The following is an 887500-nucleotide window of genomic DNA, read 5'->3' as shown; positions in this document are numbered from 1 at the left end:
GCAAGCGTTGCAGGGGGCGGCAGAAAGTTAGATGGGCAGATGAGATCAAGAAGTTTGCGGGGATAAATTGGTCACAGTTGGCACAGGACCGAGGCAATTGGAGAATAATGGGAGAGGCCTTTGCCCTGCAGTGGGCGTAAATAGGCTGGTGATGATGATGATGATGATGATGATGCTTCAGCGGCCTCACCTTAAATTTAACCCAATCTATGACTCATAATAACTATCTCATGATTCGAACTACGAAGCCTTTTTTATTTGTACCACGTGATTCCCCTCGTCAAGACCGTAAATTTGACACCCTACACGCCCTAGCGGGGTCACTTCGAATTTTACCCCAATATAAGACTTGCCATGACAATCTCATGGTTATAACCAGGAAGCATTTTTGTATTTCTCCCACGTGATTCCGCTCATCCAGACCATTAATTTGATACCCATCACATCCTAGCGGAATCAATTTGAATGTCAACCAATCAATGACTAACCATGACTATCTCATGATATAGCCCTACCACATTTTCGTCCCACGTGATTTCCCTTATTGGAACCTTCAGTTTGATGCCCCGGACAACCAGTGGCATCATTGTGAATTTTAACCTAATTTATGACCCATTTTGACTATGTCATGATAATAATCAGGAAGCACGTGATTACCCTCATCGAGACCTTTAATTTGATATGCCACACGCCCTAGCGTTATGAACTTGAATTTTAACCGAATCTATGACTTACAATGACTACGTCATGATATATCCATAACGGATTTTCGTCCCGAATGATTCCCCACATCGAGACCTTGAATTTGTTTCCCCACATGCCCTCGCAGCATCATTTTGAATTTTAACCCAATCTATGACTCATTATTACTGCCTGATGACTACAATCAGGAAGCATTTTTTTATTTACCCTGCGTGATTCCGTTAATCCGGACCTTTCATTTGATACCTTACACGCCTTAGCCTCATCAGTTTCACTTTTCACCCAATCTAATGTGGTCATTATTCTGTCTTAAGGGGCGCTGCCCAGTCAATTTAGCTAATTCATTTGAAACAGCAGAAAAGACAGCCCCCGCCCCCATTTGCCCTCGGCTCTCACCTCTTCCTTTGTGACCCCTAGTATATCAAGCCGTTAACAGTAGCAGGCGAACAACCAGCCCGCCAGCGCCGCCGTGTGCTTTCCCACCACCCTTTCCCACGCTCTTAGTGGATCCGTCAGGAGGAAAAATTAAGACAACCCTTTTTTATGACCTCACCAGTCAATTATCACTCACGCGCCCAGCCGCGAAAATTAGGTATACAGCAAGTGCTTATGGCCATGAAAATTCAACAAGAAACTAAAAAAAATCAAACACCCCCTCCCTCCCAACCGATCATGCAGATCGCGATTGGTGCCGTACCCGCAGGTAACCTGAATTCCGAGCCCACAGTGACGCATGAAACTTAACAGCCAACCATAGCTGCCTGCTAGGCTACTCATATGTACTCAAACTAAAAATGGACTCAAAGCTCATATGTACTCAGAACTCAAAATGTACTCAAAACTCAATATGTACTCAAACTCAATATGTACTCAAACTCAAAATGTACTCAAACTCAAAATGTACTCAGAACTCAAAATGGACTCAAACTCAAATTGTACTCAGAACTCAAAATGGACTCAAACTCAAAATGTACTCAGAACTCAAAATGGACTCAAACTGAAAGTGTACTCAGAACTCAAAATGGACTCAAACTCAAAATTTACTCAGAACTCAAAATGGACTCAAACTCAAAATGTACTCAGGACTCAAAATGGACTCAGAATTCACTAGGTCTCAGGCGTACTCAAACTCAATCGGACTCAAACTCAGTCGGGATCACTCGGCTCAAACTCACTCAAGCTCAAACTCACCATGCCACACTAGCCTCGAGCTCACTCAAACTCAAACTCACGCGTGAGTTTGAGTCCAAATGAGTCTGAGTGAGTGGACTCATGAGTGAGTTCGCCGACCTCTGGACTCGAGTGTCTACGACATGTCGAGAGTGGTCGACCAGCGTTGAACCCTCTTATATATATATATAGTATAAGTAAAGAGTCGGATACACAGCAAGAACAATAACAAACAATGTTTACTTACGTAGCGGCAACGGGACTTGCCTTCATCAGAGTAAAGTTACATGATTTTGCTGTCGCAAACATTTTGAACACGTTTCTTATATAGGTTTGCATAAAACTGTGAGAAGGAGCGGAAAATGTTTTGGAAATGGAGACTGTGCATACAGTCAGGCTACACCTGTGTTACAACATCAACAAACAAACAAAAAAAAAGAAAAAAGGGGGGGAGCGAGAGAGAGAAAAAGGGGTCGTGTTAACAATGCAGCGGTCAAGGTTGCACCATGACGGGTCAACGTATGCCGCGCGGGCTGCAAGTTCAGACAATGGGGGAAACTGGACAACCGCGGTTTGCAAAGTAAGGGAAGAGTATACAGTAAGATATTCAGGGGCTGGGGAGACTGGTTCGGGGGGAAGCGAAGATGAGTGTGCCCCCCGCGGATGAAGAGAATAGATAGGGGGCACAAAAGAGCATTTCACAGAAGCTAGCAATTGAACAGGAAATAGGTAGGGTCACAAAAGGTTGAACATGAATAGATCACAAAGAGTTAAACATTCTTAAGTGGTGGTGGGAACGAGGCCTCCTTCCCCAGGACAAATGGCATTGTTGAGCCGCACTAGGCTAATAAAGCTGCTGTATTAGGAGAGTTTCTGCGAATTCTCATGGCAAACTCGAGGGTAGGAATAATGAACATAGTTATAAAAATTATGAAGCCGCTAATTTTAATCGAGGGATAAGCACGTTAGTTTTCCGTAACTTTCATTAATTCTAAGTGTGGCTGACCCAAACTTATAAATGAGATAAGATTCCCGAACCTCGCGGTCGTGGTGCGTTTTGAAGGCGGATTCTAAAATCGTTGCTTTAAGATGTTCAAATGCATGCCCGGGACTGTTCACATGTCTTGACAGGGGCAAATAAGGGCAGCTTTTTGCATGAGAGCGGTGATTATTGAACCGCATTCGGAAGGGCGTTTCAGTTTGGCCGATATATTGTTGCCTACAAACAGTGCACTCTAGAAGATATACGACATTGGCGGAGTCACAGTTAAAGTTACCTTTTATATTTACGTAGTAGTCTGAAGCCGTGCTGGTGGCGCGCTGTGTAGTGGTCATGTGTGGGCATACTTTACATCGGGGTTTATTGCAGGGCATGCAGCCAGTAGTTGCCGGTCGGTTGATACGAGAGTTAGTAAGAAAGTCACCTAAATTCTTATTACGCCGGTAGACAACGCGTGGTGGTTCGGGGAATATGCTTTTTAAGCGGTCACTTTGCATTAGGATATTGTGATGTTTTTTTAGCACGGTTGACACTCTTGGAGCGGAGGATGAGTGGGTTAAAACTAAGTTAGTTGGCGGGTTCCCGTTCGGGGCTTTTTTCTTACAGATTTCGTTACGGTCTAATTGGTTGGCTCGCACAATAGCGTCGTCGATAACTTGTTCCGGGTATTTTTTATTCAGGAGGGCGGTCTTGAGTTCTCGACAGTTAGAGTCAAAGTCGGCTTGGTTTGAGCAAATTCTCCTAAATCGGTGGGCTTGGCTGTAAGGTATTGCTGTCTTGCAGTGTCTGACATGGCTACTTTGGAAGTTCAAATACTGCCGCGTGTCTGTCGGTTTTCTATACAGTTTAGTTTGAAGCCGACCTTGGGAGGTAGTAACGGTGACGTCCAGAAAGTTTACACTGTGTTCCGAATAGGAATGAGCAAGGGAAAAGTATTTCCCTATATATATATATATATATATAAATATATATAAAGTATGTGTGTGTGGTGTGTGTACACATACATACACAGCATAACGTCGCACATGGCTTCAGTTGGAGGCTTTTCTTACAGCATCCCATTGCGCACTTTAAAGGAGTCATGAAGAGAAAATGCAAGTTGGTTTTATTCGAAAGATTTTGTGTTTTATAGTGCCCCCAGCGCTTGTCCGGATACAAACGATGCTTTATTCACTGAGAAATTAAACAATTTAGGTTAAAATTTTGATTTTCCCGCTAAATCGTTTGTTTTCGGGGTCTGCAATGACATCACAGGAACCGACCGCTCTGCAGCCTAGAATACCTTCATTCACGCATCCGCCGTACAGGGTGCACGCTGGCGCCGCCATTTTGGGTCGCTCGCTCGCCGCCGAAGCAAGTCATTGTGTCAAAACCGCGCTAAAATTACCGCCGCAACGCGGTTTAGTGAAGAAGTTTGAATCATATTGTCTGTTTCGCGTTGCTAGGTCTCGTGGGAAACGAAAAGAACAACGCGTTGAGCACGTTGGCCCAATTGCGGCGGCACGGGACCGTTCAAAGGTTGTCTGCACCCTGTACAGCTGTGTTGGTTTGTTCCCACGTTTCTTTACGTTACCCGAACCCCCGAACCTAGATGGCGCCACCATACCGTGGCAAGTGTTTGGTTTGTTTTTGCCCGTATTTAAACCTGGCTTGTTTTTGCTCTGGGAGGAAATATTCGTTCCTTGAAACAGTGCTCGCTCGACAAATGTGGTCACGTAAGACACCGTTGCTTGCGTCAATCGGCCAGTGTCGTCTGAGACAACCCCAAGCCCCGTAGTGCTCTGCAGCTAAACCAAGCATGCTCTGCGCAGTACGAACAGCAGTACGCATCAGTACTTCTATGTTTACATGTGCTTTCGTAACTTCCACTGTTTGTCCCATCATTCTTATTGCTTTGTAAAGAATGTGCCCTAAATTTAAGCGCAAATCGCTCGTTCGGCTAGTTTGTAAGCGGTACTAAATTTGCGTCTGCTTCTGCCGGCCTCCGCCAATCGCAGAGCAGGCTCGAATGACATCATAGGCTCTGTTGCGGGAAATGAGCTGGTGGGTCGCATGGCCATTCCCTTTTTTCCTAATTATGTGGCTTATTTGAGCGAAGTTTACGTTAAAGGTGGTGTCAGTATGATTCTAACGAGGCAATCTTTTGAATGAACCAAACTTGTGTTTTCTCTTCATGGCTCCTTTAATGTCACGGCTTCTGCTACTACTCATATCAAGCGCAGGGATCCAGACGCCATTATCCCATCCGACAAAATAAATATTGAACTCTTTAACTGATAACCTAACAAGTCCTCTCTAGTACAGCGTTATTCAATACGCTCGTGTCGAATTACGCGGCAGCAGTGACGCGCTGTCGCGTTATCAAATGCGGCGTAAAACGAGCCCAAACTGGCGCGTACGGAATTGAGGCCTGATTCTGAACCCCCTAAAGACCGCTCAATGTAGTCACAAATCCTGTCAGAAGAGGGACGCGTTCAAGCTCCCTTGCCTACAGGAGTGAACTCGAACATGTGATCAGCGGCCACATCTGCAGTGGACAGCTATGCCGACGAGATTTCTCGGCCGTTCGTTTGCTCGCGGCTGGACGAGCTGATGCAAAATTGTAACGAAAGTGCTCGCTGTTCGCGATTTTTCGTTCGGATACTTTCTGCGAAGAACTCTGTCTGAGCGTGTGCCACCGGCGCTTTGATGTTACCGCGCAGGAAGACAGCATGCCGGCACGCGCATTTCATCGTATTGAGTTTAGCAATTCTTTCACCTGATGTCTCTTCGCCTTGCCGGAGGACGTCTTCGTTTTTGAAAGCTTTACCCGGCGTAAGCTGTACATTGTGGCACAGAGGTAGCTATTGTAAACAAACTTCGAAATCATTTGACGGGAGCAGTTTTTTGTACGCTGCAGATTCTCATTTGAAAACTTGGAGGCTTGGAGAAGAACCCCGAATTCGTGCCTGCCTCGATGTTTAGCGATGGTGCGTTCTTGCCGAGCACAGCATAGGAGCTTTGGAGTGAGAGGACAGGTGAAGGGTTTTATTTCCGACGGTATGAAATAATAGTACCAACGCTTATTGCGACCCCATCTCAGGAATTTAAAAAGCGGGGAAAAAAGGGGGAGGGGGGGGGAGAGAGAGGGGATGTGATATGCCATAAAATCATCAAGTCATAAAAAATACAGGTAAAATTGAATACAAAAAAGTGTCTTTGAATAGGAGAAGAAACAACAAGGAATAAATGAACTACGCAGTGCATTTCAACGGTAAATACGCGTTATGGCCGGCGCACGAAGTATACATTATAAAACCAAAAAGGTGTTACGTCCGTTATACGAAAGAAAAAAAAAACGTAGCCTGTCGAGAGTCAGATACACGCACATCCCAGAAGCTCCACAATCTCTAAAATAGCCAACAGATATAAAAAAAAAGATAAATGAAGACATACCATCTATGCAAGCAAGGAGTAACAAGAAATCACAGAACACCATACAAAACTCAGTGCTTCCACTCCTGCTTGCACCGTATCCCAACAGAAAATAATCTCCCTTTTTGAGCGGGTAGGCGAACTTACTGTCAACAAGAGCAACCGAGAGAAAAAGTTGCAGCTTGTCTGCTCACTTTATATATAGGCTGCAAATGTCTTGAAAGACGATAGTCTCCTGCCACCCCGGCCACGTAACTCCCTCTTTTCTCACCCGCCGACCTCTCACGTTCTTCCCCTCCCGTCTCCCTCCTCCCCCGATAAACACGGTGGAGGTTTGCTCAAGTCAATCCAATTTCCCCGCGTTCCACGGCTCGCGCTGCATCTTTTTGAACCTTTCGTTACTGTTGGACTTGGAATGCCGCAACAAGGTCGGGGCTCAAACGCGGGGTCTTTTTGTATTTGGGGGTCAAAATATTGTTTTCAACGGATATTTTAATTCCCTGTCGCAAATATCAAGCGCTCATCCATTTTCAATTAAAAAAACTGCCTATTGCCAGTTATGTACTGGCGTCTTGCCTCAAATATGCCAATGTTTTCTTTTTTCTCATCAATGTTGACAAGTATGACTTTTGGTACCATATTTAGTGGTTTTGACAGGTTATGCATATATAAACTTTTTTGTTTCAGAATTATTTTGTCTTTAGGCGGGGTGATGGACGGATGAACGGGCGGACCGAGGGAAGGACAGACGGGCGGACAGACAGACAATCAGACCGACAGACAGACAGGCAGACAGACCAATGTTGTTGGATTTAAGTAGCCCAAAAATATTATCGCCTTTAAAACCGCGCCTCGCGAAAGTGCATGGCCCTGTCTGAGCGAAAGAGGGAATGAATGTTTGAAGCCATCATTTTACAGCAAAGCTGCATACCTCTACCCCGAACGGTTTCATCGCCGTGGGCAAAAACGATCTCCGTGGGCAAAAACACCAAGGCGCCAAGACGTAAGACGCCGAGCGCATGCGTCAGGCTGATCAGGCATACAGCATAGAGCTCAGACTTCATTTAAGGGAACCACAAACAAGCATCGAAACTGCATTATGGATTATAAGGCGCCTGCGTACAAAACCCTCCCCCCTCGTGTTCGTGGTAAAGATTATGTTTGCAGATTATCTTTGAAGGCTATACGCGGGGCTAGCGTCACTGAATAGAGCAGTTGTTGCCCAAGACGCCGAGCGCATGCGTCAGGCTAGGCAGGACGCAGCATTTGCTGCCAGAGAAGCCAATTGGCCACTTCTGCTGCTGAAACGCTGTTACACGCGTTATCTTTGATTCGCATTCGGAACTATGTCATTCGCGCGCAGCCGCAGAGCAGGGAGCACAAACTAAGCCTCCCAGAGTTGACCGACTAAAATGCATAAACAACAAATTCGCGGCGCCAATGAACCATCGCAGCGTAAACAAATGCCACGTAATGTTAACTGGCCAATGATCATGGCAGCAGCACGGAACAATAGGAGAAAAGAGTGCCGATACTCTGTACCCTTATCTTATCTAGCGACGCTAGCCGAGCGACGCTAGCCGAGCCGAGCCGAGCCCGCTGAGACGACGACAAACATTTCATACCCTCCTCCATCACCATTTGTAGCGGTTTAGATCAGCTTTGCTGAACATTCACTTTCTCAGGGCGGGATGGTGACCAATTTTTTTGGAACCAATTAATTCGGTTAAAGCGGCTCAAATTTAAGCTGTTCAACGATACGTCAAAGCATTTCGAAACGATACCGAGGACATTAAGAACAGTTCACTGTTCTTATAGTTCCTCCCACGCCCCTGAATGTCGCTGCGGGATTGATCGCTAGATTGTGGGGTCTGTAGTGGGCATGGACGGTAGTTCCACTCAAATCGGGCCAATGATGGTTGCACCCTTGTGTGGCTACCAATGTTGAAAGTTTCGTAAGGCCTGTAGATGTTTTGTTTCTGGGAAGATTAGGCCGCAATGGCGAAATTCTGCCTGTGCTCTCAACGAAGATCACCTGGATATCATTAGTTCCACAGGCTGGTTCGATCTTTTGAAGACTGTCGCTACGTTGCTTTCGGTTATATCTGAATAGAGTAGCAAACAGGCGAAAATGAATTTCATTGTGCGGTTTGCGAGGCTTTCAACAGCGCGTATTCAAGCGGAATCACTCAATTACAAACTCGACGGGAAAGCATGACAGGCTCACTTAATTGTTTTTGCAGTGATTGAAAACGTTTTGTTTAAGCTTTTCGTTCAACATTTTGTTCAAACTTTGAGTGAATAACGGTGTTTTTCCTCACGGAAGATACGGAGTTCTTCGATCAGCAAATATGACAGAGGATGGTATTGTATCGGTGCCATGTTCGTCCTCTGGTAGAAAACATTTACTCCAAATAACTGGATTAAGTTAGCCATGCTAACTTAGTTCAGCTTCAAGAAGTGCTCGAAAACAGCGCCGTTAGCTTCATTTTCCAACTATCAACGAGCACCCAGTGTTGCATCACTGAAATCTAGTTCATCATTGCCACTTCCGTCCCTGCAACGAATATTTTTCGCCTTTGCCTGTTCCACAAAATATACAATCATGACTTGCTACGCAGTTTGTTCGTATATCACCGCCATATTATTGCTCATCCCGCGTTGATAACATGCATAAGCGAGTGTTAAATCTACACCTGAGTGAATCAACCACTCATGCGTGGCTGCTTTTACGAGACGCGTGAAGTCACGTCTGCTCGCCAAAACGACTGGATGGCGGTCGTTCATCGGAGACTGTAGTTCTTGCAGGAATCCTCCGACGCGGATAAGCCCATCTTCGTCGATGAATGGGCGAAGCAGCGATAGGTGGGATGTCGGCCTACTTGGTCGGTTCTTGCCAGCGCCTCCAACTCTTCGGAAACGGCTTGTCTCTGAACGTGGCGTATCCAGTAGTTCTATTCGAATCCCTCCTTGTCAAACATAATTTTCCACTCGTTCCTGCCCAGCACATCAAACGATTGGAACTACCTTCCTTGGAATCAAGCGTCAAGAACAGATTATGCTTTTTTTCGACGTTCATTATATGCGTTTTTACTATTTTTATTATTGTAGGGTTTAACACGCCGACGCAACGCAGGCGATGATGCGCGCCGTAGTGGAGGGCTCCGGATTAAGTTTGACCACCTGGGTATCTTTAACGTGCGCGAAATCTCGTACACACCGGCATTTTTGCCTTTCGCCTGCATCAGAAAAGCGGCCGCCACAGCCGGGAATCGTACCCGCGTCCTCGTGCTCAGCAGCACAACGCCTTAGCCACTGAGCCACCGCGGCGGGTTATATATGCGTTTTTGGTTACAGATTTCAGTGCGGCGCACAGCTGCCTTTTTATCTGCGTTTATTTCTTTATTTTGTGTGCGTTGTTTAGTATAAACTACTGTGCGTTTTTTAAGGCTTCCGGTTTTAATGTGCAATATATGCCACCTCGCGTTTTTTTTTCCTTTGCGATGTGCCTGTATTTTTGTTTGCCTTTTTGATATGCATAATTTTTCCTTTTTTCTTTATAAATTATTCTATATGATGTTATACCTGTCGCAACTAAGTATAGCTAGCCAATTTATAAGTGCTGTCGTCTATTTTGCCGCATATGTTCTTTTTTGTGTAATTTGTAGACCACTACTCTCTACATTGCTGCGGCGCTTGAAAGTAAGTGAAAAATCATGCGCCGCTCCGTCCAACGACGACGATGGTTGAACGCGAAGCTTTCTCGTGATGGATGCTTTGGTTGGCCAATCCCGCACTGCGAGTATGTGCTACTCTGGAGGTATACGCACCACTTTTCTAGGATAACCACAGCAACTCTCGGGTGTGCACTCCGGAGGCCTAACGTTTGGCTTTGCGGCGCACGGCGCGAATCGATACTTGCTGCTTGGCGTGCGCTTCGACCAAGCCGAAATGGAGCTATCGGATAGACGTTGGCTTCATACCGCGAGAGACCCAGGTTCCATTCCGGCTACGGGAAGCGTTGTTTTTTTCTTCTTTCACTTCACCCACGATCATTCATCATCATCGTCAGAGAAAGTTTGCTTTCCTACAGGGCGTATTGGCGTACGACGGCATCACTAAGGACACTAAAGCTTCGCGTTAATAAATAAATAAATAAATTAGTGCCCTTCCAATCTGTAAGGATTACCTGCGACGCTGGACGCAGTCCAGAGAATGCATGTAAGAAAACACGTTTGTTTGGAACTTGCGATTGAGCATACTTCCTAGACGATTAGATGAATGAAACTTCGAGGAACTCGGGCTTTCGTCTAGCGGATAAGCATGGAGCTTTCTGTTTCCCTATTGCATCAACGGCATGTTACTGCCTGTGTAACACACCAACCCAATCCGCTCGACCACTTAGGACAGCGCACAAGTCGCCTTGGGCCGGTTGACGTCCACGGCTCACCCTCCCGCCAGCGGAGCGGCTATGCCATCAGTGAGGGCATAAAACCTACAGCTGCGCGTGCACGCCCTCCCCCCATTCCCAATCCATGCAGGCATAAATGGGCAACAGGTTATGCGCGCGTGATTAAAAGTGGAAGACACCGTCGGAAATATCGATTTGAAGGCCCTTCAAGCTGAAGAAGAAACATTGCCTCACGCCGACGTTCCATGCGGGCAAGTTGCTGTTCATCCAGGAGGGATTCTCAGCTACTGAACGAGCTGGAACTTACTGCGGCAGCAGCGGTGACAGCGGCTTTCCGTTGTTTTCGCGGCCATTCGCACTTCTGTTCCGGCAGGCGCTCGATCCTTCAATTCGAATTGTCCTTCCTCCGAGCAAACGACATGCGCCCGTGCCACAGCGAGCCAAAACCTTGTAGGACTCGAGCTTTATCCTAGCGGACAAACGTTTGGCTGTCTGTTTCCTTCCCGCGTCGTAGGTTGTGTAACACACCAACCCAAACCTAAACCGCTCGACCCCGGAGGACAGCTGACAGGTCGCGTCTAGCCGTGAGGCGTCCACGTTCAAATCTCTCACCAGCACAACGAGCATGTCATCGGTAGCGGCATGGTAGGCCTAGCTATTTGTGCACGCCCCCTTCTATCCAACCGAAGCCCGTGCACACGTAAACCGGCCACCAGTGACGGGGGCGCTTGCTTAAGCGGGATTCACACGACGGAGGAACAGGCGCGCGGAGGCGGACGGATATGTGACGTTAACAGCACGTGACCGGATTATCCGGCCTGGCGGCGCATCCACACGTGCCAACGTTTTTAGATTAACTCAGTTGGCAAACTGCGCCTTGAGAGGCGACACCATTTTGTCGCCACTCCGAGAGGTGGCGCTGGCGTTGCGTTGACAGCACACTCCTCTTCGAGGCCCGTGCGGGGGCACTGCGCACGCTGCTGTACTGCCGGCACTACGACAGCACACCAGAGGTTCAAGCAGCAAAGTGCAGGGCATGCGGCGACCACGAGGAAAGCATCGAGCACCTGGTGCTGCACTGCCACAAGCTGCGCCCACCCGCCAGAGTCAACGCCACTATACAACAGGCGCTAGGGTTCGAGGACGGCGTCGACAATGCCATGGACGTACACACGACGAAAGAGCGACTGCAACTCTGGCAGCGATCGGTTCGGCTGGGTGCGGCTGTGGTGACGGTGCAGTGAACGCACGAGTGAACTGCAGTGAATGGTGACAGTGCAGTGGACGTACATACGCATGCAGTGTACCATATGCACAAGACTGCAGGAAAACTGCTACCTTTAGTTTTCTCGCTGGTGGGGACGGTGCAATGACTTTAGGCATTCATCAGCCGTTCTTCTTTTCCTTTTTATATGTATTTTGTTAAGTTTTTCACCTGGCTTGGACATTTCGGTGTCCGCCTGATACAAAGGGTTTCTGGCCACAACGATCGTCATCATCATCATCATCTAGTTTGAGGAGCGGGGCTCGCTCCGGCCATGTGTTTTCGCTGTGCTGTTGGGGCTCGGCTGCCCATCACGCCTTTATTAGCGCATTAACTCTGTGCTGTCATCGCGCATACATATTTTAGCGGATCTCTGAAGTGTCGGTGCGGTTTGTTGACGTGCTCCGCGCCTGGCTTGGCTGCCGTTGGGGGTATGCTTCGGCAGCGGCAAAGTCCGTGCCGCGGCATTTCTACAAGTCGCCGAAGGATCCTGACGGATTGAAGGCGTGGAAAAGCGCGATTCCGCGGAAAAAACTTCAAAGTTACGTCATAAACATACGTTTGTGGCATTCACTGTGAGCCTTCAGACATCGTCATCTGCTACGAACACATCGTGAACGATAAAACTAAGAATACCGCGAGGCAGGTGGACCCTGAGAGAGAGCGCGGTGCCCCGTATTATCCCTAACATACTTGAGCATCTGTCTAAACCAAAGACGCCAAAGTCATGCAGAAAACCACCCAAAGGGAGTACAGTGGTTCCCACACATGTAGCGTCCTACCAAAAAGATGGGCATTTAACTGGCGCAAGTGACGGTATGGGCGGTGTAAAAACCGCCGAACTCAGCAGGAACTGTTCTGTGCCTCGTTGTTGTGCAGGGATTCAGCAAATATTCAGCGTTTGAATCGTCGAATGTGAATACTTCGCCCAGCCAGCTCGAAGAGTCTGGGGGCATTGACAGAAGGCTGAAATAATCAGGCAAAACTTGTTGGTTGAAGTTAGTTCAAAAGTTGTGCTTCCCCCGCCGTGCATCTACAGCGATAAAAATGGGAATATTCACCCTCAGCTGACAAACCAGTAAGAATATTAGCAACGTTTCTCCGCTACATTGCTGCCTTAAATATTAGCCGTTGGAGCAAATGGTATACCTGTCGCCAGGCATTTCATCAGCAACAACAGCCGTGAAAAAGGGCAGTGTGTGGCACAACAGATGCACGGTGCTGTCAGATCAAAACTTTTACCCTACCCGGCGCGGTGGTTAAGGTGTCGTGCTGCTGGGCGCATGGACGCGGGTTCGATTTCCGACCGCGGCGGCCTCTTTTCTGATAGAGGCGGAAAGCGAAAACGCCCGTGTGTTCGAGATATCAGCGCACGTTCAAGTTCCCCAGGTAGTCAAAATTAATCTGGAGCCTTCCACTATGGGGCGCCCCTCATTGCCTGTGTAGCGCCGGCACCACGGAGCAAGATATTTATCTTGCTCCGTGGCCGGCACGTTAAACCTCCTAAGCAGTCTGACTGAGTTGTGTTGCCTATCTATTGACTGCAAAAAGAAACGAGCAGAAAAATCTACGTTGAAAAAGTTAGGAAGACAGCACAAACGATGGCACAATGGAAAAAACTGTCAGGCGAAACGCGTAAAATATTAGGCCTATCCGGGCTACGAGAAGACAAATGAAAGTTTCTATGACCCTAATAGACAGTTAATAAGATTTACAAACCAACAAAAAAATAGCACGACAAATATTCTCATCCAAAAAAAACTTTATTTCTTTCAAGAAAGCAGATTATACCGCCCAAAGAAATAAAAACGTCGAAAAACATTGGTTTATTTTCTTCGTTATTAATAAAGCCAACTACTGTTGCAGCGCTTGGTTTCCGATCGGCTCACTAATTTTGTTAGAATTGCAAATATATTTCTGTGAAAATACTTACTGCATTTGCTTGCCCAGCATAACTAAAAATGACAAGGCATCCTTTCTTGACTCCAAGCGGGTGGTTTACTATTGTAGGCTTTTCCGCAATTTCAACCGCCTAAGACGTGTTCGGGTATGCTTTAAGTATTATTGAGGTATAAGGGATCCCGTACTGGGGAAAAATAAACGGCCGTTGGAACGGGATGCGCCTGAAAGCAAGCACACTGTGCAGCGTTTGCCTTGCCTTTTTCCCATCCGAAGTAGAGCTTGTGTCTCCTCAAAATGGCCATAAAAATGTATAGATCTTGTCACTAAAGCGGAAGATTAGGGCGAAGTTGGATTGTGCATTTCAAAGGAGAACGTTAACGGAGTGTGGTGGGCGTTCACCGGCGCCTTTTCAAGCTAGGAGAAGCAGACGACGCGCCGAGACCGAACTCAACGCTACCGCAGCGCCACCGCTTGGTCGGCGACAGCAGCGGCCCGCGCCGCCGTGCATGGCAGGCCGCGCTCTTTGCCAACTGACCTAATCTAAAAAATTCCCCCGCATTTCCCCGAGGGGGAGAATGTGAAAGTGCGAATGCACGGTTGTCGGCCCGCTTGCGGCGCTTGCGCTCGGCCCCCGCAGCCCACCGCCTCGCCGCCTTCTCTTCCATCTCTTCCATCGGGTTTGTAGTATCACGTGTACACCACGCAGTTATCAAGCCGCTATAACGCCCCTGAGTCGCCAACGCACGCCGCTGACGACGTAGTTTGAATGCGTTAAAGATATAAGGCGCGTTACTAACACTGATATCAGCGTCGCGTCCGTCGCGTCCGTGGCAAGGGCAGCTCGCGCGGGGACCGCGTGAAGTGGCAAGCGCCTTTGAGGACTTTCACTCCAGCCTGTTTAATTTGCAGATTGGATTAGACCCCGTGCCCGAGGAAGTTCTGAGCGAGCTCCCAAAGGTATCGGAGGATTTGAGAGAATTAATTAACTCTCCAATAACTGCAGCGGAGGTAGAATCCGTAATCAAACAGCTACCCAGAAACAAGTCCCCAGGTCCAGACGGGATTGTCTCAGAATTTTACATGACTTTTCAAAAATGGTTAAGTCCAATACTCGCTTCAGTTTTCGAGGACACAATGCACAAAAAGCTACTTCCTCCTTCCATGCGAAATAGCCACCTGGTCCTCCTGCCGAAAACACCACAATCTGGTCCAATTCCAAGCACATCCGATTTCCGCCCGATTTCCCTTTTGTCGTCAGACTACAAAATCCTGGCTCGGATACTGGCTCATCGACTCGAAACGGCCCTTAGTACGGTGGTGGGCCCACACCAGACTTGCGGCTTCAAAGGGCGAACAATAAATTCCAACCTTCACTGGATGAGGACCGCTTGTGAGGCGGGAGAGCTAGGGTTAACACCACTGGCTGTGCTACAGCTCGACCTTAGGAAGGCATTCGACAGGGTACAGCGGCCTTTCCTGTTCACACTCCTCAGGCACTGCGGAGTAGGAGACACCATGTTGGAGTGGATCCAGATATGCTACACTCAAATCACGACGAGCATAATCGTTAATGGGCAAGTAGGAACCCCCATCATGGTACAAAACTCTGTCCGCCAAGGCTGTCCAATGTCTCCACTACTTTTTGCTCTTTACCTGGAGCCGCTGTGTCGCATGGTTGCTGCGCCCACCAAAATCGAAGGACTCGTTATGGGCGGACGGGAACTCCGAGTGTTGGCATATGCCGACGACGTTGCCCTTATCTGCACAACAGCTGCCCAAGCCGGAGAAGTACTCCGACTGGCACATCAGTTCTGCGGTTTCTCCGGTGCAGAGCTGAACCTTGAAAAATCCGAGGGAGGCTGGTTGGGGTGCTGGGAAAGAAAGCCGCGCAAGTGCTTCAACATGCGGTGGTCGGACCGCGTTGAGACATATCTAGGGGTAAAGATCGGAGTGGGCCAGGCGGTGGCGCCTAGATGGAAATCAAAAGTTGACGCAGCCGAATGGAAGCTTCACCCCTGGAGGAACCGTAACATATCCATTTATGCAAGGTCCCTCTTGTGCAACATGGTAGCCTACCCCGCAATTCTGTACGCAGCGCGCATTACCACCATCGATGCCGGCTCGATACAGAGGCTACACCGGTCGTGGGCAGTGTTCGTTTGGAGGTCGCAATACGAGCCCATGCGCCGCACCAATCTCTTCTGGAGCGTGGAGGGGGGTGGCATTGGACTGATAAACGCAGAACTCAAGCTCGTAGTCCAGCGCTTCCTTTTCTTCCGCGACCAGGTCGACCCGTTTCTTCAGGCGGCCATCCAATGCATAGGCTCCTTTCACTTGCGGCCGTGGCTTGCCACATCAGCGCCTGTCGATCACGGCTCTCGCACCACCGGGTTCTACAGGGAGATAGCGAGCGCGGTGGCTTCACTTCAGACGCGTTTTTCTTGGGAATACCTGCTCGCTGTGAAGCCGCGAAAGTTATACTGGGACCTAGTTGCTCAGACACTGCCACCACCCCTGTACCGTCAGCCACCGGTCCCTCAGGGTGGAGGCGATGTTCTCAAGCGAGTCAGGCAATCCCCCATCCCAGTCGGCACAAAAGATTTTTTCTTCCGGTTCCACGCGGCAGTGTTGCCAGTCATGGCGCGTCAGCAGGAGCGGGGCTTCTTCCTCCCCTGGGGCGCCGGATGCCTCCTGTGTGGGAAACCGGAAACCGCAGAACATGCATTCCTTGACTGCAACACGGCGATGTATTTCTGGCACGAAATACAAGCGTGCTTCAGAACATCGTGGAACGTCACTTGGCCGGGCCTCAAGTTCCTGTGTGTGGACACAGAGCACCCCGCTTTCCGTGATTGTGTCCTAGCCATCGGACTTCACTCCCTCTGGAAAGCGAGGGTAGATGCAGTGGAGTGCGCCCTCCACCCACAACCCGCATGGCGACACTTTCTGCGGGAGGTCCAATGGACGGTCAGCGCATTGGGCACATCTGACTGCGACCTGGAACTGCGAAGGAAGCTCGCCCGAGGCAGCCATGCGCTGAAGCGCTACAAAACAAATGAGGAAAGGCGCAGGCAGGGAAACGCCTAAGCCATAAAAAAAAAAAAAAGGGGGGGGGGGGCCTGGAGCGTTCAACGGGCCAGCGTATCTACGTTGACCAAGTCCTCCTTTGAGAAACAGGAGAGATAGCGCCAGCCATAGGACACACACAATTCCTTTAGGCTTTGTTTTTGTAGAGCCTGTGCTGCTGTTTCTCATTGTCCTCCTATTTTTGTTTCGTGTCTGTTTGCCCCTTTTTTTTGCTTCTCCTGGTTTCACGTTCGTTGTCATCTTACCCGCCAAACATGTAACCGACACATCCACTGTCAGAGCTGCTCCTGAACCATGTGTAACACTCGGCATGACGTGTATATTTATGTGTAAATAAAGTTATTGTTTCAGAAAAAAAAAAAAAAAGTCGCGTCCGTGGCTTAGTCGGTAGAGCGTCGCGGTGCGGCCGCAAAGTCCTCGGATCGAAACCTGGCGCCGGATGCTGTTTTTTTGTTTTATATACAGGGTGTTGCGACGATAACTGGAACACTTTAAAAATTTTTCCTGAGCGATCCGCCGCTCTGTTCGCGCTCAAACTTCACACAAAGGTCGCATTTTGTGGTCTATTTTGTTTGACACCGGGAACAACAACGGTACTTACCTGTTTATTCTGAAAATAAATGAAAACGATTTTCGCCTATGGGAAAATGGCCTCTGATTTGAACGTGCGAGCCAGCGCAAGTTGATGTTGGAACGACGAAACCACCTGCAGAGTGAAACGCATGTTTGGGATTCACGTACGGAGCCAAATGGTGCAGCAGACGATCAGAAAATGCACCTAGAAATGAGCTAACAGACGATCAGAAAACCCGGTTTTGTGGCTCGCACGTCCAAATCGCCGCCATTTTCCCATAGGCGAAAATCGTTTTTATTTATTTTCAGAATAAACAGGTAAGTACCGTTGTTGTTCCCGGTGTCAAACAAAATAGACCACAAAATGCGACCTTTGTGTGAAGTTTGAGCGTGAACAGAGCGGCGGATCGCTCAGGAAAAATTTTTAAAGTGTTCCAGTTATCGTCGCAACACACTAGTGTAGTGGCCTGGCTGGCGCGCCGAGAGAGGGTGTTGCGAGCTGGAGAGTAGTAAAGGGGCTTTAGGAGAGTAGGCGAGGGGGGAGAGGAGGCGCTATGCGAGCGCCCTCACGCGTCAGAAATCCGGCGCCGTTGCTAGGCACGCTAGCTAGCTCCGTTGCTAGGCTGCGGACGGAGGACGGCGGTGGAAGCAGGAGTAGGCCCGACTAAGAAGTGCTTCGCACTTAAAACGTTGACACGTGCGGAGCTACGCGGAGTGACTAGCAGACGACAGCGCCGAGGAACAGGTTCTATTCCCGCCGAGGGCCACCGCCGTCGAGCGAAAACATGCGGACGTACTTTCTTTCGCGGAGCCTCCGCGGGCTATCCCCACCGAGGGGCGGAGCCTAAAACCGGTCACGTGAGCGGGTCCCGCGGGCCAAAAAGAGAGGGTTTCTCCGTCGTGTGAATCCCGCTGTCCGGCAAGTCGGACCCGACATGTAGGGTCCGACTTGTCGGTCCGACACGCGAGTTTGTGTCGGGCGGTTGTTTTCTTTTGCGTTCGGGAGCAGGACCCCGACAGCAGTGTCGGGCCAAACACGTCACTTGAATCGAATATTGTGATTGGTTCGTCCGACCTTATACTACTTTTTGTTTACGCTCAAACAGCTATTGTGGTAATTTGAGAAAATTTGAGTTTATTTCCCTCAGCATGGCGCGAATGTTGATCTCGCTAGACATAATCAGCCAGCAGCCGTAACGTTTATGTAGACGCAAGCGCATTGGAGAGCTTCCGGTGCATATCGAACCGGTGCATGCCCGGCGATGCTGCAGCTTGCCTCGGGCCGGGTCACTCTGGCTCGGGTTATGAAGCGGCGACGGCGCAAAATATATTCTTCCCGTTTTTCCGAATCTCATGCGGCAAGACTGTTCTTTGAAGCATAACCGCTCTCCCAGCGATGTAACATGCGTCCACGTACGTAGCAACGCTATGATTACGCAGAAACAAGCTCTCGGTCGTTCAGAGCATCGCATTCTGATACGGTGCGCACGGGCTGTCTATTTGCGTCGTTGCGGCAAATGTTAGCGCTTCTTTCGTCAACTGCAATGACCGCTGGTATTTTAAATTCTGCGACGCAGGGTACAAAATTTTGGTATGGGAGTATCGGCGGCATAGTTGTTACCTTAACATCATGTCCGCATCTCTTAAACACATATTTACGTACTCATTTTGCGATTACGCGCCTGCGGAACTACGGCAGCCAGCGATCGTATTTAGTAACTAGCAAAAACCGGAATAGTTCCACCGACCGGCGCCGCGGTGTTTTCTTTTCTTTTTTTTAATGGCGATGCCGGCTTTGATCTTTGTGTTCTACAACGAGATTACCTTTTCTGGACGACTGTACGAAGGCTCCCATCCAGGTCAACAGTTTTACTTAGTAAATAACTTCCACAGAAAACACAGCTAGGCACATTTAATGCTTTGCTGCATGTTTCCAGTACATTTGTTTACAGTTAATTATGCTGATTCCGACACTACAGATTTTGTTTGCAAATTAGCACAGGCTTCGAACCTGGTCCGGGGTTTGTAAAAACAGGCGTCCGTACACGTCTGCATATGGTGGCCATATACCAGAACGCATGATCGATTCATACAGCAGAATGGAAGCTTTTTTTTTATCCCTCACAGGAGCAGGCCAGTTCCACCACCTGCACTTACTGGGGGTACCAGCCGTCTGGCCAAATTAATTTCAAAAAAAAAAAAAAAAAACTTGCCCGAAGCTCAGAAATGTATTCGTCTAGCTATTGTATAAACTAGCAACTTGAGCTGAAGTCACATGTAAAAACCAATGTTTCCTCATCTTGTCGTGAAGTCGGTTTTATGAAGCATAAACTCACCGATACTCCAGCAAAAGTTAAATTACTTTTGTACCCTACTTTAATTTGATAGAAACTTCAGTATGCCTGCACCGTCTCAGACCCCTATAGAGGAAATAATATCGAATTGGTTGAAAAGTCTCTAAGAAAGGCTGTTGACTTTATTTATTCTAAATATAATTGCACAAATTCTCTTTGTGAGATCATGTAAGCTTATGGGATTCAAATATTAGTCAAGGAGAAGTTTTTGCATCTTACATTTCTTCACTGTTCAGAATTCTAACTATGGTCGCACGATATGGCCGCACGGATTCTGTTAATGAGCTCATGCAAACTGGGGCGATTGAAGCACTAGGGAAAAAAGAAGTCTTAATGCCTTAAATATTTTGCGGTTGTTATGCTACAGACTTGGCCTAGATACAAGACCACGACATACTGCAAAATAATATTCGTCATTACCATTTTCATTCTTTCACCCGTTCTACATACCGGTTGAAATTTTTTTTCCCACATGTATTATCGACTGGAAAAATACACCTGAACATATGTCTTGATAAATTTGAATAAATAGAAGCAAATGTTTAGTTTATTTTAACCTTTTGTTCTTTCTCATTGCTGCCATATGAACTGCTTTCCTGAACTGCTGGTATCTATGATCTTGTTCACACCTTTATGCCCCCCCCCCCCTCCTTGGGCCTCTGGTTTGCAGTATGCACTTCAATAAAAATTTAAAAAATTAGTGACAAGGGCAGCTCGAGGTACTGAAGAAAAATTGGCCTCACACTAATTGCAGAAGACTCACGGCAGAACACGACGTGTATACCCCACACAAAATAAAACTCGCCGATCAAATTTTATTTCAAAACAAGACAGCTATGTACAAAAACAGATAAGCCCCAGAGATTTATAGATACATGAATTAATAAGAATTAGTTATAAACAAAGCTGGCTACGTTTTGTTAAGAGCAGTGATGCCTCAATGAGTTACCAAGATCTACTTCATTTCCGTAATTTCCACTTATAACGCGGTCTTCTATTTTGAAATGAAGCCTCTTTCGGGCAAAGTTAGGCAAGTAAAGGCACAATAAAAAGAGTTCCTTTGTTTAATGCTACCAAATGTACTAAGTATTACAGACTTGAAACACACAAGGTTAAGTGAACAACACTACATACAACAATAAGTTAAGTTTATGCAGACTTGAAAAAAAAAAAAGATCAGCACTAGATGACGCTAAACTGCAGCACGGTTTATTGACATTTCATCGATAGGCACACAACTGGTAATGATCAAGTAGTCCCATGCATGTTGAACCCTTTCATTTTGCACCATTCATATTTTTCTTCTCCTGGGTTCCTTAAATATAAATTGATACTTGAGCATCATCACGTACACTATGTTCTTGCAATCAGTAAAAATTCTATGCAGTCAACACCAATACAATGGCTTAGAAAAGTAGACAGTCAGATTCAATCAAGTTGAACGCTGCACTTCCTCTTTTTTGTGGTGTGCAAAAACTTTGACACCTACTAAAAATAGCATATACCCAATTAAAAAACGTACAGATATGCCAAATTTTTGTAGCTCACAATGTCCTTGTTTTATCTTGTTGGTTTATGAGCTTCTAGTTAATCCTGTTTCACAACTTTCCTTGGTCACAAGAGGGCAGGAAGAACCGGTATGTTGTTCTGACTGCCTGTCTCCCTTAAGAAACGTGAAGCACCATGCTCAACAGAAGCTCAATGACTTGCCCAATGTGCTCCTTTGTGCAAACAGGCATGTGCAAAACAAGTCACTTTCAAATGAGTGGATGTAATGCAAAAAACCTGGTAGGGTTTTTAATAACCCCCAGCAACGAAATCATTTGCATAATTATCCCGTATATTTCCTCTACAATGTAACAAATTCCCTACCTTTTTGATAGCTATGATTCGCCGCATGTTGGCATGAGTCACACACTATACCCACACACCACATCCTGGACCAGGACTAATTTTTCTTCAACTGCGAAGTTTCACAGAGAGCTGTACAGCTTTCCTTTGTAGCCGTACAGCTGCACTGAAGTGAATGTCAAACTTTCCTTTGTAGTCACACTCACCTCACTGCCTGTACCGAGACTCCTTTCCTAAATCAATTTGAGTCATTACTTTCAATCCACCCTGTGTGTTGGCCAAAAACGCACTGTAGCGGAGCAAAGCACTGGGGATTTGTCCCGCATGCATATTGGGAATGAGTGGTTCCATAAGCGATATACGATGAAATCTAACTAGGGGAAAGGAAGAAAACAACATCATTGCCAGCGGCAACATCGCCACCTACTGAGTCGGTCGTGATCGATCTGGAACACTACGGCAAAATCTTAAAAATCAGAGTCACAGCTCGGGTTTTTCAGTTCATCGCTAGAACCAAACAACAGAGCATCAAATTAGGACCCCTCTTATCCGACGAGCTTAATCAAGCTGAACGATACTGGATATGTTGGGAGCAAAAAGGGATTCTCAAAAGAAGTCACGTGTGCCGCCCACGGAACACGAATTACCCCCGACTCAGCTTTAAGAATGTTCACTGATGATTGACAGTGCTGGCATTTTAAGAGTTCAGGGAAGACCAGAACATAGCCAACTTTGGTGTGGCTTAAAGCAAACAACTATAACAAAAGCGTAAATGGGCATTTGAAAAGCTTTATGATAGAAACCATTTTGTGAACATGGTGTGTAAACACTACTCACAGGAATATGTCATGACTGCATGATTACATTACAATAACCATGTGCTTCATTAGTAAAGGTACTTTTTCGGATAGTGGTGCATGGAAGCTTTACCTAGCGCCTATACGCGGCAGGCGTAAACAAGCAACAGCTGCAAGTGAAATGACCACGAAAACTAGTCCCAAACGGAAACAGCACCTCGCATGAAGCACACGCCACGTAACCAGGTAGTGCTGAACGCGAAAAAAAAAAACACAGCCTGGACACACACTGCAGTTGCTGCACAAAGCCCACTTGCCACCACATCACGCGGCCACTAGAATAGGCGAACTAGCGGAGCACTCACGACGCTGGTTTGGGAACGCTGCAGTCCACCAGCGTCACCAAAGCACTGGGAACACCCTCACATTTCAAAACGCAGAAACACCGCCACACATCGCTACCAACTGCGCAGATATACACAGGGAAAGTTATGTAAAAGGTGCACCCCTCGGATGCGATGTCTTTCTTGCAGTATCGGAGCTAGCGGCGCCGTAGCTTCACAGACACACATTCAACTCCGGGAGAACTGCGACGTACCACACACGGCTGATCGCGAGAGGCGAACTTCTCGACACATCAAACGTAGATAACAGCACGGCGTACACACTTGATATGAAAACTTGCACTGTACACAAGCGCCGACCGCCACTGCGCGTTGCTTTCACTCACAGTGACCGTATTTTGAACGTTATCGATGATCCAAGCGCGGAGACAGACCTTGACAGCTTGGAGCGCGCGAGAGCCGGGCCACGATGAATTGGACTTATCGGTCGTCTCGCGCTAGCGATGAGCACGACGAGCGTATCTCTACACACTTGATAGAGAACGAAAACACGGCGCACCACTCTGCAGACGCTGGTACTGGTGCCTTTTCTGCCTCGGCTCCACACAAAGCGCGAACATTTGAAATAGACCAACGATAAACGCGTATCGCAGTACCAACTCAGGACCGCGGTGGTCTGTCGTAACTTCTGCAAGTGCTTGTCGTCTTGATATCACAATCAAGTTGTGCGACGCACACCGTCCTCGCAGCTCGCCGCCGCCATGTTGGCGAAGGCCGATGGGCGGAGCCAACTCGAGTCGGATTGCCGAGCCGGACGGCTGAGCAGGATGAATTCGCTCGCCGAGCGAATTCGGTCTCGGCGTCCAACTTGGCCCGACAGGGCCTCTCCGACAGGGCACGACAGGCCCAGTCGGACCATGTCGGGTTCAGTCGGACTAAGAAGAAACCAGCCTTTAAACGTGAAATACACGGGCGAAAATGTCGCGAGGAAAACCTTTTAAGATGAAGAATTATGGGCTCACGTCGACGTTTCTAGCGGGCGTTTTTTTTTTTTTTTTTCATCCGAGGGGGAGGGGGGGGTTAGCTGCTACTGGACGAGGGGCAATTTTAGGCGGCAACGGCGGTGGCCATAGGTTCATCGGAAGTGGCTTTTGGTTGTTAATACGCCCATTAGCGCTTCTGTTGATTCGTCGCAGTCATCTGATAACGGCTCTACCGTCATTAGCAGCCGATTGCTCAACTTGTGAACGTGGCATCGGTGAGTCCGAGCGGAATAACAGTTGTGAAAGAGGCGTCGGCGGTGGCAAGGAGGAGCTCCGGAGAGGCGTCGAGTAACTTCACCGGAATGAAAACTGGGGGGATTAGACATATACTGATTAGCAGTGATAAATGCTGAATGTCTTCGAGCCCGGCCGCAACGGGCAGTGTTCCCACTGCTGTGGCGTGTCCGGTAGATTCTCATGAGTCACTTGGAGGCCGAGTTGGCAGCTCTAATAGAAGAATCTTTCCTTTTGCACTGGTCTACAGGCTTTATAGTGGTCAGAAGCAACTCCTGAGTGTTTCACTTGTGCCGCATGGAGGTCAGTATAGTTTATGAACTCCTTCTGTTACGCTGGTTAACTCTCGGTGAACTGATTTTCCAGTAGCTTGTTGCCCATCCCGTAGAAATGTTGTGCAGTGTGTAGTATGACCATGTTGCATGAAAACTGACTTGATAATTCCGTTTGTAGGGCAGCGTTGTTACCACTAGTCGCTGCACCCTGATATGTGGGTTATAATAAATTCTCTTTGTATACTAGTGAACTGTGGAGAACTGTGGAGGGAACTGTGTGTGTAGTGAGTGGTGTGATGGAGTTGTGAAGCGATACATGCAGTGTGTATGGTTTCCTGCTTGAGAGACCTTTTAGTATGTTCTATTTAGGCGACCCGTGTAGTATTTAGTACAGCGGGTGTTTGTATCGGCTATTACTAAATTTTCTTTCCGACAGACAGACAGACAGACGGACAGACGGACGCAAGGACGGACGGACGGACGGACAGACAGACAGACAGACAGACAGACAGACAGACAGACAGACAGACAGACAGACAGACAGACAGACAGACAGACAGACAGACAGACAGACCAAAATTTCTGCGTTTGAGTAGCCCAAGAAAGACTATCGTCTTTAAAACGGATGGGACAGACGCTACCTGATGAATACACACGAACCCAAGTATGCCATAAAATGGGCGACTAACCGGCGAAAAACGAACGCTTTATATGAATTAACCAAAGGTTGTCAGAGGTACAGTGTTAAATGCGCAGACGGTCTTGAAAAAAACAGTACCTACGATGGAATCCCTGATCTCAGAGTATCGTAAATACGATTAGCGCGGTCAGAAAACGGTTTCACAGGGGCCCGAACAGCGCCGCAGCCTTCGGGGGCATCCGGCCTTTCCGTAGCAGAAACTGGTGAAACGTGCGCGGCATGTTGAAGGTACGATGTAGGGCCGAAGGCGTTGGCTTCAGAAGTAAGATGAGGCGTATCATTATATGAAATGGCCGTTTGGGGAGTAAAGATAGCCTTACAGACACCGGCCACGACAGTTTGCCTACATCAAGCCCATCTGAACACGCGCGCCCTACCCCTGTCTCATTTTATACCTCTCCCCTATCTTTTTTCAGCATCTCTGCGTTAAACTGTAAGCATTCTTGGCGGCGCTCAAGACAACGTTGACACAGTTTATCCAGCAGCAATTAAATTACCATAAGCTATCATAATGTTTTTCTTGCACGGAGAATATCACCAGACTTTTTCACCGAGAAATACTTATATCATCCCTTTAGGCCGAGAAAACTTCCGTTGTTCAACAGATGCTAAAGGAATGCTCACTTCAAAATTGTGTTTTTCAGTTGCTTCTTTTTTCTTCTTTTTTTGGTCTTACGAGTCCCTACAAGCATATGAGCTATAACGCTTGAATTAAGACGGGCAATCACGAAAAACTTTGTAAGGCAAGTTGGTCAAGAGAGGCCAACGTGCTGTCGATGATGAATGACGGCGCCATTAATATTACCAGTTTCGGTTTCAGCAGCTGAAAGCCTGGGGGCAGCTGCAGGGGGCTCTGCAGCCTCTTCGATGGCTAAGAAAGCACCCAAGGCCAACTTCCACGACCGCATATAAACCCATTAATCCCAGCTCAACTAAACATTAGTCGCGCTGCATACAGCACGTCTGGAACTGCCCAGAGGTCGAGGCGGTGGTGGTAAAGGGACGAAAGGGGACAAAATACGGTACAGGCCCAACCAAAATGTTTGTTTTGTGGTCTCATTTTGGTGTTGCGTGGGCTTGCCGGTTTCCTGATAGGCGAATCGCTGAAAGGGCAGACCACTTAGAGATTGACCAGCTCAAAGGTTCTGTGTCGCGCATGTGGCTGACAGCTTGTCTGCCGTCAGAGAGGGGCTGAGCCACCGCTTCCCGCCATATCTAAATGCCGACTAATCATGGATTTCAAAGTGATCCTAAGCCCACTTGCTGCCCATCATTGCTGGAAGGCACCTTGTCATGTTCAGGAAGCGAACTACATCAGTTTCCAAAAATTGAAAGTTGGTGTCACTACTCTTTTAAGTACTTGAAATAATAGCAATTAAGGTATTTAAAATGTCTGTCACGTGGACATTCTGTTTAGGACCGCAACAAAATGCGCATCTTTAAAGAAGAGATAAAATACATAAACAGAGGGTAGTCAGTCCTTTTTCAAATCGTTACTCAACGAAGAACGTGCGTAATTAGCTACCCAGATGCCGTGAGAGTCCCTCTACTGAAGTTAAATTAGTCTTTACCCTCTAACACCGGACGACGTAAAGACTTTGGCGGCCGAGGGATGTTGGTGGTGTAACTCTCACTTTCTTACTGCTGAGAGCCACGGCCGACACTCAATCGCGTTCGGCTGGCTGGCTTTTCCGCAAGAAGGTCAAAATGGTCATAGAGTGAGAAACTAAATCGTAATACAGGTGCTTATCGTGGCTTTAATAAAAGGACACATGAAGGGACTCAGTAGCTAATGTGTTCGGTTACTAAGAGCGAGATGGCATATCCAATGCCCAGCGGCAGATTCTAACTTCTCTTAAGCAAACGAACAAGAAAATTTCTTAACATATTCAGATTTCGGCGCACGTTCAAAAACGTTTTAGTTTGTTCATAATCATTGACTACGTTGTCCTCAGAGCAGAGGTGGTTCTTCAGTGCCTCACAGACCGGATACGTAGTCTGTGGACCTCAGGGGCCCATGAGAGGTCCCCCAAGAATTAACGTTACTGCAGTGTCGCAAGTTATTGGGTACCTTGCCGGCAGTCGCTGGGGCAGTGACTGTGGATCGATGGTGCTGCTCTGCAAGGCTTATCTCGATGGCTTGCTACGTTACAGCCTACCTGTTTTACAGCGGCTGCTGACTTCAAGCAAAAAGCAACTTGACGGAGCAAGAAATAATTGCCTGCGCGCCTGTCTCGGTCTGCCTAAGGGCACTTTGCGCACTGGTACAGTTGCGGAGGCTAGTTGCTTGCCCTTGGATGTTCTCCGGCTGCAGGAAACAGTTCGAATATACCTGAGGCATCGGTTGCACTCACAAACCAAATTCTTGGCCCGTAATATACAGCACAACGAAAATTCCAGCTTCGCAGGAACGATAAACTCTATAAACGTTTCTGTACCCCCTCAAGCACGACAAACCATGCCCTCTGATTTCCCTCCCTGGACTCTCTCACCCCTTTGCATGAACATTAGCATACCTGGTCTCAACTCCAAGAAACCTCTGCCACAATTTTGCATCTTACAACTCGCGCTTGCCCACACCAATGCCCGATATTCACATATGGCCCACATTTTTACTGACGGCTCAACTACGCCTCACGGTAGTTCTTCCGGCGTCTTCACTTCGTCTCATCTTAAAAATCCAACTGCGTGCAAATTAACGAGGACGTGAACACACTGAATACACCACACGCGCAGTTCACGTCCTCGTTAATTTGCGCGCAGTTGGATTTTTAAGATGCGTCAATACCAACTTGCCCAACTTTCGACCCTTTTACATTCACTTCGTCTACCGGAAAAGCCTTGTCCTACCGCCTGGAACGAACAACCTCATCCACGTCTGCCGAGCTCCATGCACTTAAACAAGCCCTGCGCTACATTCTTCGTCAGCCACCAGCAGAATGGGCTATATTCACGGACTCGAAGGCGGCGTTGCAAACCTCACGGCATGCCAGCTGCTTCAGCCTTCACGAGCATGTATCCCGTGACGTCACGTACCTGCACCATCTCGCCTACCTCGCCGGTCACCGAGTGACCCTACAATTAATGCCTGCACATTGCGGCATTCTCGGCAACGAGAAAGCGGATGAGGCAGCTCGCAGAGGCCTACAGCTGCGCAATGTAAGAAAGATTTTTTTTCCCCAAAACACGAGGCCGCAGCGCTAGCGAAGGAGCTTGCCTTAGAGGAGCGAAACCGCCTCTGGTCTTGTCCTGAAACTCGGCGCCCTTTCCTGCACCATATAGACCGTGGACTCAGAATGAGGCTACCAGAGCGGATACCACGTAAGCTTGAAACCCTTTACCACCGGTTGCGTCTCAACGCAGCGCTCACGAACTCCTACCGCCATCGCCTCGGTCTAACTGCAAATCCCTATTGCGATAATTGTGGATCGCCCGAAACAGTAGAGAACGTCCTTCTAGAGTGTCCGACATACATCCAAGAAAGAAATCACCTCGCAGAAAAGATTGAGTGCCTCAATCTATATATTTGAAAGATCTCCTTGGACCCTGGCCCTCTCCATCGTCCCAGAGAAAAGTGTTGGTTGCCTTATTTGACTATTTACGCGGAATCGGCGTCGCAGAGACAATTTAGAACTTTACCTGTGAGATCGTGTGGACTTTTACCTCACCACGCTAAGCTTCGTGTTCACGTTTTCTTTTAACCTCTTGTATGTAGGCGGGAAGATGCCGGCAAACCTCTCTGCTTTCATCTAATAATGAGCTCTCTCTCTCTCTCTCTCTCTCTCTCTCTCTCTCTCTCTGTCTTACAGACCGGATTATTTATATTTTTGTGTCTAGAAAAAAAATGTCAGGCAGTAGCTCAGAAACCGTTAGTGGGAAGAGAAGGGCACATTTAGCGGTGACGGTGTTGTTCTGTCTCATTGGATGCAGTATTTGTCCATCGGCCGCAACAACTTCTACGGCACACTATATTTTCAGCTTGCTATTTAAGCAAAGCCTCTGCGGTGCCCCAATACAATTCCTTCTTCGCAACCTAAATTCAAATACCCATTGGCGTTGTACGAATTGAAGCTACACTTGTTCATCTGCACGTCCTTAGCAAAGGCGAAAGCCTTATACGCCTCATTAGAAGGTGTCGTTGAACAACATTGTCGTCAAGATACAGACAGTAAGGATCGTACAAAAATATTAAGTGACCCAAGGAAGGCCAGAAGCGAGCCAAAGAATGTATATCCCCGTTTGAGAATTGATTAATGATTACCAAAGGTAAATAAGGAATGATTAGACGAATCAAGGTAGAAATTAGGGTGGATTAAGGCGGGAATAATGGGGATTAAGATCAATGAATGGTGGATTAGGATGGATTAAGGTCGGGATTAAGGTGGGATTAGGGTGAGTGTATGTGTATGTCGATATATTCGTGAGACTGGAAAATAGTGAGACTGCAGAGTAGCGCGGCTGCTGTGTATACAAGTGGACGTGAACATAAATCCTTTCTATAAGAATTGTATGGACGGGGTCAGAACCGCGCTGTCGCCGCTGCATGTGAATAAGTACCGCCAGCCTTTCGCCTTGAAACCACGTAAGCAGAAAATATTTCCGATCACCGAGAATATTTCTTTTGACCATTAAGGGATTCATTAAGGGGCTTCTTCGATTGTCACTCCCGGACTGCCCGCGGCCTGCCCGAGAGAATCCGGTGCCCGATTTTCTTAGATATTCTTACAACAGTTGCGGTCCTAAAGCAGCCCTCTGGCTGACCGCGTACGGTCCAGGTTGGTAAATCAAGCACGCTCCGTGTTCGTACACACACATGCGTGTTTCATTTTCACCTCCACAAGAAAATGTTGGAAGTCCTCAGCAGGAAATCGAAATGGCCTTCTCGCAGTTGGCAGCACAGCGCTCCTTGGCGAATGGGTCACCGCGACGGGTGCATACCATGCGTCATTTGTAATCCCCGCATTATTACCCATTTTTTTCTTTCTAAGAACCCTCACAACTCTTTCGCAACTTTTATTTCAGCATCGTTTTAGTAGGCTCGGCATTAAGCACGTCCACTCACTATACTGGTGCAAGGTGGAGCACCCGAGCAAACTTCCATTGTTCTAGGCACATCCGTTAACTTCGAAACTAGCTTAAAATTATTTCAGGTGAGGAGTACCTTAAGACCACACAATGTCCGTCCGCGTCCGTGCGCATAGCATTTACAGTCGCGAAAAATCACACAGGCACCGGCAGGATTCGAGCCTGTGTCTGGTAGACCAGACAGAGTTAGTGTCACTCGTCTTACCAATTGGGCTACGACCGTGAGTTAGTACCTGAGATTCAAACGGATTACTCTCTCGCCTCCAACGGTGCGTAGTACCTTAGGACCTCCAAATGTCCGTCCGCGTCCATCCGTGCGCACACCACCATCAAGCCAAATCAAGCAAAATTCGATTTGCGCCGTGAGTTGCAGTTTCATTTAGGGAATAATCAAGGTGCAACTCACGGCTCAAATCGAATGACGGCCGGGGTGCAAATAGGATGTCACTCGGAACGCAACTTGGATGTCATTTCGAGTCCCCGTACTCCGCACCCTCGCCATCACCCACGGAGTGAAGATGCTGCCATTTTTTTTTTCCTTTTCTGGAGTTCTTTAAAGCCCGGACATTCTGTGGGGGGCTACGTGAGGTTAAACGAGCGGTATACCTCTATAAACTTCCTTTCAGTTCCAGAAATAAAAGCATTTCATGGCCAATTCAAAGGAATTCGCAGAGACACCGAAAGGTATCCGCTTCGACGAACATGTCCCAGTACACCGTTATGTGCACAGGCAGGTGATAAGAAAAAGCTTTCGCAGTGCTTCCAGGCGCGAACAAAATGGTGAAAGCGTTAATCGGGACAGCAGCCAGGTCCCTCGAATTTCCTGTCGGAGATTCCCATGTGCGGAGAAACTCGAAAAAGGATCAAAAGGTATTGAATATTAGTTAAACTAAATGTGTTGCATTTTATCTTTCCGTTCGTGTAACTTCACAACTGGGGCATGCATATATAGCGGCATTAGGTTAATACGGCAGAAGCCTTGGGTGCCTCATCAAACGCAAAAAAATATACCGGGCCATCTCCACTAACGTGAAACCTGCGGAGGAGCGAAGCATGCAGTGTATAAGTGTATCCCTGCTGGCGCTTGGCGTTTTCGCCAACGCAGATGAAACCGTTGGAGGGTAGAGGTACACAGCTTTGTTGTAAAAAATCTCTTGTCTTTGAAGCACGAAGCTCTCTTACGCGAGGCGTAAACGAGTGTCTTGGGGTTTTTTAGTACGCGTTTCGAAGCGCTCCAGCTCGAGGCATAAACGAGTGTCCCGTTTTTTTTATTATTATTGATTTTAGGGTTTAACGCGCCGACGCAACGCAGGCGATGAAGCGCGCGTAGTGGAGGGCTCCGGATGAATTTTGACAAAATGGGGATCTTTAACGCGCGCTGAAATCTCGTACACACGGGCGTTTTTGCTTTTCGCCTCCATCAGAAAAGCGGCCGCCGCGGCCGGGAATCGCACCCGCGCCCTCGTGGTAAGCAGCACAACGCCTTAGCCACTGAGTCCCAGCGGCGGCTCCCGGTGTTTTTAAGTACTCGTTACGTTCTAGCGCGAGGCGTAAACGAGTTTCCCGGTATTCTAGTACCGAGACTTCATGAAACGACAATTACGACGACGGCGACGACAGGAGATGCCTAAGGGGCTTCGCCCCTGGAAGTAAATTAGGTTTGTGCGGGATTTCAGCCCATATCGTCAGATCGGCAGCCAGGTGCTCTAGCCTTAACCCGGCCCCATGCCAGTGTGCAACGAGAGTGAGCCCGAAGAGTGCGCGGTGACATTTCGATGTGGCGGTACGGGCGTAGAGCGGGTGAACGCAGAGGAGACCTCGAACTGTGGGGAAGCATTGCGGCCAGTCTGCCTTTTGGGAGTAACTCGCGCCAAAAGATGAAGAAAAGAAACCAAGAATAAGACGCGTACAAGACACAGAAGTATTTGATAATGGCTAGGCTTTAACCTTCAACCCACGTAAGAACACTTGGGTTTCCGAGCAATCTTTTATCTGCCAGTGTAACCGTATGAGAGCTACGCCGGCACTGAACGCCATTTGAAAACGTGATGTATACGCCACATGGATCCACGAACGGGGGGATCAAAACTTGTTTCAAGTGCGCAGACCTGTCCCAAGTGCTAAGGTGAAGGCAACGTGTCTTCGTCTCAAGCCCGAGACAAAGACAAGTGGGTCTGTCACGGAAACACACGCGGTTGATTAAGAGGGAAGTAAAAACTTCCTTTTTCAGCGAAACAAAAAAAATGGAAGCATGGATCGCGCAACAGAAACTGGGCTTTCTTTGAGCCACTTTTTTCCACAGCGGAGAACTGACCGCTCCTCCAAGAGGCCCGGAAAATGCAGTGGCAATATATATATATATATATATATATATATATATATATATATATATATATATATATATATATATATATATATAATATATATATATATATATATATATATATATAAATATATATATATATATATATATATAAAAGGTTAGTAGAGACAGAGACAAACGAGAAAGACTTAGAAAATAAAAATAAGTTTACTGACGTTTCAGGGAGAGGACTCCCTTTCTTCAGAGTACCAACTCCAGATTAAGGGAGTCCTCTCCCTGAAACGTCAGTAAACTTATTTTTATTTTCTAAGTCTTTCTCGTTTGTCTCTGTCTCTACTAACCTTATTCTTTTCGCGCTCTGTGTGAGTTTTTATCTTTTCAGTCTATATATATATATATATATATATATATATATATATATATATATATATATATATATATATATATATATATATATATATATATATCACACAGAAAGGTATTTTTCTCAACTTCGATTTATTCTTGCTCCTTTTTGAATGAAGGGGTTTATCCTCGTATTGCAACACACAATGTGTGATATGTCATGTTTTCTTTGTGGCGCGGTGTGCTGACCATTATTCTCTTACAATTTGTATGGCACTGCAGTAATTTGTCAGCTTTGGGAAAGCCAAGCCTCTGTTTAGGTGTTTATCGTGTTCTTAGTGATTGCGCACCCTACGGTGACTGCGCGTCATATTTCCAGGAATTACAGCCTGGGTGCTGAGAAAATAGTTTTATCAAGATATAAATATTTTAGATTAAGTTTGCCTTATATGTATCGCGCGCATCACTTGACTCTACGGCTCGTAGCTCACGAATGTACCGCATGGTCAAAAGTAAGCAAGCCTTTTGAAGCTGGCGCTGTTCTCTACCACCGAGCTTAGCGAATAAATAAAGTGACCTATTAAAACTACGTAAACGGCCAACAAAAGCCATGGCGCTACCCCATCTGTCACTTCGCCGTGTAAACAGCCGGCTAGAGATCTCATACTCTTTAAAACTTTAAAACATCCCACTCCTCCCACTCTCACTCCTCATGTGCACCCACCCGATCCCCTCTTGCCACTTCCATGATGAATGCAATGGAAGTTTGCTGAGTTCAATTTTCCCGCGTCCGCACGGCTCGCGTGCCATCTGTTGGTGCCTTTACGGTCTTTTGTGCTTGGAGCAGCGGGGACCGACATTGTTTTAAGTTTCCTTTTATTTTCACAGCTCGTGTTGACACCTTCTTCAACGGTATTTTTTTATTTGGTATCGTGAAAACGTATCCAACGTTATATTCTTGATTAAAATAACGCTGGTCCTCTCGGTTATGTACATGTATCGCCTCAAATATCCATGAGGTTTCCTTTACGCTGTATAATGTGAACACGTAAACTAGCCGTGGTAGCAGTTTCGGTTGTTTGGAACTGTCTTGCTTATATACGCTTTGTGTGCAAGCATTCTTTCACCTGTTTTCGGCTCGGTAGTTACATCGAGTGGCACACAGACAGACAGACAGACAGACAGACAGACAGACAGACAGACAGACAGACAGACAGACAGACAGACAGACCAAATTTTTCGCGTTCAGGTAGTCAAAGAAACACTTCGTCTTTAAAGAAACTTGCGGTCTCCATATAATTGAATAAAGCCCCAATTGTTTCAAATGCGCAGTTGCGCCAACCCTGTATACACACTGTCTCGCCCGGCCGAAGAGCTAGGGAACACCCTGCTGAGGTCAATGACGCCAGGCCTCCTTCAGTCGTTCTCGTCCTCGTGTTTCCTGCGCAACCGCAGACTCCTTTGTTTCGCATATTTGTACGAGCGGCGGCTGCATGCCTAATGACTAAACGATCGCCGACTAGCAGGCATTTCCGGATCCTTATGGTGCCGGGGCCACAACAAGGGCTCTTTTGGAAGGGGCCAGGCTTCGTTGGATTCCCTTTTGATCGGCGTGCAAAAACTCTGTGAGAACAAGCACGCGTTCCGCGCCCACAGCGCCCGGTCCCCCTCGCTCGGAGTGGAGACCGAGGGTCTAAAGAAACCGCCGAAGAGGATCGAACGAGCGGGAAGAAAGACGGAGGTGCGAGCGCGGTGCGGGCGTCGCGAGGGTGCGCAACGCCACGCAGAATCCCCCTAACGGAAAGAAAGCTGCGGCGTCGGGGAGGGAGACAAGGGTGAGCCAGTTGCCTGGCAACGCATCGGCCGACGACGCTCGCATCCCCGACGCGAACTCTTCGCTGCTGCTCTTCCCCTCGTCGGAGTATTGCTCCCGCCATCGGCTCCACTCCGCTCGCTCGCCCGCTTCACCATTCGGCGGAGCGCCGTGGCGTAGCGCGCGTCTCACGCGGCTGCGATGGGCGTTCGCCCCGACGTATCCGCCGCTGCTGTGCTCGTTGACGCCTCGCTCAGCCTCACTGACTCGCGGCCGCAGGCTTTTCTCGTCCAAGTCGTGTCCACCAGCGTCGAAGGTACGGAGCGCCGATTCGTCGGCCGGCGATGAGGCAACCTCGTGCGAGACCCAAACTCAGAGGAAGAAGCGGTCGTCGGGATCTCTGCTGGCTGCCTGCCCCGCTTTCACGTCGTCAGCGTCGTTCAGCGTGCTGCTCCCGCTGACAGTCCCTCGGTAGAGGTGTAGTCCGCGCGAAGGAGGAGGTCACTCACGGCGTCAATTCGCCACGACCACAAAGAGGAGATCACAACAGAGCCAGTGCCGCTGCTGGGCTGACACACGGAGCTCTGCTGCCGGCACCTCGCTGGGAGTCCGGGAAAGGTGAGTGGCCCGTGCACCACTCCAGTCGCGGGTGCGAGCGACTCTACGAAAAAACGAGGGAAGAAGAAACGCCTTTTCGATCAAAGAAAACGCCGCTGTCTGAGAGTTGCTTAATGTAGTAAGAAAAAGAAAAAAAAAAGGAACGGCTCCTGTCGAGAACAGTGTAAATTGCCAGAAATAAAGGGAAAAAACGTAATTGAGCCGTGCATAGTGCCCGATGCATGTGAAGTTACACAAGTGCACCAAGGGTGTTGTAAAGTCTACGCCCGTCACGTCGTGTGTAGCCTTAACAATCACCCGGATCAGAATATTAGTAAGACGGACCTAACATGAAGCCAGTACACACGAAGCGAAAATTTTTGGACACCGATGGTTGCGTCTGTCTGCTTGTGGCGATATATCTGCCCTACGCAATGAACAGTTCTTGGGTAACAGTCTAATAAAAACTTATTCCGCAACGAATAGCTGAACTGACTTACTGAAAAATGTAAGGAAAGACAGTTGGTATGAACGCTGCGCGTTAAAACAACATGAGCATGTTGAACTCTTGTTTGCTTTCCCCGCATTTACCCGTTAGTTTCGTTTTACTCTTCTGTGCATTAAGGTCCTCTGAAAGAAAAGCCCCTTCATTGGCTGGTACGTTATAACCCGCAAAAACTATTAAACACCACTAATATTATTACCTAACGATAAAAAACCGCATAGAATTAATCTATGATGAAAAATAGAAAAAAACAAAAACAAATATAGCTCATTAAATTACACTAGTACTTAAACATAGATATTGAAAAGTCGCACGGGTAAAATTCCCGTTGACGCGAGGAAAACAACGAGAATATCAAGCCTTTCCATATAGGTGCTGGCAACACGCAGCGTGCTGAATCGCACAAATTGTGCCCTATGCTCCTAGATGTTCTAGGCCCACAAATTAGCCGACACGAAAAATTACGGCAGCTGGGCTTTTGAGGACAGATGCTAACTCATGCTGCCCGTTTATTTCACCAAAAAATTCGCTTAGCAAATTAATGTATTTGAAGGTCCGAACTTTTTCACTTATACATTATTTTATATTCTCTAATGCATTATATATATATATATATATATATATATATATATATATATATATATATATATATATATATATTTATATATTTATATATATATATATATATATATATATATATATATATATATATATATATATATATATACATATATACACATTCAGCAATTCAAAAGTAACTTTAGTTCTTCTTTCAACACGAAATCACAATGAATTTTCGGCATACCTTCTTACGCGTTCTTGAGCGAGCTGGCCATCCTTTCTGCGTTTCTTCAACAAGCCTCTCATACCTAATTCTGATTCGCCGCACGCATAACGAGGGCCTCGGTTCTGGCAGTCTTGATGCCTCAGGGAGCTTACGAGGGTTACCCGCTAGTGGACCGCTCCCGACACGTCGTAGACGCTCGAGCCGTTGCCCGGGAGTCAAAACGTAGCTCCCCATCACCCCAATGTGCTCAGCGGCGCTGGCTACCACCCCGACGCGTAGGATACAATAAAACGAACGTAAATACGCAAAACGGTGACGGGAGGCACAGCCTCTTGGGTAGCCTATATTTTGTAGGGCATCGGACACGTATTCCGGAGGTTGTGGATTCGAGTGCCATCGGAAAGCATGGTTTTCTCCACTTCTTTTCTATATTTCAAAAAATTCAAAAATGAATCTATTTCAACACAAAAATATGCTGACCTACTTCCCCGTGCGCCTTCTTCGCGTCCTTGCATACAAATGGCCAGTCGTTGCTCACAAGGGAGCAAATTTGTCGGTGTTTATCACGCCGCGAGACATTCGACTCGACTCTATTTTCTTTCCTGCAAAACTTGAAACTCGCAATGCCTGATGTAACTGCCCAGGACCTACTTTTGGTACCTGATAGTAGGCTGGGCCGGGTCATTGGTCATCCCAGATCATTTTTGATCGCAATGATCCATGATTAAGGGGGCTTAAGCTGAAGTAGCCCCACGGGCATTTTCAACAGCGTAACTTCACTCGCCCAGATTAACGAAGCAGTTCGCACGTAAGATATCTCAAGAGTAAGGCTATGTTCAGACTGCCGACGCAAAAACCATATCGTGATCTATAAACGTAAAAAAAAACGGCGTGTCACGCACTTCGGTTGGCTGAGACGTGAAATGACGCCATTCTTTAAAGTTATTACGACAGTTGGCTTTCGCGTCGGGAGTCTGAACGTAGCCTAATTTGCGATTGCCCGGTGTATTGTCGTATTGGTTATAATCTTGCTTCTCTCGGGCAACCAAGCGCACAACGGCGCCGGCCAATCGCAAGCTGCTCTTCGGATATCGTAAGCGGGACAGCTTTAGCAATCTAGCCCAGATTTTTTAACTAAGAGGTCAGATGCACTGCGTTTTTTTTTTTTCGTCGTGCTTGCGATTACTGGGGGCTTCCTGAAAATGAAAAAGATCACGGTAGTTGACTCGATAAATATGACTCAGTTAGAGGCTTTCTATCCTAATTAAATTCTCGATTATATTTGATTATAATAAAAACTTTTTGAGGTTGGGACAAATGCAGCGAGTTCTTGATTTGATTTGATTGCTGTTTATTTAATAAGACCCTGAAGCGTATGGGGGGGGAGGAGTGGGAAAAGGGAATAGGTATGAAAATAAGAGGGATCAAAACACGTTTGTACTTCTCGTAACAATAGAAGTTCAGTTCCGCACTTGTCACAGAATCAGTGACCCATACAGGGCTGGGTCGATCACGGATCAAACGGATTTATAAACACCATTCTGGAGAGAGGATTCTACAATTGCCTCCAATAAAGAAAGGTCAGCGCGAATTTGTCGAATATGGTCCTGTTTATCGGATATATTTTTTCGCTCCTGAGCCCTTAAGATTCCAGGCACCTGTCTCCGCCCACTTCAGTAATTATGAAGTTTCAAAAAAGCTAACACTTTAAAGGAATGGGCTCCGAATCTAAGCACTGCTTCCTCTTTATGCAAAAAGGGTCTAGAAAGCAAAAATGGCAGCATGTCCACTCCGTGGAAGATGGCGAGGGTGCGGAGTACTAGGACTCGAGATGTCATCCAAGTTCCGCCCCGAGTGACATCCGATTTGCGTCCCGACCGTCATTCGATTTGAGCCGTGAGTTGCACCTTGATTAACTCACGGCTCAAATCGAACGACGGACGGGGCGCGAATCGGGTGGTGTGCGCACGCATGGACGCGGACGGACATTGGGAGGTCCAAATGTACTCCACACCGTTACAGACGAGGGAGTAAGCCGTTTGACTCTCTGGTACTAACTTACGGTCGTAGCCCAGTGGGTAAGGCGACTGACACTAGCTCTGTCTGTTCTACCAGGCACAGGCTCGAATCCTATCCGTGCCTGTGTGATTTTTTTGCGATTGTAAATGCTATGGGCACGGACGCGGATGGACATTGTGAGGTCCTATGGTGCTCCGCACGTAAAAACAAACACAAAAGTACGCAGCTGTCTTGAAATTGATAAAATACGTAAAACCCATTTAAAATAGGCTTTGTTGCCATGCTCGGCCCCAAAAAAGAAGCACCTAGTTCTATCTACCAAGCGTCATAAACTGCATGCGCAAAGTTTCTCTCTCTCTCTCTCTCTCTCTCTCTCTCTCTCTCTCTCTCTCTCTCTCTCTCTCTCTCTCTCTCTCTCTCTCTCTCTGTGTGTGTGTGTGTGTGTGTGTGTGTGTATGGGTGTGTGTGTGTGTGTGTGTGTGTATGGGTGTGTGTAAATTGGTGCAGCTAAACAAAGGGACACGTACATATGCGCAGTCATATACGCACGCACGCACGCACGCACACACATGCGCACACACACCCGCACCATCAATGTCGACAGTGTGCATTGTGCATATTTGTTGGCCCTAATTGACTGAACTGCGTGTACTTTGTAAAGAGGACCCCAAGACTGGAACATTGCCCATTATTTGATTGGTGCGCCCCCCCCCCCCCTTCCCTACTTTCCCCGGGATCTTATGGCCTCTCGTTTTAATGAAGTGTTTCCCCCACACCCACACACGCACGCACGCATGCTCACGCGTGCGGGAGAGCGTGCGACTAGGGTTCTGAAATTCCGCCTGCTATATATGCCACCTCTGTCGCTGAACTTTCCCGTAATTTCCAAGTGACGTGTTCAGACGAAATTACTCGGGACACTTTTTTTTTACTGCGAAACAGTATATGTTATCAGGTGATAACATCAGAAGCATTGCCGTTATCAGATGATTGCGGGGAACACCGAGCGCGAATTGGCCTAAAAATGACCGAAAGCCGCAGCCACCGTGGCCGCCTCCAAATCCACCTGGCCGAGTAGGTGTGAATTGAAGAGCCATGGAACCCAAGCTGGTTCCATGGCTCTTCATACATGGAACCCTAGTCCTATAATTATGCTTCGCTTGAAAATAGCGGACTAAGGAAAGGTGGCTAGTCGCCGCTAGCCGAGAATGTTTTTAGCTTGTACGCTGTAGGATTCCCGGGCGGGGTTGAGTCAAAACTTGTGAAAATTCATTTGGAACACGGCAAGCACCCTCCTCCCCCAGAACAACACTGTCGGGAAGCGAACGCGTCCACACCGCACACCGCTTTGGTCCGGTAGTAAAGGCTTCGTTCTAGCTATGTCCCCATAGGTGTCACGTCCGTATGCAAGCCACGCCACGCGACGTGTTTAAAAAAGATAGTAGCAAAATACATAAAATACAAATTGCTGTCCACAGAATTGAGCAGAAGCTTGGAGGTACACCTTGCTGCTTGCGGCAATGTTGTAAGCAGAAAGGTATTCAAGCACTCAAGCGTAGGCATGCTACTTCGCTGAAATAGTGTGCGCCGGTGACACGCTAGTGTGGAGAAACATGGGTTATTGTTCCCACTTCGAGCGACGTGCACGGACTGTCCTACGTAGCTGAATGATCGCGCGAAGCCCGTTTGTGCTGCCCAATGTTTGCTTTCAGACGCTCGCCGCAACTGCCGCTACGGCGCGTCTTTGGTTACTCCTGCCGGCGCTGCTATGCGAACGCCACACCACCACCCCACGCAGAGAGGAGCCCTCATGGTTGACGAAAATTGATGAAACGCATCCGGCGTCTAGAGCGGGTGGTGTCTGACATGGTAGGAGTGTTCGGAGGCTGTTGTGGGCGAATTACGGGCGCCGCGGAGGTGTGTGGCGTCTCATCAGAGAAGATGTATGACGGGTTCAGTCTGTCGATGGAGACGTGGACGTCCATCCCGTTTAGTTTCAGGGTGAAGGCTTTGTCGTCGCGACGTATTACTTGGTATGGTCCGGAGTAAGGTGGTTGGAAAGGCGCGCGTACAGTGTCGTCGCGGAGAAAGGCATGCATGCAAGTTGCCAAGACCTTAAACGCGAACAGAGTCGTCTTGGTGTGATGTGCCCCTGGCGACTGGCGCAGTGTGCGCATAGTGCACCGGAGCAGGGTGAAAAAGTCGGTGGGGTCCGAGCTGGGGATGTCTGAAGCGGGGTTGGAGAGAAATTCCCCAGGTAGGCGAAGCGGTTCCCTGTATACGAATCCTGCGGTCGCGTTGCCTGAATGTCTGGTTTGAAGATGGCGCAGGCCGAGAGCGGTGGCCGGGAGAGCCTCGAGTCAGGTTGAGTGAGGGTGGCGCATAGTGGCTGCTTTGAACTGTCGATGGAAGCACCCGATCATCCGGTAGGCGCAGGACCATACCTCAGACCATCGAGTGAAACGATCAATGGCTGTGGGGCAATAGCGGCAAGGTCCGAATGGCGGAATGGGACAAACAATGTCGATGTGGACGTGTTGAAACTGTTCCGACGGCAAAGGGAATGCCCGGGGCGGCGAAGTGATGTTCATGGTGATTTTCGCGCCGTGGCATTGGGTGCAAGTGTGTGCCCAGGTGCGGCAGTCACACTGCATTGCGGGCCAAACGTAGCGGTCAGTTACAAGACGTGCAGAAGCGCGAATGCCGGGATGGCTGAGCTTGTGTAACTAGTGGAAAAGGCTGCGGCGATGTAGTGAAGGCACGTATATAAGGTCTCTATCGTCGGGTGGATATGTCGCAGTAGAGGCTGTGTGTCGAACCAGGGGGAGCGATTTGTTGAAGCTGGAGAGAAGAGCCGTTCGCGAGCAACTATTGAAGTTCGTGCGCCCGTTTTCTGAGCTTCCGTGAGGGCGTCAGTCGTACGGGTAGCAACTAGACAGCGGAGACACGGGAAAGCGCGTCAGCGACCACATTATCCTTCCCGCTGATGTTGTGGATGTCTGGTCTGCGATAAAACGTGCAATAACAGACGGTTCTCCTGGACTGGTGGGGGTTAATCGCGGCGTTGAGAGAAGGCGTAGGTGATAGGTTTGTGGTCGGTATAGATGGCGCAGCGGTGGGCCTTTAGGATGGCACAGCATCCTCGCACCGACTCGTAGATGGCAAGGAGCTCACTGTAGTAAGCTGGCCAGGTCGTCTCCGCAGGGGTTGAAGTTGTATCGGCGGAGCTACCAGAGGACGAAGGCGTCTTCGGGCTGGGAAAAGAACGCCAGCGGGCACCATATGTTGTCAACCCGCTGCATGAGGGAGGCGCCAACGACGGTGCCAGAAGCGTCAGTGAACAGTGCCAATGGAGCAACTGGCTTTGGGTGAGAAAGCAGGGTGGCGTCGCAGAGGGTAGCTTTGCAGTCTTCGAATGCCTGTTTTAAAGCTGGTGTCCAAGTGACAGATTGGCTGCCTCTTAGGCCAGCCAACGTGTCGTGGAGACGGGCCTGATATGTGCCCGCTTTAGGCACGAAGCGCCTGTAGAAGTTGAGCATGACAAGGAAACGGCGAAGGTCCTTTGCAGTGTAAGGCTTGGGATAGTTTTGCAGGGTCACGATGCGGTCACGCAGGGGTGTAGTCCCTTCTGAAGAAATTTGATGGCTGAGGAAGGTGACGATGTGGGCGCCGAGCCTGCTCTTCTGGACGTTGATGACTAATCCGTGGTCGTCCAGGCGCTGGAAAAGTTGGCGAAGGTGCTTGCGATGGTCCTCTTCGTTGCTAGAGAAGACCAGAATGTCGTCTACATAGACGAAGCAGAAATGTAGGCCACGGACGACGCCGTCAATGAAGCGTTGGAAGGTTTGTTCCGCGTTCCGGAGGCCAAAACTCATACTTCGGGTTGTTCGAGTACCCTCTCATGAGTTTTCGGGAGTACCCTCTCATGAGTCTTCGGGACGTCATCCGGGTTCAGCGGGATTTGCGTGTAGTCTTTTAGCAGATGAAAAACTGAGAAGATTACGGTGCCGTGTAAGCGGTGGGAAAAGTCCTGTATGTGACGAACGGGGTACCTGTCGGGGATGGTGCGGGCGTTGAGGGCGCGGTAATCACCCCAAGGGAGCCAGCCATTGTTCTTCTTTGGTTCTTGATGGAGCGGTGATGCGTACGGTCCCTCCGAGCGGCGGATGATTCCTTCGCGGAGCATTCAAACTTTTCTTGGGCAATTCGCAGGCGGTCCGGAGCTAGGCGACGTCTGCGGCAGGAAACCGGTGGGCCGGAAGGAGTACGAATGTAGTGTACGGTTGTGTGGCGTACCTCTCGAGAACGTCCGCTAGGCCGCTTCAGGTCGGCAAATTCTGCGAGAAGTGTATGGTACAGTGATTGATGTTCAACGGCAAACACCTTGATTCTGGGCTGTTGAGTGGTCATGCACTGGCCTGGCGAGGAAAGACCTTTTGTGGTGTCAATATGTCGGTCGTGTGACAGTCCGGTAGGAGATTGTAGTACGCCTAGAAGTCGGACCCGATGATTGGCTCTGCTACATTGGCGATGACGAGATTCCATGGAAACTCACGCCGTAGGTTTTTCGGCTGAATGTTAAGTCGGAGTCAGCCGTAGGTCTTAATGCTTGAGTGATTTGCCGCACTGAGTGGGAAGGACGTGCAAGGACGTTTGTCGCGCAGGAAGGCTCGTGGATAGCAGCAGATGTCGGAAACGCAGTCGATGAGGAACCGCTGCTTGGTGACTTTGTCGGTGACAAAAATGCTACGGCCGCGAGGTTGGCAACTCGCGGCCGTCTCTCTACGGGCTGCCGTTGGTGTTTTCCTGTCGTGGAGCTGAACATGCTAGTTGACATTTCCGGGCTGTATCACCGAAGCAACGATGGTAGTAGCAGCGGCCGTTGTCACTGCGATCCGATAAGTCGGCGTTGAGGTTGGAGCAACTGTGGGCGTTGATGCAGGTGTTTTTGGATAGAGTTGAGACGACGGGTGGTGTCGTCGATAGGGCGCACGAGCTCAGGGGTGGGCTGTGGTTGGTCGACGGCATGGGCGCTGAGTAGGGGAGAAGGTGAAGAGACTTGGACGATTCGGTCGGCGATCTCGGCGAGTTGGTCTAGCGGTAGAGTCGGCTGAACCCGGAGGATGCCCTGTGCGTGTGATGGTAGGCGCTGAAGCCACGCGGTTCGGAGGATGAAGTCGTCACCCCGCATGTTGCCTGTAACAGCGCGCATATTGCGCAGGAGCTGTGATGGCTTGCAGTAACCGAGCTCTTCCTGCTGAAGGAGCTGACGCACTTTCTGGTCTTCCGAAGGGGAGAGCCGTCGAGTAAGTTCCGTCTTCAAATGCAGGTAACTGTCGTTGGTCGGAGGACTTGCGAATATGTCGCGGAGCTTAGTCGCGTAACGGGGGTCGAGGCTGGCGACGATATAATCGTAGTGCGTCTGGTCCTGGGTTATGTTTGCCCGGGAAAACGGTGCCTCGACTTGTGCGAACGAAACTTCAGGTGAGTCTGGCCAAAACGGTGGAAGACGTCCGGATTAGCGCCGGCCGCAGGAGCGTTTGAGCGGGGTTTTGCGGAACGGAGTGGGGCGTCGGGCGAGTGCAGCTCGTTTTGAATGCACTGCAGTTTTTCCTGAAGTTGGTGTTCTTGGGATTGAATCAGCTGTTGCTGCGCTTGGAGTTGCTGTTGGAGTTATTCAACTTGCTGGCGAAGAGCGGTGGCTTCTTGATCGGCAATGGCGGCGCGATAAGTTCGTTTTTCGGGTCACCAGATGTAGAGCAATATGGGTTTATTGCCTCCACTCAGTGGCTGGGGAAGAGGGCGGATGTCAGGGAGGCGGGAGGGTAGATAAACTATACAAACTCTTTCATTTTTATTTCGCCGGTTAAATATTGGACATTTATTAACGAAATGCTCACCCCCGTGACTTATGTTTCCCTTCTGCTCTATATGCCCCTGGGAGGCGGTGTTTTCTATTTAATTTGAAAAAAGCACTTATTCTTAGAAATTCAGTTTTTACAGAGAAATGTCAGTATTCAGTTTTTGAATGTCTGACCACTTCGGACCATTAAATGTTTTACCATAAGAACAGTTTCAAATTTGTTGCCAGGCCCAATGACGAGATTTAAGTTTTTGAAACAATGATTAAGGAGTACACGAATTATGCAGCACTCATAAAGCGGGTACCGATTGTATTTTGACGCCCACAATTTATTAAAACTCCAGGATTACCTTCCGTAGCGCTTCGCCTCGCCAAATTGCCAATTTTAAATGTAGATTCTGAAGAGCTTCTTCAAAGATCTGAGGCGTAAACAAAGAACGTTCCCGAATCAATGCAGAACGTAAATAATATGTGAGTTTACTACACTCATTCCAAGGCGAACGTGGCCTCAGTTTTGGGTGAGAGCTTGAGTGAGTAATTTTGGGTGAGTGCTTGTCGATATATGCTCTGCTCGTACTCCTTCGGGGGCTTGTTCTTGTGCACCAGTGGCCCCTGACGAATCAATGTTATTTATTGTAGTTTTTATAATTAAATTTGGACACTTCTTACTTGACGCAGCATGAAAACAACGCTAATCATCCAGGTTAGCTAATAAGAAAATCTATTGAAGAGCGGACTTATGATAATGTGCCAAATAAAAACTCTGCAGAAATGTTCGAATCTCGAAAATGTGAAATTTTACTGAGACGTCTACAGAAACACGTCAAAATTACTAACGAAGGAAGCAAACATTGACTCTCAAAATAAAAATCGGAAAATGTCAGCAATTTTAGAGAGTAAAACTTTATAACGCCGAGCCTTATTTAAACTGTCTAGACTTTTTGCTGTAGCACTGCACCATTTTGCGATGAAATCATTAAAAACACGTCGGTAAACGTCAATAGCATCTCGCGCGTCGGGTGCCTCCGGAACTTTGATAGTCGTGCTCATCGGCTCCCTCCCATGGTTGCGAAGAAGACGGCTTCTTTCTGGCGACAAAACCCTGTTGAGGGACGAGAACTAGCGCTCCACAGTGGCTGTTGTGATCGGCAGAAGCAGAAGATGGCAGATGACATCTCGCAGGCTGGGGATCGCAGGATCGCAGCGGCATGGTGAGGAGGAGGAGCAGGAATAAACGTGTCTCTAAAGCAGTCAGCCCTAGGCAAGAGTCATCCTTCCAAGACCCGTTGAGTCCGTCCAGCTTCTTGGCCTCTCTGCACCAGCCAAAGCTGGTCGTCAGGGTCCCAGCTGAACAATGCTCAGAGGAGGGGAAGGGCAAGGGGGTAGGGGTGGGGGTTCTTATCGCAGCCCCACATGGTATGGTAGAGGGTGCCCGGAGCCTCGCAGGAGCGGCATTGCGACAAGTACCGAGTAGGGACCAGAGTGTGGGCTCTAGTGGGGTGGGGAAATGTGTTTGCTTGGATGCCTCGGCGGTGGCGCTCTTGTTCGTTAGTGAGGCTTTTTTGCGAACGGTGATATATATGGTTCCTTCCAGACGGTAATGCTGGGTGATTTCGTGGAACGACAAGAGGGAACAGATCTGTCACTGCTCGCCGAACTCTCTCGGGCAAACTGATGGGCAGCTTCGTTGCCAGACACTGCGGAGTGGGCTGGAGCCCAAATAAATCCTTACGGGATGTCGAGGAGGTTGCTGGAGAAGAATTGTTCTGGCAGGTCGTGACATGAAACCGCTGGAGAACGTTCTACATGCTTGTTGGCTGTCTGTGATGATTATTTCTGCGTAGATTTGTGTAATGGTGAGGGAGATTGTCGCTTCCTCCACCTGTAAAGAGTGGATTGTGGGAATTGATATGCATGGAAAGAGGTCTTCGGTAGCAGAAACCACAGCGGCCATAGCTCTTCGCCCGAGATGCGAAGCGGCGTCTGCATAGACCGTGGCAGAGTTTTGGCCGTATTAAGGATCGCTTTCGCTCGGGTTTCTCTACGAGCTTGGTGATGTGTCGGACGCATGCGGCATGGTGAGGCTGAACGAACAGAGATGTTAAAAATTCAGTGGACGTCAAATCTTCCCGAAGTCGCCTGAAAATGTTTCACTCTGCGTTCAAGTTGCTTCCAATTTCTTCATCTCACCGCGTACCGACTACTGGAAGAACTGCTCTCCAGTCTACAACTTGTTTCTTTTGCGACAAGCACGCGTAAAAACACCGCAGCGTTTTCTTTACTGAATTTTTTATAACATTTGCTTTAGGTTGTACCCTTATTTCAAATATTGATTAGCCGTGTTTGTATTGAAAAGCATTCTCCCTTAGTACATACCGCGCCTCGAACCCCATCCCTTCCTTTTCCTTTTCACCTGACGTCCACTGCAGCTGAGCTTCCTATGAGGCTTCATATTTTCAGAGAAATTTGGTCCCTGGTTGGAATCAAAGCCCCTGAGATTAATATAGACAGGATCGTATTTTCTCTTTATGTCTCACTTTGGACGGCAACGTGGCATTTCACTCGTCCTTTTACTAGGGCTTGGCTAAACTGCCCAGACGTTCAATACAAGAATTGACATGAGTAAAATTAAGAGATTTAAGGGGGTGGGGGCTACACACACCCTCGCGGGTGTGTAGCGAAGTCCCTGGCTCCTACGAATACCGGTTAATCAATTATTACTGCAAAGGGACATATGATGATGATGATTGATGATTTCTATTGGTTCCCCTTTGTATCGGGTGATGACATGTCATCTTACCAAAAAGGACTAATATACATATGTTTTACACTTTTGGTTCAATACTAGCGCTGCTTAGGGCAGGCACAAAAAGCTTATTAGGCACAAAATACTTTTTTTTTCTGTTACACGTGGTAACTGTCCTAGGCAATATTCCCCTCTCTGCTTTTCGTCCACCAGCATTCTAATCTTCTCTTCGTCCCCTCGACAGCCTTGAAGATAACTTCCTCTGTGATACCCTTAAATCCTAGGGCTTCTGAAAGCCCAATATTCCCTTCATGTAGATTTGGATGGATACCCTCACATTCTAACACGATGTGCCGCATAGTTTCTGTTTCTTTTCCGCAGACCACACATACCCCATCATTTTGTGAATACTTCCCCACAAAACTCTTAGTTCGCAGGCAACCTGCTCTAGCCTCAAAAAGCAAAGCACTGCCCTGGGAATTATCGTAGAAATTTTCCTTTCTGCTGTTCATCTTCTCAGCCCTGTACATCTCTAACGACGTTTTAGCTTCCATTTTTTCCCTCCATTTATTCGTTTCAATCTGCCTTGCCTCTTTTTTGGTTACCTTGGCTGTTTTGGATTCCCCACTGTTCTTTCCGTATTTCATCGTTAGCCTTCTAGTCTTTCTTAACCACTGCGTGTCCACGCTTTTCAAGTATAGGTACCTAAAAACCTTAGCTGCCCACCTTCATTGATCCATTGCCCTCAACCTCATCTCAAAGCATATTTTACTCTGAGCTTCTCTAACTTCAAACGACGCCCAGCCCATATCTCCCTGAACTGCTTCGTTAGTTGTTTTTCCATGCGCGCCTAAGGCCAAACGTCCTACCGTTCTCTGGTTTACTTCAAGGCCTGATAGAACGTCTGATTTTCAGCAGAGTAAAGCATTCGCAAACGTGAGACCCGGAACCATTACTCCTTTCCACATTCCTCTTACTACTTCATATTTGTTATACCCCCACAGAGCTCTATGCTTCATTATAGCTGCGTTTCGCTTTCCCTTAACCTTAAGTTGCTCCTCGTGAGTGCTTAAGTAGTTATCCCCTTCGTTTATCCACACTCCCAAATATTTATATTCCTTCACTCTAGGTAATTCGCCTTGCTGGATAGACACAACGCCGGTGGTAGCGTCATTGAAAACCATTATTCCTGATTTTTCTGCACTGAAATTTAATCCGAGGTCAGTGGCTTCCTGGCCGCAAATATTTATTAGCCACTGCATATCGGTTTGGTTATCAGCTAAAAGAACAATGTCGTCTGCGTATAACATTCCCGGAATATGCTGTTGTACCACTTCGCCTTGCAGCATATGGGTTAGGCTAAACCCTACTTGACTTTCTTCCATTTTCTTTTCTAACCCTGCCATGTAAAGCATGAACAGTATTGGGCTCAAAGGGCATCCCTGTTTCAGTCCCCGATGGATGTTGACCTGCTGGGCGCATTTCTGTCCTTCCCAAGTAAGGTGCACTCTATTGTCTTTATAGATTGCTATAAGGAACTGTACTAACTCGTCATCTAATCCCTGGAGTTTCAGCATTCTCCACAGCCGTTCTCTGTTTACATTGTCATATGCCCCTTTAATGTCCAAGAACGTAATCCATAGTGGTCTATTCTGTGCTTTCGCAATTTCAATGCATTGCGTTATCACGAACAGATTGTCATCCAGTCGCCTGTCTTGTCTAAATCCATTCTGCAGTTCCCCAAGTATTTCATTTTCTTCCATCCATGCTTGAATTTCTGATTTTATCGCCTGCATTGCGAATCTATACACCACTGACGTTACTGTGAGTGGTCTGTATGAATCAATACTGGCTTTGTCTCCTCTGCCTTTATATATTAAATTCATCCTACTTTCTAACCAGTCCTCTGGTATTTGTTTGGTTTCTATCACCTTATCTATTGCCCTCATAAACGATTCCTTACTTTTAGGTCCAAGTAGGTTTATCAGTTGCATTGGTATTCCATCCGGGCCCACTGCTGTCTGGGGGGAAACCTTTTGCTCTGCTTTTTTCCAATCAAGGTTGCTCAAACTTATTTCCCTTTCCGCAGTCTTTTGTGGCGCTGATGTTATCGGTGCAGGTTTCCCTACCACTATTGTCCTAAACTTCTCACTAATCACTCGATGAATATGCGCCAACGCGTGCTCTCCTTCTAAATGTTCCCCCTCTTCATCAATCAGGAATTTTTGATGGTTATCGTTTTTTTAGCTTAGTGATTTTACATGGTTCCAAAACTTCTTGGATGCGCTTTTGTCCTTCTTCCGTATTTCTGCCATCCATTGTTCGCTTTTCTGCTTGATCTTTGTTTGCACCATTTTCTGCACTTCTAGTTTTTTTCCCACGGTAGACCTCCCACTTCTCCTTCACTACCTCCGGTTCCATACCAGTTCTTTTTGCTTCTCTATGTTCTCTCGACGCCTTTCTTCGCTGGTCAATAGCCTCTTTTATTTCCTTATTCCACCAGCTTCTCGGCTTTCTCTTCCCTTTCCATCGGTTTAGTTCCTTTGCTTCATTCATCTTACCCTTTATGAACGCAATCATTTCGTCGTAATCCCAATTTTTGCCTGGGTATTTATTGATTTCATCTTCCAATTTATCAGCGATGATCTTTAACTGCTCATTATTCAAATTATTTCCTCCTATTGTACCTATTTCTGCATTTTTCCGGGTTGCGCCTCCAAAGTGCAAGCTAATCCGCTTGTGGTCGCTTCCTAAGCTGTCTGTTCCATTTTCATCTATCCTCATTTCCCGCAGCTTTCCGTATACTGTCTCGGATACTAAACTGTAGTCTATGCTGGACTGTCTGTTACCGCTTTCCCACGTTATTTGTCCATCACACTTGCTTTCCGTGTTTACTATTACAAGCCGGTTTTCCTGGCATAGATCTATCACTAGAGAACCGTTGTGGTCTGTGTATCCATCCAAACCTTCTATATGGGCATTCATATCTCCAACTATGATTATTTCGCCCGAATCTTTGAACTCGTTTATATCGCTTCTCAAACAGTTTACCATTTCCTCATTTTTCTCCCTAGTACTACTTCCGGTCCACAGATACACCACTCCTAACCATGTATTTTTACCCTCTATGGTGCCTCTTACCCATAGATGCTCTTTACAACTTTCATGCACTCTCTGCCAGTCGGTCCCTTGTTTAATGAGCATGCCAACACCTCCCCCTTTCTTCATTCCTGTGGTCCTGTTGCAACCTTCCCAGACATAATTGTCTATGATAGGTGGGGCTTCTAGGTCCCGGAGGTGAGTCTCGGCTAAAGCGTACACGTCTATTCCTTCCCGTTCAGGTTGCTTTTGAATTTCCACCCACTTATCTGGCTTTCTGCCTCCCTGCATATTTATGTAGCTGATTAAATATTTATTTCATTTGTGTTTCCCTTTCCGCTTACGGGGTCTGTTTTTGTCTTTTACAGAATTGTTTGCTCCATTGTTTTCACTTAAATGGCTTCTGTCAACGCTCTCAGTTACGTCCGTAGTTTCTCCGTTTATCTCTAGGCCTGGCTGCCTCCCAGCGTTGAGTGTGCATGTGTCTCTTGCTTCCCCTTTGTCTCCTAGTTTGCCTTCCTTAGCTGCGCGGGGCCCCCTAAAAAAGCTACCGCTCTCCCACCTAAGCGCCACCCCACCTTGTTTCCTAGCCTGGGGCTGAAGTGAATCCCGTCCCACTGAAAAGCTTGCCTATGTCCGATGCTGCCCACTACCCTGTTCACGTCAATCACTTCCAGTCCAAGTTCCCTGCCGCACCTCACGATCTCGCTGTTAGCAGCGAGTACTACCCGTTCGGTGTGCACGCCCTGCTTCATCACCTCCGGCACGGTGCAGACTGCAATGCGCACATTTGGGGCCGTCGCGCGCAGGTCCTTTACCCCCTTCGCTATCTCCTGGCCAAATTTTCCCTCCTCTCCCTTTAGAACACCGTTAAGCCCCGCGGCAATCACCACAAGGTTTCTGGCTTTACTAGACAAGGCCAGCTGCCCCTTCGCTGCAGTCATCACCGTCTGCATCGTTTGACCTGGGAAACACCCCACCTTCACACGCTTATCCCCCTTTACCCTTTCCACTATGGCAGCGCTGCTCCTCTTCATGTTAGAGTCACCCGCAATGATTACCACGCTATCATCTGCCACGTGCCGCTCTTTACTGGTACCCGGGTTATCGACTGGCTTTGCTGTCCTATTTCGCAGCACGTGGGAGTAGCTGTTGCCTATCGTTGCTTCCACCCCCGGTGTCCCCTCGGCGCATGCCTCCGCTTCGCTGCATGGGCCGAGGTGGTCGTCATTTGTTGGCGAAATGACGCTCCTTTCTAGCTTCCTCTCAGCTGCTTCTAACTTTCCCTCAACGGCCCTCCGTTCATCGCGTTCGTTACTTAGCGCTGCCTCCAGTTCTGCAACCCGCTTAGCTAACCCCGAGTTATCCGCTTCTACGCGTTCTAGCCGCGACACCACTACGCATAACCGACACGTACCTGCCCCTTCGTCTGCCTCGCCGCCATCCCGCTGAAACTCCTCTGCGTCTACGTGCCGCGGACAGCTACCACACTGTACAGTCGCGTGCGATTTGAAGGTAATCGCGCGAGCTTCGACCGATAAAGACGATAACGCCCCCGCGCGGCCTTTTTCGGAGCGACTGGGACCTAGTTTATGCATTCTCCTCTCTCTCGGTTGCTGTTCCTTCAAGCAGTGATCACTCCCGCGGCTAGTAAACCACCCTTTCCGCTTTTTGTGGTGATCTTGTGTGGGTGCAATCACGTGTTTTTTTTTTCTTGGTCATCGTGAGCAACGATAGCACCAATTGTTATAAATGTCCAGTATTTCCCGAGAATGCGTTTCTGCGCACCCTTTCGAGAACTGCTGTAAAATACGACAAGTGGGACGTCGTCGCTGCGTGCGCGATAAAAAAAGAGGAAGGGGTTATTCGTTTTGCTGCTGGAGTGATGGCTGCTGGAATAAACAGCGACCGAGGGAGAGAAGAGTGCGTAAACCAGGAACCAGGCAGACTAAAACAACCCGCGTGGGGGCGTTATCGCCGTGGTTGGTCGACGTTCACGCGATTACCTTCAAATCGCACGCGACTGTACCAGCTTTCTACGCGCCATCTCGGCTGAAACCCCGACACAACGAGAAAGAAACCGTGCAGGTAAATACTCAGCTTCGGTTGTCCTCCGCTGTCTCTGCCGTTTCGCTGTCCTTCACTGTAGAAACACGCTGTTGTCGGAGCACCAGAAAAGCACGTCCGAACAGGTCGACTGCGCAGTGCGCACTCCCTGTTCACGGGTTGCGGGGGGGGGAGAGAAGTACGGCGTGCACGCATAGCTGGGTTCCATGCCTGTACCGATAATTCCAGTTGTGCTGTTTATAGGTTTAAACATGGAAGTCTAATGGCTCCATGGGTTTAAACATGAAGGTTTAAACATGAAGCATATGTATAACCTCCGTCCCCCTTCCCCCCTTAGTTGTCATTCCGCTCCGGGCCTCCCCCTAGTGACCGCCGAGCCCTCTTTCGCAACTGTTATGCACGTCGCCAACACCGATGCCTCTTTCATACGTTGCGCTATTGGCTAACAACGGCGGCTGCGCCGTTATCAGATTGTGGCAGAGAACACACAGAAACGCTAATTGGCGTAAAAATTACCGAAAGCCGCAGCCGCTGTTGCCTCCCCAAATTCCACATCGCCGAGTAGGTGGTAATTGAGGGGGGGGGGGGGGGGGGGGTTGTGGTTTGCGGGAACGGAAAAGTAAAGGAAGTGCACTGGTGATGTTTTTGAGCTAGGCAGGGAGCTCACCTGCATACAACCCAGTGCGGGGAACGGGAAGTAGAGGGGGAGTGAAAGCATAAATTAGAGAGTTAGAGAGATTGAGAAAGATAGAACAAGATATACGCCTGTCAGTCCGGGCACATCAGTCAGTATCACTGTGAATTGAAGAGCCACTTGCCTGGTTGGAAGGCCGGCGTGAGCCCATAATTCTTCTTCAACTTCAAAGGTTTTCCGAGCGACATTTTCGCAGGTGTATTTCACGCCTAAGTATGCACCCATCACCGGTTGCCGGTTCATCTGTTCACGGGTTGCGGGGGGGGGGGGGGGGGGAGAGAGAGAGAAGTAGGGCGTGCACGCATAGCTGGGCTCCATGCCTGTACCGATAATTCCAGTTGTGCTGTTTATAGGTTTAAACATGGAAGTCTGATGGCTCCATGGGTCCTCTCAGCTGTCCTCCGTAATCGAGTGGTTTCGGTCTGGGTTGGTGTGTTACGCAGACAATAAGATGCCTACGAGGGAGGAGGGAAACCGACAGATACATGTTTGTCATCTAGAATGAAGCTCTGGACCTTCCAGCTCAACAGAATCGGGAATAGGCGCGAAAATAATAGAAAGCCGCTGCCGCCGCCGTTGCGTACGCTAGTTCCAGCTCGTCGAGTATCTTCGAATCCCTCCCGGATGAACGGCAGCATGCCTGCTTGGAATGCTCACATAGGGAAATATTGCTCTTGTTCACCTTCAAGGGCTTTTAGAGCGGCATTTTCGACGGTTTCTTCCGCTTCTAATCCCGCGCACATTTCCGGCTGCCGGCGAGCATGGTTTGGAGGGGGGGGAGGGGGGGCGTGCATGCTAAGCTATAGGTTTCGTGCCCTTACTGATGACATGTCTTGTGCTGGCGGGAGGTTTAAACGCAGACGACAGACGGCCCAATGCGAGTTGTCCGGTGTCCTCTGACTGGTCGAGCGGATTGGGTTGGTGTGTTACAAATACAGTAAGATGCCTACGATGCGGGAATAAAACAGACAGTTCCATGTTCGTCCGCGAGGCTGAAGCTCGGGTTCTTCCAAGTTTCATCCGGCTAATTGGCTAGAAAGAATGCTCAGTGGCAAATTACGAATAAACGTGTTTTGTGTCGTGCACTCCGTGGACTGCGTACTGCTTCGCAGGTAATCCATCTTCACAGAGTGGAAGGGCACATTTTTTTTAAGTTTGCTTACGTACTTTGAAGGCGAGAGCCTGGCGATACTTATCGAAGACTTTTCTACCGATACGTTGTTTTTCGGTACCTTTCTATGGTTCCATTTCGTCGTCTTTTGTCGTGAATAACTTCTACAGGCAGACTCTTCATAACCAGAGTTCTCAGGGGCTGGCATGCAACTGCTCCACTGTCTTGCCGTCACATTTACCTGGTACGCGGTATGACGTCAGCAACGTACGCACTAGGCGGACCCTTGTTTCACCGCTGGAGATGTTCCGAGGTTGCACGGTGGTAACGCACTCGGCTTATCTGGAGACCCGGGTTAAATGTCCAAACGAACCCGAGTGTGTTTGTTATTTACTCTTTACAGCGGTGGACATTTTATGTACGGGAAAACAACAACGACGACGGTTTTTTGCACAACGGGGCACTTAGGACTTTCGCCTTAAAAGCCACAAGGTCCTCGTGTTTGCGACAGTTTTTCTCAGCTGTCTCCACCTGAAACAGATGGGGAAGGTGGGTTTATCGGAGACTGGATGTTTTATAGCGCATGTCGCGCCTGGCGGGGGAAGGTGGTCACGTTGGAATTGCAGCCTTTACTTAATGCCCAGTTCGTGTTCCTTGCGGTTTAAAAAGTATTAAGGTAATTTTTTTTTCTGTTCAGTTAGTAAAACGATGTTAATCTGCTCATATAAAAGGCTTCGAGCTGGGGTGGAGGAACCTGTATCAAGCGTCTGTCTCAAGCAGTGGATGTACTCTGGAACGAAGACCGCTCGAGAGAGAACACTCAATGTAACTGGTGTCTGGTTTGCTAAACTGGGTGACCACGACGGCTGGGTGCAAGACAAGGGCAACAAGACACTACTGAAGTTCATGCACGAAACTGGACTGCATGCTTTCATATAGACCTGCCCACCGAACAAACCTCGCTTCTTGATTTCCGTATTATCTTTGATTTTCACATCTTTGATTTTTGTGCACTTATCCTTTCCTTACTATCCTTCCAAATTCCCTGTCTTTACGTTTAGTTTTGTATGCGATCACGGAAAAATCCCGAAGCGACAAGAAAACTAAATGGGGGACTCTAGGCGGTGAGAAGGGGGAGGGGGGAGGGGCGGATACTTATTGCGCAAGATCTGTGGGACAATTGTGGATCCTGAGTTGTTGCATGCCAATATTTCTATGCGAGCATTGGCCGATTGCTTTAGCTGTCTGGCGCTCGCGGCACGTGGTGAGTAGGACCGCAGCTCCGCTTCTCATGCGCTAGGGAAGTTTGAGATTGTGCAGACCACACCGACGTAGTCGAACGAACGAATGCAGTCACTCAACGTTACTCTTCCCCTTACACTATTGCTTTAACGCAGTGTTGTACGGAACGGCGTTCCAAGGAACGGCGCTCCTGGAACCCGTCCCTATTTGGAGGAACGGAGGAACGCCATCGTTCCATTAAGGGTCGGTGGAACTGTAACGGTAACTCGTTAGATTTTTTGAAGGAACGGCAGGAACGGCGTTCCTTCTGCAAACGTTACATCGCTAGGAATTGGCTGTTTTTGATACCAAGGCTCGAGTACAAAAGTCCACGAGTCTCTACTGGGTTTCTATTCCTATTAGCTGGCCAATTTGCTCGCCCTTTAGCGGAACGTGCTTCCTCAAAGGTCAAAGGCAGAAGAATAACCAAGCAGCGGGCCGCAGCTTGTGCTTGCTTTCATGCCGGTTGAGCTTACGAGGCACTTGACGGGTGAATAGCGCAGCCGCGAGAACTCTTTTCACCTTTCATCGTTTGTCTGGGGAGGCCAGGATGCGCTTCTGGCCGATAGAATTGTTCCCCTGCCGGAGAAAGGCTTCTAAGTCTGAGCGGCGCTGCCGGTACGTTGTGAAACCACCATATATTGTCGGGGGTAATTACCAAATTAGTGCGCGCGAGCCGTGGGTACGCTGTCGTCGAGGGAGTTGCTCTCGCTGTAAGGTCATTCGAAGGGTCACCGGGTTTGCAGGGTCACCGGGTCACCGGGAATTGTTCGGGATTGCAGGTTTGGACCCCAGAAAGGAAAGCGCGAGCTCGTTGTCGTCAGTTGCTTAATCGTAAGGTTTGAGCTATCGTGGATCCCAGACAGTTCTACGCGAGACAAGGCGACCAACGAGATAAAGACAGAGTTGGCTGTGGTGACCGAGCCATGCAGTGCCTATTTGGCCATGTCGTCCGAGCCCAGGGATTTCCTTTTTTTTCTATTGGGGGGGAAGGGGGGGGCAGCAAACCCTTCCAGCCGAGGCACCGGAGGAGCTGCCGCGGTACCTGCTGGTACCAGTTGACTACCTGCTGTCGCAGATTAAGAACTTCGAGCGTCTGAACCAACTTTTCTTCAAGTACAACACCCCAGTACCCTCAAGCGCTTCCGTGGAACGGCTCTTCAACATTGCCAACAAAGTGTTGACGAAAAAACTGGTTCGTCTGTCTGACTCCAGCAAGGGACTCTACTTGCGACTACGCATTCCGGCATTTTCCCCTCAAATTGTTTACACATTTTTTTCCTTCGTTCTAATTTTTTTTTTCTCTTCGGCTATATCCTGTAACTTTCGGTTATGTGCTTAACTTTATTCTGCTTGAAGAAACAGAGAATCGGTCGTCTCTGTACCACGGCACGTGTTTTCTTGTTTTCTCATTACTTTTTATTTATTTGTGGTTGTTTCTTTTACTTTGTAGTGTCGCACTTTGTGTCCGACTATATTTTTTATACTGTAAATGTTTCTTACGCGCGTGATTGGGCTCCGTGTTATTTCCTGTGCTTTTCCCTTACACGTATTTCTAACCACCGCAACTGATTCGTGCGTCGCGTCCACATACTTGGCTATCTTTGGTTGTTTCCTTTATCTACCACCCTGATTGCGTTCGGCATACTTTGTAATTCTTGTGCATAGATTTCGTGTGTGACTACGCTGTTTGCTTTTTTTTTCTTGTTATCGTCTTCCGATCTAAACTTGGATTGCGAACCTCGTAGTCATTACTTGTTCTGCTGTGTTTTGTTACTCGCAAATTTGTGCTGTATGATCCGCAAAGCTTCACTTTTGTAACCCTCTTACTAAATATTAAACGAGCATTCATTAAAAGCCTATGTATTGTTCCTTTCGACGGGGTTTCTAATGCAAGACATTTAATTACGTTCCTGCATCTGAGTAAGTTTCTATTCTCATATCTGAAGCGCAGTAACCGTACTGCGTCTTTGTAAGACCGAAGTGGGAAGTGTCATATGGTTTGCACCTATAATTGACGAGCACCAAAATCGCAGTTAGACATAGCTGAAGTTTGTCCGGTGCTCCTTGAAAAAAAAATCGTCTAGGAGCGTTTCTCTGGATTCTTTTTCTCTTAAGATAAATTGCTGCCGGCGGGGTTCATATTCCTATAATATACGCAGTTCGATGTGAGTTTCAAATTTGTGACTTTATTTCGCCTCAGGAATCCGACGCCATATTATAATATAAAAAATGCAATGTAACGTTAATGTAACGACACGTTCCGATGTTCGAAGTGGAACTGGAACGCGTTCCTTTCGCAATAAAGGAACTTGTAGCGGGAACTCGTTTCAAAATTGGGAAGGAACGAGGAACGAGCTTTCGTTCCTGTTTTAGAGGAACGTGTACAATACTGCTTTTACGTCAACCTACAGGCGCATAGTTTTAAATTCGTTGTTTCAGCTTCCTTTGAGCCCTGGAGCCTTGCTTTCTCAATGCTGAAACAGCAACTCTTGCATATTTCACATTCCACCAAATTCGCCGAGCTCGTCTAACTCATTCTGCACAACAAACCTCCTGGACATCGAATGCGTCGGTTGAAAGCTCTCACCAGGCATCCCATTGCGAAGTGTCTTTTACTGAAACTGTCGACGACGAGACTAAACTATGTATGTAGCCCGTTGAAAGGCTTCGCTTTCGCAGCAAGCAAATGATCTCGGCAGTTTATTCTCATTCCTGTTGTTTTTTTTACATGTGTTTACGAGGTGTCAATTTACTATCATTACTATCATTATCATTCTTCACATTACGACAACGCAGAGTGTCAATGCCTTGCTGCCTCGGTGGGAGATGCGGCTTACGCCAACACCAAATAACTAATCTTTAGAAGCTTCAAATGAACAATGAGGTAATTTATTCTCATTCTGGTTCTTTTTATGTTTTGTTACTATGACCATTATTATTATTATTATTATTATTATTATTATTATTATTATTATTATTATTATTATTATTATTATTATTATTATTATTATTATTATTATTATTATTATTATTATTATTATTATTATTAATTACAACCATGCAGAATACCGATGCTGGGCTGTCTTGGTATCATATGAAGTTAACATTTACACTGAATTAGTACTCGCTGGAAACTTCAAAAGGACAAAGAAGTGAATTTGTACATCTCCAATTTGTGAGCGCACTGTGCAGATTATTCCATGTAAATCGTTATTTCACCGTCTATGAGGAAGCACAGGGCCCTAATTTGTCTGTTATGTGCCGCAGAAAATAAAACACCAGCCGCATTAAGGGCCCTGCAACACTTTTTTCATTTTTTCCCTAATCTTAAGTACTTTAAGAACGTGGCGAACCAACACATCCAGTACTTAGATTAGGGGGTCGCAAAGTACATCAGCCAAAAATTACTGCACTGCGCCAATCACATAACTTGTAAACTCGCTCAAATAAGCTTTCTCTCTTTCCCGGTCTTGACGTTCTTCGATGGCCCGAATTACGTCACTAAGCCCGTGTAACGGCTTCCGGCCGGTTTTCCTTCAGTTGCAGCAATGAGCGAATGCATTCGATAACCACTCTTTATAAAGGCCACAAAAGCACACCAGTAAAGAAAGGCGGATCTCCTGTGACGAGCAAATCAGGCAGTGCCGCTCCTTGCTGGCGATAACTAAAGTTTTCACAATGCTTCAAGAAGCGCAAGAAAGAGCGAAAGCATTTATCAGAACTGTTGTATGGTCTCTTTAAATGGAGCCTGCAACACTTTCGACAAACGCTTTCACACTTTCCTTTGCGCCTCGAACCACTACGAAAGCTATAGTTATCGCCAGCAAGGAGCGGCACTGCGTGATTTGCTCGTCGCATCAGATACGCCTTCCATTTCTGCTTTGTTTTTGTGGCTTTATTTTTAAAGTTACCATCGAGAAGTGTTCATTGCTGCAACTGAAGGAAAACCGGCCAACAGCCTCTACATGGCCTAAGTGACGTAATTCGGGCCGTCGAATAACGTCAAGACCAGGAAAGAGAGAAAAAATTTTTGAGCGAGTTTACAAGTTATCTGATGGGCGCAGAACAGTAATTTTTGGCTGAGGTACTTTGCGAGCCCCTAATCTAAGTACTGGGTGTATTGGGTGACTAAGTTCTGCAAGCATTTAAGATTTCAAGAAAGTTTGAAAATTCAAGTGTTGCAGGGTCCCTTTAACTGGAGCAACGACGTCACAGTGGTTTGTAATATGATTTCATGCTATTCGCCCCGAGCGCGAACACAGTCGGCCCCTGGCGGCGGCGGGACGAACCGCTCCTAGTGTGGATGGCGCTCTCGCGTCGTCTGCTTTTTTACGTTGCGTGCGGCGCAAGACGCGTGCTGCACACTACAAAACAACCAATATGTGCGCTCATTTGGCAGTAAGCAATGACATAGTTACCTCTGCTTGCGCATTTCCTCTAGAAACGCAATAATCAGCGGCCGTTGCGGGTTAATGCGATGGTTTAATTCCACGAAACATCTTCGCCCTGGTCGCCGCTTGAGTGTGAAACGTGTTATAAACATTGCTTCCACACATTGCACTTTTCTTATTGTTGAGTGCAGTCGTCTGCCGTTTCGGGAACGTCAAAGGGTACTTTTTGAAGGTGGCGTGGTGATTATTTAAAGGATAAAAATTTAGTACGCGAAACGGGTAAGAAGCGACAAGACCTGTGCATACGCGTGCAAATTCCACACCTTTGTAAAATTGCGCTGTGTCCTTTTAGAAAGAAGAATCAAACAAGAACATTTACACCGCACACGACCTGTGCGCTATCGCCATACATTACCGGACACGTATTTTACACCCGCAAGCGCCTGTGTGATCGTGTCCTTCCCGTACCTTTTCTAAAATAAATACCATTTTTGTACAGTCGTTGTTTATACTGAGGAGGAGGAATAAACATTTATTCAACTGTATTGAGTTACTAAATTTTACGTATTATTTAAAATAACCAAGATACGCATTTAAAATGCGCAAGAGTATTTAGGGGGAATTTTTCGGTAAAATTAAGCAGTTGTGAGTTTGCGTCTGTCATGTGGCATTTCGTGTGTCATTTTCATATATATCATTTTCAAATCCGACATGAATCACCTTGTCCAGAAACTCACTCAGCATAACCAAATGCCTAATATGGTCACGTCTTAACCTCTTAAGGTGGACCTAAGAAAGAAAGAGGACAAAACACGTAATATAATGCACGTTGTTGCCCACATGTGTGAGGGGTGTGTGCCATGGCTCGCTGTTTTTTTTTTTTTTAATTTTTTCGCACAATGCTTGCTTTCAATACAATTTTGAAAAAGGCGAGCCACGATTCCCGAACAATCCCGGACCAAAGGGGAGTTAATCAGTCTTGAAAATACGTACTGCTTTTTCACCGCTACAGAACACGACGCTTAGTGTAGGTTCGATTGTAAGTAATACTGATAACCATAGTTTGGCTTTTCGCGTTACATGCGTTCTCTTCTCGCTGCTCTTGCAACATTGGCAGGACCCCCCCCCCCCCTTCCCGAAAAAAAGCTAAATGTACAGAATTTCATTTTTAACCAATCCTCCAGAATGAAATGCCAAGACAAAGGCGATATTCAGCTTACAAAACAAAGTGGTTATCGGGAACCCTTTGAGCTGATTCGCAACAAGAAATAAAAAGGAAATGTTTTACTACATCTGCAACAGCGCAACTTCATTTATTGCCATCTTTAGTGTTCGTAAGCGACCTTATACGCAAGAATGCAAACACATCTCGCTGTTGCAGGCACCTGTTAGATTTTAAAAGGAACGCAAATGGTCAACAGAGCAGCCGTAACGGAAAATTTGTGGTCACTGTGAGATCCCAGAAGCTTGGTTTGCACACTGTAAACCTGCTTGTCACTTTGCGAAAACCTAGCTAAACATGAGATGTTGCTTGCACTGCGTGCGTTGACAATTCAATTCGCAAGTTCACTTGCGACGAAAGCCGTAAATAAGTGATCCGACACAGTTATTTATCAAACCTTCCTTCAGAGTCACTAAAATTTCATTTAAAAGACACGGGCCGTTACATTTATATCTCTGCGCTGATTAAAATTCAGTAATTTTATGTTGCCTTTCGAACACACAAAAAATATCGTAAGCTTCTAGAAAGAATGTTGGGGTAGGTAGGTGGTGTTACTATTTCAGGGCATTCCACAAACGCAGGAATGCGTCATGCTATCAGTGAAACCGATTGAGATTGCCGTTGTAAACTGAATTTCCGAGATCAATGCTTCCTGATTTGTTTCTTTTTATGATTTTATTGAAGGCTCAAAGCTGTAGTCTGGAAAGATCGAGCTTGCTACGAGCCACAGCGTACAAGTTCATTGTCACAATTACGGCCATTCTGAGATTCCCGATGAGTCGTCGCTTTTTTTTGGCGTAGTAATGAAAACTGACTGCCACTTCTATGCTATACATTGAACGTTGAGGAACCGAACGACAGCATACCACTCTTGTTTGCACCTTTCGTGCGCACATACGGCGGGAAAAAGGCACGAAGCGCGCCCACAGTGTGCATTCTTACGGGCCGCTCAGCGGAGCATCCACACTAGCAGCGCGACGCTGTCGCCACCTACATGTCGAGCTCGCGGCGAATATCAGCCTTCAAAGTCTTGATTTCCGTTCATATGAGGGCTCAATGTAAACTTTTGTTGTGTCGCTTGCTGTTCGTACATGTTACAAACATTACCAATCCCCTACATCTAGCTCGGTAGGATTGCCACTCTGTCGTTATAGGCGACGTCACCAAGTGCGCGAGGCGAATGGTGGTAGAGAAACAGCCTTTGAATGCAGTGCTGCGGCTGAAAAATTGGTGTAAATCGACCGGAAAATATTACGGATATGACTTTCGAGTTCCATATTTCGATCTGGTCACGTAATTAAACAATGTAACTCTCATCAGTGTTCGTTTAGTGCGCCCGGCGTGGACTGAGATGACGGCTTTTTTGCACATAAATGTTCGTATAGGTTGGATTTTGTTTCTTTCCGGGGTTTTTGCAGTCTGATGCATACATAAACTGCATGCGATGCCGGAGCAGCTTCCTTCGCCTGTCGTAGCTGGAATTGAATTTACTTTGTACGTGTCGTCCCTGAACCTTTCACGTCATTCGCCCTAAAAAGGTCTTTGTTCAAGAAAGAAAAAAAAAAGAAACCATGACATATTCGCCGCCTTCACCACGACGCAACGTAATGACAAATTATCTCGATCGAAGGGCAAACAGGCCACTGACGAGGTCCAGCATGTGACTTCAATAAAAAATGTGGTCTACACGTCGGCATTAACGCAATATGTGCATTGCGAGCGCAGATGGAATTCTATAATTAAGCGGCATGTCGGTCGGGGACAATCCGCAATACGTCGAGTTTGCTCCCTCGGAGGTAGCGATTAGTCATTTAGGGTCACTGCGGCGAAGCCCAGACCGCGATTTCACTAAAAAAATGTCTTCGCTACTACAGTACGCAATGTGAGGATTGCTCGAGCGCGGAAACTTCACCGTTCGTTGAGTTCGCTGTTTCGGACGCGTCTATTAGTCATCCAGGGGTACTGTAGAGAAACCAAGAATGCGATTTGACACGACAAACGCGGTCTGCGCCGTGACATTGCGGAATTAGAGCATAACCTTTTGCATCAGATGAATTTTATTTGTGGGTTAAGTCCAATGTCGGGCGACCCATTTTTCATCAGGTTGGTTTCCTCCGGACCACCGATTACTCATTCAGGAGTGTTGTGGCCAGGCCCACCCGCGAACATTTTTTAAGACGAAAGTGTTTTATTCCGGGATTCACGAAGCTTAACTTACGTCATATTCGTCATGGAAGTGACTCCATGACAATGAACCAAGCGGTCTGCAAAGGGTGCACCCCTATACACAGGGTGTTCTTGCGGGGAAGCAACCTTTAGTACTAAAGAGTACGTTATATTTAGGGTTGTTCGTTTTTTCGGGTTTTATATTTTAACACGACAGTGTTTCATGCCGGGATACACCAAGATTTCACTGACGTCATATCCGTCCCGGAAATGACGCCAGTACACCTTTGCCGAAGCGATCCGCCAGCATTACGTCGCTCGCCAAGCCCACCCACAAGACCGCCACCGACCCGTAAATCATGCTCAGCTGCAGATTTCGCGGCACATTTCACTTTCGTGTTTTACTGATTCCTATGACAGAGGAATGAACCACGGTTTTTTTTTTTTTTTTTTTCGTTCAACAGCGATCGGCTCACTGCTCCCTAATTTATGCTCTACTGAGATTGCCAACCTACGGCGCACGTACTTTCACATATTTCATTCCAATATAGATTCTCCTCCCGCAAATTTTAGCGGTAGCTCGTAAAAACATAGAAGACAACGGGGGAATGTTGAGGAAGGCACGTTAACTCGCAGTTGATGAGCTTGCGCTTCCGGGCTGGAGGTTCCTGTTCACACACACACGCACATATAAATAGCAACCTGAGACCAGAACGTAGAATATACCGCAGCTTTCATTTTGTTGTGCCAAGGAGATGGAACGTTAGCGTGGCGACGAAACTTCCAACAGTTTGGAACCCCCTGGGGTGGAACAAGGTCATCGACGCCACATCCGGTTTCTCGGCTGTTTTGCTTTAACCGACGAGAACCATTTGCACGCGTGTTCCCGGGATGGTGCGCTCGCTACAGTTTATTTTGACGCGCTCAGGGTTAGAGGAGAAACACACCATCTTTCGGGCGCTGTTTAGACGACTGACCGAAAGGAAGTTTGTTTGCGTAGGTACGTTGGGCTAAGCTGACTGCGTTCTGGCTTTCTTGTTGTTTTTTCCCTCGGGAGTGCCAAGCTGACATCTCAATTACAGGTGGTTGGCAGGATCATATCGGGATGCAGCATTCACAATGGTGTCTGCGCTTTTTCAGATGTACTCATAAAAGTAGCACGTGGATGTTGCTGTTGGTGAGGACACGTGGGTGACTTACATCGTAGCGCCGAACTACACGACGTTGGATTTTCATCGGCAGCAAATTTTCGGGGTGTCCCTTCATGGTTTGCTCTTAGCAGGATTTCTGCGCTATGCCCCGTAATCAAAGCCATAATGTCAATGTCATCCTCCGTAGCAAAAAAAGAACCCTTAACGGCGGCTTTGCCGTAGTTTGTTTTCATCGGTCCGTTTCTAATAGGTGTGCACGAACAACAGTTCTTTCGTTCACGCGCTGGTCTTGGCTTACTGTCTTCTTTGACATTTTTTTTTTCTTCGAGAAGGGGTGCGTATTCATCAATACACTGTTTTTCGAAAGTATTCTGTCGATCGCTTTGGGAGCATTGCCACACATGATTGTCTGAAACGTACACCCCTAGTAATGCCAATGATGGAGGTACGCCCGTCCAATACTGCGGAATCTAAACAGAAGTTTTTAAATGTTACATCCAGAATTAACTGTTAGTGCATATCGAAATCAGAATTTTGGGAGGAACGAATGGTAAGGTATTCAGCTGCAATTGTGGATGAAAATTGAAATGATGCATTTCTGACATTCACGATAAACACACACTGAAAATGCCTGGGCGAACACAATATTTGCAAGTATTAAAAACCAAGGTGTAATGTAAAAGAGCGCGACACGTTGTGTTAGGTTAGAAAAATATGCAGATTAAGCCAGCAACATGTTATTTCAAAGATAAATTACGTTGTTGCCCACCAGCTATGGTGAACTCTCTGTCGGACGATGGGTGAACCAGCTTTAGGTTATGAATAATATAACTGAAATAATTAAAAAGCGTTGATAGAACATTTTAATGAGCTCTGCCCCATACGATTGTATCAGGTCATAATTCACAGCGACGTATTCCATAAGACACCATTTTCTAGCGGGAATCACACGGATCTGAGTGCATGAATACGAGGGACTAAATATTTATCGTAGGAAAAAAAAAAGTTCCTGCGTTTTTGCAGCCGGGCCCTTTCCATAGGGGCGATTTCCCGTGCAAGCCGGGTGAACTTCCCAAGCGTTGTAGTCCCACACAAGGGCCGAGCGCCAGGCCGGGCAGTCGCTTGTACCTATTTTACCGGTAGGTGACCGGCGCCACCAAGGAACACGAATTAACATAGTGCCTTCCACAGCCACGATGGACGCTCAACTCGCAACCGCCTGTGGCAGGACATGCCGCCAGACTCTTTCACCCCCGGCAATGGCGCAACGCGGCATGATGGCCGGGGGCCCCGCCAGATGGACAAGGGTCCGGGGCCCCTCGATAGGGTAAAGGCAGCTTTCCAGACGTGGATAACCCTTTCAACGGTCCGCACTCGACCAGGGACGCCTGCACCCATTAAAGAAACCGGTGGGTGCCCGGCGGCACCACGATTCGAACCCAGTACCTTCCGCATACGAGGCGAGTGCTGTACCTCTGAGCCACCGCTGCAGTTAAAAGTTACGACCCCTTCCACCGGGGCATTTCCCGACAAAGTCGGGTAACTTCCCAAGCACAAGATCCCCTGTGCAGGGGGTGCCTGTACCAATTTTTCACTGGTTGGTGCCCAGCGGTACCGAAGTACCTCCCACATTCTCGTACCCCATGGTAGAAACTGACGTGGTGGAACGGTTTCCAGTACACTGGATCCGCCGTACGGGGGGCGCCTGTCCCCATTTTTATTATGGTGGGTGACCAGCGACTCCCGAGGTACCTACCACGTCTGCCGCAGTGGTAGTGAAAGCTAAAACAAGTGAAAGCTGAAACTGGCACTATTCTAATCGTATACCGGCAATGTGTTTTCCTCCTCCTACTGCCGAAATTTCGCTCAGTCCGTTAGTCTGTTCCTGCGCGGAAACGTTCCTTCCGCGAACGCCCCTGCACTGCTGAAATCGCAGAGGGCCTGTCTCGCTGGAGCGCACCTGAATGATCAATCGCTGCGCCTAAGAACGCAAGTTTGGTGAATATCAATACTGGACGTACAATTTCACCCAAAAAATGCGATTGATGTCGTGGCATCACACAACGCAAAACGCGTGTTTGCATTGTGTGACGTCAAAACGTCATCGTATTTTCCTAAGAGTGTGGGCTGGCCACCGTCATTGGCCTGCTTTACCCGTTTGCTCGCAACGATTTGTCACTGAGCTTTAGGGCCCTATTCTCGACTGCACGAATTCACAGTGAATTCGCCATACTTTGTTGCGTAAGCACAACGTAAGCAATCAGTGACGTATTGTACGTATAGCCATGGCGACATGCAGTGCAATTTGACGGTTCACTGATAAAGATCTCAACCAAGGTATCAAGTATTGCGCATAAAAGATATAAACAGCCTTGTCATGTATTATTAAAATTAAAAATGTAGCTGAGGCTGACCAGGGAAACACATTTCTGAAGGTCAAAATTGTCGTCAACGCCACAAGGCGATCGAGTAACGTTGATCCAAAAGCGAGCGAAAGGGGGATGTCGAGCTAAAGAAGATCACACAATCTTTTTTGCCGTATCTGTTTAGTTCTTTCAATCGCTTTTAGTAACATAGTTGAGCTCTCTGCTTCAATGCAAGCTTCGTTGCGTTATCATCTTCCCGGACTCCAACGCCGCCACGCTATCGTCTACTGCCAGTTACAAGTTTATGGCGTGATCACAGATAGAGACAGTCGCGATCATCGCTTGTATCACGCATAAGGGGCAGCGAAGCACTACGCCTGATAACCGCGGAGCGTACCCATGTCGCCGATTAACTCATTCGTCAAGCTCGACTTCAATCAGCGCAGTAATGCATAAAACAGTCAATTTTCTTTGTTATTTTACTGCAAAGCAGTGTATGTCTAACCCCCCCCCTGTTTTCATTCCGGTGTCGTCGATTTACTCGGTGGCGTTCCGGGGCTCCTTCTCCCCACCGTTGGCACCTCTTTCACAACTATTTTTCTTCTCGCCTCCACCGATGCCCCCTTGTAAAGTTGCGCAGGCGGCAGCTAACGGCGATATGCGGCTATCAGATGATTGTGAAATAATCTTACAAGTACAGCGCTTTTACCGTTGCGGAACAAGCAGAAGAGATGCTGTTAAACATTCTCTGACACGTTTTACAAGCAAATGCTTTCCCCTTATACCTGAAGTTGCCTTTGATATTAAAAGGAAATCAGAACGTTGAAATCTTAAAAAAATTCCCGCGCCTTCCCGCGAGGGGAACACGAGTAAATGCAGAGCATTGGGGCCTCAGTACTGATTGAAGGCAGTGTTGCTTCCATCGCTTCTTCCGTGATGCTGGAGTAGCACACACGAGTAAACGTGGGCACGAGCGTCAACCAAGGAAGGAAGGAGCAACGCAGTGACTGAAACACGAGCGACCGCTAGCCGCTATATTTGAAGCGCGCGCAGTAGAGGGAGAGCAGTACGGGGGGGGGGGGGGGGGGGGGGGGGGAGAGTGCGCATGCGCAAGCAGCGCGGGGCCTTCCACGCCCCACCGCGCTGCTATCACGCACCTGTTACGCTGAGACCGCGACGGAGCGAACGGGCTGACTACGACGCATGCGCGCGCCAGCTGCTGTTGAGAGAGAGGGGGGAAGGAGAGGCGCACCTGCTGCGGACGCGGAACTGTTGACACCGTCCGACGCAGGAACAGGCGAGGCTAAGAAATGCTCTGCATTTAAAATAAACTGATGCACGGATGGGCGTTAAAAAATGCACTGACGATTACTACAAATTGTGCGCAGCAGGAACTGCAGTCTTCCCGGTCACGGCGCATTTCTACTGGGTCTAAGGAAGTGTTCGCGTGATCAACGCGTGATCAACGAACGGCGTGCGCTACTCCGCTGCTACCTTGCAGTGCACCGCCGCGGCCGGCCCGCATGTTGCAAATCGTGTTCGAACCTCCCGCGCAAATTTCACGTGGTTCGGATCAGCCCAACACAAGGGAGCAGCGAGCATGTTGTTGCATATCGTGTTTGAAGCTCCCGCGCAAACGTCAAGAAGTTTGGATTAGCGGAGAATGGAACAGCGTCTGGGGAAAGTGTCAAGGGAAGGGCGCTCCTTGGTGGCGACACATGAAACAAGGCAGTGAGAGAGATGACGCGGTAGCCGCACGTGTCGTACTCCACTTCACCCTTCGCTAGATGCTCCTTTCCGTTTTCTTTCTTTCGTCGCTGCGGCGCTCGCTCACTCGGTTACGCAGACATAAACAGACGCCGCTCCCGCGAAGCCCAGGTAACGGCTGCCAAAGGGCTACCCCATAAAACGACTGAAACGCGCCGTCGCGGCGTATGTCACTTCTAAGCACGCGGACATGACCGGTTCCCGGTTTATGCGTGCGCAGTTTTGTAGTGAAATATAGTGGTAGGAAGGAGGGGAGGGGTGAACGCGCAGCTATAGGTTTCATGCCCGTACTGATGGATGTGGATGGATGGTATGTCTGTTTTGCTGGTACGAGATTTAAACGCGGACGTTAAACGGCCCAATGGGACCTGTCCGGAGTCCATAGTGGTAGAGCGGATTGGGTTTGTGTGTTAGGCTAAGTTCAGATTACCGACGCAAAACCCATATCGTGATCAATGGACGTAAAAAAATGCCATGTCACACAGTTCGGTTAGCTGAGACGTGAAATAACGCCATTCTTTAGGTCATTGCGACAGTTTCGGCAACAGTTTGAACCCGGCCTTACACAAACAGTAAGATGCTTACGACGCGGGAGGGACACAGGCAGTTCCATGTTTATCTGCAAGAACAAAGCTTGGATCCGTCAGAGGGTCATTCAACTAATGGGCTAGGAAATATGCTCCATCGCAAATTACGACAAACGTGTTTTGTTTCGTGCGCTCCGTGGACTGCGTCCAGCTTTGCAGGTCATCCTTCTTCACAGAGTGGAAAGGCACTGGGGCTCTTCGATTTACAGTTTCGGACTCACCGCGGACTCCCCGAGAAGCAGTCGGGCATTCGATTTTCCCATGTATCCCTAGGCTTCGGGGAATCCTCGGACTACCCGCGGACTATCCGCGGTGAGTCCGAGACTGTAAATCGAAGAGTCCCCCTAATTTTTTTCTCTTGAGTTCGATCATGTGACCCAGCAGCTTACTAGGAGGAGTGCGGACAAATGCCATGCATTGGGTTCTCTTTGTCATGGAGAGGCTTGTACTGCCCTCTTATGTTGCTGTTACGCCAAACAAATAATTTTTATTTTATTGCCAAACATAAAAGCAAACTACGGCATGTTATTTCCACGCTTCGTGATCGCTGACTTGGAAACAGTCAAAACTATTATTTCTTTCCGTAGAAAACATGCTCTAATCCGCGCGTCATGCGAAAATGTGCCTGCTGCAAATTCACGAGGTTTTCACGGTACCTAATGTCGGTGAAAATTTTTGGCCTATTTCACTGCGATAGCAACCGCCATTTTCAAGCTGTTACGTAACATTAAGTCACTTTTACGCAGGCTTAAGTTGCCAATGTGTGACGTGTTCGTTCCCGCCAACTGTTTCAATAACGTCACGCCTTCTCAGCCAATTACAGATAATTTAAGGCGTGACATACAAGCCGTATTGTTGTTGAATAGCAAAGGCAGGCGTACGTTGTCATGTCCGCTGCATTTATTCTAGTTTTTTATTGCCGGCCAAGAGTTATGCGCTTTCACTCAAGAGAAATAAGGCAAACTTTAGGACTGGTGCCCGTAAACGTCATGAAACCCGAAAACAACGAAAGCACGCGCAACCACTTTGTCCACCAGAAGCAAGGGATCAAAATTGAAAGCCAATCAGAAAAGACTTCCGGAAAATTCACAGTTCACTGTGAACTCGTGCAGTGGAGAATAGGGCCATTTAGTGTGGACGAAAGCGCACGCGCGGGTACTGTTAATAGCGGGATTGAGGCACTGGCTGCCCAAAGTTTCGATTGATATATACTGGTTGCAATGCGAGTATTGTCGTATCGGTGTGCACCAGTGGCACAACACGGCGGATTTGCTTCCGTGGTGTGTGCCAAAATTGCTTCATTGGAAACTATTCGTTTTGGAACTGGGGCTACTCAACAGGAAAGAAAAAAGAATACCTGCGCCATTTTTTTATCCAAAAATTCTTGATTATTTTTTTAGAGTCATAGTATTTTTAGGCAAGGGGGAACAGGAAGCCTTAATCGAAGAAATTACTCTGCCGCGCGAAGGCGAGATATTCCCGCTAAAATCAAAGCGTTGTTCTTTTTGAAACCTAACACGCCCCACACCTAGTAACGACCCACCGACTACATTAAAACTTCAGTTTCCCAGTGGGCGGGGCCTGTGTGTCCCGAAGCGAGGTCAATACTACCCCAAGCCCCCGAAGCGGTGTCACCTGTATCTATGCTGAGGAATCCTGATTACTGACACTTGCCTGTTAGGGGCACTTCGTGCTGGCCTCAGGACGCCAGTAGAAGGTTTTATAGAGGCTAAATCTCGCATACAGAAAGCTTTCACGTTGAATGCTAACTTAGCAAGAGAACTCACGCGCGGCGAGAGAAGAAACAGCTTTAAAAACCTGTCTCCTGCTTTTGCCTTCCAAAAGCGGGCTTTGTGAATCCCGTAAAGGGACCTTAGCAGGTGAAGCCGTTTTTTGGGGGAAGCGGGAGGGGGGGGGGGGGGTGGATAGACAGCCCTCAATTCATGTTTCTATGTCGAGTACTTCAAAAGAAATTGTTTTCCAGATTACGAGTCGAGCTTAGAGCTTAAAAGGTAGCGGTGTGAGTTCGACTCGGATCAATTGCTGTCACTTTCCTTCTGACGAATCTACCTCAGAAAGAATTACACCAGATTGCACCTCCATGATCAATCGCAGCGTCCGTGTCAACAAATGTTCCAAATTAAAAGGCCCGACGAAAAATTTCAATCGATCTGCGATGTGACATCGCGCAATGCAAATCTTTATGCTTGCATTGCGCAATGTCACGGTGCATATAACATTTCTTTAGTCAAATCTTATGTTTGGTGTCGTAATTGGCCTGTTTTATCGCTTTTATCACAGTGATGGACATTCGCTGACTCGCGGATATTTCTTACAGTGCAGTCTCGTTTTGATAAGCTTACCTATTAAAACGAACTACACGCTTCTCCAAAATAGGACGCTATCACCGTGCCGGGTTGCATCTCACGCATTATGATATATAACTTGCGATTGCATTTTTAACTCGTGTGGCGAAAGACCATCGCCGTTTCTACGGCTGGAATGGTTCGTTAAAATAGTGGCAAAGGTATTTTTAGTGTTTATCTTGTCACAGGTCATTAAAAGAGGGCGACGATTAGGTGCACACGGTAACAAGTGAAAGTAGTCGCGGGAACACTAAATTATCGGCTTCTCAAATTACTCCCAATCGCGAATGATAACGGAGGTGTCCACGCATTGTTGCACGATGCGTCGTCCAAACGGAGGACCTGCGCTGCAAGATTGTATTCTGCGAATTCGCGAAATCGATTTGGTCCGCTAAGATAAGCTAAAAAACCTACCAAAGCCCATTATGCTAATAAATTAAAAGCATGCTTAACCGAAATTTTAAAATGACCCAAATTTTCGTCGGTTTGATTGATGCGTGGCAAATGCGGCGGGTACACCCCCAGTCGTAACGGCGCCGATCTCTACTTACGTCCGATTCGGTCGATGCCGCCTCGCCGCCCGCTCTACGTGTTTCGTCTCTATCCCGGTCTTGTGTCGGCAGTCTAATCGCCCCATTACTCGTTGCCACACGCCGTTTACACTAAGCGGCCCTACGGATGCATAACAACCGGTCATTTATGTATATACTTCCTTTCTCTCGAGCGGGACCCCTCGCAGGGAACCCCTCACGATTTGTATAGCGCGGTATGTGATTTTTATGTGGCACGGCCCAATATGAAATCGCGAACTGAGAAGAAATTGTTTGTAACCACCGTAGAGCGGCTTAGCATAATCTGTCCATCTCCTCCATCTCCTCCTCCTCCTCCTCCTCCTCCTCCTCCTCCTCCTCCTCCTCCTCCTCCTCCTCCTCATCATCATCATCATCATCATCATCACCATCATCCTAATCATCATCATCATCATCATCACCACCACCAGCCTATCTACGCCCACTGCAGGGCAAAGGCCTCTCCCATTTATCTCTAATTATCCTGGTCCTGTGCTAACTGCGACCAATTGATCCCCGCAAACTTCTTGATCTCATCTGCCCATCTAACTTTCTGCCGCCCTCTGCCACGCTTGCCTTCTCTAGGGATCCACTCTGTTACCCTTAATGACCAACAGTACTTAAACTTCAGATGAGGTTTGAGCCCGCAGAAATTCGCGCCAGGAATACACGTTGCGCTGATTCTTTTAGCGGACGTTTTTGTTCATCGTTCGAATGCTCCTGACAACGAGACTGCCTTCAGAGTAAGGCTTAAGGTTTAAGTAAGGCGCAGCTGTCCTCGATGTGCTCTGTCTTCGATGAGCCCTGTCCTCGATGTCCTCGATGAGTCCTCGATGAGCCCTTCACATGAGCCGGCCGTTGCAGTGCTGAGGATGAGCCTGCAGTTACTAGTGCGTCTTTGGCGCCGGGTTTGGCGGCGTGGCGGGCGAAAACGCGGTATGCTCCTGCGCGCCAAGAGCTTTCTTCCAGTCCCAGAGAGATAATGGAAGAGGCTTCCCCCCCCCCCTTCCCCCCCATTGTTACTGTGGTTCATGTCCGCTAAAAATGCATGACGTATCTGATGTACGAGCTGCAACCGCGAGTATACATTCTAATTCAATCCTGCTGTTCAGCTTCCACACAATGCACTCATTTGACCAATCCCTTCAGCCAACAGTGAAATTTTGATGCAGGACCATGTCGAGCATCAGATTTTATTTTAGAGTTCACTCTGCGCTGTTCACTGTGCAATGCAAGCACGGTGTTCTGCGTGGCGTAGTGCCACAGAGCGGATGGGTGTTTCAGTCAAATTGCTTGAACGTTTCCGTTCTTCGTTGAACCTGCTTTGTTCACCGCGTGGATTGGTCACTCGAGTGCATTGTGGGGGAGCTGAACCTCTGCATTGATTGATTGATTGTGGGGTTTAACGCGCCGACGCAACGCAGGCGATGAGGCGCGCCGTAGTGGAGGGCTCCGGATTAATTTTGACCACCTGGGGATCTTTATCGTGCGCCGAAATCTCGTACACACGGGCGTTTTTGCTTTTCGCCTCCATCAGAAAAGCGGCCGCCGCGGCCGGGAATCGAACCCGCGACCTCGTGCTCAGCAGCGCCACGCCTTAGCCACTGAGTTACCGCGGCGGGTGGAACCTCTGGATTGGTTTAGAGCGGATTTTTATGGTCACCAAGTTTGAAACTATGGTCATTGAGCAATGCTATATTAGTTTGTAAACATGATTTTGAGTTAGGAACGTATGACCAGCGTGAGTGTAGTGTGCACAACGCTCCAATGACAAATTAGCAGCACGAGATGGCGAACGGACGGGAAACCCCAACAAGAACTTTATGCAGCCGTTTACTGCCGTCCAATCTAGTGGTGACAAAAGAAGGCTTAGCAAGGCGGCTGGCATGGTAGCGCTTGCGCTGATTGTGCCGAATTGCTTCTTAACTGCGAAGCTGTTGAGCAAATCGTTTGTGTATGGTGTCCGCAGTTAAAAATACCAAGAAAAGGCCGAGGGCTCGTGCACGCGGGCATCGAGCCTACGTTAGTTAAGCTAAGCATACCCACTTGGGAGATTGGCCAATATTAACAAAAAAAAAAAAAAGAAAACTCCCGCGTTCGCCGCGTGCTTTGAACGCACGTTCATCAAACCAAACATACCAACTTAGGGAGATTGGCCAACATTGGCCGCAAAAAACTCCAGCGTTCGCCGTATCGTGGCAACACTTGCTCGGAACGAGAAGGACACGTCATAGCGTACTCCCCTCGTTCGTTCGTCCTCGTGCCGTCGTGCGCATGCGCTGTGTATCGTAGAAGAGCCGCGACTTAAATATCGAAGCTGCTGTGGGTGATCATTGACTCGTCGAGAGGATCAGTGTGCAAAACATCCGCTAGAGACGATAAGTCGCGCTCGCAGAGTGTCGTACGAAAACGTCGACCAAAACGACGGGCTCACTTTGGCCTTGCTCAGCATAAGGTCATCGAAATGTCATGCCACCGACGTCAACCACGACACCATAACGATACTAAAACTCCACTTTGTGTCCGTCAATTTTCACCTACAACAGCTTCGACATTCAAGTCTTGCGCGTGAATGCGAGCTTCCCTGCATATTTGTTCCATATTTTCGCAGGCCTGTAGAGGTTCTTCAGCACACGTTATTCCCATACGTGGGCAGCGCATTCGATGCGTGGGAGAGAACGCGTGTATTGCGCCAAGAATAAGGCTTCGAACTAGGTGTAATGAGCGTAGTGAGCTGTCCGGCATAAAATTTCAATGGTGTAGGCATTGTATTGTGCGAGCCGTCATTTGATTCAACATTTTCTGCTGCTCGAGGGGCTCAAAATCACCGGTGAATTTACTTAACAGTGATTTTGCCGGGCGGAAAAGGAGGCATTTTTAAACACCGCCAATATTTACTGGCCCCACAAAGCTACCTTAGTAAGTGTCTGTCTTTAAAAATTCATATTTGAGGTGGACACACCGAAGATATGCAAACTGGGCACCGTAGTGAACTACGAAATAACTGAGACCACCGGAGGTGCTTCAATATACACCTAAAGCTAGTACATATCGGCTTGTTTGTTGTCCGTGACTCACGACTCTGGAGCAGCCATTCACCGCACCGTAGGTCACTGGTGCCCGTCAAACTCCGCATACAACAGCGGCGGAATCGTTCGACGAGTCCTTCATATGAACCTAGATTCCGGGTCTTTCTAAAGCGCCCTACATGAGAAGTCACAGCCCATTCTGAGAGAAAATGCAAACTGCAAACGATGACGGACGAGGCATAAGAAATTTCGACCGAAAAGATATGAACTGTTAGCGGCTTGCGGCGGTGTGAAGAAACGCGCGACGTTCCAACTGATGTTTCTTCCGCATCCACACCCTCCAAGCCCAACCCACCCAGGGTAAAAAAAGTCTTGCGGTCGATGAAACCCCGCTAGGCCGATGCAAACGGAAGGAAAAAGAAAGGGCTCGGGTCATAGCTTTGGGGCGCGCTTCTTTTTTTTTTTTTAATCTTTTTGGCTTCCACGCAGATCGCCGCATTCGCCTTGGCATTACGCCTTGCTATTACCCTTAGCAGTTGCTCCGTTTCGGTTTCTCTCTTTTTCTCGTATGCGTCGCTTTGTGACGAGGCGTTCCGTGCCCTTTCCTTAGCACTTTACTTTTTCCCTCCAAACTTGCAGCTTCACTCATGGCTGCGGGATGCGCGATAGAAAAAAGAGTAATAAAAACTAAGAACGGGCAGATCAGACAATTATACACAGCGAACGACTTGACAGGCCCAGAAGAAGAAAAATGGAGATGCCGGGGAACGTCTATCTGTACATAGCGCGTTCTCCCCCTTTTTTCCCATTCCTTCCTGCTTCTTGCTCCTGCTTTTTTCTTTAGGGAAAACGCGACAGAAGAGGGCAAGTCGTGCGTAAAGAGGATGCCAGTAAGAAGGGCTGAAGGGGAAAAATCAAAACAATGCCGAGGCAGATTGCTCGAGAGGGCAAGGCGCACATATCTCGCGTCCACGGGGGCTTGCCATGAGCGCGCCCCGCCTTGCGGACCTAGTTTTGCTGCTTTCTGAGGAACGCTCGCCCTTGTGTGCGCAGAGGGAGCAAAAACGCCGGGGCGCGTGTCCCCTCCATTTTTGCCTAAGGAGAAAGTTGACCGCGGACACGGCCATTTGCCACGCGGCCTACTTGCAGTGTCTCCGATTCGCTCCTCGTTGCTTGCTTCGCCCTTTTTTTTCCTCTCTTTGCCCCGTGTCTTTTTTTTTTTTTTTTTTTTTTGGTTTTATGTTCAACTTTGGTTTCGTTTGCACTCGTTGGAGAAGCTCGTCGTTGTCGTCAATCGTTGTTTATTCCGCTCGTCAGACCTTGGTTGTAGCAGTGCACATGGGCCAAATTTCATTCTCCGCACCGAGCAGTATAGACCCCAGCAGCGTTGACGTGACATCTATAGGACACTTTTTTTTTTTTTTGAGGTTCACCGCTTTGTCCATGGTGGTTCATGTAACTGCATTTTGCTTTATCTCTACCCCTCTCTATTCCCCTCACTCACATTTGCAGTTGTTTGCGTGCCGCCTCAGTGCAGTTGAAATAACGCGTTCGGTGCATGACTAGTTGGAGATGCTTTAAAAGTGGGTTCCTTGTGTATGATGGGACGTACCTCTTCTTGCCTGTTTTCCTTGTGCTCGTTCTGAATCGACAACCAACTGCCCCAGTTAAGGCCACTCCCCTCGGAATACTCGGCCATATTAGCATACTACACGGGTATCACAGGGGGGGGGGGGGGGGGGGAGCGAGAAAGACGGGCTTTATTTGAGGCCTGTGCGAGAGCACTCTTGCTGTCTGCATCAGTGCGGACCTGTGAGGGTGGTTGAGTCGTCAGGTACCCTCCGCCACTCGAATCCTTGACGAGGGCAGAAGCCACCGACTGGAGACAGCTGCAGACAGGCACTTTCCCAAACCTAAACGTGCTGAGTAAAATTTATCCAACCAACTCGATATGCAGACGCATGCCCAATGAGTCATCAAGAAAAACCCACCCTCTACCACACCACATGGGAATGCCAAAAGCACAACGGCTGTCCCCAAAATCAGAAACCCTAATGCGGAGCAATGGGAGGCACTTCTGGCCAGCGCCTGCTGTGAAGACCAGATCGGTCTGATTCAGCGGGCACGCAAAGCAACAGACAGAGGCCGTTGGATCCCTGGACCAAGGGTACCACCCCTGCTGACCCCGCTGAGAACTGTCGCACGTGGCACGAGGCCTCGGTGGAGTGCCGCCCAACCACTAAAAAAATATGAATAAACGTTTTCCCTCCTCCTTCTCCTCCTCGTTCTGCATCCGTGAATTTTGAACATTTAACCAGTATTGCAAATAGCATTCCAGTCCTTACCGGGCGTTCATATGTTTTTTTTTATCCCGCTACTTTTCTGTCTTGACACAGGGCGGTCTTGATAACAAGGGGTTTCTCACACCCAGCGCTGATCGTTGCGCTAGTAATCTGCTTTTGCTATCTACGATCTTCTGTGTGTGTGGGGGGGGAGGGGCAAGGGGGGGGGGGGACGCCGCAGGTAAGCTTGGTATATTGTAATCCGCAGCCCGCCACCACAGGGCGCCTCATAGCGGAAATTTAGCTTCGGTGCGTAATACCCACGACATTTGGATTTGCATTTTTAACAAAGCAGCCTAATGACCATTCATTAAATAAATACTTCAAGTGCGTCAACGACGACGCCAAGAATGAGGCCTGACTGGAAAATTGTGTTGTGTGCTGCGAGGTTAATGCGTTGCTGCTTTCCTGCAGTGTCACAGCGCAGATCAAAATATCTTACTCATCAAATTTAGCCCCTCGTGCGCTGCTCTTTGTTACTCACCGTCATTATGGCAAGACAGACGAAAGAGATTTTTTTCAATTGCGTTGCAGCTATCACCTACTGCTAACAAATGGAAGCGTGGAATGGGACTGCAACGTTCGCGATTGTGTGAAACGGCCTCGTTATCGAGTCGGCGTCGGCTGACCGCGCTCTTTATGCATAGCTATAGGAGCGATGGGAAAACCGATACGCTACCTTGAGAGCTCAACCACTTCGCAAGCACAAGCCTCTTCACCCTTAGAGATCAAGCGGAACTTGGAAGGATATCCCCCATCACTCTTAAGGACCTCCTGGGGTCTGCTACACTTAAAACACACACAAACAATCGTCGCCATCGAAGGAGTGAAGTAGGAAGCGAACGATTGGACTTTAAACATGGAGTGTGCTCTGTGACTGCGGCAAGAGAGTGGGGTGCCTTCCATGGCCTAATAGTACAACAGCGGAGGCATCATTACTTAGACGAATCGCCCCCTGGGGCTTCGTTATTCGTCGCCTTTCTCGAACTGCACGCAGCGATCGATTGTACGCCATGCATTGTAACGACGCTCACTTGCGAAAGTTGGCTGGGACTCACTACTATGCGGCACCTTGTACGACGCTGTTAACGCGCCTTATGCTATTAAAATGAATGAAAAAAAAAATCCAGGGAAGCTTGGACTCGCACGCAAGGCTTGTATGGCGAAGCTGCTGTAGGTGACCATTCACGGATAGAAAGTTGAACTTTAGTATCATTGTGGTGTCGTGGTTGACGTCGGCGGCATGGAATTTTAATGAACTTACGTTTAGCAAGGCCAGAGTGAGCTGGTTGTTTTGGTCGACGTTTGTGTACGCCACTCTGCGAGCGCGACTTATCGTCTCTAGAGGATGCTTTGCACGCCGAGCCTCTCGAAGCGCGGCCATGCGAGCTATACGCGGCTGGGCCATGTGGAGTCAGTGATCACCTACAGCAGTTTCGACATTCAAGTCGCCGCTCTTCTACGGTATACAGCGCATGCGCACGGCGAAACGAGGACGAACGAACGATGGAAGAGCGTGTCTTTCTCGTTCAGACCAAGTGTTTCCAGTATACGGCGAACGCTGGAGTTTTTTGCGGCCAATGTTCGCCCATCTCCCTAAGTTGGTATGTTTGGCTTGACGAACGTGCGTTCAAAGCGTGCGGCGAACGCTGGAGTTTTTTTTTTTTTTTTGTCAATATTGTCCAATCTCCCGAAGTGGGTATGCTTAGTGTGACGAACGTGCGCTCGAGGCCCACGTCCACGAGCCCTCGGCCTTTTATTGTTATTTTTCACTGCGGACACCATACAAAAACGATTTGCTCAACAGTTTTGTTGTTAATAAATCTACGGTAAGTGAATGCCACATTCAGAGTTTTAGGCCTTGATTTGGCAACTAACCAATGAATACATCACGGACAGAGCCCTGGACGTCGCGGGGGCCCTTTGGGCCTCCGCCACCCCCCTACCCTGAACCCAGTGTAAAATAAAGTGGCACTACTACTACTACATTTGGAACTGATATGCACTTTGGTCTTCTGCACACTGAAGCTTTTTTCTATCAGTGCTCTCAGAAGCATGGCAGCCGGGAGGAGAACCGGAAACTATCCTCTTCTTACAGAAGAAGTTCTTAGGCGCCACGCCGTCGTCGCAAGTCACGGTTGTTTGTAGGCTGGCGGGAGTAAGGTTTCGGAATTATTTGTCACACCTGCGATGGCTGCCGGTCACCTTAGCGGCCGCCTGAATTAGCGGTTCCAATTAACAGTGGACGACCTTGTGACGCTGAAGCCAACCTTCGAATCCAGATTCTTGGGTCGTCTCTACCATGTCAATTATATGTGCGACGCCTTCTACGAGGTAGGCCTCATGTGACCTGTAAACGATAACCGCGGCTTGTATGCTTAGCACTTCTTCAGCGCTCGCCAAAATCTCCTCAGCGCAGCAGAAACACTGCCACCGCTGGAAATTCATTGGCAATCCATTAACCCCATTAAAGCAGCGACAGCGAAGGGGTGCGGGGGAGAGGTTTGAACGTGTGCGCGTGACCCCTGCATTCGTTCGTTTCTTTCATCTTTGCCGCATCTCCCCCCCCATCCCCCCTGCCAATACGACACAGTACAAAAGACTTCAGCCGATTCACAACATCTACAGTAGTGTTTTTGTTGCAGCATCTGTTGTTTTTTTTTCAGTTTGGAGAACTTACATAATCAGCGGTAAGAAATAGTTTTAATACTATGCAGTTATGTGTACTTCTCTTCTCTCTTCCGTAGGTTTGCTCATGTTTATTGCTTAATCACTGCTCCGACAAACTCACTTTGTGCGTTTTTATAGACGGTCCCGTTACAGTCTGCGGACATTGGGACCCTCTTCTGTATATTAATATGCTTGTATACCTGTACTCAAAAATAAATTTGATTTTGACTTTTTTTTTGAATAGTCGCGGTAGACACAGTTGTCTTGCGAGCAGACCGGACCACTTTATTTTGTTTGTAGATCTCCCCCCCCCCGCCCTTCGGGGGCGAGGCGGTAGCGGTGAGATTATAAATCACCAGTATAATGTCTGTATACGCGGTTTACACACCCAGGACATTTCCTCACCGTTGGAAACTCCGGAATCCCGACACAGCCTTGCACCCCCCCCAGCCCTCGAGGCCCATGTCTGGTCCCGCTGTGTGAGAAGTGACAACGGGCTCCGTTTTTAGCCGCCCACACTAGGAATTCTTGCGTGTTTAGACAGTGAGTGAAGAAGCGGCAGCAGCGGGCATCGGCCCAGCCCGGAGCAAGAATAGAGAGTTTTAGCACTCCGTATGTTCCGTGTTGTACGTGGTTACCGTGTTCACCGGGACCCGTCTGGGCACTTGGGCATTCGTCGCGGTAAGGGGATTAGTTCCGCGCGGGCCTCGTCACGGTGGTGTGCGCCTCCTCGCCCTTCCTCCTCGGCCTTTCCGCGCGCGCAGGCGCAGTCGGGTCCAGCTCAACACGGTAACTACGTACACGACGGAACAGAGGGACTGCTAAAACTGTCTAATAACGCACGCCGCACTGTCACCAAATTTACTTGAAAGCACGCAAGGCACCATCCAGAGCCAAGCACAGCTTTTGCAATTATTGCACATTCAGAGCGCAAGATTGATTGGAAAACGTTTATTGAGCATAAAAGCGGGTGGCTTTCTAACTCCAGATAGCCGCGAGCTAGCGCAGCTGCTTGGGCGCGAGCGATGAAGCGTTCTTGGTCCTCGCACCATGAGCTGATGAAGAATATATATACACTCTTAGGCAAAAAGGACTAAAAGTTCGTCCTTTCAGGGACTAACGGCCTCTGCCACAATCATTAGTCCCTTTGGGGACTAACTGCGAGGGGACGAACGGTTAGTCCCCCACCCGGATGGTCCGTTCCGATACTCCCCAAGGACGAACTGCGTAGAGTGCAGAAAAAAGAAAAAAACGCCAGCACCGGCAGGGATCGAACCCCTGACGCCCGGAATTTTAGGCAAGGAACCCGACGCGCTATCCGCTAGACCACGCCGCCGGGTGGGTTTTTTTTTTTTTTTCCAAACACAATTTTTTATTTACAAGGATATACATATATACATAATGCACTGGCACGCTCGATGCGGTGACCAATGCTGGTACGCGTACATACTGTCGCCGCAGGGACTCCAATCACCTTTAGGCGTGCCTTCACTTGAGCCGCAGAGTGAGCAACGTAGTGGGACTGCGGTGGCAACAACGAACAAACAAGCAGGAAAATATGACATCCTGAGACAGTGTAATACCAGAGTACATGAACTGGGAATCGTGTGAAGGTAACATGTTCACATATGAGTGTAAACTCTGGGCAAGGATGTACAAAGCCTGTTCAGAGGGGAAAGAGAGAGAGAGAGAGAGAGAGAACCACTTTATTTTACAACTGGGATTTAGGGGGGAGGGATGGCCGAAGCCCACACGGCTTCGGCGACCGCAAGGGCCCGTGCGGTTAGAGTTTCCTGAACCGCCAGGTCCGAGCTTCCCAAGGCCTGTTCCCAGTGGTGGGGCGTGGGGTAGGAGGGAAAGGGGTCGTGTGGACACTCACACAGCGAATGAAAGTGGGTATCACGTTGGTGGCAATGAGGGCAGTGTGGTCGTCTCTACAAAGTACTAGTGAGGCAAGATCACAGCCATTGCCAGCGCTGCATCTCTTTTTCTTTAAAGCGCTGCAGTGCTTGGCATCCTTTTTGCAGTGAGTCGCGGAGCTCCGTGTCAGAATCTGATGCCCCCAACACGCTCACTGTCCATTCAGCCTTTGCCGTGAAGTGCCTCCATGTAGGCCTGGGGTTCCTGGCGCACTCCACTGCATCCACTCGGGCCCTCCACAGCGAGTGGAGCCCCAGGACAAGCACGCAGTCCCGAAGCGCCTTGTTCTCTGTGGGCGCACTCAGGTGCCGGAGGCCTGACCACGACAGGTCCCATCGCTCGGTGTACGCGGTCTGCAGCTCGTCCCAGAAGACGGCCGCGGCGTTACAATCTGTGAGGACGTGTTCTGCCGTCTCGCGTTTTCCACAGAGGAGACAACCCGCGCCGCCATGGAGAAAGAAACCCTTATCCTCCAGACGTGCCTTTGCGGGCAGCACCCCCATGTGGAGGCGGAAGAAAAAGTCCTTTGAGGCGGTGGGCACAGGGAGTCGTCTTACTCGCTTCAAGACATCGTTAGGTATTGGGGGTTGTCGGTAGAGAGGGGGCGGCAGGACCTTCTCCACGAGGTCCCAGTATAGTTTTCTGGGTTTTGTTTTGAGCAGATAATCCCAAGAGAAATGCTGCTCGAGCATGGCTAAGGCTAGCGCGATTTCTTTGTAGAACCTCGTTCCGCGCGTGTCAAAGCAGAGTGATGCTGTCGTGGCAAGCCACGGGGCCAAGTGTCTGGTGCCCAGGCACTGCGTGGCTGCCACTAGGAACGGATCGCGTAGACCCAGAAAGTACAAGAATCGTTGGATAGTGAGTTTGAGCTCCGCGTTGACGAGCCCAAATCCACCCTTTTCTAGGCTCCAGAAGAGGTTTGAGCGGCGCATGGGCTCGAATGTGGACCGCCAGAGAAACACCGCCCAGGACCGGTGCAGCCTATTCAGGGTGTCTGCGTCGATGGAAGTTATGCGGGCCCCGTACAGCACTGCGGGGTATGCAATCGCATTGCACACATGAGCCCTCGTGAATAGAGCAATGTTTCTATTTCTCCATGGTTGCAGCTTTCTTTCCGCAGCTGACAGCTTGGGTTTCCACCGATTTTTGACTGCGATGCTTTGGTTGAGGTTGACTCCCAAGTAATTGGACATCTCCTCTTCCCAGGCCATTCCAAATAGGTGACTTGGTTTGGAAGCCCAATCACCCAACCAGGCTCCCCTCGACTTAAGTAAATTTATCTCTGCTCCCGAAAAGCGGCAAAACTGGTTTGCTAGTTTAATTACCTCGCCCACTTGTGATCCACGAGTGCAGATGAAGGCCACGTCGTCCGCATAGGCGAGAACACGGAGCTCCTCGTCTCCCATCTTCAGGCCATTGATGACCTCGGATGCAAGGGCCATACGGCAAAGTGGCTCAAGATAGAGGGTGAAGGATGGGTGACATGGGGCAGCCCTGGCGCACCGACCTGTGGATGTCTATGGGCGTTCCCACAGACCTATTTGTTACTACGCAGGTAGATATGTCCTCGTAGCAAGTTTTGATCCAATCGATCATTGTGTCACCGATTCCGCAGTGTTGGAGGAGATCCAGTAGAAAATTGTGGTCCACCTGATCGAACGCTTTCCTCAGGTCTAGTTGAACGATGGCCAAAGGTAGCAGACCTGATTCAGCCGCCTCGATGGCTACCCTCATGCGATGTAGGTTGGAATTGATGGACCGCCCCTTGAAACCGCATGTCTGGTGAGGACCAACTACAGCGCTTAGTGCACTCTCCAGCCGTCTGGCGAGAACTCGGGCCAGGATCTTGTAGTCCGTTGAGAGAAGGCTGATCGGACGGTAATCGGCAACGTCGGGGATAGAATCGGTGGGTACTTTTTTGGGGATTAAGGCCAGGTGGCTTGTCCGCATGGAGGATGGCAGGCGCTTCTGTTTTCTTATTTCTTCGAAGACCATGGCTAGGATGGGGCTCAGTTCCTTTCTAAAGGCTATATAGAACTCTGAGATGATACCATCCGGTCCAGGAGATTTGTTCCGCGGTAGGCTCTTGATGGTACGCTCTATTTCCGCTTCTGTTATGGGGGTGTTGATCAAATCTTTTGTTTCTTCAGGTATTTTGGGAATTTGATTTAGTACTTCAGCTGGGATTGCATCTAGGACTGACCGTCGAGAGAATAGTTCTGCATAATATCCAGCGAAAGCTCTTGCGACTTCCTCATTGCTTCTTGCCACACCTGCGGGATGTTTGACCTCCGTGATGTTTTTCTGTGCCGAGTTCTCGCTTTCGAAGGCTGCAAAAAGCTTCGATGGCCTTGCCTCGAACTCTACCTTTTGCTCCCTGCTCCGCACCAGGGCTCCCCAAAAACTCTTCTCAAGCTCTCCCCGGAGCCGGCGTTCCAGCGGCAGATAATATTCAAGTGTACAGCGTGTAGTCCTGTGCATAACGAAACAGATCCATTGCGACTGGTGCCCGAATTTCTATCTGTGCAAGCGAACGTGACCGCGTTTTGCGCCTTGCGCTTAGCGCTTTGCTACGTTTAGGGACTATTGCTCAGTTCGATTCGAAGTAGAGCCTCACAACCATAGTTTTTTCGTAAATAACAATCAACTCGTTGTCGCCTAGTTGAGATAGGTAGCTGGGCGATCGGACGACTCATTTGTTTCCGCACAAATTAGCGCAAGCTAAGTGCTTTCTTAGTGTTCGATACATGTGTTAAGTGCTCTATGTAACGTATGTGAAAGGTGTCGTCTGTGTGAGTGTCAGAATAAGGAAACATGCCATATTTTCCTGCATCGGCGAAAGCGAATTTGGTGTTGCTTAGCCTGAATTCTTCAAATTCGCGTCGCTAGACGATTGCGACTTCGAAATGCAAGCGGGTTTTACAGCAGTTGCAGCATTGTCATAGCTTTGGTGCCCAAGGCAATTATGTACCGAGTGTAAAAGATAACTTCGAGACGCTTACCTGTAGCGAGCATTTTTGTTTTGCAGTTGTCATCAGCAACATGCGTTTTTTTCTGGTCTGTTAAACATATACATATTCATTACGCTCAGGAATCCACTTTTGCTATTGTCACTAATTTTTGAGTTACTGTTAAGGCGCTTGAAAGCTTTCATTGGCCGTTATTATCTCGCACGAATCGAATGCAACACAGCGTATCAACATAACCTCGCCGAGAAGCGTATGACGATCGCGCTTCACCGCTCCTTCCCATTACCCGCCGCTCTACTAACCCTAGGCGATTTTCTTATAACTAACGTCAATATTTTCTCCCGTGGCACCATCTAAAGCACCCAGTGACTGCAATGCCTTGTGTTTTGGAAATATAAAACCGTTCGCAGACATATGCGCGAAAGGGCAACGACGACGCCATTAGGGGATTAACGACGCAGCAAAGAGACTAACTGCATGCGTTTCGTCTTCCCGTTACTCCTTATAGATTGGCGGGGACGAACAGTTAGTCCGAATTTATGCACACGGCACGTACTCTGCCGCAGATACTCCCTTTGAAGATGAACGGTCGCCCGCGAAGACTAACGGCTGTATTTTAGTCCCTATTTTAGTCCTTTTTGCCTAAGAGTGTATATATATATATATATTTTTGGTGGGAACCATAATTCACGGCTTCATCATGATTCTACGGTTTTACTAACCACCTTCGCGGAGCAGCCAGGACTCAAATTTCAGTAGAGTTACTGGGGGGAATAGAAACCACGCCTTACGCGTTGGAAACGGGAGCGCGGCTGATTGAGCCATGCGGTTGAACGTCGCCTACACGCGATACTACTGCTACAAAATCAACCAGTCCTCCTCGCCTCTGTGCCCACAGTGTGGTGTGCGTGAAGACCTCCAACACCTAATATGGGACTGTGTGCGCTTTACTACACAAAGAGTGTCTCTCGCAGTGTCCCTGGGCCGGCCGCTCTCCGCAAAACTAGAACTGAGGGACGTATTAGGTCCTTGGAATTCTTCCAAACGTGTCGCTCGCGCAACGAAAGCCTTATTGGCATACCTAAAAGACACAAGTCTTGATCAGACTTTGTAATTAGTTAAAATCATATATATGTATTCCTCTTCATCATTATAATCATCATCGTCACCGCATTCATCTGGCGTAGCAAGCCAGGCATCTTAGCTCGGCTGACATCGCCAGTTTTCATTAAAGATCGTTCTCTCTCTCTCTCTCTCTCTCTCTCTCTCTCTCTCTCTCTCTCTCTCTCTCTCTCTCTCTCTCTCTCATGTGCACCATGACACGCTAGCGTCACGCGAGACGGTGTAGCACCGGGTACTATTGAAGATGCAGAGACAACTATTGCAGTCACGATTGTGACGTGGTTGCATAACGTATACATGCTAACGTCTTTATTATTGGCGTTATCATAAGTTGACACTATTATGTGCATACATTTCTTTATTATTAGCTGAATTTCATCCATCCTGTATCGTCAAGGAAGATTTTCCTTGTGGTTGCTGAGGGCTCCGTTAAGGGCCCTCAATTGTCGTGGCTTTGCGTTCATGTGTCTGGGTGCGTCTTTCATATGTGGGCAAGGTCTCGTCTTGCTTGTGTCGACACCCTGAATATTTCGTGCCAGTTACCTTTTCCAGTCAGTTTCTTTCGAGTAATGCAGATCGCCTACATTTCACAATGAGCAACGCTAGCTTGTAGTTCCTGTGTGTGTAGGTTAGAGGTATACGTCTATTTTTCCCTTGGCAGTGATGTTTTCGCCTGAGAATAACATCTCGTCTGCCTGTTTGAACGCAACTCGTGGTATATAAGCAATTCTCGTTCTCTGTTGCTCCTGTTAAAGAAACAGAGGCTGATGAATCCGCTGCATATAGGCCGATGCTGAAGATTTTCGTGATATTGCGACGTGACTGCAGAGTCTAAAACTTCGACATTTGTCTTTCCTGAATCTGAATTTTGCTCGGATGTGTAATCCTTCGCAGCGATAGCCAGGGTATACTGCCATTGTGAGCATTCTGTCTGGCATTCTCACCGCTTGTTAACGGTTTCGATCCCTCGGGGCTGGTTTTCTTTCTTTCCGTGTTCTATGGCCTATCCGTTTTTGTTAGCGCTCTTGCGCATAAGTTACAAACTGCGCTTAATAGCACGCCGTCTTGAACGTCAAGTTTCGCCCCTGCAAGAGACGCCGAATAAACCGCTCTGCATGCAATCCACAAACAAGACTATTGTTCAACGCCGGGTCGAGGAACGCCAAATTCCGCGACTGCCCCCTTCTCCTTTCGGTTCTGCCGGTGAAGACCAAAGCACTCGGGGATGGTGATGGTATCCCACTTGGAGTGGAAGCGCAGTGCGACTCTGGTGTGATTGAAGCTTTCTTTCTTTTGGTTTATGGGATGTGACAAGGCCTTTTAGCAGCGTAGAGTGTTTTTTTTTTTTAAAGCATTGACAATAACACATGTAAAAATACATCCTTTTGTGCCAGTTGGTACTCAACTGTGGAACACATTACAGCGCCACAACCAGGTCTGGAAGTGTTCAAGATATGAAAAAAGGTCTTCTTTAGACAGCTCCTCAAAGACAGGCACATTTAAGAAGTAGTGCAGTACCGTCCAGAATTCCTCGGAGTCGTGGTACGCCGGGAGGCTTTAAATTGCGGTCATCGTCCTACTATTGACCTTCCTGTCGTGGGGTGCTTCGTTTACGTTTAGCAGCGCGTACTCGTCGCCAATTGTAGTAAACTTCGTTTATTAACTCGATTATATATTTAGACTGCGAAGATTGCTTTTGACGCGGTGCAGTTCACCCGCCACTCATTCAGCCTGACGTTCCCTGTAGACGATGGTTACGAGCGCAGGTAGAGGCGATTGTGCTACGGTACGCATACAACTTCGGCGCGATTTTTTTTATATAGAGGGTCGAGCAACTCGCGCAATGAGAGACAGAAATTGAAGTTCCCCCGGAAAAGCTGTCGCTTTTGAATGAAAATGCAATGTTCACAAACTTGTTGAATAACCTTATAAAAGGGCGGGCTATATTTGCTCTTACCGCAATTTGATGTTACGTATCCCGTTGGGTAACCTTTCTTCCTGCCACGCTATACGACACTTTAAGTGACACATACCATGCACGTTCGGGCCGATAAAATACATTTTTTTTTTAACCCCGATATCATACTGAGCAAAAACTATTCCTAGGTTTCTGCACAGCTCTGTTGCCATCTGCAAGTAGTGAGGGAAATGAATTCCCTACACACGCAGCGCCAACGCTTTTTAGTGGGTTGATTCGATCATGCAGTCGGCCTTTGCAATATTTCCGCTAACGCAAAGACCGAAAACTATATGCCGGAAAATAGTGCGGTGCACAGTAACGAAGGCGATACGTTGTGAATTATTCCGGCGCTATTCGTCGCGCCCGAGGGAACAAATAGACCAAGTGACCATCTCACAAGTATGCGTGCAGTTGAACGTAAGACACACGTACGGACGAATAACTGTCCAACGAGGCTTACACAGAACAGAAACGACATTTATACAACAGCACTCTGCTGCAAGCGGCATCGATAGCGGGAGAAAAAGCGCAGCACCTGTGACCAAGTGATTGCTCAAACACAGCAACCGCAGACGGAAACAACAAAGGGACAGGGAGAGTGCGCGGCTGCTGTGTGCTGGTGCGTTTTGTGTAAACACAGCGGGCACACCGACTTCGCCTGGTCTGCCGCGGGAACCGACAAAGGCGACGGAAAGAGCAAGCACGGATTCTCGGAAGGTGCTTCTCCGTGCTCGTTCGACCGAAACACGGGTCCCTTCGCTTTCGCTCGATGCCGCCTCCCTCTCCAACTTCTGCGCCACGGTCCCTGCCCGCACATCGAACGCCGATCCTCCACGCCGAGGCCCCGGCTGGGCCTCTTTTGCCCACCCTGGCGACTGGCCTGGCACGTGAAAACGCAAACGACGTTCGACTCTGGCACAAGGGCAGGCCTCGTAGTAGCTCCTCTGCAGTCGTAGCCTTGGCCGTTGGCGAACGCACTGGCTTGCGGAGGCTTTTCCGTGCTTTTGTTTGTCAGCTACTTAGCTGTGCCCAACCACTCCAGAAGCATTCCATCGCCGATACAGGGACTGTATTCACCTCGAAGGTGGCGGCAAGAAGCGCCAGACGAGCACGCGTCAAGCGCCTGCCGGTTCACGCGCGGGGCTGGTCGAAATCGGGATGCGTGTTTACGTAGCGCCCTCTCCTTACGTGGTTCGGACATCTGGGCGCCGGTGGATCAGAAAATCCGCCTCGGCTGAGGCCGCTGCCTCGTTGCCGGCCACGAAAGCACCGCACTCGCTCTTCCTGTCTACGTGCTTCAGGAACCGCGAATCCTGCGTACGAAGCTTCACTGAATGTTAAAGCACACTGCACCAAAACTAAACACTGGATTTTTTCGGTATTTATTTTACTCACATCCCGGGGCTACATTTAGGCGTATACTTGTACCAATAAACGTGCTATTTATCGGCACATATTCTATTACAGCGCTGGCTTTTAGACACTGGAGGCTTCACTTGGAAAATTGCTTCATGGCATGCGCGTGCTCAGCATCCATCCCGTAATAATCAACGAATTAGCTTCGCCAATTCCGTCGAGGAATACTTGCTTGCCATAATATAAGCATAAGCTCACCGCGTTATTCATTATTTGTCTTCTTAATGTTTGTTAAACTTCGTGTCTAGCGGACACCACACAAGGAACCTTTAGCGTTGAATACGCGAGAGACATGGGCATTTCGCCACCGCGCGTATGCCAAAAAGATAGCGGCTGTACTCTCTCGACGCAGTGTAGAACAGGTACTCTTCAGGTACAATATTTTTATTGCGACAGCACTTTTTGCCGGCCTCTGCCGATTTCGTATTAACGGGTTAAAACAACGTTCATGAAGCCTCATTCGTGAATCCTCCCGTATTTTCCACTCTGTAACTTGCTTCCGCAAAGGCTGACGCGCGACGTCCCGATGTTAGGCCTAACGTCACGCTTTGAGGTCCAACTTCATCAACCGTATACCCGTAGCACGGCTTAAGATAAGTATTAAGTTCCTAATCACGTCCTGGTTAAAAAAAAGCGTACTGTTCTCTCCCCTGTACTTTTCTATTTGACCATGGCTGCATTACCTGAAGCACTAAAAGAAAATCGACAACCAGCACACATATTCGTGCACGCTGATGATGATGTCTGAATTTGGTTGACTCGGTAGCAACATAAGCGGCTCGCAGTGATCGCAAAACGAACTGTCCACACCGTCCAGACATGGCTATTCTCGGTCGGCCTGATGTTTTGTGGCTCAAGTTGAAGGCTATCAACTTTAAGTCAAAGCATGGCCGACCATCACACTTTCAGGTCGATCGTGTTCTGCCCTCTGGGAAAAAGTATTTATTGTAGTCACGGTACGTCAAGCTGCGGGTAGCCGTTCCCGTCGTAATACCTCGAAGTGCAACGTTACGCCTAAACTCTGGCGCATATACCCGCCAGTTGGTGCTGTTATTTTAGAAAAGTGATGCATACCCGCCAACTAGCATATATCCGCAGTTATGTATTAAAATATACTTTAGAAGCATAACTGTATTCTGCAGCAGCGCGCGTTGCTAGAGACGCTGCCGCCCGAGGTAAATGGGCAAGCATCAATCAATCAATCAATCAATCAATCAATCAATCAATCAATCAATCAATCAATCAATCAATCAATCAATCAATCAATTCAAGGAACTATAATGGAAGCATTGGGAGGGTCGGCGACAAGAAATACGGGCCGGTACACAAAATCCTGTATTCGTACTCTAAGCACTACCAAAAGGATTACACATTCACAGTCGCACATACCCACGGTGCGACATTGTACAACGGTTTATAAGCAGGGATATGTGGCTTTTGCGCAATATCCTGGCTGAATTTGTTTTCTTTACGAGTGAAAAAAAACAGAAAGACAGCACAAGAAAGGACACAGGACCACGGCGCTGACTAACAACCAAATGTGTTTTATTTCTTCAGTCAGCATATATACTTCACCACTATCACAAAGCAATGACAAAGTTGCTTTGTGCTCATTGCGTTGTGATAGTGGTGAAGTATATATGCTGACTGAAGAAATAAAACACATTTGGTTGTTAGTCAGCGCCGTGGTCCTGTGTCCTTTCTTGTCCTGTCTTTCTAGCGCTGTTTTTTTCACTCGTAATCATGAACCAACCAGCCCAAATGCGTACCTTATTACTTGTTTTCTTTAGTCTGCAGCGTAACTTTGTGCCACAATGGAGGAGGATGCACGAGCAGATCAGATGTCTCTATAAAGCTTGATCTTGATATTCAGTTTACAATGTATATGCACTGCGTTCAATATTTTGTGTGCGTGGCAAGTGGCAACGGCTGCACGTTGTTGCTGCATTGTTAGTTTTTATGTTCGGTGCGCATGTCTGCCTACTGCGCTGCAAAAGACCACAACATACAGTTCGGGACAGACGGAATTTCCATTGTCGGAATCGGCAGTGACTTTTAAGCGCTCGTTGAATATTTCCCGGTGATTTTAATTAGTCGGGAGCCCTCCAGCACGGCGTGCCTTACATCCCTGGTGTAACTTCGATGCGTAAAACCCCAGGAGCTGCAATTTTAATTTAATGTAACAGACGACGTGCCCAAATGCTCTGGTGCGGGAACCAACAGCCAATTTCAGTGGCCATTTCGGAGTCGCCGACAGGTAAAGCTTGAGATTAGCGTAAATCCCGCGGCTTTCGAAGGTTCGGCGGAGTACGGAGGATGTTATCGCGAAACAATGGGTACACAGCCCCGGTACCGCAGGGTCGAAGTTGCGCACGAAGGTAATCCAAGTGTCCCGTACGACGCTGTAAGTGCGCTTCGATAATGCGCGCGTTGCGGACATTCGCACAGTGCGTCTGCCAGCGTCTGGGTTGCGGGACGGTAGTGGCAGGTTTACGAACAAGCCACGCGAAGCTTGACTGGGCTGTCTTTCTGCGCAGCGGCGCGACCGATTCGTGGATCGAAGAGGAGCGCATTATCAAAACGGTGACATACCTGTCGCGTCCGATTCAAAATGACGACGCGTTCCGTCTACACGTCATGAGCTAATCGAAAGCGTACCCGTTCTCGCTGGTATTACTTTACGTGTCGCATATCTGCCACATCAGCTTCATGACTACCCCGCGATCAACGTCACATGAAATGTCACATCTTGAGTATGGCTTCGTAAAGCTGCGAAATAAGAGTCACCGCATCACAATGCAAATGCACTCTGCTTTAGGCATTGGGATTTCTTTAAGTTGACAGCTGCTATCAGCTTATGGCGGGGGGAGAGCGGGGTCGTAGCTCGCCGACATTACCAGCGTGCCGGCAATTAAAGTGCAGGATGACAGTTGTCGCTGTGCTTGTATTATATGCTGTTTTAATATTTCCTTGTTTCCATTTGTGTTGTTAAATCTCCAAATGGAGACTTTACGTGAAACAGCCAGTGCATGACCAGTGAGCACTTGGGCATGCACTTACTGATTGCATTAAGACAGCTGAAGTAAGCATGACTTGTTATACGTTTCGACCGCTCGGCCAGATCCCACCATGTCGTACATTTAGCGTTTCGGAGTTCCACAGTATCGACAATGCTCAGGGGATGAGACCATTTGTCACCTAATCGACGTAACGCAAGCGCAACAGTACACAACCCTACGCCAGTTATGTGTTATTACGGCCGACTTCGCATAGCTCGAGAGCGTCTTTAGGAAGTCGATTTCAAACGGTTTGGGATAATTTGTGGTTATCAGTTGTCGGTCGTAGTGTCTTTGCCAGCTGCTGCCGCCTATATTGGACTTGCGTTACTGATGAGTGGCGCTAAAAATGGGGAGCAAAGCTTTGTCCGTCTATATCATCTCCTCCTCAGCTTGAACAAAATACCTTTTTTTAAAAATACCCCAGCCTTTTCTTTTTTCCTACACTGCAGGTAACTGCTGTATATTCAGGCTGTGGAGTAAGGAATTCATTATTGAAACCGTTATTACTTAATCTGCTTTCACTCTGCTGCGAGAGTGGATGCATGCCTCTATGCTTGTACATCTACTTTGGAAGGAGGAACGCCCTCTTCTTCTTCTTCTTTTTTTTTTACAGCAAGAGCTATAAACGGGCATTTTTGCTCTGTGGACGCGGAATATTCTTTGCAGCAAAGCCGACTTTATCACTGAACCTAACTTAATTTAAAGCCAACTTTACCGACGCACCGGTGTTCGTGTTTCTCAACCGAACATTCCAATCTCCGTGTGTTTATGTCTAAGCAACCCACATTGCCCTGTACGTGCGCACGTAAACTATATCGCTCCCACTGCCCATGAGCATATTGTCACGAAGCCAAGGACGACGCAGTTGTCTTGAAGGAGAAACAAGTTTATTGGAGTGAACTTGTGCTCCCCTAACAACTCAAAAGAATACAGAAGCGGCGAAGCAGCGGTCAACAAAGTGACTTGCGTCGGCGAGCGTCGCAGAATTGAATGCCGAGGCGTCTGCTGTGCAGGCTTTTTATCTTTCGGCGCGGGTGTTTCTGGAACCGTCGATTCACATCCAGAACATTGTAGATCACAGACGACTATTCTGGGCTAGCGACGTTAGGGCGAAACAGTTTGCTTATCTGAATGTGATAGCCCCTGCGGCATAAAAATAAAGAATGGAAGACGCGCTTTGCTTGGAACGCCGATAACACAGCCGGGCGTGGCCCGGCAGTAAAAACAAACAATAAATAAGCAAGCCCATACATGGTTCGCGGCAATATGACGAGCTTTTTTTTTTTTTGAAATGAGTCAAATTCACCTGGACAGAAATGCAGAAACGAGCAAGAATGTATGACCGGGCCTAACTGCAACGCTGTCAAAGCGATTATATGATATGTTCTACGTATCAGGATTTAACTCATTTCGGGAAAAAAGCTCCTCATATAATCGCCGTGGCCCTTTTCTCGCGTACGTATGTAGGGGCCTTGTTTGCGTGCTTAAAACTTACATACCCCTTTGAGTTTGTCAGCAACGTATATATACGCCAGCGCGGACGTACAGCATGCGCTCCTGTTACCCTTTCTGGTATCCGCACGCTTCTGGCTATGCTTTCGTTATTGCGTTACTTCTAAGGAAAACAGCGAGAATGCGGGGCAGAAGAAGGGGTTCACACTGCACAAGCACTGACGAAAAACTGAGCACGGTTTATTGCGGCAGCAAAATGCATGCAAAAAAAAAAAGGCGAAGAATTTGTACAACGTATTATCAGCAAGATGATATGGGCAGACCGTAACAACATGCCATCTTTTTCGGGTCATTACAACGTCAACTATCGCGACATAGTACACAATATTCTTCTCAAAAAATGAAGGAAGGAAGGAAGGAAGGAAGGAAGGAAGGAAGGAAGGAAGGAAGGAAGGAAGGAAGGATTACATTTTTTCGTCCATCGGGATCAGGTATTGTGGTGGAGGAGGCCCACAGGGCCACCGCGACCGCCAAGGCCCGGGAGGTGGTCAGGACTTTGCCTGACTCCCCCGGGTCACGCAACATCTGCTCCCAGAGGTGAGGGGAGGGACCCGGGGGGGGGGGGGGGGGTTACGGGTCTGCGGGGCATTCGCAGAGGGAATGGTAGTGAGTGTCGAGTGCCGCGCAGGCTGGACAGGTAGGGTCAGTAAATAGGTGTGGATGGCTGTGTATCGATTGTGTTCTGTGTGGGAAGGTGGGTGCGGGGGTGGGTATCGACGGCGGAGAAGGCGGTAGTGCAGGGCAATATCCCTGTATTGCAGGAGGGAGGTTGGCTTGCCTGCAGGGGCATCGCGTGTAGGCGTAGTAAAAATGGCGACCCCGTGAATTAGTTCGCGAGCACGTACGTGCACCACCTCATTAGCTCCTACGCCTGTGTGGGCTGGTGTCCACACCATGGTCACGATGTCGGATGGAGGATTTTTGGAGAGAATTTGTAATTCCATGGGAGAGACGTTACCGCGAATAAAATTGCGGATGGCCTGCTGACAGTCAGAGAGGACGAATTCGGGGGTGGGATGCTGGGGGAGCGCGAGGGCAATGGCTGCCTCCTCCGCCGTGGTTGTGTTGCTAGTTAGGATGGTAGCCGCCGTGACGTTTGGTGATGTGTGTTGGCCAACAACAGCTACACAGTGTGCAGGTTTATGAGGGGAGGGGGTTGTACCGACAGTTCACTTGCGAGTTTTAGTAGAGCGTTTCGGCCTTTGCGTACGCTAAACGCTAAATTTTCGCGGCAGGCTATGTTGGCACCGCGGGAAGAGTTCTTGTACCTCATTTTGTTGGTTTGGCGTTGCGATAATGAATGAATGAATGAATGAATGAATGAATGAATGAATGAATGAATGAATGAATGAATGAATGAATGAATGAATCTTTATTTCAGGAGAGATTCTGTGTGTGTGTGGGGGGGGGGGGGGAGTGTAGGTCATGGAGGTAGGGTGACTCACAGGTGGAACCTTAGTCCAAGGCTCCAATCGCTATGGCTGCTTCCTTTGGCTCTTTGTAACAGGTACAGCTGGTCCAGTAGTGCGTGAGGCGCTACGAAAAGTTGCCTCCCATGTCTAAGTAGTGTTAAGGTATGGGGGAGTGTTGGCGCCTGGATCTGAACCACAGATTTGGGGACGCGATTAAGGTGCGTGGTAAATCGAAGCTGTTTCTCCGTATTTCTTGCAGTTTTCTGTCAATTGCGGGTGCTTGCACCGCAGCATCTTCGCCCACCTGGATTTGTGGATGGATCTACTGATCTGCATTTTCCGTAGGAGTTGCGTTTCCTGTGCCGTCAGTTGTATGTGTGGAGCGGGGTAGAATTGACCGTCGGGCCACGAGGAGGGTTTTTCCAGATGTTGGTTCGAAGGGGGCGTGTGGGATATTGCCCGGTTGTGTGTAATGGGAGGTCGCACACCACCGAGTTCGCTGCTTCGTTCCATCGTAGACCTCCGTGACATGGGGTCCACGCGATAATGTCGGTCTTCCCCAGTTGATCGGGAAGTATGTTTCCAACTATTTTTGGAATTCGCCCGGCCGGGATGAGTGTTATAAGTTCCGGCTGCTGGGTGTTGGCCAGTTTGAGGGAGGAAGGGAGGGTGCCAGTGTTTAAAAGTGTTTATTCTGAAGTGTCGTGGCCTGACTGAACGTTTTGGTATTTCTTATAAGACAGAGAGAGAGAGAGAGAGAGAGAGAGAGAGAGAGAGAGAGAGAGAGAGAGAGAGAGAGAGAGAGAGAGAGAGAGAGAGAGAGAGAGAGAGAGAGAGAGAGAGAGAGAGAGAGAGAGAGACCTTTGTTGAGTATAATTTAGTGGAAGTTTGGAGAATGGGCAATAAATAAATGGTATCTCCGAAGTGTTGAACCCGAAGTCCAGGGCCCCACAATTAGCTCACGCTGATGTTGGCCTGACAAGCTGGACAGGGCAACCTGCCATTGATCGATATAACTGGAATATGTAATGTTTTAATAGTTCACCCCTGAGCATATCCATGGATCGGACGAGGTTGTGTAGAAAAGTGTGGGTGTTCTCCAAATTTATCACAAAGTTAATGTACTTCGTACGTTTTATACCAAAAATCTTCGCTTATCTAGTTTTGTGGATATATGTGTTGGTTTATATCCTGGGCAGATTATTTGGCGTTGACATCCGCGTGTGGCACGATAAAGGACGGTGTTTCTATATGTGTAGGATGAGGAGACGTTTAGTTTTTTTCCCGGGAGGGGACTGGGGTAGTCGGGGTCCTGCCGGTGTGACGAGGCGCGATGACGAGGCGCAACATTCAATTTGACTGAAAAAGAGCACCTGCGCTGGTACAGTGCGCAACACCCTTGTCTATAACACTGAGTTCCACTTCAGCTAGTTACCTCTCGAAACTGCGGACTCAAACTTGTCACAAAAAACGCTGAGGTCAAAATATATGGTTAAGGTTTCAGAATGACCCAATAGTTTTCTTCAAATGCTTTTCGGCCAAGGCAAGATAAGGCTATAAGCACGAAACCTGTGTTGTAGACAAGTGTGTTGCCCTCTGTACAATGCGAGTTGAGAAATCGCAACAATTTTTCACGTCAATTTTTTTTTTTTTTTTCAGTCAGACCGTATTCGGTGCCTCTTCATTCGCCGAATTTGCCCACTCGGCCACTACAATGGGTCATTCGCGAGCGCCGTGGCGTAGCGTACCTTCGAGCACTTTTAAGGACGCGAAGCGTGGTGGGCGAGGTGGGAAAGCAACCACCTGAGCAATATGTTGAGAGACAGCTGAAAATACGGGCTTGTCACTCGAGTTGACGTCTTATACACTTACGCTCTGCATGGACGGTCGAGCGCACATGTGGGGCCGGTGAACAATTTATACCAATTAGAACAATTTAGAGCAATTTAGACCTTGACTCTGCAGGGACTCTACAGGTGGGATAACAAGGTCGCTTATTCGACTCGGCTGCAGTGCCGAGGGCAGCATTATAGCGCTCGCGGTAGCAGCGGTTGTTCAATACTGAAGAACATTCCAAGACCGTGGAAACAGCTTTCGCCACCCCATACATTTTTCAGCACTGCGATATGGGACGGGAACAATGGGGGATTTCGAAACGGGATTGGTAGAGCTTGTTTAGGCCTTTTTCTAAATAAAAAAAGCATTGAGCTAGGGCAATTCGTACGTGAAATAAATGTATCCGGCAGCTTTAGTCAAACGCTTGTACTTAAAAAGGCGCAGGCTTCTGCTTCAGTCAGTTTCGATTCGGTCTTTGTCTTGGTGAACGAAAGGTGTTGAAGCATTTATGAAGGAAGACGTTTGTGCAACTGTTTGTTCCAATTGCCAGCGCGCATAGCTACAAACATCTGCGAAAAAAAAAAAAAGAGGGAACGTATTTGCGCGTGCGGCGAGACGACCGAGCGAACTACCGACTTCAGTGTATTTACTTTCTGCACTTTCTCTTCGGTTGCAGTCGCTCACGGCTTGACTGGCACGTGGACAGGGCTTGGTCTCTTTGCTTTTGACGCAGTATTTTACGTCGCGCAAAAATGAAAGGAAACTGGAAGAGAAAAGTGCCGCCATCAATAATTCCGTTTAAAAAAGTAGAGCTCCGTTGGTCGTCAATGGAAAGTTGAAAGAGCTAAAAACACTGCCATCTTTCAGCTTAAACAAAAACAAAACTTTTTTGCATGGCCTAATCGCGCACTCCGAAGCATTTGACTTTTTTCCCTCCAACAGAAAAATAGCCGACGTTGTCGGGAACCGAGCTCTGAAGTCACGGAATACGAGATCCTGCCTTTGAGCTCTCCTCAGGTTTTCGCGCAATTCCTTCTGGTTTCAGCCTGCAAAAGGCAGCATTTTGCGCTTTCGACACTGTCATAGTGAGCCGCGTTAGAAGCTTATAGCATTCACGCAAGGGAATTGGAAACTCCTTTTTCGTTTGTCCTTGCACTGAGTATTTCTGTCGACCAACTTAATTTGGGCATCCCTGGATAATACTTCAGACATTCATGACATTATACACGCTTCTATGGCGTTTTAAAGGAACTTTTACCTCTGGCAGAATACGATCATGACAGGATCAGAACTCCATTATTAGGCATTTACGGTTATTGTTCAGTAAAGAAACAAGACACAAAATACAAAAATTAAGGCCGAAGCTCGTTATGGAGGAATTGTCATACACCGCGTAGCATTTTCAGTTCCATTGTTTTCTTGGCGCTCTCATTTCGGGCGACTAGGTGGCGCTGGTCTCATCTCTGCGGTTTAAACCAGCCTCGGTGATGGGGAGGCCACGTTTCAAAGTTTTTGTTTCGTCGTATTTGGTGCCGCTGGCGACAGTGGGACGAAAAATTGTTTTCTTCTTCTTCTGTTTTCGCTCTGCTTTTCTCTCCCCCGTTTTTGACACCGTTTTAAACGAAGAAGAAACGTTTTGTTTGTGTTCTGTTCTTGCTCCGCTCGTATCTGGCTTCTTTTCGATGCCGTTTAAAACCCATACGCGTCTTATTTAAGCTGTTTCTAGTTAATCGCCTTGGGGCTCTGTACGAGTTACTTCGTTGCGGTTTTCGTGGTTAATTTTTGGGGCGTTTTTTTTTAATTATCCCCCACAGGACTTGTGACGTGACGACCAGTGCGAAGGAACAACTGTGTGACGTCACGATCTTCTAGATCCATTTCTTCTTACAGCCCATTTTACGTAAATAAGAAGTAAATTCAATGCGCGTTTTTCATACAAAACACTGGCTCGGCTATGCGCTTGCGTTTTTAAAGTGGCGCCCTAGGCTACGGTTGAACTAAGAAATGTTTACGCATATGAACCTTTCCACTAGGGGTAGTAGTGTGGAAAGGTTTTGTCTATTATATACCTCGTCTTCCCGCTGTAATAACGTAGGCCCTTAGCTGCGCGCTAGTGGTTTTTCTGACACCGAAAAACCGTGAAGCTTGACTAGCGCGGGTGAAAATTGCGTAGCCCAAGAAGGCTCCGCAATAAAAGCTCCGAGAAGGAGCAGCATGTCAAAGGGAGTTTACATATATATATATATATATATATATATATCTGCTCATTCGCGTTGAATAATGCAGCGGCCAGCGCCGGTTCGCCCTAAGCGGTGCTGAGCGTCCCGCCCACTTTTCTCTAATGCACGCGCCACACCCCGGCAATAACTTTAGCGAACGCTGCGCCGTCTCCACCTCGCCACGTTCGCCAGCACTGCTGGTGCGGCGGCCCTGGGCCCGTTTCCGCCCTAGGTGCGTAGACGACGACTGGTATTGTTCGCCCGTCGATATTTCTTCCCGGTGGCCGATCCGTTAGGGCCTTATTGTTTTCCGCTCCATCGTTCGCCGCGGAATAGCTGTTTCCCCTCAAGGCGAAGGCAGCGTCGAAATTGACGCTTCAGTAAGAAAGGCGACAGGAGCTGCTCAGTCATTGTCGAAAGTTGTTACGCTCTTTAACGCATCGCCGCAATTTCGCGCTACTGGATCGTGCGGAAACGGCGGCACGTTAAAGCGCGTTTTGTAATTATATACGGGGCTCCCCGCGATCGCAGAAGCGGCTTCGGCCACTTCGTGTATGCGGGGATTTTGATTTGAGACGCATTCGTCGACAGCGACCGGCAATTTCGGCACGTTTCAAATTTCCCCGCAATTTATAGCGCAAGACCGGGTGTTGTTCCAAACGTACGGGACAGTCTTTCATTCGGCTGTTATTTGTCTGCTAAAACGACGCCTGCCACAAGGGTGTTAAAGGGGCCATAAAGTTTGGTTGGCTAAAAAGACCGCCTTGTCCCGATAACCAAGATAGCTGTCTTATCGCCAACCTCGAACAAATAATGGAGCTACTAAGGGAAACAGATGAAGCAGTGGCGAGTCCTCAGTCACTTTGTGGTGATTTTTCTGGCGTAGCACAACCTTGTTTGTGCGATTAAGAGCTGCCGACCAAAGACACCGCCATGAAAGATGACTGGGCGATTGTAACGGGGGCCCCTAGTTCTATTTCATCGTATCCCCTGAATGCTAACGCGCAGTTCACACACTCACATGTTTTTAATACGTTTCGGTAATGTGCCACTCGAACCGTAATACGTCACCGTAGCGCGAAATTTGAAAGTTTCTCAGTATTTCTTGCGTTTCTTCAAATAAAAAAAAAGTATCTCGTGGCTGGGTTGTAGCTGAGCGATTCACCAAAACTGGTTCTCTCTAACTAAAGAAAGCTGAATTTTGTCTTCATGGCACCTTTAAGGAAGAAATGGCCATACTTAAAATTTTGAGAACTTCTCTGAAGAATTGTGACTGCCCAAGCAGTGAAATTCTTACGGAGAATTTTCTGAAACGTGAGGCCGCATGAGGCGATGGTCCCCAATTTACAGTAAACGTTATTCAGGCGCAAAAAAAAAATTGTTTTCCTTCATGAGAGGTATAAAGCATTAATTTTTTTGCTTGTTTAAATCGCAGTTGCATTCCTCTCACTCGTCGGGAACTCCCTCTGCATTGTAGCTCCCCGTACTTCGCCCGCGCGCCGTACTTTCACTAGGAAGCGGCCGATGCATCGGCGGCGTGCTGGCAGTGACGGTGGCGGGCTGGACTAGCGGTGTACCGCTCCCAACCATGCGGCGCCTGACTCACGCGACAGTCGTTCCGACTCTCTGAAAGCTGCAGGCCGCCTTGAGAGTGATTGGGAGAAGCAAATGTTGCCTGCTTTAAAAGTGGAACGGGACAGCCCGGCCAGATCGATGGGCTCCGCATGCGATTGCTGTGGTTCGCCTTTGATATTATGATGATCTGACTAGAACTTGTACACGCGCTCACTGACGCCTTCTCTCGACAGGCATTATCGAGTTAATTTTTCCCCTAACCCTGAAGTTTGTCGTTCAGGTGTGGCAAAGTGCCGCCTTTTTCATACAGTAACGGATTCACAGTATCTGCCGCCGCTGGAAGGTCGCAACTCCACCACCTGATTAGATGAGGCGACTAGTTTTCCTACGGTCATTTGGAAAGATGAGACGGTTGTGTTACGGATGACGCCAATTGCTCACAAACAGGCACACATCGTGAATGTCCCTGCGGTCACGATCAAAGTGGTTTCATTGATGCGGCTCCCGGATCACAACAACCGCGCAACCCACTGAAAATCAATATAATGCCCAATGTTGAATAACATTATAGTACCCTCTTACAGTTCGTTTTGGGAAGCTGCATGCCCGACGCGGCACTCTTCCCCGTTACTGAGTGCTCTTCAAGCATTCTGTCATATTGATATTAATGCCCAGGTCAGGATTGCTGCCTGATACGCCAAGGTAAAACATCACTGGATACTAGTGGGGGACACACCAGCCACGTACACTCTTTAAAAAAAGGTCGTGGCACTTACTAACAGAACAATAACCAGTTACTTGTCCCAGTATGCACTAGGTACTTAGTGATTTTACTTACTGGCCATGCATAACCTAATAAAAAAAATGCGCGCCAATCCACGCTGTGAATGTGCTGGAAAGCAAAGCTCTAAACGATTCAGACATCCAGAAGACACTAATCATGGATCTTATTCCACCATGGCATCTCCGCCCTGTGTCGTGAGCCCTGTCTTTCACCCAACTTGACAAAAAGAGCACACCAAGGATGGAGATTCTACAGCATTTCTTTTTCCTCCAGGACAAGTACGGGTGTGCTGAGTTTTACAGTGATGCGTCCACGACTGCAACTGCTGTGTCTCGTGCTGCGCATGGGCCAAACTTGCATGTCAGTAAAGCAATGAACCTTTGTAACAGTATATTCACAGCAGAAGCATACGGTATTTGAATTGTCCTAAATCACATTCTCCAAGTTCGAACTTTAAAGTCCATCATGTACACGGACTCCCTTGGCGTTGTACGCGTGCTTGCATGTGTAAAGCATTCTAAAAACTTTCTCATCAATCTTGTTTTAAAGGCTATTATGTCTGCATGTGCATAAAACCTGGAAATAACTTCCTGCTGGGTTTCAGACCATTCTAGGATTGCCGGAAATGAAACCGTTGATCAAATGGCCGCTGCTGCGCCACTTCTGAACACAGTACACTTAACAACAGTACCCTATACTGACCTCAAGCCACACATAAGACAACACCTTCGCAAGACAAGGCAAAAGGAGTAGAGTGAACAGACAGACAACAAATTACACATTATAAAACCACGTCTGTCCCCATGCACCACCGATAAACGCGACAGATACACAGAAGTCGCCTTGGCTAGGCTACGGATAGGGCACGCCCTCGCAACTCACTCGTACCTGCTCACGGGATCTTCGAGACCCCAGTGCAGCAGGTGCGGAGAGGCCCTACCCCTAGTTCACATACTCATTCAATGCAAGGCACCCGACACCACATTGCACAAACATTTTCTGGAACTATACAGACAATACATCCGGCTACACCCATCACACTTCTTGCCCGACAACCCAATGTTTTCTATTAAGCGTGTTTTTCAGTTTTTATCAGATGTCAAGTTTTTACAGTTTCTTTCATATCATGCATAATCATCCTGGCCCTCTACACCAGCCTTCTTCAGGGATTTTAAGTAGGTTCATTTTTGTTTTTACTGAGATAATTTAGTATTTAGTTGTACATCTGTATCATCATCAAATAACTTTGTCTTTGGCGCTCTTTGACCTTGTTGGCCTTTAAAGGTCAACATTGGCGCCATTAAACCCAAACCATCATCATCAAAACTCTTAATGACACCCACAACGATTACCCATGCGACCTCACTAAATTCACTCACGTGGCTCTACAAATATTGAAACCAGAGACAAGCGAAATGAACTTAACCCCACCCTTTATTACTACTTCAAAGAAATATTCTTTGCTAAGAATCAATGAATGCATTTTTTATGAACGGTGGTTGGTTGAGTTGTATTGGTGAAGCACATGAGTGAAAACTCATGTTTTATAAAATTAAAGGCAGCTCAAACCAGGTGTTAGACGATCTCCCTTCTCCGTCTCTGCCGCTGCCGACGGAGGCGACGAGATCAGCGGTAGAGACGGAGGTGAAGTGAGAAGCCATGCGTTGGTGTGAGCTTCCTTTAATTTTTGTAACTCCTAGCGCATGCGCAAGGTGCGCACACGGCCACTACACGTGTCGAGGGCGGAGCGCAAGCAGCGTGAGAGGTCGCGTGATGCTATCACGTGGAATTCAGCGAGAACGTAGGGGTAAGCTAGCATATGTGCTTGGTCAGTGCATTGCCTGTCTTCCCCGTTTTCGAGTGGGCTCGTAGCTCAGTCGGTACGACAACGAGCTCTCGCTCCGTCACTCTATTCGTTCTGGGTTCGATTCCTGGCGGTGCCAGTAACTTCCTTTATTTATTCACGGGAGTTTTCTGTTGACACCAACGGTCGCGAAAGAACCCTTGAGGGGTAGAGGTAAAAAAAAAAAAAACTACGCGTGACAATAGGGATGAGCTGAGTGCGGAGCACGACATAGACATATTCAACACGCACACATCACAATTAGACAACAAATAAATTGGGCAAGAAAACCATCGGGATAGGGGTGAAGAGAATTTATTGTAACCCACAAAGCGAATTTATTAAAAACTAGTTAAGCATGGACCCGCTGTAGTGAGCTACTACACGGGTCGATAGGGCACAGGATGTACGCAATGTGCCACAGAGGAAAGGAAGTGAACATCACACAAGTGCACAAAAAACTAGTCCACCGCACCGAAGGTTCTTTACAATAATGTCCGTGGCACGAGGCTCAGACACCACAGTTCACGCGTGGGAGTCAACATAAAAACCACAACAGTTCACACACATCATTTCTACTCAGTACTGATGTCTATGTCCGTACAGAGAGGCATGCTCAGCCAGACTACCTAAACTGCGCCTTGGCCTCTAACATACAATTCCCTTCAGCACGCAAGTGTTGCCCCTTATTAATAAGGCACGATAAACCATTGCACATTGTTATTGGCAACCTTGATGAAGCGAATCGACCAACGCATGAGGAATATTCTTCACCCAGCGCCACCAGCTCATGCTGCAAGTGCTCTATGGCCATTTTCCGAACGCGCAATGACAGGGGATACATGGCACGCTGTGGCCGTGCCTGCAAGGCGGCTACACCTCGCTGGCGCCACACAACAAAGGCACCCACACACAGCAGAAAGCTGACAAATGGATCTTTCGATTTCGTCTGGGCTCCCAGCCTAAGCTCAAACATTCTGCTGAGTAAAGCCCAGAATATGGCGGCCACACGACACTCAAAGAGAGCATGCTCTAGCGTCTCAGTGTGTCCGCATTGCGGGCACCGGGCAGAGCGAACCACACCCAATGCTGCAAGGCGGTCACACGTCGGCAGGGCTCTCCAGCCACGCAGCCACCCGAAATCACGAACGTCTGCAGGAAGCACCGCTGACGTTAACTGTTGCCAGCGGGCCCCGCGAGACTTCTCTTTTTGCCGATCATTCAATTGCCCAATAGCCAATTTCTCGCATCAGTCGCAGATGAGACTCTGATATCCAAATCTGGGTTGTCCGACTGAAAGCCTCTAAGTATTTTAGCAACGTACCTATAGAAAGCCGGCATTTAAGCAACGTACCTATAGAAAGCTGGCGGCTGCACGGCTGTAGGTCCGGTAATGGGTAATTTATTGTAAACCAGGGTGGGTAAAGATAATTTATTATAATCCACATATCAGAGCGAGTATAACTAAGTTACCTCAGATGTACATTTGCTCATTTTGCTTTTATACACGGCAATGGAAAGACCTTTGACAGAGTCCATGGGCTTCTTGCAACATATAAAAAATTGATAATTTTGGAATACTGCATTTTAATGTGAGCACATACAAGTGACCATGTGGATTTGCAAAAACATTTTAATAGTGATTTGGAGGGGGAAAAGTTCTGCAGTTATTATGTTCAATAATTCATATTATTTTGTTACTATCACTGAATGTTAGTATCAAACAGGCAGCAGTTACTAAGTGCACGGTCTAGACTAGTACCGATAGCATTTAGGTTGCATACTTAGTGGCAGAGCCTACGTACTGTTCTGCGGGATAGTAAAGTTCGTAAGGAGGTAGTAAATAGGGCCGTTACCACCCTTTTACGAGCTTTTTTATTAAGAGTGTAGGTGCAATCATACTGGAAAGGTTCCCCGCAACACAAACAACCTCACCAGAACTAGATTGGCCCGTTTGGTGTATGACGCTGATGATTGATGATGATGATGATGATGCGGAGGAGGATGATTATGATTATGATGATGTTGATGATGATGATTGATAGTGGTATCCCCTCTCTAGCGGGGTGTAGTCTTCACCTGAATCCCCCTCCTCCGCTTTCAGATGAGGCCTTGTCGTGCAGTGAACATAGGTGATGATGATTATGACACCCTTATGGGGTGAGTAAACAAATTCACTTCATGACGATGCCAACACCAACCCAGTGTGTTAGGATTCCTTTTTATTTATTTTTATTTCATATCTGCGGTTGCTGTACAGTAGTTTTCTGTCCAGGCAGCAGCCCAAACTCTTGCCGGCAGCTCGCGTTTGCTATGGTCATGTTTCACTGCACCATCACTGCGTTCACTGTGGAGCACCCTTTAAAGGCAAAACCCGACTGTATCGTTTCCTGCTCAGAGCAATTTTTTTGAAGTTGCTTTCTGCACGTGAAGACGTGTGGTTTTCGAGGCAAAAGCTGTAAATCTATAAGTTTAAGCACGCGTGTTGTCAGGTTCAGAAAATACCTAGTGCAAAAAAAGTTAAAGTTGCGCTAGCCGGGGATCGTGTGCCAGGAAAGGGAAGCAACAGTGGAAAAGGAATGTGGGAGTAGGGTTTTGAGAAAAGGCCACGCAGCATGTGCCGGGAAATGGAAACAAGCACGCCAAAGGAGGGTACCGTGCTGCGGCAAGTGCAATACGAGTCGCCTAAAGAGGTGAAGGTACTGACAGGGCCGAACAGGATGCTGCTAGTCGTAGCGATGGCTAGCGAGCGGGACCAGCTTCGATTGGTGCTGCCCAGTGGTCTCGTCAAGTGGTTACGGGTGCAGCCGGAATGCTCAAAATGTTCAACAGCAGATAAACACGAGGATCCTGGTAACGGCTAGCGAGCGGAATGAGCTTCGCAGGGCACTGTACAGCTGGGAGACTCGTCAAGTGGGGATGAGCACGGCCGCTAAGTTCAACAAAACGTTTCACAGCAGATCAACAGAAGATGTAACTAAGCTTTCTCCCTCACATTATTTGAAGATTCTTGACATCCACTGTAATTTTTCGAGACTGTCATGTTTCGGAGCATTGCAAACAGTATTGTGACGTGGCAGCTCTAACTATACGACCCGCCGCGGTGGTTCAGTGGGTGGCGCGCAGTGGCTGCTTTTCAGACGGCGGTGAAAACTCGCGTGTGTTGAGATTTCCGCAGGCGTTATAGATCCATAGGTGGTCAAAATTAATCCGGAGCCCTCCAGCACGATGCCTAACAGCCCAGGTGCAGCATTTGATGCCCTAAACTCCATAATCAATCAAATAACTCCAACTACACAGTCAGAACAAAGATTGTTGGAGATGCTCGGCAAGAGGTAGAAGAGAAGGAAGAAGACGATCAATTCTGCACTCGCAGCGCTTCGCCATCACGCTGAGCGAGGCGTTCGGGATCCAGGAGTGTGGTCGCTCACCGCGCACCCATCGAGCGATGAACACAGCGGCCAAAGGGAAGCCCTGGGGCAAGCAAGTGGAGAGCCCGCCGTCAGGCAAAGACTCCGGGCGCGCGTCGCGCAACGGCTCCTCGGAGGAAGAGGATGGGCTGACGCAACGCATCGTGGCCCAGGTCGAGTACTACTTCTCGGACGAGCACATCCTGCGCGACTCGTTCCTGCTTAAGCACGTGCGCCGTAACCGAGAGGGCTATGTGAGCCTGAAGCTGATGGCCTCATTCCGCAAGGTCAAGAGCCTCACCAAGAACTGGGAGCAGGTGCGCGACGCACTGCGCTCCTCGTCCAGCCTGCTCGAGGTGAACGCCGAAGGCACCAAGGTGCGCCGCCGCGAGCCGCTGCCCGATCACGACGAGACGGCGCCCTCGCGCACCGTGGTCGCCTTTCCACTCGTCGAGCGCGCCACCGTCGGGGCCGTGGCCGGAGCCTTCTCGCGCTGCGGGCCCATCTCGCTGCTCGGGCTGGTGCGCCCCGGCGGGCCCGTGCCGCCGTGCGCCAAGCGCTTCCTGGAGAGCCACCCGGAGGCCAGCGGCTGCGCGGCGGCCGTCGTCGAGTTCGAGAACCACGAGGCGGCCAGCCTGGCTGTGAGGCAGGCCGGTGCGCTGCTCAATGTCGTGCCTCTGGGCTCGGTCGGCTCCGGCGACGACAGCGGCGGCGGCCATCCTTCGCAGCGCCAGCAGCGTGGCGGCGCCGCCAAGTCCCCAGGTGCTGGGAGCCCTCCCGGCCCGAGCCCCTCGGCCCCGTCGTGCGGCTACACCTCTTCGCCGCCGCGTCGCAGTATGATTCCTGGGTTCCCTAACCGGCGCTGAACGAAAAAGACCTGCTTACAGAAATGTCCAACATTTCTGTTGTCGAAAATGATGCATGTATAGAGTTCTACTAAAAGTTACGCTTGGTGTGTTATCGGTCTCTAAGCCTGATTTTTGATAATTCTCCAAGTTTTAATGACCTTAAAGCCAGGGTGCTAAAAAACCAATCTCCTCATTCCCCTCACCCTGAAAAAAAGGGAGGGTTACGTAAGTGAAGGCGCAAAGGCGAAGAGTATTCCCAGTTAGGGATCGTTTGTTAACCTGGTTACAAGTAACGAAATTTCGCAGGGCCTGATTAGCGTTAGCTTAGTACCGTCCACCTCCCATGCACCTTTGCACTGCATCAGCACGTCCAAAGCACACATACGGGCGTACAACATAGAGCCAAGACAAGAACGACGTTTTAGAACGCAGTAACAGATTCATTGTAGGGTTTAGCACGCCGTCGCAACGCAGGCGATGAGGCGCGCCGTGGTGGAGGGCTCGGGAATGGGGATCGTTAACGTGCGCCGAAATCTCGTACACACGGGCGTTTTTGCTTTCCGCCTCCATCAGAAAAGCGGCCGCCACGGCCGGGAATCGAACACGCGTTCTCGTGCCACGCAGCACAACGCCTTAGCCACTGAGCCACCGCGGCGGGTCAGAACTCAGTAACAACTGACTCACTTAACCACCTTGGTGATATATAGTGCTGTGTTGGAGTCATCGTAGCGGTCAGACATTGCGCGATTCCGTGTAGTGTATTGGCACTATACTGAAGTGGCAGCCGTTTCGCGCGTAAATACGCCGATTGCAACCCTTGAGCTGGATTCTATTGTAGAAAGGTGGCGGGAAAAAAAAATGAACAAACATTTCTGCCGGGGGTTTTTTGCACTTAGCATCTCAATGTGATTATAGTAATTGCGCTTGAGGTGCCAACGCACGCATTAATCTGTGGATTGTAGTAGAACCCAATCAAGTTGCAGGGAAGGCTCGTAGGGCGTATGAACGCATAGTGACGATTATTTCTTACCCCACTCTCATTTGACACTCATAAAAAGTCCGTCCTTTTGAAAGAAACTAATCTTAGAATTGACGGCTGGGCGCGATTACTCAGTACAATCGTTTTGATTAGACCAGCAGGAAAACCTCATTACGGAGACAGATTTTGCCACATTTTTATCTATATTTCGTTCCCTCTACCGCGGAAAACCTGCTTCGTGCTGTTGATAACGTTGGCTAAACATATGCGCCCTCACTATTAAAGACAGATGGCAACCGGATACTACAGCGCCGATAGATCCAGAGCACGCGAAATAATCCCGCAGCTCCACCAAACCTCGGAAACACCGCACGTTGCGTGGCGCTCGCTGCTTTGCTAAGGGAGAGAAAAAAAAAAAAACATGAGACATCTCTTTCTCTTTTTTTTCTCTCTCTCTCTATCTCCCGTTATTCTCATTAAGACGGGTATCTTCTCGACCGCGTTTCTCCTAGCCTGCATTGAATGCGAGCCAGCAGCACACAGCGGGGGCGCAAATACAACGCCGCCAAGTCGCGAGAAGTGGAGGAGGTCGCGCGAACCTCCTTCCTTTCTAAGACATTTCCTCACCCTCCCTTCCCACTGTGCCTCTCTGCAGTAAATGGCGGTATTCCACGGGGGGTAAAGGAAGGGTGGAAAGAGAGGGAACACCCAAGGAAATGTCGAATCAATAAAGATTCATCGCCGCACGTGCGAATTCTCCTTTCCTCCGGCTCGCGTTTCAGCCGTTGTTTTCCGGCCTGTGTCCGCGCAGTATACTTCTTCTGCATACATACAACACGCATGCCAACATTCGTGCGCGAATACATTTATTCATTGCGTGTCGAGTAGATGCGGCTACCCTCCTCCCTTTCCTCCTCTTCCTCGAAACCCTTTTCTCCCGGTGCCGCTTGGGCGTCCTTTCGTTCTCCCGTCGCTTCACTGATCATGGGGCGGCCGACTCGGCGTGGGCCGCTCGGAATCTTTATAAATGACGTCACGCGTCAGGGCCGAAGCAAGGTGGAGGGAGGCGGGGGGAAAAATGGGAGGGCAAAAGAGCCAGTAAGATTTATGGCCGTCAGTCGTCTTCCACCGTCACCCCTAGCGCCTTCTTCCTCCGGAGAAACCCTTCCTGGACGTCTTCGCGTCAACCGCACCACTGGAGGGTAGGGGTGGGGGAGATGGGGAGGTCCGTCGCCGTGCCGCGACAACTTCACGTCCTCCATTTACCCGTCCTTTTTTTATCACCCTCGCAGCTCCAGATTACATCTTGCCGGCCGTTTCAAGAATGCCTCGGCTAGTTAAGGCCGTGCCGTTACTCTGCCCGGCTAGGGAGGCGAGAGTTATTTTTCTCGGCCGAACAATAGCTGGGCTCGATGGACGCCGAGCCAAGCGCGTTCCTGCAAGGAGGCGTGTCCGCGCGAGCGAACGCATGCGTGCGAGCGCTCGTCTTTTTCTTTTCATAAGTGGCAACAAATTGTCGCGGCTCGTACGACGTCGCCCACAGCTTACCAACCAGGGTTTAAAAAAAAACACGAAAGATAGCGAGGGTGCAATTGGGAACATTTTGGTGGGGAAAAAGAAATAGCCGATGGAAGGAAGATCCGGCGAGATAGTTGAAGAAAGTTGTGCCCGCCGCTCCCTACAAACTTTGTGGGACAAAAAATATAAAACAATCTTAAAGGAACTCTACAACTCCTCTTTCAACTTTTTTTCCAACGTACTCAGCGTACTCAACAAGCGCGACCAGTACTTAGGATAAGGTGTCATGAAGTACCCCAACCGCGCATACTGCTCTATAGATATACGTCCATCAGATAACTTATAAACTTGCTCCAAACATATTTCTCTTTCTCGTTCTGGACCTTGTTTTTGCGCTTGATTGACGTCATTCGAGCTGCGTCGGGGCCATTGGCCGGCTTCCTTTCAGTGGCTGCAACGAACGCATTCGATAGTCATTTAAAGAAAATATCGACCAAAGCAAGGCAGAAACTGGGAAGCGTACTTGCTGCGACGATCAAATCACGCAGTGCCGCTCCGTACTGGCGATAACTACAGCTTTCGCAATCCTTTCCGGCAGGAAGTAAGGGCCCGGCCGGTTCCTTTAAACCCTATTAAACGAGAATACAGTGGCCCAGATTCAAAGTGTTGTTAGCACGTAAGGCATCGTAAGAGAAGTCGGTGATTAGCCGTAGCGTTCGCCCTCATCTCGCTTTTCGCAGCGAAACAACCCTGGTTGGGCCCCGGCCAATAAAAAGCTGCTCTTGCAATATCTTACGCGCGAACATCTTTGTGAATCGGGGGCACTATGTTTAGCCATTTAGTGGCGCCCATTGTTCGTTATCAACCGAACATCATCGGGAGGTCCGGGGGGCGACTTATGATCTCGGGCGTGCTTTGCGAACTTCCCAAAGCAGAAGTGAAGGCTGAGCGTTAATTCTATTGGATTGTAGGTAGAACTGGAGGGGCGTTGCAGAACTCAGACGAAAAAAAAAAAAAAAAAACACTCGTCCGTAGCAACTGTTCGCAACTGGATGGCGCCTAATGGTGACTTCACGCTTCAACGGCTCTTTTTGCTGCGTGTGGGCAGTACTGGAACTGGAGGCAGCGGCCAACAATGAATCGGTGTTGTGTAATAACCTAAACACGGGGTCCTAAAAATGTGGTGGCGTATATGCCTGCTTCACTTCATGCGACGTCGAAAGACGACAGCATTTCTGTCACCTCCCGTAACGCCGCTTTACTGCCTCCCCTTTCCCTTCATTCTCCCCTTCCCTACTCCCCCTCCTAGCTCTGACTGCACTCCCTCCCCCCTTTCCCCTAACCCTCTATCTTAAGCTCTCTCTTGTTTTACCCGCCGCGGTGGCTCAGTGGCTAAGGCGTTGCGCTGCTGAGCACGAGGTCGCGGGTTCGATTCCCGGCCGCGGCGGCCGCTTTTCTGATGGAGGCGAAAAGCAAAAACGCCCGTGTGTTCGAGATTTCGGCGCACGATAAAGATCCCCAGGTGGTCAAAATTAATCCGGAGCCCTCCACTACTGCGCGCCTCATCGCCTGCGTTGCGTCGGCGCGTTAAACCCCACAATCAATCAATCAATCAACAGACGCGGACCGATACCGCCAGACGCACGGACAGACACAGACGGACAGACACTGGCACAGACACAGACAGACACACAGACAACAGTTTAGCTAACCCGAGAAAAATCTATCGTCTATAAAAACCCCAGAAAGTGTTGTAAAGCCTTGAAACACCTGACATACATGTGAAACGCTCATCGAACATTGTCAATTATAGCTATGAAAATACTTGTGTCACATGGCTCGCGTACAGCTATAGATGTAGAGGGGTACGTATACACGTGGGGGGTTATTGTGGCCAATGCGCTAACTCAACGTCCAAACAAGTTTCAATGGTTCTCATGGCATCTCTGCACGCCAAACTCCCCGTATTTTTTTTGAGCGCTGCAAACCTCTATGAATATAGTTTTTCACATTGCGTTTGCGACTTTAACCTGATCGTACGTAGAATTTTGCTACCTCCCCCCCCCCCCCCCCCCCCCCAGAATTCAGATTTGTTTAAATGCACAATTCAAAAAAACTTTGCAATGTGCTAAAGGCATCTGATCCATTTTACGTATTTTGGAAAATGTTGAATATCTATTACGTTCGTTCATTCGCAGTGTTCTTTTTATATTTTGGCTGTAAACCTTTCTGCAAGCAGTATTTACTGATAACAGTTCGCATTCCGCTTGAGCATACCATTTTTGTTATCTGTATATTAAAGAAATTCGCTTTATTATCGACGCACCGGCAAGTAAATTAAAGTGAGTGGTCATTTTTTAAGCATTTCTGAACTGAAACAAAGTCGAGGGACAAGAAGAAATTGAACATTTTGGTGAGTTAAGCAGAAACTAGTACCTAATACATTAACTGGCAGAAGGCTAACGCAATTCCTTCGGTCACTGGAAGGGTGTAAAGTAAAATAAAAGAGGGAAAAAATTGAAGCTTTCGAGAGAGGCGAGAACAATAAAGCCTAGCAAAACAACTTCGAAGAACAACCGAAGTTTGCTCCGGGCAATCGGGAGGTCTTTGTTGCCTTGTACATCCTTGACCGCGGTTTCATCTCTGCGTAACAAACCTTTTTCGGGCCATTAATTTTATCGGTGTCCCACGTAGAGCTTTACTTTTGGCTTGTTCGGCCGTGTACCGAGCGTACGAAAATAAACTGTCCCGTACTGCTGCGGTGGCCATAAATCTTTCCTAAAGGTGGCCGCCGAAGCCGAACCGTTACCTGGGGGCTTTTGTTCATGAAGACGGGGAGAAAAATTCCCGCCGGCGTGGCTTGATTGAGGAGGGAAATAAAAACTTATCGAGTGAGCCAGGTCGCTGTCGCTTAAGCTAAATGAAGCAGTTGAACGGAGGGATTCAGCACTATATTGGTGTTCGGTCAACGTCTAAGAAATTGGGCCAAGCCACGCATCTAGATTTTACACTAAAAGAAAGGCTTAGCTGAGTGGTGGTCAAGCTTGGTTCGGTAAGTTCGTTTACCCGCCGCGGTGGCTCAGTGGCTACGGTGCTGTGCTGCTGAGCCGAAAGACGCGGGTTCGGTTCCCGGCCGTGGCGGCCGCTTTTCTGATGGAGGCTAAAAGCGAAAATGCCCGTGTGTTCGAGACTTCGGCGCACGTTAAAGATCCCCAGGTGGTGAAAATTCATCCGGAGCCCTCCATTACGCGCTCCTCATCGCCTGTGTAGAGTGGGCGCATCAAACCCCACAATCAATCAATCGGTAAGTTTTTTGCGTTGCATATGAAGTAAATCCGCGGTGCCGGTGAAGTGACTAAGACATTCTGCTGCGAGCAGTGGCGTTAAAGTTTCGGTTCCCAGCCGAATTAAAAGGAAATTACTCGTATTAGCGTACTTCGCTTAAGCTCCGTCCAAAAGGGATTGAATTCGTTCAGCGGGTGTACCGGTATTTTTTTTTTTGTTGTTGTTGTTGTTCTCGGCGAACGAGACTGATGGCGGTAAAACAAGCGCGGCATGTCGAAAAGTTCGGTTACCTATCCGTGCTTCTGTTCTCCTGACGCGCACGGCACGAAGCCAGGAGGCTCGTGAGAGAGCAGCACCAGCCTTATCGCTCAGGAAGCCGACAGCAGTTGTGGTGGCAGGTCGAAATCAACCCCCTCGTATTATCCCCCATGCCCACACTCTTCCCTACCCAACCTAGTGTCAGAGGGAAAGATGCGTACATGACAACTGTCATGAGCGGAAGTACGCATTTGAGTTTCGCACCAAGTCCTTCAAAAAACAGGCAGGTCGACAAAAAATAAACATAACGCTCTCGTTTTTGCGTGCTGGTATGTCACGACGCTAACGGAAGTTGAACAGACAATGATAGGGGAGACTAATCTAAGCCTATAGCCATGGCGTACGTTACGCGTGCCGCCAAAATCATAGTCTCTCAAGCTAGCCTAAAAGGGACACTAGCTTCAATCGCGTGTTTTCGTGGCATGGATTGTCATGACAGAAGTGGGTGAATACTTGATTTAATTAAGATCACCCGCAGCAATAAATAAGTACACGTGAATTTCTTGCCGTGAAAGGTGCCGCCGTAGCCACATCGTGCCCCTCATTCCTCTTCAGAGGGCAACAGCCGCTCACTTTCTGCGTGTCGTGTTACGGGGGGCAAACTGCAAGCATCGTCAGTTACCTCCTTTCAGGTCACTTCTGTGATTAACGATTTTTGCTTGTACGTTCGTTTGCGGTGTTGGTTAGGGGGGTGTTCGGACGCGCGCGACTTTCATGCTGCAGTGGTTTTTCATGCCATGAGAAACCACTAGCGACATCTATGTGCTTTTCATAATAGGGGGCCTGAATACGGAATATATAAGCTGCTTTCACTGGTGGCACGGTTTATGCGAACATTGCTTAGCGCACAGGTAGCCTTTGGAAGATTTAAAGCAAAACACAACCGCGTAAAAAAGAATTAGAGGGTTATTTTAACTAAACGTTCTCGTCCGATTTTTATGAAAATAAATAACAAGCCAGGTTGCCATTGGCATCAAAGAAAGGCCTGCATCAAGCTAAAGCACAGCAAAAAATAACATATACAAACAGTCCACTTCGCGCTGTCGCGAGCGGCCCCAAATTCAGCAAGGACTGCACATAAATAACATGCTCTTTGGGGCTGTCGGCTCGATCTATGCCAGATCGCCGCCGCCACTCGCACGAGCGGTGTTGCTGGCTCAGGCTATGTAAGCAAGGTCGCTGCTGCCAGTAGCTTCGCGAAATTCGTGCATAGAAAATATTTACGGCGTGTTTTCTTGTTACGCCTTCAGCTGCACGGTTTCAAAACAGTAGGGAAAAACAAGCTGAAAAGAAAGTTCTACGCAAGACGATTTAACTATGAGTGTTATGCACTGCGTGCAATGCCCCACCAGAAAGTTTGTCTGAATTTTTTGTTACGTTTTTCACATTTCATCTTCCTCGCTGTTTCGCACTCCTCACAAGCTACGAGCTGCAGGACGGATTTGCTGAAACCCGTCCCTGATCCGGTGTGCGGTTCTTTATTTTCCTTGCCGCGGGGATGATCAAATATGAAGTTGTACAAAACTCACAATCTCGCAAAGATAGCCGTGCGCGCTTGTCGGATGTAATAACGTTCCGAGCGTGAGAAAATAATAAGGTTTAGTTCGCGCGATCCAACTCCTTCCCGGTACATCCGCCTACACAGCGGCTTCTTTCGCGGGCACAAATTTGAATTTTGAACAGCCCGCGGCGCCATACGAACTGACTCGTTTATACTTGCTCTGTTCTTGTTTTTCATCCTGCCTGCTTGTCTCCTGCGTTTGCAATAAATCCGGGTGGTCAGGGATTGCAGTGAGAGCGCGGACTTCAACGATTCTTTTTTTATTTAGGCAATAGCACTGGCCGTATTTCCTTGTCATTCCTTCCTCATTCACTGTTTCCCGCGTGAACTTTATGTTTTCGTTACCACTTAAGCTATTCTTTTTTTTTTTTTCGAATTGCGCCGTAGTAAGAAAAAGTGACAGGGAAAAACGGGGCAGCTTATTGGGGTTTGGAAAACAGCAGTCTAAGCCCCTCCAGATGCGTACAAACGAGGAAAATTGCCCATTATGCAGCGATTTTCTTTCTTGTCGGTTTTGCGCGGTTTCAACAGAAAATATTTTTGTATTTATTGTGTAACGGCAATCAGCGCAAAAGTTTCAACCCAAGAGATTTCTCGCGCGTCTTCTGAAATCTTCACCGGGGTTCGCTCGCTACTCGGGGTTTCATAAAAAAGAAGGAAAAGATAACACCAAGAAAAACAGAGCGAGATACACCGCTTGGTACTTCGCCAAGAGACAACTAAAGAACTAAACAGTCTAATACTAAAATCGGCGCAGAGAAAACAAACTCAATAAGAAGCGAAGCCCAGGAAGACGGCGCTAAACAATGGCGAGAGAGTTTTTTGCGAGACTGTGAAGATGCGCCTCGAGGTGTGCTTCGACCCGCAACCCTGAGCTCGGAGTTTTCGTGTCCCAAGGGTAACTAAAATAACGAAATTACGCGAAATCTGTTAGTTGGACACACACGCACTGAGACTTCTTAAAGCGTGGTTCCCGTTTTTCTTTACTGAACAGGCTTTCCGAGCAAAGTTACTCATTTGTTGTTTGAGCCACTCTTCAGAAATGAAGTAAATTAGATTGCAAGGAAAACGACGTAAATATTTAAAGGGCCCCTGCAACATTTTTTTCCAACTTCTTTTGAAATCTTAAATGTTTGCAGAACGTAGTCACTAAGCCCACCCAGTACTTAGATTAGGGTGTCCCAAAGTACCTCAGCCAAAAATTACTGCTCTGTGCTCATCAGACAACTTGAAAGTTCGCTCAAATGATTTTTACAGCAAAGCTGTAAATGGCTAGGATCCAGCAGATCGTCTCCGGTCCCAGAGCGATGTAGACAGGAATCGCTAGCGAGCGTAGTGCCACGTTGCGGAGCCAACTTAAATCTCCGGAATCGTAAAACTGCGCGCCACACCCCCGGGGCACGAAAAAAATCATACAAAATTGCAAAGGTCCTAGGGCCTTCATAGAGCATGCGCCGTGATTACCATACCCGCGCTATAATAAATTTCTACCCACGATTCCTGTGTGTTTCGTAGCGTAAGCTACACTGGCCGAGGTTGAGCAGTTTCGCGTGTGCCGTGAAGGGCCGTTCTGCGCAAGCGCGAGGGGCATCGGATTGGATTCGATTCGATTGCATTGGCTTGGCTTGGCTTGGATCGGACTTGGATTGTATTGGATTAAAGTGGATTGTGTTAGATTGTGTTGCGTCATAGCCGCCGCAGACGCACTGGCGCCGGCGCGTGCCCAGGTGTGCGCCTCAATTGCGCAGTAGCGAAGTCTGACGATGCGTCGAAGCAGCTTGCTAGCCGTTTCACGTGGCTCGTGAAGAGGCGTGCTGAGCATGCGCGAGGAGCAGTGACTGGACAGGACTGGACTTTCAGTTAATAACCAGGAACCCCTTGGACTACGACCCAGTCAAACCTCACGTGGAGGCTCGGCACCGCAGCTTTGCTGGCCGTACCTCTTCACGGGGTGGAATGGCTCTGAATTTTTTCTCTCTTAACCAGTCTTGGCGTTCTTGGACGGCCCGAATTCCGTCTCTGAGGTCACGTAGCGGCTGTTGGCCGGTTTTCCTTCAGTTGCAGCAATGAACGCTTTTCGATAGCAACTTTAAAAATAAAGCCACAAAAACAAAGCACAAACGGAAGGCGTATCTGGTGTAACGAGCAAACACGCAGTGCCGCTCCGCGTTGGCGATAACTGTGGCATTCGCCGTGGTTCCAGACGGGAAGGAAAGAGTGAAAGTGTTTATCGAAAGTGTTGTAGGGTCCCTTTAATACCGTCTTTGCAGCGTTCTAACAACTGTACAATCTTTGTAGTTTAAAAAAATGCTTTTTTGGTGTTCATTTCGTTTTTTGTACGATAGGCCGTTCCGGCCTATCAGACACAACAAAAAAGTAAGAGACCAGATAAGAATTACACCGGCAGAAAAAAAAAACAGACAAAATAACAAATCATTTCCAGGCCATTGCGCCACGTGAGGCGAAATAACAGCGCGGCTATAGCGGGAGTGCGATTTTTAAACCACAAAAGGTCACACCCGCAACAGGCGGAACCCAACTCGTTCTCGAACACACGACCCGTGAACTCCTCCATGGCAGCGCTCGTTTGCGCAAGCACGCGCGGCGATGTTTTCGAGCCAGAGAAGGTTCATAAGCTCGCACCACTGGATCAACGCGGTAACGCCGTTTCTCCATGGCACACACACCGTTAATCCGTTCTCGCATATTTCTCGGCGCATTTCACGAAGAGCGCGTACTCGTCGGCGCTCCCGGAACGCCTCTTCTTGCTCGGGCGTCCTCTTCGCTCGCCCTGTTTCGTTGGCACAAGAAGAAACGCGCGGTGCAGTCTCAACGAAGGGTTGCGTGAGCGAAACAGCGGCAAACACGCAGGGTAGTGGGTGAGAGCGAAAGGGGAAGAGAGCCACGCGGCGCCGAGCGGGCGCTGACAGGTAAATAAGTCTGCGCGCCGCCAGGATACACTCCTCTTGGTTGCAAGAGGTATTGCCGACAGCACGTTCAAACTTTCCGCACTCATTATTAGATAAAAACGAGGCACGTGTGCGATAAATTTGTAAGTCAATCTTTTCTTCAATGATACTCATCGTTAATAAGCGGAGAGAGAAACCCTGCGTAGCTGGGTCTGTGCTGGTTTCGGTTTCCATCGCTTTGATCACACGGATTGGAACGGAACGTATAGGTCCTTTGCTTTTATGCACCTCACATGATCGCTGCAGATTCGTGTTTTCGCGGCTGTTAATCTGCTTTGCGTTTCCCACACCTACCTGCCGTACCTATGTTCGCACAGCATGACGTAGCGGTAGAAATAGGATCGTCACAATACGAAGTTCTCAGGCTCCGCCACCCCAACGCGCAAGCCGCCTCTCATTGCTTCCGTAATAAAAATAAACACGTAAACATAAATTTTGTCACGTAATACATGTATGCTACTCATTTCGCTTAGTTACTGCCTGTAAAGGCGCGCAGCGGTATTGATAAATTTACGCCAGTTTGTTGCAATTCAACGGTATTGCAATTGAAATAGCAAAACGTGCGGTCACGAATTAAATAGAAATTGGCAGTAGACGGGTTCAACTGCTAATACCAAATTTGGAACAGTGGTCGCATTGGGTCATACCGACGCCACCTCGGGAACCATTTTCCCTTAGGTTACTTATAAAGATTAAAAATTTCGTTGAAACCGTGTGAAGACACCACCGGTGGTTGCTCGGAGAGAAAGTAGAACAACTTCTGGCGAATCACGCAAGCATATGTAACCAGGGAGTGGGAATGAAATTATTGTCACGATTCATAATGGTTTGAACCATTAAGGCCACTCGCGCGAAGATCTTATTCGCTGAACTTTGAGGAATCTTTTTCGCATCATAGTGGACAACATCTTAATAACGCTGAAATAAGCATAGATAATTCAGTTCCAAAAACAAAGGCGTATTAGGAACTACCTACTGGATGTCATCATCATCATCATCATCACCAGACTATCCACGCCCACTGCAGGGCAAAGGCCTGACCCATTGATCTCCAATTACCCCGGTCCTGTGCTAACTGCGACCAATTTATCCCCACAAATTCTTCATCTCATCTGCCCATCTAACTTCCTGCCGCCCTCTGCCATGCTTGCCTTCTCTAGGGATCCACTCTGTTACCCAATAACCAACGGTTATCTTGCCTTCGCATTACATGCCCTGGCAACGTCCATTTCTTCTTCTTAATTTCTACTAATATCTCCTTAACACGCGTTTGTTCCCTGATCCACTCCACTCTCTTCTTGTCCCTTAATATTACACCTATCATCTTCCGTTCCATTGCTCGCGAATCGTCCTCAATTTAAGTTGAACCCTCTTAGTGAGCCTCCAAGTCTCTGCCCCGTAGGTGAGTACCGGTAATATGCAGCTGTCATACACTTTCTTCTTCAGGGACAATGGTAGGCTGCCATTCATTATCTTAGAATGCCTTCCGTATGCACTCCACCCCATTCGTATCCTTCGAATTATCTCTGCCTCATGGTTGGGATCCGGGGTCCAAACTTGGCCTAAGTAGATATCTCCGCTTACCACTTCTACCGCCTCGCCACCTATCTCAAATCGCTGTGCTGTACCGAGGTTATTGATCATGACTTTAGTTTTCTGCATATTAATTTTCAGGCCCGCGGTAAGCATGCTTTGCAATTCGTCCCCCGACCTATTGAATGTAGTGTAATGTAAACGTGGTCACAACACTTGAGGGGCTTTCCTATTCTTAATACTTTACTGCAGTGCTTTCTCAGCAGCTTAACTATGAAAACTTAGACGTCTGTGGGCTGAAATATCACCAGAAAGAGACGCAGCCTCACCCATTGTTTTAGTTCTAGTCCGTTGACTTTGATTGTGCACAAGTAAGCGAGCATTGCCCCCTTTCTTTCTGAATGGGAAATGTGTGCGTTTGTCGGATGTGGTTGTAGTCTCGGGTTTTTTTATCTTTCTGCGAAAAGTTCTGCCTTATTTGTCACTTAATTGTTACGCCGACGGTCCAGAAAGATTTATAAGCAGCCATTTTTTACTTATCTGGAGTACCATGGCGCCTAATGACAGTGTGAGCATTCCTTGATCAGACTTGCCGCTTGGGTAGCTTATTGGATTACAACTGACGTGTAGTTTCCATAGGTGACTTACCTTGGAGCCTAATGTCTGTGTACGGATTTAATGATCAAGCTTGCCGTGTTTAGTTCTTCGACAGTTAACATAGTTATAACCGACGTGAAGTTTTTCATGCATCTTTACCTGCGTTTTTGAGTCTTGTAAGCTTTCTGGGACCACGGGATCAAGGAATTTGAGTGCTGTCCTATCACCGGTTACGGCTAAAGCTGGGATAGTGAATGTTCGATTCGTGGGACAAGCTAATTGCTGCTATACGCCTTTTTTTTAGTTAATTCCCATGCTCACCTATATCTAGCATACACTTCCAAAGCTCTTTTTTTCGGCTTATTTATTTGTGGTGGGGAACGAGTGTCATTCTCCGACAAGTCGCCTGACTACTTGGCTGTGCACCTGCAAAGCTGCTACTATTGACAGAACATACGCAGTGGCAGTTTTAGAAGCATAACTGGTGTTTATTGAGAGATGATGACTTCTTCCATAGCGTCAGTCCTGATTTAAAATATTTCTGTTCGTTGTTCCCACCGTTATTTGCCTTCTTCTGGAAGCAGTTTAAGCAGTAAGTGCGTTGAATAGCCATTTCAGATGGTCCAGCTAGAGCTTCCTACCGACTGCAGCATGACCAATTCATGCTCAAAACATTATACAACGTGCACGACCTTGAGCCCGACGCTTAGCGCTTTGCTCAATATTCCAGAAGGTAAATATTGTTACGTGGAGGCAGAACCGACAAGGCGACCTATGGGTAAGAATGGTGGAGGGTCTATTTACAGATTATACAATGTGGCCATGGGTCTGACTAGGCCACGTACATATTTCCAAACGCTTCGCTGCGCTGGGCCCTGCAAGGCAATGACAAACCGGAGAGGGCTTGTAACCACGTCGGACCACAGGTCTGGGGACACGGCATCATCGGCTGGTCGCATGTATTCTGGCCTTGGCGGCTCTTGATCGGTGCGTCATGGGCTGGGGACACGGGGCGGGGGACATCTTTGAGCGCTGGTAGCGGTGGGGCTGGGGCTGCCTGGCACAGTTCACGCCCCTTCGATGATTGCGCCGATGCCGATGATGTGCGAAGCTGGGGCCAGGACGGGGATGGGCCCGCACACTACACCAAAATGTTACGTGGCGTAAGAAGTGATGAGGCGAGCCATGGGTGAGAATGATGAAGGGTTCATTTACAGAATAGACAAGGTGGCCATGGGTAAGACCAGGCCAGGCAACGTGATGATGATGGTGATGTGAATGATGTTCCTTGGTGAATGAAGCATACCCAAACAGGCGATCGGCCAAACATCAGGGGTATGACAAAAAATCTTATTTATTTACAGGGTCCTGTAAATACGAAATTTAGAGTGGTTAGAGATCATTTTTTAACGTAAAACCCAAAATTAAAGAGAGAGAGAGAGAGAATTGGGAACACGTAAAACCAATTACATAAGTTGCCAACGGGAAGGAATCCAATCAGAGCGCAAATCGATTAGTTTTCTATGAAGCTGAGAAGAGCGGAGCACACATCCCGTCGGCAGAACCCCGCCTCGGACCCCCCAAGGGAAAGGAGACTCGGCACCGATAATGCAATCCCCAGACTGCGAAGCGGCACCTAAAAAAGGCTGGAATCTGATTCTAGAAAAACGTCGACAAGCCATCAGGTAATGGTCAACGAATTCGTCTTCATATTACAGTAGCGACACAGAGGAGATTGCGTCAGACGGTACCTGTAAAGATACCTGTGTAATTGTGGAACACGGCAGCGGACAGCGGTTAAAATAACCTCAAGGCTACGTGAAGGGCACTAATCTTGTTTTCTGGGAAATTTAAGGTGTTGAACGCCTGCCAGTGATAACAAAACGGGTTCCTGCTGTCCTTGAAGGTTTAGCATTCTACGAGGCCTTGCCGCCGTAATTAACACGGTTGACTGGATTACCTCTACGACTGGCCCAGAGAGCACTATCAGTGCCAGAGAGTCTGCAGCTTCGTTTAAGGAAATCCCTGCATGCCCAGGAACCCAAAGAAGGTTACTTCAGTCAGATGAAGTCCAGTGCACTGCTCCATTGGCGAAGGCGTACCCGAACGGAGCTCCGTCACCTCCGTCATGTAGTGGTAGCGCGGTGAATGAGCGCCGAGCAGGAGAGCTGCTTATGTTCCGGACGACGAAGAGCCGATAGCGAAACTTAACTGGTTTACAGCATGTCGAGATACAGGAACCGTATACAGCACGACACAGAACGATACAGGAAGGGCAGCCCGCTGGCGGTCTTAAATAACTCGAGTGGAGTAACGCCTCGCACTGATGCCGACGACGTTCTGATTCCGCACGCCTACAGTCAACCGGCCTCTATCATGTTGCGCGGCACAAAAAATAACGAAAACACAAACCACATCTTTCTTAGATGTACTGCTCGAATGCTTCTAGAATCAGTGGTGAGGTCCCTAGAAGAGGGCGCATTCTTTGCGAAGAGAAGTTGGGGAAATGCGTCATGCGCGCCACAGCTGCTGCTGGAGTGGGTCACCGACCTCGAGCGCACGCTCGCTGGACAAGCTCCGACAAGCTCCGACAAGGAGGGCGGACTTTGCCGCCACACACGAAAACTTCCCTGCAGTGAACAAACTTGTATGACGCGCGCACAGGGTAGCGGCGCGCTGAATCGTAATAGCACGTAATCATTAGCGAGACCGTGTTGGCCGCCTTGAAAGAAATATCGATAACTTCGTTCTCTACAACCTTTCGATTTTTAGTAGGGCCACAAGGTGCAGTATGTTCTTAGAACTGAAAATAATGCATGTGTCACAGATTGTTTACTGTGCTCGCGATTATATTCAGCGCTTGTGGACAGGGCATTCGCTACTTTGTCTACTCGACTTCAATTGAGGCGAGAATACATTTTCAGGCCGGTACGCGCGGGTGGACTGTGTTTGATGCATCTGTTGAAGAACGAGACTCGAGGTCGTGGCTTGGCTTAGAACCCATTTAATGACACATCTACCTACCTCATCTAGCCAATGATAGGGATAGCATGCTCCCTTTGCTTTCGCCTGCTTTCACCGCAGATCGTTCTATTATTTTCTTTCTTCCTAATGCCTCTCACCCTGTTATTACCGCATTCCTCTACGTTACTTTTGCCAATGCTTTGCCACAGATCCGTTTCATTTTATTTTAGGCACTACCCCGTTTTTTTGAGTTTCTTGAGTAAGGTGTACTCCACAATGTGATTTTGTCGGTTTGTTTATGTGATGACTACTCGCACTTCGTATCACGCAAAAAAAAAAATTAACGAAGATTTATTTTCAGTGCCTTTGTCCGCGCCTGTCTACAGCACTCTTTATCAGGATTCTATGTCTATGACGCATTGGAACATGCTTGTATTAAAAACCTTTTCATTCTTCTTTCTGTTTTCAAATTGCATACATAAATATCACTCTTTATTAAGAACGGTCGGCACAGGAAAAAGCATTTGCGTCATCGGTGAATCGTCGTGTCAGTGATGAGCCAGAAACTCTACCTGTGGGAGATTTCTCTGTAAAAAATTCTGTAGAAGATTTCTTTGAGCTTACTTCGACCGTTCCTTACACTAAAGTACCGGTAAAAGCCCTCCGTCACGCTGGCATGCTGCTTAGAAGCTGTTTATAGTGGACGTGGTCATGAAACAAAAACCCCTCGTATCTGGGGCTAGCGCCGTAAAAGATGCCGCCTGCGCTACATTAGGCACGCTGTAATCCCCTCCTAGTTGTCTGAATTAATTCTTCATGCGGCCTTCTACCTTTTACACGGTGCATTAGGAACGTGGCCCTCCTCAGGTATCCAGTTGCCACGTTCTGCTAGGAGAACCACTACAGTCACACAAAAGGAAAAAAAAAATCCGAGCTTCCGGAATGAAGAATTAGCAAGGCTAGAGAAAGAAGCGAAACCAAACATTACCCACAGAAGCAACAAAAAAAGATTCCCAGGAACCTGGAAGAGCTTTCAGAGTACATTGGTGTTATCTTTCCATGCGAACACAGAATAAAGGCTGCTTCATGTTGCTACAACAGCAGCCTTATCGTGAAATGTTTGCTTCCAGCTACTTTTCCTCCTTTTTTGGGGGTACTGTCGGCATAAATTTGGTTACCACCACAGGCAGGCTGCAAATATTGCATGAACGACGCTCGCATTCCTGCCGACACTCCCGCTGAAATTTTCATCACGCTGCTCTCACTTGCGGTGAATGAGCTTGCATTATAAATCGGGGAGCAAAGAGCTCCAGCGTTCACTGTAGAGCACCCCCTTCAGGTGCGCGCCCCACACATCTGGTCCGTGCCCTCTCGAAGGGCTCTCCTCTTTGCGCCCGTGTGCCGTCCCGCATCGTAATTTCTTTTTTTTTGCCTACGTTCAGTGAAGCTGCCTTAGCCTGCCAACGAAGCAACGCAAAGTATAAATGTGATAAGTCCGAGGCGTATATTATTAGGTGTTCGAACTACTAAGGTTACGTTTTCCCACCCTCATTTTTTAGATTCGAATTTTGGCGCCATATTAAACGCAACCTTAGCCTGCGAAACTCGCTCAGGAGAGAGAGAGAGAGGGGGGGGGTGCTCTTTATTACAGATGATAACGGAGAGAGGTTTGCCGACACGCTACTCTTGAGGGAGAAGGAGAGAGGGAAAAAAGCAGTAGTAATAAGGAGAGTTGTAGAGAAGAAAATTAGGAAGTAAGCTTTAAATATAGCCGTTTCTGGGTATTAAGTTTAAATGCCATTGTATGCTATAACGAGAAGGCTACAGTGTCGTAGATACGCCAGTGTCCTCGAGAGAGAGACAGAGAGAGAGAGAGAGAAAGAGAGAGAGAGAGAGAGAGAGAGAGAGGGGGAGAGAGACAGAGAGAGAGAGAGAGAGAGAGAGAGAGAGAGAGAGAGAAACTTTAATATTTGCAGTAGGTTTAAGAGGTCGGGGTGGCCGCAGGCTCCAGCCTGGGGGCGACTAGAGTAGCTCTCTCCACGAGGGAGAGCTGTGTCCCTAGTCTCTTGCCGACCGACACTGTTCCATGTCGTGCAGCGCTGCACCATATTGACCCAACACTATTTCCTTCCCCCAGCTGCCCTTCGTGCGCTGCTCTAGCCACCGTGTCTCACTCCATGTGGGGCTGCCCTAATGACCTTCCCATCCAAAACGAGTGACGAGCAGTGGGAGGGGGCGCTGGGTAGCTCGGATCCAGTGATCCAAATCTCCCTGGTGAACCGAGCCACCACTGTCGCCGTTAGGCTCATGCCACCGGCCACCCCGCCCTCTTAACTGCCTTGTACAATAAAGTTTCTCTCTCTCTCTCCCTAGGTCAGATCTACCCAGCACCCCCTCCCACTGCTCGTCGGAGGAAATTAGAGGGAAAGGTCGTTAGGGCAGCCCCGCATGGAGTGGGGTACAGTGGAGCGTGTGCCACAGGCAGGACAATTAGGGGAGGGGTAAAGGGAGGGGTGCATGTGGTGAAGTACCGCTCGGCAAGGGAGAGCCTGAGTCTGGAGGAGTCGCCATGTGCTTTCCTGCGCGTGGGTGAGCTGAGAATGGGCAGGGGATATTTGCGGCTGGCGAGGCGTAATGACTGACAGTGTCGTGGTAAGTTGTCAGAGTGCCCCTGGTAGATCAGGCCCAATGGTAGGGAACGAGGCTGGGGCCCGCTCGGATTGTAAGTCCTCGAGCGAAGACGTGGGCTGCCTCATTTCCCCCGAGGCCAGCATGAGCCGGGGTCCAAATTAGTTCTACCAGCGAGGTTGGGGAGTTTTGAGCCAGAGTTTTGAGGGCGAGTGGCGAAATAAGGCCACGAGCGAAATTTCGAACGGCCGCTTTTGAATCTGAGATTATAATCGCGGGGGTTGGCCTGTGTGACAGCGCTAGCGCTATTGCCGCCGCCGCCGCCTCTCCGGGATGAGGGATGTTCACCGTGAGGGAGTCGATAGGAGGGGTGTCGGGCCTGTTGATCACGGCTATCGCATATGCGTCATGGTGGCGGTATTCAGCAGCGTCCGCGTCGTAGATATCTGGGCGGATTGGAAGACGCCTCTCCAGTGCCCGTGCCCTCTGTGTTCTTCGGCCCACGTTATATGTTGGATGCATATTGCGGGGTAGTGGCCGAACTATGAGTGGAGCAGGGGTGGTATTCGGATTGGGGGCTTTCCCGTCTAATCCTGTCGGGATGTAAGGCCAAGGCTGTCAAGAATGTGTAATCCTGTAGGGGTAGTCGCTAGACGGGCTATTTGAGCAGAAAGGTGTGCTTCTACTAGTTCTTCTGCCGTGTTGTGGACCCCTAGATGTTCGAATCTGGGAGTGGATGTGTGCAGGGGCAGTTGCAACGCCGCTTTGTCAGCTTTTCCAATGAGGCAGTTGATTCTTTTTAAGTTCAGTAGCCCTGACGTGAAAGTACGGAAGAGAGTACGTGATCCTGCTCACGGCGAAGGCTTGGATCAAGCGTATCCTCTCATTTTCTCGTAAGCCCTTACGCCGAGTAGCTATATGGCTTATAAGTCCGATAGTCTGTGTGACGGGCTTGTTAAGTTGGGTGAGGACTTATGTGTTTGCCCTATTTTGTTGCATGAGCAGTCCGAGAATCTTTAGAGGGTGTACCTCTGGGATCGAGTGATTATCAATCGAGATTCTAATATTGTGTGGTGTTTTAGGGCCACGTTTTGGTGACATGATTATAGTTCCAATTTGGTAGGTGAACAGGACAGTCCAGCAGTTTGGCTTCATCCGTGACTGTCTGGACTCCAAGTTCTCGAGATACTCAAGTAACGCCGATAGGGCTGTTCGCTGAGAAGAGGGAGAGGGCCATGGTTCCATGTAGCAGGCCCAGTGTTAATGTTTCGAGGTGGAGGCGTTCAATTTTCTGCTACAAATGTCACCTGTATTCGTCATAAGCAGAGCATCTTAACAATACGTGTTCGACCGTTTCAGGTAAGCCACAGTTGTCACAATATGGGCTTGAAGTCTGTCCTATCCGAAGAAGGCAGGCGTTTGTAAAAGCTGCGTCTTTGAACCAAAGTCTCCAGTCGGACAGGTGTTTGTTATGGCAGCCTAGTTCTCATGTATGGGTCTATGAGATGTAAAAACTTATTATGGTGCTCCGAAAGGGACCATAAACGGTTACGTTCCGTCAGAGCTAGTGCCTTAGTCGTAGACGAGGCATCATGTTTGGTGAAAAAAAGCTCCCTTGAGTTTCTCATTTGTCAGCCCTAGTGGGCAGCCTCATCCGCTTTCTGGTTTCCCATGATGCCACTATGGCCTGGGAGCCAGTGGAAGGCTTCACGATGATTAGGCACGTATGCGAGATTATTTAGATATTCATATCAAGCCGGACGTGTTCGTGAAAGCTCAAACAGCTAGCGCGTTGCAGGCTTTGAAGAGCTGCTGTTGAGTCGCAGAAAACGGTCCAGTGTGTGTCGGGGGCTGGCGAAGAATGTGTCGGATAGCTTCTTTAATTCCATATAGCTCCGACGACGAGGACGTTGTCGGCCACTCAAGCCGATATGGCAATGCTTTGCCAGCTGATGGTATAAAAATTCCTAAGGAACTGCTCGCAAATGTTGCCGATGCGTCTGTAATATGTGTCTTTTCAGAGTAAAATCTGTCAATACGTGCAAGCGTCATCTGCAGTAGGCCAATTTGAGGCATGCGCTTTTCAGAATCACTTCAAAGTATTAATCATTTTATCCCGAGGGGCGCCAGTGTCTAGGACTGGAAGCTCCGTGGCATGGCCTTCGGTGCTTGAGTTGGAGTTGACGCGTTAATAGTTTTTATTGTTTGTCCAAAACTAAAATTATCCTTTTGGGCTCTTGCATCTAACCTGTGCCTAAAATATATGCGGAGCATTTCTTGAAGCCGCAGCACGTCTAAGGGGAGGCAACCAGCTTCTACAATTGTCCCAAAATACGTCGAGCCTTTACGGAGTTCGAGGCACTTTTTCGAGGCAGTTATTTCTCGCCGCTTCCAGCTGCCTTTTGCTTGTAGGTGGCAGTTGCTGCAGGACAGGGAGGCTGTACCGCAAAACGCCATCAACATACGCCTTTAACAGCAAAGCCATGGAGTGAAAATCGCTGCCCCAGAGGGTGCCAGCAAGAATTCCCATAATTTGTGAAGCTGCTGAAATTCGCATCTGTAGCCTCTTCACTTCCGGGGCCCACGAGAAGTTTCTGTTCAATATTACACCAAGAACCTCTGTGTCCGTACGTAACCTATAAGCAGGACCCCGCACCGCCGATTAAAAGATACCTATTCATGCATTTGCGGGGGAACGCCATTGCAACGTTTTTTTTTTCTGACAAAAAACATGAAGTCCTTTAGGAATTAGGTATGCATTTTTGTGCGTCTTATAAAACCTATATAGCGTTACCCTACGGTATCTTGATGCACTCCAAATGCAGATGTTGTCGGCGTAGAGAGCGTTCTTGACGCCGCGAGTGAGAACTCGCTTCAGGTGTGTGAGTGTGAGCTTGACTAGTAAGGGGCTTTACTCATTTTTTTATTTCATAATATGGCATTAGGCCTTCTGCGGTGCACATAAAGAGCTTTCGTCCTCCAAGGTAGTTCAAAATCTATGCGCATAATCTTCCTCTGAGTCCAAGTGAAATAATGGGTGCTAGGATTGCGTCATGATAAACTGCGTCGAATGCTGACCTAATGTCTAAAAACACTGCAATTTGTTTATGGCCATAATTTAGTCGTTTTTCTACACGTGATACAAGGGTAATGCTGTTGTCAATGGCCGATCAGTTCTGCCTAAATTGATTGAGTTTCACTGGATAAGCTTTTGTACTTTCCATGCATCAAGTGACCCTTTTGAAAATCATGTTTTATATTAATTTCCTAACGCAACAAAGCAAGGCTATCGGGCCAAAAAGGTCATAACGTGTCGGTGCTTTCCCAGGCTTTGAGAACGTATATGGAAAGTACTCTTGTTGGTGGCAAATACGCCAAATAATCGCGGAATTTTACACTGATGTGCATGAGAAGAGAAAAATCTGCCTTGATTTGTCTGGTACCGCCATGCATGGTTTCACCATGGCTACAGTTTTTTGCTTTGTCAGCTTGACGCCGAGGCACCACGTATTCACATAGGTGGCATGGCGGAGCTACATATAAGACTCGGAAATACTTCAAGGGCACCGGGGCATCTGAAACACGTTTCAAATCCTTTATGTTGATACTATGCCACAAGCATCTGGGCGAGGTATTGCCGACATATATAGGCAAGGCTCGCAGACTACGCACACAGAGATTTGCCCTGGTATTCTGAGTCCTTCCTCCACTCAAGCCTCCCGTAGAGGAGATCCTTGAAATCGATTTTTCCATGCATAAGCATTGCGGAATCCTCCCCTCAGCCGAGTGGAGTTAGAAGATGGTGGAGGAGGGATTCAGAATACGGAGTTTAGACTCGCTAAAAAGGCTGCTGCTTGTTTACTTCATGTTCTTTATACTTCAAGGACCCACCATCGTTTATGCCACTTCTTGACAAGCTTTATAATGAGACGGACCACTTCCTGAAGTGTAAGCATGCAGTATGAACGTAAGCATAGGAGCGGCCGGCCGCATTCCCACTGCATCCCATGAGCGGCAGGAATAGTGCGGAATTAAGTTTCCGCCGCTTGGCCACCGCTTGGCCGCCGCTTGTTGGGAACAGCTCACCGGGGGCCGAATTCTCTAAAAAACGGGCGTCGCTTTGAAACGACGGGGTAGCGCCAGTGAAATGTATGTGTTCTGGGGTTGGGGCCGTCGCTTTGAGGTGCTCAGAGTGAAGAAAAGCTGCAAGAAAAGCACTGGGGCAAGGACGAGAAGCGACACCCACTGCCCTGTGTCGTTTCACGTGTCGCTTCTCGTCCTTGCCCCAGTGCTTTTCTTGCAGCTTTTCTTCACGCTGAGCACCTCAAAGCGACGGCCCCAGCCCCAGAACACATACATTTCACTGGCGCTACCCCGTCGTTTCAAAGCGACGGCCCGTCGTTTTGGAGAATAGGGCCCCGGGAGATATACTGCTGGAGACGATGAAGCGATAATGCTACCAGTCATGACGCTCTTTGTTGACCCTGGATGTGGGCGCGCAGCTGCCAAAGAATACTCACAGGGGAAACGATACTGAGGAGAGGTTCTGATATCCCTTTTTAGAGCGAAAGCTCTACTACGGTGCATTTTTCAGGTCATTCATTGCATGGCAAGTGACCCTCAGTAGCTGGCGCTCAAGATGCGCTTTTCTTTCTTATCACTTCGCCCGGTCGCAGCCTCGCCGATTAGGTATCACATCATTACGCGTGGGTGAAACGGCTGCTTCGCCGGCCCTTGATCGCTGAGCACCGGCTGGGCCGCCTGTGCGTGCACTTCAGCGCAAGCGAACCACGTGACTAGGTACGTCGCCGGCGCCTGGCCCCTCAGTCCCGCCATCGATGGCGCGCTGGCAAGGCCGTCTGTGCGTGCCCTTCAAGGCTAGCGAGAGGATGAATCCAATCGTGCAGTTGATATAGCTAGACGGCAGGCTGCGAAATCTCAAGCAAAGGCGAAATGTCGCGAAACACTTCATGCAAAGTCTAAGTTTAGGAGTCTTAAACCTACAGGCCATTTTGTGATGCCGCTCTCGCCATGTCAGGGCGTCCACGGCGTCCATTACCTTCCCCATTTTCTTATGCTACGCTTCGCCTTTTGCGCCGCTACTTCCGTTCAAACAGCAGCTCATCGAGCACGCCGGGTCATGTAAACACTGAAGAAACCAACGGATACCGCGAAATTTGTTGGAAACCAGCCATACTCGCCTTATCAGGCGCTAATTTTGTTTAGAGCCATAGCTCTGTAGAAACGCCGTAAAATTGTTCTGTGGAATTTCGCAGATTTAGCTGCCCTAGCTCTAATAAATCAAGCAACAGTGTCTATGAAGCTCAGAGTGGGAAGAAACGGTCCTCCATGAAAGAAAGCCTAGGAGAAGACCCAGTGGCCCCCGGCGCATTGGGAGCAGAGTGGACAAAGTCACAGGGACTTTTCATGCTCTCAGGAGGTCACCGGCCTAGCAACGGCAGCGTAGGCCGGCCCACCAAGGCCCTACTTCACTGCGCGGCACAGCCGATATCCAATTGTCGCCAGGCGACGACGAAGAAAACGACAGTGGCGCGAGCGAAGGAAGAGGTGACGCGTGTGCGGAGAATTCAAGTAAAAAAGTGGCAAATCTCTTCCACGCATCCTGGGGATGCCCCGTTATATGGCCCCCGGAGAACGCCCACGAACCCAACACACTAGAGACATGGGAGGCAACCCTGGCCAACTCCGCCCTCGGGACTCAGCGAGAGCTGATCCGGAGAGCGAAGATCGGGGCAGCTGAAACTGGGGCCCTGGAAAGAGGGCTCCACTCACTTCTCTAGCCCCACCTTACCCTTCCCTCCTCCCCTTTCCCATCAATAAAGTTTACTGACTGACTGACTGATGGCGACCTCCAAAACTGGCGGAGCGGCTTCACAAAACTTAGGGCCGAATTTTAAAACCTTCCTTACCTTACCCCATTTCCTCACTTTACTGAAGGAGCCCTTCATGCTCCCTTACCGTCAGCCGACCTAGCAGCGCTGATCCTCATTTTTAAAGCCTCCCTCAACCTCCCTTGACAAAGGGCGCCCTTACTCCCGTCAAGAAAGCCATTCGCGCACATGGGTGCGAGGGTACGCGCAATTTGTTCTTATTATGTGCCTTTATTAGCCGTGATAGGCATGCCATTTATCGTGTACCGGTTATACGGGCATATATATTTATACGGGCATATATGTTTATTGTTTGCTTATGGCGCTGTTCTTAAAACAAGTTGTAGCGGTCGGTTTGGTGATGAGGCAAATCTAGTTGGTCAAACAAGTTGGTGGTGAGTGAAATCTAGTCAAACAAGTTGGTGGTGAGTCAAATCTTGTCTGGCAACAGTCTCGCGTTGATTTTTGTCAACATCGCATTTAGCGTCGAAACGTGCGAGTCAGCGTTTTGTACGAGCGCAGCGCCAGTATAACCATGCCCGGGAAAGTGGATTACACTGAAAAAAAAAAAAGAACTCCAAGAACTGGTGCGCAAATACAAAAATTTGTAGAGCGCAAGAAGAGCAACGCCGTGTCGCTGCAAGCGAAACCTAAAGTGTGGAAGCGGCATTGCGACGAATACAACAGCATGCCCAACATGCGCCCGCGGAATGTAAAACAACTCCGCGACATTAGCGTTTCCTCTTCGTTGCGTTTGGCAGCCGCACGTACTTTGGGAACAGGCGCAAGCACACCGCCTGCGTAACTTCCCAGAACAGATTGCTGACCGCGGGCTGCGAAACGTTGACGAGGTCGCCGACCACCGTCAACCGTCAAAAGAAGTTCCACATGCGTGAAAGTAGGTGTAAGTGCGGTGAAAAATTATGCTAGGGACCGTTATCACCGCTTATTTAAAAGCGGCGATCAGATATCTGCCGCGAACCATACGCTGACCGGCCGCGAGGCTCGCTGGTCCGACCGGTCATCGCGGCGCGCGGTGCGCCGAGCGGCCGACACATGACGCTACCTGCGCGGAAGCATCGAAATAGGCTGCGGCAGATGTCTTGGTCACCGATCGCTCAAACGGCAATTATAGCTGAAATAAACTTCCACATGCGAGAAAGGGGATGATAGTGTCGTGAAAAGTTGCGTTAGGGATTGTCATTCGCAGTTGCCAAGATAGTGGCGATCAAATATCCGCCACGATGCTAATCCTAAAGTTCCCAACACCCTAACCGACTCGAGCAACGCAAGCCGGTTATGGGCTCTAGGGAACTCGCCGCACGCGAGCGCGTTGCGTTTGGGTTCCCCTAACTTCTTAGGGGCCGCCAACGCCGGCTTCCCCTATACTAAAAACTGTCTAGTAACTTGAGCAGAGGCGGAAGTGGGACTCCCCTTCTGTCGGAGTTCTCCAGCATTTTCATCACTGCTGCCTTGGAGAACCGGTACCCGAATGCAAACTCAACATCACAGTACAGCTCCATGGGGTTGAGGCGGTCTCGCGGCTGCCTGATTGTGAGCGACGGGTACAGGTCGCCGCACATGAAGCCGTCTACCCTCAGGCAAAACTGGACCAAGTCCGCCCAGCTGTCGCACGAAGCAATAAACTCGGATAGCGGTCGCCTTCCTCGCTCACCGCCGGACGAAGCTCCCAGCGTTCTCTGCGGCCTAGTGAGGCGTGTGCAAAGTGCTGCACAGAAGTGTGCGTTCAGTTGAAAGAGCAGGGTAAGGTCGCACCAAGGTAGCACGTGAGGTACCCTGCAGTTAGGAGATATCAAGGGAGCGTTTCGTAAGGACGCCTCTGTAGGGAACGTTCCAAAATTGAACTAAGGCCTCCTTACGAGTTCTAAGGCGACCTTAGTAAGGCAAGGAGGGTTTTAAAATTCGGGCCGTATACTTCAGGGCCTTTCCTAAGCATAAGTTTCTTTCCTCCATGATGAACCTTCTAAAAATGACGTCACTCCCGCCATATTTTTTGTAATGCGTTTGGGCTACTAGGGGCGTGGCTAGGGTCCTCTCCTGAGTTCTTTCCTCCGTGATTATACTGCTGTGGTAGCGCGTTTAATTATAAAGGCATAACTATGTACCGTTGCTGACGGCTTCGGCATGCAGCTCGACGCTGCTTGTTTCTGTCGTGCTGCGTAGTGTAACTACGTTTAGAACACCCCGCCTGAAACACAGGGCTGCATTCGCGACCTCTGCGATGCCATGTGATGAATTTCTTTTACGTGGTTACGCACGCACGCCCTGTCTTTGTTGACAATTATCAGCTGTTTCAGGTGGACACAACACGTGGCTTCAAGTGTATAATTTTGAGCGGGGTCACGGTCGCAGAATAAAAAAATTCTGACACTTTAAACTTCTTACGCCGGTTATGTGCGAAAACATGTGTGTGGGCGGCTTTGTTGACGTCACAGCCAAATGGGAACCGTTGACTGGGCCGTGCGCTTCGGACAGTAGCTGCCATCGTCATTGGCCAATCCCCTTAAGTGGTGGTTGAGCAAGTTGTCAGACCTATATTTAGTCTTAATATTAGGTTGCCTTAACCTTAAGCCTGACGGCGCGCCAAGGTATGTGAAACTCATTGTCAAGCGGTGGGTACCGGTTAGGCACGTTAGACCTCAAAGCGTAACGTTCGTCGTAACGCCGGGTTGTCGCATAACCAATGGGAACGTTAGGCCGGGTCATACGCGCGTTCGTGGCCGGTGGGATTTTTGCTACCAGCGATTTCTGGTCCCGTGTCATATTGCCGCCGGCGTATTTTTTTTCCCCTAAACGGGCCACATTGTGCTTTTGCACTAAAATGGTGGCTATCGACACGAAAGCGCGCATGCACACGCTCACGTACACGCACACGCACGCACACACGTACTTGCCCGCAAGACTGGACTTCGGCAGTATTTCTGCAGTTAAATGCGAGCAAAATGTCGGGGGCGGCTGTTAATGAAACGTTTTGCACGTGAGCGGCTTCCCTTGTTCCAGTGGGTTCGTTTGCCGTTGCTTCTTTTTATTTGGCAGCAGGCATTTTCCACAGGCTAGATGATTTCATAGGGGCCCTTGAAAGCTGCTCTGAGCTGGTGTCCGGTGCTTGGGCCACTTGTATAAAACCTAATCCACCGGCGTTTCCCTTTACGGCGTAGGTGGCACCTTGCCTTACTGTAATCGTACGATTTCTGTGAGTTCGCTAAAGCGTTTGCACGACCGATGGAAAGCGATTGCGCTTGGCCCTCACGGGGCAACTCTGAACGCACGGCACAAATACAAAATTATTCCGGAATGTTACCTTGTGATCCTATAACAAACAGAATGGCGAAATTCCAGTCTAGCTTGGAGCGGCTGCGAAAAAAACGTGTCATAATGCTTTGCGTCATGCTGTCAGATTCGGGAAGCACAGCCCCTACACAGTGCAAAGGCATGGCGTCCGCTCTATCAACCCGTCCATTTGTTTGTGGCGTATACAGCGGCGTCAGGCGATGCTCGGTGCGATACTCAACGAAAAACTGCTCAGTTGAGCGTGAAATCAAAGCAGGTCCCTTGTGTTATGTGGGTTTACGGAGCCTAGTATGATCTCTCGCTCCATTGTGTCGATGGCTGAAGCTGTCGAAAGAAGACAGAACTCTGGCGAGCAGCTATCTCAGTGCGTGACCAGTTATTGGGTTATTGCACGAGAAAGTAAGTACTCAGCTGAACAACGTGATCATCGGAAACGCATTACCATGGCGTATACGGAAGTGGGAGCGCGCCAAGACTGCCGCTAGAGGGTAGTGTTCGGTGGTTAGCGCGTTGACAGAGATAGCACCAAGGGGCGCACGCTCCAACAACCTGCCGTACAATAGACCAACAGCGTTTAGGCGCACTCTTTCGATGGTCTCCGCTACGCTACGTGGCCTGCGTCCTCATTGTTGGACCGCTGCACGCAATGCGAAGGGCGCGACAATTTGCTGTTTTATGTGCACTTCTGGGTTAGTACCACGGAGCAGAAATCATTCGGGAACTTTGAATGAGTCGTGTATGTGCCTTAAGTTGTGAGTGCCAGCCTGCTTGCCGAGCTTCTCGGCTATTTGGCAGCAGTATTCATCGGCTTTGACCCTTCAGCGACAAGCACTGGGAAGCAGCTTGTCTGAGGGGAGGTAGAGCGAGACAGGTGATCTGCGATGACGTTCTCCTTTTCTGTTGTGAGCGCGGCAGTGCATTCAAAAGCGACGAAGTCTATAGGGTGCTTCGGGGTGAACTTTCGGTTCATCTGTGTCTTCTTCACGATAAATGCTGTCGGTAAGTTAGCAACCTCACGGTTGCTGCTTGTGATGTTCTGCTTCTCATGGCTCAAAGATAAAATGAAATGAAAAGGGGAATAATCAAGTTTCTGGCTTCTCACCTGTAATGCTATAATGATGACAAAACTGAGGATCGATTGCGAAACAATTATATGTGTCACCTCAGCAGTATGTTGTATGAAGCCGCCTGCTTTGAGGTAAAAATGCCGAGGGATGTTGGAAGGGCATTTTTCGGCAACTCATATAGCAAGATATCCCGAAGCATAAAACCCATGACAACCAAAAAGACCATGACGACTATAACGACAGCAACGGTCGACCCTGAACTGAGTTCTTGCAGAGGGGCCGGATTCACAAAACGGTGAGGTACTTATGCGATTTCTTTGCGTCGTGCGCATGTGGTAGCTTTTAAGAAGATAATTGTGCAATCATCTGAGACACATTTTTGATTGCACAGAGGGATATGGCATGAAAAGGCAAGGCGTATAGAGGGCTCTCTATGCATCAGCTACGAGTCAAGCACCATAACAAACTAGTCTCCGCACCGAACTTCTGTTCCAAAGACCGCTTGCCCAGTGAAACAAAAAGTGGCAAGACACGCGTTGTAGCGAGGGGGGAAAGCCGATGGTGCAGGCCTGTTTTATACTGGGCGAGCAAAACGCGCAAGAGGACTGCTATCAGGTTCATAGGCCTTGGGTAAAGCCAGAGGTCAAGGCATGGAATGGCGCCTTCCAAGCAGGAAGCGTGTGAAAAAAGTGCACCTCTGACTTTTCGCCAATTCAGGTGTGCGGAAAAGCACCCTCAAGGGGAATAAGAGCTGGGGTGCTTAAATATTCTTGGCAGCCACAACTTCAGTTCAAGGCAAGCTAGTGTGGAGCTTCCTGGCTTGGTACTAGAACTGCACTCTCAATCACGGATCCTCTAGACGTCCGATGAGAACCACTGCCTCTCACAGACGCTACACGGGGTCCCCAGCGAGTCATTAGTGTAGTGATTCTCGAAGTAGTGGCCCGCGACCGAGTAGAGGTACGCGGCCACGCTGGCCGCTCGCTATTTTTTCGCCTACCCTTCGACGCTGCTGCAGAGTGGCGTCCAGTTCTTGCGCTGTTTCCATGACTCTTCTCTCACGTATGGGGTTCCGCGCTCGTTCTGATAAATAGCAGCGCGGACCAAACGTGACTTGGCTGCATAACGGCCTCGCGCAGCATGCGCGCGCTCAAATTTTATATTTGCACTCTTTGAACTCGGCCTCTGGGAGGAGCTCCCTCAGGCGGAGTACTTTGAACGAATGAACCTCATAGATATGCGTTGTCAACTCTCAGAAACTCCACTCAACTCTTGTTTTGGTGGAAGAAGTACATCTCTTTATACAACGCGTGACGTCGTTACACGTGCTGAAGACGGAGTCGGTACGTCCTTCGTTAGCGATCCGTACGGGTGAAGGCGAGGTTAGCCCAATGCGCGTAATGACTGACGTCCATGACCACCCGATATCGAGCCTCGGGGCACCTTCCTTCGATGCTTGGGGAAAAATGTTAGAAGCACTATAAAAGCATGCCAAGCCATGAAGAAATCTTTGAATTAAAATTGAGTCAAAGCTATTTTGTAGGAGATGATTATCTACGTAATTGCGGTTAGTGCTGTGGGTATGTAATATGTGGCGTCACCCCATCTTCTTGACCGCTGGCGGTAGTCACCACTCCACCTGCTTTAGCAGAGCGATTCTGGTAGTGGCACAAATTTGTGTTGCCCATCTGAATTCCCCTTACCAGCCTGCCACTCCCCCTCTCCCTTCCATCACCCTTACACTCCGTGCACCCTCTTCTCGGGAGGCTGGTATTTAGCTACGCGCTGGTAAACTGGGCCGTCACTTGCTTCTCATAACCGAACAGAAATGAGAACAGAGTGTGCCAGAGAGGAATCCCTCACACGCACTCATTTCCATGCAGGTTGGCCTTGTGGTTCTGGCAGCAGTTACCTTAAACCACTAAGTTATTATTGGCTGAGCAAAAAATATGAAAGTCGAAAGAAGAAACCACAGTAGCTCATGTGTACAGTGCGCGCGCCAGTATTTGTGTGTGTGTGTGTGTGTGTGTGTGTGTGTGTGTGTGTGTGTGTGTGTGTGAGAGAGAGAGAGAGAGAGAGAGAGAGAAATAGAGAGAGAGAGAGAGAGAAACAATCTTATAAATAAAGGAGCTGCGGATTATCATAATGGGTTGATCACTTCTTTTTCATTCGCTAAGTACTGTTATGACGCTGTGCCTCTTCGCCATTTGTGCAATAAAATTGGAGAATAAACACAAACCGCAGGATTGGTATTTGGAATAGCCAGCAGAAGTACGCCGTGAAAAGTTGAGGTCCACCTATATTGCTTTGTAATAGCGCGGAACGCTGTTTTTCTTTTTTCAGCAGTAAACTGTGACAACAGCCCTATCTGATCCAATGCACAAAACATGAGAATAAAGATACGTGACCGATGCCTATTTGTGCAGTACACCAAACCCAATTGGATCACTTTTGCGCCATGGCAGCAACTGCCATAGATTGGGCGACAGGGAGTTGCTTAATGAGACGAATAATGGGCTTGTAAAAGCCTATGCTTACATTTTATTCTGCCAGCATACAGGACACGGTGTATGATCAGGCGTTTGTGAATGCAATTACCATAAAGATAATGATTACCACCCGGCACTAGACCCGACTATATTCAAGCTTGAGATCCTCCTCCCCCCCTCACCCCCCCCCCCACACACACACACAAAAGCGGAGTTAGAACGTCGTAGTTAAGAATAAATTATGGCATCAAGGTTACCCGAAAATGATGAAGAAAATCAATAAACGAATGATGAATTACAAAAATAGGTATACTCAGTATAAGTATTTTTAAAACACTATTGTTTACTTACGTCGGTACTTACGACGATAGAAATAAGGGCGGGAACGAAGTGCAACAAACTGTGAAGACAGTCGCAGTCGTAGAGGGAGCATTTCCACGCACACACAAAAAAACGCTTCATCTCAAACAAAGATAGATTACAGTCGTGTAGAGGTTGACCACGACATCAACAATTGCAACGTCTGTCAACTGCTGCAAACGTACTGACCAGAGATAGGATCTGTTTACTTCTTGAAAATGATGCACAAGTCGGAACACACGTCTCATGGAACGGCACCATAATATCATTCACAGGAATCACAGCTGCTCCCATCACGCCACTTTCCTGTCCCTGGGCCACCCTCACTGCCTTGGACATAACTGTTCTAGAACAACCATGATTCAACCCACGGCACATCCTTCAGAAGGCCAGGAATTAAGTTCCGGCGATTCAAAATCTCCCAACTGTCATCGAAATAACTTTCCCTTCCAGGAATAGGACTACAGGCTGCTTAATATTACCATTGCTTATTATTTTGTGGCCTCCTTTCCAACAGCGGAAGTCAGCTCGCCACCATGTTCTTATGGGTTCGACCGCACAATACTCAGTAGCTTGTGGACGTCTGCTAGTTTGTAGACACGCCTCCCCGCTTTTTAATACTTAGATGCGCCATTTCGCAGCGACACTGCCAGGGCATCAGTGCGTCCCGGCTACGCCAGTACGCATGCGTCTGAAGCAGCGATGGGAGCAAGCTGTCTCTTGTTAGGACGTCTGCTCTCCAAATGACCATTACTCAGAGACGATAGTCTTTGGGCTACGTAAACGCATAAATTTTCGTCTTTCTGTCACCCTAATCAGCTATGACCGTCGCGTAGTTCACCGGTGTATCACGTGACACACGGGTAGATAGCATCACCCCAGTGTTGCCAACCAATTTTGATCGAATCGCCACACACCGCACCTCAAAAAGCCCTACACCATTCTACACAATATTCGCGATAGCCCTACGCCCCTCAAAAAATTTGCATTTTTTTTTTAAATGTTTAACGGTTTTGTTTTGTTTTTTAATTCTAAAATTTTTGTGTGTACTAATTTTAGTTATTTAGCTTCGGCTACAGAATCAATGCTTATATATATACTAATCACGTTTAGTACATCTGCTTTTCTGTGGAGCTTCGGGTGCCCGTGTTCCAAGCGCAAGTGCGTCCACTAATTGCTAATGCTAGTTCACTCTACTAATGCCGACTTGATGACCAGCACGGAGTTGAGATTCTCATTTCCAAGCCTATTGCGCTTTTTTGTTTTCACGTCGGCCATGTTCGAAAAACTTCTCTCAGTAGCGGCATTGGAGTGGGGCAAAGATAGTATCAGCTGAGCCAAGGTTGCAATGTTGAGAAACCCCTGCTTGTCTCCGAACGTTCTCATTTGGGGGAGATCGGCCCGGAACAAAGCAGGTGGTTTGACTTCCAATGACAACTTCTCATCTTTGCTGAAGTAGGAAGGCAGCATTCTCCGTTCTTCCTCGACTCTGCTCGAATCTGGCAGTAGGTGTGCGTAGCGGTTCTGTAGCGTCGGCAAGGCAGGTAGCTTCCCTCCAGCTTCTGTGCTGAGGGCTGTTTTAGGGGTCACGAACTGTACTTCATGACAAAGAGGCCCGGAAACTGGAAGCATATTTTTGACGTCAACGGCGGCTGTCTGATAAAAAAGACAACGAATACGAAGGTCGCGAACCGGCACACTTCTTCAGCGCAGAATTGCACCCTTCGCCCATGTATACCTCTTCAAGGGGCAGCATAGGAACTCTTGGGTCCATGGTATTTATGTAATCCCTCTCCAGAGCAGACGGCTGGACAAAATTTTGAAGCAGACATCGGAGGAGGCGTTGACTCTCTCTGCCTGGGGTTCTCCGATAAGGTTTCCATTGCCTTCCGTTTCCGTTGCCTGTTAAAAAGTTTGAGCACGAATTTCATAAACCTGAAATAAGCCTCTGTGGCACTATAGTTCATGTGGTTTAGAATGGATGCTGCGGCCACTATTCGGTCTTCCACGGAGGCTTGCAAGAAAAGGAGTCACATGGTTTCGCATTCTTTTAGTACACGCTCAACACACGCATAAAGCACGAGCCATCAGGTCTCGCAAGGCCGCAGAATCTTCCTTTTTTTTCAGTCTGAAGGAACTTCTGTAGTGCAGATACTTGTGCTTGTCTCTTGCTGCTTTGACTAAAATAGTTGAACATGTTTCGCAGATCTTCCAGGTATCTGGGACGCTTCATTGCATCTTTGCTGGCAACAATGTGGGCGGAATGGCATATACAGCGAATGAGCACAAAACTCCTGTCTGCCTTGTGCTTAAATTTTTGGGCCAGGGAAACATGCTCGCCAACCATAACGCTGGCGTTGTCACATGCCAGGCCCAGGATGTTTTTCAAAGGTACCTTTTTTTCTGAGAGGCAGTTTTCAACAGCTGCTGTGAAAGTCGAAAGTCGAAAATTATGTAGCAGGCGCCCCGCAATCTGCAAGATCTCCAATCAGCCCCTTATCACGGGAACACCAGTTCCGAAATGGTTTCGACATCTTTGGCCGTGGCGCTGGCTCGAAAACACGCGCTCCACCGTGAGAGTAGCACTATGGAGGCCCCCTGCAAGCTAGCCCCCATAGCAACCGCTGTACCGCTGCGCTGGTAGCAAATCGAATCGCGCGCGCGCCTCCCGCTCCAGCCCGGCTGTGCCCTCGCGCCATGCTCGCGCCCCCAGCTATTGCTAGACCCCCTACCAGTGGTGGAGACCAACTTTGCGGCACAGCAGCCTGTGCATGCAACAGGGCATCCACAGGGCAACACCATAGTTTGCTCTTTTGTGCCTTTCTGCAGAGTCTGCTCTTCACAAGCTTTTCTTTCCTCCATGGCTCTTCATCTGCTCCCTCTCTACCGAAAGATCGGGTTGCGGGAACGTAACCTAGCGGTCAAAATTTGCGTTACAACCAGTTAGATGAGGACATAATTTCAAATTTTCGCGGCTTCATGTTCCTTAAAATGGGTCGTTCAACAGAAAAATTTAAAATCACCCTACGCTTGGCGGAAAAATGGCTGAACGGCCCTACTGCCGTACGGCAAGAAAAAAATTCCCAAAACGCCCTACATGTGGGGCGAAAACCCTACAGTTGGCAACACTGCATGATCACCCGTGTTGGGAGGACGGGGCTAGGTAGAGAGGGAGAGGGAACGGGAGGAGAAGGGAATGAGCAAGAGTAGTGTGGAGGGAGAGAGAGAAGGGCAAGAGTGAAAGATGAGTGCAGCCGGGAGGGGAAAGAAAACGGACGATGGGTAAAATTTGAGGAGGCGGGATACACAGTAACACCTCGTTATAACGACATCGCTTTACTCGAACTGTCGCTTTATTCGAAATTTATTCTGGTCCCAGCCCAAACGCATGCATTTTAGGCCGCATTACTTGAAGCGAATGAACAGCTTGCCCCACTTAGAGCGAAGTGGCTAGCGGAGGCGTCGCCGAGAAGCAGTGACCCAGAGGGAAGTGAGGCTGTCAACATGGCGGTTCCACGCAATCTGGTGTTTCCCAGGCGATTTTTTCTAGCCGGTCATGCTCGATTTGTGCCATCTGACCTTAGACAAATGGTCCAAGTGCGTGGTAGGGTCATTAAAATTTGTTCCTAGACATTGGTCAATGGCGTGGATGTGACGGTATGCAAACACGGACACTCGAACCGCAGAATTAGCACCGTCGTCGACAACGGGGCGCCGAAAAACTATTGTTTTGCAAAGTGCACGGATGCACACCTCGTGAAAAAATTGTGCAGTGATCATGCAGAGCCAATAGTGTAAAACCTGTCAGTTTTCATGATTGCGCCGTGTACCCAAATGAGCGGTTAATAATTTTTGAGCTCAACGGACACAACCTCAGGCTCGAGCCACGGCATTTCCGGCGCTTTCAGGCGCGAAACTCGTAGCGTTCCGTGACGCCGCAACCCCCACCCCGCACTATAAAAGTGGCCTTCCGTTCCTCATTCGCTCTCCAGTCGGGGAGTCACTGCTCTCGCTCGCCTTTATGTCAACACCTCACCCCCTTGCTGTCACGTCGCTGCTCCTCCAAAGGTCGTTTGGACGCCGACAGCGTGTGCCTTTGGACGCAGGAGTACCTACGCGTGCTGCGCAATAAAGTTGAATGCATTAGCGGTGACCACAGCCAACGTTTTTAGATTAGGTCAGTTTGCAAACTGCGCCTCGAGAGGCGGTACCATTTTGTCGCCATTCCGACAGGTGGCGCTGGCGTTGCGTTGAGATTAGAGTGCCTCGATGCGCGCGCGCGCGAGCATCAAGGCACCCTAGTTGAGATCTAGTTTGAGGAGCGAGGCTCGCCCCGGCCATGTGTTTTCGCTGTGCTGTTGGCGCTCGCCTGCTCGTCACGTCTGTATTAACGTATTAGCTCTGTGCTGTCATCGTGCATACATATTTTAGTGGATCTCTGAAGTGTCGGTGCGGTTTGTTGACGTCCTGCGCGCCAGGCTGCCGTTCGGGGTATGCTTCGGAAGCGGCCAAGTCCGTGCAGCGGCATTTCTTCAAAGCGCCCAAGGGTCCTGACGGATTGAAGGCGTGGGAAATCGCGATTCCGCGGAAAAACTTCAAGGTTACGCCATAAACATACGTTTGTGACATTCATTGTGAGCCTTCAGACGTCGTCAACTGTTACGAACACGTCGTGAACGGTCAAACTGTAAGGATACCGTAAGGCAGGTGGACTCTGAGAGACCGCGCGGCGCCCCGTATTTTTCCTGACATACCTGAGCGTCTTTCGCCACCAAAGACGTCAAAGTCATGCCGAAAACCATCCAAATGGATGACAGTGGTTCCCACCTATGTTGCGTCCTGCCAAAATGATGGGCTTTTGCGCGAGGAAACTGGCGTAAGTGGCGCGAGTGGTGTAGAAAGCGCCGATGTCAGCACGTACGTTGGGAACTGCATGAGTTGTGGTTCGCAGTTATGCAGGAATTCAGCAAATGTCCGACATTTCAATTGTAGAATGTGAAGGCTTCGTCTAGCCAGGTTATCTTCTACAAGCTCGAACATTCTGGGTGCAATTGTGCTGATTGAGAAGGGTGCAGTAGTCGGGCAAAACTTGTCGGATGAAGTTAATTCAAGAGGTTTACTTGTACCGCCGTGTAGCTACAGCGATAAAAATGGGAATATTCACCCTCAGCTGTCAAGGCAGGAGAATGTAGCAACATTTATTCGCTGCATTGTTGCCTTAAAGATCAGCCCTTGGAACAAATGTTACCTGTTTCCAGACGTTTCATCCGCAACAACTGCCGTGAAAGGGCATGCAGTGTGTGTGGCACAAAATATTCACGGTGCTGTCAGATCAGATCCCTACCCGGCGCGGTGGCTAAGGCGCCGTGCTGCTGGGCGCAAGGACTCGGGTTCGATTCCCGGCCACGGCGGCCGCTATTCTGATAGAGGCGGAAAGCGAAAACACCCGTGCGTTCGAGATTTCAGCGCATGTTAAAGATCCCCTACGTGGTCAAAATTAATCCGGAGCCTTCCACTACGGCACGCCTCATCACCTGTGAAGCGTCGGCGCGTTAAACCTCTTATAAATAAATTAATCTGACTAGTCAAAACTGAGAAGTGTTGCCTATCTGTAGATTGCAAAAAGAAACGAGCAGGAAAAATCAACGCAGAAGACAGCATAAGCGATGGCTCAGCGGAAAAACTACCAGGCTAAACGCTTTAAAAAATCGGCATAAGCAGGGCCACAAGAAGATAAGTGAAGGCTAACGCTTTAAAATATCGGCATATCAGGACTACAAGAAGATAAATGAAAGTGTCTGTGACCCTAACAGATAGTCCATCAGATTTACGAACCAAAAAAAAAAAGAATAGCAGTACGACAAACATTCTCATCCGAGAAAAAACGTTTATTTCTTTTAAGAAACCACATTTATACCTTTCAGGGAAATAAAAAAAAAACATTGGTTTAATAATTGGTTCAGTTTTCTTTGTTAAGCTGTTTAACAAATCATAATTTTTCGTGTCCGCAGTTAAAATACCAAGAATTTGTTGAGCGCGTGCACGTGAGCGCGCACGTCAGCACTTGGTTTCCAATCGGCTCACTTGATCAGTTTTGTTGGGGTTGTAAATATGTTCTTGTGAAAACGTACCTACTGCATTTGCTTCCACAGCATAAATAAAAATGTCGAGGCGCCTTTTCTTGATTCCAAGTAGATGGCTGACTATTGTAGGCTTTCCCGCAGTTTCAGAAGTGTATAAGACGTGTTCGGGTATGCTTTAAACATTATTGAGCTATAAGGGATCCCGTACTGGGGAAAAATAAATGAAAAAATAAATAAATGGAACGGGAAGCAAGCTTGTTCCTCGTTATAATGTCGGTAAAATTGTAAACCCTCAGTCACTTAAGCGTTAGAGTAGAGCGAATTTTTATTTCGCATGTCAAAGAAGAACATTAACGGTGAGCGGTGGTCGTTCACCGGCACCTTTCCAAGCAAGGAGTAGCAGACGACGCGCCGAGACCGATCTCAACGCTACCGCAGCGCCACCGCCTGGTCGGCGACAGCACCGGCCCGCGCCGCGGTGCTTGGAAGGCCGCGCTCTTTGCCAACTGACCTAATCTAAAAACGTTGACCACAGCCTTATGCAATGCTTGGTCAAATTGGAGCAGGGGTTGCTCGAGCTCGGCAGCAACTCGAAACAGCCAAAGCTCACTGCCCTTTTTGCACATTAATAAAGCTTTCATTCACTGAATACATTGAGTTTTGATTCCTCGCAGTTTTGGCGTAATGAAGGCTCAAATACATCAAGTTTTATAGAGCGGACGCTTATATCGGAACACCGCTTATAACGAAATTTTTCGCCGTCCCGCTGACTTCGTTATAACGAGGGATTACTGTATAAGGGAAGGGGGAGGATGTGAAGGGAAGGTGGAGGTGGGGCCTGGGCACGGAGAATAAAAAAGGGTGAGAGAAATGGAAAGGGTAGAGTATTGCGCGAGGGAAAGGTGTTAAACAAGGAGGGCAATGTATGAGGGGAGGGGAGATTAGGGGAGAGGTAGTATCAAATGGGACGTGAGAAATGGGGAAAAGGAAAGTTAGTATTGAGAGAGAGTCGTTGATGGAGGGTAATATAGGGAGAGGTAAGGGAACAACTGTGGGGAGCGAGAGGAAGTGGGAAGTGGAGTAGTGCGAGGATCAGAGGGTAGGAAAACAGGGGGTAAGGAAACCGTTGGATTGAAAGAGGGCTGGGAAAAGGGAGACGATCCTTGACAAATCGTGGGAGGGGAAGGGAGCGGAAGGAGAAAGACCGACAGGAGGGAATGGAAGGGAGGAGGGGAAGAAAGGGGTGGGATGGGGAAGGGGGGGGGGCGTTACGTCCCAGGGGCGAAAGAAACGCCATCCTCTTTCGATGTCGTTTGCGGCGGGTCAAGCGGATATTCAGCCAAATTTTTGGCCTTCCCCTTCCTCTCACCAGATCCCTCGATATCCATTCTGCTACTCGGGTGGTCCACTTGTTATCCAGTTTATCGGGCCTGAGCCTTGCGAGGCGTCGATGCAATTTTGTTAGGCGAGAATTCGGCATATACTAAACGTACACTGGGTATGGTATCAAAAAATGTCCTTCTAGTTTCTTGCTGGGAAACGCGAATCCAACAGAGAAACTGAAAAGATAAACGTACTAGCAACGCTTACATTCGCCAAATATGTTTCTTTTTTTTTCCATTCTCTGTCTGTCTGTCTCTCTCACACACACATCGCATCGTAAGGGGCGCAGCGCTCGCTCGCGCACTGATCCCCCATCCGCCCTGCCAGTATATAAACAGACGGATTTCGCACTGAAGCTCACTACGGATTTTCCGACAATATTGGCAGCCGAGTTATACTTTTTTCCGTCCTTCTTCGTTCCGATGTGCATGGTCGACGTGCATTGTCGTCGGAGTTCTTCGTTATGACTTAATTTTTGTTCCCTTCCCGCTGATTTTGTCACTTGTATTCCCGAGCACGTCCCGGGGGATGAGAGGGGGGGGGGGAGCGAGGGAGTTGTGAAATCCGATCAAATCCCCATTCCGGCGCCGCAAAATGAACAGGGTCGAGGCGACTGCTGGCGGCTGCCTCCGCGTGAAGCCATTTCGAGCGCTCCTGCAGGGAGCGCTAGCCTGCGTCGCATTGAATACAACAGCACCAGCAGCCGGCGTGGCGGCGCTTTTACGTTAGGCCTTCCGATCGCTCCTGACCCAGCTTGGGCGGGGGGCACGAAAGTATACGTATACGTAGGAACGGGCCTTTTTATTATATATTATTATTATTATTATTATTATTATTATTTCCCGTCCCGCCTCTCCCCTTGGCGCCCTTTGAATTTGTTTTCTCCTCGTCCGGTTGGCAACGTGCTTCGACTAGGAAGGCAATAACGCCGGACGACCGCAATCGAGAAGCAGTTAGGGGCGCGCCGGCTTCGCCGCCTTCGCCTCGGCGCTACACTAAAATCTGCCGAGTGGTGCTAGCGTAGGGAAGATTTTAGGCGTTTGGTACTTTTCCTCTTTGCAAGTTCCGTCCAACTTTTTTTGCCAGGTTAGATATGGTGTCTTTTTTTTTTACTCCCACTGTACGCGCTGAGTCAGGAAGCACCCGAGCCGCGTGTATGGCCACGAAGAAAGCAGCAAAATCAAAACACTAGACTTTCGTGTTTGCTCGGGGGAGCTTATTCGTTTTTCACGGTTATTTTTGTGGTTCGGTGCGATATATTATAAAAGTGTTAATGTCTAATCGTCGTTGGAAAAATTCCGTCGGGAGCAATCAGAACCTTTCCGCATGGTTATCGCACAGAATGCTTCCGCATATAGCGAAAAGAGATAGGTGTGTTCCCCGTTATTTTTTACCTCTACGTCTCATTGCATTTTTTGTTGCCGCACAAGCAGGTGACAAACATTTCCCACTAAACTTTTTCACTCAGAGAGACCAATACAGGAAAACGGCCGGCTTTAATGCTGTATATGGGGAGCACTCACACATCTGGGCCAAGTAAACACACAGTATATAGACACCACTCCTTCGGATTTACACTTTCAGTGATGTGCGCCAAAAAAAGCAAACTGGTATTTATCTAACTCATCCAAGGCCACCACTCGTAATTATTTTGGTCCTGTTTGTGGCTGGCTTTTTCTCAGCGGCATCGACACACCGAAAGATAACATGATAGAAAGCAACAATGTTAAAGGACTGGTGGTATTTTTATCGATGTTAATTCGGTTAGGCACGCAATATTTTCGCGCTAGTAAAAATGAACCTAGTAGTAAAACTGCGTGCTAAACACTTTCAAGAAATCGGTAGGGCGCGAAGCAGGGCACGGGAAATACAGCAATACAGGTGCTAACTTCCACACAAAGGGTTACCTTAAAACCACCACGACATATCCACCATGAGGGGAAATAAAAATGCTAACATCGTGCTACAACATTACCACGTAAAAAAACACTGGCCTACGTTATAACTCGGAATATACCACCATTTGAAATGATTACTCATTTCATATACTCATTTCATATACCATTTCAAATGATTACTCGAGGACTACACTGCAAAGGCGCAAACTGTTCTGGGAGAGTGCGAAAGCTGATAAAGACAGTGGAGAGAAAGTCTGTCTCGTTAACGGAAAGCTGCGCATCGATGACGACACTTTTGTATGGGATTTTAATACTAATTCACGAGTACAGATCCTGTCTGGGAGCATAACCACGAAGAATCCATGACAATGCCATCGCCCTTCACAACAATGTTTGCGGCTCTTAAATATCAATGCAAGAAGTATCAGTAACAAAACCACCGAGCTTAAGGGTACTTTACTAACCCACAACCCCCATGTAACTATCGTAACGACAACATGGCTTCACAGTGACATTTCAGATGAAGATATAGTGCCGGATTCCTTCAAGGTGTATAGAAGAGACCGACCGTCGCATGGCGGGGGCGTTGCCATTATTTTAAAGAAGGAAATATCTGTTGTCCCACTTGACCAAATCCAGGATCACGAAAGTCTCTGCATCCAGATGGACTGTTTTGGCCATAAGCTCATTATTTTCGCTGTATATCGAGCTGCCTTTTCTAACCCGGATCTCTTGCCTAAACTTTATGATCACGCTATCATGTTCTCAAAGAATCGCTTGTTAATTGCCGGTGATTTTAATTTGCCTAGCATAAATTGGTCGAAGTTATCATCCTACTGTAGTACTGACCATACAGTCTTTGAAATGATGGTAGCATGCAAACTCGTCCAAGCTGTAAATACCCCTACCCGTGAGCAGCTTCACGCGTCATCCATTTTAGATCTATTCTTTCATTCAAGATCAAGATGATGCATGCGCAACGCTCGAGAACGGTTTATCTGACCACAAACATGGGCTTTTTACGTGCCGTCTGAACAGTCGGTGCTCGCAGACTGAAGACAAACAGAAATTAGTCAAAGACTTTTCCCGGGAAAACCACGAATCCGTTCTCGATTACCTTGATCTGGCTTTTGATGGCTTTTGTGGAATTGATGTAAATTATATGTGGAACAAGTTTAAGTTCATTTTCCATTTCTGCTTCAAAATTATGTTCCGAACAAAAAAAAAATCAGAAGGCCAATCCTTGAATTCATCGAGAGATTATTCCTCTGGTACGAAAAATTAAGCGAATAAAAAACGGGGAACTAATACAAGCGTTTGTAACCTAAAGCAATAGAGAGAGAGAGAAAACGTCTTTATTTGTCCGGCAGATATGACGCGGCCTAACGTCGTGCTGGACGGTCCCTTGCCATCAGCTACCTATTCGCACCCAGCCTCCGAGGAGACAGTGCTTTCGGCCGCTGACGCTCGAGGGCTTCCAACACTTGCTGGACGGCCTTACGCTGGGCGTCGTAGTCCTTGCTAACTACCGCACCGGCCAGGTGCGGTGGTAACGTTGAAGAAAGAAGAAGAAATGTGAATGTTTTATTTCAGACAACCGAAAAAAGTTACAGGGGAGATGTTACCGAGTAAACATCGCAATGAACACATAAAAACATCACAGAAGCGGTTGTCTTCGGGGGATGCCGAAAAGGCAAACGAATTACCTGACAAAGCGACATCCCCCAACCCCCCCCTCCCCCTCCCCCCTCCCCCCCTACACACCACTCAGCAGCAACGTGACAAAGTACAAAATTTTCGAGCTCAGAAAACATAATACAGAAAACATAATACAGAAAACAAACTCCATTTGATACAAAGTTTACATAACACAAGTAAAGGTAGAATTTATATTACTTAAGAATTGGCATTGCAAGTATAAACAAGATCACAAAGTAGAAATACAGAGCGATAATCAACGGTAATATCACGCTTATCTATATCATAGCTTGTTCACTGTAGCCCCAGCAAATACAGATCAACTTTCTTTTTGAAAGATTGTACACAAAGAGAAGACTGTATCAATGTAAAAATAACAGGGTGTTCGTTCAAAAATTCAGGAATTGTGTAGGCTGTCTTTTGCGACCCATAGTTAGTGCGGATTCTTTCTTTGTTGTAGCTCGCATGCCGTAGATTGTATTCGTGGTTCTTCGATGAGTATTGTTCCAGGAAGGCATCAGAATTATTTTTGAACTGTTGATAAATGAACAAAGCCATTTTTTTGTTTATGCTGTTTTGAATAGTCAGTATGCTATTCTTGTAGAAGAGTGGGGCAGCGTGGGTTCTGGGTGATTCATTTTCTATCAAGCGTACTACTTTCTTTTGGAGTACTAGAAGATTATCTAAATTTACTTTGCCAGTTGTTCCCCACACAAGCGAGCAATAACTGAGGCGAGAGTGTATTAACGCGAAATACAGCTGCTTTTTCAACCACGTGGGCAGAAGCTGCTTTAGTTTATAGATAACGCCAACAGAGCGTGACACATCGGTTCGAATTCTATTTATATGAGCTGACCAATTTAAATTTTCATTAAACGTCACACCAAGAAATTGGTGTGAAGGGACTTGTTCGATGGTCGTGCCCCGAAATGTGATTGAAATGTGGTGGCTTATACCCTTATTGTTAGGACGAAAAACGACAAACTTAGTTTTATTTGTGTTCAATGAAAGCTGGTTTCTGTACGTCTGAACGTTCTGAACGTCTCTGTAGTACCTTCTTTCACGTTACAGTTCTACAGGATGTGAGCCATCGTGGCTCTGTCCTTCTCACACACCGCACACACGTCACTGGGATACACTTCCGGGCATACGTGCTTGGCTATCACTGGTGTCCAAACCGCGTGCGCTTGTAGCTGTTACCGCTTCTTGCCTGGTGAGCTTACGATGGGGCGGCGGAAACACCCGCCTGCTATCCCGATTCCATTCTAGAGTGTCTTTGTACGAGGTGAGCGGTATCACCTCGTCGTCTTCCGTCCCCATAGATCGGGGGTCCGAGCTTACGCCGCGACTGGTGAGCGCGCGCGCCGCTCGGTCCGCCTCCTCCGCCCGTGCTGACCGGGCCGACGTGTGCCGGGAACCACTTCACCGTCACCGGCAGCCGCCTGGATTGTAGGGCCCCGCACACCCTCACTGCGCTGGGGGACACGTTGTCTGTAGCGTAGTTCATGATCGCCGTTCGCGAATCACTAATCACTGTAGAGCACTTCGGGTTCACAAGCGCCAGTGCAATGGCCAGCTCCTCGGCCTGATCCGAGCTCCGCGCCCGAACGCTGCCCGCCGTGTACAGCTCCCCGGAGGTAGCCGCGACCACGACCGCTGCGTACGTGCCCGGCCTGTCTGGATACTTGGCCACGTCCACGTAGTAGGCGCCGGTGTCCGACGCATGCGTCGCCGTGAGAGCTTTTGCCCTCGCGAGCCTTCGTTCTTGGTTGACGTCGGTATGCATGTGCTTCGGGATCGGCGGCACCTGCAGTTGGCGGAGCAACCCGCACGGCAGCGATGCCCGACTCCCTTCCCCTTGCAACCCCTGTCCGCGACAACCTATTCTTTTCAGTATCGAGCGTCCTGTCCTCGTCTGCGCTAATCTCGCTAGCTGCGCTGTGCGCTGAGCTTCAACGATTTCGTCTAACGTATTGTGCACCCCTAGCTCCAGGAGTATTTCCGTGCTCGTGTGCCTATACAGCCCTAGCGCTGCCTTGTACGCTTTGCGTATTATCGCGTCTAACTTCTGGCGCTCCGCCGCCTTCCAGTCGTGAAACGCCGCAACGTAAGCCACTTGGCTGACCGCAAACGACTGCACGAGCCTGAGGAGGCTTGCCTCCTTCATGCCCGCGTGCCGGGTGGACACCTTCCTGATAAGCCGGATGGTCGTTGCCACTTTGGTATCCAGCTTCTTGATCGTAAGTCCGTGGTGTCTCAGCGCGTCAATGTGCAGGCCCAGCACTCGTAGTGATTTGACGTGCGGGATGGCCGTCCCGTCCTTCGTCTTCAAGTTGATGCCCGGCTCGGTTGCGCCGCTCCTGCTCCTCCTGCGCGGCGGGATGGTCAGGAGCTTCGACTTCGCCGGCGAGCACACCAGCCCCGTTTCTCGCAGTTGATCCTCGATCTCGTCGATCGCTCGTTGCAACGCAGCCTCGATGTGGCCGTCGTTACCTCCCGTCACCCAGAGCGTTATGTCGTCGGCGTAGATGGTGTATTTGACGTCCGGGAGGCCTTCGAGTCTCTCGGCCACCCCGATCATTACCATGTTGAAGAGTATGGGTGATATCACCGACCCCTGCGGTGTACCCACGCTGCCCAGTGTCTTGTTGGGGAGCTCCATGTCCCCGGCCACGATCGTTGTCGTTCGGTCGGTGAGGAAGTCCCTGATGTGTGCAAACGTTCGCCGTCCCATGTTCAGACGGGACACTTGCTCGAGTATTGCCGAATGATGGACCCGGTCAAACGCACTTTGTAAGTCCAAGCAATGCTATAGCTTTCTCAGATAATTCATGCAAGTCAGAAATTTCACTTCTCCAATACTTTTCGCAGTTTCTAAAAACTAATCCATCCAAATTCTGGCGCCACCTCAGCTCCAAAACACAAAAAACTATTCTGTTTTTTTCAAGGTCTCCTCCATATAACATATCAAGTTTTAACATGGTTGATATGAGCGCAGAATTTATAACATTTGAAGGCATTTTTTCGATGCTTCTGAACTTAGATTTAAAATGCCCGTGTGGGCTGGATAACATTCCTAATGCATTTCTGTGCCGCTACGCTGAATCATTAGCTCGCTTCCTGGTTGCTATTTTTCGTTGTATTTTTCAATTGGCATTGTCCCTTCAGACTGGCGCATCGCTCGTGATGTACCGGTGTTTAAAAAAGGGAATAACGCATTGCTGTCAACTTACCGGCCCATATCTATGATAAGCTCTTCTTGTAAGCTCATGGAACCCGTAATCGCTAACTACATAGTTGATTTCCTAGATAAGCGCAACATTCTTTCCCCCTACCAGCACGGCTTCCGCAGGAGCTTGTCCTGCACCACTCAACTAATTTCCACTATCCATTCCTTTTCTTGTCATAGATGCATCAGGCTAAATCGACGTAATTTTCCTTTACTTTAGTACAGCTTTTGACAAAATCTCTCCCTCTGGACTGATATTTAAACTGAACAAACTCTGTTTTCCTTGCCCGCTTGTTAAATGGATTTTATCGTACCTTGAACTGCGCAAACAATTTGTTGACCTAAATGATTATCACTCTGACACCCTCCCCGTTATTTCCGGAGTTCCCCAAGGATGCGTACTCGGGCCACTACTGTTCGTTATTTATATAAACGATATTACAACTTGTATAAACCAGGACGTTAATATCCACCTATTTGCAGAGGAGTGCTTGCTATTCAAAAGTATTAAAAAGGTTAAAGATCAAGTCTCTCTAAACGAAAGTCTCGATGGAATGCACACATGGTGCAAACAATGGAGCATGACACTTAACCCCGATGAAACAGTGTTCATGTGTAACTAACAATAAGAGTCCTCTTGAATACCAGTACACAATTACAGACGCCCCTGTTAGCTTAACAAGTAATTTTAAATACCTCGGTGTGACAATTACTGGCAACCTATCCTGGTTGACTAATGTTGATAATATTTGCGTTTCCGCTAGAAGGAAACTGTGCCTCATAAAACATAAACTTAAACACTCGCCACCTAACATCAAATTGTTGGCTTATATGTATACAGCACATCAATTCGATCGCGCATTGAGTACGCTTCAGTGGTCTTGGACCCGCATACAAAAAAAAAAGATATTGGCAAACTCGAGCAAATTCAAAGGCAAGCTGTTCGCTTCATCTATAACAGCTATCAAAAACATATTCACCTACAACACTCATGCAGAACAACGGAATTCTAACGCTGGAATCGCGGAGAAGAAGCAATCGACTAAAATTTCATGATTGCGAAAGCGCTACCTGAGAACAACGACGAAGGAAGAAACACAACACGAAGCGCTAAAATTTCTTGCCAATCTTTGGAACCGCAAACTGCGCCTTGACCCATCATTTTTTCCTACCCCTCTTTCCTCCCGGCCTACGACGCAATATCACCCTTTTAAATTTACCCCCTTGTTCGCCCGCACAAACGCATAAAAATATTCATTTTTCCCGCGAACAATATCTGAATGAAACAATCTCCGTGCCATTGTGTTTACTTCGCCAAGTCTGCATGCATTAATTGAGCAGCTTTTTCATGTGTAGTAATTTTCTGTCTGTTATTTTTGTTGATGTTTCTTAGAGATTGTATAATTACTTTTGGCTGATATATTATGTAATCACTTCCCCACTGCTGCTTGGGCCTAGTCCTGGCGTGCAGTATTGTCTAAATAAATAAAAATAAATAAATGAGCATCCTTTCAAAACATGTGGTACCGCTTGAAGCCCCCGAAAAGGCTAAGGTTTATTCGGTTCAATCTAAAGGTACAGGAACGGCCACTGTTACAGCCTAGAAGTAACATGGAGGGCGCGGCCGCTCTCGGGGGAGCACCACGACGGGCGCCGTGGGGATCTTGCTGCACATGCTCAATCAGTGCCAGAGGCGGAGATAGCTGCGTGTCGTCTGCTCTGGTTCCTCCCCACTTCGCCGGGTGCTGCGAAAGTACACAAACAATCTAGCCACGGGGCTGTAACAAAACGTATTCGTAAAGCTATGCTTCAGATTTATTAGAAGATAAATTACAAAATATTCAAAAATTTTGGGTGCATCTTGCATGTGTGCCTCGATAACTCAGTTCAAACATTTTAACAGAGCGCCGTGGCTGCAGTTCTTTCGTGCAAGAGCGCGCAGGGCGAAGTGAAGGAACCGTAGCAGATGACACGCAGCTATCTCCGCCTCTGGCACTGATTGCGCATGTGCTGCAAGATTTCCGCGGCGCCCGTCGCGGCGCTCCGTCGAGAGCGGCCACGCGTTCCGTGTTGCCGGTGTTACAGAAACTTTTCTAGCAATGTTGGTGTTACAGTGGCCGCGCCTGTACTTTTCTTCTGCGTGTCCGCTTGTGTTTTCTTGTCCACTTGCGTATTTTGCTCCGCTTTCTTGTGCACGCCCGCGCGCACACACGCATACACGACCTCCCGCACGCATACACGCACACGCACCCACACGCACTTGCGTGTATGTGTTTGTGAGCGTGTGCATGCGTGTGTGTGTGCATGCGTTGTGTGTGTGGCCTGTGGTGCCCTGTTCGCTCTGTTTTCTGTACCTCGCAACGCGTTCCATGAAACACAGAGATAGAGATGCGAGGATTGCCATAAAAGGGCAGCGCGAGCCGAAGAACGTGTGCCGGGGAAGGGAAATAGCAGAACCGGAGGAGCGTTCTGAAAAAAACAGGAGAGGTGCGTTCTCGGATATGGCGATGGCGAGCGGGCGGAACGAGCTTTGGAGAATGGTGGTCAGGTGGTGGCCGTCAAGTGGTGGCAAGGCCGCAAAGTTCAACGAAACTTCAACAGCAGGTCAACAGAGGTGCAACTAGGTTTTAGCCTTCGTGTTCTTAGAAAATTCTAAACATTCCCCGTAATTTTACTGCCGTAGGGAGTCACAATGGATACTTGAATCGCCGATTGTTTGATCCCAGTCATACCCCGTTTTTAATTGTCCACAAAAGTTTGAAAAGAAAATAATGTCAGACTCTGTTTAACTAAAATACCTAGAACTAAACTAAAATAAAATTCAACTATACCCGCGCGAACGATGGTAATGTTCTGGGTCCCTTTGCAAATGTCCATGGGAGGAGAAGAGCGAACGGTAAGGTCGAGAGGTTGTCCAGGCTTCAAGCCAGGATTGCTGCTCGGCACTGGGGGAGGGGTGTTGAGGGGATGAAAGAGAGGGCAGGCGAAATGGAGGGGAAAGGAGCGGGGACGCGCACACACTTTAGTCTCTGCCATGAATTCATGAAAAGGCCAAGGGAAACCGGTGGTCTCCAAGGGCCCGTATTGTTCAATCTAAATAATTCTCAACTTCCCCCAGTGAATCCAACATTCAGAACTTCATCGAATGCTCAAACAGAAAAACAGCGCAGGAAGGAATGCGGGTAGAAAAGTGCCTTTTTTTTTTTTCTTCTTCGACCGACCGCCAGATTCAGAAACAAGTTCCAGGCCTTTTGTTGCTGGCGCTTGCAGCTACACCCGTACACTGGAACTCAATTACACTTCACACATATCGAGGAGTCCTCGATAAAATGGACGGCGCGCTCGCTATACCTATCCGTGCCCGAGGCCTTTCGGGAATGTAGCGTGGGCGTATATTTATATGTGCCCATGTCTCTGCGTTGCGTGTAATTCGCGCCCCTGCCATTTACGCTCCATTTCTGGGAAAGACACGGCATCGCGGAAGATGTACTACTGCCTCTGGGCAAATAATAACGAGGGTATAACGGTCGGGGGACGAGGGGAGACCTGCCAAGATGAAGAGGCGGCTCGGAGTCACTAGACGGATGGGAAACAATGTCCGAAAGCTGAACGGCTGGTGAAGGGAACCTGGGATATGCAGAGAAGAGATAAAAGAAGACGTAACGACGAAAAAATCGCTGCTACTAAATCGAGTCGCGTCAACCGAAACTCCGTACATCTTGTACTACTGGGTCGGATAGCGGGGTGGCCAGGAAGCGAGGAGGAGAGAGGGAAGCGGGAATGAAATGAGGAGAGCGAGAAAGGATGAGCAAGGAGACAAAGGAAAAGAGCGCTGGTTGAAGATGGCGATAAAACAAAAGGAGTGCGATTGGCAATAAAGAAGGACGTGATGTCGAAGTAGGACGCCTCGGGGCGAACCTATTATATGGGACGTGTGGGAAGCGCCTTCGTGGAGCTTGGGCTTAGTGGTTTTTTTCTGCGTCGCCTAGACATCGTGTGATCATAAAAAGGAGTAGGATAAGTCAATAACGCCTCTAAAGGAGTTGCGGAAGGAAATAATGCAGTGAACGCGGTTTAATCCTTCGTAGTGTGATGAACCTTGGCCCCGCGTATGGCTGAGGTTTCGATCCCGCCAAATTTCAGATGTAGGGCTGTGTATGTATGCTTTTTGAAGCGTGGTGTTTGTGTCCAATCTTCGTGCGAGTATTTACTTTCGCGAGAAAATTTACGGGCCGTTCTCAGTGCATTTGGGTTCAGTTCAATTCAACGTACGTAGAGGGTTATTGTTCTCGCTTTTTTTTCTTTTTGTTTGGGGGGGGGGGCGAAGGGGGAGGGGGGTGTTCACTGTAACATTTAATGTGCAGTTTAGTTCTCGGACGCTATTATCATGATTTGTATGCAACCGCTATAGGAACAAGTAAGGATACGTTATGTAATGATTTTGACTACATGTGCGGAGAAGGTTGCACCTAGTGCGAACCAGACCATTGACGAACAAATCAACCGGTCAAGAGACAGCTTCAATGAGGCCTATATAACGTCCTATATAAATTACATTCACCCTTTTTGAACGGAATTATTCCATTTCGCTTACTTTCGACCCACGTATGGTTTACATTACATGCCTGCGTTCAACCCACACATGTTTCCCTTGTGTACACCGATTATACACCGAGACACACGCTAGCACCGGTTGGTGTGCATTTCTCAGATTTAGAAAATTCATTTCGGTCTGAATTGAAAACTGGCTTGATAAAACTCGACTCATAAAAGCAATTTCTAAAAATCGTCGACACCCCTACAGCCCAGCTTTTTATGTGCCGCCTGCCGCAATAACTGCTTCTAGAACGGTAGCTGTGAACGGAATACGAAGCCACCTCGACTGGTCTGTACGAAAGATTACTGATCATGCTACCAAACAAAAACGCCCCACCGCCGAGCTAAATGCCGTTCCTGAGCACCTAGACATAAGCGAGATAACGGCCTTCAGGAAACCCCTCTGCAGAAAGACATGTCGAAGGAGGGCAAAACTGGTGAGAAGTTTAAAGTGGAGATCCAACATGGCGCGAAGTGCTTGGCAAGATGGATTTTTTTTTGTTTAAATGTCTTGGTTTTTTATTGTTTTCATTTCAACGTTAATTGGATAGCCTTGAATGTCCCGTTGGTCGGGAAAGTCGGCGTGGGCCTTGGTGGAATCACAAACGGCTCATAAACCCCCATGACTGTGAAGCGTTCCATAGCGCATGATTCGTACAATTAAAAAAAAAAAAAGACCGCGCTGCTAGGCAACGCCTGGGCATGCGCACAGCCCTGTGGATAGCGGAGACTGCAGCGGTGGTGGCGTCCGTCGGCAGCGACACGTCCCCGAGCTTGTAGCACGCTGGCCTCGCCCAGTGGCGCAACAGTCGCAAGCGAGCCAGGCCGCTCTGCGCGGAATTAGAATTCTTACCAATAGCGTCAAAATGATTCCGCTCTGCTGCCAACATGCTCGCGTATAAAATCCAAAAAATAATCCACACCAATTTAATCGCGCAATTTGGAAACACTGCTAGCAGCGCAAACCCTCCATGGACCACTCAGCGAAGCTCAGTCCTGCTTTCGCATTCGCAGTTCATAACAAGTGCTTAAGTGTCACGGTTTCTAATTTCCGCAATTTTGCCCCTCCTTGCTTCCACCCGAATTGAAGTTTAATGAGCCATTTCGATGCTGTGTGCTTCGTACTCTACGCAGCGTGCCCCTGCTTCTGTGTGTGTGTGGGGGGGGGGGGAGGCATCAGTAGAGTATTTCCACGAGTGTGAAGATGACAAAGAAGGCCAGAATGCCTGTTACTTTAACACTCCTCCATTCGTAATGCGGACGTGGCCTCAGACGTACAGACAAAATTGGCCCTTCTTGGCCAGCGTAACAGTGAATGGCGGAGACGCGTGGCAAGGGGCAGGCACGTTTCTTTCTTTGTCCAGAGTAGTTGGCGCGCGTGTGTGTGCGTGGTGTGTGTGCGTTGTGTGTGTGCGTTGTGTGTGTGCGTTGTGTGTGTGCGTGTGTGTGTGAGAAAAAATACCAATCACACCTGGCATGGCACCATACGGGCAGACCTTTCTTTCTTTCTTGAATGGTTCGGTTTCTCCCAGAAGCGTGGGAAGATTAGCACTGCCGCGCTATAGTTGGGGCCGCCGTAAGCCGAAGCAACAGCAGCAGCCGGAGTTCCGCTTGTCGCAGGCTCCGGTGGCACACCGGCTTCCACAGCGAAGGCGCGTTTTGCCTAAGCGTTCCCGGCGGCCGGGGGTGATTCACAGTTATAGCCGCGGCGAGAGGGCGAAGCTTCTTCATTAAGCGGGCGCTTTGTTCTTTGACCACCGCTCGAAGGACGGAGAAAGGGCCGGGGTAATCTTTGCGCACCTCTATACATGTGCATGCCAGCACCGTGGTATTACAACGGCGATGCGGTAGCCTAACTCTTTGGCGGCGGAGGCGAGCAAGCGAAGAGAAAGAGGTACGGAAGCGCTCGCGGGGTGTCATGAATGTAATGAGCGAACAAACTGCGCTTCCTGCGCCTACGCTGCGCGATCGGCCCGCTTGCATGCTAAGCTCCCGCCACGCTAACTGGTCTTTACGGCTCGGCCGCCACCTCCTTCTCCTCGTCTAAACTACCCGCTTCCCTCCCAAGCTTCTCTTTTTTGCTCCCCACGTGCACACACCTCTTTTGTTTGCGTGCCTCGGCTGCACGGAGGTTAAACGGCGGTTCACGCGCTCAACGTAATTGACTCTGCCCCTTCTTTTCTCTTCCCCTAACATTTCTCTTTCTTCTCTGTGTTTATGGGCGTTCCGCCAGGTCTCCTATGCACAGCGGAAGTTATTAGTTTACTTTTGTAACACGAAGCTGCTGCGCCGGGCTAGTAATGCAGATGGGGGTTCTACCGTGTGCGCATTAGCTGCCACTTGTTTTCTTGTGTCGTTCAGCTTGGAGAATCGGGGCATTTATGCGCTTGCTCGTGCGATTTTTACACAAGACAACAACGTTGTTAGTCGGGAATTGAAGACGCAAGTCTCGCCGGCAGTAATTGCATCGCATCAAGTCACCCACTTTTTTTTATTGAATGCTTTGAAAGATCATCGAGAATGTCAGCTATTTGCTCCCTAACAAGCTTTTTGCGAAATCAGAAAATATTCAGCTTTGAAAAAAAGAAAAAAAAAGCCTGCTGGGGCAATTCTCTGTCACAGCCTCCTAAGGAAGCCTGATTTTGAACCATGAAAGGCAACGGGAGGCTTGCTTCGACCACAACGCAGTCTGGATTTCGTACCCAAATCAATTCAGAGGGAATGTATGCGTGACGTACTTTGCATGAGCAGAATACTACTCGCTCTCAATTTGCCGCAATACAAAGCCCACTTGGTATGGCCGTAGCATATTGTATACAGTCAAATGACTCCAAAACGAAGCGTGTGGGACCGCGAGACTTGATCGTTAGAGACCTCACTTCGTTATATGCTGCGTGTACTTCACTGACCCCCTATAAAAAGATAAGCATTCAGAGAGAAACAATCATCAGATTTAAACTGCAATATGCGAAAAAACTCAACAATTTTCTTTTGTACGTTAGTATGACGTACTGAATGCGGAACCACCGCCGACTTGATGTTGTGGAGGTTCACAGCGTGCTGCGGCGCGAAGTCAGGGAGTGACGAGATATCGCGCGTCAAATGCCGCTACCGCTTCGCGGGTAGTCACAACGCTTGGCTCCTCTGCAGGCATTTCACCACTGCTCGCCTGATCAATTGTGGCGTCCCTTTTCGCAATGCTGGGTTCAGCGATGTCGTCAGTTGTCAGGTCAGAGGAAATCAGGACCTGGTCGTCCACCGGGACGTAATCGTCGGCCGTCACAAGCGATGCTGCGCCGCAATACGCACTGTACGTGTTTATCGATTCCAGCAGCGCGTGGCTGAACTGGATGACTCACGGTCGTCGGTACACCTATCAGCTGCGCGTTACCACATGTGCAGCTAGGCGTATTCGTTATCAAACGACAGTTCAGGGATTTCGAACGCACGAATTTCTTCCAGGCAAATTCGCTGTAGTGGTCTTCGCTGTAGTGACGTTCACAATGCATAGGAAACATTGGAATCTGGCCAGAACAAATGGCATTTTCGTTGTACAGGCTGTTTCGTAGTAGAAGCGTTCGTTATAGCGGCGTTTGTAGTCGGAGTACCGACACACACGCAAATTCACCGAAAATGGAGGGGAATAAAGCCGCTCCTGCAGCTCAGTTGGTAGAGCATGGGACGCGTTATCCGCTGGTTGTGAGTTCGTATTCCACCCGGAGCACATCCTTCTATCCATTTCTTTTCTTCCCTGTCGTTTGGAAGTTCATATAGTCACAGAAAGGAGAGAGATGAACTGCACCTCCCGTATGCCTTTCATTGCTTTCTGAGCCTGAGATGGTTGCCTTCTCTCCCTCCTCCCTCTGAATGGAAGAGGGAGGGGAGGGAGGGAGGAACTGGACCCAGTCCTTAGTGGATTCAACGAAAATTTCAGCTGCCATTTTATTGACGCGGACTTGTAATTATGAAACTCCACAAGGAAACTTCGCACATCGCGCAGCCGCTTGCGGGTGAATGCATAAAACGAGTGAGTGGTAGCAAAAGTCAATAAATACGTATCACGTGACCACCAGCTATGACACCCGTGCACTGTGAAAGCTCTTCCTGCGTCATATCGTAGGCGGTGGATGATAACTTGACATGCCTAGCACCGGTGTTAATTTTCCTTGCGTGCGAAGGTGCTGCCTTTACCATTTACACTACCAGTTATCCCCATTTAGAAATCAGTGTTGTGTGGCTCTGATGAAGAGATTAACCTAAGAACCGTGGACGCCTGGTGCAGCTGTACGAGGATGCGCCCCTCATAAAATGGAGGGAAGTGTCGTCATCAAGTTTACCCGCACGATCAGAGTTTGATCAAACAAAACCCGGGGTTCTCAAGCCCATAAGCACAACTGCATGCCACGAAAATAATCATGCATTGCGTGCGTCTGCAAGGGAGAATAATATGAGGCTAATAACTTTTAATAGCTACCGCTGGCTTTGGCGATTCCTTAAACAGAGTGTCCTCGCTTGGTCTCTTCACGCGTGCGTGAGCAGCCCCCAGAGCAGACCTCTTCATTCGGAGGCCCATTCCTTTCTTCAGGCCGATTTCATGGTTGCGGATGCCAGAGCAGGATTTCATGGTTTGCTGGCCAAGGGCCGACGGTCTTGCATTGGAGTCCGCGTTGAGTGGAGGCCATTCAACCCATCTCCGAACGGTGTGAAAACGGGCGCGGTATGCAACATAGAGCGACAATGAAGCTGTGACGTGATCGATATAGCATGATGAAATGTTGGCGAAAGCTTGCTGTAGTGTACGTGCTTTGAAAAACAGATAACGGGCCACAAAACGGCCTTTAGGCTCCAAAGGCACTGGAATCAATGCAATCCATCTGCAAATTTTTGTTCGAGCGGGAAAACTTAGTCCACCGAAAAGTTAACAAATTGGCCGTCTATTTGGCAAACCAAACAGCCAGAAAGCGTAGCTTAGGTCTTAGTATCGTTACAGAGGGAATTTTATTTGTCCAGCAACCATGAAGATACGTAGGCTTACTCAGCATGTGATGTAATGATGATAATACGGTCATTATGAAGATGACTCGGCAACCATTTCACCGCTCTGATCATCCCAGTAGGGACGCTCACGTTGTCGATGTTCACCCGTAAGCGCAACCGGTAAGCGAAACCATCGACTTACTCATCGCGTACGTTGACCGCGCGGATATTAATTCGACGCGGCAGCTGTGCCACCCCTTTTATCGGGTCAGCAAGAAAGCATACATTTTCGAGTTGTCCACTTACACGCACCTGGTCGGCAGCACAACATTGCCGAACTCCTCGCGTGGCCGGTCGGCAGACCTTCGAGCAGGGGCGCATGCCACAAGGCCTTACCTGACAAGGCGACATTTTGTCCTGTCTCTGCGGCCTACTACAGGTCAGGAGAGGTAGGCTCTGGTGGCAAGCGGCTCCCCTTTCCGGCCGCCGGTGCACCTGAAGTGCTCAAAGCACGCCTTCAAAGTCCCTTTATTTTGTGACGATGCCGCCACCCCGACATCTTCCGGCCGGAGTATGCGTATTCGTCCGGAGCATGCGTATTCCGGCGTGGCCACAGAACAGCAACGGATGGGACACGCTGTCGGAATAGTGCCATGGTTTAAAATTTCATGCAATGACAAGTGAACGAATTGCATTCGCGCCCTGCGAACTGGGGAGCGGTAAACGAAAACACTACGCTTCGATTCTACAGTACATTTTGCTGCACGACAGCAAGGCTTTACACTTAAATTGCATAAGGTTCAGTAATGCCATGAGGAAGGTGGCCTAATGATTTATTTTTGTTTGGAGATTGCAGCTTGCAGCTTGCACCTAAGCAGTGCCTTTACATACATGTCAAAATGAAAAATAGTGAAGGAAGTGACATCAAGCCGGAAAACCGCTACCAGCCGTGCTCATCAAGCATCCGCGAAAGTACGTCATCGCTGCTAACCGAAACTACGACTGGGGCAGCTAACTACAAAGGATCTTCTAAATATGAAATACAGGGCAGTTAGCCATGAAATCTCTTCTGAGAAGGGACACACGTGCCCTAATTCCCCCGTGTGTCTGCTCCCTCCCCCCTAATCTTTCCCGGGTGGAGGAAGTTTCTCTGAGGAGGCTTCGGGCTGGGGTGGCTCTCACACCTTCAGTCACCTGGACTTGGAGACCCGCACCAGAAGACCCAGGAACATGTCCCAAGTGTCCGGCTTCGGCGGCTGCAGCTGATGTTAATCATCTCTTGTGGACGTGCACAGGAACCAGAACAGCTCGGGACAGTGCGCTAAGAGTGGTTGGTCTTCGGTGGGATAAACCGGGGGACTTCAACCGGTGGGTGAACGAAGACCGCTACTGCAGGTCGCTGCTGAACTTTTTACATGAGACCGGACTCCATGCCTACCTTTAGACTTGTACAGGGTCATCAATTTCCTGACTACCTGTGCTTTTATACCCGGTATTTTTATTCTACCTAATGTCTTATCTTTTCTTTATATGCCGAATGGCAAAAATGCGAATTAAAAAAAAAAATTTGAGTGTGGGGAGCAGGACAGTGATACTAAGACGAAGACAAAAGAAATGATAGGTGATTTCACGACGCGCCTGCGCAGGGAAGTTTGCCAGCGAGCACACCAAAGCGGCTCTTCCACCAGACTGATTCCGGCGCCAACGCTGTGTTACCTAACTAAAGCATGGGAAAAAAACTAGCAGTGGCATAGCTCGGCTATGCCAGGATATGCGTAGCGTGAGCTAAGGTTCAGCTGGTTATTCTTACGTTTCCTGGTTGTCTAGGATGAGCTGATTATCATGCTTACTGCTGGTAAAACGATTTCCAATCCAATCCAGTCCAATCCAGTCCAGTCCAGTTACTGCTCCTCGCGCATGCGCAGCAAGGGTCTCCAGAAGCCACGCCAAACGGCAATCAAGCGGCTCCTGCGCAGCGTCAGACTTGGCTACTGCGCAACCGAGGCGCACAGCTAATCACGCGCCGGCGCCTTCTTCCGCGGCTATGGCGTCACCCCTCTTGAATCCGCAGACCGGCGAATGTGCAGACCGAATTCTCTACACACCCGTACTCCAATTGGATTGGATTTCCAATCCAATCAAATCCAATCCAATCCAATGAAATCCAACCCAATCAAATCCAATCCAATCCAATCCAATCAAATCCAAACCAATCCAAACCAATCCAAGCCAATCCAAGCCAATCCAATCCAATCCAATCCAATTCATTTGAAATCCTATTAAAATCCAATCCAATGCTCGTCGCGCTTGCGCAGCACGGCCCTTCAAGGACCACGCGAAACTGCTCAACCTCGGCCAGTGTAGTTTACGCTACAAAAAGATTGACTCCAGGCTCTGAAAACCAAGGGAGGCCTAGATTATGATTATGACCGGAAACGACGCACAATGTACACTAACAAGAAATAAAACCAACTATGTGGCATATAACTAGATGTATTTTAAAGTTATTTTTCAAACTTTTCGCAGCCGTCTCACCACCCCAAGCTCTGTTCAGCCAACGATGGATGGCGCCACCAGGCCGAGTTAAAAAATCTCCCTAAAGGTATGCCAGAATGCCACCTCAGAGAACGGACACGTAAGAATCGTCGGCATGGCCCTACAGAGACGCGGCAAGCCCGATCTCACAATCGCCAAAATGCAGAAAATATTTAACCATTTGGCCCTCACTATAAAACAACTGAACAGGGCAAGGGCAAGAAGGAGAGAAGACGAAACAACAAGGCTTAATAAGCAGGCACTGCTTGTGAGCCCGATATCGTGCAGCCCGCCGCACGACAAACGTACCCACACTGAACACCATCCTCGGGATATGGGGCTGCCCTCAACGTTCCAATTTTTACGATCACCAAAAAGCTACTTAGACTGGGTCTTTATAATACCCTTGAAGAAATCACAGAGGCCACTAGAGCTCTTGGGAAAAATAAAGTAGAGATGGGCCATCCTCTGAAATATAGGCACACCTATGGAGAAGAAATGACTGCACGCCATGATGGATATGTCACCAATCCAGCGACTCTCGACAAAATCTCTCCCCCGACCCCAAAATAGATCCAAATTTACACAAAGACGGACGACAAGCCAGGATCAGATTCTTTGGGGGAAAGCCCCAAAACCGTATAAACACAGTATTTGCCGGCGCCGGGATGTCCAAGTTACGAAGGCAAGAATTCACGTAGTGGACTACCGGAACAATTGTCGCTACCTGACCTTCCTATACACAGCAGCGTAAGAGGAAATCGGTGTCATCTTGGTGTTCCGCCCAGCCGAACTACCGAATAACAGAGTCTTAACCATCATAACAGACTCTCAAATGCCATAAGACTGTTGGCTGCAGGTAGAATACCTAAATACCTCCGAAAAGTTCTCCCATGCATCTAAAATGAAGGAAGTTCACGACATCACGTGGACACCGACATGAGGGTGTGAGAGTTTCGAAAGCATTATTCGTAAATACATCAACTCCATTCTAAAATGCTCCCTCGACGTCGAAGCAACCCTGTCGCGTTGTACATCTGAAGACCTAAACGTATATATCATCTCCAACTTTTCCATTCTCTATATTTTACCACAACTCCTTTGAATAACCAATCACTGCGATCGAAGAGGCATTGTAGCCCGGTTGCGAGGCACATCGTACGAACGTCTGGGTTGCGGTATTACGCAATTCGAGCAAAAGATTTCGCATTCAGAGCAATACGTCAAAGCGTGGAACAAATTTGAGTGAAATCGCATGTCGTACCTCATTAGCCATAAAATGTTCCCGCTCAGACCCATCGATTGCTCGTTTAGGTGCGTTCGGGGTGGCAAAAAAGGTACACGGAAAATTTTTAAACCATTCTTCGCATAGAAAATCAGCCCCGTGTATAAAAGGCTAAAAAATTGTCAGTGTGCGCCTCAACCGCCTTAGGACGCATTGAGACCGTAATGACGGAAAGAGCTAGAGAGCCTTCCAAAATCTGAAACTAATGAGCGAGTCCACATGGCTTAACAATGGCTTCTAGAGAGGCAGGTCTTCTGAAATTGGAATCCACGACATTACTATTACTTAATATATCCATATAAGCTTTTTTCTTTGGCTTTGTCAGCCTTTTCCAGAGCAGTGTTCAGTGTTCTGAGACGCATCATTATTTCCCCCTACGTTCCCTCAGCGTAGGTATTGCCGTACTAATGGGCGAACGCTGAAAAATCCTGCACCATTAGGTGCACACTTCTTGCGCCTTTGCCTGTTTTCCGGCTTTCTGGGTTTCGAAGTAGATTTCGGTTTAACCGGCGCGTCCAGAAATGTAGGTGTAAAAAAGCGACAAGGTAGAACTAATTAGGGTTCGTGTTTTTTGTTCCTGTTTTATTTCAGGCTCATGTAAAAAAAAAGAAATCGAAATAGCGTGCGTATATAAGGCATTTCCACACTTTTCGACTACTAAATGACTTACTGTCTGTCCGCTTTTGTCCCATGCTGGAGAAATGGACTACGCGTCGCGCGCACACGCACACGTACACGCACACACACGCACACGCACACGCACACGCACACGCACATGCACACGAACACGCAGAGAGAGAGCGAGAGAGAGAGAGAGAGAGAGAGAGAGAGAGAGACAGAGAGACAGAGAGAGACAGACAGACAGACAGACAGACAGGCAGACAGACAGACAGACAGACAGACAGAGGTCCCCAGGTGGTCGAAATTAATCTGGAGCCTGCCACTATGGCGCGCTCCACAGCCCAGTGTATCTTTGGCGCGTTAAACCCCACAATCAATTAACCGAGTCCGATATCGAGGTTAAAGGCTTAGCGACGGCATCGCTAAAGGACTTGTGGACGTAGATAGACTTCCGCGTTCTTATCTGATACGGATGTGCTTAATGATCGCCCGGAAGTTTTCGTGCAAGGCGTGCACTATATTTATATCAACGTAACATAGGCTAAGGGAGCTCCTTCCATTAATATCTTAAAAGAAAATATTGGTTACCATATAGATCACTTTAGGCAGCAGACTCACTCACTGCAACGTTTTGCCTCCCCTGCACTTTACAACTATGGTTGCCGGAACTTTTTAGGTGCCTTTACTCCCTTCAGCCACTATTTTTTTTTTTCTGTTCAGGTTAAGTAAAGGGTAAGTAAAGAGACCGAAGAGTGGACGATAACCTGCTCGGCCACAAAATTTGACGGTTAGACAACAAAAACGTCGCGTTCTTTCGTATAATTCTGACCCATCTGAGATCCCGATGCGGGAGGCGTTATAATGCACAATTTTCGGTGAGGCAAGGTTTCCCAAGTTATCTTTACACTTGTATTTATATTGATACGCTAAATGAATATTGTTGCGCATGTTTCACCTCGTAAAAAAATGTGCAGAAATTCAGAGAATTGTCTAGTTATGCGTAAGCATTCTTACACCGTTCGTCTCCGTTGGTAATTGTTTATAAACAGACTTAGACATGATTACCCATATACGCTGGGTTATTTTAGTGTTTCAAAGTATTCCTTTGTTTCTTTTCTCCAGTGATATACATTTGCACATTATAGCGAAGAAGTGCCTTAGCTTCGCCAATTACATGTTTTTGTGCATATGCGAGGTCTGCTAAAATTCGATTCGACTAGTTACCGTCATATATACAACTATAACGATAAAGTGTGCTGCTCAACCAATTATACATTCTTGTGCAAATGTATGGCGCTACACTTTGAAAGAAAATTTAATAATAGCCGATACAAACACCCGCTGTGCTAAATACTACACGGGTCACCTAAACCATACACACAGTATGTGCCACTTCACCACTCTATCACACCACTCATTACACACACAGTTCACTCAACAGTTCTCCACAGTTCACTAGTACACACACAATTGGAACCACTATTACACCGAAAGATCACTATAGATCACATCCTCGATAGTTCACGACAACACTTCACCATCAATACAACAGTCAATAGGGTAGAATAGACCCTTCTATTTGCTTGTTTACCACACGGATAAACCGAGTGGACCACCGCTGAAGGAACTGCTCTTCCCCCAGCGCGGCGAGCTCAGCCTCCAGATGATCGAATAGACGCGAGCGCATTTTTCGTAGCATGGGAAACAAGCACTTTTGAGGCCGCGCTGGCTCATTTTCACGATCTTTCTATTCCTGTTTCCGTCGTTTTTTTTTTTTTTTTTTTTTGGGGGGGGGGGAGCTCTTTTTACTTTTGTCATCTGTTTTTCGTTAGGAGGGGGGGTGCGGTGTACAAGATTCACATATTCAGTTTGTCATTTCGTTTTTCCATCTTTTTCTTTTTTTCGTTCGTTTTATTTTTTTCTCTTTGAAATTACCCTCGTCCACTTTATTTACTTCTACGTTAGTAATAACGACGAAGTGCGCTAGCTCCACCAATTATGCAATTCTGTCTAAATGCAGAGCGTTACACGGATGTGACTGTGGGGGTGCCAAGCAAAGCATTCTACGCGATAACAACCGGACTTAGTCCACGCGAAAAGCTCTCGTGAAGTAAGGATTACTTCGGAGAAGCGTTTATGGAGAAACTTCAGGCACGCTGCAGATGAAGATAACAAAAACCGTTGACAGTCGACGATGCCACGATTAAACATCACCAATCAAAACTAACGCGATCGGAAGGTCGAAATATCTATCTGTGCGCGCTCAATTCCCCAGTCTCGGCACTGTCTGTGCGCTGTCCTGGCACTTCATTGTTTTTGCGAGCTCGCCCCATCGTCATCTCCTCAAGACCTGACTCTCGTTCGTCGCGAGCACGAGCCTCGTCTACTGTCGTAGCGTTTTCTCCTCTGTTTTCCATCTAGTGGACATGACAGGTTCTCATTCCATGAAATACGTAAAAAAATGGGTTAGCCCAGGCGTTGGTAGCATTTGTTTTTCCTCTTGCCGTTGTTCTCGTGCCGCCTACTAAAGCAATATTTCACAAAGTTGACAGCCTCTCAGCGTTTAAACGAGGCTGCCCTAAATCAGCCACCCCCAAATAGAAAGCTCAATGCAAACGAGGACGTGCGCAGCAGAAGCTATAGCCTCTGCCGTCGGCGACCATGTGAACTTTTTATGGATTGATTTCGGCGTAGCTTGTTTCAGCGCCATAGACATTTGTCGTGCAAAGTGTTGACTGCCCGGAGTACTTGTAAACTGATTGGGTCTTTTCGCTTTCTAGGGCAGCGCTGTTACCACTAGTCGCTGCGCGCTGAAATGTAGGTTTATAATAAATTCTCTTTATGTTACATGAAAACTGGTTGGATAATTTTGTGTGCTTAGGGCAGCGCGGTTATCACTAGTCGCTGCGCCATGATATGTGGGTTATAATGAATTCTCTTTACCCCCCCCCCCCCCCCCCCCCGTCCACTTTTGCTGAGCGCATTGGCAGAATCTGTGGCTCCTGCCTTCGGCCCATCGCTGAATGCAGTGGCAGGAGCCGCGGCTGCTGCCTTCGGCCACTCACGCAGTGCAGTAGCTGAAGTTGCGGACTCTGCCGTCTGCCGAATGCAGTGGCACCTCCAAATGAAAACCAAAGTAAGATGGACAGTGCGTTCAATATTTTCTTAGTGCGAATGCACTACTACCGTACAGGTGCTAATTTCGCCAGGGTATTCATTAAGCCTCACGTGTTTCCTGGCTTATAACTCGGTTGAGCTAAGGTTCAGGAGGAGGAATATGCATTTATTGTAGCAGCATTGGGCGCGGCCGGCGAACTCCTTAGTCTACGATCCCGGTTGACCTCGCTGCCATCGTCACTCGATGCACCAGCCATAGCTGGTCTTCAGGGCGAGAGCTGGTTACTACGGAGAGCCCGCCAAAACAGACAGAAGCACCCAACACCACACCAAACACTCACGCGCCGGTAATTCGCTGTACTAAGGCAGATGATACAAACACTCTACCTATACTTTACCTCACACGCCGATTCCAGTGACTACCGGGAACACCCGCTTGTCCTAACAGCGGGGACTACCCAAGCATCTATCATACGTCTTCGAATTGCACACAGAACCCCAAACTTCCCCCCTCAACTCGATCCTACCCCCCCTCCATGGGAAAGGAGTCTGGCCGACTCTAGCGCGGAAGTGCAAAGGGCACTGATCGAACGCACAGAGATGGCCCTGTCGACTATCCGTGGAAGCTCCGGACAAGGGGATCCTGGTAGAAATACAGTTACTTTCTTCTTCTTTCCAATTGTTTGTACCTGGGGTTGGGTATTGTTTCCATTGCTGTGTTCCTTTGACAAGCCCACTCCATAGGGTAAAGTGTGCCAGGCACTTCACAGTGGGGCCGTTTGGAGGTGTAAATAGTAGGAAAAGGGTGTGTAAGCGGGTGCGATGCGGAAAAGTGTTTGCCTGAATTCGTGTGAGCACCGTGTCTTGCTCTTGCATGAGGGAAAGGTGGCCTGATGGGTACACCTTGCGGGAGAGTCTATAGTGTTGGGTTATTTCCTGGTATGTAAGTAGCGGTTGGTCCACCCTCTGCTAGTTCTCTAGTTCTCGGGCACTCGTGTGAGCTACGAGATTCCATCAGAGACTGCAGTGAGCGGGTGTCCAAATGAGGGTGACCTTTCGCTGGGTGGCCTTTGTTGGAGGACCTTCAATACGGTAGTGGAAAGCCTTCCGTTGGTGAAGGATCTACATGCCCCTTAGGAATCTGTGATGGCGGTAGTTGCGTCGGTGTGCGCGATGGTAAGTGCTATGGCAGTTTCTTCCGCTTCCAATATGGTCGTATGTCGGAGTGTGAGTCTCGAAATGACGTTTTGAAGGTTGGTAACAACGGCCGTCATGGCGCGCGCACGAGCGTGATCTGCGCGTCTGTGTAGACCGCTTGATCATTCGTTATGATCAAGCGGTCACTTGTGATATGGCGAGTGCATATTGTGGGGAAGGGGTGCCACTCGTATTTTGTCTCGGATCTTGCTTGGCATGTCTTCCATCTTGGCGCTTGACTGTTGCGGCAATGAGTGCGCAAGTTTAACGAGCCATATCCAACCAGTCGGGGTGGTAGCGAGTCATTGTTGTTGGGCTGTAAGAGGAGCCTCGATGAGATCATTAACGGTATTGTGGAGTCCTAGCGCGATAAGTTTTAACAGCAGATTTATTTAATCCAAGCGTTATCCGTTCGTCGCACCGAAAAAACGTAGCGGAGCGAAGACGTCAACCTCGCGTTGCCTAGCAACCCCTGGCGCAGCTGTGCATAGCTTCGCGCTCGCTTCCCTAGACTATAGCCATTGATCCGCCGAGCCACACCGGCGCCCGTCAAGCCGTTACGTCACTGCGCAACACATGGCATAAAGGCTCGTGTACAACTGCGTCGTCCAGGCTTGCGTGTGGGCCTGCCCCACGTGAGGAACTCGCAAAAAATACCAAGAAAAATTCAGAGCGCACGTGAGCATGCGCCTCGTGAGGAGGGCCCGGCAGCGGCAAGCGCGACCTTCGAGAACACTGCCCGGCGTTCGTGGCGTGATCTCTGGCGTGCTTTTGTCCTTGCCGTTCACCTGCGTTCGCGCATGAAGTGGGGAGCGCAGACGCCGAGTTCGCAAAGCCGGTTGCCGCGGGTTCTAGCGCGTGCTGACGCGGTCAACTTTGGGAGAGATGTGAAAGCCTGCGTACTTTTTAAAACGATTCGGGCCTGCCAGTCATGGAGAACTCTCAGCGGCAAGTTCGGAAATCCATGCGATGCGCAACAGCCGGGTCTCTGACGAAGGAAGAGGAGCTGCCAGCTTTGCTGTTTCTCCATGTTCTTGCACCCCTAGTGCGAGCTGTGCCAGTTTTTAACAGCGGAGCTGTTAAAGCTCTTGGTTGCTTCGTCCATACACCAAAAAAATACCAAGAAAATTCCGAGCGCACGTAAGCGTGCGTCTCATGATGTTCCTTGTGCACGCGCCCACGTGGGGGTTGGCCAGGAATCGGGTGTAAGGAGGGATAATGCGCCCGCTACACGAAAGTCTAAATTAGAAGCTTAAGCATTTCAACGAAGGAAAACCATATAATCACAAGCCAGAATTGGTTGCCCCGTCAATAAACAAAAACTCCCGCGCCACCGGCGCCACGGTATGTCCTCGATGCCAATACCATGAAAGCTGGAACACGTCACATACTGCAGACGAGGGGCCAATTGACTTCCAAACCCTGGCATGGGTGGTGACTATAAATATTTGCGAAGAGGCCTATTATTGCGCTTTTGTGCTTGCTGATTCCCGTGACCCAGGGGAAGAAGCTTAAAAAGGGGCGGGGGAGGTAGGGGACGGAAAAAGGAAGTAAACAAATTGGGAAGAGAGCGGAATGGGGAGGGAAAGAAAAGGAGCGGAGGGGTAGGAGCGGTGGGATATGGGCGGAGGAGAGAATGGGGAGGCGAAAGGAATGATGGGTAAGAGAGGATGGGGAAGGAGGAGGACAAGAAAAGATCGAGAGGGGAGACGCATTAGGGGTAGGGGAAAAAACCGGAAGTGAAGCGGGAGCTGAAGAAGGGAAGAGGAGGGAAACGGCGACGGGAGGAGGGAGAAAACCGTGAGGCCGTTACCTTCCCAAGGGCCGGCAGAAGCGCAATCGTCTTGAGATATCGTTTGCAGCGAAGCAAGGATCTACTCTGTCGACTTTTTTTTTAGAATAGAATAGAACTTTACTGTTGTCGCAGAAGGGTACATCGCGTTACGCGTAAGCATTCTTATGCGACTGACACTCCAAGAAATATGTTCTTCGCGCGCTAACGTGTGCCGCGATAATAATGTGACTCGTCATAACGCGTGACACGACAAAATACCACAGTGGTCCTTTTTTATGAAAAGGCCCTTTAACCAAAATTCCGTACATTGCCCGCGTGTGCGTAATGCGTCACACGTTGTGCTCTGTTGGTACAAATAGGCCGCATGGGCCACACCAACGGCCGTGGCCGCACCCCGCGACAGCACGTCCGGTAACGTGACGACGAGGTTCGCTCAGTTTGTGGGATTGTATGTTGTAGTGCGGACGTGTGTGCGAAGTGGTCCGGCCCTGTGGTGCTTCGTAGGAGTGGGTAGTTCATGGGTGGGGAGCGAAGCCACAAGTTTACACGTCACTCCTGACCGCTTTGTTTTGTTCTTCAAAGAAAATATTTTTTTGTCCTTCCATTCACAGTTACTTGTCCCACGTCCGTCAGGGCGGCTTGAGCGCCTAAGCGAGGTAGGTCTTTTTATGCTTTAGTCCCAACTCAGTTGGGTTCTTTACGACCCCAAGAGAGCGGGATGCTTTCTACATATTTTAAAGTAAGCCAACCCTGGAATCTCTTTCATTCTAGCAATAGCAAAGCTCATTCCCAGAGGATGCGATGCATCTGGCGTAAGCGTTGATTTCTGCATCTAGCTGTGCAGACGCCGTAGGGAGTAATATAAAAGAATAAACGTTTCTAGAATTGAAAACAGAGGACAAGAACTCAAAGCAACTAAAAATGAAACGGGAAGTCTGTTTTGGATCACGCTTCAGTGGCTACTGGAAATGCGCGCGTGTAATATTTGATCCCTTGTCCAATGGCATGCCCTGAACGCCAATGGACACACCTTAACCCTTGCGCGGTGAAAAAGCGAGCAAGAGATAGCGAGAGGGCAGGAAAAAGCGTGGTCGATACCACCCGCCATGCTCGCGTGTAAACGAGATTTTCCCGCGGGGAGAAAAAACAAGGGAGATGGATGTCGAGAGTGAATCCGATCCAAGAGGAAGCCATCTTCGCTGCACTGGCCGCGCCGTACCAGGGGGAAGTCCTTGGGCGCGTATAGACGCGGCGGCGTACAAGTTTCGCCTCGCCGCTTAGGGAAAGGTGCGCCCAAAAGATGCCGGTAGCGAGACCCACGCAACTCGAGTAACGGAAGAAAAGGTGAAGCGCTGTCTCGAAGGTTGCCCGTTCCAAGTCAACGGGCGGCAGGAGGAGAAATGGGTGCACGCACAAATGGAATAAAAATACACGGGGAAGACAAGTGACCGAGAGGTTGAGCACTGAAAAAAGAACAAAACGAAGATCACAGAAATGGGTGGAGGGGGAAAGGGGGCGGGAGCGTGCTTGCCGCCCATGGCGCCGAAAGGACTTTGTCGATGGTAAAAGGAAGAGGCACTCTGCGATCTGATGGATCGAGTTTTCGCAAGTGGGGAAACAGGGAGGAGAGGGACGGGCCCCGGAATGGTGGGCTGAAGGGGGCGCTGGTGGAAAGTCCTTTGTATACGAGAGCGTTAGCGCCTCGACCCGGGCTTGTCCCTGGGTTTGTTCGTAGCAGGGAATAGGGAACAGAGAGGGATACGAAGGCCGTTCTGAGGACGACAGAGCCCGGACCGCGGTCTGATAGCGCGAGCTTTATATAGAGGCGCGATATCTTTCGCTGGCGCTTGCGTGTATGGCGCTTTCTCTCAGCCTTTGCTCTTCTTATTAACTTACAAGTTTTGAAAAGGCGCTGGCTTCGAGCCACGTTGTCGGCCAGGCGGCTTAGTTTGGTCCAAAACTCGGAGGAAGAGTTTTGTGTGCGTGTATGTGCTTGGGCGGCTCATTTCTTCGCGGGCTTTCCGTGGTTTCGACATGGCTTTCGCGGCAGTAAACGGACCGCGACGTATAAATTAGCTCCGCAAGCGGGCTGACTCTCCCAACGTTGGCTTTCGTATGGCCCCGTCTTCAGGAAGACGCAATCCCTTTACTCCCAAAAAGATCGAATTAATCTGGCTTTGTAGGCAAGGCTAGCCTTCCGACGGGGGGGCATTGAGGTTTTGTTTAATGATTGTCTTCCACCGAGTCATTGTTCAGACTCTGTTTTTACAGCCATTAAGGCGGAAGCAGTTGACATATTGTTGCTATGTTTTTTGTTTTGTTTTTCACATCATCGCCATCGTCTACCTCGCCGCAAGAACGTCATCAAAAAGCCAGCTGAGTTAAATCTCGTAGCTTAGAATTTAGGGACAAGAATAGCAGAGATATTAAAGCGTTCTTCTTCAACTACTCACGTACGTGGCATTTCGAGTTGCGTTCTTTCTTTGGGAAGAGCTCATTTGTAGCGACGGGAACTTCGTGAAAAAGGAAGCCCCAATTCAGAGACGCTATCGGTCAAGACTTTGGGTTCCTTTCCCGCGCCTAATTCAAAGCAACCGTTTATATTCTGGGGGAGGTTGACCTGGAACTCCCAGAAACAAGCAAGAAATTCGCAGGTGATACCCATAAAGGGATTCGAGCTACAGCGACACCTGTTGACGTATGGCAGTGCAATTCTTGCAATACATAACCAAGGATAATTTCATTCGGAATCTCCTGATGTTCGCATTAGCAAGATAGTACAAGTTGTGAGCTTGGACACGTACCAGGTAGGTAGGTACTGGCCTCGGGCAGATGAGCCTTCAGATACTTTAGCAAGGTTGGTCAATTGTTGACATACGTCTTGTGTGTGCACATGGCTGTCAAACAACAACGCCCTTATTGCGCGCAGCGTAAGTGGCTTGTCTGTGTGTGCAACAGAGAAAATTTTGTCACTGTGTCTGTCACAGAGAAAAAAAAACGCGATTGCGCAAAGGTTTATGCGCAGTGGAGGAAGGGGGCAACGTGAGCATATAACCGCCAGGCGTTAGGCCCAACCTCATGCTTGAGGTCTAACGTCATCAACCGGTACCCGCGGCTCGACGTAGAATGAGTATGAATTGCTTGGAATTTCTTAAGGCCCAGTTTGGAGGTATTAGAGGTTACCGAAGGTTACCTAAAGTTAGGCCAAAATAATGAACGTTAGGCCTAACCATACGTCAATCGTACCCATTCGAAATAGCACTCACTGTACTCCACGTCCACCAAGCTGCGGTACCGGTGCACTTCTTAAGATGTGAAAGCGGTGCGTTAGACCTAGCTCCGACGCTCTGACAGTTGCTGATGTTGTTCTAGCAAACCGATACATGCCCGCAACGTTGCACATCCGCCGTGGGGTATTGAACATCGCGTTGTAAAGAGGAATACATGCTGCAGTTACGGGCATTGCTATAAGACGCTGCTGGGGCATACACCAAGCACTTAATCAATCAATCGGCGAATTACGTGCATCGCACACACCAGAAGGGTCGGCCACAGAAAATATCTGTTCGTACTCTGAATCATGTACGCCTACTCTGGAGCCTATAGCAAAGTGTTACAGCGAGAGTATAGCCCGGACGTATGCATGCCCACAAATAGGTATTGTGCAACAATTTTTAAACAGCAACGTTTACTGTTCTGCACTATATTCCGTGGTTGGCGTAGCTAAACAATATAATCCAAGCATTGATAAAGCACTCAACGCGCTTGCGCGTTACCTGCATTCCCCACGTGTAACGTGACTATCATATTGCAGTGTTGTTTTTGGGGTTGCGGTTGCCGTTTATGGTGGTGTTGTTTTGACTTCCGAGAGAATATGCAAGCAATGGCAAGTGTGTCTTCCACCTCTTAGGTGTGAAATGAACAATAAAAGCTCAACAACGTTTTGTCTTAACTGGAAAATCACGTCTATCTTAACTCCTCCACGCTCTACACAGCTACAAACGGTGCTCTATTTCTTTAGAAATAAACCGTTGAAGCTGGCGTTTCTCCGTTCCGGTTCTGCTTCATTAATTTTTTCGCGACACCAACTTGCGCGCTTAAACGGAGACGAGCAACGCCTACCCCCGATTGGATCAAGCCCGGAGCTGCCGCCACCTAGGAGGTGTAGAAAGCATGAAGGCAATGTCTAAAGTCGACAGCCAGCTTCATCACCTCGCCGCCTCCGCTAATATCCCATTTCTGCCGCGGTTTCTCGTATACGCTAGCGGTACGAACAAGCGATTGTGCTCGCGCACACATTCACAATTCTTGCAACTGAAACTTGTGCCCAAAATTGAAACTAAAAAGAACAAACAAACAAAACACCTGCCACGTGGATTAGTTGGGCTGCCGCTTTGATAATGCTCACTAAACTGGAGCTTGTGTCCTCTTAAAAACGTGCGTTCGAAAAGCAGCCGAACACATTTTTTACAGCGAAGCTGTTAGCCTCTCGTTGTCGGAAAATTTCGTGTCGTAAACAAAAAACCCAGACAGAACCCCGCAGTTCTCGCCCAAGACGCCGAGCGCATGCGTCAGGCTAATCAGGCATGGAGCATACAGCACAGTACTTTTGAAAAGAAAAAAAAACTGCAGAACATCAAACCGCATCATGTATGATAAGGCGCCGGTGAACAATGAGACCCTGCCCCCTCATGTGTTCTGGTAAAGATAAGGTTTGCAGCTGCTCTCGAAAGGGGAGGGGATTAGATGCCATGCGAGGGATAGCGCAGGCGTTAGGCTAGGCCCGACCCAGCAGTTCACACCCAAGACGCCGAGCGCATGCTTCAGGACCTTACATTTGCCGCAAGAGAAGCCAAGTGCAAGCGGCAAAAAAAAAAGCCCACCGAGACGACGAGGAACATTCCGTACCCTCCCCCGTAAGCATGCATGTGTAGTGGTTTACAACAGCTTCGCTGGACATCCACTTTCGCGGGGCGGGATGGCAGCCATTTTTTTTACCTATGCATGGCCTTACGTTCTTTTCAGGGAAACGCCTAAACAAGCTCCACAGTTCCCATTTGACCCTTCACAATTTGTAACCTCCAAAATCAGGGTGCCCAAATTTTGGAGAAAAAAAAATGGGGGGGGGGGGGGGGGGGATGGCGACGGGGCCAATTATCACACTCTAGCATTTCTGCGTTGTTAAACAACTCCGGTTAGAGGGCGTAGTGCGTTTGCATTCTGAGAACTGCGATTTTCCGTATAAAACCATCTGGTTCAACAACGTGGTTACGACTGCCGCGTTAGGAAACACGGGAGACTGGGTTCAAAACTGAGAATTTCCGAACGTGCATAAACCATCTTATTTTTCAAGTCTGCACTCGGAGGCGTATGCGGCGTGATATCAACGGTAACCACGTGGCGATGGGCCCATGGTGGCAAACATACGCCGAGAAAAAGCACCCGCGTAATAAACTATTGACAGCCGTCGCCGTTAAATCGCAGACACATGGGTTTCGTAGAGAAACATATAAACTATGCAAAATGTAAATGTTAACAGCCACGCAAATATACACGCCACGTATGTAAGATGGGACTCCAACAGAATGAAAGCCGCGTCGTGCTCCTAGAATACGGCAGCGACCCAACCACCCTCTATACGTATACTAGTGTCACCAGATAAGGTTACAGAGTATCGGCACCCTTTTCTCCTATTGTTCTGTGCCGCTGCCATGATCATTAGTCAGTTGGCATCACGTGAAATTTGTTTGCACTAGGACGGTTCATGGGCACCGCCATTTTGTTGTTTATGCGTTTTAGTTGGTCACCTGTGGTAATGTTGGCTTGCCCTCCCGGCTCTGCGGCTGCGCGCGACTGGCATCATTCCGAACGGGAATCAAAGATAACGCGCTTCGCAGCATTTCAGCTGCAGAAATGTGTCCAAAGATGGCGTGTTGCTGCGCCTTCGGCAGTGTTGTTTACAAATGACCTCGGCAAAGTTAGCGGTGAGGCCGCAGAAGCGGCAATCTGACAACACTGATGAACACCAAAATGGCCGCCGTTGCTCACTTGCGTGCCTTAGTGACGGTACTCTGTATCTTGTCTAGGGACACTAACGTATACTACACTGCCTATTTCCGACACGGGCCACATGTCGCTTTCATAGTGCGCTCCAACGCCACCGCCTTCGTCATTTTAATCCTGTACACAGCACCAACCGGCAGACTACAGAAGTGACCATGTATGCCTCACCATCACTCATCCCACCACTCCAAGTATCAAGGCCCTCGCGGGCTTCCAAACCGCCTTCCGCCCGCCACAGTTACGCCCAAGGCAGAGCTTCCACCCGGCTACGCCACATTCTATCGCAACGCCGCATTCTTCCACGTACACGCATCGTGCGGACACTTAACCACTTCTCCTTCCTCGCGAACGAAGTGGACCCGGCCACGGCCAATGATTTCCTCACCCGGGCACCTGACCACCCCAACCTCGACCACGAACAACCTCCCCCGTCCCCTCCTTCAAATGTACCACAATCAACCTCCTCCGTCCCCTCCCCCAAATGTAGGGTGTGGCTACAGAGCCTCCAGACGAACCTATCCCAATCTCCATCCTTCGCTATCGGTTTGCGAAAGCTTGCATCTGGCGGAAACTCCCAATTTTCCACTTCCACCGCTTCCCCAGCCCCCTCTTGTTCACCCCACTGGCTCCGCCAAGGCACTTTTAACACTACCCCACACCTGTTAAGCCCCGTCTACGCCGCCTTTCCATCATTTCCCCCTATCGGAGAGGGAGTTTCCCACTTACTATCTCCAATCCCAGGGATCCTTATCTCTCGGGCGAAGGCGGCGGCCGTCGGACTATGATGGCCACCTGCGCCTCCCAGCTCTCTCTCACCCCATCTCCTATCTCCCGACCTTTTTCGTTTTTTTTTTTTTTACGACAGTACTCGCTGTGACGAAACATTCATACCTGGCGAAGATGCCGCATGACAAGAGATTCAAATGATAGACCGGAAAAGGTATACAGATTTTATTGCGCAACTGTGGTTCATTTCGCCTGTTCTAGCGCATGATAGGATATACTCGTCACTCCGCCCCTCCTTGCCGTATTGTAGCGCGTAGTTCCATAAATGGAGCTACACGTCCTGTGAATGTGAGATGGTCGCAACGTGGTCGTCAGCGACAGCTGGTAATGTTGTGGAAGCAATCGAAGCAGACGACTCCGCACAAATTACACTACAAAGCAAGGCGTATGTTATGCTTATTACAATGGCTGGCTGGTCACTAAAGAAAATTTATTAGCACTGCGTCCATGTTCAGCAAAAATCCCCGATGGTTTCATTTTATGAGCATCTGAGTGGCGCCGCGCGTGGTCGCGGCTAATATTGATTCGCGTTGTAGATTCCTGCATATGTTTCCGGTTTTTTTTTTTGTTTCCATGGCGGCTGCAGATGCACGTGCCTTATCTATGGCCTCAGCATACGCGGAACGCTCACCGGGTGTTTACGTACTTCTCGCCTGAAAAATCCAGCCAGGGGACAGAACCGGGCAGTTTGAAGTGGAGCTTACGTCGCACATAATTTTTTATGGCGTTCTTGATGAGGGGAAAAAATTTATCTGGTCGGTTAGGATGTTCCCCTGAAAGAAAAGAACTCTCGCCTCTCGCCTTAACATACATGCAAGGCGAACGTTTTCGGCAGTATCGCTAATACGTTACTGGTACACTCTCACATGGCTTGGCTAACTATCAATCTACCTGACTAACGGTCGAAGTAAAAAAAGTTAGCATAGGAATTTAAACTCCGAATGGGCTGCCGTTACACGAAATAGCGTTAAGCATGAGCAGCTTTTCCTCAGAGTAGACGTAATAATGCACGGCCGATAAGTCATGCTGAAAAGAAGCTCGTTGATTTTCATTGAGCGGTTCGTCATAGTGCCGAGGACCGACGACCGAACATAAAAAATAATAGGAAATAAGAAGAGAAAGCAGGCAGAGATAAAAGGAGAGCAAGTTGGCGCAGTTCCAGCTGCTCCCCCGCGCAAGATTCCCGAAACAAGTTCCTCTCCTCCCAAGGACACGCAGGCACATGCTGCGTTCGACCCGCGGTGCAGAGATCAAGGCGCATCTGTATTCGCGCGGCTGTGAGTACACACGCGATACATCTTCGTATCCCGGCCGGGGCCCCCCGCCTTGATATCGCGGCGCAGAGCAGCCCTGCAGGAGCTTGATCGAGTCCGGAGACCACACGCTCGTTATGTTCAGCGCGCAAGGGGGTCGACTGGAGATGCGACTTGGCGCGAGGCCTAGAATCCTCGAGCAGCAATATCTCACCAGCTGCGCTAGCGAGAAACCCGGCTTTTCAAAAACTCCCTCAATTGGTGGAGCGCTCGTGCACCACCGCGGGGTTGCTGTCTAGAAGAAAGGAGCCCAAAAAAAAAGCGGTTAAAAAAGGAGCTGAATGATGCAGGTGAAATCTATACTACCAAGGAGCAGCTGGCGTACATACCGACCGTTCGGAGGCTGCCTTTTGTGGGGCTTGCATTAGCTTGCATGAAGGAAACATTTGGTGAGAGGGTACTCCGCAATACCAAGTGAAAGCCGTGCTCGTCGCATATGCATTACAGTGGTGTCAGGGCTACTTGGCTAAACTGCTTCTACTGCTCGCATTTCGATGCAACGCAGGCGCACCGCCTCCTATGAGTTGGTGTTCCAAGAGGAAGGAGAGCTACGAAGCACTGTATTACCACCGAGCCGGACTTGAATACACATTGAACAAATTCTCTGCGATTCCGTACGAAGAGGCTAAGCAGTTGTACCAGTGACATTGTCAGCCGTATTCGATAAATTTCTACCAAAACTTCTGCCGACGCGGCGCACCGCCACCCATTAGCTTAGTCTGCAGCAATGTCAGTAATCCCTCCTAATCAGACTAAAATCTAAGTTCTGTGCTCCAGAAAGCGCTACACTGCTCTGAAGAATTAACACTGACCTGAGGGACACTCTCGTTTTAGTTAAAAGGGAAAGAACAAACCCAGCACAGTTTGTCTTGCGTATAAAGAAGGTACGGAAAAAAAAAAACCTTCGTCCCCGCATGATCTTGGGGAGGGGGGTATTTTCCCCCCGAAGTCAATCCACGCTCTCTGAATAAAGCTACACGCTTCCAAGAGTTAAGAGTTCAGGAATAGCAGACGGATGGGAACACATAGGGAAGGGTTTATGTAAGGGGCGCTAATGCTGTACGAATTAGCAGCCCACCTGCCCCGTACTTCCAAACGCCTCATTAACCGACGCACGCCGTATTCTAGTAGGCAGGAGAGAGCGACGTGTGCTAGCAGCCTAGCTGTTACCCGTACCACGGCCAGCCACCGTGTCGTCGTATACGTTGCCTTCAGCCAAGCCAAGCACGCGTCGTCGACGGGCGCTGCCGAGGGGGCATTTCCATATTCACACATGCGCAGTTCTGTTCGCGCCATCCCTCTCACAGAGCTCGAGACCACTTCCAACATATGCCGCTTGATTTCCCAGATGGACGCTAGAGCCCGCTATTTGCGAGATGACTTCGAGATGTGGGCGGTCGCTTTATCCGCGTAGTCTTGCGCTCTGCTTAGCATCGGTGGTACCGAAAGTGACAGGCGTGCCGTTCTGCTGTCTTTTCTTCGGCTCATGAAAACGTTGAGGTGAGGACGATGTGCCGAGTGTGCATCAACAAGAGGGGGGGGGGGGGGGGGGTGCGAATAGAGGTGGGGAAAAGCTGCAACGAGTCAGGCAGCTACTACCCGCTTTCATATTACTGATTATCACCCTCCAGTCGTATGCCGAGCCAAGAAAAGGCGACTGCGCTTGTGATGTATGCTCACAAAGCCCGACACGTTTCTAATCCTATAACAATTATGTGAAACAGCGACGCTTCAAATAGTCCGCATTCCTAATCACTGCACTCACCGACAAAGACGCCCGGTAACTCTACTGACAGGGGTGGTAGATGTATTCAGCAGGACACCGCTGTCTTGATGTGGCCATCGGCACAACGAACGCACGCTCGTCAGAACCAGACCCATTTCGCGTAAAGCGTCCAGGGAAGCTTGTTGCTAAACGGAAGGCGTCGGGAAAGAATCGGGCATTTTGATGTCTAGGACAGCTAGGACATCCCTAAACTAGGAACACAAGGGCAGACACGAAACGAAACATACAGACACTGTATGCAGGCGTCGTTTCATGTCTGTCTTTGATTCCGCATTCTAGCGTTGTAAGTTGTACAATTACTGCTGGCTCCAAACGAAACGGATAAACAATTCCGAAGTTTTGTCACTTCTTACTTGGTTGATTTTATTACGTTTTACAGGGTGAGATTTTGAACCCGCCAGTTTCTGAGTTTCAAGGCTTGCGCTATCCCATATACGCCAATCATGGCTTGGCTGTCACATGATTGACCATGACCGAATAAAACCGGTATGGACGGCGCCATCTCCAGAGAAGGTGGCCGTTACGACCGCCGTCAGGAGATCCTACCGTGGCCGTCAAATCGCCGCCCGTTACGAGTGGACAAACGGGGCCATCGCGGGGGTTTGCGGCGTCGCCCCTGTTTGACAGAGTTGCTGCGGTGACTCTGAGGTAGTATGGGGGATGATGGCTCCGCTGCTACGGCGGAACCATTTATTTCCACTTCTTTTTTATCCATTCTGATCGCAATGATACTGCAGGTGTTTGTCCTGCCCGTTGCCTATATCTGCAACGCATTCCCGTCCGTGACAATAAAGAACGAGAATACAACTCTATTGAAAGTATCGATCATAACACAACATAGAAATGGCTCCTAATTCACAAAAATTCATATTCTCTCTTGAACACGACTGCCGCCTCGACGAGGGCGAGCTGGGTCGATAGGGTAGAGCTAGAAGCATAGTCTCCCATGGTTCTTGGCGTAGGCGAGGCTGTAGTAGTGGTGGAAAGTCTGTGTTAAGTTCATACTTTTAGATTATTCGTCTGAGTGTCTCTGATTGGTGGCAGATTTTTCGTTCAGCGAGGAATTGGCTTCGGAACCTGAGGATGGGTGTTACGTGAGTCCAGGACGTATTTTAGTGAAGAAGTCGGGTAATTGTTTCCTCAGAAGCTCAGACTCTGTGAGTCCTGGGTGTGGAATTCGGAGTGCCCCCCTATTAGGTTAATATTATGCATTTGAGGAAATATTTATTATCCAAGGTATTCCAATCACTTCGGTGAAACCTGTTTCAAAGCTACTTTAAAGGACAGTTCTATGTGTTCACGTACCGTACATGCCGGATAACATATATTTCACATAGGAATTTCCCGGCGCACCCCGAATTTCCGTCCGTTGATCCGCGCACGTCGTGAAATACTACTTATCTACTTCCGCACCAAGACCCGCATTCTCAGCCGTGACAGCTTCGTATACCCCACTATGCGCACGTGGTGGTTAATCTTATCGACCACTGCGCTGATGTGTCACATGCGAGCTCAGACTGCAAGCGACACCAACCAACAACACGTTCGGCACCTACTTTTAGGTGCCTCATTTGGGACATTTATATATCACTGTGCTCAATAAAAAATGGCTGACGATAACGATACTCCCTAATTCGAAATTTGAGCGCAGCGCGAACTGCAGTTTTCTCAGCGACGGCGCGTAGCTGCTGCGTCGGCGGCGCACACCTCTGGATTGTAGCGTCGGAGGCGCTGAGCCTCTGCTCGGGCAGCACTTCCTTCGTCTCATGAACTGATCGCGTCATCAGTGAACGCAGGGCAACGCGCGCTACCTTGGCGTTATCTCTTTGCGCGTCGCCGCTGCAGAGCATGTCTCGCGCGGCCTTGGCATACCGCCCTCCACCTAACACTTTCGCCGTTCTCTCTTCCCCCGCTTTCCTCCTCGCTCTATCTTCTGTGTCCTTTTCGTTCTCTCGCCCACAGCGAGGCATAAGGCGAAGGACGAAGCGAAACCACATGATCGGGCGCTTAACGGCTGCACTCTAAATCGGTTCTTGTGCACCCCGGGCGCCAGCGCACAGCCACTGACATCGACGATGACGATATGATTATTTTAACAGCGGAGTTGTTGCTGGCCGTAATGTGTGCGGCGTCATCAGAAAATCCCGGGTCACAGTTACTCCTGCCGTTTCCCGCGCACATGAGCACGCGCCTCACGAGGAGCGCCCGGCGATGCCCAGGCTTGCGCGTGGCGCAAAAAAAAAAAAAAAACAAAGAAAACACCGACGCTAGCCACATAAACCCACATGTCGGCACAGTATGGATCAGACCGGACAATTTATCCATCATGGGAGCCCAATATCACCGTATTCCCAATATTACTTCAACGGACGCGGAGCTCATCGCTATCCACGATTCTCTCCACTACTTCATGTACGATTACCATCTCTCCATTCCCCCCAACCTTCGCATCCTAACAGACTCATATGAAGCTCTCCAAGAGCTTTGTCATCCCAGGTCCACCCACCCTTCTGTCCACCCCATTATTCATCAAATCATTGCGCTCCAAACATCAGGCTGCCAAGTCCGAATCGACTGGACCCCCAGTCATGAACCAGCCGCTCCTGGGAACCAAGCAGCTCATGTGGCTGCACAGGAGGCCGTTCTCACAATAGCCTCCGATGGACCCCCGGTGCCGCCCTTCTCGGACCACCCCTGGCCCAACTGCCCTGACGATGACCCCACTCTCGCTCCCGCAATCAGGCTCCGTAGATTCAAGCAGCTGAAACAACAACTCCTCAAGGCACTCACCCCTTCAGGCCACCTCACCTCCTTCCCCACCCTGACCCGAGCACAAGAAATCTTCTTGAACAAGTTCCTGACCAACACCTGTACGGCACCAGAGACCATTCGACAATGGTATTATTATTCGACAACAACGCCCCCCGATGTCCCAACTGCCACAGCTCCATCGCAGCCGATCTCCACCACCTCATCTGGCACTGCCCCAAGTTTTCTCGATTACGTACATTCCCTCCCCCTCACCACGACACCTCAACCTACATCGACCCAACATCCCTCTCACACGACACACTCTTCGAAATCGTCATTTATGCCACAAAAAGCGGCCTAGTACGGGCAATTTAGCAGTGGTCTGCACGACTTCTGAAGAGAACCCTTGAAGACGGCATCATGAGAACTGTGCTCCGCCCTCCCCATTACCTTCCTCCCCCCCCACCTGGCCTTTGGCCTTCCTTTCTAATAAAGTTTAGAACAACAACTTCACGGGCGTCCGCGCCTCAAGGAGGAGCACAAGACAGCTTGAGCTGAAAACGCCCAGTTCGCGAAGCCGGGCGTTTTAAGTTACGCGTGCTGACGAGTCTCATTTTTGGAGAAATGTGAAAGCCTGCGGACAAAACCGATCCCGGCCCGCCAGTCATGCATGAGGAAGACGACAATATAGATGGATATGACAATGACTACGATGACACCACACTGAACAGCGACGACGGAACATATAAATAAACAATTTCAAACCTAATTCAATGTGTGGTGGTGTATCCTTCAGTGCTCACATAGAAAGAAATCCTCCAGCTCCGCTATGGTTCGATCCTTGCGCGACTTAGTGCAAGCTTCGCCAGTTTGCGTGTGTGTGTGCGGTTCTGGAAACCAGAAAGCGTTCTCTTTCGACGTCTGAATAGTTTTTTCTCAGATGTCCGCGTAGCTTCTTAAGTGCATCTTCAATGAAACACCAGTTATTTGAAGTATTAACTTTTTATCCACTTCGAAGTTCGCACTTAGTTTAATGATCAGGCTGTTATTTTTCTTGATAGGAAGGAGCAATCGTACCCTCTGAACGGCACCAGGAATTCACTTGCAAGTACATTCACGAGCGGTATACAATCAACGTCGTGTTCAAAATTGTGGGGAGGAAATCATTTACTCGCGCTTATAGCAATAGAAAGACCCTAATGATAGTAATGTGTGAGCAACAAGTTATAAAAAGAAAAAGAAAGTGAAAGTGAATGTGGAATAAAAGAACGATTAGCTCTTGCAGACAGAACGTGAGTCCTGGCAAAATGACGTGGTCACCTCACGCTTTGGTCCACTCCAGCCGTTTTTTTTTTTGCGTGTGTTTTTTTTTTGGCCCCATAACTTCTCTAATTATGCCAATACCAGAGGGAGTGCGTGCCTGTGTAGAGAGGGGGGGGGGCGGAGGGCTGAACCTCTCCTTTTTAACAATAGGGGGATTCGAGCCCCACTTCCCCCTCCTTCCGCGGGCCCCGCACACAATGTATATAAACGCCGAGAGCGTGCTTATGTCGAGGACCACTGAGTACAATATACCGCTATTGATGCGTTTGCAGCACGTCACTGTTTACTCTTCATCATCTTTCCTTTTGGTCACTCGGGAGCGCTCATCTCGGCTGTGGGTTTCTTTATGAGTTCAGGCGCACAAAGAACCCACGGGAAGTAGTGAAAGGGGCATTAGAATACAAACGAAGAGACGTGTTTTCCGAACAGAGCTCTCCCTTTGAGTTTGGACATATCGGACCGCGGCGACGGCAATAGCGGCGATGTGTCCCGTTGCCACACAGGTCGCGCACTGGTGGCTAACGACCGGTCGGACTAGCCAAGCGTTGTCGCCTGTGCGTCGTTAGGGTAGTGGGCACGTCTGTCCTCAAAGAACGCGGTTCCCTGTCGCCGAGCGACAGTAGCCGGTGCGTCTGGGGCTGAGCACTTTCGCGTCATATACATGGTGAAACGTCCAAGTGCTTTATTTCTCTCGAACGATGCCACGTTAGTGGATGTATGAAGCAAAGACATTGTACTACAGATGGATTCGAGGCGCAATATATGACGTCGTAAACCTAGTGGTGACAGCTGCGGACTGACTCTCCTGGTTCTCGTGAAGACGAAGTTCTTCAAGCAAAATACACCGTATCATGAATGGTATGTCACACAGTAAGGTATCTACCAAACTTGAAACCGCAAAAGGCTAGGCTGAACAAAACAAGAGTACTTAATGTGGCGAGTCTTTTAGAATTCCAGATGTTTTATAGTTACGCATGAAGTCCGATGCAGAGTTGAGACTCCCCTAGTTATAAGAAGGTGTGTCATCTTGTGCAATTGTTTTTTACTCATGACGGTGTTTGTAATTTTTGGGGATTGCACTACTGATAGCTCTACGTACGTTCAGGGTTTCTTCAATGTACGTAGTGCAGGTTTCCAGGTACTCGCACTCGAACTGCCAGTTTTCTGTTTCCAGCGTTTTTTGTTGTCAACTGCTTCCGTATAGCATTTATTCGTCCCATTACCGCCCCTATACCAAGTTTTTATGGTCTCCCCGTGGGGATCCAAACCAAGGCTGTGTCTGTTAAAAGAAACACAGCCGCGCAGCGGCGTCCATCGGCGCTAGTTAATCAGCCGTTCATAATGAGTGAACCACTGGCCGACGCCTTCAAAAGCTGCACCCACAAAACAAAATGACGTTCCCCGTGTTTTCCTGTTTGCCCTCGCTCTGTAACTTCCAACGATGTCTTGCAAGCGGGAACAAAGCAAAGCAAACCGCGCGACTCAACGACTACGACGAACTCCCCATGGTTCCGCTATCCGTGGCGGGATGGACAACCGCTTCGTCAGAATTGTTACGATGAAAAAGGGCTTTATTTAAAATTCCCGAAAATGGCAGCTTTCTCTTCTTCCACACTGGAGGGTTTGGTCACAGTAGCGACGTGTGTTAACAGTTACGCGAACAAAAATTGCTCGCGATGACCTCAAGTAATTCGTCCAGCACTAAAAGGTAAAAACGAGGTCGGAAGACAGCAGAACAAAAATGCCGATACTTTATTGTACATTTACTGTAGCTTCATTCGCGGTTGAAAGATTCTTTCCCGACTTCTTTCTAGGTTTTTTTTTTTCAACCAACATTCTTACCTTCTCTTACTTACATCGAGAGCTTCTGGAGGCTGGACGTCGCTCTCACTGAAGACTGCTTGGATACCTTCACACTCTGTTATAATACGCGGTATAGATTCTGGCTTCTTTCCGCAGCCTACATACAGTTCTTTCTATGCCTGCTCAACGGTAAGCGTCCTTGTTACCAAGCATCCTGCCGGGTTTCAAAAAGAATTGTACTCCTTTTAACAGTATCATTAAAAAGTTGTCCTTGTGACCTTTCACTTCCCAGTGCTGCAGATGTATGAGAACCTTTTTGTGTCCATCGTATTAAAGCGAAGCTTTACATGGCCAGACGAAATGAAAATCCGGAGGTCCTGCGTACGTAGGAAACCTTGCTGGCGCAACAACATGCGCAAACGCAAAGAAACTAGAGTGGAAAGGAGTTAGAAGGAAGGGAATAGAGGTTGGCTGGGCTTACCTCTCTCGCAGCAGAGTGCACGCCCAGACAGCTACTGTGCGAAGCACAGATCTAGCGGCAACAGCGGGCAGGAGCGGTGTGGGTGGAGCAGCGTCAACGTGGCAATAGCAAATACCAGCTGCACGTTACTTCGAAATGGGAAGGCTGCGCGTCATACGTAGTACCCCTTGGGAGCAGACAGCTTGCGATCAGCGCTGACGTGAACAGGAAAGGGAACGAGCTCGTCTACGTCGTGCCGATGCTGCCGCTGGGAACAAAAACAGGCTCGTGGGGCCGAGCGCAAAAAACAACAGCATACTGAGGATCCTGTAGCACCGACCAAACAATTATACAGCTTCGCTGGTTGATCATTTGTGCATGGGCACATTTTTTAAAAGTCAGTATTCTCCTATTATTTCACTTGGAGCATGTCAGCAGCGCTTCTCAAGTGCACGGCAGCTTCTAATTGATTGATTGATCGATTGTAGGGTTTAACGCACCGACGCAGCGGAGGCGATAAGGCGCGCCGTAGTGGAGGGCTCCGGATTAATTTTGACCACCTGGGGATCTTTAACTCGCGCCGAAATATCGTACACACAGGCGTTCTTGCTTTTCGCCTCCATGAAAAAAGCGGCCGCTGTGGCCGGGAATCGAACCCGCGACCTCGTGCTCAGCAGCGCAACGCCTTAGCCACTGAGCCGCCGCGGCGGGCGCACGGCAGCTTCTCTTTCCCCATTTATGAGTTGACCAGCCGTCTATTTGTGTTTATTTCTTTTATAAGTTGAGCGCCGGATGGGAACAGTTGACCGGATCTGTCCAAATTAAACCTCCCGAACGTAGTTATTGGCGCCGGAGGAGCCGACAGCGCGAGGCAGCTTCTTTGTATTTTCATCTCCTTTCTTTTGCTGGTTATTTGTGTTTATTTCGCCTCTCTTAGTCGCGGTCTCTAATGATTTTTGTTTTCATTTGTCTTCGCAGAAACCAATAAAATGTGTTTTTAACAAAAAAAAAACAGCATTTTCGGTTAAGTGCTTATGCTTTACCTAAAATATACCTACGGATTGCTTTGCGCAATGTTGCCATGGATGAATCGCTCAACAAGTTTCTATAGCTTAGAAAGGTCTTACCTACATAGATATTTCGTATTCGTGCTTTTCGCAATGATATACTTTCTCCCGCAGCAAAAAACGGCTTCAAAAATGTGGCGACAAAATAAGAACACTAAATAAATCACGCCAGGAAATCTTCTGGCCATTGCCAGGACATACTTAAGATATGAAACAAAACCAAACCGTCCTTTCAACGTGGACGTCGAAAATATTCCGTTCATTCTTGCGGGGTGCACGAACCCGCTTCAAAACTGAAATACTTTGTCGAAGACATCGTCGGTTCTACGTCTCTCCTAGGCTTTGTCATAGCCGCCGACGGATGGATGGCTGCATCTGCATAAGCAAGCGGTTCCTTACATGCTTACAGCAGCACAACTTCATTGTATCCCGGCTGGGGCAAAAGGAGAACTGCTTATGCATCGACTTCTGCTTTCTAATATAGGGAATCACTTTACGAAATACTAGCCAGCAGGCTCAATGAGCTCCGCTAAAATAGCCGTGGCGTGACAGGGGAGAGCCTTTCAAATGCGTGCGGAGTCTTCAAAAAAAAAAAAAAAAGGTTTGTTCATTGGAAGCAGTTTTGACTCCGGGTACCAGATCAGGGGCACTGTGCCCTGCCCTGTTGGCATTGAGCGGCTAACCAATAGCGGTAGGCACGAAGATAGCGATGAGCGGAAAGGGGGGGGGAGGTGCCTTCTGAGGACAGGTGACTGACTGGCGAAGCATCGTCGTCTTGCTTTTTATTCGTGGTCTACGCGAGGAATCTGGAGGTGTCTCCTGCTATTCTTAGTAATTCTTGGTGCGGAGCTGTGACACGTCACCGGGAGAGTGGATGCTGTAACTTTAGTTGCTTACGTTATGTTTGGTTGTTTTTACTTGATTATACAACGTGCTAGCGGGAGAACCATGCTGACATCTCGGTAACCTGATCAGTGCAAGCAGGGTATCAGTGCTTTTATTCTGTCTATGTTTTATGAGCAATTTTTCTACATTAGTAATAACGCAGTTTTTAAGGTAATGTAATTTAGCGGTTTATTTGTTCCCTTTAAACAATCGCAGTTCCCAAACACACGCCTAGTTTATTCTATGCGAATAAATCTGAATGACGACGTCTGCCTCACCGCCTTCGTAAGAACAGAACTCGTCACCAGGTTGTCTTTTTATCTTCGCATAGCTGCCATGAATTCCATTCACTTTTGAATTCCCGAGCAAATTTTTCCTGCTGACGTTACGGGAAGTTTTCTCACTTTGAAATACTGATTTTCCTACCCTGTCGTACTCGCTGTCATTAATTATTTGCACTGTAGAGGACAGAGAAAGTAAGAAAAAACAAAAAAAAACTCTTGCAAACTGTCCCTTAATTGCCCATACAACCCTTATTGTTTTTTTATGTCAACAGTTGCAGGTTTTCAAACTTCTGAAGCTTCATCCATCGTGCGCGTCACAGAGCGTCGGGATATTCGTGAAATGCAACCTTAATTCTGGAAGAACCGGCTTTCTTCCCACCCGGGGTTGTGCTCAATCTTCACGCAGCTGTCTTCCTGTTTTCCTTCCGCCACCTTCTTTCTCTCTTGTTGGCCAACCCAGCGCCCAGCACTGACGAGATGGCCGCCCGATGCCTTCGTATGCTACGTCGAGTCGGCAGCTCGCATACGGCTCGTGCTTCACGGTCTGTTGCCTCTCTCGGATTACCATCCCTTAAGGAAGTCACTGCGCGTAGAAGACAGCGTGAAACTTACGTCGTCGTAAAGCATGACAAATGATTTACTTCCGATCCATCCGCAACCACGTCGTTCACGTTGCTCAATCGTAAGTTAAAAAGGAACACAAAATGGCACTCGCGCCATCACTTCAGACGCGACAGCATATGCGAGCATGGCAGAGAGGATCCGTGAATGTTGCAGAGGGTGATGTGGTGCCGGATAGGCATCCTCATATAAAGTTCAGGTGAAAAGGCAGAAGAGATGGAGGATCTCGTCTCCCACCCTCGCCCGCAGCCGTCAGGTCGGATGAGTTTCTAAAAATTGCCCCGTTGAAAGGCGTACTCTACTTTTTCTTTTTTTACCTCGTTGATACACTCTGTAAACACCGGCACGCCTAATAGAGCTCCAGTCTGACGCTTTCCTTGTGCGATATTTGTATGTTTTCTCCTTGGAGGTACAACAAGTGCGAGCGTCTGTCCGTGAGTGGGTCGTCTTGAGCGCCAAAAAGATAGTGGAGAAATGGGGAAGGGGGAATTTCTTCTTTAATGGTACGGACTTGATTCTGGTGATGGTTTATGGTTGGAAAACTGCTCATAAGCACAAAAGAAAGCGTAAATAAATTTTATTACAATTATTGTTGCTATTACCAGCGGGTTGCCTCTCTTAGTCAATATTTTAATATGGAGCACACGTTAAAAGCTCGTGTTCATTTAGCTGGATGTAGGAAACGCAGTTAGAGTATTTACGAACACACACAAAAACGGTGTTTTGTTGAAAGAAAAATTGCTGAAAAGGCTGAGATCTGCTTTTAAACATTTTTATAAGCAAGAGGTAAATTACTTTTAAGGTAGTTGCTCTTCCTTTAAAGGGGAACTGAAGTGATCTGTAAATATTGTGGCATTAATTGCGCAAATTAAAGTCTGGAGTCCCTAGGCCATGTTTCGACCACTGTGGGTGCGGTAACGCGGCTTTATTTAGTAGAAAAAAAATCAATAAGAAAGTGCTGTCCTCCTCTCTGCATTCTCCTTGTCGAATTCCTATGACGTTTAGTGTGTCCCTTACTCTAGCAGGCTCGGCTTCACTGCGCAGCTCGGCAACCATCGGACAGAGTTAGTCCACCGGCCGCCGTTGCAATTCAGCCTACGGCGAAGTGAGGGGGGGGGGGGGGGTTGGCCTATAAGCCGAACTATGGGTCGAACGGCGGTTCTGTGAAAGGTTGACTTCGCCGTCCGCCCGCGGTCATATCTCCGCTCCTCTTCAACCTGGTCATGATCGAGGTGGCGAACCGCCTCGAAGCGCTGGGACCAAACATCAAGTACTGCCTGTACGCGGACGACGTCACCATTTGGGCGACGGGCGGCAGCGACAACGAAATCGAGACCGGACTGCAGGCAGCGGTGGACGCCGTCGAGGCCGCGCTCGAGGGCACGGGCCTCCGGTGTTCGCCGCAGAAGTCCCAGCTACTGATACTGCCCCCGCCGGGGCGCTGGAGGAAGCGGGCCGCCGAGGAGGCGGAACGCAACATCGTAGTTCGAGCCGGGGACGGGACACCCGTCCCGCACGTCCAGGGTCTGCGGATCCTGGGGATGTATGTGGACGCCCACCGCACCAACGGCACGGCTGCCCGACACATAACGACGAAGATGGGGATTGCGACGCGCCTGATAAAGCGCGTGGCGTCCCGTTCGAGGGGAATGCGAGAGGCGAGCCTCATACGTATGCTGCAGGCCTTCGTGGTCAGTCACGCAGCGTACGCGGGAGCGTTCCACCGCTGGACGGAAGCGGAGCGGCAGCGGATCGACGCGGCCATCCGCAAGGCGTACTCGGGAGCCCTGGGCCTGCTGAACGGGACCAGGACGTCGGCCTTGCTGTCTCTGGGGGTGCACAACACACTCTCGGAGATCAGCGAGGCCCAGAGAACAGCCCAACTGGCGCGCCTGGGCCGCTCCGCGGTCGGGCGCCGCATCCTGGACCGAGTGGGCATGGGCGCCCCAGAAGCGCCGGACCCCGAGTCAACGCCGCTGCGGGACGAGACGACCAGACGCCTGATGGTGTATCCGCTACCCAAGAACGTGGACCCCACCAACAACGCGGAGAGGCGAGCGGCACGGGCAAAGGCGCTGCTACGCAAGTATCGCGACGAGGACGGGGCGGTGTACGTGGACGCCGCCAGGAGCAGGAGCCGTCCGAACACCTTCGCGGCGGTGGCGGTGACCGCCGCCACGGGGGAGCTGAAGACCGCGTGCAGCGTGTGCGTCCGGGGAGCGAGCCAGGCGGAGGAGGTGGCAATCGCCCTGGCCCTGTGCGCCCCGGGTGTGCACACGATCCTGAGCGACAGCAAGACTGCAATCCGCAACTTCGCCAGAGGAGCGGTGTGCGAGGCTGCAGCGAGGATCCTGAGAGAGGACCGGGGGACGACGCCGGTCACGCTCAAGTGGTTCCCGGCCCACGCGGGCCGAGACCTGACACCAGACGCACCGAACCGCAACGAGGAGGCGGACGCCGCGGCCCGTGGTCTCGCCACGTGCCGGGACGCGGCGGCCCTCGCTTCCGAAGAGGCGGCGACAGTAACGGCAGAAGAGGATCCCCTGACGGACTACGGCGGAATCCTCAAGTGGCACCGCGAACAGCGACGCGGCTTCCCGCCCCCACACCGGGACTTAACCAGGTGGGAGGCGGTGAGGCTGCGCCAACTACAAACAGAGACGGTGTTGACCCCGGCGCTCGCGCGCCACGTGTGCCCGGAACTCTTCGAGAGTGAGGTGTGCAGCATGTGTGCGCGGGCGACGGCTACCTTGGCCCACATCATGTGGGGCTGTGACAGTGTTGAGGACGGTGCGTACCCGCCGCGTGTGAGACAGTGTGTGGGCTCTGCGGAGCCGAAGGACCAGAGATGGGCCGTCCAGCAGCTCGAGGCAGCTCTGGCCCTGCAGAGGCGAAAGGGAACCCCTAGAGGGAGCCCGAGTAGTCCGAGCGGGGCCGGGGCACGGTAGCCTCGGGATCTAGGCCCGACACACGCCTATAGGACTGTAGACGTAGTGTAAGACGGGGGAGCACCGCGCCCTGCGTGGCCGGATTTGCTCCCTCCCATGCCGGACGCTTTGAATAAAGTCTTTTCTCTCTCTCTCTCTGTGAAAGGTGACGGTTTTTCTGCAAGTTGCTCAGGTATACACCACTCTGATCACATTGACTTCCAATTCACAGCACCCATTCTATCCACCGCGATTGTGCAATGACTATAGCTGTACTGCCGTTGAGTGCCGGTTTCTGGATTGAATTCCCGACTGACGGCTACAGTTCTGAAAAACGCGAACTACAGAAATGCGCGATTCCAAGAAATTCTGGCAGAGCCTAAAGGGACACAAAACGCTGCATAACGTTTTGTTTTAACTGAACAATCACTTCTTTCGTGGCTTGTTCAGTTTTCATTGGACAACAAAGAGTACTGAGATCGGTTTAAAATAAATAATTTAGGTTGGCATTTTCTTCCAAATTTTGCATTTATTTCTACGGTACAAAAGCTCGCATCGTCAACCGAGATAACAATAGGCCGCTCGTGCACCCATCAAGCTGGCGCTGCCATCCATAAAAAGGTGTAAAAAAGCATCAACAGCAAAGCCGACAGCTGGGCTGGATTCCTCGCCGCTTCCGTTTACAACGTACCGTTTTGCAGCGCTTTGTCACGTATATGTAAGCTGGCGGTAAGAAGAGAAGCTTTTCTCCGATATCCTCATAGACCTTTTTGTTTACACTCGTTCACGAAAGAACAAAAATCGGGCCGATATGAACTGGAAACTGAAACCACGCAAAGGAACACGCGTGCAAGTTTGGTACTGTTTACTTTGCCCAAGCTTGCGTCTTTAAAAAAAACACGTCTTCAGCGCAAATTTTCGTACGCAGGGATTTTGCATTTTTGTTCCTCTAATGCTTGCCGATATTTTCTGAAAAAATTCCCCAAACAAGCTCCGCCACTGCCGTCTCACTATTCAGGATTTTTAATGTCGCGGGAAAATGAATGAAGAGTCGGCATTCCTTTTGCCCCTTTCGGCATTTTCTGCGTTATTAAAAAGCTGATGCTGCCGCTGCACTGACGTCTACCGATATTTGCAGACTTGTTTTCACACTTTAGTATCTCTTTACGTCAATGAAATTGATTCCTGGCTCTCCCACAACAACGTGCCTTATACTCTTAATTCCCTTTCCACATAATTATAACCAAATAATCCCCCCAGTATTAATCGACCAGATTTTAGGGGAAATCCCCTAGGTGGAGTAAGTTTCTACGAAGGAAAGCTTGACATCCACCTCAATTTTTCAACAATTTTTCCTCAACTGCGAAGTTTCTGAGAAAGCTGTATGTATAGCTTTCCTTTGTAGCCGTACGGCTGCATTGAGGTGGACGTCAAACTTTCCTGCGTAGAAAGTTACTCCACCTCAGGGATTTCCCCTAAAATCTGGTCGATTAACACCTGTCCATCACTTCGTGTTGTTGATCAATTCGCGCTCGCGCTACAAACTGCTAGCCTCCTGGTTAGCTCAGTTTGTAGAGCGACTGCTCCGATTAAGCGGTGGTCCCGGGTTCGAATCCTGGACAAGGCCGAATTTTTCTTCAACTGCGAAGTTTCTGAGAAAGCTCTACAAATATCCCCCCCCCCCCCCCCACCACCCGTACGTCCACATGAAAAAAAAAATGATCCATTTATGCCAGGTAAGAGCAGATGACAGCCTCAATTCCGGAACTCCTAGTTCGTCCGTCAGAAACGCTTGTCATTTTCTTCTGCATTCAGGTGTACGAAGCAGGCAAACACTATGCAGCTCTAATGCAATCATGTGGTTCAACTTCACGACAGCGCGATCGACTGACCTATCTTTGTAGCCGACAAAAAAATTTTGGCGAATGAAGATACGGAACATACGAGTTGGCTATAAAGTTCGCTCTGTGCTGTGACATCCTGCAGTGCAAGCATGACGTTCTGTATTGCGCAATGCCACAGCGTAGGTACCATTTTTGAGTCAGATTGTATGCGCGATGCTGTAATTCGCCGAATTCGCTTCGTGAAGGGCATAGATTGGTCAATCGAGTGGGATGTGGTATATCTTGCCCGCAGGATTGCCTCAGTCCGCAGGGTATCTGACGGCGGAGAAGATGCCCGTGATTTACCAATCGTTTTTGAGAGGTAATATCGTAAATATCGTTACTGCATGAATGCCGCCCGACTTATTCAGCTCTTCCACGGTTTCCCAACTGTTCGGCATAATGGTTACCAGTTCTGACGGTGCCAAAGATCGCACTGAATACGCCGGTCAGCTGTAAGGCTTGCGCATACTCAAACATATGGTACAAAGCGTGCGTGCTCAGGAATCTGGGAAAACTATTTGTCAACAACCTATTTTGCACACGACAGGCCTTTGCTTTGTAGGCCACAACAAGAAGCTCACTGATCGCTTGAGGGGTTGGACGGTATATGTGGTCTACATAAAATTGCAATTCGGCAATAGCTAAGAGAGCCAAACGGGTCGCTGCATCAGCGACCCGCTGAGGGAACCTGCTAATTCTGCAGCAACTCTGCCATGCGTTGGGGAAAATGCTGCTGCTCCCCTGCCTTCGCTGGCGTTGACATTCGGAAACGCTATCGCGAGCAGGTTGCAAGGGAGATTATAAGAGTCATTTATTATAGAAAAAAAAAAAAAGCCGAGTGTGGTGGTTTGCACTCTCTTCCTAGATCTGTTTCAGAAGGGTATAAGTACCTAACCTCGTGATCCCTATACACTTCACCCACGTGGATGTTTTCTGTTGTCTAACTATATTTTTGTTGCAACATCCGAATGTTTTAAAATTAAAAGTTAGGTGGCATTTAGCGCAGAATACGCCTTTATCTTCTTTCTGTCTTGTTTGAACACTGTTTCTCCCAGCATGCAGCTGTTGATACAAGTACTGTACGCAGCGTTTCACGTCGTGGCACAAGCAGTACACCGAACACACAACGCTTGTGATGGGAAACCACGCGACCAAATCAAGCCTAACCAATTATGCGAGTGGTATAGACATCAGCCTCTTGCACTCAAGCACACTAATCAAGATACTAGTGACGTTACACCTCTTAAAAATGGGTTATGTGCAAGCACATAAACCCTCCAAATTCTCTCTACCCCCCCCCCCAAAAAAAAAAAATAAATAAATAAACCCTGCGTGCAAGCGCATTGCGTGTTTCCTGAACTTTGATTAAACGGTTTGGCTGCGCCTGCCATTGGACATTGTGCCAAAGCAGCATAAATTCCTGCTTTTAAAGCGTTGCCAAATACCCAGTTGTCAATAGCATAGGTCGGCGTACTCACTCGTGAGTACACTCATTTGTACTCATTTGTACTTAAACTCACGAGTGAGTACGATGATGAGTGAGTACACACCCAGAAAAAAAAAGTGAGTATGATGACGAGTGAGTACAGGGGTAAGTCCACTACTCGTGAGTACAGTACTCATGAGTACACTACTCATGAGTATGAGTACTCATGAGTACAGCATTCATGAGTATGAGTACTCATGAGTTTGAGTACTAATGAGTATGAGTACTCATGAGTACACAGTACTCATGAGTACACAGTAGTCGTGAGTACACAGTACTCGTGAGTACACAGTACTCATGAGTACACAGTACTCATGAGTACACAGTACTCATGAGTACACAGTACTCATGAGTACAATACTCATGAATACTGGTTTTGCGAGCGCTTGCACTCTTGAGTATGTGCACTCGTGAGTACAGTACTGCAAACAAGTTTTATCACGAGCTCGAGTTTGGACGCGCGTGTACGAGTCGCAAACATTAGCAGTGCCGCTGTGCAGCTTAACTGTCAAGGATGGCAAAATTAGACAACGAAAACTGCACCTCCCCCCTTTCCCGGTCCCTGTTTGGCGCTGTAAGCGTTTCGCGGTGGTCGCTTGAAAAGGGGTCACGGTGAAGAGGGAAAACGAGGGGGTGAGGGCCCGGCGGGAAACGCGGGCGCAGTTGCTCTTCTCCTACGGCACTTGTTGACTGCCGCAGTTATTTTTCTTGACGCGGCCTGTGAACGCGTGGCGGCTTCATTGCGCGTGCTCCCTTCCAGTTGTTTTGGGGGAGAGGCGGTGGAGGCTGCTAACAATGGACGCACTAGGCGTACTGAAATCCCTCTTTTTCGGTTTTCAGAAGTTTCCGTAGACGCATGTCGCGCTGCGTAGTCGTTTTGTGAGCCGAACCGCTCATTTCAACAGTCGCAGTTAATTTACGTAACTCGCGTCAAACCGACTACGTGGTTTGTAACGTTTGTCTCACCGAAATTGTCCGCACCATTTCGCTGTGTGTATTCAAGCGAAAATTTGGCTGATGTACGTGCGCCCATATGGTTTCATTAGGTTCCCGTTTTGAACCATTTTGCTCAGGTTCTCTAGTAATATGGTCTCGTGTAGTGCCTTTTACAAGTGAGCATATAGCCCCACCGGACAGGTGCAGCGGTGGAATTTCCCCAGCAATACAAATAAAATATCCGATTACACCTAAGCACGTTTGTCAGTTGTGAATCGGACATCATAATATCCAGTTGAACGCGTGCGACGCCTTGTTTAGCCTAACATATTCTGTCGAAGAGCTCTGGCATCTTGCCGCTGGAGGATCGTTTTGCTTTCGAATGGCTTTACTTTCGGGTGGCAACCCCATTCACCGCTTCTCGTTTATGCCACCGTGTAATGACGACGCTGACGATGATGGTGAATTTCGGTGGTTATTATTCCCCTACCTTCACTACTGTTTAAAGGCGGGCGCCCACCCCTCGCTAGCAGCAACTGTCGAGTTTAAGCTCACTCTGTGGGAGGCCTCGTGAAGGAATCGTTTTGAAGTGATGAACGCCAACGCCAGACGCCGGTATTGCCGCTTAAGCTCACGTCTTGGAACATCTCGTAAAACGTGTGGAATGCACATAACGATGCCACCGCTTTTTTTGATCGATCGCTGTCAGCTTCATCCGCACTGCTCGAGATAAGAGCTGCAGATTTCCATGGTGCATGCAACCAACCAACCAACACGGCAATACAGTGACGTCAGTGCAAGCTATCACGCCTCCGAAAAAATTAAAGCCGTTCCACTCAACCTGAAAGCTGTCGTAAATGCAGAGCAGTGATTCGCCATAACGGCCTGTGGCACCGTTATCCGCTTACTGCTACTACCCATCACGCTCTTCGCCTCCCTGTCTCACTTCTCTCTTGATGAATTGAACGGAGGTTTGTCCAAAGCTGTTCAAATTTCCCGCCTTCGCAGTGCTCGCGCGCCCCCTGCCTGGAACGAACAGCGCGAGCGGTTCTCGCACGTGCCGGCACCCTTACTGCGCAGTCCAGAACGCGTTGTTTTTGGCGGTCCCATCTCCCCGCGAGGGGGACTCGAGTAAATGCGTCGCGTAGGGGGTGGGTGTATTGCGTTAACGTTTAGTGTTTGGGGAGTTGGTGGTAGTGAATGCGTTGTATCAGCAGCTTCTTGACGTAGTTTGAATGAGTCAAGGATATAAGGCGCGTTCGTAGCCTCCCATTCTGTGTCGGCTTTGTGGCGCAATGGGTAGCAGCATGTACATTGCGTTCCGCCCGCAGGGTCGAGGGATCGAAACCAGGCGCCGGATAGTATTTTTGTTTATATAGTGTAGGGGGAGGGGTGCGGACAGCGACGGACATTGACGCGGGTGACATCGTGAGTTACTGAAATGCTCTGCATTTAAAACGCGTCTGCAAACTTTGTTCTCGAGTGCACGAAGCACGGCAGCACAGTTCGACACTGCTGGAACGGCTGCAAAGCACCGGCAGCAACTGGGGGCCCTGCGGCCCTCGACTGCGAGCGATACCCTCTCCACGCCCCCCCCCCCCTCACCCCCCCCCCCGAACACACACACGCACAGTGTTGGGACTGGGCCATTCCTGCTCAGTCACCACTGTTGCGACGTTGCCCTGCTCAGTCCGCCATCGACGCGGCGCAGAGCAGAGCGATGAAGTTGTCGAGCTGACGGTGATTTTAAGCTGCATTTATATACACTATATACAAAGGTAGCAAGAGTGTTACATGGCTCGCACAAAGGCGATAAGACTTCCCAACTCAGTGCCTCCAATGAAATGCCGCTGCACAGCCGCTGCTTCAGGGCTGGTTTTACACCCCCGGGGTTCCGCCGCAGCCGCGTGCAGTTCGAATCTTCCCAATCAGGACTATCACTAGCCGCAGGTTGAAAGCGAAGTGATTGCGTCAGCCGAGCCACGACAAGAAAGGGAAGGAGACTCAGCGGCGCCGTCTCCAGGGTCTACTCGCTGCATGTCTTTTTCGGGGCGGTCGTCCCAGGCATGATTTGGTGCGGCCGTCTCGATGGGAAAAGGAGAGTAGACTCGGCCGCGCTGTGTGCCGCCAAGTCGCGGCACGTCTGCCGCGAGCTGTTTGACTGAGGCGCGAATCGGGCCCACCGTCGGCGCGTCGCCAGGTGCAGCAAATTTGTGTCGGGCGCTCTGGTTAACCGCACACACACACACACACACACAAATTAGTAATTAAGGTCAGATCCGTGGGGGTTTTGACCGTGCTGTTAAGGGAAATAGACACAACGACGCGTAGCGCCCCTGTCCTGTCCCTTTCTCGCGGCGGGACCTCCCTCTTTGGCTTTTCGCGCGGTAGCTGGTTTTCGTCTTTCTGTTTATCTGTTACTTTGCGGGCTGGCGGCGCTTGCGGAAGTACGGTTGCGCAGTGTTCGCAGAATGCGGAACAGTTGCGGCAGCGTCTCTTTCCAGCTGGTTTTAAAGACGATAGCCTTTCTTTGGCCACTTGAGCGCGACAATGTTGGCCTGTCAGTCTGTGTCTGTAATAAAGATAATTTATTATTGCAACCTAATATCACGCCCCGCTGTATACATGGGAGCTGGGGTCACCGTTAAGTAGCTTTATGTACATAATGTGCCCTCTCTACAACTGGCCAACTGCCCCGCGATTCAGACGCTCAGCCAAAAGTTAAAAGAATCCTTAATCGAGGGCTTCATATTGGCAAAATATTCCCTCGCTACTAAAGCTAGTACCATGCTTCCTATTTATCCGCTTTGTTCAACAAAAATAAAACATTAGGGATATTTGAACCCAGACATAAATACGAAAGTGATATGAAAGTGAAAGTCTCAGGCTACAATCCCGCGCGCTTCGAAGACACATAGAGTCTCGGGAGTTCTTATTTACAGAAATGAATTATACACGGAACCGTAGCCATACAAGCTTGGCTAACAGCCGTGCGCTTTCTGACGCTACGGGCGTCGACAGTGCATTATTTATATGTACAGTGGAGCACACAACGATTAAAACGTTGCCGCGCTTTCGAGCTCTTACGGGAACTGTACGCCATGAAAGTAAGAAAAAAAAAAAATAAACACCAGAGCACGGCGTCAGAAATGCATCTGAAGGGCGATTTTTTACCCCCTCTTCGCTGAGCCGCCTCGCTGGCGCGCCGGCACCGGGAGCGCGAGCGTGAAAGTAAAAAGAGTGTGCAATCGGCGGCACAAGGCGGCGAAAAATCCGCTTTTTTCTTTCTTTGTTTTGCTGACCTCGGTTAACCCACGCCATCGACCAATGAGAGGCATCCCATTGCCTGTTGCCCTCAGCTCCTTTCCTGGCACCATGATAGTATCCCTGGAGAGAAAGAAAGAAGCGACGCGCCACCCTGACGCCTTTCCCTGCGTCCCGATACACACGACGGACCAAGTCCGCGGTCCAATCGGTCACGTGATGAAACGTCACGGTCCGTCGCGGTCCGATCCAAAGCAGAGCGCATCCACACGGCGGGCCGGCTGAGCGGATCGCGAATGGCCGACCGTCTGAACTCACAAGCCAGAAGGTTGAACACAGGCGCCGTTTGGCCGCGACAACCTGTTGTAACGCACAAGCCTGCACGAAACCTTTCATCCCCACAATAACGGCCACCCGCATGCAAGACGGGCGGGCGTGCTCACGCAGCCGCCGCCGTCGTTCGCATGAGCGGCGACGGCGGGGCGATCCGGGCTGCATACGGCTCGTCACCCCTCGCTGGAACCGAACTCTTCCCTAAATTGAGGTCCACATGCGTGAAACAAAGTGAAACAAGGTGATAATCACAGCTAACATCGCACTAGTAAGAGTGATAGGACTCGCAACAAAAAGCGCGAATGAAGTATGCGTCGCGATTATAAGCCTAGCCCGTCGCTTATCCAACCGCGGGCGATTGACAGGCTCCTTCGAGCGCTTCGAAACAGCCGCGCTGCCCGCGCTGTTCTCTATTGGCGCAACTGGATGCGGCTCCGCCCATGCGACGCGGCCGCTGTCAGACCACGCTGATTGATGTCGCGGTCCGCCTTCGAGACTGCGGACCGAAAAGCCTCGGCGAATATTTGGACCGCGGAGGCCGCGGTCCTGCGCGATCCAACGGCGGTCCGCGCGAACTGGTGACGTCCTATCACGTGATGCGCGGACCGCGGTGCAAATAATCGTTTTGGTCCGCCGTGTGGAACAGCGAACACGCAAGCCTTAGCCAAGAGGTAAACACATCAGGGAGGGAATACTTGTGGCGGTTGCGCCGTGAAACTTGCAACTTCGCGCTGCGTAGCGCGAGGTATTGCAGTGTCGCCCGTTCCTCTTTCGTGCTGTCCCGGCGCCGGTCCACGCAACCAACGACATCACATCCGGATTTTTAGATATGGCCCCGACAAGCGAGCAAGACGCACGGCGCCCGAAATGCACCATACGTGCCGAACGACCGCACACCAATTATAGGGGAGTTTCCTAGATAAAACGAGACGCACAGCGCACGAAACGCGCCAGAGGTGACGAACGACATCCAACTTGAACCAGTCGAGCTGACCACGGCGAACGAAATGCACCGCGCACAGAACGCCGCCAAGCCAGCACACACGGAAAAAACTGCTATTCGCGACATCCTCCGCTCGCGCTGCTGCTATCGCAACTTGGCCAGCGAATGTTACAACCTCAGAAATCACTTGGCCACAAGCAACAAAAGACCCAGCGCACGCGGTTCAACCCTACCGGAACGTACGAGCTCTCCAACACCCGCTGCTCCAGCCCGAGTCCAGCGGACGAACGACATAACACTCGTGCAGGTAGGTCCGTCAACGAGCAACGACACGGCCAGCGCATGCGGCTTGTGCGAACCAGAACGAACAAGATCCCCGGCATCCGCGCTCTGACCGAGACTCACACGATAAACACTATTTCGTACAAGAGGACGCAACCGCGAGCAAGCAGACTCGGGACGATCGGAGCCTGCTTGTATGGGGGAGATAGCGATTATAGCATTCTCGAAACAACGGGCAAAAGACGAGGGCTTGAGCGACGACACGGACACAGCAAAAACGGCAACGAATGAACCCGATCCAGACGAAGGCATCGAATGCCCTAACAATAAAGTCACGCTTGCGACGCCAAGGAATGTGGGACCGAACGGACGGCACGAACTACGCCCGCTTCCCCACCACAAGGGTTTTACTTCCGAAACAACCACGGCAACTGCGAGCACGGAGCCGCAAAGACTTTGACCGATCAGCCATGCCACCCTACGAAAACGCCACGCTACCGCACACTAAACGAAAAGCCAATCGGCTCCCGCATCATACGCAACGCACACGTCAATTCAAGCAACGTCCTCAACACGCCGAACTATGCTATCCCTACACAGCGCAGCTCGCCACCGGACAAACCGGACGTCTACGCCCCCACATGCATCAAGCACGCGACGAGCTACACGAACACAATCGCCGACGGAAGCGGCGCGACTAACGCAACGCCGTAAAAACTGTCAAGCTCAGGTCTGACGAAGTGAATCCCACGGCACACACACAATAACAGAAAGCAGATTTGAAATTCACCGAAAGTCAAACGCCAGCATCGAACATCTGTGAATAAGCGGACAGTGATCTCGATACGAACGGACGTTAATCTACAGAAACGCTTCATTGTGCCTGGGGCAGGCACAATTTTGATTTGGAGCACGATTAGGAGAGTATCAGCGTGCCCGGAAACGAAAACGGACGACAAAAGCTGCCACCCGAAGACACGCAGAAAACCGCAGTTTACGGCCACGGCCGCACCGACAAGCCCCGAGCTCCCCTGAGCCCGATCCTGTGTTTTTCTAATCAATTAAACATTTTATTTCTTTCTATTTATTCTTTCATTCGAGATACGGCCTAGCTAACGTGCAGATAAGTTGATTATTCGTAAGTAATACAAATTGAGTACTCATGAGTGCAGAATGAGTAGTACTCACGATTGCAGAATGAGTAGTACTCATGATTGCAGAATGAGTAGTACTCATGAGTACAGAAGATTGAGTACTCATGAGTACAGATTGAGTACTCATGAGTACAGAGTGAGTACTCATGAGTACAGATTGAGTACGAATACTCGTGAGGACAAATGAGTTTGAGTACAAGTGAGTATGTGGTGAGTGAGTACGAGTGATTTTGTGAACAGACGAACTTTTTGAGTCTGAGTTTGATTGAGTACAGCGTGAATGAAAAAAATTGTGATTGAGTTTGAGTGAGTTCTTTCGGTTTTGCCGACCTATGGTCAATAGTGCTACTGTGTGTGTTACAGTTTACTGGCCTTCCGAGTGCGCGTACAGGATTGCGACTACAGGCACAGATTTTTTGCGGTTCACCCTCGTGGTGTTTGCGCTGTAATTGATTGATTGATTGATTTTTGATTGACTGAATTCATCAATCGCTCAAAGACTCCTTCAGCATCCTTTTTAGAGACACGCACTGCAGCGGCATACATTCCTGTTTATAAAGCTTTGTTCATATGCAACTCTCTGAGTACGTACCAATGTGCTGGAAAAACAGCGGCAGCGGTCGAGTAAGTGCCGGATAGTGGCAGCTTTGGCCTAACGTAATCCTTTAAGGTCTTACGTCAATCGGTACCAGCACCTGGAAGTACGTTTACAGCCGGTACCCACTTACAATGGGTACCAGCTGACGAAGTTAGGCCTTCAAACGTGACGTCACGTATGACGCCCCATGTTTATGCCTAGCCGCAGGTAGCTTTCAAGTTGAGCCTTACGACATGATAGGCAACGTCATTCTTATTCTACGTCGAGTGCTGCCGGTACCGGCTAACGACGTTAGAACTCAAAGGCGGACATTAGGCCTTACGTCGTGTCGTGCCAGAGTTTTATGCTAATGCATGCTATATAGATCTGCAAGTAGTGTCTAGAGTGAGCCGCGCTTCAACAAGCACAACGGCGTGGACCCCTGAGAAGCGTTTTATGTTTGCTTGGCATGAATCGCGAACAAGCAGGAAAGTAGCCGGTGGCTGTAAGAACCATAATTATTATTCTTAGGAGACTATTTGAATCAATGTAAAAAAAAATGTCATAAAATGCTTCTGCGTCAGGAATAATTTAAAAGCTTCATGCAACCTGCGAAAGAAAAGATGTTCCGTTGTTATTGCTTTCGTCGTCCGATGCCACAAGGAAACACGCAAGCCAGGCAAATTAAGAAAGAGCGTTGTCGGCTGTAATGGGGGCTCCCATCACGGCACGCGACTGCAGACATCGATTTCCCTCTAGTGTACATTGCTCTAAAACTCCATGGCTATCCCATACCCACGTCACATCCTACCTCTACTGAGCATCAACCTTTGCGCAAAGAAGTTATAAAGTGGAAGATGCGGGAGGCTTCGGAGACAGTCACGCCGATGTTTCAGACGGGCCAAAGGGCGCGGATTTTTTACGCTTGCGGGTAAAAAATGCGTGCCGTTGTTGCTGCAGGCCCATGATTATACGCACAGTTGACACCGTATACATAAGTGCTGTCCAAGAATGACGACGCCAGTACCTTACTAGTAGTATATCTCGCGGGTACCTGCTGCACGGCAATGCCCAGATATGCCCAGATATGCATGGCACGTGCCCATGCTAGCAACTTTTTCTCCTCTTTTAAACAACTTTAGAACATAGCGTACGAAATAGTGTTATCTGGGCATCGTCCTCAAGGCAAAGCCGTGCATCAGCAGCTGTCTCTACGTGCGTCGTGTCACCTTCATGGAACCCTGTAACATTTTTTTCAACTTTTTTTGAAATCCTAAATGATTGCAGAAAGTAGTCAAACTACCCATGCAGTACTTAGGTAAGAGAATCGCAAAGTACCTTGAGCCAAAAATTACTGCTCTATGCCAATAGGAAAACTTTGAAACTTGCTCAAAAAAGTTTTCTGTTTTTCCCGGTCTTGGCGTTCTTCGACCGCTAGAATTACGTCTTTACTGCGGTGTAGCGTCTATTGGCCGGCTTTCCTTCAGTTGCAGAAATGAACGCATTCGATAGCCAGTTTAAAAAGAAAGCCACAAAAGCCAAGCAGAAACTGAAGGCGTATCTGCTGCGATGAGCAAATCGCGCAGTGCCATTCCGTCCTGGCGATAGCTATAGCTTTCGCAGTGCTCCCAGACGCGACGAAAAGAGTGAAAGCGTTTATTGGAAGTGTTGCAGGCCTGGTCCCTTTCAGTTAACGTCTGTGATTTTGTTTTCGCTTGAGGGAATATTTGAAGCCCACTGCCACGCATTATGAACATTTCAGATAAGGGTGCAGCTGAACTTCAGGGCTCCTTACATGCTTTACGGAAGCTGCGTGCAGAAATATACAGTTGCTGTACTTGCGGACACATGTTTAACACAGGCCACATTTGCGAGGCCTTTTTGTAGCACGCCAAGCGCTGCCATGCTGGCGGACATGATGAGCTAAAAAGGCAGCTTTACAATATTTGCGCAGAGCCTGTTTAATTGAACACTGTCGAAAAACTGGTCGGAGAAATTGGCTAGTATTCCGGTAAGGTTTAATATTCATTGAGCCGCTTTCGAGCGTCATCGATTTCGTATATCTAATTTCAGTGAGCTTTTTCACCTTCATGATCTTATTTTTATATCGTGTACGATTGCACTTTGTTTACATTCTTGCCATTGCGCATTATGTTTTCTTTTATATTTCTCATTTTTTATCGCGTGGATTGGGTAAAATTTTGCCCGGCGAGCCAAGCCCATTTCAGCCCCTATCGCCGCCTGGTGCCTACTCTGAAGAAGAAAAAAGAAAAAAAAAAAAAACCCACCGAATGCACCTAAGCGCCTCTTGTGAGTTGTGAATGTTAAAGCATTCATTCCTAATTCAACACCGCCGAGGGGTTTTTATGCATTTCACTGCAAGTATTCCTGGTTGTTCCGCCGCTATGCGATGTCAGCGAGGCACATGCATGATATGCCGCCAAACACCTCCCTCACAGCCAAAGCGGCATTCACTCTGTGCTACATGGCTCTGCGCAGGCCACGGCATCGCTTAGCATGGCGGTCCTTTACTTTCGTTCTTGTTATTGCGAAGATCGTGATACAGAACTCTTTGAAGTCGGGTGTCAGCCATTTCAGGGCTTCCGGCGCCGACGCCAACGCGAACGCCGGCTTTTTCGCGCAACGGGAAATTTGAATTGAGAATTGAAATGAATGTCGGGGCTTCCTATTCCACGTGCGATGCCGTGTGGCAATGGCTTCGAGCACGTAAACATCCTTGAGGAAGGGTAAAAAAAAAAAAAAGCGAAATAAGGGCTTTGAAGACATCCCAAGAGAAACGTAGAAGTGTAAAAAGCTAGGAGAGATATGCAAAGTGCATGCATACGTGTTTTGTCTTAGGGGTTGTGGCCCATCTATTGTCGTTTCTTAGTATCGCTCAGTAGCCTGCCCAGTTCTTTCTTTCAAAATGCCAGTATGCACACCAAAAATAGCGGCACGAACAGCGCACGAAGATCGCTAGAGACGCCTTAAGGCGCATCAGAATAAAACCCTCGTTCTAAATGCAATACGCCAAGCGTCATCAGTTTATTGCACGCCGCGCATTGTTCTCTGCCCTTCCGGCGTGCCTACGGGCTGAGAAAACTCGGCCCACTCCCCGGCTTTGCGACCGCAGCTCGGTCCTTTGACAAACTGCGAGTGCTCAAATCGCGACCGCCCTCCTCCGAATCTCGCACTATCTTTTTTTCTCCCTCTCCTGCAGCCATGATTCTCACTTCGTCTTCCACCATTTCGCTCCAAGGTTTCCTGCAAAAAGGCAAACGGCTCGCGATAGCACGATCCGAGTGTTTTCATCCCCTCTTCATCTCTGCGTTAACGCTATCCCTCTCCTCTCCGCAGACAACTATCCACCCGCGCAGCGGGTGAGAGAGAAGTCGGTAAAATAGAACGCGTGCCGCTTCGCGCCGGCATTGTGTGCAAGAAGGGCAAGTAGTTCCGGAAGCCTTTCTCGTTACCTTCTCTGCAGTCGTTCTTGCTTCTTAATGCCCCTTTCTTTGTTTTCCTTTTTCCCTTCTATAACGGCGTCGCCTTCGTTACTGACAAGCGTTCTAGCCGCGGGAGCCGGGCGCCCGGGGGAGCGCTGGGGACGCCATGGCTTTCGTCAGCTTCGAGAGGGAGGGCCGCTGGCGCGTGTCTTGGCGTCCGCACCGACCAAAGGAAGTCGATGGTGCCGCGGCAACAGCCAAGCCAAAGCGGCGGGACATCACACGCTCCGAGGATCAACAAGCAAGCAAAAACATCTGCAAGGAGGGAACTAACCCACTTCCAGGAGGAGTAAGCAACAAAATACGCCGATGTTGCCACCCGACGGCCTCTTGCTCTAGGAGGCGATGATCTCTGCAACAACCGGAGATGGCTCCCTTCGCCGCCCGTAGTTTGCGAAACGGCGGCCTCTTTGGGGCGAAAATGTAGCGGGGAGTGCGCCAGACATTGGGAAAAACAGCTAATCCCCAGAGCGCTTTGTTCGACTAGGGACACCATTGAGGGGAGAACCTTCCGACAGGACTGGTTGCGAACGTGAAGCCGTTAATTAGTCGGATGCAGCGTTCACCGGTTTCGGGGCTACTCAGAAAGTCGAGACGGCGGGATATAACGAGATTCGGCTTGCGGGTAGATGGGGATGCTGCGGTCATGCGTGTAAGCCGCTTTGATCCGTGGAAGAGGTGAGCACCCTAATACGCGGTTAATCGCATTCTCAGAAAGCGCCACTTCGTTATCGTTTTGCCGGATGAGATTCGTCCTTTCACACCAGCTCGATCCAAAGAACGCCATCGTGAAGTTTCACACCGGAATCAAAGCTTGTGTGGCTAGCTTCCTCTTGATGCTGCTCTTCGGTGACTGGAAACAAATGTAACCAGAAAAGAACGAAAGTGCAGTCACATGCTGTCTGTTGTAGAGTTTGTCGGCGCTGTTGTATCACCATGTCTGAAAGCGCTGCTGCGCGTCTGACTACAGTAAGTTGCTGATGATTTAACCCCTGCATAGGCGAGGCGAACGGAGTAACTAATATTGCGGTGTATATACAAATACTTTTCACATGGTGTTGCCCCCCACGCATCCACAGCTAGAAAATCAAAATCAATTTAATGCTGTTCTTATCAACAGCAATTTTCACCGCTTCGCTCAATGGAAACAACATTAATTGGTTGGTGACGGTGGCAATCTCATGGGGCGCTATAATGTCTGTCGCAACAAAACTTTCTGTGTGCTTGATAGCTATACTCGGTTACAACTCAAGAACGGCACCACCTCATGTAGTGATCACTCCGCCAAAGCGCCAAACCCGTGACGTCAGTGCGCGCGCGTTTTGAAAGGGGTTTGCTATGAATACGTGGGCTGTAGGACATTTCGTCGAAAGGCAATTCGTAGCAGGTCAACTCGTAGTAGGGCAATTCGTCGCATAGGGCAATTCGTTATAGGGCAATTCGTCAAAATGACAATTCGTCACCCTATTAGAAGTTCCTTGTGTGTTTGGGAGTGCTGTGAACTGGACTAGTTGGTAGTGATTCATTCAAAGACTACGCGAAACAACAAAGACCTAGGCATACACAACATGGGACACAGTGCAGGCTAACAAGAAATTTTTATTCAGGAAAAACAATTTCAGAAAATCAAATCCTTCGCGGGTGCGCGAAATGACCGCGTCGTACATTGAAAACATGAACAATTATTCAAACTATATACATCATGCTGCGACGCAAATACATCACGAGGTACCCTTATTCCTATATCCCGAATCTAGAAGAGCTATCTCGCTGTTATCAAGAAGATTGTCACACACTGGTGGGCGATACAAGATTTTAAACGTTTAAACCACTTATTTTATAGCATTTCGCTGGTGAACTTTATAGCGTAAGTCTTGATAGTTCGTTCTGGAAGCCCGATTCAACTTTCGGCCTTGAATGGTAAGATTGGTCCGGGGAACGCGCAGCCTCCGGTGCACTGTCAGCTTCAGGGTGAATGGGACTTATCTGGGAAGGCTTCTGAGCTTTATCTTTTATGGAAGCACGTACCATGCCCCTCTTTCCCGAATTCCGTTATGCTGTGCGCCGGGAAATGTAAAAAAAAAAGTTTTTTTCTGAGCGACTAGATGCCGAAGCGACGAGTAGCCCTATGACGAATTGCCCTACACGACCGATTGCCCTCCTACGGATTGCCCTATTACGAATTGCCCTATTACGAATTGTCTTTCGACGAATCGTCCGTACCCCGAATACGTGATATCGTCTGCCTTGTCTCACGCAGTTTGTTTGTCATCACTGGAGTCGTTTATAAGCATATTAAGTCCAAAAAATCGCGGGAACGGCTCACGCCATGTTCAAATTATTCCCGGTAATGCCCTACTTGCGCCGCGCGGAGAAACATCCGGCTACGGTGATAAGGCACAGCGGCAACTTCTGGGGCGGTATTCTCGAGTTTTGTCCCTTTTGCGTCCCTTTCAAAAGTGTCCCTTTTGGCGAGCCCTGATTGGCTAAAAGCAAACAACCGGAAGTGACGTAACGCAGGTGCAACAAACCTACTGCGAACGCCCACTGCTTAACTGGAAGTACGTCACGATGAAAGGGACTCAAAAAGGACGTTTTCAAAAGGGACAGATACGAGAATACCGCCCCTGGTGCCGTTCTTAAGTTGTCACCGAGTATAGTCATATTATCGCTTGCTATAAAGAGGGAAAAGTTTATCCAAACTTTCCTTACTCCTGCTCCCGTTACTCCAGTTACAGTTCCCACGCACAGCCTTTGTCAAACTTTTCTAGGCCATGCCGAAAATACAAAGGCCGCAAAACTTTCAAAGTGCAAGCTTACCTATCGAGCGACGCTGAATTGTTTTGTACCGGAAAGCTAGACACACATTTCTTTCTTTCTCTCATAAAATATTTTGTTCACAGTTAAACGTTAACCTTACGCTTTGAAATATTTGCTGCCCAGAAACATTTTGCCGTGGACTACAAAATTTTGACAAAAATGGGCTTATTTCTCATGCACACGTGCGCGCGCCCCCACGCACTCGCGCACTCATTATCCAGCCGCGAGAACACCCAGAGCCAGGCACGAATGAATCCATCTGTGTTGTTTGGAGACTGATGTCGATAAGCATTAGGAGCCACCAGGACCTTTTGATTAGCAGTCTCAATTTAGGTTGTGGCCGGGCCCCTTCTTGAACTGAAAGCGAACCCCACTTCTCATCTTTCGCTCGATTAGTCCCTTCAACTCGCCCCTGTAGAGGGTGCACCGCCTCATATAGATAGTTGTTGCGGGGAAGCCACAAAACCTATGGAGGAGGAGCGGGCTAAGGGCGACCCAGAGGCAGTAACAATTAAGCCTTCTTTGAGCATAATGAGGCCGCGAAAAAAAAGGAGGGATCCGCCGTGGTGGCTCAGTGGCTAAGGCGTTGTGCTGCTGAGCACGAGGTCGCGGGTTCGATTCCTGGCCGCGGCGGCCGCTTTTATGATGGAGGCGAAAAGCAAGAACGCCCGTGTGTACGAGATTTCGGCGCACTTTAAACATTTCCGGGTGGCCAAAATTAATCCGGAGCCCTTCACTACGGCGCGCCTCATTGCGTGCGTTGCGTTGGTGCGTTAAACCCTACAATCAATGAAATCATCAAAAAAAGGAGGAAAGAGCGGGGAATATCGGCTTCCCCGCCTAATGTTGTGCACAAAGCACAGATCTGGCTGGCGTGGTCGCACTCCAAATACACACGTATTGAATAAGTGGGCACTAATGTAGCAACCGGGGTGTTGTAACATTGTAAGGACCGGGATAATTGGAGATTAATGGGGGAGGCCTTTGCCCTGCAGTGGGCGTAGGTAGGCTGGTGGTGATGATGATGATGAATGCAACAATAGCGTTCGGGCTTAGGATGCACTGGCGTTTCACTTAATTTGCATACTACAGTCACCGATCGCGAAGTGGCGCCACGTTCTTCCCTTCGCATTTGTCCGCACCCGCATGCGGCGGAGCCAAACGCTGAAGCAAAATCCACTATAGTAAACTCCAAGACAATCCCCTTGTTCAGGTTCACCACAATTCCCTCTATTAACCATTCTATGCTGCCAACAAAGCGAATTGAGCGAATAACAGACACTGTTACACAATTTCGCTGCACAAAATGCGATCTGTGCTCTGTGCTGAAACAGCGCAATGCAGGACGCGCAGCTTCCATTGCGTGATGCCAAAGGGCAGAGTGAACGCATCAGAAAAATTGCGTGATTGTCGCTGTAATTCGCCCAGTTCTTTTAATTGGCAGCATGCATTTGTTAATCGAGTGTATTGAAAGGGAGCTGAACTACGGAATTGTCTTGGAGTGTAGCCAAAGAAAATATCGTGCTTTCAAAAAATATCGTGCTTTCAAATTAACATCCCGTCCTTAAATAAGTTGGGAGAAACCAGATAGCTTCGTCGAACCCAAGGAAAGTGCGTCCACTCGATCGTCAAACCTCCAGAGACCCAAATCGCAAAGGAAGAACGAACCCATGTGACGATTTTCTGCGCACTAAGTAAACGCATCTACGAACGATCTAAATGTATGCCGACGCGTGGTTTATGAGATGGAGGTGTACTCTCGTATACTCCTTCTTCGTGATCGATGCGTATACTGGCTTATCTAGAACCGTACCTTTTTCGCGGTTTTCAAGTGACCGTTTCGACACAGTGGGAGCCCGGTTTCGCGACCAGAAATCTTAGAGATTTTCGGTCGACCAACCGGTCTATGGGTAAATGCGCTAGTTTTTTGACAGGACGCCATCGGTCTCACTATTTTAAGAAACAAAAACAACAACGTCTGTCTGACACCGCTCCCATATTACACCATGTGATGTTGACTAGATTCGGTGAAAGGGCAATGTCAGCTGCTCCGAAAATGACGAGGAACTGTAATATGCAAAATTCCAGAATCTACCTAAAACGCTGAACGTGATACTTTCAAGGATACTACAAACAGAGCGATTTCACGACAAACGAATGATAAGCGAGACCACACGGGGGCATTCTGCTTCTCGAGCGCAGCGTCACACCAGGAAAGCGAACACTGCAAACCCCTACGCGCCCTTTAATGCCTCGTTCTTGAGAATGGAGCCACCCGTTGCGAGTCGCAACACACGGCGTGCAAGATTAGTAACGGAGTAGCATTATCCGTGCACATTACAAGAGAGGCGCCACAGCGGCATGAACACGCCCTCGTCGGAGGCGCCTGACCACTCTCCACGCGAGCGGGCGGAAAGGCAAAGTAGATCGTCTTTCCGACTGAGACATTCGGAGCACGCGGCAGCTTTCCGGATGAGGCAGCTGAAGCGAGCAGATCGAAGTGCGCCTTCACGCGGACGGGCCCACGCGGAAGGAAGACGCGCTCACTGAAGCAGTAACAGGACGAATGGTGCACTGTGGTCCCCGGAAGCCGTGGTAGTGGGCCGCCTTGTTTCCCAAGACCTCCCTCGCGGGAGGGCAGCCATTAGGGAAAAAGCGGAGAATTGCCGGAGCGTGCAGAAAGCGAATTGCTCGTTGCTTGGGGATGAAGGCCCTCCTCACTCGAGCGACGAAAAAAGCAACAGCAAAAAGAAAACGAGGGTCAGAGTGACAAAATACTGCGGGATAGGAGAAGATAAAAAGAAGGAAGGGAGATAATAAGAACAGATGCAAAAGCACTGCGCCAACGTGGGGCTGTGCTTTTTTTATGCTGGTGCTATCCAGCGTGAAGCAGAAATCGCATCGTAGCTGCAAAGTACACTGGAGGTAAACTACCAAACTTCCCAGATCCAATACATTTTCACGAACAGTCTTCGCCCTATACCAACAGTGGAGGACGGCAACCCTACAGGGTTACGAGAATTCCCGTGCCAGTTTAAGCTGTTGTTGATTGCAGTTGTAAAGTTTATACATCTTTTGGTTGTTTTCAGTTAATTGTGAAAGATAGAGATAACAAACATTGATTCGAGCAAACGGTGGTGGTTGAGACGTCACTCGGTGGGGTGGAACGTCCAATAAAGTACGGGTCATGGAATAAGTGTTGAATAATTGAAATTGCTTATTCATTAATTTAAAAGATATGTTTTATACTTTCTGTCTAGCCTCCGTAAAACAACATTTGGGGGCATGCGTGCGATGTATGCCCCGAAGACGTATGTACGTCTCGACATGTATGTATTTGTATGTTCGCATAAAGGATGCAGGAAGGATAATACAGTGCATGAGAGGCAGGGAAGTTAACCAGGTTACAGTGCGGTTGGCTACCCTACGCATGGAAAGTGGGGAAGGAGGGATTTGAAGAGAAAGAAAGGGTATTGAAAAGACAGGGAATAGAGCTTGATGAGCAAGAAGAGAAAAATTAAAGATAACTACAAAAAAAAAAAATCAATAATAGAGCCTAAACTGAAAGGGTAAAGTAACCAAATGACAAATGAACAATGATACACAGTGTCTCTACAATCGTTCAGACAGGCCTGTGTCCTTTAAGAAACGAGGTAATGCTTTTGTGGCCTTTTCGGACTGTGATGGGCAACGCCTGTGACACAAAACAGTTTGCGCAATTAATGGCTGGTTGTCGAGTTTCCGGAGAGCGGTTGACAGGTGCAGTGCCTACGTTGCAAACCGGGCACAGTGACATAAGAAATGTTCTATTGTCTCGTCCGTGGCGCACACGTCACAAGCAGGGCTGTCAGTCATGCCGATAGTGAATGAGTAAGCTTTGGTGAAAGCAACTCCAATCCACAGTCGGCACAGTAGTAAGGCATCCGAGCGTGGCATGTTAGTGGGTAAGTGGCGCTGCAGGTCAGGGTGGAGCAAGTACATGCGGGAGTTTGAAAACTCCGGCGTATTCCAAACAGTCAGCGTGATTTCGCGGGCGATGGAGCGCAGTGACCTTGTCGTATTATGACGCGATAACGGGATGTCGGCCAATTGGGCACTGCCATGGGCATGATAAGCCGCTTTGTATGCACATTCCTTCCCAGAAATGCCGCAGTGGCTAGGGAGCAGTCAGGTTCTTCCCCTCTCTTCTTTACGTTCGCCTTGCTGGTTGAGCGGCAGATGGATGCCGCTGACATGGGGAATGAAGACGAACTCGTTATCTGCTGGCACCTTGAGGATCAGACAACCACGACATCTGAGAGAAGAGAGTGTTTAATGCGTCTCCTGCTCTATTTAGAGTGTATTTACAAGAGGTTATATAGGCTTTCTAAACACAAAGGATTCCCTGCAGTCCAATCAAAGAACAGCACTTTCCCTTTCGTGAACTTCCCATTGGCTGCAGACGAAATGTCCGGCCCGTGTTCCTTCCGGCCAATTATCCGATGCACAACCGCCTCTCTCAAGGCGATCATTCGTCGCTTGTGGTCTTGCACGGTCCTTGTCTCATTCTTCGTAATTCACAGGGTCACCTCGAGTTCAATGAATCCTCCGCAATCTGGTGCGCTTTCCCATTGTGGTGCAAACATCACGCCACCTGCGAAGGCGTCATAACACACACGTGCGTACGCTGGCATTGTCGGCCACGTAGCTCCGCGCGATCCGTTGGGATATCGTATGTCCACGGCGGCTCGCACGGGTTCCTCGCAGAGCGAAAACACTTCATGTGATGCCAGGTTCAGCGTGGTTCGGCTCTGATCTCCGCCTCGTGGTCGCCGCCGCTTGGTCGAGCAGGGTGCAATGTAGAGGCAATGATGAAACCGCACATTCTTCAAGTGGTTGCGGATGTTTTCGAACCCAACAGGAGCCATTGAAAAATAATATTGTGCCCACGCCTTACTAGGAAGTCATACTCTCGACGAATCTCGGCCACAAGCTGTTCGTACGGGCCGCAGCGAAGAGCAGAGTGCAGACACTGGAGAGCTGGCCTTGAGTCGCAAAGCAGAGCCCATTTTTGTGGTAATTCTTGCTTTAGGTACAGAAGAGCCTCACGAATAGCTGTGAGTTCGGACGCAGTTGACGTTGTTAAATTTGACAGCTTCAATTGAATGTCTACCGATCTGGCGGCACAATTACAGCTCCCGAAGAACTGGAGTTCGTTACCGAGCCATCGGTGTAGACATGAATCCGGTCTCTGTAGGCTTCATGTGAAAAGTGCATAGAGAGCTGTTGGAGACCTTGTGGTGAAACATGCGATTTCTTGGTTATTCCCGGGATGGTTAGATGCACTTCTGGCTTCGAGAGGCACCAAAGGTGTGATGATGGTCGTGCCGCAGGTGTGTATCCTGAGAGAAGGCTCTCGCAGTGAGCGGCGACTATCTCAGAAAAGGATGCCTGTGGTCTTGTTGACGGCAAGGATGCAAGGTGGTGATGAGGCAGCCGAGCGAGATGTCTAATGTGAGCCCGGAGTGCATCCGCTGCCACGTAGGTCGTTATCGGATGGTCTCTTGCGGTGCATATGGTTGCCACTGTTGAGGCGCAACGCGGTAGACCAAGACACGTCCGGAGACCTCGGGCTTGTATCGTCTTAATTGCATGCAGGTTGGTTTTGCTTGTATTGGACAGAACGGGCAGGCTGTAACGTAGATAAAGGCATATGTATGTCTACATATAGAGACGTACGTATATCTCGACTATGACATACGCGTACCGTATGCGCACCGTGACATACACAAGTTGTCAGCTCAACTTATGCGAACACGATCACATTTACAATGATCCTATAATTGCCAACTGACCCTGTCAAAAAGCTGTATCAAGATCAGCTTCAGCCTGAATGTAGCCGTCAGCCTGTAATATTTCCCCGTGACCAGCTTTCTGCCTGACATCATGACAGCGGCATGCAGGGTCAAAAGATAGAATCAACGAAAATAAATGTACCTGGAGCAACCCCAGAAAAGGTATTTGCTACACGTTCAAGAATGAAAAAATCAATAAAGCACAACGCATAACACTCAGGTTGGACCACAACTTCTCAAATGACAACAAAATATGAAGCGAGGATGACGTTGTCACATGTGCAGCAGAAATTTAGTCGAAAAGCTCAAAGGACCCACTGTATAGTTTTTAGTGGGCTATCGTTGCGAAAATTCGTGGCAATAAGTCTATAGAAGAAAAGGATACGATATCTGGTGCGTTCGGCTCTTTTTAGCCGTGCGCAGTGAGGCGGAAGTCAGTCCGGCTAGCACGAAAGCACGCAGTTGAACGCCGCCGGTTACCGGGCTGCAGAACGCATTTCTAAAAACTGCACAGCACATGAACGTGCTCGACGCACCATGCCATCCGTGACGGAGGCTCTGGTTCCAACGACCGCTCTTGAGCAGTCATGTTATTCCACTGAAAACAGTTTCAAGGGATCATTATTAAAAGCTGCAATTTGAAGAAAGGGAAGCAAAATGTCCCTACTTTTGAAAAACTTGGAGCGGGTTGGGGGTTTAAGTTTAAAATGGCCCGGGTCCTCAAGAGAAGGGAATGGCGAAGAAACACTGACCCTAGAAATGGGGCTTTTTTTAAGGGAACCAAATTACGTTATTCATGAAAAAAAAAACAAAAAAAAAACACGGGAAATAAAAAAATAAGTCATAAAAATTTTCGCATTGCACTGGAAAAAATACAATCAATAACCTCACTGATTTCGTATACACGCCTTCATGCAAGCTATTCTTCTGCTAGTGAGCGACAGAAAGTTTTAGGGATGAACGTATCACCACTTCTCGTTAATTAATATGCCAAACAATTCCTCACGTGAACTGTGTTTTGTGCTTTGATGCGGCTCGGATTTTGTGAAGAACACAATACAAAGTGCAGTCACGGTAGTCCATACCGATAAGGAAGTATACGGAGCAGTATAGAGATTGCTTATGTTGACTTAGGCGCGGGGTACACTACGGCCTTTTTGAGCAATGTACGTTTTTCTTGCCAACAATGCTGATTTGTTGGATACCGTAGCCTTGCGTACCAAAAACATTGATTTGTCTTGGAACACACAACCACCCACGCTACAAGTGAAATTAGTAACGGGAGTTTTTTATTACGCGAAGCAAACGAGTGAAACCCTGAATGGACGAGGAAAAACTTTACTTATATATATCATGTTCCTACGTTCCTAAAACCGTACGGTGGTTGGTGCACACAGCATGTAACGAAAAAGAGACTCGGCTTTGTATTGGAAAATATAGAGTTCGCCGAGTGCGCTTTTTCTTATACCTCTGGCACTAGCTGTCAACAGGGGTTTTGCACTGACTCATTAGCCCACCCCTTCCAGGAGATCTTTATTCTTTATTCAAAAAAACCTTACAGGCCCCAGAACAGGGCATTGGGTAAGGGGGGAAATCGGGAAAGTACAGGACAGATAACATACAGTTTACAGGCAGGGTCAGTGCGCAACAACAAAAAATATAAATGAAATCACATATATCGTGGTACAGGGTGAGGTAAATTTGAAGATACACCATTTGCTGATTTGAACATGGCGAAAGAGGGATACATTTTCAACAAATAAGAGACAAGGAAAATATAAATCGCCGTAATACGCAATGCACTCAGAATTCAGGAACATGGTCACATGGTGAAGAGAGTGAGGAGCTGACGGCGAAATGTATCGGGATTAGATATGGACGCTACGGAATCAGGGAGGTCATTCCAAAGACGAACGGCCCGAGGCAGTGGTGATGAATTGAATGCATTAGTTGTACCGTATATGCGCATGAAGCTGAACTGATTATACAATCTGCGCGAAAAGGAGTGAGGTGTTTGAAGCTGAAGCCGCGATCGTTTATTAGAGGTAATATATTTCTGGAACAGACAGAGAAGAGCAATATCGCGGCGGTTATCTAATGGCGGCAGTTGAAGGTCTAATTTAATTTGTGTTATGCTTGAGCTGATGTCGTAGTTATGTGATATGAAGCGGGCAGCTCTATTTTGAATCTTTTCTGCCATTATGATTAAGTAGTTTTGATGAGGGGACCAAATTGCTGAGGCGAATTCCAGTATTGGCAGAATAAATGTAAGGAAGGCTAGTTTTCGAATGTTAGTAGGAGAATTTCGCATGTTGCGCGGCGTAGGTAGCCCAGTGAACGTGATGCTTTGGCACAGGTAGACACGATGTGTGAGGCCCATGAAAGATTCTCTGTGAGAAGAACACCAAGGTATTTGTACGAAGAAGTGTGGGAAAGCATAGTGTTGTTCAAGTAATAGGAAAATTCAGAGTTTACGTGTTTACGGCTGAAGGACATTACCTCGCATTTTGTAAAGTTCAATTTCATCAGCCATTTGTCACACCAGTTACAAATATGATTAAGATCTGCTTGAATGGTTAAGTGGTCATTACTGGAGTTTATAGAACGGTATATTATACAATCGGTATATTATACAATCCTGTAAATGTTGGCCCAACCTGCCCGAACTGTTCGCTGGATTTGGCGAAACTGAGCACGGGGTTCGCGGCTAAATTCCCTGTAACGAAAAAGCGAAATGCATGTGTGGATAAGGTTTCGGCGCGAGTTGAAGATCCCCAAGATGACAAAAGTAATCTGTAGCCATACATATACCTCGTAGATCAGCAGCCTTTTCGGAAACCACCCCCTCAACTTTGCATTTTGTTGTAGTCCGAATCGTAGGCATTGCAAGTGAATTGTTTTTTGCTTTCGGTCTGCTAAATGTCTAGAGGTAAGCGTGAAAAAAAAAATCCGCTTACACGACCCAGGAATACACCACCGGCACAAATGATAGTGATTGAAACCAAGCCTATGCTGGTAAGAAACTGTGCCTTATCTTGCACGAACATTCTTCTCTCGTCTTAAATACATCAAGCGTATTTTGGGAACACTTTCCCGATGCTGACAACCAGTCGATTAGCATTTCTGCTATCACAACTCCAAACATTTCCATACAAACCGAGAAGTGCCCACAGCCAAACCACGTCGTCGGCGTCAATTTTGACGTGTTCAATCAACTCTCCGAACAAAATGAGGCCAACTTTGAGAGCTAGGCTCACTCTGACGCGTACTTTTACATAATAACGCAAAAAAAAAAAAAAGCAATTGAACTAGCCTACGCTCCCTCGCTGTTATTGATATACAGGCCGGGGGCGATATTACACTGTCCCATCGTTGTTTGACGTGATCGGACTGTGTGAGCAGAGGCTGTCACGTAGCCGCTGGGGCTCGAGTTGCCAATATTGGCCCGCACGGACGAGCCCCCAGTGTGGCCGCGTAACGTGGCGCAGTCGCCGGCATACTGTGCGTCGTATGGCCTCGTCGTCCGCCCAGCTCTGCCTTCGTGTCTACCGTTATTAGACGTGTTTGGCTTGGCGGTCGGCGCCGGCGATAAGACCTGGCGGCGAAGATATGGGTGTCCAGAATGACACGGCCGCGAAGAAACCCGGCCGCCCTATGGGAACAACGCCAAACGGGTAACGCAGAGAGAAGAACGTAGACAGAATGGAAGAAGCGTGCAGTAATAAAGGCTAAACTCCCCCCCCCCCCCGCCCCCCCCATTTCGAAAATTGTCCAGGCAAGGTATCGGACATCTATGTAATCACGAAGAAGCAAAATTGCGACACAGACGCCGAGGACACTGGACCAAAAAGAAAGTAGAATAGGGGCAGAGAACTCTTGGCACTGAACTTTTCTTTTTGTGCGGCATGTATCGCGGGTCTGACAAACGCAGCTGCTCTTTTTTTCTTGCTTTCTTTTGTTTTACTCCTAAACGCATTGCATCGCCATTGGCAAGATGGTGGGGTGGACACTATCTCGTTGTACCATGGGCTGTGGGTAATGATGCTTCGTGCGACATTTTTTCTTTTTTTTGCTGCATGTAACAATCTAGGTTGCGGGATGTCATTGTTTACAGTTAAAAAACGCCCATTATATTGACACCCTTTCTGCCATCGAACCTATAATTAAAGAAAGCAAAAACTTTCCACTTGCTGCTTTTCTTCTGAAAGAGGTCATGTCATTTAGTGTAACAAAAATCATGCCATCACGCGTTTTTATGATTCTATTGCCTGTAAAGCACGCAAAGTTATTGTTTTTAGCTTGCTCCTACCTCCAAACCAGAAATGTTAGCCAAAGTGCGAGTGATGGGGAGAAAAGGCTTACAGATAAGTGCGGTCACTCCCGCATGAGCCAAACAGGGAATATATGTCGTTCGAAGGTACTTTATTGAATAACACGCATATTGTACATCCCCGCTGCCATTGCGTCCTGCAACTGAAATTTTCATTATCGAAAGGGCAACAGGTTAGTACGAAGTTCCTTTGCAACATTTTTTCCGTGAAATAAGCAGCGGTGGTTCCTGTGGGCACAAAGAGGGTCAACAGGATGCGCACTAACGACACAAATGGTGAGAGTATGGAGGCGCGGATAAGTGGTATGGACTTGAAGGCAAAACGAAATGGCTCAAAGATTTGCTGCCGACCGGGTGGTCAAGAAAACGCGCATAATATACACGTAGTACGTCTTTGTGCTGGCAAAGAACTATACTGTGACATCAAGAGTCATCGCCCACGTCTCGGCTGTTGGTTATTACTCGGAAAAGTGGACTGGAGCGGGCGATGCCACGGGGTCTAAGTGAACCTACCTTCAAACCGGGAACGTGACTTTGTGCTGATATGGGCTGTCGCAATATGTCCTGCGGACGAGAGGTGGCTCGGCATATTGGCGCCTGAGCTCGCCCCCAGGGCCCCTATTCTCGAGTTTTGTCCCTTTTGCGTCCCTTTCAAAAGTGTCCCTTTTGGCGAGCCCTGATTGGCTAAAAGAAAACAACCGGAAGTGACGTAACGCAAGCGCAACAAGCCTACTGCCAACGCCCACTGCTTAACCGGAAGTACGTCACGATGACAGGGACTCAAAAGAGACGTTTTAAAAAGAGACAGTTACGAGAAAACCGCCCCAGAACGAAAACTTAAGCGACGCAGCAGAGACACTGACCGCTGGGTCATTGAGAACGCCCTGATACGGTTACATTTAGTTATTTCAGACGATAAAAGCACCTAAGAAAGGAGGCGTTGGACGTGCCGCGAGCTCCACTGTTCGGACCAGCTATCTCCTTCGGTAGAACAGCGTTTGTGTGCCTACATTACGCGTTGTTTCCTTACATTCTCTACCGAGAAAGAACGGCCTGCGGCAACCAATGCTCATGTGTAGGTGAAGGCTGAGACTGGGAAAACTGAAAAAAAAAATTGTGTTCTCAGACTTTTTCCTCATTAACGGGTTGTCTGCCATGTCGAACCGGAAGTTTTTCACAGCGGCTTCCTACAAGAACTCACGTGACTGAAAAAAAAAAAAAAAAAAAAAAAAAAAAACTTCTTATAAGCCCGGCCGGAGATTTCTGACTAGACGAAACTTACTTGGAATATGACATCATTAAAACGAGATTGCTTCCGTGTTTTGTCGCCTGCTATTCGCGGGCGAATTTTTTTAACGACATTGATCTCCCCGGATGTTCCTGGATTGTTTTCGGAGTCGAAAACCTCGGTTTAAGGCCCCAAATGCACTCTGGGGAAGTATGCAGCACATAGTTTTCCATCATCCTAAGTACACCCTCAAAGAGTTTAGAAAATACTTTGTGTTCCTGGCCGTGGCCTGGTCTGTAGAGATGTTTGCAGGAACGAACTAGACTAACTGGCTCGCAAGTTGTCCCCCAAAAGAAACTGTGAACCTCATTATGCCTTTCTTGCACGTTAAAGCACTGACGGCCGGCGTAAAGTGTGTAACTGACAACTTAGAGTGACAGCGTAGAACCTTTATGTAAGGCACCGTACAGACCACGCATAGTTGCAATGCTTTCGCCGGACCAGTGGCCGTAGATGCGGTGGCGCGTGTTTCTGGCTTCAAGGGCATAGCCTAGAGCTCGAACATCTAGCTGAAGTTGGTAAAAAAAATGAACGAATAGCTTCAGTGCTCCTGCACACATTAATAGTGTGACATAGGGGAGAAATGTTTTTTGATGTTGCGTTTGTGAATGCGAAGAAGTTATCGCGGCGCGTTGAGCGAAAATTGCGGTCTGTGGGAAAGAATGGGCAGAAAATGGGTTCATTGCATCCCCGGGGCGACGTTCGGAGAATGATCAGCCCACCTGGGGACATACCGCATTGTACCACGTACCTCCCAGCTGTAGCGGAGCCGTGACCACACATGGTGAATTTCCGAAGCACGTCATTGTTCAAAACGGCCAATCATGTTGATTACCACGCTGTTTGATTTTCCCGCTGGCGGCCCGAGAAGGCGCAGGAGCCTTGAATGAGTGCTGCCGGCCCGTGTGCTCCTTGCGCTCATCAGTTATTTTCCTTCCCTCCTCTCCGCCCCCCCCCCCTTTCTCTTCGCCGCAGTGATCTCGAGCGGCGAAGTCGCTGAGGCCGTGTTCCCGTGCGGCGGCGGAGGTGGCCTGCGCCCCCCGTCCGATCAGCTCCCCTCGGTGTCAGCCGCCGGCAGGAGCACCCCGTCACCAATGGAGAAAGACGTCGGTGCTACCGCCCCGGCGAGCGCTTACCGCACCGGCTACAACGTTATGAGTGAGTAACGCGATCTCCGACCTCCCTCCGACAGTTGGAGCCTGAGGCCGTGCGTTCTCTTGCCGCACGCCCTCTTTGTCTCCCCGACTGGCACGCTGGCAATCGATTTTTTTTTTATTTTACCAACGCGAACTAAGACAAAAAAGAGAAGTCAGCTGAGCATTTGCAAGCCTGCACATTAGAAGCAAGCTAGAAGCTAGAAGCTAGAATGGTACTGGGTGGAGGTTACGCTGTGGTCAAGTGATCTTTAGGTGAAGTAAGCAGGGGTACCCAATATTCCTTTTAGGGGCTTCTATCTATGTCTACAACATTTTTTCTCAAACTCATATCATCGCGATATTATCAAGTGCGTTGTAGAGCTCCTCCAAAAAGCTACAAAAATGTAAGGAATAGGACAACAAGGCGCACCATTTTTCCCCTTTCTTTGTCCCAGATTCTCAACACTACCCCAACACCATGACCCACGAGCTCAATTGTCCTTCTGGTACATAAACCTCTCAAAATTGAAAATGTCTCGCCCCACCACTGACGCCGTACGGCTCCCGTACGGCTCGGGAAAGCATTGCTTTCGAGACCAGGAAGTCAGCCTTTTATAACATATATGCTTAGTACCTCTTACGTCCCTCGACGTCATCTACATCGACGGGCCACCAGGTGGTGCAACTTTGCCGTCATGTTTGCTATGAGGCGCATAAGAAGAAGCGCTCAGGTCACCCCTGCGTTTTGGCGTACAACAGGCGCAACCTCGATTCCAGGGTGTGCATGTTGTGTAAAGGGAGGTGTTAAAAAAAATGTTGCTTATTTGTGCGTTTAACCCTCCTGGACGATGTCTACGAACCATTACGCGAGGCTACTTGAAGGGCACTTGCGCCGGGACAATACTCGCCGTGTGGACGAAGTCCCTTCGCTGGTGCTTTCGCCGCGGTCATTGTTGCGTGCGTCTTTCGGTTGCGTGGGCTTTGTGAGAGGAGCTTTCAAGAGCATGGCGGTCTGGGCAGTTCTGATTCCTTTTCCATGCCCCCTCTTCTTCCTCAGGGGGAGGGGGCAAGTTCGTTATTGTTCCTGCTCACGTTCCCAGGGCTGGTGAGGTGCATCGTTTCCTCCGGAGCGTATTTGCGATGTCGGAAGCACCCGCGCCTCATTTGTCAAGTGTTCACAAAAGGCGACTGCTGCAGCAGTAAATAGGAGAAACATACTCAAGGACATCAACAATGACTGCTCCAGCAACGATGCAGCCGCTCACGTTCGGTTTGTTCGTTTTTTTTTGTATTAGCTCGACTGCGAAGCCCCTGGCTGTGTGGTCGTGGCACCTTGACCCGTGTGGTCGGTATTTGGGCCGCCAACCAGAAAAGTTAAGTCTGCGCTCGTAGTGACACCGCAGCAATGGGAAGGTGGACGAGGGTGTCATTTGAACTAGATTAGCACTTTGCAGCGGCTTTAAGGTGCTCGTGTAGCTGACTGCGAGCATGGCACGATGGCTTCTTGCCGAATTCTGCAGTGGTGGCGACGGAGTACGTGTTCTGGTGGTGTCAATGAATATGGTGATTGCACTTGAGACGAGGGCTATGACCGTGGTTTTAATTTACAGCTGCCTGCAAGCGAATGCCGCATTTCCTCGCGACACTTGTCAGCAAGTGGCTCCTCCTCATGTGAGACAGCAAAATTGCTCTTTGAAGCGCCCAAGCTCGGGCCACACTGTCACTGCGCGTGCTCAGCCAAAGCCTACACCGGACAGAGTAAATAAAGAAAGATGGATCTTCCTTGAGGAGCGTCCTCAGCAATGGGCCTCAGATTTCTTGTTAGAGCTGTCCAGCTATACGTGGTGTGCGGAACTTCATAATGAAGTAAGGATTGACCCCACTGTTGCAGACTCCACTGCGGTAAACTTGGCAGTAGGGTCTGCCACGCAGGTTTTGAACGAAAGGAATGGGGAGCGGGAGCCGGGAGTGGTGGCCTGTGACCACAGGGCTGATCGGTACTTTAAAAGGAGCCGTGCGTACCGCGTACCGATGTAGCGGCGGAGGGTGGAAGTGGTGCGAGGGGATAGCTGTAGTTTCTGTTGCCAGGACAGTAAGTTGTAACAGCGCCGAACATGGAGATCACACCATTTTTTCTCTTTGGGGTCGAGAATAAAGTATGACACAAGCTTTAAAATTGTCTGTTTTGCAAGTACATGAGCATTTACAGTGCACGTTGTAGACTGCTGCGCAACTCCTGATATTGCTGGCTCGACAATGGCAGCCGCCAATGCAGCGACGTCGCTTCGCCACTTGCAACTCTGATTCCGTTTTTTTTTTCGTAACGAACAAGATATTTCCCGTAAGAATAGTATGAAAAAAAAATAAGGCAGCTCCGCCAGCTAGAAGTGCTAGCCGCGTTTGACATAACCGGGCTTGTGGGACGTAGGGAAATAAAAAGAAATAAAAACCGAAACGACACGAGAAACTGACAGGCTTTGGCGCGAAGTTTCTATAAATGCATTTATGGGCATAGATTTTATGAACAGAGCGACATCAAAATATCAATGACCGAGCAAGGGATATGTGAAGAAGCGAGATAAGGTGTGAGCTAGCAAACAGGAAATCATGCCGCAGAGTTCGGCCACTACGTAACGCTCGTGCGAACCGTTGCGACCCAATCGGGCGAAGCGATGCGTGCAGGCTTGACATGCGCTTACGTAAACTCTTCCTGCCGTGGAAGGGGAGAAACGATTGGGCTCGGTGCGCGTGCATCGAGGCGGCACTCCGGCTCACGGCGGGACTGGAACAGAAGAGTGGCCACAGGGCTGCGACAAAACTACACTCCAGACACGATGAAACACAGTTACCAACTCAAGATGCTACTCTCTGTGGACTAGTGTTATAGTTACTGTGCAGTGCACGTGGATACATGCATACATACACACACACACACACATACATACATACATACACACATACACATACATACATACATACATACATACATACATGCATGCATGTATGTATGTTTGCATGTATCTGTTTATGTATGTATGTATGTATGTATGTATGTATGTATGTATGTATGTATGTATGTATGTATGTATGTATGTATGTATGTATGTATGTATGTATATTGAACAATTATATTTAGAAAGGAGTGGTAGGGCAGCCTACGAGCTCGTGTTCATCACAGCCTTTCTTTGGTCCCAACATTCAGCTGCTAAAAGGCAATAGTATTTGTATACTTAAACGCGAATATTTTTGTCTGTCTGTCTGTCTGTCACGTAATCAGCCAGTAATGTCGCTGTTGACCCTGTTCACTGGCGGATCACTGGCCCACTCGGGAAACGTGGAACAGTGATTTGTCATTTTCAATCATTCGGTGATCCACCCGTGCGTCACCAGCGGGACGGAGGCAAATGACTGTGGATAATATCGGAACGAGTGTACTGGGAGGGAATGAGAAGGATAGGATTGAAAAAGGAATGAGGATATGGTGTGAAGAGTGTAAATGAGGGGGGTTAATAGGAGGGAAATGAGGAGGGCGGGTAGAGAGAAAGGCGACTGGGAGAAGGTAAAGGGAAAAGCAGGAAGAAGGGGGAATATTAGTGTAGCCTAAGGGGAACGAGATGGACAGTGGTATCGATATGGGGAAGATCAGAAGAGGGAGAAGGAAGTCGAGAATTGTACGAGAGTCGGGCGTCAGTGAGGTGAGAAGTAGAAAGGTAATAGTGAGGTAGGAGAAAAGTGAGAATGAGTAAAGAGAAATAATGAACGGGCGGCGCGGAACAGGGAGAGAGGGTAATGCGTGATCGTAAGAGAAATTAGAGACGAGAGCAGGGAAGAGGAGGATGACATCAGAAGAGAGATAGGAGAGAGGGACGGAGAGAGAGAATAAATCTTTTTTCATCTGGTATAGGAATGAATGTTAAGAGGGGAAGGGGAGCAGTAAGGGGAACAGAGAGTCGGAGATGGTGAGGGAATAGAAGGAGGGATAGGGAAAGAGAAGTTGAGCGCGAAGGAGGGGGCGTAGGAGATGAGAAGAAGAGAAGAGGAAGGATATTGTGGGAAAGTGTAGTGAAGTAAATGAAAGATCAGAAGAAAGGGGAGAAGGTTGAGGGAAGAATGAGGAGAAGAGGGGGATAAGAATGCTCGCGGGAAGGTCAAGGGAGAGTTGAGCGCGAGGGGGTATTTTATGGGGAGTTGGGAAGGAGAAGTGCAGGAGGAGAGAATAGGAGGAGAGGGTAGGTGAAGACAAGTAGAAAGCTAGGATTAAGGAAGCGGTTAGGAATTGAGGAGTGTAAGGAGAGAGAATGTGACGAGTAAGGGAGTAGAGGGTACAGAAAGGGCTCTACTTGAAAAAGGCGCTAAAAAATACACAACACGAGCACGAAGAAGGACGGGAAAGAGAAAGGGCTTGAGGAGAGCAGAAGGGCGTTACGTGGCACGTATGGCAGAAACGCTATCGTGTTTCGACGTCATTTTCCGCGAAAGAAGCAGGTACGCGGCCAATGTTTTTCGTAAGCATCGGCCTGGTGCTAATGTTTCCACCAGGAACTTGTATTCGTCTTCGTGTATTCGAATTAGCCCCTAACAACCGTTGTTTGGTTATTAGCTGAGGGAAGGATTGGGTAGGTAAGAAGGTGTAAATCATATATTATAGTACAAAAAACCAGAAACATATAAACAAAAAACAATGCAGATTTTTTCCAATTACACACTGATCTTTAGTACAGAAGAAATAATGATGAAGAGAAGAAAATACACTTTATTCAATAAAACAAATTATAATAGCTACCTGAATTGCAGAAAGTTACACTCATTGGCAATGATTCTTACCAGATTCTTTCATTCTTCAATTGTAGATGACGACAACCATTTTTAAAAGAACTAGTTCGAGAAAATTTTCCAGGTCTAAATTTCTGCCGCTGGTTAACACATATCACTGATGGAACTAGGACGAAGATTTAAAGCACCATGGTGAGACAAAAAATCGTGGTGTGGCGGCCTTTGTCTAGAAAGATGGGGAGAAGGTGCATTTACTTGAACACGTAGCGCCGAGGTTAATGTGTTCGCGTTGTGGTCCTTCGCATGCACTGTTTCTCCTGGAAGCTTGATTCCTGCGCCTCCAAACCCTGTTACGTACGAGATCTACGGGTATCATTGAATGCATCCGAGAAGCCTTTACCACCAAGGGGGCGTTCTTTGTAACTCCGCTGAGTGTGTGAGGCTGTTGGATGCGGCAGTATATTACTTTTTTTCTTGTAACAAGCAGAATTTCTGCCGCAGTTATCTAACACACAACATAATTTCCCTCCATCTGTTCTAACTCGACAATTTCGTCACAAAAAACAACAAAAGAAAACCCGGCAAACTTCAGCAGTCGTGAGTTATACCGCCCATAAATATCTCCCAATGCCAAGACTGACAGCCATCGCTCGCGAGTATATACTGCTGCAGCGTAAAGTGACAGAATAGGCTTGCAAAGGAATGCATTGTTGTCTTCTATGCTGCTCTAGCTGTTTCGTTGCACTGCACGCAATTCCTAAATCCAAATTCGTTACATCGTCTGGCTACAATGTACAAAACAGCCAAGGCGGCCGGTGCATGCACGTTCATGGTCCTTTCCTTCATGACTGAGATTGTTTCATTGCAGCGCGAAATCGCGGCTTCGCATAGATGCAGAGTGCATTATAACTGATATATGAACAATCTGCAGCGACTTTAAACACCGCAGCGCCTCATTCGTCGTTCGGTGGGACCAGACACGCGGGATGTTGACGGATTGTATGGCATTTTGAAGAGGTTTTCTATTAAAATCGGTGTTGTGGAAGACACAGTACTTGTGCTGTTCGAACAGGCGAATCACGTTCGTCTTGCTCTCATTCACTGCTTCAGGTAAGTTTATGTGTGGTCTTGACAATCCACGATAAAAACAGCCTGCCAAGATGTTTCCTTTGCGGGGGAATGAATGACGACTCAATGAGAATACAAAGCAGGAGAAATTAAGAGTTTTATCTCTAGAGAGAAAAGGAGGTGGTCATTTTGCTTGCATGGTTCGTTCTTTTTTTTTACTTTTTAGGGTTCTGTGCTGCGGAACCCCTGCACCTTTCATGATACCGGTACAACTCCCAAATAAAAACGGGTTTAAGATGACTCCTTAAGATAGTAAAAACTCGGTGCAAACGTTTTATTATTAATGTTATCAGCTTTTTGTGAAGTAACATCGCCTTTCTGACAAAATTATACCCGCTGCGGTAGCTGGGTGATCTTTCTCGTTGAGCCTATTGCAGCTAATCCGATTGTCGTTTTGTTTTTCTCGATAAAGACAAAATTTACGAATGTCCGCTCGTTCGAGGATCCGGTGCCTGTTAAACGAATCTATAGCAGTCCATTACGACGCGCCCGAACACCCAGTTCCGTGCTAGGGACGAACGGCGTTTTAACGCCAGTTTACCTTGTTTAATGCGTGGTTGTACTTTGCAAATTGCAGTTGACTGCTGACGCCGCAGGCGTTTAATGCATACGGCACATTAAATGGAGAGCGAGTAAACTATCGGCACACGTACGCTTCGCGCAGAAAAGAAATGGGAAGGATTCATCCCTGTGAGCGGTACGGAACATATGATCCCCGTCTCGCGCTCGCAATTTTATGAACGCTAGCTCTTACGCGAAGTGACGGCTGTGAGGCGTGTCTGCTGTCCGGTGATTGCAATAAATCGTATTCATTATTCTTAACAGGCAATTACAGCAATTACCACTTAAGGGGAGATCAGCAGTATTGTGAAAACGTTCAGACGCCCCTTCGTCTGACGACAACAATGGTTAAAACACTCAGCTTTCTCGTGAGGAATTCATTCGCTGTCGTTGTGGCTGTAGGGATTCACAGAGTTTTGGTGACGGAACTCTCGCCATCAGTGGGACAAAGAAAGATTTCCTTTAAATCGAAACTACTTCGGCCCTGTGGGAATGGCGAAATCGGGTGGACGTTGGTTTCATAACGCGAGAGACCCAGGTTCGATTCCGACCACGGGAAGCATTTTTCTCTTAATGCGCTTGATCAGCCTTCGCTCATCATCATCATCATCGTTTTGTGCACCTCAATCTGTAAAGTTTGCTTTCCCGCAGTGCGTTTTTCTGGAGGGACGTTCGCCATCAATGGGGCATAAAAAGCTTCGCTTTAAAAAAAAGAACAGGCACAGCATGCGTGCAAGGGCGAAGTAAACCGATAACGCTAGCTGACCAAATGCACGGTGCACTTGACTGCACGGAAAGCTTTCCTTTCACTATTTATGATATACCAAGTAGGTCACTCCTCATCCAGAGCGAAATGGTTCCAGCAAACTACCGTGCTCGTGCACCACCACTTATATCTCATTCTCAGGTTCCGCGTCTGTAAAGCTCTCTGAGACCCGTCGTCTGCGGGCATTGGTGAGATCGTATACTCGTACTTGCGTATTTCCACTTGACCGACCACGAAAAGCAGGATACACAAATCTCGTCAAAGCTTTCTGCTTTCCCCTAGCCCAAAAAAGCTTATTGAGAGGCTCATCAACAACCGACTCCAATACCGTCTGGAGGATAGAGCCTGGTTCCATCCATCGCAGACTTGTTTCTGATTTAGACTGGCACCAGATACGAAATTTAGCTTCTCCGGGTAATCGAGAGGGCGTCACAGAAGCATTTACCCGAATACCTGCTTGCTGTGGTATGCATAAATATTTTGATAAAGCAGATTAAAACGGAATACTCTGAGAGCTCGCCGACGCATTCCCCAGCCAGCATTCTCAGAACTGGGTGCACAACTTCCTGGAACGTCAGCCGATCCGCTTCCAAATTAATGCAAGGATCCGGAATGGAAACCCAACACCTTCTTCTTTCGATATAGGAGTTCCTCCTATCCACGAACAAAGTAGCCCGCACGCTTGAAAAGGATAAGATACGGCTGCAAGACTGGCCATCTACGTGGAAGAGACATCATTGTCTGGGTTGAAGCGAAAGATTATATTCCCAAGGCCCAAATGCAAACTGAAATCTAGGCGGCTGCCTTCAGCCTTGGGAGCTTCCTCGTGGGGCTTGGGCTGAAGCTGTCGTCGGGGAAAACTGAATTCCTCAGCATTAACTGACGACGTCTTACGAACTCGGCTTAACATTGCAATTAGAGCTGCAAACGGGCAATGATAGTCTGACTTCACAAAAAGGCTGCAATAGCCCAAGCAATGGGTAGGCACTCTCCGCAAAATCTGGGGACAGACTCTCCCCCTTGTCACTTACATATCAAATACGTTTGGTGGTTCGAGTCAACGAGTTTGCTTGAGTGGTGACCGTCGAGCGAATTAAGTAGGGCCTACTAATTTAGGTTCACTAAAAAACAGATACAGGACATACACATCCCGTATGTGGCATGATATGAACCACAACCGGGTTGCCTAAACAAATCCGCATTGGCATCTTGGAGCCAGCAACCCGAATTCCATCTCTGATCACATGATCGAAGAAACTACTTCGACATCAACATCGACCTGACCTTCAGCGATGAGACCTGCTCATCAATCAAGCCGACCTTTTCATGGCGGTTCCATCGCTTCTGCCCTGGGAACGACCAACAGTCGCTCCCGTTCGACGCAGATATTCCTCGCCGACACAGATAAGTACGAGAACGAAACTCGCACAAGACAAGGCTTCCGTCGACTGAACTGAAGCAACTATGGCCTGTGTGTTACGGGCTAGGCATCCCAAATGGCGCGAGAAGAATGGACAGCACGTACGGGCTTGCAAAGGATGCCGCACTCTACGAGCTGCTCAGCATGCTGCAACAGTGGCCACAATCTAAGGTGAACGACAATACCAATTGTCGTCTCATTACGGACTCGCACTCTGCGTTACAGGAGATAAGCAAGTCGTCCACAATTAACGTGACCGCCTTCTACTCCAGATTGTTAAAGATAATCGAACTACTTAAGGTTGTTAAAGGGCAAGGCGTGCAAGTGACACGCCTGGACACCGGGGCACATGGCCGGTGCAGACGGGAACCATCGAGCACATGATGCTGCCAGAAAGTCACATCTCCCCTGGCTTTCACCCCGCCACGTCCCCCGAGATGGTGCGTCTAATGCGACAAAATTACGGCAACAAAGTCGCGAACACCATGAATAGACTACGTTCTCCGGGTTCCTCCCTGATGACAACCCCCTCGAGAGGAAAGAACAGAAACAGACTTATGTAAACACAGCATACACACCGGACGTCATCAGGAAACGGTATAATGGAGCCACGTCCTCTACATCGGCACCCACAGCATGCACATTCTCCAGGGAACAAGTAGTGCCAGACATCTGCAATTTAATATTTATTTATTTATTTAATTTATTTTTTTATTCAGGTACCTACATCGCCCTCATGGACATTATTGTAGGGGGAGAACAAGCAAAGAAATACAGTACAGTTGATATAACAATAAAAATGGTTGAAGGTAAACGGCTGTATGGTTGAAACAACAAAGTGTTGATTTACACTGTCTTGTAAATACAAAGCAAAATACAATGCAAAAACGCCAAAAGAGAAAAGTCCTATAAAAAATAAAAAATAAAAATAAAAATAAAATAATAAAAGAACAATTATATGGAACGCACCAAAAATGTACAGTAATGATTAGTTCAACAAAATATTGTGCAAATTTCTAACAAAAGATGAGGGAGGCGCACAGAATATTTCCTCTGGCAAGCCGTTCCACTCATGCGTGGTCCTTGGAAAAAAGGCGTATTTGAATGCGTTGATCCTGGACGCGTATTCACGCAGTTTTAAAGATTGGTCAGTACGGGGTGACACATAGGTAGGTTGTCTCATATACTGATCCGTGTCGATGCCTGTTCTGTTCACGAATATGCTGTAAAATAGGGACAGTCTTAGGTATTTTCGCTGGTCAGCTAGCAGAGGTCATTGTAATCCTCGACGAATGTCAGCTGATCTTACGGTGAAGTTATAATTGCTTGCCACAAAGCGTGCTGCTCGTGCCTGTACACACTCTAGGGCTTCTATATTTGATTTTGTTGAGGGGTCCAGGCACTGCTAGCATATTCTAATATGGGATGCACATTGGATATGTATAGTGTTTCTTTCAATTTAGTTGGTGCCTGTTTAAAGTTGCGCCTCAGAAAATTTAGCACGCGACTAGTCCTTAATGTTAAGTTATTAATATGAGCGTTCCAATACAGGTTGCCAGAAAAAATGATCCCTAGATATTTATATTCTGCTGCAACAGGCAAGGTAGCCCCGGCCATGACGTAATTTGAAATCCGAGGCTGTTTTTTGTTTGCAACACTCACAAATTTACACTTCGACAGATTTAATGTAATTCTCCCCGAATCCCACCAAGAAACTACAGAGTTCAGGCCATTCTGCTATTGAACGGTGTCCGCTTCACAGGTAATGTTAGTGTAAATGCAGCAATAATCAGCGTACAATCGAACATGGCTAGAGATATTGGCAGAGATATCATTTGTAAAAATGAGAAAAAGCAGGGGCCCCAAAACAGACCTTTGCGGCACTCCTGACAATACACCCACGCTTGATGAGCGCACACCGTCAAGAATCACGCACTGCGATCTTTCAGAAAGGTACGCTTCGATCCACATGATAAGGGCATTGGGTATGCCAAGACAACGAAGCTTTTGCAACAGCAACACGCGTGACACGGAATCAAATGCCTTCTGGAAATCCAGAAATATGCAGTCAACCTGAAGCCCTCAGGTAATAGAAGCTGCAATGTCGTGCGTAAACTCGACCAGTTGTGTATCGCACGAAAAACCCGCCCTGAAACCGTGTTGCAATGGGGAAAAGAAGTTATATAACTTTGTAGATGATTCATTAAGTTTGTGTAAATTATATGTTCGAGTGTCTTCCAGCACACGCTTGTCAGAGAAATAGGCCTGTAGTTACACTTTTTTGTTTTATCTCCGCTTTGATATACTGGAGTTACGTTGACATTTTTCCAATCAGCTGGTAAAACGCATTGTTCAAGCGATGTTTTGTACATGAGTGTTAAAAAAGGGGCGATAGACACTGCGCAGTTTTTCAAGGCGAACTTGGATATACAATCAGTACCAGGAGCAGAGTGAACATTTATTTTTTCCAACAAGAGCACGACGCCGCGTTCGGAAATTTCTATCTCGTTCATTTGCGGGAGCGCGCCAACATTCTGGCATACACTACGTGTGTTAACTGGCTGCGAGAACACAGACTGAAGGTATGTATTAAAACCCTCAGCGTTGATTTCCGTGTTAGATTCGTAATTTACATCGTCCATGTTGTCAGGAATAACGGATCTAGAAGTACTTTTATTTTTCACGTATTTCCACACATCCTTAGGGTTGCTTTTAATTTCCTCGCCTAAGGTACATTTCTTGTGCTCTGCGCATAGCTTTTGTCACCATTTTGCCTATCTCCTTCATTTTTGAAAGCAACGCAGGATCAGCCACGCGGCAATACTTTCGATACAACAGATTCTTTCAATTTATCTTTGATCGGAGTTCCCTACTGAGCCATGGCTTATCATTGCTTCGCTTGGCCGAAATGATACGCGAAGAAATGAAAGTTTGGGTCAAGGACAATATCTTTGTTTTGAAGAAATTCCACTGCGCATTCATGTCTAACAATGAACTATGCGATTGGAACTCAGGAAGAAATGCATCTAGTTCACGTGACAGTGACGGGTAGTCACCTTTTTCATGGGAGAACACTTTTCGGGGTGCCTCAGCGCGGCGGTTTTTAGCACTACAAGACATTTTAGTGACAACAACGTCATGGTCGCTGATTCCAGGGACTGCGACAACAGAGGATACAAGATCCGGTTCACTGCAGAAAAATATATCAAGTATGCTTGCACTGTCACCACCTATTCGTGTTGGCGTTTCCACAAATTGAAATAATGAGTGGGCATTAATCATCTCCCTAAAGGCAGTATATAGGAAATACGTTGTGTTTAGCACGGCTTTAAAGGACTTCCCTTCTACATCCGGGAAGTTAAAATCGCCTCCGAGAATCACGTGCGTTCTTTGCAAACTTAATAAAACGTTGCTCAACTGAAAGAGAGGATGGGCCGTTCATATACCGGGCGGGCTATAAAATGAGCCAATGGCAACGCAAGAACCATTTTGTAGAAAAATTTTACAGCAGACAGTTTCGCATGAGTCGGTTTCGAAGCTTATAGAATTGCTAGCTATGCTATCATGAATGAGAACAAATACACCACCAGCATGACAATTACGGTCTTTCCTATACCGTATAGCCAGAGGGAAACATTTCGCTGTCGCTATGATTCTGTACCAATGACTACGTGCAGATTTGTTGATTCTATCAACGAAGTGAACTCTATAGTTTTATTTTTGAGGCTTCTGGAGTTCACTACAATACAGACGAGATCATGTTTTCCGGATGGTTTCTTGTTATGGTAAGTTGCATTCGGTAGTGGCTATCGAGTATCCCTGGTCACGGTGTCGGTTTCAGCATTATATACAAAGGTTTGGTTGCCTATTTTCAGTTTATTAAATCGCAACTGGTATTCTGTTTCACGGTCTTTGGCGAACTGAATCAGCTTCTTCCTTTCCAGTCGAACTTTACTGGAATAGTCTTCACTTAACGCAAACTCAGTTCCTTTCAGCTTTACGGCAAGCAAGTACACGTTCTTTGTCTTTAAACGACAAAAACCGCAGAATTATGGGCCTTGCCTTTGCCGCTGTGTAGCGCCCCAGCCTGTGAGCTCTTTCAATGGCAGCAGCGCTGATTGCCACGTGTAGTTATTCGGAGCAAAAGGAAATCACTCGAGCCTCTGACTGAGCCCACGTTTCATTTACAGTATCTTCAAGGCCATAAACTATCAAATTGTTTCTTGTAGATCTGCTATCTAGGTCCTCATGCGAGTCCCGTAATTTGGCGCACGTATCAGCAAGATATTCATTTTGAGCGAGTAGTTGCGTTACGTCATCCTGTAAAGGGGACACATTTTCTTCCACGAGCTTGACCTTTTCTGCCAGTTGCGGTAGCTTTTGTTCGAGTGCTTGTTGGTCGGCTCGAATGGAGCGAATTTCCGAAAGAATTTCTGTCTGTTGTTGCATTGACGGTAGTGTCATGATGACATCAAACATCTGCTTTTCTGGTTGGGGTATCAGAGGGCCCGGGTTTTGTTCTACATCTTCAGAAAGAAGCAGCAACATTCGAGCAACACGCACGCATGACACAAATTTTGCACCCAGCAGTAGAACATTTTGAACAATCGTAGTCGACAGCGAGTTGGGATCTGGCACCAATTTTAGATGCGACGGCATCTCATTCACTCGCCTTGTCCCTCCATACGGCGTTGTCGTTGTCCGTCCACACCCCTCCCCCATTCTCCTCGCCGCGCGAGCTTCGCTCTCCGCCGCTCACCCCCTCTCCTCTCCGATAGCGAACACTCTATCGCGAGGGGCATTGGATTGGACTCGATTGGATTGGCTTGGCTTGGCTTGGCTTCGCTTGGATTGGATTGGATTGGATTTGGATTGGATTTGGATTGGATTGGATTAACGTGGATTGTGTTGGATTGTGTTGCGTAATAGCCGCGCCACGTTGCGTCATAGCCGCGACAGGGGGTTCACGGCACGTTTCACGCGATGGGAGAATCAACCTAACGGAAACAACGGAACCCCCTATGCGTCGCATCTACACAGGGGTTCCCGCGAGGGGAGGTGGGAGTAATTTTTTTAAACGGCTTTCCGTTAACAAGGCGATAAGAATAACCAACCTGAAGAAAGACGAGCCGTGAGTTACTGACACCCATGCCGGTGCCAGATCCCAAGGTGGCTGGTTGCAGTAGCCGCTTAAATAGCCCTGCGTGGTCCTGTAGTATTCCGGGTTTCCAGACGAAGTAACGGTAGCCGGATGGTGCCGGCAGCGCGAGCACATCCAGCGGTGAGGAGCAATCCGACAGCAGTTGAAAAGCCGAGCAGATATCCGGGTTTGTGCCGTCATCAAAGATAGGACACGTTGTTGCTCCAGAACCAAGGAACCAAGGGCCCTGCACAAGCTTCGGCAGGCTGAAGGATGCTTTAGTCGAGAAATGGTAGTCGAGAAATAGCGCCCAGAAATAGTGCTAAAAAATAGTCGAGAAATAGCGCCCATAGTCCGCAGCGAACCACTTTTTGCTCAAAGAAATAGGCAGCTACGCACTAAAAAGCGATATCTATAAAGCAGTCGGTGGCGAGCCTGAAAAATCCCCCAGGATGGCATCTATGACTGATGGCATGAGGGCAAACCACCCTCCTATCCCCTTCCTATGACACCTACCCCCCTGCCCCTGGCTACGGGCCTCCTCACTGAATAAAGACAATCAGTCAATCAAATGTCTTTAAAAACTGGGAGCCAGTAAATGCACAACAAAGCGGTAGGTATACCACCGGGTTAGTCATGAGGCTTTGCGCACGCGCTGGAGGAACCAGCATCGAAGATTAGCAGTGAGAACGCAGATGATTCGCAGCCAACGAATGAATGCATGAACGCTTTATTTTATTATTTCTTGCCGGTATAGGTCCGTAGCTCTGTTCAGAAGACCGGGTATGCCGGACAATGTTGTAAGGCGCATTCTTCTTCCAACGGCGGACACCCGCTTCTTTTTTGTTGTTGCCAATTTTGAGTTCTGTACGGTTATTAGGATGCTGTATTCCTAAAACCCCATCCCAGAGTCGAAAGTTCGGGCCCCCCGGTGTAATATGAAGAGTACAGAGCATTGCGACAGAAAAACAACTATTACGACACGAATGCTTCTTCGTTTTTTGTTAGGAAAGTTAACAGTCCAAAAATTCTAATAATTTAATATTTATGTTTGAGCAAAAGGTGACATAAACCGTTTTCAGCTTGCACATACCGGTCTCTTGCCACACAACAGTATCGGTACCAACGTTTGGCATCCACCACGCTTCCTCAGGTATATGTTTCCCGGCTGTCGCTCTTGCGTACGTCAAAGGCCGCGAGACAGCATACAACGCGAAGCGAGGGCACCCCTCTCCTCCATCGTGTTATTGAAGGCCCTCCAAATAGAGGTTGTAAAACGCGGTGCCCTGCTATTATTGCTCCATGTTCTACCGCCGCGACTCCTTTTTCTCCCGCTATTGTTCTGCTGGTATCGCAGGTGCTGGCCGCGACGCATAAAAATGCTTAATCATTATTCCCAGAGCAGCTTCCTTCTTGCTCTCATTTTCAGGGAAGCTAATTACAGCCTCCGCATCGTCACTTGCCTGAGAAAGAACAAAGAGAACGCGCTGCTGGATGCTGATAACAGTTCGCGCACTCCGTGTTCATTTTGTGCACTCCTCGTTGTCGTGGCGGCTGTTATTCTGGTACCTTTTGCGCATAAAAGTTCTCTGCCGCGCCAAGTTGCTGCAGGTATCTCGGTTGTAGCTCGCGAGCGAATGTTAACTTTATTGACAAAGAGCTGAGAACGAAGAGGCCCAAGAGCCCTTCGCTGTTCCGGTACCAAAAAGGCTAAGAAAACTAAAGAGCATGTTACAGGAACGCGTGGCCTGTCAGCACCGTCCTTAGGAACATGTGGTAAGCGTTGCTGCCTCCGCAGGGGCTTTGTATAGTTTTACCCTAGGGAAGGGCAACGGTACGTTGAATGTTTTCGCCTGGCCCTCCCGCGCTATGTTGATATCCAGAGGTTGGCGATAGGGAACTGATGAAATTGCGTTCGCCCCATCCATGTCAATCAAACTCTAGTCCTGTATTAGTCAGCACAGCCTTGGCACTGTTTACGCTGCCGTTAATATACGGCCCCACTTCCAGGTAACTTTCAGCAGTGTCCCATGCCACATACAAGTGCCACTAAAAGCACCGGGTATCATTCACTGCTTTTACGGGCTTAAGTGGGCGGCTCATAAGAGACTCAGTGGGGCCGCTGGGAGCTGGGTTCTCTAGGAAAAAGGAAAGCGGCGGATATTTTGGGCGACGGTCATATTTCCTTTTATGTTTGGGGTCCCGAAAGGGTGCTTGACATGTCGTCAGCCTTGGAGAAGGCCAACAGGAAGGGAATTGCGGAAAAACCTGAAGCATACACCTTATTAAAAAAAAAAACACCCGCATTAAAAAGTAGTAGTACCATACCCCTATTACGGGGTGAAGCCAATTTATTACGGGGTGAAGCCAATGGTTTTGCAATCGAAGAACGAAACAGGCTAGTCTTATTAATGGTCAGTACAGACCAAACGCCTTCGGCGAAGTTATGATGATGGTGATGATGATGATGATTGCTATTGGTTTCCCCTTTGAAGCGGGGGGATGACATGTCATCTTACCAAAAAGGACTAATATAACCATGTTTTCCACTCTTGGTTTAATACTAGCGCTGCTTAGGGCAGGCACTAAAGCTTATTAGGCCCGAAATACTTTCTTTTCCCTGTTACAGGTGGTAACTGTCCTAGGCAATTATCCCCTCTCTGCTTTTCGTCCACCAGCATTCTAATCTTCTTTTCGTCCCCTCGACAGCCTTGAAGTTAACTTCCTCTCTGATACCCATAAATCCTAGGGCTTCCGGAAGCCCAATATTCCCTTCATGTAGATTTGGATGGATACCCTCACATTCTAACACTATGTCCCGCATAGTTTCTGTTTCTTTTCCGCAGACCACACATACCCCATAATTTTGTGAATACTTCCCCACAAAACTCTTAGTTCGCAGGCAACCTGCTCTATCCTCAAAAAGCAAAGCACTGCCCTGGGAATTATCGTAGAAATTTTCCTTTCTGATGTTCATTTTCTCAGCCCTGTACATCTCTAACGACGTTTTAGCTTCCATTTTTTCCCTCCATTTATTCGTTTCAATCTGCCTTGCCTCTTTTTTGGTTACCTTGGCTATTTTGGATTCTCCACTGTTCTTTCCGTATTTCATCGTTAGCCTTCTAGTCTTCCTTAACCACTGCGTGTACACGCTTTTCAAGTATAGGTACCTAAAAACCTTAGCTGCCCACCTTCGTTGATCCATTGCCCTCAACCTCATCTCAAAGCATATTTTACTCTGAGCTTCTCTAACTGCAAACGACGCCCAGCCCATATCTCCATGAACTGCTTCGTTAGTTGTTTTTCCATGCGCGCCTAAGGCCAAACGTCCTACCGTTCGCTGGTTTACTTCAAGGCCTGATAAAACGTCTGATTTTAAGCCGAGTACAGCATTCGCAAACGTGAGACCCGGAACCATTACTCCTTTCCACATTCCTCTTACTACTTCATATTTGTTATACCCCCACAGAGCTCTATGCTTCATTATAGCTGCGTTTCGCTTTCCCTTAACCTTAAGTTGCTCCTCGTGAGTATTTAAGTAGTTATCCCCTTCGTTTATCCCCACTCCCAAATATTTATATTCCTTCACTCTACGTAATTCGCCTTGCTGGATAGACACTACGTCGGTGGTAGCGTCATTGAAAACCATTATTCCTGATTTTTCTGCACTGAACTTTAACCCGAGGTCGGTGGCTTCCTGGCCGCTAATATTTATTAGCCGCTGCATATCTCTTTGGTTATCAGCTAAAAGAACAATGTCGTCTGCGTATAACATTCCCGGAATATGCTGTTGTACCACTTCGCCTTGCAGCATATGGGTTAGGCTAAACCCTACTTGACTTTCTTCCAGTTTCTTTTCTAACCCTGCCATGTAAAGCATGAACAGTTTTGGGCTCAAAGGGTATCCCTATTTCAGTCGCCGATGGATGTTGACCTGCTGGGCGCATTTCTGTCCTTCCCAAGTAAGGTGCACTCTATTGTCTTTATAGATTGCTATAAGGAACTGTACTAACTCGTCGTCTAATCCCTGGAGTTTCAGCATTCTCCACAACCGTTCCCTGTTTACGTTGTCATATGCCCCTTTAATGTCCAAGAACGTAATCCATAGTGGTCTATTCTGTGCTTTCGCAATTTCAATGCATTGCGTTATCACGAACAGATTGTCATCCAGTCGCCTGTCTTGTCTAAATCCATTCTGCAGTTCCCCAAGTATTTCATTTTCTTCCATCCATGCTTGAATTTCTGATTTTATCGCCTGCATTACGAATCTATACACCACTGACGTTACTATGAGTGGTCTGTATGAATCAATACTGGCTTTGTCTCCTCTGCCTTTATATATTAAATTGAGTGACCTATCAATATACTCTTTTTATTTTGTGATCTCTCTCTCGCTCTCTTCAGTATCGACAATGAGGCAGCGCGCTCTCGCTGACCGAACAAAGAAACATCACAAACAGTTTCTCAAAACGACTACTGCTGCACTGCTGGCGTCCCACATCCCTTATGTTCATAACATCCTCTATATAGGCTTCTGGCGTTCTACTGACGCATGAAACGCAACCATCGGCTTGCCATTTAGTTCCCGACATCAACTAGTTTCATCCCTGCGAATATGCAGGGTAACTAGCCGGCTGCGTCGCTTTGCTTATAAATCAATTTGCGTCTAAATGGAAGAAATCGAGGGGAGAATGGCTGACCATCGTACGCGGGCAACAGAAGCTGGTCCGAGCAAATTCCCAGGTTTTAGGGGCGAAGCCCCTTAGGGGCTCGGGCTGTCGGCTTCTCCTGTCGTCGTCGTCGTCTCATGTAGTCACGGCACTAAAGCCCCGCGACACTCGTTTTCTAACGCCTCACGCTAGAACGTAACGCGTGCTAAAAGAACCCACCGGGACACTCGTTTTCCAGCGCCTCGCGCTAGAACGCTTCGTGCTTCAAAGACACAAGACTTGTACAGCAAAGCTGTATACCTCTACCGCCCAATGGTTTCATCTCCGTGGGCAAAAACGCAAAGCCGCCGAGAATACGCTTATACACTGCATGCTGCGCCCCTCACCAGGTTTCACGTTAGTGAAGATGGCCCGGGATTTTTGAAAGGCTCGTGACCTGTTAGCCCCTTCACTTCTCTTGTTTTTTGCTTTGCACTGACTGCTCCTTGATTTCTAGTGCTCAATTTTTTCTACATTCAGACCCGGGTATCGTATCGAGAGAAATACCGGTTCTGCTACGGTACGGGTTTGGGCAGATTTATTTCGTTCCGGTTCAGTTTCGGTTCGATTAAGTCACCTATTGACCCGGTTCGCGAACAGGTTCGAGGAGTTGTATTATTAGCGAAGTGAATAAAAAATGTTTTGTAGTTTAAAACCACAACAAAAACCGACTACGATTCTTGTTCGTTCAAAATAATGTTGTTTGCAATAAAAGTGGTGCAATTTTAAAGTCAATTTTAAACAGTTAGGCCAGATATCGGAGGAAACATACCACCCACTTTTCCTCCCTTGCACCACTGCCAAGAGACGTCACTGGGGGATTTACTGGGGCCTCTTGTTCCTTCTTATTGTACTACTTGAATGCTGACAAGGACTTAGCACAATGACAGCTCTGTTTTAGATATTTCACCTGTTAAGTCGCTGCTAACGTTGCGCACAAGAAAATTTGAAAGCTTTTTTGTTTATGTTTTATCTTGAAAACAACGTCAACTGATGTCATAATGGATTCGAGCGCGCTTCCAAAGGCTGGTTAGCTATCTGTAAAATAGTTAAAGGTCGGGTTTTGTCTTCATGGTTCCTTTAGCGTCCCAAGACAAGCCTTCACGTAAAGCGCGCACGCACAACACGGAGTTCCAACCCCCCGTGAAGAGCCGCCTTTCCTGTATAAGAGACTTGAGAGAGTGTATTGGCAACCGCTGGACTCGAACATCTAACGCTCAACGTTGGACACCCCTCTGAATTTGAAGATTTACAATCTGGCGAATTTCGACTTAGCGCTCAAAATTTTGCATTGACACGTGTCTTCCGTTATCCCCCTGTTGTGTGTTTTAGAACCTTATTCCTGCTGACCGACGGTCACCCTTTTTACTCGCTTTCTGGTTGCACAGGGTTTCCCTCGATTATATAAAGCCAATCCCCCAAACCACTATTAAAAACAAACGGTTGCCAGTCAGCAAAAGTATGCGTTTTTTACAGCGAAGCTGTTAGTTACTCGTAGGTCGGAAAATTTTGTGTTGTAAACGAAAAACTCAGCCATGAGTCAGCTGCTCTCGGCCAAGGCGCCGAGCGCATGCGTCAGGCTTGGCAGGACCCAGCCTCTGTCGCCAGAGAAGCCCAGCACAATCTTTCTTTGCAATCTGGCATGCAGCCTAGTGTTCAGTATTCGTTAAAAAAAACCCAAAACAATCATGGGAACCCCACGATAGATGATAAGGCACCTGTGAACAATGGCACCCCCATATATGTTCCTGCTAAAGACTATAGGTTTGCGGCAGCTCGAAAAAAGAGGGGTTGGCGTAATTCGAGGCCGAGCGCAAGCCTAAGGCTCTCCCGCCAGAGAAGCAGAGCGCAAGTGGCGAGCCCGCCGAGACGACGAACATTTCATACCGTCCCACATGAGCATGTGTAGTGGCTCCCGAAAGCTTCGCTGGACATCCACTTTCTCAGGGCGGAATGGCGGCCATTTATTTTTTCTGTGTTCTGTCCGTCGCACTGTTCTTTTCATTGTAACGATTATGTCCCACCGACGGTTTTCAACCTTGGGACCTCCTCTTGTATACCTACACTGTGTAACTCATTCCTGTGTACTTCCAGGAATAAACTTTGAAGCTTTGACACCAGCCAACGTTGGACACTTTTGAGGGGCTACAAGTAGGAACATTTAGGGTTTGAGCCTTGTCCGGAGCAGAGTGCATGCAGCAACCTTGCGGTCGGACTGCCCCTGCACAGTCCCAGCAAGGCCATGGCAAAGTCTGGCTTTCATATCTCCTGGAGGCTGCGGAGAGTGTGACATCTCTTTTGCCCATGCAGCCTTGCATCCTGCTCGTGCGCACATTGAAGCAACATACCATTGCAATGCTGGAGAAGGATCGTTCCAAATTTGTGACCACGAGGAGAGCTATTATGGCGTTCTGATTGATCTGATGGGGAAAAGTGTTCGAGAGATTGCAAAGTAGAGCGTGCGGGAGAGAGAAAAGTCGGAATATCATAAGCATGCGTTATCGACACTAGATGGTTGAACCGTTTTGTTGTGAACCGGCAACCTTTATTTTTTTTTCGGTTCATTTCCAGTTGGGGTTAAGCGGGCTCAAAAAATAGCGGTTCTGGTTCGACACCCTGATTTAGATATAAAAAGCGCCAAAACGCTCATCCCGAACATCCCAACAACCTGTTATTTCGTCAGCTTTCTTCAATTATACGGGATCTCCAGCCAGCAGCACCAGTAAGCAGTGAGTCATTCCATGCACCAATGTACGTTAAGATTACTCCCACAAATTGATGGCGTTCGTGTATGCTTCCTCTGCTCAAATTCTGAGGGGCTTTACAGGCCGAAGCTACACCTGGCGCCGTAGTGGAGAGCTACGGATTAATTGCAACGATCTTAGTGCGTCGAAATATCGATACATGGGCGTTTCTTCTGTTATTTTGATTTCGTTGAGTGAGGAGCAGAGCAGTAGGCAGGTATTCTGTTAAACATTTCATAAAAACAATAGCTGTTCAGGACATACCGACTGAAGAAAGTCGAGAATCGAAATATTTCTGGCTAAAACGGAACATTGGTCGAGCTGGTGCATTTTACGAAGAATAAACATCGAAAAAAAAAACAATGAAACAAGAAATTAGGAACGGGCACAGCGTCTGTTCATACTGTTTTCCGTGTGTTTCGTTGTTTTTGCGCTGTTCATTACCCTTGAAATATTTCTGCTTGAAGTTTCTTTCGAGAAGCAGTTTATGCAGCTAAACCACATATCTGGTTGACTTATAAAAGAGCGCTAGAAACAGGACTACAGAAAGGGCACACAGACAGAGCCCTGTCTGTGTGCCTCGATTATCAGTCCCGGATCGTCCGCGGACTGCCCGAGACGCGATCCGGCGCTCGATTTTTCCATTTATTCCTATGGGACTTCCGGTCCGAACGCAGTCTTCGGACTGCCTGCGGACCGTCCAGGACTGGTAAATCGAGAATGCCCAACATTGGGCGGTCGCTGGAGCCCTTCGGGGCTGACTTTTGCCGCGCCTCTCTGTTCTGGTCTGAGAAAAAAAAAAAAAAAAAACTCAGCCTTTTGTCTGGAAGTGGTAGGAGTCTCATTCCACGAGCTCGAACATGACTGTACACGCGCATTTTTTTTCTCATATTATTGTAAGTTATGCGCCATCCGAGGAGTAGCCCAACAATGCCATCCGTTTTCCTCTAGCATGCGCACTCCGTGAGAAAAAAATTTGCAAAGGCGGGTGACGTGCGGTTTCCGGCTGCTGCAGTTTCTCCCAACTTTGGAGCTTTGCGCACGGCAGGGTGTAATCTTTCTGACTAAAATTGGTTTGAAAACGAACACTAAACGAAAATGATGAACCGTTCAAAGCAACGTTTGCCCTCTGCCCTGAACAAAAAAAAAAGAAAAATAATCGAGAAAAAAATCGTGAAAAAATGCCAGACAGTGGCTTACTTTGGCGCCCCCCTATCTGCAATTGTGACCAACTTGAACGAATTGGTAATTTCGCTCGCGTATTTTTACAGATGTCTATAAAATATCGCTTCTCTACGAAAAATAAAAACATACACAAAAAGATTGAATGCTGTGCTTTTTCTAAAAATGCGTGAACTAAAAAATCTAAATAAAAACAAACGCGGTCTCGATATATTCTTCAAAATTTGGGAAACGAGGCTCCCCAAGAGGGCCAACAACACTGCTGAAAAACGTGTTGCATTATTTTTTTTTCTAGCGACGTCATAAGCGGCTGAAATCACGCGTTCGAGACGCGTCTCCATGCCGTGTCCTCCGGTACTGCCACTGCGTTAAACAAAAATGTCACGTCATATGCAAGCCACGCCACGACACGTATTTAAAAAAAGGTGGGAGCTATGACATGAAATACCAATTGCTGTCCACAGAAGAGCCGAAGCTTGGAGGGACAACTTGCTACTTGCCGCTATGTTATAAGCAGAAATGTAGTCAAGCACTCAAGCGCAGGCATTGCTACTTTGCTGAATAAGCCTGCGCCGGTCACACGCTCGCTATCCGCTAAACCAACGTTGCGTATTGGGAATGCTGAGTTCAAGAGACTGAAAGGAATGGCGTACACAGCCCGTTACTCTGTAACTTGCTCCTAAGCGGGGCACGCATTCTTTCGGAAAACCGCACACCCGTCTTTTCTCTACACCACTTCCCGGAGGGCACTCTGTGCTTCACGCTGCATCGAGCGTGGTACGTCGCACTGTAGTTGTTCCCCTTGTGGGACGGTGAGTAAAGACCTCTGATTTTGGTAATCATGATGATTAAATTTAGGAAAAGGTGAGCATTAAAAAAAGGAAACAAGAGATACACCGGCTGGGGCTCGGACAACCCAAGCTGTCAGCGCCAGTGCTCAGTGCTCTACATTGACGCCACAGAGCCCCAACGGTGGGCTCGTTTTAGCAGGCGCTCAAAAGAATGGCGCGCGCAGTGATATCACACATGTCACGTGGGCGTTGTGTGCAGCGAAGCGTTTGGCAACACGTTTCGGAGGTCATTCTATGGTTATGACGGGCCCGCTGCACCGAGCATGATACGTCGCAATGTACTTGTGCCCCTAGCGGGGCGGTGAATAAAGTTCTCTAATTTTGGTGATTCTAAATTTGCAGCAGTAGCCCCGCTGTCGGCCACCAGTAGCTGCGTGAGCATCTTGTGCCTCTGGACAGAGGCCGGACGGGTGCTACTGCTGCTTCGCGTCCCGGGCGGAAATATTTATTCATGATACATGTATACAGGGTGGGTATGGAAAGACACGGGACGGCGTTAGCGCCTCCTTGAGCGTCCATGTTGCACCGGGAGGGCTGGATTGCCCCTCTAGAACAAATAACTATTTCCAAAATTATATCCTCTCTTGGGGGATTTCACACGACAGTCGCCACCCTGGAGGCACAAAAGTGTCTCATCTCTTCCAGGGTGCTTCGCGCGCACACACGCATAGTTCTAAATTGTCACTCTGGTTGGTGTTTCGTGCACCTACACGAAGCACACACTTTTCGTTGGGTTGACAAGTTCTGAATTTACGCGGCCCGGGCTTCACGGGTGGCGCAAAGCCCGCCTACAGGTCCCTGGCACGAAACATTTTTAGGTTGATATTTAGACCGCTTGCGTACAACAAACGGCGTGTTTTTATCGCAGTTCCGCATCTAGATCCAAAACAGTGCAAATGATGTGGTTGAATTTAGCTTTCTACGTCAGATTTTTATTCGAAGCGTCCCTGTCACCCAGGTAATCCAAAGTTATAAGCCCTTAGAGTTGTAGCAGATTCTTTTGCTGCTCAGTATGCGGCCACGTGAAAGAGAACATCTTGCACCGTGACTTCGGCTCAGTGTACATGCCGGCGCGAGGGCCGGCTTACAAAGCAATCAGTTCTAAACTAGGGTAGCGACAGCTGCTCGCGAGCGCCAGGCTGTCAGACGATGGCGTGCTATTTCCCATGCAGATGCTCTGAGCGTCTGCACATAGGGCATGCACGCATAGCTGGGCCCCAGCCGCTACCGATAATTCCCGTTGTGCTGTTTAGAGATTTAAACCTGGAAGCCTTATGGCTCATTGCGCCCTCTGAGCTGTCCTCCCTAATCGAGCGGTTTCGGTCTGGGTTGGTGTGTCACGCAGACAATCAGATGCCTACGACGGAGGAGGGAAACCGACAGATACATGTTTGTCCTCTAGAATGAAGCTCGAGACCTTCCAGCTTTAACTCGGTATGGGACGGACGCACGTCGTTCCCTTGGAGGAAGAGCGTTAATTGAAGAATCGTCGGCCCAAACAGAAGTGCGAATGGGCTCAAAAACAATAGAAAGCCGCTGCCGCCCCCATTGCATCCTCTAGTTCCAGCTCGTCGAGTAGCCTCGAATCCCTCCCGAATGAACGGCAGCTTTCCCGCTTGGAACGCCGGCGTGGGGCCATATTACTTGTTCAGCTTAAAAGGCTTTTAGAGCGACATTTTCGACGGTTCTTTCACTGCCAAGCCCGTGCGCATAACCGGTTGCCGGCGTGCACTGGTTGGGAGGGAGGGTGGGACGTGCACGCGCAGCTATAGGTTTCATGCCCTTACTGATGACATGTCCGTTGTGCTGGCGGTTGGTTTAAACGTAGACGTCAAATGGCCCCGTGTAACTTGTCCGGTATCCTCTCAGCGGTCGAACGAATTGGGTTGCTGTGTTGCACATACTGTAAGATGCCTAAGACGCGTGAGTAAAACCGTCAGCTGGATGTTAGTGCGCGAGACTGAAGCTCGGGCCCTTCCAAGTTTCATTCGGCTAATTGGCTAGGAAGTATGCTCTATCGCAAATTATGAACAAACGTGTTTTCTTTCGTGCACTCTGTGGACTGCCTCCAGCTTCGCAGGCGATCCTCGTTCATTGAGTGGAAGGGCAGTTTTTGCAGAGCGTAGGGAGGGGGGCGGGGGGGGGGTGATCTTGCGCGTGGGCCGCATTGGTGGGACCGGTCCTGTTAATTTCTCGGTAAAGTCTTGTTTATTTTGCAATTATTTTGCCCCGTTTTGGCGCGTTCTAGATGGTGAGATTTTAAACTGTTTTCTGAACAACTTTTCCTACAAAAAAAAAGCGCAACCCCAGCTTAAGCATCTGTGTTGTGCCTCAAATGGGATCGGGGTGTCCTGCGCGGTACATAACGTTTGAATGAAATATTGAACGTGGCGATCTGATTGGTCGGTCGCCTCGTGTAAACGCGCGTAGAAAGTTGCGGCAAAAGTTACTGCCTACTGGACAACTTCAGTGATGGTTTGGATGGCCAGCAGTGTCTTCCCAGCGAAGCATCGCGGCAGCCGATGAACAACAGTGGTGACCAAACTGAAGATGAAGCTGGAGAATAATAATGAAGCTACACTTTAGATGGGCATTTCGATAGAATTTGTGCATAGCCAGCAAACACACGGTCTTCATCTACAGAACTCCAACGCAGCTCCCAATTTGCCATCAGTGAGTTCCGACTTATGAAACTTGCGGGAAAAAAAAATAAACACGCCTCCGTCAAACTTGTCAGGATTCAAAAGCAAAGCAAAGAAGAACATTCTGGCGATAAGGATGTTGAAATCGCTGTCTCCAATTAGAGAATGACCTTGACATCACTGTTGCTGCTGCAGCGGCATGGTTTGTTCAACACGCTTCTCCTTAATGTAGCTTTGTTTAGTACCTGCCCTCTATCACGTCGCTAGCTTTTCTCACCTCGTTCCCTTCAGGGGCTTTGCGGTGTTGCCGCAACGCAAACACTCCCCTCCCCGCCTGCCTTTTTTCCTTTGCTGTCGGCGCCATTCGTCGTGTGGTCGGTAGCCTCCGCTGCCGCGCATCGACCAGTTCCTCCCCCGTGTGCAGCCTCCGTGGCAAGATGCTCGGCGAGCGTGTGTACATCAACGTCGCCGCTGCGGACGCTCAGCCTGCTCTGTTTGCCCGGCCTGTCTGCTCCGGGCAGAAAGGTCGCCGGCGTCTCGCAAGCAGGCGCGCACAATGCGCGCGCGAGCGCCTACACGCACGCGCACGATGCGCACAATGCTTGCGGAAGCGGGACGGGCCCCCCACCCGCTGAGCGCCACTAACGGGCTGCGCCCCGGGGAGCCGTCGTCGATCCTATAGACGCCGTACGATGCTGTACAAAAGGTTTCCACCGAAAATGTGGAACTTGGATTGAAAGAAGGAGACGGGAGAAGGTGATTCGCGTTGCACATGACTGGCACCAATCTAATAACCGCCGTTAAGCGTCATCTGCAGCTGTTTTAGGTTCACGGGAAAAAGCCTTGGCCCCGCGAAAACAATGTACGGGCGAAGAAGAGTGGTTGCAGGGGACAGTTATGTTGCTTTTATGCGTGACAGCGAATTGTGATTCAGTTTTCTTAATCAATAAATTTTGGTTTTACGCGCACAAACTGCACCTGGTCAATACGAAGCGTGCCGCAATGACGGGCAACTATAAGTTCGACAACCGGGAATCTTTTAACGTGCAGACAAACCTTGTACGTAGGAATGTTGCTGTTCCCCGCCTACATCACAAAGGCATCGATCTTGACAGGCGACAGAGCTCTCAACCTCGTTCTCAGTAACCTAACGAGTTGGTCCCTAAGTCGCGGCGGCGGGCCCAATCAATTTTCTGCTCCAACCTCGAGCTTAAATGAAATACTTAGTTGGTTCAGAGTTTTTTTCCGATATATAGGTAATAAATTTAGATGTCACTTGTAATCAGAATTTAAACGACTAATGGGGCTCTATGCACCTGTACAGGGCGTTGGAATGCGTGGCCCTATAGAGGCTGTTGGAATACGTTTAACAGTTTTTGTTAAACCACGGTTAGGGTTAGCTCCTCTAAACACGTAAGGTTTGCTAAATTTGTTCCAAATCGGTAGTTCATACTCGTAAAATATACATGGCAAGCCCGAAGCGTCGTACCCACAAATAAGGTTAACTGCTAGAATTCAAAGTAGCTGTGTAACGGACAGCGTTGCACCTTGCCGATAATCGCCAAACAACAATAATCAACTCCTCTTACGTTTTCGCATCTTGGAATGTTTTTCTATTAGCGGGTAAACACGCATGCCCGTGCGGCTTGTCTCCCGGCACCGGTCATACCTCGTGCAGAGCATCCCTATCATCCAAAGCGCATACGGCAGCAACCCCTTGGGCTCATCGAGCTTTATCGCGAGAGCGGGCTGTACTGCTCCGGCAAGCACAGGCCAGCCCACTCCTTACACCGGCACATGAAAACCTCCTATACTCAAATGCCCCCAATCCTCCCCCCATTGTGTACACGGCGGCGGCTATCCCAATGAATGCATATTTCATAGGAATATCCACCCATACGTCCGCACCTCTCTATCGATTCAGATGCGCACCCCGCTTGGGCTTGCATGGCTGACTCGGGCGTCTCGTCCTGAAGAGAAGCTAATACTGGTCGCTCACATTGAGCATGCGCATAGAAATAAGTGGCCTTGTTAAAGAGACCCTGGACTAAGGGACTCGCGTTATTTAGAAGTAAGGCTCACTCACTCACTAACTCACTCCCTTCCTTCCTTCCGTGAAACTCGCGTTTCTCCCGCGGTCGGTCCGACACATTGCCCGATGCAGGGAAGATTTCGCCGCGCGTTTCTCTGCTACACCGGTGTATCGCCGTCGGCGTACATATGCTAGGTACAGCTGGTATTTCCTCTATGAGTTCAAAAGCAACGAAGGGTTTTGGGGTTTGCAATGGCAATAGGGCAAGTAATCATGGCCGCTCGATAGGCGCACTGTTGCTTAATTAAGGGGTGGTGAAGTACGAGTGATCACAGGGTTACATCTCCAAGTTTTTTTTTTTGTTTGTTTGGGGTCGGCCATTTGAAGTGTTACTTGCTCCAGCCTGCGGAACAGTACACAAAAGGACGCTTGACCGTGGTGTTCTAGGAAAGCGCGAGTATATTAAATATATCTTATGTTGAGTTCTTGCAAATAAACAATCACATGGTTTAAGTTAGTGCGAAGATTTCATTTCGGAATATGCACATTTTGACAAGGGAGCTGAAGCATGATAAATTTACTCCCGCGCAAATCATGGCAGTGTAGGTCATCCTGCAACGTTCCAAAGCGCGTCGCTCGGAAATGCGGCTTTCTGGCTGAATCAGTTCGTAGTCTGTGCCCAAGTGCGTGCCCCATTTAAGACCAGTAGCAAGAGATTTCCGAACGCTTTTTCCCCAATCAGCACCCGTAACTTAACCTTTCTGTGCCTTTTCCAGCTGCTACAAAATTCATCATTGTCCTCACGGAGACAATTAAGAGGCTTCGCCACCCCCTGATTTAGAGTACACAACCATTCCGGCGACACATACTGTCCAAGGCGATTGGCCAAGATGGAAGTATTTCAAAGACGTTGTCCACAAAAGTATGGCCCATAAGCGAAATTAATTGATAGGGACTGCTGCGATGGTGTTTCGTGTGCGCAACAACTGTCTGCCTACTCTCCGTGCCTTTGGTTTCTTCCCCACGGGCCACAGGTAGACATTCTCGGCGTGGTGATGGTGAATTCTATTCTTCTAACACGGTGCCAGACTATTGCTTATCGTATCTACGCTGTCTCTCCCTGGCTGGCGATTTCTGTCTTGGTTTTACCCAACAGCACGGTGGTTTCGACATTCCCTAATTCGGCAAATCTATATAGACTTCGTCGACTTTGGCGTGCCTTGGCAGTCTGGTCATTGCTCGCATCATAGAAAAACACAATATGCTGAAAAATAACATTACAAACGATGTCGAATAAAATCCTTAACAAAACATAACGTTTTGTACCAATGCACAGTCAGTAAGCAAAGAAGGCGGGGAGTTTAGTTCTGGTAAAGCTCCCATGCTCCGCACTTCGGCATATGGTCTGTGGGCGTGCATGACACCCTCACACCCACATACCTTATATGCCAGTGTGCGGCGCATGGGGGCTTTATATGCCAGAAACTAAAATCATGGCGGCGGTATGTTCGCTCTCCAATGCCCGCCGACTGCACCTGCCCCTCAGACGTACCCACGACTGATCTAACAATCAAGTCGGCCAAGTTTTCAGCGCTCCCTGTCTACTTCCATTAGAGCACGCGTAATAGACGCATGCATCTAAACATGGGACTTTTTTTTTTTCGCGATCGCTTAGGCCGCCTCTGCATGCCTGGATAGTCCCCGTTGGCCCTGACGCAATCGATTCCCCTGCGCGCCTGAAGGCAGCGTTACACGCAAGGGCACTTTGAGGAGCGCACGACTAAGCTGCGCGCAGCCCGCTGAACAGGCTGCGAAGGCGAGGCAACGAAGGATGCTTGGCGCGTCCCGGCGGCCGGAGAGAGCCATCGTGGTGACGGAGCGGGCCCCGGGACGGGAACACGGCGTCTCCATCGCCGTCATCCTTGTCTGTCTAGTGCCGTTGCTGAGCACACGAGAAAAGAAGCGGTACCGCCATTTGCTGGCCCCTTGGCACGCAGCTGGATGTTCGGGGAGTTACAAGAACGCGAATGTTCGCGCGAGGTTTAGTTGTTTACGTGGCGGCAAAGCAAAATCAAAGCGAACGGAAGAGGCTTCTCTACCACCGTTACTCCGTTCGTAGACTCGCTGAGGCTGGCGTGAGTTTGTGGCACACAGTAAGAAAAGAGTACTGACATCGCGAACCACGCAAAACGCGACGTGTGCGATAGAAGTGTACAGCGCTCCCCAGGGACACTTTTATGTGTTGCCGTGCCTATGCTTTAGCCGAGGTGCATGTTCAGCCGCCCTGTTTGTGCTGTCGCAGCGTCTGCGCGCAAGCTTCGGGCAGCCTAAGCAATCCCCGCACGACATTTACGCCCCCGACTCAGCAAGTAGTGTAACACAAGATATGCATAGGCGTATTCCTTGGCAAAGATGCCACTGCTGGAATATCTGCCTGTACATTCTGTTAGTGAGTCCATTTTTTTTAACTTAAGTGTTTGTATTGACGATAGTCATTAGAATCATTGTCACTGATTTTGGCTGTTTCCGTGCGATATAGTAACTGGGGAAAGGATTGTAAAATGACCGTTCTCTGCGCGAGGAGAAGTTATTGTAATTAGGTTTCTGGCGCTTTCCGTTGGATGATCGCAGAGTTATTTGTACAGGTTTCGCGAGGGTTGAAACTTTCAGGATTCGCCGATGCCCTGTATGACAAATATGCAGTGGAGGCGTGCGAGTCACTCGAGTTAGAGCGAAGAGGGCAATGTACTGTGGTGTGAATCCTCCTTCTAAAAGACCACCTCGCAGGCACGTTGACCTCGATTCAAGTATGGGGCGAGAGTGCGGCCAGTTTCACCAACACGCATTTCCTTAGATGTCATCTCTACATGCGCGCAAATGCAGCGTTATTCCCAATAAATAATATCGTGGTTCGAACATGACAGGTTTATTGCAATCATCAACAACCAGTACTTTAAACAAAACACACCACAATTTATTTATTTTCTAGCCGGAACGCAAGAATGTGTCTTTCCATCGACGAATTGCAAGGGCATGACTCTGCCTATAGTGGAATATTTCTGCCGAATACACGGTCGACTGCGCTTCCATGCTTCCATTGGGGCGCGTCGGAATGTTTCAATTTTCGTAGTATTCCCACTCAAATGATTCTCTCATGAATTTCAATAGCCCATTTGCTCCACGGAACATCGATATTTAAATCACTCCGATGAACGCCGAAAAAGACGACGGAAATCAGCACCAACCACTCAAGAGCGGATGAAGTTCCGAAGGGATCACAGAGTTTACGACAGGGGTTAATAAAAAAGAAGAAAAATAGCCGATGCGTCAGTCTCGGGCCATTTCCATTGCAATTTGCATTGCAACGATGTGTTGGCGGATGTGGGAAGGTATTCAACCCACCATGATCCAGTCCGGCGCTACAAAGAGGGCTTTGGTGACAGGCTGCCTGAGTCTACTGCAGTCTTTGCGGGGTGTCAGTGATTTTTTTTTCAAGAATGAACTTCGCGAATTTTCAAGCGAGTTGGGGGAACGAAATGAGCAGCATTCGAAAAGGACATGCAGCGCCTACTTATGGCGATGTGCGCAGTGGCTGATTTCGGCCTTCAAATTTCTGTTGGAATAAATAAGTTCTTATGATAAGCACAGTTTCAGCTGGAATAGTATGGACACCGAAACATTCTAATGTGTCATACTGCAATCACAACGGAACATATATTTGCTAGAAACCGCGGAGTAAACAATAGGAGTGCGCTTGGAGTCCTTCAGCAGTGCGTTGGCTATGCGCCCCCGCTGCCACACTTACGTCACGTACTTAGCGTTTGTACAGAGTTAGCTGCTTCGCTGCTTATTCTGTGCAAGTCTGCCGCACCACTGGACTGCAGGAGACATTGCGAGGCGCCACTTTCCAACTCAAATAAAAAATCGAAAAACAAAATTCCTCGGGGCACTTAAAGGGACTCTGCAACACCTCCTATAAATGTTTTCACTATTTACTTCGCGTCGGCGAGCACTGCGGAAGCTATAGTTATCGCCAGCACGGAGCACGACCGGCTTTATAGATAGCGACCTCCTCATTGCAGCCGGCGACAATGGGAGCCAGCGAGCCAAAATATTGCCGTGTATAGGGACGGCGCGATCCGTCAGGTAAGGCTAACTTTAATCCGCAAACTCGTCAGCTTCGCTTCGCCCGCAGTGGGGCCTGCGACTGCTCGCATAAAATATAGCGGTCGTACTAATCAATGCCGCTTGTACCGATAATACCGGCCGAAAACGAGAATTCACGGTTAAATATAGAACCATTTCTTAGCTTTGCAAACGCCAACGTACACAAGTACACCCCACTGCTACCATATGCGCCTGCTCGATAATTCTTTATTTTCAAGCTTTTCATTAATTTAAACATGCGGAAACTTTGACACCTTTCGCTTTACGTCGAGGAGCTTTCTTTTGGCGTGAAGCTTGTCTGTGCACGTGCAAAAGTTCACAGGGGACGCTGGAATTTGTATAAACACGCAAACAGGTCCATTCTGTGCGTGGAAGCGCCGTCATTCTTGCGAGGAAATATAACGGTTTTCCAGCGAAGGGAGCACTAATTGACGGCAACCCTTTCAGCGGCTGTGGCGCTTTCACCAAAACAGGAGCGCCACGTTTTTAGGAGCTCCGTCAGGGTGGCTTAAAAGCCCAGCAAATGGCGAAGAATTGGGTATGGCAGCCGTCCCAGGCCAATGCTTGCGGTGAGAACCACGTTATCTTGGGGATATCTTTTTGAGCCACTGTCCCCGTACCGAAGCTATCGTTACCTGTTAGAAGAAATTACCTCTACCGCGCGTCTGCCGGGCTTGCTAAGCTGTACGCAGCAAATACCGTCCTGTACGATATGTTCATGCACTGAAAGTGCGATGCAAAAATATTGCAGGATCTTTCAGCATATTCTTTCGCGAACGCGTTTCTTTGGGCTAGCTTTGCCGCCGAGCCTCCTGCCTAAGTCGGCTATAACCTACAACCTCGGCATCAGACTCACTGCAGCTACTTTTTTTTCAAGAATCACTATTTAAGCTGCTCATATGCGACGTAAGCCAATCGGAAATTACTGCACGCCAAGTGTTTCTTCCTGTTTTTCCTTTTTCTTTTGATGCACTATGTGAAACAGTGCGCTCAAAGTGCTCCTCCGTGTTCTTTTTTTTCTGTTCCATGCTATAGAACGAAACGCGCTGAATATTTCTTTTTTTCTCATTCCTTCGGATGAACGCCTGCTGCCAAATGCATGGAATGCCATGGAACGCGTTAACAAAAGTTTAGCAGCTGCGGACATCTTTTTGCGGACGATTTACGGGCGGGTGAGCGTTCGGTAGGCGCCGACCAGGTGCGTGCTTTCGCCAGCCTAGCCAAGTAACAATTTCGCGTTAAAAAACTCTTACTTAATCATAGCGCCGATCCCCCAGAAGGTGTGCGCTTCCTCCAGTGTGGATCGGTAAAGACTGAGCACAACGAACCGAGACAAAGAAGAAATACCCACGATTGCAGGCCGAGCAAATGTATATACAGCGGAGAAATGGGGATTAAATGCAGCGCCAGCCGGGTAGTGGCGTCGGAAAGAACTAAAAAAAAAACGAACAAAGCAATAACAAATTCGGCACGCGGAATTGGCGCGTGTGGGCAGGTCGCTACCTATAAAGCCGGTAGTGGCACGGAGCGGCACTTCGTTATGAACTCGTCACAGGAGGTACGGCTTCCGTTTCTGCTTTACTTTTGTGGCTGTCTTTTTGAAGTGGCTATCGAATACGTTCATTGCTGCAACTGAAGGTAGCCCCCCCCCCAATAGCCGCTACACCGCTGTAAGGACGTAATTCCAGAGGGCGAAGGACGCGAAGACCGGGAAAGAGAGAAAAATCTCTGGAGCAGGTTTCTAAGTTATATGATCGGCATAGAGCAGTAATTTTGGGCTGAGGCACTTTCCCACCCCCTAATAGAGGTACTGGATGTGTTGGTGGACTACCTTTTGCAAGCATTTAAGACTTCGAAAAAACCTGAAGAATGTGTTGCAGGGTTCCTTAAAGTCTGCTTACATGCTTTGAAGACGAAAGCCTGGCGATATTTGTTAACAACTTCTTCAGTGCTACATGGTACTTGCGGCTCTTTGTGCGCTTTCGTTTCTTTGTCGTTCGCCTCGAACTACTTCGACATGTTTTTTTTTTCTGCTGCACCGTGTTTCGGTATTTTTCTTCGCTTCCGCTTCTTCATCTCCCAATGACATTTTTCGAACCACTCAGAAGGGATTTCTTAGTTATAACATGCATCTAGACTGGTCTACAGCGGCAGGAGGGATTCTTTCGTTCGCGAGCCTTGTGAGGTGAGCCGTGACTAAACTAGCCCTGTGGGAAATGAACAACCCATTCAAGAAGGTTGTGCTTCTCAAGTGAAATAATTGTACTTTTACCGTTAGCAAACTTTGCTTCCACAAGGCTGTTGTATTCTTTAAGAATTTATTCGTGTTGGTTGGTCGAGCCACATTGTATCCTTGCGGTCACCTAAATTAGAGGTGAGGTTCGTGACTATTTCCACAACACTCTTCCCAAAATATTAAGAACTGTATTTCCACTCTTCTTTTTAAATTCTGGGATAATTTTTTCGGGTATTTTAAGGAGTACATTTAATATATTTTGTTACATTAAAGATAGATGTATCGTGGAAGCTTCATTTATAACTTTAAGCACATGTATTGTGAAATTCCAATTCCGTAGTACTGTTTGGGTATATCTGTCACGCCCTGCCCACAACCATGATGCTTCATTCCCTCGAGACATCACGCCCCTGGATATTTTACCGCACTTGGCGGCCAACGTCTTGTAGGTTATTGAACAGACGAACAGTTTGGAGCTGGTAATATGCCCACTGCTCACAAGTTCGCTGACCCAGCACCAGTACCGGTACCAGCACCAGCACAGACTGGTGCGTATGGAAGATGGGTGAAACAAAACACGGAAACGGTTACAACGTCTCCCGATTTCTGTCTCAGTCGCCTGCCGGCAATGTGGGCTGGTCGAAACTTTTAACCACTCACTTTGCCAGTTGTGCGTTGGAACTGGCAAAGCGAAGAGCTTTGTGTCGCGAGGACTACAGTGCTCCGACTTAGTGCCGTTACTCTTCCTAAATTGATTAATTGATTGTAGGGTTTTAACGCACCGATGCAACGCAGGCGATGCGATGAGGTGCGCCGTAGTGGAGGGCTCTGGATTAATTTTGACAACCTGGGGATCTTTAACGTGCGCCAAAATCTCAAACCCACGGGCGTTTTTGCTTTTCGCCTCCATCAGAAAAGCGGTCGCCGTGGCCGGGAATCGAACCCGTGTCCTTGTGTACTCTTCCTAAATTGTGCCCTAGGACACGATTTAGGAAGAGTACACGCGGGCACAGGACTCAGCTGTGCTTACCTGAATTATGTTTGGCATTTGCTATTCACTGCGATTTAGGAAGAGTACACAAGGGCACAGGACTCAGCTGTGCTTACCTGAATTATGTTTGGCATTTGCTATTCACTGCAGTTTTATTTTTCAATCGTCGCTGCCTGTCTTTGTCTTTGCGTTTGTGTTTGTTTCTCTCGTTCATTAAAGCGAAGCTTTTGTGTCCTGACTGATGCCGTTCTACGCCAATACGCCCTGCAGGAAAGCAAACTTTCTCTGACGATGAGGATGAATGATCGTGGATGAAGTGAAAGAGAAAAACGCTTCCCGTGGCCGGAATGGAACCTGGGTCGTATCACGTTATGAAGCCGGCGTCTATCCGATTGCTCCATTTCGACATGGTCGACGCCTTCTCCAAGTGCAGGTACCGATTCGCGCCGTGCACCGCAAAACCAAAGGTTAGGCCTCCGGAGTGCCCACCCGAGAGTTGCTGTGGGTATCCTAGAGAAGGGGTGCGCATACCTCCAGAGTAGCACATACTCGCAGTGCGGGATTGGCCAAACAATCATTCGAGTTCAACCATCGTCGTCGTTAGACGGAGGGGTGGATGATTTTTTCTTGCCTAACCTTTGGTAACATACGTGTCCTCACCGGAGTGACAGAAGTTCGCAGGGCTGCTTTTAACCTTTATTCTTTACTCGAAAGCACTGAACAGTAATACCTGTGAGACAGTTATTACCGAGCGTAGTATTAGGAACAATGCGACGGATTTCATCAGAAATAGCGCAAAAAAAGACTTGCTGCTGCACTTTAACGAGGTATGGGATACAGGAAATATTCCCGCTTTATGGAAACTTGCATGGGTAGCACCGCTTCTAAAGCCCTGCAAAGACCAGGCTGACATCGCCTCTTATCGGCCCGTTTCACTCACGTCTTGTGTCGCTAAACTTATGGAAAAGCTGGTGAATGCTAGGCTGATGTGGTGGCTTGAAAGTAAGAGAAAGCTTCCAGCATGCATGACTGGCTTCAGGCAACGATTATGCGCACAAGACAGCGTCCTCGATCTTGTTAGTCATGTGGAACGCCAGCGATCCTATAGACTGTCAACACTGGCGCTATTTTTTGACGTGTCCAAAGCCTACGACAATGTCGTACAAAGCGGCATCATCACAAAGCTGTCACAAATGGGCGTGACAGGAAATCTTCTCCGCTTCGTGCACGCTTTCATCACAGGTCACTCCATGCAGGTGCGATTAGGGGGCGTTTTAAGTAGCACTAGAAGTGTATCGCGAGGTGTGCTACAGGGAAGTGTTCTGTCTCCTACACTTTTCAATGTGGCTATGGCGGGTCTCCCTCGAGCCGTAAACAAGGACTGCAAGTCAGTGCACTTATCAATATATGCCGACGACATATGCATCTGGATCTCAGGTTATCAACACAAGCGGTTGGCTATGATTGCTCAAGGAGTGATTCGTACGGTACAAGCATATCTCTCGTCGGTGGAACTAACAGTCCCCGCGGAAAAGTCTTGCTTTATTTTGTTTCCCGGAAAGAAACGGAAAGCGACGCGCCTCAAGTTAACTTTAGGTGGCTTGCCAATCGGGCAAGCTACTCGTGTGAAGTTTCTCGGCGTCACCATCGACTATAAATTATTCTGGAGGCAGGCCGTGGATTCTCTAGTCCCGTCCATGGTTACCCGCTGAAATGTGCTTCGACAAATTGCTGGATCTAACTGGGGGAGTCACCCATCATCTCTGCTTAGGCTTCACTTGGCGCTCATCTTGAATCGGGTTCTTTACCAACTACCTGTTTTGTCTCCCTCAGAGTCCCAGTATGCTCGTCTGGAAGCGCTGCAACGACAGGACGTTAAGATATCCCTAGGAGTTCCGAAGGCGGCGGCAAACAAGAAAGTCCTGGAAGAGTCCCATTTTCCACCTCTTCGCTTGATGGCGTCTCAGCGGTTGCTCTTGCAGCTTGTCCGGATGGGAGAGTCCGCAGCCGGAAAGGCCTTGCTCAGGCGTCTCCGCCTAAGGGTAGAATCTCGCACACAAGCGGCGCTCAACACTCTCAGCATTCTCTACCCGCAACGGCGGAAGAACCAACATCGCTTGGGATCACCTTGGTCTTTCGAGAGTTTGGAGTGTCAGCTCACCATCCCGGGCATCCGCTCGAAGAGATATACACCTGTGGCGGAAGCGAGAATGCTAGCGATTGAGCACTTGGACCGGTCGTACAGAGATTGTGTTCATGTGTTTACGGACGGATCTGTCGACAGAGAAGCAGGGTGGCGAGTTGGGCGAGTTGGTGTACTTACATCTTAGGGAACAGCGCGAACTAACAGGGACACAATAAGAAAGAAGTGGACAGGACTAGCGCTGACAGGACCAGCGCTAGTCCTGCCCACTTCTTTCTTATTGTGTCCCTGTTAGTTCGCGCTGTTCCCTAAGATGACAGAGAAGCAGATACCAGCGCAGCGGCCTTTGTGATTCCCGGCATGAACGTTTCCTGGGCGGCTCGCATTGACCAGTTGACGTCATCAACAACGGCAGAGTGCATAGCGATTGAGGCGGCCTTGAAAAAGATCAAATCCATTCGGGTGCAGCATGCGGTAATTCTCACGGATTCCAAGTCGGCCCTACAACTCTTGCAGCTTGGATTTCCCGCAGATAAAACTTGCCAACGCTCCCTGCGTCTTCTTCAGCAGATAAAGGAAAACGGATTTAGCGTTCGCTTCCAGTGGGTCCCTTCCCACGTAGGAGTGCTTGGAAACGAAGCTGAGGACCAGTTGGCTCCTGAAGCGACATCGTGCACTCGTCTTCTGAAAGTGGCCCCAGATGAACGGCGCATTTTAAAAACAATCATACAAGATCATTTCCGCTCTCTTTGGCGACCACAACATCGACCTTGTGTTACCAAAGGCATGAAGAGGACAGAGGCGACCTTGCTGTTCCGCATCCGGACCAACTCAGCGCGGACACCGGCATGGCTTCATAAGCTGTACATTATCTCTTCACCTCTGTGCGGTACGTGTGGTTGCTACAGGCGACATCGGTCATTTTATTATGGACTTCCGAGAGCATGCGGAGGAGCGGTTAGCGTTGTTTAAAGAACTGCAAAGGAAAGCCGCTCCGCATGCCTCTTTGAACGATTTAATTTTCCCGGAAGGCCATTTGATCCTGCAATTTTTAAGGGTCACAAGCCTCAGCGAATCATGGTGAATTCCCGCGCGTAGCGGTAAAAGGTGCTGATCGGGTGAGCAATTGCCAGCATACCACGCAAGGCTAGGTCCACCCGTCAATAAACATCCCCACCACCACCACCACCACCACCACCACCACCACCACCATTCGGCGGCGTTTCTGCTCACTTCACTGCATATGTCGTCGAAAGGTGGTAGTCATGTGCCGCTTCTACCTCGTAAAGGCCTCTCTTACCTTTCTCGCCGACCTCTCACGCTCTTCCCCCTCCTGTTTCGCTACTCCCACAATACACCCGGTGAAGGTTTGCTTAAGTAAATTCAATTTCATCGCTGATGATGATGTTAGGATGATGTTTAGCGGCTTCCCCTTTGTTACGCGGTGGCGTTGTACAGCGACCATAGTCGTACATAGTCGTACAGCGACCATAGTGCCAAAAAAAAACCCTTTGTGGAATTTTTGTGCTAGTCTGACTTCTATGTTCGCATGTCTCCCTAGATTGTTCTCTTCCCTTTTCCCACCAACATTCTAACCTTCTTTTACAAACCTCCACTGCTGTACAATCCAATCCACTTTTCCGTTGACTTCAAAGCGAACGGCTTCCGGTAGCTGAACGGACTAAACGGATACCTTTGCACTCCGTTACAGTATGTCGCATGGTTTCTGGCTCCCTGCCGCAACCCGCGCACTGTTCTTCCTGTACCGTCTCGCGGATAAGCGTTTTTGTCCGCAAGCAACCCGCCAGAGCTCAAAAAAGCAACGCACTCCCTTTAGTATTTCCCAAGAACATTTCCCTCGTGATCTCCTGCTTCCCGATTCTGTATATATCTAAGGACCTCTTTGCGTCCATACTCTTTTTCGTGGTCATTGTCTCTTATTCTTTTGCTTCATTTTTTATTGCTTTGGTCGTTTCCCCTGCGCTTCCAGGTTCTTTCGTACTGTACTTTATCCTGAGCCTTCTGGTTCTTTTCCTCCACTGTGTGTCCACGTTTTTCATGTAATGATACCGTCACACTCTGACCGCCCATCTCTGGTGATCAATATTTCTAAGTCGTTCTTCAAAACATATTTTGCTCTGTGCTTCTCTCACTTCAAAGGAGGCCCATCCCATGCCTCCCTGCACTGCCTCATTTGTTATTTTGCTGTGTGCTCCTAATGCCAATCGACCTACCACCCTATGATTTACTTCTAGCCCTCATTGAATCTCTGATTTGACACACACTACTGCGTTTGAAAAGGTCAAGGCCGGTACCATTACACCATTCTAGATTCCTCTCACTACTTCATATTTGTTATACCCCATAGTGCTCTGTGCTTCATGATAGAGACGTTTCTTTAGCCTTCCATTCTTAAATGCTCCTCATGAGTTTTTAGATACGCCTGACCTTCGAGGTAATTGGAGAATAATGGGAGAGGCCTTTGCCCTGCTGTGGGCGTAGATAGGCTGGTGATGATGATGATGATGACCTTCGTTTATCCAGATGCCCAGATATTTGTACTTCGTTACCCACAGTAATGGTGCTTGTTAAATTAATACCGACTAGTTATGGGTGCCGTCATTAAAAGCCAGAACTCCCGACTTCGCAGTGCTGAACTCTAACCCCAGTTTAGGGGCTTCTTCGCCGCATATATCTGTGAGCTATTGCAGACACTGTTCGCTACCTGCTAGTAGTACTATGTCATCTGCATATATCAGTCCCTGGATATGTTGTTCCACTTCCTGTCCTTTTCGGCTTTAACACAGATTAAAACCTATTTTACGGTCTTCAAGCTTTCTTTCTAGTCTTGCTATGTACAGCATGAACAGCAGTGACGACAGAGGACAACCCTGCTTTAAACCTCTGTTTGTAACTACCGGTTAGGCACTTTAGGTCCTCCCAGGTAATTTGCACATCGCTCTAATTGTAAATTCCCTGCAACATCTGTATAAAGTCCTGGCCTAATCCCTCTTGCTCAAGTACGCTGCATCGAAGTTCTATATCTACATTGCGGTAGGCTCCCTCTATATCGAGAAATGCTATCCAAAGTGGTCGCGTTTGAGCCATTGACACCTCTATGCATTGGGTTAGGACAAATAAATTTTCCTCTAAGGGCCTTTCTCGTCTGAATCCATTTTGTAGTTCTCCCTGTGGGCCGTTCCCCTCTATCCACGCCTGTAGTTCCACTTTTATGGTTTGCATTGCCAGCCTGTATGCCACTGAGGTAACTGTAATAGGGCTGTACGAATTGGCATCAGCCCTGTCTCCTGTACCTTTATAGATCACCTTCATCCTGCTCTTACACCAATCGTCCGGTACTTGATTATGTTTCATCACTTTTTCGATTGCTCGAATAAGTTGTTCCTTGCTTTTTGGGCCCTCTAGGTTGACCAGCCGTATAGGAATTTCATCCCACCCTGTTGCGGTATTAGCAGGAACATTTTGTTCCGATTTTTTCCAGTTTAGTTTCTCCAACTTGGAGGTGGCGCGCGAGCAGTGCGCCTTTGACTCGACAGGAAATGTAGTTTACAACCATGCCACTTCATTATTGTTGATCAGCCAGGCGCGGTTGTAGCGCCATCTCATCATTGTAAATGAAAATAACCACAGGTTCTTGTGACCCTGGAAGCACACGAAAAATATATACTGAAAATCAAGCAAAGTATGCTTAGAAATACTACCGGATTCAAAAAGTAGATTTGGCCCCCTAATCGGTGGACCATAGCAGGGTGCAAGCTGAGTGACAGAGCGTGTACCTAGGAGTGGTATGAGGAAGACGGGTAGATAAAAATCTGAAGCCTAGTGATGAGGTACGGACGTGCGTGGGCAAAGAAGGCATTCAGGGAATTGAAATCAATACGAGCGGTCGGAAGTCTCACTCGAAACGAGCAGGCTAATGATGGTGATCAATCATGGGGGAACTTGCTTCACGTCCCCGTGAAGTGAGAAGCCTGGCGTTGTTAGGCGCGGATTGTCCAAAAATTCCCGTGTGGTCATAGAACACGGCTTTCGAACGAATGGGTTTCAAGAAGATGAAACACAAAGAACGCTAAACGAGCGCGAGTCCATTGTGGCTCCATAGCGCTCCAAGGGAAACCGTCAGCCTGCCTGGTGTTCGTCGGATCTCTCGGGGTCTCTCTGACGTCTCTAGTGAGAGAAAGTGCTTTCACGTCGGATGTGCCCGAGTTCCTGCGTCGACCATAGGCGGTGTCCACCATGCGAGCACACCAGCAAGGCCGAAGCGCAGGAGGCGCACAACGCCAGCCGAATCCATAAGGCTCTCGCATTTGAACCATTTCAGAAGACTTGGGTGCCCTCAGGAATTTTTAACAGCGAAGCTGTTGAGCAAATCATTTGTGTATGGAGTCCGCAGTTAAAAATACCAAGAAAAAGCCGGGCGCTCGTGCACGTGTGCCTCGAGCGCACGTTCGTCAAGCTTAGCATACCCACTTAGGGAGGTTGGCGAACATTGGCCATAAAAAAAAAAAAAGAACACCTGTGTACGCCGTATCCAGGCCACACTTGCTCGGAACGACAAAGACACGTCATAACCTACTCCCTTCGTTCGTTCATCCTCGTTTCGCCATGCGCATGGGCTCTTGACCGTAGAAGAGCCGCTACTGTACGTTATCATTGACTCCACACAGCCCGCCCTCGGATAGTTCGCAAGTCTGATGAAGAGGACGCGCTTCGAGAGGCTCAGCGTGCAAAGAATCCGCGAGAGACGATAGGGCGCGCTTGCAGAGTGGCGTACGAAAACGTCTACCAAAACGACGAGCTCACTCTGACCTTGCTCAATATAAGTTCATTGAAATGCCCCGCCGCCGAAGCCAAACACAATACCACAACAATACTAAAACTCAACTTTGTGTCCGTCAATGATCACCTACAACAGCTCCACCACTCAAGTCTTGCGCTTGAGGGCAAGCTTCGCTGAATTTTTATTTGAAACAAAATAAAAAGAGAAATCGAGGATGGTAATTAACCTTAATATGATTTAACCAGAATATTATCCTCATACCTTGAGTAACCCCGTAAGGATCTTTTCGGATCGTGCTGTATTCAATAACTCATAGAAATCATGAGGGCAAAATAAATATTTTGCTTAGATGAAAGACTGCCACAACAGAATAACAATCATGTCAATTTTACCACAGACTTCAAACAATTGCGATAGAATACGTGAACAAGAGATGACTCACTTTCTCAGACTCCTTTATGACGTCTCAAGAATTACCTCATGGGATTGGCGCCCCCGTTAACAACTACCACCGATAGACATAGTTTTGAATAATAGCGCCTCCACTGGTTCCGTAGGATCACGCCAATCGAATGCTAGCATGTAGTTACACGTTCTTTAATCAACTGGGGTGTTTTCTTCAGTGACACCGCCGGTGGCGGGGCCATTTGAAGGTTTTGTCGATATTAGTGGTACTTTTCGTAGAAACTAATGTCCTCCCCGGCCGCCATGGAGGATAACAAATTATTTCAAGTTCTAACAACCGTATGTTGTCTTTATGTGCCTTTAAAGCTAAAACGCTCTGTGAAAGTAAAGGACAGCAAAGTAGAAAACAAAAAGTGAGGTGCTGTGTATTCAGGCAAAGAAGACCGCATGCAAGCGCTTAAAATTTAGCTCCAAAAAGAAAATGATAGTTATTTGGAGAACGGTGGTATCTGCGATGCGCGTACAAGGGGACCCCAACATGTCACCCATCAGCAACGTCGGGTTAATCAAGGGCCGAACCGAGTCAACACTGAGGCCCTTCGTGATTTGCAAACCACTTAGCGAAACTATTTTACGGCGAGCTTTTTGTGCGCAGCGCAAGAGTTTTGTCCTCTCGGACATTGAATTTTTGGAAAATTAAGCAAACAAGAGACGAGAGGATGCAATTAGCCCGGAAAATGCGCCTCCAACGCTTATCACCATTCATCAGCCGCAGTGTAAAGCCTCGTCCTAACGCGTTTTTTTTCTGTTTTGTGTGCCGCACCTACGTCTGAACGTAGTAGCGCTGCTTCCTTTGAAGCAAAAATCCAGATTGTTTGCGTACAGCCGACAGGCCGTAAATAACAGCGCGACCGCAGAAGTCGAAGCATAGCACGATGAATGCGGCTGCCGCATAAGCTCTAATGGCATGACGATGCTATCTGCCATGTTTCTGAGACCTGCTCAATCTGTTTCTGGAAATCAGGGACAATGTATGCACAAGGGGAAAAAATTGGCAGTCGTGTTTCATTCAGAGAGGGACCTTATTCGATCGTCATCTGCCGAAGGCCAGTTGTTGCCCCATGCAGTCACCCGTGATATGAGTAAATGCAGAAAAGTTAAAATGCAACCCTGAGCTGAAATATTACGCCCCAATGGCCTTGTCCTTTCTCTGACGTAAGTTAGATTCCCCCGTTAGATTCTTGTATTGGAAAATTTTATGCACGCACTTCATCTGATGTGTTTGTCTTCGGGGTATGCAGTAAGATAGAGAAATTTTGTAACACTTGAACCGGTCGTACGCGCGGCTGGCTGGAGTGATAACTATTCTTTCATAGGAGATTCTGGTTTGTTGCGTTCTGACTCAAGTAGGATAGTGGAATCCACGAATGATGAAGATTAAATGATTCAAAAAAAATATTACGCTAACACCCAGAAATCAATGTTGGCACCCCAGAAAAGTCATTCGGGTGCTTTCGACTGGCCTACACAGTAGCGATGGACGCAGTGCCCTTCAAGGAACATGAGTTAGGGAATACGGAAGTTCAATTACCATAAGAAAACTTGCCATTCAATGCTTGAAATCCAGTTTAGGTGTCAAGAATGCGGGTATGATGATCCACTAACTAGGCCACCGCCGATCTTATATTTAAAACTTCCAGAAGAACGTAAAAACCCTGTGCATATTATTCATCACGTACATCGCTTACGCAAAACTTAACTTTTCCGCCAAACAGCTCAGATATTTTGAGTGATATGAAAACTTCCTACACATTTCTTATTCTTAAACCAACAAGCAACACCCAATGAATAACGAAAAAACGACGCGAGTGTTCTACAAAATTCCTTCGAACAGTTCGTATTTGAAGTAAAAGTTTGCTTTATTACAGAAACAAACAAGCGACAAGACACACACAAATTGAAGTAGTGAAAATGACAGAAATAAAGCACAGGCGGAGCCTGGGTACAGGTAAAAGATAAAAAAGAAGATACCTTTGTTGCTCTGCTTATTGTAAAGACCACACAACAAGCAGAGCAACAAAGCTTGACAGTAATACAACAAAAACAACGGCAAGAGCGTAGAGACAAATGATAAGACGTACAAATGACAGTAAACAGTTTGAAAAATAGGCAACTATCAGTTGGTTAGACACAACCGCAGAGAAACCAAATTCCAGAAGAAAAAAAATACGAACGACAGAGATATCACAGATGTTTAACTTACTGTATTCAACAGCAAGGTACGGTAAATTGTAAAGGATTTTTGAAAGATGTCAAGGCATTCAAAGAAGCTGTTGTAACAATTCTGCATTCTGCGTACAGGAGAATGATTGGAGTTGCGCGCAGCGGTCAAGAACGGGCGATGCGACCTGGTGGGCCGTTGCGGAACACTAAACTCTAAACAGTTAAGCAGGTCTGCGCAAGAAAGGTCACCATGAACAATTTTGTGAAGGAATGTAAGATCTGCACGCATACGATCTGCAGTTCAAGGAAGGGATGGAAGGAACTATGGGTAAGTCAGAATCAGGACCCGGACTGTTATTGTGATGACGGTGCTTAAATATGGATAAAAACTTCTTCTGCACACGTTCTATTAAATCACTACCAGATTTGGAGATGCCGTTCCAGGCAACAGAAGCATATTCTAACTGAGGGATACATATTGCATTATATAGAATTAGAAATGGATCTGGAGGAGAGAATTCCTTCGTAATCCGACACACATTTCCAAGACTCCGGAGCGCTCGCCGGGTGGTTAGCCTAATATGAGATGAAAAAGAGAGGGTACTGTCGAAAAGCACCCCGAGGTCCCTAATCTCCTCAACCGTTTGCAGAGGAGCTCCCTCACTACTGTAGGAAAACAGCAGACGGTGGGTTTTCCGGCTGTAGGTGACAACCTTTGTTTTAGCGGGGTTTAAAATTAAGCAGTTTTTTCTGCACCAGACAGATAATTCCGACACATCTTTCTGCAAGGCACAGCAGTCCTGAACACCGCTAATGTGCCTAAATAGTTTGACATCATGAACACAGAGAAGAAAAGAAGAGTTTGTTAACACTGTTGACACATCATTGATAAAGATAGAAAATAATACTGGACCCAGCACGGAACCCTGAGGCACACCACTTGTTGCAGGGTAAACACTAGACTTTTTGTAGTTTACATCTACGTAAAAGGAGTGGTCAAGAAGATAGTTGGACAACAAGGCAACAAGGCTTGCGTCTACACCGGACGTAGCAAGCTTGTTAATTAATAACTGATGGTTCACCACATCAAACGCCTTACTGAGATCAAAATAAATAACGTCCAAGTGGCCGTTTTCACAAACTGCAGCCGAAGCCTGTGTCATAAAGCTTGCAAGATTTGTGACCGTCGATCGACCCGAGAAAAAGGCGTGCTGATTTGGTATCACAACGTTCTTGACGCAGGCCGCAAGAACTTTGTGCAGAGGTGACTCAAAGAGTTTTGAGGCGACACAAAGCAGTGAGATCGGGCGATAGTTAGAAACGGCTGACTTATCACCAGACTTAAACATTGGAAAAATTCGAGCGATCTTCCATGCACGAGGAAATTTGCCGAAAAGTGTTAGATTCTATAATAATAATAATAATAATAATAATAATAATAATAATAATAATAATAATAATAATAATAATAATAATAATAATAATTGTTTATTCACCGTACGTATGCAAATAGCCCGCATAAGCGTAGAGAGAGTCGCTTGTGTGCATGGCTGGGCAACCCAGCAAGCCACAGTCTGTGAATGGACATAAAAAATAGCACTGAACAACAGAACTATAAATTTTCTACTTATTAAAACATAGTCGAACGCGGGAAATGGGAACACTAGCACAGGAACATACAAGACATTCTAGGAAGCATTGAAGTTTTACGAAGCACTACTAGGAGGAAAAGGACAGCAATTGTATCATAAAGAAATGCCAAGCGTGGGTTAGAAACACATTTCGATTACAAACTTAATAACACGCGCTGGGGAAGGACGGGAAAAACTTGATGGGTTCGCACGCAACCATACCCGAAGCAAGCATTTTACTGTGGCTTAATTAGGAATAGTGGGGGTCAAAGTCTTGATAGGTAAAATAAGAAGGAACGTAACACCGGTGACTTCTTTCACCAATATTGGTGTATACGTGAGGTGGGACAAATATAAGCACACAATTTAGAGGCTCCTACTTGAAATAAGGATTACAAGCGTAATAATGTTGGTTAACTTGGTTGTACTGTAGGCGATTTTTTTTTCTGCCCTATGCATTGTCGTGGCGATGCTTCACCAGAAAGAAAACGCCCGTACAGTCAATATTAATACCTGTTTCATTGAAGGCCCTTCCAAAATGCGTCCAGTGTTTACTCTTCTGCCCTGCGTAATTGAGTGATGCGTGAAAAATCATCATCAAAAGTGTATCGGACAATTTCGAATTGTGCAAGAGCACTCTGAGAGGCCAGTTACTATAAACCGTTTATCCAATGCAGTGCCTATTGTTTGCCCTTGTTCTCTATGGCACTGTTTATTATCCATGTTAAAGCTTCACATTTTCACCGCGAAAAACCAAGTCTTTTATTCTTCAGATTTTTCAGAACATTGCAAAAATATTTCAACTCTTCTTTTTATTTATCCTGCCTCTGGCACTGATTGCCTGTTTCTAAGGAGAGTAGGCAGGGCTGTAGTTGTTTTGGCTCTTCTTTTTTTTCAGAGAATTATAAAAATGTATTCCAGCGTACGAAATCTCCTGACATTCGCCATATAATCAGTGAAAGAAACGTTCGGCAAAACGTTCGTTCTGCAAAAAAAAAAAAAAAAAAAGAAACGTTCGGCGGTTAAAGTTCCAGAATAATTTTCAGGGATCAAGCTCCGCACCAAAAACCTGCCGCCGAACATTATCCCTCCGGCTTACTGCATAAACGTGGCGAATATTAAGGTTTGGGCAAATATTTCTTTTATTTTCCGCTTTTTTTCGCATCCGGCTTAGAATTTTCTGTGATGTCAATACTTCGGGTAATGCAACCGGATCACATATTACGTCCGGTCTTGTCTTTGGTTCAAACATTTCTGCTTTGTATCAGCTAGTTTTGACGTAGGAATATTTCTGATGCGCCGGATTTTACCCTGGAACACTCTGACAGAGCGTCACAGCCGACTGAGACAATATGGGGCCCCAATGCTCTGAGGTCCCCAACTGGCTAGGGGTGCCGCATTGCGCATACGAAGAACCCAAGCCGCCCTCAGAATTTTGGGTTTGCGTTGAGCGCGCAAGAAATTTTAAATATCGGGCGCCCCAAAACTGCCCCCAAGAACTTGCGTTCCTTGTGTTGCTGTCGCAGTCAGTGAGACTGCGCGTACCCACGGCTAAAGCGAAAGCGGCGTCTCGCTTCCCGATCCACCCGATCAAAAACGACAATCGCTAAACTAAATTTGAAGATTCCGCGCGTCGTTCGCAAGAAATGGATAAAGCGGAAAATAATGAAGCATTTTCTGCATTTGGAAACGGTCCGAGCACAAGCCGGCCGTGCCTGCAAACACGCCGACCGTGCCGGCCAACACGGCCCACAAAGCGGCTCGAACCGGCACAGACCACAGCCGCAACAGCTTGTCGCCGCTCTTCCAAATCAACGCGATCGAGAAAAGGAAGTTCCACGAGCGAGAAAGTGGATGTTAGTGTGGTGAAAAATTGTGCTAGGGATTGTGATCAGAGCTGATTTTTAAAACGGGGATCAGATATCTGCCGTGATGCTAAGACTACATTCATCTACACTGACCGGCCGTGGAGGCTCGACGGCTCGACCCGGCACCCCGATGCGTGGTGCTGCTAGCGGTTGAAGGATGGCGCTACCTACGCGGAAGCATAAAAACAGGTCACGGGAGGGGTCATGGTCGCCGATCGCTAAAATGCAATTACCGCGAAAATAAAGTTCCGCATGCGACAAACGGGATGATATTGTGTTGAAAAGTTTTGCTAGGGATTGTTATTCGCAGTTGTAGAGATAGCGCTGATCAAATATCCATCGCGATGCTAAGCCTAAAGTTCCAAACACCCGAAACGACCCGAGCAACGTAAACTGGTTGCACGTTGTTGGGGAAGCCCCTCTCCTAAAACTCACCGCGCGCGAGAGCGTTGCGTTTGGGTTCCCCTAACTTACGGGGGCTCCCAAGGCTGCCTTACCCTATTCTAAATCTGCCTGCTGACGTGCGGCAGAATGTGAGGGACTCGTTACCACCGCACGCAAATTCGTCGTCACATACGAAAACTAAAACGTTCCTAAAGGGGTATCTACACGACGGAGCGTTTCAGCGGAGAAATCCGAGGGGGGTCGTGATGTCACCGCAGGCGGACTTCCGCTCGGCCAACTCCTTCGCTCACACGGAGGATGCGTCTGTCGGACGGACATCAGTGTTTGCAGTCGCCTATCTCTAAAGCAGAGCTGCTGTAGCACCGCTGATTCCGCTACGACGGCAATTTGTGCTAAAGCCCCTACGTACTGATCCTGTCAGCCGCCCAAAAATTGGCCGTACGTGGACGCGATGTAGGCGCTGCCGCGGGTAGAGAACGGCGCGCGACGCGCGAGGCAGTGATCGAGTGGGGATGCGCGCACTGGGAGCAGCCGGCCGGTCCGCCTACGGCCCCGCATACAGATGTTAGGCTTAACACTGCGGCGAATATTCGATTGCCGCTCTCGCAAGCGGCGCAGATGTCGATTTTTAATGCAACTTTCCATCACATCATTATCCCCTTTCTCGCATGTGCAGCTCTGTTTGCGCCTCGGGGAGCGATAACAAGCTATCGCTCGAGCTACTTGCGCCTTTCTGCGTCATTTCGCTACCGCGGCCGCCGCTCGCCCAGCGACAGTGCTGGCGGTATAGGGACCGGGCAGCTGGACGGGTGGCGCCACCACTCGGCGCTCCCCTCGTCAGTGGAATGAGCCGGTGCATTGGACTACACAGCCTCCCGCTGTTTTTGTCGTGTTTGCTTCGGTGCTTTGTATGTTTTGGTGGCGTTGTGAGCAGACATGTGAGATGAAACGAAGTCTAGACAGATGTGTTGGGTTCTTAGATGCAGTAATGACTACGTAAACTTTTCGGACGCGTCTAAAGTTGGGTATCGGCTGCAATGGCATGAGCGCTTTTTGCAGCGATCTGCGCTTGGCTACACCCGTTCTGAGTACGAATAAAACTACTATTAGTAGTATTATTTTCTTCTTAAATGCACTAACGGGTACGCAAACTTATTGGATGCTTGTAAGGTTGGCAATGGGCTACATTGACACGAGCGCTTTTTGCAGCGCTCTGCGCCTGGCTCCGCGCGATCTGAGTAGGAATAAAACTATTAGCAATATTAGAATTCATTTCTACCACTTTAAATTATCTTCACTGGTTCAACGACTACGGTTTCCACGCCAGCCTTAGCGCTGGGACACCTCGATACGTGTGCTTTAAATACAAAGGCACCTGCATACGAGATGGATTACCGTGTAGCCGTATAAATGTTGCGGTAGTTTACACTTTCTGCAACCGTGAGCTTTGTACCTTCGGTTTTGGTGAGCGACACTGTGACAGCATGGGAGCCTGAAAGCCGAAGTGGAAATCCCGCGTTTGTGGTGGTCATTTTATCTAGAGCCAAAGTTATTCACCAACTCAACAGCCCAAGCTACAAACCATCCCTCCTCCCCTTCCCGGTTTACCACTTGCGTAGAATAAAGGCTGGCACCGATAGTTAAAAAATGTGGCAGTGTTAATGTCAGCCGGTGTTTTTTAATGCTTAAGTATTCTTTACAGAGTACCTAAAAAATCGTGTAATGCCTGGTGAAGACACCAAAAACGCGCGATTAGTTGCCTCAAATATGGGTGCATGAGCCCGAGTCACCCGAGTCCTCCACCACAGACACATTTCCGACACGCTGGAAAAGGTTTAGATTTGGAGAGGGGGCATGGAAGTTCAAAATCAAACAGCAAAATCATCTAGCCCTCCGTCTAATGATTATGATGGTTGAACACAAAGCTTTCTTCGTGCGAAATCGAATGGGAAATGGTCAAAGTCAAATACGCTGCGATCAAAAGACCAAACTGCGTGCTGGTCAAATTCGACACTTTATAGTCAAAATTTAAATCCAGAAGGCAACCAAGGAAACCCATACTATAGAGCTTTGCGATAAACCATTATCGTCGTTAGAAGGAGGTGTGCATGATTTTTCAAGCGTAGGTGGCAGCTTGTAAACCGACCGCAGCATTCAGTTGTGAAGCTTTCGGTTTCGGGCACCCTCCTGTCTTGCGTCCTTCAGCCACGCAGTAATTGGGTTTTTTTAAACCATTTACCAACTAGCCAGCAACCATTGCAATTATTGTAAAGCAATGCTTCTCCACGACAAGCAATAACGTTCTACTATCATGCGGTATTTATTCTATCAACGATTCCCGATGACTGTAGTAAGAGCATTTCTGTTAAATTAACACGTTTCAGCCGTAGGTAATGAAGTTACGGAAGCGTCGTCCGTCACAATTTCTGTTTTGAGGTAAATCTTCGAAGACACCCCCCAACTTTGTCTTTCGCTTGTGCACGACGTCGACGCCGTTTCGTCATCAACTGTCAAAGGCCAGCGCCGCAGCATTCCTAGATCGGTTGCACACACCGGCTTTGTGGGAGTATTTAGCGGCAATATACTCCTCGATTCGCGAAACTGCTTGCAGGCATGAAAAAATTGCATGAAGCAACGAACTTTCACTTCCAGCTTACTTCCAGCTTGGCGCATTGAGCGTCGTCTGCTACTTGTAAATACTGAGTATCGGCGTAAATAACACACATGGCATGCCTCGTAAACGTCACATCCACGCTCAAGATTTACCGATCTGAAAAATGCACGCGGGGTTACGTACGCTTTACAAGCTGCACCGCAGAAAAACGACAGATAGCCTTGCACAACTGCGCTGCGCTGACCGCCACCGGCATTCCACTGACGAGCGGTTCGCCACGGGCGGCGCTGTTCGCTGAAACGACGGTGGTGCCATACAACGGCCGCCCGGTCCTTGCCTGTCGTGTGCGCGGCGCATTTTCGCGTCCATTGTAATAGGAAACAATAAAAATAGATTGCCTGCAACGGTTCTAGAACTTGAGTCGCGGCCAGCTGCCCGACGAGCAGATGAAATCCCGCCGTCTCCGCCGCCAAGCATCGGATCGTTTGTAGCTCGCGAGCAGATGCTCCGACCTCCGATGGGAGCGGTGCGCCGGAAAGAAACCGTGACGTAGGGGTCACGTGATGCGCACTCCTAGAAGCCGAACGGCGGATTTCTCCTTCGTGTAAATACCCCTTAACGGGATTCAAACTTTGGTCTTCCGAGTCTCGAAGTAAGTTTGCTACCACTGGAGGAAATCGACGATCCTGTTGGACAACTCCCCGTCTGTTGTAACGCTCCGTACCATGTAAGCACGCTTGTTATGAGAAGGCACGTGCCTTCGCAGGAGATTCGCTGGAAAGTTTGAATTAGAACCCCGAAAGAATAATCAAATTAAAAACACGCAGCAATAGAGATGTTCATGACGTTGGTAGCGGCGCACCTCTGGTCATCAGACATTCAGAAGAAGAAAATCCTCAAAAGGTGGACGCATATATGAGTTCATTAAGCTTGAGCTCAACACACCATGTGTTTCCCAGTGCGCAGCACGACGCAGTTTGGTAGAAACCCTATTACGAGTACAAACTGCTATACTTGAGAAAGCGGTAGTTTAAAGAAATGAGTTGTTTCCGGTGTTCATATGCTCGATGCGACCGCTCACGAGTCTGACCGTTTCCTGTAGACTCGCCACGGTAACGAAGGCGGCGTAGACGTGGGGTCGGTCCCCTTCTGTGTAACGACCCGCGATGAAGAGGAGAAAAATAACCGCTAAGACGGTCCTCCACACCAATGCTCGCCGAAGCAAGGTCACGTCGGGCGCTGCGCACAGTCTTCGCAAAGGAGCACGCCCTAATAGAGGTTTACCTACCGAGAGTTTGTGACCTTGTAGTACCGATATAACGACGGGTTACTAAGTGTAACATTTATTCTACCGTTCCATGTTTGCAGCGATGACGGAGAACCTTTTTTGCGACAGAAAATCACGCGGGTTGGCTATCCGCCTGCACGCAAACGCGAGCCTGATTTGGAAGTCCCATCGTTCATGACGAACGATCGTATCCCGCAGTAAGCAGCAACTCCCCTCTCCTTGTGTGCGGTATATCTTGCGGCCAGCATGCACGCAGATATACATCTAGGCCTAAGCTCGTCCGCCTCCCGTGGAACGACTTTGTCCCGCATATATATGAACGATGTGGCGGTTTATCATGTTTACGCAAGGAAGCCTAAGTAATACCATATCCTTGCTTCTTTTTTTATCGAAACGATGCAGGGGCCTTGTTACGGATATCGGAGTATCGACTCAATCGAGTGCGAGTGCACCTTCCCGGCCTTTTTCGACACAGAGTGGGCCCTCAAACACGTCGAGATCGGTGTCAGCTTGGTGCTATCCAAACTCTGAGTTCGATTCGGGCTATTTCGGACGGCGCTGCGTGGGAGCTTTGTGGCGAGACCCTTGTGCTGGTGCGAGTATCAGCAGTATGGTGTGCATGTGCAAAGCCAAGGTTGACCATAGGGCAACATCGCTGTCTTTTTATACTGGGTTATATACACATAACACTACGCATAGGAAATCGTAACATGAGAAGTTTTTTTTTCTTCATTGTGGCCAATCCGAATTCACTATTTCCATCAGTAGTCCACGTTAAATTTGCTATCGCTGTTCTGGAACTGCATTTCCATTTTCAAAACGAGATATTTGCAGTCATTGAAGGTTCCAGCTGCAGGCGAGCATTTAGTATATCGGCCAGGAGTATTGTAACTTCGTCCTCTGCTGTGTTAACCATATTAAGCTCCAGCTAATCTATTTCAATCGGCTTTTATTGCGCCAAAGCTGCACATGGACTCTGAGGTTCATCATGGGGCAGCAATTCGCATTCATTATAGCAGGACGAGTTCTATCGCACAAAGAAATCGCATGTACAGCACTAGTATCTAGTCTTTAATGTATCTGGGATATAAAGTTTCTTCAAATTTGTGTGTGTCTCTTGACTGATAATTTTGTGTACGTTATATGTTTTTCATGATGGAAAAGAGGGAGAGGAGTAGTTGAAGGACACCGGGCTTGTGTTCGTCTTTTCAGGAATTAATTGGTATTAAAGATTCTTACAGATTGGTTGATTGATTGTGCGGTTTAACGCGCCGACGCTACGCAGGCGAGGAGGCACGCCGTAGAGGAGGGCTCCGGATTAATTTCTGGATTAATTTCTGAATTAATTCCGCATTAATACCTGGGGATTTTTAACGTGCGCCGAAATCTCGAACACACGGGCGTTTTCGCTTTCGTCTCCATCAGAAAAGCGGCCGCCGAGGACGGGAATCGAACACGCGTCCTCGGGCTCAGCAGCAGACGGAAGTTCAAATGTGCACACTGGTAAAGTGTCCCGGTGTAATGAAGAGCGCGAAATACCAAGCCTTGACAGATAGTTACTGCCGATGCCAACGTGTTTGTTTTCGACAAAGTCCTCTTTTCATATGGGAGAGTGAGGGGGGCTTTTCACCACACCCAGCTTCTTGCATTTACTAGTGCGATTCGCTCAGAGTGGATGGCTCCTAGTAGCACTAAAATCAAGCTTTTCGTGCCGCAATGATAACTATTTTTATTCTTCTACTGCGCGCCTTGATGGCATATATATTTTCTCCTTAACATCTTCAATTATGAGTGGGACCATGTGCAACAATATATTCGTATTCAGTAGGGTCGGGATTGACTCAATCGCGACTGAAAATACCCGTGAGGCAGAGGTATTTTCAACCTCCTTGTCGCTTGCCACTGTTCGCTGAGGATAAAGGAATAGCCGTCAAAGCCTAAAACAACCGGCAGGTAGAAGCTTGACTGTTTCCGCTGCAACAAAAAAGGGGGACGAAGAAGGAACGTTTATTAATATAAAAGCGGACGATGGTTGAGCTGTTTGCTTGTGTGGCGGCGTCCTCAGTCCAGGATGTCCTGGGCACGTGCAGCCACTCAAGTCCGGGAGATCCGACCAAGCTGATCTTCGTGGGAGCTGGCCAGCTGGCCGTCCCACTGCTGTCGAGGAAGGGTTGTGCCAGGGGCTGTCACGGCTCAACTTTATGCTCCTCCAGAAGAAAAAAAAAACGACTGTGTAAAAAACTAGTGTGCGAGTCTTTTTTAATTCTTTTTTTTTTTTTGCTCTTGAAGCAATTCTAGGGGCATCGTAAGTTGTCTGCGATTCCATCTAAACCCGTTTTCGAGCCTACTCTAGATAGAATTTCAACATAGGCATCCATCACGCAAATTATTTTCATCTCTGCCAATGCAGAGAATGAGAAACGATATAAAGCATTATTCCAACGATGTAGCTTCTGTTAAATTGTAAATTTCGTCAGAATCATGTGAGTGATGCTAACGCGAATTGAAGATGAATACAGTGTATAAGGATAGTCAAGTGTTGTCATGACCAGCGCTTTGAGGGATCGTCATCTAGCCAAAAGGATCAAGGACCTCGATGCTTCACATTCGAGCTTTGTTGCGAACAAATGAACAGTTATTATTAAATGGAGCTTATCTTTCGCATAGCCATGAGTTTATTGTAATTACAGCTAAAAGTGTTAACTAAAATATCAGCTACGCATCTGTCAAGACGACGATGGGGAAGGCGAAGAGTTCCAAAATCAAGTCTAACACCAAACGAACCAACCTAGAAGAGAGCGGCTGTGCGCTGTTTATGCGAATGCCGTGCTGCCGCTTTTCTGATGTAGGCGAAAGCGATAACACCCCTGTGTTCGAGATTTCGGCGCACTTTAACGATCCACAGGTGGGCAAAATCAATCCGGATCCCTCCACTACGGCGCGTCTCATCACCTGCGCTGCGTCGGCGCGTCAAACCCCACAATCAATCAATCAATCAGTCATCCAATCAATCAATCAATCAATCAATCAATCAATCAATCAATCAATCAATCAATCAATCAATCAATCAATCAATCAATCAATCAATCAACTAACCAATCAATCAATCAATCAATCAATCAATCAATCAATCAATCAATCTTCATGCGAACATCTGTAACTTATCGGGGCGGTTTACTGCACTACAATTGTACTCTCCAGTGTTTTACTCGTACTGGCCTTCCATGGCTTTCTCCAGCCTTCAACCATCGCAGCCGCTAGGCGGAGGAGTGCGTTTTCCGTCTAATTTTGCCCGTCCATGCACACCTTTCCTATCCAAGCTGCTTCAACCTTGCCGGAACGGCGAAATCGGACAGACGTCGGCTTCACAACAGCACCTAGGTTCGATTCCGACCACGAGATGCGTTTTAATTTTTCTTCACTTCTCCCAGGATAATCATCATCGTCAGAGAAAGTTGGCTTTCCCGCAGTGCGTTTTGGACGGACTACAGAAGACATCAGTGAGAGGCTGAAAGCTTCGCATTAAAACGCAGTCTTGAAGTTATTGTGTGACAAAGTGTAGCTGATCATGGGCGGCCCACGAGAGACGCCGAAAAAGTAAAAACCCTACATCTCAAAGCTGGATAGTCTATTTGTGCGATGGTAATCCGAATAAAATTTAATTAGAAGGGCATTTAGTTGAAGCAGTTTAACGTCATATGAGCGTCCGTAGCGACTTTCCTCGCCCCGGTCCGCGCTGTACATCCGCGCTGTACATAACCTGTGGAGAATCGGGGAATGATAACTCGCACGAGGACACATTCGGCGTCGTAGTGTAATCGTAAAATTTGAACTGAGCAGGGTTGTCTTTGATAGGAAAAAATACCTTCTAGGATAGTTTCACCATTGCCCAGCAAAGTAGCTGAAAATAACACCAAGTACTGGCCATTTGTATCGCTCTCGACACAATGCTGCCTCACGTATTTCGAATTTTTAGGCCTATAAAAAGTTCCCTGCAATACACATTACGGACGAATAAATTCTTCAGTAAGCGGAGCTGGTGCAGCCACGTGGGCATCGTGCGTATATGCCTTCAATTTCCGCCTAATCGTTTTTTAGGGGCGAAGCCCCTTAGGGGCTGGACCTGTTTACGTCTCCTGTCGTCGTCGCAGTCGTCATCGTAATCGTCGTCTCATGCAGTCACGGTACTAAAACACCAAGAAACTCGTTTACGCCTCGCGCTACAACGTAATGTGTACAAAAAAAACACCGGGGCACTCGTTTACGCTTAGCGCTACAATGTAACGTGTACTAAAAAACACCGGGGCGCTCGTTTACGCCTCGCGCTACAACGTAACGCGTACTAAAAAAGAACACTGGGGCACTCGTTTACGCCTCGCGCTACAACGTAACGCGTACTAAAAAAGAACACTGTGGTACTCGTTTACGCCTCGCGCTACAACGTAACGTGTACTAAAAAAACACCGGGGCACTCGTTTACGCCTCGTGCTACAACGTAACGTGTACTAAAAAAACACCGGGGCGCTCGTTTACGCCTCGCGCTACAACGTAACGTGTACTAAAAAAACACCGGGGCACTCGGTTACGCCTCGTGCTACAACGTAACGTGTGCTAAAAAAACACCGGGGCACTCGTTTACGCCTCGCGCTACAACGTAACGTGTACTAAAAAACACCGGGGCACTCGTTTACGCCTTGTGCTACAACGTAACGTGTACTAAAAAAACACCGGGGCACTCGTTTACGCCTCGCGCTACAACGTAACGTGTGCTAAAAAAAACACTGGGGCACTCGTTTACGCCTCGCGCTACAACGTAACGTGTACTAAAAAAACCCGGGGCACTTGTTTACGCCTCGTGCTACAACGTAACGTGTACTAAAAAAACACCGGGGCGCTCGTTTACGCCTCGCGCAACAACGTAACGTGTACTAAAAAAACACCGGGGCACTCGGTTACGCCTCGCGCTACAACGTAACGTGTGCTAAAAAAACACCGGGACACTCGTTTACGCCTCGCGCTACAACGTAACGTGTACTAAAAAAACACCGGGGCACTCGTTTACGCCTCGCGCTACAACGTAACGCGTACTAAAAAAGAACACTGGGGCACTCGTTTACGCCTCGCGCTACAACGTAACGCGTACTAAAAAAGAACACTGTGGTACTCGTTTACGCCTTGCGCTACAACGTACGTGTACTAAAAAAACACCGGGGCACTCGTTTGCGCCTCGCGCTAACGTAACGTGTACTAAAAAAAACACCGGGGCGCTCGTTTACGCCTCGCGCTACAACGTAACGTGTACTAAAAAAACACCGGGGCGCTCGTTTACGCCTCGCGCTACAACGTAACGTGTACTAAAAAACACCGGGGCGCTCGTTTACGCCTCGCGCTACAACGTAACGTGTACTAAAAAAACACCGGGGCACTCGTTTACGCCTCGCGCTACAACGTAACGCGTACTAAAGAACACCGGGGCACTCGATTACGCCTCGAGCTACAACGTAACGTGTACTAAAGAAAACACCGGGGCACTCGTTTACGCTTTGCGCTACAACGTAACGTGTGCTAAAAAAAACACCGGGGCTTTCGGTTACGCCTCGAGCTACAACGTAACGTGTACTAAAAAACACTGGGGCACTCGTTTACGCCTCGCGCTACAGCGTAACGTGTACTAGAAGAAAACCGGGGCACTCGCTTCGTAACGAGTACTAAAAAAACACGAGGACACTCGTTTACTACTCACCCTAGAGAGCTTCGTGCTTCAAAGACAAGATTCTTTTACAGCAAAGCTGTATACCTCTACCGGAAACGGTTTTATCACCGTTGGCAAAAACGCCAAGGTGCCAAGAACACACTTATACACTGCAGGTTTCGCCCCTCCCCAGGTTTCACGTTGGTGGAGATAGCCCGGTATTTTTTTGTACAAGTTAAGATTCGACGATCGTAAATCGCACGTTTTGTCAATTGTAACTTGTTCTCGATTGATTATTTGGGCGAGTACCCTTCCGTTCCTGTATATTTTCAATGTCAATGGGTACACACTATACTCGAACAAATCAGCAATCGAGTCACTGCATGCGGCACTCTCAATATATGCAACTGCTCGGTCTGTTCCATATTCCGGCCGTGCTCATGTCCAGAGAGCGTGCGTCTCGTGGCCGATCGAAAACTGCTTTGCGGCCGACGGGCCGGGGCGGGCGGCTGACTCGCGGCTAAAACATTTACCGCGACGTTGGCAAGCGTTATTTGTCGGCCGTCGCTGTCCCTACATGAGTAATGAAGGTTCGCTAATGACAGCGCCGGCCGCGAATGGTGGACTGTGTAGGCCAAGCCCCCCGGTCGCCCGTTGCTATGCGTGCAGAGGCGCGCCGGCGCAAAAAGACACGCCGACCGGTACGACGCGCGCACCCTTTCCCCTTTGGGACTTGCGTCCTCTCGGTAGGCTTCGCCGCAATGCCCGCTGTGGCAGACCGCCAGTGTCGTAGGCGGCGACCGCCGCGCTAGTACCCACTGGCATTTCAATTTCCGAAACGCTCGATCGCGTGCCTCAAAAAACACCGCTTCCGACCCCACCGCCGCGAACATGCGGCCAGGAGCCGTGTGTGTGTGCGCCGGCCGCTTCACGCAGCCGAAAAAAGGGAGGCTGCTTTCGGCTCTTGTTTAATTGCGGAAGAGCCCTGCGTCCTCCTCCTGACGTGATTTCGCGGCGGACTCGGCCGTGACGGCGACGACGACGACGACGAAAAGACACGCCTTCCTCCCGTTTTGCGGGTCTCCTTCCGCGCTTCACCGGTGTCGATGATGCTAACGACGCAAGGTAGGGGGCCAGCTTATTCCTGCGCGCTGGCGCTCATTGCTGCGTTTCCTGGTCCCGTTTCCTGAATGAACTCGAAGGCAGCAAGAGTCTGCAAGAGTGCTGCCAAACACTGGCTTCGGCGCTTGACCGGGCTGGTTGGCAGTACTGCATGGTTGGTGGAACGAGACGGATGCGAGTCACGCGCAATAGCTTTCTTGTGCGTCGTTATGAGCGCTTTTCTGGCGTTAGTTCTGACGCAGTGCAGCCTAAAATAACTGCCTGTATTTTTTCGTTAGTTAAGCATTGGCTGTTGTGGTACGGAGTAGCCTGAAAGAACCAAGACGGGGAGGAACAATCGGTCTCTAGTATCAGCGACGGTGACCTTAGTTGGCAGAAACGCTTACAAGGAAACTTAAACTGAGGCAAAAAACGCATGAAAGAAGAGCACCTCTATGGCAAATTTTTAAGCTTATCATGCATTAGAAAACCCAATTGCGAATAAGTAGTCCGTCCGAAGCCAGCCGTATCGCTGATCGACGCGATAAACAAGGAATGCCTGAACTTGCTATATTACGTCGGTCGTGTCACTGTTCTGTGTATACGATATTATGCTCCCGATTTGAGCGAATACGGAGCCTTCCACTACTACTGGCCTTGTTGCCTAGGTGTCGCTTGAGCGTATTAAAACGCAAAGCAGCATTTTGTGTGCCATGATTTTTAACACGGCCGTGAAGGCTTGATTGCAGCGTTTAACGCGCCGACGCAACGCAGGCGATGAGGGGCCCCGGAGTGTAGGGCTCCGGATTAGTTTTGACCACCTGGCGATCTTTAACCCGCGCCCAAATCTCGTACCCACGGGCGTTTTTGCTTTTCGCCTCCATCAGAAAAAGCGGCCGCAGCGGCCGGAAATCGAACCTGAGTCCTCGTGCTCGCTCGTGAAGGCAAAGTACACATACCCCTATGAGCGAACTACGCGGACAGGCGAAATAATAGCCCGAACTATAATCATTTCCTCTGCATCGCACGTTGCAGTAAAGGAACGACAAATGCCCGTCAGCTTCTTCGAATGTATACGTAGTCCTTCAATAATCTGCCTGGCGTCTTGGTCAGCTTAGCCACCATGTCGCTTAAACGTAGTGTTCAAATTTGGATTGACTTTGCCTGTTAGAACTTAAGTATGCAGACTTTGCCCTTAGTCTGCACGTTCGCTTCCCGGTGTGGTGAGCGTTTGTAATCTCGTTTCCAAAGACCATAAAATAAGTTGTAAGTTTTCTATCTACAGGTTCGATTCATGCCCTTGGTTCTTCGTGCAAAATTAATGTTTTGCTAATTTGAGGTAGCTGCTACCAGGGAAGTAGGAATTACGGGTCACGTGTTCCTGACAATTACTTATGTTGCGCTCTTTGCGACACTTAAAGGGCCATGGAGACAAAATACAAGTTTGTTTTGTTCGAAAGATTTTGTGTTGTATAGTGCCCTGCAGCACTTGTCTGGCAGCAAACGATGTTTTCTTCACTGAGAATTTAAACAATTTAGGGCCAAAATTTCAATTCTCCCGCCACATCGTGTGTTTCGTGACGTCGACGATGACGTATCTGGGACAGGTTTATAAAGCACACGTTAGTATGTTCACTAAAGCGGCCGTCCACGGCAAGAACATATTTTTGTCAGGTGGTTGTCGTTTGCCTTCATATGACCAAGGCGGAACGCTACCGCTGAAGGGCCACTGTCTGAACACGGTTTTTTTCTTACCGAACTTGCACCTGGCTTAGTGTTACGGTTGGTAGTAATCGCGTCGTGAGATATTGTGTACGACTGGACAGGAAGGGTCTCGTAAGTGGCAGTGTCACTTAAGCCTGCTGGCCAGTGTCGTTATGCCACGCAGCGTCGGCCGGCATATTGCGCGCCGTACACACCTAATGCTTGTATGTTTACATTTTCGTTCGTAAATTTCATTGCTTAGCCCAGCATTCTCCCTTACATAAAATAAATGTGCACTAAATTCAAGCGCAAATAGCTCGTTTTGTAAGCTTATAATCCCTGTCCAATCTGCGTTGGATTTTGTCGGCCTCAGCCAATCGCAAAAAACTGCCCATAATATGTCATAGGTTCTAGTGCGGAAAATTAGTTAGGGTGTCATATGTCCATTTTCTTTTTTCCTAATTACATAGCTTACTTGGTTGAAGTTTGCTTTAAAAGTGGTGTCAGTGTTATTCTAACGAGGCAATCTTCCGAATGCACCTAATTTGCATTTTGTCTTCGTGGCCCCTTTAATTTTCGTCTCAGTCGGTATGTATACAGATTTGTTACAGAACGATGCGGCTTTCTCACTGCTGTACTTGGCAGTGCTAAGTGAACAATGTACGACGCCCGTCAATAATGCGTAAACGTTGGAATAATACATAAAAATTCTAAAAGATCCACAAAGTAAAAAAATAAGTGGCGTAAATGCATTATAAGACGAATGCCATTCATGATGTTGGTTGCGGGGTGTTCTTTGAGAATACGACACAATCGCTTGGACCTCCACTGTCGGAGCCAACCACATCCCACCTTAAACGCTGTCCCCTCGTTCCTCTGGTGCCGCAAATGTGCGCAATTGAGCTGATGGACATTTGCTACCCCGCCGTAATTCTCAGTGCGAACCACGCTCTCTCAGGTATCGCGTCTCCCTTATTGTTACATGCCCTTTCTACGACGAACTAGGGTCCCTTCTTCAGCTCTAGGATGGATACACGTTTGGGTTTATTGATTTATATAGAGTCTCGTTTATGGAGAGTTTGCTTTCTTTTTCCCGCTGGGTGGCTGAACGTAAGATTTGAAAAGCTGCATCCCATTCAGAAGTTGCTTAGAGAAAGAGAGGGACGGGTCTTGTTATCAGGCTATTGCCTGGATAACTGAATAAGAAGAGCCAGAAAAATAATCAGCCTGTTTTTTGCGGTAGAACTTATAGGAAGATTCGAAATAAAGGGCTCATGAAACCGGTTTTGAACATAACAACCCAAAATCGTAAGGATCCGAGCTTGTGGACATTTGAGCAGAATATCGTTGTACAGAATAAAGCAGAAAACTTGCAATTACGCGGCAAAGCTTGGCCTCACTTTTAAGCGCCTATTTCGAATCTCCATAATCCTTTTGAGTACTTACGCGTCATCCACGAGTGCGGAGAACGGGGCAAGTTCGTATTCGTTCGTGGCAACTATAGCGCAACAGACGACTAAAGACTGGGCAAAAGGAGAGGCGCAGGCACGCATCCTTGCCGGGTTAACGCATCCCGAAGCAGTCATGCCTGCTTTTGGTCAACTTTTTACGTGCACTTACGGCATTTTCAGTGTTGTTCTCTGCTATCCGTCGTGCAAACACTTTTTGTTAATTAATGTTGCCTGAAAGAGACTCAAAGGGTGTGTTCTCATAGATCTTGTCGCACGACATGCACGTTTTTTGTAGAAAAGAACCGTGTAGGAGGCTGGAGTAGTCCGAGCTCCATTGCAGGTAACACCTGCGTGCGTCCTGACATCTCATCGCTTAGTAGCCTTTGATGCCACCCACTTCTCCCCAAATTCTCACTACGCTTCCCCGTGATTGTAAATGTAAATGCACTATATTGCATATTCAGATTTCTGAAAACACAGAATGCTACTGGCAGTTGCCTGCTTTCTAATCTGCGTGTGCATTGGAGCTTCCGTACGACCCTGCGATACCAGTAAAAGGCCCATATTTCAAATCACTGTGTCTGTGAAATGTCTTACAATTTTAAAGCTAAAATTCCTCAGCATGTTGGTGGGGTGCCCTGGCCTGCCGCTTTATTAGCTGCCTTGCAGTCCCTACGGGCTGTGAAGTGCAAAAACTCGTACACTGATTAAGACCCAACACAGGCTTCCTTCGCTAAGAAACACTTAAATTATGGAGCAAAGCGCTTCCTCAGTTCATATACGTGAAACTAACGCAAATTTTACCAATCAATTTGGGGTTTTATTGAACAGACACATTGTACAATAAGCATGGATTGACCTCCTTTCACGAGTTTGAGCAGGATGCAATATAACGGCCGTATAATAAATATTTAAATTGATATGCTGCGGGGCTCGGGGCGTTCACCTCTAATAAATGGATTATGCACTGCTAGGGGCCCCTTGTAACAAAAATCCAAGCCAGCCGGTACCGTACGAGAAAGATAACTGCAGAAGAAAAAGTGGGTGTAGGAGCGAGAGACGACGTATAGATCGCGAAATACATTAATAAAGATAAGGTTCGCAAGGAACCCTGACTCCGATTGTTCAGTGTCAAAAGTGGGGTAGACGATACCGAATCTACGCCTGCTCGGTCAAAAGCACCAGATAAGCTCCCACTGCCACTTCTGGTAGAACTGCTACCCAACCTCGGATGATTGATTGATTGCAGGGTTTAACGCGCCGACGCAAAGCAGGCGATGAGGCGCGCCATGTTGGAGGGCTCCGGATTAATTTGGACCACCTGGGGATCTTTAAAGTGTGCCGAAATCTCGTACACACGGGCGCTGTTGCTTTTCGCTTCCATCAAAAAAGCGGCCGCCGCGGCCGGGAATCGAACCCGCGACCTCGTGCTCAACAGCGCAACGCCTCAGCCACTGAGCCACCGCGGCGGGTATCCACCCACCCTCGGATGAGTCAATTATGTCTGTTGCCGGGCCGGGCATTCCCGTTCACCCTCTAAGCTCGAAGATCACCGGGATGAAGAGTAAGTTCTATACGCCTCGAGCGCGGCCTGTAGGGGCGCCACTGAAATCCACCTAGCGGCCCGTTTCGAAAGCAGCCGCGGGAGTCCGCGCCCCGCTACCCAGTGCCGCCGCTGTTTTTGCGGCACGTTCACGACTGAGATTTACCGTTTGAGGGCGTTTGAAATCCATGTTTATGTGGAGCAGTCACTCTGTTTGCAAATGGGGTGTGTTTACGAGAGTGAAATGTTCCTGACGCGATCTTAGTGCGGTATATTCGGTCTGTATAAGCGCCAGGTGTGTGCCACAGGCCAGCGTCGCGGAACCGGCGTATGATGGAGCTGATTGTAGTTACACCGACCTGAATTTACTAGCCGTGTCTCCGTAACCACCGGTTCATCAGATGTTCATGCTACGGCGGTACACTACGATTTAAATCGGTTTTGTGCGCTTACATAATCAGCGCCCGGCACTCATACCTGACAGCACGCCAGTTACGTTTGCCAATATTATACCTCAGATATTGCTCACCACCATTTACAAGCCAGTCTGCGTTAATTTCGGGAATATTCAACAAAAGTACGATGGACAATGCATAATTATACTCGGGGATCAGCACACGACACAGTCGTCTTGTCTTGAGGTGAGCGACCGCAAACATTCATCTGCTACATATATCCTCTGCGAGCAGCGCGGAGACGGGCTTAGAATATAATCTGCGTCCGCGACTAAATGCTTTTTCGAAATATCGTCATATGGCGCAGGGAGCCTGCAGAATAAAGCAGAAACTGAAATCAGAGGGCCTTATCACATACCACACTCTTCCAGCGACACCTTTCATCGCTTAATAATTGAACAGCCTACCCTGTATACTTCGAAAAATGCGTCCGCGGTACGATCATCTCTTCGTTGAAGTAGAAAAAACAAAAGGAAAGTGTACGCAAGATTTGTGCGTGGGATTACTAAACCGTTCATTGCTTGATTCCGCTTCGCATTTGTACACAGCGTCCCCCTCCCCTCCCCTCCCCTCCCCTCCCCTCCCCTCCCCTCCCCCCCCCCCCCCCCCCACAGATGTCTCGCGAAGAAGCAGTGCATTTCGCGTATAGTTGGTCTAGTGAACCCTACCTGCCTTAAGTTTCCACGAACCCCTTTAGCATGTCAGAAGCTGCCCTGTTTTTTTTTAGATTTCTGTTTCTTAATCCCGCACTTACACAGCATTTTTTTCCCGTGGTTTCAGTAACTCGCCTTGGTTCTTGCTATATGGCGTGTGTGGGCACATATTTAACGACGCACAGGCTTGGAATTTACTAACATTTTCGCATGGTTTATATTCTTATAACAGGCATTAGTTATTGTCCGGGATTGGGTAATCACATCCCCGAAACACATTTATCTGCGACGTATATATTCAAAACGAAGCCGCGTTCGTTGTCCACGCTGCAAAATGAAGCCAACCACTCATTGTGCCAGTATCAGGTCTAAACGAGGCGACAGTAGAATTTATTTGTGCCTGATGTTTTGGAGGTGACATGGGTCATATGCTGCTGCCGTCGCCGACGCCCGGAAGAGCGGCGACGAAGCGCGCAGAACCGCGTCCCTGGGTAGCTCTTACAGGCGATCGCGTCCTCTACGAAGACGCAGCTGCTTTTCAAGTGACCTAAACGTACTCTTTGCCTATAGACGTCACCATAAGTTTTTTTTAGGGCACGGAAAGGCGAAAAGAAGCGAAACAGAACCAAAACACTGCACGAGCCCCTACCAGCCACGCAGCGCAAATCCCGTCAACGCCGCGGAGAAGCGGCGGCAGGCGGCGCAGCGATCGCGAAGCTCGAGGCGTATAGCACAGGAACTAAATTGCAAGCGTTTGGCACTATGGGAGGGTTCGACCAAAGAGATTTATTTATTTATTTATTTATTTATTTATTTATTTATTTATTTATTTATTTGCACATGCTGCAGCCCCCTATTGGGGTTACGGCAGGAGTGAGCATTGAACATCACAAAAGTTATAGCAATAAAACAGAGCAAGATAGCAATGGAGAAATAAAGCACAATCCGAAGAAATCACAAGGGTCAGGAACGAAATTTTTCCAGTGGAAGGGAGCGTATATCACCGGGCAATCCGTTCCAATGTTGAGCGGTTTAAAGGAACAAAACTAAATTTGAATGTTTTGGTTTGACAATGGTCAGGCTTGATGTTTGGATGGTGATTGCATCTGGTAATGGACGTTCAGGTAAATGTGATGTATGCATCATCCGACATGCGATATGCTGAATGGATAAGACTGTGTAACAATTTCATTCAGTAATTGAGCCGGCGCGTGCCTAGTGCCGTAAGTTGCAGGGAAGATAGGGCCAGGGAAGGCGAGAAGTAGCGGTCCTAACGATTGCAAGTACATGTGATTCTTTTCTTGTTTTTGTTTTTATGGCCTCTATTTTATCGATTTCCCTTGCGTGTGAGGGTTTCATATGGGACATGCGTAGTCAAGCACAGGACGAATTAGCATTTTATACACTACTAATTTAGTGCTTTTTTGTGGATTGTGAGAACGTTCGTCTTAAATAACAGAATTTTTTCTGAAGATTTTGGGCAGATAAAGTTAAGGCGCTGAGACCAAGATAGATTGCTGGAAAGGATAAGACCGAAGTATTTGTATTCTGTTGCTTTTTTCAGGGTGGATTCGTTAAAAATATCCCTGAAGCTGGAGGGGTGCTTGCTATTGGTGAAAGACATAAGCACGGATTTGTTAAATATAATACTTATTTTCCAGGTTACGCACCATTCACAGAATTTAGCAAGCGAATCATTTAGACGGTTATGAGCTTCAGGAGAGCAAATGGAATCATACAAGACACAATCATCAGCATAGATACGAATTTTAGAACTGATGTTACTCGGCAAATTGCTAATGTACAGTACAGAAAGTAGCGGGAAAAGTACAGAACATTGTGGAATGCCTGAACACACACTAACAACATGGGAATCAGCCGAGTTATAGAAACGTATTGCGAGCGGTCTGAAAGAAAATTAGAAATCCAAGTAGCTAGTGGCGGGTTGTTCAATATAGTATTTAACTTAAATAGTCATTTAGAGTAGAGTACAGTGTCGAACGCTTTCGAAAAGTCAATAAATAAAGCGTCAACTCGATTCCCAATGTCCATGCTACTAGAAATATCGTGTACAAATTCGGTTAACTGAGTAACAGTAATATAACCTCTCTTGAATCCGTGTTGGAAATTGGATAATAGATTGTTAGATTCGAGGAACGCAATGAAATGTTCGTAAATACTATGCTATAATTGCTTGAAGGAATGAGAGGTGAGAGAAAAGGGCCTGTAATGGCTGAAGACCTGCTTGTCACCAGATTTATGTAAAAGTAATATACTGCCATTTTTTTCAAGGTCGGGAAACGGTACCTCATTTTAAGGGTTTATTAAAAAAATTATTGTAAGGTAGCGAGAGGTCCACAGAGAGTAGCGAACGAGAAACATGTTAAGGATACCCTCAGGGCCATTACATTTTTAGTGACCAAATTAAGTACGAGATTTAACACACCCTCTTCAGTGATCACTACATCGCGGATTTGAGACGTTGGATTCGAAGTGGAAAAAGATGGAACAATGAATTGTCGACTGCAAAAACCGACTGAAAGAAGGAATTTAAAGTATTCGAAATTTCCGCCGGGTCATCTATGACTCTATCGTTTATTTTGAAAGAATTCTAGGAGGTATCACGGACAGGACTTAACACCAAAATATGGGGGGATTATCGGTCAGTAAACGTTGCATTTGACCGCGAAAGAAAAAAAGTCTTTAGTGGCATTTTGCTGCTCCCGAAGTTCCCTCTCAGCCTCATTAAACCGGATAATACTTTCCCGATTGGAAGATCTGCAGCGCCCAACTCTCCGGACCCGCCGAGATAAGTGCAAAAGCTCGCGGTTCATCCAAGGTGCTTCAGTGTTTTTGTTTTTAGTCTTCACGGGGTTAAACTCATTAATGCATGTTTCAACCAACTTTTTTGCTCACATTAGACATTTCTGAATACCTGGTTTCCACTACATCGGCTGGTCAATATTAAAAATGTTTCGTCCAAACAGCAGTTTCGTTAGCAAGCATCGCATGGGATTAATCAATGGGCACTACAGGGCAAAAAAAGTTGGCCTAAATGAGTAGATTACAGTTAACTGAATACACATATACCATTTGCGACAGCAGCATGCAGTTTTCGATACTTATAACACATTAATTGCCAAAAACGAGAAAAATTACTCCCACCTCCCCTCCCGGGAACCCTTGTGTAGATGCGACGCATAGGGGGTTCCGTTGTTGTTTCCGTTAGGTTGATTCTCCCATCGCGTGAGACGTGCCGTGAACCCCCTGCCGCGGCTATGACGCAACGTAGCGCGGCTATGACGCAACGTGGCGCGGCTATGACGCAACACAATCCAACACAATCCAATCCAATCCAAGCCAAGCCAAGCCAAGCCAATCAATCCAATCGAATCCAATCCGATGCCCCTCGCGAGAGAGCGTTCGCTATCGGAGAGGAGAGGGGGTGAGCGGCGGAGAGCGCAGCTCGCGCGGCGAGGGGAATGGGGGAGAAGTGTGGACGGACAACGACAACGGCGTATGGAGGGACAAGGCGAGTGAATGAGATGCCGTCGCATCTAAAAGAAGTACCGCCGCCTATACATTTTCCCGCAGTAATTTGGCACTCCACATATGTGAATGAGGAAATGGGATTGGCGGAGCCAGTGAAAGCGTTTTTCTGTAAAAAATTAAGGAAGGGGTGGGTAAATGTGGAACTGTGGAACTGTGGAGCAAATGTTTTAATGCCGAACATTACTTGGTTCATTGCGAGAAAACCCCGCCGTCATCGTGAGCTTGTAGCATACAAACGACACGCACACGGCAGATTGGCTGCGATACCTCGTGTGGCTCCGCTGGCCGCTGCCTCGCGGACAATTCGCTAGATGGCGCTAGCTGGCCTAAGGCGCGTAGTATCGCTCACTTGAACGTCATCAGGGAAGACAGAAAGGTGTGGCTGGAGCCACCAGTCCACAGCCGACGAAGTACGGAACCATCGCAACGCCGCTGCGTTGCGACAGGGCAACGTTACCGAAAGAACATCCGCGAAGTTAGGGTACACCTTTTCGCGGTGTTGCACGTAGGCTACGTTTCTATGCGCGCTCACTATTTACAGTTAAGGCTAGTTGTCTGGCGAAGGCAGCCGGCGCTGCTCTTTACCTTCATATACAGGCACAGACATCCTTCACAATCGGCTTGTGAATGGGGGGCACTGCTGGGGCGCACGAACCCGCGCTTTTAGCCCAGGCCCTGGCGACTATTTTTGTGGTTGAGGTGAGAAACAACAACAACAGCAGCACAAAATATCGCGCACATCACATCTGCAGGCCCAAGTTAGAGAGCCCCTGGTGGCCTGAAATCATGCCGAGCCCTCCACCATGACAGGCACAAACTGCGAGAAAAATGACGCAGCGTAGACATTGGAGCTAGGGGTGCGATATGCACTGACCATACCATTTAATCCGAAGGGATACGAAAGGGGGACTAATAACTCTCAAGAAGCTTCCTTCGTCCACTGGGGAAGTGGTTGGACTTGGCCGATATTACGTCATTTTGTCTGCCTATTTGTTTTTTCTGAAATTAACCGAAGCAACGAGAAAGGTTATACGCGGAGAGTGCAAAACATTTACAGCGAAGCTCTTCGAGTCAATAGAAATGCCCAAAAGCGTTGCACGTGCGTTTTCAGGTGCCTTGGGAAAACGAAATGATGCGCCGAGATGAATTTGGAGCGAATAGGGCGAATTCCAGGGTTCTGACTGGGAAAAATTTTGAAATTGCGGGTTATTTACGCTCTCTGGCGGAAATTACCAAAGGTCTGTTTTCTCCACTTAGCTACTTCAAACGAACCGCCTTTCGACATTTGCCCACTTCCTTGCTGAAAGAACTAAATGTGGCCCGCAGTTCAAATTTACAGGAACTTTCGGGGGTATATTATCAGTGATGTGCTGGCACCGCCTACTATTCCTGGCTCAGTTACGGCGTTTGCAAACGAAAATGCCAATTGAAGTGCTCCAAATCGGTATAACGCTTATTTTATAAAGCGCGTTGATTGATTGTTTGGCGTCGTGCAACCACTGCGAGTGGCACAAAGTTTCATTTTGAAATGGATGGTGACAATGCAGTGGTTTATGTTTACGACACTTCGATGTGCTTGGTGGAGTTGGGACCGTTTTTTTAGAATTCGGAACCGGTTAGTCGCAGTGACAGGCTCACTGGGAATTCCGTTGTCACCCTGCAAGGCCGCTCAAGTCTGCTGTGAATTTTTCTCTCGTAATGACGTTGTTTTGTAGGTACTCGCTTCATTGAGTACCAACGTAGTTGCACTAAATGGTGCACGCTCGATTAATTCCGTCGTACGGCCCCTCGCGGCCGATGCTTCCCGTCCCCTTCATGTTCATAAGTAGAGGACAGGCGTTGCTGGACTCAATGCTGCCGACCTGCGTGCCTTCCTCATACGACACGTGGGTCTTTCTAATGTCTGCATACGTAAAGACAAGGTCAGAGGTGGAGAAGCGGAAGTCCGCCGCATTTTTTGAACGGAACTGGAAACGGGGTGTGGGTGGTGCCAAGCGGGAGACCCTCGATTCGAGGGGGACAAAGCAAACAGGAAACGCGATAAAGACAAAAGTCCTGGTAATGAAGGTAAAGCACGGCGCCACCCATCGCGCTTCCTTATTTTGCGCTCTCCCATTAGGCCACGCGAAGCTGCACAGAGGTGCAGAGGGGCCATTTTCTGCTTTTTGTCTTTTTTCTTTCTGCTCGAGGCAGTGCTAGCCAGTTACGCAAATGCTTCTTCCAGAATCGACAAAATGGCTGCCGCGCTACCGGCTGCTGCTTGACAGGTGTAAACGCCGGTACAAGAATTCGCGCCGATTTCGTTGATGAGGAAAGGCGGACTTTCTATTATTTCTCTTGTAGACTGCGTGAAACGCGAGTCATATTTCTGCTGACTTCTACTGACGACGGCATATCCGCTGTGAGTGACTTCTACGAAGGCGGCGGGCGCCTTTCGGTGATCGCGCGCGCGTGAGGACGCGAAGCTCCGGGAGGACATGATGTCGAGCAGCCTATCCACCACGGTGGCGCTCGAAGATGACTCCGGCTGCACGCCGATCTCCCTTGCCGCCCAGGTGGACTCCTCGGTGCCCCCAACCGCCGCCAGCGCCGACAATTGCAGGGTGGAGTTCATCGACGACGATGAGTATTCAGGTGATGGCGCGCAGGTCGGGCCGCGCCGAGAGCGCGCGAAAATGGAGGGCAGGCGGCACGCGTGCTACCGATGCGCGTGCTTACTGCCCGCCATTTCGCCGCTGACAGGTGGTCCCTACAACGCTGCGTTGTACACGCTCCCGTTACGTTGTAGGCTACGTTGTGCAGCAGCGTGGGTCCCCTGGATCTCAGCGGGGTCGCGCACCCAGTGAATTCGGTGTTTCGTTCCGTTTGCATAGAGTAAAGCCCGTTCTACATGGTGCTAATTTCGCCGACGAATTCGCAGCTCCATTGCCACTCGTGCGGCAGAACGATCTCTTTTTCCCATTTTCACTGCTGCGCCAAATTGCCAAATATCAAGCGGTGTTCACAGGAGACGTTTGACTATTCCAAACATTTGGCCGTTTGCCACCACGGTAACGAGAATACAGTTTTGCTTCACAAGTGGCGCCGCGGCTGCGAATTCGTCGGCGAAATTCGCACCATGTAGAACTGACTTAAAGGTAGCTGTACATGGTGCGCATTTTCCTTGCAGATTCTCAGCTACGGCGACGCTACTGCGGCGTCGCAATAGCGGTTTGTACATTTGTATAAAAATCAGAGCTTTGTTCAGACTTATTCGGAAAATGTCTGAATGGTGAGAGGTGGCTCGATCGAATACTCTTACATTTGTGCTGTATTTAATAATACTTCTAACGGCGCTAAAATGACGGGGACAAAGAAAGAAAGCCAAACACAAGCGCTGCCTTTGATGCCTTTCAGGCCCCTTGCTTCTGTTCTCCGTTCGGCTGCGGGAGTGCGAAATAATTAAAACGATTTTTAAAGCTAATAGCAAACGTGAAAAGATCCGACGCCAAGGTTACGTAACCGATATTGCTGAGTGTATAACCATTTTGGCCGACAAAAATGCATAAACAACAAAATGGCGGTGCCAATGAACCGTTGCAGTGTAAACAAATGTCACGTGATGCGAACTGGCCAATGATCATGGCGGCGGCACGGAACAATAGGAAAAAAGAGTGCCGATACTCTGTAACCTCATCTAGTGACACTAGCCTCACCTATTGCCTGACTGACTGTAATTCTACTTGATGCGAAAAACGCAATGATTAAACGTATGGTGCGCTTTTCAAAACACGATCAAAGCCCCGATACAAGTAAATCCCGCCGACTGAGCTAAATCTGCTTAGACGGTAGCCATCGGCGGCCGGGTTCATAAGAGAACTCGTAAAACGGTTCGCCGTCTTTTCTTGCGTTTGATCAGCACCCCCATCTTGATAACTGGCGCTGGCTGAGAAGGCGGAGGTCACTGACGAGCTTCTTGCTCGTAAGAACAGTTTATTATTTCACGTGCTATCTTGAGGGCGGGATAAGCCAGTTTACACGGGGAGAACCAATATTAACTTTCTAGGAGGCTAACTGTGTGTTTTTTGCATTCGTCTGCCATTTTGGTACTGCCCGTGTGCGACCGTAATGGAAGAGCAGAACGGATGTTCACCGACGAAGGAACATAACTATGGAGCTACGTTCATGCGCACTCACCCCGGAATCAATCCAGTGCACAACGAACTGAACTGCGGTAGTGTCAGTCAAATATGTCTGAGAAGCGTCGCCTGGCCTCGCAGCCCCCTGCTTTCACGTGAGCGAAGTACAGTGTTTGATGGGCACCCTGCCCAGGACCTTATTTCCATTGAATCTCTGCACACTAGATGAATGGAGAAATATTGACTCTTGAGCGCCAAATGTTCCAAAAAAAGTCTATTCGCGAAGGAGGAGACTTTATATATTGAACCGCCTCCGTCTCGCTTCTTTGCTACCACTCAGCAATTACGAGTATCGACCAGTAGGAATGAAAATTCGCAAGGGCATGACTTCGGTAGGGTAAAAAAAGTAACGAGGCGCACGCGAAATATTCAAAGGGCCTGCACTTTTCTCTATGCAGTGTTAAAATCGATTCTCCTGGTGATTGTGCGGATGGGGCGGTCACGAACCTTGTAGGACCCTGCCGGAACGAATGAAAACGATCATTTGCGAAAAAAAAAGGAAAACCTTGACAACTAGCGTCGAAAGTGGTAGGAAATAAATGTGCGCCATTTGTTCTATGGCGTGTCCAAGATAAGACGCGGAAGCACTTTAAAACAACAGTCCCGGCAAGGAACATCGGAGTAAAAAAGTATACTGAAGATCGTCCGCCGGGCACCCTGTTTCGCGTACCCCCGGCGTGCCTCAAGGCGACAAACACGCGCGGGCTGGTCACGCGTGCAAGCACTCCAAAGCTGCCACAGTTATGCACTCGAAGCCCCATTTAAACGGTGGCGTGGTACGTGTAAGCTCTTTGCGGCTGCCAGACAGATCAATACCGCGAGCACGAAGAGGACGCCACGTTTGTCTCTTTTTGTTTTTTTGTTTTTTTTTTGTATGGGAGCAAGCTAGCCGACGTGCATACGAACCAAAACTGGGCGAAAACTTGCAGCCGCTTTTCGGTCAATTTGTCGGTCTAAGATGACCGATGAAGCCAACGGTTTGGTTTACCTACCTTTAGTCGCAATGTGGTCCCCGCTTAAAAGGGCAACTGATTATCTCGGGTTTTGTTCGGCGCACGCAAGCAAGTAAATGGGAGTACTCGCAAGCACTTGTTTTCTCCCCGTATGCTGAGTAAACTTGCCACCAAAACGCAGTCCGGACATGTTCCTTCCGTTATTTTAAAACGACGTGGCTAAAACACCAGGCGATGTCTGGAGAAACGATGCACGTTTAGACAGTGCGAGCAGGTATCATCCATGAACTTTCTGTTTTGTCTCTTTCTCTATTACATATTTTTTAAAGCCCTGCACCCTTGCCGCGGTGTTCAAATCGAAAACGAACTGACTCCGGCTTTCTAAGGTGCGAAACGAAGCTGCGGTGACACGTGGCGTCCAGCGGCTGGAAGCGGCAGCAGAATAATCTTTTCCGTCGAGGCTCTTGTCCACGCCGAAAGATGCTCCGTGAAAAGTGCGAAATAAATGAGCAAATAAAACAAGTATATTCATGTGCAATTTGGGTTTAAAACGTTCACGCAAAATTAAGTGGCCCAAAATGTATTGGATTATACGCCCTGGACTCGGGCGTATAATTTGACCTAGAGCGCATTATAATAGCGCGCAATGCTACGGCACACCAGATGCCAGAGGTAAACAGCAAGATGAACAGAGCTAGAGATCAGCGCTATAGTATGCTGAAACAGGAGCTCTCATCATGTTTACAGTGTGTGGCTACCTGTTAACCGAAAGTTTCTTCAAATCTTGGCCGGTCAGCTGTTAAGAACTGGCTGAGACGGGACATTGACTGATGCAGGAAACGTATCCCCACTCATCAACTTTCGCAAACTTCGTTTGACTTTCGGTCGAGGCATACGTAAACGCACGCATGCCCGCACGCACGCACGCTCGTGCGTATGTATGTATGTATGTATGTATGTATGTATGTATGTATGTATGTATGTATGTATGTATGTATGTATGTATGTATGTATGTATGTATGTATGTATGTATTAATGTATGTATGTATGCATGAATGTATGTATGTATGTATGTATGTATGTAAGTATGCATGTATGTATGAATGTATGTATGTATGTATGTATGTACGTACGTACGTATGTATGTATGTATGTATGTATGTATGTATGTATGCATGTATGTATGAATGTATGTATGTATGTATGTACGTACGTACGTACGTACGTACGTATGTATGTATGTATGTATGTATGTATGTATGTATGTATGTATGTATGTATGTATGTATGTATGCATGTATGTATGAATGTATGTATGTATGTATGTATGTATGTATGTATGTATGAGAGAGAGAGCGGCCACGCCTGAGATTATTAGCGCTATCGATTAAGGGGCAGAGCCAGCCACTTGAGATGTTTTCTAAATTATCTCTTAGATGGAAGCACTTCACGGGCACGTTTTATTGTAACTTCATCTGCTTTTGCTCGGTCGGGGCAGATAGACGCGTTATCTGAAGGTTGTGTGTTAGTATTCCTCTTTCTTCGACTTCGATGCCGTAGCTATATCACATGTAAAGAAGGTATTGTATTGCTCATCAAACGAGCCAGCCATTTAACCTCGGGAGCTATTTCCTTTCAAACATTTGACAGCTCCAGTGTTTCGTTTACAAGGAGTGCCTCATCTAGAGCCAACAATTTTAGCCTAGTTTGTAAGAATAATGTGCGAGTTTCCGACTGAACGACACGTAATGAGCAGTCGGTCTTGTGTGTTTTGACCGATTTGTAAGTTGCGACCATTTCAAAAATGTCTGTTTAGTGTCCGTTTCAAGTCATGATGTTGTTCCGGTTGCGGAGACCCTTACGTATAAGCAGAAACCCACGCAGAAATATGCTTTGCATTACATCGTTGTTTTTTGCTTTAAGCCAATCAGGTGCTTTTGAAACAGACCCAATTCAAGCTCCCGCTCCATTAGCACTGAAAGTACCGCAGAAACGACGTAGTGGCCATTATATATAGGTGGTCTCGATGTCATAGGTGCGATGTTGCTGCTTTTGGCCGCAGACGAACCTCTTCTATGCAATAAAAGTGCGGCTGCGGGTCGTCATCCACAGTAGGGGAACGAGGCAGCTCTAAACGAAGAACACTAGAAGAGCAGTCTATTAGAGAGCATGGTCTGACAAAAAGTCGAGCCCGGTGACATGGTCGTCAGGAGACTTATCAAAGTGTGTACAGGGAACACGAATTCGGGGGCAAGAAATTTCTGCACTAGCTGTGCATTGCCCAGAGACGACCGAAATGCTTCCGTCGGCAACATGTACGGCGGGGTTGGGGCAGGCCTGATCACCATAGAGTTTCATACGAATATATACTAGAGGGACATCTGTCGCTGCAATCACGTGCCGTCGTGGGCGCCCCCGTAGCATCTAGCCACGTCTCTCGCCTACTCGGCTCGGCTAGCCGAATGGGTTCGTTTTGCTCTTGAAGCCGAAATCAACTAAAAATTGGAACATTTTTTTCTGCTCGTTTTGTGTGAAGCTTCCAAATATTTTCGAACAAACAAATATCCTGCAGCCTATTTTTAATTATTAATAATGTTTAATTATTTAATTATTCATTTACAATAATGCAGTTTTTTGTAGCTACAGTCAACTTTTCAGCCTGTTCATGAGCCATGCCAAAACAAGTAGAACGTTCCTACCCGATACATGACGAAATGCTCACTGAAGCGCTGCTCGCCGAGACAATGGCACAAGATTTCTTTCTAGAATATGTTGATATGAAACTCTGTGATGACGAATTCACGTAGACGACGGCTGAGGCTAGTGCTCATAAAAGAAATTTCGCTCTAGTGTCAATAAGTGCACGAAAAGAAAAGTCGTCTACCTGAAGGTCGAATAAATTCTTCCGTGCAGGTAGTGTTAGTAGAACATTTTCGGTCCGATTCGTTAACGCAGCGTCGCCTCCAAGCACTGCATGCCTTGGTTTCTGGCGAGGATGGAAGTAATTGGTTCGAGAGGACGAGCGGCTGGAGGGCGGCGAGCTCGACTGGCGACGTTGCGGTGAAGGCTAACGGTCAAAGCATGGGGTCGAAATGCTGACGTTGAGAGCCTGCGGCTGATGTCGAGGCAGGAATGGTCGGTGGCCTTCATTTGCTTACTGAAAATTAGGAAAGGTGCGACGAGCAAGCTTAAGCCGGGTGTTCTGGCAGTACTGGGCAACATGGCCAACGCGATGGCAGCTTAAGCAGGCGGGCCTCCTACCCCGTGTCCTCCTGTCAGCTGGGTTCCGGTAGCTAGACTGCGGTTTGTCTCGGGAGGCTTAGCTTCGCGCGGGTGGGAATGATTCAACGCGCAGATGGACCCTCCTCATGCCATTGAAGTACTACCACTTGTATAAGCGGTATGGACAGCTGGTGGTTGTCAAGCGCGGGCTGGAAGAGGACAGCTAGAGCCATGGCCACTTCCAGCTCGCGTCGGTATTACACGCGTCACATTGTCAGGAGCATCGTCGCCAACGTTAGTCGAGAAGGGGCGTCGGCTTGGTGCGGGGTCTTCGCACGACGATGTCGAAGCGCTGCTATAGGCAGCCTGGTGATTGGCGAAGCGATACGATGGCCTTTGGCCTACCCGAGTTTAGACAATTGTGAAGCCTTTGCACATGAGCAAGTGGAAGGCTCACCCGCGATTCTTTTGAGAATGTGGCGGACCTTGTACAACTCGGTCATCTGAGCAGCAGCCTTCATGCATGCATAGGGACAACACACCACAAATGTGGGACACGTAGGACTCTGTGGAGGTTTGACCAGGTGTCTCCAAGAGTATGACTACGAGGAAGCTATTGCCAAAGCACGTGCTGAGTGACGTGCAGCGCTTCGACTTCGTCTACCCGAAGAGGATGACCCTATCCCATCCGGTTATAACCGGTGGGCAACGGTAACACTCGGACGCATTCGGACAAACACTGCCATAACGCCGCACATCTTGGCACGCTTTCGCCTACACTCCGGCAACGATACCTGCAAACAGTGCGAATCACCTGACAGCCAACAAGTCGCTGACCTTGACCATCTGCTATGGAGCTTCCCTGCCTTGAAGGACCAGAGAAACCGCGCACATGCTCTCATTCCTCCGCAAGTCACGCCACAAACGCCGCGGGAGTGGACCCATCCCGAAGGGTCTACAGAACACAGGAAGATGGTCCTCAACTCTCTTCTCGTATATGTTCGAGAAGCCGTCATACAGGACCACATTTAGTCGTGACACTCACCGCCCCCCCCCCCCCTTTCTCCAACTCCCTTTCCCCATCTCCCTCTCCGGCGATGACAAAGGCCAAGGAACGGAGTGTAATTAGGATCAATAAATACATATGACAACAGCAGGTGTCTCCAGTTCCTCTTTCGCGGCTAGATGACAGCCGGCTGGTTCGCCGGACAATTCGCGTAGTCTGTCCTCGCAAATTTCCCAGCTAGACTGCTCCTCTTCGTGAGTCTCCAGCAATACCCTCGCTGACCTCTTAGGTAGTATACCATATTTGCACGATTCTAACACACCTCCTATTGTAATGAGCCGTGGAATTCAACACCCGGAGACCAAAAAAGGAAGTTGGTGCCGGTTATACCGCGCACACGAAATAATGATGTTAACAGAAGCCTCAATATTGCACGCTCTGGGCAGCTAAAACACTTCTTTGAAGTTTACAACTTAAAGATGCGGTCCCTTTTTTTCGCCCAAAAAGTGAACACATGACTCCGAGACGCCTTATGCACGGGACGCTGCACGGATCACTTACGTTTCCACCAAACTGATTACTTTGCATTTAATTCAAACCTCCATTCTTCGTTCAGTCGGTTCGTTTCGGTTTTGAGTTAGCGGTTTAGGTTTTGAGGTTTTTTACTGTTGAGACCGATTGTAAGGCGCGAGTATTTTTGAGCGCCTATTCTTCTCTAAAATTGTGCGCTTAAAAATCGCACAAATACGGTACCACCTTGGCAAGCATGGCTGTCGAGCCCCACCTGTTATGCGCACTAACATGCTCATACATGCTGAGGCAGTCCTTAACATCGATGCAAAATGCTACAGAAAGAGAGGACCGCGGGGATGGAAAACAATGACAAAAAGCGGCGCGTGTCCAGGGTCGCCAATAGTTGCCATTATTCGTCCTGGGATGCGACGGAAACTCCGAAGTTCCGTTTTGTGTAGCACCTGACCACAGATGTTACGTAGTAGGCAGGCAGGCTAGTTACAAGTTATGTACATAGACAATCTATTAACAAATTATTGACGGGCAGTAGCAGTAGCAGTGAAATCGCGCGCAAACTCACAATCGCGCTCAGTCTTCGTCGGCGGTTGGCTATACGTGCTGGTGATGGTGGCTGCCTACTCGGGGAAACTGCCCTCTTCGCATCGAGGTCTTTTTATTGTCTGTTGCTGCCCTGGAAAATAGCAACACTGTAAACACTGAAATCTCCATGCTATTAAATAGAGCCCCCTGGCTGTATATGTATTCATATGAGGTTTATACGCAATCAGGTTGTAAAAACGAGAGGTGGTTTCAGCACAGTCCGTTAAAAGTGAATGTGCAGGAGGGGTCTCTGCTTTTCCGACTGGGAGCACACCGACGGGGGCAGGTGGATAGCTGTATGTTTCCGGTGCTGCGTACCTACGCACACGCACGAACACACACACACACACACACACACACACACACACACATATATATATATATATATATATATATATATATATATATATATACAGAAATAAGGGTAGGCAGGCAAGAAAGCTAAAGACAGCAAAGGAGAAAATGTATTGTAGGTCATTTACTCTTCTTGAAACAGGTATAGTGGTTCAAAGATAGAAAGTAAGAAAAGGAAAACATGCAAGCCGGGTGGGATCCGGACCCACTACCTCCAGAAAACGCGTCTGGTGCATTTTCTGAAGGTATGGAAGTCGGGAAAACTGGTCCTCCAGTCGAAACGTCAGTAAACTTATTTCGTAAAATGTTTTCCACGCGTGTCCCTCTCTTTACTTACCGTATATTTTCGCGGTCTTTGTGAGTTTCATTTTTTCCATACGATATATATATATATATATATATATATATATATATATATATATATATATATATATATATATATATATATATATATATATATATATATATATATACCCGCATACTATCGGCCTCCATGTGCAACTGCAACCAACCATTTTCTGATACCTAATATTATTTATTTGATTGCTTTTCATTGCAAAACATTTTATTTTTTACTTTCATCGATAACCTGTCAATTAGAAAGTTCCAGAATTTTCTTGTTTTTCTTCGCGACAAAAGTTACTTATTTCTTTTCTTTTTTCCGGAAATAAACATAAGGAGCGGGGAATACGGGAAATACGAACTAAATGCCACGTCACTACGGGTGTGTTCGCGTTACCCAAGCGCCTTTCCTCGAGCTTTCAACGATACACGGCTGCATTAGCCCATCAACCCATCGGACCGGGCTCTTGCTGTGTGTACGGTGGGTCCGCCGACTCATCGATACTCCAAACAACATCATTTACTGTATACGCGATATCCAGCTATCGTATAGCTCAGCCAGGATCCATTATGCATTGATGGGACGGGTGGCAGTGCAAAAACTTTGGCAGCTTCTGTCGACCCAAAATGCAAAATAAAAAGGATATTTGAGAATGTGTTACCTCTTAAACGAGGGCAGTGAACAAAACAGTAATGGTAAGTACCTGGTAACGACTTTCCTTTTTGGAATAACACCCTCCTCGATTGCAGCACGCTTATCGATCCATCAGCAGAGGGAGCTCATTCACGGTGGGTAAAAAGCGTGAAGCCCTGCACCGAGCCCGGATGTAGCCGTGTCTCTGTCAAAGCTCACTTAAGAGCACTTAAGTTGTAGTGGGCGAGAGCGTATTTATTTGGTGTTTCCCGTATTGCGCGGGCTTTTGATATTCCCCAGAAAGAAGAAGCACGCGAATGGTGTGACGAATAAAATGGCTCATTCAGAATTTTTTCCATGTGCTCTAGTACTTTCTGATCGAAACCAAGCATTTAAAATCAATAATATAATCGTTAAGAATGACGAATTCATCATAATCGCCAATTTCCAGTAATTTATCACACTAACTGTACCTACACTAGACAACGGATAGCATTTATATATATATATATATATATATATATATATATATATATATATATATATATATATATATATATATATATATATATATATATATATATATATATAGACTGAAAAGATAAAAACTCACACAGAGCGCGAAAAAAATAAGGTTAGTAGAGACAGAGACAAACGAGAAAGACTTAGAAAAAAAAAATAAGTTTACTGACGTTTCAGGGAGAGGACTCCCTTTCTTCAGAGTACAAAATAAGTTCGTTTCAGAGCTATATATACAGAAAATGTAGCAAGCGCGAGGGCAAGGTAAGAGGAGGGAGAGTTTGTACAAATGGATTCATGGTTGGTGGGTAGCAAAAGAATGAAGGGAGAGCGGGAAAATTAATTACAACAAGGATAATAAGAACACACAGTCACGCGGTACGAACTTGGAAAAAAAGAGAGAGAGATGAACCAAACACAGAGAAAAAATAATACATAATTAAAAAATAAAAATAATAATAAATAACAAGGTAATTTTCCTCCCCCGTGGCAACGGGGGTGAAAGAGGGGTCAAAACAAGATAGGCCCATGCCCGTGTTTGACATGGGCAAAAAGATTAGTCACGCGGAAGACGTTCCAAAGAAGATATGCACACAAAGGGCGAACATCTGCCCATTCACACCTGTTCTAGGAATCCAAGTAAGGTCATTGAAACAATCACCGCTCCCATGCAAAAACCTGCCCTTCTTTGCCTCTATCAAAGCATGTTAACACTCCTGGTCATTCTTTTGAACAACTGAAGGCCACAATTCTTGAATCTAGTTTAAAAACGCATCACGATCGCGAGGTTCATGAGTCTTACCTTATCTATAAGTTTAAATCAGCGTCGTTTGGCATAAATGAAAGTTATGGGAAATTAACCTGTCTTTCCTCCGATTAAAATTTCGGCTGCATTTCTCAGGCTAGTGTTATGCCTGTTCATTTCTTTCCCTCAATAATATTCTCCCATTAGTTGGCGAGCTCTCGTAGTTGGGTATAATTTCGTGCTAGCACGACGTTTTTTAGCACAATGGCTTCACTGAAGCAAATTCGATGAACAAGTCTGGACATTGTGTTCTGGGTAGAAGGCTGCAGTACCATTTTTAGCTTTGTTATTCTCACCTTGCAATTAATTTGTGAACGCGAGCGTGTGTGATTGTTTTCGTGTCTTGTTTCTTTCTTTTTTGTATTGTTTTCTAATATTCGTTGCTGACCGCCTCGGCATTCCCTGAACTGGCACCTTGCGCCGGGCAGATGAATACCACTTGCTGCCGCGTCATATGCGTGCACCTGCCTGTTTTTTTTTTTTTTTTTTTCATGACTTGTTTGACCTTGTCTTTTTTCCCCTATCAATGTAAACTCATTTCGAGTCGAAACAACCTATCCTACTGCTTTTGGGCGCGACCCCCGCCTCCCACCAACAGAAGCCACGTGTCTCACGTTTCAATTACCTTACCAGGATTCTTAGAACGGGTGTGAATGGGCAGGTGTTCATCCTTTGTGTGCATTTGCATATCTTCGTTTCCTTGTTCCGCGTGACTAATCTTTTTGCCCATGTCAAACACGTGCATGGACATATCTTGTTTTGACCCCTCTTTCACCCCTGTTGCCACAAGGGAGGGGAAAATTTCCTGGTTATTTTTATTTATTTATTATTTTTTTCGCTCTTTGTATACCAATGTACACTCTTTCCTGTCGAAACTGCCTGTCCTACTGCTTTTGGGCGCGACCCCCGCCTCCCACCAACAGAAGCCACGTATCTCTTGTTTCAATGACCTTACTTGGATTCCTAGAACAGGTGTGAATGGGCAGATGTTCGCCCTTTGTGTGCATATCTTCTTTGGAACGTCTTCCGCGTGACTAATCTTTTTGCCCATGTCAAACACGGGCATGGGCCTATCTTGTTTTGACCCCTCTTTCACCCCCGTTGCCACGGGGAGGAAAATTACCTTGTTATTTATTATTATTTTTATTTTTTAATTATGTATTATTTTTTCTCTGTGTTTGGTTCATCTCTCTCTCTTTTTTTCCAAGTTCGTACCGCGTGACTGTGTGTTCTTATTATCCTTGTTGTAATTAATTTTCCCGCTCTCCCTTCATTCTTTTGCTACCCACCAACCATGAATCCATTTGTACAAACTCTCCCTCCTCTTACCTTGCCCTCGCGCTTGCTACATTTTCTGTATATATAGCTCTGAAACGAACTTATTTTGTACTCTGAAGAAAGGGAGTCCTCTCCCTGAAACGTCAGTAAACTTATTTTTATTTTCTAAGTCTTTCTCGTTTGTCTCTGTCTCTACTAACCTTATATATATATATATATATATATGCACGAGAAGACGCACAATAAGTATAAGAAGAATACAGCGGCGTGGAGTAGAGCTGGGGGATCTACCAACGACGACGATTGAAGCAGTAGGTCGCACGTGAACATCTCGGCTGTCACGGCCGTATATTAAATACTGGTAAATACATTATTCACGTCTTTCATCGTTCGTGTCCTGCCACTGCTTAACAATATAACAAGAAATGAGGAGTTGGTTCAATGTATACAGAACTAAAAAAACTGTCTCGAGAAACTTAGTGGAAATAGTATGACCATTTTTAATGGAGTTCACCGTTTTTGGTGTTATAAAAGGAAGCGGGCAAAAATACGCGCCAGAGGGGGGACCGAACCCACGACTTTAAATTATATGTCGGATGCCTTATCAACTTGGCTGTCTGGGTGACTGTATACTCGGCGACGTTCTCGTGTATTTATGTCAATGTAACTGTATCCCGAGTTTGTGCAGAACATAGTTGAGCAGGGCTGGTCCCAAAAATAATTCTTTAGGGATGGCTCTGAGGGTTTAAGCACGCGTCCGTTGATCTCAAAGCCCGATGTTTGGATACCACGAGGAAAAACGTTAGGGATATTCTTTTGAAATGGTTGAGTTAGCGTCGGCTTGTTCTTTCTGTGTGCATAGACCAGAGTAAAAGAGGGTTTTCAGTAAAGTGCCTGCTCTTGGAAGTTGTACGTACCCCGCCGCAACTTCGAAGACAACGTGACGCCATGCTGGTCCTCATTCAAATGAGTCGTAGTCCTCTACTTTGTTTTTGTCCTGGGTCACAAAAAGAGAGCAGGAAATAAAGAAAGAAAATTGTGAGGCAGAAAGTGAAAGGGAGGAAAAGAAAAGAAAGGCTCTGTGTGGAAATAAAGAAGAAAAACTAGAAAAAGCAAGAAATTAATCTAAGAGGGAAGCATTCGGGTGAAAGGACAAAACGAAGAGAGGAGAAGAAAATGAGAGGCAGAAAAAAATAAGGGAGCACAAGGTAGAAAATTGAACTAAAAAAAATAAAACAAAAAACAGAGAAAAGAAACTGAAAAACCGAAAGAAAATGAAAATCGAAAAAGAAAAAGCCAGAAGAAAATGCCCAAGAGAACAAAGGCCAACAGTAGACGATAAAGGGAAACAGGAAAATTCTTGCCGATGGCACTTAAAACTTGAGTGGCACGGGAATTCCCATCTTGTGATCGACCCTTTTATTTCGGCCTCTTTTTCGTCCAGTTTGCACATGCTCCAACCAGATCTTAGATGTTAGGGGGCCGGTACACAGGTTGATGCGAGATTTGCGCTCCACTTAAATAACTCTGGCAGGCTCCTGACCATACGCGATATTGCACGTCCGATAAAGGTTCGCACGAAGCTCGCGTGACTACCGCGGGGCTAGCGCGTAAACTGCCGTCCGGTGCATTTCCTACGCTTGTGCACGTGTATTTGCTGCTGAGGAAGTCCTACTTTTGGAAACGCGGGCCGTCGCCCCAGGCCACGTCTGCCGAATTTCACGTATTGGCACTTTCACCTCCTGGCTGTTTGCACGCTTTCAATTTCTCCTCTTTGCACAGCGGCCGTCTTGTGATATAGAGGAAAACCAGTTCGCTGGAAATGCCGCGCCACTTTAAATTCTTTTAAGCGCATCGTTGGAAGTGCCGCAGCGTACATTTGCTTATCTGCAATGCGCCCTATAAGAGTTCCAACTTTTAGAGTTAAAATTAAGGGCGGCCAAGAAACAGCTTAGGCGTTTATCCATATCTTGAAGCCCTAAAGGGTACCAAGATACGGGTAGAAACAAAACGGGGCTGTCTCGGAAAATAAACGGCATATTTAGAATGATTAGACGTTTAGATATAAGTATGCTGCAGAACGGGCGTATACTTTTCACGATGTAAGGCGGTATCTGAAACTGATGGGCCTAGAGGGCAAGTTCTCGTTTATTCATTACTGCAAACGCTTGCTGTGGAGTTCAATTCCAAGCTGCGATGCGTCCACATCGGTTGAAGCGACTGAGTCTCCCTAATAACGGGTATACAATATCGAACAATCGTGATTACCGCTTACCCCGTTCTATTCTACGCTGCCTGTAAACAACGCTTATCTGCTAGCCGTTACAAAACAATTATTTAAAAAGTTGTTCGCCTCACGTTTTAGGGTCCCAGCGGGAACGGCCGTTCGCCGGGACCTGGCGTCGTAATTCGCCGTGGCACGAATCTGTTCTGGCCATAGTTTTTAATTAGCGCCGCGGGGAACCAGGAATTTCCGTGCGCCCGCCTCAGCCGCGCACATTTCAGAGGCGCTTCCACCTTATAAGCCAGCTGATAGGATAAGCGGTTTTCGCGCGTCTCGGGACGTTTGTGTAAAAACTACACTCGTAATTAGAATGCCTTCCCGGTTCATTTGAACATGCGCGAGACAGGAGCCCGGCTCAAGAACTCCTTAGTAAAGTTCTTTTCTGTAATATAGCGAAACTTAAGCGTTATATGTATCCTGCTACGCGTTTTCTTCATCGAATTCAATCAAATCAAACAAACGTTTTTTGACGGAACGGAGACATCAAGTGGTCGCCTACGTATTAGTTTTCTTTTGCTTATCGGATAGCGGGAGTGTCATTTGGTGGAAATAGCAATCGATAAATACAGATATATCCACGTGCTTACCAGAAGTCAATGCACATCAACGAAACCCACGAGGCCGCGCGCACCTTATAGCCGAGCTGTACAGCTTCAGGGCATTTCACCCAGCATTTGAACTTGTTCACAGTCTGTCGGAGCACATAGTGCACATGCGGAATACACCTTAATGAAGTTTAAATATAGTTTTACTACAAAGAACGGGGAACCTCTGGGAACAAGAACCGCGGGTCGAAAGCAAGGCTTGGTCTGTCGAAGAAGATGAGGCGGTATTTTAGCGGCAAACACGCTTCGCCCATTTGACGCCGCAAACGAACAGACAAACCCTTTGTGAACCCTTCCCTGAGCCAGTCTTTACGCATCCTGGATGGAACAAAATACAGCTAACTGTAACAGCCATGTCCGTGAACTCCTAAATTAAATCAGTACGGCCTAAGAGCACGCTAAACACCAAACACGACGAATGCGCGGATCTGTATTAAACAACGTGCTCGGAACCTGAATAACAAAAATAATTAAACAAGAGTTTCCAAATCTTGTCTTAGCGGGTCAGAGAAGCGTGGAGTAAAGTCTAAGCGTTTAGTTTTATTTATTACGGCATACGTAAAAAGTTGCGTCAACAAATGTTTCAATGCAGCGTGAAGGGCTGCAATGCATTACAAGGGGTATGCGTCCGAATCATCGCCGGGGAGTCAAGAAGCCGTTTTTCAAAATGTCGGTTGACGCGGCGAGTGTATGTTAAACAATAGTTTCTTCTCATACTGGAACGTCTGGTTCGCCTGAAAGGACACCCAACGAGTGAATTTTAACGCAAGTTGCACTTAATGCTGGCGCATTGGGATAGCACAAGAAAATTTGACCCCATGGTCTTCCGGCACTGGCCAATATTAGCGAGTTGATCGACATGCGCGAATTGTCAGATGCCGGTAACTACACCCACAAGTTAAAGGCGATTGCGTGTCGCCCCCCTCCCCACTATATTTACGTTTGAAATCCAAAATACCAATTCTTTCCAAAAAAAAAATAATAACTGCGGTGCCATAAATAAACAAAACCAAAGAAAATTAGCCGGCGATACATCTAAATATTAACATATTTTGCACTCTTTGATTCTTCTGTACCCCATTATTATAAACAGCTTGGTACAAAAAATGTAACCCTGCCCTGTTGTATCAGTGTGCTAGTCTCTCCTTTTCCATGTAAGTTTTTCCTGTAATTTTTATTGCTTTGTCGCACCGTCTGCTGCTGAAAGTCTGGCATGGCCTCACTCAGGCAACTGGTTTGCGGTTAGCCATGTCTCCCAAGTCAATGTTTTGTGATATTGTCTTGACTAAATTTGCAAAAAAAGAAAAAAGAAAGAAAGAAAGAAAGAAAGAAAGAAAGAAGCTCCAGCAGTCAGGTATGTTGCGCCCCCTCTCGGTGGCTGTTGTAACAGCGTGAGCGTCTTAAATTATGCGGCTTGCCATCTGGAAGGCGGCAACAACATGCAGCAAATCTTGCCGCCGTCCTCTGAGGAGAATTCAACGCTTGCTTTGGCAGAATGTGTAGAATTACAACTCAATTACCTCCACAGCGGGGGTTTCATTGGTCGGAGAAAGAACGGAGCCCACGGCCGCGTCATTACAAAGGCCGAGCACCATGCTAGGCTTCACGACATCTAATCAGCGACAGCTCTGCTTTCTGTACCTGCGCCCTGGCAATGGTTGCGTCACCCAAGAACAAAGTTATAGTAAGCGACTCCAAGCTGGCCATACTAAATTGCACGATGGTATGCATCTCACCCGAGGCGTTTCAAATTATAAAATCCAGGTTGACTATGGAGCGAGAGGGCAAGATAGATACAACTGATATAGGCAAGCTGGCCGGGCCGGGAATTAGTGTGCGCACGACGCGGTTCGAGGTTTCGTTGACCGAGCCGCTGTCGGACCTCCTAACTCAGACGCTCAGTCGTTACGAAGGCCGGGCAGGGACAGGCTGGTGTACTACCGAGATATAGTTGACCACTATGGGCTAGAAAGCGCCAGATATCCAGCCCCAGACTGGACACTGAGCAGATGGCAGTCAGTGGCGTGACGACGGCTGCAGACCGATTGTTTCCCCAATCCAGTGGCTGACAGCCGATGTTAACCAGGGCTCTATTCAGATAAATGCAAGGCGTGTGGTGACAGGCCTGACGTACATCACATGATATGGTCCTGCCCTTTCCGGAGAAATGACCCGCGAAACAGTAAGGCAGGACAGCTTACACTCAACATAAGTTCGAAGGAGCAGTGGGAGACCGCGCCACTCAGCTCCGACCCGGGTATCAGGCCCGGCTCGTTCAGATGGCCACGACCGCCGCCAGGGAGCAAGGGCTCCTGACCGACGTCTAAGCAACAAATCTGGGCCAATAAAAGTTGTCAATCAATCAATCAATCAATCAATCAATCAATCAATCAATCAATCAATCAATCAATCAATCAATCAATCAATCAATCAATCAATCAATCAATCGAATCATGCCTTTTGACGTGGGGTACGCATACTACCCATTTTTGCGGCTCTTTCCACTACATCACGAATTACGGTAATTAAAACGTTAGCTAAAAATCAGTTTTTTTGGCAAGTTTCTAGGCGACGGCAGTGTCATTTTTCGTAGAGCATGAATTGAACGTACGAATGCCAAGTATTTCAACTGAAGCAAAGTACCCGCCGCGGTGGCTCAGTGGCTAAGGCGTTGCGCTGCTGAGCACGAGGTCGCGGGTTCGATTCCCGGCCGCGGCGGCCGCTTTTCTGATGGAGGCGAAAAGCAAAAACGCCCGTGTGTACGAGATTTCGGCGCACGTTAAAGATCCCCAGGTGGTCAAAATTAATCCGGAGCCCTCCACTACGGCGCGCCTCATCGCCTGTGTTGCGTCGGCGCGTTAAACCATACAATCAATCAATCAATTGAAGCAAAGTCATATGTTGCATTCATGGGCCAAGAGTGAATCAAAAAGATGCTGCAATACCTTTTCACTTTTTTATGATTCCAGAATGGATCACTCAAGCGACTGGCAGCGCAGTTTGTAAGCGGTGCTTTATGTGGCTAGGAGAAAGGAACACCCGCTGGTCTCGCGAGCAGAAAGCTCCTCCGGCGCAACCCCATGCGCATGCGTGAAAAAACCAGGTTGGAGAGGAGATAGAAGGGCTGAGGGGCTGTAGATGACGTAGCTACACTCTCGCATCTACCGACACTGGTAAGTGGCAATTGCGTATCGGACGGAGCGAAACAGGGTATCTCTCGCAGCAGAGCGCAGGCGCAGCCAGCTACAGCCTGAAGTACAGCTAAAGCGGTAACGGCGAGCAGTGGCGGCAGCGGTGCAGGCGGAGCCGCACGTTACAGCGTCCCTAGTTAGCCGTCTGTACGAAATGAATGGGCTCATCATTTTAAGAATTCGGGAGTATACTACAGTCAATTAAAACAAAAACAAAGAAACATGCCCCAATGCGAGAAAGTGCCACGATTATAGTAAACATTTATTAACCCTTGCCTTGAGTGCGTCAGCGGGTATTGTCCATTAATTTTTATAGCAACTCAGCAACCAATTATGAAAGCTTCTAGACCGGGCTGTGGAACCTAACAAAATGTTGGTCATGTTCGGAAGCAATTCAGCCGGGAAATATTTTTTTCCGGTTCAGTTACGATTCCACTCAACCGGAATATATGTTGATTTGGAAAGCGATTCGTAACTCTGAGCCTGTTCACGAACCGTTTCAAGGCTGGATGTTTCTTCGGGCGGATATTTCACTATTATTTCCAGGCTTCCATTTATTCATTAAACTTTAGAAAACCAAATATTGTCGTTGGACTACAAACAGGCACCATCCCCAATGTCTATACAAAGAGCACTTCCGAAGCAAAAACATGGGAGGATTCCTCGCTCCACTCATAAATGAATGTGGTGATGATAGGAGGGCTCATGCATATTTATGATATTGTGATTACTTTTTTTTTAGGTGCGGAGCACCTTAGGCCGCACAATGTCCGTCCGCGTCCGTGCTAATATACATTTACAATCGCAAAAAATTACACAGGCACCAGCAGGATTCGATCCTGTGTCTGGTAGACCACACAGAGTTAGCGTCAGTCGTCTTACCCATTGGGCTACGACCATCAGTTAGCAACCGCGAGTCAAACAGCTCACTCCCTCGCCTGTAACGGTGCGGAGTACCTTAGGACCTCCCAATGTCCGTCCGCGTCCATCTGTGCGCACACCACCATCAAGCGAAAATCAACCAAAATTCGATTTGAGCCGTGAGTTGCAGTTTCATTGAGGAAATAATCAAGGTGCAACTCACGGCTCAAATCGACTGACGGTCGGGGCGCAACTTGGATGTCATTTCGAGTCCCCGTACTCCGCACCCTCGCCATCATCCACGGAGGGGAGATGCTGCCATTTTTCAAACTATCACTGAGGCCCGAGACATTTCAGTTGGAAGGGGGCTACAAAGTTATCAGCCCATCCAGCTAGAAATAAACCATGCCTTACTCTATGTGAGTACGAGTCAGATATTGCACTCAGTGACCGGAGATGTCTTCAAGACTAACGTAACTACGTAAAGTAAAGACGCGCGTGCGGCTGGAAAGGCTCATTAAATTAGAAATCGGATTCCTTGGAGATCGGTAAAGTACTACGCTGCTATTCTGTCCCTTCACACAGGACGGCCGCTCAACCTCAGTAGTTTCGTTAGAAATGAGAAGCATCTTCCCGTAAGCAAATGCTTTCCTGGAGCCACCCTGTTTACTCATTTCCATCCACACCCGCGCCCTGCTGGTGCGAGCGCTCTACATGGGACCGCGGGATGTTTTGTCCAAGAGACACCACCATCCCACTGTTAGCAGTAAAAAAAAAAAAAAAAACGCGCAGGACATCTGACACGAGTCAGCCCGAAAGAGCACCGCACTTTTTCATAGTCTCACGCATTACATGCGCAGGTTTCATATATAGTGAACAACGTTTTTCAAAGCCATTGCTTCCTCAAATTCACCACCGTGTGTCTTGCGATTCCAACCAAGACATTAATTTACTATCACCCGTATTCTGAATGATTTCTCCGCTAAAACTTCCTCTCGCAGAGATCGTTGAAGGCGATTTCCGCATCTAAAGAGACTGCGGTACCCTCCACTCAAACGACTCTAGGAAACATATCGAGTAGAAGACAGACTCAAAATGCGGCCATCTGGGTGTCTCCCGTAGACCTCACACGCCCTCCTGCGTACGCCTCGATTCCACCGGTGTATATGTTTCAATGCATCAACGGCAAATAAATTGCCGAAACTTTCTAAAAAAAATGTACATGTGGCGCTTACATATAAAAGTCATGCATCGCTACAGGTAGAGCCACGTAATGCCCCTTAGTTGTATTAATTGATTCACCCTGAATACTTTGGAATAATACATTCGTTCCCAAATGGGTGGAAAGGAAAAAGAAACAAATCGTATGAACCTTTGACCTAATTTCGAGGACGTTGTCAGGAATGTGTGGAGAAACTCTCCACCAGTCGGCATCCGGATGCGTCGGCAGGAGGAATGCTTTAGGAACAGCGTCGGGAACGAGTTTTATCTTTTACGAATCGCGCGCCCGGTTGTTCAGCCGCTTAACGCGCGCTTGGCTTCAACCTGCGCCTTGCATAGTCTCGGCTATGTCTAGGTGACTATAAATAGCTGTCTCCATTAGTTTAAACGAAACTCTTGTGAACCTTCTGTTTTCTATTGTCTATCGGTAGTCAATGCAGCCATTCAATAGTTTATTATTATTTGTATATGAGGTAGCGTTAACAAAATTTCGTAGCACCACTCACAACAGTGCGTCTAAAAGAAATGTAGTGAATGACACTGAGCATCGAATATGTATACAAGCAGCTCGAATCCCCTCGTCATAAACCGAAAACCATTATACATTAAAACTCTTTATTTCTTTTGTTGAGGTTCAGGGTGTATTTGCTGAAAAGAATGTTTGTGCGGGTGCCGGTTCAGTTCTGGTCAAAGTAACGGTTTTTATTCGCATTCGGTGCGTGTTCAGCTCCTGTTCGACACTCGGGCCTGGGCTAAGAAACGCTCCTAAGGGAGGGAGATTGTTCAAGACGTCTTCCCTTCAGGACCCACCTCGGGCATCAATAAAGTCATCTCTCTCTCTCTCTCTCTCTCTCTCTCTCTCTCTCTCTCTCTCTCTCTCTCTCTCTCTCTCTCTCTCTCTCTCTCTCTCTCTCTCTCTCTCTCTCTCGAAAGAACGTTATGAAACTGTCCACGTGCACCCGTCCGAACGATCATTGCGTTCCTCTTTTACGCAGTCATTTTGGAAGGGCTGTGGAAACAATTATTTCCATTAAACAATTTATACGCAACAGTCAATTTCGTCAACTGGTTCGTAGGATTTTGACACTCACATACGCACACCACACGGCTTTGTAAAGGCAGGTACCCACACAACTGACAGCAAGAGAAACCTTAGAGCATGTGGAGAAACCGCTGTTAAGGATGGGTTCATGGGGGGAGTTGTGGCGTACTTCCGTACGCCACGACTTCATTTCGAAGGGACGGGTACGCTACTGCCCTGCCTTCTCCCAAACAAAAAGGGGTGAAATGTGATAAGGCATTCAAAAAAGTAACAGTTGAACGTGAAATGTTAAACAGACGAAAAATAGGATGCAGTGGGAGTACGTCCGACCGTTTTCTTCATTTTCGTCTTTCTTTTGGGACATTGCCAAATGGCTGCTCGTCATAGCAACCGCAGACGTCCAGGCAGCCTTAGTGCATCGCTTGCGGCAGAAAAAGAATTATCGGCCTCGGTATTTGTTGATAGCCAGTGTCAGGGTCCTCACAGATACACCGCCCCTTTCATCAAGGGAAATGGCATTTTTGAGGGAGGGAGAGGGAGGTGGTCTACTTTCCTTTCCTTCGGGCGCAAGTGAAATGGAGGCGATTGCTGTACAAGTGCAAATATACACTCAGTAAAGTACTCTTGGCTTCGTTGACGGATTCCTTCTACCGACATATTCGGATGCTTGGCAGCTGAAAAGGTCAGGAGACGCTGTTGCACCCTATAGCATCCAGCGAGCTTTTCCGCGCTTACGCATCTGCTTACCAAAGTTGCGATAATTTTTCAATTGCTGGCCCAAGCAGTGCGAAGTTTTCGAACACTGAGAATGCAAAATGTAGTTTTATGCGTTTGACGCGCGTAAGACACGTTCACTGCTAGCAACAGCGCCATCGCAACTAATTAGCGGTTAGCAAGCACCGGATAAAAGCTTATACAGTACTTCCTGTTCTCTCTTGTTTTGATATCGGGACACTACAAAAGTACGTGACATGAAAAGCTAAAAATACACTTTACCGGGAAGCACACCTACGTAGTACCCTAAAGCCAGACAGAAGTCTTGTGTTTAATGATAAAGTTCTATCAGCAGTTCTACCAAGATTCAGCCCTATAAGAATAGTTATAATGTGCCAGTTGACTGATTTAGTAATGGGAAAGGCCACTGGATAATCGGTAAGAACTCCATTTCTGCGCACAAACCTAGGAAATGATTGCTTTGCACTAATTTATGGTTCGTTGGCACCGCAAATGCGGAAACACGGGCTACATAGAGTAGGGAGTATATTTATGACGTGCAATCCCTCTTCTCGCTTTGTGTGGCTGCGCTCTGGCGGACGTTATAAGCGGGTTAATGCCAACGTGCGCTGTTTTCTTTCCGTTTTAGAGTCTGTACGCCCCAGTCTGACCGTATTAATTGTGGAATATAACATCACCATGTATTCCTGTGATAATGTTGATATGGTGAATTCTAAGACCTCGTCGGTTCACGGAAAGTGGAAACGGGGATAGGAGGAGGCTGGTAACATTACCTTTTATTTATTTTTTTTATCACTCGCATTGGTACCTGGGATTTGGAGACAAGTGGCTATGAATAGCCCAGGTGGCAACAAAAAAAATTCCCCGCATTTCCCCGAGGGGAAGAATGTGAAAGTGCGAATGCACGAGTTGAATTTGCGCGGTTCGGTAATGTTCGCGAAAGAGAGATCACACACACACACACAACTACAAAGAAAGAAAGATGCATTTATTCACAGACACCTATTTGTGTTGTCGTTGTACTTGATTGCTAGAGCGGATCTCAGCTTTGAAATTTCGTGTCAGTACTCCTTTAAGCGGGTGCATTAGCCCTTCTCACGCCCGATTCTTGGCCAATCCCCCACGTGGGTATGTGCCATGTCAGCGGCCAGGCAGCGCGCGCCCATCTCCCCCCGTTGCCAAGGAAGACGAGGAGATTCCTGGCCAATCCCCCACGTGGGTATGTGCCATGTCAGCGACCAGGCAGCGCGCGCCCATCTCCCCCCGTTGCCAAGGAAGACGAGGAGCGCGCGCACCCGCAGCTATTGCTATGCGGACGGCGGCGGACGCTTCAGGCTCGCTTAAGAAGTGCATTCGCACTTAAAAAAAAAAAAAAGAAATACCCTCCGAAAACAACGCCTGCAAAGGGAATAACGGGAAAATACCGGTATTCGAGCGCGCCATATTTCGTCTTCTCTTTTCCAGCCCGGTATGTTTAGTTCCATTTTTAGTCGCAAAAACGACGCAGATACAGAAATTTGTTGTCTTAAAAATAAAAAAAGATCCGTTTCATCCTATACGGTTTATAATAAATTTTAAGTACCTTCCTCGGCACAAGTGGTAGAATCCGGCGTGAATGAACATAAACGTCAGTCCAATTCGAAAATCGGTCGTACGTATCGAAGCGGTTTGTGAGCCGTTGTTTTTTCTGCTCTTGTCAAAACAGAACTGAACAGGAAGGAAATAACTTGATTCAGAATGCGCACAGTTTTTTGTTTGATCACATTGACACGTTGATTTAAACGCGGAGCATCAAGTTACACCCGCACTAAAAATTACAGTATGAGTCCAAAAGTGCGCTAGCATTCTGTTGTAATTTAGTCTCTAGACTTGTTTTGTACCCCTGCTGTCAGACAGAATAACACAGGCTATTTGGGAATTATACTTCGGCCCCAGCTAGTGCAGAAACAGATAATTTTCAAAGCCGCGTTAACGCAACCCAAAGACGTTGTCAGTAACCTCGTTCGCGCCGACTAACGATCGTTGCCCTCGACAACGTTCCGTGTCATTTTCTCCGAGTTCCGTACACTTGTCGCGCGGTTCGCACTGCCGCAGCTGCCTCCTTCCATGGATGAATGTACGTGCCAGAGAGGTTGCCCCCTCCGTCGGCACTCCAGTTCCCCGGCAGCCCCGTCTGGCCTTCCCCTCTTCCCATTTATTACTGCCCATCACGGGCCGCCGGCTCCAGTTTCTTTCTGCGGGGCAAGAACGGCTCCTTACATATCTTGCTCCGCGCCTGTTTCTTCTGTTTCCAATCTCGGCGATCGACGGCCGCAGCGACGAGTCATTAACGCAGCCGGCTGCACCGCCAGGCGTCCTTTCCCGCGAAGTGCGAGGCACCGGAGGGAAGCGAGCGGGGCCAGCCGTCTTGCAGCCGGCCGCAGCGCGCGAATAATCGACTGGACTGCGGATGGCGCGGCCGTTCCGGCCACACGGAGAGGCTGCGAGCACTCTCCGGAATGTGTGTGTGTGCGTGCGTCCCTGTGCGCTGACGTCTGACAAACGCGGACACACACGTACGAGATCACGTACGCTCGTAAACTGTAGCGTGCAACGTCGCAGGCGCGTGCCATCGCGACGGCGCACGCACGAGCAAGCGTACGCGCGCGCGGCCGCAGTCGTGGCTGGCGCGCGCAGGGGCGCGTGTTTGATCGCCCACGCACACACGCACTCCCACAGGCCATCGCTCACGAACACGCGGTGGCGCAAGCACGGAGCGCAGCCTGCATGCGTTACGATGGCGGCGCCCGGGGCACTCGCAACGAGCGCGCGGAATGCCGGCCGGCTTCTCTCCGGGGCTCGGCCACGGGGGTCCGCCGAGCAGTCGAGAGCGCGAAACTTGCTCCGCGTAGCGAGATGCGTCGGCCCGTGTTTGCGGAGCGCGATGGTTCTGGCCGTCGTCTGCTCTTGGCTCACAGCACTGAGGCGAGCATCTGTCACAAGGAGGCTGACGGGGAAAAGGGGGGAGCAGGAATTCTACAGCTCCATGTTCATACGCGCTTGTATCACTCCAACGGCGCGAGTGTGCCCTCACTGTGTACGACGTGAACTGAAGGGGAAGACTGAGCAGCTCGCCACATTTACACAATGCACTGCTTCTGGGGCGGAAAACGCGTGCCTGTAGGCAAAGGGCTCGTGTGGCTTAAGTGCACTGCGGCGTCGGGTTGCAGAGCGTCACCTTGCGGAAAACATCTGAATGGCGCTGTACATGAAACAGAGCTGGTCGTTATCACTGCGTACGTCCGCTGCGATATTAGCGGAGCCAGATCTGTAAGCGTAGTGAGCGTAAATAGCCTATGTGATGACAGTGGCACCGTGCGCGAACACCTGCAACGCTTTGCTCCTCTCTCGAAATGGTTCGCGGCCACCACCGCATCCCGCATGTCAGCGACTTTGCCCATTACGGACAATTTAGGGTACACTGAATTTCTCTTTGTCTTTCACACTAATACCTTAGACAACCAGTTAAGGGTCATTGTGTAAGGGGTTGGCGAACACCTCGAAGTTGCAAAGAACAAGTCTTCATGTAAAAATGCGCGTTGCGACGTTCTCTGCAGAAGGAGGATACGGGGTGGCTGTGACGTCACAGGGAGGGCCCTTCCAGGTCGTCACTTTTCCGTTTCAATTCCCATGTATTGCCCTATTTTCTTCATATAAAAAATGACTTTTTCTTTCTATAGGATCCCGGGAAGCTAGCGCTGGCACCGGGAAAAAATTGTTTATAGACGCGTTGGTTAATCCTTCCGAATCCGGGAGCATCTCGTTCCTCCCCCTCACGAACTTGAGACTGGGTCCGATGCGCACACCTGACTCCAGCTTCCAAGTGGCGAGCCGCGCTTCGACCTGATGTTTCTCAGGAAACGCCGGCACCGCCTCCACCCCATCGTTCCTCTTTGCTCCAGCGTATTGTTTTGCCGCCCTGCGTGGAGGCAGGGGGAGAGTCGTGGTTCTCTTTGACGTCACCAGGACGACGTCGACAGCATTGGGATGGCATCTCTCTGCACCCTCTCGTTCTGTGCTCTTCTATCACTCGCTATGTTACCCACAGACGCGGGTCAAACGACAAATTTAGCCCCCATGCTCCGTCTGCTGCTCATGCATTCATAAAACGATATAAGGAGCGAGCCTCGCACCCGCAGCTCCCTTTCGACATCGAAGCCTGCGCGCCTCTTGAGCTGCGCCGGTGCACATTCCGCTAGCACGACAGACGTCATTGCCTTCCGCGCTGCATATGCGGATTTCACTGGCATGAACAAAGAACAATTTGTTACATTGAAAGCCGTATGTTCCAGGGGTTCCGCGATCTCGATAGCAAGATCCGGAAACTGAATCTGAGGGAGAATGAATTTTGTAACTTTGTTCAGAGCTTCGTATATAAACCCAGACTTCATACATGCAGAAGCGGTAATCAAAGCCTACGCCGTGATTCAGCGATTTGTTTTCCCAGTATGCTGCCGTCGTTTCATATACCACATTTTCTGGCACAAAAATAACGCTCAAAATTTACACCATCTTCCCGCGAGGGGAACCATGGGGTAGATGCGACGCATCGGGGGTTTCCGTTGCGTTTCCGTTATGTTAGCGTGTCCATTGTTGTTGTGTGTCCATATTTTACGCAGAATGTTCACCCCCGATGTGTCGCATCTACCCCATGGTTCCCCTCGCGGGAAGATGGTGTAAATTTTTATCGGGGTGGCCGGTGCTTGTTACGGTTGCGCCGACCATCGCGATAGCAGGCCTGTTAGTCTCCATACAAATCATCGGTGGTCATCGGAGGATGTCATCGGTGGAGCGGCGGTGGAACGACTGAGCGGAGCGGCGCAGTTACCGCCGTTGGTTACCGCGTTTATATGAAGCGCAATGAGAGAGAGCAGCGCATAGCAGCGCATGCGCATGTGTTAACCGAGCGCAAGCTGCGCGCTAACCCGCACCCACGCACAGCTGGCACGGCGACGGAGCGAGCGCCGGCGAGCGCTAACACGCAGATGGCGCTGCGGTGAGAGCGGCGCTAGCGCGCAGCTGTCGCGGCGAGGAGAATGGGGGAGGGATGCGGACTCCGCCGGACGACGCCGGAGGGACAAGGCAAGTGAAAGAGATGCGTCGCATCTAAAATGAAATTCACAAGGCATCGAACCCAAGCACCCCTTTTTTTCGGAACAGGAAGGGTACGTTGGCTATCCGGTATTCGTGCTTCCGTAATAGTCAGGTAAACGATTTAAGGAGCGATATAATAAAACATAGAGGTCCAGTCGGTTGTTTGAGGACTACCTTACGTCCTCAGCCACGGGCGCTTTCTGTGCAGCGAATTCCACAAATCATCGCCTACGAGCCATCACCACCGGCTCTTTGCCAGAAGCGAATCTCTAAACTGTCGCCGGATTTTAGGAAATGTGAGGTGATGGCATGGGCTTTTTATGATTTAAAGCGAAAGCCTGAAGTGTCACAGTGCGCGAAAACCCGGCGTTGTTGTTTTCCGGTACGAAAAATGGCCGGAACTGTAAACCGCAAATAAAAAAAAATGGTTCAGGTTTAAAACTTCTACACCTATAGTTATCACGACCGACAGGTAACGCTTCGCCCATTGCTCCGTAAAAGTTTTCCTTTGCTCGAGATTTCGCAGCCTGCCGTCTAGCTATATCTATTCGATGATTGGTTTAATCTTTTCGGGAGCGCGCAGACAGCCCAGGCGGTGTTACATCAAGCGCCGTCAAAGCAGCAGGTAAAGCAGCGCCTTCGTGTGCGTGCATCGTGTGTTTTTCTGGTCTTCGTTGCTGTAACCTCGACCCAAGCAGCGCTTCCATATATAACTCGTTAAAGGAGCCATGAAGAGAAAATGCAAGTTGGTTTTATTCGAAAGATTTCGTGTTTTATAGTGCCCCCAGCGCTTATCCGGATACAAACGGTGCTTTAGTCACTGAGAAATTAAACAATTTGGGTTAAAATTTTGATTTTCCCGCTCAATCGTGCGTTTTCCTGGTCCCAAATGACATCACACGAACCGACCGCTCTGCAGCCTAGAATACCTTCATTCACGCATCCGCCGTACAGGGTAGAGACACGTATACGCTGGCGCCGCCATTTTCGGTTGCTCGCTCGCCGCCGAAGCAAGTCATTGTGTCAAAACCGCGCTAAAATTATCGCCGCAACGCGGTTTACTGAAGAAGTTTGAATCATATTGTCTGTTTCGCGTTGCTAGGTCTCGTGGGAAACGAAAAGAATAACGCGTTGAGCCCGTTGGCCCAATTGCGGCGGCACGGGACCGTTCAAAGGTTGTCTCCACCCTGTACAGCGGTGTTGGTTTGTTCCCGCGTTTCTTTACGTTCCGTAACCTAGATGGCGCCACCATACCGTGGCAAGCGTTTGGTTTGTTTTTGCCCGCATTTAAACCTGGCTTGTTTTTGTTCTGGGAGAAAATATTCGTTCCCTGAAACAGTGCTCGCTCGACAAATGGGGTCACGTAAGACACCGTTGCTTGCGTCAATCGGCCAGTGTCGTCTGAGACAACCCCAAGCCCCGTAGTGCTGTGCAGCTAAACCAATCATGCTGTGCGCAGTACGAACAGCAGAACGCATCAGTACTTCTATGTTTACATGTGCTTTCGTAACTTCCACTGTTTGTCCCATCATTCTTATTGCTTTGTAAAGAATGTGCCCTAAATTTAAGCGCCCTAAATTTAAGCGCAAATCGCTCGTTCGTCTAGTTTGTAAGCTCTACCTAATTTGCGTCTGCTTCTGCCAGCCTCCGCCAATCGCAGAGCTTAGCTCATGTGATATCATAGGTTCTGTTGCGGGAAATGAGCTGGTGGGTCGCATGACCATTCCCGTTTTTCCTAATTATGTAGCTTATTTGAGCGAAGTTTACGTTAAAAGTGGTGTCAGTATGATTCTAACGAGACAATCTTTTGAATGAACCAAACTTGTGTTTTCTCTTCATGGCTCCTTTAAACCTAGTGTCACTAGATAAGGTTCCAGAGTATCGGCACTCCTTTTTCCTATTGTTCTGTGCCGCCGCCGTGATCATTGGCCAGTTCCCATCACGTGACACTTGTTTACACTGCGATGGTTCATGGGCGCCTCCCTTTTGTTGTTTGTGCGTTTTCTGTCGGTCAACTGTGGCAGTCGCAGCTCGTCCTCCCTGCTCTACGGCTGCGCTCGTCTGGGGTCGTTCCGAATGCGAATCAAAGATAACGCGCTTCGCAGCATTTCAGCTGCAGAAGCGCATTTGATGACGCCGTGTTGCTGCGTCTTCGCCAGTGTTGTTTACAAATGACCTCGTCCTAGTTAGCGGTGATGCCGCAGTGGTGGCAATCTGGTAACAGTGATAGATAACAAAATTCCCGCCGTTGCTCACTTGCGCACCTCAGTCTGTATCTTATCTAGTGACACTAGCTAAACCTAGTGTCACTAGGTAAGGGAACAGACTATCGGCACTCTTTTTCCTATTGTTCTGTGCCGCTGCCGTGATCATTAGTCAGTTCGCATCACGTGAAATTTTTTTACACTCGGACAGTTCATGGGCACCACCGTTTTTTAGTTGGTCAACTGTTGTAATGTTGGCTTGCCCTCCCGGCTCAGCGGCTGCGCGCGACTGGCATCATTCCGAACGCGAATCAAAGATAACGCGTGTAGCAGCATTTCAGCTGCAGAAATGTGTCCGAAGATGGCGTGTTGCTGCGCCTTCGGCAGTGTTGTTTACAAATGACCTCGGCAAAGTTAGCGGTGAGGCCGCAGAAGCGGTAATCTGACAACACTGATGAACACCAAAATGGCCGCCGTTGCTCACTTGCGTGCCTTAGTGACGGTACTCTGTATCTTGTCTAGGGACACTAACGTATACTCCATTGCCTATTTCCGACACGGGCCACATGTCGCTTTCATAGTGCGCTCCAACGCCACCGCCTTCGTCATTTTAATCCTGTACACAGCACCAACCGGCAGACTACAGAAGTCACCATGTATGCCTCACCATCACTCATCCCACCACTCCAAGTATCAAGGTCCTCACGGGCTTCCAAACCGCCTTCCGCCTGCCACACCTACGCCCAAGGCAGAGCTTCCACGCGGCTACGCCACATTCTATCGCAACGCCGCATTCTTCCACGTACACGCATCGTGCGGACACTTAACCACTTCTCCTTCCTCGCGAACGAAGTGGACCCGGCCACGGCCAATGATTTCCTCACCCGGGCGCCTGACCACCCCAACCTCGACCACGAACAACCTCCCCCGTCCCCTCCATCAAATGTACCACAATCAACCTCCTCCGAAACGTCCGAAGATGACGTTTTGTTGCGTCTTCGCCAGTGTTGTTTACAAATGCCCTTGTCGAGGAATCTTGCTGCAAAGCACCCTTTCGCGGCAACATTCCTCTGCCGCGCATGGATGGGTCTTGAACTTATTTTTGCGGCAGGGCGCTTTGCGCCAAACTCAACGAACCAATCATCGCCCGGTTCACGTGTGCTGTGAGGTGAGTGCTCTCCCCGGGGAGGTTGCCGGCAACGTTTATATAGTTTTAATTTGGCGTTTTTACGCTCCGCTCCGGTTCGGGTCGCCACGCTAAACTGCAGCGGAGCGGCGAGCGATTTTCTCGTTTTAGCTACGCTGGTTACGCGTAATGTGCAGCGGACCGGTCCTTTCGGACTAGCAGCGCCGTCTGGCCAAGTTTGGCGTAATGAAACAGAACCGAAAACCATTTCGCCATTTCAACAGAGTAAAACCAGTACATATAGCTTATTTGTTTATGAAGTATTGACACGTGCAATCGTATTGCGTTACTGGTCAATCACAATGAATGAAAATAAATTTTTGACTTGACGATAGCCACGCAATAGCCAACAAAGTTGCGTTCCAGATCCATTCGAATCCTGTTTGACCGTTTTCGACGGCAACGATCCAACACGGTTTTTTGTCGCGGTGAACTTGAATAGTTCTGTGTAGTTTTTATATCGGTTCGCAGTTGCCACTTCTCGCAGCAAGCACAAGCCCTGGTCGATGCAGAACCGCTTTCGCGGTTTGCGCGTCCAACAAGAGCCTGAAGCTGCGGCGCTCGTTGCAGGCGTGGCAGCCATCTTAGAATTACCAAAGTCGTCGCACGCGCGCGAGAGGGCGCCCGCATGGCCCCGCCGCTAAGGTCCCTGAAATTCCCGCCGCGACGGTCCGCTCAGGCTGCGTTTTAGCGGACCGTGCTTCTCGCTCCGCTAGCCCGCTTAGCCACTAAGCGGAGAGCGCATGCGCAGTCGCACTCCCGCTCCGCTTAGCTGCTTAGCGGAGCGTAAATACTCAACTAAAACTCTCTTATACGTTGGTTGCCGGTGCGGAGCGCGCAGACCCATTCCACCCCTGCTGCCCCGTCGGAGAGGGGTTAGGACCGGTTCCCTCGGCCATCGCCGCCGCCGCTTTCGCGCGCGCGCGCTCCCAGTTGTGCGGCCTTCGAAAAGCGGCGGCGTTTCTGAGCGCGCGGCGCGGCGCGAAATTACTGCCGCAAGTGAGGACGTACCTTTAGTTTATTGGGCGTAAGTCGAACAGGTACAGGCCAACCACAGAGAACTGTTGATTCCAGGGAAGCTGGGGCGCCAAGTGTCTCTAGTCTTTGTATAAAAGGAGTCTCTGCCAAAAGAATAAGAAACGAAATATGAGAAACAGAGGCAAACACGATGTAGAAGCGAAAAGTTTTTGATAAGTCTCTCCAGGGAAAGCCATAATGCGTTCACATTCGAAGCACGTAGCCGACTTGAGTGCCCAGAAGAATATATTGCTCGCTCTCTCATTCCGTGAAATTTGGTTTTTAAAAAATACAACAATACCACTTACAGTAATATGTGAAAACATTTTTACAACTGACTAGAAAATTAAACTAGAATACTCTAGCAGAAATTAACTTTCAAGTTCGCCCTTGCATACCGTCTGCCATGTTTATTCTCCGTCTCATTTACGATATTCGCTGTTTTTTTTTTCTTTCGTCACGCCTATGCTTCATGAGCGCAAAGAGCTCGAACATTTTTTGTTCTTCCTATGTTCTCTCACAGCGCGTGAGAAATTTACTCGCACTCACCGGAGCACTTTACGGACGGTTGCCCGATCGTATCGCCGGACGCGGCCGAATTTTTTTTTCTTTTTGTCTGCTCGTTAATTTATGTCTTTGTCAAGTGCATCTGCGCGTGAGGCCGTTCCATTTCTTCTCTCCTTTTCCTTTTCTTAGCCACCTTGTACCACTCGCCCCTTTCCTTGCCCATATATATTTTTTCTTAGTCACAGGGACGTGCCGTTACGCACGGCCTGTCCTTAATCAGCTCTTTCAGAAGGGTTCCAGTTGTTTTTTTCTCCAGTCGTTTTTTCTCCTCCTTTACGTCACTTTTCCTTTATCTCTCCTTCACTCCCTAACACCCGCATGTGCCCTATATATATTAATCTATGTATCCATAACGGCCAAGCAGTGAGTATACGCGGGTCCCACTGGCCATTTTGAACTCTCCAAATTTTGTCACACGTGTTTCCCTTCCTCTGCCTTGTTGTTTTCTTTTCGCTGCATTAAGTTTATCTTTCGCCTTAACTGACCTCTTAATTTAGCTTTTTTACCCTCCTTTCCTACACTGTCCCCTCTTTTCCCGTCTCCATTCACGAGGGCGCCAGAAAACGCATCGGTGGTGGCTTAGGCCACTCTCCGCTTCCTGCAACGGAGTTCCTAGCGCTAGATACTTTTTTTTTCTTTTTGCTTCTCTTCTGATTACCCTTCGTATCTGCACGACACTGGCCTGATTAATTGGGTGCGAGCACTGCCCGCGTCGCTAATTAAGGCCCGTGCCGCGTGGAGAAGGGTCACGTCACAAAAGAAAGGGCCCATCCTGCCTTGGACGTCACCTTTGTTTGCCCGCTTCTTATTTGGAGTGATTCTGTTGTAGCTCAGCGAATAGACTGGGAGGACCTCGGGTTCGTTTTGTCCTAGGCTTAGTGTGTTCTCTGTGAAGGATGGTTCTCTGCGATAACACCCTTCCTCAGAGACAAACAAGTGAATGGAAAAAAAAGAAACTAAGGAAAAAGGGAATACGACGGCAGACGAGCTCGTCGACAGAAAATAAATGGCAGTTTCTGCGCCCTTTATTGAGTGTTTCGAAAGAGTCCGCATTGTGGACGTCAACTTTTGAAATAAGAAAAAAAAAAACGCATGTTTATGTGAATTCGCCTAAACCGCTGATTACTGGGAAAAAGAATCCAAGGGAAAAAACGAGAGAGAAAAAAAATCGCGCCAATCCACCCCGTGAATGTGGTTGGAAAGCAAAGCTGTAAACGGCACCCACAACGATTACCCATGCGACGTCACTTTAATTCACTCACATCACTCTAGAAATAGTAAAACCAGATAGAAGTGATATGCACTTAACCACACCATTTATTGCTTCAAAGATATATTCGTGGTAAGGTTAAATCAATGCATGATGCATGAACGTTGTTTGGTTGAGTTGTATCGGTGTAGCACAAGAGTGGAAACTTTTTTTTATAAAATTAAAGTAAGCTCCAACCCGGTGTTAGACGATCTGACTTCTCCGTCTCTGCGCCGCGGACGGAGGCGACGAGATTTGTGGCAGAGAAGGAGGAGGAGGAGGAAGAAATACTTCTGTTCAGATTTCTGAACTGCCCAGAGTGCAGCCCTGGGGAGTGCAGCCCTGGGGAGATTCCCTCTTATGTGGGGCCCATATGCAGTCCGCGCGGCCGGCCTGTGTTCCGTCCACCCGCTGAAGCTGGGTAGGTAGAGAGGGCCTGGACAGCAGCATCTCCCCCATTGCTCTTGTTGAGTAGTTGTCGGAAAGAGAGGAGGGTGCTCAGGGCTAAAGTCACACACCGCGATTACGGGGCGGAGTGTTCCTACTTCTGAGCAAAATTTACATTCAGCGTCGTAGCGATTCGGATGCATTAAGTGAAGACGCGTAGGCTGTGGGAAGGAGCCCGGATCGTATGAGTCGTAGGGTAGTTTGTTGTTCTCTGGAAAGGTCAGGGTAAGGCGAAGGTACGGTCTGTCTCAGAAGGTGATAATGTTGGGTTATCTCCCTGAACGTGACAAGTGGGTGACTGTCCTCGTGCAGCTCCATAGCGCAGGCTTGTTGGGTGGGCGTATTTGTTGCCCTCCATTGAAGCGTGAAGGGGTGTCCAGATGAGCTGAATGGAAGCGTTTGGGGAGTGGTTTTTTAGCACGCGCAGTGCAGGTCAGGACACCCAACCCGACTGGTAATTCCAGTAGGCTTGCTGGAAATCGGTGATTACCCTCCGAACCCCTGGTTGAGTGAGAGCCAAAGTGATGGCTGCCTCTTCTGCTGCCGTCATTTCTTGGGTCCTAACCGAGGTACACGCAAGGAGGTTGGTTCTGGAGGTAGCCACGATGATGGTGTATTGCTGCCCTCGATATTTTGAGGCGTCTGTGTAGATAACTGCATGATCCCCACCGAGGGTGGTGTTTAGCGCTTGAGCCCGTGCTTTTCGGTGACCCTCGTCATGTGAGGGGTTCATATTTCTAAGCAAAGGGAGCATCTTTAGTTTTAGTCGCCAAGAGTCTGGGAGTACGTCAAGCGGAGTGACATTCTGGGCTGCCCAGCCAATCTGGTGAAGCATGCGGTTACCCACCGCAGTTCCGAGTTGGACATTCTGGTTTGAAACATGACCTTCTACCAGCTCTTCCACCGTGTTGTGGAGCCCCGTGCTAAGCAGCCTGTGTGTGGACGCAGTCATGCGAAGACCAATGGCCTGCTCGACCGCCTTTCTAATCATTATATAAAGCATCTCTATGCCTTCCTTGTCGAGAAGAAGACGTGGGGTTGACGTAAGTGACTCTAGAGAGGACAAAATCTTCAATTAATCGAAAGGTACCGGATTCCTTTAGGCCTCGCTTCTTGGTGGCAACTCGCCTGATTATGAGTATGATTTTATTAATGCTGTTTTTGAGGCGATGCAAGGAGACGTCACTCTTGGTATTAGCCTCGAGATGTAGGCCCAGGATCTTGATGCTGGGGCTTGGAGTGATGGCCTGGCCATCAAGGAGTATGTGAATGTATTCCTTGATTTGGCGTGATGGCGGACGACAAGGAGCTGTAATTTTTTACGTGAACACTGGAGGACACAGGCTTTAGCACATTGGCGTACTAGAAGTGAGATGCCATGCATTGGTTTGAGCTTCCTTTAATTTTTGTAACTCTTAGCACATGAGCAAGGTGCGCACAGGGCCGCTAGACGGGCGTGAGTGGTGGCGTGACGCTTTCACGTGGCATTCAGCGAGAACGCAGGGGGTAAACCCGTAGATGTACCTGGTGAGCACACCACCTGTCTTCCCTGGCTTCGCGTGGGAACCAGGACCTCCGGCTGAAGTTGCATTGGTTGCTACACAATGTGACCGAAGAAGACGTCCGTGTTGCCCTTTCCCCGTACGGCAGAGTCACCGACGTTACCAGGGAGAGGTGGAGAGTTCAAGGCATCCACGACAAGGGCTCGACTACGCGAGCAGTTACCCTCAAGCTCAAGGCGGGCGTGAGGGCCGAGGACCTTCCGCACCAGCTCCGAGTGGCGGGCGAGTCAGCGCTCGTGGTCGTGCCCGGGAGAGCCCCGCAGTGCCTGCGCTGCCAGAGTACGGGACATATGCGCCGGGACTGCAAGGTGCCACGTTGCAGTGTCTGTCGCCGCTTCGGCCACGAGGCGGCACAGTGCACGCGGACGTACGCCGCCGTAACCGGACCCGTGCCAGACGACAGCTCGGCCGAGCTTGTCATGGACGCGGAGGAAGCCGAAGAGTTGGCCGCGGGAAGTGAGCCGCCACGGCAACCGACGCAGGAGGCCGGAGCAGAAGTGCCAGGGAGTTCGGCTCCTCCATCCAGGGACGAGGAAATTGTTCGTGAGGAGGAGACTACATCGCCGGTTGCGGCAACGGTTTCAGCTGCCAGCGTCGCACCGGAGGCCACCTTGTCTCAACAAACGCCGACGCGAGCCACCGAAGACGCCGGGGACGCCGCCAGTAACAGCGACGCTAATGAGGTGCGCGGTGAAGATGGTTCGGTGACGAAACGCCCCCGGCACGAACGAGACAACCAGGCGGCGAAGGAGGACACGGCTACTGACGGTAAACCGGCCCCTAAAGGGCTAGTGACTCGTCGTTCGTCCCTCAAACCAAAGCCAAACAGTACGCCGTACGAGCGAACGCCAGCCACGGCCAAACCGCCGTGACAGTGTGCGTGCATCCGGGTATCCCTCCACCGTTTTTTTGTTTTTGTCGCATTCTTTGGCTCATTGAGAACGCTTGTTTGACGTTTACCAGTGTTCGCGTCAATATGAAGAATCAACGAGATGTGTTAATGACGCCTTTGACGGTTTGCAGTGTGGCGCCCGTGCGCACAGGTTCCCTCGAGGCGTTTCCCCCGTTTTTGAATGCGCCATATTCGCCCGCGCGTCCTGAGTTTTTCGCTGCCTCAAAATGCTAAATTTTAACACCCCTGTTCGTATCGCCACGCTAAACGTTCGTGGTCTGGCTGACAGGCGTCGGCAAAACCAAGTTTACCGCTTGGTTGCCGATAAAGAACTCGATATTGTGGCGATTCAGGAAACGAAAGTTGAGGGAGAAGGGCAAACGCAGCGTATGGCGCAAACTTTCAATGCGCACCACCATGTTTGCGTAAGTCACGCAGTTGGCGTTTCTGGGGGGTGTATGCTGTTAATTAAACAGAGTTTGGGCGTTGCAATTGAATCCGTCACGGCTTGTCTTGCAGGGCGGTTCATAGTTTGCGATTTTAAGTTTTTGTCGCGCGATTGGCGTGTTGTAGTTGTGTATGCGCCGACACGAGCGAACGAAAGGAAAGTTTTTTTTGAAAATATCCGTACACGACTGGACACTCAACGTATAGTTGTTTTTCTAGGAGACTTTAACTGTGTATGCTCTGCGCGCGACAAGTCCAGTGATACGCCATTCCGTGACTCGAGCATCTTGGCGTTGATTGAGGCAGCATCAGACTATTGTTTAGAAGATGTCGGGGATGCGCTTCTTGGCGTAAGACAAGTGCATTTCACCCATTTCCAGGGCACAAGCCACGCCCGCTTGGATCGGGCTTATGTTTCGCTCGAGCTATTACCTGAGTGCGGTGATTATTGTGTGTCACCCGTGTCGTTTAGCGACCACTGCCTGGTTTCTTTTACCCTTGGTGGGCGCAAGCCAAGCGCAAACACGTTTAATTGGAGTCTTTGGAAAATGAATAGTAAGCTATTGCAGGAGGAAGCATTTACAACTGAAATAAATGAAAAAATACGGCGTTTACCAGATAGGAAAACTAGCTGGTCCTCTAGGTGGGAAATTTTCAAACAAGAAGTAAAGTTGAGTGCGATAGAAAAATCAAGTGCACGGAAGTATCGTGAGAGACAAAGAGAACAACTTCTACGTAAAAACCTCGCATCGCTTACTAACGAAGAATCCCAGTCGCCGGGGTCCCAAACGGAAGAGATTAAAAGGGTTAAATCGGAGCTTGAAGTTATAGACCAGAATAAATACCACGGTGCCCTGGTGAGAGCAAGGGCGGAAAAGTTGCTATTGGGTGAAGCGCCCACCAAGAGAGCACTTACATCAGAAAAGCGCTACGCTTGTAGGAATCATATAGTCGAAATCGAAAATCACGGAGTGCTAAGGACTGACCGTACGCAGATAGAGGGTGCTTTTAAGGATTTTTATGAAGCCCTTTTTTCTGTTCATAAGGTCGACGCCGATAATTTCAGAGACGAATTCTTGAACTTAATGCCCAGAATAGAAGATGACATGAAGGATATTCTTGAGATGCCAATCACCATAAATGAAATTTTGAGTGCCATTGATGATTTAACCCCAGGTAAAACGCCAGGCCCAGATGGCCTAAGTGCGTGTTTTTACAAGGCCTTTAAAGACACACTTAGCGTAGTGTTATGTGAAGTTTACGCCGAAGCGTACGAAAACAACAGACTGCCACCATCCTTTACTCTATCTCACACAGTTCTCATTCCAAAGACTGAAGATGCCATTAAACTGAGGAATGTAAGAGCGTACCGTCCAATTAGTCTCTCAAATGTCGACTATAAGATATTAATGAAGGTCTTAGCCACTCGGTTGCAATTAGTGGTGAAAGAAATAGTCGGACCACACCAAACATGCGGCATTAAGGGTCGTTCTATTACGACCAATACCCACGTGGCCCGTAGCATCCTGGAATGCTCTGACAGCCTTGAGCAAGGAGTAGCAATGGTACAAATAGACCTAGAAAAAGCGTTCGACAAGGTCTCCCACGAACTGCTATTGATGATTCTTGAGCACACAAACGTAGGAAAAATGATTACGGATGGTGTACGCATGGCGTATAGGGACTGTAGTACAAGTTTGGTGGTCAACAAGTCGGTAGGTGCTCCAGTTCAGGTCAGCCGTTCTGTGCGACAGGGGTGCCCACTGTCCTCGCTGCTATTCTGTATGTTTATTGAAACGTTTTGTGTAAACATCCTTAAAAATGAGAAAATCAGCGGGTTTTCATTACAGTCCTGCGAAGTTCGTGTGCTCGCTTATGCAGACGACATTGCTTTGTTTTTCCAAGACACGAGTAGCATCCACGAAAGTATAAGTGTTCTTAAAAGGTTCTGCCTCTACACTGGTAGTTCCGTCAATTGGGATAAGTGTATTGGTTTCTGGCACGGAAGCTGGTTGTGGAAGCCACGTACATTCGCAGGTATCAGCTGGGTAGACACGCCGTTGAAATACTTAGGTGTCCCCCTAGAAAATTATCGTGACAGTGATCCTTTCTGGCGCAGGCAAGCCACCGAAATCCGTGATTAAGTGGATAAGTGGGGGGGTAAGCAGTTGTCCGTGTTCGCGCGAGCGACTGTGTGTAATCTATTCTTTGTGTCAAAACTTTGGTACGTGATGCAGGTTCTGCATTGCTCGCGTGCCAATGTTCAAAGATTGCACAGGGTGTTTGCTGTCTTTATTTGGTGTTCCACTTGGGAGCGCACAAGCCGAACCAACCTGTTTAGACGAGTGCGCTGTGGGGGCCTTTTCCTGGCGCACCTTTTTCTACGCCAGGTAGTGAACCGCTTTCTTTTTTTACGTGATGTGCAAAACCCTTTTTTGCGCACCGTGTGTCAAGTGCGCCTAGGTAGAGTTTTACCCGAATTTGTTGTTACTTCTTGTGTTCGTGACGGTGGCATTCATGGCTATCTACGTGAGGTGGTACTTTCGGCAAGATTTTTATTCTCGCGGTTTTCTTTCGAATATCTGGCTACCGTGCACAGAAAAAAGCTGTATAGAGACCTTCTTGACACCACTTTACCGACTCCTTTGTACCGATCCCTATACAGTGCAGGGCCAGGACAAGATGTGTGTCAGCGTGTGAAAAAAATGACTGTACCGCCTTATGTAAAGTCTTTTTTCTTTAAATTACACGTGGGAGTATTACCCGTTAAAACTTGGATGATTGAAAAAGGTTTGTTTGTTCCCTGGGGGCCTGACTGCTTGGTTTGTAAAAAGCCAGAAACAGTAGAGCACGCATTCATTGACTGTTGGGACGGGGTGTTCCTGTGGGACGTTTTGCAGAGAACACTAAAAAAGGATTTCCCGTTGGATAGCCATGGAATCAGATTCTTGGCCGTTGAAAACTATGGCGGCGTCCCGTATGATCTTTTGATGTTGCTGGCCCTGCATAGTATATGGAAAGCTCGAATGGCAGTTCGTCATAATGATGTAGATGTGAAAGCGAGCAGAGAGTTGTTCTGCCAGAGTGTGCGGGAGATCTTAGAAGTGTATAAAGCCCAACCATCTCCACCTGACTGGTTAAATGTGTTGGAAAGTGTGGCATGGCTTCGGCCTTTTTAACAAGCGCGCACTAGCAAGTGACGTGCTGATGTCTTTTCGCGCTTTGTAATTCTTTTTTTTTTGTTCTTATTGTGTATACCGAAGACAGGCAATAAAGAGAAAAAAAAAACTCGTAGCTAAATCGGTAAGACAACGGGCTCTCGCTTTGTTAGTCGTTAGTTCCAGGTTCGATTCCCGGCGGTGCCAGTAAATTCTTTTTTTTTATTTGTTCGCTGGAGTTTTCTGGTGACACCAACGGTCGCGAAAGAACCCTTGGAGGGTAGAGGTAGAAAGCTTTCCTTTAAAAATTGACCCGCCATCCTGGCCCTGCCAAAGTGGCGTCGAGCGAAGCAGTTGCAACATCACTACACGTGCTGGCGGGGGTATGAAATGTTTAACAGTTGGCAGTGATGGTACTGATAATCGCTTTGTGGCCACTGTGGTAGACTGCGATATTCCGGTCGGATTTTTTTTTTTCGCTGAACTTCCTGAGCAAGAACATTGGGGTCCTTCTTGGCTTAGAGCTTGCACTGAACCTTTTGGGGACGCAATTTATGAATTTAGGCCGCACGCCACCGCTGGTCGTATTGTCAATTCTTTTACGTTCACCGCTCCTCGTATTCACGCTGCACCTCGGGTGTCCTAACGTGGCGTGGCCTACCCATCACTGTGCGCGCACCCAGTTCGCATCTACTAGAGGCACACCCGGCTTGCGTCCGCAAAAAGGCTCCACAGAGAAGCTAACCCTCGGTAATTTCCAATTTCTGCAGCGCGTTCAGTGGCGAGGATTCCATGAGACAAATTAAAACACGAACACTCTGTGTGCGCTCAATACCCTAGTGGCTGTGGCGCGATCCATAGCGCGTGCTTCAATCGCCGAAGGTCTTTGGCAGCGCAGCTGTTGTAAGTAGAGCCTTTTTGTCCGTCTGCTGTAGGTCGTGCGTCACGCAGGGCGCAGTGGTCCCGCAGCCGGCGGCCTCGCAGAAACCGGTTCCCAAACCAACGACAGAGGGCGCAGTGGTCTCGCAGGGGCGGGTTTCTCTCTCCCGCTATGGGAGGGAGAGAGGAGGCAGCCTCTCGCCGCTGGCGATTGGATGTCCATTCATTTGCGCAGATCGTAAAATTTGCGCGCCGACCACGCCGCCGTTCTCGGGCTAGCGCCCGTTAACGTTCCGCTGTTTCAGCATATTTCAACGTGGGTGGAACTGGGTTTCATTTTTTTGTCAGTACTCCGTTGGCACAACAAAACCCGACCACCTAGGAGCTAACAGCTTGGCTGTAAACACTGAAAATTGTGTACACGGGCTCATAAATAACCGTGTCATTTGTTGTACCGATACGCATACAATTACGACATTTCTAATCCTACCAATAGCGACGGGTTCTCACCGGGCGGGAGCTGATCACGCAGATCCAGCGGGCTCAAAGACAAACGAGGCGTACTAAAGATGTGTCAGTAAAGATTGTTTGCAGAGCTGCTATCACTGAAAAAAGTTAAAATACGCCTCATCCAGAGCATTCCGTCATCTCGGTCAATGATTGGTCTTGCAGCCGGTTCGGCGAAGGCGAAATAACGCGTGGAACAGGTTGTTCCCGGAACTGTACATCAGGTCAGTACAGCTCTCGCCAAACTGTGCGGCGGACTGTAGGGAAGGAACAATTGACCGCGTATCTGTACACTTCGCTGAAAATGTCTCCGAAAGACAATAGTCCTCTGACGTCCCTGCTGGGTACATACCTCTGTTCTCCTTTCCGGTTTTTACGCCCACCTCTTATACCCTTCCCCTAGGCTATCACTCCTCCCACAATAAACAGGAGAAGGTTTGCTCAAGTAGATTTAATTCTGCTGTGTTCCACTGCTCGCGAGCCATCTACTTGAACCTTTTGTTACTGCTTTACTTCTTGGAATGCTGGCGTGAGGCATTGTATCCCGCTGGTGGGAGCACGTCGGCTGCATAAAGCATCCATTCTGAAAGCCCAATAGGATCGGAATGTTTTGGCACGATGATTTTTGCAAGTGTAACCAGGTCGTCACACAAGATACCGCCATGAATATGTTTATAAATAAAGGCCGTATCAGCTCACATTCGTCGACACCCAAGAGTAGGAACCCATTTTAGCAAACCCATGCTGCAATTGCGTCTGCTTGCACACGACGGACAAGCGCTTAAAGATAGAAATGAACTTCTTTTTAGCCCTTTTGACACGGTCCCTGTTATATTTGCAGGTACCATTCCAAACAATTGATCCGTTACGAGAAGTTAAGCAGACAGCCGAATACAACTTCAATAAAGGAAGAGAACATTGAAAGGTCAGAACATCTGCAAATAGCACACATATATACAAAAGAGCTTCGGGTAATCAGCGTAGCGGAGGACGAGAAAGTCAGAAAAAATAAAAGGGTGCTCGAAAGTATCTATTTTCAGCCACACTTGGCAGTGCTGTGTTTCCATTGCTATATGAATATTGCAACTGTTGCGTTTTACGACGCTAAGAGACAACTGCCCCCTTTTAGGGGTTCAAAATTGGATGGTTCTTGGTCTTGGTGCACCAATTATAAAATGACATAATGTCAGACTGAAAAGGCTTAGAGTCCAGATTGCGCACTTTTCAAATATTTCATATCATCAGCATACAGCAAAAACGAAAAAAAAAATGAATCGGAGACGCAACGTCATTAATTAAAATAGAAAAAAAGAAGGGGCCCAGAACTGTGCCGTACCTAAATGATGTTACGATGTCTGCCCGTTAACAGCTACACAGCATTACAGTCATGTCTCGTTAATATGGACCCCGTTTATATGGACACCCCGCAATATGGACGACATTTTCCGCGACCGGTCTCTCGTCATGCAATTCTGCCCCGGTAATATAGAAACCCGCAGTCCGGACAATGGACGGCTATTCTGGGGACGAAATGGGTAAATACAGGCACTTTTGTCTCGTTGTTATGGACACGGGTCCACAAAGCAAAAGATAGAACAAATGACCGGTGACCCCCGAGGCCCCAGCACCTACCGGGAATTTAGTTGTTGCCGAAGCATGCATTTATCTCGGAACGCGTACCCGCCGCGGTGGCTCAGTGGCTAGGGCGTTGTGCTGCTGAGCACGAGGTCGCGGGTTCGATTCCCGGCCGCGGCGGCCGCTTTTCTGATGGAGGCGAAAAGCAAAAACACCCGTGTGTGCGAGATTTCGGCGCACGTTAAAGATCCCCAGGTGGTCAAAATTAATCCGGAGTCCTCCACTACGGCGCGCCTCATCGCCTGCGTTGCGTCGGCGCGACAAACCCTACAATCAATCAATCAATCAATCAATCTCGGAACGCTCTTCATTCGAGTACCATAGAATTAGATCAAGAACATTCGTGATCCACGAACAACACTCCAGGGTAGTGACGACAGGGTGGCACCCTTTCCCCACCAAACAAGATTGCTCAGTGCGGCATATGGCGGAAAGAGCAAGTCATGAGGCTCAGGAAAAGATAACAGTACGATAATAGTTCGTGCCAATATTCGCCGCGCATAAAAGGCAAGGCTTCTCTTGTAAATTCGGTGGAAGCAATGACTGGTGTTAAGAGTAAACGAACCGAGCTTTCTCCTATGTTTCCTTATACGATTCTTCCTAAAACGAGCTTCCCTTAAACGAATTCCTTAGTATTTGTGCGTTTGACCTTGGTTCGTTATTATGGACGACTCACATTACGGACGATTTTTCTGGGGAACGAATGCGTCCATAATAACGAGACATGACTGTATTGCACCTGGAGATGGCTACGTACAAGACCGACAATAGAAGTGTCGATATCTGGCGGGATGAACTTGGCAAGCAACAACAAGTGGTTGGCAGCATGAAAGGCCCGGCTCATGTCGTAGTAGAAATCACCAAGCTGGCTTCCACCAACGACTGCAGGGACAGCCTGCGCTATGAAGCATGAGGGGTTCGTTGAAGTTAACGACCTCGAATAAAGACACTTCCATTGGAATTGAGGACGTGTTTAAGTGAGAAAGAGAACGCCTAAGGGAGAGCTAACTGAATGATTTTAGAGGCAGAACAAAGGAGACACACTGGCGTATAGAGTTAACGACGGCAGTTTTTGTCACAGACTTGTAAAGAACGAATGCACGAGTAATTTCTTCTACAGCGTGGAAACTTGTCAGACCGTAGACAGTCATTAAATATTCGAGTTAACCCACAACTAAATATATTTCCACACGTCTTGAGAATAGCAGCAGGAATTCCATCAGGCCCACAAGACAGCGAAGGCTTCAGCCGCTTGATGATGGTGAGAACTACGTCCTCGTCAAGTTGCAAACACATGAAGTTCTCACCCAGGTGATAAGGGGCGCTGCTGTCATTACTACCACCCGTAAGCTCATCAACAAAATAAAACTAATGACTACAATAACAATACCGATATTAATTGTAATAATAATGTGAGGGTGTCTGCAGGGTGGACCGTATTTTGCAGGTACCTGTACTTGGTATCGGAAATGCGACTAGGAAACACATTCCTGACATCTCCCTAAGTTGCACTCTATAGCCCCTCAGTCATGAGAAATGCTGTCACTTAAGTTGATGGTGGTCACTAAGTGTGATGTAGGAGTAGGGTAATGCGTGTTGACAACGAAGTCACCCTGTCAGCAAATACACTGGCATGAGTTGCTGGCATGTGTTCTTCCGCTTTCTGAGAGAGCAACCTACGTTCACAACGAGGACTAAGAGATTGAAACGTCTTGCTGTCGAACAAAAGTTCCATTATTTAACTGCTGGCTGCGGCGGCTATTTTCTCTACATGACGACAAAGAAGATTGCCTGTTTTCTTTTATTTTATAACCCCTTCCTTCTCCAACATAGTGTTCCTTGTGGTCCTTTTTAATTCACCAAGATTCGAGTATAATGAATGCATTGTCACATTGTACTTTCCTTGGGTTCGATCGCAGGCTCCCGGTCGTCGGATGGGACCAACGTGTGCTCGATCATTCTGACCTTCATCTCGCTGCTGGTCATATCCTTCACATTTCCCTTCTCCCTTTTCTTCTGCATCAAGGTGAGTTGCTGATATCGCCTACCTTTTGGCTCCTCTGTTTGACGTGCCACTCTGCAATGACTCTTGCCCGGAGATCTGCAGCTCCGAACAAGAATCATAGCCTTTACAGCTGTACATAGAGCCGGTTGCATGAACTTCAGGCTCACCTATGTCAATACCTCCTTCCGTGGCATGGTATAAGACGTCGCGACGTACAGATGAAATGGAAGAAGGAAAGATGTTCCAGCTTCTGCGTTGGCATCGCGACCTCTCAAAGTGTTTTATTGTAGGGATTGCGTGGCATCGTAAATAACAAATGCGTTAAATGGGGAGAAACATCACAGTGTGATCTTTCTTTTCTTTTGCTATTCGAATGCGTAGTTATTCGGTAGGGGCTTCTGGAGAGTTGACAGAAACGTGATGGTTGTCCGATCGAAGTCTTCGATTTTAGAAGAAGCAGGCAACCCGTCAAGGCTCTAGTTAACATGTGAAACTGGAACAGCTTGTAATGTAGGTACGCTACAAGAGATCTCTCAGTGTTCGAACAGTGCCATTGCACCCACTGTGATACGAATGACAGGCGCACCCCCTGACTTCCGCACAAGTGTGCCTTCGGTTTGCTGTCGTCGTTTCTTCTCAGTGGCCTGTCTGGCTGCTCATGAGTTCAAATTGAGCCATCGTCACCATTTACATTTTTTTCAGATAACTTTGTTTGAGCGCTGGCTGCGGGAAAATATCTTTAGTTATCAGAGCTCGCGCATAGGTTCCAAATGCTGCCAGGTCCATAGGTTTTATCAGCAAGCTTCCTGCGATGATGCCGAAAGTGTATCAAGCTTCCTTCGCGGGAAACGCCTTGAAATCGCATGTTTTAATTTAGGAATAAGTCAATACAAAATGCGAAAACGAAACATTCAGTGAAATATATTCATTAATGAATGCCAATAAACATGGAGAAGCGATAATGAGATGTAGTCGAAATCACAGTTCCTGAGTAAATTTTAGATACAAATTGTTCTACAATGGCGTACGTCATAATGTTGATTCACCTCCACGTGTGTGAATACGGTTAATAGTAACAATATCACTGCAGCTCCTCCAGCAACAAGTGCATTTCACCGGTTTCTCAGGTGCACTTTTACATGCGGTCGACAGCGATGTTTGAAACTGGAGAAATGATAATACTAGTTTCGTATCTTCTGTTGTAACCTGAAACCGTTCCACAACAGTGGCTTCCGCGCTGGTCGAGCTTCGCGAAAATTTATTGTGGTGATTTGTCATCGCATCGAAAAATAACCAAGGCAGGAAAAAAAAAAAAAGTGAGAGCAGAGAGGCTCGGCCTGCACCAGATTTTCACAATCTTCACAACATCGTTGGTGCTTTTGTTGTTTGAGCAACCACTAGAATATCCTCCTATTCGTATTTCTAAGCACTTGGGCGACAATACGAGGCTCTTATGCTTCTCCCACGAACAGGGCCTCGCCCCTCTAGGTGATTACTTCTCCGAAATATTCGAGGTTTCTTTAGGCAGCTTCACTGCCACTTATTGCAGAAAGAAACGTATCCGTAATTTGAGAGCACTTATGTTATACCCAGACAACCGAAGACACATGGTTTCAGAATTTAAATTGGAGACAAATTCTGGAACGTATTTTACTGCTTTACATACGGACATACAGCAATTCAGCATTCTCAGTGACCACAAAAGACCATTTTCAGAACTTTTGCAAGGACCCATGCCTAATTGCAGATCAAGGTTTTAAAACAACCCTATCCCTTTCGTGTGCTTACACCACTACAAGAATACAATGACGATTTCTTTTTCGATGGGAGGGATTTTTGGAATACTTTTATCGAGGCAGTAACTGAAGAACAGATGTGTAATTGTGCGTATACTGTAAAACTCCGTATGGTCTGCTTTAGCAGCACGTATACAAGCGAACAATCACCGCGACGAACGAAGCCAACAAATCGATGTAAGATAGGCTGGCGAATCGTTAAGCATGAGTTACCATCGCATTCGTCGGCCTCGCCAACTTGACGATCACCGCGACTACCAAGCACGCCTTGCTCTGCCTTCAAAATCCCACAACTCAACTTTTCTCGTACTCCGTTTGCGAGCCGAATTCGCGCACCCTGACAACCGTTCTTTGCGTTGTTCGAGCCTCGGCTTTCTATATTTGCAGCGGCATTGGCTTCCTGCTGTCACTTTCATTGTTCAGCAGCCTCGACATTCAGCCGTCGTCGCTTCCATCTGACACCTACTCGGGCCTGCAGTCTCTTCACACTCAATTTTACACGACATATCAACGCGTACGAGGTGACGCCTGCAAACGTTCCAGGTCAACTGGTTCGAACGTGCTCCGTTGAGCGGGCGCGGAGGCAGCGTCGGCGTCAACCCGTCGGCGTCATCTCGTCGGGGTTTGACGTCACCCCCTCTCTGCGCGCGGCTGATCGGCTCTTCTACACTACGTCACTCACCTGTGTATAAAGCATGCTAATCTTCTCCCCTGCTCTCCCCACTTCTCGGGCCGCTTCCCCGCTGACTCGCCAGAATGACGCCAGCCCCCATTTGACGACATAAGCCTTAAATTGCTAACGCAGTTATAAAATTAGAAAAAAATTAGCAACAGCGTATGATTGGAGTAAAGTAATAACCTTCGGTGAGATATAACGCAATGTGAGCACGACGTTTTAGATTCCAAATGACGTGTGGGCGTGAAATGATGAGCGGGGCATTGTAATTTGGCTGCTTCGCCTTGTTGGTAATTATCCATTTATATGTGCTTTGTCGCGCCATACCCAAGTCACTTCTGAAGCCACAGAAAATATGACATACAACTTATGCTTACTCGAAAGATTAACACATGCGAGTAAGAATAAAGCCACTTTAATGTAAACCGTAACCAATAAAACTACGCAAAAATGAAAGCAGGCTCGACTGTGCCGACGCAGCAGTAACTATTTCCTTTCTGTAGCATTGATACCAGGTGGTGTCATTTATCCAACAAGGCCTATGATGTGCTGACGCCTGCGAAGGCAACCCCGAATTAAATCTGATTTGAGACTTTCGAAAGAAACTAATCGTGGTTAATATTGTCGTTGTCGTGAAATGTACTTATTATAAAAGTCGCGTTGGCTTACAAGGAGAGCGCGGGAAAAAGGGAAAGTGGACCATGGCTCTTCTAGGAGGCCAGACACCTAAAAAAAAAAAGGTAGGCCGGACTGCAGGGTGTCCCTCTCTCAGTCCATCAACCTGGCATTGGTTAGATTCAGGTCTAGTAGGACGGCTCCTTCAACATCTCAAGGTGGCGTTCCCGGTGCGGAGCATGGACCTGGCAATTCCGAGAACAGGAGATGGACCGTGGTCGGGCATGTGTCTAGGACATGGTACAGGCATTTGAGCGGATCCGCGGGTAGACGTGTGAACGGATCCTATGTATACCGGTGGGAACGTTGATTAAGGAGGAGGAGGAGCCGGCGGTCACCTCCATGCATCCGCTATGAGGATAAAGGCTGAAGCGGAGCTTGTAGAGCAGGACCTGCCGCTTCCACCTTAAGCAGGGGGGGGGGGGGGGGGGGGGGGGGGGAGCAGAGATGGTGGTGCGCGCTTCTTTCCCACTTAGATAGCCCGCCTACCCTTTCGTGTATTGTGTGTGGCGGAGTCGAGAGAGGCGAAGGCTGAGACGATGCGGTTGAAAAGGAGTGTGTGCGCCGCCTCGTTGGCTCTCTCATGGTGCTCAATCCGTTGATGACTAGGAAGACAATGCAAGTGACGGCGATACCGTTTGCTTCCGCACTCCGACAGGCCTTTTTGACGAAATGTGCTGGTCATGATACTGTGTGGCGAGGTTTGTAGGCTTGAAGCCCACTCTGTGCAGCTAGGCATCCAGACATGTTGCAGTCGTATTTGTTGAAATGAAATCCACGGCCCACGCAATCGCACGGAGTTCTAGCTCTATGGAGACGTCTGCTTTTGGGGCGGCCAGAATGGCTGATTTCGTGATAGCGGCGCGGAGCACGTGGTGGAAAATTATTCCCTCACCTGTGACTTCCTCAAAGGCTGCGTCCGCGTAAACGTGCTCTGTGTGAGGCGACGCCGCAGCTACTCGTCGCTTGTGGTGTAAATTAAGAGCACTGTTTCTTTAGTAATAAGAATGATGGGACTAGATGAATTCATATTCGCGGCGGAAAAAAATGGTTTTGCGCAGCTGTGCGCTAACGCACAGAAACTACTGCACGGCGAAGGTTCGAAACATATCTATAATCAACGCTACCTTAAAGACATTCTTGGGGACCGTGTTTCCCGGGGCCAATATGACGTTATGGCGAAACCGTTTTCCCATTCCTGTGGTATTCACTGACACCTTTTGCAGTGATGGAACTTAGCATCGTATCTCCAACCGGCGAAAGGAAAAAAAAAGAAGAAAAAACATAAAAGCGCTGCAATGGAGCATGGCCACCGATAACCAATGGTTCTGCTCTGGTCGTATCCTCATTAGGTCTAGCTTGGGCCATCATCTGCGGGTTTTCAGTTTATGGGCACTAATCACTTGAGTTTTCTGACGTACTTGGGAACACGTGGTCGTCGTCGTGCTTGGACATCCACACGTGCTGGAGATAAAGGACAGGTCGAAACATTGGCAGCAGATAAGTAATCAACCTGCCCACCCGAATGAACCTCGGTGCAAGAAATGGCTAATGGTTTGGCAAATGTGAGAGGAGTTGGATGGAGTACACGAGTATACTGGCTGCATTTTCTTCGTCGTGATTTTGTACTGGAAACTTTTCTTTGCGAATCGTCGAGGTGCGCGTCCGCATCGCACGCTATTACCACTGCCGCGTGTTCTAGCGATTATCTGGTTCGGTTAACCTGACGACGCAAGATGAAAATAGTGCGGGGACGAGCGCCCCACCAGGCCTCTGGAATGAACTGGGGGAGAAGAAAATTAGTTTACTGACTTTATAAGCCCGGATTATTTACGGAAAGCAGAAAAATATACAGGATTTCCCGTACGTATTGTGATTTCGTTCAGTGTATAAGACGCCAAGACGTGGTGGTTGCATGCAGAGGTCATTCGCTGTCATAACTCACGTTTCTTAGCTTGTGGGGTCACAGATGAACCCAAAATATTCGGCAGTAACTTTCCTCACTCGTAGATTACTCACTTCGCAGTCACCGAACTATCTACAGCACGTCCCTGCCTGTCTCGGTTCGTTCATAAAAACCGGGCGGCGATTCTTGTCGTTTAATCAGCAGGGGTTCCGTCGCTCGCGCAAGTTCATATTTTTCGGAGCCACTCTCTAACAGGGCAATCTATCCATCGTGCTCTTAGAAGCGTCGAGTGTTCGGTACGGCGAGAAGCGTCACACTCTGGCCCAAGTTACCAGTGAGAGGTGTTTTGTCTGTGGAAAGAAGCGAATCCAAGCCCTTGCGTTTTCCCAGCCCTTCCTAGTATTTGGGAGCGAACTATGGTGGAAGATGCAGGCATATCCCAACTCAATTTAGGAGAAAGAATTGGACTCGAGCCGGGCACTAAATGCGAAAACTGGCAACTAGTGGACCATTAGGGTAACATAGTTGTTTCCGGGAAACGGGACTAAAATTGGGTGACACAGTCAATTCGATGGAGGGAAATAAGAAAATTTGGAGAGAAAGAATAGATTCGAACTGTGTAGTATAGAAGCGGCGGGGAGTTTATGGAAGAATCTTTTGTTAGTCGAACATAAATAAACTAAGCAGGATAATGTTGATGATTTGATGATTAAATAGCTCGGCCCGAAGCTCTGGTTTCTAGTCAGTCGCACCACCTACATTGAATAGACGTAACATGCTTAGTCTGCTGTTTTGACTCGGCAGAAGTTGATGGCTCACGTCACGAAGCACAGTGTTTCGTAGTTATCAAAGTTCGCATTGAGAGCAGTATAATTTGTTGTGGAAGAAAGGCTGTTGAAGGCGCTACCTAGGGTCAGATATTTGGAATACAACAAAGTTGTGGGGTATGACAAGCCCCTGTAAAGGATGCTCTGCCGCATACACCCCAAGTGCTAGGAGAAGACAGATGTGCACAGGAGCGAACCGAGGAAATGACATAATTATTAAGGTGAAAGCATTATATGGCTTCTGGGATCAAAAACACAGCGAAGTTGTTGCCCGCCCACAGCAGGAGGGTGCCAAAAATCCTCTGGGAGAACAGCCTGTGGGGAGAACAGCTAGGTGCACTCCCATCTACAACCAAGGCTTAATTTAGGGAATGAGTTGCGTCAAGTGAAGGCGACTGCGTTTAATGACACTAAATGGAATTAAAGAATACAAAGAAAACGCACGCACATGATATTCGTGAGGAGAACAATTTCACCTCTGCAGTCAGCCATTTTCATGTTATACACGCATGTGCAACTTAGCCATCGGTTTACCACCACCACTGCCCTCGTTGGTAGTGGTGGGTAAAAAGCGTTGCACGCCGGAGATGTGCATGGGCAAATAAATGCAAAATGTGTGCGAGAACACCCTTGAACGTAAAATACGCAACACTTAGTACCCATACTCCCTGAATTGGTCGCACGCCGGAATTTAGTTGTTCTACCATACAGCACTTGTTCCTCCTTGCAGTCAACGATATTGTAGGTTCTAAACCTGCCGGTTAGATAAGAGCCACTCTAAATTTTTTGTGCAAACAGCTAGCTAGAATTTTACCAACGTCATGAAAAATTGCGCAAGACGCTGCTCTTCGCGCGCCAAATCTTCAAGATCAACGTTGAAAGAACATTGGGAACGTCGTCATTACGGCGCACCCCACTCCCCCTGTAAAGCGTTCAAGGAGGCAGCCGGTGCCTCTGTTATCCCTAAGCCGAATTAGCGTCAACGCTAAGTTCCTTTGTCATCAATCTGCAGACAGCCCGGTCGTCTAGGCAGCAGGGAACACATTAAGCGTTGTCTCGTTGTCCTAGTGCGGCATCCTTCACGGGCGCCAAATTAAGCTGGCGCGGCGCCAGCGTCTCGAGGTTGCCTCGTTTCGCTGCCTTTGAGGAGCTTAAGCCAAGGAATTTTCCTCGAGGTTTGCGTAGTGGCCAGCGCGGGACCTCCCTTGGAAGATTTCTTATTCCGCCGAGGAATGGGAATTACACGTCGCCATGCCATTATGGTTTTAAGGACAGGATTACCATTCGGCTTACCTCAGGCCACACGCGACACTAAAGCGAGCGCATAATATCATATATGGCCCTGTAATTAAAAACGACACTGTGCCTTTAAAAACTACATAACTTTGTTTGTATAGAAAATAATTTTCTTTTTTGTGCGCACGGAGTGGTTAGCTTATGTATTCCCGTGCCATTATCGAAACCTGCGCTGCTCTTTTACGGTAATAGCCGCACTAGCGACGTTTGGCGGCATCGATGGTCGTAACCGAGTCGTGCACGCCCGAAGAGTGCGCCATTCTCCCAGCACTAGTTTGGCTTTTCTTTCGCCATGTGCCGGTTCGAGAAGTCCTCAGAGCTATGGCGGAGTAGTTGCAGAGATTGTGCTTCTCGAGCGAAGAGTATTCTACGGTGCGATGTGCAGGGTAATCAGCGCAACGTGCTGAGCCGAACGTTTTGCACATTATCCAGAGAGAGCGAGAGCGAGAGAGACAGAGAGACAGAGAGAGAGAGAGAGAGAGAGAGAGAGAGAGAGAGAGAGAGAGAGAGAGAGAGAGAGAGAGAGAGAGAGAGAGAGAGAGAGAGAGAGAGAGAGAGAGAGAGAGGTGCTGGTCGCCACACAACGAGACCGGATTATCAGCGGGTGCAGCTATACTCGGGTACAAGTTAAGAATGGCAATAGCTCTTGTAGTGCATCATTCTGCCGAAGGGACGGACCCGAAGGTCAACGCGTGAGCGGGCATTTGAAACGAGATCGCGTTTAACGCGTAACATCGTCTGGTTTTTCTTAATTAGTTTGTTTGTCGTTGCTGCAGTAGCTTACAAGCAGATTCGGTCGAGAAAAATCACAGAAACGACTGGTGTAACTCTCGAAAAAGCCAGTAACGCACTCTTTGCCCAACGTGGAGGAACCGCCGGTTGTGGTGATGAGGCGCCGAGCCAACTTCCGCTGTCGTTCGTAGGTTTCACCCTCCTATAAACTAAGCTCAACCAACCCTTGTATGCGGGACGAAGGCTTTGGACTGTAAACGAGCTTTTCATCTGCGTTGAAAGGACTGTAAACGAGCCTTTCAACTCACGATGGGCGGTACCCAGGCAATCGTTGTAACTGTCCCGTTCCGGATGCGTTCGTCATCTGACAAGGCGATGTACGCAGTACGGCCCTGTTGCATTGGCGAACGCATACCCGTACCAAGCTCCGTTGGCTCCGTCATGTAGTGGTAGCGTGGTGAACGAGTGGCGAGCAGGAGAGCTGTCTTGTTGTTGACGACAAATAGCCGAGAGCAAAACTTAGCTGGTTTACTGCATGGCGAGAGAGGAACAGCCACGATACAAGAACAGCATGGCAGTCGACGGGGAGGGCAACGCTCTCAGTCCAGCCGCCAATGCCGACTGACTCAAGCCGCTGAAAGGGTGGAATTTATACACAGAAATGCCAACGAAACAAAAGCCTTTCCAGCGCTTTCCCGACGACACGAAAAAAGTACACATAAAAGAGCGCCCCCACCTGTCTCGTGAGGCGTTCGAAGAAGCCCGTGTATACTGTAGCCGGTAAGAGGGAAGGAAAGGAGGGGCTCGTGGAGGGCAGGTGGCATTGAGTCAGCCGCCGCGGCTGTCAACGGCTGTTTTAGGGGTTCTGGCCAAGCCATATTTTTGGAGGCACATGAAGCTAGTGGTCCCCCCCTTCCAGCATTCATGCTATGTGGGAAAGCATCTTGGTGCGCCATCCTGCTGTGGACATCGAAGCTCGCGCCCCGCGCGCACACACCATCGATTCGTAACAGCCACTGAATAGGACATTGTACCGCGGAGCGATTAACTCGGCTTGCTAAGGTGCGAGAGATGCAATACGATACAAAGCGATATAATACGGGTTACAAGAAACACTTCACAAAACTGCGCCAGTGTTATGCGACATTCAAGTGTGCTCCAAAGCTGTGTGAGCCTCCTGTGCGACTGCATAGGGCGCATTCTTTTTTTATGGGTTCCGATGCGCTTCCTATGCATGCGGCATTGCTCTGAAACATGTAGCTCACCTGCATACGTTTCTTCCACTGGTTCGTCACTGATTTCATCAAATGTAGTACGCGGAGATATGTCACATATGTACCAAGCTAACATGAAGTTGTATGCGACTACCTGTAGAAGCATTTTTCTTCACCACACATTGTTGGTGTTTTTTAAGTCCCTGATTAAGGTACAGTTGTGCCCTTCCTATGTCCTGGGAATTTTGTTTTAGATGCAAAGCATCTCTTGCTCTCGGCTCTGTCGTCCGTCGTCCGTCCGTCGTCCGTCCGCACCTCTCCCCCTCTCCCCACCAGCTGTGCGATAGCGCGCGCGCTACTCATCACCGCAGCTGCGCGGTAAGCGCGGTAAGTGCGCATGCGCGTGTCGTCTCTCATTTCCTCCTCTCCACTCCATCTGCTCTATATAATAAACCCGGTCCGCGCGCCGCTCCCTCAGTTGCTGCTTCGGTTGAGTCCCGCTGCGCCGCCCGGAGTTCCGTCATTTTCCATTATTTGGATACCCAATCTCGTGAACGTTTCGGAACCTCCGCGATGCCTTGCATCACAGGGTTCCCTCGCGGGAAGGTGGTGTAATTTTTTTCGAGGTGGGGGGGGGCTTCAGGATCATGAAGTACGTCGCTTGCTTCCTCCTGTCATACTGGTATACGTTTCACAAAAAAATTGACGACAGTTTAACTCAAATGAAAGAGGACACCATAAGATGGAATGTTCTTTCACTTGTGCCCTACGGGGGGAGGGTGAAGAGGGGAGAGAAGTCAGGAAGCCTCACAGCCAGTTGGATTTAAGGGAACCCTTGCAGTATTGCCGGTGGAAACTTTTACTCTTTCAGTCGTGCCTGGTAGCACCCCGAAAGCTATAGTTATCGCCAACACAGGGCGGCAATGCGTGATTTGCTCGTCGCAGCAGATGCTTATTGTTGTCTTTGCTTTGCTTTTGCTGTGATTTAAAGAAAAAAAATCCACAGAGAATGAGTTTATTGCTACGAAGGGAAGAAAGCTGCCCAAAAGCGGATATTAGCGTCACGTCTCTCAAGCACAGAAACGATTCAATTCCCAGACTAGGAAGTTGTAGTAGTAGTAGTAGTAGTAAAGAAGCTGTTATTTTAGGGCGCAGCCCTTTGGCGGCCGTTTCTGGGCTCAGCAGCGTCACCGTCCTAACTGAGTGAATGATGACAAGACGACGGGTGGAAGAAATGCTGTGCCCGAGGACGCGGGTTCGATTCCCGCCAGCGGTAGCCGTTTTCCTTATGGAAGAAACATCCCCCTCGCGAGGGGCACGATCAAATGCAGAGAATTTCCGGGGGCGCACGACGTTAAGTAGTTTGCGTTACGTTAATGTTGTTGCACTAGTGGCAACTGCTGACGAGAGAGCGCGGCGATGAGTGCGTTCCAGCCTCGCCGACAGCCGCCTTTATCACGCCACGATCGCGCCACGCGCGCGCGATGCTGCCGTCACGATCACGCCACAGATGTTGTTGATCCCGCGACGCGCGCGCCCCCACCTGTTGGGCGCGAACCGACCGCGGAGAGAGCGCGCGATGCGAGCGGAGAGTAGGCGAGGATGAGCGGGGCTGGCGAGATAGCGCGGCGATGAGCGCGTTCCAGCCTCGCCGACAACCGCCTTTATCACGCCACGATCGCGCCGACAGGGCGCACCTGCGAGCGATGCGGACAACTACGGACGCCAAGAACGGGTGACATCGTGAGTTAAAGAAATGCTCTGCATTTAAAAATTGGCGCAGCTTTCACTAGAGGTGTGAGGAGGCTGTGACAAACAGGCTACAGCAGAGCTGGGGGTCGACTTTGCTTCTCCACACTGACAGCGGATCCAAGGGTAGAGGGAGCAGCGGGACGCCAGCAGTGCAAAGCCGTTTCGAACGGCGCTGTAAAGCAAAGAACATTAAAGTATGTACAGTGCTTTTCAGTAGCAATCGTCGTCATCCCTTTCGTCGTCGTCTTCCGACGGCGCAGACGCCTTGGAAAATTACCCTTGTAGCGCAACCTCGCCTCGGTACACTTCCAATTCTTCGTCAGCTGGTCCGGTGGCCGTCTCCACTCGTGGGTTGGGAACGGATGGCTTGACAGATTCGTCGTCAACGTCTTCGACCCGGCGGACTCGTGGTGCGCCGGTCGCTACACGACGACGACGACGACGAAGGCGGGAGCTCCTCATGTGGCGTAATTCCACGCACAAGTCTGGACGACGCCGGGCGGTCGCCGCGAGGCGCACGCTGACGTGCGCTTGGTATTGTTATTATTGTGTTTTTTTTCTGCTAAAGCTACAGCTGCGCCAAGGCCGTGCCCGGAGCCTCGTGCCGGGGACGCCGGGCGGTCGTTGCGAGGCACGCGCTTACGTGCGCTTGGGGATTTCTGTCTCCGTAGGACGGATTTGTGTTGGCCTAATCAGCTCTGCTGTTAAAATTTTGTTTTGCCGAAAAGTTGTGGTGATTGTACCACTGAGTTATTCACTCCGTCATCTACACAGCGGGGCTCCCGATTCTTCGGGATCTCTGGGTCGTCAGCCAACTGGGCGAGGGCCTCTTGCACGAGGGGAGCTTGGCTAGTGATGGCAGCCTCACGCTCTGGGAAGGATGACAGGTTAGGAAAGATGGGATGAGTTGCGAAGAACACCGAGGAAGAGAGAATACAATTAGAAGGAGCTAGCAACATTCTACTCGGGTATTCCGTGGTGTACTAATCAAAGGCCTAAACGTGTTTACAGACAACATTCTAAAACATTTCATATGTAGAACAAATTTGAAACAATTGTTCCGCAGACGTGTAACTTCCACAACTGTCGTTAATGGCGCTGGAGTTTTTACGAACATCGATCCCAGGAATGTTACTTACACAGCAATCGTCTTGAAATCGTAGGAAAATGGAGCGCTTAAAAAAGGGGCCGCCCAGGCAGACGGAGAGGGGGAAATTGGGGACCGGCAGTTGCATTGATAAACATAAAAATATCACCTAAGTGTTAAGAACAGCATGTCAAACCCTTAGAAACCTCAAAACTTCCGAATATGTCTCAACGGCTTGTGCTATCAGCTGCCAATATTATAACGCTGCCAACGCATCACCTTTTATGTAGCGCTTCTCAACCTTACAGCTGTCGATGGTGCCCGTCCGAGCGCGCGTCGTTGGTTGTTTATCGAGCGGCCGTGGTTGCCTTTCGCTGTCAACGTCTGCGCTTCGGGCGCAGTGTAAAACGGTCGAAGCAGCGTCAGTGGTGGTAGTAAGCGTAGTAGAAACGTCAACAAAAATTTCCCTTGATGTCCTGGAAACAAGTCCAGGAATCAAGGTATTATAAACAGTAGCGAGGCACGCAAGTCCTATCCGCGCAGCAAATCGATAGCGGCCCACCGAGCGCGCGGGCACCTCACGTAGTTAAAAAATCATGCTTCCATCCAACAGATTTGGGCGCGTCTCTGTTGTTCGGGCACGTTTGTGCGCGGGTGTGCTTTGAGTGGTGCTGAACTGCAAACCAGCTATCGGGGGGCTCGCTACGGCGAGGACTCAAATGCTCGGTCGGTAAGCGCACGCTGATATCGGAGATCAATATCGGAGATCAATATCCGCTGCTGTCGCTGCCAATGCCTGGGGCGCTCTGAGTCCCTCACCTTTGCGCCGCAAAATTGGAGGCGGAGGCGGTAGTAGCGCAGGTCCAAAACGAGGCCCCACTGTCATGAGTAAAGGACAATCCCCGCAACAACGCCGAAGAAGATCGAGGAAGAGAAGGAGGAGGGAGAGAGATGTCGTGTGCCCCAGTTGAACAGATACCTCCACAGGTCTCGTCTGGCGCAGTCTGCCATGTGCAGTTACTGTAATGAAGAAGAGTCTGTGGACCACTTCCTTTTGTCCTGTCGACGATTTTCAAGCCTCAGACGTCAGCTCCTTGAGGTGCCGCTTCATCGCCTGGGGTTGGCATTATCAGTGCCGGTTCTTTTATCATTTGGGGCTTCAGAAACTGGATATGGCCGCCGGGATGTTTGCTCTGCTCTTCTGCGCTTCATAGAAAATTCCAAAAGATTCACAACCTAATTCGTATCTTATTCTGGAACCTCACCAGAGCCCTCCAAACGTTTACATTGCTGTTTTTTTTTTTTAATAATTATTATTCTCCTCCTCCTCCTCCTCCTCCTCCTCCTCCTCCTCCTCCTCCTCCTCCTCCTCCTTCTTCTTCTTCTTCTTCTTCTTCTTCTTCTTCTTCTTCGTCTTCTTCTTCGTCTTTCTTTCTTTCTTTCTCTATTTATTTTGTTTCAATTTTGACTAATTTCCATTCTCGATTCCTCAAAAACAAGAAGAAAAAAGCTTCCAAAATTTTCTAACTTTCCTTGCATCATCCACCTAGGCAGCAATCTCATTCGAATTAGCAACTGATGTTTGGCCGATCCCCTGATTGGGTATGCGCCATTTTGCGAAGGAACAACAACAACAACAACAACATCGAAGCAGGGGCGGAGGAAGACACTGGGCTCCCGAAGAGCGAAGCCTGGGGTGACCTAGACCCAAGGCACCGACGTCGCCATACAAGCCTGGGCGGGAGCGGGCCGACGACGCTTCGGCTCCGGTCTCCCGACGGTCTGCCAACCCACGTATTGGCGGCTCCAGCGGCGACGGGCGCGTGTCTGCGGTCAGCATCGTATCGTCCTGTGCTACGACGGTCCCGATAACGGCAAGGTCCTCTGGAGTACCAGCCTCTCCACGCTAGCCACCCAACATCGCGACGACGGCACGCGGGTACCAGCTCGTCGTGGCTGCCTACGTCAACCACCAGATCCACAAGTCAACACCCCCGAAATATGTAAGCCTCACCTGGTGCAGCGTTCCGGGATATAGTTGTGGCTGTTAGGGAGAAGTGTCTTAGGACATTGTGTATATTTCATCGTCGACAGTTCGATAGCTTTGTCTCGTGTATGGTTTTATTAACTGGTTTTGTTTGCTTCGAGCTTTGCAGTGTCATAAATGTCTTTTGTTAACCTGGCCTTGTTTCCCATTTCCTTCTTCTTTGCCGGTCGAGACGCGTGACTCCCACTCAACATAATCGCTCTCAAACTATGCAGATAAGCACTGCGCCCCGTGTTTTGAGCGTCGTTTCAACGCTGTTGTGTGTGTGGCAGATAGGTTTAAACGGGGTAATCCTAATATGACCCGAATCTTCTCTAAGGTTCGAAACATGCAGCTGGCTTAAAAGCGTCGTTCCCCGTGCACCGTTAATGAATGGTTTTCAGAGAACTATAGACGGCTTAGTGTTGGCTGGTGTAGCACTGTCGATAAGTGAAATATGCAAAAGGAATAATTTCAGTTCGGAGCAAGCTACCTTTAATTATGCACTCCGCCCAGGGTATAATTTTTCGCAAAAAAAAAATGCCAATAAAAAGGCTTTTAACGGACACCACTCGACGGTTTTAGTTCCTGCCTACCACTATTATTAACAACAACAAAAAAAAAACGCGTGATGTTCTTAAAAAGTCACTATCTGGAGACTGTAGCGCCTCCTCTCCGGTTTCATGCTTTCTTTTGGTTTTTGTCGCGAAGCGATTTTGTTTCAGCGGGGTTATTGTGAACCTAACGACGTCCTCCGGAGATTCTGCGCCACTCGTCGTCCGCGTTCAATCCCAACAGACATTGATTCTTGCACCGAGCCAGGGCGCGGTTCGCTGGTGATTTCGCGTTTACGAACTGGAAAACCAACGAGCCGTGCAGGTGCGCTGCCTACCGATACATGTATACGTAGCGCCGAATGAAAAATGACCGCTAATGTACCGTAAAAAAATCTTTTGTGTAAAAAAAAAAAAAAACCTTGCAATGAAGGATATGGCTTTTCTTTTATTTTTCTATAAAAAACTAATAGGACGAAATAAAGACCTCCACATTCAGAAAAAGATATATTGAGCTGAAGTTTAACGATTTTAAGCTTCGATGGGCCATTGAACAGTGGCAGCAGCTGCACAGAAGGGAGCCATAAAAAGGTTTTATATGCAGGCCCACAGCGAGTTTCGCAGCCAACTGTGGTCGAAACCCTGGTTGAATTGAGAGGATGCTTTAAAGGGACACTGAAGTAATTTGCAAACACTGCGGGATTACTAGCGCAAATTGTAGTCCGGAGTCCATAGGCCATGTTTCGACCACTCTGAGCGCGTTTACGCGAATTTATGTAGTAGAAAAAGCAATTCAAAAATGCTGTCCTCCTCTCTGCACCCTCGAACATTTTTTGTGGCGTTTTCGTGTGACGTCACGAGGAGACGAGCTGGCAATTGGCTGCGCTACTGCAGGGTTCGCCGACCTTCCGATCGAGTCAGTCGGCACAGCGTTTAGACCGCCGGCCGCCGACGGGTCGTCGCAATTGGCTCGCTCAATTGAAACTAAGCCACCACACGTTTGTGAATGAAAGAATGTGCCTTTCTTTATTTTGTTAGTTTGTACACTGTATCTAGCTCCAAGTCGACTCAAGGTCGCCTCACACAAGCGCTGCACAAGGGCACATGCGACGCTTCGCTGACTTTACGCTAGTAGGAAAATCTAAGGCCACTTGAAGGCGGGAGAAGAGTCGACGAAGTCAATATTGGTACTAAGAAAATAAAATCAACTGAAACTTTTACTGTACAGCGCAAAACTAGAGAGCAGGAAGCACATTTTTGCGCGGGGTGAACAAGCACAGCGGTCAGCAGCACGACTGCACATCTGCGAATGCTTTTCCGTCAAAGAAATGCAATTGCTAGACGTGAGATATTGTCGAAGTTGGGGGGGACGCTTACTGCACGGGCGCTATACGACAAATAGTCACCTAAAGTACTTCAAATAATAAGGCTAAATAAAAGTGGGCGGCCGCTTTTCTGATGGAGGCTAAAAGCAAAAACGCCCGTGTGTGCGAGATTTCGGCGCACGTTAAAGATCCCCAGGTGGTCAAAATTAATCCGGAGCCCTCCACTACGGCGCGCCTCATCACCTGCGTCGCATCGGCGCGTTAAACCCTACAATCAATCAAATCAATAAATAAAAGTGTAAACTGGTTATACATTATATACCTTATATATCCAATCTCACGAGAGCTGGCTTGTGGCCGAGTAGCCTAAGGGGTTAGGTTATCGTTTTGGAAGTCGCAAGTTCGAATCCCCGAGGATCCTTCATTTTTTTTTTTGCCAGTTGATTTTTTCGTTTTCGGCCGATGTTTTCCAAACTGAGTTCACCATTTTTGGGCCGTAACGTTCACTGTTCCACGAGTGAGTTTGCAGAACGCGCGCAGACTGCCACTGACGCTCTAGCGAGTTTTCGTTAGCGTGCTGCTGCTTGCGGGCAGTGGGCACAGGCCTGAATCAGCCCACCCTTGGCCTGGTGCGAACACGCTTTTTACGATACAGGCATGAGTGAGGCAAGCTCCGAATATGAGGGAAAAGCGCATGGCATTTGAGCGTCAGCGGTGACGCGGAGGGCGTCATCCACTGCGTAGGCCTCGGCTAGTCATTTCTACGATTCCAAGCCGTCCTGGGAGGCTTATCTCAGGCATTTTACAGCCGACAATATAGCAGAATGGCGGTACGGCGATTACTGAGATATCGAGAAGACCCATCCCACGATGCCGTCGGATGTGAAACATGTTGTTTTACATAACCGAAACCGAAACTGGTTTGAATGCTAACCTCGGACACCGTCCAATCACGGTGCCATCTCCTCGCGACGTCACAGCTTTAGTTGATGCGGCCGCCACAGACCGCGCATGGTAGTTTTTCTTCTTTCCCGCTTTATAAAATAATTAACGACTTATCAACCGGATAAACGATGAAAACAGGGGTAATTTGAGCCAGTCTACGCAGTGCAAGCAAAACCGGGAGCTTGACAAATTCACTTCAGTGTCCCTTTAAGTGTTCCCCTGCGATCCTGTGAGCCCAATAAGAAACAAAAAAATTCTTCGCGACAACCCAATTCTTCTTACGCGGCTTAAATGCGAAAGCGTGGTGGCTTCTCTGGGCGCTAATTTTCAAACACTTGTTGTAGTGCTACATCGCGTTGTTTCTTTCTTAACTTTCACTTTTTTGTTTTCATTGGTTACCAGATCGCAGGCCACTCGGAATCTGTGCCGAGAAGCAACGGATCTGTATTTTTGACAGATATATGCATGGGAGCAGCACAGAACACACGTGATCGCGTAGCCTCCATTTGGGTTGGCTAGTCGCCTCAGCCTCGTGACATCAGCCCATTTGACGCGGTGCTAGTTGAGTAACGACACCTGTGCAGTAGCAGCAAGCTACCGGCGTTTCACTCTCCTAGCCGCATGCATCACCTTCTGTGCTCCGGCTTTATTGGCATAGTTGCGTGGTCGACAGCGCTTAGCCGATGTAGAAAATGGCGGCACACCCGTCGTATACCACTCTTAGCACTCTTGAAGCACGTGCTACAGAGTTGCGAGGGGCCCGAGATATTTCGGAGTCGTATTAATGTAAAAACTATGAGGGGCCTGAGCTTGTTTTGTTTTACTTCTGTAGTTGGCACACGTTCGTTATTACTTGAAGTACCTCGAACGTGGCGTCGGTGTAGGGTAGTTAAAGGCCGACTGCACACGAAATTTCATGCTCTCGGAAACTTCATTTTCGTGTAGCCTGCTTAAAATACTGCAAGGTATAAAATATGGCAGCTAAAATACGCGTATCCGGAACGCAAATGACCCAGGAAAATCGGAGATTTTGAAACCGAAATAGAGAAGAGCGCGACCACTACGGCCAGGCTGAAGTGACGCGGGCTAGTGAGCCGCCGCACGCGGCCAGCCGGCCGGAGCGAACCTGGGCGCAACGCTCCGACCTCGCCGGAGCCCTAGGAGACGCGCGCCCATCCATAGGCTATGGCCCAGCGCAGCTCGACCGGTTCTCCTGGCTGGCCTTAGGAAAAAGTGTAGGGCCGGCCGCAGCGTCACTTCCGCTTCGTGGATGTTTGCGCGATCCACCGGAGCTTTTTTTTAAACGCTTTTACTAAAGTAACCACGCACTTCCAGGGGCTACCAGTCATGTCACAGTTGGTTTGGTGGTACGCACTGGACATTCAAAGTAAATTTGGCCGAGGTGAAATTTGAGTGCTGTTGGGCTTTAAGCCGCTGGTCTGCCACCGGGCGTTCCTTGGTTTAATTCCTGCTCTTTACACGCTTTATTTATTCTGCAGATAAGGGCGTGCGGGGTTCGGGTGCCATCAGCTGCCCATGCATAATGCTGTTTTTTTTTTTTTTTTCGCCTCATGGGGCAATTCATGCATTCTCATTATTAGAACAATTGCAGCCATTTTGTGCCGAGCCTTATTTCGTGGGCAGCAAAAAGTTGATTATCGGCGCTAGTTGAATTATCTGCGAAAGCCCCCCCGATGTCACACTCCGGAAAGCAATCAGTTGCTGAATGCGACGGGATGCCCCTACCACGCCTCGCGCACCTGCTCGCGCGTCCTTCGGCGGTGATATATGAGCTGGTACAATAATAAATCATTGTTCATTGTGTGCTCGACAATCATGTATCCGCCTCGGTCGCCTTTCGTTTTGTTAGAAGTGACATCGTTCAATCTTGGACGCCGTTACCAAGGGCGCTGTCGCCCTGCCGCCTGCGGCAGAGCTTTTCCACTCGCTATGGGCGTGCTTGTGTGACAAGCGAAAAAGCGTAATACCAGGGAATGCCAACGAGCTCGCCAGCGTTTTGCTCCCGTGACTACCAAAAACAATGTCCGTAAAATGGTGTGTCATTTTGCAGCCTTAACACGAGCCCGAGAAAGGTCAAGTGGTCGCCACAGATGCAGTAAAACAACACACAACGCGTCCAATTATCCCTAGTAGTAACAGAGCAAGTAGAATGAGTAGTTATCGCGTCGTACCGAAACTAAACCGCACATACGGCTAAAAAAAGAAAATTGACCGCCTGTCCACTTGCTTAGCTGCAAATCTCATCCGCCGCCCCTGCTACGCAACACCGGGCCTCCTCGATTATCAGTCCGGGATCGTCCGCGGACCGCCCAAGACGCGACCCGGCGCTCGATTTTTCCATGTATTCCTAACGGGCTTCTGGTACGAGGGCAGTCCTCAGACTGCCCACGGACCGTCCAGGACTGGTAAATCGAAGAGGCCCACCATTTTCTTTCTCCTCGCCCACCCCTCGCGCTCTTCCCCTCCCCTCTAGCTCCTTGCATGACAAACGCAATATGGGCTTGCTGGATTCAATTCAAATTTCCCGCGCCATGTTGGGACCTTTTGTTTACTTTGTTCCCGGCGCACCTTGCGCTCGAAATGTAGCTCTTTTCTCCAATATTTGCTTTTATCTCGCCTCCCTTCGCCACCGTTTATAACACATTGTTTTTGTTTTCGTTTGCTATTGCACAAAAAAGAACAACAACAATCCAACAATCTTAATTAAAATAATGTTGGTACTCTAGGTTATCCACTTACATTTGGTCTCGAATATGTCTGTGCTGTGCTGAATAATGTGTACAGGTATGAGCCATGACAGTAGTTTTAGTAGTTTGTAACGGTATTCCCCATATACACTTCGGGTTTAAGGGTTCCTTCAACTGTTTTCAGCCGGGAGGTTGAAGCCAGTGACAGACGCACAGAAACACAGACCCAAGATTTTGGCGTTGAGGTAGCCGCAGCACTACTGTCTTTTAACAAAGTGGGCGTGAAAAGGGCCAGGAAAATGGGTTACGTACGCCGGACAACCAGAACTAATCATGCCTGGAGCGAACTTCTCCGAACCGTATGGCCGAAAACGGAGTCCTTCAAGCATGGTGTCAAGTTTGGCTTCTAATTTCTCATTTTCTAGCATTTAATGATTCTAGCCTATTATAAGAATGGATAAAGAGCTGCCGATCCTTTCTTTTTTGTCTTTGTGAGTCGCCAACGCCTTGTATTCGCAACACACGCCGCTGACATGTATTTCCACACACGATAAGTAGACAACAAGAACAATGTCCGTTTTCGCAAAACGAGTCGTAGAAAAAAAAACGCATACAGGCCACTAATAGTCCACACCAGCCTGGCAAAAGGATGTTCCAACTCAAACGCCGTTAGAGCCGTATTTTCTGTATTGGTAGGAAATTCTTTGCCGAAACAGCCTCTGATGCAAGTAGGAGGTACCCTTTAGGTTTGCTATTTATTGCGTTTATCCCTTAAAGGGAAGCTCGGTTAATGAAGATAATGTCAGATCATACAGATAGGTATTGAATGTTGGCTTTTCAAAACGAAGGAAAAAATGACTGAAGATCTACTGGTGCATCTTTAAGAGTACGTGAGCATCTCACCCCTCTCCATCGCTGACTTGAGGCTCGACCCGACGCGTACGCCTTACACAGGCTTCACAAATCCGCAACACGCCATTTCCCGCCAGCCCCTCTAGCATGTTGTGCTTAGCGCCCTCACCGTTTCAGTGGTCACGTTTTCTCGCTCCAGCAGCGCATCGTGTGACTTTCGCTCCTTTTGCTGTCCACCAGCATCTGCATTTCGTCGCCGCCATTCCTATTCCTCCCCTTTTGCCGCCCTACGCTGTCTCCGCGCTATTCTACAACGCCTACAAGCGTTGACTGGAGTCACATAACCCGTCAAGACGGCGTGCGACTGGTGTGTCCGCAGAGGCAGGTAGTGAGCCGCGCTTCGACTTGACGTTTTCCTTCCTGACAACGTAGGCAGTACTGTGAAGAAAGCTCTCTCCACTCTCTAAGGCAGATCCTTCCATCTTCGCGCTCTCGTTGTCTGCTCTTCCGCGCTAGCTGTGTTTGCAGATCCAGGCAAACATTTGGCTGACATGCCCCACCCATTGCAGACGCAATAAACAACGGCAGTCTACATTTCTTGAATAGGTCCTCGAGTACGTGACATGCGAAAGCGAACCTTCTTAGTTATCCAGGAATAAAGAGAGCAAGTAAGCGACATATGTCGGCAATCATTGCACGTAAAGCGCAAGTTATATACTTGTTTGGCCAGTCCACAGCTCCCGGTTGTGTGCGTGGACCACGTGCCCGTGTGCGTATCTGAGCATAGTAGTAGAAACATTTATTGGCCACAAGTAGGTAGGGAAGCGGGGGAATGATCTCTGGGTGGTTGGCGTTCCTACTCCAGGATGCCATGGCCTGGCACAGCACCAACGGCCTGGGTCGCCAGATCACGGTGGTTCTCCAGGTCTGCGCTCGTCAGCAGGAGCTTCCACTGCTGCGGGGATGGTGCTAGGGTCTCCGGTAGTTTCTTTAGGTCCTTACACTCCCACACCATAAGGTACAGGGTGTTGGGAGTTCCACAGAACTTGTGTTCGTAGTTGAATGATGTGGGGTACACCATATGCAATTGCGTGTCATGTGGAAACGGATTTGTTTGAAGTCTCCGTAGATGTGTTGCTTCTTCTTTAATGAGCTTTGGATGTGGAGGCGGGTATATTCTTCATGTGAACCTGTGGTGCTCCAAGATGTCCCTGCTTCGTTGTGGAATGGGCTAGCTATGTGGCATCCCGGGGAGGAGGTGTGTTACTGCTCGGTGTCAAAGGCCGCGGGCTGCGGTGTCGGCCGCTACGTTATCCTCTAAGGATTTATGCCCCGGTGTCCACACAGTGTAGATTTCTAGTGAGTTTCGGCGTGTTTAGAATGTCTTGGATATTATTAGAAGCGCCATCTTAAAAATCCGTCCTTTTTGGTAATTCCTGCAGGCTCATTGTGAGTGTGTGAGCACTGTTATATGTTCTTGGGCCTCCAGCGTCGTCGTGATGGCAAGCGCAACCGCTGCCACTTCTGCCGAGTCCGTAGGCAGGGGAAAATGGCCTTCCAGGTCTACCTAGCAAATGACTGGCTTCGCCATTTTTGGTCAACTGACAGTACGAGGGTGGGTAATGTCTCGTGGGAGTATATATATGCATGGGTCTAGGGCAGCAACGACACGTCTTTTATGTCCCTTTTTTCTCCAGTGGCGCTGGCAACTACAAGCCATTTGAATTTGCTTTTTTCGCCTCTTGTACTTTATAAACTGGACATAATACTGGCGGGTATCAGTCGTGTTAGTGGCTGAGATAGAGATGTTTGGTGTGAACGTAGCGGCTGGCCGTCACATGACGAAGTCGCGGCAGTATTCGGTAACCATGCAAAGTGCTGACCAATCCAGCGACTTTTGGCTTGTTCGACGTGCGGACGTACAGCAATAATCGCGTCCATGTAAGCGCAGCTCTTAAACTCAAGCAAGTTGAGCGCGTCCATAAATTTCAGCCCATGTCTCACTTTCTCGGACTTAGGAATGTTGCTATTAACTTTCTGGCACAGACCCAGCGCGAACTGGATGCAAAAAACGTAGGATTTAATCACAGTCTGAGCTCAAGAGGCAAGTTCTTTCTATATGGCAACTTGGCAAACGATATGCTGGCCGAAAAAATCTCATATTTTCTTTCAAGACATTTTCAGGTGGTGACACCATCGCCATGGGTCTCGAACACGACACGACTCGTTGTTTTTCCATTTGGATAGGGTACTCATTCGCTAACGTGAAGCGTCTGGCACAACTGTTATGGTTGCTGCCATGATGATACAAGGAATTGCTGTCGGTACGAATGGGTCGGCGCCTTAATGCCTCCACGCCGACAGCCTGCACACCCGCTACGTAGTTGCGTGTTGGCAGGTGGTACGTGGCGATTTTGACGAATTCATAGCGCAAAAAACGAGGACAAGAAAGAGGACGATTGCGTCCGCTGGTCGATTGCGTCCAGGCCGAGACGGTTCGAAGTAGGGGTCAAGCGTGGGGTGACGCCGCATCACACCAAGATGATACGATGTAAAAGAAACAAAACACCATATCATTATGTGTTTATGGTATTTATAGCTGATATGGGGCAGAAAAAAACCCCGACATACTCTTCTTCTGTACCAAAGTAACCAAACGCCTTTCTCATGTTTGTCATCGTTCCTCGCCAAAAACAGCGAGTGAAATTACAATAAAACGTTGAAGAGCGTGCGCGCACAGCGCTTTCAACAGCATGGGTGTCCCGCCTGTATTTTCTTTTTATCTCTGTTTTCTCCGTTAGCAAGTATCAACCATGCGGAGTTCAACGTTATGAAATGATAGCATTGTGCGTAACCCCACAGCCGCAATTCTGAGGGCAGTGTGGGTCACTGAGAGGGCTAAGGTGAGAGCACTCGCCAAAAATAGCGACCCTCTGAGAAATCCGATGAAGCGGTGTTCAGAGAAAGGATATACAGGACAGCTCTCAGGTGGGCACCCGCCAAAAGTTAAGAACAGGCCGGGCGGATAGCTCGGCAAAAATAAGACCAAGTAGTCACTTTCAATCCAGGTATGAAGTGACGGCTAGTATTCTTTACAATCAGCAAAATTAATTAATTGAATAGAGATACTTATTCTACACTGTAATTATTAGAATTAAAACCTGGTAGACAGCTTTTCGAAATATCTGATTAAAGGGTTTTCAACATGCTGCATTTTGTGGAGCAAGTCTTGATTGCGTCAGGGCCACAGAACTACACAACATACCCTTCAAACTTGAAAAAATTCCCACCGCATACAAACAAGGACGATTAGAGAGTGGAAACCACAGAGTACTGCGGCGCTGTGAATTTTTCAAGGCTCCAACACCAACTTGCCCAGAAATGCGCACTCTGGATACACGGCAAAGCACGTCGTACATGTAGCAGTTATCCCTTTCTGATATCCTTCAAGGGGGGCACTCTGAAGCAAGGGTTTTCAAAAAGAACACTTAATCTCAGCTCACAACGGCTCAAGAAGCGCGGCGGCAGACCATGTGCCATAGGCGATCCGATAAGACCAGCAGGTCCTTCCAAAAAGGTCGGTCCGCTCCTTAGCAGGCGTGCCTTGACAAATCCCACCGAAGCCTTCATGCAAGACCCTTAAATGATTTTGCCCGGATTAGTGTGGACTGCACTGCACAGCGCCGATGGGTGACAGAACTTGCGCGGAGCTGGGAAAGATCACGAAACATGCACGAAAACAGATGCATGCGGCCGGGCATTTTATGGCGACGACACTTAGGGGCGCTCTCTTGTAATATTCACTCCTACAGACGCTATGCACCCTGCCTTGCGTAGCCGTGATGCTGAAACAGGTGCTCATACGGGCTGATTTTCCTTCTTTTAAAGCAGAGCCTTCTACCTCTACCAGCCAACGGTTCTTTCGTGGCGTGCGGGAAAAGAAACTCCCAACGCGGCTGCGGAGGGAAGGACAGTTTTCACTCACGGAGCACAGTGTAGATGGCGCGGCGAATTTACCCAGCGTTCCCCGCGCGCTCACGCCGGCGGCCGCATCGGCGCGACCCGGCCAACCCGGCTTTGTGGTCTGTTTTAGCGACGGTTGTTTTGAGCCTGTTTAGGCGCAGCTTCGCGTCTATTGCGCGCTTCCTTCGCACGGCTTGATTCAATTGTTCGACAGCACCTCCTGGGTAACCCGGACACGACGGAATTAAGTCGTCGTACGGCAAATATACGTTAAGGATTGGTTTGCAGGGCGGGAAACAAAATGTATACACCACACGCAGACATCTGGCTGCTAGATAAACGTTACCGTTCGCGCACTGCTTGCCACGAATGGAACTCCGTTTTCTAAAGTGGTGAATACCAAGTCGGTTGTGTTTTAAAAGGTATTACAAAAGGCGGAAGTAGCAACTGGTTCTGATAAATAGCGATTATAAAAGTTCGGTCAGCTTTCTCGCAATTCTCAAACTTACTAAACTATAGTTCACGAGGGTGCTGCTTTGGGCCTGTTGGTATGACATGACGGAATCTTGAAGCGCTAGGACACAGGGACAAGCGAGTGGGACAACACAAGGCGCTACTTCCAACAGTTTTATTAGCAGACGAAAACATATATATATACACATGACCACTGGCCCACGTCATGATACAATCTTACACGTCACACTCCATTCAGAAAATCACGCTCTTTCTTGGATAAGGCGACAGACGCAGTACTAACACAATCGCGGCCCGCTTTCGCTATCATGTCAGCTTCTATTATTTCTCGCGTAAGCTGACTCTTATGCTTGGCGACAACTGCGCACTTGTCGAACAGGGGCTTGCAACCATGCTGCTTACAGTGTGACGCAAGCCATCCCCCCGTGTTGTTTTTTACATTATTGCCGTGTTCACGGAGACGATCATTTAGGCACCGCCCTGTTTGGCCGATATACCTTTTCCCACAGTCCAACGGAAGGCTGTAAACAACGCCTTCTGCGCAAGCCACAAAGCGATTTAAGTGCTTTTTGTTGCACCTCGGTCTCGTGGGAAGGCTGGGGTCAGTCAGTCTGCATATCTTGCCCAATTTGTTGGGAGCCGAAAAAACGACCCTTACTTTTGACCGCTCGGCTATCTTTTTCAAATTGTGAGAAAGTTTGTGCACATAGGGTATAACCGCCGTTTTTTGCTTTTCGATGGGCGTTGCCTCAAACTCACCGTTGCCTCTTTTTTTCTTTTCCTTGAGCAATGATTCCGCTACTGAAACTAACACATGTTTGGGGTACCCTGCCTGAGACAGGCGCTCATCTTGATTGCCAAGGCTCTGACTCATTAAATGAGGACAAGATTTATTTAAGGCATTTCCGAAGCATAATTTTACGATTCCCCTTTTCACGAGCTTGGAATGCGCAGAGTTGTAGGGGAGGAGCGGCTTATTTGCTCGTGGTGCGTAACTGTTGGAAGTAGCGCCTTGTGTTGTCCCACTCGCTTGTCCCTGTGTCCTAGCGCTTCAAGATTCCGTTACTAAACTAACTAGAGGTATAAATGGGAATCACTAAGCTCACATGCCGAATTGTTTCGGTGTCTACGCTTGTGTCGCGCGGTGATGTAGCCACGAGCTAGCACATCAGGATGGCTAGGTTCCGCTGTCTGACCCTTCGAATGACGCTCCTCGCCGTTTTCTGCGAGGAGTGAAGAAAAAAATTGGCCATGCCTGTTTTATTTACGGGAACGGTGGACCACCGATACGAGGCACACCTAAATAACTGCACTTTTATTTTAGTTAAATACTTTGCAGCCGGCGTAAAATGTCAAACGATGATGTGCTTGTCTTCCAGACTACACTGCTTCTTCATGAGGTAGAATTGGCCCTACCGAGATAAAATGGAAGCCTCGATTGAGATTGGCTATCGTGCCAAAAGGTTGTATGAGTGGTAATGAGAGCAGCGAAAAGGCAAGCTTTATTGAGGCGTTAGAACACTTAAGAATGTTTGTTTTTTTGGCTAGTGATGTGCAGCAGTCGGCATGGCTGGCTTTTTTTTTTCCTGAGTGGTATTCCCCCCCCCCCCCTCTTCCCAAAAAAGAAAAAAGCGAGCCGCCGTCATTTTATGATTAGACACTTGCTACTAACCAACATGCAGACTTGTCTTGGCTACTTTTTTCGTTGATATTACTGTCCTCGTCCCGGCGCCGAGAATGTCAATTAAGACATCTTTAATTAGCGCCTAAGCGTCTCGCGCCGGCTTTTTTCTTTCCCGTAATTAACAAGTATTTAATAGCTATTAAGTGCCGGAACTAATCGCTAGCATGTGTAGCTGCTCCACAATAAAAGCACATCATTGGCTGCTTTGTTTCCCTATCTTTCACATTTCCGTCTCGAGGCTAAGTGGCACCACCTAGAGAGAGAGTGCAAACGCGACGCCAGCATGATTAGCGGGAGGCTCTCTGCTAGGTTATAGCATAGTAAAAAAAACAAAAGAAGAATAAAACGTCAGGGGAAAGCGCCTTGTGCGGGGTAGGCACGATTGGGACGGAAAAAGCAAACACGAACATGAAGCACTATGACCTGTTCGCATGTCCAAGGTGACGGTTTGAGTCACTTTTGCCTTCCTGCCGGGTGGCCGCACTGGGCCACTCCCGTCTACCGCGCTGTCACCGGCAACATGCACGGTGCAAAACGAAAGACCAACGCCCCCTACATATTGACTGCACGGAATGGCCCACCTAATATTCGGGCCTTATGAACAGGTAGTCAAACAAAAATGCGGAAGAATGTATCTGCGCTAGAAGTTAGCGGTGAAGAATTCGCAGAGAAAAACTGTGACACGTGCGGTGGAACAGTAGCCTTAATATCTAGGTGTTGTGGCAGAAACGGTGGCCCTCCTCTTTTCCTTAACTCCTCGTTCACCGCACTCCCCTTCGTTTGCCGCCATTCTCGTGTCCTAATCCGTCGGTAGACAGTCTTAATTAAAACTCCGAGGGGAAAGGGAGGGAGACGGAGGGTAAAGCGGGAACGGCGGAGACGCCCTTTAATTGCCGCCTGACGAGAGCGCGCTCCGCTCGACTGAAGCGGCAGAGTCTTCGTCTCAAAGGCGCCGTCGCACGCAGCGGCTGCTGTAATTGTCTAGACGCCGGGAGATATAAGGCAGGAACGGCTATGCCTTCTTTCCCGGAATAGCTGCGGCGGCTTCGGGGACGAAATGAGCCCCGAGCTGAGACACGACGCCGGGTCATTCCGTTGCTGAGACCCAACACTCCGGCATTAATCCATCTCTTGTTCCTCGCTATCTGCATGTAGTGAACCGCTCGTTTCCGCTGCATGCTATCTATATCTCTGCGCTGTCGATGCTTCGCTTTCCTTTCATTCTTCTTTCGCTTCCTGCCGCTGGCTCGAGGGAAATGCACAAACTTTTAAACTTCGAGGCACGAAACTAAAAAGAAGCTGCATTTCAAGGAACCGTCGCCGTTCCGTGGGCCAATTTCTCGCCGTGTCCCGCGGCGGCGCCACGCGATCTCTCTGCTATCTCGGAAGCTAGGTGTTAATTAAGCGAAGGCGAGGATGCCGCTGGGCTTCCAACGATCCCGTGGGAAATAATTCGTTCCGGGGAGAAGAGGGAGGAGGGGGTGTTCCCCGTCCTTTCTTAGCAGATGTCACAGCAGCGCCGAATGATTTCACTGAAGAGACTCCTTTATTACACCTTATGCGACGCCCGAATAAACTGGATGGAGAACAGTGCCGAGAATAATTGGGGCCCGGCCTGGTTGCGAAAAGCGGGGGCACAATCCCATGCTGGTGAAACAGAAGATGGAGTGGCCCCAGTTGAGAACTGCTCAAACTCGTTGCGCCTTCTTAGAAAGCGGGTGTTCAGCAACTTCGCGGATTAAATAAGAAAGAAGGGAGCGGGAGTATGCAGGAGGCTGAGCAGAAGTTGCTAGTGAGGACAGTGCAAAAATCAACAACTCGAAGCATGCGATATACAAAAGGTAGAAAAATAGGTTCCAATTTAACGAAACTGGCTGCGTGCACTCTCGGTAGAGTAATATGGTTGTTTATGGACGATGATTTAAAGTGTTATATGCTGCCTCTCACGTACAGTTTGGAAAAAAATACTTTATATACCATATTTTTCTTGTTCCCACTCCCACAGTACCTTTGCTCTATCAGTCTAAGTTCTACGGGCACATTACCGCGCTGCCTTATTCCCTATCTTCGCAGTCTCCAACGTCTTAACGGCCCTTGCTTATACGGATTATACGCCGTGGCAAGAAAGGCCGGGGGAAAAAGTCAAATCTTGGGAGTTTAACGCGCCGAAGCTGCACCTGGGCAATGAGGCGCACGGTAAAGGAGGGCTCCGGATTAATTTTCACCGCCTGGGGATTTTTAACGTGCTACGAAAGCTCGTCACACAGGCGTTCTCGTGTTTCGCTTCCACCAAAAATGCGGCCGCCGGGGCCCGGAATCATACCGGCATTCCGCGCTCAGCAGCACAACGCCTTAGCAAATGAGTTGCCGCGACGGTTGTACGGGCCGCACGAAGTTGAGCACGCTTTATACGCCAACTGGCATGCCCCCCTTCATGGATTAGACTTGCGATTTGCGAAAGTGGAGAAAAATGGCCTTCCTAGCTTGGGCCTCATCTCGGACTCAAAAGAGTTTTCTGGAACTCTCAAGTATATCCCACCATTAGAGGTAAGGTCGTCTTAGGTAAGTTTAAAGATCAAGGAAGTCAGTAAAGTTTAAACACATAAGTAATTCTTTAAGGTTTTTATCTGCCCGATTCCTGGCTTCTTGGCCTCACCTCGGACTCAAATGAGTTTTCTGTAACTCTCAAGTATATCCCACCATTAGAGGTAAGGTCGTCTTAGGTAAGTTTAAAGATCAAGGAAGTCAGTAAAGTTTAAACACATAAGTAATTCTTTAAGGTTTTTATCTGCCCGATTCCTGGCTTCTTGCTTCAGTGGACAGAATAAAGCTCGTCCTTTCTGAAAGATGACGAGTGTTAGGTGACGCCACTGCCTCGTTGCTCCTACGAGCTATCGTTGTGCAAACGTGCAACGCCTAATTGCATTTCTGTATGATTCTAACCCTTTTCACCACACCCTTCCAGCAGTGTTTATTCTTCAATTCGATACCCTAAAGCAATTAAGTTAGATAATTACTGGTTATCTTCACATTTTACGGTTTCTTTATTTTTAAACCACGCTACAGCAATCGCATTCAAAAAGGCCCCAACGATTGAAACCTAAGATAGTCCGATATCAAAACCCATTTCCATTTTGGCTCCTACCCGTGCAAACGCCACATGTCATTACATGTTATCGCGCCGGGAGTAGCAGCATAATCCCTACTCCCGTAGTAGTGAAGCTCTAAGATGTACCCAGGAAAAAGGTTTCCGCATGAAATATCAATAAAGCTTAAAGAGGACCACGAACACGACGAGCATTCTTGCTTTATTGCAAAGGAATAGTCATTGATAACTCGCTCAACTTTATTGCAGCCCCCAGAACATGGTTTTCACCAAGACAGATCACAATTTCTGACAAAGTTTCAAATTTCTCTAAATCCAGCGTCAGCAGAGACATCGCTGGTGCGATATCGAAAAGCATAGTAATTAGTGTTTCAACACCATGGTAGCGTTCAAGCGGCTCAATCAGGCGGTACAAAAACCCCAAAACCCGTAATGCTTGCTGGGGGTAGCTTTTGTTGGCTGCCACATTCATGCAAACTAGTCTTTGTAACGTCACATGGGCAGATCGAAAAAGTGGATGGTGAGTCACACCCTTTCCTCTGCTTTATGTATAATGTAGCTTGGCTGTTTGAAATTTGCATTAGAGTTGAATTATCGTTACTCTGGCCTCGTAATACTTCTACTAGATAAACCTACCTATTTTTTCACGGCCACTCTAAGAAATTTTTTTTAATGTTTAAGCAGGCAACCTAACGAAAGCCCTGCATAATTTTATACACGAATACTGCGGGCTGCGCAGTAATCAGTATTCCACGATTCGAAACCTCGAAACCACGTCATCGTACCAACGCTTCGTTTCACAAGAGTCCATTGTTTGCTTTTACCTTTACGGCAGGATATCTTGTACTCCTAATTTATAAAAAGGCTGTTTCTAGAGTGCCGTCCGACGGTACTATAAGCACTCCAGTGAAGTGACTTCCAGCTGCGTTCCGTAAAAAAAATTCCGCGTCTGGCACTACTTCGTTTTCCATAACGTAACGTAACGTAACGTGACGTAACGTAAAGTAACCCAACTACTATAACCTAACAAACAGAACACAATCATTCAAAACACTAATACTAGCCTAAGCCTTGAAAATTGTAATTGAAACTAAAGATGAAAAAGAAATACAGGAGGCAAGATCCGGGCCCGAACCACCGCCCTTGGTAACAGGAAGCTAAGACAGAACCTCTACACCATAAAGGCAGAATTTGTGTGGGTTGCCAGCCTAGTCTTAAATATTCGAATGTCGTTAATCGCACTAGCCATGGCTACAGCGCTGAGCTTAAGCGCCGTCGGACGCCACTCTTGCATTAGCTTACGAAGCGCCTTAACGAAGTGTAATGAGCGCAAGGAGAGATGTGAATGCCAATGATATGAGTTACACCTTGGACATAAATCGAGCAGCATGTGTACAAGAATGATTGTTTAGAAAATTAACATATTATGTCCTCCATCCCTCTACAAGACCTAATAGGTCAATGAAAGAGCATGGGATACGCGTATCCGCCTGGGGGTGGACAAGTGAGTCAGAAGGCCGGACGATCACAATAGCAACGGAAGAAAGTCGATCATCAGAGCATAGAACACGGTGAGGGCATGGGAAGCGCAAACAATAGATTTGATAAGCACGAAATAGTAGCGCCTGAAAGACAGCAATGACGTCCACCTTTCAGAGCACAGCAACCCACCGACGATGAGTATCATTGCGGCGAAGTGGAAGATGCTTGAAGCATTCAAAATTCCAACGAATAAATATTTCGCTAAGGTTTCGCACGCACTCTGCGGGTCGTTGAGTTTTAAAATTGACGCAAACTTTCCGTGCATTTAGCGGCCAGCTATACGCTCTGAAACTTTCCATGGGTAGGGCTGCTTTACCGCCATGCACCTACATGACGAATTGCTGCGTCCGAAGAGGGAAAAAAACATGCACCCCTCCGCCTAACGACGCGATGGTTGAACGCGAAGCTTTCTAGTGAGGGATTTATTTTTTAAGAGCGAAGCCCCTTAGGGTCTCGGGCTGTCGGCGTCTGATGTCGACATCGTAACCGTCGTCTCATGTAGTCACAGTACTAAAACACCGAAACACTCGTTTACGCGTCGCGCTACAACGTAACGAGTACTAAAAAAACACCGGGACCCTCGTTTACGCCTCATGCTGGAACGCTTCGTAACGCGTTTTAAAAAAAAACACCAGGGCACTCGTTTACGCCTCGCGCAAGAACGCTCTGTGCTTCAAAGACACGAGACTTTCACAGCAAAGCTGTATAACTCTACCCCCCAACGGTTTCATCTCCGTTGGAAAAACCGCCAATACTCCAAGAATACATTTATACACTGCATGCTTCGCCCCGCCCCAGGTTTCACGTTAGTGGAGATACTGCTGCCCCCCCCCCCCCCACCCCCTTGGTGCTATGACAGGAGTCAGCGATGGCTGTCGTCTGAGTTTGAACTTTGACTCGTTGAGCTTTGACATTGACTCGCACGCAGTTTGTACTTTTGAGTGCAGTGGCTTTGACTTTGACCTTTCCCAATTTGATTTCGCGCGAAAAAACCTTCACGTTCAACCATCGTCGTCGTTAGACGGAGGGGTGCACGCTTTTGCTGGCTAATTTTGCACGTCCATGCACCCTCTTCAAATCTAAACTGCTTTGACCGCGTCGGAATGGCGCAATCGGATAACGCGGGGCACCCGTGTTAGATTCCGACAACGAGGAGCGTTTTTTTCTTGAGCCAGTCAGAGAAAGTTGGCTTTCCTGCAGTACGTCTTCGGCGCTCACGGACGAATCAGCGAGACATAGATACAAGGCTTCGCTGTAAAAAATAACGCGTAACAAGGCCAGACATACGACTAGACTCAACAATTGTATCTGCGCTCTGACAGCTCGCAATGCAAAGCGCCATCCTTGAACTGCGTAAGGTCACAGCGCTACGTAATTTCGTAAAGCCATGGCTTCCAGCGACCACAGCCGACAACCAAACCCTGTAGAACGCGGCCTCAAGAGTTGACGCCGTGAAAACAGTTCACAGCCCTTGGAAGCCTCCATAAAGAAAACGGCTGCGCAATGTCTGAAGCTTTACATGGGTTTTCAATAGGGAACGAATGGATTCCAGTGGCGCGCAGAAAAAAGTTACTCAATAGCTAGAGTGGTGGGCGGTGCAGAAGTGTTCGATCTTCTCGCCACTATTGTTAAAGGGAGAATATATGGAGCCGGGCTGTCATTTCATTTGTCGCGATATACACTGGCATTCGATCCTACTCCTTAGTTTTATACGCAGGGTTTAATTTCAGGAGGGGGAGGGACTTCCAAAAAAAAAAAAAGTGACGAAGAACACGAAAGGAGAGAAAAACAACTGAAAAACAACAAACACAAGCAATAAACTAAAATCTCAAAGAAGAAATAAACTCAAAATAAAAATACAACTCGGATGCCGTCATCCTACTCTACATTGCCTCCTCAGTGTTTCATTCCTTTTTATTTTTCTTGAAAAGAATTGAAAATTGCTGATGACAAGATGACAGCAGCATCGAAGCTGTGTAAACCTAAGGTGTAGCTTGTGAGAGAAAAATAATTATTTCTGCGGTTCCATTTTTTAATTATAAGCAGAGTTATTTGCCTCATTCATTCTCATTCCTACTCCTACGCCCCCCCCCCCCCCTCCCCCCCTCTTCCACCTTCTCTAGTGCTACTCCTTCCTGCCTTGAGAAAACGAAGTGCATCCTCATGAGCGGCGTTTGCGCCTTAGCGGGACGAGGGGCTGGTCGGGATATTCTCCTCTGAAGGGACAGTGAGTTTCAATCGGCACCGTTCAAAGGCCCGGTATTATATTGCACCGCATCTAATCAGAGACCGTGTCGTTTTATCTTTGACGTCGAAACCTGAGGAGTGCTTCTCAATGTGTGAGGCGAAACGAGGGGCGGGGCGGTAAAGCGTGCATCTTCATCGGCGACAGTGGCGTTTTATACCGTTCGACGAAGAGCAGAACGAGTAGCTGTATGACGGTGGCCTGCCCGTCCCTCTCGCTGTGAGGAGGCGTGGCGTCTCCATCCTGCTCGCCAGAAACGCGGTAGACGGAATGGAGCGCGGGACTGTGATCTTGCAGTTCACCTTGTGTGGCGACGCAGGAGTAATTTACCCCCGTAATGGTTCCTCCATTAAGACGCCATTTGTCTTTTCCCCGGGGGAAAGTTTCGAGTTCGTGACATGCGCAACTGAAGGCAGGGAAATGCGCAAGGAAGAGAAAACGGGCCGCGCATCTGCTCACTCCGCTGCAAATGTCGTCGAAAAACGATAGTCTTCTGCCGCCTCTGCTCCGTCAACGCCTCCCTTCTCTTTCCCGGCCACCTCCCCCGCCCTTCCCCTCCTCTCTCACTCCTCCCACGATAAACGCCGAGGAAATTTACTGAAGTCGATTCAATTTTCCCGCAATCAACTGCTCCCGCATGCATGTACTGGAACCTTTCGTTGCAGTTGGATTTCTTGGAACGCCGTCGGGAGGGCAGTATCGCGGAGCGAGCGCTTTTTGTACTTCCGGGGTAAAACATTTTTTTCAATGCGTATTTTTTATTTTCTATCGCGAAAATCAAGCAGCCATGTTTTTTTAAAATGAAAGAACACTGCACATACCACTTATGTATTCATGTCTTGCCTGAAATATGCCCAATGTTTACTTTCTGCTCAATAATGTTGAAAAGTCTGAAGTGTGTTTCCAGGTATAGTGGTTTGGAAAAGTTCTGCCTATATAAACTTCTCGTTCAATATTTGTGTGAAGCTTTGGCGGTGTGGCTGAATCGAGGGACAGACAGGCGGACCAAAATTTTTGCGTTTAACTAGCCCAAGAAAGACTATCGTCTTTTGAAACCAGAGCCAGCGCTTGGTCGACTGCGCGTCCGCTCGCTTACAGGCAATAAGGTTAACGTGTGCTGGCAAAGGCGCATTCATTGGAACAGTGAAATATTGAAAGGGAAGAGGCGTGGAGAAGCCAACGGACACGGCGCGCGTCTGATGTGGCAACTATAACGCTCCTTTAGGCAAGCAGTTACTTGTTTCGCTGCCGTCGTTGAAAGGTGACCGCAACGATCTTTTAATACTAAATGTATTGACAAGATAAATTTCTTCGTCACAGAGATCTCACGCAATTGGCGTACGAGTAGGGCGGACAGGTCTTCTTTCTTCTTTTAACGTGAATTGTTATAGGGCTACTCGCCAAACAATTCGTTTCCAGTCATCGTCTCTCCCGGCGTAGGAGGGAGAGGGGAAAACGTCAGAGGGAGAGAAGTAATGAGCCGAGGAGGGAGGACAAGGGGGACTGAATTGGATTGGATTGGATAGCCTCAATTACTGACCAGCCCCATGGGAGCGTCATTAGTAAGCAATTTGCACTGATTCTAAATGAATACCAATTTGCTGGGTGAGAAGTTGTATTTCAGTGCACAGTGTTCAGCCGTAGAGCTAAGCAAATTGCGCCTATTGTGTTTGGCAGTGGTTGCGCGAGAGTCTTCTTCGTTTTTATGGAGTCAGTGCGGCTGAAGACGTCGTGATCTGTCGGCAGCCTCAATTAGCTTCACACTCTGGGTGTTCGGTTTCAATTTGTAGAGGCGAAGATGAACGAAGTCCCACGGGGCTGTGGGAGGTGGCACAGGTTCCATGTGCTCAGTGCTTTCACCAGTGTCACGCAGAATCCTGCGTCTCGCCTTTGTTGTGCCAAAATGAGTGATTTGGCTTTGAGCGCACAGATTTACTAAGTTCTCGAGCGCGTAATCCCACCGCACATTGCTGTGCCCTAATTTGCCTGGGTAGGCCTATGACAAAGCGCGCGTCTGCTGAACCACTCTTTAAGCGTGTGCTGCTCACTGAGGCAAGCGCATGCGGTGTCCGTCCGTATACTGCCTTAGAAGGGAAGATGGCGGGAATAATTTCATGGGTCTGTTACTCCATGTATTCCCCACAGCTTGCTAGTTCGGTAGGTAGGGAACCCACATGCCTGGAACGCTTTTTTATTTTGCCAAAACGACTAAGTAAATAAAGAAAACGTAGGTTCCCTTATTTTGCTTTTTGAGCATGAAGGTTTATGAACGAGTGCGCTTTGTTGCTGCTTTTTAACGGCCTAATAAAACTTGCTGTTTCGTTATAGGCCTGATGCAGGCTGATATACGCGACAACCAAGCTCTACTTTGATTTGCTAACATATGCTGGCCCCGGTAATGATGTATAGGAGGCGTGTAGTCAATGGGAGGTGCATTAACGTGTCTCGGTTCGAGCAACAAAGGGAACACAAATGGTCGAACGAGTGCGCAGTTGGGGCTCTTGTGCGAAGGATTCTTCCAAGTACGCGTTGTTAAAGATGCGCTGCCGCTTTCCGCTTTCGGAACGAATGACGTTGGTTGCGATAAGGAATGGTATTTCGGAGCGTGCGTCTTTCGGCGTTAGTTCTGCCGCGTGGCCATTTCCTTCCACAGCACTGATCTGCAGGATGCGCTATTCACACTGGCACATCATTCATTGGGTGGAAATCGCTCTCGTCCGACTCACTATTGCCGGGACTGCGTAACTGCGCCGGGGGCGCAGCCCTGATTTGGCGCATCAGCTCAGACGGCACGATACAGAGAATATTCGTCGAATAAGCCTAACAGTAACAGAAAACCTTAGACGCTGTGCCGTCGATTTGAAAGCAACATCATTATATTTAAGGACGTTTCCCTGGCGATACGAACAATTATCTCCTAAAGTCGGTGCATTTTATGTTTGGTTAAAGTATTTCGCTCTCTCTCTCTCTCTCTTTCTCTCTCTCTCTCTCTCTCTCTCTCTCTCTCTCTCTCTCTCTCTCTCTCTCTCTCTCTCTCTCTCTCTCTCTCTCTCTCTCTTTTGCTAGCTAACACTAGACACGAGCTCGCGACTGCGCTTTCGCACGCTGTGTGCTTTCGCTTTCGGGCAGCGCACCCAGACGAACCCTGCCCTTTCCTCGCATCCCTCGTTAAGGAGTCCACAAAGGGAAAATCACTACTCCGGCATCGATGCGCGCCTATTTTTCTCCCAAAGTTGTCTTCCTTTGCTTCTAGCCCAGCGTCACGCCCTACCCAAACGGCTTCAATCCTTTCGTCTGTACTTTTCTTGTAGTTGATTACTTTTTGCAAGAATTTGTCAGATCCCTCTCCCGTATGCTGTAGCAATGTCTCCTTTTCCATGGCCCCAGAGTATGTATAAGCGCGCAAGCTTTCTTTGACACCCGCAGGCTTGCTGCAGCGGCTGGTGGGCGTGTGAGTTCGCATTAGGCGTGCACAACCACCGGGAACTTTCGGCTCTTTGCCGGTGGGTATTTGTCCATCGTCATTACGCCTTTTCTATTTCTCTCTACTTCTAATCGGACGTGTTTGCCCTTGCTCTGTCCGCCTTCTTGTTTCCACTCCTATAAGTTGCGGACGCCCCAGCCTCGTTTGGTTTCTCCACTGTTGCCAAGACTCCAATTTAAGACCTCAGCTCTGCCTCCCTTCTTTGTGCGTGCACGCATCGTTTAGCTTCCCCAGTAAAGGACCGTTCTTCCACCATCAGTGTCCCCTCCTTTCCCTTTTTTCTCTTTTCCTGCCACTAGCTCTCGATTTGGGGGATTTCGCCCGCCGTGATCTTCTGGGATTTCTTTCTAAGTTACTTTTGCCTGTATTGTGTTTTTTCTCTGTGCGGCTGTGCTAGTAATCCGAATTCCTTCTGCCATGGTACTTAATGTTTTCTTGGCTCTCGTATACGGTCAGTTTTATTTTGTAACCTTACAACTTCTTTCCTGAAATGAAGATTCTCAAAACAGAATAAGAACTGGTGCGACCGCCTTAGGGATTTTTTTTAGAAGTCGTGGTACAGCCACATATACGTTTCATCAAAATATCGATTTATCGAAAAAGATGAGGCCAATATTCTGCTTTTATAGCACGAAGATTTGAATTCAAAATAGGGCGAAAAAATTTCATCCAATATGAACTGTTAAGTGCAGTCGTTGCATGTACCATCCACACTGATATTTAAAAAATAACGCACGAACTACCGCAGAAGAAAGAACATTGCGTTTTTTTAACCGCTTAATCATCAGCTTCTGGGATGAAATGAGATAAGCGTTATGTCCGCCGAACCTTTGGTCTTCGCTTCTTACTGCCTCTAAACGATCATGTTTCAGATAGTACAAATACGGCAATTCAGCGTCATTTTAAAGACAGGTTTTCATGTATAGAATGTGTATGTGTGCTTCATTTATATAATATTAAGCGTCGGAATACTGGTAAGAGTATTGAAGTAATATTTCGCTTGTGCGAGTTTTGTTATCGAAACACCACAGTTGGTGTAGCGCTTGCCGTTAAGACAAATCAGTAATTATATTTACTGACAGATTACGCCACTTTATAGCGACAGCAGTAAGCACTAGAAGTTACTGATTTTCCCGGAGTGCCCGATTGCCAGCGTGCGCAACGGCGAGCAGCGCATTCCCGCTAGCCGGTGTACCTGTTTGCCGGCGTGCTGCGTCTCGTAACGGTTGTCTAGAATGCGTAACGGTCTACATAGGGCAGAAAGAACTTGTGACAGAGCACTATAGTCCACACGACCGTCTCCAAAGGAATTCGCGAAGGCAGACGGCACACTCCAAGACAATCCACGGGCTCCGTGGGTAAACTCAGCAGTCAGAGTCTCTTTAAAGTATCGAGAATGTTTGAACAGGTTGGGCAAGCGCAAACACCACGGCTGTCGCTGCCTCTGAATTGACTCCACGAGGTTGCCGTCAGTATGTCAGAGATTTAATGCGAAAAGTTTGAATGGCGCATTGAGTAGAAAAAAAGGGTGAGCGTCGCCGGTGTCGGAAGCAGAGAAGCGGCTCCTCAACCACCGTGACTGCGGAGCGTTCTACAGCCCGTTGTCCCCATAAATGAAATACGCGTCAAAGTTCGCGCCGCAAGGCAACGCCTGGGTATTCGCAAAGCGGCGTGGAAACCGGGGAGGGTGGTGGCTGCGTCCGGTGGCAGGGACACGTCACCAAGCACGCTCTGCGCGTGCCTCACTCAACGACGCCACAATTGTCAGAATGCCAGGCTGTTCTGCGTGGAGGTAGAATTCCCAGGAATATCGTCCAAATGATCCCGGTCTGCAGCTAGCATGCTAACGTAGAAACACAAAAAAAAAATAACCTGCACCAATTTAATCGCAAAATTTGAGAACATAGCCTCCAGTACAGTAAAATATTACAAGATATAGTAAGGTAAGTATAGCAAGTATAGTAAAAATATACTCCACCGACGCAGCTGCTCTGTAGAATATACACCGATAATTTGAGGACTTTTCTGGTTTTGCATTGTTCAGTAGTAAGTATAAAACGGTTAAAATGCGTTGTCATGGGCCATTTCGAACGGTGAAAGCTTTTGGAAACAGCCGATGCCGTCTCGCGGAACCGCAGGCGAATCAATAACTAACATTGTTCCAGTAGTCCTCCGGCAAATAAGAAGAAATCGGGAGAGAGATGTAGAAAATACGCATTATTTCATTTTCTTCTCGCTGTTGTGTGTTTTTATGTCCTATCTGCGTCAATAACCCATTTTACGGCATTTTTATTGACCTTTACACCTTTCCGCACTCTGTGAAACGTTATAAGACAACCAACAACGAAGCTAATGTAGATCTGCACGCTACCCATTATTCCCGCGATGGCACGTACGGCCTCTAACGATTCGCGTTTATGCTAGTACCAGATTCCTCGCTAGTATAAGTTAGGAACTCTGTGTGCAGAGACCTAATCCACGTTCCTTGACAAGGCGGGGTAACTGTACGCGTTTGCCGCCGGAATAGTCGCAGTTCGGGCACCACCGCAATTAGGGCTGCCTGCATCGCAAGGCACGCAGCGTCATTTTTATTATTTCAGGTCCGTTTTGTTACGTTTTTTTTTTATTGCATTAGTATATGGTTCCCATACTGCTGACAACAGTTTTGTCGCAACGACCAGGCTAGCAGCAAGATAGTACTATCACGTCGCAGGTTCTAGTGCAGGATTGTGTATTCAGTCACGTCTCGTTAATATAGACTCCGTTAATATAAATATTCCGCAATATGATCGAAAGTTTCGGCCAGCGGTCTCTCCTCATGCAATTCTGCCCCGTTAATACAGAAACCTGCAGTGCGTCTATATGGGCGGCTATTTTTGGGACGAAACGCGTAAATACCGGCCTTTTTGTCTTGTTATTATGGACACGTGTACGGAAAGCAAAAAAATAGAAGAAAGGAGTGCTGACCCTGAGAGGCCCCAGTGCATGCTCGAATCCACTTTGGCTAAATCATACAAAGCCCTCGAATTCTGGCACTCGACTGGGCTCGTATCGTACCTGTAACCAGGTCTGCGTCCCTTTTAGGGGCCTCTCTCCGAGCCACCCAGACACACACAAAGACCTCGCCATTTTCGCTCTAGAAACTAGAAAGGAACACAAACGTTGTAGAAACTGCCAACAAAGTGGCGTGCACAGCGAAAGTCTGTGATTTGAGTGCCGCGGCGTTTACTCTGCATCCCTTTCATTCGGAACGCTCTTTCTTCCAGAACCATCGAACTAGATTGACAACATTCATGATCAGATACGAACACCCTAGGGTATAGTGACGACATGAGGACACCCTTTCCCTATCAATCAAGATTGACCGGCACGGCATCCGCCAGAACAAGCAAGCGGGGGCTCCGTCTGAGGCAAAAGACAAGACGTGGCCACGCACAGGAAAAGCAAACCAAACCAATATGAATTCGCAGGCATTCTTTTTGGTGGAAGAAGCATTGGGCGTTCTTGCAAACAGAGGAAGAGACCACCGCCTCGGAGACTGTGAGCGACGAGCACATCCTGGAGCTTGTCGACGGATCCGCTCAACAGGCACGTCCGCTGGAAGAGAACTCTGCGCCGACAAAAGTAGCCGATACTCGCCGTCGAGGCTCATTGGTAAGGCGTTGTGCTGCTGAGCCCAAGGACGCTGGTTCGATGCCCGGCCGCGGCTGCCGCTTTTCTGGTGGAGGCGAAAAGCGAAAACGCCCGCGTGTTCGAGATTTCGGCGCACGTTAAAGATCCCCAGGTGATCAAAATTAATCCGGAGCCCTCCACTACGGCGCGCCGCATCGCCTGCGTAGTGTTGGCACGCTAAACCTCATAATAAATCAATTAATCAAGCAGCCGATGAAGAAGACAGGCCAACTTTTACTCTACGCGAAGTTCGCCGTGGCTTGGAAACGGCTATTACATACCTTGAGCAGAAGGAATACGCAGAACGCGCACTTCAAGTACCTAACCAAACCATTGCGCCTCCTGGACACTACAGTAGAATCCAAGGCATCCGTGCAAACCCACATCTGCGTGTTTTTTTTTTTTTTGCTATATAAAGTGTATTCTTGTTTTGAACGATTAGTCCTTGATGTTTGTGCTTTTTTCGTTGACAAGTAATTATGGATGACTCACATTACGGACATTTTTTCACGGGAACAGAGGCATGCGAATGCCGTCTAAGGTATGAACACTGATTAACACAAAACACGATGCTGTGAATTTGTCGCAGCATACGACATACGAGGCTGACTAGGAGGGTTCAACTTGAATTGAGGACGACTCAGCGAGCAATGGAATGGAAGATGATATGTGTAACATTAAGGGACAAGAAAGAGCGGCGTGGGTCTGGGAACAAACGTGTGTTGAGGACATATTAGTAGAAATTAAGAAGAAATGGATGTGGGCCAGGCATGTAATGCGAAGGCAAGATAACCGTTGGTCATTAAGGGTAACAGAGTGGATCCCTAGAGAAGGCAAGCGTGGCAGCGGGCGGCAGAAAGTTATAGGGGCAGATGAGATCAATAAGTTTCGGGGATAAATTGGTCGTCGTTAGCACAGTACCGGGATAGTTGGAGATTAATGGGAGAGGCCTTTACCCTGCAGTTCGCTTAGATAGGCTGGTGGTGATGATGCTGATGATGCTGATGACGACATACGACCCTAAGTTCAAATAACACTATTTCCAAATCCTCAACAACAATTTCACAACTAAGGGCCCGCGATTTCTAAAGAATGTTTAACAAATTTATAGCAGCCAAAACGACTTTGGCTAGTTACGTATGCATGGCGATTGTTTAGCCTCTGCAATGAAGAAATATTTCCGATTTTGACGGCAACATATACGTCCCGAGTGACTTATCGGCGGTCATCCTGCACCAAGTATGGCGTGACGTATTTCTTACTCCTTGACGAGTACGGCCTCGCGGCTAGGATCGGAACGGGAATACAGTGCCAGAGCGCACAGCATGCTCCCATTCAAAGTGACGTGTTCCAGTCCCATTTCTCTTCCGACCAGCGTGCTCCGCCGGTTCCGTATGTTCGCTGTCCCAAGTCTATCGTTTCAGCATGCTCCGTCCGCACCTTCACTACCTCGCTGACCTCTTTTCGTTCCCCACTTATTAGGTTTCGTCGGAGAAAGAAAAAAAAAACTGTCTTGCCGCTGAATATTTCTCCCTTCCAGCCAGCACGCGCGCTTCATTGTGCTCGCTGTCGAGTTTTACTTGCGTTCCCGCCTGCGTTTGCTCGACCCCTTTTTCCACATCTGTTCATTGGCAAGCCCCGTTGGCCTTTCCCTCCCGTTTCCGCACTCGACAGGCGGGCACGTACGACGGGCTCCCTCTTATTCCATTGTCTTTCCATTATCAGAACAGATTGCTTTCGACCCTCCTCGCGCTCTTTCGGCCCCCTCCCTCTCCCTCAGCCGAGCCTTAATTTACCCCTGCGCCGCCGTCGCCTCTTTTCGTTTCCTCCCGTTTTCACTGTTCCAATGAATGCCTACACCCTTCTGTCCCACATTTTTCTCCTTCCCTTCGTCTCTCCATGCCTTGCGTGCATTCGTTAAGCAACGCTGCGCTTTCCTTCAATTTTTGTTTTATCTCTCTCGTTCCCGCAATTCCTGCTTCCTTCTCTGTCTTGTAATCTGGGCATAAGCTCTCCACTGCTGGCGCAATGTCATGAGTGCTGGGCTGCCGTTAGTCTCGTTTTGTCTCCGGCCGACGCGTGGAGGCTTTGTATCCGGATGCTTTGTCGTACTCTCTTTATTGTTTTCTTCTCGCGCGTTGATTTTCGTCTTGGCCGTTCTTTCGGGACTGCTCTTCTGGCCGCCTGGTTCTCTCTTTCTAGACAAAGGATCCAGCAAAGGAAATGAAGAATTGAACAGCACGAGGCAGGGGCGAGGAACGCGAGAATGAGAGAAGAAGGAAACACAAGAATGGCAGCGCAGACGGCAGTATACGAGTCGAAAAAAAAAACTGTACCGAATAGAATGGTGGGCGTAAAAGGCGATCAGAACAGATAACTTTGTAAGGAGGTAAGCGACTGACGGGTTAGAAAATTAAGAAAGGGACAACGAGAAAACTGCGGCCTAGGCTGTAGTTAAAAGGCACCCGCAGCACTTTTCGGAAACTTTTTTTTTTCAACGTCGGAAACCTGTTTAGAACATTCTAAATATTTGCGTGCAGTATTTGAATTAGGTTTCCGCGAAATACCCGTACAGTATATTGCTGCCCTTCGTATGCCGGATCACTTCGAAATAATACTTAGCTATCCATCCCTGCATTCCTCTAAATTTGGGCTTTATTTTTACGCCGATGTGACGTCGCACAAGAAATATCGTCCCTATTGGCCAGCTTCCGGTTCACTGCAGCAATAAACGCATTCGATGGCCACTTGAAATGAAGTGCCAACAAAAACACACCAGCGTCTTAAAAGGACCCTGCAACACTTCTTTCAACTTTTTTCATTGCAGAACGTAGTCAACCAATGCATCTAGTGCTTAGATTAAGGGGTCGTAAAGTACCTCAGCCAAGAATTACTGCTCTATGCCCATCGGATTGCTTGGCAACTTGCTCAAAAGAGTTTCCTCTCATTCCCGGTCTTGGCGTTCTTCGACCGCTGTAATTGCGTCATTACAGCGGTGAACCGGCTGTTGGCTGGCTTTCTGTCAGTTGCAGCAATAAACACATTCGCTAGCCACTTAGAAAATACCATAAGAGCAAAGCAGAAACGGAAGGCGCATCTGCTGCGCTCTATCAAATCACGCAGTGCCGCCACGGGATGGTGATAACTGTAGCTTTCGCAGTGCTTCTAGACGCGAAGGAAAGAGTGAAATCTTTTATCGGCAGTGTTGCAGAGTCCCTTTAATAAAAGGCCCGCACGCTAAGACAGTCCTGAAGTTGAGCTTCACCACAGTACACTTGGTTGACCAATTCATGCAGCCAATAATACAATTTCGGTAATTGACGATGTCGAGTGCCCGATTTGAGTCGAGAATGCGCACTAACGCTGCGGCATCACGCAATGCAAGCATGACGTTCTGCATTGATTGCGCAGCGCCACTGCGCAGATCTCTTTCTGAGTCAGATTTCGCGCACCTGCTATCATTCACCGAATTGTCTTGGTTGGAGGTATGGACTGGTCACTCTAGTGCAGTTCGGAGAGGCTTAATTACGGATGCCAAATTGTGTGGCAGCGAGCAAACCACGAGCCCCGTTCTGTTCTTCAAAGCTTTTGCAGTGCTTACAGGCACAATGAAGAAAATTCAAACTTTTTCCAGTCCCATTTGAGGGCCCCTTTAGATAGCTGTGCTCTCCTCGCTTTCTGACCATCGTCACCGTCACTTGTGGGTCAAAGGTATCCGCGCTGGCTATGATATGGCACCTGCATGTGCCCAGTATTAACGAAGAAGGTGGAGATGGTTGATTTACACCAGAAGTGACCTTGCATCGCGTTACAGGCATTGGTTTTGAGCTAAGTCTGTGGTTGCTCGTCCGAGAGCTTGCTCGAGAGCATCTCGCAGAAAAGAAATCAGGCTCACTGGTCCGGAGCGAGCGCAATCACAACGGATGGGATAAATAAAGTTACCCGCCGTGGTAGCTCAGTGGCTAAGGCGTTTTGCTGCTGAGCACGAGGACGCGGGTTTGATTCTCTGCCACGGCGGCCGCTTTTCTGATGGCGGCGAAACGCAAAAACGCCCGTGCGTACGAGATTTCGGCGCACGTTAAGATCCCCAGGCGGTCAAAATTAATCCATAGGAGCCCTCCACTACGGCTCGCCTCATCGCCTGCGCTGCGTCGGCGCCTTAAACCCTTCAATCAATCAAGGATAAATAAAGTTTCTTTTTCTTCTCCCCCTCCTCTTCCTTCTCCCCGGCGTCCGTCGTCTCCGCCGTTACCACCTGATTCTCGGCCGTGGCGCCAACAGATATGAAGAATGGCCGTGACAATGGGTGGTGTTGCTACACTTACCCTTGGTAACTCCGCACCACTGGAGAATGGAGCCGCGGTTGCGAAAAAAAGCGACATGACGCACTAAAGAGCTATGCGGCGCTGCTGATTGCGAACACGGCTATCGACACAGGTGCGCTCACTCCTTGCTCGCGGCAGAGTCGTTCAGTACAAAATCCAAATAATGCTTCTGAAAAAATTGTGAGCATTCACGCGCGCGTCGATTTCGATACCACGGTAGCATATCAGTGAATGCATTGTTAGCTGTGAGACTAGCGACATCTATTGTCAAGTGGCCGAGCGGCCGAAGGGGGAGGCGCTCGCCGAGAGCTGAGCAACCTGGGGCCGATACCAAAACACGGCAGCTGGCAGTCAGCCGATCTATTCCGACGAATTCACTCGTGTCTTGAGACAGGTAGGCTGTAAGACGCCGCGCGAAACAATAGCTGACGTCGAGGTAATGCTTCTGAGCTCGGCGCGACACAATACTGCTGCTGCTTCTATCCGCATAAACGCTGCGCAGGCCTGCGCATAGGACGTCGCCTTAGCAACGGGGACGACAGGCTCCGGCATGGCGGCGCACACTCACGGTTGCCTGCATGCGCGTCACGGCAGTGAATACGATGTATAAATCGGAATAGAACCAAAAATCCCCGGAAAACAAACAGAAAACAACTCACCCGTGGGCCTTCTTCAACACAGCGCACCTGAATAACCAATTATTGGTAGCGAAGGCGCAGAGCAGCCGAATAATGGGGCCCTGCACACAGTTGGGCTGATAAATGTGGGTCTGTTCCATCGTATTGCACAACACAAGCATGACTTTTGAAGTTTAACGTTACATAATTGTTATTTTTTCTGCTTGCGGAGATAAGCCGATTACATGTTGGAATTGTCTGTGGTGCGCGTTGTCACCTTTTTACTCTTAGGTGCGACGCTCATTCATAGGCACTATGGGAAAGCAGATCGGCATAAATTTTCAGGGGTTATGTACCAAGCATACCTGAAAAACAACAATTAGGCAAATTAGGTCAAACGAAAGAATTCAGTCACTTCCATCAGCAACGATTCAATTTCCGGGGATTCCGCCACTGCTTGAAGGGCTAGAGAAACTATAAATTTCTGTACAGTTTTTAGTCGATATCAATGTTAATGACAATACCGTAATCGATTCGTACACTTCCTGTTCCAGATAAATCTCTAACCACCACGCAACTACGCATTCTTCGACGCATACAGTTAAATACCCTCCTTACTCCTGCTCGTTCCTTTCTCTACCGTATCCGACACTCCCCGGCATGTCCCAATTGTACCGAACCATACGCTAAATAGAACACTGCATTTTCTCCTGCCCCATTGCAATTAAGTCCCCACATTTTCCCCACCCTCCTCCTTCAACGTGGCGGACTTGACTAGCCTCGGACCAGCTCACGGAGCAGTTGGCGTTGGTGAACCTGGCCCGGGACATTCTCCGACTCTTAATGTTGCGTTCGAATAAAGTTTTTCCTCCTTCTCATCCCTGTGATCATGAATTATGGCTGGTCATTTTGACAGGGCTGAAAGGCATGGGTCAGCTTTTAAGCTTGTAAAAATGAAGAGCAGTTTATAGTGGCGGGAGATATCAATGACGAGAATCGCTGCGGAGAAAGGAGGAAGGAAGAAGATGAATGGAAGGCAGGAAAGTTCCTAGAGCCTAGTTTGCTGTCCTGCATGTGGGTAAGGGAAAATGTAATAAACGGACAGAGTGGCCACTGAATGTCAGTATAATATTTTATGCTATATGGAAGCGGAAAGAGAAGGATCGGAGCCTGAGGCGGTGACGAATACTCGGTGACTCATGTCAAACAACCATTCAAACATCGCGAATACAGCTCACATTTTTGTCTTTTCCTGGTGCGTTTTCATTCCTCTAGATCTTGATGGTGCGTGGATGTGGGACTAAATGTGCTGTTTGACAGTTACGGTAACAAAAAAGCTATAGCGCACGTGGGCAGATTGTTACGAGCGTAGCATTTCCCGTGAGTTCCTCACGCTTTCTATCCGTTTTATTTAACCTTTCTCCTCTGCCCATGCGGGCAGCCTGCCAGGGTCAACTGTGGACTTTCAGTGTTCTTTCTGTAGTTTGTACATCATTTCCTCTTCAAATGAACTATTTTTTAAGGAACAGTACACTTAACAATGCAAGGTTTCCTGCTTTGTATAGCAGAGAGCGCGAACAGACAAATCTCGGCTGAAGTAACGATTTCTACGAGATGAAAGGCGTGCTGACCGGAGAGCCAAATAGCGTTTCAAGCAGTTGCTCACTGAGGACTGTCCTGCTGCAAATCGTGGTCTCCGCACTTCCGGCGAAGCAAATGAAAACTCCCGGTTCAAATGGCTGCGGGATATAGTCGTAATTGCTTGTTGATATATTTGACTACTGTAAATAACGTTCCACAACCGCTTTGTGGTAATAATAATCTATACGAATGCAAAATTCATTATGCTCAGTACGTTTGAAAACAGCACTTCCTATTCGGACTGAGACGCAGTTTGAAAACAACGTTTCCTTTTCGTCGTGAATGCTGGCGTTCTTAGGACCTACTTGTGCACGGGGAAGTAGCGCCATTGACTCGCGCAAATAAACTAACGTTAGCCGTAATATACACAGATCTCGTTATTTCACACAAGGCAAATAAAAGACCACTCACCGCGATCGCTCTTAACGCAGTTGAGCCAATTTCTGAGCGGTCCCGGGATGAATCTCTTCAAACTGTTTCCTTTAACTACTACCTGACCAAGTGAGGTGTTCTATGGCTAAGCTTGAAGTGAGTTGCATTTGTTTCCATCCGGTTGTAATGGCCACCCATTGACTGCAAAGTCACTATTACAAAACCTTCAAATTTCAGGTTCCGCGGGTGTATGAAACCACCATCACAGTAATCGCGAACTAAATTCTTTGTAAAGTCGAATGTTCTGGCTGTACGCCAGCAGCTGACCCCTGCATGTTTTGAAGCCACTTTCTTTGGGCGTGAAATGCCTGCGGCGGCAACCAACAGGTGCTCAAATTATTCCTGCACCAGTCGATGCATTTAGAAGTTATTTTCAAAAATAAATAAAACGCACTTGTCAGCGCAGAATATCTAACCCAAGTCCCACAGGTTTTGAGAAGAAAATCGCTACCACTGGGTCACAGCTTTTTTTGTTTTGCTTTTGTTGACAACAATGCAATTCCGGGGTTTTTCATAGAGCTTTTATGCCACTGTCACCCGCAAGAGGAGAATACAAGGTTTATGCCATTGTCATCCCCAGGAAGAGCAATGATTATTCACCGTGCTTAGTACACTTTGCCTTCTCAGCGATAAGAAACAGCAATATTAGTAGGCGTTGCTAGACAAAGGCAGAGATTTCTCTGGTACTTAAAGAAACAAACTTTTGAGGACGCTTAAGCACTTCCTTTGAGTCGCACAAGGGAAAGCGCTGACGCCTAACTGAGCGCCTCGCAAAGCGCCCTGACTCGCTGGTGAGAGCTGCGCCGCTGGGCGAAGGGAGGAGGGCCGGAGTGCGATTGTCGAGGCAGCACCCTCCTCTTGTCCACGTACATCTACGTGTTACCGCTGGGGCTTGTTCTCGGTCTCTTATTTCTGAAGCACGCGCTATGAAACGCGTGACAGTGAATGGGCGGGCTCCTATTCTATGTGGGTTATTTATGAGGCGCAAAGTACGGAATCCGTTGAAGCCAACGGGCATTTAGGAGGCGCCGCTCAGTGACAGCTGCCGCCAGGACGGAGGCCTTTGCGCTCAATAGGCCAGTCGTTGCTTTCGCATTAAAAAGATGACACCAATGCGAGAACTGGCCAAGGAATCGGCCAAGACCTTTCGGCTGGCAAGGTGTTCGGCTGGTGTTAAAAAAACTGCTCCGCGTCAACGCATGGCACATTCCACGCGCGAGATTGGCTAATCACGAATAAAAGCAACGCGCTCCATGCCGAGAAAGCCTTGCAAGCTTGATTGCGTTCAAGTATTCTTGCATTCTTGCTTCCTGGCTTTCTCGTCGTTTTCTGGACCAGGGGGTTAATTTTGTAATTTCATGCCTGGACGGCTTGTTCAGAGAATGTCCAACTAGCATTTGTTTTTCTGTTGTTTCCCGCCTTGAGAAATACCTTTTTCTAAATGATAAAATGTCTTTTCCCGCGTAAAGTCGAGAAGAAGCACGGAAATTTAAATTCGAGTAGAAATAAGCTTCCACTATTGCAGAAAACTGAAAAAGGAAGTGATACAGTAAAATGATATAAAAATCAAGGAGAAGCTGCACAATAAACCTAAGTCGATATATAGAGAGTGTCCGGTATGAAGAAAGATAAAGTAAGTGAGAAAGAGACCCAGCGGGAAAAGAGACGAGACTGAAGCTTCGAGCAAGGCGAATGAGAGAATAATGATGATGATGATGAAACGTTTATTTGACCAGAAACAGAAGGGAAGGTGGCTTGTGGCCGGCTTAAGTCCAGGAAGCCGTGAGCCCGTGCCGAATCCAAGTAAATAGAGATTGCGTCTTAGAATGCCATAAACCTGCCCAGAACCACGTACGCTATACGACGCAGTAGGTCGTCCAGTAATGAGATCGTAAACCCGTAGACAGAGCTGTATCCTCTCGGTCCGGTAGGCGTAGATGAGACCAGCTTTTGGCGGGATGGTCATTTCGCCTGCATCAGTAGCAGGCTTTCGGTGACGTGGTAACTCGGATTATAGGATTCGGATTGGTGGTTGGGAACAGCAATAAATCGGGCCTGCTGTGCTTTGCCTCGGAGCTTATCGGCCAATGTGTCTATATGAACCGTCCGGGCAGTCCATGTTGAATACTTAGCTTTACTGTATTTTTTGCCCTTTTCGGTCTCTGTCCGTCCTCTTTTACTGTTGTGTTCACTTTGATTTGCTTCTTCTGTAAATAAAGCTGCTCTTTACATTGCGGCCAGCCGTAATTTTCCGTTTTACTCGGGTTGAACATTTTAGTTAGAAAAACTGTATACAGATTTTTTATTTTGTTTCATTATGATGTTTGCTTCCGCACGCAAACAAAAATTATAAAGCGTGTGCCCCTCCACTTTTAGGCTTATTTCCCATTCCCGCAGCGGTATCAGGGAAAGCGTTTCCGCGTCATGGCAACGGCGCCTTTTGTAATGCGAGCAGGTCTCGAGAGTTTGGTTAAAAATTGAGAACACGTGTCTGTTCTTCTGATGGAGTGGCCATGTTGCGTTCTCTTAGCAGCTTTCGCCCCACTGACAACACGTCTAGTGACGGGTCCAGGACCAAGCTCCACCAAAATGTTAATTCTTAGGGATGACACGAGAGGTAGCATCTTTTTTTTTTAATGGGTGGTATTACTCAGCTATTACGTGCATTGTATGTTGAATTTTCTAGACAACGAGCAGGGTTTCTGGGCTACAAAGACTTTAAAGCAAACGCTTAACGTTTAACTATAGACAAATTATTTTATCACAGAAAGAAATGTGTTCTCTTCAACTTTCTGGCATAAAACTTTTCAGCATCACACGAGAGGTAAGCTTGTGCTTTGAAGTTATTTTGGCCAATGCACTTTTAACATGGCCTAGAAAATTTTGACAAAGACGGCACATTTTTCGCCCATGGTTCAGGAGCCCCCCTATAGCGTGTGAATCGTGTCACAGACTAACTAAAAATAATAAAAATGATGTTCCTAGAGCCTTCATGTGTTCGTAAAAGACTGTTTACACTGCCCTGTTAAAAAAAATGTATTCCCACAAACGTATTTGTATACAGCAATGAAGCTGACATTACAGGGACTGCGTGTACATCACTCAATCAACTCCTTTCTATAGTGCCTATTGGCCTTGAAAGTATTTTAAATTAATACAGCATTATGGTACTCCTAGTACCGGCTTCCCTACATTGAATTATTGTAGCATACGTTATTCGAAGCATACAGTACGAACATTTTGAGAGGTTTTAAAAATAAGTGTTCTCGCAAGGCTTTAGCGTAGTGTAGTGAAGCCTCTTGCACACAACTTGGTGTACAACAGCAAAGCCCACTTATGGAAGTTTGGACTCCATCGCGCAATAAACCCACGGAAAAAAGAAGGAAATTAAACAAAAATAGACGCTCAAACCTGCGCCAACAACAGCGTTCAGCTGGTCTGCACCGCACTGATACCGTCCACTACTCCTGGTCGTCTGAAACGAAAGCGTGACGAAGACGATTCAGTTATGAATGATACGCACGATATGAAAATTCCCCAATAGGAAGTTTCGGCCGAAGATTTTTTTTCTTTTTCTACTCTTTCTCCGAAGGCATGTAGTCTTTGTTCATCGAACGCTACAGCTCTTCCGTCTTTTTCGTATATGGTTTAACCGTAGGTATGTTTTCTTCAACGCCACTCGGACTCCCGCAAGAAAAATAAATCACATGGCGGGCATTATTACCTTACCATTAATTTGTTCTGCATATTTGCTGCACATAAACCATGCGTAATGGAAACTCAATTCTGACTCGGGAGTCCCCGCGACTACAAGGTTCATCGGTGCATCTTAAGAAAAGCAAGACCCCGAATTGAGTGCGTGTTGTAAAATACTGTTGTGTTTTACAAACGTACACTGGGAGAAATTTGGTTCAGGTCTTTCTTCGTCCTCGTTCCCCGTCATGATTTTTCTTAAACCCATGTTTTTATCACGCGTTGCCCAGTACTCCTTCTCGAAACCTTGTCTCCGTGCTGACTGCCTATGTGCGGCAAAGTTATTATAACCGACCCTATGGTTGTCACCGATGATGGGCCGCTCCCAGAACCAGCGAACACCAAGAAACACGCCGACAGTAGAATGCACCAACTTCCACAGTTCTGGTTGCATTCTGCACACGTTCCCGAGTAACGAAGATGGCGTCCTTCTGTGACCCCGAAAAAGTTCTTCGCTGAGACCTTGATAGCAACAATGGATGAGTATCCGGCACTCCCCGTTGGCCGAACGTGTAGCATAGCGTCAACACGCCCTCAGACTATTCCGAAGAGGTGCCAGTATACCTAAAGTGTTGCTTACAGACTGAAAAAAAGTCGGGCCGAAATGAAATACAACCAAGCTATATACGCTGTGCGAAAAACAGCTTCGGCTATGAGCTCACATGACAACTACGCGGGAAAGCATAGCCGTGAAACCTACTCAGTGATTTTGTTTCCATATTTGCGACTTAGCTAGTTAGCTGCTAATGCAGGGCGGCGTATAAACTGACAACGGAGGTGCTGAGATAAATGATCATGGCTTGTCTAGTGCTTCTATAAGAACGGGCTGCAAAATAGGAGTCATGCCATGGTGACACAATGCCTCTGCTTATTTTACGGTTCGGCTCAGAAATTTCACATGTAGTACTTGTACATTATTGGCGCAGGAATACCGAATACCAAGAAGAGACAACGAATTAAGAGTTTCAAAATGTTTACTCGGCGAGCAATTACTGGCTCTGAATTCGTGTTTTTTCCTCATCCGACAGCGGCACTTTTCATTTATGATAAAGGTAATACAGCCTTCGTAGCATCAATAGCCCGCTGCTTTCCGGGTGCTTGAAGGTCATCTATTGGCAAGGGGAAGAGCGCTGCCGCAATGTAGATGTTGCTATAGCAACCAGACTCATCTTCGTACGTACGTGTAGGGCGCGCAACCCTAGTCTGTCACTCATAGACTACGGCAAGTTTAAACGTGGTGAAACATAGAGCGCTTAACTTACACGACAACCGCAGCATAAAAGAAAGAAGGACACACGAAACGGAAGATGCGCGACTAGCAACTGTGAAAAGTTTAATGAACAATACAACATACAAATACCCCTGCCACCTCGCATCACTTCCCATTGCGCGTGCGTGTCTTATCAATTCATACAACAGTTTTTTAGGTACTCAGTCTCTCTTTCCATGCAACGAGACTGACGGAGCCCTGACGCACTCACCCTCGAGGCCCGAAACCATACAAAATGCTTCCCAGATTTCCCTTGTCCCTCTGTCCCGTGATTTAAAGAGCACCTTCGTGTTCGGGAAATCTGAAGTGCATTTGCACTTGGCGCAGTGCTGTGCCAGATAGCCAGAAACAGCCGTCTGACACAGCACACGGGGCTCCTTCAGCTTTTCATTCAGACATCGTCCTGATTGCCCTACGTATGCCTTTTTGCAAGTAAGCGGGACCTTGTATACAATGCCAACGGAGAACTTCACAAACCTGCGCGCGTGCGCAACACCACAACCAATATCTCTACTAGTGCCCTTTTTTTTTTGGTCTCCAGCACTTTATCTGCCAGGTTGCACATGTTTCCGAGCTTATCTGGTGCAGAACAAACTACCTGATATCTGCCCCCTATTTTTTTTCAACCAATGGGACAAACCATGAATATACGGTATCACCATCGCACGTCAATCTGGTTTTTCACACGACTATTGTTTTATATAAACAACAACGTACGTAACCGTTCTTGCAACAGAACCGATCAAAGATATCGGATAGCCACCTTTCCTGAGGCTGGCTGTTTGGATATCAAGGCTTTCGCCCATGGCATGAAAACACGATTTTTTTTTTATCGCTTGCGTTAGACAAGCTCTGGCTATGCCCCGCTTTACTAATTTACTATGCGCAGAATCAAAAGGAAGAAGCGGCTTTTTTCCCCTGGTATGGTAACACCAGCAAGTGTGCCCCTGTTCGAACTTAAGCCTTAAGTCTAAGTATTGAAGACAGTTATCTGTGGGCAATTCAAACGTGAAATCCAACCATTCATGCGCTGCTTTAAACATATCCAACACATTCTGGACAATGCCTTCTGCATGGCCTCCAGAAGCCATGCACACAAGGAAATCATCCACATATCTGAAGCACGTAACCACACCAACATTCTAAAGTCTCCCCTCCAACACACGGTCTCCCTGTGAAAAGTTTCTTCATCAATGAAAAGTTTCTTCATTGATTAATATTAACATAGTTATATCGTATGTCGAAAGAGCACACATTTATTCGCGTGCCATTTTGAAATACGGGGTGGATGCCAGGGTAGTGCGGGAAACGTAAACTGCTTGACTGAGACGGGATTCTAAGCTGGAGGGGGACACGAGTTATTTTGTCATCGTCCTGTTCCCATTCTACTGGATTACGAGCAGCCCGAGAAAACAAAAACAGGCGAAAAGAGCTTCTTTAGCGCAGACATGACTAGGGCGGGAGAAGAAGGGCACCTCTCGTCTACTCATCGCCGCCATATCACTCCACGATTCCTGTCAAGTCACGCACTGCTGTAAATGGGTGAGGCCTGGGAATGGAAGCTTGAGAGCGCCAGAGGGGTGAGAGGAGCAGAATGGGAGACTGCGAATGGAAATTCGCACATGGAGCAGCGTGAAATTGCGGGAGCACGCAACGCGGGTGTTATGGGGTTGGACTGTGCGCCCTGGAGAGCAACGTCAGATTTCAATTCCCGCGGTGATGCCGCGCCGTGAGCACGCTTTCTGTATACGCTATCTGGAGCAGGGCATCCGGGGGTGCGTCGCTTCCGGGCTAGAAATGAGGGACGCGACACGAAATCAGTGAAGGGTAGTCTAGGAAGAAAAATGGGAGCGGACGGGGGTGTGGTATAGGAGGGCGGAATAAGAAGAGCGGCATCTGAATTGGCGGGAAAGAAGTGAGCTCCTTGCCTAATTGCCGTTGTTGATGGTTGCCTTCCACGCCCGGTGCCCATTTTGGCGGCCGGGACGCGAAGAGGGCGGACGCGTATAAGGCGGGAACGCCCAGTCGCTTCTCGCCAGCCGGAACGGAAGAACGACGTCTCTTCTGCTGTCGCGGTGGCTTATTGCTTGCTGCTGGGCGGCCAAATGGTGACAGGGACCGGCGAAAGTAATGCGAGGTGATCTGGGCAAACAGGGGAGAACTGCTAATACCGCGACTTAGAGGCAAAGTAAAAATGCGACGATGTTGTTCTGCAGGCCTATATCATTGGCTTCCTGCAGGGTACACCAGCCCTTTACGAATTCGTATCACGTAAATGGTCCGTGGCTAAAACGACGGAGGAAAACACTGCGGTTTGAGCCAGGCGGTCTGACCGAATCTGTCTGCTTACAAACTGGTATTCAACACGCAGTCTTTTCCTTTGTGAACACCGAATGCATGTTCGTGTTACATATATAGTTTGCAGCACACGGACGCCTGCAACGGATGTGACTCCCACATTTTCGGTAAAACGCGTGTGCTATTAGCGTGCAGTGCCTAATACATTAAGGCGTGGGAACGACTAAACCGATGTCTTTATGGTCGAGTGGCACGGACGCGTGCACGTACAGCCGTCTACACGCTTAAACGAAGCAGCATATTTGGGATTTAGCGCGAGATATATCCAAAAAGTCTGACGAAAGACAGTTCAAACGAACGTGGTGACCTTTTGTCTCCTTAAACATAAGAGAAGTTGGGACAAAATTATCTTACGGTAAGGAAGCAGAAGACAATAAGTACGAAAAGCGTTGCTCCAGCTTAGGCGGTGGACGACTGTGCATGTGCGTGGAAGGGAGAAAAAGGTAGAAAGAAAAGAGATGGCAGTGTTTTAGTAAACTAATTAGTTAATTGATTGATTGATTTATTTATTGTGATGTTCAACACGCCCTACACCAGGGCTATGGAGGCGCGCCGTAGTGGAGGGCTCCGGATTAATTTTTACCACCTGGAGATATTTAACGTGCGCCGAAATCTTGACACACGGGTGTTTTCGATTTTTGCCAGTAAACTAATTAGTCAACTACTAGTAACTATTAAAAATCTATTAGTAAACTATTTGGGCTACAGTGCGTACCATATGTATTAATATTGTTACGCAGCGAATTTTTTACCCAGCCAGAAATGCTCAAGTGATACAGAAACATTCAAATGATAGAATATTCCTGTAAATTATAGCGCACGTGATGTACTCATTAAGTGACACATGAACGGAATATTGTGATCAAGATCGCAATTTCAGGATTTTATTCCTTGCATAAACCTCTGCCAATGGCCTGCCTCGTTGTTACACCGCGAGGTATTCACCGAAACCGTGGCGCGAGTTGTCCGTTGACGCTCAGCTTTCGCCTGTGGCTGCGTATAGAATGAGAAAGGGATCCGAATTTACCAGCAAAATAACACGAGCAGGCACAGTGGACGCCGTATAACAGAATACGTAATTGTAATTACAACCGTAAGCGGGCACGACGGGCCACATTGCAAGACAAACTAGAGCGTATGAGCTGTGTCAAACGAAGTGAATGGTTGAAATATTCCAGACTAGCTATCGGACCAATTCCAAAGAAAACTCGAATATTTGGGAGATTCGATGCTCCCTCTCGTCCCGAAGCTTTGGGAGCTCCTCCCAAGGTATCGTCCAAGGAGGTTATGTTGTAGTATACTTTTTCACGTTTCGGTCTGAGCACAGTTTTTGAAATTGTTCTAAACGTTTCCTTTACTTTGGTTGCATGAAGTCACGCGCATGCCCAGATGTTTCCGACGTACAGATCTCCTTCGAGCATCCATAGCGAGAGAGAGAGAGAGATAGAGAGAGAGAGAGAAAGAGAGAAAGGAGAGAGGAGAGAGAAAGCTTTATTCGAGAACCGGTGCGTACTAGCGCGCGTCATGCTCCTCGTTATAATGAATCACACACGTATTAGTGCGCTAGCTGACATAGTGGCTCCGTGTCTATCGCGTTCTGTTACTAGCAAGGGGCCGCTGTCTTGATCCACAGAGAATCTGAAGGACTGGGCTATGTCGACCTAGGACGCACAAACTGTGGCATGAAAATGACAATATTACCTGCATCAGCGGATGCGCACGTATCTCCTTTAAAAGTAGCTATCGCTGTATGGTAGGATTTGTCGCAATGCACTAACACACACATTAAAATCAAGCACACTTTCTTAAGCGCAGTTCGCGCTGTAAACAATCAGATTCTCTGTCAATGGTTCCACCTTTTTCCACGTGTATCTCCTGAATGCAAGATACTTTAGGCAGCTGCCGCCCTGCCGCCGCTGGTCCATTCTGCAATCACTGGTTGGACACGCCGAACGCAAAACAACGACAGGGCAACACCTAAGCCACCTCTTCTACAACCACTATGGTTGGGGATGAGGCGCGGCTCATTCGAAGCGCATTCGACGCTCCTGCCGCTACCGCTGGTCTACCAAAATACGGCGGTCGAGGTAACCCAGATCAAGAGGCTGCTGACCCGCAATACAGCCTCAGGACAAGGCCGCACGGATTAAAACAGAAAATAGTGGAAGATCCATAGGAGGATTTTTAAGAATGCGTGAGCACCTCATCTGTCTCCGAAGCGAAATTGAGGCTCGGCCCGATGCACCCACCTTGTTCAGACTTCAGAAGTCGGCAACATGGCATTTCTTGCACACCATCGCAACCGTGCTTCCAAATCTAACCGTATCCGTGGTCACGCTTTCGCACCTTAGGAGCGCCATTGGCTCTCTTTGTTTTTGTTTTTTTTTTGCTGTGTATTTTTTGCCACGCGGCATATAAGAAGAGGTTTAAAGGTGGGAAGAGAGAAGATAGTAGAAAAGCAAGGGAAACAGAAGAAGGTAAGAAAGCAGGTGAGAGAGAGGGTGCTACAAACATTACAAATAGTCAGGAAACCGATAACAGTGGTCGAATCTACACGTAGGCATGCAATCCAGTCACGTAGTCCAGTTAACTTCATTAGTGACATGCAGTATCTGTCTTCTTGCACTCATCGGTTGGAGTTATCCTGTTTATCCCACCGGAGATAAGCCTATCTGAGCGCGTCCTCCGGAGCTGTCGTTGTTCCCGCGCCTACCTACAGAAGATGCTTGGCACCAGCTTCAGTCACCGATCCGGAGCCGGATTCTTGGGACAAGGCCTTCTGCTGAGGGTCTCGAAGTCCAGGGACTGAGGGTCTGCGGGTCACCCCATCCCGAAGCCTCCTAAGTGAAACTTCCTCCAACCGGGAAATATTAGGGGGGAGGGAGCAGACACACGGGGGAATTAGGGCACGTGTGTCCCTCCTCAGAAGAGATTTCAAGGCAAAAAGACGGGCATTGGCTTCGCGCCACCCTTTTTGTCGTCCACCAGTAGTGCCATTTCATCTCCATTTTTATTCCATCTTCCTTGCCGACTACTCGGCCCTCCACTCTCGGCGCGCTCCATTTCACAGCGCGTAGAAGCGGTGACGGGATGCGTCGAGGTTCATTTCAAACCAAGGTTCATTCAGCTTAAGCGCGGTTTTGTGTGTAAATGAAATGAAGGCTCGGAGAACTCTCAACTTCCGATTGTAACATTGATAAATGTCTAGCGGCCTCTTCGAAACACCGTTTATACAAGCACCAGGACAGTATTCGAAGGATACTTGTTCCCGCATAAGTGCCTTATTCGTTAATCCAAATGTGTATATACAGCAGAAAAGCGGGCCTTGAGTGGAGGAAGCATGAAAGAAAAAGGGGTATAATTTCGCTGAGTGGGTTTTACGGAGCTGTACAGAGAAAGTGAAACGATAGTTCATAATAAAAAAAGCATGCAAGCAATATTTCTTTCCACAAGGTTTTCGAATGTCGATCTCGCAAATGTAAGAAGTACAGTAGACTGTCGATAAACGGAACTTCAAGGGACGGAAAAAATTAGTTCCATTTACAGGAGTTCCGTTTACTTGGAGAGGTGTGCAAAAGTGAAAATTTATGTGCGTGCACACTCTTAATACCATCCATTTCACGTAACTCTAAGCACTAGAAGGTGAATGTAGGTGATATTTTTTCAGAAAGCAAGAAAACGACAAGGACAAGAGTTTTGGGCACAGAATTCACAAAGTTGTTTTGGGAACAATTAGTCACTCTGCACGAAAAAATTCCTCAGTCGTTTTTTTTTGTTTGAGTCCTTGCTACTGCATAACCAGGATCGTTTTTTTCATGGCACTTGACCTTTGGACAAACTTTTCAGATCCTGCTTCCTTCTGAAGGAAATTTCTTAGATACTGCCCAGCTGACTGGGCTTTTTGAAGTGTGGTATCTTCTATGGTGGCTATCTTTTCAGATTCATCTCCCGGCTCGTCTTCATCGCACACCTTTGCAACAATGCGTTGCGCTGTGTTATCAGGGCAAGTCGGAACAACCCTGTCGATGTGCGCATGCTCATCGCGGCCCAGTGGAATTTCCTATAAAGCACGCCGCTCTACTACTTCCTGCCTCTCAATGGCATCTTCACGCTCACATTCAGGCAAATCCTGCAAGTCGGATGTCTGGTCACCCGAAAAAAATATCCTGTATGCTTGAATCAATTCCCTTTAGTGTTAGCAGTCAGCGGCCTCCAGGCCTCGGCAATGAGGTCCATTCTGTACTCCTTATACTGGTTCATGCAACCTGCATCCTCTGCAGTAGTCCCTTGCGGAAGTGGGCTTTGAGGGCTTGAATAACTTTCTGATCCGTGGGCTGCAGTGGTGATAACTAACGAGACTAACTACTACTAACGAGACGAGGTGCACGGGGCTAAAAAAAAAATGAAACAGCCGGAATCGGAAAAAGCAGATTTTCATGGTAATGGGTCTGACAAGAAATTCTATTTTCTTCTCCGTTTACACGGTGACGCGGAAATTTTAGTTCCGATTAACGAAAGATCTTTTTACGTTATCTGAATACAAAACCAACCAACTTACAAGCTACTGTTACGTTGAAGCGGCAATTTCGTTTAAGCGATTTCCGTTTACCGAGATTCTACTGTACTTTTGGCGTGGAGTTGCTGAAAGTAGTGCTAAATTAAGCTATATCGCCTTTCTGCAAGGAGTTTACGCGCCGCAGTGGCTTCATAGAAAGTGATCGCAAAAACAGTGGCATTAGCCAAAAGGTACCTTGCTTTTCATTAGCTTCGAAAATCCAGTATTCGCCCTGAATTTGTTATACGCAGAATGATCCAAAGAGATCAGGTCCGGGAGAAGCTTCCGAAAATGCTGACCTTCAGTGTTTTCACGCAAAATGTAATCAAAGGCTCCTTCCGGAACAAGCGGGTTTGTTTGGACTGCGTTTAATTTCCTTTGCAGAGTTCTCTATAATCCCACCGAAACCGAATGATACGTCGAGCGAGAATATGCGCCTCGGAATGTCTTTCGAGTTTTCGGCACTCAACGATTTCGCTTTCAATCGAGAAAGTCTCCCTTTCCTCAGGGAGGCATTGGTCAGGAGCAAGGGAACAATATTTGAAGAGAGCGTGTGTTCTTCGGCCGGAATCACCTTGACAAATCAGCACAACGTTAATTTAGAGATAGTTTTGTCCGTGGTTTTCTTTCGCGCATTGGGTATATTTTGAAATTTACAACCACCAAATTGTCCAAAAATCTCTAAAAAGAAATTTTCATTCCACATTTGATACCCGCGAGAGCGCATAAAAAATCAGCTTTAATTGGCAAAAAAATTATTTGACTTTGTTGTACTAAGCTCCGCGGTTACTGAGCGCGGAAAAACAGAAATCTCGTTCGCCCAAGAGTGGAATTCCTGAAAAAAGAAGATTTGAAACTCATGGTTCTTTTCAACGTTACATGAAAACATTTACAATTGTAAATGTTTTCATGTAACGTTGAAAAGAACCATGAGTTTCAAATCTTCTTCAAATCTTCAAATCAGTTTCAAACCCCCAAAATTCGCCAATTAACGTGTTTAAACACGTTTATTGGCGAATTTTGGGGGTTCTTTTATTTTTTCACGTACCTAAACGTTTTGTCTGTCGCCAATTAACGTGTTTAAACACGTTTATTGGCGAATTTTGGGGGTTCTTTTATTTTTTCACGTACCTAAACGTTTTGTCTGATAAGGGGGTGCTCCACCCGCCAACAACTACCACTAGCAGTGCAGAGAGGAACTGCTGACTTCCCTCCCCTACCTTTTTAGGGGCGAAGCTCCTTAGGGCGTGGGTCTGTCCATCCTCGACGTATGTATGTAGCCACCTCTAGTTTAGTTCTTGGATTGTTTACTAGATGGCGTGGCTACCTCTAGTTTAGTTCTTGGATTGTTTACTAGATGGCGGGGAGCGTTGTAATAAAATCCGTTCGCTGTTGGCGCGCGCTCGGAGTCGCCCGATGGATAAGGCTGCAGATGTGCGAGCCCGCGAGGCAGAAGCGCTCCGTGAAGCTGCGCGACGCCGCCGCCAAGATCCTGCCGTACGAGAGCGGGAGGCCGAAGCGTGTCGTCTGGCTGCGCGACGACGCCGCCAAGATCCCAGCGTTCGAGAACGAGAGGCCCAAGCGTCACGGCAACGGTGCGAGGACCCTGCCGTACGCGAAGCGGCACGACTGCGGCGCGAAGAGGATCTCCAAAACGTCAGAGAACGGGAAGCGGCGAGAAAGCGCGCGTATCGGCAGGCAGACCCCGATGCAGTGAGAGCTCGTGAGGCGTCTGCAAAACGCATCAGGCGAGTTTAGCCCCAAGGTGCCGACGCGCGGTTTAAGCGAGACTTTCTAGACGTTACGTTCGGACACAGATGTAGTGGGCGAACTTTCACTGAAGAGTCACGGTTTTACCGATGATTTCCCCTCAGGAGCTTCGCCCACTCATCATCATTCACCCCGTGGATATGCTGTGAATTTTTTTCGCCTTCATGATCACTTCGCCGTTACGAAACGTCCAAGATGCCGACGACACCACTTTAAGGCTCCATCCTCAAGACACGGCGCAAGTTAATGTTTCGAATCCATCGGTTTAGTTAATTTCTATCAGTACTGCGGAGCATGTTGGCAGCACAAAACAACCATTGAGTGGGAAAAGAGAAATACACAAGATGAGGGCTGGATTTATACTTCAGCCGGTGGTAACCAAACATAAACAGGGGCCTGCGGCCGTCCGGTACACGTTTGTTCTCATCGGCCATGTTTATTTTGCGCTACGAAATTGTCGCACAGTACAGATTATACTATTAAAGGGACACTGGAGTTATTTGTAAACATTGTGCGATTACAGGCGCAATTTGTAGTCCGGAGCCCATGGGCCATGTTTCGACCACTCTGGGTGCGTTTAGGAGAATTTATTAAGTAGAAAAATCAATTCGAAAATGCTGTCCTCCTCTCTGCATCCTCGCCCATTTTCTGTGGCGTTTTCGTGTGACGTCAGGAGGAGAGAACTTGGCTTGACTGCGCTACTGCACGGCTCGCCGACCTTCCGTTAGAGTCAGTCGGCCCAGCGTTTATGGTACAGAGTTTAGTCCGCCGGCCACCGACGGGTCGTCGCAATTTGTGCGCTCAGTTGAAACTAAGCCACGACGCATTTGTGAATGGAAGAATGTGCGTTTCTTTAGTCTGTTTGTACACTGTATCAAGCTCCAAGTCCAGGTCACCCCACACAAGCGCTGCACAAGCGCACATGCGACGCTTCGCTGACTGGTGCGCTAGTAGGAGAATCTAAGGCCACTTAAAGGCGGGAGAAGAGTTAGCGAAGCCAAAATAGGTACTAAGGAAATAAAATTAACTGAAACGTTTACCGTACAGAGTAAAACTAGGGAGCAGGTAGCACTTTTTTGCGCTGGGTGAACAAGCACAGCGGTCAGCAGCAGGACTACAGTTCTGCGAACGCTTTTCCGTCTAAGAAATGCAATTGCTAGACGTGAGATATTGTGGAAATTTGGGGGACGCTTACTGCACGAGCGCTATACAACAAATAATCACCTAAGCTGCTTACAACATTAAAACTAAATAAAAGTGTAAACTGGTATACATTATATTTCTTGTATTTCCGCCGTCCCCAGCGCTAGCCCGTGGCCGAGTGGTCTCGAGCGCTAGGAATGATACTTTGCAAGTCGCAAGTTTGAATCCCCGGGGGCACTGCATTTTGTAAGCTGACTTTTTCCGTTTTCGGCCGATGTTTTCTATACTGAGTTCACCGTTTTTGGGCCGTAACGTTCACTGTTTCACGAGCGAGTTCGCAGAACGCGCGCAGACTGACACTGACGCGCTAGCGAGTTCTCGTTGGCGTGCTGTTGTCATAAGTACCGACTGCTTGCAGGCAGTGGGCACAGGCCAGAATCCGCAGACCCTTGGCCCGGTGGGAACAGGCTTTTTACGATACAGGCATAAGTGAAGCAAGCTCTAAATATGTTGGAAAAGCGCATGGCATTTGAGCGTTCTGCGGGGACGCGGAGGGCGTTCATCCACTGCGTAGCCCTCGGTTAGTGATTACTACGATTCCAAGCCGCCCTGGGAGGCTTATCTTAGGCATTTTACAGCCGACAACATGGCAGAAGCGCGGTATGACGATTACTGAGATATCGAGAATGCCTATCAGATAACGTCGGATGTCAAGCATGTTGTTTTACAGAACCGAAACCGAAACTTGTTTGAGTTGTAATCGTGGGCATCGTCCAATCACGGTGGATCTCCTCCCGTCGTCACAGCGCTTAGTTGGTGCGGCCGCCGCAGGCCACGCATGGTAGTTTTTCTTCTTTCGAGCTTTATAAAATAATTACCGGCTCGTCAACGGGATAAACGATAAAAAGTGCGTTAATTTGAGCCAGTCTACGCAGTGCAAGTGAAATGGCAGCTTGACAAATTCACTTCAGTGTCCCTTTAACGGATGCAGCGACCACCTGCGACAAAGGACAATGATCTTCAGGCAGACAAAAATATATATAAAAAGAGCCCGCAGGGTGCAATTCAAGGCGGTGACGCTTCGTATACTGCAGTCTGAAGGGGCGGGCATAAACCACTTGTTGGCACAGCGTGTGACGTATTGCGTAGCTGGGCTCTGAAGTCCGGCTTCAATCGCTGGTTCCCCCGCAGACCCTACAGGAAGCTATATACGTAAGGGACGACGTGCACGCGTTTGGGTTGATTTAAAGGGACTCTGAAGTGAATTTGTCGAACTGTTGGTTGTGTTCGCATTGTATAGACGGGATCAAATAAACACACTTTGCATCGTTTATTCGGTCTACAAAGCAGTATTTAATTTATAAAGCCTGCGAGAAGAAAAAAAAATACCATGCGACGCATGCGGCGGCCGCAACAACAGCAGTGGCGCAAAATGGCAGGAACTCTTCTCGCGATCTTATTGCGCGATATCCAATATCTTAAAGTTCGCGCATGCGCACTTACGTTTGGTTCAACGTTTTTTTTTTTCTCTATGAAAAATTTCAGTACTATTTGCAACAAGCATAGATGTAAGAATATAATTATTGTGGTTTATTTTGGGGAAATTGTTAACGACAGCTTCGGTTTAGGTTCCGTTCACCACGCCCATGGCTTCCGACGTTATTTGGGATTGCAACAACGATACTTAAAGAATAGTCACTACTCGTTCTTCCCTTAATATTGGCTGCAGAAATGGGCTGGATTAACCTCCCAGCACCTAGCGAGGAAGTACCGTTCCATGTAGTGACGAAGGACGAGCCGAGGCGCACGAAGTGGCTGAACGCCCTGCGCCATCGAAGATGCTGAACGGGGAGGCGTTTCTCTGCACCTTCGCAGCTTGCCTGTCCCCTCTCCGCATTGCCAACAGAGTCATAAAAGGCCCTTTGACACGAGGCGTCGTGGTCGTCATCATCCTATCTACGCCTACTGCACGGCAAAGGGCTCTCCCACTAATCTCCAATTATCCCGGTCCTGTGCTAACTGCGACCAATTTATCCCCGCAAACTTCTTGATCTCATCTGCCTACCTAACTTTCTGCCGCCCCCTGCCACGCTTGCCTTCCCTAGGGATCCACTCTCTTAGCCTTAACGACCAACGGTCATCTTGCCTTCGCATTACATGCCCTGCTCACGTCCATTTCTTCTTCTTAATTTCTGCTAATATGTCCTTAACACACGTTTGTTCCCTGACTGACGCCGCTTTCTTCTTTTCCCTTTATGTTACACCTATCATCTTCCGTTTCATTGCGCACTGAGTCGTCCTCAATTTATGTTGAACTCTTTTAGTGAGCCTCCAAGTCTCTGCCCCGTAGGTGAGTACCGGTAAGATGCAGCTGTCATACACTGTCTTCTTCAGGAACAACGGTAGACTGCCATTCATTATATGAGAACGCCTGCCGAATGCACTCCGGCCCATTCTTATCCTTCTAATTATCTCTGTCTCATGGTTGTGATCCGGGGTCCCTAATTGGCCTAATTAAGTTGATATATTCGCTTACCACTTCCACTGCCTCGCCACCTATCTCAAACCGCTGTGCTCTCCCGAGCTATTGAGCATTAGTACCTTAGTTTTCTGCACATAAATTTTCATGGCCACGGTTCTACTCTGCTTGTCCAGTGCGTACACAAGGCGCACAGTCGCCCAATTCGGTGAAAAAGAAAACACCCTCCCCGGATTCCAACTCTCACAGTGAGATGCTACAAGCGCAGTGCTCCGTACAGCTAGTCTGCGCCAACACGCAGCAGGACTGCTCAGAATAAACATGTAAACGCCGAGGCCTCCTTCGTCATGTCGTACTTTGCCGTTTACTTGTTAGACTGCACCCCTCCCTGCTGCTGGGCTGAGCATTTCTTGAATAACGCGTTTGCAGTAAGCATCCCCCTAGCCAACCACGAATTTCTGATCACCAACGACTGCGTTCCTTCAGCAGGAAAAGCGACCGGTCTGCTAGATAACTCCCTGCCAAAAACGTGCTTCTCGTATCTTGGTTTTACGCTTTACTATAAATGCTGCTGTTTATTTTTATTTTTATTACCTACTTCTCTGACGCCTTGTCTGTGTCTACGTGTTTCTTCTGGTACCCGTTGTTTAGCGCCTCAAATTTATTCTTTGACTGTCTTGCTGCTTTTAATTGGTATTAATTGTCTATAAGCTTCAGTCGCACAGGCATACGCAGCCCACAACTCCAGTGAAGCGAAGTCAGCGAACGTCGTAAGCCAATATGTTTTACATATGCGCTGTGTGGAGTAATTTGGACTTCAAAGACTTTACTAAGCTCGATGTATTTCACAAACCAACAATATAAAGTCCCATTCTACCGGGCACAAATCTTGTCGGGGCTCCGTTTTCGCTGCGCAATCGGACTCTGACGACCCGCCGGCAGCCAGCCGACTGATTTTTTTTTTTTTTTTCGGCGATTCGGCGAGCCGCGAACTCGGCGCAGTCAAGCCAATCCGAAGGAGTTCGCGTCATACGCAACTCCACCGTAAATCAGCAAGTACGATGAAGAAAGGGGAGCAGCTGTTTCCAATTAATTTTTCTATCAACTAAATTCGCGTAAGCGCACCCAGAGTACTGGAAACACGGCCCAGGGACTCGGGACTGTAACGTGCACAAGTAATATCACAAAATACTCGAAATAAAGTAAAAAAAAAATATGCTAGAAAACCTAAGCCCCGCTTACGGTGTTGTGAATCCGAAAGCGTCTGTGTTGAATTGTGGAACGGATATCCTGGTATTGAGTGCGTCGCCATGTTGCGCAGCTGCAGTTTATGCCGACGGTTTATACTCCATTGCCGAATAATCCGCACCTATGAAATTTGTATAGCAAGTGTCACAGGATTCGCCAATCGGACCTTATAGCCCTCTAGATATGCGAGCGAAAACGTGCTTTGATACTTACCTAGCTTCTAGTTGTGTAATTATCGTGCTCAAATCGCTCCCGTAGTACTGAGTACGTGAATATAACACACGTTTCCAAGTCGGAGGCCACGACCCTTTGGCTAGGTTCCCCTTTTGCCAATTGAATCATGGAGCTGTGGTGATACAGAGGTTTCATGCTCGCCTTACACTCCTAAGGACCGCGCCGGCCACTTTCTGCACCATGGGCGCCCTATTTTCGATTGACATAGTTATCTATAATGCTTTCGCTATACTAACACGGCCCATCTTTTGGAAGGCGCGGACCATCTGAATAGCGCGAAAGTATTCTGAGTTCCTGCACAAAATAGAACGTTGTTTGTCAGGTTGCTTCATTACCACTCAATAAATAATGGTCCTTGCGAGCTTTATTGCGCAGAATGTTGTTTGCGGCGAAAAAGGCGTGCGTCGAAGTTACACTTCGTTTGTAGAGGCCTCAACGAAACTACGTCGATCGTAGACTGTGCGGCTATACAGCCACAAAGAGAACAGACATAACACGACTGTTTCTTACTGGTGTGTCTAAATCTTTGCGCGCCGGTCCGAGCTAAACCGATGTTTGGGTTCATTTAGTTCGATCGCAAATTCGATAAAGGGAGGTCGTGTTACAACATCACATTGCCACTAAAAACAGAAAAAAAGATTTTATTGGACGGCCGTTTTGGTTGGCTGTATTTTTGGCGGGATTTATTCTCTGGAATAGCTACTCTGAACCCACGGTCGCCATATTTTTTTCTTTCCTCACCATTCTTTGGCCATGAACCAGAAAGCTTCCGATCAAGCTGAATCCAGCTTTTACTCGTTGCTGAATCGTTCGGCAAGCCTGCTTTATCTGACATGTGAACACCTAGAGTGCGAACCCATGACGCTACGCAGAAGCCTGCACGCACGTAATGTGCACCTCTTTTCGGTTGCGTTACGAAACTTGTTTCAGTTGTTTTCATTACCGGCCTTTTTGCTCTTTGGGTGAAATTCTTTGCTACTGCGTATGTGGATTACGAGATAAACGCTTTCGTTCGTTCGCTATGGCCAATTACCTAACTCCGAAACTTTGCCTTCGGTCATGCTTCTTTTGTTTCCGTTCTGTTCCTCTCACTCACTTCGCAGCAAATCCACTCACTTCGCAGCAAATGTCATCGAAATACCATAGTCGTCTGCTTCCCCTGCCACGTAAATGCCCCTCTTCTCTTTCCAGCTTACATCTCACGCCCTTCCCCTCCCGTTTCCCTCCTCCCACCATAAACACAGTGAACGTTTTCTCAAGCGAGTTCAATTTTACCGCGTTTCGCTACTCGCGAGCCATATACGGGAACCTATTGTCACTGTTGGATTTCTTGGAATGCCGCAAAGAGGGCTAGTGTTGCGCCCGAGCTCTTCTTGTATTTTTAGGTCCAAACATTTTTTTCAAGGAGTATTTTTTTTTAAATTTACCCACCAGCCACCTAACCATAATCACCGACTGTCAACAAACCTGCCGACATTACCTACTGGGAAGAGTACCCCAGGCAGCGCTCAAGATCCTCAAAGCCATTCCTGACCTACCTACAATCACCACCGTATGGACGCAGGGACATGCCTCACTCCCTGGGAATGAAGCAGCACATGCTGCGGCTCGCGAGCTTCACTTCCGTGCGATGCCTGCAGGGTCAGGCGGCTCGGCTTCTACGACGGCCACTCCATCTTCTTCCCCCCTGCTTTACCGACATCCTATCTCACTACCGTCATACTCGCCGAAGGTATGCGCCGCCTCACCCTTCCCTCTCCGTCGAAGAATCACGAATCTGGCGCCGACTACAAACTGGCACATACTATAACGCCCCCATCCTCTCCCACATCTCCCCCTCACGCTTCGAGTATAACTGCCCACACTATCAAGTTCCTGCCACCACTTCCCACCTCGTCTTCCTGTTCCCTCAACACCCTGTTCCTCTTTCTTCCCCAACCGCCGAGCAGTGGGAATGCGCCTTGACCAGTTCAGACCTGCAGGAGCAACTCAGACTAATCCAGCGCACCAAACGAGCAGCGGCGGCGCACGGCCTCCTGTACTGAGTACGCCACCCACGTATTCTTTTTTTTTGCTCAATAAACGTTTTCCTCCTTCACCTCTATCAGAGAAATCGAGCGTCGGTATATATTAATCAAAACAGCAATGCAAATATTCCTTACGTATTGATGTTTTGCCTGAATATGCGTAATGTTTTCTTTTTGCACAACAATGTTGACAAATATGAACATTGCCGCCACATTTACTAGTTTGGAACTATTTTCCCTATATAAACGTATCGTTCAAGAGATCGTTTAACTTTAGGCCGGTAGGCTGAATCGAGGAACAGGCAGACAGACCAAATTGCCACGTTTCAGTAGCCCAAGAAAGGCTATCGTCTTTAAAAAAGCGCAGCAACGTGCCTTTCCTAACCTAGGCTACTAGAGGAAGCCCGCGTGAATTACTGAAGGCGGCAGATTCAGGACAACACGGTGGGATTGGGTTAGCGAGCTGCCGATAACGTGCATACCGTCTGTCGGGTGCAGGATCTGAACAAGACCGGCAAAAATCTCGGGCTAGGCGTCCTCCGGAGGCTCGCGCTACCCAAGTTTACGAAGTGAAATGTTAGTAAAATTAGGGTCGGTTGTTGCGACAATTGGGGCAATATCTTTGTACACGCAAAGTTGGAACTACAGTTTTCGTCCTTTGTTGATTATGATAAAAAAAAACTGTGGTTGATTCCTCTGTAATAGGAATCGGTGAAACACAAAAGTGACATGTGCAGCGAAATCGGCAGGTGAGCATGATTTGCGGGTCGGCAGCTGTCTTGTGGGTGTGCTCGGCGAGCGACGTCCTGCTGGCGGGTGGCTTCGGCAAAGGTGTACTGGCGTCATTTCCGTGATGGATATTACGTCAGTAAAATCTTGGTGTATCCTGGCATAAAACACTTTCGTGTTCAAATATAAAACCTCAAAACGAACAACGCTAAGTATAACGTACTCTTTAGCACTTAAGGTTGCTTCCTCGCATGAAGACCTCGTATGCAGGGGTGCACCCTTTACAGGCCGCTTGCTTCGTTGTACTGGCGTCGCTTCCATGACGGATTTGGCGTAAGTGATATCTTCTTGAATCCCGGAATAAAACACTTTCGTGTTAATAATCACTAACGCATTGTTTCAGCTGGTTGTAGCACCTAATGCGCGTGCCATTTGGGGTAGCACTTTCCCGAAGCAAAGTGCGCGCTAAAATCGAGTAAGTATGACAGTGTGTCTTATACCCAGGATAATCTTCATCTTTCGGTCTCTGTGAAAAGCAATCCATGTGTTGTTTGCCGTTTAGCTAGGAACCATTGCGCTTGCGGATCATTTTCGGGTCACTTCTTATTGCAATACACTCCATCATACCGCGAAGGTTATCCTACACATCACGATGCATTTCTTATCAAAAGACAGAAAACGGGCCGTGAGGGAAACGTGTAGCCTGCTTGTTTGTCCCTTGATTTGCTAGAAAATAACGAAAAATATTCCGTTAAAACAAACTAATTCAAACGCAGTGGCCCGAACAGAACTGCGATCTTCTGGGTGCCCGACGGGACCTGTAGCGGCTGAGGGAGACACAGCCAGAATTCCTAGCGCGTTCAGGGGAAAGGACTTGCTTGGCGCTGAGCTGAAAGCTACAAAGCAGAGGTATGAGCTGAAGGGATGCGGGAACGCCGCGCCAAAGAATTTCTGGCGCAGCGATCCCTTGGCAGGGCGCTCGTGGTTGTGGAGTCTTTTTTTTTTTTTTGGGGGGGGGGGGGGGGGAGGCCGAAATCCTTTGGGGGGTGTGTATAAATTCCTGCGTGTGCATTTTAAATCAAAGCTTTCTATAGCTCTCTGTTGGCGTCGTTCGTCCGAGTAAAACGCACTGCAGGGAAGGCAACTTTACACAGTGGGTATCAAAAAACGATGATGATGGTGATAAGAAGGGCACATAAAGCACCCCAAGAAAAAAACCATTCATGTCTCGGAATCGAACCTGGATCCCTCGCTTTATGAAGCTGATGTCTTCCCGACACGGTCGAAGCAACTTGGATTTTGAACCTTTGACTTTGACTCAGGTTGCATGTGAGAAAACCTCGCATTTTAGCCCCTTTTCTCTTAACAAAGAGGCTTTGCTGATAATCTACCTTCTTAGAGTGCAATTGCTCATGATTTTTGTTCAAAAAATACAACGCCGAAACAACAACTTAACGCATAGTCGAGGTGCCCAAACACAAAAACAAACAAAAATTACAGAAGGAGGATGAGGAACAAACTTTAATTGAAAAACAAGACTTTTCGTGTCGCTGATGGGTGGGGTCCCTAGTCCAGGGCTCCACTGAGTCTGGACTTCTACCGGGCCAGGTTACCAGGTGGAGCTGGTCTTCCAGGCTCGAGCTGGCCAGGGCTGCCTCCCATAGCTCACGCCCACGGACAGAGGCAACAGAAGAGCCTTTTTTTTTTTTTTTTGAAAAACAAGCGGGAAACAGTTTCATACGATGTGGGAAATGTGTCAAACTGTCGATGTATACGGCAGAACGAGACCCGACCTAACGATTCCAAAACACTGAATTTTCACGCTGCGTCGACAAAGCTGTTGTGAGACCACGTAATGTCTTATTATGTATAAGGACAAGTTGCCACCGACGCAATTTGGCGTCGGCGGCTCTGAGCGAATGAGCACGTATACTTTCGCAGACAGCGTGTGCGGTAAATATATTAGCACAACCGTCGTGGTCAGGTGAGTCAAATGCGTTTCTACTTCGCGCTCGCCCACATGACCCTCACTGTAGCGTACCTCGGCTTAATAGTTAGCATAAGTGATCACAGCACAAGGCTTCTAGAACGTATCGTCTTATCTTCACGGTATTTTACCCTAACGACAACCAACAACGCGTGTTCTCAAGGTGCTTATATTGTTTCTAGCAATCAAAAGCGTTGCAAAGTTTTCTTGCAGCCTTGAGTAAACGTAAATCAAGTACAGCCATAGAGCAGAACCCGCCGCTGCTATATTTCGCACCAAAGTCTTCCGCAGGGAATATCTCACCGACGTCGCTCGTGGCCGCGAATGAGACGGCACGGGCGCGTACCGCTAACAGCCCTTACCAAGCGGCACAACCTACTTAAATAGCGCCCATGTTTGCCTAAGAAAAATGGTCCCTTAGGCGTTTTCTACGCTGCCATTCGAAGCGCGCGAAACCAGCTACGCTTATTTTACCTATTGGAAGCTCCGCGCTACACAGAGAGTTTGCAGTACGATAAATATGAGATCCCCAGATAAATAATACATATATGATTTCCCAGCTGCGACACTTAGAAAATGTACCACACATAGACGAACACAGCAGGGCTCCTTCATGTACAAGAGATTTGGAGTTGACAAAAGCTGCGCACTTCTAGCAGTCAAGGAAAAAGGCAAATGACCCATTCTACCTACGGCTTCGCAAGGCTTGCCTTTGCATCAAAGTTTCAGTTTCAATGGTACGTGTTGCATAGTTAAAGGGACACTGAAGTGAATTTGTCAAGCTCCCGTTTTTGCTTGCACTGCGTAGACTGGCTCAAATTAGCACACTTTTCATCGTTTTTACGATTGACAAATCGGTAATTATTTTACAAAGCGCGAAAGAAGAAAAACTACCATGCGCGGTTTGCGGCGGCCGCACCAACTAAAGCTGTGACGTTAGGAGGAGCGGGCACCGTGATTGGACGATGCCCAAGGTGAGCAACCAAACAAGTTTCGGTTTCGGTTTCGGTTCTGTAAAACACAACCGTTGGCGTTGTTGGATGGGTATTCTCAATAACTCAGTAATCATCGTACCGCGCTTCTGCCATGTTGTCAGCTGTAAAAATGCATAAAGATAAGCCTCCTAGGACGGCTTGGAATCGTAGCATTCACTAGCCGAAACCTACGCAGTACATGAACGCCCTCCGCGTACCCGCAGACGCCCAAATGTCATCCGCTTTCCCCCCATATTTGGAGCTTGCCTCCTTCATGCCTGTATCGTAAAAAGCGTGTTCGCACCAGGCCAAGGGTCTGTTCATTCTGGCCTGTGCCCACTGCCTGCAAGCAGTCGGTACTTATGACAACAGCACGCCAACGAGAACTCGCTAGCGCGCCCGTGCCAGCCTGCGCGCATTTTGTGAACTAGTTCGTGGAGCCACGAACGTTGCGGCCCAAAAAAAGGTGAACTCAATATAGAAAACATCGGCGGAAAACGAAAAAGTTAACTTACAGAAAAAAAAAGCACGTACCCGCGGGGATTCGAACTCCTAACTCCTGACTTGCAAAATACGTGCGGTGGCATGTCTAGCGCCCAAACCACTCGGCCACGGAGCGGGCTCCGCTGGCCATGGTAATATAGGGTATATATTGTACAACCAGTTTACACTTTTATTTAGTTTTGGCATTTCAAGCAGCTTAGGTGACTATTTGTTGTATTGCGCTCGTGCAGTAAGCGTCGCCCGAGTTTCCACAATAGCTCAAGTCTAGCAATTGCATTTCGTAGACTGAAAAGCGTTCGCAGATGCGTAGTCGTGCTGCTGACCGCTGTGCTTGTTCGCCCAGCGCAAAAAAGTGCTTCCCGCACCCTAGTTTTACGCTGTACGGTAAAAATATCAGTTGATTTTATTTCCTTAGTGCCTATATTGACTTCGCTGACTCTTCTCCCGCCTTCAAGAGGCCTTATATTTTCCTACTGGCGTACCAGTCAGCGAAGCGACGCATGTGCGCTTGTGCAGCGCTTGTGTGAATAAGCGACCTTTACTTGGAGCTAGATACAGTGTACAAACTAACCAAGTAAAGAAAGGCAGATTCTACCATTCACAAACGTGTCCTGGCTTCGTTTCAACTGAGCGAACGAATTGCGACGACCCGTCGGCGGCCGGCGGACGAACCGCTGGGCCGACTGACAGTCTGAAGGCAGGGGAGCCGTGCAGTAGCGCAGCCAATTGCGAGCTCGGCTCCTCTCGACGTCACACGAAAACGCCGCAGAAAATGGGCGAGCGTAAAGAGAGGAGGACAGCATTTTCGAATTAATTTTTCTACTACATAAAATCGCGTAAACGCGCCCAGGGTGGTCGAAACATGGTCTGGGGACTCTGGACTACAATTTGCGCAAGTAATCCCGCAATGTTTACATATCACTTCAGTGTCCCTTTAAGGTAAACAAGAGGAGGTCCCAAGGTTAGAAACCGCAGGGGGGATCTTCAATTACGCTTTGCTCGAATAAAAGCCAAAAACCTAGGCTTAGTCACAACTATTAAACTTGTTACGTACACAATTTCTTTTAGCCTTTTTAGCTTAACAGCAAGAAATCCAACATTGCGTGGCAACTTGGTTGTAAAAGATTTTTTTTACAGCTCCCGCACACTTTTGATTGATCAGGATGTCCACATGATCATAATGTATTTCATGAGGTCAGATTTTCTATAGTATGCTATGTTAAAAATATTTTTCTCTGTGATATCCTGTCAGTCCCCCTCACAAATTCGACACTCACGGAACATACGGCGTACACCTAGAGGCAGACGATAGCGTGGCGACGGCGACGACTACGTTTGCGAATTATCTCTGAAACTGTCCGCGGAGATGTCGTACTAAAACCTGGAAAAATTTTAAAAACGAATAAAAAACACGACATAATTGAAATTATTGGCACGAAGCTACATATGAGCTATGAGGCGCGATGCAGTGAAGGGTTCCCGATTATTTTTCACCACCTGGGCATCTTCAAATTGCGCCGAAATCTCGACTTTCCAAGAAAGCGGCAGCACAGGTGGACGGAACAAAAAGGAGACGAACACTTGCGCTTTCGCGGCCGTGCGATTTCGCTTTTCGCCTCCATCTGAAAAGTGACGAGCCGCGCTGCGGCCAAAAACTGACGCACGATCTGGCGGGTTGCTTATCAGCTGAGCGGCGGCCGCTGCCGCCGCCTCCGCAACAACCGATGCCCGGGGGCCAAATTCTCTAAAAAACGGGTGTCGCTTTGAAACGACGGGGTAGCGCCATGCAAATGCATGTGTTCTGGGGTTGGGGCCGTCGCTTTAACAAAGCTGTGCAAGGAGCGTGAGCCGCAGAAAAGCACAGTGGCAAGGGCGCGAAGCGACACCCACTGCCCCCCCGTCGTTTCACTTGTCGCTTCGCGCCCTTGCCACTGTGCTTTTCTACGGCTCACGCTCCTTGCACAGCTTTGTTAAAGCGACGGCCCCAACCCCAGAACACATGCATTTGCATGGCGCTACCCCGTCGTTTCAAAGCGACGCCCGTTTTTTAGAGAATTTGGCCCCAGTTGAGCAGAACTGACTGAAGGCGGTGTCTTGTGCGCAGCCCTGAAAGCGGGCTTTCCTGTCGAACTGGAACCCGCGGTATGTGGCAGTCAGACGCGCAACTCTTGCGCTACGCGATATACAGGAACTCTAAAGAAAAAATGAGCTCGGCTATACCAGGATATACGTAGCGTGAGCTAAGGTTCAGCAATCCACTCCAATGCAATCCAATCCATCCAGTCCAGTCCAGTCCAGTCCAGTCCAGTCCAGTCCAGTCTAGTGCAGTCCAGTCACTGCTCCTCGCGCATGCGGAGCAAAGCTCTCCAGGAGCCACGCAAAACGGCTATCAAGCGGCTCCGGCGCAGCGTCAGACTTGGGTACTGCGCAACGGAGGCGCACAGCTGGGCACGCGCCGGCGTTAGTGCGTCTGCCACGGCTATGACGTCACTCCTCTTGAATGCGCAGACCGGCGAATGTGCAGACCCAATTCTCTACACACCCGTATTCCAATTGGACTGGATTTCCGCTCCAATCCAATCCAATCCAATCCAATCCAATGCTCCTCGCGCTTGCGCAGCATGGCCCTTCATGGTCCACGCGAAACTGCTCAACCTCGGCCAGAGTAGCTTACGCTACGAAACTCAAGATACGTCCCTAGTATCCCAAACGCATTGCAGAATCTGTGGTGGAAGTGACATCATTGTAAGGAGCTCCACGGACAGTATTGCTTGATTTTAGATGCAACGCATCTCATGCTCGCCCCTCTGTCCTTCCTGCGTCTGTCCGGCGTTGTCCGCACAGCTGCGCTTCTCCTCCTCTACTCTCTCCGATAGCGAACGCTCTCTCCCAAACAGCTGCGGGTTGGCGCAGCGCGCTCTCACTCCGTTGCTAGGCGCCGGTGGGCGGCGCTGCGCTCTGCGCATGTGCAGTACTCTCTCTCTCTCTCCGCGCTCTCCTCTCCTTCGGGCGCTGTAAATATACAGCGGCATGCCGCGCTCCGGCGGTCTCAGTCGACGGTCGTCCGCCCACCTCCCCTTCGCGTGAGAATCCCTGCTATAAGCGTAATCAATACGATGGAAAACGCCAATGGAACCCCCCATGAGATGCGTTGCATCACACCAGGGTTCCCGCGAAGGGAGGTGGGCGTAATTTTTTTTACAGCTATGGTGGCTACTGGTTCGAAGTTAATTTCAGTGCTTCCGAATTTCTATTGTCATTGAACCCATTCTGGTCTAAATTAAGCCTTACGTCTGGTTTAAGGTTAATTATAGACAAGGCACTAATTGCCAAATTAAGTATATTGAACCCGTTGTAGTCCAGCATAATGCGTAGGCCTCTACATATACGTAGCCGAGACGCAGCCACAATTCCAAATGAAACTTTCGACTACTTTCTGTGTCATTAAAATCATTCATACTGACGTGATGATGATATTTCACTAAAGGTAGCACGGAATAAGGTAAAGGGGAAGTTCCGTAGTACGGCGGTGTGGGTGCAGAAATCTCTAGCTCTTCCTCTGTATTTGTGCTGGATTTGTGCCGGAATATATTTGTTTCAATTCTGGTTACTTTGAAAAGAACATTTAGTCGGTTTAGCCGGGTTTATTTCCTTTCGTCACAATTGGTTCTCCACGGTGACGCCTGAATCCAAGCGCGGAGAAGGGCGTACAGTTGGAGACCGTGCAAGGCCTCATTAATGCACCGCGCGTGTGTGAAATACGCCGTCCTGGCTGACTAACAGCGGCGCATTTCTAGAGCATGGCTCATAAGTCTGCTCTGAGCATGCGCCGGATTTGGGGGGGAAATGGTTCTATCGAAAATCTATTTGTAGATGTTGTCTAGCTGCATTCCTGTCTACCGTTCACTCGCTCGACGAGGGATCGTGTAATTGAGAGGAGCTGAAGGCATGTCTGACACGAGTTCAGGCCACAAGCTTTCGCAGGAAGCGTTGCGCTGCCTGCGTTCTTTGTCACTCCGAGGGGATTCGACCGGATTTGCGAACGGCGGTCATTAGGGCTCGATACTTTCGCCCAGCCTTTTTTTCCCTCTGCTATACGCTTCCATAAATTGGGGTTCGCAAAGTCTCCTGGTTGACGGCATTATCCCGCGTTGCACTTATTTTGCCTTGTGTTTTAAGCCCTAATTCAGGCTACAGCTGCTCGGTACTTGCGTTGGCACATGCGTGCGATCTCCGTGTCATGGTGACGGAAAAATATATCGGGTAAGTTGTACTGGAGAAGTGTTTACGTCGGGCAGTAGCCATGTGGCGTTGCCCTAACGAGACTGTCCAGGCGATGACAGATCATGCGGGTGTTTCAGAACTCATTCGCACTATCGAAGCGGAAGGTTTATATGCGGCGTGCGCTTGTGCCGCACGGCATTGGCGGCTTTGCGCCCAGTCCGCAAGCACTTCGCCTTCGCTTTCTAAGTTGGAATTGTGGGAATGAGCCGCTATAAGGAGATGGTTTAATGAAGGCGTTTTACGTGTGTCCCCAGCAGCAAGCTTGTTGCAGGGAGAGAGCGGGTTATAACTTCTTCGTTTCGGTAAATGGGGGTGTCGGCTTGTTTTGTTTCTTGGCCGGGCGATGAAAATGTTTGAGGAGTTTTTTTTTAGGCCAGAATTCAAATAATCGGGGTGGAACGCACCGAAGCTACACCTGGGCTATGAGTTGCGCCGTAGTGGAGAGCTCCGGATTAACTTTGACTACCCTGGAATCTTTAACGTGCGCCGAAATCTCGCACACACGGGCGTTTTTGTTTTTCGCCTCCATCAGAAAAGCGGCCGCCGTGGCCGGGAATCGAACCTGCGTCCTCGTGCTCAGCAGCACAAAGCCTTAGCCACTGAGCCACCGCGGCGGGTCGCGCAGAAATCTCGACGCAGACACGTTCTTCCTTTCCGCCTCCACCAGAAAAGCAGCCACCACGGCCGGAATCAAACCCGAGTCCTTGGCTCAGCAGCACAAGCCCTTAGCCACTGAGAACCACCACGGCGGGTCGACGGAGTTGTTTTTGCTCGGTAGTTATAACTTATCACTGTTTAAAAGCAGGGGTCCGCTAGGAAAAGCACTTTATGAACCCAAAACATCGCATCTTACCACTTTCTGTTTGTTACACTGCGAGTATAATTTTCCCAGGAATCCTCTTACGCAGATATAGTTCGTTTGATTGCCTGCGGCTAAAAAATAACTGCGTAGTACCACAACACTGAGCCCCCACCGCATTTGGCGACTTTGTTTCAGGCGTAATATTTTTTGCTTGCGTAAGGGCTGACTTGACCTCACAATACATCGAGGTCTACATATTCTTGTCACTAGAGGCCGGATTTATAGGCATTAAAAAGCGCGTTTTAGGCACCAAAAACAGGCAAGCAAAACAACGTTTTAGGCCTCCAACGTCGCAAATATAGGCACCATAAATGTTTACATAAATGCGAATCATTTCAAATGAAGACGTGCGGGACCTGTATCGACGACCGGAAAAAACATAAGAACGTTATTGCTTATAATGGGACAAAGGAGCAAACGGTTGGACATAGCCGTTCAATTGCCCTATAAAAGTATCGGACTAATGACGTTGAATTGACCTTATTCAATAAGTGCACTGCTCACATTCGTGTTCGACGACCACTGTCGCTTGCTCGAGCGTCGCATATAGTAAAACAGAAGCGAAAAAGAATACTTGAAAGCTGGGAATACCGATAAAAAAAAGTGCTAGTTTATGTCTGCCCAGCGCAATTAACTTACGACGCAACAAAAACAAACCCAAATAATAAATTCAAGAGAGAATGCAATTTATTAGGAATTGGCATGTTCTTAGAGGAGTGCTGTTATGTACAACTCTGGCAATTTTCTCATATACAATGATATTGTCCAAATTGTACAGGCAAGACGTCTCCACACTGATAAATACATTTTTGTGCGAACTGAACAAGAGAACTGAGGCTGGCTACTTGGTGCATGTTGCTACTTAGAAAAAGAGCGCTAAAAACGATACGACAGGAGGAAAGACGAACACTGCGCTGACGTATGGCGTTGGTTTTCTAAGTAGCATCATGCACCAATTAGCCAGCCTCAGTTCCCTTGTTCAGTTCGTTTCAGCGGAGTGTTTCCCTTTCTTCCTGTCGTATCGTTTTTAGCGCAGTTTTTTTTTCTAAGTAACACTTTTATACACTTGAAGAGCATTTTTCAGAAGGTGCTCAGCAGCAAAACATATTTTTGATTTAACAGCGCATTTTAAAGCCCGTCGCCACTGTGCAATTCAAAGCCTAAGGAAATGCAGCTGCACAATGATGTTTCGCCGTTGGCTTTTCAATATAGGAGTGATCTGCTAACAAGGGCGTGTTGAAAAAGAGTTGGATTTGAGTACGCTTCTAGAAACGAGGATGACTACATAGGTTTGAAGAAATCTGTTTGGAGAGCACGTGGAACGTAGTGTAAGAATCACTGTGAAAAATGTGGAAACAATAGCAATATACCACCATCTTCAGATTTTTGGATACAAAATTGTGCCTCTTGTCACTGAGTATGACCTAGTACGCTAAAAAAAGACGCTCGACGTCCACAGATCTTATTAGAGCATAGTTGTACTTGGGAACATTCGGTGGCTTAACCGACCCTGGAATCCTAGAGAGCTCACCAGCAAGGACTTCTGAAACTTCTTTAAGGACATGAAATGTCGTTCTTGTCCGTGACCTATTTTAACTTCGGACGTGCCTTTTCGGTTTTTGGTCCTTCAGAAACGGCGGCGATTCTTTGCTATCCATGGAGATTTCGCGCAATGTTCATATTTAGAGTTTCTCCGGAACTTTCAAGTTTGTTGATAGTGTTGACAAGGAACGTGATGTTGGTGCACAAGTACGCTAGGTCTCCTTGGAAGCTATCCACAAAGAGGCAAGCTTGAGCCTTCCTGACTGCACAACTCTCGTCCCCTGAAAAACCGTTGATCAGGGCCTTGAGTTCCGAAAAACAGCTACTACCGTTCCCCAAAGTGTGACGATGGGCTCTGGCGTATGGGGTACCGCAACTTCTCCTTGAACGAGCCATAAAAAGTAAATGGCAAACAAAACAAAAGCAACGTGTATGTCATAGTTTTCTTTTTTTCTCTTCAACCTCCTTTCCGTGGCCGGCTCTCTGCGGGTATTTTCCGGGAGTTCGTTGAACTAGAGGACTAGGTTGCACTCCATAGAGTTTAGAACAGACAATGCTGCCCGGTAACGTGAATAAAGATGTCAAACTGGACTCGAAAGCCAACCTTGGGGCTAAATAGCGCTCATATAGGCGCCTATTTTGAATATAGGCATTTATAGGCGCCTATAAACATTGAGGCGCCAACGCCAATACAGGCATTTGTAGGCAGTATGATAACACCATAAAAGGCCTTATTAACCTCTAATTCATGCTGATATATCAAACTGGGGCGATAGGAACTCAAGGAACAAAATAGGCATTGGCCTAAAATCCCGTCTCTTCTTATCACACAGCGTGCCTTGCTTTCTTTTGCACTGTGTATGCACTGTTGCGGTAATATGCAGTTATTTTTTATCCAAACGTGATCAAACAGACTGTGTCTGCGTAATAAGTTTCATCGCGCAATAATGTGGACTCCGACGATTTCTGTTGACCTCTGCACGATTCCCAGCTCCCGCACAAGAGCGTGCATGCACCAGAATGTCCTTATTGGCACTTGCTGTGTCTGTAAAGTTTTTTAGGGGCGAAGCCCCTTAGGGGCTCGGGTTGTTGGCGTCTCCTGTCGTCGTCGTCGTAATCATCGTGTCATGTATAAAACACCGGGAAACTCGTTTACGCCTCGCACTAGAACGTAACGCGTACTAAAAAAACACCGGGACACTGGTTTACACCTCGCGCTGGAGCGCTTCGCAACGCGTTTTAAAGGAACACCGGGACATTCCTTTACGTCTCGCGCTAGAGAGCTCCATGCTTCAAAGAGAAGAGAATTTTACAGCAAAGCTGTATACCTCTGCACCCAAATGGTTTCATCTCCGTTGGCAACAACGCCAAGGCGCCAAGAACACTTATACACTGCAGGTTTCGCCCGTCCCCAGGTTTCACGTTCGTGGAGATGGCCCGGGATTTTTTTATTTCACTTCAAATCACCGCAATAATACGTGCTGTCAGATGCGTCCTTTACATTGAATGGCGTCAGGAACGAGTCCTCCTTCGCGGCAGGCCGTTTTGTTTTAGCTACAGTGATGAAAATGTTTGATTACCAAGGTAAAAAACAATGGGACAAACACCGTTTTATTATGCGTAGCGAGCGACCTTGCGTATGACCAATCGTAGAGTTGTTTCCGGCGATAGCGTGATGACATAATTAGCGCTTACAAGAGTGAAATGGGAGCGAGAACTTGGCTAGCGTTTCGCTTTTGTTTGTTGCCTCCAGCTTGAGGCTTATTTAATAGAGTAGTGAGCTTTGAGTTGTTGAAAGTAGGATGCAAGAGCTGCGCTCTAGATGAGGGCGCTGTATTTGGACATCACGCAGTGCCCAGTTTTCGTGGCCTGGCTCGTTACGGCAGTTTCACGCAGCTTTGGGCGTACTAAAAAGTATTGCACAGTGGTTGCAAGAATTGACCTATCTCGAGCCCATCAGTTGGGGAACTGTGGATTCAGTCAAACCTTCGTTGGCCTGAAACCAACTTTATATGAAGCTTGCAGTGTTGGATTCTAAGATCCTACGTGTGGCCTAATGCGTTGACGTGGTGGTGTTAGAACGTCTTGAAACTACCCTGTTAAGCTCTCTGCCTGCAGCTTCGTAGTCTGTATGTATGCTCACTGCTGAAGCGCCAAGTTACCGCTATTTGGTCCGCTTGGAACTCGTGGTAACGGCGAGGAGGACAAACGAATGCCACTCTCTGTAACCTGTTCGAACCTTCGCACCACTTTGTAGAAATTCGTTGCGTAAACCATTGCGCTGGCTTGCATGCGCGGCCGTTTGCAATGTGTTCCCATGGAGCTCGTTAAAGTACTGTCACCCTTTGGGACATCTTTTAAAGCGAAACTTTCTATGCGTCAATAATGGCGATGTTACAGCAAAACGAACTACAGGAAAGCCATCTTTACAAAGTGGGTTGCCACAAAGGCACATGAAACTCGTGATGGTGTTCCAACTGAAAGCCAAGCGAAGAAGAAAAAACGCTGCCCGTGGTCGGAGTAGAACTTGGGACCCTCCCGTTATGAAGCCGACGTCTATCCGACTGTGCCATTCGGACACGGTATTAAAGCAACGCTTTCTATGGCTCACTTATGGCTACGTAGTTCCGCCAAAACGCACTGCAGGAAAGCCACCTTTACGCAATGGGTTTCCACAAAAGCACATCAATGATACCACACATTTCCATGATACAAGTGGTAGCGGAAAAAAAAAAATCATGGGGTAGCGATACCCTTTTTTATACTGTTCGCCTTTTCGGCGTTTGTTAAACAAGTCTTGGGGCCACCAATGATATGTTTGAACTTTCCTTATACTAATGTCGGACAGGCCAACAATTTTTACATTGAGTGTCCTCCCGCATTTCCGTGCCACCCACAATTTAAAAACTCCCGCGCCCACCTCAAAACGCACGGTTTAGTAGAGAGATATAGTCACAAATACACAGTCAGACATAACAATAATAAAGAGAAGGCAATAAGAGTCTCATCGGACATCAGTCTCCGGAGCTCCCTTGCTCGAGTGGCGAGCAAGCTTCGGCTAAATCGAGGGCTGGGGTCTCCAGAGCCCCGCTTCCGAAAAAGTAAGCGCCTTTGCATGAATAATGCCGTTTCAAAGCTGGTGGTTGGTATTTTTAAGACAACTTTCCTCGCCGACTTACGCAAGCAGGCCGCTGTCCCGCGCTTAGACTAACTACTTCGCGACAGCAAAAAAGAAAAAGAAAGACGCCTGGCCGTTCTACAGGCGGCATTTATATTTAGATTCTACTTGCACCGCCTCCCGTTTCAAGGCGTGAGCGCCCACCCCTCTTTTTGTTGGATGACCAATCTATCGAATCCAAATGGTCATGCAGCTCGATTGAACCTGAGACTTCAAGACTTTGACCTGTCGGTGTGGCAAAAGTCGGGAAAAAAGTACTCTCACACTGAGTGCCTTCTTCAGGCCCACGTCGAGCGCGCGCACAGTGAGCATCAGGACGACGCTGCGTTTCTTGAAGCTACTGACCCGCCGGACGTGCCCAAGCCGCCACTTTTAGACTTGCGGAAGGCACACTAAACACACACCAAAGCTTTTCCTACGTAGGCTGAAGTTTCTGTACTTGCTCAACACCACACTGTACTAGCGAAACTTGGCTCCAAAGCAGGAAAGATTATCGTCTCGCTGTTCCCTGCACGCTTCCGCCCCGAAATATTACGGTTCTGACAGGGCCAGCACGCACGCACGATATTCAGGATGAAATGAAATTACTACTGGCCAAAGAATTCAGCGACTGTGGGGCGCTACATTCGTACCTGCTGTGATTGTCAGCCACACCGCCGGGCCGGCCAGCCCATTTTCTCAACCCAGTTCAGCCCCCAGGGCACGATTTAACAATGGGCATGCATTTTTTTCGCGCCTTTCAAACCTCTTTTGCGAGTAACGGGCGGATCATGTGGCAACTGACTACACTGAACCGATATGCTGAGCGCAACCGTTCAATGCTGCACAGCAGTGGACGCGTCATGGTTCTTTGTGAAAAACTTTCATTCGTCGAAAACAAACTTTTTATTCTATTTGGGAGTGGAACTCATAACAATCATGGCTTTTTTAGACATGCAGGAATATTTTTGAGAAGCAAAAGCTGATTGGACCACCTTGTGCACCTAAGTGATATTGAGGGATAACTAAAGAAACGCTTAAAATTACACGCCAGACCTCATTCGTTTGACCTGGTTACATTTTTTCTTTAATTCCAGACGTTTGTTTTTTGCTAATGAGTAATCTTTAAACGCAAAGAACTAACAGGTGGATAGCTTCACGGGCTTTAGAGACACCGTGAGAATTGTAAACACGCTTTAATACCCATGTCATTAACTTGACGCCGTTAGGAGGGAAATTTTCAAAAATCTTGATTTGTTTTCGGAAATTTGTGCGAGTAATCTTCAGCTGCAACAACAAATTTCATACCTTTACGGGCCCAAGAGACGTCTTAAGGGTTGTGAAGTCGTTTGGAGACTTTTTCCCACGCTTGGGCCCAGAGGAAGGACATTTCGGCGGGTGAAACAGTTGTCGGCGTGGACGTCCGCGGGCATTTACATAACGTCACAAGCAAGGCCAAGCGTGACTACGTGCCGATGGAGGTGACAGAAGAGGTGACGCCTTGTCACGCGCAGCGCAAGCTATTCCACTTCGTCCCATGTAAGAGAACACAATATCAAAACCTTTCCACTATACTCCGGCCTTGTCGGCGCTTCTGAATGAACAGCCGCGGGCCCAGGCGTCCGGGGCGGGAGCGTGTGGCACGCACGCCCCATTTCCGTCTTTGAACATAAAAAGTTAAGCTCCTCCCCACTCATCGACTAGACGGTACCTTTAAGGCGCCGGCGACGTGGGATATTTTGATAGCGCGGCAATGAGTGGCGAGAGTCGCGAGACTAGCAGGTATACGGGCCAGGAACGGGTGGAAAGCGCGGACCTGCTTGTTTCCTCGTGAACCGACAAGTTCGCAGTTTCCACTACAATCGCTATATAATGCCGCCTTCTTTTTGGTACTGACAGTGACGCCGAAACTCTATTTCCTGGCGTGCATGACGTTACCTATTCGTCGAAAAGGGTCGCGTTCCCATTCGTGAAAGGTTCTTCCTCCGTGCCATTGGGACTGAAATGCAAAAATACGGCGCCGTGATGAACGCCTTTCTGTCGCGAGCATTGCACTTTCTTGATGTTCGGGCTGCGCAATGATCACTAAGTGAGTCAGACCATCCCGCCGACTTGTCTCTATTCGTTGCCCGTAAAATAGGTTAAAACAACACATTGAAGATTAAGATACCCACTAATACGATATTTGAGTCCAGTTACTTAGGAGTTTAGTTTTCTAGAATGTATTGAGTCAAAAAATGTGAGAAGCAGTACTCTGGCTCATTAAATACTCTGCCACCATCGCTTAGCTGCCGCAGACAGACCTCCACTCATGCAGTGATGTTTCTGACCGTGGTATTAGCGCACTACATGAACGGCGTACGTTCACCGTACGCCGCTCATGTAGTGCGCTGGACACACCCTTCCACTCCCCTATGTCAATGTCCATGCGCCCCCCTTCCCCCCCCCCCCCCCTCCGCTCATTGGGAGCAGGCTCTGGGGAGCTCTGACCTAGCTACACAAGAGACCGTCATGGCCAGAGCCCTGGACGTCGCAGGGGCCCTTTGAGCTAGCGCAACCCTCTAATCTGATTGATTGATTGATTATGAGATTGATTGATTATGAACGGTGAACTTCGCGCCGAGTAACGGTTGGTCTGTCTTCTTCATCGGCTGCTGGATTAATTGATTGATTGATTGATTGATTGATTGATTGATTGATTGATTGATTGATTGATTGATTGATTGATTGATTGATTGATTGATTGATTGATTGATTGATTGATTGATTGATTGTGAGGTTTAACGTGCCGACGCTACACAGGCGATGAGTAGAGCCGTAGTGGAAGGCTCCGGGTTAATTTTTGCCACCTGTGGACCTCTAACCTGCGACGAAATCTCGAACACACGGGCATTTTCGCTTTTCGCATCCATCAGAAAAGCGGCCGCCGAGTTCGGGAATCGAATCCGCGTCGTGGGGCCCAGCAGCACAACGCCTTGGCCAATGAGCCACCGGCGCGAAATCCTGAACCCAATGGTAAAATAAAGTGGTGCTACCTGCTACCTACCGATGAATTCATCCGCGAATGGACTTCGGCGCTCTGCTCTGGCGCCATCTCTTAGCTGGTAGCGACCAGGTGAAGCACGCCTTGTGGGGTACTCCGCTTTCTTTTTCGCTTTTATCGCCGTACCCTCTTCTCCCACTTTCTCTCTCCGCTTTCCTCCTCGCGTTCTCTCCGCTATCACCGTCATTCATTCTCCGCTGCGGCCCGCGTTCTCTCTCTTTCCTCCTCCCCCGTGCTCCAAGTACACTCGGTTACGACACCGCTCTACGTACGAAGGGTTGCTTAAATAAATATGGAGGGTTTCACTGTAGAACAAATAATTTCAAGCAGCATTTTTCGGGCGCGCGCTTCCCGTATCCGCAGTACAATTCCCTACGGGTTATAGCACGACAAGTGAAACCACGGGACATCTGAACCTTGGGTATAACAAAATATAGGATACGAAAAGTTCCGAATGAAAAAAAAAAAAGCATAAGATCCCGAAATCCCCCTCCGCATCACCGGACAACAAACTCGCATAATGCAGTAGCTACGGCTGCTGTTGCTAATTATGCTGGAATTTCCCCGCACTTACAGTCGTCGCGCTGCTAATGCAATAACAGTCATAAAATACGCGCGCGATTCAGTTTTCATGACACAATGCCACGCAACCATGGTGGAAACTATGTATTAGTGCCACGTTTCAATCAGCGGCTCGCAATCTTGCTTCTTCGAAAACTACAGCCCGCCACTGTACCATGCATTCGACAAACATGGTTACCGCGGACGGCGCTGCGCCGCTTGTAGTCACTTCGTCGAGCAGTTTCTTGTTTGCCTCACGCCTTTCCGCGGTTATCATTCATAAGAGTGGGTGGACGTAATTGATGTAGCCAGGAGCTCCACGTTCATTGGTTGGCGCCCGCGCTTTGAGCGCGAAGTTTGGGGCTCATCGGTGGCGTCGGCCCCGAGAATATAGACGCATGCGCCCCACGCGAAAAGAATACCAATACTGGGCGTTCAAAGTGCGTGGTCATTAGCGCCTACCGTTTCGCCTCTACTTCACTCCTCTTATTCCCCTCTTGTTCTCGCTTTCGTCCCCTGTTTCGGCATCTCACAAACTTTGAGTGCCTCCTCTTTTCGTGTAGGTACCCTCGGCACTTATTTGAACCCTGCTCGCTTTCGTTCCCCCTTTTCTCTTTGCTTTTTGGTGGTTTCGGTGTTGCGACGCCCGTAATGGCCGCTGCAGCGCATAAGGAATGAAGGTCGCATTAGCTCCCACCGACGAGCTGAGATTGGAGAGTCGCTAAAAGCGTCCCGGGCGTTTGCGAGTGGGTTTCTGTGTACGAGCGTCCCGTGCAGCGGCGGACATATTTTGGTGCTGCGGTTCTTGTTTTCTCTCGTTTCTTTGTTTCGTTCTCACCGAAGTGAGATAAGTGAGGAAATGGGAGAGCGAAGTCGCGATGATTGATCGCCGCCTGCGCTTATGCGGACGTTTATGCGAGTGATGGAAATGGTTTCGGCTATTGGCGACTTTGCGTGCTTGTGCCGTGACACAGAAACTGGCTAAAATCGTGAGTCATTGCCTAGCTCGCTTTAGATACAGCAGAGGGGCACTGTGTTGTGTCACACGCTACGCTCACTTTTACATCACGCCACTGGATAGACAGTAATGATTTGATTGTCGGCCATAAGCGCGACTCACTTCTCAAAATAGGAAGGAAAAAGTATCTTATACATTGTGGGAAGAGTTTCATAATGGTCTCAGTTTGCGTTATCGTGTTTGCGCCGTGGAGTTATAAAGGGTTCTTTTTCCTCTGTACGCTACGTAATACTCCTCGGATACTAAAATTATGCGTGCATTTCTTTATTAACTTGCATAGTACTGCCAGCTTCAGTGCGAGCGGGCACGAATAACTGACTCAAAAAAGGGAAAAACAGTAGCTCCAAACAACGATGCAAGATAAGGTTCAACAAGCAGCACGCAGATGAGCGATATCCTGTTTATATATATGGCAAGGGCCAAATCAACAGCATTAAACGTATATAAAACAGAAGTTTGAGGCCAAAGCTCCCTTGATAAAACATTAGATCAACATGCAAAAAGTACTAAGAAACTCGAAGTGCCTAAAGCAAGGAGAAGTTACTCAGAATGCGCTTCAAATCATTGCTGGCTAGTTCGCGACAAAAAAGCACATGACCAGGCGGAACTAGAGAGAGAGCGCGAGAACGCTGAAACATCTGCGTCTTTGTGACTGGTTGTGACATGGTTCTTTGCTAACGTAAGACATACAGTTTTGAGATCTGATATGCCGCCAGTCACTTATTCACCGATTAGTAAAGTATTAGCGAAAAGGCAATAGTCTAAAACAGACTCGTTCGCAATTATGAATGCGAGTAGGTTGTCTAACAAACTAGATTAGATCGTAAAAGGGACAATATCAATAAAACGTTGCGCAACAGTAGACCTAACGTCAGGGAGTTCATTGTTATAATTACTTGAGGGGACGTTTAAATCGCCGTACAGCATACCATTTGTATCTATACAGGTGCATAGGAATTCATTAAGTTTTAAACTGCGGAGCTGTTGCAGCTGGCCGTACTGTGTGGCACGTAAGGCCGGGTTCAGACGTTTGCCGTAGCTGTCGTAATAACTTTAAATAACGACATCATTTCACGTCTCAGCCAACCGAACTGCATGACACACCCTTGTTTTTACGTCCATAGACTACGCTATAACTTTTGCGTCGGTAGTCTGAACATAGCCTAACGCGTATCTCGTAGCGCGCTAGAAATGGCTAGAAAATTCTGCGCGCGAGCTTCGTGGCGACCGCTGACCGCTGAGCTTGTTCGAGTGTGAGCACAAGTGGCGTATGCGTATGCGCACCTCTTACGATACCATTTCAAAGGTACTAGTATTTTTTGGATTCTAAAAGGCAAAAAAATTGGCGCAGCTTGCAATAGTGGCGCAAGGCTGGAGAAACAGCATAGTTGGGGGCCGACCTAGCTTGTTTCCCCCTTGGATCCCCTGGCAGGTGGGGCACTGGAATAGCCTTCTAAAATCCGGTTAAACTTGGCCTCACCCCTCAGCCGTCATCCTAGCTTAGCAAGAAGATTGCAAAGCTTAGCAAACATAACAAAACTTAGCAACACCGGAAGAAACTAGGTCGACCCCCAGCTTCGCTGTTCTTTTTTTGCAACTGAACATCTATTTCACACCGTTTCAACAACCTACAGAAAGTCAAGCGTGTTGCAGTCGGTAAACAGCCTTTTCGCCACATGTCTTGTTTTTAATTTTGAAGGTTCAAATTAATATTGCACGTGCCAAAGGTAAATTTGGGGCGTGAGGTGCACCGCATGAAAACGAGCGATCATTGCATACGAGGAATTAATTTTTTTGCGTTTGAAAATTTCTTACGAGTAGAGGAGTATATGAGAGGATGTCTTGTTCTTTACAGTGCTATTATTCATCAAAGCATGGCCTTATTAAATGAAAATCTGAAGACCTTTTTCACACCCTTTCAACACCCTAAGAAAAACCAAGGGTGTTGAAGTTGATCAACACCCTTTTTTCCCACCAAAAAGGGCGTAGAGCTAAGAAAAGGGTGTTGAGATTCAAGAAAAAGGGTGTAAAGGCCTCCCAACACCCTTTTCCCACTTATGCTACACCCGTTTTGGCTAAAAGGGTGTAAAAAAGTTTAGTGTGTATGTCAAAGCTCTGCTGAAGGGTGTCAAGACTTCACATGTAAACAGAGAAAGAAAAGAACGCTTTGAAGAAGAAGAAGAAAGTAGTTTATTTCATCGAAAAACATCACAAAAACATGTTGATAAGGCACCTGGATCCATAGCCTGTACGGCTAGTATTGGATCCATTACAGAAATATTTTCAAAAATACAATCCTGGGCAAAAATGGTTGATTGTCGCAAAACAAGTAAAATAATTGGCAGCAAGTTACATTGTTTAGTGTTTGTACATTTGTGTTTCTTACATTCAAGTAAACGATTCTGGTTTATTGTACTTGAATTCGGAAGTAATGTTTTAGGGACGGCAGCATATTTGGTATTGTTTTGATGGAGTTTGGTATGCTATTCCATATTTTTGCTCCCGTGAAGGACAAGAGGCGCTGACCATATACATTATGCACTATTGGTAGGTTAAGATTTTTGTGATCAGCATGCCTTGTATCTCGCTTGGGTGTAATTAGCGTTGACGAGTGGTACGGATTGTTTGTGGTAAGTATTTTGTGGATAATAACAGCAGTATTATAGTCCCTGACTCTATCAAATGGTAATATGTTAAACTCAGCGAAGAGCGTAGCTGATGGCTGATTCCTCGGCGCTCCGGCCAATATACTAATGGCTCTTTTTTGAATTACACACAGTGATTTGCAGTACGACGCGTACGTGAACCCCCATGACTCTATGCAATACGTCATATGGCTGTGAAACACGGCGAAGTAAATGAGGCGTAAAACGTGCGGAGAAAAATGTTTGCGTGCCTTAACCAGTGTGAAACAGCCAAATGCTAATTTCTTTGTTAGTTGTTCTATATGAGGGGCCCACTGCAAAGACGAGTCTAGAGTTATATCTAAGTATTTATGGGTTGTAACCTGTTCTATTGTTGTTTCTCCGAGGTTTAAGCTGCATAGGCCGGTCTGCACTTTTCGGTTCGATGCGAATACTATAAACTTGGTTTTTTTAGTGTTTAATTCGAGCTTATTAGCTTTAAACCAGCTTGAGATGTTTCGGAGTTCCTGATTAGCGAGCGACTCTGCTTCTTGATAGGATAGACTAGATATCATAAGGGCCGTACCGTCCGCGTACAGAACAGCATTGGAGTGTTTTAGCGAGCGTACAAGGTCATTAATGTAAAGAGAAAAAAGAATGGGGCCTAATACAGAGCCTTGAGGCACGCCCATTTTGACATCTTTGAGTGACGATTTACTAAATGCTATTTGGACAAATTGTTTCCGGTCGGAGAGATAACTGCGGAAAAAGTTAATAGCTGAACCTCGAAATCCGTAGCGTTCTAGTTTTTGTAGTAGTATGGTATGGTTCACGGAATCAAACGCTTTTCTGATATTCAGAAATATACCAACTACAATGTTATTACCGTTAAGGGCCTGATTTACTTTTTCTTTAACCGCGTTAACCGCAGTACTAGCTGAGTATTTATTCCTGAAACCGTGTTGGTGTTCCGTTAATATGCTAAATGTTTCCAGAAAGTTCATTACACGCTTCGCTATTAGTTTCTCAAATAGATTGTTGATGCAGGACAAAATTGTTATGGGACGGTAATTAGCCAGGTCATTAGGATCATCTCCTTTATAGATGGGCACAACCCTTCCAATTTTCAACTGTGCTGGGTAGGTTCCAGAAAGAAATGCCTGATTAAACATTTCTGCTAACGCTGGCGCAAGGATTTCAATGTTGTCTTTGATAATTTTAACAGGAATTGCGTCATGTCCCATAGCCTTATTTGATTTCATCTGTCTTGCCGTGTTTATAACTTCCATTATTGTTATCTCACTAAATACGAATGAGTTGGGTTGCGGGAGAGGTAAGATAGGCTCGGTTTCATCACACTTACTGGTAGGGGGGTACTTTGCTAGATTAATAAAGAAATCGTTAAACATTTCCGCGACCCCATCCTGACTGCAGTTTAATATCCTGAAATCTGGCAGAGTGTTGCATTTTTGCTGCGATTTTGTTACAGAGTTGATTATACGCCAGATTTCTTTGGAATTTCCATTTGCTTTAAGGACCAGGTTGTTGTAGCACTCTTTTTTTCTTTTGCGCATGAGGGCAAGTGATAAGTTGCGCGCTGACCGATATTGTACTTGATAGTAAGGGTTGTCTTTGTTTTCTTTCATCTTGTTCCGCCAGTGCTCTTTGCGCTTGATAACACTGATAATGTTCTCCGTCATCCACGGGCAAACGGGAACCGAAAAGTATGTCGCTCGGCGGGAATAAGTCTTAAATTTAACACAGGCTGACAAAAGCAATTTCAAGAATCTATCGTAAGCTATGTTTGCATCTGCTTCAAAAACCAATGAGAAGTCTTGGTCTTTAAAACCCTGGCTTGTTTTTTTATAATCCCCTCGTTCCAACAATTGCGTCTGTTGATTTTCTATTTTGCGATATTCAACCGTTGCCAACAAAAATGTCGGATAGTGATCGGTAATATCCTCTGTTATTACTCCTGCCTGGACACAGTTCTCATCGTAGTTTGATAGTATATGGTCAATTATGGAAGACGTATTTGCAGATACTCTCGTGGGGTTTACTATATGATTTTGGAAGCCATAGGATGACAGCAACGTTTGGTACTCAGTGTTCATGTTATTGGCCGTGTTTAGGTTGAAGTCACCGCAAATGATAGCTTCACAGCTATTGTTAGCAAAGTACTGTAAAACGTCCTCCATCTTTGACATAAAAGTCTGAACTTGAGACCCTGGTGGCCTGTAGACTACGCCAACAGAAATTTTATTTTCTAATTCAACGAACAACATTTCATGTTTCCCTAAGCGTGTTTCGGTTAAGCTGAGTTTTTTGTAGCGAATTTGTGTGGATAGGTAGAGAGCAACTCCACCGCCTCTAGCATCCGCTTTTCTAGGAAGTGATACAAACGTGTAGTTTGGCAAATTAATAAACTCTTTATCTTTCAACCAAGTTTCTGATAGAGCTATGATGTCATACTGTAAATTTTGACGTGTTAGAAGAGAAAGTAGTAAGTCATAATTTTTGTTTAGGCTTCTTATGTTGCAGTGTAGGAGACTAATAGTGGGAGTACTCGAAGAAAATTCAGCACTCGGAGCACTATTATCCATTTCGGACAGCTAGCGTACAAGAATTTTTCACCTTAAACAATTTTTGCGAGGTCCTCTTTTGTGGCAATGTGGATAGCCTTGGCGTTTTCTGCTTTCCTCGCGAGGATTTTCGATTCAGTCACCCAAACGAATTTCCAGTTTTTCTCCTTCTTTTTTGCGATGGCCATGCCCAGCAGGGCTTTATTCTCAGAACACAGGTGTTCATTGATGAACACCGCATTCGTGATCTAGCGATAGCGCGCTTGAAATTGCGACCTATTTAGGAACCCTTTAACCAATACGAAAAATTATGAGTTGGAGAAATGAAGATGGCGGGGGGGGGGGGGAGGGTGAGAGGGGGGCATGGAGAGCCTACAGAGTGAGCGTTCCATCGTTTTATCAACGAACAAAACAGATTGAACTATACCTCGGCTGAAATCTCGGCACACGAGCATTTTGGTTTTTTGCCTTCATCAGAAAAACAGCCGCTGCGGCCTTAATCACACCCGCGTCCTTAGGCTAAGTGAGCACGCTTAGCCACTGAGCCGACGCGGTGGGTGGGAAACAGATCACTTCCTCAACACGGTACGACGGGAAGCAATGCAGCAGGGAAGTGTCCTGCGTCGTTTTTAAAGTCTACAGTGCTTCTTGGACTAACAAAACGAGAATACTATCTTGGTCTGTCTGTCTGAACGGTGTACTGAACGAGCACAGCGGCGGGTCTACCACCTGCGCTCATTCAAAGCCCTCGTGTGCAAACCGCGTAAGTGCGCACCGCACAATGTAACGGCGTTCACGTGGTTTGGATTAGCGGCGAAGTGAACAGCGTCTGGAGAGGGGGAGGGTGGGGCGGGAGCTGCTTGGTGGCTACGCATGAAATAAGATTGAGGGGAGGCAGTGAGAGAGATCACGCCGTAGCCGCGCGTGCCGCCCTCCTCCTCCCCCTTCGCCAGACGCTCCTCTCCGCTTTCTCTCTGCCATCGCTGCTGCGTTCGGTCGCCTATGGTATCACTCTTTGTAGAGCCAGTTGTGTGAATTGAAGTGACGTCGCATGGGTAATTGTTGTGGGTGTCGTTTACAGCTTCGCAGACAACCACCTTCACAGCGTGGATTGGAGCCAATTTTTTTCGGCCAATGTTGGCCAATCTCCCTAAGTGGGCATGCCTAACTTGACAAACGTGCGCTTGAGGCACGCGCGCACGAGCGCTCGGCATTTTAGTGCCATTTCTAAATCTGCGGACACCATACACAAACTATATTTGCGCAACAGCTTCTCTGTTAATCAAATAAAGCGGAAGAGTGATAATTTACAAAGCAGGGCAACGTAGACAAGGACAAACGAAGAAAATGCAACAGCACAGGGCCTCCCTTCCTAGCGGAAGGGAGTGGGTGTGGAGGAAGAGGGGATAGGGAATGAGTGTGGCGGGAAGGGGATAGGGGGACCTGGAAGGGAAGGAAGTGCAGGGGGAGGATTGCGATTGGAGGGGGATAGGGCAGGATTGGAATAAAGTTCTTGCGAAGGGGGGAGGGAGGAGGGAGTGTATAATAGAGAGAGTAGGCAAGAGGTGAGAGACAGGAGTGTAAAAAGGTGTTGCGTAATGTGATTGAGTCGGGGAAGGTAGTGAATGCTAGGGTGGGGGTGGCCCAGTAGGAATGGACAAATAGAAAATATCACGGGAAGAGAAGGCAGGTGTGGAAAGAGAATTGTTGATTGAGAAAGGAATAGAAAAGGGGGATTTAAAGGGAGGGAAAGGGGGTTAAAATGGGTGACGATTACTATACAACCTAAATCGAAATTTCTGCGCATCGCAGACTGCACTTCTCTCGGACACGGCGCATAGCTGCTGCGCCTCAGGAGGCAATACCGTGATCAGCAAACGCACGGCGGCGCGCGCTACTCTGCCGTTATCTCGCAGCGCGTCACTGCCGCCGAGCATGTTGTTGTAAATCGTGTTTGAACCTCCCGCGCAAATGTCACGTGGTTCGGATGAGCCACGCAACGTGGAGGACCCAAAACACATCCACCGGTTGCCTCACTCGTTGTTCAGCACTCACTCCTGAGCGCAGCAGTGCGCTAAGGCTGCCCTCATTCTTCTCTCGACGGCAGCGATGCTAAGTGTAGTCGGCGTAGGCGCGAACTGCGTCATAGGAAGGGACCGAGAACAGTGTCTCAGGAAGTGAACCCATATCATCGTCGAACGCACGACGGCACGCGCTGCTATGGTGTCGCCACAGCCCAGCATGTCTCACTGCCTCCCCCTCACACTTTCGCCATGCGTCGCCGCCGAGGAGCGTCTCGTGGAGGCTCAGCGTACTGCTCTCCCCCTCACACTTGGAGAAAAGTAAAAGGACTAAGATAGGCACACAAATAAAGTGGAATGTTGGAGGGGGGGGGGGGGAGGATGGGCTGATGAGAAAGATCATCGCTGACAGATTGGAAGATGAAATAAATAAATACCCAGGCTAAAATTGGGATTACAACGAAATGATTGCGTTCATAAAGGGTAAGATGAATGAAGCAAAGGAACGAAACCGATGGAAAGGGAAGAGAAAGCCGAGAAGCTGGTGGAATAAGGAAATAAAAGAGGCTATTGACCAGCGAAGAAAGGCGTCGAGAGAACATATAGAAGCAAAAAGAACTGGTATGGAACCGGAGGTAGTGAAGGAGAAGTGGGATATCTACCGTGGGAAAAAACTAGAAGTGCAGAAAATGGTGCAAGCAAAGATCAAGCAGAAAAGCGAACAATGGATGGCAGAAATACGGAAGAAGGACAAAAGCGCATCCAAGAAGTCTTGGAACCTGTAAAATCACTAAGCTCAAAAAACGATAACCATCAAAAATTCCTGATTGATGAGGAGGGGGAACATTTAGAAGGAGAGCACGCGTTGGCGCATATTCATCGAGTGATTAGTGAGAAGTTCAGGACAATAGTGGTAGGGAAACCTGCACCGATAACATTAGCGCCACAAAAGACTGCGGAAAGGGAAATAAGTTTGAGCAACCTTGATTCGAAAAAAGCAGAGCAAAAGGTTTCCCCCCAGACAGCAGTGGGCCCGGACGGAATACCAATGCAACTGATAAACCTACTTAGACCTAAAAGTAAGGAATCGTTTATGAGGGCAATAGATAAGGTGATACAAACCAAACAAATACCAGAGGACTGGTTAGAAAGTAGGATGAATTTAATATATAAAGGCAGAGGAGACAAAGCCACTATTGATTCATACAGACCACTCACAGTAACGTCAGTGGTGTATAGATTCGTAATGCAGGCAATAAAATCAGAAATTCAAGCATGGATGGAAGAAAATAAAATACTTTGGGAACTGCAGAATGGATTTAGACAAGACAGGCGACTGGAGGACAATCTGTTCGTGATAACGCAATGCATTGAAATTGCGAAAGCACAGAATAGACCACTGTGGATTACGTTCTTGGACATTGAAGGGGCATATGACAACGTAAACAGAGAACGGCTGTGGAGAATGCTGAAACTCCAGGGATTAGATGACGAGTTAGTACAGTTTCTTATAGCAATCTATAAAGACAATAGAGTGCACCTTACTTGGGAAGGACAGAAATGCGCCCAGCAGGTCAACATCCATCGGGGACTGAAACAGGGATGCCCTTTGAGCCCAATACTGTTCATGCTTTACATGGCAGGGTTAGAAAAGAAACTGGAAGAAAGTCAAGTAGGGTTTAGCCTAACCCATATGCGCAAGGCGAAGTGGTACAACAGCATATTCCGGGAATGTTATACGTAGACGACATTGTTCTTTTAGCTGATAACCAAACCGATATGCAGCGGCTAATAAATATTAGTGGCCAGGAAGCCACTGACCTCGGGTTAAATTTCAGTGCAGAAAAATCAGGAATAATGGTTTTCAATGACGCTACCACTGACGTAGTGTCTATCCAGCAAGGCGAATTACCTAGAGTGAAGGAATATACATATTTGGGAGTGTGGATAAATGAAGGGGATAACTACTTAAGTACTCACGAGGAGCAACTTAAGGTTAAGGGAAAGCGAAACGCAGCTATAATGAAGCATAGAGCTCTGTGGGGGTATAACAAATATGAAGTAGTAAGAGGAATGTGGAAAGGAGTAATGGTTCCGGGTCTCACGTTTGCGAATGCTGTACTCAGCTTAAAATCAGACGTTCTATCAGGGCTTGAAGTAAACCAGAGAACGGTAGGACGTTTGGCCTTAGGCGCGCATGGAAAAACAACTAACGAAGTAGTTCAGGGAGATATGGGCTGGGCGTCGTTTGAAGTTAGAGAAGCTCAGAGTAAAATATGCTTTGAGATGAGGTTGAGGGCAATGGATCAACGAAGGTGGGCAGCTAAGGTTTTTAGGTACCTATACTTGAAAAGCGTGGACACCCAGTGGTTAAGAAAGACTAGAAGGCTAACGATGAAATACGGAAAGAACAGTGGAGAATCCAAAACAGCCAAGGTAACCAAAAAAGAGGCAAGGCAGATTGAAACGAATAAATGGAGGGAAAAAATGAAGCTAAAACGTCGTTACAGATGTACAGTGCTGAGAAAATGAACATCAGAAAGGAAAATTTCTACGATAATTTCCAGGGCAGTGCTTTGCTTTTTGAGGCTAGAGCAGGTTGCCTGCGAACTAACAGTTTTGTGGGGAAGTATTCACAAAATGATGGGGTATGTGTGGTCTGCGGAAAAGAAACAGAAACCATGCGGCACATAGTGTTAGAATGTAAGGGTATCCATCCAAATCTACATGAAGGGAATATTGGGCTTCCAGAAGCCCTAGGATTTGTGGGTATCAGAGAGGAAGTTAACTTCAAGGCTGTCGAGGGGACGAAAAGAAGATTAGAATGCTGGTGGACGAAAAGCAGAGAGGGGAATGTTGCCTAGGACAGTTACCACCTGTAACAGGGAAAAGAAAGTATTTCGGGCCTAATAAGCTTTAGTGCCTGCCCTAAGCAGCGCTAGTTTTAAACCAAGAGTGTAAAACATGGTTATATTAGTCCTTTTTGGTAAGATGACATGTCATCACCCCGCTTCAAAGGGGAAACCAATAGCAATCATCATCATCATCATCATCAGAAAATACAGAAAGCTGGTTAAGGCGTAGTAAAGACAGGAGAAGGACGGGAGAGGGGCAGAGAGGAGGTGAATGGGTGGAGTGAGAGGGTGATAGGTAGGACGGGGGACAGGAAGAGGCGTTAGAGACGTTATTTTCAGTAAAGCAAGCACGTACGTGGTCAGCTTTTAAATTTTGTTATTTCATAGATCGCACGGGTTATTTGTTGTTGCTTTCTGTGCATTGCATATGCTTAGGGTCTTCTGTGTTCGGATCTTACAATATTGTAGATTCGGACGCTAAAATCGGGTACTATTTTCAAATTGGCGAAACGGGGGAAAATTATGCTTTTAACACTCTTTTCAGGATCCGTGAACTATCTTCGCGCACAACATAATTATATTATTGAGCAGCGTTAGTACATTTTTATACGCAGGCCGTAATATGCACCAAAGATATGGGGAGAGCGTGCAAACAAGGCTGTCGAACGTACGCACCTCCGATAGCTTATTCCTTTTGGGAAAAATTTGGCCATGAGTTCTGGGAATAGCAACAATAATTTACATTTCTTTTAAGTGCGAATGCACTTTATAAGCGACCCTGAATACCGGCGACCGCCGTCCGTCCACATAGCAACAGCTGCGGGTGCGCGCGCTCCTCGTCTTCCTTGGCAACGGGGGGAGATGGGCGCGCGCTGCCTGGCCGCTGACATGGCACATACCCACGTGGGGGATTGGCCAGGAATCTCCTCGTCTTCCTTGGCAACGGGGGGAGATGGGCGCGCGCTGCCTGGCCGCTGACATGGCACATACCCACGTGGGGGATTGGCCAGGAATCGGGCGTGAGAAGGGCTAATGCACCCGCTTAAAGGAGTACTGACACGAAATTTCAAAGCTGAGATCCGCTCTAGCAATCAAGTACAACGACAACACAAATAGGTGTCTGTGAATAAATGCATCTTTCTTTCTTTGTAGTTGTGTGTGTGTGTGTGATCTCTCTTTCGCGAACATTACCGAACCGCGCAAATTCAACTCGTGCATTCGCACTTTCATATTCTTCCCCTCGGGGAAATGCGGGCAAATTTTTTAAGCATTATTGCGCGATGTACGCGCAAACATCATGCAAAGAAAACCCGGAAAAAAGAGATGTCCAACAGCTTGAACAACCCAAGTTGTCTGAAGTGCGACCATCGGTGAAAAAGAACAAAAGGGACAATTTCTCTCGACCACTTGCTCGAACACATATAGAGCCTCGTAGAAAAAGAAAAAAAGAAAAGAACATGACTGGAAACAAACGAAAAACAAAAAGAACAGAGGAAAACTGCAATTATACATGGTATCCTTCCAAAGAAAGAAGTAATGTAAGTGGCTCTTTGAAGGCATCTCAATATCAAGGTCGCTGATAATCGCTAGTTCCTTTCACAGAACTAGCAACCTGAACTTTAATATCTATTAGCCCCAATTCATTCTATACGGTTCAATATTCCACTTTTCAGAACTGCGATTCTTGTAAGTCGTAGAATACCTGTGGAAACCAGCTAATAATCATATCGCTTTTTGTATAGTTTTCATTTGTACTGATTGCTCAGTTCTTCGCCATACAACAGAAATATGCGAACAACATTACTCATTTTAAAGAACTGTATACCTTAAGTAACAGATTCGACGCTTTCGAAGAAGGTGAATAGCTCTTGTTCTGATATCATAGGTCTAATACTGCTATATGCTGTTGATGCAGCCCATAGTAACGCGCCGCTGTTGATTACAGGGGGGAATAATAATTTAGAGCAAACTATCAACTGTGATTGGGAAGACATAGCAGTGAAGACGCATGGGACCTGTGGTGCCGCAAACTGCTACGGAACATGTTCTCCGCATCTTGTAATCTCTGAAAAGTCATAATCTCGTTCATAATCTCTGAACGACTGCCTCGCTAAACGGGATATCGCGAGAGCGAGCGTGTGGATGTAGCCTAGGCTCGTTTCACAACTCTCGCCGCCGAGAGACCTGGCGCTATCTCTTAGCAGGCTGCCTCTGTGGAGAACGTCTAGTGCGGGCAGCGCGCTTTCTTCCTGAATTTTTCGCCAAACTTATCCCCCACTCTTTCCCCTCATGCTTCCACAGCACCTTCCTCTGCGCTCCCTTCGCTATCACTTCCATTAATTCTCCGCTGCGCTCCCCGCTCGTTCTTTATCATCCTCCCGTGTTCTACCCGTGCTGCTCGTTCGCTCAGCTACGATACCGCTCAACAGCAGCAACGGGCGCTTAACTAGCGGTATTACAATACCGCCTTGCGGAACTCCCGGAAAATCTATTAAACCGCCAGCGGAGCCCCTTTAGCTTGCTCCCCCACATGAACGCTGTTACTCAACGCGCCCTTTCACGGTTGGCTTCACCTCAAGCATACAATCTCGCAACAATCTTTTGGGACACACGAACGGGAGCCCGTAAAGCCCATTCCCGTCCCCGAAGGGTTCGCTCTGCCTGGCGAGGGAAGGGTCCTTAAACGAGACCTGTCCCCGCACTGCGACCAGTCTGGGACTGGTCGCAGTAACCTGGGAACGACAGGTTAAGGGAACATGCAAATAAGGTAAACAACGCACTCGAAAAGAAAAAGAAAGTGATCGATGGATATTTAGTGCAGCACTGCCACACGTGCGGATGTGTGCCGTTCCTTGATAGAACTGCTGTCGTAAAGAAATGCTCAGACCGTATCACACGGGAGATTATTGAAGCTGAATTAATCCACAGGCTTGGGCAAGCATGCGTTAGTTCACCGTCACTAGCCCTTACTACAAAAGAATTGGACTTTCTGCGCATGCGCCGTGTATAAAAACCCAGATGAGCGTGACTACTGTGCGTATATATAGGTGTGTCTTTTTTTCATTAAAACTGTTGGTTCAGCGCTCGTGTGTGTCAAGTACTCTTCCCTGTGTCCGTGTGTAAACCGCGCTGTCTTTTTCTTAATCATGTTAAACCAACACGCCCAGATAGCAACGTTAGTGCATTTCAGTCTGGGACATTCTAAAAACAGTTCAGACTTCTTTTGTTAATGTTTATTGCTTGGCCGTTCACTTGTTTGTCAACCTTAAACCATTGAGCTTCCGGAAGCTGGACGTCCCCCTCCTTGACGACCGGTTGGATACTATTGCACTCCGGAACAATATGTCGCATGGTTTCTGGTTCATTTCCGAAGAGTACACAGTAATGTTTTTCGGGTGTCAGTTCGCGGAAGAGCGTCTTTGTACTCAAGCAACCCGCCCAGACCTCGAAAAGCAATGCAAACACTTGACTGTTTTAGAAATTTTGTCTTGCATCTCTCGCTTCCCGATCCTGCAGATATCTAAGGATATATTTTTTTTGTTTCCATCGTTTTTTTCCTGGTTAGTTGTATCTGATTATTTTACTTTCTCTTTCATTACCGGAAGGTACTCCTGCACTTTTCGCTCTCGTGCATTCTTCCTTAAGCCTTCTGGTTCGTTTTATTCCCCACCTGTCGTGCCCTCTGTGCGCGGTAAGCAAAACGTCCTCTAAGAAATACATTGATGTTCTCTTCACTACAATAAGAGAAACACGTGTTTATTGCGGTTTGTAGCGCTTATATAATTTAGTTGCCACCGCAGCCATGTAGTGGATATCAGTAATTAATTCCTTGTTGCGACCACAATAAACATGACAAGCAGCGTAGGTCACGTGCGGGCTTCCGAATATGAAAAAGTGGTAGTCACTTTCAGGTTAATTGTTGTATGAACGATAGGAAGCTGGATGGGGTCCATCGTAATTTCAACACTACCATACGGTGCGCTGTTACAGTCGGCTCGTAACTGCGATGTCCTCACTACTTGCGCATGTTGTCGCTCCCGGGCCCGTATTTGTACGGTGCCCATACCATTGACATTTGAACAGCGGCGCGAGATTGGAATGCAGGGTATGGTTCGGCAACGGAAGACGCCAGCTTTGAATCATACCGGTAGTGCGCTGCGGTTATAATTTAGTATGACATGTCTCGTTTTAATTTCTTTGTCATCGCATCGCATTGTAACGCATCTCATTGTGATGTATCTCATAGCCGTCACTCCATGTTCACACAAGGCTTAAAAAAGTCTGTGTCAATTTAGCAGCTGAATCTCAGAGTCAAACTTTGACAGTTGTTGATACTTTAGGGACCCTGCAACGCTTCGAAAGTTTTTTCAGACAGAAGTAGTCGGGGGTGCGGAGGCAAAAGGCTGATGTACGCTGCCTGACAGTGGCCTGCTACCCCTACAATCGACATTACACACCACTGATGTCGAAATAAAAAAAAGAAAGATACCAGAAGGAACAACGTTATACAAGGACTATAAATACAGTCAAGACAAAGCACATCAAGCGCAATACAACAACAGGAAACTAAATACATAGCACATAAATTGTTTCCACAAAGAACAGTACACTCTTCAATCCAACTTAACTGAAAAAATGTGGTTTTATACCTTGTTTAAGACTGTAAACCTATTTAAATTTCCGAATTATGTCAAACATGACCGGGTTCCTACTATGAAACCTGGGTATTATATGCTCTAGTATTTAGCACCAGAATTCGTTCTTATAAACAGACTCTTAAGAACAACTGATCGAAGGTTGTAACGGATGTTAACTGGAATGTAGGCATCTAGAAACAATTTGTCTTGGTTCACTTCGCTTCGGATGGGAACAACGAGTTTAGGCTCAAACAACCGAGTTACTTTACGCAGTTGTGTTTGAAAAACAACTGATTCGAGTGGTGTAAGCTGGGAAGATTCTCTACGCTTCTTAACTGCCTTTTTCTTGTAAACTTTGTTACGGTTGTGGTAGCCGAAACTCAAATGCAATAATGAGGATGCGACTACTCAATAGCATGGTATAAGTGACGCATCAACCAAGTAGGACTCAGACACTCGATTTTGCATAACATTCCTATAGGTAGGGACATACCTACGGGAACTTTATTTACATAATCTGTCCAATTTAAATTTCACTGCAAAGAACACCCAAAATTTTGTATGTCGAAACACGTTCGATAGCGGAGTTACGACATTCTTGGGATACACCATAATTGTCGTGTTTATGTTTGGGCTTGAACACAACTAATTTGGTTTTATTAAAGTTCAACTGAAGATGATTGCAGATCAGACAACTTGATAAAGCACCGAGCCAAATATTATCTGACGACTTAAGGTCACACAGACGGCTTCCAGGACAAATAAGCACTCGTACCTTCAGCATACCACGTAATATGCAAATTAAAAGGTGTATGTACGATGTCATTTATGTAAAGAACAACGAACGATGGCCCCCCAAATATAGCCGTATTTTCGACTTCTTTCTAAACCTGGAATGCTCTCAGTCAAGAAGCGCATCCAATACTTAGAATAGGGGGCCACAAAGTACCTCAGCCAAGAATCACTGCTTTACGCCTAATAACATAATCACGGTCGGCCTTGCCGTTCTTTGCACACATGAATGACATAATTATAGCGATGTCGCGGCTGTTTGCCGACTTCCTTTCAGTTTCAGCAATCAACAGATTTGATCGGCATGTTAAAGAAAATTGAAAAAGCAAAGCAGAAATTGGAAAGGATATCTGCTGCGACTACGAGAATATCGCACAGTGCCGCTATATGCTGGCGATAACTGCTGCTTTCCCAGTGCTTCCATGCACAACCAAAAAAGTAAAATAGTTTATCGGCAGTATTGCAGGGTCCCTATCAGCATAGAGTTTCTTAGCAAGTATACTAAGAAGGAAACTGCACCTGGAAATCTATATCGTCCAAAGGGGCGGGGGGGGGGGTTATGGGAAGACCCCTGCTTCTGGCTTGGGCTTGGCATGACAATTGGATTCTTAAGCGGGTTTTTTTTGGGGGGATTTGCTTTCTTCACTATGCCTTCGCACGTGCACGAGCTACAAGGCAGCCGAATTCTTTTCTGTTCTGTGGTAGCCGTGAGCCATAACAACTTCGGGTTCGGTGGAAAAGCAGGCAGTGCGTCATCGTACCTACCGTTGGTCATGCCGGAGTCGAAGGAACGCATGACTGAGCGGGTGATATGCCGCCGCGACTGTTGCAGCTCACGAAAAAAAAGAACGAAACCAAACGTACCTCCACAAAGTCAACATACGGCAGATACGGGCGCCTGCACCCGTCTCTTATCTTGTCTTCGTCCACGACTGTTTAACGCCACGTTTTCTTTTTTCTTCACGTATGAAGGAAATCGCTCAGCAACCAGTTCTGTTAAGCTGTTGCTGACGGTCGGTGCACCAGTTCACTACGAAGGCGACGTTTTTGTAGGCGCGCTCACAAACATTTCCAAGCTCTTCCAACAATTTATTATTTGAAATAATAGTAAAATAATAAAATTATAGTCTCTAAAGATTTTCCCCAAATTTTAACATTCTTGTTAACCACCAGCTTGATCTTCCGTATAGTGGGCACAACCGTTCCGCAAAAATACGCTTTCCGTCGTTTTTTCTTGGCTTTAAAAAAGCCTGTTTTATTTTCCCCTTATGTAATGACGCACCATTGTTTGTATTTTTTTGGCACAGTGTTCGAATATACGGCCACTAAAACGTTTCTATCCAAGCCAATGACGAAACTAAGGCGAGCGTATGGTATAATGGAGGCCCATGACGCCACGACGGCATTGATATGAGCCGCGAAGACGCTAGCGCCAGATTCCTCTCTAGTGTATATAGTAAGAAACTCTATGCCTACCAGGGGCGAATTACGGCAATCTAGAAGTCCCCAAGAATAGTTGACTTCGAAAGATTACTGGAGTTTTAGTTGTTTTTTACATCGCTAAGCATGCCTCTAGATGTTAGTTTTTTTTTTTTGGCTCAGTGGTTTTCTAGATGACAATTCGAATCAACTTTGTCATTCGGAGAGACACTTTACTGGTCACTGGCTGGGGATTCTTTGTAGACTGTTTCGTTACCAGAAAAGCCGAGAAAAGTTGTCAGGGCTTCAAGGGACTCTACAAAACTTCTTATAAACGCTTTCATTCTTTCCTTCACGTCTGGAAGCATTGCGAAAGCTATAGCTATCGCCAGCACGGAGCGGCACTGCGTGATTTGTTCGTCGCAGCAGATACGCAATCTTCCCTTTGCGCTTTGCTTTTGTAGCTTTCTTTTTAAATGTGGCTATCAAATGCGTTCATTGCTGCAACTGAAGGACAGCTGGCCAAAAGCCGCTACAGGGCTGTAATGACGCAATTCCAGCGGTCGATGAACGCCAAGACTGGGAAAGAGAGAAAAAAATCGTTTGAAAGTTTCTAAGTTGCCTGAGGGGCATAGATCAGTAATTTTGGTTGAGCTACATTGCGATTCCCTAATTTAAGTACTGAATGTGTTGGTTGACTAAGTTCTCCAAGCATTTAAGATTTCAAAAAAAGTTGACAGAAGTGTTGCAGGGTCCCTTTCAGAATGCGGTATTGGAAGGCAGACTGAAAACGACGCCGATGCGGGCCCTTTTCAGAGGCGATAATTGTGGAAGAGGAGGGTGGGAATCCTTCACGACGACACATAGTATTGCCGCGGGCCATGCAATGGGTTTGTTTATTTGTGGTTTGCTTTTGCCGCCCAGCAGCGCCGGTCTGTGTTTCTGTGTTATCTGTGTGCCAAGGGAAGCGCGTGTTCCATTCTTTCTTTCTATGCCGTATGTGTTATCTCTTCGGATAGGCAGAGCGTTCTGAACTAACGTGAACAGCCTAGAATAATCTTCTTTGTTCTGGATGTAATTCGACGGTTCCAGAAACACTCGCCCCTAAAGATAAATTCTTGCGGAGCAGACACCGCGGCATTCGAATCGCCGGAGCTCGCCTGCACGCGTCAGTTTGTTGACTGCCGCTTCGCCGCCTCTGTATTCTTTGAGTTGTTAGGGGAGCACAAGTTCACTCCAATAAACTTGTTTTCCTTGAAGACAACTGCGTCGTCTTTGGTTTCGTGACAGTATTAGTAAATATTAGTGTTCATAACGGGGTGGCTGAGGGGCAGCCTCATAAGATTGGCACGGTGCCCATAGCAAACAGGGACATCATCATCGAATGTTGATTGATTGGAGGGTTTTACGCGCCGACGCAACGCAGGCGATGAGGCGCGCCGTAGTGGAGGGCTCCAGATTAATTTTGACCACCTGGGGATCTTTAACGTGCGCCGAAATCTCGTACACACGGGCTTTTTTGCTTTTCGCCTCCATCAGAAAAGCGGCCGCCGCGGCCGGGAATCGAACCCGCGACCTCGTGCTCAGCAGCGCAACGCCTTAGCCACTGAGCCACCGCGGCGGGTATCATCGAATGTTGATCAAGGCACCGACGTCCACCGTTCAAGGTATCTTTCCTTCAACTTGCAATCTCTCGTCGCGGATTGTAATAATGTCGGTACGGCGACTCGAGCACCGCGATGTCACCAACGCGTTTGCCCATGGTGCACTGTGCGTGGATTTCCCCATGCCTGCAGAAGCCCAATTAAGAAAGGCCCCACCCAGGCGGTTAATGTGCGGCGTCTATCCTTAATATGTTCGTACTGAATCTGTAGGTCTTAGTCAGTACACAAGTTCCGTTATTGCAGTGTTCTGTGTTATGCACCTCTAAATGAACACATATGGCCTCAATGCGGCTTATAAACGCACGTCAAGAGCCTTTGGAGCCTTGTCAAAGATGATGACGATAATGATGAATGAGGCCTCTCGACGGCAGGGGTGTCAGCTATAAATAGGTTTCTGGGCGTTCAGCGACTGAAACTGACGCCACCAGGTGCAGGGCCAGTGTTATTTCTTATGTCGCTTTGGAGCTGCTTACCGGCCCCGTAGGCGCCCGGATGAACTGGGGGGTAAGGAAGCACAGCGGCGTAACTCGTTAAGCATGAGATGTATGCCGCTGCAAGGGAACGCTGCTATTTCAATTAGGCCGCAGCATATCGAAGTTGGCAGCATCAGCTTGCCTGGCTCCAGTGCAGCGGAGTTTTGCTTCTCCCGTAGTGCGCCCGGTCTGCCGCTTTTTCGGGGAATACACGAAGGGATAAGCGTGCGTGGTTACGAATTATCGGCCCACGTCGCCGTCGATAGAACCACTCTTAATCAGTGTTCTGCGTTATTGCACGCCAACCATGTTTCATTGAAGCTGACTGTTTTAGACGCATTACCAACGCAGAAGGCTCTGCTTTTCTCCGCGCCTCTGGAACTTCTCGATTAGCTCAGCAGATTGCTTTCTTGCTGGGATCCTGAGACTCGATGGGATTCTGATGCTCGATGGGATCCTAAGGCTCGAGGCTGAGTTTCGTGCGGGTGCGAGATCTCGTGGGTTTTATTCGGCATATTGTAACTTCTTTGCAGCGCCCTTCTGGCTGAGTTGGCAGGGCTTTTTTCGTGAAGGGTACTAAATTTAATTCAAGCATAAAAGTGAAAAAATCCAGAAATATAAAAGACAGCGAACAGCGATTAGTACGCACACGTATCACTTGACAGCTGCACCGTTAAGGGTAGTTTAGCCTTAGCTGTGAAGTATTTAAGTTCAATGGTAGGAGAACGTCCTTTAACTTACACGAGTGCGACAACCACTTGGAGCTTGGGGGCTCTAACACGTGGAAGCTATGAGGCGCGCCGTGGTGGAGGTCTAACCACCTGAACATGTCGAACGTAGACCAAAATTTCAATACACGGGCGTTTTCATTTTTCGCTCTCATCATAAAAACGGCCTCCGTGGCCGGGATAGAACCCTCGTCTTCAAGCTCAGCACCACAACGCCTTAGCCACTGAGCCACCACAGTGGGGGACCTGGTGTCAACATCCTTTTTCCCGCCCTTAATGCTCCAAAGTGTATCGTGGTAGCTCATATAGCGCACTAAATATAACATTGTAATTTTGTCATAAGTGGCATACGTAATGCACAGTAAAGACATAATTTCCGAATTGAGCTGCCCTTCCGTATACTTTCTCACTGATCCTTTGAAATACGCCGAACATCCATGGATTGCTGAGAACATCCAAATCGATCCATGGATTGCTGAGAACTTTTGACTTCTGACTACGGTGCATTTTGTTATTTAGCATCTCTTCCACGGATACATCCCGTGAGGGGGACAGAGACAGAGGCCTGACAAAGTCTCTGCCCACCTCCAGTTCAGCGTAGCAGGTGACACAGAAGAAACGTAGTCTCAAACAGTTAACAAAGGACACGCGAAACAGCGCTCAGAATGAAACAACCCTGTAGTATGAAAAAAATACCGATAGATGTCACGTCATGGAGAAATTTATATAAACATAAAAAAGTACATTTTTAAGCACGTCCCAGAATGCCACGCGAGATATACCGATTAAAATAAAACAGCCGGATGCATGTGCTCAAAGTTACCAATAGTTGTCATGCAATGCGCAATTTCGTATCGCTACAGGAAATAGAGCACCAACGAAGTAAATTACATTTTAACAGTCCTGTGCAGGGAAATACAAAACAATTTTCTACCAGAAGCCTTCTGCACGCACATTTGGAACCCTGAAAAGACTGATTAAAATCAGTGCGTATATCACTGCTCTTTAGAATTGGAAGTGTCTGGAAGTGTAATGTTTTAATTTGTTCGAGTGGCCGGAGTGGACGCCAGCTTGTGCTTAGGATATCTAATATTGTATGTTTTCGAGCTGCCGTCCGGCGGTTTATTTTAAATTCAAGGTTTTTGTATTCACTACCGTAGTTTAGAGCAATACATTCGGTCCGCCTTGATCATGTTACATTTAATATAAAGACGCCGCGTTCGGAGTTCGCTCTCAGAGCTCGCGACTTGTACTTCAACGGGGGTAGCTTTCTTCCGAGAAGATATCCCTCGTCGGTTCCTCAATTAGTGAGCAAATTAAAGCGGGAAAACGAAAATACTTGGGGGAACTTATGTCTGCTTACGTGCTTCGAAAGCGATAACGTTGTCGCTTCCCCTGGAGGTACTTATCAAATACTTCATTACTGCTAAATGGGGCTTCCGTCTCTTCCTTCGCTTTTGTTTCTTTGTCTTTATGGGCGAATTGCATCGACAGACAGGCTGGCGGCACTTTACTCCACAGCTTCCCCCGAACCAGGCTTCTCGTTGGCAAGGGGCGTGCACCAGTTATACCCGCGTGCCCTCACGTCAACTTGCCCAGCGATATGACATCAGCGGCGCACGCACCAGGCTGCCTCTTGCTTCGGCGCTGGCAAGCTGATGTGGTACTGCGGTGGTAACGCACTCATATTCTACTCTGAGGGCGCGAGTTCAAATGCCATACGAACTCAAGTGTTGTTTTCTTATTTACTCGTGTCATTGGCGGCCATTTTCAATACCGGATAACAGCAAGGGCGGCTTTTGCACGACGTGGAACTTAAGGCTTTCGCCTTAACGGATAGACCCGCCGCGGTGGCTCAGTGGCTAAGGCGTTGCGCTGCCGAGCACGAGGTCGCGGGTTCGATTCCCGGCCGCGGCGGCCGCTTTTCTGATGGAGGCGAAAAGCGAAAACGCCCGTGTGTACGAGACCTCGGCGCTCGTTAAAGATACCCAGGTGGTCAAAAGTAATCCGGAGCCCTCCACCACGGTGTGCCTCATCGCCTGCGTTGCGTGGGCACGTTAAACCCAACAATCAATCAATCAATCAATCAATCAATCAATCAATTAATCAATCAAAGACGCATCCCCAGTGCTGCCATGCAGTCGGAAGCCATGGCCGCATTGAATGCCACCCGTCTCGTCTCCAGGTTTGAAGAAGTCGAAGAGGAAGCCTTCCGCTACACTCACTAGATAGCGCCAGAAGTACTGGCTGTCGCCTTCATGAACAAAGACACTGAAATTACGAACTTTTTCAAGCATGAAATTTTAGACATGCCTTACTGCTTTCCAATCGCAATTCAGTGTTGCCATTTTCCATTTTCATTGGTTGGAAATTTGATTAATACTCTGAGATGGCTTCCCTTTCCGGTTCGAATTAACGAGTCCTTACTGTATTAACGTTTAATGTATATTTGAAAATGACGCTTCAGTTTTCACGAAATATGTTTTTTTTTATATTCGGTCGTCTTTATTCGTGCTTCTCGAAATACTACGTTTTAAATTTAGTCTCAAACTTCTCAAATCTTGCAAATTTCAGTTTTATTCTATGCCCGCCCAATTGAAGTCCTGGGCCCAAACTTCCACTTATGCTTTAACCATTTAAACCCTTTATTCTAACGGAAAACTTAGGATCAATTCGTTCTATGGTTACTGAAAACTAATGCTTATGAAACGTATTTGGTATCGCGCGACGAAATTTGGGGATCGTCGGAGCAAATTCTTTTTTAAAACATTTGGATCAGAGTATAATGTCGGTATATAGTCCACTAAATTATTTTGATGAATGTATTTGGTGTTGTCACTGGCGCAGAAACGTGATCGCTAAATACAATGCATTAAGCTGCTGTTCATGATATGACTAATTCGTAAGCGTTAACTTGTTTCTTTGGTAGTATGTAAAAATTGAGTTAAGTCATGATAAACAGGTACAATGTACAGGACACACACGCACAGCTAATAGAGTTGTGAGAGCATGTTTGAACGACGCATAACGCTCCGATATATCCGGAGTTACGTTAGATCCGTTAAGGCAGTTAACGAGGTGTTACAATAGCACGTTGCCTCTAATGTGGAGTTGGCGGCACTGCGAACGGCAGCGGACGGGACCAATCGGCTGTCCACGTAGACACCCAATTAGCACTATAAGATCGACGCAATGTTGCGAATTGGCGCGCTCTCTCCTTCTGATCTCTTTTCTTACTCTGTACACACACAACACACAACACACACACGCACACGCACACGCACACGCACACGCACGCACGCACGCACGCACGCACGCACGCACGCACACACACACACACACACGCACGTACACACACACACACACACGCACGTACACACACGTGCACACACACACACACACGCACGTACACACACGTGCACACACACGTGCACACACACACACACACACACACACACACACACACACACACACACACACACACACACACACACACACACGCACACACACACACACGCACGAGCGCGCGTTTGCGGGAAACACGCCGCACTCGCGGGAACGAGGAACTGCTAGCTTCCTTTACACACTGGCGTTTTTGCAGAAGGCGAGGACTCCTGTCAGCACCAATGATGGCGCACGCCTTTGTCATCTTGCCTGCGCACAGAATATCACCAAAAAATAAGCATAAAAAGCGAACAACTGACACTATTGCTTCGGCGCGTTCATGTCGGGAACTGAGAAATAACCAATGAAGGAAAACATAACGAGGGTAGTCGTCATCATTGCTGATCAGTGGGCTGGTCATTTATGAAACAGCCAAATAGTGTAGAAGCTAGTGAGTATGCCCACGAGCTTTGAATGCTAAATCATTATGGCTTGCTCCGGCGATACTTATCAAATACTTATTTACTGCTACTTCGCGCTTGCATCTCATTCTTCGTTTATCTTTCTTCTTCTCCATTGCTTACCATGTTGCAGTCCACTTGGAACTGCCTACTGAGAATCCACTAACAGTACCTCTATGCAACCAGCATGACACGCACGCTATGTACACCAGTAAAGGTTCAACCGGGGAAGCCGTAATACTCGCGCATTCAAAACACCTGGGAACATGTGAGTAGTCCTCGAAAGCCGTGTTACCATAATTTTATGGTAACCGAAAACTAATGCTTATGCGTAACGTATTTGGTGTTGCGCTACAAAATTTCGGATCGTCGAAGCTTCGTCCTGGGTCTCTTCAATCGTCTTCGTGTTTAAGTAGCGCTTTTTCAATGATGAACGTATACCAACAAGCCCAACTGGCAGTTCTTATCGTCATTTGCTAATCCCCTTGAGTTGGCATGTAACCTGTCTGAGCATCACTGGGAACTTCGTACTGAGAAGATATACTTTATGGTACCTTCGTGGACCAGCATGACACACCTGAAATATGGCCCTAAAGTATCGCCAAGGAAGCGAAAGTGAATTCGCGTTCCAAGCACATAAGCAGGCTTAAGTGTAGCGCGAAAATCATGTTTTGCGTTGCACCAGTGCCTAATTCATTTGTATTTAACCGCACATTCTTGACTTCGATTCTTGTTCTGCCCCAATTCTTTAGCTGAAGTGACGTGAGATTTGGGACCGTTTGATGCTCAGAACGCCATTTGTTTACGTCGTGGTGCATTTTTCGAACTAACAAAACAAGAAAAAAAACTTCCACGCAGAGGTGCTGCCGTGCTAGTCCTTTGAAACTCGATCCCAACCGTAGTTTGCGGCACAGCTAACTAATCCAGGGGTATGACGGGGAGGAGGTTGCTGCTTACTGGACAACACGTAGGATGCGATAAAAAAATATAGAAAATTCCACATGGCATATGGTGCCATTAAAGGAACCACCCATGTAGAGGGCTATTAAAGGTTTCCTGCGACACGTTTTTGAAGTTTACCCGTCGCGGTGGCTCAGTGGCTAAGGCGTTGAGCTGCTGGGCTCGAGGTCGCGGGTTCGACTCCCAGCCGAACCCGCGAAACGGTCAACGCAGGGGAAAAGCAAAAACGCCCGTGTGAACGAGATTTCGGCGCACGTTAAAGATCCCCACGTGGTCAAAATTAATCCGGAGCCCTCCACTACGGCGCGCCTCATCCCCTGCGTTGCGTCGGTGCGTTAAACCCTGCAATCAATCAATCGTTTTTCAAGTTCTTTTTTCAAATGTGAACAGCGTTTATAACGTAGTCAACAAGCAGAGCATCCACTACATAGATTAGGGGACCACGAGGTACCCGAGGTAAATGTTACTGCTCTCGCCCATCAGGGAAACTCGCTCAAAACGTTGTTCCTTCTTTTCTAAAATTCGGATTATTTGCGAGCTCAAGTGACGTCAGTCAAACCATGTCGTAGCTGTTGGCCGGCTTCCATTCAGTGGCAGCAACAAACGCATTCGATGGCCACTTTAAAGCAAACCGGAACAAAATGAAGGCAAATACTACAAAACGTATCTGCTATCTGCAAAACGTATCTGGGATAACTATAGCTTTGGAAGTGCTCCTGGGCAGGAAGGAAAAAGTGAAAGCGTTTATCTACAGGGTTGGATTAGGGCTATTCGTTAATTTAAACCACCGGAGCTTTATTGCGTGAAGCATTAAGGGGCATCGTGCCGAAAATATGACGTCGCATTGTGCGCACGCGTGTCAAGTTTGGCTGTCCGTCCCGCATAACGATCAAAATAGGGACCCTGCTGCCCATGCCAGTCCAAACGTAACCGAGGAGCGGGGTGGTGATTTTTGGTAGCCCTAGTGTTGTTCCTAGGAGTTTGAAAGACTGCCAGGTATTTTTAACGCACTCCAGACGCAGTGCGCACTGGAGTCGACGCACGGGAAGTGGTTTGATCCCAAGGAAAGCTTAAAAACGTGCCCGTGTTTGAAATATACCACGCACTCTGATCCTGGGAGAAAAGGGCCTATGCTTGTTTAGCCGGGTTTTATTCGTGTGCAACAGAGTACAGTAGACTATCCTCAAACTATATTCATGGCATTGTTTATGAAAGGATGGGCTATGCTCTCTAAGTTGTCGCTGTGTTAGTGAAGCGCATCACGGTGGAGCATAATTTAAACCACGTCTGTGGGTGGCCTCCGTCCTGCTTACAAAAGGTACTAACGGGCACAGCCCAACCCTTTTCGTGGTTTATAACTGGAACCCCACACAAGGCCGGGTTCAGACTGTTGCCGCAACTGTCGTAATAACTTTAAGGAATGACGTCATTTCACGTCTCAGCCAACCGAACTGCGTGAAACGCCGTTTTGTACGTCCATAGATCACGATATGGCTTTTGTGTCGGTAGTCTGAACATAGCCTAAGCTGTGCGTTATGCACTGTGCATATATACCCAGGAATAAAAGGCGGGAGACATTGCCCCCCTCAAAAAAGACAACTTTGATAAAGCACAAAATTCCCAACTATTCCCAACCACACTTCGTGAGACAATAAAAGAGCGTTTTGGAGCAATGGAGCATTCATAGAAGATTAACTTTTTTTTAACTATTGAAGCGTGTTCTGACGCACCATGCTTACGCGGCGTATTCTTTCAAGTTTAAATCAGATCCGCTCTCGCTCACTATACTTCTGAGGAGCCCTTCAATGGGGCCAGGGGAAAAAATGGCATTCAAGTCGTGAGAAACTATGGTCAGTGCTTGTAAAAAAAAAAGAGCGCTGAAACAAAAAGTTGCCTCTTTAACGAGCACCGAAATCTCCAGACACGGGCGTTCTCGCTTTTAGACTCCATTTGAAAAGTGGCCACCGCGGCTGGGATGGAATCCGCGTCCTTGGGCTCAGCAGCCCAACGCCTCAGCTGCTGAGGCACCGCGGCGGGTTTAGAGCGCGCTTTTCGAAAGACCTCTCAACGTAGGGCCATTTAGATGCAAAAAAATGCACATCCGTGACATATGGGCAGAAACCGACCCCGAAACAAGCTTTTATCAAAGCTGTTGCCTAACTATGGGTGCTCGGTAAATATATAGGCGTTTACCTTGATGTCGACATTCAATACTTCGCCTCCACCACCACCACGACCCCAAGCATCATCATCGGCAGCTGTAGCAGCTGCGGCAGCTGCAGCAGCGTCGTCGTGCTCCACATCTTTACCATCACCATTGTGTTAATCACCACAGAATAATGAAGACCTCTCCCGTTCAAACCACTCCTATATTGCGTCCTTCGTGTAAATTCTTTGCCCCAAAATTTTTATCTCACCCTTTCGCGCATTCATATGCCTCCCTCTACGCCTCACTTTCGATACACGCGAAGACCGCTAACACTGTGGCCTACGTAACCGTATAGCTTACCGGCGGAGCCTTGGCCTCGTAATCGGCAGAAGGGGCTCCTACAGAACACATGCAAGGACTGTATAGGCACAGCTCGTTCCACACGAACAGTGGAAAGTTTCCTATAGGAAAGGGAGTCAGACACGGGCCACCATCTTACCGAAACTATTTACAGCGCATGCCTAGAGGAAGTATTCAAAAAGGTCGGCTGGGAGGAGTAAGGGGAACGGGTAACATCTGAGCCACTTAAGATTTGCAGATGCCATCGCCTCTTCAGCGATCGCCCCTTCGCCTGTTCAGCGATTCGGGAGAAAACCTGCCAAGTAGGCTTCAGGTACTGTACTCAGAAAGCCTTGTCGTAGGATTAGAGATAAACATGAGTGAGATGAAAAAAAAAAAACCCCTAAATGGACTTGCAAGAAGCCCCCCATTTTGTGTTTTTTGTTTACTGCTATAAGGCGCAGGCGGAACCTGAGCCGAGGTCGTTAAGCCGGCGAGTCGCACGCCATGTTCTCCTATCGAAAGGCTTGTACAACGGTGCAAGCTGTGTAGGAGAACTGAAAAAAAAAAAAAAAAAGAAACTCTAAAACACCAAATATGTCGAATGTACTTCTCGCCATTCGCGAACAGTGTATAGTGGCTGCGTACGTTTGAACTACTTGCGACAAAACTTGTATTGATTGAAGGGTCGCGTCCTCACTAAGGAAAAAAGGACTACGTCAAGCCTCCCGAGGAGTTTACGTTCGAAAATCCAAGTGAGTGATGGCACTGAAGGCAGCTTTTTGAACATTTCGCATCGTGAAGCGCCCCAAATCCCAATGCTTGAGGCAACCAGTCTAAGCATTGGTCTACTTTATGGGCTACAAGGCAAAATACGACCTTGTGTCATAAAATGTTGGACGTGGGTTCGATTCCCGGCCGCGGCGGCCGCTTTTCTGATGGAGGCGAAAAGCAAAAACGCCCTTGTGTTCGAGATTTCGGCGCACGTTAAAGATCCCCAAATTGTCAAAATTAATCCGGAGCCATCCACTACGGCGCACCTCATAACCTGTGTAATTTCGGCGCGTTAAACCCAATAATCAATCAATGTCATTAAAATGTTGACTGATGAACAAAATTACAGCTACAACTGTTTTTTTTTTTTAATTTTGGGGCATTCGAAAGCCATTCGTAGCTCGAGCGAATGTCGCGTACTGAATAGCGACATTGTTCAGAAGAGAACAACGGGAAAGAGAAGGTGCCGAAGAGTTCGTCACAGAGATGCACCGAGTGGCCAAGTTGTTCAGTTTCGGAAAGGAGCATGATGAGATGATCCGGGATCGAATAAAAGTGGGCTTCAGGGACCGCAAGCTGTCGGACAGAATACAGCATGACATAGAGCTGGCACTCGATATCTGCTTAGCGCGAGAGTCTGAATTTGTGAAATAACAAGGTCCCACGCTACACGGCTACAATTAAAAAAGTGGGTTGAGTCGATCCGGATCGTAAACCAACTGTACCTACACAAAAGCGAAAGATGTCTGCAACACGAGCTCAAAGTATCCGAAGCGAAGCGGTGTAGATTCTGTGGCTACTACTCGTAGCACACTGCAAGGAAGTGGTCTGCATAGAAAACATCTTGGCAGTGTCTGGAAAAGAAGGGTATCAGAAACGACGCACTTCTGGGAGCCGTCTTACCAAGCTGTAGATGACTGCTGTAGACATCAATGGGTCGCGTTTCACCTTCGAAGGCAGCCGGAGCAGATAAAACTGATTCTCCTCCAAACGTACGGAGTTCATTGAAGAATCTGCATTTCCAGAATCCCGAAAACGTCTTGAATGGACCAAATCAGCGGGAATTACCTCGTTCCGACGTCTACATCGTGGATGGTCTTAAGATGCTGCTTCTGTAAGCGGAAGTTAGCGATTGATCAGGCATTGTAAAACGTCTAGAGGTCACCATTCTCTAAAGCGAAGCTGCCACCCCGCAGGGTGAGTATCGTAGTTTCACGAACTATTTTCCGGTCTTAGCAAAATTAAGCTTTCAGACAAGCTAAGCTTGCAAACCTTGAAGAAGACTACGTACCGTTAGCTTTGACTACTCCTAAAAAAATTTACACCTGGTAATGTCAAAGGCGAAGTCAAAACTTCGAGACGGCTGAGCTTGACGTTATCGAGTCAGTTGAGAGCCAATACCATAGTGTTCTGGAATGGTCATTGTTCAAAAATCCCTTTTTTATCTCCTGTATGTTCGCGGATCGATGACCGAGCCCGAGGATTCCGCAAAGCAATGGCTTCGTTGAGCCTGTCGTGCGAGTCGTAAAGAGCCTACAGAAAACTCGTGACACTGATGTTTCTCACCAGGTGTAATGAGCCACACCACTTGCAAATTGCTTTATCCCCGCAGAGTTGTTAATGGGACGGCGTACGAACACGTCTTTACCAGCAACGTGGAGTTCGCTAAACCCTACTGTAATCGACAAGCAAGCACTCCAGGCGTAGGACGGTGCCGAGCAGCCAAGCAAAAAAGAAGCCATGCCAGAAGGCACATAGATCAATTCGTTGTATGTTTAGAGCCAAGGGGAACGGCGTAAGAAAGAGACCAAAACAAGACTTGAAGAGTCCTTTCATCGGCGGGGTCTCCGAGGTCTTGTATAGTGGAGATAGACACAGACTAAGAAGGAACAGAATCCACTTAGCCCCACTGCCTGAAGTTGAAGAACTCTCGTCACTCGAGTGAACGCCTGGAAAAAACCTGTGAGACTCGCAAGACGCACGGAGAGATTAGGTAAGAGATGTGCCGGGTCAAGAAAACAAAATGCAACCAGAAAGAAACGGACCCCAGGAGAGCCTATCTGCCCAACTAGGCTTCAAGACACTGACTGGACGTGCAGTAAAGCCTGTCTTACGGTTCTAAAAAGCAGGCTTTGAGGGGGAGATGTGCTGTGTGTTTACCGTTGATACGCAAGGGAAACCTGTGCCTACAGCGGGGTGCCAGCAAGACGTGCACACGGTACGCCTAGTTATTTCGATGACAGTATTTTGAGGGGGCGAGTTGAAGACGGGGGTTGAAAAATAGGTACCTTCTCAGACTGAACGCGAAACGCGTTGGCTGTACTTTTCTAGCCCTTCTTGAACACTACACCTTTAAGTCTGGGCGATGAAGCACTAGAAAGGTGGGAGAATATTAGTCTTGGGCAAGTTCTTCCCGGCTATCGGGCCGAGGAGAAGGAAATCAGGCGTAGAATTAATATGGGCTGGTTAGCAATCGCCGAACACTCTTAAAGGAGCCATGAAGACAAAATACAAGTTCGGTTTATTAGAAAGACTGCTTAGTCCCGATAACAATGATACCAATATCATCGCAATCTTCGAACAAATAACGGATATATTAAAGAAAACGTGTGAAGCAGTCGCGACCCCCTAGCCAATTTCCCGCAACTTTTTATGACGTCACGGAACCTTGTTTGTGCGATTGGCGGCCGCCTAACTGACCTGCGGCGACTAGACATGACTGGACATCTGTAATGGGGCCTCTAGTTCCATTTGACCGCATCACTTGAATGCTAACGTGCAGTTAACGCACTGAAAATTAAGTTTTATTGTTGGCCCGTATGACGTCATTCTTGCTGATAACCCGCCACTGTGGCGCAAAACTTGAAAGTTTTTAAATACTTCTTGCTTTTTTTTCATTAAAAAACATCTTTTATGGCTGTAATGGAGCTGAGTGAGATACTGAATCCTAGTTCTTTCAAATTAAACGAAGTTGTATTTTCTCTTCATGGCTCCTTTAAGTGTGTGTAATAGAACGCGTTTTCAGAAAATATATGGGTAATGTTGTGTTACCTGAGCGCTTATACGGTCAGGCGGGAATTATATGTACGAAAGCTCCTCATTACGACAAAATAGAGACGATACTGTTAATTTTTGCATGTTCATTTTAGGGCGCCTATCTTAGGAAGTTGGAGACAAGTAATGCGTAAGGCTAACCCGTCTTCACAAACATTCTGAATCCGACTTTTGGTTAGAGATAAGTGTCCCAAAAATAGCCTTGAAGTGCACACCCGTTCTGCCTCAAACTGCGCATCTGGCCTCTAAATTGTGATATGAGCTAAAACTCCTCCGTATTTGAAGGGGAAGTTCTGGATACCAAAATATTTCTTCTTAGCGGCTGCTATTTCACGTTTCATTGATAATGCCAAGTCGTGTAAGTATCACCACAAAGGTTTACAAAAATAAATGCGGCAATAGCGACAACATACAATCCTCTTGAATATATAAAATGATAATCGTCCCATTCTTATTTCCACCTAATTGACATGTAAAAATTGTGAACCCGCTTCTTAAATTTCGCTGCACCGCATAGCTCTAGCGAAGATCCAGGAATATTTTCTCCGAAACAATTTGTGCAGGTATCTGCTTCCGACTGTTGGGATTACATTAGCTTCATTGAGGCCGAAGGCAGCTTTTTGTGTGCAACGTTTCGTCGAGCAGCGATCGATGCACGATGGTGTACAGCCCTGCGGCGACAGGAAGCTTTAGTCAACACTGCCTTGCGAGCGCGGAACGGGCGAGCGTCAGATAAACTGTGGAGGCTCGGTTGTTTGGATCCCGAGCTCAACGTAATCTCCCGGCTTCATGATGCTGCTTTCATACAGGTACGCTTCAATTTCACCAGGAATATGAATTTCCACCTATGTAGATACCTTTGCATACCGTGCATAATCCTCTCTACGTTTGTCTTCCGTGCATAATCCTCTCTAATGTTGCATTAGTGAACACCCCTTTGAGCTTCACCTAACAGCTCTTTACGGACTCAGAAGGGCAGAGACAGCAGAGAACAAAGGTCTCGTGGAAATATATATTTTTTTTAAATACTCATACAGGACGCTTCATAAGCTACGCATTAGCTCGGTGAGCGCGCGGTCTGCTGAGAGAGAGACTCAGTTTCGCTTCCTCCGACGCGCCGTTCCCACGTATCAGTGTCTGTGGATGCGAGAGTGTAGCTACGTCACCTATAAACTCAGACAATCTATCTCCCCTTACTTGTAAATCCTCTCCAAAAGGTTTGTTTCACGCATACGAATGGGGTTGCCACGGGGGAGTTTTCTGTGTACACGGGACCGCGAGATTTCCCTTTCACTTAGCCAAAGCCTCGCTTCAAATGTATAGTGGCAGTAATAAACTTAGTGCCTGTTTGGCAATTAGCGCCCTACTCAGAAACGTATCTTTGATAAACTCTAAAAACTGCAAAAAATGGAGAAAAGCACAGCTGAGCCACAGCAGTTTCGCGCTGTAGAATCTGTGACGTCAGAAATTTCGGATGCCGATTTAAGAAACTTCTTACGGGCATTTGATGAAGAAAGCTCATGCATGAGATTTGAACCACAGGAGCAATGATTTGACGTGTTTTTTTGGGCAGCTAAAAATTTATTTAGCATCACATCAAATTTATCATCATATCTACATTATATAAAACACGACCGTCGACTGTTGCATTAATCGAATCGGATGCTGATTGCATTTCGTTTCAGTCAATGTAAGGCAGTTAAAATTGCAAACAAAAATTTGCTTTTGATGAATGCGAGTTTTCATGTAAGCTTTCAAATTAGACAAATAGAGTGGAGGGGAGTCGAATTTGGTGGCCTGTACATCGGGTAAAAAACTAAACACTTACCGAATATTGAACGCCTCGTACATTTATTATACTTTGTGTGCCGTCCACTTCGAGTAAATGGAGGACTTTATTTATGGTTTCAACTAGCACCAAAACTCCGCTACCGTTTGCGGCCCTGTATCTGCCGGAAATTCTGTAACCTAGCGGTAGTAAATCTTGGACGGAAATTTCACTATGCAGCCGTATTTTCGTTATCGCAACTACGCGAGGATTATGGAGAAAAGTGCAGCCTCAGAATGTGCGGTTTTATTCACGATACTGCGAGCATTTCCAATAATCAGAATAACGGGCTTCTAGGAAAGCTGCCACAACTTACTATCCGCACTTTCGTCATCGAACATACTGCCGGTAGACTCAGCCGTTTTCGGCTCACAACGACGGCTTTCCATTTGCTGAGGTTCGTTTGTGACGTGATTCTAAAAGAAAAGATCACCATCTAGACGCAATGCAAAATGCTCCAAAAATGCCTTTCTTGCTAGTGCTCTGTCAACTTTCTGACAGTATTTTTGTACTAGCTTGCCTCGTTTTTCTTTTTAGTTGGTTGGCCTTTTTTAAGCTCAGCAAGCTTTTCCCTTATGAGTGAAAGGAACAAGAAACTCGGCCTGTGCGCGGCTACCAAACCTGTGAATACAGGTACAGAAGTGCATTTAACGCCAAGCTTGCTACAGGAAACATTTAAGCGAAAAACGTTTTAGGAATAGCATCAGATTTCTTTACGTTGCTCTGGAATACCATATGCCATCAAATTCGACCGTCTGCCTATCCCTTCAAGACCAGTTAGCTTTCGTGCTCGAAAATTCTGGAAGCTGCGTACGTCTTAACAAGGACATAGAAGTCTTCTAAATTGTAGACTAAACTTATATTTTAGCCGTGGATTTCTTAAATACAGAATGGTGTCACGTAAGATTCGTTAACATGCATTCGTTTTAGTTTTAATCTCTGCTACCTCGGTACGCAAAACATTTTGTCTGTCTAAAATTTTAACTAACGTATCTTTGTTAGTAAGTCCGAAGTTCCGCCCAACATCAGCACAAAGTAACCATTGAAGAACACAAAGACAACCGTAAGAAATTTTCAGACGCTGTAATAAGCACGGCAGACATAACAAATATTAACAGCCACCTCGAAATGCTCTGTACAGACTGCTAACCTACATAAAGCAAAATAAAAGTCTAGCCATGTTTCCACGGTAACCACAGTGCCCCCTGAATACGGAGGGGCTCACAAAGTCATTACAGAGGCCCGAATCAGATAGCGTCATGGTACCAGCTCTAACAGGTGGCAGCAGGCTTAGCTAAGTGATGACCCCACGTGGTTCCGCAGGGGGTAGTTGCGCCTCGTTTAAAATAAATTGTCGATGCAAAGTCGGCCGGTATCCAGTGGCGGCCAAGGTAGACCGCGGGGATATATGGGTTACGCAGAGTGGAGAGCCCTGCATGAAGCAGAACATGAGTTTACACAATGGAAATAAAGACTTTTTTGTGTCCGTACTCCCTTATCGCGAAGAACGATGTTGAATAAAGTTCGCCTTTGACATCAACAACTCTTGCCGCTTTATTTGCTGATACTTCAGCTAAGGAAATAAATACATCTGGTCACTACGCCGAGACAGCTATAAAACTTCGTGTTAAAAATATTTATTTGCATGTGGTATCCTTTAACGCAATGAAAGGGAAAAAGCGACAACCGTGTGTTGATTACAGTTAACGTAGCTTATGCAGTGGATTCCGGGCAGGGGAATTACACAGCGCTGCTCATAAAAGGACGCCTTTTATTGCGTGTTGCGCGTGTGGCTGGGCAGTGCTTTTTACCACCCAGCCAACATATATCTAGTTGAGTGCACTCTAGGTTTCCTTGTCAAAGGTCTGAAGTTACAGGCTTAGGGGAAAAGATACAACAGCAGCAAGCGTGCACAGAAGGCCTCCCTTTAGAACCAGTCCTCATTAGCGGCGGATCAATGATTTGAAAAACATTTTCCACGTAGATGGAGTCATGAAAGGTCTTCTTGCTTTTTTCGGAAAAGTCGGCAAAGCGATACAATCTCTGCTGCCAAGTAAAAGAAGAGAAAACGCCTTTAGGAAGGAAGTTTTTTGGGTCAGCAAGAAAATACACATTGTAGCAGAGCGGTTGCAAGGGCTGCTTAACTGGGAACTGGTTCTTTTTTAAAATATTTATTCCGCGCAAAGTTTGCCTGATAACGGAGCGCTAAAATCCATACGTAAGCACACTACCTAGAAATAGAGAACTCAGCGACTGTTGGCCTTCCTTTTACTTAATTTTGTTAGTAAACATGCGCGGATAACGTGCTTCTGCAACTGCTTACAACGAAATCTGCTCGAATAATGAGCGCACGGTGACTGAACGTGTGCTATTGCTTGCTTTGGTTTTAATTTTTATATCGAGAGCGCGTTATTCCTCGTTCATTTCGAGCTACTAATAATTACACCCCTCCCTCTCCACGCTGTTAATTGGATGAGTAAAACGGAATCATCGCTGAAAATAATGTGAGGCCTGTTTAAGTCCCGGAAGACTTTATTTAGATGTTTGGGTTTCGCAGATCGTATAGTGCGTGCCTCATAGCATTACGGGTTCGAAAAAAATTGACAGACCATTATTCGATCCGACAGAGCGCAAATTAAATGCAGCTGTGCAGACATTGGGACGACATAGGTGTCTCACGGCAATATTTTCAGGAAATAACGTGAATGTTTTGACACGATTACCTTGTTATTGCAAAACTATTGCGTCTAATTGTGATAACGTTGTTTTCTGGCAGTGTTAACACGGAACGTATTATTTTTTTTCTGCGTGATTTCTACGGTCTCTCTCTATCGCGGGTACGTCCTTGGTGACGTATCTCCTCGTCGGTGACTGTTTTGAGGACCCATCGGGACTGATTTTTCGGCGCCCACGCGCTAGCAAACCAACAACCCGTCCTTCGCAGCGTGCTTACATGCGGGAATTTCACAGCTGAGAGAGAGAGAGAACAAGACTTTATTATCACTATCCGGCGTGTGAGGGAGTGGGTCATGCCGCGCAGGGCTTCGCCACCCCTCTGTCTCGCTAGACCTCTATGTTGCCTGACTCATCATTGGCTACTAGGAGGAGTCTCCGTTCGCCTCTGTCGGGCCAGCGCAGCATCGAGCCGCTGGATAGCTTGGAGTTGCATCGCCTGATGGGGCGACGTGACGCACTGTTCAATGTCCGGTGGAAACGAGTCCCAGGTATTCCCCTGCACGGGAACACCACACCCCCACATCAAGTGGGATTTCACAGCTGAGTCAACCCACGTTACGATACAACGGCTCTCCCCCGATATCGCTCTGAGAGGTATGGTCTCCTCGTTACCATATATAGCGACAGCGCTCGGCGCGTGGTCTCCTCTGCAATAGGGCCGATACGGTCACGTTCAGGCAGAAACTTGCCATTAAAAGATGAGCTGCGAAAGCTTTTCTGCAGGATTATTTCACAACTCTCAGGAGAGCGACCGCTAAGAGAACCATGTCCCTTCCTGATACGTTTAGAAAGGACACCCAGCGGCGTTCATTGACTGACGTCATAAACCATAACGGAGCATAGCAGAGACGTCATAAACCCTATCGCTTCCGAAAGCTTGTACCTACTTTTCTTTTCCTTCCTTGGGCGTGCTTTGGTTACTTCCTTGCTTATCCGTATTCGAGGCCGTGACCTGCGGGAAATTTCTTGCGTCGTTGCGTGGCTACGCGTGTAACAGGTATGAATATGTGGGATAGCGGGGTGGAAAATGGACCGGGAACGTATGAAATGCGTCGTTGAATACACCCTGAAAAGCTTGGTGCCGAATTATGCCGTGACTTTGTTTATGACGCAGCTGGATGAGCACACGGTAGAGGGCGTGAAAACGGTAATCAGGTTCCGTGGTCACGCCACTAAGTCGCAAGAGCGACACCCCAATTTTTTGTTCATTTGAACTTCAGGATTATTCAGTCTATGGCGTGCCCTTTTTGCTGCAGCAAGACGGAACACGATTGAATACAAGCTCCACCTCACCGCCTATCCTTTCCCTCGTAGAGATTCTAGCGTCATCTTATGATGTCCATCGCAACGAAGTAAAAAGAAGAATGCCATCGTCCCAGCCCCCAGAGTTGCGCCACATTCAAAGCATTGTTTCCACACCTGGCCTCATTTGTGAGGACCATGTTGACGCGGTCACATTGGGAAGCACGAGATGTACCCGCCCCCGTGTATTCGCGCTAGTTAGTACATCGTATTTGGTCGCCAAGTTAAAAGTCCTTCCGGTAAAAATTAAAGTGTCGCTTTGGTTTGAAAGGCTGATTTGGGAGAAAGAGAGAGAGAGAGAGAGAGAGAGAGAGAGAGAGAGAGAGAGAGAGAGAGAGAGAGAATAAACTTTATTTAAGGCAAAATAAGGGTTCGCGGTTGTCTGGGTGGGATCCCTAGTCTAGGACTCCACTTTGCCTGGTCCTCTCTTCAGTCAGGTCGATCAGGCGGAGCTCGTCTTTCAGTCAGAGCTGGCCAAGGCTGTATCCCAAAGCACGCGTGGGGTGTTAGTTGCTGTAGCGCCTTCACTTCCGCTATAGTCCCATGTTACGTCGTATAGCGTTGGGATCTTGTCGCAGTGTGGGCATTCAGATTTGTATTCCCACGGTCAAATGGAATATTCTGTCGACACATTACACTGTTCGGAATTATTTCCTGCGTATATTTGTGGGGAAGTTAAACACTATTTAGCGTATACCCCTTCCCTCGATTCTTAAACTATTCGCCAACGCAGCCTTTCCACCACAAACCTTTCGCAAATTATTCGCACCCAACCTCCTTCCATGTGGGTTCTGTTCTAATACCTGCCACATCCCACAATCTCATCTGTACTCGTTCCACTCTCGCGTCTAATCGAAATTTTACCCAACCCTCTAACGACCATATAAACCCTTCCCAAATACACAGTCGCCAACTGTATACGGACATACTTCATAGAACCGCCATTTATTCCCTTAAAAGCGACCTAGCATGAGTACAGTGAATGCTGCCATGTTGATCCTTGGCCAGGACCTTCGATACTAAGCCATGAGTGAAAAAAGAATAATTCACAGTGCCCATGAAGAACTCTCTCCACAGTAGCTCATGTAATTTTTCCTGTATTATCTCCCCACTCACGTTCCTAATCACCTATTCTACAATCACCCATACTACTACTACTACTACTACCACTACTACTACTACTACTACTACCACTACTACTACTACTACTACTACTACTACTACTACTACTACTACTACTACTACTACTACTACTACTGCTGCTACTATGTACTACTACTACTACTACTACTACTACTACTATTACTACTACTACCACCACCGCTACCACTACTGCTACTACTACTACTACTACTACTACTACTACTACTACTACCAACACCACTACTACTATAAGCGTCAGGAGGAACGAAAAGAAAGCAGAGGAAACTGGCCCAAACTATTTGCGCATAACGCAAAAATAGGTTTCCGCCTAGTTTTCTTAACGGTTACTAATCAGCGTTTTGGTGATGTTGAATCGATTGTTTATTTTTAATCTGAAGGCTTCCTTTCGTTTGTACCGTGTGCCAGGTTTAAATTTATTTCAAAAAGATTCTAAACACTAAAGAGGGTAAAACGCAATTGAGACATTTTCTGCGTGGCCTTGTGCCCGGGCTTGAGCTGCCACTGCCAGTGACAATTTCGGGGGGATTAAAGGGACTCTGACCTGAATTTGTCAAGCTTCTGTTTTTGCTTGCATCGCGTACAGTGGCTCAAATAAGCACCCTTTTCATCGTTTTCCAGATCGATAAGGCGATATTTATTTTATAAAGCATGAAAGAAGAAAAGCTACCATGCGCTATCTGCGGCGGTCGCAACAACTAAAGCAGTGACGTCCATACGAAAAGCTACTGTAAATGGACGATGTCCAAGATTAGAAATCAATGCAGCTTCGGTTTCGGTTCTGTGAAACAACATGCTTGGCATCCGGCGTTATCGTTGGCTGGGCATTCTCGATATCTCAGTAATCGGCATACCGCGCTTCTGCCATGTTGTCGGCTGTAACATTGTAAAATACGTCGGATAAGCCTGCCAGCACGGCTTGGAATCGTAACGATCACTACCCGAGGCGTACGCAGTGGATGAACGCACTCCGCGTCACCGGAGACGCTCAAATGCGATGCGCTTTTCCCCCACCTTCGGAGCTTGCCTGGCTCGTGCCTGCATCATAAGAGGCGTGTTCGCACCAGTCCAATGGTCGGCTGATCCAGGACTGCGCCCGCAAGCATTCGGTGCTTATGGAAACACCACGCCAACGGGAACTCGCTAGCGCGGAAGTGTCCGTCTCCACGCGTTCTGCGAACTCGCTCGTGGAGGAGTGAACGTTACAGCGCAAAAATGGCGAATTCAGTGTAAAAAACATTGCCCCAAATTAAACAAATCAACTTAAAAAAACATGCGCTATCGGGGATTCGAACTTGCGAATTGCTAAACAACATACGTAATGCTCCAGACCACTCGGTCATTAGCCAGGGCTGTCAGGGATGGAAATATAAAACATATATTGTATAGCCTGTTGACATTTTTATTTAGTTTTAGTATTCCAAGCAGCTTAGATAACCATTTCTTGAATAACGCTCGTGCAGTAAGCGTCGCCAAATTCCCGGAAACATCTCATCTCTAGTAATTGCACTCCTTATCAGAAAAGCAATCGAGAATGTGTGGTCGTGCTGCTTGCCGCTGTGCTAGTTCATTTGATTGATTGGTTATGAGGCTTAACGACGCTACACAGGTGATGAGGCGCGCCGTAGTGGAGGACTCCGGATTAACTTTGACCACCTGGGGATCGTCAGCGTGTGCCGAAATCTCGAACACACGGGCGTGTTCGCTCTTAGCCTCCATCAGAAAAGCGAACACCGATGCCAGGAATTAAACCTGCGTCCTTGGGCCCAGCAGCACAATGCCTTAGCCACTGAGCACTGTACTAGTTCACCCAGCACAAAAAGTGCTTCTTGAACCTTAGTTTTACGCTGTAAATAAAAGTTTCGGTTGATTTTAATTCCTTACTACCTATATTAACTTCGCTTACTCTTCTCCAGCTTTTAATTGGCCTTAGATTTTTCTACTAGCGTACCAGTCAGCGAAGCGTCGCACGTGCGCTTGTGTGGAGCTACTTGGACTTGGACCTTGATACAGCCTACAAACTAACAAACGAAAGGCATATTCTTCCAGGCACAAACTTGTCGTTGCTTAGTTTCAATTAAGCGAACCAATTGCGACGACCCGCCGGCGTCCAGCCGAATAAACGCTGGGCCGACTGATTCTGCCGGATGGTCGGCAAGCCGTGCAGTAGCGCAGTCAAGCCAAGCCATCTCGCTTTGACGTCATACGAAACATCATAGAAAATCGGCAAGGACGATGCAGAGAGGAGGACAGCAGTTCTGAATTGATTTTTCTACGGAATAAAGTTTCGCAAACGCCGCGAGAGGGATCGAAACATGGCCATGAGACTCCAGACAACCATTTACGCTTGTAATCCCGCAATGCTTACTAATCGCTTCAGTGTCCCTTTAAAACGACACAAAGTTAGTAAAAGCGTAAATCTAGTGGCACGAAAGGCGTGGCCTACGCGGGCGATAATTAATACGCTTTTTTAGCTGGGTGTGCACAGGTTAGGTAGGCATACGGTAGTCGTAGCTACCTTGAGCGGTATGCGAAACTGAGAGCATTGCGTCGGAGCCTCAACGGAGTGGCATTTTGGCAAACCGGGGTGCCGTACGCATCGATTGCAGGCATGAACTGTAGCGCCGTTGGCATTAGCAGAAGAAGTCTTTCAACGACTGGAAACAAACGCGTTGCACCGTTACGGGAACCCTTCTCGGCGAAGGAGAAGCTGTCAAGATGCAGCTCCGTGTGGTGGATTTAGTCGAGCGGGGAAGGAACACGAAGACGACAAGCGCGTCGCGCCCGGCACGAACAGTATCTCGGACAGATGCTGGGTCGGCGCTGCAGTGCCTAGTAGGGCTGTAAATAGGGGAAATAAAACTCTTCTTATCTCGTCTACCTCGCGTCGATGTAGCACTGTAGGATACGTCGAAGTTTCCTTTGATCCAGTAATTGTTAACGAGTCAGTTTGAAAGTGATTTGTGTACTAGTTAACAAACCTTCGCAAACCATATAAAATTAACCTTTATATACTTTAAATTCTCTACGCATCTTTTCCGCTCTTATGCACAAACGCCCAACCAGGTTCGCGCTGTTGAGGCGTGAATAACTGTTTACTAGGTTTACGTTTGCACCCTGACTGTGTATCACAGCATTACCATTGGTTTTTCCCTTGGACAGCGCTGTCAGTCACCTTGGCGGGCCATATTAACTGCAATAGTAACTCCAAATCAGTCGATGAGCCCTGTTCTGTATAAATTTTACAAGGCTGCATGCGGAACACAAGTTTAAAAGCTCGCATAGGTCGCGTTTAGAACTTATTTACAATGAGTAACAAAAATGCTTTCAATGGAAACAAGCAACAACAAAAAGAAAAAAAACAAAACAGACAGAGCAAGCAGGGTTGCTTTCGTTTTCGGTCAAGTCTCGCGGGTCCTGGGAGTATTCTACAAGGGTGAGACAAAGAAACCAGCCGCCTGAAAGGGAAAATACAACGAAAGGAACAAAAGGGAGAAGGAAAAGGCGTACATCCCTTGGCTTCGGAACTTGGCTCGGGAACTTGGCTCCAATTTGGTTGATATCGGAGGGGCTCATGGAACGGGACTAAGGGAATGGCCAGCCTGCTTCCTCTTTGGGGAGCGTCGCTGAAGCACCGTATTTCGCTGCGGCTGCTTTCACGGCAAGAAGAAAAGGGGGAGCAAGCGAGCCGGGGTGCTGAGGCAAAATAGGGAAGACGAGGAAGACGAGAGTTTTATCGATTCGAAAAGCTGCAGGGGCAATTCGGGCGCGTGCAGGAGGCGCAAGCGGTTCCGCATACGCTGTCGGAATTGACTCGGCCGGATAAGTTTTTAGCCCTCTCCCGTCCCCCTGCCCTCTTCCACCGCCGTCTATTCACAATCTAAGGGCACATCGTAAGCTGGGAAAAGAGCCGGTTTGCCGAAAGCGGCGGGCGTGGACGCCGCCCGTCTACATACCGCATACGTCTCTTTCTAAGCGCCTTCGTCGCCACTGTGGGATTCGTGGTTGGGAAATGTGGCGAAACGTCCGGCGTACGCCCAAAACAAAGTCGGATTGCCGAAAACCACGATTTGATTGTGGGTACTTCATTCTTCTAGGAATGGTTATCCTTGGCTGGAATTCCAACGTACACTCAGCCACAAAACTTTATCGGATATAAGTTCCCACACCGAGAATCATCCTTGCGAATTCAGGCGACCTAAGTGCTGGGGGGAGGGGGGGAGGTATATATCGATGCGTTCCACATGTGCATTATTTCGTTCTGGAAGCGTGCGTGTTCAAGTGAATAAATGGGGGCTAAGTGACTCGTGTCTTGGTTAACAAAATAGAACATTCGCCCATGCCCTCCGTACAGATTGTTAACTAGCGAAGCTGTAACGTCCGGACGGTGTTTGCTCGTGTGTTACTTCCTTATGGTTCACTAAAGTCTTGTTTAAGTTTGAGCTCTGTCCGTGCGGATTGTTAACAAAAACTGCGCTCGGCGAAGTGGAGAGGGGGAGAAGGCTAGGCGAGGGAAACTAGCGGGGAGGCAAGGAGCCCGCGAGCAGGTGTTGGCAGTGCACGCCTCAAGAAAAAAAAAAAAACAAAAACGCTTCCCACGGTCGGAATTCCTCGCGTTATGAAACCGGCGTCTATCCGATTGCGCTATCATCGCATTCGGGGCGCACAGCATTTCTTTTTTGTTCGTAGCGCGGGAGTTGGCTTTGGATTTTGGCTGAGTTGGACTTTGGCTGAGTTTGGCTTCGGGCTTTAGCAGTTTGGATTTTTTACTTTAGGAAGGTGGATTGTAAACTTTAATTTACCTCACATTGCATACAGAAAGCTACGCTTTTTAACCATCTTTCTCTTAAGAAAGGGGTTAGCTAAAGCTAGTGAAGACCACCAAATCCGCTGTTTCCTCAGTCTTCGCCCTGAACTCTATGCCCTGAAGGCAAGGGTGCGGGTCACATGACCGTGACGTCAGCTGCGCGGCGCCTGCGGACAACGTGCAACAGATTCTCTCGCAATCTTTTTTTTGCGATTTTTTTCGTTTACTTTGAGTGTCTGTGGTATTTTCTTTCGCTCCCGTACTCATTCGATTAAGATGATAACGCAGGGTCAAGTAAAAAACATTCAATCGGCCGAAGGGCCAGAGCTAGGAGATCGAAACCGCTGAATGCTTTAAAGTTGTCCCTGAGGGCATAGAGTTCGTTAGTAAGTATGCTAGAGAAGAAACTGCGCCTGGGAATCCATGTCAGCGTGGTGGGGTTATGGCCTGATGGGAAGACCACAGCTGGTGGTTTGGCATGTCCATCGGATTCTTAAACATCTTCTTTGGTTTGCTTTCTTCACTATGCCCTCCTATGTCTACGAGGTAACCGCTCTGGCCGATATGGCCGAAACTTGCTGCGCTTCTCTCGCTTCACTCGATCGCTTCGCTTGCAAACCCGAAATGCGCTAGCTCATGCTAAGACAGCTTCGCATCATTATAAGCAAGTGGGATGACTAGTCTCGGCGAACGACCATCAGTGCTTGTTTACATAAGTACAACACCACTATGTAAACAGGTTATTTTGTGGTAAGGAGAGTGCGCTTCCCGGTTCTTTTTTGCAGTAGCCGTACTTATGTTAATAGCGCCCGGGTATATTCACTGAGTGGGTAATTTGCCTCTGTGAAAGTTTTAGCAGACGCTCTGTTAGGAAAACATGAACGAAAATACCGCGAAGGCGAGGAGCTCGTTTTCATTGGTACGTGCATAAAATCTTTCAGAGCTTTCCAAACAATTATTATATGAAATCTTTGCATATTAAGAGCCTTTCATGTGTTTCTCCCAAAGATTTACATTATTGTTAACTTAACTTTGTCTGCAGAACAGTAGCCACAACCGTTCTGGCAGAATCTCAGTAAAAAGAACACGCTATATTTTTATTTCCTTAGCTTTAAAACAGCGTGTTTCATTTTATATTTATATAATTACATACTCTTCTTTACGGTTCGGTGACGTTGTATTTGAATTTATGCCCACTAAAACGTTTTCAATCCAGGCCAATGATAAAACTAAAGTGAGCGCACGGTATAATGGTGGGCCATGCCGACACAGACGGCCTTGATGTGAGCCGCATTGACGCTAGCGCCAGATCGCTCTCTAGTGTACAAAGTGGGAAACTCTATGCCCTGAAGGCAAGGAGGCGGGTCACGTGACCGTGACGTCAGCTCCGCGTCTCCTGCGGACAACGCGCACCTGATTCTCTCGCGATTTTTTTTTTTATTTTGACGATCCGAACGTCAACGACAACCACTGTTAACCAGATCTAGGTCGCAAAATCCTTCCAATCACAGTTGTTGGCGCTGCTCGAGTCGACAGCTGAATGCAGTTTGTTTTTATGGCGCCTTTGGACACCATTTTCTAAACCTATATGCGGTGGTTTTACTTTCTTCCCATAAAACTGTTCAATGTTGTTTTTCATTAAAAGCGCACTGCGACACCCAATAATATACTCATGTTTGCCGAAAGTGCGCCGAGATATCCTTGGCGTTGTGAAATGTTGACGCGTGAGAACCATATACGTTCCACTAGGACTGGCAGTTCGGAAACTCGTTTGCCTTTATCTACTTTTTGTTCATATACGCTATTATGGGAGATGTGTTTCTTTTTAATGATGTGGTCCTTATGAAGCAAAATGGGCTTTACAAAAGCAACGCCAAAAAGCCGACGCAACCTACAAAAAAAAAAAAAAAAGTCGTCCAAAAAGTGACCCCAAGAAACCTTCCAAAGTCCGCCATGATAGGTCTAGCGTGCGCCTAACACCCCGAAAAGACGGTACACCGAAAACGCGCACACGAACCGTGGAAACGCCATGGCAGCCGCTTTGCGCATCCGCGTTCAGTTGCGTATACATCGCGCAGTTGGGGAAGTTGTGGAGGCCTGCGCCCGGCAGCATTTATGGCCCTACGTATAAGTATAGACGCTCGCGGCCGCATGAAGGAGAAATGACGTGTGGTCCCGGGTCAAAGGGCTGTTTTCCTTCTTTGTGCGGGTTTATATTTTAACGTACATTTGTGAGCATCAGTGCCGCGCGGCCGCTTTTGGTCTGCGCGTCGATCGATAGAATCTTCCGAGGCCACCAAGGCAAGAGCGCGAACGCTGAAGGAATGGGTCACGAATGATTATTTCTTAAACACGGAGAACTGCGGTATGCTTGAAAAGACGTTCACTGAGCATCCATGTTTTTAACCCATGTATATTTTTTTGTGTTCGGTATTATGCGTTTTCTGTCGCCATAAAATGAAGTTTTACTCGCAGGGTTGTGGCCTGCCAGTGAACTGACTTTTCATTAAAAAAAAAAAGAAGTTTTATGCTGTTTGTTTCAGGAGCGTTAGCTAAAGGCAAACCAAATTTTCGTTTCATCACAAAAAAGCGATCTTTTATCGTTGCTTTTGCTTTTGTTTTCCTTTTTCGTGGACGGAGGGTAAACATCCTTGCTTGGAAATAAACGAATAAAACAAAGGTTGCTCTAGCTGTTCTCTCCAGTGTTTTCATGCGTGTGAATGACTATGGCAGCGCTCCGTGCTACGCGCACACTTGAAACCAGGCTACAAAAAGTTATCGTGGGGACATGTTTTTTTTTCCTTGCACGATCCCACACGAGCACTTTTTCGGCGGTACACCGAAGTCCGGAAGTTCACCCTCAATATTTTCGAAGTGCAAAATCGTTTATCAGAAAAGAAGCTGTTCGGGCAGAACGGCGCTATGTTTTCGTCATTTTCTTGCTAATCAAAGGGCTGTCCTCGTCTCGGGCCGTGTGTTCGCAAATTAGGCTCAATTCTATTCGCACAATCAGCTTGTTTGTTGCCGTTGACGCCCCGTTAATTGTTATAGAATCTAACTAGTCACACAAGCTACACAACTGCTTTTTCTTACGGTTGGCATTCAGCTTGTTGGTATGTTTTTCGATTTGGTTTTGGCCAGCTGCAATGTCAGTATTCACTTAAGCATCTTCTGTTGTACGTTTTATAACAATTTCTAAGGATCAGATGGATATTATTCTTCCAGTGATTGCGGCAGCCCACAGCTGCAGAGGAGACAAAAACAACGAAGCACGACGGCAATAAGCCCTGCAGTATGGACGAACGTCATGTTTGCACCGTCGCGGAGCAAGTATAGGAGGTAGTGTAGGCAAAAGACATAAGCGCTCAGCAGTGCTTGCGTTGCGAATGTGTTTGCGCTGTCGGACTTAAAGATAGGGTAAGCTCGAAAGCAACTGAAAAGCAACCGAAAGAGCATATTTTACGCTTTTCGTGACCCTTACCAAACGCAGGCAGTAATTGCACACGCGAGATCATCTACAGCAAAGACAGGCAAAATCGCTTGCGTCGCTTTAATGCCCGCCTGCTCCGGAACCACCAGTCGACCGGTCTAGGCAACGACAACTCGTTTATATTGTGACTTCTCAGCTTACACTTGCCCAACTCGGCCTGCGGAGGAACGACGCTTCTTGATTTTTTCTTTCCCGTTTTTAGAACTTCTCACGACCGAAAACTTGATGGCGACTTTACGTGTTTACGTTTACGCTCGTTTTCATAAGCTAACGTTAACCGTCAGATTCTAGCCGACGGCCCAAACAAAATCCGCGGGCTCCACTTCCGATGCAACCGCCTTTAGACTTTACCGCAGTAATCACTGCTGACTGTCGCTCCGCATCCCCCGCAGTGGCTCAGTAGCCCAGGTGTTGGCTGCTCAGCCCAAGGACGCGGGTTTAAATGTGCCCACGGTGCAGTTTTAGTGCGCGGCACTTAAGCACCCGCTCCTGTGGTTTCACGGCGCCGTCGTCCATTGTTGTAACCGAGCGAACTAAGGGGACACCGAAGACAAATGAGATACAATGAGCAGGAAAGCGGATGAGGAAAGTGTAGCGAAAGTATGAGGCGGAGGGCGGTATGCCGAAACGGCGCGAGACATTCGCTCCGGCGACGACGCGCGACGACTCACTGAGAGAACGAAGAGGCCTCTGAAGATAGAGCGAGCTGGAAAACGGGGGATGAAAGTATGGCAAAAGGCATGAGACATACTCCCCTGCGGCGACACGCTCCGAGACAACGCCAGAGTATACCGCGCGCCTGCGTGCGTTCGCTGATGCGGCGATCCCTTCGTGGGACGTAACAGGTACGCGCTGTCACCCAGATGGCTTTAGTTCGCCTGCGCTCACATTTCGCAGTAGGGAGTATCGTAATCACCAGCCAAATTTTTTTTCAGTGTAAGTGAAAATCGAAAACGCCCCTGTATCGAAATTTTGCCGAACGTTAAAGGTCCCCAGGTGGTCTAAATTAATCTGCAGCCTCCCAATACGACGTGCCTCATAGCCCAGGTGTAGCTCCGGTGCTTGAAACCCGCAAAATTTCAATATTAATTCGGACTTTCGTGTTGCCGCATCTGCGTGACGTCACGTTTTGACGTGTTCACTACGGGCACATCCGGTTACTAAAACTAGAATTCAAGTTTTTTTTTCACTAATCCTGTGCTTATGAAAGTGGCCGTCGTCTTGTGCACCTACGTTGTGCACCTACGACTTTTCTTTAGCTTTCGCCTTCACCGCGTGCGTAGACCCGCAGTGACGCACAGCGCACATTATAGCTGACTTTAACTTCATCTTAGTTAACTATACTGAAAAGGTGGTTCAGTTTGCATTCCGTGATAGAAAATATCAGTTTGTTCGACGTGTCTACACCCCGCAATCCATAACACTCATGGTAAAAGGCCTACGGGATAAGATATTGGGCATCCCCAAAAGGGCGATTTTTCTGCGTGGTAGTACGGAGTAACCGGCGGCCTTAACGGGTGAACATCTCGAGCAGTGATGTGTGAACTTCAGCCATATTGAGTAACACAGCGGTTAATGTTCTCCTCAGAAGGGGCATGAATACTTTATGGCGAACAGTGGTGCTTCAAAGCACTGTCACCTCGCCGTTGCGAATGCAGCATACTGCGTGGTCTTTAAAGGGACTCTGCAACACTGCCGATAAACGCTTTCAGTTTTTCCTTCACGTCTGGAAGCACTGGGAAAGCTATAGTTATAGCCAGCACTGGGCGGCACTGCGTGATTTGCTCATTGCAGCAGATTTGCCTTCCGTTTCTGCTTTGCTTTTGCGGCTTTTTTTAAATGTCGCTATCAAATGCGTTTATTGTTGTAACTGAAGAAAAGACGGCCAAAAGCCGCTGCACTGCTGTGATAACCTAATTCGAGAACGTCGAGACTGGAAAGGAGACGAAATTCTTTTGACAAAGTTTTTAAGTTATCTGATTGGCATATAGCAAAAATTTCTGCTTGAGGTACTTCGTGACCCCGTATTATAAGTACTGGTTGTGTTTCTTGATTGCGTTGTGAAAGCATTAAGGATTTAGAAACACGAGTGGTGCAAGGCTGGAGAAGCAGCAGAGCTGGGGGTCAACCTAGCTTCTCCCCACACTGACAGCGGATCCCAGGAGATGAGGGAGCAGCCGGACTCCGGCAGTGCAAAGCCGTTTTGGACGGCACTGTATACCAAATACCATTAAAGTATGTACAGTGCTTTATTCAGCAGCAATCGTCGTTTTCCGACGGCACAGCCGCGTAGGGTTAACCCTCTTGTAGTGCGTCCTCGCCTAGGTAGACCTACACTTCTTCGTCAGCTGGTCCGGTGACCGTCTCCACGTGTGGATTGTGAAGGAATGGCTTGACAGATTCGTTGTCATCGCCTTCGGAGCGGGGGACCCGTGGCGCGCCAGTCGCTAGACGACGACGACGACAACGACGACGAAGGTGGGAGCTCCTCATGGGGTAAGCCCACGCGCAAGCATGGACGATGCCGGGAGGTCGCCGCGGGCCATGCGCTCACGTGCGCTGGGGGTCGAGCTGCTCATCCTGCGGACTACTCGAACTGCCCACCCCGCGCAACGGAAGTCAGGGTCTTCGAGGTACTGGAAAAGCGCCGTTGTTCCCGCTCTGAAGCGGTAAATATAGTCAAAGAAAGAGCTTATGGGTATGGAGGTGCTACCGCCCGCCACACCCCAACCAATGAGGCTTCCTGGCACTGAAAGAGGTGTTGCATGAGGTTTCGGGACAAATGGTCTTGTCGGTGACGGAACAGGTTTCGAAGCTTTTTCTGCTCAGACACAACGAATTGTGCAATTCCTGTCTTTGCCTGTGTCGGTTTCCCAGGAGCAGGCCTGCTCGCAGCCTTTGTCCACGACTAACAGGGATCAAACGTCCCAGGCTTCAGTGGTTCGAGGGGAGAACCTCGCGAGGAACCCTCCATCGATAAGCTCCCTCCAGACGGCTACTTCAAACGAGGCTATTAGCCCGGCTCTGATGACCGCCTCAACACACCAGGTTTCGGCTCCTTCGGCTCCTGTGGTTTCACAGGGTCAGTCTTCCTCCCCAGTTTCTAATCCAGATTGTGAGTTTGAAATGGAACTAGAGCTACCGGCTGCTTCGACAAGTAAACGGGCAACTTCATCGCTTTCGCAACAATCCACTTCCCCTACAGAATCGAAATCCAAAAAAGCTAAAAAGGGCCAAACAGAAATTAAGCTTAAAGAAAGCATCTTGGAGGCAGCCATGAATGCTATTCACTCCCCCTAATGTCCCTCCGGGTTCTTCAATGAAATTGTCGTTCGATAATTGCGGCTCTCACAGATCTTAAATGTCTCATTAACAGTCAATGTCCTGATATTATTCTCCTCCAAGAATCTTGGTTGTCCAAGGATAAGCCATTCAATCTTCCGGATTTTCGCGTGTTTAGATTAGATAGGGTGACCCGAGGAGGTGGATCATTGATCCTGGTATCATCCAAATTTTGCCACAAAGCCAAACTGTATTTTCAGTCCTTGTCACCGGACCGCGAACTGCTGGCGATTCATATGTGCCTCCATGGATGCGTTTCTTTTTCTTTAGTTAATGCATATTTCCCTAACGGTATGACTACCACATGTTCCCTAGATCTTGCTCTTTTGTCGAGTAAGCAAAACCTCGTGAACGCCGGTGACTTCAACTCACATCACGTCAGTTGGGGTTTTAAAACAGATATCTGTGGCTGGCGATTGTTAGACTGGAGGCCCACCAATAATGTTCTTTGTTACAACACGGGTAGTGCGACATTTGCCCAGAGCCGAATGCGATCGGTCTTGGATTTAACATTTGCAAAGGGCATTTCAGTCTCTTTGTGGAGTACTGTCGATTGCCCTACAAATAGCTACCACATACCGGTAGTTTTCCATATAGCTGTCTCCCCAAGTACACCGGAAGGGGTATTGCGGACGTTGGTAAATTATGAAGTTATGAAAAAGAAAACGCGTTCGGCTATCATATCGCTCCCGAATGAGTCTGAGGAAAATAGGGCTATGAAGGTAACAACCGCATTGAAAAACTCACTAAATAAGTCTGAATGCATTGTTGCTTCTGCCAAGAGAGAAGGTATAAGCCCCTGGTGGGATCAGGACTGTTCTAGAGATTATCGGCGTAGGAGGGCGGCGTGGAAGAAGTTCATTCGTAATCTGAGTCCCGATAACTGGTCAAATTTTAAATATTATTCGGCTATTTTCCGCCGGACAATCTCTACGGTTAAGCAACTGCATCATTCGCAGTGTTTCTCGGTGCTTTCAGATACAAAAAAACAAGCGTGCTCTCTTTGCTTTCTTGCGTAACCGCAAGAGTTTAGATAATCGCAGTAACGATGTTTCAGTCGTGGAAACGTCTTATGAAATCATGAATTCGATCGAAAAGGTCGCCCAGGACTTACAAATCAGGTTTTCATCTACTCTATCACCCATTGTCGTAGAAAGTACTCCAGTTGTACAGACTTCTCCGCTGTCACTATGGGAGAGATGGGGGATGTTATGCGGCTGCCGGGACCCTCCCCGGGGCCCAATGGGGTTTCTACTCTCGCGATAAAACTTTTGTTTGAGGAATCTCCTGATGATCTGTTGAATATCATAAATACTTCATTGGAGAAATCATGGATTCCTCTAGATTGGAAAATCGCAAAAATTGTCCCCCTTCTAAAGAACCCCAGCCTAGGTGTTGTTCAGGACAATATTCGCCCAATTGCAGTAACTAGCAACCTAGGCAAATTGATAGAGAAAATTTTGTATGGCTGTTTAGTCCAGTTTTTGTGCAGGTAAAATATTCTTAGCCCGCATCAAATTGGCTTCCGTCCGGATTGCTCCATTTGGTCCGCCCATGTTGACCTGGAGAGCCGCATTCAGTTTACACGCAGAAATAACAGGTATGCGCACTCGTCCCACTGGATGTTGCTAAAGCGTATGACAGCGTGGAATATAGCCTACTGCTAGCCAAACTTAAAGAATGTGGGTTACCCAAGTACATCATTTCATGGATTCAACAATTTTTAATTGAACGCAAGTTCTTTTGGTCGAAAAATGGCTTTAAATCATCGACTTTATATCAGACAAGGGGCGACCCCCAAGGCTCGGTGCTTTCTCCCATCTTATTTAATCTAATAATGGGCTCAATTCCAATAAATTAGGAAGTTTGTACTTACGTTTACGCTGACCGCATAGCCTTTTTCTCTGCTGCTCAGAACATGCATGTCCTTTATCAAATGTTACAGGCATATTTGTTTTCCATCAAAAGGTAGTTAACAATCATAAATTTGAACATTAACGTCAATAAGTGCGCTGTTATTGTGTTTCCGGTATCTGCTCCGGTTACCCTCTGCCTGACGTATCGGGAGGCGACTATCCCTCAGGTGGCAACATTGAAGTATTTGGGTGTAATATATGATAATACAATGGATTGGCGCCCTTATATAAACCATATCGCGACCAAAGGGGAACGAGCACTTGGACTGTTGCGGAGACTCAGCAATACGAGTTTTGGAATGAGAAGGGACACTTTACTTTTTACTTACAGGGGGTACATGCGTCCCATTTTAAAGTTTGGCTGTGCTCGGTTTTCCGGTTCACCAGATTACAAACTCAGAAAGCTTATTATGTTGGAGCATCGTGCACTGACTCGATTGCGTCTCGGCCTCCCAAGGTGCGTGGTCAATAACATCTTGTATTTGAAGGCCCGCATGCCGTGCCTGGAGTCTCGGTTTCGGCCACTAACACCACTGACGGTTATGAGGATTTTTGAATCTCCACAAAGAAGATATTTTTCATTGATGGTTGCTCAGCCGTTACTCTTTTTCAGCGCTTGGTGGCCTCGGCACATTCGTCCACAATGTGTTTACGCCCAGACGTTACTCTCACCATTGAGTATCAACATTCCCATAGTACTGACAATGCCCTGTGACCTTCCTCCTGCGCCTTTAACTTTCCATAATATTTTCCCCAGTAACGCTAAAATGTTTACGTCGCGATTTTTAACAGGAATACTTAACGACCATTTGGCAAGCTTGAAGGATTATGCAATAGTGGCAACCGATGCATCCCAACGCGAGGAGCGAGCAGGTGTGGGAATTTTTAGTCCACACCTTAATTGGTGAGTCTCGCTGCGTTTACCTGATTTCACACCGATATTTCAAGTCGAATTCCTAGCGATAGTTCTGGCCTTAAAGGAAGTATCTCCGCAGCACTTTAATGTAGCAATAATTACTGACTCCTTATCGGTTTGTTCTGCTCTGTCTTCATCAGAAAACTCCGCTCTTATTCGTACATTCAACTTCCTTGTGCCTTCCCATTTGCGGGACATCTGCCTCATTTGGGTTCCAGGTCACAAAGGGTTACAGCTTAATGAACAGGCTGATTACTTGGCGCGATCGTCGTTGGATGGCCCTCCGGTTGACCTATGCCCTATTCCCTTTATTGTAGCAGGAGCAAGGTTTCGTACCTATCAACGCCAAGAGTGCAGGAAAGGATCATCACTAATTTAGAAGATTATGTCAATTTAAAACATAATTGGAATACCCGTTTTTGTGAATCTCGTCAGTGCGAGGTCACATTAACTAGCTTCAGATGTCGAGCCCCACAACTCAACTTTTATATGCACCGGGCTGGTCTAGCCTCCTCCTCACTATGTGCGGTCTGCGGTGATCAGGAGGCTTTAGAGCACTTCCTATTGCATTGCCGCGGTTTTTCAATGATGAGGCAACGTCATTTTCCCACGCCATTGCGACGAATTGGTCTGCCTATTTCCATGCCCGTACCACCATCTTTTGGGGCCACATCACTGGGATATTGTCACCGAGGGGTGGCTGCAGCCATTCATGCATATGTTTCCGAGACCAGGCGCCTGCCCTGTTAGCTTTGATTCTTGCATGTGCTTTTCCCGCTCCAAAAAGCTCATTTGTTCTATCCCAAACTCTACTTACAACTTTCAACCAATTCTATGTTCTCTCTTTCTGCGTATAAATCGCTAGGTTTATAATTTTCGGGTGTTTTAAGCGGGCTCATTAGCCCTTCTCACGCACGATTCCTGGCCAATCCCCCTCGTGGGTATGCGTGAAGTCACCAGAAACAACAATAACAATTTTCTGTCTACGCCGGACGGACTTCTGTCGTCCGAAACAGCCCTGTTGTTAAAAAGTCGGAAAGAGTGTTAAAGGGTCCCTTTAAGCCCGCTTAGAAGTCACACAACGTTTGGAGGTCAGCTCTTTTTTTTCCGGTGCACTCGCTTCGTCGAAACGCGACCACTCCGCGCATATTGCAATGCGCGAACTGATCTCCCGTACTGGGACAAACGAGGTGGTCGCGCAGATGAGGCGGCAGCAGCAAGAGGTCTCAGCAACAGTGAGAGCGCCACGGCCTATTAATAAAGAGCGGGGAAAAAGCAGACAGAAGTGCCGTGAGCGCCCAAACTAGGCACTCTGTCCTGAAACTGCATAGCTGGAGGGATCTTGCGCTATGAGTGGGGGCGTAGTGCGCAGATTCAAGCTTTTTTGCTGCGTAAATAAGATGCCTGGCGGGGAGTTTCTTTCCAGCCACTATATTCATTGCTTTTTCTGCTCCCATTTGCTCCGAAAGGCGGGAGCCGGCAAGGGTTCCCTTGATGAAGACATGCCCTGCGGCCTTTTCCCATCTCTGCGTTGAGTGCGCCGCGGGTGCTTAACGCTAACTACGCAAAAACAAAGTCGCCTGCTTCTATTTATGACTGTTTTTTTCTCGTTGGGATCTCGCCTGCCTTAGACTATCGCTTCGTACGCTTCGACCTTTGTGAACGTGTCTGTGTACATATCCTGTGCATTTGGAAGGGTGGATTCTGCGATGACTCCTTTGATGAAGGTGTGATGTTCTGGCACTGGTACGTAAATGGAGGCGGCGCTGCATGGAAACAAGGAGCTCCCGAGTGGTTTTTGTTCAAAGTGAACTATGATAAACAAAAGAAAGCCTAGTAACATTCGTCGTTAAAACACGGCAATGATTTACATGACATTAAATGAAGGAGGAAATCAGGGCGCAATAAAAAAGAAGCTCGGTATTGCGAAATAGATAATGCGCGCATAGAGATGAAGACGGGAAGAAAAACTTACAGTAGTCGACTAAAAACCGCTGACTTATCAAGGATGGAGGAAATGCTGTGCTACGAAAGCATGCAAAATCGTATTACGAAAGCCTCATCACCTTAATTACACCACAATCCTCGAAGAGTGCAACATAATTTTATTTCATGGGAAGTTAAATCAGAGACCCGTACGCTAACACTAAGTCGTATACGAGTCCTTAATTAAACATAGCAAGTAACTAGTATAAATTAGAGCACAGATTTGATCAACCAAGAGAACGAATTGGAATTAGCCGAGAACAGGATAGTGTAAAACATTCATGATATGAAAATCGACAACGGGAAAGTGACTCTAATGTAACAAACTTATGTAAGTGACTTCGTGTGCATTGAATTTGACGAAGCGTTTCTTGAACTCAAGTTTTTGCTTACTTCGGCGCCACTCCGCCATTTTGAACCCTTGGCTGGACGCCAGCGGAGCAGGCATTGGGTCCATTCTTTTTTGTCCAGCTTCATGATGCCCGACAACAGGTAATTGCTTATGCCAGTGGTTCGCTGAGCAAAGTTGAACGTAACTACAACGTGACGGAACGAGAGTGCCTCGCGGTAGTTTTCCCCACGCAACGCTTCCAATCTTACATCTACGGCCACAGTTTCACCATTGTCACGGACCATGACTCGCTGTGCTGGCTTGTGAACCTTCGCGATCCTTCCGGCCGGCTTGTGAGGTGGGCCTTGCGGCTTCAAGAGTCCGATTTTACGGTCACCCACAAAAGCAGCCGTGAGCATTTTGACGCAGACCGTCTTTCGCAACTACCAATGGAGACAACGGATGACGAGTCTGACAACTTTGACGACCGTCTTGCCGCCGTAACGACAGAGTTCCCTGACCTCAATAGGTTTAGGAGAGAACAAAGACGGGATGAAAACCTTCAACCACTGTTTGATTCTGCGCGTTACTGTCCTGCATGCATGGAAGTAGCGCATTCTGCATTCGCAATAGCTTGCTCTGCAAGGAGAACTACTTGTGCACCGGCTCGGAATACTTGTTGTTCCCCAAAATTTGCGCACTTCAGTTCTCCACGCCATGCACTATGACGCCACTGCCGGAAACATGGGACTTACTCGGACGCTTCACCGCACGCACCAACGCTTCTATGGCCGAAGATGCGTCAGGTGACGGAGCGCTACATTGTGAGTTGCCCCCAATGTGAGCGGTACAAGCGACCTACTTCAGCTCCGCCTGGACAACTCCAACCCATGACTCCTCCGCACTCTACCTTTGAGAAAGTCGGTCTCGACCTCCTTGGCCAGTTTCCACTATCCATGAATGGTAACCGATGGATTTATGTCCGCGTCTACTACCTGTCCCGCTGCACGAAGACAGCTGCGATCGCATCCTCCACTGCCACTGAGGTCTCCAACTTTTTTACTGTACCGCATTCTGCTTCGCCATGGACCACCTCGCGTCATCATTAGCTACCGTGGGCGTGAATTCACCGCTTACGTTGTAGAGGAAATACTTCGCCTTGCTGCTTCGCAATTTCTCCATTCGACATCGTACCACCCACAGACGAATGGTCTGACTGAGCGCACCAACAGGACCCTTATAACAGGATTGCCATTTACGTGGATTCCGACCACAAAAACTGGGGCGCCGTCTTGCCTTTTGTTACATACGTGTACAATACGGCCCGGCACGAGACCACGGGGTACAGCCACGATCCTTACCTTGTTTCTGCACTTTCGCCGGCCAGCTCTCCCGACCCCCGCTCCTTCCTCTGTTCACAACGACCACAGCATTGCCGAGACACTTTGCCGGGACGAGGAATCCCGACGCCTTGCTCGGTTGCGTACACTGGCCTCATAAGACCGTTCCAAGCTGCGTTACGACAGCCGGCGGCGGGACATTCCATATGAAAGAGGTGATTTGGTGTTGCTTTGGACCTCTTTGCGCCGGCGGGAACGGTGCGAGAAACTGCTGGCGCATTACAGCAGACCATTTTCAATCCTGAACCGCGTGAGCGACGTCAACTACGTTATCTCCCGACTTCTCACGGACGGCCGATGATGTCTAAAGACGCAAGTGGCTCATGTCTCTCGTCTCAAGCCTTTCATCCACGCGCCATACTCTGACTTGCCCGGACGTCTGCACCGGGAAAGATGTTACGCTGTGCGTCTTCTGTGAGCGAGATGGACTGAACTGGGGAAGGGACGAAGACGAAGTCAGCTGGCGGTTTTTCGACGAGCTACTTGGGTGAAGTACAGAAGAACGAGGACCTTTTTTTCGGGAGGCTGTGAGCCATCTTGGGCGGCCACCAATTCGCCCACAAATAAAACTTCGCTACCTAAACGTAAAAATATGAAAAAATGTGTTTATCGCAGCCGAAGCCATAACAGCGATGGAAGCACTGACAGAGCAGGGAGTAGTAGATGCTTTCGGGCGACATATACATGAATGTGCGGGCACGTTAATCCTTAATTACAAGATTGAATTGCACCACTTCGAACTTGCGGATATCTCCGGGTGCTGGGTAGACCAGAAAATGATAGCTTGTGACCACTATACAGACAGCTCTGTCGTAAGACTAAACATAAAAAAACACGTCTTAAGCAAGTTGATCGGCCAAGCTGTAAAGCGACGCTTCAGGCTACGCAAGTAAGTACTGGTAGAGGTAGACGAGTGTAGTCATCTTGGACAAACTTTCAGGGCTAATGCTAACAAGGAAAGCAAAATCACGCGCGTGATTAGTCTGGGCTGGGACGCGTAAGCAAAACACTCGCAGTTAATGAACATTAGGTTACCTGTGTAGCTAGAGCCAACAGATACAACCAATGCGTGCCTCCGGCACTAACTTACAGAGAATAAACTAAAGAGAACAGCCCAACCCAAACAGCCTTGAAAAAATCATGGCTGGTGCTACGTTGAGTAGCATGAAGTTAACTAAAGGCTCGCGTAATAGGCCTTGCAGTTGAAATTAAAATAAAAAGTCACGTTTCACCAATCGTGTGATACAAATATACTGTCCGAGTAACAGAACGGCTGCGGACAGGCAAGTTTAAAACCAGGGCTGGTAGTGAACTCGGTGAAGGCATTAATAAAATTCAAGGAGACGCTTGAGCTGCTCACGCGTGGGATTGCGAAAGCTTCACATTTTATGTCACGTTTTGCGACTCTCTATGTCTAATCGTAGGTCTATCGTGAATATGTCCTCTTGTGTTGCGACAAAAAAATGTCTTCGTCACGAGAGGAATATATGCCGGGAGGGTATCTTCGCGTCGTAATGGTTGCGGTGGTGTCGGCTGTTGGTTGTTTTAGCTTCAGCGAGCACCTGCCACGTTGCACGGAGTGCGGCATCGTCTGAGGAGTACTTCCGCCAGCGACCACGTTACACAGCTACCGCTGAGGTAGACGCTGCTAAGTCCATCTCACAGCATATACATGCAAACGCGTGTCCAGGGGTGTGATTGCACTCTCGTTACCGTCGTAATTGTCATTTTATAATTGCGTCTTCTCGGTGTTTCTATGACTGAAAGGCTTTGTCAATCGCCCTTTTGGCAGCACAGGACAGGAGTGGGTAGAGGTCAGTGGGAGAGGCCTTCGTCCAGCAGCAGACCAAATCGGCTGCTGCTGATGATAATCATGATGGTGATGATGATAAATGCAATTAGGGTGCATGTACTTCTCTACTTTTGCTACTACAGTAAAAGCTCGCTAATTCGATCCGCATAGAAGAGCCACCTAAATTCTAATTAGTGAAAGTTCGAACTAATGAAAGTGAAGAAAAACAACAGTAAACTTCGATTGGGAAGCAGTAGGGCATGTTAACGATTTCATTAAGAAAGTCCATGATTGCAGCCTGCCTTTTTTTTTTCAAGGCGACAGCCAGCACTTTATTTTATTATTTTTATTATTTTTATTTATACATACTGCAACCAGTAAGGGCTATGGCAGGAGTGGGGAACAGGCCGGTACAAAACAAACATGGTGTAATACTTTGCGAAGGAAAGTAAAATACAAAGTGGCAAGACATGGCATCACATGGTGGCATAATGAATACATGGTGGCAAGGAACAGAACACAGCAAACATACTGTGCAAAACTGTGCATACTGTGCATACTGTGCATAGCAAAGATAAACAGCAAGAAAAAAAACTGTGAAAGGGTATTTATGGATAACAAGAATTCGTTTAAGGGAAAAGAACGTATGTCACCGGATAAGTTATTCCAAAGTTCAACAGTTAGTGGAAAGAAGATAAATTTAAACGTGTTAGTACGGGCGTAGAATGGTGTCATATTCAAAGGATGGTAGTGGCGTGTTGAAGAAGGTCTGGAACATGTTAAGTACAGATCTTTTGAAAGTTTGCACGTCGAAAAAATTATAGAATGTAATAACTTGAGAGACTCAATGTTCCTTCGCGATGAAAGAGAGAGATAGGTTCAAAGATGGTAATGCTGACGTAGGTGAAAAAACAGAGTCATATCGCCTGAAGATGAATCTAATGGCCTTTTTCTGTACCGATTCTATTTGTTTTACTTCGCACTGGTTGTAGGGGTTCCATACAGGTGACGCGTATTCGAGCACTGGGCGGATAAGGGTCTTGTACACAGTTAGTTTTGCATCGCTAGGGGCCGCAGATAGTGTACGCCGGAGGTAACCAAGTTTTTTTAGGGCTTTAGAAGTAATGTAGTCAATATGGAGGGACCAGGACAGGTTAGGAGTAAAAAGCACGCCAAGGTATTTATATTGGTAACCTCTCAGCAGGGACAGTCCATTAAATGAGTAGTTGAAATCTGAAAGAACTAATTTATTAGTAAAGGACATGAACACAGTTTTTTGTAGTTAATATTCATTTGCCAGGAACGGCACCAGTTGCAGAAAGATGCAAACGAATCGTTGAGAAGGATGTGATCATTGGACGAGTGAATTACATGATATAAAACACAATCATCAGCGTACAAACGAATCTTAGAGTGAACAATATCAGGCAAGTCATTAACATAAAGCAAAAATAACAGAGGCCCGAGGACTGAGCCCTGCGGAACACCAGAAGTGATTTTGGCCGGGGAAGGAGCAACGGAATCAAAGTACACAAATTGAGATCGGTTCGAAAGAAAGCAAGAAATCCAGTGAACTAATTGTGGGTTATTGAGGATCTTATTTAATTTGTGCAAGAGTTTTGAATGAATAACAGTGTCAAAGGCTTTAGAAAAATCGATAAAGATGGCGTCAATCTGATGTCCTGCGTCAAGGTTCATGGAAATGTCATGTGAAAAGGCAATAAGTTGCGTCACCGTGCTGAACCCGCGTCGAAACCCATGTTGAAAATTGGACAGAATGGTATTAGACTCGAGGAAGTTCATGATATGTTTAATGTGTTCAAGCATTTTACAAGAGTATGAGGTTAATGAAATAGGTCTATAATTGAAAAAAGAGTGCTTATCGCCGGATTTGAACCGAGGAAGAACTTTACCTATTTTCCAGGACGAGGGAACGGTACCGGCGCGGATGGATGTGTTAAAAATAATTTCAAGGTTCCGAGCACATCACTTGGAATACCGGAGTAGAAATGCATTGGGAATGCAATCAGGACCGCTGCATTTTTTTTGCGTCCAGATTCAATATAAGGTTCAGAATGCCCTCTGCGGTAATTCTAATATTCCCAATGGAGATATTAGAAAGGCGATTTCGGAAGGGAGGGACAACGTTATTGTCAACAGAAAAATTGGAACTAAAATAGTCATTGAAGGCATGTGATATGTCAGCTGCGTCACATAATGTTTCGCCATCAGAAGTGAATGAAGACGGTAAAGTGGATTTCGGAAGGATAGAACGCCAAAACTTTTTGGGATTACTTTTAAGCAAAGTTTGAAGCTGTACACGATAACAAAAATCCCTAGCCGAGTTTGTTATCCGTCGAAGTTCTTCTTTCGCGAGTTTGAACTTGGTGATAGTGCCAGGGTTATTGTTACGTTTAGATCGCCTGAGTCGATTCACACGGCGTGATAAGTGTAGAATGTCGATATTCATCCATGGAACACCGGGATTAGTCTTCTTCGTCTTTAGTGGGATAAACTGCCGTATGCAGGAGTTAACAAGCCGCTCGAAGAATTCTACAAGGGCGTTAGTGTCACCACTGAGACTGAGCTCGTTGAACGCCTCAAAGCTATCGAACAATTCCTCGATAATAGAATTATCATCAGCGTTATTGAAGTCAGGGAAAGTTGTGAACAGCGAACCAGGTTTAGGCAATGAAGAAGGAAGGTTAACAACAACTGCACTGTGGTCAGATATTCCTTTAATTATCTCATGAGTGAAGCCATTCTGCGCAGCACGAGCACTAAGAAAAACTAAATCCAGTAGGGCGTTGGACCTTGTGGTGCCGGTAACGATCTGGAGAAGCCCAGCAGAGAGGGACAAATTTAGGAGTGCTTTGTTAATAATGGTATCGCAACCGCTGCAGGCCATTGCCGACCAGTTAACCCCAGGTGCATTGAAATCACCCATGCAAACGAAATGTGCCGCAGAAAAGTTATGTTCAAGAATGAATTGGCTGAGGGAGTGAATGCTTTCAACCGAACACCCAGGAGGGCGATAAAATACACCGATTACAATTGACTTTTTAGGAAGATGCAGCTTGCACCATACTGATTCAGTCGCAGCTGGAGAAGGCAACACCGAAAACATAAGGTCAGAACGCAGTGGCAAAGCAACACCACCACCTTTCATATTAGAGCGATCAGACCTAACTGCGATGAATCCTGGTGGGGTAAATTCTGAATCAAGTATGCCATCATGTAACCATGTTTCGGTGATCCCCAATCACATGGGGGGAATACGAGGAGACAAGAGCAAGAAGGTCTGGAAATTTATTAGTGATACTTCTGGCGTTTAGATTAAGGAGGGTGAGGTTATCTGGTAGCTTACGTGCAGTTCAGGAAGGCGAGGAACAACTAGACTGAACGGATGCAGGCACAGAAGGGGGGCGGTTTACTTTAACCCGACTTTTAACTAGCATATTGAGGTTAGTGTCCCAGTCTTGACGAGTGTCGTCAATGTAAACATGGTCGAAACGTATTTTAACTGTGGAACCATTGCTGCGATGAGATGAGGTGGCCTCCCAAAGTTTTCTACGTAACGAACGTACTCGTGCAGAATAATCTTCAGAAATGCGGAAATCAGTACTTTTAGCTTTGGAGCATTGCTCAGAATATCCATTTTATCTCTGAAATCCAACAGTTTCAGAATGACTGGACGTGGAAGACCATTCTGCGCCGTACCGATTCGGTGACAGCGCTCAGTACGAGGGCACACCATTTCCAAATGCTCGGACATAAATTTCGCAACGGTAGCGAGTAAAGAAACATTTGTTTCTTCTGATTCTTCGGGCAAACCATGGATGATAATGTTGTTCCTTCGAGAGCGATTTTCTAGTTCGTCGTTTTTAGAAACAAGTTTTGATACTGTTTGTGATAAGTGCAAAATCTCGGAACGTTCTGGCTCAGACAAACTGTTCACGGAAGATGCCGGCTTTGATTCGAGTGCAGACACACGCGCTTCAAGAGACTCAAGACGGGCGTTGAAGGACTGCTTAATATCAGAGATATCGCGCGCGATTTGCTTTTGACCAGCCAGCATCTGCGAAAGAGTTTCCGCGAATGAATCAGAAACGCCCGGAAAAGGAGTGCATACCGATACATCAGAAGCTGATTTGGCGCGAGTCGGTGGTCGTTTGACAGAATCACTTGTGTTATTAGTAACCTTAGGACGGGATTCCTTGGGAGGGCCCGGGTTCAGTTCAACGTCACCGCTTAGGATAAGACGATGTAAGCAAAACGCAATGTGTGAATAACAGGAAACAACACTTCGTGGGCAGGCACAGAGCAGCAGAAAACGATCATCGCTTCTAAAGCACGCAGCATCTGTGAGGTAACATACCTGCAAAAGTAGGCAGCGATCAGGCATCGTGCTCACGTCGCTCCTGCCTAGCCCACTGAAGAAGATGCCGGGATGAAGTCCTTTTAAACGGGTCGAGTGTGACGTCACTGGCCAGGAGTTGGTCGTCTTCCAGGGGTCGTTGCAGGCATCCCGGCAAGGTGAGCGAGGCAGACAGCCCAAGATAGGGCTATCTAGCATCACCAGTCTGCCGGGCACGTCGTCGATAAGAAACTCCGGAGGGACCGCGAAGTTCGCACGCGCAGGCCAGGGTGATGGGTCAGGCACGATCCTTGTAAATGTAGCGGAACGTTGCAGAACGCCTCCTCTAACCCTTCTTCAAAACGAAAGAAAAGACGGGTGGCATTCAATCCTGCTATTACTTCCGAACGGACGGCCGAACTGGTACCTTGTCCTCCTCCACCTCGTCGTCAGTGTCAGCAGCAGGTTCTGAACTTCTGACCTGAAAATGTATGCCCCCATCTGTTAGCCAACCACAAACCACTGCACTCACGTCCACTTCGACGTAGTCCGCAAACAATACGTCCCTTAAACGTCCTCAAGGGTTTTACCCGATTTTGCCTACCCTCTAGATTTCGTAGGTGACGCAGTCACGTGTGTAGGCAGCGGGTGCGTTTCTCTGGACGTGTTCCAGGCGCCAAGCCACTGACGAAGTGGCGTGTAGTTCAAATTATCCGTAGCGGAACCTAATCGTGTTCGAATTAACGGGCTTTTTATACATAAACTTCTCTTTTATCAACGCGTTTTGTGCGCTACCGCTACAGTAGCATGGTCCCGGCGAAGATGCAGTCGAAAGGTGCAAGAAGTTCTAATGTTGAACTTCTGAAGTTGGAAAGTTCAGTTGTAAAGTTCTGAAGTTACCGTTGTAAATATAAACTTTTTCCTCTCCTTTAGGGTATTATAGCGTATCCACAGAGGAAGATTGTTTTCGCTTCCTCTTTTGTTTTATTCTTCTCTGCCCTTGTAAGCTCTACATATTCGCAATTAACTTAAACATGAATTGCTATATCTGTAATTAGCCTGTTCGATTGATGGGTTGATTGTAGGGTTTAACGCGCCGACGCAACGCAGACGATGAGGCGCGCCGTAGTGGAGGGCTACGGATTAATTTTCACCACCTGTGGATCTTTAACGTGCGCCGAAATCTCGTACACACGGGCGTTTTTGCTTATACGAGATTTCCGCGGACATTAAAGACTTCTGTAGGCCTGAACACGTGTCTCTAGCACAAGTTTCTAAGTCGAAGGCCACAACGTAGTCACTAAGGCCACCTCATGTTCGTTAAAACCCAGGCTCGGCGGCGGGGCAGAGTATGCGTGTGGGGCTCGCATTTCGTGGGGTACGGGCTCGAGTCCAAGAGTCACGTAATTTTCGTTTCTTTGCTTTTCTTCTGTTTGCACTGTCGTCCGCTTTTCGGACCATCTTTCGGTCCCACCGACGCCGGACGCCGAATTTTTGCTTAATGCGGAATTTATTGCTTTCTCGTTATTAAAATTCTACAACTAGGAATGGAATCAGGTAACCAAGAATAGAAGCTTGGCTGTCTATGGTGAATCATTCGTCCAGCGCAAGATTGAAATGATGGTGCTGGGTATGAGGTTTCCGCTGCTGGTAATAAGGCCAAAGAAAACCTTCTTCGCTTTTTTTTTTATTTAGGAAGCTTTCCCTTTCGCAGACTTCCGTCCTGTGCCAGACTACCCTCCTGAAACAAGACACGCTTGAGTAAAACCGCCGCCAAGAATTTCATCCCGATTGAGTCACCATCATGCGGTTGCCCGAATCAACTTCCATTCGTGATCAATAAACACTTTCTTCTTTCCTCCCGCAATAACATTCTGGAATGCACTGCCGGATGACATAGCCTCTTGTAATAATCGAAAACTATTCGTGAAAAACTAAGCAGTGAAATATACAGGCCAACATTATTTTTGTAATGCAACTCCCCGTGTAAATATATGTAACCGTATTTGCTCCTACGAGTTGTATTTTAACTTTGTAATCTTGTTTTTTCTCTCTCTCTTAGTCTTATTCCTGTTTGTGCTTATACGCTGTCTACTTCGGCGAAGAGTCCCCGCTTGTGTAATGCCCTCGGGCCTTTAAGGTGTAAATAAATGATGTGAAATGAAACAATAGACGAACGAGATAAAAAGGTACACGAACAACGTGCTGTCGTCTGTGAAGTTCAGGAGTTCTTGAAGAACATTCCCCAAAAGGTTAGTTGAACCACATATATCCTTGTTCAGACATATGTGGCGTGCGCAAACAGAGGAAAGCGGAGGGGTTGCTGATGCAGAGCGACACAATAACACAATAATCTCTGAAACCTACTAGCTCTCAAGCATATTTCCAGGGGTTGTGCGCACTAAACAATAAACAAAATAGAATTATTAGCTTAAATTAACGTACGAGGTCTCAGTTCCTCTCTCTTTTTTTTTTCTTTATTGCCTATCTCGGACAGCAACACCAGGTACCAGGTACAATGACAAAGAGGAAACCACAGTAATGCCACCATGCACCCCAGGGCCGGTGTTGTCATTTAAAATTCCCTAAGCGTAGTTAGGGGTTCAATTTTAGACAACCACTCTGGTGGAGAGTTCTTCGCTCTCTGAACTTCACCGTTAGCTCTGTCTTATTACTACTATAATTTCAGTTATTTAAGTAAGCCTATAGTCAGACTGCAACTTGTACCTTAATTTTTTTAAAGACGATAGTCTTTCTTGGGCTACTCAAACCCAGAAATTTTGGCCTGTCTGTATGTCTTTTTGTCTGCGACTCTATTCAGCGACCCGGCCAAAGAGAAAGAGAATCTGCGCAATAGTCTTAGATACTCACAGCCAAATCTAAACGTTTAAGTCTGGTTTATATGTTCATACTTGTCAACATTGTTGAACAAGAACAAAACATTACGCAAATATAAGAAAGAAAATTAATACACGAGGAATATTTACAGTTTTCCTTTATAAAAAAATTCATAGATGCTTGGTTTTTGCGATGAAATGCTACATCCACTGCAGACAAAAAATTCACTGCGTCGCCTGCTGTCGCCCGCGCCACTATAGCTTCTGGCGCCATTTTAAGAAATCAACCGGCAACTTTGACGAAAGGTTCCACTAGATAGATTCCACGTTCTGCTTGGAACGCACGTGGACTAGGGCAACGTGGTTCTATGAACGTTGAAGTAGGGCGCCTCGATTCACGCGCGTGTCCGCCGTACGGCAGCGCTGGCATTGAAGCACCCGGCCTGGAACAGTGGAACGCGGTAAATTTAAATAGACCTGAGCAAACATTTTGTGTGTTTACCTTGGGAGGAGTGCGACGGAAGAGGAACAGCACGAGAGGTGAGCGTGAAAGCAAAGGGAGGCATTTACTTTGCAAATGTCGGCAGACTATCGTCTTTTGTCGACACTTTCAAACAAAAGGAGCAGATACGCGGCCAATTTTATATTAACTACTAGCAGTTTTCATTCCTGCCGTCTGTACGGGGAAAAAAACCCCGAAAGCTTGATGGTTTTCTTACAGCTACGCGTCACATTTCACGTCTTTTCGACAATGCTAGTGCTCAGGAGTACTAGGTAAAAAAATTATAGCCCCTTCCCTCCGGAAACGAAAACGACCAAAATCAGTACGCAATGAGCGCAAAACGAAAACAAAAACACTTCTTCCAAAATGTCAAGGCAATGACCGAAATGAAAACGCAAAACCATCGACCGACCGAAACGAAATCCTTTCATTTCGCTGAGCTTTACCCCAACGCGAACGCTTGGTGTACGTTGTTGCAGATCATTATTCTGAGATTATCGGGAACGTTCACGTTCTTCAATGGCTGCGCTGTTTTCCGAAGAGCGAACCAGGCGCGGCCTACCCATGCCGCGCTGGAAGCCGAACTGCCCGAAGATGGAGAGTGACCGCGCCTGCGATGTCGCGTGATGAGAGCGACGATTGGCTCCTACTGCTGCGGGAAATAGCGCGACACTTGTGCGCACGTGCCAGCGCCACCTGCGAACGACGAGCGAGAGCTGCGACTGAAAAAGGGAATCCCCGGGAGGGTTCCAATGTATAATTCAATCTATAAGCTTCAACAGAGGCACAGTCAACACTTTATCCCTGACCAATACCCCTGACTGTCCATGTGCCAACACTTCAAGGGCATCATCATCGTCGTAGTAGTAGTAGTCATTAGAGCACGTGGGTAAGAGATAGGGTTTTTTAATGAATGGATGGAAAACACAGAGAGGTCGAGCCGATCGTATAGCACGTTCATAAAAGTTGGCTTTGCCGCAAGGCGTTTCGGCGTATACACCATCACCCACGGCGCAAGTCAACCAATAAAAACTTCGCTTGAAAAACGGGTGCAAAATAACGACAATCTGTTGCTGTAACTTACCGATAGCGACGTCTACCTGCCCGGCCCTGCCAACCTACCCTATCATAGTGGGTGCCCGGGGCGGACCCTTTTGCGTCGCCTTATGGATAGATTGCAAGGCGCGTAGCGATGGTTTCTGGAAATCAGTTTCGGGGCCCTCCTTGCGAATTGTTTGTAGTGCTCTTTTGCGTAACTTTTTGGCTACCACTTGCAAATTATGTTTGTGGCCCGTCGCGTCGCCCCATGAAACCAGCTGACTGGATTCGGAGTACTGTTATCTTTTATGTGCATGCAACGCACAACGGCAAATATAGAACTAGAAATACGGACACTTGTAAAGGGTGCACCTCCGCAATTGGCTGCTTACAACGGGAAAGCGGGAAATGCAGGCACGGTACTCACCTTGGCGGTCCACTGCGAGAAAGCAGCGGTAGGAGCTGCAGGGGGCTCTGCTACACCTTCGGCAATAACTGCACCGTGGTACCTGCATTGCTGACACCTCACCCGCTCTCTTCTCCGTCACATTCTTTTCCTGCAAGAAGTGCGCGCACGTTGCGTACTTTCGGACATGATTGAACCCGCACCAGTTTCAATCGCATTCAGCACCGTCATTTAAATACGCGGCATGTATGATCGAACGCATGGATGTTTGTCGTCGCGCCGTCTCTTCGTCGTCCGTCGGTCTGTATCGGCATGAAATGCTGCCCGCCGGGGTGGCTCTGTGGGAGGAGGGCGCGGGATCAACCCTGTCCCGACGGCGGATTTTCTATCACCTGTGTGTCAAGATCTCGGCGCACGTTAAATATCGGCAGGTGGTTTAAATTCCATTACGGCGTGTCTCATAGCCCAGCTTTAGCTTCGGCCCGCCACCTCACCCCCGGGATAAATATTAGCGGCGAAGCCCGTTAGGGGCTCGGGCTGTCGGCGTCTCGTGTCGTCGTCGTGCTAACCGTGGCCTCATGCTGTCACGGTACTAAAACACCGGGACACTCGTTTACCCCTCGCGCTAGAACGCAACGCGTACTAAAAACCACCGGGACACTCGTTTACGCCTCGCGCTGGAACGCTTCGTGCTTCGAAGAGACGAGACTTTTACAGCTAAGCTGGATACCTCTACCCACCAACGGTTTCATCTCCATTGGCGAAAACGCCAAGGTGCCAAGAATACCCTTATGCACTACATGCTTCGCTCCTCCCCAGTTTTCTCGTCAGTGAAGATGGCCCTGGATTTTTTTTTTTTTTTTGCATTAAACATTGTGTGCCAAATCGCCGTAATTGGATGAGCGCGTGAGGTGATGGCGGTACACAAGATAAGGTCTCAGATATAGTAGATTAACCATGCTACGAACGCATTGTTATCTCTTGTGGGAGCTTATTTATAGTTAAAAGTTAAAAAGGCTCAGTGACTAGTGCGTTACGTTACCGAGCATGAGGTAACACGCCGTCGATTTTAAACCAAGGCAGCTGTTTTTTTTTTTTTTTAGTTAGAAGCGAAGAACAAAAACCCACACGTCCGGCACATTTCGGTGCGTGGTAGAGGCACGGGAATAAACTAAATTAATCTATAGCTCTCCACAATGACGCATCTCCCACTTAAAGTGAACATTGGGTGCATTGAATTCCGATTATAAAATAAAACCTGATATGAAATATTTCTGACAGTAGAGAACCACCTGGTATACGACGAAACCGCATGGTAGTTATGATTAGTTTTAGTAGCTGTCACCATTGAAAGTAATGTCACTCTTACGCATGACGCACCAAGTGAAAAGTGCCGGTACGACTTTAGGTTCAGCAAAAAACGGCACTGTTTGGGAGTAGTATATCGTTATAAATGGTGAGCCATATAATTGACGCACATACGTTATTGAGATCTCAAGCGAGATGCGATTGCGCCTTAGGTAATGACTAAATCATATGATTGCTATGGCTTTTATAATTGTAAATAAAGTTGGAAGATGGTTGTCATGTACGCAAATTAGAGGCCAAATGAAGGGTCTTGGCGAAGCGAAGGCAGGTATTACCAATAAAACTACATAATACAGATGAGAACTATTTAAGCCCTGCTATATGTAAAACAGTACATAAGTTTACAAGTGAGGCAACAGATTGAAGGACTTCCATATGCGAATGCTACCCAATTAATTACCAGGTCATGTGATAGCTAGGGCTAGTTCTGGTAGCAGAGCTGAAAAAGAGGCCACAAAGCACTGTCCCATGGCAGAAGACAGCAGCAAGTGGTCTTCATTACGTCCCCCAAAAGCTGCAGCTTCCTTTTTTTTTTCTTTTTGCGAAACATGACTGATGAGCACATGGAAGAGGCGGCAATTCCGTTGCTAAAGTTTCAGAGGACTTCGCAGGGTGTCAACGTTGACTTCGAGGTGATTTGGCCAGTTCGACGAGATTTATTAAAACGTTTCAAGCTTCAAATACTGGCGGTATGTTTAGTGCCTTGCACGAGCGGTGCGAATGCGCAACACTCATTAGTCGTTTTGCGAGCAAGCATGCATCGTTCCACTGGGCGCAGAGGGAGAAATTGAGTCCCGTTTTTGGTTACCAGATCGGCAGATCCTGATTCCAAGCAAGGTTGCCGCCGATAGGGAAAGACGTGAGTGTTGCACGTACTGCTCTGTAAATGTGCACATGGAAAGTGGGGCGACTGGACAGTTTGGAGTAGCGCCTCGTCATTACGGGGTCAAGAAAGTTAACGTACACATTTGGCAATCAATTACAGAACTTCAAGTCGCGGGATGCCTATATCACTGTCAAAATTTGCTAATGTGCAGTATTTCTCTGGAGACCCAAATGGTAAATCGATCTGTCCTTTGGCGACGCCTGACATGTCACACTTCTGCCGCATACAAATTGCTATTGATAAAAGGCGCAAGAGTCTTCACCTTTTCATACCTGACCGCTTATATTGTCCTCCACCCCCACAGAAAAAGTTTCCCCAACAATGCATCTTCGTATAATAGTGCAGTCTAGTGGCGTGCGAAGGAGTTTGGTTCTTAGAAGAAGGGGGGGGGGGAGACCGCCTTGAAAATGGAGAAAATAATAACAAACAAAAACCGAGATAGTGAAAAAAAAACCACACATCTGATTGTAATGTAGGCGCCCTTTACCTAAGCCTCCGGTTCTTTTCATTATTTTTGTTGTTTGGCAGGGGTATTGAACTTTAAAACTGCCTTGTCGTCGTGCTGGAAGCAGACGTGGAAGTAGCGTAGCCTCAGCGCATTGCTTGTGACGGGAAATTGATTATAGGCAGTCATTATAGTTTATGACACAGACTCGAGTCAATATCCTCAACAATTCCACTCTCTCCCCTCCCCCCCTCCCCCCAGTCCCCCAAAATCGTGGGTGGCAGCCCTCTGCACCCTGACATCTTGCTTTTGCGAACGGCAGTGGCAGCAACATGGGGGGATTCTTATCGTCCTTAGCATTTACTATCGATTTTAATTGAACACGATGCTAGGCAAAAAAACAATTCACCAGATTTTTTTGTAGTAATAAATACTGCTACCCACTTCTTGGCCGATAAGCAGGAGTTGTTACAAAATAGAAGGGGATAGCAGGAATCATAATTTAGCAACAGATAAAAGCAAATTCAAAATAACGCATTGCACGACAGATGGGAATACAGAATTCGAAGAAGAATAGAACAGTGAACTAAACATTCAATTCAATAAGACTTGCATACAATGGTAAAACGAATTCTTAAGCATTTTCTCCACATGTGCTATATAACTTAATGTGAAACAAAACCAGAAAATGTGGGTTCCAGCATGAAGTTGCGATAAGGTCCATCGGTTGACGGTTTTTCCGCACTTCGAAGTTATTTTACACAAGAAATTCGGGGCGTCGTCGTGGAGATAGCGCGAAACGGCGAATCACTTCCCCAACCTCAACTGCCACTTGGTGGGAGTACATAAGGGCAACTTCCACAAGCCTTGCTTGCGATATTGTGGCGCGCAGGTATGCATTCAGGTGTCTCGGAGTTGATAATGAGCTTTCAGCGGTAGCAGTCTTTACGGGAAGCGTGACCATGCAAGATTCGGAGAATCGTCCTGACGTTGGGACAAAACAGTCCGTTGCAGTTTCGAGCGCTTTGAGGCCGCTCGTAGGAGCATTTTTGTTATTTTGCCACTTGTGGCGCCACAATTTAAGCCCGCTCTTCGCCTGGCTCTTGTCAACGTCTTCCGCGTATAAGTCTAGAAGCTTGTCTTCAACATCACCGTCTGCACGGTTGGGCGCTATTTGCGACGGAAGAACATAGCCGAAGGAAATCAGGATTGACTCAAGTTTTGCGAATCCCTTCAGCTGGTTGCATAAACAGTCCAAGAAATGCAGGTATACCTGAGTGCGGTAGAATTGCTTAGGGTCGCTCACGGCGCTCATGCTACTCCGGCGCCTTTGCAAACCTATTTCGGTATCAAAGATATCCGCTGCTTTCGTGGGTGCGTCAAATATGATTTCGAACTCATGTTCCTCACTGTGATGCATTTTCCCTAATACTGCGTTCACATCTTTCACAAAAGAAAGAACCGATGGCAAATCGATTGAGACAATCTGAAGCGTGAGTGCTTTTCCAGCTGTTTGCAGAAAGTTGACCCGGAAGCTGCCGGATAATAGATGACACCAAAAGAATATGTTCCTGAGGAGCCCTCTCTGAAGTTGCAGTCTCGTTCAACTGCTCGAGAGCGGCAGCAATCGGCTGCAGAAGCTCTACAATAGTCATTACACAATCATGCGTCTCCGCCCATCTGGTCTCACAAAAGGAAACCAGTCGCTTCTTCCGGGACTCTGAACAAAGGATTCCAATCTTATTCACCAGTATCCTGCTTCAGATCGGAGAGCTGCGGAAGAATGGACAAATCTCTTTGATTGCTTCCATGCAGTTCCTTATATCGAGAACTGTGGATGTATCGCACACAACACGGTTCAGGCAGTGACTTGCACGATGCAGGAATAATGCCGATGGGTTCTCCTCCATTACCGCAGCTTCGACTCCATTCAATCGCCCCCACATAGCTGCAGTCCCATCGTAGCCCTGGCCTCTTAGGTGCCGCAGATCAATTCTGACCGCAGTAAGAAAGCTCATTATTTCTTTAGCTGGCGCCCTGCCACGGAGGTCGTGCACTTAAGTGTATCCATGAAAATCCTCACAAACTTTATCATTATACACGTACCGTACACATGTGGACATTTGGTCAAGCCCTCTGGTATCCATGGTTTCATTGGTCAGTACGCTAAAAGCCTTGAGCCTCTTGGATATAAATTCTTGATTAATAGTTCCGCAAACGTCAATTTAGCGCTTTTTGAGTACGAGGGCTGATGTACGTTGCGTTCGCTTCGGCCGTAGAAAAGTGGGCTTGAAGGGAGGCGTCGCCACACCTCTGCCCCCTCCCCCCCCCTCATCCGTAACAACGCCCTCGTACTCATACTCAAGCAGGATACACGAATATCTGACAAGCTCCGCCACAGTCTCGCTACTAAGAGTGCGTGTGACAAGAAAGTTATGAAAGGATAAACCTAGACAAATTCGATAGCGCCTAAGGAAGCTGCGTGCAGTGCTAATCAAATAAACGTGCCGACGTTGCAGGAACTTGGCGACAGTGAGCACAATCACGATTTTATTTCGGAGTTCGGCCCGAACTTCCCATCCCCCCCCAAAAAAAAAAAACAAAAAAACAACAAAGAAAAACTGAGGGGATAACGGGATAACGATAAAAAGAAGGAATAGCAAAATAACGAGTTGAAATGTAAAAAGAGCTTCTTCAAAAGATCTATTGAAATGTAAAAAGAGCTTCCGGGTGTAATGGAGTACTGTACTAAGCGTCCCGATTGTTTCTTTCCTCTTTTTAACACGAAAGTGTTTTATTCCGGGATTCACGAACATTTCATTTCCGTCATATCCGTCACGGAGGTGACGCCAGTACAGCGAAGCAAACGGCCTGTAAAGGCTGCACCCCTGCACACAGGGTGTTCTTGCGGGGAAGCAACCTTCAGTACTAAATACGTTATAGTTCGGGTTGTTCGTTTTCGTGTTTTATATTTTAACACGAAAGTCTTTTATGCCTGGACACACCAAGATTTCACTGACGTCATATCCGTCACGGAAATGACGCCAGTACACCTTTGCGGAAGTGACCCGCCAGCAGCACAAGCACACCCACAAGATATGTGCCGACCCGCCAATCATGCTCAGCTGCAGATTTCGTTGCAGATTTCCCTTTCGTGTTTTACCGATTCCTGTGACAGAGGAATCAACCACAGTTTTTCCCTTTTAAGTGCGAATGCACTTTATAAGCGACCCCAAACCTTCCACCGCCGGCGGCGGCGGCGGCGTCCGCAGTCCTCCTCTCTATATAAAAAAAAACAGCATCCGGCGCCAGGTTTCGATCCGAGGACTTTGCGGCCGCAGCGCGACGCTCTACCGACTAAGCCACGGACGCGACGCTGATATCAGTGTTAGTAACGCGCCTTATATCTTTAACGCATTCAAACTACGTCGTCAGCGGCGTGCGTTGGCGACTCAGCGGCGTTATAGCGGCTTGATAACTGCGTGGTGTACACGTGATACTACAAACCCGATGGAAGAGATGGAAGAGAAGGCGGCGAGGCGGTGGGCTGCGGGGGCCGAGCGCAAGCGCCGCAAGCGGGGCCGACAACCGTGCATTCGCACTTTCACATTCTCCCCCTCGGGGAAATGCGGGGGAATTTTTTTGTTTAATTCAGGGACAAATGGCCCGTAGTTATTGTCCAGCCTTGAAAATCACTCTCCCCGTCCCGAACAGTTGGGGAGAGAGAGAGAGAGAGAGAGAGAGAGAGAGAGAGAGAGAGAGAGAGAGAGAGAGAGAGAGAGGGCGGCCCTATCGCCTTTCTCTCTCTCTCTCTCTCCCCCCCCCCCCCGCTTCCGTCTCTGAGTACGTCAGTGGTGAAGCGACTTCGAAAGGGCTCGGTGTACAGCGCTCCGAAAGGAGACATGGGGTATTATGGAGGCTTTTATTAAAAGGAGCTGCATTATCATAGTTTGATATCAAACTTTAATTGTTGCCTCTGAAAACAAAATGTCTTCCCAGCTAAGCAGTTATGTATAGTAGTGAAGGAGGAGGAGAAAAGCGAAAGGAAAGGCCGAGAGGTTATCCAGGCTTAGAGCCCGGATTGCTACTCGGCACTGGGGAAGGGGTGTTCAGGGGATAAAAGATATGGCAGGCGAAAAAGGGGGGATAGGAGCGGGGTCGCGCACGCACTTTAGTCCCTTCGTGGGCACTAGAGTCTCTCAGCTAAACCTGCGTCCTTCATAAAACGCAGAAGGGCTTTTGTTGCCTTCTGCGAAGTCGATTGTAGGGGTCTTTGTCCTAGAATAGTCTCTAGCTTGAACTGTTGATTGTCCAATCTTCTGAGCTCGGCTGCCAAAACACGTCTTTCCGATGAATACTCGGGGCGACAACAAAGCACATGGTCGATTGTCTCTTCAACCTCGCAGGCGTCGCAGTGGGCACTACTGGCCATCCCGATGAGGAAGGAGTAAACTTTCGTGAAGGCCACTCCCAACCACAGCCTACAAAGTAAAGTAGACTGTGATCGAGTCAGCCCACACAGAAGACGACGCTGGAGTAGAGGGTCCTGGTTGTGGAGGCGCGGGTGCACAAAGTCCGGTGTATTCCATTGAGTAATGGAGGTCCTCCGCGCGAACTGACGAAGCAGCCTAGCGGCATCAGTCCTTGCAAGCGGAAGCAAGATGGTCCTTTCAGTGTCATGGCCTGTCCGGGCAGCTGCATCAGCCGAGACGTTGCCGGTGATTCCACAGTGACTTGGCAGCCACTGAAATACAATATTATGGCCCTTTATGACAGCCTGGTGAAATAATTCCCGAATTTCTGTCACTAGTTGGTGGAAAGGACCATAGCGCAGGGCTGCTCGGAAGCTTTGCAGGGCGCCTTTGGAGTCGGTAAAAATGGACCATTTTTGGGGAGAAGCTTCCATGATGTATTGAAGAGCTTCACGGATGGCTGCAAGTTCAGTAGCCGTCGAGCTCGTCACATGGGCGACACGGAATCGAATCTTGGTTGATTCTGATGGTATAACCACCGCACCTGCAGAGCTCGAGGACGTCACAGAACCGTCTGTGTATACGTGCTTCCGGTCATTGTGTTGTTCGTACAGTAACTGCATAGAAAACTGTCTGAGAGCCAGTGGTGGTAAGTCGGCCTTTTTTCCAATGCCCGGAACATGCAGACGAATGTCCGGTGTTACCAGGCACCACAACGGAGAGGACGGTGTCACCGCAGGCGTGTAGTCTGACGGTACCTCAGCCCTGTGCGCTGCGACAATGGCTGCAAAGGAAGAGCGTGGTCGACTCTGAGGAAGCTGCGCAAGGTGGTGACATGGTAGCCTCGTGAGGAGCCTGATGTGTAGGCGTAGCGTCTCAGTGGTCACATAAGTTGCTGTAGGATAGTCTTGGGCAATGTATAATGTGCCCACTGTTGAAGCACATCGCGGCAAACCAAGACACGTGCGGAGAGCCTGCGCTTGGATGCTCTGGATCACCCGAAGGTTAGAGGAGCATGTACCGGATATCGCTGGCAAGCTGTAGCGCAAAACTCCCAAGAAGAGTGCCTGGTACAGTTGCAGCATTCCTCGGACCGATGTGCCCCACGTCTTTCATATGCGTGATCATCGACAGGGACCTGTCATGGAGCGCACATATAGTAGTGAAACTGACTTTAAAGGGACACATCAGGTGTAATGAAGTATTTAAAAAAGGCTTGAATGCTTTGGTATCGAACTGCTTATATTGCGCCTGAGAAAAAAAAGGCCTGCTCATCCGTGAATTTGCGTACAGTGGAGAAGGCGACTTTAAAGAGGCTTGTTGTACACCAGAGCGTCTTGCGCATTTATCAAACACCCACTTTGGAGTTCCTGAGAATTTTTTAGACACTTTTAGACGCTTTCTTTAGGGATACAAGCTCTATCAAAAGGTTCGCTTCCTTTAGACAAACTGCTCGAAATATTTGGGAAAGAAATCAGCGTTTTCTTGTAGAGGTAAAAGAATAAACACCCGTGCGTCGAGATGTCGGCGCACAACAAAGGTCCGCTGGTAATCAGAATTAATCCGTAGCTCCCCGCTACGGCATGCCTCATATCCCACGTCCAGCTACGGCGCGTAATGCCCAATTTGAATTGTGAAGTTAAGAAACCAGTGGCGTCTTAGCAGCCAGACAGATAGGTATTACAACCCAATGTGCAATGCTCGGGGACTTCTAGGCTGATGGGTGACGCCTGATTTGGCTGAAAGGTTGATGGAACTGTCCTTAGTGAAACGCAAGAGGAGATAATCTTACAGCGAGTGTAAGAAGGCGCTAGACGCCGATAAACGAATATTCGTGCTCAACAGTGCGGATGTTACGTCGAAGTCTAAAACACCATTTCGCAGCTGTATCGTTCAGGCACGAACACAGTCAAAGAGCGGCCCTTGCTCAGGCATGACGGAATAAAAAACATTCAGGAGGCTCTGTCGCTTCAACAACACTTTTTAGTTTTTTTAAACAAATCTCCCAGGTGTCGCCGCCAGCCCTGCGCCAAGTGCGCGAACTACGGCGAAAATTTTCTCGGTGTGTGGTGCGCCATAATGCGATTAATTACCATGACTTATCGCTGCGTATGGAGAGTGATTTCGACTAGTAAAGCGGTCTGACAAGCCATTTGGTTGAACCATGGGATCGGCGCTGTGACTTCGCGCAGTGCAAAACTTCATGTTCGAAGGGCGTGATGTCACACTGGAAACCACATTTATCACGCCAATTGGCCTGTTTTGGCCTGTTTTACCTTTTCAATGGCAATGATTCGTCATTCTAGAGCACTGCGGAGAAGCGGACTGATGAATCTTTTTAAGAGTGTACAGTAGCTATCATAAGAGTGCGTCACAATTCACGGATGGCATGATGGGCACTTTAGGAAGAAGTCTATTTTGACGTCCGCGTAGGCGGCAAACCAAATAGCCTTGGAGCGGTGTAGCGGCCCCGCCTGAACACGAAGACTTGCTAGCATGCATTGTGAAGGAGGCAAGTCACAGCCCTGCAAAGGGCGAATAAGTAGAAGTGGACAAGCTGACGCACTCAACGGGATAACTAAAACGAGTTGCCCAACTACTAAGGATACAATTCGGCCATCATTTACTTGTGACATGGAGTTCTTGGCAGAATTCAAAGCAACGGGTGCGTCGAACTCAAGCCAGCGGGTAGGTGTACCCTCGAGATTTGGAAGAGGCGACAGTGTCAGCAATTCGTTTCGACAGCGGGCGCTGAGGGAGCGTTTGCAGAGCGGCGTGTTTCGGTCAGCGCTATGCACATCTCGTAAACGGTGCTTCCGACCACACTGGTTGGATCTGTTACCGAGCCGGCCCATACTGAGTACAGAATCCGTCATCGATCTAGTGCGCTTCTGTTTCAAACATATGTTCAGCGATATAAAAACTCCAACAATACCAATACCACTTGCGCAGCCAGTGTTTGACATGTCTGTATACCGTGAGGGTCTCACATATTTCAAGGCGAAAGCCCCAACTGCCCCGCTGAGCGAAGAGCCGCCGTCGTTGTTGTCGAAGTTGTTTTCCGGTACAGAAAACTGCCGCCGCTGTAAAGAGTAAATGTAAAAAAAAACACACAATTTAGCTCGTGTAGTATTTGAACCCGGGTCTCCACAGAACGAGCGCAGTGTGTTAACACTGCACCATCTTTGCGTGTTGCCAGAAGTGCCAGAAAAGTTGAACCAGTGCATGCTGCGTGACACGTGATGGTGACGGCACGTGAGTAGGACAGGTGCACTCCATCCGTGCAGAACTATGACCCTGAGGAAGCTGTGGCGTGTGTCCCCGGTCCCCTTGTTGATGTATTTCGCACCAAGAAAAAAAAAACGAAAGCGAAGGAAGAGAACCTATTACGGTGTAGCAGAAACGGACTCCTTGCAAAGTGTCGCTAGGTTTTTGTCTTCAATGCACGTAAGCACACTTAAGTGCCTCGAGAAATTTTTATGTTTGTGTTTTCCACGAATTACTAATAAGGTCTGTTTGCCCGCTCAATGCATTTAAGTCGCGTAGCCAACCTATATCTGGTAATTAATTTATGCACTAAAGAGAAGAAAGCGTTTGGGAAAATTGCCGCTGTGCAAACGGGTAGCGTATGTCAGTCGATCGAGTAGCGTCTCGCAGCCCTTCCTTATTGGCTTATTGTTCCGGCGCTTTCTTTTGTCTCCTTGTCACTGCCTCGTGCTCTTTCATTTGAGGGCACCATTTCTGTGCTTTGTTCTCCTTTGACACATACCCACGGACAAGTGACAGCGTATTCTTGGTGCCACGGTTGGATATGGACTGCCTCCATGGCGCAGCGCATAGCGTGCCTCGTTGACGATCACCTGCAGTCAACTCCAATCTAATGCAATTAAATTCAATCAAATTACCCTCTCATCCCCCAGCATGCAATGGGTCCCGCCAAGCGTGTCGTCCACAGCATGGCGTTATCGCTTGGCGACTGATAGGCCTATGGTTCGAAACCAGCCAGGGGAAGAAAAGATTTATTGTTACAGACTCAACCACCGATGCACTAGCCGTCGTGTACCGCGTGTGTATGAAGCGCTGGGGGTGCAGCCTCGGAACGTTTACGCTAAGAAAGGATCATGACTCCTACGAATATTTTCAGATGTGATGTTTACAGTCTGACTTATGCCAACATCTCTTTTTCTTTTTTTTTATCACAGATTGTGCAGGAATACGAACGAGCGGTCATCTTCAGACTAGGTCGCCTCGTCCAAGGAGGTGCAAAAGGCCCTGGTAAGCCCACATTTCGTTTCCCTCTCGTGCCCACGAGTGTGTCATTTTCGGCCTTTTCTCCTGAAAATCTCCGCTAAAGCGGTTTAACAGAATCGAGATAATACCACCGACGCGCTCAGTGTTAGCCTGCTGCGTAAGCGTGTTATGAACGTTATTCAGGGGATGGCACGCTTTATGCATGTGAGCATAAAGGGGCCCTGAATCGGGGTTGATAAGCACTTTCGTCCCTCTTTCGTGCCTGTAAGGTATGTGAAAGCTCTCAGCCAATAGTGCTTTCTACAGCGGCGCTCCTTAAAGCCCCTAACGGTGCATTCCGAAAGAAGTCACGGGTCGCTGAGGTCGCTTTCCCATTGCTGTTGCCACAGTTTCGAAAGCCCACAGCTGCGACCTCACGGTTTGATGTATTGGAAATAATTATTTGTGCACTGGCGGTGTTATGCCAAGGGCGGGCGCTTTCTTGTGCTTGGAATTGTCTCCAGTGTAGCTGTACTGGGGGACAATTCAGATTCCATAATGTCGCCTCGCATATACACAATACACGGTATTGGAGATAACAGGCGTGAAAACGTATGGCATCGATCTCATGACCTCTGGTTGAATGCTTTTTCTTTGCATCTGAGAAATGCGGAAACATATTGTGTTCAGCAAGATTTGTTGACGGGCTAGTTGGTCGGATACTTCAAAAGCCATAAGGATTGCGCGTTACGACGACACAAAGAGGAGACAACAGGACGAGCGCGCAATGTGTTGATGCCCAATTGCTTTAGTAGATTACGTTAGTGTTTCTGTCCAATTTATATAGCAGTGTCTCACTGGATTGTGACCACACAAATAAGCACGGAGCACTAAAAAGGATTACAGAACTTAACAAACGAAGCATTAAGATCAGCTCCACTCTATACAGCGGTTTCGCGATGCTATCTGGGGGCACACACCTGTCGCTTTTGTCAAACGAATTTTCCCACCCTGCAATCGCGTCGTAGATGTTGCCCTTTTGTAAAGCGACAGTCCTTTGTGAATACCCTATTCGCAAGAATAATCTTCCCAACACTTGCAAACGGGAAATGGGAACCGTCAGCTTCAGGAACTATGACAGCGCCATACAGGAACCCACCGGTGTCCGTGGTTGCTTTTGGAAAATGCCCATTAGGGGATTTCGGTGGCGCCCGTATACAGACAGCGCTCATTGCTACAGCTACCTTTAACACAAAACTGAACTGCTCGGTTTGCTCGCTGTAGCAGATACCTTTTTGAGTCCTTAATTGTGTTGCGATTTCTTTAAAAAGCTATGGAATGTTTGGAAACATTCGACAGACGCTTTAAAGAAGCAGTCCAATGGCGGAAATACTGCTTGCGTGAAGTTGCATAAGCCCACAAATAATGGCCGCAGTTTCAGAAAAACTGGAAACTAAAAAAAAAAAAACATATTGTAAGAGAGTTTCTAAGTCGTCTGGTATGCGTAGGGCAGTAATATCTGGCTTTGAAACAGGGACTGGACGTGCTTATTGAGCGTATTTTAAAAGCGTCTCACGTGTTGAAAAAAAAGTTGAAATAAGTGTCGCAGTGACCTGTAGGTAAGTCAGCAGCGCACTCGGCGCGAAGCAGGAGTTGGTGACAGTCGCGCTTGTAACGAAGCCTCACGCGTCCTGCCTACGATACGCCTATGGGCCTCTTTGGCGTGTTGATGCTTCATAAAGGGCGCTTAATAGACGCGAAAAACGCGTGAAATGCTGCGCATACCGTGGTGCAACATAGGGTACGCGGCCACTTGAGCCGTTGGCTGCCCATTCCAAACCCCTTCACTCCGTTCCAAAACGACGTTCCATTCTTGTTATGTTTGAGCTGCTGTTCGTTTACGTCTGGCGTCCCACGTCCATTCTTGTTCGACAGCGCGAACGTCTCGCGCCTTGGAAGCATAACGCTGTCGGGCAGTGCCGGACTCGGCGCGCGTAACGTTTTCTCCCTTTGAGCTCGATCTCGGAGAGCATCTTTTTCAGGAGGAGAATTTCGGCGGGAATAACGCCGTCTCAGAGACCCGTGCGGGAGATTTGCGTTGACCAACTGAATTCACTTCGCCCACCCTCATCTTTCCCCGGTGTCCAAACAATCCTCAACTGCCTCGACCCTCTTCGTTTTGAAGCGTTTACGTTTCCTCCCTCCTTCGTCTTTCCCTCTCTTCTCGGTCTCAGGACCAAACTGCTAGCCTCGGCGAGTTCCATTCTCGGCTACTCCGCGAAGGCGGTTAGAAACACTGCGAAATCGCGGCGAAGTCGCGAAGAACGCGATGGATGAAAATGACCGTTTATTCCAAACAAACGCTACTGCAAGTGTTTCCTTTCTGCGTTCTATCTTTCTGCGCCTTCTTTTGCTTTCTTCTCGTTTCGGTACGTTAACGTCGCACTCGTAGAAACCTACCAACTTGGTATAAACTACGCTCGTCTGCTTTGACGTGCAAGCCAAGCCAGCCCTATTCGGCAGAAAACACAGCAGCTGCAGGCGGCTGGATCCATCCCGTTGCAAGAAGAATGACTTAGACAAAGTAATAAGAAAAAAGACGACGGGGGTGATTGTTTAGAGAGGGCCGTCAGCTGACCAGCCCCCGGCCAGGAGTCGTTCACCCGCCAGAGCATAGGAATAACGAACACGGGGGGTTGCTTGCGTAGTCAAAGTGCTTTTTTCTAAAAGCGGTTGGCTCCGCGGAACGCAAAATTCATTTCCCTTTTAAAAAAAAGGATGGCCTTCGTATTCACGCTGAAACCTTGACATGCAGGTAGAGGTAAATGAATGGCCCTCTAGAAATATTATCCCCCGACCATCGCGCAGGTGAAAGGTGTATGTATCCGCGTTGCCCCGATTTAACCAGACTCGCATATTTCGTCCCCGCTCTTTGTTCCCTCATTTTTCGGGTAGAAAAATCCATCGTATTACACCGTGGCGCGCTCGCAACTGCAAAAATAAATGAGCCGTTGGCATCCGAAAGCGTTGTCGGCAGGAAGACTGGATGAAAAATGACCCCGTCTGAAAGAGAAAGGTATTCGATTCTGGAGTGGTGAAATGGCTGCCGCGGAAAGCAAACAAATAGTGAGTAATGCGGAGCCATTTGAAGCGGCCGGGTACTGGGAAAACGGTCTGTATACGGCTTCTCCCCTCCAACGTGGTTTATTATTTACCAACGCTTCGCGTCGAGGGGTATTTTTTTACGTCTCTATAATACCGAATTTTCCTTGCTCTCTACATTCCTTGTTTTAGCACTTTTCTTGGTCGAACTATTTCCAAGCTCAGGAAAGAGAAAACCTTTGCTAGCCAGTGGCCTGCGATCTTGTGTTTTGTTTACCTATTTCGCATTTTCTTCTTCCTTTCACCACGCAGAGCCTTAATTTCGGTTCAGCGAGCACGTTCTCGAGTGAGCGGCGTTTAAACGTGTCGATTGGGGACCCAGCTCTACTTCCGCTTTTCGTGCGGATCGCTGATTCTTTGCCCCCCCCCCTCTTAACTTTCTGGTGGCCTCAGAATTCTAGCTCTTAAAGGGGCCGCGCAGACAAAACACAAGTTTAATTCATTCGAAAGACTGCCTCGTCAGAATCATACTGACACCACCCTTAACGTAAATTTCGCTCAAATAAACTATATAAATAGAAAAAAAGGAAAGGGCCATGCGACCCGCCAGCTCATTTCCCGCAACAGAACCTATGATGTCATATGCCCAGCTGCGCGATTGGCTGAGTCAGGCAAAGGCAAACGCAAATTACGCAGGGTTTATAACCTTGCCGAACGAGCTATTGGCGCTTAAATTTAGGGCACATTCTTTTTATAGCACTACAAATTGTGGGGTGAACAATTAAAGTTGCGAACAAACACGCAAACACCGAAGCAGTTAGTGCGGCACTTTGCCGGCGGACACTGCCTAACACAGCTGTCGGACGCGTTGGACTTGTCTGACACAACACTGACCAGCTGACATAAGCGTGCACGGTCGCTTACATGACCAGGTTTGTCGAGTCATAGCTTACATTTTAGAAAAAGATTAGTACGAACCCTAATGAAAATACGGAAAGTGTAGAAGTCCGGCCAGAAGCAAAGTGCGAACACTGGCACTTCAGCAGTATTGCAGTGCCATCCGTGAATGTGGGCCATAAACAGGATAACCAAACGGCGGTCTGTGAGATGGTAGCAGCCCTGGTCAGCAGGCTATCTTTAGTTTTAAGGCCCTGCTCTGGATACGTCATTGTCGACCTCACGGAAACACACGATTGAACGGGAGAATTGAAATTTGGCTTAAAATTTGCGGCCGAACAAGCGCTGAGGGCACTATAGAACAGTAAATCTTTCGAATAAAACAAACTTGTATTTTGCCTGCATGGCCCCTTTAAGCCTCCCTTCTGAAGTAACAAATCTCGAGTGTAGGTAGTCAAATGCACTTCCGGTTACTATGGGCCCGGTGGTAGAGTTCATTCGTGGCAACATTACTTCGCACAAAGAAAACACTCAGTACATTCGAGCGAAAACACAAGTGCATAACCGATAGCACCTCTCGTCGATTAAAAACTTGCCTCGGATTTGTTGGTGCGAAAACTTTTGGAAATGCCACATCTGGGTTGAAGAAACAGCGCAGACAAGAGACGAGATAACTTAGAAAAAACAATGGCTGTGACATGCCGTGGGCAGGAGCTTTTCTGCTGCGCTGCGGGAATTCCCCACCCGACCCACACAGAAAAAACAGCACTGCGTCAAGCGACGAGTTTATCTCCCGTGTCACCAATCACGGCTGCCACTGCTAGGACTGCGAGAGAGAAGCGCCCCTTCGTGTGAAGTCGGGTCTGCAAACTAGACGGGCCAATTCGAAATGACGACCGGCTCCAGCCTGTTCCATATCGGCGCAAGCACGATAACGAGCCATCTCCAACCAAGCAGGCGCCAGCAAATGTCGCCAGGATATTGCGGAGCAGTGCGCTCGCTTGCCCTAGACAAGCCTGACGCGCAGTGTACAAACAGCGTTTAGCAGCACACAAGAGCATTTGCAACCAATCGTTGGGATAGATTGCAAACGTCCTTAAAGCTGCAAATTTCCCTAGTATGAATTGTCTGTCAACCAACGGTCCGTAGATCCGGCAGATGACGGCCGTCGCGACCACATTATTTGTGAGAAGCCGAGCTGCGAGTTCTACGCCCTCTGACTCCGCTTCCTCCTTCGTGCTACGCCAGCTGATGCGTCTTTCCGGCCGGCGGTGCGCACGCAATCGGCGGCTGGCTGTCAGCGCACGTGTTTGTGGAGTGGCCTTGATGCTTGCATGTTTCATATCATGTTCAAGTGATCTTCTCCCGGCATATCAATGCGAGGCGCACTCTTTGGCTTTGAGCGGCACGCGAGCGGACGTGTCGCGTTTATTCACCTCTTAGCTTTTTTTCAATTATTGATCTCGTGTTTTCAACTCGTTTCCAGCTCCTTTATGCCCATTGGCTACAGGAAAAATTCCTACCAATGCGATTGATTGATTGTAGGGTTTAACGCGCCGACGCAACGCAGGCGATGAGGCGCGCCGTAGTGGAGGGCTCCGGATTAATTTTGACCACCTGGTGATCTTTATCGTGCGCCGAAATCTCGTACACACGGGCGTTTTTGCTTTTCGCCTCCATCAGAAAAGCGGCCGCCGCGGCCGGGAATCGAACCCGCGACCTCGTGCTCAGCAGCGCAACGCCTTAGCCACAGAGCCACCGCGGCGGGTCCTACCAATGCGAGGCTAACAGCTTCGCTATAAAAGAAAGCATGCCCACAATATATAATGCTGCAATGACATTATTAGTTTGCGATGCAATTAATAGGCGAATAAGCAGCTTCCTAGTTTTCGTTTCCAATCTTGGAAGAACGCTCATTACCGCTGCTACCAGCCAAATATTTTTATCAGACAATGCAACGTAATAAAAACCTTGAACACCGGTGTTTACAAATTAAGGTAAAGTGATAACTGCGCAGTAGCCAAATTTTTTAAACGCTCAGACAAAAGCTCTGGCGAGGCCGGGCTTGCAAATGTTTTTTTTTTTTTTCAGATAATCTATTCCAAAAAAAAGCGCACGTCGAAGAAGTGAATACTTGTAATATCAACGTGATTAATAGGCAGGAATACTTCTTCTTCGTATGATTCGTCCTTGTAGAACGTTTAAAATGTTTTTTGGTACTGCTACCCGGAAAAGGTTAACGTTATTATGAAAAGGCCTGTGAAGGAATTTCCATCAGGATACTATTCCGCCGTGGTCGAGCGTTCCCACGTTGGCCCTCGCATGTAGTAGTCCCAGGGAAAGGAATAGAAAATGAAATGCAGAGGGATATTATTGAGCGCTGCATACAACCCAGCGCGGTAGGGGGGGGGGGGGTAGAGGGGGAATGGAAGGATAGGGCAGAGGTTAAAGAGATAGAGAAAGAGAGAAAGATATGGGGCTAATTGCTAGCACGTGCATCGTCAGCAGATCAGATACGCCGGAGCGTTGCAAGTAAGATAAGTAAATGCAAGAAAAGGCTCTCGTTATTATATAGTCGGTCTATTTTATTCAAGGAAGAGGGAACAAAACGTGTTATTGAGCAAAAAAGGAAAATGAAGAAAGGTAGGAGGCGTCCGCCGTTCAGGAAGCCGCGCACTTCCGCAGCCTGGGTGGCCCGGTTGATCATGCCTCGCTGCTCCTCCCGCTGCAAGCTGGTCAGTGCGCATCCGCTCAGGGGATGGAGAGGGAGGGGGACCGGGATGCAGTGGGTTTTTATAGAAGCTAGAAATGACTTCTGGATATTGTATTTCGGTTTTCCATTGGTTTTGTACGTATCTAATTGATCCTTAGCTTATATTTGGCGCTACTTGTTAAGAAGTTGATATATTTAATGTGACCTTGTTTAATAATAGCATTGATTTCTGCGTAGTTAAACTCAAGTGTGTTTTTACTTGTAAAGGTTGCGGCCGTACTCATTGACACGTTTAATTTTATTTCCCGCGTAGTACACGGACCCTGAATGTGACACGGTTTAACTTGGTCAACCAGAGCTTGAAATGGGGCTAGTTGGTTTCTTACTCGGAATATTGCTGGCGCTAGGCGGGACAAGGACGACGAATTACACACAACTGGAGCGCACACTACCAACTGATTTATTAATCAAAACAAACACAACTTATGAAGGGAAAATTCAGATGATGTGAAAGGTGGAGTTAATCAATCTCGCTGAATTGAATACAATATTTGTTATGCGCATGCACTTGCCTACGAACTGTCAAGTAGTGCCATCTCAGTTGTCGACAGTGCAATTGATGGCGAACTGATACAGTCTTTTTCTTTTCGGATGGCGTAAGCTTCCCATATCTCGCGGGTGATCGTTTCTGAAGATTCAAAGAGGATCGTGGTGCTTTCGAATTTCGCAGAGCACCCATGTCTGGCGCAGTGGGCAGCCAAGTGCCTTGGGCTGAGACTTGCTTGCACATATTGTTGTGTTCTCTGAGTCGTTCGTTAACGCAGCGTCCAGTTTGGCCAATGTATGCCTTCTTGCATGACAAAGGTATCCTGTAGACAACCCCCGAGCAGCATGCGACAAACTTACTCGTGTGCTTAATGCCACATCCTGCTTGTTTAGCATCTCTGGTTGTGTTAGTCATCTTGCACAGCATTTTTAGTTTTTTGGGAGCAGAGAAAACAACCGGGACATCATGCCTCGTGCCAACCTTCTTTAACCTGTGGGAAAATTTGTGGATGTACTGGAGGACGATCGGCCATCAGTTCGCCATCAATTCGCCATCAATTGCACTGTCGACAACTGAGATGGCACTACTTGACAGTTCGTAGGCAAGCGCATGCGCATAGCAAATATTGTATTCAATTCAGCGAGATTGATTAACTCCACCTTTCACGTCATCTGAATTTTCCCTTCATAAGTTGTGTTTGTTTTGATTAATAAATCAGTTGGTAGTGTGCGCTCCAGTTGTGTGTAATTCGTCGTCCTTGTCGCGCCTAGCGCCAGCAATTTTCCGAGTTAACTTGGTCGTCCTTATTTTCTATCGCTGGGTAGGCAACGCGGCCGTCCATGAATAATGCTATCTGGACAGCAGAATCAATGCACAAACGCATGCCTTTATTGAAAATCAAAAATAGGAGAGGTCCGAGGACGGGTCCCTGTGGAAACCCCTAGTAAACTTTAAGGTGTTTAGAGACGAATACGTCGATGGACATGCTCTGCTAACTATTTGTTAAGTAGCAGTACGTCAACAAGACTGGCTTTCATTCGATATAAGTTGCTCAATCATAATTGGGTCATTCCATGCCAACCGTCCCAGCCGTAAAGTCTACGATCACGTCTTTGTTCAGTAAAAATTGTGGGTCATCCTCGCATGGCACGAAATGTCCCTCAAAGTGTTGTTGCCCCCCCCCAAAAAAATTGTTCTTTTTCTAGCCGCCCTTTTGTCTCCGGAATTTAATGAAAAGTTAGGTCTGTCAAAAAATTCCTAAAAAACTATTCTTTTTCAATCGCCACCATTTTTTAGTGGACATCATGTTGAGGCCCTGGGATGGTCTATGCTGCATTTTAAAAATATTTTTGCTGTTTTTTTGCTGTCATTGCACCGATCAGGAAATAGGCGTTTTTTAGCATTTTTCAACATTTCTCTGTACGGCATGCACCTTCTCAGCGTCTTCTCTGTACGGCATGCGCCTGCCTGCACGAAAGACGCGCGAGCCAGCGGGTCCGCGCTGCAAGAATACCTTGCCTTATAATGGTATTTCGTAGGGTCAGTATAGGAAAAAGGGATAATTCGCGTGTTTGTGGGAAAAGCACAACGTGGAGATTGCGGTGGAGCGCCCATTCTACGAGTACGTGTAACTCAACCGCTGGCTGGACATGAGATGTGCACTTAAAGCATTCGTGTATGTGGTTCCCGCTAACGCATGCAAATCAATCCGTGTAACCCGATTACTCCGCCGATGTTCATTTCGTAATGTTGGGCATACATAAAACATACCACGCATAACAAACCCTGATGCTTTCAATGCACGTCAATGTCCTGCCAGCCGTTGAGTCTACACGTGCTGACGAATGGGCGCACCCCCACTAGCTCCAGGTTGTACTTTTCCCACCAACACGGGAATTATCCCTTTATCCCGTTTTGACGCTACGAAATACCATTGCAGGAAAATGTGTTGTTGCAGCGCCTACCCGCTGGATTGCGCGCCTTTCATACAGGCAGGCGCATGCCGTGCAGAGAAGACGCTCTGTGGAACAACGTGCTGAAGCAGTGTCGGTGTACAAATTCAAAAATCTTTTTCTCTGCTAAAACAAAAACTGTTCTGATTAAACTTTCTGAAATAAACTGCGATCAATTGTACGAGCGGATGTCTTGTATTTGATGTTTTTATTACCAGCACAACAATGCGTAATTTTGGGGAGAATATGGGCCAGAAATGAGATTTTTCCAAATTTGACAAATGTTTTCTCGGACATTTCTCCTTTGCTCAGTGTCAATATATTTTTTACCAATTGTCCACAATGGTGAAATAAAGAAACAACTGCTGCATTGGTTGAGAGCGAGAATGGGCTTTTATTTTCTAAAAATGCTTGAAAATACTCAATATTGTGTATTTTTTGAATGGCGTAATCACAGCACAAAAAAGAAAACAGTATTTTGAAAATGCGGCATAGAGCAGCCCAAGGCCTCATCATGAAGCACACGCAAAAATGGTGGCGATTGAAAAATAAGTGGTTTTTTAATCAATTTTTTGAGAGGCCTAACGTTGCTTTAAACCCTGGAGATAAAAGGGCGGATAGAAAAAGAACAAAATTTTTTTCGACAAAAACAATTTTAGGGAGCATTGTGGGCCATACGAGGATAGCCCACAATTTTTACTGAACAAATCCGTGATGGTTGACTGTACGGCTGAAACGTTTGGCATGGAATGACCCAATTCTTGAGTGTTGCTTACCTATACATACGAGACGTGATCAAATAACAACACGTTTTAAATGCAGAGCATTTCTTAGCCTCGCCTGTTCCTGCGTCGGACGGTGTCAACAGTTCCGCGTCCGCAGCAGGTGCGCCTCTCCTTCCCTCCTCTCTCTCAACAGCAGCTGGCGCGCGCATGCGTCGTAGTCAGCCCGTTCGCTCCGTCGCGGTCTCGGCGTAACAGGTGCGTGATAGCAGCGCGGTGGGGCGTGGAAGGGCGCGCGCTGCTTGCGCATGCGCGCTCTCCCCCCCCCCCCCCCCCCCCCCCCCCCGTAGTGCTCTCCCTCGACTGCGCGCGCTGCAAATATAGCGGCTAGCGGTCGCTCGTGTTTCAGTCACTGCGTTGCTCCTTCCTTCCTTGGTTGACGGTCGTGCCCACGTTTACTCGTGTCTGCTACTCCAGCATCACGGAAGAAGCGATGGAAGCAACACTGCCTTCAATCAGTACTGAGGCCCCAATGCTCTGCATTTACTCGTGTTCCCCTCGCGGGAAGGCGCGGGAATTTTTTTACCGTGTCGCGTTCATTGTCCTTGAGCTCATTGTCCTTGTAGTTATAGTTTGTTTTCAACCCCGCTGATAACATAACTTGTGGGATAGCAAATCCGTACAAGGCGATCAGCGAGCGGTGATCCGGTTTCTGAAAGCCATAGGGTGCCCACCAGTCGAAATTGACTGGGGAATGCAGGCGCCGTACGACGAGAAAAGTGCATCGAAGACAATAGTGACTGAATGGGTGTGAATGTTTCTGTAAGTCGCGGGGAAACGTAAGCTCTCCCGCAGCCGGACCAGGAGCGACGAAGCCATCGCTAAGATTGATGCAGCGATACGCCAAGACCGCAGCCAAAGCTTGTGCTCGCTAGCGCAGGAGTTGGCTACGTCGTTCTGAGCTATTGAAAAAATTGTTAAGAAAGATCAGTTGCTTGGATCCTACACATGCTGAAAAGAACCACCCAACGGCGAATAAACTAAGGCTGTGGGTGACCCCCGCCGCCTTCTCGATCAGTGGGGCTCGCGGACTTCTAAGATACCGTGGTGTATTTTGCTTCTTGATATAGTGGCTTGCTTAGTTCTACAGCGTCTTGTCATATATTTTTTTCGTCTTAATTAAGGCACACCACTGATTTCGTTTGATCGTGTCTCGTATAAAAACACGCATATAAGGAGGCAGACATAAAGTGGAAGAAGAGGTGGAGTGGGGGTTGTTTCATTTCTAGCTGCAACAAATCTTTAAAACGGAGGTCACTATTAGATGAGTGCGAATTGCGCTTCTTCGCGGTTAGATAATCGACTGCCATTGAAACATTACCCTTTAAAACTTTCGAGCCCATGTTATTACAGGGAATTTGGAACACGTCTTATACTTTAAACCATTACTGTTGGTAGCTTCATTACTTTTTCAAATTGCTAAGCCCAACATCTGAGGCTTTCGCGGCAAGAGGAACCAAAACCGCTCCCTCACACGCTCTGAACCACCCACAAGATCAGTATCTATTCTATGAAATGAGTTCAAGACGCTAGTATTGTCGTCGAGCCTTCTTTGCAGCTAATCACGCGCCATTCGGGTCCCGGTCGCTCACCGAGCCGTTCAGTTGTACGTGTAGTGGGCGTGTGCGTGACGTGGAGACTTAAGTTCCCGCGCGAGGCGGACTCTATTGATTGTGGGCTTCAATGCGCCGACGCTACACAGGTGATGAGGGGCGCCGTAGGGGAGGGCCCCAGATTAATTTTGACCGCCTGGGGATCTTTAACGTGAGCCGAAATCTCGAACACACGGGCGTTTTCGCTTTTCGCCGCCACCACAAAAGCGGCCGTCGCAGACGGGAATCGGACCCGCGTCCTTGGGCTCGGCAGAACAACGCCATAGCCACTGAGACACCGCGGCGGGTGCGCGAGGTGGACTCAGCTTTTTGATTATTGTTGCTCCAAGCACATCGTTCTGTTTTGATCGACCAGTGGCATTAGATGGGATGTGAAACCAGCCGCGTTTATAAGTTTGGAACAGACGCCGAAATTATTGTTTCGACGTTTACTCGGTGATTATAAATTTGTCATTAATGACATTAGCAAGAAAAGGTCCTTTTAAATTATTTAACGGGTGCCACCGAGACGGGTACGAGACAATTATTCGAACACCGTTTCGTCGAACGCAGTTTTACCAAAAGCAGGTCGGTTTGCAACGCAGAGGCAGCACCTGTCAACCGCACCCCGGAAGCTCGACAACCAGCTGTTTACAGAGCAGACTATTTTATGTCCCAGACATTGCCCATCGCAGCCCCAAAAAGCCACAAAAGCCTTAATTCGTTTTTTACAGGCCGCAGGTTTGTGTGAACGAGTGTAGGGACACTGTGCACCATCTTTCATTCGTCCATTTGGCCAGTTTACCTGTTCTAGCATTCTTTTCGTCCATGGTTTTGTCTTCGTAGTTACCTTTACTCGTTCTTTCCTCACTCCTAAAGCTCCACTCCTATACTCTTTCTTTCTCTTTTGATCTATCCTTGCCCACTCCCCATGTGTAGGGTAGCCAACCGGACTCTTCTCTGGTTAACCTTCCTGCCTTCCCTGAACTACTTATTCTTCTTTCCTTTCATTCCATCAGCTTACAACGTCAATTAAAAAAAACCGGATGCCCGTAATGTTAGGTCTTTTAATTGTGCGGATAAAGTATAAAACCCTCTGTATGTCATCATTATCATCATTTTCATCATCTTTCAATATCTAAGCTGTCTAAAATAAAAACAAAACAAGAGGAAATATCTTACACGCAGATGATGATGATAAATACTTTTATTAGGAAGGGGAGGACCGAAGGCCGCTGGTGCGGGAAATGGGGGAATAGGGAAGGAGGTAGACGCCCACTAAATCACGCTCCCCAGGCCTCTGACAACGCCGAACTGGGCTAAGATCACCAGCTGGTGAGAATGTTCAAGGACGCCCCTATGCAACGCTTCTACATGTGAATTTTGAAAAACACTATGGTTCAGCCTACGAAAATCAAAAGCGGAGCAGTGCAGAACAAGATCTTCCTTGTTTGCTTCCCAAACAGCGTGAAAAAAGGTACATGTGCAGGGGGCAGTGGTGTCAAGGCCATTTTTGAGATCAGCAAGCCTCTGCCATTTAGGAATTATATGATGTGTAGTGGCCGTGTTGGCAAGTACTTTGTTGATAAATATTTCTTGAAATCGGCTGAGGGGTAAGTGCTTAAAGATGTGGGGAGGGGTGATGCTTTTTAATCTCTTGCGGTGAAGAAACCGGAGGTAGCGTATGAGGACTTGCACGCAGAAGGAGACACAAGTGCAGCCAATGGTCTCCTTCTGTGTGCAATGTTTCGTTTCTCACTCGTTTCTTTATATTTTAGACAACATGAACCAACAGGCCCACCTTTTCACATTAAACTGCTGCCTAACGAAACAGTAATGGGTGAGTGTAGAATCTAAGACTGACAGTTTGGAACAAATTCATAGTCTCAAATTACCAGCAGAGCGTAAACGCAATGAGGTATAACCCAACTGTGATAGAATCACAGATCCAGCAGTAGCTATATGAAGAAGAGAACATAGAAAGGAAAATAGATAAATGCATTTAAACTGCTTTGTAGTAAACTACAAAAATTGCATAGCACATTGGGCTCCTGGAGTACATATACAAGCGATGTGCGGGCAAGACAATCATTCGTGACAAGAGCGGGAAGTTCCATAAAAAAAAGAAAGGTGGGAATTAATCGTACACCATCTCTTCGAAATTTGTTCACAGGCTGCCGAGGGGAGGTATTTAGGCAGGCTTCACTGAGAGCAGTTATGTGTGGGAGTAATGTGTGAATATTTGAGTCACTTCGGACTTGCGGGCGCCATCTTAGTGAGTACGAACAAAAGCGGGAAGTAAGGGTTCAGTAATGGTATTCACAAAGCATAGCCGCAGTACTAAACGCATATATGCAGGAATAGAAAGTGATCTTAGACATCAAGCAGTCGTTTTGCCCTTGACCCGCCGCGGTGGCTCAGTGGCTAAGGCGTTGGGCTGCTGAGCACGAGGTCGCGGGTTCGATTCCCGGCCGCGGCGGCCGCTTTTCTGATGGAGGCGAAAAGCAAAAACGCCCGTGTGTACGAGATTTCGGCGCACGATAAAGATCCCCAGGTGGTCAAAATTAATCCGGAGCCCTCCACTACGGCGCGCCTCATCGCCTGCGTTGCGTCGGCGCGTTAAACCCCCACAATCAATCATCAATCGTTTTGCCCTTGAGCCTAGGTAATAAAAGGACCACATATTTTTCAGCGCAGATGCAAAGCACAAGGGCGAAAGCAGGCGTTCAACAAACGTCCTCCGTATATATGGCCAACAGAGAAACGCGGAGGGCGCCAAATGCCCGAGAGCTCTTTCGCGTTTGCGTGAATCCGCAAAGTGGAGGGAGCGAAAGGGGGGCATAAAAGTAGGTGCTTTGGGCTACGTCTCTGACAGCGGATGATCTTTAATATGGCAATAGAGAGCGACAGAACGGTCGCTCTGCAGCTCTCAAAACGTCGCCATTACGGGGCGCCGCTTCCCCCTCACGCGCGAATGCCGACGACCGAGCCTTCTGCAGTAGGAAGCGCCAGCTCAGCGGCGCACGAAACGGTCTTATTCTGTGCCCGCTGCTCCCCTCCCCTTCAGCTTCCCCCTCCTCCTCACCCCCACCTAGCCTGCAGTAGGAAAGCGGCGCTTCCACTGCAGTCCCGAGCGAGAAATCGAGTTTCAGAGCTATCTGGAGCAGCGCGGCAGCGGCCTTGCATTCACTCAGAGTGGGGCGCGAGCGAGAGCGGCCAAATGAGCCTGCATCCTAAAGCTCGGGGCGCCTCGGTGCCAAATCACCACTGCTGATGCCTCTTAGCGTCGGGGAAAATAAAACGCGCTGATAAACAAACCAAGAGCGCCAAACGGAGGAACGAAAGCGGCTCTAAAGGAATGCTATGAGGCAAGGGAGAGGCAGCAGCATGAGAAGAAAGGTTGAAGGGACAAACAAACGAGGATGGTGCTCTGCGCCCGAACAACGCAACCGCACCACGCTCTCTGGAAAAAAGAGCACCCCGAATAGAGCTTGCCGATCGAATGCAGTTTGCCGCGCGGCACCCGAGAGTCGGTGCGAGCGTAGAGGACAGGGCGTCGTTGCCGCCACAGACGGCTTTTGAATCCATGTTTGAATGGGTCACCCCTCTAGGGACGGACATTTTGGTGGGTTGCAATCGCTTAACGCGAACATGTCCAGCTCCAACGACTTATAAAAAAAATCTGCAGTGCTTTCCATTATATGCGCAATATTAGCAGTGAGTTCGTATGAACCTCTTTACTGCTCACTTGGCTTTATTTTCTACAATTCTTTACAGCTGCACAAGATATAGGAAGTGACCTTGATGGCGCTCTGAATGACTAGTCCAAAGAATCTGCCGGAATGATCATCTGTCATGGGAAGAGTGACCCTACTCTACCGAACTTGACCGAAGAGCTGGGCTTCGCGATACCTTGTTCCGTACCACGATTATCACGTCCTCGGTTACTTTCACGCCTCTGGTCTCTGCAGCGTTCTTCGCACTCACGTTGCTCTTCGGGAGTGTGCACCATCTGCGGCCTCACCATACCGCAAAACACTCGCACAAACGCGCACTTCTTGGTGCTGTACAACTTCTTGGGGCTCCTCTGTTGCTCTACACACTCTACGGTCATGATTAGCCACCGATGAGAAGGTCCCGCGGGTAAAGGCGGGGTTGCCCCCTGTTCAGCCACCTTCTTGGAAGGTGAAGCATGGTGCGGCGCATAGTTTATGCATGTGTGCGGTCACAATTGTTTCATTGTGGGTTGTTTCCCGTAGCTCTAAAAGCTTGTTTTGTTCTTCTCTAAAGCGTTTTGCGGCTTAAAAGACGTTGACTCTATCGATACAGTTTCCTGGTTCCAGAGGCCAAGTCAGGCCTCAGTAAGTACATTGAATTTAGCTTCGAAACGCGGCCGTATCGCATACTTTGTTGCGATAAATAAAAATTGTATTCAATGTGCTGAATAGCGAACCGAACTGTCTTCCAGATTCCCTGCAAAACCTATGTAGATGGCTTGTAAAGCCATATGCTGTGATGAGAGATAAAATCATTCTCCTCGAATGCGTGTGTGCATAAGAAACTTCTGCAGCAGCCCAATCCTTCAACAATTTTGCTCTGTTCTTGGCTCAAGCGACTAGGACACGACGGAGGGCATATTGTGTGGATGAAGTTGAAGTACAGTACTTCGGAATCTACGTACGCACATTGTCTGTTCCCTCTTACTTTTTTCACAATTCCAGTCAAAGGAACGCCACAGGGCTTTATTGTCTCTCTCCAGCTTTCCAATATTATCACCTTTATAAAGAACGCAAATAAACTCGAAATAAAACAATTACTACATACACTGTATTCTATACGCCGACGACCTAACCATCGGTGCCACAAAAGACTCTGTGGCCAAAAAGGAAGGGTTCCCCCGAGAAGCCAAGAAATGGGTGGAAAGGCTGGCTAGAAATAATGCCCTACAGTGCGCACCAGAAAAATATGAAGTAATCAGAGTTCACAACGGCAGGTACAGAACCTCCGGGGAGATAAGAATCAAGCTCGGGGAGCATAAACAGCCGAGGCTGAGAAATGAGGAATTTAGGTATGAATATTCAAAGAAATGGTAGAGCAAGTCTCACCACACACAAAAAAATTAAATATTGACATTGCAAATTTGGAAGGTAGCTAGGAGAATAATCAGAACGAGAACGGGGCTCAACCAAGATGAAACCTTGCGACTCTTGCAGGCCGCAGTCAGCCGACTTGCGTATTGCCTGTCTTTTCACTCTCTAAACCGGCTGGAAAAGGAACAGGCCAACGTTACACTACGTTCTGCATACAAAGGTGCCCTGAGTCTCAAACTAAAAACTCTCAAAAGCTTAAACTTGTACAACACCTTTGAAGAAATTAGAGAAGCTGTCATCCTTTACGAAACAAAAAGCTGCAAAAAAAAAAAACTAGCTGTGGCGGGGCCACTCCATGAAGAGTAGGCTCTGCAGTTGGTGTACTGTCCATCATCCGCAAAAAAACTGTGGTTGATTCCTTTGTCAAAGGAATCGGTAAAACACGAGAGTGAAATGTGCAGCGCAATCTGCAGCTGAGCATGATTTGCGGGTCGGCGGATGTCAAGTGGGTTTGCTTGGCGAGCGGCGTCCTGCTGGCTGGTCGCTTCGGTGAAGGTATTCTGGCGTCATTTCCGTGACGGATACGACGTGAGTGAAATCTTGGTGTATCCCGCATAAAACACTTTCCTGTTAAAATATAAAACCCGAAAACGAACAACCCTAAGTATAACGTACTCTTTAATACTAAAGGTTGCTTCCCCGCACGAAGACCCTGAGTGCAGGGTTGCACCCTTTACAGGCCCCTTGCTTCGTTGTATTGGCGTCACTTCCGGGACGGATATGACGTCAGCGAAATCTTTGTGTATCCGGGAATAAAACACTTTCGTGTTAAAAGAGCTGAACAAAGCAGTAAGAGAGAAATTGAAAGCGGCCCCTCTCCCTAGAAACACGGTCCCCCACTTGAGAAAAGATAGGAGACGAGCTAGGGCCCAGTATTTAGGCAGGAAGCCCGCAAACAACATGGACGCAGCCTTTTATGACAAGAGCAATGCCATCCCACTAATTTTCTATCAAGGCGAAGACATCAGGGATTGTCTGACCTTAACAGACACGTGTACAGAGTAGGCCGATGCGGGCGTCTCCCATTGGCCTCAAGGTATGACGAAATTCAGAAGAAAAGCGTTCAAATAATTACCGACTCTAGAAAAGATGCATAGAGCAGCACAAATTGCCGAATTTACAACAACCCGAGGAAAGTTTTACCTGTCAAAATCACTGAATCGCACGACATCACCTAGATTCCGGGTATGAGGCGCTTGGGGGTTACAAGAGGGCAGACCGAGCTCCGCGAGAACTCGCTAACCGCCCAGCCAGCAGTTCAAGCCCCCCCCCCCCCTCCCCCATTCTGTGAGTCGTTGAGAACCTCAACATTCAAAGAAAAGCCAGGGCTCTCTTTCCTCGTGCCCCTTCACCTAGCCAAAAGATTCTCACCTTCAGAGAGTCCATATCCCAAACAAATCCAAACGAGTACCTATCTCAATGTACTTATACCACCTAGATATTGCCCAACAAGTTCTCAAACGCATGCACAAAATGTACATGATGAAGCAGCCACCCCATTTCATACATCCCGGGTTGTCCTATTACATCGCGTTCAGTAAACAACAACGCTGATCCGCATGAGCTATAGGAGAAACTTCTTGATAGCTTCGACCATGGGGCTCGTGAGCATCTGTCCATTAGTAGCAGATGTGAGCAGAGGGGACCTGGAAAGATGAACCACCCCTAGACCGGTCAAGACCACTCGTGATTGTTTATTATAAGGGGTAACGCGCCGACGCTACACGGGCGATGAGGCGTGCCGTAGTGGAGGGCTCCGGATTAATTTTGACCGCCTGGGGATCTTTAACGTGCGCCGAAATCTCTGACACACGGGCGTTTTCGCTTTTCGCCTCCATCAGAAAAGCGGCCGCCGCGGACGGGAATCGCACCCGCGTCCTTAAGCTCAGCATCAGGCTCATTCTACTGCGTAGCATTCTTTGCCGAGTAACACCCCCCCCCCCAACCCTACCCCAACCGTGTAAAGGTCCATATTTGGCGGAGTTAACATATATATAGTTTATCGTTGTAATAGCGTAAATAGAGATAATTGACAGAACGGAAATGAAAAATTAATTCAATACGACAATAAAGTAAAATTATAAAAGTGAACCAACGAAATGAATAATATATATTTTAAACATCTCCCCCACAAAACGAAGAAAGTTTGCCGGGGTTGAATGCGGTTAAACCAAGTTTGTCGAGTGATAGCTCGTTCCTGGCGAAGCGGCTGCCAGACAGTTGCTTTTGTAGCAACTACCGCATCCACAATTGCACCACAGGCAACACACTGACGTTGCTCGGCGCCATAGTTGGCGCGAACACGCGGTGAACTGCGCACTGCAGAGGTACAGTGCGGAGCGAAGCCGAAGTTTGTCGAGCGATAGCTCGGTTTTCGCGCGGAGAGCGCGCAGTGAACGGGCACATTTTCTGATGGCACGCGGCTTTACTCTTTCCCCTATCCTCTTGTCCGCAACCCCACTTTGGAACGAACGAGCTATTGGAAGCTTTCATTCCGCGCAACCGCTCGAGGCCCTGGATCGACCTTGGCTGAGCTTGAAGGTCAGATTGACGGAACGAGGCGCTTTCTGGGTTTCTACACGGAGTAACGGAGGTATCGCTCTAAAATAAAAAAAATCCCCCGAAAGAACGACGGAAACACGAATAAAAAAATTGTGAAAATAGACGAGCCGCGGGTAACACTCGGCATTTGTACAAAAAGGCGTAATTGGTGGAGTTAACACGTTTGATCGTTCAATGACATAAATGGAGATAACTGGTCCAGCTCAATTTTTAAACACAAAAGAAAAACAAAAAATAAAAACCGGATATCGTAAAACTCAACTAACGAAATCAGAAATATATATCTTATACGTCTCCCCCAGAAAACGAAGACAAAAAGAACGAAAGAAACGCGAAAAAAAAAAACTTTTAAAACGGACTAACCCTGTAACGTCCTGCATTTGCGCAAAAAATGCATTATTATCGGAAGTTACCACATTAAAGTAGAAAATGGAATTTAAAGTTAAAAAAAGCTAAATACATTAACAAATACAACTAAAACACGGAAGAACGGGATTTAAAAAAGATACAAAAATAGTAGAAACGAAAAATGTGTAATTGAACAAAACCAAAATTATGTATTCTATACTCCTCCTCCAAAAAGATGACAAAAGTACAAAAAACCGTGAAAAGTTACGGAAACAGGAATTATTATTATTATAATTCTTTATTCGGAAGGGGAGACTCAAGGTCTAGTCAGGGATGAGGAAGGCGGTAAAGAAGGTGAGAGCGTCTAAATTATCTTGTGTATCCCCGTGGTACAAGCGAAAGTCCACAGGGACATAACGGTCTCTCTTGGGTGAGCCCGGCCCAGAGGAGGCGATGCCCACTCCTGGAGGGTCTTGATGTACGGCGGAAGATGGGCTGTTCTCTCCGCCGCGAGCCCCGAACACTCCCACAGCATGTGTTGCATTGTGGGCCTTGTTGGCGCGTGACACGAGGAGCAGGTCACGATGGTAGTCTCCCTGGAGTTCTCGGGGGGTTCTCTCAGGTGTCTTGAGTGTCGGGGAATAAAAAAATTGTGAAAACGAACCTACCGCGTCACCCCGTGCATTAGCGCAAAAGTGCATAATTGGCTGTGTTCAAACATTTATTCGTTGTAGCAGCGCAAATTTGAGATCATTGATCGAATGGAATTATAAAAATACAGAAGACAAAAATATGTAAAAATATATAAAACACGAATATAATATACAAAATGTATATGAAAGTCAAATAACAAAGTAATAAATAGGCCTCTACATTTATCCCACAAGACGAAGACAAAAATAAAACAATACCAAGAAGGATGACGGTAACACGAATAAACAAATCGTATAAATGGACCAACCATGCTGTACGTCTTACTACTACACAAAAATACACAACTAGCGCAGTTAAAGCATGTAATCGCTATAATAGTGTAAATGTAGATCATTGATGAATAGAGACAAAGTATAAAAATAAATACAGTAAAATAACCCAATGCATTTGGCTAATCCCAGCCAATTGTGGTTGTAAAAAACTCAGAGTGAAGACCAGCGGTGTAAGACTGCTGGAAATTTGTAGAGAATTCTTTATATTTTTGCATATCTTATTTACAATAGATGTTCTCTCTATTTTTTCACTCTCTCTTTGTCCCCCTTTGCAGGAGTGACACTATGACCGCCAAAAACTTGACGGTTAACCATCGGAACTGCCACCGTTGTCATAATTATTTCTACGGAAGCACAATTTTTTTTTGGGGGGGGGGGGATGTTCTGGGGAAACGATACCCAACCTCATTCCTATAACCATTTTGTATCTTATGTGGGGTTATGGTGATTATGTTTACATAAGGATGTAAAATCATGTATGGCTATGTTTGGTTATATGCTCATGTGTAGTTATGGAAACCAGCGTAACTGTCGGCGTTGCCTTTTCCGATGGAGGCGAAAAGCAAAAACGCCCGTATGTTCGAGATTTCGGCGCACGTTAAAGGGACACAGAAGTGAAATTGTCAAGTTCTCGTTTTTGTTTGCACTGGCTCAAATGAACACACCTTTCATCGTTGATCCGGGCGATAAGACGGTATTCATTTTATTAAGCCTGAAAGAAGAAAACCACGATGCGCGGTTTGCGGGGGCTACACCAACTAACGGCAGTGACGTCAGGTAAAGGTGCTATGTGATTGGACAATGTCCAAGATTATCATTCAAACAAGTTTCGGTTTCGGTTCAGTGAAACAACATGCTTGGCATCCGACGTTAGCGTTGGATGGGCATTCTCGATACCTCAGTAATCGCCATACCGCGCTTCTGCCATGTTGTCGGCTGTTAAATGCGTTAGATAAGCCTACCACGACGGCTTGTAATCGTAGCAATCACTTGCCGAGGCCTACGCAGTGGATAAACGCCCTCCGCGTCACCGCAGACGCTGAAATGCCATGCGGGTTTCCCAAATCTTTGCAACTTGCCTCGCTCATGCCTGTATCCTAAAAATCAAAGCCGTTCCACTCAATGTGAAAGCTTTCGGAAGTGCAGAGCAGTGATTCGCCATAATGGGTTGTAGCGCCGTTGTCTGTTCACTGGTACCACCCATTGAAAATCAAATTTCCCGCCTTCGCAGTGCATCGCGCGCCCCTTGCCTAAAACTGCGACAGCTGGAGTTCTGTTCTTTTTGTGCTTGCTTTTTCTCCCGCACGTGCCAGCGTTGCACTGCCACTTTTTTTCTCTTACTATCGTAAAAACCAACCCAACAAACGTTCCTAACTAAATGAACGCGGGCGCTGCAGGTTACTTACGTATATTTTGGCTCAAATGCACCTACAGTTTTCTTTGCGTTAAACAACTTGGAGATGTATGACAAGCGCCAGCGGTTGACGAGTTTCGAACGCTTATGACTCTATAAACCGGTTGGCTTTCGAAGCCTCTGGGTTACGCCGCGACGACAGCGGCAACGACGGAACGCCCTGTTGCTCTACTTAGGTCCAGCGAGCGAGCTACGACGACAAAGCGCGGCCCTCAAGTGCTCTGCATTTAAAAGCCTGTTCGCACCAGGCCAAGGGTCTGCTGTTTCTGGCTTGTGCCCACTGCCCGCAAGCAGTCGGCGCTTATGGCAACAGCACGCCGACGAGAACTCGCTAGCGCGTCAGTGTCAGTCTGCGCACGGTCTGGGAACTCGCTAGTGGAGCAATGAACGTTACAGCGCAAAAATGGCGAATTCAGTATAGAAAACATCCGCTGAAAACGACGAAATCAACTTACAAAATAAAAAAAATGAAGTCTCTGGGATTAAACTTGGGACTTGCAAAATAACAAACCTAGCGCTCCAGACCACTCGTCCACGAGCCAGCGCTGCCGGTGTTGGAAATATGAAGTATATATAATGTATAACCAATTTATATTTTTATTTAGTTTTAGCATTTCAGGCAGATTAGATAACTATTTGTTGTATAGCGCTCGTGCAGTAAGCGTCCCCCAAATTTCCACAATATCTCATGTCTAGCAATTGCATTTCTTAGTTGGAAACGCGTTCGCAGATGTGTGGTCGTGCTGCCTACCGCTGTGCTTGTTCATCCAGCGCAAAAAAGTTTTTCCTGAACCCTAGTTTTACGCTGCACGGTAAAATGTTTGGTTGATTTTATTTCCTTAGTACCTATATTAACTTCACTAACTCTCCTCCCGCCTTCAATCGGCCTTAGATTTTTCAACTAGCGTATCAGTCCAGTCAGCGAAGCGTCGCATGTGTGCTTGTGCGGCGCTTGTGTGTAGTGACCTGGACTTGGAGCTTGATACAGTGTACAAACTGAGAAACTAAAGAAAGGCACATTATTCCATTCGCAAACGTGTCGTGGTTTAATTTCAATTGAGCGAACAAATTGCGACGACCCGTCGGCGGCCGGCGGACTAAACGCTGGGCCGACTGACTGTCGGAAGGTCGGCGAGCCGTGCAGTAGCGCAGTCAAGCCAAGCCATTTTTTTCTGACGTCCTACAAAACGCCACCGAAAATGGGCGAGGATGCAGAAAGGAGGACAGCATTTTAGTATTGATTTTTCTTGTGAATAAAGTCGCGTAAATGCAGTGAGAGTGGTCAAAACATGGCCTATAGACACCACACTACAATGCGCTCGTAATCCCGCAATGTTTAGAAATCACTTAAGTGTCCCTTTAAAGATATCCAGGTGGTCCAAATTAATCCGGAGCCCTCCACTACAGTGCGGCTCATAACTTGTGTAGTTTCGGTGCGCGAAACGCCACAATCAATCAACTGTCGGCGTTCTTTTTTGGTGTAGCGCATAGCGCAGCGTCGCAAAATTGATGCGTCGACATTTGACACCCAGTTTCTACGCACGTAAGCCCATATAATCGACGGCAGCGCAGGAATCGGAGCCAAGGATGTTCCGTGCGGAGAATTTTTCCCTTTTCGGGGGATTTTCGGCTGTAATTTTGGACAACATGAAAAAAAGGAATCTTTTATAGATCAATGCAATTTTAGTAGTTGAGGAGTAAAAAGGGAAAATGTTGTCAGTAAAATGATGTCAGTTTTCTTTTTAAAAAATTACACCATCTATCCGTGGGGAACCATGAGGAGGATGCGAAGCATCATAGGGGTTCCGTGTAGGTTCCATTGTGTTGCCGTTATGTTGTTTCATTTATCGGAGCACGAATGGGAACGTAGTGTGAACCCCCATGTAGAGACAGAGAAATGTAGAGAAATGTAGAGACAGCAAAGAGACCGACACCGGCGTTACCTGATCGAACACTTCCTGGTTCTCGTCTTTCTTTATTGGGTGCTCACGTTCCTACCCCGCTGCCCGCCCTCTTCGTCCTCTTCTCTGGTTGAGCTGCAAGGCGCGTGGCGCTTCCCGCCACAGCTTTCCAACCGGAAATTCAACATCCTCCTCTAAAGTTTTCAGTTCGTCGTTTCCGTTGACGTTCAGCTGCGCGTGCCTTCGTTGTATCAGTAGCATCTAGACGTAGTTTGAATGAGTCAAGGACATAAGGCGCGTTCGTGGCACTTGCTCCTGTCTCGGTTTTGTAGCGCAGTGGGAAGAGCGCCACGTACCTGCCGTTGCGGCCTGAGAGTCGTGGGATCGAAACAGGGGGCCGTTAACTATTTCTTTTTTTATAGTGTAGGGGGAGAGTTGCGGACGGACGGACGACGGACGACGGAGCCGAGAGCAAGAGATGCTTCGCATCTAAAAGTTATCTTAATATTTCGGAGGATTTATGTTCAAATATCCGCAGTCGCCTTCGCGCAAGCCACAAGCATCCAAGACCCCTTTTCCAATCCAGTTGATAAAACACGAGGGAGCGTAGAGGGAAGAATACTCCGTGAGAAGGTGCTAGTACGGCGTGAAGCGGCGGTGGCTGAAAGGCTGAAGCCTGTTCGCGTGTGTTCCTGCGCAATATACAAAAAAGCATTTCGTTTGCGCCATAGTCCGGGTGCTGTCAACAAGAGAATGCGCCAGCAGTCCCGGTGCTGAGCTAAAATTACCTCAATTACCCAACAATATCTTGCTCTTTTTCATACGGGCAGTTTTAAATTCGAGCGTTAGCATGCAAAGTAAGCATGCTGCTTGGTACAAAACGTGAAATGCATAGTCAAATGCTGCTTAGCGGCAGCTGTAGTGGAATTCAGTTTACGCTGAAATTCTGATTCTCTAAACGGCGTCTGCGTCCAGAAGGCTACGTGAAGTAGACTTAGGTGGCGCTTGCTAACGCCGAAAACTCAACAGGATTGTAACAAAAAAAAAAAAAACCTAAGCTCAGCACGGTGAGACGCTTTGGTGCCTGTCGACAGCCCCACCAAAATTTGTAAACAAAGCAAAAGAGGCAAGAATAACAAAAAAACGTATCTTTCACGCCCCGCAACTTAACAGCTAAACGGCGCACACACCAGCGGTGCATGTTTTTCAATTCTACAGCTCCTGTTCTTTCGATTGAATTGTGTTTCGATTGCCTGGGCTTTGATTAACGACCCCTCCGGACGTCGCAAGAGACCCCGGGCGCTATCTATGTAAAGATCTATCTGCTGAGAAATAGGAAGGCATGGAAATTTGCGGGGAATTCTTAAGAAACCTGCGGGGGAAAATGCTAAAAATAGGACGTTTCTGAACCAAGAATGGTAATTTTTCTCACCACTACGGAATATCCCTGATTGGAGCACCCATTTTGTGATCGCCTGCCAACTCTTTAATGTGCAGTCTTCCAACCATTGAGGCATTTTCTAGACAGAAAAAAAGCGTGTTTTTTTTTTGTTATTCTGCAACGACGAGTCCAAAGCAACCTCATATTGACAGGAAGACCAACACTGTCGACATATTGTCGACATCAAACACAAAAATTAAAGGGAATTTTTGGCACAACCGGTCAACCTGGTACGCTTACAGATATAAGGGTTTCGTCATCACCAGTTTTACCTCGCATTGCTATTGATTGGCGAAGCGTCGCGCCGAGATACGCAGCAGGCAATACATTTCACAGAAGACGTGTCCCGCGTGTGCGGAATCACAGTGTGTTGTGGCCAAATCGTTGTGTCCTTCGAATTCAGCGGAACGTCGTTGCTATGCATTAACTATACATGCTGTAAAGAACTAACACGAAGTGCGTATGTCGGAATGAACAGTCTGATCCTCTGTGGAGATTGGCCCAAAACTTACACGACGTGGGGCCGCGTACCACTCTGACGCCAAGAAAGCAAGCGCTGTAAAAAACGAAGCCCACCACTTCAGCTTTCATCTCAAGGATTCTAATTCCTAGAACACTCCCCCACCGGCTAAGGAGCGCATGGGGCTTCATAGCGCAATGTTTATGCGTGTTTATGTGTTTTTTGACGAAATAAAAAACGCATAAACACGCGTGTTTACGAGATTCTGCGAATTCAGAAGATAACCAGGGATCGTAATTAATTATTTAATACGCAGCCCTCGACTACGGCATGCCTCACAACCCGGGTGAAGCTTCCGCACGTAGGGCAGCAGTTGAACTGATTGATTTCAGCAAGTGAGAAAATCGAATGACTATATAGGCTCGGTAGATTTCGGGTGATTCGCGTATTCCTTTTTCAATTCAATAAAGTATGGCCCAGGCTCCATAATTTTCTGCCTACATTGTCGTTTCCAGATAACCCGTACTTGGGATTGCACGTGCTCACTCCAATCTCTCTTCCGTCCTAGCTTACTGGAACTAGTCGTAATTCTCTTGAAGAGCGGGCCCGAATAACAGATTTTAGGCTGTTTCAGTTGTCATTGCAGTCGGCAAAAGCATTGGAGTCACTTCAATCTAATAATTTAACCGGTAGCTCGGCGGCTACTGCTAGCCCCAATGTCCATGGCGGTAATTTTTCACAGCCGATATCTCAAATCGCGCGCGCGTTGGAGAACTTTCAATCTGTGGGCTATACTCAAACAGTGACGGGCTTGGACGACTCAGTTTCAACTCGGGTTTAAACGCTAGTCATTGAATTTCAGAGTACAACAAAGTTCCGATAGGCGTTTTACACTTTCGCTTTCTCTTCATCCGGTTGTCACGTCCACCCGCGTCGAAGTGTTTCTCCCGAAGGCCACTCGGTTGTTCAGATTTTTCCTTCGTGGGCTCGTAAACACCCGTTGTACATTTTCTCGCTGCGTTGCCACTTCAGTTCCGTCTCAGTCCGGGCTCTATTTCCACCCCCAGCCGCCTCGCAACGCCATCGCCGGTACAACTAAGTTCCCGACATATTGAATACTAGCTCCATCTGGGATCTCCGTCAGTTCAGCACTGCGGCCCCCACAACTTCGGCGACTATTCGGCGAGGCGCTTTTCGACGACGAGGGCTGCACGGAACTGCTGCCACCAAGCACTGGAGCGAGCAAAAGAGCCGTGCAATTTTCTTTTCACGCCTCAGCCCTCGTCGACTTTTGATCGTCCCCTCCTTGGCGAAAGAAAAAGAGGTTTCCGGGTGACAAAAATAATAATAAAAAGAAATGACGGAGCGACGAGGAGGACACACTGCGCCCTGGAAGAGGGGCTTTTATTTCTGCTCTTCGCAGGCGGCACCCCCGGCGACAGAGACAGCGGCGCGTGCGATTTTATGATCGTTGTTCTAGTCGTTGTCGCGTTAGCTGTAAAACCGGGCTCTTGTGTCGGAGTTTGAAAAAACAAAGCAAAAGAAACCGCCCGCTGAGAGATAGGCGAGAAGAGCACATAGCGGCACGAAACAAGAGAAAGCAGTCGTCAGGATTTGGCCACTTTACAGCCTGCGTTGGCCGCGCGAAAAAAAGATGGCGCGATTCTTACCTTTTTTCGCTTCGCCTTGTTTTTGTTTTGCGCACATCCCTGTCGGGCACGATGCGTGCTTCTCGGGGCGTTTATTTATTTATTTGTTTATTTATTTCGCGCACGTTTTTACCCGTATTCGAGCTTTGCGATGCCCCTTTGTGTTCTTCGCGACCTGGGCCTTCATTTGTTTTAATTTTTTTTCTTGTCCCCCTCCCGTGTGCAGGCACTTTTCGGCCGGGGCGGGCCCGACCGCAGCTTTTGCATGAGGCGCACAAGTCGCGCTTCGATCGGCTAAAATAACGTTCTCGAAAATTCTACGCTCGTCGCCGAGTTCATTCCGAATGCAGCAAGCCCGCTGACATTTTCCCTCCAGGTTCGCAGGTTGTCCACCCGGTGCTGCCAAGTTGGTATTCGGAAGCGACGCGTGTGGAGAATTATTACACTGTGTTTGCGCTATGGGTTAAATCCTGGCGAGTTTAAATCGGGGGAAAAAGGCAGGTTGCGGGCGTATCGATCATATCCAGCTTTTTCGAGGCAGGCTTCGAAAAGAAGGGCGGGGGGTGCATAGGGGTTAGAGGGTTCGACGCAGTGTTGGTGGCAGCGAAACACCATAAAAATAAATTTGAAGAGATTTCTTGTGGCTGTACTGAAGGCGGAAATTCGTAAGGCCCACATGCGTGTTCAAGTTGAAAGTAGAACTTGCCAGAAAACATACAGTAGAAGCGTGCACGTACTAGATTGCTGCATGCTTTCCTTGTTGTTTAGCCTTAGCGCGTACATAATCTAGGCTGTACAAGGTCCCTATTGCGCCATCCCTTTTGTGATCCTCGGGCAGTGTACCTGGTGACATCGATCCCGCTATTATAACTGCGCCGAACAGTTCGTGGAGCGGACGGACTTTTTGCTTGACCTCCGAAAGCTAGGAGCACCACATGCTAGGAGCGCCACATATTTTCCTCACTGGATTGTACGAAGAGGCGTATCTTGTCTCCTGCTGGAGTTTTGGTGGTCCACAGGGCCAAGTGATCAGTGTTGGCTTTCCATGCCTTTGATACGATATGCTGTTCCTTAGGCAGATAAATTGTCGGCAGTTTCATGCAAGGCTAGGACACTTGCTACTGCAAAAAACGGAATAAAGTGTCCGCATTGGGAGCAGAAGTATCATTACTTCTTTCCGTAGTTTGTATTGCTGCGTTCGTTGTTATGACTTCGGTGGCCAGGACAGCGTGGATATAACAATGGCAAAATATTATAAATAAATGTCATCTTGCTGTTTTTTTAGCTTGAGTGCGCTTGGTGTCCACTCCAAAAAAAAAAAAGAAACCGTCGTGTGCGAATCCAACCCGAGCGGAAAAAAAGCCGTCAGCAAGAATGAATAGGGTGCGTTTCCGTTGCTAGGAAACGCCTGGGCATGCGCAGAGCAGCTCTTTTGCTGAGCGAAAATAGGCCGAGCCAGCGAGAAAGAGGAGAATGGCTGGCAGAAGCGTTCCTGGCGCAGTTCTGCGCTGCGCCGTCTAATTCGGCTGTCTCTACCCGTTGTTGCATGTTCGTTTATGCGTACAGTGGGGCTGGTGTGGGCATGGATGAAGCAGTGCCACCATTTGATCGCGCGTCAGAACGCTGTGTTAAACCGGGTAAGCATTAAAATTTAGCGTGTTTTCCTTAAATACGAATATTTAGCGCTGTTTCCGGTAGCGCTGTAAGCTAACCCATTTCGCTTAGCTTACGTGTCGCTTGCATATCGTTTGGATTCTGAGGAACTATCCCGGGTGGTCTTCACCACAATGCTCCAGAACAATAAAGAAGCATGACTAAATGGGCGAATTTGGCGAATTACGAGGTTCAACACGCCATGAAATCAAAAAATGAAATCTTCGCATAGGCACTGAGCAACGCAAATGTTGTCCCTGCGCAGATGCTTTTTTTTTTTTTTTACTAAAATCGTCTGCTGCGCCTTCTGATATGCGAAAATCGCGCATTTGGTCACGCTGATTTTTCGTTCTGGAGAGTTAGGGTGAAGACCACCTGCGGTGATTTCTTATAATGGAACTTGCCATATTAGCCTATCCATGGCGAATTCATTTTAATAGAATTGTATATCTCAACATGAAACCAATCGTTCGCATTGTAAATGCCCTTGCTATATGCGCAGCTACCTTCAACATAATCACGTATAACCTTGTCAAACCAAGAATAACCAAAGGATCAGCATCCCGCTCTCGCGCTAATCTCTAATTCCCCACATAAAACTACGTTAAATTAATTATATTTCTTAGCTATTGGGTAGAGTAATATGATGACATTACTTTTGATTTGCCAGGCCTAGGAGACAATACGCTTTCAAATTTATCAGCCAACGCAGGGAAAAACTGCCCTTAGATGTTGGCGAAGACCACTCACGACGGCTGTCAAATTTGCCATGTCCTGCTACAGATCTAACACAATTGATTGATTGATTGATTGATTGATTGATTGATTGATTGATGGATTGATTGATTGATTTATTGATTGATTTATTGAATGATTGATTGATTGATTGATTGATTGATTGATTGATTGATTGATTGATTGATTGATTGATTGATTGATTGATTGATTGATTGATTGATTGATTATGCGGTTTAACGCGCCGACGCTACACAGGCAATCAGGCGCACCGTAGTGGAGGGCTCCGGATTAATTTTGACCACCTGGCAATGTTTAACGTGCACCGAAATCTCGAACACACAGACGTTTTCGCTTTTCGCCTGCATCAGAAAAGCGGCCACCGCGGCCGGGAATCGAACCCTCAACCTCGGACTCAGCAGCACAGCGCCTTAGCCACTGAGCCAACGTGGCGGGCAGATCTAACACAATTAAACAGGGTTGAATATCTGCATAAGCTTGCTATATCTGGAGCTAAAAATATTGGTCGAAATGAACAGCGTTGTTCCCTGTGTCCTACTTTCTTGTATATTCTCCTCTCTTTCCCACCGGCTGTTAGGCTATGAACGTGCCCACACAAAGAGAATATCCCCCGACGTTCCCAGAGAAAAATTGGAGGTGTACAGTAAAAAACCCCAATGGTCCGAAGAAGAAAAAGAGAAGATGCGACGACGTAAAAGCACGAGATTAAGACCTGTAGAACGATACAGTCGAGGAGCGATGCAGCATCGCCGCAGAAAAGCCAGGAGAAGGTTAGAAGTGCGCCTCGGAAAAGCCCCGCTCCCGAACTAAAACAAAAAGGCAAGGTTCCGCGGCTATTCATTGGGATCCAGGGGCGCGGGGAATCGAGAGCACGCCCTTTTCGCTGTGTACAGTGAGCACACAAGGAGAACGTGCCTGACGGGCTCTTTCCCAACAAGAGCGCAAGGAGAAGATCGGGAAAGAGAAAGAGATGGCGCGGGGCGCCTTTACGCTGGCCTTCCTTATGTCTACGTGGGCTCACAGAAAATAAAGCTACATTTATGTGTCAGATATATACGATTTATTTCACTGCAAATGTGCTACAAGTGTACATTCACGCTTTTTGGAAAATATGTATTGATTTCTTGGAGATGATATATCTCCAATCAAAAAGAGGAGAGTGCTACTCCAAGCTTTGGAGTATCTTGCCTAAATTTTCATACAGAGACTTTACGCATGGTCCAAACCATTCTCATCAGCAGGATTGCGTATGGCACGCGATACTTGGCACTCAGATCACAACAAATACGTAAACTCGACGCCACTATACGCCAGGCCTACAAGACCGCTATGTGGCTCCCAATCAGCACGGCAACCATGAAACGTTTGCAGCTAGGGGTCCACAGCACCTGCGAAGAAATACAAGAGGCCCACCACGCATCTCAGATACGCCGACTACAGATCATGCCCACGGGAAGAGAGACACTGCTCCGTCTACACTACAACGTCCCACCACGACAGGATGAGAATATTCGAATCCCAGCAGACACACGACAACACATCCGCGCAGCCCCCCTACCCCGGAATATGCACCCGGTTTTCAACAAACAACGGCGCACGGCACGAGCTCGCTTAATTGATAAGGACAATCACCATTTGCCATGCACTCGATACACAGATGCATCGCCCTACCCTCATCAGAAAGCACATGCAGCACGGGCAGCGCTCATACACACCGGGTCGTTACCACAGGGGGAGAAAACAACGACCGAACTGCCTCAAAGCCGGCACCACTCCACACATACACTTAAATCTTATCCCACAACAAAAACGACCGCCGTCGCTTCCCGCCACCTCATTCACAATTAACACGCGCTGAAGAAATCACTTTACGGCGCCTACAAACCAATTCGAATTCCCGTAACACCCCACTGAACGCTATGTACACCACCAAATACCCTGCCACCTGTAACTTCTGCCCTGTTGCTGGCACTCTATACCAGGTGGTAAGTGAGTGCCAATGGACCCCCACTCTAACCCAAATCCCAACCCTACCTATGAGCAGTGGGTGGAGAAGCTGACCAGCTGCGAGCTCTCGGACCAGGGCCGACTGTTGGAACGGGCCCGGACGGCCAGCCAGCTCCAAGGCATCTTGGAATAAGGGTGCCTCTCACTGGGTGGAGGCAATACGAACATCCTCCTGATCATTACTACAATAAATGTTTGTCTCTCGCTCTCATACAGAGTCATAGGGATTTGTGGCATGCGACGAAGTTCCTAAAAGTGTGAAATCTGTTACGGCTGCAGGATGACGGTGTTCAAGCGCTCTGTGCTTAGCCCTCAAGACTTGTCGTCCTGAACGTCCGTCTCCATCTGGTCCTCCGTTTTCAATCCTGCTATTCGACGAGGATGCCGTCTTGCATCGTATACGCACGCACAAGTAAAACACTCGCACGAGCGGACAGACGCACAAGAAGAAGCCAAATAAAAAATGTCAAAAGGCAGGCGCAGGAATGATTCGCCATAAAAGAAGAAAAGTAAAAGCTGTGGATGGCACAATGGGACAAGTTTGAGGAGTGAAGGCTATATAATATTCGTCCACCCCCGTCCCGGCGAAGTCATTGCTGCCAGAACGACGCGCCCCGGGTGTGAGTTATCGGCGGATCTGTTGGCGACCTTGTACACACGCGTTTGGAGCGCAGGGTGGCCCGCGGCCGGGAGAAATAGATTTCCGGATCGAGTCGCCCTGCTATATTACTTCGCCGGGGAGCTTCATGAAAGTCCACAACTCTGTACGGCACTGCTGGTGCTTCCAATATATACCACTGGCTGCGATTCGGCGGCGCTTGTGCAGTTTTTTTTCCTGTCTTTTCGTCACATTCATGCGTTGGTGTTTTTACCTACTTTCCCGTCGGCACCGCCCTGACCACTCTTTTACGACTTGTTTTTCTCTGCGCGAATTGAAAACGTTCTAGATATTCGCTTGGGCATAAGTTCGCATTATCGAGTTTACAATGACAGCGCGATTCGGCCTTGTTTTATGCACTCTATGGTTGCTCCCTCGCGGCCATATGTGGTTATGGTTGACTCTTCTGAATATCTTCGTGTCGGGGTCCGTCGGCAGAATACGCAATGCGGCAAAGTTAACTTTCTCTCGAGTGCTCTGTGCATTTGCACAGAGAGTGCATCTGAATTGCAAAGGGCAGAAATGCACACAGCAGGTCAACACGCATCGCCGATTGAAACACCGAGGCCCTTTGAGTCCAATGCTGTTTATGATCTACTTGACAGGGTTATAAAAGAAACTGGAAGTCAGTTAGGCCTAAACTCAGCGCACATCCGGCTAGGCATAGTTATAGAACTGTTTTCCTGGATTGCTATTGTTATGATTGAGTACGCTGCTGCCTTGTTCGCGTGTGCTACAAGTTTTGTGCTGTGCTTCTGTGCTCTGCAGCAGAGCCTGCCTTTCTCGAACATGTAACTTTTTGCGCCTACCACCGGCGGTGACTTAAGCCGTTGCAGCTACAAAATATAACAAAACTGTGGCTGATTCCTCTGTCATAGGAATCGGTAAAACACGAAAGTGAAATGTACAGCGAAGTATGTGGCTGAGCATGATTACCGGGTCGGCTGCTGTCTTGTGGGTGTGCTTGGTGAGCGACGTCCTGCTGGCGGGTCGCTTCGCTAAAGGCGTCACATTTCTGTGATGGATATAACATCAGTGAAGTCTTGGTTATCCAAGCATAAAACACTGTCGTGTTAAAATATTAAACCCGAAAACAAACAACCCTATGTGTAATGTACTGATGACGATGATGATGATGATGATGATTGCTATTGGTTTCCCCTTTGTAGCGGGGTGATGCCATGCCATCTTACCAAAAAGTACTAATATACCTATGTTTAATACTCTTGGTTTAATACTAGCGCTGCTTAGGGCAGGCACAAAAAACTTATTAGGCACCAAATACTTTTTTTCTGTTACAGGTGGTAACTGTCCTAGGCAGTATTCCCCTCTCTGCTTTTTGTCCACCAGCATGCTAATCTTCTTTTAATCCCCTCGACAGCCTTGAAGTTAACTTCCTCTGTGCTACCCTTAAATCCTAGGGCTCCTGGAAGCCGAATATTTCCCTCATGTAGATTTGGATGGATACCCTCACATTCTAACACAATGCCATATAGTTTCTGTTTCTTTTCCGCAGACCATGCATACCCCATCGTTTTGTGAATACTTCCCCACAAAGCTCTTAGTTCGCAGGCAACCTGCTCTAGCCTCAAAAAGCAAAGCACTGCCCTGGGAATTATCATAGAAATTTTCCTTTCTGATGTTCAATTTCTCAGCCCTGTACATCTCTGACGACATTTTAGCTTCCATTTTTTCTCTCCATTTATTCGTTTCAATCTGCCTTGCCTCTTTTTGGGTTACCTTGGCTGTTTTGGATTCTCCACTGTTCTTTCCGTATTTCATCGTTGGCCTTCTAGTCTTCCTTAACCAATGCGTGTCCACGCTTTTCAAGTATAGGTACCTAAAAACCTTAGCTGCCCACCTTCGTTGATCCATTGCTCTAAACCTCATCTCAAAACATATTTTATTCTGAGCTTCTCTAACTTCAAACGACGCCCATCCCATATCTCCCTGAACTGCTTCGTTAGTTCTTTTTCCATGCGCGCCTAAGACCAAATGTCCTACTGTTCTCTGGTTCATTTCAAGGCCTGATAGAACGCCTGATTTTAAGCAGAGTACAGCAATCGCAAATGTGAGACCCGGAACCATTACTCCTTTCCACATTCTTGTTACTACTTCATATTTGTTATGCCCCCACAGAGCTCTATGCTTCATTATAGCTGCGTTTTGCTTTCCCTTAACCTTAAGTTGCTCCTCGTGAGTTCTTAAGTAGTTATCCCCTTTGTTTATCAACACTTCCAAATATTTATATTCCTTCACTCCAGGTAATTCGCCTTGCTGGATAGACCCTGCGTCAGTGGTAGCGTCATTGAAAACCATTATTCCTGATTTTTCTGCAGTAAAATTTAACCCGAGGTCGGTGGCTTCCTGGCCACTAATATTTTATTAGCCGTTGCATATCTGTCTGGTTATCAGCTAAAAGAACAATGTCGTCTGCGTATAACATTCCCGGAATACGCTGTTGTACCACTTCGCCTTGCAGCATATAGGTTAGGCTTTAGTACTAAAGGTTGCTTCCCCGCAAGAAGACTTTATGTGCAGGGGTGCACCCTTTGCAGGACGCTTGCTTCGGCGTCACTTCCGCGACAGATATGACGTCATTGAAATCTTTGTGTATCGGGGAATAAAACACTTCCGTGTTACAAAATCTGCTCGTGTGCAAAAACATGCACCTGCGGGGCGGGCGCTGCTCGTAGAGACCTCCTTTCCCCCTTTCTCAGACTTAACTTGCGCTGCTACTGCCGGTCCTCATGAACTCGGGAAAGAGTGTTTGTGTTTGTTTGTACTCTTTTCGTGCGGCGTGCAAAATCACTCGGAAAGCGGTGGAGTCGTTCCTGCTTGTGTGTGTAAATCCAGTAATTTCTGTGGCCGATGGCACACCACATCGGGCTTCTGTTAGGAGCGCTGCTCTGTTCGAGTCAGGCCGTAAGCTCACTTGGAAGAGTGATGTTCTTGTACCGTCGTTGTTCACCTCTTGCCATGCAGTAAAACCAGTTAAGTTTGCCTTCGGCTTCTTGTCGTCGTCACCAAGTCAGCAATTTTTGCTTGGTGCTCGACCACCACGCTACCACACATGACGGAGGCGACAGAGCCCGGTTCGGGGACGCCTTCGCCAATGTAACACTTTACGCAAACGACATGGCATATGTAGTTGATAACGAAAGAAATACGCAAGTGCTCACGAGTAATTGTAGCCAGGAAGCCATGGACCTCGGGTTAAATGCTAGCACTGAAGAGTCAGGAATAATGGGTTTTAGCGACAGTAGCACTCCCGCAGTGACAATCCAGGGATACCCGCAGTCAAGGATTACCAGTATTTGTGAGTGTGGATGAACCAAGGAAAAAGCGGCTTAAAAGCTCACAGCGAATAACCTGCAGTTTAAAAAATGCGAAACGCAGCTATAATGAAGCATACATCCCTGCATTGGGGGTACAACAAATGCGAAGTATCGATGAATTTGAAAACGAGGAATGGTTTCGGGTCTCGAATTTGCGAATACGGTGCTCTGCTTAAAATCAGATGCGCTATCGCCCCTACAAATAAAACAGAGAACGGTAAGACGTTTAGTTTTAGGTGCGCCAAGTAAAACAAGTAACGATGCAATGCACGGAGATATGGGCACGAGCGTCCTTTGGAGGTCGGTAGCTCAGAGTAAAGTAGGTTTCCAGGAGACGTAAAGACCAATAGAACCACGTTAGCGGGCTGCTAAAGTGCAGGTATCTCTACAGAAAAACCGTGGACACGCAGTGGCTAAGGCAGACTAGAAGGATAACAATGAAATATGTAAAGTACAGTAGAAAAGCAAAGACCACCAATGTAACCAAACCACGATGAGGTCTGACGAAAACAGTCAAATGAAGGAAAAAAAACTGAATCGAAAATGACATTGGGGAGACACAGGGCAGAGAAATTTATTACGAGTAAGGAAGATTTCTACGATAAATCAGGCGGGAGTGTGTTTCTTTGTTGAGGCTGAGGCAGGTTGCTTCGGACAGGAGAGCTTTGTGGGGAAGCATTCCCAAAGTGATGGTGTCTGTTGTCTGCGGCAAGCAAATATTAACGATTCGGCACATTTAGTTGCAATGTGATTGTGTCCATCCCAATTCATACGACGGAAGTATTCGCCTTCCAGAAGCGTTAGGCTTTAGAAAGGTAATACGGAGAAAGTAATCTACGAGCCTGTGGAGGTACCTGAAAGAAGGTACCAGCCTAGCCCAGGTGTAGGTTCGGCGCGCCCATCCCGCGAAATATGATATTTTTTATAATAATTGGAATTTTAGTGGAGGAAAATCAAACATGAGAGTACATCCTAGCACAGACGCTACCTGTTACGAACGACATTTAATTTGAGCATGCCGCTAACATCCGCGCTAAGATTAGGAGTAGCACAACATAGGTGCATTAGCTATTCTGGGAACATGACACACTCCATCACACCGTTACAAAGGGGATACCATTCACAATCAGTTAATCCATCTCTGTAGCTCTCAATCTAATGGAGATACGGTGAATAAAAATCCTTAACACTCAGCCGTACTCACATTCACACGCTCGGCATACACAAAAACCAATAAAATTGATGTTGCGACATGAATGATAAATGCGCTTTGAATTGCAATGTCGCATGATTTTATACACGAGAGTATAGACTGGGCACCATCCAAATGAGTGCGAGAATTAAACCACGGCTGTTTGTGTTTTTCGATTTATTATTCTTCTGAGTTAGCTTATTGAAACCTGGAAGACCTACAGTTTTATCCTGTCAGACAAACGTGGGTCTATCCGTCTCACGGCGGCTTTGTAATTCGGCTGGAATTAAAAAGGACTGTACACGGCGTGATACAAAGTACCACTGTAGTGCATAAGAGCGTCGCCTGAAAAGAGCGGATACCAGGGCGGCTTATTGAAAGATATTGCTTAGCAGCGGCGGCTTTATGCTGCTTGTATTTAAATTTCAACTGATAATTATTCATGATACCTGCTCAAACAAAACTCGCCGTGACGTAGTCGTTTGAGTAGTCCAACTTTTATCATTTGTTTGGGGACAGATCCTATAAAACAGTAGTTACAGTCGCTTTCTGCATTCATACTTGAAGCCCCCGTATTGACAGCAGGCGAGAATTACGATTTATTTGCTTGTTCACAGCGAACTAACTAGGGCAAGGAAAGGGAACTGCAAGGCATAGTAAAATAGTCGTCACGACCAATTTTTCGCACCAATCTACATGAGATTGAGTGCTGGCTTTGCCGCTAAGCCTATTCTTCTGGTGGCCAACGACACAGAAATATAGCGGGGAGGGAGCCATATACATCTCCGCTATAAGATCATAGTGCAAATGGCCACTAATGCTTTTATCCTGAAGGAGCGATCAGGGGCCCTCGGTGTAGCTTTGTGGTCGTTTATCGATCCTTCAAAATCGTCGGTGCCGTCGATGGTGTCGTTGCCCGTTTATACCTCCGCTCACTTCTCGCGGAATGTCCGCTTTTCCGTTGGGTCGAAACTGTCGCTTTTGTTTTCTTAATGCAGGCGGCAAAGGGGCTCGTTGACCGCGTACAGACGCTTTCGGCAAAACGCAACACTAAAAGTAAACGCGACAGCCAGCCCCACGGTTCAACGGCCGAAGTTAAACCTAGCGCGCATGGCGGCCGGAAGATGGCGGTGCTAGCCAGGAGGCTGTACAATTAACATGACAGCTAATTAGTTTATTTGGGAAGCGGAGTTCATATTCGGGCTCATTAGAGCCAAGTAACTAATACTGAGAACTAGAACGAATGTTTACGTTGCGGGGTTGAAATATTCCGTTTTTTGAAATGCGAAGTTCTGAAATATTTTTGCCTTGTATTTTATGGCGTGCTGGCGGGAATTTAAATCGTTATTGTGACCTCTGTCGTAACGAGCATTGGCGATTGGCCAAGGAATACTTCGTTCGCGAAGCACGTGCGACAAATTTGCTCTCTCTTTCAGCGTTAGCACGGGAATCTTCTGGTGATGCCGTGAGCACTGACTTCAAGCACGTTTCGCTCCTCCTTGTTCAAATTTACTTGTGGCAGTTATAAAATCCAAATATAGAACTCGCCGTGAGACAAAATACCACTGCAGTACATACGGGTTCAGGCTGCAACCAAATGTAACCGGCGTGTATTATTGAAACATACTGCCCGTGTGTCGGTGTTGGGCATTTAAAAGCAGCTGGAAAAAAAATCCTGTGCCGGCTTAATGAAAAGTGTTGAATAATATGTCTGTTGAAGTGGTCGCCCAAAGCAAACATAAACGCACAAGTAATCCCCTATCCTACACTTCAGGAGGACTTTTAATTTCTGGTCTTTCTCTCAGTGTCGCGAATAAAAATAAACGTAGCCTGCATCAACAACGGATTCAATCGAAACGCAACCATGAAGACAAAGATGGGGGAAAGAGTTTCTCACCACATTTACCATCAAGAGGGATATTTGCACGCCCAACGCAATGCCCTCGGCATCCGCGTACCAAACTTGATCGTACTATTTGCGCGAGCTAACAACATGAGGCGGGGCCTCGCGCTGCGGCTTTGAGGCAAAAAAGATTACGTTCTCGGTGCGGTTCGGCCTCAGCTGCAATTCCAGACTTGGCACAACGAGATTGCTCTCTCTTCCGTGAACAACCCGCCGCGGTGGCTCAGTGGCTAAGGCGTTGCGCTGCTGAGCACGAGGTCGCGGGTTCGATTCCCGGCCGCGGCGGCCGCCTTTCTGATGGAGGCGAAAAGCAAAAACGCCCGTGTGTGCGAGATTTCGGCGCACGTTAAAGTCAAAATTAATCCGGAGTAGAGCACTGCACGGGCCCGGGCCGGCCCGAAAGCCCGGGCCCGACCCGGCCCGCGGGCCGGGCCGGGCCGCCCGAAGTCGATTATTGGCGGGCCCGGGCCGGGCCCGGGCTCCATGGCGCGGGCCCGGGCCGGGCTCGGGTTCGACGCCATGGGCCCGGGCCGGGCTCGGGCTCGACGCCGTGGGCCCGGGCCGGGCTCGGGCTTGAATTCATAGGCACGGCTGTTAATAGGTCCGACGTGAAATGTAGAAAAGAGCATCAAAATGAATATTCTTAGTTTATTTTTGCGCGCTTCTTGCTGTTAGTTGTACGCATTATTTTAGAGACGTGTTTTGATGGGTCTGATGGTCACTATACTGCAATTTTAATGACATTTCTTGTACAGCATCAAGATCATACCAAAGGAATGCCCAAGAGGGGAAGGACCTAATTCAGACATTCTGGAGCTGTGCACCTATGTCTATGTATGTACACGTGTGTTTTAGATGTCGCACCAATCAAAATGCGGCTGCCGTGGCCGGGAATCAAACACGCATGCCTGTGAAACACCACCGCTTAACGACCACTGCATGTGAAGTACTTCAACGCGCGTACATACTCGTTGGTTCAAATGCGGATCGAAAAATGTCAGCAATACCAACTTGTGGCCGAGACAACCACGTGAAGTTGCCAAGAGTCTGGTCATCAAAGGTGATGATGTCTCTCGTGTAAGAATACGAGCTATTATTACGCCGATGTGGCGTGAACTGCAGATGGTGCAAGCTAAACTATGTGCACTTTTAAACCCTTATTTTTTGCGTTTTAGTTCATGACGTGCTTGTACAGACTAGATGCTCCGTCTGATCGCCCGGAATATAATAAACAAACTTTCTTTAGCGTCAAAGACCGGGCCTGGTCACACACGCGCGGGCCCTCCCTAGGCCCAAAAATAAATTACCGGGCCGGGCCGGGCCCGGGCTTGAGATGGCGGGCCCGGGCCGGGCTCGGGCCAGGCTCACTTATGAATGCCCGGGCCCGGACCGGGCTCGGGCTAGGTGTTACGGGCCCGGGTCGGGCTCGGGCTTCGCGAAGCGGGCTCGGGCCGGGCTCGGGCCTTAAAATCAGGCCCGTGCAGTGCTCTAATCCGGAGCCCTCCACTACGGCGTGCCTCATCGCCTGCGTTGCGTCGGCGTGTTAAACCCTACCATCTATCTCTCTCTTCCGTGAACATCTGGCAGTTTGTCGTGGGATATAGTCGTTTGCGCCAAAGAAGGCCTTCGGCACTCAGAACTGCGAATGTCGTTGCCCCAGCTAGAAGGTGTAAGCGCTCCAAACGCTACTACTAGGTGGCTATGAAATCATATCTAAGCGCGCATGGCCACCCAGGATTCGAGGACACGCCCCTTTACTCATTCATTCGTAATTCAGCCCCTCGTTCAACCTTTTGATCGGCTAGCTGCCTGTGTCTCTGTAGCTCTCACAAAAAGAGGACATGTGTGCTGCTGTTTTTGTGAAGCATGCTTTCTGTGATGCAGGTTTTCTGTGCTGCGCTTAGCGCTTATAGTATTCATTCCTGCCGAATGAACAACATGGCTATTCGAGGTCCGACGTGATATCAACAAGTGCATACGGGCTTGCAGTCGTGCGCTGGCTGCTCAGACAAACTAACGTAACATCGCAGAAATGGTCACCTTTCTGCCACTGAAGAGCAGTTCTATAGTCTCTTGAATCGACTCTTTGCCACGCACCTAACGAGCATCTTGCGATAGGGATAAGTGAACTTCATCGACATTTGCTCGACAGAGGTCACGATGTCATCTTTCGGTGGCTCCCAAGTCACTGTGGCCTCAGTGGAAACGACCATGGTGACCGCGCCGCTCGTTCTGTCATGATGGAGCGAAAATAGGGAAATAGAAAGAGTGAGACTGAGTGAAAGATAAAGAGTGAGTGAAAGAAAAAGACTGGCGGTGTTTACCGCATACTACTGTCCAGATCGGACGTCTCAAGGGCAATCCGTGCATTTATCTTTGGGCTATGTAACACTTCCCGCGTGGAACCCCAAGAACATGTGGAGCGGCCAATGCGAACCGTTATTTAAAGATATATTGTGCCGCCTCTGCTTGGGAGTAGCCTGCGCAAATTCGTACTCATTTCTAAGGAGGATGGACGACAGCGCCTTTTGTGAATCGTGTGATGCTGAATGAACTATTGAACGCGCTCTGTAATATGTGTTTGGGGTACACCCCCCAACGGTAGCGCCTTTCCAATGTCGTGGAGATACTGCACAATCGCCCATTCATGGATGTGGAAATCCTCGGATATTGGTCATGCCCGCTGTCATCACGAATGGCATCCACAGCCGTCTTCAAAATTCCGAACTGTACTCGCCCGCATGGCCGGCTTTCCCAGACGTGGCAGCACAGACAAGACTTCTGCGTGCAGGTCTTTGCTTTAATGCGATAGTATTCTTGCTGTACTTCCCGTAATTGCTCCAGCACATTTGGCCTCCCAGAAACATTCAGAAAGACACTCGAGACTGCTTGCGTTTGAGATTGCGAAAGCATCTCGCTGGTGGCCATGAAAAAGAGATGCTTTAGGATCCGCTACACTCGCACCCACGCGATCGCTGCAAGCATGTTGAGGCGGTAAGAGACACAGTACGTCCTCGGTTTTATTGCCAGCGCTGCTTCCGCAGAACCATCATTTTCCGTGGCTGTCGTGCGCCTGTTCTCTTCATGTGTCGTCGCGCGCCTTTCTGTAAATTGCACCTGTCACGCGATATAAAGTCAGTGAAGCGCACGCACTGGGCTCTCTTTCTCCGCCTTTTTCTGCGCTCTCTTTCTCGTTTTCTCCGCCAACGTCGTGGTAACGCACTCGGACCATCCTCTGGAGACCCGGGTTCGATTTCCATACGAACTGCAATGTACTGAATTTTCATGTCAAACGAATTAATTTATTTTGTCGAACTGCAAAGCACTATGGCACCAAGTCCGGAATTTTGTGTGTACTCTTTTTTTTTTTTTTACAGTTTCGAACATTTTCTGCACCGGACAACGACACAGATGGTTTTTTGCGCAACAAGAATTTTAATAATTTTGTTCAGTGGCTGAGGCGTTCAGCTGCTGAGCACGAGGACGCGGGTTCGATTCCCGGCCGCGGTGGCCGCTTTCCTGATGGAGGCGAAAAACAAAAACGCCCGTGTGTTCGGGATTTCTGCACACGTTAAGATCCCCAGGAGGTCGAAAATAATCAGGCGCCCTCCACTACGGCGCGCCTCATCGCCTGTGAAGCGTCGGTGCGTTAAACCCCACAATCAATCATCATCAATCCTTTCGTATTAAAAACCAAAGATCGGTTCTCCTTTAAAAGACACATTTCAGAGGCTGAAACAGTCAGGTTCATGTGCATAAAGGTCCGTTATCTTAATGAGCGCCCGGAATGGCCATTCACATGGCAACAACTTCGTGTTAGCTTTATGTAAACCATGTGTTATTTTTACGAATCCAATCGATGAAATAATGATTTCTGTGATTACGAGACCAAACTGAATCCTTTCGTTCGTCGCGTGCAGGAAAAATGAATGTCAAATGTACGTGTCATTAAGGCAGGAATATTGCGTGAAAGTATTATAGCGTTGATGGTACGTCGGGCTGCTCTGTGCAAATCAGATATACTTAGCGACTTTAATTTTGGGATAGTGGCGAAGCAATCGGAACAACAACTTAGGTGAGCCAGTCTCGCTCGAAGTGTTAGGTTACTGTATGCACTCCGGCGGTTGATGATAGGTTTGTGGCTAAATCAGTGCGCCGGCACTCCCCACTCTTTATATACAATTAATCTGGGGTCTCACTGGAGTGGATGCCAACCGCCCTGCGAGGCTTTCATGTCTGCTTACTTTCTAATACCACCTCGCGGTTACGAATAAACTGGCGAGTAATTTAGTCTCGTTTTCAGTTCATCGCTGACGTCGGCACAGGGAAGCTATAGTCCGGTGCACGTCTCCGGCTGCTCATCCGCGCCGGAGGCGCGCACGCATGCAGACGCCAGTGCACATAAATTCTCGGAGAAGTATACCCGGGTAATGCTCCCAGGGATGAAATCTGGGGCCACCAACCAGCTTCACCTGCAGTTCAGAAAAATCGGTGGATTTATTTTCTCAGCAAACTGCGCGAGTGTGGGTAAACGATTGACGTTACGTTTTGCGGTTCAAGGATAAATTCTGGGTTATGGGAGGAGTATTATTGCTGTTCGCGCTCCTTGCTTGTTTGGGGAACAAAGCGTCGCCACCACAATTGTTGCAAAACGATACATACAGTAGGGTTATCGTAGAAGATCCTGACAATATCCCATACCGCCATTTTGCTTCACGCAGCAAAGATGAAATTGTGGCATGCAGTGCGGTTACATCCCCCCCCCCCCCCGAATGTAAAAATAAACTCGCTGTGGGGACACCAATGCCTCGCAGGCGCAAATCATACATAGTAGCGTATCTCGTGAACAAGAGGCTTTTACGTCAGGACAATATCTACAAGGAATTGCTCGTTGACGGAAATGAAGCCACATTGTAAAAATATTGCGTCTGTAACCGTAAAATATTCGAGACAACACCAGGAATCGCAACACAGAACGCTCAATTTATTGGATCTCTTTGACGCCAAACTTGTTCTGATTTCAGCCCCTTGGGTTAAATTATCGAAGTAAATTACCGCCCTGTTGAGCCCTGAAGGGCGATTAGAGAAGCGATATGGATTATAAACATTAACTGCAGTGCGGGCCAGCTACGCCTGTACTGCGCGCGAATATTTCAAATCGACTGCTGAGGCGATGTCGCATGACCATCATTTAATGCCGGCCGTTAAGTCAAGCTTCCATTACCGCTGTCATTAGGGCAGGATTCGCTAATGAGCACTGTCCATCGCATTTCGGCAATTTTTCTCGCTGATTTTGTGGCTGCAAGCGAACGGTAGGTACAAAGCAGGCTTTCTAGAAAACGGTGGTCGAACTTCTTCGCACTAATGTTTGCCTGACTATTCACATCGATTTTAGTGAAAATAAAGAAAAGTGCCTCCGAAACGACGCCGAAAGCTGCCGAAAGCAAGTGGTAATGATGAATACGTCGTTACAACCAGTTCCTGAGTGGTTGCGTGTCACTTCAACTGCTCTTTTTTAGGGTCTTACTGTCTTGCAGGTTTCTTAAGGCCTCTCACGGCATGCACTCTCGAGATACTCTGTCGTTGATCCTTAATACTGGAAGGCGACCCGCCGCGGTGGCTCAGTGGCTAGGGCGTTGCGCTGCTGAGCACGAGGTCGCGGGTTCGATTCCCGGCCGCGGCGGCCGCTTTTCTAATGGAGGCGAAAAGCAAAAACGCCCGTGTGTACGAGATTTCGGCGCACGTTAAAGATCCCCAGGTGGTCAAAATTAATCTGGAGCCCTCCACTACGGCGCGCCTCATCGCCTGCGTTGCGTCGGCGCGTTAAACCCCACAATCAATCAATACTGGAAGGCGGATATATGGCATATGCCTTACAAGTCGAACTGCGAAATCACAATATACAAATTGACACATGGTTCCGATCAGTCACTACATATTGCAAAATACTCACGGAAAAGTTGGTTTGAAGAGATGGGGAGGACTTCCTTTCCTCAGAGTACAGCCTGTACTCTGAATAATGGAAGTCCTCTTCCTGAAACGTGAGTAAACTTTTATTCTTTGCTGTTTTCCTCGTGTGTCTCTGTCTCTACTTACAGTATTTTTTCGCGCTCTGTGGGAGTTTTTATTTTTACTCTCTCTCTCTCTCTCTCTCTCTCTCTCTATATATATATATATATATATATATATATATATATATAGAAAATAAGGGTTGGCAGTCGAGAAAACCTCGGAAAGCAAAGGGGAGGATGTGGCAGATCATTGAAACAGATTAAGAATTTGGAAAGAAAGAAAGAAAGTGAAGAAAAAATGCCCGCCAGGTGGGATCCGAACCCACGACCTCCAGAATACCGGTCTGGTGCGATAACCACTACGCTACCGGCGGGGCGATTTTCCCATTCACTTTCTGGGGTATTTATGTTAGGTATGTTTGTTTCCTGTGCTTGGGGGTGGTAGCCAGCGCCATTCGGACTAATCGGGGTGAAGGGGACCTTCTTTTGAACCCCCGGGTCGTGACTCGAGTGTCTACGACATGTCCAGAGTGGTCGACCAGCTTTGAACCCTCTTAAGCTCCCTTTGGCAACAAGACTGCCAGAAGCGAGGCCCTCGCTATGCATGTAGCGAATCAGAATAGGAAATGAGGGGCTCGTTGAAAATAACACAGAAAATAAGGGTTGGCAGTCGAGCAAACCTCGGAAAGCAAAGGGGAGGATGTGGTAGATCATTGAAACAGATTAAGAATTTGGAAAGAAAGAAAGAAAGTGAAGAAAAAATGCCCGCCAGGTGGGATCCGAACCCACGACCTCCAGAATACCGGTCTGGTGCGATAACCACTACGCTACCGGCGGGGCGATTTTCCCATTCACTTTCTGGGGTATTTATGTTAGGTATGTTTGTTTCCTGTGCTTGGGGGTGGTAGCCAGCGCCATTCGGACTAATCGGGGTGAAGGGGACCTTCTTTTTAACCCCCGGGTCGTGACTCGAGTGTCTACGACATGTCCAGAGTGGTCGACCAGCTTTGAACCCTCTTAAGCTCCCTTTGGCAACAAGACTGCCAGAAGCGAGGCCCTCGCTATGCATGTAGCGAATCAGAATAGGAAATGAGGGGCTCGTTGAAAATAACACAGAAAATAAGGGTTGGCAGTCGAGAAAACCTCGGAAAGCAAAGGGGAGGATGTGGTAGATCATTGAAACAGATTAAGAATTTGGAAAGAAAGAAAGAAAGTGAAGAAAAAATGCCCGCCAGGTGGGATCCGAACCCACGACCTCCAGAATACCGGTCTGGTGCGATAACCACTACGCTACCGGCGGGGCGATTTTCCCATTCACTTTCTGGGGTATTTATGTTAGGTATGTTTGTTTCCTGTGCTTGGGGGTGGTAGCCAGCGCCATTCGGACTAATCGGGGTGAAGGGGACCTTCTTTTTAACCCCCGGGTCGTGACTCGAGTGTCTACGACATGTCCAGAGTGGTCGACCAGCTTTGAACCCTCTTAAGCTCCCTTTGGCAACAAGACTGCCAGAAGCGAGGCCCTCGCTATGCATGTAGCGAATCAGAATAGGAAATGAGGGGCTCGTTGAAAATAACACAGAAAATAAGGGTTGGCAGTCGAGAAAACCTCGGAAAGCAAAGGGGAGGATGTGGTAGATCATTGAAACAGATTAAGAATTTGGAAAGAAAGAAAGAAAGTGAAGAAAAAATGCCCGCCAGGTGGGATCCGAACCCACGACCTCCAGAATACCGGTCTGGTGCGATAACCACTACGCTACCGGCGGGGCGATTTTCCCATTCACTTTCTGGGGTATTTATGTTAGGTATGTTTGTTTCCTGTGCTTGGGGGTGGTAGCCAGCGCCATTCGGACTAATCGGGGTGAAGGGGACCTTCTTTTTAGCCCCCGGGTCGTGACTCGAGTGTCTACGACATGTCCAGAGTGGTCGACCAGCTTTGAACCCTCTTAAGCTCCCTTTGGCAACAAGACTGCCAGAAGCGAGGCCCTCGCTATGCATGTAGCGAATCAGAATAGGAAATGAGGGGCTCGTTGAAAATAACACAGAAAATAAGGGTTGGCAGTCGAGAAAACCTCGGAAAGCAAAGGGGAGGATGTGGTAGATCATTGAAACAGATTAAGAATTTGGAAAGAAAGAAAGAAAGTGAAGAAAAAATGCCCGCCAGGTGGGATCCGAACCCACGACCTCCAGAATACCGGTCTGGTGCGATAACCACTACGCTACCGGCGGGGCGATTTTCCCATTCACTTTCTGGGGTATTTATGTTAGGTATGTTTGTTTCCTGTGCTTGGGGGTGGTAGCCAGCGCCATTCGGAGGTCCCCTTCACCCCGATTAGTCCGAATGGCGCTGGCTACCACCCCCAAGCACAGGAAACAAACATACCTAACATAAATACCCCAGAAAGTGAATGGGAAAATCGCCCCGCCGGTAGCGTAGTGGTTATCGCACCAGACCGGTATTCTGGAGGTCGTGGGTTCGGATCCCACCTGGCGGGCATTTTTTCTTCACTTTCTTTCTTTCTTTCCAAATTCTTAATCTGTTTCAATGATCTACCACATCCTCCCCTTTGCTTTCCGAGGTTTTCTCGACTGCCAACCCTTATTTTCTGTGTTATTTTCAACGAGCCCCTCATTTCCTATTCTGATTCGCTACATGCATAGCGAGGGCCTCGCTTCTGGCAGTCTTGTTGCCAAAGGGAGCTTAAGAGGGTTCAAAGCTGGTCGACCACTCTGGACATGTCGTAGACACTCGAGTCACGACCCGGGGGTTAAAAAGAAGGTCCCCTTCACCCCGATTAGTCCGAATGGCGCTGGCTACCACCCCCAAGCACAGGAAACAAACATACCTAACATAAATACCCCAGAAAGTGAATGGGAAAATCGCCCCGCCGGTAGCGTAGTGGTTATCGCACCAGACCGGTATTCTGGAGGTCGTGGGTTCGGATCCCACCTGGCGGGCATTTTTTCTTCACTTTCTTTCTTTCTTTCCAAATTCTTAATCTGTTTCAATGATCTACCACATCCTCCCCTTTGCTTTCCGAGGTTTTCTCGACTGCCAACCCTTATTTTCTGTGTTATTTTCAACGAGCCCCTCATTTCCTATTCTGATTCGCTACATGCATAGCGAGGGCCTCGCTTCTGGCAGTCTTGTTGCCAAAGGGAGCTTAAGAGGGTTCAAAGCTGGTCGACCACTCTGGACATGTCGTAGACACTCGAGTCACGACCCGGGGGTTAAAAAGAAGGTCCCCTTCACCCCGATTAGTCCGAATGGCGCTGGCTACCACCCCCAAGCACAGGAAACAAACATACCTAACATAAATACCCCAGAAAGTGAATGGGAAAATCGCCCCGCCGGTAGCGTAGTGGTTATCGCACCAGACCGGTATTCTGGAGGTCGTGGGTTCGGATCCCACCTGGCGGGCATTTTTTCTTCACTTTCTTTCTTTCTTTCCAAATTCTTAATCTGTTTCAATGATCTACCACATCCTCCCCTTTGCTTTCCGAGGTTTTCTCGACTGCCAACCCTTATTTTCTGTGTTATTTTCAACGAGCCCCTCATTTCCTATTCTGATTCGCTACATGCATAGCGAGGGCCTCGCTTCTGGCAGTCTTGTTGCCAAAGGGAGCTTAAGAGGGTTCAAAGCTGGTCGACCACTCTGGACATGTCGTAGACACTCGAGTCACGACCCGGGGGTTAAAAAGAAGGTCCCCTTCACCCCGATTAGTCCGAATGGCGCTGGCTACCACCCCCAAGCACAGGAAACAAACATACCTAACATAAATACCCCAGAAAGTGAATGGGAAAATCGCCCCGCCGGTAGCGTAGTGGTTATCGCACCAGACCGGTATTCTGGAGGTCGTGGGTTCGGATCCCACCTGGCGGGCATTTTTTCTTCACTTTCTTTCTTTCTTTCCAAATTCTTAATCTGTTTCAATGATCTACCACATCCTCCCCTTTGCTTTCCGAGGTTTTCTCGACTGCCAACCCTTATTTTCTGTGTTATTTTCAACGAGCCCCTCATTTCCTATTCTGATTCGCTACATATATATATATATATATATATATATATATATATATATATATATATATATATATATATATATATATATATATATATATACAGAATAATAGGTCAGCAGTCTACAACGCCAAAGGAGGCATAGGGGTGTGGTTAGGCTCTTTTCTTTTTCACTACAGTTAATGAAGTAAACATTTTTTTTGATATACAGAAGAAAGAAAGAAAGAAAAACACGCGCCCAGAGTGGGGACCGAGCCCACGCCTTTCGATTACATGTCGAATGCCTTACCAATTCGGCTATCTGGGCGACTGTGTTCTCCTTCACTTTCTGGGCTATTTATATTTACTAGAATTGTATCTGACGCTTGAGGGTGGTAGCCAGCGCCACTCTGACTACACGGGGAGAAGGGGACCTTCTTTTCAACCCCCGGGGCGTGACTCAAACGTCTACAGCCTGTCATGAGCGGGTAACTGGCGGGAAGCCCTCTTATGCTACCTAGGCATCAAGGCTGCCAGAACCGAGACCCTCGCTAGGCTTTCGCAGAATAATATAGTAAGGAAATGAGGGGATCGTTGAGGAAATACAGGGAGATAGGTCAGCAGTCTACAACGCCAAAGGAGGCATAGGGGTGTGGTTAGGCTCTTTTCTTTTTCACTACGGTTAATGAAGTAAACATTTTTTTAAATATACAGAAGAAAGAAAGAAAGAAAAACACGCGCCCAGAGTGGGGACCGAACCCACGCCTTTCGAGTACATGTCGAATGCCTTACCAATTCGGCTATCTGGGCGACTGTGTTCTCCTTCACTTTCTGGGGTATTTATATTTACTACAACTGTATCTGACACTTGAGGGTGGTAGCCAGAGCCACTCAGACTACACGGGGACAAGGGGACCTTCTTTTCAACCCCCGGGGCGTGACGCGAACGTCTACAGCCTGTCTACAGCGAACGTCTGCCACCCTCAAGCGTCAGATACAGTTGTAGTAAATATAAATACCCCAGAAAGTGAAGGAGAACACAGTCGCCCAGATAGCCGAATACGCAAGTGAGTGTAGTTAAAGTGAGTGTAAAGGGATTGTAAAGTGAGTGTAAAGTACGCAAGTGAGTGTAGTTAAAGCTACCCAGCAGTTCGTATAGAAGTTAATGCTTGCTGTAGCCGCAGTCAAAGGTTAGATAACATGCAAATTAGGTATTTTTGAATAGTTCAGGCGAACACAAATAAAGCAATTGATCATAATACTTTGTTTAGCTTCGTACCTGTTAGATGATTTGTTGCACCGTGAAAAATAGGGCAATTTTATAGGCACAAATTAGGCATCAAGTGTTTCACGAATGAGTTTAAAGTGTGCAAGGGCAAGGTGGCTGAAACAAGAGCTGTGTAGAAGCGGTTCAGGCAATGACAGGCTGAATTTACATCAGTGGTCTCAAGAGAAATGACACAGAAGGTGTCTTAAGGCTCGAAAAAACCTTGGGCATTTGTTTTTCATTTATTTGCAACGTCTTTGTCATCAACGACTGGTTCGTAGGGTAAACGTATGCTCAGGTTGAACAGCAAGCCAGTGATGCATATCATATTTTTGTTACGACAATGGCTAACCTTGTCGCCCATTTTGCTCGGCTGGTAGATCATTATTCTAGGTGTCAGGCGTAAAGATCAAGAAATGTTAAGGCTATATTTATTCCTGTTTTTGTTTTGTTTTCGTTGAAGTCGCATTTCGTGGATCACACTGTCTTACCAATGAAAAATCTTTTACGCTCGTAACAACCCTTAAGAGGTATGCTGCCCTAGAAACTAAACCCATGCAGAGTTTAGAAGCACTTCGAGGAATGATGCTATGCCTGCAAACCCGGAAACACAACAAATCCGCACCTTAGAGACAGGCTGGCACGTCGTTTTCGTTCCTAGGGCCGATGTCTGCAGCAAAATCATACGCGAATGATGTGCCCTGTGTGTAGCTACGCCCAATCCACCGTGTCAATACGGTAATATTCCGGTACCGCACCCAAATAACAAATTAGAGTTGCAACGGATACCAATTCTGCTCATGACGAAGTCTTGTATGATGTTTGACCTGATTATCGACCTGCGCTACGGCAATGCGCAACGAAGACGTCTTAGTCGCATTGAACATATGCCACAACATAAAGGGAATTTTCGAGCTACATCGTGGGGTATGCACTTTAAAATTTTCAAAATTTTGGCTGCTTCCTTGGTGGAGGGAAAAAGCGAAAAGGCCCGTCTGTCGAGATTTCGGCGCACTTTAAAGATCCCAACGTGGTCAAAACTAATCAAGAGCCCACCACTACGGCGCACCTCATCCCCGTGCTGGCGTGGCTTTGGTGCGTTAGGCGATATAAATTTTTTTTTATTTGTCCCCCGGATTGACATTTCGGATTAATTGCGGTGGTACAAAAACATTATGGTTCTTTTGTGCCGTATACCTATAGAAACCTGTGCTATGAGACGCGCCGTAGTGGAGAACAACAGATAAATAAGACATGTCCTGGGGATGTTTAACGTATAATGAGTTCTCGACACACCGGCGTTTTTATTTTTTGACTCCATGAACAAACCGACGCTTCAAAATTTCGTTACGATGGCGAGGCACCTGTAGAACCACTATTGATTTCTTAATTTAGCGCATGCTCAAAAAAGGGACGGTGTACCTGTCATTTACGAAGAGCTGTAAACGTCGGACGGAACCGTAAGCTGAACAGTGTGACAATGTACTTACTAACGATTTTACCCTAGCGGCAGTTCGCATTTCATTTCACCTTAAACATCGTCACCCGCTATGCAATACCATTCGTTTTGGGGCTAATTTTTATTCAAATTCTCAGTCCCTCGGTCGTACGTGCACTTGAAAGGCGCAAAGCAGTTTCCGGGGCCTCCCCGCGTGTCTGCCGGCACCCTTTTTTGCTTCTGTGCAAGAGAATTCCGTCGAACGCATACGTATCCACGGGTTGCACTTATGATCGATGTTGTCCCCCGCGGCAGGCTCAGCAGAGTGTACTCCCAAGTACGTAACAGAACTGTCGCCTCCCCGTGCAACCTACGACCGTCTGTCGACGTCCAGAAGCTCGTTGGCGCACTTTACGAGTGCGACGGTGTCCCGTGCCTGTCTTCGGCGCCAGCAAGCCGCCACCGAGCGCGTAATCTCGCTCTTCCGCACTCAAGCTTCCAGTAACGAGCAGCGACAGGATTCGAAGCCTATCAACCTGAAGCTGGCTCGCCTTGTGTGGATGGCATCGTTGACCACAGCTGCGGCCCATGCCGTCCGGTCGTAAAGTCTCTGCCGCCGCCAAGACACTGGCTCGCCTTTTTCAGACCCTTTGTTACCGCATTACTTTCTTTTCTAGCTTCGAAGGAAGATGTCCTCAAAGGGAAGCTTTGAGGCCGATATAAATATATTGCGGCGTTCGTTTGAGCTTAATGTGCTGTCTATTTTGCCGTCCTTTTTGGTGCGTGTTTGAATAAGGAAGGCTGGAGTCCCTCTTTTTGAGAGTTTTTATCGTGCCTGCAGTGAGCGCCGGCACTTAGCCACTCTTTTTGCGCAACGTACTTTTACACCTTCTTTCTTCCCTTTTGCTTCTTCGTCGTTTGAGTCGAATGCAGGCTGGCGGCACTTCTCCTCGCAGCTCTCCAAGAATAAGAGTTCTGCGTGGCTGGGGGCACCTGTTCCACTCAGATTCCGTCCCGTTCACCTGTCACGTGACATGGCGTCAGCGCCGCGCGCACTAGACAAGCTGTTCCGTCGCTAGCAACGGGCTGAGGTGGCGTGGTGGTATGGCACTTCGCTCTTACTCTGGATACCTGAGTTTAACTATTTCTCTTTAATGTCGAATCATTTTGTTTTATTTTACTTGTTTATTCACAACCCGGAAAACTTCCACGTCCCTGCCTATGGCATTGTTCGAAGAACTGAATTTTAAGTCGCTGCAGCTGAACAATTGTTTAATCATTACGGTAAATAATAACAGCATACATTTTGTTAATTAAAATGTGAATGGTTAAGTTAAACCGTGTTTGTAAAAGTTCATAAGAGCCACATATTGGGTTAACCAAACAAATCTAATCGAACAATCAAACGTGTAGGTGAGTTGCTGTGAAACAGAAAACGAAAAAACAAGAACTTATAACAATGACTGTATTTGTTGAAAGGGCAGCAGCAGTAGTAGTAGTGCCGAAGTAAGAGTTTTAAGTAAAATTATTTTTATAAATTCGTATTTCAACGCAATCGAGCTTACCTGCAGTGAGTATAAACAAGGCTACTCAGAAAAAAAAAACCCTGCTGAAATGGGATTTATTCCCTATTCTTTTGTTTTTTCTTCGCAGGCCTGTTCTTCATCATCCCGTGCATAGACACCTACTGTAAAGTGGACCTACGAACAGTTTCCTTTGACGTTCCCCCGCAAGAGGTGAGTTGGTTGAATTCCATCTTATTTCACTGAGCCAATATCTGAATATCTTACACACAGCTCTGCTTGCACAACTTTTTTATTCCCCTTTCAGTGAAGCGAACAGAATAGCACATATTGGACAGTGTTCGTGTTGTGCTCGTCAACTGCCTCTTTTGAAACAACCGGGAAATACCGGATTGCACTCGTTGCCCTTTCTTTCTGTCTAAGTCAATGCAAAGCACCGATGCACTGGGGAAAAGTGGATTTTCTTCTTAACCGCCAGTGTGTTTGGAGTTTTTGGGTGTCTCTTTTATTTTGCTTTTTAGCTAAAGGAATGCGGGCACTGGTTATTTTGGGGTGCTTATTTTTCCGTTGTGGGTTTTGTTGCGGAAGCGACACTTTCCGCAGTCCTTATGTTCAAAGCCTTTTTGTGGACAGGACATCTTTCTGTGACTACCGTGCGCAAAATTCGTCGGCTGGATGACAGCTTTAGGTCGTCACCCAGCCAAAAGGCCGTGCATTTCTAAAACTCCCCTCCAAAGAGTCCCGAAAGAACCTTGTATTGTTGCCGCTTTTCTTGTTGTTGGCAGGAATGCCGGCTTTTAATTCAACGCTTTTGTGCGGTCTCGAAGGTTTGTTTGTCCGGGCAGTGATTTGGGTTTATATTGTTTATTGTGTCAGCGCCACTTTGTTGTTTTTTTTTTGTTTTTTTTTTCACGAGCCCTCTTATAATTTGAGGGAGTAAAGCCGACACTTGACACTCCAACGACGTTGCACTTGTGGCTGCGTTTCACTTCTGAAGCTTTCTCACGAAATTATAGCCAAGGTAAATATTTGAGGCTCGGCCTTTTTTGGCTCTCGGCGTTGAGCAAAGAAAACAGGAAGGCTGCGGTCTCTACTTCCACCCACACACGCGCGCGCGTGCGTGCGTGCGCTCCCCCCCACCCCCCCCCCCCCCCCCGGACACGCACACATTCACGCGCACGCGCACACGCACACGCACGCACACGCACGCACACGCATGCACACGCACGCACGCACGCACACACGCACGCACGCACACACACACACACACACACACACATACACACACACGCACGCACGCACACACACATACACACACGCACGCACGCACATACACACACACACCCACACACACACACATACACACACACGCACGCACGCACACACACATACACACACGCACGCACGCACAATTTCCGGTGCACAGTAACCACCCAAGTTCGTGGGCTTGCGTGCGTGCGTGCGTGCGTGCGTGCGCGCGCGCACACGCACGCGCCCACACAAACTTCGGTGGTTACTGTGCACCAGAAATTTGTAGTGCTTATTGAGTGAACGTAAAGCACGTATTTTGCCACAAATTTAGATTTTCCGTATTAGGTATTGCTTGGACAAACTCTTAAATTGTTTTGAGACATTGGTAAGCGTTACACACGTAAGCAAAAACCAGTTTGATACATGAATCAGCCGGCGACATAACCAAAAATTGCTGAAAAGATATTTTCGGCCTTTTTCAGTGGAACAGTATACCGATGCCCAATGGCTTAATCGTTTGCAGCATGCGTAGACGAAAGTAGACAGAATACACCTTGCGGCAAAGACCACCTTCTCAAGAATACCGGGTAGCTCTCAACGCAACTGGGAATTTTTTCACTTTTTTTAAGATTTGATCAAAACAAATGAACCTCTGTTAAATTCGTCTGCCACAAAATAAATGTATTCTCAAACTTGAGAACTCGTGGTCCATCACAATGGGGAGGCGTCGATATCACACATTACCGTGATCGCTTCCTCAGGGGCGTATTTTAGAAAATCCCGGTCGCCCTTTGACAGGTTTATTACGATAGAATCCCGAAATACCTTTTTGGGAATTTGTATGGAAAACTTCTAAAATGAAAAAAAAAAGTTACTGTAGCAACGCGCCCTATCTATACTGAGGAATCCGTAAGTATACATGTATTTAGGTTGGTTAGGGAAAACCCTGTAAGGCATGATGATTATGGTGGTTGATTTTTTATGGCACAAGGCACAATGGTTTTTATGGCGGCCAGCGTCTAAGGCAGCTTTTGGACATTTGTATACAAGTTACCTTTACGAGCAAAAACCAGTTCGATGTCTGAAAGAACGTACGCACAGTAAAGAACGCCTTAAAAATATTCCAGTCCTTTCATTCCCCCAAAGCTGTAATTTAGGAGGGAAAGTCAGCAATATTGAGCTTGTGGGCTATGATAGGATGTACTCCCGAAATTTCAATCTTCTAGGACCACCAAGTAGGCTCGCGCACATATCTACTTCTAGGCCTTTTCACTCTGAATAATAAAAAAAAACACTCTCGCCTTTTAGAGGCGTTTTAAGTTAAAATTGTTCAACTTATTTTGCCGCCTTTGTACGGGCAACATTTGTCAGTTAGGTGCAGCTTTCTGGCTTATCGTAGTTGTTTGAGGAATTACTCTGAAAGTATAGAGTGTATGCAAAGTATTCCCGAACAGCTTATATTGAATGTGAAAGATTGGTTTGTGCAAAGGTTGAAGTTCAGCACACGGCCTTGCTAGGTTCCAGAGCCATGGAAACAATCAACGTTATGCCTACGGGACGTGAGTTATGAAAACCAATTACTCAAAAACTATCCGGTGTTCCGAAAGGTTTCTCTGCAGTGGTCATATCCAAGCTCACACCTTTGCCTACGCCAAATATCACTCTTCTGCAATGGCTTCACTAGCTTCCGGACCGGTCGGAATTTTAACTGAAAAAGCTGGCGAAGAAAAACCCCTTCGATTCACCGAAAGGACTAATATATTTTCTGGAATACTAAAAACACCGCAATTTACTCCCGAATCTAGATTCGCCCCATTAGGGTCGGTTAGGGTAAACCATGGGGCTAGTTTTTAGACATTTGTAGGTGCCACATATATATATAACGAAAAACAAAACAGTTAGATATCTCAGCGGGCAAACGAGATGGTCAATCATTTTTGAAAACATTATTTCCCCCTTGGGTGTAACTTCCCAACAGCCACACTTAGTGAGCTCTTACGCCGTGTTATAAGTGTACCTTCGAAATTTCGAGTCTCTAGGACCAGCAGTTATGCGCTTCCGGGTTCATGAAAGGAGACATGCTCGTGCCTATGGCTCCCTCTCTTGGCTCCTCGACGCTGCGGATATGTTGATACAGGGCTAGGGAGGAAGGGAAAGGATTAGAGGCGAAGGATTTCCCGGTGAAAGAAGTGTTGACCCGCTGAGTAACGCCGGCAACGCGCCGTCACTAGATAGTTAGCGGAAGTGCTGGTAAAGGACACCCACCGCCACCGTCACAGCTTATCTCTGCGTCACGCTGCACTGCATTTCTGGCAAGAGAGCTCGTGCTCGCTGCGAAGATAACTCAGCGCAGAAAATATAGTGGCGAACGTAGGTGATCTGTGATATGAAGCCGCTTCATGTATATTTGAAAGCAAATCACTGAATACATCACTCGACTCTGCCCAATTTTACTAAATAAACGCGTTCGAGACCTCGCATCGGTAGCACAATAACGAAACTTCGCCTGGTTTTAAAGTGGCCCGGCTGGATCACACGCGCCATTATTTTTTTTAGGGCTATAACGCTACGTCAGCGCTCCTGCTGCGGCCCATAAAATTATGCAAACCACAGTTTAGGGATTGTAAACTTCACAAACTTTCCCACGAAATGCCTTCGATTTCTTCCACGTTTATTTTCACCGCATTTGTTAAACATCGCACAATCAAACATTTAGTTAGTCCCTTCGCACAAATACTTTCTTGCTCGCGGTGGGTAACATGTCGTTAAGTAAGAATTAGCAGAGAAGCCTATCAGTTGTTTTGCTCGAATGGTTTGTTAATGGTAACCGAAACAACATTTTACATTAATTCGTTCATTAACAGGCACAGCCACCGGGATGCTGATTCACCAATAGCCATAAGGGTGAAAGGTTATTCATTTAGAACGGAACTAACGCAAGCAAACAAACCAAAAATGGCGCCGTTCTCACTGGACACACGTACAGACGCACACTCACGCACGCACGTACGCACGCACACCAGCGGTATAGCTTCGCCACAGTGCACTCCAGTGACGACCGATCCCTGCGGCCAACAGAGCAAATTCGGCGAATGACAGCAAAGGCGTACAATTTGACTCGAAAATGTTCTGTGTGCTGTGTCACCGTGCAATGCAAACGTCATGCTTGCATTTTGTGATGACAGTGCGCAGAAAGAACTTTTGAGCCAAAACAGTACGCTCGGCTTGGTGGTTCACCGGAATTGTCTTGTTGGCTGCGTGGATTGGTCGTTCAAGTTTATTAAGGTGAAGGTTAACCACAGCATTGCTCAGAGTGCGCCTATTGGTCGAGAAATAGCTATGACTCTGCCGGTGTGCCGGTGTGACATAACGGTGCCCCTTTACAAGGCACAAGACGCAGTATAAGGGCTACAATTAATGCTCTCTTTATGGGCGTTTCGCATTCCAAACAGTAGGAACCGGATGAGGATCACGGCCGAAGTGCTCACGGGGACACAGTACAGTTGCATGGCCCACCTCATTGACACGAGGAGAGTGATAGAGGGCGAGGGGGACGCGCATGGTTGGAAATACCCCCAAAAGTTGGAAAAACACACTTGGTCGTACCGTGTTCAGCGCAAGTGTGTTTCCAACTGGTTCCCGAGCAGGAGTCACGATCATTCGAAAGATTGCTACGGATTGTAACGTGTATATATTTTTTTTTGTTCTCGTCTCTGGTAACCCCAATCCATTCTTCTTTCTGTGTGTAACAAATGCCTGTTCCTTTTACGTGTTTTGTTATTTTTCTTTTGTTTCCTTGCCCCCTTCTCTCTCCTTTCATATACCCGTGTAAAACACGCGTGTAACTGGGACGGTTGTGCGGTTTTTGTAGTAACAAATATTGGAAATTGTTTTTACTAGTGGTTCTGTTTTTTTCCGTGTGCGCTATAATTAACCAAAACGTGATGGTGCAAATTGTATTCCATTTGGGGACGGCGGGAACATTTCAAGCTGTGCTTGCAGGTTCCTGTGCGAAAGCACTATCTGGTCCATTAAGCGAAAAACTGGCGTCGTCTGTAGCAGCGAAAGGTCTCCGAAACCCACGTGACTGCACCGCGTTCCATAGCGCGTGCTTCGCACTGCTAAAGACAAAGGACCACGCTGCCCTGCAGCGTTTGGTCATGCACGGAGCCACTGCTAAGCGGAGAGTGCGGCTGAGATCATATGCCATCAAGCACGTCGCGCTGGCCTGCGCCAGCGGCGCAACAGTCCCCAGTAAGTCAGGCAACTTCGCGCAGCAATATAATACTCGGCAATGTCGTCTTAAAAATTCCAGTCTACAGCTGACATGCTAAAGTGGAAACTCTGAAAAATAAACCGATCCAACCTATCCGCGAATCTCGAAAACATTAGCAGCAGCGCGAAAAGCCCAAAGGGGCACTCAGAGACGTTCGAATGGAGATTTATGCTTTTGCGTTTCCACTCATAAGAAGTGCTTAGGTGTCCACGGAGTTTTTGTATTTTTTCCTAGACTTCCAATCTTAAGGATAGATGACAGAAAAAATTCCCCGCATTTCCCCGAGGGGAAGAATGTGAAAGTGCGAATGCACGAGTTGAATTTGCGCGGTTCGGTAATGTTCGCGAAAGAGAGATCACACACACACACACACACACAACTACAAAGAAAGAAAGATGCATTTATTCACAGACACCTATTTGTGTTGTCGTTGTACTTGATTGCTAGAGCGGATCTCAGCTTTGAAATTTCCTGTCAGTACTCCTTTAAGCGGGTGCATTAGCCCTTCTCACGCCCGATTCCTGGCCAATCCCCCACGTGGGTATGTGCCATGTCAGCGGCCAGGCAGCGCGCGCCCATCTCCCCCCGTTGCTAGGGAAGACGAGGAGCGCGCGCACCCGCAGCTGTTGCTATGCGGACTACGGCGGCGGACGATTCAGGCTCGCTTAAGAAGTGCATTCGCACTTAAAAATTGATTGGCATACTTAGGTCTGCTTGCGTGCTTTGAGGGGGAAGACCTGGCGATAATCATCAACAACTTGCGTACTGGTAAACGTATTTGATCTCTTTCTTCGCTTTCGTTTCTTTGTGTTTCGGTGCGATTTTCTTCGCCTTTTTCTTTTCTCGTACAACGTGCACGCGTCTCTTTCTTTATTTAGTTTCTTTGCATTACTGCGCGAATTGCGTCATGAGGCAGACTATCACACACCACAGTTTCCCTGAAATCAGGGTTCTGCGTGGCTGGTGTGTTCCAGTTTTACTCGCGTCCAATCCCATTCAGGTGCCACGTGTCACGCACTGTTCAACTTTTACGTTTCCAATGTACGTTTTGGGAATTTTGTGAAGCGGGCGCATTGCCCCTCAAAGCTACCGATTCCTGGCCAACCTCCTAAGTTTGCATGAGCCACGAATAGAGGAACAATAAGAAGAAGTGCTTCTGCTCACCGCTTGTACGTGCTCAGATAGTACAGTTGGGAAAAAATAAATAAAAAGGAGATAGCACAGCTAGTAGAGCACTTGGCTGCTACTATGTAAACCTGGGGACCCACCCCATCGGATCACCCATGTGTTTTTTATTTACTCGTTACAGTGGCGGCCATTTTTTTGACCGGAAAACTACAAAAACAACAGCAAGAACGGCGATTTTTAGCAGAATGGAGCTCTTAATGCTTTCGGCCTAATAAATGAATAACAATAATAACATAAATAAAAACAAAATAATAAACACGGGGGCAACTAGTCTCCTCTTACAGATTGGTGGAGATTTATAGTACATTTTAATGAATCTTTAGAAATTAATAGTTGGGAAACAATGATCGATCATGGTGTGTGGAATTCGCCTCCAGTGGAAGCAACCATGCCAACACACAAACAGGCCATTGTTAAGTAGCTCTTGAAGGGCATCCCAACGGGATCCTACTTAACGAGACTACATCCGTTCAGCCGGGCTGTGTTTCTGTCAAGAATTGCAATATGGCAACAACAACAACAAAAAAAAAGAATTCCGCGTCCCCTTTTATACCACACCTGAGCAATCACACGAGAGAGGACGGATAAGGGCAACCTGTTGTCGCAGTCGGCGCTCGCTCAAAGTTGTGGGGGCTCACGTGCGAACCAATGATGAAGGAATGGAGCAGTCGCTTAGACGTCGGCTTCGTGATGCGAGTGACCGAGGTTCGATTCCGACGACAGCAAGCATTTCTTTTTTGAGGCGCTGGATGCGCCTTCGCTTATCATCATCGTTTTGTGAAACCCATTGTGAAAAGTTGGCTTTTCCGCAGTGCGTGTTACTCGGACGAACGACGCTGTGAGTGAGGCTCAGAAAGGTCCGCTTTAAAATAGGCATACCACTAGGCGTAAGTAAAAACCAAAGGAAAGTTCTGCACACGCCAGTGGAAATATCCGAGAGAGGTCACGCGAGCTGTGTGCCTACAAGCGGCGACGCGCTCGCCCTCCCAGCCCTGTCTCTGTTGTAATCACGCTAAAATCGGAGACACCGCTGAATAAGCTTTGCGGAGGCGAAGAGGGGCGGCTTTATAGTAGGAAATGCTTTTAGCTACTCGGAAGAAAAATAAAATTAAAGAGAAGGCCGCGGAAAGAAACAGCAAACGTTGAGCCGTGCTCGGGAGCGCCCCGAATGGGGGGCGCCTCATAGCGGACGCTACGAGATCGCTAAGGGCTCTTGTCTACCCTTCATCGCTCGATGTTTATTTGCGACACTCTTTGGATTTTTATCTTCTGTTTATTTTGGCAAGAGCTCTCACACTGAAAGCGTTGATCGCCTCAGCCAGTTAAACTTCGGACCGCCAGAATTGCCCCAGAACGTGGAGCAACAAACAGCTTGGTACGCAATAAAATGACCTATTTTATTTCTCACTCACATACTAATGAGCTCTGAGTGGCGAGGATATTTTAAGCTTCTATTTCACATGCCGCATTTTCAAACCAACCAGGTAAAAAAGAAAAGAAAAATTAACAGACGGTTTGGCTAACACAGCGAACTATTGCGCGAAAGCAGCCCACGTTCATGCTTTGAAAGCGTAGCCCGATACACGGCAGGGCTGCTTGCTACTCTGGGAATATGTACTACTTTGCTAAGCTTCCAGTACGAACACAGGAATTAGTTAATTGATCGATACATCGATACACCCATCGATCGATACACCCATCGATCGATTGATTGATTGATTGATTGATTGATTGATTGATTGATTGATTGATTGATTGATTGATTGATTGATTGATTGATTGATTGATTGATTGATTGATTGATGAAGCACTCGGAATAAATAAGGTCTAAAAATTAATCAAAGATTCGTTTCGTGCATCTTCAAGAATACGAGAGCATCGCATCTCTCTCCTTCGTGAACTTGAGGCTCGGCTCTATGCGCATGCACGCCTTGATCTGGCTTTAGAACCTACCCAGCCGGCTAGGTTTATATACCGGTTTTATATATTTTGAGCCCCTGGGAATCTTCAACCAGCGTCGAAATATCGACGTACAGACGCTTTTAATTTTCGTCTACATAACAAAAGCAGCGGCCGGGGGCGGCAATCGAACATACATCCTCACCGGTGGCTCAGCCACTGACTCACTCCTGCGAGTAACACTTGTCAAGTATATACACTTTTCATGTGTGGCACCTCTCCAAGTAAATTATGAAATGCAACAGGGAGGAACGTTAACGATGTGGGCCTCCAGCTTTGCGCAGTGCAACAATCTTGCAGCCTGATTTCTCCTAAACCGTCGCAGCGAAGGAAGGGCAAAGTCGATGTTTCATATCGCCTGCAGGATACCGAAAGTGTGTCTTATTTGGCCTTGCACTCTGCACGCGCGACCAGAAACAGCATACCATTGAAACACTGCCGGGCATACCTCTCCTTAGGTTGCCATCACGTGTAAAGCGCTGATAGTGTTGTGCTTGCTCTGAAGGGGAAAAGTGCGTGAGAGGTTACGAAGTTGATCTCGCGTCAAAAAGGAAAGCCCTGAATGACATTGACCGCGTATTATCAAGAACGGGGGGGGGGGGGGGGGGGGGGTGGCAGGGGGGGTCGAACTTTTTCGGCGTGAACCGGTAACCGTTATTTATTTTTTCGGTTCAGTTTGTTAGTTTCCGTTAGGGTTCCGCGAGCGCAAAAAATACTGGTTTGGGTTGAGGTTCAGTTCTAGGAAAAATTCCGATTCGGTTCCAGTTCGACATCCTGATATATGGGTCATTCCATGCCAAACGTCCCAGCCGTAAAATCGACCATCACGGATTTGCTCAGTAAAAATTGTGGGTCATCCTCGCATGGCCCACAATGCTCCCTGAAAGCGTTTTTGTCCAAAAAAATTTCGTTCTGTTTCTAGCGGCCCTTTTATCTCCAGGGTTTCAAGCAAACTTACGTCTGCGAAAAAAATTCATGAAAAAGTAAATTCTCCCACAATGGCCACCATTTTTTGTGAACAACATTTTGAGGCCCTGGGCTGCTGTATGCCGAATTTTTAAAGTATTTTTCCATTTCTTTGCTGTGATTACGCCATTCAGAAAATACACGATGTCGAGCATTTTCAAACATTTTTAGCAAACACAAGCACATTCTCTCAGCCAATGAAACATTTGTACCTGTATCTCAGCATTGTCGAAAATTTGTAAAAACTATATTTACACTGAAAAAAGGTGAAGTGTGCGAGAAAACGTTTGTCAAACTTAAAAAAATCTCCTTTCTGGCCCATATTCACCTTGGAATGGCGCAGTGTTGTGCTCGTAGTAAAAATATCAAATACAAGCCATTCACTAGTACAAATGATCACAGTTTATTTCGGAAAGTTTAACCAGAACAGTTTTTGTTTTAGCAGAGAAAAAAAAAATTTCAGCGACACTACCTCACTCCGTTGTTCCACAGAGCGTCTTCTCTGCACGGCATGCACCTGCCTGCATGAAAGATCCGCGAGCCAGCGGGTTTGTGCTACAAGAATACCTTTCGCCGCAATGGTAGTTCGTAGCGTCAGTACAGGAAAAAGGAATAATTGGCGTGTTAGTGGGAAAAGTACAACATGCAGCTAACGGTGGTGCGCCCATTGTATGAGCGCGGGTAACTCAACGGCTAGCTGGGCATGGACGTGCATTTAAAGAAGCAGGGTATGTTATACGCGGTATCTTTTAAGTATGCCGAAAATTACGAAATAAACAGCGGTTGAGTCATTGAGTTAAGCGGATTTATTTGTATGCGTTAGCGGGAATTCCATAACCCGATGCTTTAAATGCACATCTGATGTGCAGCCGCTGAGTTACCCGTACTCATGGAATGGGCGCACCACCGCTAGCTCCACGTTGTACTTTTACCACTAACACGCGAATTATTCCTTTTTCCTGTACTGACGCTACGAACTACCATTGCGGCGAAAGGTATTCTTGTAGCGCAAACCCGCTGGCTCGCGACTCTTTCATGCAGGCAGGTGCATGCCGTGCAGAGAAGACGCTCTGTGGAACAACGGGGTGAGGTAGTGTCGCTTTACAAATTGAAAATTTTTTTAAATGGAGAGCATTTCTTAGCCTCGCCTGTTCCTGCGTCGGACGGTGTCAACAGTTTCGCGTCCGCAGCAGGTGCGCCTCTCCTTCACTCCTCTCTCTCAACAGCAGCTGGCGCGCGCATGCGTCGTAGTCAGCCCGTTCGTGATAGCAGCGCGGTGGGGCGTTGAGGGCGCGTGCTGCTTGGGCATGCGCGCTCTCGCCCCCGTACTGCTCTCCCTCTACTGCGCGCGCTGTAAATATAGCGGCTAGCGGTCGCTCGTGTTTCAGTCACTGCGTTGCTCCTTCCTTCCTTGGTTGACGCTCGTGCCCACGTTTACTCGTGTCTGCTACTCCAGCATCACGGAAGAAGCGATGGAAGCAACACTGCCTTCAATCAGTACTGAGGCGCCAATGCTCTGCATTTACTCGTGTTCCCCTCGCGGGAAGGCGCGGGAATTTTTCTCTGCTAAAACAAAAACTGTTCTGATTAAACTTTCTGAAATAAACTGCGATCATTGGTACTAGTGAATGGCTCGCATTTGATATTTTTACTACGAGCACAACAATGCGCAATTTCAAGGTGAATATGGGCCATAAGGGAGATTTTCCCAAGTTTGACAAACGTTTTCTCGCACATTTAATCTTTTTTCAGTGTAAATATAGTTTTTATCAATTTTCCACAATGCTGAGATACAGGTACAAATGCTTCATTGGCTGAGAGAATGTAGTTGTGTTTGCTAAAAATGTTTGAAAATGCTCGACATGGTGTATTTTCTGAATGGCGTAATCACAGCAAAGAAAAGGAGAAATATTTTAAAAATTCGGCATACAGCAGCCCAGGGCCTCGAAATGATGTTCACCCGCCGCGGTGGCTCAGTGGCTAAGGCGTTGCGCTGCTGAGCACGAGGTCGCGGGTTCGATTCCCGGCCGCGGTAGCCGCTTTTCTGATGGAGGCGAAAAGCAAAAACGCCCGTGTGTACGAGATTTCGGCGCACGATAAAGATCCCCAGGTGGTCGAAATTAATCCGGAGCCCTCCACTACGGCGCGCCTCATCGCCTGCGTTGCGTCGGCGCGTTAAACCCCACAATCAATCAAAATCAATCGAAATGATGTTCACAAAAAAATGGTGGCCATTGTAAGAGAATTTACTTTTTCATGAATTTTTTCACAGACGTAAGTTTGCTTGAAACCCTGGAGATAAAAGGGCCCCTAGAAACAGAACAAAATTGTTTTGGACAAAAACACTTTCAGGGAGCATTGTGGGCCATGCGAGGATGACCCACAATTTTTACTGAGCAAATCCGTGATGGTCGATTTTACGGCTGGGACGTTTGGCATGGAATGACCCATATATAAACATATATATATATAGTACACTGGATAAACGGAACTTCAAGGACCGGAAAAATTAGTTCCGTTTAACAGGAGTTCCGTTTACTGAGAGAGATGTTCTACGGTGCAAATTTATGTGTGTACACACTTCTAAGGGCATTTCATGGAACTCTAACCACTAGAAAGTGACTGTAGCTTATAGTTTTCAGAAAGCAAGAAAACTACCAGAAGCGTAGGCACAGCATTCACAAAGTTGATTTGGCAACAATGAGTTGCTGTGCACTACAAAATGCGTCAATTATTTTTGTTTGAGTCCTTGCAACTGCATCTTCACGGAGGTTAGAGGCCTCAACTTCGCGAGTGCTTATGAGCCAATTTAGAAGACGGCAACGTGGTAATGAAGGACGAATAGCACAACGATAGCACGAACGAGGCGACAAGAGGTGAGCCCTGTAGCCTCGGCGTCTAGAATCGAGACCGAACGACTGGAACAAGAACTGCGATGTTGCATTCGTTGCGCTAACACGGCTACTTACGAGACGAGGCTTACGAGGCCAACAAGGCTAAAAAAGCATGGAGGAAGAAAAAAAAAAAAAGAACGAAACAGCCGGAACCGTAAAAAGCTGATTCTCAGGCCAGTGGATTTCACAAGAAGTTCCATTTCTGGTTCCGTTTAAACGGTGATGCGGAAATTTTAGTTCCGATTACCGAGAGTTTTTTTACGTTATCTGAATACAAAACCAACCAAATACCAGGCAACTGTTCCGTTTAAGCGGCAATTCCGTTTAAGCGATTTCCGTTTATCGAGATTCTACTGTATATATATATATATATATATATATATATATATATATATATATATATATATATATATATATATAGCGAATCAGAATAGGAAAGGAGGGGCTCGTTGACAATAAGACAAATAATGGTTGCCAGTCAAGAAAACATCGGAAAGCAAAGGGGAGGATGTGGTAGGTCATTCAAACAGATAAAGAACTTGGAAAGAAAGAAAGTGGAGAAAAAATGCCCGCCGGGTGGGATCCGAACCCACGACCTCCAGAATACCGGTTTGGTGCGATAACCACTACGCTACCGGCGGGGCTATTTTTCCCCTCCACTTTCTGGGGTATTTATGTCAATGTATTTTTTTCCTGTGCTTCGGGGTGGTTGCCAGCGCCACTCCGACTTCTCGGGGTGAAGGGGACCTTCTTTTTAACCCCCGCGCCGTGACTCGAGTGTCTACGACATGTCGAGAGTGGTCGACCAGCTTTGAACCCTCTTAAGCTCCATATGGCACCAAGACGGCCAGAACATAGGCCCTCGCTAAGCATGTAGCGAATCAGAATAGGAAATGAGGGGCTCGTTGAAAATAAGACAGAAATAGGGTCGGCCGTCAAGAAAACCTGGGAAAGCAAAGGGGAGGATATGGTAGGTCATTGAAACAGATAAAGAATTTGGAAAGAAATAAAATGGAGAAAAAATCCCCGCCAGGTGGGATCCGAACCCACGACCACTTTTTTCTCCACTTTCTTTCTTTCCAAATTCTTTATCTGTTTCAATGACCTACCATATCCTCCCCTTTGCTTTCCCAGGTTTTCTTGACGGCCGACCCTATTTCTGTCTTATTTTCAACGAGCCCCTCATTTCCTTTTCTGATTCGCTACACACACACACACACACACACACACACACACACACACACACACACACACATATATATATATATATATATATATATATATATATATATATATATATATATATATATATATATATATATATATATATATATATATATATATATATATATATATATATATATATATATATATATATATATTGGAAAGCGTTCAAGGTAAGGCTGTGCGCTTTATCTTTAACCGGTACAGGCGTAGTGACTCTCCAACTGAAATGTTGCAGCATGCGGGCCTTAGTGAACTGGAAAAGCGTGCCAAAGTGAACCGCTTGAAGCTTCTGTATTTACTCTGTCACAATTCGTTAAAGACAAACTCCGATACCTACATTCGAACCAATAAAACCCGTCTTACGCGATACAAACATTCACACACACTCGAAGATTATGATTGCAATAACGACACGTTCTACTTTTCTTTCTTTCCCCGCGCCATCAGAGAGTGGAATTTATTAGATCGCTTCATCACTCGACAAACAACAGCAGACAAAATCACTTCTCTTGCTGAAATTGCTGTCCTTTCTCGATAACAGGTTTTCCATGTTACGTGCGCGGATGTGTGTGATTTCGATACCTTTTTGAGCAAGCGCTATCTTGTTTCGTCGTTTACCTTTCTTGCCTTTATTGAATTGTATAGTTTCTGCGTTGATTTCGATACCTTATGAGCAAGCGCAATCTTTTCTTTTCTTCGCCGTTTATCTTTGTTGCCTCTATTGTATTGAATAATTTCTGAGCAACTGCAAGCTCTGTACTTCGAGTCAACCGTCGTCATACTTCTTCGTTAACTATTGTAAAAAAACAAAATCTGTTCGACATGTGTTCTTTGACTATGCCTGCTCCTGTAAAAATCCCAGAAGGGATTGACAGTATCAATAAATAAATAAATAAATATATCATGGCCGGGGGCGGCCCAGCACCCCTCCTCTCAGGAAAGGAAAACTTTCCGTATATGACCTCTTCCGGGCTGTTACCGCGGTCTAGGTAATGGCGCGTCACGGGGTTGCCATAGTGAAAACTCGGGCAAGCATGAGTGCTTCGTTGAAATTGTTTTAAAGGGACAGACAACCGATTTTTATGGAGTTCATGTCGTCTAGCTCACATGAAAGCTAGCGTTTTATATACTAGGGTAACCGCAAGGAATTCCTAATTAAACAGGCGGAAATAATTTTAATGTCGCACTAAAATTTCTGAAGTGTGAAAGGTTGCGCCATGTAGTGTCTAAACGTGACACTAAGTTACGTGTCCAAATAACTGCGTCGATTTCAACAAGTGATTCAAAAAAGCAACCATGCACCACTCCGTCTAGCGACGACGGTGGTTGAACGCGAAGCTTTCTCGTGACGGATTCTTTGGTTGTTTGAGTCTGGACTGAGTTTCGACCAGGTCGAAATGTAGACATCGGATAGACGCGGGCTTTGTAACGTGAGGGACCTATGTTTGATTCCTGCCACTGAAGCGTTTATTATTTCACTCTTCGCCTACGACCATTCATCATCTCATTGTTAGATAAAGTTGGCTTTCCTGCAGGGCGTTTTCGCGTTACAGACGACATCACTCAGAACACTAAAGCTTCGCTTTAAATCCGCAGGAAGGAACAGGAAAGGTTGCACACTATTGTTGTTTTAGTCGGGGACAAGTTTTTAAATACCTCTTGTAATATCACGTGCAGTTAAAACTATGTTGCAGCACGGCTGACTGTCATGGTTGTGGCCATTCCTTTTGGCGGGACACGTATGGCTGCTAGATCTAAAAATTCCTATTTCAAAAGTTCTAGGGCTCTATCAACAAAACCGTTTTCGGTTAAGGTGTTTTAAGTGATGCCCTTTCATTTGGGATAAAGAAAATATACTCGACAAAAACGGTAGTAGCTGTCCCTCTAAGCGCGGGAGGCTGCTTTCATGTACAACGCACGTTGAAGCCGCTCTTTCTCGGTCATCCGAGTTGGTAAGTAGAAAAGCTTTCGCCAGTTTCAGATAGACAAAATTGTGAAAAGGGAACAAGCAGAACTAACGGGTACCGGCTGGAAGCGTTCTCTGGCTCTGGCTTAGTCGAGTCTATAGACTTTGTGCAGCGCATGAATGCAAATGATTGATTGCGAGAACAAATTAGTAGAAACACTTTTGAATAGTGTAAATGTGAGTGCAGGTTGTGTACAGGTGTGTAGATGAGTACGAGTGAGTACAGATTGGGTACGAGTACTGATTACTACAGATTGAGTACGAGTAGAAGTGAGTACAGATTGAGTGCGATTGAGTACAGATTGAGCACGAGCACCCATGATTACTAATGAGTTTGAGTACAAGTGAGTACGATGATAATTTAGTGTGTGATGAGTGTGTACGAGTGATTTTGAGTACAAACGAGCTTTTTGGGTCTGAGTGTGAGTGAGTACAGCGTGAAGAAGAAAAATGCGATTGAGTTTAAGTGAGTTCTTTCTGTGAGTTCTTCAATGTGCTCCCTCCACTCGGCTGTATGGAGGATACTGCATTGCGTTTACATGCAAAAATCGCTCTCAGGGATCACCTCGACTGCAGGTTCTAGTGGAGGAGGAATCCAGAATACCGGGGCATGTCATTTTGCATCGTGTGATGCCACAGCACCCATAAATTTGTAGTCTGCCGGCACTAATTGCGGGTCGACAGAAAGAAATCCATGCACGTATTCTGGAGCCTTCGCAAGAGCGAAGGATAGCAAGAGCGAACGATAGCAAGAGCGAACGTTACGGAACGATAGCGTAGCGCGAATAACCGAGCCTCGAAAAACAGGTGATAGTACCGAGGCGAAGAAAGAGGACGCCTGATGCCAACACGCGCGGCACCTGCGCATTGGAGCTACCGATTCCTGTCGCGTCGGAGGCTTGGAGCGCGGCTGTTTGTGTGCGTGTATGTGTACGGCCTCCGCGATCGGCAACGGCGACAGAGAAGTGAAAGGTAGCGCGCCTGTAGGGAGAAAGGGCGGTGGGCGTAGGAGGACGAAAAAGCCCGACGCACACGCGCTCAAGATAACGAGCAAGAACCATTTAGGCCCGCTTAGGAAGGCAAATGAAACAAAAGAGGCATGCTTCCGCGCCTGGAATGCACGAGAGCGTCCCATACTTTTAAATGCATAGCATTTTAGTAACTCACAATGTCACGCGGCGTTCGGCCTAGTCCGCAGCCAGGCCACTACACTATAAAAGAAACAACAGTTTCCGGCGCCCGGATTCGAACCCATGACGCCGCGGGCGGAACGGCAAGTGCCGGGCGCACTACCGATTGAGCCACGCAACCAACACGGATTTCGATGCACCGATAGCGCCTTATATCCTTCACTCATTTATGGTTTGTTTCGAAAGCGCCATAAGTTGTCACGCGCCTCCGCAAGATGGCGACACAGGTTCCGCGATCGAGACTATGATCGAGAGACCCGCCATAAGTTGTCACGCGCCTCCGCAAGATGGCGACACAGGTCCCGCGATCGAGACTATGATCGAGAGACCAGCAGCGCTGGTCGCGTCTCGTGCTGCCGGGACGCCCCGCTGTAGCCCACCGCAAATTTGATGACGTGCAGCGTGTAACAAGAAAACCAACAACCAATACGTAATCCATACGACTTGCCGGCGCACCCCCTCGGAAATGCTGTGCATTTGATCGTGCCCCTCGCGAGGGGGATGTTTTTTTGTGTTTTGCACCACTTCTCAAGCAATGAATGCTCGACAACTGTTGTAAAAATCTCAGTGACCAATGCTTCATTATTAATCTCCCGTATGATCGCCACGAATACAAAATACAATCCTGTTAATTTGCAAGAACTAAGCCTTTTGTAAAACCTGCTAAGCTTTTTTTCAGGTCGTGAAAGATCGAGGAGAACACGTTTTCAGTAGACTTCTCTTTTTTCTTTATTTCTTGCTATTTTTTTAGTCGAATCTCATGTGGGGACTCATTGTTTTTACTATCTTTCAAATTTGCTCCGGTGGACATTGTGATTGGTCATTTTGGTGCATTGTAGTGAAGCCAACTCGCGGAAATATTTTGTTAGTAAAGTCCGGGCCAAAGCGAGTGCGGAACAGGGCTGTTATTCTGCTTCTGTTCCTTGAACAAAAAACGCATTTCTGATCAGAACAAGCCTCCAATTTACTGGCAAGCATGCGTTTGTGTTCATTAGTATGAATGAGAAAGCAACGTAAGTTGTGCCTAACAACTGTGATCACGTCCAACTGTCCCAAGTGAGCGATCATTCTCTCTTGGGGGGCAGAGGCAGGGAGCTCGAGGCGTCGCGCTCGCAATCAAGAAGCCTGCAGTTCGATGTTGGTGCAGGCGTACTTTTTTCCTTAGAATCTTCGTGTGAAAGCAGAACGCAGCACTATTGCAACGCTTCGAGCACGCTACCTCACCATCTTAGGCAATCCCTCTAGAGGGTACAACAAAGCACATTCCCTCGCAAAGGACTTAGTGAAAGAGGGGACATTTTGTTGTGCCTATTAGCGGAGTAACGATTAAGGGACGAGCAGTTTGCTACCCGGTGAGTGCATCTGGCTTCCTGGAAAAACGAGCATTGTCTGATAATATAGCAGTTGCTCTCATGAAGTAAGTGCAAAGGACACTGATTGAACGCGGTGAGATGGCCCTGTCCACTATCGCGGAAGCTCAGGGCTAGGGGTTCCTCGGGTAAATAAAGTTACTTTCTTCTTCTCATGAAGTGTGCTGCCTGCCTCCTTTCGTTCCTAGGGTGCAAAATAAGACGCCAGTTTTCACAAAGTGCCTTAACTACGCTCGGAACATTGGTGATAACTCTGGGTGTTGGAGCTGCTGTTTTTAACTTATTTCTGCTTTCTCATTTCCGTTAGAGCAACGCGACTGCTTCCTAGATCTTGCATGTTCTCTACGCCAAGCTTGTTTCCCAGCGAGACAAGAAGGGGTACCGCCCTTATTCTTTTTTCTGTTCTGTCTTTCTTTTGTCTGCTCTATTGCAACTGCAGTAGTCATCTGCCCCTAATTTGTGCGAAAAACTTGGCGCGATTTTCTCAGCCTAGCGTTTTACTTACACGCTACCACTTTCCAATACGGTGGATTCAACGTGGGAGTCTAGCAGTCCTCCTTTCATTTTTTTGTGGTTCGTAGATTTGGCGTGTTCTTGATCTATTTATTTTTCGACGCGAGAAAGAACGATCAATCACGGGAGTGACGGCGCGGTTCTTCAGATTGCAAATCTCCTTCTTCGTACTACCGAGCTCCGAGTACTGCACTCCCTTTGCGGTGTTTTGATACGTTTTGAGTCCCATGGTTTTAAATGTTTTTAATGCGGCGAAAGACATAAATCACTTAGTTTGCAAAGTGAGTGATAAGTTACCAAATTAAATATGTCCCAAGCTTCATTAAACCCTTGAATGTGGCCATAAGAATACGAATAACTCCTCGCATTACTCTTCGTGTTTGTTGGCCCACTTAAATGCCTTCTCAAGTAGTTAGTAAATTTGTTTTGTCATCATCACTTTATTTCAGGAACGGCGGTGCACGACTCCTTTTCTCGCGATGCACTAAAAAAAGGTGCCTCACACACATGGTAGACGGACGCATTATATGAGTTAAGGAAATCAGAGACAAACACCAAATGAGAAAAAATCCCGGGCCATCTCCACTGACGTGAAAACTGAGGAGGGGCAAAACATGTCGTTTATAAGTGTATACGTGTATTCTTGGCACCTTGGCGTATTAGCCAACGGAGATGAAACCTTTGGGGGTAGAGGTATATAGATTTGCTGTAAAAGTTTCATGTCTTTGAAGCGCGAAGCATTATAGCCCGAGGCGTAAACGAGCGTCCCTGTGTTTTTTTAGTACACGTTACGAAGCGTTTCAGTGCGAGGCGTAAACGAGTGTCCCGGTGTTTTATTAGTACCGTGAGTAGATCAGACGACGGTTACCACGAAGATGACATGAGACGCCGAAAGCACGAGCCCCTAAGGGGCTCATAACCTAAAAATCTCTACCATTTTTACTGCCTAGATGCAAACTATCCGCAAGAGGCAGTAACGTTCGAAGTACTGACGAACAGGCATACTTGGCCCGTAACGGTGGCCGAACATATATGCAAACAACAAAGCAGCCAACTGGGAATAGCGAAACGGCGTACCGAACCTGATGACAGACTAGGCGTGGACTTCCAATACTATCCCATAGCTCGCGAGGAAGTACTTGACAGGGACGCAGCGTATTCATTTTCTGTCTTCGGTCCCGTCGCACCACTGGAAGGGAAGAATTAGCACCTGTTTTTGTCTGTCGCATCCTTTGTCTGAAAATTTTCGAGCTTACATGCGGTGGATTACGGAATAATCCGCTAGGTATGTAGGACGCCATCACTACACCAGAAAAGAATACGCAGCTCCAACAGGGACAGCACCTTTGAGAAATGCGTTTAACGCAGTCGCAGCAGGAGTTGGAAGGGATTCTGGGATATTGACATCACCTGCTGTTCGCGCTGAGAATCACCGAAAGTGGAAGTCGTAGATCGAAATAATGTCAAGCCGTGGCTCATTACGCCGCGACACCGGCGAAGCAGGGAACACAGCGGCAGGCGTTGTAACTTTCAACGGCGCCACAGTCAGGCGCGGTAACTTGGAATTCGCCCCTTTATGCACGGTACCGCATCGCACTGGCCACTGCGTTAAGGCATAGCGATGCGTTTCTGCAGCAGCCATAGAAATGAGGCTGATGTCAACCGATGCATGCGGCCGCCAGAAGCGGCGATTGAGTAGAACGTGGGCGCGCTGAATGAGCGCGCTGCCTACGCATAAATTTACGCCAGGCTCCTCCGCTCAGCGCCTCTGTACTTCCCAGCTTGCTTTTCCTTCCACTTCCCTCACACTAACGGGGCTCCAAGGAGGCAGGCGCAGTGTGGGAGCATTAAAGCCCAAGTATAACTTTTCAATTTCGCTCTGAATATATTTTCTATCGAAAGACCTACAGACCCACCTACACAGATAGACCTCAATGTTTCAGCTGAGAATGCTGGAGAGACGACACCACTTTTGATAAGCTCCGAACTTGAAACAACCCTACGAGCCGTTTGTACGAGTCCCTTTATAAATCCGAGTCCATACATCGCTCTTTTATTTTCTTAAAAGGCCCCTGAAACATCATTTTGCAAACCTGAAAAGTTTTCGGAACTTGGAAAATAAACGGGTCCAGTCCGCATATTAGGTGAGCAGGAAATATCGGAGCGTAAATATTACTTTTATACACACCTCAGATAGCTTGTAATGTGGCTCAAATAAATTTTGTCTTTTTCCCGTGTTTTTTCAAAGTCACCCATTTCTGTCACCTCATGTGGCACAATAGTGCCGATATTGGCCGGCTTCATTTCAGTTGTACAGCGGTCGCCAAATGAAACGCGAACACAAAAATATGAACCAGAACGTGTAAAACTGAAAAATACTGTTCGTATAGTTCATATAATGACACACTATTGGTATATTTGGAAATCCACATCTCCCAACTTTCTTTTTGTAACTAAGCCACGAGTCATTTTGGCTTGCATGGAAAGGAATCACGCTATTTGTGTGTTCAGGTTCATATTTTTGTATTGATGACCACTGTACGCGCAGAAACGATCGGTAGCCGCTATTCAATTGCATTAGGGGCAACACGCGAATGAAAAAGGGCGTCTACTGCATTAGGGCAGCCACGGAGTGCCGTTCTGTTCTAGCGATGACTATAGCTGTCACAGGTCTTGAAAGAGCGAGACAAAGCGTGCAGCAAATTCTGCTTCAGGGCCCCTTTAAGGCCAATAATATTTGTTTTGTCTCGTTCATATATTTCTGCAGGAAGCAAGACGTCACATACACTGCCGAATCATCCCATGGTCCTTCACACACGCACTGCATTCTTACATTTTTCAGGATCGCGTGTTGTAGTCTAGATGTGCTGGTATTTTCTGAAATATTCACTGAAAAGCTACGCGTTAAATGTTGTTGAAAAACACACAGGAAACCTCGAGGGTTTGTTGGTGGAATATAATCATGTTTCTCCCCCCGACAACTCGTGCAGAGTATCACATTCGGCTACTTCTATTCGAAGAAAATTTGAGAGTGAAATTCCTCCCATACCTTCTTAACAACGAGCTTTCTCCTGGCACGTGGTGTTTCTGTCATGCTTAGTATAGGTTTTTCCAACGTGTAGGAGCTGACGAACGAAAACTTGTTGTGGCAAGAACTGAAAAGATTAATTTTTCGTTATAGTGTGGGAAGATTCACGCGCGCTTTATTTTTTACTCCCTGTTACGTTTACGTCTTATGTCGACACAAATTGTAGCTCGTATTAGGAGTAACAAACAAACAAACGAATGAACGAAAGAACGAACGAACGAACGAACGAATGAACGAACGAACGAACGAACAAACAAACAAACAAACAAACAAACAAACAAACAAACAAACAAACAAACAAACAAACAAACAAATTTTCGTCTTGAACATGCTCGACAACGTATACGCAGGGTTGTTTGGATATGCTTATGCTTCACCGTCCACAAATACACCCTGTAACCATTATGAAATCTGGCAGAATTCAGGACTACCAGACAACTTAGAGCCCCCAACTACCGCGTAATGCGTCATAGTATACCTGCTAACATGACGGTTGAATAGAGCCGAGTGATCAGAGTTAGGGGTTTTCACATGACTTGGAGGCCCAAATTGCAGAGACCTGCGCCAAATGATGCCTATACTAACGTACCGGTTCCCTTCAACGAAGTTACAGCCACGTGTTTATCTCCAATAATGATTTGCCACTCAATCCGCCTCCATATCTTCACGCCACATTGGAAATCTTGCTTTTGAATGCAAAACTTTTTTTTTAAATGAAAAACGAACCAAACTACGTCGTTTTTTCTGCTCACTTCAGGGTGCCGGTAAGTGAGTGAGTGAATAAACTTAGAGGGTGCCGGTAAGTGATGATCACCTCCGCGAAAAGCGATATCTCGCCACGTGCGCAGGGAAGCTGACGGCGCATCACTCGGCAGCTGATGGGGACAAAATTAACCACAATGTTTATGGCATCCGGAATCACTGCACCTGCATTTACATTGAAGTCTTAGAAAAAGCCCGTCATCTAGAACTGCTTTTAGACATTTGCGCTCCGTATTTACCTTCGTTATATTTGCCTCGTGCGCGAAAGTTATGAGTGATGAACATAAACCTTCATGACGGGCGTTAAGCCCTCTGGTTAGGTTTCTGTACTGCTTTGAAAGACGCCTCAGAGAGTTGTGAAGGCGGCGGAAAATGTGTTTTATAAAGACATGAGGCCGCGTGATCATCGACCCGGCAATAAATTTTCCCTTAAACGGAAAGCATGCTCGAAAAACACGCACATTTTCGAGCTCTGCTCGGACAGGCTTCTAGAAGGCAATTTACTCGTAATATACCCATCACTCGGATTTGAATTCACCACGGACTTACAAATAGCATGAACAGTGTGACTCGGAAACTGATTGTATCTTCCTGGATTTTTCCAAAGCGTTTGATCGTGTAGCCCACTGCCGTTTAATCTGTAAATTATCCGCCCTGCAATTAGATTCTTTAACCTTATCTTGGCTTCGTAACTTCCTTTCCATGCGTGAACAGTTCACGGTAGTTAATGGTTCCACTTCGCCGCTTTCCCCGGTCACCTCGGGTGTGCCTCAAGGCAGCGTTCTTGGCCCCTTACTTTTTTTAATATTTATTAATGACTTAGCTTCTCGCGTAACATCTTGCATGCGACTTTTTGCTGACGATTGCATAATCTACCGGAAAATAAATAACCCTAGTGAACATGTAACGCTTCAAAATGACCTAAAGGCTATCTGCGACTGGTGCAATATGTGGCTAATGTCTCTGAACTTAACCAAATGCCAAAAAATTTCAGCCGAAAACGCGTTAACTCTAATTTTTAGTACTTTCTAAACAACCATTTAATTACTGACGCTTTAAATTCTAAATACCTAGGCGTGCTCTTAACGGCTAATCTTTCATGGTCCACCCACATTAACGCCATATGCGCTAAAGCTTCACGATCACTGGGATACTTACGTCGAAATCTGCATGCTGCTCCCTCTAACATTCGTCAAATAGCCTATAAAACTTATGTACTACCACAGTTAGAGTTCACTTCTTCCGTTTGGTCCCCCTACCAAAATTACTTAATTAAAAAAATACAAGCAGTGCAGAATCGGGCTGCACGGTTTATAACCAAGTCATATAACTTCAGCTCAAGCATAACAAAAATAAAACACGATCTTTCACTAGAAACACTGCATCTGCGCCGGCAAATCGCTCTCCTGTGCATTTTTCCCAAATACATTCATAGCACCAGGTATTCCCCTTTGCACATTATAACCCCTGTTTCCACATCACACAGATTATTTAACCAACGCAGCTTCGCACGCATGTACGGCACCACCAACGCATTTAATTCATCCGCTCTTCCACGTGCTATCCGCTTGTGGAATGATCTTCCTGATACCATCGCGTCGCTGGCTAACCCGGAAATATTCCGTCATCACTTGCAGATCAATTTTTCAGATTAAACAGGAATGATTCCGTTCGCATCGGTTTTTTCTTAGTTTCGTATTGTGTTTTACTTGATGATGTTCTTATTTTTTGTATAATTCTCTTGCCGTTGTGATGATGATGTGATGAAGTTCTTTTTTGACTGCTTACTTGACTTGTTGATATCTGTATATGACGTGACTAATTATTGTATAACTTTTGTTCGTTATTTTGGTGTGATTTCCTCCACAAGCCCCCCTTACTCAATGCCCTGCTGGGCCTGTAAGGTACTTTGAATAAATAAACCGTTACTCCCTTGCCGGCCGCTTCCTTAACACCACATTTAGTAATACGGACCTTTGAGCATTCGTCTCTTTCTTTTCCATAAGCTCGCTTGCGCAGAATTTGAATATATTTTAATACTGAAGAAAAAGCCGTAAATGTTCGAATTTCCAGACTTTTTACCCTATCGGAAGCACACCGAAAGGTATATCGTCGTCTGAACCGGACATGGACCAACAAACCATGCTTTTCGTACTTGTACACGCTGACGCGATGAAACTTTTCTAGTAGACGCCTTTAGGGCTTTATCGTTTTGAACGCAAACAACTCGTCTTTGCGCTTGGACATTTTGTGGTATTTTGCCTTGAATGACCCTTCGACTAGCTATGACAAGATGAATCTGCTTTGAATGAACATGAGGATTGAAACCGCGAAATCTTGTCTTTATTCAGGTGTGTAAGAGCAATAAGTTCCCGTGTGTCTTTCTAAGTCACATGCCTGACTTGAACCGCTTGAAAGAACTCGTCTTGATGAGAGACCTAGATTTCTGCTGCCACTGGGCCCACCAGTTCAGACAGCAATCCCTCGTGCCTCACCCTGTCTACCCGCAGATACTGTCCAAGGACTCAGTGACAGTGGCCGTGGACGCGGTGGTGTACTACCGCATTAGCAACGCTACCATCGCCATCACCAACGTGGAGGACTACGGCCACTCCACCAGGCTGTTGGCCGCCACCACGCTTAGAAACGTGCTCGGTACCAAGAACCTGTCGGAGATCTTGTCTGAGCGGGAGTCCATCTCCCACGTCATGCAGGTAAGCTTGGCTCGTGCTTCGGCGCCTGCTGCTACCACGTGTCCTTCCGCCAATGCGTCGCTCGCTCATGCGAATTGCTTTTTTCTCGTTTTTTCCTAATGCAGCTGGGGTTTTCAGTCCCCCTTATCAGTGCGGACGCTCGATCACCCATGAATGGATATGCCGGTGCTGTCGAAAAGTGGATCACTGAACTCATGGCGGTGTTGTCGGTTGGCGTATTGCAGTCACTAAAGCCTGCTCATGCCTTACTGTGGAATCATTTCTTTCTGCTTAGAATTTCGTGAGTGGCCGCTCATGTCGCGGTTGTGACGTTTCTCAAAATACCGCAGCCGTACACTTTGTAGCCTCTTACTTCCGGTTTGTTAACGACTGGCCACGCACGGCTGTTAAAAAGATTTCTGAAACTGCTCTAACCCTAAATGGGGACTTCTATTGCCCAAAATCGCTGCTGACACCTACGGGAGAAATTAAACCCTTTGAATAATTAGCATTGAGCATCTTCATTATGTTACGTACGCTGGCTTTCCTCTCATGAACGCAGTGATTGCTTCATTCTTGCTCGCTGCGAGCAGCTCACATAAAATGTAACTGTAACCACCCCTGACTTTTTCGTCGGTAGTGAGCCGTTTCAGAATGATGTGTTAATATCGCCCTTATTACGAGAAGTTGGATTAACGTATTGTGTCCGAGGTTTGGGTGCTTTAGTGTCCGAAGTTTTCTTTTATTTTGTATGTCCGGGGAGGTTGATGCCAGTTCAACTGATTATTTTTGTTCATGTACAACACAAATTGTCAAATATCCCGCTTGTAGACAGTCATAGTTGCGGAGAAGACGGTAAGAAAGGTATTGCTCCAAGTTTTGGTAGTGCGTCATGGTTTTGCATGTGACGCACAACAATAAGTTTCAGACAGTCACGACCGGTATTTCTGAGGTTCATGAAACAAAGTCTTACTTGGTCTGGTAATGCCCCTCTGCAAGCGGAAGAGATGGACATATTATGTTGCATTGTTTCTAATGAGTGGAATCCGAAATTTATTTATTTACAAACACTGAACGCAGTGCCCAGTTTATATTTAGAAATGCCCTCCAGAAGTATGCAATTAGGCCAGCAGGTGACGGAAATGCTTTGTTGCCTGCGGCGCGTCGGTGTCCGAACCAGACGAAGCAGCACAGGAGCCGCAATGCACATGTAAGCATAAGCCCTCTTGTGAACTGGGTCACCTAACCATAGACATTCTTACGTGTTATAGCCAAAACAATTCAAGATAGCTTACGCAATTTTTACACTATGTTAAATAGCTTGCTGCATACAGAAACTAATTGAAGGCTGATAACTAAGCCACACCAATGTCGTATGCGCCACATACATTTCTGGTGGATGGTTTCACACACAAAACAAAAGGGAATAAGAATTTGTGATGTTATGCTTTGTCTTATATTAGGAGCTTCACATTTATTATTAGAAGGGCTGTAGGGAAAATGCTGGTTTATATCTTAATTGTAAACTAACTTCTTTTAAGTTTTGCACAAATTGGCGATCATGCCTTCTGAGGGCTTACCGGTTTAATGTTCGCTGAACTCACAGCAGTTTTAGTCTTGAAGTTTCATGCTTACCTGACACACGCTTATAAAATTATGCTGATACATGCTTACATGAATTTACATACTTACCGTCTTTGTCGTTATCTTTGCCCCGCAGGCGAGCCTGGATGAAGCCACCGACTCGTGGGGCGTAAAAGTCGAACGAGTCGAAATGTGAGTAGTGCGCTTCTTAAACGGGGGCACGCGAGGTTGCAACTACTGTATGTCACTGAGTTGAGCTTATAACTTCACAATGAAAGTAAAGAGCGGAATGATGGAACAAAATGCACTCGAAAACACGGTATGTTGGCCATCTACCTTAAATGGACAGGGAAGGGAATTATAAACGTTTCTTAATTACTTACTGATATTGAATTCCCGAATGCGTATTTTATGCTCAGAGTTTGTTAGATGACTTTACATGAGCTTTGTCATGAGAAAAGTGCGTTCAAAAGTGCCGCTTCCTTCCCATCATCCCCCTCGCCTATTCATTGACGACGGTTGGGATGACACACTGGCAAGCCCACAGGTTGTCATTTAGCGGATCGCGAGTTCGTTTAACGTGCGCAAGCTGGCCTTGTATATACAAGAGTCAGTATTGACCAAGAGATAGCTGAAAATTAAAAGTGGACAAACAAGGTCATCATCAAACCACATCAAAAACCACTGTGAGGTCATTGCCCTTTAGTAAACGTAAGCATCAAAACTGTCGTCAGCGTAGTTTCAGGTGCTATACGACTGGTTCAGTTGGGCAGTGAGTCATTCAACGGATTACCACCGATTTGCCATGGCTGACTGCCTGGAACATGCACGAAAATACACTTCACATTGAAGCTAGAAATTTGATTTTCGCGCAGTGCCGTGTTTAAAAGTTCATTGTTTCAACTTCCTGTCGACATGAAAGCAATCGGGCGTAACTCTATGGGCAGAATGCTCAACGATCAACGATTACTTACAGAAAGTTGCTGCAGTGTTCTAGTGTGGTATATTGCTAAGTGTTCCTATGGTATTTTGCTAAGTGTTCCTCGGGTAAAAACTTGATATATGTGATGTACTGCCCTTCAAAAATGGTTCTACAAGGTCCATAAACAAGGCCCAATGTAAAAAAGTACATGATTATACGAAACGCGGACTCGTTAGTTAAAAAATACCCCTTAACAGAGGCGAAGGACGGTGTTTACTTCAAGAGCCCGTGGTGGAGTGTTATGCTTACCTTACACAGCTTGTAATTGCTGCCATGAACGTGTGACGAACATCGTGAAATTTGGGGGTAAATCTGCGAGTTACGTATGAACAAAAATACATCTAAAGTTGTGCTGTTTACTCTTTACTCTTTTTGCATGGCCTCACCCTACCACTTCAGTCCTTGCCAGCCAACCGAACTATAGACAAGGCCTAAATCATCTGTAGAAGTTTTGAAATTATGGTTCCCGGTTGATGTAGCAGGGGCCTATAGCATTTGATCTTGGATTTTTAGTAACACCAGATGGGCAGAGAATGATTCTCCGAACCACCAATGCTTATCCTCGAAATACAAAATGAAGTAACTAATGAGAAGGCTAAAAATGATATGCAGCGGGTAGAAAAAAAGAGGATCCATAGTGGAAACTTACAAACAAACCGTAGGCTCTCCGGCAGCCTCGTGGTAAAGGCAATATCAATACAGAATGTGTGGTGCATAACTTGACAACTATTTTCAACGCTAACATAACGCACCCGCATTAAATTCCCAATATATGACCCTCCGAAGCAAAAATCACCTTATCTTTGGAAACAAAAAGATGGCGACATACCCTGAGACTTTAACCTGCACGATTGGAATTATGCGCAGCGGCGGTCAGGCACCGTGTACTACATCAAGCCATCACCCAGCGTAGGTGTCGGCGCATACGTCGTCTGTTTATTTGCCGTAGCGGCACCTAGCCTTGCATCAAACTACGTTCGAAATAGTTACGTCTCAACATTCCCAGCAACCAAACTGAGCATTCATTCATTAACGCTTGTGCAGTTAGCCTCCTTGTAGCCCACACGGCAAGATCATTAACAACGACAACATTATTGCTCGCAGGCCCCGCAATTACCCGCACGCAGACCGCTAACTCAACCCATATCAGCCATAACTTCCAAAAATACCATCTGAAAGTGTTGTATGGTGAACCTAGCATTTTGTTCTACGAGATAAAACATTTATTTTAACCAACATGAGTGTTTCTGCACGTTTGGTCCTCTAAAAGACAGTTTAGAACAATGTGTAATACCAGTGTTCTTAACAAGAAGACGAAGACGTATTTTCATTTGTAATATTTTGGGAACTACCACTTGCCAGGTAGACACTTAACCCTACCATGTCGTTCAGACGCCCCCCGAAACTTATTCAACTTTTTAATTGACTTAAACGCTTCTACAACGTACTGAATAACTGAATAAGCTCATCCAGTCTACAGAACATGTAGACACAAAATATACGACCTTAAGGTGACTCGTCTACGTACATCAGATAACTTAAAAACTCGCTGAAAATATTTGGTTCTCTTTCCTGCGTTCTCCAAAGTCGGGGCGTATACCTTTTTGTCTGCTTTGCGGTTCATTCTCTAAAGCCGCTTCAAATGCGCGAGTTGACGCAACCAAGAATACGTTGACCAGTATCATCGTTAAAAAAGATTTGGTGAGTTAATACATTCTAAATAAAATAAAGAACTCAAAAACTACGAAACACAAGAAACAAAAAGGAATAGCGCTGTGTCTGTTCGTCCTCTCTATCTTGTGTTTCGTCTTTTTAGAGCTGCTTGTTGTTTTACAATAGCATCGGTTTCGCTTATGCAGCGTCCAAGCAGCAAAATCTGTGCTATTGGTGAGCATCCTTTCAGTTGCATGAATTAAAATATTCGGTAGCTGCTTTACAAAACAATACTACAAAACCAAAGCCGGCACTAAAGAAGATATCTGCCGGTGAGCAGGTGACAGAGTTCCTTTCTGTGGTGCTGATAACTGCAGCTTACTCATGCGCTTGCGAGCTTGAAGGCAAGAGAGAAAGTGTTATGTCAACCACTTTGCTTGGCCCTTTTGAGGCACGACCACTTCTGTCGCATTCAACTGCTAAGAGAATACACATATCAATGCATGACCCTTTAAACAAACCTTGAAGGCCTGCGCACACCTTGCAGTACCTGGTCTTCCAAATTGGTGCACAATAATGGTACCATTTAAATGAAGTGTTAAAGTTATTTTGTTCTTCTTATAAGAGCAGACTTCTTGTTTACAATTTTTTTTATTTTGTTATTTTATTGTCTGTGCGGAGTTCGAGCAGAGTGGGAATAACGGGGCACAGTTTGTTATACGTGATAACGACTGCTTAACATCGCGCACGCAGCAAGGACGTCCGGCTCCCAGTGCAACTGCAAAGAGCCATGGCCGCCGAAGCAGAGGCCGCCCGTGAAGCCAGGGCCAAGGTAAGCCCGCGCCAACAGGCACGGAAGGAATGAGAGTGCGGAAATCCCGCATAGTTCGCAATCACATGTTTTATTTAGAAGATAAATTCGCCCACTCAGGCATGACGTTCCTTCAGCATTATCTAAGCCCGCGCCCAATTTTTGTGCGTGGGTGCGGGCCTGCGTGCGTGGACATTCCATTCCAGCACAGGCCCCTAAAATGTAACTCGCCAGTTGTAACCACTCAAAATCTGACCCTGCCTTCACAGCTTTTCAAGTGGCGGTCATTATAGACGTGTTGCTTTGTCTTCTAATTCGAAGGTGTGACTGCAGAGAAGGAGAAATATACTTGTATTGCAGCAGCATTGCACGTGGTGGGCGGAGTCTTCAGTTCAGGACCCCGGCTGATTTTGATGCCGTCCTCGGCCCGATGCACCAGCCGTTTATATGCAAGGTTTATGAGCTGCAAGAACCGTGGAAGGTGTTGTATTGATTTATCATGGTATGTAGATTTTGCCTCCGCTGGAAATAAGCTTCGACTATTGGGCAGAACGGTAAGAACAGACCGTTCTTAGGTACATATGTGCATTCACCAGGTCTCAAAGATATTAAACTGCAGCTTGATCACTCGTGGGTTGTTACCAGCCATGGTACCGTTCGAAAAACGCGTTAGAGCTGCGGTCCATGCGCTAGGAAAGCCGGCTGTATGGACACCTCCTAAACCGAACTTTTATGCTGCAATCGCACGGAACCGTCCTAGGCACCATTTCTAGCCCACGGACCAGAAGCTGGAGATATAATTAAGACCAGAAACTTAAGGCACAAATCATGGATAAAGACATCATTTTGACAACCTGGGGATCTTTAACGCGTTCATCTGGCCCCTGCGGCTCAGATGCGAACTTTGCTAGAGCCGCCGTGGTGTTAAGCATATCAGTTCTTTTGGTGGTTGTTTGCAGCAGGAAACAAAACAATATAAAAAAGCATTTCCTAAAAGGTGAGTTGGGAAACTAACACCAGCAGCATGACACGAGCGCACTAGAGGAAGACCATAAGGCTGTGGTAGTTAATTCTTTAATTTGGATTCTCTCGGTGAGCATATTGACTTTTAGAGCACATTAAGCCTTCACTAGATAATGCCGCAATCAATTCGCATGGCATTTATTTAGTGTAATGTGGATACGTTAGGCTTAATTTTACGCCTATTACCTCAATTGCAGCGTACAGTGCAATGGCTTTAACGCAATGTACAATTACTTCCCCACCGAAGTTATATTTCTCTAACGTATTCAGAATTATACTAATAAAACCCAATAACAGTCAGTACTAACTAAAATCAAGATTTGGCGGTCAATATGCGTTAGTGAAGTTTCATGCTGTGCCACCAAATGCTCTCTAAGCTTACTTACCTACGTAATGGAAGCCTTATAAAAGATGATAATTGAAATATGTTAATTTGATTTATTTATAGCGCTGGAGTGAGATTTACAATATGGGCCGCGGTAAGTGCGTATTGCAAAAAAAGCGATCCTCATAATGGACAATGGAACACGCTTCTACGTGGGAGGTAATATACCGAACCAACAATCGCAGTTCTACGGCTATCACGAGACACAGTCTGATGTGTTTGTCTCACAAGAGCGGAGCAAGTATGAGCCTCTTGATTGCCCGCATTTCTGATGACCGGCCCCTTGATCTAATTTTTTTTCTTCTCTGGGCGAAGGAGAAATAAAAGGGCGCTTAATAACGCTCATGGGTGCGGGAACTATGCCGGAGTTTCACCAGAGCCGATCAATACCCCGCAAAGGTGTACCCGAGCATCTTGCACCCTCGAACACACGTTTTGTGCCTGCCTGTTAATGCCTGTGTGCGCGCGTGCCTGCTTGAGTGGGTGCGTGCGCACGCGCTCTAGCGCGAAACGTTAATGGCAGCTCCTTTTGACGTCTCCGATGCGTGGGCGCTTAATGTCCGGCATAACGGCCATGCGCCGTGGCAAGACACACCTTTAGCACACGTAAAGCGCACATTAGTGGACCTTTGCAATTTTCGCTTTTTTTTTTGTCTGCCAAGAGTGTCGGTTTCCGTAGTAACTTTGTCTTTCATTCTTTTTTTCTGTATTCGGGTCGACCTCACTCGGGGTGGGCTAAGTGTGCCGAACATTATCCCGACCCTGAAAGAGCGATTAGCTTTACATGGCGACTTTGCATAGCAACCTCTTACTCGATCTGTGGCATCGTAAGAGTGGAAACAAAATGGCTTTACGTCATTCAGAACTTGACAGCCATTTTAGGGGAGGCCCCGGAAGAGGAGTGAGTTTCTGCGAACGGAAAATGTGGCATATACCCGCAATGCAACGTCCTTGTTTGCTTGGCTGCTAAATCGATTGACCTACCTAGATAGGCTGTCGTCCCGGGTTCAAATCTAGGGTGAGGACAAAGTTTTCTTTAAGTGATAAGTTTTTTAGAGAGCTGTACGGCTCTCAATTACAGCCGTCTGGCTGCTTTTCAGGTGGCTATCAAGTTTGCGCTTAGCAGAACAGCATGTAGCTGGTTCGGTATACTTGACTAGAACCGTATTTTTATTCTTGAAGACAGTTTTTGGTAGTTGTTTTGACAGTGTAAACTTACCCTTGTGGTTAGTAAAGAACTGCGCATGTGTTACAAAGGTCTGACCCGCCGCGGTGCCTCAGTGGTTAAGGCGTTGTACTGCTGAGCCCAAAGGACGCGGGTTAGATCGCGGTCGCGGTGGCGGCTTTTGTTATCGCGGCGAAGAGCGAGAACGCCCGTTGGACGAAATTTTGACGCACGTTAAACATTCCCAGGTGGTAAAAATTAATCCGGAGCCCTCCACTACAGCGCGCCTCAAAGCCTAGGTGTAGTTTTGGCGCGTTAAACACCACAATCAATCAATCAATACGAAGGTCAGATTGTTCCAAACTGACCATCGTAGTAAGGAAGTTTGGTCACTAATAAGAGACGGTAGGGCTACGGGCGGCTGACGTTCGGTTTCAGCATAGTAATGCGCAGAGAATATACCCAAAACTTTCACGCCAGGGCAAAGCTGTGTTATCTTCAACCAACATCGCCGGCCGCTTGAGCTGAATCAAGATCGGTTCGCTTCAATCCGAACACTCCCATATCTGCCCCACCGCGGAGCTCCGAATCATTTCGGGCAAAGGAGCAAAGTGAGCTAACGACCAGGTCAAATATGCGATGTGACTGCGCTGCGATATCATGCCATGCAAGCTGAAAGTTTGCGCGTGGCCGGAATGCAGACTGCCTTTTTGTTTACTCGAATCGCATATCAGGCCTCGCTATCCGTCCGACCCGCTCCTGTAAGGCGAGCAATCAGCCATTCATGTTCAATGTGACGAAAATGACTAAATACATATTTTTAAAGAGTGTACTTGTTCTAAGGTATGCGTACGTTTTTAGAAATTGTAAATTTTTTTTTGTACGACACCTCCTCACATCTTCTCGGTGCATTGAAAACCTAAAAGGATTCAGAATCGCCAACACGTGAACAAACTTCACGGTGCTTTGCTCTCGTATACACATGATGCTCTTGTGCCTTTGCCTGCCGTAGGGAATGCTTCTCACCCCTGTTTCGCGACTGACTCCCCCTTCTTCCCTCCACGCAGGTGATCGCCGCCGAGGGCGAGCAGAGGGCATCGCGTTCCCTCAAGGAAGCCGCCGAGGTGATCGCCGAATCTCCATCCGCGCTGCAGCTGCGTTACCTGCAGACGCTCACCTCCATCGCGGCGGAGAAGAACTCCACCATTGTGTTCCCGCTGCCGCTGGAACTCATGCGTGGCCTTCTCGCCAGGGACCACGAGGCCGACTGAAGCGGACGTCCACCGAGTGACGTCGCCTCCTGCGGCCTCCACGCGCTATTCTCCCTGCCTCCTCCTCCGCGGCGGGTAGAAGAACTAGCCGCGTGTCTGTTTGTTTTTATCTCTTTCCCCACCGCGACTAACACTGACTATCATCAAACTTGCCGGGTGAATTGCAATCCAAGACACGGTCTCCAAGGCACGATCGTGCGTTGTGTGATTGTACGCACTCGCCTTGAAGGAGTAGGGGCACCGTTTTGTTATGCGCCTCTCTTGTCGTTGCTTTGGGTTTGATGAATATGTATGTTCTTAACGATTGTAATTCTTTCTAATCTTTAGAACATTTCCTCATGCTGGATACTTTATGTGCGGTTTCGGGGCTGCTCCCTTTTGGGGGCTGTAGCCGCGATTAATGGGTGACCGTGCACGCCCGCAGAGCGCGAAGCGTCGGTGCTACACGCGAATTCGCGTATCCGTGACGCGATAATAGCGCCGTCGTCCGCGCGAGCTCGGCCGCTTCTTTGGTGTACATGCAGTTTGTACGTACATCAGAAAGACGCGCTCAACATCATGTCGACATGCTGGCGTGCTTCGTCAAGGCTTGCGCAAAAACGATCAGAGATGCCATTCTCGACGCCGTACACACGAATGATGACTTTGCTAGCATGGCAGAAAATCGAGTACGGAACGAGGACGTCTCTGATTGGCTGGTAACGGGTATGAGAAGACTTTTTCTGTCGTCGAGGTGGTGAAATCGGGAACTTTATGCGATCTCGTTATTATATCACCAAGGGCTGCAAGGATGAGCACGGTTGAACGTGCTGTTTTTAAGTTTGCAATAGAATACAATTACTCACTTCGCTTCCTCGCCAGAAAAAAAAAACCTTTCCCCAAACTTCAAAGCTGTTAAATGACTACTAAAATTTTCTTCTCACTACTTTTTCTTGCTTCTAAACTTGGTGTCGCCACTTCATTGGCAGAGTCAGCCTATCTATGCCCTAAGCGCATAAATCAGAAAATGCGACTTTATGCCTTGTGTAACTACATCAGTCATAGAGTAACGACACGAAAATGAATTTAGGAACCACCAAGCGGTATAACCAAGCTTTTCCTATTCTGCACACGCGCAGCCTTGTTGCGGCCATTCTCTTTTAGCTTTTGCTGTACCGCTCTGGTAACGCAACGTTTATTGTTTTCTATTGTTGGCGCGCGCTTGTCACGACTGCCTAGGTAATGTAACAGGCCCAGTGGTCGACATTGTCTTGAGTCCACATGGAGGAGGCCACAAACACAGCTGGGAAGTTGAAGCTCGTTGTTCTGTGCGAAGGCTCACCTTGCTATAGTAGGTTGCTTGCACGGAGTGTATGATTCATCGTTCGAGATGTCCTTTCAAAAACCCCGCCTTGCTCGTAGAGGGTAGCGAGCTGTATAGGTCAGACTGATGCGAACAACGGAGTCCGTCCATCGTCCGCGATGACGAGGCCGCCAGCGGTGCGTCTCAAGCAATTTCCGGACACTTCACGCAGCCAGCGACTAAGGGAGAAGCTAAGAAGAAAGGTTGCTGGGCACCAACGTTCAGAAAAGCCGCGTGCCGCGCCAGTTGACGCTGTCATGCAATCACAGGCGAACATCACCCCCGTGGTACGTCTTTACCCAAACATTGAAGGCGCCCAATTTAGGGTCGATTGCAAAGGTATGCATGGCACGCCGTTCCTTCATTTTGCTCCATCTTCGGCAACCAACTAAATGTGTTGCCACAGGCGCCTTAAAAAGATCGACTTAGTTTCAATCTTGATGCAGCGCCTGCTGAGTAAGGCCGTAACCACGCGTAGCCATCGACCGCTGCCTTTACTCGCGGGAGTTCGAGGGGAAATTGAACCGACACTGCCGGTAGAGAATGGGGTGTGAATGCTTATTCAACGTAGTGCTATTTTCCTTGGGCAACATAGTTGGCCACTGCCCCAAATAAGTATAAATGGAATGATTTGGCGGGTTGCCGGATTAAATATCTAAAAAATGTAACTCATCGCAGGGAGGCCGTCAACTTTGAACAAAAAACGCTATCTCGATTTGAATTCCTACCTGCCAGGAAAGTGCCTGGCTGTAATCGTCCGCAATTTTTTTCATGCGCTGGCTAACAAAATCATCACCACACCATTGTAGCCGCAGCCAAATCGTAAAATCCAATTAAAAAAGTTCCGCAGTTTGACAGCATCCTGCCGAACAGAAATAGCCATAGCAGATTCTGAAGGTGTTATTGAGCCATATCCGCCGGGGTGACACAATACAGTTTACGCCTGCTAACCGTAAGTTTTTGTTTTGAGCCGTTGAAGAGAGGAAACGGGGATTCACAACACGTTTATTGGCGCAAACGATTTATGTTGAGCAAGACCGCCGGACGTAGTTCTTATAAACAGGCAAACACACAGAGACACGTGCATGCGCACGTGCATGCACACAAGAAAACTGTAATTGTATATAACAGCCACCTTTATCCCTCCTCCTATTCTCTACTCTCCAGTTGTCAGAAATGATAAGTGGCCGCACCTTCAGTCATTCACCGAAGTCACCTTAAAATTGATATGTGGCAGTTTCAAATCATTTTTTTCTTTTGTTAGCACTGTCAATTTCCCAAGCGTATAGGTCGCTGTTTCATGTTTTTCTGCGGGCTTTTTTTATTTCTGGAGCTAATAAAGTCCTTCAAAATGAAACAAGAGATGTTACAGTCAGCGCTGCTAGATATGAGCTTGTTTGACTCGCACATCATTAGAAATTTAAACTTGGAAGGGCAACAAGGACGCCACCAGCAAAGCTAAGCCCAAATTACTTAGGGAAGCTTCTTATTAAGTGGCAGGCAGCCTTACCTTATAGAAAAATATAGTTATCAATTAGGATGAGGCGTCCTTATTTAACCACAAACCCAAACACCTTCGAGCTCCTACAAGAACCTGGGGTCTGCATGCCTAGTTGCATTTGTTATAGCAGACCATAGCAGACCATAGCAGACGTAACGCACAGTTTAGACTCCTTTGAGGCTTGTAAAACGCAAACACCGTTTACGATACGACACAATTCTGCTGCTTAAATAGCGAAATGACGTCTAGCCTCCTTGGCAGCCACGAACTGTACGTGGATCCACAAAGAGGGGAATACGGTTCGTTAGGGCGCGTTTTGCCACCGGTGGCCTATGTGAGCATCCAATCCTCGTAGTAGTGTATAACGCTGAAGCGTCGGAATTCACAAACCTAGTCACTCACCACCACTGTTTAACGGCAAGAACATTCACCAGTGCGCTTCTTCACGCGCGTTCAGCGGCTGAAAAAGTATCACAACGCCAGTACTTTTTAATGAAAGGAGTATAAAATTTCTGGGGAACATTTCATTATTTGCAGTGGACAGAAAGATTGGGCGGACTTGTGCACCGGTAGTCAGCGTGGCAGGCACGGGGGCTACTACACGCCGCGGCGCCGAGCAGCGTGGCTTGCTTAGAAGTGGCTAGGAATATCTGTGTATTCTTCAGAGTAAACCAATAAGCGGCGCTGACTTGGCGCAGACGTTGCAGTGCCGTGCCGTTGAGGAATCACATCGTCGACAGTATGTGTTATCCTGTCACGCACGACGTGTCCAGCGGGGTTTACGTGTTTGTTTCCAGAGCGTTTCCACGGTTGGGCGGTTAGGAAAGTTTTGTTTGGTCAAATTCAGCCGTATACGGGTGTGCACGCGCAGAGCCCTCAAAAAGGTTTTTGGTCCTTGAACTACATATAGAATAGCTCGATACGGTCGACAAATGAAAGTAAAACGCACAGGATTTTAATGGCTCAGAAAAAAAGGCGCGGAGCAAGAACACAAAAGCAAATACACAAAGAGTGCAAAATAACATATTCCGGCAGCACGGAAGGACGACACAAAAAATAACGAAGACAACGATATGGCGGTTGGCACCGCATGTGCAGCATCCTGTGTGGAGAGTGCCAAAAAGCGGTAGTGGTGCATTTGTGGTCCAAACTAAGACTGACATTTCCCGTAAATGCATGCTTGCTGCTTTTTTTGTGCACCTAGGATTGTTCCGTGTGTCTCTGAGTGGTATTGGCCGGCTTTTGCGAGCCACTGATCACGCATTACGGCGTTGCAAATGATGTGTTCATGAACGAGGCCTTTTGAGCTTTACTTATCAAGCACCTACATTTGACGCGTATCAATCATTGCGAGACTTCCGATTAGGAGTGTTATCACTAAGCGGGATTTATATTGTCTACTGAATGGACGAAAAATCAACAGGATTGTTGGGCTCAACTTATTCGTTGCCGGATTCTCAAAGTCACCTCGATTTGTTATTGTTTTCTTGATATGCGGTATTTCTTCGAGACGCCAGTGGATTAATCTTCTGGCAGCGCATTCCGTTGACCAATCACTGCTATCTGACGGAACAAATGAACGAGTGGCGGGAACTTGCATACAGTTTGACGCACAAACAGGATTTGCGCTACGTAACATCACTCACCGTGAGCATGTTTATGCAACACGCAATGCCATAGCGCGAATCACGTGTCTGGATCAAGTAGTGCACTCTTCCCTCTCCTTGATAGATTAGCTTCCGTCGGTAGCAGCGATTACTCGACCACAAGCGTTCCGGTACGATCGAACCGTGGGGATACATGGGGCGGAGATGTAGGCTACAACTGGCAGCCTTCCCCCACACAGTGCCGAGGTTTTTAGCAAGAAAGGATGCTTTTGTGTGCAAAAAAAAAAAAATGGTTTCTCTGTTCGAACAGTTCAATTAGGATAAGTGCCGACTAGAATTGTCATAACGAAGTGTTACGTGGTCGCAATTTTTGTTTTGTTTTGCTGTTGTCCCCTCTTTCTGAAATAAAGCGGGTTAGCCCAACCCGACGGAAGTAGTATCGCAGCGTTACTACAATGCCGGTGCAGGCGTTCAGCAATCAGCGCATAACGTGACGCGTAATCGCCCTGTCAATGAAGTTGTAGGCAAGCTTAAAACTTCAGTCTAGGCAAAAAAAAAAAAAGAGAAGCGCAGCGTACTGTTAAACATAGTCCATAAATTTGTATCTAGTCAAGAAGCAATCCGTCTTACAAATGGTTTCATTAACGCAGCAGCTCGAGAGGATGGGAATACCGGGTGCACGTCGAAAAAAAAAAGCAAAAAGATGAAGAATAGAAAACGATACAAAAACTGGCTTGTATAACGAAGGCGAGTGCATATGATCGCCCTTAAAAGATGGTGCAGATAACGATGCAGACCAATTCTAAACATCCCTGATACAGAAACGGCATTTACCGTTTAGTGATGCATTTTAATTTAATGATGCCTTCGAATATCCTCAGTAGCACCAGTCATTACGCTTGGTGAAAAGGAATATAAAGAATACAATTATTTCACGGGTATTGGGTTGAACAATAATAATTATACGTTTATCTCCAACCAGCTCCTTGGCGCGAACCCTTCGTCGCTGCACTGTGTTGCGAAGGCGGTGCCTAATGTTTCACTTCCATCAGCGTGTTTTATAACCCAGCCTCTTTAAATGACAGTGAAAACAAGATTTTTCTCGTTCCCCTCCTTTTTTTGCGCTTTACCTGCACCAGAACATTTAATTACCCGCTCGAGTCCTCGCTAAATTTAAAGACTGACCTCGGGATATTACTGCAGTCACCAAAAACCTTGATCCAAAACGGAAAAAAAGTTCACCGCGAAAATTACCCAGCGCACACACGCAGAACTCGCAGCTCACGGTTTTCAACGCAAATACGAGACGGTCAAGGATGAGCGCATTCAAGAAAGAGAAAAAGGGAGACTTCAAAAGCTAAAAGACCAAACAAACCGGAATGGTGCGGGGATACTTTCCTCGTCGCTGCTTATTCAATTTTCCCCGTGCAAACACGAATACCAACAAGTGCAAACACATCTCTAAAGGAATTGATATCCCCATCGCCGCGGGGTAATGACGAACGCTGAACTCCTGGTGCAACGCGCTTCTTTAGTGAAGCTCCCCACTTTGCACTTGTAACATTTAAAGGAACGGCCGCCGCTGCACTTTATCACGCAGCCACCTCTTTCTTCCACGTGATAAAAGAGCACGTCGGTTGCGAACGCTGAGAAAAAGAACGGTGAAGATCGAAATCAGCTAAAATATATGCTCCGGGAAAATTGCTATCATACGAGCAAAAGAAAAAAGAAACAGTGGCGAAAATCGGGTTGAAAAAGTACAAAAAAATTTGCCGATTGCCCCTCGACCTCGCGCTCCTATATGCACTAGAGGGGGAAAAAAATTCCCCTGGTTCTGGTGTCCAGCCCTTTCGGCTGCTGGTTGTTTTTCGTTCACTTTTTTATCGCTCTCCTGGAAGTGCGGGTAGCTGCGCCTTGGATATGGACGCGCCGTGAGAACTTTGCTATCGTTGCCCAGTTAGATTGATGTGGGGAAAAATAAGGGAGCCTCAAATTGATATAAAAAAGCACGAAGAGAAGAGGACAAGTTCTTCTCAAAATATCCACTCCCCACCCCTCACCTCCCCCTCTTTCCATTTGGCCTGGGCGATGGAAAGCCAGGCTCTATAAATTAGATTATCGGACCCACCTCGCCGAAACAACGTGGATGGAGGCAGCGGCTAGGCAAACACGAAAGAACGGAGACCTCCGTGTTTGTTCCTCGTGTTCTCCGTGTTTTTTTTCCGCCTAGCCACCTACCCTTGGCGTATTCTGTTTTGTTTTGCTCTCTGTCAACTTGTGTCTTGTTCACTCCGGGTTTCGTTTGTCCTTTTCTTCGGGTATTCCGCTGCTGGCTACGCTGAGCTCTTGCAAGCAAATACGTTAAACAAGGAACCACGTGTCGCATACATTTGTTCTGTGGTGTGTGGGCCTACGGAACCAGGTATACATATGTCTTTTTTCCAAGTTGAGCGTGAGACGCTTGTTCTGCCCGTAAGAACACCAAGTGGAAAGAGAGGGCGGTACTTTATGCATCGTGTTCTTGAGACGTGTTTTTGCTCTTCCCGATTCCGGTAACCGTATGGTTGAGCGGACTTCTCATCAGGATACCGATGTTCCCGTCTTAACATTCAGTTGACTTCTGAATCATCGAATGTAAAAAAGACAGCGTTTTCGCGGATTAAATTGGAATGAAGCGGGGATTTTTTTTCTTTTACTTCCTGGCAGAGAACTGCGGAAACAAGTTTGAAGAGGATTTTGACGTCCCGATTAAATGCGCTGAACCCAAATAACAGCAGGTTGATTTTTTCTTTCACGTGGTGATCGATTTTCTCACAAAAGTAAAAACGCAAAATCGAAGGAACGTTCCGAGTCTCTGGTTCGCAACAACGCAAAGCTTACGAAAATGTGATGGAGTGCGTGCCGATGGCGTGGAGGAAGCGATTTGTACCTGCGAACTGCGTACCCGTTGACGAAAGATTTGTACTGGTGCGCTTACTGTTAATACTTCACAAGAAACGGTCGTTACGTGCAGGTGCTCTATTTGAGGTTTTGGAGGTTCTCAATAAATATGTGATTTATTCAGCCTGTTTATGTCGCCGACGGCGGGAGCGCACGTGAGAAAAGGAGCAAACTTTGTTATATACTTCCCGTTTGCACTAAACCAAGAGAATTTTTGAAATTTAAAACTGGTATTTTATTTACGCTTTATTCTCCATTAATTCCCACCGCAGGCTTTATGTTTGGGCCTAAAGCATTCGCCAAGGGCTATGAGTAGCGAACCTGGAGAGTTACGAATTTAGCTTCTCGCGGAGGCAACCTACTGGCTAGGGAAGACTTTATGTGTGTGCGCGTGCATGCGTGGGTGTATGCGCGTGTGTATGCGTGTGCATGCTTTAAAATGGAGCGTACCGCTCTTCACGGCAACTTGCTTGCCAAATGATCCTACTTTAGGCTGATAAATTATGGGCTGCTGACCCGGCAGAATGGCACAAAACAACCGCAACGTCGCTGAATAAGAGCGCACACTTTTTTTTGTTGCGCAATAATTTTTAATACATAACAAAAATGCAAAACCTAATTTGCAGAGACGATAACTCAAACATTATAAAGCAAACTCGGAGCTCAAAAATCTCACAGTCTCTGAGACCCTTTTTTGTAGAAACACACACTTTCGTTTACGACGCTTTCAGAAGGGAAGAAAACAAAAATGTCACTTTTTCTTTACGGTTATTTTATTTATCTCTCAAACAGCCGTGAAATAAGTGTGCCTAGCTGCAGTGGAAACCGCAATCCACGCATCAGTTTTGTGGCAACGGAGTTCGGCGGGGAACTCAAACCGGTAGCTCCCAGATGCATGAACGCTGCACGTCTTAATTATGTACCTTGGAAAGTGCACCTGCCAAGCTAGAGGCGTTTTTATTACGCGTGTCACTTTAGATGAACAGAAAACGGAGCGCTCGAGCGTGGAATGTTTTAAACTATTTCGGGTACTTCCGGACAGCGTGCGAACAGGTTCTCCGGGTGAAAAGAATGCTGAAACGTCAATCCCAAAAAATTGTAAACAAAAAAGAGTTTTTTTTTAAATGCTACTCAGAAATATCGGCGGCATGTGGCTTATACCTGTGCTATGCCAGTGCTACACGGCATCTTTCAATTGACAGTTGAGCGCTTACTTACAAGTGCGGCCACTAGATAGTCAATGCGCCATTCGATAAATACATGGTTCGAAGGTCGTTGGAAGGCCATCGAAACAGCCATGTAGCGCAGGTATTACTCGATATGCAAAGTGTCCGAAGGCCTTCGGAAGGGCCTTTGAACACCTTGCATATCGAGTGGTGCATTGACTACCAATTTAGCGCACTTGTAAGTAAGCGCTCAACTGTCAAATGATAGATCCCGCATCGCAAAGAGGGTAGACGAATGGGGGCGGAGCCTGAAGGTCACGAACTCGGCCGGTGGCAAGTTAAACTTCCCGCTTAGCGCTCGGCAACACGACAACGCCGATGAAAAGCCACAGCCCACCCTATGCCGATGACTAGATATAGCCCACTCGGAACCAAGTTTCGTTGAACGGCGTCGCCAAGTTTGTAGCACGTCCATCCTTTGTGGAATGTTTGGAGGGATTTTTGTTATAATTGGCCAATGTTGTTATTATCCGCAAGGGCCTACACGTTTTTTTTCTTTGTCATTTCTATCGCATCTTTTTTCTATGAGCTGATACCTTAAGTCAAGGTGCTACTAGGTATAGACAGTGTTACGATGAGTGAGTAAATATGTGCGCGTCCCATGATTCCATCACACGACCGAAAACACTTAACGGCGACGTTGTATTTTCAGGTATAGGGTAACCACTCAATTTATCGAATGCACTAAATATCCGTAATAATAGTGATGCAAAGGAAAAATGCACGAGGCTGTACGTCTTTGGGGGTGAAGGCAAAAGGAGCCAATAGAACTCTATTGGCTCCAGTTTATCCGTAGTAGGTATCGCGTACCCGTATGTCTGTAACGAACAACACATTATGGCATGTCAACTAGCACGACATGTATGAACAGAACAAGTTATTCTGTAGGAGTTCGTTCTTTGGCAGAGAAGAAAGGCGAAGTGTCGCTTTCGGGCTAAGATTTTTTCAACACGCTAATGCTGCCGTGAAGTTTGCCTTCTTGGTCGAGGTGGCCGCATTAGAGACACAATTCTGTACATATAGACAGGACGAATGAAGTGGAGCTGGAAGTTTGTGCTGTCCCATTTGTGCACCTGCGCTGTCCCAATCGTGTATTGGTGGAAACTTCACGCGAAGATTTCGCTGTTGCTGAGCGCAAGTTATTTTTGGTGAATCCTCCGTTCTGCTTGTTGGTGGATGACGCAAGCGTAGGCGCAGAGCGGAAGCTGTGCTGACCGCCATTTAATAGGATTATTTTTCCTGCCGAAGTGGTTCCGCTACCTGGCGTGGGACACTTGCCCGCGAATTCGTACTCGTCCACGTAGTCTAGCTGCCGTGCCTTTCGGTTACTGTTTCACCGCCAAGCGGGCAAACTGTCGTGACATCGCATCCTTCGAAAGAACTACAACGACCCATGCATCTCCAGTCACTATTAGCGGGACTTAAGCGGCGCTGCTGCTACACCTCTGAACCAAAAAATATCATTTTTTTTGTCTCTGTATGCTATAGCTGTTTTTTGAGCATTCTATCAAATAATTTTTCCCTTTCCTACGGAATTTGTTAGTGGAGAAAAATTTGGTTAAGCGGGCTAAAGCTGGGATTAAGATGTGATTGTTTGCTGTCGGGTGAGCTTCAAAGCTCCGCGAATGCGAAGTACTGTTGCAGTTACAGATTTTTCCGAATTCATTGTAGGGCTCAAAGGCAGGATAAGCAAAACATTCCTTTTTTTTAGATTTAGTAGCATAAATGCATCATTGTAAGATATATCAATGCTTGCACCGTTTTTAACGAATTCAGCATTGCGAAAGAATTTCCTAATACGTACGTATAGTCGTAACTTTGATACGGTGGCACCTCAGACATTCACTATTGCAGGTTTATAAAATCTGTATTCTTCAGGTTAAACACGGATTGTCCTTATTCGTGACGCGGATAATGATATCTTCACGTACAAGTAGTTGCACATGGCTTGGAGCATGTTGTACGCTATCAACGGTTATCTTAAATGAAAACTTGGGAACAATTCCACGATTACTACAAGAAATTATAAACCTTCCTCACAATGGGCGGCTTCATCGTTGAAATAGTTTTTCCAGACGGCTGTCTGTTTTTTTAACGCCTTTTATCCATTTTGTACAAAATAGTTCCATTTAGAGTCAACCTTCATAATACGTTTGGCATATTGCTGTAGTTACGCATACTGCTCCACTGATTCGTGATAAAGGTTTTTCTGGTGATTGAGAGGATGCAGAAGGATCTCTGTCTGGAACTTCTATAAGGAATACCGCGTAATATAATGCGGTGGGTTGCGATTTATCGGCTGTGTAGCCGGCATTTGGGAGATCTTTCTGTGCGACATTTAGTGAATTGAGCTAAATTTACTTACGCACAGATCTCTAGAGAGGTTACACTAATCTCGAACAAATTTTGTCCAGAGTCACGGCGGCCCCTTGTGTCTATCTACCCGCTTGGCTGTGGTCATGCCTCCGCGTCCAAATGCTTCTTTTCTCAGCGCTAAGTTTCCAAACGAGAGCAAATGTAGCACGCGTATTCTTCCATCGCTGCCCGTTGTAGGCGCGCTTGAGTGCCCTAATTGCTTCTCGGAATGTTACCACAATTTCTCGGCACTGCCATCTAGCCCTTCACTTCGTCTAAAAGAGGAAGTCGATGGGCGTGTCTTGGAATTTCCTCTTGTGAATAGCCAACACGAAACGTAACCCATCCAACGCCTATAAGCTCTCCGTTTACACACTGTGGCGCACGTTTGTGTACAAAGCGAGGTGAGATTTCTGACCACATGCTTGCTACCTCTCCCTCCTTACTTAAACCTCGCCGATTATTTCCGAGTGGAACTCCAGCTTCCCGCACGCACTGAACGTAGACATCGATGACGCATTGTTCCATCTTTCTAGCCCCACGGGCAACATCAGAAATCGGTGGGGGTTCCCCAAGATGTGAAGGAGCAGGCAAATATTTGGATCAGCCCTGCACCTTAGTGAAGCCTCTGACACGTGGTGTGGTAAAATTCAGGGCATTTTTGGTCCGACCAGTGTCGGAGCGTTGAAGAGATTTTTAGCCATCTCTACGTTCCAATCAGAGAGTGAGATTATGGAAAGTCAACGTTTATGGCGGGTGTTTCTGGTTTATTCCATATAATTTCAGCGATTCAGTTCTAATATTTTACGATCTTGTATGCGGCGCTCTAGGGAGGCGGCGCCTGAATTGCCTCATACCTAAGTTTTGCGGCAATAAAGTCCATATTTTTACGGAGCATCTGACAGTATTTCTCCATAAAGGAAACAACTGGCGTTGTTTGTAGATATGGTGGTGCTTGTAAATGCGTGAACATCACTTAACACAGCGCGTAGAAATCCACCAGTCTCATGGAAATGCTTTAGACTACTACTCTTTCAACCAGATGGCACGCAGTTGTCAAGAACAGCTGTGGCTTAATTAAAGGGACCATAAAGACAACACACAATTATGCTTCAATCGAAACATTGCCGTGCCGTGATAACAAGCATGCCATTCTTACGGAAACTACACATAACTAGATTGGATTATGGCGAATAACGTAAATGTGGATGCAACGCTTCACGCTTGTACTATTAAGAACAAACTCACAATCGACAAGAACACGGGGTCGCCTGTCTTGTAGTTGTTGTAACAGAGCGGCACGAAAGCGCAGCTTACTCTGCTGTCGCCTTGCGTAGTCACGATTGAAAAAAATATCTCAAAACATGGGTCGTATCGTAGTTTGTGATGCTGTCACTGAAACACTAGGAGCTCATTTGAGCTCTACTCGCCCGATTCTGAGTCATATATAGACCTAAGATTGAAGGTTTATCGCTGAGACAAGCACAGTTCCCGCGGCCACGCCGCCGCAATGGTGAAATGCTCCCCTGTGTTTTACAAGGAGGACCCCTTTGACGTGGAGTCAGCATACTTGGTGTACTTTTTTGTCCTCTCCTCCACGTACACCAGGACGAATTTGCAGCCGGTAGTGGGGGGTTTGTAATTAAAGGGATTGTTGGAAATGCGTTCTTTTAAATTTAACCTGTAATGGGAGGATTGCTTGCCGCCAAAAAAACTGTAATAATATTTGAGCGGCCGAAAATTACTTGGAACAAAGCAAAGTCGGATGTTGCCTTCATGGCCCCGTCAAAATCGAACTTGGCACTACGACCAGTCGGCTCCGCAAGTGGGAGCACTTTGTTGATTATACTACCGCCGAAAGTTAGGTTGTCCAGAGTTCATCCATGAAATTAGCGGGTTGAAGGGCATCCCACCCAAGCAATGTAGCGCGCACTTCTCAACATTGCTACATCTCTGCGCATATTTCTTGCATCATAATAACTGAGAAAGAAAGAGTTCAGCCGTCACATTGCGGGCAATATTTGTGCTCAGTGTGCACTGTTGCCAGGTCCCTTTGGCCCAGAATGTGTCACCTATAATGGCTGAACATTTTCTTGTTGCATTCAGTAGCAATTTAATGATAAGGGCCAGAATTTTGTGAAGGTGAGAATAGTTTTCTTTTACTTCTTCTGTTTATCATACAGTTTAACGCGGTGCCTCAAGCATTCGGTCTTTCTCGCCGCTGAGAGTTATATTGCTCCCTGTAGCAGGGTACACACCCTCCGCCGTCACAGGGGCGTCCAATGTAGGGAAGCTTCGGGATTACTTCAACCTTTTAAACAACGCGTGTTCCCGAATCAATCTGTACATACACGTCAATACCACTGGCCTTTATCTCTGTATCTATTTCTCCTCCAACCTCTCCGAGTGTGCGTCGTGTGATTAAGAAGTGTACTTTGCTGTGTGGATGTGCGAGATTCTATATATACATATACACACAAACTTACATATACAGAGACATCTTTGCGCCCTGCATTTTGGCTCGAGCGCCCGTGTTGATCTTGCCATGCGCAGTGTGCTTGCATCCCCTTGGGGGAGGTGAGAGCGGTCTCTGCACCCGTGCTGCTCGCGTTGTTGCACGTCCGGAAACTATCCTTCTCTCTTTTTGCGCCGGCAGCCCCACCTGCAATCGCTTCACACTGACAAAGGGAATGACGCGATGTCATTGCTGAATTGATTTTCCTGTGACACTTTCTGTTACCAGACATCAGAAGAAGATACCCTATGAATGTGAACATACGTCTAAAGAAACTATCAAAAGGCATAATTCGAGGCTCTACGGTGAATAATGTGACAAGACGCCTTTATTGTAACGTAGAATGAATTTACCTGCTATTGTCATCGCCCATTCCGTTTTTTGTGCGAGATATGCTCCAGACGTCTAGTAAGTGTAAATGGAAATTTGTTTTCGCTCTGGCTGTAGCCCCTGCACGGCTGTCGTTCTTGCCCAGTCAGGGGCGACTGACCTCTTTTACGTTGTCTTCCCTTTCCGTGTAGAGGTGGGAAGCAACGCCCGGGTATGCACAACGCAAGGCCTACCTCTCCCCCTTTCAGGCATGCAGTCAAACGTGCGCAATGAGCGCCCGTGTTACCACTGTTAGGGTGTTTTATCACTCTCTGAAGTGAAGAAATATACATATATATGTATACACATACTACGATGAACGAAATGCCTGTAGAGTAAGAGGAAATAGTGCGAGAAGTATTTTTCACGAGTTGGTTGACAGCCTGGTTGTAGCGGGGTGCAAGAGACGCTAGAGGGCATTTCGAGGATTGTTTTTGGCGCTCTAGATACTCGAAAGCGCACCCGTTTGCGTCATTATCGTGTTATTCTAAGCTGTGCTCCTTGCACAAAATATACACAGAATTTCGTATCTCGTTTCGACCTCCCCCCCCCCCCCCCCCCTTCTTAATAATATCTTCTGTCGCGCTTAGTGGAACATTGAATTTTGTAACAGGTCTCTTCACCGCTGGTAAGCGGTGCTTATGCTTTTTTTACTACGGTCATCATATCTAAGTTCCAATTTTCTGGGCTGTTTACTTTTTTTTCTCGTGCGCCTATGACTGTGCCGAATCGTGCTACACAGAGATCATTAATGCATGTTTATGGGGACGAAATTGCTTGTTTGATTCCCACTATCCTGGGACACGTATTAAGCGAATGTTCTTTATTAAGAACTGCGCCCTTCAGCCAACAGGGCTTGGTTTGTCAGGTTGGTTCGGTTGTCCCACTTCGCGCGAATAGCTAGGTAACGTTCGTTGGCGCCCTTCGTGAATTTTCATAGCATGACCATCAGGCATGTTGGCCGCGTTGTTTTCCCTCAGAGCTGTTTAAAGCTGCGCAAAAAGAGGTGGAGCAACGACTTCTGATGTTGTCTGTGGCCAACTGCGTAGGTGGATAGTCTATAATTATTCTTCAACAACCACTGCCTGTGCTGAAAGTATTTGGCGTGCTCTATGAGTACTCAGTCACGCCGAACTGTAAATTTGTTGGACTGTGACACTCTTCAGTGCCTAAGGAAGCACGTCGTATTTACGAAAAAAAAAGACAAGAACAAAACAGAATACCTTTATCCCTTCTTCATCACCATACATTCTATTTCGTACAAAGGCTGTAAGAAAGTGTCACTAAGAACCTACATTTACAGGCTGTCTGTAGTTTTCCGCCCGAACTTGGAAAAGGAAAAAGAAGAGTTCTAAACTCTTTCCAGCGCTGGGCGGAAGGCACCTACGCCATTTTCACGCAAACAACGTGCTTGACTGATTTTGTTTTGCTGTGGATCGGATTGCGTGCTCGTGTGCTCGTGTGCTAGTGTGTGCGATCACATAACCTAAGCAGAGCTAGAGCTGTCAGATGGCCCACACACATGGTGATAGTGCTAACAACGCAGGACGCCGCACTTAAAGTATTTGGTGTCGTAGCCAGAGCAGAAGTGTGCTCGCTGTCAGCGAGCTCTACAACGTCCCTCGTCCTTTTAGTTAAATAAGACGATGAAATGCCCCGCTAAATGAGAGCATTCGCTACCAGAACTCGCTATTACGATGTTGGTTTTCTATTTACTGGCATTGCGAATAAAAAAATCTTGTTCAACGTGTGAACCATTGTCAAACGCAAGCGTAAGACGTTATTAATTTGAAGTTTCAAGGAATGTGAAGTTAGAGGGTTTGAGCAGAAATTATCGGTATATACATACGGAAGACACAAATTCCAAATGGTTCACACACTCCGCCGACGGTTGGTAGGTAGTAAATTGGCGGTGGGGAGACGCAGCGCTTTGAGAACTAGAAGTGCGCCTCTAACACCCTTTTGCTGGCCGTCTGACAGAACTGCTCTTGCTCGTTGAATAATTTGTCTTGACACCGGGTTTCCTCCTTCCTTTGAGCATCTCGTCTTTCACCTTCCCTGCGTGCAGTGACAGCATCTAGTAGCTTGAAGAGCCCTTAGAAATTAAGATACGTGCACTGCACAGAGAGCGACTTTTACGTGGGTTGTGAAATCGGCGTTGAACGCTGTTCCTGTACGCGCGAGAAGGCTGTATTGGCAACCTGTGCAAAGACTCCATTTTTGTTATTAATCATTGGACATGGCCACCCGGCTAGAGTGCGGTAGAATGCGTTCGTTGTCTCTGCAAATGCATTGTGTGTCATGCTTTCACAGCAGTGCTATTTCTACGAGAGAAGTGAGCATAACTCACACAATCGTAACCGCGCGTCGGAGTTGTTTACTCCTACGTAACACGAAGTACATTTTATGGCTTGCGGGTGCGCGGCGGGACTGACTGCGAACTCTAATGGGGCAGTCTTCGAACTTATCGTAAACCTACTAACAACATCACGGAAATTTGTTTATGAAAAGTCAGTAACCATGAATTCCGCTAAAGGAAAACAAGTTTAAGCTAGATTTGTAAGCTCATCATAATTTGCACCAGGTACCTAACTCCTAGGTACGTGTCATGGAGACCAGTAGTTATTGTATACTTGTATTTAGTTTCTTAAAAAAGTCATATCTTCTCATTATCAGCATCACAATTTTGAACCTGATGCTGCCATATATTGTGGCCAGCCCTTTTGCTATTGGAAGGTAGCACAGTGCACTCATTCAAAATTTCGTCGGATTTTTTACTTGGCCGGGGCTGTAACTTCGATTACTTCGGTAAAGAGATTGGTTGACCAAGTCTGTGCGTTTTGGTAAGCATTAAATGTCAATGCAGCGTCTATTTATCGGAACAAAACTGCTCAAAAACTCAGCCAGGTGCAGTCCCTGCACAATACGCAGACTTTCTTCGAGGTGCGTACACTGTAAAATGCATAGTGAGGTGTGTACACGGCAACCCTTAGTCATCTGGTTGAAGACGACTTAAAAGCGTGAGGGTTCCGGCTAGTTGGTAATCCATTAGCAACACAGCGCAACAAAAGACCAAAGACGAGACGGAGACGACAAACAAGTTTGTCGTCTCCGTCTCATCCTTGGTCTTTTTTGTGCTGTGTTGCTAACGGCTTAAAACCCTGAAACTGGGTACCGCCTCTGTTAACATGAAGTTTAGGGAAATAATGTATTTTAATGCGAGGTGGCATGTAAAACATTAGCATGGGATTGGCGTCATGTACAACTACGTTCGTTACCTTCTTACGACACACGGCTGATTCCATCCACAAAAACTATTTTCCCCATGAATTTCTTCTCATAGCCGCCAAGGTTACAGCGGCATATGTGAGTGCGTGGGCAGGAACAGCATTGTATGCCTTTTCTTTGTTTACTGCTGCCTGGAATATGTGACCGCATGAGGGCCAATAAAAGAGTGTATCACACTGACCATTGCGTCTGAATACGAGTTCCTGCTTCCGTGTGTTTGGAAGGTGTGAACACACGTGGCAGTTCCTCTATACTTGAGGAAACGTGTTAGGCTTAATGGCTTTTTCCTCATGTACAACCACGGTCTAAAGTTTACGGACCAGAGAAATGACAATTTTTGGTTATTTCTCTTCCTATAGCAGCTCGACAAACTGTCGAATGCATACGATATGTCGTATAAGTGCTGAACTAATGAAAACTACCGCACATAGTACTCCGGGCTGCCGTGCGGCAGAGAAATAACTCGAAATTGTTGCTTCCGTGGTCCGTAGACTTCTGATCTTGGGTGTACATAGGGGAGACTGCTACAACAGCCGCTGGTGAAGTGGTCAGCAAGCCAATGGCCAGCACCTCCGCAATATTCAACAAAGCGCACGTACGCTGACACTGCAAGGTATGTATCCCCAATAGATGGTGCACGACCAACTCGAAGTGCATCGAAATCCCCCCTCTCATGAACCATCTCTATCGAAGGGCAGGCATTCCCGAATTACACGTCGGAAGAGCCCATAAGTGTAACGCGCTGAACCGAATACAAGTGGTAACTTACCCAGAATTCATGTACTACCGAATGTTATCGACGCCACCGACACAAATTCGGGCTGCCCAAACCGCTGCCTCCTTAAAATTGTCCCCTGCTAGCCAGGTACGGAAGCACCGCAGCTGTAGGTTGCCACATTATTAAGCTTCACTTTCGCTGTTTTCACTACCTTGACATTATTGGTTAATGGCGGTCGTCCGGTTTGGTTCTGTTCCGATGCATTGGCTCAGCGCCGCGCTTTCCCTCCAGAGGCTCCAGAGTCAGCACATAATTATTTGCTGTATGTCCTCTCCAACGCTTTTCTTTCGTAGATGGCACACGCTTTACCGCCCTGACGAGGCGCTTTACGAGCTGTGGTTTTACGAGCTGTGATAGCATTCGAAGTCCGATCCCGGCAGTGCTCTATGGACTTGCTATGGAAGCCATGAAAGCCGAGTTCTTGAAATGAGTTGAGAAAAGCGAGCGAACTATTAAGAAAATTACAAATGAACTTCGGTCAGGCCAGCGCCTAAAACAATACTTTTGTGTTAACCTAGTGTGAGGAGACTTGGGAGCCCGGTACCGGCCTCGTTATATCTAGAGTCGTTACCAGTAGGTAACGATTATCTTTATCTTTATCTTGAGCCTGGTTATGTCCACCACTGCACGAAGGCCTCTCCCAAAGCTCTGCAGCCACTCCTATCGAGTGCCTGGAGGGCGATAGTGGGATAGATGAAGGTAACGATTATAGATACAAAATAGTCTACGACAACGTAGACAGGAAATTGCTGAGGCATATTCTGGAGCAAGAGGGCATTCGTGCGGAGTCTATACAACTTCTCAAGGAAGTGTACGAAGATGAAGAAGTACATATTGCATGGGAAGGGCGGAGAGGCACAGGGCCTGTGTACGTTCACAGAGAGTTAAACCAGGGATGCCGTCTTTTCCCCCTGGAATGCAAAGCCGATCGGAATGGAATAAAATTGGCTCTGAGTTGTACCACTGAGCAAATAAAGTAATCAATGTATCCTGGGACTATGCATTCGGATGACATGGTGTTACTAGCAGATAATGCGTAAGGCTTACAGGAACTGGACGACCACTGTGGCAAAGAAATAACATATATGCGCCTAAATTTTAGCACACAAATCAAGGGGGATAGTTTTTAACGATGAAGCTAATACCGCGCCTGCAAGGATAGAGCAGGAAACAACACCATAGTAAGGCAGTATAAATACTTGGGTGTCTGGCTCAACGAAAGAAGGCTCGACCGTAGTACCCCCGAAGAACTCCTTAAGATAAAAGGTGGGGGAGGGGAGAGAACGCGGTGATGGCCACACGTAGAACACTCTTCGGTACAGTAAGTAAAAGGTAGCACGAGATATTTGAATATGAATAATCGTGCCGGCGCGCACATTTGGGAATGCCGTACTGTGCTCAAAGTCACCCATGATGTCGGGGCTGAAAGTGAGCCAGAAGGCAGGCGGCCGATTAGGAGTGCGGGCTCCCGGTAAGAACACGAACGAGACAGTACGGGTCAATGCAGAATGGGCATTTCTCGAAACCAGGGAAGCACGAAGGAGAGGCTTAGAAACTTGTATACAAGAAATGGGCGAGGAGGGGGCACAGATGCCTTCAGCTTCAAAGCTTGGACGTGAAGGAAAATGAGGGGGGGGGGGGGGGCGGATTACCAGGGGCCGTTTAAAAGAAAGTAAAGTAAATGGAGAAGGTTTAATTAGAGGAAATTTGGAACGACAAAGTACACGGAGTAAACTTATTTGCTGTCTATGTTTATGGGAAGCAAACGAAGGATCATGAAAGTAACGTTTTACGATAACTCTAAAGGGGGGGATTCTAAATACAGGATCATGTATCTTAATACAGAATCATCGTGGAGCCCGTCGGCTCCACGATGATCCTGTATTTTCGCTGTTCAACTCTGAAGTTGCAAAACAGTAAAGTTTTGCTCTTGGGACTCGTCAACACCAAGGCAGCTCATCTGCTCGGTGCTCGTCCACCGCACTACCACTACATGACGGAGGTGACGGAGCTCGGTACGGGACGCCTTCGCCAATGTAACAGCATGTGTTTATGTATGTATGTGTCTGCTTGTGTGCGCTTTTGTGTGTACGTGTGTGTGTGTGTGCGTGTGTGTGAGTGCATATGTATGTGGACACGAGTATGTGTGTGCATGTGTGTATGTGTATTTATGTACAGTTCCGCGCAGAAGTAAAGGAAGCATGAGAGCGGTGGCCAAATTGCATCGCTGCGCAGCGTATACGACCTCTGTCGGGAACCAAGGAGCGGCGTTCTGGGGTGCGTTCATGCTCTCTCCGACGCCCTATTTGATATGTTTCATCGCCGCTCTGCTGGCGTGTCAGACTGGGCGTGACAGTTTTCAAAGGGCAGTGCTAGGCTACACGGTGGCACTCGAAGCCATCAGTGGCGACCCAATCCGCCGCTGTTGGGTTTGAGCAAACTACGCGCGCTCAGAAAAGTGGCTTGTAGCGCCCCATAAAGCGTTGACGGGCGGCATAGTGTTGCCTGCCTATCCGGTATCTCGCGGTGTGCTTTTGCGATACACGACATTATAAAGCAACAGCAAAATTTACCTGGAGAAGCACATTCGGAGTGAGGATACCTAGGGGAATTATCGTCATTAAAAAAGAATCAGTGTACTTTCACTCTCTGAAGAGGGATGACCAAGGACGATGTGCTCATTGCAAGCAGTGCACAAAACAAAGCACGTTGCTTGTAATTTTGTAATTTGCTATGAGCATACCTCCTAGAGAATAATGTGAATGGAACTGGCAATGACTACAATTTCAATCTAACGGACAAAAATTGGGATATCCATTTCCCTCCTGCATTGTAGGCCTCTTACTGTCTTGTAACACACCAACCCAAACCGCTCGACCACGGGCAGCAGTCTGGTCGCATCGGGCCATGAAACACTCATATTGCAATCTTCGCTAACAGAACAGCTATGTGAACAGTGAGCGAGTGAAACGTGCCTGCGCGTACACTCCGCCCCCCCCCCCTCCTCTCCCAAAGGCACGCATGATAACAGCAGGAGGGATCGACGTCGCGCGAGGCGAGCAGTTTACAGGACTCGGGACTCGGGAAGAGAGAGAGAGAGAATAAACTTTATTGGGCCTTCAGACGGTGGGGCGCCCCTTACGGGGAGCCCTGGTGCCGCGACGCGGCCGTGACGTCGTTACGGCAGCGCCTCTCGGGCTGCATCCGAGACCGCGCTCTACGGGATCGGGAGGATTGTACCCCCCTCCCCTCATCGCACGCCGGCCGCTGCCGCTCGAGGGCCGCCGCAACCTGCTGGACGGCCAGTTGTTGGGTGTGGTAGTCCTCACTCCCCTTCGCAGCGTTATACTGCGGTGGGAGCGTAGTGATCTCGCTGGCCTCACGCGGTCTTAGCTGACAGTTCCATAGGAGATGAGCCGTAGTGGCTCGCTCCCGCTCGCATAGTTTACAAATGTCACTCTCATACACCTCCGGACACACATGTCTGGCCAGCACTGGAGTTAATATAGAGTGAGTCGGTAACTGTCTGTATTACACTGCCTCCGCTCGGGTAAGCCCTGGATGCGGGGGCGGCATGGTCCTTCTGTTGAGTCTGTACCACTGTAGCACCTCACGATAGGTGGTCAAGGGGTCCGCCTTGGAGGGGCTGCCACTCCGAGACGCCAGCACCACTAGCCGCCGCGCGGTCGACCAGTCCTCACGCTGCGGCATGGGCCGTCTCGTTGTGGTTGGCGTTGCCCCGGAGGGACACACTGAAACCCATGTGTGCCGGCAACCACTTCACGAACACTGCACTGTCACGCATTCCTGCCGCACGGAGGACATGCGCCGCGACACTGCACACCTTGTTCTGGGCGTAGTTTAGCACTGCTGCCTTCGAGTCACTGAGCACCGTGGTGCACCGAGGATCCACGATGGCCAGGGCAATGGCCACCTCCTCTGCGTGCAGGGCCCTGGTGACCCGGATGCACGCTGAAGAGATCGGACGTCGCCCGTTGTAGCTGCCACCACTGCAGTCGCAAAGGTGGTGTGTTGACTCTGGTGTTCGGCCGCGTCAATGAAGACCGCGCCAGTGTCCTGTGCATGGAGGTCCACCAGAGCTCTCGCTCTAGCCATTCGGCGATCGTGATTGTGCCCGGGATCCATGTTTCTGGGTAGAGGACAGACGATGAGATGGTGGCGTATGCCTCCCGGGATTTGTTCTTGGGACGCGTGCAAGGACTCGGGAAAGAGGCGGTGGCGGTAGACAGGAGGATGAAGTGGGGTTTTTTTTTCCCTCTAAGCACGCGCACATAACCGGTCGTCGGCGTGCACGGGTTGGGAGAAGCGGGGGAAGGGGGGGGGGGGTGCGCGCGAAGCTGTACGTTTCATGCCCGTAATGATGGCATGTACGCTGTGCTGCCAGGACGGTTAAATGTAGACGTCAAACGGCCCAATGCGTTTTGTCCGGTGTCCTTTTAGTGGTCTAGCGGATTGGGTTCGTGTGTTACACAAACAGTAAGATGCCTACGACGCCGGAGTAAAACAGACAGCTCCGTGTTTGTCCGCGAGACTGACGTTCGGGTCGTTTCAAGTCTCGTTCAGCTAATTGTCTAGGAAGTATGCTCAATCGCAAATTACGAACAAACATGTCTTATATCGTGCACTCCGTGGACTGCGTCCAGCTTCGCAAGTCATCCTTCTTCACAGAAGGGCACTAATTTTTTTTTGCAAAGCCACTGCGCGTGCCACGGATGCTCGGCGTTCACCGCGAGGCATGCGCTCACGAGCGCTCGGCATTTTCTTGGTATTTTAAACGGGTTACGCGTTACGCGCCACACAGTACAGCCAGACCCAGCCTGGGGCTATAACATGGCGAGTGCGCGAGGTTCAGATCTCCTCAAGATCATGGAGAATGCTCGCTTCACTCTTCTTAATGACACGACCCAGTCAACTCGCCGCTCCACGTCTACTCGTATGCCTCCACGTTCCCCAGACCTACCTTGGTGGCTTGGTCCAACGGCCGTTACTTGGCGGCGGGAGCCAGACTGCTGGGGTCGCGACCATCATCCCATTTACCTCGATATTTCATCTTCGCCCTCTCGTCGCCTACGTCGTAAATGCCATATTATCAAGTGGGACGAGTGTCGGAAGTCGATTAGGCAGATATCAGCATTCAAAGAGGACCTTTTATCATCCATACAAAGGGCTCTTGAAGATTCTACAACTGCAAACTGGGTTGACGAGAGCCGGCCTAACCCTGATTTGCGCCTCCTTCAGCTGTGGGCGCAGCGCCGCCAGGCAGAAGGGTTTGCTTGTCGCAATCCCAACTCTCCGACTTTCGAAATGCGCCATAAACAGCTCACAGCCGCGGCTCGTCGCCATGAACGCCAGCTGTCCCGCCAGCCCTGGCTTGACATGTGCGCTTCGTTAGGGCCTCAGTCTGGAGTACGCTCCATATGGCGCATTTTTCATTCTTTGGAGCGATCACCACGATCCCCAGATCCTGCTGCGTCAGCGCTCCTCACGTCCAACCAGACTTCTTTGCAATTTGCAGATACGCTGGCCCATACTTTATACCCCGATTTTGACTTGGACCCAGCCATCATGCCCCCTCCGTTCACTCTTCCGTCCGGTGCTGGTACGCCGCCATCGGAAGCAGCAACCGAGGGCATACTCTCACCATTTACAATTGCGGAACTAACCGCAGCCATTGACACGGCGGCACTCCGCAAAGCTCCTGGCCCCGACGGAGTAACATTTGAATCTTTCAAGAACCTCGACCATTCTTCTCTGGAGGGACTCCTAGAGGCGTATAACCGGGTTTGGCTCACGTGTACAATCCCCCCGGCCTGGCTTCAAGCGGATGTTATCACTCTCCCGAAACCCGGTAAACCGAGTACAGACATCCGCAACCTCCGACCAATAGCGCTTACGGCGACCATTTGGAAGCTGTTGGAACGGGTGATTGCCACACGCCTTCAGTGGTGGCTCGACGAGCACCATCTATACCACCTATGCCAAATTGGATTTCGTCCCCACCTTGGTGCAGAGGATGGTCTGGGCCACCTCTCCGAGGTGATCCTTATTGGCGGCCGATCCCACCGTGTTCGCTCTGTGCTGGGCATGGACATTCACAAAGCGTACGACCACCTTGGCCACGCCGCCGTCATTGCGGTACTTCATCTCCTTGACCTGCCATCCCGCCTATGTGATTTCATTTCCTTCTACCTACGAAACCGCACCTTCTCCATACGTCTCAACGGATCTCCCATAGGTTCCTTCCAACCCCGTCGTGGTGTGCCTCAGGGATCTGTCTTGGCCCCCTTGCTTTTTAACATGGCCATGATACCTCTTGCCTGGCGACTTGGTGCTGTCCCCCACATCTATAGTATCATCTATGCAGACGACATCACGGTATGGTCTGTTCACCAGGACCTTCACGTCCAAAGTGTCTGCCTGCAACAAGCTCTAGATGAAACCAATTCTTGGTGCAGGTATCTTGGCCTCACGCTTTCGCCTAACAAAACAGCCCTTCTCACCGTGTCCAACGCATGGGGCCGTCGGCGGTCGGCAACCTCCCCGATCCGTCTTTCGGTTCAAGGCACGCCTATACCAACAGCATCTACCCTGCGGGTGTTGGGCTTGGATATTACGGCCACCGGTTCTGCGAAACCTTGGATTCGCTCTGCAAAGCATCAAGCTTCACAATCGCGGCATCTGTTCCGTCGCATGTCTCAAAAAGCCGGTGGTGCGGCCTCCAAGATGGCCCGCATGCTTGTACGAGCCATTCTTCAGTCTCGCATAGTTTATCAAGCGCAATTCCACTTTCTTACAAAGTCAGACTGGGCACTACTCGAATCAATAAACAATTCGGCTATGCGAGCTGTAACTGGTCTTCCAGCCCTCACCCCCGTCTCTATTCTGCAACAGGAAGCGCAGCTCAACACGTTTGATGTGCTAGTGCATCAGCGTCGACAAGCCCGCCTCCAAAAACAAGCCCTTGACCCTGATTCCGCCACTCTTGCATTTGCAGCGTACATGACCGGTTCACCAGCCCCACCACTATCAAACACCAATATACGGCCCCCATGGAAGTTACACCAATTAACGGATACACGACCTGTTGCCCGTGTTCATCCCCGGACAGTTGGTGCTCCGATTCCGCCTTCTATGGACATTGGTAGCCCTTCGTCTACGCTGATGTTTGTCGACGCCAGTGCTTCCGATACCTTGCTTCATACGGCTCTACTCTGCCCGACTGTGGCTCCCGATCCAGTGACCTGCAATTACATAACAATGGAGAAGTGGCCATCAACGCAGGCAGAACTCCTTGCAGTGCGGGATGCTCTGCTACACACATCGTTGGTAATCAACCACGCTTCACCACAGTGTACAATTTACACTGATTCGTCGGCAGCTGTTCGAGAGCTTCGTAAAACTCTCACGTCCAAGGAACTTCTGCTAGAAATCCAGGACATAATGGACACTTATCCATGTCGTGTGCGCGTGTCATGGCGCCTACGGAATAACCACCCCGCAATGCAGGCTGCAGATGCCGGAACACACCCCGTGCGTGTGCAATATCCAGCTCCTCTTGCACCTTCGTCAAACGGTGTTCGCCTTGCCAGTGCAAAAGAACGTCTACGGCGCACCGCGCGCGCTCTCATACCCCCGCGCGGTACAGATCTCCCTGGCGGGTCGCCTCGCCAAGATGAGGTCCTACTCAGACGTCTTCGCCTGGGAGTCGCCCTCACGCCAGCTGTGACGAGGTCCTGGCCTCCTCAATGCCTTGCCCCGTTCAACTCCACCAGCCCCTTTTGCCCCGCTCCAGTTGACCAGGCTACAGCAGAGCACCTGGTGTGGAGTTGCCCTGCTCTGCGAAGCCTACGCGCTGTGCAGATCGCCACCTGCGGCCCGCGCCCCGGACGTCCGCCAGATTTCATGGCGTAGATACAAGGACCATATCATGGCCCCCTGCTCCAATTCCTTCGGGAATCCGGGGTGTATCTGTACATTTAATTTCCCTTATGCTGAATAGCAAACTTCCGCAATAAAAAAAAAGTACGGCCAGCTACAACAGCTCCGCTGTTAAAGGAGGAGTGTGACAGAGTTTGCAAAATATTAATTGTCTCTAACCACAGTCCTTTCAGGGGCTGTGCGCGCACAATTGGTGGGTGGGTGCACCCGCCGCGGTGGATCAATGGCTTAAGCGTGATGCTGCTATGTACAAGGTCGAGCACGTGATAACCGGCAGCTGCGGCTACATATATTTACAACCGAAGTGAACACTCTTAAACAGCCCTGTTCCGCACTCGCTTTGGCCCGGACTTTACTAACAAAATATTTCCGCGAGTTGGCTTCACTACAATGCACCAAAATGACCAATCACAATGTCCACCGGAGCAAATTTGAAAGATAGTAAAAACAATGAGTCCCCACATGAGATTCGACTAAAAAAATAGCAAGAAATAAAGAAAAAAGAGAAGTCTACTGAAAACGTGTTCTCCTCGATCTTTCACGACCTGAAAAAAAGCTTAGCAGGTTTTACAAAAGGCTTAGTTCTTGCAAATTAACAGGATTGTATTTTGTATTCGTGGCGATCATACGGGAGATTAATAATGAAGCATTGGTCACTGAGATTTTTACAACAGTTGTCGAGCATTCATTGCTTGAGAAGTGGTGCAAAACACAAAAAAACATCCCCCTCGCGAGGGGCACGATCAAATGCACAGCATTTCCGAGGGGGTGCGCCGGCAAGTCGTATGGATTACGTATTGGTTGTTGGTTTTCTTGTTACACGCTGCACGTCATCAAATTTGCGGTGGGCTACAGCGGGGCGTCCCGGCAGCACGAGACGCGACCAGCGCTGCTGGTCTCTCGATCATAGTCTCGATCGCGGGACCTGTGTCGCCATCTTGCGGAGGCGCGTGACAACTTATGGCGGGTCTCTCGATCATAGTCTCGATCGCGGAACCTGTGTCGCCATCTTGCGGAGGCGCGTGACAACTTATGGCGCTTTCGAAACAAACCATAAATGAGTGAAGGATATAAGGCGCTATCGGTGCATCGAAATCCGTGTTGGTTGCGTGGCTCAATCGGTAGTGCGCCCGGCACTTGCCGTTCCGCCCGCGGCGTCATGGGTTCGAATCCGGGCGCCGGAAACTGTTGTTTCTTTTATAGTGTAGTGGCCTGGCTGCGGACTAGGCCGAACGCCGCGTGACATTGTGAGTTACTAAAATGCTATGCATTTAAAAATTGGTCGCCATCCCGCCCTGCGAAAGTGTATGTCCAGCAAAGCTGTTGTAAACCACTACAAATGCTGATGGAGGAGGGTACTAAAGGTTTATCGTCGTCTCGGCGGGCTTGTCGGTTGCGCTCGGTTTTATCGTAACTAGATAAGGATACGGAGTATCGGCCCTCACTCTTCTCCTATTGTTCCGTGCCGCCGTCTTGATCATTGGTAAGTTCCCATTACGTGGCATTTGTTCACACTGCGAGAGTTCATGGGAGCAGCCATTTTGTTTTTTATGCCTTTTAGTCGGTCAACTCTGGTAGGCTTAACTCGTCTTCCGTGATCTGCGGCGGCGCGCGAGTGACGTCTGTTTCGAATGCAATCAAAGGTAACGCGTGTAACAGAATTTCAGCAGCAGAAATGTCTCCAAAGATGTCGTTTTGCTACATCTTTGGCCTTGTTGCTAACAAACGACCCGGTCGGAGTTAACGGCGAGGCCGTAGATACGGCATTCTCGCAACACTGATGAACGACAAAATGGCCGCCGTTGCTGACTTGCGTGCCTCATCGCCGGTACTCTGATACGGTCGGCTTCTCTGGCGGGTCTTGCCTTGCCTGACACATGCACTCGACGTCTTGGGCAAGAACTGGTCTATTTATTGGCACTAGTTCTGCCTAGCTATCAAAGATAATCTGCAAACATAATCTTTACTAGGAACATATGGTGGGGGGTCCCATTGTTCACAGGCGCCTTATCATCCATAATGCGGTTTCGATGCTTGTTTTGCTGTTTCCTTAAACGAATTCTGAGCTCTATGCTGTACGTCTAATTAGCCTGACGCATGCGCTCGGCGTGTTTTGCCTTGGTGCCTTGGTGCCTTGGCGATGATACCGCTGGCGGGTAGAGGTATACAGCTTTGCTGTAAAAAAGGGGGGGAATTTACTAACAGAACACTAACACAACACTCATAGAACTCTTGTCACAGCATTAGGGACTTAGTAACCGGAGGTAGTAACTGTTGCACTAGTAAGTTTACAAACTGAAGTCGGTAGTGCGCACCACTATATACCTTCAGGAAGAATGTCTTAGTGAATAGTACTCCCCTTGGCTACATGCTTTTACTAACTGGTAATGCACAACACAGTAAACAGGTGCGCGTTAAAATATGGATCGGTTGAGCGCGCAGCACGGCATAGCGACACATTCAACACGCACATATCACACTTCCACAACAAATAAATTGAGCAAGAAAACCAACGGGGTGCACAGGCAAAGCGAGCATAACTTAGTTACTTTAGAAATGCACCTGCTCTTCTTGCTTTTATAGCTAGCAGCGGAAAGCCCTCTGATGCAGTCGGTGAGCTTGTGGCCAAAATGAAATACTTTAGCGATAATTTCGAAATTATGCACTTTAATTGGAGCATATACAAGTCGGCATGTTGATTTGCAAAACTTTTTAATCATGAGGTGGAGTGAAAAAAGTGCTGTAGTTATTACGTTCAATGAGTCATTGAATTTTTTTACTATCAATGAATGTTAATATCAAACTAGCATCAGTTATAACGTACGGTCTATACTAGTAACGCTAGCATTTAGGGTCTATACTTTGTGGCAGGAACTACGTACCGTTTCGGGGGTATTAATGTTCGTAAGAAGTTAGTAAATGGAACCAGTTACTACCTTTTTCCTAGCCTTTTTATTAAGAGTGCAATACAAGTTACGAGTGAATTACAAACATTCCACACTTCGTACACGACGTTTCTGATTACGCTCAACACAGGAAGTAACTACCAGCACTATGCATAAATTTGTAGCTACCCGCACTGCAGCATACCTCATAGACCATATCTCTGCCTTCAGAACGTTATTCCAAAGTTGAATGCCAATTTTTTTGGGCCGGTAAATGCAGGAAAATGATGCCCATCGTCGATTGTGAATTTGCTGCGTGCGGTACAGGCGCAGAATCTGACGTGTCGTGCTCGCATATGTTTTTCTCGTGTTATGCTGGTGTGGATCTGTTACGCCTCTCATTCCAGCAGCCAGGAAGAAAGGGCAGCAGCGGTTACGTCTCCGCATGGATGCGAAAGCTGGGCCAATACAGCCACTGGCAGGTCCCGGAAGCGTATCGGCGTTTCCTATAAGCCCAGCCAAGTGACACACGGCCACACCTAGGGGCACGTTTGAATATGCATCCACGTGCTCTGATATTCTATTTAACCCAGCTAGACCCAATCCGGTCTCGCAGCGTAGTGGTTCAGCTTCAAAATCAAAAGTAGGGTTTCAGCTTCTGGATAGCAAGCTTGTTAAGTAAAGTTGGTCTGCGACGTTTGTTATTTTTTTCTTGCTTGGTATACTTTAAGGATAATGTTTCATCATCATCATAATCCTTCTCCTCTCCACGCGAACTGCAGGGCAAAGGCCTCTCCCGTAGATCTCCAATTATCCTGGTTCTGTGTGCTAACTGCGACCATTTTATCCTTAATTGTGCAGCGGTCGCGTAGAGCTAGAGTATCTCGTGTGCAGAAGAACGGTGGTTCGAATCCCGTTGCTGCGCAATTCCCACCGGCTAAAAAAATCCGTGTGCTGATGGAATTGCAGAATGAGGCTTGGGGTGCGGCCTGATCACAGCGACCATCACCAGAGCAAGATTGGCCACCCTGCTGTAGCTGGCCACAGCCTCTCATGACTGCGCCAATAAATGTTTTTATAACGCGCTAAATCTATTTAAGACAGCTCTGTGCATTTAAATTGGGATTTCGGGTTGTTCTTCCCCCCTTTGGCCAGTTTCAGCTACTGTTTTTTGTACGTTCTAGTGGTTTTATTTTGTTTCTATCGGTTTCCGATACTCTTGTTAAATTTTTTTACGTCCTTGTTGTTTACGTAATACGCGGGATTCGGTTTACATTTTTTGTTTCAATTTGGATGGTTTTGTCCGCTTAGGTGTACTTAAGCTCTACGTATCGTTCAGAAAAGAGCTGGCTGACCTTCCTGTGGCTAGCATATATGCACTTTAGTTTTTTAAGGCGTCGTTCGTCCGAAGCCACTTTTGAAAAAAACGAGTGTACGATGTCGCTTCTCGGGAGAAGTTGTCAGCGCTTCGTTTCCATGCTCTCACGTGTGAAAGGAGCGATTATTGCCGAGCCAACGCCACCTGTATAAACATTGCCTAACTCGTCAGTGAAAAATGGCCAAACAGCCACTCTCCTGCTGCTCTCTCCTACCCTTTCCCGCTCCGTAGCCTTCCTGCGTGCTTTGATGTCCACCAGCCAGCGCCGCTTCTCGGAAACTGCAAAATAGTTGACAGTTTGTCCAGCGTTACCCAGAAGGCGCTCCTACGTCTTCTTGTTTCTTACCATGCCTGTTTATCTTGGCCTGACGCTGATAAAACCGCCTTTGTCATGGCGGACGCAACATCACTTTAGCTGCATCAGGCTGATACCGGCTTTGCGCGCGATCACGAGTCCCGAAATTTTCTTTCCCGAAAATTTCCCGAAATACTTGGATCACGAGTCCCGAAATTTTCTGAGTTGGGCGTCCCCCTCGGTCCCCTCCGCATTTCGGCGTCGTTTTGTCTACGCCATTCGCACTCCGCATGGGTACGCAGTTTCAAATTGAGAACTGTTGTGTAGAAGACCCCTGACAGCGTGGCTGGACCCTCAACTGCTGATCATTTTGTTTTCTTCATCTCCTGAAATTTACAAGCACCCGATGTTTTTTGGAAAGTAATGGTAGAAGTGAACGCTTGAACAAAAAATGTTCACGCATTTTTCTCTTCGGTAAATGCTCCAGAGAGAGAAATATCAGAAAAATAACGGCTGTACCATCCGAAAATGTCGTTTTTCTGTTTGCTATTTGCCTACCCGACAATTATTTCGTCCTCCGTCAGTCATATTTCGAAAATGCAGAAGGTATGAAGCAAATGACACGTTGAACGAGATCCACAGTGCTCCCCAGAACTAGCGCCCCGTCACGGCTAAGACGTGAGCGAAACCGGTCTTGAAACCCAACAAGCAAGCTGACAGACACACGTCGTAGAAGTGGCTGCAGCGTTCGCGACTCGCGAGCACTGACGTAAGGCAGAGCGTCCGCCGGTGCGCGCCACATAGCGGATGAGTGCCTGAACTAAGCGTCCCTACAGTTCCCATCGGAAAGCGGCCGACGCGTTAGGCAATGTTTACACAGTCGGCGTTGGCCGAGCATTTAAATCCACAACTCCAACCTTGCGTAACCAAAGCAATGAAACAATGAAAAGGACAGAGGCATCATCGCCGTTCCACATACGGACGAATTTAATGCGTACACAGGCATCACTTCATACGATAAACCTTATCCCATCACCTCTGTGTCCAACGTGTGGTGTACCAGGTGACATCAGACATTTTTTTGTGGACTGCCGAGAGCATGCGACTGAGGGGTGACTTTCGTTAAAAGAACTTTTAAGAAGAACCGCTGTTTTAAGGAGAGCCGCATCCCTCTTTGGACTAAATCAGATTCCCTAACAGACATTAGATTAGAAGAGAGACATTTGGCTTGTAGTTCTCCAGATTTTCAAGGACTCAGACCTATGTGATTACTGGTGGCTTCCGGTGAATAGTTGAAAAAAGGTGCTTATACGGTGGATGAGTTGGCAGCACACCTTGCAAGGCAAGGTCGTCCAGTTAATTAACCACAATAACTTCATTTTTAGTTACATTTGGGTTGTTTGGTATATGTTAGGTATGTTTTTGCTGTAATTTATTTCACTTCGGATGGTCTTGTGTGCTTTAGGTAGGTTTCTGCTGCTATATAACACCGATCGCCAGCTCACGTAATGCCTGGTCGTGCTCAATAGGAAACGCCTATACGCGGCTCGGAACGTGCCTCTGTTTACAAAGTGAGCGAGCCGCTCTCTCGGCATTAATCGATATGCTGACCGACAGCGCCGGCCTAGTTGAATGCACAGACATGGCTTCGTTGCGTGGACCGTATGTCATGTCATGTTCAGACTCGGGCTTGCAAGAGGCCCATTTTCTCTCCAGTGTTAGCCGGGGAAAACCCTGACGCAAACAGTGGTTCAGAAATCATCGTCGTCGCCACAAGCGTTATACAGAAGCCCTCTAAAAGGGTTCGCGTGCCGACCTCTTTTGTCCTGCTTGCCTCCGTAACCGGAACAGATGAATGCACTATAGAAGCACCGTTTGGAAAAGCAAGTCTTGAAGGCTGCCCTCTCTCCAGACGTCAAACATCACGCTAGTTTTCGCTCTTCACGTTGGGGCCGTACGCGGCAGCTGCGCTAATCCTAAATGGTGACTTGCGGGACCGCACAGTGCGACTACTGGAGTGATGTATACCCTTCTCTGCACAGGCTTCCTCATCTATGTGGTTTTGCCTCTCAGCCGCATGCCTTTGGTCGTGTTTCAGTCGGCAGCAACAAGGCGGACACAACAACAAAAAAAAAGGGAACTTGAGATGGCCCAACTGACGTCAGCCCCTCGCTACTTTCCCGAAGGCTGGATCTGCGGTCGCCCCGTGGGCTCTCGGAGGCGTCTACACTACAGGCGCAACACTGGCTTGCAAGATGACCTGAAGGAAGGCGTACCTAAAGCGACGTACAGACGTACAGTCTTTGTCAAAATTTTGTGGGCCACGGCGACCGTGGCCGGAGCAGGCTCGCGGCCAGACAGGGGCGCTGCGCTTGCCGCTGTCGGCTGGTTGCGCGGCTAAAGAGAGCGAGGGGAACTTTTGTTCTCGCTTTTGTATTGTGTCCGGTGCGACAAGCGCTGCGCAAAGTGCCTGCGCTGAAGCGAAGTGCGCCTGCTCTGAGAAACCGGCCTCGCTGCACTTATCGCGCTTCCAAGGGAAGCGAGAAATTTCCCCTTACTCTCTTTAGCCGCGTAACCAGCCGACAGTGGCAAGCGCAGCGCCCCTGCTCGGCTGCGCGCCTGCTCCGGCCACGGTCGCCGTGGCCCACAAAATTTTGACAAAGACTGTACAGTGTGAACTGCATGCTCGTTTTTCCATTCGCCCCGAGATGCGACGGAGAGTCAGGATGTGGCTGCCCTGTATGATACTGGTACTGCATACGGAAGCCCCAGAAGACGCTGTCCCGAAGTAAAACAGCATTTAGATGAATGAACTCGTGTCTGCAGTATTGAAGGTGGAGACACGCTGCGCTTTGTGAGCCCCTCGCGCGCGGTAGGAAGCGAGATTGCGTGCATATATATTGTCACGAGTGCGTCTGCTATGAGACGGAGCCACGAAGACGACGGTGACGAAAGGCTCATCCACGTGGCGCGTGCAGGAGAGTTCGTGGAACGGCTCGTGCTTTGGAACGCTGATTTGGCTGATCGGCGCTTCGCGTGAGACCACGTCTTTTTGGTGTCTTTCTTTCAAGAGGCACAAGTTCGCCTAAATAAATCTCCGTTTGTCTTGGCCCCAACTTCGCCTGCTGCACTTCTTGCAACGGAACGCTGGTTGAGGTGCGGGGTATGTCCAGCAGTCCTACCGGCAGCCGCTCATCTAGCCCCGTCAGTCCTCTTCTCATCGACACGCCTGTCCATCGCAGCAGCCGTCGCCTTCTGGGCCTAATCCCTGAATTCGGCCTCATGCCCGGGAATGCTCAGTCTCGTCAAGCTCGCGAGACGCAAACCATGGAGTCCAATAACTCACAGGTGATTTTCCAACAACCTCGGCAGCCACCCAGCTTCCATGGTGAAGTGTACGAAGACGTCGACGACTGACTAGACGAGTACGAACGAGTCGCTTCATGCAACCTCTGGAATGCCGTCCACAAACTAAGAAACGTCTACTACTCGCTAGAGGACGGTGCCCGTATATGGTTTGAGAACCATGAAGCGAGCCCTCGAACGTGGGACGACTTCCGCCACGACATTCGCGAGGCGTTCCCGAACGCAGATCGTAGGGACAACGCATTGCAACTCCTTGAATCGCGCGTGCAGAAGCCAAACGAAAGTGTTGCAATGTTCGCTGAGGACATGGCGCGTCTTTTTCGCCGAGCCGATCCCGACATGTCCGAGCCGAAAAAGCTCCGGTACCTTATGCATGGAGTGAAGCAGCAGCTTTTTGCCGGACTCGTGCGAAACCCGCCACAGACTGTGCCGCAGTTTATAAAAGAAGCTACCGCCATCGAACGAGCTCTGCGGGATCGCTGCGGCCAATACAACCGAATGGACAATGCAACTTCGGCGCACGCCGCCATTCTTTCACCAGCCAACGAAAATTCGCTGCGTGACCTCGTCCGGAGCATTGTCAAATAAGAACTGAGAAAGCTTACCACGAGTTCCTCGCAGCCAGCCATTGCTACCATCGCTGAAGTCGTCCACGAAGAGATTCGTCAAGCGATTGTCCCACCTACACCCAGCCAAGAAGTTTTACAAGTGAGCTATGCGGATGCCCTGGGTCGTCCTTCGTCTGCACGGCCCTCTTTCCCAACGCAACGAAAGCCGCCTTCTGGGACATGGTCCCGCACTGAGCCAATCTTCCAGCCACCGATACGCAAGACCAACGTATGGCGCACGGCAGACCAAACACCGCTATGCTACCACTGAGGTGAGGCGGGTCACGTGTACCTTCGCTGCCCATACCGCGAGATTGGACTTGCGGTTTTTCACCCGCCGCTCGTCGCCCTCCTCGTTTCGGGGAACGACCACCTGAAATCGACGCCTATCTCGCGGCGAGGCAAGGGCAGTCTGTGAGACAGCGACCACGCTCGTCCTCGCCAGCTCGCTTGAACACTTCGTTCAATCGTCGAAGCTCTCAGAATGCGTCAAGGGGGAGGTCTCCAAGTCCCCACCGGGAAACTAGAACCGGCAACCTCTGGAGGCAAGGTTGCTGCCGATGGAAGCTGCGAAGACCCTCCAATGTCGCCGGCGGTCGATCGGCGTACGGCTTAAGAATGCGCCGATGAAGTGGTGAGCGCCGATCTTTCTGTTTTAATCGACGGGCAGGAAGTAACTGCTGTGGTGGACACTGGCGCAGATTTTTCGATAATGAGCCAAGGACTCGCAGACAAGCTCAGAAAAGTAAAAACGCTGTGGACTGGGCCACAGATTCGATCCGCAGGCGGCGATGTATTGACGCCGACGGCCAAGTGTACTGCGAGAATCCGTATAAGTAAGACGAATTTTGTCGGCACTTTCGTCATCCTTCCCCAGTGCTGTAAAGACCCTATCTTGGGAATGGACTTTCTGCGAGAATATCCCAGAGAATATCCCAGAGAATATCCCAGATCACCTAGTGACATTCTCTAACGACGTCACGGCTCGAGACCTCGATTACGAACAATGCTCGTCGACCTTGTGTATCGTTGATGAAGACGTCGTCTTGCCACCGAGGTCGTGCGCCTTGGTTTCCGTGAAGTGCGAGGGTTCCTTGTGTGGCGAAGGGATAGCTGAAGCAACAAGTGACCTTCTTTTTACCCGTGGCATCTCAATCGCACGAGGAGTAGTGCACCTAAACGATAATTGCACCGAAGTACTTCTAACAAACTTCAGCAACGAACGCCAGCAAATCTCCAAAGGAACCGCCGTAGCACGCTTTGAGAACAATAAAGAAAACTTCGAATGTCTAGCCTTACAGGCCGAAACAGTGCCAGGTGGCGGTGAACCCTCCGTCTTCGACATATGCCCTGATCTACCAGCCACGAAGCAACAATGCCTGCTGGAACTATTACAACAGTTTATTGATGGCTTCTCTTCTACACCCAAGGTACGACAAACGCCCCTTACGAAGCATCGGATCATTACCATTGAGGATGGGAGACCTGTTCGCCAAAACCCGTATCGTGTCTTTCCCAAGGAACGAGACGCTATACGGGACCAGGTAAAACAAATGCTGGAGGACTATGTGATACAGCCATCGCAAAGCCCTTAGGCTTCTCCTGTTATTCTGGTGCAGAAGAAAGATGGTAGTCTACGCTTCTGTGTCGACTACCGCAAGATAAACCAAGTCACCGAGAAGGATGTGTACCCGCTACCGCGAATCGACGACTCCCTTGACAGACTGCGCCACGCACGGTATTTTTCGTCGATGGATGTCAGGAGTGGTTACTGGCAGATCGAGGTCGATCAGCGGGACCGCGAGAAAACTGCATTTGTAACACCGGATGGACTTTATGAATTTAAAGTTCTCCCTTTTGGTTTATGCTCAGCTCCAGCAACATTTCAACGGCTCATGAACACTGTCTTGACCGGCCTGAAATGGCAAACGTGGCTTGTGTACCTCGATGACGTTGTTGTCTTTTCCGCCACTTTCGAGGAGCACTTGGAAAGACTTTGCTTGGTCCTCCAGGCATTACGTTCCGCCGGACTCACGCTCAAGCCGGAGAAGTGCCATTTCGGTTACGAGAAGCTCCGCTTTTTAGGCCACGTCGTTAGCCACGAAGGAGTACAGCCAGACCCTGACAAAATTGCAGCTGTCGCCGATTTCCCGAAACCTACGGACAAAAAAGGCGTACGCCGCTTTTTGGGACTCTGTTCATATTACCGCCGATTTATTCCAGCCTTTTCTCACATCGCAGCCCCGTTAACCCGCCTAACCCGAGATGATACCCCATTTGTTTGGAACAAGGAACAGCAAACGGCATTTAATGAGCTGAAGCAGCGCATGCAAACACCGCCGGTTTTAGCCCATTTTGATGAAGACGCAGCGACCACCATCCACACGGACGCAAGCAATATCGGATTAGGAGCAGTTTTAGTACAAAAGCAAGATGGTGCCGAAAAGGTTCTTGCTTTCGCAAGCAGGACGCTCTCCCGTGCGGAGTCGAACTACTCGGCAACTGAAAAAGAATGCCTTGCGGTTGTGTGGGCGGTGTTGAAATTTCGGCCTTACCTGTATGAACGGCCGTTTCAAGTCGTAAGCGACCATCATTCACTATGCTGGTGACGAGCCTTAGAAACCCTTCAGGGCGCCTTGCGCGCTGGAGCCTCAGGCTCCAAGAATTCGACATAACTGTCGTTTATAAATCTGGACGACAGCACTCCGATGCGGACTGTCTCTCCCGAGCTCCAGTAACGCCTGCAGACGATGAAGAATACGACATTCCGTTCTTAGGAGCTGTGAACACGACCACCATGTCCCAGAAGCAGCGCGAAGACCCAGAACTGCGGCCACTCATCGACTTTTAAATGCAGAGCATATCTTTAACTCACGATGTCAGCCGTTCTAGGCGTCCGTAGTAGTCCGCATCGCTCGCAGGTGCGCCCTCTCGGCGCGATCGTGGCGTGATAAAGGCGGGTGTCGGCGAGGCTGGAACGCACTCATCGCCGCGCTCTCTCGTCAGCCCCGCTCCTCCTCGCCTACTCTCCGCTCGTATCGCGCGCTCTCTCCGCGGTCGGTTCGCGCCCAACAGGTGGGGGCGCGCGCGTCGCGGGATCAACAACATCTGTGGCGTGATCGTGACGACAGCATCGCGCGCGCGTGGCGCGATCGTGGCGTGATAAAGGCGGGTGTCGGCGAGGCTGGAAAACACTCATCGTCGCGCTCTCTCGTCAGCAGTTGCCACAAGTGCAACAACATTAACGTAACGCAAACTACTTAACGTCGTGCGCCCCCGGAAATGCTCTGCATTTGATCGTGCCCCTCGCGAGGGGGATGTTTCTTCCATCAGGAAAACGGCTACCGCTGGCGGGAATCGAACCCGCGTCCTCGGGCACAGCAGCGCAACGCCTTACCCCCTTTTTGAGGGACAGACAAGTAGTGTTCCAAAAGCCTCCACAAGAGGGTTGTCATCCTTCTCGTTGCGGAACAATTTGCTCTTCAAGAGGAACTTCACCCGTAATGGCAATACCCACCTCCTAGTCGTCCCCGCAACGCTACGTAATGAAATATTACAAGCGTGTCAGAACGAACCCACCGCGGGTCATCTAGGCTTCACTCGCACGTTGGCCAGAATCCAGGAGACGTATTATTGGCCAAGGCTTTCCGTCACCGTTAGACATTATATCCGTACGTGCCGTGATTGTCACTGACGGAAACCGCCACCGGGACTACCAGCCGGTTTGCTTCAACCAGTTCAGATTCCTGAAAAACCTCCTGAACAAGTTGGAATGGACCTTCCGGGAACAAATTTGTAGTCGTTGCAACCGACTATCTCACCCGCTACGCCGAGACAAGGCCCTTACAACGAGGAACAGCTGCAGAAGTGGCCCACTTCTTCCTCGAGAACATCGTGCTCAGACACGGCGCTCCATGGATTGTAATCATAGACCACGGAACAGCCTTCACGGCGCAGCTCATGGAAGCTGTCATGACGCTCAGCGGGACTTCCCATAGGAAGACAACCGCATACCATCCGCAGACCAACGGTTTGACCGAGCGCATGAACAAAACGATCGCGGACATGCTCTGCATGTACGTAGATGTCGAGCATAAAACCTGGGATACCATTCTGCCGTACGTAACGTTCGGATACAACACGGCGCGACAGGAGACGACCCGAATGTCGCCCTTTAGGTTACTCTACGGTCGCGAAGTGTTGGACGCTATGCTACCACATGCCGACAGCGACGACCATGCCGACACGGAAGAGTTTACACGGCGAGCGGAAGAGGCACGGCAACTTGCTCGCGTGCGCACAAGCAATCAGCAACGCCATGACGCCAACCGCTACAATCTCCGCCACAGGCACGCGGACTTTCAACATGGCGACCGTGTGTGGGTGTGGAGTCCTGTTCGTCGCCGCGGGCTCTCAGAAAAGCTGCTTAGACGATACTTTGGACCATACAAAGTTCTACGTCGGCTAAGTGACGTTACGTATGAAGTTATCCCGGTCATCACTGTACCCGCAGGACGTCGTAAACTTCGGCCTGAAACCGTTCACGTGGTGCGCATGAAACCCTACTATTCAAGATGAGCCGACGTTCACGCCGTCACACTCAGGGACTGTGCCCGTTTTCTACCATTTTCTACGTGTAGCTACTACTCTGAGCATCGGGACGATGCCCTTTAGAGAGGGGGGCAAATGTCACGAGCGCGTCTGCTTTGAGACGGAGCCACGAAGACGACGACGACGAAAGGCTCATACACGTGGCGCGTGCAGGAGAGTTCGTGGCAGGAGAGTTCGATTTGGCTGATCGGCGCTTCGCGCGAGACCACGTCTTTTCGGTGTCTTTCTTTCTAGAGGCACAAGTTCGCCTAAATAAATCGCCGTTTGTCTTGGCCCCAACTTCGCCTGCTGCACTTCTTGCAACGGAACAATATGTATAGTCTCGCGGAGACTTCCTTTGGCGAACACATGGCGGGTGCCACATACAGAGCTCACCAAGCCTGTTAACAGTTGAAGACACCCGCCGCGGTGACTCAGTGGCTAAGGCGTTGTGCTGCTGAGCACGAGGTGGCGGGTTGGGTTCCCGGCCGCGGCGGTCGCTTTTCTGATGGAGGCGAAAAGCAAAAAGGCCCGTGTGTACGAGATTTAGGCGCACGTTGTAGATCACCAGGTGTCAAAATTAATCCGGAGCCCTCCACTACGGCGCGCCTGATCGCCTTCGTTGCTTCGGCGCGTTGAACCCTACCATCAATCAAATCAATAGTTCAAGACGAAAACACGAGTATAGCATGGGCAAGAAGCTTCTCTCCATCTACTCACACGGTATACGACAGGCGCCTGAAATAGGAGTTCCAGGCCTTTGCGAAGTTATGGTATGCACTGACCTGAGCTGGCATTGTCTTTAACGAAAAATCTGGGCTGCGCAGGTCTTATATCCCACTTCTTCTATCCCGAAACGGTGCTCCCAACTGAAATGGTCCCACCGAACAAGCCTTTTAGTTGAGCCCGCGATTTCCCTGTCGTTGCGCAGAAAAAACAAGCAGGAATTATAGTGTTTACTTTATCACTGAGACCGGACATGAAAGTCGATGTGGTACCGTTGCGAGGAGGGGGTACTACGAAGAGCGACAGATTTACTTAAGAATGTCGTAGGCGGAATAACTCCCGGGCCGAATTTCCAAAGCAGTTTGTATTAGCAGAACAGGTCGCACAGACAACGGGGCCCAAAAATTCAGTGCCCTTCCACTCTCTGAAGAAGGATGACAAGCGAAGCTGGGCGCAGTTCAAGTAGTGAACAAAACAAAACACATTTCTTTTGTAATTTCCGATTGTGCATAATTAGCTGAATGGAACTTGGAAGGACTAGAGTTTTTTTTTTCTAGCAGACGAACATATAGCCTATCCGTTTCCCGTCCGTGTCGTACGCATTTAAAGAGACTCTGCAACCCTTCCGATAAACCCTTTCACTCTCTCCTTTGCGTCTGAAAGCACTGCGAAAGCATAGTTATCGCAAGCCTGGAGTGGCACTGCGTGATTTGCTCGTCGCAGCAGATACCACGTATAGAGCAGCAGCTCTGGATTCGGCCAGACGATTCATAGAATTCCGATGTCTGTTCCAACCCAGCCCTCACAAATAATGCCGCCACATTTCCCTCCTCCTAACCTTGCTCCGCTACAAATTGCATGTGGTATCCCAGAAATTGGCTACAAAAATACTATGCCCCAGTCGCAAATCCTCCACATCGTTCTAGACTACGTGTATAGAGCGCATTTAGCAAGAACATTCATATTAACCGATGGTTTATCAACCATGTAAAGCTCTTCCCCTGGACTATACCACTAACTGGTGAAATGTTTTCATTTCGTCTGGAACGACAAACATCCTTGACAGCGGCTGAGCTCTATGCTCTGAAGGAGGCAATCGTTTACATCCTGCGCCATGTGCCGCACCAGGGGAGCGTTTTCAACGACTCCAAGGCAGCTCTGCAAATTCTATCGAGAAGAAGTGGATTTTCCCCCACCAAATCGCAGCCTGTGACATCGCATACCTTCATCACCTAGCCTGCTCTGCTGGACACAACATTAAATTCCAGTGGATACCTGGACACAGCGGCATCAAAGGGAACCAAAATGCCGACGAAGCGGCCCGTAAAGGCCTTATGCACCTGAAATACCGCAAGGCGTATTTTACGAAAACAGAATCTTCCATGGCTCACCGCTTTGCTGTGAGTTAAAGAAACGGCCTGTGGAGTAACTTGCAAAATACCCGCTCTTTTCTGCACACTATTGACCCAGAAATGAAGTCGAGACTCCCGAGACAGCTCCCTCGTTACCTGGAAACGTTGTATCATTGTCTACGGCTGAGCTATGCATACGCAAATAGTAACCTATTTCGCCTTGGAGCGACGCCAAATTCGCACTGTGGTAATTCTTATTGTGTCTAAACAGTTTAACACATTTTATTAGAATGTGCCGCCTACATGGAACCGCGATCACACTGCCTTGAAAACATTGAACGTCTAGAACAGGGACGAGTAGCTCTGATATTATTTTAGGACCATGTATTTGTCCCTCGAAGCAGCGCCAAGCTCTACGGAGTTTGTTCTCTTATTTGGACGACATTGGCCAAATATCAAAATTGTAAATTTTGTGGCCCAAGCTCAGACTTAAAACCCAATTTGGGTAAGTCCGTTATCGCGCCAGGCCCACGACAGTTTTTGTTTTATTTTTCTTTCCTGTCCAGCTCATGCTTAGGCCTTTTCTTCCCCAATCCCCAAACCTGTAAACGACTGTAAACGCCGGAAAACTTCTCTGGTTTTTCAATAAAGAGACTTGTCTCTCTCTCTCTCTCTCTCTCTCTCTCTCTCTCTCTCTCTCTCTCTCTCTCTCTCTCTCTCTCTCTCTCTCAGGAGATACGCTTTCCGTTTCTGCTTTGCTTTTGTAGCTCTCTTTCTAAAGTAGCTATCGAATGCCTTCATTGCTGCAACTGAAGGAAAGCCGGCCAATAGACGCTACACCGCTGTAATGACGTAATTCCAGCGGTCGAAGAACGCCAAGACCGGGAAAGAGAGAAAATTTTTTTGAGCAAGTTTCTAAGTTACGAGCTGGGCATAGAGCAGTAATTTTTGGTTGAGGTACTTTGCGACGCTTTGGTATAAGTTCTAGGTGTGTTTGTTCACTACGTTCTGCAAGCATCTAAAATTTATCAAAAAGTTGAAAAAATTGTGGGAGGATCTCTTTAAAGCGAAGCTCTAGTGTTCTCACCGATTCGCCTGTAACACCAATACGCCCTGAAGGAAAGTCAACTTTCTCTGACGTCTATGACGAATGATCGTGGGTGAAAGGAAAGAAAAGGAACGGTGGCGGTGGCCGGAATCGAACGTGGGTCCTTTGCGTTATGAAGCCGGCGTCTAACCGATTGCTCCATTAAGACTTTTTTCCTTTAATGCATGGAAAATATAGAAAAACTCAGATAGGACAATTAACACAGAATGTAAACACTAGCAGACAGCAAAGGGTAAGCACGTCAGTCTAACAACAGTCCGCGCCATGTCAAAACACAGGCAAGCAAACGCACGCATTCAAAAAAGGCCTGCAGCTATTCCGGTGGGTAACTTCGCGCCGCATAAACGCTGCGCACCAAGGCTGCCTGTTAAGGAAAACGGCACTTGGTTGGTCTAGGGGGTTCCGCATGCCAATTAGTTAAGCGCCACTTCCACAAGCTAAACAATCCTAGGAGAAAAAAAAAACTTCATATGGCACCCGATTCTTCAAATGGCAAGAAGCGAATGGTGTACAGGATGATGTCAATGTCCTTTTTCAGTGTCCGTTGCAAAACGTCCCAGAGAAAGTTTCAGGTGACATCTACGCATGGGTCTTAAGATTTAAGACGCGATAGCGTTACTTCGACTGCCTGGGAGCGTTTTCGAACGTCGTTGCTGTATTTATGACCTAACCTTTACGAGAACTGAAGGTCAGCGAAGAGAGAAAGACAATCAGGGCGGGTTTTCAACCACCGTGGCCCAGGAGAGACAACGACCCTCTGCGTTTCTGTGGCCTAAGATGTAAGCGGAAAAGGTTACGGCTGCGGATTGATTGTTGCAGTTGGAGCGAGGATGTTTCAGTGTCAGTGTTTGAAAGTGTTTTGTTCTCTGATACTTAAGCCGGACTGAATATTTATGCTTTTTGCGAAGAGAGAGAGATAGAGAGAGAGAGTAAAAGAGAGTGTGTGTGTATGAAGATTTTTGTTACGGAAGAAATCGTTGAGCTTTAGGAAAAGGGGTTAAAGAAGATGGTAAGGTGCTCATAGGGGGAACCTGAAGTCTTCGGCGCCAGATGCGGCAGCTTCTTCCCTTGTCCTCTCATCAGCCCGCGCTGATGTTGAGGTAACGAGCTGATCAAAGCTGCCTCCCATGTCTTTATAGAAGTGGAATATGCAATGTTTGAATTGTTCTTTTCGGAGCAAACCCTTCGACATAGATAGGTTGCGGGGAAGAGAATGGAAGTTTCTATGATTTTAGCAGTGTTAAGTTAATGTGTAATGTTCCCACCCAACGTCCTCGCCCACGGATTTGTAGATACTTGTGTTGGTTTATCATCCACAGAGTTTGATATTCTTCGGCGATGAGACCTCCTTGTGGCGAGGGAAAAAATTGTGTTTCAAGGCGTAGGAAGAGGAGACATTCTTGGCGTTTTTCTTGGAGGGGAGCGCCGTAGTCGTGGTCGCAAGGAGCACGGTATGGGAGTTCCGGTGCCTCTTAGTCGGGGCCTCGCTCTCTACCGGACCCCTGAGTCTGGGCGCCCAGGTAAGGTTATTAATTTTCTGAATTGTGGAAGGGAGTATTTTACAGAAGCGTTGAGGTATTCTGCCTGCAGAAAACAGTCTAATACCCGCCGCGGTGGCTCAGTGGCTAAGGCGTTGCGCTACTGAGCACGAGATCGCGGGTTCGATACCCGGCCGCGCCGGACGCTTTTATGATGGAGGCGAAAAGCAAAAACGCCCGTGCGTACGACATTTCGGCGCACGTTAAAGATTCCCAGGTGGTCAAAATTAATCCGGAGCCCTCCACTACGGCGCGCCTCATCGCCTGTGTTGCGTCGGCGCGTTAAACCCTACAATAACTCAATCAATTGGTGGGGTGAAGATAGGAAAATATGGCTGGCTGGCGAAGCAGTTGGCCTTTGAGAGCCTTTGGGAGCCTGTAATAATGTTTACGCTTCTATTCGATTCTTCCGCTTGTGGGATTGCCAAAATGTCGCCAACTTCCGTTTTTCCTGTACGTAGAAGGGCCATGCAATCACAAAGATTGCCTAAGTGGTTAACAATGCGACACCTGCTGTCTCGTGCTTTCGTACGTGCCAAAGTCGGTGTATACTGGCGTCTCATGAGCTTGAAACGAAACTTTCCTCAAAGGAACTTGATCCTGCCACATGCCTGTTCTTGTGTAGGTTTGGATCCACGTTTTTGGTATAGAAGAGTTTTTATGCGGCGTCGCTGAATCGGTGACCTGTCTGTGAAGGCGCGCCGTCGTTTCTTTTCAGAGGGGTAACCTGTGTTACATACTGTGGCCCGTCAGGATTTTGTTTTCCCAGCCGCTCACTTGATGTTAAGAGATTGGTTTCTGAGATTTGTTGAAGAGTGTTGTGAAGACACAATTTGAGGGCCTATTCATCGTCATCATCATCAACATCCTATTAAGGTCGACTGCAGGACGAAGGCCTCTCCCATTGACGTTCACCGCTCGTGTCCTGCGCTGCCCGAGTTCATTCTTTCCCTCCGAATGTTACCATTTCTTCCCTCCATCGAGTTAATGGCCTTCCCCTTCTTCTAGGCCCATCTCTAGCTGTCCATTCTGTTACCCTGGTGAAACAGCGGTTGTCAGTTCATCTCACTGTAAAATTGCGAGGCTAAGGACTACCCTATATGCTCTCCTGATGATGGTGTTTTTTTTTTTTTTATTCGGTGCAGAAAAATGTGTGGTTTGTCGAACGTTCGCTAAACGAAGCATGCAGAGCAGGCAGAACCACAGGAATGTTGTAACGTAGTTTGAAAATTCATGTTTTAAGTTCAGGTTTTCAGGTTTTATTTCAGTTTTATTCAGGTTTTATTTCAGTTCGTTTCCACTGTTGCGATGCTGTTAGGCAACCCGTCTTCTGCGCTCGGGTGAACCACCAAAGACCTGCTGTAGGACTTCCCAAATCGACGCTTGACGTCCCGGCGTGTCCAGAGTGGCGACCTATGCTGTTACCTGACAATACCCTTTTCAGCGACCTCGTGGCCCCTCAAGCGCCAGAGGGCCAGCGGTCGTGCTGACAGTAGCATCGCTTGGCGCCCCACACTGCAAGCTTCGGCGGCATGCCTGCGCATCATTGTTATGCCCTTTTGTGGCGTGCCTGACGACGACGCTGGAGATGTCTTCAATGAGCCACCCGACGAATATTACGACAGAGGAATGCAAGACGTCTTCCCGGTGGTGCAACAACACCAGGACAAACGGGGCTCCGACCCCAGGCAGATTGCAACCACGGAGGCAACCTAACGCTCACCTGCACAAGAGAGGAGCGCGTCTCTCGTGTGGGTGTGTGTTAGTGAGTGGGGGCGCTGCTATCAGTGCCCTCAATTTTGTGATTGGTGCGTCCTGACGTCAGACGAGAAGAAGGGTGAAAAGGAACGGACCCAACGTTCGTATTTAATCTTTCGTGTGCAGGAGCGCACTGCGTGTTCTCTGAGATCGAGATGTAAATAGTTGTACATAAAGTTTTCCTCTCCTTCAACTTCATCATCATGGCTGCACCGGCACGACACCAACCCCGGTCCACTTCGACTACGCTACCCCGGTTCGGAACACCACTCATAATCAATGTCTTCCGCGAGTTCTGAGAGACTTGCGTTAACCTTTGCCCCCTGTTTTAGTTAGGTGACCAATTGCTGATGCCGGCATCAGTTCCGGTGAAAACAGGCTAGGGTGGCCCAGTGGATAATACATCAAGATGCTGAGCCGAAGGACATGGGTTCGATTCCCGTCCCCGGCGGCCGTCTTTCTGATGGAAGCATAAAATTGAAACGCCCGTTTGTCGACACTTCGGCACATGGTGAAGATCCCCAGGTAGTAGAATTTGTTCGGGAAACTTGCGCTAGGGCGTGCCTCGCAGCCCAGGTGTAGCTTCGGCTCATGAATTGCCGGAATTTTATTTTTATCCTCCGGTGGAAAGACGCTTTGAGGCGGTGGCGTCAGTTGCGGTCATGGCTGGCGACCGTGCCTGCCGAGTATGCTACCACCGACTTGTCGTTGAACGGTTGAACGAACTACACTGCGCAGGCGCGGCACCTGCTGAAAATGCATGTCCTTTCTTTCGTCTCCGCCGTAGTGTCATTGTCCTCCAAGAGTGATGTCTGGGTCCGGGTGGACCCCACGTACGCTTCCTGGAGAACACAACACAAGAGCTCTTTCCGGGATTAATTTTAAAACCATTCTTGTCAGCCCAGCCGGCAAGCTTCTTGACGCCGAGCTGGACTCGAAGTTCGCAGATGGACATGTTACACGATTTAAAGGATATCTGGACGTCGTCTACATACATAGAATAAGAGATTGTAGGTGGCAATGCCTTTTCAAGAGAGTTCATCTTAACTATGAAGAGCGTGCAGCTCAGCACTCTACCTTGCGGCACGCCATTTTCATGTACCTTTGACAGTGCAGAACCAACTCTGACGCGAGAGGTTCTCTCCCAGAAATAACTAGCAAGGATGGTAAACATGTTACCAGAAACACCGAATGACTTGAGGTCAGTAAGGATCCCATAACGCCAAGCGGTGTCGTACGCCTTCTCGAGGTCGAAAAACACAGCTAAACAATACTGTTTATGCACGAAGGCATCCTTTATATATGTTTCAAGAGCTACGAGTTGATCGTTCGTGGATCGCCCCGCCATGAAGCCTGCATGACAGCTCCCGAGGAGGCCATTGTACTCCAAAAATACACGAGCCTGCGATTTATCATCTTCTCGAGAAGCTTGCATAGGCAGCTCGTCAGGGCTATGGTACGGTAACTTGAGGGGGACGACGGGTCCTTCCCCTCTTTCAGGAAAGCTACAACTATAGCCTCCCTCCAAGAGTTTGGAATGTGCCCCGAAAGCCAAATCTTCTTATATAGGTGGAGGAGTGTTAGAAGAGTGTGTGAGTGTATGTGCTGTATCAGTGTATATGTGATATTGTGTGGGCCTGGAGCTGAGGGTTTACAAGTGCTCAGAGCGGCCCTCAGCTCATGAAGTGAAAACTCAGAGTTATAAGAGGAGGTTGACATGTCGTTATCAAGTAAAGACTTCTTTTCAGCCGATTGTTTGTGTTTCATGAAAGTGTTAGTGTAGTGTGCAGAACTGGACATGTGTTGGAAGTGTTGTGAGAGTGTGTTAGCCTGGTCTTCGAGTGTGTCCCCTGTTGTATTAACCAAGGGCAGGCTGTGTGTCTGTTGTCCTTTTAGTTTGCGTATTCGTGTTCAGACTTTGCGAGTGTCAGAGTATGAGTTTATGGATGTTACGAATGAGCGCCAACTCTCTCGTTTTGCCTCACGGCGCACACGTTTTCCCATCGCCTTTGCCCTTTTGAACAATAAAAGGTTTCCCGGCGTGGGGTACCGGCGGAGGATACCCCACGCCTTGTTCTGGGCCTCTCGCGCGCGCCTACAGTCCTTATTCCACCACGGCCTCCTCTGGTTGTGCGGGGCACCAGAGGCGTGGGGAATGGACTTTTCGGCGGCGTCAAGGATGTGCGCCGTGAGGAGTTGGGCAGCTTCATGTACGTGTAGGTGTGTTATGGATGTGTAGTGTAGTTTGGAGATTTCTGTAAATGTATTCCAGTTTGCTTTTGCTTCATTTAACCTATTATGGGAAGGTGAACTGGTAGGACTTTTGCCGATGTATGTTAATGAAGTAGGGAAGTGGTCACTACCGCATGGATTCGTGTCCACATCCCATTCAAAAGATGGAAGAAGTGCTGCCGATCCTATAGTCAGGTCAAGGTGTGAGTAAGTGTTGTGTCCTATATTGTATTATGTTGGCTGTTTCTTGTTGAAAAGGCATGCTCCCGACGATGTTAAGAATTTCTCAATTAGGTGACCTGGGGCATCGGTGCGGGAAGAGCCCCAAAGAGAATTATGTGCATTCAGGTCGCCTATCAAGATGTAAGGTTCAGGCAACTGATCTACCAGCCCTTCGAAATCCGAGATCGAGAGCTGGAAGTCAGGTGGTATGTAAAGGGAGCATACTGTTATTAATCTATTAAATATTATTGAACGAATCGCAACAGCTTCAAGGACAGTGTTTAAGGAGATGATATTACATGCAATGCATTTTCGAGCGATCAGAAGAGTGTGCGCATCCATTTCTGTCTTTTCTAAAAACCATATAATTATTCAAGAAGTTTGTATTTTTGCTGCTCAGATGAGTTTCCTGCAGGCACATTATACTTGGTTGCTTGGTGTGCAGTATCTCATATACAACGTCAATATTTTTGATGAGGCCTCTACAGTTCCATTGTACAATATTTTCCCTTCCCATTATTTGCAATAGCGACTAGAAATGTGTGAGAATAAGTGTTATGTATTGTCTTTCGGGGCTGTGACTCTCGGTTTTTTGGCTTATCCGATGGTTTGGACGATGGTACCCGTCCTTCCGCTGCAATGCAGACAGGTAGGGTCCAACGTCCATGTCTTCGTTTTACGTCCTCGGAGTGCCCAAGGGATTGGGCTCCTTGGACCTAGCGCCCTTGTGGGTGCTGTTTTCTGCAACCGCCGCCACCGATGGCATCGGCACTGCCAGAAGTGGCACAGGCGGTGGGGCAGGGGCCGAAGCTGCCGCGGGCTCCCCCATCTCCATCTCCTCCGTACCCTCACTTGAGCTTTGGGCAGGTGGAGAAGAAATGGTGGATGCAGCAGCGCCCACAACTGACAGAGTTGCCACCACAGCAACTGCTGACTGAGCAGGCGGTCTGGTAAGGGGTTGGTTGGGCCGCCGGAGGCAACCCGAGGGGGGGCGGGGGCGGGACCAAGTCCAACTCACGGTACTGGGTCCCCGCCGAAACCAGACGCCGCTCCGCCCCACGGGGAGCTGCGTCGGCGTACCTCCCCAGGGGAAAAAAGGCGAACCTCTTCCGCGCCTCTGGGTAGGTGATGTCCTCGGTGATCTTAACATTGATTATCTGCTTCTCCTGTTGGAACTCTTCAGATTTTCGCGAGTACGCTGCATGGGGTCCCTGGCAGTTGGCACAGGTGAAGGTTTCGGATTCACAGTTATCTCAGGGATGGTCATGCTGACCGCACTTAGCGCAGGTAAGCCGGCCACGGCAAGAATTTGTGCCATGCCCGAACCTTTGGCACTTAAAGCAGCGCCGTGGGTTTGGGATGTATGGGCGTACAGAACATTGTATGTAACCAGCATTTATGGATTGCGGAAGGGTGGATCGATCGAAGGTCAAGATAATGTGTTTAGTTGCTACCTGTTTGTCATCGCGGCGCATAAATATGCGCTTTACAGCCGTGACGCCCTGATCCGTTACGGCTTCCAAAAGGTCGGCATCGGTTTCGGAAATGAGATCCGCCTCAGAGATCACACCCTGAGAGCTGTTGAGGCTGCGGTGGGGTGTGACCCTGATCTCCAGATCTGCCATGCGGGTTTGTTTCAGGAGGATTGTGGATTGCTGCTTAGTTTTTACTTCAACTAGCACTTCTCCAGTTCTGAGCTTTTTGGCGTCGTATGTTTTGCCGATGATCCCTTCAAGGAATTTGGAAACAAGAAATACGGATTGAGAGGTAACTGGTAACTGGCTTCGATTTGTCCACAGATTCAATTATCAAAAAAACGAGGGTAGTTATCTATGGGTGCGAGATGGAAGGCAAAGCAGGAAAAGAAACTTCGGCGTGGCCCATTTCAGGGACCGATCACTGTTGGGGGGGGGGGGGTTGAAAATGCCATATGATATAGAAAAAAACAGGGAACGGGGGTACTTCCTTCGTCAGCCTTACCCTGATAGCTGAAGAGGTCCCGGAGCTCCCTGCCTGGTAAACAGACAGGGAGCCCATCCGCCGGAGCTTGACCTTGGCTCCGACAGCCACCGTTTGTGGTTTCTACCCTTCACCATACAACACATCGCCACGGTTGGATCCAGCTTATGTTTGGGGGCTCGGGGTCCGCGGTGTCGCCAACACCGTCACCAAGATTACTCAAGGTGCCCCGTGCGGGGTCCCCCTATCAAGGTGCAAGTCTAGTTTTTATATTTCAGGCTGCATCAGTCACAAAAGTTCAACTGAAATTTCACTCCGCGCCCGCAGATTACATTCAGGTGTGTCGAATATTTTATAAAAGCTGAACGCATGAATGAATATTGCCCGCAAATCAAATTTGCATAGTAACTCAAAACAGTTGGTGACCGTAGAACAAAAATGGTGCAAGAAATCTCATGCAAAAATAAACCAAATACTAGCTATTCGAAATATGCGTAAAGGGATACAACAGCAAGATAATATATCGGCGGCAGTGATACCACTAGTAGAGTTGCGGCACAATAACAGCAAATGAAGACGCAGGACAGATATTAAGAAGACCTGAGGATGAGAGTCAGGAAATTTTTGCGCGTACTAGCAGTCTTTTATTTGAAAGCTCTTGAAACGGAACATACCGGTACCAAAAGGACCAACCCGCCTCCATAAAAGCGGTAAGAATCTGTCTAAGGCAGTATAACAGAAGCCGTAACACTGCAGACGTAGCCTGCGGTTCTGCCCAACAGCACGACGGCGGTTACGTCACAGTGCATAATCTCCGATTATTTTCTATAACGTGTCAAGGATATTGTCAGACGAATTCTCTCTAAACTGTAACCACACGAGTTTCTAACTCAGACCAGCATGGTGTAAAATGCGCCGATAACATTGCCCGACGTCACGGTTTCAAATCATACGGCAGACGGATTTGCGCTGGCCACAGTTGGGGCCGGAGGCATTTCATGCCATTCCCCAACGTAATAATGGGTCCTTAGTGCTAAAGAATCATGCGCTGAGCTTTTAGCCCCAGAATGCGTCTTTATCATCTCCAGGTAGTGTGCCTGATTGAAGCGAGGGAAAATCCGGAGGCTCTGCTCGCCTAGCCGACCTTAAAGCAACTGTAGTTGCACCCAGAGTCTGGCGGGTTCCTCGTCCATAACAACTCTTCCGGGATCGGGTATGTGGGTTTCCCTAACCAAATTAAGCAGACACAGCACCGGAAAAATAGCTGCTTTGCAAAAGCCTGTTTGTGGTGTGACGAGACGAACCCCTGAGAATACCCGTTAGAATGTATGCACACAAATAAATCACGTGTTAGACTAATTGTCCAAAAGATGTTCCTCTAACAGACCCAATAATGACCACATTCGGGGCCAAAAGTTTTTTATTGAGAGTTTGTCTGCATTCTATACTGTAATTGGTTTCCACGAGCTTGTCAGGAAAGGAGCCTTCCCTTCTTTCAAGAAGAAAATTAGTCTACCACTCGTGTGTGAATTGGGAAACAGCTATTATTTTATGATTGCATGGATCAATTGGACTAATAAAGGGCCGCCTTCAGTCTAGCATTTTTTGGAAAATTCCGTGGGGAGACCGTAGAAACCGGGTGCGGTATCGGTTCCAACAGGAGAACATTATTAGGCTAATTGGATCGTTTTGGGGGCCGCTGTTGTCCGTAGCAGGCTTGGTTGTCAGGCGTGCTCACCAAGCGCCTGCGGAAGGATGTCATCGCCTCCAACTGGGAAAGACGACGCAGCATCCAGAAGTGAGCACCAGCCTGAAGCTAAAATCGGGTGCAGCGACGACGGGAGTGTGGAAAAAAGGGCGATGAGTCATTGCTCTCTACCACTCCTGTGGAAAGTTGCGGCGTGCACAAGGGGTCCAATTTCAAACTGGTAGGCATTCCGTGGCCCCTGGCGAAGCTCTATGTCACCACACGGCCCATCTCGGCATTGATAAATGTAGTCACAGAGCACCCTTTGCGGGTTAAAAAAAAGCGAAGCGCGGAGTGCGAGCCATCTAAGCCAAGAATAGAGCTAGTAGCGGCGATTACGAGAAACACAACTGGGGGCTCTGTCGACCATGGTTGCTGATGTTGCCGTTGAACTGTATGGCTAATCACGGAGCACTCCCATGGTGATAGCCTGCGAGGCTCCGTTGGCATGCGTATCGCGCTTCACTTTTTTAACTTCACGCGCGAAGCTCGCTCATTGCGTGCGCAGCTGAGAAATTTTTCTGCGTTTGCCAAGGCCAGCGACAGACCCTCTCATGACTCAGCGATTTTACAGCGGCCACCGAATATCAGCCACAATCTGTCTGGAGTTGGTTCCTGCGTGTCAACCGCATAAGTCATCAGCGGTGACTTAGATAACACCGAGCCCGCAAAAGTAATAGCGGTGCCTCCAAGCACATGCACAGATAAAGCACTTGGAAACGGTTTAATGACCTCATCGTGTGGTGGGTGCGTGCTTCTGTCGCAGTCATATAACTAAGGCCCTAGTCTCATTCTTGGATAGCATGAATAGCTGCAGAGCTTTGGCGCTTGGATAGCATGAATAGTGAATGCACCAGCTCTTCCAAAACTCTACCTGGACTGCAAAGTACCGCTACCGCATCTCACACCATAAGAAATAAACGTACATGTCCTCTGGACCTCTTTCATTCCTTTTAGAAATTCAAACAGCCCCGCAGTGGGCTAGTTTCGGCGGCTTGGCTGCGCCAACCGCTGAATATCGTGGTAAAGCAGCAATCCTACTTGTTAAAGCGTTCTTCCATACCCTATGGCGGGTGTCTGGTACTGTCTGTGTGTCTAACGCATTGCTAGGCTTCTAAAGTGCGCACACGGGATTCAGAGTGCATGCTCATATTTCTAGAGGTCGACCCTTCTAGCATAGGCGTGACCGGGGTCCCGCATGAGAGGGGGCAATTCTCATCAGACCGCCAACCTTCCGCCCTATCCCCGAATCCGGCAACCTGGAAAGTTTCCTTTGCGTTACGCACACAGAAAAGAATCGCATTTCTACTCGGCCCCTTTCGTAGCTGTAATTTCCCGTGCTAGATGGGTGAACTTTCCGAGTGTTTTCGTCCCGCACAAGGACCGAGGGCCAGGCCGGCGGAACACGTGTACCTATTTTACCGGTGTAGGTGCCCGCTCCACCAAGACACCCGAGTGCACATGGGGCTTTCCTTAGCCGTGGTGGTTGTTCAACTCGGTAACCTAATGTGGCTCAAGGCCGCAGTTAGCGATTGGAGCGCAATTTTACTATTAAACATAAAATTTTCGAATGCCGCAATGCTTGCGAATTCAAATCGTGAAATTCGCGGAAATTTGATGCCCCTGGAAATAAAGGGAGTTGTATATGAGGGTGAAATGTGAAGTGTCCATCAAATACATGAGCACGTCGTTGCGCTGCTAATCTCGAGGTCGCGGGTTCGATTCCCGGCCGTGGCGGCAGCTTTTCTGATGGAGGCGAAAAGCAAAAACGCCCGTGTGTACGAGATTTCTGCGCACGTTAAAGATCCCCAGGTGGTCAAAATTAATCCGGAGCCCTCCACTACGGCACGCCTCATCGCCTGCGTTGCGTCGGCGAGTTAAACCCTACAATTAGTGTCACTAAATAAGGTTTAGTGACACTACCTACAATCAATCAACTACTGAGAACGTAAACGTATATTCACACTTTAAATGTTGGTGTACTTCTGGTATGCAACAATGACTCAGAGATAGTACCGCCGCAGTCTCCTCAGCGAAAAATGTAACGCCAGGGTCTGTAACAAGGCATTCGTGACATAACTACCCTTTTTATATACTTTTAAAAAGTCGCCACAAATTTTGCGCCCTTTCTAAGTAGTCAGAAAGGCCATGGCCACATCCCCCCCCTCTTCCCCCCTGCGCCATGTGCATGCCTATGCCTTCCAGTGCTTGCACTCTAAGAAATTGATTGATCGATCGATTAATTGATTAATTGATTGATTGAACTTCTTCGATGCTAATTAATCTCATTAGCCGCTTTATGAATCGCTGTCCAGCGGACTTCTGCGGGTAGGTGTCACTATCAGCTAGCTTCTTTCGAGTTGCAGAGGACATCTACGGTTGAGTGGCTTAAAAGGAGGGCGGGAAAACGGCGTCATCATCCTTCTCCATTTCTGTCTTTTTCTCCTTCTTTCCAATACTGTGGCTAAGAGCATCGGCTGATCGCAGCAGTTAGGCCTATGTTTAGGCTTACGTTTGGCTGCCATAACTTAGTTTAACGAACTGCCAAGCAACGTCAAACTCATTGTACATCAAGATGCGCGTGCCGTTTGGTGACACTGGACCTCAAAGCGTAACGTTAAAGGGACCCTGCAACACTTACCATCAACTACTCGGAATGTATTTTGTGGTAAAGTCTATTGTCCCAGCAATCTCCTCCCGCAAGAATTAAGAAAATCCGTTCACTATCACCGAAACTACGCGCGATGAAAAATCGCGCATAAATGTTCCCTCTCAACTCAACCGCGGACAACGCGACGAAAGCTGCGCGCTCTCTCCCGGAGAGGGGGGCGGCACGCGGCGTTCTGTTCGGCGGCCTTCGATATGTCACAGGCCGGGGAGTTTCGTCCTTTTCTCCGCAACGTGGACGGGTCTATTTCCGGCCTGGTGCCACAAAAAAGCAGGCATGGTGGCCTGCTCGCAAGCAAGCGCTCAGGCTGGTAGGGCGTTTTTGGAGCAATAAACGTTTGTTGTCGAGTGGGCTCGTTGAAAGTGGAATATTTAGTTCGTCACTCAAACTCCGCGCGCACTCAAAACAAAAGAAACACCAAAAGCATGCGGACAGGTTCAGACATAGGCTCATACAAGACAAGAGGTTCATACACAGCGCCGACGACGGCTGATCGTCACAGGAAATGCCCGAATTTAGCCGCGAAGTTGACCAGCGACAGCCAATAGGACAGCCAGGACAGCCATTGCCCGATTGACGTCGCAGAGGCCACGCCAAGGGTGCATAATGAGGAGAATTAAAGAGAGCGCGGTTGGTTTTTCCGCGTCTTCCACGGCGATTTGCGCGCTTACCGCTTCACGTGCACGTGTTATATTTGGCTAAGGTGTTCCTGGAAGTCTAATCTAAACGTCGCGCAGGTTTACTTGCACTGCACGAAGGGTGTTGCAAGGTCCCTTTAAGGCCGCGCGCATTATGCCGACTAAACGATTGGATAACCAACCCTTTTTTAGGCACCTGCATGGTTACTCACTGTTTTAAGCCGAAAGACTTATACGGCCCGTTAGGATGACAGCCTCCGCCAGAAGCGCAAGACCGATTCACCAGTTACAACTTGAGTACGACTATCCGCACTCCCATCACCATCAAACGAGCGCATTTCCTACCGCGTCCCAATACGCATTTGTGGGTGATGGACTCTGTGGCGCCTACCTCAACGGCACCTAAGAAGCGTGGTCGCCCACCGAAGTATGGCTCGGAAGAAGAAGCGAGGGTACGCGGAAATGACGCGCGACGAATAAATGGGAAGGCGCTCCCGCGCCTAAAACCCACAACCGCACCGCTAGCATGAAACCAAAGGGATTCGACGTGGACGACGACAGGCAAAGAATTAAAGACAGCGCGAGGCTGAAACGAAACGTCGCGCGAACAGGATGCAGATGGAACAACGCGACGCAGGAGCCAAAATTCGCCGCCAACAAAGACGTTGGGTTTTTACCGAACACACACCTCGCCGAATTTGTTTTTGGAGATGAGGGAATTACTGAAAGTTGCCGATTACGCCAAAACTTGAATGTCCCAAAATTTACACTAGCGCTCGAAAGTAATTCATTTTTTTTATTTTATTAATTCATTTTCAAAGTAATTCAAAACTGAAACCATGATGGTGATGATGATGATGATTAAAAAATTTTCTTGGTCCCAGTCCCAGTCGAGATTCCCGTAGCATGGCGCCCTCCCGGTGGGAGGAGTCCTTAGTCCGGGATGCCCTGCATCGCGCTGGCCATCCGTGCCTGTCCCCAAGTCGCCGCTGGTCTGAGCGAGTGAGTGCGTGAGTGAACAACTTTATTTTGCCCTAGACGGGGATGGGGTAAGAAGGGAGGCGGAGTCCTCTTCGGAGCTCTACACAATGCTCATAAGTAGGGTTGGTGTTAGGGGTGAAGGTTGGGGAATGCTGGCACTCCCATACCGGGTGGCACAGGTGCATGGTCGGGGGCAGAATTTGCATGTGGCGGTAATATTCTTACACCGTAAGCCGTATATAGGACACTTCTGGACAACTAACGCCATCTGTACGACGTGATGCGAAACCATTTGCATCCCATTCGCTAAAGCGCCTGTAGGTGCCGGTGCACTACGCCGCTTGGTTGTAAAGCGCATGTGAACTAAACGTTAGCGGAGACCGAACTGAGTGCAGTAGAGAAGCCAACAAAACATATTTTAACAATAGCATTGTATCATTACACGCTGGTCCGACTGCGTTATCAGGAGTATGAAGAATAGTATGACAGTAAGTGAATGAGACTCAACTAAACATTTCCTGGATTTTCCTTTCTTTTCATTATGGCAACGGGATTCACGCACGAACAAGAACAAAAACAGTCCTTGGGTCTTTGACTGACCTCTGTTTCATCTGTAACCCTGATGTCTGACTTCACATTAAAGAGCAATCTCTTTCTCTCTCTCTGTTTCATAACTACCCAACTGTTGACCTTGAAGCTGCCATAGTAAAATACGCGACGAGGGATTATTTGAAGAGAATCGACAAGGACCGATTCACAGAATAGTTAATGTTCAAAGACAATGTTCAAGTACAATGTTAAAGAATGTTCATAATTTTCAAGCATCGTTCCCGAGCAGCATGAAGCGGGTGGACTAAAGCGAAAGAAAAGCTCCTTCGCCTGGCGTCCATTTACGCTGGCGCCTAAAACACGCTCCATGAAATGCTTTGGCCGCTTTGTTGGCCAACTAACTTAGACCTGAGCAATATCATTTTGAGCCTTCGTATATTTCTTTGCAACATAAAGGGGTATCAAAGCTTCACAAATACACAGCGGATTGGATAAAACGACCTAAATAATTCCAAGCCCATTACTCTTCCTATCCGTTCATCAAAATGTATTGACGAGGTAATCAATCCACGGGTATTTATTTTCAGTTAGCAAAATACCATAATAGCCGTACAGCAGAACACATTCCTTCATGGCGCGTTGGCTCAGAGGCTAGAGCGTTGGGCTGCTGAATCCGCGGAGAAAGATGAGGGTTCAATCCCCCTCCCTTCCCCATGGCGGATGTTTTATGCGGAAAACAGAAACATCTGGGAGCTAAGATTTCGGCACAAGGTAAAGATCCCCAGTTGTCAAATTTAATCCGTAGCCCTCCAATACGTACGGTGTGCGTCATACCCAAACTGTAGCACCGGAGCATAAGCCCCCAAATTTCTGATATTTGCAAACAGTGCCGATTCCAAATACACTAAAAGCGCGCTAATTCGAACTCGAAGGGCACCTAAAAATTGTTCGAATTAAGCGGAGTTCGAATTGTCGGGCGGGCGCTGGAATGAACGGAAATCGCGCCACACTCCGCGGGCAGAACACAAAGAAGCCACCTCTGGATTCATTATCGCGGATTAGGCGCTACTACACGTTTGTGGCAGGTGATTTCTTTAATGTTTCGTAAATAGTAATGGCATGCGCCGGAGCACTGGAGCCGGTGCCGCGGCGCCCTCTGTAGAAGCAAAATAAGTTGTAGGAGCGTAGCGTGCGAGCCACGCTGGTTTTTTTTTTTTTTTTCGTTGCTTTGCATCTCTAGTAAATTTGGTTTGGTTTGGATTTGCAACACATTGTAATCACTCTGGGCTGACTTCTGCGAGGAACGATGGAACCAGGGGATCCCAGTTCGAATTAACCATTCTGAATACCGACGCGTTCGAGTTATCGGAAGTTTTCCCCCATTGAAATGTACAGGGCTGTGCCGGGACAAGGACGTCAGGTCGAATTAACCGGAGGTTCGAATTAACTGAGTTCGAATTAACGAGCTTTTACTGTATTAAAATTCAAGTAAACAAACGCCGTTAGACATTATTAATGACATCATTCTTAATTCTGAAGAAACATATTGAGCCATTGAAATATTGAGCTCATATTGATCTAGAAATGCTCAAAAACATATGCCCTGCGTCATAGAGAAGCTAGTGAGAAACTCTATGCCCTGCGTGTCTTCAAAGCAATCGATTCGAGCTCAACACTAACAATCACGAAATATTTTAATGTGTCATCAATGAATAAGCTCAAGAAATAAGGCTCCTTAATTAGATTTTGCCGAGAAGTTACTGAATGCGGGGAATCACATATTGCCGCTTCAATTTTCAGAGAATTTAAGCTGGCGCGACCACGTCTACGATCTTCGAACTGAAATCACGTGATCAAGGAGAATTCTGTGTTGTGAACACAATTACTACACACGTGGGTAACAAAAAAGCAACTACACATTTAACGTGTTTATTTTGCCTACGAACGGTTTGGCGCCAGGAAGTCTTTTTTTATATATTTTTTTCAGTTTTCTACGCGGAGATACGATGGATAATGCCGTTCTTTTTATTTTTTTTTGCGGCGTATATTTTAGCAAGCGCTCTCGTCCACCTGAGGAATAAATTAGCCCTTTGTCCGCAGGAGCAGCGACGGCCACCGCACGAACACTTAGAGCAAAGCGCGGAGTTTCGATTTCAGACATTCAGCTTTAGGTTGCACTAAGTCGTGCAAGAACAGGCACTGCGCCACCCCCGATCTAAGCTCGATCAACATTTTGCGCCATAACCCTAGGCTAGGCGACGGGGCCCATTGGAAACTGGCCGACCGTGATTTCAATTTCTATGCATGGAGTGAAAGCTTATTTAATGATTTGTTTTTCTTTTTTTTTTTTTGTATAGACGTTTTGTCCTACAAAGGTTGTTTTTTTGCTTTCGAGCTAATGCTTTTGGTCACGGCGCGTGTTAAATAGTGTTAAACATTGGTTCATCCCTAAAAAGCGCTAAAGAAATATTCACTCTAGAAGTAATATTTGAAGCATTTCTCGCTTCAACAACACATCCGTCGACCCGGCGCTCAATATGTCAACTAAACTCAGCTCTTTCAGAACTGTCACGCTGCTATTTTTACTGCAACCGAAAGTAAGGACAATAAAATGCAGTGCAGATATTATTTGATATTTGGTAAAATACAGAAAACACTCTTGCACAAATAATTACATTTGCAACAATTTTCTCATCAAATACACATCAAACGGCTTTATTTTCGTCAGGCAGACATTTTGGTTTCACAAAAAATGACAGTGACAGTTTTGATTATCGAAAGCTGCTGCTGCAAAAAAGTTACGTTTTTGGCTCACCGACATTTAAAAGCCCTTCATGAGCTTTTCTTCGCATGCACCATCTTGATGTCATTGTTGCATCTTCAGGGTTCTCGACTACACACAGGTAACGGCTACAAATTCTCAAGTAGAATCTTTTTTGCACCCGTTCGGCCGTATGTGCGCCAATTACCCCTAAAATGCGGCCTCCTCATCTTCCGGCCGGTACGGTTGTTGTGCCGCGTAACTAGGTCCAAATAAATGGGACATTACACCATCATCAGAATGACGCTCAAGTTGCCCCACGCCCTCACCCCTACCATGATTCAACACGTGGCTACTCTGGTCAGGGACGCCGCGAGAATTCTGGGATGTCTGACCATCGTTATGGCCTACGGGTTCGGAGTCCTCTGGCCGATATGGCTCTTGAACAATGGGGCCAACCAATGTCGGTGGTTTAGGTGGTACGGTATCCTCTGGTCTATACGGTTCTTGGGCGATTGGGCCAGAGGGTCTGAAGGCATTGTGTTCCGCATCGTCTTCTGGGTTGTATGGCTTTTGACTTATGGGGCCAAGCTGCTCTGTAAGGTCCTCTCGCCCGAAAGGCTTTTGCCCAATAGGGTCCACTGGATTAGGCGGGTTTGGTTCAAGGACATCATCTGGTCTGTAGGTCTCCTGTGCAACTTGGCTCAATGGTTCAGGTCGTGGCGACTTTTCTGTAACGTCCTCTGGCCTGAAAGGCTCTTGAGCTATAGGGCCTAGAGGGTTGAACAGGTTAGGTTCTGGGACGTCATCTGGTCTGTAGGGCTCCTGCACAACTTGGCTCATTGGTTCAGGCCTTGGCGGCTTTTCTGTAACGTCCTCGGGCCTGAAAGGCTCTTGAGCTATAGGGCCTAGAGGATTGAACGGGTTCGGCTCAGGGACGTCATCTGGTTTGTACGGCTCCTGCACAACTTGGCTCATCGGTTCTGGTCGTGGAGGCTTTTCTGTAACGTCCTCTGGCCTAAAAGGCTCTTGGGCTATCGGGCCTAGAGGGTTGAACGGGTTAGGCTCATGGGCGTCATCTGGTCTGTAGGGTTCCTGCACCACTTGGCTCAAAGGTTCAGGTCGTGGCGGCTTTTCTGTAGCGTCCTCTGGCCTGAAAGGCTCTTGAGCTATAGGGCCTAGAGGATTGAACGGGTTCGGCTCAGAGACGTCATCTGGTTTGTACGGCTCCTGCACAACTTGGCTCATCGGTTCTGGTCGTGGAGGCTTTTCTGTAACGTCCTCTGGCCTAAAAGGCTCTTGGGCTATCGGGCCTAGAGGGTTGAACGGGTTAGGCTCATGGGCGTCATCTGGTCTGTAGGGTTCCTGCACCACTTGGCTCAAAGGTTCAGGTCGTGGCGGCTTTTCTGTAGCGTCCTCTGGCCTGAAAGGCTCTTGAGCTATAGGGCCTAGAGGATTGAACGGGTTCGGCTCAGGGACGTCATCTGGTCTGTATGGCTCCTGCACAACTTGGCTCAAAGGTTCAGGTCGTGGCGGCTTTTCTGTAACGTCATCTGGCCTGAAAGGCTCTTGAGCTATAGGGCCTAGAGGATTGAACGGGTTCGGCTCAGGGACGTCATCTGGTCTGTACGGCTCCTGCACAACTTGGCTCATCGGTTCTGGTCGTGGCGACTTTTCTGTAACGTCGTCTGGCCTGAAAGGCTCTTGAGCTATAGGGCCTAGAGGGTTGAACGAGTTAGGTTCAGGGACGTCATCTGGTGTGTAGGGTTCCTGCACCACTTGGCTTATTGGCTCAGGTCGTGGCGGCTTTTCTGGAACATCCTCTGGCCTGAATGGCTCTTGAGCTATTGGGCCTAGTGGATTAGCCAGTTCATGCGCAGGGTCGTCATCCGGTTTGTACTGCTCCTGCGTAACTTGATTGCCTGGCTTCGGCTCAGGTACTGGCACATTTGGTTCTTGAACATGGGTACCATAACCAGGATTATAGGGCTTTTCTTCACCCGAAACGTTCCATTTCTTTTCTGGCTCGTTGAGCATTGGCTGATCTCGTTGAAGCGTTGTGTATATAGTGTTGTCCTTGAAAGGAACTTTCACCCCTATGGAACCTTGCTCTCCAGATGGATTTTCTTCTCGTTCTCTTTCGTGTGGTACGCAAGGTGTGCACTTACACTCAGTGGGTTGCTTGAAGGAATTGGCTATCTTTCGGCCATTTGGGCATGTCAATTCTATCTTTTTAGAAGTCCACCTCACAGGACTACAACATTTGCAGTCGGCAGAAACTTCGCCGGAGCCCCCTGTCAAACAGAAGAAATGAAATGTAGCTTTAATTGTGGATAGTTTCTTGATGATATTAGATGGTTCAAAAACCCTGTGTTCAAGTTTGCGTAGTTCTGTACAGCATAATGAAATAATTTTAAGCTAGACACTTACGTCATTTGTGGGGTTCGATTAGAGGGATGTATAGTCTGACATCTTGAATAACAGCAAAAAGGTTTACTTACGCATCAGCCAGTAGTCAGGCCTTCATGAGCTGAAAGCAGTGTGTGCTTCACGCCGATGAAGGCAAATGTACTGGTTGACACGTAAGCAAACCTTGTTACAATTTTATTAGCGTTCGGCTGAGTTCTTACTCATTGTATTTTTCCACACACTTTGCGGGTTTGTTTTGTTTTTAAACTATTTTATATACACACATGTATGTATACACAATCACATACAAACATGCATACATACATACATACATACATACATACATACATACATACATACATACATACATACATACATACATACATACATACATACATACATACATAAATACATATATGCATACATACATACATACATACATACATACATACATACATACATACATACATACATACATACATACATCCATCCATCCACACATGTAAAAGACATCACGAGGAGACAGGCGGAATATTGTGAAAAAAACTGACCCACGTTCAATGGCTGAGGGTTCATCGCAGTAACTTACAATTTAGGGAGAAGCATGCTTTTAAAGGTGCGAAAAAGTGCGCTTCAATCCGCCCTTGTAAGAGAAATAATATTTCTCTACAAAACAGCAAAATAAAGTGACAACATGCACACAAATACGCCCTTCAGCGACCTACTGCACCATAAGTATTCCTGGTAGCGTGAAAAAAAGTATAAGAAAAAAAGGAATAGGATGATGACAACAGGTGGTGGTTCACGTAACGTTCACAGAAATGGTGCCCGAAGTTTACCACAGTGCTTAGGCAGCGCACACTTTTCGAAATACAATAATAACCTGCGTCCTTCCTTCGGCGTTCACAGAGCCCACAACGTTCACTACAAGAGTTGACAAGATCAGAGAAACAGTCCTAGCAGACCAGCAAGGTGCGCCGTCAACCCAACCAGTTCTAGGAATACCAGATACAATAACGACTTGTGCCCGTCGTTACAGCTATCACAAAATTGTGCAAACAATAAGGGTCAACATATATTGTAGTATATGACGAGGACATCCACGTCGTGTCTACATCAAGGATGAAGGCAGGTAAGCAGGAATTGAAAAGGGCATATAGAACCAATTATGGTGGAGGAAGCTGAATTGTCATCTCAGTAGAATGGTGGAGACCGCACGTTCGCGGCCACAAGATTCCCTCCGAACGAAGGACGGGAGGTTGCTGGCCATAGTGAACCTTCTCATCTCTCGACATGGACCAGGGAGGGGGGGGGGGGCAAGTTAATCTTGGCAAGCTCGACAGTTTTGCTAAACTCATCTGTGCCTAAGGAGACTGATTTGAAAATGTAAGGTACATTTCATGAATTTATAATTAGCGACGAGAGTGACACCCGGATTAAAATATCGTAGCTCTCAAGTGCAAAACAGTGTCCGGCAAAGGGACGCGAAGAGGTTTTAAATGTGACTTGTGATCTTGTTCAGTGAGTGGGGAGAACACCTCTCAAGATGCTTCGGCACCTACAGGAAGAACGCTTGGCCACATGGTTCGAGATAAATATGAACAAGTCTAAAGTAATGCTAAATGAACATGTCGGAAGCACCTTTTGCTGCCAATGTAACGAAATTCTAGAACAAGTAGAGGAACATTACTACTTCGGGCGGGTTCACTCCGCCAACGAACTCGGTCCTAACGTGATCTGCATATGTTCCTTAAATTTATTCTATATTCAAGAAACACTATAACAGTGTTACCAAAAGTGACCGCCGAAAATGTATCTTTCCAGAATCACCAGGGGTTGTATACAGGAGAAACAAACATTCGGGATGTCGTAACCTGCTCCCATGTAAGCTCTCAGTGGACAAGCGGCTGCAGCCCGTGCAGAAAAACTGGATGCCAATTGTGCACGCAAATGACCACAGTCGATACCGTCGTCAGCCCATCCTCGGACTTTCGTCAAGAAATCAGAAGCAACTTTAACTGCGATAGTTCCAATGTGGCATATTTGTATTTACTCGAGTGCATGGTATGCCACCTCAAATATATCGCACAAACAACAACGCCATTCATGATTAGGTTTAATAATTCCAAGTCACAATTAAAATTTCTCGCACCTCTCCCTCTAACAACGAATCTAACCACTACCGGGATCTGTCCTGACCACTTGAGAGCTATGATGTCGGAAAACGGGTTTCACTCTCATCACGATCGAGAAATACGCGAACCCAGCTTATACGCAAGTTCAAATCAGAGTCCTCAGGCATCAAAAAGAGTATAGGAAAGCTGTCTTGTTCGCTGTTTAATTAAACTCAAGTATATTGGCCGTCGTTTCGGTTTTAAATATTCATACTCATGTGCACCTCTTGTCCGTCTCTTTATTTTTTCCCTTTACTTCTGCCGCCGCGTGCAGTACGTTTTGCGCCCCTCCCCTCCCAGTTTTTCCCCCTCCTCCCCAGTAAGGAGAAGATTCGCTATAGCCAGCAACCTCCCTTCTTCCTTCGGAAAGTGCATTTGTGACCCCCTTTCTATTGAAACGACCGTCTTGCTTCCTTCATCTGCAATTAAGTAGGTTTCTAAATTTGCTTTGCCTTGCCTGCAACCTGGGCGTAGACACGACGTGGATCTAAACTTGTTGATACTCGTTGGTTGTGTGATTTTTATGGCAGTTTTAAAGTACGGAGACAGGTCATTATTGCATCTCATATTTCTATAAATGTGTGCATTCCCGGCGTGCTCCGCAAGCAGTCTGTTTCTGTGAACTTTACGTGAATCATCTCGTTTTATGACTCGTACTACTTGTTTTACACTTTCTTTTTCGCGCAACCCAAAATTCTTGACCCGCAATACTTCATGCCAGTATGTATACACGAGTATACTGCCGTTTTCTTTAACTGTTTTGTTGTCACGTCACTCAATGCTTGTTAGCCGAACAACGGCGCACTGTGGCGACGCTTTAAGTGCAGGGTACTTCGATAAAGACTGGACCCGCAGCAGAAACGTTAATAAACACATTTTGTTTTTCGACGTACATACATCAACATCCCAGCGCTTTACACTTAAAGCACAAGGGTTAAAGTATTATGGCCATCTGCGAAGTATTCCTTCCATCACAGACTGACTCACCTGAGTGGTCGAGTAAACAAGTGAGCAATTAACCCAGCTATCTAATACATGGTTGAGTGCATTTCCGACCACAATATTTTAAGTATGTAATACATAGTATTGAACATATTTAAGAAAAGTGGCTGTAACAATGGCTGAAAACTGGTACTCACCTGACGCAAAATAAGAGTGCGACTCGCAATTTCCGGCGCACTCCATCGCGTCTTGCACGGCCTCGGTGTTCACGCAGACACCCCACTTCTGGTGATGAAACGAAAGCATTTTGACGGTGTCTTCGGGCTTCAGACGCGCTGGTGAGCACACTTCATCAGAAACTGCAAAAACAAAAACACGAAAAATGTTAGCTTTTTGGCTTATACGCTTTTGTCCCATATGTAACAATTCATTCGCGTGAAAAAGTACTGAAATTGGGAATTTTTTCGCCCCCTCGAGTATAATAGCGACAGAGAAAATTGTTAGGCTTGTAACAGTGCAAAAAAGCATCGCAAACATAAAGAGCGGCTTATTGCACTGCCTTGCAAAGGGGTGAGCGTAAATAATCCCGTTGAGCATTGAGTTGCCATGAGTTTTCAATGGTCCTCAGAATTCTCTATCCACTGCCCGAAAAAGATTTGTGGCCTTGTTTAAACAGTTCCAGTTTTATTTTTCCACTTAGAGAGGTCATGGACAAATGAATTGATTCCCAGGTGGCGGCTACTAAACGACAAAAGTAGTTACGTGGATGCTCTAAATACGTGGATGCACATGGATGCTCTAAAAAGTCGACAAGTTTTTTCATAATTGAAGGGTCTAAGATGCTCGCTACCTCTGAGGCACTGCGCCGTACACCTGATTATTCTAGCAACGTGGAAACGTTTTGTAAAACTAGGGGCCCCGAGCTGCAGTAAACTCGCTGTGCGCCGTACCCGCGTATGTCTGCGGGAACACCGTTTACAAAGACACCACTCGTTGTATTCCATATGTGTAGAATATTTTTGCGGTTTTTAACTGAAAGGCGCGAACTTTAAATGACTAGCCGGTCGGGCAGATCTTACGCATATCACCAGTACCGGGGCTCTTTTGCACTGGACTGCTACGATAAGTCCCGCTGGCGCAGCCACACTTGTTATGAGCCTCAGGTTAAGAATTATTGGCAAGCTCTTCTTTTTTCGAACTACTTTTATTTGCCACCACAAAACCTCCACAGTTCAAGGAATCCTATTGATTCTGGCTATGGCATTTTGTTTTTCAGACTGTACAACTTTGTAAGTTAAAGTTCAACTGCTCGCTCTTATTTTTGTCATTAAACAGAACCTGTTTCATGCCAGCTGGTTGCTCATTTACTTGAAAGCAGAACAAAATTCACCAGATATAAGTATTCATCGCCAACCGTCGAATTCTTTCCTTAGGGAAAGTGTAAATTTTTATTTTTTAGAACTTTGTCGCACTTATACCACCACACATTTCTCGCTCGCGAGTGTTTTAGTTAACTTGTGTGCGAATGTAACGGCAACTTTCACTACAAAAAAATGGAATGCTACACTTTTAGGTAAATGTGGCCATCAATACAAACTCCAGCTCTACAACAGTTCTCATGCAGCCTGTATTTTTTTTTCTACCATGTTCGCTATACCTACTTCCAAGAAAAAATGGCGGGAAGAAAACATTCAAGAAAAAAACTTTGGCTAATCAGAATGCAGGCAGGCTACTTGTATGGGAGCTGAATAGGTATACAAAGACAGTATCTGTATACGTGCGACTAGTCAAGCTAGTCAAGACTCTGTGGTGGAAGACCAGCGAGAACTATTGAAATAATCTGTTGGCCCACAAACAGCGTGATTTAATACAAACGTATTCAATGTGGGCACTATGTATTGAAATCATGAACAGAGATAAAGTGGAGAATAAAATACTATAAGGCATCTATCTCAGACACGGTGAAACACTTCACCACGACTTACACAGTAATTTCAGCAACACTTTTTCTTTGTACTCGCATGCATAAACATAGGCTGCTATTGCATGCATGTTACTATATCACGGGACAGCTGAATCTAATTGTCGCTTTTAAAAATGGGAGTGCGTCAAGTCACGAGAATAAACTAAACATACAATAGCAATTACCAATTCTGTTATGGCGGCCTCTACTTAGTTATAGATGGTGGGCGTTAACGCCGATCGTACCTGTTGTGACGTTGCATTTCTGGCAGCAGTGTCGGTCGTCCCACACCACTTGGTCCTGAAAAATAGAAAATAGAAATGTGACTAAGGTTAGGATGACCATCAGTTAGGTTAGGTTGGGTTGACCATCAGTTAGGATAGTCAACTGCGACGTTTAGCGAGTTCCCGTCGTTAAACGGTGGAGCAAGTATGTGCACGTCAGGTTTTTCTCTGACGTTCTGCATAAACCTGCCACGCAAGGGAAAGGTCCTGCAAAGGCCCATTTTTTTGTGGGCGGAGGGCAGGGTCCACACCGAGCTCTTTTTTATTTTTTGTAGAGAATGACTGAATAAAATAGAAAAAGAAATCAGCGGTTGATACGAACTCTATGGCATAGAAGGGGGATTAACACAGTCAACCCAAGTTAGACATTAACACAAGTAGGACATTTTGGGTATGTTAGATGTGCACCGAAATCAGGAACACACGACCGTGTTTCCTTTCTGCTCCTTGAGGAAAAAGGCCACCATGCCAGGAATACAACCACGTCCTCAGAGTCAGTAGAACAATGCCTTGGCCAGTGAACCACCATTCCGCGTATATACGACAACGCTTCAGAGGTGGCTATTGCTGGAAAGCATTGAGCTAGAACAGTGGCGGCATTTTAATACCTTTGGGCACCGCTTGGGAACCGGGGCGCAGGATGGGCTGTTGTAGACTGTGCGAACGCTGTCACCGTGCTGCACACATGATGCCTCGTAGCACTGGTGGGTGGTAGAGTTCCATCGAGTGCCTACGGCATGCAGAGTGCCAGCCTCGTCGCACGCCACTACCTGGCAGCGGGGACAGCATTCTCCTGGGGCTGGAGGCATCTCCTGCGAATCCTGAATGCACCACGCGGAACAGAGCCATCGATGAGTGCGCAGAGGAGGCGCCTCGGTGAGACGGACCGTGTTTTCCCAGTGGGCAAACATAAGTGCATAATCTGCTCCTAAAGGCACCCATATACTAATCAGTGCGAAGTACACGAAGTACGTGGTTACGAGAGGGAACGACTTTTAAACACTCTCTTTCGAGCGCAAAATATTGCCTGCAGTATGCTGTGGGATTCCCTATGAAATTTCTGAGCCGGGGCTTACCTCAGGACACTTGGAGCAGACGATTGAGCGCAGCACCTTGTGCACCTCGCCTGCGGTTGTTCTCTCGCAGACATGAGACTGGCATGGGTTTACGCGGGACTGCCACACGTCGCCGGGCTGCGTTGAAATGCATGAGCTGAAAGCAAATCTTTTCGCGCTATCGAAACAAACCGTTCAAAGGGCGCAAGAAATGGGCGAATCGGGAAGGTCACTGCGACACCGCTAAATACAACCGGTGTCAAGCCCACACGCGAGTTTTCTCTATCGAAGAAGTATCGTTGATCTAGCCGCTGTACACGTGGGGTTTTCTAACTCTACTAGCTTAATGGCCCATGGCAAAGAGTAACCAAGTAGGCCTAAAAAGTACTCGCTTTAGAACGCACACTTCTACACTCATAAAAATAATTTCTTCTTTTTTGTTTACTTTGCGTTTCCTTCCGGTTTACTATGTGGCCTTTCTTTTGACTTTTCCTTTGTGTTACCTCTAGGACATAAACAGGCTGTGTACTTTTAATATAGACTACCGGACAAACAGATACGATGTTTTACTTTTGGGTATTCTAGGGTAATTCCCCCATACGATGATAGGTTTCCGTGCCAGTTTATCTACACAAGATGTGATGCTCAGACTCCATCATCACATCATACGACGTTCGCCTGACAGGTTAGACTCATCGGCAGTGCTAGCACTAGGTCTGACCAAGGCCTTCGACAACGTTGGCCACGGGGCAATTCTCAAAGCCCTGCAATTGATCAATCTTGGGAGTACGCGTGACCTATAACTACATCAAAGACTTTCTCTCAGACAGGGCGCCTATCATACACGTGGGTGACCTCGTAACCCCCATTTTCTCGCTTGGAGGAAGGGGTACTCTTCAACGAGCCGTGCTTTCTCCACTCCTGTTTAATCTGGCCATTCTAAAAATCCCGAAGAGACTAGAAAAAATTCGGGGTCTTCTTCATAACCGCTACGCGGATGACATCACTCTGTGGGCCAACACAGGTAGCGATGCCCAAATTGAGGAAATCCTTCAGATGGGCATCGACATCGTCACTGAGGAAGCTGGCAGAGTGCAACTGTCTTGCTCTCCATCTAAATCCGAGTTGTTTTTACTTCTGTCGCCGGCTCAAAGACCACCTCAGAAACCGAACATCGGGCTCCTCATAAACGGCAAACCGATCCCAGAGGTCCCGATAATCCGAATATTAGGACTAAGAATACAAAGTAACCGCAAAAGTGACAGTCTCATAAGCCTAATGAACCGAGCCGCAGACTATACGGCCCGACTTGTCCGCAGGGTCACCAAACGCCATAAGGGTGTTACCGAAAGCGAGAAAGTTCGCATTCTCCAAGCCTTTGTCCTAAGCTGGCTAGTTTACTCCCTCCCTTATCTCCTCCTAACTAAAGCCGACCTCGATAAAATAGACGTGCTAATTAGACGAACACATAAATTAGCGCTTCAACTCATTCCCGGCACTTCCACTGCCCGATGGGACAGAATGGGTCTGCACAATACAGCTCAAGAGCTAATAGAAGCCCACTTAACGAGTCAGTATGAGCGACTGGCCCGAACCAGCACGGGGAGGCACATCCTTCAAGAACTTGGTATCGGTCACCATACAAACTTCGCGCAACTACAGCCCATCCCCGCGTCAATACACTGCCAAATAATAATCAAACCGTTGCGCGCAATATGCACCCTCAACACCACGTCGCTAGGAGACTAAAGCGAGCGGAAGCACTCCACAAGATATACGGAAACAATCCCCGCAAAATACAGATTCTACGACGCATACACGATTGTAGCCATGAACAACGGCAAGGAACTTCTCAATTCGGCCACCGTTCGGTCCACCCGCCCAGACACGGCGGAAGACGCGGCCATAACCCTAGCTTTAATACTCGACCCCACTCCCAGCACGATCATTTCTGATTCTAAAACTGCAATTCGAAATTTTTCCACCGGACGCATCTCAGAGCCCGCACTCAAAATTTTGACAGGAAACTCTGCCCGACCCCTAAAACAACCAGTTCTTCTGACCTGGATGCCCCCGCATTCGGGCCTCGAAGAGAACGAAGCGGCCCACGAACACGCCCGAGGACTCACGATCCGGGCTGGGCCCAGACTCTATCCCTACCACGGGGCGCGATCTGCGCGGGATCGCCTGGTCTCTTTCCACGACATCACTATGCACTACCGCCTCTCCCGCTTGACCTATCCTCCGGCGGACAAAACTTTAGACAATTCTAAGGCTCACACGTGGCGACTTCTTCAGACAGGCACATTTCCAAATCCCGCCTTCCTGACGCACATACACCCAACCCTGTACCCTACTTCAGCCTGCTGCTTATGTGGCGGTTATGCCACACTATCCCACATCATCTGGGCTTGCCCGAAAAACCCCTTTCCCGAAATACCCTCCGAGGAACGGCGGGAGGCCATGCTGCGCAACTCGGACCCGGACCCACAGGCCCGCTTGGTCGCCAGGGCTGCCGAGGTCGCTAAGTTCACGTTGACAGCCATCAACGCGATCTAACCGCAAACATATTGCTTTCAAGATGCATAATCACTGATATTTTTCGAAATAAAGTTTATTCTCTCTCTCTCTCTCTCTCTCTCTCTCTCTCTCTCTCTCTCTCTATCTATCTCTCTCTATCTCTCTAGGGTAAAAATGAAGTTTAAATCGTATACAAAGATTTTATTTTGGGTGAGAGGTATAGAACTTCAAAACTGCTTTACCGCCACCTTTTTTTGAGTGACGTAAAGCTGTTGCCTATGTGTGTACCTAAGGGTAAATGAACTCAAAAGACTTCTACTTATTTACATTGTGTTGCCAATAGGACATTGGGCGAAAGTTGGAACATTAAGCTGATTTGCTGCCTTTGTTTTGTTCCTGAAGTGCCGTAAACTTTAGAATTGTAAATAAGGTACTGTTCATCAATGTTCATAATTTAGGGATTTTGATGCATTTGCATAATTTCTTATAAAAGATAGAACATATCCGCATGATATTACATTGATTCATTAGGAAAAAAACAATTAACAGCAGGTAAATTATATATCACGCCGCTGTAATACGCTTCAACGTGATAAATGTATTAGGAAATCTGGAAGCATAAAAACATGCAGCATTCCGTAATTTCTTCAGTTACCTTATATTTATTGAGAACAAAAATTATTCTACCAATTCGAGACGTTGGCCTAAGGTTCCATTAAACCACAAAATAATGGCTCCGTCTAAAGTGCCGTGCGAACAGTAATATAAGCGATTTACTAAAGCAAAGTCCACCAAACTTTTTCTAAAAAAAACGCCGCGTCTGGCACTATTTCACTCTTCCTAACACAAAGAAACATATCTAACCTAGCAGGTCATAACGATTAGAAGGTAAACACTTAAGACACCAAAAGCTACCCGGCTTTGAATAAAATACATTTACCGTAATCACATGCGTTCTTAGAAGGTCCCTCGACAACTTTTTCAACTTTTATTTTTAAGTCTGAAGAGCGTCTACAACATCGCCAATGCGCGCGCCCAAAATTTTGTAAGCTCTGAGCGCGCCTGTCGTAAAGCCAGGAAAAGGGGCCCATGATCCTCGCCAGCAAAGCCTGAGCTGAAGCAATCTCGCCTGAGCTGTAGCCGCAATTCGCTTTAATGACATAGCCACACCATTTCTGCACCTGCTTAAATGAAAATGTTACTAATTGAGAGCAGGCATAATAAAAAAAATGATTTACAGACTTCTATCCGCATTGCTGCCAGCAGCTGTATTTTGCACTGTACGCACCAGGAAACGTTTTCTTTCATGCGTTACTCGAAATATAATCTAATGTTTTGAAATTGCTCCTGTATTATTTTTCGGCTTATGGATTTTATGGAGCGCAGGGTGGATAAAAGATAAAACCCACCCCATTCCTTTCACAGTTACATGAGTGCAATTTGACTGGAAACAATTATGAAATACCAATCGAGGTTATTTTCTAATGGTTATGTTGACTTTCCAGGCATTCACGAATACATTACCGCCAACGCCTTGTACTTGCCACACAAGTGAGTTCATAAATAGACATGCAGTTGTAACAGCCTAATTGCGCAGTGCACAGTCTTTTCTCTTTTTTGCCCTGGCATTGACATTCGATATCTTATCGTTCACCTTGAGAGTAGTTTTTGAGCCCGCCGTCGGTGCTACATCCCAACATCTCCCCCAGAAGCGGCGCGGCAAAACGAAGCTTCTTCGTGGTATCGCCCTGATTCAAGGATTCAGTTTTCCTTCCTTGCGCAATTTTAACCGATTCGGCAATGTGGCCTGTAGAGGATGCTCGGCGTATCCTGGCACGAGCGAACTCCACATTCCGCTGCAACGAAGGCAATACCGAGATACAGCACCGAGAAAAACCAGTCCCTCTACGGCATCCGGAACATAGTCGGCGCATCGACGCGTGCGGCCAACTGGTTTCGGACCGGCCACCTGCGTATGCAAGGTAGTACTGGTCGATTTCCCTGTCTCGTGCAGTTACCGGTCCTCAGCTCTGCCGTAACTCAATAAGCGCAAAAACAGCGCCAATGAAAAAAGGGCCCATCTCCCCGCGAGGGGGACTCGAGTAAATGCGTCGCATAAGGGGTGGGTGTATTGCGTTAACGTTTAGTGTTTGGGGAGTTGGTGGTAGTGAATGCGTTGTATCAGCAGCTTCTTGACGTAGTTTGAATGAGTCAAGGATATAAGGCGCGTTCGTAGCCTTTCATTCTGTGTCGGTTTTGTGGCGCAGTGGGAAGAGCACCATGTACCTCGCGTTCCGCTCACAGGTAGTGAATGCGTTGTATCAGCAGCTTCTTGACGTAGTTTGAATGGGTCAAGGATATAATGCGCGTTCGTAGCCTTCCATTCTGTGTCGGCTTTGTGGCGCAGTGGGTAGAGCACCATGTACCTTGCGTTCCGCCCGCAGGGTCGTGGGATCGAAACCAGGCGCCGGTAAGTATTATTTTTTATATAGTGTAGGGGGCGAGCGATGCGGACTACTACGGACGCCTAGAACGGGTGACATCGTGAGTTAAAGAAATGCTCTCTATTTAAAAACGGTCGCCATCCCGCCCTGCGAAAGTCGATGTCCGGCGAAGCTGTTGCAAATCGCTACACATGCTGATGGGAAAGGGTATGAAATGTTCTCGTCCTCTCGGCGGGCTTGTCACTTGCGCTCGGCTTCTCTGGCGGCAAATGCTGGCTACCGCCTAGCCTGACGCATGCGCTCGGCGTCTTGGGCAAGAACTGCTCTATTTAGTGGCCCTAGTCCTGCCTAGCCTTCAAACATAAGTTGGAGACACAATCTTTACCAGGAACACATGAAGCGTTTTTTTTCGAATAAGCCAGATCCACTTAACGCGAATTTGAGAAATAAACGGAAGTTTGTTACCGGGCCTAAATATAACGCCATCAAATCTATCAGATGATATATTATAAATGTCAGCTAGGGAAAGTTTATGGCCACAAGTAATTAAAAATTATACCGTGAATATGAGCAGTATCTGGGTGATAAACTTTAATTTGGCTCATATTGTTTGAAACACTCAAGCTGATGCAGAATTCTTATGCAAACTCCATTTAAATTGACTTTCAAGCATGGTGCAATTGAGTTTTAGTGGAAAAGGCATTAAAATATGCAACAGGGCTTCAAGCGCAGTAGTACTATACATGGAGAGCAGGTGGGTCCTCTTGGCACCATCAGCAGCTCTTTTCGAATTCTTCCCCAGGATAATTTTCTTGGGCATGTCTGAAGGCAGTCACGAAGTAACCAAGCTCTTCATTGTTTTGCATTAATTTCCAAAATCCTTCACAAGAAGGCTGCTCATATATTTTGCTTCACCTTAATTGGTTCGTTCTCTCATAGAGGGGGGGGGGGGGGGGCATTTTCTAGGGCTTGTAAGCGAAGGCTATTTAGTTGAGTACTAAAATGGTAAATATGGGAGCAAACCAATAAATATAACCAGAATTATTTTGTAGGGTAGAGTGAGACGAAATGCAATCATTGTTTCACATCTCTCAGTTTCATTTCGTTCTCTTCGTCGTTGACATCTGGGGACAGACTATTCGCTGATCTCGTAATAGCCGTCCGAATTCACAATAAGTTCTCTCCGAAAAGCAAAAAAAAAAAAAAAAATCTTCCGAAAACACCCGCGAAACAGTCCTAGCAGTCAAACCAAAATCAAACGCCCATTGGGCAAATGGATTTGGCTCATTTCGATTGGTGAAACAGCAGGTTCTGGCTCGTTTTCGATACGAACTACGATCTGCGTACGCGTTATCATGGAGTTATCTCAACTATTCTCTTTCCACCTCTTTTTTATGGGAAAGTTCCCGAGTTTTTTTTTCTGTCACTACAGTTTCATCCGATTTAGTTTCGGTTTCTGGATCTGGCTCATTTCGAAAAAAAAAAAAAAAACGCCTGACATGGGGGTGGGGGTTCCCATTGTTCACCGACGCCTTATCATCCATCACACTGTTCCGATACTTCTTTTGTAATGTTTTCTTCACACGAATACTGAGCTCTATGACGCACGCCTGATTAGCCTGACGCATGCACTCGGCGCCCTTGGCGAGAACTGCTGGGTCATGCCTGGGTTTTTTTGGTTTACAACACGAAATTTTCCGACCAACGATAGGCTAACCGCTTCGCTGTAATTTAAAACACTAGGAAGGAGAACACGTAGAGACAGCGCGGAACCTTTGCTAAAACAAGCTTGAAGCTTGTGTTCGCTTCTTCGTGTTCCCTTCTTTCAGCTTTTATTTTCTTGATTGATTACAGTTTAACGCGCCGACGCAACGCAGGCGCTGAGGAGCGCCGTAGTGGAGGGCTCCGGATTAATTTTGACCACCTGGGGATCTTTAACGTGCGCCGAAATCTCGTACACACGGGCGTTTTTGCTTTTCGCCTCCATCAGAAAAGCGGCCGCCGCGGCCGGGAATCGAACCCGCGACCGCGCGCTGAGCAGCGCAGCGCCTTGGCCACTGAGCCTCCGCGGCGGGTGCTTCTATTTTCCTAATGCTATGCCAATTCGCCTAAGCTTCATTTCGGCTGATATAATTATCCAGTAACTCAGCCCAAAAGCGGCACAACCACAGACAATCCACGCACAAACAGCACACCGAAAAATGATTTGGGCAGTGTCCTTATGTACTGTCGCCGCCGGCTGCGATTTTCCTCACCCCTAGGGTATCAAAGCAGTGCAAGGTGTTTCCACAGTCGATTGCTTTATCGACACCATCGTCCCCTATCGGTAGCCTGCAAAAAGCCCCTGAGCACAGCTCGTAGTCTGGAAACGCGCTGCCCGGCAATTCCATGTGGGTATGTTTGTGTCGCCTAGCCAAGGGGAGAAAGACAGCCTTTGAGGTTTTGGGGAAGCCTTTAAGTTCTTCACAGAAACTCAGGGGCTACTGGCCCACTTCTTAGATTAGGTGCCCAAGAAACACTCCAGCCAAAAATCCCTAATCTACGCACGTCAGGCGAACCAGACACTCGCTTAAAAGATTCTCCTCTGTTTCATCTTTGTTGAGGTACGGAAATTTTTTGTGGGAAGCTTATGTGACGACACAGAAGCAATTTCACCACGGTGGATTCACTTCAGTTGCAGGAATAAAAGAGCTCGATATCAGCGTTGAAGAACAATGCAGTGAAAGCAACGCAGAGGCTATTATTGTAGATGCTGCTGCGAGCCAATCGCGGAGTTCTGTGTTTTATATATACCGAGAACTCCTGCAGTTCTTCCACGGCCGAATATTACAAAAATGACTTACACCTGAGTTTCTTAAAGTCAACGTATAATTGCCAGACATTAAGAATGGTTAGAGTATTTTACCTTTTCTGTCCTTCCAAGTGAACAGCAAACATTTCCATCAAGCTCATCACTTTACCTTAAATCGTAGTTTTTAATTTTGTTCTTTATTTGGCCAATACCCAGGAAGTGAAATGCATTTGAACTAACTTACCTCGCGTACGTCTCCGTATTCGTCTTTGCAGAACAGACGAACGATGCTTGGGCAGCAACGATGGGGAACGTCCACCACTGCTAGATAGTAGTCCTGAGGACAAAGGGGAATGAACGAACATTTAAATTGGAAAAACCATAACAAACTCCAGCCTGTGAGTCAGGATCCCTATAGTTTTCTCTATGTTATACCACTCCGTAGAATAATCGGCAGCGCAAAGAATATATTACACTATGGAGTAGTATAATCGGCAATACGCATTTCGATTATCTGCATTTATCCTATGTCCCGGAGACAGTTTCACTCGATGTACCAGCCTGATATTTCATATTATTTCGTACTTTACACATATACTGCGACAAGTCATAATTGGGCCTCCTCGATTATCCGGGACTGCCGGAGACGCGATCCGGCGTTCGATTTTCCCATGTATTCCTATGGGAACTCCGGTCCGAACGCAGTCCTCGGACTGCCCCTGGACCGTCCAGGACTGGTAAATCAAGAAGGTCCATTATGATGTGATGGCGTCAATAGCTGGGTTCAATCTAACAAAATTCCCCTGATACCGTACCTGCGTATGTGCAATGGTATATAAACTCGTTCTCAGTTCGCCTAGATTATCTGATGCAGTTAAATACGAGGACTGATATACGAACCAACGCAAAACAGCAGGGTGTTCGCTCCGAAACTGAACGAATTTAGTCGCTCTAACGAACTCCAGCATTTTAAAATCTGACAATCCAGTGCAGCACTCGCACTCGTTTGCTTGGGGCAACACCTGCCGCGGAATATTTGAAACGTAATGCCACAGGACAAGGATTTTTAAAGCGTCTTCTTCCATGCCGAACAAATTAAGGCGTCCAGAACGCAGCACAAAAAAAGATCATTCAGCACAGCAAAGTCTCTAATTAGTCAAAACAGCACCGAAGTACCGAAGTGAAATGTAGCCTAAGGGTAGCGATTATAATACGCCAGGTGATAAAAAAGTCAGAGTCAAAAAAGATTCAGATTTGGGGACAATTAAATAAAAAAATCATCAACTGGGCCACTAAGTGGTGTTTTTCATTGTCGATGTATTTTTGTTGCGAGAGGCCTTCGCGCACCTTGTCATCCGGCAGTTCAGAGCTCTCGTAGCAGGTCTCGTGCGTGCATCGCGCCATGAACTGCGATCCGGAGCCATCGCAGGAGCAGTTCCGGCAGAGTCCATCATTCCAGACACTGTCCGCCTGTTACATAAAAGGTTAACGGTTATTCTCGTTATTGTGAGCAATTTGTTGGCGCAGTGCTGGAAATATTGTGCACAAAGTTGAAAGCCGAACCAAACTTCGGCAATTCCCTCCAGTATGTGCTTAGGTAACACAAAGAAATACCTCAAGCCCTCGAAGCTTCGCAGCTCCGCGTCACGCTGTGCTTTGCATTTGTAACTGCAATAATTTAGAGCACATAGAACAGGGGACAGGGGCTGAAGGATTACTGTGGAGAAGGATCTCTAGCGATTAGGATAAAAGAGTTTTTAGGGATATCCTATGCCGAAGAGGATCAGAAAGAAGACCGGATACGTAAACGGTAGTCGACATAGTGCCGGACAAGAAGGAAAAACGGAAAACAAATTGCTGACAAATGGCCATACAAAGATCACTTCATTAGGAGCGAAGAATTACTGGAATGGAGAAGCACCGTTATAATATCGCTCGTCTTGAGATTTCTAAACCGTGAAAGGCCGCTTAAAACCACGCTATAAGGCAATGGCAACAGCGTCTAAGTGTTAGCCTATATTCAATGCGCTTGACGGAAACGACTGTTCTCGTTAGTGTACTAGGGAAGCTTTTGAGTGACATGGCAGAGATGTGTATTCGTGTTGACACTCTTGCTCGGAGTAAACATTAATTATCGTAGTAATGAAGGCTTAACCAACCATATTTCTGGTCGGATATAAGGGGCCGGATGTTGGTTTTCTTTTTTACGCCATCTTTATTATGAAGCCACCAGTCTGAAAAGTACAGCATAAACGCAAACTTTGTTTGAACTCACGCCCCACCATTTGGTGGCTATTCCTGTGCAGCCTACTCTATCTGCGTAGTTTCCCTCACGCCTTTTTAGAGGTGGCCGAGGGGATTGATCAAATAGAAAATGGGCGTCATCTCCTGGTTTTTCCTATTCCCCAACACCCCATCCGCCGCAACTGAAGGCGCTTCCCGACGCTTACTTGAGTTGTGGTATCTAGGACTCAGGTTTGCTCGTCTGGCGAGTATGGCTATGGGTTAGCCACAGCCATAGCCATATCGAGGATGAAAAGGCGCACCGGTGCGCCTTTTCATCCTCGATAAACCGCACCGGTGTGCACCATCCGTCGTCGATAAACCGGGGCGCAGCGTGGCGGGGCAATTTTTGGTTGCACCGCCGCGACCGAGAGAGTCGACGGGCGGCCGGGGAGCAATCCCAAGATACGTCGTGAACGCCGCTGGTGAAGCGGCTTCCTTATTTGCGAATTATTCTTATTTGCGAATTATTCTGGCAACGATGCGACAGTCTCCGAACGGGCGGTAACAACGGCCAGAGATTGTAAATGAGGACGCGAACTTCGTGTACTGCAAAGAAGGCTGCATGCATTGCCAGCCAGTTGGATATTTGCATTCGCTTCGTTCGATTGAATTATCATGAACAGTCACTGGAGTGCCTAGACCATGAAGACCTACATGTTTTACTGTAGCAGAAGGGTGGAACAAAACAGGCACTCGCATTGTGGCTTTAACAAAGATGAGAAGCAGCTTGTAGGTAGCTGTTTAGTGGAAGCGGTGGAGGTACGTTGTCCCGCAGGTGCGACGGATTTGAGTTGTGTGCACATATAATCATTGGCCTTAAATAAATATCGCTTTCTAGTAGCGTTGTGTCACATAACGCTGATGTACCGCCACGTGTGAACGTTTTTATGAGCTGCTTTTTTATCTTAAGAAATGGCGCTAGGGTTAACCGCTCAGTTTGTCCTCGATCAACGCTCCGTGCCGGTGCGCACCGTCGTGAGGCACTGTGCACGGCGCCGGTTTTGGGGGCAACCCCGGTGCGCGTTTATCGAGGACGCTATTAATTTTTCAGGCAAACATTTTCATCTAACCTACCATACAAGTGCCAACGTCCTTGCACCCGTCCTTGTTTTTATGCGTGCGTCATGTGTATTTAAATTGATTGGGGTTATGCAACCCGGAAGCAAAACTTTTTTTGTGGTCAACGAGAGTACTATCAACAAGAAGCTGGCCAATCCCGCTGCTTTGCTTTTTTTTAACTCTACAAAGGAAGTCCCAAACAAGACCAGGAAAAGTGGAGGGAAGCAGGAGAAGGACTGGTACAGGCAGGTCCGCATATACTGCTTAATGCTCCATCGGGCCAAAGCGGGAGAGCACGAACATTTTAAAATGTTTTTGTAATATCAACCTGAAATAGTAAGTAATCTTTGTAGCTCAATTAACATTATTTTTCAAAACCGAATAGCATTTCCTAGCAGGTCTACACTAGGTGTAATCTTGGTAGTGGCTGTTGTTCCCGTACGTTTTAGTTCGAGCGTGTACACCCTGCGAATGTCGCTTGCAGAAGAAAAAAAAGCTGACGTTATTTGGTTCATGTCGACTGTCACCAACCCCCCTTCCTCCAATATTTTCTCTTGCTATGACAACCTGGCATGTTTGCCTGGTCCACGGTCCGTTCGAGGGTTGGTTTCGCTACCATTTTTGCAACCTTTGGCATCTTATGAACTCATTCTTACATGGGGGACAAAATAACAACTTTGAAACAATTCTTGACAAGTTTCGAAATTGAACGCCCTTGAATTGAACGCCCTTGAACCTGCGCTCCTCTTTTTTTTCTAGTAAACACAAATGCAGGCAGATAGACCAGCCGACCCGGAGCTCACCTTGTAGAAGGAGATGTTCTGCCGGTGTAGTTCAAGGGGAACCTCCCGACCATCCTCGTTTACTTCAAACTGGTGGGTGAAGAGACAGACTCCCTCGGGAGCTTCTGCAGGCGAAGAAACGGGGAGCACGTCATCTCAAAATGCAATCCAGGGCACTAAACTGAAGCAGATTTCGATGGCTTCTTTTGAAGGCAAAAGTATACGTGGGAAGGGTAAGCTCGTCGCCTACGAGCGAGCAAGATTGACTACAGATTCTAGAGCAAGCCTTTTATTAGCGATCACATTCGACGTTTGAAAACGGTATGCTAATACCAACTCGAAGTCGGATTTTTTTAATCAGTCTTCTTGTTGACAATTCTACTGCTAAATGTGCCTGCCTTAGAGAAGCTACGACACCAGAAACTGAGTGTCTTGAAGAAACTTTAGAATTGTAGTGTTGATAGATCGGAACTGCGAGTGTCTTCATTCTCCCATTTTTCTGAGACGCAGATTGCTCACCTGCGACTCCTCGAAAATTTAATCTCTTCCATAGGACAAGCCGTGGTGTGTTATCGCTCAGAAAGTTTATGAGTCAGTCGACGCCCGTGTTTATTTAATGAGTGTGATAGTATTGATGTCTAAAATTCAGGCTCTAACGCCGACAGTATTTTGAATGCATATGGCATATTCAGCAGTGTGTTGAGTCTTGTCAGACGCAAAGTTATGTTCAATGACGCTGGGAAAGGACGCGCAACGAATGTATGTAGCTGCCCTTCATAAAGAAAGACTTTTAGAAGTGCCGACCGACCGGGTAATCAAGGGACGGAAAATATAGGTCTTTATTTGTTTATTTGCTTCGATAGCACATGTGAGGGCACCCATAACCTCTGTTCAGCCATTTTAATCCCTCGCATATACATGCATAAATGAAATTCAACAACCAGGGAAGCCAAGGAAGGTATGGGGAAATAGGTCATATCTTCTAATGCTTAAGCCTTCTTTATTTGGCGAGCACCCCAGCAAAGTCTTGAACGCAAAAAACCGTGACGCGTATATATGCATAATAAATACATAATTGTTCAAGATAGCACACGTAATCGCTATAATAGTTGCAAATGTAAATCATTGGTAGCTCCAGAATCGAAAAAAAAAGAAAAAAAAACACGTGGCACGATACGTGACGCATGACACAACCCAGCTCTACTGCTACTTTTTTGTTGAGAACTTATAGAACCTAAAGCGCGGTGTAGGTGGCGGAGGACCTGCCTTCCCCGAGACCATGGTCATTAGTAGTATCTCTGGTAGTATTATAGTGACACAAGAAGGGGGGTTAAAATTCTGTTTTTAATACACCAAATCTACAACCTGGTTATTCGGAGGGTGGGGTGAGCACATTGTGGATTGCCTCGGAATAATTGAAATCCCTCTGAAATGCTTCGGTTTCAGAGGACGTTGTTGAGCGTCAACGTGGGTCAGGTGTCACACGCATGGAAGTCTCTGCATTTCCCCTCATTCAAAAATCAAGCGACAGTGGTCGCTACCAGATATGGCAGCATTTCCTTACGTTAACCGAAATTATATGGGAGTCCGGCCCTTGAGTCTCATCTCGGCGGTAGTTTTGCGACGACTCTAAGCCAATTTTCATTTTAAAAACACTAAAAACTAGTTACGTGATCGAAGCACTCACTGCACTTGTAGTTGCTGCAGCATGCTCCAGGCGTCGCGACGAGCTCTGTGCCTGGCGGGCACTGAGGCTGCGGGGGACACTTGTCCGGGTAACAGACGGCCTGAAGGCTTGCGCAGCAGCCGACGGGGGTCATCTCCACCTCTTGTCCGATCTCCAGGTCCGTTGGCCACACCACGGGAGGGCACAGTGCAGGATCGCACTCTGAAGCAGGCACGCACAACTTCTATGAGTTCGTTCGTTCGTTCTGCCTTACAGTTATTAGAACAAAATAGCATTTAATATCGATCCTAACGCTGGATATCTTAAGAGATTAGAGTTATTGAGGTCGTAACACAGCGACAAAATTACAATGCTCGCCCATAACGTTCCAAATGCTGACGTACTGTGTGTGTGTGTCATACGTCAAGTTTCAGGCATTATCAGGAACTTTACGTATCTTGTTTCCGGAATTTTCCAAACTAAGCTTGCGAGCATTCCCTGTTATACATATGAAGGTTTCCACGCTGAAAATCACTTGGCCACTTGTTTTTCGCTAATGAGTAGGCGCTGAATCAGACTGTATGGTTGATAGATATGCAGCTCAATATGATCCACAATGTCAAAAGTAATAGCGTACGGTAACTTAATAATGAATATTTATTTCGCAGAGCCGCCCAGCTAACCGTGTGGAGGCTTTAGTAGGGCGCCTCAGTGCACAGTAGGACACCGGCCTCGGCCCGCTGGAGATGAGCAAGGCGAGGCTGTTTGAAGCCCTCATAATTATAAGACATTCAATCCTAGAACGGGGCATGCTATACCTAAAAAAAAATGTTTGTTTGGGCGCAGTTTTGATCTACGCGGGTAGACTGGTGCACTATCACAGATTTTCTCGGGTTGGGTTATGTTAGGTTGGGTTAGGTTAGGCTGGTAGGTGAGGTTACGTTAGGTTTTTTTGTGTGTGTGTGTTTTCTTTGTGCGTGCATTGATGGCAACACTCTTACCGCAGAAGTAGACGGGGCAGCCCTTCTCATCCGTCCTTGTCTTAGCAACGTCACCTTTCTGGCACTTCGGCAGGATCACCTCAGGACATTTCTCGACAACGTCCTCTGAAATACCAGAACGGAAAGGTTGCAAAAATGCCTTCTTTGTGTGCAGACACCGTAATGAAGTGACACGCTTACGGTTCTTGGCATTGCACTACTTCGTCCCTCTACCTGCGAAGTGTTATGGAAACCGACTCACGACCAAGGTGTGTTTCCGCTCATCTTAGCTGCCTGGCTACACCGCAAAGCAACAATGTCTTTTCTTAAAATGTCATTATTTTGGTAATATTTGGTTTAATTTGTTCCCGCCACGTATTTTACTTGGTGGTTAAAATGACAGCAATTTTATCCAAATGCTAGGCAACATTTCAAGACTTTTTGTCTTTGATTCTGCCTTTTTTTTCTTGTTTGGACATAATCTAATTTATTTGCGTTGCTCGCACGAATATTTATACGATAATTTAGATCAGGTGAAATTCATGTTGCTGTTAATATTCGGTCACCACAGAATAAGGAAGAAACTTTTAAGCACAGATGTTGCTTTCGTGCAGGGCAGCTCGTTTTCGTCGTTCGGTCTTTTAGTTGACATAACCGGGAAGCCGGCAAGAAAAATTGTCAGTCACAATCGGCAATTACCTAGCGAACAACGCCGTGTTATAATCTGAACGCTACAATCCACTGGCGGCTGCCATAATTTAGGAGCTGAGAATAAGAAGCTCCATCCACAGGTATGTCTACGGTGGCCATTCCTCCCCACAGACACTCAGTGCTAGCACGTCAGCTTTGAAAATTTTGGCAACGACCGCAGTTTATCACAACACCGATTAGTCTGAACTACGCTCTCATAATGTCACGAATGGCCGTAGCGACCAGATCAGTGCACGCCCACTGTGCGAACCGTTTCCTGCGAAGACTACAAATGGCTGGACGCGCCGAGGACTATTCTGGACGCGTTTGCGTGGGCTCCCTTCAATGCAATTCACGCCTCGATTTTCATTTTTTAAGGAGTAGTCATACTTGAAGACACAAGGAGAGGTCACCTAGGTGTCTGCGCAGTACTGTGCGCGACAGAGCCCTACCACAGTGATAACAGTCAAATACTTTCGCACTTGATCTAGTTTATGAATACTTGAAAATATGTTTATGAATAATTGTGTGATTATATATTCGGATAATTGGGCTCCTTACAGAAACCTCACAAAATTGATTGATTGATTGATTGATTGATTGATTGATTGATTGATTGATTGATTGATTGATTGATTGATTGATTGATTGATTGATTGATTGATTGATTGATTGATCGATCGATTGATTGATTGATTGATTGATTGATTGATTGATTGATTGATTGATTGATTGATTGATTGATTGATTGATTGATTGTAGGGCTTAACGCTCCAACGCAACGCGGGCGATCAGGCGCGCCGTTAAGGAGGGCTCCGGATTATTTTGACAACCTGGGGATCTTTAACGTGCGCCGAAATCCCGACACACGGCGTTTTCGCTTTTCGCCTCCATCAAAAAAGCGGCCGCCGCGGCCAGAAATCGAACCTGCGTCCTGGATCTCATAAAATGTAAATACCATCACGCAGTGTCAAAATATGACTATACCTGAGGGTGTAATGTCCGTAATAGTGATACCACTGGTAATTTAAGCAATGCCAATCTATCAAATATGTCTCAAGTGCCTACCAGTACAGAGGGCATTCGCGGGTCACCCTCAACACAAAATTTCTCAAGACGCATATCAGTAAGCGAACATCGCTAAAGAAGTACCTTAAAATGCTGTACTCATTACCGTTTCTTGGCGCTAGACATTGTGCGATGCCAAGCAAGAAGGAGCAAATTTGTCCAATTCTGCCCGACATTAGGAACAACGTAGCAGGAAAAATATCACACGGCACACACGGACAACTGCGAAGTCATGTTTGTATAGGGGTGTGTCTTTCGAACGCATCGATAGATAAAATAATGTCTTAAACGTCGAGATGACGATATCTGGAGCAGACTAGGTAGGTAACTGCACCCCAGACGACGTGCACCATTACAGAGTTATAATTAGCCGTACAGCAGAGTGGCGACCTGAGTTCTGAACGGGGTTCAGTGGGAAGCGGAATCGAGAACTCACGGCAGTGCCTCTCTTCGCAGCACTGGTGGGCCTCGCCGAGCCTCACCAACTTCTGGTCCTCTCGGCAGACCGGGTCGGGTGGGCATACCTCGTGCTGACAGTCGGCATGACCCCCCTTCTTGCACGTGCAGCTCGTGCACGAGTCCGGCTTCCATTCGTCGCCCACCTGCGTCGCCAAACAGCCGCACTCTTCAGGGTATGAAGGCGTCGTCCATGCTATGTGACCTTTTCGGTGTCGGTTCGGTGTCGCTGATGCCGTTCGGTGTCGCCAGTTCTGCTCAAAGTTAGTCTTCGTAAATCTTTAATGAGGGGGCATATACGCGAACGCGTCAAATCTAAAGTAGTTTCACTAAGGGAAGTATGAGAGAAAGCGCTCAGGCAGGGGGAGCGCCGCTGTGCTATATGCACGGTAGTAGACGGCGCCATTCGAACGCTCCCGCCTGCAGCGCCACGCACAGACTATCCTGGTTGTTGCCTTGCAATGCGTTTTCTCGCTCACACGGCATTGTTCGTGCTATAGCCGTGATTGAGGGGCTTCACTTCCCGACAGAATGGCGTTGCCCAGCCACGCTTTCTTGGCCGCCATGCATGTCAATTTGCATTTAGTTAATTAATTATGCAATAGTTATAATTAATTTGATTTATTAATCATCTGTGATTGATTGATTGATTGATTGATTGATTGATTGATTGATTGATTGATTGATTGATTGATTGATTGATTGATTGATTGATTGATTGATTGATTGATTGAACTTGGTGACTGGCTGAAATGGTTTCGACCAGTCGTTTTATAAAGCGTTGTTCAATACGCCTTTGCGCTATGGGCTACCCTGTGGATATGTCACACTGTGCTATGTTTCCAACCCCGGCACGTTCATTTTTCGATGGCACGCGCCTTTTATTCACTGGCTCCATTCTCCGCAATGCGATTTTTCAAAAGTAGGCATACACGCTCATGCGTAGACGGTGCGCTCGGGACATGAACAGTAGGTAGTGCGCAGACCAAGGAAAGGAGTCATCATTTCAGGTGTACATTTTCAGCAGAGTAGTATGCTTGAAACAAAAAAAAAACATTTTGTACGTTTCCAAGAGGCGGGCAGGTCTCTAAGGAGCTCACAAGACGAGTATTAGCCGTGTCGGGTGCACAAATGGTCGTGCACGGTGTTATGAAAATTGCAGACTGACACGGGGTTGCAGTCACAGCATGATACCATAAATAATCGCAAATGAGAATGTCCCACAGAACGACCAAGTAACGAACGTAAAATCCATAGGCGCACACGAGCGGGCAATGACTGGGCGACTCACGCCGAAAAATACAGCCTCGTTAGGCCGAGTTTAAAGGGTATGCAACCATCATACTGCTTACAAAGCGGGTGAGTGTTTTAACCGATTGCAAGGCTCCAAACATTCGCGTAAGTATTCTATGTATCAACTAATGAAGGGAAGCTACGGCTTAGGTGTCTGCATACTAACTAACAGGCTTTTGAAATGAAAAGACTGAACAGAAAGTCGTCACTCACCTTGTGCCCTTCCTCGTCGCAAAGATCTGAAAAAACAAAGTAAAAATGAACTTTGCGCAATTGAAATTATTTACCCTACTTCACTGCATTACACAAGGCACCATATTACCGGGTTTTGGCATTTTATATTTTTTGTTGGTTGCGAGCGTTAAAATAAGGCTATGCCGCGCAGTGAAGCGTGACCACAAGGAATTTGCCTATCACTTATTGTTTCATTGCCTCGTTTCATTGCACATTCAACGCCGGCAGTACAGCGGCCATATGCCGTATTCCCGTTATAACCTCCCATCATGATCCGTGGCCGGTCCCTCCAGCTCTCGGGCTAGGTTCAAAAAGTCCTAACAGAAGAAGAAGAGGAGGACGCCCGTACCGCAAACCTCCCGTGACTGGCAACGGCCATCGACGAAGACCAGTCCGTGCGGACAGAAGCAGCCGTCGACCAGCAGCTTTCGGCAGTCGGCCGTGTGGTAGTGGCCCTTCGCTGATACTGCACCCTTGGAAGACGCATCAGCGGCCTGTTGGTGGTGGTTGGCGTCGCAGCTCTGCGGGCACCCATCGTGGCAGCTCATGTATACAGTGTCGCCGGGGCACGATATGTCTGCGGGGGAGAAAAAAAAACGCGGGCGAGGAGGGGATAAAAGGCCAACGTCCATGAAGCCACCCATTTCTAACCACAATATAGTCGAAGTCATTTTCTTGAGACACTAAACGTAAAAGGCGCACCGTGAATATAACAAAAAAAAGAAAATCGTTTTTCCTAGGTGCGCACTTGTGTTGCGTCTTCCCTACATCTTTCTGAGCGGTGTATGCCACAGTTCATTAGCCACTAATCATTTTTACGTATCTTGTTGAAGCGTTTTTGTCGCGCTACAATTCTAGCCTTCAAGAATAGATAGCAAAACAACTTCCTTCTGCTGCACACTGCGTTTTAATATTTCTATATAAAGCTTGCCCACTCTATAGCTACGTTTGATATAGCAGCATAAGATAAGCTTTCGTAAATTTGCCTTCATGCTCTGCATGCGTGACGGTCGCAAGCCACACCGTGGCATGGCACCGACAGCACAGCATAAGTTTGCCTATATATAGTCGGCAATTGGTGACTGGAATACACCAGCAGACTGCGATTGGTCTTTCGACGCATCCGACCTAAATCGTAGGCGACCACACAACTTGCTTAGTGAATTTGGGCGTCGGACACCAATGTCTCGACGAAACTCTTCGTCTGCAGAAGCAAATTTCTAGATATCCGCCTTAAGCTACGCCTCTAAGCAACATAGTTCAAAGGGCTGTCTGCACAGTTGACAACAGCTCCACGTTCCTAACGGCGTGGTCGGCAGGGGTACTGCCGTCGGCAAGAGAACGGAGCAGTCTGACGCCATTAGGAGGATGATCATCATCATCACGGGTAAAGGTTTTCTTTTGAATCGGGGTGATACCAAATCCCATCTCGCCGGAGCGAGTTGCTTAGCTACTGTCTTTTTGTCAGTTCTGAAATGAGACTGATATTTCCTCTTTTATTCCTCTTTTTCCTCAAACTAGCTATGGTCGTGTAGACCCTGTAACCACCTATTTCCTTCATTTTTTAAAGGAAGGCTCTAATCGTTTCTCCCTAATCTCCATGCAGGACCGGTGAACTTTTCCCTGCAGAGCCCAGTGCTCCAAAGATGTGGACATTCCCTCCGTTTTGGGCTGGATGGACATTCTGGCATGGCATCAACAAAATCTGCGCCATCGCGAGGCCACCAGGATAAGAAAGCGAATACCGGGTTACAACGGTTTTCACTAATACCTTAATTTCAGTTAGCACCATTCGGCTTCGTCTTCGCTTGCGGTGTGTAGGGATTAGTAACCGATCTTGAAGTTTGATTGACCCGGTTGTTAGAGAGCCTTGAAAGGGTGCACTCGAAATAACTATCGCAGGTGTACGTGTATTAATTGGGTGTGACACACGATTTGGCTAAAAAATCAAGTCTGTGCTGTGCCGGCCGGCAATGCATGACGAACTTTTTGCGTTGAGTGGCTTCTAGTCGCATTTCTTCATCGAACCTTACGTTGGGTTTCTTATTCATCTAAATATAAATTCTTGGATTTGTCGCTCCGCGATTGGTCAATCGGGTGCACTGTGCGAAGCATACTCGCAGTTTCTTTAGGGTATATATATATATATATATATATATATATCAAGGTTGCAGTCGTCATTGCCAGTGCTATTCGGCTTTTTTTTTTTTTTTTTCGAAACATTTAATAGGGCCGAATGACGTGTGCTTGTCACGTTTCTTTTTTGATTCATTGATAAATAACCGAAAATATAAGTCGAGAAAAAATCCGCCGTTTTCCGGGAACGGCGGATTTTTTCTCGACTTATATTTTCGGTTATTTATCAATGAATCAAAAAAGAAACGTGACAAGCACACGTCATTCGGCCCTATTAAATGTTTCGAAAAAAAAAAAAAAAAGCCGAATAGCACTGGCAATGACGACTGCAACCTTGATATGTATCTTTACCGAGTCCCTCGTCCCGTATCTCTCTCTCTCTCTCTCTCTCTCTCTCTCTCTCTATATATATATATATATATATATATATATATATATATATATATATATATATATATAGTGTCACTTTGCAATTAAGTACCAGCATGAGAGCGATGTTACGGAAATTGGTGTGCCTCACCACATCCACCGCCGAAGTCTGCGTTAACTTCACCAGTCTTTCTAAAAAAATGTGTTGCTTCGCCCGCTGACCTGTCGCTTCGTTTAAACGCGAATTTAGCGCTATCAGACCGAACACAAATAAGAAAACGTTATTTGTCTCTAGATATCTAGTCAGTTATGAAAGAGTACCTTTGCATTTCCATTTGTGTACTGCTGCGGGTTACGTGAGCAAAATACCCCATCCCATCACAGCTTCGGAACGACATGCAAATAATAAAGGATGTACAACTTTGAAAAAGGACACAGTGGCTGCATGCGGTTTGTACTCACTGCAGAAGCGCTGTATGTAGAGGTCGTCCACGTGCACGCCGGCCCGGCAGCACGCATGTGCGTACTCGACGAGCGACGCACAGGTGGCAGAGTTCTCCTTCACAGTCAGTGCCGTGTCGTGGAGGCACTGGTCAAGGTACTTGGAAACATCGATCAGGTTCGGACACTCTCCGAAAACCGACCGGTCCAGCATCTCCGTGCAGGCACCTGGGGGCGGGGGAGCCGTTGGCTCCTGCACGAAAAGGGGACACGATTACTGCGGCTAAAGCCTTCCGGTATGGCGTAGAGCACGGTGTTGCTATGTAGAGTCCTGCTAACTCTTTACCAGGAGACCATTTTACCTTAGTCGACACATACATACGAAACTGTAGAACCGGCTTTGTCACCAAGACGTGAAACAGGTCATGTGATGCCTAATATCGAGAACAACGGGAAAGCGACAGTAGCATTTAATACCGAGGGAAGGGACGGGCAGCAGGGTGCGGCAGAAAACGATAGAGGGTTATAGTAGACAGGGTGGTCTGGGTACGGCGCCCGGTACACGATTAGCGTCGAGCGCCGCGGTGGCTCTTTGGCTAAGGCGTTGTGCTGCTGAGCCCGATGTCGCGGGTTCGATCCCGGATGCGTTTACCGCTTGTCTTGTGCAGGTGATGAAAAACGAAAACGTCCGTGTGTCGAGACTTCGGCGCACGTTAAAGATCCCCAGGTGGTGAACATTAATCCGGAACCCTCCACTACGGTGCGCCTTGTAGCTCTCGTGTAGTTTCGGGGCGTAACGCCCCAACAATTTGAATTTTCGCTCCACCGGGTTCCCATCTCCTGCGCACAATCGATAACGACCCCTCCGTGCACTCGCAGTGGCGGCGATCTACTGCCGCGTACCGTACGGGGCCCTGTCTCCGCTCTGCTATAAACCTCTAACAGTCGGGTAGGCGGTGAACCAATGAAAGCAATTGTTCGCGGGTGACTAATGGAAGAGACTGGCACAGGTCGGGAATAGTCGGAGGTCTCTGAAATATGAATCCGTTGCGGTAGACTCGGTCGACAATCAGTGATGATGGTGGCAAATCATGCGGAACGCTCTGACGCACAAATAACGAAGTGCTTCATTCGCGCCTAGACAGATTATACAGTACCGGAATGACACCTGTAGGGGTGGTAGAGATATTCTAACTATGGCTTATGATGTCACTGATGCACAGGGTGTATTTTAATATTACCACGCCTTAAGTGGGGCGCAGAATGGATAACTTTTGCTGTACTGTGCGTTTTTGGGACCTCTTGCACTCCACGAAATGAGTTGGCCGGTAACAAGCGTTATTCATAAAGTTTCGCCAATTGCAGCTTAAATTATTAATTTTTGAGGATATGTTTCAAGTGGGATATGAAGTTTACCTCGCAAGCAGACGAGCCGCGGCGGTTTCACCAGAAAATAGTCCTTCAGCTTCGATCCATCAACTCGACATCTGTAGCTTTCGCGGAATGAGAAATCGTTAGTTCAGCACTCCCCCGAGTGCTGCAAGCTGCAAGTCACCAGGGGACTTTAACATCACTTTGCCGCAACCCTCATCGCAGTAAACATGTCATTCGCTGTTCACGTTTAGAGGCCCTGTCTGTTTTTTGCGATGCGATGTCAACGGCAGAGGAACACATAACAAATTATTACTACAACCTGGCATGATTAATTTCAAACTTTTTATGGCTCTCTACTAATTATGACGGCAACCCTCAATGAAGCAGTTAGGACACCCTGATAGGGTGGCTCTTGCAACGATGTCAATCCAAAGTGGAAGCTAATCATTAAAATATCGATGTTCAATAAAAGTTAGCGACCGGTATGTGGGTGCGGGCAAACCCTTCTATCTCGCCATTTCGCACCTGATGTAAATGTTCTCGCAGTGTCTTGTCTTCTCATCGACATCGGTTCTACTATCTTTCTTAGTGTCTCACCACCCACCTTTTTCCTGGGGAAAGTTCAAGCTATATTGAGAAACAAAATCAATTCAATCAATAACAAATTAAAGGTAAGCTCAGTTTCATGCGGCTTCCATTTTCCTGCAGCTAAGCTCTTTTTTTTCCGGTCACATCTTCCAACTTGAGTTTTCGGTTTATTCTGGTCCACAGGCGCATACAGCAGCGTCAAAGTATACGCTGGAATACTCGAGTGTCGGAAGTTCTCGCCTAGAGGCTTAAAAATGTGCGCGTGGTTGTCGCTGACCGACTTTCGTGCGTTTACTCCGCACATTGCAACGAATGGGTGATTGTTGAGAACGCGATATATACGTGGCAGTGGGTTGGCTACTCGAATTGTATAGGTGCTTCAAACTTCTCGGCATTCTGAAGGTAGTTCTTATGCCCCAGAAAAGTTACCGTCCAGGAAGTAAAATCACACCGCCCCTCGAGTGCAGAGCCCAGGAGTGGTGGAACTTACGACGCCAGTGAAGTTCATCACGCATTCATCGTGGGAAAGCTGCGTCTCCCAGCTGCAGATGAAGTCGACGATGTCGTCAGAAATTGTGCCGTCCTTGTTCTTTATGTCGTCGTCCGGCTGGCCATTGCAGTTTCCTGGGGTGGTGGACGGGGAATACAGCAAGCACTTGTCACAAAGACCATTTCTGTACTGCAGAGGTTTGCAGCTACAGAGAATAGATTCAACGAATGCACCGATGCTTGGGTTCTGCCATTAAGGATATTAAAATTGATGGAAAGAAAACGTGTGCGTTAACACCGGTCAGCGGTCAACCAGAGAATTTGTTGAAAACGTTGACAACAGTAATAGTACACGCTCTTCTGCTTCTCATCCAGTGGAAAGAACTGTAGCTTGTTTGCCTTTAGTCGCATTTCAACAATGCATGAATGCATGGGTCATGATTAACGAAAGGGTGTTTAAGAGAACTATATAAAATCCCATTTCGCAGCTTCAGCTTTCTGGTTGTTTTAGTTTCAAATTAAAGAAAACACTGCAAGGTGGAAAGAAAAGTGTAAGAATGGTTGGGATCTGTGAAGTGAGGCTTGCGCTAGCAGCACGGTTCTGGTTGCATGACAGATTGTGGTTGACGAGCTGAATTTATTTTATCTTCCGTCACCCAAACCACGTTTTCGATCATCCCTTTCGCCATTCCCTTCCCACTGTCTTCCTCTGGGCTTCCACCAAGGCTTTGCGCAGACTAAAACAGTGACGACGCCGGGCTTTTGCTAAATGACACGGCTCAGTACTGCTAGCGCAGTAAAAATAACTATCTCCGCCGCTCTTCCCGCGTTAATTTACCATGTTCACGTATTCATGAACGGGTGTGACTCGTTTTTGTCGGGTTGCAAAACAAAGCAAGAAGGAAGCAATATGCCTGAACCATTCTTAATATATGTTTCAGGCTGCTAACAATACATTTTGGCCGAATCGTATTTTTCTAAAAACTTGATCTTGATGAACAATCAGTGTTAGAACGCCTTAACAGGTTACGAAAGTCAAATCTTTCACACGAAAGTTGTTTATAAGGTAAGAGTAATCTGTTAAATCCTGATCATAGAATAGCCACTGCTCGCCATGGTATGAGAGCGACGTGCTTCTAGTTTGGCAGGCGGCTTGGCGTCAAGACAGCCAAGGGCCAAGACCAACCAGGCTACTCAACTGTGGAGCGCTTAACTATATATCGCAATTGTTTTTCATTTAAGGATCGCAATGGTAAAGTTCTCATTCGCATGTATTCTCAAGTTTTTTTGTTTTTAAGAATTAAATATCTTCTGAGAACCGAGGCTCACGAGCAGCGAAAGCTCGTTAATTTTTACAATGATAACTTTAAAAATGAACCAACCTAGAGCCTCCCTCATTTATATTTTAAGTGTTTGGACACCAGCACAATAAGAACGTTTTACCCCCTAGGCATTCAGACGAGCCCTTATGACTCTTGTGCGCATAGATATTTGGCCACTAATAATAAATATTTCCAGCAGGTGTTTAAGATGCGTATATTGCTGTAAAAATGTACGAATGTCTTTATGAAGACATTTCAATTCGACGGCTTTGGTATTAGTGGAAGTACAGTTGTGCTGAAGCGCGTTTAACAAGCTACGAATGATTGAGTGCCGTTCTGCTGGACGAACACAAAAAAAGCATTGGTAACTGCAAGGTTACTATATCTTGTAAGACGAACTCTGGTTTATGGTCCAGCCATAAATTGCGCTACACGTTACGACAAAATGACTGTTCGATGTTGCGAATACTTCTACGTATTAGGGCTTACTCCAAAACCTGTGTAGCAAGCTTTTCTTGCAATGAGCCTTCGCTCTGAATTTGAATTCAGATCTTTAACAAATGCGGACTATGTTTTGAGTGCTGAGAGCTGCATTTGAAAAAAAAAATATTTTTTTCAATACTTTCGGAAATTTTTCATAACTGGGGCTCAGTGCGGCGCACAAAGACGTACGCTCCGCCGTATTATGTATCCCTCTTCCACTTGAACCTGCATTCGAGGGGATCCTTGAAATAAATTCTCGCATGTAAAAGCAATGCGGTATCCTCCACTAAGGTGGGTCGAGGAAACACATGGAGGGGAGGGCAGACTCCATAAACGGCCATAAAAGAAGTCCACGTAGGTCTTTTTCACCACAGTACTCAAGAATGACCAATTGAAGTGTCCAAGTTTGCGAATTCTACAAAAGACAAACCCCAACATATGATTTGGCTGAAAAAAGTGAATGTGCGACGGAACAACACGCAAGGAATGCGTTTGGCATTGCGGTTAGACCCTGCGCAGACGCTTTTTTTTCATTTAAATTGCATGCTCGGCCACGTCATTCGTCGAATTTGCACACTCGGCCACTTCGATTGGTCATCCCGGAGCATTGCGGTGAAGACGCCCTACGCGGACTTAAGTGTAGACAACCGCATTCTTTCCTGTCACTGCCGGATCATCACTAAGTGACGACAAACTTTTTTTTTCATTCCCTCCACTAGTTTTATACTGATCGCTGCGAAGAAGACCCCATTGGATTCATCGGACAATTTTAGAGCGAAAGCTCTATTACTCCAGGTGCAAACCCAGAAAATGCATCGTTCCGCCAATTCCTCGTGGCGTCTATGTGACCTTCAAGGTTAGCCAAGGTCAAGACAACGCATGGAACGGTTTCGCGGTGTGGAAGCGTTTCGTTCACTCCACGGAGAGGGCGTGGCTAGTGGGATAGGGAGAAGAGCAATAACGCGTGCCATCAGAAACTTAACAAGAAGGCGCTGGATTCATTCAAGTTCAGTGCCCGTTGGCGCCTACAGCGCCAATTGCGCCGGCAGCATCTTTGTTTTGTCTTCCAGTGCAATTGTCTGCGCATTTAGTGCGCGCTCTCGGCGCGAAAGGCGACCTACTACTCGACAACGTTGGTTTAACTGCGTTCGACCATGTTAATTTATTAATGAAGTGCCACACGATGAGAATAAACGTTCCGTTGTAAGTGTGAAAGGTGCTACTAGCTGCAGCCCGTTTTGGACCGTGATACTAGAGAAACACAAGACGTAATACTTGCGACTTCATCCTGCTAGCAGGCTCACATGCAATAATAATAATAATAATAATAATAATACCTTGGGCCCCACCAGAAAATACAATTCCCTTTAATAGTAGCCTAAGAAATTATAAGAAGGTAGTGGGAAACAGTACTAAAATGTGAAAACTGAACAGCATTATTGAGAGCACTCCGAAGAAACTAAAGTGCTCGAAAGTATTTACGGCAGAGTAACTTGAATGTAGCATTTTTACGTTACAAACGATCTTTCGTTTCTTTTTTTTTTTCGCTCTTCTTTCTCCTATCCCCGACGGGTGAGCAGGTTTCCGAGAGGCTCACCGCAGAGGCCGGCCGTCCTGTTGAAGAAGCTCTTCGATGGCACGTGTATGCTGAAGGCGGCGCTGATCTCGTTGTACCGAACTTGTACGCCCAGGTCTTGGAACAGCACAACAGTCACCTTTCCAGGCATGACGAACACGGTGAGGCCGTCGCCCTTCCAAGGCAGATCACTCGCCTCGTACACTTTCCCATCGATCACCGCCTGCGAAAGCGCACGCAAATGGGAAATTAAGTTTCCACGAGAACCGTATTAGAGGACGCGCCGGACGAAGGGCAAGTCAAGGAACGACTATATTTGGAGCGGTTTTCTCTTTCGGTGTGTCGAGATTCCGGGGCAGGTTTAAGATCACGAGGCGATGTAAATTATTCCGCACTCCTCCAGTACGGTGCACCTCATATATAGCCTACGTCTAGCTGCGGCGCGTAAAACCCTAACTCTTTGTTCCAGGCTTGGAATACATGAATCACAAATACAAATAAAACGGGCAAATGGCACATGCAAGGACGACCATATACAATGGGTGCGAACCAAGCACAAGGTTCTGTTAGCCCACTAGTCAATTCATAAGTTTGTGTTGCATTAATGCCGACGTTAGCAGCCCCATGAACAAGCGATGGGGAACAATGGGGGCAGTCCACAGGATGTCCACATAGAATAAAATACGTCAAGTTAGTGCACGCGCACATAATGTGCATATAGTCACGGGCATGAAAGCTCGTGACGAACGCCCAGCTTATGAAACGAATGCGATGTGCTTGAAGAACGCTCTCTTTCCGCACATTTTACAACTCGGAGTGTAATAAAAACAGGCTTGCGATTATAATTTGCTACCCCGTACGTTCAAAGCACCTACAAATAGACACGCGTCAATTTTTAGTCCAAGCTGGGTTAGATAATTTTTACAATTCCGAATTTTGCAGTTCCGGTGTCGTTTCAGAGCACAGTGATATGGGTCTTGTGGCAGACGAAGCAAGGAAGAGGATGCGCGTGTACTTTCCCGCCAAGCAACACAAAAATGCCGGGCGCATGCTGCCTTCGACTCTATCTTCCCCTGTATGACAAGAAGGTCGTACCACCTGGCATTCACTTGGAAAAAAACATGCCCCCAGTTGGCCTTATTCCAGCCGCGATTCGACGGCACCCTACAGCGGTGCATATTAGGTCGGGTGTACGCACATGTTTGATGACGACTCTGTGCCATCCCTAAGTGGCCCCTTGCAATTCATTTTTTTTTTCGGAATGTGAGGCGTACTTGCTTGCGCTAAGCTTGAAACAACTTTATGTCAAAAGTAGGCCCAGCCCTGTGGGATTAGGAGGTCATCCGCTTAAGGTTTTCCAGCCAGTGGTACTTTTTTTTTAGTCCGAACAGCTTTCCAAGCACTGCGGTAGGGCAGTTGGAAACTGGTGTATACAAGGGCGGATACCCGTGCTGCTTATTCACAGGTAATGCCTCAGTTGTTTTGCAAAAAAAAATGACACAATTGTGGTCCGAGTACATCAGAAAATATTTGACACCTCACCCTGCACATAAAAACGCCTTCGCGTTCTGAATTTCTTTCTTATTTGCGTAATATTATTGTAATTGACAAACTTTAGAATGTAGTTCATGCTATCGCAAACTTGCGTTAAAAATGTTTCAAAACTGGTAGCCTACAAAACCTTATTAAGGAGGTTTTAATGAGGCGCGATGAGCACAACCCCGACGTTCTATGATAAATGAGGGACTCAGTAGTTTCCAAGGCACACAGTTGTCAAGATCGTTCGAACTTAGTCGTAAAGGATAAGTAAACATAGTCAAAGGTAAGGCGTGGTGATCGTCGTAAGCGGGGCGTAACAAGTATGCTTTAGGAGCGACACTCGCCGTCCGTTATGCGGTACAAACCGGCAAGATCTGAGCGTTGTGACGTACGGTCACTTTACTGACATTCATCGGCATTGGAAAGGAACGTGCTGTGTTGGCGCCGTTTCTGCACATATAGGCGCATAGCTGTTGGGCTTATATCCTCATATTTTGGAGCTTGTACCAAAGGAGTATGACAAGAAGGCGCTGCACGGCACCTCCTCGTCCACGGAGCCTGCTTGTTGAGGTCTGCAATTTATATACCTTGGCACTGGATTAAAAGGCCGAAGCAGTGACTCGTCCATCATGCAGGCGGCGTTGCTGCAACACACGGGCGATGGCGATAAGCCGGAACTAGCAGTTGCTAGCGCACGTCTGCGGATTGCTGGAAACAGTTCCCCTGCAAGCATGCTGCTGGCGGATGCGGTGATTGAGTTAAGGCGGTATCGCAGTCTTGTGCACCCTGGCAACTATGCATGATGCCTTCCATTGGTCAGTGGCCCTTCGTGACCAAGGAGCATATAAAAGTGTACAGTCGGATCTCGGTCATTTGAAGTCGCTTAATTGGAATTATTTTGTTAATTAGAAGTTATGTCCTGGTCAAGACAATTTTACATGCAATCCAATGGAAGAAATTGTTCCATAGTTCAACCTAAAACCCATTATATTGGTTAATTGGAAGCTGTCTTGAATAAAAAACATCGAGGTGATCGTCCTTTATCGATAAAATCCTAAACTTCCCAAGAACAAAACAGCGCCGTGTTCAGTTTCGACGTCGGCGCCATTGCAACTGAGGCAGCGCACAGTTGATAAAGCGGCCAGCCAGTTGAAACTCGCGCGAGCGCACACCTCTCTCTCTTTTCAGGTCCTCAACCTTCGTTGTTGCGTACAGCGCAGTGCGACCAGTTTGTGTGGTGCTTCGATAAGTCTCAGCTAACACGGCAATTTGTATCGCACGCTTGACTTGGCGATGAAAGTCAAGATTCCGAACTAAATCATAAGGCAGACATGTTGCGGACGAATGAATATCCTGTTCTTGTGGGTTTTGTTTAATTGGAAGCTCAGTTAATTTGAGGCCTTTTGCCATCCCCGGTGACTTCATATTAACGGTAGCTGACTGTAGATAGCAATCCGCATAAATAGGAGGCTCACTTCGCTACACGATCTATGGCTGACACCGCAGGTCGTCCTTTCTTTCTATCGGGTATCTAGGGTACTTGCGTCATAAACGCAGACCGCTTCTGGAAATTACTGTTTTAATGCATTGACCGGTAATAGGGGCATAGCGATGTGCTCGTGCTTGTGTCGGTGAATGTAATGCCGTATACGGCCTTACATTGTGCTATAGCGCAAAGTCAGGCGCCATTTCGTGCGTGGTCATCGTTTTGTCGGGAAGTTCATTCATTAACTGCAAAGCGTTCGAACGTAGAAGGAATCCCTGGGCCACTGGGAAGTCCATGCTAGGGACAGCAGGTGTGCACAGACAGATGGGGCGACGAATGCCGTTTATGTCCGCCCTGTACATCCGCAAACCTTTTTTTTCCGTGGCTGCTGTTGGCGTGTTTATGTATGCATGCACTTGCACACATACATAAACACGTGGATGTGTGGATGCATGTGCCTATGAGCATATCTGTTGTAACCACGCTCGTGTGCCACCCATGCGTTTGCAGCTAGCAAGAAATTAACTGCGAACTCCAAGCAAGAAATTAACTGCGAACTCCAAATGACTTGGCGAAACACGAATGCAACAATATCTGTTCATAAAATTAAAGTATTGTTATGGCTCAATTACACTAATAACACGGACCTGTCGCACTATAAAAATCCACCCGAACCGCGCTATTAATTTACGTAAATGAACCAAAATAAAGGATGCGAGAAATCTTGTTGATATTTTCCATTTAGAGTTTCATTCACTGCCTACGCTGCTTCCTGCACCTGCCTGTTATATTTAGTTTTTGGTTCGTTTTGACATTGAGTTGTATATTTATTCAAGCATGCCAGCCCGTGTTTCTTTCCCAGAAAATACGCAAGCGCCGGGAGCTACAAAGTGGCGAAGCTGGTGTCACTCACGGGCTCGTTCCTCCGGATGCTTGCCATGTGGTGCTTGTGCTTCACGTTCAGACCCAGGATGCACGTGAGTCGTTCCTCGCACTTCCCTGTCACGCCGTCTACCGTGAAGCGGCCCTCGGTGTCGGACACCAGGTCGAAGTGCCCGCTTGACTGCAGCTGGAACTTCCAGCCGTCGAACGTCTCTATGGTCGGGTCGCCGTATCCCGTGCACACCTCTGCGCGAGTACAAAGTACCCAAGCACAACACTCGGTTTTAGATCGCCTCCAAGGCATCATATACAATGGCACCGATGATGTGGTCAGTTTCAAACTATCCATAGGAAGTGTGGTAAGATGAGAGAATAAGGGCGTGAGAGATCAAGATGAACGACAAAATTTCGCGGAGACGCCCGCAAGACTACTTTAAATTATGCCCGGAAGTGCAGAAACCACGCGTTGGGTGGCATGGGGGTTCGTGACTGCAAAAATGGGACACAAGGGCCTAATCACGTAATATGGCAGAATGGGCCGCGAACGATGCATCGAGTGAGCCGGAGTGTCAACGTATAAAAGCTACAGAAATTTAGTCTACTAATGCATATGCACTCTTGTGCCGCTTCTCTGTTTCACAGATCTTACGTTTTCTTGGTAGCACTAAACGAACTCGTCAGCCCAGCCAGCGTCTTTCTGTTTGTTTTTTTGCTTTCTTTAGTACTCACTATGAGTCCGCTGGATTGGACAGACATTGGAGATTTCGTGGGTTTATTTCCATTTTTGTATCGTATTTTTTGTTTTTCAGTTAACTAAGTGAGGGCGCTGGGTTTATACACTTTTGTGATTCCGTTAGCTCATTTATGGTGTTTTCTATATTCTTGTTTTTGTTTATTTAACTGCGTATAAAAGCTGTATTAGGGCGCGGTATCGCGGTTTCGCGAATTCGAGGCTTCATTTTCGGTTTTATTTTTTATATCCTTTCGTATTTAACGATGAGCGATGGTTGCCAGATTTCATTATGAGTAGCCAAATTCGGCGACCTGCCATTTATTTTGGCTATATTGAAAGACTCGACACGGGAGACTTGAAGGACGCGTTTAATGACGACGCAGCCTCGCCGGAAAGCCGTTCCAAAAAACGATGATGAAGAAGGCGCGACGATAGGAGATTAAGAAGATGGTGCGGTGCTCGCATATGACACACTGATGATGAGTTGCTAGGTGGGATGGATTGACCATTCCAGTAACAGTTATGAAGCAATGATGACGCCTGTGCTCACAATATATTTGTTTTTTGTTGTTACTTTTGTTGTTGTAGTGATATACGTTTACACTATTGTCGCGTAGATAGCAGAGCAACCTTCGTCATGGGTATGCACCCAACGGAATGTCAACATCTTGCAATCCCCCTGTTGCTGGTACGTGCCATGTGAGGTAGGCACTCCTTCAGTCCATCTGACTGAAGAGGAAGACGTTAACGCACCCGCATCCTGGTGCTCGTTTGTTAGCCCTGAAAAGCCACCCCGTTTCTTAGCCGATCCCCCACGTGGATATGTGCTGTGAGTACAGGAGCAACAACAGCAACATCAGCAGTCAGCCGTCTTGGCTGAGACCCGCCGTTCGAATACCCCTGCTCTGCTGCCTCGCCTTTGCCGTTACGTGACACGCCTAATAAATACGTACATCGCGACCCAGCTGTAGTCGCCTGCGTCTACCAGGGTACAACAATATTATAACGATTCAATGTAGTATCTTTACCAATTGCACATTTCCCCGTAGACACGAAGCAGTGCACTGTTGGCATCGGAGACGAAAGCTTACGCGTTTACACACTACCTGAACATCGGAGTGCGACACAGAATGCCCTACATGTTTTGAAAGGCAAGAAGCGATGCGACACAGTGTGTGCAAAGATAGCCTTCGTGCTTGCTACTTGAATGTGGAAGCTCGATGGCTTTTAGTATAGTAACGTATGGTATGGCAGGAAGGACTTTTAGTACTGTAACGTACTGTCAGCGCACTCGTCAGGCGACTTGCATATCTCTCCGTCAAGCACGGTGCCCGGAGGGCAGAAGCATCCAGGGTTGCAGGACGTCTTTGTGGCGCAGCCCACTTCGCCGTTCAGGAAGTGCGCGCAAGTCAGCTGGCAGTCCGGGCCGCAGTCCAGCCACTGCATCTCCGGGGGGCAGTCGGGAACTGCGCGTAGCCAGGAGAAAGGGGTGAGTTTATATAAGCTAATATAATGGTAGTTCAAAATTAAAACGTTTCTAATACTGGACAGCATCGCCCTCACCGTTACGGCTGGTGTCCAACTGAAATTGTAGTCTGACTTAATTGCAACGGATTCAAAATTATTTTGCGCATGGCACTTTCTTATGGCGCCCTCATTCTGATGTGTGGTTGCATGTGCTTCGTTCACGGAGTAACAGTATTTGAGAGGCCTTTGTCAAGATTTTTGTCAATTGCATAGGGCCTCGGGTTGGTGTGCGTTTCTTTCCTTTTGATTTCTTGTATATCCCGCGCAATGGCCTTTAACTTCTCGGCAGTAGAGTCATTGATTGGCGCTGGATTGTTTTCAAGTTCGCCAGCCAAAGGCAGCAAACACTGCAAAAAGCACTCCCATTGCATACGATGGATCTGAATGGACGTGGCATGAGAACTTGGGTGACTGTTACCCTCACCATCGCCAGGTCATCCTGCGTCATCGACCCCGTGGTGTTACTTCATGGGAGTTATAGGTAGAATAAATATCGGCTATACAATCCCTGTTCTCATAAATAATAGGTGGGTAAATGATAGAGTAAAATGCACGTCACTCTCGCCTTTTGGAGTCAGGAATTTGACCACTCCTTTTAGAAGAGCCAGTCATGTTTCATCCAGCGTGACATGGATCAGAATCACGACCCTGTCTTCAAGACGGATAAAACATGCCATCCTCTCCTTACGTTAGCCAAGGTGGTAGTGGGGTGACGGAAGCGCAACGACGTCTTCTAACCAGGGGGGGGGGGGGGGGGGGGGGAGGCGGTTACAAGTTAGACAAATTTAATTGAACAATGCCTCTAATACGTGCAAGAGGAAACAGACAATTTTTTTTAAACTTCTAAATAGCGACCACCACCTGTGAAATGATTACGGCGCTCTAAATACGCATTCCATTGCCCACTACACTTATGTGCGCCCTTTTCTTCGAGGTCGAGTTAGCTTAGTCAAACCAGAGTCCAATTGAAGAACTCCGGCAAAACCTCTTCGTTTCCCCCCTTACAAACGACGTCGTCACCGCCACGCGATACCGCTGGGGTGTGCAAACGGGAAGGGATTCAGCTCTCCAGTTAATGTTAGCCATGGATGCGCTAAACCTTAGAGACTTATAGCTGATCGGAGAACGGGTACCGGTGCTATGCACGGTGGTCGACCGGCGCCACTTCGCGTGCGTGGAAGTATAGAAACCGGCTGTGCGCATGCGTAGGTGCGCCCACCACGCACCAGGAATCATGCTGGGATCGGTTCTTTGCTCTGCTATAACTCAATGAGAAAGAGTTATGGCAGAGCAGTGGACCGGCCCTGGTACGATATACCTGGTAGACCGATTGTGCGTATGAGCAGGTGCGCCGACTGTTTATACTGTGCGCCTTACCGGGACCGCTTCTACGCCCTTTCATAACTCTCTACCACCTCGATCATTTTTTCGCTGAGGTCACGATTGTATATAATGTATTATGACCCGACAAAACGTTTCCTAACGAAAAAACACAGAGGGATACGCAGGGTAACATGTGGCATAAAGCATGATGCATAGACAAAGTAAGCAAATGGCAACCATTGCGAAAAAAGTAGGTATGGCCACAGTGTAGAGGTCTGTTGCACTGCACAATTCACCCGCTAAGAGCGTTCGTTCGTAAAGAGGAGAACGCGTACAAAATAAATGGAAGGCAAAAAAATGTGCACTTGGCGCAGGGGAAGGACCGTAAGGCGCGTAACTGACCACATCCGTATTTCAGCCTCCATCCCTGCAGTCTCTCATCGCGGTCTTCGATCTCGCACTGGGTTACCGCGTCCAAGTAGGCTTCGCAGGCACAGGATGCATCGCTGCTCGCGTTCCGTTGCAGACACTCGCAGGTAGCACTCAGGCAGTTGGACAGCTGCGCGTCCAACCCGGGACACGCAGACAGGGGTTCCTCCCTGCGCACATTTAGGGAGAGGTCATGGCAGCGCCGAAGAACACGCAGGACTGATGCTGCAGCAGGCTGAATGTAGGTGAGATCATCATCTCTCGCCCAGCAATCACGCTGTAAGTGATCAAGCCACTAAATGAGTTCCGGTGTGTAAGACGCTGGGAGAGAGTGTACATTACGACGGGTTAATTCAAAGGACGTGATTAGAAAGTTAACAAATTGCCAAATAAGAAGTCTTGTATGTAGCCGACCACAGGCACCATTCTTTCGCTATCCCAAAATCCATGCGCAGCAAGAAAGTCTTTTGGTGATCGACGTGCCCAAAAATTTGTAGCGAAGATGCTGAAGCCAGTCAAGGCGAATTCGAGTGGTACGGCCACTGAGTAGTCCAGCGTAATGCGAGAGGAGAATCACGTCAGAACACGATAGACATCGTGGACAGCTACCGCCTCTTGCTGGACACCGAACCAGACCAGACTCTTGCCAACACTATTTAGGAGGGAAGAGCGGTAGGATAGGCGAGGAAGTACAGAAACTTTTTTTTTTCTTGAAGAAGTATCGGGTATCACACCTCCAAGACCCCGATAGCTACACTATAAAAGAAGTCCCTGCAGGTAGTCTACACCAAAGCGCTCCAGAATGACCATTTGAAGTGACCAAGTGCGCAGTATCGGCGAATGACGAAGCCAAACGTATGATTTGACTAAGGAAGATGTGTGCAGGAACAACACGCAGGGCGTGAAAGGCGTTTTGCATTGCGCAATGTACCTGCGCAGATGCCTTTTTTCATTTAAATTAAATGGCCGGCCACGTCATTCATCGAATTTGCACACTAGGCCACTTCGATTGGTCATTCTGGAGCATTGTAGTGAAGACGCCCTAGGCCCGCTTCTTAGAGGGGTGGGGGGGGGGGGGGGGGGTTATTTAGCACGCAGAATTGCAGTAGCTAAGCGGCACTATTTATGACCCGCCGCGGTGGCTCAGTGGCTAAGGCGTTGCGCTGCTGAGCACAAGGTCGCGGGTTCGATTCCCGGCCCGGCCGCTCTTCTGATGGAGGCGAAAAGCAAAAACGCCCGTGTGTACGAGATTTCGGTGCACGTTAAAGATCTCCAGATGGTCGAAATTAATCCGAAGCCCTCCACTCTCTATCTAGCACTATTTATGTTCTTGTAGAAATATGGTCCACGTGAACAATCTGACAATGCACATGCGGGCTATTTAGGCTCACCAGGCTCGGCAACACTGTATATGGACCAATCAATGTGACCAAGTTTGTGAAGTTCACAAATTGCAGCGATTAGTTTACAGTTTGATTCAAAAACAGGATCAGCGAAAAACAGAGAACGAGAAGAATAAACGTTCAGATAAAGGTATGTTAGTTAAAGCGAGTAAACAGCAACTATCAACAATTTTGTCGCAACAAAAATGACCGAGACTAGCAAGGCAAAACTCAACACGCATTGCGACGTAAAGCGTCCGAGACGAGCCGTGCTGCAGATTAATTTTGTGGCATACAGCACGCTTGCACAAACGCAACTATTCGTATTTGACCGGTTGATCTCTTGCGACGCAGAAGTGCTGATCCGTTCACGAATTTTTCTTCCACTTGTCTTCCCACAGTTCACAACTCTACCGCTGCTGCCACAGTGAAGGTCAGGTGACCGCCAACTAAGCCATTTTAGTTCTCCTAATACATTCGTCCAAGGTAATCGGTCTAAAAATAGAAGCACAAGGTAGCCAGCTCCATCCCCTATGAGCCTACATCTTCGGCATCACAGCAGGCCACACGCCCATACGTTTTCCATTTGTACGCACCGAAGTCTGTTGCAAATTGTTGCTGCTGCGATGAGCATCTCTTTGGGACAGCCCAACGGCTTGCACTCCTGTTCCGACCCAGGTGTCGCCCAGGCATCACCAAAGTCAGAGACGCTGGCCGCAAGTCCTCCAGATGGCGTCGTGAAGTCGTCGTTCGGTACACCATTGAAAAAGCCGCAAAGACCGGCGAGAGCGCCCTTCAACGAGGAGTCGACCTGTGGAAAAACGGGAATGCGGTGCATTCATCGGCTGTTTCAAAACCCCAGATCATAAAGTAAAAAACAACCAACCCCATTAACTGGCTGGCTGAGGGAGAGCCGGAAACGAAACGACAACGCGTACACGAGAAGAAACAGAAGTTTCTTCTGTTTCTTCTTTACGAGGGCATTGCTTTACGAGGCGTGCGGGAGCGCCGACACGTAGTATTTTTCATATTTCGCGGGTTTTCTTTATCAGTCAGAATAAATGAGTACGCAATTAGTTCGTTGCTGAAAATACCGCTGTTAGATACCTCTCGTGGGTTAGATTTGTGTTAGATAGCACAAATGCCTCATTGACACTTTAATGATTAGGAGAATACTTATCGAGGAAGATAATTAATGACCATTAATTAATTGAGCTTCATTAACGAAAACAAATACTATCCGCTTCTTCACAGTACTGCAAACATTATGCACTAGGTTTTCTTCGAGTAACGCCGTTGCTCTTTTTTAAAATCTTGGTCCATGATAGCTGGGACACCCTGTAGATCTTATTTGCGCATTTGGTGAACTGTTACTCTCAAACATAATGAACAAAAAATAATTAAAAGCGAATCGCCCTGATTCAAGGTTTCCGAGCTTAGTCCTCACCCTAAGCAAACGTCTACAGTTGTACAGGGTGCCCGATGTGCAATGAGGGGCTTACTTTGAAAAGTTTATGTTCTTACCCACATCTTACGAATAAATAGTAAGCAGACCACAAAAGCATACATGACCGCTGCATGCTAAGCTGTGCGCTGTAAAAGCGTGGTCTGAAAGATGCAATACTAGTTTTTATGTTCACGTACCCCTACCGTGAAAAAACCCCTCTGATTGTACATACCGTCCGAAGCATTCTTTGGTTGCATACCCGATTCGTGCCCGCGATTTGGAATATATGGCCATGTGCCAAACAGCTCTGCACGTGGTGGGCCCGTAATGCTTGCGCGCCGCGTGTACCACATTCCCCATAACGGATAAGCACATTAAACGCGATTTACTTCTCGGCCACACCGGAAGGTTGCTTCACAACCTAACCATGCTACAATGCTGAATCGGTCGCACCCTACGAAGGGTAGCAACGTCGCCCTGCTGCTCCATTTAAAAAACATGAACATCGGTTTAATTCGTCCTTTGGGCCGTTTTACTGTGATTATAATTAAAATGTTTAGTTTCAGCTATAAACAACCACAAATGAGGAAGGCTAAGACCAAAATGGTATGGGCATAGGAACAAGTTTTTCATGAACCCCACGGTGCTTTTCCTGCGGTATTTTCTGACCTACAGACCCCAGTACAGCCTCTATGTACGGCATCAGGATTAGTTAAGGTAGTTTCAACTTAACATGCTATAGTTTTAGGTATGATTGACATTTGTCGCTCACTTTCATTTGTGGCGATTTTTACAATCAGCGATAGCCTTCTCTGAATCCGAAGTCGCTCTTTTATGCACGCGACATTTTTTTTTTTTTTTTTTTGCGCTAGCGGTTCAACTGTCGTGAGTGGTTGAGGTATGCAGCTGCGCCCGCCTGCACGAGCTTTCGAAGTTAGGCCACTCTCTTCACCATGCCCCATGCGTGTGGGTATACGCGGCGAAAATTGTGCGTGGTGGTATCGCGGCTTCTCGCGGTTAAGCAGTGCGTTTTCGCTAGTGCGTGAAGTTCAGTCTACTAAGCCTAACACCTGCACAGTACGGAGGTATCCTACACCACCTCTTCCTTTTATCTGTGAACTCGTGGTGGCAGAGGCCATCGGTTAATAAGGAAAGTTGGAAAAAATCAAGGAGGGGTACTGAGATGTGTTTTCAGTAGAGCGTACAATTTCATCTCCGAATTAGTGGTGCAGTCCAGAAGATTTTGACGTACTAAAATGCTCGGGGAGCGGGAAAGGCTTGAAACCAAAGTAGACGCTTTTGCGATATTCACTGATTTCATCCACGCTTATCACTTTAGAAAAATGTTTGCGGGAGGTCATTACTGACACGGGGCCCCATATAGGACCTAGTGTGTTCCGTCGTATTGTGCAACAATGTTTCCGGGCTCCTTTGCATCTGTGTACTAAGGGCGGCAATTTGGCACTCTGGCGCAAAGCCCTCACCTCAACGTGCACCCTGCCACGGATGTCGAGCCTCAGCACGAGCTCTTCGATGCGCGAGCGGAAGTAGAGCTGCTCGCCGACGATCTCGATCTCGAACTCCGGGATGCGCTTCGCCAGGAGGGGGAGCTGCGCGGGACTGTACTCGAAGTCGTCCACGTGCACCGTCAGATCGGTGCCCAGCGAGATCCGGTGTCCCAGCTGCTTGATGAACACGCGCTTCGGGCAGGCCACTTCGTCTTCCACAGCGCAATTTCTTTGCACTGGAAAAGAACAACACGTAAGATGTTCGGAGTGCGTTAGGAGCCAATTTTGCGAGCGCATAACTAAAAATGAAGGCGGCGAATTTCAGTGCAATTAAGTTGCTTCTTTGTTTGGGAGGGAGAGGGAGGGGGTGGTGTGAAGGAGCCCGTACGGTTACGATGCGCAATATTAATATCAGTAGGTCGAATTACGCATTCAAGCCCAGTGACCACCCGTTTTCCCCCTCCCAGAAGGAGATTCATAGTGGGACCATCAAGAAAGAAATTTGCCAGTTATTACTTTTTTTTCAATCACGGGAGAAAATTCAGAGATAACCCCTGCGGTATAAGTTCTCCGCAAGGACAAACGAACATGCCGGTTTAGGAAATGAAGTCGGAGCCATTCCGTCTAAGTGAATGTTGCAAAAGCTTACTCCATATCCCACAGTGTTAGTTTGCTGAAACACCGAAGAAACAAATGAAGCCAAAAGTGCAAACATCGCATTTTACTAGCTTGCTTACGTGGTTGTATACATGCTGCGCTCGACCCGCAACCCGCAATGCTGGGTGACGTATTTGCTTTAGTATTAATAACAAGACACTAAAGGCCGAATAACTTTTGGTTTAGGTACAAAATCGCACCTTTCACAGCTCTATAAGCTTTCGTTCAATGGTCAGGGATTATTTATTTGCTTACGGGTATATAGTTAGAGCTAGCCTTTTTTCTTCCTGCAGTTTCCCTTCTATCTTTTCGTGACATCAAAGATCGCGACACAACGTTCCCCAATAGAGGCGGGGCCCTTTTCTCGACTTTACCTGGGCGTTTTTTTCAAAATCCTGCTCTGATTCGCCTTTAGTTGAATCGCAAAGGCTGAAAGCTAAAAAAAAAAAAGGTCTTTTTAGGTCGAGACAAAGCCAAGAATCGGGACTCTTACCTCAAGGCCATGACGCCCTGCCCCTAGCTAAGCGCTCCCGCGCCGTGCTGCCCCATCCATCACTTCCAGAAAGGTCACCTACTCCTTATTACCTACCAACGGGGACCAGTCAGAACCCCCCCACCCCCCCCCCCCCTTGTGAATCCCCCATTGGCAACCGGTGTTCCAGTACTGGCCACCGGTTTCCAACGGTAACCGCTAGTAACTACCGGTGTGTAATCAGTGACCCATGAATTGCCAGCGAGTCAGTGACATCTCCAACGCGTTCTGGAGGGACCGAGTGGAGAAAAGGTGGTGGGCAGAAAAGTACGCGATGCCGACGTTTGAAGCACGCGACACCATTGCCTTGAAATTTGACTTACATTGCCTTGCAACCCAAAAAGTTTACTCGTCAAAATTGTGCCCCAGTGGCCCAATAAAACAAGAAGCAGATTCCAGATTTTCGCCGTGTCAGATTTTTCGAACTGACAGCCAAGTTTTCTGTACCTATAATTCCAATTTCCATCCAAAACTCACGCTATTCGAAATTTTAATTTTGTACATTACTCTTCTGCCCGCCTTCCAATCTTTTAAGATTTCGGGCTTACAAATACCTCATTTTCCAAAACCGAGATTGGCATATTTAGATCCCTCTCAATTGTTGTGCTCTTCAAACTTCCCGCGTAGTATCCGTTCTGACATCTATCCCCGATTAGAACAATGCGTAAAAACAGCGGTCCCAAACGTGGAACGAGGCCTATGGAGACAGAATCAAAGTTCTCTTCGTTGTAAAGATTACCATGTCCAGGTAACTAAAATGCCCGTTTTTATTATTTGATAAGCAGAATTTATCGAAACAAAAAAGAAGGGAAGGCGGCATTCGAGCCACTTATCCACCCGTTTACAAGTGATAGCTCAACCTTCACCCCACCCCTAAGCCTCCCAAAATAACGAACCACTCGAAGAGCTTTCACTCTTTTCAGTGCGTGTAAGCTTGTAGAGCGTTCTAATTGCTCTTGGAACTATAATCAGTATTTTTCCCAACTTTGGTGAAAGTGGAAAACTGCTAGATAATAACAAAAAGTTACGCGAGACAAAAAAAAAAAAAAAAAAACGAATTTACTACAATCCACCTTTAGTTCGAGCCATAGCCCCGGGCTACCGGACACATAGCGCCATCTGTCCGCGGCTTTGCTACCCTGTGTCAAACGGGATCAGGACCACGAACTTACTTACTTACTTACCATCTTGACGATTTCGTTTATAGCCACCTAAATACCGCAAACCAAAGCAACCTGCCATTTCAGAAGCATAGGTATGTATTTGACTAAAGTTGTCGCTGAACCCCTGCGAAACAATCTCCGTAGTGAACACTCCCTTGACTTCCGAAACGAAAAACGAAACCCATTGACGCGCTGTTACAGAGGCGATTTTGTGCGCTACCAGGTGTATTAGGTTCATTCGGCGATAGTGATCGTTCGGATTTTTTTTAAACGCGCCTTTGGGAACAAGTGCGCAGAGTGTGAGCCCGTTATTGGCTCCTCTACAATTCCGCCATTATTATAGGAAGTTTATATTATTACAAGAAATGAGCGGTTTGGAATCCGCACCTTTGCTCGCAAATTTGTCGGAGACGCAGCGTCACTTTCCGTCAGACAAGAAAGCAGCAAAGTATTAAATACCCAATCTTTAGAAGGACGCAAAACAATGTTTTCTTTGTGGTCCTTCTAACGCAATTTAAAACGAATGGTGTAGAACAGGAAAATAGGGACAGATGTCTCACCTAGGATGGTGATGCTGCCATTAGCGGCGTCGCTGACGAGCACGTGATTGCAGAAGCTGTAGTCGAACTCACGGTCGTCGAAGGTCTTGAAGTGGTGGCCCACCAGCTCGCAAGTGTGCTCGACTGGAAGAAAGTTTTCGTGCGGTGATTTCAGCAAATCAAGGGCGGAACTTTGAGCAAAGCACGGGTTTTCGTTTCGGATTTGCAGTTTAGACGCGTGCCCCTGATTATAGCACATTCAAGTAAAGGTTATGCAAACCACGCTTCGCCTTCGTCGTTCTGTTGGCAATAATGGCGGCAGTAAACACGATTGTGGAGAGACATAAGTATGCTTGCAAGGTAAGATAGCACGCCCGGAAATCGCGCTATGTCACCGTAAACATTGTTCAAATGGAGAGGGAGCCAGTACTAGACCAAGGAATGTTTGTTGTGCATGGTGAAAACAAAATCCTATCTGCTCAAGGTTAACCTCACTACCGCTATCCAGACCTGGCGACGAATCAGTCGTTATAGCGCAGTCGCTGTAATGACGTCATGTCGTTGACACTCATTGTGTGTCTTTGGGAGTGCTCAGTGCTGAGAGACGCCGGTAGCATACTTCTAATAACGCATGAGGTACGACGGATGGGTAGTTTTCGGGGAGGACTTGAACGATGCGATCGGTGGCCTTCTGAATTCACCGGCGCAGTATAAGAAATAATCTAAATACACTTCATTACTTCGTTACTGCCTGTAAACTTGGAGGTAATGCGCGAACTGCAAGAAAAAAACTATTAAAGCGAAGCTTTCAGCCTCTCACAGGATGTCCGTACGCGAAAACACACTGCATGAGAGCCAACGTTGTCTGGCGATTATGATCATCGTTGGTGAAGTGTGACGCATATAAGCCTAACGTCGAGCAGTTACCCACTGCTCGATGTACGATACGAATGACGTCGCTCACCATGCCAAAAGGCCGTCAGCCGCTGGATGTTAGGCCTAACGTCGCATTTTGAGGTTAGGACGTTAGGCCGCAAGGCACATTTTGGATGTTAACACTTTGAACCGGCGCCCACTCGAAAAAGTACTCACTTTATGCCAAGCAGCAGATACCCATTCACGCCGTAGACCCCAGCCTGGAAGTTGGGCCTACGGAGTGCATACACGAGAGTTGCTGTGGTTATTCTAGGAAACCGGTGCATACCTACACAGGAGGATGCACTTGCAGTGTGCGACTGGCCAATCCAGGAATCCCTCACGAGAAAGTTTCGCGTTCAATCATCTGGGTCGTTAGACGAAGGGGTGCATGATTTTTTAAAATAATTTTCAACACGCATTCGGAACTACATTCGCGGTTCAAGCATTAAACCCAATGCACCACCTTTATGTCCCGGAGCACAACTGTAAACTCCGTTCACAAGAGCACCCTCGGGCTAAATCAGCGTTGTTAGATGGGATGCCAGAGCATCTCAGTGATGTCTGTGTCATCGCTTTGCTATGTATTGTACCCTCTGCATTTTTGTTGTTGTTGTTTCTCGCTGAATGGCACGTATACAATCGGAGGATCGGCCAGTCGTCACGGTAAAGAATAAAAACAAGATTGTTATCTTCAGGTTACGGCCCAATCATAATTGCATTGCAAGTGGAAGAAATTTAGAAGCAAATAAAAACAAAACAGGAAATTGAGAACGACATAACAGCAAAGAAATTCAGTTATTTGACAGAATAACAGAAAACTATTGCTCTGAAGTCGATGGAATTCTCATGTGGGCACAGCATACATCCCGGCGGCAGAACTTTGTCTGTGAACGTACCGTCGAAAACCCGGCTAGTTGGTACAAGTTCATCTGCACAGCGTAAGAACAACGGGACAAAGACGCGCTGTGTGCTTGTCCTGTATTTCGTCCCGTCCATGTCCCTTTCTTCTTGCGTTGTGACGACGAACTTGTCTGTGAAGCCCCAAACAAAACATATGCCAGTACTGTGATCGCCATCCCGAGTCTGTCAAGGGGCGAGTCTGCCACTGGCTTTGAATAAGGCCCGTGATGACGGTCCGTCGGTCGTGGTAGGCAGCCCTGCCGACTCTTGTTTTTTTTTTTTTTTTTTTTTTATGGCGCAATGAAAAAAACATGATGAATGTCATATTTGGTTATAAATAAATAATAAATACGTTTGGAGGCAGTAATTTGCCCTACAGGCACAACGGCCACAGAATATCAGTTGCGAACGGAAGATAAAAAAAAAAAGCCTTTTCACTGACTGACTCAAAAAAAAGAAGGCAGGGTAGGCCCAGTACTATACAGGGACAATATTCAGTGAAAGCGAAAGTACTTGAGGATCCCGTAGATTGTACCTGTTTAAGTAACATGGCGCCCCGCTGAAGCATACAACTGTTACGCTTGGAAGCTCAGTTGTCATTTATGATGAGTTTGTGTTTAACATATATGAGCTGCTTTCTCTCTGTGAAGGTGCATTTTTGAATACGTCGATGAGGGCGATGATGGTGACGCTCGGCGAAAACGGCACATGTTCAGTCATAAGGATTTACAGTCCAGTGAATCAGTCGTAATGCCTCGAGACGTTGAGGGCGTGCTTAATGACGCGGTTGAAAAAAAAAAAGCGGTCTGCACCCCTTTGATGGCGTTCTTAATAAATAGCACTCGCGGTAGTACATGCCAGAACCGCTCTGAGAACCTTATTCGAGCGTTATAGGCATTTGACAGCCGCGAAAACAAGCCAATTTCCAAAGCATGCAATCCTTTGTTACACCTAACAGGGACAAAAAAACTGCTTGAAGCATTTGGGATGAAACCGAGCCGCTTTCTTTGCAAACCTGAAGCGAACTTGGCTCAAAAGTTCATTACGTTTTTGCGTGACATGGAGCAGCCTGTCGCAAAAGACAAACAGAACCGCAGAAGCGAAATTACTGTTCCTATGTAACCAAAGGGGCTACGAAAAACGACGAGTGGTGGAGCTTTCGTGGTACGTTCACTGGTTATGTCGGAAACAACAGACAGCATAGACGAAACAGAACTGCATTCAAGGAAATGTTACTTGTCGTTTAAAAAATCGCGGATAAGTTCCACAGTGGTGAATCTATTGCCCAACTGCGAGAGCGGTGACTGTTGATGCGCTTAACTCCACATGCACGCATGGTAGCAGCATCATCATGGCCGTGTCGCCTATGCCGAGGCAAACGTGCTTCATGCTTCACCAGCATGCTCCCTTGCTTATGTTGGAGGCACCCACACCCTAGTCAATAGTACTCGCCTCGGCAAGAGCGCTCAAACTCGGTGTGGGCCCCCAAACACCGAAGCCCTCGTGCTACTCCCGCAAAAAAAAAACCAGCCAGAATATTTCGGACTCTCGGTCACAGCAGCTGGTTATGCCGCCAGGAAGGGCGTCACGCTGAGAAGGAGCAGCCCATTATAACTATAGTGAACTCCCGTTAAGGGTAACTCGGGGACGAATTCTCGCCTATGCCGAACACGTGGGGGCGTTTTTTTGGTTTTCCGTAGAACCATTCAATGCAAAAAAAAAAAAAAAAATCCGCCTAAGACGAACAACTCTCTGGATGCCCACCACTGCTGGCGATTCTGGGTAGCGAACATGGCAGTCTTGGCGGTGTGCGGCAGGGCATTCACGCGACCAGAGGGAAAGAAAAGTAAAAGAAAACCAGAGCGCAAAGCTAAGTCGCGCCACGGAGGAAGGGAGGGAGCGAGAAAAAAAGACGCGGATAAAGCTAACACTTCTCCCACCCTTCAACCCGAGGAGCCAGAGGCAAAGCAAAGAAAAAAAAAAGAGCGAGGGAGAGTTTTGTGGCCGCTCTGCTCTGGGAGGCGCAAAACTAGGAGGATAAAAAAAGTAAAAAAGAACGTGATGACGGAGACTTCCTGTTCGCGAAAATAGCAGCTTTCCTGATGAATGCCGTTTCTCAGCGGAAGCATGCGAGTTCGCGTCGGTTCGCGTCGCCAACCGACGCGAGCCAACGAGAAAGCGAGGAGTTCCCTCTCTGTCTCTGCTGCATTGTCGCTTAAGGTAGCGGGCGTACGCTCTTTGTCGCCGCTTGGAGTGGACAAAACCAGACAAGAGCACTTTAAGACAGCCTTCTATCAAGTTGCGCACGCAAATAAATGATCTCTTGATTTTTTCCTCTATTTAAGCCTACTTTATTCACCGTCATGAAGCAAGATATCTGCATGCACCTGGCCGTGTTGCCGATTCTTTTTTTTTTTTTTAGTGGGGGGAGGGAAGGGCTTCTGATAAGACAACCTTCTGCTAAGATGAAGAAACCATCATGGTCCCTTCGAGTTCGTCTTAACGGGAGTTCACTGTATAAGCGGAAATTTCGTGTGAGATAGTGCAGCATGGTTCGTCAAATTTGTGATCCATGCAAAATTCCAGATCACACGTATCAGGCTATCGACACACACTCTTCCCGTATTGCCCTAAACAAATCTTGCTCGAGCTGTAAGCAAAGCTTCTTCCTGCCCGAGCCGCAGCTGGTAATCCGGTAATTTCAAATATTTATGGTGAACCGGCTATTGCTCGCGTTCCTCGGCCAAAATTAAGGGAGGTGAGCTAAATTTTGTGTAATTACTGTCATCTATAAATTATTTATCAACATTCACATGATGTAACCTAAACTGATGTTTGACATTTTGGTGATCACTTCACTCACTTCAATCTAACCGCCACTGCGCCCCCGTCGTCAAGACGCTTTGTTGCTGTGCAGGAATGCACTGTTTTAACACGACCCCATACCGGCTGGTTTGCTTACAAAATAGAACCGAAAAACGGCTTAATTTATCCACAGTGTTAATAAACAACCATGTGTCGTTTAACAGGAGCCTGAACATCGCTACTTGTCGCAGCTTGGGTGCAGCTTCGGCTTAGAAAACCCAAATTATTTATAGCTTTGTTGAAGATTCCCGCCATCGCCAATTGCATACTCCTTTTCCTAATGCAGACTGCCGCACTCACGTTTAGAGGAAACATATACAATCCAAAGAATAACAAAAAAGGTTTTGTTGAGTTGTTTATTATACCTTGTACGCCCCCCCTCCTTATGTAATGCCTTCTCGCCTTCAAGGTGGAATAAACGAAATGAAATGACAGTGTTAAAGCCGCGTAGCGATAGTATAAAACCGTAGCGATAATATAACCGTAATGACAAAGAAAGGCTAGAAAATAGGAAGGATGATAGCGGTGCGACGTTTGTGGAAGAGGCGTACGTCACGCACTGTACTCAAGCAAGCTAAAGTTGATTATCCTTGGAGTCGTCCGTGGTATGGCGGTATTAAAGACCGATGAGACTTACAAAATTTGAATCCTTTTGTCAAAAAAAAAATTCTCTCATTTCATTGGTTTACAGACGCTTCGCCACTGAAGGAACGCAGTATGTACGAACATAGAATACTGTTTATGGCCCGCATAGTTCGCCTAATGCATTCTCTGCAATAGTTTTCGCATAAAAGTTTCAATGCCCCGATTGTAAAAGAAGGGCGTGAAAACTGGACTCACCTATTGGTGGAGGCTGGGTCGCAGGGGGTGGGACTCCAGACTCTGCAACATCAAGATTACCGTCTTCGTCTGTTTGAGCAAGCGACATGGCCGGTGAGCGTTGGCCAGACTAATTTTGCTCCAACATAAGGTGTATGCTTTGCCGAAATCGCTCCTCTGCCAACCATGGGCAGTTCTAACCAGGAAGAATGACTGGCATAAACATTGGAAAATTTTTTACCCGCGTAGCACTTCTTGAGTGATTTTGATACCGTAAGGTGACGTACGAAAAAGGGATCTACAAGCTAGGAAGCCAGCGGGAAAACATGGTAGGTGCCAACGCAGTTATCACAAAAAAAATTACTCAGTAAGAAATGCAGTTCCAAATAGTCAGTTTACTTAAGGAGTGATGTCTGAAGAAAGTGAACGGAACGATATGGAACTCTCTCATATCGAACAGGTCAATTGGGCAAGCTTCGGAGACCTAGTCTTTTGGCGCTATACATTTAAAGTCCCAGATTTCATTCCAACTTAACGCACCGGGCAAACCAAATTTCATTCGTGGGCGCAAATTTAAGGCAGCTAATGAAAAAAAAAAATTAAGTTGCCTACCTGGTGCGTCAACACAAACTCTGCAACTTGTACTACCCGACGTATCTGCCACCAGTAGCCAAAGGCATAAATAGTCGGACGTTTAAGTACCGCTAAATAATTATTTCGCTTAAAATGGCATACAGGTTCTGTAAGCACGCGGTAATTTAGATGCGTTGCAGAATTTTTGGTTTGTTCTTTTTAACTTTTTGTGGTGTTTCAGCCCTCAATATTCCTAACTTGTCTTATCATAAGGTTTGGTAGAACGTAAGGCTTGGTTAGATTGCCCACAATTGCGGAAACTGGAAAACCTGTTTAACAAATTCCTACACTTTGACAATCGGTATAGTTGCCCAACGAACGACTGTGCATCGCTGTTGCAAACGCTAAATCAGTTCGCGTGTGGCTGTAGTACACGCCCTGAAATCGCTTTCGTCGTCCGCGATACAAGATAAGGCTGGGGTGAGGATTTCTGGGATGGAATATTTCTCGACCTAGGAATAAACCAGAGCAATTCGTGCTCAAGACCTTTTCCTGTGGCTTGCCAGCATTTGACGCGCAGCAAGGGAAGTGGCCTTACCGCACGTGTACTGGTCGCAGTCGAGGTCGTCCTTGATGAGGACAAGTGTCTGCCCCTTGGCGCAGAACTTCTTCACCAGCGGAGGGCAACGAGCTGGCGTAGTGGGCACTGCGCGCGAGGAAGGCCCACGGTCAGCATGCACGCGAATAGCAGCCAAATCCAAGGAATAAAACGGCCGCCAGCTTTCGACATAGTATGCGAAAAACCTGCTAAGCTGCAACCATCGACGTGGCTGTTCAAAAAACGCATATGCAGAAATCGGTCAAAGTACGTGTGATCCTTGTTTGAGTGCCAAGGTACCAATTTCTTTCCCACCGCTAAAACGGTGACCGCACTTGGCGTGTTAGGTACGTTATTGGACAGTGCATGACTGCCGCGTGCGCCGAGTATGATAGAAACAATAATTTTCAGCAACGAAGAGTTTCTCCGCATGACCTGTATTGTGTTCACTAAGCAAATGGTAATGTTTGAGGCAGTTTCGTCATCGGGTGACGGCTGCTCAGCCGAATGACACATATGCTACCAGTTTGTAACAAGGTTGTATGGGAATACTTCCACCTTTGTCTTTCGTGAGCATGAACGCCGTAGACAACATCATTTCCCCGATTTGACATTGCGTGAGTCTTGGAGCCCCGTTTCGGCAGTTTCGCTCACGGATTTATTTACAAGAAATAACGAGTTTATTCCCTATTCTTGTGGAAAAATGCACTTCACCAGAAAAGAACTCGACTCGACATGTCGTTCTTAACACCACCCTTTTCTGGCCTTAAAGGGGCCCTGCAGCATTCCTGGTAAACTACTTCACGCTTTCGTGCGTGGAAGCACTGCGAAAGATAGTCATTGCTACAACGAAGCGCGGAACTGCGCGATTTGCTGGTCGCGGGAAATATGCCTTCATTCTTCAGCTATCGAATTCGTTTATTGCTCCAACTGAAAGTAAAGTAAGGCCTGGTTCAGACTGTTGTCGCAAATGTCGCAATATCTTTAAATAATGATGTCATTTGACGCCTCAGCCTACCGAAATGCGTGAAGCGCCTGTTTTTTTTTTTTGCGTCCATAGCCCCCGATATGGTTATTACGTCGGTAGTCTGAACATAGCCTAAGCCTGTCAATGGCCACGATATAGCTAGGGCGACGTCACTCGAGTGCGATAACAATGCCCTAACCAACAGAGAGAAAAATATTTTGAGCGAGTTTCGAAGTTATCTGATGGGCGGAAACACATGATATTTTGCTGCGATACTCTGCGGCCATACAAACTCAGCACTGGGCGAGCTTGTTGATTACGTACTGAAAGCATTTCAGATTTTCAAAAAAATATAAGAAAAAATGGTACAGCATTTCTTTGAATAGCCGCTTTCGGAGAATCGACTCCTGAGTAATCGGACAATCTACCACATGACAAGCCTCAGCGTACCGCAGAGTGAGATGCTTGCCAACTGTATATTCAGTCGCTCTGTGGTCTATATAAACCCATTTGATTGTCCACTCCTCTCCGAGCTTGTGTACTAGTAAATAAAAGTAGCTCTCTTTCGCATTGCAACTGGAGCCGGACCTATACTGCACCAGTTCATTTATACACAAACAGGACGCCACTTTTTATATCAGGATTCTTAAAGTAAAAGGAAGCGCTAGCGCTTCCGTTTCGCACCCTTTAAAAGTAGCAGAATTGCCAAAGAAATGGTTGCACTGTAAGAAACTTCAATGGGTCTCCTTCTCCAATGACCAATCGCGGCATTTAAGGAACGAAAAACACCTTGATGCACACAATTCCTGACTTGATTGCTATGTAAACCCCCACCCTGCATGGACCTTCCGTGGTCCGCAGTATGTAATTAATTAATTAATTAATTATGTAAGAAATAAATAAGGAAAATGTAACCTGCATTCCGGTATTCCGAAATGCAAAGCGTCATGCTCGCCTTACAAAATGTCGCCGCTTCAACAATACTATAATTGGAATCTAACGATATGCTGGGCCTCGCTGTTGCCATGTTTTTCCCCCTGACAACAATGAGCGGCAATTGATGGCCTTTGTAGTGGTGCAACCTCCTGGGTGCTTCCAGGCACTAACACGAAGCTATGTAGTTGCCCGTGTGAGATAAAAAACACAAGAGGGGAGTTGCACCTTCACAATCGGTCTCGTCGTCGGGACAGTTCACGATACCGTCGCACCAAAGCTGCTCGGAAATGCACTCCCCGGATGTTGGACAGAGCCGGAGACCAGTCGGGCAGCTTCCGCAATCGCAGGTGCAGCTGGGGCCGAGAGTTTTGGAGCGCCCCTGGAGGTGGAGCCCATAAATCCAGGAACTTTTAACAGTCACTCGCTCTTGGCCCTTCGTGAAATGCCAGCAAACTTGTAGTCCTATAGGCGCTATATATGACGTGAACTGACTGTGCTGTGTTTGAAGACCTGATGGAAAACTGAAAAACGTATACGGCGTTCGGATAGGTTTTCCCACTTCTAAAAAATGCTTGCAGTCGGTCCTCTAAAAAAAAACCAATTGGTTGCTGCGTGATAATAAAAAAATCATGTTTCAGCATCAAAACGAACGTTTAAGAGGAATGTGGGCCGCTAAGTGCGTTTAACTTTGCCGTCATAGTAAAATAAATGATTTCGCCCAAAAAATATGGAAACACAAAATTTGGAGAGCATGCAGTTGCAGAAAAACTAGCATCAATGGTGGTATGAAACAGTGCAAAACACTTTCAGTTCAGTTTACTTCCGCAGCAGTAAAGTTCCTTTGTCAGAAAACCCGTGGTGCAGAAGCAAAAAAAAAATATATATATATATTTTAATTTGCTGAATATGACAAGCGTTGAGTGCATTTGGCAACCCACAATAATCACAATAATAATAGGCCCGGAGAACAGACACTCACCTCGGGACATGGCGGGCAGGCCTTGGGAAGACAGCTCGACCGACCACCCAGGTTGCACTGACATTCGTGGCAGGTTCGGGTCTCCAGCATACCGCCCACCTGAACGACGTTCCATCACGCTACATCAGGTGGTGGAGATGGATTGTTCTACAGCGCAAACCACATTTAATTCGAGAAGCATCATTGGCCCTATTTTCGCTTTCCCAGTGCTTCGGGGAATAAGAATCTCTCCAATATCTCTTATCCAACATGGTTAGAGTGCGCAAAAAAACAAACAAACAAAAAAAAACGTGACGCCCATTTACGTCCAGTAAGCATAATGGTTAGGACCCAACTGCATTAATTTAGAACGAAATTATTCGTTATCTTCTACGGGCAGTGAAGACTTAATGATCATGTGCGCATCGCGTGACGAATGGTAGTCAGTTAATAATCGTGTGTTACATAAACTATGACATATGTCATTCCTTTCTAACGGTGAAATTTCGAAGGATCTAGCGCCACAGAAATTGACCACAAGTTCGTGTAGGGAGGGGCTTACCGGAAACAGGCTACCGTCCCTGACACAGGGGCAGTCTGCGGCTGGGACGCAGCGCTCTCCGTCGCAGGCGTAGCCCTCGGGGCATCCAACCGGACAGAACGTCGCGTTGTCAGTCACCGACACCTCAGGGCACGGAATGACGGGAGGCACGGTAGGTGATTCCGTTGTAGTGGAAATCAGTGGCGCTGTGGTGGCACATACAGTGAGCTATTTTACTTCCAGACATGAGTTACAAATGGAATCACGAGAACAGAAACTTCCGCTTGCCACTTTCGGTACACAGTTTGTCCATGCATCCCCTATTTAGGCGACGCAGACGACAACTCTTGTGAATATCGAAACCATATTGTCATTCTTATTGCCCAAGCCTTTTACCTCGTGCTTAGCAAATGTGTTAATACGAACAGACCGCATCGCAGTTATCGGTCATAAACATAGAAAGGAGGCCCAATTATTGCAATTCGGTGGTTATAAACAAATTTTAACTCGTCGTTTTGGTGGTGCCATCTTGGGCGTGCTTCACGGCCGCTAGAAAATGTTAGAGTTCAGGATTGGCCAGAGGAATTTGAGTTTTTACTGCCTCATCTTTTGTAAAACTGCTTGAAATGTTTCTGAAGGACGACAGTTTTTCTGGGGCAATTTGGTTGGAGCTGATACAGTTATGGAACGAAGATATTAATGGTTGCAGCGCCCTTGTTAAGGACCTTTAAGACTGCATTTTTTTCCCTAGCAGGCGACAACAATAGTATGGCTCAGCTTAAATGGGAAACTGGGGGCAAAATACAGCGTCATTCGGTGTCACCCCTGCAATATCACTGCCTAGCGCCAAGCACACGTGCAGCAAGTTAAAAGAATGCTTGAACGAGACGTTTATATAGGCAAAGTTTTCTAAGCTGCTGGTGGCAATGCTTATACTTGTGAACATTGCTGAGCAAAAAGAAACATTAAGCATATTTGAGGGAGGACATCAATACATAAGTGATGTTTGCATTGTTACTTTAACTAAATATAGATGGGTGATTGATTTTTGCGATAGAAAATTAAAAAAATAGGCCAGGAAAAAACAAGAAGCGCTCGCGGCGCCTGCCCGCTGCAGTGTCGCAAGTTCAAAAATAACAAAAGGTTCCAGTAGATGGCGGGAGCAGTGGAACAGGGCAAAAATGAACTGGCGGGAACGGGAATCGATATGCTGGTTCTGAGAAGTTCTATGAAGCTTATTATTGCGATTAGGAAACGCCAGGAAGCTTCGCTGTTATATCAGCGGTCGCGGCGGCAAGTCAGTGAATTAAGGCTAATTTTTCCTCTTTTTCACGTGGCCTTCGCGTGCACAGGCATATCCTAGCAGCACGCTCTCCTTTTTTACGTGTTTTATTTCTGAGGCACACGCTATGGAACACACTGCCGCTAACGGGATTTGGGTGTGCCACTTTTCTGCTGCGGATTTGTCGTACAATGAGCCACGGGAAAGCTGGCGTTAACAAAAATATTAACTGTGCAACAGACTTGCAAGTTGTGCTATTGCCTTTTTCGTAGCTTCTTTGTAGGTTTAGTTATGCTTGCAAACCACCCCAAACTGTAAGCTATGTGCCATCAGGTTACGCTGAAAGACTAGCGGCGGTACAGATTCAATAGCATATGCACCTTTTGGTTTGGAAGCCCTCAACCAAAATGGAGTACTAGCCAAAAAAGTTTTGTTTATCGGTGAGAATAATCTGTGCGCCTTATTGGCGTTCGGATCATGCAGACAGTGACAAGTTGGCAACGCATAATCTGAGCATGTGGTATACCTGCTTTACCCAGAGCGATTTTGACATTGTTCTGCAATGACGTTGCGTACATAATGTGACGTTTATGTTATTGCGGAGATTTCACCATCCCCACTCGGAGAATCGGTGGCATTTTCTTTTACAGCTGTCCGGAGAAAAGTTGAAGGTGGTCATGCACGACGACAAATTGTGAATGAAAATCGAAGCTATTCTCAAGTCCATTGTCAATTTCGCGTAATGACATCGGAAGAGCCAGATAGTGTTTTAAAGGTTCTTGCCATGACCACAAGGGCCATCCGAACTATAAAGAAATGCGCTGCTGGTAGCACGACCGTATACGGCAGGCCCTAACGAGGCGTATTTACACGCGCGCGAAGGCATGATTCATCATTTGTGGACGCCACACTTCACAGATTGGCGTCGCCACTTACCGCAAGTCCAGCACTTGACGCGCACTTTGTAGTTGAGGCAGGGCTCCCCTCCAGGCTGCTCGCTGTCGACGCACCGCAGTCCCCGCTCGACGTCGCAGATGACGCGCTGCCCCGTTTTCCGGTAGTCGGCGTCGGTGGCGTACTCGCGGCACTCGATGCCCAGCGGGTACAGGCAGACGCCGGACTCGGCCACGACGCGCGCCACGTCCTCCACGTCACCACCGGATTCCGGCGTCGGCTCGCTAGTGCTCACCCAGGGGCCAAACGCCACGCAGGGCAACTCCTCTTCCTCCGTCGGAGCTGAGCAGATACGCAGCATGGCGGTTAGGAGACGCTACTGTGCAAAGCGGAGAAGCACTGAGGTGATAGTTATGCGATCAGCCTGTTCCCACTGTGACCTTCCTTACAGCACAGGGGTATTACGAGGAGATAAAGCCTCGAGGTTCGTCGAGGTCAAAACCAGCGTTGTGCTGTTCAAATTCTCTGACTGTTCGTCTCATGGCTCTGGTAGCGGTAAGGAGGGTGAGCAACCTGCACTGTCGGGAGTTCAGTAGCAGATCTTTGAGGTCATACTTCCTTTTCAGGAGGAATAAGCCAACTCAAGCAACAAATTCTCAGTCCTGGTCGAAGAGTATGCATCATCTCTGCACAATGTAGTTTGATGTTTTTTTTTAAATCTCACGACGTGTACGCGGAAACAGATTTAAGATATCGAATCAATTTTTTTGCACCGGAGTACGGCAGTCAAATTATTTCAACCGCAGTGAAAGGGTGTACATAATAATACCACGCGTCTCATCTCCCAACACAATTTGCCGTTACGAAAAAAAAAAACTAAGGTCTTCCAAAAGCTACTCTCGGTTAAAAATCCTCACCGAGCGTAATGTTGCGCCAACGTAGAATGGCAAAAAACTTTGTAGACTAGTTTCTCGTGGAACTGACCTTAGGAGGCAAGATTGTACGACCACACTGCAAATGACAAGTGACACCCGAATTTGACTGCGACTATTTGGGCCAAACCACGTGGCCCACGTTGGACACGCCACATTCATATCTAGCTACACTATACTGCGACCTCTCGGCATCATTGTCTGTAGCGCAAATATACTTGAATGAGGGTGTGGAACCGCCTCCCTGTATCAGAGGTAAATTTGCGCGGGTTTCTTCCATGCATTTCAATTAACGCAGTTAGATGCTTCCACTCCGATTATTACAATTTCCAATTTGGTGCAACAACGCTTCACGCTGAAAGACGCTCTTTATTTGTGTTTCATACAATAGTTGAAAGGGATCCTGACTTGTCTTATTTCTACAATACAACAGTAAAGGGTGTCTTTGAGCTTCTGAAACATTTGAGCTTCTGAAAGATATCTTACCCTAACTTCTGAATGCAGTTCGCTCCAACGGTGTTTTATTTTCTAGACTGTCGCATTCAGGAGATCACCAAGCACGTATTAATTATATATCTTCCCACAAGTATAACTGGCTTATCCTGATTTTGCCTTTGTTGAAATTATACTTTTTTCCCACCTTTAATTAAAATACTGCTCTGATTAGCGTAGAATTTAAAAGAGGAAACTGTTTTTTATGCCACCGAAACTGTCCGACTTGTAGATTATTTTAATCCCTACAAGCGTCTGTTCTCATTAGCAAAGCGAGAGTCTTGTGATTGTTTAACAAAAGGCTAATCGACTTCAGAAGAAATTATTCTCCCCATGGAGGAAAAAAAAAGCAAAATACTAGCTTCATGGACACGAAATCTTCCATATTGCAGTCCTAATATTAACTCCAATTCACAAAGTTTTATTTGGAACCAAGAGCAAATGCAGATGACTACATCCCAGCTCCCCCTCACACGATTCGAAAACGAAACATTAAAGGGTACCCTTTGACTAATTTGAAAGACACGATGTAGTACTCACCAGGGACCGTCGTGACATCGAGCAACCTCCCACCTTCTTGCTCTGCGAGAACATACACAAGTATACCAAAGATAAGTACCAAAAGGACAAAAGGAAGCCAGTGCATATATATATATATATATATATATATATATATATATATATATATATATATATATATATATATATATATATATATATATATATATATATATATATATATATATATATATATATATATATATATATATATATATATATATATATATATATATATATATATGTTTCGACCGGCCCCCGGTCGAAACGTTAGAATAACTGTTGTTATGTTTTTCAGTTTGACTTCTCTATCATATATATATATATATATATATATATATATATATATATATATATATATATATATATATATATATATATACAGAAAGAAATGCCGGCCGTCTACAACGCCAAACAAGGCATGGGAGAATGGTTAGACTATTTTTTACCGTTAGTGACATTACATTATTATTTTTTATTAATTGCGTGAGAAAGAAAGAAAGAAAAACACGCGCCCAGAGTGGGGACCGAACCCACGCCTTTAGATTAGATCTCGAATGCCTTAACAATTCGGCTATCTGGGTGATTGTGTTCTCCTTCACTTTCTGGGGTATTTATATTTACTATAACTGTATCTGACGCTTGAGGGTGGTAGCCAGCGCCACTCAGACTACACGGGGAGAAGGGGACCTTCTGTTTTTCTTTCTTTCTTTCTCACGCAATTAATAAAAAATAATGTAATGTCACTAACGATAAAAAATAGTCTAACCATTCCCCTATGCCTTGTTTGGCGTTGTAGACTGCCGGCATTTCTTTCTGTATTTCCTAACGAGCCCCTCATTTCCAAACCTTATATATATATATATATATATATATATATATATATATATATATATATATATATATATATATATATATATATATATATATATATATATATATATATATATATATATATATATATATATATATATATATATATATATATATATATATATATATATATATATATATATATATATATATATATATATATATATATATATATATATATATATATATATATATATATATATATATAAATATTTCTCCACTTTCTTTCTGTCTTTCCAAATTCTTTATCTGTTTTAATGTTTTAATGACCTACCACATCCTCCCCTTTGCTTTCCGAGGTTTTCTTGACTGCCAACACTTATTTCTGTCTTATTTTCAAAGAGCCCCTCATTGCCCATTCTGATTCGCTAGATGCATAGCGAGGGCCTCTTTTCTGGCAGTCTTGGTGCCATAGGGAGCTTAAGAGGGTTCAGCGCTGGCTACCACCCCCAAGTGCAGGAAACAAAAATACTTAACATAAATACCCCATAAAGTGGAGGGTGAAATAAGCCCCGCCGGTAGCGTAGTGGTCATCGCACCAGACGCGTATGCTTGAGGTCGTGGGTTGGGATCCCACCCGGCGGGCATTTTTTCCCCACTTTCTGTATATATATATATATATATATGTATATATAAATATATAGGACGAGAGAATGTCGTACTCACGAGAAAAGCAGTACCTGCGAAATAAACTAGTTACGTTTTGGCAAGTCAACTTTCCGTCATTAGAGTAAAATACAGTATTCTACTGACGAAGGCAATACCGGCGGCTGTACCTTACAGCCATTTCGCACGTAAAAAACCACTCATACACAAAAAGTAAGTTTATTGGACGTGATAGAGCGCACACGTTGGCTGAAATTTTGCCATTGCAATGGCCCGGAAAACTCTGCTGTCCATTTGGAAATAATTTTTAGAAGGCTGTAGCAAAGTATTCATCCTTTCTCCTCGAAATTTTTAAAAAGCGCTGCTGTTTTACGTTAGCAGGCATAGCATGGGTGTAGTGTATATTCCTGATAAGATGAAATTGGTGGAAAATAGTTAAGACAAACAAATAATTACACTGGCTTTAATCAGCTGGCACCGTGCAAAAATAAATACGTTTTAGCTGAACTTTTTAGGTGTCCTCGTTTGCACAGCCTCGTCGAGTACGGTTTACCTGGAATTTGCTGTTGATGTGACAGCAGACATTGCATATTCCCCCATAATTATTTTCGGCATTTTTACGAACTACAACCTAAAGTTAAGCCTGCTGTAGTGGACGCAAGCAAGTACCACGGAGAAGAGGGTCACCGCCACCCGAAAAAATAAACAGATGGATCTCTAGATCCATCTATTTTTTTTTTTTTTTGGGGGGGGGGGGGGTGGCAGTGACCGTAGTGGACTATGTCGAACTATACAAGAAAGGACGTTGGAGCATTCCACGCACTTTCAGGCAAAATTTCCAATTGCTTATTATTTATTCCCAAATAGAAAGGAAACGATTATATTATTGTCACAGAGGTACGAAATCCATTACGGTTTTTCGCGTTGGTGTACCTATTCAACCTGAAGATATGATAGTTCCTGAAACAAGGCGCCATCCCCACCCTCATGCCTCCTATTCCTTATGTGTAGACGCTCACGTTGCACACTGGTATAGAATAAATTTACTCTGTGAGCAGGAATCGGTGGGGGCAGAAAGGTCATCATTTAGTGATATCTTCTTTATTGCACAAGCCAGTGATATAAGAGAAGAGATGGAACGCTACGTTAAACTCATACATTAAGTGAACTACGTGTTACAATGCAACAAGCAGTGCCTTTCTTATTTCTCGTTACCAGGTTGCTTTTTTTTCATTGGCCACTAAAATGCCACCTCGTCTGTGTGGCAAATTTGGAAACAGGTAAGGCATATGTCCCACCGTTAAAGAGGTCAAACGATCACAAAAAATTGTTTTTATCTTTCTTCCCGGAATCCGGGCCGCCGGTGTTAATTTGGCTGCTATGAAATGTAATATTTTCTAATTATATAAAACCATTATGGAGTGTCCACTGCATGGAGGTCACCATAGCATCGTGGTGCTACTCACGATTTCAAGGGTTCGATTCCCGCTGATAGTATCCGAGTTTCCGGCGGAGGAAAACACGAAATTGCATTTGCTCCAGCATTTCGGAGTAGTTCAAAGAGCCCCATGCAATATGATTTGATCCACAGGCCTGCGCAGCGTAGTACGTCATAGTAACGGCGAAAAAAATTGAATACCAAGTGCTGCACGATGCTTGCAAACAAACAATTTGGTATGTCATCTCGATCTGTGGTCCCATTTTCAAGACTGCTGTGCGTGGAATTTAATTAACGGGATTACACCAGTCTTTCTCGCGTTTTACGTCTTCGTCCTGCTTCTGGTTCACCTCACCGATCTCTGTGAACCAAATCGTTCTCTCGAATTGACAATGCCAAAATATTAGAGCATCATCATCACGATCACAAGCGGAACACGCTTTTGTCAGAATCGATATACTTTAATAACTGCATTAGGAAAAGCAAAACTTTCCATATATATTATCGGAAAGAATGAAGCATTTCCCGTTCACATTGCCGAATAATTAATTGAAAAATATACTTTTTTGTAGAAAAGAAAGAGGGATAGGCTTACCACATCCGGCATTTTGTGGCCAGTCACAGACGAGCAGCTTCGGATTAAAATGCAGGTCTCCGGGACACCACTTATGGTGCGGCTCGTCGTTGGAACAGTGGTAGAAGCGGCGGCAGTTCTGTGCGTCCGGGAAGAGACCGTTTGGCTCTGGGCAGCGGAACTTCTCTTCCACTACGACTGGCGGTGGGGGCGACTGAGTCGTGGTCCTTTCTTCAATCCCTGCAAAACGAGATACCATTGCATTGCATTGGAAAACGCTGTTTTATTATCGCATTGAGTGCGACCGTAGGACGTGGGTGAACATCCTAGTCCGGTAGTCCACGCTGTGCTACGGTGGCCAGGGCGGGCGTAACAAGAAACTCCTGATACACGAGCTGGCCACTGCGCAGCAAGCTCTCGCACTGCTCAACGGTATGTGGGTGTGCAAACGCTCCGAATCCCGGGAATTCCTTACCACCGTGATGGAAGTGGAGCACCACTGGTTCCTAGGCTTCAGCAGACTGTGGACCAGCTCACTCATCTTATTCGACGCCGTCATGCACTCAAAGAAGAAGTCCCATGCAGAATTCTTCATGCCATTATAATCAGCAAAATCACTAAAGAGGCACCCTACGTGCCTCTCAAGACCAATGAGACCAACAAAATCTATATAATGATTAGCAAAGTCCACAAAACACCTCTTGGGCTACCAGTTTTCACATCAACACACTGCCTCCTCCAGCTGGCCTCGGCAACAGTCAGCATCAACGCCTTCGACTAACTGCTAAGGGGCGATATGTGCTCAGCACTTTGGGGTACTCCTTTCAGCCAACAATCGACACCCTCCAGCGCATGACAGCGATCCAACGAGCTTCCATACGGGTACTTCCAGTTCCAAAGCCCATGCACCCGACTTACAATGCTGGCAGCAGGCGACACCGCGCACGGCTTCCTAAAGCAAGGTATGCCACAGACCCCCAAGCATGCCGCACGGACACAGCGAGCTACCGCTTCCGACATGAACACGCGGCTGCGGTAGTCATGGCTAATGGCAGCACCCTGGCAGCAGCAACATTTCTTACCGGCTGTACGAGTACAGCTGAAGAAGCGACCATCGCCTTAGCGGTGGTACACGCCCCGACATCCAACGTTACCGCGCTCACCGACTCACAGGCAGCCTGCCGACGGTTTGCAACGGTAAACATCACCGGCCTTGCAGCTACCTTCCTCCAACAACGACCAGAAGTGCCACAGACTCGTATTGAATGGATCACGGCCCATACATCCCTAACTGGGGATTAGGTGGCGCATGCCACTGCTCGCGACCTTACCCACCGGGAATTACCAGAAGGGCAAGAATACGAACCACTTAGCGGTCCTGCACCCCCTCTCACGTAACTTCTCCGACATCCTACATCACTACCGAGCTTCCCGCAGAGCCATACCGCCCCCACATTCATCCCTAGGTGTGGGCGACTCACACATCTGGCGGCGACTCCACACCGATACTTACCACAACCACACCTTCCTACAATGGATTTCCCCTACCGCATACCCATACAGCTGCCCTTACTACTGCCCCGACACTCCAAATACAACAATTCGTCTGGTTTGGAGGTGCCCTTTCAACCCCCCACCCCAACGAGGTACCATCAACAAGGAAATTATTCATTGAGGGCCACCTTTTCTTTTCGTGGTTAAGCATGCACTGAATACCCTCTTTATGCATGCGCAACCAAACTAATCAAGGATGACTACTGCGACAGTGATCGCCTTCCAGCGGCGCTAACGCCTCTCCCGAAGGGCATCTAAAAGACTTTTTTCTCTCCCTCTCTCTCTCCTCTCTCCCCCCCCCCCCCCCCCTTTCTCTCCTCGCGCGCATTACAACGCGCAGGGGAAGCTCACGTCTTGAAATATATTGTGCACCACCAGCAACGCGGGGAAGCGTTGATACTTTGTTGGCGCAGCCTAGCTATTCCGCTTCTGCACCCGGCTGAGCGAAACTGCGTGTTTGCCTTACGTTGAAGCATGAACTACTCCCTATGTCTTACATTTAGGTGTGTGTTTTAATTAAGCTATGCGTATTTATGACTAACTATTATCCCGGTTCTGAGTACCATTGCGTCGTAGCGCGTGCGACTTCGGTCGGATTTGGCGTGTGGTCAAAGGCATACTGTATACGCTCACGCATAGCAACGTATATGCCATGCTTCCTCGAACGCCCGGCCCAATTGGTCGAAGCACCCATTTATACACACCGTAGCCTGTTCTTCTCGCGAAGCTTTTGTAAAAAGCGTACATTCGCCAGCCCGAACGGTAGCTTCTGTTCTTGGCAGTTGAGAAGCAGAAGCAACAAAGGACGACGCACAGAAAGTCCTCCGCACCGCTGCTGTCGCTGAACACGGGAGGAATCAGGGCACATGCTATGTGTGGTCTCATGAAAGCGGCATAGATGAGGTAGCCCGGAGTGGGAGAACACAAAGCAGCAAACCACGAAAAAGCAGCCTCACCAGGTGGTTCGCAACCTAGAACTTCCAGCTGAAGAGCTATCCAGTTGTTCCACGTGACCGGCACTATCCTCAGATAGCGTGCGCTGACCGGCTTCGGAAAGACGCGGGTCACCTGCGTGCTGGCGTCGAAGTTACCCGGAAACACCTGCATACAACCAAAGGCCGAGTTCACCCGTCAAAGAGCTAGGCCATGGCTGCTCTTTTTAAATGGAACTGAACGGTAATTGACTGAACTAAGTAAATAATAGATTTAGTGTAGGGATATTAATGTACGTTGAATGCAGCTGCAACATTCGCTTTTAGGCACCAAGATGTATAAAATATAAATAAAAGGGCAGTTTTCCGCTGATCCGCAACGGCTGCAGGCTATCCGAATATTGGAACGCTTTAAAGAGACCCTGCAACACTTTTTTAACTTTTTTTCTAAAACTAAATGCTTTCAGAAGGTACTCAACAAACACATCCGGTACTTAGAATAGGGGTCACCAACTACTTTAGCAAAAAAAAAAAAAAAATTACAGCTCTATTCCCAACGGATAACTTCGACACTTGCTCAAAATATTTTTATCTTTTTCCCGGTCTTCGCGTTCTTCGAGCGCTCGAATCACGTCATTAGAGCGGTGTAGCGGCTTCACCGGCTTCTTTTCTGTTGCAGCAATAAACGCATTCGGTAGCCACTTTAAAGAATCGTCAAACAAGCAAAGCAGACATGGAAGACGATCTGCTGCGACAAGCAAATCCCGCATTGCCGGTCCGTGCTGGCTATACCTATAGCTTCTAGTTAAAGCTAATGCTATAACTATTATAGCATTAGTTATAACTAATGATTCCAGGCGTGAAGGAAAGAGTGAAAGCATTTATCTAAAGCGTTGCAGAGTCCTTCTAGTTTCTTATATGTTTTTTTTTTTACCTCTCCGAATGTGAGACACATTACCCGCGGCGATGGATTAGTGGTGAACGCGTTGTGCTGCTGAGCCAAGGGACGGTGGTTGAGTTCAGGCGTCGGCGACCTTTTTTTGGTGGAAGCGAAAACGAAAACGTCAACGAAAACGTCAAACTGCGGCGCGTTTTATTACCCAGGTGTTGCTTCGTCGCGCAAAACCCCAACAATATGAATTTTGAATCTGAAACTACAGTCTATTCTTTTCTGGAGGTTCAGAGTCAGCACGCGCGGAGCGCTGTCAGTTTCATGAAAGGAGACGATCATAACTTTATTAAGATATCGCGTGTCCCTCTGGAGTAAGATTCCAGCGGAGGCCTTCCTCAGATCCCTGGAGAATGTATCTAGAAATCCCATCTTAAATTTGCTCCATCACAATACACAGCCTACAGGGTATTCGAACGAACTTTAAGCAGGATTTTCCAGACGTAAGACCTGTTGCCGCAGCGCTATTTCGTCACACATTTCTAAAATATCCCCTCCGATGCTGCCTATCTAGTACAATCACTCTCTAAGAAATCTCGGAAACAGGGGAGGCTACTTTCGACTTAATACGTGCAACATTTTCCAAAGGTCTCCACCATTTGACGGAAACAAAAGTAGGTGTTGCTATTATTATTACAATCTCGACGGTACGGCAGCGTCGGGGGGCCCTCGTAGCGATGCACCATCGCAATGTCGGAGCATCATCAGCACAGCTGCACTGTATTTTCGGATTATAGGTTATAACATTCATACGCCCGTTTCTATTTCGCCCTGCTGCGAATCGCTACAGCCTGCCGCTCTTTCAGCTCAAACATTTGCACTACGCAAATGTATATATTGTACTGTAGGGAATAATCGAGCAGTTCCTGTGGAATCCCTAATATCTCTACATAATGAGGCATACTTTTAATAACTATAATCCCTATTTTTGTATTTTGAAACAAGGTCATCTACAGTGCTCGAGTCATAACGCTGAAATACGAGAAGCCGGGAAAAGCCCAACCCTGAAAAGCACCATCCAAGCTTATTTCAACAATAAACTATGAAAACACAAAGGCTCAAGGCTCAATCAGCTCAAGGCGGCCGTCTAAGGAATGACGGGTAGCTCACCAAGTCGTCACCGTTGGCGTCCTTGATGGTGCTCCAGCGGTGTGCGTTGTTGCTGTACTGCACCATGTACGAAGTCACCCACTGCGACGCAACCGGCCGACCCTGGGTCACCACGGCGGTGATGTTGCGGATCTCGCCAAAGTCCACCTGCGGGAGCAAGCAGGCAGAACGTCGCCCTGAGCATCCGCTTTGCATCGCTGTACTTGGGACACTGAAAGTTCCACTTTCAGCTTACACTCAAGGGCCAGCATAGTGGCCTTTGTGATTTATTGATTAAGACAATTTCAAAAGGATAATATTAGATATTTATGAGGTTCGAGGACAAACGATAAGAAGAAGAAGAAAGTAACTTCATTTCCCACGCAACCCCAAGTCCAGAGCTCCCGGGGATAGTCGACAGGGCCACCTCTGCGCGTTCAATCAGTGTCCTTCGCACTTCCGCGCTGGAGTCGCCCAGCCTTCCTTCTTATGAAGTGGAGGTAGAATTGGTTATGGGGAGATGTTTGGGTTTCTGTGTGCACTGCTCAGTGGCTAAGCTGTAACGTTACTGAACATTTGAATGTTTCTCAATGCTTGTTGCTTCTTAGTTTCTGCTCAAAAAGCGTCCTCCATGGCTGGAAAGGAGCTCAGTGAGTTATGACAGGCTAGTTCTTTCGAACTGAGCAAAGTTGTGTTTTCTCTTTATGACCCCTTAAAGTACAAAGGTGAGTAAGAAAGGCGCGAACACGTGAATATAGAGCCAATTCCTTTCTTCAATGTTTTCAAAAAATCACTTCTGCTGACGCATGGCCCCTGCTTCAAAGGTGCCCTACGAAAAAGAAAATCCCTCCCCCATCAGGTTTTATTATTTGAAGAATGTTACACCCCTAACTGCCTATGAAATCAAAGCTGGTTTAACCTGAGTGTTGGAAAGCGCGGTTCCTCCGGCCACCTTGGCAGCTCAAAGGGACCCTGCAACACTTCTCTCAACTTTTTCTGAAATCTTAAATGCTTGCAGAGCGCAGTCACCCAACACACCCAGTACTTAGATTAGGGGGTCGCAAAGTACCTCAGACAAAAATTACTGCTCGATGCCCATCAGATAATTCGTAAACTGGCTCAAAAGATTCTTTTCTCTTTCCCGGTCTTGACGTTCTTCGACGGCTCTAATTACGTCACTAAGGCCATGATGCGGCTGTTGGCCGGTTTCGCTTGAGTTGGAACAATGAACGCTTTTCAATAGCAACTTAAAAAAAAAACAAAGCAGAAATGGAAGGCGTATCTGGTGCGACGAGGAAATCACGCAGTGCCGCTCAGTGCTGGCGATAACTCTAGCTTGCGCAGTAGTTCCAGACGCGAAGGAAAAAGTGAAAGCGCTTATCGAAAGTGTTGTAAGGTTCGAAAATTGTCTGCGTAGAATTTGCTCTGAGGGGCAATACACAAAAATTTGGACGACGCTTCAGCTTCGCCTTTAGCTCGTGATCGCGATATTGTTATCGAGCGCTACTGACATTGCATTATCATTCTCTTGTCATGACACAACGCTCCTTCATTTGAAGATAAGCGTTTGACAAAGATCTGTCTGGTTGGGAAGTTAAGAAGAAATACAATTACGCACTCCAACCTCCCATTTCTACGACCCTCGCTAGCAGTGAAAAACTGATCATGACGATAATGTTTAGTCGTTTCCCCTTTGTAACAGGGTGATGTTACAACAGTAACTTTAGTAGCTTAGTAGTAATTGCGCCATGCATGCAATTCGCCTTCAAAATAAAAAAAAAAAGAAGTTTACCATTATTGTACTCCTGTGCTAGTCTGGCTCATTTTGCTCGGGTTCCTTCCTTGTTTCGTCTATACTTTTTCTCTGTTGGCACGTCATTTGTCGGGGCAGCCTCTTACGATCCCCGGGGTTGCAGTGGGCGCCGCAAGGTGGCGGTACGGGGTATTTCGCTCAAGCCGATTTGGCGCGCTCGGTCAACGCCGCCGAAGATGCCGCTTTTATGTGACACGACGCCCTTAACGCTATGAGTTAAAACGGTTGCTTCTTAACCCAGAACAGAACCTCGAGAGCAAACCTGCAGATATTGGTGTTTGTCAGCGACTCCGGCGACCCAGCCTTGTCCGCCCAGCCTTCCCTCGTTGGCATCGTGCTGCTCGTCCCGGTCGGACGAGGCATGCAGTCGCTCTTCGCCGAGCAGACCGCTCTCCAGGCCCATCGGCTCCTGACAGACTGCGAGATCACATCAGCCCCACGGTTTTTTTTTTCTTGGCCCGCTACACTCGGTGAATGAAAATTGCGGAGCCCATGTCAAAACTTGTGAGCGTACCCGTAATTACGACCACAGTGAGACTAGCTTTCCTGCAAATCGGTCATCTTCCGTATAACCTCACAAGGACAAAAGAAATATGTTGATTCTTAGCATTTAAAATAAGCAGAAGTGCACATAACAAAACGAACCGCCCTGGCAATGTAGATTCACAAATCTTCGTTTGTTAGTATAGTTTTAGCTGGGGTATACATACTCACCTTATATGGATAAGCCCACAGAGCGCATTAGCTTTTGGGGCATCTCTATCACCGCAGAATTACTAAACAGCAATTTTTGTAACTGCGGGTTGTATCCCTTGATTGCATTAATGTGCTCAATCGCGTCCTACAAGACTACAGCTTCAAGGGCGATTCGTTGCTGCAGAGCTGCTGCCTTTGTCTCATCTAGGTTTGGAGGGGAATTGAAAGTCCAAACTATGTCCTTTTTTATCCAGTTTTCAATTGTTTGAAGTCCCCTTAATGAGCAAAGCTTTTAAAGTTACACGGCTCCCTAACGCCGACTAATTTTAAATAATTCTTAAAGGAAGCGACCGATTTTGCTAATGACCTAATCATATCCGACCTTCGAACAAGATCAAACCTATGCACTAATAAAAAGCAAATGTAGTAGTATGATCAATGTACATGGATGATTACGAATGCGGGCTGGACGTTGTAAAGGGTAGCGGTGACTTTCTGTCTCGTCCAAATGACATGTCACTAAATCATCACCAGTACGTGCAATCAAATTGCGCGCTGAGCATTTGCTTGCATAAAATCTGAAACGTTGTAACTAACAGTTTTAAAAACAGGGACTGTTATAAACAAATTTCATTGCATCTGAACTGTTCGTTGACAAAGCAAAACCAGTGGTATGTCGGCCGAATACCCTCGGTAACAGGACAAAACAGGCGGTTTTTGTTACGACCCCCTACGTAAACATTGCTACATGCCCGCACGTTTGTTAACTTTTTTTCTTCTAGTCGGTTCAAACGTGGTGGTTACAAAAAAACCTGAATATAAAATTAAGATAACCTGACATTAAGTATAAAGTCGTTTCTTCGTCACAAACTAGCGCTTTCCAGGATCAATAGACCCCATAATCTTAGCTATTCGGCTCTAACGGTATGGTGTCCATCATATTGTATTTTATTTTTCGCTTCTGCCCCATAATATTTTATCGCTCCCGCGAATCCACTCCCGGAAAGCTATTTATGTGACAAATTTTTCGGCGACTCTGGAGTTGAAAAACCACACATTGAGAGGAATAAAAGGTCTCAGATGTTTCAGAACAAGGAGGGGTCACCTAGGACATCCGTGTCAATGAAAAAAAAAATCTACAAGTGATGGAGGAGGGTGGCTGACTTGCGTTTGCGTGGAAGCGTTGAGACTTTAGGAGCAACAAGCCACTGCAGTTATTTGCACAAATTCGGCTTCGTCATTTGGCTAACTTGTGCTTTGCCCTCCGTTGCTCTCAAATTGCCGTGTTAAGGGGCGTAATTACGTCCTTACCTTTGAGTGGAAAAATGTTGCTCTTGTAAAGTATTGCAAGCCATTGATAAACCATATCACATCGACGTAGGGAAGATAGTAAGGCAGGAAAAAAATCAAACTTTTTAGACGGCCCGACAAACTCCGCGCACGTTGTAGAAGTTGTATTGCTGAACAAACTCGATTGCAGTTTTAAAAGTTACGCTGTTATCATACGTTTAACGATCTGTGCAATGCTCATTAGGCGAGCCAGGGTTGATTTTTTTTTTTTTTTTGTGACAACCCCATACGGTAAGGAGAACTAACAAGAGCTTACAAGTTGGCGCATTGAGTGGCATTGTGTGGGACACATGTTGGCAATATATCAGAAATGTAATTATGGCAATACAGTTTCGTGTTTTTCAGTCAAAACAGACCAATTACCACCCATACAAAATCATCAAGCAATGCCGTAAAGATATACTCACTGCTCATGGAGCCAGGTTTCAAAGTAGGCCCGGGAGAACTCGTCTCTGCAATATTAGAAGCAAAATAAAAAGTTTCTATAGTAAATGCAGAAAGAAAATTTCACAAGTACAGTAATTGTTACAATTACTCGAGAAAAGAAGCGTTTGTATTAGTTACATAATCGAAATGAAACAGTTGCGCAGAGTTTTATCTTGACAGAGCAATTTCTAAAGGAGGATTCGTATTCACGTTTACGTCATTTGTACTGTATGCTTACAGGCTAGCACACACAACAAAAAAAGTGATTGTTATTATTTAGAGAATAGCAAAAATTTCTCCGTGTATGATAATTATATTTTAGTCAGAATTTACCTGTCATTATAGAATACCGAAAGCAATGATTTTTTACCTGTGGGTGACAACGTTTATTCAAACTAATACCGCATGCCACTGCAGGATGCAGAATATAAAATAAGAAGCCTGCACGCTGTGAATATATGATTGGTAAACGTAAGACCAATGACGTCTGGCGAAAGCGAATTTAAAATGTACAGTCAGCCGTGCGAGTTGTTTGGTCACGTTGTTAACGGGACTCCGCAACACTTCCGGTAAACGCTTTCACTCTTTCCTTCGCGTCTGGAATCAGTGCGAACGCTATATAGTTATCGCCAGTACGGACCAGCACTGCGTGATTTGTTCGTCGCAGCGGATTCGCCTTTCGTTTCTGCTTTGCTTTTGTGACTTTCTTTTTAAAGGGACCCTGCAATGCTTTCGATAAGGCTTTCACTCTTTTCTTCGCATCTGGAACCACTGCGAAAGATTTAGTTATTGCCAGCACGGAGTGGCACTGCGTGATTTGCTCGTCGCACCAGATAGCCTTCTATTTCTACTTTGTCCTTGTGGCTTTTTTTTTAATTTGCTATCGAAAAGCCTTCATTGCTGCAACTGAAGGAAAACCGGCCAACAGCCGCTACACGGCCTTAGTGACGTAATTCGACCCGTCGAAGAACGTCAAGACCGGGAAAGATAGAAAATCCTTTTGAGCGAGTTTACAGGTTATCTGGTGGGGATAGGGCAGTAATTTTTGGCTGAGGTACTTTTCGACCCCCTAATCTAAGTACTGGGTGTGTTGGGTGACTGCGCTCTGCAAGCATTTAAGATTTCAGAAAAAGTTGAGAAAAGTTTTGCAGGGTTCCTTTAAAGTGGCTATCAAATGTCTGCATCGCTGCAAATGAAAGAAAGCCGGCCAATAGCTGTCACACCGCTGTAATGGCTTAATTTCAGCGGTCAAAGCACGCCAAGACCGGGAAAGAGAGAAAAATTTTTTGAGCAAGTTTCTAAGTTATCTGATGGACACAGAGCAGTAAATTTTGTCTGAGATACTTTATACCCCCTAATCTAAGTAGTAGATGTGTTGGTCGACTACGTTTGGCAAGCATTTAAGATTTTGAAAAAAGTTGAAAAAAGTGTTGCAGATGACGAGGCGAAGTAAAGAAGACACAAAGATAAACCAGCGCTGGCTGCCTGCTTCGTTTACTTTGAAGTAAATGAAACAAATATGCGTATGACACTCCGGCACTCGTGACCAACAATAGCCATCCGCAATTTTGTTATAAGCACATGAAAAAAAAAATTGCCCATTTGCGTACGATATTACCTGTAAGATAGAACCATCAAGGGATGTGCTCATGTGCACACTTACCTAAATGTTGCGTCAGATGATCATTAGGGTTGTGTAAAAATTAAAAATTTCAGTTACGGTACATGTATCGAGGATTCATTGGCACTTAACTTTAATTATGGTGCAATATGGCTCTTCAAGCACTATTCAACGTCAGTCCCGGCGGGTGCGATAGTTTGCAGAGGAACAAAAGCCGCTCGGCACGAAACTTCTTTTCTTTTGTGATTTCAGGCTATTGTAGACCGCTCGAGAATCGCATAACAAATTTTAATGCAGCAGTGGCGAACGCGAGCCCGGTGAAATTGTGAATAAGATGTTTCTGTTACGTAGGATGGCTTACACGGGCAGAACCCGTTGTTGTCTGAGGTCGGTTAGCGGAGCGTAAATTTAGAATTGAAGGCTATGGCTTAAGTTTTCATGTTTGGTACACTTAAGCGCGCGGATGCCGACCCCAATACAATTTCAGCATAATTCAGATGAGGTAGAAACATCATACAGTTAATAGCGGGCACAATGTTTTTACATTTAGAAGCAGGTGTATGAGTAGCTGTGTTTTGTGGCAAAAAAAAAATATCCACCCATGCTCAAAGCGAATAGCTTGGTTTCATTTGTAATAATGAATTCGCTAAATTGGGGATTATTGACCGCCAGTTAGTGCGCTGTGATGCGCTTTAGACAAAAGTTTGCAGTGGCTGGTGGGGTCTTTTCCTTACACCCTTTCCTCCTGCGCCCAATTTTAAAACATGTTGAAAATAACGAAAAAACTAGTGAAACCGTTAGCGAAACGGTCCCTAACATCGTTCAAATACACCTTATTGGCAACACTACGTCGTGCCATGTGCTTAGCCCAATTCATGGCCACGTGCCCTTGTTTGTTTCAGGCTGACGGGGCGCATCACGCGAGCGTACATCAGGTGCAGCAATATTCCAGCGACCCTTTATTTTTAGCGCAATTACAGTGACACACTGGTGTGCAAGCACCAATGCGCCAATTTCGTGTTCGTTGGTGATCAATACCAACACAACATTCTTGAGAAGTATAAGATAAAATAATCCGACACTCTAAGATATCCCCGTAGGGTGTCTTCCCCACAATGCGCAAGAATGATTAATTGAAGTGGCCTAGTGTTGAAATTAGGCGCATGACGTGGTCGAGCATTCAATTTATGGGAAAAAGGGCATCTGATGGTACATTGCGCAATGCAAAACGCCTTGCAAACCTCGCGTGTTGTCCCTGCGCACATGCATTTTTTTAGTCGCATCATATGTTCGGCTTCTTCATTATCCAAATGTGCACTCTAGGCCACTTCGATTTGTCAGCCTGAAGCATTGTGGTGAAGACGCCCTACGGGGACTGCTTAAAATGCAAGCCCACTGTTTTCGTTATTTGGTTTATATACGAGTTGTTCAGGGTACGTTGCGAGCAGAGGGGTTGCATTCGGAGCAATTCTATCCTATAATAACTTCTTTGAACACATTTACAATCCTATTAATATTATTGGCACATTTTATTACTTTTAAATTAATTTGTTCTGAATGTCGTGGTCACACTAACAATACTAGTCTTAAAAGTGTTCAGAGCATTGGTTTCTGCATGCCAAGTACATCTTCACAAACCATGCCAGCTTTGTGCGGGTTCCTGCTTGAAGCCGATTTGCCTGTTGGGGACCATTTAGTTGCACAATACCGCAGCAACACGAGGGCCTAATATTAAAAGCTGTTCTCTTCTGCCTATATATATTTTTTCAGTCTTTATGTCTAATACAACACAGATGCACTTCGTCCTTTTTTTTCTGCTGCTATATTTCTACCAACTTCTATCCCGTCAGGTTACTTTTAGTATTCTCTAGTATATTGTAACCCTGCGAAAAGGCTGCTGCTTAAGCAGTAAATCAACTTTCTCCGTAGTTAATTTATTATTTTTGTCTCGCTGTGAAACTAACCGACAGACAATTTTTTTATCATTTTCGCGCTGCTGTAATGCTTGCACTACGGCACGTACATCTTCAAGATTTCTAAGTTAATGCATAGAGCACAACCTCACCAATGGCACAGGCGAACAGTTCAAACTTGAGGGCCGGTTCTGAAACCCAGGTGCGAGGCTGGATACGAACAAAGCGAGCCTCGAGCGGTTCTTCGAAGTACTGAAGGTGCAGGGAACGGGCGTCGTGGTTGCCCCCAAGTGCCTGCCAATGAGGGAGCGAGTCGGTCAGTCAGTCAGTTTGTGAGACAGTCACTCCGCTCTCATCGTAGGCACTCAATGGTTTGCTGCAGCCGGTTTCACCTTCTGCGTTTCGCTAGCGTTACTAACGCGATTGTAAAACGTTTACGGAGGGTTTTGAGGAAACATACAGATATTACGGCAGCTACCTGCCGGGGAAAGTATCTCCTTTCTGCCTGAAAAAAAGGCGGACACCGCGCAGCTGATATCGTCTGCATTTCCAGTTGTTTACCTCTGGATACCCCGACGGAAGCGTCACTAATTAGCGGCTCGCAAAATATGAGCTGGCTGCATGAACTCGCCTATGACGCTCGCGATCCTCGTTGACTTCCCTCTAAGGCAGTCAACCGTGTTCTAAACTTGCTATTCCTGCACATTGGCTCGAAATAATTTCGGCGAGGTGTCGGCTGCAGGCTGCAGTGAAGGAATACTTTTGTTCACCAAAAAAGCCCTTAAAGGTTGACCTTCCTTCGCAAATTCTAAGATTCACTATTTAACGTTGCTTTTAAATTCATTTATAGTTGAGCCAAGTTCTTGTAGTTTTCTCAGTCTTATTCGTACATAGTTCGTATACAAGGCGAGCACATATCGTGTGCTGTGATCATTTTTGTGGGTCAAATCGCCTGCTTGTCGCCATCATTCACATCATTCATTGCGTTAGTGTGATTTATTATTTGGGCATATTGCAAGAAGCACGCTAATGGTCGAGGGAAGATATTTGCATTGGCGTGTGTTTGGGAAGGAGTCAGAATAAGTGCTCTTGGAACGTGACTTGTTTTGCTCGAAATGGTCTTGAAAACCGAAGCCCGTGTACAGTATTTAAGAATAAATTAGCGTAGTTGAAAACCAGGCACGTTGAACGCACATTATGTGGGAATTCCAGGATAAACCAGCGTGCAAGACACACCTACACCTATGAACACCAAGCACATAAAGCATTGGGAAACCCTGCTGCGCAGCTCTGATTCCGTACTCCAACTAAGCTTTCGCGGAAAAGGGAGCCCAAAGCTCTTTACTTCTCGGCAAATAAAGTTTTCTCCCTCTCTCTCTCTCACGCGCACGGATGTATGAGCCCAGGCACACAGACTGTACACACGTGCTCTTACATATCGAACACCAAAGTGCGGATGGTAGCTGAGATCAAGAGGCAGATTCTGCGCTCCGAGAGGGGATAGCTTAAGCATAAAGGGGTGTCGCAGTGAGGTTATCACGTGCCACAAATGTCACGCTACTCGATCTCATATGCCACACCGTCCAACACTTCGATCCTTATTTTGTATGCCTAATAAACAAAGACATTAGAATCAAACGACAAGCGCTACCCGACAATATAGTATGATGCACTGAACACGCAGATTTTCAAAAAAAAAAATTGCACGACCATGACCACAACAACGGACACCAATGCTGAATCATACGCCTTGCTAGTTTGCACCTCTGTAATCGGTCTTGCTTGTCTTTTAGGTGCGGAGCACCTTAGGACCTCACAATGTCCGTCCGCGTCCCTGCGCATAGCACTTCAATCGCAAAAAATCACACAGGCACCGGCAGGATTCAAGCCTGTGTCGGGCACACCAGACAGAGTTAGTGTCAGTTGTCTTACCCATTGGGCTACGACCGTGAGTTAGTACCTGAGAGTCACACGGCTTACTCCCTCGCCTGTAACGGTGCGGAGAACCTTAGGACCTCCCAATGTCCGTCCGCGTCCACCCGTGCGCACACCACCATCAAGCGAAAATCAAGCGAAGTTCGATTTGAGGCGTGAGTTGCAGTTTCATTAAGGAATAATCGAGGTGCAAGTCACGGCTCAAATCGAATGACGGTCGGGGCGCACATCGGATGTCACTCGGGGCGCAACTTGGGTGTCATTTCGAGTCCCCGTACTCCGCACCCTCGCCATCATCCACGGAGTGGAGATGCCGCCATTTTTTATCTTATACTTATTCATTGTCTTTGCTATCTGTATTTGCCCCCCCCCCCCCTTAGTAATGCCTTCGGGCCCTTACGGAACTAATAAATGAAATGAAATGAAATCAGAAAGACGACACATGGCGCGTTAGCGTATCAAATTGCCACAGATCCCGACTTTTTCGCAATATAGAGCCATCATCTGAACAGGAGCGCCCCTCTTTCTTCATACGGCGATGCCGAGTTGTTATTTGACTGGTGACGAGCATGGCGTGTGACTTAACGAGCAAAGACGCATGAACTTGTGGAGGCTACTCAACATAGGTTTACAGCAAGAAACAAGATTGAACCACTGTGGCGCCGCAACAAACCACTCCATAAATTTCTCGAAACGTGTGTATCGCGCGTACCTTGGGTGATCCGTCGGGGTTCGACAGCTGGCTGTAGGCGACACCGTCCTGACTATAGAGGAGGACGAAAGAGGTCACCCAGGCGCCACGTCCGGGATCCCCTTTGGTTTCGATGCCGTACAGGGGCACAACTTTGCCGATGTCCACCTCAATGAATTCATCGCTCCCTGGGTTGGGAACCCACGAACCAACTGCGAGAAAGAACAGAAAATGATCGAGACTGAGCAACGTAGTTATTTAAGCAATCAGCAGCAGGCGTTTGCAACTACAATAGCCGGGTTTAATACTTCGGGCAAACCATTGCTTCGCCTGTATCCTTGGTTTGTCCTGTCTGTCATGTCCTTTTCAGATTTACAATATTTCATGATTTTACCCGGTCAAAACTCATAAAATGCAACGAGTTATAATCTGCCCGAAAAGCACCTTTGCTGGGCCACTGGTGGGGGAGGGGGGGGGGGGGAGTGATTTTTTCTTTTTTATCTAGCAATAGCCGCGTATTCCCTCCTATATGTGGCGAGGCGAAAGCTTCTTTCCTCACTTTTATTGGACACAAAAATCCATCCTCCAAGAGGTGATTGTATTCCTAAAAAGGCAGGAGCTTTGCTAACCCTTTATACGAATGAGAGCTGCAAGAATGTCATCTTAACCAGTATATATAAGGATAACCTCCTCCGTGTGCACCGTTAAAAATTAGAATTAACTGATGAGAGATTCAAAGCTAGTTTTGATGCTTTCAGTCATCGTAAAGTTTTACCACTGTTTTTATAGTACATGTGAGCGCCATTCTCGGCACATCACTAAATAGTTGCGGAGTTCAGTAGCACCCGTAACATGAGGAACCTGCAATGATGTCACTTTTAGCGTAAGCGTGCTCCCGTGTTCTTGTCTTCATCCTCCAGAAAGGACTTATTGCACGCTAATTTTTCCATAAGAAAGACTGATCTAAATGTATGCAATGGTTTCTTATGGGCCAATTCAGAGGTAGTCGACGACAATATTGTAATTGGAAAAGTGACTTACCTTATCTCTAACGAACATTTTGCCTCTACTGTAATTTTGGCGATTGTCTTCAAAGGAAATATTGAAGCTTCGAGAAGTCTATTTTATACATTTTGAAGATACACGTGTTCTCAGTAGTAAATATGTTTTCACTGACCGCGAGCTTTCAACACATATTGCTGAGGAGCGTTTCCAAGCAGTAAAACAACAACTGCGTAAATCATTAATTAGAAATTATTATTCAGACAAGTGCATTTCATTGGAAAGCTTCTCAAGCGCGGGGCTTCGACTTTACTTAATTTTACAATTATCGTTAGTGTTAAGTTGGTGCAGAAGCGCGTCATGAATTCGTTTAAGCCTCACCGTGGATGAACAAGTGCGTGTAAGACCCACACGTGCAAGCAGATATATTGCCTAAAACGCATAAATGAAACTTGGGCTAATGCGAGAGTCGGTAGCTCCCTCTTTGGTGTATTACGAGGCACACAAAAATGAATCGTCATGAGTGCAGCTGAACAAAGTGTGCAACAACGTAAGAATTGAAATATTTATCATGCAGAAGTGTCATGGTGCTATCTTGCCGTTTTATCAAACTCAGCAGCCGTAAACCGCAATCACAGCCGCATGTTGAGATTCCAATTCGTGTAATTTGGAAAATTATTTTTATGTGTTCTGCAGGGAACATCCTTTTTTCCTGCTTTATACGACTTAAAAATCAGAGGCCACTTAACACCATTTTCAGTGCAGTGAAGGATTTCCGGTGAAAGACAAAACAAAATATCTCACGAAGTGTGAACGAACAAGGAAAATTGGAGCGGGTTGATTACAGCTTTCTTAGCCCTGCACTTACGATGGATTCTGTTGAATTGTTTATACGCGAAAAAGCAGGATATGAAGACGAAAACTAATCAACTAGTGCCTCTGCACCTTAGCAATAGCCCAAGCTTAGCCGTGAGCACACGCAGTGATGTTGCGTACTGACCGGAAAAATTCTCATTTCCAGGTTCATAAATTCCCTATTTTTAGCATTTTTCCCCGCCGGTTTTTGAAGAATACCTTGCAATTTTCCCCGCATTCTCTTTTTGGTGTTGATAGATAATTACGTAGATTTCTGTTAGGTTATGGATATTAGCCAGCGCCACCTATGTGTACTTCACGTAGCCCCAGCATCATTTGACTATGCATTTCTCGTTTTGTACCAACCAGCGTGCTTACTTCGCATGCTAAAGCTCTAAGCTACAACAGCCGGTATTGCAAATATTAAAAAATTGTTGAGTAATTGGGGTTATTTAAGCTCAGTACCGGGACTGGTGCCGCCTTCTCTTGGAGGCAGCACGCGGGCAATGGCGCACCCAAAATACTTTTTTTGTATATTGCGCAGGGATGCGTGCGAACAGGCACAGCCCTTTAGCCGTCGCCGCTTCACGCTTTACTAGCGCTTTCTTCTTGATTATTCTTTACTCTATGCTCCGTCCTATAATGTGAACTGAATTGGAAGCGGCTTGTATGCTTGTGACTTGAGGGAACATGACTGCGGATATGTGAACAAGAAACCGAAGAAGTGTTAGCGAAACTTTTAAAAGAGAACAAAGCAATAAACGATGCAAGGTACGGTTAACTGGAAATATATTTCCTTTTTACTTCAGAAATCCTAAAATTCCCTGATCCCATTCAAGATTCAATTTTTCCCTTTTTGCGAAAATTACAGCCGAAAATTCCCCCCAAAAGAGAAAATTCCCCGCACGAAACATCACTGACATACGCCTAAATTAAGCGTACACCTACACACGAGAGTAAATGCATACTACTTCCTTAGCGAGCAACATCCACATGTATACAACGCTCGGTATCACGGACAATGAGACGGCCCCTAATAAATACTGCTCCAATATGACAGTTTCTGGGCATTCATAATGGAAGGGGCGGGAAGCTGTGTTGTGAGGACTTACCGCTACGGAGGCGTGCTGCTTGCGGTCCTGTAGAGGTGTCTCGGCTGCTGCTTGCCTTAAAACTAGAATCTCTCAGTGGCACCGGTCCATCGACGACTCGCACAAAGTAGCTGCAGGAGGCTGAGGGGGCAAAGACAACACGCGTAAGACAAGGGGGGTAGGGGGTGGGGTGCCACGTTCTAGGCCAAAAAGATAAACCTAGTACGCTCATTCCGGCTAGATGAATCTGAGTTGTTTTGTATTTTTCTTCTCTTCCCAATGTACGCCTCCGAAACCGCAGCTCCGACCAACTTGAGAGGTCTTGGCTGTCGCTTTGGAGCAAACAAAGAGATTTTTCTCTTCACCTCTAGAGGTCAAAAATAGCAAACTGTGGCACAACAGTGCTTAACAATACTGTTCCTGTGCGTTATTATCCCGTACACACACTCGTTTCTTGGGAATTGCAAGCTCTCCCTGGCAGATAATTTAATGTAAGACTTTAGTTAAGCGCGATGTACACAGCATAGAAGGCTATTTTGTAAAGTTCACACGGAGCTACAATAGTTAATGTAATCGCCAGCTTGGAGAAGAGCGGATGTCGTTGCACTGAAAGGGAACCTGCCTTTTAAATAACGTTATTCCATACTTACCTGCAAGTTTAGCTAAATTAGAGGTACTGAAAGCAAGCTAGATCTTGACGGTCAATAAACATTTACTGCTTACGTAAGTTGCTTTCTTAAGGCAATGCCTAAATTTACCACTTGGAGCAAACGTTTTTCACAGTTCATGAGCAAGTTAGTAGTGATAACATAATAGATCATTGTATCGCGCACATGTCAACAGGTGTTTCAGCATTGTATTAGCGAGTTGAAAACCAAGCCGCAGAACACAGTCAAACCACGTGCGTGATTGTATCTAATCTGAGCCTATTTGGTGTTCAATACGTAAACATACAATAAAAAATTAAACGAACTATACAATGTCTACAGAATGGTTTCTTGCAACCATCATGTTTTTTTTGTTTTTCAAAATGACTGGATTCCGCTCACTTATAGCAGGCTCCTGAACACGCATAAATGCATAAATGGAGCATTATGTTAATGTACAAAAAACACGTAATGCCGCACATAACTCGGTGCGAAGTCTTTAGTTTGACTATGTTGTTTTTGCCACAACTGCGATAAACAAACATTTTATAGATTTCTTACTAAAATACACTACAGGTATACCTTTTATCTATAATATCAATCATTATTTTGTGAATACAGTTTATTACAGCGGGTGCAAATGGCATAAAGGTGAGGGCACAGTTCAATCGTCGTTCTTATCGGGCAAAACCAGCTGAACAACAGTTCTATGGACGAGGTAACACAAAAAGATTTTTTTTTTGAAAGACGTTGAGAGCACAGCACAATCATGACCCTTACCGTGTAAAACCAGCTAGACAACAGCTCTAAGGAACATGTAACACAAAACGTTATTTTTTTTTAAATACGTTTAAGAGGCGCATGCATGACTCATGATTTTTTTATTACCGCAGAATAGCCGATTTTGTGAGTTCAATCGTCGTTCTTATCGGGCAAAACCAGCTGAACAACAGTTCTATGGACGAGGTAACACAAAAAGATTTTTTTTTGAAAGACGTTGAGAGCACAGCACAATCATGACCCTTACCGTGTAAAACCAGCTAGACAACAGCTCTAAGGAACATGTAACACAAAACGTTATTTTTTTTTTAAATACGTTTAAGAGGCGCATGCATGACTCGTGATTTTTTTATTACCGCAGAATAGCCGATTTTGTGAACATTGCTCAGCTTCCCAAGCCTCTTGAGTAAAACCTAAAGAGAAAATTCTGCGGTGCAATAGTTATTGTTGTGTGCTGGGCAAATTCTGCTAGTGGGTGGCGGACTGAATTAGTTTTTAAACATCAAAAATCTGCACATGCAAAAGTTCTAAAAAGTCTATTCATTAGTGTGAACATTTAGTCTCTCTACTAGTGGCTAATTTTAAAAAAAAGGAAGCTTAGTTCGAGGGTTGTCATTTCAGTATTTTTTAACAGGGTATACAAGACAATCTCGTGAGTGAATGCTGTGCGGGCTGGCATTGTCGTACGTACGGTGTGGAGTCGGTTTCGCGGGCACGATCACCAGCGGTGTTGTAGTGGCTTCCTCTGCAAGGATGAAGAACATGATTCTGTTAGGTGCGCAAGCTTTACGCGGTGCAGGTTCTGCTTGCGCCAGATTTTCCCCATCGTTTATGCAGCATATATTTTTTTTCTCTATTGTAACCTTTTTTTTTTAATTTATGCCTCGCAACCTTAAATTTAGCGACTAATGTTGAAAACTATCGCTTATACTAAACAGGGAAATGATGAAAGTAAACAAATGAAGCAACGTTATACGATGCTCCCGCACCCTTCAACCATGCTAGTTTGAAAAGCATGCGAGTAGGTTCGTACAGGAATGATTTTCGTAACAGCGAGAAATAAAAACCGAAACGTCGTAACCAGTACAATGAAGAGTCAGGCAAAGGACGACGTTAAGGTGTTCTTCTTGCACTCTACAACTTACTGAAAGGGCCCTTCATGTCAGAGTACAATAAGGAGGTTCAGCAAATAATTTGTGCTTGCCGTTTCCATAAACACTTGTAGACGATTAACAACAGGCTGCGCGCGAAAATTCTGGTAGCATCTAAAATTAGAAAGCATGGCTGCACTGTGCACTAGTGTCATCGATGTTTTTTTATTCGCGTGAAAACACACCAACAATAAGAAACCATGCATTTCCGGAATGTCTGAGGCAATACTGTCAGCTCGAGTAGATATACCTAAAGAAATACCATCCACGACATTGACGCACCTAGACAAAACTTAGCTGTTTCCACTTTTTTACGGAAATTTCTCTTGAACCGAGACACGTGGTATACTCATGCAGCTGCATTATAAAGGAAAATGAAAGACGTAGAGGTTAAGACCTAATACTAGGAGGGATATACCTGCTGCAGGAAACAAATTATTAAATATGGGTATAAAACGCTCGCTGAGCCAGCCAATTAGTCACCTCTAAGCCTGAAAGGCCCTCTTCAGGTAACATGCACGTCTCAGACTTTTACTCTATATTGCTTCATAGCTGTGCTGTGCCAGGCCACCCACCAGCGCACGTGCGCACACCAGCGGCAGTGCTTATCGACACGCCCTGCAGCTTTGAAATGACATGTGTCTAGCGAGTTTTTTCAGCGAGTTACACATTATCAGCGTAATTCCTATCCCCTTCACCCATGCGTCAAGTCTGCCTTGTCAGCCATGATGTGGAGGGCATTGCATACGTCGGTCACTGCTTCGAGGCTTCGACGCTGCCGGTAAAGGCTTCTGCGCATGCGTCGTGGCTCTGGTCTCACACTTAGATTTGTTTTGGCGAGTGGCATTCATTTCAATGAGCGCGAAAGCCCAGCGTGATCGTTGTCGCTCTTTCCTCGGCACAGTGGTGGGCACGAGGCACCGTAATTGTTCTGTATGGTGATGCTTCGTAGTTTGAGTCCACGGGCTTCCCAAATGACGTAATCTTATCAGGCGCATCAGCTACTGTCTCTCCTGAGCGATGAAATCGTGCTTCCGTTCCTCCTTCCTTCCCCCACTCGGGAGGAGAAAGAGGATGATAGCTTGTTATGAGTGTGAGCCTTATCGCACTCATCGTTCCACCCTGCCCTCCCGTGTAAATGGACGTTGAGGCATCCCACGCTAGTGGAGGAGGAGGTCATGGCGCAGTGATGTACGTACGTATGAAGACATATTTCAGTGAGTTTTCTTTTATCTAAAATAAAGTCAACCTCCCGACGAACACACGTGCTTGCTAGTGGCAGAAGCGATATTCACAGGCAATTCCTGCTGCATCAGAACTCTTCAATAGTATCTAATCTTTCTTTGGCTTTTGACAGCACGTGTACGGAGAGGGAAAAGGTTGTGGTGGGAGGACTTGGGGAAGTATGTACGGACAAATTTTCCCGAGGAGCCAACCATGAATCGCATGATTTGATAAAAATAAAGACGGGGGCGCACCGCAAGAGCAGAAGAACCGTATTTTGTAGTTGTAGCATGACTGCCCGTTTGGCTGGTCCACGTCGGCGCAGTTGAAGCCGTCTTCGACGCTACACGTGAGGCCCACCTGACCCGTCTCGGAGTAGTACACGTCTGCTTCACTGCGGCACTCAGCAGTAGTCACAATGCCCTGCAAATTACCAACAAGAATGATTTTTCAATGCCTTATATATTTTATGTTAACGGTAGTAGCCCTAACAGAGGAAACGAGCAAGAGATACCACTTCACCCATCACCAATCGCTCGCCCTTGTTATTCACAGAGGCATGTCGTCCCCTCAGCAAAATAACCTTTGATTCCAGTGAATCATTCTTTGCCACAAAATACACGTTAATTAACACATAAAAGTCTTTCTTGTGTGTGACAAATTGATTCAGGCCCTTGGCCGCAATGCGTGCGGCCTGCAATAACGCCGTGCAAAGCTTTAAGACCACGTTCCAGCTTGCATCAAAATGAAGCACAATCTGTTTGTCAGCTAAAGATGAGCGCAACAATAAGCTAACCCGCTCAACTCTACTAGTTTTGAATATGTCTAGAATGTAGTTGGGTTGCCTTTATAAGATTCAGCGTCTCAAGGTCCAACGAGACGAAAGGTCCAACAGTGTATATTCAGTCTCGATAGACCTTTCATCTCGTTGGACATTCAGGCTCGATTGGACCTTCCGACCCGGTGGATCTTTCGTCTTAAAGGACATTCAGGCTCGATTGGACATTTCGTCTCGGTGGATCTTTCGTCTCGTTGGACATTCAGGCTCGATTGGACCTTTCGTCTCGTAGCATCTTTCGTCTCGCCGATCACGTGACGAATTGGATCTTTCGACTCGTTGGATCTTTGGTCTCGTTGAACATTCAGGCCACAAGCGCCTTTATAATAGCAGGATTACTCTAAAAATAAAGCGGAAAGTTGGGCAAGTTGGTTTCTAAGGAAACCATCATAGTAGCAAATGTTTCACAGGACAAAGCGAAAGAAAGAACGAGGCGCACGCTAAACAAACTAATACCAGAGCGCCAGGCCCAACCTTATCGACTAGGCGCGTGCAATCGCCATGCCACCGTGTTAACGTCACTGTTATATTGCCACGTTAAGTGGAATCCTGCACGTGCAGTCTTGGTTTACTAGTGTTTCCGTAAGTGGACTTGCTTTCATCAGATTATATATGTATGTACGTGCGCATGTATGTATGTGTATGTATGTATGTATGTATGTATGTATGTATGTATGTATGTATGTATGTATGTATGTATGTATGTATGTATGTATGTGTGTGTGTATGTATGTATGTATGTATGTATGTATGTATGTATGTATGTATGTATGTATGTATGTATGTATGTATGTATGTATGTATGTATGTATGTATGTATACTTCTGTTCCCGGAGGGGCCTTGAGCAACCCAACGGGAAGTCTTCGCCCATCTGCTCTATTACCTCGAGATGACTGGCCTCACGCAGCGACTGTGACCCTGACTGCAGTGTTACTGATGAATGTGCCCGGACTGACAGGCATATCTCTTATTCTTTCTCCTCCCTTTACATCTTTCGCTATCTCTCTAACACTCTGTTTATCCTTTCAGTCCCCCTCTACATCCCTTTCCCCGCACTGGGCTGCATGCAGGTGAGCTCCCTGCCGAGCTCAAAAATTTCCCCAGTGCACTTCCTCTCCCTTTCCTTGCCCGCAAACCACAAACAACACTGCTAAAGGTAGCCGCATTTAAGATTAGTTATTTCGCACAGACTTTTGCCTATGAATACTTCCATCTCACTCTTATTCTCATGGCGAGTCTCTTGCCCGAAATCCGCTTACAATTCCATGTGCAGTTCAGGTGTTGTTAACATGAAGCTGCTATAGGTGTTTCATAAGGAGGTTGAAGAACGCATTCTGGCCATTACGCTGGTAGTTAAACGGCCAATATGACATTAGCTTACAGCCGCATTTTCGCTGATGACAGGTGTCATTCACCTTTAGTGAAACCCCGACGTAAGTTTTGTCGTCGAGGCCATGGAAACAAGTTCAGGTAAAATGAACACACCTGCTGGCAGAAGCCCTTCAGCTGAGGCTGTTGTTGTACTCCTGCTTCGTGGTCACCGTAATGACCATTGGCGCCGGGTCGGCTTGCATCAATCCAGTCTGACCAGTATGCACAAGGTGCCGGCGTTGTCACAAAAACCACAGTTGAAGAGGGGAGCGTCGTCGGTACGACCGACACGCGCGGAGGGTAGCTGGTTGGCTCGCTGACACCGCAGTCGCAGTAGAAGCGCACCTCGAAGTCCACGCAGCCGCGGCCCTTGGCTTGGCTGCTGCTGCGGCACCGTAGACCGGCGGACAGGTCACAGCGCACGCCGATCAGGCCTGACTGGTCCCATGGTAACTGCATGCATACGAGACGTGCCGTCAGCCTCCCCATAAAAATCAAACAAAAGCGCAGCCATAACAATCATTTTCCTCATCGTCACCATCATTATCCTCACGGTCGCCTTCCTCCCCATCATAATTAATAACAGCAGAGCTCTTCAGGACGACACAAATCCGTCCGTCGTAGACAGAAAACCCCGAAGCCCCAGGAAAAAAATGTCGTTATGGAGGTCACGGAAATCGAACCCAGAAGCCTTACGCCGAGAAACCGGCAACCTTTTCAATGGGCCATCCCAAAGGCCCGAGGGGTACGGGTTAGCAGCGGTGAGGAACAATAAAATGCGCAGGACATCGGAAAGAAAAAAATTAGGAAGCTCACACTAATGCCTAAGACTTGTAGGTAGCGAAGCTGTACGCAACAGTAGCGTTTTTTTTGCGGCCATGTGGAATCAATTATCACCTACAGCACCTTCGACATTCAGGTCGCGGCCCTTCTACGGTACACAGCGCAGGCGCATGACGACAGGAGGACGAACGAACTAGGAGCGTATGCTAGATGACGTGTCTTTCTCGTTCCGAGCCAGTGTTGCCACGACACGGCGAACGCTGGAGTTTTTTGTGGCCGATGTCGGCCAATTTCCTTAAGTGGATATGCTTGGCTTGACGAACGTGCGCTCAAGGCGCGCGGCGAACGAGTTTTTTTTTTTAGACGACATGGACCAATCTCTCTGAGTGGATATGCTTAGCTTGACGAACGTGCGCTCAAGGCACGCGTACACGAGCGCTCTGCATTTCTTGGTATTTTGAAAACTGCGGAGACCATACACAAACGATTTGCTCAACTGCTTTGCTGTTAAAAAAAACGCTTTACGTGGTCGGAATCTAACCTTGGTCCCTCGCGTTATCAAGCCGGCGTCAATCCTGTTCAGCTATCATCGCATTCCGGGCGCACAGCATTTCCTTTAGGTTCGTAGCGCGGCTGTTGGCTTTGGACTTGGCTGCGTGTTCTAGCGCGTGCTAACGCAGTTCACTTTGGAAGAGGTGTGAAAGCCTGCGGTCGAAATGATCCGGGCCTTCCAGTCGTGGAGAACTTTCAGCGGCAATGTTCCGAAATAAAAGTGGGGTGACGACATATGGAGCAGAAATTTGGCGCCTTTCTAAACAACTTAAGCAAACTAGGTCAGCTCAACGGGCCATGGAACGAATAATGATTGGAGTAACACTTAGAGAGAGGAAACGAGCTTCCTCGATAAGATAACAAACTAGAGTACAATTTGTCATAGTTCAAATACAGAAAAATAAATGTACTTGGGCTGGCCACGTAATTAGGCGAAATGGCAATCGGTGGACTACCAGGGTGGCAGAGTGGACACCGAGAGACGGGTCTAAAAAAGAGGAAGGCCATTGCTCGATGGAAAGACAAAATAAGGAAATTCGGAGGCAAAGAATGGACTCGAGCGGCGCGGGACAGGAGCGGTTGGAGGTCGATGGGAGAGGCCTTTGCCCTGCATGCAGTGGACCGAGTGGGCTGCTGCTGCTGATGATGATGATGATGATGATGATGTGGTAGCCGGGTCTCCGACGAAGTTAGAGGGGCTGCCAGCTCTGCTGTTTCTCCAGCCTTGTGCTACTAGTGCTAACTGGACAATTTTTTTTATTATCCTTAGCCCGCTGCAGCACCCAGCCCCATCAGGACCAAACCGGGTTCCTTCTGTACTGAGTAAACATAGTCCTTCGGTTGATAACCAACTTTGTTATCACGGTGCACCGCCGAAAGCACCGAAACATTACAGATTCGAACCTAAGATAAATTATCTGATAAGGACAGAATTGTGTTTTTTGTATACCGTGTTTTTTGCTAGCGAGAGCTAAAATAGGCCTCCACAATTGTATAAAGGCGTGGGCGGAATATTATTTAAGGTAATGTCAGAGCATCAACAAAAACGAATTGAAGATTCATTGGCGCATCTTTAGGAATGCGTAAGCTTATTGTCCGTCCTTCTCGAGAACTTGATGCTCGTCCCGATGTACGCGCCTTGCTCCGGCTTGAGAAGTACGCCACACGGCGCTTCTCGCACGTCCCTCGTACAGCGTGCCAACCTTGCTTTCTGCTCTAACCCTCTAAGTGGTCACGTTTGCTCGCTTTAGCAGCGGCGTCTCTTTTTCGCTATTTTGTTTCCCAACAGCTTTGGCATTTCACCGCCGTCATTCTCATTCCTTCGTATTTTGCCGCCCACACTAGCTGCAGACGAGATGCTAAAACGTATGCAAGCGGTCGGGGAGGGACAAGACCTGTCAACACTAAGGAAACTGCCGACTTAGAGTTGTCGCCTCTGTGGTTACATGGCAAACATTGCAAAAAGCAGCTCTCCTCTATCTCCGGTCTGTCGTTTTCTTCTCCTTTATCGCGCGCTGTACTGACATCGTGACCCGAAAATGAACAGAGCGCCGCCAAAGTTTTCCCGACATGCCCCATACAATGCTAACGCAATGATGAAGAGAAAATGTAGACAGAGGCCTAGCCGATGGGTTATGCTGTGCCACAGCGGATAAACTAAAGGTGCTTATCGCTTAAGCACGGAGCCCGATTGCAAGAAAAGGTCATCGTATGACACCTGTGCGACTTTGCGCGTATGATCGCTTTTATTATGTTCCTGTTACGTGCTCCTTTTCTAGCAGAAACTTTTTGGGGTCGTTACTTTCAGTTAAAGTCAGTTTAACTTAAGTTTGACGATTACTAGTGCCTCCGGCAGCGAAGTGCGAAATAATCCCACATATGGATGTTTTGTACGCGAGTTAGTGATAGCGCGCAAAGTGCGTTGAATGGCTAGAGTGTTTGTCTCCAACATCAGAGGAAGGCACACTCCCGATGAAGTGAGGAACACAATCATAGCTCAGTGGCTAAGGCGTTGTGCTGCTGAGCACGAGGACGCGGGTTCGATTCCTGGCCGCGGCGGTCGCTTTTCTGATGGAGGCGAAAAGCAAAAACGCCCTTGTTTACGACATTTCCACGCACGTTAAAGATCGCCAGGTGGTCAAAATTAATCCGGAGCCCTCTACTACGGCACGCCTCATCGCCTGCGTTGCGTCGGCGCGTTAAAGCCTACAATCAATCATCAAGGAAGACAATCATAGGGCGAACACTTTGGCTTTGGATACAATGGATACAAGCCCGGACACAATGTTACCGTGAACGAGTGGCGACGGAACGCGATTGCGCATAAACCCTGCGAGTCCGGCGACCCTACTGCGCATCAAAGTGCGTCCATTAAGCATGCTCATTCTCGGCCTATGTCCGCCAACTAGAGCTGCTTTTCCTTCCGATGTAGGAAATGTCAACGCTGTGCACATTCACGACGTGGGCATGACGTCGGCAAATGCACGAAGTAAGGAATGTTAACGGCGCGTGTTGAAGCTTGTGCGCGCGAGCGGTCGGCTTTTCGAACTCTGACGCTGATGCTCCGCGATATCTAGAGATAATTGTGTGCGTTTCTTCAATGAAGCGTTTAATTCCAGCAAATATTTGTCGGTTCGTACACATCCGTGCGTACGTACATCACAAAGTCTTTTCACCGCAATTCCAACCTGCTCGAAGCGCACACCGGGTACGGCGCAGCAGGCAACAACGAAAAGCCCTGAACATTGCTGGAACGTTACGCTGCAACACAAGTTCTTCATAAAACTGAGCCTTGTATATACGTACCTAACGATGATAGTTTTTCGCGATTCGCACTCTGAGATCTACCCCATTCATCCCAAAAGAAAGGACATACACGTTTTCTCTCTTTCTTTCCTGACTCATTCTAGTGATAAGAATCTCAGCAGGTGACGTGGCAGGCCACATCAAACTGAACGCGCTGCGTTTGAAGGCCTACCCATTGTTTGTGCGACTGGGGTGATGTCGTAAGCTGGGCTCAAGGCGTCGTTGTTATATGCGCCCCAGTATACGTATGTTGCGCTCTGCGCGTTCGGTGCGAAATTGCGAGTGTTCGGCTACAGCAAGCGCGAGGCAAGCTTTCCTGGCCGCTGAAACGCACCTTCGTGTCAGCCTCCCTGCACTCCATCGACGTTGGCGTCGGACACTCGAGCAGCCCGGATTCTCGGGCAGACTGCAAACTTTCTTCATCGCCTCGACGGTCCAGTAGATGGCCGTTGATCCAAGGACTCCAACCCTGGCGGCACTCTCGAGGAACTTCGGCCGTCGTCGTCTGAACATACTCCTCTGCAAGCAGATTAGTTGCGGTTCGTTATTGGGCTGCAAAGTTCCTGACTATTTATTTATTTATTTATTTATTTATTTATTTATTTATTTATTTATTTATTTATTTAAAATACCTTACAGGCCCTGGGGCATTGAATAAGGGGGGTTACATGAAAATTACAGGAGGTGCAAGCAACCAACACTCGGCAGAAAAGATTGTAAAGAGCTAAAAACTTCAATACACACATGGCAAAATCAGAAAAAAACAAGAGGAGAAAAACGGATAATTACATTGCAGGGAAATAACGCAAAAAGTACTACAATGTTCAGAGCACACAAACCTCATCAAATGAAAGGTACATATCTCGCAATAACATTTGACGACAGAAAATGCGAAAAAAGAGTTAACATATTTGCGACAGATAGCGTGCACACGACACGCACAAAAAAAAGCTGAAGGCAAGGGAAAAAAACCGCCGCACTTCAAACACCTCGCCCAGTGAAGGAAACAAGATGATGCCTAATTATATCTGCTGCTCTGCAAGTACTCGTGTAGAAGATGACGAAATTTTTCCTGATTATTTTCAGCAGCAATGCTGTCAGGAAGGCTATTCCATAAGCCAATGGCCACAGGAAGCGCAGAAAAATTAAACGAATGTGTGGAACCATACATACGGGAAAAACTTAATTGGTTATTTCATCTTCTGGACGTGTTTGATGCGATTTGGATAGGTAATGTGGAACGAGTGCAGTTATAAACTTATTTGTGGAGCAATGATAAAAGGGCGATATCGCGGCGAAGAACTAGAGAGGAAGAATTACGTATTATTATGTACGTATTATGTACGTACTATTAAGAATTAGGTCCATTTAGCACTTTCAGTCACGAATTATTATATTCGCCGCAGAAAAACTCCATACTTGGATCAAGTGTCTAGAGTTGAGAAAAAAAAGTTAAGTCTCTCTAAAATAGTTATTACGGAAATGGCGTCGCGTCCTCATATGGAGAATCCATTACTCAATCCTGCTTTTCCCTATAAAAAATAATAAATATCCTGAGGCAGTTTACAAACAAGGAGGTAAAATAATAATTTCTGCACATGAAAGAGGTGTTTTTAGCCTTTATAAATGATTTCCGCCGCAGTAAAAGATAACTTAGGACGGCAACACACCCGAGTTCCCACAAAACTTGGTGGTGTCCATTTTGAAACCATGTTTATGAGTGCGGTTCCGGCATTCCACATCACATGGTGCTACCTTTCACTTCCGTAGGTTTCGAACGTCAGCCGCACCGCTCTCCACCATGAACTCTTTTCGTTTTCACGAAGAAAACGACAAAGAAAGTCGCGTCTCCATATGGAGAAACGGGGACTGAAAGGGTTAGTGCCCTATCATCAATTATGTCTATTTTCTTTTAATCTCTGCGCAGCTTGAAACTGGTCAAAATGCCGTATTGTATCGTCTGTACCTCAGACCGATATTATGAAATGTTCACATTGTTGTCAAATGAGTAACTTAGGCACACGAACCGACGGTAAGTCTTCCATGTCGGAGTTAAAGTGCAATAATTTACGACTTTTGCTGTTTTCGAATTTGCTTTTATTTGTCCCCTCAAGCGTCAAATACAGAAAAAAAACCCTTGCCCCAAAAGTGACAGTATCACATCTGTCCCTAAACAAATAACACAACACACAAAGTACTTTCACAAGTTAAAAGAAAACCGTGGCCCAAAAAAATACACGTACTTTTGTCCAAACTACTGGCTCAAACCACGCGAAGTGTTTTGGTTAACATAGTTCTGTGACCCAAATATACTACGCATAATAAAGGGAAGAGCGTAGTGTGGATCAGCGCTATGTTTTCCTGCGCTTTGGTCGTCAATACATCGGTATTTTTTTTTCAAAGTGGTAAGTACGTTGAAAATTTTCAATCTTCCTTTCGCCCCCCCCCCCCCTGCATCTAACACAATTCCACGAATCCGGGGGCAACGTGAAACTCAAAAGTCCACAGGGAGACATTAACAGCGCATTGTCTGTAAAAAACGTTGTGGATAAGATCAAAGTAAACAACAAAAATGAAGCATTAATAAAAAGCTAAACGAAAGGAAAGAGTGAGTATCTAAGAAAATTGCAGTTTCGGTATAGTTGGTGAGGCTGCTGACTGTTTTTACTGATAATTGAAAATAAAGGAAGTCTCTAGACGCCCGCTGCTAAGTGAAATAACAGAGTCCATGGGCTTAGCCAGAGTCCATAGGCTTATAGTCCACAATATGGCCATAAGTGAAACTTCGACATTTCCCTTTAAACGTCGCGCCCATTTGAACGTCAATGCTCACAGCGCTAGATAAATCCCGAATTTCTTTCCCGAGTTAACACACGCAATGAGAATGTACCAACTTATTCAGTGTCATGGGTTCTAATTATTTGTACACAAGTGTGAAATAAAGAAGTCCCTCCGTCTTTAACAGACAAACTTGACTAGAGGCTCAAGACAAGGTAGCTAAGGGGCAACCACAATTTAGCGGTCACACCAAAAGTATCCCCCTTTGGAGCACAGCTGGGATGCGCGACTAGGCGGGGCCAACGAGTTCTCACCGCAGGGGCAGTAGAAGCGCACTTGGTAGTCAAGGCATCCCTGTGGTCCGTTGTCGCTGTTCCAACACTGCAAGCCTTGTTCCATCGAACACTGCACCTTCTGACCCGTCTGCGTCCAATGAGTTTTGTCTGCGATCCAGAAAGAAGGAAACGGGAAGCAGTCGGTTATTACGAAAACAAGGTACAATATGTTAAAGGAGTAGTGATACGAAATTTCAAAGCTGAGATAACTATGTAAAATGCTTCCTTTTTTTTTTTCAGATGTCTCCCAGCAAGTTTCAAGAGTAGCCGTTCAGTACAAGATATTTTAAATCCATTTTAATCTCTGCCCGCACGAGGAAGCCCAGAACAAGTCAGCATGACATCATCCTCTACTAGCCCCAAACTGCCGACGTCGGGGCTCCCCTGACGTAGCCGACGCCTTGGCTGAGGTTGGCGCGCGCTGCTACACCGTGTGTACACGTCATGGTTTTGGGACTGACGTCATGCTTCCCGGGCGCGCGGGGATGGTGAAGACCTCGGACGGACTGGGCGAGCGCGTGCGCTCGCTAGCGCGCGCGTTCTGAGCGGCAGCGGTGCGACATGAATGGTGACGTCAGGTGCTACCTCCTGTCATGGCGGCCGCTCGGCGTTCGTTTTGTCGAAACCAAAATTGACACGAATAAACGACTCCGTAAATGACTGTTTACACTGCGATAGACCGTCTAATGTGCCCTTCTATGATTAGTGGCTAATAGGCATCCATAGCAAGGGAAAAAACGTAACACGAAAATTTTGTGTCAGTGCTCCTATAAATATTTTGCGCCTTTTACCCCACGGTTCCCGCGTATATCGATCCAAACGTGGCTTTTGTCGTCATAAGGCTGTAGACGCGATTTTGTCATAGCATTGCTTCGTTATCTTCTCTGGGGGGATAAGTCGATAATGAAGTATATTAAGTTTCAGATAAAATTGTTCTTTTACCCCGTATGGCCTCTCAGCCAGATTGTGCTTGTATATTTTTTAAGTTTTAAAGACGGAATTTTCGCGACGTAAATGGGTGACAAAACAACAGGAATAACAGTGAGACGAGGACTGTAAACTAAAATCCTTGGAACCTCCTTTTCTTTGTATGTTATATGTAAGAACCGATGGCGACCAGAAAACGCCACAGAGCTGGACGGACCTGCCGCTTCCTCGGCATTTTTTACTTCGTTGTGCTATCATTAAAGGGGGCAAGATATTTTGAATTTATTTTGTAAGTTTGTTTTATTATCAAACATAATTCGCACTCCTTCTTTGCGAGGGTCCCTGTCGAAATCTCTGACAACCGAACAAAACATTCCGGAAAATGGTTGATGTTCGTACAGACATCTGATTATCGGCGAAGTTTTCAGCTATTCACCTCGACCATTTTAACGGTTTCAAAACCTCCGCAACCGTTGCGTAGCCTTCTTTAGCTGTCTAGTCAAAATTATTTCACTCAAACGAAGTAAAGCAAGCCGTGACCTTGTACAGTCGTGCTCGCTCACTGTGACTTGCAACAATCATTAGCGTTCAAGCGATAATCACGTAAAAGCAATGATTCTTGTCGTGAAAGATTCAGTGCCCCTCCACTTGTGAAGAAGTGTGACCAGCGAAACTGTGGCGCATAATGTGAGAGCCAGTTCAGCGGTTAATTCTCATATAATTTGTTTGCGGATAGTTCTGGTGAAACAAGTCGCATTCTATTTCTGTAACCATACTCCCTCTGTAGATGGCCATGTTTTGACAGCAGACTAACTCTGTACCCAGTCTAAAGTCCCAACAGGAATAGCGCAAAAACCCAACAAGAAATCCTGTCGTACGACAAAAAACTTTGTTGTGGCAGCAGAAGTTCTGTTGTTACGACAGAGCCATCTGTTGTTACGACACACATTTCTGTCGTAACGACCGAGTCAATATTCTCAACGACAAGCATTGCTTTAGTTACAACAGAACTGCCATTTACGCTACTCTTCCCCATAGGCCATAACATTCAAGCCATGCGCAACTATTGATTGAACATCAGTATCACGACGAGACGGGAATTCGGGGCGACGGAACATCAAAATCAGGACAGGGATACGACACACGACAGAACATCACAATCACGACACGACAAGAATACGACAGGACGACAGGGTGACATGCGAAAATACGACAAGCTACAGAAATTTTTGTTGTCGCCATTTTCGACTGGGCAGCGTTTACAACTTCACTGTGAACTAACTAATTGTCACAAGTAAATGAAACTCGGCGTAAGGGTAGAGTCACCTTAGCGGCTGATTTTCATATAATTTGTTTCAGGCTATTTTCGATAATACAAGAGTTATACCTGTTTTCTATAATGCTACGCCCTCCAAAGATGGCCATGCTTCACCGAGCGGCGAACAATGTGGAAAAGCTGGATTACAAAAACCAAGCTTACACCGATTTCCTTAAAGCAGACTTTACCTCTAAACACAAAATGCATTGCTGGAAAGGCACTTTTTTAGGGAAAATATAAGCCATCTTGTAGCAAAATACGAATGCCATTGGACTTTTTTTTAATCTTCTATGAATTTTTTTCATGCGCTGAAGGTGTCGAGCACAGGATTGGGATCCCTTAACGTAGCGCTACGCTCGCGTGCGATTCTTGTCTGCATCGCTCTGTTGTCGGAAATAATCTGCGGGATCCTAGCTATAGACGGCTTCGCTGTAAAGGTGAGTATGAGTTTTGAAGCACTGCTCACTGCACGACAATTGGGATGCCACGTAGGGCTCCTTTTGAAGAAGTAACTCTTTCGGGACCCTCTCATGAGCACTTGCACCGAGCAGAAATACCAATGAAATCTCATTTGGACGTGCGTAGTTCTGCTATCTTCCCGCTTTGCTGATGGCGTATTCAAATCCCATTTTATCCAGGTGGCATCAACAAATCACAGCGGACCAGAAGACCGTGGCAGGAAAAGAAATATTTCGAATATTTGGCCTCATGTTTGAGGCCCTGGGTCGCACATTGACTCCAGTACCACAGACAACAGACAAAAAAAAAAGAAACAAGGGAGCAATTAAGCGTTTCTTTTCATAATCTCTCCACCCGAAATAGTCCTTACTGATACTTACTGAACTAAAATAGACAAGTACGTAGTGCTGATTGGCAAACGCCAATTATTTAGTACTTTAATGCTGTCAGCGCCCCTTGGCTACTTCCCAACACTTCTCGTTGAAATGTCTCATCTTGCGCGATATTCAATTTCTCGAGTTTCCTCACTGATAAGATCTGAAAGCGCTTGCTGAAAGGATTAGCTTGTTCAACGCGGGGAGGGTTAATAGGATATGACAAAAATGGAATCTTTTCTTAAACGTCAGAAGGTCGAGCATTTTTTAAGGCATTACAGCTGGGTTTTGTAGAAAATTTTTAACAAATAACGTTTTCAGCCCATGGCAACTAAATCACCCGTGAATGATGCGAACGATCCCGATTGCTTTTTATTTAATAACAAAATTCTCGTAGTTGGGACTTGCGAGTCCACGTCTTCATGGGAGCTGCATACATGTGCACTTACAGCAGAGGAGCCAAGAAAAGAAAAGTGTATAGGCTATATTCATCTTGGGCTTCGAACGCTACCCCCCCCCCCTCCCCCCGTCCACAAAAAGCAATCGTCCTGTAGCGCCACAGCGGGCTTATTAAAGCGAAGCTTGAGTGGTCTGACTGATGGCGTCTGTAACTCGAGAACGCCCTGCAGGAAAGCCAACTTTCTTTGATGACGACGATGAATGATCGTAGGCAAACCAAAGAAGAAAAAAAAGGGCTCAACGCCCGGAATGGAACCTGGATCTGCCGCGTTATAAAGCCGGCGTCTATCCGATCGCTCCATTTCGACATGGTCGAACCTCTGTCCAAACTCAGACGACAACCAAAGAGTCCCCCCCGAGAAAGCTTCGCGTTCAACCATCGTCGTCGTTAGACGGAGGGGTTCATGATTTGTTTTTGTTTTTTCCTTTACAGTTGAGTTCAAGATATTGACAAGTGAATGAAACGAACAGATACCGAGGTGTCGAGTGACCCCCATCGTCGGCAATGACGGATGGCGGCGCACGCCTTTCGTTGCCACCTCGGGTCACACGGTGGTACACTCTCGCTGCTTTCTGCTGCTGCCACAGCGCTTACACGCGTCCTAAACACGACGTTTCGTGTACTTCTCTCCCTCCAGAAATCCGGGCTGACTGTTGTTTAGCGTACCTCGCCGCCCACTCACCTGCCTCGACCCTGCACTCGATGGCCGCTGGTTGCATGCAAACTTTTCCCTGGGCCTGCAGCGTCCGCATATCCTCGAAGTCGCCGGGACCCTCGGGGACGTCCTCGTTCAGCCACTCCGTCCAGCAGCCGCCTTCGGGGGACGCTGTTGGGGAGAGGAGTGCGGATTACTCCTCATTCGTGCCACAGTGCAGATACACCAACTTAACGTTGAGCGTTAGAAAAATGTCGACGCGCTTAGAGTCGGTTTAACAGGAAGCCGAATACGTTACAGAAGTCATCATCCCATACGCGGGCATCAAATGTTTATATGACATGTAAAAAAAATTCTTCACATTTTTAATGTACTTGAGTACATAAAAAATGAACAAAATTGTTTAAATCCAACTGTACACAGGTGGGTCGCCAATACGCCTACGCAACATGTCTATATACGTCTACGCAATTACTCTTGCTTTTCGCCTCTACAATAAATGGCTGTCGTGGCCTCCTTTTTAACCGGAGCAGACGTGCCTGGGTAGATGCACTACGCATAGGCACCCGCGTAGATTTCACCGTTACTTTGCAAGATGAACCATCAGCAACTGAACAATTCTTGGTTCGACAATTTCTTACATGGCATTTTATACAAAACGTTTCTTTTTTTTTTTAATTACGAGTTTTTGCCGCGCGGCATATGAGAGGCGTTTTAAAGATAGAGGTAGAGAAGAAAGTAGGAAGGAAAGAGAAAGAAAGGCGTTTTAAAAATGGGAGTAGAGCAAAACGTTTCACACGGCAGAAAAGCAGAAAGCAGAAACAAAGAGAAGCTTACGTGACCACACAGTCGTAGGCACCGGCGTCACTGAAATAAAGAATAAACATTGCATCACAATATGCTCAGAGCACCCGCAGTTCCTGAAAATAGTCTGTCACCTTTAATATCTTTTTTTCCGGGGGCAATAATTACGACTTTAACTAATTTTACACAGAACTGTGATCGGGGACAACTACAGAATGTGCACAACGTTGGTGGGAGTAGCCAGGGAACGTGCAGTCTTTAGGTGTTCCGCGGGTAAAAGCCCAACCAATTATAACCCGCACTTGCCCCTTACCTAGCATCCTGAGCTCCTTAATGAAAACTCCAAGCACACGCTCTGGTCAAAGCCCCGACCAGGAAAAGCAACTTTTCTCTTGGGCACTATTTACTGCCTAGGAGTAACAATTTCAAAAATCCCTTTCGAGTAGAGTAAGCACCCTGAGGAGGTATCACTCCCCCCCCCCTCCCCCCCCCACATACACACACACACATACACAAATTTTTTCAACACATATAGTTATAAATAATAGATACTGCAGAATGCACAGAAAGAAAGCACCGGATCTCTATATTCCGGAATACATTTGTTTTCGTTAACTACTATCCTCAAACAGAGTAAGTGTTCCTTCCGACGTTTGTTAAATAATGTCTAAACTTACACATGCGGAGAAAACAAGCTTCGCTTGTCCTTATATTTCCACACAAAGACAGCGAAATTCTACATTTTCACATATCTCGAAGAACCAATTTCCTCTTAAAACTAACCGGAGCCATTCAGTTTATGTGTCTCTTGGATATACGAGAATCATTCATTCGTAGCTCGTGATCACTTTTCGTCGGATTTATCTGAGTTAATATTTTATTATACGAGCGCAAATCGGTGGCAATTGCTGTTGATCTGTGCACTCTGCACAATGGTCGTCCTCGCCGTACACGTACCTGTGGTTACGGAGGTGGTCGTTCCGCATCCGGGAATGCTGGCGCAGCTCACTCGGTTGTTCGCGCACTGACACTTCTCGCACTCGAGCTCCACCACTTCGCCCGGCTGCGTGTCACGAATGAGAGAAAACTTTTCTGTAGCAACGCCCACACTACCGTACCACGTTTCGTAAATATTCCAAGTCCACGCTACCCATCGCTGCCTACAAAATAATTTGAGAAAGAAGCTGCCCTGCAAGCTCGATTGAAAACAATCTGAATGCACAAGTAGGAGAAGTCGTCCTTTTTCTGAATGCGTAAGTGGGCGGGGACTATTTGTGTACTGTGCGGTAGTAGTAGTAGTACAAATAACTTTATTTTGCCCAAACGTTGTGGCGATTGCACCACTGAGTTGTTCACTCAGTCATCTGCCGAGTTCCTGATGTTTTGGGAGCTCGGTGTCTTCAACCTACTGGTCGAGGGCTTCTTGTACGAAGGGGCTGGGCTAGAGACGGCAACCCCGGTCGGTGTTGTTTGGCGAGGGCCTTCGCTCTTGCCTCACGGCGTTCCTTATTGTGGATGGAGTACATTCGCCTAGGCTTAGGATACACTCTGGTGACATCCCTCAGAGGAGACGGAATGGCAACAATTCGAGGTTGATAGCCTCATCGGTACGGCACAGAAGCGAGCGCTCGGCCTCTCCCAGCACACAACTGGAAACCTACTGCACCTAGCGATACAAAATACCCCCTCCGAAGTTACAGAGACAGTGCGTACCGCACAGCTAGAGAGACTCTCTCGCAGCTCTGCCGGTCGGTGCATCCTGGGGTCTTGGGCCTCGTACCACAAACACCACACTACACACGACGTACTGTGCGGTGTGTTTTAAATACTTTTTTCAAGCTATAAGCCAAGCGAGGATGGCTCCGAAGTTGTGGTAAATGCCGTGTGTGCAGTATGTTGAAGCGAAACGTGCGTGCCACGTGCGGTATACATCAAATCAGGTGCTTATACTTTACATATCAGACTAGTTTTAACCACTGTGACAACATGCGAACCTGAACGTGCGATTCTCGGCCGCTACTTCCATACAATTGATAGAATGGCTTATTCCATGCCCGAAAAGGAAAGTACGGCATAGGATTTCACACACACAAACACACACACACACACACACACACACACAAACACACACACACACAAACACACACACACGCACACGCACACGCACACACACACACAAACACACACACGCACACATACACACACGCACGCACACACACACACACGCACACCCACACGCACACACACACGCACACACACACACGCACACACACACACACCGCACACACACACGCACACGCACACACACACACACACACACCCCCCACACACACGCACATGCACACACACAAAAACTACAGGGGCATATCAGTTTTCTTTAATGATGTGAGAATGCGTGAGCATAACTTATCACTGAGTTCTGTCGATGAGGTATGTTGCTGACTTTTGTGCTGCTTGGTTGATGATGTCAATTGATGAAGTTAATGATATCGCGAAAATCCAAACTAAAGTTTTTTTTTCTTCTTCTCTGCTATGATCAATTTGGGAAATCCAGCTTTACAGATACCAAGCTTTCCACCGAACGCTTTTAAAATAGGCTTCTTAACTCTACTTGGATGCGTTGCTGGAAAGACATCTTTTACGAGCCATTATGCAGAATAATATCACGATATGAAGTCCCTAGGACCTTCTTTTTATCGCCTCTGGACTATTTCTGAAGTCATGAACTCCTCGAATACTACTACTAATCTCGGGAAATGTTCCCGAAGAACGCAAAGATATATTATAGCATCTTCGATAGGCCAGCAAAGTACTGCCATCAGTCGAACTACTTTCCCTCTGTCGTCCTCGCTGCCAGGAAGAATTTCGCCGACATCTACCGGTCGAACTTTCTGCCAACAACTTCTGGCCACACGCACTGTTTCGTTGCTTCTATCTGGGGATGCAGTTCGCGTCAACTGAGACAAGTAGAGTGTTAATGACGCTCGCAGCTTGATGGGACCATCCAACACTGTGCGCAAGCGCTTTCACTTTTTCTATTGTACCTGGAAGCACTACCAAAGCGATATAGCTACTACCAGCTCCGAGCGACACTGGGTGGTTTGCTCGTCGCCGCAGATACCCGTTCCAGTTTCTGCTTCGCTCTTTCTTTCTTTCTTTTCTTTCATGTGGCTATCGAATGCATTTATTGCTGCAATTGAAAAGAACCCGACCAATAGCCGCAATGCCATTTGAAAGACGTAATTGGAACGCCCAAAACCATGCCAATAGCGGTAAGGAGAGAAAAACATTTTGACCAAGTTTCCAAGGGATCTCGTGTACGTAAAGTAGTAATTTTGACGGGAGCTGCTTTTTGACCTCATATTCTCAGCACTGGATGCGCTTGTAGCCTACGCTGTGAAAGAGTTTCAGATTTAGAAAAAAAATTCAGAAAAGAAGTGTTGCAGGGGCCCTTTAATGCGCCGTGACGGCACAACTGTTAGCACCCACGAACAGAAATTTTGAAAGCTGCGCTTCCCACTCATATTTGTATCCTTTTTTTTCATTCAGAACTAGTTATGGGGGCGGGCGTAGCGGTCGCATTGGGGGGAAACATGCGTACGCTGGCGCCCAACAATTTCACATAAATGCCACAAAATTCTACATGTCTTCGTGAGGAGCAAAAATTAGGTTTAACCGAGCATATACTGATCAATACTCGCCTCACGTCACCAGATCGCCGGCCATTTCTACCCTTGAGACGTTACGAAGACTGAGCTTAAAATGCAGGTGCTGCATGTAGTCTCCGACTCAGTACTATGGGTAAACCCGTGGGGGTTAAAACCTATGGGGACACCTCCAAGCTTCCACACACAAACTGTCTCCTACAGTAATACCATGCACTCAAAGAGACAAGTAAACTAGCCCTGCACAAAACATAAATGTCCTGCGAATCCAGGGAAGAAAACGTCTCGGTTAAGAATGTAAACGTATTCTTCGTTTTCAATCTTCAAGTCCTAAGTAACCGTGCTACAGCTCCGATGATCGAATGTTTGTTTAACGTTGAATGCCCCGAAAAGGCATATCCGTGGTGACTGTTTTCGGAGATTACCCACATTTACAATGACATGACCTCCACCCGTTCAATACTACTATCCTTGCTGTGTGGATTCAGAATCACAGTGTAGTTCTCAAACTTCACCGGATGGTGCGCTAGCAAGCATCATACGTTACGATATATCAAATGTGTTTTGTGATTCCAGTCCGTCTCCTGCCGATTATGGTGCTTGTACAGTCGCGACAAAGTTGAAGGTGATCGCTCGAGTCGAAAAAGAAACAACGAGCAGCGCCATCTTACGGGTCGTATCATGGTTGTATCATGCGAGAGACTACGATGGCCAGACGGCAGCGCTATCTGAATCTCTAGAGGTTAGAAAACGGCCGCTATTGAGCTTGACAGGTCCGCTGATCGATGCTCTCGCTATCACCTTAAAATTGATCCTTACTGCACATTATAGATACCCGCAGCAAACCATGCAAGGAATGTAACGCGGAATGTAACGAAATATTGCCTGGTCTTCTGTTTGTGCAGGTGGTATGCCCTATACCTTTCGAATTAATAGACTGTAATCGGTTACTTCGTTTAAAAATAAATAGCTGCTCTTTGGCACAAGTGACACTGTCAAATTTAAAAAAAAATGGAACGTTTGAAACAAACAATGTTTTATCCAATCTGCAGCATGGTTTCCGAAGCAGATATAGCACTTTAACTCAGCTGCATGAATTTACCCATGACATTTCGTCAAGCCTTGAGTTCGGCAACCAGGTCGACGTAATATTCATTGCCTTTGCAAAAGCTTTCGACAGTGTTCCTCACTCTATGTTGCCTAATAAACTCGGTGCCATCCTACAAAATTCGTCTAGTAGATCTAATTGCCAATTTCCTGTCCAATCGCACCCAGTGCGTTACCTTTCCCTCGCACAAAACACCTTTAGCTAAAGTTATATCAGGGGTACCACTAGGGTCCGTTCTTGGTCCTTTGTTGTTTCTGGTTTTTATTAATGACTTGCCACAATCCATCACCTCTGAACTACGCCTCTACGCCGATGACTGTGTTTTGTGCAACCCCATTACCTCCCTTCAAGTTCACCACCTCCTTAAGGACTCGTTTAGTGACTTTTGCTCTTGGTGGGATACACTGCAGACGAATATCAATTTCCGTAAAACAGTCTCAATGTCCTTCAGCACCAGAGCGCAGACTTCCGTTTTCAACTACTCTTTCAATGGCCTAATGCTCCAAAGGGTTCCGGATTATAAATATCTTGGCGTGATTTTCACTACTAACCTAAACATATCAATTCAGTCTGCACCAAATTTCTTAAAAAACTCAGCTACCTAAGATGCACTGTCAGAACATCCCCACAGGAAACTAAATTACTAATGTACAAAATACTAATTCGTCCGGTTCTTCATTATGCCTCAATCGATTGGTGTCCGTATAAAAAAGGAGAAATCAAACAAACTGAATCCGTGCAAAAAAAAAGCAATCTGTTTCATTTTTCACCGCTATGACCGTAATTTTTCGCCTACATCCACCCTTACAACTTTAAACCTTGCCTCACTTTCTACGCGACGCAATATCGATTCGCTAAAATTCTTGCATGGTATCGTTCACTCAGATAACCGCCTTTCCTATAACATCTATCTTACGTACGCTATACCAACTATAACTCAAAAGTATCATCTCCTAAACCTCACCCCATTTCATGCACACACCAATACATTCCAATTTAGTTTTTTTTCTTTCGAGAACGACAGAACAGCGGAACTTACTGCCAAGTGAGATTAGGACCTCATCGATAAATCGATTTCAGCTGTTTCTTGAAAGTCGTGTTTAATCAATAGTTCTTTGCTTTGTTGTGTTTGTATGGGCGCCCCGTCCTACAGTGCCCACTAATTGGCTGTATAACGGTTATTCTATGTACATTGGCATCTGCACGATCGGACGCTTGTGTACTGAATGAAATGGCAATGTGTGTACGGGTGTATACGTCTTTGTCGTTCCCTGAAGTGTTGCACTTCTAATCGCTGCTCTGTATTTCAACCACTCCTGCTATTGCCTTAACTGGCTGCAGTACGTACAAATTAAATACATGAAACAGAAAACCAGAAAGTATTGACTGAAGCGTTGTAGGAATCATTTTTTCCGGCGAACAAGTGGACACGGTTGGCGGCGTTAGCAGCTCACCGCCAGAGGAGCTTCCCTCCCGGGGAATGCGCAAGGGCAATGCTGTGGGGGCACGCAGTTGTCGGGATTAAAGTGCACGCTTCCCGGTTCGCACACTGTCCTGAAGCAGCCGTCCACACAACCATCCTCGTCGTGGCAGTAACCCTGGGCCCGAAGCTTGTGCAAGAAGTGGTCGCAAGTGGCGTTGCAGCGGATGCCGCATTCGGACACCCACATGTCGGGGGGGCACCGGCCTGCGAATTCGCCACGTTTAAGGCCATCTGGGGTGTGCCCCACTGAATGAGAACAGAAAAACAACTTGTGCTATCTCTCCTTTCGCTTCGACACCAGTTTTTAAAGACACGCAGACAGTCGCCACGTCCAGCACCTCATTGCATTTTACCCGTCAAATCTAATACGGCTGCTTCCGTGCGTCATTGCCCTGGATGCCTTTGCACCGTGAGGATTCTTTACAACCTGTTACATATAAGGCATACTTTTCAGTAAACTATAAATTACTAGTAAGTCTGGTATATAGACAACAGGTTATGCCAAACCTTTGCATGACCGAGCAACAGTTAGCTTCGCCGGCTATCAAAAAGGGCGCAAACCTCGGCTCTCTTGAGGGCATTGGTCTCCCCGAAGGCATCCGAAGGAGCTTTTTGTTGCCCACAGCCCGGAATATTGCAATCAAGTAATAAGACATCTTTATCACATTACAGGCGCTCCGTCTGTAGACATTCTAAATACTAAGTTATAATGACCGCACATCTCCGTCTTGTGATCAAGTCGGACCCCAACCTTCGAAGTCAACTTTTGAATTTCAGCTGCATGGTGGCACTGATAGAGGTACGCATTTCTGGTCCTGAGCGAAAGGCGCAAAGTTAAATTCCTAATTGCGAGTAGCTAGTAGTGTGTTCGCGATACTGCGAGGAAGAGAATTGAACACGAGAGGTCGGCGCACTCACTCATCAGTCCACTCATTCACACTTATTTGGGCTCAAAGTGACGCGTGAGATTGAGTTTGAGTGAGCGTGAGGCTAGTGTGGCATCGTGAGTTTGACCCCGAGTGAGCACGAGGGAGTTTGAACCCAAGTGATCCCGAGTGAGTTTTAACCTGACTGAGTTTGAGTACGCCTGAGCCCGAGTGAGTTCTCATTCCAATTCGAGTTCTCAGCCCGAGTTAGTTCTCAGTCCATTTTGAGTTCTGAGCCCGAGTGAGTTCTGAGCCCATTTTGAGTTTGAGCCCGAATGAGTTCTTAGTCCATTTTGAGTTCTAAGCCCGAGCTACAACTCAGTCCATTTTTAGTTCTGAGCCCAAGTAGAGTTCTGAGTCCATTTTGAGTTCTGAGCCCAAGTGAATTCTTAGCCCAAGTGAGTTCTGGGCCCGAGTGAGTTCTGAGTTTTGCGCTCGCAGTGAGTTTTAGTTTCAGTGAGCGTAGATGAGTTGCTCAGCAATGAGTGTGAGTGTGAGTGGGAGGTGATTCCAAAGATAAATTTCTGAGGGAGTTTGAGTGAGACGGTCCAACTTTGACGAGGTATGTCGAACACTGAGTAGCCACCACCAAGACAACCATGCCACTCCCAAAACCTCCACGTCGAAACTCGCCAGTTTACGCTGCGAATCTAGGCTATTTATTGTTCCTTAATATGGTCAAAAATTTCATTACCAGTTTACGCTGCGAATCTAGGCTATTTATTGTTCCTTAATATGGTCAAAAATTTCATTACTTGGACATTTGTGTTTGGTGTTGTTTAAGAATGCAGCGCAGCCAACCGTCCAGCCTTTGCGCGCCTTACCCGGCCTTTTCAGCGCCTACTAGATATCGCAGTGCTTAACAATGTTGAAGCGCCGTAACGCTTGCTGTGTTTCCCCGAGGATAAGCGAACGTTTTAAGGTTCCTGTGCAATAAAATTGCCAAAAAATAAATCATAAAACTTCGCATAAAAACAGCAATAGCGACTTACTTATTATTGGGGGTGGCATTGTCGGGATGGGCGTTGATGGACCTGAAAATCAATAACTTACGCATTAAGAACAAAAAGGCTGTGTCTGCCTGCGTGGGATTCGCATGAATGCACCGACTACCATGTAACTGTCTTTGTACATGCCAGCCTACCGATAAAAAAATCTATGAACCTGAGAAAAAAATAAGTACCCGAGAAAACTGCAGCAAAAAGCAGTGTCAATTACTTTACAGGATTGTCGGAAGTATTCAGGGCAAGTTGTTATTTTAAACTTTGAATTCCTGCTCTTTGAGGTAGTAGCAGTGCTTTTTCTTTGTGCGGTCTGCATTCAGTTTCCGTGGTTAAATTTTTTTGTACGCATTACTGGAAAAAAAAATCGCGCATGAAAGTGAGACTGTTTTGCTGTTTGCGTTGTTTTCCTTATTTATTATAATTAGCGTCAAATGAGTTCCCAGTAAGCACCATAATTTTACAGTAAATGTTGCAGTTGCATAATCACTTCAGCATTGCTATCACGCCTACTACGCGAAATTTCTTTTGTGTGCACTGAACTAAAGTTTACAGGAGCTTTTTGTCATAGAAGGTGGGGAAAACGTTTCGGTTGTCTTTTGCAGTGACGCCGCAGGTTAATAATGAGGCCACCTGGAAATAATTTGCTCTATTCGACCCTAATAGGAGGATTTCAATGACAATCCTCCAAGCGTTTGTGTTGCTCCCACACCTTTATCAATGCTGACCGAAGTGGGACTTAACCTGTATCGACCTGATTCATGTTACTGAACAAAGCCTCCTATAGTCCCTACAGTTAGGGAAACACCGGAGTTTTAGCTGTCGTCTGGTATCACATTAAGGGTAGCCTTCTTCTCGTTGTTAGCTTATGTTCGCTATGGTGCACGTATTTGTTTCTATTCTGAGCGTTTTGTTATTTTAACATCGGTAACTACCCACAGAAGCGCCGCAGCGCCCTCGGATCTCTATATTCCGGAATACATTTGCTTTTCGTTAACTACTATCCTCAAACAGAGTAAGTGTTCCTTCCGACATTTGTTAAATAATGTCTAAACTTACACAGGCGGCGAAAAGAAGCTTCGCTTGCACTTATATTTCCACACAAAGACAGCAAAATTCTACATTTTCACATATTTCGAAGAACCAATTTCCTCCTCAAACTAAACGGAGCCATTCAGTTTATGTGTCTCTTGGATATACGAGAATCATTCATTCGTAGCTCGTGATCACTTTTCGTCGGATTTATCTGAGTTACTATTTTTATTATACGAGCGCAAATCGGTGGCAAATGCTGTTGATCTGTGCACTCTGCACAATGGTCGTCCTCGCCGTACACGTACCTGTGGTTACGGAGGTGGTCGTTCCGCATCCGGGAATGCTGGCGCAGCTCACTCGGTTGTTCGCGCACTGACACTTCTCGCACTCGAGCTCCACCACTTCGCCCGGCTGCGTGTCACGAATGAGAGAAAACTTTTCTGTAGCAACGCCCACACTACCGTACCACGTTTCGTAAATATTCCAAGTCCACGCTACCCATCGCTGCCTACAAAATAATTTGAGAAAGAAGCTGCCCTGCAAGCTCGATAAGAAAACAATCTAAATGCACAAGTAGGAGAAGTCGTCCTTTTTCTGAATGCGTAAGTGGGCGGGGACTATCTGTGTACTGTGCGGTAGTAGTAGTAGTACAAATAACTTTATTTTGCCCAAACGTTGTGGCGATTGCACCCCTGAGTTGTTCACTCAGTCATCTAGACCGTGGGGATCCCGATGTTTTGGGAGCTCGGTGTCTTCAACCTACTGGTCGAGGGCTTCTTGTACGAAGGGGCTGGGTTAGAGACGGCAACCCCGGTCGGTGTTGTTTGGCGAGGGCCTTCGCTCTTGCCTCACGGCGTTCCTTATTGTGGATAGGGTACATTCGTCTAGGCTTAGGGGACACTCTGGTGACATCCCTCAGAGGAGACGGAATGGCAAAAATTCGGTGTTGATAGCCTCATCGGTACGGCCAGACGCGAGCGCTCGGCCTCTCCCAGCACACAACTGCAAACCTACTGCACCTCGCGATACACAATACCCCCTCCGAAGTTACAGAGACAGTGCGAACCGCACAGCTAGAGAGACTCTCTCGCAGCTCTGCCGGTCGGTGCATCCTGGGGTCTTGGGCCTCGTACCACAAACACCATACTTCACATGACATACTGTGCGGTGTGTTTTAAATACTTTTTTAAGCATTAAGCCAGGCGAGGATGGCTTCGAAGTTGTGGTAAATGCCGTGTGTGCAGTATGCTGAAGCGAAACGTGCGTGCCACGTGCGGTATACATCAAATAAGGTGCTTATACTTTACATATCAGACTAGTTTTAACCACTGTGACAACATGCGAACCTGAACGTGCGATTCTCGGCCGCAACTTCCGTAAAATTGAAAGAATGGCTTATTCCATGCCCGAAAAGGAAAGTTCGGCATAGGATTTCACACACACACACACAAAAAAAAAACTACAGTGGCATACCAGTTTTCTTTAACGATGTGAGAATGCGTGAGCATAACTTATCACTGAGTTCTGTCGCTGACGTATGTTGCTGACTTTTGTGGTGCTTGGTTGATGATGTCAATTGATGAAGTTAATGATATCGCGAAACTCCAAACTAAAGTTTTTTTTCTTCTTCTCTGCTATGACCAATTTGGGAAATCTGGCTTTACAGATACCAAGCTTGACACCGAGCGCTTTTAAAATAGGCTTCTTAACTCTACTTGAATGCATTGCTGGAAAGACATCTTTTACGAGCCATTATGCAGAATAATATCACGATATGAAATCCCTAGGACCTTCTTTTAATCGCCTCTAGACTATTTTTGAAGTCATGAACTCCTCGAATACTACTACTAATCTCGGGAAATGTTCCCGAAGAACGCAAAGATATATTATAGCATCTTCGATAGGCCAGGAAAGTACTGCCATCAGTCGGACTACTTTCCCTCTGTCGTCCTCGCTGCCAGGAAGAATTTCGCCGGCATCTACCGGTCGAACTTTCTGCCAACAACTTCTGGCCACACGCACTGTTTCGTTGCTTCTATCTGGGGATGCAGTTCGCGTCAACTGAGACAAGTAGAGTGTTAGTGACGCTCGCAGCTTGATAGGACCATCCAACACTGTGCGCAAGCGCTTTCACTTTTTCTGTTGTACCTGGAAGCACTACCAAAGCGATATAGCTACTACCAGCTCTGAGCGACACTGGGTGGTTTTCTCGTCGCCGCAGATACCCGTTCCAGTTTCTGCTTCGCTCTTTCTTTCTTTCTTTCTTTCTTTCTTTCTTTCTTTCTTTCTTTTCTTTCATGTGGCTATCGAATGCATTTATTGCTGCAATTGAAAAGAACCCGACCAATAGCCGCAATGCCATTTGAAAGACGTAATTGGAACGCCCAAAACCATGCCAATAGCGGTAAGGAGAGAAAAACATTTTGACCAAGTTTCCAAGGGATCTCGTGTACAGCCGGTAAAAGGCTTGTCTATAACACAGCGTTCGTACTCTCAGCCCTATCCTGCCCCACCGGAGCGGGATTTGAATAAAACTACTGCGGAATTCTGAAGTCTTAGCTATTCGCTTTTGCCTCCGACATGTTTGGGACGAGTATGTTTCGGAAGTTTTCGGATGTAGCTGGTTGAAGCTGAAATTGCTGTTACAGACAAGCGTTTTACCGGCTGTACGTGAAGTAGTAATTTTGACGGGAGCTGCTTTTTGACCTCATATTCTCAGCACTGGATGCGCTTGTAGCCTACGCTCTGAAAGCGTTTCAGATTTAGAAAAAAAATTCATAAAAGAAGTGCTGCAGGGGCCCTTTAATGCGCCGTGACGGCACAACTGTTAGCACCCACGAACAGAAATTTTGAAAGCTGCGCTTCCCACTCATATTTGTATCCTTTTTTTCATTCAGAACGGGTTATGGGGGTGGGCGTAGCGGTCGCATTGGGGGGAAACATGCGTACGCTGGCGCCCAACAATTTCACATAAATGCCACAAAATTCTACATGTCTTCGTGAGGAGCAAAAATTAAGTTTAACCGAGCATATACTGATCAAGACTCGCCTCACGTCACCAGATCGCCGGCCATTTCTACCCTTGAGACGTTACGAAGACTGCGCTTAAAATGCAGGTGCTGCATGTAGTCTCCGACTCAGTACTATGGGTAAACCCGTGGTGGTTAAAACCTATGGGGACACCTCCGAGCTTCCACACACAAACTGTCTCCTACAGTAACACCATGCACTCAAAGAGACAAGTAAACTAGCCCTGCACAAAACATAAATGTCCTGCGAATCCAGGGAAGAAAACGTCTCGGTTAAGAATGTAAACGTATTCTTCGTTTTCAATCTTCAAGTCCTAAGTAACCGTGCTACAGCTCCGATGATCGAATATTTGTTTAACGTTGAATGCCCCGAAAAGGCATATCCGTGGTGACTGTTTTCGGAGATTACCCACATTTACAATGACATGACCTCCACCCGTTCAATACTACTATCCTTGCTGTGTGGATTCAGAATCACAGTGTAGTTCTCAAACTTCACCGGATGGTGCGCTAGCACGCATCATACGTTACGATATATCAAATGTGTTTTGTGATTCCAGTCCGTCTCCTGCCGATTATGGTGCTTGTACAGTCGCGACAAAGTTGAAGGTGATCGCTCGAGTCGAAAAGAAACAACGAGCAGCGCCATCTTACGGATCGTATCATGGTTGTATCATGCGAGAGACTACGATGGCCAGACGGCAGCGCTATCTGAATCTCTAGAGGTTAGAAAACGGCCGCTATTGATCTTGAAAGGTCCGCTGATCGATGCTCTCGCTATCACCTTAAAATTGATCCTTACTGCACATTATAGATACCCGCAGCAAACCATGCAAGGAATGTAACGCGGAATGTAACGAAATATTGCCTGGTCTTCTGTTTGTGCAGGTGGTATGCCCTATACCTTTCGAATTAATAGACTGTAATCGGTTACTTCGTTTAAAAAATAAACGGCTGCTCTTTGGCACAAGTGACTATAAAGCGCTGTCCAATTTTAAAAAAAATGGAACGTTTGAAACAAACAATGTTTTATCCAATCTGCAGCATGGCTTCCGAAGCGGATATAGCACCTTAACTCAGCTGCATGAATTTACCTATGACATTTCGTCAAGCCTTGAGTCCGGCAACCAGGTCGACGTAATATTCATTGCCTTCGCAAAAGCTTTCGACAGTGTTCCTCACTCTATGTTGCCTAATAAACTCGGTGCCACCCTACAAAATTCGTCTAGTAGATCTAATTGCCAATTTCCTGTCCAATCGCACCCAGTGCGTTACCTTTCACTCGCACAAAACACCTTTAGTTAAAGTTACATCAGGGGTACCACTAGGGTCCGTTCTTGGTCCATTGTTGTTTCTGGTTTTTATTAATGACTTGCCACAATCCATCACCTGTGAACTACGCCTCTACGCCGATGACTGTGTTTTGTGCAACCCCATTACCTCCGTTCAAGTTCACCACCTCCTTAAGGACTCGTTTAGTGACTTTTGCTCTTGGTGGGATACACTGCAGATGAATATCAATTTCCGTAAAACAGTCTCAATGTCCTTCAGCACCAGAGCGCAGACTTCCGTTTTCAACTACTCTTTCAATGGCCTAATGCTCCAAAGGGTTCCGGATTATAAATATCTTGGCGTGATTTTCACTACTAACCTAAACATATCAATTCAGTCTGCACCAAATTTCTTAAAAAACTCAGCTACCTAAGATGCACTGTCAGAACATCCCCACAGGAAACTAAATTACTAATGTACAAAATACTAATTCGTCCGGTTCTTTATTATGCCTCAATCGATTGGTGTCCGTATAAAAAAGGAGAAATCAAACAAACTGAATCCGTGCAAAAAAAAAAAGCAATCTGTTTCATTTGTTACCGCTATGACCGTAATTTTTCGCCTACATCCACCCTCACAACTTTAAACCTTGCCTCACTTTCTACGCGACGCAATATCGATTCGCTAAAATTCTTGCATGGTATCGTTCACTCAGATAACCGCCTTTCCTCTAACATCTATCTTACGTACGCTATACCAACTATAACTCAAAAGTATCATGTCCTAAACCTCACCCCATTTCATGCACACACCAATACATTCCAATTTAGTTTTTTTTCTTTTTTTTCGAGAAGGACACAACAGTGGAACTTACTGCCAAGTGAGATTAGGACCTCATCGATAAATCGATTTCAGCTGTTTCTTGAAAGTCGTGTTTAATCAATAGTTCTTTCCTTTGTTGTGTTTGTATGGGCGCCCCGTCCTACAGTGCCCACTAATTGGCTGTATAACGGTTATTCTATGTACATTGGCATCTGCACGATCGGACGCTTATGTACTGAATGAAATGGCAATGTGTGTACGGGTGTATACGTCTTTGTCGTTCCCTGAAGTGTTGCACTTCTAATCGCTGCTCTGTATTTCAACCACTCCTGCTATAGCCCTTAAATGGCTGCAGTACGTACAAATTAAATACATAAAACAGAAAACCAGAAAGTATTGACTGAAGCGTTGTAGGAATCATTTTTTCCGGCGAACAAGTGGACACGGTTGGCGGCGTTAGCAGCTCACCGCCAGAGGAGCTTCCCTCCCGGGGAATGCGCAAGGGCAATGCTGTGGGGGCACGCAGTTGTCGGGATTTAAGTGCACGCTTCCCGGTTCGCACACTGTCCTGAAGCAGCCGTCCACACAACCATCCTCGTCGTGGCAGTAACCCTGGGCCCGAAGCTTGTGCAAGAAGTGGTCGCAAGTGGCGTTGCAGCGGATGCCGCATTCGGACACCCACATGTCGGGGGGGCACCGGCCTGCGAATTCGCCACGTTTAAGGCCATCTGGGGTGTGCCCCACTGAATGAGAACAGAAAAACTACTTGTGCTATCTCTCCTTTCGCTTCGACACCAGTTTTTAAAGACACGCAGACTGTCGCCACGTCCAGCACCTCATTGCATTTTACCCGTCAAATCTAATACGGCTGCTTCCGTGCGTCATTGCCCTGGATGCCTTTGCACCGTGAGGATTCTTTACAACCTGTTACATATAAGGCATACTTTTCAGTAAACTATAAATTACTAGTAAGTCTGGTATATAGACAACAGGTTATGCCAAACCTTTGCTTGGCCGAGCAACAGTTAGCTTCGCCGGCTATCAAAAACGGCACAAACCTCGGCCCTCTTGAGGGAATCGGTCTCCCCGAAGGCATCCGAAGGAGCTTTTTGTTGCCCACAGCCCGGAATATTGCAATCAAGTAATAAGACATCTTTATCACATTACAGGCGCTCCGTCTGTAGACATTCTAAATACTAAGTTATAATGACCGCACATCTCCGTCTTGTGATCAAGTCGGACCCCAACCTTCGAAGTCAACTTTTGAATTTGAGCTGCAGGGTGGCACTGATAGAGGTACGCATTTCTGGTCCTGAGCGAAAGGCGCAAAGTTAAATTCCTAATTGCGAGTAGCTAGTAGTGTGTTCGCGATACTGCGAGGAAGAGAATTGAACACGAGAGGTCGGCGCACTCACTCATCAGTCCACTCATTCACACTTATTTGGGCTCAAAGTGACGCGTGAGGTTGAGTTTGAGTGAGCGTCAGGCTAGTGTGGCATCGTGAGTTTGACCCAGAGTGAGCACGAGGGAGTTTGAACCCAAGTGATCCCGAGTCAGTTTTAGCCTGACTGAGTTTGAGTACGCCTGAGCCCGAGTGAGTTCTCATTCCAATTCGAGTTCTCAGCCCGAGTTAGTTCTCAGTCCATTTTGAGTTCTGAGCCCGAGTGAGTTCTGAGCCCATTTTGAGTTTGAGCCCGAATGAGTTCTTAGTCCATTTTGAGTTCTAAGCCCGAGCTACAACTCAGTCCATTTTTAGTTCTGAGCCCAAGTAGAGTTCTGAGTCCATTTTGAGTTCTGAGCCCAAGTGAATTCTTAGCCCAAGTGAGTTCTGAGCCCGAGTGAGTTCTGAGTTTTGCGCTCGCAGTGAGTTTTAGTTTCAGTAAGCGTAGATGAGTTGTTAAGCAATGAGTGTGAGTGTGAGTGGGAGGTGATTCCAAAGATAAATTTCTGAGGGAGTTTGAGTGAGACGGTCCAACTTTGACGAGGTATGTCGAACATTGTGTAGCCCCCACCAAGACAACCATGGTACTCTCAAAACCTCCACGTCGAAACTCGCTGGTTTACGCTGTGAATCTAGGCTATTTATTGTTCCTTAATATGGTCAAAAATTTCATTACTTGGACATTTGTGCTTGGTGTTGTTTAAGAATGCAGCACACCCAACCGTCCACCCTTTGCGCGCCTTACCCGGCCGCTTCAGCGCCTACTAGATATCGCAGTGCTTAACAATGTTGAAGCGCCGTAACGCTTGCTGTGTTTCCCGAGGATAAGCGAGCGTTTTGAGGTTCCTGTGCAATAAAATTGCCAAAAAATAAATCATAAAACTTCGCATGAAAACAGCAATAGCGACTTACTTATTATTGGGGGTGGCATTGTCGGGATGGGCGTTGATGGACCTGAAAATCAATAACTTACGCATTAAGAACAAAAAGGCTGTGTCTGCCTGCGTGGGATTCGCATGAATGCACCGACTACCATGTAACTGTCTTTGTACATGCCAGCCTACCGATAAAAAATCTATGAACCTGAGAAAAAAATAAGTACCCGAGAAAACTGCAGCAAAAAGCAGTGTCAATTACTTTACAGGATTGTCGGAAGTATTCAGGGCAAGTTGTTATTTTAAACTTTGAATTCCTGCTCTTTGAGGTAGTAGCAGTGCTTTTTCTTTGTGCGGTCTGCATTCAGTTTCCGTGGTTAAATTTTTTGTACGCATTACTTGGAACAAAAAAATCGCGCCATAAAAGTGAGACTGCTTTGCTGTTTGCGTTGTTTTCCTTATTTATTATAATTTGCGTCAAATGAGTTCCCAGTAAGCACCATAATTTTACAGTAAATGTTGCAGTTGCATAATCACTTCAGCATTGCTATCACGCCTACTACGCGAAATTTCTTTTGTGTGCACTGAACTAAAGTTTACAGGAGCTTTTTGTCATAGAAGGTGCGGAAAACGTTTCGGTTGTCTTTTGCAGTGACGCCGCAGCTTAATAATGAGGCCACCTGGAAATAATTTGCTCTATTCGACCCTAATAGGAGGATTTAAATGACAATCCTCCAAGCGTTTGTGTTACTCCCACACCTTTATCAATACTGACCGAAGTGGGACTTAACCTGTATCGACCTGATTCATGTTACTGAACAAAGCCTCCTATAGTCCCTACAGTTAGGGAAACACCGGAGTTTTAGCTGTCGTCTGGTATCGCATTAAGGGTAGCCTTCTTCTCGTTGTTAGCTTATGTTCGCTATGGCGCACGCATTTGTTTCTATTCTGAGCGTTTTGTTATTTTAACATCGGTAACTACAGACAGAAGCGCCGCAGCGCCCTCGGATCTCTATATTCCGGAATACATTTGCTTTTGGTTAACTACTATCCTCAAACAGAGTAAGTGTTCCTTCCGACATTTGTTAAATAATCTCTAAACTTACACAGGCGGAGAAAAGAAGCTTCGCTTGCCCTTATATTTCCACACAAAGACAGCAAAATTCTACATTTTCACATATTTCGAAGAACCAATTTCCTCCTCAAACTAAATGGAGCCATTCAGTTTATGTGTCTCTTGGATATACGAGAATCATTCATTCGTAGCTCGTGATCACTTTTCGTCGGATTTATCTGAGTTACTATTTTTATTATGCGAGCGCAAATCGGTGGCAAATGCTGTTGATCTGTGCACTCTGCACAATGGTCGTCCTCGCCGTACACGTACCTGTGGTTACGGAGGTGGTCGTTCCGCATCCGGGAATGCTGGCGCAGCTCACTCGGTTGTTCGCGCACTGACACTTCTCGCACTCGAGCTCCACCACTTCGCCCGGCTGCGTGTCATGAATGAGAGAAAACGTTTCTGTAGCAACGCCCACACTACCGTACCACGTTTCGTAAATATTCCAAGTCCACGCTACCCATCGCTGCCTACAAAATAATTTGAGAAAGAAGCTGCCCTGCAAGCTCGATAAGAAAACAATCTAAATGCACAAGTAGGAGAAGTCGTCCTTTTTCTGAATGCGTAAGTGGGCGGGGACTATCTGTGTACTGTGCGGTAGTAGTAGTAGTACAAATAACTTTATTTTGACCAAACATTGTGGCGATTGCACCACTGAGTTGTTCACTCAGTCATCTAGACCGTGGGGATCCCGATTTTTTCGGAGCTCGGTGTCTTCAACCAACTGGGCGAGGGCTTCTTGTACGAAGGGGGTTGGGTTAGAGACGGCAACCCCGGTCGGTGTTGTTTGGCGAGGGCCTTCGCTCTTGCCTCACGGCGTTCCTTATTGTGGATAGGGTACATTCGTCTAGGCTTAGGGGACACTCTGGTGACATCCCTCAGAGGAGACGGAATGGCAAAAATTCGGTGTTGATAGCCTCATCGGTACGGCCAGACGCGAGCGCTCGGCCTCTCCCAGCACACAACTGCAAACCTACTGCACCTCGCGATACACAATACCCCCTCCGAAGTTACAGAGACAGTGCGAACCGCACAGCTAGAGAGACTCTCTCGCAGCTCTGCCGGTCGGTGCATCCTGGGGTCTTGGGCCTCGTACCACAAACACCATACTTCACACGACGTACTGTGCGGTGTGTTTTAAATACTTTTTTTAAGCAATAAGCCAGGCGAGGATGGCTCCGAAGTTGTGGTAAATGCCGTGTGTGCAGTATGCTGAAGCGAAACGTGCGGGCCACGCGCGGTATACATCAAATAAGGTGCTTATACTTTACATATCAGACTAGTTTTAACCACTGTGACAACATGCGAACCTGAACGTGCGATTCTCGGCCGCAACTTCCGTAAAATTGAAAGAATGGCTTATTCCATGCCCGAAAAGGAAAGTTCGGCATAGGATTTCACACACACACACACACAAAAAAAACTACAGTGGCATACCAGTTTTCTTTAACGATGTGAGAATGCGTGAGCATAACTTATCACTGAGTTCTGTCGCTGAGGTATGTTGCTGACTTTTGTGGTGCTTGGTTGATGATGTCAATTGATGAAGTTAATGATATCGCGAAACTCCAAACTAAAGTTTTTTTTCTTCTTCTCTGCTATGACCAATTTGGGAAATCCGGCTTTACAGATACCAAGCTTGCCACCGAGCGCTTTTAAAATAAGCTGCTTAACTCTACTTGAATGCATTGCTGGAAAGACATCTTTTACGAGCCATTATGCACAATAATATCACGATATGAAATCCCTAGGACCTCCTTTTAATCGCCTCTAGACTATTTTTGAAGTCATGAACTCCTCGAATACTACTACTAATCTCGGGAAATGTTCCCGAAGAACGCAAAGATATATTATAGCATCTTCGATAGGCCAGGAAAGTACTGCCATCAGTCGAACTACTTTCCCTGTGTCGTCCTCGCTGCCAGGAAGAATTTCGCCGACATCTACCGGTCGAACTTTCTGCCAACAACTTCTGGCCACACGCACTGTTTCGTTGCTTCTATCTGGAGATGCAGTTCGCGTCAACTGAGACAAGTAGAGTGTTAATGACGCTCGCAGCTTGATGGGACCGTGCAACACCGTGCGCAAGCGCTTTCACTTTTTCTATTGTACCTGGAAGCACTACCAAAGCGATATAGCTACTACCAGCTCCGAGCGACACTGGGTGGTTTGCTCTTCGCCGCAGATACCCGTACCAGTTTCTGCTTCGCTCTTTCTTTCTTTCTTTCTTTTCTTTCATGTGGCTATCGAATGCATTTATTGCTGCAATTGAAAAGAACCCGACCAATAGCCGCAACGTCGTTTGAAAGACGTAATTGGAACGCCCAAAACCATGCCAATAGCGGTAAGGAGAAAAAAAACATTTTGACCAAATTTCCAAGGGATCTGGTGTACGTAAAGTAGTAATTTTGACGGGAGCTGCTTTTTGACCTCATATTCTCAGCACTGGATGCGCTTGTAGCCTACGCTCTGAAAGCGTTTCAGATTTAGAAAAAAAATTCAGAAAAGAAGTGTTGCAGGGGCCCTTTAATGCGCCGTGACGGCACAACTGTTAGCACCCACGAACAGAAATTTTGAAAGCTGCGCTTCCCACTCATATTTGTATCCTTTTTTTTCATTCAGAACTGGTTATGGGGGCGGGCGTAGCGGTCGCATTGGGGGGAAACATGCGTACGCTGGCGCCCAACAATTTCACATAAATGCCACAAAATTCTACATGTCTCCGTGAGGAGCAAAAATTAAGTTTAACCGAGCATATACTGATCAAGACTCGCCTCACGTCACCAGATCGCCGGCCATTTCTACCCTTGAGACGTTACGAAGACTGCGCTTAAAATTCAGGTGCTGCATGTAGTCTCCGACTCAGTACAATGGGTAAACCCGTGGGGGTTAAAACCTATGGGGACACCTCCGAGCTTCCACACACAAACTGTCTCCTACAGTAACACCATGCACTCAAAGAGACAAGTAAACTAGCCCTGCACAAAACATAAATGTCCTGCGAATCCAGGGAAGAAAACGTCTCGGTTAAGAATGTAAACGTATTCTTCGTTTTCAATCTTCAAGTCCTAAGTAACCGTGCTACAGCTCCGATGATCTAATATTTGTTTAACGTTGAATGCCCCGAAAAGGCATATCCGTGGTGACTGTTTTCGGAGATTACCCACATTTACAATGACATGACCTCCACCCGTTCAATACTACTATCCTTGCTGTGTGGATTCAGAATCACAGTGTAGTTCTCAAACTTCACCGGATGGTGCGCTAGCACGCATCATACGTTACGATATATCAAATGTGTTTTGTGATTCCAGTCCGTCTCCTGCCGATTATGGTACTTGTACAGTCGCGACAAAGTTGAAGGTGATCGCTCGAGTCGAAAAGAAACAACGAGCAGCGCCATCTTACGGGTCGTATCATGGTTGTATCATGCGAGAGACTACGATGGCCAGACGGCAGCGCTATCTGAATCTCAAGAGGTTAGAAAACGGCCGCTATTGATCTTGAAAGGTCCGCTGATCGATGCTCTCGCTATCACCTTAAAATTGATCCTTACTGCACATTATAGATACCCGCAGCAAACCATGCAAGGAATGTAACGCGGAATGTAACGAAATATTGCCTGGTCTTCTGTTTGTGCAGGTGGTATGCCCTATACCTATCGAATTAATAGACTGTAATCGGTTACTTCGTTTAAAAAATGAACGGCTGCTCTTTGGCACAAGTGACTATAAAGCGCTGTCCAATTTAAAAAAAATGGAACGTTTGAAACAAACAATGTTTTATCCAATCTGCAGCATGGCTTCCGAAGCGGATATAGCACCTTAACTCAGCTGCATGAATTTACCCATGACATTTCGTCAAGCCTTGAGTCCGGCAACCAGGTCGACGTAATATTCATTGCCTTCGCAAAAGCTTTCGACAGTGTTCCTCACTCTATGTTGCCTAATAAACTCGGTGCCATCCTACAAAATTCGTCTAGTAGATCTAATTGCCAATTTCCTGTCCAATCGCACCCAGTGCGTTACCTTTCACTCGCACAAAACACCTTTAGTTAAAGTTACATCAGGGGTACCACTAGGGTCCGTTCTTGGTCCATTGTTGTTTCTGGTTTTTATTAATGACTTGCCACAATCCATCACCTGTGAACTACGCCTCTACGCCGATGACTGTGTTTTGTGCAACCCCATTACCTCCGTTCAAGTTCACCACCTCCTTAAGGACTCGTTTAGTGCCTTTTGCTCTTGGTGGGATACATTGCAGATGAATATCAATTTCCGTAAAACAGTCTCAATGTCCTTCAGCACCCGAACGCAGACTTCCGATTTCAACTACTCTTGCAATGGCCTAATGCTCCAAAGGGTTCCGGATTATAAATATCTTGGCGTGATTTTCACTACTAACCTAAACATATCAATTCAGTCTGCACCAAATTTCTTAAAAAACTCAGCTACCTAAGACGCACCGTCAGAACATCCCCACAGGAAACTAAATTACTACTGTACAAAATAATAATTCGTCCGGTTCTTCATTATGCCTCAATCGGTTGGTGTCCGTATAAAAAAGGAGAAATCAAACAAACTGAATCCGTGCAAAAAAAAAGCAATCTGTTTCATTTGTCAGCGCTATGACCGTAATTTTTCGCCTACATCCACCCTTAAAACTTTAAACCTTGCCTCACTTTCTACGCGACGTAATATCGATTCGCTAAAATTCTTGCATGGTATTGTTCACTCAGATAACCGCCTTTCCTCTAACATCTATCTTACGTACGCTATACCAATTATAACTCAAAAATATCATGTCCTAAACCTCACCCCATTTCATGCACACACCAATACATTCCAATTTAGTTTTTTTTTCTTTCGAGAACGACAGAACAGCGGAACTTACTGCCAGGTGAGATTAGGACCTCATCGATACATCGATATCAGCTGTTTCTTGAAAGTCGTGTTTAATCAATAGTTATTTGCTTTGTTGTGTTTTTATGGGCACCCCGTCCTACAGTGCCCACTAATTGGTTGTATAACGGTTATTCTATGTACATTGGCATCTACAGGATCAGGCGCTTGTGTACTGAATGAAATTGCAATGTGTGTACGGGTGTATACGTCTTTGTCGTTCCCTGAAGTGTTGCTCTTCTAATCGCTGCTGTGTATTTCAACAACTCCTGATATAGCCCTTAAATGCCTGCAGTACGTACAAATTAAGTAAATAAAACAGAAAACCAGAAAGTATTGACTGGAGCGTTGCAGGAATCATTTTTTCCGGCGAACAAGTGGACACGGTTGGCGGCGTTAGCAGCTCACCGCCAGAGGAGCTTCCCTCCCGGGGAATGCGCAAGGGCAATGCTGTGGGGGCACGCAGTTGTCGGGATTAAAGTGCACGCTTCCCGGTTCGCACACTGTCCTGAAGCAGCCGTCCACACAACCATCCTCGTCGTGGCAGTAACCCTGGTCCCGAAGCTTGTGCAAGAAGTGGTCGCAAGTGGCGTTGCAGCGGATGCCGCATTCGGACACCCACATGTCGGGGGGGCACCGGCCTGCGAATTTGCCACGTTTAAGGCCATCTGTGGTCTGCCCCACTCAAAGAGAACAGAAAAACAACTTGTGCTATCTCTCCTTTCGCTTCGACACCAGTTTTTAAAGACACGCAGACGGTCGCCACGTCCAGCACCTCATTGCATTTTACCCGTCAAATCTAATACGGCTGCTTACGTGCGTTATGGCCCTGGATGCCTTTGCACCGTGATGATTCTTGACAACCTGTTACATATAAGTCATACTTTTAAGTAGACTATAAATAACTAGTGAGTCTGGTATATAGACAACAGGTTATGCCAAACCTTTGCTTGACCGAGCAAAAGTTATCTGCGCCGGCTATCAAAAAGAGCACAAATCTCGGCTCTCTTGAGGGCATTGGTCTCCCCGAAGGCATCCGAAGGAGCATTTTGTTGCCCACAGCCCGGAATATTGCAATCAAGTAATAAGACATCTTTATCACATTACAGGCGCTCCGTCTGTAGACATTCTAAATACTAAGTTATAATGACCGCACATCTCCGTCTTGTGATCAAGTCGGACCCCAACCTTCGAAGTCAACTTTTGAATTTGAGCTGCATGGTGGCACTGATAGAGGTACGCATTTCTGGTCCTGAGCGAAAGGCGCAAAGTTAAATTCCTAATTGCGAGTAGCTAGTAGTGTGTTCGCGATACTGCGAGGAAGAGAATTGAACACGAGAGGTCGGCGCACTCACTCATCAGTCCACTCATTCACACTTATTTGTGCTCAAAGTCAGGCGTGAGGTTGAGTTTGAGTGAGCGTGAGGCTAGTGTGGCATCGTGAGTTTGACCCCGAGTGATCACGAGGGAGTTTGAACCCAAGTGATCCCGAGTGAGGTTTAGCCTGACTGAGTTTGAGTACGCCTGAGCCCGAGTGAGTTCTGATTCCATTTCCAGTTCTGAGCCCGAGTGAGTTCTCAGTCCATTGTGAGTTCTGAGCCCGAGTGAATTCTGAGCCCATTTTGAGTTTGAGCCCGAATGAGTTCTTAGTCCATTTTGAGTTCTAAGCCCGAATGACATCTCAGTCCATTTTTAGTTCTGAGCCCAAGTGGAGTTCTGAGCCCATTTTGAGTTCTGAGCCCAAGTGAATTCTTATCCCAAGTGAGTTCTGAGCCCGAGTGAGTTCTGAGTTTTGCGCTCGCAGTGAGTTTTAGTTTCATAGAGCGTAGATGAGTTGCTCAGCAATGAGTGTGAGTTTGAGTGTGAGGTGATTCCAAAGATAAATTTCTGAGGGAGCTTGAGTGAGACAGTCCAACTTTGACGAGGTATGTCGAACACTGAGTAGCCACCACCAAGACAACCATGCCACTCCCAAAACCTCCACGTCGAAACTCGCCAGTTTACCCTGCGAATCTAGGCTATTTATTGTTCCTTAATATGGTCAAAAATTTCATTACATGGACATTTGTGTTTGGTGTTGTTTAAAAATGCAGCACAGGCAACCATCCACCCTTTGCAGGCCTTACCCGGCCGCTTCAGCGCCTACTAGATATCGCAGTGCTTAACAATGTTGAAGCGCCGTAACGTTTCCTGTCTTTCCCCGAGGATAAGCGAGCGTTTTAAAGTTCCTGTGCAATAAAAGTGCCAAAAAATAAATCATAAAACTTCGCACGAAAACAGCAATAGCGACTTACTTTTTTTTCTGTGTGGCCTTGTCGGGATGGTCGTTGATGGACCTAAAAATCAATAATTTACGCATTAAGAACAAAAAGGCTGTGTCTGCCTGCATGGGATTCACATGAATGCACCAACTACCATGTAACTGTCCTTGTACATGCCAGCCTACTGATAAAAAAATCTATGAACCTGAGAAAAAAATAAGTACCCGAGAAAACTGCAGCAAAAAGCAGTGTCAATTACTTTACAGGATTGTCGGAAGTATTCAGGGCAAGTTGTTATTTTAAACTTTGAATTCTTGCTCTTTGAGCTAGTAGCAGAGGTTTTTTTTTTTTTTTTTGTGCGGTCTGCATTCAGTTTCCGATGTTAAATTTTTTGTTACGCATTACTGGAACAAAAAAATCGCGCCATAAAAGTGAGACTGCTTTGCTGTTTGCGTTGTTTTCCTTATTTATTATAATTTGCGTCAAATGAGTTCCCAGTAAGCACCATAATTTTACAGTAAATGTTGCAGTTGCATAATCACTTCAGCATTGCTATCACGCCTACTACGTGAAATTTCTTTTGTGTGCACTGAACTAACGTTTACAGGAGATTTTTGTCATAGAAGGTGCGGAAAACGTTTCGGTTGTCGTTTGCGGTGACGCCGCAGCTTAATAATGAGGCCACCTGGAAATAATTTGCTCTATTCGACCCTAATAGGAGGATTTCAATGACAATCCTCCAAGCGTTTGTGTTGCTCCCACACCTTTATCAATACTGACAGAAGTGGGACTTAACCTTTATCTACCTGATTCATGTTACTGAACAAAGCCTCCTATAGTCCCTACAGTTAGGAAAACACCGGAGTTTTAGCTGTCGTCTGGTATCGCATTAAGGGTAGCCTTCTTCCCGTTGTTAGCTTATGTTCGCTATGGCGCACGCATGTGTTTCTATTCTGAGCGTTTTGTTATTTTAACATCGGTAACTACAGACAGAAGCGCCGCAGCGCCCTCGGTACATTTATAGCAAATGGCTATATTTGACGTCACGATGACCCGGCGACGTGAAAATAAATTTCGGGGGTTGGGTTGCAGGGAGAAAAGTGAGAACGTTCGCACTTCGGAAGACACATTCGCTGCTTCTCAGTGTTGAGCATTGTGCCTTGATCGCCGTCGGTACAGCGATCCCGGACATACAAAGATTAATTTGCGAAATTAATTTTTTCCGGCTGAAAGTCGCCAATATCAAGATGAAAACAAAGATGACGTTTCCGTGCCTTCTTTCACGCGGCGCCATTGGCCGGCGCAACAGTGGGACACAAGTCAGCGCACGGGCGAGTATTGCTGGCAATGCGGTTTTCACCCCTCGGAAGATGGGCAGCTGTGTCTTAATTTTCCGCTCGCGTTAGGAAAATTGTGAACAATGTCAAACACGGAGGTTCGGGGTGTTATTAATTTGTGTTCGTTCATGCACACCCGACGTAATACATTTGCATACGTTCCACCTTTTTTTTTTCTTTGCCAACATGCGGTTGATGCATAAGCTTTCTTAAAAACCACAAAATTCCCTTTTCCAACTCTGCGACTGATTCCTCCTATACTTAAAACAGTCCCCATAACAGAGCTGTGGCAATTATACTCATGTTATGATCCTGAGGCGATAATTACAGGTGACGAAGGCTGAGGTGGAATTCTCCGTAGTGTCCGTTTCATGTCCGTTTCAAGGGGCCCCTTCGAGCGAGTCCTGGTTGGCTCAAGGCAGATGACGCGGATGTGACGCAATACAAGCTACGCAGGGCGTTGGTTTCCGTGCGGTGCGGATGATTAAGGGCGGCACAAACGGCGTTACGTTATGTGGTCAAATGTAGCGCAGAAGAAACACACGGGACGAAAAGAATAAACACGGACGAGCGCTTTGAATTACCAACTAGCCCAGTCTACAGCTTTACTAAGTTACGTTATGTCTTTAAACTGACGCGAAACGGATGTTGCTGAAACGAACACAACCGGGAATTTCGCCTCAGGAATGAATCAGCAATAGCGCGACCTCTCTAATCTACTTGTTTTCGTTGATCCTGTAGGGAATTTTTTGGATCAATTGACGTCAGTTACGAACACTGTACACGAACAGATCAACTGGCGGCCGGATTTCTAGCTACTCGATGCGGCTCTTCCGATCTTATATATGCCGACGAAACAGTCGATATTTACATTTTAGCAGTTTTTGTGGTGGAGGCACCACCCAGTCATACAAACTCCGACAGTTCGACCTCTAAAATTTATGCGTTTCTCCTTCATGTCGTTCGGATGTTCTATTGCACGTGCCACTGATTTGCATCACTTTTTATCTAAAATTCTCAGCAGTATTGTATATTCACTGCAGGCATAATTTCACGGGAGGTTTGGCACATTTGCAACACCTTCAGCTCCATGCTGGCAAAATAATCCCAGTACGATAGCAGTGCGCTAATCGGAAGTACATGTGCTCTCTAAACTACATGTGAACGTGGACATGCGGAAGCAGGCTAAATTAGGGAGAAGGATACGTTGCTCACAGGTGCAGTAGGCGCGGACTTTGTAGTCGATGCAAGGGCTGCCGGGCGAGCAGAGGAGTCCCTTCCTGTTGCAGGGCTCCGCCAACTTGGCGATTTCTTCCTCAACATTTGTGCTGTGCTCCGGATCCGATGGCAGGCACTCGACCGCAGTCAGCTCGGGGCACATATCCGAAAAACCCGGAATATTCTCCAGCAGCTCGTTGTCCCCGCCATCGTCCGCGGGGCTGTCTTGGTTGATCCACGGAGTCCACGCGTCGCAGTAGGGCCCAACCACTGCGCCCCGCAAATCACGCGAGCATGAGACGCTACAGTCGCGCAGCTCGACCGGCAAACCAATCAGAGAGGCTAGAAATTGGATTCGTTTGCTTGTTTGCTTATTTATTTGTTTCCGTAAACACGGATATGTTGTGGTGGAAAATACACTCTTAGGCAAAAAGGACTAAAATAGGGACTAAAATACAGCCGTTAGTCTTCGCGGGCGACCGTTCATCTTCAAGGGGAGTATCTGCGGCAGAGTACGTGCCGTGTGCATAAATTCGGACTAACTGTTCGTCCCCGCCGATCTATAAGGAGTAACGGGAAGACGAAACGCATGCAGTTAGTCTCTTTGCTGCGTCGTTAATCCCATAATGGCGTCGTCGTTGCCCTTTCGCGCATATGTCTGCGAACAGTTTTATATTTCCAAAACACAAGGCATTGCAGTCACTGGGTGCTTTAGATGGTGCCACGGGAGAAAATATTGATGTTAGTTATAAGAAAATCGTCTAGAGTTAGTAGAGCGGCGGGTAATGGCAGGGAGCGGCGAAGCGCGATTGTCATACGCTTCTCGGCGAGGTTATGTTGATACGCTGTGTTGCATACGATTCGTGCGAGATAATAACGGCCAATGAAAGCTTTCAAGCGCCTTAACAGTAACTCAAAAATTAGTGACAATAGCAAAAGTGGATTCCTGAGCGTGATGAATATGTATATGTTTAACAGACTAGAAAAAACGCATGTTGCTGATGACAACTGCAAAACAAAAATGCTCGCTACAGGTAAGCGTCTCGAAGTTATCTTTTACACTCGGTACATAATTGCCTTGGGCACCAAAGCTATGACAATGCTGCAACTGCTGTAAAACCCGCTTGCATTTCACAGTCGCGATCGTCTAGCGACGCGAATTTGAAGAATTCAGGCTAAGCAACACCGAATTCGCTTTCGCCGATGCAGGAAAATATGGCATGTTTCCTTATTCTGACACTCACACAGAAGACACCTTTCACATACGTTACATAGAGCCCTTAACATATGTATCGAACACTAAGAAAGCACTTAGCTTGCGCTAAGTTGTGCGGAAACAAATGAGTCGTCCGATCGCCCAGCTACCTATCTCAACTAAGCGACGACGAGTTGATTGTTATTTACGAAAAAACTACGGTTGTGAGGCTCTACTTCGAATCGAACTGAGCAATAGACCCTAAACCTAGCAAAGCGCTAAGCGCAAGGCGCAAAACGCGGTCACGTTCGCTTGCACAGATAGAAATTCGGGCACCAGTTGCAATGAATCTGTAGCGTTATGCACAGAACTACACGCTGTACACTTGAATATTATCTGCCGCAGGAACCATATGGCGGCGTGGTCCAGCGGATAGCGCGTCGGGTTCCTTGCGTGTAATTCCGGGCGTCAGGGGTTCGACCCCTGCCGGTGCTGGAGTTTTTTCCTTTTTCTGCACTCTACGCAGTTCGTCCTTGGGGAGTATCGGAACGGACCATCCGGGTGAGGGACTAACCGTTCATCCCCTCGCAGTTAGTCCCCAAGAGGACTAATGATTGTGGCAGAGGCCGTTAGTCCCCGAAAGGACGAACTTTTAGTCCTTTTTGCCTAAGAGTGTAGGGTCAAGCGTTGCGCCCGGCAACTTGATTATGCCCTAAACACTTCACAGAGGCAGGGTAACAGCGGGTGGAAGCAAAACGGGGGAGGTAACACAATTGTTTGCAGCGGGTCCTCGAGCTAATAGAGAGTTTTAGCACGTTTACATTGACCCGACGAGGGCGCGTTGAGTTGAAATAAACAGGTTTTTTGGACTCGACGCACTCGTGTATAAGCGGACGCGGTGAGTCGAAAAGCCGTCGGGGTGAGTCCGTTCGACTCGCAGGCAGGGGGTGGGTTGACGCGCTCGTCGGGCTGAGTCGACGGGCCGTGGGGAGCTGAATACCGTATTTTCACGATTATAACGCGCCAACGATTGTACCGCGCGGGTTGTTCGCGCAGGAAAATCCGAAAAAATATTTGGACTTCGGCTTTACCGCGCAGATGTAAAATACATGACACTACTTACCTAGAAGAAGGAGATTTTATTTTGCGCGTGCAACTGTGGCAGCCAAAAATAAATTGTGCTTCGTAAACTTGCTTATCCAGCTCCTACAGGGAATAAAAGTATAGTGGGAAACATTGAAGCTGTTTGCGATTTCAAGTGTCTTGACCTTCATAATTCTACATGTGACGGGGTAATTGCAATAGTAGAAAAATATGTAATAGCTGTCCAAGGTATGTCATTCAGGAATGCGCCAAAATTCCCTCACGTGATATTGACGGATTTTTTTATTGGATTGAGTTGGAGTTTGGGAGGACCTCGTGCCTATGGCAATGTTGCTGGCCGATTTAAAACCTGCTTCGGTTTTGAGCCCGATTGTAACGCGCACACAAATTTTAAAGCTAGCTTTTAGCAAAAGAAGGTGCGCGCTAGAATCGTAAAAATACGGTAGCTCCTTCTCCGGCAATCCCCGGCCCCCTCGCCTCGACTCTTTGAATGGAGCTCATATATACGCGTGAGGGGTCGAGGTAGCTGAACCCGCCAGTCGACTCGACCCTCCCTCGTCGCGTGCATGTATCCGGGGCTCGTATGTTCCGTGTTGTACGTGGTTACCGTGTTGACCGGGACCCGTCTGGGCACTTGCGCATTCGTCGCGGTAGGGAGGATTAGTTCCGCGGGCCAGCCCTTGCCATTCCCGTGCATTTGCCACGGTGGAGTGCGCCTCCTTTCCCTTCCCTCGCGCGCAGGCGCAGTCGGGTCCCGGTCAACACAGTAACGACCTAAACTACGGAAGAGGCAGGCTGCTAAAACTCTCTAATGTGCGGCTACGCAAAGAGCCAAGGAGTAATTCTTTGACAGAAGAACCTAGTAGCCCATTACTGCCCGCTAACAAATGTCACAGGAGCGTATGCAGTGTAAACTAAAAGTGCGAACATATTGATTGCTTCGGTTTAGAATGCATGTAGAAACAAGGTCTTATGTACAAACAACGAACTACGCACATCATGGTACGCCTTCGTGCTCAGTTATACATAACTGGTTACAGCAAAATGGCGCAAAAAGAAAACAGGGACAAAAGTAAAGACACACACAGCATGAACTCTTCTCCTGTGCTCTTGGTTCGTTGGAGACACCACGACAAGGCGGCAGCGTGCACAACACTTTAAGGGGTACCGACACCAATTTTCTTTACTCAATAGAATTCCCTGGGTGAAACCTGAACGGCCTGCGACGCGTGGAACATAATTTAATTTAAACTCATTTAGCACGCCGACGGACCAGCACGCTAAGCGGTGCGCAGCAAATGGACATCAATGGGACATCACTTCATGGTATACGGAAAAGAAGGTGACGTAGCCGAGTGTCTCCGATGCTTGGCAAAAACTCGTGACGTCAGTTAACACTCGCGGCCTGGCGAGCGGCGACTAGGTGCTGGCGCGTTCACGAACTGATGCACGTAGCCAGATTTACAGGCATAATTACTCCCCAGGAAGGCACTCTTGCCGAAAAAAAAAAAAGCTCCACATGCCGGAAAGGAGCCGATAATGTAGCCTAGAGTCGCAATAGAAGTCACCATCAGGACTTTTACACAGCAGTGATGTCGAAAAACGGTGCGGTCGAAACAACGCCTCCGGCGACCTCCGCTTCATAGTGCCTAAAATATACGCGCAGTTGTGTCGTTCGCACAGAATGGTGAAGTCATGGCGTGGTTCTGTCATACGCGCCCTCCGCGCTGGAAGTGATGAAAACCGAAACTGTCGATTTTCAGGCCGTTCTATGTAATTAATTACCTCGCCCTCAAGTATTTAAACTGCTGTTTTGGGATTGGCAGGTCAGGAAGCACTGATTAAAGCAGTAAAAAAGAAGCACGAATACTTTGACTGCCCACTGCTGCCGGACGGGGTACCTGCTACACCAAATGATCTCTAGTCCCATCCTAAAAGTGCGGACTTCACTTGCCTCCGTCTTCTCCGTCCCTATCGGAGGTGGAATTCAGTGGACGCGGTGGGAAGCTCAAGTGGCGTAGTCGTCCCGTGACACGACGTCGCCGAATCAAAGTTCCGTTCGAACTGCTCCTATTAATCCCCCTTTTTGCAGCAAGCACGTGGGGGTAAGGGGGGAAGGGGGGCAGGGATCCTCTATCTCTGCTCATGCTGTCCCCATTAGAAGTTCTCAGAGATTTCCGAAACGCACGGCCATTTATCTTTTTTTCGCTCTCTCCTGTTCATTTGCCGCCGATTTTTTGTCGGGACAGGTGTCACTGTAGAGTAATAAGCCTCTTCAATATCTGTCGGAATTACATTTACCCTGCATACCGTCGCGGAGATTATGGGTCTCCAGGAAGAAAGGATACAAGTGAATTCGCGTAGAAACACCGAACCCGGAAAAGAACCAGATGGTAACTGCCTGCTTGATTCCTTGTGACTTTTGGTTTACTCTTCCGACCGTGGCCCGTGGCCCGTAGCTTTCGTTCGGACATTGAGTGGTAGAAAATAGCTTATGTCCATACGATCATCATTGCTACAAATGCTCATTTTAAAACCGAGAAAACAAAGCGTCTCCCTATCTTCAGGTGTCTTACCCCGGCGTCTCAAGGTGATGGAATATACCCCCCATGATTCATTTCGAGAAGGACAGCATTTTATTTATATAGTCATTTATTGGCGAGTAACGTAATGGTATGACTTTAACAACGCTCCCATCGAGGATTTTGATAGGTTTTAATTGTTTGGTTCAGTTGGTTAGATTTCATTTTTCTGTTGATTAAAAACGTTTTGGTATCCCCCAGTGGGGCACCAGTTGAGGGAATTTTCGGAAAAAAATAATACATGTGCTTTTTTAAAAATCGGTGTTTTTTTACTATTTAAAAATATAATCGCAGTTAGCTTCCTCACCTGCTTTTGCCGGACCTACTGCTTCAAATCAGTTTTTAAGCCTAAGAGAGAACTGTGGGGAATTTTTTCCTTTTAAGATTTCTTACATGCTTACATTCAACCAAAATTATGTACTGCTAGGAAGACCTCAAAAGCTCCTGTGGTCTTGTACTGTTCTTAAAATTCGCATAAGAAGCTTACTCAAAGCGTTCCTAAATTCTTTCCTTCACATCAAATTTCCGTCGAGCCTGTCAGACGTTCTGGGTAAATGACTCTTGCATAAATGAGCCCTCTCCACAGCACTTCGAAAGGTTGGATAAGTCTATCTAAGCTCGTGAACGGGCGTCAACAAAAACAGCAGTGGAATAAGAAACTCGTTAGCAGCGCGCGCATACGTAACGCGAGTGGGAACGCAAACGCTTGTGCGTGCCTTTTCTCCAGCCGAGCGCCCTGCAAGGCGTGCACGTGGCTCGTGATTCAGCCTGAATATTTAAAGTGCAAAAACAAAAACTTACGCTTGACAGTCGTTGGCACGGGAAAAGTCGTTGTCTCTTGAATTTGAGCTGCGAAAGAAAATTTTGAAGAATGTTCTTATTAGGTGTACACTGAAAATAATTCTTCGAAATACTGCTACACTCTGGGACTATCCTGTAGATCAGTTTCACCGCATGTCCTGGAATGACAAATCTGTGCAGCCAACAATAAAATTTCAGCGAATACGATGTCGAGCATGCCGTTCGACTCAAAAGTTCGGAGTGTTCACTCGACTGCGTCGCGGTGAAGTTGACCCACGGCACTGCCTTAGAGTGCAAACGTTGAAACCCGACATTTGAGCATGCTTGTACATCTAGTACTCGTATTCTTGAAGTTCTAGTTTTAGCCGCCTTACGAGCCAAAGTTACATCTTGGTTATGAAAAATGCCATACTGGGGGGGCTCCTGATTATTTCCGGCCACCTGCTCTCTTCTGAGTTATGCAGTGCAATATTTACGATGAATTCTTAAAGGCAGCATTTCGCCGTGCTTGGTGATGTTATGGCAGGTGCAAACTTGTGATAAAAGTTATAAAAATGTATTTTTCTTATTATTGGTGTTCTTTTTACCCAAGTATACTTTTAAGAGCGTAAGACTGTAGACATTGAAGCGAATGACTTGCTCTCAGGTCAGAACCAGTGGCGACCACCCTACCTCGTGGTGGCACGCTCAGCGAAGAAACAGGTTCGCGGAGAGGACTGGACACCCCTAGGTACGGGCACATGCTTTTGTGCTCAATAAGGCTGCCGCCCCCCCCCTCCCCCCCCCCCCCCCCCTCCGGTCATTTCCCTAGTAGGTTCCTGCCTGCACCCCACTAGCTTTCAGCTGGCGTCGGCGTTCATGCAGGCGTTACAGTACTCAACAAGTGCTCTCCAGAATAACACGTAGCTGTTTTTATGCACACGACAGGAAACAATCTTAGGAGAACAGAAGCACATTTCCCATATTAAGGAGTGCATGAACCCGAAGAACATTTTTCCTTGATTTAAAACAGCTAGCCTTCGACCCTCAACTTAACTCCATCCCAGCTGAAGGGAGCTGCTCTCACAAATGAATTAAAAAAAAATTAAGTATTGCCGATATTGACAGACGTTCTAATTTCCAGCTACCCAAAATCTGCAGCGAAGGGACATCGACACCTGGAAATTACACATGGGAATTAAGGAAATTGGGAAATGAATGCGGCCAAACTGACGAAGTCAAGACCAAGCCGGTGCCAAGGATCTTAGCGCGTGGAATGAACAATACTGAAAAGGGGTGATGAATTGTTGTTGGTGCTGTCATGCGTACAGCCGACAACAAAAAAGAATTCTGTTCCGCGGAAGGGTGCGGGCTATGTTCACGAAATCAATCATGTCGTTTTATCGAAGGAAAGTTTGACATCCACCTCAATGCAGCCGAACGGCCACAAAGGAAATTTCTATACAGCTTTCTCAGAAACTTCCCAGTTTTTCTTTTTTTCACCTGCGAAGTTTCTGAGAAAGCTGTATAGCTTTCCTTTGTAGCCGTTCGGCTGCACTGAGGTGGATGTCAAACTTCCCTTCGCAGAAACTTACGCCACCTTTGGGATTTCCCCTAAATCTGTTGGATTAACCATGAGGTTACACTCCACTCAGCGTATAAATTATTCATGCACAGCGCACAAATGTGGGGATCTTGCAAAGGAGCCTCGTACGGTCTACTAGCACCCGCCAAAACAGATAAACACTGGATTTTAATTTTTTTTATAACGGAAGCGAATCATACTAACCACCCTTAACACATGACGGCCCTCTGTAACGCAAAGACGAAATACCTCTCATTTCCTATAATGTCTTGTTGAAGGCGAGTGTAGCACCCGATGTGTCCTGAATATTCCACGTGATAGCAAGGATGCGGTTAAACTAGTTGTTTTACAGCGTTCTTGTATGTACAAGAAGCGCTTAATTCATCTCCTTTATATTGCTTTGTCACCGCACTAGCTAAGCATGTCAGCTGGCATTACGCTTTGTACAAGCGTCGTGTCACTACAACCCAGAACACAGCGGTGTTTTCGATTTCAGCGAAGCTTCCGCGTTTCGGAGCAGACGAGTATCTCTTTTTCTGGCAGGAGGCCTCAATCTCTCTTCGTTCTTTAGAGTTAACCATCGCTGAGGGCGGGGGCTCGCTTCCGATCTGTACAATACTTGCGTGTTCCGTAGGGTAAGGAACTGGGATTGTTGGTTTTGCATTATTGTTGAATGCCCCTTAGATTGCAAGGCACACGCAATTAGAGAAGACAAACGAACGACCACGTAGCCCACTTCGTTTGTTTGTCCTCTCTAATTGTGTGTACCTTGTAATCGAAGTCAGCAATAATTGTGCGTTCCGCTGCGCAAACCTTTCCTTGCCTCCGCTGGTAACCTCTGAAATCACCAAGTAGGCATTTATATGAAATGCGTTGCTTGCCTGGCCATTTCCCGTAAAATGCCAGCGCTGCCTACATACCGTGACCCGAATTATTCATTGTAACCAACTTTCAATGTCACCTGAAGTCTGAAAATTGCGATGTACTTTCGCAACCAGCACCCTCAACCAAACTCTATGGAACAATGTATTTTACTGCATCTGTTGCACCGTCACGTCTGAAAAGAGCCCAGGCAGAGAGAGAAAGCACATCCACGTGCTAAAAGGGAGCAAGCCACCGAGACTCACCGCACTGGCAGTAGACGCGCATCTCATAGTCCGAGCACGGCCCGTCGTCCTGGTCCTCCTTGAGACACCGAAGACCCGTCTCGGCGGAGCACAGCAGCGCCTCCCCGGTCTCGTTCCAGGGCACGTGGCTGTTGACGGTGCGGCACTCGACGCGAACCATGTTGTCCAGGGGGCAGCGGTCCGCGTGCGCGAGGAGGATCTCGAAGTCGTTGCCTCGCTGCCCACAAACGCCACCACAGAGCTTTCAGTTTGGTTGCAGCCTTCGCTTGTTTGTCCCTCCACCCTACTTACCGAGTTTTGGTTTTGCGAACATCTGCTTTAGAACACAATTACAGAATTTTTTAACACGAAAGGGTTTTATGCCCGGATACACAAGGATCTCACTGACGTCATATCCGTCACGGAAGTGACTTCGCCAGAAAAAGTGCCATTGACGCGGCGGCGCCCAGATTCGGGCCCACGAACTCTCTAGCCTTTCGCCACAACGGGAGGTACGTGGCGCTCTGCATACTGCGCTACGAACAGAGACTGGAACAGCTGTATACGAACGCGTCTTATGTCCTTCCCTATGACTCATTCAGATTGTGCTGCTGTCTAGGAGAGGCGAAGCGAAGTAGCGCATCATGACGCTAACGAGCGCCGACAGTTGGCGCCTCGATACCAGCGCCTTCGAGTACGCGGGGACGCGCGTGAATTGAGGCACCCTCTGCTGTCGCGTTGTTCCCATGACCGTTATGTTTCAAGCTGCTCTTTCTGTGCATGCCATTTTTTGGTTTTGTGGTCCCACAATTAACCGGTTATTTTTTTGTTTCTTGCATGTCGCCTTCACTTCGTCTGGCCGGGTCAGGCTCGCGAACCCTTCGCACATGAAGGAGGTTGCTTTAACATTCAACTGCGCATGTGAAGGCACCGTTCACTTTCGTGTTTTAACGATTCCTATGAAAGAGGGATAAAGCACAATTTTTTACAGTAAAGCTGTACACCTCTACTCCCCAACGGTTTCGTCTCCTTGGGCAGGAACGCCAAGGCGCCAAGGCATAAGACGCCTAACGCATGCGTCAGGCTAATCAGGTATACAGCATAGAGCTCAGAATTCATTCAAGAAAACCGCAAAACAAGCATCGAAACCGCATTATGGATGATAAGGCGCTCGCGAACAATGGGACCCCCCACCGTTTGTTCCTGGTAAAGATTATGTTTGCAGGTTATCTTTGAAGGCTAGGCAGGACTAGTGTCGCTAAATAGAGCAGTTCTTTCCCAATACGCCGAGAGAATGCGTCAGGCTATAGGCAGGGCCCAGCATTTGCCGCCAGAGAAGCCGAGCGTAGCTTCAGTAGATGAGGTATTAGAGTACCGCCACTGAGGAGCATGCAACTCTGCAACGGCGGCCATTTTGTCGTTCATCAGTGTTGTGAGATTGCCGCATCTACGGCAACTCCGACCGGGTCGCTTGTAAGCAACACGACCGAAGATGTAGCAAAACAGCATCTTTGGGCATATTTCTGCTGCTGAAATGCTGTTACACGCGTTATCTGTGATTGCATTCGGCCAGCCGTAGAGCAGGGAAGACAACCTAAGCCTACCGGAGTTGACCGACTAAAACGCATAAACAACAGAATGGCGATGCACATGAACCATCGCAGTGTAAGCAAATTTCACGTAATGCGAACTGACCAATCATCACGGCGGTGGCAGGGAACTATAGGAGAAAAGAGTGCCTATACTCTGTAACGCCATCTAGTGACACTAGCGAAACGCAAGCGACAAGCCCGCCGAGACAATGAGAAACATTTCATACCCTCCCCCATCACCATTTGTAGCGGTGTACAACAGCTTTGCTGAACCTCAACTTTCGCAGAGCGGGATGGCGACCCTTTTTTCCCCCAGGAATTTTATCTTCCATCTGCCCGGCCTTTCACTTTTACACTTTCTGAATTTTACATTTCTCCTTCGTTTTTTTTTATGTTTCTACAGGCGCATTACAAATTATGTGGCATTGCGTATAATACGGGAGTGCATGATTAATTAAATTCTTCAATCAAATGTAACACTGATTTCTTCAATTTTCGATCCCTGAGCTTTCAATTTCAAACTAAGAAAATGACATAAAAATACAAACAATTGTGTCTCATTGAAATTTTTTTTTTTTTTCAGCTGCGGTGTTGGAAAAGTGGCAGCTTTAAAGGATTAGGTGCCGTTTAAATAAGTCGTATACATTTCACATTGCTTCTAGTGCGTCGTCTTACGCATCCTGGGACACAAAATGTTCCGCCTTTTCTTTTATGCATCGATAAATACATAAACCACGAAAACCCTGCTTTCACTATTACCGTATGCCACCTGCCGCCACCAAAACTGGGGAAGTCGGAAAGAGTGGCATACGAGGTGATGTTAATTTATCATTCTAGTGATTAGATACGGAGGTAGTCTCTAAAAATAAATGCCACGATAAGCATAAGCTCTTACCTCTGTTGCTAGCAAATGGTTGCTAGCGTCATTTTTATTGCTGGTATCGTAGTGTTTAGAAGTGCTGTCCCTTCGTCTTTTTTATCCTGTCTGCTATGCCCAGTTCACCAGCAGGAGTACCATGCATGCCAAGAGAGCACACTTGTTTTCCACTTTTTTTTTCTGTTTGCACCTTATTTTTGGATTCGACATTCCTCCAAGAAACTTCTTTTTTTTTTTGTTGCTTGTACACATAATTGGATTTTGATTTATTTACGTCGGAAATATCGCTATTCATGCACGTCTCTCTTTTATTATGCAGTAGATGTTCTAACTGGCTCAGCCGTGACACGCTCCATGAGGCAGAGTAGTATACAACGACTTTGCCAGCCCCCTAGGTGGAGGCCGCATCCACACGGTCGCATTCAAACACCTTACATGAGGCAGCTTTCATACACCGAAGGTTTTGGCGGTTCACCCTCGTATGGCACCCTACCCTCAGTACACGCTCTTGGAAAGAACAACTGCTTTCATTAATGCACAACAATGGGGTCACATTTTAGACCAGTTGATGGTTGTAGAAGACGAGTCTATGTTGCACATTCTCTGAAAAGCCACGGTTTTGCAGAGAAATCTCTAGACACAGATGGAGTGCACTGGATATAACCTCCATGGTTGATTTTGTTTGGTTTTAGTAAAAGAGTGCCGTAACGCGGAATTTTTTGTACCGCCTCATCAGAAGAGGGAGCGTGGAAAATGTTTGGTGGTTTCTGTTCCGTGTTTGTGGCTTTACAAAAAAGGAGGCATTACCAGCTCTCTTCTATAGGAATACAAATATGTTGGCGCTAATTTTAGTACAGAATCAGCGCCTGTGCAATCCTTGTAGGTATGTTTCCCTAAAAAAATAATTATCTCAGCAGCGCTAAAGTGCCCAACGGCAAATATTTTGGCGCTAATTTTAGTACAGAATCAGTGCCTGTGGAATCCTTGTATCTAAGTTTCCCTTAAAAAAAACTAAATATCTCAGCAGCGCTAAAGTGCCGAACGACAGACATTTCGGATGCTGCAGCGCAAACGCTGTTGCATTTAGTAACGGAATTAATGCAAAAGCATTAAATGGACCAATGAACAGAAAACCAGCCATCCAATTTCGGTAGCAGCGAAACGACCCCAGGAAATGACCTACAGATCAAGAGAATGAAAGAAAATTACTAAAGTTAAAAAGAAAACTGTCAAAATTTACGACTAGACAAGAGGACAACCCAGGACCTTCACGGGATTGCGAGTCGAGAACCCATCCCCGATGGCACTTCGCCTCCGTGGATACTGTGAATGCGTTGTCGTCTTCGACTTGGGAAAACGTCGACAACCGGTACACGCACAGCTGGATGTACAATAAGCTTGACGTTGATTGGCACATCAGTAGGCTGACCATTAGTATAACCACACCATAAGACTGAATATAGGAATAACAACAAACCCACTCGGGTGGATTAGCCAGTGACGATGGCTTCCGCCATCAGAAGCTCGCGGGCGTTTCACCTGTTCCCATTTGGCTACGGCGACAACATAACCAAACAAAATTCTCACGTACCCTCTCCGCGAGGCTGGCTGGTTACGATGACTGCAGCCGCCAGCGGCTCACGGCTTTTCACCACTTCCCGGTGCGATGTCAACATACCCACTCGAAGAAGCACTTTGTGGTGTTCAATTGGACGTCAATGATTTTTCATCAACAATCATAACAAGTACTTAGGTGTCTCCAGAGTGTTTTCATGTGTGTATGTTTCATGAGGGAGACTCAAGTCCCGTTTCCCTGTGTACTATATAGAGGCTTCATATAGAGGCCTCTATATAGAGGCTTCAGAGAATGAGGTCTGCTTGCCCCGCTGGTTCTGGAGCAGTCCGAAAAGAGAGGAAGGACGCACCTGAAACTGTGGGTTTGACATGCTGTACCATTCGGACCATCCGCTCTTGGCGCACGTGGCAAGCTCGATAGGACAGGGTCGGCCGATGCAGTCGATTTTGCCGCTGTTGCAGAAGCTGCGAATAAAAGGTGTAACAACGTATTGTGCGCCCACTTTTACCACTTTTACCGCGGTCAGAGGGACGCACACAACGCTCGTATAAGTACCGCAAATGCGGCTATATCGCATGAGAAAATAAAGATTGCTAAAATACGATTATACGAAAACCGAACGGTTTTTAATGGTGCTACTTCTTTTCAATTTGCGCCGAATTATCGCACCGAGCTTTGTTAGTATGCCCGAAGTTAACTGAGAACTTGAAAGCGCTAAATACGGTGTCAAGCTACCGCGAACACTACCGAAGTCGGTTGCTGAAGCTTCAGTGTGTGATGTACCGCTACAAGTGCAGTGCACGACATCAATTGGGATTTACAAAAAATCGTGTTTTGTCGAAGTCAGCAACCACTAATTTGGCTGCAATGGGTGAGAATAATGTATAAAATGCTATTTTACTGCCCCAGTTTTTTTGTCGTTATACTGGCTGTATAGGTCCAATGTCAACTTGAGTCGCCGTTTGAAAGAATGTCAGTAGACCTTGTTTTTACTGTCATAGTCACTGCAGCAGCTGCTGCGTTTGATGGGACCATGAAGACAACCCACAACCGTAATTAAATAAAAATATTTGCAGGGTAGAATGCTAAATGTGCGAAGAAGCGCTGTATTGTTCGGAGACGTTCCAACTTGCACAACTCGAAACCCTGTCGAAAGTATCGGCCGGCTCTAGGGTGCCTGGATGCGTGCGCCCGCCTCCCCGCGCGCATCCAGGCACCCTAACCGGCTCAAGGACATTGCGCCATCTCTGTGCGGCTCCTCGAACAGTGCGACGCGTCAACTGCGCTCACTGCAGTCGGGCGGCGCGTTTCCAAAACAGGACAGGAGCGTTGGGAGATCAATAGGAAAGGCGGAAAGGCCACGGAGGGAAAGGCCTTCGTCCTTCAGTGGACAGAAGTAGGCTGTTGAGGATGATTATGATGATAATGATGAAGCCAGGGTCAACTGTATTCACGATAGAACTCTGACACGTTGAGCCAATTTTCAGATACAGATTTTGGGTGTTTTCCGCGCCGAAGCTACACTTGGGGTATACGAGGCGCGCCGTAATAAAGGGCTTCGGAATAATTTCGACCACCTGGGGTCCTTAAAGGAGCCATGAAGAGAAAATGCAAGTTGGTTTTATTCGAAAGATTTCGTGTTTTATAGTGCCCCCAGCGCTTGTCAGGATACAAACGGTGCTTTATTCACTGAGAAATTAAACAATGTGGGTTAAAATTTTGATTTTCCCGCTCAATCGTGCGTTTTCGTGGTCCCAAGTGACATCACTGAAACCGACCGCTCTGCAGCCTAGAGTACCTTCATTCACGCATCCGCCGTACAGGGTAGAGACACGTATACGCTGGCGCCGCCATTTTTGGTTGCTCGCTCGCCGCCGAAGCAAGTCATTGTGTCAAAACCGCGCTAAAATTATCGCCGCAACGCGGTTTACTGAAGAAGTTTGAATCATATTGTCTGTTTCGCGTTGCTAGGTCTCGTGGGAAACGAAAAGAATAACGCGCTGAGCCCGTTGGCCCAATTGCGGCGGCACGGGACCGTTCGAAGGTTGTGTCCACCCTGTACAGCGGTGTTGATTTGTTCCCGCGTTTCTTTACGTTCCGTAACCTAGATGGCGCCACCATACCGTGGCAAGCGTTTGGTTTGTTTTTGCCCGCATTTAAACCTGGCTTGTTTTTGTTCTGGGAGAAAATATTCGTTCCCTGAAACAGTGCTCGCTCGACAAATGGGGTCACGTAAGACACCGTTGCTTGCGTCAATCGGCCAGTGTTGTCTGAGACAACCCCAAGCCCCGTAGTGCTGTGAAGCGAAACCAAGCATGCTGTGCGCAGTACGAACAGCAGAACGCATCAGTAGTTCTATGTTTACATGTGCTTTCGTAACTTCCACTGTTTGTCCCATCATTCTTATTGCTTTGTAAAGAATGTGCCCTAAATTTAAGCGCAAATCGCTCGTTCGTCTAGTTTGTAAGTTCTACCTAATTTGCGTCTGCTTCTGCCAGCCTCCGCCAATCGCAGAGCTTAGCTCATGTGACGACATAGGTTCTGTTGCGGGAAATGAGCTGGTGGTTCGCATGACCATTCCCGTTTTTCCTAATTATGTAGCTTATTTGAGCGAAGTTTACGGTAAAAGTGGCGTCAGTATGATTCTAACGAGACAATCTTTTGAATGAACCAAACTTGTGTTTTCTCTTCATGGCTCCTTTAACGTGCGCCGAAATATCGAAACACGGGCGTTTTTGCTTTCGCCTCCATCAAAAGGCAGCCACGGAGGTCGGGAATCGAACCCGCGTCTGTGGGCTCAGCAGCACGTCTTAGCCACTGAGGCACAGCGGCACGTTCTTCCCAAATTTTAGTCAAATGTAAGGCTACGCTTCACAGGTTCACAGTGGAAACACTCCGCTAGCTTTGCAATGTGAATTCCTATAGCCCGATTTTCGGTTCCTGTGCGACTGAGTCCACTGGCATGCGGTCAGCATACTGACTACCCATTTTTGTCTTTCCCAACGTACGTCACAAGAAAATTCTGGAACTCATAAAGGATTACGAAGCGAGCGGGCAATTTGCAATAGGTCCTTTTAATCGCAAATGAAGAGGCACTCTTTCCGGTCGAACATCATTGTGGTGAGATCTACAAAGCGAAGTGGCATATTGTCTGCACGGTCCCTTTAATGATGTCCTAGGCTTTTCTTTCGATTTGCTATAATTACATGTTCTCTTCCACGATTCCTTGCGACGTTTTCGTCATGCGTGATAATTTTGTTGACGGCGCAGTGTTATGTGCTATACGTATTTGGTATCAATGCAGGGACTTTGCCTTGAAGTTTTGACAAGGTCTTCTTGCAGTGTCGCGTAACGAGAGCATCCGACTAGGCTCAACCCTCACCCGTACACAGAAGCTACGTGAATACGCACCAGGACTGGCAGGGATTGGGCGTTGCCACCCTCTGGCCCTCCTTGTAGAGAACTCCGCCGATGTTGCACCCGGTCTCGGGTGGTTCCTCACAGTCGGCGTACGGCACGCAGTGATGGTCCGTCGCGTTTCGATGCACATGCCCCACTGGGCAGCGGGCAGGCGCGCAGCCTTCGAGGCAGACCGGTGCCGCCTCCGGACAGTTCGCCTCCGAGGTCGGGTGCGCACAGTTCGGGGGCTCGCAGCCGCTCACGCATGCGGAGTACTCGTCGCAGGTGGCGCACTGCACGGCTGCAACGAACAGACAAGCGGGACGACCATTTGGCGGACCGTCGTTTCTGCTGCCCCGAATGGCAGGCAGTGCTAACACGTGTTTAACCGCGTCGATTGGTAGCGTTTTTGGTGACTTCCAAAGCACTTGAACCTTTCTTCGGGGAGGCTTTATATTCTGGTTTGGTTGCGGCCCGACACAATCAATTATCTTACCACGTGCGAGCGTTGTACCGATTCGGCCAGTATACAATGATAACCAAATGCGAAAAAAAAAAATGGCAGCATTTCCACTCCGTGGATGATGGCGAGGGTGCGGAGTGCGGGGATTCGAAATGACATCCAAGTTGCGCCCCGACCGTCATTCGATTTGAGCCGTGAGTTGCACCTTGATTATTCCCTAAATGAAACTGCAACTCACGGCTCAAATCGAATCTCGCTTGATTTTCGTTTGATGGTGGTGTTCGCAGTGATGGACGCGGACGGACATTGGGTTCTGGGAGGTCCTAAGGTACTCCGCACCGTTACAGGCGAGGGAGTAAGCCGTTTGACTTTCGGGTACTAACTCACGGTCGTAGCCCAATGGGTAAGACGACTGACGCCAACTTTGTCTGGTCTACCAGACACAGGCTCGAATCCTGCCGGTGCCTGTGTGATTTTTTGCGATTGTAAATGCTGTGCGCACGGACGCGGGCGGATATTGTATGGTCCTAAGGTACTCCGCACCCAGAAAATCTTGAGTTTAATGGTCAAATCCTGCCGTGTAAGAAGACGACGCAGAGGTTTAGCGCCGACCTGCAGGCTTTGGTACTTCCGGCATCGAACTGGCGTTCACGCCTACCACGAAGTAATACTACCCACCTCCCTGTAATAATCAGCCAAAAATATTGCACATAAAAAACACTCCCACCCACCCAAAGCCTCACACCCTCAAAAGTTCTCAATCGAGATAGCATAGGATTAGCGTCGAATGCGAGCGAAGACATTTCGGATACAGGCCACTGGTGGAAAAAAAAAGCTCAAGCGGTATACTTTCACGTGTCGTATAAATAAATGTATTTGGCGCTGTTCGTGTCTGGAGTCCGTAGCCCTTACTTTACCCTCCGCCCAGCTCGTTTGTCCCCTACAAGAGTCAGTCGACCACATATGTACCTTGTAGTGTCGTCCAGTAGGAGTTTGGCGCGCTAAAGCAGCACAATCACGACTGTATCGTTTTCTTCCTTTAGCCATGCGTATAGTCATTCGATTTAACGTAAGCGCATTTATGAACATTCTCAGCACATTTCAGTCGCTTTGTGGAGCGCAGGACCCAAGAGTTCTGGACGCACCGCTACGTCACTGCAGCGTCCTACACGGACACCACAACTCTAAGTTACGTTACACTATATCTTTGATAAACTCAGTCCAGGTATAATATCGCATCCTTTTATGACGTCACGGGTACTCACGCATCACCCTCGTCATACTTCCCAAGCGATGCACTTTAAGTGATATTCATGGCGGAGACTTCAAGAAACCGGCTTGGTGGGGCTTACAAATGCTTTTCGAATTTAATAAAATCAAATTTCTCTTTTTGACATTTAATATCAGCCTCAAGTGCTGAAGCTTTATTAGCCCCATATGCGTCAATAAAAACCGAACAAAAAAAGAAAAACAATACTGCCTAATAGGACACCCCATACCGCCTTTACTGATCAGCTTTACTTTTCGAGCAGTGCCCACCATAATTTTTAGATAAATATATTGTTCCTCGGCATCGCGCGTACTACTTCTTACAGTCGCTTAGTTACAACATACCTGTGATGCTTAACCGACTACATCCACATACTGCGCTCAATGTGCCCGTATCAGTCGCAAATAATGGCATTCTATAATTTTCAAAGACAAATTTCAGTGATGTTTGTATCAACAAACTTTTTTCATTTTCTGCTCGGGAATGACATTTTCTGTGGTATGTGTTTGACATTTTCTAACGTTGGATTTATAAGTGATTGATTAATAATGGCGAAATATCGTTCAGTACATTGTAATATTGCTTCTGTATAATTTCTGTTTTCAACCAACCAAGCTGTGCAATGTATTGTTTACGACCAAAGTTTCCGCAGCTGCACCGGCGCTCTGGCTCCGTCAAGAAGTCTCTGCAGCTTTTTGCCACAGTGACCATCAACATTGGCGACGCTCTACCAATGTTGAGAACTCAACCTTGATTTGATCTTGAATAGGACATGTAGAGCGTCAATGCCGGTTCGCTTTTTGCATATTTTTATTTGTGTTGGTCCCGTGATTATCTCTTTTTCGTTCTTTGACGAGGGATAAAGCGTCGTTTTCCGTTGGCGGGTAGTCAACGAAGGTTTTCGAAATCCCGCAAAGTGCGAGGACGAGCGAGCGCATCAGTGATTCGATATGAGCAGGGCACTCACGACACAGTTCTTGGGACCGCCAAAGGACGCGCACGCCTCTCTGGGCGCACTCGTGTGCGTACGCCGCCAGCGCCGTGCAGAGACACTCGCAGTCGCCGCCCGTGTCACAGGCACACGTGTCTGACACGCACCTGCACGAAGAGAGACAGAGACGAGATGTATTCGGGGCTGGCAACAATGTGTCTGTAGCGGAGGGCGGACGGCATCAGGGACATGCAATTGCTCGAGTAGAGTGCTGCCTCATCCCCACTCGCTGCAGTTCGCAGTTGCGCATGCGCGGACCTTTATACCTGTATCACAAAAATGACTAACTTACCTCATTCGGCAATATGAAACACTATCAAAACAGCTGAATAGCACTGGCAATAAATACTGCAACTGTGCAAATGCAAGTCTCTTTGCTGAAACGTTGGCAACAATCATTGTCGCTACCTTGTTCATAGTTTTCCTTTATATATATATATATATATATATATATATATATATATATATATATATCCGGCTCATCTATAGCAGTGTGATCCTGGCAGGATTCAGCGCCAAAATCAGGACTACACAAAGAAAATGACGTGCAGCAATCTACAAATTTCCCGGCTCTGCAATAGATTACTTCTTAGTTGACCTCCTATAGCAGGGTCATCTCGACGATGGCCTTCGTTCCCAACGGCTATTAAACACGCTGATAACGAGTTTGCTACATTGTTTAAAAATATCAGTGTCCTATAGCTATATGCATGACCAAAATGCTGTACAATGCAGGGTGTGATGCCAACAATCGCTACCGAAGGCATGATTGCACGGTCAGTCGCCCTGGTGATTTTTCATGGCAACTATATGTGTTAAACGTACCTTAAATGGACACCTAAAGGAACCAGACACTTTGTCTATTTACCTGACCACATCAAAGCCTAGAATGCGTTGGCGACGTCCTGACCCATTTCGACCAATATGCTCGCACGTAGCTCGTTAAAAGTGCATTCAAAAGTGCCGCTTCCCTAGCTCCATGCTTCTCAGAAATTTTGTTACGCCAGCTAGGTTGCACACTCGTTCGACTTCTAAATTTAAAGATTGGTGAGCATGTTTAAGGTTTACAACTTGTGCCTGAAGAAACAAATTATTCCCTTTTAGGACTAAATATGTAGAAACAAAAAATGCGCACAGTCATACAATACCTTTCTCTCTCCCCAAGAAAAAGAATGGGAGAGTATTACGCACCGTAGTATACCCTTGGGCTGTTAGGTGCGCCGCAGAATGGGCTATGGAATTATTTAGACCATCTGTGGATTTTTAACGTGCGGCGAAACATCGAAACACCGGCGTTTTTGTTTTTCTTTTCTGTCATATAACGGCCGCCGTCGCCGGGGTGGAGCCCGCGTCCTTGGGCGCAACAGCATAACGCCTTAGCCACCGTAACTGCGGCGGATAGGGGCTGGAGACGAGTGTGACGACACCGCAGCAGTTTGTAAGGGGCCGGTAAGGGCATGTGGTGTTTTCTGTCATTCCAGTCATTTCATATATACTGGCTCTTCACTAACTGGCCAAGTGAAGATTTAAACTACCCGACGCGATCCCACATCCGAGTTCAAAACTTCACTTCAGCGTTCCGACAGCTGCTTCGGCGTCACCTTTCATAGTAGGGCTGGACGTCCACCTCGCTGTGACATTCGCGGAACGGGTGCTCCTTAAGCGCGGCACAGCGGGTCGAGGCCCACTGCCTGCGCTCGGGCCTCTGCAGGCAGCCGTGCAGCGAGGGCTGCGCCAGGGGGCAGTAGCTGTGCAGCCTCCACGCGTCCACGAACTCCTCAGCCTGGGGCAGCGTGGGACCGCCCGACGGGGCCAGGAACTCGTCCGTTGCGTCGCCGTTGAAGTTGCCACACAAGCCGCTCAGCTGCAACAACGTCACGGAAACGAATTTTTTTTTTTACCAGCGGCACACATGCTGGGTACCGTTTCGCGTTTCTTTGCGAAAGACGGAGAGAAATCTCCCACCAACTTCGTGAAATAGAGCATAGACGAAAACGAGATGTCAGCATCTGATGTAAAATGGAACTATTCTCAAGCATGAAGCACGGGCCGTCTACGTCGTGGCACCGGGTGGAAAGTGTCGTAAGGAGTGTAATCTAACGTTTAAAAACGGCCTAAATAAACAACAACGTCGCGCGAAACGACGCGCACACCGTGCTCACATGACTCCCGAACCAATAAAAGACATGAGTTTCTCACGTTAATATACTACGTCACTTGAAAATGACGTCCGCCATTTACAAGAATACGAAGGCTGGGATTCTCCTGGGATTTCAAAAGTGATGCGGCGGAAGTACAACGCTAAACGAGGATGTTGACACGTTACATTTTGTCAAAACACCTCGCGTTTCCCAATCCTACATCAGTTTCGTACATCATGTTTCAGTGCGCCATTTGTGTATGATTTTCTTGCACAGCTCTAATGGAAAAACCGTCGAATACTTGAGGAAAATCACTAATTCTGCTTTCGCTACGCATCAAACAGCGAACATTTTGCGTCGCCGCCACGGTTCGTATGAAATAAAAGGAAGAAGAGCCTTCGTTGCCAACCTAAAACACTTTTTTGAACCGGCCGTGCACTTCAGGGGCTCATGGCAAGACGAAGCATCTATGCGCACCTTTCCCGCCCATGAGGGCCCGGCGACGACGTAGACGCGCGTGTGCTTGTCCCAGTAGACGCTCAGGCTTCCGTGCACGTGCACAGCCACGAAAAGGCCCAAGGTTCGAACGCTCAGGCCGCTCCCCTCACGCACTGGAGGCACGGGGTGGCCCTCGGTCAGCACCAGGGGCTCTTCCGAACCTGCAAGTGTAAGGGAATAAACACCACCTCTGAGGCTAGCCTGCTCCACAGCTCCAAGAGGCTAAGTGCAACGCTGCAGTCACAAGCAAGCTCACAATTTTTTTCACAGAAAAATCCAGCATTAGAATCGAATCGTTGGTCTTGAGGCCATTCTTCCTGTATTAGTAGCCGGAGAGGAGGCTGGCGCTCGCTGGCCGAAGCACCAGGAGGAAAGCTCTGATCAGGCTCCCTCTGTACGCGTGCATGTGCTATTTATTAACGCGTTCACCAGAACGGGAGAAACGCGACATCAAGGTGCGCGGCACACTGCTGAAAGCCGTTTGAACAATCGGCACCACAACCGAATGCAGCGCGCCTCACCCTTGAAACGTGTACCGTAAAATGGCTACCATGTGACGCCAGCGGCCCATTACGTTGCCTGCCCCCGCGAAAAGTAACACGGAGGCGTCGTGCTGTTCAAACACTCGCTCGAAGTTCCGCCGCTTGGAAATTGTTCCCGCTGGGGTGCGTCGTCTTTTCCAAGACAGCCCAGAAGAATCGTAGGTAATGCACGTAGTTCTTGGTTGCAACTGCGCTCGTCGTTTGGACTTATGTTACTATCCTAACGGTCCCCCCCCCCCCCAAAAAAAAAAAAAACATCTTCATTGTATTCACAAAAAATATCTACCTGCCTGTTAAATGATATTTCGAGCTTACAGCAATAACAGACTCTGGTGCCTCCAAATTGGGGGGAAGGGGGGGGGGAATAGGGGGGCGGACACAAAAAATTGGATGAGAAATTGCTTACTAGGTGGCCGTATACTATAGGTTGATTTGAATAGCACAGGATTATTGCCAAGTGTAAACGCGTTTTTATGCGCCATTCACGATTGTGGAAATTGCCGCACTAACTTTCTTCCGCTTGAAGGCAGCGAATACAGCTGTGGACAGTAATCCTTGCTTTCGGGCTAGAAGGTTTGATACATGTCTCCAATGTGCATCTGCTGCCATATTGATGGCAAAGGGTAGAGTGAACTGTTGCATTACCGCTCACTGCAAGTTTAGACATGTTCTACTGGCTTATGTTTCATGTAGGCGCCTAAAGCCTAATAGATTTCATATATGTTCTTGCCATTTCTGTTTTGACGCGAAAAGCCACATTTGTTCTGTAACCCGCTGCAGTAACTGAGTGCCGGTAAGCGGGGGGGCGGGGGGGGGGGAGGTAAGTAGGTGTTTATTCACATACGATGATGCGGTGATCTCGCTTTGTTCATTGCAAAAGCCAGCTAAAAGTTCTCTTTTCTCAGCAGTTGTTAAACGCGCCGACGAATGGTTGGATAGATTATATAAAATATCAATTTCCTATAGCTAGATGCAGGAGCAATGTACTGTTGCACGGTCGGTCACCTCTAGTAGTCCTGGTGGCAACGATACGTTGTAAACGCAGCTTAAAGGGACACTTAAATGAGCAACAGGCCGCGTTTAATTACCTTACCAGAATTGATTGATTGATTGGCTGTTTATTGGAGGAGGTCATAAGACCCTGAAGGGGATGGGGGGGGAGTGGGAAAGGGAAAAAAATATGAAAATAAAAGTAATCGATAACACATTTGCACTTTTTGTCCCATTAGAAAGTCAGTTCGCACTTGTCACAGAATCACTGACCCATACAAGGCTGAGTCAATCACGAATCAAACTGCTTTATAGAGACCATTCTGGAAAGAGAACTCTACAATTGCCTCTAATAAAGAGGGATTGGCACGCATTTGGCTAATATGGTCCTGTTCATCACACGGGATGGAGTGTAGTGTTAAAAGCTCCGATCGTCCTTGTGAAAAGGCAGAGCACATCCAGATAAGGTGGTAAAGATTGGAAACGACTGATTCCCCACAGAATATGCACTTTGGAGTATATGCTGTACGAGGATAGGTCCATTTAAAGAGAATGTCGGGGGTATATGCACAGTTTGCGTATATCTTGTTTGCAATAACTTCTCCTTTTCTGGAGAGACGTTTTAGAGGTGTGAGGAAACCCACGGGGGAGGATTCCTGGAGGCGCTGACGACTAAGGATCTTTGCTTTGCGGTAGTTTTCAGGCCAGGTCGCGTCCTGTGGGGGTGGGTCAGAAGAAACCACGGGAGGATGTGAGAGACTCTCCCGGGCAGCCATGTGGGCTAACTGGTTCCCTGTGTCACCCTCGGTGTGCGCCGGGGTCCAAACCAAACGAACATATACGAATTCTTGCCGTAGCTCCTGAATTTTTCTCAGTATAGTAGTGGCAGTTGCGTTTGGGGTGAAAGAACGATTTAATTCACGAAGTGCCACATGGGAGTCTGTGATAACGCGTAGCTTTGTTTGGGGAAGTGACGGGCGATTCTTTTGGATGCTTTGAAGGGCACCTAGAATTCCGAAAAGTTCGGCTTCTGCTACTAGGCCATGGATTTGTGAGATATTGCAGGACCCATCCAGGGGTGGAAATTCAGGGCAAGTCCAAGCTACCGCTGCGGCATTGTTGGCCACTGCTGCGTCTGTGAAAACATCTAGTTCGTCTGGAAGAGGAACTGCCAACTCTAGAAGATCATTTCTGGTGTGTCGAGGGAGACCCGTGATGGTTCGAATCATAGAACGATTTAGTATTTCCAAATCGCGCAGATGCCGGGGGCTGAAGTTATATATTGGAAAACCGTATGCTAGCCGGCCATGGGCCACTGCTCTGGCGAGAGTTTGACAAGAGGCTTGTTGTGAACCACCGTACTTGCTTGAGATACAAGAAATAAGATGCATCGTAGCACACCAGGTGGTACGAAGGCTCCGAATCCATGCTTTAGGGCTATTGCAGCTGCTCAGTTGGAGACCGAGAAGGCGGACGGTTCCGTTTTGGGATGAGATTGATGTACCGCCTTATAATCTGCACCTAAGCCATGAGAAGCGTATTATGAAGGGTTATCGAATAGCAAGAACCACCTGGGGCCTTTTGAAGCTTGGCAGCATGTGGTTTCGCAGAAATGCAAAAGTATACAAAATTTTACGTCCTAAATGGGGACAAATTACGCTCCACGTGGGGGTATACTGACCTAGCAAAGACAAAAAGGTTGCTCCGAGAAATTTTATCACCGAACTTTACACCGCTTCGTGTATCCAGTGCAAAGGTTCGAATAGAAATGCGGCAAAACTAGTTGGCATGACCACCTATTTGAAACCGAGGGACCGCTAATCCATCCATCGGGGACTCGCAGAACAACAGATGTCGTTAGGGCGTTTCTTTCAGCCTATAGATAATGGGGCCATGTTGCCATGTTCGTGATAGGAGCCACCCCGGCATAACTACGCGGGATTGGCATGGGAACGAACGCCACTAGTCATTTCGACGTAATTCCGCTCGTGATCGCATTGATGTGGCCTCGTAATGCTAAGATGGGCCATAATTGCGCCAAAGCGGCGTTTGTGCAAAATAAGGACCAGTACTGCACTAACGAGAGTCTGAGACCGTTCTGGTGAACCAAGAGTTCACACTACCCAGATGTAAACATGTTGACATCGAAATATTTTGATTTTCAGCCTATTTTGACATTGAGTTGTCACAATGGATGTTTGCCTTTAGGCACCGAACGAGTGCAAAATATTGATTGGTACGGACAGCGGACTTAACGTTCCTTTTTTCGGTGGTCGCTGCTTCACCCCATCCGCACATCCCCTGTACGCGCATCTTTCCCCTCAGAGGGGTCGCAAATAGGCCAACAAAATATACAATGGTATCCCAAACCAATTCATGCCTCCCGCATTGCGGAAAGAAAGAAAACGGACGCCATCAAGTAATACCTTTACGCGATACGCATGTCCCATCGCCCAAAAAAGAAAGCAAAACTAAACATTAAACTTAAGGCATCCGAGTTTCGGCCGCGTGGTTAACGGGAAAGACGTACGGCCACAAAAGAAATGCCTGCAGCTACCGCGGAACTTGGTTATTGTGCACTCCGTATAAATGGTCCCGTTCAGCGAGTGCGGGACAAGTGTTTCTACCTGCGACGATAGTGACGGTCTTGGCGCATGAGGACTTGCTGCCGCAGGGTACGTTCTGGACAACCACGCTGACGCTCTCCTTTCCGGAAAGGCGCCCCTTGGCGAGCACGTAGTCGCACGTGCCCCGGAAGTCGAAGGCGACTCCGTCAAAGGTGCGCACGTGCGAATCCCCCCACAGGGCACACGTGCCGGCGCAGTCGTACTGTGTGCACAGCCAGCGGCCCCGCTCGCACACACTGCAGGCAAAGAGACGAAGAAGCGCTGCGTTTAAATGCACTAATGGCCCAACTGTTCGTACTACTCAATGACCTAATGCGTTGTGTCTTGTTGGGCTATCTCGTGAAAGCTTCGCCCATGCAGAGCACTAATATTGGCGAGCGAGTATTCACAAAAAGCTCTCTCTGCACTAAGCCAATTAAACACCGTCGGCCTCAACTGCACGTTCGAGCGCTTGAAGGGGCTACGAAGACAGACTTCGCTCCATTTGAAACAACGAATTTTTGGTAACTCACTTCGTTCCATTCAAGCTTACAAAAGATGTTTTTTAGCCGAAAAAACGCCAAAAATATTGAAAAACTTTCAAATTTCGCGCTACCGTGACGTCATATGGGCAGGAGTGACATATTACGAGCAAAAATTAAAAACAGTTATCAGCCTCTTCACCGCAAGATAGCATTCAAGTGATACGATCAAACGAAATAAGAGGCCTCACTACAATCACCTAGTCATGTTTATTGGCGGTGGATTTGTTCAGTGGCGCACAAACAAGATTCTGTGGCGTCAAATTGCCGGAAAGTGGCGAAGGAGTCGGCACTGCTTCATCTAAATTATTTGTGGGAAGTTTGCGATAAAATTGTTGTCTTTTTTATCGGGAAAAAGCAGTCTTTTTAATGAACATAACTTGTATTTTGTCTTCATGGCCACTTTAATGCAGGCTAAGCGGAAAGCGTGCGGCACCTTTGAAGTGTGCTTTCTTCACATGCTGTGATAAGAATTCCAGGAGTCTGAGAAAGTCTTGATATGCTCTCCAAAGGGTAGCATGCAAGGGATGCTACCAGCTCAAGGTCACGTGCTCCGCAGAAAGGGAGCGAAACTGCCTGTAGTTGCATGCGGGATCTCTACTAGCCTGCCGCCCAGACGCCGCCTGCGTCCTCGGCGGCGCACGGCTGCGTGCTCGGCGAGCCCTAAGAGTCTGCTGTATTGCTTTAACACGCACCAGTCATTGCATTCAATGTGGATTTTGTCTCCGTCGGCGTAGCTACGCACTCCGTGCTGGCAGGGGCAGGAAGTTGGCTGGACGCAGGTACCCGTGCGCTCGTCCCGGACGAAACCTCGGCGACATCTGTACAAAACAAAACAAAAAAAAATGTTCGCGAACTCCTATCACGCTCTTAGAGGGCGTTCACCACGGAAATGGGGCTTCGCGGAAATTCTTCGTGATGCATATAGCTCTAAGGTATTCGCTAGTTTGAAACATACGTCCCATGCTTTCTCGTTTGGTATTGAGCTTTAGGTGATGCCATTCCTTTCCCGACGAATGGCGTGTAAAAAATATAGCACGAATGCCAACCACGAGTGGCTTTCCGTTTTATTACCCACGCCTTAGCTCAAGTTTAGCTCATGCAAGTTTCCCGCGTCATGCCGCACATTTAACGCTGCAGAAGCCAAGGCAGGAAGGCAACTCCAGTCCCTTACAGACCCCAAGCTGGTTCCCTACAGTCGATTCCACCGAGAAACCTTCTGAGATTATTGCAAGAGCTGTGGCCTGCACGCAGACCTCCCGCACGTTACGTGGAAGTGCAGGTGGAAACAACCCAACATGGCTCCCCTGCGCCCGATCGACATCAAACACGCACAACACTGGGAGACCGTGCTGCGCAGCCCCTATCCCCTACTCCAACTACGCCTCGTCCAGGCGACAGAAGAAGCTGCACGGACACAAAATCAACCGCCCGACAAGACACGGCCAGAGGCTCTTCACGTCTAGAACAAATCGCTGACGTGCCTGTGAACGCTGCACCACAGCACCACGAATATTGCAGTGGTGAAACAAACGTTGGCATTACTGTGAAACACTCCCGCTGCTTGCAGCACTCGCCGTGCGCTCTAATAATGGTTGAGCTTCACCGCAATACACTTTAGCGAAGAACTTCGCCAACGCGGCACATTCGGTGGGCGACAGCCACGTGCTTGCTACTTGCCCAAAATGGATCTCCTCTGCGTCACCATGCAATTCAAACGTCATTCTTGCATTGTGTTATGCAAATAGCGCAGACCGAACTTTTGAGTCAGGTGGTCTGCTCGACATAGCCGTTCGCAGAAGTTTTATTGTTGGCTGCATGAATTGGTCAGTTGTGAGCATTTTGGTGATGATAAACGACAGAATTGACTTGGAGGTAAAGATAATGTTCTGGATTGGATCCCGGTATTCTCATGAGCGTTTGCCTGTGAGGTAACAGCGAGTGACTCTAGCAAGCCAAAGAATGCTTCGCATTTGACGGCGATGATCAGGGGCGAATTCTGACGGAACGTTTTTCTGGGCACTTTTACTTGCGCGGAATTGAGACATTACCGGTGATGACGCAGCCCCTCCCCACCCTTTTTTGTAGTCGATGCACAATATCCGCGGAAATGCTTCTCTGCGGAAACGAACAGGCAGCTTCCCAGCCAGGCACGATAAATTTCGCCCGATTGATTGATTGATTGATTGATTGATTGATTGATTGATTGATTGATTGATTGATTGATTGATTGATTGATTGATTGATTGATTGATTGATTGATTGATTGATTGATTGATTGATTGATTGATTGATTGATTGATTGATTGATTGATTGATTGATTGTGGTGTTTAACGCGCCGAAGCTGCACATGGGCTAGGAGTCGTGCCATAGCTGAGGGCTCCGGATTTATTTGACCAACTGGGGATCTTCAACGTGCGCCTAAATCTAGACCCACGGCGTTTTCGTTTTTCCCCTCCATCAGGAAATTGCTCCCCACTGCGGGGGTTCCATTAAAAAATCACGAGTCATTCCACTCCATGAAGGTGCATGACAGTGAATCTGTTTATCACATGGCACAAAGGTGACACGGAAGTTTGAACAAAGGAGCGAACTCATTTATCGTGAACTTACTAATTGTCACAAGTGAAGCCAAAGCGAACGAAACTCAGCGTAATGGAAAGAGGCGTCATTGCGGCCAATTGTTATATAATGTTTGTTGAGACAGTTTCCATAAGCCAAGAGCTGCAGCCGTTTTTTCTGAACATACTCCTCCGCCCGTGCATGTATTGACAGCAGACAGTAACTCTGTGACGTCGACAACTTCGCTGCGAACTAATTATGACAAGTATATGAAACGTGGTGTAATAATAGAGTCGTATTTGCGGCCAACTGTCATTTAGTTTGAACGGTGTATTGATAAAACAGGAGTTACAACCGTTTTCTGCTGAGCATTTGCGATATAATTGGTTTTACCCTTTACAACAAGGTGCTTCCGCTCGCGCACATGAAAAATGCATGGACCCATAGCCAAAATTGCTACTTTTAAATAAGGGCTCCTTCAGCTTCGCTGTAAAAGGCGTACACTCACACACAGGCTGAGGAAAAGAGACAATGTAAGTGTTCTGTTGTTGAACTCACTGGCATCCAGCCTGGCAGACATCGACGGCGCAGCCCGCGGTCGGCAGCGGGCTGTGCAGAGTAGCGCAGGTAGCGGGGCAGTTGGAGCGGCACTCGGTGAACTCCTCGTTTGTGCCGCACTCTCCGGCAGGGGGCACCAGTATCACCTCATCCGCGCTGGCAGGACGGCACTGCCACTGGCCAGCCAAGCATTCACTAAGGAGGCGTTCGACACCGTAATAAAGTAGGTTAGTGACTGTAAGAAGGAAGGAGATGGACTGCTGATTAAAAGAGCTTTTTTGTCCAGCGTTAATGCAGACTGCTTCTAAGCGTTAAATAACGGGTGATACGGACTGTTTTGGCCGCACAGATAGCTAAACGAGATATTCTCTGATTTCTATTAGGCGGGCACTCGATTAAGTGGCTACCTACTTTGTGTGACACTATTTCTAGCCGCTCTGGGTAATAAAAACATGCAATCTGTTTCATGCGGCAAAAATTTCTTTCCCAGAGATTCATACCAAGCATCGAGCACTTTAAAGGTACATCCTTACCAAGAAGCCCCGTGTTTTCACTAGCATTCCTTGTAACACTACACTGCTGCGGCGAACAGCTGGTTTGTGAGACTTCCAATGGCTTGACGAAAAAAGTCCGAGGACACCTAAAGCCCTACTTGCGGGTTCTGAATGTGAAAGCATGAATGTCCAGTTATAAGCCTGATACGCCTTGATTCCGACCCGTGTTTTCAAAGGGATTGTAGGCGGGCCAGGTGGTACATAACTGAGTCACAAACAGCGCAGGAATGAGACGATAGGAAGATCACACAGCGCCGTGTTTGTGTGATCTTCCTATCGTCTCGTCCCTGCGCTGTTTGTGACTCAGTTTTCAAAGGGCTTTGTAATCTTGCTGGTTGAGACGCTTTGCTTTGAGATCCGCCTTAACGCTTTAGAATGTCTTCGCTGCTGCTGAGTTTAAGTTCGCGCTGTGGAAGGCCTCATGCTCTGGAACGCTTCCTAAGGAGCCATGCTGCTGTCTCAGACGCCGGCCTTTTCGTTCAATGGGCCATTCAATGCACTCGCATCAAAAATGGGGCGAGTTTACCTACCAGTACTGATCGTGGCGGCGCTGCTTGAAACCGGTCGGGTATTCATGGCCGGCGAAGAAGCATCCGCACTGGCTCACTGGCACGCAGTGGCCTCTCCGGTCCATGCTGAAGCCCGGCTCGCACGCGCACCCTTCCACGCACCGACTGTCGCAGGACGTGTTTCGGCCGATCAGTGCGCAACTCGAGTCACACACGGACGCGCAGCTCTGGTACTGCTGGCCACCCTCGCAGAAAACACCTGCCATGACGCAGGCGAAGAGTGTTGAGGTACAGGGGAAATGCAACAAGGCGGCAATGGAAAAGCGGCGCCGTATAGCAAGGCGCCGTTGTTCTACGTAAAATGAACTCTATCTGCACGAAATTACATCATCGGTGCCAAGCCAAAGGGACCTGCGTAAGCGCGTAGGTGGGCTCTTAGGGCATTCCTTCGTCGCTGATAAGGTGTTTCATTTCTTTAAAATTTTTTAGTGTCCGGTGTTCATTCTGCGAAGAAAGGCAGTTATTTAGAAAGCGGCTTCAACAAATTCCATCAATGTACTGGTAAAAAGTGCGCAAACTTAATCTACAACTGCAAAGGCCGTGAATGAAAAGCCATCTATAAATTATAGCCGGTCGTGAAAGCGACATGATTCCGAAGCGAAATGATGATTCGTGGCATTTGGATGCCGCTTATAATTTAAAACAGAAAGTCCGTGGCCATGGCTGTTGTGTGCATAGTATAGAAAGTATCCCTAAAAAAAGTGCAGCATAGTACCGGCGGCAGCGGTCAGATAGGGCCGGTCATCATTGTGGCGGATCTGGCCGGACAACATGCATGGTCCCTCGCTTGGACCTCACAGTATTCCAAAGAACCGAATTTCACGCTGCTTGCTTGGTACCTAACATATTTTTGTGATTATAAGCACCCCCCCCCCCCTATTGTAAGCACCCGCCCCTACTTAAAAAAAAATGTAAAAACGTTTTCGCGGGAATCGACGCTCCCCCTCTTCTAAGCAGCCATCGCAAGTTGGATTTCAGGCGCATGTGAAAGGGTCTGTGTTGACGTTGTGGCCAAGTCATTTATGAAGTTTTCAATTAAAAGCGCTTAACGGGACAGAAGACGACCTCCTGGGGGATACTGAAAGCGGTGTCCCAAGCGGGACAACGGGCTAGAATGGTAGTGAGAGTGACTAAGTATCCTACGTAAGCAGTGGGTTGACTGTCTCTAACCTTGTTTTAATGTTCGCCAAATGAAACATTATTCTTTGAGCCCGTCTCGTCGAGATACGGCCAAGAAAAAAAAGTGGTGGGGGGGGGGGGGGGCGAATTTAGGTTTTTCGAACCTAGCACCCCTCTCACTTTCAGCATAACGATGGCGGAAAAAGGAGGGTGCTTAGAATCAAATAAATACAGTACTTTCCCGCTAGCTTAAACACTCACATTTTGCTTTCACCAATGCGAATCGCGACTATAGATGATGAGGCACTTCAGAAATCCTTAGCCAACGCTTCCCGCAATATTTTCAGACATTCACACAGCTTGGCGTAAGAACGTCACAGAAGTAGGCAGCAGGAAGAAAAACTATCGGGCGACATTTTCTGGCCAAAATTTCCACAAAATTTTGATAGGCGTTCGTGGCCATTCAGTGAGGTCGCCGTCAAAATACGAAATACCGCAGGCATGCCAAGGCCCATCGGAAGAATTTTCAAAAGCGCGCAGTAGCTACGACAGTGTCCACCGAGGCCGATTGTTCGCTGGCTCTGCATGACACCACAACGCTGCGATTAGTAGTGGTTTGTTATACCTGATTCAGAGCGCACGCACTCCTTCTTTCTGTACTTGAAATCAAAACTAACGCATGGACAGAAAAATTCAAGGGAGAAATTCGGTAGCAACGGACCTGTCATTGTTTTCTACTTGCTTCTATTTCTGCCTTCATGAAGTGCAGCGGCTCGCACGTGGATCGTACGAACTCATCTACTGTGAACATCAAACGACTCGCTTACCAGAAATTAACAAACGAGACCCAACCTTTCAGTATAATTTTCACAAGGGCGATAGCGCGAATTCCTTATAGCCGCGAACTTAATCGATTCACTTGCTAAATTTACCTGAATCCACCCTTATTTTACATCCAGAGACAAACTCTTAAACTTTATGTGTTCATGTGCACACCTTTCCCTGCCTGTTTTAGTAATTGTTAACTGTGTATCAATAGTTCGCGCCTTTCGTTCACACTTTTTACTTTTTTACAAAATTCTCCAGCCCAAACTTAATTAAAAAAGAGCGGCATTTCATCAGCCCATTTCAGATTTCGTCTCTTTTGGCTCCTGGCTTAAAAGTGTGCGTGCCACCCCGTCAAACTGACATACACCATGACTTTTTTCACTCCCCGTACAAGTATTGACGCCAGCCGTCTTCACCCCCTGTCATCTCTGAAATAACACACAAAAGTTCAAAGCCTTAGTTTATCTGCAATGCGCTGCACAAGGAAATTCACCATACACCCTTAACGACAAAATCTTCAGTGACGTGGCATTAGCTTCCAAGCACTTCAGGGCAGTCTCATTTTTCATAATTATTAAATAAAATTAGGGGTTTAAAGCCGCAAAGTTACACCTCGGCTACAAGGTCCGCCGTAGTGGAGGGCTGTGGAATAGTTTCGACCACCTGTAAATCTTTAACGTGCGTGCCGAAATCTCAACTAACGGGAATTTTTGTGTTACGCCTTCATCGAGCTTTTTTTGAGAAAATTATTTTTTTATTTGCGCCAAAAAAAGAATAGGCTTTTTTTGCGTTCCCGGACAGGTTTTACAATTGAACAAGCTGGCAATTAGCTAACTTTCGTCCTGTGAACTTGCATGTTTGTCGTGATTACCCAGGGAAGTAAACCAACCGACAGGAGGGTGCTACGAAACGACAGTTTTAACACGGCATTTTTTCTGAATATGCGTGTTAAGTGGTATATCATACCCAGAACATGGCCTGAGTCAATTTCAGGCTAATTAGCCAAAATTTAACTAGCCAATGTACCTGACTCTGGTCGGCGTCTCTTTTGAGTAAATAGAACATTTAACGACCCCTGCTCATTACATTGAACCGGCCTGCCAAAAGCTCCGTGGTATCATGGGGCACTCACCGCAAGCAGGTACTTGGGGCCTCCAGTCCACCGCGTGTCCTTTGCCGGCACACAGGTACGCATAATGCGAGAAGACGGGGCAGAGGCAGTTTCCGGAATCTGAGTGGCAGCTGCATGAGGCCTGGATGCACAGCTCGAAGAATGGGTCTGGGTTCACCGAACGGTGGCACTCTGCATCCACGTCGATGGGGATGGGCCGGAGAGAGGAGAAAAAATGTTGGAGCTTTTTAAGCTGGTGAACGTGAGGTAATCATACTCAATTGGAAACGTGCAAACTAACGCTGGTGACAGCCTTTAGCAATGTTTAGCACAAATATCGACTTTTTACGAGGAGATATCGGATATATTAAGGATTCCGTTTACAAAATTTGTTTGCTGGCCTTTGCAGTCACTAAGTGTATACCTCAGAGAAGAAGTAGATTTTATGCGCTGTTGCGGCTACCTTAAAGAGGACCAATGTTGTGGTGGTTTTGATGGATCCTTTCGGATCCTCTACACAATATGGAAGCATTCATAAACTGGGCTGAGCTAATTACTCAGTTATTTTGAAAAATTCTATTGTTCCACTATGAATTTAGCCTAGTTATACAATCTCAGTTGAGTGGACGTCTTCAGAATTCAAGAACGCTTATTCGGCTGATGTGGTAAAATTTTAATAGGTAGTATTGGTACGGGCCCAAGCCCAAAAGTAACTCCCACCGCAAGTGTAGAGATAGGTATCCGCAAAAGGGAAGTGTTAAAATATTGTATCGAACCACCAACCATGTCGTTTCAAAACAGAATCTAAGCCAGTTTTTCAATGCTCTTATCTCACTGTGCTGACCAATTCTCATTCCATGAATAGGAAATAAAAAAATTCCCGCGCCTTCCCGCGAGGGGAACACGAGTAAATGCAGAGCATTGGGGCCTCAGTACTGATTGAAGGCAGTGTTGCTTCCATCGCTTCTTCCGTGATGCTGGAGTAGCAGACACGAGTAAACGTGGGCACGAGCGTCAACCAAGGAAGGAAGGAGCAACGCAGTGACTGAAACACGAGCGACCGCTAGCCGCTATATTTGCAGCGCGCGCAGTAGAGGGAGAGCAGTACGGGGGGGGGGGGGGGGGGGGGGGGGAGAGAGCGCGCATGCGCAAGCAGCGCGCGCCCTTCCACGCCCCACCGCGCTGCTATCACGCACCTGTTACGCCGAGACCGCGACGGAGCGAACGGGCTGACTACGACGCATGCGCGCGCCAGCTGCTGTTGAGAGAGAGGAGGGAAGGAGAGGCGCACCTGCTGCGGACGCGGAACTGTTGACACCGTCCGACGCAGGAACAGGTGAGGCTAAGAAATGCTCTGCATTTAATACAATTTTCGCAGGCATTCCCGAGATAGGACTTTGCCGCCTTAGATGTGAAAGCCCGCGTGATGAGAGCCTTACCGGCGAAGGCTCCCTGGTAGAGCTGCCTGCAGGCGTGCTTGCTTTCCTCCCACAGTGAGGCGGCTTCTCCGCACAGCTGGTTCACTGATTCGACGCTGGCGCACTCGCCGTCAGCCCACTGCTGCGCGAATAGCTCCACCTATGGCAAGTTTAGGCAGAAATGCAACGCCAACACTGAGCATGTGTGCTTGTATTTACAGCTAAATTTAGAAAGAAATGCAGTGTCCACACTGAGCGTGTGTGCTTGTATTTACAGCTATTTTTCAGAAGAATATCCTGATCCTGATGCAGCGTCGACGTGAAAACTTTAGGCGAAATAAACATCGACGCAAATAAAAATGGGTAATCCGAAATGAAACAACAGGCCATTAACATAGCGAATGCCGGTTAGGATAAATATTATATCATCACTGTTGGGAACACAGGGATGCACCAACACGGGCGTCCGTGGCAGTAGTGTTACTGATGCCGCACCAAGAAAATCCACGGATGTACGCGCTGCGCCAACGAATGCGGCAGTGCGCGGTAAATACCCGCGTAGTTCTAGGCGTTTTTCGAATCTACCAACGGACGCCGCCCTTATGGCAAAAATAACGCTGGGGCCCTATTCTCGACTGCACAAATTCCCACGGAACTGAGGAATCTGCCGGAAGTCTTTTCTGATTGGCTTTCAACTTTGGCCACGTGCTTCCGGTTGACAAAGCGGTTGTGTGTGGTTTCGTCATTTTGGCGTTTCATGACGTTTACTGTCAACAGTTCTAAAGTTTGCCTAATTTCTCTCTACTAAAGCACATAATTCTTGGCGGGCAATAAAAAAACTAGACTAAATGCACCGGACATTACAACGTAGGCCTGTCTTAGCTATTCAACAATACTGCTTGTAATACACGCCCTCTCTGTGATTGGCTGAGAAGGCATGACGTAATTTACACAGTTGGCGGGAACGGTCACGTCACACATTGGCAACTTCAGCCTGCGTAAAAGTGACGTAATGTTACGTAGCAGCTTGAAAATGGCGGGCGGCTGCTTTTGCTGCGAAATAGGGCAGAAAATTTCGCCGACCTTCGGCGCCGCAAATTGTCCGGAAATTTCAGCAGGCGCAGTTTCGCATGACGCGCGGTTTAAAGCATGTTTTCTATAAAGAATAATAGTTTTGACTGCTTCCAAGTCAGCGATCATGGAGCATACAAATAACGTGAAGTATTTTGCTTTTATGTTTGGCAATAAAATAAAAATTATTTGTTTGGCGTACAGCAACATAGGAGGGCAGTACAAGCCTCTCAATGACAAAGAAAACTCAATGCATGGCATTTGTCCACACTTCTCCTAGTGGGTCACATGATCCAACTCAAGAGAAAAATAGCAAAGAAAAGTGACTCTTTTGTTTATTACAGCGCTTATTGATGTCCAGCTAGACGAATCAGTCAATCGGCAACATCGGTGCGCTCCGCGGTTATCAGGCGTAGCGCTTCGCTGCTCTTATGTGTCATACAAGCGATGGTCGCGGCCGTCTTTTTATGTGATCACGCCATAAACTTCTAACATAGCAGCAGACGATGGCGTGGCGGCGGTGGCGGCAGGGAAGGTGATAACGCAACAAAGCTTGCACTGAAGCAGAGAGCCCAGCTATGTTACTAAAAGCGATTGAAAGAAATAAATAGATACACTAAAAAATAGTTTGATGATTTTTAGCTCAACATCCGCCTTTCGGTCGCTTTTGGATCAACGTTACTCGATCGCCTTGTGGTGTTGACACCAATTTTGACCTGCAGAAATGTCTTTCTCTTGCCAGCCTCAGCTACCATCTTAATTTTTATAGTATGCGCCAAGGGTTTTTATTTCTTTTATGCGCAATATTTGATACCTGGGTTTCGATCTTTATGAGTGAAGCGTTAAATTACACTGTATGTCGTCATAGCTATATGTGCAACACGTAACTGATTTCTTACGTCGTGCTTACGCAAAAAAAAAAAAAAAAACATGGCGAATCGCCTGGGAATTTGTGCAGTCGAGAATAGGGCCCCTGGGCTCATTTGCAGCGATGCTGCTTGAGGTACCTCCTGGATAGTGACGATTCCATGGCAGAGGGTGCCGAGGGGACCGCGATTAAGGGGATTAAGGGACCGCGATTAAGGGGACCAAGAGAGCGCGTGCTGCAAAGCGAGACGGAAGCTAGGGAGGTGTCGTTGCTGTGGTAACGCAGAGTGACTCATCAGTGACATCGTTACGGGCATGCGCGGCGCGAGGTCCCTGTTCCTGGTAGGCTGGCCCACAGACTCAGCTCCGATGGCTCCTGAATAAATGTTCACCAACAAAGTAATATGTAAGTGAAGACGTGCTCGTGACAGAAAGGGAACAGAGGATCACGCAATAATTGTAAAAAAGTACATGACCCTATTGCAATAAAATAGCGTGATGATTATTGAATAAAACGCACTATCATCGCAATAACGAGGTAATATTACAAAAATATTTACGTATTGTCGCCAAAACATCACTATGCGGTGCGCATGTCGTAAGATGGTCATGCAGCCGCTTCGTATTACAATATCGGATAATCGGCTGCCATTTTGTAGGGCAATGGAAAAAAATTTCTTTACACCGCTGGCGTGATCCTCGTCCTTTGAATAGTGCTTCGCTGTGTTCCGGCACTATGAGGTGTACTTGGGCTCTCGCAGCCCTTAATATTCGCCAATGTCGAAGAACATTTCAGTGCGATAGTGACCACCAAAAAGGAGCGCAAGTTTGCGCTGGCGCTGCGAATCAAAGCTGTATCTCCCGCCAATAACCCATTTCGCGTACCTGGTTGTTAACATCTCCTCCCGGACACAGGAAGTCGTCTTGAGTGTTGTGATTGAAAGTACCGCATAGGCCCATCGTCTTCGTGTAAAGGCCTTCGGTTGCAGTGAGTACGAGACGGCTCTTGCCATCAGTCAGAAGTGTTAAACCCGGCGTTTGCACCTGAAAGGAAATGTGCAAGATGGATGAGTTCAGTTTTCTTTTTCGGCCACAGCCGCGGTACAGGTCGTGGAAAGAATAGACCGACCTCGATGAAGAATGAGGTTGGTCTCGTTATGGTCACGTTCGGCAGCACGGCAGGAAGGGAATTCAGCACTCGGCCATTGATGAGTACCTGCGGGAGCCGTAAGGACAGTCGGATCAAATCTTTCTGAGGTGGGAATGGCTTGGGAGCGAGGTAATTATTTAGAACTACGAGCTTTTATTCGGAAGTTGTATGGAGATCGCCACGTCTGCTTCCAAATATCATCATTATTATCATCACCGTTATCATCACCGTCATCATCATCATCATCATACTGGCATCATTGTTTTTGTTAATGTGGGACTGACCAAGAGCTAGCTCTCGAAATCTTGACTTAAGTCAGCAGCGTTCGTACCCAGGATGTACTTTCCGTTTCCTCGTACCCTAGCACCGTTTTTTGGGTGAGGCTTGCGTGGAGAACTTGGCGGGGCTGTTCTCCACGTGTAACAGAAAATGTGCATGGCCTATATCTTCGCAGAGCGTTGCCCGTGAAACTGAACGGGCCCTTTCCGTTACCCATTTCAGACAGTCCTCAGTTTCGAAATACCGATCAGGTAGCTCATACCCGGGTGCGAGGATTTACCAAGGCTGTGTGAAACTATTTTTAAAACGCGTGTTATTAGGGTAGAACTCGTGGTTTACGCCGTGAGTCGCTAGGCTGTGTCAGCAGTTGCTTCGGGCAGCGTCACCGTGATCTCAGGCACCATGCCACCACCCCGTGCGTCTTGTTACTGCGCCCCCCCCCCCTCGACATCACCCCCTTGTCTTGTGGGCACTCTAAACGACATCGGTGGCGCAGTGTTTGCGAGATCCCCGGTTGTTAACAAAGGAGAATTGCGGTCTTGGTGGAAAGCTTCAGCGGGCGCAGCGTACCAGATTAGCTGAAGGGGCCAGGAATGCTGAGGAGATGAGCAAGAAAAGGAGAAAAGCGAAGGTTCCCGCGTCTTCATAATGCTTAGCGGGCTTCTCATCACCTAGCCAGCTTCTCCTCCAAGTCAGTTCTTTCTCCGAGTTTGCTTCTGTTCGCCGAAGTCTGTATAACCACCTGCTCTACCCTGTACAGAGCACTGCACGCATTACTTCACTCACAACAGACGCTTAACTCTATCTTGTAAAGGCCAGGGTGCACGTGCGGGCCCGCCCCTCACCCAGCGACCAGAAGGCGCTACCATGGGGAACGCAAGCATGGAAAGGAGAGGAGTGGGAGTGCGACTGACTGTGGTGCGATTTTGCGGGCGTGCATCGGGCCAGTGACTAACACTACAATTTGGTGCCCCCTCTCCCTCAACGGCAAAGATGTTTCTCTCCCACTACGTCACGCAGAACATCATCTAGTTTCAGCTGCAGCAAAGCGCAACTCTGTAGGGCTTTACATCGAAGCTACGTATAGCTAGCCCCCAATCGCTGAATCATGTCTGGCGTCCACGCAACGAAACGCTTCGCGGCAAAGCCAGCGTTACCGCGAATGCTCTGTAGCTCTCAACCAGGGTTGCCAGGCTTGGCGATTTGTCTCAAAACTGGGGACTGGGGACTTTTCGAGGCTCGTGGCGACTGGAACACTAGTGTGGCGGTGTAGCTAGTTTCTGGCTCCTTTGAGCGCTGATGATTGTTTATATGTTTCCGCGGTCTTCTGACACCTTACGTTCGAGAAAAGACGCCTTATTTTCTCGTTCAGGGCTTTTCAGTAGTCAAGATGAAACTAGAAGCCAGTCAGAACAAGAAAATGGGAACGATATGGCAAAGCGGAGAATAGTGCCCAAGGAGTTAGTGTCACCCAAAACACACCAACGTACATTGCTATTTACCGGCACAATTCCAAACACGTTGTGTCGCTTTTTTTAATTTCAATCACCTGCGTTAAGAATCGCGTCAAAAACTTCAAGCAACGCCGTCAGTGTGAATTCGTGTGATGTTTTTGGCAGTTCACGGGCGCTTGAGATACCATGTGGGTGGAGGGGGGGGGGGGGGAGTTTTTGACGTTTTATAATAGGCACGGGAACGTAAGGAGGCAGTGAAAGGGGTAAAAACAGTGTGCAGTGAACGCAAGTTCTATATTCGTTTATACTATTTGAATAATTTACATACAGTAACATATTATACCTTTCTTAGGAGACAACGAAGAACAACTTTTATTTTTCCGATCCATGGCAAATGAATATTTGTTATCCAGTTTCACTACCCCTCGTATAATTTTCCGCCTTTTCTTCTACTCAGGCCATTGAATCGAAAAGAAATGGCTACCATCGTTTTTTTTTTTTTTAAATGCAGAGCATTTCAGTAACTCACGATGTCACCCGCGTAGACGTCCGTAGTCGTAGTCCGCACCCTACACTATATAAAAAAAAATACTATCCGGCGCCTGGTTTCGATCCCTCGACCCTGCGGGCGGAACGCAATGTACATGGTGCTCTACCCACTGCGCCACAAAGCCGACACAGAATGGGAGGCTACGAACGCGCCTTATATCCTTGACTCATTCAAACTACGTCAAGAAGCTGCTGATACAACGTATTCACTACCACCAACTCCCCAAACACTAAACGTTAACGCAATACACCCACCCCCTATGCGACGCATTTGCTCGAGTCCCCCTCGCGGGGAGATGGACCCAATTTTTTCAAAATGACGATTTTTCTGGGTACTTTTCAAACGCTGAGTTCGAGGTGGCGGCTTTCCTCGCTGCTTTTGGCAATTTTCCGGCGATTTTTGTTTTGAGGACCAGGCAATACTGCTCTCAATCAATCTCATGTAGTTCGCTTGGAAAAAATAATACCGCAATTGGCCGCTAACACCATTCTATTATTACTCCTAATTTCATTTGCTTGCCACAGTAAGTGAACCGTTAAGTTGTGAACGATTCGGCATTCCTGTGTGCTGTCAATATAGGGCCTTCTACAGAGGTAGTATGGTTACAGAGAACGGCCCCTGGTCTTGTTTTATTGTCACTATCCGGAAAGACACTACATCACAATTGGCCGACAAGACAACGCGATCATTGCTCCTAGTTTCAGTTACTTCTCGTGATAGTTATTCCACCATAAGTTGAAACAATTAGGAACTTCCGTCTGCTGTTAAAACAAAGAGTTCTACGGGGGTAGTATGGTTACAGGAAACAGCTGTAACTTGTGGTTTATCGGACCCATCTCAAAACAAATTGTATGGCGTTGAACTGCACAAGCGGCCCCATAACCGGAAATTCTCTTGTCAGTAACAGGTATTATATATGACTAAAAGTGAAAGTTTTAATACAAGTAACATGAATTGTACTGACGTGGCTGTTTGAGCGTGTTGGTTGGGTATAATTACCATCAGAAACCACGCAGCCGAGATGAAAGGCAGAAGTTCACGTGACACACAAGAGCGCTGAAAGATGTCTCTTGCTGATATAAAGCAAACCACGCCATCTTCTGTCCTTCGTTCCAACTGAGCTTGTTTTTTTTTCTAGTACGTAACATGAATCCACTACTCCGAAGCCATGTCCCCAGCATCACGCAGCAAACGCGAAATGGACTGCATTGGATTCGTGTGCTAGGGTAGGATAAAGCTGTAATACTTCCAAGTTCTATTAAGCTAATGAACAAATAAGGTAATGAATTTAGAAGCATGCGTAATCGCAAATTAAACACACTCGTACTTTGTTCTCTGCACTCTTTTAGACAGCGCTCCGACAGATCGTACTTGGTGCCACGCACTCGTTTGGCTTTATATTCAAACCACGTTCACACCGTCGATCGGGGCAGTTTTTATCGAAGGATTACCCAGTAGTGCTAGCAAGTTATTGTACCTGACATCGAGAGCATAATAAATTTCCTCGAGGCGCACTGCGCACTTTTCCGCACAGCCTGAAAAACGTACCTTTTTGAATGTCGACATGTAGTGAGCGCCTTTAGAACTCAAGAACAACCTTAAACGGGTTATTGCGGCTCCAAATACTTCCACGTAACACATGAAAAAAGAGGTTTCTTACATACATGAAACCAAATTTTCCTTGCTTCGTCTATCTAGGAGGCGTAAGAACGTACTGGAAACAAAACAACTTGCTGAAAGTAGTCTAAACGGCCGGGTCAGGCCGCCATTTTTCCCACGCCTGGAACTGTTTTCTTCGTTTGCCCTACTAATTGTAATTGTTGAATAACAAGGATTTTGTGAACCGTATCAAGTGACCTTTTTGTCGACTTTGACAAGCAGGAGAAGACGAGTGAACTTCAGCGGCTGTAATCAATAGGCAAGGCTCAGTTGGTTCGAGGAGGTAGCGCTGCGGTCAAGGTAAAAACCTGCTTGGCAAGCAGCGAACCGGTAATGCGCGCGCATGCACATTCATTAGCATCCATCCCGGTAAGAAATAATGTAAGCGCTGAAATGCAGCTCAAAATCTCTCTATTAGCACTTCGAGCAACCGTGCCGTTGACACATCCTCTCTCACCTGGAGCTCCTGGTTGACGGAGATAAGGACCCCTTCGCCGAGCTGCAGGTGCACGTCACCCAAGCAGACGGCGTCCTTGGGGAGACCGACGCAGGTGCGCCTGTTCTGGATGACCCGGATGCCCTCGGCCTGGAGAAGAATGAAGCCGCAGTGGGCGCGCGTCTGGAAGCGCCGTCCGTCGAAGGTGCTGTAGATGCCTCCCAGCAGGACCGAACACGAGGCCTCGCAGATAGCCGCCGTGCACTGCCACGAGCCGTCCTCGCACACGCTGCGTAACATGGGTCGCACGGCAGCGGGTTTAACATAAGACACCTAAGACGCACCACAGAGAATCTATTCTAGGAAATGCATGTATTCCAGGAAATGCATGTATTCTAAGTGACAGTTCCTCGAAGTAAACCGAGTTCATGCCTCTAAACAAATACCCTCGACACAAATTGTCAGATAATTTTTTTTTTGCTTTAGATCTCAACTTACTCGATTTATTTGTGTGGAAAATGCTTAAACAAGCCCTGGCAATCCTTCTTCACCCCGCGCAATTGTGAAGGGTTAAGCGGGATAGGCATCACATGACACCACATGATCTGTGACATCACATTTGGGATATCATAAATCGTATTCTTATGATAAATGTATTGTGTAACGATAGGGACCTCCGTATTGCGAAATTGTCTGCGTTACTTAGCAGCTTCGGTGGCAGCGAATTGTATGTTTGCAATCTCGGAATGGTGATCTACCCATATTAGTGGTGGTGTTTTCCCACTTAAGTGTCTTCTTTTTATTAGGGAGGAGGGGGACATCACGGAGGGAAACATTCTGAGAAACGCCAGGATCTCATTCAGCGCATGGGGCCATGCCTCGCGATCGTGAATTTCTGTTTGGGGTGAGTTGTCAGCCTCTTTACCGGGTAGCCTTTGTACGCACCATGTGTTGCAGTCCTGGTCAATCCGTTCTCCGGGTCCATAGTCGCGGCCCCTGTACGAGCACCCGCACTGCTGCGGCCTCACACAGCGCCCACGGTGCCACAGCGTTCCCTCGGGGCAAAAGCAGCCTGAAGCGCATTGGCTCACGGTGCATGCTGGCTCGCGGTTGGCACAGGTGGCTCGGCACGACGGCCCGCACTCACGGTACTCGGTGCCGCCACTACAAGTGTGCGCTGCATAGGAGAGAAGCCGAGTTGAAAGGGGCAGTTTTTCACGCGTAAGTAAACCCTTCACCAAAACTTCATTTTGACATCGGAGATTTTTTACTGGCAAAATGTTCCTCAGGGTGGACATCTGCTGTACCCAATATCAACCACCTGAGGAGCACTTTAGTATTAAATACAGGATTAAACATAGTCAAGCGCTGTTTGACTACTTCTTCTCTATAGCAGAAATGTTTTTTCTGGCTTGGTCTGTTTTAGGCCTGATGGGGCCCTTGCACTCTTCGCGCTCGGTGTAAAAAGGAGGCTTATAACGAAAAGGGATAATCTTACTTTCATTCGCATTTGTTTTGAGCGAGGAGATGGGGGGCTTACCTCATTTTAGTACAAATACCTGATTTTCAGTAATCACAGCCTCTAAGAGCGCATTCCTCGCAATGTAAAGCTTGCCTGAACAACGGAGGCGTGGAACCTTGGCCTTCACGGGGAATTTTTCAGAGTAGGGGTTAAGAAGAACACTGTCGTAGACGCCCGCGGCGACCGCGTATCTGATGGAGGCGAAAAGCAAGAACGCCCGGGTCTACGAGATTTTGGCGCACGTTAAAGATCCCCAAGTGGTCAAACGTAATCCAGAACCCTCCACTACGGCACGCCTCATCTCTTGCCTTGCGTCGGCGCGTTAAACCCTCGAATCAAAAAAAAAAAAAAAAAAAAATCTCTCGTAGACGCAGAAGTTTTACAACTGCTTTTATAGCGAACTGGAGAGCCATTTATTTCGCAAACATAATTTACAACCAGCTGTCATGCATCTAGGCCGTTTCAACATTAAAATACTATGCAAAGTACATGCAAAAGTTCAGAAACAGTGCAATCCTCACAAATATTTATCCAGACAGTTTTTTGGTAGTAAAAAACTGAGCCGACAAACACTTGTGAAAATTGTATTAATTTTTCAGCTTTGCGGTCCCTTTGCATAAAGGTTGAATGTTGAAACGGCCTAGATGCTTGACAGCTGGTAGTAAATTATGTTCATTAAATAAATGTCTTTTTGACTTCGAAATCTTCTCCACTTCTAGGAGGGACACAAAATGGGGAGTATAATGCCAGAAGGTACAAGTTCATCCAGAAGCTTTAAAAGTAAGGTAGCTTTCGTTTCCGCAGGGGGAGCGATAGCTCACAGAAATGACGCCAGCAAAGACAAACAGTTATTTTAGGCATTACTATGTCTTATGTCGGCATATTATTCACATAGTGTCGCCCAATTATACCGACAGAAAATACTTTCGTTATTGTGATGGTGGCTTTTCAATGATTTTTCGGTAAGCGATCTTCGGCTCAGATTGAGTTCTTAAGTCTTACGGTTGCAGGAGTTTTCTAACAATGTTGAAAACGTGTTTCGGTCGCCTGTGACTATCTCGTATTAACAACATGACTAAAGACTCATACTTTTGGGAGGAGGTTTCAGGCTCATAAGACGGTAGATTTTATGGTTGTTTGCCACAAAACCAAGTAAACTTCCACCGTCTCTCCGTAAATGGAAGAAAAAAACGACGAGCGGGTTACATCTAAGTCAACAGGTGCTGAAATCAATCCAATCCAGTCAGTCAGTCAGTCAGTCAGTCAGTCAGTCAGTCAGTCAGTCAGTCAGTCAGTCAGTCAGTCAGTCAGTCAGTCAGTCAGTCAGTCAGTCAATCAATCAATCAATCAATCAATCAATCAATCAATCAATCAATCAATCAATCAATCAATCAATCAATCAATCAATCAATCAATCAATTAGTCAATCAATCAATCAATCAATCAAACAAACAAACGATATTCACGTTCACGCAAAAGAATAAGCAGGAAGGTGCGCATTCTTACGGCAAACGGTGTCCCTTCTCCAGGATTCCTTCATGCTCACGCCGAGGCGTTGGCACTCGCGGAAGTACTCGTCGAGAGTGGCGCACTCGCAGCCATCCGGTGACCTCTTGTCGCAGCAGTCCTGCTTGCAAGCCTCGAAGAATCGGTTCGGTCGTAGCACCTGCTCGTGAAGGCACGCACGCGTGCAGTGACGAATTAGCACTGTCAGCTCCCACTTGGTGCCTACAATGTTCTCGGAAACGAACTATCCCCTCTTGTCAATCCGCCAAAAATATCATCATACGCGAGTTAAAAATTTAAATTCGCCAACCACCTTTACTTGCGCCCTTTAGTTATTATTCCTTGACCAGTGTTGGGATATTTTGTGTAGAGTGAGCATACACATACCGAGCCTGTAGAGTGAGCATACACATACCGAGCCTCGGCCAGTGGCCCTGCGGGAGGGCTCAGTTAATTTGCACCCTTCGATTGGAAATTTGGTTAAAGATACTATTTGTTTTCTGTATGCGGGGTGCTTTAGAGTTTATTTCGCTACTGTGTACCTATGAGAGTAAGAAACGAGGGAGAAAGCAACGTTGAAGTCACTTGCTTGCTTATTCTCAATTTTGAAGATATAAACATTTTTTGTTTAGCCTTTTGCTGACTTTCTTATTCCATTTTATTGATACTTATTTCCTTGCCGCGATTGTTTTTCTTCCCGCCTCCAGCACAACAAACTTGCAGGCGCAGAGAACTTCAACACGGTTAATACGGTGCTCAAATTTCCTGTGAATAACAGGAGGGCATTGTATGGCTTATCGTACGAAAACCCAGCTGTCACCAGGAAGCCGTGGCAGAACAGTCGTGGCAAAGAAACAGAATGCACATACAACGTCATTGAACTACAAGAGCGACTATGTGTATTCGATTCTCAGCCCCACCGCTACTGCTACCGCTCCGTAGACGAGCGAGTTTATCACTGTGTAACCATTGCACTGCGCCCCCGTTCCAACAGGAAAAAGTGGCGAATATCTTCGATTTTGGGCGCGTCGTGCAGCTCTGCCTGGCCAGCGATGCACTGCATGGCGCCAGCTGGCCTAAGGCGCGTAGTTTCAACCTGAGAAATAGAAACACGGCGAGGTGCTCGTGGATGGGTGCTGATTATGCGGGCGATTGACTACACGGCGCCGTTAAGCAGGCCAAGGGCGCGCAGTTTGAACCTGATATATAGAAAATCAGCTGGCAGATAGCAGTGTGGGTGGCTTGTCGTGTTGCCTTGTCGCAGCCTCATAAGCAGCAACATTACGCACGGAAACATAACGTACCAGCATCATAAATTTCGCCGCGACACTAACGCACGTCGTAACTGAGCGACACACTTAGCGGTGAGTAATGCTGTCGCTTTTAGACATGTTAAGAACTGCTCCCGTGCGCCCGTAGTTTTTTTAACTGCTAAAAGCTTTGAAAATTTGGCTGCATGGCACGTGTTGTCTGTACGTTCACCCAATGAAAGGGTAAACTGATTGGCTGGAAATATAGCATAAGTAAGCTGTAGTTCAAACTCACATTGTGACATTCCCTGTAGATTTCGTTGAAGATAATAGAACACCGTTCGAAAGATTTCAGGGAAACGGTCTTGTCCGCGCTGGATTGAATGGTGCATGCTTCCCTTTCCAGGCCGCTGTGAATGCAGTCTGCAAGCAAGGATACCTTAGCTTCAGTGAACAGAAACGGCAAGAAGGTTAATCCTGGCATAGCATGATGCAAAGCGTGGGTACGGTTTACCAAAACTATACAGTTCAGGTGTCTTTAATGCAGGAACGCTCTTACAATTGCTGTCATACCGCAAAATTCAGTTCATTAAAAGAGCGCAAGTATTTGTTCGGGTTTGAGCTTCTATTAGGACGTGCGTGCAGTACTATGCGTGGTGGGCTGGAGCGTTGCGGACTTCTTTTAAGCAGCTGTGGTTCTATGAGCCTCAACAAATATTTAGGAACTGCCATGGTAGTTTTCGTTTTTTCTCGTCAGAAATACAATGTTGGGTTTGCCAGAACAACGTATCAGATGGGTTGAAAAGCAATACATTTCTATTACATTTACCCCGGATTTACCGTAGGCTAAGCTTCAAGCGATTGTTAACTGGGGGTCAAGTAGTAATTATATTGTGCGGGGGCCTGCCCTTCGACTTGGATAAATACTAAGATTTTTGTGAAGATGTGCCGCTTTTCTGATGGAGGCGAAAAGCAAAAACGCCCGTGTGTACGAGATTTCGGCGCACGTTAAAGATCCCCAGGTGGTCAAAATTAATCCGGAGCCCTCCACTACGGCGCGCCTCATCGCCTTCGTTGCGTCGGCGCGTTAAACGCTGCAATCAATCAACTCAGCATCGACAACTGAGCGGCTTACCTCTTTCGACTGCCCACGCTATTCCGAAGTCTCGTGGGGTGAGCGCACTCCTTGCGTCGAGGACTGCGATGTCGTTTGACGGGTCGCCATCGAAGTGACCGCAGAGCCCACACGCCGTCTCCCGGAGAGCAGGCGTGACTCTAATCTGAACTGAGTCCTGCAAATTACAAAATAGGAAACCGCAATTTGGTGTCGCCGTACTAACGCGAATTCAGGACCAAATATTTGTGTTGATACTTTGAAACTTGAGTACGCTGGCACAGTTCATGTACATTTGCGTTATTTATGTTTGAAATTACCAGGACCAAAGAAAAAGTGGCCGGCTCAAAACCAAATGGTGTTTAAACTAGCATAAATGCTGAATGTCAGCTCGACGCCTATCCTGACCCTGAGATATATGCCACAGATAAATGTGTTCCTGTGTTCGCAATAGAATTATTTAAGCGGGATAGTCTACTATGTCATTGTCGGTAGATGGCGGCACCTTATAAATTACAGTACATAATGACAAAGGGTCACACTTAGGCCACTGTAATGTCAGGTGCACAGAATCCCTCACGGTAAACAAGTCTGCGATTCTTGATCTTGCTTCGGCCTCCAATATAAGGCTTACAGAATATTTTTATTAAAAGAAATACTTGACATGTACCCAAATACAAGCGTATAATTCTTAAGCAGTCATTTAAACAGTGGGCTACCTAAAAAAGAAAAATAGCTAAAAAATTACCTTTTGGAAACCAAACGGATGTCTTATTTCAAGCCGATTTCTTTAAATACCACAAAATGTAAATTTTACATACATATAACTACATACATGGAACACGGCATATTGTATTTCCGTATCAACATGGCTTCCGTACACACAAGACAATTCATAGTTAAGCTTCGCCGCAACGTACTTGAGCGACCTATTTATGCCATCGACAAAGCAAGTGTATAAATACTAAACCCCCAGATACTGGCCCCAGATACTGGCCCCAGATACACGCGTCCAATTACGTTGCTGCAATAACGGTTCTAAATATACTCTCTTCCCGCTAGCGATAAAGAACTGAAAGTCTTTAGGACCGCTTAGTCGCATATCATGTTATGATTATTTCTGCACTCCTATCAAATTTTCCGTTCTGAGACGACTAGTTTGCCCAGCGTTGTATTTACCACTTCCCCTCACTACTCATGTTATAAATGAATAGAATTAAAACCACGCTTTTACATATTCAGTTTCCCAACACTGATGTACTTGCTGAATCTATCGTTTGACATAAATGCTTCTTTCCGGCATTGATATCGCCCTTGCCTTGGGCACTTTAGCTATTTTTGAAACGTATATCCACTACTACGCTATCTTATTTTTGCTCTGCCCATCCTTTTAGCAATTAGGTTATATCGGCAATGCCCATTTTTTTTTATCACATTGCAGAGTGAACCGGCGATGCCTCCTAACATTTCCAGCTCTCCGTTCTGGGAGGCCGTGCCCTGTCGAACGAATTTCTTTACAGCACGAGCCGGATTTATATTACAAGTTATATCGATGAATGACGATGCTGCACGGTGCTGTGGCACCGATTGAACGAACCTCCCTTCGAAAGCCGTTCACACACCTCATCTATCCACACGGTGTACCCTTGAGGACTCTGAAGCACCAAGTATTTCCCAGCGTGCTGAGCGCTCAGCCCTGGGATCGCTGTCACCAACGGCTGTGCCTCGTCGGGAGGAGGGTGACCTAAAGGCAAGCTCAGTCGCTCGCCAGGACCCGATCCGACGAGGTGCAGGGTTCGACTGCAATTGAATGATCCAGGACATCCAGGAGAGTGTTCCAGTTCTATGGCGAACTGGCTGGAGGAGCCAGGCTGCGCACAGTCCTTGAGAAGGACATAGGTGCAGGACCCCGCGAAGCGGAACAGGGTGCCGTCGAAGCTCTTGAACTGGAACTGACCCCACGTGCTGCACACGCCAGTCGAGGGAGGTGGCGGTTCTGCGTGGCCAGATTAAAATCCAGACGTGGTACGGCGACATGTCAGTGCGACACATGACACAAAATTGATTTATTTTGCTTTCGTGTTTTATGGGTGATCGTTTTCTGTAGAAGGACGGTAGAAACCGAGAGAGGCTAGTGTGGTCACGCTCAGGACATGTAGGTGTAACAACACGGCGGTAGCATGCTGTTACTGCTGATAACGACGCTCCAGCAGTAACAGCTGCTCCAGCTCCCGCTGGAGGCTGGTAATGTTTTCATACGGTGCAGGGATGCCTCGACAGGGGAAATATTTAAAGCATACGCAAGTTTAAAAAAAATGTTATGTGCGTGCTAGCTTTAGTTCGGTGGCTATAGAGGGAGAAAAAATAGCATATTTGGACAAGAGGCTTCTTTTGGAACCGAAAAAAAATCCTATTGGCTCTGGGTCATGTTTTCTCTCTGGTGACATTCGTTTGTACATTCATAGTATCACAGTACCGTGCTTCGCCATCTTGTTTCTACTTTTTTTCACACATTCCCAGGACATTTTTGCCGACGATATACAAATATTTTGTGTACTAAACTCACGTTTGCTAGTCTGCACGGGGTCTGCTTACTATTCTCTTTCGTCTTCTGCCCTCAAGCGCAATTTTTTTATTTATTAATGTGTCAACTAGCCCAAGTTTCCACCTCACGTCAAAAGGAAGATCGATGTGCAGTGTTTTGTTTTCGAATTTTAACTTCGTAGAGGCCTCCCTAAACGTTCAATCAAAACAATACATTTGAGACAGCGACACAATAGATAGTGATTATGTATACTTCTTTTTCGCATTAAAGGAACGAGAATAACACACGTCCATGTAAACCCTGGCGAACTGCTGCTTCAGCTCTCGGTACCCGTCACCAATTTATGTTAGCCTGAAATAGATACAATTAGTGCCGCAAATATTGTGTCGACGCAAGTCAGCGACGCAGCAAGTCGGGAGCGCTTCTTATTAAATTAGTACATACAACAATGTTGACAATGTTCACATAACTTGCCAAAACTGTAATCGAGCTCTTTTTATCAAGAAATAGTCATTCATTTCCTTAATCTTTTTTTAAAGAGTGTTCATCCTTAAAAATATTTATTTGGAAATATGACGCCTCCAGCAAAGCACTTTGTTCTTTACGACATTTTAATTTCCAGCTCCTTCCACATTTTACCACTCCGAATGTAACAACTAGCGGGAGAAATGAAAGGCCACATAGGCACGGGATGACAGTAGACATGTACAGGACGAGCTCTCGCCCTGCACACGTTTGGCCAGCTCTTTCGTGTTTTCATCTAGCTGTGATACTCAGCACATTCAAATGTGAAGGCGTACCAACCAAACGCTTTATTTATTAGCTTTCCAAAACCTTCGTTCATTTCAGGTGTACTAAAACTTGAACTCCCAGGTGAAAAGGCATTTTAAATTAAACTTTTCAGCCGGGAGTACCTGGCCAATTTTAATTCACACAGTATCTGGAGATGATAGTTGCACGTCTCAGAGACATGCAGTTGGCGATGTCTACATTATACTTCATAGATATTACTATATTTTTCTTTTGTAAACAGCAATAGAAGAATCTGTTCGTAATTCTTGAAAATATGTTGGTTGAAAGAAAGCTGAACGTTAGGGAAAAAACTTTTTTTTCGAGCTATTGAACAAGTACTACAAGTACTATTGAACTATTGAACTATTAAACTATCGAGCTATTGAACAAGTACTATTCGCCCCGCATGCTCATATGTTTGTAGCTTTTAAAAATCACCCAAACGTAAAAGAAGGGCACGTACCTTGCTCTCCGGGGACCTGGAAAACACAAGGATACAAGAACGACGTCAGTAATCGCACTAATTCGGGTAAAAGAAGTGTTTTTTAATCTAACATTGCGTACAGCCGGTAAAACGCTTGTCTATAACAGCGACTTCAACTTCAACCAGCTACATCCGAAAACTGCCGAAACATACTCGTTCCAAACATGTCGGAGGCAAAAGCGAAGGGCTAAGACTTCAGAATTCCGCAGTAGTTTTATTCAAATCCCGCTCCGGCGGGGCAGGACAGGGCTGAAAGTACGAAAGCTGTGTTATAGACAAGCCTTTTACCGGCTGTACATAAAGGTGGAAGCCGAGCACGAGCGATAAGGTGACACACACATGCAACAAACGAGGTAACAAACGAGTCCGTAACAAACGACTCCGTAAAACAGTGGACACATGGTTTTCCATGACATATTGCCCATCTCTGAGCACGGAAGTGATACTTCAACAAGTTAAATCCGCATCTGGCTACCACTTGCAACAATGTCGTAGGCGTCAGACATAAACTTTGAGCTCCTTTCCGGTGTTTTCTAAGAGTGCCCGGAAGCTCTCAGCGTGCTCGTGGCAGATCTGTAATGACACGGGTATATACGGCAACGAAATCTATTCGGTGGGGACGCACCTCTGGTGGTGGAAGATCCGAGCCCTTGTCCGTTAGCGACTCACTGGACGTGTCTCGCTGGCCAGTGTCTCCACCTCCGTGGCCCGAGTGCTGGTCGTGCCCATGCTCGTCAACGCCGTCGATCGTCTGCTGTCCTCCGTGCTCCCCTACTTCGGTGATCGTCTGCTGACCTTGATGATAATGTCCATGCGACAGGTTGCTGGCATGGGCACCCAAATAGTCTGCACGTAAGAAAAATGTTCACATGCGCTGCATTTCTAATTCTTCACGCGGGTTTTTTTTGCGCGCTTTCGCAGGCGTTCCCGCCCATTTCTACTGCTACTGTATATTTACTTTTCCTACATTTAGTATCTATTTTCTCCCCGTCCTGTTCAAAACATTTATCACAAGGTTGTAGTGGTCTGTCTTAATCTGCGCCTTACGCAGTCCTCTCATGTGTTCACCTTATACAGCGCTATTTTTGCGGTTGTGGGCGGCTGTTCAATGTTGCGATTTCCTCCACGCACCGAAACGGGGATTTTAAACGAAGCAGCCTCGTCTACGTGGGTAATGAGGCGTTCAAGAAGCGGCTTCTTAAACATCACTGGTGCCACGTGGGGCAGCATACACTTACCCGGCACGCAAGGTGGCACGAAGGGTGGATCCCAGCGCCCTTGTAGACTGCACCGGTAAACTTCGGCGGCGCCGGGCGGTTGGAAGACGAAGCCTGATGGACACGATACTCGACACAGGGTTTCCACGTGTGTGTGGTTGCAGTGCCACGAAGAGCCTCCGGCACCGAGTATGTGGCCGTCGCACAGGGTGATGGCTGCGTGCGCGACAAAAATAGTCTACACTCCGGACTTAATATCCTGTCGAAGCTGTTTAAGATACGTCCTAGCATTACGGGGGATCATTTTACAAAATGGCGTAACATTTAAGGCAGAACGCGCTGAAACACTTCTGAAAAGCGAACTGCATATGTATCTCTGAGGCTGAAAAAAAATGTGTTGCGGGTGTGGCGTAAACTAGTTTTCAGAAAGCAAGTGCGAAGTTTTGCTATCCCAAATTCAAAGCAGATTGAACACGCTCGGCGCCAAATGCGGCTCATTTTCAATAACGAATTAAAAATAATTGTCAGTGCATTGCATTGTGCCACTGGGAGAATGAAAAAATAGCCGTTTTCACGTGCTTCATCTCTGCTGTTAATTTCGCTTGTCGGTTTATTCAGAACGCAGTTAACTTTCAGTCTGTTACGTCGTATATTGACTGCACAATTTTATTTACTAAATTCCGATCGAAGGCACGTTAAACTGATGAATAACCAGAGCGTCGAAGAAATACGGCGTTAAAGTGGCTCCTTCTGCTGCGCCACTGTGGCATGCTTCAAGGGTGTAAGCGTTTGAGCCACTCAAACGCCATTGCCTCCCCCCCCCCCCCTTCCAAAAAAAAAAAAGAATATATATTTGCCTTGCCAGTCATGTTAAGCACAACAGAAAATGCTGCAGAAATTGACGTTAATGCACCGCTAACAATTTCACGCACAAAAGTAGGCGTCGCCTGCTGTCAGCGCTTACGAAGCGTACGTCACCGTTCCATCCTACCATCATTCTACCCCCACCCTTCCCCGCAAAAATTCAGCCAAGGGAGAGCCCCGCTGGGGTTACCCGAATCCCAATGTCAGCTGACGTTACAATGTATTGAAATTATAGTTTGGTCCCGTCTAATCTGGCGGCAACCACGAGAATTGCATCCGGGAAATTATCACGGCAGTTTTTATAACAGCTGGCTGGCCTAAACTTCCATGAATAATATTACCTCCGAACGTAACCTAACATAACCTAACCCCACCTAACCTAGCCTAACGTAACCTAACCTATTCTACCCCACCTAACGTATCATAACCTACCGAAATCCAGCCCAACTGCAACAAACCTAACTTAACCCAGCCCAACGACACAAAACAAAACCAATATTAAACCCAATCCAACCATTCTAGAAGTCGTGTGCGTCGACCTCTGGATATGGTCATAACCAGAATAAAAAAAGCCTTAACAAAATAACGATGAGCGAAAACTTCAAAAATTCTAATAGCTAAAAAAACACTGTCCCCCAACCGGACTCCAACCTGACCCGTCTTGTTTAAAAGCAGATGCTATACCAGTACCACAGCGCCACAGGCGCAGCTGTAGGAACGAGTTTTTGGGGGAATAGTTGTCCCAGAGAATATTCGGGTGGCGTGCTTAGCCAATCCCAGGCACCTGCCGTGAAACATTTCTGAGGCTAATTGTCGCGGTTGCCGTGATAATAGGCACTACTTTATTGTTTTATGAAAATTGGATGACTGATTGAACAAAATGGTTGGTTGATAGCAATTGACTAGTTAAAAATTACTATAAAGGCCACTTGATTAGGCATTGATTAACCACTGAAATAACCCTCGAAACACAGGAGCCTGACCCATAAAATAGGGGTGAGAGGCGCTTACACAAAAATCCCGCGCCATCTCCACTCACGTGAAACAAGAGGAGGGGCGAAGCATGCAGTGTGTAAGTGTACTCTTGGCGCCTTGGCGTTATTGCGAACGGAAATGAAACCATTGAGGGGTAGAGGTACACAGGTTTGCTGTAAAAGTCTCGTGTATTTGAAGCACGAAGCGTTCCAGCGCGAGCTGTAGACGAGTGTCCCGGTGTTTTTTTCTAATACGCGTTACGTTCGAGCGCGCGGCGTAAACGGGTGTCCCGGTGTTTTAGTACCGTGACTATATGACACAGCGGTTACGACGACATGAGACGCCGACAGCCCAAGCCTCTAAGGGGCTGTGGCTTCGCCCCTAATATAATTGCGCATACACTGGGACATATCCAATGGGCACATGTTCCAACTTTTGAACGACTTGCATACCGAATGTAGCGATGCTGCACTGAGTGCTGCTGCTGATGCTGCTGCAGTAAAGAAGCCTGTGACCAATACTCACGGTATTGGCAGTGATCTCCTCGGTACTGGTTGGAGCAGACGCAGCGATTGTTTCCATAGCACTTGCCTCCGTGAAGACAAGGTGGCTGGCAGACACCTGAGAGGGAAGCAACAAAAACGCTAATAATTCCTTCTTTCCTCACTTCAGGGTCCGCTGTCAATAGCAAGTTCCCTGCCGATTGATGATGATTATGATGATGATGATGATGTTGACGATGCCCTCCCAGTTTTTGGCACGTACCCACAGGGAGGGATTGACCAGGGCTAAATACCTTGGTTGGTTGGTTGGCGTCCTCAAGGGGTGGCACATACCCACGCGGGGTGTTGACGAAGAAGCTCCCAAAAAAATTTAGGCTGTGACTTAAATTAATTTAATTGAGTAAAAAACAAGAAAACAGACAAGAGTGTATTGAAATGTAATATAGAGTCAGACAGAAAATTATGCGAAAAAATTCATCAGCCATTGCACTCTGTAAAGCTAAATGACCAGCGAAGCTTCAGTGCGGTCTATACGGGGCGTCTCCGTTGCTACGACAGTAGAAAGGGGAAATTCAAAATGCAGAATGGCAGCTTGTCTTCGCAACTAGACCGCTGCCCCGGGGAGAGGGAGAAAACTAGAAACGCCAGCGCTACGGACACCGACAATTTAAAGAGAGGGCGGCGCGAACGTAAACGTGGCCGGCGTGGGTCGCGCAGCGGCAAAAAAAAGAATAAGATCTATACTGACTGGACTTGAAATGGTGCCTATTAATAACTAATCAACAAATAATATACATCCAAGAGATGAGACGTGAAAGCTAGGGGCTCAATCAAGATTTTTAGCAGCGTATGGACTTTGATGGCGACCCCGCAATAACAGCACCCACACCGGGACGTTCGTTCTCTAACACCTCGCACTTCAAAGACACGTGAACTTTTTGTTTACAGACATGGTCAGTACATGGAACCCTAGCCACACAATTATACTTCGCTCGAAAATAGCGAACTAGCAGGAAAAATGGCCGGTGGCCGCTACCCCAGAATGCTTTTAGCTTGCACGCTGTACAATTCCCGTGCAGGGTTGAGTCACAACTTGTGGAAATTTATTCGGAACACGGTAAGCACACTCCTCCGCCAGAACCGCATTGTCGGGAAACAAACGCGTCCACACCGCACGCTGCTTTGGTCCGGCTGCAAATGCTTCGGCCCAGCTATGTCCCCATAGATGTCACGTCTGTATGCAAGCGACGCCACGCGACGTATTTAAAAAAAAACCCCGGGCCATCTCCACGAACGGGAAACCTCGGTAGGGGCGAAGCATGCAGTGCATAAGTGCATTCTCGACGCCTTGGTGTTTTCGCCAACGGAGATGAAATCGTTGGAAGGGGGGGGGGGGGGTAGAAGTATACAGTTTTGCTCGAAGCACGAAGGGTTCTAGCGCGAGGTGTTGGAAAACGAGTGTTCTGATGTGTTCTTTTAGTACGCGTTAAGTTCTAGCGCGAGGCGTTGGAAAACGAGTGTCCCGGTGTTTTAGTGCCGTGACTACGGCGACGACAAACGAGGACGACGAGAGGAGACGCCGACAGCCAGAGCCCCTGAGGGCTTCGCCCCTAAAAAGGTAGGAGAAAAAAACATGAAATTCAAATTTGTTGTCCACAGAAGAGCAGAAGCTTGGACTCGCAGGGACACCTTGCTGCTTGCCGATATGTTGTAAGCAGAATGGTATTCAAGCACTCAAGCGTAGGCATTGCACTTTGCTGAAATAGCCTGCGCCGGTCACACGCTCGCTATGCACTAAAACGGCGTTGCGTATACTGGGAATGGTGAGGGCAAGAGACAGAAAGGAATAGCGTTCACGAGCTCGTTGCACTGTAGCTTGCTCCTAAGCGGGGCGGGCATTCTTTGGGAAAACCGCACACCCGTCTTTTCTCTACACAACTTCCCGCAGGGCACTCTGTGCTTAACGCTGCATCGAGCGTGGTACGTCGCAATCTAGCTGTTTCCCTTGCGGGGCGGTGAGTAAACATCTCTGCTTTTGGTTATTACAATTTTGCAGCAGCAGCCCTGCTACCGCCACCACACATTGGCACGTGCTTCTGGCGGTGCGGGTAAAGAAAATTTATTATAACCCACATATGCTACTGCTGCTACCTCGGGCTTCACGGGTGGCGCAAAGCCCGGTGGTAGATCCCTGGCAGAAAACATTTTTTAGTTGATATTTAAACTTCTCGCGTGCAGCATTACACGTCAGTGACAATCGTGAAAAAGGACGTGTTTTTATCGGAGTTCCGCATCCAGATAGAAAATGGTGCGAATGATTTGGTTGAATTTTGTTTTCTACGTCAAATTTTTAATAGAAGCTTCCCTGTTACGCCGGTAATCCAACGTTATAAAAGGAGTCCTTAGAGTTTCAGCAGCTCAGAAAGCGGCCACGTGAAAGAGAACATCTTTCACCGTGACCTCGGCTCAGCGTGCATGCCGGCGCGAGGGACGGCGGACAAAGCAACGGGTTTCAAACTAAGGCAGCGACAACTGCTCGCGAGCGCGAGACTAGCAGACGATGGCGTGCTGTTTCCCGTGAATTCTCCAGCCGCATGCAAATGCGCTCAGCGCCTGCCCATACCGGTAAATTAATTATTACTTCGAAGCAGTATATGTGAACCCTCCCAGTTTTCGTTCCGGTAGATCCGCTTTACTCGGCGTCACTGCGGGGGTCCTCCTCGCAACCGTCGACCCCTCTTTCACAACTCTTACGTCCCTCGCCACCATCGATGCCTCTTTCACAAGTTGCGCAGCCGGTTGACAACGGCAGTAGCGCCGTTATCACATGGTTGTGGAAAACCAACAGAAGCACAAATGGGCGCTAAAACGACCGAACATGTAGCCGCCGCCGCCGCTGCCCCCTGAAATTCTACCTCCCCGAGTAGCTCAAAGAGCAACGCCTCAAAGAGCAACATGCCCGATTGGAACGCCGGCGTGAGTCCATAATTCTTCTTAAGCTTGGAAGGCTTTCCGAGAGACATTTTCGCGTTTGTATTTTGAGCCTGAGTTTGCGTCCATCACCTATTGCCGTTATATGCGTGCATGGGTTGAGGTTGGAAAGAGGGGTCGTGCACGCACAGCTGGGTTTCGTGCTGCTGCCGATGGCATCCCCGTCGTGCTGGTAGGAGATTTAAGTGCGAAAGTCTCATGTCTCAATGCGCACTGTCAGCTGTGCTCCGTAATCAATCGGTTTGGGCGTGGTTTGGTGTGTTACACAGATAGTAAGATGCCTACGACGGGGGAGGGACACGGACGGCCACATGTTTGTCCGCTAGAATAAAGCTCGAGGCCTCCCAAATTTCAACTCTCTATTAGACGGGGGCATGTCGTTCGCTTGGCGAAAGAAGAGCGGAAATTGAAGAAGCGTCGGCACCAACAGAAGCAGGAGTGGGCGCGAAAACAACAGAAAGCCGCTGCCGCTGCCGCCGCCGTTACCGCTTCAAGTTCCAGCCTGTCGAGTAGCTGCGAATCCTTCCCGCACGAATACCAACTTGCCAGTTTGGAACGCCGACGGGAGCGAATATTAATTGTTCAGCTTAAAGGGCTTTCAGAGCGACATTTTCGGTGGTGTCTGTCACTTCTAAGCGAGCGCAAATATCCGGTGTCAGGTTCATGCGTGCAGGGGTCGGCAGTAAAGGGAGGGGGGGGGGGGTGCACGTGCAGCTATTTGTGTCGTGCCCATACTGATGACTTATAAATTGTCCGTTGTGCTGGCAGTAGGTTTAAACGTGGGCGTCAGACAGCTGAATGCGACCTGTCTGGTGTATTCACTGGTTGAGCGGACTGGGTGGGCGTGTTACACGGACAGTTAGATACGTACGATGGAGAGTGAAACAGACAGCTCCATGTTTATCCGCTATAATTAAGCTTGGGCTCTTCAAAGTACCATTCAGCTAATTGGCTAAGAAGCATGCTCAGCCTCAAATTACAAACAAACGTGTTTTGTTTTGTGTTCTCAGCAGACTACGTACAGCTTCGCAGGTCATCATTCTTCACACAGCGCAAGGGCACTAATTTTTTTATTAATAATACCCTAAATGGCCCTGTCAAGGGGCGTTACATGAAAAGTAGGCAGATTATTCGTTCCATGGCTTGTTCGGGTACGCTAAATTAACAGACAGCATTGTAAGGATGTCTATAATTAGACGTCTGAATAGGAGTTAAGCGACGAAAACTATAACGGCGTAGCGGCCACTACCGCGGATCGTAGCAGTCATGTCAACGGAAGCGCGCCGCGGTTTTGAACAATCAAATACATTATTATAATAAGCGGTACCTGGAAGGTAGCCTAGAATTTTGTGCAATTTGAAAGATGTCGTAAGCTAGACACCTTAAGTCCAAAGAATGCATATTTTACGTTAGAAGGTTACTTCCTCAAATTCCAAAAGTGGCGTCCGTTTCATAGCCACGTTTACAAACATTTACCTCAGCAGTTCTGTACACTGATACCCATAGTTATGATATATTATCAGTTAGTCAATGGGTGCACCTGTAGACGCGACCAAACTATGTACGATATCTAGGCACGCTTGGGGTGACTTAGGTATTGTCGTGAGCTGAAGTTTACGTACCACGGGAGCGGTGGCCAAAAATGACCGCTGCGCCATCTGGGTGCGCGACGCCGGTCGAGACCGCGCACGGCGCCGGCGCGGCGTAGCAGTCACGCGCACATGCCGCTATCGCTCATTTTTTGGCGATTGCCTCACGCTCCGATAAATTCGCACCAGAGGAACCTCGGCGCCCGTATGCAGGCTGCTGGTCAACACACCTTCGTGGAAACCGCATGCTCGTGCAATCGCCGGTAACGCTGATCAGCTGGCAGCGTTGGTGCGCCGGTGATTATCTCACGCTTGTAGTTTTTTTTTTCAACTCCTCCGCATCATATATATTAAGCAGAAAATGAAGCATAAAAAAAATCTATGTGCAGTCGAAGAAAGCAATGCACTATATTTGACCTCAAAGACCACTGTGCGGAGTTTACCGTACTCCTTCTAGTTAGTTCACGCTGGACTTATAAACGTTCGGAAATATCGGCGGCTGTGAATACATCGTTCCAGTGAACAGTTCGAGCTCGTTAACCGCATTCTTCAAAAACCATTTCAAATGAAATTATACGAAGGTTGACTGCGTCAACGACTCCTTAATCGGCGGGATTGAGCTTTACTTCAGTCGACTTCATACATATTTAGTAGTCGAAGTTTTAATACGATAACATGAAGGCACCGCTTCCGAATCCGTTAGAGCAGCTTAACCAGGTTCGAAGAAACTGCCAGGAAAATTGAATTGTAGCAGTCACATTTCTGTCTGCTACGATAATTCTGTAACAATTAATGCCAAGTTTTATAAATCTAATTCCAACAAACTATGTTTAATTGCCGACTAGAAATGACCGCGTTTAGTTTCTCGAGCTAATTTTCTAAATACCTTCGTAAAAATAGGAAAAATCTTAAGTCGCTATATATCGTACATTTTAATCACATTAGTTTATCAAAAGAAGAAATAAAACAACATGGCCACGTCAGCTTAGCTGGATGCATTCATGTCATCTATGAATTAGTGGGCTGCCTTTTTTGCTTTTATTAATTAAGAAGCAAGTTATAAAATGCTCCAAAAGCACAATATAAACTGTTTCACATACCAATAACCCGTGTGGTATTCTTTTCCTGTTTAAAATTTATTTGAAACATACAAACTGCCAAAACACGCACACACACCGACACATTGGTCCCTAATAACCTGCTTTGTTCTATTTGGTGGGTGTCCTTCCCGAAAACATAAGTGGTAGAACAAGGTGAAATGTGAACAACTGCGGGATTTGGTGACGGGGCTTGGGGGTTTGTGGCAGCTGAATAGCATAGGATTAATTGTAATGTAATGGGAAGCCTATTTCATCATTAGGGGACACTTTTTCCCTGCAGCAGGAGCAAATTTAGCAATACAAGCAAAATAACCCGTAGATCATCGTAAGATAAGAGAAAGGACCCACGTTGGTTGGCCTGTTTGTACGGACGTATTTACTGCAATGTTTTTCCCGTTGGGACCTTGTGATAGAGAAGAACTAATAAAATGCTACGAGCTAAACGCTGCCCCAGCACGCTAAGTCAGGTGAGCCCCAGGTGCGCCCCACCGTTTTCAGAGATAGGGTGATACCCGGCAGTGTTGCCCTAACTACGCAGCGTACTTTCCCTGGCGCTGACTTATTGAAGCAAGAAGCAGTGGCCAAGGAGAAAATGATAGTGGCATGCATGCAATACTGGTAACTGGTAAGCCGCGCCTGCGCTGTGAGCGGCCTCGACAGCTGAGTCCCGCAACCAGATGGCGCAGCGGTTAATTTTGGTCGCCGCTCCCGTGATCCGTAAAATTCAGCTCATCACAGTACACGCAGGGGGTTTCATTCCCTGCGCGCCCTCTCTTTCTAAAATTACGGGGATGCTTAGAACTTTCTAAGAATGTGAAGGTGAAAACCTGGTTGCACCAGTTGTTGATCTGCTGTTTGTCTTTCTGTTGAACTCTGCGGCCGCGCCCGTCACCACTTGACCAGCCCCCTTCAGAGCCCGCTCCGAAGCTCGTTACGCTCGCTAGCCATCTCCAGGAGCACACTGTTCGCCCCTGTCGATACCTTCAACTTAATACAACTGGCTCGTATTGCACGTGCGGAAGAGCCACACGTTTCTTTGTGGCGGCTGTTTCCCTTACCTGACAAGAGCTGCTACGCTCTTTCTCAGAACCCTCCACCGACACTCCTACTGCACTCGGCACTTTTTTTTTTCGGACGATGCTGTGCAGCTCACAACGATTTTTGTACCTTACGCGTTCCCTAAAATATAGAGATCTGCGGCTTTAGCCTTAACATGAACTTGGATCGGGACATTTTTACAGCCTGTCGCTACCTGCTAAACACCTCGGACTGTGTGATTTTGTATAATGAAATGACTGATTGATTGTAGGGTTTAACGCGCCGACGCAACGCAGGCGATGAGGCGCGCCGTAGTGGAGGGCTCCCGAATAATTTTGACCACCTGGGGATCTTTAACGAGCGCCGAAATCTCGTACGCACGGGCATTTTTGCTTTTTGCCTCTATCAGAAAAGCGGCCGCCGCGGCCGGGAATCCAACCCGCGACCAGCGCAACGGCTTAGCCACTGAGCCACCGCGGCGGGTGTATAATGAAATGAGATGCCTGTGTAAAACGCCCGTACATGGTGTATGCTGTTATTATCGGGGTGCAGCAGTTTTCAGTTCTTTCAATGCACCCTTAACCCACGTCTAAAAAAATTTCACAAGTCTACGTTAGTTCTTTTTGTATCATCATCGTCGTCATCGTCGTAATCATCATCATCATCATTATCAGCCTGCTCAGGCCCACTGCAGGACGAAGGCCTCTCCTACTGAACTCCAATCGCTCCTGTCCTGCGCTACTCGAGTCCACACTTTACCCCCGAAGTTCCGTATTTAATCCCGCCATCGTGTTATTGGTTTTCCCCTTCTTCTATGCCCCTCTCTTGGTAACTACTTCGTTACCCTAATTGTCCACCGGTTGTCGGCTCGTCTCACTACATGGCCAGCCCAAGTCCATTTCTTCTTCTTTATTTGAACTATGATATCGTCAACTCTAATTTGTTCTCTGGTCCAGGTAGATCGTTTCTTGTCCTGAGTGTTATTCCTAACATTATTCGTTCCATGGCCCGTTAAGCGGACGTAAGTTTGCTTTCAAGTTGTTTAGTAAGGCGCCAAGTTTCAGCTTCATACGTCATAACCGGCAGTATGCACTGGTTGTAGATTTTTCTTTATGAGTGACAGAGGTAGCATAGTTTTCATTATGTGGGAGTGCTTACCGAGTGCTCCCCAGCCCACGCCTATTCTGCGCCGGATTTCTTTCTCGTGGTTTGGGTCAGAACTAACCATCTGTCCAAGCTAGCTATATTTTGTAACTTCTAGCGCTTCATTTCCTACGCTGAAGAAGACGTTCTTGGAATGCTTATTCTTGATTACTTTAGATTTATTTGTATTTATTGTTATCCCCACGGCCGTGCTTTCTGATTGTAGTTCCTCAAGCATTGTTTACAGATGTTCGGCAGTCACTCTGCAATACTACGTCGTCCGCAAACCTCAAATGGCTCAAGTATTCCCTGTTTATATTTAATCCTATGTTTTCCCAGTCAAGCTTTCTAAATACCCCCTCCGAACATGCTGTGAAGAGTTTTGGGGAGATGGTATCTCCCTGTTACTCCCTTACGGATCGGAAATTTATCACTTTGCTTGTGGAGCGTTACCCTGCCCGTGAATCCCTTATATATATCTTATAGAAGTCTTATGCAGTTTTCCTCTATTTCCTTGTCTTTAGTGCTTCTAAAACGGCAGGGTGAGTACGAAATCAAACGCTTTCTCATAATCTATAAATACCATCTAAAGGGGTTTAGTGTACTCAGTGAGTTTTTCTATCCCTTGGTTGTCGACATGGATGTGACCCATGCTTGAGTACCCTTTCCTAAACCAAGCCTGCTCTCTGGGTTGATGGGAATCCAGGCTGTCACCGATGCGGCAAACTATAACTTTGGTTAACAGCTTGTAAAGAACTGAGAGTAGGTTGATGGTTCTGTAATTCTTGTGGTCCTTGGGATCTCCCTTCTTATGAATCAGAATAATGTTGGTGTTTTTCTAGGCTATGGGCACTTTTGGAGTCTTGAAGCATTCCGAAAAGAGTACAGCAAACTTTTTCACTAGAATATCTCCTCCCTCCTTCAAAAGAGCTACAGTTGTGCCGTAGTCACCTGCAGCTTTTCCTATTTTCATGCCTTTGAGAGCCTTTCCGAATTCCTCTCTAGTTACTAGTGGGACATTGCAAGTTGAGCTTGTATTCTAAGAGCTCCCCCTGATCTAACGTCACTGGCATACAGCCTGGTGAACAATCGTTCTGCTACCTCAATTATCTAGTCCAAGTTGTGCATAACGCTTATCTCTGCGCACCTCTGAGTTTTGTACATCCTGTCTTTTCTGACAACTAGCTTTCTGTTAGTTTCTTTCAAGCTTCTTCCTATTTGCAGCGTTTACTCGATCACTGCCATGTTATATGCACGAATGTCTTTGTTTTATTTCTGTTAATCAGTTTTGACAGCTCGGCTAATTCAATCTGATCCACCGTACTTGACACTTTCATGTTCTTACGTTTTGGCAATTAGTTCCTTCGTTTTCTTAGTTAGTTTTTCAGTTTGTTCTCTACATGTTGCTTCTCCCACAGCTGCTGCTGATTCACTGAGTGCCGATCTTAGGTTGTCATTCAGCTTGTCTGCACTGACCTCGCTCTGCTCGTTCAACAGCGAGAATTTGTTTTGAAGAGTGTTTTTAAACTCCTGCGATCTCGCTCTGACTGATTCCATGCGGGGTTTCTTAGTTTTCACGAGTTTCGTTCTGTCTCTTCTGATTCATCCTTAGCTTTCATCGAACAATACTGTGATCGCTGCTCCGAATCTTACTTAGTTCCTCTACGTCTTGCACGATACCCGGGTGGTCACTTAGAATGAAGTCACTTTCGTTTTTTGGTTGTACCATCGGGACTTTTCCATGTCCGTTTCCTATTCCTTCGTTTGTAGAAGAATTGTTTCATTAACCTCAGAGTATTTCTCTCTGCAAATCCCACCGGTGTAACCCCTCCGCTGTTGCGATTCTCTATTCATAAGTTTCCCACTGCCCTTTCTCCCATTTTCTTCTTACGCACCTTTGCGTTAAAGTCTCCCATCGCAATCGTGAACTGCGTTGTTGCCTTCTTCATTGCTGAATCGACGTCCTCGTAGAAGCTATCTACTGATTCATGATCATATCTGGTTGTTGGCGCATAGGCCTGTACTGTCTTCAACGTGTATCGCTTGTTTAGCGTGATCGCAACAGCCGCGACCATCTTGTTAATGCTGAAAAACTCCATGTTTCCTGATATTTTTCTGTGAATTAAATATCTCACTCCGTGTTGTTTCTTCTCTTGGGGTCCACTGTATAGCATAGAATATTCCCGTTAGTGAGCTCCATGAGCTCTTCTCCTGCCCTTCTAACTTAGCTTAACCCTGTAGTATCCCACTTAATGTCAGAGACCTCCTCTAGTAGTACAACTAAGTTTCCCTCGCTAGACAGAGTGCGTGCGTTGAACGTTGCCAGGGTCAAGTTCCAATGGCGGCCTGTCCGGACCCAGAGGTTCTTAGCAACCCCTGCTGTAGCGCTGTTCTGACCGCCGCCGTGGACAGGTGCTCTACAGCTGCTGGGGACTGAGTGCCGAGAGTTGAGTTGGTTAGTCATGAGAGGTGGCGGCCAACTACTACACCAGGGTGGTCTTTCTCTGGGGAGGGAGTGCTGTTTGTGTCCCCAAGAGCCTTCTTAGCATGGTTTAACCTAACTAGTGTAGCCTCTTAGTCTTAGGTATCCAGGATGATGGTTACTTCCGGAGCAGGCAGCTTTCCATACCAGCATAAGTTCGGCATAGAGAGCCAGGCAAAAAATAGCGAGACAGCGACAAAAGTTTCCCGCCGATGACGTTCTCACGCACGCCTGTAGTGATACTGAGCCAGCGTTTGTCGGTTTTGCTTTTTATACGCGTGGTTCTGAAGGAGTAAGTTGACACGCTGGCTTTCTGATGTTATATACTGAGGTCTGGCCGTCGGGAAGGTAAGCCACCGCCATGCTCAAGTGTATAACTACGAAAAAATGGCTGGTATAAAGCTTAGCTGGTCAAAGAGAAGCTGGCCAAGAGAAGCCGAGCTGTTTGAAGCTCAGGTCGCGCAGCTCTGTCTAAGCGTGTCTGCCATGAATGGAAGCTTCTCGAACGCACGGTGACTGCTTGTTTACATTTCGGCTTTTGGCTGTAACTTTACCAAAAATGCGTCTAGCGAGCTGATTTAACTTGTCAAGCTATTGAAACAGCAACGCGATAACGCGAGTATGGACTTTGATTGATTGATTGATTGATTGATTGATTGATTGATTGATTGATTGATTGATTGATTGATTGATTGATTGATTGATTGATTGATTGATTGATTGATTGATTGATTGATTGATTGATTGATTGATTGATTGATTGATTGATTGATTGATTGATTGATTGATTGATTGTGAGGTTTAACGCGCCGACGCTGCACAGACGATGAGGCGCGCCGTAGTGGAGGGCTCCGGATTAATTTTAACCACCTGGGGATCTTTTACGTGCGCCGAAGTCTCGAAGACACGGGCGTTCTTGCTTTTCGCCTCCATCAGAAGGGCGGCCGCCACCGCGGCCGGTAATCAAACTCGCGAGTATGGCCTTCAAAGGGTCACCTTGTCGCGGAAGTTAGCTAGGTTTGCTTGAAAGAGGAGTGCGAAAAGATTAGAACCTACATAAGAGATTTCCTGACGAAAATGTGAGAATTCGCGCAGCTTGTCTTTGTGTCAAAGTGTCCGACATCGCAACGCATGTGGTTTCCGACCGATTCCCAGGAACTACAATATTGCAAAAAACGCGAAGCCAGTGGGTCGCAAAGAACTCCTAGGCCTTGTCGGAATGTACGCATGGCGAGCGTTGGAGCCGAGGTGCGCACCTTCGCAGTCCGGAAACTGCCTGAGAGGCGTCCACTGCTTCGAGGCCATGTCGCAGTGCAGGGTCAGGTGGCGGGTCCCGTCCGGAAACTGGAATCCGGTCATGCAGTTGGCCGTGCACTGCCTGCAGTCAGCAGTGGGTGCGAAATGGTGCCCGTGAGTTAGTCAAGTTGATTTCCCCTCATCGTCTGTTAAACCACTTTCTTGCAATCCCAAAGCACACAAGCAGCAAGCCCTCCCGTGCAGCCTCTGCTCCTTAGGCCATACGCTTAGCTCCGCCATTTCCCCCGCCTTCTCCCACCCTCGCCTACTTTCCGAGTAGGTTCATTACACGCTTGTTGATTTGGCGGGATACAGAATGTAGCTGTGATGTCCACCGTGGCGGGTGGAGGAAGGAGGCTGCTGCTTTTCATAGTACTTGATGTACTGAATCTACCATGCACATTTCACTCCCCGTTTTCCTTGCTGACTACTGTGGACCCCCCTTGCCAGCGTACGCTACCAAATTTAGCCCTATAGCTTGTGGTTTCCAAAACACACAATGAGTTTTTTTCAGGAACCACTGAGCGAGTGTATTCGCTGTACGTAAAGCTCTTCTTCCCAGCGATTCTTAGTCATTATTCGTATAGAAGCGCCCTGTGACGAATATACCAGCGGCATTAGAAAATGTATTAGAAATTGCATGAATGATAAAAAAAACAGCCGAAACCACAGAGACCAATTAGTACAGGACGAGGGAATAAAGAAATTTCAAGAACAAATGCAAGCATAAAAGAAAGCAGACCAACACATTTACCAGAACAGTGTGGGTATTTTCTGAAAATTTCAATTTTCGTGCTTGCTTCCGTTCTTAGCTTTGTTTTGCAGCTCTTTATAGTTCTCAACATTGAAGTGGATAACTTTAATACAGCTGAACCTCGTGCACTCACTAGTTGCAAGAGCGGAAGCTTGGGCGAGTTGGTAATACATTGCATTGGCGGGAAGCGCGAATTAACACGAAGACAGAGAAGAGAACAACAACATAGACAAGACGAAGCGCTACTATCAACGGAAATTTACTTGGAAACGACACCACTTATATACAATAACATGGTGTTACTGAGGCACAAAGGACATATCGTGGAGCCTAAAAGATAGCCTTAAAACTATACATTGTCACTAGAAAACACAAAGCCATTTTACGCCAGTTCGTATTGCAGTTCTTTTGCTTACAGGGAAACAGACGGAACGCTGATGCAGTCGTCCCCTAATCTAAGAATTCGTAAGAATTCGCTTCGTCTTGTCTATGTTGTCGTTCTCTTCTCTGTCCTCGTGTTAATTCGCGCTTCCCGCCTATGCACTCACTAGTTCTTTCCTGCGGGGAGAATTTTGTTACCATGCGATCTTGCCCCGACCATTCCCGTTGCAGAAAAAAGTGCGATTTTCTATTTTACACAATTAGGGGCATGTCGGCTGCAGATAACACAGCGAGAAGAGCTGAAATTATTTTGTGAATCAGGTATGCCAACTATTTTAGGATCCTTGTTATCTTTACCTGAATGATCAATAACACCAAGGGAAAGTCAGAGGGCTTGGGTTGGGCTTGAGGACCAGCTGATTTCTTCGTTTTTTTTTTTTTTTTTTCACTGACATATATGTGCACAGGCGGACAGTCTACACTTCCAGATGGCTTCGTCCCAATTCCACATAAAAGTTCTGCTCGAGCGACTGACACGCTACAGGCTTCCTTATTCCTTACAAAAAAAAAAAAGAATTTCAAGTAACTCCACTGCGGCAATTCTCAGATAAATGCGTAAAGCTCTTTGCCATAAATCGGTCTCTTTAAAGTCGCGTTTACTGCTGTACACAAGGCTTTGCTAAGACATTTTTCCATGCGCAGTAGAAGCAATCTGATGCCGAAGCACCAAGTCGCTGTGGCATTTTATTAAATACCTTCGTTAGACCCCTGTATCGCTACGAAACGCTGATTACTGAGCCCCTTTGTCGATTTCACTAGTGTACACAAATGCGTTGCTGGGCAAACATATTTACGTCAATACAAGGAGTCTGGTAGCGAACAGTGAAAGGAAGGGCCTTATATATCCAACCTCGAAAAATACCCTTGTATTTCAACCAAGCCCCTTTAAAGTCGGATTCATAATTACGCACAAATGCATTGCTGGGTATTTATTTCTGAAGGGCAATGTAAGCGGTCCTTTTTGAATATATGAAGGGCCTTGGGCTTTCAATTATACCATTTTCGTGTGCAGCGAAAGCGGGACACATCAAGCGTTACGGACGGACGGACACTTTTCGTCGTGCGTCCACGTAGAAATTCTTAACCATTTGAAAATCGCTGCCAACGAAGAGTACTCAAGCTGCTTTGTTAGCCAGCCATTATTTCAGCCGCTTGCATTCAGTGCGTGAACCCGTTCAACCCCTCGGGCAAGTCCCACCGGCATCGCTGGCATCGCTATTTCTGTGGAGATAAACGCCCGCAGAGCCAAAAAGAGAACGGAAGAGGAGCTGTTCCGACCGCCGACTTTCCTGCCGGGTTGGGCGTAGATAACGCGTCCGCGAGGCGGAAGCCACGCCAGTGCAAATGATCCCTCTCGCGTTCGCGTCAGCTTCTCCTACACAACAAAGGCGTGCGCAATGCTTCCTCCCTACGCAAGCTTTCATCCGGCGCTGCACTCAAAGGCAATCCCTTTGTTCAGCTTCGCCACGATGAACTAGACTGACCAATCTATGCCGCCAAGGGAAGCAAACGCCGCGAATGACAGCAACACGTATACCACTGGACTGAAAAATGTGATCTACGTTGTGGCACAGCGCAATGCAGACCGCCAGACTTGCATTTCGTGATGCCACAGCTCAGACCGAACTTTTGAGTAAAATCGCATGGTTGACAACATAATTCGCCCAAATTTCTTTGTTGGCTGCAGGGACTGTTCAGTCAAGAGCATCGCAGGTACGCTACATCTACCACAGGATTGCCTTATAGCATCGGCAAGCGCGTACGTATTTCGGTGACGTTTTCAGCTCTTGGGAAATGGGAATAATCGAACGCCTGTCATCGGTCGTGCTACATGATGCCACTAGGAGGTGGCCTGTAATCTTGAAGACATTGACACGGCGTGCATGCATGGCTTTCATGTTTGATATTTAAAAACCTCTGGGCCTAACCTCGGAAGAATTCGGCTTGGACCATGCTCAAAAGCTGCCGTGTATAGTTCGTGTTTCATTTAAGCATCGCTTTCTTGAAGTGATAGGATAGGTCTAGCTCCAAAAGGTCGAAATATCTCCTTTCGCTACAATAAAAAAAATATGATCGACATTGATCTCCGCTGAAATGATTTGGCGGCGAAGCTGTTAAAATACGAATGAAAATAGAATTCTAAAATGAATTAAAAATGCATTTTAAATGAACAATTGACAATACATACTTCCTTCACGAGCGTATTGGCTAGCGCGTTGTCCAAACCAGTGCAGGAAACAAAATATTAGCGCATACTATTAGCGCATATTGGAATTCCGCATACTTCTGAGTTCATTAGCTTAATAGAAGTGGGAAGGACTGCAGTTTTATTCTAGGAGAAACAAATTAGGCTATCAGCTTCACGGTGGCTTTTTGATGCTCCTGGAATGACATATATGAACAGCTGCTTCATATCACTTCTATTAAAACCGACTGATTACTTTTCCTGACACCGGCGGGGAAGATATAACTCTTCACGGTTATGTAATCGTCCGAGCAGTCAAACGTCTTATAACTTGAGAAGAACTTCTTGCTGGGCTGGTTGTGAATAGATGCCATGATTGGAAGCGCAACAAAAACACACGGACGAAGAACAGAGTAGACGAGACAGGCGCTATCTCGTCTACTGTAGAGTAGATAGCGCCGGTCTCGTCTACTGTGTTCTTCGTCCGTGTGTTTTTGTTGCGCTTCAAATCATGGCGTCTTATAACTTGTTCCTTGTGACCATGCTCCTCCCGTCGAAGCCCATGTATAGGCAGCAGACTGGAATTCCGAAATTTGTACACCACCCCTGTGAACTAATAACAGTAAATGAGTTAAATTAATGCATATTGTGCTATTAAATGCAAATGCAATGAAATGCGCTATAATAGAGTCGCCTTGTACGGTGTCAGCCGCCGCAATGTTTTTTTTTATATTCACATGAAATTAATAGCTACAGAGATTGATTGATTGATTGATTGATTGATTGATTGATTGATTGATTGATTGATTGATTGATTGATTGATTGATTGATTGATTGATTGATTGATTGATTGATTGATTGATTGATTGATTGATTGATTGATGGCATCTCCTTTTTTTGGAGTGATGGCGTTTGTCATTTCACCAAGAAAGCTAATGTAATTATCTTGTACTACTATTTCAATTTTAGCGCTGCTACTAGCGACAGCCTCCCAATAAATTTTGTCCTTAACAAGTGGGAGCTTCACGTTAAATTCCCCTCCTTCATTGTAACCTATTCTAAACTCCTCCACAGCGTTATAGTTTACTTTCTCCGTGATAACTTTAAACTTCAGAGCTTCGGGAAGGCGAATATTTCTATCACATTGATTTGGAAGGGTACGATCACATTCCAATAGAATGGGCCGAATCGTTTCCGTTTCCTTTGCGCAGACAACCCATGCCCCATCATTTTGGGTATACTTTCCCACACAGCTCTTCGTACCGTGCTTCTTTAGCATCAAAAAGCAAAGCACTGCCCTTACCAGTATCGTAGAGATTTTTCTTTTTCCTGGTAAATGTATGTGCCCTGTACACCTCCAACGACATTTTCAATTCCAGTTTTGCCCTCGATTAATTCGTCTCTGTCTGCTTTGCTTCTTTTTTGGTTCCCTTGGCTCTCTTCGCTTCTTCTTCGTTCTTTCTTTTTATAATATCTCATCGTTCTTGTCTTTCTTAGCCACTGCGGCTCTACATTTTCCATGTACAGGCACTTTAGCTGCCCACTTAAGGGGGTATGTTGATCTTAACCTCTCCACAAAACGCATTTTACTATAAGTTTCTCGGATTTCGAACGACGCTCAGCTCATATCTCCCTGCACTGCTTCGATAGTTGTTTCACCGTGCGCGTTTAAAGCCACACGGCCTGCCGTCTCGTCAACTTCTAGGCGCGTCTTATGTCGAACATTGATTGATTGATTATAAGGTTTAAGGAGCCAGCGCTACACAGGCGATGTGGCGAGCCGTAGTGAAGGGCTCCGGATTAATTTTGACCACCTGGGGATCTTTAACGTGTGCCGAAATCTCGAACACACGGGCATTTTTGCTCGTCACCTCCATCAGAAAAGCGGTCCCTGCGGCTGGTAATCAAACCCGCGTCCTTGGGCTCAGCAGCCCAACGCTTTATCCACTGTGCCTAGCGGCGTGTCATGATTTCGAACAGATTAATTTATTCAGATTCACAAATGTGAAGCCCGAGACCATTGCGTTTTTACAAATTCCTCGCACTACTGCGTGTTTGTTGTGACCTCACAGTGCCCTGGGCATTATAGCTGCATTGCTTTTTCCTCGATCTGATACAACCATTCTTGCCGTCTCTTGCTTGGAGTCGTATTCACAAATGTTTACTCCTATTTGATTGGAATGGCAGCCAGTGAGGCGTGCGACGTCTGTGACACACCAGAGAACATAGGACATGTCCTTAGCGAGTGTCCAAGTTTTTCATCCGAATGAAGCCAACGCTCTTCAACTCTACAGAAGCTAGACTGTCGGCGCCCATTCTCTGAGGAAACAATACCGGGCCACTGGCGTTCTTCGTCATCCACGGACAAGACGACAAAAGCGCTCCTGTGTTTTCTAAAAATGACGGATTCACACAGAAGACTGTAGCACAGAAGACTACTCTCTATGAACTCACTGGACTTTTCTGCCTATAGTGTCCCACGGCTGGGCACACCACTCTACGCTATGTCTGTACCTTTCCACTTCTGTTTTCCTCTTTTTCCTCATTATTCCCCTTTCCTCCGTGTAGGATAGCATACTAGGCCATAGCCTGGTTAACATTCCTGCCTTTCCTTCACCTTTTCGCTCTCTTAGGCTCATGATTTCCTAAGCTTTTCTTTTTGTTTATCCGCACTCGCAAATATTTCTGTTCCTTGCCGGATACTGCCGTACTGTCGTTAAAAAGCCTTATTTCTGCCTCGTCAGCACTAAACTGCCCTGAGCTCTGTGGCTTCCTCGACATTAATATTGTAAGTAGCGTAGCGGCACAGCAGTTGCATAACACTTTCAGAAGGAAGTTGACTCTGTCGTAAAGTGTATTTTGTCTAGGACGACGGCAACAACGACTACAACACGAGAACTTCCGACCAACGTTCCACTGATAACTGCCATCTAAAAAAAGAAGTTGAAATTTGCGTTTCCGTTCTGCAGCTACACCTCTGCTATACGGCGCTTACTGGGCAAGGATAAACAATGATTTAAAGCATATGGAGCTATGTAAAGGGTGCCGAAATACCAAAACAATCGTTTTTTTTTCTTTTTCATTCAGCAGCAACAGCCGTTTCCCTGAATCAACGAGCGACCTCGGGCAGAGCAGCGCAACCCCTTCACCACTGAGCTACTGCGGCTTGTCTCTATCTCCTCACAAAAATAGGTATTTTCGAAAATCCCGGTAATAACGAACGTCATTTAGAGCAGCGACAAATCCCCGTCCTCACATGGTGTGGAGAACCGGGTGACAAACAACGTGAAACCCCTGTCGGCATGTGCCAGCCCGGCACGGCGCGCACTGTAAGCTGATATCAGGTGATAAAACTTGCAGGTGGCAGACGTAATAATATGTAAACCGAGCCTAACTGAAATGTGGCTCTAAGTATAAGTGAAAAATATTGTTGTGTATTTTGCCTCTCAGTAGGCAGATTCGTGGCACTGATATTCCCTTCGTTTGCTTGCAGTGCCAAGGTTTTAAGATCGGTAAGAAGGAGTCTATATACATTTAAGGGCAGCACCATTGTCTGCGCAGATCGCTTGCCAAAACCACAATTAACTGGAGTAAGATTATTACGCGATATTTTGTTTACCAAGACCTTTGGCCTTATTCATGTTTCGCTCACCACACTCCGATTGTCACATATCCTTGTAGACTGCACTCCCCCTATAATTAAAGTAGGATGGTAGCCGAAACACCCGGACCTAACTCAAACGTGTTTATGCATGCGCCCTAGTGGTACCAAGGCAAGCGAAAAGAACTGCTTTTCCCGCCCAACTTAAAACTAATTTTCAGACCGTGCAGACCAAATGTTGGTAGATTTGAGGAGTGTTTCCCGTGTGCTATGAAAATTACGGCTCTTCATTAAAAATGCGTCAAGAATACGGCGCCTCCCGCCAAGACCGCATATACGAATGGAATAATTCCTCCTGTGGAGCCAGGCTTACGGCCCCCATCGCAGTCGTTTTATCCAACAACCTGGACACCGTTTACACATTTGCCCCGTTCACTTTTCCCTTACCACTTTTAGGCGGCTCCTTCCAAACGACATGGAAATTCATTTCAAGTCACTAATTTAATTTTTTGATTAACACTTTATTTATTTACCTGTTCGTGTTGTCAGATACCTTGAGTATAAGGTCACACCTCTTACGCTCGCCGACTTATATTCCCCATGCGATTGGAGAGACAGGAACAGTAAATGAACATTTTATTTATATAAATATTTTAGCATATTACTTAACATAGACGCTAGCAGCTTACAACTCAAATGGTGGCAAAGGTCAAAAGCATGCGCTAATGCGACGCGAGAAAGCGACAACAGGAAAATGCCGCAATACGAGCTCCTGGAGTCCTTCTATGCTTACATGCTGTTTGGTTTTCTCTGGCAGGACGAGGATGCGGCGTTGGGATTCGGTGGCACCTCGCACCACTCGCCGCTGGCTGCGGTATGAAAAGAAGAAGAAAACAGTCAAGCATTTCACACACAGTCGGCAAATTTAGCCTAATAAGAAAAGAAAAAGCCCACACACAACTGTGTGTGAATACGCAGAGCGTAGTGTTTTTAAAGTATGGGGCAAACAAATGCTCGAAAGCCAAATATCAGTGCCGCACGCGGGAAATGTTGATTATGGTGGCGAGGGTGGCTCATACCTGCTACCGCGAAAGCGGATATTGTACGTGCTGTTTACCATCAACGGGTCTTTTCGGTTTCACTGAGGAGGGCATCGATCACCTTTTCAACACTTCGAAATTCCTCGCCTAATCGATGCGTACAGCTACGCTGTGTTACGGAACAGATGATTGTGCGTAGGGCGTAGGGCGCGAAGTGGCCTTGTTTATCCACTGAAGCTTTCACAAAGGCGCGGCCCCACCGGCTAGCAAAGGGGCTGAAATAGAGCGCGTTGCCAATTTTCGTCAAACGTCCCCGCTGCCGAAAACATGTCCTATCATGGCGAATGTGAAGAAACTACGACAACTAATTTTGAAGATTTTGCTTTTTGATATTCAGCAAAAGCCTTTCAGTTTAGGTTTTAATCAGTTATATGATGAGGTGGTCGTGAAGAGGATATTCAAAAGGATGCTTACAGTTTCGGGCGGCTTTAATTCCCGCTGCGATGGGGCTCTTGAAACCGGGGTCATACTGCTTGGTTTTTATGCTGGAAATAAAGGTTGGGGTGGAAGAGAAAGAACACAAAATCATCAGTAAAACAGCTTAATTTCTTTAATTTTATTTTAGTTACCCCTTTCATCGCCCTTTTTGTAACTATGAAAGCGAGTTTTCTTGATTACCTTACATAATTAGGAGCAAGTTTAGCGTACGTAAGTGACCTCTTTTTTATGCGCATACGCTTCTGGGTGCCCTAAATATAAGAAATAGGATTACTGTGAAAGTAATTTCAGTTACTTCCCTTTTATTAAATCGCGAACGCAAAAATCACTACTCACATGGCACAGCAAGAAATTAAAAATAATGCATGTATGAAGTGCGCAAGAAAGCGATATCAATGGAATCTGTAAGAGGTCATCCCAAAAGCAAACTGATTTGTGTCGCACGAAATATTGACTCATTTTCGGTGAGGGATAGCAAGTATGTGAGAAATGCGCCCTCCTCAGCGCAAAACTCGTTGCAAGGGTATTAAGAAACAAGAGCTATAGCTTTGCTGCTCAAACCACCGACTAAAAAAGAAAACCCTTCACGTGATGTCGAGATCGCGGCCGGCATACGCCCGTGAGCGTCACGACTACTGCGCCTCCTGCCGCCGCCTTTCCGCGGTGTATCTGGTGTGAGCGCTGCGTGGCTGATAAGGGCTCATGCGGTGTTTTGGCTCTCCCTCGCTTCTTTTCCCAATCTCACCCTCTAAAAACTTATCATTGTCACGTTTGTAAGGAAATATAATTTAAGATGCATCAAAAAACCATTTTAGGATGGCAGGATGCTCTAACGTAACAAAAACTATATCCGGGGATGCGGTTGTGCGCGCTTCCTGGTTGCCTAAGTTTATGAACGTCAGGAGGCTCGGGAAGCATATGGGAACCTGTGAATAAGGAACCACACTGACTGAGCTAAAACAGCTCCATCGCAACCCTTTTGCTAACAATAAAGTTTATTTTCTCTCTCTCTCTCTCTCTCAGCGACGATAGCAGCATATAACCGCTGTCACGACAGACTACGTCAGACAAGGGCTAATAATATTATTACCTCCTTTACATAGGGTACCCATACAATGACAGGTTGGTTTTACCTTGCAACGCGTGTATGATCTAATTAATTGTGGCCTCATTTCCAATATACGTCGAAGAAAAATATTTTGGGGGGATGCGATTACACAACATTTCACCACCACCTGTATTTTTTATGCGAATGTTGAAGACGCGAAAATTTCAGGCGTGGTGTAAGGCTCTACATCGTTAAATATGTGTACACTGACGCCTTATGACAAGAACCAAATAAAGTTAAGGAAACAGTCTGCGAGTCGGAAGAAAAGAGAAATGATTGTACCGTTGTAAAAAAGCCTTGAGTAGTCGTGGAAATAATAATGAAGCTTCGTCTCAATGACAAAGAAAGACTACCAGTCCCAGGCAGACGCAAAATGCTGTGTATATTTCACAAAGCAAGCGGGAACGCTTAGCATCAACATTTTGGCAATGACCCACAGAAGGTGCACATTTACCTTCCTTTTCTTTGCATTGATGGAACAGCTGGTCACATGGCGGTCAATTGTTTTTAAAATAGCCTTTCGTTTGAAAGGTGTTGTAAGAGTGTGGTTTCTGCTAAGACCCCCTGTTTTAGTTTCTGATTGTTTCTCCAGGCTCCCTGTGCTATCTGGGAATGTTTCCAAAAGCTCGTAGCCGCGATCATGGCTTCAACGATCAGCCCGTCGGCATGCATAATGGAGCTAGCTGCTCAAGGAATTCGTGAGTTTAGCAGAGGCTGAAGGGTTCGCGGCCGATAGCCTCAGGATATGCACTTATTCCTTTGAGGCGTGTCCATCCCTGATTATCATTCCGCCTTATCGAACGTACTGATTTCATGCCACATTGGCTTGTCCAGAGTAGTGATAAATACCCGAAGTATGACTTGGCAAGCGTAACCGGCGTTCTATAAGGTACGAGTGCTTCGCTAGATTACAGAAGTGCACAAAACCAATTTACTGCACAGTGCATTGCCGTATCATGACCATCCGGGTAAACACTTCTTTCGGAGGCACTTGCATTGTTAGTAAGTTTCAAGGCCAAGGAATTGCAGTGAGCTCCACGCGTATACGCGCATTCATGACCGTGGTCTGTGAAACTGCCTGGAGTATAGGGTCACGCATCTAACATGCACTGTTCTACTATATCCACCATGCGATTGGCTATACACGACCCACTAAGACCTTTGCACGCTTGCTTTGATTTTTTTTAGCTTGGCGAGTTCCCGTCTGCGCAGCAGCTTCCAAATACTTACCCTGCAAACAGGCTCAATTGTTGGTCTATTCTGCCTCTTGCTTAGCTTCTTAAAATAATAATAAGAGTGAGATATGACGTTAGAACGTGCGAAATAGAAAAATTATCTGAGTCTATCTTGTCGCACAGGTCTTGAATGACCAATTTTTGTGCAGGTGAGGAGTAATAATTTAATCATCATCATCATCATCATCATCATCAACAACAACGTTTTAAAAGTTATAACCGTTTTTGTTTTCCGTCGGCGCCGGGGAGGAGGGCGGGATTTGAGGCACAGGCAAGCAAAAAGAATCTAGCTAACTTCCGCGACAACGGGACTCTTTAATAAGGTGGGTCACCACCTTCTAAAAAGAAATTAACAAGTGTAGCCCAAACGTTACAATTATATTTTTGGCTTGTATAGCTTGTACAGTTAGAAACCTCAAAGTGATAAAATTGCTAAAAATGTCAAACAAAAAATTTATATAAATCAAAATGCGCGAAAATGTGCATGTTGCGGGAACAGTCATGACTACAAAATGGTAGGTGCGATTCAAACACGACTTGGCAGGAACGTAATGAATGCAGTAACCTGCGCATCTAACTTCCACGAATATCACATCTTTAAGCCAAGTTGCATAATCATAAAAAGACAGAAAAATTTGATATCCGGCACGTTTGGGTTTCACACAACTGGCGATAATATCAGCAGTTACCAATATTTTTCAGTCATTCTGCTTCATTGCATAGTTCCATATATAAAGAAACAGCACGCAAATTTTCGTACGAAAATAATTACTAGAAGCAAAGTTATCACTGTTCGCGTAACTGATGGATGCAAAAAATCAAGTTTTGAGAAAAATGGCTTTGAAGGTTTAGACCTATTGTACGTATGATCAGAAACAGTCAATGCGCCTAAAATCCGCCAGGCTCATAGCTTGCTCCCTCCTTGTAACCGGAACGATCTCCTTTTGACCGAGCTAAAGCGCACATATTTTTTTTTTTGCCTGTTTTGCGTCTTACAGCTAACTCACATGCGGCATTCGTCATACAGTGACAGTCAGTGGTCAGGCTCGCATTCCTCGCACTATAACTGTAACTGCAGTCAATAAAGTACTATAAATGTCTCCTTGCAAGGCTAGAACTAAATCCGCGGGCTTAAAACGGCATACGAAAAAGCACGGACAACCAAACACAAACGTAAGGCGACGCAAATGTGCGCAACCTGAACAAGAGCGTACCAGCCAGTGCCCTTTAGTTAAAATTTTGAAATAAATCGAATGTACAATATCCCGCAAAATGTGTCCAAAAGCTTAGAATGTACCTAAATAAATTAGCATTACGTAACGTATATATAAAGAAACATTTATGACGATATGGCAGATGATGCGGAATCAGAAACCTTCAGTTTCAGTTTCGAATGTGCCTCGGAGGGGTTAAAAAATGATCATAACTTCTGAACCGATTAAGATAACAGCACAATTTTTTTTTCTAAATATTCTTCAACAGACATAGATGTTGAAAATGCTAAACTTAAAAAAAAAACTTTTTTTAATGCGTTTTTGAAGGCGGTGACCTACCTTAAAGGCCATACTCGCTTGTCGCGTTGCTGTTTAGATAGTTTAAAAGGCGAAATCAGCTCGCCAGGCGCTTTTTTTGGTAATGTTATAGCCAAAGCCGGAAAGTAAATAAACATTCACCGTACGTTCGAGAATCTTCCATTAATGGCGCTGCGGAGCTGCGCGAGCCGAGCTTATAACTAGCCAGGTGAACGTCAGCTGAGAAGCCTAGCTTCTCTTGGGCAGCTTCTCTTTGGCAGGAGCTTCCAACTAGCCATCATGTTGTAGCTATACACTTGACATGGCAGTGGCTTATCTTTCCAATGGCCAGACGCCAGTAAATCTCATCAGTAAGCCAGCGTCTCAGCTTACTTTTTCAGAACCGCGCGTGTGAAAAAGCAAAACTGACAAACGCTGGCTAAGTGTCATCACTACGGGCGTGCGCGACAACGTCGTCGGCGGGAAACTCGTCTCGTTCTCTCGCTCTTTTTCGTCTGGCTCTATGTACCGAACACATGCAGGTATGGATTGCTGCCTGCTACGGAAGTAACCATCATCCCGGATACCTAAGTGGATACACTAGGAAGGTACAACCATGCTAGGAATAACGTAATGATTTAACTTTTAATACGGAGGCCTTTCGATTTAATTCAAAGCTGTCGTCAGCGTTACAGCACGCAATGCAAAATTTTATTCTTTCATGCGTAATGTAACGGCTCACGCACCTTTTTTTGCGCAAAATTCTACGCCGAACATAATTACTAGCTTACTTTTGCCCCGTTTCAACGATTGGTCAATCAGGTGCGTTGCGCTGAAGAAGACCCAATGTTATAGTTGTTTGAGAGATTTTTTGCTTTGCAGACGCTGGCCCTAAACTGTTAGGCCGGTGTCGAAAGCACAGTTATGCACTCTTTCCCTAACTCCAGCTTCGCACAGCGCCGCAGGTGTTGCGAGCCGTGAAGAAACGCAGCCAATAATTCGCCGAAAAGATTCCCTACGGGCATCATATGCCACCTCCTTATGGGGGCGAAAGCGACACGGTTTGGTAAGTAAGGTGGCCTTAGCGTGATCGTCTCACCGAATGACACTCGTTGCAAGGATGGTAGATTCCGGTAGCTGCTGTTATCTTTACAGCGACCAACCGACGCGCACTATCCAACTACTACAGGGTTTGTTATTCTGTATTATGGAATTTTTATCAATTCTATGTTTGCAGTAGCCGTACGGGCATGGATTTCACGAAAGACCTCGGTTGATGGTGAGTCTGCTGCCTTCCTTGACGGGTAGCACCGCTGGCGCTCTGCCTATTGGGACAAACTTTCGCCCCAGCCTATGCCATCCAGGCGCCGCACCATGGAAGGTGGCCTTGAAACCATAGCGGAATTCGTACCCCGTAATGCAGGGCACTCCTTCGACACTATCGCCCTCACATCATCAACATCCCCCTCCACAGTACTCTAATTTCAATAGGGTACGTAGCCATTACTTGGCTGCAGATCCAGGCTAAAAGCTTCCCGCATCTGTGTATATAGCACACCACCAGCCAACTCATCTTCAACAAACCACCCTACTGCGAAGAGTAGGCGGTACGTCCTCAGATACCCAACATCCCCCCAATCATGAACCCCAACCCTATACGGTGGGTGACCGTTCCTTCGAGCTCTGTCCCTTGTAAGTAGCTACAGCTGTTGTGGTGGCCTGGCGACAGCCAAGTCCATAGACGCCCTGGACTATGGACGCGGCAGGGAGGAGAGGCGGGAGGGAGGAGATGACTTCGGCTGGCGTTCTCCTATTTTCGTAAAATAAGAAGCATTTGTCCTATCTTCATCCATATTAGCGAATTCCGTTGTAGCTTTGTCAACATTGCGCGAAGTTCGGGTTACGTACACGGACCATAGATGTCGTATGCACGGGGTTGCCAGTGGCCTCTCCTTCAAGTTGTGACACATAATAGGCGTTGTGGTACATGGCGCGATACATGCGACATTGCTTGCTTTAGTGGGAGCACGTCTATTATTTGGAGGCTTTTTATACTAGCTCAGTATGCATAAATATACCTGTAGAAAGGTTTTCATAGTGTAGTTTTTTATACCAATACATTTTTTAGGGATCAGATATGATCGCTCTGTTTTTCTCCGCGTACTTAAACAACAGAAAGCAGCTGCAGCAGTAATGGGTCTCACGTGGTTTGAACGCGAAGGGACCAAACGCTTCGTACATACGAGAACCAATAGATCAAAATATATTGCATGCTGATTTTAGCAAGCCTGGTTCAGAGTAGTTTTGATGAGCTAGCTAATTGCCTTCGTCTCAACAGTGTTAACATTAATTCGGACGAATAGTGCAATCAGAAAACAAAAAGCAGAAGCCGGTAAGCATGTGCGGAAGTTATCGAACAGAAAAATGCACAGTTGGGCGAGTTGGTGTTCATACATCGTTAAGTAGCGCTTGAGACAGAACGAAGAAGAGATGCACACAACGGCGCTACAGGACGAAGAAGAGATACAAGTGATAGCGCCGTCGTGTGTATCTCTTCTTCGTCCTGTCTCAAGCGCTACTTAACGATGTTAGTGAACAGAACCTGCGAAGAAGTTCAGTATTTACCTGTTACAAAGTCTTCAACCTAGTGACAGGCACACACATCTGTTAAATATCGTCAAAAGGACAAAGTTGTCTTGTACCCTCCCACTTCGTCGCATATCATATACTCGTTTTGTACCTTCGCGGAGTTAAAGGGACACTGAAGTGAATTTGTCAAGCTCCCGTTTTTGCTTGCACTGCGTAGACTGGCTCAAATTAGCACACTTTTCATCGTTTATCCGGTTGACAAATCGGTAGTTATTTTACAAAGCGCTAAAGAAGAAAAACTACCATGCGCGGTTTGCGGCGGCCGCACACCAACTAAAGCTGTGACGTTGGGAGGAGCGGGCACCGTAATTGGACGATGCCCAAGGTGAGCAACCAAACAAGTTTCGGTTTCGGTTGCGGTTCTGTAAAACACAACCGGTGGCGTTGTTGGATGGGCATTCTCAATAACTCAGTAATCATCGTACCGCGCTTCTGCCATGTTGTCAGCTGTAAAAATGCATAAAGATAAGCCTCCCAGGACGGCTTGGAATCGTAGCATTCACTAGCCGAGGCCTACGCAGTGCATGGACGCCCTCCGCGTACCCGCAGACGCCCAAATGTCATGCGCTTTTCCCCCATATTTGGAGCTTGCCTCACTCATGCCTGTACCGTAAAAAGCGTGTTCGCACCAGGCCAAGGGTCTGTTCATTCTGGCCTGTGCCCACTGCCCGCAAGCAGTCGGTGCTTGTGGCAACAGCACACCAACGAGAACTCGCTAGCGCGCCAGTGCCAGCCTGCGCGCGTTTTGTGAACTAGTTCGTGGAGCCATGAACGTTGCGGCCCAGAAAAAGGTGAACTCAATATAGAAAACATCGGCGGAAAACGAAAAAGTTAACTTACAAAAAAAAAAAAGCACGTAACCGCGGGGATTCGAACTCGTGCCTTGCAAAATACTTGCGGTGACATACCTAGCGCCCCAGACCAATCGGCCACGGGGCGGGCTCCCTGAGGAAAAAAAAAATAAGTTTACTGACGTTTCAGGGAGAGGACTCCCTTTCTTCAGAGTACAGAAGAAAGGGAGTCCTCTCCCTGAACCGTCAGTAAACTTTTTTTTTTCTACGTATTTCTCGTTTGTCTCTGTCTCTACTAACCTTATATATATATATATATATATATATATATATATATATATATATATATATATATATATATATATATATATATATATATATATATATATAAATCTAGAGAAAGATAAACTCACAAAGCGCGCAGAAATAGTATAAGTAAAGAGTCGGATACACAGCAAGAACAATAACAAACAATGTTTACTTACGTAGCGGCAATGGGACTTGCCTTTATCAGAGTAAAGTTACATGATTATGGTGTCGCAAACATTGAACACATTTCTTATATAGGTTTGCATAAAACTGTAAGAAGGAATGGAAAATGTTTCGCAAATGGAGAGTGTGCATACAGTCAGCATACGCCTACGTTACAACATCAACGAACAAACAAAAAAAAAAAGGGGGGGGGGAGCAAGAGAGAGAAAAAGGGGTCGTGTTAACAATGCAGCGTTCAAGGTTGCACCATGACGGGTCAACGTATGCCGCGCGGGCTGCAAGTTCAGACAATGGGGAAAAATGGTCAACCGCGGTTTGTAAAGAAAGGGAAGAGTATACAGCAAGGTATTCAGTGGCTGGGGAGACTGGTTCTAGGGGAAGCGAAGATGGGTGTGCCCCCCGCGGATGAAGAGAATAGATAGGGGGCACAAAAGAGCATTTCACAGAAGCTAGCAATTGAACAGGAAATAGGTAGGGTCACAAAAGGTTAAACATGAATAGATCACAAAGAGTTAAACATTCTTAAGTGGTGGTGGGAACGAGGCCTCCTTCTCCCGGACAAATGGCATTGTTGAGCCGCATTAAGCTAACAAAGCTGCTGTATTAGGAGAGTTTCTGCGAATTCTGATGGCAAACTCGAGGGTAGGAATAATGAACATAGTTATAAAAATTATGAAGCCGCTAAGTTTATTCGAGGGATAAGCACGTTAGTTTTCCGTAACTTTCATTAATTCCAAGTGTGGCTGACCCAAACTTATAAATGAGATAAGATTCCCGAACCTCGCGGTCGTGGTGCGTTTTGAAGGCGGATTCTAAAATCGTTGCTTTAAGATGATCAAATGCATGCCCGGGACTGTTCACATGTCTTGACAGGGGCAAATAAGGGCAGCTTTTTGCATGAGAGCGGTGATTATTGAACCGTATTCGGAAGGGCGTTTCAGTTTGGCCGATATATTGTTGCCTACAAACAGTGCACTCTAGAAGATATACGACATTAGCGGAGTCACAGTTAAAGTTACCTTTTATATTTACGTAGTAGTCTGAAGCCGTGCTGGTGGCGCGCTGTGTAGTGGTCATGTGTGGGCATACTTTACATCGGGGTTTATTGCAGGGCATGCAGCCAGTAGTTGCCGGTCGCTGGATACGAGAGTTAGTAAGAAAGTCACCTAAATTCTTATTACGCCGGTAGACAACGCGTGGTGGTTCGGGGAATATGCTTTTTAAGCGGTCACTTTGCATTAGGATATTGTGATGTTTTTTTAGCACGGTTGACACTCTTGGAGCGGAGGATGAGTGGGTTAAAACTAAGTTAGTTTGCGGGTTCCCGTTCGGGGCTTTTTTCTTACAGATTTCGTTACGGTCTAATTGGTTGGCTCGCACAATAGCGTCGTCGATAACTTTTTCCGGGTATTTTTTATTCAGGAGGGAGGTCTTGAGTTCTCGACAGTTTGAGTCAAAGTCGGCTTGGTTTGAGCAAATTCTCCTAAATCGGTGGGCTTGGCTGTAAGGTATTGCTGTCTTGCAGTGTCTGACATGGCTACTTCGGAAGTGCAAATACTGCCGCGTGTCTGTCGGTTTTCTATACAGTTTAGTTTGAAGCCGACCTTGGAAGGTAGTAACGGTGACGTCCAGAAAGTTTACACTGTGTTCCGAATAGGAATGAGCAAGGGAAATACTAGGATGGGCTAGATTAAATGCCTCAATGAAGGTGAGGAGTTCCGCCTCACCGTGTTGCCAGATCATGAATATGTCATCAATATACCTTTTATAGTACATTGGCTTTAAATTTTGGGTGTCAAGAAAGTTTGATTCGAGGTGAGCCATAAAGATATTAGCGTAGTTAGGTCCGATTCGAGTTCCCATTGACGTTCCGCTGACTTGCACGTAATGAACTCCGTCGAACTCAAAATTGTTAAGTTCAAGAATAAGCCTAAGGAATGTTTGGAGAGCAGAAGAATCGATAGGTTTGTCGCACGATGACTGCTCATACGCAAGGGATACAGCGGCGATGCCATCTTCATGGGGGATGTTAGTATACAGTGACGCAACATCAAGGGTGACTAGAAGGCAGTTATCAGGACTTTCTCTCAGACATCTCAAAAATTGAAATTCCTGATAACTGCCTTCTAGTCACCCTTGATGTTGCGTCACTGTATACTAACATCCCCCATGAAGATGGCATCGCCGCTGTATCCCTTGCGTATGAGCAGTCATCGTGCGACAAACCTATCGATTCTTCTGCTCTCCAAACATTCCTTAGGCTTATTCTTGAACTTAACAATTTTGAGTTCGACGGAGTTCATTACGTGCAAGTCAGCGGAACGTCAATGGGAACTCGAATCGGACCTAACTACGCTAATATCTTTATGGCTCACCTCGAATCAAACTTTCTTGACACCCAAAATTTAAAGCCAATGTACTATAAAAGGTATATTGATGACATATTCATGATCTGGCAACACGGTGAGGCGGAACTCCTCACCTTCATTGAGGCATTTAATCTAGCCCATCCTAGTATTTCCCTTGCTCATTCCTATTCGGAACACAGTGTAAACTTTCTGGACGTCACCGTTACTACCTTCCAAGGTCGGCTTCAAACTAAACTGTATAGAAAACCGACAGACACGCGGCAGTATTTGCACTTCCGAAGTAGCCATGTCAGACACTGCAAGACAGCAATACCTTACAGCCAAGCCCACCGATTTAGGAGAATTTGCTCAAACCAAGCCGACTTTGACTCAAACTGTCGAGAACTCAAGACCTCCCTCCTGAATAAAAAATACCCGGAAAAAGTTATCGACGACGCTATTGTGCGAGCCAACCAATTAGACCGTAACGAAATCTGTAAGAAAAAAGCCCCGAACGGGAACCCGCAAACTAACTTAGTTTTAACCCACTCATCCTCCGCTCCAAGAGTGTCAACCGTGCTAAAAAAACATCACAATATCCTAATGCAAAGTGACCGCTTAAAAAGCATATTCCCCGAACCACCACGCGTTGTCTACCGGCGTAATAAGAATTTAGGTGACTTTCTTACTAACTCTCGTATCCAGCGACCGGCAACTACTGGCTGCATGCCCTGCAATAAACACCGATGTAAAGTATGCCCACACATGACCACTACACAGCGCGCCACCAGCACGGCTTCAGACTACTACGTAAATATAAAAGGTAACTTTAACTGTGACTCCGCTAATGTCGTATATCTTCTAGAGTGCACTGTTTGTAGGCAACAATATATCGGCCAAACTGAAACGCCCTTCCGAATACGGTTCAATAATCACCGCTCTCATGCAAAAAGCTGCCCTTATTTGCCCCTGTCAAGACATGTGAACAGTCCCGGGCATGCATTTGATCATCTTAAAGCAACGATTTTAGAATCCGCCTTCAAAACGCACCACGACCGCGAGGTTCGGGAATCTTATCTCATTTATAAGTTTGGGTCAGCCACACTTGGAATTAATGAAAGTTACGGAAAACTAACGTGCTTATCCCTCGAATAAACTTAGCGGCTTCATAATTTTTATAACTATGTTCATTATTCCTACCCTCGAGTTTGCCATCAGAATTCGCAGAAACTCTCCTAATACAGCAGCTTTGTTAGCTTAATGCGGCTCAACAATGCCATTTGTCCGGGAGAAGGAGGCCTCGTTCCCACCACCACTTAAGAATGTTTAACTCTTTGTGATCTATTCATGTTTAACCTTTTGTGACCCTACCTATTTCCTGTTCAATTGCTAGCTTCTGTGAAATGCTCTTTTGTGCCCCCTATCTATTCTCTTCATCCGCGGGGGGCACACCCATCTTCGCTTCCCCTAGAACCAGTCTCCCCAGCCACTGAATACCTTGCTGTATACTCTTCCCTTTCTTTACAAACCGCGGTTGACCATTTTCCCCCATTGTCTGAACTTGCAGCCCGCGCGGCATACGTTGACCCGTCATGGTGCAACCTTGAACGCTGCATTGTTAACACGACCCCTTTTTCTCTCTCTTGCTCCCCCCCCCCCCCCTTTTTTTTTTTTGTTTGTTCGTTGATGTTGTAACGTAGGCGTATCCTGACTGTATGCACACTCTCCATTTGCGAAACATTTTCCATTCCTTCTTACAGTTTTATGCAAACCTATATAAGAAATGTGTTCAATGTTTGCGACACCATAATCATGTAACTTTACTCTGATGAAGGCAAGTCCCATTGCCGCTACGTAAGTAAACATTGTTTGTTATTGTTCTTGCTGTGTATCCGACTCTTTACTTATACTATATATATATATATATATATATATATATATATATATATATATATATATATATATATCAGGGTGTCGAACCGGAACCGAACCGAACCGGAAACCGGAACTGAACCGGTATTTTTGCCGGAACTGAACCCGAACCCGAACCGTTATTTTTTGAGCGCGCTGAACCCAAACCGGAACTGAACCGAAAAAAGAAATAGCGGTTACCGGTTCATGCCGAAACGGTTCGACCCTCCGCTGTTGACACTGCACAGTCAATGCAATTCAGGCCTTTTTTTCTTCCACGAACCATCAACTTCGTACCCGCTCGCGCACTTTCCCCTCCAGACAATTGAACACTATCACGCTCTATGTAACAACAAGAGAAATGAATGAGCACCAATGTAGCAATGGTCTGTTTCTGCTGGAAGCGCGAGCGTAGTGCAAGCTGACCAAACGAAATGTCATTCTCCGCAGCTTGCAGGGGATATAAAACGACTTTGCCCTTCCCTAGCTGCGACTTTAGTGGAGCAATCAGGCTGCAGGAGTGCTCCAGTGCGCAGCAGCGAAAGCCCATTCCCGATGTGTGCAAACTTTTTGCATTTCATAATTTGTTCCCCCCACCAGGCGGGTGCCCAGACAGCAGCACCTAACGCTCGCATAAATAAAGTTTATTCCTCCTCCTCCTCCTCATAATTTGTTTAAAAGGTCCGACACCTGCAAATTGTTAATACTTGACAGGTATGACCGCAGGAGCTGCTCAGTGGCTAAACCGCCTGCTGCTGACCACAAGTGGCTTCGATGTCCCTTACCCACGACCGTTTTTGAGGACAGTACAGTGGACAAGCTCCGTTTTTTACAGTACAAATAACAACAGATATGTCAGCGTAAACTGTTAAGGTGCGCAGTTAATCCCTTGGCAAGAAACTGCAGCCTTTGACCTTGTCTTGGAAGCAGAAACAGTAATAAAGCAGATGACACGTGCAGAAAGGCAGGCCGGTACCTCACACTGTCCCATTCGCACAGCGGTCATCTTTTCTGTTTGTTTGTTCTGCAGTTTTGTCTCTTTCAGATCTGCTTTTTTTTTTCGAAGGTGCACTTGTACTGACTGCCCAATTCGCTACATTACTTCTACTGCTACTCGTTCCGGAGGGGAGTACTGATTTGATTTGATTGTGGGGTTTAACGCGCCGACGCAGCGCAGGCGATGAGGCGCGCCGTAGTGGAGGGCTTCGGATTAATTTTGACCACCTGGGGATCTTTAACGTGCGCAGAAATTTCGTACACACGGGCGTTTTTGCTTTTCGCCTCCATCAGAAAAGCGGCCGCCGAGGCCGGGAATAGAACCCGCGACCTCGCGCTCAGCAGCGCCTTATCCACTCAGCCACCGCGGCTGGTCGGAGGGGAGTACTGCTGTGGACGAATTGAAGAGCGTCTACCCAAAAAGGTTCATCTCATGCTCCGCGTGTCAAATTTCCCTTTCATTTTGTAGCAGCATAATCTGTTATAATATTCCGCAATGTAGCACACGGAACGATGGCCGGGGGTCAGGCGGTACGATGACATACTGATTGTAATGCACACTATTAAGCGCTGATATTTGTACGCGCCAGTACGCAGACCTAAATTTAAGGCTTCAAGGTTAGCGTGATGGGCGATTCCATAGCGACGATTGCGAAAAATGAAAAGGCAGAAAATATATCCCACCGTCATATCTCTTGGCGGTTGCTATATGAATAGTGGCTAGGACAACATAAAGTCTGGACGAGAAAGTAGGTGGTAAATCGTCACCACTTCCTCTGTTTTTCTAATATCTCGTGAATGTTTAAAGTTTGCTTTGCTATTGCGCCTCTGCCCTTGGGGAACAGCAGCATTTTGAGTTTTTGTTTGTGTTTTGATTTTACTGTCGCTTTAAACTACTAAATATTTGTTTTCTAATTTCAGTGACAATTCAACTCATCGAACCGGTTCGCGAACCGGTTCAAGCTCCCGAACCGGTTCGCGAACCGGTTCGGTACGTGATTTTGTTGAACCGGAACTGAACCGGAACGAAATTATTTCACCCGAACCCGAACCGTAACCGAACCGGTATTTTTTTCGGTTCGACACTCTGATATATATATATATATATATATATATATATATATATATATATATATATATATATATATATATATATATATATATATATATATATATATATATATATATGTATGTATATATATATATGTATAAAGTAGAAACAGTGACACACGAGAAAAAAGAAAGTTCACTGACGTGTCAGGAAGAGGACCTCCTTTCTCCAGAGTACAGTATAAGTTGGTTCCAGGGTTATATATATACAGAAGGGGCGGGGGCACGGCAAGGGAAGGAAGCGTTTGCACAATGGGATCATGTTTGGTGGGCAGCAAAAAAATGATGAGGGAAGTGTAAGAGGGAAAAAATGATAACAAGAATCACAGTCACATGGGACGGACATAAGAAAAAATAATAATAATAAGCAGAACAAAAAAGTAAATTTAACAAGAAAATTCCCCTTTCCCCCGTGGCAACAGGGGAGAAAGAGAGGGGTCAAAACAAGATATGACCATGCACGTGTTTGGCATGGGCATAAAAAATAACAATGAAATTAGTAACCTGATACGAACATGCGAAAGAAGTACGAAAAAGAAAAAAAATTAACAAGGTAATTGCTATTTTCAGTGTCCCGTGGCAACTGGGGGGAAGAGAGTGTTCAAAAGATGATATGCCTATAAACGCATAGGGCGCACATCTGGCCATACACATCCGTTCTAAGAATCAGAGTCAGGGGATCGAAATATGAAACATGAAGAAGCCAATTTCATGTTTCAATTTCATGTGGGGACCGAACCCACACCTCTCGTGGGTTCGGTCCCCACTCTGGGCGTGTGTTTTTCTTTCTATCTTTCTTTCTTTCTTTCTTTCTTTCTGTCTTTCTTACGTATATTTAAAAAATAGTTAGCTTCACTAACCGTTGTAAAAAAAAGAGCCTAACAACACCCCTATGCCTTCTTGGGCGTTGTAGACTGCCGACCTATCTTTCTGTATTTCGTCAACGATCCCCTTATTTCCTAACAATATATATATATATATATATATATATATATATATATATATATATATATATATATATATATATATACATGCAGATTTTTGAAGGACAGAAAAAAAGGGGAGAATAAACGCCCACAGGGTGGGATGCGCACCCACGACAGCGTATTTTGGAGGTCGAGGGTGCGGATCCCACCCGGTGGGCATTTTTTCTCCACTTTCTGTCTGTCAAAAATCTGCATCTGTTTCAACGATAATAAATGACCTATCGCATTCTCCCCTATTTTTCCTTGCATTCTGGACTGCGAACCCTCATTTCTGTCTTAATTCAACCAGCCCCTCATTTCCCATTCTGATTCGCAACATAGCGAGGGTCTCTGTTCTGGCAGTCTTGGTGCCATAGATAGCTGAAGGCGGTTCAACGCTGGTCGACCAACGCTGGCCCGGGGGTTAAAAAAGATTTATCTGCATCTGTTTCAACGATAATAAATGATCTATTCTCCCCTTTTTTTCCTTGGCATTCTTGACTGCCAACCCTTATTTATGTGTTTCTTTAACGTGCCCCACATTTCCCATTCTGATTGATTTCTGATTGGCTAAATAAATAAATAAATAAATAAATAAATAAATAAATAAATAAATAAATAAAGAACTACACGTGTGTGTGTGTGTGTGTGTGTGTGTGTGTGTGTGTGTGTGTGTGTGTGTGTGTGTGTGTGTGTGTATCTATATGCCCACCCGGCGTGCATTTTTTCCTCCACTTTCTTTCTGTCTTTTCAAATTCTTTATCTGTTTCAATGACCTACCAAATTCTCCCCTTTGCTTTCCGAAGTTTTCTTCACCGCCAATCATTATAGGTGTCGTATTTTCAACGAGCCCCTCATTTCCTAATCTGATTCGCCATATATATATATATATATATATATATATATATATATATATATATATATATATATATATATATATATATATATATATATATATATATATATATATATACGTCTAGAGTTTAATCTTCTGTGTACAGCACAGTATTGGAAATTGGCTTGCGGTAAAAACGTAACAAAAAACTAAGAAGCTGGGACATTCAAGAAGGCCGTACACTGCCACAATTTGCTGCTGCCTGTCTTAAATTATTTCAATGTGAGTTTTAGATTCAAATTTCGGTGATAAGGGCGCGAGAGCTAAGCGTAATTGTAGGGTGCACTGTAATGGAGAACTACAGTTGAGGCCACTTTGGTCTTTTGAACGCCTGAGGAGAAACGTTACACACACGGGAATTCTTGTGGTTTCGCCCTAGTGAGAAAAACAGTTTCGCGGCGGAGACTCGAACGCCCGAGCTCATGTGTAGCACCCCCCGTTTTAGCCGCTACACCATACCGAAAACTTAAACCAGGAGTTTGGGAGGCTTTGCAGTGCCATTGGGTTTCTAGTGAATGGCTAGAGGAAATATTGGAGTGTTCTTAGAATAGTTGTCTGCGCATACCTAACGAACGTATTCTCAAAGAACATCGACGTTTGAATAAGGGGGTTTAACAACAGTAACTCACGCTATTGAAGTGTGAGTTACGGTTGTCAAAACACTTTTAGCGCCACAAAAACAGCGTAAGTCGTTCAGCTCCACGTCAGGGGGCTGTGGGATTTTCTCCGCTGATTAGACCTTTCTTTGGATCTGCGACACGAAAACTACCCCTTCTTACTTCTTACCGCCCATAAACGTATGTTCAGGGCCCAAATTGAGTCCCTTATGAATCTGGTTTTTATAAAGCATTTCTTAGATCGTTTAAATGGGCCCAGCAGCGAGGTATATGGCAGAGCGGTTCCGCCATAGCGCCCACACTTCTGCCCCTATATCAGCGGTGGATTAAGAGTAGCTCGCTCTTTATACTCACCCGTACGAAGCCTCTCCCTTCTGTACGAAGACCAAACCAACGAAGAAAGCGGCGAGCCAAGGCCGAAACCCGGGCCGCGACGTCTTCATGCTCGCACCTCCCTGCCGCTCTGCAAGGCCGCTACAAGCGGAGGCAAGCTGAACAGTTGCCGGATCGACAACCTCCCCGAGCGAGGCCGGGGATTTGAATGCCGCAAGGTCGGGGTCACCCCTTCTTCTACTACCACCACCCCCGCATACTACCACGTGCCACAGAGTACGTCATCATTCGTTCATCAGTGAAGCCAATCTGTCTTTCGCTCTCCTCCTTTCTTTTCTTTGCTCTGCTACACGCGCCTTCGGGGCTGTTGAGCGTTGCTGGCTCCCCGAGTGTCTGGCTATCTCGCACTTCCTGCGGCAACGGTAATGAGCCCCCCGGGCGAGTTGACTTCCGCAGTGGATGCGCTCGCACACGATCTCGAAGCCGCCTATCGCCGACACACGCCTCCTCCGGTGTTACGTAGTCTCGAAGAAGCGAACCTCAGTTGTTTTTTTCTGGGCCCCTTCAATGTTGCAGATGCGTTGTTCATGGCCAGTACATTTTTTTTTTATTTTTTTTGAAAATTAGCTTTCGCATCTGAAGCGGCGCTTGCGGTTGGGTTTACATAATGACAGGAAATATAGTTACGCTAGCAGAAAAACGCATTCCGGATAGGACCAATTAACTCGTATAGTTATCGCCGTAAGCAAACTTGTGGAACAGCCAGTTACAGGAAAGCTCTAAAAGTCTCAGTTGCTTTGTGCTGCTTGAGAGGTTGTGGTGGGAAGAACAGAATTTTTTCGAGCCCAGTAGCGACCTAAACGGCACCATGTATATGGGGGTGAAACGCGAACCGCGTCCCGCTGATAATTTTTTCCCTCGTTCTACGTACTTATTTCCCGTGCTTATTCTACCCGATAGCTACACACGAATGGAACAACCTACCAGAATATATTGTCTCCACCCCGCCTCTCTCATTTCAAAATGCTCTATCACGATTTTTGTCGAAATGAAAGATGTCAATTTCTGCTTGCATTTCTGTTTATGTGTTTTCTTTTCTCTTGCCTTGTTTTCCTCGTGTTCGCAGAAATCTGTACACATCGTATAAGCTGAACATGCTTACTCGTTTGTTATCGGTATTGATACCCTGTATCAAGTTCTATGTCTTTTCCCCCCTACTGTAATGCCCGAATTTGGGCGCTGTACGTACTCGAGTAAATAAATAATAAAGAATACCATCTTATGGATCTTATCTTCATTGACACGCAGCGCGCGCTGGATAAAATCATCTCAAGCTACATATTTTCCAGCGGATAACAGCTATGATCTTTACACAGTACGCACAAAAAATATTTGCGAACCTGATTTCCAGCATTAAACGTGTATCAGCAATCACTGCACTTATGGTAGCGAACTTGACGAAGACCAAGACTCGATGTACGATTTAACTCAAAAGAATAGTTTTACCGCGTTGTACGTGACACCACTCAATTGTAGACGTGATGTTGGTGTTTTCTATTCCCCTGTTACCGACAGCATTTGTCGAGTCAGACAATATTCTGGCCATTGTGGTAGCAACGTTTTAAGGCGATAGCCTTACAACTCCATGTCTGTAGCACGTGCGTTGTGAAGTGCACAAAACTGTTGGTCCGAAAAAAGTTTAAGTTGCGCGAGCCGAGGGGCGTGAGCCAGGGACCGGGTGCAAGGGAAGGGAAACAGCTGTTGGGAAGAAGGAATGGAACAGGGCTCTGAGAAAGGGCGATGCAGTGCGCCCTGGGAAAGGGAAACAGCAGCGCCAAATAAGGTTACTTGTAATGCGAGCCGCCTCGAGTGGTGAAGTAGCTTAGGGGAAACAGGATGCTCCTGGCGATAGCGACCGAGCGGAAAGAGCTTCGGGGGGCTCTGTCCAGGGCGCTGGTCAAGTGTAAACGTGCATGGCCGCGAAGATCACTGGAAAGGTCAAGAGCTGATGAATAGATGTTCCAACTAGGCTTTTGCCTACACATTCTTAGAAAGATCTAAGCATTCGCTGCAATTGTTTGCACTTTCTATCACAATGATTGATTATTCAACTGCACTGTGGTGCAGCAACGTGACGGTATACAGTCCACATTTCTGGGCCACGGCATCGGCGTGTTCTGCCTCCTTGGTCGCTATGGCTGGTCATTCCAACACGGTCTGGCGGAGCAGACCCATGCGTGTGTCCCAGAGGTGTTCTCTGTCAAGGTATGACACAAAGCGGAAAGAATGGGAGTACCTGCATGGGAGAGCGACCTCTGACACGGGAGACTATAAAGAGCCGAAGTCGTGCTCAAGCCGGAAAAAATACAGCTTGCTCTCACGTTTTTAAGATTAGCTACATATTGGCGTCAGTAGAACGTGCAGAAATATCTGTCGGTACAAACTACCAAAACAGACTAGGAAGATGAGTTGTTACGACGAACGAAGGATCATGTCCCAACGACATGATCTACCACACGAATAGACTTGACGGTTTGACTTTGACATGACTTTTATGACTTTGACTTTGACGTACTACACCACAAATCATCATGCTCGCATTGCGCGACGCAACGTGGGGAGCAACTATCTTTCATCATATTGAATGCTATGTCTTGTAATATGCTTAACGGGCGACGCTTGTAGCGACGATTAAGTAATAAGTTGCATGGTAGCCGCTCAAGAATGGCAGGAACTGTGTAATTTGGCTCTAAGCCTGGGCCATGTTGTCTCATAAAACTGATTAAATTTAGTAGCCGTATAATCGCCGTGCAGTGCCATCATCATCATCAACAACCGCATCCTGCCGCAATCATCATCGGCGGTGCGTGGCCCCGAGAGCGAGCCCAGCCACGCGCACAGAAAGAATGCGACCGCGCAGCCGGCGTTTCCACGTCCTCACCGCGTGCACAGTTCCGGCCGGGCCTACGTACCCGCAAGAAATGTAGGAGGCCACATCCTGCACCGGGTCCACCGCTCCTTCCAACAAAATCTATTCGGGTCAACAATACGTTCAATCAATTTTTTTTTACCGACCTAAATGTAGCGATTGCGTCGTTTAGTTTTCGCGTCGCCAGCAATGAGTAGGAGGGGGCTGGCATGGACTTTTTTGCAGCGCTGCTGGAGCAGGAAAGCGTTGACAAGAACAGCGACAAACGACAAAGGCAAAGTAGGGAACCAAAACCTAGTTTGTGGTGCCGTCTTACTCCGTAATCGGGGATTTGGCGCCGCTTTTCTCAAACATTGAACTGCAAACAGCCAAAGCGTGAACGCCAAGGAATAATGAGGTAGCAAGAAGAAATTGCCGAAAGACAGAACAGCATAAACAAGTCTCAAAATATCTTAGCACAGAGTCGAATAAGACGTTCAGCGCTATTTTGGTGCTTGCAAGTTCATAGGGAAAGAACCAGTAGCTAGAGCTCTAGGGAATTGTATTCTGGGTTTCCAGGCATAAAGTGGTGCGCTAGTTTCATTTGCTTCACAATCTTGCCTGAGCCTTGACGAAGCAAAAGCAAACAAAGAAACAAAAATGAAGAAAGACTGTTTGCCACAACAACGAAAAAGAGAATCACTCACAAATTCGTCCAAGCATGGAGTACCGCGACCCGTCAACCAACATTTGTTTACAACATATTTATGCGGTTCAGTGCACTGCATGCATTCTGTTCATCACGGGGTAATGGCATTCCGTTTTGAAATTACTTCAGCGTCGTTTAAGTTCACCTCCAGTGCCGAGAACACTACGTTCACTGTCAGTCTACGTCGGAAGACGAAATTATTGCACCAAGATCTTCTGACGTACAACTTATGTCTTAAAATACTGCCTCGGAGGACCGTAGGATACATTCTACTTGGTGGTAAAAGCTCGTACTGACTAGCCAAATTAAACTTGTATCGCAAAAAAAAAAATCCTTTTTTTTTCCTTCTAAGAAGATGGCGCTATGTCATGAGAGTACAGTTTGACATTTCACTGCTCCTTTACGGTGTTTCCCGCGCAGACCTTACGCCATTCATACTCATGATTTTCCATTTTTCTCTTCCTAGCAACTGAACGTAAAATGGTAGGAGAGGCGGACAATGGCATGCCAAAAATATATTCGGGTCTCCTTTCCATTTTAAATTACTCTATTTGACAAAGGCAGCAAAAAAAAAAGAAGAGAACATGACCTGGAGAGGCTAAAATACACTGGCGATGGCTTTCAACCCATGGCTTTCAACCTGTCTAGGTGCTATTTCTATTATTTTCCTTCTCCGACCAACATGGGTTTTAGCGCCCTCAATTTGCAGCTGGGCTATTAGCCGCTTTGTTGTCGAAAGCCATGAGGCATTTCTGAACTTACTTTCCAGTGTACAGTTGTTTTGTTCTTTTGTTTTGCCTTTTTGTACTTTCGCCTTGTAGCACAATCGCTGCATTTTTTGAAAGCGAAAGATTTCGTAATGGCACCACTGGCGTCCTGTCAAAAAGCTTATGCATTTCTGTATAGACCGCTTGGTCGACCTAAAAGTTATAATAAGATCTCTGGACACGTGGCGCATGCGTTAAACGGGGCTTCCGTTGTGTCAAAAGGGTTACTTTAAAATCGCAAAAAGGGAACGGTTCTAAGGGCCCTATTCTCGACTCCACGAATTCCCGGGGAATTGGGCAATTTGCCAGGAGTCTTTTCTGATTGGCTTTCAATTTTGGTCACGTGCTTCCGTTTTACAAAGCGGTTGTGTGTGCTGTCGTCGTTTTCACGTTTCATGACGTTTACGGGCACCAGTTCTAAAGTTTGCCTTATTTCTCTTTACTGAAAGCGCATAATTCTTGGCCGGCAATGAAAAACTAGACAAAATGCACCGGACATGACAACGTAAGCCTGTCTTTGCTATTCAACAACAATACTGCTTGTAATACACACCCTCTCTGTGATTGGCTGAGAAGGCGTGACGTAATTTAAACAGTTGGCGGGAACGATTGCGTCACACATTGGCAACTTCAGCCTGAGCAAAAGTAACGTAATTTTACGTAACAGCTTGAGAATGGCGACTGCTTTTGCCGCGAAATAGGGCAAAATATTTCCCCGACCTTCGGCGCCGCGAAATGTCCGTGAATTTGCAGCAGGCGCAGTTTCGCATGACGCGCGGTTTAAGGCATGTTTTCTACCGAAACAAATAGTAGTTTCAACTGCTTCCAAGTCAGCGATCATGGAGCATACAAATAACGTGCGTAGTTTGCTTTTATGTTTGCCCATAAAACAAAAATTATTTGTTTGGCGTAACCGCAACATACGAGGGCAGTAGAAGCCTCTCCATAAAAAAAGAGAACCAAATGCATGGTATTTGTCCACGCTCCTCCTAGTAAGCTGCTGGGTCACATGATCGAACTCAAGAGAAAAATAACAAAGAAAAGTGACTCTTTTGTTCATTACAGCGCTTTTTAAAGTTGAGCTTTACGAATGCGTGAATCGGTGACATCGGTAAGCTCCGCGGTTATCAGGCGTAGCGCTTCGCTGCTCTTATGTGTCATACAAGCGATGGTCTCGGCCGTATTTTTATCTGATCACGCCGTAAACTTGCAACATAGCAGCAGACGATAGCGTGGCGGCGGTGGCGGCCGAGAAGGTGATAATTCTACAAAGCTTGCATTGAAGCAGAGAGCTCAACTATGTTACTAAAAGCGATTGAAAGAAATACATAGATACGGTAAAAAAGATTGTGTGATGTTCTTTAGCTCAAAATCCCACTTTCGCTCACTTTTGGATCACCGTTACTCGATCGCCTTGTGGTGTTGACGCCAATTTTGACCTGCAGAAATGTGTTTCCTTTGCCAACCTCAACTACCGTCTAAATTATTAAAATACATGCCAAAGGGTTCTGTATCTTTTATGCACAATATTTGATTGATTTTGATTGATCGTGGGGTTTAACGCGCCGACGCAACGCAGGCGATGAGGCGCGCCGTAGTGGAGGGCTCCGGATTAATTTCGACCACCTGGGGATCTTTAACGTGCGCCGAAATCTCGTACACACGGGCGTTTTTGCTTTTCGCCTCCATCAGAAAAGCGGCCGCCGCGGCCGGGAATCGAACCCGCGACCTTGTGCTCAGCAGCGCAACGCCTTAGCCACTGAGCCACCGCGGCGGGTTTTATGCACAATATTTGATACCTTGGTTGTGTTCTTTATAAGTGAACAATAATTACACTGCATGTCGCCACAGCTATAGGTGCAATACGTCACTGATTGCTTACGTAGTGCTTACGCAAAAAAATATGGCGAATTGCCTGGAAATTTGTGCAGTAGAGAATAGGGCCCTCGGGAAGAAAATACATGCATCGATCATGAAGAAGGAGTACAATAGCATACCTTTATTTCATAAACCACGTATCGGTATACATTTAGATTGTTCGTAGATGCGTTTACTTAGTGAGCGAGAAATCGTTGCTTGGGTTCATTGTTCGTTTGAGATTTGGATCTTTGAATGTGTGACGCTCCATTGGATGTACTTTCAAAAACGGTCGGACGCTTTTTTGGCGAAGTTTTTGACGCCCGTTTTACGAAGTTTTGTTGTCAGACAGCTTTCGCGCTTCTCTCAACTTTCTTTAGTAAGAGAAAGTAAAGTTTTATGGTCATGTCTGAAGTGGTCATCGATGTTTTTTTACTTTACAAATTTATCGACAGTTTACAGAATCATTCATCTCTTGGCTATGATCTAATTCCTGCGAAATTATTGGAAAATGCGAATGCCTATCGTGCGATATTTGTAACTAAAAGTTCCAACAATCACTGGATACATTTAGACTACCTGCTGCGTGGAAAATTCGGCAGGAGGCTCCTCTATTCAAAATAAGAAAAAAATTTAATCCCACCGCCTTTTTTCACTCACCAGCACATAATGTTAAAAGGCCCGAACATGTTATTTTTAAAATACCATTACGCTTCTTGAATCTACTTCATTTTTAACGTCGGCAAAGTACGGCTTCCAAAAATCATACACATGGGAAACTCTAGTGATAACTTTTACTCACAGTCTTCACCATATTCTTGCTCCTACATTTAATGCTGGCTGTATAGTTTGGAATTCAGAAATTCATTTAATAAGGTCTACCATAAAATTCTGCTTCATAACCTGCACTGACTAAACGCCGACGGTAATTCTCAAGACTTGGTTGACAGTTTTCTTACTAATCGTTCGCAGTTCGTTACAGCAAACCTTTACAAGTCACCCCAACTTGACGTCCACTCCGGCATACCTCGGGTATCAGTTCTCGGGCCACTCTAATGCTTTCCCCACACATAAAAATAACGGGGATGACCATTCAAGATGACAGTTCAAACTCTACACTTCTTTGCCCCCGCGCTCAAACAACAGGATAAATCTTTCACATCCTCCACCGAATCACCCAGAACACTAGAGGGACGAAGGAAGCAGACACACTACGACTTTTCCAAGCCTTCATCATCTCTTCCATCAATTACATCCTCCCATATGCGATCCTCTCCAAAAGCGACGTAAAGAAACTTGACACACTTCTACGGAAAGTATATAAACAAGCACTTGGTCTCCCCATCAGCACGGCCATGGACAGACTGCTCAAACTTGTAGTATATAAGACGGCGGGGGAGCTCATAGAGGCTCATCTGGTAAACCAGCACTACCGACTAGCGGACACAAGAACCGGATGTTAACCGCTAGCTCCGCTACGATAAAATACCGCAGAAAAGCAAGGCGATTGTGCCATGGACATACCCGCAACTATCAGGCAAAACATCTATGGGGCGGTCATTCCACGGAACATGCACCTGCAGTTTCGCCAAGGAAGGCGTCCGGCGAGAGCAGAGGCGTTAGATAGAATCTACGGATCCAACCCCAGAACTATGTACACGGACGCTGCGGACTGCGATCGCATGGATACGATGACAGCTGTCGTCACCACATACAACGAGCACATCACCAATGTCACACTTACTGGAATCAACACCACCCAAGCAGAGGACGCAGCCATCTTGTCATCGCGAACATCTCAGCCTATGCAATCATTACTGATTCTTAAACTGCACGTAGAAGCTACCAACTCGGACGAATACCAAGACCTGCTGCAGGAATCCTTCTCCAGCGACCCCCTCAACGCAAGATCCGTTGGCTTGGGCCCCTGCCCACTCGTTCCTTCACGGCAATGGCATGGTCCACACGACAGCCCACAAATCAGCCTATACTGAGCCCCGCGAGACGACTGGCTACGAGCAGCTCATCCCCTAGTAACCTACCAGAGCATCAAACAACACTACAAGTTGGCTGGGCAACACTATCCTCCTGCCCAACCGTAGCTCACCAGAGAACAGGAGCATAAACCCAGGCTGTTGCAAACAAACACCTTCCTAACCCTATCTAAACTTCCCGCTATCAATAATATCTCTAGGGTTTAACGCGCCGACGCAACGCAGGCGATGAGGCGCGCCGTAGTGGAGGGCTCCGGATTAATTTTGACCACCAGGTGATCTTTAACGTGCGCCGAAATCTCGTACACACGGGCGCTTTTGCTTTTCGCCTCCATCACAAAAGCGGCCGCCGCGGCCGGGAATCGAACCCGCGACCTCGTGCTCAGCAGCGCAACGCCTTAGCCACTGAGCCACCGCGGCGGGTTTTCCCGCTATCAATCCCATTCTCTACAGCCCCACCTGTCCACACTGCAATGAGATCTGTACCCTCTGCCAGATTGTGTGGGCCTGCCAAAAAAACCCAAAAGTTCGACTAATCTCCTACCTTTCCTATGAGCAGTGGGAGAGAGAACTGGCCAGAACCACCTTTCTGCTGAGGATTGTAGGATTTTTCGTAGAATTAACACTGACAACGATTCTGAAAATGTTGAGTCGGATCTTACTAGTACTGCTAACTGGTGTCATGAATGGCGAGTAGGGCTAAACACTTACAAATGCAATGTCCTTCGTATTCCCGCTCAAATACCACTCCGCTAGTTTAGTTTCGCAATCATGCTTCTTTTGATTATCTCTTATATCAAATAAGTACATTGTAATTCAATCTGACTTGTCCTGGTCCATTCACGTCAAATATGTTATTAACAATGCTAACCGTATGGTGTGTTCTTTAAGGCGGAACTTTTTTTAACACATCCTCCT

At 47.4% G+C, this 887500-nt stretch overlaps 4 protein-coding genes and 1 long non-coding RNA gene across 6 annotated transcripts; 3 read left to right on the top strand and 2 right to left on the bottom strand.

The window, feature by feature from the left end:
- Positions 1-34859: 34859 nt before the first annotated feature.
- Positions 34860-598974, top strand: LOC144139413 (band 7 protein AGAP004871-like). The gene is made up of 9 exons (XM_077671753.1): positions 34860-35305; positions 225536-225718; positions 341714-341820; positions 507290-507362; positions 560685-560767; positions 585715-585918; positions 587618-587673; positions 590870-590948; positions 594568-598974. Exons 2-9 carry the CDS (start codon positions 225655-225657, stop codon positions 594769-594771), a joined length of 870 nt encoding a protein of 289 aa, XP_077527879.1. The 5' UTR covers positions 34860-35305; positions 225536-225654; the 3' UTR covers positions 594772-598974.
- LOC144155757 (la-related protein 6-like) lies at positions 107161-107988 on the top strand. Its single transcript, XM_077687394.1, has one exon. It carries the CDS (start codon positions 107161-107163, stop codon positions 107986-107988), a length of 828 nt encoding a protein of 275 aa, XP_077543520.1.
- Positions 133602-153237, bottom strand: LOC144155753 (uncharacterized). The gene is made up of 2 exons (XM_077687380.1): positions 151845-153237; positions 133602-133942 (listed from the first exon to the last, which is right to left on the bottom strand). Exons 1-2 carry the CDS (start codon positions 153235-153237, stop codon positions 133602-133604), a joined length of 1734 nt encoding a protein of 577 aa, XP_077543506.1.
- Positions 598975-653937: 54963 nt separating the features above from the next.
- Positions 653938-878555, bottom strand: LOC144139377 (hemocytin-like). 2 transcript variants are annotated; one of them, XM_077671743.1, is made up of 83 exons: positions 878369-878555; positions 861363-861433; positions 860642-860717; positions 852827-852948; positions 841250-841345; positions 838907-839101; positions 838294-838514; positions 837648-837663; positions 835470-835843; positions 833869-834025; positions 833029-833156; positions 831484-831643; positions 829401-829632; positions 828477-828744; positions 824057-824143; positions 823813-823971; positions 821011-821149; positions 819593-819763; positions 816475-816712; positions 815391-815585; positions 812965-813090; positions 811749-811984; positions 807569-807750; positions 806552-806814; positions 804927-805057; positions 802239-802527; positions 799177-799291; positions 794804-795020; positions 792113-792160; positions 786428-786700; positions 783909-783950; positions 782023-782255; positions 776981-777086; positions 775631-775672; positions 773746-773978; positions 768460-768565; positions 767111-767152; positions 765164-765396; positions 759894-759999; positions 758970-758999; positions 758160-758303; positions 753919-754047; positions 751161-751345; positions 746801-747139; positions 744731-744899; positions 742793-742846; positions 740696-740815; positions 737748-737938; positions 735253-735394; positions 731548-731592; positions 729357-729511; positions 727303-727449; positions 725268-725412; positions 722779-722997; positions 719249-719290; positions 717327-717626; positions 715130-715314; positions 714589-714687; positions 713835-713988; positions 711707-711814; positions 710557-710598; positions 705055-705177; positions 702119-702378; positions 699784-699998; positions 697779-697975; positions 695807-695992; positions 693825-694039; positions 689908-690109; positions 686507-686640; positions 684076-684307; positions 681458-681685; positions 681088-681113; positions 679562-679727; positions 677389-677493; positions 676409-676609; positions 674743-674846; positions 671942-672064; positions 670839-670931; positions 662861-662977; positions 662393-662605; positions 661746-661800; positions 659735-659896; positions 653938-656306 (listed from the first exon to the last, which is right to left on the bottom strand). In XM_077671743.1, exons 1-83 carry the CDS (start codon positions 878455-878457, stop codon positions 654223-654225), a joined length of 14802 nt encoding a protein of 4933 aa, XP_077527869.1. In that variant the 5' UTR covers positions 878458-878555; the 3' UTR covers positions 653938-654222. The 2 variants fall into 2 exon arrangements, with proteins under 2 accessions (XP_077527869.1, XP_077527874.1); XM_077671748.1 differs by lacking the exons at positions 776981-777086; positions 782023-782255; positions 783909-783950.
- Positions 855748-861352, top strand: LOC144139404 (uncharacterized). The gene is made up of 3 exons (XR_013316193.1): positions 855748-855820; positions 859335-859439; positions 860666-861352. It is a non-coding gene; the product is annotated as an uncharacterized LOC144139404 (long non-coding RNA).
- Positions 878556-887500: the final 8945 nt, after the last annotated feature.

Source organism: Haemaphysalis longicornis, unplaced genomic scaffold, assembly GCF_048455015.1.
Source record: "Haemaphysalis longicornis isolate Haplotype H1 unplaced genomic scaffold, Haemaphysalis longicornis Haplotype H1 scaffold_1, whole genome shotgun sequence".
In the NCBI taxonomy this organism is placed as follows: Eukaryota; Metazoa; Arthropoda; class Arachnida; order Ixodida; family Ixodidae; genus Haemaphysalis; species Haemaphysalis longicornis.
The sequence above is the reverse complement of the archived record's forward strand: the minus strand, read 5'-3'. Positions and strand labels throughout refer to the sequence as shown.

Bases quoted from the DNA above. Each gene is read 5' to 3' on its own strand.
- LOC144155753 (XM_077687380.1), bottom strand. From the start codon at position 153,237: ATGGGACGGCGAACGTTTGCACACATCAGGGACTTCCTCACCGACCGA. The intron at 133,943-151,844 runs GTAAGCTCGGAC...ACTTCTGTGCAG, and splicing joins GCGCGCTCACCAGTCGCGGC to CACTTTGCACACGCCTCACT.
- LOC144155757 (XM_077687394.1), top strand. From the start codon at position 107,161: ATGAACACAGCGGCCAAAGGGAAGCCCTGGGGCAAGCAAGTGGAGAGC.
- LOC144139377 (XM_077671743.1), bottom strand. From the start codon at position 878,457: ATGAAGACGTCGCGGCCCGGGTTTCGGCCTTGGCTCGCCGCTTTCTTC. The intron at 783,951-786,427 runs GTGAGCAACGTA...ATTGATTTTTAG, and splicing joins AGTCCGCGCCTACTGCACCT to GTCCATCAACGACCATCCCG. The intron at 759,000-759,893 runs GTACGTGTACGG...TCTTTATTTCAG, and splicing joins GACCACCTCCGTAACCACAG to TGACGCCGGTGCCTACGACT.
- LOC144139413 (XM_077671753.1), top strand. From the start codon at position 225,655: ATGGAGAAAGACGTCGGTGCTACCGCCCCGGCGAGCGCTTACCGCACC. The intron at 560,768-585,714 runs GTGAGTTGGTTG...GTCTACCCGCAG, and splicing joins TTGACGTTCCCCCGCAAGAG to ATACTGTCCAAGGACTCAGT. The intron at 590,949-594,567 runs GTAAGCCCGCGC...CCCTCCACGCAG, and splicing joins CCCGTGAAGCCAGGGCCAAG to GTGATCGCCGCCGAGGGCGA.